Raw genomic sequence first — 1,153,433 nt, 5'->3', positions numbered from 1 at the left:
TAGTTAAAGTCAAAGGTTTTAATAGTTTTCTATCATTTATATCAACTGCTGCGAACCAAGTCCATATGTAGCTCTCATAGACAAATAGTCTATACTTAGCTCACACATGGTCTATCATTGGACATTGTACAATCATTTGAGGTTTTGAAGACATTTTGCATTTAAAATACCTTGGTCTCATTGCAATTCCATTTTCAGAAGAATCATTTTTGTAAACTCTTCTAAAAAATTGTTTGAGGTATAGATGATGTATATTATCTGGCTAGGTGCAGTCCCTCACCGAAAAGCAGTGTGATGTCAGTCAGGATTCAGTCAGGTTGCAGTGTTACTAATATGTTGGAAATTCAGGGTGGACTAGCTCAATAATATTCAGTAAAGACTTGAATATGGAAATCCCTTCTAAATGATATATTATCAAGTCCAGGTGTTGATACATTCACAGATCACAAAACTGGGATCCAATTCTGGTATAAGTCTTCCCCGGTTGGAGTGCCAGTCCTGAATGTCGGATATACAGCATTTGATTTAACATGAAAACTACTAATTACTGATTGCATAACATTAATCAAGCTAATTTGGCAATCATGTTAGCTTCCCAAACTTAACTTAGGTAAGCTAAATACTACACATACAAATAATCCAGGGGTAGGTCCAGGCCTGCTCTGGCTATGACAAAAGTTAAGATGAAAACACGCCTCTACCAATAGAAAGAAATATATATATATGTAAAGCCAACTAAATACATATGCATGAACATGAAATTTGTAGAACAAAAGATAATGAGTGAGACTTTGTTTCCTGGAACAATTTTGACCATGCCCTTACCTGACTTAATGGTCCACAAATAAGTAGGTATTGTCTTACTGCTATATCAGTGGATTTCCCAAGAGCAATGACACAAAGAAGTGTTATGATTGAGATTGGGATTAGACTTGTGTCTAAACCTGCCCTGGAATAGGCTAAAAGTTGTGTAGTAGAAGAAGTCATCTTTAGGGAAATTGAATTCGGCTTTTTCTGAAAAGTCCACCATAGAATTACCTTACATTTATATGGCAGTGTTGAAATCAGTGGAAAGCAGTCATAGGGAGTGTTTTTCAGTCACGCGTTACCAAAGCATACAGTCAAAATCAGTGGTAAGGCAGTCAAAAGCAGTGCTCATTTAAATATTTCGGCTGACTGATTTCCACTGTTTTTGACACTGAAAATGACTCCCCACTATGCACCATGCATAGGGCCGGCAGTGGGGTTCGGTGTTAATTTAAATATTTCGCAGCACACTGAATCCACACTGAAACACCACTGATTTTGACTGCCATTTCCAAAACCTCCAGGAGGGAGCAATCATTTTCAGTGTTAATATGAATAATTTATTCATTGGCATGCAGGCACGGATGCCGAGAGAGGTTTGGGGGACGTGGTGATGACAACCAAGAAATTGTGCGAAAAAGCGAAAATTTCTAGCCAACTGTTACTTTTGCTGTCCTATTTTAGATGATATGTTTGCGTCCAATATGGCAGTGATGACGTCATATGCAATAGAGGACATCGCCATTGCATGATGATGTGCCACAGTAAAAAAAACCATTTAAATGACAAATTTACGTCCTTGACCTACGTCATTGCAAACTTTGTCATTGAAGCAATAATGACAGTGGTCAGATGGGGTACTAGACAATTGAAACCACACATTGCACTTTAACTAGTGTCAGTGATGTCTGGGATTGTAGATCAAATTGACATCTAAATAAAGAAACTGCACGCGGCCTCTAGAATAATGGTCTAACAGACTGATTGATGTGTATTGATGCCCACAACATCAGCTGTTGACTGCAGCTCCCATGCAGATATCTTGCAGTGCATGCATACATTACAGCACCTACAGCCTTCTTGATTTGCTGAAAATACAACTTCAGCATCTGTCTAGATTACCCTTTTTGCATTCATTTGGTTCCTTATGTGTTCCAATTCAAACTGACTAAAACTGCCCTCTTTTAGTATTGAAATTCGGGTAAATATCGAGAAATATGAAGAGCTACCATGATTTCTTGAATGTTTTACTTTCAAATTCAAACTTACTAGCTTCCTGTCTCAGGTTGCATTATGGGTGATATTTAACACTGACTTTGTCTGCAATTACCACTGCTTTACTATACACTGCCATGAAGTCTTAATCTCAACAGTCATAAAGCAGTGGTTTTCAGTCATGTTGAAAATGCCACGGGTTTCGATCAGAGTTGGAGAAGTGAAAATCAATTGTCTTTCAGTCATCATAGGCAGTGTTTTTGGAATATGTCGTTCATAATGATATGCAGGTGGCAGTGCTTTGCAGTGGTCTTTCAGTCAAAATCAGTGGTTTTAAGACATTAAGAAAAAATTACATGCCTAAGACAGTCATATGCAGAGGGGGTTTCAGTCGAAAGCAGTGTGCCGTCATATTCAGTGCACTGCCGTTCGGTGGGGGGTTGCTCAATCAGTGTTAGAGACCAATGCCAAGTTGGCTGAACTTGGTGTTATTCCATTTAAAATAGCTGTGTTAGAACTTGAATGTAAACAAAGTGCTAAATTAGCTACTGGGCTAAGACACATGGACAAATAACCTTGAATTTTGTTCCACGCAAAATTCTCACTGAGCTATGTGCTAAAAAGTTGTCTGTAGTGCGTTTCATACACAACTCAACAACTTTTTTCACCAGCCTGGCATAATTATTAGCCCCTGCCTCCGCCCAGGGATCTTATAACCTTCACGGAAATGTGTCTGAAGTGCAGTCCGAATATGATATGCAGTCCTGACCTGATTGTTGTGCATGTATTTTGAGTTGCTCTGTTGGTGGGGATGACTTGTGGATCTTGAAAGGATCATATTTTAATTGTAGAGTACTTTGACCTGGAACTTTTTTGTATCACTCATCGGCTGTACATGCAAGTTCCAGTTGGAGAGAAGACTTTGAGATGGAACTTTGACATGTAAATGTTATGTATTGAACTATCGGACAAAGTTTGGTGAATAATTTACCTGCATATGTGTATATGAAGGATAAAGGTTGTGTGTACTGTACGGTTTTTGGCTGACGGTAGGGGAATAATGTAGTTGTATGTATCCTGTTTCAAAAAGAGTGGTGCACGTTTCTTAATGGCTAGGGCTATGGACTTGAAACTTTGTACTCCCAGGTCAGGTGACCTTCGACACTGAATTTTGGTCCAATCTGACTCTTGACTTGACCACCAGGGGGCAAAAAGTATTATATCTCGCTTATAAGTGACTCGTTTTTGATAAAAATGTTATGATAGTGTTGTGACTAAGTCGTCCTAGCAGTGAGAAGACTAGCCACTTTCAAACTAATCCAATATGAAGGTCCTGCTAAAACGGGGCAGGAAACACTTAACTATCTAGTGTTTATAACCAGAAACAACTGATCTCCATATACTATCTTTATTCATAATTCAGACTTCAAACTTCTATTTACAAACATGTATTACGTCATCATAATCATCCCACAACTCAGTTCTTATATTTACAACCTCAAACTTCTGTCACAACTGTGACTTGCGCACTATAAACCTCGGACTAAACCTCAACAGGATATTCATTGTCTCAGAATATATTCAATGTCCACAACCTTGGACTCTAATTAAATGATGAGTGAACAAGTGTACTCTCAGAGAAGTTTGTCTCACACAGAAAGGCAGCGCTAAAACATGCAATTCTAAGCAGAAAAAAAACAGAGGTTGGTGCAGGGGGTGCAGCTCTGTAACATTGTCATTATTAAACGAGAGGCAAAATTTTCCTGTCAGTGATTGTCAATGACGTCATCGTATCAACTGATCACAATTAGCTAAGATGTAAATGACGTGCTGCCTCCAGGACAGGAATACAGCCCTGACGACGCCAGTCGGCATTGACGAGCACTCCAACCCAGGTCATGTGGCAACTTAAACCATCTGCAATGGGGAAGTGTCCGCCTGGCAGAGGTGTCTGCAAGGAGCCTCTGAGTGAAGCAATAATCTTATGATTTATATGATGGGCCTCTTATGCTCGTGTAAGTCCATTCAACACACACCAAGAATGATATTTACATTTTAACAGTGTGACAAGATTGTGTCAGAAAACTAAGGGATTAGGTCAGTGGTGCTCAAAACTTGATAATGCCACAGCAATCATGTTTGCAAGTGACATTAATCACTTGTTTGCATAGATAATTTCAGGTGCCCGCAACAAGAACTGGTCATCCTAGCAACCTCTGTTGGAAGCAAAATCAACCTGCAACCTTTAATCATATTTCTGTGTGACAGAAATTGCTTGTTTGCAGTTATAATTGCAGATGCCATCAAAATTGAATTAGAATTGGAAATCGCACGGCCAGGGATCAAGCAAAATCAACATGCAATCATGTTTGCATGTGAAAAATTGCCTGTCTGTGGTGATAATCGCAGGTGCGTGTGACAAGATTGCAATCAGCAAAGTCAAAACCAAGCGATTATCGGTTTTACTCCACGACAAGAGATCTTCTTGTTGCATATCACAACGATTCTAATCATAGTCACTGTTGAGTGACAAAAAACGCCTGTTAATTAGTGTGCAGCGCTCTGATCGATTCAAACGTAGAGCAGGTCACATACTCAATATTAAATTTCCAGCTAATGTCAACAAATGCCAGCTATTTCCAATATATGACAACCCTGACATTGGTAAATGAGCTCGAAGGTTTGGGTCCAGCCCGGTCGCATACTGAATTCTTAATTTCCAGCTAATGTCAACAAATGTCAGCTATTTCCAATAAATGACAGCAAATGACAATCCTGAGGATACAGTCGCATTCCTCGTTGCATGCTGAATTTGTAATTTCCAGCTAATGTCAACTAATGCCAGCTATTTCCAATAGATGACAGCCCTGACATTCCTCGTTGCATGCTGAATTTGTAATTTCCAGCTAATGTCAACTAATGCCAGCTGTTTCCAATAAATGACAGCCCTGACATTCCTCGTTGCATGCTGAATTTGTAATTTCCAGCTAATGTCAACTAATGCCAGCTGTTTCCAATAAATGACAGCCCTGACATTCCTCGTTGCATGCTGAATTTGTAATTTCCAGCTAATGTCAACTAATGCCAGCTATTTCCAATAAATGACAGCCCTGACATTGGTAATCAGCTGGAAGGCCTGGGTCAAGATTTTTCCACCTAATTCCAGCTCTGGAAATTAAGTTCCAGCTAATGCCAGGTTATGCCAGCTTTTTCCAGAGCTGGCATTTTCTGGCACTGCCATTTACCAAAATACCGCCAAACTCCAGCCCTGACATTTTCTGGAATTTCCAGCTAATTCCAGCCTCCTGGCAAGGAAAAATAGTTTGGAATTAGGTGGAAATTGCCGGCTTTTGCCGACAATTTCCAGTCGAATTTCGCAGGGTTTTCCAAGAGCAATAGATGAGTTCAGCGCTATAACATAAACTCGGAAGAGAGGTTGAATGCAGCGCTATAACATACACTCAAAGTAGTTTGTCTCACAAAGAAAGGCAGCGCTATAACATACACTTTCCAAGAGCGATAGATGAGTTCAGCGCTTTAACATTAAATCTGAAGAGAGGTTGAGTGCACAGCTCGAGGCTTGCCACACTGAAGAATCTAGCAGAAAACCCCAGTTTATATACTTACCCTAAAGAGTAGGAACACAATGAATTCAATACAAAAGGAGTGAACATCCCAAGTAGTTTCAGTCCAAAATATAGCCCCGTTACATAATTTAGATTACTACATGATAGGCCCAGACGCATGATACTAGAACAATACAAACTTCCCTCCAGTAATGAATGTGTGAAATCCCCAACCACTAAACAGTGCCAACACAGGCCTTATCACTATCTAGAAAACAAAGAATTATCTTAACGACCCAGACCTGTCTACTGCAGCCTTAAAGGGACCGTGTGAAATATAATAAAGAACAAAACCTTAAAATCCATAATCCCCACAATAGGTTCTCCTAGCAAGGATACATCACATATCATACAGGTTTTTGATAAATGACCTAATCTTCAATGTAACAGATGTCAAATGGCGTAAATTGGCTGTTTGAGTGTAACTATGGTACGTTTCTTAACCTGTAAAGCTATGAACTTGAAATTTGGTACAAACACCTCCTACATCATAATTATAACTTCTGACACCGAATTTTGGTTTGATCTGATTCTCAACTTGGTCACCAGGGGACAGAGGTTAAAAAGTGCAATATCGCGCTTTAATATTAGTGACTTGTTTTCGAAAATATTTGTATATGCATATCACTTGTTTGTACACTTACATTGTAAAATTCAATGTGGTTTGTAACAATAAAAGTGTTTATTCTATTTTTATTCAGCGTTTCATCTTATTCAAGTGTATACATTTCGCCAGCGCTATGTCTTTGAATATATTTTGCTGTAAGGGCAATATTCTACATGTCATTTGTTGCATGTCTCACATTGTTGTATACAATGCATCAGTCAGGCAAAATGCTCCATAATGGAAGCTTCCAGTGACAATTTTAACATTACTGGTGCCAAAAGAGACTTCAACTTGACCACTTTAACTTGATGAGCAAGAATTGGGCCTAAACATCACAATCACCGTCATCAAATTCATGAAAAGCCCTCCAGATATTGACACCAACTGAGAACTTGGACTTTAAAAACATTCATTTGATTCCAAATTGGTTGCACACCACAGAAGCTCCTCTTGGTCAACACCTCCTGCAAAGACAGGTCTGACTTGTTCCATCACAAACACTATAATATATCAAGCCAGTGTTGTATCCAAGAAAGTTATTGGCTATTACCAACTTGTTTTCTGGCAGAACGGCATTTTAGTCTGGCCACTCTGTTTGTCCTTGTCATAAACTGAAGGGGTTGACGTTTGACTGAGAGACATGGATACTTGCTGGTCTCCTTGGAACAATATATTACGTAATACGCAGCATCACAGCAGTTCAGTTTTTTACGTTAGTTCATGTAGGTTCTGTCGTATGAAGATGACAACTCTGAAACAAATCAATCATAGTTCAAATGGTACAGAGGAGATCCTGATTTAGAGGAACAGTTTATGATGGTCAAGTTCATTCCAGCTGCATGCCAACAGCAAGAAATCTATTTCACTACCAAGAGTTATACTAGGCAAACAAGAATTAGAGACAAGACGCATTGTCTTGATATGATGGGCCATTAGACCTTTTTAATGAAGAAAAAAAAATGTACATACCGGTATGTTTGCTAACTATTTGGAATTTGTAATTGAATATGAACATTTCAAATTGTATATAATATATTTACATACTATATTTAAATTCAAACATTGCTGTTGTGTTCAGTGTTGACCAATGAACTACTACTATAAATACCTAATAAGTTTCAGCAAATTTGTATTCATTTAACATGCCCTTCACTACAGCATGGTATATACCGGTGTGAAAGCGATCAAAGTCCCCCTTGAACCATAGTCCGCTTTCTATTGTAACAGCAGATTAAAGCGTTGTGTTCTATTTTTCCGAGTATACAACTAACCCTAACCATAACCGTTGACAATACAGATGTTTTGTTTGGGGGACAACTAACCTTAGGACTGCTATCGCTGGTACACCGGGTAAATGCATTTCTATTTTCCTGGACCACCAGTCGATCGGAATACCCTGTTAATCAAAAGTAAATGCGCACCTTATCAACCTAAATATTTCCAAAAATCTACTGTGGTTCAACTCTAGCTTTATGATATATCCATGCCCCTAGAACACCAGACTTGTCAAAGAGTCCATGATGATGCAACGACTGCGCACTTTTTCACCGGTCGGTCTCAATATCAAGGATCCTACCTATCCTATCCTAAATTGCAGTGTGCTCATATTTAATCAATGTTCTCTAAATGGAATAAGATCTAAAAGTGAAAAGTAAGAAGTTGCTTCGTCCTTAAATAAATGCCTGTTTTTCAGTTACTTTTCTTCCAGTGAATATTCAAAATGACTTTTTTCGAGTAAATTATCTAGTGCCATGTGTCAAAAATAAATCTACGCCTATTTCTTGAACATTTTCCTCCTCTGTTGAATGGAAAGTGATATGGCTGAGCGATCCATCATCATTTTCAGCATTGTGCACTAGTTAGCCGAATGTCGTGAAAATGTTAAAATTAATTAAGACGAAACACCTTTGATTCTTGAAGGATCATAATTTATTAAAGACTACTGGACTTATACTGTTTGTACAACTGCTTTTACTTCATGTACGATATATTTACAAAATTATGAGTAAAACATTGGCCAAACCACACACTTGAATAAGAACATGTACCTTGAATAGTAAAAATGACATAGTTTTGTGAATAGACTTTCTCAATGAATATCTAGAGGGATGATATATTTATTTGAAAAAAGACCACTTCTCAATTGCAAGAAAAAGGAGTAATTTTTTTAAATTCCATTTTTCCGATCCGAAATATTTTGTTTGAGAAAAGACCAGTCTTAATACTACAGAAACAAGATAATTTTTTATAGATAATTTCATTTTTCAAAAACCATTTTTTTTTCGTGAAAAGACTTTCCTTGATCAATGTAGAGAAAAGAATAAATTTTAGCTAATGTCATTTTTCAAATCCCATTTTTTTTGTGAAAAGACTTTTCTTACAATAAAGTTACAGCAGTAATTTTCTGTAAAATTTCATTTTTTAACCCCCCCCCCCCTTTCGTTTCGCGAAACAGAAAAACAGAGACAGGAGCAATTTCAAGAAAATGTTCAAATCCCAATTTTTTTTTTCGGGAAAAGACATTTTCATCACTATAGAGACGGGAGCAGTTATGAAAATTAAATTTTTCAAATCCCGGGGTTTTTTTCGTGAAAAGGCTTTTTCATCACTATAAGAGACGGGAGCGATTTTAAGAAAATCAAATTTTTCAAATCACAATATTATTTTCGTGAAAAGACTTTTCCTCAAATATATTTTCAGACATGAGGTCTTTAAAAAATGTCTTTTACAATTGTACCAAGATTCAAATCATTACCTCTAACAGTCAAAGTTCAAGATGCATGAATTAATCCTGGCCGGTCAAGGAGTGCGAGCTGTGATTGGCTTAAATTAAATGGTCCATGGACCATGTGCTCACGTTTGTGTTCAAACAGGTTTAGCTTACAGCACTGTTTAGGACATTGGTATAAAGCAGTGTGTATTTTTTTTTGCCATGCTTTCAATGAATAGGACTTCATTTGATTTTCAAGATGGCCACCTGGCAGCCATACTTACTGTCTTAACAGACCAAGATTTAGGGTATGAATAGAGGGTCCCTAGATGGTTTAGAACCTTCTAGCTCAAATAGAAACAAAACATGCTACCATTCGGTGATTTAGCTAGCTTTGACCTCTGTGACCTTGAAAAGTAGGTCAAATAAGAAACCCATAAGTTACATGATTCCCCCTTGCTAGAAGTGTCTGCCATAAAAATCTCGTGAAAATTATAACTCTTGACGTTTTGCCCCCTGGTGGCCAAACCGTTTACCATAAAAGATCGCAGTTCGGTCTATGAGTCAGGGCCACCAAGTGATACTTTTGTGCCAAGTTAGGGATCAGTAGCTAAAGCAGTTACAAAACGTGCCGGCATTGTAAAATGCCACAGGTAAAAACTGACCTCTGCGACCTAGAAAAGTAGGTCAAATAAAATAAGAAAACCAAACGAGTGTGTTTTTTGAGCTGAAATATCACGCGAGTGGTTGTCTTGTCTATGCAGCTGGCCTGATACAGATTTCAACAATTGATACATACATGTTCGCCTCATAAGTGAATTGTACATTCTTATGTAACGGCTGCCTAACAAACAATATACTGTGTCTACTCTATTAAGCCGGTTAAGTTCCGGTAGGCCTATCACACGTCATGTAGGCTTTTTCCACAGGTACTGTTCAACAGGCTTAATAGCGTCTCCACAGTATGTACCAGTAACTCTTGACAGATAACAAAATACTGTAACATGCCTACTGCTACAGATATTGGATCACTCTGCCAGGTACTCCTTATAGATATATACACGATAATGTGACAGAGCGATAAACCAAGTACTGTTCATATAATTGATGAATGTACTTATTACTTTATCATACTCACAGATGTCAGAGCGCCACCCCCCCCCCCCACCAAACACACACGCACTCCACGTATTTAAGGGGTGCAGTGCTCGTACTATCGTCATATGAATTTTGATCCCCTTGCTCCGTGAGCCAAAAAAGTAGTTCTGAGAAAGCACAACATTTATTGGAGCAGATCATCCTCCATTTCTGTATCATGGCCTGATTATGCAGCTGGCCTGATACAGATTTCAACAATTGATACGTACATGTTTGCCTCATAAGTGAATTGTTCATTCCTATATAACGGCTGCCTAACAAATAATATACTGTGTCTACTCTATTAAGCCGGTTAAGTTCCGGTAGGCCTATCACACGTCATGTAGGCTTTTTCCACAGGTACTGTTCAACAGGCTTAATAGCGTCTCCACAGTATGTACCAGTAACTCTTGACAGATAACAAAATACTGTAACATGCATACTGCTACAGATATTGGATCACTCTGCCAGGTACTCCTTATATACACTGTTATGTAATTGATGAATGTACTTATTACTTATCATACTCACATATGTCAGAGCCCCCCCCCCCCGCCAAACACACACGCACTCCACCAATTTAAGTGTCGGACAGTGCTCGTACTAGTAGTCTATAATGACCTCCTTTTCTTATGAATTTTGATCGCCTTGCTCAGGTACTTTTTGGTTAAAAAAATCACCTTTTCAACCCATATATTTTCTCTCATTTTCATGATTTTTCATACTGAACGGAAAACAAGAGACCGGTTGTTCAAAGCAAATTTTGTCACTAACGCTGACGTAAACTTAACTTGGTGTTAAGTCTAAAGGTTTAACTGAAGGAGATACATGTATGGCCAAACGAAGTTGACACCAGCATTAGTGGCAAAACTTGTTTTGAACAACCGGGCCAAGGCCAAATAAGTCAAGTTTTCACACATTTTGATGAAAAATCACCCCTTTTAACGAGTTACAAGAAATCTTTCTGAAAAAGGACCCCTTTTTGCCCTTTTCTTTGACACCCTAGATTTGACCACGGACTAACCCCCGTTCCCCTATGGAAAACTGGATCACACACGCAGCCCCCTAATCTATCTCGGGGGGGGGGGGGGGGGGGGGTCAGAGTCACTTATCATATAACAAAGGCACTGTTCTTTGACCTAATGTACTGTAATCTTGGATACAAGGTACTTTCTAAATACACAAAGATAGGAATGGGAATTGATAGTAACCCCTCATACCGAGTTAAGTTGGCTTAGTTCTGTTCAGCATTTTACAAGACAAAAGTGCATTGATTGATCACTGACTGACCAATGTACGGGTCTTTGCTTATTATCACAAACTACATTTTACATAAGCATCCCATCATAGATTCTATTATTTCCAATGGTAGATCCACTGATGGCCCATGGGCCATCCATTATTAGTAGTTCTGTCATAGGACAGTTGGTCTCATAAAAATTAATGTAAGCAGCAAAGTACAAGAATGTATAAACCGTGTCTTTATACATTCTTTGTAAAAAGTATTCAGACCTTTTGAAATTAATAATGAATAATAATAGTTTACAGGTTCTAACCTAATTTCTTTGATGGCCTGTTAAAACAAATTACAGCATATTCCATACATGGATCTATAATCCTAGATACGACTATGTCATGAGTTCAATCCATGGATCTATCATGGGGATTTTCCATTAGCCATACATGTATGGAATGTTCATGATCAATCACCATCAGCCATGTCTGCTAGCTGTGGACAGGAACTTTTTTCTGTATAGCTGGAAGTGATTTGTCTGTAAACAACTAAGACAATCATTTAACAATAGATGCAATAGGTTAACAAGATTATTTCAATTTAGAGGCCAAGACACATCTTATGCAATGTACTTATGATGAGAGTTTCAAGAGACACTTCAGCATTTCATGATGTGCAACAGTAATTTAGCCCGAAATTAAATGGAACAAACAAGATGAAGATGAAGAAGATACTAGCATTCCAAGATGGCAAAACTTTGAACTTTGCAGTCCACATGAGTACAAAGAGGCTAAGACACATCTCATGTACCCATCAATCAGCATCTTAAACCCCCCTCAAGCTTTACCCCAAAAAAATAATTAAAATTTGATGCAAAGGCGGAAAAGCGCTCGTCTCAGTATTAACCACCACTTTCAACAAGCATCCCAGGTTTTTAGTTGAAGATTCACATCATTGTGAAACTGTAAACAAATTCAATGAACTATCATAATGATCTTCTGCTGCCTGGTGTAGTGGTGGTGAATCTCTAAAGCAACCTGGTGGAGACTTTGTTGGAGGTTTTGTTATGTGATGCCAGTCTTGGATATCCCATCGCTGATCTCAAAACATCCCATATCATTGAGTTGCTGAAGCCTATGCACTGCTTTCCATTGCCTCAAAAAGTTAAAGTTTGTCTTTTTTGTTTGTTGCTGCTTTGCTTACTGCTTGACCATGCTGCATGCTCTGTTGAAATCTTTACTAACATCATCCTAGGGACGTCATGCTTGACTCTGTGTTATAAATCAAATCAAGGTGTTTTGACTGAAAAATAGTCTTTGCACTTCTCTTTTGATATTCATTCATTCAATATTTACAGTTTGCGTTTTGTTGGCTCAAGTTTGTGGTCTGCTGGTCTGCTGATGAGTCCCAGAATGACTGCATGGGCCCAATAACACTTATTGGGACGAAACTCAAGGGATTGATGACAAGAGCTCAACTAAAAGCTGCAATCTTATGTACTTGTCAAGCTGAGCAAAACGTGATCAGATAGGATAATTTTGGACAAACTACTTGCAGCGTCTTAATTAGTGTAGCTCATAAAATCCCTCGAGTCCAGGCCTTGAAGCCTTGTCACTCAAAACTTTCCTGCAGCTGGAAGCTGTGAATGATGATTCAAGATCATATTGAAAGATGGAGGCATGGCAATGAGTTTATAGTTTTTAAAAATTGACAGGTTACCATGGCAACGCATTCTTAATTCTGTGATGATGGGATCTGCCAAGAATACGGTCAGGTCTGTCAAGCTACCGTCACCAGTCAAATAATCATGGAAAAGAAATTATGTAAGGCATACTTCTGACTATAAATGGCCCTACATCAACTAGAAACAGTACACAGACATGGCATATACTATTTACACACACTCTGACAGCCTACACAGTATACAATGTAAAATGTACATGATGGATTTCACTGTTCACTCTGGATTCAGGCCCATCTCATAGGCCAAGCACATGTTGACCTGAAAGACTTAAAGAGATCTTGTCGTGACCCAAGTCTTTATTTTTGCGTGGCTGATGGGTAGTTAGAATAACTAAATTGGAGATCCTCTTACGCAGTTCATTGAATGGAGCAGGTAATGTTATGCAATGTTAGCCAAATAAACAGCTCACATCAGCAACTACCTAGAGGACCTTGAAACTACTAATATCTAACCAAGGAAGCTTATTCCCGCCATAGGTTTTAACCGGGCCGTTCAAAACTCCCCATTTTTATAAGCATTTCTTGATAGGTTCCCTTTAAGAGGTTTGAATTGAATAATTCCACTTTAACCCATCCCAGCCATGATTCTAACACAACTTGACATTTTGATAGAAAGAAAGAAATATACACGAATGTACGACAATTCTGTCGCTGTACGAACAACCACAATGTTAGTTCATTGGCACTTACTTAGGGGTGGTCCATAATTTTTAACATTTTCACAAGTGCACAAAACGTACTCTTTTGGGCAACCCCCCTCCCCCCCTAAAGTGTACAATCCCGAATGAAAAATGTTGATGGCCGAATGACCCACGTTCCAAAATACACAAGCAAGGGGGTTCTAGTTGTGTTTCCTGGTTGCATTTTGAACTTGGTCAGTCATTGCCCGTCAACATTGTTTTCAAAATAATATAAACAAGATATTGTTCATATTCATTGCTGGGTCGGCTGTGAATAGTCGTATCACTCTTGTTAATTAACAAAAATAGCGCATCAAAGTCACCACGTGCGGCCATTGTCTTGTTGAATAGGAAGCAAGCAGAGCTAACCGTGTGAGCAGCGCGCGAAATTTAAATGCGTCCCGCGATTCGTACAATACAGATGATCAACATTTTATTAATTTCTTAAAGAAAGTGTACATTGGTGTTTTGACCCCCTCCCTCCCCCGTACGTATTGTACGCTTGTGAAAATGTTGAAAATTATGGACCACCCCTTATTAGCCAGGGTGGTTTGGTCATTTATGAAAGAGAGGAAGATGTCTCCTCACTATCTATTTGATCGTACCTGTCTTTCAACTCTCTGGCCACAGTCCTAGTCAAACAAGCACCGTTCTCTGTCAATCTAAACCCCCACAGAACAACACTCGTCACATGAACTTCATCCAGCCGTGGTACTTGCTTTTTGCTGATGTTGTTGTACCATGGCCGGCAAACTCCATTCCAAGACCCATGGAACCAATGAATCTTGATCGTGTCCTCATTGATATCAATCACCTTGGCGATCCATGGTCTACCCTCCTTTTCCACGGTGTATATTGCCGCCAGATCACCAATCTCAATTTTTGTTCGATCTACCGCTTGAATTGCCGGCATTTGTCCTTGATTACCAATGATCACCTTAAACAAATAAAACTGTGAATAAATTCATTATAAACTACAGTAGAAATTGATTATCAAGAATCATTAATAAATCCAGCAGTGGTGAGCATTACCCAGTTTACAGCATGTGACAAGGGTATAAGGACATCGAAATAGTAGTCTGTTTATCTTGCATGAATTACTCAGAGATGATGAGGAATTCCCCACCTTGCAGTGGAATAGGATAGCAAAATCTCACTATTGCAACCAACTCGAACAAAATGATTGAAGCTGATGAATTTAACTTCAGACCAGAGGGGCTCATTCGAATAAGCGCTATTAGCCCAAAGATTCAACCCTGCAGCTGGAATAAGATAAGCCTTGTTTTTAAGTTTTTGCTGTCTTTTGTTCTCTTACTCTCTGATCATCTTTTATTTTGTTCATTCAAAAAATTCACTTACCGCTGGGCATTGTTGTGTGAGGCCGGATCTGATCTCCAACAGATGCTGCGGTACGTCTGTCATATCTTCATCAATTTTCCAAAAGCCGATCGTTTGGCTGATTTTGGGCAGCGGCCATTCCTTGTCATTGACCTGCAAGTGCAATACCAAATTCCACTTAAGTGATTATCTTGTCTGGGAAAAAGCAGTTGTGTTGGAGAAAAGTTTGGTTGATGATGTTGTGAAATCTTTGTCATGGTACAGTGGTAGCAGGTTCATCTTTGTTATTTCAAACTTGTCATAGATCACCACCGTACATGTAATTTCTGGGGCAGCTCTGCATTTTTGACAAGTTTAGCCAAATGGGTAATTTACCAGGATTTTTTCTGACTTTGATGTTTGACTCAACAGTAAAAGCATTTGAAAAGTTTGAGCCAAGTTGCATCAGATTTGAGCCAACCAGGTTTGAGTTTAGTTTTGGCGACAATGGCGAGTGGCAGCGCTGTTAAGTTCTTGGAAAAATTAATTGTTTCGATGAGTAAAGTTGCCTTTAGATAGCACTCTCATTCATGAGTGCTGAGTAAAGGCCCCGACCAGGTTCGGAATCGGCAAGCCTTCTTTGTGAAGGAATGCACAAATGTTGTTATATTTCTTGACAAACATGACTGGTGTCTCCACTCACCCAATCATCCTACCTGTAACCCTCCTCTTTATTTCATTTTGTGTACCGGGTCCTGTACACAAAATCATGCAGTTCGAATAATTCCATGGCATAATATTCACAACAGCCTGCAGCTTGCCGTGACAACAGCCTTTTTATCATTCAATCTGAGAGTGGCTCCTCTATTCTTCTCACCCACAAATCAATGCACTGTACACGTATGATTCAATTTTTAAAGTGCTTCTTTTTCTTTGATAATAGAAGTTACTGGATACGACCAGTCTTTATAAAGGCTTGGGGTTGTTTAATGTTAAGCAAATTTTTCCTTTTCCTTTTAGTCTAGACACTTTCGAATTTTGATATTGGAAAGCATTGTTATCAAGTACATGCACAACTAACAGCCTGCTTATGATGCAGTTACCTCAGGTTTATTTAAAATCCATTTAAAATGATAGCACTGTGATCGAGCAAGTTAAAAGCTTTACCACAGTGACAATATTTTTAGCTTACGTTAGGATTTTCCAGTGCTAGGAAGTAGCGGTCCCACCACTGGTGATCTCGGGACACCAGTCTTGGCCCGAGAGCCTTGACGCCTTTGCGGACCTCGTCCAGCTCCATTCGCTCGGTGCTGGGTTCAACCACTGCTTGTTCGTCAGCTATATCTGGGAAGCCTGAAATTTCAAGACAGAGATCAGGCAAGTTAAATTCAAATGAAATCTGAGTTCAATCGTCTCTTCTAATACTGCCCACATTGCAAGAGATGATTTTTCCATCCTCAGAAAGCACTAGATCCTAAAAAAACAATGTTATATAATATGTCAAGTTAAAGTAAACAGTAATTTAACCTATCTATTCAGGTACACAGTGGCTCTTCCCTTTATGAGCCGACACCTCTCTGCTATACTGAGGACACCTTCTCTATTTAAGGACACTGCCTTTGGTCCCAAATTGGTCCTTTCCATTCAATTTGACCTCTGTATGTGAGGAGCCTCATGGCCTAGTGGTCAACACTGCTGGCCACCACGCAATAGGGCCCAGGTTCGATCCCAGGGAGAACCCAGGTTTCTATTTCTGGATGAACCAGCCTGGCTTTCAGGAACTAAAATTCCTGGCTCTTCACAGTCCTTCGAATGAGACTTTAAACTGAGGTTCCTTGGTATCTGGTGTCTATGCCGGGGCAAGCTAAGACCCCACCAAGTGAGGAACATGAGTAGCTTACGTGGACTCTATCTCTCGGCACGGAAGTATATCCCTGGCCACGCCAAAGTCTGACCACTAGGCCAATAAACCCAATTGGCGCATAACCGCAGTGGCAGCGCAAGATACGCTCATCCCGCCTTGGAGGAGGATTGCTCCTAGGAGAATGACCCCTCCAAGTGCCAAAGAGAGAACGCAGAAGAAGAAGAAGAAGACCTCTGTATTCAGTATCATTTCTCAAACAAAGGACAGCAGTTGACTGTGGTCAGCCCAAGGGTGTCCTTAGAGAGAGAAGTACTAATGGAATCGAACCCTGGACCTCCAAGGGCCCGGACTCGGCTGAAATATAAACATGGAAAGTACCGACAGGTCTCTTTCAACCTCCATTTTGTTGACGGTATGTCTTTATCAGGCCAATATACCAATGGGCAAAGTAATTTAAACACTTGAGTCGAATCGCGCTAAAAGGCATCTCACGTTTGAAGTGTCTTGGTCTCGGCTTCGCTAAAAAGTAGTAGTACGTGTCGTTTGCGTAGTCAGTTAATCACTAATGACAAATTTACATGTATATCTTTACCTCAAGGCATGTCATGCCTGGTCCCTCAGGGCTCCACGGGTCATCAGCCCACAGGCGATAGCGCATCCTTGCCTGCCCATCTACTTTCCTGAATTTGAACTGGTGTGGCTTAGATTGGTCACTGAAGTTGACAGGCAAGAATGGAATTATGTGGTCACGCCAGTTGAACACACTTTGTACATTATGTACTTCAATCTTAGGCGAGAATGTGTCTTTGTCCGTTAGTCTATCAATGAATTCTGAAACCATAATGTTAAGAGGAAACCTAAGACTAAGTGACTTCATTATGCCAATGTAAGCAAATACCATAATATGTCAGTTTGCATCCTCAATCGTGTCAGAACAAATTGCCCAAATAATGTCGCCCGCTCTTGACTCAATATTCTAAAAGGCCTTGGTCACAGGATATCGATGTTTCTAATGGAAAATGCCTTACGCCTCATTTTGATTTTAGTGGTCCTTGGTATCGCAACCAAGGAAGTAGAAAAAATGTGTCCGCCATCTTGTTTCCCCAGTCTGAATGTTTGAGGAGCGTTGCCACAATTAGTTAGCAAGAGAAATAAACAACTGCGGACTGTTTCCCAATTACTTTTGGGCACTACAATCTCTATGCCTCTGGTTTTGGTCTGCATTTTTGGTCGACCCGAGCGATCTTGATAGGACAACCAATTCCTCAATTCAAAAATCAGTGAAACATCAAGTCAAACTTACCATCCAGAGAATTGATATTGCCGCAGGAAGAAATGGCTGTATTGATACATCTGCAAGAAGACATTGCAACTAATAACAATTTTACCAGGATTGGTGTAGATATGATCCACATGTTTTGAATATTTCACCCGTTTAACTAAGACCATAATGTTTTACCATGATGTATTTGCATGGTAATGTACACATCGCTGAATGTGACGTCCTCCGACATTTGACATAGGACATGTAGGAACACATTTTTAACAATGAGTGAATGGTCTTTTGCCCGGAAACGATGTCTTTACCTGAACATCTGATCAACATCCTCATGCGTATGACCAACTGGTAAGAAGTTCAGAGATACCTGAAAACAAGTATTTATAAGAGAACAGTTTTACTTTTCCACATTAAAAATGCAATGCACACCTTTTGCTTTTATATTAAATAATTTTTCGCTCGAAATTAACTGCCGTTTGTAGGTCGGAAATAGTATGTTGTAATAAGAACTGATACTATTACTAGGCATGTCCCTATGTCCATTGAGTTCCTTGTCCTCTGGTCATCACATAGGGCAAAAAAAGATAGTATTGAATGAACTGATGTGTCTTTTCGGTATCCACATGAGGAAGCTTACCTCTTCAAAAACATCTATATGCACAAGGAAGAACAAGAATGAAAGAATGTAGCGATTCTTGTTCTCCCTCCAACAATTGTCCATTTGTAGATGGAGTTTGGGTTTAAAGATGCGGTGGTGCATTAGCAGCACATCAAGCAGGATGGAAATGGTCAAATTGGAGTCGTGAGGATACTCATTGACATCAACGTAAACTATTGCGATGACGGAATCTGTGTCCTCAGAAAGACCTGGAGTGTAGATTGAATCAATTTATCTAATATTTCAATTAAAAAATGACCTTTTGGGTGAAGAATGGGTGTTTTTATTGAAACGAAGCAACTTCTTACTTTTCACTTTTAGATCTTACTCCATTTCTAATACTGTCATCACAAAGTGGAGAACTCTACCATAAATGTCCATTCCATGAGAATCTGAATAGGATAAGAGCACTTCTGAAGGAAAGTTTTCCAGTAACTCCGAAGACTCTTCTTCATTTATAGGATTTCTAGTGATTGTAATTCTTCTGATGTTTTCTGGATCAGAATGATCCCAATCAACCCCATGCTGTTCAAACCAGGCATCATCCCCCTCATCACCATCAACATTGGGATGTAAAATATTTTGTATAGCGGTTGATTAAAATTCTCAATGCGCTGGATAATTATACCTCCGAACCAAAGCTGTAAAGGGGTCGATTGTGTTCAGTTCTGATACGGTGGTTATTGTTGGCATTAATCCAACGTCGTAGTTCATTATCAATGATAGGAATGAAAGTGTAATGTAGACAAAACATGAGTTTCATTTGTGACATTAAGAATTTCATGTTCATCCATGTGGTAAAACAGTTTGTAAAATATGTTAATTACTTTGATAAAAACATCCCTCCAAAGTCTTTCCACTCGTTGGTTATGGACAGAGGCACCAATCAACACACTGCCTCTGTTTGCACCCATCTTTCGATTTTGGAATTATGTAGCATGGACATATTCTCCACCACCATCGATACGAATGTGACTGGGCTGTCCATACCTCTGATTCCATTGATGAATACACGCAGACACGTTCGGGCTGTGTTTTCAGGCAAAACCCTTATGAACGGAACCAGACACCGTGAAAAACCATCAATTGCACTATTGATCACCAATCGTCACCTGTGAAAAGTAAAAAATGACAACAATTTATGTTGAATTGAAGGGACATAAACAGCATTGCCGAAACATAAGAAGAGTGCTGCTCCCTTCTATCCTACCATGTAATGGAAATTTATCATTTATGCCGGGGATAAATACCTCAAATTGAATCATGGGATACAATACACATACAAAAGGGCCTGACTCAATTGCAACAAGATAAATTTGCAGGGGACTTTTTATATTCTAAATTTAATTCTTAAGCTACCTACTGGCTAGCTTCTGTAAGTGTAACCCAGAAATATTTTGCCAGATTTTTGCCTGCAGTTTACTGCAACACTTGACAGTTTATGCGTATATACATTGCGCACGATGCACAATGCATAATGTATGAATTAAGTTCCATTTTGTGATTGTTAATTTCAAGACGAGGTTGGTCCACAGAGACCTCAAAGTTATAACGCCTGCCAAAACTATCTGGGTTGCAGTCTATGGGGGGGGGGGGGGGGCTGGCTTGATTAAAAGGCCTGGACCTGGAAGAAAGATGAAAGAGTTAATGCATTGGCCACCCGTTGCAGGCAACTGATTATGATAAGTCCTTCAATGAGACATTCATAAAACCGAGGTTCATTGAATTGTTATGAACAGCTGGCTCTCCCCAAAGCTACCGCACGGACTGTCTGTCCTGCATATCCTGATAGTGAATTTCGGTCCGATCTGATTCTTGACTTGGCCACCAGGGGGCCAGAAGTGGAAACCTAAAAAGTGTGATATCTCTCTAATATTATGAGCGACTCGTTTTCAATAAAAAAATTATGGTAGGTTCTCCTAGCAAGGATGCATATTCCAAGCAGTGATACATCACGACTTTGGTTTGACCTATATACTATACATGTAGCATGTTTCCAGGATGCATTCCTTACCACCAAATATCTATACGGTGAGTACAACGGCCCTCGGCCGTTTCATGGTTTATTCGTCGCACCGATTCTTCACCAGTTCCTCTCTGCTTAATTCACTCAACCTTTTGCGACGTGTTTGAACTTGAAAATGGTTCATGTGGCGGTCGACTCTCTGGCGACTTCACATTCCGAGCAACTTTCTCCTGGCAATTGAAGCCAGAGTAAAGCCAATACCCAGAAGATGCTCCAATTGTTCTTTTGTATCAGAATATTCCGGGTGTCCCTTTCTTTCTCGACTTTCAAGTTGACATATTGCAAGAAGTCTGTCTGGAAGTCTGTGAGGTAATTGGGGGATGTCCTGCGTCAGTCTGAGGAGCTGGTGCAGTTTATAGTGGCACGGATGACTGCGTGACCCTGCGGAGAATTGCTATCGTTATTGTAACTATAACTTGCCACTTTTTTGAAGAGATGGTTGCGGTTCTTCTGTTATTGGAATCCTCCTGGTTTGGCTTGGACATGATTAGAACTGATCTGGATTGGTCCGCTCTCCTTGTGAATATCTCACCCATATCATATCCTTTATCGGTCGGAATGCGAACATTATTACTTTGGACCAAATGTGTCAAAAGTTTGGATGATTTGTTCACGGATATCGTTAAATTTCGACGGAGTTCAGATCGGCATTTTTGGACTATTTATATGGGGTTCAAGCAGGGCCTTCAGCTGTGGGAAGCGTTGAGCGCGTCACGTGCACCGAGACAAATGTCGTTGCGCTTGATCATGAGAGCCAAGCGCAGAGTCCATAGGAGTTTTCCGTCAGTTCATGTAAAATTCACTATGATCCCTGTGAGATGTCCTTAACAGACGCTTTGAACAGCTCCGCCTGGCCATTGCTAGAATGGAAGTAAGGGCTGCTCGTAGTGTTAAAAGTTCGAAGCACTACGAAGTCCTTGAATTATTCAGACCGGTGTGATGTACCGAATCTGACAAAGTGAGATTCAGCTTCTACACAATCGTCTAGTCTATAAAGATATTTTCGAAGTACTCTGCCCACTTGTTGCAGAAATCAGCAGAGCTATGGTAAATTGTATAATCGAAGCTCAGTGCCGATGGTGGAGGACGCCGATGCCTTTTCACCAGTTTCCAGAATTTAAAAGCAGAGCTCAGACTGTTGTAAAATTCATTCTCAACATTTCTTCATTAAATTTCTAAGAGCTGCACGAAATATGCGCCTGTGCCGCTTATACTCTACACATTTGGTTGAGTTCGGTTCACTCGATTTACCAGCTTTTAGCCACTCGTGCCTACGAGGCGCATGTTTTCGTGGAGAGATTTAAGATTGTCATTCCAGTGAGGACGGTGTCGTTTACGGGAGTTCCTTTGTGGAATGGTCAGTTCGGCGGCTTTGCTCATAGCGGCGGGTTGTATTGTCGGAAAGAAAGTCCACTTCATTTGGGGTGGTGTCCGAACACGAGTTACTAACGGGGATAGGAAACCGATTCGTGCTTTTCAGCGATAAAAAGGACTCAAGACACCGAGCTCTTTGACAGGATGTCACGCTGGGGGTTCTTTCACGACTAATTTGCGCATTTATTAGATCCCATGTTCGCTATTTTACCGGTGGAGCCGTAAAATTCGCAAAATTTTAAAATATAATCCACGTACTCCACGAAGATGCTTGCAGGATAGTAAGAGCTTGGCAAGTATGCAATAAAGAAAAACACAGGCCTCTGCGAAGCAAGGATAAGGCTCACTCCTACAACACGATCGCTGTTCAGATCAAGCACGCGGATGATAGCTGCGAGGCATATTTTCCACATGAAAAAAGTTCCGATCCATCCGTTGTCACTTATAAGAATTAAGTTCATTCGTGGCGACACCAAATGAAACGTAATCATCGCTAATAGACTGCAGAAGGTAAAGCGAGTCTGGATATAACCAGTGTTGCCAAATACCGATGAGGTCGATTTAACTTGCGCACAAGAGATTATCAACGTAGGGAACGCCAACCATCACACCGCGTGCGTTCCAGCAGGAAATGCGGAATCCTTTTCCTATACAAAAGGTCGTTGACATCATTATTTAACGAAGAAACTAATCAATCCATTCGCGACATAGCACGCCCTCAGGCCAGGAGTATACTCGAGAAGTGTATCTTTATCCTCGAAGTCCACGATACTTTTTTGCCGATTGAGCTCCCTTGAATTTGCTTTTGATCAGTCGAACAGTACGTGCCATGATCGCATGGTCCGTAAGGAATTTAACGATTGATTCGGAAGTTGTGCGGGGCAAGATATCTAAATCCAACGAAAAGAGGTGCTCTCCTCCGACTTGGTTAGTGTACCACACCAACGAATCCACAAGCTCCAGAAAAAAAGTGGGACATTCTGAGAATGCTAATGCGTTTCGGACCGTGAGCTCGTATTACTAGTACTCCTGATGATAATTGTCTCGAAGTTCCTTGGTGGTTCGCCAGGAGGAATCGACTCATGCTGCGGTGATGAAGTTTTAGAGGCTGTGGCAGCAGCAGCATACGTCTCAGATGACAGTTTCATTGTGGTGATGTCGCGTTCGACTGCACCGACCCTTGAGCGAAGCGCAGTTGTTTCTTTGTGAGCAGCAGAAAGTTCAGAGTTGTCTCTGCCCGACTGTCGCAGCAGCTTACGTCTCAGACGTACCCAAGGCACAGACTGCATAATTTAACCATTGTTTAGATATCATTGTTCATTGACATCCAGGATAGAATGTCACGAGCACGGCGGTTTGTGGCGTCGCAGCCAATATGGCCCCCGCACCGTGTGCTTGCTTCATGCAGTCCTGTTGAAGTTTGATGGCAACCATTTTTTTCTGTCCTCTGAAAACAATGCCATTATCGACAAGTAGTTCATCGCGAAACGAAACGTACGGTAAGGTGGACGGTTAAACATCTTTCGAACGTTCAGGATGAGGTGACCTTTATAATGACCTATATAATAACTTTTAGTTACACAGATGTCCTGTAGATGGCTCTACTAGTACCTTGCGGGTGGTTACAGGTTTATAAGGTTTCTAATGCCTCCTTGAGTAATATCCCCCCCCCCCCCGCCTGGCTCCGGGGGGGGGGGGGTTAGGACTTGGGTTTTGGTTAGGGGTAGCACTACATATATTATATATAAAGAATTGGTGAATATCATGCAGACAATGTCCATGGCCGGCAGCTGCTCCCCGCTATTTACAGTGGAGCGATGGACTATCAATCCGAAGGCTCCCAGTTCGAGTCCCGCTCACGTACTCAACTTCTGTAGAATGCGATCATCAGTAGTTGTTGTCGCTAATTGGACTAAAAAACTGTGAGGTCATCAGAGTCACTTGATCGCTGATCTAGGTTTACATCTGCTGGTTTGAGAAGCAGCGCGTTAAAGAGTGTCGGCCATTTGCTGTGCCTTTCCTTTTTTGGATACCATATCAAACTGATATATCTTTTATCCAAGGAGTAAGCGTTGCTGCCTTGCCTGTGCTGCGGCGAGTGTGTTTCTTGTAATAGCTACCACAACGGCATGTGGTCTGTTTCTATTATTACGTCTTTCTTTCCATAAATATAATTGTGAAACATGGAAGAGGTAAAGACGACCGCCATCAGCTCCTTTTCGATTTCTGCGCCCGACATTGCTCTAGATACAACAGCGACTGACTTCCCGTGTTGAAAGCAAGCTTCAATGCCACTTTTCCGCATCACAGTCACGATATTAAACTACCGTAATGTACAAAATCGAGGTAGTAGAGCTACTGCGTATATCTAAAACTTGACTCTACCGTCACCTGATGAGTGGTCTGATCTACTGTCATTCTGGCACAGTTTTACCTTTTATCTAAGTTTCGGGAGCGAATAATAATTACACCGCTTGGTTGTTCTATTCATAGTATTCTTTTCAACTTACCTTTAGGTTAGACTATCCCTTCATTATTTTTTTGCCTACTTCTCAGTTCTTTCTGACTTCTATGAAGAATGCGAATGGTTTTTTTTATAGTACTTAACTCTAAATCAGGGTGCTCATCTAGTTAGTAGATGTAATAAACTATTGCTGACACTAGTTTATCCCCAATTATTTTATACAGAACTTGCAATATTCGTTTATATCGAGTTAGTTATATTTGCAGTCTTAGTAAATAGTCGTACCGGAATTGCACCTTTGATAATATGCATTTTTATCACCACGGATAGATAGCATTGGCCTGACTCTTCAAACTGCATACACTCAGAGAAAATATCAATGTCTAAATGGGTTATTGTCACTGAATTGTTTGAATGGGTTGCAGCTGCTTCTCCTTAAAGATCGACTGGGTCTTTTATGTTTGATAGTGTTAGCGTATGGTAATGGAATGTTGGCAAAATATTGCAAATCAGGACATTGATATCGATATGTATTGATTTTTTTCTATTATGGTGTTTACACTCGTTATATCTCTGCATCTTTACTTTACTTTCAGAACATGAAGGTAAGCAATCCCGATTAATAACATTCTTGATGATGAAATATCCCATGGTTATCTTTTGATAACAGTCGATCGATCATCATCGTGACGGAAGGCCGGTACCATAACCGCCCATGACCATTGTCAAGGTAATGAAGGCTAGAACAACTAAATGAGTATGGAACTGCTCGCCTGAAAAGGCATTATTTAATCACAGATAGAAAATTGTCACGGATGGTATGACAGTCATGTTAGTAAAGTGATGGAGATGACGTACTGTTGATCATTAAAACATCATTTTATTGACATTACGCTGGAATGCCGTCATTAAAAAGACGAGACATATTATCTCATCTATATGCCTGCTTCCCCTGCTTCGTTAGCAAACTATCATTTTTGAAAATGAAATGAGGAAAAGTAGCATTATCTGTTACTTTTAGTAACAAAACTCCTGACGGAACTTTTCCCGCCCAACGAGTGCAAGCCGTCGTCCGCCCGATAGTTCGAGTGTCGTCGTCATGGGTAAACGAGTGCCGAAATGATGACGTCTTTATTATCAGCCTATTACAAAAATCCAGACAGCGGGATCCGCCGCACTGAGGTGATTTCTGCACCGAGGGCTCAAACAGGTCCTGTCGAGATTAAAATCGAAAATTAAAAGCGTGATGTTTCAATCATAATTTTTTTTCTGCCATTCTATGTGAAATTTGATGACTTTTGCTGCATGTTTGTTGGGAGGTGACTGGGCAGCTTGCAGCTTGGTAATACTCCCCTAATAACTACGTTGATCCTTTGGCAAAGCAATGATGAATACTGAAGGAATATGGATGTGCTGGCTACACTAGCAATGGTTGCAGGGTAACACAAATACATGAAGTACTACCGTAACTTAGTCAACGAGATATTTTCCTGTAGGAATCTTCTGGCACGTGATACATCTGGTGTGGCCAAAAAAACGTCCCCGACTCTCCGGGTTGACCAACTTATACGTATTCAATATCGGTCACATGCTTAGATATGGATGATATCAATGATTGATTCTTGACAATATATGTGTATGACCTTAACATGCATCTTATGACTCTTGCCTTTAAAAATGATGTCTTAAACTAAAAAAAGGCACAAGCCGAATTTGCTATACTGTACAACTCTCAAGAAAATTTGTCACGACTGTACCTGGCAATCTCGTTCATTTCCTGAAGCTTGATCGAGTGGGTAAAGCTACTGAATATAAGTGCATGGGAATAAGCGCAATGACTCTCTACAATGTTCCGAAGTCTGATCAGTTTCAACAGGTTCGTTCCAGTCCAATACTATTGGTATCGCCTATCTTAAAGATAAAATGATATGTAAAAGAATGGCGTCGTGACTGTACTGCATCGATTTACCTGAAATGACTGTCGATCTAATTCTGCGGCATAAAGAAGCACTTTATTTTTGATACCAATGATGAGGCTCGAGCAGTTGAAAGTGATTAAAATTCATCAATATTGAGCATAACATAGGGGAATCAAAGTTCAGTTGTGAAAATATTTGATTCGGTAGATTTGCACTTCTGGACATAAAACCGAAAAAATATACTCTAATTCGCTGGATATGCGAATTATGGACTTATCTTATACATGTATTACGACTTTGAATTCTTGCATATATTTTTTTCCACCTAAGGCTGCACACCATTTTTCTTTAAAATCATCCACGTCTCCTTGTAATGACTTTATTGGACAAAACATTATTGGATATTTCAAAATTAGGGTAAAAAAACATTACATTATTGGATATTTCAAAATTAAGGTCAAATTTTCATAGAATATTTTAATAGTGTTTCGCTGAAAAAGTTCGAAAATGATTTTGTATATTGTTCTTATGTAGTTTGAATTTGCACTTTACTTAATCTGAATCAAGGCTTTATAAGGTGCACCGTGCGATACGTTGAGCCATGTAATTCACTTACAGTCCGGTTTCTTCCGTTTTTAGAGTGAATGAAAGTCATGTCCCTTCTGTGTTGTTGTCTGCATTTAAATCAAAGTTAGAAAAATACAAAGAACGGTATAAGATTGGACAGGTGAACCGTAAGTAAATTGTCAAATTTCTGAAAGAAAGTCGTGCTTTCCCGTGGAGCTAAAAAACGACTCGATGTGAATTTCATAACCTGTTCCAACTGGAGTCGACAATCTTAAAATGAACGTTTTTTATGGTTTCGAAAAAGAGGTTTTTTTCCAGCCAACACAAATTCCCCGTTTCCCAGAAGAACCTCGACGGAGATGCATATTCGTGTTGACTGAGACTGAAAAAAAAGTTTTTCAAAAGCTCATAAAAACTAATACGTTGCTTGGTCTCACTGTTGAGCGGATGGAACTGCTATTCCTTGCAATCAGCAGAATGTTGGTCATCTGATATCATGAATTATGTATTGAAGCTGTTTCTGCCAAACTTCTGATGTGCCTTGAATCTGATAATTTCCCCGACGCGGTTTTGGGGTCCCAATTGAAATGTTGACTATTATTCCGTCAAAAGCTCTCAATACCGGGCCGTTATTAAGGAAAGTTTTCGATTTTCGCTTCAATTGTAAAAAGTTGTAATAATTAGGTCTTAGGTGAAACCCCCCATAAATATATGTTTTCTAGAGGGGATTGACAGCCTTGTCGATCGGTGTTGATGCAAATTCACACTCCTGCAATATCCGGTGATCACTCATCAATTTTGATTGATTAGTTTTGTGTTTGTCCTTCATTTACGCCTGTCTATCGTTCCGGACCCTTGAAAGAGTCTCCTGAACTCCAAACACATGCTCATATTTGCATAGCTCATATTTGCAAAACAGACAACTCGATCAAAATTGCCCTGTTGACATGCAATGACGTAATGCAACACAGCACTTCCTGGCTTAGCGCACAAATCAAACAGTGGCGCCATCTGCACATTGCCGGTCAAGTCAGAGATCACTTGGCAACATGCCCTATCGCATAAAGGAAACCTTCAAGAAACGCTTATGAAAATGGAGAGCTTTTGAATTGAAATGTTAGCAGTTTCGAGTTCCCCTAAGATAGTTGATTAATTTGGCTGGGCATCTCGGTAACATTGCAAAACGTTGCATTACATTACTGACACCGGTCAATGGACTGCATTAAGACATGTCAGAGGTAACCACCAATTTAGTCCTTTTTACTACGTTCAGCTAGCCGCACGACCGGATCTCTTTAACAATAACAGCTTATGCCTACCTTATAACATGTATACGGATTCATACCATAGTGACCGAATTCGCTGTCGGTGGTATAATGGTTTGTCGATTAGCAAACGACTACATTGTATTGTGGTCGGCGGTAATCAAGAGGTCAACCCACCAAGCCCGTAAATGTGACGGGACAGTTGAATTAAAAACAAAACGACCCAAAAAACGTCAGACCCCAAACCCTGAAATTATCATGGTCATGGCCTGTCAAATATTCTATGATTTATATGGCCTGAGTGAGGTTTTTCTGCCCTGCAAGTATTAGGCTCAAGAGTTATGTTCGGAATAATATATGGCAGTTGATCTCTAAAGGAAAATCGCTAAAGATGAAGTACCATTCTCGTCGTTATGTCGAAAAGCTATGGCACACAACACTGATAAAGATTTCGCACTCGAAATGAACGTCAAGCCATTATTTATTATTTTTCAACCCGCGAATCAGCTTTTTGACCACGACGGGTTAATCTAAGCCCCCCAAACCACATAAGTAAGCAACTTAGACTGAAATATTTTCAACACACCAAATTCTGTAGTTAAGAAGAACTACTAGTATTATATTTCAAATGTAAAATAATGGGTGTCTACAAAACCAAGACCCAAGACCCAAGACCCAAGACCTACAAAACCAAGACCCAAGACCCAAGATGTTGATGGGTCTTGGTTTTGTAGGTCTTGGGTCTTGGTTTTGTAGACACCCACACGGGTGTCTACAAAACCAAGACCTACAAAACCAAGACCCAAGACCCACAAAACCAAGACCCCCCATCTACAAAACCAAGACCTACAAAACCAAGACCCCATCTACATCTCTCCTTTTTTCAGCAGGAAGTTGCAATTTATCAATAAAACAGAAGCTCCTGTATAAACAAGCTCTTTGATGCTTTGTACTCAGATTCTGTTCAGAACATTTAACACTGGTTAAGCTTTTCCAAGAAAATAAGGATCTCGGGGTAAGGATATAATACAAAAGCTAAAATACCTTAAATAGTCCTCTCGAGGGTATTCGTGATAATATAGCCTAGCTTTCTTAAGGGTTAGGGTGAATGAAAAAAAAAAAGAACAATGTAATTACTTCTTGAGCAGGTACTATGGTACAAGGTACTAGTTTGGAGTAGGTTTGTTGATGGATCTTGGTTTTGTAGATCTTGGTTTTGTAGGTCTTGGGTCTTGGGTCTTGGTTTTGCAGACACCCGTAAAATAATACCATTCAACTGGTATGGTGAAACCAGGCATTCATTTCAAAATGAAAAAGCGAGCTGATTGGTTTAATACAGGTACGTGCTGAGCTTAAAATCGTGTAAGTGGGACAGGTAATCCGTGTAATAATTATGTTTGACACATTTTTTAACATATTATCTCGAAATAGTCAGTCGTTAGACAGTATTATAATCTAGGAAAGAATGTTCATATATCCAATTTTGCGTCAGCAGATCTAGATTATCTGATGTTCACATTAGTGAGCAAACCTTAAAACGAACGAATTTTAATTTGGTGCTCAATGCATTTCATTAATACACATGATCCAAACTAAACCATCGTTTCATGAGTACAGCCCATCGATTTGCTGGGACACCGTGGTCTCTGTCTCCATAGGAGACGAACGTCATTAGAAATACGGCTCAGCTCAAGACGAACCCGTAGGGAACAAACGTTTTTATAGTGTCTGGATCATTGTTCGAATTTGTTGAACATGACTTAACTGGGAAAGAAAGGACAGCTTCTCGTACTAAATCAACATTGTCTCGCATTAATGAAAGTTGCTAACATCTTCATGATGTAGACGTTTATTTACACTATATACATATTCCACGATCGATTTCGGTACGCTCGAACCCTAATCAGAATTTTCATATATCCAATTTTGCGTCAGCAGATCTAGACTATCTGATGTTCACATTTAGTGAGCAAACCTTAAAACGAACGAATTTTAATTTGGTGCTCAATGCATTTCATTAATACACATGATCCAAACTAAACCATCGTTTCATGAGTACAGCCCATCGATTTGCTGGGACACCGTGGTCGCTGTCTCCATAGGAGACGAACGTCATTAGAAATACGGCTCAGCTCAAGACGAACCCGTAGGGAACAAACAAGAGACGTTGGTACAAGTCAGTCAAAACGTCAATCGACCTCGTCACTAAGTACGTCTTAATGAACGAGCAATAAAAACTAAATTGATCGTTTCGACAGGATACGGTTCGAACGTTTTTATAGTGTCTGGATCATTGTTCGAATTTGTTGAACATGACTTAACTGGGAAAGAAAGGACAGCTGTTCGTACTAAATCAACATTGTCTCGCATTGATACTTTTTGGGGATCGTCCCCCATTTCGGCGGTGACTGAAGCTGTGGAGGTAGGTTTAAAGTGGCCTTTCAAAGTGTGCTCAAGTTCGAAGAGAGTAATTCATGGTTCTTGATTTCGACCAAATTGATAGCGAAGGCCATGCCAGTTGGATCGATCAGTTACAAGTGGTTCTGATGAAATAACAATGTGCATCAATGCAAGTAAACCTATGACACTCTTATACTCTGGCTGGATGAAAAGTGAGATCATGATTCATCGTGTGGCGGGAGCAGACATTCGTCGTGTAGAGCCTATTTATGCAAAATACTCAGTGAATGTGACAATCACGGCTAGTGGTCAAGTTACGTCGTCTCAAATATGTCATGATATTTCGAATTCTCGACAGAACTCAGCTGATTGTTCTTTTGGTCTTGTGCTTATAGCCATCATCATCTCTTGCAGGGGGCTCTTTTTGACCGCTATTCAATTCAAACCTATGCCGTGTACGTAATGGAAACTTCCAAAACTGTTACTATTCTATTTGATAGCGGCTCCCTTGTCTCTATGATGAACGCCGATTATGCTCAGGAATAAGATTTAGTCTCCAATGATGTCGTTATAACTATCAGCCAAGTCGGCGGTCAAGAAGCATCTCATATACAACAAAGTGGCTGCTGTTTCCTTTGGACAATCGATGATCGTATGTGTCAGTGAAGTCCACAGTTCAGTACTTTGAGTCCAATTGTAGCAAAATTTTTGAAAGGGCAATGAGTTGAACACTATATGGAACTGCAAACATGGTATCTCAACAGAAAACGGAGAGCAATGATTTAGGTACAATAAAGATGATCGTCACATGACAATATCATTTAGTGGTAAATCGAAAGATCCTGATTCGGTAGACATGACCACAGTTACTGATTGCTTGAAGTTCAAAGTTCAATAGAGACTTTTGCGAAATTGTTTTTAAGATGTGACAAATAACGACACATCACAGAGCACAAAACGCGACATGACCACAATTACTGATTGCTTGAAGTTCAATGTTCAATAGAGACTCGTTTATAGTCTCAGAATCGCTTAACGACGCAAATACGGTCTAAAGGCCTTCATACACTACATGACAAAAGTAGAAATCAGCTACTACAAAAGTCACCTTCGACAGAAGACATTCTGGTGACATTCCACAGGAGTCGAAATTTCTCCACACACTGATAGACATGTGGACGTCCAAAACGCACCTGCAACATATGTTTCCAGGTGACACTCGACAATAGTCAATAATGTAGCACACATTTGCTACAAAATGATCCCGACAGGCCACAGAAATCACCATTTGCCACAAATATTTTTGTGACTTTCCACAGTTGTTGACTAGTCACTACACATTCATGACATTCCACGTCAACAATGACCAAAACTCTTCTACACCGACGTCACATTTCATAACCATGGCAGACACCGAACTGGTCGCATCGGTATGTCTGTCTCTCATTTATCATCATTCGGTGAAGACGAACCAGACGAATGCGATTTTCTTGATTGCGTCATCTGCTGTTAACATAAACAACGGCGGGTATTAAAACAGTACAAGCACTCAAGTTTAATCAACATGAATGACATTTCACACTTTGCCACAGAATCTTTGCCTGTAGCCTGTGTACCAGGCAAAGGGAAATGGGTCCACGTGCGATTTGCTCTGTCCTCATTCGAATTTAAACGACCAACATGGATTCATAAGTAGTGGATGAATTACGTTAAAATCACAGGGTTTACATCCAATTTTCTTGTATTGTCTTCCAAGCAAATAATATTAAACTGGATAGTAAAATTTTGTTCATTTATTTCTTGGGTAAACGTGTATTGAAATTGGTCGGGGCATATTTACCAACATTACCAATGTGAACCTTACCGGTGACGTCCAATTCAGTAGCGATTTCGGCTATCTTTTTCCTCTTTTCGTTCCTATCGTGGTACAGAGAGGACTTGACGTTGAAAAGACATTCTTGCGCCCCCCAAAGTTCACAAAATCTTGATGTTTTTTCTAAATCCCACGTAGCCATCTTCCTGTCCAATGAGCAACAGGTCTCCAAAAATTGAACAAGTTCAATTCAGCTGTCCACAAGTTTCCACAGGCTTTCCACAGGGGTAAACATGCCCACAAAGGTCACCGAGTGAATACACACTGAATGACTTTTGTAAAAGATGACTCAAGAGTTTGAAGTGGGAGCGGCCACCTGAAACACGTTCACAATAGTCGTAATCATCTACACACCTATTGACTTTTGTGGTTAACGTTATACAACTTTCAACAAGGCGGGACATATGGATACTTCGTAACAAAAGTTCCAATCGTATACACATTGCAAAAAAATCTTTTTGGGAAACAAGCCACAAAATGACTTTTGTCATGCAGTGTATGGAGGCCTTTAGATCAAAGTTCAACAGAGACTCGGTTTACTATATATGTGGGTCCTAAATAGCATCATTAGAAGGAAGAACACAAAGACAATGTCCCATTCTCAATACCGAAACTACAACGAGGTTTATTCAACTTAACACAGACGTCGCCACCAACGTAAGGCGCGAATTACAAAGAGTGAATACACAGCAAATCCCCCCTTGCTAAATTTTGAGTTGTACACGATCAAAATACCAGAAAAGAATCAAATTATCCATAACTGAACATTATTATGAACCTGACAACTACTGTATTTATGAATCAATTCAACAACTGAGACGCAAAAAAAAAATTGCAGTCCAGATACCTCTATTAGCCAGCATGTACATTCTGTGTACATTTTATAAACATAGGTTGGTGAAAAAAGTACACCAAGGGTGCTTTAATTCCCACCAAATTTTATATGTATTATGAAGAGGCTTTTATCAAAATAATTGTAAAAATTCAAAACATTCCAATACCGATTGCCTGAGAAAAATTTATTTGTGTACAGGATTGCCATCAAATCGTCACTTGCAGACTGGGCCTATTAGAATACAAGTTCTAAACTTGCCACTGACACAATATTTCCCTAAATTAATTATCAAAAAGTATATCCCTGTTATGGCCTGGCTCTGTAGATTAAGAATCCACTAAAGATTGAAGAATAAATCCACTTTCACCCATCACAGTCATGTATTTACCACAGCTTCACAGTTCAGTACGGACTATGTGCCAGTGCCACACTTCCGCCTGTGGATGAATACATGTCTCTGCCCTAGTAGAGAGCCAGTTTTGACCCCAGGTCAGAATTTCTGCCATTTCCCGATTCCCCTAGATGTTCACAACAGTCTGCAAAAGAAAGTTTTAAATAATATTGACCTCTAAAGAAATTTGAGGAGTTCATCTACTCAAAGCTATATCTGAATATGCCACGCCCACCTTTTAATTCTGAAGCTAAACCAAACTCAAGAGCTAATAATTTTGTCAAATATGACTTAATACTATTGAGCACTGTTTGTTTTATACAAGGACTATACATGTAATCAGAAATAACAATATACTAGCACATGTCATCATTGGCTCTGGTGCCCAATGCCACAAGGGTCTGCACTTATACTCTGTAAATGCGTTGAAATCCGACAAATATGTCGATTCATTAAAAAGAGAGAAAAAATGGTCAAATGCTTTGTTATGAATCCACCTCAACAGATAATAGATGTTAAATTGGTCACATTCTCCGATGAGGATATATCGTGCCGGTACAGCCTTGTCCTTGAAGAGTGATCTGATGCATCAGTGCCTAAATCAGAGATTGCGAAGTGAACTGACAGGACCCAGGTCTTGCAGGATACTGCAACCAGTAGAAGAGTCTGAAATAAAATGACTAATTCTGACTGCATGTAAGGCCCTACATCAACTGATAGTTCAGTTCATAGGCATGAAGTATATCACATACAACACTATGGATAGGCCTACAACACAGTACATATCAGTCTCGATTTTTGGATTTCTGTTCAATAGCATGGAATGAGTAATGCAACTCTGCTAAGGGTTAAAATGTATGATAACTCATTTAAAACTGATTCAAAAACATGCAAAAGAAGTGTAAACAATGTGAAGGGTCGAGAAAATAAGACAACATCTGTCTACATTTAAGTATCCCGCAAGAATGCCGCCATGTTTCCAATAGTACTAGAGAACCAATGTTGGCCCCAGGTCAAATGTTCTGCTGTTTTCAGATTCCCCAGATGTCCACATTACTGTGCAAAAGGAATTTTTGAATTATATTGAATTATAAAATTTTTATTCGAGTTCATCTTCTTGCTATGTCCGGCCTCAAATTCTATGTTGAAGTGATGTGGGCGTGGCAAATTCTAAAATACCGAACATGTAATATTTCTGTTAAAAATTATTAAATCCTACCAAGCACTGTTAGTTTGAAATAAAGGATATATACATCATTACAGGGAAGATCAGTGACGTAGTGGTAAGAGCACCGGACTCATAATCAGGAGGTCGTTGGCCGATTCTCAGAAGGGTCACTGCTGTTTCGTCTTTGTGTCTTTGAGCAAGGCACTTAACCCTACTTGCTTCTCTCCACCCAGGAGTAAATGTGTACCTAGCTGGCAGAGTTGGCACACTATGAATGTTAGTCCTGAGCGCTGTATAGCTGTAGCTCGGACCTGTAATACTCCCAGAGAGTCGAGCTTGAACTAAGAATGTACAGGCCAATAGCTAGGGGTAATGTGAAGCACTTTGAGCGACTGAAACCAGTTGGATTTAGTGCTATATAAGTCTCATAATTATTTATTATTAGAAAGAAAGAGTTTTTGAGTTCATATGGTCATTGTTGGATGTCCCAGGGCCAGGTTTCTAAGTTTGGGCAGTTACCATGACAACGGATTATAGAAATTGTCTCAAGAACACCGGGTCTGAATTTTCAAAAAGTCACAATTCCAGATTACTTCAGATTCACACTTGCCTACCTATCAAGTTTGAACTTCATATGGCCAGCAAAGAGCATGTGTGGCCAATTCAAAGTGAACCCCTTTGACCCTGAGAAACCTCATTTACTCACATTCTCAACTTGAAAGACCAAAGGACACATGTGTACCACATGTTTGTTTTTTAATTAGGATATGACTTTTGTTATGGCTAAAATATTTGTTTATCTTAGCAACTCATCAGTACAAAGAAGCACAAAGATGAACCATCCCAATATCCTCAAGCTTCAACTAGGTATGCTCCGGGGGGGGGGGGGGCACTTTACATGTGGACTCCACAGAGTAAACTTCATCTCAAGATGCCTAAGCTCAGCAAAAAGCCAAGCCGTGGATTTCAAGTTGGTCACTCTTACCACTCGCCCTACAGCAGGACAATGCCTCCGGAGAAAACCGATGATAGCTGGTCTCGTTTCAGTCATGAGGATTACAACAATGTTGTGCGTGAGCGATCGGACGCACCGAAGGTCGAGAACACGGTCAGCCCACTGAAGATACTTCGCCGGAGGGGACAGGATGCTGCAAAGGACAATACGGATGTTAAACCAACTGAGGATATTAACATTGTTGCCAGCAAATTTAAAATTCTTGAAATGCTGAATGGGTGTGCAGAGCTCCATTTTAACTTTATTGGTCACTGTGACATTCCAAAGTTTGAGATAGAACATGACATCAAGAAGGGTGCTAGTGCTCGCTGGGCACTGAGGTGTGCAAATTGTAATTTTGCTTGTGGGAAGCATTATTCTAAACTCTATAATGAAATGCCCATTTCCTTACAAGAAATGGCCATTTTGTTAGTTCATACTTACCTATGGAACACTTTTGCATGTTACTCCATTTGGGCTCAAACACAAGAGTATCCCTTTAATTTTCTAAAGGGAGAACTGAGTTAACAGCTCGGCCGCCAGGCGGCGCCCTGACCGATCCCGCGAGATCGCACCGATCTCATGCCGCCATATTTAGTCTTTACTCTTGAGCGTTAATAAAGAGTATGTCCCGTTTGTGGGGACGGCGGGAGGGCCGTGTTCCATAGGTAAGTATGAACTAACAAAATGGCCATTTCTTGTAAGGAAATGGGCATTTTGTGTCATTCAAACTTACCTATGGAACACTTTTGCATCGAATCCCAGCAACCTATTGGAGGTGGGAAACGAGGACTTACCTAAGGCTGAGCTGTTGTTCCATCCAGGAGGCACCACCGGCATATTAGCTAAGGAGGACCGCCAGGGGAAAGAAATGGGGAGAACCGGAGGACCGGTATTTTGATCTCGGTATTACAATCATATTATAGAGAGTAATAGACCCATTCTCCGGAAAGCGCTAGAATTGCGTAATAAAACCATCTTCTTTCCGGCAACAGAGCTTAGAGCAAGTAAGGCATGTTGAAGGGTGTAGAATGAATTATTGCTAAACAACAATAAGAAATTGCGTCCTTTCTAGTCTACTAGGGGTTGCCTGGATGTTGAAGATAGGGCATATCAAAAATGGCGCAAGATGCGCGTTTGACTCTTCAATCGGGCTTCCCCCCCCCTTTTTTGATCTAGCCAGGATCAAACAACATGCCCCGCAGACACAATCGGGCCGATTGTGTGCATGCCATCTACGAGGGAAGAAACGTCTCGTAGGTAGAAACGAGAGAATGTGGAGTGATTACTCCAACATGCAGCGGAAACGACTTCTTGAAGAGCAACTCCTCGGTAGTTAGCCCAGGAGGTGGCTAGTGCTCTAACTTCGTGCGCTGAGATGTTAGCTAGCGCACGAAGATCAGAGGAAGTCTTCAAGGTGTTGTAGGAAAGACGAATAGTCTCCACAATCCACCTTGAAATAGTGGCGGCCGCTATCTCTCGTTTATTTCCCTCCTTGTAGGACAAAAACAAACGCTCTCTCCCCTGGCGGATACCGGGAGGTTTTGTCCTATTTATGTAGAACTTTAGGGCCCTGACGGGACATAAAGTTCTGTCAGGAAGATCATAAGAGATCGTTCCTGACAGAGAGGGAATAGTAACCGGGGGCCGAGAGGCGGCCGGTCCCTGGTTCTTCGCCAGAAATCCTGGTATAAAAGCCAAGATAACCTCCCCTCCCTCTCTAAAAGCCAGCTTCTTAAAAGAAAGTGCATGGAGCTCTGATCTCCGTTGGGCGGTAGCCAAGGCTACTAGAAAGACCGTTTTGAGTGTCAGATATTTCATGGATGAAATAGACATGGGTTCAAAAGGATGCCTCATGAGCACCTTAAGGACAACAGAAAGGTCCCATTTAGGGATGTTGTGAACCGGTCTAGGACGCTCTGATAACATTCCTCTGAAAAGAGGGGTTATTTGGTCCTCCCAACGAAGATCCCAGGTGCTTAAAACACGGAGGGTAGAAGCGATGGCGGACTTGTACCCTTTTATAGCCGTGACAGATAGTTGTCTTTCCGTGAATAATTCAATAAGGAAATCAACTAATCTGTATATAGAGGGAGAGATCGGATTAACTCCGTTCTCCCTGCACCAGGAAGTGAAGGTAGACCACTTTCCTTGATACACATCAAGGGTAGACCCCCTTTGAGGTGCGGACATGCGCTTGACAGCGATGTCCGAAAAGCCTCTCTGGTGGAGATGCAACTGGATAAGTTCCAGGCGTGAAACTTGAAAAATCCAGGGTTCTGGTGGTAGCATCTCCCCAGGGGGTGCCACAGGAGGTGCTTCCAAGTAGGAAGACTCCTGGGGTGATCTATCAGGAGCTCCAGCAAGGCTGGGAACCAGGCCTGATTTGGCCAGCAAGGTGCGATGAGAGTTATTCTCACCGGATGGCTGGTCAAGATCTTGTTCAGGACTGGTTGGATGAGAGGGAGGGGTGGAAACGCATATGCGTTCAGCCCGACCCAAGAGGCTGTAAGGCTGTCGACTTCCAGGGCCTCTTCGTCCGGAAGTGGAGAGTAATAGATGGGAAGGCGATTGTTCAGCCTGGTGGCGAACAGATCTACCTTCGGAGATTGCCAAAGGCGACAAAGGTCGTCTACAATCTCCTGATGGAGTGTCCACTCTGTCTGAACTAGCTTGTTCTGACGGGACAGGGCGTCGGCAAGGATGTTGCGATTGCCCGGTATGTGTCTGGCACATATCGATACTCCAAGGTCGGCACAAAGATGGTAAAGCTCCCAAGTTAGCTGGCAAAGAATGCCGGACTTTGTGCCTCCCTGTCTCCTGACATATGCTACTACTGTAGAATTGTCGGAGAACAGGGTTACTCTCCGATTCTTCAGGCGAAGGGAAAGAGCCCTCACGGCCAGAAGGACAGCCTTCATTTCCAATATATTTATTGGAAGAATGGTCTCCTCCCTTGTCCATAGACCTCTTATGGACATGTCCCCGTTGTTCAGATGTGCTCCCCACCCTAGTAGGGAAGCATCTGTGAACAGGGACACTTCTGGGGGCGGTGGAGCAAGATCTACACCGCTTTGGAGACGAGTCTCCGACTCCCAGAAGTTCCAGACGTTCTTGAGTAGGTATTGAGGTATCAATACCAACTTGTCTAATGGGTCCCTGTGGGGTTTCCATAGAGACATTAGAAACATCTGGATGGGACGCATATATAGACGGCCAAGGGGGATTTGGTCTGCTGCCGAATTCAGAAGTCCCAAAAGGCTCAAGCATCGCCTTGCGGGAGCTTGAGTCCTTCCTCTGAATTCTGCGACGAGATGAAGAATTTTCTTTATCCTGTCTAGGGGGGGCAGCATTTTCCCTATGGCCGTAAGGAACCGAACTCCAACGTAAACGAAGTCTTGGGATGGTATGAATTCTGACTTTGTTTCGTTGATAATCCAACCTGCGGAAACTACTTTTTGCTTTAGAACCTGAAGTTGTTGCAGTAGTAGTTCCCGCGATTTGCAACGGAGTAGCCAATCGTCTAGGTAGTGATGGAGCTTGAACCCCATCACGTGAAAGGGAGCGACGAAGGCTGTGACTATCATCGTAAAAATTAGGGGTGCCGATGCCAGACCGAACGGCAGGGCCCTGAATTGATACGTCTTTCCTTCGTAATGGAATCGAAGGAAGTGTTGATAGTCTGGATGGATCGGTACATGTAAGTACGCATCCATTAAATCCATCGATACCGCCCAATCGTTGGGCTGTATCGCCGTTGCTATAGACCTGGTGGTTTCCATCTTGAAATGAGGAACATTCAAGAAGGTGTTTAACCTGGAAAGGTCTATGATCAGCCTCCATGTCCCTGCTTTCTTGGGAACCAAGAAAACGTGGCTGTAAAAGCCGGGGGAGCATGGATCTTGAAGGACCTGGATAGCTTGCTTCTCCAGTAATGTCGCGACCTCTGCTTGGAGGGCAGAGGCCTTGACTGGGTCCTTCGGTGGCTGAACTGGGGTTGGATATATGGTAGTCGGGGGGGTACGGTTGAAATCTAGTTTCACTCCGTACCTCAACATGTTTGGGACTGGGGACCCCTTTGGGCACCAATCGTCCCAAATGTCTGCAAATTTTTGCAGACGGCCCCCGACTACCGGAGTCGGCTCCTTTTTGCGTCCGGGAGGAGAAAGGAGGGGGGAGTCACCTCTTCCGGCCAGCACCCCTTGGGCGAAAGGAGTGCTTAGTCGGACCGGATCCACCCTGGTTAGAGGAAGTATTTTTCCTCTTTCCAGTCCGGCGACCCTCCGCTTCCCGTCGGAAGGATCCAGCAGGAGCAGGCTGACTAGGCGGGGTAGGCCTAGGCAGGACCTGCCTGGCGTACGGGATTGAACCCGATGCCTGCTGGGGCCTCTCTATCTTTCTAGCGTTAGGTAGAGAGGTCTTGGCCCTCTGTGTCGCAGTGGGGGCATATAATTTGTCCCAATCTTTCTGTGCTTGAGCCGCCTCTTGTACAGAATCTGCGAACAGGAAAGAACCGTCCATAGGAGCGGTTCTTAAGGCCCCTTCCAGCTGGAGGGATCTGATGACATTGAGAGAGCCCAGTGCGGCGTCTCTACGGAGTAGGACGCTATTTGCTGCGGTCTTGGCGGACAGCGCAATAGCGTGCCTAATCGAATGTGACAAGGATGTCACAAGCGATTTTGTGTCATCAGATAGTGACTCATTATCTTTTAGGGATCTGGCTAGGGCCAGGTTAGTGTGCTCTGCGTAGGAGAGCACCGCTAACGTGTTTTTGGCCAGACCCTCTTGTGCTCTAAGGTCTCGGTAAGCCGAGGAGGAGGTCACCCTAGGCACGAGTTGGTCCAGCTGTACATCGTCCTTTAATATGGAAGTCGATGCTGCAGCTGGACAGCCGGCCGAGCTGACTCGATAATAGTCAGCGCGGTACTGCCTAACGGGAGGAAGTTGTGCCGTGAACAACTTCCCCGGTTTACACCAAGCTTCCGGTCCGACTGCCGGAAGGACAGGGATGGAAGTACGTTGGTGGGCGCCTTGTGAGTCTCTGATTGTACGCTCCAAAAGTTCAGAGACTGCTAACACCGACGGGGAGGGAGGAAGGAATTCAAGTGCCCGAGTGGAGCCTTGAGAAACCTGTGGATTGGGATCCACTTCCTGTCCCCAGAGTGAAAAGGTCGGTGTTGACAAGGCTGGCAGTTCCGGCGGGGTAGGGCACAGATCCTGCGGGAGGTACGCTCTGATCAAGGATCTGAGTGTCCTCATATCCGACAGGATACTGGCCTCCTCTGGTGACAGCTCCTCCTGATTGGGGGAGCGGTAGCCTGGCTGAGAACTCTCGTTCTCAGAAAATTCCTCTAAAATAGAGGAGTCGGATGGTGGGTATCCGATGGGACCAGGCGCACCAGAGGAACCGGAACCCTGCTCCAGATGGCTGAGTCTATCAGAAAGACCTGCTACCATCTGGATGAGCTGGGACAGTTGCTGTCCCGACTCGGGTTCCGGACCCGACGTGCGGCTTCTCTCAACGACGGGCGGTTGAGGCGAGGGTGAGCGCATAAGCGAACCCTGGAAGCCGTATGTGCGGGCGAATGGGTCTTCCGGAAGCGGAAGTTGCCCATATTCTGAACTAGAGTTCAGATGTCCTCTCTGCGTAGCTCGTTCCATGGGAACGACGCCTCTGCTACGAGGAGGGGGTGGCACTTCCGGTTGGTTCCACCCAAGAGGTTGGCCAACGTAGGAAGGTGCCTGCATTTCCGGTAGGACGAAGTCCGAAACCGGAAATGCCCGTAACTCCTTCGCCGGTATGGAGCTACCGGAAGCCCTTTTAGAAGGAGGTACGGAGGGCGGAAACGCTGTTACCGAAGACGCATGGCGTTTCGGAGGTGGCGTTATAAGGTCCGGCCCTACTCTACTGTGTCCGTGAGGACTGGGGTTATTTCGCAGTAAAGACTGAGAAAAACCCCCAGTAGAGTCTTCGGTTACTGAAAAACGGGAACCCGCGTCAGTAACCGGAACTGCAATCGGCGGACCGGAAGCAGGGTGCTCCCGCGGGTACAAAGGGCTTGTACTCGGGGGAGCGGACGACAGGGGAACCGGAAGGTTCCCTGAGGTCCGGGGTATATTAAACCCTTGGAGACTTATTGGATGTAAGTCTCCCTTGGGACCACAGACATTAATAATGTCAGATCCCGCATCCTTCGCAGCCGCGGCCGGAACCGGAACTCGGCTGACGGAAGGGGTGGTGGCGGGAGGTTTGCTAGACCTCCGGGTTATATGCCCGGAAACGGAACCGGAAGAGGGTTTAGGCGTCTTCGCGGCCCGTTTCCCGCCACCAGACGCATTCCTTTGTGGTGAGACAAAGGATGCCGTCGGAGGGGTACGCCATATAAAAAATGGTACCAATGACAATAAAAACACTGGGAACCCCAAGTAGGCCAGAAAGGACGCAATAATTAATGGAAAGGAAAACATGCCTACTTGAATTAAACACTATTGCAATGGATCTGAGTCTTGTTCATTACAATAGAGCGGAGAATAGCCTACTTAACTCTACCCTACCAAGATCAAAATAATGGAGCCGGGTCGACTAAGCTAGCTAAGAAAATGTCTATAATTAAATAGACTGGACAATACTAATGCCAAGATTAGTTTGGCGGTCTACTCCGTAGGTGAATGAACCCAAAGATCGTCTAGACTTGGCTGGTTGAATTTGGTTTTAAATCGAATTCACGGCAGCTTTGAAAAAACGATGTGCTTCGTAGAAGCACAAGAGTAAAGACTGAATATGGCGGCATGAGATCGGTGCGATCTCGCGGGATCGGTCAGGGCGCCGCCTGGCGGCCGAGCTGTTAACTCAGTTCTCCCTTTAGAAAATTAAAGGGATACTCTTGTGTTTGAGCCCAAATGGAGTAACATGCAAAAGTGTTCCATAGGTAAGTTTGAATGACACAAAATAGAGAAGCAAGGTCGTGGTGCAAAGCAGGGTGAAATAAATGTTGCATTGGCACTGGCTTCTCAGGAAATTGGTAGCCAATCAAAGACTAGGACATAGGTAACCGGAAAAACGCCGACCGACCGACCGACCGACCGACCGACCGACCGACCGACCGACCGACCGACCGACCGACCGACCGACCGACTGACCTGCCAACCTACTCATAAGTCAATGTGATATATCCAATCCACGATAGCAGGTCATATGAAATGAAATTGTAAACAAGCGCACGTGCGCTGGTCAAATGACAACAAATGCATGTTGCGCGTTGCAGTTCATGCATTGCATCGGTCGAGACACTCGAGTAGAAAAACTACAGTGCATATACTAGGCCCAAATCATGTTTTTATATCCACCGACCATGTAGACCGAGCATATCTTTAGAGTATCGTTATCAGTTCCTTACCGCGTGGGCTCGTTTTCCCGGTATAATGCTGGAGATGCTGCTGTCAGACACGTCGGACTCCATCACGTCCATTGCGCTGGGCACTACACAGATACATGTGCTATAGAGAAGCGAAAGGGAGACTGCATATGACGGTAGGTTGGCAGGTCAGTCGGTCGGTCGGTCGGTCGGTCGGCGTTTTTCCGGTTACCTAGACACTACTGTCAATAGCAAATGTTCCACCAATGTCGAAATCAAGTTTACAAAACACTGTCAACAGGGTTGGGATGGAAACTGTTGAACTGAATAAGGATGACTTGAAGAGACAACAGGATTATCTAAAAGAGGTGAAAAGAATGAGATGTGATCAATCAGGAGTCAGTGTTCAAATGGATACAGTCTACAATAGTGTTACTATTGCCAGACGAAGTAGGCCCGGTCAAACCGCAACTCAAGCGGTGGGATTAGTTCGTGAAAATGAGACACCGTCCCACAAAATCATTGCAGTAGGCTTTTAGGAAGAGGGTTCCAACCAAAGTGTGGCACAGATGAAGCACATGGTGGATGCAAGGCGAATCTTCCAGATTATCAAGTTCTCAGGGAATATGACATTGGAAATATGGTTGGCTTAGAGTTGGCAGCTAATCACTTACTTGTTCATTGCTGTAAAACCGACGGCGACGGTAGATGTAGTGCCGGCATGGAGGATGCTTTCAGCACCTTTCTTGGGAAGGCCTTAAAAGTAGAAAGGATGTCGGATACATATCATTTGGGTCAAGCCCAATTTCGAAAAGGCATGAGAGCCCAATTTTCAAAGGGAATGTTTGCTGGTATGAAGGCACCTGATGCAGCAGAGGCGAAGAAATGTCTCTCCAGTGACATTGCAATCCGTGCATCCACAATTTTCGATACCCTGTTTAAAAAGTATCATGGGGACACTGACCAAATTGGTGAAAACTTAGCCACAATAGTGGACAATCTGATCGCTTGTTCCGACGGTGACTGCAGCCAGTGTTCAACCGAAACAACCGTATGCGATGGCCAAGGTTCTTGTTGGAGTGCATGCAAACTAGGCAACTTGGAGTTGTCAGCCAAGGACCTCAACATGAGTGATGCGGACAAGCTTCTAGTGAGAAGCATACTGGAGATGAAGTTGATCAAAACATGTCTAAATGAAATGGTCCAGGGACCATGAGCTCACCTGTGTCAAAGGGAAGGCTATGGGGTCAGGGATTCTGACATTGGTAAAGCTGTATATATCATTTTATGGTCAGACCAGCGATTGTCAATGACCCCTGTATGATCCACATGATGTTCATTTGTAAATACAAGGTCTAATTTGGTGTGGTAATCAGTTGTTTCTTCAGTGACTGTTTGCTTCATGTTATATTCCTGGAGAAAGAATTTTTCAAGTTTGGCATTGAAATGTTCACCTCCCACTATTGAATTCATGTTGAAGTCGCCAAGAATAACATATGTTTCAGTCGGCTGGTATGATCGGAGGCAGGTGGTGTTGGCCTCCTATTGGCCAAACTGTGAATTGTATTACGCCAAGATTCGGTCTCTGAGTAGGGGTCACCCAGGGGTACATTTGTACCAAGTTTGAGATCTCTGGCTGAAGTGGTTACGAAACGTGCCACCACCGACTAACGGTGTTACTGCCGACAAACTTTGACCTCTGTGAGCTTCAAAAGTAGGTAAAATCAAAAACCCGGAGGATATTCGATGTCCCATTGGTAGAAGTACCTACCATATTTTTTTCAAATTTTTCAGACCGGTGATACGGGAGAAAACACAATTTTTCCATTTTTGACCTCTGGCCCCCTGGTGGCAAAACCTTGTATCATATGAGGCCCCGATTCGGTCTCTGAGTAGCGGTCACCTAGGGGTACATGTGTACGGAGTTAGAGTTCAAAAGCTTGAGCAGTTACAAAACGTGCAACCCATGTCTAACGACGACGACGACAACGACCGACGGACACTGCGTGATGCTAAAGGCTCACAGGTGAGCCAAAATATATGACATGCGACAAACACACAGGCCTGTGAGAGTGCCAATCGGCAATTGAATTTGATTGCCCCAAAAAACGTGACTCACCTTAAAAACTATCGCAGTCGTGTTCATGCAGCAATCCACACCATGAACAATACACGGGGAAAGTCCATTCCACTGAAGCTCAAGAGACTTGGTGCCCGAATTTCAGCAGCAGCAATGAATTGTCTGAAAGAAATGGACAATAGGAAATGGTACTATAAGAAATGGGAAAGCGAGCTAAAAACTAGGATTAGATGACGAGTTGTGAGGACAATCCGAATGCGTGCTTTCTATCAAGCCAAGAGAAGGGGGGCAGTTAAAGACATGGATTACCATAAGGACAGCCTAGAACTGGAGGAGGAGGGTGGATTAAAGGAGAGAGCTAAGAGACTAGCAAGAGATTACAACCACCAGTTTCGACAACACAGAGCAATTTCAGGGTCAACATTGACACACAGCGCATTCATTGTGGCATTTGTGAGAGACATAAAGTCCAAAAGGCAAGGGGCCACCATAATATGCAATATAAGCAAGCCTATGGGCCCTGTGCTTTTTGCTGCACCGCCCCAAGGTAGTTTAACTCTTTACATACGCTAGACCCGCGTGCGTCATAGCGTCAAAGTCCTGAATACACAGCGTCATTATTCTGATATAGTTTCCCGGGAGCGCGTCACTGAGGCGGCCGTATTTCAGGTAGTGTTTACATAAGTGATATTATCTCCGTTGCTGTTCATAGTACAGGACTAAAATTTTCGGGAGTAACTAAGAATTAAATTCCGCATAAACTCATGTAATTTATTTTGAATTCTAACGAAAAGTAACCGAGAACAAGGCCTGCAAACTTGGAGAGAAAAAAATTTCTACAAATCGCCGTAAACACAAAATGTTTATAATAAAAATCTAAGTCCCAGTCACTATCATCACTTCCTACCGAAACATTGATATCTGAATCTGCAAAACCTTCAAATTCTGATCAGGAGCTCGAATCAAATAAATCTATCATAAATAAACCCAGCTGGTCCCGAACAATGCGGCACGTCAATCAAAAAAAAGATTAAAGAAACGTTTAAAAATGGCCGACGAGGTCAACTTCCTGGGGAATCCCGCCAATACATCGTTATTATTCATGCCTCATGAATACTAAATTAGAACGGAGTGACCTGAATAGAAAATAGAAGCTTATCTCTTATTGGCCATTCAAATAGGGTCACCATGGAGCCAGCCAATAAGAAATTACGATACATTAAAGTTGGAGTAGCTTGTAGTTGGCTTGCCGGAGTTTCGCACTGTTTGAATGGAGCCGAGTAATGGCGGCTCCTGGGAGAACAGCGCAAGTTCTTTGCGCCGACCAGCGGCGGCTAGCGTATGTAAAGAGTTAAACCGCGTCTCCCCATAACTACGACTATACCCAGTCCAATACACAGACTGCTTACACTAGTATTCGACTTCAGATCAGGTTCGCTGTGCTGGTTTATTTTCAGTTTTAAGGACTGAATCCATGATTGCGGCTGAAAAGGGTTAATATGCACAATAATGCCATAAATATTGGTTCAACTACAAGAAAAAGGAATGAAAAGGACGTGCAGAATAGAGAAAATGAGATAAAATGTGCGTGCAAGCATGGCAAGGGTCAAATTTTCATACTTGGTCAACCATTTTGACTACTAAGCCAGAGCCCTGTGTACATTGAGTCTACATTGTTGTTCATAAGTTTTGGTAAAAACAGTATACCTTGGACCAATCAATCTGCACAAAATTTTATATGTGTCAAGAAGAATCCTTTGCCAATAGCATAATAAAGTTTAAAAACATTCCAATACCGATTGCCAGAGAAAAAATGATTTCCGTACACCATATCCATCAAAATGTCACTGACGCATTGATATGGCCCTGTCAAAATACAAGTTCTAAACTGACCAGTGAGACCACATTTTCTTAAATATATTATCAAAAAGCATATTTCTGTGATGGCCTGACCCTGTAGATTAAGAATCAACCACAGATTGAGAATTAATTCCACTTTGGTCCATCCCAGCCATGTATTTACCACAACTTGACATTTTGATAAGCTCTATGTGACTGCCACACTTCCGGTCGTGGATGAATACATGTCTCCGAAATGGTACATCTTTGGGGCGAAGTGTAGAAGGCTGCTATGGTATCCCTCCAAACCAGATGTCTGGCCATCCGAGCTGAGCTTTGAGATTGAATGTAGAAGGTTCTTGTTGAGTAGCAGAGCAAACACCTTGTCGTATTCTTCTGTTCCTAGAGGACAAAAACCGTAGAGGAGTACCACAGTAACTTCAGATTGATTTAACAATCCAAACACAGAAGTGTTTTCATACACAAATAAGTTTGGAAAAACAATTTCTAGCTTTATTCCATGAATACAGCAACCATTATTGGGGTAAAGGGTAAGGGCATGCACATACTCACCTTTCTTAAACCACTGCCTTGGAATACGACTGTGGATACACTTGGGGAACAGTTCGTTTTCTTCGTGCGTGTGGACGCCGGCTATATGGTTAACTATTGATCTCCATTTGGCCAAGATCAATGATTGGTCGTTATTGCTGGTCATGGCACACCAGTACAAGTGATTGATAATACTTTTTTCAGCCATTTGTTGACCAGCTGAAACCGCCTGTTCATGGTTATGGGCTTGAGTCTTTTCCTCAGTCCTGAAGTATAGTATTGTATAATATGAACTTTCCTAGATGACAGACAGGAGTGTCGCATGGTTTAACTAAATGAACTAGACACAATTTTGCGATAGAGATAACTTATACAGTGCGTCCGGAAAAAAAAACCCCAAATACTTTATCATTTTTCTGTGGGTAGTTTTTCTCCGGACGCACTGTATACTATAAAATTCATAAGTTAATCGAAGTTACCTAAAAGTAAAGATTGACGACTGGAATCTTGTTGATCTTTTCTCAATGCCACATCCAAAAGAGTTAACATGAGAACCGACGGAATAGGGAAATGAGAAACAAGATTATATTTGTTGAGACACTAAGTCAGTGTGTGCATATCACAGCACTGATAGTGGTACTCACCTTTAGCAACATGCCACACATCAAAATAATGCCTTATGGTGTCCGATTGTTCCTCTCTCAACCACTTCTCCACTGATTTGTGGCCATCAGTTGTTAATTCTATCTTAACATGTGGGACGTATGATTTCACTTCATCGACACATCGGGACAGGCCCTCCAGCTCCATGTGGTAGGAGTTCTTAACCTCAGTGGACTGCAAAATAATGAGGCACATGAAAAACTGAAGTGATATGAATGTTGTTGTAATACAAATATGACTTCAGGATACTGCCTCAGTGAATGATGGCAGAAACAGGCTTACTGGAAAGATATGCCATAATAGCAACGAGAGCCAAATTGTAGTTTTTACCTGAACAAGTTGTGTCATGACAATGGCGTTTCTCCCTGTGTCATGTAATTTGTAAGAGCCATACTTCGCACAATGGCCGGGCGAATCGCACCTTCCATCACCGGAGAGTTTGGCCACGTCCTCTACAGCTGCCAGTGCCTTGATGGTCTCCTCCTCCCAAACATTACGTACTGCCTGGTTCAGGTACTTTGACTGGTGTCGAAAATATGTTCCGGAGGAAATGCTTCGAATGCCCCAGAATTGCAGGACTCTTATCACTTTGCTTGGAATAGCACCCGCTGCAAGAATTGCCATCGATAGGCCGATGTTACCAGCATATACCGTTCCAATCATTTCCTGGCTCTGCCATTTCCAGATACCATCACATGACAAGCATGACTGTGTGATGGTCACCATTGAGCCGCAGTTGTAGCAGATGTGGAACAGCTCCAAAAGCTTGGACACTGAAACTGCACACATGCCCTCGGTCAGGGATGAGGATGCTCGCTTATTGTTGGCATCACTGAAATGGATTTAAGAAAAATAAGTATCTCTTTAGATACTAAAGATCTGTTGACATAATTTACATTTACTAGTATGAAAACTCAAACCCTTTCCAACAAGGTACTACATTCCTCTTGCTCTATGACAAAGGTTTAAATGCAACTTATTCAGGCCTACTGCAAACCTTGCACATCGTGCTATGAAACATACCTAGTAGATGCAAAACTTTCCAAAGACATATTTGGATTCAAAGAGGGGTCCTTGGTTTCATCATCCACAAATGACAAAGAATGCTTTGCCAAGGGCTCAGTCTCCTCATCGTTACCTGAATCAGAACGCTTCCTCTTGTATTTTGGCTGAGGGGTAGATGCAGCTTCAGGCGTACTTGGTACCTCCATGATCGACACTGAAGTGTGGGTGAGGTCAGGTTGAAAATTAGTGGTCTGCGTTTCCTTTGACCGATATGGCATCCGGACTTGATGTCCCCTCGAAACCATTTCTGCTGGAGGAATGCTGACAACATAAACTGCAAGAAGAGTGGGTCAATAGATAAATGGGTTCCAATGAATGTCAACATTTTTGTCACGTGGCATTGCACATCACAGCATCATAGGAAGTACTTGGGTACACCCAGTTTAGGATATTGAAGAAAAACTCAGTTTAGGATATTGAAGGAAAAAAAACTCACTTTCAGACCTAGTTAGTCGAATGCTTGTTAATTTGGGACTGGGCGCTACGGGGGCAGGCATGGCAGGCACCTCGAAATCAATCTGAGGGTCACTATCATAGCACTTGGAGTCATCATCACTCTTAGTCTTTGATTGTTCAGGTTGCAGTTGGTTTAAGTTGGCAATGGCTTCATTAACAGTCTGCATTGAAAAGAAAGGAAATGGTACTTATTAGTCAACAGCATAAATCCAATAATCCAGAAGTATTAAGGTAGCAGGAAGGGTTGGGCGTTTGTGGTTTCTGAGTCTGAGGGGGTTGGTGTCTGTTGACTGTGCTTTAAGAGAGACTAGGCATGGCGCCAGTCTCTCTTAAAGCACAGTCAACAGGCATTAATTTGGTCTCAGTATTTGGGTAAGTACAGAATCAAGGCAGCTCAAAAAGCAATGATTAAACGATGGTGTGGACAAGTCCAAGGATACTGCATCAGTCACGACCAACTTCTCATCAGAAAGCGTCACCACCAGCATATTCAATGATCAGTTCCAACCTGTACCAGTCCAATGCACGCCTGTCATGGTCAGCAGTGGTCAGCTTAGCGCGATATGGAACATTCTTCCGAAACTCAAGCGAGGGAAGTCTGCTCATTAGCATATCTCGCGCACTGCTCCTTCTTGTCAAACATCGTAGTGAAATCGTAATGGAAAACGTCTGGCTTTGCGCCAGACATTGAGACTAATAAGTGAAGAACTTTAGGTAAAGAACTTCTACTTGCGCGAGACTGCTGTGATAAAATTATCATTGCAGAGACTCCGGTGACGTACACATATATTTTTTAAAATCAAAAATGCCCTCCAAAGACGACATGGAATGATTATTTTATTGATATTCCTACTATATACCTTCCAATTATCACTTTATACAAATAGATCGGCGTTAGGTCGCATGCTTTTCTTTCCTGGTGACACTATAAAGCAAAATAGTTGCAACCCCGTAAATGCGCTATAAGTCCAATAATAAGTGACGGTGACCCGTTATAAATGTTTCGCCAGCTTCGCTTTTTTGCCGCTACGCGGCGCTTTGGGCCCTTGCGTCAAGTTGTGTTTTTATCTAACAGCGCTCACAGTTCGCGCCTAAATGGTCGCATATGCGACAAGAAATTTCATAATGCGACCAGAAATGTCCCCGTACTCGCACACCTGCGAATTGATTTTTTACAGTTTTTGCGAATTGTTTTGACAACATGCGACTGAACTCCCAAATCACCCATTTTACAAGTCTGCGAGTGATTCAAACAATAGCGATCGTATTCCGTAGATTGCGAACAAATTATTGAAAATGGTGTGGCGCGCGATCGTTTTTGATTTTGGATTGTAGACCCCACATAAATCGCTTCCCGCTCAATCCGATCATCGTCGATAACGCCCAAGACGGAGCACGCAGCACTACAGCGCCACGGCACGGAATTGAAAGGTAACATAACTCATTAACATAATTCATCCACTCCCTGAGGCTGTCAACACAATGGCCACTGGTGACGATCGCCAGCGCAAGCCCCAGCAGCGAAAGCTTTCGTTTTTGCCATGGTTAGTGTGCAACAGTAGTAGCATTTACCCTGAGTATTTCTTGATTAGTCATTCATTTATCTCTTGTATTGCATGCCCATCTGATATGTGACGTGAGCTGGACTACAACTGAGCAGAGTCGAGTTGCACTGAGATGACCCCGTCCCGTCATTGATTGACGTAATGTTTTTGAATTGTCGGCGCATCAATCTCAGCTTCTCCCGGGTCCCTTCCAAACATGTATTCCTTGAATTAGGCCAAGAACATATGATATTAACTATGCAGATAAAATTGGCCTAGTAGAGTTTGATTTGTCACATGGAAAGATGTCACCAGGGCGTGGTAGCATGTGGTCGTCAGGATTTCCCGCCGAAATGTTTTACACTAAACTTACCCGTAACGGGCCGGCGTTTGTTTCACTTACTCCTATTACTTCTCAACTGAGGTAAATAAAAATGATTAGTCTCGTTTGAAAAATAAGGCAGACTTTTAATAATTGCTGATGCTGTTAAAGGGAGACTCCACTCATTGAAAAAATTTGAATTTTTGTTCGCTGATGTAAAAAAAATCTGACGCCTAATATTGCAGATATCAATTAATTTGAATGTATTAAGGATATTTCTAAATTTCCAAATGAGTGAAGTGTCCCTTTAGGGCAGAGGCTACCTCGCTGTTTTAACCATGTCGGCTTGTCACTATTAAAGAGGGCGCCACTTGGTCCGACATCCTCAAAAAAAAATTTTTTAATTTAATTTTTTTTTTTAATTGTGGATAAGGACGTACGTTCTGAGTGACTGTTATGTCACCATCAGAATGCAAAATATGCCTGGGGCCCCAGAAGACAGAAAAAGGGGTCAGAATACCTTAATTTGAAGCAAAAAAAATCTTTTTTTAAAAAAAAATTTTGCCGCACGCGCACCCAAGCGAAAATCCGACATGGTTGTTCATTGAAATCCCAGGGAAGACCCTGTAGTACAGCTGCTGTAGTACAGTACAGTTGAACCTTCCTTGCATAGTGTAATCTATCGTTGTTATGTCCAGGGGATGTCTCAGCTGATTTTGATCCTGAGAAAAACACAATTTGTTTTAGTAGAATTCACTGGCTACCGGTGCGATAATGCTGTCTCTTTTGTTTTCTTATACAGTACTAGACCAGCAAGAGCTGTAGGTCAAGTAAGCCTACCTGATGGCATACCACACAAAGATTATCGTCATCGATTATCTGAAAATTCAGCTCCTAAATATTGCAACTCAGCTCCTAAAATTTGGAGGTAAGGAGCTGTGTGCTCCTAAGTAAAAAATTGAACTTTGAGCCCTGTCTAAGAGCTGTGTTCTTTCAGTTATTTTCATAAGGATTACAATACCACTAGCACATTGTACACAACTTTTTCCAAAGTCGTTTGATACGAGCTTGGAGGGAGGATGTCACGATAATCACAATTGTATACAGCCATTGACAGCATGTACACAACAATGGAGCTTTTGGTATGTCTGTCTTATTCCCTGTCACGAGATTAGCCAATCAGCGTCCGCGTTTCTAATATTACCCACAATGCAGTTTTCGCATAAATATTTTCGCAAAATATTGAATGAAAAAGTTTCCGCCAACATTGAATGAATAATTGCCAAATATTACATGATCATTTTATGAAATTTAGAAATCGTTATTGCATAAAAAAGTGAAACATTGAAACGAATACGAAACATTGAATGATTAATTATCAGGGCAACTATCGAATGAAAATTTGAGCATTATTGCATGAAAAAAGTGAATTATTGCATCAAATATGAAATATTGAATGAACAATTATCGAGTAAACATTGCAGAAAGAAATGTAACATTGCATCAAATATGAACACACATTGAATGGAAATTTTAACATTGCATAAAAAAGTGTAACATTGCATCAAAAATGAAACGATGAATGAACAAATATCAATATTGCATGAAAAATATTTTTATTGAATATTGCAACATATATCATGCCATAATATCCATGCGAGACCATTGAGCTTAGAAGCAAGGATAACATAATTTGATTTATGACCTCCATGAATAAAATGATCTGACTGAATGTGAGGGGAACTATCCTTCTTCCCCCTCTTACAAGCTTCCTGATACCCAGGCTCACATCCTCAACGCCAACCCAGTGGTTTTTATTACACCGACCCTCACAACACTTTAACAGGATGTTTTCACTCATTGACTCCTTTAAATTATTCATATCAACATTTTAATAAGGCACGGAATTATACACAATTTTGAATTTGTCAGCAAACACTTCATAAATATCCTCCTTACCCTCGATCCACTGAACTCAGCATTAATTACACCACCCCAATCTTTGATCTTTTTGACATGTTTCCAAAATTCTTTATTGTTTTTACCCCTTAGAGAATTAGCCAATTTTTCAGCAGCAACTCTATCTTGTTCCCTTTTGATCCGTCTCACGGCCAAGTGATACACAGCTCTGGAGTGCCGGTGAAATCTCAGTTCTAGTTAAACACACTTTCCGAAACATTTAAATGATCAGTTAGTGGTCTTTCACCCGTTATGTTACTCTCAAAAGTGTATTCAGCATTACAGGTATTGGGTACCTGTCCACTGACCAGGCTCTCCCTTTCAATGAAATCAAGTAAGGCCCGAGTATGAGCCGAGTCAGCTCTGCTAAAGTCAGTATTCCAGTCCCCTCCAATAATTATATCAGTAGCTTGATTACTTTCAAGAATGGCTGTGATTTCTTGCAACACCCCGTTAAAATCTCCAATATTCTGCTGACCACTGTTGTTCGGCTTATAAACATTTACCAAAAGAATTTCACTCTGATCAGGATGAAGACTCAAGTTTTTGACCTGAGCAGCACACACTCGTTTGGATTCCCACTGCACAGGTTTTACAACAGCGCCTAAACTCGCGTTCCAGGCGATTGCGACACCCCCATGTGGTCTGCCAACCAACAAAGATTCCTTATCCATACCAGAAACACCATGAATGTTCATGTTATGTCCTAAGTCAGCGCTCAGTTTATTGAGCTGCTCAACATATTGCCAGTGTTCTGGAAAAAGAATAAAGTCACTATATACGGTCATGTCCTCCTTTCTACAGGGCCCTAGTCTGTTACTATTGTATGTTGTGATATTCAACAGGCTCATGATTGACAACCAGGTGAAGAGCAGTTTAACGTTCACAAAAGTACCGTAACTAGCCATCACTGATTACTACTGTCGTTATCCTCCGAGCTGCGATCGCGGGGTATTGAATTTTCTAATGCGCACACCCTCTGGCCAAAGCTCTCATCAAACAGCCTGCCAAACTGTGACTTTGACACAGTTAATCGAAAGGATCTGAACTGGGCTTCCTCATGAGACACAATCGCAAGCTTGCGAATCTCAAAATTCTTATTTTTGAGATGACTCTCAAGGTCCTCAGTAAGAGTTGAATGATCGACTCAAAGAAGAACAAATCTCTGTCCGGCTCCGGGGCACCCTTGAAACCACAGCTACCAGATTTGCCGGTGATCACCTTTTGACTCGAGTTTTCACGTCTACGCAACCATTTCTGTTCATAACTGGGAACTTTAAAACCATCATCGGAGTCAGCATCCGAACCACTGCAATTGTCAAGGGAGTGATCCCTTAACCTCAAGACACTTGGAAGTGAGGGGTTGGTACGCCGACATCCACGCCGTCCTCTGCCACCTCTTCCCCTGCTATTGTATTCATGTCCCATATCGACTCACACTCTTGATGCCGCCTGGAGTTTTGGATCATCTAGCAGCAGCAGAAGATCTTTGTCTAAGATGTGACAAACTTGGCCAGCTCGAATCCACCTCTTTTGATTGTGAATAGGTCAAAAATTTCTGAGACAACTTGGACTGCCAGCCTTGGCTCTTAAGACTTCGAAACATCAACAACGTATGTGTTATGAAGTCCTGTATGGATTGTTCTGGGTGGAAATCGTCCTTGTTGTCCAAAAATGTCGCTTATACTGCATAACCTGCCATCGCAGGAGCATGTGTACCACCAAAATAATTGTTGAGGAGCTGGTACTCTTTAGGCACTGCATCCAATTCATCATCTTTGAACTACAGAAACCTCGTCATCAGATTCCGATGTTGCCTCCTGATGTAAATCTGATTATACATCGCATTGATGTCAACTTGGAAGCTACTTCTCCTCAAGTCCATGAACCTTATCAAGTCACCAAGCAGCGAATTCATGCTTTCTGCTCCTGCATAAACATGGTCATTAAAGCAGGTATATCCTCATGGCGTGTGGCAGCGTCCCACACGATCCTCATTTTTCCAGGTTTTGCTGGGTGATACACATGGTGAAAGGGCACGTATTGTACAGGCACATTGGTCGCTATCTCATCAGCATAGCCATTCTCTCTGTATTTTCTGAAGAGTTCACAATTGCCATCGTATTCTGTCAGTTTTTCTTTCACCAATCTTCTTTTCTTCAGCTTTGTCCTGATTCCCTCAAGTCTTTTTAGCGCCAGCTCTCTTTTGCTGGGGATGTCAGTTAGAATCTCATTCGCATCACATCTTTTGCTGAGGTTGGCTTGTCGAAATGATACTTGGTCCCAACTCGATCAAGTTCAGCTAATCTAGCTCATGAGCATCTCGCTGATCTCTTGTTCTTTTACAGAGACATGATTACATTCAGTGGGACTTCAAAGCAGTGTCCAGTCCCATGGGAAACTTACAGCGATGGGCTGGTCCGGTCACGGTCCTTCTCTCCATTCAAGTTGCTTGTAGGCAGATGGGATGTTGCCTTCAATCAACACCTTCAGCTTTCCAACTGGAGTGTCTGCGACCGATAGATATCTGAGATGCTCGTAATTTGACCATGTTTACTTGGTTGGCAAATGTTTGTTCCCAATGGGCAATTTCTCCCATGAGAAAAGTTCTGCAATCTCAAACCAGCTGTTGCCATCTAATCCTGAAATGCTGAGGCGGAACGTAATGATTTCGCCTGCACTCACTCCGTTCAATGTCTTCAACTCAACTCGCTTATTATCCTGTTTGACTGACAGTTCTTGCAAAACGTCTTCTTCGCAAAGACAGACGCTGGAGTAGGAGTCCATCCCTGTCAAGGTTTTCATCTCTTTTCCAGTGATTAGAGACCTGATAATGACTGGAAAGGCAAGGAAGTACACCCTGTTATCTGCTTCTCTCAGCAGAAATTGCTGTTGATTGTCATGGAGCTGGTCGGGCTGCCGCCCTTTTCTTAATCGTCATAATCAAAAATTAGAAGGGTATGGTGTTTCGATGTTGACCTGCATCCTGTCATCGTACATTCCCTCGGTGAAGGGCCTTTCTTGGCTGAGTTTTTGTGACTGATTTTTTCATCAGCATTTAGACAGTTGCAACACAGCCCTTTTCCTTTGACTTTTCCTGCCTCTGTTTCCATGGAAGTTTCCGGATGGTAGAACACTATCAAATACAGTGCTCCGGACCGTCACTGCATGCGCATTGAATGCACCTTAATTAGTCGCATCAGCAGTCTTTGTCTTCGATATGAAGTACGCCTTCAAAGCTGGTGGTTTGTCTCGCTCCATGCTTCACGCTGCAAATTTAGTATCATTCACTTCTCGCAAGAGTCTCTTGACAAAATCAAAGGCATCGGCGAAACTGACTTTCTTCGACTCTTCACGGATCGAAGCGGTCTCTCTCAGCCAAGCACGACGATCCTGCATCGGCAACTTGGCAACGGCGTCCAAAAAGGAGTCTGATGATCCAATCTCTTCTATTTGTTAATGCTACGGAGAGACAGACACGTGGTTTCCAACAACTCGGTGTACCTTCTCATTTCATGCCTGTCACCATAGTTAATGTCGTCCTGTGAATTCAGCTTTTTTTTAAATTCCATCGTCATCAGATGCGGTTGCCCGAAGTTTAACCAAATGTCGTGCTTAGCCTCTGGTCTGAAAAAAGCATGTCATATTTCGCAATGGCATTGCTGGCCCTTCCATGGCAATGTTTTCGTAGAAGCTGGAACAGTTCCCCTGGGTCACATGTTCTTGTCTCAACATTCTGCTAAAACGCCATCATAATCCTGGCATGATCAAGGGGTCTCCATCGAAACCCTTTATCTCTGACTTTGGCAGCTCAAGGCGCGCTGAAGAGCCTCCAGGTGGACAAGGAATGGCTAAAGATGGGATGACCATGACCAGGATTATGATGCCCCTCGCTTTAATACTGAGGAGTGACTGGAAGGCTCTGAACATGTGAATTGAACCGTCTCTCTCTCCCAAATGTCCTTGACCTAAATTCTGATGACCTTGGCTCGAGTGATGAATGACGGCTGGAGCACTCTGACATAATACATTTCTTGGTCTAGAATGAACATGACCCTGAATATCATGGCGATGGTGGTTAACTAGGTCTTGTGTATGGACACCACGGTTCACCCACTGTAGCTTGACATGCTTGAGCTTCCAATGTATGAAACTGTGACTGAAACTGGTTTTGCAACGTTATTCAGCGTGGATTTGATTGAAAAGCAACCCTTTCATCAGTGCCTTGCAGTAAGATGAAATCTCGCATCATCCCTTGGGTATGCATGGACCAGTCCCGTTGAACTTCACCAACAGACGTGGCAGCCCTTGTTTCACATCAATGTCAGCTGATTTGGTGGATCTCTGCACGACTTCTGGACTTTCTTTCGTAAGCTTACCGCTCATATCCTGAGTAAGTTCACCAGTGCAGGGATGCAACGGGTTTGGTTTCTCGCCCTTATCTGGTTGAACATATCTGTTTTCGGCGACAATTGGACCGAATTGAATATGATTTTACACCCCAAAATCTTCATCTGCCCATTCTCTCAAGGAAGTGACCATTGACAAGCCTGGCTTACCAAACACCGACTTTTTTACCCTGAATGGAGAGCCGAACTCATTAATATGTATTGTCGTTGAAGAGCTCATTACCATTCAATGGCAAAGCCGTCAACAACACTAATGGAGTTATAGCGAATGACCTTAGCAATGTACCCAATGCAATCATTACGCTTACTTTAAATAACACACACGGGTATATTCCTGTCCGTCGATTTTTGACAAGAACAACAGTTTAGTAAAAGAAATTGAATCGAGAGCGAGAAATCAGCCATTGTTAATTATGCGCATATTAATTCAAATATGACGTCACAGCTCTAATGTTGGCTAATGTGTTGTAAAGTCTCTGGCTCGCAAAACAAAGTAGAATATTTTACCTGTTTGGCAATTCAAGCCGGTGTAGAAGTTTAAAATGTCCTAGGATAAACTGTCCGGGAACAAAGGATTCTATTATGCGCTGAGCTATTGACGGTCATTGCCTCTATAGAACCATATGCCATAATCTGTCAGAATACAATAGGCCCGGACACTTTTTCTAGGGGGGACACTTTTTACTTTTACACCGGGCTAGGTAATTCAAGCCGGGCTTGCCAAATTGGGTTGATACAAGGCAATGATGCCTGTTCGGCGAGCGGCTTCTGTCAACTGTTCTTCTTCTGGATCGTCTTCAGAGTATCACTGCACAGCGCACATCTCTGCTCTCAAGTCTACCAATCGGCGCCGCATCTTCATGCTAATGTGGATCTCCTTTCAAGCTATTTCGGCTTGAATCCTAGCCTCCTGTATCTGTTGCTCAGCAATCTGTTTAGTTTTCACCATTTCAGCTTCTAAAACTTCCTCTGTCTGAACCTAGACGACTTGGTGGTGGATGATCGACAGCTGCTGCTTGTCACTCGGTAGCTTGGTTGACTGGCATTGTAGGAGAACAAGTGCTTCTGCTGCTTTATGGACCAACTAGGACAAAACATACCCAGTATCAAGACAGAAGCCATGAGTGCCCAAGATACTTCATCGGTGATCATGCGGTTCTGCGTCCGGAGAAGTAATCGACCAACTTCCGTCTAGTCAATTTTCAGGAAACGTTCTGTACTAATACTTTGGCAAAGGTTCTGATTTACTGAATACCTTGGAAGGTGTCCTGTTGCGATCACACGAAAAACCGATTGCGCTCATGGGTCATGTTTGAACGATGCATTATCAGGTGCCAGTCGATCCTGTCCGCAAATAAGCACAAACTCATAGATTCCTAACTTGTTAAAGTTGTCCTGCTGACTAGACATCTTTATAATGATGTTAAACATATTATATGCTCAATTGTAGGGACCTTTTCAACAGCTTTTGCCAGTACTCTTGGATCGGACCTCACTACAGAATGTCACGATGAAAGACAGTATTATCGGGCCGATGCTACAACCAAGCGTTGTTTTCACGTGGACGACATATGTGGTTCCCAAACACAATCAAAGCAGTCATAGTAATATAGGCGGGAGAGATGGATGACCCCCTCGACAGAAAATTTCAAAATTGAGAGACTGATGTACAACCAACCATTGAAAGATGAATCGGACAACGAGTGGAAGCCTGAGCCATAACCAGGGGGTAATGTGGGACCAGAAAAATTACGATAATTCATGCAGTGACCGTGACTCTCCCCCCCCCCCCCGGCCTGATGCGCATTCTGATCTTCTACTGAATATATTCATTACCCCCTGGCCAGTTCACGAATAAAAGCGAGGCATTCTCTGCAGACACCGTGTGAGGGCGACCAGAGATCAGTACAGAGAAGATTCGGACGACAAAGTTGCAGCACGATTCGACCACTGGGCTCCGCACTGTACTGGAATGGCTTTCATTTAAAGCATTGTAATGCAAAGATAAATTGTTCGAACTGTTTGTATCTTTGAAAATAATTAACGCCAACATATCACATTCATTTCTTCGGTTTATCATTAGGATAAGACACATCCTCGGCGAAAGCTATCGTCTCGCAAGGAGTGATTGGACAATCTTACACTATAGATAACCGTGTGGCATGCAAATAGTTTCCTTATTCACCCGAGATCTCCTCAAATATAAAAAAAATACCAAAAACCTTTCAAAACGCGGAGAAAAGAAGCGCATAGATTTAAGATCTTGGTGCGAAAACTTCCCTTTTTTCCTTTTTTTCTTCAAAATGAGAACTGAGACAGTCGGGAGAACCATATAAGAAAATGAATTATTGTAATCGACACCATACGATTACGTGGGCTGAGGACTGAGTTTCTTGTCTTTCAAACGTTGCTCATACCGAAGCAGATAGGAAGGCGACATACACAATGGGGGCTCAAGAGTTAATTCGGTAGCAAGTAGTAATGTAGTACCGTGGTAATGCCGTTCACAAAATATACCGGTATGGCAGGGAAAGACAGAAAACTCAGCCTCGGAACCCACGTGAAGACAAAGCTTCACTAAGGCAGGTGCCCCGGAAAAGAAGCTGCGCTACCGTAAATTGTTTTGGGCTGCAATTTAGTATCCACCGCATCTTTATTCCTTATTCTGGCCCAGGCGAAAAATCGTCTTTGTCTGAAAAGAGAAAGTGAGGCAATAAATCATACCGCGAGACCTATTAGTCAAATATCTATTTAATAATTGGATAAGCCGCAAATGTCAGGTCCAACTTTAGCCTGATTAAGATTATGCAATGAACTTTTGGCCATTTATTGACTTCATGTGGTAAACGACAAACTGAGGTATCACTTCCAATACAATGGCATCGTTTCGCTCCCAAACGCCACCGAAACGATTTCTATAAGCAAATGAGAGCGTAATAATACACTGGTTCGATTTACTTGCACGATACATTCCCCGGAGAGGAAACACACACACAACCACATACAAAAATTAACAGCGCAGGGCTTACATAGAGTTCGCCAAGAAATTGTCGGAAACGCGATCGGGGAAACCAGCTCGTACAAACATTTATTAAGAACGAAAAATAATCGAGCTTGACTGGAGCCGTCACATTTATACCCCAGCATGCTCGCAAGGTAACCGCCAGCAAAGCTCGCAACGGATTTTTCCATATGTATACCCCAGCATGCTACTATTGCTGGTAACAAATGCTCACAAGCAGGGTTTACGCCAGGATTATTTCCGGGGGGAGGGGGGAGGCAGGTTGTCAAAAAATCCCGCTCTCGAACTTCGACTTCGACGTTCCTTGCGAGACACGGAGGGAGCGACGATATTTTCAATAATATTTAGTGAAAAACACGCGATTTACCGGCATTTCAGAGTTGAAAATGGAGCGCTGAGACAAGGTTGGAGGATCCAGACCTATCAGTTAGGCGCGAGTGTGTTTTTATCTGTCAAGTGCATATTAGGAGAGGTATTGAAAATATATTCGGTGTGGCAAGTCTAAAAGACCCACTTGGAACAATCATGAGGAGCTTTTAGGGCAGAAGGCCGTCATTCTTTTCCGGAGTTAATATGCTGGTTAACATAAACATGAAGTTACCGTAAGTTAGATTTATTTTTGGCGTGCGTTTCGTTTCATCTTTATAAAAAAAACAAAAGTATTCTTGTAACCAATCGTCACATATTGCTTACTTTTGTAATGTTCCATTATTGGTATGTCAACATTTGGTGCCAAATGTATCCGTTTTCGGCTTCAGGTCTAAGATGAAATCACCAAATCAAAACCTCCGACATGTCAGAGCTTTCATTGACCAATGTGTTAGTGTGTATTTGCATTTGAATTTTTGGTTTATCGAACAAACAGTCTTAATGCAAGATGAATGGAATTTTAAGCAAAAACTCACCACATCGATATTGCATATTTTGTGTGTTAAATCATTTCTATATGGTAAATTTATTAAGTATTGCGTTTTGACTCTTAAATTACCAATGGCATTGTTAGGGTAATTTTACCAATTTTTTTACTTCGAGTCACCTTTAATTATTACAGTTTCTAGTAGTTTCCACCACCCAACTGCATATAAAATTCATGATTTAAAAACTGACTGAAACGCTATTCCAATGTTTTAACTGGACGCGAGTTACCCAGAGCCCGGAGATCCTCCACATATGGAGAAATGCATGAATATATGCACTGCCTGGAGCCATGCATCAACACAGAAATTGTTTTCCTTGTTGCTATAGAGTCTATACTAGGAATATAGCCCAAATCAACCACGATGGTGGACGACTTTAATAATACAAAGGGTACATTCAACGTCTTTTCTTAACATCGCTTCGAAAAATTAAAACATCGGGAGAGAAAATGCGTCATTTGTAAGGCTTCGGACTCCCATTTCTCGGCAAAACAACACTGCATTTCGGAGAGCGGGAAAGCAAATTCCCGCGCGAGGAATTCATTGACCCTTTGAGGGCAGAGATTAACAAAAATCATGTCTTTCTTACTTCTGATACTAAAAACCTATTTTTAAAAAGACAAAAATGTTTCAAAAGTATGGTTTGCTAATAATGAAACAAGGGAAGTACAAACATATGAGGTAAAAAGCCGCTCACTCTATTTAAGTTTTAACTTTAATAGAGTGCCTAATCACTAGTCGGGAGGCCATGACAATGTCATTAAAATGACATGACATTGTCATGGCCTTCCGATATGAGGAGTTTACGTCACAACTTCTGTATTCTCTCTTTCAGAGATATAAGGTAAGCAGATCAGAGGCGCAAATGATATCATTAACTCTCTTCAGTTTGTCATCATTGTAATCATTGAAGGCACAGATGACATTATAAGAGTGATGGGGAAATATCAATCATAAGAAATATATAAGTATTACAGTTTTGTACAGAAAAAGTGAACGGCCGTTTTACGATAACATCTGTTCAAGGTGATAAGAACAACTGAGTGAATGAAGGTGTTATACACTTAAAATATCGTTGAAAGTAACTATAGGATTTATCATTGGTAAACATAATATAGCCCAGTGCATCTACTGAATGTCGGAAACAAGAATATTTTGGGACCCAATAAGAAGAATGTAGCATTACATAATAATTATGGATTAGGCATTCCGACCAAACACATCAATATTGTTGAAACGGAGATTTCGTTATACATTAACTAGTCTCGTATTTGTGGCCAAAAAGCTAACGTTACAAAAAAATTTACACATTATACAACATCTGTATTCTTTCTTTCAGCTCGATGTAAGTAAAGGCGTCATCAAAACTATCAGCCAGTCGATTGTCTTTGTCATGTTCGAAGGCAGGTGGCGGAGCACTATGTATGAGAGTGATGGACAGTGCCTGCTCAAATAATACTAACCAAGTATTGCAGATCCCAAGTGCTGGCTGTTGTCAACGATATATTCTCATAGGAACAATTATCTGATATGAAGCTGATAGCACTGACTTGGTGATGGTAGCTTGACATCATTGTAGAATTGTTTGCCACTTGACTGAGCCATATATGACGTGTTCACGCTGCAATCTCAAACCGGTTTAAAGTGCCATTGTACACCAATTTAAGACATCAAAACGGTCTGACGTGCTCCCACTGTAAAATTTTCGAACCAATTTCCAACTAGTCTACGCAAACCGCTTCGTAACGTGTTTCTCGTGAACCGCTTTGACTCAAACCGTTCTGAGATTGCAATGTGAACTTCACTTGAAATCTCTTTTAACGAAACCGACGTCAGTTCACGAGTGTGCAGGTGAGTTTTAATGACGTGGTTCCGCTTATTGGGGCCTAAGTTTTTCAATATTCGATTTGGTCGATAGTCGTGTTAGTGAACGGCGATCTCAGCTGACTGAAAGCAATTGTTACTCGTCCGCAGGTGTCAAATTGCCAAACTGGGCAGGGTTTTTTTTCATGAAGCTATGCGGTGAACTTGGCCGTGACGTCGGCCGCTATTTCTGATGTGAAGGTGATTTTCCAATTTGAGAATGAACGAATAAAGGTCAGTGCATCCGACGGAGGTCTATGAAAAAATAAACACTGATATTACCTAGCATGTACAGCGGATAAACTACCAATACAAGCGATATTTTAAAAGCGCACGCAAGTGGCATAACCCAGCCAATTAACATACTAAATATATGAATAAAGCGGCCCAATTTTGACCAGTTGGGGAATAGATTTCCGAAAATATCGGTGTAACTACGGCCGCCGCAATATGGCATGAATGATTTGTCAAGTGTGATAAGAAACAATTAGCCAAGTTATATTGTAAAGCGCAACTTAAGAAGTCATCCTGGGCTGCATCCATTTATTAGATGTAACCATATTTACAAGCTTGGTGTCTGGACGATATTCAGTAATAGTATATTATAAATATTTTTGTCGATGCAGTTTTTGAGTGTTCGTGTCCAAGAAAAACATGCCGTACATGAAAACCAATGAGAGCGGAAGTGTCCGATTCACTGGACTGCCCGATCTTCCGAAGAATAAAATAGTGAGAATGAAAACTTTAGAAACTTTAGCATCCACAGAGGATGTTATTTCTAAAATTCTACGTAAACTTCAGAGCTTAATTCACTGCATGGCTTCTTTTTTCTCCTATGATCCGGTGGTGTCGAGGAACTTTATTGTTTCAATTCCACTGTGTTACGTTTAATTTTACCAATCATCGAGATCTCGAGTCAGGTATCAAATAAATGAAGAGACAACCTTGACCTTGAGGCACAACACTTGGTGTTATATCTGCACGATTTTGTTAATCCATCCACTTGATCTCGTAGGCAAGATCCAATTGTTCATCGTCATCTATCGAGTGATGTAGGGAGATAAGTGACATCCCTTTTATGATAGATGCGACGGCGTCAGATTGTGGTTGTGTCTCTTAATCCATAAATGCGTAGATAAAAAGGCGTTCGTCGACTATCGTCTCTTCTTCCGTAGGAATATTTTGCAGCCCATATGACGTATATACACGTCGTATAACCATTTGCAGGGCCATGCGATGTTTTGTGAGATATGAATAATGTCCTCAGACTCACACAGTTTCTGCAGTTAGACCGCTTCGGCTAGATATGTCGATGCATTGCCTGAAATTATGCGTTCCGACAAGGAGCGCCTGTCGGCAAACTTGCCAAATGCTTATAAAATGTTTTTTTACAAGTTATAAGTGCGGCGCGTGTCACCGCAGAGGTTAAGAGACATACATGTGTAAGCTTTATTTTCGGCGTCCGAATTTTCCTTCAGATCATACACGGCTCCGGTAAAATCCACTCCGGTGGTTATGAATGGAAGCGCGTTTAGTAACTTGTTGGCTTGAAGTGGCGCTGGGGTCGGAGCGTCAAACAGTTTATCACTGACTAACCCTCTTGCTTTTGACGCATTTATGTAAATCAGACTTGCCAGTTTGGCAAAGTTTTGGTATCCGGAAACAATTGCGAATGTCGGTAATTGTTGATCGAATGAAGACCAGCATGAGCTAGCCAGGTCTAAGTGTCAATCATAAGAAGAACAGCGAAAGTATCCTGCGTCAGGCAAGAGTCAGCATCCAATCAACCACATGAAACCTTCCTGTACCTCTTTATCAAATCGAGTATAGACTAAACTTAAACTATCAAAACCAGCATTACTTGCCTTGGTCGGACCAATGTTATGTTATCCACTAATTAATACAAACATTTTTTAAATGATCACAACAAGTCTCAGTAATGCATTTGATATGAACATTACCCGTCATCAAGAGAGGTTGTGAGCTTGTCGTCATCGTCGTCGTCCGTTAGCAAGGCACGCGTTGTAGCTACTGGATTTATCAACTTGAAACTTCGTGCATATGTTCCACTATAAAATGACACCTTGCAGACTAAATTTCGGTTCGATTCGATGCCCGAAAACACAAAAATTGCTATCTCCCTAAGGGCCAGATCATCTCTAAATTATTATCATAGGTTCATATAATGACGGTACATGACATTTTATTACACATGTTCACTTTTCAAATTCACAGGGGTTGACTAGCGTTCATTGGCCGATGGTGGCACGTTCCGTAACTACTGGAGCTATTGACATGGAAGTTGGTTATATATTATACATATATATATATGTAGCCCTAGCTATTATCAAACCTCGCAGGCTGAATTTCGGTCTGGTTGCCAGGTAGCTAAAATTGTATAATCGGTATTTTCTATCATATCTGATAAATCGCCTGTGAGGGAGGTGAGCACAATGGCCTTGGTCATTTCATCTAAACGCAACCCCAGTGCATTGAGTCGCAATAAATATATCGTCCAATATATAAATTGGTGCAATCAGTAACACCAGTTCAGTTGAGATTGATAAACAAATGTGACTCGCTCTACCAAAACTAGGCGCTTGTCGCATCTGAACTTGACAGGTTGATACGGACTCGTTGTTCATTTCCCTATTGCAGACCTTTTGTGAAATGTGACCAAATCAGTTTGTAATAGATTTCACAAAAGGTCTACAATAGGGAAATGAACAACAAGTCTGTATCAACCTGTCAAGTTCAGATGCGACAAGCGCCTAGTTTTGGTAGAGCGGGTCACAAATACCAACAAGTGCCAAATCAAGTCTTATTTCATAAAACATAAAAGATCGGTAGAGTAGCAAAGTCGTAAAAAGATGAATCTCTCGGGATCAGTAACAGCAAACTATAAAATGTATACATACATCCTTTGAAGGACCTCCACGTGTACAGATTTTAAACCCACAATAAACACACCAACTCCCACCCTCCAGAGGGCTTAGTGAGATCTCGGGAAGTTGCCAATACAAGCAGGTAATCAGTGATCAAGTTCCCGTTTTGCGAGTTGTCACCAATTCGCATCGGGAGTGGTCGCCAATTCAGGCGAAAACCCCCTCGGAACTCAAGGATTCGACTATGTCATGGAGATGCCACGGCATCCGACAATCAGTCGAATGTACAGCTTTTTATGAATTAAGAAATGTGCGATATCATGCTTGGTCTTTATACCGATTGTTAAAGTGTTTGGCTATATAGGTTTCCTTTAAGGATCTCGTAAAAAAATTGACATTTAGCGACTAGTCACTCTTGCTGCCTAAAGCCGAAGGCGGGTATGAGCTTCCAATTATAACTTTTAGCACTTTTGAGTTCCCCTCAGGCAGTTGTTTAGAATCTAGGTAAAAAAGCAATGGAAAAAAAGCCCGTTGCCTTTATTACTTGTTGCCTTTTTCAACGGGCTTTTTTTCCTTGTCATTTTTCCGTTGCTTTTTTTACCGTATACCAGTTGATTATGTAGCCAATGAGCTGCATGAGAAGTAATCACCAATTTAGTTATTTTTTACCACATTCAGCTAGTCTTCATAAATACTTCTGTCACAACTGGATCTCTTTAATCCCCAAAAGCGACCGAACGGGTTTTTTCTAACACATAAGAAGTCGGACGAGCTTTTTGTACCACATTATCGTTAGATCTTTATTGACGTACATACATGTACATGTTGAGGCGTTTCCCCTGAGCTTCTTGCTCTTAATTAAAGAACATCACTCTGGTAGTACAATTGCTGAACTAAACGATGAGCTGCTGCTTCCATTTTGAACCAACCGGATGAGCACGCAAATTGCAATATTTTTCACTGTACGACTGGCAACACTTTTTTCCATGATTAATAAAAAACAAGAGGCCCAAGGGCCTGGCGCTCAGCTGAAATGGATAGGTGAAGGCAAGGGTCAAGTGTGTGTCGGTACCGTTATTATGAGGCAACGAAGAATATAAAGAGTTGGTTAACAAAATGAACTTTATTGGTGCGGCAGATATTTGATGCCTTTCGGCAGATATTGAAGCGCCTTGCGGCAGATATTTGTTGCCTTGCGGCAGATATTTGATAACGCTCTCCAGGAATGGAAAGCAGTAAAACGAGTAAGCACACCTTACTCTGAATGTGGGAACAGCAAGTGCTTTCCTGGACTTGAAATGTGCCAACGACTCCTCTTGCAATAACCAACAACAGTTAATCTGTAAAATGAAATGGCCAGGGCCATTGTGCTCACCTCATGTGGAGGAAAGATGGATAAAGAGCATGGTATTGTGTCATGTAGTGTTAGGTTTGATGTAGGTCCAAGCAATTACAATTTCCCCTAAATGGCCAATTTACAGTACATTCGACCTCTGTGACCTTGAAAAGTAGGTCAAATCAAAGAAGACCCGGGTGACACATTGAATGGTTGTTAGAATTAGATGTACCTATGATATAAAATTGGTGCCAATCGGGCAAGTCATTACTGGGAATAATGGCATTTTGAAGAATTTAGGATTTGGCCCCCTCCCTGGAGGCCAAACGGCAAATCAGATCGCACCAAACTTCGGTACCTAAGATCACCTGACCAAGGGGTACATGTGTACTTAATTTGTGATCAATAGTCATTGCACTTAAGAAACGTGCCATAGTTACGGCCTGACAGCGAATTTACGCCATTTGACCACTGTGACCTTGACAAGAAGGTCAAATTAAAAACCTGTGTGACATATACTGTATGGTGGTTAGATGTACCCATGATATCAAATTGGTGGCAATCGGGCAAGAAGTTAAGGAATAATCACATTTTTAAGGTTTTTGGATTTTGCCCCCTGGTGGTCAAGTGGTGAATCATATTGGACCAAACTTCGGTCCCTGAGATCACCTGACTAAGGGGTAAATGTGTACCAAATTTGGTATCAATAGTCATTGCAGTTTAGAAACGTGCCATCGTTACATCCTAACGGCCAATTTACACCATTTGACCTCTGTGACCTTGAAAAGGAGGTCAAATCAAAAACCCGGAGGATATATGATGCACCTTTGCTAGAAGTACCTACCATATTTTTTTCAAAATTTCCCGACTACTATTAAGGGAGATATTGCATATTTTCACTTTTAACGTTTGGCCCCCTGGTGGCCAAACCATGAAATGAATCGGACCGAAACTTGGTCTCCAAGGTGTCATTACATAAGGGTACATGTGTACCAAGTTTCAACTCAATAGCTCTAACAGTTACGAAACGTGCCCTGCTAACGGACGACGGACGACGACGACGACGACGACGACGACGACGGACGACGGACGCCACGGTATGGGATAAGCTCACCTCTGCTAAGAGGTGAGCTAAAAAGAGAAGAGAAATTAACACTGACTGAATAAAAAAGGGTGACATAGACGGGGAAATGTACACCACCGGATACAGTCTGTGCTTGATCAGGCATCGGTCAGATGATATCCTGAACAAGGCATCTATGGAAGCAAATCCAGAAAGAGACTTAACCTTCGAAGGGCACACTTATCACTCAGTGAAAAGTCAGTCCTGGGGGTTGTTTTCCAATTCAAAATAAAAGTGTAACCTCTTTGAATTAGTCTCACAGACTGAACCATAACACTCAACAGCCAACCGTGCCCACGTGATGTGAGCCGTGAGCGAGTGGTGTACTACATTTTGAAAATTGTCTATCATGTAACAGAACAGGATCTAGTGGACTTAATGATGAGGTACTATCAAATAAGGTGTCCATCAAATGAATCATGAGGGCCTGTTGAGTTATACTCTAAGCCTGCACAGCGCAGTGTACAGACAGTACAGGATTGCCAACCAAAAACATGAGCATTGCTGCGTAAGGAAACTGCAGTGGAATTCATACTACGATGTCATAGGCCTAATGTGACTTTCAAAATAATTGTAAACAAACGTAAATGGCGAGATTTGTTGACCGTCCCAAAATGGCCGACGGCGAATTCTCCGGTCGCTAGCGCAGTCCATAAACAAGCATCAATTTTACCAACTTTGGGTGCAAGCTTGGTCATAAAAGTTACAGAACTGTTAGAAATACATCTAAACAACATATATATACAGTTAAAAGTGCATAAAAATCCCGTTTCAACCTCCGGGCGCTACCTTTTTTTCTCCGCCACACGCCGGGCCCTACCGGTCGTTATTTAGTGCGACCGCCACCAGAGTGTTTATCACGATCTTTCGCCGTTTTAATTGCGCGTTTTAGGTAGATTAATCAATTATTACATGCATGCATTATATATCAACGAAATGATAATTGCGTAGGCTATTTGAAACTAAGTTCAGATGTCATTTTCGATCTTTGAATTGAATTTAGGCGAGTGATTTTTGACACCCGGTCGACATATCAGGACTTGCAAAATTCACGCGAGATCGCTTGCATCATCGGCACGTTTGAAAACCGAATTTCACAAATTCCACAAATATTTATCACATACCATATGTATCACCACAAAGGTAACTCTCTAGACTATTTGAAACCAAGTTCAGATACTTATTTTCACAAAAATTCGAAGCTATGCAAGCGATTTTTCAGTGGTAGAGATCGACGGAAACAAATTTTTCGCTCTAAAATGACATGAGACGAGCACCAACTTCCGCTGATTTGTGCACAAAATTTCCGGAATATTATAAAAAACTATTGATAAATCTGAATTATATAGACTCTTTTCAGTACCTAAACAAATTTCAGGTACATGGTCATGTTGATTAAAAGAGTATCAACCGATTGAACATGAGAAAGTTCACTCACCTTCATTGAAGCAGCGACTACCGCCATTTTTAAATGGTGGCATCTCTTCTATCGATCGGCCAATCAGCGGCACTGCTTGCAAAAAAGTTAAGCCACCGCCAAATTTGAAATCGCCAAAATTCAGGCAATGTGCCTGCAGCGTCAACTGGCGGTGAAAACAATATTAATTCCATTAAAAGTAAAAAATGAAAAAATATTTAAAAATATTCAGCCACATTTGAAAACAATATTTGCTCTGTGGACCGAGGTAAAAAGGGAAAGAAATCTAAACGCGAAATGACCTCATTCTCTTAATACAGGTCGGATCGCGCCGATTTTTCGTTTTTTGAGTTCACCTTGGGCAACTCCTAATTTAGCACCGTCAACGAAGTGGCTAGGCCTTCCCGGTCAGAAATGTCCAATTTTGTCCACAGATGGGTCCCTAGATGGATGGATTGCAGGACGGACACCATTTGAACAGCTATACTACTAGCTCCGCTGACTTTGTCAGCTGAGCTAAAAATGGAACAATCAGTTTGTGCCAACTTTCCCGAAGTCACCTGCTCATCATTTTCTGGAACGATTCCAATCTCTAGCACTGCAGCTTAAACTCACGATGTCGGGAACATTTTCATTCTCAAGTACTGCTATTTAACTCACATACACCCGTACATATAGACGTTGTTATGACACGATCAATGGAGAGTGAAAGTATTATTGATCAACCGATAAGACAGTGAATAAGATGGTAGGAGCACAAATCCCCCCGGCCAGCCCGCCTCTGAAAGACTCGATCAAACCACTCTTGACTCCAAGTTTTTCGTGCCTGATTATGTGCATGGCCATTCATGACCAGAAATATCAGAGGGTTGTAATGCTTTTTCAACAGAATTATACCATATATTTGTAAAGGTGACGGCAAATTATAATCGACTGCACACCTTTTTGTGGATAACCATAGTATTCAAATTAAATGTGCAAAATGAGTCGGAAAATAATAAAGCCGATTTTTGTGAATGCTGTTAATGATGGAAAACTAGTAAGCTTGTAACTGTCTTTGTCGGATCGCAACAAGTTTTTTTAAGTCGACCTGGAAGAAAATGTTCTGTCAATTTCAAAGACGTGGTTCAGCTCTCAGAAATGAAAAGCCATCTGTATTACCAGAATTTTTATTTAATCAGGGGTTTTCAAGTTCTCGTGCAGCATGTGGTGAAAATGAGCCATATAATAATTAAACGGAGTATTCACGCATGCAATATCAGGAAATGGATTTTTCGTTTACAGCGTCGTCATTGACCTCCATTGGTTTGCGCTAATTTCAGTTGTTCATTCTCAAATTAGTGGATAACTGTAAGATTCGAAAATCATCTTCAGAAATAGCAGAAGTCCACGACCATAACGACTTGTAGTTGGCGAAGTAAGATATGCGATCGATCAGATGTGGCCCACACTTTTAGTGAATTAATTTAAGGATAATAAAACGTGTTAGGAATGGGCGGTCAGTGAATCGCGGTGGTACAACCAAGGTGATATGGAAGTCACTTGATATTCATATCACTGCAATTTTGCAGATTGCTGATGACGTCTAAACAATTAAATTGAATGATAAAATTAAGATATAGTTCTAACGCCAAAGACAGTCTACGTGTTCGTTCAGTTTATAGTGCACCAAAGCGTCTGATGAAACGTTGAAGCCTTGCACTGGATATGCAGCAAAGAATAGCAAACCACGTTGATCCAATCAGAATCGTAATATTCATTAATTCAGAACAGTAAAAACAAAATAAGTCTAGCTGACATTGTCATCGTAAGTAATTTTTGTAATCAAATGTGCGTGACTTCTGATGCTGAAAAAGGAAAATTAATTAATACTGGGTTATCGGACCGTACATGAAATATTTAATCATATTTACACCCTAATTCTAAAATAGTTGCTTCTATCATCACAAGCTTCAATTTCAATCAACAATCTCATGTCAAATCGTTTAATATAAATATCGAATATCTGTTTTCAGGTGGATCCTGGAAGAATCCGACGCGATAGATTGCGGGAAGGTAAGAACATGAATGGGGATCGAATGGGATGAATACACCGCAGAATTTGATACTACGTTGCAAGTACAAATGCCTACTTTGTCTTCTTGGTATTGCCCGCGCGTGAATGGAATACGGTTTTCAGCATGAAATCCCATGTCTAGGTAAACGTTGAAAGCTAGGGGATGTGGAGCTTCACCTGGGCCCGGTAAAACACTGATAGGGTTAACATATAGGTTGACAAGAATACGTATATTGGCGACCGATCAAAATCCGTTGTCGGACGAATTGTACTCTACCGCTAAGTATGTGAAGTTACAGCTAGCTGATTTAAAGTCCAGTTGTACGGTGTCCCATAGAGGACATGCGTTTATTTTCAATAGAATAGAAAATGTTTCTTTTTACAATGCGTTTTTTTCTCTCGAATTACAACCGCCGTCGGATTTATTTCTCACCGCCGAAAAAATAATTTCCACCGCCGGGTAAAAAATAATAATTCCCACCACCGCGGTGGAAATTAATATCGACCGCGGTGGAAATTAATATCGACCGCGGTGGAAATTAATATCGACCGCGGTGGAAATTAATATCGACCGCGGTGGAAATTAATATCCACCGCGGTGGTGGAAATAATATCCACCGCGGTGGAAATAATATCCACCGCGGTATACGGCGGTTGTAATTCGAGAGAAAAAAACGCATTGTAAAAAGAAAAATTTTCTATTATATTGAAAATAAACGCATGTCCTCTATGGGACACCGTACAGTTGGCTGTCGCGTTTGGGCGTAATTAATACTCGGTTGATTATTCCACAATGCATCAGGTTTTTTCACTTCCTGTCTTAACAAGATGTTATTATTTTGACATTATCCTCGTCTCAAGTCATTGTGCGTATCCACAAATTCCTAACCCATGGTTGGATTGTAGTTACGTTTTCAACGCTAACTGGGGTGATCTAACATCCAAAAATCACGAGATCTCGCAGGGAGGCGGAAGTTTCAATATACCAGGATGATTTGTTATCAACACTTCGGGTTCTTCAGCACGAACGACTTAAATTTTGGATTTCTTTCTAGGTCTGCGTTTTATAACCGAACATGATTTTTTCTCAGTAACCATATTGTAACAAAATTGTGTGCGTTTAAAAAAATCCATTTGAATGCTGGCACATTTAGTAGACGAAGCTAACTGAGTTTTACATTTTATACTGAGTCAAGCTATTTCTCGACAATTCGGGTGAAATGTTCGGGTTTTTTTCTTGTGTCCATCTACTAAATGTACATAGCACACATGAGAAGTTTTCAGAAACAAAATATGGTCTATTCAGCACGCCACCACACTGACCCCCCCCCCCCTCATGCAGCGTTGATTCAGCCTTGTTTTAAGAAAAATGCCCAATCATGATCATATGTGGCTAAAACCACATCACATAATCGTTTACTGAATATTCATAGATGAATACTATTATTTCAGTCCGTGATGAAAAAATAGCCAACGATGAAACCAGGTTAAAGTGTATCGAAAAGCAACTTCCTGGCGAAGAATCGAAGAAAACCGACATTAAGAAGAGGCTTGACGAAGCTAATACGCTTTCCATTCGCCTTCGAGCGCGTAAAGATGGTCAAAAAGGGCAGCCAACCCAAATAGACGATGATATAGAACAAAACCGTATCAAGCTAAAAGGACTTCAAGAGGAGCTAAAAAGACAGTCCGATATCGTTGCTAAGATATTGGATGAACAGACCAGAATAAGGAAGCGTTTGGTGAGTACACAACATTGGTAGAGGTCTGTATTTTTCAGGAATGCTACTCTGCTTTCGGGGAAGCAATTTCCAAGATGGCCGAAAATTCCAAGTTGAGACAAGACCACCATTGAATATTCATGATTTGGAGGATGCAGACCTATCAATTAGACGCGAGTAAGATTTAAACTGTCAAGTGCATATTTGGAAAGGTATTGAAAAGATATTTTGTGTTGCAAGTCTACAGATATAAAGAAATTATTTGATAAAAAAATTAATTTTGAAATTTGCTTACTTGGCAATAGGGGGCGAGTTTCCAGATTTTTCTGCCAGTTGGCTGAAAAGAGTTGAAATATCAACGTCTGTCTAATTTGTCGATTATCAAAAAAATTTCGTGGTCAACTACCAGCTTACTTATCACCATTTACCTGCCAGACTATCATATCAAAATTTCAGATTCACAACCCCACGCAGTATTTGATGCGTCGCGGTCAAACATTGACAATTGAACTGCTAAAAGGCTTTAAAAATCAACGGTGGTCTTGTCTCCATTTAAGACCACCATTGAATATTCATAGGTTGGAGGTTCCAGACCTATCAATTAGACGCGAGTATGTTTTTAACTGTCCAGTGCTTATTTAGAGAGGTATTGAAATTATATTTGCTGTGGCAAGTCTACAGATATAAAGAAATTATTTGATAAAAAAAGTTAATTTTGAATGTTGGTAACTTGGCAATAGGGGGCGTGTTTTGAGATTTTTCTGCCAGTTGGCTGAATAGAGTGGAAATATCAACGTCTGTCCAATTTGTCGATTATCAAAAAAAATTCGTGGCTTTTCACCATTTACTTGCCAGACTGTCCGGAATATCATATCAAAATTTCAGATTCACAACCCCACGCAGTATTTGATGCGTCGCAGTCAAACATTGACAATTTAACTGCTAAAAGGCTTAAAACATCAATGGTCGTCTTGTCTCAATTACCCGGCAGCCTGCTCTCGATAGTGCTGTTTGGTCTTGGATCATGGCTGCCTCAAAAAAAAATTCGGTCAATTTTTTTTTATTAACTGTGTCCGTCTGGTAGCATTGCGAGCATGACAATCATACGCACTAAATTTTGAAGGACATTACGTCGCGTGTTGTGCCATCCTGCCTGGAAAAACACTCAGTCTCCGCGGTGCCTCTGTCGGACGTTGGGCACTTTAGCGAGTCACGGCGCATGCATGTAAAAAGCTGGTAAGGAAAATTCGTTTGTTAATGAATCCATTCGTCTCGAAAGTGCAAAAAACGCAACGATTATCGATTCAATTATCCGAGTATGTCCAGCCACACAGCGGGTAACTCTGTGATGCACGCGAAAAATCAAACCATGCTTGTTTTTTAAAATTTGTCTGCTATATCCAAGGACAAACGGGCGGTGCTTTTTCCTTTATGTGTGATGCAAATCATCCTTGAAGATAAATCTTATTACCTGATGAAAACAACAATATTTCATTGGAGGACTCAACAACACAATATATTTTCCAGCCTTATTGAATAACGTTATCCTTTCATCGGACATGCAAGCTTGACAAGCGGGAAGGCCCGCTAAATTCTTGGCAATCATGGAGTTGATTCTCCAGGGGGGTGATTCTTAGATTTTGTTGTGTTTGTTTTGCTATTTATTAGGTTTAGCTTTTTGTTCGGTTTGTGTGTATTTGAGACGGTTTTGATGTACCGGTTTTGATAATTATGCATGATGTACATGCAAGCATCACCTAGCATGGATCTAGCTGGGGGTGCTCACCATTGATCGTGAGGCAAGGTACGTAGCTCAATGACGCTGAGCAACACTGCTCAACTGGCCGTGAGCAGCTGGCGAGTTTTCTTTCTACAGGATGGCAGCTACGATGACGTCACAAATTTCCGACTTGTATTTTCTAGCAAATAAATTACAAAGTAGAGAGAATAGCTTGAAAAAAAATCGTCGCCCAGGGTGGGATTCGAGCCGGTGATTTATACGGCGCGGTAGGCAAACGCTCTACACATCACTGGGTTAGCCCCCTTCAATCGATTTTTTTCTCTAAATAAAATACACATATACTTTTAATAGTACGCACATATAGTGCTAACCCTACCCCAAATCCTACCCCGAGCTATAACCCTCACCGTAACCTTCCCGGGAAGGGGGACCCAAATCTTTTGCTATGATGATTACTAGTTACTGTATAATGCCTATGGTGTTTTGACTCAACTTAATGACCGTGGACAAAAACTGTGAGTCAGAAGGACCCGGGAGAAGGACCAGTCAGGTGCCATCTTGACTTTGATATTTGAAATGTGAAAGATTATATTAATTTGCTCAAAACTTAAATGTGTTTTTGCATAACTTCAGCCTATAAATATTACCGCACTCGTACGAAACTTATCAAGAGGAAAGTAATGACAAGTACAAGTATCCCCGACCTTTGACTTGTCTTTTAATATTTCCGATGAAATAAAAAGGACACAAACACAGACCTTAAAAACTTCCTTATCAGGCTAACTCAGTGTAGTCAACAGTGTTAGGATTCGGACAGTGTCAGCAAATCACTGTGCGCTATGGTTACTGAAGCGGCTAGCAGACAACACCAAATAAATTGAAAGCACACGCAGATCAGATTCAACCGCAAGTATTTTCTGTTCTATGGCACTCGACGTAGATATGCTGGTTGGTATTTCTAGATGATAGCTTAAAAAACACCTGTTAATAGGTTTTTATTGATGAAGCTTTCCTGAATGAGTAGATAAATCGGTGTTTTGTAGCTCTGAGCCAAATTAACGGCACAATTGTTGGGGATTATTGCACGGGCTATGTTGTGAAGCATGTACATCAAAATAGGAAGATGTGATAACAAGCACTTGGCTCTAAGTATTTCATAACGTGACTGAAAAAGTTAGTTATAGCTGACATACTGTCCGCTATGGTTACATGTGTTTATGGTGTAACCATAGCGGACAGTCACATAGGTGCACAAACATAACCGGAGCGGACAATCTGTCGTATATTTTTGCATTTTAAGGTGCCGGATTATGTTACCAAAATAGGCGGGGCATCGTGACTTAAACATTCAATTACCAGGTATCACGAAGTTTTGACTCCATCCAAATAGCTAGATGTATGTTTGATAAGTAAGAAGCACAAAAGATTCTAAAAGATGCCTCTTAATTTGGCTACTAATACAAATGTATTGCTGACAAAATTCAACTTCCTACTGTCCTTTTCTGGAACATTGTATTCAGAAGTTGACAGTTGCATTCACATCGGATACACTTTGGTTTTCACGTAACACTCAGTGTTAGTAACAGAGATTATTTTTCAATTTTCAAAAGGTAACTTGAAAAAACCCCGAAAATTCGAAATTTGCGCGTTTAGACGACTAATTAGCAATTAATTTATTAAACGTGACCTAAATTGCAAAAGTTCTCTGTTACGAGATTCAGAGAGTTATTCTTCGTTGATTCCAAGTGTTAATTGGTGTATCGGACAACGGAACTTGGCGTGATTAGCCTGTTTGTGTTGAAAATACCGATGTTATCATATCAGTAATGGTCCAAATTAAACGCCATTTATCATACGCTTTTATCATACGCAAAATTCCTTCAGTATTCCAGATTTCTTCATTAGGAGTAATCGGTAATCCGTCATGGCTAGGAGCAATTCAGTTCGTACAGTGCCTTGTTGCTGATGAGGCTTTTCGGCCAGCTGTGACATGTGATGGTGCGAAGGTGTGTGCGGTGGCAAGCATCCAGCGTATCTAGCATGGCTTTAGGTATTTATACGGCCCCAGCTATTGCAGTTGTAGAGTATGATGGATACGCAGTAGGCTTTGTAGAGGTGGAGTCTTGTCTTCAGTGGGATCTTAGTTCGTCTGTTCCACAGTTTCCGCGGTGTATGGAATACAGTGATGCCTTGTATGCAGCAGGATGTGGTTTTTGCTGTGCCACACAGTAAGGAGCCCAGGGTCTTGTTCCTGCGCCAGCTCTCATTGTCGCGGAGAATCTTCCCGTGTGGATCTTGTTCAGTGGGTTCCGCAAGGTATACATGGCTGAACTCCGTCTTTGTCTCGATCATGAACAGGCTGTTGTATTTCAGTCTCTCTGCTGCTACTGACTTGAGTTGGTGCAGGGGTTCCTTTTCTTCGTCCAGGAAGTCAACATCATCTGCATACTCCATTTCGAGTTGCATACCCAGACTGGAGACCGGAGGGTTAGGTCTGGTGAAACTTTCTCGGATGAGAGAGCAGCATGCAGCAGCAAGGTAGTAGGTGAAAAGGACAGGTGATAGGCTGACGCCTTGAGGGGAGCCAAATGTGGTCTCGAATGAGTCAAACAGCACGTTATCTACCCGGACTCTGAGCTTTGTCCCTGCTAGCAGTGATCGGGCAAGTCCCAGTTTGTCATCGTTGCAGCCTGCTAGTACCAGGACATCTATGACGCGTTTTCGTCTGATGGTGTCGATAGATCGTGACATGTCGATGCCCATCTTATGGAAGTCCGGTGTCCTTGTCATCACCACTGATGTCAGTATGCGTTGGGCCCTTACGATGTCTACGCAGCTCCTGCCTCTTTTGAAACCACTCTAGTAGGGTCCGATGATGAAGCAGAACATGAAGTTTATGCCCTGAATGAGCATACTCATTATCATAGCCTCGTTTACAAGTACGAAGTATTTTCCCGCGAATATACAAAAATGCTTGGCTCCTTGCCAGTTAAATAACATGTGACTATACACAAAATAGAAAACTTTGATGGAAATTGTAAATCATTTTTGTATCTATCAGGGGAAAACAAGCTGATGATGATCAAGAAATCATTCATGAGAAATCGTTTTGTTGCTGAAGCTTGCATGACAAAGTTAATGCTAAACCTTTTCTTGCGCTCTACTGTGCCACCGTAGTTTTCTATTTAGACCAGCGATGACGTCATTTCTGGTGATTCCCTACGTTGTCCAATGAGCGCTTTTTAAAATGTGCCATTTGGTATTGTACAGTATGCAATGTATTTTTTTCAGCGCTGCCAGTTGCCGAACAGAATGCCGTACTCCCTCAATTTCCAATCAATTTTTATGGGAGTGACATTATTGTATTGCTTAGAATGTCTACTTTTTACTCATGAAAGAATTGTAGAACTAAAACTTAATAGGCGAACAGAATCATACCGATTCACTGCACATACTGTGGGAATTCTCCACTTCAAAATACATCGGCGATGTCATCGCGAACAGAGCATGCACTTCCGATATCGTTTTCACAGAAATGTGGCCAAATTTTCAAGAACTAATTTCTGAAAGTAGTCCCTAAAGACCTTATGACTACCACTGAAATGAACTAGTGATAATATCGCCTACCAGACTACTACTTTTTAAGCAGAAAATTGGGTTCCTTCCCACGGTACGACCGTAGTACCAGCCCGTAGGCGTAGCGGGCCATCGTCATCGAGCTGAGTACTCATTGAGCTCCAAGATTATTGCACATGGCGTAAACAACATGCCGCCATTTTGTCGGTATTTCGCAGGCCGCTTATAATGCACCTTCTCAATTAAAACCAACATAATAAGGCCTTACATCGTTGATTGAATAGGAACACCACACAAAACACAATAAAGTGGGGGTACAATCGATTACGAAGCTGAAGTGAACAGTGATTTATTCCTGGAGCTACTGCTGCTTTGTTGTGTAGCTGCCATGTTTTGAGAACTGGCAAATAGGAGACTTCATTGATGGCTGACGTCATCGGGCGGGAATTTGAATCGGCAGAAATAATTAAAAGGCAGGTAGCGCCCTCTCCTGTTAAAATTTTGAACTTTTTCTCAATAAAATAGTTTTTCAAGAATTTTATCTTAATATTAAAGCATATTTCCACTAATTCTGCTGCTCTTAGGCCGATATAGGCCAGTTTCCTTCATGCGCTCTCACTCGCAGAAAGTAGGTCGAATGGCGACAAATTTTGTTTTGAAAGTAGAGTTTGACCAGAAGTATCCAGAAATGCAAAATTGAAGTCTCTAGGTCTTACGGTTACAAAATGTGCACCATGGGTTTAACGGACGGACGGACGGACCGACGGACGGACAGACGGACGCCACTGAGCAGCTTATTTGACAAGCTCGAGCTAAAAATACATTTTAAAAAGCGTGATGTTGTAGGTCTTGGGGGCAAGTCTTCACAAATATTTCGGAGCAAATTAGAGTGTGTCATAGAAGGAATGTTAAATAATTTTCTTACACATTTCCGCCAGACAACGCAGAATCTTTCTATTTTTCCGGGGGTAAAGTTCCAGATCACACATCCTTATTATGCCATTGCGAAGGACTTGAATAACTTATATTTTGTTGCTGAATAGCAATGACCAAATTGAGCAACCAAAATATTTACTCACAAATATAAAACATTAATGGCGTTGTCAAGGTTTCTGACGTCATCATCTTCACCAATAATGTGACCAAGATGAGTGGCCCATAGTATTACATTAATCACTTGATCCGCCCATACAAATGGGGGGGGGGGGGGATACACAAGTTGACTTTTTGTGGGATTAAAAATGACCTGACATTCAACTGAGAATGCCGAACATATCTGTAAGAGCTTACGCGTCACATGCCTAGTCGGGGACAATATGACTACATCATCGGCGTATGCAAGTACTCCCATGAACAGATTTCCTATATAGCAACCGTAACCGGAATATTTTAGGCTTGATAAAAATTCGTCAGTGTAAATACAAAAAAGTAGAGGAGAAAGGACGCCCTCTTTCTTAACACCATTTTGCACTCCAAAATTTCTACTTCTGATGAGTGGCCCATAGTATTACATTTTAATCACTTGATCCGCCCATACAAATGGGGGGGGGGATACACAAGTTGACTTTTTGTGGGATTAAAAATGACCTGACATTCAACTGAGAAAATTTCTACTTCTGTGACCGTTCCATGTTACATTAACTCTTTGGTCTGTATACATGATAGCAAAGAACCTAGCTACGATCGGACAACAACCTTTTTTCAGTAATAACTTGAATAATTTAATATAATTCACTCTGTCAAATGCCTTACTAGCATCTAACAAGAGGCCCAAGGGCCTGGCGCTCAGCTGAGTTGTTGCTGCGTTGTTCGTATATATAACATTACTCGTCAAACTCTACTAAACTAAGGACTCAAAGCCTAAGGATATTAGCTTCTGGATGTGTAACAGTGAATTACGGTAGACTGGCAATCTACTTCAAGCAAGCTCCACCCTTGCAATGTGTGCGCAAACAGATAACCTAACCTATATTGGACCATCAATTCTACACACAGCAACATGATTCATCCTCAGCTGTTACCATGATGATGATGATGATGATCCTTTTCGCAAATTGGTCGTCTTCTGTCTTTCTTCCATACTTCAGTGCCACCGGATGTAGTCTGCCCTTGTGGAGGGATCCTTTCAGCACCGGGACACAAGAATCCATGCGAATTGAATCACATGGAGAGACTAGCCCAATCACCCGCTTTTGGCTGGGTAGAAATGGGTAAATCTCGCAGACTGGACCTTAAACTCTACTGCCGACGTGTGAGGCCGGTCTGACAGATGAGTAAGTGGGGTCCACCTAATGCAGAAGGCACCAGTTTCCCTAACTAAAAGGGTAACATTAACAAAATGCTCTACCCAACTCTATTATTGCCTAAAGGCCTGTGTACACTAGTAAAATATTAGCAACATTTTTACATTTCCAGTTGCAACAAATGTTGCAAAAATGTTGCGTAGTGTGTACAGAGCAAAACGCGTCTTACAACATGTTGTAAAATTGTTGCAAATTAAATGCAATGCAATTCTTTGTTGCATGTTGTAAAAATGTTGCAAACTCTTCAGCCAATCAGAAATAGGATTTGCGTCATGTGATCTACCGGAGTTCATGTGACTTGAACAAGAAGCAGGTATAGCAACTCTCAAGTGAGTGTCTTGCTTCGTAGGGTGATGAAACCTTTTCTAGAAGTTTTTGTATGACGGCTTGTCAGTCAGCCGCAACTCCTTTAGGCTGCGTATCCATAGGCTGTTCCGTGCCCTGCACAACATTCCCTTTTTACCGCCTGGCACGCCACACGGACAATGAACCTTCGTTGGTGTTATTGATCGTTCCCATAGGTTATGCCGTGTCACATTGCGGGCATATATGCACTGTGGATTGGGAATATAGGCCCATATTAGGATTGAACATGTCTATTCTTTTGCGAGTGAACAACACGGAAGCAATGTCTGAGGCGAAATTAATTCAAGAGGTTCATCAACGGGAACTACTCTGGGACCCCGAAACTGATGATTATCATAACAAGCACGAACCTGTAATTTGTTGCTTAAAAGTCAGGTTTTATATACATGTACATGTCAATTTGATGTTGCAAGTGAAAATACAAGTTATTTGTATTTTCATTTTCAATATTCATAAGAAATTGTCTTCTGAAATAATGACAGCGTGCGGATAAACGCGATTGACCGCTGCGAAATGAGGACTACAAAGGCCTACATGACCAAAAAGGAATATCCAATGGAGACTCAGGGCATAGTGCCAGGTCACAAGGCTGTTACGCCATAACGCCACACTACACAAGGGCATACCCTATGGATACGCGGCCTTAACAGGCAGTGGTATGCCCCATCATCCACCCTCATTTTGATCCAGGGCCTGGTCCATATTCTCTTTGGTTATTTCGCCGCCTCTTCCGTCTCTCAACAATGACAGCTAAAATTGCTGCAGAAGCACTCAAAACACATCTTCTCTCCTTGGAATCATCCATTTTCCCTCCAAAATACCTATTTCCCTTTGTTCCCACTAAAAAGTTTGCAACAATTTACCAACATGTTGTAAAAATGTTGCTAATTTGTTGCAATTTTGTTGCTAGTGAACACAGGGCCTTGAAGGGCTTGTTGCAAAATTGTTGTAAAAATGTTGGTAAAATGTTGGTAAAATGTTGGTAAAATGTTGGTAAAATGTTGGTAAAATGTTGGTAAAATGTTGGTAAAATGTTGGTAAAATGTTGCTAATATTTTACTAGTGTACACCCTGCTTAAGTCAAGTGAAACTCTTAACAAACCTTAGCAGAATGCCACCATTGAAATGTTGATAATAATGATAGCAAGTAAAAACTTTAAACAGATAGACTTGATTTTTTTAACCAACTGCCACATGCGGTTTTCTTTATTTAGTAAATTTTGAGGTAAGTATTACAGAATGAAATACTTGAATACTAGAATTGCCTGGCTCTTCTGATGATTGCACTGGTGAACACCGAAGTCGATGGGATGTGCAAAGTCATAGCTCGATCCTCTCTCTTGGTCATCTTTGAGATGTGGTCACCAAATATGTTCAAATGCAGCTGCAGATCATTCCTGTCCTGCAAAACATGATGAGGAGATAACATTTTAATTTTGATAATAGGTAAGCTAGCCAAGTTTTATATCAAAATACAAGGCCAACAACAACTGATAAGGCGCTAGGGCCGAATGATCAAGGAAGTTCATTGATATGATAGGGAATACATTGTGATAAGAGTGATGAATCGGCCCCGTTTGAAGCATTGTGCTATGTACAGTGTGCAAGTGTCAGTGTGTATCAGCTATCGCATTTATTGTTTGTTGACATTTCAAATCGCCGGAGTCGATCCTCAATTACACTGTTTATGTACATTGGCAACCTTACCCGATGATATCAGAACGATGTTTATTATTGTCTTGCTTATTCACATTAGTTCTGCTATGTGACAAGAGTTATTTGTTGAGAAATCCATGATTTAAAGCCGGACTTTGACATCGTTTCTCAGACCAACCAAGCTTCATTTCGCAGATCGTTTTTCAACGAACGTCGACGAACTATGTCAAATTAATCACATCCAATTAAACAATCCAAGCCTTCCCTAATGTCATCAACATGCAATAACACAAGCAGCCAAATATTATCGCCTATGAAATTGTGAATTTAATGAGAACTTACCTCTGAATTGACAGAACGCGATCTATTCCATAGCATGGTCTCCTTACGTCTGAACTGCGCAGACTCGAGACGTGACGTTCGCTGCACGTGTGATTGGACGTGGGATAACTCGCGCGAAATTTAAAATGCTCTTCTTGGGGGGTGCTCACTAAATTGCGCCAGTAACACCACCTGGTGAGAAATTCATGAACTACGCCTATTGATAATGAAAGAGAAAGCTTTGCTCTATAAAATTAGATTTGATTCATGATCCCCAACTGAGAAATCAGCTGCTGGAAAAGTTTTTGGAAAATTTCGCTCGGTGCCACCTAGTGGCCAAACCGCTCATCCTGCCGGACCCAAATTTGCTCTATTCAGGAGTCCTGAAGGGTCTCAACGCCTCAGAGGGAAAATCTATCGCCTATCCGCCATAGTTTTGAAACGTGCCTGTTTAACGGACAGACAGACAGACAGACCCTCAGACAGACAGACAGACAGACAGACAGACGGACACTCATTCTACCATTTACTCATATGAATAGCTCAGCTTTTCAGCTGAGCTAAAAACATGGAATAAACACCAGTCCCTTTGTTTCTATAGTATTAAATCGTCTCCTTAATGACAAAAGTGCATTGAGTAGTGGACATTTACTTCTTAAACCCGAATTGTAAGTCACAAGATGAGAAAATATTTTCGTTTTTTGACATAAAAATGTGATCTAACACCTTCCTACAATACTGCTGAGAGTAATCCCTCTATTATTGTCAGAGTCTTTCAGCGATTTTCTTTTTATCTTTCGGAACAGGAAATTTGGTCGATTCTTTAAACCCTGAGGTACATATGCATGGGTTAACATAGCTGTGAATACTTTCGCTAGACATTCTTTGAACTTGTCACTACTATGAATTAAATGGTCTGTATAGATCTTATGGTTACCTCTATGTTTACCCTTGTTAAGTAGTCCAATTGCCTTATGGATTTCACCTACAGTGACCACATGATCATCATGTCCACACGGGACATGATGGTGTTAATTAACTATTTGCGATTCAATGTCATCGAGGAGGGCCGTCATATCCTACTCACGATATGATACACTCGTTAATAATGTGTTGTATTTCTCAGCAAATATATCAGCAATATTACCCTTGTCTGTCTTACCGTCTACAATATTTGCATAACTCGATGTTTTACCTTTCGTTTTATTTAACCTTGAACAAAAAGACCGACTATTCGATTCAAGAAGACGTTCAGCTAAACATTTAACTGGTGAGCCAACGAGAAACAAGATTAACATTTCAAATTTTAAAACGGCTCGTAACTGGTAAGCTAATGAGAACATTAAATTCAAAACTAATTATTTTTGGCTTTAACTTAAACTGAATACTCGACTAATGCTAGAATGACACTTAAAATGCTACACGAGCATAGCACCACCCAACAAAATAAGGTGCGGTTGGTTAGGGTGAAAAATAAACTGTGCTACCCCGGCCGGCAAGCTGTACAAACAGAGTGAAAACTATGCTACTGACCCGGAACTCATTTCTCCGGCAGACCACTCCAACTTCATCGGTTGGAATGCACAAAGTCTAAGTGCAACAGGTTCACCAGTGCAGTGCACGGACCGGCGTGCATTCACTGCAGCCATGCAACACAACCGCGTGGCTAACTTGGAAGGGGCTCAATTCTGAACTTCTCTGGCTTGTCAAAAGGAATTTCCACTTCTCAAACTGCTTCAACGGTTTACTAAAATCTTCACTCCAACTAGTTTCTTCACCTCGATCACGTTACGTTCTTGTACTTGTTGTCCGTATTTGCGTCATAGAATACTCATAAACCCGGAGCTCTAAAATTGTATGACCGCCATCCATGAGCCTCGTTTTCGCCTCCAACCTTGAGCCTCAATTTCGCCACGACACCAACTTTTTCCGTATAACAGGGACTTATTCAACCGGCACCTATATATCATGTACATACTTAGTCTTACATGAACGTAAAAGGGAGAAAAGGCAACCAAATTGAATCCACTTGGCATCCACCCTAGCCAGGTGTGGGGCCCCATTCCCTCCCTGTCTACTGCGCTGGATGCTTGTCTCTTGCATGGATTATTTTGATAAACCTTATACCCAGGCCAATTTTTTAGTTTCGCCTCTCTACCACATGTATAGGATGAAGAGACAAAGAAGGACGAAGCCCTTTGTATCTACCTTAGTGCTTCCATTGATGACGACCAATATCAAAAGCTAGATTTTGATGAGGTGCTCACTAGCTTGATTGGGCCGGAGACAAAAACTACCAGAACGATCACTGACCTTTGGAATATCTTAAAGAGGTAGGCTAAAAGCACGAGATAAATGTAAGAAAATAGCTATTTAAGTTTTCTTGGACATCGTATGGTTTGACAAAAGTTGAACCAGGGACATGCAGTCAAAGTCATCATTTCAATAGTCATCATGTTATAATCATTTTTACACTGGAGAGGCGAGGTCAACATTTCCCCCATTTGATCTTGCATGTTGTCAAAAAACGCATCAATTAATCCTGGCAATTATCGCGCAAAATATGAATTACAAATACCTTCAATTTTTTTAAACTCCAAAGTTGGAGTGATGACTCATCCAGGTACCCTCTGCTCCTGCATAGTTCCATAATTCCTGGCAGTGTACACTATATGAACCTATTCTTGTTGTGTCCAAGAGCAAATAATAAGGTGACCTGCGCATGCATGGTTTTAATAGCGGTGACATCTGACAATACCTGCATCTGTTTTCACATTACAAGTACTTTTATTTCCTTTTCAGAAGTGGTAAAATAGAGATTGCCGATTACGATTGCCTAAGTGGGTGGCTGATATACTTTAGTGATATATTTGATGCGAGCCACATGATAGATGAAATAAACGAAACAGAAGATGCCATTTTGGACCCATACGGTATGTGAATCCCAAAAAGAGACAAACTCCTCCTACGGGCAGTACGTTTTTTTTCATTCACTTGTTTATAATTAAGGAGTGTCGATCTCATCAACACAAACAGCAATAGTGAAGAAGTTTAGTTTTATCGTTTTTTCGAACTTGTTTTTACAATTTTTTTGGAGGGTTACTGTAGCAGGGCTAAAACGTCGGCTGGTTTGACGTGTTAACTACAGTAGAACCTCCCGTAGTGGCCACCTCTCTATTAAGGACACCCTCTATATAAAGGACACTACTTTTGGTCCCAAATTTGGTGTTTCCATTCAATTTGACCTCTCTAATCAGGGAACCTCTCTATTAAGGACAGCACTTGTTAGTCCCGAGGGTGTCTTTAATAGAGAGGTTCTACTGTATAATGTATTACAGGCAATACCCAGTGCTGTGCCCCGGTCGCGCTTTTTTTTCCAAACGACATATCCATTGCAATTGTTATCACTATATTTGTAGTTCCTCTAGCACTTCTACTATAAAGAGGGTGCCGCGCGTATAATCATTTCGTAAATTGACTTAGAATAAGGATCTGTGTACTGCTATAGTATGGACAAATTTTCTATGGTTGGCAGCTGCCGCAGTGGGTAGAGCAGTTTGTTTAGCACCGCGAAGATCACTGGATCGAATCTCGCCTTACGCACTTTTTTTATGCAGTCTCTCTACATTCTTTGTTAACTTTTTGGTAGAAATCGTTATTAGTCCAAATGGAAATTATGCTTGGACCAAGGATGTGTCGTTTGGGAAAAAAAATGTCGCGCCTCTGTCGTTGAAGAGTAGATTGCTTACATGACGTATTCAGTCCAGCACGCATCGATTTTGAAACCCTTTGATGGCATTACCATGGAGGTCCATTTCCGTGTCACATAGACTTCACTTGATACAAATGAAATTAATTTTAAATGATGTGAATTTTTTTTTTAATTTGTGCTTTGATTGACCAATTGACTGATGCATTCCGTTCATGAATATTTGACGTATGGCGAAATTTTAAAATATGCTGTTGCTTTTATTTTTTAGCTCAGCTGACAAAGTCAGCGAAGCTGGTAATATTACTAAGGGAATGGTGTCCGTCCTTCCTGCCATCCTTCCATGTCAATTTTGGGCATTTTGTAACCGTAAGACCTAGGCACTTTGTTGACGCTGCTAAATTAGGAGTAGCCCAAGGGGAACTCAGAAACCAAAAATCAGCGCGATCCGACCTACATTCGGCGAATGAGGTCATCGGGAAGTTTAAACTTCTTTCCTTTATACCTCGGGCCACAGAGGAAATATTGTTTTCAAATCTGGCCGAATATTTTTTAATAATTTTTCATTTTGACTTGTAATGGAATTAGTTTAGTTTTCACCGCCAGTTGGCGCTACAGGCACATTTGACCGATTTTTGACGATTCAAAAGCCCGGGTTATGACGTATAGTTGCGCAGTTGTATTCTGCGCATTGAATTGGCCAGGGAACCAGGCTATATTTCAGCATACCCACTGTGACCAGTGTAAAGATGGAACAAGTAACCAATTTTCTGCTAAAAAGTAGTCAAGTAGGCGATATTATCACTAGTTCCTTTCAGTGGGTAGTAATAAGGTCTTAAGGGAATACTTTCAGAAATTAGTTCTTGAAATTTGGCCACAATTCTGTGAAAACGATATCGGAAGTGCACGCTCTGTTCGCGATGTATTTTGAAGTGGAGAATTCCCACAGTATGTGAAGTGAATCGGCATGATTCTGTTTGCATATTAGTTTTTAGTACTACGATTCTTACATGAGTAATGAAATGGCCAGGGCCATTGTGCTCACCTCATGTGGTGGAAAGATGGATAAAGAGCATGGTATTGTGTCATGTAGTGTTAGGTTTGATGTAGGTCCAAGCAATTACAATTTCCCCAAAATGGCCAATTTACAGTACATTCGACCTCTGTGACCTTGAAAAGTAGGTCAAATCAAAGAAGACCCGGGTGACTCATTGAATGGTTGTTAGAATTAGATGTACCTATGATATAAAATTGGTGCCAATCGGGCAAGTCATTACTAGGAATATTAATGGCATTTTGAAGAATTTAGGATTTGGCCCCCTCCCTGGAGGCCAAATGGCAAATCAGATCGCACCAAACTTCGGTACCTAAGATCACCTGACCAAGGGGTACATGTGTACTTAATTTGTGATCAATAGTCATTGCAGTTAAGAAACGTGCCATAGTTACGGCCTGACGGCGAATTTACGCCATTTGACCTCTGTGACCTTGACAAGAAGGTCAAATTAAAAACCTGTGTGACATATACTGTATGGTGGTTAGATGTACCCATGATATCAATTTGGTGGCAATCGGGCAAGAAGTTAAGGAATAATCACATTTTTAAGGTTTTTGGATTTTGCCCCCTGGTGGTCAAGTGGTGAATCATATTGGACCAAACTTCGGTCCCTGAGATCACCTGACTAAGGGGTAAATGTGTACCAAATTTGGTATCAATAGTCATTGCAGTTTAGAAACGTGCCATCGTTACATCCTAACGGCCAATTTACACCATTTGACCTCTGTGACCTTGAAAAGGAGGTCAAATCAAAAACCCGGAGGATATATGATGCACCTTTGCTAGAAGTACCTACCATATTTTTTTCAAAATTTCCCGACTATTATTAAGGGAGATATTGCATGTTTTCACTTTTAACGTTTGGCCCCCTGGTGGCCAAACCATGAAACGAATCGGACCGAAACTTGGTCTCCAAGGTGTCATTATATAAGGGTACATGTGTACCAAGTTTCAACTCAATAGCTCTAACAGTTACGAAACGTGCCCTGCTAACGGACGACGGACGACGACGGACGACGACGACGACGACGACGACGACGACGACGACGGACGACGGACGCCACGGTATGGGATAAGCTCACCTCTGCTAAGAGGTGAGCTAAAAAGTAGACGTTTTAAGCAACACATTAATGTTACTCCCATAAAAATTGATTGCAAATTGACGGAGCTACGGCATTCTGTTCGGCAATTGTCAGCGCTGATAAAATACATTGCATGCTAATGCATGCCAAATGGCACACTTTAAAAAGCGTTCATTGGACAACGTAGGGAATCACCAGAAATGACGTCATCGCTGGTCTAAATCTTTCTAATAAATAATATTAGAAGGGGGACGAATAAAGTCACACTTAGAGGCGTTGGATCGCCTTGAAATTTTGCATGAATGGTGGTGACACCTTACCCTGATGCAACGTCTTGGTTTTATTCAAAAATTTACTTCAGCGGAGCAGAAATGAGGGATTTTTAATCGGACACTGTCAATTCTCCTTACCACTCACATAAGCCTAGCCATTGCTGTTAAGTTATGCAGGGGCTTACTCAATTACCTGCACTCCCTGTGGGGTGAATTACATTACCTTTTGAACAGCTGGCTGTAGGGGGATGATTGGAACAGCCGGTATACCTGCTGACCTGCTGAACCCAGATGAATGATATTTTCAATCAACGATTGCAGGTCACCTGATTTTCGAGATTTCGCGGGAAATTGTAAACAAACGCAAGTGTGCAGTTCAAATGTAAACAAAAATGTATTTTTTTGTTACTTTTGGTTGCTGGACTTGGGTTTTCCCGCAGTTAGGAGCTGGGGTCGAATTGGTGGTCTATTGTTTATGGGTGCTGTTTTAGTCAGAGGTAGCCCTTGATTATGAAGGGATTTTCAAATATGAAAACGACCCTTTGTATTGTAAATCCAATCACCTGCAGGACAGGTCAATTTCTCTCAATAAAATTAATTTTGTTGACTCCTGTAATCTCTACCTTATCAAAAAAAAGACAGTGGTGTTAGTCCCAAACTGGTCATTTCTATTTATTTTGACCTCTGTTAAATCAGGATACCTCTCAATTACAGAGAGCATTTTGTATCCTTGTGCTGTACAACCCAGCCTGGACATACCACAGTTGTCCATGGAGAAGTCTCATCCTCTCTGACACTTCTTTTCTGTAAAGCTACCGATACAACATACTGAACTAGGGATATCTTCCGTTGCCTCCTGTAATATTTACATACCATGGCTGATTAGTTCAATCATATTTCATCCAGCTGGCAGCTCTGCATTGGAAATCCTAGTGGTATAACGTGTTCTCTTGACCTTCAAACAGTAGTATAAAGCTGATATTTACTACTTTACACCCTCAGTCCTAATATTAGGTCATCCAGCTGAGCGCCAGGCCCTTGGGCCTCTTGTTTAAACTTGACATGACTTTTATGATATTTATTACAGACACAAAGGAGAAGCGAAGCTTTTCGGATTATCAAAAGAGAAATAAGGATGTCCTCGGTAGAGGTGGTTTCGGCACAGTTCACTTGTACCAACATAACATGGAGGAGGAACAGATCGCGGTCAAGGAAATAACTTTCCAACCAAATGAAACAACCAAGGTTAGTTCAACGTCAGATAATCACTTTGAGCCATAGTGCGATTAGGATTAAGTGTAAAGGGAGTGCAAGTGTATTCTGTCGTTAAAAAGAGAAACATACATTCGTATTTCGAATTGACCTCTACATTTTACTTTGCATTGACCTACTTTGAGTAAAGTCGCTTGTAACTTTCTTCCACTTCATGAACATCCTGGAAGCGGCTTCTTTAATGCGCTACCGAATCGTTGTAATGTTTTTGATAACGAATTTACAAAACAGTTTTGGTAGGGCAAGCTAGACCCTTTGAGTTGAACTTTGGAGGTTTGCACACATAACTCATCTGCCATCACGGCCATTGCTTCTCCCAATAGAAAAGCTAGGTAATTTTAAACTAAATACGATTCAGAAAAGGCTCGCGTTATGGCTTAGACATTTTATTAAGGGTAGCTTTTCACTGATCAATGCGATGCATGGACCAACGACCATGACCACGAGTTCACCTAAATTACTTCCCTGTAACTTTGGCTGAATTGTAACTGAAATAAAAATACTCCGACAATGTTAGTTCTAACAAGCCGAGTAGAGAGAACAGCGAGCCATGGGCAAGATCGAAACTGAGGAAAAAAGAAGACGATTGAGAAATGTTGGCCATGTTCAGCCGAAACGGCCAAGGAAGTACTGGCTGCATCCAATTCAACATGTACAATGGAACAAACCGAGGAGATTCAAGATCTTAAAGATCTTGTGATTATTTCAAGGCTTACTTTAGACTGACATAACAAAATACAATGTCGTTTTGCAGATTTCATTAATGCCGGTGTCACCTCTAAAATGGTCATTCCTAAAAAGAGAATATCAATATGGTGTAATTAGCCTTTCCCCCAAAATGAGAGAAAACAGTCGATAACTTCACGTTCACGTGTAAGTGCTATGTTCTTGTGATAAAATGTCCAGAAACAGACACTCTAAGCTTTTTTTATTATCTGATCATGATCCAGAAGTATTAAGGTAGCAGGAAGGGGTGGGCATTTGTGGTTTCTAAGTGTGAGGGGGTATAGGGTGTCTGTTGACTGTGCTGAGACTAGGCATGGTGCCAGTCTCTCTTAAAGCACAGTCAACAGACAACCATGCCGTCCCGAGCTTCGGGCGATATGGACCATTCTGGGAAAACTCAATGAGGAAGGTATGCTCATTAGCATAATCTATTATTAGCCCCTGCTCGAGGTAATCTTGCGCAGTGTTGCTTCTGCCCACATACATCGTGCTTGAAAACGTCTCGTACAAAGAAAGTCTGGCATGCGCCAGGCTAATAAGTAAAGAACTTCTGGCTGCGCGAGACTACTGTGATAAAAATGATCATGCAGACACTCTGTGACGTAGGCATATATTTTTTACAATTAAAAATGCTCTCAAAAGACGACATGGAATGATTATTAATCAACATTTCCTGAACTATATACCATCTAATTATCACTTTACATAAATAGGTCGGCGTTAAGTCGCGCGCTTTTCTTTCCTCGTGACAATATACAGCAAAATATTTACAACCCCATAATCGCGCTATAAGTCCATAATGAGATCACGGTGACCCGTTATAAATGTTTCGCCATCTTCGCTATTTTGCCGCTACGCGGCGCGTTGGGTCCTTGCGTCGAGGTATGAGGGTCATGCATCTCAGAAACATATATCAATCCGTCACTGTATACATGGGTCGAAAACGGCGCACCGAGGCAATTATGTGAAGACTTGCCAGATGGCCGAGAATCAGGCAAGCTTTCCAGCTAGCTGAGCTGGCCTGGCTTGGGAGAGAAAAAGGTTACTCAGTAAAGTTTGAAAAACTGTGTTGTTGGAGTTTTTCAACGAAATATAATTGTGTCCATCTGGTAATCACGCTCTCCAAGTATGATTTGCATCACATGCAGCGAAAAATGCTCCACCTGTTGGTCATGTGGATATAGCGAACAGATTCAATGAAATGGCCAGGGCCATTGTGCTCACCTCATGTGGAGGAAAGATGGATAAAGAGCATTGTATTGTGTCATGTAGTGTTAGGTTTGATGTAGGTCCAAGCAATTACAATTTCCCCAAAATGGCCAATTTACAGTACATTCGACCTCTGTGACCTTGCAAAGTAGGTCAAATCAAAGAAGACCCGGGTGACACATCGAATGGTTGTTAGAATTAGATTTACCTATGATATAAAATTGGTGCCAATCGGGCAAGTCATTACTAGGAATAATGGCATTTTGAAGAATTTAGGATTTGGCCCCCTCCCTGGAGGCCAAACGGCAAATCAGATCGCACCAAACTTCGATACCTGAGATCACCTGACCAAGGGGTACATGTGTACTTAATTTGTGATCAATAGTCATTGCAGTTAAGAAACGTGCCATAGTTACGGCCTGACGGCGAATTTACGCCATTTGACCTCTGTGACCTTGACAAGAAGGTCAAATTAAAAACCTGTGTGACATATACTGTATGGTGGTTAGATGTACCCATGATATCAAATTGGTGGCAATCGGGCAAGAAGTTAAGGAATAATCACATTTTTAAGGTTTTTGGATTTTGCCCCCTGGTGGTCAAGTGGTGAATCATATTGGACCAAACTTCAGTCCCTGAGATCACCTGACTAAGAGGTAAATGTGTACCAAATTTGGTATGAATAGTCATTGCAGTTTAGAAACGTGCCATCGTTACATCCGAACGGCCAATTTACACCATTTGACCTCTGTGACCTTGAAAAGGAGGTCAAATCAAAAACCCGGAGGATATATGATGCACCTTTGCTAGAAGTACCTACCATATTTTTTTCAAAATTTCCCCACTACTATTAAGGGAGATATTGCATATTTTCACTTTTAACGTTTGGCCCCCTGGTGGCCAAACCATGAAACGAATCGGACCGAAACTTGGTCTCCAAGGTGTCATTACATAAGGGTACATGTGTACCAAGTTTCAACTCAATAGCTCTAACAGTTACGAAACGTGCCCTGCTAACGGACGACGGACGACGACGGACGACGACGACGACGACGACGACGACGACGACGACGACGACGACGACGACGACGACGGACGACGGACGCCACGGTATGGGATAAGCTCACCTCTGCTAAGAGGTGAGCTAAAAATGTGCTTTGATTTTATGCGTGCATTACCGAGTATCTCGCCGAATTATTTACTTCAAAATAAATTGCATGTCTTACTGTCCATTCTACAGGAGCGAACTTGTTGGCTGTTTTCTCTTTATATGTGATATAGCCATTCTCCCAGGGCTTGAATTAGTTGGGTTAAACTCCCCTCTGGAGGACTGCGAATTAATCAACCAGAACCAGAACTAAATATCAAGATAAGATTCTCGGCTATATAGTGAGCTGATTGTCCAGGGTGAGGACATAATACAGCTCAATCGTGATTTTATTTCTGCTAACAGGCTGGCCTTGTTTCATCTATTACTAGTAGTATATTACAAACATTAAACATGCAAACATTTTCGAGGCGATTTTAGCATGATAGGAAAATTAATGGGTGTCCGAATTTTTACCTTGCTGAGACCGAGCGTTTATAATTATAGCATAATGCTATTATGACAGATTCAGGGCTTCGTACTTGTACGTAATTTGCGTATTTTATACGTAGACAGAATTGGTTTCTACGCTCTACGTTTTTTCTCCAAGTTTGTACGTAATTATTTTTCCTCAAAATACGCTAAATAAATGTCAGAATACGTTTCTATAAAGTGTGTTCTATGCGTTTTTTTTGTGATTTGTACGTAACCCACCCCGTGCCCCCACTCTTTTAATTCAGCCCCCTCCATCCGACCCTTACAAGTATTGCCGACCTGCCGGAGTTTCCTGTGCCCGCGTGCTTTCTCCATGGTTACTCCATGTACTCAGCCTCATTTGGCGCGCTCCGAACTTCACCGACTGACCGCCGAACAATCCCGAGTCCGCCATTATCGCCGAGCGCGGTATTCGCAGCAATGTGACAGGTACGCAGTCACCGATAATCTGGATTTCCTGATTTCTAAACGGAATTATGCCATCCATAACACCCCAGGTCAAGTGCATATTATGTGCAGAAGCGAATATCAGTCAAGATTCTTTTTTTACAGCATGATATTTGAAAATTCTTGGCTTGAATGGCACCATGTTGAACGCATGAGCGTATGTCAGTGACCCTGTGGCGTGTGCTATGTAGGCCTACATGCATTGACATGTACATTACATAAACATGCTTCTTGGTTTCAAATGTTTTCCGTGGGGATGATTCCTCCTTGATTTTACATGAATCTCAAAACTATGATCTGCTTATTGTAGTGATGTACAAGGATTAAATTTTGATAATAAACTGCTGAAATTAGTACATTACGTTGTTGTTTATTTCTACACATTTTGTTAGTAATCTTACACATAAAATTCCTTATGTCTACACAATTTTTAGGGAAAATACACACATTTTTTGGAAATCTTACACATAAAATTTTTTTAGGGTAAGCAGCCCTGCAGATTGATAGATAACCTGCTAAAACTGTAACTGTTACTTTGATTTGGTAAGGTAGGCTAGATTGTTTACTGGGGCCATGTAGTTAGCTTCATACGAGTATGGTGGCACGTGACGAAGATTTCTCACTATTTTCGAGATTTGAAAAGAAGTGGTGATCGGTATTAGTTATATTTTCACCCTGGAATAATTTTTAGTCAATAATGATAATATCTCCATATTGAATCCTATATAACAAATACACATAACTATCCGCGGAACCAACTCTCATGACACTTATTTATTTTTCCGATTAATTATGCAAGGAAGGGTAAAATAAAACCTCTTAGGGGTTAAGCAGACAACCAGAAGTATGGAAAAAGCTCTTGGGTGGAATCTTTGGGGTATCCTCGGGGACAACCTTAGTAGGTCATGTAAAGGGTGGACTGTGCAAGGAACCTGCCTTCTACAAGTTGTTTAACTGTTGGGTGACTTTCCATTAATTTCATTTGAAAATTGAGGGCTTTATACCTCGTGTTCTGACCAAAAAATATTTTTTTGGGGGGAGGGGCTGGAGGCATCCCGTATTGCCCTACTCATGGAGATCATGATAGGTTAAAATATCCTTTTTTATGATTAATTGCGGCTTTGCAGTGTCAGTCATGAAAATAAAAGCACGCTAAGAGGCATATACATGTCTCATAACGAATTGTTTAGCAGCTCGCATTACCGTTAAAATAACAGTTATATTATAGCCTGCTCCGTATTGTCCCATACTGTCCTGTTTAGCCCCGTAGGAACTTATTGCTCCACTAAAACCTTTATTTCCCCACACCTGACAGATATATCTAGGTATGGGAGAAACACTGTCCCAATTTCTTCTGCAAATGCATCAATAAAATAATCATCTGTTGTGTTCAGCACATTTTGCACTCAGTTGATTTTTTTCCTGTTAAGTGTCCCGAAGTGTACCATACAATAGGGACCATCGTAGTCCACCAGAGGGACTAAATGTATTTTGACTGCGACAACAACTGACCTCAGTTTTTACTACATTGGCCCTGGTTTTCGTTTCGATTCCCATGTTTCATCAATAGATTTGAATTTTTCATATTTAGTTTATTATCGAGAAAAGCAGAAATACATTGTAATTAAATTAGATATTTACATAATTTTACATAATTAACAAAGTTCCCGCGACGAAATGAGCTTTTCCAGCCTGGTAAAACCATGCGCCTCTCTGCGAGATCTCGCGATATTTGGGTGGTCGACCATCGCTCCAGTCAAACGTAGCAACAATCCGACCTTGCGTCAGGAATTGGCGGAGGCGCAATGTCTTGGGGCGAGGCTGGAGCTTTTACTCATGTAAACAATAATGGCAGAAACACAGGCGAGCCTTGCGCCATCGTTCATATCAGAATTGAACAAAGCCTTTGGATCTCGATGTCACATTGACCACGTTTGAACAACATCGCGCGATATGTCGTGAGTTGAAAATTTTACTGGAGTGCTGACTACACACCACTGTCTTATTTATTTTAAGCCATTTTCCCTTCGATATCAACCGACATAACTTTTTTTCAAATATCTCATTCGAACCTAATATCTGTAAGGTCCCAGGGCATATAATCGAAAGAATTATGGCAGGTGAAGACCATTAACATTTCAGTAATTGGGGGGGGGAGGGGGAGGGGGGTTCTGAAGTATTGGGGGTAGTTTTGTCCTAATTTCACCGTCTGCCAGGGCGTGACAGGGCTTAATTGGATGCCCAGGTTCAAGCTGCTGTGCATATCTGGCTCCGACAAAGTTCATTAGAAAATTCGGCAGGAACAGCTTTAAATCATGATATCAGATTAACTACATTCCGATTGCGCTACTGGGCAGTGAGACCACGCATTGATTTCTTAAGTACTACTTTCGATCTGCGATAGACGCTGATTGGTCAATAAGGAATGCGTGCGAAGCCTGCTGGCCGGAAATTCGAGACGTTTCCGAAAAAAAATACCTGGCGGGTGATTTCAAGCGTTGTTACAAGAAGATTTGTTCCATTTTATGGGTTAATACGTGTATATAATCATTGATAAAAGTTGTTGGTTCACTCTAAAAGGTGATTTCAAAGTGCAGATTGTGATATAGTGCACACATTTAACGTGGCCATCCTTCAAACGAAATTATCACAGGTTGCTGCGGCTGCCGATTTTCACCTCATATACGTTGTTTGTCCCACTACTCATTGCAAACTTCTATCGTTAAACGAAACAAGTTTTATATGCATTGCTTCTAAGGATCCTACACCAACACTGGACACAAATTAACATGATTAACACAATTTTATCAATAAACTTATCTTGTTCCAATTCAACCGAATACTAAATTACAATAAGGGGCATAAAATACTGCCAATAAGGTTCATACTGATAACAGGAATAACAAAATATGCTTGAGCCATCGAGCCGACTTTACCGCCAGATGGGCAACAGGTTACAGTATAGAATGGTTGTCGCACGTCTAAAATGACGGAGCGACTAAAGTGTCGGTTTTGAGGGTCCAAAAACGCCGGTGCCCGAGCCTAAAAAATCGGTAATTTTCCGTGCAAAAAAATCGGTGGCCACGCCAAAAATGATTGACCTGTCATCCCATAAAAACGTCAACATTTTATGGTGGTCCCATATATCCTTTTCTACTGCTTGCAACTTCGTCATCATGAATATCATACGTCTTCATATAACCCTTCCTTCCTTAATATATCACCATATAAATAGCGAAGAAAACATCTTCCTTAAGGAAATTTAAGGCTGTTACACCGGCAGTAATGAAGTTTACTGTTGAGTTTCTGTGCTGCAAACAGTCGAATCCGTTAGAACAAGGAATACAGAACAGTCTATCGAGAACAGGCAGTGCACATGACGCTGTCCCATTTCACTACATCTAGTTTTCACACGTTCTTGCGTCATGATGCTTCCGTTACAGTGCGAGCTCAGCAATATCGCAAGGCACTCGACCTCGTCTCGCCACCACCCTGCAAACAAATGATTTTCATCGCAACGGTTTGCAATTATGACTACGATTAACGATACAAATACCTCTCTTCTCGGGGTAAAACCGGTGATTGCTGACGTGTGACTTGATCATTGCAGGGCGCAGCTAAAACCGATTCTTTACCATCGCAGAGATTTTTCTCGCATTCTATTGTGATCGCAGGTCGCAGCAATGAAAACCGCCCGGTTGCAGGACGCTTTAGAGTTGATATTTCAAAATAGGAAAAGGATTTAGCGAACTGTATGTCTATTATGAAATTGTTTACATTTGCAATATTATGGGTTTCAAAAAGAAGCCACTATATAACGCTCAATCGAACTTGACCAGTAGGAAGTTTCTATGTGGCGACTCAGCCGGGAATCAAACCCACAACCTCTTGATCATAAGACCGACGCTCTGCCACCTGCGCCTGTAAGGGTATTACTAGGGTCTGCGGTGCAACAAATTTTAATTGCTAATCAAGTAGTTCCCGGATGGAGAGGTTGACCTATGATGGCAACCGAGAGCTCACAAAAGTTGATTTTGCCACATGTGGTCATGGTCGCATGTTTCTGTGACAGAAATCGTTAGTTAATAATTGTTATAAACAAATTTCATTTTGCAGGAAGATAAAGACTTTGAGGTTGAGGTGAGAATAATGCGCGAGCTCAGTCGATTCGACCATCCGAATATCGTTCGGTATTTCTTTGAGCATATTGATGTGGATTCCGGCAAGTTTTACATTGGAATGGAATATATGACCGGGGTAAGATCCAATTACTGCAAACAATTGAATTAGTTGCGTGCCCAATATATAGTCAGTCTCTGGTCCGTTTTGAAAAGTGCCACATTCCCGAACCGACATACGAGTCTGGGTAGCTCATTAATTTGAAGGCAATAGTCAGCCTGGTGTGATGTGTTTTACAAAATAATGATCTTCAAAATATCAAAACACGTTGCGGATGAATTTAGCAACTACCATATACTTAACGATTGATTGATTGTTTGATAGGGATCTTTGGCAGGGAAGATTAAAAAAACACCTCTTCCTGAAGATAACCTAAGGAACTACACGCATCAGATACTCTGTGGCGTTAAGTTCCTCCATGAGAAGCACATAGCCCATCGGGATATCAAACGTAAGTAGGCCAAAACATGATCAGGTTGATAATATAAAAATCAGATCGGTCAATATCGTTAACATCTCTTTAAATGTCTTAATCCGTGAACATGACATATGGAGTTCAAAGGTTTTACAAGTGCTAATCTTTAAATGCGTACCCCTGCAGTTAATCTTATAAATGATTCGAACATAATCAAATTCATGGATTGCAGCTACTACCAGTATATTCGCCAGAAAAAGGCATCGAGCATTGAAAAAAAATTAAATGAAAAGTTAATGAAAATGATTTATTCAATCTGTTTGTGCCGATGTCTACTCGCAACTTTGAGTCGATTCTCTACAAGAATCGACTTTAACTTCAGTGCAAATCCGCCATCGGTGACGTCATTAGCGCCTAAACTATTTCTTTTAACTCGCAGTCGTATCCCTTTTTACACGCGTTAATCTGAAAACCGTAGCGTTTTTACTGAAAAAGACGGTTTTAAGAAAGAAAAAAAGCATGAATGCTTTTTTTCTTTCTTTCTGCCCATATCAGCAAACTTGATGTCCCTGTGTAGCTCCTTCATTCTTCTTTTTATGAACATAAACATATCCATAAAGTCAATCACACAGAAATTTTAGTAACCCACAAGAAATATCAGCCTTTTTGTCCTTCAAAATTTTCCGAAGAATAGGCAAGAACATATGTACACAAACAAAATTTGGTGAAAGTTCCAAAATCCACTAAGATGCATTACTGATACACCAGAACTGTCTGTAAGGGCCAATATAGATACACGAATAAAATGTAACTTTACCTACAGCAGTGATGTGATTTGATTTGATTTGATTTTACCCCATTCTTAAATCGGAGTTCTCAGCGCAGACGATAGATCACAGCTCAGAGTGCCATCTACGATCAACTGACGAAACTACAAATGATTGGAATCGGAGCAAAAGCGATCTGGCAGTTCTTTCCCGAAGCCCCGCTAGCTAGCCTGCTGGTGACGCAAAAATTACAGCGGGAGTTTTAAACTGCGAACGTGTATATACGGTCCACGGCTTTTAGATCAAGCATGCCCTACTGTATACAGTCCGCGGGCTGAAAGAGTTAAGCTTGATTCGAAACACCTTTTTTCAAAAAGACTAGTTAAACGTTAAAATCAGCTACTAATATTCTTTATCAACTTGATGAGCTAAATAAATACGATATAAATATAAAACAACGCATAAATATAATGAAATGTAACATTATTTCAAGGAAAACTTTTTTGCAGAGGCCCGACCTCGTCGCAATCACCGTTTTATCGCAGATTTAGCTAGTAACGTGATCAGATACATGATGAGACGTCACGCCATGATATAAATTCATCAATATAGCTAAGCGACGTTTTACAGATGAGTCACAAGTTAATACTTTAAAGAGGATTTTGCACCTTAGCACGTTAGCCTACTTTTTTACGTCTTCACCGCATGATAAAATGAACCTTCTCCATCCCCTCCCCCATTTCCTGCCTAAAAGTCTCGCGCAGATCAGCTTGCCATGGGTTCAGCCAAATGAAAATGTCGACAAGCAAGGGCCTTCAACAGGGTTCCAATCAGAAACCAGCGTAAAATTTGCTGATGCATTTAATTGCTTTGACCTACTTTGGGGCAGGAAGGGCATTGTATTACTTGTAAAAAATTCACTACAACAACAGAAAACAGTACATTTTTCTATAGTTATTTTATTGTATGTATTTTTGATAATTGTAATATAGTAAACCAGACAGCCTAGAATGATGGCCATGCGTCTCGTATAGTACACTTTGACCGTAACCATTTTAAGTACTAAACAACGTTACTTGTGGGTATTTGGGAACGATGAGGATATGATATTCTAAAACACCTGGATTTATAATGAACCATACTTTATAGTGTAAATGCACTAGGCGCCAACGAAGCCTCGTCGGTCTTGGTCTACAGTTTAGCTCTACCCTTGCGGTTTTGGTGAGACACCTAATGCCTCCAGTTCGGTATCAATTCCTTAAAGCACTCCGAAGTTAGCAATAATATGAGGTTGGTTATAAACGCGTAGTATGTCACCTATAACGTCTCATTAGTCAAAACTGTGCAGTGAACAAGTGATTGAAATCGCACGCCGGCTCATGACGACGTTTTTGATACGGATATTTTCGGCACGCCCTATAGGTGTACTTGATTTATGCGTAATCAGAACGATATTCCAAAACGGCTTACTGGACTTTGCGCAACGAAACGAAACGAGCGAAATGGAGGAGCGACCATTATATTTTACCCCGGTACGTCAAGTTCGATACATGGTGTCAGTCACCAGTATGGATGTGTTTTCCATTATGAATACGTGTTTTTAAAAATCAAAATCATGAATTTCCTTTCCACTAGAAGAAAACGATGACGACGTTTCAGTTTAGGAGCCTAAGTTTTGTGGTCCCAATGGCCAAATTAACCCCTCATTGGCTGATAAGTCGATTCACCAGTCACAAATGGTCGAAAATGACCCCCCAAAACTTCAGACCCCCAATCTGGTAATCATCACGGTCAGCCCACAACAAAATTTCTATGGTTTGAAGATCTAACCCCGGGCTGTATTATCTGCCTGAAATTGATTTTCATCGGCACGTCAGGTAAAAATCTATGGGGCGCTAAACTTGACCAATTCAACTTTTTAATGCATTAGCAATTTGATAATAAATGTAGTGTGTACCCATAACCGCTTGAGGTCTGGACTTAAAACTTTGTTTACAAATTCACACCAAATTTCGTTTCAAAATTATTCTTTGTTTGGCACCAGGGGGCGTAATGCAAAAAAACATGAAACAGACGATACGGCCTGTAGTTTTGTTGATACGAATCGTTTCCTGTATGGCCGTTACAAGCTGTTGTCTGAATATGATGTGAACCTGTTTACCGTTCAATGCTGCTCCCTGTGACGCTGTACCCGCAAATGTTCAATGAAAAAAATGCTGATAATGACTTACACGGCTTGTTCGCATCGTAAACATAGTGGTACCCGGGTAAACTGTCTTTGCGTTTGGCCTAATTTTACAACGATTACTCCCCATGTAACCACGATCTAGGATGGACAGGCTGTGTATTATGAATAGGAAAGTCACCTAGGGACCGTTGCGTAGAATACTTTTTTGGCGAAATATTGCGCAAAGTCCAGTAAGCCTTCCAAAACACCTGGGTTTAGAATGAACCGTACTTTACAGTGTAAATGCACTATGCACCAACGAAGCCGCGTTGGTTTTGGTGAGACAATCAATGCCTCAAGTTCAGTATCAATTCCTTAAACCAATCTGAAGTTAGCAATAATATATGGGGTTGCGCGGTTATAAACGATCAAGTGATTGAAATTGCATGCCGGCTTATGACGAGATTTTTTTGATACAGACATTTTCGGCACGTCCTACTTGATTTAGGGCTGTGTAAAACATACAATAGTCACCGTGCTAGATGTTTATCAATTAATCCTATATCAGGAATCTTAGATACTTTCAGCCCCTCCATCTCTTACATATACAACTTGAGATGACAGGCAGCTATCTTTTTTTTCTGAATAATATGATATTTTTGTGTTATCGTCAAAAATACTAATTTTATATTTCTGTGATCTCATTCTAATCACAGTCATGATGGGTAATAGCCAGTCTTACAACATTGACGAGCTGGGTTTAATAATAATTGTCTTCTATCCTAAATCATTTCTGCACTTACATGTACACCTGTTTGCAGCAACGCAATAACAATTATCATTTTACTCAGCCGCCAACGTCCTTTTGAGCCTCGACAACCCCATTATCAAACTGGCGGACTTCGGAATCTCGAGGAAGCTCGAAGCCAGTCGCCTGACCCATGGAGCAACAACAACTGGTATAGGAACAGTTCAGTACATGTCACCGGAGGCAACAAGGGGTGAGGACGACGAGAAAAAGGGATATGGCTTAAAGACAGATATCTGGTAAGACTAAAATAATGCACTGCGTTTATTTGCTTTTCCTAATTAGTTGCAATTTTATTGCATCCCCACTGTTCTCTGTGTATGCACTTCGCATGGGTACATTATACTTGATGGGAACATGTCACTGGCCATTGTTTTACCTTTAACGTAATCCTTGTTGGTGACTGGGCATCACTATAATTGTGCTGAAATGAATATTAGCAAAAGTAATTTTTTGCATTGTTTTCCTAGTATTTCTTCTTCAAACAAGGAATAGTAGTAAAAGATGGTCGTTTTAAATTCGAGTATAATAATGATATGATATAATGTTTATCAAATTAGAGGCCATTATTTTTAGTGTTGAAACCTATACCAAACCGTTAACAAATAGAAATTAACGATGGGAATTTTTTCTAACGCGAGTACGGTGTTGACACGATGCGAACTACTGGTATTTGTGAGTTTTTTGTCACTTCGACCACTTGTGCACTACAGTCACCAGTGCCACTTTGGAAAACGTACACGATTCATTCCCTGCTTAGCAATGTTCTATCACCTTCCGAATAAAATCTAGTGTACGCTGGGATTGCAATATCACACACTTTATGTAAATTCCTCGTTCTTTAAGGACATTTTGATTAAATATTTTCCTGTCTATATTGGAGAGCGAATATCAGTGAACACACCACGTGAGACCATTCTTCACGAATGAACCGAATTCACGTCTTTAACGTAGAAAATTCGTAGATTTGTAGACTTACTTCTCACAAATGTTCGAAATGTGAATTGTTTTCATTGACTTACAGCCTCTATGATTTACACTGTGCATCCTAAGTATGTGCGCATGCTGCACTGTAACACTAATTGTCGATCAAGCCTCCAGTCTATGATGTATCAGCTCCAGAATCTGAACTAAGGAAAGCGTATGGGGGTCTACCCATATTGGTGCACGGTGCTCTATAGGTAAAGCACGAAAGTGAACGCATGCATGAGGATCATCTACCTCTTTCAAAACTGATCGAGTCCAATTTATCTAGCAATATTCTACCAAATATATATACTGTAGTTTCATGAAAATAACACCACTTCATTAACAGCCGGTGTCGCCGCCCCTAACTCATAGGGTGGCGAACAGAGCTGTTGAGAAGGCCGATCATTGGCTGGGATTCCAGAGAGGGTTGTCCAGGCCTCATATCCAATATGCTTCAGTTTCGAGTCCAATCCTTATTGTTTGGGTTGTTGAAACCGATTCGTAGGTCTCCTATGAATGGGATAATGGGATCGGGTCTTTGGCCATTGTACTGAGTGTCCCAGAACATTTTCAACTAATCGTCATTGGTAGTGTAAAGGGTGTCCCAGTGCTAATGGCTGATAGTGTACAGGGTGTCCATGAAAAAAGTCCAACTGACATATTGGCTTCTGCTGGTTTTAGGGACTGACCTGCCCTTTCAAAGTGAGGCACTGCTCAGGGAGGTAATGGAGCATGTCTTCGGGTCTTATCATCCCTTACCAGCTCAGTCGGGCTTTCAAAGATACTTTGCAGTGCGAAATTGGTAAGAATGAGAAGTTGTCTGTCACATATCTGGAGACAAAACCGAACATCCCTCTGAATGTACAGTCTTGTCCGAAGTGATCAGTGAAGGAATAAAAAAGAACGATGCAAATCCCGATTCAATTTTTTTTCAAAGCTAAAGATACACATTATCAGATTGTCCAGCTTTCAGAATCGTACCCACAATCATTCACAACACCCACAGTCAATTCAAGTCCATCACAATGTCCTCCTCGACTACATTCACGAACTCTGGTCCATCCACGGCAGTCTCCTCTTCTTCCTCCAAGATAGCATGTGGTCCAGCTTCGATTGGCCTTGGTCAAAACGATGCTTCAAATCAGTTGACGATAACGTCCTCATCAACACCATCCCAGGCATCTCTGATGATGTTGGTCACGTCTCTCAGGCCGATGTGAGGGCAGTCTCCTCTTTCGTCCGTGTGGTCCTTCTTCCACGATTTCCATTGTCGCCGTACGTGACATTTGAAGGACTTCATGACTGCAACGTCTAACGGTTGTACGAGGGATGTGCAACCAGCAGGTACGTAATCCAGGCTGCCTCTCATGTCGCGGACTCTCGTCCGGAAGTTCTCTGTCCGGTGGACCTGATAATGATCGACGTTTAACAGGAACTGGTCGGTCTCGTTGTCGGTGACGTAGGGTGATAGGACTTCATCTAACCAGTTGTGCGCCGTTTCCTCCCTCTTCCAACCAGTTTCCGATAGGGTAATCTTTACATCTGCTGGTGGGTTGTCTTGGAGGGCTGCAAACACCCGGACGAAACCTCTTCTGGGGAAGGTGATGTGCGCCGGCAACTTTGCTCCAGAGGCTGCGATGCAGAGGGTGACGGTGCATCCCAACTTAGTATTGGACCTGGATGATTAGACGTCTATGGCCTTGGTGTTGGCCGTGTACATGGTTCTCATATCAAACAGGACAAAGGTTTGGTCCATGTTAAAGAAGAACCGCATCTGTATATCAAGACGATCGATGCTCCCAGTAACCGCATCTCGGAAGGTCTGGATCCTTGCAGCAGCATCAGCGGGGACGGTCGTTGTATTTTTGTTCACCTTCCGTAGGGACACGTGGCGTCTCTTCATCAAGCACTCCACCCAGCCTATGGATGCGTTGAAATCCCATAGCGGAGGGCGACAATGCTGAATCCCTTCTCTGACATCTTGGGCTAACTCATTCCACCAGCTTTGCCACACTACCAACGCCTTATCTTGAATGTCGAGAACGGAGACTGCGAGGCGATGCTCTCTCATCTGCTGCAGCCATTGGTAAAGCTGGTCCTCAACCTGTGGCCATAACGGATCACGGGGCTCCATCACCGTCTTCTTCGGGCCATGCCCTTCTTCTTGCTTCTGCTCGAGGTCCTCGAGATTCCACCTTCTAAACGTCTCCCAGGGGATGTTATAGTGGGCGGCGAACTCTCTCATACTGCGCACCGTACCGTTCACCAGTGCCTCCTTCTGGTCTCTCAGGTAGGCAAGTTTTTCTGTCACGGTGTAGCGCCGGCGTCGTTTTCTCAGCAGCTCTACAGCATCCATTGTCGCACAGGTTGTTTGCAATGTGGGTACCCTCAGTGGGGCTTCATTTATAAGCCTAAGAGGCCCTAGAATTCCTCAAGAAAACCACAAATCCTAGAAACTACGATTCTGTTTTCTCCCACGTAGGCCTAGGGAGTCTAAATCAAAAAAAGAGGGTTGTAGAAAAACAGAGGATGAGCTCCTCGTTTTTCTTCGGAATTTCGTGACTACTATCATTGCCTGAATATCACTTTGCTTTACTAATGAAAGCATTTGTAGATTTTTCTTCAGAGTTTCAAAAAGGACTTTTTTTGTTTTGGGGGGTTTGGATCAATCTAAAAGGTGCTTCAGTTTTATGAGACAACCTGTATAAACGGTCGGCGAGTGGCCTTACCATTTACGTCATTCCACATGCGCACTCATCGACCAGTAGGCCCACAACACTTTGAATCAATAGGGCTGCGGTAATAAGTGGTTTAGCGTAACCGTGACAGCTCGGCTGAGCCATCACAAGGGCCAGCGAAGTCACTCATTGGTTACCTCTGGTGAATAGACTCGAGAGAAGAGGAAGGGCCTTGAATATCCCGAAGTGGTGTTATTTTCATGAAACTACAGTATATGTTTATTCGTACTATAAGTACAGAAAGATTGTGAACGTGCATGAACATTTTGTGCGGGTGCCAACAAAAGGACAACCAATTTCTCGTCATAACTTTCTACACAATGACCTCTCCTAGTATTACAAGTCTTATAGCAAAATCAATCAAAGTATTCACACTTACATTGTACACAAAAAATCTAGAAGTATTTTTATTTCAGTAGACGACAAAAAGTTGCTCCCCTAATCCCTTATTTCTAAAAGCTCCCTAATTTGACATCCCACCCTCGTTTGACCTGGCAATTTATAAACCTCATCTAACATATATCCTAAAAGTGCCAAATTGTACCTATTCCAATTATATTTATGAATAATGTAGGTAAACGTTTTCCCTAGTGGTGAACTGCTGCCTGCAACTATCAACTGGATACATTTCCGAGTGTACTTGTTTTTTTACAACAAACAAGCCACTTACGAATTTCACCATTCTCTTTTCCAATTGTTTTTGAATACAGCAATCTTGAACGATATCTGTTAATAGCTCATTATGTGTACGGTAAGAGAGACACAATACCTGTCTGATGCATTTACGCCATGCGATGTAGAGGTCTTCCATATACGGTTTTGACATGTCTAATAGTTGGTATCCATATAGGGACATACAGAAGGTTTTAAATAGTCTATATCTTGTGCTGTCGTTGGCAAATCTAAGGTAGTTGATAAAGCTTGGAATCAGTGAAACCATGTAACCAGTGATAAACCTTGGAATAGTCAGTACTAAACCGTGGAATCACTGTGCAAGTTCCGCATGAAATCGGGCACGTTCCTTCCACGATTTATACCCTCCCAACTGCCAATCTCGTCCCAGCTGACTTTATTTATGGCAATTTGCCAGTAGTTCAAGAATCAACCTTTTGTGGAGGATGACGTCATCATTGAATGCATTGGAAATGTGTTGTTGTCGTTTAAAAATAAACTTATATTCATGACAGGCCGCCATTTGCATGTATCTAATTATTGCTCTTCGATGAAAGCGAAAGTAAGCTTTTGTGATTGTTTTGTATTCCATAAACTAAAATAAAACGTTTTTGTTTTTATTAGAAGAATCATTTGTATATATAATGCTCTGATAAAGCTCAGTAGATATGACAAACATGCACAAGGGAATCACTACAAAATGTGTCCGCTTAGAACTGGTTACATCATGAAAATATATCTACATCCCTCGATGTGTACATGAATATGTACGAAATCGCTCACAGCGAAGGAATTTATTCACATTTTTCATCTCCAAACCCGGCTAAAACCTTCGGTAATAAACCTTCATCTACGTTTCTACGGATAAGTGCCAGCCGGTACTGCATGATGTAGTCAATCTTCTCTGTATCACCCTGTATGATAACACCGCTCCGTAGTTCAATTAGGCCCCGTGCGGTGGCGTAGTAAGCGGAGCGCTGATTGGTCCATATTATGGGTTTGTGGTGGGCGTGTCGTGACGTGCATGCCTATATTTGGGAGGTCAGTAATGTACACTGGAGGCGAGGTATGACTGGGTTGTTCTAAAATATAGATTATTGAATCGGATATGCGACTTATTTCTAAACTACCGTCAAATTCCGATCTGATCATGTAAAAATAAGCTCCAAATATTGATTCGTAACCACCTTAGGTTCAAATGGCATTATTTAATGTTTTTATGCATTTTTAGGACTGATTCCAAGGTTTATCACTGGTTTCAAGGTTTCACTGGTTCCAAGCTTTATCACCAACCCAAATCTAAACTGAGACATTAAAATGTTTGTGCGTTTATAAAGATCATTTATACATAGTTGTATCCGCCTACGTCGTACGTCATGACCCAGAAGTATCCCTAAATTAATTTTCTCTTGGGATACTCTGATTGCATTACCTTGAAAAACCACCTCGATTGGAGGATCATTACACCCAAATACAAGAAATTTACTTTTCAACGCAGTGAAAGAAATCATATACTCAAGCAAGAACTCACTTGCAACCTTCAACATTTTCCTAAGCCCGATTAATGACGGCGCTAAAATGATGACATCATCTGCATAGAAAAAGGCGCCAAAGAACATGCTGCCAATGTGGCAGCCAACCCCAGATTTACCCAATTTATCTAAAAGTTCGTCAAGATATATACCGAACAATACTGGCGATAATACACCCCCTTGTTTTACACCATTCCTAACTGAGAATTCCATCGATAAAACCTCACCCCACTGTACTTGCATGATCTGATTTGTATATAAATTGGCCAGAAGTCGTGCAATTAAAGGGCACAGGCCTTTCTTCATCAATACCCTAAATAATTTAATGAAATGAATACAATCGAAGACCCGACTTGCATCAAGCATAACACAGTAGACTGCAGTTTTGCAGCTATTGTAATATTCTATAACCTCATTCACAACAGTGCTGCATGTAGCCGTTGACATCCCAGCCTTAAAACCAAACTGGGAGTCAGATGTAGATAAAATAGAATTGTACTTCTTTAATAGGATGTTATCGAGAATCTTGCCAATAATGCTGCTCAGAGAAATACCTCTATAATTCTCTGATGAACATAAAGACTTCCTATTATTTTTAGGTATCGGTATCGCAGAACGCCGTTAAATTCTATAAGGTTCTGGTGGCCTCCCGAACCGGTCGGCATGTACACATTTAACAATATATAACTTTGTTTTCTAATTTCAAACTTTTAACCTCAATAGCACATACACGTTTCGAAACCCATTGTATAGGTGTAACAACCGCGTCCATTCTTTTGTCCCAGGCAATCGCCACGCCTCCGTGCGGCCGGCCAACCAGCAATTGCTCAACGTTCATACCAGTAACACCATGAATGTTCATATTGATACCCAATTCACCTCTAAGTTTTTGTAATTGTTCTTCAAACTGCCAATGTTCTTGCAGTTATAAAGAGTCAGTGCATGCGTTCAGTTCACACATGTGTTCAACTCGCCCTGATCCGAGTCCATTGCTATTGTACGACGTAAAGTTCAGCAAGCCCATAATCATACAACTAACAAGAAAGAGTTGGGTACTGGTGATTGTTCTATCACTACTCTTTGGAAACAAATATATCATGATTTGTCCTCGGTGTTTTCATCCTCCTTTTTGGGAGGGACATTGTACTTTCTACACGTACGCCTTCAGGCCATAATGCGTCATCAAATAATCTGCTGAATTCGAACTTCGCTACAGTTAGTCGGAACGATCTAAATTTAGCATTGGCATGCGACACTAGCTGTAATCCCCTGATTTCAATCTTGTTATCAGCGAGATGTTTCATAAGGTCCTCTTTCTCGGTCGAAGGGTCAAGCCGAAAAATAAACAAGTCCCTGTTGGGTTCAGAAGCACCTTTGAAACCACAATTCGCAGCTGATATGCCTGTGATCACCTTCTGTCGTGATTTCTCTCTCCTTTTCAACTTTTTCTGTTCATAACTGGATACTCGATATTCCTCATCAGAATCATCCGCACTCGTTTCACTCAGGGACCGGCAACTTCCCCTCAATCTTAATACGTTTTGGGGCATAGGCGGATTAGTGCGCCCGTGGCCACGCGCACCTCTAGAACCCCGCCCCCTACTCATAGATCCTGATTTCGAACTATATATACTGTTGAAAGTCATCTGGCCAGTGACTCCGCTTTCGGTATTACGTATAGTCTGGGTATCGCCCCATATCGATTCACACCGAGCCGGCTCAACAGTCGGCCCAGTCGGCCTACGCATCGCACCACTCTCCTCATCGTCAGTGTCAGTACCTTTATGCTTCAATGTTTCGGCATATGATTTGTGTGGTTTGTTATCGGCATTTGCTTTTAATTCTCTCATGTCATGTGAACACTTTTCTACCATCTCTTGTATCTGAATCATTTTGTGTTCTAAACTATATAATCTATCAGCCAACGATATATTGTTCAGTTCCTCAGGTGGGGATCGTGGAATCTCCGCAAGCCTAGTTGCCGAAATCACGATTCTCGGCATTTTATTCACTTTGTCAAGCTTTCTCAGTGCGGCAATGATATCACTAGTATTCGCCTCCTCCTCCGGCCTCGCAGAAGATGACTTGCGCACTTGCAAGTCACCTATTATATCACACAGATTAGGTTTCGCTCCCCATAATTTATTTTTCGCAACACGAATCTGACTAGCGGAGTAATAACCAACCACTGCTTTCCATACATTATCATTCGTACCCGTTTGCTGTCCAAATACAATGTATGCCAATACAGGATCATCGATAATTAGTAGGCCAGTATCTCCCTCCTGTGGGGCGGTATCTAGTTGTTTCCCAGAAGACCCAGCATCATTCTCGGCGCGTTCTGGTTCCCCCGATTCGACGTGCTTGTCAACATGATCTCCCTCTCTTCGTGTCATTTTCAGGTCAGGACTTCCTAATCCCTCCTGTGGGGAACGCTGTTTTCCTTTACACTTTTCACCAGATTATCTCGGTGTTTCTGTGGTCCCGGAAAAGTGATCGGTTATTGTTTTCGAAGCCATTAGAGCGGAACGGAATTTCGGCGATGGTGACTACTGTTGTTCTTTTCGTGTCACATGCACACACGCATATATAGTATATACAATGTACATGTATGTAAGTCCTGTTCACATTCAGGGAAAAAACTTCCCTCACTATTTCTCCAAAGAAGTAGGAATGGAACTTCCTTCAAAAGAACAACACCTATACCTCACTTTTCTATAATGTACGACGTATGTCTCCTCATCATCCAGTCAATAGGAGACAAGGTGTTTCCAAGATAAACATCTTTTTATCATAGCAGGCTAATCGAAACAACCGCCGTGGCAGCCATCTTGTATATAATGATAAGCGCGCAGCAGAAGGCTTTTCTGCGAAGCGCTACTATGGTTAACGTGCATACGACGTATCCAATGTAAACAATGTTTCTCAAGTCCATGGATTCGTTTCAAATGGCTTAAATTTGACTTGAAATGGCCGCCAGAAGAGATAAACGCGCGAATGAAGCAACTCGACTATTCTGAGCTCCGAGAGAGAACCACACGATTATTCTCACTGTTTTTTAATCAAACTTCAATTTCTGGGGGGTTACCCCCGACATATTGTAATGCCAGAGATCGGGGAAAACCAGTTGTTTCCGTCGTCATTACGACGTGTGACCATATTTGGAAGGGATTCTTCCGGTAACTAATTTATGTAAGTAAACAGTGCAGACGCACTTCTATTTTCTCTCCTAACTTCAGTTTAAGATAAGTTCGGTAATGCAAACTTGCGGGAGGCATGTATTTGTACTCTCTGGTTAGGTTTTGATATATTGTAAATGTATTTCTGTCGCCGTATTTATAATTCAGAGCTTTCATTGTAGCGCGGTTTCTGCGTGTATATTTTCACTGTACATTCTCGCTGAGATTCGCCTTTTACCCCGTCTTCCGTCGATGATTACGACCGTCATTCTTATTCTATTTCTAAACGTAGCCTCAGGTTTGATTCATCTTGCAATGTAGAATCAAACCTGTGTGTTCATTTCTTTATAATTCCCAGTCTTTATAGTTTAAACATAGTTTTTCTGAAGCATATCTACGGCCTTTCTTCGTCTCGCATCACTGTTTACATTTTTTGTCGTTACGTCATGTCATCTGTTGTCCTCGCGTCATGATTGGCCGAGGCGCAGGTGACGTCTCTCTGTTTGTAAATATTGGCACGTGTACGTTGTGCGGGAGTTGTGAATGGATCGCCGTAGGTGCAGGAAGCATCCGAGGCAGTGTAGGTTTTAATGTACAAAGTGAACAAAGTTTTGATTAGATTTAAACTGTATTTCTTGATTCAGTTATTCAACGTTTAGAGTGGATCTTTTAGAGACCAGACCCAGAACGCAAGAACTGTCAGATACGACAATATGTGTTTTGATTTTTGATACTTTAGTGATAATATCCAAAAGATGCTTAAAATTGATTTAATCCCGAAATAATGAAGCAAAAGACGGGCAGGCGTTTCGAGAAAAAAATTTTATTTTGAGATTTCAATAAATCTTTTGAACGAATTCCACATGGGCCGTGGTGGGATCCGAAGACACCTTAAGGAGGAATGTATGTTTTTATGGGGTACCATTGGTTTTGCAGATCTTCTGGTTTTTTCTAAAGAATAATCAATATTCGCTAGCAGGTTTTTTATGCTCCCAGGTATGAAGAGGGTTCTTTGTTCCTCAGGTTCTTTGTTCATCAGTCTGGTGTTCCTCAAGAGTCAAGTGTCTTCAAGTCTCTTGGCCTGCAAAAACCCTTTCCAACCAATTTTTTATGCATTAACCATTCGGCAACATGTTGGTGGGGGAAAACCTGATCCCTGACCCCTTGAATTGGTTGCCCAGGTACGACCACAAGCAATTGTCTCAAGGAAGCCACCAGTACGACCTCTTGGTAGTCTTGCCAATATCATGCCAGTAAAAAGGAAGGGTAATGATGGTTGAGGGTTGCAGTTAGGGTACCATCGAAGGAGTACCTCTTCCTCGCTCTGGGTTAAACGTGTCAAAGGACTGCACCATCATGAAGGTTTGGAGGTTCCATCCACTCAAGTGCCCCAGAGTAAGCAGCTCAGAAGGACTTATTGAGAGGCCAATAGGGGGTTTGAGGGGCCTGCCCCCCAATGCACTGGCTAAAACATGTCAGAAGGACGGGGGTGGGGCTCTCCATGGCGACAGTTGCGCGAGTTCAATAGAGCTTGCACTTTACATTAGAATCTGCCAGAGTGCCAGACTACGATAGTCTGGACACCTGGGGGGGGGGGGGGCATTTTCCATTTCTTTGCCGGCTATTATGACGATGGAGTTGAGTTACTGCTAATGCGATACACGGAGAAAACTGTCTATCAAAACAAAAAATTGGCGGAAGGAACTATAGCAGGTTCCCAACCAGGGGGTTTGGGGGGTTTCCCCCCCCCCCCCCAACCTAAAGGCGCTGCGCGCTTACTAGGGCACTGCACTGATAATATTATTTCAAATGCAAATATCATTTTAAATGATGTAATCTATAACCTTCTGCAGGGTGTCAGTGACGAGTTACTGAAATAAAAGATTTTCGGTCAAGTGTCTTCATCAATTAACTGTTGGCATGGTTGGATGGAAAAGAAACTAGGGGACGTCGAAATATTGTCTGGGAAGTATAGTAGCGAATTCTAAGATACCCGGATTTAGAACGAACCGCACTTTACAGTGTAAATGCACTATGCGCAAACGAAGTCTCGTTTTGAATTCAGCGGTACCGCTTGGGTTGGTGCAAAATGTGAAAGCTCTCAAAAACCATCCAAAAACCACGCTGTTATCTAAAAACCGTTGTTGAATTTGATATATTTTAGAATAGAAATTGATACCTCACTGTCGGCGTTGATTGTCTCACCAAAAATTGCGATGGCGGGGCTGAAATTTTTGGCCAAAACCTCGGCTCTGCCTCTGCCTCTGGTCAACATTTTAGCTCCAATAATATAAATCATCCTGGTATGACCAGTGGTTTTCAATACATTCTGCCTCTTGATGACGTAAGGTAAACAAAAGGGTGTGATTAAATGGCAGCACTCTTACCACATAGCAATTGACTCAAGTAGAGAAGCCTCGCTGCTGCACCCGGGTCATCACCAAGATTAAAGGGAGGGTCCCTTGAAGGCGGAAATACGTTTCGAGAACCCCAAAACACTTGTAAGGTTCAAGGAATACTGGCTGATTTAAACGACACTATACGGTACTGCAAAAGGTAGACCTTTTAGTAGACTGATAAACCATGAAAAACGACTTTCTACAAATCGCATATACCGTCGTCTAAAACGGGAAACCTACGTTTGAAGTGTGCCCTATAACGATATTTCACGTGTTTTAGTATTGTTAATCCGTACACCCGAAAGGTCGTGCATCCGTATGTTTGTCGGTGTTCATCCGGATACGTCTTGATGTGATGTGCCAGTTTGATATTCCAATATCATCCTATTAAATGATAGGAAATGAAATACCTATTTGCAACACACAGCGTAGCAGACATATAGCGTGGTCCTTCGAATAGTCCACAGTCAGATATTATCGAACTTCGATTGCAGGGATGATTTCTAGTGGACAGTTACATGTTTCACCAAGGGAATCGCGGCTATGAGGTAATAATTCGCCTATTTCAAATTACGCAAGAACGTTGTGTGGGTGGAACACTTAAAAATGGACTTATTCTCACAATGACGGTAGTTTCTAAGGCGCGAAACGGAGTGGATTGTGCAGAGTTTGTACCAAATTTTCGTCTGCTCGAGAAAAGTGATAGATCATTGCTTCGCACTGAATTAATCGTGTATGTTGACCACCGTGGGTGTGGGGATTCGGACAGTGTCAGTAAGGACCTGTCACTATGGTTACCAAAGCGCTCAGAAGATGACAGAAAAAAAATTGAAAGCCCAGGCAGATTCAACAGCGAATATTTCCTTTTCTATGGTACTCGATGTGGGTTTGCTCATTGTTATTTCTAGATGATAGCAACACTTCTGTTGATATGTTTGTATTGATGTAGCTCTATGAATAAGTGGATGAGGTTTTGTAGCCCTACGCCTAATTTAGGCTACCAATTACACTTATTTCTACTGTAGCGTAAAACCGGGTCGAGCGGTAAAGCGTCACCATTAAAGAAACAAAGACAATAAATGTCACAACCCTGGGCATCCAAATATTGACGAAATTAACTAGTTCGTCAAGTACGATGTCACCACTGATCTGACACCAATCTTATTCTAATGGACCAAGGAACTAAGAAACAGAGGGCTAAGACTTCATATCTAATTAATAAGTTTTAATGATAGACTGAGCTCATAACTATTTACAGTACTTACACATTTCTACAGCATCATAATTCAAAGCAAAACACTTACGCTCACTGATATCTCCCACATAATCACCACATAATTTATCCTTTCTGAATTGAAGCACACTCGCAAACAAAGTGCAAAATAGTATAGGCCCAACAGGCTGACTCGTGAGGCCTATAGTTACAAGAGCCGCCATCAGATAGCCACTGATGCATTGCCAGGGAAGGGTTAGACTACCTTCATGCTAAGTTGTTCTAGCATTCTGCAAAGGAGCTTTCCCAAGAGGATATGGCCGGCCACCTCTCATACTGAGCTTTGCTAGCATTATTGTCCCTTAGACTAGAAATTTGAGGATTTGGCTACCTCCCATGCCAAGTCTTGCTGGCATACTCCAGTGGGTTTGCTTTGAGAGTTGAGCTACCTCACATGCCAAGTCTTGCTGGCAACCATTCCGTTTGCTCCAGCCCGTTCCACAGATTTTATACCAATATCCTGGTATCCAGAAGGTAGCGGGAAGGGATGGGCGTTTGTTTGTTCTGAGTATGGGTGTGTGTGTGTGGGGGGGGGGGGGGGGTATGGGGTGTCTGTTGACTGAATCTAGGTAATAAAGGTACAGGAAAAAGGTACTGAAAAAAGTACCGGGAAATAAAAGTACAGGAAACTAGAGGCCTGACGGCCTGGATAGCTCCGCTGGTGGAATAATTAGACATTCTGCTTGATGAGGGGAATGTGGTGCAGAAAATGTAGGAGGTACCACTGTTGTACCAGTGTACATTGCTGGTATGTAGTAAATGGGTTGTATGGAGTCTCGCCACTAGTCTCTGCCATGTGCTCATTACAGAGACTAGCAAGCCAATGCATTTTTCTCGTTGTGAAGCCATACTGCAGGTGATTGCCGGAAGCAATTGTGGAAAGAGGTTGGACTTTTTGACTTGATTGATGCGAGATTTTTTATTCCACAGACATACAGACATACATTGCACACAAGCATATGTTGTTGCAGACATGCAATACTTGTGTGGGCTATGAATGATGAGGAGTCATGTTTGACCCTGTTTGCAAGAGGATGGGTCGCATCCTGTGAGGGCAAGAAATTCGTTCTACCGGTACATTAGGTTTGGGAGTGTGTCACTAAATTACTGGATGGGATTAAAGAATCTTGAAAGAGCTCAGCAGACACCTTGTTTTACTTTGTTCTGTTGAGTATGAAATGACATTGATGTCCAATCACTGCATAGGTTTTTGCGAAATGATATAATAGTGCTTTGAATGATCACAATGGTTGGCAGATATTGAAAGAAACTTTGTTTGAACTTTTGGCGACCGTTGTGTCCATTGAAAGTTGTCGAAGGAGTATTGAGCATGTGCCAATGTGACACATGTGGTAATGTGACAGTTCCTGAGCTAAATCAAGAATCTGCTAAGAAATGAGAAGGAATTGAGCAGATGTGTAAAGTTAACATTTATTTATTGAAAATAATTGTAGGTGTCCAGCAACTGATTGAAATTAACATACTCTGATTTGTAATCATAGGTAAAATTAATGTAATCAAAAATGAAATAACAGCAGTGATGAAGTTGTGAGTACAATGTTTGGAAATGATACCTTTCCAAGGATGCCTTTCCAAGGATACATGTAATACTACAGGTAGAGGAAGTATTCGCAATGATTGAAATTACGAGATGGATTGATACAGAATTATATCTAAGCAAGGGTGATATAGAATGAAATATTTCCAATGATTGAAATGATAGATGAGAACATATGAAATAACAGCAGTGATGAAGTTGTGAGTACAATGATTGGAAATGATGCCTTTCCAAGGATACATGTAATACTACAGCTACAGGAAGTATTCGCAATGATTGAAATCAGTAATGTTAAAAACACAGATCAGTTATGAAATGTAATATATAAAGTAACACTAATGATCTAAAATGCTGAAGATTACAAATGCGTATGCATGATGATAATATAACACTGAAGCAATAACTGCTATGACAAGATTATGAATTGCTAAAATGAAATGTAGACATGTCGAGTAATTTTGCTGGTTGCCCTCTTACAACGATGGAGGCCTGTGATGCAAAATGTTGTTAACTGTTCAGGCTATTTTGCATGTAGAAAGGTACAGGTTGCTGCTTTATTGACTGGTTGTGAGAGTGGAGATTATATTCATTCTAGGATAGTATGTGACGGTGAAGTTGTCATCGTATTCAAGAAGGAATGACTCAATATGCTCAGCTGACGGCATCTCATATGTTCTGATGTGGATGACGCTGTGGATGCTTTGATAGCATCAAGAATTTCGTCCAAAGTATCAGATCTGAATGCAAGTTTGTAAGTTTCCTGAGTTTGTGTTTGAAATGTGCCATCGCCCTGGAAGATTTTCTTGGCTTTAAGTGCAAGTTGCTGGTTGCCACAATGGTCACAACGACATCTTGTGCCAGTATTAGAGATGAAAGCATTTGGGTGACTGCATGATAGACACTGATATTTTGTTGTTATTTGTATGGCAACAATTTCGGCCTGAATAGTTGCAGTTTCCAATTTGACATAATTGGTTAATGGTGGAATGTTAGTGATAGTGGTTTGTGGTGTAGTTGACAGGTGCTTTTCTTTCTCAAAGAATTTGACAGACACATTTTCCAACCTGTAAGTGTCATTGACCTGAAGCTGATCAATATTTTTGTCCCATGTGGACAGGTTAGTGATACCAGTGTCATCAGCAACATACTTTGTTTGCATTCTTATTGGTCCAGAGGCGACAGTTTTAGTTCCACATTTTGGGTTTTCACCAAGAATGACAACTTGAACATTGATTTTAGTATTTGGTGAAATGGTGGCAATTTTTTCAAGTTCTGTTGTAAACGGTGTGGGTGGTTTGTGCTCATAATGCAGCTGGTGGGATATTGGAGTCATTTTGGATTTGGATGTGAGTTTGAGATCTTGTTGACCTGGATTCAAACGAGATGGAATCAAATTGTAGTTTTCAATCATGACTGGATTTTTTTCCTGCATAAGTGTTAACATAACAGTCCTGAAGATGTCGGGATCAAAGGTAATGCCATGGCAATACTGGTCCTGCTGTACTTGAAGCTCGAATGTGATGAATTTTTTCTCTCCTGGTGTAGGTACCCTTGCATCTGATTTTGTGTGTGATCTTTTTTTGGTGTTAGTGCAGTAGTTGAACTTGTAGAAACCTTGGTACCTGAAAATACAAGGTCATTCTGATGAGAAGTGAAGTAGAAACAAACTTGACCGATTTTTTTACTTGACTCATAGGTCGATTCCATTCTCCTCCTAGGCTTCTTGTTGCCAGAGTGGCAGACAGTGGCGGGAAACGTCTAATGGGGGGGGGGGGGGGTGGGGCAGAACGTCTTTGAGGATGGGACTTGATCCCTGAGGTAATATTTGGGGACACTACATGTAGTTACAAAGAGAGGCTCTCGGCAGGGAGTTGGTGTATTCTTATCTTATTGATTCTCGTGGGTTGTTTGCGGGGTTCATGGCAAAATAGGGGGCTTAAGTTATAGTGCCCCACGCGGGACCGGCTGATGCAACGAAAAAATCAATCCCTTACTCACATTTTTTCGTACGCTGATGTACTACACATGTTATGATTCAAGAGTGAACCCCCCCCCCCCTCCCCCAGGCCTAAGCCTACAGTGCCACAAACGTCTCACCTTTTTTCCACTATGATTTTGACTACCAGGTCATGAGTATGATGAGGTGATTGAAAACTGAAAAGACAAGAACAGAACTGAACAAGAGGAGTCGCATTTAGTATCGGTACATTCTTGATTCTGTGGAACTGTGTCTTTTTTTCTGTTTGTAATGAATGGCTCACTGTATATAAATTGAAAAATACCCTGACCCTTTTCAACACCCTGCTCACCGTACCGTACCCGTGAGGCAAACATGACAATAGCCAATAGGCCTACAAGAGACATGCCCGATCGATCATGGGTGCAGCCATTTTGATATTCATGTAAAAAAACAAACTTTGTGATCGTTTGACTCCGCATATTAAACGAAAAGAAAGCAGAAAACGCCAGCGTCTTGCCATGGAAGTAATCTAAGAGATTTGTTCTACAATATGATTCAAGAAATGACACTTGCCACAGGCAAAAGCCGTAAATAAATCAAGATGAATACAAGAACATAAATTCTTCTCACCTCTCCAGTTTCTTATTCTAGCGATTCTGCGCAGTTAATTTGGCCCGTTGCAAAAACTTCTACTCGGCACTACTTTACATCAACGTAACTTAAACTGCTGCGTTAAATGCACCGAATGTCAATAAAAACACACAAACCGTCTTCAAATAATTTATTACATGTTTGGACACTTTAAAACGCATCTTCCTCAAATAAACAAACAGCCCTTTATCACTTCTGAAGAACTCGGATATCAGTCCGCTAATGATTTAATAATATCGTGTGACGTCGTGCATGACGCGGGGCTACTAATATCCTATTATCCAATCAGCAACGAGCAGGCCGAAATATTTGCATGCGAGGTAAACAATCGTTCGCATGGACATGCACATTACTATGCTGGCCATCTTTCATGTAGGCAAATTTGGCTGGACAAATTTAACCAAAGGAAACCTGGAGGACCGGCAGTGTAATCCCATGTGAGTAATCCAAGGGATTGACTACAATATGATTCAAGAAATAACACAATTGCCATTGACAATAGGCCTACTAGTAGCAAATCTAAGATAAAGCACAAGAAAATAAAACTCTCTCACCTCGCTTGTCCAGAGACAGCTGATAGCTGAGGTATTCAGGGCTTCGAAATGTGTGACGTCAGGAACCACATTGAAGGCCCTGATGTATTAGGATGGGATGGCGCAATACTAGTGATAAGGCTTCGTATATTGTAAGGTTTCATAAATAAATTCGGCAAAATAATGGCCAACACGTCGAATATAAAAGCATACTTACATTGACAATCGAAAAAAAGGAGCAAATATCACATTCCAAGTGCAAGTTGCGACGATCTCATATAGAACTACATTTTTGTATTACATTTCTGTGCGCCGGCTGATTATGACCCAATTGTGAGCAAGCCCATGCAGAATCCAACCTCGGCTACAAATGCTTCGACATATCCCTATGTGCAGCAAGGTCAGTGTATCATAAAAACAGGCTGAATCGTGGTTTTTATTTACATTTGATCAGCGGTTGAGCAGACGATAAAATCTATTAATTAAGTTATAAATCATAATTACGGTGCTTTTAGTTTTTCTCCTGTAAATTGCAAAGCCTATCGAAATAATGCTTCAGAATAGTGACATCCTGGCACATGTGCTGCTGAAACTGAGCAGATTTTAGCTATTTTGCAGAAAAGTAGTTCTTCCAGCCCCCCTATCAAAAAGAGCCAAAGCATAAGCTACGCTGGGCATAAGCTTATGCCCAGCGTAGCTAATAAAAGTACCGGAAGTAAACGTACCGGAAAAAAGGTACTGGGAAAAAAGGTACACAAAATGGCATAAATACGTTAATGAAATGGCCAGGGCCATTGTGCTCACCTCATGTGGAGGAAAGATGGATAAAGAGCATGGTATTGTGTCATGTAGTGTTAGGTTTGATGTAGGTCCAAGCAATTACAATTTCCCCAAAATGGCCAATTTACAGTACATTCGACCTCTGTGACCTTGAAAAGTAGGTCAAATCAAAGAAGACCCGGGTGAAACACTGAATGGTTGTTAGAATTAGATGTACCTATGATATAAAATTGGTGCCAATCGGGCAAGTCATTACTAGGAATAATGGCATTTTGAAGAATTTAGGATTTGGCCCCCTCCCTGGAGGCCAAACGGCAAATCAGATCGCACCAAACTTCGGTACCTGAGATCACCTGACCAAGGGGTACATGTGTACTTAATTTGTGATCAATAGTCATTGCAGTTAAGAAACGTGCCATAGTTACGGCCTGACGGCGAATTTACGCCATTTGACCTATGTGACCTTGACAAGAAGGTCAAATTAAAAACCTGTGTGACATATACTGTATGATGGTTAGATGTACCCATGATATCAAATTGGTGGCAATCAGGCAAGAAGTTAAGGAATAATCACATTTTTAAGGTTTTTGGATTTTGCCCCCTGGTGGTCAAGTGGTGAATCATATTGGACCAAACTTCGGTCCCTGAGATCACCTGACTAAGGGGTAAATGTGTACCAAATTTGGTATCAATAGTCATTGCAGTTTAGAAACGTGCCATCGTTAGATCCTAACGGCCAATTTACACCATTTGACCTCTGTGACCTCGAAAAGGAGGTCAAATCAAAAACCCGGAGGATATATGATGCACCTTTGCTAGAAGTACCTACCATATTTTTTTCAAAATTTCCCGACTACTATTAAGGGAGATATTGCATATTTTCACTTTTAACGTTTGGCCCCCTGGTGGCCAAACCATGAAACGAATCGGACCGAAACTTGGTCTCCAAGGTGTCATTCCATAAGGGTACATGTGTACCAAGTTTCAACTCAATAGCTCTAACAGTTACGAAACGTGCCCTGCTAACGGACGACGGACGACGACGACGGACGACGGACGCCACGGTATGGGATAAGCTCACCTCTGCTAAGAGGTGAGCTAAAAAGTATACCCACCTCATTTATTTTCACAGGCGAGTCCATAACAATAGCTATTTCATGAAAACTAAGTGCCACAGTTTGGGTTAGCGATAGCATCAAAATTAAGGGCCAGTTGACTTGTTGGGGTAAGCTGTAGCATGAAAAAGTATAGGTGATGGTTTGGGTTAGCTATATCATATGAGAAGGAAGGGTTATTGTTGGGGTTAGCTACAGCATAGTGAAAGGCTGTGGTAATTGTTAGGGTCAGCAAAAGCAACAAAAACAAGGGTCATGGTTGGGGTAGCTATAGCATTATGAGAAGGAAGGGTCATGGTTGTGGTTAGCAATAGCGTGAGTCCGTAATAGCTATTCATGAACACTAAGTGTCACGGTTCGGGTTAGCGAAAGCATCAAAAATAAGGGTCACTTGACTTGTTGGGGTTAGCTGCAGCATGAAAAGTATGGAAAATGGTTGGGGTTAGCAATAGCATCAAAATCAAAGGTCATGGTTTGGGTTAGCTCTATCATATGATGAAATGGCCAGGGCCATTGTGCTCACCTCATGTGGAGGAAAGATGGATAAAGAGCATGGTATTGTGTCATGTAGTGTTAGGTTTGATGTAGGTCCAAGCAATTACAATTTCCCCAAAATGGCCAATTTACAAAACATTCGACCTCTGTGACCTTGAAAAGTAGGTCAAATCAAAGAAGACCCGGGTGAAACATTGAATGGTTGTTAGAATTAGATGTACCTATGATATAAAATTGGTGCCAATCGGGCAAGTCATTACTAGGAATAATGGCATTTTGAAGAATTTAGGATTTGGCCCCCTCCCTGGAGGCCAAACGGCAAATCAGATCGCACCAAACTTCGGTACCTGAGATCATCTGACCAAGGGGTACATGTGTACTTAATTTGTGATCAATAGTCATTGCAGTTAAGAAACGTGCCATAGTTACGGCCTGACGGCGAATTTACGCCATTTGACCTCTGTGACCTTGACAAGAAGGTCAAATTAAAAACCTGGGTGACATATACTGTATGGTAGTTAGATGTACCCATGATATAAAATTGGTGGCAATCGGGCAAGAAGTTAAGGAATAATCACATTTTTAAGGTTTTTGGATTTTGCCCCCTGGTGGTCAAGTGGTGAATCATATTGGACCAAACTTCGGTCCCTGAGATCACCTGACTAAGGGGTAAATGTGTACCAAATTTGGTATCAATAGTCATTGCAGTTTAGAAACGTGCCATCGTTACATCCTAACGGCCAATTTACACCATTTGACCTCTGTGACCTTGAAAAGGAGGTCAAATCAAAAATCCGGAGGATATATGATGCACCTTTGCTAGAAGTACCTACCAAATTTTTTTTTTTTAAATTTCCCGACTACTATTAAGGGAGATATTTCATATTTTCACTTTTAACGTTTGGCCCCCTGGTGGCCAAACCATGAAACGAATCGGACCGAAACTTGGTCTCCAAGGTGTCATTACATAAGGGTACATGTGTACCAAGTTTCAACTCAATAGCTCTAACAGTTACGAAACGTGCCCTGCTAACGGACGACGGACGACGACGGACGACGACGACGACGACGACGACGACGACGACGACGACGGACGCCACGGTATGGGATAAGCTCACCTCTGCTAAGAGGTGAGCTAAAAAGGTACACAATGTTTTTTTTTAATATTATTTACATTCTCTCTTTTTCTATTCATAACTTTAACTTTATTTGTTGTGTAGGCATTGCATAGGCCTTAGAAATAGGTATATCAAATTTCCAGTATACAGTTATGGTTTTCAACAGACAAAACACGGCTGTCAAGATCATGATGAATGTAAAGATTATAGGACAATTCCCTCTGCAAAAGGGTTAATTGATAAATTTACCAATGTTCAAGTTAATAGAGTCCCAGTGTTTACGAAATGTGCCCCGACAACAGACACTTCGCCATAGCAAAAGCTCACCCACCCCTTGTTCAAACGAAATTTTGCTATTCTTAGCTCACCTCTCAGAGGTGAGCTAATACCACAAGCCCCTGCTATGGTTATACATGTGGGCACTGTCATGACTGTCCGCTGGTTCACATTCATGATCCAAGCTCTACTCTGTTGGAGTATCACAGGTCCGAGCTGCAGCTTTACAGCGCTCAGGACTAACATTCATAGTTTGCCATCTCTGCAAGCTAGGTACCCATTTACTCCAGGGTGGAGAAAAGCAAGTAGGTTAAAATGCCTTGCTCATGGACACAAAGATGAAACAGCGGTTACCCTTCCGAGAATCGACCCCACGACCAACCTCTACATCTGGGGTCTAATTGATTAGCATTCAAAAGGGCTTCACCGTATTCCCTGGAAACACCTATACGACACATGCCGCGTCATCGCCAGAATCTGTGGGTGACGTAGCATGTCTAACCTCTGATCTGATCTATTCGGGCCCTACCTGTCAGCATTGTTTCATCATGACTAAAACTGTTTGCAGCCGGCCAAATAATTGTAAAATTGAGCAATTATCTCAAGGTGAATACAGATAAAGAAGCCTTATACTTAGATATGAAAATAAATTATCAAAAGGGATTTCGAAATAATGTTTTCACAGCGCTCGCCCGATTTGGCATTTGTGACACGTGCACCTTCTTCGGTTCTTTTTGCTTGGAGTTCCCGCATGGCCCGACTAAATGACGCAATTTTCTTGTAGATGAAATTGATTTTTTATATCAGCATTAGCTCATATTATCCGTGCCCATGAAGTTCTATTATGCCGTCATATGATTTGTGATCGCATTAGGGTAAATGGTTATGTAGACTGATAAGTCGCCCTTTTCAACGATTCAATATGCCATGAATATGCCAAGTGTCAAATCATTATTTACATCTTATTTGCATGTCAAACGTTATTCTTTGACCAATCAAATATGTTTTAACTCAACATGATACCAGGTGCAGTGCAAGTGACTATACACCTTTCCAGAAATGGGGCGCTGAGTGTCCGAAATAGTGATGTCATAAGGGGAAACTAGGCCTTATGGTGGAGCGACAAAGGAGATAGTCATGGTTGACCAACACACTTGAATGCCTTTAATGACGGACAAGGGGGAAAAAGTTAGTTCCAATGCAAGCCACCAATTTTGGGAAGCATGTATAGGAGCACGAAATGACCTCGGGTAAACGAGGTTGACCCACGATATCCTGATTATGAGCCCGGTGCTCTAACCACTACGCCACTGATCTTCCTCATAGACAAGTGTCAATGTAACAACTCTGCCATAGCCACACGGCAGCAACATGATCGCCTTTTAAATTTTATGTATGGTGTTATAATTCACCCGATGCTAAATCAAGTGTGTATCCTATCCACAGGAGCGTTGGCTGTGTTGTGTTGGAAATGGCCAAGGGAACTCGTCCATGGAGTGAGTCTAGAAATGCAGGAAATCTGACGTTTAGGATTGGAAATGGTGAGGCTCCTCCCGTTGCTGAAAATGTTCCTGGTGATGTGAAAGATTTCCTCAAGAAGACCTTCATTTTGGTCCCTAAAGATCGACCATCTGCCGATGACCTTCTCGAAGATAAGTTGCGTAAGTTACACTATCATGTTGAAACTTATTTGGTCGTCTCACACGGTAAGAATTACAAGTACAATCCTAATGACATAGACAAAGCGACTGAAGTCAGGAAAACTCTAAAACGGGTATAAGCAGGGATCACTACTGCGGTTCTATCATGGTGTGCTGAAGTATTTTGAGTGGAGGAAGGATGATGTATGTTCTGTAGAGAGGCAGAGATTGATTTTTCCTGAACCAGTATGCGTGCAATATTTTGTAACAATTGAATAATGTTATCCCCCCCCCCCCCCCCGCTTGAAAAATCAGTCGCAGTCGCTATCGGCCCATGGTGTAAAATTAGGTCAGAAGACTTTCGATGATGCACAAACCTTGCCGATTACATTCTTATAAGACACTAGCCCAACTTTCCATTCGAGTGATGTTGTTTATGATATTTACAAGTGATAATCTTTTGGTTGCCGGCAATTCTCCAGATAGCGAAATATTGGTACATCCACTGACATCGCGGCCATGTTGAAATAATCGGAAGAGGAATGAGAGGATGGATAGAAAAAAGAGGACTGGGGCTCAGTCTGCAGCCTATTTCTATGACATCATCATAAATAAATATTATGTGAAATCCTCGAACAAGCAACCTCTTTCTCAGGGCAGGTCGTTCACACCAAAACCGCGCCGGCGAAAAAAAACGGCGCGAGTTCATTCACTGAGTTCTAAATCGTCTCAGTTTCCCTGATTTCGTCTCAGATTCCCTGTTGATCACACCAGGTCCTGGTTTGACGTCCCACTTTACACATACATTTTTGGGTGTTATCCATTCAGCGGACGAATAGACCGCTTTGCGCCGTTTTGACCCTGGATTTTTTTTCTAAAATTTAAAAGTACATTAATTGTCTATAATAGCTATGTGCCTGGGAATCTTTCCCTCGGAGTATATTGGGCGCAAACTTTGCAAAACACTTGAATATTTTTGCCTGATTTTTGACCGTTTGCTGAATCTAGGTGGTATCAAATGTGAAGCAGCCTACTGGTATCGAAACTAATAAGAAAGCTCTCTTAGGACTCTGCCTCGATACAAATTGGAAGGTTTGTGTATCTGGTTGCAGTAGTTTGGTCTCAGCATGCATCTGGGGCTGATGCCTTGTGTGTCACACCTGGCACTGGCATCTGATGGATTAAGTGAGAGCTTAGTTTAACAAAAAAGAAGTGGAATCCAGCTGATTATCTCTTCCTGCAGTGGTTGTACTTGTACTTCGCCAAGTTCGCGCCCCTTATACTCGGAGGGCATTTTTTTCTGGCACATAAGCTTACTGCCATGAGATTTAATGTAATTTTCAATTTTGGAAAAAAACAGGGTCATAACGGCGCAAAGCAGTCGATTTGTCCCTTTTGTCCCTTGAGTGTACACACCCAAAAATACACGTGTGAAGCGGACGTCAAACCTGCGCCTGGAACGAACTTTGCAATGCCTATGATCTGGGGTACAACTTTAAGTTTGGGGTTCACATACTGCAAGCTCTTCTGATAAGTGGCAGTTGCATTATCAGAGCGGGGATTATACCCCGGGCCTCGTATCCCTGATATGCGGGGTGGTTTTTAGGACGGATTCCACAGAATAAAACCGAAGACGAAACTCGTGGTACTTCTCTCTTATTACTTCTCATGAAACTAGGCACTAAAACCCATACAGTTGCGGTAGATGCTAAATACAATACATCATCCCCCTCGGATGAGCGTATGACTAGCTCCTGCCATACGCTAAAATTAAAAAACAAACAAGTTCAGCATTATCAGATTATGATATGAACACGTCATGGAAACAAAACACTGATTACTCACAAACACTTCTGTGGATTAAACACTGGATTTTGTATAAAAGACACATACTCGAAGGTATGACAAAATTATAAAAATTACTTTGGTTTCCTCCAGTAATCTTAATATGATAAAGAACATCCAAAAATAAATGCTGCATGTAATAGATGCCTAGTACATGAATAAAATGGTTATCAAAATGAGGTTGTCCTCTGGCTATGAAAGAATCACTCCGAATCCTCACGAAATGAATAAATATAATGTCATCATATATATTGTCTATATATGAGTAGAGTCCGCAAATGCTTATCAATGCACGTTGGAAGTGGCCAGCAAAACAATCCAGTCACAACCAGGTACAGAGAAGTCCTTGAAAGCATTATCACTTAATACTCGATAGTCCGTAGCACACATCGAAAATTCACAGAACCAACACATTCACGAATAGCAGCATGACTAAAACAGTTTGCAGCACACAAGCTGGGGTGGAAACCATTTAACACAGAGCAATAGGCCTAGTAGAAGAGGGAAAATACACTCAAAATTTCAATGTAACCTTTAATAGGTGGATATATTCAGGTGGTTAAGTTGTGGTATCAAGGTTAAGTCGCAAGATACAAGTACATGTTTACACCAAATCTAAATGAACCTGCAGGTTTTAAAATAAGCCAAGCACTCGACTCATAACATGTACAAATACACCTTAAAACCAGACCTAAATTTTTAGTGTCTGTAGTGATACCATATAATCTGCCAAACAAATGTCACTACGTGGCAACTGACTGGTCATAATATACAGAAAAAAGAAACTCACAACCAAACACTCACACACACAAAATTGGAGAATATGGCTAGTTGTGCATTATCAGAAGCCTGGCTTGACCCCAAATGGCAATGTTAGCCCTCCCTGACTCAGAAGTATCAGATTCACACAAGCACACAATCAGACAGTCGCACGTCAGTGAAATGCATGACAGTCAACATTTACCCTCCTTGTCCAACCATTAGGCATATGCAACTAAACATCCAGGCAGCTGGACATAGCATAATATGGAGCGCAACTCAACTACTTGAGTGACCAATTGTCCCTGTTTACCCCACGAGCAATCCTCAGCTTGTCACAATGAGTTCGGTAGGTTGTTCCAGCCAAATCAAGTTGCAGAGTAACAGTGAAATCTTCACCTACATGCTTTACTAGGTATGGTCCTCGCCATGGCACATGTTTGTCGCCTTTAAAAGATTTCCTTGGATTATAATACCAAACATAATCACCAGCTTTGAGGGACTGATATTTGGGAATTGAAGTCTCATACTGCTTCTTCTGGATTCTTTGTGATAACTGCAAGTTGTTACGCGCTATACTGTAGGCTTTCTGGAATCTATCCTCAAGTTGCCTGATATAAGATGGTACTGAAGTCTGTGTCTCAGCAGGCTTGGTGTATAAGAGATTCATGGGTAGCTTCATTTCCCTTGATGTCAACATATAATGTGGGGTCTCGCCTGTGCTGTTATGCACTGAAGATCGATAAGCCATCAAGAAGATGGGAAGCATGACATCCCAATCGCCAACTGATTCCTTGTGATCATAGGTGTAGGTTTTGATCATAGACTTCAAGATCTTGTTAAAGTTTTCAACCAATCCATTGGATTTAGGGTTGTATGGTGTTGTTAATGACTTGTCGATTCCAAGTTTTTGAAGCAATGAGGCGTACAAGTTGGAAATAAACTGGGGTCCTCTGTCAGAATGAAGAATATACATACAGCCAAACCGTGAAATAAGTTCTCTAATGATAGCATTGCAGACCTCTTCTGTTTCAACTGTCTTCAGCGGTGCAGCTTCAACCCATTTAGTGAAGTTGTCCTCCATCGTTAATACATATCTGGAACCACGGGGGGTTTGACGTAATGGTCCGATTATGTCAATTGAGACACGCTCGAAGGCTTCACCAAATAGTTGTTGAGTGAGAGGTACTCTTTTCTTTTTATGGGGATGCTTAATGGTGTTGCAAGTTTCACAGTGAGAGACAAATCTTGTTACATCAGTCCTCCAGTTTACCCAATAGAAGTCTGCTTTCAGACGCTGTGCTGTCTTTTGGATCCCAAGATGACCTGAACATGGATCAGAATGCAACTTTTCGATAAGAATGTGTCGTAATGTTCGTGGAACAACTAGCTGATTCCTGGTGGGTTTGTCTGGTACAATCAACTTCCGATACAATATACCGTTTTCCAAAAACAAAGATCTCCAATGTTGTCTCAGGACTTTAACACCGAGGCTTTCCTTGGATATGGTTCGGTAATTCGGGTAGTCAGCCCCACTTAACTTCAGCTGGACTATGGGTGATATATCCGGGTCAGAGAGCTGCAAATTGGAAATCTCAGACAAGGGAACTAAGTCTGTTACTGGTTGTTGACCTTGAACGACATCTGCCTGTTTCTGATCTTGAATGGCCTTCCGTGATTGTGATCTAGTTGTTACTGCACGGTTTAGCATAAGTTTATCTACAGCTTCTTCTATGTTTTTATCAACATTCACTGTGTGATGGCAAGGGGGAATGTCTGGTGGTTGCTTTGGTTTATACCATCTTGGCTTTCCTTTGCTGAGTTGTCGATCAGTCTCGACCACTTCATCCTCTCGGCGACACTGAAGGCACTGCATCCGACTCATTGCATCAGCATTTCATGGTGTCTGCCGGGCCTGTGCACTACATCAAAGGTGAACTGGGACATAAAAAGTTGCCATCGCTGTATTTGCTCTTGTGCGTCAGTCAACGTGAGCATATGGCTAACTGCAGCATTGTCCGTTCTGATGAGGAACTTTCTGCCATAAAGGTATGGTCGAAAATGCTGGATCGACTTGATTACAGCCAAGAATTCGCGCTTTGTGATGCAATAGTTTCTCTCAGCATCCGCCAGCAAATGGGAATAATATCCAATGACAACTTCCTTCTTATCCTGAATTTGACTCAAGACTGATCCAACCCCTGTATTGGAGGCATCTGTGTCCAAGATAAAATCTCCTTTGGTAATATCTGGATAAGACAGTAGTGGAGCTGCAATGAGAGCTGCCTTCAGTCGTCTAAATGATATCTCATGCTTTTCAGTCCAAATAAGGGTGCTATTCTTCTTGAGGAGTTGATAGAGTGGAGAAGCTAGGTCAGACATGTTTCTGATAAATCGTCGATAGTAACTGACAAGGCCAAGAAATCGTTTGACTTCAGTCCTTAACTTCGACCTTGGAACATTCCCTGGTGATGGCCAAAGTTCGACAGATGATACTTTGTTCACTAATGGTTCTATGCCTTTCTCTGAAAACCTGTGACCTAAGTATTCCAAGCTGGATTGGAAAAGAAAACACTTGCTAGGCTTCATCTTCAACCGGGCCTTCTGTAGACGCTGGAGAACCCGTTCAAAGTTATGGAGAGTTTCCTCAAAGGTCTTTCCAAAAACAAGAATATCATCAAGGTACAGGAGGCACTTCTCCCACTGGAGTCCTCGGAGAACATTTTCCATCAGCCGTTGAAATGTAGCGGGAGCATTTGACAGACCGAAAGCTAAAACTTTAAATTGGAACAAACCTTCTTTTGTCAAAAATGCGCTTTTTTCGCGATCTTCGTTTGATTTTAAGGGTACCTGCCAGTAGCCACTCTGGAGGTCTAGAGAGCAGAAGAAGCGACTACCATGGAGGGAGTCTATGCAGTCGTCAAATCTTGGTATCGGGTGGCTATCAGCCTTGGTGACAGAGTTCAACTTTCTAAAATCGATACAGAAACGATTAGTTCCATCCTTTTTAGATACTATCACTGGTGCGCTAGCCCAAGGACTTTTAGAAGGCTCCATGATTCCTCGCTCTAATCCGTCTCGAACGGCGGCCTTGATTTCCTGTTCCTTCTTGTAGCCTTGTCTCCACAAGGGCAAGCGAAAAGGTCTATTAGTTCCTGTGTCAATCTCATGGCTGATCATATCTGTACATCCGATGTCTGTTGGTGAAGTAGAGAAAGTTGAACTATACTTGATCAAAAGTGAGGCAAGCTGCTGTTTCTGCTTGGCATCTAGTTCCTTACTGGATCTATTGTATAAGTCAGTTAGATGAGATGGTATGTCCTCTTCCAACTCCTCCAAGGATCGCACAGCAAAACAATCCATGGAACCCAGAGGAGTTGGGTCGGCAGTATGTTCGTAAGTCTCATCAGGCTCCTCAGCATGAAAGTCCCCCGTTGGGAAAACATATCCAACAACAGCACCTTTCGGAAGAGTGATGGATTCCTCATTTGGATTATATAGCTGTACTGGAGTCCTCCGTTGTTTCTTGGATTGAACTGTCACTGACTTTGCTGGTAGGACACTATGCCTCTGAATGAAGAAGATACTGGGTTCGAAAATGACCTCCTGTCTAGTCCTAAAAGGACTTTTCAATTTAGCAGATAGGGCAACTTCATCTCCAGGTGGGAGTGTAACCGCTTCAGACAGACAGACTGAATGTGGCAGAAGGCTATGCTTTACACCATCCATGGGGTAGTCCTTTCCATTGAAAGTATAGGTACCTAAACTGTACTTGATATCAATGTTAAACTTTTCCATGAATTCAGTACCCCAAATCCCGTCCATGCCATCAAGCTCGGCCACAGTCATCTGGAATGTAAAATTTGCACCATGTACGCGTATCGGCATGGTTACTTTGCCCAAGATCTTCAACGATGACTGGCCATCCGCCATGGTGATACATTCCCTAGAGCGTTGTAAAGGAGGACGATATAGTTTTGGAATCCTAAAATAAGCTCTTGAAGAGAGAAAAGTGAAAACAGAACCCGTGTCCAATAAAAAACAGCTAGGAAGTCCATTCAAATAGGTGGTTATGTAGGTCCTTGAAATACAGGAGCAAGATGCAGCTACGTTTCCTTTTTCCTTTTTGTTGCCATGACCTTGGGCTCCTGTGACAGGGGCATGGCTTACTGGTTTAAAGGATCATGATTTGCTGCTGCTGGTGTACCACCCTCTACTGGTACTTGCATTTGACCCTCAAAATGGCGCTGTGCATAAGGACACTCTCTCCAAAAGTGGTCAGGAGAATTACATATATTACAGCGTCGGTCATTTCTATCAAAGCGGCGGTCTTGATGGTTGTACCGGCCTCGGCCTCTTCCACGTCCGCGGCCTCTACCTCTTCCAGGAGCTTGACTATTGTCGCGAGGTTCCTGAGGTGGGTCCCTTACCAAAGATGCAACTGGCACTGAGGTGGTTGACTTGTTTCTGACTGCCTGATTGGTTGCCAGGAGATGGTTCTCGTATGATTTTGCTTGCTGAAGGATTTGATCCAGAGGCCTGTCTTTGTAGGCATACAATTTATCACCTAGGGGCGTATCTCGTAGGGCAAGATAAAATTCCAGACCAAGATCCTTCCTCATTGCCCCATGTGCCCTCTTAGAGTATAGGCTCAAGCGAAAGGCAAGGTCATCGAGAGACTCGCCTTCCTCTCTCCTGGCATCACGTAATGTAGTCATCCATAGTGATCTTTCTCCCACATAGTGGTTTTCAAGCTCTTCCACCAGGGTGGAATAGGTTACATCTTTACCCTGAAGGTCTAAGTTGGATAGTACCTTTGCTGCTCTGCCCTCCAGCTTCTCTCGCAGGGCCTTCAACTTGTCCTCTTCGTCCCAACCTCTGGTAATTGCTGCAAAATTTGCCAGATAGGCTTCCACGTCTATCTTGGAGTCATCAAAAACAGGTATCTTTGCTCTGCGGGTGGTGTTCTCCGTCATTCCTGACCCAAAAGAGCAGTTATTATAGTGATTGACAACTGGTGGTGATGTTCGCGGTGCTGGTACAGGCCTTTCAAGATCTGCCCTTTTCCTTCTCGGAGTTGTCCAGCTTTCCGGATCTGGGGTCACAGGGTCATCATTAGGGTAACTGGAAATCACTGGTGACCAGGGGATGGCAGCCATTGGTGTTTCTGGGTAAGATGTAGCCCTAGTCGGGACCCGAGACATCGGGGTCGATGTAACCGGTGCTGCTGTACTTTCAGTTGGAATGAATGTCTCCTCCATATCAACTGGGTCATATGATGTTGCATCTCCCAGAGTGAGCATAGAAAAGACACTGAAAAGCTTCTTTTTTATGGATCCAAACAGTGTTTCAGGTTGCCTTGGCTGTACTACTCGTGATCGCGGTTGAGGAGTGGGAGCTTGTCGTCTAGGTGGCACCACAGGTACAACCCCCGGAAGCCCTCTATTACGGAGTCGCATTCCCTCCTGGACCTCTACTGGGACTTCATCATCACTCATGTTTACCGAGTTAGCAGCACCAATTTAAATCATAAAATGCACAAAAACACCAAGACGTTTCAGTCACATATGCCACAAAGCAAGGCAAAATGTGGAGACGATCGTGCACTCACTGACTTTTCACCACACAATCATGTACCTAACATGCATCAAACATACAACATGTGCATACTATAAATGCATACTGTATGTATACACACCAACCTGAAACTAAACATGCACAAAATGTAATGTACCAATGACATTCAAAATGTACAGGTGACAACTACATACAATGTGTGATATTATGACAATGACATCCAATGAATCAAACAACAGTAAATGTTGGCCTAAATCATGCACTGTAAAGAACCCAACATTTATATACAGTCAGCAGTTTGGACTAGAAGGGGTTAATATTACAACCCAACACTTTTCTACTCAACTTAGTGTACTCTCTTACCCAATTATAGACATTTGCCTTGGGCCTATTTCTATGCAGGGCACATATTCACAATAAAATATTTCACAGTTCCCTGAAAAAAGAGCACAAAATGACATGAAATATATTCAAAGGCCTAGCCTTAATGTGTACCCAAGTACATGCAACAACTAAATTAAAATTAAGTTCAGAATATCTCAAAATTTTCGAACAAGTAGCAAAAATAGTCTATTGTCACTCAGTTGGGCAGCTCACTGCAAGGCATGAATGATCCCAAGTCCAATTCTCACAGCTTTCCGTATACTGAAGTTGTAAAATTCAAGTCCTCTTGGGGAAGTAATGTGGATATCATCGCGGGTAAGATTGTTATTTAGGTTCACTAAAACACACCGATCATGCTTATACGCCTTGATCCTAGGATTATCCACAACTAGATTCCTTATCCTCTCATTGAAAATCTGCCTAAACTGCTCAAAGTTGCTGCAGACTTCTTTGTGCCTGCTGCGGCGACGGCGCTTCACAACCAGGCAGATGACCACTGCCTTTACTTGGAGCGAATTTGCCAAATTCACCAGTCTACTGGTCAGGACATTAACATCAGAAACTGATCTGGCCTCACATAAATCGTTTGTTCCTAGTTCAAGAATAACTAGATCCGGTCTCCTCCGAGCCACAGCAGAAGTTATGATAGAGGGTTCTACCAACTTTAGACCACCTTGTCCCTCAATGAATACTTCCTCCCTCGGGAGTCCTATTTCTGATGCAAAGTTACATTCGTGGGGGCCACTACCAGCACGAAGGATCAAGAAGTCCTTGAACCTCCTAATAAATGAGTGCCCCGTTATGAGAATCTTCATTTAGTAGCGAGAAAAATAAACACCACAATCAAATTCAGTTCTGCTTGGTCTTTTCTTTGCATGCTACACATACGTGACGTTATGGTTAGAACATGCATGGAACATGCATGCATGTACACTGTACAGAGCGCGGCAGCCGCGTAATCCCATTATTTCAAACGGATTTTCTATCGATTAAACGTCATTTTCGTTATGTACAACAAGCTCGGTCCTGCCGGGGTCGCCAGATGCATTATCAGAGCGGGGATTATACCCCGGGCCTCGTATCCCTGATATGCGGGGTGGTTTTTAGGACGGATTCCACAGAATAAAACCGAAGACGAAACTCGTGGTACTTCTCTCTTATTACTTCTCATGAAACTAGGCACTAAAACCCATACAGTTGCGGTAGATGCTAAATACAATACAGCAGTCCTCTGAAATAATGCTTAATTAACGCCATTTACAGGGGTTGGGGGTTGGGACCGAACATTCCACAAAAAACGAGGCTTTTTCAGTCGAAGAGAGGCATTTTTCTGTCGTCTGCTAACGGAAAGAAAATAAATTTGAAGTTTTATCCCCTTCGAACAGCAAAGAGCTCCAGGAATGATGAGACCGCACATCCTGGAATGGGACAAAATATCCCGGAATCCGCGGATTTAACATCCAAGCATTCACTGTAAAAACCGATGGGTAATATCCGCCCGAAAATGCTTATGAGAATGGGTTATATGATGTACCCATCGTGGGTAATCTTATGTGCCCATTCCCGATGGGCAGGCTAGCCTATGGTGGGTTGTGGGATTACCCATTTATGTGGATAAGATCCGCCCGAAATTGCTTTTGGGAATGGGTTATATGATGTAATCTGATGTGCCCATTCCCGATGGTCGGCCTCAAAATATCGAGGGTATTCAAGTGTGACGAACAGCGAAATTATGTCAACTAATGCTGTTTAATGACGACTTGTGATGACCTTCTGACGAAGTTACTCGTTTGCCTAGGCGGTCACACTGCCAACAGTGATTCTTTCACCCGATGTCGAAAGGTTCCAAAGTCATGGGTTCAAGTCTATCCTGACCAATCTATTTTCATTTTTAGATAAATCGAATGTAATGTGACGTCCCCCCCCCCCAAAAAAAACCCCTAGCCTTTTAGTTAATAGGCTCCTTAATGCTCTTGTTTCAAACTTCATCCATGTCTATTCTTACCATTTTCGGGGGCTATTAGCAGAATTATACTAAAACGCATTTTAGGCACTTTTTAGAACAGTTTGGTCATCATAACTTTAGAAACTGTCCGAAAAGATCTCTTTAATTTCATGAATAGATGAATCAACAAATTCATTGGTAAAACCATCTGCTCTCTGCGCCTGTGTTGCCAATGGATTTCTTATCATCTATATCGCTGGACTGGACTCCCCCTGGGTTTAAGGGGACAATAGGCAGGAGAGGGAGGTTAAATTAGCCATCTTTTTGGTGACTTATAGTATAAGGGCGCCACAAGGTCATTTTGATTCATCACTTAATACATCCCCCGTACAAGAGAAGCGTGATTAGTTTTGATGACTTTATCTTTGGATAACTTTATCTTGCCTACCTAGCTGCTTAACGAATCCAGTTGACAGTATTTTCGATTAAGATGGTAATTATTTTTTCGATTTCAAAATAATCCAGTGCACTTGTATAAAAAAGATCATAGCCAAATTGAACAATTCAAAATAAAAATGGGTAAAATAATAATTTAGACCTATGTGAAAAAATGAATTAAAAAAAGGATTCCAAATGATGTCGAACCTATGATGTATTTTGGCAAAATATCATGCCGTGCCAGCAGGGCTACTGAGTGTGATACACTGGACAATTCGGAAAGATAGCGTCTAAGTAATCGTTTTGACTACGTCAAATAAATTAGGATCGCTGTTCATCACACTTGAATATATACCCTCGATAAAAGATTTTGAGGCCGAGAAAACTGTTGAAATTCCCGATTTCTGGGATGTATATACGTAACATAATTGGCATTATCATATTGCTCAATGAGTAGTGCTTTGCTTGATGGAGCCAGTTTTGTGAATAACGTTCTCTAAGACGACTTTGACCTTGTGTGATGGACAAATACAAAAAAAATTATCAAAATGATGTTCGTCCGCCATTGCTTGGATGTTTGGTCCTTTCCGGGATGTGCGGTCCCATCATTCCTGGAGCTCTTTTCTGGTCGAAGGGGATAAACTTCAAATTTCTTTTGTTTCTGTTAGAGGACGACAGAAAATGCCTCACTTGGAATGAAAATGCCACTCGTTTGTTCGGTCCCATGCTCTCAACCACTGATTTACATGCAGATTTAATTCATTTTGTCGCGCAGGTGTGCTCTTTTCAAAAATTTATTTCAATGCCGTTTTCGGCTTTCATGGTCGGTCAATCATAGATAGGCCCATTGCCCTGGTTGCAATTGACCACAAGTGCCGCAAGTGACCACAAAATAATATCCGAACAGCTATGGGTATGGGCGGTTATTACCGCAAATAAAGACAAACCAAAGCAAAGACACTTGTGTAGCATATCAAGGACACGTAGATTGATACTCCTATGTGTGCCACATCAAAGACATCTGGAATGCATGTTTTGTTTTTGTTTGATACAGCATAGATAAAACTAGACCGCAACCTCTCTGGGATGGACAGTTGTTTTCATGAGCCATACACAGCACAGATAAGACATGAAGGCAATACCTCTCTGGACCATACACCACGTCAAAGATAACGATGCGAAGTCAACAGACGGCGCCACCGTCTTGGGAAAAGTAAAAAGTTGAAGGAGGTTGACACAGTTTTCTAACTTATCTCTATCCATGGTTATGATATACTAGTATGATCGATGATGTTGAAAAGAAAGGGGATCTCAAAATACGACAGTCTTCTACGAATAGATGCAATAGTGACATAACAACACATGTGCATTTTCCCGCTAGTCGCTTATATCAACAAAAACCTGAAGTTGTCGATGTCGTTTTTACTTTTCCCAAGACGGTGGTGCCGTCTGTTGACTTCGCATCGTTAGATGTCTTTGATGTGGCACACATAGGAGTATCAATCTACGTGTCCTTGATATGCTACACAAGTGTCTTTGCTTTGGTTTGTCTTTATTTGCGGTAATAACCGCCCATATATGGGCACTGGCGGGAATGACGTGAATTACAATAACAAAGCAATAACTGGTGGTCGGCATGCGATATTTTCAGATTTTTTTACCTTTTCTCTTGATGGTGGATACATTCAAAAAAAATTTTTTGTACAATAGCCATCTGTGCATTCCAGTTCCCCCCACATTTTGTGCTCGGACATATTGCATATAGGGCTCAGACCCAACAAACAGGGCTCAGTCCCACTCCATTTGGCCTAAACCCTCATTTGGCCATTGTGCTCATGCACAATCCATCAGGCGCAAAACACTTCTTCCTATCGGTGGACATTTAAATAAACCTGGGCCTTCTCTTGATGACATGAAAGTCTCTGTTCTCAAAGGATCACTTTATAATACTGACACTACACAAAAGAGAATTACTGAACAAAAGTTGATGCAACAATTTAACTGAACCGTTACCTTGGTTTCATGTCGCACTATAGGTCATAATCATCATACTACTTTTTACACCTACGCTTGGACACTATCTATTACCCCCTTGTCTCCTTTGGCCTATACATGCATCTTGCCCCCCCCCCCCCCCCCCCCCGCCTGACTACGATGCATATTGGCTCGTACCTTTTCCCTTTAAATCGGTCAATGAGTTGTAAGTGTTCGGAATTATTCTATCCCGTGGTATATTTTGGACTCCTTGGTGTGAATTCTTCTTGTTTTTGTTACGGAAAGGAATTAATCAAAAATAAAACTTATGGGCTACCTGTGGTTATTCAGTGCGCCACGACGGTTTTACCCTCTGTGCATGCTCAGTCAGCAGACCTGGTGGAAGAGAGGGTGCAGTCATTTACCGTTATATTCATCTATACACGAGGTTTCAGCCATTTCAACTGTTGGAAACACAGCTGGACCATGCCGAAAGCAAAAGCAAAGAGATCTGCCCCAGTGAGCCCTTCCTGAGCAACCCGAGCATAATATACTTACAGTCCGGACGCAGTGGACCGGCCTCGTCCCTCACCCTATCAACTACTGCGACAAGTGGTGAGCTTTCTGGAGGTTTTGTATGGATCAGGCGCTGGGCTAATGAATCATTATAATTCATTTTGTACTCTATAGTAACTCATTGAATTGAGATTCACAATGGATGAGCCAGTGACAGTTAGATATTTACTACACACTTTACACATACAACATAGCATACACATTAGGTTGCTTCGAATTTCATCCAATTTTACAAAAACAAAAGTTCTCCATTCCATAGCTTAAAATGAGTTGTTTTCGATACCCGCGACCGCTATGCCACGCCGATCGAAACAGTCGAAAAGGAGGAAAGAACTAGAATCATGTCAAGAAGTTCTATTTTGCGTATTTTGATAAAATACCCTAATACCTATTTTAATAAAATACGCTAAATAAAACTTCTTGACATAATTCAAATTCTTTCCTTTCTTTCCTCCCTAGTGCATGGTAATATCGTAAATGTTGAATATAATATGTATTACAATGCCGCAGATAAGCTGTTATGTGCTATTTTTGAAATTTTCTAAATTATATTTTTCTTGTGTAAATAAATGGTCTGCACTGCACTGTTGTCTTGAATTCCCAAATCTCCAAGCTTGGCCATGTTCACTGTCGCTAAGTAATCAACTTTCACTCACTGATGAGAGTACCAGACATAACATCTCACGCTTGGCCATTTTGCATTTGATGAAAGGCTTACTGGACTTTGCGCAAAGTAAGCAACGCAACGCAACAAGCGCAATGGGGGAGCGACCATTATATTCGACCGCTTCAGGTTCTGTTCCTAGTAAATTAAACCAGGGGCTAACACGGCCACAGAATACCCCCAAGTCCACAGTCCTAGTCATTTCATCACAAATTTCCTAAGTCCAACCAGGAAATTCCATCACTGACGTCATAAAAATGGTATTCCAAAAACAATTTTTAGACCTCATTTAATATTCATTAGATTTTCCTGAGCGTACGCGAACTACTGCGGATATAGCTTCTTCCTAGAGTGAATAGGAAAATAATGACGTCTGACTTGTTCATGTTGTGACGTCATGAGGTCACGTGACTTAGTGCGGGTTTTTCAAAACGTCTTCGGCAGTTGGCCAGTCTGACGCGATTAAAACAGCTATTTTATAATAAATCTAATCAAAAATGGAAAATTTGAGCTTTACATTTGCGATCAACAATTAAAAACGGACGTATTTCCGCAAAGTTGTAAATCACATCATAGTATCACTTTAAGTCCAAATAGAGTCGAGGGGTCACGTGTTGCCAATGATCAACCAACCGCCGCGGAGAAATAGTTTTTTAAAACGCGAGGCATTTTTTTCTTTCTTTTATAAACTTTTATGGATTTTTGAAAAGCGATATACATGTACTCAATAATACTATGTTCTTTACATCCTCGCGCTTGTTCGTATGAACGCAGATTTTTTTATTTTCAACTAGATGACCCAATTCAGAAGAAGATGGACAGTAAAAGTATAGGCTAATTAGTTGATAACATGTATTGAATGACAAAAATCTTCAAAATCAAAAATTATTACCAACATGTGCGACGTGTAGCTGCATCAATTACAGCAGAATTCACTTCAATAGGATATAATGGGTTTCAAGAAAAGTATATCGCACTGATTTTTTGGGACTTGTACAAAACATATTTTTTTAGCTGCCCACGATAATCACGATAATTATCATATATTGTTTGTGGATATTCACTTATTTATTGTTTGTGGTGTATCCTGCGCGGAATCATTCCCACGTAGTCCAGTCAATTCTGAACCGATTTGACTACAATTTTCGGTCAAATGACCAAGAAAACCTTGACGTTTCAACTCAGGTCGGAAAAAATTACTGACTAAGGCCTTGTGTGTCATAATGACTTGGAAAGTGAATCTGATAGCGGTGATGATAGCTGACGATGCGCGCACTCTGTTTGACTGATGGTAGAGGTCGTTACAGGGTGACCCAGAATGAATAGGGCAACATTACAAGAAAATGGGAGGGGTGGTTCTATCAACTTTAGACCAAAGCAGGGCCAAAGGGCAGCAACGTCATCCAAGCTAGACAGCAATAAGAGAGAATAGATTATCATTACCTTTTATGTCATTCAAGAATCATGCATTTATGTGAAAATTGTAAAACAATCCTTTTACACACATTTTAATTACAAATTTAGTGAATTTTGGTCCAGGAGCCCGGGGTTCAACATCCTGAAACTCAGGCCAACACTCGGCCCTATCGACCGAGCTTATGCCCTGAAAAAAAGCTTCCAGCGGAATTGCCGGCTGTTTACTGATATCACAACACACCCGCCGTTCGATGATAAATGTGTACCATCCGTGTCTCAAAACCACATTTCAAATGAACACAGTGAATACCAACTGCTGTTTAGTTACTCAAGAAGTCATATACATGTAGTTCTTTTATCGAAGGCGAGAGAGGTTGCAATTGTCTATTAGATCATGTAAGATCAAGAAATTCCGCACGTGCGTCCCATGCTTTTGAAATTTCAGCCAATGATTAAGAGCGCGTTTTAGAGACGGCGATTGTTTTCAATAGTAACTGAGTTTCTAGGAATGATGTAGGAGCCATTTTCCTTGCGCGGAGCAGATTTGTCCGCCTCTTCCCGCGAATACAATCGATTTATTCCAGTGTCAGTAACTTGTGCCTGAGGGGAGGAGGATACAACTGACTCTGGATTTTCGAGGATTGGGGATATTGGGGTTCTGTAACCTATAATGGTCCGTTTAGATTTTTGTAATGCCAACACTAGACACTTTTGTCTGAGTACATGCTTTCAGAAAAGAACGATTTTGAAATATTTCAACAGTGTAAGTGTCCATGTCAAAAATCCAGATACGATTCTTTTTAAAAGATTCTTAATGAAGATCGTATTCGTTTCTGTGTACATGAACATGTACATGGGTTACAAGATTCTTGTAAGATTATTTAGTTCAGATTTTTTCAAGATTCTTGAAGAATGTACATGACTTGTACATGTGTAAAAATGAATAACGTATCAATAAAGAATTCTGTAAGACTCTATTTGAGATTTGCAACCAGGTGAACGTAGGTAAATGCAATCGTTCCTTGTAAATGATAATTAAGAAAGCCAGCTATTATCAACACTTGCTTTATGATGTTTTGTTTGAAATTAAGTGATACACGCCATTTTGATCACGGCAAATCTACATTAAAAAAGTTGTTCAACTTAAAACGATAGCATTTTCATTTCAGTTGTTGGCGGTGGAAGTCGTTATTTACATCCTGTTTCTTCTTTCGATGGCTTGGAAACTGCAGGTACATCTTACTCAATGCAACACCTAAAACGGTGTAGGTCAAAAAGTGATACTTCTGATGTTGTTACCAAAATGAGGAAAAAGTCTCTGATTTTCCATAGGACTGTCTTTTGTGAGAAAGTAGACGAAATGGACACTAGAGGACATAATTATATGCCCGTTCATCGACATTATACACAGGCGAAATTGTCGATTATCAAATCTATATAAAACAATTACATGCGAGATAATCTGTATGTTTTTATTTTACTGAGTTTTGAAGACTGCTACACTATCAGACTATACTAAAATATGCACATTGATCGCTTGTTCATTTGCTATTTTTGCATGTGCGGACAAAATCATGCAGAGATTTGCAACCAGTTAAACGAAGGTACATGCAATCATTCCTTGCAAATGATAATTAAGAAAGCCAGCTATCATCAACACTTGCTTTATGATGTTTTGTTTGAAATAAAGTGATACACGCCATTTTGATCACGGCAAATATACATTAAAAAAGTTGTTTAACTTAAAACGATAGCATTTTCATTTCAGTTCTTGGTGATGCAAGTCGTTATCTAGATCCTTTTTCTTCTTTGGGTGACTTCGAAACTGCAGGTACATCTTACTCAATGCAACACCTAAAACGGCGTAGGTCAAGAAGTGATACTTCTGATGTTGTTACCAAAATGAGGAAAAAGTCTCTGAGTCACCACAGGACTGTCTATTGTGAGAAAGTAGACGAAATGGACACTAGATGACATAATTATATGCCCGTTCAACGACATTATACACAGGCGAAATTGTCGATTATCAAATCTATATGAAACAATTATATGCGAGATAATCTTTTTTATTTTATTTTACTGAGTTTTGAAGACTGCTATACTATAAGGCTCTACTAAAATATGCACATTGATCGCTTATTCATTTGATATTGTTGCATGTGCGGATGAAATTATGTAGAGATTTGCAACCAGGTGAACGAAGGTACATGCAATCATTCCTTGCAAATGATAATTAAGAAAGCCAGCTGTCATCAATAGTTGCTTTATGATGTTTTGTTGGAAATAAAGTAATACACGCCATTTTGATTACGGCAAATATTCATTAAAAAAGTTGTTCAACTTAAAACGATAGCATTTTCACTTCAGTTCTTGGTGATGGAAGTCGTTATCTAGATCCTTTTTCTTCTTTGGGTGACTTGGAAACTGCAGGTACATCTTACTCAATGCAACACCTAAAACGGCGTAGGTCAAGAAGTGATACTTCTGATGTTGTTACCAAAATGAGGAAATTCTCCGAGTCTCCATAGGTCTGTCTATTGTGAAAAACTAGACGAAATGGACACTAGATGACATAATTATATGCCCGTTCAACGACATTATACACAGGCGAAATTTTCGATTATCAAATCTTTATGAAACAATTATATACATGTACGAGACAATCTTCTTTTTTTTCTTTTTTTTACTGAGTTTTGAAGACTGCTATACTACAAGGCTCTACTAAAATAAGCACATTGATCGCTTATTCATTTGATATTGTTGCATGGGCGGACGAAATTATGCAGAGATTTGCAACCAGGTGAACGAAGGTACATGCAATCATTCCTTGCAAATGATAATTTAGAAAGCCAGCTATCATCAACACTTGCTTTATGATGTTTTGTTTGAAATAAAGTGATACACGCCATTTGGGCCACGGCAATCACGGCAAATCTTCATTAAAAAAGTTATTCAACTTAAATCGGTAGTATTTTTTATTTCAGATCTTTACCATGGAAGTTATAATTCAGATGATTCTTCTTCATCGGATGACTTGGAAACTGCAGGTATATCTTACTACAATGTATATGCAACTCCTAAAACGGCGTAGGTCAAGAAGTGATACTTCTGATGTTGTTGCCAAAATGAGGAAAAAGTCTCTGAGTCACCACAGGACTGTCTTTTGTGAGAAAGTAGACGAAATGGACACTAGATGACATAATTATATGCCCGTTCAACGACATTATACACAGGCGAAAGTGTCGATTATCAAATATTTATGAAACAATTACATGCGAGATAATCTGTATTTTTTTTATTTTACTGAGTTTTAAAGACTGCTATACTATAAGACTATACTAAAATATGCACATTGATCGCTTATTCATTTGCTTTTGTTGCATGTGCGGACGAAATTATGCAGAGATTTGCAACCAGGTGAACGAAGGTTCATGCATTCTTTCCTTGCAAATGATAATTAAGAAAGCCAGCTATCATCAACACTTGCTTAATGATGTTTTGTTTGAAATAAAGTGATATACACGCCATTTTGGCCACGGCAAATATACATTAAAAAGGTGTTCAACTTAAAACGATATCATTTTCATTTCAGCTCTTAACCATGGAAGTAATTATTCAAATTATTATTCTTCTTCAGCTGACTTGGAAACTGCAGGTACATCTTCAGACTACATGCAACGCCCAAAACGTCGTAGGTCAAGTAGTGATTCTTCTGATGTTGACTCCAAGAAGAGGAAAGTCCCCAAGTCACCATAGGACTGTCTATTGTGAGAAAGTAGACAAAATAGACACATGCAGAGGACGTATATGCCCGTTCAATGACATTTTACACAGGCGAAAATGTCGATTATCAAATCTATATCAAAAAATATATGCGAGATAATCTGTAATTTTTATTTTACGGAGTTTGTTAAATTCTAAAATATGCACATTGATCGCTTATTAATTTGCTAATTGTTGTGATGGACCCATCAGGGCTGTATTAATTAGGATTTAGTTTTGTTGAGGAATGTTGATCCATGGGGTGAGAGTGAAATTAGGTAGACCACATCTGGATGATGTAGATTTATGGCACTACAAGCCTCACCAGCCCCGCCGAAGGCAATTCTGAAAACGATCATAACCTACATATACAATGGGTAGGTGAGCCAGGTATCTGTTTGTCAACAATCATTGTAGAATCTGCTTTGAAAAATAATGAGGCATTTGATAGAACTGATCACTTATCATAATCATCAATAGATACATTAATAGTCAATGAAAAAACGGTTCCTATGAAGTGGCCCATTAATATGTACGTAAAGATTGAAAGTCACACCGTTTTCATGATAGACTGTATAATTTGGTCCGAGGACCCGGTGTAATGTTTTTGAGTGTTTCTGTTTTTGAGTGTTTCCCCTCATTGTTTGGGAACGCTCAAAAATAGATTGACGAGTTTTTCTGTGTATCCCCCCTATTGAAAAGTCATGGTCTCTCTAGCTGCCTATTGTTTGGAAACACTGACACATGGGAAACAACCACAGATGTTACACCGGTACTAGCTTTTGGTATGTACTGTGTCTTTATCAAGTATGAGCAAAAAAGTGAAAAATCCAAGTTTGATACATGCAATGAAAATTGTATGCCCTCGATTGAAAATCACAGAAAAACACAGCGATCAGAGTTAATAAGGTTTAAACGTAGACAATATCAAGGTGTGACATGATGTAACTACAGAGTAAACACCAGTAGGCTGCACAGAGGAAATGACGCACTATTATGATATGTTATTTTGTTTTTAGTTCACCAATCTCATGCTTGTTGTTTGTTTTATTTAATGCGTCGCATTGCATGTATCAACTTGGACCTTTCACTTTTTTGCTCATACTTGATAAAGTCACAGTACGTGCTAAAAGCTAGTACCTGGTCCTCGCAAACACAATGGCGCCGATTCTGAAATGATACTGCATTTTTTACACACACTTTTCAATTAAGCTCTACATGAATAATATGAAGTCTATTGATTTGCAACTTTTTGTTCTTCTAGATAATATCAATGGCCACAAGAGGGCAACTTTTCAGTGATTTCCGTTAGATAGCATTTGATGTATTGTACTTTAAAAAGCGAGACGTAGTGGTTTTTTTTTAGATAACCTGATATAAAATTGGAAACATGCGACTAATTTTGTTCTACTGGTATTATATGCGGCGCGAAGACATTGGAATAGGTCGACATTGGCCGAAGAGGGAAATCAGAATATGCGAAGGTAGCGAGACCCTAATGGCTGAGAGGAGCCATTGAATTGTGACACTGCCCACCAGTGTGTAAATAAAAATCAAGGCTTTTTCTGATCTCCCGCAACGGCGACTTTCCAGGATATTGATGCTTGTCAATGCGTGACTTGTGTTGCCTGTTGCATTCTACAAAACTGTAGTACTAAGTATATTGATACACATGAACCAGTGCCTCGTATGGTAAACGCTTTCTGAACACTAGACACGTGTAATATTTCAATGCACATCACATAAACCAGTGCATTAATTATATTGAATCGAATTTGTCCTTTGTACTCGAGAAACATGTAGTAGTAGTTTGATACACGTGAATCAGTATATACTGTATTGTCGATTGTAATCTAGAAATTTGTTTTAGTTTGAAACACGTGAACCAGTGCATTTTATTGCCTTTTGTACTCTAGACTATTTTAGTAGTTTGATACACGTGAGCTAATGTTTGAATTGTATTTTGTACAAAAAAGATAGGACATGATCATAGAGGGCAGATGACCCATTGTGGCCAGAAAAAATCTTATTTTTAAAGTGTTTATTTTTCTCTAAGGTAAAGCATAAGCATTGACAAACCATGCAGCTCGGCAAATTATTAAGTTAGCCTTTGAAAATGCGAGATGATACTCAAATGTTCGCACATGATTAAAAGTGTTTGATGATTGTATGCATTACAATTCACGGACTGGATACTATAGTCACAAAAGGAGTATAGCATACAAGGTTCGCATCTTGTTGGTATATTTTCAAGGCCATTTTTGATAGTACATTGTATTTACTGGGGGGAAATCAGTGCGGATGCGGCTCTGTTGGAAGCCGAAATACTACACGGCTTTATGTGCTTCTGCTGGCCCTATAAACTGGCCCTGTTCATGATCGAGCTATATTTTTAGTAACGCGAAGATATTCGCAGAAGTTTGCAAATTTGATGGAAGCTTATTTGTGCTAATTAATGTATTCTTGTTATTGCATTGTATAAGACTCATTTATAAGCTCTGTATTGGGTAACAAAATCATGTCGATGCATACTGGCCAACATGCGAATCTATATAGCAAAAATGTCCTATATAGATTTTTCATAGATTCTATATAGATTTCACCGAAAATTTTGCCTGGGTATGCTTGTTTGCCATATCCATTATAGCTTTTTCATAGATTCTATATAGATTTTTCACAGATAATTTTGCCTGGATATGCTTGTTTACCATATCCACTATAGCTTTTTCATAGATTCTATATAGATTTTTCACAGATAATTTTGCCTGGATATGCTTGTTTGCCATATCCACTATAGCTTTTTCATAGATTCTATATAGATTTTTCACAGATAATTTTTCCTGGATATGCTTGTTTGCCATATCCACTATAGCTTTTTCATAGATTCTATATAGATTTTTCACAGATAATTTGGCCTGGGTATGCTTGTTTGCCATATCCACTATGGATTTTTTATAGATTCTATATAGATTTCTAATGGATTCTATATAGATGTTTCAGATAATTTTGCCTGGGTATGCTTGTTTGCCATATCCACTATAGCTTTTTCATAGATTCTATATAGATTTTTCACAGATAATTTTGCCTGGATATGCTTGTTTGCCATATCCACTATAGCTTTTTCATAGATTCTATATAGATTTTTCACAGATAATTTTGCCTGGGTATGCTTGTTTGCCATATCCACTATAGCTTTTTCATAGATTCTATATAGATTTTTCATAGTTAATTTGGCCTGGGTATGCTTGTTTGCCATATCCACTATAGATTTTTCATAGATTCTATATAGATTTTTCACAGTTAATTTGGCCTGGGTATGCTTGTTTGCCATATCCACTATGGATTTTTTATAGATTCTATATAGATTTCTAATGGATTCTATATAGATGTTTCAGATAATTTTGCCTGGGTATGCTTGTTTGCCATATCCACTATAGATTTTTCATAGATTCTATATAGATTTTTCACAGATAATTTTGCCTGGGTATGCTTGGCCTTATAATGGACAAAGTGCGTAGATAATTGTTTAGTTTCTCTAGAAACTTGTAATAGAAATTTCCTTTCGTACTCCTTAAAGGTCCAGTGCGTGAAATGTAGCCTGTCTGTACTATATAACTTGCAAATACTCATGCTGGTATTGTATTCTGGTATTGTATTTCTTTTTGTACTCTAGAAAATGATGTGATTTATTATCTGTTGATGCTGTGGGCCAGTGCGTGCAACGTGGTTTGCTTTTCTAGAAGTCGTAATATCTTGATGCACAGTCATGGGGCGAATGCATGAATTACTCTATAGTTCGATGCAAGATGGTCAGAAATATTGCATATGGCTGTTACATCATGCCCCAGCGTTTTAGTCTATTCACCACAACCGCTCCAGAAAAAGGCCCGATGTTACAGCGTATGAGAAATTTTACTTCACACAATTTGTACAGGGGTTTTGTTTCATTGAAGAAATTTATTAAGGGTTGGCCGTAGGCACCGCCATTTTGGCTAGAACTTGAAATCCTTCAACGATAGAACTCTTTCAAAACGTAGTGAATACTAATTTCAAAGGCGGGAGTCTGTACTTTTTTTTCCAGAGAACGGCCTCCCATGTTTTAAATGAGCATTCAATTCTTTTAGAAAGAGTTAATTGCTTTAGCATTAGGAGGTGTAGCCGAAATGGCGGTAGCTCCAGATGCGCTGTTGCAGGCAGCGTCATCATGTCCGGTCCGGTCTCACTTAGTAGATACACTCGATCACTTTCACAATGTCGATATATGTATTGAGATTCAAATTGGGTGGACAAGTCACGAAGGTGGTCATTGAGACATGTTATTGGCGTATGTGTCGAGCTCCTTAGAGGCAGGTTTCACAAGCAATACGAACTACGAACTACGAAGGTTGGTCGTGTCATCAAATACAGCGCCAATTCATTCACACGACACTCGTAAATCGTCGTGAGTACAATTAGTCTTACGAGGAATGGGGGAAAACTTTCATAAAGAATAATATCGAAACCTACCTTATAACTTATGGAGCTGTTAGATCAGTCAAACTAGAGTTTACATGGAGCAGTTAGTTCAGTTAAACTAGAGTGTCTATTTCATGTTATACTCCAGAAACTTGTTATATTATGTATGTGCATACTTGTATGAACCAAATGCCTAAATCATATCTTTTTCGACTATCGAAACCTGCAATTTACCCAGATTGTGCGGACCGTACCTGATTAGCTACTCGAGAACCTTGTAAAAAACTTCATGACTCTTGACCAAATAACGAGTCGGTGAGAAATACCTCGAAAATCAAGTGTTTGTGTGCATGACTTATGTGCTTTTGAACAACCTGGCCCTGGTCTACTGGCGTCAATACCAGCTGACAGGGCCAATAATTAACTTTATAATGAACCACCGTTTACAGTGTAAACGCACCATGTGCCAATGAAGCCTCGTTTTGAATTCAGCAGTTATGGTTCGGCAACCACGACCGCTTGGGTATAAGGTGCAAAATATGGCAGCAGTCAAGAAACACTTACAACCACTTTTTGGTCTTTAATTTGAGATGTTTTAGAATAGAAATTGATACCTCACTGTCGGTATTGATCGTCTCACATAAACCGCCTAGGTGGCGCTAAATTGTTGGCCAACACCTCGACTACGCCTCGGGTTCGGTGAGACAACCAATGCAATACCTCCAGTTTGGTGTCAGTTCCATAACTTGTCTCCCTTGTCTCCTATTGCATCAATCTCGTCGTGGTTTTTCAAAATGGAAAATGAAAAAAAAAAATCATTTGACCACATTATGCATGTTCAATTAAACCTTTATTTTGAGCATTCATGGATGATGAATCCATTTTAGCACGGCACCCAACGGTTGGGGTTGGGGAAGACCTGGATCTAGAGCACTGGATTCGCCACTTGGCTTCCAGCTATTTTTTTGGGGGGGGAGGAGGCAAACCAAACGTAGAACGACGTGTTAGAGGGTAACAACAATATTTGGTGCATGCGTATTTGTAATCTGTTTTCTTGCATGAACTGAGAGTTGCTAAATAAACAGATAACCTAGATTTTAGGTGACATAAGTCCTGCTCGAAGGTATATTCAGTGTCAATTGTTGATTAGCTCGGTTGTCAATCATATACAATCATGTAGTTTGAAAAGCGCCGAAACAAGCTAAATTGATCATAATTAGCTGATTATTTCAGTCCACACCCGATCACGCGAGAGTCAAAGCCAATTGTTTGGTCAATTGGCACATTTGTCCATGTTCAAACTCAAAGACAAAATTAATAGAAAAGACGTATAAAGAACCGCAAATGCAGTCCGAATCAGCTCATATATTATTTCATAAGTGATAAAGTTGATTGGAGGAGACAAACAAGTAAAACGACTTTTCGGTTACAATATCAGCCATTTTCCTGAAAATTTGTGAAAACAAAACAAAATACATGGTGCATAACGAAACATCTTGATCCAAAACAAAATGACTCATGATTAATCAATTCTAGCATGTTATAGCTGTACAACACAGCCGTACTGGCTTAAACAAAGAATGTATTCATCCTCAGGTTGGTAAAATAAGAAAACCCACAGAGAGACCGGTCCGAGTCGCCGGATCAGCATGAAAGCTCCAGACCGCAGGCCGTAGAACATCATTTGTTTCTATGTTTTGTCTGCCGGATCAGTGCACATGGGGTATATGATAAATTTGTCGCCGATTTACAGGATAAAATCCGGAAAACGACATTTCTGACCCTTTCTGTTTTGCTTGTATGTCACCTCGAACAAAAAGGCTAACATTTATCACACAGGGGTACACATCATAAGTCAACAGTGATCTAAAATCGGCCCCTGAATTCAAACAAGAATATAGAAATATTTTTCTAATGCCTTCGGGACACGCGAGTTAAATGTTATATCTTTGCTTTCATGCTTATTCCTGCTAGCTTTACTGATTTCCCACATATAAAGCGTGCCCCTGTGGTATATCAATGTTATATAACCAGTCGGCTACCTTGCCCACTTAAAGGGGATGTTCGGCTAAGGGACCTGATTACCAAAATTTTTTTAGGGTATTTATAGTAGGAATTAAAAGATGAAATTTGCATGGATGGTACAAAAGACCGAACTCTAGATGATGAAAAAAGAAAATCTCGGCATATCTGTAATTAAGGATGGAAAACAATGAGGTTTCTAAAAAGTGGCAAAAAAGGTAGAAAACAGTAAGAAATTAAAAATATTAATATGAATATCTTTAGAATTCATTATAATCTGTACCCTGACAAAAAATTATTTTGATCCGAGATTGCCTTCATGCAGAAAATCGAGAAAAATCAAGAAAAAACGTCATATTGCTGGGTGTGTGTATTGCATGGAATAGCCATATTGAACTTAACTAACAATAGAAAACCACAACACCGTGAGGCATTATTTGCCAGACATGAATCTATTTCAATAAGCTTTATAAATGCTGTAATTGAGTAGTTCAATTGTTAAGTGACTGTCAACTTTACCAACTGGAAGAAGTTAACCCATTCTGTCCCAGCAAGATAATAATATTAGACATTTGTTAAAATCATTTGATTTTTACGATCTACATGTAATTTGTAATTGAAGTACAGAGAAATTCCTTAATAAATGGTGATATTTTGATCCTGCTCCCAATCTTTATCTTCTTTGTAATGAAATAACATACTATAATATAACATGTTAATCTCACCTTTCTTTGCCCCAACAATGAATAATTGGGCATTTTAAACCCATTCTAACCATGAGTATGTTTTTGTGTTAAAAGAATGCCTTTTTTTGTCCCATATACAAGGGGTCATAAATATGATGGCCTTGGCCGCTGTGGAAATATTTCTTAAAGCTTATAAAGAAGTTGAAATCGTATTTAACCCTGTGACCGCCATACACGATATACTATTTTCCTTTAAAATATTTCCTATGATTTTCCATGAGAATCGGTTGGATGTAAAATATATATCAATATTTTTTTAGGAAATATTTTGAACAATCAAGTAATGTATCGTGTATGGTGGGGTCATAATTTTTTTTAGTATTGTTAACCCTTTACAAACCAGATACCGGGTACCTATAAAGCATTGTAGTCGATGATCGCCGGCCCGAAAGGTCAATTTGACATAAAAATGTAGCCCCAGCTTAAACGGTCAAATTAATTATTTCGCATAGCATTTTTTGAACGAAATGAATAGGACAGAACCTATTTGTGGAGTTTTTTTTCCTTTACGATAAAAATTGAACAATGTTTCCTGACAGACACGTTGCCAGTTTTTCCTATCCAATTCCTATACGATGAAAATGTACCGTGTGTGGCAGGCATTAGGCATGATTTTTTAGGTAGAAGACTGTGTTTAAGGATGAGGTCTGTCCTCAACTGTTCTAAGACCTAACAGAATAAATGCTGTTTCCGGTTACCCGACCCCCCCTCCAAAAAGAAGTAAACGACCCAGGTTGAGGCAGACTTCTGTGAAATCTGAGTAGGCCTACCATACATCAATTTCTTCCATCTCCAAGTGTCCTTGACGCTCATCTTCTGTGCGACATGCACATGGTGGATCATATCTTATTCTGTTAGGCCTGATGAATAATATCCAATGCAACAGTTGAACACTTCAATTAAATGTGTTCTTAAGGCTGGGTTTTCATCCCGCATACATACAGCGACATGGTATACAGGGCCGGATTTACATACATCAACATGGGGCTTACATGCAACACAGTATACAGGGCCGGGTTTACATTCAGCGACATGGTATACAGGGCTTGGTTTACATTCGGGGACACGGTATACGGGGCCGGGTGTACGTACATACAGCAACACAGTATTACAGACATGCTGGTGAACAGTGGATTCATGGTGATGGTCATGTGAAGTCATTGTTCAGTGGCTTGTCCGTAAACCGTGTAGCTCTATGTAAACCCGGCCAGTTGGGTCTTCAGAACCATGCAGACTGCGATCACAATAAAATCAGGAAATACTCTATCCGCAGACTTCAAAGGCCAGTTTCGCATTCATAAATTTTCGCATTCATAATTTCCTGGTTGCCCGTGTGGGGCCTCATATTTAGAGGGACATTAATTTGAAGTGCATTTTGTATTGGATCTAGATATACAATTGTAAAGATTTACTACCGGGATTTACATTGTGTCATAATTACAGTATTTCAATACAGAAAGCCATACATGCAGATGCATGTAAATAGTACATAGCTAGTTCATGTACTATGTACCCATGAACTCATCTGTCATGAGATTGTAAAAAAATGCCAGAATTCAAAATAAATTATTAAAGTCTGCGGATACAATATGTAAACCTAACAATCATTTCGGAATTATTACTTGCCTTTTAATATGCAATATTTTCTTGAAATCTACAGAAGCATTCATGTTCATTGATAAAGTCACAGTGGGAACATTTGCTGTTGTAAAGATTGCAGCCAATACCAGTGCTTATCCCCCCCCCCCCCCCATCAGGGACCATTTGAAAAGTATTTTGAAACTAAAAAGACTTAAGTCAGTTAGTCAGGGGATGGTGTTTTTAATGTTTGACATCGCCACTTAGTATTTTTTATTACTTTTGGCTTCACTTGTTTTGAACTTGAAAATCATAAAAGAAACACAACCCAAATCTTCCAAACACTGGCGACGAATTCATAAACTGTGTGCAACAGGTAGTGGTATTGAATCTGAGCAATGGCTGTATAAGAGTAGACTACATGGGCATTTATCTTTGGCTTCATCCAAACGATGTTGGGAAAAATCAGGCTTGGACCCCAAGGGAAGACATTAGTTTCACAGATACATACCGTAGTCTTTATTCACGAAAGAAAAAGTAAGTTTTTTAATAGCGATTCACCTTGTATGACCCATGGATAGTTGGTTGACATGGTTGATATTATGTTTTTTAAATAGTGTTTGAGGGAGGGAGGGGGTCAGACCAAACACTAAGTAACTTAATAGTCATTTTGGCTTCAAAATACTTTTGAGATGGTCCGTAAGCTCAACTTCTTACCACGCACTCAGATTCATTTCTGATAGTTAATTTGGTGGTGGATTGAATACAGTTTGTGCATCATTTCCATACAATCTAAAACACAGTGCTATAGAATTACTTAAATACACCTTACCTCAGTTTTCATGAGTGTAGCTCCTATCCTGGGGAACGAAATCGTTGAACTACCCACTAACACAGAGTATTATCCATTTAAATATTCCTCAGGTTTGTTCTAAAGCTAACACAGAACATTATCTATTTGATATTCCCAAAGGTTGTTGTCAAGGTAACAGAGTATTATCCATTTGATATATCCCAACTAGGTGCGTTGTCAAGGTAACAGAGCATTATACATTCCGTATTCTAACTATTTGTTGGGAAGGTAACAGAGGATTATCCATTCGATATTCCAACTAGTTGTTTTCAAGGCAACAGAGCATTATCCATTTGATATTCCAACTAGTCATTGTCAAGGTAACAGTGCATTATCCATTCCATATTCAAACTAGTTGTTGTCCAGGCAACAGAGCATTATCCATTTGATATTTCAACTAGTTGTTGTCAAGCTAAAAGAGGATTATCCATTCAATATTCCAACTGGTTGTTGTCAAGGTAACAGAGGATTATCCATTCTATATTCCAACTAGCTGTTGTCAAGGTAACAGAGGATTATCCATTCAATATTCCAACTAGTCGTTGTAAAGGTAACAGAGCATTATCCATTTGATATTCCAACTAGTTGTTGGGAGGGTAACACATATTATCTAGTAGCATGTTCTAACTGTGTTGGCAACACAACACAGCTGTTTCTATCCTTAGCCAAGTCACTTCACCTCGTCATCTGCTCCCCCATTTGATAAGCTCAATGACCAAGTGAACAATATTAGTACTGTCCTTCAAATGTCTCTCTTCAACTCTTTCTCTTCTCGGGTAATCTCGTCAACTGGATGATACCAGCAATTGCCATTTCACGACAAACTCTTTCCCGCTGGCCGCTCGATGACTCAAGTGAACAATACATATTACGATTGTCCTTCAACTCTTTTTCTTCTCCGGTAATCTCGTCAACTTGTTGATACCAGCAATCGCCATTTCACGACTAACTCGTTCATGACACAGGTGAACAATACATATTACGATTGTCCTTCAACTCTTTCCCTTCTCGGGTAATCTCGTCAACTGGTTGATACCGGCGTTTGCCATTTCATGACATCCATGCTTTAACTGTTTCTCTTCACGGGGAAGTCACTTCATCTCTGAGCATTTACGTATTTACAAAATGTTAGCCTATTGTCCTGAGACCAGAGTTGTTCTAGGCTAAATTGTTTGAAACATTTCAAAGTATGTACAAATTTAAGCTTGGTTCTAATGCTGCCTATTCTAGCGAAAGAATATCGCATTTATTGTAAGTAGATTGCCCTGGGTCTCCCAGGGTGAAACTTTAACTGGCCGCTGGCTATCATCTAGCTTCCACCAATCCTGTCTCGTGTCTTTTAGGAAACATAACCAGTGACCGATGTCACAGGACTTTCCTGAATGGCATAGCACTGCCATTGCTGTTTGGTTAGTGAAAACTTCTGAAGTTGGAGCAGAGATACTAGTAGTACACTTTGTGTTGGATAACAGATCGAGGCGTCTGTTTAGTTCTATAATTGACACCTGTCCTTGCCTGCATACTTGTAATCCGATGCCACTTTGAGCGCATAATCTATTTCTAACTGGTGTCTCACATATCAGTGGAACTGGTGCTGCCTCTTCAAAATAATGTTCATACATATGTTGCAGCGAAGCACGATTTCCTTGTGGAACATTAAGTCGGATGCTGAAATTATCGGCACCGACCATTTTCTGTGACACATGCCCGGAAGGACACACCAGTTCTGCAGGCCAAGAGGTGAGGAAACCCTCGTTTATGTGCAGTTTCTGCAGAAGTTCCATTAGAAATTCTCCGGCGTCATTATACAGTGGGATTCTGAATCCTGCTCCTTGCATTGTTGCATTGACTGCACGGATTAGAGGAATGAGCGAGAACTCCTCACCCCCAATTCTCTGGCAGGTGTTCATAAAAATATTATCAAGTGCACTTGTTCCTCGAATGTTGTCATGTAAGCCCACATGCTTTAAACATTGACTAACAGCAATGCTGTAGCATATGTTACCGTCATTTGTTAGGCCAAGAAATCCAGAAGTAGATGCAGCTGAGGAAGTACCAGGTGACACTGTTGGTATCCTGGTTGTGATTGGTGGTGATTGGGTCTGTGCACTGCAAGATCGACTGGCTGAGGAAGTACCAGGTGACACTGTTGGTATCCTGGTTGTGATTGGTGGTGATTGGGTCTGTGCACTGCAAGATCGACTGTCTGCTACTGAAGTGCTCGCCCCAAGTTGCACTGTGGACTGATGTTGACTATTTGCAGAATTTACGCTCACTTGTCTACAAATCTGTGGCCCAGCATAACTTGGCTGTAGTGAGAGAGGCAACTTCGGATCACTCATGTGACATAGTCTGATCACTGGCCTGTGTGGTAGATTTCCACATATTATGATCAGTAAGGCTAGTACATGGGCGTCAGATACAAGGATGCGTGATCCTAGATCGCTTCCAGCTGCCGAGCTGCAATTCCAGCCCACAAGTTTCATTAGAGGTCCTGTGAAACCCAGGTAATTGTTTGGAACATCAGCGAAGACCAACAGTGGGCGTTTGAGATTTGTAGTGTTACGGTTTGATCGATTTGCTGATGGCATCTTTGCTGTAATGATTTTAATTCCACCAGAGACTGGCCATTGGAAATAGCGCTGTTCATCCCATCCCTGGGGTTCATTTGCCAGTGTTCTGTAGTAAACAACAGTTGTAGAAGGAGGCTCGCGCATTGCATCCCAGAGGTCACTGATGTCTTCAAAACTGTCAAGAATCGGAGGGATGTCTAGCTCCAGCTGCCGCAGGTGTGTGATATAGGACAGAGCTCTTTTGAACAGGAATGGACCCAATGGCAATTCATAAAAGCTATCCCGTTCCTGCGCATCGACTGTGGGGAGATTCAGCTGATTTCTGAGAGTCCCAGTTCCACTCATTGTTATCGTACTCCAGCCGCTGGAAGCAGCATTTGACCTCGGAATGTCAGTGATATTTACTGGCCACTGAATGTCAAGATCGTGCAAGAAACTTGTTTGATTCAGCCGAAGTTTCACCAATTGCGCTAGTCGTATCTGTTCCTGGTTGCTGACGAATTTCAAGCTGAATTTCCTATGGAATTGGTTGTACACGTTCACACTGGCTAGCCATATTAAAGACAAGCGAGGGCTGTTCGCATAAACCAAGGGAATGTGATACTTCTGGCAAAATGATTCTCCAAGGGGTAGCAGAAACTGATATGGCACTGTGGTAAAGATCTTCTCCTGCCTCATGGCCCCATGAAATTGCTCAACACCTGCACGCAGCTTTCCAACAATGGCTCGACTATTCTTTGTCAGAATGGGATCCCCAGGACAGTCCACGAATTGAATGTTATTATTTCGTACTTGCAGGATTTGTTCATCTCCATCACTGGGCCATATTACAAAGCATCCATTTGTCTTACACCACTCTTGGAAGTTCTGAATGTTGTTCAGGTTGACATTATGAGGAACGAAGATGTACCCTTTATCTACAGCAAGGACAACAAAGTAACGATCTGTGCCTTTCAAGAGGGACGTCATCCCATGATCCCCTGTATTCTGGTGTGACTCACGGGCAATTTCGAGGCCTGCCAATTGGCTGTCACCACATCTTGGAGTTGCTGCTGCAGCTATTGGCGTTGTCAACAAAACATGCCCTGTTGTGCTGACTAATGAGGTAAATGTGACACAATGACCACCCTTCTTTGGGTAATAAGAAGCTTTCTGATTATCGTAATCCATGGAATTTGGCACCCGCACCTTCTTGGAATCAAGGGAAATTCCTACTGGGCTACGGTGTCGTCCTGTTGGGTCATCCATATACGATAGCAACTCCCTGTGGTATGGCGACTCTGCTTGTTGAACACTTTGAAAAAACTTATCTTTTTCGGTTGTTGTGGTTGATGGAGACCAGAAGAGATTTGGTATATGACTATTTTGGAAAAGATGATAGGTCAATTGTGACCAGAAGATGTCGTGCGCAGTTGATGCAGCGACTTGGAAGGTGGCCGAAATGTCAATGAAGTCAACGTTTGACCTCATTCTATACCTATACAGCAACACACGTGCAGAAATATCTAATCCCGAGTCTCTGTGAACGGTATCTCTCTGTAGCCATACAAGATTCTAGAAATCTCTGACCCTTAGTCCTGAACAGTTCTGAAGTTGGCCTTCCTGCAACATCCATGGATGACGGAAACAGTTTTTACTTTCCCGTCTTTCTTTTGGCCACTGATGCCTCTCATACACTTCATCATAATGACTATCAGTTTGTTTATATGTATATCCACTCTGTCCATTTTGTCCTGCACTGCTCTGAACATTCGATTCAGAACACCCCTGAATATCATCTTCTTCATCTGAAAAATCCAGATAACCGTATTCCTCATCGCTTGAGTCTCCATGTGAACTTGTACTATCCTCAGCTGAAATATCCTGGCTATGCTGTGATGCTCCAAGATGTCCGGGTTGTGAGTGTGGCTGTATCTTGTTTAAAATAGAAAGAAGCATACTACAGGGTGGGTAAATAAAAGGTTAATACATCCAGGATAATTATTTTTGGCTAAATAATTGTATAATGAGTTATTGTCTTCAAACAATATCAGTTCGGCAAAAGTGAATATTCAACAGTGCTGTCAAATATGACAACCCTTGGTCTCATAGTAATGGAAATGCTATAGACAGGGTTGTCATATTCAACAACTCTAGGGGTAAATATTTCCAATCATTATTGGGGGGACGTGTGAAGGATTAGTGATTTCTCTTTCTGTTCATGGTAGACAGTGCTGAATTTACTAAAAATCTGCCCTGGGACATTTGCTCTTTCCCTTGCATTCCCGCCAAAATCAGATGTTTACCCTCCTTCAATACAAGAAATTGGCCAAGAAATCGACCTTATTTCCAAACGCAGTGAAAGGTTCAAATGTCACAGGGCAGATTTTTAGTAACAAGAGGCCCAAGGGCCTGGCGCTCAGCTGAAATGGATAGGTGACGGCAAGGGCCAAGTGTGTGTCGGTAACGTTATTATGAGGCAACGTGAAGCTATAACGTCTAGCACGCAGAAGTGCTGATGCGAAAGACCTTCTTGCTATATCAGTGCATGCTGAAGTACTGAGTTGACGTCACCCTGGTATTATGACGTAAAGTCATTTCTATTGCCGTTGCAGTAGTGGGGTGTGTGATGACGTCAAGGAGTTGTGTGGTGACGTCAAAGAGTGGAGTCCTTGTCTTCATGCAGCGTAGGTGGAACTAATAACATGCACATGGACACAAGGTACATAATTATTACAGTGTATTTTGTGAGGTGGGGCCTGGTGCTTTACAATGGTCAAATGAACCGACTGTTGTCTGGACATTGATGAAGTGGATGCAGCCAAATGTTTGGGACGGTCTTTTTTGTATGTGAAGAAAAGAAGATAAAGAGTTGGTTAACAAAATGAACTTTATTGGTGCGGCAGATATTTGATGCCTTTCGGCAGATATTTGAAGCGCCTTGCGGCATATTTGTTGCCTTGCAGCAGATATTTGATAACGCTCTCCGGGAATGGAAAGCAGTAAAACGAGTAAGCACACCTCACTCTGAATGTGGGAACAGCAAGTGCTTTCCTGGACTTGAAATGTGCCAACGACTCCTCTTGCAATAACCAACAACAGTTAATCTGTAAAAAAAGAGAAGAGAAATTAACACTGACTGAATAAAAAAGGGTGACATAGACGGGGAAATGTACACCACCGGATACAGTCTGTGCTTGATCAGGCATCGGTCAGATGATATCCTGAACAAGGCATCTATGGAAGCAAATCCAGAAAGAGACTTTACCTTCGAAGGGCACACTTATTACTCAGTGAAAAGTCAGTCCTGTGGGCTGTTTTCCAATTCAAAATAAAAGTGTAACCTCTTTAAATTAGTCTCACAGACTGAACCATAACACTCAACAGCCAACCGTGCCCACATGATGTGAGCCGAGAGCTGGGCTTAAAGATGAGCGAGTGGTGTACTACATTTTGAAAATTGTCTATCGTCTACGACATGTGACAGAACAGGATCTAGTGGACTTAATGATGAGGTACTATCAAATAAGGTGTCCATCAAATGAATCATGAGGGCCTGTTTGTTGAGTTATACTCTAAGCCTGTCCTATAGGGCTAGGCTATGTTTTTTGTCTTTTTTACAGCTACAGTACAGCCATGCACAGCGCAGTGTACAGACAGTACAGGATTGCAAACCAAAAACATGAGCATTGCTGCGTAATGAAACTGCAGTGGAATTCATACTACGATGTCATAATGTGACTTTCAAAATAATTGTAAACAAACGTAGCCTAAATGGCGAAATTTGTTGCAAAATTGCCAACCACAACAACTCAGGGACCGTAGCCAAAATGGCCGACGGCGGATTCTCCGGTCCCTAGCGCAGTCAATAAACAAGCATCAATTTCACCAACTTTGGGCGCAAGCTTGGTCATCAAAGTTACAGAACTGTTAGAAATACATCCAAACAACATATATATACAGTTAAAAGTGCATAAAAATCCCGTTTCAACCTCCGGCCGCTACCTTTTTTTCTCCGCCAGACGCCGGGCCCTACCGGTCGTTATTTAGTGCGACCGCCACCAGAGTGTTTATCACGATCTTTCGCCGTTTTAATAGCGCGTTTTAGGCAGATTAATCAATTATTACATGCATGCATTATATATCACCGAAATGATAATTGCGTAGGCTATTTGAAACTAAGTTCAGATATTATTTTTGATCTTTGAATTGAATTTAGGCGAGTGATTTTTGACACCCGGTCGACATATCAGGACTTGCAAAATTCACGCGAAATCGCTTGCATCATCGGCACGTTTGAAAACCGAATTTCACAAATTCCACAAATATTTATCACATACCATATGTATCACCACAAAGGTAACTCTCTAGACTATTTGAAACCAAGTTTAGATACTTATTTTCACAAAAATTCGAAGCTATGCAAGCGATTTTTCAGTGGTAGAGATCGACGGAAACAAATTTCTCGCTCTAAAATGACATGAGACGAGCACCAACTTTCGCTAATTTGTGCACAAAATTTCCGCAATATTATAAAAAACTATCGATAAATCTGAATTATATAGACTCTTTTCAGTACCTAAACAAATTTCAGGTACATGGTCATGTTGATTAAAAGAGTATCAACCGATTGAACATGAGAAAGTTCACTCATCTTCATTGAAGCAGCGACTACCGCCATTTTTAAATGGTGGCATCTCTTCTTTCGATCGGCCAATCAGCGGCACTGCTTGCAAAAAGTTGAGCCACCGCCAAATTTGAAATCGCCAAAATTCAGTCAATGTGCCTGCAGCGCCAACTGGCGGTGAAAACCATATTAATTCCATTAAAAGTAAAAAATGAAAAAATATTAAAAAATATTCAGCCACATTTGAAAACAATATTTGCTCTGTGGACCGAGGTAAAAAGGGAAAGAAATCTACACGCGAAATGACCTCATTCTCTTAATACAGGTCGGATCGCGCTGATTTTTCGTTTTTTGAGTTCACCTTGGGCAACTCCTAATTTAGCACCGTCAACGAAGTGGCTAGGCCTTCCCAATCAGAAATGTCCAATTTTGTCCACAGATGGGTCCCTAGATGGATGGATTGCAGGACGGACACCATTTGAACAGCTATTCTACTAGCTCCGCTGACTTTGTCAGCTGAGCTAAAAATGGCCAATTAACGCTATTTGACCTCTGTGACCTTGTAAAGTAGGTCAAATGAAATAGAAATGGTATTTCTCATTCAAATTGCAAATCACTTCGTCTATATCCAAAAGCCAAAAGTACATTTTTCACAAAGCGCCACCTATCCGGCTGAGCATGTCAAAAATGACTGAAACCGCCAAAAGGCACAATGCAACATCATCCCAGGTGGTGAGAACCATGATGACGCGAACCTGGTCCTATAGGCTATGGGTTTAAGTATCTACCCAGTAAACATCACACAATGTCGGAGTGAAGACTAGGATGAGTATTTGTAATAGATCATGCAGTAAAACTGCTGTGGCAAAGTAACCTAGTTTTCGCAAAACCTGCATACTCACCGAGCTTTGCACAATTGTTACCATATTTCCACTAATACTAGACGAATATTGACATCCTCCTGGTGGTAGAGTCCATGGCGGACATATAGTATAATCAGTATTAGAGGAAATGTCATGAATTTTCAGGTATGCATTATAAGTTATGGTGCCATTGTTTTTGAGAATTGTGTGCAACTCCTGATGGGGATTGATAGCTGCTAGCTCCTTTAGCTTCAGATAAGCTGTTGCATTTATTCTGCCGGGTATAAACACAAATGGCCACACTCCTGGTACGGCAAGTTTGCCGGCCTGACAAATAATAAGTCGCTCACAAATTGAATTGGCTCCCAAAGCATCCTTAACACTATTTACGTTGCTTGGTCTTTCAAGAGTTTGAAAGGTAGCTGCATCCACTGCACTCACTCTAAATGGACACGAATGTGTCAACAAATGACTCCATCGGGTGAATACATGGGTACAGTGTTCACATTGGTTTTCAGGCATCTTTGAAGAACAACTGTGCACTACTGAAATACACAGGTAAAATTCCCCAACACTATTACAAGGACTATTACATAACAAGAAATGAACCCACTGCCTAAAAACGGCATTTAGTCATGGACAGCCAATGTCATTAGAGTGGAAAACAACTATAGAAATTGCTTATGAACCATGACCAACACAAAAGGGGTGGGTGGGGGGAGGTATTGTGATGACATCATGATCAAGTTGAGGGATTTATATAATTTGGTTTTGCCACTGGGCATCATGTTCAGAGTATGGCTTGATGATGTAATTACTTTGATCTTGTCACACACATAAAAATCACATTGTAGATGGCCTATTCTATACTCAATAATAAGACAATACCACTAAAAAAGCAAGAACACCAACATAAAAAAGAACCAAATATTGAGTACTGATAACTGATGTACATTTTGACATGTTTAAAAAAAACACAAGTTAATAATATAAGTACCAATTGCCTGCACATAAAGTCGATATGAATGGGAAACACCCTTGCCAATCCAATTCTTGCACAAACGCTATATGCATGTAGTTTTTCTTCGCTGAACATACAGTATATACTCAAATTGGGGTGAATAAATTCTGACCAGCGCTGGAGACACACATGAGCAAAAAGGGTTAACCGCCTGGTCATCAAGAGGTTATGGAATGCATGCATACAGAGCCAAATCAATCTTCAACCAAACTAGTCAATTAATGAAACAGACACAGGGCCACAGGACTGTGTTATCAAAGTTATTACTGGTTCATTTATTCTTTTGTGCTGGTCATTTTAAATGGCTATTCCATGCAATACACACACCCAGCAATATGACGTTTTTTCTTGATTTTTCTCGATTTTCTGCATGAAGGCAATCTCGGATCAAAATAATTTTTTGTCAGGGTACAGATTATAATGAATTCTAAAGATATTCATATTAATATTTTTAATTTCTTACTGTTTTCTACCTTTTTTGCCACTTTTTAGAAACCTCATTGTTTTCCATCCTTAATTACAGATATGCCGAGATTTTCTTTTTTCATCATCTAGAGTTCGGTCTTTTGTACCATCCATGCAAATTTCATCTTTTAATTCCTACTATAAATACCCTAAAAAAATTTTGGTAATCAGGTCCCTTAGCCGAACATCCCCTTATAGTAGGCAAGGTAGATTCCTGAATTTCTGTTCTTGGTTGCCCAAATGGTGAGATTATTCAGACTGTCATCCCAATACTGTCTACTCCCTTTAGTGTAGAATGCCGTGGCCAACATGGACAATGTATTTTTCACTCTGCTGAGCGCAACAGAGCAATGACGCTGTCAGCTGGCTGCAGCTTCATCCACTGTTCCTCCCGTGCTTCCAGAAAAGAGCTACATTGTATATTATGAAGCCCTTAAACAATGTAAGAACATCAGTAGGCCTACTTGTGATTTTTGCTCGCAAGTAATAATGAAGGAAGTTATCTTTATATCACCTCAACGATTGTTGTATGCTGGTGGTGTAAAATAAAGTGAAACATGCCATATTGGCCGCGGCAATCAATTGTAAAAAAGTAGCAGTTGAAAATATCACAAAGAAGCAAAATGACACATACGGTGATTCTCTGTACACGCTTTTGATTGGACGAAATAGGTCGTTTGCTGCATATTATTATATTTAGAACATGGTATTATATTGAATGAATGCTACAATGTTGGTGGTGCATATCTATAACAAAAAGTAGAATACGAAGGTGGTGGTAAATCACAAATAGAAAAAAAGAATAAAGTATATTATTCGCATTTCAGTGTTGTAGTGAGTCATTTGCGTGAGAGAGTTGCAGCAACCAGCACACTGTCAACAGACAAATGTTCGTGCTTTTTTATTTTTCCAATCAGCCAACATTTCTGAAAAAAATATCCACGACTTTTATTTTTTTGTTGATTTTGAAATTTCGATCAGTTTTTCGAATCTAAAACTTTTTTCGCGATTTTTATTTTCGCGAATATAGGCTGTTTGCAAATTCTGCAAAAAAAAACCCTGTGTAAATTAAGGGGTTTACAGTACGGATGGATCACATGAGTATAATGGTGATCTGATGTGATCGCTACGACTGGTACTTGTATGTTTCTATTTCCCTGATAGTTCTTGTCGGCTGAACTGCATCAAAACTTCTTCCCGAACCCCCCCCCCCCACGATGACGTGCCCCAGTACACAACGCAATTTGCGACCAGCTAAAAAAAGGTCACCCAGGTCACTGAAGTTCATGGCATTTTTTGTCTGGTCATCAGAAGGGCTGGACTCGCGTGCAGGAGGAGGGGGTTATGACGAGAGCGGAGAAATGACAATGTCCGGAAATAGATCATCCGACAATCGAAAGTATATAATTTTTACAAAGTTTTCTCACCCAGGCAGAAAAGGTTCCTTCACTTTTTTTGTTTTTATAATTACTTCGCCGGATGGTCGGTGTTCTACTCTAGCCAACATCTTCCGGTATTAGCCTACAGCTGGCAGAAAGCATGATTGATTGATCAAAACTCACCCCGTACCCAATGCAGCCAGCGGCAAGTTTTTTGGGCGCAGCTATAATTGACCTCCCATTAGGTATAGGCAAGCAAATTTTCAAATTGAATAAAAACACATGATTTTGGTATCAAATATTTTCTTTTGCCAAGATAAAAACACCCTGAAAATTTCAACTGATTATCTCAAGTAGTTTCTGAAATATGGCCGGTTACAGGATTTTGGGTACCCCCCCTCCTCGGAAACAGCAAAAAAGTGGTTTTTGACCCCCCATATATCAAAAACTAAGCTTTCTACACCACTGAATCTTCTTTAACATGGCGTACCTACTGCCTAGTATGGATAAATGCAAGGAAACGCCTGTGACTTCACTAATTTTGAAATTATTGACCTTTTTAGAACGCAATTTACTTAGCCTCGGCCATTGCTGCCGAAGACCAACTTTGCTCTGGAGCCATTTAGAACCCCCCATAGAATAACTTCTAGGTGTGTTACAGGCTTTTCCTTCCATATATCAACTGACATTGGCCCCCACAGTAGCCCCATTTTTTTTGACAGCCTAGAAAAGGCCCTAAAGAAAGATATTGGACCCAAAAATGGTCCCCAGCCACTATTTTGCACCGCGGGAGCAAAACGCCGAAAAATGACAAAAAATGAAAATTTTTAATTTTCATTCAAATAGGCTGAAAATTTCTATCTTAAGGTAAAATGGGCTGCTGAATCCACTGGAGTAGTCCATTTTGCCCTATCTAGACTAGGAAAGGAGTTATTAACAATTTCATCTTCAAAATATCACTTTTGGGGTGCACGCCCCCCCCCCCAAAATAACACTTTAGCCCATGACCACAGACATCAAATTCAGCAGAGGTATTGCTAAACCAAATACAGTAGAAGAAATCTTTGGCGGCACCCAGGTAATTAAGGAGAAAAAATACGGCTCCAGAAGTCTACTAGTACTAGGGGTCTGGACAAGTGCGTTGTAATGTAATGGCCAAAATACTGGTAATAATAGGCCATCACTTTGTGTATATGAGAACTGAAATAAATTATTTCAAAATCCATGCTGTCTTTATTGTATCAATTAAGAAATCCATCTCAAAAACACTACTAAAATCACTTCAAAGCATGAAAAGAAATCCATCAACAAAGCCACGTGCTAATGTTTACATGTCTGTGAGCCTTTCCACCTATCAGGCAAGTTTATTTCGTCACGTGACCAAACTCAAAACGTATACAAAACGTAACCAGAGAAGTATGTCACCGGTCGCAAACGAACACTGCTGTTTAAAGAGGTTGTCTAAAGTCATCCTAGCGATATATAACTCAGAATCCTTGCTGTGTTGAATACTTATTCATATATCTAGCAGACTATGTTTCCAGAATGCTTGAATTTGGCCGTGAAAAAATTGAAACCAGCGATTAGCGAGTGCTTTGAATTTTTCAAAATACATCTCGTCAAAACACACCAAATATGAAAATATGGGGAATAGTTTTCAAAAAGGCGTTAGATAGTCTTGTTCTTTATACATTTCTCTATCAAATCATGGCTTTAACAAAGATAGTACTAACGTAGTTCTGTAATTAGAGAGGCCGGAATGTCGGAAAGCGAGCCGCGATCTCCCGGTTCACTCGACGCCATTTTGACCACAGTCTCGCAGTGTACCCCAGTTTCAATGGTCTGGCGCTACCTTGGAATCAAAGGCGCCGGGAATAACTGAATAAATACCAAATCTAGGGATCATAATGAACATTTTGATACCTAGTTCTCCTTTATTATTTTAATGGGGTCTATGCTTATTTTGCTGTTGAATTTCGAGGTTTTATAAAATATTTAATTTTTCAACTTTCTTCATATCCAACCCCCGGACAATGTGGTATGTGGTGAAAGCTCGTCGGACATGCTAGAATATGGTAGCCAATACATTTTATATAGAGATATTCCAAGCCAGCGCTTTACGAAATTTTAGAATCAGTGCCAAACCGGCGTGAAATCTGATGCGGATTTAGGCCTGCACAAGGCCTATCCGGCTGAAACGGGTCATTTTCAAATGGCTTTTTTTGCTGTTTCACATGGAATAAATATATAAATGGGGTATCAATGAACAAGAGAAAGAAAAGACGATTGCACAGGTATGATTTATTTCACAATTGAGAAAATATTTATTCAGTGACGATCATGGAAAGATGACCATTGTTTCTACTAATTAGTGCAGATTCACACTTTCCTCAGCTTTGTCTTGGCAGCTGCCTATACCTACTCCCATACAATAAGGCGATGTGAGGACTGTATCTATAAAGTACTAAAATGTCACAAACTTACCACAGCCTGGTTTCTTCAATTCTCTATGAGTCCACTTGCTGTCGATCCTGGCTTGGCGAGCTCCACATTTACGATATGATTGAATAGATCCTTCCAGAATCCATTCACGTGGTTTAGAATAATACGAATATACACGATTCCGAATACGACAACATATGTACACGAACAAAGTTCACAAAGATCTCATCGGCCTCCAAATAAATCAATGAATAAAATGTTACTCACGTTCTCCGTATTGGAATCACGGCCGTTAGCTAGGTAATTTTTACGTGGAGAAATCCCTCGGTCTTGTTACTATGAATAGCCTGCCGACCACCGCGCCAACGGCGGGTTGAGTAACCAAAGTGGCTTGGTATATAATAAGGAATACGACCAGGAGACCCGGGCTCGCGATTTTCAAAGTTGGTCAAGCAAATCTCCTGCTACACCATCGACGAGCCGTGTAGTTGGTTCCACATTGTAGCATACACCACCAAGATGAGAAATTACCATATAATTTTCCCTTTTCATCATTCTGTTTACGTTTATAAGCCCCCCTTTAGGAGGGGCTCTTAAGATACACGTGTGTGCGGGAGTAGATAATGTAAATGAATGATGAGAAATAAAGAGAGATTGTATATCCTACAAACAATTTTTTTTGGTATTTTTCTGAATTAACTCCGTTGAGTTTACCGATTTCTCCGCGATCTTCCGGTGGTGGTTGCTATCCCATTGGTTGAAATTAATTTAAATCTTCATGGGAATTCGCTACATCATATGCCTAAGAAATTGGCCAATTATATTAATATTTTTATCAGAGAAATATCCGTCCTAAATAATGACAGAAAAGGGTGGTTTATTTCAATTTTGTGTCGACATGATCGAGGTCACGTGACATAAAAACAAAACAATCGCACACACCCGTCCAAAAAAGGCACTTTAAGAAAAACAAATACGTTTTTCCAGCTTAAAACCACACTGACGACTAAGTTATATTGGTCTACTGCCCAAATCTGAAGTATCAAATTGAATCACAAACTAGAACTAGCTCTATTTAGCTATAGTTGCGTGAAAAATTCGGGTGAGCGACGTACATTCTGTACCCTAGCGGCCAATAAGTAAACTACTTTCAGCCGTCTGCTCCGGTCTCGTTAGGGAGTTTTTCCAAAATGTACGCGATGATGACGTGCCCCATTAACCCTTAAAGCGCCGAATTAACAAAATCATATTACCCCTGAGCGCCGAATTAACCGAGCATTTTTGAAAATGATTAATAACAACGTTATTTTTGTTACAAACACCATGGAATGTACTGATGATTTTATACAAATGGTAATTCCCGTCGATTTTTGTGACATTTCCCGCCAAAATTTACTAATTAGGGGTTAATTAGTGCAAATACCCATAATCAACAAAAATATGGCCAGAACATACCTCCATCAGCTTTTTATACCTCCCTTGGTATTTTAATATGAAGTCTGGGTCTAAATACATCGTTTCCATCCGATTCCTGGTCGAAGCATCCGTCTAATTAGTCGTAGCAGCGCTAATTACTCCTGATGACGTCATTCCCGCGAAAATGGGGCTTCAAGTTTTTGATAAAATACTCAAAAGCTTGTATAGAAACTTGAAATTTGTTCGATGCCATTTTGTGCTAAGCATCACTGTCGAAGTACCAAAGAGCGTACATGCACACTCACTGCCATCTCTTAGCAGACAGGTGGAACTAAATGTCTGCTGTCGACGATCGTCGCCTCTGGCGCTTTCCCCCTTATGTCGACGATCGTCGCCTCTGGCGGTTTAAGGGTTAACAGGACGTAACATCTATTTTAAAATGCGTTTCGAAAGTGAATGCATGAGGACAACCCATTTGTGTCGTATATCACTGGAAACGCCCGATTCCCGTGAATAAGGTCAATCACAATGTATTACATTACCAAAACAAAAATGTGTCGGAAGGAACTATATGGATGGTCCCATCGCACCCCCCCCCCTCCAGCAGTATGAGATGACACAGAAGGGCTAGTTGACTGTTCACCGGGGGGGTTTGGGGGGAGCTTCCCCCCAACGCACTGGTAAAAACCTATGTCGACGGAGGGGGGTTTGGGGGGTGTCCCCCCATTGTAACAGCTGTAGTTGTTAGAGCTTGCACTTAACATATGCTCGTAGGGGGGTTCGGGGGAGCTCCCCCGACCTAAAGGGGGGCTCACTAAGTTCTTGACTTTACATATTAAAGACTTGCTAGTTTCTATTCTTGGTTCATAAGAGTCCCTCGATATGGGTTCTTCGTTACCATGTACGAATTCTTGGCATATGAACCGATCTTACCTGTTTTAAACTGATTTTCCGGCGAAATATCGAAGAAACTCGCACGGGATTTGGCGCATCAGCAAATTTCTCCGCCAGTTGACGAAGTACCCAAAAAATTGATTACGCAGTAACCATTCCTGGCACATGACCTAATTATTATTCACTTCCGATTTGGGTCCCTCCCTTTTATTATCATAATCGACGCGTTCAAAGTTGGTCAAGGGAAATTACTTCATAAATCATGCAAATTACCACGAAGGCGTCATGTTTGCAGATCAACCAATCAGATCGGAGATTCCACAGGAGTCATGTGATCAAATAAATTGTTAAGGCACATTGTTGTCTAACGGCCGTGGAATAGAACGATCTAAACAATCGCGGGTGGGAGGCCTCCCTTCATGAGCCACGGCGGGAGAAAATAGTGACGGCAAACACTGCACAAAAACGTCCGTTTATGCTCCCTCCAAAACGATGTCTCTACACGACGTCAATATCTCCAGAATACGATATCCACTCTTTCCGCTCATCCAATACTAGCCTCCTCCCTATCCACAACGATCTGCCAAAATGCCATATTTAAAAGTCCGAAAAAAAGTAGAAATTAGAGAAATCCATCCTCGTCGTTATCGTCTCTCCTCCTAAATTATGTGACCTTTTCCCCGTCAGCCGCAACCGGCTGATCGGTCTTCGCGGCGGGGTCCTGCGCCCCAACAGCCAGAGCCGAGAGGTCCGACTTCAATCTGCATTGGTGGGCATGTACTAGGCCTATAATATGTAAAGAGCAAGCTCTAGTCAACTCCCACAACTGTTTGACATGGGGGAGCCCCCCAAACCCCGTCCTTCTGACATATTTAGCCAGTACATTTGGGGATGAGACCCCCAAAGCCCCAACCCCGTTCTCTGAAAGTGACAGGTTTTAGTCAGTACATTGGGGGGAAATTCCTTGGAGACGCTGAACAATAAGGCCCCATAAGAAATAGTCCCCGCCCCGGTAGCTGTCTCATATCTGCGGACAGAAGCAGCTCTTTGTGGTGAAATAATAATTGAATTTTCCACCTGCTAGCCTAGATATTTGTGTATGTTTCTTCAGCAGTTAGTTAATAACGAATTTTTGTAGCTGATATATTCTTAATTGTTTTAACGCGTTTTTTTTATTCGTTTGGCGCCAAAATCAAGAATGGCAAATTTATTATCTTGACACTGGAGGCGCTGATGTCGTTCCGGAACGGTAGATGCTAAATCGGATAGCCAGGCGGTAAGGGAACTCCTGCACTCTGACCACGTGACCTACATCATTACTTCACAGTTCTGGCACTGGGTCGAGTTTGGCAGTTACTAGAAATCACGTGACTGGATCTGGATTTAGTAGTGATAAAACTGACTTTTTTGAAGTTACGTAAATCGAGAAGAAGATGACGTTTTCTTTGTCTGCAATGAAATGTCACAACTGTCTCTGCCGACGTTGTCCTGTATGTCCTAGCAGACGATTTTGAAATACATGATGTCCCAAACCCGCACTTCAGTGGCGCCGGTGTGAATAAATCTACTTGCGTGAATGGTCAATGGCTCATGACGTCATGAAATAATTGCGTCACGAGGAAGGAAACAATGGGAATCATGGTAACTGTGGTTGCGGTGCGTCGTGAAAGCAGGATCGGCAAGCGCGGCCCGTATGGAATGCGACAAACTGTACCGGAACCAGAATTGTCATGGGTCTGCACAAATTTTTTCAGATTCGATGGACATGATGGATATATGAATTTTGTTTACACTTTATACACACGTAACCATTACACTCACTACGTTGTGTGAGTTACTATAGAAATGCACCCAAAAACTCTTCTCGTTACAAGCGTCAGGCGACCAAACACATTGATATAAGGACTACCATGGGTTTGACTCTCAAACGGATCACCGCAGTTATGTCTTTGTGTCCTTGAGCGAGACACTCAACCCTCGTCGTTTCAAATGGAACCAAGGCTCAGTCTACCTTTTACCTTTGCCAGAGCAAGCATAAGACTCCACCAAGTGAGAAACATTCATTTCAATAAACCAAACCGTAGTGGCATGTAAAAATACTTATCCTGGGTTGGAGGAGAATACTCCCTGGAGAAGAAGGCCTTAAAGTCCCCTGCTAAAGGAGAGTTGTATTCCGAGCTGTCCCTGGAGGACCACACCTCCAAATGCAAACACCTGACAAAGTAGAATTTTCTCGAAGAAAGATGCTCACCCTGCCTTTGAGGAAAATACTCCCTGGAGGAGAATACTAGGCAGCCGGCAGTGAAAGGGTTACCAATAAAGCAGTGATGAACGCCAACAACACTTTCAACAAAATAGAAACCAGACAGAAAACCAACCAACAGAAAACAGACTTCGAACAACAAAACGTTTTATTTGATTCATTTCTAAAAACATCCCCATCCACATCTTTTTAACTAAGTATCTTTCAAACTTTTACTGAGGCAGGTTTGCGCAACACTCAGTCTAATTCAACACGTTTTGTTTTCGTTCCCTCCGGGTGCACTGGTTTCCTCCTACAAAACAAATTGCCCAAATACCGTTTCAGTGTGGGTTTAAATAAACAAATGCAACGATTCCAGTCTATTCAGACATTTCGTACAATTGGTACTTTTTCAATGAATGACTTTACAAATTTGGTCAACCAGGTTAAATACTATTGCGAACAGAGAATGTAGTTTACGCTACGTCTTAACAAAAGTCAGCCGCGATACCCCAACGTGTTCAGGTTTGTTGTTGTTTATATGCGATTTCATTGGTTGAGGTTTGTGGGGGGCGTGGCTTCCTAGAAATTTAGTGCCAAATACCGTTTCAGAGCAAATGAAAATTAGGAACCAATCAAGAGCGGCCGTGCCCCGAGCTCAATCTTATTAAAGGGACAACCTGGGAATTACCTGGCCAGGAGGATAATGTGCCAGCTTGACACCATGCGTCACCACTGGTAGTATTACACTGATGCCGTTCTCTGATTTTCACCAGTGTTGGAAGGCAGTTCTGGGCATGGCTTGCGAATTTCAAACAGGCCTAAATTTACACCCCGTTCTTGTGCATTTGTTATTGGAGTTTTATGACTTTTTAATTATCCTGTTTGGAGAAATCACGCTCCTGCTGGAAGCCATTTTTGTAATGAAAAAACCAACATATCTCATACCCAAGTTGTCCCTTTAACATGTTTAAGGACATAGTTTGTCAGCGCCCGTGTTCTCCATTTAACTTTGAACATCGATGTCAATCAAGTGATGCATGCAACCGGACAGTCATAACGATTTCCACCTTTTTGGCAACGCATATAGTCACGGCAGACACTTTTCTCCATAAAACTCTTCAGCAGAATTCCAACCAATCAGACCCGACCTAACTCATTTCTGAATTACTTCAGCCAATCACACAAGTCCTCACAAAATTGATAACTGTCTCACTTGTCCACGTTTGAATAGTCTTCTAACAAGTTTCCTAAATGGTCGTTATGTGATTTGAATGTCTTTTTTCGATTGCCACCTTTTCGTTTTCGTTTCTGTACTGGAGCCTGAAACAGAGGAAGACATTATCAGTAATGGAAGGGGTGGGTTAAAGAGACGACTTGGACCTGGTAATCACCTGGCCAGGAGGATAATACCTCTGTCTGCCACCATGTGCCACCACTGGTAGTATCGTACTGAAGCTGATCTCTTATAATGATTTTTGCGGACGGACACCACCTGGTTAGACTGTGCACTCCAACCAGGTGATGGTAGCGAGCACGAGAGAAGGACACTCTGACCATAACACCAGCTTTGCCGGTGTATCTATAGGAGAAAGCCCCTCCCACTGGCTGGCTCTGGAAAGGTTAACTACCTCCCACAGCGCATAGAAACTAGTGACATCAACTACAAAATAGAACAGTGAGCAGTGACGGACACTCTGATCATAACACCAGCTTTGGCGGTGGATCTATAGCCCCTCCCACTGGCCGGCTGTGGAAAGGCTTACTACCTCCCACAGCGCATAGAAACCAGTGACATCAACTACAAAATAGAACAGTGAGCAGTGACGGACACTTTGACCATAACACTAGCTTTGGCGGTGGATCTATAGGAGGCAGCCCCTCCTACTGGCCGGCTGTGGAAAGGCTAACTACCTCTCACAGCGCATAGAAACTAGTGACATCAACTACAAAATAGAACAGTGAGCAGTGACGGACACTCTGATCATAACACCAGCTTTGGCGGTTGGTCTATAGGAGGCAGCCCCTCCTACTGGCCGGCTGTGGAAAGGCTTACTACCTCGCACAGCGCATAGAAATCAGTGACGTCAACTACAAAATAGAACTGTCAAGTTGCGAGAGTGAGCAGTAAGTGTGAGTGTACATTTTTATCAATGACTGTGGGGGACACAAATTTCTCGGAACAGCCTTGCGGCATACACAGCATTACATAACAATACATCAGGGCTGTTCCATTTGTTATACACCACCCATTGAAGCTACCGCAACCTTTGCCACAGGCTGCAGTTCATACCTTGGAACAGCGTTGCGGCATACACGTACCATTACATAACAATACATCAGGGCTGTTCCATCAATTATACACCACTCATTGAAGCTACTGCAACCTTTGCCACCGGATGCAGTTCATACCTTGGAACGGCCTTGCGGCATACACGTACGATTACAAAACAATACATCAGGGCTGTTCCATCAGTTATGCACCACCCATTGGAACTTACTGCTGTTTTTGCTCCGACGTCCTGCATGGTAGTGATTCCCCGCTGGTCCAGGTACTCATCTATCTTATTTTCATCTACCCCATCTACGGACACGCCTCGCCATAATTTTATAAATTCTGAATAAAAAGCAGAACATTTTGAAAGGGCATTGTAGTCTTGTAGTGAAAGGCCTACACTGTTGTCTTCATTGTATTTTATAGTGTCACAAATAAAACTTCTCAAAAAATGGAAGCTCATTAAAGTCCTGAAAGGTTTCAGGACAGTGCGGGGATAAAACGTTCGAAACTAGATGACAACCTCTACTGTAGTTGGAAAAAACAAGCAAACAAACTGTACTTGATATCAGACTCATAGTACTTTGAAAACCCAAAGCTTTCCTATGCAAATGAGAACCACTGAGTGATTAGAGTGTCCTTACCCTCGTCAACTGTGAAGTCGAAGCTCTTATCGTTGTAGAAGAGGACTTTTTTATCGGCGGGTCGCGTGATTTTAGTGATTTGGCTGCCCAATTGCTGTAGAAAGTAAGATTGAACAAGCTTTCAATTCATAAGAAATTGTGATAGAAAGTAAGACTGAACAGGCTTTCAATTCATGACAAATTGTGGTAGAAAGTAAGGCTGAACAGGCTTTCAATTCATGAGTAATTGTGGTAGGAAGTAAGACTGAACAGGCTTTCAATTCATGAGAAATTGTGATAGAAAGTAAGATTGAACAGGCTTTCAATTCATGACAAATTGTGGTAGAAAGTAAGATTGAACAGGCTTTCAATTCATGAGTACCGTAATTGTGGTAGAAAGTAAGACTGAACAGGCTTTCAATTCACGACAAATTGTGGTAGAAAGTAAGATTGAACAGGCTTTCAATTCATGACTATGAGTAATTGTGGAAGAAAGTAAGATTGAACAGGCTTTCAATTCATGAGCAATTGTGGTAGAAAGTAAGATTAGAGAGGTCAAATTGAATGGAAACTCCCAATTTGGGACCGAAGCTAGTGTCCTTAATAGAGAGGTGTCCTGATTAGAGAGGTCAAATTGAATGGAAACAACCAATTTGGGACCAAAGATAGTGTCCTTAATAGAGAGGTTGTCCCTTATAGAAAGGTGTCCGCTAAGGGAGGTACCACTGTATATAAGTTTTAAAACGCATTCTTCCAACCAGCCAACCAGCACCTTCAAAGAAGCTTAGACAACGGTCTAAGAGATTGCAGTGTGAAACTCATTGACTGTCTTTACCTCCTGTTAACTCTTCCTGGAAAAACATCATAATTTGGTTAAAAGAGATCAAAAACCTATTGTATTTTGAGCAAGCCTTGTCACTGATGACAAGAACATCGTACCAATACCCTATGAAGCCACAGTCCAATATCATAACAATACCAGCGTCATTACCCCATTTGATCTCTGCAGGAGAGTTGGAGTCCACTGAAGGCTACTGTCAACCTATGTGGTATCTTTTACTTGTCCTGGCATAGGCACTCAGGTACAAGGGACCACGGCTATCAGTCTCATCCGACAGACCCTCACGTATTTCATACATTGTAGGTTTTGTGCTGAGCCAGGAATGTTCTGTTGGAGAATCTTATACTATAAGATAATTTAAAGGGATACTATAAGTTATAGTATCCCTTTAAATTATTTGCATTGTAGTTGTGCTGCATAAAGTTAGATGGCAGCACAATCTAGTTCTTCTCATTCTCTCCTTTATTCCAACTTATGTAATTCAAGGCCTACTCAGGGCTTGACCCCTATCGCTCAATGCCATTCCATTTATACCTTATGCCAAGAGCAGTTATCATACATTTCAAACCACTATATTTGCAGTTCTTCCTTCCTTTAACCCACCACGGCCACAGATGACCAGTCCCATCGGTCACAGTTCCTTGAGAAGGGGATCAAACCCGGGCCTTATTGCAGGGTAGGAAGCAGTGTTGACCACACAGTTCCTTGAGAAGGGGATCAAACCCGAGCCTTATTGCAGGGTAGGAAGCAGTGTTGACCACACAGTTCCTTGAGAAGGGGATCAAACCCGGGCCTTATTGCAGGGTAGGAAGCAGTGTTGACCACACAGTTCCTTGAGAAGGGGATCAAACCCGAGCCTTATTGCAGGGTAGGAAACAGTGTTGACCACACAGTTCCTTGAGAAGGGGATCAAACCCGAGCCTTATTGCAGGGTAGGAAGCAGTGTTGACCACACAGTTCCTTGAGAAGGGGATCAAACCCGGGCCTTATTGCAGGGTAGGAAGCAGTGTTGACCACACAGTTCCTTGAGAAGGGGATCAAACCCGGGCCTTATTGCGGGGTAGGAAGCAGTGTTGACCACACAGTTCCTTGAGAAGGGGATCAAACCCGGGCCTTATTGCAGGGTAGGAAGCAGTGTTGACCACACAGTTCCTTGAGAAGGGGATCAAACCCGGGCCTTATTGCAGGGTAGGAAGCAGTGTTGACCACACAGTTCCTTGAGAAGGGGATCAAACCCAGGCCTTATTGCAGGGTAGGAAGCAGTGTTGACAACACAGTTCCTTGAGAAGGGGATCAAACCCGAGCCTTATTGCAGGGTAGGAAGCAGTGTTGACCACACAGTTCCTTGAGAAGGGGATCAAACCCGGGCCTGATTGCAGGGTAGGAAGCAGTGTTGACCACACAGTTCCTTGAGAAGGGGATCAAACCCAGGCCTTATTGCAGGGTAGGAAGCAGTGTTGACCACACAGTTCCTTGAGAAGGGGATCAAACCCGAGCCTTATTGCAGGGTAGGAAGCAGTGTTGACCACACAGTTCCTTGAGAAGGGGATCAAACCCGGGCCTTATTGCAGGGTAGGAAGCAGCGTTGACCACACAGTTCCTTGAGAAGGGGATCAAACCCAGGCCTTATTGCAGGGTAGGAAGCAGTGTTGACCACACAGTTCCTTGAGAAGGGGATCAAACCCGGGCCTTATTGCAGGGTAGGAAGCAGTGTTGACCACACAGTTCCTTGAGAAGGGGATCAAACCCGGGCCTTATTGCAGGGTAGGAAGCAGTGTTGACCACACAGTTCCTTGAGAAGGGGATCAAACCCGGGCCTTATTGCAGGGTAGGAAGCAGCGTTGACCACACAGTTCCTTGAGAAGGGGATCAAACCCGGGCCTTATTGCAGGGTAGGAAGCAGTGTTTACCACACAGTTCCTTGAAAAGGGGCTCAAACCGGGGCTTTATTGCAGGGTAGGAAGCAGTGTTGACCACACAGTTTCTTGAGAAGGGGGTCAAACCCGGGCCTTATTGCAGGGTAGGAAGCAGTGTTGACCACTAGGCTATGGGGCTCCACCAATTATTGCCTCCTTCATATTCAAGGATGAACAAACGTACATTTTAACATGTTGGTGTATAGCCGATACAAAAACATACCTGAGTGTTATGAAGTACTCTGCATAACAGAGAACATGATCAATGGACTCTTCGCTTGGGTTTATAGCACGGTATGCTTGAACTCAGTGATTTCATAGAGCATTCGAATTTAGGTTGGTGGCACTCGGGTGCAGCATAAGCCTGTAGAGAAGTTTGCAAAAAAAACCTGAATTGGTAATATTGCAATGGACATCAATGGAAGATGCTAAGTTGGTGTCTATTGCGGCATAAACTTGTTAGAGAGTTTCTTAAACCTATAACACCTGGAGGCGCCCGTTGACAACCGTCGTCGATCTCACTGGAGAAAAAAATGTGATTTCCAGGTAAAATAACGTCGGGGCCTAGGGGAATAAGCCCTTGCGCTGGCTCTAGGTGTTATAGCATTAAAGAGGACACTCGTGTCGGCTCGGCGCCTACCTGAATAACTCGCCCACATTTCGGCACAGCCTCTTCGACGTCGTCCATCAAAACACCGCCCAATCCTTTCAGGTCGTTCCGCTCCAGCAATCGCATTAACCCCCTCCGGTCTCGGATGTTATACTTCGGGCGGAAGACAAACTTATTGTCATCGACGACGTTGATTTTGGGATTGTTGATAAGGGCCTACAAGGGTTACGAGACATTAGAGAGGTTCAGATTTTGATCAGCAAACAAGGTGGCACTTTATATTCCAGGTCCCTGTCTGACACTGAAGTACAGTAGAACCTCTCTATTAAGGACACCATCGGGACTGACAAGTGATGTCCTTAATAGAGAGGTGTCCTGATTAGAGAGGTCAAATTGAATGGAGAGTACCAATTTGGGACCAAAACTAGTGTCCTTAATAGAGAGGTTGTCCTTAATAGAGAGGTTATCCTTAATAGAGAGGTTGTCCTTAATAGAGAGGTTATCCTTAATAGAGAGGTTGTCCTTAATAGAGAGGTGTCCGCTAAGGGAGGTTCCACTGTAATAGCTTCAGTTTTTTCCTGGTGAAAAGAGATTCGCCATGCGCATGCACAGTGGCAAGTCGAGCCAAAACTCTTCCACTATGTTGTTGAAAATTTTGGAACGTAATGATAGATACATAATCTGATTGATGCTAAGTGAAATATCGATATCAACGCTAATTAACCATTTATTCTTCCAAATATCATGATATGACAACTTGGACATGTTCTCAAAATATCAACATTTTTTGAAAATTTTCTTGATGGCATGGAAGACAATTTCAGTCTGAGTATTGAACCAAGATTTGGGGTGAAAACATCAAAGTCTAGTTGATTGAGAGGAAATATCGTTTTCGTGGTGTTTTGAAGAATTACTGCCAAACCAGTATTGATATAAACATTTCGCTTTAACATCTATCAGATTATGTATCTATCATCAATATCACGCATTTTCAGCGTTATATCACGGATATTTGCGGATGCAGACCACTTTAAAAATACCTTGTACCCAGGTCTTACAGGCTTTTCAGTCCTATACTGCATTCATGCTCATGGATGGTCATCTGGGCCAGAATCATATTTTGGGTGCTGGATTCGAAAGGCTCTTGATTCCAGTATGGGGCCATCCATAAAGTACAGTAGAACCTCTCTATTAAGGACACCTTCGGGACTGGCAAGTGCTGTCCTTAATAGAGAGGTGTCCTGATCAGAGAGGTCAAATTGAATAGAAACTACCAAATTGGGACCAAAACTAGTGTCCTTGATAGAGAGGTGTCCTGATTAGAGAGGTCAAATTGAATAGAAACTACCAAATTGGGACCAAAACTAGTGTCCTTAATAGAGAGGTGTCCGCTAAGGGAGGTTCCACTGTATGTACGCATCAAACTTGGGATTTTGAGACCCCTCCCCTTGTTCCGGGGATAAAGTGAGTTTGGAGGAGGGTGAATAGTGGGAGGAAACCTACCTCGGTCGATAGCCATATTTCAGCCAATATCAGTATATTGGTCTTGCCCTGATGGTACCGGAGATAAAGTGAGTTTGGAGGAGGGTGAACAGTGGGAGGAAACAACCTACCTCGGTTGATAGCCATATTTCATCAAATATCAGTATATTGGTCTTGCCCTGATGGTACCAGGGATAAAGTGAGTTTGGAGGAGGGTGAACGATGGGAGGAAACAACCTACCTCAGTTGATAGCCATATTTCATCAAATATCAGTATATTGGTCTTGCCCTGATGGTACCAGGGATAAAGTGAGTTTGGAGGAGGGTGAACAGTGGGAGGAAACAACCTACATCAGTCGATAGCCATATTTCATCAAATATCAGTATAATGGTCTTGCCCTGATGGTACCAGGGATAAAGTGAGTTTGGAGGAGGGTGAACAGTGGGAGGAAACAACCTACATCAGTCGATAGCCATATTTCATCAAATATCAGTATAATGGTCTTGCCCTGATGGTACCAGGGATAAAGTGAGTTTGGAGGAGGGTGAACAGTGGGAGGAAACCTACCTCGGTCAATAGCCATATTTCATCAAATCTATATCATAATACTATAAGGCGGCTCGCTAAAGTGCCATTTGGGGGTCGTGTTTCGTCTCGAAATTTTGCACGTTTGCAGGTGATATGTTATCCTGATGCAACGTCATGTTTATTTTCGGAAATTTACTTCAGCGGAGCAGTAATGAGGGATTTTTAATCGGACACGGTCAATTCTCCTTATCACTCACGGAAGCCAAGCCATTGCTGTTCAGTTATGCAGGGGATTAATGAATCACCTGCACTCCCTGCGGGGTGACTAACACTACCTGTTGAACGGCTGGCTGTAGGTGGATGATTGGAACAGCCTGTACACGTGTTGACCTGCTGAACCAAGGTTAATGTTATTTTCAATCCACGATTGTAGGTCACCTGATCTTCGAGATTTCGCGGGAAAGAAATTGTAAACAAACGCATGTGTGCAGTTCAAATGTGAAAAAAAATGTATTTTGATACTTTTGGTTGCTGGACTTGGGTTTTCCCGCAGTAAGGAGCTGGGGTCAAATTGATGGTCTATCATATATTGGTACTGTATTAGCCAGAGCTAGCCCTTGATTATGAAGGGATTTTCAAATTAAGGTTACAATGGTATGTTTATGTGCTCACCACAGCTTTCAAAACTTGATGTATCTGAAGAGGCACTCTGAACTTGGCATGGCCTTATCAAGGAGCTGCTCACGGTGCTGAACTTCTAGCTTGCCTGTCGACTAAGTGCCTTGCCCGAGATCATGCTACATGTAGGAGGAGCACGCATTTTAAAGTTTTAGTAGTGATAGTGCAATTGGTCCGAGCCATTTGGAGGCCGACATGTGAAGGCCTATCTGGGTTCTCCTTCATCTCCGTATAAAAAGGGGCATATTGCTGACTAAGGAACGAGGTATATTCACATTGCCTCATCATCTCATTCGGACCAATTGATTTACTTTTATATGCATGCATACAGCACGCCACAGGGTCCGAGTCTGTGGACAAATGGTTGGTTTAATTTGTCTCTTCGATATTGCTCCTTTGATATTGCATTATATTTTCATTGCAATTCAATCTATTCAAGGTATAGCCCATTTGAACCTGCCTGCGCCACGGGTACAATGCTAGTATCAGTATATTGGTCTTACCCTGATGGTACCAGGGATAAAGTGAGTTTGGAGGAGGGTGAACAGTGGGAGGAAACAACCTACCTCAGTCGATAGCCATATTTCATCAAATATCAGTATAATGGTCTTGCCCTGATGGTACCAGGGATAAAGTGAGTTTGGAGGAGGGTGAACAGTGGGAGGAAACAACCTACCTCGGTCGATAGCCATATTTCATCAAATATCAGTATAATGGTCTTACCCTGATGGCACCAGGGATAAAGTGAGTTTGGAGGAGGGTGAACAGTGGGAGGAAACAACCTACCTCGGTCAATAGCCATATTTCATCAAATATCAGTATATTGGTCTTGCCCTGATGGTACCAGGGATAAAGTGAGTTTGGAGGAGGGTGAACAGTGGGAGGAAACCTACCTCGGTTGATAGCCATATTTCATCAAATATCAGTATATTGGTCTTACCCTGATGGCACCAGGGATAAAGTGAGTTTGGAGGAGGGTGAACAGTGGGAGGAAACCTACCTCGGTCGATAGCCATATTTCATCAAATATCAGTATATTGGTCTTACCCTGATGGTACCAGGGATAAAGTGAGTTTGGAGGAGGGTGAACAGTGGGAGGAAACAACCTACCTCAGTCGATAGCCATATTTCATCAAATATCAGTATAATGGTCTTGCCCTGATGGTACCAGGGATAAAGTGAGTTTGGAGGAGGGTGAACAGTGGGAGGAAACCTACCTCGGTCAATAGCCATATTTCATCAAATATCAGTATATTGGTCTTGCCCGGATGGTACCAGGGATAAAGTGAGTTTGGAGGAGGGTGAACAGTGGGAGGAAACAACCTACCTCGGTCAATAGCCATATTTCATCAAATATCAGTATATTGGTCTTGCCCTGATGGTACCAGGGATAAAGTGAGTTTGGAGGAGGGTGAACATTGGGAGGAAACAACCTACCTCGGTCGATAGCCATATTTCATCAAATATCAGTATATTGGTCTTGCCCTGATGGTACCAAGGATAAAGTGAGTTTGGAGGAGGGTGAACAGTGGGAGGAAACAACCTACCTCGGGCGATAGCAATATTTCATCAAATATCAGTATAATGGTCTTGCCCTGATGGTACCAGGGATAAAGTGCGTTTGGAGGATGGTGAACAGTGGGAGGAAACAACCTACCTCGGTCGATAGCCATATTTCATCAAATATCAATATATTGGTCTTGCCCTGATGGTACCAGGGATAAAGTGAGTTTGGAGGAGGGTGAACAGTGGGAGGAAACCTACCTCAGTCAATAGCCATATTTCATCAAATATCAGTATCATGGTCTTGCCCTGATGGTACCAGGGATAAAGTGAGTTTGGAGGAGGGTGAACAGTGGGAGGAAACAACCTATCTCGGTCAATAGCCATATTTCATCAAATATCAGTATATTGGTCTTGTCCTGATGGTACCAGGGATAAAGTGAGTTTGGAGGAGGGTGAACAGTGGGAGGAAACAACCTACCTCGGTCAATAGCCATATTTCATCAAATATCAGTATATTGGTCTTACCCTGATTGTACCAGGGATAAAGTGAGTTTGGAGGAGGGTGAATAGTGGGAGGAAACAACCTACCTCGGTCGATAGCTATATTTCATCAAATATCAGTATATTGGTCTTGCCCTGATGGTACCAGGGATAAAGTGAGTTTGGAGGAGGGTGAACAGTGGGAGGAAACAACCTACCTCGGTCAATAGCCATATTTCATCAAATATCAGTATATTGGTCTTACCCTGATGGTACCAGGGATAAAGTGAGTTTGGAGGAGGGTGAACAGTGGGAGGAAACAACCTACCTCGGTCAATAGCCATATTTCATCAAATATCAGTATATTGGTCTTACCCTGATGGTACCAGGGATAAAGTGAGTTTGGAGGAGGGTGAACAGTGGGAGGAAACAACCTACCTCGGTTGATAGCCATATTTCATCAAATATCAGTATATTGGTCTTGCCCTGATGGTACCGGGGATAAAGTGAGTTTGGAGGAGGGTGAACAGTGGGAGGAAACAACCTACCTCGGTCAATAGCCATATTTCATCAAATATCAGTATATTGGTCTTGCCCTGATGGTACCAGGGATAAAGTGAGTTTGGAGGAGGGTGAACAGTGGGAGGAAACAACCTACCTCGGTCAATAGCCATATTTCATCAAATATCAGTATATTGGTCTTGCCCTGATGGTACCAGGGATAAAATGAGTTTGGAGGAGGGTGAACAGTGAGAGGAAACAACCTACCTCGGTCAATAGCCATATTTCATCAAATATCAGTATATTGGTCTTGTCCTGATGGTACCAGGGATAAAGTGAGTTTGGAGGAGGGTGAACAGTGGGAGGAAACAACCTACCTCGGTCGATAGCCATTGTTTATGCCGTGCTCCGACATCAAGTTGATTTGTTTCGTCAAGAATGTCATCAATTGATAATGGATAAGTGTCTCCCTGTTGATGCCGTTGCTGAAATATTAAAAGCGGACGATACACGAGTTTGACAATGCAATCTCTAGGAACGTTTCAATAAGTTAGGAATGAATCACTGAGAAAAACAACTCACATCGGGTAGGCCCATGTTTCATCAGTGTCGACGCTGGCGTCATCAGGGCAAACTACAACATTCCCCGCACAAGCGTGAATAGTTTTGATGTACGATGAGATTGGAGGGACCCCTATTGAGGACTTTGTGTAGCTTTTTCTAACCTACCTAGCTGCTGCTGATTGATTTCTTTAAAGGACAACTTCTATTTTTCCGATGGAGAGGAAAATAAGATATTCTTCCAAAACCGCGTTAATTTTATGATTGAAGAAGTCACCTGAAGTTCTATTGGCCTATATGAGCTAGTATCAGTTGGGGATTTGTTTTTCATTGTGACGAACTTCGAACATGAGAGGGGCAGAAACAGGGTGAGTGCAGCCCAAAATCGCATCACGATATCCAATTTGATGGAATCCAATTTCCCTTCTTCTATCCTTCCCCTTCCTGGGCGTTTGCTCTGCACTTGGAGGTGATTTTCTCCACGGAGTATTCCTCCTCCAAGGCGGGATGAGCGTTCATGCGTGCCAGTATGGTTAGATGCCAGTTGGGTTTATTGGCCTAGCGACTACGCCTTCGGCAAGGCCTAGTGACTCCAGACTTCGGCCGGATGGAGTGTCACAACTGCCTTCGTCCAGCAATGTGTAAAACTAAAACCATCAGTAAAAAGGGTAAAACAGCAAGGGAAATGTCATTGTTGGGTCTTCTGATGATTTCGGCACAATTTTAAAGACATTTTCTGGAGTCAAAGTGTAAAATGGCCCTAACTAAGTGTAAACAGGCCTGTGTGTGAGATTTCCCCCAAATGTGTAAGGTTTGGCAGCCCTGTAGAGTCCACGCAAGCTACTCATGTTTCTCACTTGGTGGGGTCTGTAACCTGCCCTGGCATAGACACCAGATTCAAGGAACCTCGGTTTTACATCTCATTCAAAGGACTGTGGAGAGCCGGGAATTTTCGTTCCTTGAAAGCCACGCCGGTTCATCCAGAAATACACTACTGGGTTCTACCCGGGATCGAACCGGGGCCTTTTAAGTGGTAGTCAGAGTTCACCACTCAGCTATAAGGCTCCTTTATTCAAATTTGCACATACATTTGATCATTTTACTTCAGCGGCAAAACACTTTTCGGTACTTTTGTTCTGGTGGAAAAAACAGTCAACGAAACCAAGTGATTAGTATTCTTATCTTACCTTCATATATTTAACTATTTTTGCCAATATTCCAAACTTAAACTGTGAACTTCCTTGCATTGCCTTGTAGTTAAAATCGGCTGAAATGAATAAAACAGTAAACTCACTGAAAGGCTCAACTCATAAACATTTTCAGTTGCAATTAGAGTAGACCAAAACTAAAACAGCCACTCAAAAACTTTTCTGTTTTCGGCCAACAAGCAAAGCTATGAAAATCATTAGGCTTAATCTTTCATGCAAACTTGGCCTTCAAAATTCTTTCACAGCCAGTTTTAACTCCCGAAGCCGTCGAGTCTGTTTGAATCTTGATGTTCTGATTGAACTGGTTAACACTGGGACGCGGCCATCATACTGACCATTATGCCCCCGGTCTTTTGGCCAAAGGAGGGAAGTCCACGCCAGCTACTCATGTTTCTCACTTGGTGGGGACTTTAACTTGCCCTGGCATAAACACCAGACACTAGGAGCTTTGGCTTCAAGGAATTGATACCGAACTGGAGGTATTGGTTGTCTCACCGAAACCGCGAGGGTGGCGCTAAAATGTACACCAAAACCATAGCCAATATCTTAGCTCCATCTGAGTGGTTTTTGTGAGACAATCAATACCGACAGTGAGGTATCAATTTCTATTCAAAAACATCTCAAATGAAATATATTGAATAATAAAGGCTACATTATCCATCATGTGACGAAATATTCTCACTCAGGTGTTTTGGAATATAAGTCTTATTCGAATGACTGTGAAGAGTCAGGAATATTAGTTCCTTAAATCTACAACGGTTCATCAAGAACACAAATCCTGGGTTCTGAATCTGGACCGAATTGCGTGGTAACCCACAGTACTTTTATCAACCACTAGGCTATGAGGCTTTCAAACAGGTGTCTGCGATGGATCTGCCAAGTGTTCTGGCCAAGGATAATCTCTAATGAAGCTCTCCGATCTGTCAGCTGACGCAGATCTAGAGTTCTAACGTTGCCGACGTAATCGGATGCTGCAGACTTTGATGGCTTAGACATGTCCTCTGGATGAATCCAAGCAGCATACCAAAGACTGCCCTGCATTTGAGCCCCCAGGGAAAGAACAAACGAGGCTGGCCCAAAGTCAAATGAAGTAGGACTATGTCAGTGGAGCTGAAACTCATGGGGCTGACTTGGGACGAGGCACAACGGGCAGCAAGAGACTGAAAAGGCTGGAGGTTGTGTTGTGGCCTTATGTGCCACTAGGGACGAAGAGCCCTAAGTAATTATGAGGCTTTCAAGGGTAGGGTGCTTACCAGGAGGACTATGTCAAAGGAGCTGAAACTCATGGGGCTGACATGGGACGAGGCACAACGGGCAGCAAGAGACTGAAAAGGCTGGAGGTTGTGTTGTGGCCTTATGTGCCACTAGGGATGAAGAGCCCTAAGTAAGTATGAGGCTTTCAAGGGTAGGGTGCTTACCAGGACGACTATGTCAGTGGAGCTGAAACTCATGGGGCTGACATGGGACGAGGCACAATGGGCAGCAAGAGACTGAAAAGGCTGGAGGTTGTCTTGTGGCCTTATGTGCCACTAGACTGAAAGAGCCCTAAGTAAGTATGAGGCTTTCAAGGGTAGGGTGCTTACCAGGAGGGCTATGTCAGTGGAGCTGAAACTCATGGGGCTGACATGGGACGAGGCACAACGGGCAGCACGAGACTGAAAAGGCTGGAGGTTGTGTTGTAGCCTTCTGTGCCACTAGGGACAAAGAGCCCTAAGTAAGTATGAGGCTTTCAAGGGTAGGGTGCTTACCAGGAGGACTATGTCAAAGGAGCTGAAACTGATGGGGCTGACATGGGACGAGGCACAACGGGCAGCAAGAGACTGAAAAGGCTGGAGGTTGTGTTGTGGCATTATGTGCCACTAGGGATGAAGAGCCCTAAGTAAGTATGAGGCTTTCAAGGGTAGGGTGCTTACCTTTAGGTTTTGGCGCTGGCCGTGCCTTCTTAGTACTGCGATCATTTTCAGTTCTTTTCTGGGCCTTTCTCTTTTCGACTGATGGTTGTGCTAGCGCCCTCTTTTTGAAAGCTTCTCTCTCCTTCAGCAATGCTGGATCCATCTAGAAAAAGAACGTGGTGAAATCAAAAGATTAGACGAACATTGGGTTGACAGTCATGACAGTTGTGGCCAGGAACCCCAACTTGCCCAAAATTATTATCGAGATCTGAATACGCTTCAGATCGGATGACATATCAAAAACAACAGATTACAACTGAGATGTTTCAATACCAGTTCCCATGCCAAAGACTCAATAAACGGTTTGCGCAAATAAATTTCTGTGAAAAGTGCTTTTCAAAATGGCAGAAATTTATTATTTATTATTTTTCAAACTTACACTGTCTGTGAATCACAGGCAGTGTAAGTTTACCGTGTGTTTTACAGTTTATCTGGTACTGACGTACCGGTGCAAGAAATAGCCGCCGGCTTCATTTGACATTTCATTGTTTTAATGCAGCTATCAAGTTTATGCCCGGACCCCCCTCCTCAGGCACTCGACGTTAACTCGACAGTCCACCAAATCCCTGAGGTTGGGAACCAGTCATAGATTCACCTGTCTCATGCAAATCACCAGGAAGGGATTCACCTCCTGTCATAAAAATTCACCTTTGGGACTCACTTTTCTCTGAAAAGCGAGTGGAGACTCACCCCAAACTAGTCAAGCCTATACTTTTCCTAAGACAATGTAAACAGGGTCGAAAAAGATTTCAAAACGTCAAAATAATGGCCGAATATTGTAATTTGATGCAAATTAAAAAGTGCTGAAACAATATAAGATTAAGAATGCAAAGCTTAATATCATCAAGTTTAAGGCCAAAATAGTTTGACCTCTCAGTCTCAGGTGAAAATAGTTGGATTTTGTTGACAATTAATATTGATCATCAAGTTTCAGGCCAAAATAGTTTCACCTCTCTCAGGTGAAAATAGTTGGATTTTGTTGACAATTAATATTGATCATCAAGTTTTAGGCCAAAGAAGTTGAACCTCTCTCACGTGAAAATAGTTGGATTTTGTTGACAGTTAATATTGATCATCAAGTTTTAGGCCAAAAAAGTTTGACCTCTCAGTCTCACGTGAAAATAGTTGGATTTTGTTGACAATTAATATTGATCATCAAGTTTTAGGCCAAAATAGTTTGACCTCTCAGTCTCAGGTGAAAATAGTTGGATTTTGTTGACAGTTAATATTGATCATCAAGTTTCAGGCCAAAATAGTTTGACCCTTAGGTGAAAATAGTTCGATTTTGTTGACGATTAATATTGATCATCAAGTTTTAGGCCAAAATAGTTGAACCTCTCTCACGTGAAAATAGTTGGATTTTGTTGACAATTAGGCCTTATATCATCAAGTTTTAGGCCAAAATTGTTTGACATCTCTCGGGTGAAAATAGTTCGATTTTGTTGACGATTAATATTGATCATCAAGTTTTAGGCCAAAATAGTTTGACCCTCAGGTGAAAATAGTTCGATTTTGTTGACGATTAATATTGATCATCAAGTTTTAGGCCAAAATTGTTTGACCCTCAGGTGAAAATAGTTCGATTTTGTTGACGATTAATATTGATCATCAAGTTTTAGGCCAAAATAGTTTGACCCTCAGGTGAAAATAGTTCGATTTTGTTGACGATTAATATTGATCATCAAGTTTTAGGCCAAAATAGTTGAACCTCTCTCACGTAAAAATAGTTGGATTTTGTTGACAATTAGGCCTTATATCATCAAGTTTTAGGCCAAAATTGTTTGACCCTCAGGTGAAAATAGTTCGATTTTGTTGACGATTAATATTGATCATCAAGTTTTAGGCCAAAATAGTTTGATCCTCAGGTGAAAATAGTTCGATTTTGTTGACGATTAATATTGATCATCAAGTTTTAGGCCAAAATAGTTGAACCTCTCTCACGTGAAAATAGGTGGATTTTGTTGACAATTAATATTGATCATCAAGTTTTAGGCCAAAATAGTTGAACCTCTCTCACGTGAAAATAGTTGGATTTTGTTGACAATTAGGCCTTATATCATCAAGTTTTAGGCCAAAATAGTTGAACCTCTCTCACGTGAAAATAGTTGGATTTTGTTGACAATTAGGCCTTATATCATCAAGTTTTAGGCCAAAATTGTTTGACATCTCTCGGGTGAAAATAGTTCGATTTTGTTGACGATTAATATTGATCATCAAGTTTTAGGCCAAAATAGTTTGCCCCTCAGGTGAAAATAGTTGGATTTTGTTGACGATTAATATTGATCATCAAGTTTTAGGCCAAAATAGTTTGCCCCTCAGGTGAAAATAGTTGGATTTTGTTGACGATTAATATTGATCATCAAGTTTTAGGCCAAAATAGTTTGACCCTCAGGTGAAAATAGTTGGATTTTGTTGATCCAAGAAGGCGGATCTTCTATCAGAGTGAGATTAGAGTCGCCATCAGCATTTACACCTTCCCAAAGAGACAGAAAAAAGAGTTTCACTTCAATTTCAGATTCTCAGGTGTCAGCAGCTGTAATTTTGGGTCATACTTAACAGCGTCCACCAGGTTTAAATGCATTAAAGTCATCAAAATAAAATATAATGGTCATAATAGGCCTAAATGAAATAAGGACATTTTCATTTTTCCACATTTCCTGATCGTTTCATGACATTTGTGTGAGCAACTGCAGAATAGCAGGGACACTCAGTGACACTCTGTGCTAAATGATAGGAATGTGTACATAATGTACAGAGGGACAGAGTGTACATAATGTACAGAGCTACTACTGTCCCGGCTATTCTGCAGACAAAGGCCCATTTGGGTGCTAGCTAGATTAGCGAGTTGTTGTCTAAAATATACCAGCGTCCACCACCCTGTCGGCGGCCGTGTTGGATTTGAACTGGATAGGGCTTCCTGGACCTGGTCAACACTGACAACAACAGACTACAGTCAATAGTGTCAATAGACAATACAGAGGTCAGAGCCCAGCTGCCCCTGTGATTTTAGAGATAAGAGTCCGAGTAAGACAACATCTCAGTCTTACACCCAAATGTCATAAAAATTTTCAGGAAATGTATTTCATGGTGTACTTATTACGTTTATGGCCACTAAATTTCATTTTGATGACTTTATGCCTGAATTTTAAACCAGGTGGACGCTGGTGCAGTGCATGAGATGAGTGGTGGACGCTGTTTCGCCGATCGGATGACTGGTAATTTTGGCGTTTTCAAATCGTCATCAAGCCAAAATACACGCATATGTCAACATATATTCGGCATAAGTCATTAGTAGTGTATACCTTTATGAATACAATTAAACAATTTTCAGTAGAATCTGACCAATAATAACGACAAAACTAGCGGAAGTGCGGAGGAAATTTTATAAACAAACCCAACTCCGAGAAAAAACCGGATGCACTTGTGCACCATCTGTCGGCTTTCACTGCGAGCGCCTCCCAGAATTTTTTTATGAACTAAAAAACAAGATGGAAGCCAAACTTTGACAGGTACAAATTTTTCGGTTTCTTTTGTAATATTTTACCTTCTAGAGAACGAAATTTTGGAGAATAACCAAATGAAGAGAAAGAGTATATGTTTTTTCATCAAAAGATTTCGCCAGAAATTAAATGTTTTGGGCGTATCTAAGGAAAATTTAGATGGCATTCCAAGAAAAACAAAAAAAGTTACAAAAAAGTCATTTCGCATTCATTTACAGTTAAATCACACACCAGTCATCATGTCAAACTCCCAATCACACAGAGTTATTGATTAAGTTTGAAAAAATGTCGAAGCCTAGATGTCTCAATTAGTCAATAAGTGAATGTAGGCCTATCGGGGCCTATGGCCTAACTACAGAATAGCGATAGCCGGGACAGTAGCTCTGACAGTACATTATGACGATGTAGGCCTACACTCTGTTCCTCTGTACATTATGTACACCATTCCTATCATTTAGCACAGAGTGTCCCGGCTATTCTGCAGTTGCTCCGGGCCTATCCCTGTTTTATTTTTTAATCGACTGAAATTAAGGCCTAGCTAGGCTACGCCGGTTGTTAAAAATTCTGAATTTGTAATTAAATTTAACCTGTTAACTGCGTAATTAAGACACCATATGACGTCTTGGCCTAAAGAAGGTGCATTGCGTAAGAAGTTATATGGCGTCCTATGTTTTTGATTCACCTAAGCCCAAGCAACACTCAGAAATTCGATGGGGAATCCCCTTAGAACGTCAGCGCAGTGTAGTTTGGTTTCAGAACACTAGTACTGGCACCAGTTTTTGAGCTGAATCATGGCTTTTGAGCTTTTGAGCTGAATCATGGCTTTTGAGCTTTTGAGCTGAATCATGGTTTTTGAGCTTTTGAGCTGAATCATGGTTTTTGAGCTTTTGAGCTGAATCATGGTTTTTGAGCTTTTGAGCTGAATCATGGCTTTTGAGCTTTTGAGCTGAATCATGGCTTTTGAGCTTTTGAGCTGAATCATGGTTTTTGGGCTTTTGAGCTGAATCATGGTTTTTGATCTTTTGAGCTGAATCATGGTTTTTGAGCTTTTGAGCTGAATCATGGTTTTTGAGCTTTTGAGCTAAATCATGGTTTTTGAGCTGAATCATGGCTACAGCATGCAAGAGGAAGCGGCTGTTAGATGAGGATGTGTAATCTAATTAATTACACGATATGACGCGGTTAACAAATAAAAAACTACGCTGCTTACAGGTTAAAATTTTAAAATGTCTAATTCCGGAAATACGTACTAAATATAAATTTCGACATTGCCGTTGTGAAGACTGATATACAGATATAATGAATACCAAGTTTAAACAAATTTGTACTCATAATACTAGGGCAGAGACGTGTATTCATCCACAAACGGAAGTGTGCACAGTTACATAGAGCTTATTAAAATGTCAAGTTGTGGTAAACACATGGCTGGGATGGACCAAAGTGGAATTAATTCTCAATCTGTGGTTGATTCTTAATCTACAGAATCTAATCACAGAAATATGCTTTTTGATAATATATTTAAGAAAATGTGATCTCACTGGTCAGTTTAAAACTTGTATTTTGACAGCGCCATATCAATGCGTCAGTGACGTTTTGATGGATATGGTGTATGGAAATCATTTTTTCGCAGGCAATCGGTATTGGATTGTTTTGAAACTTTATTATACTATAGCAAAGGGTTCTTCTTGACACATATAAAATTTTGTGCAGATTGATTGGTCCAAGGTGTACTTTTTTTACCAAAACTTATGAACAGCAATGTACACGTAATGTACACAGTTTTTAATAGAGGGCTCTGGCCATAACTGCAGTACAGCATTGTGTGATTAGTGGATTTCTATTTAACTGGACCACAGGTGAACACGTAACCTTTTAAAATTATAGTTGATGAGATGTGATTAACATGATTGTACATAATTGTAGGCTAATTGAATATGATTGTTCCTTCAGAATCTCTAGGACGCTGCTGACGTGAGCATGCAACTGTGATGACCTGACACTTGTGCCGTCCTAAACAAACAAAGCAAAAGCCAAGTCCTGGAACGCCGTTGTCATCAACATGGCAGACTCCAGGGATGTTACAGGTGGGCCTGGACCACCAGAGCAATCCCAGAATAGATCAAAAGAGAAGAAGCGAAGACATGGGCATTCCAGTGGTTCCAGAGTCAACGTCAAAGATAGTGAAAGTGGGTATTCAGAAAATCAAGGAAAAACGGAGCGGGTGAAATCAAAGGAGGCGGGGAGTGAGCCGATTTCAAAGTGCGAGAAAGCGGTGGATTCAGTCGGTAGTGGTGAGAAGAAAGGTCGGACTCGGAGGAATCCTGAGGAGGAGGTGCCAAGGAATGGGGCGGGTGACTGCACGAGTGGTGATCAGGACGTGGACAATGCCCGCGACGAAACGACTCAGGAACACGAGAGACTCGGTCGGGAAGCGGAGGCGGACCGACGCACGAATATATCCGCACAGGGAGAGATTGAACGGCAGAACAGCGCGGATCGTAAGAGTGGCAATAATCCGACGAATACGGAACACGGGAAAAATAAGTCTGAGCCGGACTCGGAAAATATTGGCAAAGAGCGTCCTGTAAACGGACAGACTGCGGCGAAAAAATCAGAAAGAAAAGTTAGTCAAGGAACACACGAGGAGTTATTCCGATGGCGGGGCGGTGTTTGTGAGCCCACGTCGTCAGCGCAGCGATTCCAACGGACAGCATAGCGATCAGGGCATTTATGATAATGAGCATGCCGAGGTTGTGTTATCGCGATCGCGGTCGCTGAAGTACGATCGTCAGGGAAGCCGCGCCGATTTTCCACCGCGGTTACTGGTGGTTTCGAGTAAGATAAAGAACATTATGTCTCTACAGAATGCCCTACTGCCTCAAGTGACGTTTTTGCAATATAAGTTCGAGACATCGACTTTTGATGGTTTGATAGGTAGGTTAGGCACCAAAAACTCATGACAGTAGAACCTCACTACTAAGGACACCCTCGGGACTGACAAGTGCTGTCCTTAATAGAAGTGTCCTGATTAGAGAGGTCAACTTGAATGGAAACAACCAATTTGAGACCAAAACTAGTGTCCTTAATAGAGAGGTTGTCCTTAATAAGAGAGGTGTCTGCTAAGGGAGGTTCTACTGTACTTTGAAGTAAAATGAAGAACATTATGTCTCTACAGAATGCCCTACTGCCTCAAGTGACATTTTTGCAATATAAGTTTGAGACATCGTCATGGTTAGAGATAGCTCTATGAGAGGGAAGTGTCATGGTTGGAATTAGCAATAGCATGAAAAGGAAGGGTAATGATGGTTGAGATTAGCGCACCACTATAGGTGTCAGAAGGACTCGAGATGGTTTCGGGGTTCCACTCCATCGCCTCGAGATAACAGTCTCAGAAGGACTTATTGAGAGTCAGAAGGATGAGGATTTGGGGGGGAGAGGGCTAAATTGGTCTATCTTCACCAATTCACCTGACTCGAAATACCCACTTCCTGGGGACGAGATTGAACTGAATCCTTCCGAGAACACTTCCGAAGACATGGCGGGAGGTTTTCTTTAAATCAACATAGAATCAATAGTTTGGTTTACTTTTTGATGAGTAGATGGAAACACTGAGATAACGTTCTGAAACGTTATTGGCAATTTAGCGACATATTTTCAGTAACGTTTTAAAACGTTATTGGCAGTGAAAGAGTAAACGTTCTTGATTTATTATGATAAAAACACGTTCTGCAAAAACAAATATACAGACATGAGGCAATGAAATAAATATGGTATTGCGGATGAGCATTACCAACAAATCAAAGAGAAATCGAAAGGAAAGTACAGTGGACACCTCTCTATTAAGGACACTAGTTTTGGTCCCAAATTGGCTGTTTCCATTCAATTTGACCTCTCTAATCAGGACACCTCTTTATTAAGGACAGTACTTTGCAGTCCCAAGGGTGTTCTTAATAGAGAGGTTCTACTGTAATCATACCTAAGAGTGCGATTTTCATGTTATAAAGGAAAACAGGACTGACGTCTGCGAATGATTCTAAAAATGGCGTTAACCCAACCGAAATACGTAACGGAGATAACCACATGATGTATCAAAGGAAATGACGTCATACAAAACAGCAGGAAAAAGAATCCCCAAAATGTACAAAGTATTCAAAACACATGTTAACCTCAGCTCCCTTCTCTTTCAGGGTTAATAGGCCAATTCCTGCTCAATAAGAAGTTTCACAGTGTTGCCTTAGTTCTCCATGGCCCGGTGGGCGTGATACAGTTGTGTGGGAAAGAGGAAAAGGTAGGTCATTCGGGGCTACTTACATTGATAAACAGCATAAATAGCCCGGTGGGCGTGATACAGTTGTGTGGGAAAGAGGAAAAGGTAGGTCATTCGGGGCTACTTACTATGATAAATAGCATAAATAGCCCGGTGGGCGTGATACAGTTGTGTGGGAAAGAGGAAAAGGTAGGTCATTCGGGGCTACTTACTATGATAAATAGCACAAATAGCCCGGTGGGCGTGATACAGTTGTGTGGGAAAGAGGAAAAGGTAGGTCATTCGGGGCTACTTACTATTATGAATAGCATAAATAGCCCGGTGGGCGTGATACAGTTGTGCGGGAAAGAGGAAAAGGTAGGTCATTCGGGGCTACTTACTATGATCAATAGTATAAAGAGCCCAGTGGGCGTGATACAGTTGTGTGGGAAAGAGGAAAAGGTAGGTCATTCGGGGCTACTTACTATGATAAATAGCATAAATAGCCCGGTGGGCGTGATACAGTTGTGTGGGAAAGAGGAAAAGGTAGGTCATTCGGGGCTACTTACTATGATGAATAGCATAAATAGCCCGGTGGGCGTGATACAGTTGTGTGGGAAAGAGGAAAAGGTAGGTCATTCGGAGCTACTTACTATGATAAATAGCCTAAATAGCCCGGTGGGCGTGATACAGTTGTGTGGGAAAGAGGAAAAGGTAGGTCATTCATAGCTACTTACTATGATAAATAGCATAAATAGCCCGGTGGGCGTGATACAGTTGTGTGGGAAAGAGGAAAAGGTAGGTCATTCGGAGCTACTTACTATGATAAATAGCATAAATAGCCCGGTGGGCGTGATACAGTTGTGTGGGAAAGAGGAAAAGGTAGGTCATTCGGGGCTACTTACTATGATAAACAGCATAAATAGCCTGGTGGGCGTGATACAGTTGTGTGGGAAAGAGGGAAAGGTAGGTCATTCGGGGCTACTTACTATGATAAATAGCATAAATAGCCCGGTGGGCGTGATACAGTTGTGTGGGAAAGAGGAAAAGGTAGGTCATTGGGGGCTACTTACTATGATAATAGCCCGGTGGGCGTGATACAGTTGTGTGGGAAAGAGGAAAAGGTAGGTCATTTGGAGCTACTTACTATGATAAATAGCATAAATAGCCCGGTGGGCGTGATACAGTTGTGTGGGAAAGAGGAAAAGGTAGGTCATTCGGGGCTACTTACTATGATAAAAAGCATAAATAGCCCGGTGGGCGTGATACAGTTGTGAGGGAAAGAGGAAAAGGTAGGTCATTCGGGGCTACTTACTATGATAAATAGCATAAATAGCCCGGTGGGCGTGATACAGTTGTGTGGGAAAGAGGAAAAGGTTGGTCATTCGGGGCTACTTACTATGATAAATAGCATAAATAGCCCGGTGGGCGTGATACAGTTGTGTGGGAAAGAGGAAAAGGTAGGTCATTCGGGGCTACTTACTATGATAAATAGCATAAATAGCCCGGTGGGCGTGATACAGCTCTGTGGGAAAGAGGAAAAGGTAGGTCATTCGGGGCTACTTACTATGATAAATAGCATAAATAGCCTGGTGTGCGTGATACAGTTGTGTGGGAAAGAGGAATAGGTAGGTCATTCGGGGCTACTTACTATGATAAATAGCCCGGTGGGTGTGATACAGTTGTGTGGGAAAGAGGAAAAGGTAGGTCATTCGGGGCTACTTACTATGATAAATAGCATAAATAGCCCGGTGGGCGTGATACAGTTGTGTGGGAAAGAGGAAAAGGTAGGTCATTCGGGGCTACTTACTATGATAAATAGCATAAATGGCCCGGTGGGCGTGATACAGTTGTGTGGGAAAGAGGAAAAGGTAGGTCATTCGGAGCTACTTACTATGATAAATAGCATAAATAGCCGGTGGGCGTGATACAGTTGTGTGGGAAAGAGGAAAAGGTAGGTCATTCAGAGCTACTTACTATGATCAATAGTATAAAGAGCCCAGTGGGCGTGATACAGTTGTGTGGGAAAGAGGAAAAGGTAGGTCATCAGGGGCTACTTACTATGATAAATAGCATTAAGTGGGCGTGATACAGTTGTGTGGGAAAGAGGAAATGGTAGGTCATTCGGGGCTACTTACTATGATCAATAGCATAAATAGCCCGGTGGGCGTGATGCAGTTGTGTGGGAAAGAGGAAAAGGTAGGTCATTCGGGGCTACTTACTATGATAAATAGCATAAATAGCCCGGTGGGCGTGATACAGTTGTGTGGGAAAGAGGAAAAGGTAGGTCATTCGGGGCTATTTACTATGATAAATAGCATAAATAGCCCGGTGGGCGTGATGCAGTTGTGTGGGAAAGAGGAAAAGGTAGGTCATTCGGAGCTACTTACTATGATAAATAGCATAAAGAGCCCGGTGGGCGTGATACAGTTGTGTGGGAAAGAGGAAAAGTAGGTCATTCGGGGCTACTTACTATGATAAATAGCATAAATAGCCCGGTGGGCGTGATACAGTTGTGTGGGAAAGAGGAAAAGGTAGGTTATTCGGGGCTACTTACTATGAGCAGGTCATGAGGCACTAGGTTGAACCAGGGGCAGCAGACAACCGCGCTGGGGTCAGCGGCCTGTGGCAAAAACCCATTAAATTTCCCTTTTTGTTTTTTAACCCTTTAGCTCCTGCGGGTCTACACATTTTATTCCAGCATCTCCCTGAAGATTTCCAGGTATTCCTATATGTAGTGTATAGACTTTTGGCAAAAGAGATACAAAAAGTTGAAAATGAAGTACTACAAGTGATATTTATTTTGAAGCTAACAATCATACCTACAATATGCTATCATTAATTTTTCATTTTAACTAACTAATGCATATTGTCAATTCCAAAAGGTAGCGCGTTTCTTTTGGGCAATATTTCGAATGATGTGGCTAAAAAAGGTTCAGCAATGACCCTGCACTGACCTGACCTTAACATTGAACTGGTTCAGTGGCTACCACCGCCAGTGATAACCAGTCCACTGGGTAGCCAGCTTGGTCTGACAACATTGAAAATGATGTGGCTAAAAAAGGTTCAGCAACGACCCTGCACTGACCTGACCTTAACGGTGAACTGGTTCAGTGGCTACCATCGCCAGTGATAACCAGTCCATTGGGTAGCCAGCTTGGTCTGACAACATTGAAAATGATGCGGCTAAAAAAAGTTCTGCACTTCCGTCTTCCATGTTCAATTTTGAATCTCTAAATTTACAGCCGCTCAATAAAGATACCGTCCTTGACCACGCAGGTATTCGTGGCTTCTTCTCCAAACTCTTCAGTCTCCATGGCAACAAGGAGGCAGCGAACCTCCGCCTCGACTTCTTGGCATGTAACGCCGCTCAGGGACAAGATGGCGGACAGGGCATCGTCAAGGAGCTGGAGGCTCTGCTGGGGGTAAGTAACCATACAGGTACTTTAGAACCGCTCTATTAACCTCTTGAATCCCAGAACTTGAAAATCCCGGGATCCCAGGGTGGTCACGTGGTTGCGAAATTGGGTCTGACTTTCACGATGTATAGCGCCCGCATACAATCGCCAAAGTCCGGTACCGAGGCGCCATCTACCAAGGCATGCTCTAACTGACCCTACTGTACATCAAACACGCTGAAACAAGCAATAAGCTAGCGTCCCAGCTCAAGGGAATAAAATATCACTGAGACCGACCTGTCGGTCGTTGGGAAAAAACGTTATTTCAAAATGAGTGACTGGTTGGTCACCGGGATTCAAGAGGTTAAGGACAACCTTGGGTCTGAGAGTCGAAGTGCTTTATAGTGAGGTGAAGGCCTTATTTCCCAGCACTAGGGATGAAGATGACTAAGGAAGTATAGAGAGGTGACCTGATCACAGAGGTGAAATTGAGTGAAAATGACCAATTTGGGACCAAAATCAGTGTCTTAGAGAGGGTGTCCTAATTACAGAGGTGTCCGCTTAGAGATGTTCCATTGTGTTTCAATTACCGGAAGTTCACTACTGTAAACGGGGCAATTAACATCCCCTGGGCCCAAATGAGGGGGTGAGGGTCCCCATATACCTTTATTTGCATTTTCGTGTTTAAGCGTATCAACCTCCATAAAAGCTGTTTCTTGGGGTCTATGTGATCATGATTTGTCCTTTAAACCCTTTGATAAGTCAGTAGAACAATGGGAATTTAGACCAAGGTCCAAACGTACTTTGTTTAAAGACAATGAAAGACAATAGACCATGTATTGGGCTAGGCCTGAATTCCGGTCATCCTAAACAGCGTCCACCAGGTTTAAAGTCAGGTATCAAGTCATCAAAATAAAATTTAGAAGCCATAAATGGAATAAGTACACCATAGAACACATTTCCTGAAAATTTCATGACATTTGGGTGTAAAATAAGGGAGATGTTGTCTAAAATCACAAGGCCCCTGTAGTATAGGGAAGCCCTATCATTTCCTCCAAGTCAAATCCAACAATGCCACCGACTGGGTGACCAGTGAACGCTGGTACATTTTAGGCAACAACTTGCTAATCTAGCACACAAATGTCATGAAACGATCAGAAAATGTGGAAAATGTCCTGCTTATTTCGTTTATGAATATTAGATTTTATCTTGATGGCTTTAAATATGTGACCTGTTCTAGCAAAACTAGTCGCATGTCGCACATAAGATGAGCCTAGATGACACCAGGAGATAATAGAAGAAATTGATGGCGTCAGATTTCACAAAAGGCAGCCAATCGTGAAATGAACAAACAGTCTGTTTCAACCTGCCAAGCTCAGAGCGACATGCGACTGGTTTTGCTGGAACGGGTCACATATGCTTTTAAACCTGGTGGACGCTGTTTAGTATGACCCCTGAATTCTATTATTAACTGCGAGGTCAGGTGCTGAATAACGTAATGTCTGAAAAAAATGTCGGGTTTTTCAGGTCTTCATTGTCGACTTTTCTTCCTCAGGTGTCGGTTGGTTTGTCTCGAGACATTGTCGGAGCGGAGCTAGTCAAAGACCCGTCCTCAAAAAGGTGAGAGCATGAATAGTAAATTTAAGCATATAGTAGAACCTCCCTTAGTGATACCTCTCTATTAAGGACAACCTCTCTATTAAGGACACTAGTTTTGGTCCCAAATTGGTTGTTGCCATTCAATTTGACCTCTCTAACCAGGACACCTCTCTATTAAGATCAGCACTTGTCAGTCCTTAGGGTGTCCTTAATAGAGAGATTCTACTGCAGTAGAACCTCTCTTAGTGGACACCTCTCTATTACGGACAACCTGCTTGGTGTAATTCTAAAAATCCACGGAACTAAATCTTATGGACTTTTTTCCAGTACGGTTGGGGAGCTCTACTTCCGTCTTGAGTGTCTCCGTGGATGGAGCGGACATTACCAGCAGTCAATGGCCGGCTTTGAGAAGATCAGAACCGTTGGGAAAGGTGGGTAAATCAGGCTCTTAATACGCCGGTCACTCACTGCACAACTGGATACTTCAAAACTGAAAGTATATTAATTGGTCACAGAGTTGCAATATCATTTGTTGGGTGTGTATTTGTGAAGATTCTAGCTCCCCGAGTTCAATCAAGCATCTTTGAGTTTTGGAAGCCATGGCTTTCAATTACCCATTACTTGACTTACCATACTTTCAACCACATTGTGACCTAGGTCATCATCAGTGCGACCACCATACATTCTGCCACATTGCGACCGAGATCATCATCAGTGCGATCACCAAACATTCTGCCACATCGCAACCTAGGTCGTCATCAGTGCGATCACCATACATTCTGCCACATCGCAACCTAGGTCGTCATGAGTGCGATCACTATACATTCTGCCACATTGGGACCTAGGTCGTCATCAGTGTGATCACCATACATTCTGCCACATTGCAGTCATCAGTGCGATCACCATACATTCTGCCACATTGCGACATAACTCTTTTAATAATTATTCATTCCCTGAATGAATGGCAGTGCCAGTGGAATAATTTCTGTTGCAATTTGTTTCCGGTTAAGGTCCAAAATGAGCTAGCTCGACTAGACTACTGTATGCTACTGTCCACCTACATGTATGTGGGATCTTTTACTTGTCCTGGCTAAGACACTCAGGTACAACTTTTTGTCTCATCCGACAGACCCTCATTAATTAATAATAAAAACATCGGCCTTGTTAGGAAATTCTTAACACCTGCCTCAACAAAAACTACGCAGTTTTCCCACCTACTGATAGATGGCGTGCAGGTGATCGTGTCGATGGCGGTTTCGAGGAATGGAACTCTTCTCCGTTTCAAGCTGCAGTCTTTTCAAAACAGGTCATTGGAAAGTTTGAAAATTATGAAAAATATATTCGGCAGTTAAAGGGTTAAGGTGCTTTTGCTTGTTTTCGAGTGTCTCAACAACTCTGGCCCTGATTATTTTAGCTCCTTCATTGATTTTTTTTTTATCAGCCGAGGCGGCAACTTCGTTCTGCAAGTGGCCTACTGCTGTCGCGACCAAGAAGCAGGTCGGTTAATTTTGGAGCCGGGCTTTTTCTTGCACTGCTCCAAAACTTTGGAATGGCCTCCCGCGTCCTATACGGGAAAATGACAGCATCCCGGTCTTCAAGAACAGCCTTAAAGGGAAGCTATGGGAATAAATTGATGCAGCAAAATAATATTTTTTTAACAAATACATACCAAGTTACATGACAAACAAATACTCTACACCAAGGATGTGATGAATATTCCTAGATAGTGCAGAAAATTGCATTTAATAAGCAGTTTGCGGGGGTTGCCATGTTTGTTCAAATCTCCCGGGCGAATGACGTCATGGATGCAGTGGGGTTTTTTCATCAAGGCGAGTACTACTCGTTTCCACTAAGTTTCCAGACCTTTTTCTGCCCTGGTACCTTGGCTCAAACGCATAGGGAACTAGACCTGCTCTTTCTTCTGCTGATGCACGGTTGTAATCGAAGGATTCATCGCCGGACGTCGACGAAGAACCCGAAGAAATCGAAGAACTGTCATCTGTCATTCCAAGCATTCGCCATTGTTCGAACAGCTGATTGTCACAATGGCTGCATCAATGACGTCATTGGCTCTCCGTATGGAGGAGAGAGCAGATTAAAATCCACCAAGATGGCGGCATACTTGATTCAAAAATAAGCAATTAAAATCATCCATTTCACTCATTAATGTTTGTTTATTTATAAAACCAAGAGCCACAGTTGTTTTTAAGAATACGCAGTTTACGTAGATGTTGAGGTTGTAACTGTTGGTCGAATGGGGAATCATTCCCATAGCTTCCCTTTAAAACCTTCCTCTTTCATGTAACTGTTGGTCGAATGGGGAATCATTCCCATAGCTTCCCTTTAAAACCTTCCTCTTTCATGTAACTGTTGGTCGAATAGGGAATCATTCCCATAGCTTCCCTTTAAAACCTTCCTCTTTCATGTAACTGTTGGTCGAATGGTGAATCATTCCCATAGCTTCCCTTTAAAACCTTCCATAGCTTCCCTTTAAAACCTTCCTCTTTCATGTAACTGTTGGTCGAATGGGGAATCATTCCCATAGCTTCCCTTTAAAACCTTCCATAGCTTCCCTTTAAAACCTTCCTCTTCCATCGCTACATGCATTAGACTTAGTGTACAAAAAAGTAAGTAAGTAAGTAATTGTAAAGTGTCATTGATCACTTCAGGTAGATTTTGGCACTATAAATACGTTTAGTTATTATTAATTGTTAATTTCTTCTAGGGGCATATGGTGCGGCCGTCCTCTACCGGAAACGTGACGACGACTCCCTGGTCATACTCCAAGAAATCAACATGCACGATTTGAATGCAGCAGAGAGACAACTTGCTCTTAACGAGGTGAGGGTCGTAAAGAAATGTACAGCGATGTCCCCGGCGTTGTCTTCTGTCTATTTCATGAAAAAAATGGCGCTGGAGATTTCACGCAGAAAATACAGCAATTGAACATGTTGAACAAAATGTTATAATTAAAGGCCTAGGTTCGTAAAAAAAGTGAAATTTGAATATGAATTTGAAAATTTCCAGTTTCGTCAATGTGGGCTTATTGAAAATTTCTGCATTGCCATTGTGTAGACTGATATACAAATACTATAAATACCAAGTTTCAACAAATTTGCATGCATAATAACTGCACTCCGGCATTGTGTATCACTGCATTTCTATTTTCTTAGACCACCAGTAATTACGAACGCCGTACACCTTTAAGTCAAAAATATCTAAAACTACTCACTTTGCTGCGGCCGTCAGAGTGGGGCAGTGGAATCAACAATGCCTGTCACCACTGACGTCCCAGGTTCGATTCCCATTCCGTACGGGTACACTCAGAAACAGAGAGGGTGACTCTCTTCAATAGCGTATGTTTCCTCCTACTTTCATGAAAACATTGCCCAATATTGTTTATAATAGATCTGATAGTGTCCTAGTTGACGCTGGACTCTCAACTCAATATTTTACTTACTTTGTGAGAATTGGACAAAGTGTGAAAAAGACCCAATTTTCAGCCAAATATTGAAAAATGTCAAATTTGCACTTATTTTATTTAAACCATTTTGTTACTTATTTTCACATACAGTGGAACCTTGCTTAGCGGACACCTCTCCATTAAGGACAACCTCTCTATATAGGACACTACTTTTGGTCAAGAATTGGTTGTGAGCATTCAATTTGACCTCTCTAATCAGGACAGCTCTCTAATAAGGACAGCACTTGTCAGTCCTGAGGGTGTCCTCAATAGTGAGGTTCTACTGTACTTTAGGCAAGGTGTGCAATTTCTGATATAATAGAGAGGGTGTCCTTTATAGAGAGGTGTCCTCAATAGAGAGGTTCTACTGTACTTTAGGCAAGGTGTGCAATTTCTGATATAATAGAGAGGGTGACCTTTATAGAGAGGTTTCCTCAATAGAGAGGTTCTACTGTACTTTAGGCAAGGTGTGCAATTTCTGATATAATAGAGAGGGTGTCCTTTGTGGAGAGGTGTCCTCAATAGAGAGGTTCTACTGTACTTTAGGCAAGTTGTGCAATTTCTGATATAATAGAGAGGGTGTTCTTTATAGAGAGGTGTCCGCTAAGGGAGGTTCTACTGTACTTACCTGTATTTTCAGATACTTCAGGCAAGTCGTCTGATTTTTGACACGATCTTAATAGAGAGGTTGTCCTTAATAGAGAGGTTGTCCTTAATAGAGAGGTGTCCGCTAAGGGAGGTTCCACTGTATTTGTACATCAGTCTACACAACGGCAGTGTTGAAATTTATATTCAGTTTGTATTTACGCAATTAAAGTTTTCAAATTCAATTACAAATTCAAATTCTTTTACGAACCGCGTAGGCCTTTAATCATCGACAAAGTCAACTCGCATCTCGTTCCAAAATTGTTTACTTATTGACTCGTCATGAAAACCCTGAACTTTTCTGAAGATTATCTTTCGCCTTTGTGTCCTTGAGCAAGGCACTTTACCTCACTTGCTTCTCTTCACCAAGGAGTAGATGGGTACCTCGCTGACAGTGATGACAAACTGAATGTTAGTCCTGAGCGCTGTATAGCTGCAGCTCGGACCTGTGATACTTCCAGAGAGTCGAGCTTGAAACACGAATGTTCAGGCCAATAGCTAGGGATAATAATGTGAAGCGCTTTGAGCGACTGACACCAGTTGGATTTAGCGCTATATAAGTCTCATGATTATTATCATTATTATTCTCTATGTTCTGTAAAAAATATAAAGTGCTCTGAGACTGTTAGGGATAATAATGTGAAGCGCTTTGAGCGACTGAAACCAGTTAGATTTAATAGCGCTATATAAGTCTCATGATTATTATCATTATTATTAATATCTCTATGTTCTGTAAAAAATATCAAGTGCTCTGAGACTGTTAGTGATAATAATGTGAAGTGCTTTGAGCGACTGAAACCAGTTAGATTTAGCGCTATATAAGTCTCATGATTATTATCATTATTATTAATATCTCTATGTTCTGTAGATAATATAAAGTGCTTTGAGGCTGTTCTGCATTATAAAGCGCTATGCTCATGTAAAAAGTTGCAATTTTTTATTTTCCTCGATTCCTTTTTCCAGGATGCTAGCTCAATACCTCTCTCATAGGGACGCTCCACTGGACGAGAAGGAAATACTAGAAATCTTCCAACAGATGGTGGCAGCCATTCGTCACATTCACGAACATAACATACTACACAGGTAGTCTCTGCAAAGTTTTCTATATATCAAATTTAGAGAAGTCGAATTTTATATAAAATTTATATAAATTTTACTCGCCAAATTTTGCCAGTGTATCTGTGATCTATTTTAGTATTTGTGGCCCACCACAGCAAAATGAGTCACATGTCGCTTCAAGCTTGACAGGTTGAGACGGACTGGTTGTTTATTTCACTATTGTCTGCCTTATGTGAAGTCGATTTCTTCTATAATAGTAGTACGTCCACAACATGGAAAACCCTGGCGTTTTTAAACCCGGGGATACTCCGAACCAGACAATGCCCGGAGAAGACACGGCGAGGACTTCCACTACATGGAAACAGATACTGAACACGGCGACAGATGGCGTGGTGTATATGAAATTCCTGTAGAACTCTCCGATTTTTTGTTATTGTTGGAGTCGCAATTGACCGACACAAAATGCGCAGTGGTAACCACGCCGCCTGTCGCCGAGTGTAGAAACTTACTAATGCCGGCGTTTTTGTGATTACACTATGTATAAAACGCCGTGCTTAAATTAGCCCCCATTTAGCCCTGAATCCATCGCCGTGACAAGAAAACACCGGCGTTTTCTAGCACTGGCGTTTTCCAGGGGAAAATTAACAGGTGTAAGCGCAAAAACTCCGGACCAACACTGGCGTTTTATGTAGTGGACACGACTCTTATGTGTCATTTTAGGCTCATCTTCTGTGAGACATGCGACCCATTTTGCCGTGGTGGGCCACATTTAGTGTCCTCCCTGAATGTTTTGAATGTGTCGGACCAACAAGGTTAAGACAGTGCCACCTAACTGGGCATTTTTGCCAGCGTAATACACCAGAAAAACACCAATCTCCCTATCGGCGGTCGAGTGTTGTCCCTTCTTCTTCCTCTTCAGCATTCACTCTGCCCTTGGAGGTGATTTTCTCCAGGGAGTATTCCTCCTCCGAGGCAGGATGAGCGTTTATGCGTGCCACTACGGTTGTGCACCAATTGGGTTTATTGGCCTAGTGACTCCAACTTCGGCCAGAGGTAGAGTCCACGCAAGCTACTCATGTTTCTCACTTGGTGGGGTATTTAACCTGCCCTGGCATAGACATCAGATACAAGGAACCTTGGTTTAACATCTCATTCGATGGACTGTGAAGAACCAGGAATTTACGTTCCTCGAAAGCCATGCCGGTTCATCCTGAAATACAATCCTGGGCTCTCCCCAGGATTAAACCCAGGCCCTTTTGCTCTTGCGTCTCTGCTGCAGGTGCATGCATGGCCAAAGCCCACACAGTTTGTATTAGATGCTTTTAGGCCTAAGGGATTGATAGACGTAGATTTTCCAGAGCGTACGCGAACTACTGCGGATAAAGCTTCTTCCTAGAGCAAATAGAAAAATATTCGACGGTCTGACTTGTTCATGTTGTGACGTCATGAGGTCACGTGACTTAGTGCGGGTTTTTCGAAACGACTTCGGCAGTTGGCCAGTCTGACGCGATTAAAACAGCGATTTTATAATAAATCTAATCAAAAATGGAAAATTTGAGCTTTGCATTTGTGATCAACAATTAAAAACGGACGTATTTCCGCAAAGTTGTAAATCACATCATAGTATCACTTTAAGCCTTTTAGCAGTAAAATTGTCAATGTTTGACCGCGACGCATCAAATACTGCATGGGGTTGTGAATCTGAAATTTTGATATGATATTCCGGACGGTCGGGCAAGTAAATGGTGAAAAGTAAACTGGTAGTTGACCACGGACATTTTTTGATAATCGGACAAATTGGACAGACTTTGATATTTCCACTCTTTTATTTCCTTCCTTTCAGGAAAGCTGTTGATTTCGTTAGTGTCGGTCTGCATTTTCTTGAGTAACTTCTCCTACTAAAAAAATGATTTTGATAATTTCTCCAGGGATATGAAAACGGCCAACATCTTCCTGACAAAAGAGGGCGTTGTTAAAGTCGGCGACTTTGGAATCTCAAAGATAATGTCAACAACTGATAAAGGAGCGAATACAGTGCTTGGAACGCCTTATTATATCAGCCCTGAAATGGTGAGTCTCTAAATAGAAAGTGCTCATTGTGAGCTTTCCAATGAATGGTCATGTCAGTAGATTTACATTGGTACCATAAGAAAGGGCTCATTGAGAGCTTTCCAGTGAATGGTCATGTCAATAGGTTTACAAATGGTACCATCAGAAAGTGCTCATTGAGAGCTTTCCAATGAATGGTCATGTCAATAGGTTTACAAATGGTACCATAAGAAAGTGCTCATTGAGAGCTTTCCAAAGAATGGTCATGTCAGTAGGTTTACAAATGGTACCATCAGAAAGTGCTCATTGAGAGCTTTCGAATCAATGGTCATGTCAACAGGTTTACAAATGGTACTGCAAAAAAGTGATCATTGAAAGCTTTCCAAAGAATGGTCATGTCAATAGGTTTACAAATGGTACCATAAAGGGCTCGTTGAGAGCTTTCCTATGAATGGTTAACATGTCAGTAGGTTTACAATGGTACCATTAGAAAGTGCTCGTTGAGAGTTTTCCAAAGAATGGGGATGTCGATAGGTTAACTAATGGTACCATCAGAAAGTGCTGATGGAGAGCTCTCCATTCAACTCAAAAGATAGTCATGTCTTCAAGAGAAATGTTTGGTGAAAAATGAAAAAACCTTGTCTTTACAATTGTCATTTTCTTGATATTTTTTGCGCTGTGTGGTATATGATTTTAAAAAACTTCACTCGTGACTGATCCTTGTCATCCAGATCGCACTCGATGATCATCTGCGGCCTGAAAGCACGTGACCTGCCGTCTCGAGCTTTCAGGCCGGAGAAAATCATGTCGTGCGACCTGGTGACTCGGATCAGGCAGTTTTGTTATCATTTTGTTCTATTACAGTGCGAAGGCAAGGAGTACAATGATAAGTCAGACATCTGGGCACTCGGCTGCATTCTGTATGAAATGGCTTGTTTACAGAAGACGTTCGAGGGATCAAATCTGCCCGCCTTGGTCAATAAAATTATGAAGGTAAGAAATTTAAAGGGGTTCACTCTTCAAGTTTACTGGTGGTTCAGGAAAATAGCATTCCACGAAGATGACGTCACGGCAGCTGCTGCCCTCTGTATCATTCATGCTAAAAACAATGCAGGGTCAAAGATAATTGACTTTGAAATAAGCTCAAATGCGTAGAAATAAGTGTCGATGTCCGACTGTCACGTGACTAAAATGTCATCAATATCTTATGCAAATGACCTTGTGAGATATAAATAGTAACTTCGCGGGATGCTATTTGCTGAAACTAGGTACAGGTATTTTAGTTCCTCACAACAACACCAGATGTCCCCAGCTACTCAAATGTGTTTCATATGGTTTCTCTGCTCTGGGGTGTCCTAATTGAATAGATTGTTCAACTGCGAGGGTGAGATGGGGTCTGCCACCCCTCATTTTAGGTAAAAAATAGTGGAAATCGGCAAAAATTACCACTCCCACTCTTTAGAAAATAATCCCAATATGCTCCAACTTATCATTGCTGTTTTATGGAAACCAGGGGAAACGACGAAGGTTTTGAAGAATTTCGATGAGTGTATCACAATTATTGTTGTGAGATTTCGGTGATGAAAATGCTCAAATCCTTGGCACTGAAGGAGTTAAATTATTTTCATTCACCTTCCAGGGCCAGTTCGCCCCAGTGAAAGGAAACTATTCAGAAGATTTCAAAAACCTGATAAAGGACATGTTAGAACATGAGCCTGAATACCGACCGTCTGCCAATGAGCTCATGTATCGACGGTTACCAGAGGTAGGGATGATATTTATTTACAAATACAGTGGAACCTCCCTTAGCGGACACCTCTCTATTAAGGACAACCTCTCTATTAAGGACAACCTCTCTATTAAGGACAACCTCTCAATTAAGGACAGCCTCTCTATTAAGGACAGCCTCTCTATTAAGGACACCCTCTCTATTAAGGACACCCTCTCTATTAAGGAAAGCCTCTCTATTAAGGACAGCCTCTCTATTAAGGACAACCTCTCTGTTAGGGACAACCTCTCACCGATCAAGTTTTAAATTAAAATCCGAAGTTTTTGTTTTGAAATTTTGATCAAATTTGACAATATGATATGTCATTATCTAGCTCGTACGCCCTACTCTGAGAGCCAAGATTTCAGGTTTTTTACAGGACGGATAGGCAGAGTAGTATATATATAGAGGGACCCTTACTGCCTTAGCTTCTTAGGGATTTAGGCCTAGCCTAGGCCTTGGAGTAATAAACAATAGGAATCTCTTTTTATTTAGAAAATGTCTACGGCTCCTCAACAAAGGAAGATTTATAAGTTCACTATGGTGAAGGATGTAGCGCTTCTAAAAGAGATTGTAGCCATCAACCCTTTCTCTGAACCGTCAAAGTGGAAAGAAGTGCTTCAGAACTTTAATTTTTATTTCACCGGGGAGGGACAAGAAAAAAAGGATGCAACTGAAAGAGGCATTGTCGATCGATTTGCTGTTCTCCTCACAAAATTCAAGAAGGATGAACTTACATCTGTCAGAGCGTAAGTATTTTCAGGCATGCATTAAACTTATGCATTTCACGAATAGTTGTGCCAACTAGACTATCCCAAAAAAAACAATGTTTCTTTAAGCCTATCTAAATATCTACACTGGCTGTCCAAAATGTTACTTAATCTTAGTTTGTAAAGGTCATTGATCTGTCAGTACGATTCCAATACATAAATCTCTTTCTTCTTGAGGTGGTGGTTGGCTAATGAGAACATTGCGCAACATCTCTGCGTGGTGATTGGCTGATTGTCATTTAGGGCCTCTAGTGGTCTTGAAGTCTTCATAGTGTAACCAGAGATATTATTCTTCAGGAAACTGTCCAGGAGGAGGAAGCAGGTGAAAACCTGATATTAGTCATAATCAGGTAGGCTACTACTCTTCTTTTTGAAGGTGCCGCATTTGTCATTTTACTACACCTGCACTTCGAATTTGATTGAAAATTTGGTAACTAACTTGAGAGGAGAAGACTTTTTTGGGACCAGAGGAGTGATAGATTCCCCTGCATTTTGATTGAATATTTGGTAACTAACTTGAGAGGAGAAGACTTTTTTGGGACCAGAGGAGTGATAGATTCGCCTGCATTTTGATTGAATATTTGGTAACTAACTTGAGAGGAGAAGACTTTTTTGGGACCAGAGGAGTGATAGATTCCCCTGCATTTTGATTGAATATTTGGTAACTAACTTGAGAGGAGAAGACTTTTTTGGGACCAGAGGAGTGATAGATTCGCCTGCATTTTGATTGAATATTTGGTAACTAACTTGAGAGGAGAAGACTTTTTTGGGACCAGAGGAGTGATAGATTCGCCTGCATTTTGATTGAATATTTGGTAACTAACTTGAGAGGAGAAGACTTTTTTGGGACCAGAGGAGTGATAGATTCCCCTGCATTTTGATTGAATATTTGGTAACTAACTTGAGAGGAGAAGACTTTTTTGGGACCAGAGGAGTGATAGATTCGCCTGCATTTTGATTGAATATTTGGTAACTAACTTGAGAGGAGAAGACTTTTTTGGGACCAGAGGAGTGATAGATTCCCCTGCATTTTGATTGAATATTTGGTAACTAACTTGAGAGGAGAAGACTTTTTTTGGGACCAGAGGAGTGATAGATTCCCCTGCATTTTGATTGAATATTTGGTAACTAACTTGAGAGGAGAAGACTTTTTTGGGACCAGAGGAGTGATAGATTCCCCTGCATTTTGATTGAATATTTGGTAACTAACTTGAGAGGAGAAGACTTTTTTGGGACTTGAGGAGTGATAGATTCCCCTGCATTTTGATTGAATATTTGGTAACTAACTTGAGAGGAGAAGACTCTTTTGGGACCAGAGGAGTGATAGATTCCCCTGCATTTTGATTGAATATTTGGTAACTAACTTGAGAGGAGAAGACTTTTTTTGGGACCAGAGGAGTGATAGATTCCCCTGCATTTTGATTGAATATTTGGTAACTAACTTGAGAGGAGAAGACTTTTTTTGGGACCAGAGGAGTGATAGATTCCCCTGCATTTTGATTGAATATTTGGTAACTAACTTGAGAGGAGAAGACTTTTTTGGACCAGAGGAGTGATATAGATTCCCCTGCATTTTGATTGAATATTTGGTAACTAACTTGAGAGGAAAAGACTTTTTTGGGACCAGAGGAGTGATAGATTCCCCTGCATTTTGGAACTTTTGTTTTCTATTCCTTGACATATTACCTACACTGTATTTTTTGAAATGTTGGGAAATATGTTATATCTGCATTGCCAAGTCTGCAATCTCTAGAATTTGGAAACAATTGTATTTGAGCCGGATTTGTACTCTTTTTAGGACTACACATTTTTCCTGAAGTGAACACTTCTGAAAATGTCTGAAGATCTAGTCAAGGTCACCGTTTGAACATCTTTTGAGCAATTTCTTCGTCATTGTAGAGGCAGGCTGCATCTGAAAGACCTCGTCCCCAATCACGTCCTCGCATCCGACTTCAACTTCATCGAAGTCGAAGATCAAGAAGTGATACCAGAATTGAAGCACCATTACAAGTAAGTTAAACTATGGTTATGCAATTATCAGGCCAGAAAGCTGTTCTGTCCCACCATGGCAAAAGAAGTAACTGACAATCTAGGTCAATCTAGGTCAAACTGAGCTAAGCTTACCAGGCTTATCAGGGAGGTTTGTCATTACATTCAAAAGCACAGGCTGTTTATGTTTTTCAACATTTTTCTCGACAAGTAATAAATGTCAGTTACTAGTACTTCCTTTGGCCATGGTGGGGCAGTGTTGTTCATGACTACACTGCAGCAAGAATATCAGGAATGTCAAGTGTTGGTGTAGTGATGGTGTTACCATGGTGAAGGTAGGTGTAGCACCAACACCTTACACTTTCTCAACTCCAAGACTTCACCTCACCCATTGTATACTGCTTTATGAGTTCAGTACTTATAAGATTACAACAATCCTTGCAAAATGATGATCACACATTTTGGCGGCTTCAAACCATGAACTTCATTGTTGATTTCCAATAATTTGTTGATTTTAACAATAACTTTGTTTTTGTATTTTAAGGACAATGGGCGTAGTGGGCCTGAATTACCGGTAGACGATTTCCTTCCTGATCTTGGTGGAGATGTTGATGCACCTGATTCTGAGCTAAGTGGGATGAGCACACCTGGTTAGAAAAACTGAGTGAAGATTTTGAAGTCAAATGAGTACTCACTGTATGCAGTAGCACTGCTGGAATTTCTATACCCTCATGTGCCACATTTCCTTGGCCTATCAGCATTGAGCAGTACTTGTAACAATGCTTTTTGCTGATCATTCTTTCTTTTAAACATATTTCAGGTGTCCACTCGGGCATCTAGACGCCAGGAAAGCTCTATCCCCACTGCTACGACTTCTAGTCAGGCATCTAGATCTAGACGTCAAGCAAGCTCCCTCTTCACTGATACTAATAGTTCAACCATGGCCCTTGCTGCTAGCACGCCAGCTGGAGGCGAAGTAGTGGTGAGTATAAGTGTACTGAATATGATCTGAAGTAGCACCACATGTGCAGCGGGGTTTTTCTTCAGCACCAGTACTATGTATCACTGTCAGTACCCAACCTGGTTACAGGCGTAAATCTCAGTTCTAGTGACCATGACTCACCAGGTTGTTTCTGATGCATAGTATTACATACAATGGATGTGCTGATGTACTTCATGTATGAGAACCTCACCTTTGCTAGTTGAGATGGCTATGGTAGGCAATAATAATATATGAGTCAATATTAACACTGTCTGTTGGTCTTGTTCTCTTCATTTAGTTGGTCCACAGGTAAGCCCATGATCTATGGACCATTTCAATTTAAACCATTTTGAAATAGATTTTAGGATGTCCTTAGGTCACATTACTAACATACTGTGTCCGTGGGTTTTAGCCGGTGCTCGGTATGTCACTTTACATAGGTCTATTACAGGTAAAACAGGTCTTTTGTACAGGCGACCCGAAACCGGCTAAAACCCGCAGACACAGTATCTATGTATCATTGTATGATACATGTATTGTGTATATCCTGATTCCTGATGATAATCTCTGAAGCATGCAGTATCTTCAACATGTTCAAGTTAAATAATTCTATCCGATCATTCTATGACACTGACAGGATGCTATGATTCATTTTCTTCCTGGCAGACTTTGCACAGTAGCAAATAAATTTGGCATAAATCTCTGTTTCAGCTGGAGATGAGAGATTTTGCCGGTGACCCAGACATAGAGATGGATGACACTGTTGTGATAGCTGAACAGGTATTGAATTGAGAATACCTCATTTTTTGGCCCACCTGTGAGCCTTTACAATGACACACTATAAATAATGTCGTCCGTCAACGTTAGGCATGGGTGGCATGTTTCGTTTCCGCTGAAGCAATTGACGTGAAACTTGGTACACATACACATTCCTTGGTGACCGCTACTCAGACACGGAAAATGACCTCATATGATTCACCTTCTGGCCACCAGGGGCCAAAGGTCGAGAAAGTACCTGTTGGTGTTTTTATTCTGGCCAATTTGTCACTGAGAAAGCATGCAGGTCAGCTTTAAAGGATGTGCTTGAGGTGATCTTGATGAGACAATTTGTAAGATGAATGTTATAGTTTCGTTTACTCAGACAGAGTGAACTGAACACTAACAGTTGAATAATGTTTAACATTTCTCTGATGAGACGTGTTTCTTGCCTTGCAGCACCATCCAAGAACAGCAACCGAAAACATTCGTGTTATTCAAGATATGGAATATATGGAAAGTATGATTGTAGATGGTGAAAAGGTAAGATGCAAATCCATGATTATCAGCTATTACCCCTCTATACCCAAAATGCTGTACCAGCTATTGTTGCCGGAGCGTTGTGGCATTGTTAATGAGGAAGGTTCCTTTAAAAGTGGGATTGGTCTGATATTCAGTATGGTGACAAATCAGAAAATTGTTTTTAAGGAACTTCAGGCAAGCAATGTACTCCGCAGAGATTCAGCCCGTAGAGGGGGGGGTCTCTCTGCCTCCAATATCTGCATTAGACAAGAACGTTGGCGATTAGACCTAATTGAATTGGTCGAAATATGCGAGCGATTATTTTCCAGTGTTGTTTCATTTCTATTATTCCACACAGTTTCTTGACCCTATGAAATGTTCAATTTCAGGCCAATTGAAGAAGGGTTGCTCGCCTAAACCTCCAGATTGCACGCACTGAAAGGAGGGCAAGGAGAAGAACTAAGTCAGGTTAGTAATGCTGCATGAATTTGCCACCAGCCACAGAGGAGGAGGTCAGAAGGATTGTGATGAAATCCCCCTCGAAATCCTGTGAACTGGATCCAGTTGCAACATGGCTTCTTAAACCCTGCATTGATGAACTGCTTCCAATACTGACTGCCATAATAAATGCATCGCTAAAAGCTAGCTGTGTTCCCCGCGCTTTTAAATCTGCGCTCATTCGGCCTCTACTAAAGAAGCCAAGTCTGGACTCTGACATTCTCAAAAACTACCGCCCTGTGTCAAACCTACCCTTAGTGTCGAAGGTTGTGGAGAAGGTCGTTGATGTCCGCCTCGAACATCACCTCCTGTCCAACTCGCTGCATGAAGAAATGCAGTCCGCCTACCGAAGATGTCACTCAACAGAGACCGCTCTACTAAGGGTTCAGAGCGACATCCTTGGTAGTTTGGACAGGGGTGATGTGACAGTGCTTGTCATGATCGACCTCTCTGCAGCCTTCGATACCATTGACCATAAGATCCTTCTAAAAAAGGTTTGAACAGTTATTTGGCATCACTGGCTCTGCTCTTGCCTGGATTGCATCATATCTTGATGACAGGTATCAGACTGTCGTTATTGATCGTCAAAGATCTACGTCCGTTCTCTTAAAATATGGTGTTCCGCAGGGGTCGGTGTTGGGCCCAAAAATGTACTTCATGTACACAAAACCACTCGGCAACATAACAAGAAACCATGGCCCAGGTCATCATTTTTATGCAGACGATGCACAGCTTTATCACTCTTTTAATCCGGGGATCCCACAAGCACAGGAAGTTACACTTGACTGTCTTGACTTATGCATTACTGACAATGGTTCCTGGTTGAAGGAGAACATGCTGAAAAAGAACGACGACAAGACGGAGGTGGCACTCTTTGCATCCACTCATTGTTCCAAGACCCTGGATCACGTTTCGGTGAATGTTGGTGACTCTATCATTGACTCTGTGGCATGCGTAAGAAATTTGGGGGTGATGTTTGACAAGAAAATGAACATGGAAGCACAGGTGAATGCTGTCTGTAGGTCTGCCTACGCCGAACTAAGGAATATTGGACTGATTCGTCAGTATCTCAACACTGCTGCAACCCGTTCACTAGTGTGCGGCCTAGTCACATCAAGGCTGGATTACTGCAATTCACTGCTCTATGGCATTTCAAAAGACCTTATGAACAAGTTGCAGAGGGTGCAGAACGTGGCGGCCCGCATCATCACGCGCACCAAGCGTCGAGACCACATCTTCCCTGTACTACGTGAGCTCCACTGGTTGCCGGTTGAGCAGAGGGTGAACTATAAAATCCTCATGCACGTTTTCAAATGTGTGCATGGAATAGCGCCTGGCTACTTGTCAAGCCTGGTCAATATCTATAGGCCAGGAAGAGACCTTCGGTCGGCTGATGACAATAGACTAGTACTTCCAAGGGCCCAGAGCAAATATGGGGAGTGCTGCTTCTCATTCTCCGCAGCTGTTTTGTGGAATGGGCTCCCTTTTGAGGTCCGGCAGGCAAAGAGCCTTGCATCATTTAAAACGATGCTCAAGACCCATCTTTTTTCGATTGTAATTTTGTAATAAATATTGTAAAAGCGCCTTTGAACGGATTTAATCTGAAAAGGGCGCTTAAATTTAAATATGGTATATACATACATACATACGCACATACGCACATACATTCTGCCTAACTCCTCACATAATTCTGCCTAACTCCTCACATAATTCTGCCTAACTCCTCACATAATTCTTCGTCTGCTTACTCCTCACTACGTTCTGACAGGACCAATCGCTGAGCCCGTCCAATCTTGGCGCTGAATTGTTTGCGACCAATCAGAAGACGCTGACTGAGACTTCAAAAGCACAATAATAACAATCAAAGAGAAAACGGGGTCAGACTTCAAAAGAATTTTGCCGCCGCTCGGTTTGATCATGGTTTGATTGGCAGGTCATGGTACATTGTAACAGATATCGTGATATGATTGGCTGGTCCAGTGTGACTCCTCAGAATCTGAACCAACGCTCCTCCAAATGTGTACACATTGAAAATGCTATCGGCCGCTTGCTTATGTGAAGGTTAGAAGAGAACGCGACCAATGCAAGCCTGAAATCAGTAAAGATGGAATCTGGAAATCAGGAATCAATTATTTAGAATTTCACGTACACTTGAACTTAAAACTGGTGTACTTCACACCGTTTGATAGGTATCGACAGCTAGTAAGGCCAAATTTAGCCCCCTGTTTGATCCAGTTGACTGGCTTGGTGAAGTCCTTGTTGGAGAACGACATGGATTTGTCAGTGAGAAACAATTTTTTGGGGTCCTTCAGATATTGCATTATATTCAGAGAAGTGATTAACCAACTTTTCATTTGACCTCTTGTCCTCACTCCACAGTTAGCACCTGGATCAGGAAGAGTATTGTTCGATTTAAATCTCAAGAGTTGACCAGTGTTTTCTTGTGCTTCAGCTGACAGAAAAGAGGCTTGCAGAACTGGGCCCAGAACCAGATGAGGAGGGATGTATCCAGGTGAAATTTGTGTGCCCTGAAACGAATTTAACGAGGCGATTCCGGGAAACGGATACTGTCCTGGTATGTGACAACTTTCTCTCTCGTCTCTCAGAACCCAGCCATGTTGCTTCTTGATAGTGGATAAAAAAGAGGTGGAACTTACCACGAGTGTCATTCAATAACTTTGTTGCCAAAAACTTCATTTGTGTGTGTTTGTGGTGTGCACAGCCCTGAATGAATGAATTGATATCCTGAATGAGAAAATGGATGAGCTATTTCAATTTGTATTTCCTCACCAGAAGGCCTGACTGTCTCAGCGTCAACCATATTGGTAAAACCCTGTTTGATGTGGTAGAGAGTAGGTACAGAAACTTGAAACGGGAACTTTCACCTGGGTCTACAGAAATGCACAGTCATCATCACTTGCAGCACTGTGTGTTCTGCATCTGCCTCGCCATTTATGGGTACATTTTCTCTTTTCAGAGCTTGTTCTATTTTGTTGAGGGAACGAGCAAGGTTCAGGGCTGTGAACTTATGTTAGCTGGTGAAAAGCTGAAGCGGGATCAGCTCTCCCTGAAGGAGGTTGGGAGAACATCAAACACCACACTGCACATAAAAAATGATGATGATCTCCAATTGTCTTCAGTAAGTTTATTTCATTTGTTGATCTCGGTCTCTTTATGTATGATGTCTATAAAAAAGCCCTCTGTATGCATTCTTGGCACAGATGTTGATTTAGGGTAAGTCGGGATTGGCAGAGAACTACCCTTGGCCTAGTGAATAAAAGCCCAAGCCTAAGCTTACCTACACTCCTTTAAGCAGTGGCTACATTCAAACGCCAGTCTTTTCTTATTCCGCCACTGCTAGTTTTCATTGATTTCCCGGTCGCTGGACCAGTCTCAGCCTGGTTCCACTTACCACCGTCAGATGCAACCACTATATGGTAGTATCTTTGTGACAGTTGCCTCAACCATGATCAATGTTGAACCAGGTTGTGGAGGATTGAAAGAACAGAATCACTTGCATACTTCTTTCCTAAAGAGCCACCTGGCAATGAACTCATTGAAAGCAGCATACTCACCTGATGAGTAATAGAACCCTATATAAATACCCCGTGTTAGTAATCTATTTTTAAAGCTGATCCATTCTTCTACTTCTAGCATGTCATTGTTATTCTAGGATGTGGAATCTTTGGATGATGAGGAAATGGACAAAAATGAAGAGGAGAATGAATCTACTGCTACTGGTTCAGTTTGCACAAAAACCTGTAAGTTTTCTTTCAATATAATTTCAACAGTTTCAGTTGCTACTGGTGTGTAGAGAATGCCGATTCTATCCCGAGTTACATGGCCATTGTAAGTCATGGGCAGTCCATTTAGCTTAATGGCATATCACAGAATCCCCAATCTCATTCAGGTCTTGTTGAGGCCACTGAAAAACCCTGATCTCTTTAAGGATATCCTTGTCTATTGACAATTTAGAGTTGGCAATTTCTTTGATTAACTTACTCTATCACTTCAGGTCTTGGAGATCTACAAAGTGCAGCTATGGAGATAAAAACCTTCATTCGAGTTGGTGTGGAGAAGAACATGTTCATCAGCCGTGAGTCGATCTTAAACCTGATGGACTATTATAGGAGTGATGACCAACTGACTTTCCATCGAATCAATGTGACGTTCGAAGGAGAAAACATTGCAGAGGATATGGATGGCTTGTCCCGAGAGATGTTTACGTGTTTTCTGAAGGCTGCCCTCTCAAAGTATTTTGAGGGGAGTGATGCTAAGGTCCCAAAAGTGGACCATGATGTGATGGACACTGATGTTTTCTCCATCATTGGGAAAATCATCAGCCACGCTTACGTGTTGTTGGGGTACTTCCCAATGAGCCTATGCAAGGCATCATTGTGTGCCCTGTTTGACCCGAATGTGGACTCGGAGATGATCACAAGTTCTTTCTTAAAGCTCTTGCCTCCTTTTGAGAGAGACTTTATGAATGCAACACTCAAAGATCCGATCACGCTCAAGGTGAATGCAAACAGATTGCCATGCATGTCAATATTTCCCATCGGCACTAAATAATATTTTTTTCTTTTGCCAACAGGAAGAGTAAATGATTTTCACCAAACTGTGTTGCAACAATGGTAAGATAATAGGAGATGACATGGTGTTTAACTCCAATATTCCCTTCATAATATGGCTAAAAGTCAAATATGAGAGTTAATAAACACCATGTATAATCTGCTTATATCTAATTACTGTTGTAAATCATTTTGGTTATGATCATTTACTTTTCCTTTTGACCATGTAAACAAACAAACAAAGTGATTTTTTAGTGCAAAGGACACATTTAAACATGTTAAATGAGTAAAAATGGGAAGATTAACTTAAGAGAAATGCATGTATACAATGTATGGGAAAATGTACATGAAATGAAAAAATGCAGTTTTCTCAAAATTTTACCAACATATTTTTTTAATTCTTTCTGTTTTTGAAACTATATGATATTGGCTACAATGTGGCACAGGTTTCATCTCAATGCAATTTAAAAAAAATCTTACTGAAAGTTAAAGACATAATCTCCTGAAAATTTCCCAGCCCCAGTTAAGCACACCTGTGCTTAGAACATTCATTCATGAATCCTAATCCATCACGGTTTTCTTAATAAAACATCGGTATTACTATAAAAACAGCACTTTAATCAGCCTTATTTCGACCCGCCGCAAAACACGAATGTCGCCGTCTTAATTAGGTCACAGTATTATAAATAGCTGTGACGTAGGCTAAGGAACCTGCTAAGGTGACCTACTCATATGTAAACACAGAAAGCACACGTCAGTACACGCTAGTAAACCCAACGCGATGGATAGCAGCCGCCCCCGCTAACCCCGACGGGGAGATGGACATTAACGACGTGGACACTTGGTGAGTTCAATGTTTACGCTCAGTTTTAGTATCCTAACGAGAAGAGGTGTCAACTGTCAGACTCATGGTAAATTGACTCCAATTTCACGCCGTTTCTGCTACATTGTTGAACGTAAACATCACTACGATGAATCAGCTGATCGGTGGGGGGGGCGTGTCATCCCGTCATTTCTCTCCTGGCATTTTGATTTTGCTTTCAGCCGATTCAGTTTAAAACTGGACCCTCGACGTCAATAACGGGATTAACAAGCAGCTAAAGTTAACTTCTTCCCTTATTTCAGCAGTGCACAGTATATCCCAGACCTGGGATCTTTGAATTACCCTACAGGACCCCAAATGACCTGTACCCCTCTTTTGCTCCAGACACCAGTCAAGTGCCTGTGAAACAAAACACAGGCACCTGAGGGGTAATATCAGGGTCATTTTGGGGTCCTGGGGGGTAATTCAAAGATATCTGTGTTTTGTTTAGCCAGACTTAATCTTTAATTTAACATTAAATATTCATGGGAAAATGCAATTTCTCTTTGCAGGTGTACATGTGGGAACTGTTAGGTTTTGCCCAAGAGGATCGAATGCTCCTGCTGTCGGTCCATCGATCATTACTTGGCGAGGATGGAGAAGGCCAGAGGTCCGGTTCCAAGGTGCATAACAGACCACAAAGGATTCGAACGTGTGTGTCTTGACGAGGACGTCCTGGAGACTGCCTGGTTCGGCTATAGGCAGCATTATGGGAAGAAGGGCAGAGAAGTTCGGCCACTGCACAAGCAGCAGAGACACTGTGCCTACCGACAGTTGGTCCGTTGGGTGTATTCATATCTAGGAAAGGAGATTCGAGTGCCACTCCCTTCTTGTGCCGTCTCGAAAATCAGGGCATTTTTCCACCCCCAGAACTTGAGGATGCAGCAGAATTTGTCGGGTTCCTTGATGTTGGAGAAGAGTGAGATAACATTAACAATGAAATCTAATCCTGTGATTTATTGAATATTCCTAGTCATTAGCTCAAACTTCACAAACATTGGAAGTGCAATATCACAGATTTTTCCTAATAGATGACTTGGTATTCTAAGGCCTATGTCCTGGCCATGGTTGATTCGAATGGAATTGTGCATTGTGAATCTCCACATCTCAAAATCTACTTTGCCAATTTTCACCAAACTTTTCAGACATGTAGACAAGGTACACATTCTAGAGTGAAATGTGAAAAATATTGGGTGTCACTGATCTAGTTTTTGAGAAATTTGATATTTGTTATGCCTGAGCACACCACAACAAAAGAGCTGATTTGAGAGGGATTTTGTTGAGGTGTGCTCATGCATAAAAAAGTCTAATTTCTCAAAAACTAGATCAGTAACACCCTTTTTTTCGCATCTTTCTGTAGAATGTGTACCTTGTCTACATATCTGAAAAGTTTAGTGAAAATTGGCAAAGTAGATTTTGAGATATGGAGATTCACAATGCATTATTCCATTAGAATAGAATCCACCCTGGCCAGGACATAGGCCTTAGAATAGCAAGTCATCTCAAATAATGCAATCATATGAATCTGGTCAGGAAGGTTGGGAGTTACAGTTAGAACATGTTTTCAGTATGACATTTCATGTTTTTCTAGATTTACACATGTGGCATACATGTACACTCAGGTTCTCCAAAGACAGTTCATACTAGTCAAAGTCAAAGACACAGTTTGTACTAGTAAAGGTCATCAGTATAGTCAACTTATGAATATGATGTAGATTAAATAAAGTTATTTTACGTAGAATCTGATATTCGACTGTTCATTTGTACCATGGTACAGCTGTTTGATCCCCCCCCCCCCCCCACTCTAAGGCTATCCCCGTAGTCACAACACCTGACCTATATTGCAAGAATAATTTTGAACAGGAAACTTGCAGTACTGTTTGTTTACAAATATCTGTTCTAAACAAACAAGCAAGTTTCAGCTTGCCTTAACTACTTAACTACTACTAGTATCAAAACACTTAAATGCCGAGTACAAAGGAAGTGTTAAAATCACACCAACAGACGTCCATGTTTCATTGAACACAGTGGCCAAAGGATGCCTTTCACCAAACCAAGTCTTTCTCGGCAGTAGGATCACTCAGTCTTCCTGAAGCGAGCATGGGCCTTGTGCTCCGCAATAGCTTGCTGTTTGGAAGCTGGACAATCATACAAAGAAGACAGCAGAGGTGGATTGTCGTTCAATTCGTGTGTTGATCCAGATCGGACCAGTCTTATCACCTCCTTCATGACTTTGTTTGCATAGGCTGGAAGGAGACACAGAGGGTAGATGTACAACTTTATTGTGGAGAACAACTCTCTGATGACTGGCATTCTGTACGCATAATTTTACCTCCAAACACTGAAGAGACGAAAACTGAAGTTGCAAAATGCAATGCACTGAGCTATATTCTGAATACATGCAGGTCAACGATACTAGTAACTCACTCTGAAAAGGTAAACAAGCATTCCTATCACCAATTTCCCAAAGTTGTGATGAACTTACCATAGGTTGGGGCATTCATGACTGGCACCACAATGTATTGACCACCACGACTCTTAGGGTACCGGATATTGAATGATAGCTGCTTGTCCTTTGACATCCTCTGACCCTTCTGTCCATTCTCATTGAAATGAAGAGCAGCCAGTTCAATTCTGAAAAATAAGAAGAACTACAATGTAAATATACTACCACCTACCGGTACATTATTAGTTTATAATTATCAAGAAACTGCATGAATTGATTATCAAAAAAAAAATTAATTAATCAATGCAAAAAATTACATGGAAAATGTTTGACACAGGCTAATATGGATATTGAATCCTGAAAGTGAGAAACCAACCCCACTATAGGCATTTTTAGGGCCAGGACCAACTTCAGACTAGAGGGGTGAAATCTGAAAAGCAAGTAATCTATTTTTTGTGAAAAAATGCTCACCTGCTCTTCATGGCTTGGTACCCGAAGTGGTACATTTTAGGAGCGAAGTGGTTCACAGTACTATGAAATCCCTCGAGGCCGGAGGTTTGGGCATCGGAACTGAGCTTGCCAATTGCTTTGAGCACCAATTTGTTCATGATGATCCTTTGACATAGTAGGTCATATGCTTCCGAGGCTGCAAGAAAACACTATCAGGAATGAAACACAATACCAGTATTTACAGGCATGATCAGCTGATGTTAACCATAGGTTTTAAAGAAGGACTTCAACAAAATAGAGAATAAACATCAGGAGGCCTAACTAAAACCACTTTCCTCTAATGCTTCTGATTAGTTCCAATCAAGTCCAAAATGATCCAAAAGGATGCTTACCTGGATCAAGCCAATACTTTGGGCCAATATCCCCATGGGCACACTCTGTGAATTTCTCATTGGTATGTTTGTGAACGTTGACGATGTGATTAGCCAAGGACTTCCATTTTGCAACAATCAGTTCCCCATCATAGTTACTGGAAACTGCACACCAGTAAATGTGATTGATAATGCTGCGCCGCCACATCCCAATCTCCTTAAACCTTTTGCACAGCTTCGCCAATCTCTTCTTCACACCTAGAATTTAAAAAGAATCACAATTTAATCACCACCAAAATGAAACTGCACTCAGTTTATCATTAAAAATTTCTTTCAATAATCATTTATATTGCATAACGTCTGTACATGGCGTCATTTATTCAAAACTGTAAACTTCTTTGACATCATTGGTGACGATTGTTATGTAAAGTAGGAGGAAACTGGAACAGCATGAGTATACCTGCACTGTTGGGCAAAAATTTAATTACCTTTTGCAACATGCCATATATCAAGGTAGTGTGTCACGTTCTGTGACTATGGCATGTTTTTTGTAGCAAAATTCGATTTGAGCAACATTGCAATTAAAATTCGATTTTTGTGCCTATCTATTCGATTTTAATCAACTTTGTTCGATTCTTCCCTCAATCATTTGATTTTTTGGCATATTCATTCGATTTTTTTCAAACATTTATCAACAAAAAATACTGTTCTTGTTGTATATCAAATCAAACACTATAAATTCATAATCGAATATAACTTAGAAAAAATCAAAAGGTGAAAGAAATAGATCAAAATCAGATTCAAATATATCGCATTAACTGGTCAAAAAACGAAGCATTTTCGATTTTAATTACACCAAATCTTTCAATTTAATCAAAGTATATTCAATTTCAGAATCAAATAAGAAGTATATACGATTTTGAAATCGAATACTCATTCGATTTAAATCGAATAGGTCATTCGATTTAAAATCGAATAGACCATTCGATTTAAAATTGAATATGTCATTCGATTTTTGTAGATTTCTATTCGATTTTGATTGGTCAATCGTAGTCACGTGACAAACTAGCAACCAATTAGAATCGAATGGAATAGGAGCAGAATCGAATAGACCATTCGATTTAAAACCGAATAGGTCGTTCGATTTTTGTAGATTTCTATTCGATTTTGATTGGTCAATCGTAGTCACGTGACAAACTAGCAACCAATTAGAATCGAATGGAATAGGAGCAGAATCGAATAGACCATTCGATTTAAAACCGAATAGGTCATTCGATTTTTTTAGATTTCTATTCGATTTTGATTGGTCAATCATAGTCACGTGACAAACTAGCAACCAATTAGAATCGAATGGAATAGGAGCAGAATCGAATGAGACCATTTGATTTAGAAATCGAATACTCATTCGATTTAAATCGAATAGGTCATTCGATTTAAATCAAATAGACCATTTGATTTTTAAATCGAATATTGCTTTTCATTTGATATGGAATCGAATGAACATTCATTCTTAAAATCAAATTATCATTCAATTTTTTGTAAGAACTATTTGATTATATCGAAATGTACTTTAATCTATATGACGAATTATGCGATTAATATTGAATAGGTGATTTGTAAGAATCGAATGAGATTGTTTGATCTCGGTCTTGATATTTTAAACTCTTTCCAATACATTTTTGATAAAACAACCTATCATTCGATTCGATTGACAATTTATTTGATTTATTTTTCACTAAAGAAACTATTCATTCGATTTCTGACTGAAATATTGAATGAATCAGTGAATCGCATAGTGCTACACATAACAGGCCATATGTGACCTTTCCTCCCGTACGTGTTTCGCTACACCAGTATGGCTTACTGGACTTTGCGCAACGAAACGAAACGAGCGAAATGGGGGAGCGACCATTATGTTTTACCCCGGTACGTCAAGTTCGATACATGGTGTCAGTCACCAGTGAGTGATGACCCACATCCACCCAGGCAGCTGAGACACATGTCTTGTTGGACATGCCTACCGATTTTTACTAAATAAAAGCATAACTTCACTTCACACTTTTCGGGGTTGAAAATGTACTCACGTAAATCACCAAAATTACATGCCGAATTCGCACATGACCTGTTATTTCTCAAAGCTTGGAAGCTCAAATGTCTGAATGTAATGTATGCGCGTAATGTATACTCTCAGCAAGCGAATAGTTTTGATCGTCGGTTTTTGATACGAATCATTTCCTGTATGGCCGTTACAAGCCGTTGTCTGAATATGATGTGAACCTGTTTACCGTTCAATGCTGCTCCCTGTGACGCTGTACCCGCAAATGTTCAATGAACAAAATGCTGATAATGACTTACACGGCTTGTTCGCATCGTAAACATAGTGGTACCCGGGTTAACTGTATTTGCGTTTGGCCTGATTTTACAACGATTACTCCCCATGTAACCACGATCTAGGATGGACAGGCTGTGTATTATGAATAGGAAAAGTCACCTAGGGACCGTTGCGTAGAATACTTTTTTGGCGAAATATTGCGCAAAGTCCAGTAAGCCCACCAGTATGTAACCAAGACTACCTTGACCTCAGGTTGAGCGGCTTCAAGTAAAGTCTAGTGCACGTGATAAACCAAGCACCTCCATGGCAGCACTCTTCTTGGTAGTTGGTTCAGTGGACTGAAAAGTAAATATTACACTCTGTTGGAGAAATCTATGATTTTAAAACCAGTAAGAGTGTGGCCATGTTTTGCACCCACATGATCTATAGTAGTGTTAAGTTGGGGATACCAGTCATTATCCATGCTAACTGCATGTATTTTATCATCTAAATCATTCTAAATGATAACTTACAATGAAATAAGAAAATTTTAAATACAATTTATTCAATGAATGAAATGGCCAGGGCCATTGTGCTCACCTCATGTGGAGGAAAGATGGCTAAAGAGCATGGTATTGTGTCATGTAGTGTTAGGTTTGATGTAGGTCCAAGCAATTACAATTTCCCCAAAATGGCCAATTTACAGTACATTCGACCTATGTGACCTTGAAAAGTAGGTCAAATCAAAGAAGACCCGGGTGACACATTGAATGGTTGTTAGAATTAGATGTACCTATGATATAAAATTGGGGCAAGTCATTACTAGAAATAATGGCATTTTGAAGAATTTAGGATTTGGCCCCCTCCCTGGAGGCCAAACGGCAAATCAGATCGCACCAAACTTCGGTACCTGAGATCACCTGACCAAGGGGTACATGTGTACTTAATTTGTGATCAATAGTCATTGCAGTTAAGAAACATGCCATAGTTACGGCCCGACGGCGAATTTACGCCATTTGACCTCTGTGACCTTGACAAGAAGGTCAAATTAAAAACCTGTGTGACATATACTGTATGGTGGTTAGATGTACCCATGATATCAAATTGGTGGCAATCGGGCAAGAAGTTAAGGAATAATCACATTTTTAAGGTTTTTGGATTTTGCTACCTGGTGGTCAAGTGGTGAATCATATTGGACCAAACTTCGGTCCCTGAGATCACCTGACTAAGGGGTAAATGTGTACCAAATTTGGTATCAATAGTCATTGCAGTTTAGAAACGTGCCATCGTTACATCCTAATGGCCAATTTACATCATTTGACCTCTGTGACCTTGAAAAGGAGGTCAAATCAAAAACCCGGAGGATATATGATGCACCTTTGCTAGAAGTACCTACCATATTTTTTTCAAAATTTCCCGACTACTATTAAGGGAGATATTGTATATTTTCACTTTTAACGTTTGGCCCCCTGGTGGCCAAACCATGAAACGAATCGGACCGAAACTTGGTCTCCAAGGTGTCATTACATAAGGGTACATGTGTACCAAGTTTCAACTCAATAGCTCTAACAGTTACGAAACGTGCCCTGCTAACGGACGACAGACGACGACGACGACGGACGCCACGGTATGGGATAAGCTCACCTCTGCTAAGAGGTGAGCTAAAAAGTAGCACTCACCACAACAAGTTCTGTACATGCCACATCATTCGCCTTGACATCATGTAACGTATAACTGCCGTATTTCGCACAGTGGCCCATTGAGTCGCATCGGGCATCACCTGAGAGTTGGACGGTATCATCCATGTTGGCCATGACCCTGATGTACTCCTCCTCCCAGATATTTCTTACAGCCATGTTTAAAAAAATCTTCTGGTGAGTGAAGAAAGTGTCGGGTCGGAAGCATTGAACACCCCAAAACTTCAACATCCTAAGAGCCTTGCTTGGCACATTGCCAGAGCACAGAAGTGCAGTGGTGAGGCTGATGTTGCCAGAAGGATATGATGCTATCATTTCCTGGCTCCACCATTTGAAACTTTCATCACATCTCAAGCACTGCTGCGAGATGGTGATGAGAGTTCCATTGGCTGCTGTAACTTCAGCCTCAGCACCTCTGCCTCCACAATGCTGGCAGATGTTGAAGAGTGACAGTAGCTTCCTCTCCGAGACAACATAAAACTTCATGGGCTGGTCACCGCTGTCACAGTTGTCCTCCGTTTCAGAACTGAAAAGGAGTAAAAACATACTTTATCTAATTTCCTAATTTCATTGTTCATGAAGATATCATTTTCTAAACTAATACATTCCATAGCAATCTTATTTGAAGTTTAAGTCCCAAAGTCAATAAACTAGTCTTTTTTGGGAATTCTAACAGAAGCCATCAACAATAAGGTGGGACTTTTATTCCATGGCGGATGCTAATTACTGCTACACCAGTATACTAATAGTAATAGAGAGGAGAAACTTACTCAGCACCATAGGACATGTTGGGGTCCCATGAAGGGTCTTTTTGTTCATCATCGTCCAACATGGGAAGGGACTGGTCAAATTCCGAAGTAAGATCCAGCATTTCCTCATCTACTTTGAGTCGTTTTGGCTTCGGTGTAGATGACGGCAGGGTTGGACTGGAGCACCTCCTTCTGCCATGATCATATGCGGGTGGATCTGTCATTGGAGTGAAGGGCATAGACACAGCCTGTGTTCCACGCGAGTGAAAGTAAGCAGTCTTGTGATTGACCTGGCAGCCATGATTTCGGTAGGTGGTGAGGTCACTGGTCGACGTTGCAACATCTTGCACTTCATGAGGAGTGATATCAACACCTGGAACTGAAACACACAAAGACGATTAGAATACTTCCTAAAAAAGTATCACACATTATTTACTCATGAGGAGTGATATCAATACCTGGAGCTGAAGCACACAAAGACAAGAATACTACTTAGTATCACACATTATTTACTCCTTGACATATCTTGTAACAAGAAAGAGTGTAGGACTATACTGAAATAAACAAATGTCTTCAGATACACGATACCATGGTCATACCAATGTGGACTAAGCCAGGAAATCACTATGCATGCACAGTTGATGAGTGGCAGAATGAAGGTGAATATACTCAAAATGTGTCAAGTAACATATTGCTTTGCCACTCGGAGAAGTGCAAGTGCAACTGATTTTCTTGTGCATACCAGCATGAAACACAAACGTGAACACAACTCCTGCTTTCCAAGTTCATTTATGTATTCTGAAATTAACAGAACACACTGTTTTATTATGAAACAAGATAATACCAGATACCAAATGAAAATTTGAGCACAACTCCTGCTTTGATTGAAAATAAAGGAATACAATTCTATCTAATGAATACACACCAATTGTTTTCACAAAATTTCAAATTTCAAATTATTTATTTGCACAACTATCACAAGTACAGGCAGTATGGCATATACATGCATGAATATTACAAAATAAAAGACATGACATTAAAACATATCATAAGTCACATTGGTAAAATTATATTGTCATTGCTCCTGAAGAGCTGCTTGCCTTTCGTAAAAGCCCTGGAGATAGAAATAGCAGTCTTGATGATGATGTCGTGATCAGTGCTGCTCAATGTGGAAATAAAATCCGAATTGGAGAACAAGTGACTATCTTTACAAAAAGCAATATTCTTAAAATACTCATCTCTTAGTTTTTGAATAGAAGGACATCTAGCAAAAAAATGAAATTCGTCTTCTACTACGTCACACCCAAATGGACACAGACGCTTTTCCAACTGAGTACCAAAATGTCTACCTTTTTCGATGAGTAGGCTGTGATTGCTAAAGCCCGCACAACACGGTGAAATTTGCGTGATGCAAGTGACACGCGTGCACGTTGCGACAGGCAAATTCTCACTGTGTGGGGTCGTTTTTTGCTGCGTATTTTCCTCGCGTGTCGAGACGCAGCCGATCTAGCATGTTTGATATTTTCTCGACACGCGAGGAAGTTAATCACCGTGTGGGGGCTACCTGCAGCAATGTTGCGCGAGTTCGACGAATCACAACAAGCAGATCGGTCACATGATTTATAGGTCAGTCACATGATACCAAAATGGCAGCGCCCGGGAACTGTCAAATCCTATGAGAAGTATTATGGACCAAGAAGACCAAATTGCCCGTATTCTCCTGCTGTTACTCCGTCGGAGGCGGCGACGGAGGCGGCGCCGCGTGGACCGTAGTCTTTGGACAAGGCCATGGATTCAGAGAAGAGAGGATAAGGGGGCCTATGCAAATCTAATTGCTGAATTGCGGGAGGAGGACCCCATGAAGTTTCGCCAGTTCCACAGAGTGAAATTGGGAAAGCAACCGTTGAGCACCACTCTTTCGAAGGACACTGGTGAGTGATGTAAAATGATATGAAAACAACAGCCTCACTCTACTCGCAACGGAATAATCATTATAATGCATACCCAAAAAAATTTAACACCTTGCACTTTTAGAGATAAACAGAAGAACCTCTCCATGAAGGACACGCTTGAGACTGGCAAGTGCTGTCCTTAAAAGAGAGGTGTCCTGATTGAAGTGGTCAGATTGAATGGAAACGAACAAACTAGGACCAAAACCAGTGTCCTTTTAGAGAGGGTGTCCTCAATAGGAAGGTGTCTGCTAAGAGAGAGTTCCACTGTATGTGTATCTCTGTTGCTGATTATAGTTACGTTATTATTTCAGCTGTAATTGCTACAGAACTGTCTAAACCTGCCCAATCTGCTGCCAAAAAGAAGAAACCAAGTAGTCTTTGCAAATCCACCGGTGAGTATTAAACATGTGTGCCAATTATTACCTAGCAGAATCCTTTAATTAGGTTTTATCCTGCTGATGTGTTGAAACGGTTGATCTTCATAGATCAAAATCTGATTTAACTGATGTAGACTGGTATAATTAAGGCAAATTAAAACATCATGCACTGAATATTTTTCAGGCTCGAGAAAATCACAGGCGAAGCAGTTGATTAAAGATGGTGTAAGGACCAATAAGACTCAGCAAGACATCATGAATTTGCATTTCAATGTGTTGCAAGCTACTCTGGCTACACAGAACGGTATACAAAAGGAGACGGAGTTGAAGATTGAAAAACTGAAGCTTGAGAGAATTGTTGAAGACCAAGACCTCCAGCAGTGCTCCACTATTGTAAATTCTGTATGAAACGGCCAGGGGCCATTGTGCTCACCGTATAGATATTTGGTGCTTTGGGATTCATCCAGGTTAAGAAACATTGTACATGTATAGTATATAGGTCAAACCAAAGTCGGTATGACATGTGATGTATCGTTGCTTGGAGTAAGTACCATTATGGTAACCATAAGAATATCATCAAAAACAAGTCACTAATAAACGAGATATTGCACTTTTTACCAATTTTAGTTTTGGCTCTTGGTGGCCAAGTTGAGTACCAGATCAGATCGAAATTCGGTGTCCAAGGTGACACGACGTAGGGAGTCATGTGCACCAAATTTCAAGTGCATAGCTATAGTGGTTAAGTAACGTGCCATAGTTACACTCAAACGACCAATCTCATATGATATGTGATGTATCCCTGCTAGGAGAACCTACCATAAAAATGTTATTGAAAACGAATCACTAATAAGCGAGATATCACACTTTCTAGGTTTTCACTTTTGGCCCCCTGGTGGCCAAGTCGAGAATCAAACCGGACTGAAATTCAGGGTCAGAGGTCAGCTGACCTAGAGGGTCCTTTGTACAAAGTCTCAAGTTCATAGCCTTAGGGGTTAACAAACTTGCCACAGTTACGCTAAAATGGCCAATTTAAGCCGTTTGACCTCTGCGACCTTGACAAGAACGTAAAATCAAAAACCCGTATCATATGTGATGTATCGTTGCTAAGAGTATCTACCATAACATTTTTACCAAAAACTAATCAGTAATAAGCGAGATATGGCACTATTCAAATTTTTTGTTTTGGCCCCCTGGTGGCCCAGTTAAGAATCAGACCAGACCGAAAATCAGTGTTACAGGTCATCTGACCTAGGGAGTCATGTGTACCAGGTTTAAAGTTCATAGCTTTAGTAGTTAAGAAACATGCCATAGTTACACACAAACGGCCAATTCACACCATTTGACCTCTGTGACCTTGAAAACAAGGTCAAATTAAAAACCCGTATAATATAAAATGTATATTTGCTATGAGTACCTACAACAAAAGTTTTATCGAAAACAAGTCACTTATAAGCGAGATATCACACTTTTTAGATTTCCACTTTTGGCCCCCTGGTGGCAAAGTTAGGAATCAGATCGAACCAAAATTCAGCACCAGAGGCTATGTGACATAGGGGGTTATATGTACCAAGTTTCAAGTTCATAGCTTTAGTGGTTAAGAAACGTGCCATAGTTTACACTCTAATGGCCAATTTACGCCATATGACCTCTGTGACCTTGAAAACAAGGTCAAATTAAAAACCCGTATAATATAAAATGTATATTTGCTATGAGTACCTACAACACAAGTTTTATCGAAAACAAGTCACTAATAAGCGAGATATCACACTTTTTAGATATCGACATTTGGCCCCCTGGTGGCCAAACAGAGAATCAGATCGGACCGAAAATCAGTGTCAGAGGTCAGCTGACCTAAGGCATTCTGTGTACAAAGTTTCAAGTACATAGCCCTAGCAGTTAAGAAACGTGCCACTGTTAGGATACGACGACGACGACGACGACGGACACAGCGCTATCATATAGACTCCCCTTACGGTGAGCCAAAAAGCAGTGAAGAGTAGGCCTACATTGTAAATAGTGATATTTTAAATAGTTTCTAAGAGTACATTTACAATAAATACAAGTTTAGTCATGGAAATTTATCACACACTATATTTGTTTATCTGTTGATTCATTGTTTTCTAGGCAGTGTTTCTTGATTGAAACATAGTTTATTTGAAGTACCTGTTGGCAATGAGATTTCTGTACACACGGCCAGGCTGCTCGCGATCAGCAAACTGAGTGTCCCTTCCGACATCATCATCAACATCATCATCATCATCACTATCATCACTGTCACTATCTGGTGGATCCCTCTCTCTCCTAAGAATTGCAATATTATGCAAGACCGTGCATGCTGATATTATTTTGATCACCCGTTCTGGTCGCATTCGGACTTCGCCATGTGAAACGTGAAATCTTCTTTTGAGAACTCCAAATGCATGTTCAATGCGCACTAGTGTTCCACAAAGTGCACTATTGAATTTTTCTTGACTAGCTGTAGTAGGATTTTGATACGGTACCATTAAGTAAGGGAGGCAGGGATACCCACTGTCGCCAAGGATGACACCCTCTTCACCATGGGCATTCTCTCTGTCGAGGTGCTCCTTCAGATTTGAATTCCGCCAGATGGCAGATGTATGCATCATGTGTTGCCCCTGGCCACTTGGCCACAATGTTGAGGAACTTGCCTTAAAAATAAAGAAAATGGTCTATAGAATATACTTGCTGCATGTAATTTCTTAGTAGCTTCAATCATAGCATGACAAAGTACAAGTGTAGGCCGTGTCAAGGTGTAGGTAGCCTAGGCCCAGGAGCTAGGACTTTTTAATAAAGCAGGCAAGAAAGACATCCTCATTAATAAAACCTTGGAGTACTCCAAGATAAAACAAAGCTGGTGCTAGACAATAGACAAACCCTTGTGATTAGTTAGATTTGTTATGCGACACTTACTTCTGTTGTGTGGGACACCCTTGCATTTTTAATTTGTGAATTATTTCCACACCTGGCTGGCATACCATATAAACATGACCATGACCGGGAAGGTGTAAACTGCTGATGAATTTGCTGATGAAAATGCTGATGGCTCTAATCGCCTTCAGCCACCATCTTGGATCAGCAAAATCTAACGATTTGGACCTGAGAGCGGTCCAATTATTTTGGCCTGAAACTCGATGGTATTGTCATTGTCATTCCAATAAAAAGTTATTTTGTAGAAGAATATGACTTTGACTTGTTAGTAATATACATTTTCATCAGCAAATTCATCAGCAGTTTCCACCTACCCACTATGACCTGATGACCCAGTTATGAAAGTGAGGCTGTTTCCAGGAAATTCAACTGTCATGAAATGCATGAATTGTCATCTCCAATTCAAGACTTATTGCAGAGAAAATATTGTTTTTCTTTGATTAAAATGCACATCATAATTCCATTAATGGAGATCTAGGATGCCTAACACAGAGTAAGTTCTAGTAGTTACCTTCAAAGTCACAAACAGCTTGTACATTCAATGAATGGTAACCTTTCCTGTTCACGAAAGAAGCCTCATAGTTCAGTAGTAGTACTGGTTCAGCTGCATGTCCTGCCCTGCCTGCTTCTTCCTCTACTGGTTCTGCATCATTTTCTGTAGCATTTATCTCCGCAAGCTGTTCACCTCTTGGTGGTGGCAGGGGGAGTAGCTGGAGATCCGCAATCTCTGGGGCACTTGGCATTATTATTCGCACATGGGTGCCATCAATGCATCCAAGGACTTTTGGAAAATGGGCAATCTCAAAAAAACCCCTCTTTATACGCTTCATTTCCTCATATGGTCAGGCCACCTGATGAAGTCAGCAGACATGTTGTGGAGAAGATCAGCCACATGGTGAACCACCCTTGAAACTGTTGCCTTGTCAACACCAAATGTATCTCCTATAACCTCTAGGAAGGCACCCGAAGCAAAGAAGCGCAGTGCTATTAAAACTTGAATTTCTACACTCGGGCTGTGAGACCGCTTGGTCAATCTCTCCAGCTCTTCTCTCATTAAATCGCAAATCAAAATCAATGTTTCTCTTGTGTATCTGTATCTCTTACTTAAATAACTTCTTGTCGCTGAAAGTCTCTAAATGATTCGTGTGCGGCAAATAAATACGTTTTTTTCGAGAAACTCCCTCAACAGGAAAAAGTGCCAAGTTGGCAGACGCCATCTTGAATTGGCTGCTAACGCCAAGTTAAAGATAACGTTAGATTTATCTTAGGGTTTTAGGTAAGTTAAATTTAACGTTAAAGATAACGCCAATGTTAGGCTAATATTGCTTGAACAACTCAAAATAAAACTTAACATTATCTTAACGCCAAGTTAGGAATTTTAACGTTAAGTTATCTTTAAAAATGTATTTCTTCTTTTGAACAACCGGGCCCTGAGCGATAATTATATGCGATACATTGAAATTGGCTGAAAACAATGTCGGTGTTGCCTCCGAAAACCATAACCTGTTAATTTCTGGCGTGTGATGACCCCCACTACAGGGTGGACCAGAAAAAACATACAAAGATTTCACATTCAAGACAGTTTTGAGTCTATCTAACCAAACGCAAGTGGTTAACGTTGTCAGTGAGCGCCCTTCAGGCTTGTTTTGAGCTGCCCCACCCGAGAAACAGTATGACTCCAGTAGAATTGTCAGTAGATCCCGCAGTAGCACCTAAAGTTTTGAAGCATTGATTAATTATTCATGCTGCAGTACGTAGAACCTCAGTAGAGTCCCAGTATAGGTTCAGTAGAGGGTGCAATATGTTGCATAATATCTAAATTAATACTGCACACTCTACTGCCATTCCATATTATGGAGCACCGGTCACGGGGTCGCAGTAGATGGTGCTGTAGCATCTGCAGTAGATATTGCAGTAGTAATACTGTATGGTGAATGATCTACTGCATGCACTTCTGCTGTGCCATATATGGTATATTGGGGTCATGTGGCATGAAGGTTGCAGTAGTATTGCCGGTAGCGTTTGCAGTTCTCTGCAGTAGAGGGTTCAGTAGCGTTGAAGTCAGTCTCGAGGGTGGAGCCGGCAAAATTCTGTCCAAACCATTTGAACCACAGTTTAGCTCCACCCTTGAGTACTGTGGTAACTCATCCAAGGTCAAATCATCACGATCATGGCCAGTAACTAGAGTCCGAGAAACTCATAAATCAGAGATACTACACTCTATCAGCAAAGAATCCAAATCATCATAAACATGGCTATTAATTATAACTAGTCCATGAAAATTGAAACTATCTACACTACACCCAGCAAAGGTTCCAAATGCTCTGAGGACGAGTCTTTCATCATACCACATGAATATGTAGTTCATCAGGCCCAAAGATTCATCAAAACCACTCAAATACAGTCAGAACTCTCAATTTCAAGCAACAAAATCCATAGCAGGCAATGCTGACCTCACAGGGTCATTCCAATATCACTGGGGCCACTTCATTTCAACCATATTTCTTGGATTAGCACAATGTTTTGGGCTTCATCACTACATCAAATGATGCCTGGGTTCTTATTTCATAAGCACGCAGCATTCTTTCTTAATTTCTTCGCTCTGAAGTGTGACTTTTAAGCATATTTCATCACAGAAAATCCGGTTCTCACAAACAAATTTGGAGCCAATTTCTCGAACTACTTTCAGTTGGGAAAAACACAAGATATCTTATTTGACCACGAAGTAAATAGTCCAATTCACCCAAGAACTACATACAGTAGTCTACTGCATGTTCTACTTCAGAAGCAGTCGAGGTTGCAGTAGAGGTTGCAGTAGAGGTGTGTTGGGCCAAAATGTCGCCAGGGTCCTAGTAGTATACTTTGCAGTAGTGCTGTAATGGACCAAAACTTGTAAGAGTCCTGGCAGTAGAGTTTCAAATATTGGTCGAGTCCTGGCAGTAGAGCGTGCAATAGTAGGTGTTGGTGCAAATAGTGGCAGTAGACTACTGCATGTTCTACTGCCAAATATTTCTTTTCAAAAACCAGTTGCAGTAGTCTACTGCATGTTCTACTTCAGAAGCAATAGAGGTTGCAGTAGAACGTGAAGCAGATGATGCAGTAGTTTGCTGTTGGCAGTATTCTACTGCCTCTTTTGTGGGTGACCTTTGGAAATTTAAACAGGTCAGTCAGCTTACGTAATTGAAGTGCGAAAATTCCAATCTTGACTCATTAAGCAAAGTCTGTTATTAACTTTCAGTTTCTCACGGATATGTCAAATTTTTGTCGGTAGTAGGGGGTTAACATGTTAGCATGTTACGTATTTAAATAAAAATTCCAATAATGCTTTTTATTTACTGTATCGATTATGTTATGTTTTATATTGCTGTGTACATGTATCCACGAATAAGGTAAACTAAACTAATTCTCTGCACCACGAATGTCTTAGACAATGATATGATGATAAACCCGCGTTCTACCATGAGGAGTATTTGGAGGTAGTTAGTGTCGAAAGTGTTTTACAATATGAATCAACACTATAATGGTTCAAAGAATATATACGAATATCGAAGTTGCATAGTCACCGATCATTAGATTGACAGTTTAATGTCCTACCGATTGGCCCAAAGGTAATTGAAGGGGCTGGGAGGAGGGCGTGGGTGGGGGGTGGAAAGAAGAGAGTAACCAGAGGAGCATAGTACGGGGAGGGGTTGGAGAGTACATTATCCATAAATTTGTGGGCTATTTGTCTTTCGGTATGTTTGCCCGCTGTACGTGTGTTCCACTTATTCTCCCAGGTCGATGGCCTTATCATCAATAAACGTGAAATATAGTCTACAGTCCAGACAGCACATTCGTAATTGATATTTTTGTAGGGTGAAGTGTAGATCAGCTCTGATGGAAATAAAACCAGAATAGAATCTTCTGAGATGACTGAAAACTTAGGGACTGCTATCGTGTTTTCTGACTTACCATTTAATAGAGTAGACATCATTAACATATTTTAGTTCATGGCCCGATACCTGAATCTATTTACTGCTGATTGTCAGCTTATACTTCTTATGTAACTGCTTTGACAACTGAGGTTCCCAAAGAAAAGAGGGTTATTAAAGTAGTGCCCCCTATTTACAAAAAAATAATTAAGGGCTCCAAAGAGTTATTAAAGTAGTGTCCCTATTTACAAAAAAAATATCAAGGGCCCCCAAAGGGTTATTAAAGGAGTGTCCGATATTTACAAAAAAATAATGAAGGGCTCCAACTCCCTGTCCACCTCTGAATTGAAGTACAGAGAACAATAGACCTTTTGTCACTACACTTGTCATACAGTAATGCATGTCATGCATCCTGCAGTTAATCGAGGTCGATCAGGTCATGATATGGTAATGAGGTGTAGTACCGAGAGAGAGATTTTCAATAATAAGGCTCCTTCTTTCAGCATTATTTGCCTTTTTCCAGTCTCCCCTTGCACTACAAATTGTTCTTCTGGCAAGAACTGGTGATTATCAACACAAATATTGTGAAGAATGTCCAATTTGACAGCTTCAGACAATTGATATTCAAGTTGCTATGAGTGCTGGTTGTTAGGAAAGTGATACATTCAGGTCACCCAGGAAGAACCCATTCGGAGTAATAAATGACCCAAGTCAAAGTTAGTTGTTGATAACTATGTCAACAGGAAACATTTCTAACATTGTGGTAGTGATATTGAGACGGACATTGAAGTAAATATACATCAAATGAAAACAGGGATATCTTAAGAATGTGTGTATTTACTGGATGCTAATTTTGCTCAGGCAATGGTTGGGTATGTACCTTACAACATTGTGCATGGTGATTTAGGTGAAATTAAACCACGGCGGCAAAAAAGACAATTTGAGTGGGTGACCATGGCTGGGAACTCCCCTAGTGCATTGGCTGCTTGATGTACACAAAGACACAGCAACCAGATAAAACTCGGAACGAGGCTCTGATCAGTGATTAAGGATAAGATTTGGGCCAGACTCAGACTGATACGTGTGACGTGTGCGTTGCACCCGAATTTACTACCGATCGAGGCATTATTTTGAAAAAGTCACGATACTGAGGCCCAAAAATCGAATAATTTCTCTATTGGCCATTTTCTTCTATGTCCTGCATCACCAAATTGGGTGACAACCAGGTTTGCCCTAAATAAGCACTGTCAAAGGTCTGAGGCATGACTGGTCAAAGGTCATCGAGCGCAAAATCACGGAAACCCCCAGGTCCCCCAGGTTTAAACTGCCAAGGCCTGAATTTATCCAGTTATTGCCGAAGGTGTCTGATCGCGTACCCATAGTGGTTCCCATATTACCATTAATTTTGAAGTTTCCAAGCGATATGCCTGTACGTGTAAATGATGAGATTTCCATGAAACCATGGTCTGTAAAAAAAATGAGGTTTCCAGAAAGAATTGGTTCGTGTATGAGGTTATCATTTAACCATGGGCTATAAATGAGGTTTCCATAGAGCCATGGTCTGTGAATAGTTTCCATAAGGCAATGTTTTAATACAGCCATGACCATGGCCTGCGAAATGAAGTTTCTATAAAACCATTGCTAGTGAATGTGATTTGTATAAAACCGTCGCTCGTGAATGTTGTTCCCATAAAGCAATGTGAGTGTAGTTTCCGTTATAAAGCAATGGTATCGAATGAGGCTTGCATAATGCCATGACAGCCTGTTAATGATTTTTCCATGAGACCATGCCTCGAGAGTATTTAGAAGCACATTTTCATAACAACTGAACGATAGAACCAGATTAGTGGTCATCAATGGGCTGGGAATTGCCCATTCATGCACATATAACCACTTATCATACGGAGAAGGAGACATGGATGCTATTTGTCATTGAAAGGTCAAATATATATACCCGAGTAAGGCCGGAGCTGAGGTCACAATATGGTCGCTGTGTTTGCCAAGAGACCTGGCAATTTCAAATCCAACCTTGGATTATCTGAATGATGAACATTCGGGAAAGTCGGCAGTTCTCAGTCAGCGTCCCAGTGCTGCCACAGTTTGCTGGAATACTATACTTTAGCCCCCCCCCCACCCACCCCCGCCAATGGGTGATTTCAAAGTCACTTTTTAGATTTAGTATTAAAACTAAATGGGATACTAAAACTCTTGATTAAACCAGCATTGAAATGAAGTGGGTTTTAGTTTCATCCTATTTTAAAGTCGGTGTTTGTTGGTTTTAGCATTATGTCCAGTTTTAGCTTAAAACTAAGGGATGGTTTTAGTGTCAAAAACTAACACAGGGACTAAACCAAAACTCTCCAAAACACCAGAAATGAAATCCGTTCTGGTGTTAGTTTTGACACTCAGTTTGAGCATTATCCTATTTCAAATTAGGTTTTAGTTTCACACTGAAACCAACTGGAACACCAAGGTCTGATCTTAATCCCAGCTCGGTGTTATATTTGGAAGATTTGTAGTGCATTTTGTATTACCAATATAACTAACACCTTAGGCATTAACACCGAGTGGATTTCAAAGTTGGTGTTGGTGTTAAGAAGGGAAAAAATCCTGTTATTCCTACCATTTCAAGAAGTAGTTGCATGTATTTTGAACGCTGCATGGAATGATGATGGACGTGAAAGAAGACCACCAAATTTCGTTCGACGAACAGCAATTGAAGCGGTTACTATAGGGAAACAACAGTAACAACGACGACAAGATGCATGTTTGGTTTTTCCAAGGTTTTATCGCTGTCCATCTTGGTGTTAGTTTTACCTGCAGCATAAAACATCTTCTTAGTTTCAGCCCAGGTTTTTGGTGTTTAGATAAAACCAGGTGTTGGTGTTAAACTAAAACCTCGTGTTCAGACATAGGTTTTTAGGGGTAGAAATTAAGAATAAAACTGACACTAACACCTTACACTAAAACCAAAACCAATTTTGAAATCACCCAATGAAGCTCCAAATTGACCACCAAATTTCGTTCGACGAACAGCAATGGAAGCGGTTACTATAGGGAAACAACAGTAACAACGACAACAACATGCATGTTTGGTTTTTCCAAGGTTTTATCGCTGTCCATCTTGGTGTTAGTTTTACCTGCAGCATAAAACATCTTCTTAGTGTCAGCCCAGGTTTTAGGTGTTTAGATAAACCAGGTGTTGGTGTTAAACTAAAACCTCGTGTTCAGACATAGGTTTTTAGGGGTAGAAATTAAGAATAAAACTGACACTAACACCCTACACTAAAACCAAAACCAACTTTGATATCACCCAATGAAGCTCCAAATTGATTCTACTCGCAGAGATTTTATGAAGATCTTTAGCGATATTTTAAGAAGATCTTTTATCGAATTTTAAGAAGATCTTTATCGAATTTTATGACGATCTTTAACGTTCTTGTTTCTTTTGTTATCATTATCCTCATTCTGTACTCGTCCAGTAAACATTTATCATTTACTATAAACTTGTGTCGTTCCGATGGGCCACTATGCATTGCTTCGGTCAAGTCATATGCAAATTAAATTTGTTTTGACAATGAACGCCAGAATTCCCTTAAAGGAAACGTTACAAGAAATCTGGCGTTCTCCCACCGCCGAGTCTAATATTTGTAAAATAAACAAAGTTTTCCTCTGTTAACGGTAGCAAGCTACTTTGTGCTTCTTGTAACTTATCTCTTCACAGCAGCCGCCGTTAAAAAATCTTTCCCATTTTGAATAAGTGTTCGTGAAGCGATAATACATCCCCTGGTCTCGGCTTAAACCAAGGGAATAGGTGTTTTGATGCCTCTCACTAGACCTAACCCTTGTACTGCTATTCCCAACGATATCCTGTGGGAATAAACAGTGGCTGTAGTCAGAACAACAACACAGGCAAATGGCTGCTGTAAATTCAACCACAGAACCAGTTGTTTGTAAAATGGACAAATTGCAAGTTTAAAAGTTGTCACTACAAGATCACCCCCCCCCCCCCCCCCCGGCCCATGACCCACACGGCTCCCTTACCATGTTTACTATGCTACAGTTTGTAAGGGCTCAAAATCCATGAAAAGCCCTTTAGGAATGCTAAGAAACAAACAGCAATCATTTTGTCTATCTCTTGTCACATTTTATGCATGACCCTTAAAGCTTTATGGCCTTCAAGCTGACTGGCAAAATTTGAGCTGAAAAATCTATAATATCCATAACTCTTCTATTTCCAGATCACCAATAAGCCACATTGAGTAATTTTGGATTATACTAGACTTGCTGAATATTTCTCAAATCACACTTGAGCCTGTACATGGTTGTACATGGTAAGTACACGTTTGTCTTCTGTGCGCTCATTTCTTTTTATTTTTTTGTTAAGCATAGAATAATGAATCTGTTCATTGCCTTCGGTAAGCTGATTGCTGAGATATTTTGGGATTATCAGCTGCAGGTGGGCAATTTTAGACCTGAAATTCCCCTTTCTAAACAATACAGTTGTGTGTATACCAATGAATGAAAATGTTTGCTTTCTCAAAGGTTTAATTAGGGGAACTAGATAAGTACATCTATAAAAAAAACTAGTTAACTCTCTGCCTGTAGCAGAGAGTTTATATGGTGGTATGGAATGACGTCTGTTAGTCTGTGAAGTCGTAAACATTGTGCCGGACCGAACAGCGCACCTCCATCATGTAGTTCCCCAGAGTGTTCACTTCACAAGTTCCACTGGCGTATATTATTAACTGTATTGCATGCTGAATATTAATAACTCTGAATCGGCGTCCATCTGTGTTACCCAGAATTTACGGACTTTCGAAAAATAAAAATCTGAATATAAATCTTCGTACCGCGTAGTAATTAAAAAAATGCTATTTTTAGTTTCGCACATGTACATACTTCACGATCGTTTCGGCCTCATACCGTTGTAGCGTGGTTGTTTCGCCCTCAGCGATTTAGTTTCGCTCTAATGCCGTTGCAGCGTGGTTGTTTCGCCCTCAGTAGATTAATTGTTTAGCCATGCAGGTTTGGTTGAATATGCCCAAGGAATATGCCGTAAAGTTGGTAAAATGAAGATGAATTGATGAAACGACCAATGGTGTACGAATTTAAGGGAGAAACTGTTACCAAAATAGGGCAAAAAAGCATGGGTGAAACTACCCAGTTATCTTGTGTAGCGCCAGTTCGTAGGTCCATTTAGTCAATGTCCGCGATACTCGGAACATTTCGCATGAAAATAGTCTGTACAAAATATTCTTTATGCCTAGACTGTGCTTTTGATAAAATAGCCTTTATATGTTGTGTTTTGTTCGGATATTGTACTTTCGCCCGCCCAGAAAACTAGATTTTTGTGACCTGCTAAATCGTTGCAGCACTGAGTGCTAGCTGGACTATTTTCGATAGACATTTTCGATAAACATCTTCATCTTGGACTCATTTTGTGGTCATCACCTATCCCAAATGTACATAAGTGCACGTACCTCCCTCAAAACCATGCCCCAAAAACTTCCTGTCAACATAGCAGGTACCCCCAGATATTAATTCGGCAGAGAGTTCGCTGGCAGTAGCCAGCTCTAGTTTTTGGGAGGGTACAATCCCGACCTGATTACCAATGGCTAATGAGAGGTATACTACAGGTGGTACTACACAGTGGGGACGGGGTCTGTTTTGACCCCCCCCCCCCCCCCCGAGAAATGTTGTTCTTAAGATGCAGGCTATTTCCATGTTCATGAATGGGTCCAATACTATTTACTTTGACGCCCTGGGCCCGGTTGCACAAAAGTTATGGTGATAAAAGTAAGTTAGTTTATCATTTTATGTTAAGTCCCTAACTTTGCGTTAGCTAACATAACGCTAAAATTGAGTTGCACAAATCAATGTTAGGCCCAATGTTAACTAACGCTACTTTTAAGTAAACCAATGTTAGATGCTAGGGACATTTCCCATAATGCATTTGGTCCTCCTATCGAAAGCAAGACATGCAAGATGGCTGCCCCCATAGGGAATCATTCATCTCAAAAGCAAAAAAGGGAGAGAAAACCGAATTTTTCGCACTCAGAAGCCCAAGTTTTAGTTGATCCTGTAACAAATGAACTTGGGATCTTGCGATAAAAGTTTTCGTCAGATGTGAAAAACAAAATGAAAAAAAACAAATGGGATGAAATTGCCCTAAAGGTTAGTTCCTTGGGAGTGGCCACAAGGACCGGGAATAACTGCAGGGTAAAATGGAACCAGCAGCTTTCAAAGGCGAAAGAGATCCATTTCGTGCAGCAAAAACACCAAAGAGGGACTGGAGGAGGGGGAAAGATGCCACAGGCCGACCCTACACTGCAGAATATCATAGACAAATTTGAAAAAGATGCAGCATTCAGAGGCATCACTGGTGGATTTAACAGGCCAGCCACCCTGTGCACCACACGACTTACACTAGCTTTGTCTACACCGAAAGTGTCCCCAATAATTTCAAAGAAAGCTCCAGATGCAAAATAACGGAGAGCAATCAAGACTTGCACCTCAGGCGAAATTGCATGGCTTCTGTCGGTCGCACTTTCAATGACCTCCCTGAGCAATTCAACTATCAAAACAATGGTTTCTCTGCAAAAACGTTATCTTTTAAAAAGTTTATTGTCATTGAAGAACTCCAAGTGGTTGATTCTTTGTCTAAAATGCCGTGGAGCTGGAAAAAATGGCTGGAAAGCCACAAACAGGGCCTGGTTGTCCGCCATTTTGTTTCAGCTAACTCCAAAATAGGGATTTATCTTGGGGTTAGGAGGTCAGTTAAAGTTAGCGTTAACTTAACGCTACTTCTTAATTATTTTCTTTCTTGCAACCCAAATTCACTTTTTGGAGTTAAGTTAACGCCAAAATAAACTAACAGTGATTTTTGACTATTATTTACTTTTGTGCAACCGGGCCCTGGTCTTAGTTTCCATGTGCAGATGGATCTTTGGCGATTTTATGAGTCTAGAATCTGTGCCATTTGAAGCGGGTCTTAATCCCTAGTTTGGTCTCAATATCTAATGCCGTGTTCACACTAGCGTTTTATTCCGCACTAAAGGCGTGCTAAAGCCTTAATTCGAAATAAGAGGTCACACTAGAAGCCAGTTAGTCCGGATTGAATGCGAATTAACAAGTACGGTTCTTAATCCGTGCTAGCTGGTGCGCACCAGCTTATTCCGCATTAACATTGGCAGTGTGAACAGTTTAATTCGGATCAGCGCAGTCGCTACCTGTTCACCCATGCGCAGTGGTTATTGGCCTACTTCCTTCCGTTTTATTCTGTCATGCATATGTGTTTATTACGCTGTCATTCCTGCATTTTTCCAAGTGATTTTCATTGTTGTTTTATTGTACGAAATGGCTGCCAATCTACAAAGAAGTCCTGCTTGGTCACGCGATGAGCGACTGGCCTTATTAAGGATATGGAGAGATGAAGATATTGAGGGCCAATTGCAGGGGAATCACCGCAATTCCCATGTATACAGCCGGATCGCTGAGCTTCTGAAACTAGAAGGCTACGATCGTACGACTGACCAGTGTCGTAACAAACTAAAATCAATGAAGGGAGATTGGGTCAAGGCCCGTAACAACTTGGGTCGATCAGGTACCTCAGGACGGAACGGCTTTGGGGACGAAGAACTTTTGGATGAAGTCCTCGGGACCCGACCGATCCACAATCCTCGCCACATCGTGGATACAATGTTTGATCGGCCCGGGGCTGAACAACATGATGGCGATGGCCGCGATCTAGTCCGGATTGTGTCTGAACGCAGTTAGTGCGGATTGAGATTCGAATTAACCCAGTGTGAACTCATCATTTTTATCCCGCACTAACTAGTCCGAATTCCGGAGTGCGCACTACGGAATTCGGTTTAAATACGCATTAGGTGTGAACTCAGCATAAGATACCTTCCATCTGCCGCACGAAGTTGGGCGTATTTGTGCGAGTGTCAATTATGCTCGTCCGAATTCTAGGCCATATAGCGAAAAACTAAAGCCGAGATGACCCCATGTTTTCACATCAAATAAAAAATCTAGATGCATTTGGCTATCTGCCGGTGGTAATGGCATTCCCAAATCATTCTCGAGGGATTACCATGGATGCAGATGAGCCTACTCTATCCCCATTGCTACTTGTTCAAATGTAAATGTCCGATGTGGCTTTTGTAAAGGGGTAGCTCTGACGATTATTTGAGGAAAATACCAGTTTCTTGTGTGCACTTATGCGGTGAGCAGGCCCCGCATGCTATTTATAGCTCAGCAGGATGTTGACATCGACTGGTTCCTGTGAGATTGAACATGTTCTCAAGGTAAAATTTCGAGGGCAAAAAACTCAAACAAAAGCCGCAACGACAGCCTATTTTTGTATAAAATATTGAAGTAGTCGTCAGTTGGCTTTCTCACGGTGGTGAGTAGAGGTGTATGAAATTTGTTTTCACCATCCTTGTTAATTATATATAATCTTGAAGTTATAAGGCATAAAGGTGAATTTTTTCAAATTTGCGTTAACATACAAGGTGTCTCACTCTCATGCATTGTGCTGCATCAGTCTATGCATGACTGTATGTCTAGACGACGTTGAAACTTGGCCAGATGTATTCTACAAGAGACAAGCTATTTAGAAATGTATAGGTTTGTGTGAGAGTAAGGTACTGCCAAGTCTATAGCCGTTGGAACAGGGGTATGAATGAAATGACGTCGCATCATTTTTGGAGGCAGGTATAGGCCTGGCCTCCTCACCGGATAGTGAGACCTTAATGATCAAGTGGATAAATTTCCGTTATAGGGTATCACTTCTTACTTGATTCCATACTCCTTCGTTACCCAATGGCAACCATCCAAAATCCATTTTAATGGCCACTGGGAGTATCAGTACACCAGTGTGAGCCACTGGAAGTCAATGTGCCCACATCTGACTTTTGACTGTTTTTACTGAAAATCACCTTTGTTCAAGACTCATCCATCGCGCAATACGCATACAACTTTAAAAATGGTTCATATATCCACTTTTATTGTTGTTATGGTGTGACATATCACTGTGCTTGTAATCGCCTCTAGTTACCATATTTGAGATAAAATACAGCTTGAATGATATCATGTGTGCATTAATGATCAAGTGGATAAATTACCGTTATAGGGATCACTTCTTACTTGATTCCATACTCCTTCGTTACCCAATGGCAACCATCCAAAATTCATTTTAATGGCCACTTGGAGTATCATGTGCAACAATGTGGGCCACCGGAAGTCAATTAATCGCCTGTTAATTTCTGGCGTGTGATGAGGTTTCCACATAGACATGAGCTCTAACTGTGGTGATTACTGTTTTGCCTTGGCCTTTGAATGAGGTTTTTTATATAGCCTTTGCTCGTGAATCTCGTTCTCGAAAAAGTCATGACATATGTATGACATATATACCCATGTTAAGCCATAAATAACTTGGTAATGATGAGGTTTGCATTAAATCATGGTCTGGTTAATTAACCACTTATCACTCAGAAAATGTGCTCAGACAAGACCATGAAAACCTCCCAAAAATGCATTCAAATGCAACCTAAATTACGGACAGTGTTCCATGGACCGGCTTTTATAAGACAACACAAACCTCACTGCTCTTCATAACTTTGCAGACTTTGTTTTGAGAGAAATGTGCTAAAGATGCATGAAACGTGAGCGTGCAGTACAAACGTTCAATGAAAATATTTTATTGCACGAGAATGCTCGAGATCATTAATTCTCGTGCAATCCAGACTCTGACTGTTGAAAGAACATCGACTATTACGTCATTTTCATTAGGGCCATTTAGACGACAAAAATAAATCCGGATGCGATCCGATCGAACCCGAATCCGGATTTTCTTTCTCTCGTGTAAACGCAAAAAGATCGGGATCAATCCGGATTTTTAAAAAACCACCGATTGAGTAGGTTTAATCCGGATGCATCGGGATGCATCCGGATCGAAAAGTGACGAAGTGACGAGAGCGAAAAGCCCGCCGATTTCGACGCAATTTCGACAGAGTGCGCTGCGTCGTCTAAACGAGCGTTTTACGAAAGACCGGAATGCGGTCTTTTTGGATCGAATCCGGATCTGATCGGAATGCGGTCTTTTTGCCTGTCGTCTAAACGGCCCTATAATCTTCCTTGAATTCAGCCACGTCGCGAAGTCACGACGATGTCATGCGGTTGTGACGTCGTCCTCTTCGACGTTTTCAGGTAATGAGGGATTCGGGTCAAAAATGACAAAACTTGCCTGTTTACCTTAAGTTTCTTGTGATTATGACGATATTTGTGGTATATGATAAATTCAAAACAGTTTTCTTTTATTGGATCAATGCCCCATTTATTGAATCGCCTCTGATTTGATTAGATACTATTGGATAACCACCAGCGACCATCCACAATCCATTTTATTATCAATTGGGAGAAGCTTCTGGATCCACTTCGATTATCAATTGTAAACCCATGCTGTGACATATCATCCGATGGTGCTCTTAATTTAATTGCCTCTACTTTTCATGTGATAAAATCTGGCTTGATGCCTGGGTATCATCTGGTTCTTCAGTGGATAGATTTTCGTTGTAAGAAATAACCTCTTTATTTAAGTCGATACCACTGTGAATCCACTGTCAACCATCCAGAAGTATTAAGGTAGCAGGAAGGGTTGGGCGTTTGTGGTTTCTGAGTCTGAGGGGGTTGGTGTCTGTTGACTGTGCTTTAAGAGAGACTAGGCATGGCGCCAGTCTCTCTTAAAGCACAGTCAACAGGCATTTGGTGTCAGTATTTGGGTAAGTACAGAATCAAGGCAGCTCAGAAAGCAATGATTGAACGATGCTGTGGACAAGTCCAAGGATACTGCATCAGTCACGACCAACTTCTCATCAGAAAGCGTCACCACCAGCATATTCAATGTTCAGTTCCAACCTGTACCAGTCCAATGCACGCCTGTCAGCTTAGCGCGATATGGAACATTCTTCCGAAACTCAAGCGAGGGAGGTCTGCTCATTAGCATATCTCGCGCACTGCTCCTTCTGGTCAAACATCGTAGTGAAATCGTAATGGAAAACGTCTGGCTTTGCGCCAGACGTTGAGACTAATAAGTGAAGAACTAATAGGTAAAGTACTTCTACTTGCGCGAGACTGCTGTGATAAAATTATCATTGCAGATACTCCGGTGACGTACACATATATTTTTTACGATCAAAAATGCCCTCAAAAGACGTCATGCAATGATTATTTGATTGATATTTCCTACTATATACCTTCCAATTATCACTTTATACAAATAGATCGGCGTTAGGTCGCATGCTTTTCTTTCCTGGTGACACTATAAAGCAAAATAGTTGCAACCCCGTAAATGCGCTATAAGTCCAATAATAAGTGACGGTGACCCGTTATAAATGTTTCGCCAGCTTCGCTTTTTTGCCGCTACGTGGCGCTTTGGGCCCTCGCGTCCAGAATCCACTTTGATAGTTATTCATCTGGGGGAATAGTATGCCAGTGATATTGAAATCTTAACATGCTTGGGTACTTTTGAGTTTTGAGGGTTCTGACTGGAAATCACCTCTGTTGACCAATCATCACAGAGTACGCCTACAACTTTGTATTGGCTCGTATATCATCTCCTACATGTATCATTGTATACCCAAGGTCTGACAATTCACTGTGCTTGTAATTGCCTCGAGTTTTCATGATGATGAGATGGAGTGCGACTTTCATGCGAGTTGCGAGTTACATTTGCGAGTTGCGAGTTACATCTGCGAGTTGCGAGTTGGATTTACCACAATTTGCTAATTTCAGCAGGCAACTAAGTTAGACATTCCTAGACCCAATCAATGACACTGGTAATGAACGACTGGTAATCAATGGCCAAAAAATGTTGAAGTAGCCCAACTTGCAGAAAAGAAAACCCCCATGGTTATTCTTTTCCGCGAGTTGCCTGGCTGAAATTAGCAAATCATGGTAAATTCTCTTGAATATTTCCCAAATTTATAATTCAAATACATGTACATATTTCTTTTACCTCTTGGCTTTGGGGTAAAAGCAACCCCTAATCACCAGTCTTACCATGCGTTCACAGGCATTGTTTTATCATTGGAAGACATGCCACTCTACACTATCCTTGCAGGTTTTAGTGCATCTAAAGGTGTAGGCCTAATCGAGGTGATAGTGAAAAAGGTGGTTGCTTTTCCCCGATTTTACCTTACACGGCATTCGTGTTTTCTTTTCTGCGAGTTGGACTAGTTAGCCATTTCTAGACCCGATAAATGACATTGGAAATGAAAGAGGACATCTCTGCTATGAGGCTGCCTATCAGTGTGGCCATACATGACTAAATACAAGGGCATTTGGCCATGCTTTGCCAATTTCAGCTGGCAACTCGCAGAAAAGAATATTACCCCAGGGTGTTTTCTTTTCTGCGAGTTGGACTAGTTAGCCATTTCTAGACCCGATAAATGACACTGGAAATGAGAGAGGGCATCTCTGATATGAGGCATCCTACCAGTGTGGCCTTACATGACTAAATACAAGGGCATTTGGCCATGCTTTGCCAATTTCAGCTGGCAACTCGCAGAAAAGAATATTACCCCAGGGTGTTTTCTTTTCTGCGAGTTGGACTAGTTAGCCATTTCTAGACCCGATAAATGACATTGGAAATGAAAGAGGACATCTCTGCTATGAGGCTGCCTATCAGTGTGGCCATACATGACTAAATACAAGGGCATTTGGCCATGCTTTGCCAATTTCAGCTGGCAACTCGCAGAAAAGAATATTACCCCAGGGTGTTTTCTTTTCTGCGAGTTGGACTAGTTAGCCATTTCTAGACCCGATAAATGACATTGGAAATGAAAGAGGACATCTCTGCTATGAGGCTGCCTATCAGTGTGGCCATACATGACTAAATACAAGGGCATTTGGCCATGCTTTGCCAATTTCAGCTGGCAACTCGCAGAAAAGAATTACCCCAGGGTGTTTTTAGCTCAGCTGACTAAGTCAGCCGAGCTTGTCAAATAAGTTGTTCAGTGGCGTCCGTCTGTCCATCCATCCATCCATCCGTCCGTTAAACCCATGGTGCACATTTTGTAACCGTAAGACCTAGAGACTTCAATTTTGCATTTCTGGATACTTCTGGTCAAACTCTACTTTCAAAACAAAATTTGTCGCCATTCGACCTACTTCCTGCGAGCGAGAGTGCATGAAGGAAACTGGCCTATATCGGCCTAGGAGCAGCAGAATTAGTCGAAATATGCTCTAATATTAAGATAAAATTCTTGAAAATCTATTTTATTGAGAAAAAGTTCAAAATTTTAACAGGAGAGGGCGCTACCTGCCTTTTAATTATTTCTGCCGATTCAAATTCCCGCCCGATGACGTCAGCCATCAATGAAGTCTCCTATTTGCCAGTTCTCAAAACATGGCAGCTACACAACAAAAGCAGCAGCTCCAGGAATAAATCACTGTTCACTTCAGCTTCGTACTCGATTGTACCCCCACTTTATTGTGTTTTGTGTGGTGTTCCTATTCAATCAACGATGTAAGGCCTTATTATGTTGGTTTTAATTGAGAAGGTGCGTTATAAGCGGCGTACGAAATACCGAAGCGGAGACAAAATGGCGGCATGTTGTTTACGCTATGTGCAATAATCTTGGAGCTCAATGACACTCAAGTACCCAATTTTCTGCTTAAAAAGTAGTCTGGTAGGCGATATTATCACTAGTTCGTTTCAGTGGTAGTCATAAGGTCTTTAGGGACTAAATTCAGAAATTAGTTCTTGAATATTTGGCGACATTTCTGTGAAAACGATATCGGAAGTGCATGCTCGGTTCGCGATGACATCGCCGATGTATTTTGAAGTGGAGAATTCCCACAGTATGTGCAGTGAATCGGCATGATTCTGTTCGCCTATTATGTTTTAGTTCTACGATTCTTTCAAGAGTAAAAAGTAGACATTCTAAGCAATACAATAATGTCACTCCCATAAAAATTGATTGGAAATTGAGGGAGCTACGGCATTCTCTTCGGCAACTGGCAGCGCTGAAAAAATACATTGCATACTGTACAATACCAAATGGCACATTTTAAAAAGCGCTCATTGGACAACGTAGGGAATCACCAGAAATGACGTCATCGCTGGTCTAAATAGAAAACTACGGTGGCGCAGTAGAGCACAAGAAAAGGTTTAGCATTAACTTCGTCATGCAAGCTTCAGCAACAAAACGATTTCTCATGAATGATTTATTTGATCATCATCAGCTTGTTTCCCCTGATAGATAAAAAAATGATTTACAATTTCCATCAAAGTTTTCTATTTTGTGTATAGTCACGTGTTATTTAACTGGCAAGGAGCCAAGCAGTTTTGAATATTCGCGGGAAAATACTTCGTACTTGTAAACGAGGCTATGAGAATGAGTATCCTCATTCATGGCATAAACTTCATGTTTCGGTAAATATTTTCATACGATGATTTCACCCGAATTGTGGTCAGGATTGAGGAATGAACAGTGGCATAATTATGTCAACCAAAAACATTGGTACCGTAGTGAACGCAAAAGGATATCAAATACCATGGAGCATGCCATTTTCATGCATAATGAACTAAACACCGGGAAGATATTAATGATATTAACTCAGCTGAGCGCCAGGCCCTTGGGCCTCTTGTTTTTTCTGCGAGTTGGGCTAGTTAGCCATTTCTAGACCCGATAAATGACACTGGAAATGAGAGGGGGCATCTCTGATATGAGGCATCCTACCAGTGTGGCCATACATGACTAAATACAAGGGCATTTGGCCATGCTTTGCCAATTTCAGCTGGCAACTCGCAGAAAAGATTTACCCGGGGGTTTTCTTTTGCGATTTGGGCTAGTTTGACATTTTTAGACCCATTTAATGACACTGGAATTGAAAGAAGGCATCTGGCATTTTTAACCCGCAAATCCAACTTGCAACTCGCAAATGTAACTCGCAACTCGCAAATCCAACTCGCAACTCGCAAATGTAACTCGCAACTCGCAAATGTAACTCACAACTTGCAAATCCAACTCGCAACTCGCAACTCACAGAAAAGAAACCCTCATGAGATGTGGCTTGTTATCATCTGTTTATAACTGATTGGAACAATGACCTTATACATGCATGTACACGTTGTACGGAATAGCCTTTTAGTCGATACCAATGTTACTCGCTGGCAATCATCCAGGATCCACTTCATAATATCCATTTGGAGTATCCAAGTTTGCCAGTGGGGCAACTGGAAGTCATGTGCCGAAATCAAAGGATTGACAATTCCTGCTAAAACAATTAGCTCCATTTATGAATAATAAAACCATCCTCTTACAAACATGGCCTGCAACACGACTTCCTCTTATCAGTAAGTATATGTATCAGTGAAATGGCCTGATATTGTCAGGATGTCATAAAACATGCATGACACTTCGAAATGGCGGCGGGCAGAAAATGCATGCTGCATACCGTCTGCAGACTGGGGGTTTTCTCATGAGTCAATAGAATCTAAGGTTTGGAATTAGGGGACCATATCAGTAGTTGCTTTGCGCCAACTTTTTTTCAAAGTTTGTTTTCTTATATTTGAATTACCTGTGAATCATCTTGCAGGAAGATTTTTTTGGGTGTGCATTACAGATGACGTACTTAATACAGAACATGTATATTGTATCGGCCTGTTGTGCCTCGTGCGCCTGGTTGATTGGCCGGCAAGGTTGGGTTTGTTTCAAAGGCAGCATTTCATGATAAAAAGTGCTGAATGACATGGGTAAATATAATTAAAGATAACAGAATGAAGAAACCCAGGGAACAGAAAACCATTGTATATCAAACACCCACCTTGACAGTTCTCCTCTGTCTCTTGATGTTAAGTGAAAATACCGGCCTCTTTGACATTCTAAACAGGTGTTGTTTGGCCAAATAAAAAATGTTTTCAGGCAAATGTTTATTACTACAGTCCTGGTCACAAGATACATCCTAGCTGATTAGCATCATGTAGGCCCTACGTGCTAAATCCGTGCGAGTCACACATACATGTAGCGTGCCAGTGGATGCACTTGGTTCACAGTTAAAGGACTTTAGGCCTACACCCCAACTCGTGGTGTATCGCAAAGCCTGTTTGCACAACGGCCTAGATAATCTTTGTTCTACCGTTTGGCATATACCTGAAATGGCCTCTTATTTTTTAGTGTGAAAATCACATGGCAACTGTTGAGATGGTCCCCTAATTCCAGATCTTAATTTCAATACAGAAGTTGGCAGCAACTGCTGATATGGTCCCCTAATTCCAGACCTTAGATTCTATTGACTCATGAGAAAACCCCCAGTCTGCAGACGGTATGCAGCATGCATTTTCCGCCCGCCGTTCGAAATGGCTCATGGAGCTACTTCTACTATTAATTTCAAACCCTTGGTGTGTACGTGTGCTTGTAACTACTTCCAATGCTCATGTGTGTGGTAAAATGTTCATTCATGTGTGTTACCTGCTCATTGATCTAGTGGATAAATTCCTGTTATAATGAATCACCTCGGATTGATTTGATACCGTTGTCAATCCATAGGCAACAAGCATTCAGAATCATATGAAAACTCATCTATGCTGAAAGTTTATAATCAAAGAGTTTTGTAAAACTTTTAGATAGCATAATATTGTCTAGCTTTACCAACGCTTTCGTAGTAATCCAACGACTTCGTGGCCCCTCAATCTCATTGTTGATTGCACCAAATGCATATGCTACTCGCTGGAGGCTTCCAGTTCAACCACACTGTCACCACAAACACACGCAGCTCAGTCGTAAGCTGCATTTTGCTGTTCTGAGAAAATGAGCAACCTTTACAACTTTTAAGGAGTGCGCAATGAAAAAATCGTGCAGAGGATTGCTTAATTTGAAGGCCCAACGAAAGCCCTGCAATCGGCAGACACGGTTCATTACCAAAACGTTTATCTGGTGCAAGACCAGTTCTGACACGGTTGATTGAACTGTTTCGTGCTCAGTCATCTGAGACAGTAAATTGGTTTTCTTGGTGTCATAAGAAAAAGGACATCATTAGGTAATAAATCGTGGTTGCCAATTTCCAAAGTATTTAGCCATAACAAATTAATCTCGGTTTCCTTTTTTTGAAACACACTGTATAGCCAACCAATGTTGTGAAAAATAACGAAATCGTTGTTATGCCCCCCCGACAGAAATTAGGGGCATTAGTTCTTAGTTGGCATGGAATAACCCTAGTGTTCTATTCTAAGGATGGATGGAATTGAATTGATAAATTCAATGTACCCTGAAATGAAACTGGAACATTAGTTGGGTCGATAAGGTCCATATTGTGAAATTGGAGGGAATAAAAAAACTTTGGCTCTTTTGAGGTTGTTTCAGTTCCCTGAGACTGAGCGTTAGACAACTGTTGATATGTGGCTTGGTTCGTTTGTGGTGATGGTGCTGGCCTGTGAACCTGAGGACTGATTGGCAGGAATGGTACTTGCTGTGCTGGAGGCTGAGCAATAGATGTAAACATTTGCATCATCATCTGCATCATTCTGGCCTCATGCTGAAGGTCACTTGCTCGTGTTCCAGCCTCTGTTTGTACCCTCTTTATCGTTCCATCTGCAAAAGAAGAGTGCACTGAAATTTTGTGGGAATCATGACTCGCCAAAGTATTTCTCATTTTAAATACTGTACGCGTACCCTTGGCTTTATGAACAACTGTGCGTCCTGTAGTTGAGCTACCATCATCATCATCTGAAAATTTAGAAGCAAAATGTATTTAAAATCTCTATTATTTCAGTGTATTGAATATTATTTTCAGAAGTATACATATCCCCAGACAGATCTTGATCTACTTCATTGGTCCATTGCTGTATTCTACTTCCAACCTACTGTATGTGATATTCGTGATGTATATTTTTAGGAACGCTGACTTTGCAGCGTAGCATATGGTTTGTATTGGAGCTGGCCGAAAGTAGTTCCAGCAAAATAGTTGCATTCTCATCAGAGTTTGCTGTAGCTGAGCCAGGAAATGTGCCAGGATACCAATATATTGAACTCTTGTTTCGATAGGATTATAGCTATTCACAGCAGAAAAACGCCCGTAATTTACAGTAATTTGCAGATTTTAGGCTGGAAATTGTCGTCTGCTCATAACTGGCAAAATGACCCCGATCCTACCTGTCTCTGTAATGTACTGAACGCGCTACACATAAGGCATTGCCCGAAGGCATAAAATGTACATTACCACTAAGGACAAAGCCTGAATTAGGAGACAGTCTTCTGTTTGGTTTACTGTACCAATAAATAGATAAGTCACCAACCAGAAAAGTAGTGGCATTTAGATGAGAAGTACAACATATGAAAGGATTACTCAATAGGATTACCTCAATCAAAAAATGTACAGTTCGACTTTAACAACAAAAACATCTCATCTCAATCCAAAATTAATATTGCTACCAAACCGCACTCCATCTTTAACCCTATGGATGGATGTCACCAACCGGAGAACTGGAGGCATTTAGATAACAAGAGGCCCAAGGGCCTGGCGCTCAGCTGATTTAAGTACATCGTGTGTCGTTTTTACAATCGATTTGAAAATCTGGAAATGAGAGATATGTGAGCATGATTACTTCTGATAGAAACACTGGCAGAATAGGAATTACCGGGTCCAGACAATCTAAGGGCAAGAAAATGCTTTAAGAGGGGTCATGTGCTAGTAACTCCATTTTTTTCCATTTTCTGAAAATGTATGGTTGGCAGATTCATAATCCAAAGACAGTAGCTAGCTCTACATGTATATCAAGACCACCGTTGGGACTGGTCTTGAGTGAACTCAGTAGGGAGGTGTTCTTATTATAGAGGTGAATTTGAATAGATGCTGTCACCTTGGCGCTGATGTATTAGCTGTCCCTATTAGACATGTAAGAGAGGTGTCCTTTAAAATACCAAGGTGTCCTTTTTAAGGGAGGTGCTCTTGTAGTATTTAAAAGAAGGTGCAGCCTAAGTGGCAAGAACTGAAGAGTTATACATGTATGATAAGAAATATATGTATTTGGAGAATGCAGAAATGAAATTATTACAAAATATTTTCCTATCCAGGAGGTGATTGGAATTACAGAATATTGTACAATGATTGAAAATTAAATGAGGTAATCAATGTAAATTACAGTGTATGTATCACCAGAGGACCCCCTTAAGCAAGTAGTGTGGTAAATACAGTAGTGTTGATATAAAGATTATGAAAATGAATTTACACAGTACAGGGCTCAAAGATATACTGTGGTTTCACTTTTATAACATAGCGACCTTCACTGATCTGAAGTATGAATTCTCCCAACTTGTAGCGGTAATTCTTTTCATGTATTGCATAGGCCCTCTTATAATGGATAACTGAGGCATTCAGATGACCGTGCACGGTATTCATTCATTCTTAAATCATTATGACACCAGACAAATTGGTTTTAGGTCATTGAAATATGGCAATAGGACACTTTTCCGTCTACGAACATGAACATAGGCCAAGTAGAACTTTATTTTCGTTTGGTTCTGTATTTTATTACATATACTGTACTTCTGAAAAAATTACTTATAAGGTCAAACATTCCCCCGTTTTCTCCCGGAAAAATGAGAAATAAAAACCAATCAATTACTCAAATTCAAATTCATCATCCGTAGCAGGTGGCTCGTCAAAAAACTCTAGATCGTCATCAGTTGGCTCTTCTCCCTCTACTTGAACAAAATCATTGAGGCCTACAACTTGTTGTTCACCCGTGAGTCCTGCTACAGCAAATGCATGTTCTGCTGAATGAGGGTCTACCTCATCCCAGGCACGGCATATGATCTGCAAAAAAATTAACAATGAAATCCGTTGGGATACACCATCATCATCAGTGTTTAAGACTTTCCACTGTTTCCAATATTTTCTGACCAGCGTCTTAAACGGCCTCATGACTACTAAACCTAATGGCTGCACCAGGGAAGTGCAGCCTGCTGGGATGTAGTCTAATAGGAGGCCATGGTTAATCACTGGGATACTGAATGCTTCACTTAGGTGTGCACGAAATCTGTCCACAATCAACATTTTGGAACCAATAGCATCCTGTAGATCCCCGACATTTGGAAATAGCACACGATCTTGCCAGTCTATTAACACTTCATTGTTCACCCAACCAGTGCGAGAACTGGAAAAAAACAGCGTTTTCTGGTAGTTCATTGTTTTCATGCAATGCTCTAATTTGTCGGACAAATCCAGGCTCCCGAAAGATCACATGCGCTGGAAGTTTTTCCCCATTGCTACCGATTGCTAGGGACACTGAACAGCCAAGCTTGTGGTTGCCCAAAGATGTTTTCACATCGATCTGCCGTGCACCCCTGGCACTGTAAGTGTAGAGAGGGGGAAAGTCTAACTGTACGAATGTCTGATTCATGTTAACCATTTGTTGCACATTAAATTCTCTGACTGAATTTCGCACTCGACCAATGAATTCCTGTACACGTTGCGGAGCATCGTCTGGTATCGTCGTCGAGTTCTTTGTCCGTTTTCGATGGGATAATCCTTTGCGTTTTTTGAAATTGATAACCCACCCATTTGATGCATGGAAATGTGCTATTTCCGCTCTTGAAGCTTCCAGTTGATTTCGTTCATTTTCAGGGAGTTCTGCCCAATAGTAATCGAATTCTTCGATGCCATAATCATAGATATCAGCAAGCGAGACAGGCAATCCTCTTCCTCTCGTGTTCTGAACTCGTCCTAGTACGCGGTTTTCAACTGTCGGCTACAAACCACCATGGCCCTCTCTCATTCTTCTGCGTTGACCCCGGTTCTGGTCGTCCTGCTCAATAATCAATTCCTCATTATTCAACCAAGTGCGGAACGTCTGGTATGGGATGTGATTATTTCGTGCATACTCTGCCGCATCAAGAACCCTCCCCTGTTGATGTAACCCATGGAAGTCCAGCAGGCGACGGACCTTTTCCGTAATGGAATAACTCTGGCGTCGACAGGGAACACGTTGGTCTGCAAATGCATTTTCTTTATCATTGTTGTCGGGCATACCATTTGCGGCTACATCAGCTTCATCGTCTTCACCTTGATGCATGGCTGTCACCAGGATCAGCAAGGATAAGGCAGCGATTTTCAACATGTTTAGTGTTCTGTGTTAGATGAGTTCTGAGGAACATGTGGTGCCAATGGACCTGCTTTTATCTTGTTTGAATATTTTGATTATGTAATCATAAAGCCTACATGACAGACGTTTTTTTAGGTTAACTTCACAAGAAGTTCCACTTCATGCACACGTTGATAAAAACCACCAGTATTACGACTGATTAATGTTGGAATAACTGGACATTTAACATGTTTAAAACAATCAAATAAGGTTATGAGGGGACATCAGCAAAAGTTGAAAAGATGTGGAAATAAACATGTCAGCGGTATGAAACGCATTCCAAAATAGCCTTTGCCTTTGGTAATGCCTATGAAAACTGATCAGTTGGGAGAATGTATACTTCAGACCAGTCAAGGTCACTATGTTATAAAGGTGAAACCACAGTAAGTATATACAATGATCATTATGATTAGCCCCCTTCATGACAGAGCTTTTATGGGGAGATAAGCAGGTTGAGTTTACAACTGCAACATTGTGAGACGTCTCCATAACAGAGCTTTATCATAAGGGGTGCTGATCTGGAAAGGCTAACTTAGCAGAGTTTTATAAAAAAACATATCAATCAGTATCATAACAATAAATGTGTACAATTTGGAAATAACAAGGTAGGTCTGAGAAAAAGAAGTGGAACTACAACATGTACAATGCACAATGTAGCCTTCATGAAGGTTCAATACATTAGTGCTAGTGCTAGAAGTTTACAATAAATAATAAGAAATATATGTATTTGGAGAATGCAGAAACGAAATTATTACAAATTTTTTTTCTATCCAGCAGGTGATTGGAATTACAGAATATTGTACAATGATTGAAAATTAAATGAGGTAATCAATGTAAATTACAGTGTATGTATCACCAGAGGACCCCCTTAAGCAAGTAGTGTGGTAAATACAGTAGTGTTGATATAAAGATTATGAAAATGAATTTAAACAGTACAAGGCTCAAAGATATATATACAATGATCATCATTATTAGCCCCCTTCATGACAGAGCTGTTATTGGGAGATAAGCAGGTTGAGTTTACAACTGCAACATTGTGAGATGTCTCCATAACAGAGCTTTATCGTAAGGGGTGCTGATCTGGAGAGGCTAACTTAGCAGAATTATATAAAAAACATATCAATCAGTAACATAACAATAAATGACGTGTACAATTTGGAAATAACCGGTAGGTCTGAGAAAAAGAAGTGGAACTACAACATGTACAATGCACAATGTAGCCTTCATGAAGGTTTAATATATTAGTACTAGTGTTTAGAAGTTTACAATGAATTTATCGCTATTGTATGTGAGGGATGAAATGACATCCAAATTGAGGAGGAACTCTTCAATATGATCCGATGAAGATTTGTGGTCAATTTGTAGATCTTCTTTCTTCAGAAAGTCGATGACTTTGTGATCAGACGCTGTAAGTTTCAAGATGGTGTAGTTGGTGTCAGAAATGACATCCAATTTGACATGGATAAAAACGTATCCTAAGTCGATGTTATTTTAAGGGCGCTTCCTTCATGCTTGGTTTAAGGGTTGAGAAACTAAGGAAGAATATTCCTAAAGCATGAACGAATGCCCCTACGGAAACCAAGGGAGGGTGGGTGGGGGAAAGCATTCCGATTCCAGTTCCAGTATGTGGAACTTCCGCTATATTCCGAAACCCTAACCGACTTTACCCACCGTCAGTGTCACACATGCACCCCTCCCCGGGCTTCATATATGAAATAGCCTGTTCCACTCCTCCTCGTTGGAGGGCGCTGGGCTGGTCTTCTCCAGGACCTCTGTCCCTCTTCCTTGCATCTAACATCCTTGCAAAAGGCTGAATTGATTGCATTCAGTTCGCGCCATCTAGGTCATCCACTTAGGATCAAAATGGATAAGAACTTCTCCAGATGGACCTCAATTGCTGACTTCCTTTTCTGATAGATATGACGAGGCTAAATGGTCTGCTTGCAATGACTGCACTCTAGATTGTAGGCCGACTAAGTCAATTGAAGCTGCCGTCTGGAAGACAGAAATACGATACCCAAGATTAACTCTCTGTGAGCACTATTCTGGCTACCCACAACGGGTGACTAACAGGCCTGGGTTGATAGCCAAATTTCGTCTGATCCATGACCGCACACACCCCTTTTTCCGCCAGAGGCTGCATTTGTAATATCGGCCACCAGCTGGGGAGCGGCGAAGCACGTGGCACCACTAGGGAGAAAGACAACGGTCTGCATTTCGCCGCAAACAAGAATCCAATTAGAGGTTGAACCAAACAGAACGGCGGAAAACAGTAATAATTCTCCCCGGACTTCAAAGTCTGTGCCAAGCAATTCACTCCTGCCGAAGAGGGCAGGGGGCAAGGGGTGTAATGAGGAAAAGGAACATCCTCCCTATCCCTCTGAGCATTAGAATCCCGGGCCATCAGATCGTGTGTGGACCATACCTGGACTGCACTACATCCAAAAATCTTGGAGCCAACATAGCGTCGCTGGAGGACAACAATCTAGAGGGCGCATCCGCTGGGTTATCTGCTGAGCGAACATAATGCAATCTTAACTCACAGTTATACGCGACCGTTAAGGCAAAAATCCTCTTCAGAATTCCATTCAATCTAGCATCCTTTGCCTCTTCATGCTGCCAGGCCCTCAATAACGCCATGTTGTCCACATATGCGTCATCGCGCACGTGCCGGACTAAGTGTGACACTGCTAACATGGTCTTTTCCAAGGCCTCCGCCTCCTTCAGATGTATTGGTCTCTCATCCCCGCTACCAAACATTTCCCTCACCACGATCTCCCCTACGATGCCCCCCACGCGAACTTGCTGGCATCCGTGGACAGGGGAATGGAGACATGCCTGTCTTCCCGCCACGGCATTCATTGCACCTCTGGCTTTTCAATAAATTCCGAAGTAGCAATTTCATCTGCCAGCGGGGTATCCACTAGCACCATTCATGATGACCTGCTGACCTTAGAAATAGCCCTTGCCATTTCCCGTATATAAAGTTTAGCCGCCGGCACACAGAGGCAAAACGAAATACACTTCCCCATAAGCCTCTGTAACACTTTTATATGAACCTGGCCTGCTGCCAAGATCTCAAGTCTGAGTAGGCCAGAGTCCTCTATTAAAACATGTGTACATTACGTGCACATTGTTGTGCATAGGTTTTGGTAAAAAAAATACTCATTGGACCAATCAATCTGCACAAAATTTTATATGTGTCAAGAAGAACCCTTTGCCAATAGCATAATAAAGTTTTAAAAAATTCCAATACCGATTGCCTGAGAAAAAAAGATTTCCGTACACCATATCCATCAAAACGTCACTGGCGCATTGATATGGCCCTGTCAAAGTACAAGTTCTAAACTGACCAGTGAGACCACATTTTCTTAAATATATTATCAAAAAGCATATTTCTGTGATGGCCTGACTCTGTAGATTAAGAATCAACCACAAATTGAGAATTAATTCCACTTTGGTCCATCCCAGCCATGTATTTACCACAACTTGACATTTTGATAAGCTCTATGTGACTGTGCCACACTTCCGGTCGTGGATGAATACAGGTCTCTGCCCAGTAGGGCAAATGACTCAATTTTCTCTTTCGGAATGGAGAAGTGCCTGCAATCAGCGTGCACATTGAAACCCAGATGGTTCATCACCTTCTGTGGCCTCCACGTGATCTTGTGGTACGCAAAGGTGAACCCCTGCCTAATGAGACAATAACATGAGTAACACAGAGACAGGCCCGTAGACTGCACTGGTGTAGCAGATGCATAGAAATGGGCGGGGCCCAAGAACCTGTCGTCCAAGTACTGCGTAGTCACGACCGATCGGGACCGTAGGAATTCCGTCACTTGCATACCCACTGTCTGGCATATAAACGGAGACAATTTCCAACCAAATGGCAATGTCGCATAAGTCATAAACCAACCCGCCAACTCTAGACCAAAATAAGTGGACGACCTCGCCGTGAGCTTTATTCCATCGTACGCCGATTTTTCATCTATACTCGCTATGACGTCACCCTTAGATAACAGCCCCGGGACTACCGCCAATGTCTCCAGACTAAAAGATTCCCCCTTCATGAACAGATTTAAAAACCGCTCATCATGACGGTATGTGATAAAGTATGGAATTATTGAAACCTTGGAAACACTGATAAACCTTGGAAACACTCCTTAAAATGCATAAAAACATGAAATAATGCCATTCGAACCTAACGTGGTTACGAATCAACATTTGGAGCTTATTCTTACATGATCAGATCGGAATTTTATGGTAATTTAGAAATCTGTCGCATATCCGATTCAATAGTCTATTTTAGAACAACCCAGTTGTACCTCGCCTCCAGTGTACAGTACTGATCTCCCAAATATGGGAAGACACGCCCACCACACACCCATATTATGGACCAATACCATCCATGCAATGTAATTCAGGTTATCGCATCCGATCCGTGCGTACAGACAGCGTACAGGTCATGAGGTGCATCATCAGCCATGCTGCCATGGCCATTTGCTTTTCGATCAGACGAGTTGCTTGGGAAGTTGGGGGCCTGTCATGCATTATGCATGGATAAGGTTGACGAGTATGTCTAGGCCTAATTGTCTATGATTGACTGATATTTTATAACAAACGATGAATAAAAGAAGCCTAGTCATGTATGTTTATTACCGAAGTTTGCGGATGAAAATTTCCTTCGCCGTGAGCGATTTCTTACATCTTCCAGTACGCATCGAGGGATGCAGAGATCTTTGTGACGTCACCAGTTCTAAGCGGTTTTTTTTATTCACGTGTGTGCTTGTCCTATGATCTCGTGCATCTAGTACCGAGCATAATACTTTATCGTCTATGGAATACAAAACAATCATAAAAACTAATTTTTGCTTCCATTGAAGAGAAATAAAATATTTTATCGACCACAGCGCATTGCCAATTGATGATGTCATCCTCCACATTAAAAATGTTGGCTTCTGAACTAACTGGCAAATTGCTATCAATAAAGTCAGCTGGGACGAGACTGTCAGTTGGGAGGGTATAAATCGTGGAAGGAACGCACCCGATTTCCCGCGCTATTTGCACAGTGATTCCATGGTTTACATTGAATATTACAAGGTTTGTCAGTGTTTCCAAGGTTTCACTAATTCCATACTTTATCAACTACCCATCATGACACAATCTATTCTTTTTCGTACCCGGGACCATAACTAGAGGCATGACTACCTTGGGTGGTTCTACTTCCCCCACACGGCCCAATAAATTCAGGGAACCATTTCGCAATCTTTCTTCCAACTACCTGGAGATCTCCCTACTATACTGTGCACGCGTGTTGTGGTTTCTAAACATGCTTGGCGGGGGTGTATTATGATCAAAAGACCGGCCTTGGAAATTCCCTTTAAATTGCTGAAAGAATTCCGATACCTCCACCCCATTCTGAATCCAACTTAGCACCCTCTTTGAACTCCCGTTATTAACCAACGTAGTAAGTTGTTGCCAATCTTGTAAATTCTCGTGAAGTTGTCCCGCCGCAAACTGATCAGGGTCCCTCAGCGGCAAACCCGACAAAAAGGTCCTCCCATCCCACACCGTCTTGCACCCACGGCTCCTTGAATGGACTAGCCTGTGACTTTGGAGTAGGGAGGGGTGTCCCTTGCAATCAATCCAAGCCAGCGTGTTTGCTATTGACCGCGTCCGCAGGATTGAAATCAGAATCTCGTTCCCACGAAGGAATCTCGCCGTACCGTACAGCCGGAAAGAGACAATCAGCCTTGAACTAATTGTCATTACCCCCGATTGCAAGGGAACCCCCTCCCTACCCCCGCGTGGTGAACCACTGGGACTTAGCTGTCCCTAGGGATACAGAGGAGAACCCATAGACTGCGAGCCAGAGAAATTATGACTTATACATTTGCACGCCAGCTCATTATGCCGACACCAGGCAGACCAGGTGCACTTTCGACCCATATGAAGTTGTCGTGCATCCCCGTCAAATCAAAAACCTTATGGTACACATTATAGAAGATGCTAACCTAGCCCTAAATACTAATTCGGGAGCGAAACTACGCGGAATTGATGGCTAATTTTCCTTTAGTGTGCGTCCATGAGTAGACCATGCAGTGAGTGATAAGGTGGGGGTCAACGGTTTTTAATGAAATTTGGTGTGTAGGTATCTCTTATGGAGAGATAAAAGCATGTAAAATATTAGCCAAAAATATTCACTAATTACTGAGTTAATTGCTTAAGTTCAATTTTGACGGATTGCGATCTTTTTTAAATAGAAATAAAGGGGTTAATTTGAACTGCTGTCAAGCGAAAACCACAAACCCTACATAATTGCCCTTTGGGGTATTGTTAAAGTATGATTCGACCTTGCTCTCAAAGTAAGTGCAAGTTGATAAACCTTGTGGTATGGGAGCAATAGGCCTTGGTAGAACCCCTACCCATCAGGAGACAAGACCACAATTGATTTGTTAAGCCTTTTAGCAGTTAAATTGTCAATGTTTGACCGCGACGCATCAAATACTGCGTCGGGTTGTGAATCTGAAATTTTGATATGATATTCCGGACAGTCGGACAAGTAAATGGTGAAAAATAAACTGGTAGTTGACCACGGACATTTTTTGATAATCGACAAATTATACAGACTTTGATATTTCCACTCTTTTCAGCCAACTGGCAGAAAAAACTCAAAACACGCCCCCTATTACCCAATTAGCAAAATTCGAAATTATTTTTTTCATCAAAAAATTTCCTTATATCTGTAGACTTGCCACAACAAATATGTTTTCAATACCTCTCCAAATATGTACTTGAGAGTTAAAAACATGCACTCGTCTGATTGATAGGCCTCGACCCTCCAACCTAGGAATATTCATTAGTGGTCTTGTCTCTTAGGCCCTTTTTGACATGGGTGAAAAGAAACACTATAGCTAAATTGCCACAGGGAGCTGGGTGTTAAGGCATGCCTAATTTTGTAGCATATATCTTACTTATCTGAAATAAAAAATAAAATCTTTGGGCGCCATCTCAGGGAAAGCGCAAGAATGGGTCAAAAAGTTGGACTTGGATTTTGGTCACAAAGGGAAGATGACTCTTCACATTCAGGAACACTTTTCCCTCGATGTCTTCAATGATCTTGAAGATCTTCTCTTGACCCTGAAAGAAACCCACAAAATGGTCAACACAGCTTTGTACATTCCATGAGTATACAGTGTCATCAACTGGTAGGTTTTCGGTATCATGGCTTATTTCCTTTTGGCTCGCAGTCAAGAATAATAGTTGACACTCATCTATTTTCTTCGATTCAAAAATTAAAAACTATAAATCATTCTCTACTAACCTCACCGAGATCAATGGTCTTCTTCTCAGCTTAGATGACTTCCTCTACCGACTCCATTAGTGTCTTGAACTTGTCTCCGAATTCAGCCATCATGTCGGAGTGCAATCGATCGAAGAAGCACTTACAATCTTGCTTGATCTAAAGAAAAACGGTCGATCACCACTAGTAGGAAGGTTTTTTTTTCTACCGGCTATTAAAATACGCATACGCCCACACAGTTTGATAAGAGTGTACATCCTAAATACATTGTAAGTAGTCCATTTTCCTGTGTTGGCACGTCAAGTTGTGCAGGATTGAGTGTAAAAGCGTGACTCGAGTGTTATTTCGACCTTGCGTGAGACCGTTTGTACTTTTTACCTAATCGAACATTGTCGAATGTCGTTATACACCAAAAGCTCAACTTAACAATGAGGAAATAGCTGTTCCATGGATGTACCGCTCTTTCGTCCTGTTACAGACATATGTAATGGGAGGGGACGGGGGGGGGGGGGCATACGCTCTGCATGGCCATTCGCACCTGTTGATTTCTATTGTGACGTTGTGTGTATGCGTTGTGTGTTCCATTTCCTCTGGCTGTAAACTCGACACCTTTTATCGACCAAACCGTGATGAGGCGACCAGTCGTTTAACACTTTGGCATACCCAACGCAACGGGCGCCCCAAGTTTGGAAGTTTCTCATAATTTCGAATTCTCAATATACATGAATATTGGGATTTACCTGTTTTATCAAAAACCATTGGGCGTTCGATATTGATAATGAGCTAATGACTTTGACATCCACAGTGTCAAAAAATAATGTACATCACCACAGAACATTTTCTGAACCGCAATCAGGGTTTCCGCCAGGACGAAAAGAAGCATCGAAAATATTTTTTTAAATAGAAAATGACCCCTCCGAAAGCTTCTTGCACCTGAAAACGCTAAAACTGCTTCTTAGTATATTTAAATGCCACTTTAGACTTTAAAACATCAGGATGATGTGGGGATATACCCCCCCTCTCCCCCCATCACCAAATAATGTGGCGGGGGATATGTTCCCCCCCCCCCCCGCTGTATGAAACCCTGAGAATGTTGATATATTTTTATCCCCGTCCCCGTCCCCCGCGCGCTGGCAACCCTGCCAATGTCATCAGAGGCAACTCTTTCGTCGGATTAAGTTAAGAATGAAGATCGCCTTAACGTCAACATAAACCGATTCTCTGAATATTATAATGCACTGTCTTGAGGTACGGGACCCGTATCCTTATGTCCGAATGCAAAAGGTACATATTCGGGAGTTATTTTGCGCATGCCCAACACGTTTTTGTTGCTCAACTGCGGCTCAGAAATAATACCCTTCACAATGACAGTGCGCGCGTCTTCGATTTAAACAATTTAAACAATCAAAATTTAGTATATCGTGCGAATGTGAAAATACTTTCGAAGAATATTTCAAGTGAAGAAACATGAGACAAAGGGCTTCATACAGGAGGTTCACAAATAAAACTGGGTATAGGCTGCATCAATCAGATGAGCCAGCTTGGTCGAATGTATACCGCATAGGACTCGGACGCCTTTGACCCTGGTTCGAGTCCCACGACAGCCCCGTTTCTAATTTTCTGCTCCATTGTGCCCTTGATTTTTCTTCTAAATTTTGTGATAATATTTCTTCATTTGTTTTAAAAACTGACTTTCACTCCAAAATAACAGGCAATATCATACATCTTCCTTATCTTATAAAAAAAGTGTTGGTTGTGTAAGATTTTCAACGTCATTTCATAATTTAGTCTTGTCACGTACATGTACACGGGGGTGTATACGTTCGGCGAATACTCTATACTGGTATACTCGATACCGGTATTCAAAAATATAAGTTACAAGTTATAGTTCCGTATATACTGATAGCGCACTAAAACGGTACGGGAGAACTGCCGTAGTAGGAATAAGCTAGAGATACGGGAATTGTGTGCGCTTGCGCAAAAGGACTCCCGTACCTTTAACATTCTGTCCTGGGGTAATTCATGGAATAAATGACCAACAGCAGAGAGAAACGTTTGTATTTCATATTGATTATAACTTGGCCGAACATTTACAAATATGCTATTGATTAGATACTTTGAACTGAAACAACTCTCCCTGAAAATTTAACCGAACGTTTTAAACCGTGTTGAGTCCCTTTGGGAGGTCAAGGTTAGGAGAAGCATGACAATTTAACCTTATTTTAAGATGAGACGAATGGTTGGCATGCCGTTGGAGTCATTAAATTACATGTAAGAATTTCAATTGAATAGTAGTGCTGTTGTGTTCATCATCAGAAACTGGCCTGTCTGCTCTCTAATACGTTGTGGAGACGCCCTGCAACTTGCTTATGAGTATGTCGTTGATTTTGAGGACCAATTCGTAGGTTGACAATTGTTTCGGGGTAGGCATATGTCCGATCAAATCCCTGCAACCAACCCGTAATGACAATCTAGGTATTTTCTAGTATGATGTGACAATCCGATGGGATTTGAATAGAATCTGTGAAAATGATGGGACTATAGCTATGTAGTTGCCGTTATATTGTATATGTAGACCTATTTAAGATGACGGATCATGTTACTTAAATAGGCGGGGCATCGTGACTTAAACATTTAATATCTGCCAGGTATCATGAAGTTTTGATTCCACCTGAATAGCTAGATGTTTGTTTGGTAAGTAAGAAGCACAAACGATTTTAAAATACGTCTTATTGCCCTTTTTTGGAGCGCTGCATTCGGAAGTTGATAGTTGCATTCACAACGGATACACTTTGGCTTTCACGTAACAGAGAGGTTTTTGTTTCAATTTTCAAAAGGTTACTAGAATTTTTTTTCAAAATTCGAAATTAGCGCGTTTTATGCGACTAATTAGCGATTGATTCATTTACCGTGACCTAAATTGCAAAAAGGGGCACTGTTACGAGATGCAGAGAGTTATTCTGTGTTGATTCCCAGTGGTAATTGAGGTGTCGGACAACGGAGCTCAGCGTGATTAGCCTGTTCATGTTGTAAATACCGATGTTATTGTATCAATAATTTGTCCTAATCAAAGGCAATTTGAAATATATTTTTTTGCTTTTATCGTGCGCAAAATTCCTTCAAGATTCCAGATTTCTTTACTAAGAGTCGCTTATCAGTCATGGCTAGGAGCAATTCAATTTTAAAGTCGACATTGTCCGCAAATTTGGCTAACATGGCCCGTCACCTCAAGTTGTCCGTTTCGGAGATGTAGGCATATATATTTGTGATGGTCAAGTATCGGAATCTATATTATATGAATCGCTCTGATATACATGTACTCTCTTACATAGGCCTAGCAGATCAATCAAAAGATTTATAACCACCTATTAGTAATGACCACCATTGGAAATGTACAATTCTAGTGGCCAGTGGGACATAGAATTGGGCTGTCTGACCTGTCAATCATGTTTTCTGTACACTCTTGTCAATAATAACCTTGAAACCATCTCCCACAAGCAATCGTCCTTATTAAACAATGTAAGTTTGAATATTATTTGACTGTTAAGATATACACCTAGTATGTTCAAAACGAACGTTCAGGATTCGCGTCGCAATCATCTTTTCATTGAACCGGTTCTATCGGGATTCACCACCGCCAAACGAATCCGTACTCTGATAGCGTTATCAAAGTCTAACAGTGGGATATGCCAAAAGTGTCCATAATAGGCACTATCCCCGAATAGAAACTCCGGTAGCTACAGGCGATGTTAGGCACACCGAATAGCAATTTTGTTTGTTCGCTATCAGTGACGTCACAGATAACTGGTAAGGTATTTAGTTAAAGGTTGTCGGGAAAGTGGAGGGTTGAAGGTGGAGTGGCGATGGGCATTGCGGGACAGGGGACACATATCCTGAGTACTTGTAGAAACTATTGTTACCCGACCCCTAGGAAAATACCACTCGAAGGTCAAGATTTCTGCCGAGCTCGAGCTCGTGGACAAAGTTGAACCAAGTTTAGACAAGGATGCACACCGAGGAATGTGACGGGGGGGGGAGGGGTGCTGGTTGTTTAACATGTCGATTACATCTATACATTGGGGAGTGCATGCTTCACTGGTGAGAGCTGTGCACCAACGAAACCGCGCTTGATCAATATTTACCGGCGTTTTCATACCCGAGCCCTTTGGGCCACCCTCACATGCAGCATTATAACTTCCTAATGAAGGCTATCTGCGTGGATGGCATCTTTTTTCTTTGAGTCACTTTGGCATGGTGTTTGGTTTTTGACGCTAAGACAACTTATTTCTGCCTCAGAGTCGCCGAATGAATTGGCTCAGCGCACTAACAGCATTTTACTAGCGCTGGCACACTATCCGTTGATAGGCGTTGTTATTGTCACTATCGCCACCTTCGATCTCGAGTTTCGATTCAGTCGGCCCAGGTGTAATACTCACGCCGGTCAAGATTTATCCACAATGCCAACTTATGCCTGCAAAGTTGCTCTTAAACTAAATGAAAACGCACTTGAAGTTGACACTAGCAGCTGATCTGTGGATGCTGCCTGGTTTGATTGTATGAAAAATATTCAAAACAGTATGCTTTGCTCTGATAATGATATGACTTTGACATGACTTATTCATGATCCGGCTGTAAGTCATATCAAACGATGAGAGCACAAATTCTAACCAACGTCCTCATTTCCGTCTGTTTGGGACGGATATGGAATTTAATAAGCATCAATTTTCATCTAACATGTCCAAGACTTTCCCTGCTACACTCTTAGAAATAGGCTAAAGGATATATACACAACATGATCGGCGTTGCGAAAACACGGAACGGAATAATGTTACGGAATATGGTCTGCAGACGCCCCGTAATGATCATGCCAGTTGTTGTTGTCGTTACAGTAAACCCCGGGTGATGGCCCGGTGCTAAGCGCCCAAAAAACTGACAATTGTCGGCAAGATTGATGAAAACACAACAAAATTATAACTTGGGTCAACGTTTGTTGTGTTTCATCACACTTTTTATTGGCTATGTAGCACCAGAGCTAGAGTAGAACAATGTGGGCCTGGCAAAGTCATCTCCGGACTCCCTCTAAGTGCTCAACCTTGCCTTTTTACGTAGTTATAAACTACAGACCGGATTTTCACCCTATTCCGTAACATTATTCCGTTCCGTTCCGTTCCTTGTTTTCGCAACGCCGCAACATGATGAGTATATATGGAACAGAAAAATTACGGTTGCTTCCACAGCATGATGTGAATGCAACTGTTAGCAAGCAAGGCGTTTCCGTATACATTACGGTGTGAGAACAACAGACAGGTTGTTTTTTTCTCTTCAAAGCATTTATATTGTTTAGGCTCATTTTAAAGCTCCGCCTCATACTTTATGCTATTTGCTGTGAGTCTCGGTCATACATAATGAAGTACTTGTGCATTTCTCAGCCCTACACACACAATACATGCGAAAAGCGTGGAGCCATCGAACAGACGTACATCATTGTGTACAAGGTGCAAAGCCATGTGCGATTGTACGAGACATACTACGGATCGGTTTAGAAGAAAAGTCGGTAAGATGGACATAATTACGGATTCCCGTTAATCCGCTCTTCATCATCACACTATGTCCTACCCAATCAAGGGTATACTGTATGTTCGGGGAAATAACACCACTTCGGGATATTCAAGGCCCGTCCTCTTCTCCCGAGTCTATTCACCAGCGGTAACCAATGAATGACTTCACTGGCCCTTGCAGTCGGTCGGTAACTAGTGACGGCTCAGCCTAGCTGTCATGGTTACGCTAAACCACTTAAAACCGCAGCCCTATTGATTCGAACTGTTGTGGGCCTACTGGTCGATGAGTGCACATGTGGAATGACGTAAATGGTAAGGCCACTCGCCGACCGTTTATACAGGTTTTCTCATGAAGCTGAAGCACTTTTTAGATTGATCTAAACCCCCCCAAAACAAAAAAAGTGTTTATTGAAACTCTGAAGGAAAATCTACGAACGCTTGCATTAATAAAGCAAAATTATATTCAGGCAATGATAGTAGTCACGAAATTCCGAAGAAAAACGAGGAGCTCATCCTCTGTTTTTCTACAACCCTCTTTTTTGTTGCACTTTTTAGATTTAGACTCCCTTGGCCTACGTGGAAGAAAACAGAATCGAAGTTTCAAGGATTTGTGGTTTTCTTGCGTAATTCTATGGCCTCTTAGGCCTATAAATGAAGCCCCACTGAGGGTACCAACATTGCAGACAACCTGTGCGACAATGGATGCTGTAGGGCCGCTGAGAAAACGACGCCGACGCTACACCGTGACAGAAAAACTTGCCTACCTGAGAGACCTGGAGGAGGCACTGGTGAACGGTACGGTGCGCAGTATGAGAGAGTCGCCGCCCACTATAACATTCCCTAGGAGACGTTTAGAAGGTGGAATCTCGAGGACCTCAAGCAGAAGCAAGAACAAGGGCATGGCCGGAAGAAGACGGTGATGGAGCCCCATGATCCGTTCTGGCCACAGGTTGAGGACCAGCTTTACCAATGGCTGCAGCAGATGAGAGAGCGTCGTCTCGCAGTCTCCGTTCTCGACATTCAAGATAAGGCGTTGGTAGTGTGGCAAAGCTGGTGGAATGAGTTGGCCCATGATGTCAGAGAAGGGATTCAGCATTGTCGCCCTCAGCTATGGGATTTCAACGCATCCATAGGCTGGGTGGAGTGCTTGATAAATAGACGCCACGTGTCCCTACGGAAGGTGACCAAGAATACAACCACCGTCCCCGCTGATGCTGCTGCAAGGATCCAGACCTTCCGAGATGCGGTTACTTGGACCATCGATCGTCTTTATATACAGATGCGGTTCTTCTTTAACATGGACCAAACCTTTGTCCTGTTTGACATGAGAATTATGTACACGGTCGACACCACGGGGGAGAAGGCCATAGACGACCGGTCGTCGAGGTCCAATACCAAGCTGGGATGCACTGTCACCCTCTGCATCGCAGCCTCTGGAGCAAAGTTGCCGGCGCACATCACCTTCCCCAGAAGAGGTTTTGTCCGGGTGTTTGCAGCCCTCCAAGACAACCCACCAGCAGATGTACAGATTACCCAATCGGAAACTGGTTGTATGAGGGAGGAAACGGCGCACCAAGTCACCGACAACGAGGCTGACCAGTTCATGCTGATTGTCGATCATTATCGGGTCCACCGGACAGAGAACTTCCGGACGAGATTCAGCGACATGAGAGGCAGCCTGGATTACGTACCTGCTGGTTGCACATCCCTCGTACAACCGTTAGACGTTGCAGTCATGAAGTACTTCAAATGTCACGTACGACGACAATGGAAATCGTGGAAGAAGGACCACACGAACGAACGAGGAGACTGCCTTCACATCGGCCTGAGAGACGTGACCAACATCAACAGAGATGCCTTGGATGGTGTTGATGAGGACGTTATCGTCAATGGCTTTGAAGCATCGTTTCGACCAAGGCCAATCGAAGCTGGACCACATGCTATCTTGGAGGAAGAAGAGGAGGCTGCCGTGGATGGACCAGAGTTCGTGAATGTAGTCGAGGAGGACATTGTGATGGACAAGAATTGACTGTGGGTGTTGTGAATGATTGTGGGTACGATTCTGAACGCTAGACAATCTAAATATGTGTATCTTTAGCTTTTAAAAGAAATTGAATCGGGATTGGCATCGCTCTTTTTTAGTCTTTCACTGATCACTTCGGACAAGACTCTACATTCAGAAGGATCTTTGAAAGTCCTAGGCTGGTAAGGGATGATAAGACCCGAAGACATGCTCCATTACCTCCCTAAGCAGTGCCTCACTTTGAAAGGGCAGGTCAGTCCCTAAAACCAGCAGAAGCCAATAAGTCAGTTGGACTTTCTTCATAGACACCCTGTACACTATCAGCCATTAGCATTGGGACACCCTTTACACTACCAATGACGATTAGTTGAAAATGCCCATTTCCTTACAAAAAATGGCCATTTTGTTAGTTCATACTTACCTATGGAACACTTTTGCATGTTACTCCATTTGGGCTCAAACACAAGAGTATCCCTTTAATTTTATAAAGGGAGAACTGAGTTAACAGCTCGGCCGCCATGGGCGCCCTGACCAATCCCGCGAGATTGCGCCGATCTCATGCCGACATATTCAGTCTTACTCTTGAGCGTTAACAAAGAGAGTATGTCCCGTTTGTGGGGACGGCGGGAGGGCCGTGTTCCATAGGTAAGTATGAACTAACAAAATGGCCATTTCTTGTAAGGAAATGGGCATTTTGTGTCATTCAAACTTACCTATGGAACACTTAAGGCTGAGCTGTTGTTCCATCAAGGAGGCACCACCGGCATAGTAGCTAAGGAGGACCGCCAGGGGAAAGAAATGGGGAGAACCGGGGGACCGGTATTTTGATCTCGGTATTACAATCGTATTTATAGAGAGTAATATACCCATTCTCCGGAAAGCGCTAGAATTGCATAATAAAAACCATCTTCTTTCCGGCAACAGAGCTTAGAGCAAATAAGGCATGTTCAAGGGTGTAGAATGAGTTATTGCTAAACAACAATAAGAAATTGCGTCCTTTCAAGTCTACTAGGGGTTGCCTGGATTGTTGAAGATAGGGCATATCAAAAATGGCGCAAGATGCGCGTTTGACTCTTCAATCGGGCTCCCCCCCTCTTTTGATCTATAGCCAGGATCAAACAACATGCCCCGCAGACACAATCGGGCCGATTGCGTGCATGCCATCTACGAGGGAAGAAACGTCTCGTAGGTAGAAACGAGAGAATGTGGAGTGATTACTCCAACATGCAGCGGAAACGACTTCTTGAAGAGTAACTCCTCGGTAGTTAGCCCAGGAGGTGGCTAGTGCTCTAACTTCATGCGCTGAGATGTTAGCTAGCGCACGAAGGTCAGAGGAAGTCTTCAAGGTGTTGTAGGAAAGACGAATAGTCTCCACAATCCACCTTGAAATAGTGGCGGCCGCTATCTCTCGTTTATTTCCCTCCTTATAGGACAAAAACAAACGCTCTCTCCCCTGGCGGATACCGGGAGGTTTTGTCCTATTTATGTAGTACTTTAGGGCCCTGACGGGACATAAAGTTCTGTCAGGAGATCATCAGAGATCGTTCTTGACAGAGAGGGAATAGTAACCGGGGGCCGAGAGGCGGCCGGTCCCTGGTTCTTCGCCAGAAAGCCTGATATGAAAGCCAGGATAACCTCCCCTCCCTCTCTAAAAGCCAGCTTCTTGAAAGAAAGTGCATGGAGCTCCCAGGGCAGCAATGATTGCCATAATCCCGAAACCGACCAGCCTTACACCACAAATACCACATGGAAATCTAATTTCACCCTGTTATGCAGTATGAGCAATTGAGCATAAACTTAAAACTTACAAGCCAAGCATCATCCACAAATGCTTGTTTTATAAATATGAAATCAAGTACAAGGCTCTGCTTATACTTAATTCTTTAAGTAAAGTACATGCTTAAAGAACATGCTTATAAGCATATGCTTGTTTTTATAAATACCAGCCAATAAGGATTGGACTCAAAACTGAAGCATATTGGATATGAGGCCTGAACAACCCTCTCTGGAATCCCAGCCAATGATCAGCCTTCTCAACAGCTCTGTTCGCAACCCTTTGAGTCAGCGACACCGGCTGTTAATGAAGTGGTGTTATTTTCTTGAGTTTACAGTATTTGCATACGTTTGCCTTTTCACAAAAATACTAAAGTAGATCCTTAATTATAGCACAGTCTTTCAAAAGCATCCAAAACCAGTACATTACAGCTCGTTGTTTAAGAATGTAAATTGCTACCTCACTGTCGGCATTAATGCATAATCGGCATAATCAATATTGATATTGTCTCACAAAGCGCTCCGGTGAAGCTTAATTGTTGACCAAAACCACGGCAACCTCGGTCTATTTGAAAGACTCTGGGTAAGGCAACCGACGCTTGGGTTGCTGCAAAATATGATTACAGCCAAAAAGCATTTAAAACCACACTATTTGTTATTTAATTTAAGAGGTTTTATAGAGCAGAAATTGATACCTTATACTAACGGTATTTTACACGCTGGCCACCTGGCGGGAGCGTGGGGAAAACGTATATATATCAGAAGTTGGTAAGGTATCAATTTCTGTCTCGCCAAAACCACTCAATCGGTTGGTCTACATTTCTTGCTCGACCCCTCGCGGTTTTGGTGAGACAACCGATACCGCCAGTTCGGTATCAATTCCTTATACCGAGGCAGCGGCGATAATGCTAATTGCAACCTGACTTGATGTTGTATACCATGTTAGGCGTCCTGTTTGCGCATGACCGAAACTCTCTATCATATCTGAGTTCGTTCCGTCCCAGGCCTGCTGTATTGGCCGCGATGGTCTAGTTTTAACACAAAATTCTTGCCCTGGTCATCTTGATCGACATTTAGAATGTGCTTAAATCTGTGTATATGTAATTCGTTTAGAGTATTGCATTGCTGATGATTTAATATCCAATGTGTCCTTAATAGAGAGCTTGTCCTTAATAAAGAGGTGTCCGCTATGGGAGGTTTCATTGTATTGTCTAACTAGTCAATACGCAATCACTTTGAAACTATATAAGCCCCTGGTCATGAAAGTCGTTTCACAAGCAACATAGATACTCTTGCGTTTATCAATAACTTGCATGGCCAGAGGTGGTGCTGAACTGTTTGCTTTTGGCTGGACTAGAAATCATGGCTTTTTCCAGATCACTTTCCTCGGTGGGAGAGTTATGGGATGTTATGTTAACAGGAAAATTAACTTTTGCTGGATTCTCAAAATTTTCACCCTCACCCCCCCCTAATTGAGAAAAGATAAGATTTCTTTGGTTGGAGGATCCAGACCTTTCAATTAGACTCGAGTTTTTAAGGTCAATTTTTGGAGAGATGTTCAAAATATATTTGCTACAGATATAAAGAAATCATTTTATAAAAAACGATTTTTATATTTGCCAATTGGTCAGGGCGCGGGGGGGGGGGGGGGGGTGAAACGTGACAAAAAATCAAACTTGTATGATTTTCTAAAAATATCTGTGAACAACAACCAGTTTAGATTTTAAATGTCATCACTTACTCGCCCGACTGTCGGGATATCATACGAGTCTGATAGGCCTCCCATTGATGGTTATGCCAGAGGCAGACTACAGTGAAATAAACGACTAGTCCGTCTCATCCTGCCAAGCTTCGAGAGACCTGTGCCTGGTTTTGCTGTGACGGGTAACAATCATATGGTCAGAAATAAAAGTGCTACACAGTCTGCGAATTCTAACGATGTCTACAAGGTTTTAACGTGAAGAGATTCTTTCAGAAGATGTAATATGTTTTACACGTTAGACAAACGTGGATGGGCATCCTATAGGTACAATCACAGCAGGCTGAGAATTCCAAAGTTGGACTTTCCTTCAGCCTATCCTCTCTATGTCATGGAGTATAGTCAGAAACGAAAGTGCTGGCCATGAATATCACGATATCTGCTTGGTTTTATGAACAGAACAGACACTTTCAGAATATGTAATATGCTTTACAAGTTTGATAAAAGTAGATGTGAGTCTTGGGCACAAACACAGAAGGCTAAATTGCATTAGTTTTTCAGTTGATCACGCAGAAGCGAACACTTCATATCAATTTTCTCTCTGGTCAGAAACGAAAGGGCTGGATTCTGCCAATTATGATTATCATGAGAGGTAATGGTGAGGTTCGATCGATGCAACTTTTATTCTCAGGTTTTATCGACAGCAGTGTGTTATCACTGTCGCCCGATGTTTACGTACGCATACCTCTCATGACAAGGTCACCCAATTAATAGCTTATTATCAAGCGGGCATCCCTAAACGAGCATCTCAAGAGCACCTAACCAAACAAAAGACTCCAAGCAATCAACGTAGATCAAATGTCGTGGTTATCTCGTGAGATAAAGAAAAGTATTTTAGAAAAAACTATTGTCAATAATGTCAATACGTTTAAAAAACATGTAAAGGCGCGGGTTAAAACAGTCTCTAGAGTAGCCTACTATACCTAGAGAAATCGCCCTCACATCCTCACAGTTCAAATCCACTGGCAATTTGGAGGAAACAAGTGGTTGAGAAAGCGTCAGTGTGCACCTGTTTAAAAACATATATAAGCGTTAGTTAAAGTACATAGTTCTCTTTCTCAATGGTTTTTGAGACGGAGACGTATTGATATTATTCTTTATACATCCCTGGGCTGGTTGTTTAACACATGTTGGTCACTTGCGTGGCATTGCTCTGCATCAAGTTTACCGCGCTAACTGAAGAGAAAAAGCTGAGTGAAAGTTAACACTGGGTTAGTGACTTAATTTGCCCTGAACCACCAGGCCTTGGTTTTGATGACGTCTTCACTTATATAAATGTATCTTTAAAATACGCCCTCTCCCGACGCACAGCAAGAAAGAAAGGACGATCTCACGTTTTCAGTGATTTTTTATCTGGCCTGTACATGTATTTGACATTCTATTTTTCTATAGGTTATCAGTTTCTATGGTGATATTTGATCCCTTGTGTTCAATAACTTGGTATGATTTATTTGGCTACTGATAACATAGTCAAACTTATAAAAGTCAAGTGCTCCTTGGTGTGTTATCTCCCATCCCGAATGAAGTCCATGTCCCGACAGGTGAACAAAAATAAAACTCATAAAGAAGGTCAATTGCTTTCGGTGATTCTCCTATCATGCGTACTGTATAGTGATTCTATCCTCGTGAGTCACCTATTATAAATATTTAGGCCATTGTCCAGTGAAAAGTGAAATGGCACTCTCACTCTGCACGCTTATAATTTTTTAAGGCTACGGCAAAATAGAAGTAGATTTATAATCCTGGTCGGTCGAATCACGAATTTTCGATAACTTCAAGGTTTTGGGGCCCGAAGTATAACTAACGTTTTTTTCGGTACTTTTCTCTGCTTCACAACATTTTGGGACATATGGTTCAAATCAATTTAAAGCGAATTTCGCACCTGCAACACAATACCCTTCCTGCACCTAAATCATTATCAAAGTAATTGACGCATCATCAAGTCATAGACGAGTTTCTGAATGGAACCCTTATCAACATGTTCATCAGACTTAGCAAACTGATCTGCGCCGGACTTTTAAACAGGAAAGGCCGGAAAAGTTTAATACATTTTTACCGCCCGAGAAAATGTAAAAATAGTTGAGCTTAATCGCCTTTAGAAGACTTGAAACTATGTCCAGAGCATAAAAAGGGAATTCATTTTTAAGAGGCTATGCATATCATCATGAATTCACAAAGACTATTCTTTCAAGGGCATTTGCAAGAATCATCCCAGGATTAATAAAATCACGTTACCGCCGGCATTTTTCCTTCATTGTTTGCTCCCCACACAAATCCTGGCAGGTCATCCAAAAATATAAACAAATGAGGTTGGTTCTGCATTCAATTACATCTTGATGCTGCCTCAAAATTTTCTGATTTAAATTCAAGTTACACATGATATTTTAACGCCGGAGAATGAAAATCCTTTTGGCTTTTGGCAAGTGCCTTAGTCCTCCCCTCTAGCATCTCAAGGGATTTATTGCTGACAGTGTGCTTTGCGTGACGATCAGTGGTCAGGTGTCTGCGTGTGTGGGCTGGGATGGACCTCGGGATGGGTTGTTAAGGAAAAGGGCATCGGTCTGTGCTTAATAACAAAGTCAATGTAGTCCCCAGGGCACTCCACTCTTTTCTCCCGGGGAATCGTGTTTGCGTTTTGTGGTTATCTTGGGTGATGCGCTCCATCCCCAATACTACAGTACAGTGAGACCACACACAAGGCAGGTGACACTGTGGACATCATCAGTAAATATTTGGTTACTGATTTTTACCAGCTTGAGCTAACTATATTTATACCGCTTTGTCCACACAGGTCATCTTACATCACAGGGTGTAACTTCAAATACAATGGGTGATTTCAAAGTTGGTTTTGGTTTTAGTGTTGGGTGTTAGTGTCAGTTTTTGGCTCACCGTAAGGGGAGTCTATACGATAGCGCTGTGTCCGTCGTCGTCGTCGTCGTCGTCGTCGTCGTCGTCGTCGTCGTCGTCGTCGTCGTCGTCGTCGTCGTCGTCGTCGTCGTCGTCGTCGTCGTCGTATCCTAACAGTGGCACGTTTCTTAACTGCTAGGGCTATGAACTTGAAACTTTGTACACAGAATGCCCCAGGTCAGCTGACCTCTGACACTGATTTTCGGTCCGATCTGATTCTCTGTTTGGCCACCAGGGGGCCAAATGTCGATATCTAAAAAGTGTGATATCTCGCTTATTAGTGACTTGTTTTCGATAAAACTTTTGTTGTAGGTACTCATAGCAAATATACATTTTATATAATACGGGTTTTTAATTTGACCTTGTTTTCAAGGTCACAGAGGTCATATGGCGTAAATTGGCCATTAGAGTGTAAACTATGGCACGTTTCTTAACCACTAAAGCTATGAACTTGAAACTTGGTACATATAACCCCCTATATCACATAGCCTCTGGTGCTGAATTTTGGTTTGATCTGATTCTCCACTTTGCCACCAGGGGGCCAAAAGTGGATATCTAAAAAGTGTGATATCTCGCTTATAAGTGACTTGTTTTCGATAAAATTTTTATGGTAGGTACTCTTAGGAAGAATACATCACATATCTTACGGGTTTTCAATTTGACCTACTTTTCAAGGTCACAGAGGTCATATGGCGTAAATTGGCCGTTAGAGTGTAAACTATGGCACGTTTCTTAACCACTAAAGCTATGAACTTGAAACTTGGTACATATAACCCCCTATATCACATAGCCTCTGGTGCTGAATTTCAGTTTGATCTGATTCTCAACTTTGCCACCAGGGGGCCAAAAGTGGATATCTAAAAAGTGTGATATCTCGCTTATAAGTGACTTGTTTTCGATAAAATTTTTATGGTAGGTACTCTTAGGAAGAATACATCACATATCTTACGGGTTTTCAATTTGACCTACTTTTCAAGGTCACAGCGGTCATATGGCGTAAATTGGCCGTTAGAGTGTAAACTATGGCACGTTTCTTAACCAGTAAAGCTATGAACTTGAAACTTGGTGCATATAACCCCCTACATCAGATAACCTTTGATGCCGAATTTTGGCCTGATCTGATTCTTTATTCGGCCACCAGGGGGCCATAATGGAAAAAGGAAGAAGTGCAATATCTTGCTTATTTGAGTGAATTGTTTTCGATAAAATTTTTATGGCAGGGACTTCTAGCAAGGATACACCACATGTCCTACGATTTTTGGATTTGACCTCCTTTTCTAGGTCACAGAGGTCAAATGGCGTAAATTGGCCATTAGAGTGTAACTATGGCACGTTTCTTAACTGCTGAAGCTATGAACTTGAAAGTTGGTACATGTAACCCCCTACATCAGATAATCTCTGACACCGAATTTTGGCCTGATCTGATTCTTGATTTGGCCACCAGGGAGTCAAAACTGAAAAAGTAGGACATGCAATATCTCGCTTATTAATGACTTTTTTTCGATGAATGTTTTATTGCAGGGACTCTTAGCAATCACACGATATTGATCTTGTTGATGTCATAGACAATTATTGGTTGGCTCATAAACTTATACATGTATATACTGCCCTGTCTTATTACTTGACATCAATACACATCTAAAAAAAGTCTTCATGCCTGATTGTGTTCACCATATTCACCTCTAAACTAAGCATGATCCTGCCTACTAAAAGATGTATACGGTGAGCACAATGGCCCCTGGCCGTTTCATGTTTATATTCCTAATTTCTACCCCTAAAAACCTATGTCTGGATAAGACCAATTCGAGGTTTTAGTTTAACACCAACACTGGTTTTATCTAAACACCTAAAACCTGGGCTGAAACTAAGAAGAGGTTTTATTCTGCAGGTAAAAGTAACACCAAGATGGACAGAGATAAAACCTTGGAAAAACCAAACATGCATGTTGTTGTCGTTGTTACTGTTGTTTCACACTATTGTAACTGCTTCCGATCTATAAATTTGTCGTCTTCTTTCACGTCCATCATTATTCCCATCAGCGTTCAAAATACCAGCAACTACTTCTTGAAACGGTATACGAACAACATGATTTTTTTTTTGCTTAACACCAACACCAACTTTGAAATCCACTCGGTGTTAATGCCTAAGGTGTTAGTTTTATTGGTAATACAAAATGCACTACAAACCTAATTTGAAATAGGATAATGCTAAAACTGAGTGTCAAAACTAACACCAGAACTGATTTCATTTCTGGTGTTGTGGAGAGTTTTAGTTTTAGTCCCGGTGTTAGTTTTTGACACTAAAACCATCCCTTAGTTTTAAGCTAAAACCGGACATAATGCTAAAACCAACAAACACCGACTTTGAAATAGGATGAAACTAAAACCCACTTCATTTCAATGCTGGTTTAATCAAGGGTTTTAGTGTTCCATTTAGTTTTAAAACTAAATCTAAAAACTGACTTTGAAATCACCCACTGAACCATCATAAACTCCTGACCAATAGCCGATGCAGGTTCACTTGCAGTCATAGCAGACGACAATTCATTCACACAATTAGAGTCACTCAAGTCAATTTATTCAGGGCCTTTCTTTAGAACTTATTATTGCCACAATTGTTAGAAGACATATCCTTCCCCTTTCCTAATGGAAATCCATGTAGAAATTAGGTGATCGAGTATTTTGCACTGACAATGACATCACCCATTAGGTTGAGGGGTTTCCATTCTCAAAGTAACTCTTGGCGTGGGGGCTTTCCGTCTAAAAATAACATGGCGCTGCAGAGGGCTCAGTGGGTGGCTTTACAATATATAGCGGCCAGTACAAATGCTATCCGGTTAGCGGTGGCGTTGGTAACCAATTTGGAAAGAAACGCCGCAGCAGACGAATGTGGCTAGTAACCTCTAGTGAAATGTTGGAAACCAAATGCATAAGCGGCATGGCACTTTTGCGCTTCTTGTCCCCAGCCTGCCATTGCACCAGGCCTTTCGGCATGTTCATCTGTTGCAGTCTTGCTTGTTGGCTTGCTGAACGTCACACGCGAACAGACAGTGTGACTGATGAGCTGTAGATAAAACAAAATTTTATACAAGACACTTTTTGAAGATTAAACAAAATGTCAGTGCTTAGTCAGATCTAGTTCTAACCTGTTTTGCTATTATCAGTGATAGCCTGCATGGTAAGGAGGAAATCATCAGCTGACCACTTGAACCAATTCAAGTTTCACATGTATAAGATTATTTATCCATTTAGTTCATGACTTAGAAAGGAGTACATTGTATATGCTTTTTGGAATATTAAGAGAGTTATACCTCACAGGAAATCGGTGAGTTTGGCTCCAATTTGTTGTTTATTCATAACCAATATGTTCAATTCACACTTAATATACATCTTTGAAATTGTGGGTCGAAAGTGGTGCATCTATTTCGGTTGAGCAAAGATTCTATTGAACCTGCATATTCAATCAATTTAGTAGTACATGTATGTACTGGGGATAGCTAGGTTGAAACCTGACTCTGAACAGGGTCAATAATGGTGCTTAGTTTACCCCCAGAAGAAATGACTGAACATGTCATCAGATCATCACGCTCTAAAAGGTCGGTGTGACCAGAGTCTTTCAAAATAAAGAGTCAGGCAACACGGGAACGTATGACTTCAACATCAAAGCCACCACCCATTTCGGAAGACGTGCGTAGGGACGGGGTTCTCTCGGGTCATGTGGTACACCCAAGCCAATTCCGCACGACAGGAATTTGAACAATTCCTCGATCAGCTGAACATCGCCGTTACAAACACCCCGTTTTAAAGCAAATGCCAGCTTCAAAGTCACTATAAAACTATTCAGATGACAGCTTTATGAAAAGCGATAAGTTTCGCATGTTGCTTTTCGACAGTTTTGAGGAGAAGTGATGGCACTGATTTAAAAATAATTTACGAAAAGCGTTTCTATTCCACAGCATCACATATATATTTTTGTGGTTAGCAATTTAGTACATGTATGTTGTCGGTGTTTAATGGACAATCTAATGGTACCACATAGTTCCGGTTGTTGTCATCTAATGGGATATTCATATCCTATTAATTTTAACCGACTACAACGTGTTTTACAGCTTGTTTAATTTCGCGTTCACGGTAAAAAATCCAGAACACAAACATTTATGATGTTTACATCAATTTTTGAGTCACCTCATAAGAAACAATTTACATTACATGTGCCAAGTTTGCTATTGATTACAACCTAATTATGGATTTTTTACAACAAATCAGTGATCAGCTTAACTGCGATTTGATTATTGTTATGTTTGGCAATTAGCAGCTACTCAACACATCTGCTTGAATTCTTAGATCGTTCACATCGATATAATTTATATTCTATGTATTTGTAACGCGATAAATCATTGTGTACCTCATATGCCGAGTAAATTTTTTTCGTTGAACTTTGGTGTCATTCCATCATTGTTTTGCACCTCAGCTCAGTTTGTAGCTGAATTAAAAAGGGCTTCATCATGGCTTCCAGTTAATTGCCCGAGAGAGCTGTGGGATCAAAAGAAACTTGTCGTGACCTGACTCTTTATTTGAAAGACCCTGGTGTGGCTTCGTGTTTTTTTTTAAAACAAATAGATCGACTGATAAGTACACTAAAGATAGTGAAAAAAACGACATCTATTTCAATGTTGAGCCCCTCCCCCTCCCCCGCAAAAAAGACAAATAATTGAAAGTTACAATTTAAACAAAAGACCGGCGTTCTATTAAGCGGATGCATGCGCATGATAAAAACCAGAAAAAAAAACAATATTCATTCTAGATTCACCAACATGAGATCATTTCTTGAATATCGTTCCTAAATAATCAACAAAGGTAAAATACGATATTATTGCCGCCTGATGCGATTCCTCATGTTTTACATTGACATCGGGTTAGCAAAACCATATTGTCCGGTTTTACTCGACGTCATGTCTCGGATTGGTCTGTTTTCGATTTCATGAAAAATATAATCCAGCTGACTTAGACCGGTGAAACTATAGCATGAATAGTAAAGCAAGTGTCTTTCAACATGTTTAATAAATTCACCTATAATATCAGTTTCTTGCATCTACTCGTTATTGACACCTTTAATAGTTGACTCTTTCGTAGCGATATTTATCTAGTTCTCCTGTAGTGTATTTTATATATAATTCATAAAGACGTCCATGGCTAATTCTACTAGTTTCCATGTTTGAAATATGCAATATCACAGTTTATGAAATCGCTATCTAATTTCTCTATCGTCCATTTCGAAATCCTCATCCAAATTTCTTTATCAAAATTTTTTTTCACGAATATTTCAGAATTTATTATCATGAAAATCCTCTGTGGAAAATAAATCGCTCTCTCTCTGTTTCATTTAGTTTTACTTAACATAGAAGCTACAAATGATTTGAATGTGTTGAGTGATAGAGTAGGCCTACTTGCCCATAGAAACCCAGTTTTATAAGTTTTTCCAGTGGTGGGTGTAGGTGATATAGAGGTTAGAATTTTAGCATAGGAGCTCTGTAAAGGAGTACAAGTATTAATGTATGCATACATCTTGAACGGTAGGATTAAGACCCTATAAATGTATTACCAACAGATAGCAACATGTTGCCTCTGAGTGAGACCAGCGTGATTTTTATTTGTTTTTAAGTGGCAGTTTGGTCGAAAATGACTTTGTAATGTATTTTGTCTTGATTTGCCTTGATTCCGTAGAAACCAATTTAAAAATCTCATTTCCTACAACATATCAAAAGGAGGCTTTTTAGAACACTGCTCTGCTATATGACCTGGATTTAAAACCTACTTCACTCGTTTGGCCCTTTTTATGTTCTCTGGACACTGCGCGCGTAAGTTTCGATGCAAAGCATATTGTTGTTTTTGAATGAGACACAAAAACGCTATATTTGCCGAGATATCAGACCTCTGATCGAGCAGCAGTGATGATCAGTCATGTCAGTGGCATCACGCTAACTTGTTACCATTGTGTACACAACGATGCCGTTTATGAGTGAGTAATAGCCGATCAACTTCAGTTTGAAATAGATTGCATACCAATGCTTGCTGTATTCTTCGCCAAGGTAATGACGCGCCTTGTCTGGAAACTAAGCAATATCAGTACATTGAGGGTCAAGACGTGAATATGGAAATGAAACATGTTGTGGCAATTTTATTGGTGCATTGAAAAATATGGGTTTGAGATTGAAAAATTAATTTTCTCAGGAAGTACAGAAGAATTTCGTTTTGAGACTGAGAAATTTTACGTCGGATATAAAAGAATAGAAAAATTAAAAACATTCGGTTACATTTTTGGGCACTAGAAAATATGGGTGTGAGACTAGGATATCAAACATTTCGTGGACGCTTTTTAGTCCTAAAAATATGGCTTTGAGGCTGAGAAATAAAATTCCTGTGGACATTTTTTGGTCCACTGATGGTAATGTGGCGATGAAATAGAGAAATTAAAAGCATTTCGACGAAATTTGCTTGGCCTTGACAAAAAAAGGTTTGGAAAAATAAACTGTTTTTAGGACGTTCTTAAGTCAACTAAAAAATATCGCTTTGAGACTGAGTAATTAAACAATTTGTTGACGCTTTTTGGTATTTCTTTTGGCATTTTTGTAATTGTTTCGTCCACTGAGAGAAATGGCATTGAAATTAAAATTGAAAAAGCACATTCAGTAATTTTTTTCCAATCGAAAAAAATGCTGTGAAAGTTGGCAAGGGATTTCGATATAGAAAATATATGACTTTTGCGGAAGAGAAAGTTTTAAAGAGCGTCCACAGTCAAGTAATTTTGCTTATAGTTTGTTATTGAACTGGAAATCGTCTACAAAGAAGTTTCATAAGAATTTTATCGAAATTGTCCGCAGAGAAAATTAGGAATCAATTTTGAAATGGAGGGAATACATTTTACGGTGATTTTGTCAACCAAGAAGTTTGATTAGAATATATTTTGAAATGTTTTTGAATTAAACTTGTCCACAGAGAAAATAGGAAAAACTTTTCGAAGTGGATGAGAGATATTTGAAGAGTGTACTACACCGAACATTTTGCTGATAGTTCAATTTGAAATATTATTGAACTGAAAATGTCTGCAAAGACATTTTGGGAGTTTGAAATTGAAGAGAGAGCGCTTTGAAAGCGATTTGAATTTTGATAGGAATATGTGTTATGAAACATTCCCGAAGAGAAGTTGTCCGCAGAGAAAATTGGGAATCAATTTTGAAATAGAAGCAAGAAGCTTTAATTATATGATTTTCTCGGTCGACGAGGAAGGTTGAGTAGAATATGTATTTAATGAAATCATCTACAGAAAAATTTCGAAAAACATTTCAAAAGGGAAGAGATAGAGATTCGAAAGCGAATATTTCCATAGAGAATTTCGATTAAAATGTTTTTTGACATATTCTTGAACTAAAATTGTCCACAGAGAAATTTGGAAAAGATTTCGAAATGGAAGGAGAGAATTAAATTTCAAGAACAAAGCACTTTATTGTCCACAGAGAACTTTGACTCTTAGATATTAAGAATAATTCTTCAAAAGAAATTGTCATCACAGAAATTAGGAAAACGATTTCTAAAGTCGCTCAGCTCCCGGACTATATACTATCTCATTGCTGTATGACTTGGTTGAGTCCATCAATTCATCTTTAATGAAATTACCTGAAGTGCCCTGTAGGATATCTCTAATCTGGCCTGCAGTTTATCCAACTTCAATATTTGATATTCTGTCGTTCGGCACATTGACATTGCCAAATGCCAATTGCCTGGTTTTGAACTAAACCGTTATTTAAAGGTGGGAACTCCGACTGTGGAATAGAAGGTGACGGAGGGGACGGCCGAAAGTCTGGTAATAATGCTGGTAATACCATTGCTCTTATTACAGTTTTGTAATTAGAAGCCTAATTTCTAGTAAATGGTTCATTTTCTCATCGATGTGTTTGTTTCGGAAAACATTTAACAGCGTTAAATGGACACTCTAGGCAGCTGCTAGGTAGGCAAGATAGAGTTACACAAAGTCGCCAATTCGGGGTGTCTCCCATCTCACAGTACTTCAAACTATTCAGGCTTGTACAATGAATATTGGGTCGTCGCTAAAGCAGTGCAGACCCTTATTGTCAGTATTACCGTGGATATGTATGTGGCAGCATATGCCTAGCAACCATGTCTAGCAACGGCCATTTTTACTTAGAAAAAACATTTTTCATCATTATTTTCGAAATTCGCTTCCTACGAATTGTGCGGAATACAATCAAGCCTCTTTGTCACCAATTTTCAGCAAAATCGGAGTAAAAGTGTCGGCGGTGAATCGATTTGTTTCAGCTCAACGGCTTCGGCCGATCGGGAATGCTATGCAAAACACCATTCTGTATACGTGACAACGCACACGAAAACATGCCCCAATAAAATCGCTTATTGCACCCAACAAAACCACAGACAATCAAATATCTCACGCGTATCACGTAACTAAGACTCTTATTAGATACATATTTCTGTATCTCTCCTTGTCGTTGTGTTATTATTTCATAATCACCGATGGAAGTTGGGAATTTTCGCTAAATGTCAGCGTGCGATCGCCATTTCCTGACGTGTTTACAACTTTGTCAGAGGCGGAGCGTAACTCAAAAATTAGCATCCGGAGTATGTATATTCAAGCTGACGGCGCCGCCTTATTCTTTCTACAATTGAATGTTAATGATTGTAAATCAGCAGGCGTGACCTATACATGTTCCAGACTCCATGTCACGTGGTTAGCCCGTCTGCTGTGTCCAATTTACACAACAAATTTAAATCTCAGGCTGCTTGTTGATTGGCTGCAGACTGAGTGAACAGGCAATATCCAAATCGCATGCCGCGAAGTGTGTGGCCCTTCGCAAAATAGTGCAGACAAACATTATCAAAAAAGAGTAGGGGCCTACTAATTGACCGAATATGACGGATCTTTTTAATGGAATCTCAATTTCTAAACATTTTGAAATTTTCTATCGAGAGAAAATGCGATATTTTTGCTGGATAAAGTATTACAATTTTATTGTAATAGTGATTAAACATTTGGGGCCAGGATAATCATTGGAGCATAGTAAAATGTGGAATGATTAGCCTGGCACGGCGAGGGTGTGCTGTGTCAAGGAAATGGCGGTAAATGGGGTTGTTCTCGGGCCGGGTTTCTCTAGCGAACTGATATCCGAGTTCGTCACAATATGCGATGATATAGGTCTGTATGTTCACTAGAAAAAGATGCGTGTCGAAGTGTCGAAATATGTAATGAATTATTTCGAGATGGTTTATGCGTTTTTTAGTGACATTCCGTGCATCCTTCCCGTTTTGCGACGACCCATATTAGCCTAATGGCTTGTATATGTAGTGCTGAATCTAACATGACCGAGTACCCTTACTGTGCATATGAGTCACCCGAAGGTGGCCAATTTAACCCCGCTGCTCCTGCCTATAGTCCCCCTTTAAGTGGTGAATGGTATACCGTACAAACATTGTTGGAAATGCCGGTTGGCTTAAGCATTTTGAAATATATTTCATGACGTGTACATTAATTCTGAGTCATTTCAGTATGTGTCTGTCACAAGTTTGAAAATACATGTAATTGCAAACCATTTGCTTTTATAACAAAATGCAAACTGATCAGTGAATGCACGCTGCTTAAGTGCGGGCTGGTTTTTAGCAGCTAATCAAAAGTTACTAACACTACTGTCTGAATTTTTGGATCGTTCACGTCAATGTAAGTCAACAATTCATATTCGGGAGTTTTTGCAAAGCCCCAGAAACTCGTACGTGAACGTTGAATTATTGTGTCGTAATGTCTAATTTTTAGTGCATTTTAGCTGCGTTGGTAGCTGACTTAAAGTGGGCTTCATCATGGCGTCCAGTAAATTATAAATACATATTGTCAATATATCTTGAATCTTGTAGCCATCTTCCTCAGTGGACCAGCAAATGTATACAAAAAAATATATTTCTCAACTTCATAGCCATATTTCTTTGAGGGCAAAAAAGCATCCAGAAAATGTTCAACTTCTCAGTCACAAAGCCATATTAATCAGTGGACTAAAAGTTTATTTTTCCAAACCCATATTTTTCAGCGCCCAAAACGTATCCACAAAAATGTTTCTTCTTTTTTCTCTTTCAATGCGACATTACTTTGTAGACCACAACATTGTCCACAGAAGTTCCTATTTCTCAACTTCAAAGCCATGCTTTTTCTGGGACTAAAAATCATCCACAAAATGTTTGATTCCACACCCATATTTTTCGGTGCCCCAAAATGTTTTTAATTGCTCTATTTCAATGCCACATAATTAACTCAGTGGACAAAAAATGTCCACAGAAAATTTTAGTTCTCAACTTCGAAGCCATTATCTTTGAGAACCAAAAAGCGTTCAGAGAATGTTTAATTTCTCATTTTCACAGCCATATTTTCCGTGGATAAAAAAATGTCTCGTTAATTTTCAGTCTCAAACCAATATTTTTAACTGTACCAAAAATATCCAAATAAAGTTTCATTTCTGTTTACTCAGCGGACCAAAAGATGTACACAGAAATATTTATTACTAAACTTCAAAGCCATATTTTTGGAGGACTAAGAAGCGTCAACAAAATGTTTCATTTCCTTGTCTCACCCCAATATTTTTCAGTTGACCAGAAATAGAATGTCCACAAAAATGTTTTATTTCTCAACTTCAGCGCCATATTTCTTTGAAGACCAAAAAGCTTCTACAACATTTCTATTTTCTCACTCTCAAAGCAATCTCAATTGACTAAAAAAGATAAAAAAAGGTTTTTTTCTTTTTCACATTTTCACATATTTTTGTTGTGTAATAGCAGTTCAGTAAGTTGTCGGTGCTTAATGTACTATGTAAGGGTATCGTATAGTTTCACTTGTTGTCATCTAATGGACTATTCATTACTTATCAATTTCGACCAACTACAACGAGCTTTACAGCAGGTTTATATACTACGTTCGTGGCAAAAATCTGAAAAACTCCAAATATCTCGAAGTTTGTGGTCAAAAGTTGACATGTGTTGATTGAAATCAGATTTTACTGACAATATTACCCCGATCTGAACCTGACTACCAGAGGACTTAAAATGTTTCTTTTTTAATAATTCAACTTTTATCTAATGGGGTTTTTAACCAGTTTGTTATTTTGAAACCTACTTTTTTGGTTTTTAAGATTAGAAAATGGTTCATTTCCCAATAAGAGCTTGTTTCGACTTACATGGGTGAGGTTTATCGTATCAACATTGTTGCAAACGCCGTTTGGCTTAACATGTGTTTTGTCATAATGTACACTGATTTTGAGTCATCTCATAAGATAGAATGGTATGTGCCTGCACAAGTTTACCATGAGCCCTACTCCAGAACTTATCTATTGAGTTCATGGCAAACCGTTCGATTGCATGCGGCTTCATTCGGCTAATGAAAATGTTCTAACACAACTGCCTATTCTAACATTGTCAGCCTGTCACATCAATACCATAAATTAATTTTTAAGCACTTGTTACCCGATACATTTATATACATGTATACTGGATGTTCGGAGTATATTTTTTCATCGAATTATATTCATCATTCTATCAATGCTTTGTACCTCAGCTCTGTTTCTAGCCTAGTTAAATGGGCTTCATCGTGATATTCCCGTAAATTGCCCGGGAGAGCTGTGGTACCAATGGAGACTTGCCGTGACCAGTATGGAGGGTTGCGCAATACAAAACAAGACATTGATACCAGAAGGTGTAGTTCTTTTTCCTCCCCATGAAGACCAATGACGACACTAGAATAAAAAAATAAAACAAATCACAAATCAACGTATAGTTTCCAAGCAACGACCCGTTTCGAAAACAATAACACTTGTGTTGGGGCAGTGCCATCCCGGGTCACTCATTGATTCGGCTAATGAAAATGTACTAACACAACTGCCTATTCTAACATTGTCAGCCTGTCACATCAATACCATAAATTAATTTTTAAGCACTTGTTACCCGATACATTTATATACATGTATACTGGATGTTCGGAGTATATTTTTTCATCGAATTATATTCATCATTCTATCAATGCTTTGTACCTCAGCTCTGTTTCTAGCCTAGTTAAATGGGCTTCATCGTGATATTCCCGTAAATTGCCCGGGAGAGCTGTGGTACCAATGGAGACTTGCCGTGACCAGTATGGAGGGCTGCGCAATACAAAACAAGACATTGATACCAGAAGGTGTAGTTCTTTTTCCTCCCCATGAAGACCAATGACGACACTAGAATAAAAAAAACAACAAATCACAAATCAACGTATAGTTTCCAAGCAACGACCCGTTTCGAAAACAATAACACTTGTGTTGGGGCAGTGCCATCCCGGGTCACTCATTGATTCGGGCCAAATCCGTACCACTGCACTAGATATAACGCAAATCAACGGTCGATTTGAATTCATTGATTTCTATAATACTAGTTAGATAACAACATTGGCGTGAAAAGCGCCATATTTTCTCGCTTACAGTTGAGAACTAAGTTTTTTTGTAAGCAATTAAGTATGTGGTCTTCGTTTCATGGACTACATGTAGTGTCTTATGGTATCATATACATGTACCATTTATTGGCATCTAATGAGATATTCTCATTAAAGGAAACATAGCGAAACGCTTATGAAAATGGGGAGTTTTGAACGCCCCGGTTAAATCCAAGGCGGAAATAAGCTTCCATTGAAAAATGTTAGCAGTTTCGAGGTCCCCTCAGGTAGTTGATTATGTATACGTAGCCAATGAGCTGCATAAGAAGTAATCACCAATATATTTATTTTTACCACGTTTAACTCGTCTAAAGAAAGACTTGTGCCACGACTGGATCTCTTTAACGATTGCCAAAATTAAGTATGTTATAAAACTCGTTGTATTTGGTCAGAATTGAAATATTGGATATCCTGAGGACAAAACAAGGGACCATATGATACCCAGAATTAGTCGATTAAACAACGACAATGTATTCAATGCAAACCTGATAAATATGAACATGTGGAGAAGAACAACGAACTTCGAAAAGAACTCTTAAATCATTGCCATCACGAACTTCTCATAACTGTCGAAAAAATTAAGGACACAGCCTCTCGCTGTTTATGTCAGTATTGTCTTCGTATCTCTATCATATCTAAATTGTTTAATAAAAATCATTGAGTTCGAAGCTCCGAGATTTTATGAAACAGTCTACTAGGGATGGCCACGCAATATTTGGACTATTTCGTTTCTCTTTTTGTCAACAACCAGTGGGTACAGTTTACTGGATCCACTCACAAATAAGATCCCACGCCCGACAATACCCGATTTCTACTACCGCCTCGATTGGTAGAGCCTAAACATCCGGGCATAATAATAGGCAAAAGAGGTAGGATATCTTGTTTTCGTTTCTTCCATTATTATGCCCTCGCTATAGTGGGGGCATCATGTACTTGGGTGGTATCCGGCCCGCCAATTTTTTTTTCCTACGAGGTTTTTGTCTCATTTGCATATGACGTCATGAATTGAATAATTTATGCGATTAGTGCGTGCGGTTGTTTGTGTGAGTGGGTCTTTGGGCAAGACTCTTGACAGAAGTTTGGAGTATAGGTCCTTGGGCAAGACACTCTCGGCAGAAGTATGACGACAACGGTGGAGGTTGGAGTCCTCACGGTCGTTGGGCAAGGAGGCGCACCAGTGGTGTTTTATCATTGAACATCAGACTCTGGGTGGGGACATAGGATCTGGGGAAGGGGGGAGGCGAGTTCTACAGTACCCAAACATGTGTTAAGTGGCAGCACACAGTCAAGTCGATTCCATCCCTCTGCACAGACCCGAAAAAGCGGAGCCCACTCCTCAGCGATATTACAGTATTAAATAAAATAGAAACACAATACAGTATTTTTGCAGATTAACTATTATTATTATTGATAGCAAAAAAATGTAAGGTTATTTTACATCTAAAGTCCTATGTATGGGTTTCTGGCTTGGTAATACTGGTAATAGGACAGTATGAGGTTCATACCGTAATTATTTCATTACACCAAAAGCTAAGAACCAAGTAAACAGTCACAACAGTATAACGTACAATGAACAGAGAAATCTCAATTTCAAGCTCCATTGGCAATGCTAACAAATGCACATCAGTGTAGTCTACTTTTTAAAAATATTTTTAAAACAAGTACAAATGCTGAAAAATGTTGTAAAAGTAAAATGGAATGTTGACAAATGCACACTAGTGTAGTCTCCCTTTAACATTTCTAAAACAAATGCGGAAAAATGTTGTAAAAAGTCAGATACACTGTATTGAAAAAGACAAAAGTCATAGTCAAGTAAGTGACAATATAAAACACTCACATTCTGGCACAGAATATTACTGTAATGTTCCAAAGGAGATGTCACTGCGAGCTCCATAAGGGTCTTTTACAGTTTTTGCATACTGATTGCATGCTAATCTCAGTAAATATGCATGGATGGAACGAATCTATATCAAAGGTGTACATAATTTAATGGCCAATTAATGAATGAATTGCAACTTTAACAAGACGTATAAACTGGTTTACATGTGCGACCTTTCCAATGGAACAATACAGTATTGCAGATCACTTGGCAGAGTGCGTCTTACCTAATGCTTCATTTCTTTGGACACATGTTCTCAAATTATGAGGAGCTTTTCTGGGAAGAGAAAGGAGTGCTGCTCTTTTTCAACTTCATACTGCTTGTCTCTCCCTAACTACTTCTAGTAGCTGGCCTACCACTACCAACTCGGTTTTTACCACCACCCAGCTTCTTACGTCTAGCAAGTCCTGCAGGCTGGACCCCAATCTTCTTGCAACTCACCAAGTCCTTTTTTGCCTTCCGTATTTTGCCCAATGCTATCGCAGCTCCCGAGTACTTCCCAAAGAACTGTAATGCAGAAGACAATGCAGAGTTTGTGGTCAAGGAATTGGCTTGTTTAACAAAAATTCTCAATGGCTTTTCAAAGTAGTCTCTGTTTTCAAGGAAACTTGTCTTTATCTTGTCAAATACATTGTTTAACTCATCCAATAAACTACTATCAGTACATGGATTATGATCATCGTTGAATGGAGGTTGCTGATTCCTACGATCAAACTGATTCTGAAGATCTCTCTGCAAGTGGAGAGAATCAAGAAGTGTCGTAGACAAAGCACCTTCAGTAGGGACCCCAGCAGTAGGAACCACCAAGGCCGACTCCTCAATAGAAATGTCCATGGGATCATCACCGTTTCCTCCCGTCTCCTCAACAACAGTGTTGGTATCAGCAAGGGTTGTCCTTCCTGAGTGGAGTGATTCAAACCAGTCGCCATTCAGTGGTGTTGCTTTCCAAGTTGCAACCATGAAGAAAATACGCCTCATGGCTGGATCATTCAGAGGGATGAAATTCCACGACGCAAGTCTGTACATCTTCACCACCAGGTACTGGTGTTAACATGGTCCTCCTGAATAGAAATGAAGAAAATATCAGAATACAGATTAGAAGTGTGAATATAATGCCTATGATACGGGGGTCTAAAGGCAGGAGCTAGGTAGACAAGATTTAGTTACTCGAAGTTGCCGGTAGGGGTCTCTCCTATCTCACAGAACATCGAAACTATTCACACGTGTACGAGGAATATATTCATCGGTGAATTAAATGTGACCCAGTCACCTAACTGTGCATATTAATCACATAAAGACTACCAATTTGACCCCCTAGCTCATGCCTATAGTTCCCCTTTAAGTTGCTACAATTGCATTCCTCAGTTTCACTGACTAAATTGCTTCTGCTCTACTTTATTGTCATGTAGAAAACCCGCAAATATCTATGGCATAGGCCTAAGCCCTTTTGAATTACCTGTTTTCCCTCTCCAGCATGTACATGCACCAACTGATACATCTACTGTGTATGGGACGTCTGGATCTGTTTCACTGGGAACTCTGCATGCCGTCTCTCCAATTTTCGTTATCTTCTCCTGGTCTATCTTCGCACCAGTCTGTGGATTTGGTAGAAACTTGGACTGCAGGGTCCGATCAAGTCGATTGTTGCAGATATCCAGTAATCGTCTCTCTTAATATGCCTCTAGGCGAGTTGTCAGGAAATCAACGAGTTGTATGACATTGTACGCTTTGGTACAATCCATAATTTGATCTTTAAGTACCCTCATATCCGCTTCTGCAAAGTTGTTAGTGTTATTGTTTCTGACATTAAGATTGGAATAGTGGCAGAGTGCCCAATAGGTTCGGCTAGCATGTATGTCCTCTAGATGCTTGGCAACATTATCATACATCGACAACATCTCATTTTGAGCAACCTCTGCATATTCAACGTCAAGAGATTCAGCACTATCTGCATATACCAGCCCCTTCAGCAGGGAGAGAAGAGGAGGTCTGTGTTCTTTCCTTACACTGTTTTTTGAGTCCCACAGAAAGCGCCAGAACACTTGGAGAATGTGGAAAACACAGAAAAGAAGATTTGCCTCAGGATAAATATTATGCAGCGCCTGTCTTTTTGAGGCACTATCGTCAGTCATGAACACTTCTGGACCAAAGCTTGCTCCTCTACCAAAGTACGATCTATCTTCCAGCAGTGATTTGTGCATCTCTAATGCATGGGTCACAGTTTCCGTATTCTCACTGGTTGTGACCAAGACACCTAGCAGAACTCCTCCGGCAGGGCTATGAGTCAATATCAGGAAAATACGGCATCCCTGCCTATCCATATTACCCGAAGCATCAATGAATGCCAACTCCCCTGCATGTTTAATGTGCTCATGCACACGATGCATAAGTGGGGTAACGATTGCAATTGCCACATCTTTTTGATCCAAAACTTTCATCCGTGCATCACTTCCACCTACAGCTTGGTCGTACTCCTTCAATTTCTCTTCAAGTCTTTTCAGGACATGTTCTCCTTTCGTCTCTCTATATTCAGCAGCAAATTTCTTATATTACAACCTGAAAGACAAAAGGTGATCATGAAAATATTTCTTAGCCTTTAAATATCTACCCCCTTACATGCCTTAGAATTAGATACCATCAATCATTTACTGATATTCTTTTTGTGACACCCTGTACTTCATTCTGAGCTTACCTGTAACAAAACTGAAGGTCCGGACAAATTGCTCTGTCACCACTTTTTATAAAGTAATCATCACCATGTTCGATCTGTAAATCGAACTTATGAAGTTCAAGTGCTTTTGAGGGTGTATAACCTTGCTTGTACAGTTCAAGTAGTTTATCTTTCACCTCCTGTAACACATCTCTGTAACGAAGGGCATCCGCGGCTATGATAGGATGGTTGTGACAATGATGAAGGGTCACAATGAGACGTTCATCACGAGGATGTGGATCCACAGACCTGAAGTGAGGAAATTTCATTATTGGTCACTTAAATACAAGTAAATTTAACGTGTGCATATTGTGGTGGTGTAGACATCTACATGTAAGTTCTTGGTCCTGGATTTTAAAATGGTGAAGTATGGTCCTGGAATCAGTTTCATCATTTCCACAGTAACTGTCAAGTTTTCTTTATCGATCAATTTGATTTCAACTTTGTAAAACCCACCTTCTATTCTTTTTTTTGTTCTGACACAGTGAGGCTTCTTTAAATTTCAGAATGGACACCTGTAGCTTGGCTTTGCAGGTGGTATTCTTGTTACCTCTTCGATTAGCTGCGGTTTCTGACCGTGGAATCGTGTTGTGCTGGCATCTTAGATCAACCTGAAAGTATTTGCGAAGAAAGAATATTTTAAAGTTCAATCACAAAAACGATCATCTATTTACCAGCTCTTTGAACCAAAATAGATGATTTTGCAAAACATACAAGCAAGAAACTTAAACCCAATGTGTCTTGATTGCTTGGGCAATATTAGAAGCTGAAAAATTATTCTGATTAAGGCAGATTGAGGCTAAACTGGTCCCTCCATTGTGTTCTGTTCACAATTCTTGAGTGTGTGAAGGACAGAACAAAAGACAGTGGCTTGCTTATGCTGGATTAAGCCTCTATTAACTAATCAGCAACAACATGCTTAGGCTTTGCGCAAAGTAATCATCATTGATACAGCCATTACAAGCAGTTACCAGAATTTTTAGAACATTGGCCACACACCTTATATTCAATCTTTCCATGCTTTTCAGCAATATTTGGATATGTTTGTGCTTTCCTTAATGTAGTAAAGCTTGATTCCTGGAAGTCTGACAATTATTTTCTTGCTTCTTCTTCAGTAGACAATTTTAACCTTAGAGTGACTTCAAATGATTATTTTCCCTCCTTGGCTTCAAAGTGGCAGATATGATGATCATAGTTTGTAGGAAGGACAGTCTGAAAAGAATTTGCAAGAGATAAGTTTGATTCACACACAAAATGTGGTATTTTTCGCTTGTGACAGTAGTCTTTTGTTCACTGGTTGTCTTTGTTACAGCTTATTTGCTGCAATGCTGGCCATAACAAATGAAGCGGACAATACAATTGCAATCTTTAATATGTGAAAAGGGCTAGAAATAGAACAAGTCGGTTGTGCAGCCAGCAACTCCAACCAATCGGGCAAAGTATCAGTTACCTGGTCTGGATTCCTGTTATGAATTAAAATTCCAACTAAGTTGGTGAGAAGTCCCTCGTGTGTAACGGGCTTCATATGTCAAAGGGTCCCTATTGATATTTGGCGCGTTAAAAATCCAATATGGCCGCCAGCCGCCATCTTAGAGTTTCGCATTCCGCTCGTTAACTGAAGAACCAGAGGGCGACAGACTTCAAACCGTTGTGGTGTAATTAATGGTCTTCAGTGGGGAGGTTCGCTATCGATTTTAGGCGCGTTCAAAAATACAATATGGCCGTCAGCCGCCATCCTAGATTTTTGCATTCCGCTTGTTAATTGAAGAACGAGATGTCCGACAGACTTCAAACTTCTGTGGTGTAATGGTCTATGGTAGGGGAGGTTCCCTATCGATTTTGGGCGCGTTCAAAAAACCAATATGGCCGCCAGCCACCACCTTAGATTTTTGCATTCTGCTCTTTTCTTTTTTGTAATGGGGTGGATAGGGAGAGGTTCCCTATCGATTTTGATCGTGCTCCGAAATTCAATATGGCCGCCCGGAGGCCATTCGGATTTCCCATTCCGGACTTTAACTCAAGAACAGGTGGCTTGACTGGTATCTAATTTCTATCCCGAACCAAAATCGAAGATACCCGCCAGGCTGCCATCTTTGTTTTTGTATTCTGTCCCATAACTCAAGAACCGAGTGAGTGACTCATCTGAAACTTATGTGCTGTGATGTCCTAGGGTAGAGGAGGTTTTCTATCAATTTTGGACTCGACCTGAAATCCAAGATGACCACCAGGCCACCAACTTGGTTTTAGGCATTCCGTCCCATAACTAAAGAACCAAGTGAGTGACAGACCTGAAACTCCTGTGGTGTGATGACCTAGTGTAGGGAAGGTTCGCTATCGATTTTGGGCTATCATGGCCGCCATGCCGCCATCTCTTTCTCTCGCATTCCGACTCACAACTCAAGAAGCGGTTGAGACACATACATGAAAATTATGTGGTGTGATAACCAGTGTAGGGGAGGTTCTCTATCGATTTTTGACCCAATCCAAAGTCGAACATGGCCGCCAGACCGCCATCTTTGTTTTTCACATTCTTCCCCATAACTCCAGATCTGAGTGAGTGACACGCCTGACATTTCTGTGATGTGATGGCCTAGGGGAGGGGAGCTTTCCTGTAGATGTATGACCTGACACAATATCCAATAGGCTGTGGCTATTCGTACCGTGACGGTGTGAATACGACGGTGGTTATGATTGGCCGTACCATCACGGTGCGATTTATACATTCAGCAGTGATTGGTCGTACCGCGACGGGGCGAATTACTGTACAGTAAAAAATAGATCACACCGTTACGGTGAGAGAAAGGTACCGTACCGTGATGGTGCGAATAGTACGGAGTGAATAAATAGATCGCACCGTGGTGACATGGGTGATGGTGGGTAAGGAAAGTAGGCCTAATTCATGATTGAGGTGGTGTTTGTTCGTGACGAGTGTTGGAAGTGCCTTTACTTCGGCTCCGGGTGTGGGTAGGGTCCTTGACTTCCAGCCAGGCCAGCCGGCCCTGTCAGAAGCAGCATCACACAAGATGTTATAGCAATAGGAGCCAGAGCATGCATATCGGGAGGGGGGGGTGCATGTCTATGTGGGTGGTCCAAGTTCGATTGGCATTCTCCTCTAAGGGTGGACGGGGGGGGAGTGCAGGTGCATGTTCGTTTCTGTCTTCGCCACAACCACACCCTATCATCCCCTCTACAGAACATTATATGCAATAGAGCCTAGCTTGTACAGGAGACAAAGCGATTTGGAAAGGGCGGGTGATCCGGGTCATTTGTAAGAAGCGCTCTCATTTGTTGTTTCTGACGGTGCGAATAAGACCGGAAACAATGGCCCCATGCACCGTGGCGGTTCGAATAGCCAGTTCCTATCCAATATGGCTGCCAGGTTGCCGTCTTTCCTTTACACCACTTAACTTCAAAATCAGTTCAGTTACAGTCCTGTAGACTCTGGTGCCATTCGCCTCGATGGCGTTATATCTAGTTGGTCTTTAATTGTAATATGAAAAGTTCCGCTGTAGAGTCATGACCATTCATGACAATTATGTTGTGAACTCTTAAATAGATATCCCACCCCTTTTATGGCTATGAAAGGCCTACTATTGTGTTAGGCTGTTTAGACTCTACCCATCAAGGCGGTGGTACAAATCGGGTATTGTCAGGCTTGGGATCTTATTGGTGAGTGGATACAGTATTGTATTTAAGTCGCAAGTACAATGTATATTTGGTGTAACGTCAATGGCATATCAAAATCAAACAATAAAATTGGATCGTCTGTCGTCCTATACATGAGTGTGTGTATTGGAAGATAGCGCGTTCTGAAATAATTCAATGATATAATTATATAGATAAGATAAAGATGTTGACATCCACAATGTCATTGATATTTATAATTGAAGATAAGTAAGAAATGCAGAAAAAATCAAGTTGCTTAGGCTGGGATTCGCTGCTCAAATATTTGACACTCATGTGGGAGACGTTGAGCGTGTAGTGCAGCGGAGAGTGACACGGTACATTCTAGGTCCGGACATACCTTAATATGTAGAACGTTCGCGAGTGCTGTGTCTGCTTCCCCTGTCGTACCGAGTTGACCTCCATGCACGATTGTTGCACGTTCGGTGCGTCTTATTTTATTTGAACTCCAAAGTTAGGCTTACTGGACTTTGCGCAACGAAATGAAACGAGCGAAATGGGGGAGCGACCATTATGTTTTACCCCGGTACTCTAGCCTGAAAATTTGTTCGGACCTCGATCGAAGAAGGTACGACAAACAATTAATTAATCAAACCCTTATGAGGTTCATTCATTTGAAGTAGAGAGGGTAACGTACATTGTATACACAAATCAAACACACACGCAGTGCCTGGATGCATTGCAGAGAACGACTTTTGAGTGATGACCCACACCCACCCAGGCAGCTGAGACACATGTCTTGTTGGACATGCCTACCGATTTTTACTAAATAAAAGCATAACTTCATCACACTTTTCGGGGCTGAAAATGTACTCACGTAAATTACCAAAATTACATGCCAAATTCGCACATGACCTGTTAGGCCTATTTCTCAAAGCTTGGAAGCTCAAATGTATGAATGTAGTCTAATGTATGCGCGTAATGTATACTCTCAGCAAGCGAATAGTTGTGATCGTCGGTTTTTGATACGAATCGTTTCCTGTATGACCGTTACAAGCCGTTGTCTGAATATGATGTGAACCTGTTTACCGTTCAATGCTGTTCCCTGTGACGCTGTACCCGCAAATGTTCAATGAAAAAAATGCTGGATAATGACTTACACGGCTTGTTCGCATCGTAAACATAGTGGTACCCGGGTAAACTGTCTTTGCGTTTGGCCTAATTTTACAACGATTACTCCCCATGTAACCACGATTTAGGATGGACAGGCTGTGTATTATGAATAGGAAAAGTCACCTAGGGACCGTTACGTAGAATATTTTTTTGGCGAAATATTGCGCAAAGTCCAGTAAGCCCCAAAGTTATGGCATTGTTTACTTCTTGAACTCAGGAGTAAGAAAAAAATATTTTTAGACCTACTATTGATTTTTTTGTTCACTGAATGTATCGTCTCGAGGTTGACAAATTACTTTCGTCACTTTGTTTCGTTCCTTCGATTGCCGACCCACCTGGCTGATGCACATGTCGTCATCATAAGGAATATCCGTTCGGTCGCCCCTCTTTCTTGGGGCTTACTGGACTTAGCGCAATATTTCGCCAAAAAAGTATTCTACGCAACGGTCCCTAGGTGACTTTTCCTATTCATAATACACAGCCTGTCCATCCTAGATCGTGGTTACATGGGGAGTAATCGTTGTAAAATTAGGCCAAACGCAGACAGTTAACCCGGGTACCATGTTTACGATGCGAACAAGCCGTGTAAGTCATTATCAGCATTTTTTTCATTGAACATTTGCGGGTACAGCGTCACAGGGAGCAGCATTGAACGGTAAACAGGTTCACATCATATTCAGACAACGGCTTGTAACGGCCATACAGGAAACGATTCGTGTCAACAAAACTACGGGCCGTATCGTCTGTTTCATGTTTTTTGCATTACGCCCCCTGGTGCCAAACAAAGAATAATTTTGAAACGAAATTTGGTGTGAATTTATAAACAAAGTTTTAAGTCCAGACCTCAAGCGGTTACGGGTACACACTACATTTATTATCAAATTGCTAATGCATTAACAAGTTGAATTGGTCAAGTATAGTGCCCCATAGATTTTTCCCAGACGTGCCGATGAAAATCAATTTCCGGCAGATAATACAGCCCGGGGTTAGATCTTCAAACCATAGAAATTTTGTTGTGGGCTGACCGTGATAATTACCAGGTTGGGGGTCTGAAGTTTGGGGGTCATTTTCGACCATTTGTGACCGGTGAATCGACTTTTCAGCCAACGAGGGTTTAATTTGGCCACTGGGACCACAACACTTCGGCTCCTAAACTGAAACGTCGTCATCGTTTTCTTCTAATGGAAAGGAAATTCATGATTTTGATTTTTTAAAACACGTATTTATAATGGAAAACACATCCATACTGGCGACTGACACCATGTATCGAAAGTGACGTACCGGGGTAAAACATAATGGTCGCTCCCCCATTTCGCTCGTTTCGTTTCTTTGCGCAAAGTCCAGTAAGCCCTTTCTTGGTGCCATTGATAAGGTCATTATGACCTGTATGGTTACCGTTGGTGTATGGGCGGTTATTACCGCAAAAAAAGACAAACCAAAGCAAAGACACAAAGATAACGATGCGAAGTCAACAGGCGGCGCCACCGTCTTGGGAAAAGTAAAAACGATTTCGATATAAGCGACTAGCGGGATAATGCACATGTGTTGTTATGTCACTACTGCATCTATTCGTAGAAGACTGTCGTATTTTGAGATCCCCTTTCTTTTCAACATCATCAATCATACTAGTATATCATAACCATGGATAGAGATAAGTTAGAAAACTGTGTCAACCTCCTTCAACAAGTTGTTGGAATAATGGGGAGAGAGGTGGCGAATAACAACAACGTCAACAGGCATACGGCCGCCAGCAATCTACAGTGGCGCCGCCTGTTGACTTCGCATCGTTATCTTTGACGTGGTGTATGGTCCAGATGTCTCTGATGTGGCACACAAGGGAGTATCAATCTACGTGTCCTTGATATGCTACACAAGTGTCTTTGCTTTGGTTTGTCTTTATTTGCGGTAATAACCGCCCATATTGGTGCATGTATTTTTACCAATGTATGCTTTTTACAAGTGCATTTTATTTACTATATCGATTATGTTATTGCTGTATATATGTAGCCACGAATAAGCTAAACTAAACTAAGTCTGCACCACGAATGTTTTAGATAATGATATGATTTCTAGTATGAGGAGTATTAGGAGGTACATGTTGTTAGTCGGCATTACTTAAAACGGAACTCCGCGGATTACGGCAACGGATCACGGATTGTGACTGCAGACGGCCTGTATGGGAAGCCATGAACCTGTACGGGAAGCCTAGGCAGTTCTACTTACATGCAGTCATTCTAGATTACTAACAGCTGTGTTCTAATTTTTTTTGGTGTATATGGTGAATACTGGAAGAGGGACGAATAAAGTCACACTTAGAGGCGTTGGATCGCCTTGAAATTTTGTATGAATGGTGGTGACACCTTACCCTGATGCAACGTCTTGGTTTTGTTCAAAAATTTACTTCAGCGGAGCAGTAATGAAGGATTTTTAATCGGACACTGTCAATTATCCTTACCACTCACAGAAGCCAAGCCATTGATGTTATGCAGGAGCTTAATCAATTACCTGCACTCCCTCTGGGGTGATTAACAATACCTTTTGAACAGCTGGCTGTAGGGGGATGATTTGAACAGCCGGCATACCTGCTGACCTGCTGAACCCAGTTTGATGTTATTTTTAATCCACGATTGCAGGTCACCTGATTTTCGAGATTTCGCGGGAAATGAAATTATAAACAAACGCATGTGTGCAGTTCAAATGTAAACAAAAATGTATTTTTGGTACTTTTGGTTGCTTGACTTGGGTTTTCCCGCAGTTAGGAGCTGGGGTCAAATATGTGGTCTATTGTTTATGGGTGTTGTTTTAGTCAGAGCTAGCCCTTGATTATGAAGGGATTTTCAAATTAAGGTGACCATGGTCTGTTTATATGCTCACCACAGCTTTCAATACTTGATTTATCTGAAGAGGCGCGCTGTACCTGACATAGCTTTATCAAGGAGCTGCTCATGGAGCTGAACTTTTAGCTTGCCTGTCGACTAAGTGCCTTGCCCGAGACATTGCTACATGTAGGAGGAGCACGCATTTTAAAGTTATAGTAGTGATAGAACAATTGGTTTGAGCCATTTGGAAGCCAACATATGAAGGCCTATCTAAGTTCTCCTTCTTCTCCGTATAAAAAGGGGCCTATTGCTGACTAAGGAACGAGGCATATTGACATTGCCTCATCATCTCTATCGGACCAATTGATGTACTTTTATATGTACGCATACATCACGCCACAGCTAGGTCCGAGTCTGTGGACAAATGGTTTGTTTAATTTGTCTCTTCGATATTGCTCCTTTGATCTTGCATTAGATTTTCATCGCAATTCAATCTATTCAAGATATAGCCCATTTGAACATGCCTGCGCCACGGGTATAATGCTATTGCTAATTAACAGCCGATTTTCTGGGTTATAGATCACGGCCAATGTGGAAATCGTCCGATAATAGAATGCAGACATTTTTTTCAAATTTGTCAAAATGTCAGGTCAATTGAGATTTACAGCACGTACGTTTTGGATGCCTTAGACAATGATTTCTTATGCAGTTTGTTACTGGGGAGTTCTGGGAACATTTTCTGTGTTGTTTTTATGACTTTTTGTGGCTAGTGGAATGTCTAGTTCTGCCAATTATTTCGGAATTCGGTGAGAGGTGAAAACTATATTTCTTTTAAAAAAAACTGTAAATCAGGTGTTTTGCCTAAATTGGAATGCTATGAAGCAAAGGAAAGTACTCAGAAAGACCTTTCAAGAGATATATAATGCAAGTAGCTTTGATGATTGTTTTTTTTTTTAATTATGTTTTTCAAGAAAAATCGCACGTTCCTTGTATGATCGCGTTATCATAGTGGTTCCCATATTGGCATTGATTTTGAAGTTTTCAAGCCATGGCCTGTACATGTAAATGATGAGATTTCCATGAAACCATGGTCTGTAAATGAGGTTTCCAGAAAGCATTGGTTCGTGTATGAGGTTATCATTTAACCATGGGCTATAAATGAGGTTTCCATAGAGCCTGTGAATAGTTTCCATAAGGCAATACAGCCATGACCAGGCCTGCGAAATAAAGTTTCTATGAAACCATTGCCAGTGAATGTGACTTGTATAAAACCGTCGCCTGTGAATGTTGTTCCCATAAAGCTTTGGCATGTGAGTGTTGCTTTCGTTATAAAGCAATGGGATCGAATGAGACTTATAATGCCATGACAGCCTGTTAATGATTTTTCCATGAGACCATGCCTAGAGATTATCTAGAAGAACATTTTCATAACAACTGAACGATAGCACCAGATCAGTGGTCAAGGGCAGGGAATTGCCCATTCATGCACATATAACCACTTATCATGCAGAGAAGGAGACATGGGTTCTATTTGTCATTGACAGGTCTAATATATATTCCCGAGTAAGGCCGGGGCCGAGGTCACATGAATGTTCGTGATGTGCATTTGGATCTTCCCATTTCCCCCAGTGCACGAATCGAAAGCGAGGCAATATATGCAGACACTGTTGGGTGAACATCGAGAGAGAGCGTCCAAAGATCAGTGTATAATATATTTAGACTAAAAAGCCTGAACTCGATTCAATTACTGGCCTCCAAATTCAACACGTTTCCAAATATATCCTGTATCGCATCCCAGATGACACATTAGGCAGTACTTAATCCATCAGAAGTTCAGCGATCAATATGGTCGCTGTGTTTGCCAAGAGAACTGGCAATTTCAATTGCAGGTTGGATTATCTGAATGACGAACATTCGGGAAAGCCGGCAGTTCTCAGTCAGAGTCCCAGTGCTGCCACAGTTTGCTTTAGCCCCCCCCCCCCCTCCCAACGAAGCTCCAGGTTGATTCTACTCGCGGTGATTTTATGAGGATCTTTGGCGAGATTTTAAGATGATATTTATCGAATTTTATGACGATCTTTAACATTCTTGTTTATTTTGTTATCATTTCATCATTCTGTACTCGTCCAGTAAACATTTATCATTTAGTGTATTTGTGTCGTTCCAATGGGCCACTAGGCATTGCTTAGGTCAAGTCATATGCATTTTAAATTTGTTTTGACAAATAACGCCAAATAACGTTACAAGAAAGGTTCTTAAAATCAGAAATCTGGCGTTCTCCCACCGCCGAGTCTAACAGTTGTAAAATATACAAAGTTTTCCTCTGTTAACTGTAGCAAGCTACTTTGTGCCTCTTGTAAATTATCTCTTTACAGCAGCCGCCTTTAAAAAAGCATTCCCATTTTGAATAAGTGTTTGTGTAGCGATAATACATCTCCCTGGCCTGAGCTATAATCAAGGGAATAGGTGTTTTGATGCCTCTCACTAGACCCAACCCTTGTACTCCTGTTCCCAACGATATCCTGTGGGAATAAACAGTTGCTGTAGTTGGACCAACTACACAGGCGAATGGCTGCTGTACTTCAACCCAAGAACCAGTTGTTTGTAAAATGGACGAATTGCAACTTTAAGAGTTGTCACTACTAGATCACCACCCCCCCCCGGCCCATGACCCAAACACTCACACAGCTTCTTTACTATGATACGGTTTGTATAAGGGCTCAAAATCCATGAAAAGCCCTTTAGAGAGTGCTGAGAAACTACTTGCAATCATTGTGTCTATCTCTTGTCACATTTCTCGTATGACCCTTAAAGCTTTACGGTTTTCAAGCCAACTGGCAAATATAGTATATTTCACCCATTCCTTTGAGCAGAAATCGATCATATCCATAACTCTATTATTTCCAAATCATCAATAAGACCACATTGAGTAATTTTAGATTATACTAGTCTTGCTGAATATTTCTCAAGTCACACTTGAGCCTGTACATGGTTGTACATGGTAAGTACACGTTTGTCTTCTGTGCGCTCATTTCTTTTTAATTTTTAATTTTTAATTTTAGAATAATGAATCTGCTCATTGCCTTCGGTAAGCTGATAGACCTAATCATGTCTTCAATCATGATTGGGACCAACAAGTTTACTCAAAAAACATACTAGGTTCTCATAACCGCCCCATCCACCCCTTATGAGTTGCTAGTTTTAACATATATACAGGTTATAGAAGTACAAACCGATAACCAATCTTTTTTCAAAGTTCAACAAATGAAGTAAATAACATAAGATAACCAGCCCACTGGCTATTAAGGTTACTGCCGTTCCTGCGTGTCAAGAACTGAATTTAAATTTAAATCTCTACAGGACTGCTGTCCTCCTTCGGCTTATCGCCTCATGTCCAAATAAATCAACTGAACTGAACTTCACCAGACTGCTCGTCTCTTCTTCGGCTAATGAATCGCCTTAATAACTGAACTTAGTCCAACCTGACTTCATGTGAGACCGTTGTCTCTTAAAATAAAGGTCTGATTTTTCCGCAAGTGTCATAACCAGTCCTTGCCGAATTCACATTGTCCTTCTCCCGTGGTTGTTGTCTCAGATGTGTTATCCAGATCTACATATGTAAAGATAAAGTGAGAAAGGATGTTTCAAAATCAATATGGGTAGGGAGGGTGGGATTATTACATCTATTTAGGTTTACTTATTAAATTATAATTTAATTTCATGTGCTTCGCACACTTTTAAATCTAATTTCATAAACCGTAAATAGATGTAATAATTGAATGTTCAAAGCTAACCTACATCCATTCCAATACTTTATCTTGGAACTGGCATTTATTTTGGGCCTGCGATCCAATATCTTTGTCATAAAATCTACCAAATGTACTTGCCCTTGACCAGTCCGCTTTCTTTATAATTTGCTCCACTGACAAGCCTTGAATTTTGGCTTTGGTCGTGGTCGCCGCCCTTGTCGAATGGGCTTTGTATTTGTCCGTATCAATGCCCGCTTTTGTCATGATGAACTGTAGCCATCTTGCTATTGTGCATTTTGCTACTGGGCGGTGTGGTTTTACCATAGCCAGGATGTTTTCTGCCATTGGTACGCAAAAGTATGCATTTTTTAGGTCTATTTTTACCATCCAATCCCCTGGCTGCACGAGGTTTTTCAGCATTTGGATGATGTCCATTTTGAAGTGTTCTTATGGGATGAATGCATTTAGATTCTTCAAATTGAAAACTGGTCTGTAAGTTCCATCTTTCTTCTGCCGAAGGAAGATGTGACTCAGAAATAAGTCCGCGCTTGGGTTCATTACTTCTGTGATGGCCCTTTTCTCTATGTCTATTTGTTCTGTCTCTGCTGTGGAAAATCTGGGACTGAAGGGTTGTCTGTTTTGTTTTGGGGTATTCCACAATGGAATCTGATAACCGCCTACCACTTCCAGAACTGTCGGGTCGTTTGTGACTTTTTTCCAATTTTCTAGACAATCTTTGAGACGACCCCCTACAGGTCCGTCTGTAGGAGGCGGATGGCAAAGCCCTAAAGACCTTATTTCCCTCGCCACTGTCTCCACAGAAATGTTTGCGAATTACCCTGGAAGTGATAATCGGTTTGGTGCCGATGAGGCTACTGACTTTGACTGCAACGTACCTTTTTTGGCCTCTTGTCTTGGTTCCTCTGCCACGACCTCTTCTGACGTTGCTTGATGTAGCGGTACCTCTGGCGTTGTACTGGTAACTTGTGTTCCTCTGACCCCCGCCGTCTGTACGTGATAATAATAATAATAATATTGAAATGATTTATAGTGCCAGAATCCACTCAGAATGATCGGTGACACTTTACAAAAGAGAGACATATTAGGAGTGGTAGCGACCTAAGAGATAGGATTTAAGATGCGATTTGAAGACCGAGATGCTGGCACATTCTCTCGCACTGCGTGGAAGTTGATTCCAGAGCCTTGGGGCTGCAGTGGAGAAGGCTCGGTCGCCAAACGTTATCAACCTACTCTTTGGTCGCACCAACAGTGGGCCAACAGATGAGGAACGGAGACTGCGTCTAGGTTGGTAGACTTCTATGAGGGAGGATATGTAATTTTGGGCTAAATTGTTTAAGCACTTAAATACAAGGAGTAGAATCTTATACTTTATCCTGTCGTGGATACGGAGCCAGTGGAGGTCGTTCAGCACTGGAGTAATATGATCTGACCTGCAAACACCAGTGATGACATTGACGAGCAGCACAATTTTGAACTCTCTGGAGGCAGGCCAAGTAGCAGTGCATTCAGACCATCCAATCTAGAGGTGACAAGGGAATGAACAAGGGTTTTTGTGGCATCAACTGTAAGGATTTTTCTGATAAGACCAATATTGTGAATTTGGAAGTAGGCTGACTTACATATAGAATTTATGTGTCGGTCCATTGAGAGGTGTTCGTCAAAAAAAGCCCCGATGTTACGTGCATGAGGCACCGCTGAGATAAGCTGATCTCCTATTTTAATGGACAGGGGGTGGTCAATGCTTAATTCCTGCCGTTGATAGCCGGCGCCAGATGAAACAAGGATAAATTCTGTCTTTTCGTCGTTGAGTTTCAGAGAGTTGATGGCCATCCATTCCCGCACCTCTTGGATGCAACTTTTTAACTTAGGACGAGGGTCCGTTCTGAAAGGGCTTGTTGTAACTATTTCTTCCCCGTTTGAAGCCCCCCGCCACTAGTCAAACCATGGCGAATTTCTTTAGCTTTCTTTGTGCCCTTGGCCTTTGTGTGCAGTTTCTTGAAAACTTTCTTCCCGAATAACTTTGATCGTTTTTTTTACAACAGGGGCGGTTATTTCCGCATAAATAGAGGTTGTCTCAAATAGACATTTTATGTTGTGTTATGACTCGAATTGACGTTTGGTGGCGCTCGTTTTAACGGAGACACACCTGAAATAAACATATTGTGTCGTATCTCAAATAGACATACACTCAAATAGACGTTTGGTGGCGCTCGTATCTCAAATCTATATCATAATACTATAAGGCGGCTCGCTAAAGTGCCATTTGGGGGTAGTGTTTCGTCTCGAAATTTTGCACGTTTGCAGGTGATATGTTATCCTGATGCAACGTCATGTTTATTTTCGGAAATTTACTTCAGCGGAGCAGTAATGAAGGAATTTTAATCGGACACGGTCAATTCTCCTTATCACTCACGGAAGCCAAACCATTGCTGTTTAGTTATGCAGGGGATTAATGAATCACCTGCACTCCCTGTGGGGTTACTAACACTACCTGTTGAACGGCTGGCTGTAGGGGGATGATTGGAACAGCCTGTACACGTGTTGACCTGCTGAACCAAGGTTAATGTTATTTTCAATCCACGATTGTAGGTTACCTGATCTTCTAGATTTCGCGGGAAAGAAATTGTAAACAAACGCATGTGTGCAGTTCAAATGTAAACAAAAATGTATTTTGATACTTTTGGTTGCTGGACTTGGGTTTTCCCGCAGTAAGGAGCTGGGGTCAAATTGATGGTCTATCGTATATTGCTAGCCCTTGATTATGAAGGGATTTTCAAATTAAGGTTACAATGGTATGTTTATGTGCTCACCACAGCTTTCAAAACTTGATGTATCTGAAGAGGCACTCTGAACTTGGCATGGCCTTATCAAGGAGCTGCTCACGGTGCTGAACATCAACAACGCATTTTAAAGTTTTAGTACATGTAGTGATAGTGCAATTGGTCCGAGCCATTTGGAGGCCGACATGTGAAGGCCTATCTGGGTTCTCCTTCTTCTCCGTATAAAAAGGGGCATATTGCTGACTAAGGAACGAGGTATATTCACATTGCCTCATCATCTCATTCGGACCAATTGATTTACTTTTATATGCACGCATACAGCACGCACAGGGTCCGAGTCTGTGGACAAATGGTTGGTTTAATTTGTCTCTTCAATATTGCTCCTTTGATATTGCATTAGATTTTCATTGCAATTCAATCTATTCAAGGTATAGCCCATTTGAACCTGCCTGCGCCACAGGTACAATGCTAGTAAACATATATTGTCGTGTTTTCAGCTTTTTGTTAATAACTCAAATAGACGTTTGGTGGCGCTTTTCCGCAAAAATGGAAGTTCCCCATATAGACGTTGTGTGGAGCCACTATTGTGATTAATTTCAAACCATTGATCTGTGTGTTTGTAACTGCTTCCAATGTTCATGTTTGTGGTAAAATGTTCCTTTATGGTTGTTACTAATGGATAAATTTCCTTTGTAAGGAATCTCCTCTTATTGATTTGATACCGTTGTCAATCCACTCGTAACCAGCATCCACAATCCATTTCATCGATAGCCTCACTGGAAGTGATTGTGCCAAAATCTGAATTTTGACCGTTTTGACTGTATGAAGACCAGCTGTGTTAAGAATCATCACATAACGAATGCAGCTTTAAAATGGCCATGGATCGTCTTATTTTATTGTTAGTGTAACAAATTACTTTACTTGTAGATGCCTCTAGTTTTCATATTGGTATTAAGTCTGTGGTTTGTTCATTAATGATTCGAGTGGATTTAATTATCGATACAATAAGAAAACCACACGAGTGGCTGATCCGGGTAGCCAGATTGCACGAGATGATTTTCTACGACCGGAAAACTCGAGACCGCAGGCCGAGAGCTTTCGGGCAATATTGCCAATTCGGCCGGACAATCACGGAAAACCCCAGATATTATACATTTCTTCCTAAATAATTCTTTACTGTGACCATCCTCCCGTGAAAGACAGTTGCTTACGCAACACAAAAATCAAAAAAAAATCGGGGGTCAACCATTGAATTTTTGAGATATGTTGAATTTTGCACAAATCAGCGAAAAACGCACCAACTGACACTGGACGTCATTTCAACACGGGGCCGACGCACATCCCAAGTTCAGTGTACACATACGTCGGTAACAACAGTATAATGCGTAGTTTCTTGTTAGCCGCCTATTGAGTAGCGCTCTAGGTTTCGGAAAACTCAAAAAAAACATGTCCTTGCCAGAACAACTGCTAAATCAACACTGGCATACTATGAGGACCAAGAAATCAATGATTTTTTAGGAATTACGGTTAGGAGTTGGCCGCGCATGAATACAAAAAAACGGGCATGGCGATTTAGCGGATCCTCCGGATTCTGCGGAACCTGCGGAATCTGGGCGGAATCGGCATAAAAACAGCTCGAGAATATCGATATTATGATAAATTATCCTTATAATAAATATTTGTAATATTCCATAACTGTTAAATTGTCTAAACCGCTAAGATTATCAAGCATTTCGGAAAAACCCCAACATGCATGAAAAAAATGTCTGCATTCTATTATCGGACGATTTCCACATTGGTCTCGTTAGGGAGTTTTCCCCAAATGTACGCGATGATGACGTGCCCCATTAACAGGACGTAACATCTATTTTAAAATGCGTTTCCAAAGTGAATGCATGAGGACAGCTCATTTGTGTCGTATATCACTGGAAACGCCCGATTCCCATGATTCTGCAGGATGTTAAATCGGGCATTTTATTTCTTTAAATAAATCATAAGCGTCACATTTGCTCCTAGCTCTGTTCACCATCCCAAATGGCAATATTGCCAATTGGGCCGGACAATCACGAAAACCCCCAAATATTATACATTTCTTCCTGAATAATTCTTACAGTGACCATTCTCCCATGAAAGACAGTTGCATACGCTACACAAAAATCCAAAAAAATCGAGGGTCAACCATTGAACTTTTGAGACGGATATGTTGAGTTTTGCATAAATCAGCGAAAAACGCACCAACTGGCACTGGACCGCATTTCAACACGGGGCCGATGCACATCCCAAGTTCAGTGTACACATACGTCGGCAACAACAGTATAAATGCGTAGTTTCTTGTAAGCCGCCTATTGAGTAGCGCTCTAGGTTTCAGAAACTGCCAAAAAACATGTCTTTGCCAAAACAACTGCTGAATCAACACTGACATACTGTAAGGACCGAGAAATCAATGATTTTAGGAACTACGGTGAGGGGGGGGCCGCGCATGAATAAAAAAAACCCTCCCTAATGAGACCATTGACCGTGATCTATAACCCAGGCCGAGTTGTTAATAGGCCGAGTTGGCCAGTAATCGTGTAAGTCGTTATGCACCCGAAAAACACACGTCATTCTCGCTCATTCGTTAATTTGTTAATATAGTGCAGAATACAATAGGGACGGACACTTTTTCCAGGGGACATTTTAAACTTCTACACTGGCCTGGTCGACACGTCTCTCTTTAATTTACAACATCGCAAAATTGTGCACGAGCAACATACGATTGCCTTGATGATCCATTATTAAGATATTCAAGTCACATGATGACTGGTGATGTCCAGGACTCCCAGATGACAAATCAGTTTAAACAGAGAATTTCCCACTCTCATGATAATAAATAAAAGATTTTTCTAAAACGTCCACCTGAGTCAATCATCCCACTCTTGATGACTAAACAGCCAGCAAGATCATGCGATGACAGGTGACAAGCCCGAGATCCTGGCAACAATCCTTAAACCACCCCAAGTCCCAGGAGGCGAAACGACTAATTTTTGGGTAGAGTGACTCTCAGACACTCTCTTGATTTAGCTTGATTACATTACATCACGGCAGCGGCCACCTTCAGTGCCACCACGTGGGGCCTAATGGTATTAGGCTAAGTTTGGGGGCGAAAATGCTGGGGGCGAAAACGTCAGGGAGCGAAACGACCGGATACCAATCCGCTGCAGACCAGATTCCGCAGAATCCACAAAATCCGCAGAATCCGCAGAATCCGCAGGATCCGCTAAATCGCCATGCCCCAAAAAAAACCCTCCTACTGAGACCTGAGTTGACGACGTCACAACCTCATGACATCGTCGTGACTTCGCGACATGGCTGAATTCCAACGCAATAATGTAGAAAAAGGACGACAATGAAAATGACTTAAAAGTCGACTGTCTTTCAACAGTCAAGAGTCTGGATTGCACGAGAAATGATCTCGAGCATTCTCGTGCAATAAAATATTTTTATTGAACGTTTGTATTGCACGCTCATGTCATGCGATAAGAATTTAAGATTTAGAAACGTGCAACTTGATTTTGACCTATAAACACTAACAGGTTTTCCAACAGGGACCTCAAATCTAGCCAACAGTTCTGCTTTGGCAGTGGAGATTTTCACTTTAGCCTCCAAATCATCTTTTCGCCTTCACCGTTAAAGCTCATGACAAACGCTTTCTCCTCCGCCATTTGAGCAAGCCTATATTATTATGTGGCGACTGCTTATTTTTCTTGCTCGGCCTCAGCTATGAAGTTTAAAGTCCCAATTTGCAACAATTAGCTCAGATTCCTCGGCACCGAGTCCCTCATCACCTAACTCCTTCTCTTCTTCCTCGACATCCTGGTTGACTACCAACACCGGACTCTTCGCCTCAGCAAACAAGTCACTTGCCTGCTTTCTGAGAATGAGGCCTTTCTTGAACTTTTTAACGCTTGTAAACTGGTTTTGATCTAGTCGAATGCACCATCGAAGTATATATACAATCGGATTTACGCAATATATACGTCGATAAACAGATATCAGCAACACAACGTAGATAAAACCACATGGAAATGTACATTTCCAAATGAAAGAACCAAGAAAACGCTTTTACTATGCGCCAATTTTATATAAAGCGAACATATTTCTACAGAATCTACCAAATTAATGTGTTCTTTATGTAGCTGTTCAATATTTATATGCACCAAATTCGAAATCAACAAGGAAATATAGTCATATCATATTTTGACATAAGAGAGGTTAAGAAGTCATACGATAAACGCTAACGCTAACTTTATTGAAGTTAGCATGTTGCCGCCACGCGAAGTCAATAACGCTCACCGCTAATCTTGCCCCACCGTACAAAATTATATACCCGCCAGCAGCTCGGAATGCCTTGGTTACCATATAAGGTTTCCTTCATGATCTCCTGCTCGCAGGTGGTTGGAATGTGCTCCAGAGCTGTTATCTACGAAAGCCGAGAAGGCTCATCCGAGATCAGCAATCTGAAATCTGAAATCCGAAATCTGAAATCCGAGATCCGAAATCCGTGATCCGAGATCCGAGATCGATATGGATTCTGTATGTAGCAAAAAGCCGTAACATGACCCTGTCGTTTTCAATACTGATACAGATATATCTTTAAAACTCTTATCTCTCTAAAATTCAATAATTCTATCGTTTTTCGGGGGATGGCAGGGAGGTTAAGAACTCGAACGATAAACGACAACGGTAACGACAATGACGTCATCCTCCACACGTCGCCTGCCGTTTCAATGATCGGTTCAGAAGGTCATTATAGGCCAATGATTATGCACCTTCTGTGTGTATACACTAATAAAACGCACAATGCTTCCTCGCTTTCAACTAATGTCCAATTTTTGCACTTCAAGATAAGAAAGTGCAGCGCATCTCTAAGCCTGTAGATTGCATCTCTGTCGACAACGGTAACAACAATGACGCCATTACGTTTATCGTGAAAAAATAATGTTAGTCGGGTTGCATAGAACCTCATCATCATGCTGAACACATATACATATAGGGACGACCTAACCATGAACAAGTAGTAAACAATTCATGCAGTTCATGTATTTTGAAGTGTTACAAGAATGACAGTGCCCATCCCGGACGCAACATTTTTATTTCCACGAGATTTTCCACACGTGCTTTTGGCTTCAACCAATCACCATCTTTGTTTATGTTTGTCAGATATTCCATGTGCTCATTCGGAAACCTTCGGGACAGTCTGTTTACTTTGTCGATGTTTTGGCACGAAATCACTTGAAGATGCATTCATATCATCCTGAGTTCATCAGTGTGCCTCGCAGGTGGAAGCAAGCAATTATTTATAAGCCTGATATTTTCTGGATTTTTTTTAACGGATCCCGTTGATTCACAACAAGACGCTGATTGACTTTTCTGTTTCATGTGTCATGACTGTGTGTAGTTACTCAAATTTCGGATGCCCTTTTGTGATCGCCATTCATCACGCCTTATTGTTTCACAGCTTGCCAACTTCACAGGCATAAATCAGCCGAAAAGAATTTTGGCGCATATGACAACAGTTTCGTAAACCCGGTGAACACGTCTTGCTATATCTGAGAAAGAAAATGTGTAGGCCAAGATGCTTTTTTGTTCAAAATTAGGTAAAATGGAGGTAAAATGGAGGATTTTAGATTCACGACATTTTAAAAACCACGCCCCATGCCCAGAACGAATGTTTAAATCGAGGCCATACACAGTGTTGACCCCTGATTGAAACGTCACCTTCGACTGGCACATGCCTCCGATCCATTTTCAGGGTCATTATTGCACTGCTCTACTTAATACGGCACTATCTAAAGAAGTAAGAGAGAAACTAACAGGCTCTTTATATTGAGAGCTAATTTAGTGATCCCTCTTTCTAAATGAGCAGAAAGCATGGGAATAGAAAAGCAACTAGTTTGCGTCTGAAATATATTTTACATTCTGCTATAATGTTCTTCGGTGCGTTTATTGGTTTCAGCACGCCTGCATGTGTAAATTCGCAATCATTTCATTATCACCGGGGATCATCTATAAATCCACGTTTCACTCTTCTTGTTTTCTCAAAGAGTGATCACTAAATTAGATCTTATTAAATAGCACATTCTAGTTTTATTTTCTTGGAGAGTACACACTTATCAACCCCAAGTTGCCACCTGAAAATAATGGTTGTCTGCTTAGTTGATGTTAACATCAATAAATATTCTTGCCGTTGAAAATGTCCGAATAATGTCAATGAGATAAAAGAATAAAAAATCCGACAATGCGGTAAATGAACAATAAACTACGTATACATTGAAATGTTCTTCAGCACTTACTATCATAACAATGATAGATATTTACAATTTGTTGCATTTGTAACAGACGAAAAGCACCTGGATCATGCCGGGGATTGGACTCGTAACCTCTGATTCAACGGTTATCACTCTATAGACTGGGCCATAGGGAAATTCCCACTAGCCAGGGCTATTATATTATGCCACCACCACATACTCCCCCGTCCGGGAAAGTTGTGTCCTCGCAATCGTGTTCTTCTTCCGAGATACAAGGAGTTAATTTATGAGCCAATTCATACCCAGCATCGAGGAAATAGATTATTATTATCATTTAACCACGATGTGCGCCAAATGTAACAGGTCATTCCAGGTATTGAACCCGGGACCTCTGGCTTATAAGGCATTAATTTACTCTTCCGACTGAGCAAGGGAAAATTCACCGGGATTGATTATGGATGAAAGCTTCATGGATTTTTAGCTCAGCTGACTTATTAATGAATTATTCATTGGACAAACAACAGCTTATTTCCCCTGAAAGACAAAGATTTGCATAATTATCACCAAAAATTTTAAATTTCGACGAAGTTTAAGTGGTGTTATCACATGTTATGTAATTGGCAAGAAGCCAAGTGGTTTTCAAAATTCGCGGGGAACTACTATTATTACTATGCTCATTCAGGGTTTATGCTCGGTCTGGGCATATGAGCTCTCGATTCGCGAAGTTTTAGACGATGATTTCGCCCAATATGGCTCAGATTTTTTAGCTCAGCTGACAAAGTCAGCGGAGCTAGTCAAATAGCTATTCGATTGGTGTCCGTCCTTCCTTCCATCCATCCTGCCATCCTTCCACCTAGCCATCTGTAGACAAAGTTGGGCATTTTGTAATCATACAACCGAGGCACTTCAAATCTAGTCTTGCTTATAAACACCGCAGAAAATGTTGCTTACGGAAAAAAATTTGGGCGATTCGACTCAAATTCAGCTCCCCAGGGGGCAAAATGCGTAAATGAAAAAACAATTTTTTGACGCTCTATTCCAGCAGATAAAAGCTTGAAATAAAGTTGAAAAGGTTTTCATGATACAGAAGTTTTGATATAAAATAGATTAGTGTCGATTTGTATCACCAGTTGGCGGTAGTGAGCAAAACTGTTGTTTGACCCCGGATGACCCCGCTTTAAATTTCCCGCCGAGGTTACCTGGAGTACTATCATCAAGAAAATGGCGGTGACCTTTTTATTTCTACCGGAGCGATGATTTTGTAAGTGACAAATTTTCTTTTTTAAGCCTTTACGGAAACGTATTTTGGTACGAAACTTCACACGTTTATAGAAAAGATCAATGAGAATGTGTTCAAATGCCCTTATAACGATGAGTTCAACAGAATTTGGTCAAAACAACCTTCGAATGGAGTCAACTTTCTTTGCGAAATTGAAGCGACGACTTCATTATTTATTGTAATTTATGCAGATCTGAGTCCAGCTGATGGGTGATGTTCTGATTTGTGTTCAAACTATTGGAAACTTCGGAAATTAGTTCTATTAGTGCTACTATTCTGCAGGAGTATATTATAGCCATTGATGTTGACAGCTAAAAGCACGAAAACTTTGTTCAGGTTTCTCGTCCAATCACGTGACCTCTCCAACACTCGATAATGCACTCTTTTTGTCCACGTTTTAGGCCAATCTTCGGCCTGAACATGAAATCTAATAAGCGCAGTACTTAAATCAGATGTTTCTCTCGCCTTGAAAACTTTCCTGGGTAAAATCCATGGAGATTAGCCGAGTTAATCCACTTTTTCCGTGCCTAAAATCTCTGCCGCTGAATTCTATAAATAGAAACTATTAACATCGCGGCAGTGTGGTTCCCATTGTGCGCCCTCCCACTTCACATCATGTCAGGAACTTTTACGGAGAGAGAGGGCGTGCGGTAAGAAGAATGCCCAAAATGACGTCACGTTTTCCTGGCAATGTCTCAAGCATTGGGAAAGCATCTTTAATTCAGACAACGTTAGAACTAGAAAAACGAATATGTTATGCAAAATTAAAAGCAGATTTCACCACTAACCAGCCAAATCGGAATACGACGGCGCAAAATGTTCTCGCTTTCCTCCTGCTAAAAAACCTTGTTCCCGCACTCCTATTTTAATTTATGCCAAGGAATATGATATGATCTGTTTTCACTTTTTGGCTCACCGTAAGGGGAGTCTATACGATAGCGCTGTGTCCGTCGTCGTCGTCGTCGTCGTCGTCGTCGTCGTCGTCGTCGTCGTCGTCGTCGTATCCTAACAGTGGCACGTTTCTTAACTGCTAGGGCTATGAACTTGAAACTTTGTACACAGAATGCCCTAGGTCAGCTGACCTCTGACACTGATTTTCGGTCCGATCTGATTCTCTGTTTGGCCACCAGGGGGCCAAATGTCGATATCTAAAAAGTGTGATATCTCGCTTATTAGTGACTTGTTTTCGATAAAACTTTTGTTGTAGGTACTCATAGCAAATATACATTTTATATTATACGGGTTTTTAATTTGACCTTGTTTTCAAGGTCACAGAGGTCATATGGCGTAAATTGGCCATTAGAGTGTAAACTATGGCACGTTTCTTAACCACTAAAGCTATGAACTTGAAACTTGGTACATATAACCCCCTATATCACATAGCCTCTGGTGCTGAATTTTGGTTTGATCTGATTCTCCACTTTGCCACCAGGGGGCCAAAAGTGGATATCTAAAAAGTGTGATATCTCGCTTATAAGTGACTTGTTTTCGATAAAATTTTTATGGTAGGTACTCTTAGGAAGAATACATCACATATCTTACGGGTTTTCAATTTGACCTACTTTCCAAGGTCACAGAGGTCATATGGCGTAAATTGGCCGTTAGAGTGTAAACTATGGCACGTTTCTTAACCACTAAAGCTATGAACTTGAAACTTGGTACATATAACCCCCTATATCACATAGCCTCTGGTGCTGAATTTCAGTTTGATCTGATTCTCAACTTTGCCACCAGGGGGCCAAAAGTGGATATCTAAAAAGTGTGATATCTCGCTTATAAGTGACTTGTATTCGATAAAATTTTTATGGTAGGTACTCTTAGGAAGAATACATCACATATCTTACGGGTTTTCAATTTGACCTACTTTTCAAGGTCACAGAGGTCATATGGCGTAAATTGGCCGTTAGAGTGTAAACTATGGCACGTTTCTTAACCAGTAAAGCTATGAACTTGAAACTTGGTGCATATAACCCCCTACATCAGATAACCTTTGATGCCGAATTTTGGCCTGATCTGATTCTTTATTCGGCCACCAGGGGGCCATAATGGAAAAAGGAAGAAGTGCAATATCTTGCTTATTTGAGTGAATTGTTTTCGATAAAATTTTTATGGCAGGGACTTCTAGCAAGGATACACCACATGTCCTACGATTTTTGGATTTGACCTCCTTTTCTAGGTCACAGAGGTCAAATGGCGTAAATTGGCCATTAGAGTGTAACTATGGCACGTTTCTTAACTGCTGAAGCTATGAACTTGAAAGTTGGTACATGTAACCCCCTACATCAGATAATCTCTGACACCGAATTTTGGCCTGATCTGATTCTTGATTTGGCCACCAGGGAGTCAAAACTGAAAAAGTATGACATGCAATATCTCGCTTATTAATGACTTTTTTTTCGATGAATTTTTTATTGCAGGGACTCTTAGCAATCACACGATATTGATCTTGTTGATGTCATAGACAATTATTGGTTGGATCATAAACTTATATATACTGCCCTGTCTTATTACTTGACATCAATACACATCTAAAAAAAGTCTTCATGCCTGATTGTGTTCACCATATTCACCTCTAAACTAAGCATGATCCTGCCTACTAAAAGATGTATACGGTGAGCACAATGACCCCTGGCCGTTTCATTTGTAATTAAATGGTATTCATATAATGAGATCAATAGTAGTGTCCGTGTCAGATCCCATCATGGAGGTATAAATAATTATTTATACCTCCATGATCCCATCGTTCAACTAGTCTTCTCTCCCCAGGTGCCTCACACGGACCTTCACGTCCCCATACTCAAGACCAACTCTTACAATATCGCCCTCAAAACAACCCTGGAGTCATGAATTCACAGGTGCTCTTGTGAAATCTCAGTTCTAGTTTATTCATCAAACTTTATCGAGGGTTATCGAATCGAATGGATGTGTCGATCGTCGGGGCGGATTGATATGTGGTTAGGTTGTGCGTCCAAGGCGATTAGGTCATTCAGTTAGTTTGAGAAAGATCATGATCATGAAGATGCGTGTTGTGTTATCATAACTGGAAAATAAGTTGAAGTTATTATTAGTACTACGATTCTTACATGAGTAAAAAGTAGACGTTTTAAGCAACACAATAATGTTACTCCCATAAAAAAACTGTCAATTCTCCTTACCACTCACAGAAGCCAAGCCATTGCTGTTAAGTTATGCAGGGGCTTAATCAATTACTTGCACTCCCTGTGGGGTGAATAACATTACCTTTTGAACGGCTTGCTGTAGGGGATGATTGGAACAGCCGGTATACCTGCTGACCTGCTGAACCGATGTTAATGTTATTTTCAATCCACAATTGCAGGTCACCTGATTTTCGAGATTTCGCGGGAAATGAAATTGTAAACAAACACATGTGTGCAGTTCAAATGTAAACAAAAATGTATTTTTGGTACTTTTGGTTGCTGGACTTGGGTTTTCCCGCAGTTAGGAGCTGGATCAAATTGGTGGTCTATTGTGCTGTTTTAGTCAGAGGTAGCCCTTGATTATGAAGGGATTTTCAAATTAAGGTGACCATGGTCTTTTATGTGCTCAGCTCACCACAGCTTTCAATACTTGATGGATCTGATGAGGCGCGCGGAACCTGACATGGCCTTACCAAGGAGCTGCTCACGGTGCTGAACATCTAGCTTGCCTGTCGACTAAGTGCCTTTTTGGCCGAGACATTGCTACATGTAGGAGGAGCACGCATTTTAAAGTTATAGTAGTGATAGTACAGTTGGTTCGAGCCATTTGGAAGCCGACATGTGAAGGCCTATCTGGGTTCTCCTTCTTCTCCGTATAAAAAGGGGCATATTGCTGACTAAGGAACAAGGCATATTGACATTGCTTCATCATCTGTATGGGACCAATTGATATACTTTTATATGCACGCATACATCGTGCCATTTCAGGGTCCGAGTCTGTGGACAATTGGTTAGATTAATTTGTCTCTTCGATATTGCTCCTTTATTGCATTAGATTTTCATCGCAATTCGATCTATTCAAGATATAGCCAATTTGAACCTGTCTGCGCCAAGGATAGATTGGTTCCAGATCGACTCACTATGACTAGGAATACGCAGTAGAGCACAATGTCATGAAAAACGACCCTTTGTATTGTAAATTCTAATCACCTGCAGGACAGGTCAATTTCTCTCAATAAAATTAATTTTGTTGACTCCTGTAATCTCTACCTTATTAAAAAAAAAAGAAAGTGGTGCTAGTCCCAAACTGGTAATTTCTATTTATTTTGACCTCTGTTAAATCAGGATACCTCTCAATTACAGACAGCATTTTGTATCCTTGTGCTGTACAACCCAGCCTGGACATACCACAGTTGTCCATGGAGAGGTCTCATCCTCTCTGACACTTTTTTTCTGTAAAGCTACTGATACAACATACTGAACTAGGGATATCTTCCGTTGCCTCCTGTAATATTTACATACCATGGCTGATTAGTTCAATCATATTTCATCCAGCTGGCAGCTCTGCATTGGAAATTTTAGTGGTATAACGTGTTCTCTTGACCTTCAAACAGTAGTATAAAGCATATATTTACTACTTTATATCCTCAGTCCTATGTTATTAGGTCATCCAGCTGAGCGCCAGGCCCTTGGGCCTCTTGTTAATGTAAGCAAGCACAAGGTGTTGTTGGTAGTAAACACCGCAATGGTAGACGTTATTGCTATCTAATTGGGCGTTTTAATCTAAAATCGCTGTTTTATTGTCTAAATTAGCGCTGATTAGAAGGAATTTCCCGCTAATGACGTCAACGGAATTCCCTTCTTCAATGACGGGTCGCTTCTGTCAATAACAATAAAACAACAGAAAATAGGAAAATATGAAAAAATGGCTTACCATTAGGGCCTATGGGCAAGACACAATGCTAGGAGCGGAAATTATATTATTTTGTTTCTATTTGCAGGTTTTTAAACCTAGTCTGAGAGTTTCGTAAATAATTTATATTTCTAAAATCGATTCTTCGCATTTCTATGTTCTGTTCACTTCTGAAGTGCAAGGTAAGTCTGTCATGTTTCTGTGATGCTGGTCGAAAAACGTTTAGATTGCGTTAAATATGCAAATATGCGTTTGATAATCAAGTGCCAGTGGTTCATTATCATGCACAGTGTGATGCATGGTTGGTAGTTTGTAAGGAATTCGGTAGCCTACACTCACTGACAGACATTTGATTTGTTCTGATGCTGTGCTACAGCTAGGCCTACTACGGTATGTCTCACCTTGGATTTATTTCAATTGTTATTTGTCTTCGCTTTCGCGTAACCTATGCGTACCATAAATGACATAGGCCTAATAGTATGTATTTTCCTGGATCAGCGCAGAGTGTATCCACTATAAATCCATCCAGTGGGCCTGTTGGACATTTATAGAGTATCAGACATGGTTGTGACTCCAAGACATGTAGAGACGAGTTCGTGACTCGGAGAGACGGGTTGTCCATAAAGAGATGAGGTTGTGACTCTGAGACAGGTTGTGCATGTTGAGACAAGGTTGTGACTTGCAAGGTTGTGATTCTGGAGACAAGTTGAAGAATGTAAACTAGGGAGTGATGTCTGCTGTCTACTTTGTTATCTATTTTTTAAAAATTTGAAAAAAAAAGATTTATCTACATGTAGGCGTAGTGATTGTACAGCTGTTTGTATCAAGATATAAAGTAGTGACTGATGAATGATGAATCATTCATTTTTTTTTTCTATTTTCAGATACTAGGTGCTGATACCCATTGTTTTCGCTGAATTTGGTGGCTGTTGTGGTATTGAATTTGCCTCCCCATCAGGGTCGCACCTATTGGAAAAAGGTTGATTGCATCTAGGCAATCCAAGATTTATTGCCTCCGTGCAATCCAATAAACCTCTCAAAATCTATTGCCTAATCCAATAAGTCTATTTATGTTAACACTGCCTGTAATTGTAAACATTCATTTGTACGTATCAAAATATCATGCTTTTTACATGTCTGTTTTATTTAAGGCAACTCATAAAAAAGGTTATCCAAAACTAACCAGCTACTACTTTCACAAGCAACCATAATTTAAAGCAAAACCTTCTTCCTAAACATGGCAAATTTAATCTCGGATTACCTTTTTATTGACTCGCCTTGTATCTATTCTATTCCATAGCACCATCTTGATCAGGGATTCCCGTGTAATTTTTTTACTTTTATATTATATTCATGAATATATCTGATTCCCATGTGATTTTCTTAATTTTAATCAACCTTTTTAAGTAAATTCCAATCACCTGCTGGGCAGGTCAATCTTGAACAATAAAGTTTATTTTGTTTACCAACTCTTTGTTGTTGTCTTTTCTTCAGTGCAACTAACACCATCCCAAACATTTGACTGCATCAACACACTAGCCCTCCCTCCTGTTCACCAGTTCAGCTGAGCGCCAGGCCCTTGGGCCTCTTGTTTAATATATTGATACTTTTTTATCTGGTGAAAAAATATTTTACCAAAGACGATATGTTTGTATTGTCGTGTCTGGTATCTTTATTTGTGCGTACCCTGAGAGAGGTATACTCAATTTTGCAATAATTTGATAAGCCACAACAATTGTTGTCATGTAGAAACAGTACGGACATGTTACGACCAAACACATGATTCATGGGTCATAATTGCCCACATGTGATCGCTGCGCATGCAGGCGATGGTGTAAAGATGTTTCCAGGGGCTACGCACGGCCATTTTGTATTTGTTTGAAGTAGTCCACAGATGAAGAGGCTGAAAGTGCAAGAAACAAAAACATTCGCAGTGTCCTGATAATGACCATGTATAGTAGGCCTATCTACATGTATATAGATGTTGGCAGCCAGAGCTTGAAAAGCAATTTGTACCTCGTTCCTATACTAGTAATTAGTGTCACTAGAGTTAAACGGGCAGGTGTCTGGTCATTCTTTTTTTACGACACTTTACTCAGCTGTTGGGCTGTGAGAGGTGGTTGGCCTTACGACATCCGGCCATTGGGAGGGGCTGCCTCCTACAGCTCCACCATCAGAGCTGGTTAATTCACTTAGGCTGGCCACTACAACATATACATATAGAGTTAAACGGGCAGGTGTCTGGTCATTCTTTTTTTACGTCACTTTTATACTGTAACTATTATTGTTGGGGCTGTGAGAGGTGGTTGGCCTTAGGACATCCGTCCATTTGGAGGGGCTGCCTCCTACAGCTCCACCATCAGAGCTGGTGTTAAGTAAGATTATCCTTCACTTAGGCTGGTTAATGCAACATATAGCTAGTTTAATCGCCCAGAGCACAATCAACCTATGTGTTTTTCTCGGAGTTTCCCTTCTCCCGGATGCTTCCCAGCCAACATTTTGGCCAAGGGTGATTGGACAGCATCATCCCGGTTGACGGTCAGAATTTTTAATATCGTGGATGAATTGTTTTACCCAGCTGATGAGCCAATTTGCCCAGAGCTCTCTGGTCTTGAGGCGCCAGGGGCTCGGCCTTTGTGCCATCGCTTTTGGTAGAAACAGCCCCGCAAAGGGAAGGCTATGATTGATGCCTGACTGCTAGCTGCTTTCGTAGGGCATTGGAGTATTTTGTGGACAAAGGGAGATTGTCCTCTTTCCAACCCGGCATAAGTAGTACAATTTCTGGTGTTGGCTCGTCAAGTTGTGCAGGAGTGAGTGGAAGTGTGACTCGAGTGTTATTTTGACCTTGCGTGAGAGCGTTTGTATTCATTTCCTAAGCGAACATTGTCGAACGTCGTTATACACCAAGCTCAACTTGACAATGAGGAAATAGCTGTTCCATGGATGGACCGCTCTCTCTGTTACAGAAATATGTAATGGTAGGGGTCGAGGGGGGACACGTTCTGCATGGCCATTCGCCCCTGTTGATTTCTATTGTGTCGTTGTGTGTATGCGTTGTGTTTTCCATTTCCTCTGGCGGTGAACCCGACACCTTTTATCTCCCAAACCGTGATGAGACGACCATTTGTTTAACACTTTGGCACACCCAGCGCGTCTTTGATTTAAACAACCAAAATTTAGTATATCGTGCGAATGTGAAAATACTTTCGAAGAATATTTCAAGTGAAGAAACATTAGACAATAAAGGGCTTCATACAGGAGGTTCACAATTAAAACTGCGTATAGGCCTGCATAAATTAGACTTCCGTATCTTATAACAAAAAGTGTTAGTTGTGTAAGATTTTTAATGTCATTTCATGATTTAGTCTTGTCACGTACATGTACACGGGGGTGTATACGGGCGGTGGATACTCAATATATACTGGTATACTCGAGTACTGGTACTCAAAAATATAAGTTGCAAGTTATAGTTCCGTATATACTGGCGCACTAAAACGGTACGGGAGAACTTCCGTACGAATAAGCTAGAAATACGGGAATTGTGTGTGCATGCGCAAAAGGACTCCCGTACCTTTAACATTCGGACCTGGGTTTACGGGTCCCCTACCTCTAGCAAGTGCCATATAATGATAACAATTACTAGTAATTACCCCTGCTCCGCATGGAGTTTAATTGGGGTATTGACATTATGGAGTGTTCGGTAATTGTTGGAGTGAATAACGAACAGAGGGAAACATTTGTATTTCATATTGATTATGACTTGGCCGAACATTTACAAATATGCTTATGATTAGATACTTTGAACTGAAACAACTCTCCCTGAAAATTTAACCGAACGTTTCAAACCGTGATGAATCATTTTGGGATATCAAGGTTAGGAGAAGCATTGACAATTTAACCTTATTTCAAGATGAGACGAATGGTTGGCATGTCGTCGGAGTCATTAAATTACATGTCTTATTGCCCTTTTTGGAGCACTGCATTCGGAAGTTGATAGTTGCATTCACATCGGATACACTTTGGCTTACGTAACAGAGAGGTTTTTTTTCAATTTTCAAAAGGTTACTAGAAAAAAAATTTCAAAATTCGAAATTAGCGCGTTTTATGCGACTAATTAACGATTGATTCATTTACCGTGACCTAAATTGCAAAAAGGGGCACTGTTACGAGATGCAGAGAGTTATTCTGTGTTGATTCCCAGTGGTAATTGAGGTGTCGGACAACGGAGCTCAGCGTGATTAGACTATTCATGTTGTAAATACCGATGTTATTGTATCAATAATTTGTCCTAATCAAAGGCAATTTGAAATTTATTTTTTTGCTTTTATCGTGCTTAAAATTCCTTCAAGATTCCAGATTTCTTTACTAAGAGTCGCTTATCCGTCATGGCTAGGAGCAATTCAATTTTAAAGTCGACATTTGGCTAACATGGCCCGTCACCTCAGTTGTCCGTTTCGGAGATGTAGGCATATATATTTGTGTTGGTCAAGGATCGGAATCTATATTACATGAATCGCTCTGATATACTCTCTTACATAGGCCTAGCAGATCAATCAAAAGATTAATAACCTCCTGTTAGTAATGACCACCATTGGAAACGTACAATTCTGGTGGCCAGTGGGACATAGAATTGGGCTGTCTGACCTGTTAATCATGTTTTCTGTACACTGTTGTCAATAATAACCTTGAAACTATCTCCCACAAGCGATCGTCCTTATTAAACAATGTTAAATTTGAAAATTATTTGATTGTTAAGATGCATCTAGTTTGTTCAAAACGAACGTTCAGGATTCGTGTCGCAATCATCTTTTCATTGAACCGGTTCGGTCGGGATTCACCAGCGCCAAACGAATCCGTACTCTGATAGCGTTATCAAAGTCTAACAGTGGGATATGCCAAAAGTGCCCATAATAGGCACTATCCCCGAATAGAAACTCCGGTAGCTACAGGCGCTGTTAGGCACAGCGAATAGCAATTTTGTTAGTACGCTATCAGTGACATCACAGATAACTAGTAAGGCATTTAACTAAAGGTGATCGGGAAAGAGGAGGGTTGAAGGTGGAGTGGCGATGGGCATTGCGGGACAGGGGGCACATATACCGAGTACTTGTAGAAACTATTGTTACCCGACCCCTAGGAAAATGCCGCTCGAAAGTCCAGTTTTCTGCCGAGCTCGGGAACAAAGTTGAACCAAGTTTAAACAAGGAGGCACACCGAGGATCTGACGGGGGGGGGGGGGGCGGGTTGTTTATTACATGTCGATTACATTTATTTATCGGGGAGTGCATGCTTCACTGGTGAGAGCTATACACCAACGAAACCGCGCTTGATTATCATCAATATGAATATTTTTTCAAAATGAAAAATACTATATTATGCAACATTTCCTAATCTAAATTGGGTTTTTAAAACTTTTATATCACCTGGAACTTTGAATCTCCATCCTATTAAAGGTCAATTACACGGCGGAGTTATGTGTGTAAACCCATGCAGCCCTATAATGTAGTGTAATGGCCCCGGTGTAATACTCACGCCGGTCAAGATTTATCCACAATGCCAACTTATGCCTACGAAGTTGCTGTTAAACTAAATGAAAGCGCGCTTTAAGTTGACACCAGCAGCTGATCCCTAGATGCTCCCTGGTTCGATAGCAAGAAAAATATTCAAAACAATATGATATGACTTTGACATGACTTATTCATGATCCGGCTTTAAGTCATATCAAACGATGAAAGCACGAATTCTAACCAACGTCCTCATTTCCGTCTGTTTGGGACGGACATTGCATTCGATAAGCATCAATTTTCATCTAACATGTCCAAGACTCTTAGAAATAAGGTGAAGGATATATAGCCTACACAACATGATGAGTATATATGGAATAGAACAATTATGATTGCTTCCAGAGTATGATGTGAATGCAATTGTTAGCAAGCAAGGCGCTTCCGTACACATCATGGTGTGAGAACAATAGACAGGTTTTTTTTTCTCTTCAAAGCATTTATACTTTAGGCTCATTATAAAGCTCCGCCTAAAGCCTAGTTCATACTCCGACGCACGACCGCCGGCGACCGACGCACGATCAAATTCTCGACGCCGACGTCGTGGTGTTGATTCATACTTTCGCGTGCGACGGCGATGGCCATCGGCGTCCGGACGCGTGTTCGGTCGGCGTGTTCCCAGCGTCCCTGAGGTTAACGAACATTCCCCAAGAGACCTGGTGCCGTAGACCGATGCTGAACTTGCAGACATACTAACTTAGCAGAGAATGAACTCGGAAGTCAGGAGTAATCGTATAATAGTTTATTTGTACTTACTTGATTTAGGAGTTTCTGATTTAGCTAGACACTATTGGATGCAAGCTGGGCCGCCCAAGAGAGGAAAGAGAGAGAGAGAGCCGGCGTGCCCAGTGCTTAAATACCCAGATGCCAAGTCACGAGCTCAGAGTCCAGGATTACGGAAGACGAATACTAATTAAAGGAGCAACCCGGTCCAGGGTACGAGGCCGTCCTGAGAGAAACCTAACAATGTCAGGTGCCTCCCCCTGGTAGCTGAAGACCATTGGGAAGCTATGATTGGACGCCTCGTACCAGGTGACCATGATCGGAACGTTAACTGAGCCAAGATCACTGGCCATCCCTTTAAGGACTTACTGCTGTCACCGCAATCCTCCGACTTGGAACCGCGTGACTCGGACACCTGGACTCACTGCTTATATTGCATAATAATATTAATCAAGGCTAAGAACAATGACGAATACGAATAGCCCGATAAGGCACGTTCGGTAGACTTCAAACGAATTGAGTTAACCCTATGAACACCGTGAAGCCTACCTTTTAAGGGCTTCACGGTACAGGCGTGCGATATTAAAGAGTTCAACAAATTTGAACTCTCTGCGTCCGATCGCGGCGTCGTACCAATGAATGATCACTTTTCTGGTCATGGGACCAAGGACTCATGTTTATGCATATTTTCAAAGGCGCCTAGTTCAAACTGGAAAGACGGGGAATTGGAATTGATTACGTCGTTTTACGCTTGAGCTTCCTCACAAAACGAAGTTAAAATGTCGGACGCAGAAGAGCTACTAATATGTGAAGTAAAACGTTACAAATGTCTATATGACATTTCCAGATCCGACAACAAGGACAGCCTGAAGAAGGAATCCTGTAGAGGACAGCCATTGCCTGGACATTTAAAATAAGCAGTGCGTCCTCCTCCTCCATTTTGACGTGGCAGAATGGTATAATCGCGTGAGCATTCATAGTCACGCGATACGACGCCTACAAAATCGTGCGATGGCATAGGCGACCGACGCAGGACGCTGCGTTCGACGCCGGCGATGGTCGTGCGTCGGAGTATGAATCCACCTTACGACTTTATGCTGTTTGCTGTGAGTCTCGGTCATACATAATGAAGTCCTTGTACATTACTCAGCCCTACACACACAATGCATGCGAAAAGCGTGGAGCCATTGAACAGACGTACATCATTGTGTACAAGGTGCAAAGCCATGTGCGATTGTAAGAGACATTCTGCGGTTCCGGTTTAGAAGAAAAGTGGGTAAGATGGACGTAATTACGGATTCCCGTAAATCCGCTCTTCATCATCACACCACGTCCTACCCATTCAAGGGTATATATTCAAGATCACCCAGGCCTAAAATTATGAAGATTTCCTCAATATGAGCTGTAAAATAGGACTGTTTACAGATTTTTAAGTACCGTTTATGATACACAGTTCATTTACCATCACGAAATCGTGTACACACAATTTCGTCACTCAAACTTGCCGATATCGCCTGCTATTAGGTGGCAAATACTGTTTGTTTATTTTTGTACGCAGCAATAAATGAATGTTATGTTTAAGCTAGGGGCGCTGTTTTTGTACGCGGTTATATTGGTTGTAATACCATGTACTTCGTTCATGTTGTCAGTAAATAAAATGCTCTTGGTGCAGAATTTATTATCCTTTATTGATACATTTTATTTTTACATCAATACTTTTATAAACAATTCATCTAATAACTTGAAATTGTACCTTCTATCACCGATTGCTATGTTTTGATTGCCCAAAATTAGTTAACGAGTGAATTACAAAAGGTACAGTACTCACACTTGTAGGGCGCCTCAAAAGTTACAGTATCAGTCATGATTTACTATTTTGTTTGAGATTGCGCCACTAATAAATTTTGAACTAAAAGCCCAGGGACAAACAAAACAAAACAAAACAGCATCGACTGTTGGATTCAGGAATATCATCCCATGTCTTTTGATTGTTTTGTAGCAGATTTGGCTAGTAATGTGGTCAGATACATAATTGGCTCCCGTTGATGTAACGTCATCACTATGAGCTAGAATATCGTCTCATTCAGCAATTAACATTAAAAATGAGTCGACACTATGCGATGATCAAGTTATTGATATTGCATGCCTGCTCGTAACTTTAATTTTGGTTGAAAACGTGAATTTTGATATGGACATTTATGACACGTCTTACACGATTCATGGTCGTGTAAAACATGTACATTAGCCAAAGTACTAATGTACATGTTATACCAGTTGATCATTGATGTGCACGAATTTTAGATACTTTCCGAAGACGGCTTTACGTAACGACACCAATCGTCTATGGCGTGCATACTTAATCAAAAAGACGCCGATCATTCAATGTGGGGTTTACTCCTGAAGAAATTGGGCCAGTTGCTGTAAAACGGCGATCACAACTTGATCGTATCCTTATATCCTTAGTCCATTTGTTCTTCTATCACTTACCGAAATATGAACTGTTTCTAGAGCTTGTTGAATGAACCAGTCACAGAATACTTATCAAGTTACTCACTATGCTACAAATGTGCAGAGATAATCAAGGTAACCTCGCCCTAACCCTAACTATGTATCGCATTATCTTCTTATTTACTGTTTAATCTACTTCAGATTGATAAAACGCTGAAGTACGCACAGATTGCCAAAGAAATCTCTGACGTTCCAAGGATGGAGAATTTTCGAAGAAAGTTTCAGGTAAATATAATAGGAACTTAATATTAATACAAAACCTAGCGTTTTTTAAAGAAAATACTGTATTTAGATTAACCCACGGTGGGCAACGGTATCGGTTTACCTTTGCAACACAATAGATACAAAGGCCCTCCCATTACAGTGTTGAAGGGGTACAAAAATAAATGCTGGCCTTACGACCCTCGAAATGAAATAACATTTTGTGTGTTTCTTTTGTATCGTTATTTCCTCTCCGAGTTAGGACATATTTTTCTTTAGTCAAACCGATACCTTTAGCTACCGTGCTTATGAAGAATATCGTATAAGCAAACCAGAATCTAGAAATGATCTGTGAAATACATACTAGTTTTAATCATTTCGGGTTAGTTGGGTATCGTAAGCATTGATCCACTTGTTTTACAAAAGGCTTCGAAATACTCACACTTCCCATTTAAGAATTTTTAAAAATGCCTTCGAAGATTTGGCAACGATGCAATGCCATCATTGATATTTCTTTCGAAAAAGTGCGGTTTGGTCAGAAACCACCGCGAATTTGACGAATACAAGGTTACTTATAAACACCATGACAGCAATCTTCGATTGTACTTAAGTGGAAGGCGTTACCATGAACATAACAACGATGTGGCAATAAAAAACTGCATGATACATAGCTTACAATTTAAGATACAGTTGTATTAAGATTCATCAAGTAAGCGGCACCGTGATGAGCCAACAGGCTTACCTTCTACTTATTTCGAAACTGGTGCATTTCTAAAATGGTCAAATAAATATCGTTTGTTTACTTTCATGGGTGACGTTCAAAGCATTTTGAAGTAATCTGATATTATTACTAGTATTCACACGTTTTTACATGTGCGTATAAATTATTTGTCATCACGTGGTTTGGCAGTCGACTAGTGTAATAAGTGTCCTTGCAATGTGTTAGTATAGGCTTCACATGTTATAACTCCCGCTTCTTACTCTTTCAGGATCTTCTAGGGGTAAGGACACCGCATACAGCTCTGTAACAGGATTCAGCGATCATTTTCTTAGTGGAAGGCGTTTTCATGATCACTATAATCGTTGTCATAAAACCACTGAGTATGTATGGTCTCATTGGAAATATTAGTAAACATTACAGTTGGTAATGGTTCCCGGAATGAAAAATGAAAATAATTCAATGAATAATGAATGCACTGGTGTCCGATATACTAGGTGTACCATGAACATAACAAATTACTTTGATGGATAAGGCCTGAATTCACGGTGCAAGCAATCATGGATCGTAGTTGAAGTGAATTCAAAAGTGATTTAAAATGTCATCGATGAGTTCACCGGAGAAAAAATAAAACAGCCGATTGCAAATACCCTCCCTCCAAGTTTGAAAAACCAAACCTTTACAATATTTACCTTTTGAATTCTTTGACAAGCACTTTACATGATACTAATCAGTGCAGTCAATTATTTTCAAAAATATGTACCTCATGGTCGTGTTTAACTTAGAAATATTTCGGAACATCGTCCTTGTGTTAGGATGTCGTACCCATCACCACCCCATGTGATCAATATCATATTCTGTGTGGGATATCAAATAATGCGCTGTTGGCAACCACTATGAACGGCACAACGTGCAAAATCTTCATCCCCTGATGGAGAAATTGATGACCGACGTGAAAAACAAAATGGACAAGTCAACTTACCAATACATCCATGATATGGCGAACATGTCTAGCTAATCAATTGATGTCTTAGTTAGAGGTGGGAACAGTCAGATCGCCAGTTTGAATGCTCGCAAATGGTAGTCGCGATCCTCGTAAATAACTGGCCGCGGAATTTCGTTTAAAAAATTGGACAAATCAGCCATTTATATCAAATAACAGTTCTCGGTGTTACTTGTGGCTAAAGTCAGCCAGATGAAATTAAGTTTATGAGGATATTTGTATTGTTTTAGATTAGTTTGAATTTTCTATGCTTGATAAATATCTTTATCCAGAGTTTTCGGAACAAGCTGGGTTTGGTTATTTTAGCTTATTTAGTAAGGAGCAGTGAGTTTGGCCATATGGAGGGTGTTCTCGAGTTGTAGGGTTGTATTTGTGGGTTTGGGGTGGCAATGGTGGATGGTTTTTCTCCTGTGGTGATCATAGGGCTTTAATGATGTGAAGACTGATGTGGTACCGCTGCCTGCTAGGTGGTGCCACCTGCATGAATGCAGCATCCCTGAAAGTTCAATGCCTTCTTCCCCATCCCACCTCTAGAATCCTGTGAAGATGACGTGAGAATGGTTGTCGTTGGATTTTCAGAAACATGATATTCTAAGGCGATTGAGTGATGCATGTTTGTGTTTTTGGTGTCATGTTTTGCCGGGTACCAGCAGAGGTGAATTGGGACTGTCATTACTGTCCTTGCACCTTTTTATTGTCTAGGAGTGTTGGAGAAGTCCCTGATTTTGGAATGAAATGTTATCTGTCCAGTTGTTGTTTGAGAACTAGCTAATTTGTATAAGAAGTGGAGGGGACTTTTCACAATGAGAATGTGATAGAATGGTAAAGGAATTGTATAGAGCAAGTGTGGGAGCGCTTGTCGTCAAGCCTGTGGCGGAAATAACATCGTAAGTATTCAGTTTTGGGGAGAAGGTGCCCTATGAAAAATAACGTATGGCTCAAAACCTAAGAGGTATACTGCACATGTAAAGTGATTTAAGGTTATATGAGTTGATTAGGAGCTGTTTATACTGACATTCAGTTTTTTTGTAGAGTTTGTAAAAAGGGAAAGTTTTATTTGGACAGTTTGAGGTTTGGAGGTGAGAGGTGAGAGGATGCATTGCTTATGAAGGCAATGCGTCCTCTCACATTGTGCTGCAGATGTTAAATGGATGAAGCGGATACAAGTTGATTGGTTCTGTTTGTACTCACATTCAGATAGAAATGTCGTGGAATATCGGACAGTTGTGGTTGACGAGAAGAAGGATGCATTGATGTGATTTTGTCCCTGCTGCATTTGGGCACTGGAATGTGCTGTATGCACTGACGTCATAATTGCAAGAAGTTTGGTGCATGTCATGTTGTGGAACTTTCTGGCATGAAACATTGCACTTGTGAATGCATCCTGTCTCATACAGAGCCCGCCTCTGTCGCTAAGGACACAACAGACGACTGAGGCCTTGTGGACATTTCCATTGCGTATATGTCATGAATTGCAAGAATGAAGTTGTGTTGAACACTGGATGATAATAGCTTCAGCACTGATATTGCTATGACATTTGCTGGAGAAGGTGATAAATGCTCGGGTCATGGCAAATGTCATGTATTGCACACGAATCTGACTTCCAATGATGAATGGAGTGTACCAAAAAGTTGAAGTGATGGGATGAGAGGACACACCAGGCCTACAGTTATTTGAACTGAGATGAGAAGGTATCCGCATAACCACCAGGTGGCTATTGCACTTTTATTTTAGGAACTTGGAAGTTCTATAATGATGAAACAATGAATCCAATTTGTCAGAATTCTTCATAATCATGCCAAGCAGCATGATTTTGGCCTTGGAGGCCTTTTGGAGGGTTCACCTGTTAACTTCCAAGTCACAAGTGTGCTACAAGCACCCGTTTAGGGCATTTCTTCCTGAAAATGTGACTGATACTTCTTAGTTTAATATCAAGTGTGAGTGGATTGGGATAACATTCGGCTTCCAATGACCATTTCGTAGTTAATTTGGAGTGGCTGGAAAAGGGGTCAGTAAAAGAGTAAGTCGGTTTATATAGGATAGTAGATGGTTTTTGGATATCGGAAATTTTGAAAAGGCATTTTCACAAAGAGGCCAAGTTTTTGTAATATCAAATCATAACCAAAAGCATTCAAAATACATGAATGATAAACATTGGAAGACATGCACGAATTCAAAAGAACCCTCACAGGATTACTCTTCTTTTACAAACAAAGCCTCGTCTTCCGGTAGAAGTGTAACACCATGTACAATGCGTGGTATGGTTGAATTTCACTTCCTACCTGGACACAAGGCCTATTTGAAATTGACCACCATGTAACATGACCAAGGCCTAGCCTATGTATCCAGGACACGTGTGACATTTGAGTCCATAGTTTACATGGTTTAGACAGGAGCAGATTGCGGTTTTTGAAAAAGTTGTTCTAAGATGCTCAAATTTCATATTCAATTTCAAAGAATTTTTACATAGTAGGGGGGCCGGGCCCGGGTCGGCATGCGCCCATGGCCATGGACTGTGAATGTTTAGCAAGAGACAAGAATTTGTTTTCTTTATCCACAAAGGGCTGGATTTCATATCACGGACTGCTGACAAGGCATAGCCTACATACATGTACATGTAGCATGGCCATGGGGCATGGCTAGTGTGTAGTGAGTTTCTCCCTGTTTGGAGCCACTACGCTACTAAAATATCACAACCCAAATTGAGGAGACGAAATAAATGTCGCTCTGGCAGTGATACAATTATCAAGTTAAAAAAAATTGGTTGCGGATTGTTAATATCACAGACCTCACTCAATTACAACAATGGCAGGCATGTTGGCTCATATACATGAGCCTGACTAAATGAAGCCTACACTTCAACAACATAATACACGTACGGTGTTCAGAAATAGCGAAAATAACAATTCAGAATATAAAATTATATGAAAAATAATAATGCAGCAAACGAGGAGAGACTTCGTGACTCGACACACACGAGATAAGACACTACTGATTGGTTGACAACATTCATTGTTTTATTAATATCTCGCAATTCTGCTGCCTTGTCAGCATGAAAGTGATGCAAGGTTTCGTTAAGAACATGCATGACTGTGTCTTTGCAAGCAGCATTCATTGTAAGTACTAGCATTATACCCGTGGCGTGGGTTGTTTTAGGGTGTTGGCTTACTGTGGGGTTGGGGCAATTTGGGTGAAATGAAATTATATGTCTGGGGGTTGTGATGTTGTCTTGATTTTGATGTGCGTAAAATAGGTCGATGTGTGATGTGGAGCACTCCGCGCCGACCCAAGTGTTTACAAATCGAACATGTTTGGGGGGATGACTTTCCTCCAAATTACTTACTCTATACGCGTTTTTGGCCAAAACGACCGGAAAAATCAAACTCCACCACTCTTCAAAGTGGTCTCGACTTATTTTGACGAACTATTTCGCGAATGGTGAAGAGGCAATGGCGTGTTACGAACTTAGTACAACAAATGCCGCGAGCATAGTGGGTGGCAGCACCAGACGGAGGAAGTAGTTCGCCTAGGGTTTATTCGACACCCTCTGCACGGACTCCACTCGTTCCAGAACACTCACTTACTTGTTAATCTGCAGTGGTTAGCCTGTTTTTATTGCAGTAAAAAAATATTAATCGGGATTTTCTATTATATTTTATATTTGCCCCGGGTATTCATATAGGGAACTGTGCGCTTCTTTGCGCCCAGTGCTTGGGTCGGGTGAGGCGGTTTTGTTATTATGTGACGTGTATCACATGATGAATTCCCATATGGTAATAGAAAAATTAAGAGCGATTAACAACGTAAGGTGAAAGAGTACGACCAAAATAACGGGGGAAAATTGCGGAAATGGATGAGTGCTTTAAACATATAGTGACCTCAATACTTTCCCGGCTTATTTTTGTATAATCCCACACTTTTGATTTAACAGATGACCCCATATGCAAATCAGACCTGCTGAAAATGCCCCTTATGTTAATGAGTATGCCCATATAAAGAAAGAACAAAAAATCATTTTTCTCCGAGATCGCTGCAAAGTTTACCCATTTAACCCGGCGAGGACCATCTCCATATCAACCACGACTTTCAGGAAAAGTTTCCAGGTCATCCGATCGGAACTGACGGAGGAGATGTGTGACAAACTATTTCAGCTCTACGTCCATTATAGTTGTGATATGCATGATTTGAGTAGTGATAATAATTGAATGGACACTATATATTAAATGAGTGCATCTTTTAACAGGTTATTGAAATTGAGGTCATGCCTGTTTTAAAATATCATGAACCTAACACAACCACAACAATGGCAGACATGTTGCCTCTCATTTATTCTGGACACAATCATGATGACACATACAGTTATCAAAAGTACCCTAGTAAATATTTACAATATAAATTTGACTCGAAGAATAGTAAATCAAGGCAAAAACACATTGCTTGCCTTCAGCCAAGTAATGTGTTATGGCAAGCTAAAAGGGAAGCATTTGCAGGACATGAAATTTCTCTGTGAGGATGACTTTTTTATGCCCATTTTTCCCTGGTGTGATAAAAATTAATTTTTAAAGTATGAAAAAATAGGTTTCTTGTCAGAAAATAATGTCCTGACATAAATAAAGTCGTCCTACCATAGTAATTTCATGTCCTGCAAATGTTTCCGTATTGGCTTGCCATAGTCTGTGCTGCAACCGACAACATGCGTTGTACTTCTATTCAGTCACTCGTTGCCCTGACTATCTGAAGAGATGACATGTGCATCAGCCTACTGCAGGTATGTTAATGGGATAATTTCCAATATGATGTGTGCGTCATTGACCGTGAATGTTGGGGCATCCAATTCCAGCAGGAACTCCTAATGACATGTGTAACAACCGTGAGATGAAGCAACCTGTCGGAACGTGGTAGCATCAGTGGATGATCCACTAGGAGTCGAATCAACGTCGGGTTCCATGATTGCGTGATCCAATGTGGCACTATTACTATGGCGGTGACCACCTCGTCCGCCGCTTTTGTCTTCAACACTGCTGGGATTTGGTTGAAGGGAGGAAATATATAATGTAAGATTTTCCCGGTTGATAGAAAAAGCATCAATTGCAACAGCAAATGGGTCAGGCATCCAGGCCATGTACGATTGGGCATTCACCCAAGAGGCAAATAGGTCAATGTCAACTGGGATGGTTGGGAAATCACTGTCCAGCTTCCATTCGGTTTCATGCCGGAAAAGCCTACTTTTCTTATCAGCCCCGTTATTGTCTACCCCTGGGATATGCTGAATTGCCAAAGTGTTGCCTCTTGCAATAGCCCAATGCCAACTGGCCCTAGCAACAGTGTTACACTGTGGTGACCTGCTACCACCCATCTCGCGTACATACGCCACCGTGGTCTGATTATCTGACATGATCTTAATGTGTTGATTAGTGACATCCTTACACAAAGCCTTGAGGCCAAATTCCACTGCCATCAACTCTTTCACGTTAATGTGATATTGTTTTTTCTGTGTCTAACTATTCGCCACCACCAACTGGGTGTCAAGATTTGCGTCGCCATAACCTTTGTGTATTGTCATTTTTACCCTCTTTTCTAAGAGAGATTTTTTCTGACCCTGGAGGTTGGCAATCCACCATCTCAGATCATCATGACCTTGCTCAGATATGCTGAAAGGGTGGATGTCGTCCTGGGTGCCGACAAATGGTACCCAGGTTCCAGATCGACTGGACAATAAGCACCCTGGGTGCCATTACACTAGACAAACAGCACCCAGCTTCTTTTTGCCTGGCTTACGGATCTTAGGGACGAGGACGTTTCTTGCAATCTCGTTTTATCTCGCGCCGTGGTACTTGCGGCATAAGCATTGCGCGAAATAAAACGAACAGATAAACAGAAAAAAACGCGTTTAGGCCTATAGGTCTTTGAAAGCACATTTCGGATGATTTATTCAGAAAAGGTATGTAGGAGGGATATATTCAGAAAATGAAAAATTGTGTGATGACAAAATGAATGGATTTGCTGCGTATTTTTCTTGACAATCAGTCGATATGTACACATGGGCATGAGGCTAGGGAGCGTATGTCAACCTCCTCCAGGAACCAATGAAAATCCGTTATTATAATGAGGTAAACAATGACACGTGCTAGTCTTGTATACTATGTTGATATACACTATACAGCCGGCAGGGCTGGACTATCAAGAGCAACAGGGCAATTGGAGGACACTATGTTGTTTTGAGGACCAGCTAAACTTGCTTTTTATGTTGTTTTTTGCTATGATACAAGATGCCTGTCGGGATGGTGGTAGGCCTAGTGCTGTTGCTGGCATCTAGGCCCTTGAGGGGCCTAATTAGCGCTAGCAGCCGATTTAGGCCTACTAGCCTAGACCTTGTTATCAACATCGAATAGACTAAAATGTAGCATTTAGCGGGATGTGATTATTCACCTTTTTTGCCTAAGCCGAACTCCATTGTTTATTGTGTGATAACGGTTGTACAAGACACATGTGTCAAACAGCATGCAGTCACTCGCGGGTGAAGAATTTCGTGACCACGCCCACCTGATGTATGCCGTCACAGTCATCGCTGCCTGAAGATGGCAAACTACAAGACTAGCACGTGTCATTGTTTACCTCATTATAGTAACGGATTTTCATTGGTTCCTGGAGGAGGTTGACTTACGCTTCCTAGCCCCGTGTGATATGTACCACGGTGCGAGATAAAACGAGATTGCAAGAAACGTCCTCGTCCCTAAGATCCGTAAGCCAGGCAAAAAGAAGCTGGGTGCTGTTTGTCTAGTGTAATGGCACCCAGGGTGCTTATTGTTCAATCGATCTCGAACCTGGGTACCATTTGTCGGCACCCAGGACGACATCCACCTCTTCAGCCTCAGATATGGTCATCCGTCCCTCAAAATTACCAGCACAAGCTTTCAATGCTATGACCTTCTCGTTTTCTAATTGTCTATAAAATAAAGGCCCTAGATGGGTAGCTGGAAAGGTAGCGACCAGCATACCAATGACCCTGGCAACACTTCTTATAGTGGGGTGATGACATGCCAGTAACCCTTCAAAGGCTTCAGCTACTTTAGGTGTTTTATTCTGGGTCAATGACATTGACATGTCAACCGCATCGAGTAAGAAACCTTAGCACCCCAAGTCGAGTTGTTGTGGGCGTAGGATGGACTTTACCTCATCTGGGGTTATAATAAACCCAAGTGCCTCTAATAACTCATAGGTCTCTTTTACATTTGTTTGACAAGATGTTATGATGTCCGTGCCCTGGAGGTAGGCGTGGTCAATATATATGACAGACTGATGGCCACGCTTTCTCAAATACGCCAGCGCTGGCTTTAGCAACTTTGTGAACAGTCGAGGGCAAGGGGATAACCCGTTAGGGAAACAAACATACATGTACAGTTTTCGCCTCCATTGGAACTTGATATATTTCTGTGACCCTCGGCCAATTGGGCAAGAATAGTATGCATCCTTAATGTCCAGTTTTGCCATCCAGCAATTAGCGGTCATCATGTTAGCAATTGTGGCAATAGAGTCCATTTTAAAGTGATGGTATTCTAAACATTTATTCAGCTTTGACAAATTGAGTATCACATGCTTGAAACCATCTGCCTTAGGTCTCACAAATATAGGGGAAATGAATTTCCCGTCTTCGTGCTGACATTCAACAATGACCACTTCTCTGAGCATTTTTGCAATTTCTTCATCAATGGCTCGATTTTCTTCCTCGGCGAACATGCACTGTTGTGGGACTGACTTTTGAAACAGGATATCGATGAATTTTAGAATATAACCCGTTACAATTTCCAGAATTTCTGGATCAGATGTTAGGCGCTTCCATGCTGGCAGGCAGGTCTTAATATATATATCAATATCTTTATTCATGTAATAATACTATTACATTACAACTACAGACAGAACATAATGAAATACAAAGAATATACAAATCAAAAGGTGCAGGTTTTAGCAACAACCCAAAAAAAACAGTCACACAAAAGAAACCAACCTAGCCCGTGCAAAGATCACCAATAACTGTATTTATATTGTCTTTGTCGACACCAGTTAATCGTCCCTAAATAATAAGAAATCTCTAATGACTACTGCAGTTTGCAGCAAATCATCATCAGCCGCAGTTATTGACATACATGTTACACCAGGCACACAAGCTCTCTAGGAACATCCAGCTCTCTAGCAATAAAAGATAAAGCGTTTGATGTATTTGTTCTACTACCATCCATTAAAAGCATGCTTGCTAATTTTAAGTAGGTATTTACACTGTGAGCTATACGTCTGTGATATTTCAAAATCTCTTTTGGAGTATAATATTAATAGAAAAAGAGCCGATCATGAGTGGTAATAAAGCACAGTGCGTCCGAGGATTTATAGAAACTAACTTCCGCACTGCCTTTCTCCATGCAACATAAAAAAGTTCAACATTATTGTCACTCATATCCCACATTACTGACCCATACAGATACATACAATATGATTGGAATAGTTTAATTCCGGTTTGAAAATTACAATAGTGAAACTTTGCCATTAATACGTTTACCCTTCTGTTATATGAGTCCATTGCACTTAAAATGTCATTAGCAACTTTCAACAGAACAGTCTCTGTGCTCTGATGTTCTCGATAAGCCGATTGGTGTGGCTCATAGTCCCTCGGAATACATGTGTTGCTTTAACCTCGAAGCAACAACTCTTTCTAGAAGTTTTGAGAAAAACGTTAGGTCAGAGACTGGTCTATAATTCGCTAGAATGTTTTTATCCAGCGTTTTCTTCAGCAATGGTGAAATTAGAGCCTGTTTCATTGATGCAGGCATTTCACCAAGTAGTAGTGACTTGTTTATAATCCGAACGAGAACAGGAAGTAACTCATCTTGACACTTGCGTAAGAACCAAGTGGGGATCGGATCAAGACAGCAGGACTTTATAGGTGCTGCCATGATAATTTTCCGAAGTTCATCTTCCGAGCATGGCTCGAACGCATTAAGTTCTGTCACCGGAAGATGTGCACTTAGGGGGACTGGTTGGGGGACTGGTTGGAAGACACTGAGGTCACCACTCCTTTTTTCTTCAAGTTTCAGTTGAATCTTACCGATTTTCTCAGTGAAGAAAGTACTGAAAATCTCAGCTAGCTCCTGGGCATCATTGTGCTCTGGTAGCAACACCGTTTGTTACTACCCAGAAGAAGCTTCACAGTTCTGAACAGGTCTTTACTACTGGCACCCTCGACCTTCTCTTTGTAGACATTCGATTTAGAGTCCTGAATCATTTTCGAAACTTTGCAGCTCTGAGCTCGATAAAGCTGCCGATTGATTTCATTCTTGTCTTTTTGCCATTTACGTTTGTACTTATTGCGGATACGCCTTTCACTGTTGATTTCTTCGCTAAGCCATGGGAGTCTTTTTCGTTGAGACGCTGACCGAGAAACCAAAGGCGCATGCTTGTCAACAATGTCCCTAAGGCAATCGTTATATTGCTCGACAAGACTGTCCAAGTCCCCACAGGGGGTTTGAATCATTGGTGATTCCTTGACATCAGCACGAAATGACGCGATATCAATGTCCCTGAATCTCCTGTAAGAAACTATACTCTTAGTATCAGTCTCGGGTCTCGCAAAGCAAACAGAGCAAAACAACGCAAAATGATATGATTCGGGCCTGTAAAGTGCAATGATTCGAATTGAACCATTCACTGATGTCGCCGATACATCCAGATGTTCAAAGAAACGAAACGACTTGTCATGATGTTTAGAAAAATTAAAACCAGCCTTTAGCACGATGGCCATCCCGCCCCCTTGGCTTGAAGTTCTAGGCTCATGGATAAAATGATAATCCGGTAATTCATTTTCAAGTTCAGATATTGTCATGTTGTCGGATTCATTTCCTCGAAGCCAGGTCTCAGTCAAGACAATCACATCTGTCCTATTACTGATAGCTGCTTCACTAAGGTTCAACACTTTTTCTCTGATTGATCTCGAATTCCAAGTCATCAATTTCAAATGATCATGAACTATCCTGCCTTTTGTGTGTGAACCAGCTCGTTTTCCCCTCCTAGTAGAAGTCCTTTTGAATATTTGCAAAGTCCTCAAGCACTTGACTAAATCTGGCGAAATTGACGACTTTGTCACTGCCAGTCTTATTGAATTCAACTCAGTTCTGGAATGTGACATGTTTCCACCTGAATGATCACCACCTGCTGCATGTAAACAAGTATGTACATGAAGTACACTCTGTACAGAGAGTACTAACACAGTGCATTGAAACAACTAGGCACCCTATCCATGGTTGTGTCTCTAAATCCATAAATGCGTAGATAAAAGGGCGTTCGTCGACTATCGTCTCTTCTTCCGTAGGATAGTTTGCAGCCCATATGGCGTATATGCACGTCGCAGGGCTATGTGATGTTTTGTGAAATATGAATAATGTCCCCAGACTCGCACAGTTTCTGAAGTTATTCCGCTGAGGATAGATATGTCGACGCATTGCCTGAAATTATGCGTTCCGACAAGGAGCGCCTGTCGGCAAACTTGCAAAATGCTTACAAAATGTTTTTTACAAGTTATAAGTGCAGCGCGGGTCACCGCAGAGGTTAAGAGACATACATGTGTAAGCTTTATTTTCGGCGTCCGAATTTTCCTTCAGATCATACACGGCTCCGGTAAAATCCACTCCGGTGGTTATGAATAGAAGCGCTTTTAGTAACTTTTTGGCTTGAAGTGGCGCTGGGGTCGGAGCGTCAAACAGTTTACCACTGACTAAACTCTTGCTCTTGACGCATTTATATAAATTAGACTTGCCAGTTTGGCAAGCTTTCGATATCCCGAAACGCTTGCGAATGTCGGTAATCGTTGATCGAATGAAGACCAGCATGAGCTAGCCAGGTCTAAGTGTCAATCATAAGACGAACAGTGAAAGTATCCTGCGTCGGACAAGAGTCAACATCCAATCAACCACATGAAACCTTCCTGTACCTCTTTATCAAATCGAGTATAGACTAAACTCAAACTATCAAAACCAGGATTACTTGCCTTAGTCGGACCAATGTTATGTTATCCACTAATTAATACAAACATTTTTTAAATGATCACAACAAGTCTCAGTAATGCATTTGATATGAACATTACCCGTCATCAAGAGAGGTTGTGAGCTTGTCGTCGTCGTCGTCGTCCGTTAGCAAGGCACGCGTTGTAGCTACTGGATTTATCAACTTGAAACTTTGCGCATATGTTCCACAATAAAATGACACCTTGCAGACTAAATTTCGGTCCGATTCGATGCCAGAAAGCACAAAAATTGCTATCTCCCTGAGGGCCAGATCATCTCTAAATTATTATCATGGGTTGATTTAAGTAGTATAGCAGGTACCTAGCGATTTAATTGACCTATTTAGCATTGCCCTAGTTTCAAGTGACCTTGACCTCCCATGGCCTTGACCTTGGAGGAAAGGAATGATTTGAGAATGACCTTGACCGAGAAAGATGAGTGTTTCCCACTCTTGTCCTTGAAACGGTGAAGGTTATTTTCAAGCCATCTGTCACATTTGAAATGCGGGTGCATTGGTCAATTAAATCACAGGGTACCTGCTGTAACCGCCATGTTACTCTTTATTAGCCAAAAAAGTTACACACATGACAACATTGATAATAAAAGAAGCTACACTATAATGTTTCAGTGCAAGTAATGTAATGTGAATGAGAAAAGTCCAAGCATGAGAGAGGAACAGTTTTACACATAGTCCAACATGGAATAGTCCAACATTTGAATTACAAGTTTGTTAGGTCAATCCCCTTGGATGAGACAATTTCATCCGCTGTAGCATTTTGTTCATCAGAATGATCCTGACATGACAGGTTTGAATACAGAACATCAAAACAACACCGACTAAACCTAATGTTACAATGCAAAGTGAAGCGATCTAGTTGTCTGTAAAGCGCTAAAAGAAGTTTTAAAATATCCATGTTGTTGTTCTGTGTTACATAGTTGTAAAGTCCAAACCTCCTGATGCTACAATGTCATGTGTCTTTGTATCCATTTCACAAACATCGTCCGCATCATCATCGTCATCATCATTGCCTTCCGCGTTTTTAAGGTTCTGAATCAGTTTAATTTCATCCATGAGTGCATCACTCCAATCAGTGAAGGTTTTGTTCAACAGATATCGAGGTGTACGTGTAATTTCGATGCCTAGTCCAAGGGCAGTTTCAGCAAGGCGTATGGTAAAGAAGTGAATATTAATGTTTTTCTTAGCACGTTCGAGAAAGTCCATGCGAACTTTAAGTTGCTGTTCAGAAAAGTCCTCATCCATACAGCAAATATGGTCAAGTTGACTGGGCCATTCGTTTGCACAACCTGCGCATTCGAGTTTCGCGTAAGGAGCGGTGTACTGCGTTACATATGCTCCGAGCACTTGAATGGTCATCCTGCCCAAAGGTGTTGTCATCAGGGAATCTTCGCAGGTGTGTTGATCGAAAGTCTTTGAAAGTTCATACCACTGGGGTATGCTGAGAAACACGCCACACTTGGTTGGTTTGTGTGGATTGTATAGCCCTGCTGCTAGTGCAGCCGTAGGTGTGTTGGTCACCTCTTGATGTGTGAAATAGCGCCGAATGTCAACGTTCATTCTGTTGTTGAAGTATTTGGTTGAAACGAACACGTTCTCCTCCAACAACCACTGGTCATCGACGTTGCCCTTAATCTTTCTGGCGATGACATCGACAAGGTTCCTCAGGTTGAGAAAACCAGGCTTGGAGAGCCGTATCCATTTCGGCCCGTGTGAAATGGTAACACCTCTTTCGTCGGATCTGATGCGTAAGGGTAAGGCATGGTTCGATACATGGCTGGTACACGGTGCAGGGATGGCGGCGATGGCATCTTTCTCGAGGTTGTAAGGGGTGCGTGCCACTGCTTTCTTTCCCTTCTTTGGCGCATTCAACAGTTCAATCGAAGAAGGACGTCCTGCTTAGGGTTAGGCGTTTCAAGTCCAGATGTTGACGTTACAGTGGACTTGGGTGTTGAATCAGTCTGCATCGGGGTGACGTCTTTGTTCATGACGGCTGTCGCTGCTGCAGCTGCTTTGTTGTTAATGGCGTTGGTATTCATCTTGGCTCTCTTTCTCTCTCAGAAGCGTGTGTGATGGACCTCATAAGATGGACTGTTTATATAGCGACACATCGAATGTAGAATGATTCTGATTGGTTAACCCAATTAGGGTAATGGGCGATGATTGCGTGTATGTGATGACGTCAAACGTATGAAAAGTGGCCTGGATACGTGTCCTTGACATGTATGTTAAGCCATGTCGGTCATGGTCGATGTTTCATTCCGGATTTCGGATGATTTGACTTGTTGCAATGTCTTGTAGTAGGATTCGTAATATTCTGCGATGCCTCCCTCTCCTTCTACAAAGCTTAGCAGAAGTGTGATGGCCTCTGCTGATAAGTGTAGAATCCTCCAAACTTCTGGTGGAATGTTGATCTTTTTCTCGCCGTCATCGATTTGAATTCTGATGTGCTCTTTGTCTTTCCAAATGGCAAGGGTGACTTTGGGCGTTAGATACAACGTCATGTTCGGCGACTTCTGTTTCGTCTTGCCATCTCCTTTTTGCCTCTTTTTACTATCGGTGTGTTTGTCTTCCTCCAGTGTGAGGGGTGCTAGACGTTTTTTCGTTAACTGAGCCTCTGCCATGATGAGATCTTTATGCGAAGTATGACACGCTATCTGGACACGGTTCTTTTATGACAGAGTTGATGTGTTTTCACGTGTTTGATTGGTTACAGGGCTATTTAGCTTGATAATATGCAAAGGTGCGTTTGAGATACTGACCTATTTTCTTATCATTGAGTTCAAGGTCATCGTTGTTGTGATTGAAACCCGCTAAAATGCTCTCGAGGGAGTGATTCTGAGCTCTTTTTACTAAGAAATAAAGACAATACTGGCCGCAAAACAGCGGAAATGGATATTGCAAAACTTTACTAGAGTAGGTCCACACAGCTGTATTTCTCTGTATAAACCTTGTAATGTGTTTATCTCTGGGTGGCAAACCGTATGAGTCAAAAAAGATGCCTCTGTGTTTACCGTCGATTTGCACACACACCCAATGCTCCCCTTCTTTTCGCATGGGATGTGTGTTGACTATGTATGCGGCTGGATAGGTGTCAACGCGTTTAGGTAACTGATCCAGGGCATAAACACCTTTGAATTGTTTCTTCAATTTCGGATGGGTAGTCGCCAGATATTTTAATTCAAGGGTATTCATTGGAAATCCTTGATGATGTTTCTGGCCCTATCAATTTCTATGACGTTATCGAATTCCGCATAAACGAAAACGGACATAGTTTCTGTCAAGGCTTCAGCGAATTTCAGATCTAAGCGGAGATTTCCTTCCTTAACGAGGTTAACGTGATTGCCGTCCTCCCTATCGGGCGTCAGATCAAATACCCAGAGAGTGTAACCTTTTCTGTAGCTTTCACGTGTGATGTCGTTGCCGTTGTCATCGTGAATCTTCCCGGTTTCGCTGAACATGGTCATGTATGATTTGATATAATTGTTCTTAGTGCCAAAAGCAGGGGTCAGTGGCTGTGCTGGATATGTCCTGCTATTCGCCTCGATGCTGATGAAATTGAGATCATTGTGCTTCAGATTGAATGGGTTTTTATTCTTTGCGCCCACCTGAGCAGCATTTTCGGTCATGAAAACAATCACTCTCCTAGGAACTTGCCCCAAAAACACGTTGTCTCTAGTGATAGTTTGTGTGCCCGTGTTGACCGAAAATGTCTTTACTTCGACCCTTCGTATGGGATACCTTGCATTTGTAGTGTTTAGAGCTTTAGCATGTGCTGTTAAGACAGCCGGGTTGGGTTTAACATGCTGCACTAAAAGGATGGCTTTCGTAATCTTAGTGACCTCAGTGCCGAGATCTGACATGAGAAAGAATGTGTTTTTCGTGCGATTCAATCTTATTTTCATGTCCACCCCATTGAGTAAGTAACGATTTTGATGGCACAAATCAAGATGCAATCTGCCAAACAAATCAAGTTGTCTGCTTTTGGCGATAAATTTGGCCCTTGTTTTGAAGCAGCTGTTAGTGTCAGCTGCTGTAGGATCGACCTTTTCAAATTTACCGGGCTCGTCAGCATACCATAGACCAGCCTGAAGTTGACTTTTCTTGGCTTCTTCGCCGTAGGACAGTAACGTTTCAATGTATGCCCTATACGGGTATGTGTTATTAGCAGATGTGACCAATTGCCCGTTTAATGATAAATCAATCTGACTGAATAAGGTGTGCAGCAGATTGTTGACAGGCCCAACCTTTGCATTTTCTTCCAGATCAGTACCATCAGCCTTGGTAACTTTGAGTTCGAGATAAAGATACGTCTTGGCCAAATCAATGTATTCATCACCGCGATTAGAGACAAAAAATTCGATAGGCGTATCATCGGTAAGCGATCCTAGGGGTAAATATTCGATGTGCTGCGACTTTTCAATGCTTGTAAGCGTTGGAGGTAAGGAAAACAATTCAAGGTCATTGTTTGTGCATTCACAGGAGCCAACTTGCATCATTTTGACGTGTTAGTTAGTTAGCCGAAGATATCAGATGCTGTCTTTGTTTTAGATGCTCGCCGCCGCTTGGCCCGTCTGAGACTGGTGAGAGGCGTTGCCTCTTTCCGCTTTTTATTCGAACCGCTAGGCCTTTCTTGGGACAAATCCCTAACGGAAGAAAGCACGTTTCTCCCTATATTCTTGCCAGCTTCAATAGCCCTTTCTTTGGCAGCTTCTTTGATGTTTCTTCCCTTGAGCAAATCGCCCGCAAATTGAGCCCCCGATTGCAGCAACGATTTTCCCGCGGTTTTTGCCGCCGATTTCAGCAGTGGGATAGCCATTTTTGCCAAACCCGAAAACAGGCCCCCTATACCGTGCCCTTTTTGAACGCGAGACCCAATAAAAACAGGAAAGCTCCCACCGCCTTTTTGCGTATAGTGGGTGTCATAGCAGCGAGGATCGCAAACGTACACTTTTCTCATTGTTTTTTACGTCGGAAGTGAAGTACAATGTCAACGCGTCCTTTTTCAAATGGTACAGGATCTCCGAGGTCTGTCCTTATATCGATTTCGAGGGTGCCATATGTAGATTTGCTAACAGGGAAATAGTGAATATTTTGAAACGATTTTCTAATAGTATCACCCTGCTTACCTTCAGTGGCTATTGCACGGAGTAAGGGGGTTAATACGTCACCAACGAGTTGATATTGAAGTACATCGCTATATATGTATAAACTGTGAAAATCACCGTGCAATTCCGTTTTAAAAGGAGCAGTTGTATTCCCTGTAATAGTAATGCTGTCTTGATTGTAGCCTAACATGCGCGTAAGAGGTTTTGTCATGGACATCGCTCTTTCACGAGGCATGATAAATGACACCTTCTCTGTGGAATCGGTGTATTCGAGAAAAAAACGATGATCCTGTTCAACACCTGCATCAAGTGTTTTTTTAATTTGTTCATTAACAAGCAGTATTAACTTAGCTATGTCGGAATAGTGTCCGACTGGCAGCGTACACGGTTTCCAAGCAAACGGTATCTGGCCAGTTTCAGGGTCGGGATCATTGCTGCTTGGTATATAGATATGAAAAACATTATCGGGTGCGTTGATATTGCTCCAGGAGTGCGGATATTGAACCTCCGCCAGACCGACCTCCCAGTTTTCAGCAGAGTCAAGATCGATAGGCGTGTTGAGTTTGGTGATGTAATGGCCTATTGTATTATCGGGAAAGAACTTCAGCGAACTATTGCACGGCAAAGACACATAGAAATGTTCATTAAAAGTGGTCATTTCTCCTTAATTGGGAAAACGTGTCTTGGCTAATGCAGACGTATGTTCGGGTAACGTAGGATTCGGTAGCAGGTAGCCTAAACAGCTGCACAGGAGAGAGATCCACACAGTACTCTCACCGTTGGCAATAGCTATATTAATGAGGGCTGTGATAATCACAATGTAAATAATGATAACTTGAGCGAAAAAAATTATCTCTGGTTTCGGAACATTATGCCCGAATAGTTTCCAATTCTTTGGTTGGGGCGCGCTCGAATCGCTAACATCTCCGTCATTCTTTTCTGCTCTTGGTGACATTGCCGTGCTGTGTGTAATGATATACCAAACGTGTAGGCACACATAGACGTGATTACAGGCGTTGAACGTTCGCCTTACTCACCCAACTGTTGAACTTAGAGGGGTAACCGTCCCATTTAACAAGGTATTCTTTGGTTCGACCCCCACCCCGTTCTGCAAGTATTCGTTCGATTTTATAGGTTTTTTCAGGTCTTACATGCACCTTCTGCAATTCCTTTTCGTAGAAAGTGCCTTGAATTTTTTCACCCTGCACGTCCTGAACTGTATACACGGGAGGGCGTGCTTTAATACGCCTTTTTATAGTGAAGATTTCGGTTGACCAGTTAGGTAAATAGGATTTTTCGAATAACATTTTTGTCTTACCGATTCTAACGTGGTCTCCAACATTAAATTTAAATTTGATATCGTTCAAACACGTCTTCTCTTGAATAGAGCGTATACCGTACATCCGGCGCATTAACAGCCGTCACCTCGCTGGGTTTTCTCTTTATGCTTCTATGCCATGTATTGTTGTATGAATCCACAAGTTTTTGAAGAACAGGCATGTATGAAACTGTATTCGCCTCAGTCAGGTATCGAAACATGCGCGATTTCAAACTGCGATTAAAGCGTTCAACTATAGCTGCTTTGACCTCGTTATTCGATGTAAAGAAATGAATATTTTCTTTTTTAAGGTAGGCTTGAAACCGCTTCCCTAAAAATTCGCCGCCTTTATCGGTCCGCAGGCTTGCAGGTTTTCGTTTCGACTTTGCAAAGATTTTAGCGAATGCGGACACCTGTTCTTCACCGGTCTTCGTACGTAAAGGAACAACCCATGCGTATTTGGACAATGTATCGATCACAGTGAGGAGATATTTGAAGTTTGTATTATATTTTGATAGTTTAGACATATCGACGAGATCTGCTTCCCATTGTTCGTCAATGTCTGCGACAACAATACGTCTTCGTTTGAAACGACGTCTGATTGGCTTGTGGAGCGTGTATGTGTCTTGAGTTCTTAACCATTTTTTGATCGCGCCGGTCGATACCTTGCTACCGACTGCACGCTTTAAGGCGCCTATACCGCCAAAACTACCTGCATGCCCAGGGTCATAATAAGACCTTTTCAATAATCTGTCTGTTTTCTTACTAGTACCATTGTTCCCAGTCCTCGTTTTTTGGAGGGTTTTTTTTGCCATGTTTTCGTCGTGAAGAGGGTGTGTCGAATATTGGAGAACCCTGGATGTGAGATGTCAGTGGAGAGTTCCAAGAAGCTAATGGATTTCTCCGCTCGGACGTTGGTGTTTATTAGCGCTTGCTTTCGGACTGTCTCTGAGGCCAAGTCTTTTTTTTCACTCTCTGCTGGTTACCATGTTACCGGATATCACACCCTTCCCGTTTAAATAGGACAGGACAGAATCAACGCCGGCCGGTGTGAACGTCTGTCGTGCATTAGAAGAAGCATTATGTACGACAGTCTTAATATTACTCCCTTTGACGGCGTCGCCGTTTATTGAAATCTCGCCTCTTTCATTCCAGTTAAAATTTGGATCGTCCGTCAGTGCTTTAACCAACTTTTTCGCTTTTGCTTTCGAGTAGCCGGGTACTTGCTGCAATATCACATTAGTCGAAAGAGGTGCCTGTTGTACAGGTGTTTTGACATCCGTTTGACTCACTGTCGCTGTATCAACAGGTTGTGCCTTTGCGGTTGCTGTTACAGGGTGTGTACTAGCAACTGGAGCCGGCTGTATTTCTTGAGGTTGTTGAACTTTCGGTGCAGAGGCGTTTAAATCTAAAGACGCCGAATGTATCGTTCCCAAATATTTGCGCAGCAATTGTGAGTAGGCTATTGCCTTATCGTAATCACTCATAGATGTTGAGGACAGTATTTCTTGCATTTCTTGATCAATACCCATCGCACTGTGTGCATGTGGCTTGATGTCTTCTTTGTGGCGTTGTTGATACAGATATTTTTCAACCATTTCGTGTGGTATAAGCGACATTTTTCGCATCTGACTCATATCTGTTGAATATTTTTATAACGATCGCTATAACAAGTAATTAAACGCCAAAAATACTTCCGATGGCTTTGATCACAGGACCTAGCAATGCTCCTAAAAAGCCACCCTTTTGAATGATCCGTTTACGCTCTCTTAACGACGTCTTCTTGCAAGCTAATTTACGCAGAGAGTGCTTGTGTTTCTTCAGACATTTGAACTGATTTCGATTGAGGGGTACGTTCCCTTTTAAACAGTTGCTCGCCGACTCTCCCACGGCATTAAGGAGGCCTTTATCGGCTGTCTGAAGAATTTTACGTCTCTTCTTAGCCTGGGCTGCCTTCAAAGCCTTCAGTTGATGTACATAATGTTTTATGTGATATTTTGCCATATTGAATTGATGCTACGTCACCTGCCAACACGTGCCGAATGATACACGCTTGGATTGTCATTTTGTTAAGTATACAATTTGATTCTCGCCAGGAAAGATATTGGTCCTTAAGCATAAATCGTCGGGTGTTGCTGCCTTGAAATCTAAGAATAGATATCCAAAAGGCTGGCGCGTGGCATCATTGAAAGCTTCGCGCACGGCCTTTGTATTTCCAGGAGAGATTTGCTTAGCCAAATGCGTAATCTGGGACACGTCTCTTGGATTTTTGAATAGCACAAGATAATTCGAATTTAAGCTTATAGTGCGTTGCTCTCTGCCTTTGTGAAATAAATTTTGAACAATATAAACCACACTCATATTTTGATGGTGACAACCTCTTGTGAATATTTTAGTGACTTTCTCGTCAGTTTCACACATCAAATCGTCGATAACGAGCAACGTTCGCCTGTCTGCAGAATGATTTTGAGAAAAATTCAGCCCCGAGACGAACTCTACATTTGGAAATGCTGTAAATGCCTCCTGCCATTCGCCGCCGTAGCACCAAACGATCCTTTCAGGCGGCGGCTCAATAGTAGACACAGCATTGGCTATCAATCTATGCACAAAGACAGACTTTCCACACATAGTCGGTCCTGCCTCGAGACATGTGAATGGATGTTTCAAGAGAAGGGCTCCGCTTGAAATATGCATACTGAGATCTCGACTAATATAATGAGTGATTCAACAAAAAAATACTGTTTTATACACATTTTATTAATGAAACGTTTACACATACTATCTAGTGGTTGTACACGCATGTTAAATTACATTATCATGTCATACAGAGAATTTTATTTACAGGTTATGTACATTTAATAATATATATACATCCAGGCAGCGAATACGTCTGGAAAGGGTAATCGAAATGAAATGACGGTGATGATGATGCTGATGATGAAGGGAATATTAAAATACTTTTTATAGGCTATAGTGCAACTGTCTAGAGCAAAAACAGACAATGATCTATTGTACCGTGGATGTCTGTGATAAAGATGGTGATACATTCTGTAATAGTGCTATCAACGTATTATACATGTTTTCTGGCGCAGAAACCATAATAGAAAAACTAATATCTCAGGCATGAATGGAGTTGTCTGCAGTGCTGATGCCGATGATGACGGAGATGATAACGATGTTTCATGTTGACTCAAAATGACACTGGCAATTAATTTTACAATAACATCCCTTATAAAATGACATATATGTAAGCACGATACAGGTCAATGATGTTTATAATAATAATAATAATAATAATTATAATTATAACAGATGTACAATGGTGATGATAGCGCTCAAGGAGCGCGTAAACTTCACTATGGTGAAATAATACACGTGTGAGAGAGAGAGAGAGAGAGAGAGAGAGAGAGAGACGCCATAATAGCTAATAGCCAAAAGGCAATGTAAAGAAATCGTCTGTCAGGTAACGCTTGTCGTATACTAAGCCGTACTTTTTCACCTCCCGAACTGTTGTAATTTTGAAATCCTTACGTCGCCGAATTTTGTAAGGATTTTCGACCGAAATGGTGTCGGAAAAATTCAGGTTTTGTACCAAACATCTCATGGTTTCGAAATTGATTTTCTGACTATTACCATAGTTCAGGGTGAACCCTCGGACTTTGCACACAGTCTCTTGACTCTCTTTGATGCGATACCCATAGTTTTTTGGACCCCCTGAAACAAACTCTTCAATGGATGCGCCATTCAACTCATCCTTGAAATCCCCCAGATAGTCACCTAGGGGTGGGTTGAAGTGTTTTTTGTTTGTTTTGTCGTACACGTATATAATACTATCAGTGTCAAAATATAATACTTGTTGATCAAGTTTTTCCAACTCCTCATACAATTTCAGCCGCGCATGTGCAGTTGTGTAAGCTGCAATAACACAATTTGTGTAAGGACACGCTTCTATGAATTCAGTCTTCTCACGGTATTTCAAAAGAACGAATTCTTCGTTCACTAATTGAGAATCTGTTACTTCAATGCTATCGTCGGTCAATTTATTGATATAAACCTCTGGACTATCCGTATATAATGTCTTTAGAAAGTTATTTCGTTGCCCAAATGTTCCCCACAACGCACATATCCCCGCCTTGTAGGTACTGCGCATACCTGCGTTATATTTGATATTGTGACGGTCTAAAGTGATCCCCTCGTGCTGCGCGTAATCATCGATGTACTTCTTTTTGTCTTCTTCGGTCTCACACCAATCGGGCCAACCGCTAGCTTCTTGCTTCTGCTTTAGAAAAGTATTAATGAAACTCGTAAATAGGCCTCCCTCTTTCTTCTCAAAATCATATTGTGTTGTTTGCTCGAAATCCCAAATTTCGTATGTTTTCACCAGACGATAGCCCTTTTCAACCGCTTTTCTGACTTCAAATATAACCCATGTCCCTATCAGAGCGCGCTCATCGTCTGAATGGTCACACGTTTTAGACGTCGTCTCCGCACACTTCGCACAAAGAGAAAACTTCAACTTGTTACCCGTCCTCTGGGGTAAAACAGGAAAATACAATTGCTTTGGCGGTAATACTTTACATTTGATAACCCTTCGCACTTCAGTGGGTCGTCAACCTTTTGCAGATTTTCACCCCGGTACACCACAGGGTGTCCTAGAGGATAATGTTTATATTTATTGACATACGGATAAAGCGATGTAAAGTCGACATATTTGATGCTTTCGTTTTCATTGCATTTGTGATAGAGTTTCACAGCGTTCGTTCTTCCCCCGAAAAAGGCTTCTCGGGGGTTCAGAGGCTCGGAGATGTTCAGATCTTTTGCAAATGCTGCCAGTTCGGGATCTGCCTTAATTTCCGCTCTGAACTCGCACTCGCGCTTGGAAATGACAGTGTGTCCGCGGTCTTTCAAGAAAGTACGCCGAAACGCAGTGCGTTCGCGCAGTTCACCCATAGTGGAACCTGTACGTTGATTCATAGTGTCTCCATTTGGAAAGCAGACTTCGCAACCATGAAAGTAACACCCGTCGAAAGAATAGACAACGTTATTCCGCTCATCCCACCCATCTACTTTGTAATTCGCAATCGCCTTTTCGCCCCCGTTCTGCGCATGTTGTATAAAGAGATTTGGGTTTTTTCGCATCAACCATTCCAACCACTTGACACCTATAGCAGACTGTTTGTCGCATGTATAGCCGTATGGCGGTAGTACGCCAATGGTGTTGGGCTTCATAAAGTTTTGACGGTACACACGACTGCATGCTGAAGCCATGGTTGCACTTTTCTCAAAGGGATTAACCTTTAGAATGCTTTCAAAAGCCAGAGCGAATAAGACGCAACAGCGACGGAGAATCGTAACGTCACTTTTACAGTATGCAAGAAGCTCCTCGAACATGTTGTAATCTTTTCCTTTTTGATTTTCGTACCACAACATAAATTCCTTTCTACCGTCAACAGACATGCTCTCAGGGTCAAAGTACTTCATGTCGGGTATCTCCCCGACATAATTTTGATTTTCTGCTGTATTAAAGTGATGGGGAAACCACCCCTTTCGACACTCTTTCAGATTAAACGTTTTCGGAAATGCACTCAGCGGCATTGTCAAATAACTCAATGAATCCAGGAATTTTATACCGCACGCTTCGAATGAAAGATACTTCTGTCCCACCTGTATTACGTTTGTGGGCTTAATACCAACACGATGAAGATACTGTATGATGAAGAAAGCATCGTAATCCCTGTTGTTGTGAGCGATTGCCACTCGACCCATATTTTCGCCGTTGAATAACCATTCACAAAATGCCGTCACGGTATCCGCCCCCTTGAAGACGCATTCATCACGTCTGTCACCGCACACAATACAGCTCAAGTCGTCATCATTTTCAGCGCTTTGTTCCCTCCCACAAAAAAGACAGCAACGCTGTGCAACACACAGATTGGGCACGTGCTCCTTTGAACCATCAGCCAGTATTTTCTCCTGTGTTGACTCAAAATCGTAGAATACAAACTTCATAAATTCTAAGGGGTCACCAGGATCCCTTTTCTTTATCACAGTTTTCTTTATATAGCAGTCGTGTGCGAAAGGCCTGTTCAACCCGCAAATATGGCAAAAAGACATGTAGCATGTATGCTTTCCGCGCCGCACTTCGTAACACTTAGCGCATGTTTTACATTTTTTGAAAATATCGCACACACTCTTATCGTTTCGGTTTTTGACAAGGTGTCTGTCAAAACACGTATTACTTTTGAAGACCCGTAGACAATCGGTACAGTTTCGCCACTTAACGATGGGACAATCCTCATCGTTTTTACAACAGGCACAAGTTTTGTCGCAAATATGTGTTTTGTAATTCTTGAAACCTATATCACAATGAGGGCAAAAATAAGCTTTTTCTAAGAAACCGGTCATAGTCATAATAGGGGCATAGTGTTCACCGTAATGATAGATATTTAAGCGATGTTGTGCAGGCGGCCCCTTATAACATACACCGTTCATAGTATGCGTAGAAAATACCACTAGTTGAAAATCTGGAGCCAGATATGCCTGAAATTTTCGCATCTCTTGAATCCCGCATTTTTTCTGGGGCACCTCTGCTTTTTCGTGAAGCTCGGAAGCTAATCGGAGTTGGTGCTTGATGTAACCTTTTTGGATGCCTTCATAGTTCGGGTCGTTTAACACACGTGCTCTTGCCGTCACTATTGCACGTGCCAGGCAAAGATTGTCTTTGTTTTTTATTTCGACAAAAGTAGCTTTGTCTTTCACCCTTTTTTCAGGACATGCAATACCCCTGGCGTACTGACCACCGATCGGCAACCTAACATGTATGAAACTCACGTGAAATACCCCTTTAAAAAGCCACGTATCATTTGACTGTGTGACCCTTTCCAAGTGTGTTAAAATCCTCTCTACGGTCATCTGATCAGGGGCTATGAACGGTATACTGATATGACGCAGACCCTCCCCCGACACAATAAGTCTGACTCTGTCTTGAGAATCGACGTTCCGCATAAGTGTGGCCAAAAGTTCCGAAAAGACATTGGACAGATGGAAAAGTACATCATTGTATGAAGTACTTTTTTCCAAACCATCAACGCTAATTTTCATTTCTATGGCGTTTTGTTTATATTTTCGAACGTATGTTTCACCAACGCTTAAGACACGAAACGCTGGTTCACGTTCCGCATCCCCATCAGAGTCAGACTCATTATCAATGGACGGTGTTCCTTCTTCATCATTATCATCATCATCATTATCATCATCATCATTATCATCATCATCATCATCATCATCATCATCAAACGTATCACCAACACTTCGAGCGTTGCCCGCAACAACCCTGTTACCACCAGTCTGCACACCTGTTAGGTTACTTTTTTGTTTGTGTGGACCCACTCCTAAAAAAGACTGGTGTACAATGGTACGTTCAGGAACATTTTGCACTTTTAGAGGTTTTTGTGCAATGTTGCCCTTACCGTACCGATCTCCGACATCTGAATGTACAGGTATATTTCCCTCTGAAAGTAGACTCCTAAGAATCGGGCGGTTACCTTCCACTCTACTTCGTACCCCTTGCTTTATTCCAGCATGAAAATCAACTGGCCTCTTACTAGGTGGAATCACGTAAGCGGCTGACGTAGTTGCCTGTTGAGAACTGTGATAAACATCGTTGGTTTGCCGCTCCAGTGTATGCAAAGGTTTCGCCCGCTCTATAACTGCGTCTAGAATTATACTTTGCTTACTCGGGAGCGGCTCAAGGAAACGCTGACCGTTTGCAAGCTCTTCGATCATATGCGTAGCCCATTGCATATTCTCACAGAGGCGCCTATTTGATTGATTTTCATCAGTCCCCGTTGTCGAGATAGCAAGAGGAGCAGTTGGCTCTGTCGGAGATTTATCCGATTGCAGCACACGTTCACCTGTGCCAGACAAAACCTCTGTTGAGCTGAACAGCGTTGACAATACATCATCGGGAGGTCCTGCATGCCCAACAGAATCGTGTGCCCCATGCAATAGATCAACTAGTGGTGCATCTGTGTCACACGTTTCCATTAGCATTTCAAACCCGCCCGACAATAATTCAAGCAATTCTGAACTGGTTGCAGAATCGTCTGTCACAGGTAAACCAGCGATCGGATTTACAGGGGGCATGCAACACTCGACCGAGTTCGCGTCCACCTGTTGCTGTTGTTGCTGATGCGCATCAATCAGTGGGACCTGTATGGATGTGTCCTGGTCTCCTTGAGATACTCTACGGAGCGGAGAACCAGGCGGAGAAATTGTCTCCAGTAGGAAATCCGGAATTTCATACGGTTCATCAACAACGGAAACAACAGCAGATGCATCAACAACAGCAGGCGCTTGGTGCGAACCCGGTATTTGTGATGGTGGGATTCTGGGTTCATCATCATCATCACCAGCATTGTTAGGCCTACGTCTACATGTACATGTATTTATTGTTATATAAAATGATTTAACTACCCTTTCCATTGCCCTGAATTCGTGTGGCTCCGTCATTTCACGCGGTAGTCCATATTTTCCCCGTTGCATCCGTTCTGCCATGATGGAATTTAGTGTTTCGATCAAACGATCCGTCTTATTGCGGGACACCCCTGTAGAAAAAGAAGAAATATATATATATATATATATATACATATATGCGTACTTTTGTTCACCCTCTGTTAAGTTGACTTCAATGGTTTTTTTACTCTATTAAGTGGACACGAAGTGCGTTAAGTTGCCAAAGGCCGGTCCACTTTATACGGTCGAGACATAACGCTTTAAAATGCCTTAATCGATGGAGATACAGCGTCCTGGAAAATGTCCCCATAACCATGATTGGTGTCCCCTCTATCCCAATATACAGCGGGCACTGTCCAGTGGCGGTCTCTGCAGGTTTGCCCTATATCGAGGACTTCCCGGGAGTGACACAGTTTATATACGCTTTTTTCCTGTGTCATCAGCCGAGTGCCTGGACCGAACTAAACAATAGAGATGGCCTAGAATCTGGAGTAGGTCACATTCCATCAATTTCGCGCACATTTCAATGGTGATGACATGGATGAGAGTTAGCAGTCGTGTATTTCATGAGTTCTTCGTATAAGGATTTTACTGGAATTACAGTGGATATTATCATCAAAACAGCACAGGTTTGTAATCGTATATGATAATGTATTCTCTTAAGGAATCTTACAATGCAGGCCTACATTTTTGGATTTGAAGTCCTCTGTGAAAACCGGTCGACTTGTTCACCTCAACATCAAGATGAAGATAGGCTACTCGGGCCTTTTTCATCAGGTCCTTTCTTCTGCCCATGGTTCAGATTCAATGGTTCAGACAATAAGGTCGATCAGTGGATATCTTCGGTTACAAGATTTTGCATATTTTTTCTTTCTTATTTTTTAATTTTAACACCCCGTCGTCATACGCAGTGATTTGGAAGAGAGCAAAACATATTTCTTTCTTGGTTCATAAATAAATATCGCTTATCATTCCACACAATGACAGTCTCTCCGTGGCCCTTGTGCAAGTGAGCGTAGGGTATAGTGGCCACTGATGCCTCATCTTAGAACATCTTTGTAGTGTTTTTGACAGATATACATTGTAGTCATCTTTCGTAACATTAGCCGCGAAGCGAATGATCTGTTTCTTTTGTGAGAGATAATCAAAATGAACAAACGATGTAAAAAAAGAACAGTGTGTCCAGATAACCTGCACTTAGGGCCCTCCCAATAATATTTCCTCATACCCCATCTTAGAAAATCTTTGAGGTGTTTTTTGACAAATTGTATTTTTCCCTTCGTTACGTTGACATTTAACCCTTTAAGCACGGATGCCAAGCGACTGATCAGTTTCTTTCGTGAGAGAGAATTAGTATATATCTTCAAAAATGAACTAACGCGGTAAAAACGTACAGTGTGGCCACACAACCTGAAAGGTTTTGCGAGGTTTACAACATCGAGCTTAAGTCAAAATGTACTCTCATCTTTCGTTAACTTGACTAAACTGTACTTAGGTCGGCTACTAATGTTAACTCAAAGGTGATATAAGGCCCTCCCTGGCTAGTAGAGGGGCAATCAAGAGAATTAACCTCCCCTATGGCCACCTAACCCAAAAACGCGATGTATAGGCCTAATGTTTTGACTGGTTTTCCTGCGTTACCTGACTTGAAAGAGACCTTGTGCAGGTTAACATCGTGCAGTATGTACACATAACGCACGTCTGTACAAAGAGTTTTATGGGGACTTCGAACATGTTCAACTAGAAATATGGAAAATAACGTTAAAACGGTTTTGAACATATCATATCACATCATATTCATATATCACCATGGTTCGCTAAGGAAAGTATACAGAATACCGGAGTTCCATGGTGTCCCCATGGCAGAGTGAGGCCGTCCCCAAGCAAAAAATGAATTGTAGAAACCCGTGAAAGCATTTTCCATTGCATCATGAACATGAATTCGATGGGTTTCATAGGAAAGAAGTCAACTTATATTGTATTTCTTTTCTTCAGAATCAGGAAACAGACAGCAAGATGAGTCAGATGTGGACGCTTATGCTTCGTATCTCCCAACACATTCATCGTTGCACTTGAATATTGTGCGAAAAAGGACTTCGATGTGGAGGATTGTGTAATAGACAGAATGGATGCCATAAGATGCTATTGCCTTCAAGAATGTCTCGAGGTTATAGAACACCTTATATACAAGGTTGGATAATTTTTGTCAGAGTTGTGAAGGAATGACGATATTCAGGTAGGTGTTAAAAAGAACGAAGTGACTATTGACACGACCGTCGTGTCTGCAGCGCCATAATCTGTAAGAGCATTACCCGACCATCGTGTCCGCAGTGATGCAGGGTAAGACTTGCAGCCACGACGGCCGTGCCACGGTACGGTCGGGTCCGCAATACTAAGTTTCATCGCTGCTTGCACGACGGTCGGTAAGCCGTATTCAGGTTGTTCCGGTCCATGTTTTATATTCACGCACGGTCGGGTACGCAACACCAAATTTCGTTCTTGTTGACACGACGTCGTCGTTTCCGCAATGAAGGGAGCCTGCATTGCGGAAACGACGGTCGGGTCCGCAGTGCTAACAATAACCATTCGGGGCACGACCGTCGTGTCAATAACAGCTTCCTAAAAAGAAATGATCCCCCCATCCCCCACCTTTAAGTATTCCAAACAATAATTTACATAGGTCGACACATTTCTCTTCGGGGAGCATGTGAAAAGCATTGAAACCATGACTCTGGTACAAACTAAAAAAAATGCAAAAAACGCCTGAACACTACATATGCATGAAGACACGGGGTACCTAAGAAAGTAATCCACTAAAACCGACCATAAGCATGATCGGTTTTCTCTTTTGATAATGTTCGAGTAATATAATCAATATTATAATGCGTGTAATAAAGAATTTCTATGAAGGGGTACAATCATTATGGGTTACCCAATTTACCTCAGATCTGACTAGAATAGAAAATTATCCGGTATTAGGATATTTTCGCGAGTAGGTTATGCTCGCATACATGTTCTGCCACTCACTTAGTTCAGAGGCTACATCGAAATTATACGCCTGCACAGGAATATGCTAAATACACTCCACATCTGATGAGCGACGCTGAAGCCCAACTTATTGACTGGTTCAGTGCATTGGTCAGCGTTTCAACGATGTACTACTATAAATGACGAACGAATGTTGTTGGTGAAGGTATATATCTGACTCTCAATGAAATTAATCCGTCACCTCATGGCCACTTGTTTTGTGATAGAAAGAAGTGATGTCATTTCGGCCACAGTCCATCACATCATTGTGCCATTGGTCATGCCAAAGGCTCATATGTGCTAGAATAATATTGCAATTTTGCAGTGTTTGAACAATGTATTCAGTGACCAAATGGGTGGTGTAGGCATATCCGACTCTCAAAGAAAGTAATCCAGCCGTCACCGCTACCCTCTTCTTGTGATAGAAAGGAGGAATATGTCATTTCGGCCACTCTCCATCATTGTGCAACTGGGAGTTGCATAGAAGCAGTGGCAGCATTGTACTCAGCGAGTTCGGCCATAATGTTCATATATTCGCGGTTGAATCTGCCTGTGCTTTCAATTTATTTGCTGTCATCTAGCTGCTTGCAACTTTGGTAACCATAGTGGACGTTGATTTGCTCACACTGTACGAATCCCCACACTGATCACTCTAGCATCAATGTTGCGCCATGAAAAGAGGCTTTCTCCCAGTGCGAAAGACCCAGGATGAACGCTGGCAAATTTTGTTTTCATACGGCGCAAATACAGTTTCGGTTGGGATATTGTGTAACAGAGTTCAACTTCACTAAGAGGAGATATTACATTGATAATTAGGCCGGGTGCATGACAATTATCTAAATATGAAATGTGAATGTTCTGTTTTTTTGTTTCAGGCCCTACACGAAAAGGTTACGAGGGCTCCTTAACCTGTGGTCGGCAGCTGCATTCGCTTTTCACTAGTGACCTGGACAGCAAGGTTTCGAAGATTCGAGTACGTGAGAATACCCTCCTGGATAACGCTAAAATTAAGGGAACTAGGAACAGTTTGCGCTCCATACAGCCCAAAACGACGTGGACATACCATTTACGAATTGACTAAATTAATATCATAGGTTTTTTTTAAAACCGAAATAGAATAATGATAATCTGAGTGTGTCACTTTGTAATCAACACGTTTACAAATCATTGTGATGGAAAGCCATCCAAATTCAGTTCATAATGTCGATTACAAAACCGAAAGGGGCCTGATGAAAAGCTATGCAGGTTCGCCCAGTATCATAAAACAAATTTGTTGGAGTGGAAATCCTCCAATGTAATATTTGATGTAAAGAATCTGAATAGGTTTTGCCTGATTTAGCTGCATTGAAATGGAAAGCCATTCAATGTAATAAAATCCATCGAAATTCAGCGTGTATGATGACTTTTTGGAAGCATTTTTTCTGAGGGAAAATCAGTCAAGTTAAATGTTTGTTTTAAACACTAGCGCTAATGTCACTATGTGTTAACTTTGATTGTGTTACTAGGCATGTTAAAACCGATGTACATGGACAAGATTTAAGACAATTCTTGCATTTTAAATGCAGAAGAACCTCTCTATTAACGGGTTCCCTGGGACTGACACTTGCTGTCTCTATAGAGAGGTGTCCCATTACAGTTGTTCAGGCTACAGTCTAATCCTAACCTGACGAATCCATCAAGTTATTCAGGGTGCACCCGACAACACTCAAGGCTTTTTTTACTTCCCTTGTACATGTTGTATCAGGTCCCAAAACTAATGTTAGAATGTTATCTACTGGTATATAACATCCATCGTTTAGTGCTTTAGTAAAGATAGTCTGCCATCCCATCAAATATAGATATTTGCAAGGAATTTTTGCCTGACCCGAGGAATGTGATATTCCCAAAGCCGACATCTTAAATGTTTATCATTTTTGTAGGACTCTAGGAAATACAGATTTTACGTGTAGTCGTGTATATTGAGGCAGTGCAATTAATTCAGATATTTTCCACTCTGTATGGTTTATTTCTCGAGCAAAATCGTTTTTTCGTGAACTCATGATTTATCGTCTTTTGTACGATGAGGTGCGGGGATTCGCATTGGTCGTGTGTTAATGGGTTATATAGACAGAGCCAATGTAAAATTGACCACAAAGGCATTAGTTTTTTGTATTGCACGGAGAGGGAATCCATGTGTCGTAAATTAGTCGTCTTTTGCGAGCAGGTTTATTATCTAGAGTATGATGGGATAAGATCACTGTAAGGGCATACTTTTAGCATTGCTTTGATGACAAAGAAAAGCAGTAAATCTGTAACTAGAGATACTTCCCAACTTAAAGGTGCAGGGCGCATTTGACATGTTTGATAGAAACTAAGAGGCATTGAGATTTATAACACAGGATCATCTGCCATTTAATGCACCCTTAAAATAACCGGGACTTTTTTTATTAGATCTCGATCAGGGGCATTTATAATCCAAATCTTTATAGGCCTACTGAAGAGAACTGTTTACAAACCGACCAAACATGCCAAAAAGCTTGCCAATATCCTGGTGACCGGGCTCTGCACCAGTGATCGGCCAGGTCAGGTCTCCAGCACTCTGGCTTTCAAGACGAGACATTTGCCGAATTCGTCTGGAACTTTGGGGTAGAATACCATGCAGTTGCCTGAATTCAATATTACGAAGGCACTGAAGGATCATTCGAAATTCAAAATGTATGGTTTTAACATTGGTCTAGTACATTTTTTGATGTAGTGTTTGAGATTTTCAAAAAAATTGCTAACTTTCATATAGACGTCAACTGTTAAATTTTATTACACGAGAATAAATTCATTGGATAAACAATGTATTTGTATTAATTTTTTACTTATTTAGGGAAGTGTACACATGTGTGATGTTTTAGTAATTCCATTCTCGCGGTCCCCGTCATTAGTTCAAAATTTGGTGGGTTTGCCTGATTCATGCCATCTTGGTCTTCCTCACTGGACAATGCGACGAATATTGTGACCTTGCGGGCATGAGGATCGAAGCAACCTGTGGTAATGAAGAAGAAGTGGAGTTTGGAGAGACTCACAACTCCTGTATTGTCACAATTTCCTTGTCCAACATAGTTTTCTGTACTGCCGGAACCTCATATCCTTTTAGCCTGATGGGCTTGTCAATGATAAAGCCGAGACATGGGCCACAACCTGTCTTTCGAACGGCATTTATGTGATGGTCTTTCATGCAGCTGATGACATGATCACAATCCATCGACAGTTCTGATCGAGTGCCTTGTTTGGGTGCCTCCCATAATAGATTCACAAATCTATAAACCAAGCATGCCAGAACTTAATCTTTGATAACAAGAGACGACCCGTAGGCCCTTTCGTCAGTGACTTGTCTGAGCAGCTGGTTACAAAACCACCTGTCGATCGACCCTCATGATGTAAGAACATACATGCTTCGACGGACAAACAGTTACAACCCTCGGTCCTCGTGTGCTTTCTTGTAACTGCCATCTCGTCGATCATCGTATTAGGTACCTTTATATCTTAGTGATCGGAGACAGAACAACCTGTCAGCCCATGTGTCCGAGCGTTAGTTTATATCGATGGGGACGTAGTAACAACCTCTCGGTCCTCATGATATGCCTTGAGCTAAAGATAATATCACAACCTTCATGTTAATGTCTTACTTACTATGGCCCGAGACAATATCACTACCTCTCGGCCCTTATGTTAGTGCTTTTTACCTTAAGACTCGACGGTCTTCATGCATGGGGCTGGGGACAGAACAGCATTTCAGCTCCCATGTATAGCGTAAGCTAAGATGGGACATAGTAACAACCTATTGGTTTTTATGTAGAGCGTAACCTAAGATGGGACATTGTAATAACTTATCGGTCCTTATATACAGCGAAGGCTAAGATGAGGACATAGTAACAACCTATCGGCCATTGTGTATAGCATTAGCTGAGACGGAGACATAGTAACAACCTATCGGTCATTGGTATAGCGTTACCTAAGACGGGGACATAGTATCAACCTATCGGTCATTGTGTATAGCGTTAGCTAAGACGGGGACATAGTAACAACCTATCGGTCATTGGTATAGCGTTACCTAAGATGGGGACATAGTAACAACCTATCGGCCATTGGTATAGCGTTAGCTAAGACGGGGACATAGTAACAACAAATCGGTCATTGGAATAGCGTTACCTAAGATGGGGACATAGTAACAACCTATCGGTCATTGGAATAGCGTTACCTAAGATGGGGACATAGTAACAACATATCGGTCCTCGTGTATAGCGTAACCTAAGACGGGGACATAGTAACAACATATCGGTCCTCGTGTATAGTGTAACCCAAGACGGAACATAGTAACAACCTATTGGTCATTGGTATAGCGTTAGCTAAGACGGGGACATAGTAACAAGCTATCGGTCATTGGAATAGCGTTACCTAAGATGGGGACATAGTAACAACCCTTCGGTCATTGGTATAGCGTTAGCTAAGACAGGGACATAGTCACAACCTATCGGTCCTTATTTATAGTGTAGGTTTAGACAGGGACATAGTCACAACCTTTCGGTCCTTATGTATAGTGTAGGTTAAGACAGGGACATAGTCACAACCTATCGGTCCTTATTTATAGTGTAGGTTTAGACAGGGACATAGTCACAACCTTTCAGTCCTTATGTATAGTGAAGGTTAAGACAGGGACATAGTCACAACCCTTCGGGCCTTATGTATAGTTTAGGTTAAGACAGGGACATAGTCACAACCTTTCGGTCCTTATAGTGTAGGTTATGACAGGGACATAGTCACAACCTTTCGGTCCTTATGTATAGTGGAGGTTAAGACAGGGACACAGTCACAACCTTTCGGTCCTTATGTATAGTGTAGGTTAAGACAGGGACATAGTCACAACCTATCGGTCCTTATTTATAGTGTAGGTTTAGACAGGGACATAGTCACAACCTTTCGGTCCTTATGTATAGTGGAGGTTAAGACAGGGACATAGTCACAACCCTTCGGTCCTTATGTATAGTTTAGGTTAAGACAGGGACATAGTCACAACCTTTCGGTCCTTATAGTGTAGGTTAAGACGGGGAAATAGTAACAACCTTTCGGTCCTTATGTTTAGTGGAGATTAAGACAGGGACATAGTCACAACCTTTTGGTCCTTATGTATAGTGTAGGTTAAGACAGGGACATAGTCACAACCTTTCGGTCCTTATGTATAGATGAGGTTAAGACAGGGACATAGTCACAACCCTTCGGTCCTTATAGTGTAGGTTAAGACAGGGACATAGTCACAACCTTTCGGTCCTTATAGTGTAGGTTAAGACAGGGACATAGTCACAACCTTTCGGTCCTTATGTATAGTGTAGGTTAAGACAGGGACATAGTCACAACCTTTCGGTCCTTATGTATAGTGTAGGTTAAGACAGGGACATAGTCACAACATTTTGGTCCTTATGTATAGTGTAGGTTAATACAGGGACATAGTCACAACCTTTCGGTCCTTATGTATAGTGTAGGTTAAGACAGGGACATAGTCACAACCTATCAGTCCTTCTGTATAACATAAGCTAAGATGGGGACATTGTAACAACTTATTGGTGTTTATGTAAATGCTTTCCCTTTGATTGAAACAAAATCACAACTACTTTCGGCTAATGTGCCAACCAGTCCTGTCGATTACCATGTAAATGAATGTTAACCATCGAGGATAGAAATTAAACAGGCTATCGGTCATTTTCTGATGAACATGGAATGAAATAGAAACCAGCAGTGTTTCATCCTCATGCAAGTGTGTTCCTGACAGTTGGGAAACGAATCGCAACACATGCTGGCCGGTATTGATGGCGACTGTTCCAGCAGTGTTCACGTGATCATATCAAGCTACCGTGGCTGCCGATCCATATGTAATGTCTTCTAAGACTACACAACAATTTATTACTCGATGTTTGCAAGTTTAAGTCGCATCATTTCAGCAAGATAAGTCACATCATAATTACAGCCAACCATTCAGTATCACTTCAGTGAATTATGTCAGGAAACTGATGGACTATTTTGAGTCCTAAAATATTACTCGGTAGGGTCAGAAAAACATAATCATCAGTATAGGCATAGTAATTGTTTTGTATCTGATAGTGTGCTGATGAATACCTTTATTGTTGGCGGACATTCATAAACATGGACAAGTTGAAGCCTGACTTTGTTAACCGTCGTTATATACAATGTCCACACAAAATGACTCTGTCATGTGGTTGTCATGAGGTTAAGCATTCTCCAAACAGAAATGTTATTCACGTCTCTCTGCCTGCGCTGAGATTAGGTCACAGCCATAGTTCCGTACAGTATTTCGGGTTGAAATACAAAACACAATGTTGTATTGTATTGTGCACAGCTGCGCCAACTTTAATGTTTTAATACTCCATTCTATTAACGATGTCTCAGAATTTGGTATAAAAGACCTGCAGTGAAAGTTAAAAAATGAAATGACTCAATCTTCGTCATTTCGGGGATATGGCAGGCTATCCAACCAGGGATGGAACGAGGCGTTCAGAACTTGAGTCATGTGCGGAGGATGGATGTTTAAATTCATACTCAAGTATGCCTTGGCGAGGCAATGATATCTATTGTAAGGAATATATCTGCATCATGCGCATTTGGAATTTTACGCTAAAGCGACACGATTTTTGGAAAGTTTCTTGTCTGCTACAAAAATGGACCTGCCTAAAAAACGACCGCATCTTCACATGTCGGAGTCTCAGAAAAAATCATTGAGATGGTGAGTAGGCACATATTATTATAATCTGAATTGGCCTAAAGGCTACTGGGTGTGACGCATGGAAGGGTCAGATCACTATTTACTAGTGCTGTTGCCCAGCCAATGGCTATGAAAATCTTTGTAACCGCAATTATCCGAGTCGGTCTTGATGCAGTAGGTCGGCCCACTAGTTCCAATGCCATTGCATGTAACCTGGCCTACGTCAATTCCCTGCAGAATTCTACCCAAAGATTTGCAAATCCTACCCTTTCATAAGTCAACTTTAAAGAGCTAGTCGCTCTGACCCAGGCCGACAAGGGACTTTTTCAAACAGTCCACACAAGCAGTAATTTTTTCTATATCTTACATCTAATATCCTATATGACTATCATGAATCGTCGTCCCCTGTACCAATGACGTTGAATTAAAACTATTTCAACAGAATCCTCTGTTTACTAGATAGAGGAAAGAAATTCCGATCGAATATTCTAGCTTTTCGATACAAGTTAGCGAGATAAAATTCGTCAGTATTCGTCATGCCGCAATCACAAAAACGTTGCCAGGCTGTCTGAGAATTAGATTTGATGTGCATTTTTTGTGGCAAGTGTTTTGTTTTCGTTTAACAAATCACATCATATTGATACCAAGTTGAAATGTCATGCGTACACAGCGTCAATTTGAACTTTTATTGGGAATAGAAGTACTCTGAAGATATAATCATTCTCTGCACTCAACTCAAAACTGTTCTTAGCTTACTATCATTTCGTGCGAGCTTCGAAACCAATGGTTAAAGCGAAAATTAGTAGCGTAAAAATCAGGGTCATACATTGAGTGTCATGAGTCATTCCCATATCTGCACATACACTGAAGCCAAAAAATCTGGAGCAGTAAAATTTAACCACCTGTCAACTATTTGTCTACTCAACCAATCGATGTCCACCTAACTTTGTACTTTTACCAGTCGGCACTATCGTTAAGCCTATGTTCTGAGGAGTTTATATAACCAAGTTGACATTTAGGCTTTTATCCCAAAGACCAAGTCAGATTAATTTCCCTAATTTTGAACAGTGCAGTCTTATCTAAACAGTGTCAGTCTGTCTTCCCCCCTGCTTTAGACAATATGGCACTCAATGTTTATGTTAAGACATCCCCCCCCCCCTCCCCCCATATGTGATCCCCAAATGCATATGCCATTCCAGGCTGGAATACAGTGTTCCATTTTTACCTTCTTTTCAAGTGAACATACATGTAGCCCTGCATTCTGCGGGTCAAACAGCTATGATAAGGTTTTTGAAGGAACAGAAAGTAGTTTGGTCTGCTTTCTTATCACACGAAAATACAATGTTGTGGATTAATGTGAGATAAGGATGCTTTGATTGTACTATTTTCTAGTAGAAAAGAATCAATTCATATAGATGATTATGTACTAGCGTATTAAACCTATAGGGTGAGAATCAAAAGTCCACCAAGCTTGAAACATTTGAAGTGGGGGCGTGTAAAATCATAATAATATTTCAGCAAATTCCAAAAACAAAATTCCCATGCAGAATCACAGAGGATAAGTCAGTGTTGTAGTTCCATCACAGCGCCACTTTTCCGTTCTCCAAAATGATAAGCAAATATTACCAGCTGTAACTTAGACAATAACTATGGTTATTCCTGCAAATACAATAGTGTGCCCTGCTTAGGAAAAAATAGGCGGTTGTCTCATATGGACAAAATGCTTCAGAAAAATGTTTGTGTAAGTTATATGATTTAAGTTGTCTGGGGGTTATTGTCCTGGTACAAAAGAAGAATGATATTTTTATTATTTTGAAAAATTCTTACGAAACTGCCGAGTTTTATTATGTCTGACTCACTAAATCATTATGAAATTAATTAACTCACTGTGTTGAACTTCCGAGTGCCGACGATGCCAGAGTTGATCATACGTAAGAATTAATTGTAACTCTAGAAACTCATTATATTTCCATACCTGATTTTCAGATCCTGGGTCTTACACCTAGTTAAGTCGAATGGCTCAGCAACCATATGGGTCACACAGTGGATATTCACAAGGAAGCCTAGAGGTTGCACGAATCAACTATAGAAATGGCTAAATTGTCCAAACTGTTACTTGCAATTGACCAGGGAGTGGTTGGAAACTTCAGCGGAAAGTCATTGGACGAAATTGATGTAGACAGTAAGTTTGACTTTCTTTAAACTTTAGTGCCATGCCAGAACAAGAGTGGAAAATGATTCCTCTCCTTGTAGAGTACTTTGTGGATTATGTGTTATGAGGCCGATGAACTTGAGCCTGGGCAAATATGAAATGGCAGGGCACTTGCACGGCTTCAGACTTACACCATTATGCTTTCTGTAATCAATGTCAAGGTCATATGGGGTCAAATTTGGAATGTTGATACGTTTGTTTCTTTAAAGTTTTAACAGTTACGAAATAAATTTGTTTCAGATATTCCTAGGACTGCTTTTGATGAAAAAGATGATGTTGATTGGGATGAGGAGGATGGTGAATGCAGTGTTCAAAGTGAACATGCCAGTGATTCCAATGGTATGGTTGGGAAGACAAAGAACAAAAGACGAAAGCGAAAAAAACAGTGACAGTGAAGATGGCGTTGAATGTCAACATGCTGATGATTCAGTGGCTAAAGGAGGACCAAAAAGCAGAAGTTGAAAAATAAGTTGACAGGAAAACAAGGTAAACCGAGAAAATCCAATAAATTGCCGCCTGATGATTCACCCGACCGTTCTCCGGATTCTCTTCCAAGACGAACGGCTCGAAAGGGAAAAAAGATTAGAAATATAGAACCGGACTCTGATGAACATAATGATTCAGCCATGGATTCAAATTATAAAGCCAGCAGTAGCAGCTCATCATCTGAATGTGATTCAGGAAATGATAGTATGGAGATGCCTAGAAAAAAAGGTAAAGCAACTGTCAGAGGAAAGACGCAGAGGGTAAGATGGACAAAAGGAAGAACTGACTGCATTAGAACTGGGATTCAAGAGACACCTCTTGAATTAACGAATATCTCGCCAAAATGATATTTCGAGAGTAGTTGGTAATATTCCAGTCCTGCGAGGCAGAGCTGACGCTCAGATAAAAAGATGAGTTCAGCATATGATCAAATCGGAAAGCAATGCACGAAACGCCTTGTTGAAGAAGTAAAAAAAAAAGGGAAATATCTAGATAATATGCAATGGTCAACCAACCAAATCACATTTTCAGGTTGTCCTAAATTGATGAAAATTCCCCTGAAGACCAGGCTTTGCGTTTCCTTGCTAGGAAAGGCCATCATAATTTTTTCTATTTGGTGTCCTCCAAAATCATGTCTGCTCAGGTTTGTGATGATAAATGTGGTGTAAATTCATTCGAATGTCACAGAATAATAAGATTTGATAAGTGATGGCAACTCATCAAAATCACAAATCTATAACAAGATCTGGCTAGAACCTAGACAGTGTATGACTTGCAAATTAGAAACAACTGTGATAGCTTTCCAAGTTCAATGCATGTACTAATATTCACGTTAATTTTCTTGTCGCTTACTAGAGTTGCAAGTTATAGCATTTGACATGTGATGGCAATCCATCCATGTACCGTAACTTGCATTTTAGTTGCATTGGCAATCAATCCAAATCACTTGTTATTTGATTAGTCTTTTTGAGAAAGGTAATATGCTAGTGTAAAGCCATACATATGACTTGCAAATTAGAAACAACTTAATAGCTTTCCAAGTCCAATACATGTACTGATATTCACGTTAATTTTCTTGTCGCTTTACGTAGAGAGTTCTTGATGGCAATATGCGCTGGAGGAACCATGCAACTCTTAGCAATAAGAGGATTTGATCTTCCAGCGGAGGTTTTTTTCGTAACCCCGATTACCTCGATAGCTTGGATAACCCGACCTGTATAGTAATCCTACGTAATCTACATTTGGTCTCGGAGTGAGAGACAATGGCAACCTGCTGTGCTGACACTGCCAAAATTATTCAACAGACCACCATCCTTGGCCCCCTTTAAGTACGAGGATTATCCCTGAACTATAATCGTGGACAGTTGATTGCGGGGTAAGGTGTCCCAGATTTGAGCATGCATCCAATTTTCAATTGACCAGTGCTCAAGGTTATGGGGACATTTTCCAGGACGCTGTATCTCCATCGATTAAGGCATTTTAAAGCGTTATGTCTCGACCGTATAAAGTGGACCAGCCTTTGGCCACTTAACGCACTTCGTGTCCACTTAATAGAGTAAAAAGAACATTGAAGTCAACTTAACTGAGAATGACCAAAAACTCATTCGTGCAGGGATGAATTTTCACTAGGTTTAAATTCAATGGCTCTCTATACAGACAAGGCCGTATTCACCACAAGTGCAGGGGGGGGCCTCCCTCAATCCAGGACCAAATCGTTAAAGTAAATACTTGGGAGTCGCATCTACGTTTTTAACCATTCGGATCATGCTGCTTGATCTCAACGGCCCTTGGGACATTTAAGGGTGAATATTGGAGGAAGAGGACTTGCATTAATTTGGCCCACAACTCGATCGAAGTCCTCATAATAGGATATATAGGCATCATGACTTGTTTTTTAAGAAAAACAGATTTATGTTACCGCATGCACATTTTAATCATGATGACATAATATGACTGTATGGAGCTGATTCAATAACTGGGGCCCTCCTCGAAAAATTGGAATTGGATTATATTTACTATTTCAAAATTTGTTTTCCGAGGGCTAGCTTACATTAGGAATTGCTCGGAGAGGCACACTGGAAAAAAAACGGCGCTCCTCTCGGACTAAAGGGGAGGTGCTTCGTGCACCCCCCCCCCCCCCCCCCACTGCAACTAGGCCTATATGTAACCTCGCGCGTTCAAAGCCTAAACACATTTTCTGCTGATTGTATTGTACTGCTAATAGGGAGTTTTCGCCAATCCCCCGACGCCAACGTGAACGCCTACCCTAAATTTGGATCTCCTTATAAGTATGTCGAACAGCAGTGGGACAGGTGTTCGCGTTGACATCTCCGGGGCTTTGCGAAAACTCCCTATTATCATGATTATGGTAGCGCAAAACACTATGTCTGTGTTTTTGTCCCCAAGTTGCCAAGAGTGTCATTTTCTAAACAAAACAGTCAGATCCAGTGCATTGATATGAAAGTAGTTTTCTACAGTAACAAAGGGTGTTATAAGGGGACATATACAAAACGACCCAATTAATTAGGTGGACCTAAGTTCAAGGTCATCATAGGACACGTACCTCGTTAAAAAGTTATGGTAAAGCGTCCACCTAATCGTTGAAAACACTCATGTGAAAACACGTGTAGATACTGCAATACAATGCATTCATTTGTTCTTTTGGGTAATCTATACCCACATATACACTGTTGGTACGCTTATGCTGGCTAACAACAAAAGGCACTTAGCTCGGTAAAAAATGTAAGAACACCTAACTGATGGTGAACGTGTATGCGTATACGCATACGCATATATGACTGAGACAAACTACGCCAGCGCAACATCTCATGGACATGCTTTGTTCTCAGCAGAACAAAAATGAGATGCTTGCTAAAACACCAGCACTCAATACGTTTTTGGTAACTGCTTTTGATAATATGTCACATGTTACGCTACGCACCTTCAATCGGATGATCATCATTGTTGTGAGATGGCACTGCTGGTGTTGTCCCACCTATTGGTGATGCCCTTGCAGCTGTTGATGTTGTTGCACTTGCAGTTCTGAGTGTCTCAGCAGATGTTTCTACAATCACAGAAAAAGATACCCTGATTTACAATCGACATAAAAGATCAAATAACAGTAAATTATGTGTAATGGCGCACATTTAACAGAGAAATTCGCAATTTTCAACTAACTGCAGAAACTTACTTGTCTTCTTTACAGGAGACGGGGGTGCGTGTCGCAGCGTCTTCCGTGTCGCTTTCCCAATTTTCACAGGCCGTTTGTCTTCCACTGAAAACACACAAAACGCAGTGTGATTAAAAGTGTGTCTCTTTCAAATATGGTTCGTAAATATTATGCTGCATTGAATCAAAAATGATCACGAAATCCACACAGACGTATACGTACCTTTCACAGATGCTGCGACTGACGCTTTAGGTGTGACATCCGCCTTCTTCTGCCTTTTCTTCAGGGACAGACCTGTTGAAGAAAACATGCGTTCCGTTATGTTTTCGGCGTAAAAACGTTGCATGCAAAAGCGATAATATGGAGGCGCATCGACAATTATCGGTTTTTGATGGAAATGAGACTTACGCGAGTGTCTTTTCCTTTTGCGATTTTCTACTATCGTCCATGTGGGTGAGTCTGCGAATTCATCGTCTGAGTGGTTGATGACTGTCAAATAAATAAAAATTGTGGTTTTGTTACATTCTGAGACATGTATAAAAAAGCTAATATAAATGACATGATTTGTTTTCAAACAGAGAATTGCGCGGATTTGACGGAAACAAGCCTGTCAAACAACTCACCGATACACGGATGCTTCTTTTCAGACACCACATCGGCGTAACTGTGGTGTGTTTCGGCGTCTCTGTCACTTTTTTTTCCATTATACAACTGCTGTTTACTGAAAAATAAAAAAAGTAGCACGTCTTTAGTAAACGCTAACCCGATATCGGACATCTACTGGCAGTCTGAACAAAACAATATAAACTTACCCTTCTATACTTTAAAGGACTTAGACGCTGACGTGCATTCACCATTGACAATTTATTAAGTATGCTTTTTACAGGTATACAGTAGCATCCATCAATTCAGTGTTCCGACTCGTTCAAACGTTCACCTTTATTGCATTGCATCCTTAAATGCCAGATAATAGTTACTGTCATTTTCATAATATGCCGAGCGACAGCTTTGCAAAATGAACCAGTGTTTAGGAGCTATTTCGATTTTAACGATGTGCAATGTATCTCTTTCGATAACTGTAACACGTGGATCATCAGTACTTTCTTCACGCGAAATTGTGCCAGGAACCACGATGACACCATCGCACAATTCCAATTCAGGTTTGTAGGATGAAAATGCAAATTCGAGTGATTTTCGCACATAATCAGGGGGAAATCGTTGCAATACAACTTTTCCGTTTTGCTGCAGTTCCCAACCTTCCGGCCTAGATAACGCTAGAATATCCGAAAATTTTGCAAGATATTCCATGCATTCAACAGGCTCCCACACCGTGCATCGCTCCATTGTGAAAATTTCAGACATCTCAAATGGCCCATATTTCTGTTTCATCGGTATACTGCGATTCAGACAGAAAAGATTCCCCCCAATCATTATATTGCCAAGAGAGATGATTTTGACGTTTTCATTTTGAGCAACCAACTCATCGTACACATCCTGACCCACTACAAAAACACTATCCACTGGTTCTTTACCACGGGGTGTAAATTGTTCGTGTAGAACAAAATTTAACGATGCCCTAACAGATACTGGTAGACCGTTCATGATGCTCGTCTGACATCAAATGACATATAACGCACATGGGTTTACTTTTATCTAAATATATTGTCTCAATGACACTCATCAATCATGCAGATATTCTGATATTTCAGCCATTCTCTCTCTTAGAGCGTACCAATTTTGTTTCATAAGCCCAATACCGATAAATTGCGCTCTCTGCTCTATGAATTTCCGAATATCTACCACCTGCACATTTTGATAGTAGCAAACGTGCAAATAAATCTCATTTCCTAATGATACGTTCATCGTACAGTTTGGGAAGTTTGGTAAACGACCACCGACTTCATCAGGGTACAATACCGTTACATTTAAATCGGACTGTGATATAAGCCTGTCAACAGGACATTTTGTTTTCTTCATATAAGACGCGTATACAAAAAGCAAAACACATTCCACCATGAAAAGCGCCAAGGCAATAGACAGCCATACAGACGCGCGGCAGCGATGCACGCTTTGAGACATCATTTTGACTAATGAATGACCGCATGGTTCAACATGACAATAATACAGCCCGCAGACCATATACTATGTATACGATCACACTTTAGAATCATTAGGTTTTTTCCACCAAACACAGGTGTTGAACGGTAATCGACACGCACTCAATACAAAGCGAAGCAAAATGTATCAAAATGCGCTCTTACCTTTCTTGCTTGACATTTTATCGCCCGATGTTGATTTCAACAAACTCCTTGAATTTCGATCAACGGAAGAACACGGTAAATTTGTTGAACTTGAAATCGGTAAACACGTGTTGCTCTGCTCTTGTCCTTCGTTCAGATGAACTGATGATTTGGTCATCGCATTTCGCCCTTTTTATTTGAAATCTCAAAGGCATCTCCGTGGCAGATGTTTTTTTTAAATATGCCCAACCTTTAATGATGTCAAGTTTTGGCGCAATTTTGACAATTTACTGACGTGTACTTAAATGACACATCTTGATTTCTTTGACTGAAGTTTCGGTGCAACCAGCTACAGCCACACCGCGTCCTGATGAGGGGACGGCAGCGTCCCCTGATTTGTTTAGACATAAGCGTGTCCTCAAAACCAGGTCACGACTTAATGAGGGCAACCCTACTTTTATTTTAAAAACAGATGGTATGGCCTCTGCTAGGCTATAGTTTATATCAGACAGATGCCTGATTGATGGGCACTTTCATCCTGGGGTGTTTGGCGCTCTGATTAGAATAGAACAATACAATTACTTCATCGAAGATCTTATAAGGACCACTCAGTCCCCTACTTCTGACAAAGGCACACCTGGGATATAGGGCACGCGACGGGCGCTTCTTTGTCACACTTCTGCATGCATTCATTTGGAAACGTGCTGCATAAATAGCAATACAACAATTTTATTCAAGTGTTTTATTAAACAGCATTAGAAGGAGGCGTAATGAATACAATGTTTTCTCTTCACATTTTGACAGCTGGCCCTCAACATGAGTAGAGACAATTTCTATGGGCGCGTGTCTATGCCCAGGTGATGGACAATACCACACATTTCTATGGATCGCATGCGTCGGTGATGTTTCGGAACGTGCCGGTGTAAAAGTAGAAAGTGTCACCCTGGGAAAATAAGTCCCTGGAAGTTGTGGGCACTGTTAATTAGGGCACTCATTAGCACACTAATTACCTTAACTATCAAGGATAACCTCCACAAACATCATTCTAACTCTCAAGTTCAAGGTTTTTGACCCATCTTTTCCTCAACTCAAGGTCATGACCTTGAGAACAAAAGGTCCTCATTAAATATGCAATTAGGGCGCTAATTTGCATGCTAAATAGGTCCATTGAATCGCTGGGTACCTGCTATACTACTGATTTAATGACGGTACATGACATTTTATTACACATGTTCACTTTCCAAATTCACAGGGGTTGACTAGCGTAAATTGGCCGATGGTGGCACGTTCCGTAACTACTGGAGCTATTGACATGGAAGTTGGTTATATATTATACATAAGTATATATATATATACTGTCTTCTCCCACTTAACCGAGCGCGGCTGAATCGTAAAATGACTAAGTCCAAATGAATAGGCCGATTTTACTGGTGGCAGGCGAACATTAGAAAGAACAGCCACATCTGATAATTGACTCCCTTTTCGTGGGGAATGCCAATGCCTTCCACGTAAGTGGATAAAAGACATGAACATTGACATGGGGTAGTCCTGTACTGAATGAATGAATACTATACAACCAGCGTCCTCATTTTATGCCTATAGTGCAGGTTGACCAGAATTTTTAATCTGGGGTGTATGATAAAGCCAGCTTCATTGGTCTGCAGAATACCCCAATAAAGAAGTCTTACTATCAACGAAGAAATTATAGAAGATCACAGATTTACTTCTCAATTTACCAATCAATTGTATTATCCAAACGGGGTTTACACGTCATCATCAATAACATCATCATCCTTTTCTCCTTCCGAAAACTCAATCCTCTCAACAAACTGCTCAAGCTCATCATTTACCATCGCTACACCCTCCCCGACTTCGTCATCGTCCTCAGGAACTAGGCCGCTGTCTCTCCAACCGTTCATAATCGTCTGTTGTGTGACCCTTTCCCAGCCGAGGCTGATAATCCTGACCACTTCCCGCCTGGTGATCCGCTCACACTGTCCTTGATCATCGGTGTGGCAGATTTTCCACACTTTCCAAATGGTCCTCAGGTGACACTTGAAGCTCCTGTTTACGGTCAAGTCCAAGGGCTGCAGCAGCGAAGTACATCGTCCTGGGATAAAAGTGTCTGTCCTATTCTCTGTCTAAAAGTAACAGGAACGCGACCCCTGCTACAAATGGCACAATCAGGGCCTGCAACCACTGGATTAGTGATTGGTGTCGGGCCCAACCCTGTGGACTACCAGTTACCTGGAAAAGCAAACCACAAGTATGAACATTTACATTACTTTTCTGAACAGTCAGACACGCACAATGTTTTGGTTGCAGCCATGACAAACCTACAACAATTTTAGTCAAAGAAGTTCTGATTTTCTTTAAAAAGTACTATCATTAACTAGAATGTCTGACCGTCAATGACAACACTGATGACGTCGGGTACATGTCCTGTACTACAACCACGGACTTGTATTCTATGCCAATACTCACTCGCACATTATCTGGAGCATCCGCCTGAAGCTGCCGAATGACGTCACCATCAAGTGCCAAGCCTCTAAAGTTGACCTCGGCTCGTCCTTTTCGTCCGTATGTCGTAACTACTAGAGTCACCGTACATCCAAGCTTCGGGTTGCCTCGGGGTGATCTAATGTCAACATTCTGAGACCCAGTCGCTTCCACTGTTGATCTTGGCACAATATCAAACAACACGAACGTCTCATTCATGTTCATGATGACATCAAAATCAGCGTCTCTGATGAGGTCGGTAACTCTCCCCGGTAGTCGGCAACCAAAGCCTGGGCGTTGTCAGGTAACCCTCTTGAATCTTTGGTCTTCCTTCGATGGCTGATTTGTTTCCTGAAATGGACTTTGCATATTATTAAAATTCACTGAATACAATCCATTCCGTATGTTAAGGCCGATCCATGCAACAGAAGAATAAAGCTCGCATTTCCCAAAAAATGCGAAGCCAATGTGCAGATGCATGGAAAAGGTATCGCAGGGGTCTCCGTTCTTGTCTTTCGGCATTCATTTCGTTCGGAAGCTCTGCCCACCATTGCCGATATTCTCTTCCAGCTTGCCCTCTAATATCCTCACCGGAAAGAGGGGAACCAAGTCTTCGGCGCTCAAGGAACCGTGTGTTAAAATTTTTCTTTTTTGTTTTCCATTTCGGGCCAGTATGCTGAAATAAAAAAGCTAACACGTTTAACATCTTAAGAAATATTGACTGACGATGACCACAGGTATGAACGAAATGTTAGTCCTAGGAATAAAGTTCGCAGGAACAATAATACTGATATTGTTAAAGGCATGGTCAGGGTCAGTCGCTTTGATGTATCATGAGACTTATTCTTCCGTCCATGACGCAGAAGCGGACTTATTCCAGTCGGTATAGGCCAACAAATAAGGAAATTCATCATCATCATCATCATCATCACCATCCACCATCCACCATCCACCATCCACCATCCACCATCCACCATCCACCATCCACCATCCACCATCCACCATCCACCATCCACCATCCACCATCCACCATCCACCATCCACCATCCACCATCCACCATCCACCATCCACCATCCACCATCCACCATCCACCATCCACCATCCACCATCCACCATCCACCATCCACCATCCACCATCCACCATCCACCATCCACCATCCACCATCCACCATCCACCATCCACCATCCACCATCCACCATCCACCATCCACCATCCACCATCCACCATCCACCATCCACCATCCACCATCCACCATCCACCATCCACCATCCACCATCCACCATCCACCATCCACCATCCACCATCCACCATCCACCATCCACCATCCACCATCCACCATCCACCATCCACCATCCACCATCCACCATCCACCATCCACCATCCACCATCCACCATCCACCATCCACCATCCACCATCCACCATCCACCATCCACCATCCACCATCCACCATCCACCATCCACCATCCACCATCCACCATCCACCATCCACCATCCACCATCCACCATCCACCATCCACCATCCACCATCCACCATCCACCATCCACCATCCACCATCCACCATCCACCATCCACCATCCACCATCCACCATCCACCATCCACCATCCACCATCCACCATCCACCATCCACCATCCACCATCCACCATCCACCATCCACCATCCACCATCCACCATCCACCATCCACCATCCACCATCCACCATCCACCATCCACCATCCACCATCCACCATCCACCATCCACCATCCACCATCCACCATCCACCATCCACCATCCACCATCCACCATCCACCATCCACCATCCACCATCCACCATCCACCATCCACCATCCACCATCCACCATCCACCATCCACCATCCACCATCCACCATCCACCATCCACCATCCACCATCCACCATCCACCATCCACCATCCACCATCCACCATCCACCATCCACCATCCACCATCCACCATCCACCATCCACCATCCACCATCCACCATCCACCATCCACCATCCACCATCCACCATCCACCATCCACCATCCACCATCCACCATCCACCATCCACCATCCACCATCCACCATCCACCATCCACCATCCACCATCCACCATCCACCATCCACCATCCACCATCCACCATCCACCATCCACCATCCACCATCCACCATCCACCATCCACCATCCACCATCCACCATCCACCATCCACCATCCACCATCCACCATCCACCATCCACCATCCACCATCCACCATCCACCATCCACCATCCACCATCCACCATCCACCATCCACCATCCACCATCCACCATCCACCATCCACCATCCACCATCCACCATCCACCATCCACCATCCACCATCCACCATCCACCATCCACCATCCACCATCCACCATCCACCATCCACCATCCACCATCCACCATCCACCATCCACCATCCACCATCCACCATCCACCATCCACCATCCACCATCCACCATCCACCATCCACCATCCACCATCCACCATCCACCATCCACCATCCACCATCCACCATCCACCATCCACCATCCACCATCCACCATCCACCATCCACCATCCACCATCCACCATCCACCATCCACCATCCACCATCCACCATCCACCATCCACCATCCACCATCCACCATCCACCATCCACCATCCACCATCCACCATCCACCATCCACCATCCACCATCCACCATCCACCATCCACCATCCACCATCCACCATCCACCATCCACCATCCACCATCCACCATCCACCATCCACCATCCACCATCCACCATCCACCATCCACCATCCACCATCCACCATCCACCATCCACCATCCACCATCCACCATCCACCATCCACCATCCACCATCCACCATCCACCATCCACCATCCACCATCCACCATCCACCATCCACCATCCACCATCCACCATCCACCATCCACCATCCACCATCCACCATCCACCATCCACCATCCACCATCCACCATCCACCATCCACCATCCACCATCCACCATCCACCATCCACCATCCACCATCCACCATCCACCATCCACCATCCACCATCCACCATCCACCAACATCAGTAGTGGTATCAGGGTCAGGGCTGTCAACATTCTCTCCATGCTCCATTCCATACGTTAAGATCATCAGGGTGCCTGCTAGGCCTACCCACAAAATCCATCGGATTGTGTGCATCTTACCAGAAGAACGTGGTCAAAGCAATATGGCAGACAACATTATGACATTTGACACGATATTGGATTTCCCCAACAAGAAAACTATTCCATAATCGATTAAATAAAATAAATTCATTTGAAAGAGTCTGGATTGTTCAACCATTTACATGGACTTGTAATAGACTTACGTAACTTCAATAATCATCACCCTGACTACAGGGATTACTTGCCCTGGCCTCAACCAGGCGTTATTGAAATCTTCCTATAACCATTGACCACTATGATTGGCTGTCATATTGAATGTTTGCAGCCCACCGGTAAAAAACTACAGACTGCCATGTTTCTGGACTTAGCCATTTTCGAGTCATTTTCCTGGCGCTCGATTAAGTGTGAAAAGACAGTATGTAGCCCTAGCTATTATTAAACCTCGCAGCCTGAATTTCGGTCTGGTTCGATTCTCGCTTTGTCCACCAGGTAGCTAAAATCCTATAATCGGTATTTTCTATCATACTGTATATTCATGAAAATAACACCACTTCGGGATATTCAAGGCCCCGCCTCTTCTCTCGAGTCTATTCACCAGAGGTAACCAATGAGTGACTTCGCTGGCCCTTGCAGTCGGTCAGTTACTAGTGACGGCTCAGCCTGGCTGTCACGGTTACGCTAAACCACTTATTACCGCAGCCCTATTCATTCGAAGTGTTGTGGGCGTACTGGTCGATGAGTGCGCATGTGGAATGACGCAAATGGTAAGGCCACTCGCCTACCGTTTATACATCTTGTCTCATAAAACTGAAGCAATTTTTAGATTGATCCAAACCTCCCAAAACAAAAAAAGTCCTTATTGAAACTCTGAAGGAAAATCTACGAACGCTTCCATTAGTAAAGCAAAGTGAGATTCAGGCAATGATAGTAGTCACGAAATTCCGAAGCAAAAAAGAGGAGCTCATCCTCTGTTTTTCTACAACCCTCTCTTTTCGATTTAGACTCCCTAGGCCTACGTGGGAGAAAACCGAATCGAAGTTTCTAGGATTTGTGGTTTTCTTGTGTAATTCTAGGGCCTCTAAAGGCCTATTTTTGCTGCAGACGAATGCGAACGCGAACGCGACCACGAACGCGGACGCGGCGTTCGCGTTGGATTGATTAAATGGAATTTAAATGTTGTCGTTTATACAGACTACGACCGCGAACGCGGCTGTATTTTTGTCCGCGCGAAAAGCCGACCAGATTGCCCCCAGAGCGAATTTCTGGCAAAAGGTCGCGCGGCATATTTCTTAACAACCAATCAGATGTTCTGTTTACGTTCATCTGCAACCACGTCGCGATCGACACACGTGGCTCAGTTTACTGTAGGCGTCGCGGGATACAACCGAGCTACTTAAGCCTGCACCACACGGTGAAAATTTGCGTGATGCAAGTGACACGCGTGCATGTTGCGACAGGCAAATTCTCACTGTGTGGGGTCGTTTTTTGCTGCGTATCTTCCCTCGCGAGTCGAGACGCAGCCGATCTAGCATGTTTGATATTTTCTCGACACGCGAGGAAGTTAATCACCGTGTGGGGGCTACCTGCAGCAATGTTGCGCGAGTTCGACGAATCACAACAAGCAGATCGGTCACATGATTTATAGGTCAGTCACATGATACCAAAATGGCAGCGCCCGGGAACTGTCAAATCCTATGAGAAGTATTATGGGCCAAGAAGACCAAATTGCCCTTATTCTCCTGCTGTTACTCCGTCGGAGGCGGCGGCGGAGGCGGCGCCGCGTGGACCGTAGTCTTTGGACAAGGCCATGGATTCAGAGAAGAGAGGATAAGGGGGCCTATGCAAATCTAATTGCTGAATTGCTGTCGACTCAATGGGAGCTGCCATTTTGGTATCATGTGACTGACCTATAAATCATGTGACCGATCTGCTTGTTGTGATTCGTCGAACTCGCGCAACATTGCTGCAGGTAGCCCCCACACGGTGATTAACTTCCTCGCGTGTCGAGAAAATATCAAACATGCTAGATCGGCTGCGTCTCGACTCGCGAGGGAAGATACGCAGCAAAAAACGACCCCACACAGTGAGAATTTGCCTGTCGCAACATGCACGCGTGTCACTTGCATCACGCAAATTTTCACCGTGTGGTGCAGGCTTTATTTTGGAAATCCAAAAAAAAACAATACATACGTCTGTACCATTCCCAGGACACAGTCAAACTGTTCCTCTGTCATCCTAAAGTACTCCTTAAACTTGTCAGGGTAAAAGTGAAGCTCCTTCACTAGATGATGGTATTCTCCGTATTTGTCTCGTTTCTGCAAAATCTCGTGCACACGTATAGGCCTCTGTCTCCTTCTCCTCCGTGTGTACAAATACATTGCCAAAATTTCATCAGCGGTGTCAGTGTCTGAGGAAGACGCCATATTGCTTGGTTAGGTAGTGGAAGTATTGGAATAATGCTATGCTTCAGCCCTGTGACTGTACTAATTCTTATGTAAACTTTTTTGATGAATAAACCAAATTATGTCTAAAAAGAAGGTACATGTAGGCCTATACAAACGTCCAGCTCGACAAGGTCGCGAATTACGACATGCCGCATCAATAACCGGGTTATGTATGAGCGGCGATTCGCGCGGATAGTCGCGCGGATAGTCGCGCGGAAAGTCGCGTGGTCACATTCGTCGGCAGCATAACCAGGCCTTTAGGCCTATTAATGAAGCCCCACTGAGGGTACCCACATTACAGACAACCTGTTCGACAATGGATGCTGTAGAGCTGCTGAGAAAACGACGCCGGCGCTACACCGTGACAGAAACACTTGCCTACCTGAGAGACCAGAAGGAGGCACTGGTGAACGGTACGGTGCGCAGTAACATCCCCAGGGAGACGTAGGTGGAATCTCGAGGACCTCGAGCAGAAGCAAGAACAAGGGCATGGCCGGAAGAAGACGGTGATGGAGCCCCGTGATCCGTTCTGGCCACAGGTTGAGGACTAGCTTTACCAATGGCTGCAGCAGATGAGAGAACGTCGTCTCGCAGTCTCCGTTCTCGACATTCAAGATAAGGCGTTGGTAGTGTGGCAAAGCTGGTGGAATGAGTTAGCACAAGATGTCAGAGAAGGGATTCAGCATTGTCGCCCTCAGTTATGGAATTTCAACGCATCCATAGGCTGGGTGGAGTGCTTGATGAAGAGACGCCACGTGTCCCTACGGAAGGTGACCAAGAATACAACGACCGTCCCCTCTGATGCTGCTGCAAGGATCCAGACCTTCCGAGATGCGGCTACTGGGACCATCGATCGTCTTGATATACAGTGCGGTTCTTCTTTAACATGGACCAAAGCTTTGTCCTGTTTGACATGAGAACCATGTACACGGCCAACACCACGGGGGAGAAGGCCATAGACGTCCGATCATCCAGGTCCAATACCAAGCTGGGATACACCGTCACCCTCTGCTTCGCAGCCTCTTGAGCAAAGTTGCCAGCGCACATCACCTTCCCCAGAAGAGGTTTCGTCCGGGTGTTTGCAGCCCTCCAAGACAACCCACCAGCAGATGTAAAGATTACCCAATCGGAAACTGGTTGGATGAGGGAGGAAACGGCTTACCACTGGTTAGATGAAGTCATATCACCCTATATCATTGACAACAAGACCGACCAGTTCCTGTTAATCGTCGATCATTATCGGGTCAACCGGACAGAGAACTTCCAGACGAGAGTCCGCGACATGAGAGGCAGCCTGGATTACGTACCTGCTGGTTGCACATCCCTCGTACAACCGTTAGACGTTGCAGTCATGAAGTCCTTCAAATGTCACGTAAGGCGACAATGGAAATCGTGGAAGAAGGACCACACGGACGAACGAAGAGACTGCCCTCACATCGGCCTGAGAGACGTGACCAACATCATCAGAGATGCCTGGGATGGTGTTGATGAGGACGTTATCGTCAACTGATATGAAGCATCGTTTCGACCAAGGCCAATCGAAGCTTGACCGCATTCTATCTTGGAAGAAGAAGAGGAGACTGCCGTGGATGGACCAGAGTTCGTGAATGTAGTTGAGGAGGACATTGTGATGGACTTGAATTGACTGTGGGTGTTGTGAATGATTGTGGGTACGATTCTGAACGCTGGACAATCTAATAATGTGTATCTTTAGCTTTGAAAAAAAATTGAATCGGGATTGGCATCGTTCTTTTTTATTCCTTCACTGATCACTTCGGACAAGACTGTACATTCAGAGGGATGTTCGGTTTTGTCTCCAGATATGTGACGGACAACTTCTCATTCTTACCAATTTCGCACTGCAAAGTATCTTTGAAAGCCCGAAGCTGGTAAGGGAACCAGACTTGGGCTACGGTGCGGCGGGTCTTCGATAAGAGAAATAATCATAGGTTGATGCGTCCTCTTTTCGAGCCTCTAGTCAGGTCTAAACTCGAATATAATACTGTGTCCTGGGATCCCCTCACAAAAGACAACTTGACTAAAATTGAGCGTGTTCAACGCCGGGCAACTAGGCACATGCTCGGCGACCAACTGAGCTATAAGGACAGGCTTTTAGCCCTCAACATAGCGCCACTCTCACACAGGCGGGAAATGTCAGATTTGTCATTTTTATTCAAATGCTTTACCGGTATGGTTGATTTTGACACAACCAATTATTTACTTTTTAGAGAAAGGAGAGGGGACCCTCTTTTTATTCGCAGCCGCAGTTCATTTAGGACGGAAACTTTTTGCCGTTTTTTTTTTAATCGTGTCACTTACAGCTGGAACGCCCTGCCCATGCGCGCGCGTTGTGCGGCGAGTCTTAATGTGTTCAGGCGCTCTGTCGGTGTTTACTACAATGAGCTGTTGACGAGGCGCTTTGACCCGGACAATGCGTGCACATGGGTTGGGCGTTGCAGATGTGCTAACTGTAGATTTTAAATCTCTATGTGCCTGTTATTTATTTTTTTAAATATTTTTTAGTCCAATATTGATTGCTTTTTATCATTATATGTATTAATTTTTAGGGGACCCCTATTATGGGTCTATGATCCCTCTGGGTGTCCCTATTGAGTGCCACCATTTTGTTCCTTCGTTTGTTTGTATTTTTATTGTTTATGTTCTGTACTCTTGTATATTGGTGCTCAATAAACTTATATTAAATTAAATTAAATTAAGGGAAGATAAGACCCGAAGGCATGCTCCATTACCTCCCTGAGCAGTGCCTCACTTTAAAAGGGCAGGTCAGTCCCTAAAACCAGCAGACGCCAATATGTCAGTTGGACTTTTTTCATGGACACCCTGTACACTATCAGCCATTAGTACTGGGACACCCTTTACACTACCAATGACGATTAGTTGAAAATGTTCTGGGACACTCAGTACAATGGCCGAAGGCCCTGATCACATTATCCCATTCATAGGAGACCTGCGAATCGGTTTCAACAACCCAAACATTAAGGATTGGACTCGAAACTGAAGTACTTTACTTTCGGCTGTCTATGGTCCCTTCCGGATATTCATGGTAGAATTTATGCCTTGCCTCCAGGAATAACTACACAAAGAAAGATTCTATTCAATAAAATTGACCAATAGGCTGTGTTGCAATCTGTTTGCACTGGTACTCACGATGAAGGCCTGAGTTCACACAGCCCCACATTGTCAATTTCATTGTGAACCATTCAAGAATTACCGCCGTAAAATGGCATGGTTTATACAGGGTGTACCAGAAAAAAAGCATCTTGCTATCATTCGACAAAAACACTGTGGGCCGATTTCACAAATGGTGTTTAAGACTTAGACGCGTGTAACTTTGTATATCAATCAATCAATCATTTTAGATTTAGGGTGCCTATATCCACTGCCAGTGATCAGAGACACCGTAGCTCCAATTCGGTACGGTACATTTCACAACATTTTCGTGCTCTTGAAGGCAGGGACACTATCGATGGCGCGAAGTTTTTGTGGTAAGTTGTTCCACACTCGTGGTGCAGCACACTGAAAGGCCCCTTTCTCTCAGCAACAACTCCCCTGATGAACGCAGAGATCTGGATGACACACACCTAGTGAGGAGCTCCACAAGGTATCCTGGCGCAAGACCATGCAAACATTTGAAAGTCAGTAGGAGGATTTTAAATTCTATCCGTCTCGCGACTGGCAACCGGTGAAGTTCACGCAGAATGCACGGTGGAAGTGCATTTAAAGTGAAGTCACACGCGTCTAAGTCTACTTTGATGAAATCGGCCCTGGAAGTTTATGTGGTTTGTACGACGGAATTTTTCGGCCGTCCCTGTATATGAATATTCGGTGCATTATCTGCGGATATTGGTTTGAGCTGATTGGTGAAATTAACACACTGAAGTGTGATTCACAACTTTTGTGGCATGCGATATAAAATGACGACACGGCACTTTGTCATGAAGTTGTCAATTTCTCTCTGGTCGAGTCTTCGTGGCCATCCTAGGCCTATAAAAATGAGGTCGATGGCCATTTCCATCTCAGTTTGTCCGTCAAATATGGATCAGCAAGAACCCCTACGAAAACGGCGAAGGAGCTACTCGGTTCGTGAGAAAATTGCTTATCTGCGGGATCTAGAGGCAGCTCTCCTCAATGGCACAGTCGACAGGATGAGCGAGTTTGCGCATCACTACAAGATCCCAGTGTCGACCCTGAAGAAGTGGGACCTTCAAGACCTGGAGCGAAAGGCAGGTGAAGGTCGCGGCGACGACAGAACCTCTAAAGAGCGACAAGTTGGTCTTTGGCCCGAGGTAGAGGACGACTTGTATCAATGGTTACAGCAGCAACGGGAGATGAGGCTACCAGTCGCAGTCCAAGACATTCAAGAACGAGCCCTGACCATTTTTGAAGACTGGTGGAATGCGTTATACCACACGAGCTGAGACAAGACGTTATCCAGGCCAGACCGACACTCCACCAATTCAACGCATCCGCTGGCTCGGTAGAGGGATTCATGACAAGAAAGAAGATAGCCCTCCGAAAGGCGAATAAAAACACCACCACTCTCCCAGCTGATGCCGCCCATCAGGTCCAGGTATTTCGCAACAATGTGATGCAAACTATCCAGCATTTGGAGATTGCCATGAGGTTGCTGCTAAACATGGACCAGACGTTCGCACTATTTGAGTATCGACCAATGTATACTGTCAATGACAAGGGAGCCAAGTCAGTGGATGTACGTACATCGAGATCAAACACAAAACTGGGCTGCACCGTTAGTCTAACCATCAGTGCGACGGGATGGGAGGCACCGGCACACGTCACCTTTCCAAGAAGAGGGTTCGTACGACAGCTCGATCACCTGCAGGAGGATGACGACTTGCCAGCAAATCTCATTGTGACGTCCTCTGCTACCGGTTGGATGAGACGGGAGACAGCCCGTCATTGGTCAGACCAAGTATTGGAGCCATACGTCACCCCAGAGAACGATGAGTGATTCCTTCGAATAGTAGATAGATATCGTGTGCACCGCACAGAGGAATTCGGCCAGCGAATTACGGAACTGGGAGGGATACTCGATTTTATTCCAGCCGGCTGCACATCCTTGGCCTAACCCCTCGATCTGACTTTTATAAAGTCGTTCAAAAGCAACATGAAAAAGAAGTGGAAGGCCTGGAAACAAGAAAACACGGACGATGCAGGACGCTGTGAACGCATTGGGTTACGTAACGTGGTCAACATCATCAGTCAAGCCTGGGAATCTGTACCTGTACAAGTGGTAGAAAACGGATTTGAAACGGCTTTCAGAGCAGCAGCGGTAGACGCAGGACCAATTCAAGAGCTGGACGATGAGGAGGACGAAGCAGGACTCGAATTCTTAAACATCCAGGGGGATGAAATAGAAATAGAATAAATAGTATTTTACTTGGTGGTAAAAAATCTGGGATGATCTTTTGAACTACCCTGTATAACGCTCTTTCATTTTAACGAAATCAGTCTGTAGGCCTATCGCTCATCAAACCGATCAGTTTCAAAATGATCACAGTCGGTGACTCGGATCACTGCTCTCAGTTGTACCGTTCGGACAATCGGTTAAACAACTTCATTATTCCCCACCTTTCAGAGAACCAGCCAGTCGTATTGGAATGCCTTCAACTTGGCCAGTGCATACGTAATGAATTGGTATTTAATGAAGGGACCATAGACAGCCGAAACTGAAGCATATTGGATATGAGGCCTGGACAACCCTCTCTGGAATCCCAGCCAATGATCGGCGTTCTCAACAGCTCTGTTCGCCACCCTATGAGTCAGGGGCGGCGACACCGGCTGTTAATGAAGTGGTGTTATTTTCTTGAATTTACAGTATCTAATTGACCGCCTGTGAGGGAGTTGAGCACAATGGCCTTGGCCATATCATCTAAATGCAACCCCAGTGCATTGAGTCACAATAAATATATCTTCCGATATATAAATTGGTACAATCAGTAACACCAGTTCAGTTGAGATTGATAAACAAATACCAACAAGTGCCAAATCAAGTCTTATTTCATAAAACATAAAAATATCAGTAGAGTAGCAAAGTCGTAAAAAGATGAATCTCTCGGGATCAGTAACAGCAGACTATAAAATGTATACCTCGATCCTGAAGGACCTCCACGTGTACATATTTTAAACCCACAATGAACACACCAACTCTCACCCTCCAGAGGGCTTAGTGAGATCCTGGGAAGCTGCCAATACAAGCAGGTAATCAGTAACCAAGCTAGAGTTCCCGTTTTGCGAGTTTTCACCAATTTTGTACCACCTTATCGGTAGATCCTTATTGACGTACATTCATGTACACGTTGGTATAGCAAGCCGTTTGCTTCAAAAAGTCGAGATGATTTTTTTCAAGTCGAGATTTTTTTTTTCAAGTCAAGAAAAAATATTTCAAGTCAAGAAATTTCTTCAAAAAGTTGAGATTAGTATTTTCAAGTTTACACATTTTTTTTCAATTCTACAAGTTTTTCTTTTTAAGTCGACTTTTTAAATATATATACATATTTTTTTTAAGTAAAAAAAAAATTTTCATTAATTATTTTATATACAACTTATCAGTTGATTATTTTTCTAATTCTTTTAAATTTTTTTTCAAGTCGATAAAAATTTATTGTAAATGACAAATTTCCTATTCAACAAAAAAAAAACACATTCGAGACAGAAAAAATAAGTCGAACATCATGACGTCATCACTTTTCGTGTACAGTATGTAGACTCGTCCCCAGCCGTTCTCTTGCTGACTTCGCATTTTAATGCCCACATATATACATAGCAGGGGACCAGTCTATACAGTATGCAAGATGGCGGGAGGCGATATTGTTGACATTGCCGAGTGTCTGCGTCAGTGTCCCGCTATGATCCGGCGATCTGAAAGGGCCAGACAATCATTAGATCAAAACAAACTAGAGAACTGTTCCAGGCTACTAGATGACATTCTAGGAATTCTGAGTGCGCTGTATATACGTGCATGCGATCACTTCAGTGCCGGTTCCGTTTTGGCAGAAGATTTTGCGGAGGTCTTGGTGCATATGCACAGCACTAACGATCAGGTATTGCACGCGATAGAGGGTTTGCAGAATAACACGACACACGGGCCTGCTAGGCGGCGCGCGCAATGTACACAAAAACTGATGACGTCATAATATTCGACTTTATTTTTGTAGCGCTCGACTGATTATTTTCTCGAGTATGAAATTTTTACTCGAGTATGAAATTTTTACTTTCGACACTATTTCGGTATTTATTATGTATCATTATTATATTTTACAAACACTATTTTTATTTTTATAATCATTTTTTTCTCGCAGTGAAATTTTTATTAATTGATTCAACTTCAATAAGTTAAATGAGAAGAAAAATAAATATCTCGACTTGAAAAAAAAATTTAATTTCAAATTTTTTTTCTTGACTTGAAAAAAAATATCTTGACTAGAAAAAAATCATTTCGACTAGAAAAAAATCATTTCGACTTTTTGAAGCAAACGGCTTGCCATACGTTGGGGCTTTTCCCCTTGAGCTTCTTGCTCTTAATTAAACAACACCTGGCAGTATAACTGCTGAACTTAACGATGTGCTGCTGCTTCAATTTTAGACCGACCGGATGAGCACGCCGATCGCGATATTTTAGACTGCACGGCTGGAAACACCTTCCCATGATTAGTAAAAAATGGAAAAAGCAGTTTGTGCCAACTTTACAGTAGTAACCCGCTCTACATTTTTCCGGAACGATTCCATTCTCTAGCACTGCATACAGTTTTAACTCACGATGGCGAGAACATTTTCATTCTCAACCTTTGCTATTTAACTCTTTCACTGCCAGATATTTTTTCGATAAATACCCCTAGTTTGCCAGGAATTGCTGTATTTTGACCATTTTTGTGAAATAAAAATGAAATAGAAATAAAGAAGATATACCAATGAAACATGTCTTATTTTCTTTGTCTATGCTTCCTCTTCATGAAACAATTCAATAATACTTTCTTTCTGAGTGGTATACATTGAAACATTCATCTGGACAAAGGGTAACTTTGCACTTTACACAAAAGTAGCGAGAATCGCGCCTTTTTCCCTTTTTTTGACATACTCTACATTTCTTCTGCTTATGCTTCTTTCCCTCCCCAGCAGGGAACATAGCCTTCTTGTGGACTTTAAACCCACCAATGAGCCTACCTTGGGGGTCATGAATGGGTGCTCTACGGGGTGGTTGGGGTGCTGGAGGGGGGTTCTCATCATCTGAGCTGGACGGCATTTCCTCATCAGTTTTGCATAATTCTTTGATTATTGATAGCTGAAAGTCCAGTAATGACAACTTGTCATTTGGGTTATTGTCATTGTAAATGACATGGGCATTGTGTAAGGACAGTTCTAACAAATATAATACAAGTTTCTTGGTCCACTTGATTGTTTTTCTCACAGAGGGGTAGTACGAAAGCATCTGGTCAATGCGGTCAACCCCATTCATATTCTCATTATAATCTATGACACACACAGGTTTGTTCACATTGGTACGAGCGCCACCCCTTCCCCTGATCTGAATTTCTCTCATTGCATTGTCATGCTTTGTACTTATAACTCTCACAGTTCGATTGTCCTGCCAAGCCATTATAAGGCAACGTCCATTGTCTCTGGCAATAGTATCTCCTTTCTGAAGAGCGTGTCCACGAGTCCCAGCTTCACGAATCTCCAGTGGCTCTCCACGGTTTTTCCTCAGTGTACCAACAACATAGGTGTTCCTATCAAGTAATGTTTCACTCAGAGCAACTGAATTATAAAAGTTATCCATATAGAGTGAGAAGAAGTGTCCCAGTAGTCTGCCACAAAGAGCCATTACTATCTCCCGAAGTGTGTTTCGAGTTCCATCATAGATCTGCAAGTTCCAGCAGTACGCTGTATGAGAGTCTGCAAGGATGTAACTCTTTATACCGTACTTGATTGGTTTCATAGGGTTATAAACCCTGAATGCTAGCCTCCCTTTCCAACGGAGCATACCTTCGTCTATGGATATGTGCTCATTCGGAGTGTAATAAGCACGAAACTTAGGAAGTAATGCGTCCAGGACAGGCCTTATTTTATAAAGCTTGTCTGCGTTGTCAGCAGGCATCGCTGCATTATCGTTGAAATGCAGGAACTTCATCAACAGCTGAAACCTGTTTCTAGACATAGTGTTATTGAAGAATGGGGTGGCGAGCACTTCATCAGTAGACCAGAACATAGATAACTCAGGCTTTTTCGTGATACCAGTCAGCATGAGCAACCCGAGTAGTTTTTTCAACTCATCCATAGTCATAGCATCCCACTTTCGAACTCGTGAATGAGGGGAGGGAATAGCATTCAGACCAGTGAAGTATTGATCTGCATACCTGTTTGTTTCATTTACGATACCTTCCAAGACATCGTCATCAAAAAACAGGCGGAAATGATCGAGTGGGTTATTCCCTAGGTTGCGTGCAGGCCCTCTAGGCCCAGGGTTCCCGTCACAGGGCTGCACCACTGGCTGACGTCCAGCAGGCCCAAATGGATTAGGGGGAAGAACTTGTGGTCTCCCTCTGCCTCTCCTGGCTCTTGCAGGTCCTCCACGATTCTGTTGGCCCCGGGCATGATTTGGTTGACCTCTACCTCGATTTTGTTGACCTTGGGCCCCTCTCCCCCTTCCTTGGTTCCCTCGTCGACCTCTACCTCGTCTACGTCCCCTGCCCTGTCCCCTAGGAGTAGCAACTGGTGCTAGAGGCCCACCATCACTATCTGAATCACCTGAGGCATTCCCTGCATCACTCCCGGAAGTGTCCATGCGGGCTGGACTATGGCCATGGCGTGCCCTTATTCTAGCACCACGGCGTACAGCCCCACGACCCCTAGCTGCATTAGTAGTAGTACTAGGCCCTGGTAAAGGTTCATTATCAACAGTGCTACCATCGTCACTATGTATATCTATATCTAAATCAGGCCTATTACTGCCGAGAGCATCGCCACTTTCACTGTCACTTTGATACACAGGCACATAGTCATTGTCTCTACCATTATCGTTATCAGAGTCAACATCTGGGCCACCAAAATCGCCATCAACAGACTCAACAGCTCTCTCACCTGTATCAAGGCCTTCCTCAACATCACAATCATATTCAGTGTCTGAATCATCGCCAAAAGGATCGCTTTCCGAACCAGAATCAGCGCAAATCTCAGCGACTTCTTCCACAGTGAAAGTTTTCCCTCTCCTGCCCGCCATTTTTGGCCAATGACGTCGCCTCGTAATGCTTACGCACACTTTCGATCGTCTGCTTGATGCCACATGAGTCATACATTGATTCTATGAGCTCAAATCGCCACGCCATCTGCTATAAGACCTTGAACTAAAAAAACGTTGATCGACGTCCTTTGGCAGTCAAGTGATTTATAGCAAAAACGTCGAACGACGTCCTTTGGCAGTCAAAGAGTTATATAACATAGATGTTAGTAGTATATAACAAACACATTTTAAATGCAAACGCAATGCAAACGCAAACGGAAAATGGAAACGCAACGAAAAATAGCGTTTGCATTTAAAATGTGTTTGTTTTAATAAAATCATCAAGAAATCATCAGCAAACGGAACTACAGCGTCTATCCTGGCTTATGACACGGAATGTTGGGATCCCTGCGATAAGGCCAACACATTTTAAACGCAAATGCTGCAAAAGTGGCAACGCATTTTAAACGCAAATGGACTTCCTATTTTCTGTTGCATTTGCATTTTAAAAATGTTGGCCTGAAAGATATCAATTTTTTTTCTTCTTCTTGAATCGTGTTCATTCCTACGGGCAGCAGGCTACTCTCCCTGTCCATTTTTCCTTTAAGTTTCGGAATAACACAGCAGAAACAACCGCTTTGTTTCAGACCAAAATAAGTCTCTGAAAGAAACTATTAGCGAAAGTAATCAATAATACGTATTAATAATAAGATGAATAGAAGAACACTTTTAATCGGGGTTACATTTTATTCGTATATCCGCAATTCTAATGTTGTTTCTTTTGCAATATTCGTTTTCATGCAATATTCGTTTTCTTTTGCAATATTCGTTTTCAATACAATTCTTCAAATATGCTGTGCATATAATAGGCACATACAAAAATAATAAATGAACGAATCTGTCTAACACCAATGTCTTTCATGAATGTTCATGCGAGTCTTTCTCTAATAGATACAGTTCTTTTGCCTTAATTACTGGCTTCTCGATGATCTCTTTCGTAGTAGTCCGTTAACGAGTCGAGGGGAAAATACGTGACGTGAGAAATGTTGTGTCGTATATGTCTCGTTTTATTCCGAAGTGTTTTTCTACAGCACGATTGACTTTTTGATCATTTTTGAGTAGATCGTATGGCGAAAATTGTCCTAGAATCTCTTCCATCGATAGGCCCCTGCTTCGCATGATGACATAATACATGCAATATTGTCCGCAAACCGTGCTCAGCGGGCTTTGAAGTGGAGTGCAGTTACGTTTAAATGATCCTTCGTTGTTTAGCATTTGACGGAAACTTGTCTTTGTCGGGACTTCGCCATTGCTATCAAAGTATTCGTGTGGCGGCTTCCGGTTGAAGAGCAAGCATATCCAATGTTCACCGGCTTCGTGAGCTTTTGCTGTGTTGCTTATGTAGGCGCAAGGGCGTCGTTTTCGAGCTGTTTTAGGAAGCGTATCTCTGGACACCGCTCTCACAAAAGTGGTTCGAGTCTCTGGGTGTCTTTTCATTAAAGTATTTATTTCTCCCTTGTTCATTATTTTTCCGAGCCGGTATGTCCGTAATGCACGTTTCGATCTTTGTCGATTTCCACAAAAGAGTCGTATTCATACACAACTACGATGTTTATCGCTTCGGTTGTAGCTTCGGATAGCTTGATTTCCACGCTTACGTCTCCATTTTTGGCGAGTTGAAATGCACTCGATCCGGCATCGTCTGGGGCTAAGTTGAAGACGTACAGGGCATATCCATCCACATAGTCTTCTAGCGTTATGTCGTTGCTCTTATTGGCAGGCCAGAGCTTGCTCCCTCGGAAGAGCGTCATGTACCCGTTTAGCACATTTTTATCGCCAAAATTCATTTTTAGTTCCCCGTAAGGAATCTCGGCTCCCGCAACGGTTAGTTTTACGCTGGTCGCGTTGTAATGCTTGAAATTAAACGGGTTTTCGTCGAGAGCACCGTTCATGGCATTGCTGGCGACCAGGCCCAGAATAATTCTCCTCGGAGTCTCTTCCTTGCACAGATTGGCCTCGGACAGGTCAGCAGTTCCTGCAGCTTTCTGAAAGTAACGCGTTTCGATTCTTGCCACGGGGTATTTTGCATTTGTCGTTAGAAGCTTTTCTTCGTGGGCTACTCGGACATAGGATGCGATTTCTTTGTGGCTGGCGTAGAGGATCGCTTTCTCCAATTTTATCTTGTAGTCTGTAGTTGTTGACGCAGACATCAGGTTGAATTTAGGGTTTCCCATGGTTAATTTGACTGTAAGGGGTACTTTGCTGAGGAGAAGTTTTCCTTGCTCGAACATCTCATTATGGATGCGGCCTTGGAGTTCAAAACTTCGACTGAAGTTTGCCATCTTGAAGCGAGCTATGGCTCCTTTGTTGGTTGCTGAGCTGTCGCTGATCGTAGCTCCGGTTGTCTCCATATTTGCCAGGTCCTTAAAGTATCCGCCCGCTCGCAATTGATGAGTTTTAGCGTCTTCTCCATGACTGAGTAATGCTTCCAGGTATGATCGATAAGCGTACATGCTGCTGGTGGTTCCGATTTGTTTCCCGGCAAGAGACACTTCGACCTGTTTAAACATGGAAGCGATAAGGTAGTTTATCGGATAGCATTGCGCATTTTGTTCAAGAGTGTTTCCATCGGCTTGCTTTTCTCTCAGGGTGCTGCCGTCTTGTTTTACGATCTTCGCTTTGATGTAAAGCGTTGTTTCTCGTAAGTCAATGTAATGTTTTACATCGGTCTGCGTGTTGAACTCAATGACATCTGTGTTGTCAATTGAGGTTGTCGGCTCTACTTCGACGAGACGACCGCTCAAAATTGCAGTTTGTGTTGGTTTGGTTTCAAACAGTTCTAACTCTGCCTTCGTACAAGCGCACGAGTCCGCATCAATAAGAGACATGTTGCTATAGTAGGCTCAGCGGAGATGGGTTCAATGAGCGATTATTATCGACCGAAGAATTCCTCGGATCGTCCTTTGTTTTGTTTAGTTCTTCTTCGACGTTTCGGGCTTTCCAGCGTACGTTTGGTCCCTCGACCTGTGTCTGTCCGGTGTGTTATTATCGTATCCACAACGTCTTTTCCTACCTCTTTTACTCCCTCTAAGGCCCGTTCTTTGAAGGCAGATTTTATATTTTTTCCTCCGATGGCATCTGAAAGGATTGCTGCTCCTTGTTTCAAGAGAACATTTCCCGCTTTCGCCGCTGTTCGTTTTGCTTGGGGTAAGACGGTACGTTTCAATATAGGAACGATCCCCCTGAACATTTTGCTTAGAGTGTCTCCAATTCCATATCCTTGTTGATACGGTGTGCCGCGGAAAACCGGGAAACCTCCCGTCTGATCTTCGTTATCCTCCTCGTCATTCGCGACCGGACACCCGCAGTAGTGTGCGATGTAATCTTCCTCACGGGGGGTGTAGACGACACGCTTTGCGCATGCAACCCTCATGATGAATTGTGTGTGCGTGCGTGCGTTTGTTTATGTCCCTTCCAGGCTAATACATGTACGATTAGTACTTGACTAGTGTTTTACCACATGACAAGTCTTCTCGGGATAAGGTAGTCTTATTGAGTTCATTGCTTCGTATTGAAAGGAATCCACGCCTGGTTTTTCTTGCGCTTCGATCTTCGTGGAATTCGTTCAGATCTCGGGTGGTTCCATTGCGCTCTTTTTCTTATAGGCGGAGGAGAACCTCTTCTTTGGAGAGATATGTCCACCGACTCGGGCTTACTGGAGTTCCACCAGTCTCTGGACCCGGTGGAATCGGGCGTTCGGAATACGCTGTTCTGTTGTTGTTCCCTTTTCCGCCTGTCGCTGTTTTCCTCGAATATTCGATGAGCCGTTTCGGCGCCAGGGAGCCAGGGGCTATCGGTTTTTTTAACGCTAACGTTTGGCGTCGAATCGGGTCGCAGCTGGCTCTCATCTTCCTCTTCCAGCTCGAATAAGGGTGTAGACGTAGCTTTTGGCGTTCGGATCGTGACCCGGGGACTAGTCTCTGGCGGTTTCTTCTTCTCAGATTTCTTGGTTTTGCGTCGATATTGGTAATTGTGCTCTTGATAATTCTGCTGCTCCGCGGCATCGACTATGTTTTACCATCCACGCGGCACACCAATGTCCAATAGTTTCGCGGCCAGGCTGAAGGCTCCCGGAGGAGCATGATATTTGAGGTCCTCGGGAACTAGAAGGAAATGAAGACTTCGCAAAATGTTCGAATTGGGTACGAGATTTCTTTCAATTAGTATTTCATAGGTGTTGTCCTTCCAATCGATTTTATTAGGAAAATGTTGTATGTAATCGCGTAAAATTCTATTAACAAAAGGATGTCGAATCCCAATGATTGCAAATTTACTCAGCAAATCTTCGAGCCGTTGCGCGTGTCCAGTTCTTTTTTGCGCGATATCCTTGATTTTTCCAGTTTGTTTTTGCTCCCAGCGTTTTCTCTCCAGTATTTGTAGCTTCACATCATCGGGCATAGGCATTTCGCTGGCGTTTTCATCTTTGCTCTCTCGTACGGGACTCTTCTTCCTTTCTTCGTTTTCGGTGTGTGTTCTTGCAAGACAGTTATTGCGGTATGTGCTCAGAGGAATGATGATGCTTTCGCTGAAATTTGCAGTCGATGACATTTGAAAATGTTTATTTCCTGCCGATTAACCCTCCTACGAGGTTACCTATCGCTCCAACAGCTAGCGGTATGAGCGATCCCAAAAATCCTCCCGATTGTGCGAGTAGTTTTTTTCTGGTCTGAAGACTGATTCGGGGGGGGCTTAGTTGTCTTACCAGTGGGCTGTGTCTTCGAAGCTTTTGTATTTTGTTCGCCGGTATCGGAACGTTACACCTGTGAACGTTCTCAATACACTCTAAAATCGCGTCAATCTGTCCTTTGTTCGCCAAGTCGAGAAGCTTTGCCCTCGTCGATCTACTTCCAGTTCTGCCGAGCAAAGATAGAAAATCGAGGTGTTGTTTTGCTTTTATTTCTCCAGGATGACGAGTCCGAGATCTTTTGCGCTTCCCGGATTGGAGTGCAACGCTGAAGCCCGGTCGTCTATTATAAGCTACGTTTGGCATCGCCGAACATGAACCGATGCTCGCTCTACTTCGAGAAATCTGCTGCTTGCTGCTTCTACAAATGTTTTTCTCTCCTCTTGTCTTCCTTCGAGGAACGAAGTTTATCTTCCTTACTCCCACTTGTTCACATGGGAGTTTTTGATTTACCGTCAAGAAACTCTACTTTCGGGGTTTTACGACCTATAATGTATATCATGAGACAAGGACGACGACCGACACGAGGGTGGTGTGCGTGACAGACACAACTGATACAAGAAAAAGAAGAAATAGTTTTGATAATATTGTATTGACAATACTTGGATGGAAAAATAGAAAATTTACATGTGGAATGCACTAAAGATGGAGTTAGTGCATGATGAAGTGGGACAAGTGACAATGTTGGTGGTTTTAACCTCTTTTGGATTTGTCTTTTTTGACTATTTTGACCTTTGTTGGTTTAGAAATATATACTTACAAGTTGTTGGTATTTAATAGTGGGGAAAGTATGGTTGAAACCATATAAATTTGATGTTTTTGTGGAGATTGTAAAATAAGGAACTTTCAAAGATGGTGGCCGGATTGCAACTGCCTGAGCATGCTCAGCATGACACACACCTTTTAAAGTTTGAAAGTTTATGGCTAGATGGCAGCACAGAAATAAATAGTGAGGTTTAGAAAATAAAATTGGGTCACCAACATTGCCGCCCCCCTGACAGAGTCAAATGGTCACATCCAAACAAACGGTGCGTTAACCTTGAAAAGGCGTGCGAGAATTAGCGTCCAAAAACCTCAGCAAGAAGGTGTAAATTTTACGTTAATAATACGAGTGCACCAAAAAACCAAACTCAAAGCCGATGGGCAGTAAGAGTTTGATAAATATGCTCGAGCCGTGTGGCAGTATAGAGCCAATTTAAGTATGCTTGAGCCGTATGGCAGTAAAAGCAAATTTAAGTATGCTTGAGCCGTATGGCAGTAAAGCAAATTGAAGCCATGAAAATGGCATTGAAGCTTGAGCCATAGGCAGTGAAGCTTAATAGCAAACATGCTAGTGTTGATAAACTGTATGTTTACATTCCTGCTGAACAATGAAAATCATGATTATAATAACAAAATAGGACTGATAGCACTCCAAAGTGGACCAGCCTGAGATGAAAAGTAAAGCCTTGAAATTAGAAGGAACCATTAATCGTCATTACTATTCAGCAGGGAAGTGACAGAATCAACCGGAAATATATTCAATGTCCAATCTTGAAGTCAGTTCTGCCTAACATTGTCAGTCCTTCGAACAATATTGGCATATAGTCCTTTCTACCAGTGTTGGCAGTTCAGAAGTACACAAGAATACAGGACTCCAGAACCAGATTTTGGCAGCAAATCCCAGGAAGGACACAGAGGAATATAAAGTTGTTGTAAATACTTTATGAAATAATTTTGAGAATTTGGCCAAAAAGAAAAGAATGAAAAATAAATTGATTGTAACCGGTAATAATGTGTCCACCCGCAGACTGCTACAATAATCAAGCAAATGAGTCTGATTCAAGTTAACTTCACTTCGATCACAAGCGAACATGGATGAACATACAGAATACGGCCATGATTGACAGCGACAGCACAGGGTTAAATGGAGTAGAGAATTTTACTCAATTTGAGCAGAAATTTTAAATTTAGGACTCATCTCCAAATATGGATTGAAACTTCCCAAATTTAAAAGAGAGTAAATAAACTTCAACCCTGTGATTCAATGTATCATGTCTGACGTCCGTATAACTTAAACACCACAACATTGCACAAGCTCCGATCCAAAGCGTTTCTTTGGATTCATCCAGAATGGAGCTATCCAGAATTTACAATCCAAAGCGTTTCTTTGGAACTATCCTATAAATTTACTAATGAGATGCATTGCATTGAGAGGTTACCAGCACATCAAATGCAACACATAACAGTGAGAAGATAAAATCAGCTTTCAAGAGAAATATGTCATTGAGTAAATCGTTTAAAACAAGAGTGCTAATCAACTCTGTTAGTCCACAAAATTTGGTGATTGGACATAAGGAAAATTGAAACTCAATGCCACATGTCTCCTAAAACCTGATTTGCACGAATCCTTGAAAAACATGAACTGTCAGTGTTCAGTGTTCATATCGTAGCGGCTTTCCTGGTTCGCTAATGTTCATCATTGACGTTTTCCTCGAGTAAGCAGATCCTGGACACCGGCCTCACATAGGTAGACTTCGCAGATTTCAGCAACACCGATCGGACTCTCCCATCATCCCCTGGGTAAATGTCGAGCACTCTAGCCATTTCCCAACTGCCACGAGGTAGATGATCGTTTTGGACGATAACGAGATCATTAGGAGCTAGGCTGCGTTCCTCCTTCAACCATTTACGTCGGACAGTCAGGGTAGGTAGATATTCCTTGACCCATCTTCGGCAAACGTGGTCGGCAATCACTTGAGCTTGACGCCATCTTTTTCTGCTATCGATTTCACGATCCACCACGACATCAGGAGCGGCGACGTTGACGGCCCGACCAATGATGAAGTGATTCGGAGTCAATGCTGTCAGATCATCTGGTTCGCTGCTATTGTGGGTCAATGGGCGGCTGTTGACTACGGCTTCAACTTCGACGAGAGCTGTTCTTAGGACGGATTCAGCTAGTTGATGTTTCGGCAGGACGGCTTTCAAGGCGGCTTTGACGGACTTCACAAGACTTTCCCAACTCCCGCCCATGTGTGGACTGGCTGGAGGGTTGAATATCCATTCCACACCGAGGGGAGAGAGGAACTCTTGGACCTTAGACTGGCGCAGCTTGAGTAGGCAGTTCTTCAGCTCATTGTCAGCCCCACGGAAGTTGGTACCGTTATCGCTATGGATTGTCTTTGGATGTCCTCTCCTACCAATGAATCGACGGCGACAGAGGATGAAGTCGTCGGTTTCAAGGGACTCGGCAAGTTCAATGTGGACGGCTCGGGTTCCCAGGCAGGTGAAGAGACAACCCCATCTCTTGACTGACGTCGATCTCCGAACTTTTATCATCATGGGTCCGAAGTAATCCAAACCAGTATGGTAGAATGGCCCGGCTGTGACGGATAGGCGGCATTTAGGGAGATCAGCCATTCTCGGAACGATTGGTTGTACGTAGCTTCTCCAACATAGCAAGCAGGATCGGATTGTTTTCTTCGCCAAAACTCTAGCGTTAACAGGCCAGTACCGTTGCCTCATCATGGCCAAGAGGTGTTCTCGACCACAGTGAGAGTTGGTTCTGTTGGTATCGTTGAAGAGCAGCAACGTCACAGCATGATCGGCAGGTAAGATCAACTGATACTTGGCTTCGGTTGGAATGTCAGCCTTTCTGAGACGACCCCCGACGCGGAGACAGTTGTTGGTTTCATCAAAGATAGGCATCAGCTGGGCGAGTTTACTTTTCGGCGGCAATGCTTCGTGATTTCTGAGGCTGGCTATCTCATCTCGGAACCGGTCTTGTTGCGCAGTACGGATCCAGAACTCTACAGCTTCTTGGTATTCAGCAGCCTTTATACTTGGAGATCTGACGACTCTTGATGCAAGACGCGGAACGACGGAGGTGAAATTGCATATCGCTCGGTTCAGCCAGGCAGTTTTTCTGATGAGTCTGTTCCATGAGGAGAAATGCGACGGATTCAGTAAGCAAGTAAGATCTAGCGTCGTTGGTGTAGCCTTGTTGTCATCTCCCTTGGCAGTGACGGCATTCACGGACTTGTTTTCGATCTTTTTCACTTCTGGATCATCTGCTGTAACTCCCTGCAGGCTATCGTTGTTGTCCAGGTTTGGCCAATCTTCAACTTTGCGTTGTAGAAATACGGGTCCCTCCTGCCATTGTTGATCATTACAGAGGGTTGATGCCTTGACGCCACGCGAACAGCAATCTGCAGGATTCAAGTTGGTTGGAACATATCGCCATTGTTCTGGTTGAGTTGTTTCCAAAATCTCGGAGATCCTATTCGCGACGAATGACTTGAAGCGTTTGGTTTCGTTTTTTAAGTATCTCAGGACGGTAGTTGAATCTGTCCAGTAGGTTGAGGTTGTGATTGCTAGATCCAGCTCTTTCTTTAGTGATTTTACCAGTCTCGCAGCGAGTGGTGCCCCTTGAAGCTCAAGTCTTGGGATCGACAGAACAGGTTTTATCGGCGCGACTCTGGTTTTTGCAGCTAACAGCGACGAGGTTGGTTGTTCATTTTCGGCCGTGTACCTCAGGTAGGCGACTGCTCCGAATCCAGCTTCAGATGCATCAGAGAAAACGTGTATCTGGATATCTTCAACCCGCGGTGAGAAGTTCAAGTGATGTCTCGGCAACTTGAAAGATGATAACTGCTGCAAATCTTGTAACCAGCTGCTCCATTTGGTAGACAACTCTTCTGTCAGTGGCTCGTCCCAGGACAATCCGCTCCTCCATAATTCTTGTACAAAGATCTTTGCGCGTATTATAAATGGAGCCAGATATCCGCACGGATCAAAGATCGAGCTGACGGTGCTCACGACGCCTCTCTTGGTAAGTGGGTTGTCTTTGGGTTGGCACTTGAAGATGAAGATATCCTTCTTGATGTCCCATTTCAGGCCTAATGTTCGCTGTATGTTACTCGACTCTTTTGCCGCAAATTCAAGGTCTTGAATCGATCGCTCAGACTCTTCGATGTGCTGTAGAAATTCCATGCTATTGGAGATCCATTTATGCAGCCTGAAGCCTCCCCCTTTTAGTATATTGACTACCTCTTTGGCGAGTGGAACGGCTATTGGTACGGAATCAACGGATTTTGCGACGTCATCAACATAGAAGGAGCGAAGGACTGTGTCAACGGCTTGTTGGCTGTACTGGTCTCGGCTGTCCTTGGCACTTCTCTGTAGAGCATAGTTGGCACAGGTTGGAGAATCGGTGGCGCCGAATATATGGACTAACATCTTGTAGGATTCTGGAGGCCCTGGAGCATCAATGTCGCTTTTCCAAATAAATCGCAAGGCGTCTGCATCTGTAGTCTCTGGCACTCTTACCATGTGGAACATCCCTTCGACATCGGCACACATGGCTATGCGGTACAGTCTGAAGCGTTGAAGGATTCCAAATAGGCCGTTGATCAGGTCCGGTCCAGTCATCAAGTTGAGGTTGAGAGAGGTGCCTTGGCAGGTTGCAGCTGCGTCAAATACCACTCGTATTTTGCCTGGTTTGTTCGAATTCATGACGCCGTGATGTGGAATGTACCAAGTCTTTGGTGAAATCTTCTCGGCCTCGATGACTGACAGCTTCCTGGCAAATCCCTTTTCAATGTAACCATTCAACGTATCAGCGTACAGAGATTTAAATTCAGAGTCTTTCTTCATGCGCTTTTCTAACAGATGGTATCGGCGAACAGCGATATGTTTGTTGTTTGGTAGAACAGCATCAGGATCCTTCCATAACATTCCGACTTCGTAATGGTCATCTACGAGATGAGTAGTCTCTTCAAGGATTTTAGTAGCTCTCTTGTCTTCTGCAGAAAGTGGAGTTTCAGTTGTGAAGGCGACGCCAAAGGATTCTGTCTGCCAAAACTTCTCGATGTCTTGATGTAGCTGTTGGTCTCTACTGGTGATGAAATTGATGTTTGCCACGGCTTTGTGTGAATCTTGAGTCTTTGACATCCCCATCAGCATCCATCCAAGTGGAGTTTTCACTGCTATTGGCTCGGTTTCGTCTCCCATCCTGGTATCGGTCTGGACGTGTGCCAAAGGGACGTCTACTCCAATCAATAACTGCACCTCTGACGCATCAATGTCGGTCAGCCCAAGTCCCTGGATATGATCCCAAGATGTAGATATTTGCTGAGGAGGACATTTGAAGGCATCAATATCAACCGTCCATGCATCGCTGACATTCAATACTTGTGCTGATTCCTCACCGGCGGCCCTCATAGTAAATGACACGGTCTGCGACTTGGATGATGATTCCGCATTCAGAGTTTTGATGGTGAGTTTCTTCGTCTTGCCTTTCAACCCAAGATCTTGCGCTAATTGTTGATGTATGACGGTGATTTCACTGGCAGAGTCCAACATAGCCACGGTGGGAATGCATCTTCCGTTTCTACCGCTCACATTGACTCGGACGAGTTGAAAATATGCGTGCGACAGACTCTTTCGGCTACCTTTTTCAGCAATGTTGGCGTAGTTGTTCTTAGGATCCTTGTCATCGGGATGGAGGAGAGTATGATGTTTTTCCTGACATCCTGGTTCGCGGCAACGCAGGTTTGATAAACATTGACTAAGTTCATGGTTTGAATGCAGACAGTTCAGACAGATTTTGCTGTCCTCAGCAATCTTGCTTCTCTCATGCGGCCTTTTGTTTACAAACAGGAAACAACGATAGAGTCTGTGCGGTTCTTTACAGAGTGGACATGAGATTGGTTTCTTGTCGCCTTCTTTTGGTACAGCTTTCTTTGGATTATCTGCATCTCTGGTTCCATTATAGGACTTCTCTGGCTGCTTGGCTACACCACTGGACTTTTTAGGCTTTTCCTTTGTCCCGGCTCCTTTTCGTGACTTCTCAGACTTTTCCTTTGTTTTCTGAAAGGCAGTGTTGTATGAGCAAGCTGTGGCTGGAGTCTTTCCTTTGGAGGTTTCTAACTTGACGGAGTATGGGTTGAATTCTGTATCCACACATTCCTTCAACCAGTTGCGCAGGTCAAGTATGGATGGTTCCCTGGTCTTGGAGATCCCGGATACGTGGCGGTTCCGAAATCGGATGCGATCAACTGGGATGCGTCTTGACACTCTCAGAAGTAGATCAGTTCCTTGCATATCACTGGTATAGTTCAACTGAGTTAATGTTATTATGCAGTCTCTGATATCGACGAAGAACTGGCGCAGCGCAATAGAATTCCTTGATGGTATGGTGTTTCCAGTGGTAATTAAATCAAGATATGCGCGCGCGACTTGGTTCCGGTGACCAAAGGCTCTCTTTAGTTCTTTCAATGCATCAGCATAGCATCGACCGCTGTATCCTATCCCTCTGATCATCGTTAGTGCGTCCTTGGAAACATGTGACTGTAACAGATCCATGCGGCGCGCATCATCGATCCCAGGCTTACATTGCACTTGAGTATAAAACTGCTCAACGAACTTTGGCCATAAGAGGGCAGTGCCATCGAAGACAGGAATCTGGGTAGTGGGTAGACCTCGGTCACTCTCTAGTTTTACCAATGCTGCCAACATAGGATCCTCATGTTGAGTTGTCTTCTGCTTTGGCAGCACCGTCTCCTGTCCAGGTACCAATTTGTCAATCCACTCATCGATTGGTGGTCGCGGCTCCCATGCGGGTGATTCAGGATCTAGCTCAGTTTTCTTCACATCAGGTCGGTTGACTCCATCAGACATGGCACGATATTCAAAGCCTGGCGTAACATAATGTGCTGCACTGGGTGTGAAATACCTAGAGACTGGCGCAGTTTGATTTCTAATGGCGGATGCTTTGTATGGAATGTCAGGTTTGTCTTTAAACATCACATGCGCGGATTCAAGATCACGTGTAGCGGTAGCTGCTGGTGGACACTTGACTTTGGAAACATGGTTTGGTTTTCGCGTAGTTGTGTTGTCATCAAGTTGCCGTTCTGCAATCATCGCTGCTGCGGTAACTTCTGTAGCTTGCACAGCTGTCTTCGGTCGGACGTCTGGTGGTGGTTTGTGTTCCTTCAACCAATCTTCAATCTCCTTTTGTTTCACCTTTCCCAGCTCTACCTCTTCTCGTAGTCTGGAGGCATTCATCTCTGCCTTTATGGACGCTTGTTTGTGGACGATTCGAATGTCCCTCTGAAGTTGGTCCCGAGTTGTCTCGTAAGGCTTACCAAGGCTGTGATGCGACGAGACAGATTCAGACAGGTCACTGGTACCAGCGGTGGTGTGAGATTGAAGGTCATCAGATAACAATTATGTTGAGATATCACGCATAATTTGACAAGCATGTTCAAATCTGTCCTTCATCCAGTCTTCCGCTTTTTGGACGTCAGACGGTGTTGTCAGTAGCGACAAATAAAGTTCTTGTGTTCCCTTCAGGGTGTCTAAATCGGCTTGAACAATTTCGGCACAGTCCCTCAAAGTGGCTTTGGAACGTTGCTCCTCAATAGCACGTATTGCTTTGTTGCACCGTTTTGTCAGATTTGCCGCATTCGTAGATCGAAGCTTTTTAATTCGTGACATCATCTCTTGTTCCGCCATGGTTGTTGATTGACGACAGTGACGTCACCAATGAGTTGCAATTCGGTACCGGGGAAATAATTAAATGGTAATTTGGTTTTATAATTATGGGGTGCCCAATGCAAAAGAATGTCACTTGCCACACTTCAGTAATTTAGATAAATTTAGTTGACCCTGTACATAAACACAAGGCTGTACGCAAATGTACATGGATGTACACAACAATGTACAAGAATGCACACAGCAATGTACATGCGTATACACAAATGCACACTAATGTATGCACCGTGCTCAAAACATTTTATAAAAATATATGAAATGGTAGAAAACTTTCCTATTAAATACTTTTTTGTGCGTGACAGACACAACTGATACAAGAAAAAGAAGAAATAGTTTTGATAATATTGTATTGACAATACTTGGATGGAAAAATAGAAAATTTACATGTGGAATGCACTAAAGATGGAGTTAGTGCATGATGAAGTGGGACAAGTGACAATGTTGGTGGTTTTAACCTCTTTTGGATTTGTCTTTTTTGACTATTTTGACCTTTGTTGGTTTAGAAATATATACTTACAAGTTGTTGGTATTTAATAGTGGGGAAAGTATGGTTGAAACCATATAAATTTGATGTTTTTGTGGAGATTGTAAAATAAGGAACTTTCAAAGATGGTGGCCGGATTGCAACTGCCTGAGCATGCTCAGCATGACACACACCTTTTAAAGTTTGAAAGTTTATGGCTAGATGGCAGCACAGAAATAAATAGTGAGGTTTAGAAAATAAAATTGGGTCACCAACAGGTGGGTTTTTCGTTTTTTATTCGCTAAGCAAAACAAAGCTTGAAGACTATTTGATCATACATCAAGGAATAGTAAATCAGGAAATTACACGGTGCAGGGAGAATTATGCGCGACTAAGCTAGTACTTTAAGAGCAGTTTCTAGATGTTTTTTTACCTATACAGCTAAAGATAGAAGTCAATCACAGAGCGCTTTGCGTCAGAGCGTTAACACTAATATGAGAGAGAAAAAATACGTTATACCGTACGCTTTCACGTTAGTTCGTGCAACAAAGCCCTAAAAATCAAACACTCCTTTTTCCCTTGCACCGTTCATGTAGATTACAGACAATTATACGGCCTAAAGCTGGATTATAATATGCAGGTCTGATACAACAATAGTACAAGAAATTCTGCCAATGATAATAATACAGTAACTGCGCTCCTTCACATTTCTCCATGCAACGAAGCTCTTAAAACACATTATCCTCACACCGCGCAAATAGATTATAAACAATTGCACGGTATATAGTTCGAATATCAGGCGTAGGCCTCAATACATATGGACAATTAGTATATAGCGAGAAGTTTGAATAATAATGCGTATACGTATATATATGTCCATACGAAAACGAGCTTCGTTAGGCGTGTTTTGATGCCCGTCCACGAATAAGTAACTGTTTGGTTTTTGCGTCGCTGCCTCGTAGATTCTTATAAACGTTTCCGGTTGACTGGGTAGAATACGACGAGCCAGGTGGTGTCCGGTGGATTGATCTAAAGGGCTTTTGAAGAGCACGAGATAGTGGCAACACCGCAGCATTGTTACTCGAGTCTTACCGTGATGAAATAGGTTTTGCATGAGTATGATCCAGCTCACCGATGCGTGTTGACACTTCTTTGTTACCTGACGGCTGATTTCTTCACTGTTAGAAACGCTTTGCATGAGATCATCGAAAATCATTAATCCATGCTGACGCTTGCCTGTGCGAGGGTCTTCACAGTGAATATATTCGTCCAAATTGTCGGGTAACCCCGCGACTGTTCTTATAATCGAAAGGTTTATCGATTATCCGTTCTGCGTTTTGTATCAATTGCGTGGTGAAGAAGGTTTTCCCCGCAAGTGGAGGTCCAACACATACCATACCAAACTCATGTTTGATCCGTGCGTCGAATACGCTTTCGGAAACGTCAGTGTTCTGCGACATTGCTTCTCCTTGTTGATTGAAATATGTTATTGTCCTCCCTTGGCCCGCTTGTCACACGGTTGTTTACGCATTTCGGAGTTGTCCGGCAGGGATCCATTCGTCAAAGCTGTCCGGCCAACCGAGGTAATGCCCTTGGACAAAATATTCAGTTTTTTTATTCCTGCGTCGCTTTTTTAGAATGTCTACGTGAAAGGCCGATGCATCGGATGGACGTTGGATTCGTTGCATTTCCTCCTCGTAGAAACTGCCATCTAAGAGTTCCCCGTGTTCATCACGCAATTTATACGTCGGCGGCTTGGTACTACGTCGATGGGCCACTACGAACCATTATGTTCTGTATTGCGGTTTGTAACCCTTTCCGAACACCTGCGCAAGTTGACTGACTCGTACAGTATCCCCTTTCTGGAATTCTTTACCATATAAATGGAGCCAAAGGCCTTTTTCATTGCTCGCGTTCACTTGGTTCGGGGCTAGTTTTGTTATTCTGTGTACGCTATTGTTATAGCTCTCAACGAGGTCCGGGAGGATATCGATGTAACGCCGGGTATTGTTTTTTGTGAACATTTTGTAAACATTCGACTTGAGTGTGCGATTCCACCTTTCAACAAGTGCCGCTTTGGTTTCACTGTGTACGGAAAACAGCTTTATGCCGAGGTCTTCTAGTAACTTCAAGACACTTGCATTTCGGAACTCCTTTTCAAGGTCGCTGTGAAGATATTTAGGGTACACCTTCTCCCGCTCGAAGAGCTCTTTGAGAGCTATGGCCACTTCACGTCCTGTTTTCGTACGGAGTGGCAGAGCCGCAGCGCGACGACTGAACACATCGATTTTTGTTAATAAATATTTTACTCCATTGTTGTATTTTTGTAAATTTTGGACATCGACTAAATCAATCTGCCATTGATGATCGATTCCGGGGACAATTGTTTTACGACGTTGGAATTTTCGTCTTGCTTGTCTATGAAGTGTATAAGTGTCTTGCCCGCTTACCCAATGTACAACGTCTCGTCGTTTAATGGATGGTTCTTGCCGTTTGCTAGCCGTCAACAGGCGATCAATGGACCCAAAGCTCGCCGGATGCCGAGGGTTGTAATAGATTTTCGAAAATATCTGGTTTCGTTTTTCATTTTGCACTTGTCTAAGCTTTGACGCCACGTTCGAGCCTCTCTTCCTCGCCGGAGTCGCTCTCGGAATCTCCCTCTGCGACGCTGTCGTTCTCTTCATCGGTGCTTTCTTCTGAGTTGCTGCTCTCGACTTCCGATTCGTCACTGCTGACACTTTCGTTGTCCTCTTCATCTTCACTTTCGCTTATTGTGTGCATGGGAGGTGCTTTCGTCCGTGAGTTAGTTGTAGCAGTAGTAGTAGTAGTGGACGTCGGATAAGGCGATGGGGCTTGACCGGACGTTGGATACGGCGATGGCGCTTGACGAGAATGCAATCGGGAGACGAGCTCTGTTCCCGCCGCTACTTCACTCGAGGACCGACTGGACTCTACAGACGACGATGGAACCGAAGCTTGCTGTTTTTCTGGTGGCACCTCGAATCTGACTTTCTCTCCGGGGGCTTTACTCACATCTTTGAACTGACTCTTTTTATGTTTATGTTTGCATATTTGTATGTTTCCATGGCGTAGAACTATTCGAATGGGAGTATGTTTTCCGCGTTTACGTTTGATTACTTCGCTAGTGGCACCTCCGATTGGAGTATTGTTGTCTTGATGTTTTCTTTTTTTGGCAATTTCTCCTTTCCTCGGTTCTCTTGCGATTTCCGATTTGCTGTGGGAGACAATCTTTGGAGAATCTGGTTTTCTTTCATTAGCATAGCTTGTCTTCTCGATAGAGAAAAATCCCTGCTCGACCGTGTTGGGAATCTGCTTTTTTGCGCTGGTCTTCGAAGGCGGATTGGGAACTTGATCTGCTGGATGCGATTCGTTCAACACAGGTTGTAACGGCCATTTTACATTTTCAGTTTAAATTTCCCACACTTCAGCACTTTGTAAGGGACATGGAACCCTAAACTGGTTCCCTGTCCCATCTCTGGATTCCAGGTCACTTTAGTCCTTGTTTTTGGTTGGGAAGACCCCTTTCTGCCTTCTATTCTGTTTTTAGTTCAACATTTCAAGTCCTTTTCTAGATTTATCTTTCTTACTATGTCTTTATTTCTGTTAGGAGCAGTCATTTTTAGCCCTCTAACGCTTGGTAAGTTTGCACAATATGAATAGAAGCTATTTAGGCCATTTGAATTATATTTTGTACTGTATTTAGTTGGTTAGGAAGGATTTATTCAGTGCCTCTCCTGCCTGTTGTCCTCACCAGCATTTTCAGTTGTGTGTAGGCCCACACCATGTTGTATTATGTAATATTGCTTTAAAGGTCAACTGGAGTGAGCCCTGAAGGACTGTCCTTCTTTGTTATTTAAATTGTGTCTCCCTGATCTAATAGTTTAGTCAGGTGATGTTTTTGTTTACATGTGGTGGGGAATTTGTGTCCTGTATGATACTGTAAAACCGGCCAGGGGACGTTGTGTCCTTATCTTGTCTCTGGTCTCAAACTTCATTTAAATTTGGATTTTCTGTTTTATGTTCACGAGATTTTCTCCGGCTTGTGCATAACCTTCTCTGGTACCCTTTATATCTTTTACACCTTTTATATCTAAACAAGAAAGTGTTTACTATATAATTGTCTCTGGTCTCTGGTCCCCTTTCTGATTGTCCTGTGATTTAGATCTTGTTATCATCTTGTGATTTGCATTCTTTGTCAATTATTTGTACTTGTGTTTATTTGTGCTTTTCCTTATTTACAGTAAATCTGCTGCTACTGCTGCCGAATCTACGACTTAGAGTTTTTTTTTTCTCTGACCGCTCCCACACAGGTTGCTGCTGTTTCTTTCTTGCTCGGGCCTCTCGTTCAGCCTCCAGTCTGTGGAAACAATTATCGCAACGTACTTGATCAAAATTATAGAATTTTGGACTGTTGTAAGGTTTGCGGCATCGCCGGCACTCTCGAAACAGGCTTTGGCGTATCCATCGCAATAGGCTTTCCGGGCAAAAGAGTCAGGAGTCTATTGCACCAATTGTACTTTTTCTTGAATTGATCGAAGTCGGTTCCGGAATCGAAACCTGTTGTAGACGTATATCCCGGGTTCTGCTGTTCCTGCTTTTTTCCTGTTTTCCCCATGACTAGGAAAGCAACGAATGGAGTCTAAATATCAGCGGTAAGTCTCTTACCAAGAGGTGCCAGAATAGCGTTACCACATGCGTTTTTGTTTGTTCTCAACCGTCTTTACTAGAGACTCGAGAAAACTGAGCAAATGTGTCGCATTTAGATTGTCAGTTCTAATCACATTGCTTCTATCCCAGCAGAAGTACTGTCTGCCCTCAACGTCGGTCCAGCAATCGAGATGAAGACGATATTGCTCGGCCAAGGTGTCTAAATAAGTCTTATTAATTAGGCACTCGTATGTTCGGGCCCGGGCTTGGATTCTATCTAGACACACCTCTGAGTCAATATCGATGTAGTAAATGCCGTTGTAACCTTCAGGGAGACCGATTTTAAATAGCGTGCGACGAGCAAACTGCAAGGTCTCGGCTCGCAAATAGTCTCTCCCGAAATTTCTGATAGAACCTAACTGAGTTGCACATTCGACGAAAGGAAGAGGTCCGAGCAGACTTCTGTCTGTGACTTCAACATGGTATCTCTTCGAGTCGTCTGAAATGGAACTATTCTCCAAAAGTTTAAATCCTTTCCTGACGACAGAGTTAATGCTACGGATAATATGTATCTGGGCTAGGGCAACGTTCTCTTTTGGATTAGCATAGGCCAGCGCGAGGGGATTGTGTTGACCAAAGGTCGAAAATTTGTCTAGTCCTTCTTGGATATAAGAAAACGAAAATAGAGGATTCGGATGTTGTTTGTAGAGCTGATCAAGACTCGACAGCAAGGTTGTTTTTCCCGCCCCAATTTGGCCTTCAACTGCTACTAACAGTACTTTCTTGGCGAGCGACATCCTCCGTTTCTGATGGAATGGAACAATTGCAACAAAACCATCTGCAGTAGACGTTTCGAAAGCGAGCTTTTGCCGATGGTCCACAATCGGGCGCATCTAGAGGAACCGCCTCGGGTTGTTCTGGACCCGAAGACGCAGTTGTTTCTGTCACAGCTGGCGTTTCTTTGGACATTGTTTTCAGCAGAAAATGTAATTGGAAATTGCCACCTTCGAAAGAATGTACTAAATTGGGATTTGTAACGTTCGAAAATGTTCGATGAGTCTAGGCTTGTTTCTAGCCATTCACAAGACAGTCTTTTTCCGAGTCTGAGGGGAGGAGCCGAGGATCTCGTTTGACAATTGAATATTCTACCATGGATCCGTTTCACTTGGCTTAACATTTTTTTTCACTTTCTTCTTCGACGATTTTGATGAAACGGGGGTTTTCTTGCGTTTCTGTTTTTCTTCTTCTCCCGTTTAGTACGACTCTCCGTCCACGAGCCGTCCTCGACGTCTGTCTCATCGCTTTCCTCATGCGGAACCTCATCTGTGCTAATCGAGTCTTCTTTTTCTTCTGACTTCTGCTCTGCTAGGAACACCTCTCGAGCGGCGGACTTCAATTCGTCTTCAAGCGACAGCAGTTTTCCCATCTCCTCCGCGCTAATACTTAATGATTTTTTGTTCCTGTGGAAGTGGAACCACGATTCCTGTTTCCACCTGCTGACATTAAGTGTCAAGCGTGCAGAAACCTCTATGGCGACCAATTCTCTTGGTTGTTTAGACGAGGCCATCATCTCCTTTGACATAGTTGTTAAGACAACCTACGAGTTCGATTCACATGACTGTTTTTTTAGTTTTAGGTCTCGTTTATCAACGGTTAATCTTGTGGCAGGAACATTATCAATTAACCTCGATAATACTCTCTTTCTTCTGACTTCGAAGTCTACCATTTTCTTCATACATGTAAACATATGAAATACAGTGGGTGAGGTCAAATCTCAGAGTTAACTCTACACCTAGATTATCCAAGTGTAATCTCTGTGAAAAGTGTTAACCTGAACCCTAGACACCAAGTTCAGGTTAACACCTTGGTGACACCTGGGTTACACCAAGATTACACTTGAATAATACTTTCCTAACACCTTCTAGATACTTTACTTCTACATGGGCAAGGTGCCAAGCCTGGCACATGTCAGTGGTAAATAATCCATGCCACAGTTACATAATGATGTTAGTTTCACTTGGTTTCCTGGTTGCACAGGTCTGGCACTTTGCCCATGTTGAAGAGAGGTTGAATTGGACTATGCATAGATCTTTAGTGTAAGTCTGTCATCTGAGCAGTCATCATGGACGAAAAGGGGAAGAAACGCTTCCAGTGGACACTCGAGAAGAGGATGCAAACTCTTGAGTACATGATTGATCACCATGAGGCATTTCGTCGTGCCAAGAAGAATGCTCTGGTCCAGGAATTTTATGCAGCAGTAGGGAACCACGTTGGTACCCACGCCGAAGTGGTTGAAAATATGCTTAAGAACCTAGGGAAGGAATATCGAGATGCCATCAAGACACAGCAGGCTTCAGGGGCTGCAACAGATGATATGCACCCTGGTTTAAAACTCAAGGACTCTCGTGAATTATTTGAACTTTTTGACTCTTTCCATCGACTTTATTATCCGAAGGGCGGGGCAGCCAGACCTGCAATTGTTATGACACCAACCGGCATCACTAGGCCAGGATCTGCAACGAACTCCCGACCCCAAACCCCTAGCGATGAAAACTGCAGCATACCAGATGACCGCGGTGTTGTCATCAGCTCAGATAGGAGTACTCCATCCCCTTCGACATCAAGGTCTGGAACGCCAACTGTTCAGGCAGGAACCGATGCAAGTACCAGTGCCGGAAAAAAACGTCCTGCTTCACAAATGATGCCCCCGGTGACCACAGGAAAGAAGGCCAGGGACGAAAGTGATTTCATGAACTCTTCTGTGCAACATCAAGAGCAAACTTGTGACTTGATGAAAGAAATCAGGGATACGCTCCGTGAACTTGTGTACGAGATTCGTTTATTCCGTGCTGCTGTGTTGGAGGAGAGAGGAATAACCATTATTGAACAATTACCTGATACCGACTAAATTACAGTCCCTACTAACCCGCTCAATACCGGAGTTTTCAAGCACCGAGTCCCGTCATACAGACAAGACTCTTTTTATGCAATTAATTACCATGATTGCTGAGTGAACAACATTTTATTGATGAAAACAGTTACAGAAACTGCGATTTGTCACGCTAACAGCAAGGAATTAGTTTTAGTTAATTTTATAGATGGCTCTTTATAGTGGTGGCTTGATCTATACTACACCCACAAAACAGAGAGGTACAATTGTTGTGTGATAACAGACTATTTTGTTTCGTCAGTTCTAGCCATGACTATTCCATCATATTTTTGGTTCAGGATTTGTTTACAAGTAGTGACATGCCACAGATTGGACAGCCAAGTAGGCTTCTCTTTCAGTTACTAAATTGGGGATACTAAGAATAAGCAATCATTTTCAGTTATTTTACTTTTGTCTTTGTCTTTCACATATGGTTCAAGCCAAGAAATTGGTGTAAAGGTTGTGTAACACGCATGTTGCTACAGTGCATTTTGATGGAAAAACAGGGCCATATTTCGCAGCGTACCTATTCTCTTTTAGCTGATTGATCCTCCATATCAGTTCAGTACATCCGATAGACCTCTCAACTATTTGACGGAGTCGAGTGCATCTGTTGTTAAAATCTAGTTGTTCCTGTCGAAGATTATTTCCAGTAAAAGTAATCAGCACAGATCGGTGCAGGTTCCTGTAGGCAGGATCCCAAGCATAACATACTCCTCTGGAAGTTGATCAAGGAAGTCGAACAATTCTCGAGACCACTCGGCCGCTGTTTTGTCGTGCGTCGATCCAGGTACTCCGCTTATAACGTGTCTTACCCTGCCAAATCGATCTACAACGTACTGCACGTTGATGGAGTCGCAACATTTCCCCGGCCTCCCACAATAATACGCATCACCAGCCCTATCAGGCTTTTGGATTTTCACAATAACGCCGTCTATGAAAAGAATCACTTGCCGCTCAACTCCGTCGATATCAACCAGAGGCTGGGCCAGTTGATCAAACTCATCCTGCTCAGGGAATGAAATATGACGCGCAGCTTTGTCAAAGAAAAAGTCAGAAACCTCAGTCACATGTAATATTGCAGTTGGCTTAGCATAACCAACAGCATAACCGACCTGTCTGTGAAAGCCTCCTGAAGCGAGGTAGTGCAAAAAAGTTTTCATTCTTCTTGAAGATGTACTTGCGTTGACTTGGCCATTCCCATGGTGATTAGCCTGCCTCAATCCATGAAAATAATCAACAAGGTGATCAAATTGTTCTTGGTTGAGCCTCATATGCCGCTCAATCGGTTCTCCACTGTAGGCAGGCGTTCGAATACAGTTCTCTGCTCTTCTATTATGTCTTAGGGCAACAACTTGAAACATAGGAATCGCAAACATGGCTGCCTTTGTAATTCTGAGAATTGACCTCTCACAGGTGTTAACCTCCAGGAGGTTAACACCTGATGTACACGATCTGTAATGCATTTTCTTAACACTTGGCCACTTCCTCAGATTAAGGGAACACCTGAGCGATCAAAGTGTTCCCTAGGTGTCTACCAAGTGTTAACTTAGTGTCAACTCGGTGTTAAGAAAGTGTTAACTAGGAGTCAAGTGAGGAGGTCAAATCTCGGGGTTTTGGAACACTTTATTTCTTAACACCTGGTGTTAACACTTAGTAAACTCTGAGATTTGACCTCACCCAGTGTCTTAACCTTCGCAAGCCCTATCAAAACTAGGCGAAGGTGAGGGAGATGGTGGCCGACGTGGGCATCGAAAATCGCCATAGGCATAAGTCTGAATACCATCGTCGCAAACCCAGCGTTTTAGATCCAAGCAAGAAAGTCCCTTCTTCTCAGCAGATATGGTGAACAAATCGTGCTTGATGGAGCGAATTGTCTTGTATTGGCAGCGTTGTGGTTTACTCGGTTCAAACAGTGCATCGCAGTAATCTTCAAAACATAACTTTTGAAGTGCTGTTTTTGGGATACCCTTGGCTTTGGCCTCTCTGCCATCAGATAGAAATTTGAAGCCGTACATTTTCGCTCGAACTCCAACGAACGCGACGATAGTTTCTCCTGGATATTCAATTTTGAACGTACCCTTGATTTTCTTATTCGTTGTGCTGTACAATTGATGTGTTTCTGGGAAATTTGAAAAGTCAAAATACTGCGGCGCAAGCGTCGTGAAAACAACTTTTGGCTCAACATTCTTCACCAGGTGCACAAGACTATCGGTGTCCGTCATCAACAGTTGGCAGTTTTCTGGACCTCCAAGAGCTGGTAAAACGAAATTGTAGTGAAATTTATACATGTGCAATTTGCTGAGTTCCAAGATTGTAAAACCGGCGACAAGCGGACTGTTTAGTTCTACGGCAGCTGGGTTAGACTGCACACCAACAAGTTTTCTGTCGTAGAATGTGACAGACTTGAAATTCGGTTGACTTGTTAACCTTTTGAAGGTTTTCTCATCACTGACTAATTTCATGTTGACGTATTTACTTTTGTCTATTAGCAGACGTCCAAATATGCTATTTAAGATTAGCTTCCAGAAGCTGCTCTCGAATTCAGAGACGGATTGCGAACGTTTGTGCGTTATGAAGTTTACAAAATCTCGCATCCAGCACTTTTGTTCAAAGGCCAACACACGTCTTACGCGAAGCAATTGAGGTAGTATTTCAAATTCTGGTAATGCACCACGTAGTCTCGTTTCTCAGTCAGATCCGGTACAAGTTTTTCAGGTCCGGTTTTGAAAAAAGACGGATCGTTCAGCTTGAGTCCGAGTTCGTAGGTGTAATCCGATCACTGAGCAGGAGGGATGGCCGTTTTGTGTGGAGCCAAAGGGTACATTGTGTGCGATTCGTGGAGCTCTGGCGGGTAACTCAAGTCTACGCTAAGGATATAGCCAATCTTAGCATCGTCGGGAACCTCGCTTATCTTTAGTTGCTTAATTTCCTGTCTGGTCAACCATCGATAACTCTTTTCAGGTAGCTGTTTACTTAAGGCATGACCGCACAAGTTCGTACAATCGAGCGGCACGATTTCTTGTCGGGGTAGTTCTGGGTTGTAGTTCGGGCCCATTTCTGGAAGATTTGCCTCTGCGTGTCGTAGCATGACAGAAGCGACCCCACCTCTAATTCCTCGTTTTATCCAGTGCACCATCTCTAGATCGGTCAATATTTCCAACTGCACCTGTGTGTATTTCAACATGGCATGGTATGCAAAGTGAGGCAGAGTTAGAAACTTGCCGGTGTCCATTTGGAAATATTGCATTGACAAATTGCGAAATTGTTCGAAGCAACTTGCCAACAATAAGACATCGGTAATCAGATACGCCAGTAGATAGTCTTTCAGTGTCTGACATGACATTGCCCGCCACACATGTTTTGCATGTTCATAATCAGCCATTGTAATGTCGATCTGATGAAGCGAATCGTAAAACTGATCTCTTGGCGGAAGCGCGTCGAGTTTAAGTTTCTCGATCTCATCCAGGAAATCATAGCAGAAAACACCTTTTCTAGTCATGAGCTGATATCGTTCCTCGTTTCTCTGAACATACTCCCATAAGAGGGGGAACGCGATTGAATTGCGATCCTTTTCACTGCTTATGGTGCTTTTATCACTCTTCATAGAGTCTGCAATCGATGCCAGGGAGGCTTTCATGAACTCAAACGGGTCTTGAAAGATTAATTCTCCATCAAACACAGCTAAATAATGCTCAGTGTTTCGCGGTAAAATCTGTGGAGGTGGTTTCCCACGTTTTTTATTCCGTCGCGCTATGGCCTTTATTAGAAGGTGCTGATCAAATCGTACGCCTCCATGAGCGAAACACGGTACTGATGCTGTTGTTTTCTCACTACCATAAGTCAAGTTACAGCGATTGTACAAAGCGAAGCGGAATTTTACAGAAAGATGACAATGATCTTTGTATGGAGAGTTTAGCTCGGTAAAAGCCTGTCCGCAAATTTCACAGGATGTTTGTCGATGAAAGCGAAACCAGTCTTCGCGAGTCATTTTCAAAGGCTTGTTTTCAGTAGCGTTTATGATCGGAATCTCTTGTCGTTGAGTGTCAAGCCAATCGAGGAAGCGTTCGACGCAATCTCGACCGACCCGATGATATGGTGACGAGTTATACGTTCTATTGGGGTTACATATTCTGATCGCTGCCACAGCAATAGGCACGTGTCTACGTCGATTATTGTCTTCTGGGCAGGCGATTTGCATTGTTTCAAAGTCGTAATAGATGGCAAATCGGCTCATGGAAATTTTTTCAAACTGAGAAAAACGGACAGTTGTTGGAGCACTCGGTGTTTTGTAAAGCTGCGCTTTTTGGGAGCAGCAGCTAATCCAATGTTCGGTCCATCGTTCTTCTGTCGTGAATCTGCAGAAACACGACCGACAAACAAGTTTCTTTCCCTGAGAAACGTTATACCTAAAATACGACTTAAACTTTTTATTAGAAAGTAGTGTTTTCGATACAGCAATAGGTCAATGCAGCTTTCTTCCATGGGCGACTGGTCAAATTCTTGCTTAGATAGTAGATTCGAAGGGACGGGTGATCCCTTTTTTGTTTTGTTTCGCTGACTCCAAACACGCTCAGGACTAGAGAGGGATTGTTTCGTTCAAAGATTGCCATTTGACTCAAAGGTGTAGGAAAACTTAAACCCGAAAGGTTAAGCGAGGTTTTCGTGTACCAACTCTCAACTTTATATCGAGGAGGAGGTTGTGTCCACCTTCCCCGATTTTCAAAGAGTAGTAAACAGTCACGGAAACACACATCGTCTTTGGCTTTCGGGGGAGAGACACAAGCGCGTTTTCCACTCAAAGATCGGGGTAGTACGCTGTGTCGCCTTATAAACGGATCCAGTGCACCTCCTCGAAAAGGTGTGAAAGCCGATAGATAGAGGCGTAAGCTCTGAACACACACAAAGCTCCAGCCGGACCCTTCGTGGTGGAAAGTATCAACTTTCCCAGAAATTTCCTCTAGCTGTTCTTGAATATCGTCCCCGATCTTGTCTTGTCCTGGGTATATACTGCGATTTTTAGTGTTGAACCACGGTTCTGCATTATGCTCTACGAATTCCCTAGCCGTGTTATCTTCGGATCCCTCCGGGTGAGCAACCGGTACCAATTTACTGAATAAAACCTGAAGTTCAACATGATACTTTAAAGCTTCATTGTTTTTTGCAGCAGTGGCTAGCGTCTTTCTAAGCTGCCGGACTATTAACGGACGTGCTACTTTAGTTAAAAATAACTGTAAATCGTTACTCAATCGTACCGGAGGTCCGTAAACATATTTTTGCGCCGTGCGACCTTGTGGTCAAAAAATGTTTTTGAGGCTAAACATGATCTTCGTTAACGTAAATCACAACACTAAACCGGTATATTGCTTTCTTGGATTCTAATCAGTGATAACACGACAGACGTTTTCTCAGATCAATTAGTTTAACTGATTGTCGATTGTCGCCTTCAAAAGTGCAAGGTACAAATAACCTTTCCCCAGGCAAAATTCACTTCTTCACCGGATTCGTGGCGAATGTCAATGTCTATCTCATTAAAGAATGTACCATTTAATGGTAAGTATCGAGGACGAACGAAAGCGTGTGAGATTGACAGGACCGTGGATTGACAGGAATACTCCTTAGTAAAGGCGTATACACATTGCCGACAGGCGTAGATTTTACGATGGAAGAGTATATGAACAAATTGTACGCATTGTAATCGAGATTTGGTTTGCAAGACGCTTTAATAAGGTAACGTTTTGCGTCTTTCAGTCGTTGATCTGTGGCGATCAAGGCGCTACTCGAAGGTCCAGAAGCTCGTTCATCGGTTTCAGTGTGCTGGTGAAAAGCTCGATCCTCTTGCATGTCCTCCGAGGTGATTTCACTCGGCATAGAAGTAGGTCTATCTATGTGTGGAGTCGTCTGTGGCTCGGACGAGCTCGCCGTGTCCGTGGAAGCCCGCCGAGAAGTTTCAATGTCTTTTTCCTTTTTCCTTCTCTTCGATCGAGTCTTAGAAGCTCCCTCAAAATCCTCTTCTTCAAATTCGGAATTACCCGACGCTGTTTGTTCTCGTCGACGTTTCTTCACGGACTCTTCATCTTGCTGCTTACCCCGGACGATCAACTTGTCCTCGGAAAACGGTCCCTTTGTTTTAGACTCTGTGCCGTCATTGAAAAAGTACTTAGTTTTATCAAATCCTAGAACTTCGGCCACATCAGAAGATAGCTCAATCGCTTCGCCTTCGAATAGGTGGATTTGAGCAAACCCCGTCGATGACAAACGAAATTTTCCCGCCCATATTTTATTTGGTAAATGATCAAGTCGTGGTCGTCGGAGATTGAGTCCTTCGATGAGGTCTTCTGCACTGCCATAGTCCAATAGTTCTTTCCCTGCCGGAAGACATGCTTTCTTTACAACTGCGGGAATCAAGGGTTGTCGGATATCTGCTACAGCCACCTCATATGAACATCGAGATCCTCTGAAATATGTTGACCATGAGTGTGGAAATGTTATTTCTACGAGAGCTACTTCAACTTCGCCGGGTATTCAACTCACGTCTATAGGTTTCGGCAATCGAATCACAAATTTATTCGCTTTATTGGCAGGAAACCTGCGGGTACGGGTGTATTCGAGGGGCAGACTACGAATCCGAAATCGGTCACATTATGCGGGTCCACTCGAGAGGTCATAATTCTAGATGCTCAGCTTTGAGGTGTTCATTATACTAGTTGTAATCACATGGGGCTTTTGCATCAGACCTTTTAGCCGTTTGGAGAAAGAAATTATGAAACAAACAAAAAACCACGAGATAAAGAAGCACATGCTTTTTATTATTCTTTCAAATCACCCTTCGATCTTACAGCGTTGATGAGCCATCCGTGGAGCAGTTGATAGTATAAGTACGCGGCGCAGGATATTTCTAAATGGACAAGAAAACACTCAAGCTTTTGTAACGAGTCACGACAAACGATTTGGAACAAATTCCGGCGAACGTTGCACCTCGATTATTGTACTTTAGTCGACTGCGGCTCGCTTTGAGTTGGACTATACAGAAATATTTCCTTTATCGCCCGGAAAGTACAAAAATCTAGAATATCCTCCCCGTCGTGTCGGTCCATGCCCCAAGACCGGACGTTATCTCCGAATACTCTTTCTAAAACATTGATACAGGGGCTTTCCGGGTCGCATGCCCGACAGAGATGACCGAACGGACACTTTCGTAAGACCTCCGAAATGTTTTTAGGCCTGGCCAGAGTACAAGTACAGACCGACGACGATGCAGCAACCGGTCGGTAATGGAGCCGAGGTGCAGGTCTAATTCTTCGCCATTTTCGAGTATCCATGGCGGGTCCCGCATGGAGATATTTGCTCTCGAGAATGACTGTCTGAATGTCTGGTTCTACTTTGAATTTTTCATTGCAGACTATAGCGTCCATATCGCCCACAGAAATTAAGTGTGCCTGCTTCGGATAGGCTATAGTGTGTTCGAACACTGACAGGAATAAGATTAGCTTCCTCTAAATCGAAATAAACGTAGTCTTTTTCAGCTAACAATTCTTCTCGGATTTTGGTAAGGATGCCATGATACTCGCTCTGAACGTGAGGATCCAATTTGGCCCATTGGGCCAAAGCGTACAAGTATAAGTAATAATCATAAGTGGCACCATTAGCCAATGTTAGTTCACAATTGTAAAGGAACATATCTCGGGCTGTAGTTTTGTGATCAATCAGAAAGATCTTGGCTGCGTTGCCCCCGGCATGATGAGGGGATATGTCCCGATTTGCAGTAAAATACGCCATCGCTGGTTCTCGAACACGCACACTATACTTGTATTAGAATGCTTGGAAGGGGAGAGGAGTCACATAACAGAAAGTGTATGTCTCAGCTATTCTTCAGCAACGATTCAAACTAGACAATGAATTGAAAGTACACTTTTCTGTCGTCTTTCGCAAGCAATACGTACAGTACATTTAATATTAAAAACCAGTCGAACCGAATCCCTTCTCAGCCCTATCGGTTGGCTCTAAATCACGTCTCTGTTCCCAGAGAGGACTAGCGACCTTCTTCACATAAAACCTTTTGCGAGACGATCGCATCAAAATTCCAATTGTTCCGCGATAATCCGTGTCAACGACTGCGTGAAAAACTTCCACTCCTTCGAAAAACGCCAGACCGCTCCGACTCATGATCTGAGCATAATATCCTCTCGGAAGTTCCAACGATAAACCGGTACAAATTCGGACATACCGTCCATTCTTCTCCAGGATTGAATCGTTTGCAGCATAGACGTCGTAACAGGCCGATCCCTCTGTCCCGCGACTAGGTAAACGTGCGTCTTTGTTTCGTAGAGTAAATTTCACTACTAGATCAGCGCAACAAGCCATGATGTCAAGCACTTCTCAAGACAAAATTCCTTCGCAGAAAAGACAAAGTACTCAACAGAATGCGCTTTGTTTTGTTATGTTTGTACTCTTTCGAAAACTATTGCCACAAGACTGTTTTTAGACCGAGTTCTCTGTTTACATTTAGTAGGGCAATGTTGACTCCAATTCCGCACAGGGTACTCCTTGTTCTGCCCATTTTGCTATTTCATGGCCGTGGCAATGAAGCGGAGCACACCAGCAAGCTAGCACACAGTTTTTCAATGTGTAGGGCAGCCGATCCCTGCCCCTAGCAATCATATAAGCGATGTATCGTTGGATGATGCGCTCACGTTCACAGGGCGTTGGTGCGTGCATCCGAAATGGATTGGCCCAATATTGTGCCGCTCGAAGTTTTAAGACGAGCCGTTTGTCAGCTCGATTCAATTGTTGAAATGCTCGAGATTTACGAACTATTCTTTTCGTTCCGTTCAGAAAATGTCCCAAGTCCGGCCGTCGTAATAACAACAAAATATTTCTGCCGATGTAGAAATGTCGGTGGCTCACCAATAGCCAACGCTTGAGATTACCTACATCTAGAACATGCACGATTCGGACACTTCCGTAACCGCTTGCCATAGACAAGATAGGTTCGACAGTCAATGAGCAATGGAATTTTAAAGGTCTAGTTTAGAAAAGAGAATTATCACAACGGAGCTTTCTAAGTTCTCTGACTGTGTTTAATAGGGTAACATCGACTCTAATTCGGGTGTAGATGACGGTCCCTTTCGTGCCCACTTGATCAATATACGGCCATGGCATAAGAAACTGGTGCAAATTACAAGCGAGGACACAGTTTTCTAACGTACAAGCCAGTCGGTCTCTACCCCTAGAGCCCATGAAGGAGATGAATTTCCTGACGACCCGATGTTGTTCTCGATTCGTAGCTGCTCGCGTTTGATACGGGTTAAGCCAAAATTTGTTGGCCCGGAGCTTGATGATAAGGCGTTCATCATGTCGATTCAGTCGTTGAAAGGCCTGTGAACCATAAACTACTCCTTTCGATCCGTACAGGAATGGAGCTAGATCTGCGCGACGCAATAAAAACAAGAGATTTCGTCCAATGTAGATATGACGGTGGCTTGCCGTTAACCATCGCTTGAGATCCTCTATATCTCGAATGTGAATCATTCGGATGTGCCCCTCGTCAGCCGTAGACATGTTAAATTATGCGGTGCAATAAATGACTCCTAAAGACATTACAGTGATTTTGATACCACAACTCGAATCTGCTGCGGATACGAATAACCGACCGTAAACTGGACAGGGCCAAGGCGCCATCGCAACACATCCAGACGGGTTCATAGCCGGAGGCGAGCAAATGATTCCGTCCAGAATCAGTCGCGAACGGGTTCTCGGCGTGAAGCGTGTCTTATTCACCGCGGTCAAACGCACCGCACACACACGCACACATATACGAATAACCGACCGTAAACTGGACAGGGCCAAGGCGCCATCGCAACACATCCAGACGGGTTCATAGCCGGAGGCGAGCAAATGATTCCGTCCAGAATCAGTCGCGAACGGGTTCTCGCCGTGAAGCGTGTCTTATTTACCGCGGTCAAACGCACCGCACACACACGCATATATATACGAATAACCGACCATAAACTCGACAGCGCCAAGGCGCCATCGCAACACGTCCAGACGGGTTCATAGCCGGAGACGAGCAAATGATCCCGTCCAGAATCAGTCGCGAACGGGTTCTCGGCGTGAAGCGTGTATTATTTACCGCGGTCAAACGCACCGCACACACACGCAGATATACCAAAAAACGACCGTAAACTCGACAGCGCCAAGGCGCCATCGCAACACGTCCAGACGGGTTCATAGCCGGAGGCGAGCAAATGATCCCGTCCAGAATCAGTCGCGAACGGTTTCTCGGCGTGAAGCGTGTCTTATTCACAGCGGTCAAACGCACCATGCACACAGATCGAGCTTAGAGTAGCCGGTTACTTTAGTGGTTGGAATCTCTGTTCACGTGCAAATCAACAAAGTTTTATAATTGGTTCAAATATTTCATTATCACAATCAACAATTTCCAGCAGCAGTTCTGTCTCATCTTGATAGATACTCCGCTTGATGCTATTTATAAGTCAGACGTATTTGTGATCAGTAAAAACAAACAAAAATCCAGCACACAAAACAAAGGTCTTTATTAATTCTTTTTGAGACAAAGAATATAGCATTATCTATAAAGGTACATGTGTCTTCTATTTTGCGCTCAAAATGAAAAACTACATTGTGCATGAACAATTGGAGAAGGAAAGTGAACATCAAGCAAATAAAACAGAAACAGTATGTACATGTATCTTAGGAAGCTTGAAAAATAAGCAAAACGCTTCTGAGACTGGACTAAATATTGTCCAATAAATTGTAAAGTGTCTCGATCGAAATTTAGCTCGGTTGGTTTGATCTTGCATCGGGAAGAAGAAGAGATAATATATCGAGAGCCGTCACACTCGATGTTAGTCCTTTCTATAATCCCCTGATAAGGGTGCTGGCTGAAACGAAGTGTCGAGAAGGACAACGATACATATATATATAGATACGCACACGCCTAATTTCAGAGACTAAGCTTAACAGATAATCAGATTTTATATGTCAACAATAAGCATCCTGGCGAGCAAAAAACAATGAGCGTTGGATCTTCACAATTTTCCTGTTGTTCACTAGTGAAGTAAAATAATTATATTTACTGTACCTCATAATTATCCTCTTCTTCCCGATGCAAAACAGTTGTTTTTGCTATGGGTGACAGACACATCATCGGCCTGGTTTGCTCTGCAAGGATTTCCTCTAAGACGTCATTCGAGACAACCTCTGGAAGTGGAATCTCTGCAGTTTGACTCGAGCCCTCGTTCAACAAGTAACCTCCGTTGTTGTTAGTACGCTTAATGTGTTGTTTCGGCTCTTCGGCTGTTGACAGGGCCTTTAGTTCAGTCTGGAGTTTCAACAGTGGATTCTCGATCGTTGAAATATCGTGTTCTTCCTTCACCGGTGTTGCACAGCGACTATCAAGACTTAATCGGTCCGCGACTGGCGACAAGGATTTACCCATACTCGCAAAGCACAATTGGGCGGGGGAATCGGTTTCCAGGACTAAACTAGCAATATCCTTTACGGTCAGTAGATAAAAACAAGCCCGGTCCCAAGTTTTAGCAGAGAAAATATATTCCACTGCGTCCGAACTCACAGCATGCGGTAAAACTCTAAACGCGAATCCCGTGGCCGCACATGAGAATTTCACCGCCTCTGAATCCAAAAAGTTTAACACCGCTCTTAACCACCTAAAACAGTCTTGGGCTGGACGTTCATCTGTGTTTGAATTTGCTGAGGTAGCGACAGCGTTATAAGCGTCCATACTGAATTGCACAAGATCAAGAAAGACACCACTTGTAGACTCTTTTGTTGAAAAAACCTTAGCTGGAGCAGGTGTTTTGAGTAATTGGTGTGCAAATTTAGCCAGTATGCTGTTAAAATGTAAGTCTGGTTGATTCACCAGTCCAGAGCACACAGCCGGAACAAATGCCATCGTTAAGTCAAGAAGATCTTCCTTCAAAAAACATGTGATGTAAATAACATCTAACGATGAGTTAGATGCATCGTCTCCTAGATAATACTTTACATCCTCGGGTAAGTCGGTTTTACCAACACTCAAAGTAATGCGCAGTCCTGTATATTTTGCAACAGTATCTACAAAACGTGAACTAAAAGCGGGTGAAAACAGAGAGTAGGAACTGGTGAGTGTCTGCAATGGTACCATCAAATCTAAACTGTCTGTTTTAATTGCACCACCAGAACATTCTATGGAGAAACTTGAGAAAAAATTACAAAAGTCTACGTCAAACGTAGCAGATTGGACTTTAATTCGTTTAGGTATCATCTTGAGATTGTTCGCTTGAGATGACAGTATAGCGACTGCGCAATGAATTCAATTGCCTAGGAGTCAGGTCCGAGACTTTGAAGAAATATTCAGCTTGGTGATCTGAAAAATATTCACAAAATTTTATAAAGTGTTCTGAAAGCAGCCAGGTCAAACTGAATCCTGAGCTGTTTATCGTGCCCTTCAAAGAGTCATTATTAAAAAAACGAATACAGGCGTTTATCGGTTTCTTTCTGCTGGGGATCTGTTGACTGAAGTAAAATCCTCGACACAAATTTTCGAGTTCAAAATCATGCCATAGTTTAATTCGCACGAAAATACCAGTTTCTGCAGAAAAATCAGAGAAATAGTCTTGCACAGCAAGAAGTATATGGTTCAAAGGAGACTTCACAAAAAGACGTACCAATTCTCGAAGTTTTAATCCGGAATTAGTCGGTGAGAAAACCACCTCACCTTGAAGTAGTTTGAAAACGGCGTTTTCCGCAGAGAAATTATCTCGGTGAGCTTTGGAGAAAAAACGAATTAACTTCGCATCAAGATACGCAAGAATCCGATGAAATCCCTCGTTTTGTAACCAATACTGTGAATTTTTCAAAAAATATATATTAACGAGGAGCCTTTTAGATACAGCTATGGTAAAATCCTCATACCGTTTCGTAGTCCACCCGCGAGGGGTAAGACTAACACGTGCCGTTTTCTTACTGTTAAATACCTTTTTTAGGTCAATACACACTTTCCTTTTAAGTGGTGGTGGCCGAAACTGAAAAACTACCTGGCCTAAGTCACATTTTAAATACGGCTTGACGAGCGAAAAACGCATCTGCCAGATGTAATTATTGAACTCTGTGAACGGCTGCCTTCGTCTCCCTCAATGCAGTACTTACATATCAAATCATTCCGTATTCAAAAAAGGCAATTTCACTGAAACGAAAAAAACAACAACAAAATAAGTCTCCCATCAGAACAAAAATCATAAGTAATCACTGGTCTTATGTTCTATTAGTTTAAACATAACTCTCTAAGCAGGAGTTGTTTACACAAGACTAAAAACATAGTACTCGAAACAAGACTCATTGCCGTGCGTGTTCGAGATCAGTTATAGTAAATGCGGAGAGCAATTAACAGTGAGTGTTGGCATCTTTAAATATATTTAGCAACGAATTGGTTCCATGTGGTAGATGTTCTTTTGAGACATTTAAACATGTTTCCCGCTTATTGGTAATCATCATTTGGAAATAGAAAAATTAGACACTTTTCATGAGAGAGAAACGTAAAGACTTACCAATTTTGTTTATCTCGTCCAATAATCCACAGATCCATGTCGCTGCCTTTATATCAGTTCTTCGAAAACAACTACATTTGGATCATCACATCCAGCCAGATTTAAGCCAAGGGTAAAAATTATTCCAACTTTGAAAGTGCGGAAAAAAGATAGTCGATCCTCCTGAACGTCTAGCGTCGTTAGCCGCATCGAGTGAAATGGGCTCTTGGGGCGTTGATGATATATCTTGACCTACGGTCACAGGAGATTTTTCTGTGACGTCGCCAAAAATACCGACCATCATTGGTTCAGAGCGCTTAAAACCTCTTGTCAAAGGTCATAATTTGAATCCCGGGGTCTACCTAGGGACTTGGCGAGAGTGCAAAAATATAAGATACGGGTATAAAAACAGGAAATAGCATTCTCTTGTAGGCTAATTGACCTCTTGAATGGAACAAAAACAACTTCATAATTACCAGTTCCAGAATAACAAGTAATAATACGGTCGTTAACGTCAAATATTGATGGATCACACACCAATAAACTGCGTCGCTACGGTCGTTAACGTCAAATAGTGATGGATCACACACCAACAAACCACAGGCAAACATTGCCAAACAAGCATTTGCGTTTAAAATGTGTTGGCCTTATCGCAGGGATCCCAACATTCCGTGTCATAAGCCAGGATAGACGCTGTAGTTCCGTTTGCTGATGATTTCTTGATAATTTTAAACAAACACATTTTAAATGCAAACGCTATTTTTCGTTGCGTTTCCATTTTCCGTTTGCGTTTGCATTGCGTTTGCATTTAAAATGTGTTTGTTATATACTACTGATGTTGTTATGACGAGATCAATGGAGAGTGAAAGTATCATCAACCGATAAGACAGTGGATAAGATATAGTGCGAGCGCCAATCCCCAGCCCGCCCCTGATCGACTCGATCAAACCACTGTTGACTGAATGTTTTTGGCGCCCAATTATATGCATGGCCATTCATGACCAATATAAACTGATATCATAGGGTTGTAATGCCTGTTTAGCTACATTGTATATTTTGGCATGGCGTTGATTCGAGAAACCGCTCAGCTCGTACGGATGACAGCAAATGTACCAACTAAATCTGGAATAATTTTAACCATGATATTATACATGGTATGTGCTGTCATCCTCTTCATAAGCTGTTGTCATATTTTTCAGAATGTTTAACAATCCCAACCCTTGCAGATAAGTTCTGGCTGAATTAGAAGTAACGGCAAATTATAATCGACTGACACTTTTTTTGTGCACCATCCAGCACACTACCGATAACATTGGACAAACATGACAAATAGTATTAGAATTAAGTATGCAAAATGGCTCGGAAAATGATTAAACTGGTTCTTGTGAATGCTGTCAAAGAAGAAAAACTAGTGAGCTTGTAACTTTATTTTTCGGATCAGCAGAATTGCAACAAGTTTTTTTAAAGTCAACACGGAAGAAAATGTTTTGTCAATTTCAAAGACGTGGTTTAGCAAAAGCTCTCAGAAATGAAAAGCCAGCTTTGCCAGAATTTTGATTTATTCATGGGTTTTAAAGTTCTCATGGAGCATGTGGTGAAAATGAGCCATATGATTCGAGTTTATACAAACCATATGTGCTTGACCTCATGACACCAACAGGTTCGGCCCTTGCATATAAACGTATATCTTTCATTGCTGTCTAAAGTTCAACTTGGGTATGTCGATGCCCAAGTTGAACTTTAGACAGCAATATAATAGGCACCGAATACTGTTCTTTTAGAGTTAAACGATATTTTCAATAAATCACTAAGACTGAATTTTGATTTCATTCAAGGTATTAGGTTAGCCCACCTAATTTTAACAATCCAGAGTCAGTCTTATCCTCCTCCCCTCGACCACGTTACTGTCGATCGTTAGTCTGAGGTTGAGGCTGATTTCATCAAATTGCCCACTCCCCGGGTAATTTGCTCGTGTTTTAAATGAAAGCCTAACTGATACAACAAGTACAATTTGGAGGCAAGTGATTGAATCAAATTCAGACATCTTTGTCCAAATATTTTATATACCGATCCCTGGACGCTATCACTCGAAGTACACCCGACGGTGTCAGCAGAGAATGCTTCGCTTTGGATTTGTGCACTGCGCATGCATGGGGCTATAACATGTATATTCAGTTGAAGATCCAAATCATGAATATTCCCGAGTGCCCCGAATGCACTTTGATATGAGGAAATGACTTGATCGAGTAGTCATGAAAACCTCAAGGTAAAGTGTTTTTTAACAAATAAACATGTGTGATTTGGTTTCATGCTTCTGTCTGTCCTACAAGTTTCGATCTTTGTGATTAAAAAAATATGATTTGTCAATTTCACAATGACTTTCACCTCTGACCTTGAAATGGATAAGTCCATTCATGAACGTCCGAACAAACTAAACATGCATGTCATTATTCTGGTGTTATGCTTCTGTCCGTCTGGATGAAGAGTCGATGTATTTGCGATTATCAGATATGACATATCAGTTTCACAATTATCTTGACCTTTGACCTTGAATGGATAAGTCTTTTGAATGCTCCAACTGATCAAAAAAATAGGACAGTAAAGGACAGTAAAGTTATGACAATGAAGCTCAACTTGAGTTGACAATTTCATTGATATCACTGTTAAAAGAAATTTTGTAGTCGAAATTACAGCGTGACTGATGAACAATCGGTAGCCAACAAACTGTGATTACTGTAGCGTATTGTACGAAATTTCATTTCATTAGTTTGCCTCCTTTGAACGGCTTTCTAGAAAATCAACTACATGTAATATTATTCTGCTAAAATATTCACATTCTAAATTCCAGAATTTGATCCAATCGCCTGATTCTATTCGACGCGATAGATTGCAAGAAGGTAAAGAGCCAGAACACGAAGAGTATACCTTTTGTTGTTTAAAGTATGCCCTCCGTTTGCCTTTGTTTATTGATGAAAGACACGGAATTTCAGAAATCAATCATAACATCGGCTATTTCCTATGAAACCAGTTAAAGTTAAACTTCAGATACGATATCAGAATACATGTATTTGATTTACGTGTTGTAGTCGTTAAAACCACAAGTACAGGTGTAGGCCCATGTACACATCCTTTAACAATGGACATATACATACCTAATTTTGTTTCAGTCCGAAAGGCAAATTTACAAGCTGACAAAAGATTCCTAGATGATCTCGAAAAAAAACTTGGCGAGGCAAAATCGACAATAGACTGCCTTAAGTCTAAGATAAAAACGTGCAAAACAGATGAAATCAACGAACTTTCCGAAGAGCTGAAAACACAGCGGCATCGCGTTGAAGAGGATCAGAACAAAAAAAACTTGATAAAGAAGAGTTTGGTGAGTGTACTACACTGGTAGCAGCCTGTGTGTTCCACTGATACGTATGCTAAGTAACAAAATGGAGTGGGCAAGCTTATGCGTCCTGCAAGAGACAAGACCACCATTGAATATTCATATAGGTTGGAGGTTCCAGACCTATCAATTAGACGCGAGTATGTTTTTAAATGTCAAGTGCATATTTGGAGAGGTATTGAAAAGATATTTGGTATGGCAAGTCTACGGAAATAAATAAATTATTTGATGAAAAAATATTAATTTTGAATTTTGCTAATTTGGCAATAGGGGGCGTGTTTTGAGATTTTTCTGCCAGTTGTGGAAATATCAACGTCTGTCCAATTTGTCGATTATCAAAAAATGTCGGTGGCCAACTACCGATTTACTTTTCACCATTTACTTGCCCGACTGTCCGGAATATCATATCAAAATTTCAGATTCACAACCCCACGCAGTATTTGATGCGTCGCGGTCAAACATTGACAATTTAACTGCTTAGCGGCTTAAAAAATCGATGGTGGTCTTGTCTCCATTTACACTGCATTTTGGGTCAATTTACTGAAAAATTTGAATGTGCTCAAATCACTCTAAGTCATTTAGCATATTGCATTGCTGGTGATTTAAGGTCAAAACAAGCTAAAATAATGAGCCCCGGTCTAAGTTCGGTTTCATTTTTACAAGTCTTGTTGTGTTGCCATTCATTTTGTAATTTCTTTAAAACTGCTAGGGCCTTGATTCTGAAAGTTGTGCCCTAAGCAGCAAAGATATTCTTCAATGACATCCTAAATTTTCAGCTCCATAGCTTGCTTATTCTGGCCAGGGCTGGTCTTTGAATGTGGTAATGTTGGCTGCAAAATCATGACTTTTTGTCGATTTTGTCCTCTTTCGCCGCTTTTGGCACAGTTGTACCACTCTTGGAAATGTCTCTCATTTCTCCAAAAATGTCCAGATATCACTTTCCTTTGTTGGAGAGTTGTGGGATGTCATCTACATTAGTTTGAAAAAATTCTCAAAATGTTAACCCCTGAAACTACCTTCATCATGTTCATTGAGACAAGACCACTAATGAATATTCATAGGTTGGAGGGTCGAGGCCAATCAATTAGACGAGTGCATGTTTTTAACTCTCAAGTACATATTTGGAGAGGTATTGAAAAAATATTTGTCGTGGCAAGTCTACAGATATAAAGAAATTATTTGATGAAAAAATTAATTTCGAATTTTGCTAATTTGGTAATAGGGGGCGTGTTTTGAGATTTTTCTGCCAGTTGGCTGAAAAGAGTGGAAATATCAATGTCTGTCTAATTTGTCGATTATCAAAAAATTTCCGCGGTCAACTACCAGTTTATTTTTCACCATTTACTTGCCCGACTGTCAGGAATATCATATCAAAATCTCGGATTCACAACCCCAGGCAGTATTTGATGCGACGCGGTCAAACATTGACAATTTAACTGCTAAAAGGCTTAAAAATAAATGGTGGTCTTGTCTCGCAAATTAACAGTTACTTTGGAGCGACTTGAACTAATTGTTTAAACACACTAATATTGATCATTTGGCAAAGTTGAAACTAAAATTCCAAGGATATATATCCATGTGTTGGACAATGACACTACTGCCCGAGTATCTGATCTGAGTCACCAGATCGCTCATGTCAGAGGCAATCAACGAAAATCTGATACGGGGGGGGGGGGGGGGGGTATTATATACTTCACATCAATGACAGTGCAATTTTGACCAACTAGTTTTCGAGAGAATAAATCAATGTGACAGTTACCTTAGCTTACGGCGACATAATTCATTGTACAATGAAACATCCTCAAAGTATCAGGTATTTTCACGGGGCAATTCATATTAGATTACAACTCCACATGTACTTTTTGAAGTTTAGCGAAATAAAAGAAAAAAAAGCCATTTTTGCCACGGCATTGTCTAATATGCATAAAAACCAGTTAATAACTTTCACTTGAAAATAGTGTGTTAAATGATATACCGTTTGCAATGATATCATTCGGATTATGCATCATAAGAACCTTGTTAGACTGCATGTTGTCAACATCAGCTATTCGATTATCAAACCCCGCAGTGATTCACAATCCATTTTTCAAGTGCGTGATAGTCCAGAGAGGTTTCTCCATACAGTGGCAGCCATAACTTTGATTGAGGTCCACAACCAAATATAAGGGAGGTTAAAGAACCATTGTTATTATCAAGTATGGATTAAAGAAGATTGAATTTCTCAAAATAACCCCATAAATACATGTTTTTTAATCGCATGGTGCTCAATAGCAATTGACCCCCCAGCCATTTTCAAGGGTTGCCATTAAAGAATGATACCTCTCTCATCTTAATACTTGCTATTATAACTGAGCTACTTTGATTTTTGTGAAAGGGTAGAACTGTGCAAATTTACTGGATCCACTCACCAAAAAGATCCCAAGCCCGACAATAACCCAATAGTAGGCCTTTCGTAGCCATAAAAGGGGTGTGGTATTTATTCAAGAGTTAAGCCCGCAGCACACTAGCCGCCAACTTTGGCGACAAGAAGCGTTCAGCTGACGCCTCTCGACGCAGAAGTTGGCGGCCATTGGATCCCGGTCAGAGCACACCTGCCCAGAATCGGCGTCCAGTAGCGTCTTTTCCGCCACTTTAGGCTGCCATTTTGAAATCATGTGACATCAAGACGCATACTGATTGGCCATAGCCTGGCCGCCGATGCCAATTCAGGCGGCAATCCGTAGCACACCTGGCTTCTTCTTGCGTTCAAACGCGGCGACACGCGTCAAAAATCAAACGAAGTTAGATATTTGGCGTTTAGTTGCGGCAAGTGGCGGCAAGTCGCGTTCGCCGATGCCGTTCGTAGCAGACTAGGGATTTTTCAGGCGTTCAGGACTCGTGCGGCAAAAAACGCCGAAGTTGGCGGCTAGTGTGCTACGGGCTTAAACAACGTAATCGTCATGAATAGTCATGACTCTACAGCGGAACTTTTCATATTACAATTGAGGGCCAATTGGAAGAAACGAAGACAACAAGATGCCCCACCCCGTTCATCGGTGCGAAAGGCCTACTATTATGCCCGGATGTTCAGGCTCTACCAATCGAGGAGGTAGTAGAAATCAGGTATTGTCGGGCTCGGGATCTTATTGGTGAGTGGAGCCAGTATATATTCCCCATTTTCTTAATTGATCACGTAGATGGGCACGCAGCCTATTTTTGATTTTTCCCAAAAAATAAGATAAAAATAAAACTGACTGATCGAATTGATTCCCTTTTACCATTTCGGTTCCGACTGGACCCGAGAGAGGCCTCCGTGTGTAGATAATTTTGTGCAAATCGATGCACGGTGACGCGCTGCGGGGACACGAAAATATACACCATGACGTCACGCTACTGGTGCCCGATTACCCCGCTACTGCGGTGATAATGGGCACAAAAATAACAAATAACGCGTTTTTCTGCTATCTATATATAAGAGCTGAAACAAAATTGGAAAAGCATCAGACACCTTCAGAAACATAGTTTCCTGATGAACCAGAAGACGAACAAACATCCTGCAGTCGTAAAAGCCGCCCATTTCATTGAGGACTTTTCTATGAGAACGAGATTGACCTGAACTCAAAGTGTTGCCATAGTGTTAAAACGAGTCTTTTGTAACTGATTGAATAATTGTCTGACAGAAGCTCTTTTTAATTGGTCATTGACTGTAAATTGTTCAACTCAAATATCTATCATTTAGGATGAGGAGGAAGACGATGCCGAACGGCAAGACAGTTGCCTTAGGAATTACCTTAAAGACAACATCGTTGACGACAAATTTGAAAAGTTAGTTCACTCGCATGGCGTTGACATGGTGTTAACATATCTTCGCAAAGCAAAGGAAGCAGAGATACCATCATGCAAAACTTTTATTGCCTTGTGGGAAGTCTTAAAAAGGTAAGTCAAAGACGTGAGAAAAATATTCAATTTAAAGCAAATTTCGCTTGGGGCAACTCGGTATTCTGCGCCTTCGTAGCGAAATTAGTAATTCTAAAATACTTTGGTATTACCCATGTCACCAGAGTCTTTCAAATTATTTTTATTTCAACGACTCCGGTATCACAAATTGTAATTTCAGAGGGCACATCAATTAGCTTTTTTCTGAGTGCAGGTGGTTTGGTAACTCAACCGAGACCCTTCTAGTTTATGAAAAATACTGCCCATCAAACAGATTGAAATATGAGAAGGCTTGGTCAACCAAACCTATTGGGGAGTAAGACTATTTTGGGCTGGAAACGGTTGATTGTTTGCGAGAGTATCAACTTCGAGTACACGAAGTCATGATTGCGTACAGAATACATTGCGCCCACTTATGCAGTGGTGATATCGCGATCGGGTCAAATGCCCGAACTGACACATACTGTACATTTAAACGATCGATAATGTTATACACAACCATTTTATCACCAATGCCGAACTTCTCATTATAAACCTTATCCTCTTTTTGTAACTCTTTGTCTTGTGACTCGGACACTCGAAAACCTAGCATCACTGCATTTCAAGTTGTTGCTAGTCTTCTTTAGCAGAGTCTATAAAGCCCTTGAGGTCGATTCCGTTTTTCTCTTTTATGTGTCTGGCAACTCTTCCAAGATGTGTTCTGACAAATAGGAAAGATCATTGAGACCCTAAAATTTTGCCACTTCATACTGGCAATTAATACCATCCAGCGTGTCTTCGGGATCGTATGCAAAAACGGCAGCCGTTGTATGATGCCCTTTAGGATTGTGGACCAGGTATCATCTAGCTCAGACTGACTGGTCCCCTCGTCAACACCAATTCCTCTGCTCTTTAACTCTTCGGTTACATCGACCGTCTGCAAGTTAGAGAATGGGTTGATAATGCAATCATCTTTGTATTTGCGAGGAGAACCATCCAATAAGTTTATATGTCAATCATCAAGGATAATAGGAACGGTTCGATAACAGCCGTGCATATTGTCCAAAAAAACTTTGCTTGCACCCCACACAGGGCCCCGCTTCTAAATCGCGGGCAGGTACGTTCCCACAGAAAAAAAAACAAGGTGATCACCGAAAGGTATCCCACCTCATTCTCCAAGCGTCGTCAATGGTGATCATCGTTGCCAAGCCTCACTCGTTCTACTAACTCTCCCGCAGTTGGTTGCCGAACCACCTTTCAACACAACGTACTCTCTACTATACAACAGTAGAGCATTTCACTGTTGTCAATATCTCGCATTAAACAGTGAACATTCTACTGTGTGTTTGCTTTTGCGCACATTCTCTGCGCAACGAAGAATACCATTGAATATTATATAAATATTGCATGTCATTTTATCATACCTCATACTTTAAACCAAACCTTGAAGAAATCGGCCCAGCAGGTTTTGCACAGCGACCCAAACCACTGTCAAAGTGATTTTTAATCGGCGGATACGCAAATCATGTATGGAGCCAAGACGTGTACATTATGTACTGTAGACAGTGTGTGTTTACATTAGCAGACGATGTTTGTTTGAAGCGAGTCCAGGCCCAACTTGAATGCCTTGTACTTTCTGTTCGTGGATGTAACAGTCCCACCCAATGCAACCTACCTACTTCGTGGGTGTAATTCAAGACCCTGGCAGTATCACTGTGCAACTTCCTGGCTTAAAACGCCGTAAATATGCTGTTTTTTATCGCCGATTTCGTCGAAATCTTAATGACCGCCATTTGCAATATCGCGTCATCGATGACGTCAGCCGTGGAATAATGCCGTGGAATAGTCAAAATTATCGCATGGCACGTGGTCGTGAATGACGCGACGTGATTGGCTCACATACTAATGAGGTATGATAATCTGGAATATTGTTGAATGACCACGTGTTTTTAATTTGTTCTATATATAGTTTTTGACTGTAGCCGAATAGACAATTTGAACTTGAAATTTTGACTCTTTTATTTCATTTTAGCAGTGAGGATGGGCGGCTACAGGCGGTATCATTTCCAACAACATGTCACAATAAGATACCTTTTTCCCCTATGTGCCAGGAGTATGAGGGGTTGGGGCGGTTAGGTCCTGTCATTCCCAGCCACCAGTCACAATCTGGTAATTTTTTGTCTCAAGTATGAATTTTGGCAATGATTATGTGTCGGGGTCCTATCATTCCCAGCCGCGAGTCACAATCTGGTAACTTTCTGTCTCACGTATGAAATTTGGCAGTGATCATGGGTCGGGGTCCTATCATTCACAGCCACGAGTCACAATCTGGTAACTTTTTGTCTCACATATGAAGTTTGGCAGTGATCATGGGTCGGGGTCCTATCATTCACAGCCACAAGTCACAATCTGGTAACTTTTTGTCTCACATATAAAGATTGGCAGTGGTCATGGGTCGGGGTCCCATCATTCCCAGCCGTAAGTCACAATCTTGTAACTTTTTGTCTCACGTATGGGCCCACTCATTGTTAGTTCAAGAAGCGGATAATAGACGGCGAAAGCATCTGGCCAACTGTGAACTGTCCACTGTGTAAGCGGAAAATGGAAACAGTGAAGAGTTCACTGTTTTGTGCGGAGCATGCTCTGTTCAACAATGGGAATAATCGCCGGCCAGTAATGGTCACAATATGACGGATATAAGTAAGGTTGGACACGCATGCTCGCAATATCAGTGTGCGTTCTACTTTTACATAATGTAGGACGAGGGATCGTGAAACGGCTTTTTTGACAGAATTCGATCCATTCATAAAACTAAACAAAACAAAAATATGTTTTTCCAGAAAGATGTCACATGGCTGAGAAAATAGATTCATGCGAGAAACCTTCATAAATTCACAAATCCTGTTCGAAATGTGGCGCCTCTTCTGAGTGATCAGGTGTGCTGTCAACTGATCACGGATCACTGAGCGCCCGTTATAGTCTATCACGGCATCCTCAGAATGTTTTTTTTGTCGAACCAGAACAGGAAGGCTATTCAATCCATGTTACAAGCAGCGCAGTATACACACTGGATCGGTGTGTGTGAATGGTCAAACTGTGGCAGAGGGATTGTGTGAGAATTTCAACGGGTGTATGCAAATTCGACATTGGACCAAAGCCCGGGAGATTGATCCCATCTGTGGGACATCTTGACTCGGGAGCACTAGATCATTACACGAGTACTAGCATATACCCATGGAGCGGGCAAAGTTGAAATGTAATATACATTTATAGTTAAAATGGCACGATGATTGAGCTACATTAAATTTCTAACGTTACTGAAGTTTTATTAAAGGTTAAACACGAAATTAACTGCATTTAGGGACTTATTGCTGCTATCTACATGCAACCCCCAATAGATTGATTGGAGTACGCTATTTTGCACAATGCATTGAGACCAGTGACAGCAGGTCCTGTTCCAAATAAGGCCCTCACATATTAGGCATATCACCTACCCACTCCCGTACCCAATGCCACTGTCGGACCAAAGCCAGGCGCATGGAGAGATGCAGAAAGCAGCGCTGGCCACTGTACATATTTTGTCCATCCTGGCATAACTGTTTATTGATACCCTGACTGCATGTTCCGGTAGGCCACTCTGCAGAATTTGCCTTATCACTCAGGTCAGTGTTTCTCGAATAGAACTAAAATAGAACAGGCTAATCATTAATCTCCCTGCTAATACCCTGCACCATGGACCAGGTTGTATAGCACTACATACGTGCTGGAAGCTAATACTGATGTGGCAGGGAGAATATGCGTGAAGTTTGTGTATGCTTTTGAGAATGAGCGGAGCTCTCCAGTCGACGTGCTCTCTGAAAAGTTGCTATTTATTCTAAAACCACGAATATATTCGACGTATGACACCCTCAGTGACACTGTTACGTATGATCCAGACCTACGAAGCCAAAGGTTGCAAGAATTCGACGCATTTCCAAGGCCCAATTTTGAAACAAAAATTACCTCCTAAATAGCGGCCACAACGCGCATTATAGTATAAATGTCAACTGCTCTGCATCACTGGGCCCGGAACGGGCAAGGATGTACAACTGAGGTGTTTCGACAATATCCTGGACACTGAAATTTTCTCTCGTTGTTGGGATTCATTGTATTTCAGATCAGTTAGATAGTTGCTTGGATCATATATCCATTGCACCATAATCATATAATCATACTAACAATTACCCGTGTATCGCACGGAGTTTGGGGCATGGACACATGGAGTGTTCGGTATAAAGCTGCTTCATATGCGTTTGTAGTGTGAGGGGGGGGGGGGGGGCGGCCTGATCAGATTTATTCGAAGGAATAACCAAAAGAGAGGAACATTTGTATTTCTATTGATTATAATTTGGCCGTTAATTGCCGCTTCAAAAGAACAATACTCTGGTTGTTTACAAATATGTTGATAGATACTTTTACCTGAAACAATTTCTCCCTGAATATTTAACCGAACGCATAAAACCGTGTTCCTTATATAGTCCTTTTGGCATTTTCTAGAATGATGTGACATTCTGATGGGATTTGAATAGAATCTGTGAACATGGTGAGACTATGTATTCGCCGTTATATTGAATATAACTGAAGTTGTCCGTTTCGGAGTTGTAGTTGTGGCGTCCACAACGGACGTCTTCGGCGGGTATCAAGAACTAAAGGAAAATGACACTCAATGTCTCAAGTAAGATATACTCTTTATCGAGGTGAAACTGTAAAGACAAATGATTGCACAGTCTAACAACACAATACAGTAATAGGGAACCTCATGTACGACTATCTACGACTAATCCTGGAAACTCGGGCAAAAAACTTCACCTTTCATCATTATTCATGTAAATTTGGCAAGAAAACTAAGTTTTACACCACAAACACTACCAAAAACCCAACATGGATAATTTCTGTAAACACAGGGGGTCTTTGGTTTTTTCCCAAAACTTACCAAAGTTACCAAAATACGTAACATGGATAAAATGACAAGGTTCCCTATTACTTGACTTATTGTCTCTGCTAATTAAATATGAAAACCCCAAAAAAAACTTATCCCAGTGGGATAAAAAATAACTTATCACGGTGGGATAAGTTTTGCGGCCACTCTATTGGCTGCAAATAAATACCAATCCACATATGTTGCCTTCACCGGGAAACGAACCCACGCCACAACACATAACCTCAGTTGTGGAAGCTCCATGCTTTATCCACTCGGCTATTGAATCAACCTTGGATAAATATTAGTTAGGCCTATTTAAGGTAACACCTGTTTAACAGTAATTGCGCCAGTGCTTCCATCTGATAACTTTTTACCTATCCAAAATTCAAGTAAGATAAATGTATTACCCATTGGCAACGAAGCATAAGGATAAAATTACATTTGACTTTTATCACTTTGATGCCTATGTTACTTCTTACAGCTTTTTCAAAGTACAAGAAAGTGATATCACGCCAGGGTTTTTAAAATTGAAAAACAGAGATGATTGTCTTAGACTTGAAAAAAATCCACTGAAGTTCTTCCAGAATCAGTTTAACATGGCCGTATGGTTCGCGACAACTGGAGGTGGCATTTCACTAGAGCACCTGAACAGCAGCAATCAAATGATCAGATCATTTTACAGGTTCCACACTTACTATCAAATCAGAAAAATTATGAAGAACCTTGATATCCCAATTTTGGGAGAAAGCAATTTCAACGAAACAAATAATAACATTAACCGTAGGAAACTAGGCGATTTACTAAGTGAGTTTGGCTTAAAAGACGAGTATGATTTTTCAGTGTTTGCAAACAATTACGGAAAGACTTCGTGGAGTGTACCAGATTACAACCCAAACATAACTGATCCTGGATACTACATCAATAACTCTAAAATCAATTTCTTTTTAATGCAAGTTCACGAGAATAGAATGCCCTCGATGTTTAAATCTGATTGGGACGCTGGGATGTCTAATTTCAAATATCCAGATACTTTCATCAAGTGGCACGTCAAACAACACAAGAATGTATTTGATATGATAGAACAGAAACCATGTCAAACGTACCAACAATTCATGACTCTTAAGTCCTCAGGTTTCTCGAATCCAGGGATAGAAAGGTTGAATGATTCCATCAGAACATATGTTTACTGCATACTGGGATCACAGGCCCTCACTAGAACCCCGATTACTGGACAACCAGGAACAGAGTTAGACGCACATAAGGAATTCATCAAACTGCTAAGTGATTCAATTGAACAGCATGTGGATATCCCTACCTCAATTGCTAGATACCAGAAAGCACTGTCGGACACTCACACACGATTAGACTATGTAATTGCCCCAGGCCTGTACATCATAGGTTCTGACATGGTACTCAAGATCGGTAAGATCGAGAATTACAATAACAATCTTGATAGCAACTAAACACTTGAAGCCTGGTAAGAATGACATTAATAATGAAAAGACCTTGCCTCCTCCATTGATGCAAGGTCAAACTTCTAAGAAGATAAGGGTTAAGGCTAATATCACTACACCAAAAGATGTGAAGACTGCTTTTGTCCAGTAAAACTGCTGTAACAAGTAAGACTGATGAAACTGGTAGGCCTGATGTGACAAGTAAGACTGCCAAGTAAGACTGATGTGACAAGTAAGACTGCTGTAACAAGTAAGACTGATGAAACCAGTAAATCTGATGATACCCATGAAACAATCAAGTTTTTACTCTATGCTGCTGTTGGTAGTTTAATTCTTATTACTGTAAAGTAAATGGCTGAAGGAGGAGAAGATGTCCAAATGGATGATTTGAGTGATTATCAAATTTCAGAATTACACCGTAGAATTTCTGATGGAACATTATCCTTTGACTCAGTATTTGATGAGGTCAAAACTTACAAAACAGGTACTAGTAACTTAAATGTTGAAACTTCGTTTACTAAAACACCAGAAAGAGCAAGAAGTATTGACCCTGAATTGATGGGAAAGGAGTTAAATTACACTGAAGTAGAGGATAAACTTGTTAAGGCATTGGAAAAAACAGGATGGAAATATGACAAGAACAAATTGCGTAAGCTTGTACCAAAAATTATTGCTTACTCACAATTCCTGTACTACATTCCGTCAAAAGTTGAAATTGATAGTTTTACAGGCAATCAAAGACAAAATATGACCAGTGATGGGGAAAGTAAACTTATTCGCTTAACTATGAAAAATGGAAGCTTCTTATCTGAAAAAACTTTAAAGAATTATTATGGTGAAAAATTCTTTGAAGATTTGAAAGAACTAATTCAACTAGTCCCACCAGGGGCAATTTCACCAGGCCCAACAGAGGCAACATGGAAGGTTATTCACCAAGAAGGGAAGCTCAATCTGTATTACCTGAAACACAGGCAGTAGTTGATGAGATTATCACTTCACCCAAACCCATAGATAAAATCATAGATGCGACTGATGAAGAATTAAGGGCATTAGGCCTTTTTACAGAACACGCTTTGGGAGAAATTAGAGGGTTAAAAAACGCTGGGGATGATTACGCAACAGTTAAGATGGAGAGAGATATGAAAGAAGAAGAACTTAACAATCTAAAAAGAGACTATGTTAACCTAGAAGAAACATATAGAAATCTAAAAAGAGAATATGTTAACTATGAAGAAAAAAGTTCTAAAGAAAATGAAGATCTAAGAGGAGAAATTGAAGAGCTAAGAATAGAAAAGGAAGAGCTAAGCAGAGAAATTGATAGAGTGAAAGAGGAACTGAATAGAGAACGTGTCAAGGTATCTGAATTAGACAGCGAAGCTAAAAGCAGGGTAAAAAGACTGAAACGTTTGATCATTGAGGTCTTGAAGTTACCAGATTCAGTGATTTCATTCAAGGACAGAATCAAGTTACTTTTTAAGATTAAAGGCCTTACAATTACTGCAATAGTCACTGCAGTGATTATGATAATTAGCACTTTAGGTCTTGGTATCAGTAATGCTTTGAAAGCTGTACCTAAACCAGGACCACCAAGTCCAACCCCACCAAGTCCGGATAAGACACCATCAATTCAAGATAAAGTAAAAGAAGGCCTCAAGAAGTTTGCTGAATGGCTAAAAGAACTGGCCAAGAAATCAGCTGCGGCTTTACCGGGAATCATCGGTTCTATCGTCTCATTTCTCCTGAAAACAGTTGGTGCAGTTGTTGGATTCATGGCCGAACATCTAGTCATTCTAGTGATTGTTGTTGTTAGCTCCATAATTTATGGTTTGATAGAAGGTGTTAAAGCTGTTAGAGCTGCTAAGTAAAATCAATGATTGATTTTTCAAGTAAAATTAAAGCTGGTAAGTAAAATTAAATCAATTTCATGTAAATTAAATAGAATGACAACTGGAGTACTGCTCAACACTGAAAGGAGTCATAAGATTCCACTCGGATTAAAGGCCGAGAGAAATCATCACATCATTACACACAATCCATCTTCTGCTAATCCAAAAGAAACATTGTACATTAGAATACCTGCTTTAAGAGAAAATACATTCTTTGTACCCAGATCTCTTTTTCTGTCAGCTGATGTCACCATTTCTGGTGATTCAAAGAACAACGTGGTTAACAATCTCGGAAGAAACCTGTTATCCAAGATGGTAATTAAGTGGGGAACGGAACAGATATTTGACCTCAATGAATACAGTCATTATTCGACTTTTAAAGATCTGTGGTTAACACAGGAGGAACGAAACGACAGGGTTTTTCAAGGTATTCAGTCAGAAAATCTTAGAAAGTTGAGATCAGGTGTGGCAGAAGCCGACGTTACCGGTGAAACCGGCGATGAGAAAACACTGAAGAAAGTGTTTGGAACCAAGTACAAGATACCGTTAGATTTTGAACTATTTTTCAACTATGCTCCGTTTTACAAGTTTCCAATTCAAGAGGATGTGATCATCGAGATTACGTTAGCGCCAAAGGAGGAGATTATCGTTACCAGCACAACTGCAAACATGAATTACAAACTTGAAAACATCAGTTTTGAATATGACACTGTAACTAACAAGGGATTAGCCAATACGCTAACAAACAAGTACAATTCAGGTTTCTCCATCTATTACGACTGGGTAGATCACTTCAAAACTGTCAATGTAACGGCCAATGAAACTCTGATCAACGAGAACATCAATTTTCCTCGAATGTCCATAAAAGTACTATTACTTCTCTTCATCTCTGATTACACTGATGGTTCAAGAGATTCTGAAAAGTTTGAAAATCCTAACATCACAAAAGTTCAAATAACCATCGAAGGAGTTGCTAATCAGGTGTTTCCAGAAGGAATGAGAATGCTAGATCAATGGGAGGAGATCAAGAAACACTTCATGACCGAAGACTTAAAGAAAACTTACGACAGCAACATGTCTATGAAAAAGTACTATGGAGACTGGAATAACTACGGTCTTTGGTTGGACCTGAGAACTGCAGAAGACAATAGATTACACGGATCGGGCAAAAAGCTTCAAAACACTAAAGATGGTATTCAATTGTCGATAACAAAAGAATCTGGAAAGGGGCCATACAAAATGCACATATTTGTGGTTTCTGACGCTCAAGTTAATATTCAAAATTCACAGATTGTTTCCTTGCAACATTAAGATCATTTGACTGCAACATTAAGATTGTTTTACAGTCAATATGAATCAATAGATTTCATTCTTAATAAATGGAAACACCAGGAAAGAAGGAAATCATCAATACACTGTACCAAAGTGTGTTATTGTCAACGGCAACAATTGGTTACTCACATTTACTTAAGAGATTCTTGAGAATTGCCATTGGCCCACCAAGTCAGGCAAACTTAGAAGAGATTCTTAAACTTGGCGGAATTGTAGCAGTCAGTAATGTAACATTGGAATACTTTTACGATCAAGGTATTTTACCCAGAAACATAATCAAGTAGAATTTAAGTGAAGTAAATGAAAACCATGGTGTACATTAATTCCAGTGACTACCCAGAACAGAAATCACATGATTTAACCATACATCAGTTTCAGCGTCAGTTTAACATTTGCGGGAATACCCTGTACATTCTACAACATAAGTAAAGCAAAACAAAATAACGAAATGAAGTTGCGTGGACCTTCGTTGACAGTTATCACAATACCCGATGGCCTCTATGACCTAGAAAGCTTTTCAAAGGCGTTTGCAAATGAATTGAAAGAAAATAGTTTAAGCAAAAATACTGTTAAGTTTGATGTTGATGAGCCCACTGGTAGGACAGTAATGAAGATGATTAAGAGAAAAAATGCAGAGTATTTCCAGTTTATGTTTTTTGGTAAAAGCAATGAATTGTTTGGCTTTAAATCGGAATGGCCTTATCCCTTAGATGCTGATACCTTAGATGCTGATAAATCAACAAAGGGCGAGTTTGTAAGCGAGAGGCCATTAAATTTTAGACCAATGGACTATTTTGTTTTCCACTGTGACATCGTCAACAATGTAATGAGCAATGGAAAGCCATCAGATGTCTTAGCCACTAGACCAATAAAAGAATCTTACTTTGGAGACATGATAGCATATTCCTTTGGAGATAACATGGAAATTCCGTGCAAATCAAGTGTTGGCAAGTTGAATATTCGCCTAACAGATGAAAACAATGACATTATCGACCTTAATGGTTTTGATGTGCAGTACCAATTGACCTTTACTCACTGCGCCTGATTTTTTACTCATTTTGGCTAAAATCACACTAAATTAAATGGCAGGCATAGCTATGATGATTGGTTCTGCGCTGGTGACTGGTTTAGCCTTCACCGGTTCTGGATACCTTTTTAAATCACCAGACAAGAATGGCTACGAGGCTGAAATGAAGAGACATAATTTAGCTCAAGAGCAATTGCAAAGAGCATCCACAGAATGGGATGAGCGTAGGAAAAATACCATTGACTTCGTTAACCTTGAATTAAAGAGAGAGCGTGAAGCAGCAATTGACTTCAAAAATGCCGACGCCTCACTTTCATTGTACAACAGTTTAAACCCACATAATGGAATTACCATTCCTAGACAACCGCAAGTGAGCGACTCTTAAAAGCCCAGCGATGAAATGAAGAATTACGATCACCTTTGGATCATTTTAGGATTGAGCGTCTTGGGTTTTGGGATTTACTATTTCGTTGGAAGGAAGAGGAAAGACTAAGGAAGAAGAAAGAAGAAGGAAGAAGAAAGAATAAGGAAGAAGAAAGACTAGGAAGAAGAAAGACTAAACGTGAATAAAACCTAACGGGTGTTCTAGTCTTATGATTAATTTAGATCCTTTCGTCTTTTTAAGGGTATCTATGTATTTTTGCCTCTGGTCTTTAGGGATAACACTATTTTCTTCTAAGGCGTCTTTCATTGCCGATTCATCCTTGTTGAAAAACAGGACTAAAACCCTTATGTTCTCTCCAAAGTCCTTAACAACAGAGTTGTACTTCTGAACGAGTAACCAAACAGTCAGATTGTAGTGTCTACCGGAAAAGGCAAGATTACATAACTCAGACACCTTCTTCTTTGTGTCTCTCAAATGAGCACCATCATCAATGATGAATAATGTCTGTGACCCTTCGAAGGCCATGGTGGCAAATTGAAGCACAGGGTCTAAATTATTGGCTACAGCAATTGGATTGACAATGAAAACATTCTTGTCTTCGTAAATCCATCTCCTATTGTACGTCTTGTTTCTGAAGTAAGTGGGGCAGAAAATGACTATGTTCTGGAACTTATGACGATATTCCTTCTCTAAGAGGCCAAGAGCAAAATGGGTCTCACCGCAATTGGTAACTCCTGAAATTAACTTGTTGTGTGGACCGAAAAACTAGTATGTCTTTTGCCTTCATTTAAATGAGTAAAACAGAACTAAAAGACCCAGTAAACATCGAACAGTCTAACCCAGACAACAAAGTCCAGTCTAACCCAGACAACATCGAACAGTATCTGAGAGATTTGTATTACAATCCTGAAAGTCCTGTGGCTTACAGTTCATTAAGTATGATATGGAAACAAGTAAGGGAGGATAGTGTTACTAGTAAAACTAGTAAAACTAGTAACAAAATCAGGTACAAGGAAGTAAAAGAATTTCTAGACACACTACCAACTTACCAACTACACAAACCGGCCATTAAGAAATTTACGTTCCGAAAGACAATGGTATCTTTCATCGATCAACAATGGCAAGCAGATCTTGTGGACATGCAAAAATTTGAGAAACAGAATAAAGGCAACAGATTCATTTTGACAGTAATTGACCTATTCAGTCGCTATGCTTAAGCTATGGCCGTTAAGAGCAAGAGAGGAGAAGAAATCAGAGATGCATTTAAAGTGATCTTTGAGGAGGCTAAACCAGAGAAAATCCAATTTGACGAAGGCAATGAGCATCATGTAGAAATGGGTCTACGGGGCCAAGTCAAATCCCAGTCAAAATCTCCAAGTCAAATCCCAGTCAACACGTTTCAAAACTTATCTCAGTCAAATCCTAGTCTAAATAGTTTCTAGTCAAACTTCAGTCAAGTCACTAAATTTATAAAATTTACAAAAATTACAAAATTTATAAAATTTACAAAAATTACAAAATTTACAAAAATTACAAAATTTACAAAAATTACAAAAATTACAAAAATTACAAAAATTACAAAAATTACAAAAATTACAAAACGTCTACTTAACAAAAATTATTTTCTTGTAAATAAAATGAACTTTCCGTCAAACGAAGAACTTGAATCAAGAGTCACAGATTCAACAGATTATCTAAAATTTAAAGATCTTCCATTGAACAAATGGTATAAAATCAACTCATTCAGAAGTATAAACACAAAAATAGGAGAATCAATACTTCTTGAACTTGAAGACTCAGAAGCTAAGGTGTTGACTGTTTGGACAACCAGTCTGATTAAACAAAAAATAACACCCGGTCACAATTATATAAGATTCACAGGAATAAAAGAAACAAAACATGGTAAAAAATTTTATGGATTTAACCTCTTGGAATAATTTTCTACTAAACGTCTACTTAAAGAAAATTATTTTCTTGTAAATAAAATGAAAGAAGTATATGTCAATTGGAGAAATGTTCCTGATAATACTTGGTATAAAATTGAAATAATAGATTTATTATCATCAACTGATAAGTATGCTTTTTTACTACCTTTAATACCCAGAGATAAAAAGGTATTGTATAGTGTAACATTACCAAAACGAATAAAGGATAAAATTTTAGATTTGGGTAATATAGAACCTCATGATAAAGATGAGGTCTTCATTTACAAAAAAGACAATGATATCTCTCAACATTGGATTTTTTAAAAAATTAAAAAACTTTTCCTTATAATAAATGAAGCCTCACCCATGATGATTTTCACAAATTCTCATGGGCGTGGTGAACCCTAAGTTCTAGATTTTCGCTCAAGTGAGGATTAACTAGAATTTTAAATTTCACTAAAGATCAGTCTTTAAAATTCTTTTTACTGGTTCGTTTGAGAAATATTTTACTTTCATCAGTAGATAATAAATCTGTTGTATTCATTTGGAATCTTATAATCAAAAACTTGATTATAAAATGACTTATTGAAACCGAAACCGAAACTTAAAAAAGGGGAATTCCCTAAACGTTTACTTAACTAAAAACTTTTTCTATAATAAATGAACATGAATTCGTCAGATTTATTATCTACTGATGAATTAAAAATACTTGCCTACAGAAACAAGGTGAAAAAATATGGTTCACTTTCAAGAGAAAAGTTACTAGAAAAACTTCAACAAATTCCAAACAGTTTCAATGATGTTGAAGTGAAAATTGACAAGCCAGTTTCTGACTTGTCACAAATTGAAAAAAGAGTTCTTGCACAAAGACTTGGAGTCAATGCCAGAAAGTTCAAAAAAGAATAACTGGATACAATTTTAGAGGACAAAATATCACAGGAAAATTTGGTTGAAATTAAACCTAAACCTGTAAAGCCAAAAATTTCAATCAGAAAACCTCTTTTAGAAAAAGCTAAGGATCTTGGTCATAAGAATTATCACAATCTTAATATTGAGAAGTTGAAAGAACTCTTGACCAAGGAACCAATTAAACGTATTTTGAAATCAGATCTTTTCAAACAAGCCAAAGAGCTTGGTATTGAAGTGAAAAATAATATGAAAAAATCACTTATTAAAGACCTCATTGAAAAACATACAGAGTTAAAAACATTCAAAAAATTCAAGTCCGCTTTAAGAGGATTTGCTAATCATTTTCAAATGGAGGGACTTCCTAAAATGGGTGTTGAACCTTACTTGGAAAAAATAGAACCTATTCTTCAAGAAAAAATTAATGAGGAAAATAAAGTAGGTTTAAAAATTTCAATCATTCTACATATTCTAATGCGAAGAAAGAATATTGAAAAAGAGTTTCAACTTCGATTTTATCATACCATCCTTTATGGAAGACTCTTAGATTACCCTAAATTTATAATAAAAATGTTAGAAGAAGAGAAAAAACTTCTTCAACCTGGTTCAAGTTGGAGATTATTAGAAATTACTAAGCTTGACTTACATACAGACAATTATACACCATTTTCAGGATCAAGCTATATTCCTTTACCGGAAAAGATTCAGAAAAAACAAGCCATAATCAATGTGAAAAACACTGATCAAAAATGCTTCAGATATTCTGTTGAAGCTGCGCTTTTAAAATTAAATAATCATCCAGAACGTGTTTCAAATTATAACAAATCTGAATTAGACCACATGTTCAGAGGAATTCAATATCCTGTTACAATCAAGGATATTGAAATTTTCGAAAAAAATATTCCTGAATTAGGTGTCAATGTATATACTTTTATTCCATCAAATAATTTTAAAATTTTTCCAACACTGATTTCAGAGAAAATTTTACCTGATGGCCACTACATAAATTTACTTCACTACAAAGATGAAGATGATTTTCCAGAAGGTGAACACACTGAAGATGTCAAAGATGATGCAAATTACCACTATGCTTGGATCAAGAACTTTTCTAGGCTGATTTCTAAAGCTAATTCTAAACATAAGGGACAAGTCAAAGTTTGTTTTAGATGCTTGAAAGTCATATCAGCAGATTATCCTCATCTTAGAGAAAAAAGATATCAGGAGCACATGACACATTGTAGAAAATATGAATGTGTCAGAGTTAGCACTCCATTTTTACACTCTAATTTACTCAAATTCAAAAATAAAAAAATGGAGCAAAAGCATCCTGTTGTAATCATTGCTGACTTTGAATCAACCTTGCAAAAAGTCAATCAAAAGGTAGTGAGAAAACTGTTCAAATTCAGGAACATATTCCTAACTCATTTAGCTTCTATGTCGTTTTTGACAAGGATCAAATTAAAGATGAAAATCTCTTAGTAGAATATAGCATGGTTGATCCTAATGAAGATATAGGAGAAAGATTTTGTAAAGAGATTGAAAAAGCTGTCTATAACATTCATGACAAGCATTTCACCAAACCTAAAGCTATGTTAGCCTTAACACAAGAACAACAGGATAACCATGAGTCAGCTGAAAAATGTTATCTCTGTGACAAGAAATTTACAGAAAAAAATTATAAAGTTCGTGATCACAACCATTTTAATGGAAAATACAGAGGAGCAGCCTGTAATATATGTAACCTTCAATTACAAGCTCCTGATTTCATACCAGTGTATTTTCATAATCTTTCAGGTTATGATGCACATCTGTTTGTGAAAAATCTGAAAGGTGACTTAAATGTGCTTGCAAATAATAGTGAAAACTATATTTCGTTCAGCAAGACGTTACATTTTGAAGACTACAAGTCATTTTCAATCAGATTCCTTGACTCATATAGACTCATGCAGTCATCTCTAGCAAATCTTGCAAATAATTTGCCTAACACAGAGAAAAAGCATCTGTCAAAATATTACAAAGGAGACTCCTTTGAACTTCTAACTAGAAAAGGAGTTTATCCTTATGAATGGGTAGACTCACACAATAAATTTGAAGAAAAAGTACTTCCTTCAATGAAATCATTTGACTCAGAGTTTAATGATATAAAAATTTCACAAGAAGACTATTCCCATGCAAAGAATGTATGGGAAAAATTTCGATGCAAAACATTTCGAGATTATCACAGCCTGTATCTCAAAACAGATGTTCTACTTTTAGCAGACATCCTTGACAATTTCAGGAACACATGCATGGACATTTATAATTTAGATCCAGTGTGGACTTATACAGGTCCAGGATTGTCTTGGCAAGCCATGTTGAAAATGACAGATGTTGAAATTGAACTTTTAACAGATGTGGACCATTACAACTTCTTTGAATGTGGTATTCGAGGAGGAATCTGTCAAGCAAGTCACAGATACGCAAAAGCAAATAATCCCTACTTGAAAGATTTTGATCCTAATCAACCTACAAGTTATATCTCTTATCTTGACGCAAATAATTTGTATGGATTATCTATGAGTGAAAAATTACCACATTCTAATTTTAAATGGATGACTCAATCAGAATTAAAAAATTGGCAAGACATCCCATGCACACTTGAAGTTGACTTAGAATATCCTATACATTTGCACAATTTGCACAATGATTATCCACTTGCACCTGAACTTATGAATGGAATGTTGATTCCTAATCTTCGGAATAAGAAAAATTATATTGTGCATCATAAGGCTTTGAAATTCTACTTGAGTCAAGGTTTAAAGTTGACTAAAATTCATAGAGGAATTTCTTATACAGAATCATACTTTTTGAAAGAGTACATTGACTTAAACACAAGTCATCGTGCCAAAGCAAAAAATGACTTTGAAAAGGACTTCTTCAAATTGATGAACAATTCATGCTTTGGAAAGACAATGGAATCAGTCAGAGATAGAAAAAACATAAAATTGGCTACAAATGTTAAACAATATCGAAAGCTTGTGAATTCGAATAATTTTAGATCTCGCAAAATTTTCAGTGAAGATCTAGTCATGGTAGAATCTCAAAAAGCAGAAGTTTATCTGAATAAACCAATATTTATGGGACAGGCCATTTTAGACCTGTCAAAAATACACATGTATGATTTCCATTATAATCATATGATGAAAAAGTATGGTGACAAAGCACAACTGCTTTACACTGATACAGATTCTTTAGTCTATCACATTCAAACTGATGATATTTATAAAGACATGAAACAAGATGCTGAATTATTTGACTTTTCAAATTTTCCTAAAAACGCTCACTCCGTTCGTGGGTGTCATCCATTGTTTGATGAAACGAACAAGAAAGTAATTGGAAAATTTAAAGACGAAGAAGCTGGTAATGTCATCACTGAATTCATCGCACTCAGATCAAAACTATACAGTTATACAACTGACAAAGACGACGAAGTCAAAAAATGTAAAGGAATTAAGAAGAACGTAGTAAAAAATGAAATCACTTTTGAAGATTACAAGTCTGTGCTCTTGGAAAAAATTCCAATTGAAAAAAGGATGGAGGTGTTTAGGTCAAGAAATCATCAACTTTACACTGAACAAGTCACCAAAGTAGCTTTAGATGCAATGGATACAAAAAGACACATTTTAGAAGATGGTATTTCAACCTTAGCTTTAGGACATTATAAAAAATTTAACATAAATAAATGAGTTTTCCAAACTATTTAAAATATAATGCTGATGTAAACTATCCTGTATCTTACAAGAATAATTCTTTAACCAAATATCCGTTTATCCATCAAAAAATTCATGTAACACCAAATCAAAGTTTTTATTTCAATACAATTGATATTTTCCCTAATAAGGTGAATCCACGAAAATTTACAACTTATTCTCAAGTCCAAGATTATATTAAAAATGCAAGCATGAATAACTGGGAAAACCAATTTAAATTTGCATTATACTGTGCTTCATCAGGTTCAGGTGTAAGCTGGCATAATCATATTAATCATGCTGACCCTTTAGTACAGAGTATTTTTAGATTCCATGTCTATTTTACCATCAGAAAGATATTACACCAGCTAAAAATTCCATTACCAGGAAATCCTGACTTTAATCAATCAAAAAATCCTTACAATAAACAAGCCTATGAAAATTTGAAACTTGAATTTGGCTCCGTTGACTTCAACTATTTTCACAAAGGTAAAATACAAGCGCTAGACATTGTCATGGATAATGGTAACTATTATTTGAATGATCCTAGTAAGTTTCCATTTAATGCAGATAAAAAAGGATATGTCTATGCAGACCATCATAGACTTTATATTGATAATTTATCGTTCATTTACTCAGACGATTGGACAAATTTTATCACCTTAGACAGTCAAGGATTGACTAAAGCAGGCATGAGTAGAATCAATGAATCGATTCGATTGCCAAAACACTGACACTTTCAAGGCACAACTAAAAACGCACTTATTTACAAGATCACACGGAGAGCACGGACCAAATCCATGGAAAAGGGCTATACAAAAACTTCATTATTATTATTATTATTAGAGATGACATTGACACAAGATATTTTGTAAAACTTACATTTCTTCAACAGACAGATTTGGGTCCCAAGTCGGATCTTTTTTCTCACTGTCATTCTCGTCAATAAATGAGATTGACTCATCTAAATTGGAAGCAGCAAACTCATCATCCTCATCGATTCGCCTCTTCTTCAAATGCTTGGGCCGTGGCGTGGAAGACGACGGAGGATCCTCTGCTTTCTGTGGTGTGGTTGGCTTCTGTGTGGCCTGTATTTTTGGAATGTCTGTCTGTGTCCTGACAGACCGATAGTATATTTTAGTCTGGCAGGAACTGTTGACAACGTCGGGGGATATCTGGCAATGGATTGATTTCTTCTCAAGAAATGTTGGGGGGAAATTTGTCACAACCACTAGAATTAAAAAAGGAAAGACACATATCAAAATACAAGTTGCTTAACAAAGAAATTTACTACATGTACAAGTAAACCCTAAATCACTATATCTACTAGTCCTATTACTAACCATTTGATCTTGCAAGCCTCTTCAGCCTATGCTTGGCTTCCAATATGACTTGTTCTGGATCCGTCTGGACACCAATCTCGTGAACCTCACTGGTAGGACTCATTGCTGGTAATATTTCTAGTCGGGTGTCATCGGCGTCTGTGCTGGTACTCTGATGACTAGCAGAAGCACGACCTGCATCATATGTTGCCAACGCTTATTCCACAATCTGTTAAAAAAAGAGTTTAGGGCTTAAAAAATCATTACAAACATGACTCATGACAAGACAATATACCATGTCTTCAATTATTGCGATGTATCAGCAACATTATACGATAGGCTTACACTTACCCGTGTTCTCTCCCTTCTTTTTAAGTAGTCGGATGGCCGTGATTGCACTGCTGGCTCCTCTGACATGTCAAAAGGTGGGGGTCCAGAAGGCTTAGCTGTCTGAGCAGAGTCATATATTGTCGGCACTGCATCCGACTTCTTCTTCCAAGTTCTGGAATAAAAAAACAAAAATGCTACCAGTAGGCCCCTACATTTTAAATCAATGACATTAGGCTATATATAGGCTAGGGCTGTCAGTTAGTTGTAGCCTACAATGTAGCCTACTTCAGGTCAATGGCCTTAGGCCTATACGCTAGAAGTAGTACAATCCGGACAGCAGCCTAGGCCTATGGGCAGGCTGCATGCACCACAAACTGCACACACACCTCATGATGACTCATGCATGCAACTTTTGCAAGCACAATGATGATGCATGCAACATGCACTAGACTAGGGCTAGGCCCCCATGTCTTTTCCAGCTTCGATCATCACAAAAACCGACAATCATGGACCTGATGGTCATAGGCATAGGCAAAGCGTAAACATACCTAGTTATTTTATATCCTGACTCCTTGCTGCAGTCTACAACGTTCCGGGAAAGTGGTTCGTAACAGGTCCTATCGAAGTGTTCGGAACAAATCACAGCCGATCGATTCTTCAGCTCAGGCTCCGACCAGTCTTTCCTTCTGCAAACCACAAAACGAACCCATTTCGCTCGAATACCTTTCTCCAGCGGAAAAGCGTGAACTACGATCCCCGTAGCCTTGTTTGCAATGTTATTGCAACCTCCAACCACACATCTATTCGGCATTTTTAAAAGACAAATCTAGAACTCAATCGCATAAACTACATATAATGGCGTACATACAGCCTCGATCTCATAATCTGGCCCGGTTCCTTCAGATACGTCACCGGCCGAGATGAACCGAAGATCACCGAAGTGTTCCGAAAATGCAGGCCTAATTGTGTTTGCTAGCCGACGATCGAATTCCACGAACAAAATGCTTAATAAAAAATTTATAATAGATTTTTATTTCAATGTTAGCATCGTATTATGGACAATTTGTACCAATAATTAATCACTGTAAGCGGTTTTTCCCATAACCGTAGGTCTTTAATGAACAATGCTTTCCACGGAAAGACATGTGAAAACGTAAGGAACAGGGTAGAAATTGAACTGGTGACAGATGGGGAAAGTGCCAAGAACTTCATGGCAAGTCCCAGGTTTTCATCAGTAGTATAGAAAAGCCGGTTCTGGCCCTTAGGTCACTTCGAGTCAGAATCAACCTAGGATAACTCGGTCAACTCAACTAACACAACTCTGACTCAATTATCCAACTGCGATACTTTCCAACAACTCTTACTCAAACAAACCCCATTCACAACTCTGACTAAGAATCCCACAGCTCACAAAATGTCATAAATGTCATAATTTTCAAAATTTCTCATTTTTACAAAATTTCTACTTTTCAAAATTGTGAACAACCCCCTTAGATACATTTATAAAATTATTTTACAAAATTTCATAAATTTCATAATTTTGTAAATTTCATAATTTTCTCTTATAATAAAAAGATGGAAGAATGCTTTCAAAGTCATGAAAATATAAATAAAATGTTACTATGTAAAGCTTGTAAACATAATTACTGTACAAAACACAAACTAAATTTCTTACATGAATGTTGGTATAAAAGGATGAAAAATAAATTAAGACCCATCGTTGTAAATGAAAATTAACTCTTTTATCATATTTTTATATACATAATAAAAGGGTTGGTGTCCCTTGATTGTTTATTATTGACCAAGTGGTATTTATAAACAATCTGAATTCACTTCAACATGTTCACTTATCTGAAAGTTTTCAATTTTATTAATTATATTATCCTTTTTGAAACAATAACATCTGTTTCCCATGATTATACTCTAATCATGGAATTCAGAAACCGAAACTTAAAAAAAGGGAAATTCCCTAAAAACCTCTATTTAACTAAAAAATATTTTATATAAATTATGAATTTCAAAAAAATTTTTTATAATAAAAAGATGGCGTCAACAAGATCATCAAACATTTCTAATTCAACAGGCTCAGGCGATTACCTGACTGAGAATGATACTCGTAAACTCTCATGAACAGAGCGTTATCTTCACCACTTAATGATAAAAAGTGGTCGGATTACTATGGAAACGACTGAAAACGAACAAAAGAACATGATTAACAAGTTAATTAAAGACAAATCAACTTCGTCAGATAAGTTAAGATTGATTGCTAGAGATTTTAAAATTAAGAATTACTCTAGCATATCAAATACTAAAATAGTTGATGAGTTATCAACTAAGGATAATATAATTAATAAAATTGAAAACTTTCAAATAAGTAAGCCTGTTGAAAAACAGAGTTTACAGGAATTGAGAGTTACAGCTCAAGATAAAGGAATACTTTATTTCAAAAAGAGAACAAACAAAGAATTGAGAAATTTAATAAATGAAACAACTGAAAAAGCAGTTAAAGAAACTGTCAAACATTTGAAAATACAAGCTAAAGATCAAAGATATCATGGTTACTCTAAATTAAGAAAAGCTGACTTGAAAGAACTTTTATCTAAACCACCAATTAAGAAAATTTTGAAAAAAGACTTCATTCAGAAAGCTAAAGATCTTGGCTTGAAATTTAAATCAACAATAGTAAAATCTGAGTTGAAAAGATTGATAAACAAGAGGCCCAAGGGCCTGGCGCTCAGCTGAGTTAATATCATTAATTTCTTCCCGGTGTTTAGTTGATTATGCATGAAAATGGCATGCTCCAGGGTATTTGATATCCTTTTACGTTCACTACGGTACCAATGTTTTTGGTTGACATAATTATGCCACTGTTCATTCCTCAATCCTGACCATAATTCGGGTGAAATCATCGTATGAAAATATTTACCGAAACATGAAGTTTATGCCATGAATGAGCATACTCATTGTCATAGCCTCGTTTACAAGTACGAAGTATTTTCCCGGGAATATTCAAAACTGCTTGGCTCCTTGCCAGTTAAATAACATGTGACTATACACAAAATTGAAAACTTTGATGGAAATTGTAAATCATTTTTTTATCTATCAGGGGCAACAAGATGATGATCAAATAAATCATTCATCAGAAATCGTTTTGTTGCTGAAGCTTGCATGACGAAGTTAATGCTAAACCTTTTCTTGTGCTCTACTGCGCCACCGTAGTTTTCTATTTAGACCAGCGATGACGTCATTTCTGGCGATTCCCTACGTTGTCCAATGAGCGCTTTTTAAAATGTACCATTTGGTATTGTACAGTATGCAATGTATTTTATCAGCGCTGCCAGTTGCCGAACAGAATGCCGTAGCTCCCTCAATTTCCAATCAATTTTTATGGGAGTGACATTATTGTATTGCTTAGAATGTCTACTTTTTACTCATGAAAGATTCGTAGAACTAAAATTTAATAGGCGAACAGAATCATGCCGATTCAATGAACATACTGTGGGAATTCTCCACTTCAAAATACATCGGCGATGTCATCGCGAACAGAGCATGCACTTGCGATATCGTTTTCACAGAAATGTGGCCAAATTTTCAAGAACTAATTTCTGAAAGTAGTCCCTTAAAACCTTATGACTACCACTGAAACGAACTGGTGATAATATCGCCTACAAGACTACTTTTTAAGCAGAAAATTGGGTACTTGAGTGTCATTGAGCTCCAAGATTATTGCACATGGCGTAAACAACATGCCGCCATTTTGTCTCCGCTTCGGTATTTCGTACGCCGCTTATAATGCACCTTCTCAATTAAAACCAACATAATAAGGCCTTACATCGTTGATTGAATAGGAACACCACACAAAACACAATAAAGTGGGGGTACAATCGATTACGAAGCTGAAGTGAACAGTGATTATTCCTGGAGCTACTGCTTTTGTTGTGTAGCTGCCATGTTTTGAGAACTGGCAAATAGGAGACTTCATTGATGGCTGACGTCATCGGGCGGGAATTTGAATCAGCAGAAATAATTAAAAGGCAGGTAGCGCCCTCTCCTGTTAAAATTTTGAACTTTTTTTCAATAAAATAGATTTTCAAGAATTTTATCTTAATATTAGAGCATATTTTGACTAATTCTGCTGCTCCTAGGCCGATATAGGCCAGTTTCCTTCATGCACTCTCGCTTGCAGGAAGTAGGTCGAATGGCGACAAATTTTGTTTTGAAAGTAGAGTTTGACCAGAAGTATCCAGAAATGCAAAATTGAAGTCTCTAGGTCTTACGGTTACAAAATGTGCACCATGGGTTTAACGGATGGACGGATGGATGGATGGATGGATGGATGGATGAATGGATGGATGGACAGACGGACGCCACTGAACAACTTATTTGACAAGCTCGGCTGACTTAGTCAGCTGAGCTAAAAATCATGTTGTAAAGCTTGTATGGAAAACTAAAGATTCAGCCATGTCTAGAGCTATTGAAGTTGTATCAATTAAAGGATTGAAAAATCATGATTTAGAATCTTATCTAAAAACAGTGAAAGATTTAATTACAGATAAAATCAATGAAATGAATGAAATTGGAATAAAAGTTATTATTGTAATCCAAGTTTTGATGTCAAGATATAATTCAGAAACAGGTGAAGAAATTGAACAAGAATTTCAACTAAGATCAAAGCCACAAAGTATTTTGAAAGGTCAATCAGTTGATTATGACAAAATTATCACAGATATTTTGGAAGATCTAGAAAATTTACAAACAAAAGGATCTGGCTGGAAATTTCTATACATTATAGATCTTGATATCAATAAATATAACTATAAACCTCTTAAAGGTAGTTCATACTTAAAATTACCAGATTGTATCAAAAATAAAAAGGCTATTATTAATGTGAAAAATGAAGATCAAGAATGTTTCAAATATTCTATCCTATCGAGTATATATTCAGACAAAATTAAGAAAAATCCACAAGAATTATACCATTATAAAAATGTAATAAAAAATCCACAAATTATTAAAATGTTTGAAAAAGTAAACTTTCCAGCATCTGAACATGACATTGTGATATTTGAAAAGAATAATCCAGATATTGGAATTACATGTAATGTATATTATAATTATTTTGAGACATTATCAGAAGAAGAACTTGAAAAGAAAAAGGAAATATTAGGTCTTGACATGCCAGAATATGTTATTTCTCCATTATATATTTCTAAGAAAACAGATTTACCAAATGAAAATTATATTAACTTATACCTTCAAACAGAACAATCAGATAAACCATTAGAAAAATCAACTGACATTTATGAAAGAAAATCACATTATATGTGGATTAAAAGTTTGTCTAAACTTATCACAGCTCAATGTTCTGACAATGAACATCAAGCATCAATTTGTAACAGATGCTTAAAAGTTTTCAGAGATCATAAACTCAAATCAGGACAGAAAATTTCAGGAAAATTTAAACTTGAAAACCATCTAGAAGAATGTAAAAAATATGAATGTGTCAAACACGAATTCCCACAATGCCCTTATAACAAACTGAAATTTAAAAATTTTAAAGCAAATAAAAAACATCCATTTGTGATTGTAGCTGATTTTGAATCTACTCTAAAAAAAGTGGAAGAAAAAGATAAAAAAACTGAACAGTATCAAAAACATATTCCAAACAGCTTTAGTTACTACATTATGCCAAACAAAGACTTGTAGCAAAATGTTTTTGTGAAAAATTAGAAAAAAGATGTACTTGATATATATGACAAATATTTCAAAAATATCAATTACACAGTTCCAGATTTTATCCCAATTTACTTTCACAATCTATCTGGATATGATGCTCATTTGTTTGTTAAAGAATTAGGTGGAAATATATCAGTTGTTCCAAATAATGAAGAAAAATACATTTTCATGACAAAACATTTACAAGTTCATAATGAGTCAAATCAAGCAGTCAAATTTGATATAAGATTTCTTGATTCATACAGATTAATGCAATCTAGTTTAGCCAAACTTAGTCAAAATCTAGATGATTCTAAAATGAAACATGTATCAAAATACTTTAAAAATGAAAAATTTGAATTAATGACTAATGAAACGGCCAGGGGCCATTGTGCTCACCGTATACATCTTTTAGTAGGCAGGATCATGCTTAGTTTAGAGGTGAATATGGTGAACACAATCAGGCATGAAGACTTTTTTTAGATGTGTATTGATTTTTAGATGTGTATTGATGTCAAGTAATAAGACAGGGCAGTATATATAAGTTTATGATCCAACCAATAATTGTCTATGACATCAACAAGATCAATATCGTGTGATTGCTAAGAGTCCCTGCAATAAAAAATTCATCGAAAAAAAGTCATTAATAAGCAAGATATTGCACGTCCTACTTTTTCAGTTTTGACCCCCTGGTGGCCAAATCAAGAATCAGATGAGGCCAAAATTCGGTGTCAGAGATTATCTGATGTAGGGGGTTACATGTACCAACTTTCAAGTTCATAGCTTCAGCAGTTAAGAAACGTGCCATAGTTACACTCTAATGGCCAATTTACGCCATTTGACCTCTGTGACCTAGAAAAGGAGGTCAAATCCAAAAATCGTAGGACATGTGGTGTATCCTTGCTAGAAGTCCCTGCCATAAAAATTTTATCGAAAACAATTCACTCAAATAAGCAAGATATTGCACTTCTTCCTTTTTCCATTATGGCCCCCTGGTGGCCGAATAAAGAATCAGATCAGGCCAAAATTCGGCATCAAAGGTTATCTGATGTAGGGGGTTATATGCACCAAGTTTCAAGTTCATAGCTTTACTGGTTAAGAAACGTGCCATAGTTTACACTCCAACGGCCAATTTACGCCATATGACCTCTGTGACCTTGAAAAGTAGGTCAAATTGAAAATCCGTAAGACATGTGATGTATTCTTCCTAAGAGTACCTACCATAAAAATTTTATCGAAAACAAGTCACTTAATATAAGCGAGATATCACACTTTTTAGATATCCACTTTTGGCCCCCTGGTGGCAAAGTTGAGAATCAGATCAAACTGAAATTCAGCACCAGAGGCTATGTGATATAGGGGGTTATATGTACCAAGTTTCAAGTTCATATCTTTAGTGGTTAAGAAACGTGCCATAGTTTACACTCTAACGGCCAATTTAAGCCATATGACCTCTGTGAACTTGAAAAGTAGGTCAAATTAAAAACCCGCATGATATAAGATGTATATTTGCTATGAGTACCTACAACACAAGTTTCATCGAAAACAAGTCACTAATAAGCGAGATATCACACTTTTTAGATATCGACATTTGGCCCCCTGGTGGCCAAGTTGAGAATCAGATCGGACCGAAATTCAGTGTCAGAGGTCACCTGACCTAGGGGGTGCTGTGTACAAAGTTTTAAGTTCATAGCCCTAGCGGTTAAGAAACGTGCCACTGTTTTTTAAATAGGATACGACGACGGACGACGGACACTGCGGTATTACATAAGACTCCCCTACGGTGAGCCAAAAATCAAGAAAATGTAAGATACAAGTCAGAAAAGACAAAAGGGAAAAGATAAAAAATAATAAAATAAAAAAATATTTTTAGCCGTCCCTGACCGGGGTTTGAACTCACGACCTTTGGATTGCCACAACACGAAAAACACAAAACATGCAATTTCGGCCATATCTGTGTCTGCGTTGTGACCTCTGTGACCTCGACAAGTAGGTCAAATTAAAAACCCATATGATATATGATGTATCCTTGCTATGAGTACCTACCACAAAAGTTTTATCGAAAACAAGTCATCAATAAGCGAATTATCACACTTTTTAGATATCCACATTCGGCCCCCTGGTGGCCAAGCTGAGAATCAGATCAGACCGAAATTCAGCACCAGAGGTTATCTGGTATAGGGGGTTATATGTACCAAGTTTCAAGTTCATAGCTGTGGAGGTTGAAAAACGTGCCATAGTTACACTGAAACAGCCAATTTACGCCATTTGACCTCTGTGACCTTGAAAAGTAGGTCAAATTAAAAACCCGTACGATATATGATGTATCCTTGCTATGAGTACCTACCACAAAAATTTCATTCCAAACAAGTCATTAATAAGCGAGATATCACACTTTTTAGATATCTACATTCAGCCCCCTGGTGGCCAAATTAAGAATCAGATCGGACCGAAATTTAGTGTCACAGGTCATCTGACCAAGGGAGTCCTGTGTACAAAGTTACAAGTTCATAGGCTTAGCGGTTAAGAAACGTGCCACTGTTTTTGAAACAGGATACGACGACGACGACGGACGACGACGACGACAGACGACGACGGACGACGGACACTGCGGTATTGTAAAGACTCCCCTACGGTGAGCCAAAAAGGGAGTTTATCCATATGACTGGTTTGACACAATTGATAAATTTGAAGAAACTGAATTACCTCCAAAAGAAGATTTTTACTCAAAATTAAATGATACTAATATCACAGATGAACAATATCAACATGCACAGACAATTTGGAAAGAATTTAATTGTAAAACATTCAGAGATTATCATGAATTATATTTAAAAACGGATGTATTGTTATTAGCAGATATCCTAGATAATTTTAGAGAGGTTTGTTTAGAAAATTATGACTTAGATCCTGTTCATTATTATACAGCACCTGGTTTATCCTGGGATGCAATGTTAAAAGAGACAAAAGATGAATTAGAACTTTTGACGGATTCAGATATGTATATGTTTTTTGAGAAAGGGATCAGAGGTGGAACTTCAATGATTCCAAATTGATATGCTACAGCCAACAATCCTTATATGAAAAATTACAATCCTGAGGAAAAAACAAGTTATATCATATATTTAGATGCTAATAATTTATATGGAAAATCAATGAATGAAAAATTACCTCATTCTAACTTCGTGTGGATGACTTCAGCAGACAGAGATAATTGGGAAAATATTCCATGCACTCTTGAGGTTAATCTTTAGTATCCAGAAAAATTACATGATTTACATAATGATTTATCATTAGCTCCAGAACACTTAAAAACAGAAACAGGAGAGAAATTAATAACAAATTTGGATAGCAAAGAAAAATATGTAATACATCATACAGCTTTAAAACACTATTTATCACTTGGCTTAAAACTCACTAAAATTCATAGAGGTATTAAATACAAAGAAAAAGATTTTCTCGAACCATATATTGACACAAACACAAAGCTAAGAACTGAAGCATCTAAAGATAAAAATGAGTTTGGAAAAGATTTCTTCAAACTCATGAATAACAGTGTTTTTGGCAAAACAATGGAAAATATTCGTTTAAGACAAGATATCACATTATGTACAAATCTGAAACAACTTGAAAAGAAACTCAGACATCCAAATTTCAGAAAAGCTACAATATTCAATGAAAACTTAGTAGCTGTTCATAAACAAAAAGGATTGTTATATTTTGATAAACCCATTTTCGTTGGTCAAGCTATACTTGATATTTCAAAAACAATTATGTACGATTTCCATTATAATTATATCTTAAAGAAATTTCCACAAGCTAAACTATTGATGACAGACACTGACTCACTTATGTATCATATTGAAACTGAGGATTTTTATAAAGAAATTATTCCAGATCTTAAAGAGAATTTCGACACTTCAAATTATCCAAAAGATCATTTTCTATACTCAGATCAGAACGAAAAAGTTACAGGAAAATTTAAAGATGAAACTAGTGGAAATCCAATTACAGAATTTGTTGGATTAAGGTCTAAATTATATGCTTTTAAAACAGAAGATGAAACTACAAAAAAATGTAAAGGTGTGAAAAAATGTGTTGTAGACAAGTCAATCACATTTCAGGATTACTACAATTGTAACTTTGACGAAAAAGAAATACATAGAAAAGTTAACAGATTTGCTACACGCAAACATGAAGTTAGTAGTGTAACTACTGACAAAAAGGCATTAAGTTATAATGATGACAAACGTGTTATAAATAAAGACATGATCTCAACTCAAGCAATAGGACATTATAAATTAAATAAACAAATTCAAGCCAGATTTGTTATAGAAAGACAGTTTAAAACGCATGTAGTGAGTAAATTTCTAAAACAACATTATTCAAAAGAAAGATATTCACATATTGGATTATATAATCCAACTGGAACATTTTCCATTAGTAGAGATGATTATCCTAAATTTATTAAATTATACACAGAATGTATTGAAAACGGATTTGATATTGGATTAGCTGAAAAACAAACAAAAGAAGGATTTAATCCAATTATTGTTGATCTTGATATAAAAATTAATCCATCTGACTATAAAAATGCAGAACATCTATATACAAATGAACAACTAATGAATGTTATTAAAATTTATCAAAAATACCTTAGAGATTATATTGAAGATATTCCTGAAAAATCATTAGAATGTTTTATATTAGAAAAATCTATAACAACTAAAGACACTAAATTATCAAATGGAATTCATTTACATTTTCCTTATTGTTGGATAAAACATGATGATTATAAAAAAATGATTAACACTATTAAAAATGATGTTAATAAAATATTTAATCAAGAAGTTTTAGATACTGCTATTACTAGTGTACCTTGGTTAATGTATGGATCTAGAAAGAACACGAACTCTCATCCATATTTAGTAACTAAAATAATCAACTCTAATCTTAATGAAATTGAATATAATTTCACATTAACTGAATTGATTCAAATATTAAGTTTGTATTGGAATGAAATTAATAAAAGATTAACGAAAGAATATGATATAAAATTTGTAGAAGAACAAATACAGGTCAAAAAATATCATAATGATTTAAAAGGAAAATTCGATAATAATCTTGATGATTGTAAAGTATTGTTAAATTTAATGTCATATGAAAGAAGCAGTTCTTTTAAAAATTGGATATTTATTGGACAAATATTACACTCAATATCTGACAACCAAGAATCATTTGAATTATGGAATAAATTTTCACAAAGATGCGAACAGAAATATCAATATGGTGAATGTGTAGCAAAATGGAATAATTTCAGTGAATCAAACCATGATATTTCTGTCTTACACACACTTGCTAAATCTGACAATAGACAGAAGTATGATAACATATTTTAAAAAAGTAGAAATTTTATAAAATAGGGGACCCCTTACCATTTTAAAATTAGAAATTTTATAAAAAAATATAAAATAAATGAACATTTGTATGATACAAAATGAAACAGATATAAATAATGAAATTTTAACACAATATAACGATAATGTTGAAAATATCAACCTCGAATTTTCAGAAGTAAATAAAAAAATAGATAATACAGAAGAAACATTAACGTTACTAGATAAAAAAACAATTGACAACAGAAGTCAGATATCTCAACTAGGGTTAGGCATAAAATCTATTAGTGACGATATTTTAGTTGTACACAATAGATTTAATGTGCAAGATGCTGAAGTTACAAATCAAATGGATCAATTTGAACAAAAATTAAATACGTATACTAGGGTTATAGCATTAGATATAAACTCTGATGATTCACTTATGTTTTATGAAAAAAATGTTATGTTTCCAGGTAAGATTGTAAAAGTGAGTGTTATAACTAATTTTTTTAGGCAATTTTACCTTGACATTTTTATCAATGATACAAAAAAGGATTCTATTTTTATCAATAACCGTAAGTTAGGTGCTGGTATATTATATAGATTTCGAAATGCAATAGAGGTAAATTTTTGGGATAAAATCAAATTAAATGTAAGAGATACTGTAGCATTTTTTACTCCAGACCGAATATTAGTTTCACTTTTGATTGAATTAACACATTAGTAAGCATTTTATAGAGTTTTAACCCTATAAAATTATTATTTACTTCTCAATCTTGTTTCAATTATATTGTCCTGATCTAAGCCTTCTTTATGTTTAATTATTTTTTCAACTTTAACTTCTTTATCAATCTTTTCAACTTCATTTTCAACATCTTTTATAGCAATAGTTTTCTGAAGATCATCTAGTCTAACTTTATCATCATTGTTTAAAATAGCATAAATTCCAATCAAATTTTTAATGGTATATTGTCTATTAGACCAAATCTGTTTGTAGCCTTTACTAAATGTAGGTTTCCTCAATTTCTTTCTAACTGTATCATTTATTTTAAAATTGTGTTCAACTGGTTTACTTTTCTTTGTATTTAATTCAACTAATTCTGTTGAATGTTGATTAGCTTCATTTGGAGTATATCCCAAAATTCCTCTGTGAGGCCTATTATTGTAAGCATATAAATAATCCTTTAATTTATCATACCATACAACACTATTTTTTTCTGTAAAATCTTTAAATATTATATTTTTAATTGTTCTAGATAATCTATCAATCAGTCCTAATGCATAATGGTCCCCTATTTCAACTGTATCATGTCTAATATTTAATCCTTTCAAGAAGTCTTGTACAGGTTTGTTTAAAAATTCATTTCCAGAATCTGTAATAATTAAATTTATATCTTTTTCATCGTTATAAATGTTTTCAAAGCCTTGTTTCACTTCGAATTTTGTTTTATTTTTTAAAGCACTAGCATAGGCTTTTCTAGTAAACGTATCAATACATAATAATATCCATTTATAGCCTTTGTTTTGTCTAGAATAATTTGACATATCTAACAAATCCATAAACCATAAAGCATTTTCATGATAAGCAACAATATGACCTTGAATATGTTTAGTTGTCTTTTTATGTAATTGATAACTTCTTTGTTGTTTTACAAATTGATCAATTTGTTCAAATGTGACATCTGAATTAATTTTTTTCATAATTTTATAAAATTTTAATGGACTAGGATATCCATATTTTTTCCATTCAGTTTCCATTTATTTTTATAAAAAATAGAAATTTTATAAAATGTTACAAGGGGACCCCCTTGCCATTTTAAAATTAGAAATTTTATAAAAATAATTATGCTTTCATGATATTATCAGGTAATCCCATTTTAACAAACCAATCTCTTGTAAAAGCAGCTGCACTTACAGCCACAGCCAATTTTAATACTTCAGTCACATCAGCTTTAGATGGATTACCTACATCAAATCTTAATATCTTTTTTCCAAGCATACTATATCCAACTGTCAATCCTGACAGTATAGATGCATGATAAATTGTATTTACAATATTAGTCTCAGTTCCACGAGACATCCATTCGTTACTTGCAGTTGTCACAACAGGTTTAGTCGTCATATTTATTATAACAAAAAAAAATAGAAATTTTATAAAATATAGCAAGGGGACCCCCTTACCATTTTAAAATTAGAAATTTTATAAAATTAAAAATCTGTAAATTTAGCTTCTTTTTCATCTTTTTAAACTTTCTCAACTTCTTTCTTCGTGTCAAATGACTTGTAATAAATTATTGATGATACAATTCCTATTGCTATTAATGTACCAACTATAACATAAGTTTGATTTGTGCTTGTTACAGTTGTACTATTTAGTTTCTTTTTCTTATTTAAATCTGACATAAATTTAACTCTACTTGGATTTTTAGGTTTTGTTACTTTTTCAACTTTTTCAACTTTCTCTTGTTCATTTTCCATATTTATTATAACAAAAAAATTCCTTTGTGCAGTTGTTTTTTTCCATTGTACAGTTGTTTTTTTCCATTGTACAGTTGTTTTACAGTCTTTTACAGTCCTTGTACAGTCCGTTTACAGTCCTTGTACAGTCCGTTTACAGTCTTTTACAGTCCAATGCTGCATTGCAGCGTTGCAGCGTTACAGATTTAACTAAAATATTTGTTTTCTATAAATAAAATGTTGTTACAAGACATACAATTAGATTGTTTATCATGGGATTTAAGGAAAATAATTGAGAAAGAAGCTGAAAAAGAAGCTGAAAAAGAAGCTGAAAAAGAAGTTGAAAAAGAAGTTGAAAAAGAAGTTGAAAAAGAAGTTGAAAATGAAGTTGAAAATGAAGTTATTGAGTTGCGAAAGAAATTGACAAAGAAATTGACAAAGAAATTGACAAAGAAATTGACAAAGAAATTGAGAAAGCAAAAAGAAGTTGAGAAAGAAATTGAAAAAGAGGTTGAAAAAGAAGTTGAAAAAGAAGTTGAGAAATTGAGAAAGAAATTCACAAAGAAATTGAGAAAGCAAAAAGAAGTTGAAAATGTTGATGTTGAAGTTGAAAATAAATCTGTTGAATTTAATGATGTGAATGAAGTATATGATAAAGCATGTAAAGAGTTAGAAGGGTTGGAATTAATCTTTTATAAACAAAATATTGAAGAAACTGATGATATATATGCACAATTGGAAATAGCCAACAATTATGGTATATCATTATACGCTAGAAAATAGCATTGTATTGATTGTTTACGCCATGGTAAAATTACAAATAAGTATATTAAATCATTTCACAATACTTATTTAATATGTGATGAATGTGGATCTGAAGACAATTTCCTAGATTCTCCTTTTATTAATAGTGTTCACTCAGATAAACAATCTGATGCTGGATTTGTAAATTTGGATTACTATGTGAATCAACCTAAATACTGTCCAAAAAATAATTTTACTTATTTATTATTAGAAAAGAAGATACCTGATAATTTAATCAATAAAATGGAGGAAGATTAAGATGATCTTGTACTAAAATGGAGGAACCGTGACTCATCCATCGAACCAAAGAGAAAGAATTTCTTGGCTAATAAATTAATTATTCAATATTTAATGGAGTATCATCTTAATACAACTATTAGAAAAACAGCTACTTATGAAAACCATGAAAAAATGTTTAAACAATTAAACTGGCCATGTTAAGTAGAAATATACCTTTATACATTTATATAATTAATGTATAAATATATATATTAATTTTCAATAGCTTCAGGAATTGTTTCAAGTTTTGAACTGATAACTTCTTGTGAAGTGTTTGCCATTAATGTACCAACAGCTAAGAATGTTGGATTGATGAAACTTCCTAGTTGTTTTTTAATTTCATTGTTAATAATGACATTATTATTTATTTTATTATGTAATCTTTCTTGATTTAAATTAGGACACAAATATTTAATACCTTGTGTATATCCATATAATAAATTACATACTCAATCATCTGCCATTTGTGTATTGTATTTAATTTCATATTCGCTATACAATTTTTCAATATTTTTCACATTCGCTTTTTTAATAGATGATTCTGATGTTTTTACGCCTAATTTTGCCAATAATCCGCTTTGATAAAGGGAAATTAATTCATTTCGCTTTCTATCTGTATCATTGATTTCTTGTTCAACTTCAACAATAGGTAATTCTGATTTATCAATTAGATCCATATTTATTATAACGAAATTTTATAAAATATAGCAAGGGGACCCCCTTACCATTTTAAAATTAGAAATTTTTATAAAAGTGAGAAACTGAATGGAAAGTTCCTGCGCATTATCAATCGTTTATTTTTATTTAAATGTTGAATAATATTTTCTTTCTCTTTCATTGGCAAACACATATTTTCTTTAAATAATTGCTCTATTACATTTTGATCATTCATAATATGCATAACCATGTGTTTACAATTTTCTCTATAATCTTTACAAATTGCATTATATTTCTGACTCAATAACCATACAAAGATATTAGAATGTCGTCCATGAAAAGCAAGTGCAGTTAATTGAGTACATTTATTTTTTTTGTTGACCATAGATTCGCACAGTCATCTATTATGAATAATGTTTGAGAATCTTCACTTTTAAATCGATCAATACAATCTTTTAAACAAGCATCTAAATCAGTTACTACTTTTTCAGGTGAACATATGACAACACTATCATCTTTTGTTAGCCAGTTTCTATGAAATGTTTTATTCATAATTATAGTTGGACAAAATATAACAATTGAATCGAATTTATCTTTAAATTCGTGTTCTAATAGATCTAGAATATAATATGTTTTTCCACAATCAGTCATCCCACATACTAACATATTAAAAGGAGGTTCACACCATTTAAATTCATTCATTTCATTCATTTATTTAATGACGAATTTCTACCAACCTTCTATTTTGTACATCAACTCTTCCATCTGATACAACAAACACCATCATATTATATTCTGTATCTGTATCTCGTTCAATTTCTATCTGCATTCCATGTTTAACATTACTCAGTTGTTTTCCTGTTCCATGTAGTGTAGAATCTTGTGTAGATCTCAAGTCAATTACAAGTGCATATTTATTATTAGTATAAAATTCAATAGCATCCATATTAATCTTTTCACTATCTTTATCTGTTTCATTTGAAAAGAATCGTTTTGCTTCAGGCCATAGATGATAAGATTTCATACCTGCTTTGTATACATAATGGCTAAGACCTTCTGCTGTAATTAATACATTTTTAATTACTGGATTCTGATAGGATGTCTTTTCTGAATCATATTCAGTAAATGATTTTTGAAAGAAAATAATTATTCCAGTTGCACTTCGTCTATTGACATCAATGTTAATATTCATAGTCTTATCTTTTCCAGTAGCTTGTGTTTTCAACCAATGCACATGGTCAAATAGCCAAGAATAAGCTTGTTGATAATATCCATCAATTTCTTGAGCCAATTGAGTGTCTAGAATTGTTTCATATTCTAGTTGAATATTTTTAACAGTGTATGATCTATCTGCAACAACACCTTTTACAACATATTTAGCATCATTAAATGTTAAATTATATTCTAATGTTTCTAATATAGAATACGGATAAAAAGGCAGTTGATCATCAAACATTTCAAATTCAAGTGGCATTTGATATATATGTTTAAGATCTGTCATTTTATTTTGAATTGCAGTTCGTTGATCTCCATTTTCTAGATATTTATTCTTTCTTTGTTTATCAGTCATCCATAGATCTTTATATGTTTCATATACATAACAATTTCTGACATCTTTTATAGGATATCCACCTAATTTAATATCTTTCTGTTTTATTAAATTTCTAGTTATATTGCTTACAAATCCAGCAGCTGCTGGTGTACATTTCAACTCAAATGTTAATTTCAATGTATTTGGCACAATCAATCTATATTTTTCCAATTGAGGCATTTTAACATATAATGTCTCTCCTGGATTAACACTATTTGGATTATGTGTAATTACTTCATGACTCCTTTCTGCTTTGAGTCCATTTGCGTTTCACTTTGTGCGATAAGTATCAAGATATCGTCCATGATTCATATTTATTATAACAATTAAAAATTAAAAATTTTATAAAATATCACAAGGGGGTCCCCTTACCATTTTAAAATTAGAAATTTTATAAAAATCGATTAGTTTGTTACAATAAATACGATAAAATTCCTGCTACAGCCATTATTCCTAGTGTGTATTTTAATTGTTCATATTTTTCCAATTGAGGCATTTTAACATATAAAATTTCTCCTGGATTAACACTATTTGGATTTTTAGTTACTTTTTCAACTTTCTCTTGTTGTTCATTTTCCATATTTATTATAACGAAAAAAATTAGTTTGTTACAAAAACATATATGATAACATTCCTATCACAGACATTATTCCTACTGTATATGTTAAATTTTCATCTGATTTGTTAATTGCCGAAAATGGTGTATCTTTTTTCTCAACTTTGACTGGTGTAACTTCTTTATCTGGATACTGATTTACATTTGTGTTATCATGTGGTTCACTTATGTCTCTTTTAACTGGTTTATTGACATTATTAATTCCAAATGTCATCCATGATTTAGCTGTTACAATTGCATTATTATATCCAGTATTAGTTCCTATATGTAATCTCATATCTGATGGAATGAGTTGTAAATCTGGACCAAAAGCAAAATCAAGTCTACTATTGGTTTGTTGTAAAGCATATTGATAAGATTGAATTGATTTACTTAAAATACTATGCTGTAATGTTTGTTGAAATGTTTCAATTGAATCAACTAATGTTTGACCTTGAATTGCATCTTCAACCAATGTTTGAAATTGTTTTTGTGTGTCAAATGATAAACCAGTATCTCCCACAATATCATGTCTTGCCATAGCTTGTGATCCTAATATACAATAGACATATGTTCTAATTGATTCATTTATTCTACTAATACCAGCTTTAGTTAATCCTTTACCATTTAATGGTATAAAATTTGTCCAATCGTCAGAATTTATGAAAGTAAGATTGTCAGTATACAAATGACTCCAATCTGCGTCAACCCAACCATGCTTATCTTTGTTGAATGGAAATTTATGTGGATTTAATAAATAATGTGTACCACTCATTGTAATATATGAAACATTTATTCTGCCAGATTTGAAATAATTTAACTTTACTGAACCAAATTCTCTCTTTAAATTTTCATATTCTTGCTTATTGTAAGAATTCTTAGTTGAGCTAAAAGCTGGATTACCAGGTAATGCTATTTTCATTTGATGTAATATTTTTCTTATGGTAAAATAAGTATGAAATCTAAATATGCTTCTAACATATGGATTTTTATGTTGAATATGATCAACCTCACTTACACCACAACCTGATGAAGCACAATAGACAGCAAATTTTAATTGATTTGTCCAGTTATCCATACTTGAATTTGAAATGTACTCTTTAACTTGATCATAAGTAGTAAAAACTTTAGGTGTTTCTTTGTTTGGAAAAAGATCAATAGTATTTAATGTGAATTGTTGATTAGAGGTTACTTGAATATTTAAATGTATGAATGGATCTTTTGTAATAGGATTGTCTTTGTATGCAATAGGATAACTTATAGTTGGATTATATTTATTATAATTTGAAAAGTTTTCTAAAAGATGGACTTTTTTCTCTGTTTTGTTAATTGCCGAAAAAAGCGTATCTTTTTCCTCTGTTTTGACTGGTGTATCTTCTTTAGCTTTAGTTACAGCATGTCTCATTAGTGTATTAGTATTCGTATAGAATGGTGTATATTTATTTCTACGCCTCATTTATTATATATAATAAATGGCATTAGCAACAATAGGCATGATGATAGGTGGAGCTATTGCTAACGCTGTAGCATTCACAGGTGGTTCAGCAATATTTCATAAATTAGATAAAAAAGGATCATTAGAAGAAATACATAGACATAATATAGCTATGGAAGAATTAAGTAAGACACAAAAAGAATGGAGTGAAAAAAGGTTACAACATTTAGACTATTTAGCTCAACAAAGAAGAAAGGAACAAATATCTAAACGAGATTTTATGCATATGGGTGATTCAATGAGAATGTATGAGTCTGTTAATCCTAAACCTACATTAAATGATTTTTATACAAAATCAGATCAACAGAAAAAATATGAAAAAACATTTATTACAAGCTCAGTTATTGCAGGTGCTGTATTACCACCATTAATACAAAAATTTGTTTAAATAAATGGAAATTAATAACCCAATATTTGACAATAATGTACAAGATGAAATTGTGAATGAACAAGCAGAAGCACAAGAAGAAGAAATTGTGAATGAACAAGCGCAAATAAATAATTATGATCAAATAAATAATTATGATCCAATAAATCAACAATTAGATCCTGATATGCCTACAAGACAAGGTGGAAGAAGTAGTGTACATGAGCTAGCATATGATTTTTTACTAGACAAAATGTTAGAGAAAAAACTTATACTAAAAGACATTGACCTTTTTCGATCACATATAATTAAAGATGGAAAAAATACATGGTATCTTGACTATAAAAATGTAGATAAAGATGGAAATGTCAAAAAATATAAAGTGACAACACAAGAAGGCAATTTGCTTAAAAGTTTACCAAAAGCTTTTTTGAATGAATTTGAACCAACTTTTGGTAAAGATGTTGTTGAACCAACACCTGCTGGAGCTGAAAGAGTTCCATTGAAATCAATGACTGCTGAGCCTAAAATATTAGATCAAGAAAAAGAAACTGATATGGATGGATCAAATGTAGTTACATTAGCAAATGAAAATATTACTAAAATTGAAGAAATGACTATTGTTGAAATTGATGAAACTGTTTCTGATCACAGCTGTTTCAGCTAGAATAGAAACGCAAGTTTAATCAGACGGCACCAGACGCCGCTTTTTAGGGAGGTGCTGGCATGAAGGTGTTAATTGCTCCCCCAATAAACAACCCAGTTCCTCACCCCAACCGCTTAAGGATTACATAAAAGGCCTGAATCCACCCATGTATGCCCCTTAATTGTGTTAGTAGTAATTAAGATTGCATGCGTTTATTAGAACCAACTTGACCTGAACCAAGCTTTGTGTATTATATTCCGGCTGCCATCTTGGATAGGCTTGGGCCTGCACTGTGTAGTGTATAAAAGATGACTTTGATGGAGTTTTTCTGTAAAAATATTGATGATTGTTTGCACCTCTATTATGTTTCAGCCCAGATACCAATTCTTCTGTAAAAAGCATTTTAATATTCTGCATATAACATAGCTTTGTATGGCTGTGATTAGATTAGGTTTGCACTCAGGCAAAGACAAATAAAAGGCATTTTAAAAGGGCCTACTTCGTTATTCGTTGTGAAGAATGGTCGTCATTTGAAAATGCCATGCCCATTACTTATGTTGTGGTATGAAAGATTGGTGCCCTGTTGTACACAAATGAGACAAATAGTCGCAAAGAACAGGTCTTAACCTATAGTATATATAGGCAGGACAAATGTGTCCTATTGTAGGCCTACCAAGATGAGACAGTTAGTTGCAAAAATCGACAGGTCACAACCTATGATATCATAGGCAGGACAACGGGTGTCTCATCCAGCTTGGGGTCTTGTAATTCCGGGAGTGAAGTTGAGACAACAGTCACCAAGGACATGTCACAACCTTTATTATCATAGGCAAGGGATGTAGTTGTCTCATCCCGCTTGAGGCCTTGTTATTAAATGAGATGAGACAACAGTCACAGAGGACATTATGTCACAACCTATCTTTTATATGCAGGGGATGTAGGTGTCTCATCCAGCTTGGGGTCTCGTTATTCCGAGAGATGAGACAACAGTCACAGAGGACAACATATCAAGGCAGTACCAGTACACAAAAATTAAAAGTCATGATTTCAATGTACACAATATTATTATTATTAATTATTCACAATATGCATTTAATTTACATTCAATAGACTCATACATTCAAAAAATAATAATACAAAGTTCACATCTTCATATTCCTTGCTATAGAAGTTTCAACTTTAACTTTCTTTTAATCAAAGTGACAGACAAATGAAGGTGCGCACTGTTCCTGTCTAGTCCTCAATTTGGAAATGATGTTCATCAACTTGACTAAGAACGGTTCCAAGATAAACTTTTGAGTCCAATCTGAACAAACACGTGTCGCCGACATTGAATATACGTTTTCCTGATTTGTCAGTGGATTTCTTGGACTTCTTGCGTTTACGACCGAAATATCGCCAATGACCGCCTGCACCAACTTTTGAATCCAACCGAGCTTTTTTCTGAGGAGGGAAGTCACCATCATCATTCCTAGTCAGGTCCATTTTGAAGACGAGTATACCTGGAATTGTAAAGGCGAGTGTAAACATAATGGCAGTGGCTAAATGGGGGAGGGGGGGGGGGGGTAACTGGGGTGGCTCCAACAAACACAGCTTCTATTCTAATTCAATTCTGACACTGACCAGTGTTGAATCTCGAGAAAGAAAGGAAGTATCCTACAGATGTCCACTTTTATTTCAATGTAGATTCAAATAATATTTAATTGCAATCAAAATAGCCTCGGAACTTACCATCAGTCCAAAATCAGAGTAGTAATCACGCCTGTCTATAATGTCGGTTGCATTTCTGGTGACACATCTTGGAGGCTGAACCTGAAATAAAGAGTAATTTATTAGAATAGAATACATGCATACAAAGCCTACGGGAATACAGTATAATGATTTCAATCATCTGTTTGTGAATACATAGATGAAGGGAAACATCGCTTAACTTACCACTTATCTTGTTCACTGCCGGATCAATGATGTCTACGTACTGGGCCTATATACATGTAGCCTCTCGAATCAACTAAAGCATCACATCAGCCGGATTGAGTCGAGAAGTTATCTGCAGTACACACCATGCAACCAGCTGAAATTAAAGGAAAAAGGCATTTTAGTAACTGAAGGACTGTTTACCAGTCAACAAAAGGCACTGTTTTGGCATCACCCTGTACAAAAATACCACAACAAACTGGAATGTGGGTCAATGGGCGAGTTCATTTTGCTAACAGGTGGATAATATACCAAGAACTTTTCTATATTTGGCGAATTCTTAAGACTATATTTATCAATTACATCTGTAAAGATATTTTCAACATAAACACTATGGTATATGTTAACTCATGGCTTGTTCATAAGCACGATCATGACTTATTATTGTACTATTACCCATGCTGTACCCCTTTCACCAAAATAGACCCGACCATCGAACTTCAAAACTCAACTATTTTTAGACATTTGTTTTTCAAATGCATTTTTTGCATGAATAGACAGCAAACTAACATAAAATAGATATATATTTTAAAAGTAAAGATTTAAATGAATACTGGAAGTAACTCGTTTTGCTAAATAACGATCAAGGGAATTCGATGTTGTACGATGAACTTGGCACCCCATCTCAATCTCCGTCTGCAAGTCGGCCATTTTGAATTTGAGCAGATCAAAGTTTGAGAAATTTCAAAATAAACGCACGATTCTGTACGAAACTGAAATGAGTTATGCAAAACAGCCGGGGTATTTATGATATATGATATTATGCCTACCCGGCTATCTAGTCTTGAAGAATTCCAAAGTCTGTAACTTGTCGAAAAATCGATAAAAAACATGGAAATCGCCACTGTTTCGTTAATTTTGGTCCAAATTTCATGAAATTTTCTTGCCGGGTGAATGGTCATGTGACACAACTTATGAGCCAATGAAAACCGTCGTATCTAATTCGAGCACGTGTACAGAAGCGCGCTGATGTTTGAACGATGCCAATGAGTGCATTAACCCTTTGGCTGAATGGGTATTGCGATAATGTGTGAGATGTGTATTGGCGACAATGTTTACATAGCGGTTAACAGGCTTTTCGCATGGACCAATTGTTGGGCAGCAGGCTAGTAGGCAGAATGGTTTATTTCGATGTCATGTTTAGGCTTAGCTGAAACAGCTGTGTGATGAAAATGAGCCTTTACTTAAAGAAGATTATGAAAAATTGAGAAGTTTCAAAGAAAAGTTGATAGAAATCAAAGATGAAGTTGGAGAAAGGTTTAAGAGAACAAGAGAATTTTTAAAAGAAAAAATTAGAAATGTTTCAAGAAAAATAGCTTATCAAAGAATAGAAACAGTTAATGATACTAACAAACCTATAGGAGAAAGAATTAAGGCATTATTTAAATTAAAAGGGGTGAGAATTGCCTCTATTGTTACAGCTGTGATTATGGCTATTTCTGCAATTGGTGCAACTATTGGAGCAAAATTACAGGAAAAGATAATCCTAAACCTGATAAACCTCCAAGTAAAATTAAAGAGACTTAAATTCAGAGATTGGTTAAAATCATTAGGAATAAAAGCATTAGCTGTTTTACCTGGAATTATTGGATCAATTATCTCAACTATTTTAAAAGCAGCAGCTAGTGTAATAGGAATATTGGCAGAACATCTTATTCTTGTGATAGCTACAATTGTTATATTTGTAGTTGTTACATTATATAAACATTCTGAAACACTTAAAAAAAGAGCATCGTATTATTATAATAAATAAAACATGAATGTTCGTCTATATAACACGTTTGAATGTCATTTAGACATTCCTATTCACAAGTATAAAACCATTAAAATTATAAAGGCAATTATACCTACAACATACTATAATGTATCAGGAAATCTTCATAATAATTATCTAAGATATGCTATTATTAAGGGTAATAAAATAGAAAGTCAAGATAGTATATCTATACCTGATGGGTTTTACACACCTCAAACTTATAATGAAGTTATACAAAAATCACTTGTTGAAAAAGGGCTTGATGAAGCTATAGATATAATCTATTTAAAAGAGAGAGGGTGGATACAAATTAAATTAAATAATGAAAACTTTGCCCCATTTTTTCATAGAACTTTATGTGAATTTCTTGGATTGAGATGTAATGGTGGTTATACGAGGAAAACTATAACTGGAGTGACATATCCTAAATTTTTACCACACCATCAATATAGACTATGTTGTAATTTAGTTGATACTAGACAGAATTTATTTAATGGAAAGAGAAGTGATATTGTGTCAACCTTTATTCCAAAAGGAAAACAATATGGAGATATCCATGAATATCGATCTAAGGAAAAAGTAATTATAGATCAATATGATCATACATTTGTGAAAATTGATATAAAAAACCATAATGATGACATGATTGAATTTGATACACCTTGTACTATTGATATTCTATTCGAAAAATAATAATACTAAAATAAATGGACAACACAGATGGAATTCCTGAACAAGATGAATTTAGATATGAAAAGATACAAGAATTGATATCTCAATTAGAATTAGAAATAAATAAGAGGTCAAAATTATATTGTAAATATAAAAAAGCGTCAAGTATTATACATTGGTTTGAAACCACGTTTTTTATAGCTGGAATAACCATTGGAAGTATTGGAGCTGGTGGAGTTATTACAAATGTAGTGACTATACCTGTCTCTATATTTTGTACAATCCTTGGATTAAGTGGAAAAATTGTTTTACCTCAATTGAAGAAAAAGACAAAAAAACATTATACTATTATGTCTAAGAATAAATCTTGTTTAAATTCTATCAATAATTTAGTATCAAAATCAATCAATAATGATCTTATATCAGCAAGCGAATTTGAACTGATTATTCAAGAGAAAGAAACGTTAGCTTATCAAGTATCTGAAATGACTACAAATTCATCATAGAAATATGTATGGGCTTTTAAAGCGTTTGTGACAAAAGTAATGAGATAACTGACTTTATAGAGTTGAAAAGACTCTATGAAATTAGTAACTCAGATGTGGACTGATCTCCAAATTTGTAGACCAGTTGCTTTTGAGTCATTTTATTAAACAACAAGATCGAAGTTGTAGAAATTCTTACCATTCTTTGTTGTTATCAAACCAGTTGATTTTATGTAATTATGTTCAGAATGAATTTTCTTCTTTATTACTGAAGTAGCCCATACTGATTTTTCATTATTGCCTGAATCTATGAGATTGAGAATTGTAGCTTCACCTTGTTTTGTTGGTATAGTTACAAATTCAATAGTTTTGTACCAAATGTTAGTTGGTAAATCTTTGAATTTTATATAATTTGTAGAATTTGTAATTCTTGATTCTCAATCTTCGTTTGTAGGAAACATCTTTTTATTATAAGAGAAAATTATGAAATTTACAAAATTATGAAATTTATGAAATTTTGTAAAATAATTTTATAAATGTATCTAAGGGGTTGTTCACAATTTTGAAAAGTAGAAATTTTGTAAAAATGAGAAATTTTGAAAATTATGACATTTATGACATTTTGTGAGCTGTGGGATTCTTTAGTCAGAGTTGTGAATGGGGTTTGTTTGAGTCAGAGTTGTTGGAAAGTATCGCAGTTGGATAATTGAGTCAGAGTTGTGTTAGTTGAGTTGACTGAGTTATCCTAGGTTGATTCTGACTCGAAGTGACCTAAGGGCCAGAACCGGCTTTTCTAAACTACTTTCATCGATTAACATCTTTGACGAAAGTAGCGCGGCAATTTGCATGAGGAAAACATCAATTAAGTTCAACAAGCCAATCTACATAGGAGCTGCAGTACTGGACTTGTCCAAGCTGCTGATGTATGAATTCTGCTACAACATACTTCAACCTTACTTTGGTGAGAAAAACCTAGAACTTCTTTATTTGGACACGGATTCTTTCGTTTTGAAGATCAAAACCGACGATTTAACAGCAGACCTCAAAGGGTTAAAGGATCACTTCGACTTCAGTAATTACCAAAAGGATCATCCTCTTTACGACACTAGCAAGAAGAAAGTGCCAGGCTACTTTAAGGATGAGCTGGGAGGAGACGAAATGATAGAATTCATTGCCTTGAGAAGTAAGATGTATGCGTACAGAACCAAGGCATTGGGTGATATGAATAAAGACTAGGAAATGCTTTTATCTAAATCTCCATGTACATTTACACTAGGCCTTCCTGTACAAAACCGGAGTAAAAGCATTTGCTAGTCTTTATTCATATCACCCTATGTCTGGAGAGCAAGGCTCGACTAAAAATTCAGAAACAAAGAAATTGAAGGGAATCGCTAGTAATGTAGTGAAGAAGTCTATTACATTTGATGACTACGTTGATTGTCTTGAAAACACTAAGACTTTTAATCACAAAATGCGTTATCTGAGGTCAGAAAAAGCATCAAATGTATCTGGAAGAGATTGACAAGAAAAGCTTAAGCCCTTTCGATGACAAACGTTTCATCTTAGAGGATGGCATCTCTACATTGCCTTTCGGCATGTACTATGAAAAATACATTGATTACAGTGATTTAATGAATGCTTAATCTTAATGAATGTTTAACATTAACTAGTATTGGGCAATTCGCCTAACAGCAAATTGCAGACCATATCCCTGGTGAAAGTATTTTGTCATGTTGAGAAATTAGGTTTGCACCAGGATATAACCAGATAAATCAGAGGCAAATAACCCTGAATAACCAGCTGAATTAGGTTGTGACAGTAGGTGCATCATAAATACTAGAATTAGCGATGGTTCTGGGACTGCAACAACTCAGCATATGGATGGTCAGAATCCAGCAGACAACAAGCAAATGTAATCTGAATCTCAACATCTTTCGTATCTTTTGATGAGTTTTCTGGTCGAGTGAGGTAAAACCAGTTGGCCATCGGGGATGAAAGCTCCCAATGTTGGGACGACCAATAATACATTGCGTCTCCACAGTATTTATATTATAATACCTCCCTCCATGCACACATGGTTCTGCTGCCAGTTTTTTCTTCAAATGATCTAGGTGTCAATCATGCACTTGTGGGTACTGGCACCACGTAGGTAACTTCTGATCTGATCTTAAGTGGCAGGTTTTTGGTGCTTTGTCCTGGTGCTCATTTTTAAGATGACAAAACACTATCACCAGGGATATGGTCTGCAATTGCTGTTAGGAAAGTCACAACCTGGGGACAAAAAATAAATGTGATTTAGACTTCGCATTCCTTTGAAGTGTAGGTTGCAACATCCCAGGCCATTGATGCATGCATGGTCACAACATAGGGGCAACCGGGAATCATGGCAAAGGATTTTTACAACCATTCTTTTGAGGTGTAGATTGTGATGCGAAGGAAGTGTCTTGATCTCTACATAAAATTCCTTCGACATGGTGCAACAAACCAGTCCAGTAGATATATACATGGTCATAGCATACGGCATCGAGACAACCAGTATGCAAGGTTACGGCCAGGCCCAAGGGGTATGACCTATCAGCACTAAGAGTAAAAACGTAACATGCAATAATATCTTTTTAAACTAACTGCCACAGTAGGTTTATTTATTCAGTCTTTTTGAAGTAAAAGTATTACAGTGAAAAAGAACGAAATACGGCTGGAATGTTATACTGGTTTGTCTTCGGACGGCAAATTCAGCACTGCACCGATGTCAAGGTTAAGACAGTTATACGACTTTGCCTCATCAGCTCCTCGTGGTCAAGGCTCCTATATCCGTGACTGATGCGGTCGCAGAACAGAACAGATGCTGATCATCCCCGTCAGGCTGTAAAACAGAGCGAGGTAATATTTTAACTTCACCAGAAGTTTTATCATTCATTATTAAGACCAACAGACACTGACTACCTGCTAATAGTCTATGAATTTCATTGTCATAATTCAGAACAAACACTTATCACCTTTGCTGACAATATTTTCAGAAGGTGTGTACATTCGTGTGTCCATTTACACTGCACGTGTATACGTGCTTTACTGTACATTTCTACAGGAGTGAGCAGGATGTACAGAAAAACGATCTCCAAAACTGTTGCTTTCAGCACTCGCGACACGTTAAGCGAGGTTTCAGCAATTATTTTCAGTGAAGGTATATCTCATGTGTAGAGTCTGGGTGATTTTGAGACATTCTTAGGTGTTTAAGGCGCACAGTTTGATGAAACTTGCCCGAATTCGTAATTTTTTTGATGAATGTATATCCGCCATTGCGGGGATCTGGAAACTTTCGGATGACAAGTTTGCCTCAAAAGATGGACGTGCTCCCTATAATCACCCAAGCTAACAGCGAATATATATTCTTAAGATCCTTTTCTTGACCTCTGATGAGTTAATTTTGTCTGATGCAGTGTTTCAACACAAATTTGAGGGCGATTACAATCACGAAAAATTCACACTCACCCAGTCTAGAATGCGTAGACGAAATGTCTGTTGGCTCTTCCATGTAGCGGGTATCCTCCCACCTGTTCAGGTCAGGACAGATCAACGTTGAGCAACTTGCCTAATCGGTAAAAACGCGGGAGGCAGTGCTATTACCGGAACGGTTCAGAACCGGCGATTTTCATCAAAAATCACCCGAAAACTAAAAAAGTAAGCAACGGCTGCAAAAATAAAGTACACGTTGTTCGTTAGCAGGTTATGAAACGTAACCTAACCAAATTTCAGGTCGTTCCGTGCGGCAGTTTCGGAGATACGTGTCGAAAACCACATCCCTCGGGTCCTGGCGATCGGCTCAGTAAAAACAATAGACCATATCCACGGAGTTGTGGATATGGTCTAATTAAATCACTTTAATTAAATAGAAATGGACTTCATAATTTTTGAGAATGGATGCGATGAAGCCATATTTGAGCTTAACTTAACAGACCCATTGAACATAAAATCGATCACTTTGAAAACGGTAGCGTTTTACAATTCGTGGTGGACAAGCGATATCCTACCACCGAGTGCCCAAGTATTCATGTTTCTTTACGAAGAGTTTAAGATTGATAAATCACGGAATGCAACCATAATGGAACAATGCATTGAAGACATTAACCATACACCCGATGCGACGCCAGATGAATTTTGTTTGATTTTTTTAGATAACCCATCTATTAGAACAATGATAAAAAAAGACAATCTAAATTTCCACACTCTCGACATTTTAGTTTAAGTTCGTTTTGTGAGGAATGGCAATCATACATAAAAGAAAATGGAATAAACCATGTGAAAATTTACTGTGACAAAAATTGCCTTGAACTTACAGAGGACAAATACTTTGACCTTGATATCATATTTCATGATGTTGTAAATGATACACCAGCTGGCAAAACATTCTCCTCACACATTGGTCATGTGGTAAATGAATGGTTCGGCTTTAAACAACATGCGTTCAACAAGAAAGGAAAATACTACTCCGCCAAGCCACTTAACTTTTACAGACAAGAACTATTCTTAAGATCAAATTTGGTTGACAAAGCTAAGACCCTCTACAACAATAAACCTTCTGACATTTTATGTATCGTTCCTGTTGAAGATGGTGATCAGGTACAATACCAGAGATATGAACTCAATTGTAAGAAAATAGTGAACAAAAAATGTACAAATCAAGTCAAATTTGAAATCACTGATGAGAGTGGTAAAATAGCTAATTTCAGAGGGAGCTCAGTTACTTTAAATTTTTCACTTGAAACTAAGAATAGTGTGTTTGAATAAATTCTACTCCATTAAACTAAGATTACATGTTTTAGGAGTTGTGTAACACCCTTCTGGTTTACTAACTTTTAATTTGTATCCTTCTGGTTTACTACCTACTAGTACTTTCTTGTTAGTTTTAATCTTAGGATAGCAGTAAATGATGATTGCAAAACCAAATGCAGCTAAAATGACATACAGTGTTGTACTCCTGGAACTTCCAGTATTTTCAGGCTCTGGTTGATTATGAATGCTATGAAGTGAACTTTGTTCGGGTTCATCGTCTTTCCTGGATTCATCTTCTTTCCTGGGTTCATCGTCTTTCCCAGTAAACCTCTCCTTTTTTGACTTCTTGAATTCCTGAGATCTTTTACCTAATTCTCGAGACCATGCAATTTGTTTTTCTGATCTTTCTCTCTTAATGGGCTTTTCACTGTCCGTCACTCGAGCTATGCTCTCGGGCTCTGATCTCTGGACTTTGTCCTGATCCACTTCCATTTAATCTTATGAAATTTTCATTTTCACTAGCAGATTTTGTTTCTTGGCAATGTCCTAAAGTGATCAGTGTTGATGAGGCAAGAGCAGTTAGTGAACCCATTTTCAAACTAAACCATCCTAACCATTCGTCTAATTCATTGGTAACAATGTAATCATTTCTTAGGTCTTCGTACAGCTGGTCTTCGTCATCAACAGGCAAGAAAAACTTTGTTAATTTAGTGTAAGTTTTTAAGACTGTCTTACCCAATGAATTGTTAAGTCTGGCAGTCATCTTTGTCATGTAGATTCTATGGTGTTTCAATACTTCCTTCTCATTCATTGCGTCTAAGTCATTAAATGTGATCTGTTTATTCAGGAAATCCTTGCTTTTACCTGTTGCCACCAGAACTTCGAGGTCTTTTTTGGCTTTAAGGCCATTTTCAGTTAAATTAGCTTTAAGGCCACTATCAGTTAAATTTTGTTGACAGTTAGTAGGACTTTGTCCTGAGAGCGTAGCTCTATTTGAGGCTAGTTGGCAACTAGGGTTAACTAGACCTTGACTAGAACTGACTAAATTTGACCTACTTAACGCCTTGTTAGAAACTTGTTGCTTTGTAGTGTAATTCTGTTGGTAATTAGCATTGTTCTGTTGAAAGTTAGCTGCATTCTGTTGGTAATTAGTTGCAATGGGATTAGCTGGATTTGACCTAGCATTAACTGGAGTCACTCCATTAACTGGGATCACTCCGATTTGTTTCATTTGCTGCTCAATTATCGTTGATGTCTGATTATTCATTTATTTGAACGGAAAATCCTTTACAGGAAAAATCCTTTACAGGTTATCTCGATCTTGCAAGGTCTAGACTACATGGTAAAGGGTAACATTTACTGATATCTTGCACCTCTAATGCCTTCAATAAAATTTTACTTTGTTTATCGATTGCTTTTTCATTTTCATATTCAAGCCTGTAATTTTTGAAGAAAATACTTCCTAAGAAACCAGACCATAGTGATCTCAAATCATCCAGTCTGGCCTTATCAGTTGGATTCGGTTTCAATACTACATAATCAATTTTCAATGCTTTAAATGCTTGGTGTAAAAACAGCTTGTAATTTATGTTAATTTTAACTCCCCTGTAATGAAGATATTTGAGGAATGCCAAGAAAACCATTCTGAGATCTGTGAAACTTTCTTTGGTCAACTGAGGTTAACCAATTGCTCTGTTAATGAATTCAATTTCTAAATAAGTGTCACACTCTAGACCAGGTAAGACATCATTGGGTTTGGGTTTAACGATACCAAATCGTAAGGCCCTCAGGACTGCTCGCACAGAGCCATTTTCTTGGACTTGAGAAGTAAACCTTAATCCTACTTTCAACAAAATGTTTCAAATCATTTACTAATAAATCTGACAGACGTGTCTGGCCAAGGTTTATGATGATGTATTCAAAGTAACGTGTTTTGTTCTCAATAGTGATTTCTGGATTCTTAAAGTCATCACTGTAAGTGGTCGAATTGCAATTCCTGCAGAACGTGTAAAGTTGCTTGGCCGGTCTGTCAAAATTCAGTTTTTTCTGGCATTCAAAAAGTGTCCATCGTTTGCAGTTATGGCACAATTGAGCATCACTTCCTGTGAATGTATCATACTGTTTCATAGGTGTTACCTGGTTCATAGGTGTTACCTGTTTCACAGGTGTTACCTGATTCATAGGTGTTACTGTAAGATCGAGCTCTGCTCTGTGCACTTTGTCCTGTTCTTCTTCAGAGATTGTCAATAACGGTTCAACCCTTGGTCTAATGTAACCATTTTGTTTCATAGGTGTTACCTTGTTCATAGGTGTTACCTGGTTCATAGGTGTTACCTGATTTATTGGATTGAAATACTGAATTTTACTAAAATACTTCTCTAAAGAGACATAACTGTACATCCTTTCACTCATGATTTAGAATAAAAAAAATCATTAAGTAGTAAACTTGCTTTTATTCTTGTGACATTTCGCGCACTTGACCAGTAGATATCTGTGTCCATTTGAAGTCATGTGATGAGTTAACTTACCCGAATTACCTGTAATTTCCTTACATCTAAGGCAGTAAATCTTTTTCATATTTAATTAGCAGAGGATATCTTTAACCAACTTAAGTAAGTAATAGGGAACCTTGTCGTTTTATCCATGTTACGTATTTTGGTAACTTTGGTAAGTTTTGGGAAAAAACCAAAGACCCCCCTGTGTTTACAGAAATTATCCATGTTGGGTTTTTGGTAGTGTTTGTGGTGTAAAACTTAGTTTTCTTGCCAAATTTACATGAATAATGATGAAAGGTGAAGTTTTTTGCCCAAGTTTCCAGGATTAGTCGTAGATAGTCGTACATGAGGTTCCCTATAACTCAGTACACTAATGGTGTCAAACTTAACACGAAAAGAAATAATAGGCACATCCAAGTCACAACCTGAAGACACCCCACGGTGCTGCCATCTACGAGGGACTATATCAACTACTACTGTGACAAGGATTATGCCCCAGAGCACCCCATGCGGCAATAGTAAGAAATTCAAACGACCAAAAGGCCCTTCTGCCAGATACCTCTATTAGCCAGAGTGTACATTCTGTGTACATTTTAATGAACATAGGTTGGTGAAAAAAGTATACCAAGGGTGCTTTAATTCCCACCAAATTTTATATGTGTTATGAAGAGGCTTTTATCAAAATAACAGTAAAAATTCAAAACATATTCCCACCAAATTTTATATGTGTTATGAAGAGGCTTTTATCAAAATAACAGTAAAAATTCAAAACATTCCAATACCGATTGCCTGAGAAAAATTGATTTGTGTACAGGATTGCCATCAAATCGTCACTCGCGGACTGATATGGGCCTATTAGAATACAAGTTCTAAACTGGCCACTGACACAATATTTCTTTAAATTAATTATCAAAAAGTATATCCCTGTTATTGCCTGGCCCTGTAGATTAAGAATCCACCAAAGATTGAGAAAAAAGAAGAAAAGAATAAATCCACCCATCACAGTCATGTATTTACCACAGCTTCACAGTTCAGTACGGACTATGTGTCACTTCCGCCTGTGGATGAATACATGTCTCTGCCCTTCTGAATACGGCCTGAAACACCTCCAATTTTTCGATGCGCTTGATTTCACAAACCAGCTGGCCGTGGGACGATGCGGACCTTCGCAGAGAATTCTGGAAGGAAAAAAAATAAAAAGGTCGTCACATCGGGACTCGAACTCGATACCACTGGTTTTATTTGTCAACACAGCTCTTATCCTCAAGGCCACTGAGCTGCTTGAAATGCCTGTCGTTTTATACGCCTTTATATAATGTGCAAACATTTGTGTGTAATCTTTGTTCAACATCTTTGAGCGGCTTCCAGTGGGCAACTGCAGGAAGAAAGTCATTTTTTCTTTGCTGTGCGTGATTATATATGCGGAGTCTACGTTTTCTCTTAGCAATGTTCACCTCTGGCTTGGTATCTTCTCCTATTACATGTACTTGAGAAAATTTCTGGTTCATCTCTCAGTGTAATCGCCATTCATATAAGATATATTTACTGGCAGCAGTTCACAAGAAAGCCCCCCCCCCCAGCTCAGACGGTTGGAGCGTTCGTATTCCGAGCCTGAGTTCCCGGGTTCGAAACACTGGAGAAGATTTTTATTTTTTTCTCTTCCATAATTCTCCGAGACTGTCCGCATCGTCCTATGGCTTGCTGGTTTGTGAAATCAAGTGCATCGAAGCATTGGAGGTCTATCATGTTTCAGGCCGTATTCAGAAGGACCTTTCGATCGTTTGAATTTCTTACTATTGCCGCATGGGGTGCTCTGGTTTTGTGCATGCAGTTCAGCTTTAAGCATAAAACAGAAGACACACATGGCTCCGATAATAGCCACTACCATAACAATAACACAGAACCATCATTGTAAGCAATCAGGTCTCTTACAACAAAGCAACATTTAAGGGTAAATTAACTTGATAGGGTCACGTGACCATAAAACCCGGGAAACGCTACGCAGCATCCAGTATTACTTGGCATTGCTGCCCCTTTGGCAACCAAAATCTCCTCTCAAGAGGTATAATTATATATATTTCTACGTATCATTAACATGACTTACATCACTTGGCTCCCAAGCCCGCTCAACTATCTTGCATGCTTTTCATGCAAAAATGTTTAATTTTTGCTATCCAATACAGCGGGAAATACAGAAATTCTTTTTCATTTATCACACAATGCGTACTAGCGTGGTCATGTCTCCTCCAGGACCAATTCCCAGAGGCCCGGTAGCGACATCCTGATTATGATGTCTTATTCAAAATAGACACGACATAGCGGCCCCAACTAGCGAACTAACCTCACAAGAAGCTTGTTAAATCAACAGGAGTGTCTACACAAAATACCTTACATCTGTGATTTATGGCCTAAAGTTTGGAATTAATCTATAGTCACATATGTAAGGTATTTTGTGTAGACACTCCTGTTGATTTAACAAGCTCCTTGTGAGGTTAGTTCGCTAGTTGGGGCCGCTATGTCGTCCAAAATTAAACATACACGAGTCCTGAAGCAATGTCCTGCTTCCAATTGTTCATGAATATTCATGTGAAAAACAACCAATTTTCCACTTGCAAACATGTTGACCTAATAAACAGTAAAACCATGTAACGAAGAAACCAAGCGCATGAAGAGGGCAGCAATCCGTCTACACCCCCCCCCCCCTCCCCCAACATGGCCACTCGCACAACTGAAAAGATTCTACTCTCAATGATCACTGATCCAGATACCGTAAACTCTTCGTGTATTCCTTGAATTCCGATTAAAAGGCAGTAATTCACTTGCACCGTCAGAACTCAACAATGTTAACTGGTGGCGACTCATGAATGATGTTTGTCTCCCATCATAACAACCTTTAATCTTGGCCAATAGGCAATTTTTTTCCAATAACCCCAGGAAAAAGTCATATCCTGACTGAATGCATAATTTTGGCTGAAAATGTGACATCCCCGAATAAGCACGGCCTGAAGGTGTCAAATAGGATTCAAGCTGCAACATGAGCTTAAAGCAAAAGGTCCGTTAACCCCTTGTGCCACAATTTCAATATAGCATCTATTTCGCGAACACATTTTTCTGCACACACCGATTTAACAATCAAGATATCCAGCGGAGAAAATTGTCTTAAAGCGTCTCCATAAAGATTACTGCTCGTCCTCAGTATCGTCCTTGGAAGTGGCATCCACCTGCCTCCAGCAGACACATCTTTACGATTGGGCGATGCAATTCAGCGTTTTCAGTTTTTACTATTGCTGACCTAACATGATTGTCCTGACCAAAGACCACCTTGGTGACTCTGCCAAGGGGCCACTGACCACGTGTGACCCCATCCTCTACAAGAAGGACCAGATCCCCAACACGGACATCTCGCTGAGTGGTCCTCCATTTTTCGCGGCGCTGAAGGGACGGTAGGTATTCTTTCAACCATCTCTGCCAAAAAAGCTCCGTTACCCACTGGACCTCACTCTTTGTGCAGGAGGCCGTCCTCCTTCACGAAAACTCCCGGTGGTAACCCCACCAATTTTCTCTGTATGAGAAAATGGTTGGGTGGTAGCGCCTCGTAGTCTTTTGGGTCCTCCGATACTGGACACAATGGTCGTCCGTTCATGATGGCCTCAGCTTCTGCCAACAGAGTGCGAAGACCGTTGTCTGATAGCAAACAGCCACCAGAGAGTGCTTGCAAATGTCTCTTGGAAATCTTTACTAGTCGTTCCCATACACCAGCCATATGGGGAGCGTTAGGGGGCAGGAATATGAATCTAATGCCCTTCTGTTGCATTTCTGTCACAGTCTGCTCCCGGTTGCAATCTTCAATGGCTTTTCCCAGCTCCTTGGCTGCACCCGTGAAATTAGATTCATTGTCACATCGTATCTCTTCAGGAGGTCCTCTCTGACTGATAAACTGTCGTAAAGTCAGTATAAAATCATTGCTACTCAGGGACTGGACCATTTCCGAATCCACTGCCCGAGTCAGCGCGTGAATACACATCCCCATCTCTTGATAGTCGTATTGCGGCCCGACTTGATCTTTAGGGGACCGAACAAGTCACATCCAGTCTTAGTGAAGGCTAGTAGGAAGGGAACAAGTCTGAATGCTTGTAATGCTGTCAAAACCTGTTTCATTGGCCTGGCATTCCTGCGACGACAATCACAACAGTTTCTAATAGTGTTCTTTGCCAAATGACGTCCTCCCAGAATCCAAAACTCCTTTTTTGTTTTAGCCGATGTTTGTTCCCGCCCTGCATGGGCAAGTCCTTGATGAGCATCGAGCATTACCAACTGACTGATCTTATCTTTCGGTAGGATGATCGGATATTTCTCGTTTGAGGACAGAGTAGGTGCATTTTCTAATCTCCCACCCACTCGCAGGATTCCGTCTACAAGCATAGGGCTCAGGCTCCGAATTTTGCTGTTGGCCTTGACGTTATTCACCTCCTGCAGTCTCAATATTTCCTCAGGGAAATATAGCAGTTGCACAGCTCTGACGATCCATTCGGTGGCCTCTTTTACAGTTTTGGGTGTACATTCATCATCAGCAGCGTATATTTGTCCCATCCTCATGACTAAAGCTGCATGTTGTACCAGTTCCTTCCAGGACTTTGAATTGTTCAACAGCCTTTCCTTCAGCGTCTTCAGTTACATTGGTTGCATTGACAACCGTACAGCGTCTTACTTCAGGGTCTTGTCTTGAAAGCTCCGTCACAGTCGGCTGGCTCTGGGGCCAACAATCTTCTGGTATCCATAGAAATTCTGGTCCCCGAAACGAACGGTGTTGCTCGTTCATATCCATGGGGCTCAGTCCCCTGGAGGCATCATCGGCTGGATTTTCTACTCCTGGGCAGTGTCTCCACTGATCAATGCTTGTCACATCCCGTATTTCTGTCACTCAATTTGCAACATAGACATTGAAACGCCTATGGCAAGCGGAGTGTCCAGTTATTAAATAAACCTAGATTTATTTAAAAAAAACTGTTTTTTACCTAATATTAATAAACTAAGTTTATTTGGAAAAAATATAGGTTTTTTTAAAACAACCTTGTTTATTAGCTAATAAACCGAGTTTCTTTAATAAAATTAAGTTTTTTTACTTTCTTTCCTAATAAAGTAGGTTTTTTAACAGAAACTAACATTTTATGCTAAAAAACCTGGTTTATTACCTAAAAAACTTGGTTTTTTACCACAGAATCGTATAAAATGTAAGTTTCTAGACAGAAATGTCCATTTATTCAATAAAACAAGGTTTATTACCAAAACAACCTAGTTTATTCAAAAAAACTAAGTTTATTACTAATAAACCTAGTTTTTAAAAAAAAAACTGGTTTATAAGAAAACTTACATTTTTAAACCTCGATCCTACCTACATTGAGTTATCTGGGATGAGGTTAGGGTCTCACTAACTAGCTTACAGAGTGCAGTGCAGTGCAGCATTAGTACCACGTGGTGCCGAGGTTGCCCATTCTCGTGCCGATAACATTGCGGATTTGTGTACATGGGGCGAGGTAGAAAATACAAGTTTCTTGATAGAAAGTAGGTTTTTGCACGCCGTTTGTCCAGTTATTCAAAACAACCTACATTTTTACAATAAAACCAGGTTTTATTGCAAAAAACTAAGTTGTTTTGTATAAAACCAAGTTTTTTACGTAAAAAGGTAGGTTTATTAGCCATTTGTCCAGTTATTGTTAATAAACCAAGATTCTTTGCTATAAAACTAAGTTTATAACCACTGCATGAAAAACTTAAATTTTAGGGAATAAAACCAAGTTTATTTGTTAAACTTGACATTTGTGGATAGAAACAAGGTTTATTAGGTAAAAAACTTGGTTTTATTAAAGAAACTCGGTTTATTAGCTAATAAACAAGGTTGTTTTAAAAAAACCTATATTTTTTCCAAATAAACTTAGTTTATTAGGTAAAAAACCAGGTTTTTTGAATAAAACTGTTTTTTTTTAATTACTGGACACTCCGCTTGCCATAAACGCCTACTGTCATTGACAATGTAATTCAAGACAGTTTGCGCATCAGTCCAAAACACCACTGAGCTGATGTTGTACGTTATCTCGTCTCGGATGGTTTGACAGATCCTAACTGCTTGTCTGGCCGCCTGCAGCTCCAACCTTAGAATTGACGTTGTCTTTACTGCAGTACACCTTGCTCTACCTAACAAGAGAGAACACTGAATGGTCACATCAAAATAGACCATTCTGACATAGCTGCACATCCCATAACCAATAGTGGAGCCATCCGAAGAATTGTGCAGGGATACTTCAAGCAGGTGGTCCATGGGTTGTGACAAGTGACATATCGGGATGCTTATCGTTGACAAATTGGATGTAATGGCCATTTTACATTTTCAGTTTAAATTTCCCACACTTCAGCACTTTGTAAGGGACATGGAACCCTAAACTGGTTCCCTGTCCCATCTCTATATTCCAGGTCACTTTAGTCCTTGTTTTTGGTTGGGAAGACCCCTTTCTGCCTTCTATTCTGTTTTTAGTTCAACATTTCAAGTCCTTTTCTAGATTTATCTTTCTTACCATGTCTTTATTTCTGTGAGGAGCAGTCATTTTTAGCCCTCTAACGCTTGTAAATCTGCTGCTACTGCTGCCGAATCAACGACTTAGAGTTTTTTTTTCTCTGACCGCTCCCACATCATTTACAAGCGCTACAAGTTTCAAGTTTCAAGTTTCAAGTTTCAAGATTCAGTTCCTGTCCTTCTACCTTACGTTGATTTTCGAGGATTTACGCACTTCTTCTTCCGATCACTTCTACTTTCGAGCACTTCTTCAACATCGTTATGACGGAACCTGAGGAGCAGCCAGAGGGAGCTGCAGGAGGAATGCGGAGGTCGACGAGGGACCGCAAACCAACGGCTAAAGGATTAGCGAATACTTTAGGCGTTAGGAAAAAACGATGGCGTGATTCGTGTCGTATATTAAGGATCGTCACTGCGAAGTTAAACGAACATGTGTTAGTTGCGGATGTGCCAGTGGAGGTTGTAAGGAAGGAGTATTCTGTTTGGTTATCGAGCTATGAGGAGTTTCTGCAGTTTAACCAGGAATATCAGGCCATGTTAACTCCAGACGATCTGATAGAGGACACTGCGCATTATTTTCTGGTTCACAATGAAACATTCACCAAGTGTAAGGACCAGGTTGAAAGGTGGTTGCTAGCACACGATATTCCCAAACCACGGTCAGTTGTCAGATCCAAGAGTGAGCGTTCCAGAAAGTCAGATGCCAGCCAATCCAGGATGCAGGAGGCTACGAAAAGGGCCGAGCTGATGGCTAGAATTGCTACCCTTGACAAGAAGAGATCTTTGAGGGAAAACGTTTAGACTTTGATATGGAGGTTGAAGAATTCAACATCAAGACTGAGATAGCCGTATGTGACGCAAAGGCAAAAGTTCTTGAAGAATTCGAACACGAAAGCAGTACCAGTACCAGTTCTGCGGATACACCGGAGAGTACACACGTAAAAGAGATGGTTCCTGTTCTTTCTAAGGATGCTGCAGACCGTAAGCGTACCCCCACTCTCGCAGGGTCTCTTAATCCCAATTTGCCAGCCAAGGATCTGCACGCTCGATATTCTGCTAAAAACCCTGTGTTGCCACCAGGCGACGTCCCCGTTCATAGAAACAAGGAACCTGACTTTAAACCTCGGAACGTTAAGGCCACAGACAGTAAGATGCCAAGCCTGGCGCGTCCTCACCCATCTGATGATCAGGTTGCCCAAGAAGATAACAGTGGTTTGCTAGCTATAGCGAGGCAGTTAAAAAGGCCAACCTCAGAGCTAAACAAGTTTAGTGGAAACCCTATGGAGTACACGCAATTCATTAGACAGTTCAATGCCAGGATAAGTGCTTACACGGATTCATACGAAGAGAGAATGAACTATTTGTCGCAATATACAACAGGTGAAGCCCACCGAATCGTGAGGGGGTATTCCAACCTTGACGCTAAACTGGGGTATATAGCGGTGTCCGAGGAGTTCGAAGATAGATATGGCGAGACTGATGTTGTATCTCAGGCGTACGTAAAAAGGGCACTAGCTTGGCCGAGCATTCGAGCGGACAATCCAAGAGGGCTTGACGATTACGCAATATTTCTTCGTGAATGTCTATATGCCGTAGAAAATGTTCGTGGTGCGGAGGTGTTGAACTATTCTGAAAACATCAAACTGTTAGTTTATAAGTTACCCTTTCATCTGCACGATAAGTGGCGCAACATTGTGTACGAAACAAAGGACAGAAACAAGCATGTGACTTTTGGTCAATTTGTGATGTTCGTTCGCAAGGAGGCCAAAAAGGCCATTGATCCAACGTATGGTCGCGATGTGATGCATTCGATTCAATCAGACGCCAAACATACCGCGAAAAAGCCAAGTTCTAGGAAGCATGATCATAAAGCTCTTACTAGTGCCGCTGTGGCTGAAACTGCGGTTAGTTCACAATCCGGTTCCGCGCAAAGTAAACCTAAACAGACAATGACAGCCAATCAGAACAAGAGACTCGCCTTTTCAAGGCCCTGCATTTTTTGTAAGGGCAGCAACCATGCCATGGACAGTTGTGATGAGTTGGCGAAACTAACTTTGAAGGAACGTTACGCTTTCATTAGGGCGCAGGGTCTTTGTTATGGTTGTCTGGTATACGGGCATCAACGTGGCTCTTGCAAACAAAAACTAAGCTGCGCACATTGCAAACGCTTTCACCCATCAATCCTTCACGTCCAGTCCAGATCTAGCCAGGCTGATGGTACAACCGAGCCATCTGGTGTCACCCTTGGCCTTGCTGCATTACCTAATCGTGATAAGGGGGCCGGGGACAAACGTGATTTTGCAGTAGGCATTGTTCCAGTCCGGGTCAGGTCTAAAAACGGAAATAAGTGCATAGATACATACGCATTTCTCGATACCGGAAGCACTGCGACTTTCTGTACAGAGGAACTCATGAGATCCTTAAATCTCTCGGGGTGCAAGAAGAAGCTATCCATCCGCACGATGGGCCAAGAGAAACTGCAGGACAGCTACGTCATCTCGGGCCTAGAGGTACTTAGTATGAACGGTGAAAATGTAGCCGACCTGCCACCTGTTTTTACCCAGTCTTGCTTACCAGTAACCAGGAAGGATGTAGTAACCTCTGCGGACATTGAGAAATACTCATACTTGAAGCAAGTACCGTTACAGTCATGTGATAGTGATGTAGGACTCTTGATTGGGGTTAATGTTCCCCATGTCATGCAACCGTTGAAGGTCATTCCAAGCCAGGGGAATGGCCCTTATGCTGTGCAGACTATCTTAGGTTGGGTAGTCAACGGTCCTTTAAACACATCAGGGGATGATGATCACTCGTGTTCATCTGCCTTGGTGAACCGGATTTCGGTACAGACCGTTCAGACTCTAGAGGAACAAGTGCAAGACCACATAAATTATGATTTTAGCGAGCGGGTCATTGACGATCAGGAACAGCCATCCAAGAATGACAAACAGTTTATTAGATCAGTGTCAGAATCAGTTGAGTTCATTGATGGTCATTATGTTATTGGTCTGCCTTTCAAGGATGAAAACGTGCGCGTGCCCAATAATCGGCCTCAAGCAGTACAACGCATGGAATCACTGAGGCAAAAATTCCATAAAAGCACTGACTTTCATGAAAGGTACAAAACGTTCATGAACAAACTGTTTGATAATGATTATGCTAGGGTCGCGCCTGAAGACGATATGCAGGAGGGTAAGGTGTGGTACTTGCCGCACCATGGCGTCTTTCATCCGAAGAAAGACAAACTAAGAGTGGTCTTCGATTGTGCAGCTCGCTACGGGGGGACATCGTTAAATGATCAGTTGTTGCAAGGCCCGAACCTTACTAACTCTCTTACTGGAGTCTTACTTAGATTCCGACAGGGGGAAGTGGCGATTACAGCGGACATTGAATCCATGTTCTACAGGGTACGGGTGCCTGCACATAAGGACGCCAATTTTCTACGTTTTTTGTGGTGGCAAGATGGAGATCCAAGCAAGCCGATGATCGAGTGTCAAATGTTGGTGCATATATTTGGTGCGGCTTCATCTCCAAGCTGTTCCAATTATGCTATGAGGAAAACCGCTGATGACCATAAGGATGGATTTGCTGAAGCAGCCAGCACAATACAGTCCAATTTCTACGTAGACGATTGCCTTAAGTCTGTAGCATCAACTGAGAAAGCCATTGCCTTAGCTGACGACCTGCGTACCATTTGTGATAAAGGAGGGTTCAAGCTGACAGCGTGGATTTCGAACGATAGGGAAGTGATGGCTACAATCCCTAAGGAGCTTTGGGCTAAGGGTGTCAAGGACTTAGATATCAAACAGAACAGCCTGCCGGTGGAACGTGCCTTGGGAGTTCAATGGTGCGTGGAGTCTGACACTTTTAGGTTCAGGATTCAACTTACTGAAAAACCTCCAACACGTCGTGGGATTTTATCAACCGTATACTCAGTCTACGATCCATTGGGGTTTCTTTCCCCATTCATACTCAAAGCAAAGGCTATTTTGCAGGAACTCTGTAAGCTGAAGCTTGGCTGGGATGACAATGTACCAGAGCCTTACCTTGGTCAGTGGAGAGATTGGTTACAGGATTTGCCCAAGCTGTCGGGGTTCAGCGCAGATCGTTGTGTGAAACCTCAAGGTTTTGGAGAGATAGCCTCAGCCGCTTTACACCATTTTAGTGATGCTTCAGAAACGGGCTATGGTGTCGCCTCTTACCTACGTGCGGTGAACGCAGAAGGACTTGTACATTGCTGCTTGCTCCAGTCTAAGTCACGTGTGGCACCTCTCAAGCAGGTCTCAATAGTGAGGCTTGAGCTAACTGCGGCCACTGTTGCTGTGCGCTTGAACACTATGTTGAGGCGAGAGATGGAGATCAGTGTTGAGCAATCATACTTTTGGACTGACAGCATGACTGTCGTAAAGTACGTAGTCAATGAAACATCGCGCTTTCAAACTTTTGTCGCCAACAGGCTACAAGTAATTCAGGAAGGTTCCAAGGCTGAGCAGTGGCGGCACGTGCCTGGCAGTCTCAATCCTGCTGACGAGGCCTCTCGAGGACAGAGTGGAGAAAGTTTTGTCCGAAACAAGCGATGGTTGCGAGGTCCTGACTTTCTGAAAGATTCTGAGGAGAGGTGGCCTGTGTTGCCTCCTCTGTCATTGCGCCTAGAAACTGATGACCCGGAAGTGAGAAAATCCCCAGTATCCGTCATGGTTCAGTCAATAGGTGTTACTAGCGACAGTTTTGATGGTGATGATTCGGTGAATAAGCTCATACACCATTTCTCATCCTGGTATAAACTAAAACGAACAGTTGCGTGGATTCTCAGAGTTAAGAAAATGTTACAGAACAGGGTTCGCAATGGAGTTTGCTCCTCTGATAAAGCTCCGCTCGGTTTGGAACCATTGACTGTGCAGGAGTTAGAGAGTTCAGAAAAGTCAATTCTAAATTTCGTTCAGCGAAAAGCCTTTGCTGAAGAGTTGGACTCTATCGCCAGTGGAAGACCTGTTAAGCAGAGTAGCTCAATCAGAAGGTTAGACCCTGTAGTAGACAGTGCTGATGATTTACTGCGCGTCGGAGGACGTCTTGCTAGAGCAGCGCTGCCTCACGGAATGAAACATCCGATCATTCTGCCTAAAAACACTCATGTTGGTATGCTAATTCTGCGTCAGATCCATAGAGATGTCATGCATGAAGGCAGGAATCACATGCTTTCAAGACTGCGCCAGAGATACTGGTTAAATAACGCTCCTTCAGCGATCCGTCAAGTTATTTCAAAGTGTGTCTTATGTCGGAAACAACGTGCCAAAGTTGGAGAGCAGAAAATGGCTGATTTGCCCAGCGAAAGACTAGTTGCAAATGAACCACCATTCACATCGGTGTCTTGCGACCTGTTTGGTCCTTTTGAAGTCAAAAGGGGCCGATCACGCACAATGGCCAAACGATATGGAGTTATTTTCACGTGCATGACAATCCGAGCTGTGCATACAGAGATTGCAGAATCACTGGACGCAAGGGCCCAACGCGACGCGTAGCGGCAAAAAAGCGAAGCTGGCGAAACATTTATAACGGGTCACCGTCACTTATTATTGGACTTATAGCGCATTTACGGGGTTGCAACTATTTTGCTTTATAGTGTCACCAGGAAAGAAAAACATGCGACCTAACGCCGATCTATTTGTATAAAGTGATAATTGGAAGGTATATATTAGGAAATATCAATAAAATAATCATTCCATGTCGTCTTTTGAGGGCATTTTTGATTGTAAAAAATATATGTGTACGTCACCGTAGTCTCTGCAATGATAATTTTATCAGAGCAGTCTCGCGCAAGTAGAAGTTCTTTACCTATCAGTTCTTCACTTATTAGTCTCAACGTCTGGCGCAAAGTCAGACGTTTTCCATTACGATTTCACTACGATGTTTGACAAGCAGGAGCAGTGCGCGAGATATGCTAATGAGCAGACTTCCCTCGCTTGAGTTTCTGAAGAATGTTCCATATCGCGCTAAGCTCATCACTACTGATTATGACAGGCGTGCAACGGTAGGTATCTGCTCCCCAACTTCCACCCTAATACGGTACAATAAGTTACCATTTGATGGGAATGGGACAATGCCCTCACTGTGTATGGAGTCATAGGGATAAGAAGACATTATTCATTAGTGTTGGTACAAGTGATTTTGCCCAAAAAGCATGTGCATTCAAAAAACAAAATATGCAAGGTTACGGTATCACGTACATGACCATGACGACGTGCAGAAAGTGCACTGGCCAGTGCATACCCTATGGCTATGTACTAGTAAACATGGTAAACATGAACAACATCATTATTCATCGGCAGTTCATTTTACTCCGAGCTTTTCCTGAAACATATAGCCATGATGATTAGGCCTACCATGTACCATGACCAATAACAGCACTAGATCATGTAGATGTCAACAAGTTCACATGAACCGTATAATCCCGCATGGCGCATGTGGGGCATGCGTCTAAACCAAAGCCCCAAAATCACTTGTTTTGGTCTATTTCACTTGTGTTTCCCCCGTCTCCCAGTCCATAATACATTTACAGTTTATAATCCCCGATCATTGCCCAACAAAAGGTCATCGGTTGACTAAAGGAACACAACTGTTCAATGGATTTATAGTTGAATGCGATCAAACTACGTCTTTTCAATCGTGGATTGTAAATTTAACCCCATGGGCCTAGGGAAGGCCCTATAACAATACTTTCGACACAGTTATTATCTCCGCTGCCTCCACCATGTTACACACAGTGCTCACTGCTGATTCTAAAATGCGCCACCTAGTCAAAACAGGACATAATATGTTCTTCTAGGAATAGATCTCTTTCCAATATTTCGTCATTCCACTATCGTCATCACCTCATCATACTTTCATTGACATTACAGGCACACATCCACAGAGCACTCTTCAAATCATCTACACAGTGGTTATCCAACTAGGATTATAAAGGTAATTTCTTAGCCCCACACAGTGGGTTTCAGTCTTGATAAAGGGGCACTATTGCTAGCAGCTAGGTAGGCAAGATAAAGTTAGACGAAGTAGCCGATAGGGGTCTCTCACCCCTCAAAGTCCGTCACAACTATTCAAGCTTGTACAAGGAATACATGCAGCGCTGACTCTAACAAGACCCAATGGGAATGTCGCACAGTCATCTGTCAAAAACAAGACCTATGTTGCAGTATGATCTCTAGCCAATATTTAATAATTGCACTATCGTCATCACCTCATCATACTTCATTGACATTACAGGTACACATTGACATAGACCACTGTTGCAGTCAACGACACAGTCGCTATCCAAGTACATGTAGCATTATAGAGGTAATTATCATTATCATACCTCATTAGCATGTGAACCAATCACGTCGCGTCCTTTGCGATCACGGCAAAGCCTCATGGAATAATGTCTTTCACCGTTGAATAATTTTTCATATTCCATGCCTACAACTTCAATTTCTTCATATTCCATGGCTAGAAGTTCAATACTAATATAATATCCAAGATAAAGTTACAAGAAGTAGTCAATAGGGGTCTCTCACCTCTCACTGTATGTCCACACTATTCACGCTTGTACGAGGAATACATTCAATGCTGAATCTAACAACACCCAGGGCCCTTACTCTGTATATTAGTCACTGGAAGATGGCCCATTTCACTCCTTGCTTCTACTTCACCTATAGTCTCATTGCAAACGCCTCAGTTCTATGATATCACATTCACTTTCAGCTGTCATGCAACGCAACAACTGTGCTATCTGCCATCGCACATCAACGAAGAAGTGCAGCCGCCCACATTCCACCTCACGTCTGTTCGACCAGCTGCAATCCTCGAGGACGCCCCACTGTACCACGATTTCACTACGATGTTTGACAAGAAGGAGCAGTGCGCGAGATAGGCAAATGAGCAGACTTCCCTCGCTTGAGTTTCGGAAGAATGTTCCATATCGCGCTAAGCTGACCACTGCTGACCATGACAGGCGTGCATTGGACTGGTACAGGTTGGAACTGAACATTGAATATGCTGGTGGTGACGCTTTCTGATGAGAAGTTGGTCGTGACTGAAGCAGTATCCTTGGACTTGTCCACAGCATCGTTCAATCATTGCTCTCTGAGCTGCCTTGATTCTGTACTTACCCAAATACTAAGACCAAATGCCTGTTGACTGTGCTTTAAGAGAGACTGGCGCCATGCCTAGAGATATGACTGACCCCTATTGGCAAATTTGTATGACTTTATCTTGCCTACCTAGCTGCTGCCTATAGTCTCCCTTTAACTGCGGAGCACTTCAAAGTCGATAAAATGCCATGTTCCACCTTTTAATGTGTTCAGACCGCCATTTTCAAAATAATCAAGTCAGGACACTGCCTTCTAGTCTCATAATAAATTTTGCTTTCCTCAATAATAACATTTCTTCTTCTTCAATGCTTTCATCATTCCAAACTTCTCCTCCTCTGACTTTTACAGGGGTACAGTCATGGCAATCAAAACCCAAATACTGAGACCAAATGCCTGTTGACTGTGCTTTAAGAGAGACTGGCGCCATGCCTAGTCTCTCTTAAAGCACAGTCAACAGACACCAACCCCCTCAGACTCAGAAACCACAAACGCCCAACCCTTCCTGCTACCTTAATACTTCTGGATACTGACTCCTTCATGAATGCCTTGCGAAGATTCATTGCGCGGAGGGGTCAAGTACGGAAAATGCGTTCTGACAATGGCTCAAACTTGGTTAGTAGTGAAAAGGAGTTGAAGGCGGCCATTAAAGGATGGAACACTGCGCAGATCAGCAAATGCATGCTCCAACGCAATGTTGACTGGGCCTTTAATCCTCCTTTAGGTTCACATCATGGAGGTGTACACGAGAGACAGATCAGGACAGTCCGAAAATGTTTATTTGGTGTGCTGAAGGAGCAAAGTGTAACTACTGATGAAGGACTGAGGACAGTCATGTGCGAAGTAGAGGCCATTATCAACGATAGACCAATAACAAGGGCATCAGATCAATGTAATGATTTAGAGGCACTGACGCCTAATCACTTATTGCTGATGAAAGTCACACCAAACTTGCCGCCGGGTTTGTTTGGTAAGGATGACAATTACTGTCGGAGGCGTTGGAGGCAAATCCAGTACCTCGCGGACCTTTTCTGGAAAAGGTGGTCCAAGGAATATCTGACCTTGCTTCAGGAGAGACAGAAGTGGTCGTCTGAGCGTCGAAACATCGCCGTCAATGACATTGTGATTTTAGTGGACAGTCAAGCACCACGCAACTCTTGGTCACTGGGTAGGGTTCTAGAAGTGATGCCTGATAGACATGGGTACGTTCGCAGTGTTAAGGTCAAAACTCAATCAAATATCTTGGTCAGGCCAATCACAAAACTGTGCGTTATCTTAGAAATGGACTAAGTAACACGTTGGTTGATTGAAGGATGAAATATCCAGGACACTTTAAATCTCTAAATTGGGTAGTGGTGTTTTTAAGAGTGTTGTAATAAATGCTTATACCTTATATTGTATTGTACTTGAATGTTTTGTGAAGACTCACAGTTTATGAGCATTGAGTTTAATTTGATAACCTATAATGTTTAAATGTTTTGGTTAGACTAGGTTCAATCTACTGTTCGGTATGTCTGTTAGAGACAAGTTTAGTTTGGTGGTGAACTATATTTGACGCGCGTCTATAGATTCTGTTATCAACTAAGTTATGGTTTGTTTCTTGGAGATCTGATCAATCTTCTTGGGCAATGTTTGTGAATTAATGGTTTCTGAGACATTTGAAAGTTGTAGCATTGAACTAAAGTTTATCGCTGTTGCCTTGTGCAAGTAGTTGTTTATGCCATGGTTATCTGGGACTATATTTTGGTATTTGGGATCGTATTCTATGTTGAGGTTAAATTGATTGTCTAATGGTGATGTTTTGGAACCTTGCATTGTGTTTTTCTTCCCAAAATTGGACAAGTTCGTCCCTTTGCTTTATTATCGTTTCTTTAACATTGTATCACTCACTAGGTTTCAGTGAGTTGTTGGTTCCTAAAGATCACTTTAGTATTAAGCAAGCTTGCTGTTTGTAATATCATGTACTTGTATGTATCTTGTCCTTAACTACAGATTTCATGTTGAGTGATCTCTGGTCTCTGGTGTTTGAGTGGTCTCTGGTCTCCGGTCGATATTTGTTTGGTGCAAACTTAAAATGTTGTTGCTATTATTGTAATTGTGTAACACTACACAATTAGGGAGCCGGTATGTAATGGCCATTTTACATTTTCAGTTTAAATTTCCCACACTTCAGCACTTTGTAAGGGACATGGAACCCTAAACTGGTTCCCTGTCCCATCTCTATATTCCAGGTCACTTTAGTCCTTGTTTTTGGTTGGGAAGACCCCTTTCTGCCTTCTATTCTGTTTTTAGTTCAACATTTCAAGTCCTTTTCTAGATTTATCTTTCTTACTATGTCTTTATTTCTGTGAGGAGCAGTCATTTTTAGCCCTCTAACGCTTGGTAAGTTTGCACAATATGTATAGAAGCTATCTAGGCCATTTGAATTATATTTTGTACTGTATTTAGTTGGTTAGGAAGGATTTATTCAGTGCCTCTCCTGCCTGTTGTCCTCACCAGCATTTTCAGTTGTGTGTAGGCCCACACCATGTTGTATTATGTAATATTGCTTTAAGGGTCAACTGGGGTGAGCCCTGAAGGACTGTCCTTTTTTGTTATTTAAATTGTGTCTCCCTGATCTAATAGTTTAGTCAGGTGATGTTTTTGTTTACATGTGGTGGGGAATTTGTGTCCTGTATGATACTGTAAAACCGTCCAGGGGACGTTGTGTCCTTATCTTGTCTCTGGTCTCAAACTTCATTTAAATTTGGATTTTCTGTTTTATGTTCACGAGATTTTCTCCGGCTTGTGCATAACCTTCTCTGGTACCCTTTATATCTTTTACACCTTTTATATCTAAACAAGAAAGTGTTTACTATATAATTGTCTCTGGTCTCTGGTCCCCTTTCTGATTGTCCTGTGATTTAGATCTTGTTATCATCTTGTGATTTGCATTCTTTGTCAATTATTTGTACTTGTGTTTATTTGTGCTTTTCCTTATTTACAGTAAATCTGCTGCTACTGCTGCCGAATCAACGACTTAAGAGTTTTTTTTTTTCTCTGACCGCTCCCACATTGGACAGTTCGGCTTTCCAGTTGTCCCAAACTCGTTGTATCTCCGGGAGAATGTCCTCATCCCAGCTTATCTGCAATCTCCAGAGATTCTGCATGATGTTCTTTGCCTTTAGAATAACCGTATAGATGAGTCCCATGGGGTCAAAGGGGGAACTGAGTGTTGACAGGACACCCCTCTTTGTTGCCGGTTTCTCAGCTAGTGTTACACTAGACTTAAAAATGTCTTGTTCCACATCCCATTCCATGCCCAGTGTCCGATTTACTGGCGACTTATCAAAGTTCAAATCAACTACTGACGCTACTCTGACAGATTCTGGGACAGACATCATGACAGCCAAGCTGTTGCTTAGCCATCGCCGAATGTGAAATCCACCAGTAGCTACTATTTCACAAACTTCTTGGATCCTGGCTATACCAATGTCATCAGTGTCTACCGAGCCTTCTTTGTCGTCTACATAGAAGGACTTCAGGACTGCTTCACGAGCTCCCTCGCTAAAGCCCGTGCAGTTTTTTGCCGTTTCCTTCAGTGCAAAATTACAACATGCTGGCGAGTCACTGGCACCAAAGATATGTCGCAACATCTTGCACTCCTCAACAGGGCCATTCAAATCACGCCCTTCCACCATAATAGACTGCTTATCAAATCCGGTCCCTGCATGAGTTGATCGTTGAGAGTGACATTGCCATGAGATGCAGCTGCATCGAAAACTACTCGCACCTTTTCTGGTTTTCTTGGATTCACAACTGAATGATGCGGCAAATACCAAGTCTTGTTAATAGTGGTAGTCTGTATTTCTTCCAGGTTTCTGGCATAGCCTTTCTCCACCAACTTGGTCATGAACTCTGTTTATTTCTTGTGTAACTCGGGATCCTTTTTCAACTTACGTTTCAGCGAATTTAGCCTAGCTTTCGCAGTGCTCCGATTGTTGGGAAGCCATAGGTCGTCCTGCCGCCAGAGCATCCCTACTTCAAATTTACCATCAACCAGCTTTGTGCTCTCCTGAAGAATGTTCATGGCCTTTCTATCTTCTACAGACATCCAGGGGCTTTCCTTCACACCAAAGCTATCAAGTTCCAAAAATTGTGACAACTGACTGACCATTTCAGTTTTGACATTACCAGACGTGTTGACAAAGTTTACACCAGTTGTACCATTTTTGGGCATCCCAGTGGGCCCAATGGTGCTCCATCAGAGGAGAGTTCTGACCGCTGTTCGTTCACCCCTCCTTCCAATCCTAGAGTCAATATGTACCAACATCTAATGGATGTTGGCGCTGATTATAAGAGTCACCTCCGGGATTTCCACATCTGGAATTTTGATATCTTTCAGATGGTCCCACTTCCGTTGGTCACCAGGATGGACAGAGTTAACGGTCAGGCCTTCCACTGCTCTGCCTCGAATTAGGACTCTTCTCATGGGGTTACTTGCCCCCTCTACTTCGAAATTAACATGTCCGATGAGGACAGTCCCGATTCCTGTCATAGTTTGGATCTCTATCGGCTCATATCCCGCAACATGCAGGTGTAATTCTCTGCCACAGATTTCTTGACGAACGTGTCCTGGCAACATGAATCAAGCAAAGCCAGGGTGGTGATCTGCGCACCGTTTTCTCCGTTAACCTTTATCGGAACTACTTGAAGGGCCACTCCATCACTGTGACGTTGCAATATGGTGTGCACCCCAGTAGAATTGGCATTTACTACTGGTTCTGCTACTTGTAGTGATGGATTGGTGTTCCCGGTAATTGTGTATCGGTGTAGAAGGGTAGCATGTTTGCGCTGGCACACCTGACGCTTTAACCTTGCAGTCTGATGATACATGCACTTTTTCAGTTAAAGCAAAGCCGGTTTGTCCGAACAAAGGAGGCCCGCTGCTTCACATCCTTTAACTTGAACTGCTCACAATCAACTAACTTATGGCATGTCCCACAATCGGAGTTTTGCAAACTGGCATAGTTGGTGCTGGTAGCAAATGTAGATGTGGTAGCTCTAAGGTTTTCCTTCTTAACCACAGGGGTTGGTCTGCCTGGAGTTGTTCTTGGTGTAATACTGCTTGTATGATTGTCCCCCATTTGACCAAAGACAGGGTCACTTACTGCATCAGCAGCCTGCTCAATAAACCTAAAAAGTCTGTCTATACCGGGCAGGTTACCCGTGGTCCGCTTGACACGTTGTGCCTCATCTCGCCACTTTACCTGGCCATTTTCTGCATGTTAGACATGTTCATTTCGTCTACAGCTTTGAGACCCTTCAGAGTCTCAAGCAAGGTTCTCGACTTGTCAGCAAAATCGCAAAGTCCTTGCACATCGTTTGTGGCAATGTTGGGGCCCCCTATCAGTTTTTCTATACAGGCCTCGACCACTACATGTGGTTCACCAAAGCATCTCTTTAATGTCTGTAATGCCTGTGCGAGACCACCCGGGACTCCATCGAATCCGCTAATGGCCCGTTTGGCCCGCCCATCGACGAATTGCAACAGTCTTGCCATCTTCTGGGCCTCGGTAAGATTTTGCGACCCAACCATAGTTTTATACCTGGTTATAAACTTGTACTATTCAGTTGCATCGCCAGTGAATTTGACAATCTCCAATGGAGGTAGCGCACTTTCAAGTGCTGGGGATTACACTGGTCATACTATCATTTGCCCCAGTCGTGAAAGACGTTGTTTGACACAACGAAGAGCAAACTAGTTCCTTCACCGCTACTAACAGTTCACCCTCAGCTGCAGGGGGAGGTGCAGGTGCAACAACTGGCTGTGTTATTGCATCGTTATTCCACGTTGAGTTCGGCGGTTCATCGTCTGCTTCCTCCTGACGTCTTGGCGTCCGACGTGCTGGTGCAGCAGCGGCTATGGGACTGACGTCCCCGATGGTAATTTCCCGTGAGAGATTGGCTATCTCTCTATTAAACCGGTCCATCTCCTGCTCAGCAGCTTGCGTCATGCCGGTCGCCATCTTCTATCTTCTCTTCGATTCGTACGGAATGATTTTCACAGTGGCGTCCACAACGGACGTCTTCGGCGGGTATCAAGACTTAAAGGAAAATGACACTCAATGTCTCAAGTAAGATATACTCTTTATCGAGGTGAAACTGTAAAGACAAATGATTGCACAGTTTTACAACACAATACACTGATGGTGTCAAACTTAACATAAACTAGAGGCCTGGCGGCCTGAATAGCTGCGCTGGCGGAATTTAATAGCAAGGAATGAGATGAATGACAATAAAATGTAGCAAGTAGTATATGCGAGTACCAGAATGTAGGTTTATGGTAGATAGGGAGATGCGGACAGACTAGATGGAATCAAGCTTAGACAAATGGGGCCAAATTCATGAAGGGCGTTCAGTTTAAAACAGGGTTTTTACTGAATAGACAGATTCTGGTCCTTCATGTAAATCTTCACAGAATATGAATAGGCCCTATAACTAATCAGGGAGAAGTACCACACGTCTAATGAATTTGGGCCCTCGGGTGGATGACAGTTGTGAAGGTTTTATTTGAACTGCAGTGAATGAAGTAGTTGAGGGGTTCTTTTTTCACATCAGCTCTTCAATACCTTCAGTGCCTTTGCTCCAACTGTGTATAAGCAGGCCAGTGCAAAACTGCTCTTTCAATACCTTTAGTTGGATATCATTAACGCGACTGCCTTCCTCTAACGGTGTTCAAGTTGTTTAGTGAGTCATAAAAGTATATCAGGGTAAACCTACTCTTAAACACTTTTAGTTTGATATCAAACGCGGATGCACCTTTCGCTGTAACCGTCTCCAAGTTGGTCAGTTGGTAATGAAAAGGGGTTAGCACAAACCTACTGTTCATTATATGTGACTTTAGTTCGATACCAAACACGACTACTTAAGTTATAGATTAGGATGGTAACACACGATCCTGTATCGATGATGAACTTGACCTTCGTGTCGTTGAGATGTCCATTAACGAATAAGCCACTATCGGACACAGGTCCTATGCGTCTGACGTTGGCATCATTGGTCTTAGTAACTTTTTGGTCTTTCAACTTTGTTTGGTTCTTAGCGTGGCGATTTTGACAGGTTGGAACAGTTTTTAGATCTTGTTGAGGCAAAGGGGGACTAATCTGTTGTTTGCTTAGGACCGACGGGCTCCCCTCATCGCCGGCCTCTGGTCGTTTCCCTGACGCCGTGGTTCGGTGCATTCATTGCTGTAGTGTCCAAGTTGGCCACAGTTGTAGCAGACAATCTCGCTCCTGGGCTTCTTCCTTCTCTGAGTTTGGCCAAAGGCGAGTTGGTTCAGGGCTTCCTGGATCTTTTGCATGTTCTGGGTGTTGGTCTCTAGCAATTGAGTCAACTTTGTTTCGTCTTCCTTGGGGTTTACATTGCGCACAGACTTGGTCTTTCCATCTGCTTCACCAGCCAATTTGCGGTAACCAGCACTTTCCTCAGCTAGGGCGACAGCTTCTTCTAAACAGGAGGGTTTCCCCTGTAGGATCATGATCTTCAGGTCATTATCTGGGATTGCAGAGATAAAATCTGCTTTGGCAAGGCGCTCCCTCACATCATAAGGGCTGGTGTCGTAGGCTAAGGCGCTCAGCTTCTTGATGGCACGTCCTAAGTCTCTGTAGCTCTCATCAGGTCTTTTCCTACGGTTGCGCAGCTCGGCTAGGTGTAGTTCCGATTGGCGGGCAGGCCCAAACTGGCAATCGAGGGCATGGACTAAATTATCGTAGTGCTCCAACTCGTGATCAGGTAAGCCGCACGCCACCTCCAATGCGGGACCTCTGAGTTGTGAAAATAGGCGGTTTGCCTTCTCCTCCTCCCATTCATTTATGTGTGAAATCCTCTCAAACATGCGGTGCCAAACTTTCCACGACTGTTTGTCTCCACTGAAGGTTTCAATTTTGATCGGCTTATTCCAACTCTTTGGCATAACCGGGCTGGGGCCATCTCCTGCAGCACGCCGTGAAGGTGGGGTAGGACGGTGTGTCCTAAAGGTAATCTCTTCCTCTTCACTATCAATTGGTTCGCGGTCGTTATTTTCGGCCATCTTTGATATGGTCGGAATCTAGAACTTTATCCGGCTTTTTATTAAAAGAAAGAAAAACGAATTATTGTCTGGTCTTCTCCATCAAGGGGGCTGGTTGGAACCTCTTCGTCTTCGGCCGGACGGACCATTCTTTCAGATGTGCATGGAAGATCTGGAAAATATTACTAAGTGACATCCCACCGCTGTCACCAATTTGTGTCCATGGCCTGGTACACTCGGGGTAGCGGGGAAGGGGAAAGGACGTTGGAATGGTTCATCCTTTTACTACTGATCATAATGGAAGTGAGTCTGTCGTCAGATGGTTCGAAACGCGAAGTTCCTGATGTGCTTTCATTTGATAGACACTGGTATCCCTAAAGTTGACATTATTGTTCTCTGTTGACATAATTGGTCTGTATGAAACCGTCAGTTCTGCACTCTGGTGCTGGTCCACGGTCGGGCTGGTACTGGAATGGTCACCATGTGGTAGGTGCTAGGTTAAGCATGACTAAATCTGGTCTGGTTTATGGATAGATCAGGGATGATCTGAGTCAAGCAGGCCTGGGTACGGTACGGCCGCTAAGGCTGAGCTGCGTACCTTGCTAATAGAACGATCTGACTAGTTTGATACCAAGATCAAGAATGAAATCCTCCATCCGAGCCCTGCTTATATACCTTAAGCCAGGTCCTGAGATCGTGGCGAGGGCCAATGAGGTGCCCGGAAATCGACCACGTGATGCCAAAAAACCCTAAATTTCCCCAAATTTTGAGACGAATGCTAAATTAAAACTGTGATTTCGCCCAGAACAAAGTGCGACACCCTAATGAGGTATATAATTTCAGAATCTGTACAATCCAAAGGGTATAATGGAAGGATTAAATCAAATTTCGTATGTACAGATTTGGCTAAACAGGACTTTGAAGGCAAAATTTCCAAGATTTCGAGGGATCGTTTGCCGCGCTTTTCGTCGTAAAAAGTGCGAATTTACAGTATTTTGCCCAAGTTTACAGGCAGATATCCCGAATACCACACATACGATTTTTCTCAAATTTGGATATCCACATCGTAAGATATCAAATATTATACATACAAAATGCGTATAGGGTGTCGGATTTGCAACAAAAGTAATGAGAAATATTCTACACATGATGTGCAAGACAGGGGCCGTATCGCACTTTACGATACATGGAGAATCCACGTATAAATACACTTGCAACGACGTTGGACGTCGGAACGGAGAACGCGAAGGGCCACACCCAAAAATCGGCTCAAAGTTCTCAAAGTCACAGGTTCGACATCCTAATCACACAAACACAACTAAGTTCATAAGAGATCAAATATTAAGTTCCCGAAGTTTGACGAAATTCGTATGTAACGTTTTGGAGAAAACACGAAAGTCGTACCACTTTCGTTTTCGAAACCTTGTTAATTTATGCGCGATTAGCGCCCCGTACATTTTGTACCACGACGTCCTTGCATCGCGGCTGTCGGCCACGTGAAGACACGCTCTCAAAAAGTCCGCAAACTTTCTCAAAATTTCCCGATTTCTAAGTTCGACACCCACAAATGGATACATACATCATATTCGTCAATCATCGGAGCACATTATATCAAAATATAAGAGGATTCGTATGTACAGTTTATGAATAATCGGCCTATGAATCACCGATGCAGAACACAGAAGGCGTGGTTCCAAACCACGTGCGGCCATATTGACGGAGATCGCAGTGTTGACATCGTACAGGCCTTGGATTTTCGCGTAAAAAGGTTAGAATTCGTACATGAATCATGCTCATACTAATACCTAAGACAAATATATGTATATTTAACCTAATGGATGCATTACTAACTCATGATATTGACGTGAAGTGAGATCTTTCAAGCTCCGAAAGATCGTTACCGTGGGAGGCCTAGCGCCGTGCAGAATCAAACTCGGACACATCGGACTTCAATCAAAGTTCGATAATTCGCTTCAAAGTTAATATTTCAGACCACAATGGTTACGGAAAAGAAGACAAGATCGTACTCCAATAGTACATGATTAAAATCAGTGCATCTCTTTCAGATTCAAGCATAATTTATAATTTTTTTTTTAGGTGTTTACAACTTTACGAGTACTTTTAGAGATGCGAACCTCACGACGCGACGGTACACATGAAAAATCAATACTCAACATGCACGTATGCATGACCAGTGTACACAAACATGTTATACTGTAAACTCCAAAACGATACTCTGGAGGTCAATACATTTGACATTTCAGACTTAAACCACAAAATATGATCTTAAATCCAGGATAGTACTGTAATGCTAATGTGTTTAAAGGGACACTGTATATTGAATTTCTGCAGGTCAAATCAGGGACTGAATTCTGATTGAGGGGAGTGTAAAATATAGCAAAATTATTGCTCACCTTGAAACAAATTTTGAACTACTGGTGAGGTAAGGACAAAAGGGTAGATTGGGGGTGCATAAAAGGTGGAATGGACAACAGGATGGGGTAGTCATTTTTCTGATAAGAAATTTACCCAAAATTTCTACAATTGTAAATTGGCCATTTTGGGGAAATTGTAATTGCTTGGACCTACATCAAACCTAACACTACATGACACAATACCATGCTCTTTATCCATCTTTCCTCCACATGAGGTGAGCACAATGGCCCTGGCCATTTCATTCACCATTTACTTGCCCGACTGTCCGGAATATCATATCAAAATTTCAGATTCACAACCCCAGTATTTGATGCGTCGCGGTCAAACATTGACAATTTAACTGCCAAAAGGCTTAAAAAATCAATTGTGGTCTTGTCTCACGTCAACTTCTTGTGAAGCGATTCCCCATGTTTGTTCATCTAGCGTTCGGGTTTGTTTTGATTAGGTCGATGTTTATAAATACAAAGAGGCTATTCTTATAACAAAGTTTTGTCTGGATTTCAAAGTCATTCTCCTGTAGTTGTTATAATTATTTATGTGTAATAGATAATTTTGAATTATTACGATTATTTCATTCTGATGATTGGGAAGAATTTTTTGCAACAACGTTTTGTGTATAAAATGTACTATGGCGTTCATGTGTGTTTTGATCTTCGACCTTGACTCAATGACTGAGCAAATTTAACGAGACAGAAAGCCAAAAACGGTAACACTTCCTATGTAAACAAGCTACAGGAGTCATTCTATACTGTGACTTTTCAAATAACAGTAGTCATGGCCGATTGTACCTAGCAGATCAAGAGAAAATACGGAGAAAACTCACCCTGGTTTTCTGTCAAAACGTATACCGTACGTAGATAAACTGAGCGCATGAATCTGGGTTTCTCTACGTGTCTTTTATCGGCAATATTAATAAGAATTAGACAAAATAACCCCACAAAACGACATATTGACATTGAGAATCAAAATATAGCGAAATACCACTTTCTAACAGCTCGTTATGAAAAATTTAGATTGGAACTATATTTTGAAGTGAACGTACACATTCTATATACATTCGCAAAATGGCCATCACTTTATCAGCCTCGGCTGCAATGCCTTAGGCTAATGCCTTATGTGTAGCGCGTTCAGTACATTACAGAGACAGGTAGGATCGATGCTGTTTTGCCACTTTTGACCAGACGACAATTTCCAGCTTAAAATCTGCCAATTACTGCCAATTACGGGGCGTTTAGTCTTTCTGCTGTGAATAGCTATAATACTATCGAAACAAGAGTTCAAAATATTGGTATCCTGGCACATTTTCTGGCCCAGCTACAGCAAATTCGGATGAAAGTGCAACTATTTTGCTGGAACTACCTTCGGCCAGCTCCAGTACAAACCATGAGCTCCGCTGGAAGCCAGCGTACAAGGAGGATACCGCGGTGACGTCACATCACGTGATCCCGACCCATATTAGTGATCGCTATGGCCAATCGGATTCAGTCTACTGACAGCACCAGCACTGAACGCATCTCCACGTCTCACTGTCTGGTGCGCTCCTGTACACAAAAACACCAATAGACATGAAATATTGCAATACCTAGTATGGATTCTTCCTGTGTAAAATAAAATTTACAGAGCAGATTAACTTCCACGAATAAAAAAGACGTTTGGCGTGGCCAAAGTGCGGAAATAATGTCTCCGCTAAAATACACTACGAAATACACTAAGCAATACACTACGCAATATACAGTAGAGATGCAGTTGAGTTTGTTATTGTTTTGACTTAGAAGCCCGCCCATATCATAATATATTCATGTATTCATGAAGTATGAACTCATTTCTGTCCCATACAACTCTAAGAACAGTCAATTTCTCCTTAAATCATCACCGAAACCGCGATATCCGCAGGAAGATTTCGTTCTAGTGTCCGAAAATGCATGATCTTACAGGGGCGCTAACTCGACAAATAGAGGGGATCTATGGGGATCTATGCGAGTTTTAGGTATTACAGGTCTCGAACTTGTAAAATCTGTAAACATGCCTCCAAATCCCATTATAAAAATGAAGAGATTGCCCCATATCTGGGAGACTGTTTTGAAACCATCGCTAATTTTGGAAGATCGGTGCCGGCTATTTGGTTTAAAAAACCCTATTTTTCCCCATCAAAACAGCACTTTTCATTATTCAAATGATAGCTTATTGTCTGAAGACTTATTTCATAGCAGAAAAGTACTAATAACTCTGACTTGATGCGAAAAATCTAACTTTTTTGATGACTTGATTTTCCCTTGGCCGTGGATCGAGTTTGTTTACAATATGCAGCGCCATCTTGGAAAAGCCGTGACGTCACCGCGGTATCCTCCTTGGCCAGCGTAGAAAAAGTAGGCGCAGCAAAGTCACAACCAGAAGACACCACACGGTGCTGCCATCTACGAGGGACTACATCACCTATTACTGTGACAAGAATTATGCCCCAATTAATGCAGCGGTCAATCAGATGGCTGTACCCCCCCCCCCCCCCCCGGGTCAGCGGTCGACACGCACTCGACGTCGAGTTTGTGTCGAGTGCTGTGGTGCCTGATTATTTTCAAACGTCGAGTTTCTGGCGAATGGGATTGGGAAAGGTGTCGAAAATTCGATGAATATCTGGGGTAGCCGGATTGTGCAAATGTCGAGTTTCTGTCGAGCAATAAACCACAGGAAATAAAAATTAAAAGAAAATGCGGATCGTCGGCTGACGCACATGTTACGCACAGAACCGGAAAGATGGCTGCCGGCAGCAAAAGGTTGCTGGTGATTTTTTCGTTCGGAACCAGTCTCATTCATTCATATTACTGAGACTGGTATGTCACGACATTTCTCTCGTCACGAACTAGATTTGGGGGCGTTGGCTTCCGGTGTCTGGTCACGTGGTTTATCGAGTTTTTCAAATAAAACATTAATTCCAAAACCGATTTCGACAAAAGAATATTAGCTTACTTAATCTGTAATGATGAAATCGACCAAACTCGAGTACTTACTCCAAGTATTTATTGTGAAAAAAAACTCCTTTTTGAAAATGAGAAGGGAATTCGCAGAAATCCTCGTGACTACAGAATACCAGAGCGTTCAGTATTGCTCAGTGTAGTGTACATCAGCTGTACATTTGGCTTCCTTCCTTATAGTGAATCGATGCATCCCCCTCGAGCCTCCGCTAGCGCGCCGTAGGGGCCAGGTTACCTGGACTAATTTTTGTAGTGTTTACGACGGTTTTTTACAAAATATGTTGCTCTAACAATGAAATGTGAATAGACTTAATGTCTGTTCTCCCCTTCGGGCATGGTGGAAAAATAGTGAACTCTGATCTCAATTGATTTGGTGAAAAGTGAGAACCTGATGAAATGATGCTTGGCAATTAGTGAGAGAGTTCTGACCCTCACTTTTTTTCCAAGGGGTGAATAGGTGTCGAGTGTCTGACCCCCGGGGGTACAGCCATCTCATTGACCGCTGCATAAAGCATGAAACAGAAGACGAACAATGCTCCGATTATAGCCACTACCATAACAATAACATAAAACATTGTAAGCAATCAGGTCTCTTCAAAACAACATTTAGGGGTAAATTAACTTGATAGGGTCACGTGACCATAAAACCCGGGAAACACTACGCAGCATCCATTATTACTTGGCATTGTTGCCCCTTTGGCAACCAAAATCTCCTCTCAAGAGGTATAATTATATAATATTATATTTCTATGTATCTTTAACATGACTTACATCACTGGCTCCCAAGCTACTATCTTACTATCTTTTCATGCAAAAACCTTAATTTTTGCTATCCAATACAGCGGGAAATACATAAATTCGTTTTCATTTATCAAACAATGCGTACTAGCGTGGTCATGTCTCCTCCAGGACCAATTCCCAGAGGTCCAGTAGCGACATCCTGATTATGATGTCTTATGCAAAATAGACACGACAGTAATATACACCTGGCGTATATATTGGCGTTGGTCGAGGCTCGGAATCAATAATACACTAGTTTGTTAAACTAACAACAGGTGGCGCGCGCGTGTCATGTTTGCCTGGCTTTGTCGTTTTCTTCGTCTTTAAAGTACTATATATGTGGTTTAATGGACACTTTTATAATATGCACTTTAAACGTGGTTGAGTTCCATCCTCAAATATGATGTAACGTTTGAAGTAAAAAATCTGCGCGATCAGAACAGCCGTATTATTGCAAGTGTTTGCTAATTACGGGAAGTGCGATCCACTAATATGTGTAGATTATATTCACTCACAAATTATAATAATCACCGAAACAATAAGAAAAAGATACTGAACGCTGAGGGTTTTGAACCCCGGACGCTGGTGTGTTTGGCCAGTGTCTTTACGATTAGACAACCAGGGCCCATATTCATAAAACCCTGCTAAACTAGCAGCCGACTAGGCCTTAAAAGACTGCCAAGTGCCTAGTTTGCTGCTCCATAGTATGCTGCTTTTTTTCCTGTTCATAAAACCCTGCTAAGCAAATTCCAAGGTAGTTGTCAACTAAGATTTAGTTAGTTGTTAGCTACACCCTTGGCCTTTTCCCAAACCACAGAACACAAGACGTGTTAGTTTCACTTTCAATAGGGGATGGCATGTGAGCATTGTATGTGTGCCTTTCGACACCTGAAATAATTTGTAACTCCGAGCTAAACGGACCAATTTTGATTCTGTTTGCGGCGTATGGTTGGAATTGCATATTATTTCCCTATTGGCATATTTTAATTTACAGGCAGAAACATGTCAAAACTAGTATGATTACGATGATATCCTAATTCGCTTAAACTGTCAAGATTTCAAAATGTGATAACGCTCAAATTTATGGAATATGTCAAGGGGGAATGAACAGAACACAGTTGCATTGAAAAATCTTGAAATATATAAATGATAAAAGTATCAATTCTTTTGACATTTTGATATATCACGAAAATTAAATTAAGTATTTCTCTGAATATCCTGTTCTCTTCTCATCACAACACGCAACTTTGCCAGCTCCTGAATTCATCTTGCCTCTGAATCCAATGTAGAATTGACAACATTAGTTGCCAACTAGTGACTTAAGAGGTTCCCCAGAGCACCTCTAAAGTTAGCAGACAACTTAGCACTAAACTAAGCTTAGCGGGGTTTTATGAATAACACTTAGTATTCAACTACGCTTAGTTGGCAGACATGGTCAAAAAAATTTGCCAACTAGGCTTAGCAGGCTTTTATGAATATGGACCCAGGATTCTCAGAAACGTCGGGGCGATCTTGCATGTATAGCTAAGGTGCCGGGCTTAGATGGCAGCACCGTCTATTACCTTTAGCTTGCTAGCCTGGCTAGCTATTGATGACGTGCCCCATTAACAGGACGTAACATCTATTTTAAAATGCGTTTCCAAAGTGAATGCATGAGGACAACCCATTTGAGTCGTATATCACTGGAAACGCAAAATTCCCCTGATTCTGCAGGATGTTAAATCGGGCATTTTGTTTCTTTAAATAAATCATAAGCGTCGCATTTGCTCCTGGCTCTGTTAACCATCCCAAATGGCAATATTGCCAATTGGGCCGGACAATCACGAAAAAAACCAAATATTATACATTTCGTCCTGAACAATTCTTACAATGACTATTCTTCCATGAAAGACAGTTGGTTACGCTACACAAAAAACCCCAAAAAAACGAGGGTCAACCATTGAACTTTTGAGATATATTGAATTTTGCACAAATCAGCGAAAAACGCACCAACTGGCACTGGACGGCATTTCAACACGGGGCCGACGCAGATCATAAGTTCAGTGTACACATACGTCGGTAACAACTGTAAAATGCGTAGTTTCTTGTAAGCCGCCTATTGAGTAGCGCTCTAGGTTTCAGAAACTCCAAAAAAACATGTCTTTGCCAAAACAACTGCTGAATCAACACTGACATACTATGAGGACCGAGAAATCAATGATTTTAGGAACTACTGTGAGGGGAGGGGGGGGGGGGGGGGGCATGAATTTAAAAAAAACCTCCCTAATGAGACCTTAATATCCTGAATATTGATAAAAGAATTATCTTCTTGTTGCTCTCAAAGGATAACCTTCTTCTCTTGTCGGAATATTTCTTTCTCCCGTATTTTCTTCAAGGGAAACTTACGCCCAAAACGGTTATGTTCACATTTGCCGCTAGAAGTGTCGATTACAGATTCATGTCTTTGGTACAATCAATTCCCCAATGTCAAGTTCCCCAGGTTCGATTTTACGTCTGATCTGTCCTTTTAGATCGAGCGCTGATGTTCCTCTGGGGATCATCAGTGGCAGAGTGGTTAGAGCGCCGGTGTAATGTTTTTGAGTGTTTCTGTTTTTGAGTGTTTCCCCTCATTGTTTGGGAACGCTCAAAAATAGATTGACGAGTTTTTCTGTGTATCCCCCCTATTGAAAAGTCATGGTCTCTCTAGCTGCCTATTGTTTGGAAACACTGAAACATGGGGAACAACCACAGATGTTACACCGGGACGTCGTAGGTTCGATACTCGGCCGGATCAACACTGTTTCATCTTTATGTCCTTGGACTAGCATCCTATCCAGGGGAGTAAAACTCCTAGTCGCTTAATGCTACGGAAACCGGGATAAGCTTCGGTCGCTCTGGCTCAGGCAATAGCCCAGCCAGCCAGCTGATCTTTTGTCACAGGAATATTCCGTTTGACTCTTCTCTTCTCTCTCGTGTCCTTCCCTGATACCGTCCACATAAATTCCGTTGTCCCTGCGCTGCGTAATCTTTTAGGATGTACCGACTTTTCGGAGAGGTGTTCATAAGTGCACTCCAATTCACTATTGCTCCTGTCGGTTAACTTTTTATGTCTGCGTGAAATTTGTCTCGGTAAAAATTGTGTCCTGAAATCTAGGGGTTAAAGGCGGCGTGGTTTTCTGTTTTTCACGTTCCTTCTGGACTCGCTCGGTCGCCTCCTCCATGATCTAAACTTTTTTTTTTCGTCAATTCATTCATACCCAGCAAATGAGTAACCACATGCGAGCAAACAAAGTGCGTCATCGCCACTTGCCTCTTTAACAACGGTCATCAACTGCTTTCATACTTTCTTTGAGATATCGGTATTTTTCTTTTTCAAATAACTTGATTCTGTTCTCAGATCTCAGCTTATTATGTGCGCAACATATTGTGCGTTTACATCAAGGGATGTCGGAGGGACGCGAAGTTATTCTCGATAGGTGATGCCACCATTAATTCATAAGTTCTTTACGCGGATAATACGAATGAGCATGCGTGGACTTGGAAATTTAAGGTCGTTCATCATAATTAATGATCAGGACACCCTGGGGGATATGTTGCCGAAAACTTGACGAACATAGTTCGTTGATGCGGTGATGAAGGGGCGATCGCCTGAACAGAAGGCGGAAGGGTTGCAAAGTTCACATTCAGACCACTGCTTAACCTTTGCATTCACCTCAAATTCACAAATATCAAACACAACATACAGGAGTCTCAGCATGCAAATATGCTTTTTCTCAGAACGAGAATTGTTAATTATCAACTCAAATCTGTGACTGGTTGCTTAATCGGCGTTAAAGACAGCGGAAGACATCGATCATCTCGTCCGTGCTTGTGTGGCTCGGATCGATGAGGAGAGCGGGGGATCTGTTGTTGCTGGAGATTGTTGTCCTCCATGCCGCCTCCGGCGAAAGTCTCTCGGTCAAAAATGGCTGTAAGAACTATGGAACGAGGGGTCTCTGACCGTCCTTGTCCGTGGAATAGACCCTTGTGATTGAAGGTGGCGTCAATCAGTCAGTTGGCCGCGGCCCCATTTCCGCGTAATTCTCTCTGCGCTATGACGTCACTGCATATCATTACGAGCTCATTATCGCGTACATTTAGGCGTGAAAAATATGAAGTCGGAAATCGATCCTAAACTTGCCAAAATCTTTCTAAATGACATGTAAACGGAACATATAATTCTAGATGAAACATTAATTAGTAGTTTCATTAACAAAAAAGTGTAAAAAGTCCTGAGGTTTGCTGTTTACGTGACTTTGAACAGCGGTCGTCGCCCGAAAATTTGCAATTTTTTCACGTAATTTTGTTGAATAAATGCACCTAACTCATCAAAAACATCGCGCGTGCTCAGAAGTAATGACTGATATTTATTGTTATATGTATCTTTGACTGAATAACACGATAGTAAAAATGATTATTTCTGCCGCACGGCTAGAAAATACGTTTAAGTTGCCTCTGATTTTTGTCAGAAAATGTTGCAGCCGGATTTAGGTTCCGACCACACCCGAAGTTGAGCCGAAGAGGCCCGAACACTAGGATCGCCACCATCGCTACAAAACGTGTTCTAGAATACTGATTATGAAAACTTGTCCAATAGCCCATCCTGCCGTCCCATCCCTCCTTTCATGAGACCACCATTGCCCAAATTTAATGACAAAATGATGCAAAGAAGAAACTTAACATTAAAGATAACTAATCCTCTCTTCTGCATCTTGAAACTCTTTAACAGTGAAACGCTAACATTGAAACAAGAATACCAATAACAAACAGACAGTCAATTGTTGAAGGATGTAAAACACAATGCCAAATTCAAATTCTTGCAAGTGGTGCTGTTGAACTTTTCAAGTGGAAGGAATCAAACTTATTTTCATTCGTGATGTTATTTGCTAATGATTGTTTACACCATTCAACAGCTTGACATGTTCATCAAACCCGATTGACTGGAGAAGTGAAAGTATTAGCTGAAAGATAAAGCAGATTTTTCCTGAATGACAACAGCCTGGATGTACAATTACAACAGTCAAATTGATGACAAACTTCAAGTTAAACCAATCACAATCTTGCAGGAAGATATAGGTTAAGTATACACCTTTAACACTGGCATTGGTCATGCTGCTCAAATTACATACTTTATCAGCTTTTTGGTATTATCTTTTACTGATACAGCAACTCTAAAAATGAGATGATGGCAAGTTCTGTGCGCGATGTCTGGCACAAAATAACTTTTGTGGGGGTACTGATGAGGCTATTCACGGCTTTATAAGCATCATTGATGGCTTGGAAGCCCGTTCAGACCCTGGCCAGGGTCAGGGAAAATAAACTATCCATCCAAAGGTCGTCCAAAATTACCACACAATGCCTATTATTGAGCCATGTCACCTAGTAGGCCCTGGTGTTTTGGACCGTGAAGATCCACATTGTAATGTGTATATGATTTCTTTTCCTGAACTATGGCAGCCTTTTACCGGCAAATCTGGCAAAAAAAGTGCCTTAACATAGGCAACTAAAATTACCAAACAAACAAAAGATATATCATTATGAGAAAGTTTATTTTCACAGAGGATATACAGAGAAATTTCTGAAGAATCAGCCGGATTGCCCAACAGTAGTAGTAGACATCTCAGTCACCTGGATCTTTTCGGAAGTGAAGCATCATGGCTCATGCTTTACTGTTTGAGCACATCCACACAAATCGATAGTATTCCTGGTCAATATCAATGACGATATGGTGGAACACATGACATACCTCCAGTCTCATAACATAACAATAACATAACACTCACTCAGTCACTCACTGTCGCTCTGACATTTCTGACGACTATTCTACCAGTAGCTTTATCAAAAGGCTCAAAATCATCTGGTCATTTGGCCACAAGTTGTAGAAATTATAGTCAGACTAAGCATATTCATCAACAGAACTCAAACAGGCTACCATCATGCCATTCTCACTTTTAACCACAATTTTTTTGAGACACGCTGTGCATTAAAATATTTTTACAATATCGCGTCGTGCACGCAATTGCCGCGAAAAACGGCTTGATTAACATCACGTGATCCAAAACGTCATAAATATTAATGAGATTTCTTCGAAAAATCACCAAATTAAGTGCCAAAAAAGAAATATTTAGGAAACCGGGTGCTCAAATGTTTTAAAAGATATGAATTCATTTAGGATTGGTCAACCACTTCGCAAAAAATCAATTTACCAAATATCGCCGCAAAGCTGGAAAATATCTTTGAGTGAGGTATGTTCAGCGAAGATTGCGAAAATATCATATTTCGAAAAATTGATCAAACTCGGTTGATTTTGCTTGGAATTTGATGAAATAAACACCAATTTTTTCTTTCAATAACTAACAATTTCGCCATCTTTGATCAATCGCTCTCCCCGAACAGTCGTGCATGCTACAGAGGTTTTAGTCTCTGCCACAAATATGGCGCGAATTAGTATCAAATTTTTACCGATAGGTGACAGTAGCAGCGCAACGCAGAGAGAAACGCTCTTTTGGCGCTGCGAACGGGGGCGCGGCCAACTGACTGCAATCCTGTTTCTTTACCATTGCATTATCCTGACGTGTCGCAACGTCACCAATGGATTTGGTGACGTAGGGTTAACCCGTGACGTCACCCGCGGTGGAGAAAGTGAGATTTAACCGTGGCGTTGCTGCTAACGCCGATTGAGCAACCGGACCCTGGGTATTTGGCAAAAACGAACACTGACCAAATGGAATTGGCAAATGTTGATGTTACATTTATTTGTGGTATAAAACAAAAAGTATTAAATCATGGCGGATATATGGAATTTTGATGACATACATTTAATATCACTGCCCAATAATGATGTTTTAAAAAGTTAGAACCCCTAAAATTTCATGACCTTTTATGAATATACTGTATACAAAACCGGATTAGCCATGAGGAGTACAAAGTGCCATAGTATTCCAATAGAGCGCGCATAGATTGATTTGCATATATACCACTAAACCAACACACATTGCTCCTCCCACCCACTGCTGTGAGATTGCTGATAGGACTAATGACATATTGTAAACCATCGATAAATGGAAAAGTCATGTAATATGAATGACATGTCATTTCATCAAGCTCTTAAATCGCTGTTCGTGGCCATGCTGGCTATCTCAGGATTATCTAATAAAATTCCTTGAAAGGCCACAGATTTGTCATGCTTTGACATATAAGGTAAAATGGGGTGTTTGTAGCCCCGATCTAATTGTAACCCCTGGCAATGTTTTTGATTCAAATTCAAGTAACCATGGAATTATTCAGCCAGCCCAAGTATGGATATGAAAGAGGTGACCCTTGAGTATCACAACATAAATAGCTTTGGATTATGCAACATGTTATGTAAGAGCTTTGGCGATAAGAAGTAAAAAAATCAGACACAAGCGCAACAAAAGTTGGGATGAAACTTTTTACAGGTATGACACTTACAGAGCATTGATATATCTGAAATTTGGTGCAGGTGATCAGTATTGAGTGTGGAGAATGTTGTCTGCTGCATTTCATGTAATCATCAAAAAAAAAATTCAGATACACTTTACCTTCGGGGTATTTGCAGCCCATTGGTTCGGGATATTTGTAACCTCTATAAAAAGTTCAATGTATCCTGTCATAAATCATGAAATTGGTGGGTTTCTTTATTCTTATACCTGAAGTATATTATTTGATCATCAATCTATCCGATTTAGATACAGTGTTAACCCTTTATGTACCAACAATGATACATGAGGTTTCATATTAGTTTATCTGACATTATTTCGAAATAATGTTGATATTTTGTCTCTCAGAGGCATTGTTTTAGATTGAGTGTCCTAAATTGCAGGCTAAGAGGTTGGAAAGAAGTGCCACTTTACAAGATACAGGCCGGTTTTAGTGAATCTGCCTGGAAATCTCTTGCGTAACCAAAGTTATAGGTGAAAAAAGGGGCTACAATTACATCATTTAACCTTAAATTTGTAGACCTATGCCCATGTCTGTACAGTGGAACCTCCCTTAGCGGACACCTCTCTATTATTGGCCTTCAGGACAAGGTGGGTCCAAAACTGGTTCCTTTTAAAACCTCATGATTAACCCCATCGGAAAAAATTGAAAAAGGTGCAAATAAAATCACCATTTACATGTAGGTGATGTTTTTATGCAAAATGCCAGCTTCTCCTAGCAATGACCCTAATTCACGCATTGATAAGGTTTTGGGCAGAGAAAAGCCAACAGGTTAGCTTATTTCTTGCATCAGAAAATTCTTTTGTTTCTCATAATTTGGATTTGTCAACCTGAAAGACTGTTTCATTTATTCAATATTTATTACTGACCCCAGATATATCTTTGATAAGTTAGTAAGCAGCATTCTTTATTTCGTTTCATATTTTAGGTTTCGATAGACTTTGGACAGTTCTAACAATACAATAGAAAGGAATGTTCTGTCACTGTTCCAACAAACATCACATTTCAATGGTTACCTGGCCTGAAATGATTACGGGATGACGGATAGATCACGGTCATGATCAATTATAAACTGACACACCTGCATCAAATGGGTCTTATCCACCCAATACTACATGTACACACTACAAAGTTTTCACATGTATTACTTGTAACCTTGTTGTTGAGAAGTAAAAGGAAACTAATCAAAGTAGATTCTATTTTTAAACACTGTGAGCTGTTATTGCTAATTGGCTCACCGTTAGGGGAGTCTATACGATAGCCCTGTGTCCGTCGTCGTCGTCGTCGTCCGTATCCTGTGTGGCACGTTTCTTAACCGCTTGTGCTATGAACTTGAAACTTTGTACACATTATGACCTAGGTCACATGACCTCTGACAGCCAATTTCGGTCTGGTCTGATTCTTCTAAAACCAAAAACTTAAAAAATACGATAACTCGTTTATTACTGATTTGTTTTTGCTAACACTTTTATGGTGGGTACCACTCGAAAGGATACATCACATATCATACGGGTTTTTGATTTGACCTGCTTTTCAAGGTCACATAGGTCAAATGGCGTCAATTGGTCGTTTGATTGTAACTATGGCACGTTTCTTAGCCACTAAAGCTATGAACTGAAATTTGGTACACATGACTCCCTACGTCATGTTACCTCGGACAGCGAATTTCGATCTGATCTGGTACTCAACTTGGCCACCAGGAGGCCAAAACTAAAAAAGGGAAAAAGTGCAATATCTCGTTTATTAGTGACTTGTTTTTGATGATATTCTTATGATACTTACTCCAAGCAGCGATACATCACATGTCATACCGACTTTGGTTTGACCTATGTACTATACATGTACAATGTTTCTTAACCTGGAAGAATTCCAAAGCACCAACTATCTATACGGTGAGCAGAATGGCCCCTAGCTGTTTCATTTCCATATTGCTATCCACCCACTTAATTGGCTTAAGCTCTACCATGGCAACACTCATTACTTATTCATGTGTGTGTTCACAGACAGCGCATAGGGGGATAAAATAACACAACAGGACCATTGCCTCAAATTTTGGCTCAATGTGCACAGTGTCATACAACATTGTGATTATAATGACAAATTTGGAAAAACACCTTTTCGGTGGACCGTGGCTTTGGGATTATATTGTGGCCGGGTGATGGGTGGGTGTAAGGACACCAAGTTTTGCAAAATGTATTATTGCACATGTTCTCCTTAACTTACGCAGTCGGTCAACCGGCCTTATGAGTCTAATATTTTATGACTCATATTCTATTCATAATTTGCAAATTCATATTTTGCAGGGAGGGGAAGGAATGTACGAAGGAACGTGTCTTATGACATTCATGCCGTTTATAGATATAATAATTTTCACGTGAAGTTTGCAAAACTCGATAATGTTTTGGCGTGATTCATGGCCACCTAGCAGGATCTGGGTGGTATCAAATGTGGCGCCACTTCTGGTGACGAAACTAAGTTACAAGCCCTGCATGAAAGTGCCCGAGAAATTTCCCTTATATAGTTAGATTAAAGCAAGTCACGTGACCCGATGAGACAATCGCGTCTTGTCGCAATGAGCCCCATGGTGTCGGAATGTCTAGTGGATACCGACGCACAGCGCTGATAGATGGGCAAGCTTAACAGAAAGCTAAACATAGTTTAAGGTGTACCGTGGTTTATGCTCGGGCGGTAGTTTGCCATTGATGAAACGCACTTAATTGCGGAAGGTTTTTTTGCACATGTCGATAGAAGTCCTGTTTGATTATCCAACAGTTTATTTACCTTTCAGACTTGGTATTATAGAGACTGGGAACTACTTCAACCTATCAAGTTTGCTTGTGGTAGCTGACGATCACCTTGACTACAAATGCCTGATAAAGGAAATTGAGCACGTTGAGGATGCAATTCTTGATCGATACGGTACGCGAATGGCACGAAGAGTCATGTATCAAAACTATTTTAGTAACTCCTAAGTGACATTGAATTAATCTCCCCCAGTGCTTTGCAGCAAACAGAGACAGTAAAGGAAATGATAATCATAATAAATAAATAATAATCAGTTGTCGCTGGTGAAGCCCTTACTCAGGGTCCAAATACACGTACTGGGAATTGTCGCTGCAAGAAAGGAAGGGAGAAACTTATAATTTTGTGACAGAGGTTCCCGAAACTCGGGTTTATTTCCCAGACAAAATGGCTACTGCACCGCGTCTAGATTAGGCAAGAATAACGTAATAACAAACACATTTTTCCACAACAAGGCATCAGTGGAGTCGGAGCCGCCCAGGGACATGGAACAGACCATGGAAATCTAAGGCACAACCAGCAGAAGCCAAACCCCGGAGACTACAAAGTCTGGATTCCCAACCGCCCCTTCTTGTGACATCAATACCCTTGACCCCCAAGTCCAATCCATAGAGGTGACTCCACCTTACACAAGTTGTAGACAAAGACATGTTAATATACAAACATGAAAATGATTGGTTAATCCCACCAACCAGGCCGAAGGAAATTATTCCTAAACTGGCCACACCTTTAAGGAGAAATGGAATGAACAGCACTTTGGTCACAGCCCAACCTAACTCACAGGGTGAAACCATAAAATAAAGGGCGCACCTTAATCGCCCAGCAACTTGGAAACAGAGTATAATCTCACACTAGACTATCTGTAGCGGTAGCATGTAAACACTGAAACGTTTCAAAAGAAACAGGTCAAACGAAACGAGTCAAATAAATGGTCAAAACGTGAAATTGAAAATGCACTATGTGGATGTCTCGTTTTTCAAGGCTCTGTTTTGTATTTTTACCGCATAAAAGCCACAGAAATTCAAACAGAAAGCGATTAATTATAAATAGATTCACCACAGTCCGTTCAGCTCTTTCACAATTTAGATAAACCGGTATTTCCCCACGTAACCTCGTACCCTGCCCAAATATTTAGCGCTATTGTATACTTTAACGACAATAACAACGATTTATTGGAACACGTTGAATTGAACATGTCCAATTTTGCCTTGAACTCTTTCGAACGTAGCACTCAGACACGGAGCATCAGCAGATCAGAGGTCATAGCATTATTCATGTTATTCCGCATTTCATCTGGCATTTCCCTGCCCTAATTGGCCGCCATTATTGCCGAATGTGCTGGATCCACTCATTTCATTATTACAAGATGTTCAAAGCATATATTGATGCGAAACGTTAAGACATGATAAGGGTGATTGTTTAATTTTAAACGCCATAACCTTTTGTTATTTCGTCCCCAAATAGAGTACGAATCTGTGGCCGCGGCCATTTTCAGTTCAATTACACTGCGCGATCGCAATGCATAATGTACAGTGATTCGCCAACATGGAAGCCAATTCGGGCAGAGATAATATTTTGAATATTAACTCTGCTTTTGGAGATTGGCACGGGGACGAGGCTGATTTACTTATTGCGCTGAAAATGTGGAATGCCAAGGCGTGTCGCCGTGTTGCAAACAATTTACCAAATTCATCACCTAAAAATCGATCCAGACTATCAAAGTACGCAAACAGAATTATTGTAATCATTATAACAGATCATGAGTATAATTATTCAGTAATATTCATTTTTATGCTATATTTTTATTTTTGACTTGTTTCGTTTGACCTGTTTCTTTTGAAACGTTTCAGTGTTTACATACTACCATCTGTAGCACAGAAAGGGTTAATCATTACTGGACTCACAAACAGTGACCTCACAATCTGTTTTTGTAATCAAGTAAGTCCAAAACCTTCACTACAAGTTATCACCCTCACCGAAAAGCAGTGTGATATCAGTCAGGATTCAGTCAGGTTGCAGTGTTACCTCACATTTTTATGGCAGTGTTGAAATCAGTGGAAAGCAGTCATAGGGAGTGTTTTTCAGTCACGCAATACCAAAGCATACAGTTATACAGCAATCAAAAATAGAGGTTAGGGAGTCATAAGCAGTGGTAAGACAGTCAAAATCAGTGGTAAGGCAGTCAAAAGCAGTGCTCATTTAAATATTTAGGCTGACTGATTTCCACTGCTTTTGACACTGAAAATGACTCCCCACTATGCATCATGCACAGGGCTGGCAGTGGGGTTCAGTGTTAATTTAAATATTTCGCAGCACACTGAATCCACACTGAAACACCACTGATTTTGACTGCCATTTCCAAAACCTCTTGGAGGGAGCAGTCATTTTCAGTGTTAATATGAATAATTTATTTAATGGCATGCAGGCACGGATGCCTAGAAAGGTTTGGGGGACGTGACCCCCCCTGTGCTGATGACAACCAAAGAAATTGTTCGAAAAAGCAAAAACTTCTAGCGAACTGTTACTTTTGCTGTCCTATTTTAGACGGTGTGTTTGCGTCCAATATGGCAGTGATGACCTCATCTGCACAAATAGAGGACATCGCCATTGTATGATGACGTGACACAGTAAAAAGATGACAAATTCACGTCCTTGACCTACGTCATTGCAAACTTTGTCATAATGACAGTGGTCAGATGGGGTTACTAGACAATTGAAACGACACATGGCACATAGCTACTGTCAGTGATGTCAGGGATTGAAGCTAGATCAAATTGACGTCCAAATAAAGTAACTGCACGCGGCCTGTAGAATAATGATCTACTGATTGATGTGTATTGAGCTCCCATGCAGATAATTTGCAGTGTATGCATACATTACAATTAACACCTATAGGGCCTACAGTAGATGTATGAAGATACATGCAGATATCTTGCAGTGTATGCATGCATCACAACACCTATAGGGCCTATACAGCCTTCTTGATTTGCTGAAAATACAACTTCAGTGTATGTCGAGATTACCCTTTTTGCATTCATTTGGCTCCTTATGTGTTCCAATTCAAACTGACTAAAACTCCCCTCTTCTCATATTGAAATTCGGGTAAATATCGAGAAATATGAAGAGGTACCATGATTTCTTGAATGTTTGACTATCAAATTCAAACTTACTATCTTCCTGTCTCAGGTTGCATTATGGGTGATATTTAACACTGAATTTGACTGCAATTACCACTGCTTTACACTGCCATCAAGTCTTAATCTCACTGAGTCATAAAGCAGTGGTTTTCAGTCATGTTGAAAATGCCACGGGTTTCGATCAGAGTTGGAGAAGTGGAAATCAGTGGTCTTTCAGTCATAGGCAGTGTTTTTGAAATACATCGTTCATAATGATATGCAAGTGGCAGTGCTTTGCAGTGGTCTTTCAGTCAAAATCAGTGGTTTTAAAACATTAAGAAAAAATGATATGCCTAAGACAGTCATATGCAGTGGGGGTTTCAGTCAAAAGCAGTGTGATGCAGTCATTTTCAGTGCACTGCCTTTCGGTGAGGGCACACAACCTTGAAACAACCTATAGAAATTTAGGTGATCTTGTCCTATACCTATACACAGTGTACATTTGTACATGAACCAAAAGTTCCAAAGTTTACTCAACAGTTTACTCCAATTCAGTCTCTTTGTCTTGAAATCATACTCATTACATTTATCTACACAGCCAGGTCTAAACCATGAAAATAACTGGCAATAATATCTCTTATAGTCTGTACTCACAAGTCTTTAACTCTGGCTTAGTTACTTAGAAGGAATAACAAAAAGATATTGCAGCCAAATGTAGCAAACACAATCAGCATCTCAAAATATTGTCACATCTTTGACGGTCAGCTGCTGCCACCTGGCGATTATCCGTTAAACTAAACAGCGCTCTGGCTGACCCATCTCTGTGCCATTTCTGACCCTTATTCATGGCTAAAATCACATGAATCTGACATACGAGTACGACACACAGCTCTGGGTGGCCAAATCAACAACCACAACCACTCCAGAGTGGGCGTTACTTAGATTAACCTGACTTTAATCGGCCGAAACTAAAGCGCGGGAATAAAACCCACGAAAAGTCTGGCCGGCAACCAACCGCGATTGTCACCGCCACTTCAACTGCTAAATATCGTTCAAAAACACGAAAATTGCCCAAAAACCTGGGCATCAGTTTGTACTATATACATTTATCTGTCACTTTGGCCCAGATGTTTAGCTTACCTGCAAGAAAGGAAGGGAGAAACTTATAATTTTGTGACAGAGGTTCCCGAAACTCGGGTTTATTTCCCCAACAAAATGGCTACTGCACCGCGTCTTTCCCAGAATCCACCAGGCCACGCCCAGGTGCCTGTTGCTAAGAGACCGCGTGCGGCACAACTCAAATTTTAGGGTACCCCCTTTTAAACTCTCCGTCACACCGTCACACTGGTCGCTGATGAAAACTTTACCACTACTTTGTCATTCCGACACAGTATGCCTAACCAAACAAATAATTCATAAAACGCCTACACATGTACACTCATGTCATGGAAAATTCCAGAAAGTACCACTCCATTTATAGTAAAAACTGTAGACCAGGGCCTGTATGCATAAAGCATCCTAAGTATGAACATTTCCTTAAATTTAAGTATTTTCCTTAAATCTTAACCTTTGAGGTACCTTAAAGTAGACACCTAGTTAAGTATTTTCAAATCTTTTCCTCGTGGTCGACCAAGCTGGTAGTCTTTTGAGGAGGACGAGTCTTTAGAGATATGTTGTTGATGTAATTGACGGAGAGCACATCTAGATCAAAATATTTCTAATATATCTTTCTCCTGTTGGGTCCAGTTCGGTTGCCTGGTGCAATTCTTTTTGATAAAAGCCATGCTCCTAGCTGTATTGGCCTGTACAGATTCAACTCACGGTAGTGAATGGTTCTAACAGAATACTACTAGGCCTATTTTTGTATTGAGACCTCTCCAGACATCATTATGCATGCACCCTGCCTTAAATTTAGCCAACATTGATTTGTGACAGCAATTTCTACTGGCTGGGAACTATTGCAAAAAAGGTATCATCGTTTGGAGATAAGGAAAAAAACTCGGGGCTAAAGGATAAATTATTTCATAAGTATTACCTTAAATTGGTTATATGCATTCCACTGAACTAATTTCCTTTGCTAGGAAATCTTAGGCGACCTTAAGTGAAAAACTAAGTTAAGGGCTAAGAAGCTTTATGCATATAAGCCCAGGTATTGTACACCACTGGTGATTTATATAATGATTGATCTTTATACATTACATTTTAATTTCAATATATATGTATTTCAGACACAAAGGATGAGTTCAGCCTGTCAGACTTCCAAAAGAAAGATTTTCTCGGATCAGGTGCCTTCGGAACCGTTTACGCTTACCAAAATATCAGACACGATGATAGGATAGCTGTTAAGGAAATAGCTATCCCAGGTACAAACAAAGTAAGTTCAATTTCCGTTGGGATTTCTAGTAATTTCTAACCATGAAAAGGGTGTCGTCGAGGGTGAGATTCGATCCAGGGATCATCGGCATAGAAGTCGACCGCTGTACCAATGTGGCCATTTCGGCAGCTGCGAGATATCGAAATAGTTTACAAAATATACACAGATCCTTATGATATATCGGGTGACCCAGAAAAAACGAGTATTTTTTCAACTAGAATAATAAAAAAACACACTGTACCTATAACATTGATATTTAATAGGGAGTAAGATAAGGATGTTTGACAACTCCCGACCAAATTGCAGGTCCATAGCATAAAAATTGAGAAAATTGTGTCATTTTGAAGATTTTCGGTCAAGACCAGAATTGCCGGTGTAACAGTAACAAATGCCCAACTGGAAAAAGTGTCCGGCCCTATCGTATTCTGCAATATGGTTCTATAGAGACCCTGAAGGGAAGATTTGGAATGCATTATTTCCGCGGCCTACTTGATGGGATTATTTGCTAAGGAACATTCAAATTACCATGGATTGTGCCAATTTAACACGAGTTAACACGTCAAACTTGATGTTTTCACCGGTGGTTTGGACGTATTATCACGCACCCCCTACATAGACCTGTTCTCCCAGTGTTCTAGACGATTCTAATCGTTCTGTTGCTGATCTCATTCATTCCTATGCAGTGGTCAATTACAACTCTGAACCCCCCATTTCAGGGGTCGACACTGATGCAACGCCGCATCTGCGTCGCATCCTGAGATTTTCCAAAAAAACACTAGCGTTGAATTCCTGACGAACTGAATAAAAATCAGCGTCGAATTTCGTCGAATGTCTGAAAATAGCAAAGATGATCTTTGGTGAATTCCTGCGTACGGGACCGCCGAACATGCCGAAAGACCGTCGCATGTCTGGTGACCGCGGTCAGTCATCAACCATGCACGTTTTTCCAGCCTCAATTTCATTTGAGCATCATCATGGCTGCGCACTTCAAGGATCGTTGCCAGAGGTTGTTCTAAGGCTGGAGAAATTGCTTTGAACTCGGCCATTCCAATTAAAACAAAAAGGCAAATGTTTTTACCTACAAAGTTTTATTCTATTCAGTGGTATTCAATTCATTGGTATTGGTCGTATAGATGACAGTACTGTTGTGTTACTGTCTCGGACACCTCATTACATGGTCTACCATGTGCTGAAATACAAGGTAACAATATTGAGCATAGGGTGAACCTAAAAAAATTAATACATTTAAAAAAAAGGCACATTAGACGTTCTTATTCATTGTAAATTATTTTCTTATGAATAACCTTTATTGCAACAAATAATTTTTAACATTATTGATAATTTAAAAAAAAAGCCCTCCAGTTCCATAATGAAATAGTAAAGAGTGATTTAAAACAATGTTTGTAGTTTTTAGCTCACCTCTGGGGAGCTTATACGATACCGTGGCGTCCGTCGTCCGTCGTCGTCCGTTAGCGGAGCACGTTTCGTCACCGCTAGAGTAAGATGGCTAAAACTTGGTGTGATGGCAGCTTTGGGCAATATGCCAAGAGCCTTTTTTCTTTTTCGCGATATGACCAACTTTCTGGCCTCCAGGCGGCCATCTTGGAAATTTTTTTGGCCTTTTTGAAGCCAATGGTTCTACGTAGAGTGACGAAATTTTTAAGGTTGGTGTATTTAATAAAGTTAAATGACATACCACCTGGGTTTTTGATTTGACTTACTTTTCAAGGTCACAGAGGTCAACGTTCACTATATCACCGAAAGGTGGCATGTTTCGTTTTTATTTGAGCTGGAAGGTTCTAAACTGTGATGACATGTTTATAGGGACCCTCTGAGTAGTAGGTATAATGTCCCTTTCAACGCCCAAAATCTGAGGCCCAAAGTCCGAGGGTCCCGGGGCGTTGAAAGGTGCATCATTCGACGCCCGCGACAAAAGCCCTCCCGTGATATTGTGCTTGAAGACTTTTTTCCGCGCTTCATGTAAGCATTCAAAAAATCGGCGCGTAGCAGAGTACAAACAGCCCGATGCCGCAACGAGCACAGATTAATGTGCACTCTTATTCGCGCTCCTCCTGAGGTTTTACGGGCTGCTGTCACAAGCCGAGCGGAGCGAAGAGTGTGGATCAATTAGGGTCTCCACCATCGGGGAAGTCTGTTCGGGGCAAATAGTCTACTGAAGCATTATGTTGCTATAACTGGGATGTTATCAGTGTCTAGGCAATCCTTGTCATTGACTATGCATAGAGACTGCTCATCCTAGCTAAAATTATGACGCGAATTGCCTCGACTCGTTGCAACCTTTTAGGGGCTCCGTTTCCTCAATGTCCGTTTAGCTCCAAAGCAACGAGGTCTGTCCTCTTCGTCTCGCATCGTGGCCGGGTTTGTTTAGCGCGGGAAGAGAAGGACAGGACAACTCTCTTGCGCCACCCTTTTCCTGATGGAAGGTTGGATATTTTGACATGCACATGAAGAAAGAACAACTCATATACGACGTATTTGTGATATGAAATGAAATGGCCAGGGCCATTGTGCTCACCTCATGTGGAGGAAAGATGGATAAAGAGCATGGTATTGTGTCATGTAGTGTTAGGTTTGATGTAGGTCCAAGCAATTACAATTTCCCCAAAATGGCCAATTTACAGTACATTCGACCTCTGTGACCTTGAAAAGTAGGTCAAATCAAAGAAGACCCGGGTGACACATTGAATGGTTGTTAGAATTAGATGTACCTATGATATAAAATTGGTGCCAATTGGGCAAGTCATTACTAGGAATAATGGCATTTTGAAGAATTTAGGATTTGGCCCCCTCCCTGGAGGCCAAACGGCAAATCAGATCGCACCAAACTTCGGTACCTGAGATCACCTGACCAAGGGGTACATGTGTACTTAATTTGTGATCAATAGTCATTGCAGTTAAGAAACGTGCCATAGTTACGGCCTGACGGCGAATTTACACCATTTGACCTCTGTGACCTTGACAAGAAGGTCAAATTAAAAACCTGTGTGACATATACTGTATGGTGGTTAGATGTACCCATGATATCAAATTGGTGGCAATCAGGCAAGAAGTTAAGGAATAATCACATTTTTAAGGTTTTGGGATTTTGCCCCCTGGTGGTCAAGTGGTGAATCATATTGGACCAAACTTCGGTCCCTATGATCACCTGACTAAGGGGTAAATGTGTACTAAATTTGGTATCAATAGTCATTGCAGTTTAGAAACGTGCCATCGTTACATCCTAACAGCCAATTTACACCATTTGACCTCTGTGACCTTGAAAAGGAGGTCAAATCAAAAACCCGGAGGATATATGATGCACCTTTGCTAGAAGTACCTACCATATTTTTTTCAAAATTTCCCGACTACTATTAAGGGAGATATTGCATATTTTCACTTTTAACGTTTGGCCCCCTGGTGGCCAAACCATGAAACGAATCGGACCGAAACTTGGTCTCCAAGGTGTCATTACATAAGGGTACATGTGTACCAAGTTTCAACTCAATAGCTCTAACAGTTACGAAACGTGCCCTGCTAACGGACGACGGACGACGACGACGACGACGACGACGACGACGACGACGACGGACGACGGACGCCACGGTATGGGATAAGCTCACCTCTGCTAAGAGGTGAGCTAAAAACACTTTTATTTTTATAATTTCCAAGTACACATTTTCAAATCTAGAAGAGAAATTGGGACAGAGCAATTGAACATGACACATTGAGGCGTATTATGCATGTTCGTTTCCCTTTTCATTTCGTTGCTCCTTCTCTGGAGTGGGAACTCTTAGTGGCAATCTTTTAACATGATCTTATAAACAACTGAGAAAAGGGAAATTTTAGCAGCGAACACTTTCTTAATTTCAAAACGTGTCTTCACTTAGCGGCACCCCTGTTGTTTGTCTATCAATACAATTCAATTCAATTTATTTCAACTGATTTTTAGGCCACCGGCCCTTTACAGCATGAACATAAAGACATATACACCAGGATGATACAATAGAAAGACACGATGATACATAGTAATACACATACACTAACGCCTCTGCTCGTTTACTTTTTGCAGATACATGGCCGATAAATTTCGTAAAATTTCAAAACGTTTTGGAGACATGATGTTCAAAGTACAGGCTATATAATTAATTTACAAAAATATATACAACAACAGCAGCAGTAATCCCGGCAGTGATCCTTTAAAATTTACGGCACCGCCAATTTATTGGGAGCAGGAATTTCTGTCAAATGCATGTTACCGCACGGAAGGATAAGTGAGTGGGCGATACAGTCTCCTCTTTTTATTATGTATGGTTTTGTCCCCTCGTTTCGAACTAATATTGTCACTGGTTTTTCGAAATCCGCTTCAATGACGGCGGGAAAAATATAAATGTTATGACTATAGGTTAAATCTGCCGCCCCCTGATCATACCAAAATGTCCAGCCGGAATGAAAAGAACAATGTCTGTGGGCACGGTTGTGAAACCGCCCCCTGTTCAACAGAGACCGTCTCGCACGCCTACAACCCCAGTGTGCTTTCATTTGACGAGGGCCACATCGGTTCGATCCCTCGTGGGGAATATCGCGCGAACTTGATACGAAGAGTCATGTTATTTTGATCCCTACCTATCCTCTCCATGGTCTGAATTTTGTGCACGTGTATTCAAAGTATTCTTCGAAACCAAAATCGTCATATTGCAATAGATGAATTAAAATCGCCCCGTTTTGTCGTAAGACATCAAAGGGGCAGAAAGTCTGAGTATTAAATCCCTCTGCCCGCAGTTGACAGATGATGCATTGAGACATTTTTCTGAAAGAAGGAATAAAAATCCTCTTTCTGTTGTTTGTTTTTGATAGCGAGAAGGGGCTATTAAAAGAGACGTTTAATTGTTCAAAGGCGTGTCAGCTCCAGCAAGCTTCTTTTAAACTGTTTTGTTACAAATGTGGTTTTCTTATCGCGGAGTTAGTTTGTTTTAAGCTGAGCGCGGTTGTTTTATTTTCGTATTTCTTTGCCAAATTTTTTTTGTAAATGTAAAAAGCGACAAAATATAGTAGCGACTGTACGTCGCGTTGTCTAAAACAAGAAGATAACGCACTGCTTGGAAAATTACCTTGATAATAACAATTCTCCCTTTGAATTTAAGCTATCGTCTTGGCGGCCGTAGTGTCAAACAAGAATGTATTTCTTTCAAAATGTGTTCATAAAGTTTCTTGAAATTTTCGCTTTCAAGCCAAGCGCCTATATTTTTTCGCAGATGCAAAGTAATGTGTAATTTCTTACTAACCCGGTAGGAAATGTCAGTAAAACATCGCGTTACATAACCGTCTTTAACTGTTTGGAAATATTTTTTGGAAAAGTGATAGATTTCAAACTAGTATTTTTCAAAAAATGAAGGCTCTATAAGGTCAAAGTGAAATATAACCTGTTTGATGGAACTAACTATTGTATCGTTCATTAAGCTTAATGGGGGTTATGGAAGAAACTTAAGTTTTTTCCAGAGCGTGCACGGGCATACAGTTGTTGTTGTATGTACTAGTATATACTTTTTATGAATGATTATGTACTGTACTTACAAATACTCAGTCTTACATGTAATTCCCTTTAGAATTCCTGAAGTCATAAACACTAGTGAATGAAACAGTTGTAGTACACAGTCACGCTCCAAACGTTGAATGATATATTGAGGCTATACTTTATGTGAATGAGAAAACATCAGGTCGAGCTGTCTGGAAAGAGAAAAACGAGGGTTGACGTTAGTTTGCTGTCAGAGAATATCGCTTACTATCATGTAAAGAAATGTGTAATTTTTTACTAACCCAGTAGGAAATGTCAGTAAAACCTCGTGTAACATAAGCGCTTATATTGTCTGGAAATATTTTTCAAAAATGAAGGCTCTATAAGGTCAAAGTGAAATATAACCTGTTTTATGGAACTAAGTATTGTACCGCGTTCACGTGCATACAGTTGCTTTTGTTATACTTTTTATGAATGAATATATATGTACTTACAAATACTCCTACATGTAATTCCCTTTAGAATATTCCTGTACACTCATGCTTCATCCATTGAATGATTTTGTGAAAACATCAGGTCGAGCTGTCTGGAAAGAGAAACACGAGGGTTGACGTTAGTTTGCTCTCAGAGAATATCGCTTACGATCATGTATCACACGCTTTTGTTCCAACGGCGTGCTCTTTGCTTTTTACTTCACATGATCAGGAATTGATGTAATGAGACAGGCTAAGTACAGCGTGTCCTTGTCGCATTGTATATATAATCAACCTTAGCGCTTGTCTATTTTGTTGAGATGTTATTCTGGAAAATTAAATAGAAAGGATATGATGAGTTGAAAAACAAGTAAAAGCCTTTTGTTTAGTAGAGACAGTATTTTTGTGTGTCCTTGTGAGTAACCAAATAGGCCTACCTGTTAATCGGGCGGGCAGCAAGGGCTGTTTGTATCTGCATGGTGCTGGAAGAGAAATATGGGGTCGCATGTTATTTCATTTCCCAAAGGAGAGATAGATAATTATTATTGTCGAATCAAAATCATACTGAGACGACAGAAAAATAAAAATGAAGGCCCTACCTTGATTCATGATAACATAATGTGAAAAGAATAACGTTGTAGCAATAGTTTTGCTAAATGAAAGACTCGACTAACGTTGATTAATACTCGATTTTATCTCTGTCACTTTCCACTTTCGAACCTGCTCGTCTCTCCGCTTCAACACCGCTCTGTCGATGACGTAACGACATTACGCGTCGTTGCGTCATCGACAGTACAGCGGGAAATACCGAGCGCAGCCGAGTGACGTAACACACGGGCGGGGATGGCCGACTGACCGGGGCACGTCCGTAATGCTGGCGCCACCGTGGCCAACCACGGAACCAAGACTGTGACCCAGTTCACCACACCATCCCCACCAAAAAATTGTTCAAATATCAAAAATTTTGAACAAAATAGTCCTCATAGCTACGCTCCAGAATTCCAACTGTATTACAATAAGAAATAAACTATACAATATATACACCACACAATCCATTACGCACGAACTACCGGATCTCAGCAATGTCCACTATAATAATATATGAATCACAAATGCGAGCTGTACAACTATCTTTCCTATGTACAATTCAGTAATATCCAACATGTCCAATATAATATTACAAGGGATAACGTCCATCAAACAATCAGTCCGCTAGGAAGTCTGCTATATACAAATGAAATGGCCAGGGCCATTGTGCTCACCTCATGTGGAGGAAAGATGGATAAAGAGCATGGTCTTGTGTCATGTAGTGTTAGGTTTGATGTAGGTCCAAGCAATTACAATTTCCCCAAAATGGCCAATTTACAGTACATTCGACCTCTGTGACCTTTAAAAGTAGGTCAAATCTAAGAAGACCCGGGTGACACATTGAATGGTTGTTAGAATTAGATGTACCTATGATATAAAATTGGTGCCAATCGGGCAAGTCATTACTAGGAATAATGGCATTTTGAAGAATTTAGGATTTGGCCCCCTCCCTGGAGGCCAAACGGCAAATCAGATCGCACCAAACTTCGGTACCTGAGATCACCTGACCAAGGGGTACATGTGTACTTAATTTGTGATCAATAGTCATTGCAGTTAAGAAACGTGCCATAGTTACGGCCTGACGGCGAATTTACGCCATTTGACCTATGTGACCTTGACAAGAAGGTCAAATTAAAAACCTGTGTGACATATACTGTATGATGGTTAGATGTACCCATGATATCAAATTGGTGGCAATCAGGCAAGAAGTTAAGGAATAATCACATTTTTAAGGTTTTTGGATTTTGCCCCCTGGTGGTCAAGTGGTGAATCATATTGGACCAAACTTCGGTCCCTGAGATCACCCGACTAAGGGGTAAATGTGTACTAAATTTGGTATCAATAGTCATTGCAGTTTAGAAACGTGCCATCGTTACATCCGAACGGCCAATTTACACCATTTGACCTCTGTGACCTTGAAAAGGAGGTCAAATCAAAAACCCGGAGGATATATGATGCACCTTTGCTAGAAGTACCTACCATATTTTTTTCAAAATTTCCCGACTACTATTAAGGGAGATATTGCATATTTTCACTTTTAACGTTTGGCCCCCTGGTGGCCAAACCATGAAACGAATCGGACCGAAACTTGGTCTCCCAGGTGTCATTACATAAGGGTACATGTGTACCAAGTTTCAACTCAATAGCTCTAACAGTTACGAAACGTGCCCTGCTAACGGACGACGGACGACGACGACGACGACGACGACGACGACGACGACGACGACGACGACGACGACGACGACGACGACGGACGACGGACGCCACGGTATGGGATAAGCTCACCTCTGCTAAGAGGTGAGCTAAAAATGAATCAACGCAGCACCATCCAATCCAGGCTTAATCCCCGCAAGCGTAATGAGTAACGATGTCAACAAGTAACGTACGGACATACTCTCTACCAACGTGGTGTGTGACAACCTGGAACGATAATCAAATATAAATTTAAACCTTTTTACAGTAATTTACAAGTGGTTGTTACAGTTTACCGAAGGTGATCCTCAACGGTTCGTGCGGTTGTCCCAGGTGTCTCATGCATTCAGGATTCGGTGAGCTGCTTAGGATTTAATGAATTCATGGGCTTGTGCTGCAATAACACGCCAAACCCATTTCTTCCCCCAACGAATATAAAACTACTCCGAAGGGTTCCAAGACGAAGAACAACATTGTTCTCCTATTCATTCAATGAATGGCATCCACGAGGAAACGGGTGACATCATCCATCCCCTGACGCGAATAATAAAAGCTCTCTCGGTCGAACGCAGCTCTACCAAGTGAAGGATGTTCAATGGGGGTGAATCCCACATCTACCATCATCCTGCAAAAATTGCTAACACGAAAAACATGAAGAGGATTGTTCAATACAGATGGGGATAGTGGAGGCTGAAAGTGATAGAGGGGAATGTTTGGGAAACGATGGGTCAGCGACCGAAAAATATCTTCCATAAATGGACGAGGACTGCCATACTGGCAGGTGTGGTTAAGACCATGATTAAGGACGATGGCCCTACATTGGATGTTATGAAAAAGATCTACGGTGTGCCTAACACCTTCGGCACGCTCGCCAGAATGAGAGATTGGATAAATTTCGCCAAATGGTTTGCAAAATCTGAACATTAGAATCAGAAGTAACTAAAATGGGGAGATCATAGGTTGCAGGTTGCGCAACCACGGAGGGAGTTGGCGAATCACCTGGAAGCAACTTGGCTTCAAGTTTGGCCAACCAACTCCCAACGTCCTTCTCGTCACCGTTATACACCTTGGTTATCGACAGCATACGCTCTTTGACAAAAGCCATCTCTACCGGCTCCACTTTCCAGGATTTCTTCACACGGGCCATAAATAGACGGATGCCATGAATCATACAGCCGGTCACCAACTCTCTTGTGTTCATAAGGTAAATATTACCCGCCTCCACGAGATGTTGCAGAGCCTGCCCGAACGAAATCTCAACATTGAGATGGCGATGTAATATGTCCTTAAGGAATAAATAGACTTGTCTACTGCTCCCCCTCTATAATTCTTTAACTTCAACAGGGAACGGGTCTAATTGTAAAATATCCATCTGTAAAGGCAAAATGGTGTAATTACTTTATGCAATTATTGAGCTTCAGTATTTCTCTTCCAATAATTTCATATCTAATGATAACAATTATTTTCATATTTACATTAATACATTTATTAGTTGCTTATTAATTACAGTTTGCTCTTGAGCCTAACATTCTTGTGGGCTCTTATCCGACACAAAGTTACACTTTCAGTTAACTGCGGATAGCGAATCGGCGCGCGCAATTTCTCACGTGGTCTCAGATCATAGTTGCTTATTGTGGCATCAACAGAAACATCAGATACATCATGATTAGGAATCGGCAGGGGCTCTGCATGGTCCACACCGCTCTCCAAAGAGGAAGCATCACACGCCTCAAAAGGAGCTGCTTCATCCGTCACATTAGACTCTGATTTGTTAACACCTGGCTCTTTAGCGATTTCATTTATTTTATCTGATCTAAGAACCATTGGTCTATAAGAACGGAATTCGAATTCAGAGTTTGAGCTGTAAGACTCATTATCTGACTCCTCCGTAGTCACAGTCGACATCTTGTCATCATCTTCATCATCATCGTCATCGACGGTGAAACTTGGGTGGAACGCCTGGCTTTACATAGTGGTTTCTGAGAAGCACCAAATCTCCAACGGAAAAGGAACCATCCTTACATTTCCGGTCGTAGTATGTCCTTTGTCTCCGTTGTGCTAACTTAAGATTCGAACGAGCCCGATTGAATGAAGATTCGATTTTCGCCCTCAATTCTGATACGTAGTTGTGATAAGGAATCTCTCTATCGGAATCTGCATTGCCGATGATCAAGTCTAAGGGTAGCTGCATCTCATCTCCAAAGGTTAAGAGAAAGGGTGTCTCTTCCGTGGAAACCTGAACGCTTGATCTGTAAGCCATTAACACACCAGGAAGGCGATCATCCCAGTCGCGACCTTCTTCATCAACCATGGCTGTCAGCATACTTTTCAAAGTATTGTTAAGATTTTCCACCTGACTCCCTTGTGGATGAAAAGCTGTCGTCTTCGTCTTGTGGATGTTGAGAATCTTGCACATGTCATCAAATACATTCGACTGGAAATTGGTTCCTTGATCTGTGTGAAGATTTTCTGGAGTACCGAAACGTGAAATGTAAACATTTACTATCACTTTGGCGCATGTTGTTGCCTTCTGATTGCGCAGAGGCCATGCCTCCGGCCACTTTGTAAAGGCATCTTGAAGGACAAGAATGAATTTGTGTCCCTTCCGAGACGGTGGATTAATCGGTCTTATGACGTCAACATGTACCCTCTGATTCCACCTCCAACAGGAATGCTCTGTAATGGTCCTTTTGTTTCATGAGGAGGTGACTTACATTTTTGGCAAGTCTCGCATGATCTAATAAGATCAGTAACTTCCCTTTTCATTTGAGGCCTCCAGCATCTCTCCCTCAACTTTGCTTCCGTCTTCCTTATTCCAAGGTGTCCTCCAGCAAATCCCTCGTGTATTTCCCGGAAAATAGGTTTAATCAGGGACTTGGGTAACCAATCTGTGGTTCTTATGTTTGGAATCCTTTTCTGGCCTAATGTACAGTAAACCATTGGATATTTCCATGCTAGCTCTTTGTGCCCATAAGGCGCGTTCTAAGAGTCCATATCCTTGCAAAGTTGCTTTAGAAGGCTCACTCTTGTCTTCAGCTATGTGGTCATAAAGGTTCCTAATTTCTGGGTCGGTCATCTGGGCTGTTGCAATAGCTTCTCTTGACAACATGGCAGGAAGCTCCTTGTTATCTGTCTTTACACGCACAGCCTCAATTCTTTGTGTCGTAACATCAGATTTCGTCGAATTTGCATGTCTTGACCACAGCCTGGGTAATGCATGGCTATCACCGCTCTCCAAGGAGTCTGCATTAAACACTGCACTTGGAGTGGCCTTGGTCTTTTCATGCGATTTATGATTATCTTTCTTGATATCTGTAGGTCCACAAGATGGGCAGTTTCCATGCTGCCGCATCCTTAATGGGCGTCTCGAGAGAGCATCAGCATTGCCATGCTTTACGCCAGGCCTGTGTTCAATGATAAAATCAAACTCCGCCAGCCTCTCTATCCGACTCGCTATCTGACCAGATGGTTCCTTGAAGTTCAGAAGCCAGGACACTGCCATATTATCAACTCTGACCAGAAACTTTTTCCCAAGAAGGAAATAACGAAAGTGTTCGGCGAATGTTACAAGGGCAAGCATCTCCCTTCTGGTAGTACAGTAGTTTAGTTGGCCACCATGGAAACTTTTGCTCCCATATCCGATCACTTTCTCAGACTCATCATTTTGTTTCTGAGACAACACTCCCCCCATTCTGAAGTCGCTGGCATCAGTGTCTAATACAAACATTCCGGCACTCTCACTAAAATCAGGATGTGCAAGTACTGGTGAAGAAACTAAACTTTCCTTCAATGACACAAATGCTTTTTCACACTCGTCTTTCCAAACAAAGATAGTGTTCTTTCTCGTTAGACGATGCAGTGGAGCAGCAGTATTTGCAAAGTTGTTGACGTAATTCTGGTAGTATGTAGCTAGTCCCATAAAAGACTGGACTTCAGCGACAGAATTCGGCCTTGGCCATTCAGCTACCTTCTGTACTTTTTCCGGGTCAGTGGCAATTCCGTCCTTGGATACCACGTGCCCAAGAAATTTCACCAAGCTCCTGAAAAGCTTGCATTTACTTGGTTTAAGTTTCAGATTTGCAACTTGCAGACGTTCAAACACACTAGCTAGTTGCTTCAGATGATCCTCAAAGGTCAGCGAATGTACGATTATGTCGTCCAAGTATACCAGACAATGTTCCACGCCCCCTAGGACAATATTCATCATTCTGGTGAAGGTACTCGGTGCCGAGGTAAGCCCGAACGGCATCGAATTCCATTCATACTGTTGAGTTCCGACAACAAACGAAGTTTTGGCGCGATCCTCGGGTGCAACGCCTACCTGCCAATATCCGCTGGCACAATCTAGAGTTGTGAAGTATACCGATTCTGATAGGTTGTTAAGGGTATCATCAATCCTTGCTAAAGGTTGGGCTGATTTAACTGTGCATGCATTCAGTTTTCTGTAATCCACACACAAACGAAACGAACCGTCGTGCTTCTTCGCTACGACAATCGGCGAGCTCCAAGGACTCTGCTTCTTATTAACTAGTCCTCTCTCTTCCAATTCTTTAACTGTGTTAAGTACGAAGGGTTCTTGATGTGGGGGCAAACGTCTTGGGTTCTGTTTGATGGGGAGGGCATCTCCAGTATCGATGGTGTGTTGTAGTACGGTCGTATGCCCCAAATCAAAATCACCCATTGAAAATGCAAATTGAAATTTCTCGATCAACTGGACCACCATTTCTCTTTTACCTGGATCCAGTCCAATGTCATTTATCTCCAATTTAAGCAGCAAGGACTCCAGACGGATCTTAGCCTCCTCGTCTTCTTTGGCTTGAGTACCTTTCGCTTCACCGGTGCCATCTGGTTCTTGATCCTTAACTTTGGTACTAGTGACAGAAGAAATTAGACTCGGGTTGTTCCCTGACACTGTGACATTTGACTGTTGTTTATTTTCTTCTGCCGGATTTCTTGGCGGTTTATACGTCCTGGCACAAGGTGGCTTCTGATCTCGTTCTGATCTCTTGGATTGTCTCGAATTGTTCTGTTTGTTTTCATTTTCGTCAAGCTCCTTTGCAGCCTCGACTTCAGCAACAGGGTGAAAATATCCTAGTGTCTGATTAGTTCTGATATGCAAAGTCTTATCTGAAAAATGTGCAACTCTAACAGGAATTTTCCCGTTGATTGCTCTCACCAAACATCTTCCCGTTGTAAAATTGGTCTGATCTAACTTGGCCTCAACCATTCCCGGTACCAACTGGTTAAATGACCCTGACTTGGCCAGTTTTCCAGGAAGTATCATTTCTGTGTTTGGAGGAATACACATTCCTTTTCCCAATAATATCCTACATACTTTTGATTCACCCGGTTGTCTCCTCAGAGGCAACTCCATGTCACCAAGATACAGAGTTACTGTATCGTAACTAATTGTACAATGGTTATCTGAAAAGAAATCACTTCCTAACAGACATGTATGTGACAAATTGTCAACAACTACAACTGAGTGGTTGAACTCCCGCGATCCTAAAATAACATTCACGTCGGCAACTCCTAGGATTTTCAAATTTTCCCCAGTGGCAGACTGTAGATTCCCTTCAGTTTCCTTAATCTTCAGGTTAGGTTTCGCAGCTAAAATTTGTCTCCACAATTCGCCACTGATACAGGTAAGTGCAGCTCCGGTATCTAGCAACACAGAGGTTGACACCCCCTGTATTTCTCCCGTAAGAAACAGGCTACGATCACTGAACTTAACCTGTCTTACAAACAATGTATCTGGTTTCCTCCTACTCTTAAAAATTCCAGCTTCTGGATTCAGCTTTGTTGTCGCCTTCTCCACTACGGTAGCTTCCTTGGACTTCAAGCCTATTTCTTTCTCTGTGCTATTTGATACATCAGGAGTAGGAGCGTCCAATAAACTTGTCTGTTCTTGTAGTGTAGACGTAGATTGTGACATCACTGTAAGCTCTGTCATTTCACAATTCCAAGGTTTATTCGCGGCTGCTGTTTGATACCTAGGTAATGGTGGACCACCTGGTGACAAAAGTTTACCAGGGCAAGCTGAGGTGCTCCTCTTCCTGTCTTGGTTAATGGCCTTCTCACTAGGAGGTTTCACTGGATCAGACTGCATTATGATTGGCTGCACCGACTCTGTCAAATCTTGTGTCAATAACGGAGTATCCTTCAAGTCACCATCAATAACGCTAGCTTTCACAAGATGTATGTATAGGCTGTTGCATGGGTACTGCATCAATATCACCGCTCTCCAAGGAGTCTGCATTAAACACTGCACTTGGAGTTGCTCTAGCTGTTACATGATCCTGATTCAGAATAGACGACTGATAATCAATAACTGTAACAGGTTGTGACTGAACATCACAAACACGGGACGATGAAGTGTTCCTCATCTGCCCACGGTTGTGACTATTGCCCCCGCTTATAAGATTTGATTCAACATCACAAACAAGAGTTGATGAAGAGCTCCTCATCCGCTCATGGTTGTAACTGCTTGATAGTGATACTGATTGTGGCATGTAGACATGTGATTTTTGCCCACCGGATGAGGTTTTCCTCTTCTGATTTTGATACCCACATCCTACAGTAACATCATTGTAGGAGCTAGGTGTCCACAGGGGAGGTTGTGGTTTATCATAACCATGAATTAACGAGGTGTTCCTCTGCTCGTCATGGTTGTAATGACTGCCGTCCATACTGTCACACACTTTTGGGGCTCCTACTGGGTTTACTGGGACTGTCCACCCCTTGACAATCCCTTCTTGGCGTTTCCCGAAACCAGTTTGGTACAATGGCAAGAAAGATGACCAAACTCATGGCAATTGTAGCATTCCAAAGTAGGGCACTGGGAAGGCCCATGCCCGTCGCCATGACAGCGCCAACACTGGTTGGAAGTGGAACTGCCCGTCTTCGACTTTTCCAAGTTGGTAATCCTGGTTTCTAACTTCTCCAGAAGATTGAGGACTCGACTCATCTCTGATGTCTGGTTTGGCACCGAGGATGCTGCTATTACCGGATCAATATTTGCTATGACGTGAGGCTTATGCTCTTTCCTATGATGCGAGGAAGGTATTGCATACCAACCCTCCCTCAAAAGCATTTGAGCCGCGTCAAGTTGGCGTGTTTTCCGGATGGCTTCGACCAGACCAATATTTGGTTCTCCACCTCGAGTTTGTTGTCACACCGATAGGCGCCGGCACATGACGGCGGTATCAACCCAACTTCCGGTTTACAATCGTCAGTGTACACAGCATAAACAGTAGGTTTCGCATGGAATAATTCCGTGTTTCATGCCTTTTTACCACACCCAGTGATTAAATTAAGGAGTTTTCCATTCATATGAGTGCTCTGTCAGCGGCCACAGCATATTTTCTTTGCAGAATTATTAGTATTCAGTGTAGTTTCAGACGAAAACTATGCACGTCAACTCAAACTGTGACAGTTGTGTACTTTATACATTGTACATGTAGATTTAGTACATGTGGAGCTGTACTCATGTACTGAAACCGTCCATGGGGAACATTATATGTAGTACATGTACTATAAGGATGTGTGTAACCCTACTATTCTATATTGTGAGCCTTGCTGCAAACGGCCCACCCACTCCTTGAATAGCTAGTACTCCACTATCACACCAGTACTATGCTCATTCCTGACCTGGTGTCTTGTGATACTCATTCATACTGCAGTGCTGGGTGCAGGTCCGGGGGGGGGGGGGGGGGAGGCCATGAGGTGAGGATGAATCTTGACTTCACATACAGCAGAATTAAATTGAAGTGAAGGGGTAGGAAAAAGTATTAGCTACTTTGCATGAGGCATCCAGCACAGTTTGAGTTTCTGATTGGGTTGATTGTGCCCTCACAGTACACCTTTATTATTTCAGGTATACGTTCCGTCCTGTCATTCCTGTAGTCGTCTGCCTTTGCTTTCTCCATCGTAAAGATGTCTGCACCCCATCTGTCTGCAGCGCTTATCAGCTTACCTATCTGAACTAACCATCCTTCGTCTTTGCTTGTTGGTGGCGGGAATTTTGAAAAGATGCCTCACAGGACTTGTGCTGTTGTTGATTGTGTGAATAATGCAAGACAACTGACTCTTAGGTGCTCACGTGTTTGCACTATTCATAACAGTAACTTTGGAAGTGAAGGATGTACCTGTCCACCCCCCCTTTCTATTGTTTCCTTTTCCTTCCGAGAAAGAGAAACCAGAACTGTTCAGATTGTGGGTAAAAATGGTGAACAGAACTGAAGGTAAAGGTAAAATATGGTTACCGAAGATATCATCCAGTATTTGTTCTGACCATTTCGTTGATGGTGAACCATCAGAATCCAATCCCTACCCGACTAAACGTTTAGGTTATGAACTGAAAGCATCTGATATTCCCCACAGACGGCCTGTGAGAAGGAAGTAATTGTTTGTGCCAAAGCGTACAGTGCCCATTAGGCCGCTGAAAAAAGCAAAGTTGTCTGCCACCATTTCATCTGATTCTGGGCTATTGAGCTGGTGCAACCCAAATTGTCTAATCATGGTAATTGAAAATGAAAGGCCTACAACAGCCCTTGAAATAAGGGACTACTTTCTCAAAAATATGTTGAAGCCAAAAAGACTAAGTTACTTAGTCTGGGCCAGGGGGGGGGATTTTTTGAAACATTTTAACATCACCACTTTAGTGTTTTAGCACTTTTGGCCTCGCTTGTTTACATGGATGAAGCAAAAGTTGACTGCCCATTTAGTCTTCTTGAAGGGGGGGGGGGGGGGGGGGGTCAGATCCATGACTAAGTGACTTGGTCTTTTTGGCTTCAAGATACTTTTGTGATGGCCCTGAGTTTGCATTGCAATTTGCCATCGGAAAATATACATGTATTAAATTTCAATAAATTACAATACCAGTGTGTTTTGAGTCAGTCTTCCTGGTCATTCTTTGACACTCAAAACACTTCCAAATCTCTTCATCAGGAATATCGTCTTCATGGAAGATATTGACACAAGGGAAATGGTACAGATTCCTGCACAGATCACAATGGATTGCTTTCTCCCTGAAATGAATTGGATCATCCACAATAATTGACCGGCAAGCATTACATTTACGTGCAGGCTTCCTGAACTTATTGCTGATTCATTTCTGTTTTGTTCCTGTTCTTTCTGTACCAAGAGTCTTCTTGGAAACCTCTACAGTGACTGGCACTTCTGTGCCACCTTTAACGTCTGACATGTCTGTAGCTGGTGACTGAGACACATCTGGTCCTTTTTTCAGAGACGTCTCCACGGTTTTAAAGATAAGTTCTTCAGCCAAATATTTCTTGAAGAATGTGATCAGTCCCGCCTTCATACTGAACCAGTATTCCTGGCAAAATTGAAGTGTCAGCAACAAAGAGCCATGTACAGTGAACACAAAAAAGTCGCACCACGTTTTCCCAGTAAGAACCATCTGGCCTTGAACTTGTGCATAGTATCTATGGGTTGTCTTCAAAGTTAGTTTACTATCAACTACAGTTAGAAATGGTAATTTTTCCAGAGCATCATTTGGGTCTAAATGAGCAATAGAAGAGGGACACTTGATCTCAAGAAGACCGTCGCCACAACAGCATGTAACGAGGCCATCTGGACTGCACCCCAGAAATGGATGCTGAGTATCAACCACCAAACCAGCTTCTGCCACTGATACAGCAGAGTGATTGCGTGATTTTATTTTCTCACGACCATATTTCAAACTGTAGACACTGTCATCTGGCCCAGTGTAACCCATCAGTGTTAATATCATTGGATTTGGATTCTTGCTTCTATTGCTGTCTCTTTGTGACAGTGTTTCCATCCTAGTGGAAACAGATCTAAAATTTGATGCAGTGATGCGACCTTTGCGATGAAGTTTCCAAAGATCACAACTACTTTGTCCCCTGGTTGCACATTCTAAGGCATCAACGTCTCTCTTTTGAACTGGTGTGATTGTTTTCAAAAAATCTGAACTGTTAGGAGTGGTATTACCATCTAAATAATTATCTGCATACTCCTGCATTGTTTTTACACTGGGCTTAGTGGGTAAGTTGTTGGACTTTTCTGTTGAGACGTTTGTGGACGGTCTCAGAGATGCCGTTCCAAATGCCTGTCTGTAAACTGTGTCTTCAGAGTGTCGGTTCAATGGGATGAGCTCTTCTGAAGGCAGGGCAGTATACAGACAGGCATTTGGAATGGCATCTCTGAGACCATCCACAAACGTCTCAAGCGGAATAGTTGCAGAACTACAAGGCTGGTAGTTGTGCCTTTCTGATGAATAAAACGTCTTTCGGTGCCCTGAAACAAAAGAGAATGTCATACTATTTGATGTGTTCCAACTGGATGGACATTATGTCATGAAGGTTCCCATTTTTTTTGTGGGAAATAAGATTTTTCAACTAATCGCCACTATTCTTAAACGAGTCACCCATGCCCCACCACCTCTCTACAATGTGCTGAAATGGGGGGGGGGGGGGGGCTGAGAAGTTTGTTTTAGGTCAGTATGGCACTCAAGTCAAATTTGACCTAGAAGTCTAAGTTTCCAATTCTTTTACTCTGCCTTCTTTTCAGGTATTATCTTTTTCATTTTCTTGCAGCTTTTCTAATCCTTTACCTTCTTTCATCTTGTCCTTATTCCAATCAAGAAAAAGGTCAGAAACCCTCTTGGGCTTTACCTCCGTTTTCTTTGGAGGCTGGTTCCAAGAACTGAGGAGAGAGGTGCAAGCAGGGTTGGTCTGTCCAGTTCTGATTGCTGCCTCTATCCTAAATAAAAGGCCAGCAACATGATTACATGTTCCCTGTAACTTGTAAGCTGAAGTGAAAAAGAGAATGAAGACATTTTTTTTATTTTCTCACTTTTTCATGATGCATTTCATTTCAATTATCTAGTCCTTGTCCTTCAGAGTTATTACTCCAAGTTCAAACGTTATGATTATTGGTGGCACCTACATCTGCCATTTGACTTAGCAAAGTCACAATCTGTCTTGTCTCCAGACGTTTAGGATAGATTTTGGACACCAGAGGTGCCACCAGTATGCACCCATCAGAATATGGGTCATGAACTGTGTTGCCATCTACAGTCTAATTTACAAAGTGACATTTTGAGTTGACACATCATGAGGGAAGGAAGAATACGTACCCTGCAGGGCAAGTACAGTAGCCACTGATGACTTCTCCACAGCTCTTTTTGATCAAAACCCAAACGTTATAGGGTGGTTCGGAGAGCCTTTCGGATGGGGTGCAACAATTTTTCAGAAAGCAAACGGGACTATCGGCCGATATTTGGTGGAAGAAAACTTCTTTCACCCATTGTTTTTTGAAATATCGCCAGGCCTTTCCTTCTTTGTATTCATTCAGTATCCGCTTCGTAAGGTCCTTTTCCCCGAGATGATTTTGCATCAAATAGTTGCAAATATCACTGTAAAATACTGGTGGCCACAATCGGAGTGCCTGAGATTCAGACAGCCATCCATCATTTAACTTCAATGGGTCAGGAATTTCTCTGCCATCGCTACATAATAAATTTCTGTAATCTGCTTCATTTTCTTGCAGTCGCTCTACCGCATTTTTAATGATCGGCAAATCAAGTTCATTTGCCGCAAAAACTCTAGCAACAAGTTCTTGTTTTGACCCAGATGTTTTCAGACCTCGTTTGTTGAGGAAAAGTTTCAATTCGGGTATCTTCCAGCTTGATATTAGGTCAAATGTGGACATTGTTTACAAAAAAAATGTTCGTCTGACAGCTGTCAAATTTTGACGTAAACCGGAAGTTGGGTTGATACCGCCGTCATGTGGTGGCGCCTATTGGTGAGACAACGAACTCGAGGTGGAGAACCAAGTATTGGGGCACTCATTAACAGTTGTTGTTTTATTTGATCAGTCACTTTCACCCCTACTAAAAATTGGTCTAGCGCCATCTCCTGTTGTAATGCGAAACCGCTGCTTGGGTACGCATTCAACGCAAGTTCCTGTAATGAGTCGGCATAAGCTTCATAAGTTTCATTTGAGGCCTGGACTCGCGCACGCAATTGCAGTTTATAATCTTCGCGCGTTACGTTATGAAAACGCTTGACTAAAGCTGAGCGCACGAGGGCAACAAAATGACAGCGAAACTGAAAACATTTGTTTTCAGTTGTTTTCGAAATGTTTTGCGTCTTTGTCGTGTTTGTTTCAATCACCCGCACACGGGAGACAAAATGACACGGTCACAAAAACAAGGGGTAACCATGGTTGCGCCATACGTCACACCCCCGGTCACACCCGCGTATTCCAAGATGGCGGCCGCCATGCATAACAACCGCCTGTTCTTATCGCTGTAGAGCGGCGAGGTCACCTCGAACAGGGCAGGCCTTTCCTGTCACAGCTCGACCAACCTGCCCTCGAGCTCAGTCGTCCATATTAATTCATGCAATTCCGATTCTTCATCCACAATCAACTCCATTTCGTTTAAAATTGGCGCTGCCATTTTGACCTGGCTTGGTTGGTATCACATGACGCTGAACGTCATCGTCATTGGCTAATGACGATGATGACGCAAAAAATGTTTTACGTTTCGTTGCAGTCACCCGCACACGGGCGACGTTTTGCCGAAAAACATTTTGACTAGGTCAAAAATATATTTGCATGTTTAATATTCGAAAAACTGTTTCAAAAACAAATGTTTTCGAAAAACATTTGTTTTTGTCGCTCGCAGACGGGCAACAAATTGTGAAAAAATATTTGAAAACAAAATGTTTTCAGGTTTTTTTGTCATTTTGTCGCCCGTGTGCGCTTAGCTTAACGCTGCCGTAAAATGATCGTAGGATAGTTCCACAGACAAATGTAAATTTGCTACGGCGATGTAAGCCTGATGATCTAATCTAGACAATAATTGTTGTCTACGCTCGCACTCCGATACGCGGGCCAGATCTGCAAATGTGTTGAATCTTTCCAACCAAATTCTGAAATTCTGGTTTACCATATAATTCGTTGGTGCCTGTACCTTTGCGGCACTTCTGTTACTCATAATACGGGTTGGCTGCGCATTATCCAATTTGTTTAAAATATTGGAAAACGCAGACACCAACGCACCTACAGCGGCATCCGATGCGAGTAGTATAGAACACCCACTCCTGGCCCTTAGGTCATTTCGAGTCACAATCAACCTAGGATAACTCAGTCAACTCTACTAACACAACTCTGACTCAATTATCCTACTACGATACTTTCCAACAACTCTGACTCAAACAAACCCCATTCTTGACTCTGACTAAAGAATCCCACAGCTCACAAAATGTCATAAATGTCATAATTTTCATAAAATCAAAAAATCAAAATTTTACAAATTTCATAATTTTCTCTTATAATAAAAAGATGTTTCTGACAAACGAAGATTTAGAATCAAGAATTACAAATTCTACAAATTATATAAAATTCAAAGATTTGCCAACTAACATATTTGGTACAAAATTATTGAATTTGTAACTATACCAACAAAACAAGGTGAAGCTACAATTCTCAATCTCATAGATTCAGGCAATAATGAAAAACCAGTATGGGCTACTTCAGTAATAAAGAAGAAAATTCATTCTGAACATAATTACATAAAATCAACTGGTTTGATAACAACAAAGAATGGTAAGAATTTCTACAACTTCGATCTTGTTGTTTAATAAAATGACTCGAAACCAACTGGTCTCCAAATTTGGAGATCAGTCACATCTGAGTTACTGATTTTATAGAGTCTTTTCAACTCTATAAAGTCAGTTATCTCATTACTTTTGTCACAAACGCTTTAAAAGCCCATACATATTTCTATGATGAATTTGTAGTCATTTCAGATACTTGATAAGCTAACGTTTCCTTCTCTTGAATAATCAGTTCAAATTCACTTGCTGATATATGATCATTATTGATTGATTTTGATACTAAATTATTGATTGAATTTAAACAAGATTTATTCTTAGTCATAATAGTATAATGTTTTTTTGTCTTTTTCTTCAATTGAGGTAAAACAATTTTTCCACTTTATCCAAGGATTGTACAAAATATAGAGACATGTATAGTCACTACATTTGTAATAACACCTCCAGCTCCAATACTTCCAATAGTTATTCCAGCTATAAAAAACGTGGTTTCAAACCAATGTATAATACTTGAAGCTTTTTTATATTTACAATATAATTTTGACCTCTTATTTATTTCTAATTCTAATTGAGATATCAATTCTTGTATCTTTTCATATCTAAATTCATCTTGTTCAGGAATTCCATCTGTGTTGTCCATTTATTTTAGTATTATTATTTTTCGAATAGAATATCAATAGTACAAGGTGTGTCAAATTCAATCATGTCATCATTATGATTTTTTATATCAATTTTCACAAATGTATGATCATATTGATCTATAATTACTTTTTCCTTAGATCGATATTCATGGATATCTCCATATTGTTTTCCTTTTGGAATAAAGGTTGACACAATATCACTTCTCTTTCCATTAAATAAATTCTGTCTAGTATCAACCAAATTACAACATAGTCTATATTGATGGTGTGGTAAAAATTTAGGATATGTCACTCCAGTTATAGTTTTCCTCGTATAACCACCATTACATCTTAATCCAAGAAATTCACATAAAGTTCTATGAAAAATTGGGGCAAAGTTTTCATTATTTAATTTAATTTGTATCCACCCTCTCTCTTTTAAATAGATTATATCTATAGCTTCATCAAGCCCTTTTTCAACAAGTGATTTTTGTATAAATTCATTATAAGTTTGAGGTGTGTAAAACCCATCAGGTATAGCTATACTATCTTGACTTTCTATTTTATTACCCTTAATAATAGCATATCTTAGATAATTATTATGAAGATTTCCTGATACATTATAGTATGTTGCAGGTATAATTGCCTTTATAATTTTAATGGTTTTATACTTGTGAATAGGAATGTCTAAATGACATTCAAACGTGTTATATAGACGAACATTCATGTTTTATTTATTATAATAATATGATGCTCTTTTTTTAAGTGTTTCTGAATGTTTATATAATGTAACAACTACAAATATAACAATTGTAGCTATCACAAGAATAAGATGTTCTGCCAATATTCCTATTACACTAGCTGCTGCTTTTAAAATAGTTGAGATAATCGATCCAATAATTCCAGGTAAAACAGCTAATGCTTTTATTCCTAATGATTTTAACCAATCTCTGAATTTAAGTAAATTCGCTTTAATTTTACTTGGAGGTTTATCTGGTTTTGGTTCTGACTTATCTTTTCCTGTAATTTTGCTAGTTACATTTTCAACAATTTTTCCAATAGTTGCACCAATTGCAGAAATAGCCATAATCACAGCTGAAACAATAGAGGCAATTCTCACCCCTTTTAATTTAAATAATGCCTTAATTCTTTCTCCTATAGGTTTAGAAGAATCATTAACTGTTTCTATTCTTTGATAAGCTATTTTTCTTGAAACATTTCTAATTTTTTCTTTTAAAAATTCTTTTGTTCTCTTAAACCTTTCTCCAACTTCATCTTTGATTTCTATCAACTTTTCTTTGAAACTTCTCAATTTTTTATAATCTTTTTTAAGTAAAGGCTCATTTTCATCAGAAACAGTTTCATCAATGTCAAAATAGTCATTTCTATAATTTTAGTAATATTTTCATTTGCTAATGTAACTACATTTGATCCATCCATATCAGTTTCTTTTTCTAGATCTAATATTTTAGGCTCAGCAGTCATTGATTTCATTGGAACTCTTTCAGCTCCAGCAGGTGTTGGTTCAACAACATCTTTACCAAAAATTGGTTCAAATTCATTCAAAAAAGCTTTTGGTAAATTTTTAAGCAAATTGCCTTCTTGTGTTGTCACTTTATATTTTTTGACATTTCCATCTTTATCTGCATTTGTATAGTCAATATACCATGTATTTTTTCCATCTTTAATTACGTGATCGAAAAAGGTCAATGTCTTTTGGTATAAGTTTTTTCTCTAACATTTTGTCTAGTAAAAAATCATATGCTAGCTCATGTACACTACTTCTTCCACCTTGTCTTGTAGGCATATCAGGATCTAATTGTTGAGTTATTGGATCATAATTATTTATTTGATCATAATTATTTATTTGCGCTTGTTCATTCACAATTTCTTCTTCTTGTGCTTGTTCATTCACAATTCCTTCTTCTTGTGCTTGTTCATTCACAATTTCATCTTGTACATTATTGTCAAATATTGGGTTATCAATTTCCATTTATTTAAACAAATTTTTGTATTAATGGTGGTAATACAGCACCTGCAATAACTGAGCTTGTAATAAATGTTTTTTCATATTTTTTCTGTTGATCTGATTTTGTATAAAAAAATCATTTAATGTAGGTCTGGAATTAACAGACTGATACATTCTCATTGAATCACCCATATGCATAAAATCTCGTTTAGATATTTGTTCCTTTCTTCTTTGTTGAGCTAAATAGTCTAAATGTTGTAACCTTTTTTCACTCCATTCTTTTTGTGTCTTACTTAATTCTTCCATAGCTATATTATGTCTATGTATTTCTTCTAATGATCCATTTTTATCTAATTTATGAAATATTGCTGAACCACCTGTGAATGCTACAGCGTTAGCAATAGCTCCACCTATCATCATGCCTATTGTTGCTAATGCCATTTATTATATATAATAAATGAGGCGTAGAAATAAATATACACCATTCTATACGAATACTAATACACTAATGAGACATGCTGTAACTAAAGCTAAAAAAGATACATCAGTCAAAGTTGAGAAAAAAGATACGCCTTTTTCTGCAATTAACAAAACAGAGGATACACCTATTTCAACAATTAACAAATCAGTTAAAACAGAGAAAAAAGTACATCTTTTAGAAAACTTTCCAAATTATAATAAATATAATCCTACTATAAGTTATCCTATTACATACAAAGACAATCCTATTACAAAAGATCCATTTTTACATTTAAATATTCAAGTAACCTCTAATCAACATTTCACATTAAATACTGTTGATCTTTTTCCAAACAAAGAAAGACCTAAAGTTTTTACTACTTATGATCAAGTTAAAAAGTACATTTCAAATTCAACTATGGATAACTGGAAAAATCAATTAAAATTTGCTATCTATTGTGCGACATCAGGTTGTGGTGTAAGTTGGGTTGATCATATTCAACATAAAAACCCATATGTTAGAAGCATATTTAGGTTTCATGTCTATTTCACAATTAGAAAAAAATTACATCAACTGAAAATAGCATTACCTGGTAATCCAGCTTTTAGCTCAACTAAGAATTCTTACAATAATTTAACTTATGAAAAGTTAAAACTTGAGTTTGGTTCAGTAGAGTTAAATTATTTCAAATCTGGTAAAATAAATGTTTCATATATTACAATGAGTGGTGCACATTATTTATTAAATCCACATAAATTTCCATTCAACAAAGATAAGCATGGTTGGGTTGACGCAGATTGGAGTCATTTATATACTGACAATCTTACTTTCATAAATTCTGGACAAATTTTATACCATTAAATGGTAAAGGATTAACTAAAGCTGGTATTAGTAGAATAAATGAATCAATTAGAACATATGTCTATTGTATATTAGGATCACAAGCTATGACAAGACATGATATTGTAGGAGATACTGGTTTATCATTTGATACACAAAAACAATTTCAAACATTGGTTGAAGATGCAATTCAAGGTCAAACATTAGTTGATTCTATTGAAACATTTCAACAAACATTACAGCATAGTATTTTAAGTAAATCAATTCAATCTTATCAATATGCTTTACAACAAACCAATAGTAGACTTGATTTTGCTATTGGTCCAGATTTACAACTCATTCCATCAGATATGAGATTACATATAGGAACTAATACTGGATATAATAATGCAATTGTAACAGCTAAATCATGGATGACATTTGGAATTAATAATGTCAATAAACCAGTTAAAAGAGACATAAGTGAACCACATGATAACACAAATGTAAATCAGTATCCAGATAAAGAAGTTACACCAGTCAAAGTTGAGAAAAAAGATACGCTTTTTTCGGCAATTAACAAAACAGATGAAAATTTAACATATACAGTAGGAATAATGTATGTGATAGGAATGTTATCATATATGTTTTTGTAACAAACTAATTTTTTTTTGTTATAATAAATATGGAAAATGAACAAGAGAAAGTTGAAAAAGTAACAAAAACTAAAAATCCAGGAGAGACTTTATATGTTATAATGCCTCAATTGGAAGAAAAAGATGAAAAATTAAAATACACACTAGGAATAATGGCTGTAGCAGGAATTTTATCATATATATTGTAACAAACTAATCAATTTTTTATAAAATTTCTAATTTTAAAATTGGAAGGGGACCGACCCCCTTGCCATATTTTTATAAAATTTCTAATTTTTTTTGTTATAATAAATATGAATCATGGACGATATCTTGATACTTATCGCACAAAGCGAACCGCAAATGGACTCAAAGCAGAAAGGAGTCATGAAGTAATCACACATAATCCAAATAGTGTTAATCCAGGAGAGATGTTAAAATGAGAGATGTTAAAATGCCTCAATTGGAAAAAGATAGGTTGATTGTACCAAATACATTGAAATTAACATTTGAGTTGAAATGTACACCAGCAGATGCTGGATTTGTAAACAATATAACTAGAAATGTAATAAAACAGAAAGAGATTAAATTAGGTGGATATCCTATAAAAGATGTCAGAAATTGTTATGTATATGAAACATATAAAGATCTATAGATGACTGATAAACAAAGAAAGAATAAATATCTAGAAAATGGAGATCAACGAACTGCAATTGAAAATAAAATGACTGATCTTAAACATATATACAAAATCCCACTTGAATTTGAAATGTTTGATGATCAACTACCTTTTTATCCATATTCTATATTAGAAACATTAGAATATAATTTAACATTTAATGATGCTAAATATGTTGTAAAAGGTGTTGTTGCAGATAGATCATACACTGTTAAAAATATTCAACTAGAATATGAAACAATTCTAGACACTCAATTGGCTCAAGAAATTGATGGATATTATCAACAAGCTTATTCTTGGTTATTTGACCATGTGCATTGGTTGAAAACACAAGCTACAGGAAAAGATAAGACTATGAATATTAACATTGATGTCAATAGACGAAGTGCAACTGGAATAGTTGTTTTCTTTCAAAAATCATTTACTGAATATGAATCAGAAAGCACATCCTATCAGAATCCAGTAATTAAAAATGTATTAATTACAGCAGAAGGTCTTAGTCATTATGTATACAAAGCAGGTATGAAATCTCATCATCTATGGCCTGAAGCAAAACGATTCTTTTCAAATGAAACAGATAAAGATAGTGAAAAGATTGATATGGATGCTATTGAATTTTATACCAATGATAAATATGCACTTGTAATTGACTTGAGATCTACACAAGATTCTACACAACATGGAACAGGAAAACATCTGAGTAATGTTAAACATGGAATGCAGATAGAAATTGAACGAGATACAGATACAGAATATAATATGATGGTGTTTGTTGTATCGGATGGAAGAGTTGATGTACAAAATAGAAGGTTGGTAGAAATTCGTCATCAAATAAATGAATGGAATAAATGAATTTAAATGGTGTGAACCTCCTTTTAATATGTTAGTATGTGGGATGACTGATTGTGGAAAAACATATTATATTCTAGATCTATTAGAACACGAATTTAAAGATAAATTCGATTCAATTGTTATATTTTGTCCAACTATAATTATGAATAAAACATATCATAGAAACTGGCTAACAAAAGATGATAGTGTTGTCATATATTCACCTGAAAAAGTAGTAACTGATTTAGATGCTTGTTTAAAAGATTGTATTGATCGATTTAAAAGTGAAGATTCTCAAACATTATTCATAATAGATGACTGTGCGAATCTATGGTCAACAAAAAATAAATGTACTCAATTAACTGCACTTGCTTTTCATGGACGACATTCTAATATATCTGTATGGTTATTAAGTCAGAAATATAATGCAATTTGTAAAGATTATAGAGAAAATTGTAAACACATGGTTATGCATATTATGAATGATCAAAATGTAATAGAGCAATTATTTAAAGAAAATATGTGTTTGCCAATGAAAGAGAAAGAAAATATTATTCAACATTTAAATAAAAATAAACGATTGATAATGCGCAGGAACTTTCCATTCAGTTTCTCACTTTTATAAAAAATTTCTAATTTTAAAATGGCAAGGGGGTCCCCTTGCTATATTTTATAAAATTTCGTTATAATAAATATGGATCTAATTGATAAATCAGAATTTCCTATTGTTGAAGTTGAACAAGAAATCAATGATACAGATAGAAAGCGAAATGAATTAATTTCCCTTTATCAAAGCGGATTATTGCCAAAATTAGGCGTAAAAACATCAGAATCATCTATTAAAAAAGCGAATGTGAAAAATATTGAAAAATTGTATAGCGAATATGAAATTAAATACAATACACAAATTGCAGATGATTTAGTATGTAATTTATTATATGGATATACACAAGGTATTAAATATTTGTGTCCTAATTTAAATCAAGAAAGATTACATAATAAAATAAATAATTCATTATTAACAATGAAAAAAAAACAACTAGGAAGTTTCATCAATCCAACATTCTTAGCTGTTGGTACATTAATGGCAAACACTTCACAAGAAGTTATCAGTTCAAAACTTGAAACAATTCCTGAAGCTATTGAAATTTAATATATATATTTATACATTAATTATATAAATGTATAAAGGTATATTTCTACTTAACATGGCCAGTTTAATTGTTTAAACATTTTTTCATGGTTTTCATAAGTAGCTGTTTTTCTAATAGTTGTATTAAGATGATACTCCATTAAATATTGAATAATTAATTTATTTAGCCAAGAAATTCTTTCTCTTTGGTTCAATGGATGAGTCACGATTTTTCCATTTTAGTACAAGATCATCATAATCTTGCTCCATTTTATTGATTACATCTTCAGGTATCTTCTTTTCTAATAATAAATTAGTAAAATTAATTTTTGGACAATATTTAGGTTGATTCACATAGTAATCCAAATTTACAAATCCAGCATCAGATTGTTTATCTGAGTGAACACTATTAATAAAAGGAGAATCTGGGAAATTGTCTTCAGATCCACATTCATCACATATTAAATAAGTATTGTGAAATGATTTAATATACTTATTTGTAATTTTACCATGGCGTAAACAATCAATACAATGCCATTTTCTAGCGTATAATGATATACCATAATTGTTGGCTATTTCCAATTGTGCATATATATCATCAGTTTCTTCAATATTTTGTTTATAAAAGATTAATTCCAACCCTTCTAACTCTTTACATGCTTTATCATATACTTCATTCACATCATTAAATTCAACAGATTTATTTTCAACTTCAACATCAACATTTTCAACTTCTTTTTGCTTTGTCAATTTCTTTGTCAATTTCTTTGTCAACTTCTTTCTCAACTCAATCACTTCATTTTCAACTTCTTTCTCAACTTCTTTTTCAACTTCTTTTTGCTTTGTCATTTTCTTTGTCAATTTCTTTGTCAACTTCTTTCTCAACTCAATAACTTCATTTTCAACTTCTTTCTCAACTTCTTTTTCAACTTCTTTTTCAATTTCTTTTTCAACTTCTTTTTCAGCTTCTTTCTCAATTTCTTTTTCAATTATTTTCCTTAAATCCCATGATAAACAATCTAATTGTATGTCTTGTAACAACATTTTATTTATAGAAAAAAGATATTTTAGTTAAATCTACAACGCTGCAACGCTGCAATGCAGCATCGGACTGTAAAAGACTGTAAACGGACTGTAAAAGACTGTAAACGGACTGTACAGGACTGTAAAAGACTGTAAAACAACTGTACAATGGAAATAAACAACTGTACAATGGAAAAAAACAACTGTACAATGGAAAAAAACAACTGTACAATGGAAATTTTTTGTTATAATAAATATGGAAAATGAACAAGAGAAAGTTGAAAAAGTTGAGAAAGTTGAAAAAGTAACAAAACCTAAAAATCCAAGTAGAGTTAAATTTATGTCAGATTTAAATAAGAAAAAGGAACTAAATAGTACAACTGTAACAAGCACAAATCAAACTTATGTTATAGTTGGTACATTAATAGCAATAGCAATTGTATCATCAATAATTAATTACAAGTCATTTGACACGAAGAAAGAAGTTGAGAAAGTTGAAAAAGTTGAAAAAGAAGCTAAATTTACAGATTTTTAATTTTATAAAATTTCTAATTTTAAAATGGTAAGGGGGTCCCCTTGCTATATTTTATAAAATTTCTATTTTTTTTTGTTATAATAAATATGACGACTAAACCTGTTGTGACAACTGCAAGTAACGAATGGATGTCTCGTAGAACTGAGAGTAATATTGTAAATACAATTTATCATGCATCTATACTGTCAGGATTGACAGTTGGATATAGTATGCTTGGAAAAAAGATATTAAGATTTGATGTAGGTGATCCATCTAAGGCTGATGTGACTAAAGCATTAAAATTGGCTGTGGCTGTAAGTGCAGCTGCTTTTACAAGAGATTGGCTTGTTAAAATGGGATTGCCTGATAATATTATGAAAGCATAATTAATATTTATAAAATGTCTAATTTTAAAATGGCAAGGGGGTCCCCTTGTAACATTTTATAAAATTTCTATTTTTTATAAAATAAATGGAAACTGAATGGAAAAAATATGGATATCCTAGTCCATTAAAATTTTATAAAATTATGAAGAAAATTAATTCAGATGTTACATTTGAACAAATTGATCAATTTGTAAAACAACAAAGAAGTTATCAATTACATAAAAAGACAACTAAACATATTCAAGGTCATATTGTTGCTTATCATGAAAATGCTTTATGGTTTATGGATTTGTTAGATATGTCAAATTATTCTAGACAAAACAAAGGTTATAAATGGATATTATTATGTATTGATACGTTTACTAGAAAAGCCTATGCTAGTGCTTTGAAAAATAAAACAAAATTCGAAGTGAAACAAGGCTTTGAAAACATTTATAACGATGAAAAAGATATAAATTTAATTATTACAGATTCTGGAAATGAATTTTTAAACAAACCTGTACAAGACTTATTGAAAGGATTAAATATTAGGCATGACACAGTTGAAATAGGAGACCATTATGCATTAGGACTGATTGATAGATTATCTAGAACAATTAAAGATATAATATTTAAAGATTTTACAGAAAAAAATAGTGTTGTATGGTATGATAAATTAAAGGATTATTTATATGCTTACAATAATAGGCCTCACAGAGGAATTTTGGGATATACTCCAAATGAAGCTAATCAACATTCAACAGAATTAGTTGAATTAAATACAAAGAAAAGTAAACCAGTTGAACACAATTTTAAAATAAATGATACAGTTATAAGAAATTGAGTAAACCTACATTTAGTAAAGGCTACAAACAGATTTGGTCTAATAGACAATACACCATTAAAAATTTGATTGGAATTTATGCTATTTTAAACAATGATGATAAAGTTAGACTAGATGATCTTCAGAAAACTATTGCTATAAAAGATGTTGATAATGAAGTTGAAAAGATTGATAAAGAAGTTAAAGTTGAAAATATAATTAAACATAAAGAAGGCTTAGCTCAGGACAATATAATTGAAACAAGATTGAGAAGTAAATAATAATTTTATAGGGTTAAAACTCTATAAAATGCTTACTAATGTGTTAATTCAATCAAAAGTGAAACTAATATTCGGTCTGGAGTAAAAAATGATATAGTATCTCTTACTCTTAATTTGATTTTATCCCAAAAATTTACCTCTATTGCATTTCGAAATCTATATAATATACCAGCACCTAACTTACGGTTATTGATAAAAATAGAATCCTTTTTTGTACCATTGATAAAAATGTTAAGGTAAAATTGCCTAAAAAAATTAGTTATAACACTCACTTTTACAATCTTACCTGGAAACATAACATTTTTCACAGCTGTTTCAGCTAGAATTAAAATGCAAGTTTTATCAGAAGCCACCAGATGGCACTCTACAGGCAGGTGCGACACCAAAGTGTTTATTGCTATCCCAATAAACATCCCAGTTCCTCACCCCAGACGGCTTTCGGAAGGTGCAAGGATTACAAAATAGGCCTGAATTCACCCATGTTTGGCCCTCAGTTTTGCTGTAGTAATTAGGATTATATGTATTGATTAGGATCAACTTGGCGTGAACCAAGTTTTGTGTATTATATTGCGGCTGCCATCTTGAATAGTAGGCCTGGGCCAGCATTGCAAAGTTAGCTAAATGATGACTTTGATGGCACTTTTCTGTGCAAACATTGATGATTGTTTACACTCCCTTTATGGTTCATGAAATGCCCTAGATCTTCACAAAATGACAATTATATCCACGGTTTCTAACTTAGCTATGTATTTTTATGATAAAATGGACTTTTCCCGGAAAAAAGATTAATTCACTGGGTCGTCCGTTTTACTGATTGCCTATATTCCTCGATGTATTATTCTCTCATCAGTGATGGTATCAGTATACTGTTATAAATCTGATGAAATTCTTTAGCAAATGAAGATTAAACCTGATAGATGTGTGGGGGTTAAACATGATGACTGGATGTACCTTGTGTTCAAAATCACAACTAAACCTGCCTTCATCCTACTACACTATGCTTGCTGAAGACTATGTCAGTATGATGTAAACTGTAGACATATGCACAATCTGCCTTCTTACTACACTGAGGATCAAATAATCAGTAGGGAAGTTGTGATGCAGACTGTACTTAAGACCAAATTAGTATAGAAGTTATGATGCAAACTGAAGACGTGTCCCTAAAAACTGGATAGGGACATCTCATAACCAATATCGTTGACGAGGGATGTGACCTTCTCGATCGGTGTCCCTGAATGAAGACGGGACTAGGGACATCTCATAACCAATATCATTGACGAGGGATGTGACCGTTTCGATCGGTGTCCTTGAATGAAGACGGGACTAGGGACATCTCATAACCAATATCATTGACAAGGGATGTGACTGCTCGATCGGTGTCACTGAATGAAGATGGGACGAGGGACATCTCATAACCAATATCATTGACGAGGGATGTGACTGCTCGATCGGTGTCACTGAATGAAGACGGGACTAGGGACATCTCATAGCCAATATCATTGACGAGGGATGTGACCGTCTCGATCGGTGTCCCTGAATGAAGACGGGACTAGGTACATCTCATAACCAATATCATTGACGAGGGATGTGACTGCTCGATCGGTGTCACTGAATGAAGACGGGAATAGGGACATCTCATAGCCAATATCATTGACGAGGGATGTAACCGTCTCGATCGGTGTCCCTGAATGAAGACGGGACTAGGGAATCTCATAACCAATATCATTGACGAGGGATGTAACCGTCTTGATCGGTGTCCCTGAATGAAGACGGGACTAGGGACATCTCATAGCCAATATCATTGACGAGGGATGTGACCGTCTCGATCGGTGTCCCTGAATGAAGACGGAACTAGGGACATCTCATAACCAATATCATTGACGAGGGATGTGACCGTTTCGATCGGTGTCCTTGAATGAAGACGGGACTAGGGACATCTCATAACCAATATCATTGACGAGGGATGTGACTGCTCGATCGGTGTCACTGAATGAAGACGGGACGAGGGACATCTCATAACCAATATCATTGACGAGGGATGTGACTGCTCGATCGGTGTCACTGAATGAAGACGGGACTAGGTAAATCTCATAGCCAATATCATTGACGAGGGATGTGACCGTCTCGATCGGTGTCCCTGAATGAAGACGGGACTAGGGACATCTCATAACCAATATCATTGACGAGGGATGTGAATGCTCGATCGGTGTCACTGAATGAAGACGGGACTAGGGACATCTTATAGCCAATATCATTGACGAGGGATGTGACCGTCTCAATCGGTGTCCCTGAATGAAGACGGGACTAGGGACATCTCATAACCAATATCATTGACGAGGGATGTAACCGTCTCGATCGGTGTCCCTGAATGAAGACGGGACTAGGGACATCTCATAGCCAATATCATTGACAAGGGGTGTGACCTTCTCGATCGGTGTCCCTGAATGAAGACGGGACGAGGGACATCTCTTAGCCAATATCATTGACGCGGACGAGGGATGTGACCGTCTCGATCGGTGTCCCCGAATGAAGACGGGACTAGTGTGATGAATGGCATCACAGGCCTTTGTGTTAGGCCTGAGTTGTTGGCCTTATTAGTTTTATTTATTCATAATTTGTCTGGTTAGGCTGAATGTGTAACTGGTATTTCAGTCATATTATTACATGTTAATTTAGACCTTTGGCTTGAGTGTGTTGAATAGGACTTTGGTAACTTCAGGACGTTGTGTGATTACTCATGGACATAGACTTATATAACTCTTGGGTTCATTAGTTGGAGCTGGACTGGGTGTGGGCAGTTCCTGGCTGGCCTCTGTAAGGAGAAGTTGTACATCATACGTGCAGAACTCAATTCCGTTTGACCAACGTGGTCGTCATTCCTGGTGGAATGTGAACCGGCTGTGTGTCGGAGAGTCGTGGTGTTCTCACCTGTTATTTGCGTCCAGCCGCGGGTTGGAGCGCCTTGGCATTGCTGCCATCGTGTCGGCGAACCGTGAGTTGGCTTTGCGGCCAAGGTGTCGCCAGACCGTTAATTTATAAACCAGCTACGTGCTTGGTGGCTACTGGAGTAGCCTTGGACCGACTGCGTGTCGGGACGGACACTTTTGTGTCGTGTGTTGTCGTGTGGTAACGGGAGAGGAGTTCGGAGAGACGTGTGTTACGTGTGTTACGTGTTGGGAGACCGGTGGTAGGTGAAGGAGCTGTTGTTGGGAATTGACCGCGCCCAGTGAGTGGAGCCGGAGTGGAGGGAGCTTTGGACTTTGGTAATGTGTAAACAGACTTTTAGTTGTTAGATTTGAGCGGTGAAATGTTAATTTTATAAATATATTTTTCTTGTTCTTGTCAATTTTTAATACATGTAAATAATTATACATTCAGCCGTCTTTTTCTAATTTGTGACCAGGCCCGTGCAATAGCCTAAATCCCCGCTCCGTCTCAACTAGGGACATCTCATAGCCAATATCATTGACGAGGGATGTGACCGTCTCGATCGGTGTCCCTGAATGAAGACGGTACTAGGGACATCTCATAGCCAATATCATTGACGAGGGATGTGACCGTCTCGATCGGTGTCCCTGAATGAAGACCGGACTAGGGACATATCATAACCAATATCATTGACGAGGGGTGTGACCGTCTCGATCGGTGTCCCTGAATGAAGACGGAACTAGGGACATCTCATAACCAATATCATTGACGAGGGATGTGACCGTCTCACCCAGCTTGGTTATGTAGTGTCCCTGTACCAAGATGGGACTAGTAGAAGTATAGGACATAATTGTCATAACATCATGGACAAGTGATTTGACCGTCTCATCTGGCTTGGTGTCCCTCATATAAGCTGTCCTGTTGAAGTAAGATGGGACAAGTGGTTCTAGACCCCTCAGCAGGCCAATGCTTGACAAGTACATGTACTAGTATTCCATATGTTGCCATGGCAGTACACAAAAATTAAAAAGTCAAGATTTCAATTGAATGCTAATACTCACATATATTTATAATACTAAAGCCCTTGAAATACAATCATACAAGTTCACAAGTCCACCAGTACCAATGCTGTTCTAATACATATAAAGGTTCAACACGGACGGAACTAAAGCAGGCCATTTTACAGAAATGCAGCGAAGTGCCACATTTGGAACAAAAAAAACAGGTTTACTGTCCGCCCCATGGAAGACAGAACGTGTAATTTTGACCCTGTATTGACAACTTGCCAGTATCAGAAACAGCCATCAGTGCCTTGCCAAACAACCGATCTGTACATGTTTCTTAATCTTACTATCGGTACACTACAACTACAGTCCAAGTCACAAATGTCAATCTCATCCTTTTCGTGCCGCGTCAGGTACGCACGACATGCGGCCGAGTTTTGTGCCAAATGACGCACCAGCGATGTCACAGTGACACACTCCCTTTCTGTTTAACGTATTGTACGTACGACCTTTGCGCGCAATCTTAAGCGCATCATTCATGAAACAGTGACGTGCCAATGATTTTAGGCATGACATTTGTAACTTGGACTGTATCAATCGCACATTTCTTTGAACTTTGGAACGCTTGACGACTGAATTTTGGTAATTAGAGGAGGGAAGCAGACAGAACTGTGCAGGTTATTACAGAAATAGAGCAAAGTGCCACATTTGGAGCAAAAAAACAGACCTTTACTGTCCGCCCCATGGAAGACAGAACCTGTAATTTTTACCCTGCATTGACAACTTGCCAGTTATTAAGTATACCACCGGCCATAGCTGGTACATTTTTACAGTGTATAATCACAGATTAAGATGAGACAAAAATAATTGTCAACAAACTGCCAAATTTGGAGCCAAAAAACAAGTTTACTGTCCGCCCGCATGGAAGACAGAACATGTAATTTTGACCCTTTATTCATTGACAACTTTCTAGTATCAGAAACAACCATCAGTGCCTTGCAAAAAAAATGACCTGTACACGTTTCTTAATCTTATACTATCGGTACACTAGAACTACAGTCCAAGTCACAAATGTCATCCCTCTCGCGCCGCGTCAGGTACGCACAAAATTCGGGTGAGTTTTGCGACCGTCGCGCTTTGTAGCGCATCATGATTGATGCAACAGTCACGTGCCAATGAATGACGCGATTTTAGGCATGACATTTGTGACTTGGACTGTATCAATCGCATATTGTTTTTCAAACTTTGGAACTCTTCACAACTGAATTTTGGTTCTAGAGGAGGGACACAGACAGAACTAAGCAGGTTATTACAGAACTAGAAATGGAGGAAAGTGCCAAATTTGGAGCAAAAAACAGGTTTACTGTCCGCCCCATGGAAGACAGAACCTGTAATTTTTACCCTATTATATTGAAAACTTTCTAGTATTGGAAACAACCTTCAGTGACTTGCAAAAAAACGCATCATTAATGCAACAGTGACGTGCCAATGACGCGATTTTAGGCATGATATTTGTGACTTGGACTGTATCAATCGCATATTGTTTTTCGAACTTTGGAACTCTTGACAACTGAATTTTGGTTCTAGAGGAGGGACACAGACAGAACTAAGCAGGTTATTACAGAAATGGAGGAAAGTGCCAAATTTGGAGCAAAAAACAGGTTTACTGTCCGCCCCATGGAAGACAGAACCCGTAATTTTGACTATGCATTGACATGTAGAACTAGAAACCATGAAAGAAGCTCACTCAATGTGTTCTGAATCTGAGCTAGTAAAGTATAGAGAAAAACATCCATGCGTATGGGAACTATCAACAGAAACCAACATGAAGAAAACAATCACTGACTGAACAAATGCTTGAAACAGCTCTGACACATCCTTTCATTATTTTGAGCAGGACATTTTTTCAGCCGACCAGGACATTCTTTACCACTTTCTAAGACCTTCTTGCACGTTCGTTCACTCTTCTTCATATTGTCTGGATTGGCAGTAATACGCAGAGCATGATTGGAATACAACAATTTCATCTGAAGTTCTGAATCCCTCACACAGGCATAGGTTCTCTTGTCAAGATTGACAAGCTTGTGGATACTTTCAGCGCCCTGCTCACCCATCAAACCAACTGTTTTCCACTTGAACGCAAAGTCAGGAATGTGATATGTGAGCAAGTGAAATTTCACCGTGATGGAACATGATGGAAAGTTGACTGGAAACCAGGAACCATAACTCCAGCATTCAATGGACAGAGTTCTAATTTCCTCTTCAGTGAGGAAGCGAGAGATGGAAATCAGCCGATAAATTATGGCCATACGATTGAACAATTCCAAATACCTGTCATGAATCTCAGGGAAACCATGCCTCAAAAGGACACCGACCAAGCCGTGAGGTCTTTCAATGATTTTTCGACAATGGTTACCAATGAACGCGTTGCTATGGTACGCTTGTTTGTAAACAAGTAACTCTCTTTCAAGCACATTGTTTAGTTGAAGTTCCAGGGGACCTTGATGCTTCTTCACATCTACAAAAACCGCATAACCTCGAATGCAGACTTGCATATTTTTTCTCTACCCTTTGTAGCTCTGCCTTGGATATTTTTAGTGACTCCTTGTGTACATCAACTAATTTGTCCTTTGTACGCACACCTTGACACAGATAACACTTGTACTCCTCATCACCGACATTTGAATCCGCATCCTTCCCTTCCAACTCTTTCTAACATATCTTTGCCAGTTAACTTCCCTAATTTACACTTCAAATCTCTTATTTCCCTATCCTTCTCAAACAAATCAGATTCTAACCTGGCAGCTTCAACTTCAGCTTCGTGCACCCGACTGTCACTGACCATACTGTTGAGCATACTCTCCGTTTCTAATCTAACCACATTATCTTTTAATTCAGAAATTTCACCTTCTAATCTGAGGACAGTTTTTGAAAAAACACTCTCCTGGAGAAACAGCCGGCATTGGAGTCGCTGGATTTCTGCACAGTATCCTTCACTCTCCTTGATTGTTGAGCCAAGCTTTTCCTGCAGTGATTTTGTTGATTGACTCAACGCACTCCAACGATTAAACCACTCACAACCAAGTTGGTTAATAGTGACAGTGTCAACCAAGTGCTGCTGTTTTAGTTCAAGAATGGCACTGTCCCGTGAACGAATATCCTGAACGTACAACTCCCGAATTTGACTGGCCCGGTCCCGATAATCAGAATGAGTGTGAATTGTTTCCTCCGTCAATCTATTCAGCATACATGTGAAGAGGTGTATAGCCTCACGTGTACCTCCATTCTCATTCACACCCATCTCTCCCAAGCCCACATTCCCCACACCCAGTTGCTTAGACTGTTCATTCAAAATAAATGCTTCGTTGAAAGGAACATTAAACTCAAGTCCCGAGTTGTCAAAAGTAATCCATAGTGAATCATTTCGGATGCAAATAGTCTTTCCCAGTCTTACAACCCCCGTTTTATCACTGTAACGAACAAAGACGACTTCACCAACGGTTGGTAATCGGTCGTTACTCGAAACCTGTAATCCTTCATAGAGGTCATCAATGACTACTGCATGAATACTTCCAGTAACATCCTGAATGGTGTACTGGTTTGGATTAACTTGTGACAACACAGTTCCTACATAAATCTCCCCCTGTAATTTAAACAGAACAGAGTCCCCAACATTGAACATAGACGGCGTAACGTTTGACTTGGATGCCTTGGATTTCCTGCGTTTCCGCCCAAAATATTGTTTATGGCCACCCGAACCAACTTTAGAATCAAACCTCGTTTTCTTCTGAGGAGGGCAGTCAGCATCATACGAAGTCAAAGACGTGTCCATTTCATGTACTAGACCATACCTGGAATTGTAAAAATTAGGAGCGAGAACGGGTTGCAAAATGGCGCGGGGGGGGGGACAAGGTCTGTGCTTCAATGCAAGCCAAGAAGACCAGGATGTACTAAAAACTTATACTACACGTCTTCTGGGGAATTCTAATCCATCGATATCAAACAAGCCTTATGCATCAATCAACGGCATTCTAATTTCTAGTGCAGAGTCAATTACAATTTAGAGTACCATCACTTACCACTAATCTTTTTGTAGTAGATCACTGATCTGGGCGGATGTAGTAGGCCTACTCTCCACGCAACCACATAATTTCAGGATGGACCTCGAATCCAGAAGGTTACGGTATGTGTACGGACGTTGTTTGAAATACTCTCGAAGTTAAGAGCCAGAGCAAGTTGAGAACGGTACACAACCAACTGAAATTAAAGAAAAAGGAAAATCTAGTAACTCAAGGATGACCGGCACACCTGGCAGCCACGGATAAGGAACATGAAAGACTACACATTATAAAACAAAACAAGTCTGGTAGGGGTACCCCGTAAAGAATTTTACAGTTTTGTTTTCAGCCTTCCTGCAACTCCCTACTAACAACACAACCTTGTGTACTGATCAATTGTGTTCTTTCAATAAATGCTTAAAAAGGGCTTCCGTCAATATATGTAAGAGTCAGACATATCTTACAATGTAGTCACTGAGCAATGCTTTATACATGCACGAAATCAACACAAGACACTGATTTAGCATCACCCTGACAGAAAACTCAAAACAAACCCAAAGTGTAGGTCAAAGGGCAAGTCCATTTTGGCCAAGGGTGATAAGATTTAGCATATACCGAAAAAAATCCGTGGTTTGAAAGTTTGAAGACCAGATTTATCAAAAACATCCCTGAATATGTTTTCCACATAGACTACAATAAGTACTAACTCATGTTTTGGTTACAAGTTGCCCAAAATTTTGACTTATTTATATTTCCACCCAAGCCGCACCTCTATCAGCGCAATAGACTCGACCAACACACTTAAGACTGGACAATGTTCATGCCCCCGGGTTTCAAATGCAAATGTCTGCATAAATACAGCAAACTAACATTTAAAAATGGAAACTAATCAAAGTTACGATATCAATTAATATTGAAGGTAACTCATTTTACAAATAAACGATCAAGGGAATCCGATGTTGTAAGATAAACTTGACACCCCGTCTTAATCTCAGTCTGCATGCCGGCCATCTTGATTCGGAGCAGATCGAAGTTCTCGAAATGTCTGAATATGCGCACGATTTTGCACGAAACTGAATTGAGATTTGTCAAACGGCGGGGGTATTTATGATGTGTGATATTATGCCTACCTGGTCATCTAGTTTGATGAAATTCCGAAATCTGCAACTTGTTGAAAAATCAATAAAAACACCGCAAATCGTCGCGGTTTCGTCAATTCAGATCGGAATTTCATGCAAGTTTGTAGCCGGGTGGCATGGCATGTGACAGAGCCAATGAGCCAATCAAAGCCGACGTATCTTTTAGCAGAACGTCTACAGGATTGCGCGCATGTTTTGAATCACTCCAACACATTTTACCCTTCAGACGAAATGTGTATTGCGATGCAGCGAGGGTCCAATGATACATAAAGGTGATACACGCTTATTGGGCTGGCCAATCACTGGGCAGCAGGCCTGTGCTGGGGATGGATCATTTCGATGTCATGTTTAGGCTTAGCTGAAACAGCTGTGTTTTTTCATAAAACATAAGTGAATCATCAGAGTTTATATCTAATGCTATAACCCTCGTATACGTATTTAATTTTTGTTCAAATTGATCCATTTGATTTGTAACTTCAGCATCTTGCACATTAAATCTATTGTGTACAACTAAAATATCGTCACTAAAAGATTTTATGCTTAACCCTAGTTGAGATATCTGACTTCTGTTGTCAATTGTTTTTTCATCTAGTAACGTTAATGTTTCTTCTGTATTATCTATTTTTTTATTTACTTCTGAAAATTCGAGGTTGATATTTTCAACATTATCGTTATATTGTGTTAAAATTTCATTATTTATATCTGTTTCATTTTGTATCATACATATGTTCATTTATTTTATCTTTTTTTATTAAATTTCTAATTTTAAAATTGCCATATTTTATAAAATTTCTAATTTTTAGCTCACCTCTTAGCAGAGGTGAGCTTATCCCATACCGTGGCGTCCGTCGTCCGTCGTCGTCGTCGTCGTCGTCGTCGTCGTCGTCGTCGTCGTCGTCGTCGTCGTCGTCGTCGTCGTCGTCGTCGTCCGTCGTCCGTTAGCAGGGCACGTTTCGTAACTGTTAGAGCTATTGAGTTGAAACTTGGTACACATGTACCCTTATGTAATGACACCTTGGAGACCAAGTTTCGGTCTGATTCGTTTCATGGTTTGGCCACCAGGGGCCAAACGTTAAAAGTGAAAATATGCAATATCTCCCTTAATAGTAGTCGGGAAATTTTGAAAAAAATATGGTAGGTACTTCTAGCAAAGGTGCGTCATATATCCTCCGGGTTTTTGATTTGCCCTCCTTTTCAAGGTCACAGAGGTCAAATAGTGTAAATTGGCCGTTAGGATGTAACGATGGCACGTTTCTAAACTGCAATGACTATTGATCCCAAATTTGGTACACATTTACCCCTTAGTCAGGTAATCTCAGGGACCGAAGTTTGGTCCAATATGATTCACCACTTGACCACCAGGGGGCAAAATCCAAAAACCTTAAAAATTTGATTATTCCTTAACTTCTTGCCCGATTGCCACCAATTTGATATCATGGGTACATCTAACCGCCATACAATATATGTCACACAGGTTTTTAATTTGACCTTCTTGTCAAGGTCACAGAGGTCAAATGGCGTAAATTGGCCGTCAGGCCGTAACTATGGCACGTTTCTTAACTGCAATGACTATTGATCACAAATTAAGTACACATGTACCCCTTGGTCAGGTGGTCTCAGGTACCGAAGTTTGGTGCGATCTGATTTGCCGCTTGGCCTCCAGGAGGGGGCCAAATCGTAAATTCTTCAAAATGCCATTATTCCTAGTATTACTTGCCTGATTGGCACCAATTTTATATCATAGGTACATCTACTTCTAACAACCATTCAATGTGTCACCCGGGTCTTCTTTGATTTGACCTACTTTTTCAAGGTCACAGAGGTCGAATGTACTGTAAATTGGCCATTTTGGGGAAATTGTAATTGCTTGGACCTACATCAAACCTAACACTACATGACACAATACCATGCTCTTTATCCATCTTTCCTCCACATGAGGTGAGCACAATGGCCCTGGCCATTTCATTTATTTTGTAGGGTATATCCTTTCAATTTATTTTTTAGTTTCTAATTTATAATGTCCAATAGCTAACGTATGAATATTATCTTTCAATATATGTCTTTTATCATCTTTTCTACTTAATGCTACCTTTTCTACACATTCCGTATAAATCTGATGCTTATGAGATCTGAATAAATTCATTTTTCTATTTATATCTTCTTTATTAAAATTACAGTGATAATAATCTTGAAATGTGATTGACTTGTCTACAACACATTTTTTGACACCTTTACACCTTTTTGCTTCATCTTTTTCAGTTTTATAAGCATATAACTTAGGTCTTAATCCTACAAATTCTGTAATTGGTTTTCCATCACTCTCATCTTTAAATTTTCCTAAAACCTTTTTGTTTTGATTAGAAAATAGGAAATGATCTTTTGGATAATTTGAAGTGTCAAAATACTCTTTGACATCTGGAATAATTTCTTTGTAAAAATCCTTAGTTTCAATATGATACATGAGTGAGTCAGTGTCTGTGAAAAGTAGTTTAGCTTCAGGATATTTTTTCAACATGTAATTGTAATGAAAGTCATACATAATTGTTTTTGAAATATCAAGTATAGCTTGACCAACGAAAATGGGTTTATCAAAATATAACAATCCTTTTTGTTTATGAACAGCTACTAAGTTTTCATTGAATATCGTTGATTTTCTTAAATTTGGATGACTGAGTTTCTTTTCAAGCTGTTTGACATTTGTACATAATGTGATATCTTGTCTCAATCGAATATTCTCCATCGTCTTGCCAAATACTAAATTGTTCATTAGTTTAAAGAAATCTTTTTCAAAGGTATTTTTGGCTTTAGATCTTAATGTTGTATTGAGGTCAATATATGGTTCGAGAAAATCCTTTTCTTGATAGGAAATTCCTCTATGAATTTTCAAACTGAAGATATTAGCCCAGTTTTAGTATCATTAGAAAGAGCGCTGAATATGCTTTAAAATGATATATAGATCACTGTGATACCTCAACTAATAAAAAAGTTATGGTAATTAATAGATCAGGAAACGGGCCTAATTATGGTATTGTTTTATAATAGGAAAGTCATAAAAAGTTGTGACCTTTCCGAGTAGTTTTGAACTTCAAAGTGTCATAACTTTTTTGTTATTCAATGGATTTTGATAAAATTTTCAGTGAAGAAAGCCTTTCTAAAACACAACCATTTGCAACTGTTTCCAGTGCAATACCTGTTACAATACACCCTCAATCTGAAATTTTAATTTGAAATTTTCAAACAAAAGACACATATACTTATTAAATAAATCACAAACTAGTGTTTATTTCACCTTATTTGCATTGCAAATATTCTCACCTATTCAAAATATAAACAGAGTCTAAAAATGCCATTCTTACCTATTTACAATGTACACACAGTCCTTTTTATGATATTATCAAGTCCCCACAGATCACATCAATGGCCAGAGAATACTTGGAAATGTCAAAATCCTCGGCATCGTCCTCATAAGTTTCTCCATCTTGCCAATATCCAATGCGGTATGTTCCCCCATTCCGTTTTAAGAGTTTTTCAATTTTCCCAGAATACACAACTTTCACTTCTGTGTCCTCATCATACCAGACATGTGAAATCTGGTGGCCAATGATCTTGCCAGCCAAGATATCATTGACACCTCGAAGAACATCAAGTTCAATGTCCCCAAATTCCGGCTGCTGAGCAATGTCCAAAGACTCTTTAACACAAGTTCTCAGAACCCGATCCAGTTTCTTTCTATCTACTGATTTTTTCTTTTGTATTTTGCTTGCCAAACGTTTTGAAATCTCTGCCTTGATTTCTGCATGTCTTTTGCACTTCTTCAGTCTGTGTTTCCTACCCAATTTCACAGAAAGTTCAACTATTTTTTTCCTTTTTTCAGGTTCCAGACTATCCAGGTAGTCAGTGACTTTGTTCTTTTGAGCCCGGATCCTGCAGGACAAATAACACATTGTAGCATTGGGAGCACGGTTTTTCGCAGCACTAAACATGCCCATAATTGCCTCAGCATCTATATTATGGCAGCGAGCCGACTCTGTTTCTTTCCTCAATTTATCAGAAATATCTGCACTGAAATACCTCTGGTACTGCCTCTCAAGCACATCCACTGCTTTTGAGAGACAAGCTGCCATCATTGTCTGGAACAAAGCTTCATCCACAGGTTTTTCTTGTAATTTGCATAGAACTGAATCAGTGCTCTTCAGCTCGTTTCCAAAGAAGTCAGTCTTGGCTGACAGTGTATCCATGGGTTGGGAAGAGTACTTTCTCAAAACACTGACAACATCCTTCACAATACCAATCCCATCAATATGGCTAACTTGAGAGTTGCTTGACGTGTAAAATGTTGTCATCCATGGACCAGAGAGCAGCTTACCAAGGAGTCCGAGAATCTGAATTTCAACTTTAGCACATGCATTTAAAAAGTCTTGCTTGAGGCTGTCCTGAAGACCCCCACAGCTAACAACTCCTTCTGAAAACAAAGTTTCAAAAAGTCACGATTAGAATGGAGCTGACCACATATGTGAAACAGGATGTGGAGCCGGTTCCCTCGATAGCGTGGAATAAGTCCCCTTGGCAGGCCAGCTTTATCCAAGTAGGTGGTAAAACCTTTCGGATCACCACGACCATCCTTATATCTAAACTTATTTACGGCAAGGACTATTTGATGGCTGATGCTCTCGTGACCCCAGAGCTTTTTATTGATGTCCCCGGGTTCAAGAGCCTTTAATGTAGACCTCATGGAACTTGCAATTGTGTCCAATGGGTGCAGGTGACAATTCAGTTCATTTAACGACTTTCTCCGAGATAATTCCAGATGCTGAATTGTGGCATGATTCACTGCCGCCCTATCTGTCATCGTATTAGAAATACTCTGCAATATTTTCTTTCGGTTTTCCGAAAAATCTGCGGAGTAAAATTGGCAGTAAACATCAGTCAGGCACTCAATGCTTTCTTTAATATGAACCCCGTAGTCCTCAGCTGTACCACCAGCTAACTGATCAACTGCAAGAACTTGGCATGATGCTGGACTCGTCACATGAATACTATTAACATGAACACCTTCCTGTGTTGTAGCATCAAATCCAAGAGTGAGATCTTTATTTTCAATTAGCATTTCAGCTGCCTGAAAGTCTGAAACTACTCCCAACTCTCGAGCCATCGTTTCCACAGTACTCCTGTGAGGCACATTATCAAGGTGTATACCAGATCTCATAGCAAATTTCTGAATAAGGATGGGAATATTCTTTGTCGGCACATTATTTACTATACAGTCATAAACAAACTGCCTCATTTCCAATGAATACGTCTTCCCTGGTTTTTGTAAATTACTTGCGTCTGATTTTAAAGAGTCCACTGTTTCTTCTAGATAGAGCTTCTCATTTTCCAATTCTTGTATTGTGGCATTTTTTACACTGAGTTCATCCCTTAGTTTCTGAATATCCGCATAATAAGAGGAATCCTGAGATTTGTTTCTTTTTGTACACTTCTTGCCCTTGCGTTTAGCATTTTTTAGTTTCAGTTTTGTGGCTGTCAGTTCCTTTCCTAATGCTGTCTTAGAAAATTGCAATCTGAGGCGTTTGATCTTTTGATCTTTTTTTATGAGGGACATTTTTTTACGATTGATTTCCTGGTGGAGATACTTCACTTGGTGCATGTATTGATAGTTAATTTCACGACGTAATTTAGTCACTTGATCTCTGTACTTTTTCTGAACAGCAATTTTCGTTAGTTGCGCGAAATCTAACCTTCGTTTCAGCTTTAGTTTCCTCGGCGTAAGTGTCCCTTGGAGGCGACCAGAAGAACGAACTGATGAAGATGGAGACAAGCGTAATGACGTAGATGATCCAGGCGTTTTAGGCAGTCTCTTTTTAATGGAGGAATCTGAAGTTCCTGGCTGGGGTACGGTAGCAACTTGCCCTGGACCTGAAAAAAAGAATTAATTCATTTTTAATATTTTTGTATCCTAAGCCAGACAATGTCATGTCAGCTAGTATAGTAGAGGAGCAAAATTAAACTGTATACACTATACAGGAGATAAAACTACTGGACTAAAGTGTAGCACTTGTTTTTCTCAAGTGTTCACTCACTTCAATTACACACATTGAATTTCTTTTACATCTGTTAAGAGATTCTGTTTAAAAATCATGGTAATGAAAAACTTACTCAAAAATATACTGGTATTCAGGGAAGGTTCAGCATCACAGGTCTCTGGTTCACCCTCTGGTTGCTCTTGGTTGGAACATTCTGGCATGTCTGGTTCTGAAAATAAGATACAAATAGTATACAACATTTTTACTAACTGTATTGAAATATTTGTAGCTTAGATATAAAGTAAATAAATATTATGATAATCACTATTCTCTTGTATTTCATTGAGGTTTATATATTTTAAAATTGTAAATGAGATTATCAAAAATACAAGTCTATACTTGTATTGAAACCTGCTGAAAAGTTTCAAAAACTGAGACAATAAATATAGTTACCTGTAGAAGGTCCTGTCTCGCTCGGAGCAGGATCAAACACTTGTTTACAAAGGGTTTCATACTTTTCCCTGACTGGCTCACGAGAAACATTATTTAATTTCTTTTCCTTGTTCAGCAGGGACTGAAAGTGGCTTTGAAGGATTTCGCCTGGAAGTTTTTTGGTAATTGCCTTGACAGTCTTTGTTATTGAATTGTCATAGGTTACAAACTGAAGAAGGACATGACCATTCTTTAAATCATTCCGTTCATCCGGTAACTCGTTAAAATTGTCCATGAGATATTTTCTTTTTCTCCCAACTGTCGCTGGAAGGGCCAGCTTCCTTTTTTTTGCTGCTGGCATCTTCTGAAAAATTAAAGGAAATATTTAAAAAAAATAATGAGAAAAAAATAATTACACCATATTATCATTGAAAAAAAACAACATTTACTTCTAAAATAAAAGTATTTAACATTGGAATAAAATATAATTAATGCTGGAAAAAAATCTTCACCAATAATGCAAAAACTCCTGCAGAAATCCACAAAAACATATAGTAAACAAGGACTTCTAAAAAGCACATGGCTACTTTTGTTTACAAACATTGGAAACAGCCAATCACATTGCTAGATCTGGGTCACGTGACCTAAAATCTCAGATTGGCCACCATCTTCCGTAAAAAAAATACCCATCAAAATCCTTCACCATCGATGTCCCTAAGCAATAATTTTCACAAAACATACTCAAAATCAATAAAATACATTTATATACATCGTTTAATCCACGAATAATTGTTTAGGGTTACTTTGAAAAGCTCGTGAATGGCTGTGATTGCGTGCCATCTCAAGTGAGAAAACAGGACATTTTTTTTATTTTTCTCGAGGACACAAAAATTTGGTTGCCTTAAAAAAGTATGTGCGAATGGTTTGATTTCACTCATATTTACCACACATACCGACAAATATATAAAAAAACGAAAAATAGTAATTTCAAAACTATTAATACATACCTTGAGGCTTTTCAACGATGTTTTTGATGACTAAAATTTTCGAACGAAAAATCCATTCACTTCTAGAAATCGGAATGAAATTTTTCTAATTCGAGGCTGCTGGATTTAGTGTGAACTACGTCATCATTATCCGCGTTTTCTGGTTACTCCTCATATGCGACTTTTAAACGCAAACTAATGACGCGCACCGCAAGCAAGTTTTTACGCCTCTACACCAAAATGTGGATCACTGCAATAAGGCGATTATCGCCGGATGTACGCGTACCTAATAAATAGTGTTTAAGTGTAGTATGATGTATTACATATTTGTCTTTGTTATTTAAATTTGGGATTAATTTTCCATTCAAATGTTCTGGAGCTAACGAATAGTCATTATGAAGATTGTGTATTTTTTTTGGATATTCCAAATCAACTTCGAGTGTACAAGCTTTCTTTTCCCAATTTTCTAGATCTTTTGGAGTCATCCATCTAAATTTTTTGTATGGTAATTTACTTGACATTGCTTGACCATATAAATTATTAGCATCTCAATACATAATATAACTTGATTTTTCCTCAGGATTATAATTTTTCATATAAGGATTATTAGCCTTAGCATATCTGGTTGAAATCATTGAAATTCCACCTCTGATTCCTTTTTCAAAAAACATATACATGTCTGAATCAGTCAATAATTCTAATTCAACATTTGTCATTTTCAACATTGCATCCCATGATAATCCTGGACATGTATAATACAAGACAGGATCCAAATCATAATTTTCTAAACAAAGCTCTCTAAAATTATCAAGGATATCTGCTAATAACAATACATCAGTTTTTAAATATAATTCATGATAATCTCTGAATGTTTGACAATTAAATTCTTTCCAAATTGTTTGTGCTTGTTGATATTGTTCATCAGTGATATTAGTATCATTTAATTTTGAGAAAAAAATCTTCTTTTGCTGGTAATTCAGTTTCTTCAAATTTATCAATTGTGTCAAACCAGTCATATGGATAAACTCCCTTTTTAGTCATTAATTCAAATTTTTCATTTTTAAAGAATTTTGACACATGTTTCATTTGAGAATTATTTAGGTTTTGACTAAGTTTGTCTAAACTAGATTGCATTAATCTGTATGAATCAAGAAATCTCATATCAAATTTGACTGCTTGATTTGACCCATTATGCACTTGTAAATGTTTTGTCATAAATATATATTTTTCTTCGTTGTTTGGAATCACAGATACATTACCACCTAATTCTTTAACAAACAAATGTGAGTCATATCCAGATAGATTGTGAAAGTAAATTGGGATAAAATCTGGAACTGTGTATTTTAAATTACAGTTATTATGAGCTGCACCTCTATAATTTCCAGTGAAATGACAATGATCTAAAACTTTATAATTTTTATATGTGAATTTTTCATTACAGATATAACATAATTCAGCTTTATCAAAATCAAGTTTTTCTTGTCCTTTTAAAGTTGGTTTAGGTTTAGGATTTTTGAAATATTTGTCATATATATCAAGTCTATCTTTTTCTAATGTTTCACAAAATGTTTTTGCTACATCTTGATCATCACACTCTTGACTAGCAAAAACTAATTTGTTTTCTGCATTTGGAAACAGATCTGGGTTTGGCATAATGTAGTAACTAAAGCTGTTTGGAATATGTTTTTGATACTGTTCAGTTTTTTTGTCTTTTTCTTCCACTTTTTTTAGAGTAGATTCAAAATCAGCTACAATCACAAATAGATGTTTTTGATTTGCTTTAAAATTTCAGTTTGTTATAAGGGCATTGTGGGAATTCTTGTTTGACACATTCATATTTTTTACATTCTTCTAGATGGTTTTCAAGTTTATATTTTCCTGAAATCTTTTGGCCTGATTTGAGTTTATGATCTCTGAAAACTTTTAAGCATCTGTTACAAATCGATGCTTGATGTTTATCATTGTCAGAACATTGAGCTGTGATAAGAGCAGATAAATTCTTTATCCACATATAATGTGATTTTCTTTCATAAATGTCAGTTGATTTTTCTAATGGTTTATCTGACTGTTCTGTTTGAAGATATAAGTTAATATAATTTTCATTTGGTAAATCTGTTTTCTTAGAAATATATAATGGTGAAATAACATATTCTGGCATGCCTAATATTTCCTTTTTCATTACAAGTTCTTCTTCTGATAATGTCTCAAAATAATTATAATATACATTAATTCCAATATCTGGATTATTCTTTTCAAATATCACAATGTCATGTTCAGATGCTGGAAAGTTTACTTTTTCAAACTTTTAATAATTTGTGGATTTTTTATTACATTTTTATAATGATATAATTCTTGTGGAATTATGAAATTAGTAAAATTTTGATTTTTTGATTTTATGAAAATTATGACATTTATGACATTTTGTGAGCTGTGGGATTCTTTAGTCAGAGTCAAGAATGGGGTTTGTTTGAGTCAGAGTTGTTGGAAAGTATCGTAGTAGGATAATTGAGTCAGAGTTGTGTTAGTAGAGTTGACTGAGTTATCCTAGGTTGATTGTGACTCGAAATGACCTAAGGGCCAGGAGTGGGTTTTCTATACTACTGATGCGCCACGGTACTCCGGCCTATTTTCAGGCAAAATATGCCCGGGCCCTGAGCCTAAATTCATGTTCATATCTTCTTGGGCTGAACCTGCATTTCCGTCGCCCGCATCATTAATTACAACATTATCGCGGTCGTAACCTTCCTCATTTTCTGAATTATTCATTTTAACGCAGTATAGGGCCTACTTGTAGAATACGCACAATAAATAATGTCATCAAATTCTCGCAATAACAAACCGTTCACAAAATACTCATAAAAACACCAAAATCGATAAATTCTTCGTAGATTCTTCAGACGTTGGGCGCCAATGAAAAGAATAACGTTGTAGCAATAGTTTTGCTAAATGAAAGACTCGACTAACGTTGATTAATACTCGATTTTATCTCTGTCACTTTCCACGTTCGAACCCGCTCGTCTCTCCGCTTCAACACCGCTCTGTCGATGACGTAACGACATTACGCGTCGTTGCATCATCGACAGTACAGCGGGAAATACCGAGCGCAGCCGAGTGACGTAACACACGGGCGGGGATGGCCGGGTGACCGGGGCACGTCCGTAATGCTGGCGCCGCCGTGGCCAACCACGGAACCAAGACTGTGACCCAGTTCACCACAAATGTTTCTCGGCTTTGGGGCGCTTGTGTTTAAGCCATCCCTCTGAAATAGAAAATAATGGACGGATGTTACCTTTTAATCGGGCGGGCAGCAAGGGCTGTTTATATCTGCATGGCGCTGGAAGAGAAATATGGGGTCGCATGTTATTTCATTTCCCAAAGGAGAGATGATTATTATTGTTGAATCAAAATCATACTGAGCCGACAGAACTATAAAAATGAAGGTCCTACCTTGATTCACAATAACATAATGTTTCTCGGCTTTGGGGCGCTTGTATATAAACCATCCCTCTGAAAGAGAAAATAATGGACGGATGTTACTAAGTCTGTTTCTGAAGACTTTTAGCCGAGCTGCTAACTAAACGGAAAAATAACAGTTATAAGGCCTACCTTTTATCCCGATTGCTTCTCAGCAAAATGTGTGTGCGTAAGTTGCCCGCACATGCGAAATGGGGGAAGTTTTGTCCTCACAGCTCTTAATAAAGGTTGAAATATTCCATTTTTGACCAATCATGGAGGCTAGAAGTGTAGTTTGCCACGCAAGGAGTCACGAGGCCATAATAGAATATTTTCGTATTGATTTACAAACGAAATTCTTGAACTAAAGCCCTTCGAACTGATCAAGGCACCTCCAGACACTTTTGAAATTATTCTCAAGAACAATCTCCCACTGATTATATAGGGCGCTTAATATTTCATCACAGATCCAAGCTCAGATTAGATATAACTCGGTCAAAATAACAGCCAGTACGTGCTAAAATGACTTTTTTCCTGATCAGGATTCATTATAAAACAATTAGGCACTTTAACTTCACCTTTCGGTCACCCAATAGCTCTCATTAGATTGTGCGTATTAGAAATGATGCAAAGAGAATAAGTTCATGAGAGTTTTTTCGTTGTTGCTAGAACAAAAACAATTGTTATCGCTCCAAGAACGGCTGGAAAAGGCCTAATTTAACATGCCGGTTAACCAGCCTCTCACTAGTACATTCTACCTTTTTGAAATGACGATAAAAAATCATTTAAACAAGAGCTTGATTTGGCTCATTGACATACTAACTAGCGCGCTGTGTTTTATCAAAGTGATCTTGAACTCATCAACTAAGTAAACTGTGCAAAGTAGTTTAGAACATTTAGTTCTGCAATCAGATAATGAGTTGGTCTTACATCTCGTCCACGAAATAACAGTTGGAAGATATTGTGGGCCTAAGTATCTTCTTTTTTCCTGTAGCATTTCTAGTAACCTACCTCTCATTAGATTCTTCGTATCAGTAATTTGTTTTTCAATAGCAAACTTGTTCTACTTTGTGGAGAAAATATTTTGAGTAGGCCCAGCATATTCTCGTCACAAGGCTATTACGAGCAAAATGATGTTTGCTGTAGTGCTTTTTCTCTTAACCATGATGTGACACGATAGAATTAAACCAACCCGTTGGCATCGCCGATTGTTGCTTTCAATACGACTGATTTTGTTAGTGTGCATTTCGTCATCATGTCAGACGACCAACTTTTATTCTATAGACCAAAGATTGTGGATGAAAAAAATGATGATGATGAAGCTGAAACGCTCATTTTTCACAAATTGAGTGATTTATCTTCTGCCCCGGAAAGGGCGACGGCACATTCAGTGGGTTTTGACCTGGCTAGCGCCAATGACTACACGATTTTGGCCGGTTGCTCGCAACTTGTCCGCACAGATTTACAACTCGTTCTTCCAAGAGTGTGTTATGGTCGAATCGCGCCTCGCTCAGGTCTAGCCTTAAACCCTATGATAGCCGTAGGCGCAGGTGTAATCGATTCCGATTTTAGAGGCAATTTGGGTATTTTGCTATTCAATCATCATCCGCAAAACGAATTTCGTATTCGACACGGCGATCGTGTGGCCCAACGTATTTGCGAAAGAGCCCTAATGCCACGTATTCGAGAATCCAGAAGTATTAAGGTAGCAGGAAGGGTTGGGCGTTTGTGGTTTCTGAGTCTGAGGGGGTTGGTGTCTGTTGACTGTGCTTTAAGAGAGACTAGGCATGGCGCCAGTCTCTCTTAAAGCACAGTCAACAGGCATTTGGTCTCAGTATTGGGTTTTGATTGCCATGACTGTACCCCTGTAAAAGTCAGTAGAGGAGAAGTTTGGAATGATGAAGGCATTGAAGAAGAAGAAATGTTATTATTGAGGAAAGCAAAATTTATTATGAGACTAGAAGGCAGTGTCCTGACTTGATTATTTTGAAAATGGCGGTCTGAACACATTCAAAGGTGGAACATGGCATTTTATCGACTTTGAAGTGTTCCGCAGTTAAAGGGAGCCTATAGGCAGCAGCTAGGTAGGCAAGATAAAGTCATACAAATTTGCCAATAGGGGTCAGTCATATCTCACAGTACGTGGAAATGTTCACACTTGTACATGGAATGTATTAAGAGCCGCATCAAACATGACCAAGTGCCCTTATTGGGCATATCAGTCATCAAAAGATGGTCAACCTCACCCCCCTGCCGCTGCCTATATTCCCCCTTTAAAAAGTCAATTGATGTGTATGACTCGAGCGTGTGAGCGATATTGACATGTTTAAAATTTGAACAACGTATAACATATTTACAATGAGCAGATAACAATATCACTATTATCAGCAGTATTATGCATTCACTGTGGGAACATGTGGGCAAATGACTGGTCATGTGGATGAGTGGCGTACAGTAGTGTTCAGGAACTTGTGCATGGACAATGGAAGTGGATATATGACTGACTTGGGAAGAGCAGGATGTTTTGAGCATAACCAAAAGGCTGCTTAGAGGCGAGGAGAAGGCAAGAGGGGAATGACTTTAAATGTAGAAAATGTCCCAAAAAATGCTGAGCACTACTGTATATGATGAGTTTATGTTACCAACATGAGCAGTGAACAATATCAGCAGTGTTATGTTTTCACTGTGGTAGGGTAGCAGAAGTTGCCACAAACGGAGCAGCACTTTGAGGTAATTAGTCACATGGACGGTATGTAAATAGTGTATAATTTGAGCATTATGATTTGGTTGTACAGTACAGACTGTCTCCGGTGAGGCAAGAATGAGACATGATATCTGAAGAAAGGAATGTCTGATGTGGATTAGTAAGAGCCGCGTAGTTTGAGATTCGATCGTTATGAAAGTCTATTCCCTGAACTGTGGTACATGATGGCCATGGTTGGAGTAAGTTAGTTGTCATCGGACACGTCCGAAGTTGGTGGTGTGGTTTGCTGCCTGTTTGATGTGCTTGAGCGCTGAATGACGAGGCTGGGTGCAGGGCGTTTTGGTCTCCTTGTTGTGGAACGTATGTCGGGCAGGTCTGGTGATTTTTGCCGGGATGTCGAAGGCGCTGGATTGTTGGCCAGGTGTGGTTGCGGTCGTCGTGCTGCTGTTGGCCTTTGGTTGTGGCCGATGCGCAATTGGCAAGGACGTTCGACTGCTATTTCAACTTGGAGGCGTGGATTGGCAATGTGTGGTAGGTGGTACAGTGGGGCGTCCTCGAGGATTGCAGCTGGTCGGACAGACGTGAGGTGGAATGTGGGCGGCTGCACTTCTTCACTTGCTATCTGCCATCGCACAGTTGTTGCGTTGCATGACAGCTGAAAGTGAATGTGATATCATAGAACTGAGGCGTTTGCAATGAGACTATAGGTGAAGTAGAAGCAAGGAGTGAAATGGGCCATCTTCCAGTGACTAATATACAGAGTAAGGGCACTGGGTGTTGTTAGATTCAGCATTGAATGTATTCCTCGTACAAGCGTGAATAGTGTGGACATACAGTGAGAGGTGAGAGACCCCTATTGACTACTTCTTGTAACTTTATCTTGGATATTATATTAGTATTGAACTTCTAGCCATGGAATATGAAGAAATTGAAGTTGTAGGCATGGAATATGAAAAATTATTCAACGGTGAAAGAGATTATTCCATGAGGCTTTGCCGTGATCGCAAAGGACGCGACGCGATTGGTTCACATGCCAATGAGGTATGATAATGATAATTACCTCTATAATGCTACTTGGATAGCGACTGTGTCGTTGATTGCAACTGTGGTCTATGTCAATGTGTGCCTGTAATGTCAATGAAGTATGATGAGGTGATGACGATAGTGCAATTATTAAATATTGGCAAGAGATCATACTACAACATAGGTCTTGTTTTTGACAGATGACTGTGCGACATTCCCATTGGGTCTTGTTAGAGTCAGCGCTGCATATATTCCTTGTACAAGCTTGAATAGTTGTGACGGACTTTGAGGGGTGAGAGACCCCTATCGGCTACTTCGTCTAACTTTATCTTGCCTACCTAGCTGCTAGCAATAGTGCCCCTTTTTCAAGAGTGAAACCCAATGTGCGGGGCTAAGAAATTACCTTTATAATCCTAGTTGGATAACCACTGTTTAGATGATTTGAAGAGTGCTCTGTGGATGTGTGCCTGTAATGTCAATGAAAGTATGATGAGGTGATGACGATAGTGGAATGACGAAGTATTGGAAAGAGATCTATTCCTAGAAGAACATATGTCCTGTTTTGACTAGGTGGCGCATTTTAGACTCAGCAGTGAGCACTGCGTGTAACATGGTGGAGGCACCGGAGATAATAACTGTGTCGAAAGTATTGTTATAGGGCCTTCCCTAGGCCCATGGGGTTAAATTTACAATCCACGATTGAAAAGACGTAGTTTGATCGCATTCAACTATAAATCCATTGAACAGTTGTGTTCCTTTATAGTCAACCGATGACCTTTTGTTGGGCCATGATCGGGGATTGTAAACTGTAAATGTATTATGGACTGGGAGACGGGGGAAACACAAGTGAAATAGACCAAAACAAGTGATTTTGGGCCTTTGGTTTAGACGCATGCGCCACATGCGCCATGCGGGATTATACGGTTCATGTGAACTTGTTGACATCGACATGATCTAGTGCTGTTATTGGTCATGGTACATGGTAGGCCTAATCATCATGCCTAGATGTTTCAGGAAAAGCTCGGAGTAAAATGAACTGCAGATGAATAATGATGTTGTTAATGGTTTACCATGTTTACTAGTACATAGCGATAGGGTATGCACTGGCCAGTGCACTTTCTGCACGTCGTCATGGTCATGTACGTGATACCTTGCATATTTTGTTTTTTTAATGCGCATGCTTTTTGGGCAAAATCACTTGTACCAACACTAATGAATAATGTCTTCTTATCCCTATGACTCCATACACAGTGAGGGCATTGTCCCATTCCCATCAAATGGTAACTTATTGTACCGTATTAGGGTGGAAGTTGGGGAGCAGATACCTACCGTTGCACGCCTGTCATAATCAGCAGTGATGAGCTTAGCGCGATATGGAACATTCTTCAGAAACTCAAGCGAGGGAAGTCTGCTCATTAGCATATCTCGCGCACTGCTCCTTCTTGTCAGACATCGTAGTGAAATCGTAATGGAAAACGTCTGGCTTTGCGCCAGACGTTGAGACCAAGGAGGATACCGCGGTGACGTCACATCACGTGATTCCGACCCATATTAGTGATCGCTATGGCCAATCAGATTCAGTCTACTGACAGCACCAGTTATGAACACATCTCCACGTCTCACTGTCTGGTGCGCTTTTTTACACAAAAACACCAATAGACATGAAATATTGCAATACCTAGTATGGATTCTTCCTGTGTAAAATAAAATTTACAGAGCAGATTAACTTCCACGAATAAAAAAGACGTTTGGCGTAGCCAAAGTGCGGAAATAATGTCTCCGCTAAATTACACTACGAAATACACTAGGCAATGCACTACGCAATATACAGTAGAGATGCAGTTGAGTTTAATTTTATTTTATTTATTTATTCGTGTAAAATACATGTACAATATTTGATATAACATGACAAGACATTGGATTATGAACAAAATAAAACGTACATGCATTACACTGGTAACCATGTAGGTCGAGACCTATTATATGGCACCAGATAATATGAGTTGTGTCGTCGGGGTGCCGTTGACATGCGCACTAAGTGGGCCGACAGTTTGCACAACGGCAGAAAGTGACGAAAGTGCACATGTCGTCGACATCCAAACGATCCAACCTGTCAAAATAATAAACATTAAGGGACGATTTAAAATGCATTTTTTTCAAATTATGTAATTGGACCGGGAGGCTGTTCCACAGCTTCGGTGTCCTCACCCAGTATGAGGCACCGAACGTCTCCGAGTGGAATCTCGGCTGCGCCAGTCGTAAACCGTCGCCCCTTACAGCCGGGGTTATATAAAAACGTGCATTAAAATCCAGGACATTATAATAAGAATCGTGCATAAAAACTAGATCCTTGATTTCCCGACGGTACGACAGGGGCAGCAGAGACAACGCTCGCAGACGCTCCACATATGGCATATCAGGGCCTAAAATGTGACGAGTCACCCTCCGCTGGACATGCTCTAAAGTTTCAAGATCACGTCGCACATGTGTGTCGAATACCACCGTACCATATTCAAGGCGACTACGCACAAGTGATTTATACAACATGATATTCAAATTAACGTCTGCAGTACGCCCGCATACACGCCTGATCATACCCCACATTCTACTTGCACTGCTTGCAATACCATTGACATGAGATGACCATGACAGGTCCGAAGAAAAGACAATACCAAGATCCTTGAATTTATCAACCCGAGACAATGCAAAACCATTGATATTGTAAAAGAAGTGTGTCGGATTTAACTTCCTAGTAACACTCATGACCATGCATTTGCTTGGGCTAAATGTCATGCCCCACCGTTTACTCCAAGCGTACAATTTATCAAGGTCGGTCTGAAGTAGCAGAGAGTCGGTTACAGACTCTATCTCCCTACACATTTTGGAATCATCAGCAAAAAGATCCATGGCAGTACCGTCACTAACGACCTCAGCAATATCATTTACGTACAATAAGAATAAAAGAGGGCCTAAAATTGACCCTTGCGGCCCACCAGACAGTACATCTAAAAGTGATGACTCCGAGCCATTAATCACAACTCTCTGCTTCCTATTTGTAAGATACGACGTTAACCAACCCAGAAGACGTCCACAGATTCCAAAGGAACGAATCTTATGTAATAAGAGGCAATGGGGAACGGAATCGAAAGCTTTAGCAAAATCCAAATATATAACATCAGTTTGACCCCCACTATCTAAGACCTGGCCCAGTCTATGCTGGAACTGAACAAGCTGAGTGGCCGTTGACCGCCTGTTACAGAAGCCATGCTGGCCTTTATAGACTGACGGACTTAAGACTGGATAGATACTGTTATAAATGCAACGTTCCATTACTTTAGAAACCACAGATAGGAGAGACACGGGTCTATAATTTGAAATCAAATGCTTGTCTCCCTTCTTGTACACTGGCACAACGTTAGCGATTTTCCAATCGTTTGGTAAAACACCTGTCTGCATTGAAACGTTGAATAAAAATGCGAGTGAAGAACACAGTGTAGAGGCACACTCCCTCAGAACACGATTAGAGACCCTGTCAGGCCCACAGGCCTTAGTCTTGTCCAGCCTGTTTAATACCGATTTCACCTCAACTGCTGTAAAGTTAACAGAATCAAGGTTATAATTATCATACATAGTAACATCAGGTTTTCTCAAGTCGTTGTGATGAGAAAAATTGGAATAAAAATAACCATTGAAGGCATTTGCCTTGCGCAGAGGAGTCACAAAAGACTCATTGCCCAGCTTCGCTGTCTCTGGTACAGAGTTTGATTTGGTTTTTGCGTGATAGAAGTTCCAAAAACGTTTTGGGTTTCTACGCACCTCTGATCCAAGATTGTTAACATTCGCTTTGTATTTGTCACGGGTCAAATTTCTGAGTTCATTGCGCAGGCGCCGGTATTTCCTCCAACTAGAGTCACTGTTCCTGTTTTTTGCGCAGCGGCGGGCAGCATTCACTTTTGTTGACATGCGTCTCACTATAAAGCAAAACAGTTGCAACCCCGTAAATGCGCTATAAGTCCAATAATAAGTGACGGTGACCCGTTATAAATGTTTCGCCAGCTTCGCTTTTTTGTCGCTACGCGGCGCGTTGGGCCCTTGCGTCCAGAGATGAATTGCCCTCAACCCCGCGCGGCCAAGGCGGTTTTGGATCAACTGGCGGCTATTCTACGAGAAATTAAGAAGCCGTGAAATGAGCTTGTGATAAAAACGGACCATCCAAATGTAACGCTCAAAGTACAGTTGTGTTGTTGTCACTATGAGAGCACAATTCTCTTTTGATGTTTTGAAAAAGAAGCCCCATGATTTGGGGTGGAGCCGTTCACTAAAGTCTACTGCGGCATCAGACATGCATTATATAAGTAGGCGAAATAAGAGTTGCCGATGTCCAGATTTTCCCTTGACTTCGATCAAAGATGTATTAGAACGTGTCTGTCATTTTGGGAATCTCTGCCCCCTATGTAGAGTCGACTGTCCCTGTTGGAAGACAATGCAAAGAGCTTTTACACTACCTGATCTTTTATTGTTTTCGTTGCAATCATTAGTAACCGAACAATTGATAAGAAAGAACGCATCTCCTGATGAAAGAAAGAAAACACAAGAGACGAGTTACTCTATCCTTCGTTCGGCTTTTACAAATATATCTTGTCGCCTATCGCGCCATGCAAGATATATTATGTTTCGTGCCAGAGGAAGGGTCTAACTACGTCAAAATCTAACTGAGATAATAGCTAGACGCCTACCATTTACTAAGAATATTTCAAGGATAGCTTACTTTAATCGTGACCAAATGGAGGAGCAGGAACAAGATACGTATATCGCGTGCCCCTCAAATACGCCCGTACAAAGGGGAAGTCGGCCCAACACTAGTTCGAATTTTACGATTCCTTTGGCGAAGCCGCTCGATTTCATGATGTCGCCTTTTGCATACGAATGTGGCATCGCGGAGGTCTACTACGCACATTCTTGGTCGAGCGAGATCAACGTCAAGAGGTGTACTTACCAGATAGCGCTGGCAGATTTAAACGAACCCGACAAAGCGCCCGTATTGCTTGATGCCTGTGCGCAGAGCGAAAAATGGGTCTCGTCAATTGAAGATTTGATAGCGGCGCTAAATAGACAGAAACCAGTTCAGTGGAGCAGTGATTTTCTTCTCACGCGGGGCCAACACGTAGCCATAAAACTGAGACACGGCGAAGCCATTTTGATGGACACTTACTTAGCAGAAGTGCTCGGTTTTGCAAAGGCGAAATATTTTCACGTCGATGGAAAAATTATTATACCCAAGAGTAATTATGAAGCTAAGAAAACGACACCAGTACACACTGTTGGCAAAGACAGTATTGGGGAACATTCGGCCAAGGAAACCCAGTGACGGCGGGCCATCTTGTGGGCAAAAAAAGTTCCGAAGGGGAGGACACCGATCGCACTTTTACAAGCGATGATTTTGGCAAGTCAGACGAAAGTATGGGTGATGATGATGATGATGATACGTCTAGTTTACAAGGAGATCAGGCGGCCGTGAATTTACCCCCTCTGTCGAGGCGTTTTTATCGCGTTGTAGCGGAACGAAAATGTGATTTAATGTCCTCGAAGTATGCACTATTCTTTTACTCAAATTTAGTAAAGCTAACACAAGTGGGAAACGTTTTTGTCCCCTTGCTACGAACGATACCCACACGCCCAGAAGAACACGGCAAATATCTCTCCAAATCGTTTGAAAGAATACGCTACAGAACCCTGAGTGCAAAGTTTTTTCAATTCATAGAAATTAACATTTACGACGATATGGGAAATCTAATCGATTTTAAATTCGGTAAAGTCATTGTGACATTACACATTCGACGCCAGCGGCGCCACTAGATGAAAGGCAGACGAGAGCTAGATTACCCGTTGGCCTTGTAAATAGCACAAATCATAAAAAAATCAGGACAGAATCATTTTTAAGCGACAGATGGAACGTCAGGGCTCTATCACCGAGGGAGAAGAAATTAACGTTTACACGTATCGGTTGAGTGTTCGTGTCACCCTCCGCATATCAGCACCCATCAACGCGCGGTTGCAAAAAATATCGCTAATTAACGTCGACGCGGAAAACCGCATCGATCTGACTTCAGAACAAGCCCAAGAGATGCTATGCATGAGTGAACAGTTAACAGATGCTTTTTCGCGCCAACACCATTCAGACGAAGACTATTACTATTCGCTCCGTGCAGTAGGACTGCTTGTTAATTTCACCAGAAGGAATACGCTAGAAATACAAAGCATGGACAAGTGCCGCCGAATTTCACTCAAATTGCGTGAATTTCGAAAGTTTTAAAGAGCCTACGGTGAAGTTCAGAGAAAATTGCATTTCGTAGGTGATCATTTGAACCAACAAGAAGCAACCGAATGTCCTTTTTGCACACCAGACACCTAAATCCGTCGGATTTCATCAAAGTTTTAAATTAAAACATCATGCGGCGTGTTATTAATATCTCTTCGCTCAATTTAAGTAATATGGGCTTTCGAAATCACGAAGAGTGGCTGTTAGCATCTCGTCGGCACGTGTACATCGGACGAAACTTGACGCATTATCTGAGAGATTCGGCGATATTGCGCTGTGGCAAGAATTATACGAATATGACAGAAGAACGCTTATTTCAAGCCATCAGGGATTCTATTCGCTTGCAGAATCCGTACATAATTGACGAAAATACCAGCTGAGAACGCTCTTTGAGGTTTTATAACGAGTACATACGGCGGAGAAATCTTCTCCGTTACGTTCACAAATTGTCGCATGCAGTTCTGGGCTGTTGGTGCAAACCAGAACGCTGCAACGGAGATCTATTGAAAGCATTGCACGAAAACGAATGCCCTATTTGCAGGTCTGTTGCATGCTAAGTCAGAAATAGTTGCCCGAAGTGATCACCAGGCCATCTGCAAACACAAAAAGGAATTAAAGTGATAGAGGTTGACGGAGACGATACCCGTTTGCGGCAGGACCGTTGCGCATTTGACGGAAATCTTGAAAACTAGTGATTTTCTAGGTCTATTTTAGTACCTCTTTCTCTCTCTGATAATGGCGCTCGAAGCAGAATTTCGTTTAAAAAAATCATTCCGAGGCAATCTGGGAACGCAATGGGAAGACACAAATATACACGTTGCAAATGATTTGTTGAAGTTTTTGCACAGGGAGGCAAACGGACTTATTCATAAACGCATTTCTCAGGAATTTGATAGTCTAACTGACGCGAAGAACGCTCTTAAGTATCACTTTGAAGTTCAAGTTCTATTCAGTAAAGAAGTCGATGTCGTGGCAGATGATGGATCCATTATCGAGGGACAATATGAGAAACGCACATCGGAACCCTGGTTTTGCACCAATACAAAACAAGTTTTCTATAAGAGCCAATTAAAAGACTTGTTACAGACAGATTTTCAAGAAATCATCTCGAAATGCAAGTCCTATCTACACGAAGGTTCGGGATGGGTTTTTGAACATGTAAACGCAATGAGATTAACGGTGGCACAATTTGAGCCCCTGAGGGGTGGCACTTCGCATCCACACCCTTTCTTACCCTCGGCGGTGAGAAATAAACGCGCTTGTATTCAGACGAACATTGATTACGGAAATGACGATAAATGTTTTTTGTTCTGTATCGCGACCCACTCAGAACGCCTGGCAGGAGGTCGCATCAGATCGGACAGGCAGTTTGACATAAATTATTGGGAATGACGTACGAAGCTCGATTTGAGTAATATTTCCTATCCAACTACCATTGATCAGCTTTCCACCTTCGAACGACGGAACAACCTCTCCATTAACGTTTTTCGTTGGCTTTCGAACGAGAGTCATGAAGTTGCTGGCACAGCAGGACGTCATGCTGTACCGTTGCAAGTACTGCATCTTTCAGCAAACAGGAGATCAATTCCGGAAGAGAAGCATATTGACTTGTTGTACTGGCAAGATCAACGGAGCTAGTGGTCGCCACAGGAAAAAAATCGTTTGCAGATCGTGTTTGACCTGCTATTCCTCAAAGAGTAAAAAACGTGCTCATGAAAGATGTTGTCTAGATACGGGCCAAGTGTACACCTTTCCGAGGAAAGGCCAAATGAAATTCGACAATTTCAAAGCCATGTGCGCGAGACGACACCTGATAATATATGATTTTGAAGCTTGTCTTACGCCATGCGAATCAACTCTGAGTGATGGTTCAAGCCGCCATTTGCCCATCGCGGTAGCGGGAAAACGTCTCTGCGTCAATCCCGATTACAATTCTTCCTTCTTCCCCTACGTGGGCTCCGATTGTGTAAAGAAATTTCTCGAATGGCTCAATGAACAGATCGAGGAAGCGCACATTATCGATTTGCATTGTTCAAAAGACAGTATTGAACATGTCTTCGCGTGATTGGAAGAAGTTTGTCTCGCAGTAGCATTGCGAGATGTGTGGCATTGAATTCACTATAGGCGTGAAAAAGTGCATCGACCATTGTCACTTGCAAGCGGATCGGATGCGATACGTGCTCTGTAATCGTTGCAACTTGACTTATGCTTCGAAAAGGGAATTACAGATCAGTTGTTTGGCGCATAATGCCACGAGATATGACAATCACCTTTTTGTAGAGGAATTGGCAAAACAAGATGGAGAATCGAAAAAGTTTCGAATATTGCCTAAAAACACAGAGCACTACTTGGCCATATAATATCGTCAAACGTTAGTCTTCCTGGATAGTTTTCAATTCTTGCCCTCGTCTTTAGCAAATCTAGTGGAATTGATGAAAAACAAGACTAGCACTATTGTAGACCCGGAAAGTGGGATGAAGCAGAGCCAGAGCGCATTTCCTCTCCTCTCCGAATACGTGAAAGGATCGAGTGAAATGTACCATCTTTTGTTGCGCAAGGGTGTCTTTTGCTATGAATATCTGGACAGGCCATCAAAACTTCAAGAAAGGCAGCTTCCACCGGTCGAGGCATTTTTCGATTCGCTAAAAAAACAACCCATTTCATCGGAGGATTACGAGCATGCAGCAAAGGTATGGCGAACAATGAACTGCAAGACCCTTGGTGATTATCTTGTAGTCTATCTCCAAACAGACGTTTTACTACTAGCCGATTGTTTTGAGAAATTTCGTGCCATGTCCATGAAGCATTTTCAATTAGATCCAGTAAAATATATATCGGCCCCTCACATGACATTCGATGCCATGCTCAAAATGACAAGAGTTCATATAGACTTGATAGAAGACCTTGAGCAATATCTGTTTGTCAAAAAAGGCATTCGTGAAGGTGTCGCTTCCATTTTCCAACGACGGGCCCACATATCTGTTGACGATGATGATGATGTTGAAGAGAAGGGGGTATTTTCAAGAGAAGCAGAGAAGAAGAGTGGCGCGCAGATATTTGCCCTAGACGCGACGAATCTCTACGGCTACTCCCTTAGTCAAGATTTACCGTACGGAAACTATCGCTGGATCGAGGTTGACGACCCGAACGAATTTGATGTTTTGTCTTTGCCAGACGATAGCACTATAGGATACATACTGGAGGTGGACCTTGAATATCCTACTTGTCTACACGATTCGCACAATGACTTTCCTTTAGCGCCAGAGAAACTGTGCATATGCCCTTCGCAGTGGAGTCCGCTAATGTAAGTTTTGGCGGGAAAACTAATAGATCCCTCACAAATACGAAGTGCCGCCACCGGAGAAAAACTGATTCCTCATCTTGGACCGAGAACAAATTACATTGTCTATCTGAAAAACCTGCTATATTATCTTCAGCTGGGCATGACGCTGAGCAAAGTGCATAGGATTCTGGCTTTCGATCAGTTGCCTTGGATGAAAGATTTCGTCAGCTTCTGCACGGAACAGAGGAAGGCCGCGGCAAACAATCCCTTCGAATCTGACTTTTGTAAAAAAGCAATTAATTCTTGCTACGGGAAATTCCTCCAAGACAAAACAAAGCACATCAATATGAGTCTAGTGTCGGACAAGAGAAAATTCCTAACAAAAACGAGCAAACCAAATTTCAAGTCAGTAACCATTTACAATAGGAAACTGGTAGGCATACAAAGGAAACACCGCAGCATACTTCTGGATCGTCCAATCACAGCGGGAATAGTCCGTCTCGAAACAAGCAAAATGAAATTGTACAAAATGCACTATGACTTCATTAAGCCATTGTACGGGGACCGGTGCCACCTGTTGATGACGGACACGGATAGCCTGTTGTATTTCTTAGAAGAATATGAGGGGAACGTGGACGAGGACTTCTTCGCGAACCGACGCTATTTCGATCTGTCTAATTATCCGAAAGACTCGCCCTACTTCTGCGAAACGAACAAAAAAGTTCAAGGTACTTTCAAGCGAGAGGATGTGACGTTGATGTGACGATATTTAAAGGTGACACCTGGTTTCACGTCTATTTGAAGAATAATCGTCAAAAGTGCATCAGTTTACTTGGGAAGACATCGCAGATTTTTTGATGAACGTGGAGAAATTGAAGAAGGCAAGTTACGAGGTTTTCAAATCAGAACAGCAAAACGGAGAAGGCAATGGAAGAGGAAATGGGCAACAGCAGAGAGCAGAGCTTCGTTGTAGACAAAACGAAGAACAAAATGTGGAGTATGAGTTTTTTCAGGCCGGCGATGCTAAAAAAGCTCCCCAAACGAGAGGAAGAAAAAGAAAATACGAGGAAAGCAGTGAAAGCGAACAGAGCGAAAAGCAGGAATCTCCCCATAGCGAGGGGACTCTCGTTTCAAGTTGGTACTAGTCGGCGCGACACAACGCAAAGGATTAGCCCGTCTGTGAAAAGTGACATGGAAGACGTTCACTGCACTCTTATTTGTTGCGCTAATGTGGAAAGAAAACACGAGCAAGACTTTTTCGACGGGGAAGACAGTGTATCTACGGAGCCACATGATTCTGTAAAGGAGTTTGAAGCTACACCATCCCCTTGTGAACCTATTGAAGATTGTGATAAGTAGCATGTGACAAGATAATTTACTAGAAAAACTTTACATTGTACAGCAAAGACTGTCTCTATAGTCCAGCACACGCATTGTAACATATAGTTCATAAAACCATACATCATATATAAATGAAACTACGGGGACGAAGTCAAATTCCAGTCAAAATCTCGTCAAATTCCAGTCAAACTTATCTCAGTTAAATCCTAGTATAAACTTATCTCAGTCAAATCTCAGTCAACACGTTTCAAGAGTTATCTCAGTTAAATCCTAGTCTAAACAAATTCCAGTCATTTCTCAGTCAAGTCACAAAATCGTCCAAATTTAAAAAATTAAAAAAATTAAAAAAATAAAAAAAAAAAAAAATTAAAAAAAAAATAAAAATTTAAAAAAATTTAAAAATTTAAAAATTTAAAAAATTTAAAAAATTTAAAAATTTTAAAAAATTTAAAAATTTAAAAATTTTAAAAAATTTAAAAATTTTAAAAATTTAAAATTTAAAAAATTAAAAAAAATTATTTTCTTCTAAATAAAATGAACAACTTTCCGTCAAACAATGAACTTGAATCAAGAATCACAGAGTCAACAGATTATCTAAAATTTAAAGATCTTCCATTGAACAAATGGTACAAAATCAACTCATTCAGAAGTATAAACACAAAAATAGGAGAATCAACACTTCTTGAGCTTGAAGACTCAGAAGCTAACTGGTTGACCGTTTGGTCTACGAGTGTCATCAAACGAAAAATAACACCAGATCACAGTTATATAAGGTCCACAGGAGTCAAGGAGACAAAACAAGGTAAAAAATTTTATGGATTCAATCTTGTGGAATAATTTTATAAAAGTTAAAAAAAATCATCATCACACTTGAAATCAAATAAAATAAAATAAAATAAAAAACATCATCACACTTGAAATCAAATAAAATAAAATAAAATAAAACATCATCACACTTGAAATAAAATAAAATAAAATAAATTATAAATAAATGAAAGAAGAATGTATCAATTGGAGAAATGTTCCTGATAATACTTGGTATAAAATTGAAAGGATAGAATTTTCATCATCAGAAAAGTATGGGTTTTCAATATTTTTAATACCCAGATATACAAATCTAATGTATATTGTAAAATTGACAAAACGAATAAAGGATAAAATTTTAGATTTGAATAAAATTTTAGATTTGGATGAAGATGATGTCTTCATTTACAAAAAAGACAATGATATCTCTCAACATTGGGTTGTTTAAAAAAATTGTTTCCATGCTTATATCTAATATAAAATAATTTCCTTTAGAAGAAAATTATTTTTTTCTAAATAAATGGACTCCCTTGTTAGAGAATGTACAAAGTGTTTTCAAGAAAATTTTTTAGAAGAGTTTGATAAAGTTAAAAAGTGTAAATATGGTAGAAGTTATAGATGTAGATCTTGTTACAATAGATATACAAACAAATATATGATTAACTATCATAAACAAAAAAGAGAAAATAATCCATCATTCAAAAAATCATGTAATTTAACTTGGAGCTTGACAGGTTGTATTAAAAATAAACAAAAGAAATCTTATCTTGAAAAATATCTTGACTGTTCCCTTGATCTCTTTTACAGATGGTTTGAGTTTTAATTTGATGAAAATATGACATGGAAAAATCATGGTGATTATTGACCACATATAGATCACATTTTACCTAAGTCACACTTTGATCATTTGAATGAAGAAGAACTTATGGTTTGTTGGAATTGGAGTAACTTGAGACCTATTACAAAGGAAGAAAACATGAAAAAGGGAAAGAAAATTGACTACGAATTATACTATAAAAATGTATCACTAGCTTCTGAATTTCTTGGAAAAAATTATTTTTTAAAAAATTAAAAAACTTTTTTATAAATAAATGAACCCTCATCCATGATGATTTTCACAAATTCTCATGGGTGTGGTGAGCCCTGAATTCTAGATTTTCGCTCAAGTGAGGATTAACTAGAATTTTAAATTTCACTAAAGTTGGAGGTATTTTTATTCATATTTGTTGTTGAAGTCATTTTATAGTCAGTCATTTGACTATAAAATCACTAATCGAAACTGAAACTTTTAAAAAATTGTTTCCATGCCTATATCTAATAAAAAACTTTTTTATAAATAAAGAGATGACAACGACAACGAATAATAAAAACTTTTTTATAAATAAAGAGATGACAACGACAACGAATAATAAAAACTTTTTTATAAATAAAGACATGAATACAACGTCAAATATGAATACAAATACAAATTTCCCAACAGGCCTGGCTTTTCCAGCTGAGGGATTATCTACCGATGAATTGAAAATTCTCGCCTACAGAAATAAGGTGAAAAAATACGGATCTCTATCAAGAGAGACATTACTTGAACAACTTCAACACATTACAAATAGTTTCAATGATGTTGAAGTGAAAATTGAAAAAAATATTTCACAACTCTCACAAATTGAGAAACGTGTTCTTGCGCAAAGACTAGGTATAAATCCTAGAAAATTCAAAAAAGAACAGCTAGAAAATATCATTGAGGATAAAATTCAGCATGTGAATTTGTCTGACATTAAACCAAAAGCTGTAAAAGCGAAAATTTCCATCAGGAAGCCGCTTTTACAGCAAGTAAAAGCACTTGGTCATAAAAATTTCCAGAATCTCAACATTGAGAAGTTGAAAGAACTCTTGACCAAAGAACCAGTCAAAAGATTACTAAAATCTGACCTCATTCAAAAAGCAAAAGAGTTTGGCATTGATGTCAAAGATAGTATGAAAAAATCACTGATCAAAGACCTCATTGAAAAACATACAGTGATAAAATCATTTAAAAAAGTCAAGTCTGCTTTTAAAGGATTTGCTAATCATTTCCAAATGGAGGGACTTCCTAAAATGGGTGTTAAACCTTACTTGGAAAAAATAGAACCTATTCTTCAAGAAAAAATTAATGAGGAAAATAAAGTAGGTTTAAAAATTTCAATCATTCTACATATTCTAATGCGAAGAAATAATATTGAAAAAGAGTTTCAACTTCGATTTTATCATACCATCCTTTATGGAAGACACTTAGATTACCCTAAATTTATTTCAAAAATGTTAGAAGAAGAGAAAAAACTTCTTCAACCTGGTTCAAGTTGGAGATTATTAGAAATTACTAAGCTTGACTTACATACAGACAATTATACACCATTTTCAGGATCAAGCTATATTCCTTTGCCAGAAAAGATTCAGAAAAAACAAGCTATAATCAATGTACAAAATTCTGATCAAAAATGCTTCAGATATTCTGTTGAAGCTGCACTTGCAAAATTAAATCATCATCCAGAACGAGTTTCAAATTACAACAAAACTGAATTTGACTACATGTTTAAAGATTTAGAATATCCTGTTACAATCAAGGATATTGAAATTTTCGAAAAAAATAATCCTGACTTAGGTGTCAATGTATATACTTTTATTCCATCAAAGGATTTTAAAATTTATCCAACACTGATTTCAGAGAAAATTTTACCTGATGGTCACTACATAAATTTACTTCACTACAAAGATGAAGATGATTTTCCAGAAGGTGAACACATTGACGATGTCAAAGATGATGCAAATTACCACTATGCTTGGATCAAGAACTTTTCTAGGCTGGTTTCTAAAGATAATTCTAAACATAAAGGAGCAGTCAAAGTTTGTTTTAGATGCTTGAAAGTCATATCAGCACCAACGAAAGAGCTTCGTGAAAAAAGATATCAGGAGCACATGACACATTGTAGAAAATTTGAATGTGTCAGAGTTAGCACTCCATTTTTACACTCGAATATACTCAAATTCAAAAATTAAAAAAATGGAGCAAAAGCATCCTGTTGTAATCATTGCTGACTTTGAATCAACTTTGAAGAAAATTGACAAACAATTAGGTGAAAAAACAGTTCAAAACCAACAGCATATTCCAAACAGCTATGCGATCTATATTCAGTATGATCAGTCACAAATAGCGAGGAAAAATAAGATGTTTACCTATATTCAGCAGGCAGAAGATGAAGACATTGGTGAACACTTTGCCAATACAGTAACCTCTATCTGTTCACAGATTGGGAAAAAATTTCTTCTCAACCCTAAGCCAATGGATGCTTTGACTCACGAGCAGCAAACTAGTTACAATTATGCTAGAAACTGTTATCTCTGTGACAAAATGTTCACAGAAAAACAGTTCAAAGTCCGTGATCACAATCATTTCACAGGCAAATACAGAGGAGCAGCTTGTAATAGTTGTAACCTTCAATTTAAAACACCTGATTTCATACCAGTGTATTTTCATAATCTTTCAGGTTATGATGCACATCTGTTTGTGAAAAATCTGAAAGGTGACTTAAATGTGCTTGCAAATAATAGTGAAAACTATATTTCATTCAGCAAGAGGTTACAGGTTGACGAGCATAAGACTCTATCAATCAGATTCCTTGACTCATTTAGACTCATGCAATCTTCACTAGCAACTCTAGCTGATAATTTACCAAATGCAGAGAAAAAACATCTGTCAAAATTTTTCAAAGGAGACTCCTTTGACCTTGTGACAAGAAAAGGAGTCTATCCTTATGAATGGGTAGATTCTTATGAAAAATTTCAGAGTCAACAATTACCTCCCATTGAAGCATTTGACTCAGAGTTTAATGCTACAAAAATTTCACAAGAAGACTATTCTCATGCACAAAACGTGTGGAAAACACTCAAGTGTAAAACATTTCGAGATTATCACAGCCTGTACCTCAAAACTGATGTTCTACTCTTAGCAGACATTCTGGAAAATTTCAGGAACACATGTATGGAGATTTATAATTTAGATCCAGTCTGGGCTTATACAGGTCCAGGATTGTCTTGGCAAGCCATGTTGAAAATGACAGATGTTGAAATTGAACTTTTAACAGATGTGGACCATTACAACTTCTTTGAATGTGGCATTAGAGGAGGAATATGTCAAGCAAGTCACAGATATGCAAAAGCAAATAATCCCTATTTGAAAGACCAGGATCCTAGTCAACCTACAAGTTATATCTCTTATCTTGATGCGAATAATTTGTATGGATTATCCATGAGTGAAAAATTACCACATTCTAATTTTAAATGGATGACTCAATCAGAATTAAAAAATTGGCAAAGCATTCCATGCACACTTGAGGTTAACTTAGAATATCCTCAAGAATTACATGACCTACATAATGCCTATCCATTAGCACCTGAACATTTGAATGGCATGTTGATTCCTAATTTACAAGACAAGAAAAATTATATTGTGCATCACAAGGCCTTGAAGTTCTACTTGAGTCAAGGTTTAAAATTGACTAAGATTCATAGAGGAATTTCCTACACAGAATCAGACTTCTTGAAAGAGTACATTGACTTGAACACAAGTCATCGTGCCAAAGCAAAAAATGACTTTGAAAAGGACTTCTTCAAATTGATGAACAATTCATGCTTTGGAAAGACAATGGAATCAGTCAGAGATAGGAAAAACATCACATTGGCTACAAATGTTAAACAATATAGAAAGCTTGTGAATTCGAATAATTTTAGATATCGTAAAATTTTCAGTGAATATTTAATTATGGTAGAATCTCAAAAAGCAGAAGTTTATCTCAATAAACCAATATTTATGGGTCAAGCGATTCTAGATCTGTCAAAAATACACATGTATGATTTCCATTATAATCATATGATGAAAAAGTATGGTGACAAAGCACAACTGCTTTACACTGATACAGATTCTTTAGTCTATCACATTCAATCTGATGATATTTATAAAGACATGAAACAAAATGCTGAATTATTTGACTTTTCAAATTTTCCAAAAGACGCTCCATTGTTTGATGAAACGAACAAGAAAGTCATTGGAAAGTTTAAGACGAAGAAGCTGGTCAAGTGATTAGTGAGTTCATCGCACTCAGATCAAAACTATACAGTTATATAACTGACAAAGATGAAGAGGTTAAAAAATGCAAAGGAATTAAGAAGAACGTCGTCAAAAATGAAATCACTTTTGAAGATTACAAGTCTGTGCTCTTGGAAAAAATTCCAATTGAAAAAAGCATGAATGTGTTTCGATCAAGAAATCATCAACTTTACACAGAAAAAGTGTCCAAAGTAGCTTTAGATGCAATGGATACAAAAAGACAAATTTTAGAAGATGGAAAAAGTACATTGGCTTTAGGACATTACGAAATTATAAAACCCATCCTTGACAGATTTACTATAGAAAGAAATTCTAGAACACATATCTTGACACATAAATTCATCAAAAATCGCTATAGAAAAGATGACTATACACACATTGGTGTTTACAATCCAAAAGGAACGTTTTACATTAGTGACTATGACTCCCACGAATTCATAAGAGAGTATGCAGAATGCATTGAAAAGGATTGTGACATTGGGTTAGCTGAAAGAAGACGTGGGATAGACGCCTACGATTCAATCATCGTTGATCTTGACATAAAAATGGATCCGTCTGACTATAAAAATACTCCACATCTGTACACAAATGACCAGCTCATGAGAGTTATTGAAATGTATCAAAAATTCCTTCGCGAACACATTAAAGATTTGCCAGATAAAGCCTTAGAATGTTTTGTCTTAGAAAAGGCTATTTCAACGAAAGATGACAAATTATCTAATGGTATTCATTTACATTTTCCTTACTGTCGAATAGCAAACCTGGAGTATAAGGAACTTATATGTCAGATTAAAAACAGTGTAAACTCCCTGTTCAATCAAGAAGTATTGGATACTGCTGTTACTAGTGTTCCATGGCTAATGTATGGATCTAGAAAGAAAACAGATTCTCATCCATATTTAGTCACTAAGATAATCGACTCAAATCTTAATGACGTTAAAAATGACTTCACATTAATTGAGTTGATTCAATTACTAAGATTGAACAAGAATGACAAAAAAGATCAATATGAAATGTCACTTGAAAGACAGGCTAAAAAATACGACTGTGATGAATCTGTAAAATTTGAAAATAATCTTGAGCATTGTAAGCTCCTACTAGATTTATTATCCTATGAAAGATCATCTGGTTACAGAAACTGGATATTTATTGGTCAAATATTACATTCAATATCTGACACTGAAGAATCATTCAATCTATGGGATGAATTTTCACAAAGATGTGTCTCTAAATATAATTTCAAAACATGTCAAGAAAAATGGCATAATTTTAGAGAATCAGACCATGATATTTCAGTTTTACACTCTATGGCCAAATTTGACAATAAACAGAAGTACACTGAACTTCAATTCAATGTGCCAAAAATGGCACATTCAAAAATTGAACAAGAAGAAAATCAAGTGGTCAAAATGGTACATTCACAAGAAGAAAATTTCAATAGACTTTGTCAAAAATGGCAAAGTCACATATTGAAACAGCGAGAGTGTTGATTTGGCAATAAATAAAAATAAACAAGGGCTACCAAATTGGTAGCCCTGATTAAAAAAATAAAAAAAAAAAATAAAAATAAATGGAAACAGACAATGCATTTCCACCCTATCTTAAATTTAATCCAGATGCAAATTATCCTGTCACTTACAGTAATAATTCTTTAACCAAGGATCCTTTCATTCATCAAAAAATTCATGTCACACCCTATCTAAGTTTTGAATTCAATACAATTGATATTTTTCCTATTAAGGTGATTCCACGAAATTTTTCAACGTATGCACAAGTACAAGATTATATTAAAAATGCAAGCATGGATAACTGGGAAAACCAATTTAAATTTGCACTATACTGCGCAACATCAGGTTCAGGTGTAAGCTGGCATAATCATATTAATCATGCTGATCCTTTAGTACAAAGTATTTTTAGATTCCATGTCTATTTTACCATCAGAAAGATATTACACCAGCTAAAAATTCCTTTACCAGGAAATCCTGACTTTAATCCATCAAAAAATCCTTACAATAAACAAGCCTATGAAAATTTGAAACTTGAATTTGGCTCTGTTGACTTCAACTATTTTCACAAAGGGAAAATACAAGTGCTAGACATTGTCATGGACAATGGTAACTATTATTTGAATGATCCTAGTAAGTTTCCATTTAATGCAGATAAAAAAGGATACATTTATGCAGACCATCATAGACTTTATATTGATAATTTATCGTTCATTTACTCAGACGATTGGACAAATTTTATCACCTTAGACAGTCAAGGATTGACTAAAGCAGGCATGAGTAGAATCAATGAATCGATTCGAACTTATGTTTATTGTATTCTAGGTTCACAAACCATGATTCGACAGGATATTCTTGATTCATTGGACACGCAAAAGCAATTTAGAATTTTAGTGGAAGATTCTATTCAAGGTCAAACGTTAGTCGATTCCATCAAAACATTTCAGTCAGCAAGCGTACTCATTCACTCAAAACAAGCGCTTGCATACGCTTTAGAAAAAGCAGGTTCACGATTAGATTTTGCCGTTGGATTAGGATTACAACTTGTTCCGAGTCATATGCGATTACATATTGGTATAATTGAAGGGTATAATAACTCTCTGTTAACCGCTACAGAAAATACAACTTTTGGCATCAATTCACATATCAATGTCAGAAAAAAGCGACAAGTGTCACCTTTAGAACCTATTTTAGAGAAACCTGAAATAGCGAGTAAACTCTTAGACAAACGACGTGAGAGTCAAATAGAGCGCAGCCACGAGCGTCAGCGAGAGTCAGAATCACATTTACCTTTTACAATGGGATTAATTGTTTTAGGTCTTTTAGTTCAAACTATTCTTTAAAATAAATGCAAGAAGCAGATGCAAGTTACAAATATCCTTCTGCTTTAAAATTTTATAAAATCATGAAAAAGAAGGAACCTAGTATAAAATTTGATGACATTGATCAATTTGTAAAATCTCAGAAAAGCTATCAGCTTCACAAAAAGCAGTCCAATAAAATCCAAGGTCACATTATAGCTTATCGTGAAAATGCTCTTTGGTTCATGGATTTGTTGGACATGAGTAATTATTCAAGACAAAATAAAGGTTACAAATGGATTTTACTTGCTATTGATACATTTACAAGAAAAGCTTATGCTGAAGCATTAAAAAATAAGACAAAGTTTGAAGTGAAAAATGGCTTTGAAAAAATTTATAATGATACTGGAAGTATTACACTTATTATTACAGATTCAGGTAATGAATTTTTAAACAAACCACTACAAGATTTATTCAAAGAGTTAAACATTAGACATGGAACAGTGGATATTGGTGATCATCATGCATTAGGCTTAATTGATAGACTATCTAGAACTATTAAAGAAATGGTCTTCAAAGATTTCACAGAGAAAAATACAGTCAAATGGGTTGATACATTGCAAGATTACATTAGTGCATACAATGAAAGACCTCATTCTGGCATTTTAGACTATAGTCCAAATGAAGCTAACCTTCATGCTACTGAATTAGTTGAATTAAATGCAGAAAAATCTATGCCGTTGTACATAGGTTTAACATTGGAGAATTAGTTAGAAAAAAATTGAAGAGACCTATATTTACAAAAGGTTACAAACAGATTTGGAGCAATAGAACTTACACTATCAAAAATATTGAAGGTGTTCATGCTATCTTAAATAGCGCAGAAAGAGTTAGACTTGATGACTTACAAAAAATTAAAAAGGGTTTTGAGTCGGATTCTTCTGAGGTTGAGAAAGCAGATAAAGAAGTGAAAGTAGAAAAAATTTTAAAACATAAAGAAGGACTTGATAAAGAAAATATTATTGAATCAAAATTGAGGGGAAAGCACCAGCGAGAGTAAGACCTTTATAGGGTTAACACCTTATAAAGATTTTACACCTTAATCAATCCATAATGATGGAGACAGTTTAATTACATCAGGTATATTCTGAAATCTGTGATTTGTTAGCTCTCTATGAAGGTATCCGCCCAATCTATTTAGCCAAGGTTGTAATTTTGAAAATTGATTGTTTATCTTTTCTTTCAATTCAACGATGGCATCAAGATCATGTTTTGTAGCTTCAATTTCAGCCTTATATTTTTCAAGATCATGTTTTGTAGCTTCAATTTCAGCCTTATATTTTTCAATATCTTGTTTATCTTGCTTGATTTCAGTTTTAATTTTTTCAAGTTCATTTTCTAATGAAACTTTAACTTTGACAGTGAGATTTGAATTGTCTGATCCGCTAAACACATTCGTCATTTATTTTAATTTTTTTTAAAAAATTTTAATATAAATAAATGGACACATCATTTGGTAAATATCTTGACCCTTATAGATCAAACAAAATAGCCAATGGGCTAAAAGCTAAAAGAAATTATGAAGTAATCACTCATAATCCTAATTCTGTGAATCCTGGAGAAACGCTGTATGTGAAAATTCCTCAGCTTGAAAAAGGACAAGTGATTGTTCCCAAAAGTTTGAAACTTACATTTAAACTTTCTACCTCATCAAAAGCAAGTAATGCAGCCAATGCTGCAGCAGCTGGATTTGTGGCGAATGTAGGTCGAAATATTGTTGAAAGAATTACTACTAAATTGGGTGGAAAAACAATGAGTGAAGTGGACAAATCTTACATCTATAATACATTCAAGGATTTTTGGTTGACAGAAAAACAAAGGAAAAATCGTGTTCAGCAAGGTATTGAAAAAGAACAACGAAAAGATGCTATTAAAACAGCATTTGGTGACAGATATTGTATTCCTATTGAGTCAGAAATATTTGATGATCATCTACCTTTTTACCCATCAGCTATTTTAGAATCCATTGAATATAACATCAAATTCAATGATGCAAAATATGTTGTGACAGGAACTGCAACGTCAAAAACATATGCTGTGAAAGATATTCAACTTGAGTATGAAACAGTCTTTTCCACAGAACTTAGTGAGTCAATCGAAGCAATTTATGCTGATACTAGATTTCGATATGAAGACGTGCATCTTTTGAGAACAGATTCAATTGGAAAGAATAAACGAATGAATATCAATGTAGATGTCAATCGCGCTTCTACAAAGGGTATTCTGATATTTTTCCAGAAAAATTACGCTGAGTATGATGCCGAAAATACAAGTTTTCAAAATCCAGACATCACTAATGTGACCATTACTTCAGAAGGAATTTCTCACTGTATATTCAAGTCAGGATTGAAAGCCTATAATCAATTTGATGAAGTAAAACGACTTTATATGTCAGAAGATCTTAAGCAAACTGAAGACTGCATGATGGATGTCGAAAAATTCTATGAAAATCATAAATATGCTCTGTGGATTGATCTGAGAAGTACAGAGGACAACTATTTACATGGATCTGGAACTGCAATGTCTAATATTAAACATGGTTTACAACTTGAACTTACCAGAAGTACTGAAACAGAATATGACATGCTAGTCTATATTGTAGCTGATGGATTAGTAGGACTTGAGAATAAACGAGTAAAGGGCATTATACACTAACCACAAAAATATTTAGCATAGCGAGTATATTGAATTTTTGTATTCAAATTTGAAAACATCTTAAATTCTTTTGCTTCTTCAAAATGTTAAAAATAAATGAGTATGACGAGTGAATTTTATTGTGATCCACCTTTCAATATGTTAATTGTCGGAATGACAGACTGTGGTAAGACCTACTTTATACTAGATTTACTTGAAAAAGAATTTCGTAAAAAATTTGATGACATTGTGATATTTTGTCCTACGATTGACATGAATAAAACTTACCAAGATAGAGCATGGATTATACAAGATAAAAATATACACATTTATCCTCCAAAATTAGTACTTACAGATTTAAATATATGCTTAGAAGATGCGATTGAAAATTAAAAAAGTCAAGATCATCAAACATTATTTATCATTGATGATTGTGCTAATTTGTGGGAATCAAAGAATAAGTGTACAAAATTGACTGAACTAGCTTTTTCAGGAAGACATTATGGAATTTCTGTGTGGCTTTTGACTCAAAAATATAATGCAGTTGTAAAAGATTTTAGAGAAAATTGTAAACACATGGTGATTCATACAATGAATGATCAATTATCTATGGATCAGATTTTCAAAGAAAATCGATGTATTCCACAAAGCGAAAAAGACACAGTTCTGACGCAGATTGATGCAGGAAAGAAGCTTATACTGCGCAGAAAGATGCCTTTTGATTACTCACTTCGTTCGTAGAAGTACTTTCTACAAGCGTAAGCTTAGCATATTAAGTAAAAAAATTTCCAATAAATAAATGAATAACAATGATGTTGATTCTGTGGACGTCCTGCGAAGTGAATTACTTTCACACTATCAATCAGGATTACTAAATAAACTAGGAATAAAATCATCTGAGGCTACGATTAAAAAAGCTTCACAAAAAAATATTGAAAAATTACATAATGAATATAAAATCAAATATAATACTCAGATTGCTGATGATTTAGTATCTAATTTACTATTTGGTTATACTCAAGCAGTAAAAATTGTATTTCCAAATTTGGATCAAAAAAATTACATGAAAAATTAAATGACAATATCATAGTAAACCATGAAATAAAAAAACAACTGGGTCAATATATGAATCCAACACTTTTAGCGGCAGGTACAATTGTAGTCAATACGGCTGAAACTGCAATGACGCGTGAAAAATCAGAATTAGCAGAGGAAGACACATGTGAGAGCGAGTAAGACAATAATAACTATTAATAGTCGTTAATAATAACTATTAATAGTCGCTAATAATAACTATTAATAGTCGTTAATAATAACTATTAATAGTCGTTAATAATAACTATTAATAGTCGTTAATAATAACTATTAATAGTCGTTAATAGTCGTTAATAATAACTATTAATAGTCGCTAATAATAACTATTAATAGTCGTTAATATTTTTCATAAAATAAACAGGTATGAACGGCGAAAAAGATAACACAACAGCTGAAATTACAACAGCAGAAAAGCCAAAGAATCCTAAGAGAGTTGAATGGGGTAAAAAATTAGGTCAGTTGAATAAAGGAAAGAAGAAGCCTGTTCAACAAGACGTCACACAAGCTACAAACTACTATCCTTTAATATTGATAAGTGGAATCACCTTAGCAGGTTTTGTTTGGTTCTATTCCAAAAATTCATCACCTACTTCTGCGAGTATTGAGGAGTCACCTACTTTACATAAAAAAACTAAACAAAAATCTGAAAATCTGATCTTGTAAATTTAAAAAAAAAATTTTTCATAAATAAATGAGCACAGTGATCGATACGAAAAATATTGGAAACACAATTTACCATTCTGCAGTTTTAGCAGCACTTGTTGTTGGCTATGGAATGGCTGCTAAAAAGCTATTAAAGTCAAACATTGGAGATCCTAGTAAACCTGACCTAATGGAGGCAGTTAAGCTAACGGGTGCAGTGTCACTTGCTATTATTACGAAAGGATTTCTGGAAAAGCACGGTTTGCCTCATAATATCACTAATTAAAAAGGGCTACTCGCTACGCTCGCAGGAGTACTCAGGGCTAGCAATTTGCTAGCCCTTTTTTATCAAAATTTTTATAAAATAAATGGCTGGAATAATTTTAACAACAATTTTTGGAGCAGTAGCTAATGCGACTGCTTTCGTTGGAGGTAATGCCATATTCCACGCATTTGATGCGCAGAATGCTGCAGAAGAGCGTAAAAGACACGATTTAGCAAGCGAAAAATTACAAAAACAATCAGCAACATGGTCGCACAATAGAATTAAACATCTTGACTTCCTTGCAGAACAACGACAGAAAAAACATCAAGCACAATCAGACATTTTAGACATGACAGACTCTATTCGACAGTATGACAGCATCCATCCTGAACCAACTTTGTCTCATTATTATAAACCTAGTTCTTCTCAGAAAAGTTATGAACAAGCCTATATTGCAGCAAGTGTTATTGGATCAGCTGCACTATCAAAATTTTTATAAAATAAATGAAGAATGTCATGGAAATTGAAAATCCAGCCTATGAAGAAGATGCTACAGATGACATGAATGAAAATTATGATCAACAAGCAGCGGATAATGATAATATTATGAATGAATTGACTGGAGATGTTCCACCACCAGTCGACACTGATTTAATGGAGAAAATGAGAATCATTGATGCAAAGGATGATTTTACAAGAGAATTTATGGAAAAAAGTCACTTAATTTTTAAGAAGGGGAAGACAATGGAACTATTTCGTAACAGACTGACAATGAATGAAAACAATGAAATATTTTTTCACAAATCAAGCGGGGAGAGAATTAGGCTAACACAAAAAAATAATAGAAATCCTTATTCAGTCAATTCTCTAACAGGAATAAGTGAACTTATGACATTTTTTACGAAAATTAATGTGGGAGAAACTCCAATACTTGAAAATGTTGAAGAAAAAACAGCTAGAAGACAATTGAATTACGAAGATGGAGCAGGATCTAGTGCAGCGGAAAATATTGAAATGTCTACATTTAAAACCAAGTCAAATGTAGTGCAAGAATCAGATGATATAATAGAAACTCATGTTGATGCTAACATTTCACCTGAAAGAAAAGAAGAGTTAGAAGTACTCATTAATAAATTAGAAAGTAACACTGATGACTCTCTGGAATCTTGGTATTCTGCTAAATCATATGAAAAGGATATGCAAAAAATGAAAGAATTCGTTGATGAAGCTATTCATGAAGCTAGGGAAAAAGCAGGTAATGAATATTCTGTCAATCAGATTAAAAAAGCAAGAGATCAGATGGCTATAGCAAGAACAAGAGAAGCAGCCTTAAAAATACAAGTAGAACATTATGATAAAAAAATGAAAGAGTCTCAAAAAGGACTTGATAATGCAAAACAACAAGGTGATAGAGAAGACATAACATTTTGGAAAAATCAATTTGAGCATAATGATAGGATGTATAAAAATAGTGTTGAATCCTATAAAGAAATAACCATCTGCGATTTGCGCTTAAAGATAGAGCGATCTATACGAATCCTGATTTAATCACTATTCCCAACGGATTTTTTACTCCAGTTACCTACAATAAAGCAGTACAAGAAGCACTGAGTGAAAAAGGGCATTCTGATAAATTTGAATTAACTTATTTACCCAATGAAGGTAAAATTAAAATTAAAGTTGAGCCACCATTTGCTGTAGTTCTCCATAAAGAACTAGGTGAATTATTAGGAATAACTTTTGAAAATAATGTCTTTCTAAGCCATGAAATTACAGGTGATAAACCTTGTCAATTTTTACCTAATCATGAGTATAGAATTTCTTGTAATATTGTTGATACGAGTAAAAATTTAGTGAATGGAAAGCGTAGTGATCTAATTACTACATTTGTTCCTAAAGGTAAATATTATGGAGATATGCATGAATATACCTCCCTGCAAAAAGTAAAGATCGCACAGCACGATCATACTAGTATTGAACTACAGGTCAAAGATCAGAATGAAGAACCTATTGAATTTTTAACTCCAGTTTCAATTGATTTACGATTAGAATAAATGACAAACATGTGTACTGGATTTAGAGAAACTAACCAAGACATCATTGAAGACTTACAAGACCTTCAGATTCAGAGTAATTCAAACATTGAAAATATTAATTTAGAATTTGACTCAATAAACACTCAAATTCAAAATTTTAAAAGCAAACCTGTTATCACAATATATGCAGATGAAAGAGGGGTTCTGCATGGTAATATTGCAGATTTTAGCTTTGGTGATGGTAGTCAAACTAGTACAACAGGTTATACCATGATGTCTCCTGGTAAAATTATTCGCATGGGAATTACTACAGATGCAAGAAGAGCCTATAAAATTCATGTTATTGTAAATGGGGTTAAACAAGCATTTATTGAAGGAGACACTATAACAGCGATAAAGCAAGTAGATGTTCCTTTAAATCAAAATGATGTGATTAGTTTTCTCAATGAAATTAGAGCATCTGCACGGTCAACAATTATCTGTCTATTGATTGAATTAGATTTATAAATAAACATGGTGAACGGCGTGAACACCCGCGAACGAAGTGAGTGTGTGGACGTCGTCGATGGTGTCCACGAGCGAAGCGAGTGTGTTGATGCTGAACAATTTAGACTTGAAACTATTAAAGAAAAAATTACAGAATTAGAGCTTAATATTGAAAAAAGAAAAAAATTAAATAAAAAATATAAAAAAGCTAGTCAAATCTTACACGGTTGTGAAATTGGTATGTATATTACCAGTGTCACTGTGGCATCGATTGGAGCTGCGACAGTGATTGGAAATGTAGTTAGCATTCCAATTTCTGCTATCTGTACAGTGTTAGGATTGGTTGGAAAAATTGTAGTTCCTCAGTTGAGGAAAAAAGAGAAAAAACATTTAGATATTTTAACCAAGAAAAAAGCATGCTTAAATAATGCCAATAATTTACTTTCCAGAGTCATGGACAATGGAACTATTTCTGCGAGTGAATTTGAGCTCATCAATCGCTGAAATGTACATCCTAGAATCCGAAATGACATGACTTTCATCTGAGATAATCAGTTTGGGCTAATTTTAGCGAGTCAGACAAAAGTAGTGTGGGTGTACTTTCTACGAGCGTAGCGAGTAATTTTATAAGCTTAAGAGCTTATAAAATTATTCCACAAGATGGAACTATAAAAATCATTGGCCTGTTGATTTTTTGTGTGGTGATGATTGATTTTTTGTGTGGTGATGATGATGATTGATTTTTTAAAATTTTGTATTTTTTTAACTTTTATAAAATTATTCCACAAGATTGAATCCATAAATTTTTTTACCTTGTTTTGTCTCCTTGACTCCTGTGGACCTTATATAACTGTGATCTGGTGTTATTTTTCGTTTGATGACACTCGTAGACCAAACGGTCAACCAGTTAGCTTCTGAGTCTTCAAGCTCAAGAAGTGTTGATTCTCCTATTTTTGTGTTTATACTTCTGAATGAGTTGATTTTGTACCATTTGTTCAATGGAAGATCTTTAAATTTTAGATAATCTGTTGACTCTGTGATTCTTGATTCAAGTTCATTGTTTGACGGAAAGTTGTTCATTTTATTTAGAAGAAAATAATTTTTTTTAATTTTTTAAATTTTAAATTTTTTAAATTTTTAAATTTTTAAATTTTTTAAATTTTTAAATTTTTAAATTTTTAAATTTTTTAAATTTTTTAAATTTTTAAATTTTTTAAATTTTTAAATTTTTAAAATTTTAAAATTTTTTTAATTTTTCAATTTTTTAGTTTTTTTAATTTTTTTAATTTTTTTAATTTTTTAAATTTGGACGATTTTGTGACTTGACTGAGAAATGACTGGAAACTGTTTAGACAAGGATTTAACTGAGATAACTCTTGAAACGTGTTGACTGAGATTTGACTGAGATAAGTTTAGACTAGGATTTAACTGAAATAAGTTTGACTGGAATTTGACGAGATTTTGACTGGAATTTGACTTCGTCCCCGTAGTTTCATTTATATATGATGACCATATATTAAGCACATTATTCATATAAGGATGAGTCGTCCTGCCGAAAATGTCTTTATGTTCACGGTCGAGGGTATAATCGCAGCCGGCAAAACAACCATCATAGATCAAATACAAGAAATGGCTACCTTCCACGGTGACGATCTACCCTTCAATATTGTTAGCATAAGGGAATGCCTGGACGAGTTCACCTCGTTTCAGGGACACAATCCGCTAAAAATGTGTTACGAGAATCCCTTGATGGAGGCTCCCCTAGCCCACATCCATTTTGTCCAGTCGCTCAACAGAGTCGTCCGAGAGACAGTTCCTAAGCTTTTGAACAAGTTAGCGATGGAGAAGAGGGAAAAGAACACTACAATAATCGTCACGGATCGAAGCCTTTTTTCGCCCCTCCCCTTCGTCGAAACGTTATGCGAGCTTGGGAGAATAAGCTGTTTCTCAAGATATTTCCTCATCGATTTTGCGATGACAGAGGCCGAGAAGACAATGCAAATGCTAGCACTTCAGATACACGGTATCTACTTGGTAAACACGCCAACAGACATCTGTATGGCACGTCTCGCAAGACGTGGTCGAGATTTCGAGTGCAGCGGACCAAATCCGGTAACGTATTCGTATCAAGAAGCCCTGAAAGCCGCTTACCAAAGGCACCTGGCCAAATGGAAAAACCACGAAATTTGCACAGGAGCAATAGGCGAGTGCAACATTGCCCTAAAGGAGAGTGCCAGGGCAAGCCCGAAAGAGCTGCTAGATTTCATACAGGACACTATTAAAAACAGTGAAAAGTAGCATGTGAGAAGAGAAAATGATGTCTATAACTGTACAGGATATAACCTCCCTCAGGACCACCTTAGTTTTAAATACTATTACAAGACAAGATGTCCAAAGAACTGCTGAGCAGCGCAAAAGCAACGCCACCGTTTGGGAAGCGTAAAGCGAAAGTAAAACACACGGAGACTGATGAGGAACATTTCAATTCCGACACCGATTATGAACACAAAAAGAGGTGTAATTGGTGCTCTTCTTACTCCTTTCTAATGGAGGGCAAACCGTTTTGTTATAAATGTCAGCAGAGATCGTTTTGCGAATGCAAACGCTGCCACCGTCCATACCCGCAAGAAAGTTACTTCAAGTTGGACGCCGAACGTTGCAATTCTTGTCATAAGAAATTGGATAAAGAACGAGAAACACGCCGCGTTAAGAAACAACAAGATCAGGCGGGCTCCTGCGCTTCAAAGAGCTCCTGCATAACTTCTTCCCCTGCGGAAAAACTGATGACCTGGGAGACAAAAAATAACAAGATGACAAAAATCAACAAAAAACCAACGATTAAGACCAATGGGACCGAAGACAGCCCCGAAGTGATTCCCTTTACTTCCAAAGGAACTAAGAATCAAACTAAAGGAAAGGAAGCACTAGTCAGAAACACACCAACAAGAAAACGGAAGATGTCCATGGTCAAATTGAACCAAGGCGGCGATAAACTATTAATGCAACTCTACATGATGTACGAAGCTGGCGAGGATACGTTAACAAAACCGAAAATGCGGCGGCGTTACTTGGCCTTTCCCGTATTCCCGATCGATAAAACACCGAGGAAGAAGCTAGGAGCAAAAAAAGGAGCGCAAAAACAGTTCCTTTTAAGTCGGAACCTGATTCGGACAGCGTGGCAGACACAAGTGCTTCCAGCGGAAGTGAAAACGAGAACAATGAAGATGAGGCGGTAGTAGTAGTAGGAGGTTGAGTTCAAAACAGTTTTGCAGGATAACTGCGCAAGAGCGCGTTCATGAACAGCAAATCAGGTACTTTGCGCAGTCATCCTGCAAAACTATTTTGAAATCAACCTCCTAAGGTTTGCAAGATGACTGCGTAAGGATAGACGACTGCGAAACTAAAGCTATATCAACCTCACAGGTGGTCAGTACAAATCATTCGCACATCACCGCGAAAACCACTCCACAGCACGACGTCGTTCATTCGTTGGACATTTTCCTGTCTTTGTTTAATTGAACATTGACGCATCGAACGACCATTGAACGCTGAACAAATTCAACAAATTCTCGAAACATTATTCGTCGTTGTTACATGCAGGCGAACACCATGTCTCAATTATTGCATAATTTCCATCATTACCTCGTAACACGACCTCGTCTAATTTTGACCACGAATGTGCTTTAATTAGTTCGAATCCAAATGCGATTCGACTAAAGGTCTTAGGGTAGCATACAAACCGGTCTATCCTTCGATCGTAATGGTCTGGATCGATCGGACTAAAAACCAAATTGCTGAGTGGTGGCATCAACATTTGAGCAGTGTAAGAATTCGACCAAAACGAACTAAAGCGACCACTATTGAAAGTTAATCCAGAAATTTCTATTCCTACCATCCGCCTTGTGCCTGGTCTGGTGCTCGTCTTGTCGCTATCATCAGCTGGAAATCTCATTTCAACCCGTCTTCTCGGACATAACGGCCTACGCTCGTTAATACCACCAGTAAAATCTTGCTCAAAATCCTCTCTCAATTCGATTAAAAACTGTGTTTCTTTGTTTGGTAGTATACATTTCTCTGGCTCTATGGCCGCTGCATTTTTATTGTCGATTGCCTCTATTAGCGATCGGATTTGATAGAAATCGGCCTCAATCCTGAGTTGAATTTGTTCGTCTCGTTTTTCGGGCCAATTTAACTGTTTAGAACGTAAATAATTCAATATGTATTTGAAGACACTCCCGTCCCTGTCTATGAAATAATTACCATTGTTATCGCGTGTTGATGACATATTGCCGTTAAACATTAGCCCTAACATTGACTCAGGCTCAAGCGTCAAGGAAAGACGCGTTGTCGTAAAATATGTGCCGCCTACGTTAAGACTAATCATATCAGAAGAAGACATCATTCTTTCACGTTGATGTTAACAATCGGACTGACTTCTGGCTTGAAAATGAACGACTATGCTTTCCTCAAAGCTATGAGACGACTTCTTGGAAACTGATTTATAATTGTCAGAGGAGTTAAATTTCTTTGAACACCATACTTGCCAACGATTTCACAAGGACAATAATCGAGAAAATGTCCAACGTCAGATAATAGTGCTTTTCCGAACATTCAGAGATATAACATGACGATGTCTCTGTTGCTTCTCGATTTCTTTAACGCCGCTTAATTGCAAACTATCTTTAAAACGAACATTCTTTAATTTGATTACTTTTGTAATTTCCGTAAGCCAATGTTCGAACGCCATCATCGTAGATAAATCTTTTCGTGTCAAAGCATGACAAACCTCGTTTTTCGACTGCTAAAGTATAAAGGTCTAGTTTTCGTGACCGTATGCTAAAGTATTTTTTTTTCAAACTCTGGTGTTTGAAGAGGGCTGCTTTGTAGTCATCAAAACGCATATTGCTGAGGACACTTCACGGGATGCCTTTTGCTTTTCTTGTTTCCGTTTTACTCTCTGTCACTGTCTCGTCTGGATTCGGTAGGTGTTTGTATGCATACATCTTTGCTCGGAGTCCCACAAATGCCACAATAGGTTTGTCGGGATATTCTCTTTTAAAGGTGCCGCGTAATTTTTTGTTCTTCAACCAACACATAGGGCTTGATTTTGGGTAGTTGGAAAGGTCGAAGTACTTCCGGTTTGCCCATATGTCTTCATCAACAATATGTTTTTTAATGTCGTATGTTAATGAGTCAGTGTCAGTCACCAGCAGTTGACAGTCCTTTCCATACAACGGATTAATGAAACCATAGTGAAACCTACAGCTATTGGTTTATCAAGCACAATCGTGTCTGGTTTTAGCTGCACCCCAACCAATTTTGTAGAATGTGACAGTTTTAAGATTTGGCTTACTGGTTTCTCTATAGAAATCGTTTTCTTTGTTGATGAGTTTTATGTTGATATGTTTTTCTCTGTCCATCAAAAGACGGCCGTATGAAGCATTGACCATTTTCTTCCAGACAGAACTTTCGAATTCACTGCTCGCAAGTTTTCTCTTTTCTGTTACAAAGTTGACAAACGGAGCCAACCAACGTTTTTGTTCAAAAGCTAAGATTTTTCTTATCTTTTTCAACCTGAGTCCCTGCTTCAAACAGTACTTGAGATGTTCACCATGTATCACATAATCCTTTCTATCTTTTAAGTGAGGGATCAATTTTTCTGTTGTTTTATATTCATTTAACTCAGCTCCTCTCATCAAGGTGAAATTTGACCATTCTGCTGGTGGTATGTTAACTTTTTCTGGACAAAATGGTAACATGTCGTGTTCGTCATGTAATTCTCTAGGATAATCCAAGTCAACGCTTAAAATATACCCCGTTGTTGATGTTTCATGAATGGTTTCCACGTTGAAGTTAGCGATGTCTTCGTCTTCTAACCAACGGTAGTTTCCAAGCGGAAGGCTTTTACATAATGCTAGTCCATATAAATTAGTACAATCGAAAGACGCGATTTCCTTGCGAGGCTCATCTGCTCGATAATTCGTTCCCATTTCAGGTATGTTGATGTCATCTACAAATCTGTGCATGATTGAAGCTACCCCACATCTTACTCCACGTTTTATGAAGAAATACATATCGGGTGAGGGCACGATTTCCAGTTCAACCCCGGTGTACAAAAGTAGTGCATGCCATGCCAAATGTGGCAGGCTGAGACAACGAGCGGGATCAAGTTTGAAGCTGTCATGGCAGACCTTCCGAAAGTTTTCAAAGCAATCAGCTAATAACAATACATCTCCAGCTAGATAAATAGCGAGGTAGTCTCCGAGCCGTTTGCAATTCATCGTTACCCACACCGTTTTCGCACGTTCATATTCTTCTTCATTGACGCCCTTATTCTTCAAGTGACTGAAGAATTTATCTCGTGGTGGGAGTTCGATTTCGTCTAATCTCTCGATACTGTCAATATATTCATAACATAGAATACCTTTCTTTGTTAAAAGATCATATTTTTCTTCATCCCCTGACAAATACTTATAGAGCAGCGGAAATGACACCTTTCTTGGTTCATCCTTTTCACCTAACGCAGTGCTAGACGACTTGAGGCTTTCCACAATAGTTTCGAGAGAGCCCTGCAAGAATTCACAACTGTCTAGAAATATGAAGATGCCGTCATAAATTGCTTTATAATTTTCACTGTTTTTAGGTAAAATACGTGGCGTTTTCCCCCCAAGTTTTTTCCTTCGGTCTACCAGTTCTTTAATGAAGAGATGTTGATCATAGTGACTCGAGTAATGACCAATACAAACTATTCTTAAGTCTCGTTCACTTGCATAGCGCAAATTGCATCTATTGCATAATGGAATACGACAGTTGCCCGAACAATGGTCATGATCTTTATACGGTGTGGTGAAACCATCGAATTTAATATTGCATATTTGACAGTGCGTCTGTTTTAGGAATTCTTCATAATTTGCCCCAGTCATGTGAAGTTTTTGACTCAGACAATTGATTTGAAAGAAGACAGTTTCTTTTTCTTCGTCCAACCAGTTGAGGAATCGTGCGACGCAGTCTTCCCCGCTGTAGTTGAATAGTTCTGAATTCATTTCCCAGTTCGTATGGCAAATTCTAATTGCTCCCACGGCTATTGGTTTGTGTATTTTTTTCTCCCCAATGCCATCGAGTACGGGTTCCTGCGCTGATTCAAAATCATAATAGATAACGTCTCTTCTCGGCACCCGTCCAGAGTAATGAGTAAACGATATTGTTTTATTTCTAGGCATGGCATAAACTTGCCCTTTTTGTGAGCAACCCGAGTTCCAATGTCCTCTTAAGGCTTGATATGTCTCGAATGTGCATAAACATGATCGACATATGATTCTTGACCTTCTCTGACCAACTCGTCCCGTAGTTTTAACCAATCGGTTTAGATTTGTTATGAGGAAATAATGTTTTTTGAAATAGAGTAAATCTACACAATTTCTTTCAGTTGGTGGCTCTTTTCTATTTTTCAAATGCGTTGATAAATGCAAGACTCGAATGGCTAAAACGGTTGCTTTCTTTTCCTTTACCACTCCATATACGTTGATTGCGATTTTATTCCGTCTTTCAAAAACCTCTATTTGCGAGAGGGAAACTGGAAACGAGAGGCTACTGAAGTCTAGTCGGGTCTTTCGCTCCCATTTTTTGAAACCTTTCATATCAAGTCTCACTTGCTTGCTTTGATATTTGTTTTTTCTCACGAGTCTATACCCATAAAGACAATGTAGAAAGCATTTGTTATCACCGCTATCCGACGACTCAAGCGAAGAGAGACAAGCGCGTTTATTACGTATGAATAAAGGTAAGCTAAATTTTTCACCGCTGCCGCCAGAAAATGGTCTGTATTGAATAAGTATAAGGTGAAAATCGACAACCAGAGCCATTGTGGAGGTAAACTTCACTCTGCAATTGCAAACTGGTTAGTAATTCATTAATCAATCTATCTATATCTTTAACCAAAAGTATCTTACTAACGCTACCAATAAACCATGGCTCGCTGAATCGTTCTTCGTATTCACCGTCATCATTGCTCACAATTTTCACGTATTCAACCTGTAGTTCAAAGTGAAATTTTATGCCTAAACCACGCTTCTGGGCCTCTTTGAGCTTTTTACGAATGAGTTTTTTCACAACCGATTGTGCTTCCACGAATAGAAATTTCATCAGGTCTCTGTTGTGTCGTTTTGGTTTGAAAGCGTACTTCTCGGCCGCACTATTTCGCCCAAAGTGTTCTAAACGTTCCATTTTCTATAATTCTCACTAATTGTTATCCGCTGCACGTTTTCGTTTCTTTTTACTTTTCCTTGCGAGAGCCAGTAGAATGGGGCCATGACAAGGCTGAGGGTGACACCAGCACGCTAAGATTCGATCCTCCAACAGACGAGCATATCGGTATTTCTTGTTGTGCAAGAGTGACTGCTTGTAACGTTCCAAAGCATCCTCTCTCGAGTTGCGAAAAACCGAATAAGGGTTAGCCCAGTAATTAGCTTCTTGAATGGCTCTAATGAGTCGAAGATTTTCGGGGTTATGAACATTTTTTAGCAAAGCGGGGTAGACGAAAGAGTTCGATTTATTCGTATGAACGTAATTCAAAAGATCCCTTCTGTTTATATGATAGGCCAAATTTCGACCGATATACAAATGTCGTTCATCTGACAACAGCCAATCTTTCAACATACGCGACGACGTCAAGTCTGTGCGCACATTCAATAACCTTTTTTCTGCATAGCTTCTAGATTCCATGATGTTATCAAATGTAGATATACCGTTGCTGACGAAAGTATTGTGCCAAAGCTGTGGCTCTGACACGCTCACTTTCTTTCGTTAACGAACAGAGGTGTTCTCCATGACATGGATAATAAACAGCGCAATTGCATGCCAAAAGTCGATTTTCTAATAAATGAGCATATTCTTGTCTTCCTGTACGGTCAACAAATAATTTATAACGTTCAATTGTTTCTTCATTCCTATCATAACACCTGGTGGTAGTAGTGAAGGGATTACCCCAGAATTTTGCCTCTTGAATGGCTTGGATAAGACGAAGCTCGTTTGGTTCACAAATGTTTTTCACCAAATTAGCATCTACGAAAGGACTGCACCTTGTGTGTACAAATTCTAACAAGTCTTTTCTACCAATGAAATGAGCTAAATTGCTGCCTATGAACACATGTCTTTCACTTGATAAAAGCCAGTCTTTTATCCAGCCAAATCGACGCGCGTGTAATAAATCATGCACATTTATAAGTCTGGAAATTTGCCTCCGATTGTCCCTTAGTACCCTCATCGCTGAGCGATAACGATCACGGTGCCAATGTAATTGCCGCTGCAGCTGTGGGTTTTGCTCGATTCGTCTTTCAGCTGGTTCTTGATAAGCGTTTAATCCTGCTCCTGGATTTCCCTGCATGTTTCTATAACAAGATAAAAATCATGGTGATTCACAAGTTAATTTCTGCGCTCTCGAAAGTGTAGAATGCACACTACTTTGCCCCAATGGAAATTAATGGGCGAACCATCCTCAAAACGAAGATCGATTTCTATTTCATTAAAGAAATCGCCCGATAATGGTAAATAATGAATGCGTTCAAAAGTTTTCGAAATATACTTGTTTCGATCGTCTGGGCTGACCGCTATAGTCCGGAGAAGAGGGTAAAAATTATCACCGCAGAATATTGGCTTTACTAAATTATTGTACAAAAAAATATTCGATCGATTATAGCTGAGGTTGGCAAATTTGTCTGCCTTTATCATGAATCTTCTAACGCTTGCAGGCTGTCGTTCTGTTGTTGGTGACGATGAAGATGTGGGCACTGTTTCTACATTTCTTTCATCGTTAGCATTATCACCAATAGTTGCAGAGGTAGAGTCGTCTCTCTTTGGCATCGTTGCCTTCTTGGCGGCAGGCGGTATTTGCACCACGCCACCACGGGCACCACGCGACCACCACGCCACCACGCGAACAGGCGGAGCGATCATAATGACGATATCAAAATAGCGGTCGATTCATTGGATCATGGTTTCTTGGAACAATTATAGATGGCGTTGGCTGCTATCCTAGCTTCCCTAGCGTCCCACGAGCGACCAAAAGGTCCCCAGTAGCGATCGCGCTCTCCGAATGCATGTGACCTAGGGCAGAATGTTCAAAATCAATGGCCTGATATGAAAGTAAATGCAGTAGTCATCTTTAAATTCCTGAAAAATCACCCGGACTTTTAAAACTGGGGACTATACTGACTTTCAAATGACTGTAATACGTCTACGATGTATAAGCCTGGGCCCATATTGCTATTCATGAAATCCCATCAAACAATAGAACAGGACTTTTAAATAGTGGACTATATTTACTTTCACACCAGTGTCACAGTCTTCATAGTGTTTAAAGGGACGCTATAGGCAGCAGCTATGTAGGCAAAATAAAGTTACACGAAGTAGCCAATAGGGGCCTCTCACCTCTCACAGGACGTCGAAACTATTCACACATGAGACAATACACCTATAGGCAAGATGAGCCCGTCAGGTATTTGAAATCACTGAACCATTGTCGAACAATAGGGCGGGACCTTTAAAACAGGTCACAATATTTACTTTCACATCAGTGTACCAAATAGGCCTTCAATGCATAAGCGTACATGCCGTACAGGACCTTTACCGGGGACAAGTCTCTGTACAACACGAATTCGCAATAATAGGTCTCCGATCTATACTTTCTCCGCAGTGACAGTATTGTGATAACAATAATGGTGTGATAAGATCTCTCATGACAAACGGTTGGACACGGATGTATAGCGGCTTAATAATAGCCCTGCTTTTTGCGAATGCCATTAACAAGTAATAAATACTCGTAAATCCCGTCAGGCAACAACGCAGTATACCAACATGCCATCTATAATTGGTAGGTGTAACCACAACTCTCAAGTGTCTGTGGTCTGATGGCTTGTTTTGATATCGTCATTATGATCGCTCCGCCTGTTCGCGTGGTGGCGTGGTGGTGGCGTGGTGCCCGTGGTGGCGTGGTGCAAATACCGCCTGCCCTTCTTGGCAGGTTGTTCTTCATCCACCACACCCGCATCTGCTGTCGGCTGTTCAATGCTACCGATATCGGCTTTGGTCGTGGAGGTGGAGCGCCCAACTGACGCTGTTGGTTTCTTCTCACCATTTTCGACGCTTTCTACAGCGGGCTCTTCATCCTCCTCGTCGTCTGTCCGTTCTCTTGTCGACTGGTCAGCCACTGCCCGTAATGAAGACTGGCTAATATACTTTACAGAGATTTTGGGTGCTGAAGGCGGCAAGGTCTCCGCGAGCGGCACCGATTCTTCAGCACCACTGCTATCGGCGTCTTCCCGCTCTATCCTTTGACGATCGGCAGACCTAGTTGTTCGTCTCTTTTTACGGCGTCGTTTCTTAAATTTCTTCTTACGTTTGTTCCTCGCTCGGCCGTCCGATTCCTTTACTGGTCGGTCAACTTCTTCATCATCGGATTCGTTACGTTCCGAGCTGGCGCCACACCTCCGTTTGAGCACAACGCCTTCTGAGAAGAAATACACCGTTTTCTCAAAGCCCAGAGCTTCGGCCAAATCTTTATTGAGTTCTATGGCATCACCTTCGCACATGACGATTTGAACGCGTTGTTTTTTAAGTCTGAATTCGCCTTTCCATTCTTTTACCCAATCACCTGCCTGAATGTCCTTGTCACTCCCGACATATCTTTTGGGTATTCTTTCATTTAAACCATTTATCAAGCTTTCAACATGCGTGTAGTTTTTTACTGGCACACCATCGGGTAAACAAGCTTTCATTTTTCTGGCCGGTTTTAAAGGCCGTCTCACATCGGCAATGGCTATAACGTATAAGCAGCGACTGGCCGAAAAGCTTGTGTCCCAACTATGCGGAAAAGCGATTTCGGATAGTCCCACTTCATATTTTTTACCACTACCAGTAAAATCCAAAGCCTTGGGGAATCGAATGGTATAACGATTTGTTGTATTGGCCCTCTGCCCAGGCATCGATGGCAGATTTGATGGCAAAACCATGTAGCCAATTTCGATAAGTTCCTGGCTATTGGCAGACATCTTTTTTACACAAAACTGTTCAACCGATGTTGTGTTTACACACAGATGCCACCGTTACAACACCTTACACGTACTACGCTACGCTATACACCACCTGTATATCCAATCACAATATATATTCACATCCACCGCGTAAATAATTTTTTTCAATAGTGATATACCATTGTGTTTATTAATTTTACGACAACTGCTTGTAACTATATTCACCTTGTTGACGAACGAACAGACACAAATTAATAAACAAACTCGCAACGGCTTTCGTTTCGTTTGTCTTATCAATATCCATTCCGATATCGCCCGCTCGATCGATCCCACAACATATTTTTATCTTCAAATTTACTCGTTGGTTTTCTTCGTGCATGTTTTAACGAACAACACCTCGCTTCGCTTCGGCAAAAGTTACGGTTGTAGCAGTCATTATACTTATTTGGTAGTATAGTAAAACAACTGCGGATTGTGAATTTCATGGTTTATCAATACCATGCTGCCTGCATACGTGATTGCTCAGTACTGCAGGAACAAATCGAAATGCACGAATCCATCTACCTCCTGTAATTGCTTATTCCGTGTTATCAGTAACAATTTCCTCCTGACAGACCACCACCACCGCCGCCACCCGTCAAAAAAAAGAAGTCTATTTCCGCCTTGGCGTCACAACACAAAATGGGGCCATCAACAACAATCAACACAACAAGAAACAACGAACATCATCGTTTAACCTCGAAACATCCACTAGTTACTCCTAAATGCTCTTGATCTTTTCTCCCCCTATGATATGTTACAACGCCGAAACTCCACGACTGAATACAGACAAAATATTTCTTCAAACAATTTTAAACATTAATTTTATGGGACAAATGAATAAATAAATAAATCATCTCAAAGCTTGTTGTAGAATGAATTTAACGTTGTAGATCGGCAAATCAATGCCAAATTCCCTTTTTACCATTTCATTCACTAAAATATCATTGGCTACCATTGTATTTGTGGGCTTAAAACAAGTCACAATTTCCTTCATGCTAAAGCCTCGGCTTTTCATGAGAACGTAAATTAAAGTGTACTGACCGCACACTGTACTTAGTGGTGCTTGAAGACATCGTTTGTTGTAAATATAACTTGGACCGAGTATTCGTCTGATCAACTCGCTTCTCGGCGGCAGACCAAACGGATCGAAGAATTCGTGATGCTTTCCATTTTTATTTAGAAATGCCACGACCCAGTGTTCCCCTTTACTACCAGCATTGCCCGTGTTCACGACTTAACAACAGGTTTTTTTTGCTGGAGGTGTTGCGGGAAGTTTATCCGCGGGAACAACAGAAACGAAAACTACGAAAGCCCAGAAGGATCATTCGAGATTCGAGATTCGAGATTCGAGATTCGAGATTCGAAATTCGAAATTCGAGATTCAATATCCGAAGTAGCCAATCAGAAAATGGCTTGCTTGGCATACTACAGTACGACCAATGGCATGCCGTATTGCAGTAACCGCTTGGACTACGAGTAAAAATGGCGACACATCGATCGAGATACTTAGTTATGTTTAATCGATTATTTGAATCCGAACGGTAATTCAAGTACTATAGTAAGTATTATATAAAGCATGTAGAGCCTATGTTAGCCTAGATCTTGCCGGTGACATTTCATGTGTAAACATTTCGTTGTAACAGTACGTAAGTGATGTCAGGCCACTACAGTGCACTGTTCGTCCGGAATTAGAATACAAGCACAGCCCTAGTTCTGAGGGCGCGAACGCTCGAATTGTTGACACATTCCCCAACGGGAGAGGGGGAATCAGTGCAATCAGAGTCATTCTAAACAAATGACTCTGGTGCAATAAAGCGTTAGGCCTGTCACGGATCTATAACACTATAATTGTGTCTTGAGATCCGTGGGCCTGTGCAGAGGGTAACTGGAAACCCCTGCTTACATGGTGAATCAATGGCGTGAGTATACCGATACTAAAGGAAAATTATTTTTTTCTACAGTAAAATGGTGCTGCCAGAGTACACCCCAGCTTTACAGCCGAATGGTAACAGACCAAGGGAAGAAGTTATTGCAAGTTACTTTTGGCAGGGCTATACCAACGTGGAGATCGCACAATCTTTTCAGACTGTTCATGGAATAGGAATAGGTACATCACAGGTTAAACGCATTTTGAGAAGCCTTGGTTTGAAACGCCGCACTCCGCATGTTGATCTTCATGCGATCGTTGGCGCAATTCTTGAAATAATTGAAAATAGCGGTCAATGTCTTGGATACCGAACGGTTTGGAAGAGGCTGACCAGTGACTTTCGCTTTGCAGTCACACGGGAAAAGGTCATGGAACTTATGCGTGTAATCGATCCTGATGGCGTAGCAAGAAGGAGACAACGACGACTGCTTAGACGCCATTATACATCTCCTGGACCAAACTTCACTTGGCATATAGACGGTTATGACAAACTGAAGCATTACGGGTTCGCCATCCATGGGGCAATTGATGGTTTTTCTAGGCGTATAGGTGTGACTTGGGAACTGAAAACACTAAGCTGGAGGAACTGCAAGTCCTTTTGCATATGCTCAGTGATACAGCCACTACGGATAACTGTTTCATATATGGTAAAAGTACCGCCAACCAACGCATTGAGGCTTGGTGGAGAATTTTACGGAGACAAGCTGCGGACTGGTGGATTGCATTTTTTAAAGATTTACGTGAGGTCAACCTGTTTAATGATGGTGATCCGTTACATATTGAGTGTATTCGATACTGCTTTATGGACGTCCTCCAGGAAGAGCTTCATCGGGCTGTCATACAGTGGAATCAGCACAGAATACAAGTGAAAAGGAATAGTGAGAGCCCCAGAGGGAAGCCTGACGTGTTGTTTTTTATGCCGGAGTCGTACGGCGGCCGAGCTTGTGGAGTCGCTTGTGATGCCGACGACACTGATTATTGTCAGCAGCTATATGGAGAAGATCGGCCTTTACATGGGTGTTCACAGGATTTCATTGATCTCGCACACTTGGTCTTGCCAAACCATCGCAGGCCATCAAATGTGAACGAAGCCGCCGACCTTTTTGGCCGCTTTACTACCGAATTGGCTCGGTACAATTAACATTGTGATGACAAGCAATAAGTATATACATGTATATGTATAGCAGCGGCGGCGGATGATCATCTTTCACAACTCCCCTAACTTTGGTAATGGTATTCTGTCTTTAGTTTGGACTGCTCGTTGTAATGTCTAATTTTAAATTTCATGGTCTGTTAAATGATATGAATGGACAGGTCATCAGACGTCGGCAGGGGTGAAAAAGGCTAGGAGAATATATGTATTGTGGTGGTAGGAATCTAGGTAATTCTAAGCTATTTTAACAAAAGCCCTTACAGGCCTTTTTGTCTCAAATTAGCTTAGAAACCCCTAAGAACCAGACACCACAATACATATATTCTATCATTCATGAAATGGTCAGTGAAGCGTTGCAGTGAAATGGTAAGGGAATACTAGAGTTCAATGGGTTAATGTAATCATGACTTACTGTATTCCAACAGAAAGTACACGTCAATAGCTTTTTTCCGTGTATTTTACCTGATATATGATGTTGGCACTGTTCACTGCATGTACATAATTTTACTAGTAAATAAATAGAAAATGGCAACAGGATATTTATTAAATACCGAAAGGGCACATAAGATTCCACTTGGTTTGAAAGCTGAGAGGCAGCATCATATCATTACTCATAACCCATCATCTGCTAACCCCAAAGAAACACTGTATGTTAGAATACCGGCATTGCGAGAGAATACATTCTTTGTACCTAAATCTCTTTATCTGTCTGCTGATGTAACCATTTCTGGTGATTCTAAAAATAGTGTTGTAAATAATCTTGGTAGAAACCTGATTTCAAAGATGGTGGTTAAGTGGGGAACAGAGCAGATATTTGACCTTGACGAATACAGTCATTATTCTACATTTAAAGATCTGTGGTTTACAGAAGAAGAAAGAAATGATAGAGTTTTTCAGGGTATTCAGTCAAAAAATCTTAGAGAATTAAGATCAGGAGTCGCTGAAGCTGATGTCACTGGAGAAACAGCTAATGAAAAGACTTTAAAGAAAGTGTTTGACAAGAAGTACAAAATACCATTAGATTTTGAACTATTCCATCATCATGCTCCATTTTACAAGTTTCCAATTCAAGAAGATGTGATTATTGAAATAACTTTAGCACCAAAGGAGGAAATCATAGTCACCACAAACACAGCTAGCATGGGCTACAAACTAGAGAATATTTGTTTTGAATATGATACCGTAACCAACAAAATGATTGCTAGTCAATTGAGTAACAAGTACAATTCTGGATTCTCAATATTTTATGATTGGGTAGACCATTTTAAAACAGTCAATGTTACTGCTAATGAAACACTAATTAATGAGAACATCAACTTTCCAAGAATGTCTATTAAAGGATTATTATTACTATTTGTGTCTGACTATGTAGATGGAGCTAGAGATTCAGAGAAGTTTGAAAACCCTAACATAAGTAAAGTACAGATCACAATAGAGGGTGTTGCCAATCAGGTGTTCCCAGAAGGAATGAGAATGATGGATCAATGGGAGGAGATCAAGAAACATTTTATGTCTGAAGATTTGAAGAAAACTCATGACTGTAACATGACCATGGAAAAATACTCTGGTGATTCTAATCACTATGGTTTATGGTTGGACCTGAGAACTTCTGAGGATAATCGCCTTCACGGATCAGGAAAGAAGCTCCAGAACACAAAAGATGGTATTCAATTATCTATTACAAAGAAATCTGGAAAGGGACCATACAAAATGCACATATTCGTGGTTTCTGACGCCCAGGTAAACATCCAGAATTCTCAGATTGCTTCACTCCAGCACTGAGGTGCTGCAAGAACAAAAGTTCGCTCCAACACTGAATACTAGATAAATGAGTTTTACTAGTGATTTTCTAAGTAATTAAATGGATACACCAGGAAAGAAAGATATCATAAATACACTGTATCAAAGTTTACTGTTGGCATCAACAACAATTGGTTACTCTATGTTACTGAAAAGGTTCTTGAGAATCAATATTGGTCCCCCAAGTCAGGCCAACCTAGAGGAAATTCTTAAACTGGGCGGAACTGTAGCTATTAGCAATGGAACATTAGAGTACCTTTACGATCAAGGAATCCTACCCAGAAATATTATGAAGTAAGAATAATTTACTTATTTGATAAAAGCTAAATTTGAAAACGAAAATTTGCTTAAGTAAATGATTACTGTAATGAACATAGATTCAAGTGACTATCCAGATCAGAGTTCAAGTGATTTAACAGTCAATCTCAAGACTGAAATTCAGGATGCATGTAGCATCACTTTAACTTTTGCAGTAATACCTTGTACATTCTACAACATAAGTGCAGCCAGGGAGAATAACCGAATCAAAGTTAAGGGGTTTGATGTGGCAGAGATTACGCTACCAGATGGTCTCTATGACCTACAGAGCTTTTCAAAAGTATTTGCGGATAAGTTGAAAGAAAATAGTATGAGTAGAGGTGCTGTCAGATTTGACCTTGAAGAACCAACAGGTAAGGCCATCTTACACTTCCTAAAGAAAAAAAATAGGCGCATTATCAGATCTATTTTCTTGGTAAAAGTAATGAATTATTTGGCATGAATTCAGAATGGCCTAACCCTTTAGACAATAAAAGTAAGGATGATGTTGTAAGCGAGAAACCCATCAATTTTAAACCAATTAACCATTTTGTTTTTCACTGTGACATAATCGAATCTAATAGTGTATTAAGTAATGGTGAAGCATCTGATGTGCTAACCACAAGACCAATAAAGGAAGCTAATTTTGGGGATTTAATAGCATACACATTTGAGAAACCAATAGCAATTCCCTGTAAACCAAGATTCAATAAGCTGAATATTCGCTTAACTGATGAAAAAGGTGAAATCATCGATCTTAATGGTCATAATGTACAGTACCAATTGGTATTAACTCGAGCTATGCTCTCAGGGACACATCATTGAAATTAAAATTCATTGGAATTAAATGGCTGGCATTGGCATGTTATTTGGATCTGCAATAATCAATGGATTAGCATTCACTGGATCCGGTTACCTTTTTAAAAAACTAGACAAGAATGGCTATGAGACTGAAGTGAAAAGACATGATTTGGCTCAGGAGCAATTACAAAGAGCATCCACAGAATGGGATGAGCATAGGAAAAGTACCATTGACTTCGTTAATCTTGAATTAAAGAGAGAAAGAGACGCTTCTATTGATTTTAACAATACTGATTCAGCACTTACTGTTTACAATCATTTACATCCAGAAAGAACTATTGTACTACCTCAGCGACCACAATTAAGTGATTACTACCAACCTAGTGATGAAATGAAGAAATACGAGTACCTATGGATTATCCTAGGACTTAGTGGTTTAGGGTTAATAATTTATTATTTTACTAGGGTTAGAAAGACTAAGACAACTGATCGGACACAGTCCTGATGATCGGACACAGTCCTGAGAGCATAGCTCGATGAGAAGCGGGACTAAGATTTTTGATGTGAAAGAGTAAATCCAAATGGATGTTGTAGTCTAATGATCAGTTTTGATCCTTTTTTCATCTTAAGTTCTTCTATGTAGTACTGTCTTTTCTCCTTAGGAATAACACTGTTTTCTTCTAAGGCATCTTTCATGGCTGATTCATCCTTATTAAAAAATAATACTAAAATTCTTATGTTCTCTCTGTAGTCCTTAACAACTGAATTGTACTTCTGAACTAGTAACCAAACAGTGAGATTGTAGTGCCTGCCGGAAAAGGCAAGATTACATAACTCGGACACCTTCTTTTTTGTGTCTCTCAAATTAGCACAGTCATCAATGAGGAATAATGTGTTAGAACCAGCAAAGGTCAGAGTAGCAAACTGAAGCATAAGGTCCAAATTACTGGCCACAGCTTCGGGATTAACTATGTAGACATTCTTGTCTTGGTAAATCCATTTCCTTTCATATGTCTTATTGTTGAAATATGTTGGACAGAAAATTACTATGTTCTGGAACTTGTGCCGATACTCCTTTTCTAAGAGGTCAAGGGCAAAATATGTCTTACCACAATTGGTAACACCAGAAATTAACATATTGTGTGGCTCGTAAATAAATACTTCACTCATTTAAATGAATGTAAAGGATGACAAACAGCAGTATCTAAGGGATTTGTACTACAACCCCGAGAGTCCCGTGGCTTACAGTTCTTTGAGTAAAATCTGGAAACAGGTCAAGGAAGATATGACTTCGTCACGAGAGCAGAGCACAACTTCGTTGTTAGGGACAAAGTCCCGCTCAGGAAAACTTATTAAAAAAAAAGAAGTGAAAGAATTTCTAGAAACACTACCAACTCACCAACTACACAAACCGGCCATTAAGAAATTCACCTTCAGGAAGACAATGGTATCGTACATCGATCAACAATGGCAAGCTGATCTGGTTGACATGCAAAAATTCGAGAGTAAGAATAAGGGTTTCAGATTTATTTTAACAGTCATAGATCTATTTAGTCGTTTTTCTTGGGCTCTAGCAGTTAAGAGTAAGAGGGGAGAAGAAATCAGAGATGCATTCAAATTGATTTTCAGAGAAGCAAAACCAACGAAAATCCAGTCTGATGACGGTACAGAATTTTACAACAAACACTTCAAGGAACTCTTAACAGAAAATGACATAGAATGGTTCTCCACAAAATCTGATAAGAAGGCAGCAGTAGTAGAGAGATTCAATAGAACCCTTAAAGAAAAAATGTGGCGTTATTTCACCGCTAAGGAGACTGACAAGTGGATTGATGTTCTGGATGACCTGGTCAGCGGCTACAATAACACATTTCACTCATCAATAGGTATGAAACCTGTAGACGCCAGAAAGATGGAAAACGAAGGAACAGTGTGGTACAATCTTTACGGTCTTCACCTCAAAGAGACATTTGGTGATCCAAAGTACAAAGTAGGTGACAGTGTAAGAATTTCAAAGTACAAGTCCATTTTCGGTAAAGGTTACATGCCCAACTACACTGAGGAGGTGTTCCAAATCAAACAGATCATATTTACTCACCCTATCGTCTACCAGCTTGAGGATTACCACAAAGAAGAAATTCAAGGATATTTCTATGAAGAGGAATTGAGCTATGTTCCTAATCCTGACCAGCTAGAGTACAAGATCGAGAAAATCCTAAGGTACAAGACCAGTAAAGGCAAGAAATACGGATTAGTGAAGTGGAAGGGTTACAGTGATAAGTTCAATGAATGGTTACCAGTTTCTGATATCAAATCATTGAAATGAAATAAAGTCTCTAAAGTGACTTAAGTCACAAGAACAAGTTCGAAAAACGTAATTTAAAAAAAAATGTCCTACTAAATAAAGAAAGAAATGGATGGAGCAATATTTGATAATCAGAATGATATGATGAATCAAAATGGTATGATGAATCAAAATGATATGATGAATCAGAATAATATGATGAATCATGATAATATGATGAATCAAAATATTCAGAAGTTTTTGTATTATTTGCATCAAAATAATATGTTAAATCAAAATCTGATAAATCAGATTATGTTAAATCAAAATATGATAAATCAGTTTATCTTAAATCAAAACATGGAAAATCAAAATATGACAAATCAGAATAATATGATGAATCAAAATATGGAAAATCAGAATAATATGATGAATAAAAATATGGAAAATCAACCTACAATTTATTGTGTTAAGTGCTGTGAAAAGAAACCTGAAATTAATTTTGAAAAGAACAGGCGTAATAAACTACTTGATTACTGTAAAGAATGTGGTTCAAGTAAAATCAAGGGATGTAATAAATGTTATGAAAATAAATTACTAAGTGATGGTGAATTTGGTAAAGACGGAAATAGAGGTAACTGCAGATCATGTTTTAATTCATATTACAAAAAGGATTACCTTGACCAAAATGGTAATAGAGACAGACACAAAATTAGAGTTGGTCTAAACCGCATTTCTAAGGGAGAGTGTAACGGTAATTCATCATTCAATCTAGGATGTACAGACAGTTTCTTCTCACAGTGGTTAAAGTACCAGAGGAGTCTATCTCCAATAGGACAAAGTCCCGAGAACAGAGTTCGAATAGTAGAAGAAGAGTTGGATCATGTCTTACCAATCAAGGAATTCAAAGATAAACCTGAACTGTGCTTTGCTTGGTTTAATATGAGACCAATGTCTAAAACACAAAACAGACAGAAGAGTGCTAAAGTAGACTACACACTATTTAAGGATCAATTGGATAGGTCAATGGATTTCATGGTAAAAATGAGAAGTGAAAACTGGTTTGTCTTTCGAGACCAGGATGTAATACCAAATTGGAAAATAGTGATATCACAGCATTTCGGGGATTATCTTCGTGATGAAAATATGATTCTGCTTGATAGATTATCGAATTTAAATAATAACATGAGAATGAACCAGAACATTAACATATGTAGTCAGACAGAAATCATAAACGAGATGATTAAGTTGAATAATAGACTTGAAAGAAATTTACTCTTTGCAGTGAATTGATTTTATTTTACTTAATTAAATGAATAGAACTTGGGGTTACACAAAACGACCACGTAATTGGAAAGAAAGATTAGAACGATTTCATAGAGAATTAGAGGCAGAAGTAGAGTCAAAGTTGGAGTCTGGTCCCGAAAAACCTTTAAAACCTGCTGGGCCTGCTGGGACAGAAAAACCTGCTGGGACAGAAAAACCTGTTGGGTCAGAAAAACCTTTAAAATTTAATGTACTTCAAAAACCTGTAGTGTCTGTAGGATCAACACTAAACACTAGAAATGACAGAACAACTGATTCAAGTTATTCCCACTAATTAAATGGATGGAGACAATAAGGTTTATCCAGATTTAAGTAATTTAAACTCTGAAAGTCATTTGAACTATGAAAGGTCTGAAAAGCATACAGAAAGTAACCCTCAGGCTTTCAGACTACAACAAATATGTGAGGTTAAGAGTTTCTTAGAAAGAGAGATTGAATTTAGAAGAAAGATATTTTCAAAGTACAAAAAAGCATTTAGCGTAATTACTGGCATTAGCCATTTCCTTAATTTTGCCAGCGTTGCAGCCGGATCTGTTGGTGTTTCCGCTCTAGCTGGTGTCATCACGGCACCGATAGGCTTAGCTTTGGGTGGCGTAACAATAGGTAGTGCCATTATTTCATCAGCCTTAGGCTGGGAGAAAAAGAATATTCTTAAGAAAATTGAAAAGCATGAGAATATCAGAATGTTGGCAATTTCAAAACTGAACACAATCAATGATTTGGTTAGTAAAGCCTTAACCGATTCTCACATATCTACAGATGAGTTTACTTTGATTCTCAAGGAGAAGGAGAAATACATTTCGATGAAAAATGCCATTAGGAAAAAACAAAGGGAGGCAAGTTCAGCTGTTGATGTAGAGTCTTTAAAGAAGACTTTTTTAGAAGAAGGAAAAAAAACTAGCACAGACAGAGATGCTAGAAAAACTAAAAGTTCAGTAAATCAAACAGGACCCGGACTACGTCCAGAGAACAAAGTTCGACTCGAGCTATGCTCTCAAGACGAAGTCGGACCCGGACTACGTCCTAATCCTAATGTGGTGTATCACTATCACTATTATCATGACTTCGGTGTTAGGGATGAATTTCACCAAGTAACACTACCATCAGCACCACCCTATTCATTAGTTTAATCGAACTTTGTTCTCTGGACGTAGTCCTAATCGAGCTATGCTCTCAAGACGTAGTCGTACTAGGACAAAGTCCAGAGAGCAAAGCTCGACTCAAGCGAAGTTTGAATCGCTGTAATCTATGTAGCCTTCATAATACATTCCAAATGGTAAGGTGCTTATTCCATCTTCAAGTATGAACCTCTTGTCATCAAAAGGACTGAGGCTTTTTTTGTTAACTTCTTCCAAATAGATTTGGTGTTTATCTGATCTTAAGTGTCTCATCTTGTGGTAAAATGACCTACTCTTTTCAAGACAATCAACATAGTCATCAAATGAGATATTTCTCCTTACTACATTCTTGGCAATACCCTTCAATTTCTTAGAATCGTAATCTTTTGTCGAACTCTGTTCTCGGGACTTTGTCCCAGTCGATCCTTGCTCTCCAGACATAGTCTTGGTCCTGTAAGCGTACATCTTACTTCTCAGGGCAATGAATTCAGTCATCTCTACTCCTCCTAGCTCATCCTTAAAGTAGCCTGGTACCTTCTTCTTACTGGTATCATAGAGTGGATGATCTTTTGGATAATTACTGAAGTCAAAATAGTGTTTCAACTCCTTTAAGTCTTTAGTTAAGTCATCAGTATTAATGTTAAGTACAAAGGAATCTGTATCTAGATACAGCAGTTCAATATTTTTCTCACCAAAGTACGGTTGAAGAACTTCATAATAGAATTCATACATTAATAATTTAGACAATTCAAGTACTGAAGCTCCTATGTAGATTGGTTTGTTGAATTTCATTGATGTTTTCCTCATGCTAATAGCAGCATTATGTTCGTCAAATACGCATATCGATGAAAACCTGGGATTGGCCATTACATTCCTGGCTCTCTCCCCGTCCGATACAAATTCAATTTCAACCCTGTTCCTTACATTCTCACAAGTTTTTCCATAGAACGCATTGTTCATCAGTTTAAAATAGTCTTTCTCAAAATCAGTCTTAGAATCCATACGTCTTTTAGTGTTAAAATCAATGTATGGTGCTAACCACTTTGATTGTTTAAAGCTTATCACTGAATGAACCCTCTTAAGTACCATTCCGTGCTTTAGGTAAAATTGTAGCATTCTGTAATGCACTATGTAATTAGTTTTATCCTTTTGTGTTAGTATTAGTTTCTCTACATTTGATCTTTTATCATCGCCCAGTAACTCTCTCTGGTAAGGACTTAATTCATCATCTTCAATAAAGAGAGATTCGGGACAGAATGGAAAGTTCCTTGACTTAAATTTAATATTTCCTGGATACTCCAAATCAACCTCTAAAAAGTAGCCTACTTCACTATCACTTGGAATTGCCATAATCTGCTCTTTACTGATAACATTCATGTTAAGTCGAGCTTTGCTCTCGGGAATTTGTCCTAGTCGGACTTTGTCCTGAGAGCATAGCTCGAGTGGATCAATATCTATCATTTCAAAACTACCATAGGGTTGAGGTTCCATCATGGACCAGCCGTAGAGATTATTTGCGTCTACGTAGAGTAGTTTGTGGTGTTCATCTGCCTTGACATGTCTTGTTCCCATAACACCCGAAATTCCACCTCGTATTGCTTTCTCAAAAGTAAGTAAAATGTTGGTATCAGTCAGTAGTTCTAGGTTTATTCCTGTGTACTTCAAACCAGCTTGCCAGGTTAGGCCTGGTGCCGAGTAACAGTGACAGGGATCTATCTGAAAGTAGTTCAAATTGACATCCCTGAATTTCTCAAATAAATCAGCTAAAAGGATCACATCAGTTTTGAGGTAGAGGTCAATGAACTCACCGTGATTCCTGATCTTGAAATGATCCCATATTACCTTAGCCTCATCATAGGCAGAATCAGGTGCCATTTCATTTTTCAATTCGTCAAAAAACATAGACTTTTCTAGGTAAGTAACATTGTAGCTTTCATGTGATGTGTAAAAAGAGTAAGGTACTGAACCCTTCTTCCTCAATAGCTTAAAGTCAGTGGTATTTGGGAACAGCTGTCTGGTAATTTTAAAATCATCATCCAACATTGATTTGGTTATGTTGTCTAAACTGGACTGCAGGAATCTGTACGAGTCCAAAAACCTGAAACAACCGAACTGAAATGAAATGTATTCCTCTGATGTTTTGGCAAGTATTTTCAGTTTCTTGTACTTCGGTAGCTTATTCATTAATTCTTTAATAAATAAGTGAGAATCGTAATTACTGAGATTGTGAAAAAACACTGGAACAAACATAGCTTTCTTTTCATTCAAATTACACGAGTTGTGAGCAGCACCTCGATATCTACCACAGTAGTGATCATGATCCTTGACCTTGTCATATCCCAAAGGTTGATTACAATAGTAACAATGTGTTTCTAATTGATATTTATGCCAGTAGGACTTCGTCCTGAGAGCAGAGCTCGAGTCTTCATCTGTCATTGTTAGAGGAAAGTTACAGTTCAATAAATTAGAGAATTGTTCTTCCATCCTGATTAACCAATTACAGAACACATCTACAACATCAGCACCCCTGTGAGACACATACTGGCTACTGTAAAGGTGTGTGTAGTCTGAGTGAACATAAACACCAACAGCTGATGCATTTTGTTTAAAAAGTTTCTTTGAACTCGGTTCTTTCATCATAGGTGGCTCTACTGATACTACTGGTATGTTGCCTTCGGCAGAAGAACAAGGTTCGCTTATCGCTTCGAAATCAGCATAGATCACAAACGGAACTCTATTTTTGAATGAGTGTTTTTCAAATTTAATTTGTGACCATTTACTGTTAGGTGGAGGCAAAGTAATCTTACAGTAATCGTGTTCTCCACATTTCTTTTTATGTTTATCTAGTGTTGACTTCCTGTAAAAGTAATTCATGCATCTCCTGCAAAGATACACTCTATGAGCTAGTGTCCTGAAGAAAAGATTGATGTCTCTTATGTACATGAAATGGTCCTTGAAATACAACAGATCGATGACATCATCATCATCATAATTCTTGGACAGGTAGAGAGGTTCTAGTTTTGCCTCACAGGTGCTCTTAGCCCATTCGTTCTCTAACTTGAACACATTAATCTTGAGATTATTATCACTCTCTATCTTAGGGATATCCTTTTGAATACATACAGGAAATGATTTGATTTTGATATCGGTAGTGATATTGAATGTACTCTCGAGCTCTGCTCTCAGGACAAAGTCCGTCTCTGGATTTTCTTCCAGATATTTAGCGGCCAATAAAGACCAGAGAAAACATTTATTGTCATTTGATTCCACATTTATTACTGCTTTTGTTTTAAATGGTAATTTAGTGTAATGACCACCTTTACACCTCTTGTAAGAACAGATGGTCATGTTACAAGACTCTATTTTATTTAAAGTAAGTCCAGAACCTTGAAAGTACCTTTCCTCAATCTGTGTCTTAATGTAGTTTAACTGGTTGGTTATGGCATAAATTGCCTGGTTCCTTGAAATTATGCTTTCCATTGGAGACTGTATGGGGTGTGTTACACTTTCACCCTGACGATCAAACTGAGCAAATACTGATATGCTAATTTTGTGATGGTAATCATTGAGTTGAAATAATACCTCCTCTAATTTATCTCTGTATTCATACACTTGTTTAGCTTCTCTGTCAATCTTCAAACTAATGGTGACTACAGGCTTGCCAAATTGTTTTACTATTTCTATTCCACTCACTTTCTTTATGCCATCTAGCTCATTTTCCTCAAATGCAAGTTTCTTATCCATAGTTTTAGGGATCAGTGATGGGGCTCGGGGTTGAGCAATAGGGACATAATCCGGATTTAATTTACTTAAGTGACCTTTGGTTCTCCTGTGAATAGCCATATTATTGTAGGATATGTACTTGTCACATGTAGTGCAAAGTATTTTCTGATTCTTATCAGTCATTCTATTTATTAGATTAAAATTTATTAAATTCAATAAATATCTTGAATTAAATAGAAATGGACTTCATAATCAATGAACAAGAATGTAATGAAGCCAAATTTGAGTACTACTTAACAGACCAATTAGACATAAAATCCATTACTTTGAAATCGATAACCTTTTACAATTCATGGTGGACAGGTGATTTTCTACCAGAGGGAGTAAGGATTTTCTCATTTCTAGTCGAAATAACCAGAATTACAAAACATGAGCCCTTAGATAAACAATTATGGTGTAGGACATTATTTGCTCCTGGACTTGAAACAGATACACTTGAAAAGGAAGTCATGAAAATTTGCGAACGGCATTTGGAAAATGATTCTACCACAACTAAAGACACCATTACTCAATACACATTTCCATACTCTCGACATTTTAGTTTAAGTGAGTTTTGTGAGGTATGGCAAAAATACATAAAAGAAATTGGAATAAGCCATGTGAAAATTTACTGTGATAACAATAATTACATAACCCTTGAACTTACAGAGGATAAAGAGTACCCTCTGAAAGTAGACAAGTTAGATAAAAATGAAAAAATCAAGATTGAGAGAAACACAGAAGGTTTTCAAATAAGCAAAACCATAAGAGAGGTGATAGAAAAACAGCTCACAGTGGTGAATGAGTGGTTTGGCTTTAAGCAAACTAAATTCACCAAGAAAGGAAAATACTACTCCACAAGACCACTCAACTTTTACAGGAAATATCTATTCCTGCAAGCTAATTTGGTTGACAAAGCTAAGACCCTCTACAACAATAAACCATCTAACATTTTCTGCATCATACCTGTAGAAGATGGTGACCAAATAAAAATGCAGCGATACGAACCGAATTGTAAGAAAACGATAAATAAGTGTACTAATCACATAAAATTCGAAATCACTGATGAGAATGGTAAGCTAGTTAATTTCAGAGGAACAGAGGTTTCTTTAGAGTTAAGAATCGAGCTCTGCTCTCAAGACGAAGTCTGACTGAGACAAGGTCCAGAGAACAAAGCTTGACTAGGACAAGGTCCTGAGAGCTCTGCTCGACCACCTGATGAGATCATTCCATTAAAGGAATAGTACATTTCTTCTCTTTAACTACAGGTTTAACAAGAGGGTTAAGTCGGACTTCGTCCTGAGAGCATAGCTCGATTGATCCCTTCATGACTGCTTCATTCGGACTTTGTCCTGAGAGCGTAGCTCGAGTTGAGCCTGATCGCTGCTCTTTACTTACTTTTTTAGGAAGTTTCTTAAACATGATAAATGATGCTAAAATAATTGCACCTAAACCTAGTACATAGACATAAGTATTACTACTAGATTCACGCAGTGATACATCAGTATTTTGAGATTGTGGTTCTTCTTTCTCTAATTCTTCTTCCTCCTTTTCCACAACTCTGTTGTTTGGTGAGGAGTCCTGTACTTTAAATGTCGTCTTATCCTTTTTTATCCTCTTAAATTCCTTAGATCTTCTACCCAGTTCTCTAGACCATGCTAATTGTTTCTCTGATCGAGGTTTCTTAGACACTGAAACTTTAGTCGGACTTTGTCCTGAGAGCGTAGCTCGAGTAGTATCAGTTACAGTTTCAAGTTCCATTTATCTTGGCCGAATTTAATTCGAACTATTTTCTCATAACCAGGTTAATTTAGTCTTCTTTATCATCACTACCTGTGATATCTAGACTTTCATCTATTGATTTGTCACATTCAGAGACAGTCATATTTGGTGTATTCGTATTTGATGCAGTCATACTCGATGTATTCATAGATGATTCCTCATGACAATGACCTAAAGTAATAAGTGTTGTTGAGGCAAGTGCAGTTAATGGTCCCATTCTCAAACTCAACCATCCAAGCCATTTATCCAACTCGTTAGTTATCAAATAATCATTTCTAAGATCATGATAAAGATTATCTTCATCATCTATTGGTAATAACCACCTTGATAATTTAGTGTAAGCTTTAATTACTGTCTTACCCAAAGAATCATTAAGTCTTGCAGCCATCTTTGTTTCATACATTCTATGGTGTTTTAAGATTTCTTTTTCAGTCATATTATCTAAGTCATTAAAAGTTATTTGTTTATTAAGGAAATCCTTGCTTTTACCAGTTGCAACTAGAATCTCTAAGTCTTGTTTGGCTTTAAGGCCACTATCAGTCAAATAGTTCAAATTTTGTTGATTGCTAGTCGGACTTTGTCCTGAGAGCGTAGCTCGAGTTGAGCCTAGTTGGCAACTAGAATTGACTATTCCTTGACTGGGATTAACTATTCCTTGACTAGGATTAACAAAATTTGAACTATTCAACTGCTTGTTTGAAACTTGTTGATTTGTAGAGCAGTTCTGTTGAAAGTTAGTTCTGTTTTGTTGGTAACTACCAGTATTCTGTTGGTTAGAAGCCCCAACTCGAGCTAAGCTCTCAGGACTCATAACACCAATCTGTTTCATCTGTTGTTCAATCACTGCAGATGTCTGACTATTCATTTGCTGATTATTCATTTAAAATTATGGAAAAATGACTGTTAAGTGCAAAATGCTGTTTTCACAACTTTATTGCATCTTAACACTAGCTCGAGCTATGCTCTCAGGACGAAGTCCGGCTCGAGCTATGCTCTCAGGACGAAGTCCGGCTCGAGCTATGCTGTTAGGACGAAGTCCGGCTGGTGTAAACTTAATATTACTGATGCAGTTAATGTCTCGATCTGCACTGGCACTCAGTAAAACGTCAAACTGCTTGTCAATATCCTGGTCATATTCCTTCTCAACCTTGTAATTCTGGAAGAAAATACTTTGAGTGAAATCATACCATAATATCTCCAAATCATTTACTCGCTCCTTGTTGGTTAAAAAAGGTGTAAATATTACATAATCAATTTTCAGCGTTTTAAAGGCTTGGTGTAAAAATACCTTGTAGTTAATGGTGACCTTGACACCACAGTAATGCAGAAATCTAAGGAAAGCATAGTACACTAGTCTAAGGTCAGTGATATTCTCATCGGTTAATTGCGGTTTACCAATTGCCCTGTTAATAAATTCAATGGCAAGAAACCAATCATATTCCCCACAGTGAAATTTAAAAAGCATGGCTTCACCATGTAACCCTTGGTTACAAAACTTAGAGGGGAGAGTGTTAATACCCATTTTTAGGGCTGACTGAAGAGTACTTTCATATCTCTGCTTACTAAGACATTTTCTGTGACTTGAAAAGTAGCACTGTAAATACCCTTCCACAAAGTCCTTTAAATACTTAACTGCCGATTCGGACAGCCGACTCCATCCAAGTTTCCTTAGAATACTGTCAAAGTAACGTGTCTTGTTGTCAATATTGATCTCAAGAGTTTTAAAATCATCGTCGTAAGTAGTCGAATTGCAATTGGTGCAGAATTGATACTTCACAGTTTTAGCTGCGTACCTTGCTGAATTCAAGTTTTTTTGATACTCAAAAAGTGTCCACCTTTTACAATTACGGCATAATTGAGCATTAGTGTTGGTACTGACGTCATATTCTTTCATTCTTGGCAGGACTACTTTGATTGTCTCAGTCGAGCTTTGCTCTCGGGACTTTGTCCTTGTCGGACTTCGTCCTGAGAGCTCTGCTCGAGTCGAGCTTTGCTCTCGGGACTTTGTCCTTGTCAGACTTCGTCCAGAGAGCTCTGCTCGATCCATAACCCTAGGACGAATGTATCCTTTAAGATTCTCATTGTTCCACTCGAGCTCTGCTCTCAGGACAAAGTCCGGCTCACTAGAATAATAGTCTTTTATTGAGATGTATTTATTCATATTTACATAATAATTATTTTTTTAAACATTGTTTTGATAGAAGGTCACCTAAGACCTTTTACGTGATTTTACTGTTTTACGTGATTTTAAGGCTTTAACACCCCCAATTAAACCATAAATTATGGAACTAACAATAGCAATAACTGCTATGATCAGATGTTCAGCTAGAAAGCCAACAACTGCACCAATTGTTTTCAGGAGAAATGATACGAAAGAACCGATGATTCCCGGTAAAGCCGCAGCTGATTTCTTGGCTAGTTCTTTTAGCCATTCAGCAAACTTCTTGAGACCTTCTTTTACTTTATCTGGTATTGATGGTTTTGGTCCAGGTTCTGGTGTAGGTCCTGGAGTTGGGTCTGGTCCTGGAGTTGGGTCTGGTCCAGGAGTTGGTTTTACAGATTTAGTGGCACCACTTAAAGCACTACTGATACTAAGACCTAGAGTTGTAAATGTCATTACAACAGCTGTTATTATGGCGCTAATAGTTACACCATATGTCTTAAAAAGTAACTTTATTCTGTCCTTCAGAGGAATAGTTGAATCTGGTTTCTTTAGAACATCAACAATTAAACGTTTAATTCTTCTAGTTTGTGACTCCCTGTCATTGTCTAACCTCCATACCTTTGACTGTTCCTCATACAATTTGTCATTTAGTTCATCTATTTGCTTTTTCAACTCTCCTTTATCTTCAGTATCTTCTTCTACAGACTTTACATAGTCTCTTGTTAAATTATTAAGTTCTTCTTCTAGGCTTTCTATTTGCATGTCCTTATCCCTCTTTACTGCAGCTAGATCATCACCAGCCTGTTTTAACCCTCTAAGTTCTCTCAAGGCATATTCAGTAAAACCCAGTGATTTAAGTTCATCATCATTAGAATCAATTAAATTATCTATTGGTTGGTTTGAACTGTATACCTCATTAATTACTGCCTGTGTTTCAAGGGTTACTAATGTAGGTTCCCTTACTGGTGGGTCAGGTGCAATCATACCTCTAATCATGTTAGCAAATCTAGTACCAAACTTAGTCTTTAATGTGCCTTCAGAAAGGAATTTACCATCTGATTTAATTAAAGGAATGATAAAGGCATTCCCTCCATTAGGATTAGGAATTTTATTCATATTGTTCTTTTGTTGTTCTGTAAAGTTTGCTAATTCTCCTTTTGTAGGCAAGAAGTAAGGTTCCTCGTTGTGCAAATAAATACGTGTTGCTAGTTTACTTAGTTTGTTAGTGTCATATTTCCATTTACCACTTTTTTTCAATGCTGTATCAAGTTTATCCTCTTTATCATCTAGAAATGACTCCTTTTCCATCAATTCAGGGACAATACCTCTTTGCCTTTCTGGTATACTTAATGAAGTTTCATCAGTAAGATTTTCACCTCCTGTGTTGTATGTTGTGCCTGGCCTTTCTGGAGTTTTAGTGAATGAAGTTTCATCAGTAAGATTTTCACCTCCTGTGTTGTATTTTGTGTCATCATCTCGAGGCTTTTTATTAAAACCAAAGATATCAGCATATCTTGCGCGATCATCTTTAAACTTTTTATTAATATCAAAGATATCAACATAATCCTCAGGTTTGTAATCAGATTCGTAATCAGGATCGTAATCAGGATCGTAATGTGGATAGTAATCACTCATTTCATAATTTTCACCTCCTTCAGCCATAATTACTTATTTATCTAACCATAAAAACAATCAATGTACCAACAACTGAGTAAAGCATGAATTTAATTGTTTCATGAGTATCATCCTCCTTCTCAACTTTGGTGTCAAGTTTAGTAGTAATAGGAATATTCTTTGAGGTTTCAGTTGTTTTTGGTGTATCAACATTACTCTTTGGTTTATGACTGGTTATTGATGTACCAACGCTACTCTTAACTCTTATTTTCTTAGAACTATTTCCTTCCATCAGTGGTGGTGGTAAGGTCTTTTTGTGGTTAATGTCATTCTTACCGGGTTTAGCATTTTTTGGTGCTATTAAAATGTTATTATTGTAGTTATCCAGCTTACCAATAACGAGTACCATATTTGAACCTATGACATACAATCCTGGTGCTATTACATAATCTAGTCTTGTATGAGTGTCACTCACTGCTTTTTGATATCTTTGAATTGAAGTGGGAATATCAGGATGTTGATTAATCGAATCCTTTAATAGTTTGTTAAATTCCTTCTGTGCATCCAATTCTGTACCCGGTACTCCAATTATTGGTGTTCTGGTCAACGCCTGAGCACCCAGAATACAGTAAACATATGTTCTTATTGTATCATTTAACCTCTCTATTCCAGGATTAGAGAAACCATTTGATTTAAATATCATGAATTGTTGATAGGTTTGACATTCATTTTGTGTAATTACATCAAATACATTCTTGTGTCTCCTGACATGATCCTTGATGAAAATATCTGGATATTTGAAATTAGCCATTCCAGCATCCCAGTCTTTACTGAACATCGGTGGCATTCTATTTTCATGAACTTGCATGAGGAAGAAATTGATTTTAGAATCATTGATGTAATATCCGGGATCAGTTATGTTCGGGTTGTAATCCGGTACATTCCATGACCTCCAACCACCGTTATTTTCAAACACCGAGAAATCGTACTCGTCTTTTAAACCAAATTCACTCAATAACCCTCCTAGTTTCCTACGGTTAATGTTATTGTTTGTCTCATTAAAATCACTTTCACCTGGAATTGGTATCTCTAGATTCTTCATGATCTTCAATATTTGATAGTAAACATGAAACCTGTAAATTGACCTTAACAATGGGTCACTGTGATTCAAGTGATCGTCTATTGAAATACCACAACCTGTTGTAGCAAACCAAACAGCCATGTTAAATTGGTTCTGGTAAAACGATAATGGATTCTTTTCCAGTCGCAGACAGTCTTTCTTATTTTTCAGGCTCAAAAACCCAGGTGTTATCTTAGTTTCTTGTAGTCTGAAGAAGTTATTAGTATTAACAGTTACTTCTAAATTAAAGAAGTCATAGGTGAATTTACTTTTATGTTGATTTGCTATTGGATAATACATTTAATTTACTTGAATTTTTTCCTTGAATTTTGGTTAATGAAGACAGTAAAAAGACCATTTATTTTAATGGAATAACCCATTGAACTCTAGTATTCCCTTACCATTTCACTGCAACGCTTCACTGACCATTTCATGAATGATAGAATATATGTATTGTGGTGTCTGGTTCTTAGGGGTTTCTAAGCTAATTTGAGACAAAAAGGCCTGTAAGGGCTTTTGTTAAAATAGCTTAGAATTACCTAGATTCCTACCACCACAATACATATATTCTGCTAGGGGTATGATACAGAGGGAGTCCCACTCCTCCACCTCTAGTAATATAGCTTTATTACTCTATTATGTACGTACTTCGCGTAAAGGTACTGTAACAAAGAAGCAATAAATGCAAAATGTAAAGTCGTGATATTTTTTGTTAATGAAAATTACATGAGCAGAACACTTTGATTCATGACATACACAATTGAACACAACATGAACAACTAATTTACGTTTATCCTACTCTGACCTGAGCATTATACAATTGAACACAACATGAATAACTAATTTATGTTTATCCTACTCTGACCTGAGCATTATACAATTGAACACAACTTGAACAACTAATTTATGTTTATCCTACTCTGACCTGAGCATTATACAATTGAACACAACTTGAACAACTAATTTATGTTTATCCTACTCTGACCTGAGCATTATACAATTGAACACAACATGAATAACTAATTTATGTTTATCCCACTCTGAACTGAGCATTTCACACAAATCAACTGAAAATAGCAGTTGATGACCATAAATCAGTAAATAAAACGGAGTGAGTTCTTTAGGTACGCCCCCATACAACTAAAATAGGTAGGGTTAAAAAATCAACTGGAGAAACCAGTCGATGACAATAAATCAGTAAATAAAGCGGAGGAGCCCACACAACTATAGACAAGTTTAGAAAATCAACTGTAGAAACCACAGTCGGTGACAATAAATCAGTAAAAAAATGCACAAGATACTTGCCCAGACGACTCGGCAAGTTGCAAACATCAACAGCACAAAAACACTTAGTCAATTACAATAAATCAATAAAAGCATCCAGAAGTATTAAGGTAGCAGGAAGGGTTGGGCGTTTGTGGTTTCTGAGTCTGAGGGGGTTGGTGTCTGTTGACTGTGCTTTAAGAGAGACTAGGCATGGCACCAGTCTCTCTTAAAGCACAGTCAACAGGCATTTGGTTTCAGTATTTGGGTTTTGATTGCCATGACTGTACCCCTGTAAAAGTCAGAGGAGGAGAAGTTTGGAATGATGAAAGCATTGAAGAAGAAGAAATGTTATTATTGAGGAAAGCAAAATTTATTATGAGACTAGAAGGCAGTGTCCTGACTTGATGATTTCGAAAATGGCGGTCTGAACACATTAAAAGGTGGAACATGGCATTGTATCGACTTTGAAGTGTTCCGCAGTTAAAGGGAGACTATAGGCAGCAGCTAGGTAGGCAAGATAAAGTCATACAAATTTGCCAATAGGGGTCAGTCATATCTCTAGGCATGGCGCCAGTCTCTCTTAAAGCACAGTCAACAGGCATTTGGTCTTAGTATTTGGGTAAGTACAGAATCAAGGCAGCTCAGAGAGCAATGATTGAACGATGCTGTGGACAAGTCCAAGGATACTGCATCAGTCACGACCAACTTCTCATCAGAAAGCGTCACCACCAGCATATTCAATGTTCAGTTCCAACCTGTACCAGTCCAATGCACGCCTGTCATGGTCAGCAGTGGTCAGCTTAGCGCGATATGGAACATTCTTCCGAAACTCAAGCGATAGAAGTCTGCTCATTAGCCTATCTCGCGCACTGCTCCTTCTTGTCAAACATCGTAGTGAAATCGTGGTACAGTGGGGCGCCCTCGAGGATTGCAGCTAGTCGGACAGACGTGAGGTGGAATGTGGGCGGCTGCACTTCTTCGTTGATGTGCGATGGCAGATAGCACAGTTGTTGCGTTGCATGACAGCTGAAAGTGAATGTGATATCATAGAACTGAGGCGTTTGCAATGAGACTATAGGTGAAGTAGAAGCAAGGAGTGAAATGGGCCATCTTCCAGTGACTAATATACAGAGTAAGGGCACTGGGTGTTGTTAGATTCAGCATTGAATGTATTCCTCGTACAAGCGTGAATAGTGTGGACATACAGTGAGAGGTGAGAGACCCCTATTGACTACTTCTTGTAACTTTATCTTGGATATTATATTAGTATTGAACTTCTAGCCATGGAATATGAAGAAATTGAAGTTGTAGGCATGGAATATGAAAAATTATTCAACGGTGAAAGACATTATTCCATGAGGCTTTGCCGTGATCGCAAAGGACGCGACGCGATTGGTTCACATGCCAATGAGGTATGATAATGATAATTACCTCTATAATGCTACTTGGATAGCGACTGTGTCGTTGACTGCAACAGTGGTCTATGTCAATGTGTGCCTGTAATGTCAATGAAGTATGATGAGGTGATGACGATAGTGCAATTATTAAATATTGGCAAGAGATCATACTACAACATAGGTCTTGTTTTTGACAGATGACTGTGCGACATTCCCATTGGGTCTTGTTAGAGTCAGCGCTGCATGTATTCCTTGTACAAGCTTGAATAGTTGTGACGGACTTTGAGGGGTGAGAGACCCCTATCGGCTACTTCGTCTAACTTTATCTTGCCTACCTAGCTGCTAGCAATAGTGCCCCTTTATCAAGACTGAAACCCACTGTGCGGGGCTAAGAAATTACCTTTATAATCCTAGTTGGATAACCACTGTGTAGATGATTTGAAGAGTGCTCTGTGGATCTGTGCCTGTAATGTCAATGAAAGTATGATGAGGTGATGACGATAGTGGAATGACGAAATATTGGAAAGATATCTATTCCTAGAAGAACATATGTCCTGTTTTGACTAGGTGGCGCATTTTAGAATCAGCAGTGAGCACTGTGTGTAACATGGTGGAGGCAGCGGAGATAATAACTGTGTCGAAAGTATTGTTATAGGGCCTTCACGATTGAAAAGACGTAGTTTGATCGCATTCAACTATAAATCCATTGAACAGTTGTGTTCCTTTAGTCAACCTATGACCTTCTGTTGGTCCATGATCGGGGATTGTAAACTGTAAATGTATTATGGACTGGGAGACGGGGGAAACACAAGTGAAATAGACCAAAACAAGTGATTTTGGGGCTTTGGTTTAGACGCATGCCCCACATGCGCCATGCGGGATTATACGGTTCATGTGAACTTGTTGACATCTACATGATCTAGTGCTGTTATTGGTCATGGTACATGGTAGGCCTAATCATCATGGCTATATGTTTGAGGAAAAGCTCGGAGTAAAATGAACTGCCGATGAATAATGATGTTGTTCATGTTTACCATGTTTACTAGTACATAGCCATAGGGTATGCACTGGCCAGTGCACTTTCTGCACGTCGTCATGGTCATGTACGTGATACCATGCATATTTTGTTGTTTGAATGCGCATGCTTTTTGGGCAAAAACAATTGTACCAACACTAATGAATAATGTCTTCTTATCCCTATGACTCCATACACAGTGAGGGCATTGTCCCATTCCCATCAAATGGTAACTTATTGTACCGTATTAGGGTGGAAGTTGGGGAGCAGATACCTACCGTTGCACGCCTGTCATAATCAGTAGTGATGAGCTTAGCGCGATATGGAACATTCTTCAGAAACTCAAGCGAGGGAAGTCTGCTCATTAGCATATCTCGCGCACTGCTCCTTCTTGTCAAACATCGTAGTGAAATCGTAATGGAAAACGTCTGGCTTTGCGCCAGACGTTGAGACTAACAAGTGAAGAACTAATAGGTAAAGAACTTCTACTTGCGCGAGACTGCTCTGATAAAATTATCATTGCAGAGACTACGGTGACGTACACATATATTTTTTACAATCAAAAATGCCCTCAAAAGACGACATGGAATGATTATTTTATTGATATTTCCTACTATATACCTTCCAATTATCACTTTATACAAATAGATCGGCGTTAGGTCGCATGCTTTTCTTTCCTGGTGACACTATAAAGCAAAATAGTTGCAACCCCGTAAATGCGCTATAAGTCCAATAATAAGTGACGGTGACCCGTTATAAATGTTTCGCCAGCTTCGCTTTTTTGCCGCTACGCGGCGCGTTGGGCCCTTGCATCAAGACAAGTTTTCAGAATCTATGGCTCCGATGCCTACTGCGCATGCTCCCGCCTCATTCTTATTCTATATTAAACCGGCGGCGCAACCTCGTGAACCATCGGAATGCGGATGCCTATATAACTGGCGACGGGAATTCCGTATTTCAATGGTCCGCTGGTAGGTTGTTCTAGACATACAAATACAAATATGCATACATAATAACAAAATAACCTCGCCTCTTATCAAAAATAGGTTGCAGTCAGAGGATCAAGCAACTGGGTCCATATATATATCGTCATCTGCCGGTCGTAGGAATCGTTACATCAGCGACGAGAATTCCTTGACAACATCATCGGCAGTAGGGCGGGCATTATCGTCGTAATTGACACAGCTCTTGATGATATCACTCACTGTACGAGGTACACATTAGAATGTAAATAATGAGGTGATAGGAATAATAGGTATTTTGAAGCCATTTTGACCAAAGCCCTTACAGGCCTTTTTGTCTCAAATAAGCTAGAAACCCCTAAGAACCAGCCACCTCATTATTTACATTCTTAGGGAATACTACAGCTCAATGGGTTAATGTAATCATGACTTACTGTATTCCAACAGAAAGTACAGGTCAAGAGCTTTCCAAGGATACCTCATTTGCAAATATCCGTTGAGAAATGGCAGAGAAATTGACCCTATTCCCATGCATGTGCCACACTGAATGAGAGATCACATGACAGCTGTGACGCGCATAATCAATAGGCGCTCTTGTTGCCTTAAACAGATGTTGTTAATAAATGTTGTTAATAGCCTGGTGGGATAACATATGCTTACCACGCAGAATACCCGGGTTCGAGTCTGGCCTATGCCAAGCTTGTTTACTGCGTCGGTTGTTTAGTTACATGTTACAATGAAAGATGTCGCTGACAATCGGTTGCCAAGGATGACAAGTTGCTGTCCGTTGCTAAGATGACAGGAATCATGGGTAATGAACATGACAACGAGTTGTTGTCATTGTACAACGAGCAAACAAGTGTTTGCCGGTTGCCAAGGAAGTTGAGATTGTTGTCATTGTACAACGAGCAAACAGCAGTAAGTGGAATGATGTACCAGTTTGACACCATGTGGCGCCACAGTAAAGAGCAATACTATAGTGGCGCCAAGTGTTTTTTCGAGGCCTGCTCTTGGAACTATTATTAATTTTACGAGTAAATAAATACAAGATAGAGCACATAGAATTCCACTCGGTTTGAAAGCTGAGAGGCAGCATCACATCATTACTCATAATCCCTCTTCTGCTAATCCCAAAGAAACTTTGTATGTTAGAATACCGGCACTGAGAGAGAATACATTTTTTGTACCCAGGTCTCTTTATTTGTCTGCTGATGTAACCATTTCTGGTGATTCTAAAAATAGTGTTGTAAATAATCTTGGTAGAAATCTAATCTCAAAGATGGTGGTTAAGTGGGGAACAGAGCAGATATTTGACCTTGACGAATACAGCCATTTTTCTACATTTAAAGATCTGTGGCTAACTGGAGAAGAAAGAAATGATAGAGTTTTTCAGGGTATTCAATCAGAAAATCTTAGAGAATTAAGATCGGGAGTAGCTGAAGCTGATGTCACTGGTGAAACAGCTAATGAAAAGACACTAAAGGAAGTGTTTGATAAGAAGTACAAAATACCATTAGATTTTGAATTATTCCACCATCATGCTCCATTTTACAAGTTTCCAATTCAAGAAGATGTGATTATTGAAATAACTTTAGCACCAAAGGAGGAAATCATAGTCACCGCAACCACAGCTAGCATGGGCTACAAACTTGAAAATATCAGTTTTGAATACGACACGGTTACTAATAAGATGATTGCAAATCAACTGAGCAACAAGTACAACTCTGGTTTCTCGATATTTTATGATTGGGTAGACCATTTTAAAACAGTTAATGTTACTGCTAATGAAACACTGATTAATGAGAACATCAACTTTCCAAGAATGTCAATTAAAGGATTATTGTTATTATTTGTGTCTGACTATGTAGATGGGGCTAGAGATTCAGAGAAGTTTGAAAACCCTAACATAAGTAAAGTACAAATCACAATTGAGGGTGTTGCCAATCAGGTGTTCCCAGAAGGAATGAGAATGATGGATCAATGGGAGGAGATCAAGAAACACTTCATGTCTGAAGATTTGAAGAAAACTCATGACTGTAACATGACAATGGAGAAATACTATGGTGATTCTAATCACTATGGTTTATGGTTGGACCTGAGAACTACTGAAGACAATAGATTACACGGATCAGGAAAGAAGCTCCAGAACACAAAAGATGGTATTCAATTATCTATTACAAAGAAATCTGGAAAGGGACCATACAAAATGCACATATTCGTGGTTTCTGATGCCCAGGTAAACATCCAGAATTCTCAGATTGCTTCACTCCAGCACTAAGGTGCTGCAAGAACAAAGTTCGCTACAACATTAGATTTTCATCCTAATTAAATGGATACACCTGGAAAGAAAGATATCATAAATACACTGTATCAAAGTTTACTGTTGGCATCAACAACAATTGGTTACTCTATGTTACTGAAAAGGTTCTTGAAAATCAATATCGGTCCCCCAAGTCAGGCCAACTTAGAGGACATTATTAAACTGGGTGGAACTGTAGCTATTAGTAATGGAACATTAGAGTACCTTTACGATCAAGGAATCCTACCCAGAAATATTATGAAGTAAGAATAATTTACTTAACTAAATGGTAACTGTAATGAACATCGATTCCAGCGACTACCCGGATCAGAGTTCAAGTGATTTAACAGTCAATCTCAAGACTGAAATTCAAGATGCATGTAGCATCACTTTAACTTTTGCAGTAATACCTTGTACATTTTACAACATCAGTGCGGCCAGGGAGAATAACCGAATCAAAGTTAAGGGGTTTGATGTGGCAGAGATTACGCAACCAGATGGTCTCTATGACCTACAGAGCTTTTCAAAAGTATTTGCGGAGAAGTTGAAAGAAAAAAGTATGAGTCGAGGTGCTGTCAGATTTGACCTTGAAGAACCAACAGGTAAGGCCATCTTACACTTCCTAAAGAGAAAAAATGAGGTGCATTATCAGATCTATTTTATTGGTAAAAGCAATTATTAAAAGAGTTATTTGGCATGAAAACAGAATGGCCTTACCCTTCAGACAATAAAAGTAAGGATGATGTTGTAAGCGAGAAACCCATCAATTTTAGACCAATTAACCATTTTGTTTTTCACTGTGACATAATCGAATCTACTAGTGTATTAAGTAATGGTGAAACATCTGATGTGCTAACCACAAGACCAATAAAAGAAGCTAATTTTGGGGATTTAATAGCATACACCTTTGAGAAACCAATAGCAATTCCCTGTAAACCAAGATTCAATAAGCTGAATATTCGCTTAACGGATGAAAAAGGTGACATCATCGATCTTAATGGTCATGATGTACAGTACCAATTGGTATTAACACATCATTGAAATTAAATTCGTTGAAATTAAATGGCTGGCATTGGCATGTTATTTGGATCTGCAATAATCAATGGATTAGCATTTACTGGATCTGGTTACCTTTTCAAGTCACTAGATAAAAACGGTTATGAAGATGAAGTGAAAAGACATGATTTGGCTCAGGAGCAATTACAAAAAGCTTCAACCGAATGGGAGGAGCATAGAAAGAGTACTATTGACTTTGTTAATCTTGAATTAAAGAGAGAAAGAGACGCTTCTATTGATTTTAACAATACTGATTCAGCACTTACTGTTTACAATCATTTACATCCCGATAGAACTATAGTACTAACTCAGAGACCACAATTAAGTGATTATTACCAACCTAGTGATGAAATGAAGAAATACGAGTACCTATGGATTATCCTAGGACTTAGTGGTTTAGGATTAATAATTTATTATTTTACTAGGGTTAGAAAGACTAAGACCATTGATGAGAAGCGGGACTAAGATTTTTGATGTGAAAGAGTAAATCCAAATGGATGTTGTAGTCTAATGATCAGTTTTGATCCTTTTTTCATCTTAAGTTCTTCTATGTAGTACTGTCTTTTCTCCTTAGGAATAACACTGTTTTCTTCTAAGGCATCTTTCATGGCTGATTCATCCTTATTAAAAAATAATACTAAAATTCTTATGTTCTCTCTGTAGTCCTTGACAACTGAATTGTACTTCTGAACTAGTAACCAAACAGTAAGATTGTAGTGCCTGCCAGAAAAGGCAAGATTACATAACTCGGACACCTTCTTTTTTGTGTCTCTCAAATTAGCACAGTCATCAATTAGGAATAATGTGTTAGGACCAGCAAAGGTCAGAGTAGCAAATTGAAGCACAAGGTCCAAATTACTGGCCACCGCTTCGGGATTAACTATGTAGACGCTCTTGTCTTGGTAAATCCATTTCCTGTCATATGTCTTATTGTTGAAATATGTTGGACAGAAAATGACTTTGTTTTGGAATTTGTGTCGATACTCCTTTTCTAAGAGGTCAAGGGCAAAATATGTCTTACCACAATTGGTGACACCAGAAATTAGCATGTTATGTGGCTCGTAAATAAATACTTCACCCATTTAAATGGATGTAAAGGATGACACACAGCAGTATCTAAGGGATTTGTACTACAACCCCGAGAGTCCCGTGGCTTACAGTTCTTTGAGTAAGATGTGGAAACAGGTCAAGGAAGATGGTAAACTTATTAAACAAAAGAAGTTAAAGAATTTCTAGAAACACTACCAACTCACCAACTACACAAACCGGCCATTAAGAAATTCACCTTCAGGAAAACAATGGTATCGTACATCGATCAACAGTGGCAAGCCGACCTGGTTGACATGCAGAAATTCGAGAGTAAGAATAAAGGTTTCAGATTCATTTTAACAGTAATTGACCTATTCAGTCGCTATGCTTGGGCTCTAGCAGTTAAGAGCAAGAGAGGAGAAGAAATAAGAGATGCATTTAAAGTGATATTTGAGGAAGCTAAACCAGTTGTGGCGATACCAGAAAAGATCCAGTTTGATGACGGTACAGAATTCTACAACAAACACTTCAAGGAACTCTTAACAGAAAATGACATAGAATGGTTCTCTACAAAATCTGATAAGAAGGCAGCGGTAGTAGAAAGATTCAACAGGACTCTTAAAGAAAAAATGTGGCGTTATTTCACTGCTAAGGAGACAGACAAGTGGATTGACGTACTGGATGACTTGGTCAGTGGCTACAACAACTCATTTCGCTCATCAATAGGTATGAAACCTGTAGACGCCAGAAAGATGGAAAACGAAGGAGCTGTGTGGTACAATCTTTATGGTCTTCACCTCAAAAAACCTTTGGTGATCCAAAGTACAAAGTAGGTGACAGTGTAAGGATTTCAAAGTACAAGTCCATTTTCGGTAAAGGTTACATGCCCAACTTCACTGAGGAAGTATTCCAAATCAAACAGATCATCTTCACTCACCCTATCGTCTACAAACTTGAAGATTATCATAAAGAGGAAATTCAAGGATATTTCTATGAAGAGGAATTGAGTTATGTTCCTAATCCTGACCAGCTGGAGTACAAGATAGAGAAAATCTTGAGGTACAAGACCAGTAAAGGCAAGAAATATGGATTAGTGAAGTGGAAGGGATACAGTGATAAATTCAATGAATGGTTACCAATTTCAGGCATAAAAAGCCTAAAAGACTAAAAACCTTAATTTAAAATATTTTTATCCTTTAAATCAAGCTAGAAATGGAAGGACAGATATTTAACGTTAACTATGGTACTGTCAATGTTTATCAGTATCCTGTTAATCAGTATCCTGTTTATCAGTATCCTGTTAATCAGTATCCTGTTTATCAGTATCAACCAGTAGTTTCAGGGCCTACATTTAATTGTGTTAAGTGCAATGCAACAAAACCTGAAAGTGAATTTGATAAAAATAGAAGAGACAATTTACTGGATTATTGTAAAGAATGTGGTTCAACTGAAATCAAGAAATGCGGTAAATGTGGATAAGTTAAATTACTAAGTGATGGTGAATTTGGTAAAGATGGAAATAGAGGTAACTGTAGATCATGTTTTAATTCATATTACAAAAAGGATTACCTTGACCAAAATGGTAATAGAGACAGACACAAAATTAGGGTTGGTCTTAACCGCATTTCTAAGGGAGAGTGTACTGGTAATTCATCATTCAATCTAGGATGTACAGACAGTTTCTTCTCACAGTGGTTAGAGTACCAGAGGAGTCTATCTCCAATAGTAGAAGAAGAGTTGGATCATGTCTTACCAATCAAGGAACTCAAAGATAAACCTGAACTGTGCTTTGCTTGGTTTAACATTCGACCAATGTCTAAAACACAAAACAGGCAGAAGAGTTCCACAGTCAACTTGAGTATTTTCAAAGAGCAATTAGACCGCTCATTTAACTTTATGGTCAATAAGCGTAATGAAAACTGGTTTGACTATCGAGACGAAAACGTGATAAACGAGTGGAGAAGGATAACAAACAAGTATTTTTGGGATAACCCAGAATTTAACGATATCCTTCTACTTAATTAATTTTCATCTTTATCTTCATCTGAATAAATGAATAGAACTTGGGGTTACACAAAACGCCCACGTAATTGGAAAGAAAGATTAGAACGATTTCATAGAGAATTAGAGGCAGAAGTAGAGTCAAAGTTGGAGCCTGAGCCCGAAAAACCTTTAAAACCTGCTGGGTCAGAAAAACCTGCTGGGCCAGAAAAACCTTTAAAATTTAATGTACTTCAAAAACCTGTAGTGTCTGCAAGATCAACACTAAACACTAGAAATGACAGAACAACTGATTCTAGTTATTCCCACTAATTAAATGGATGGAGACAACAAGGTTTATCCAGATTTAAGTAATTTAAACTCTGAAAGTCAATTAAACTATGAAAGGTCTGAAAAGCATACAGAAAGTAACCCTCAGGCTTTCAGACTACAACAAATATGTGAGGTTAAGAGTTTCTTAGAAAGCGAGATTGAATTTAGAAGAAAGATATTTTCAAAGTACAAAAAGCATTTAGCGTAATTACTGGCATTAGTTATAGTCTTAATTTTGTAAGCGTTGCAGCTGGCTCAGTTGGTGTGTCTGCACTGGCTGGTGTCATCACCGCACCGATAGGTTTAGCTTTGGGTGGTGTGACAATAGGAAGTGCCCTTTTTTCCTCATTTCTAAGTTGGCAGAAGAAAAGCATACTTAAGAAAATTGAAAAACATGAGAATATCAGAATGTTGGCAATTTCAAAACTTAACACCATCAATGATCTGGTGAGTAAGGCCATGAGTGATTCACACATTTCAACAGATGAGTTTACTTTGATTCTCAAGGAGAAGGAGAAATACATTTCGATGAAAAATGCCATTAGGAAAAAACAAAGGGAGACCAATTCCAATGTCGATGTAGAGTCTTTAAAGAAGACTTTTTTAGAAGAAGGAAAAAAGAAAGCTCAGAAAGAGATGCTAGAAAAACTAAAAGTTCAGTAAATCAAACAGGACTAAATAGTCCTAATCCTAATGTGGTGTATCACTATCACTATCACCATGACTTCGGTGTTAGGGGTGAATTTCCGCCAGTGCCACTACCATCAGCGCCACCATATTCATTAGTTTAATAAAGATTTTGCACTCAAGCGAAGTTTGAATCGCTGTAATCTATGTAGCCTTCATAATACATTCCAAATGGTAACGTTCTTATTCCATCTTCAAGTATGAACCTCTTATCATCAAAAGGACTGAGGCTTTTTTTGTCAACTTCTTCCAAATAGATTTGGTGTTTATCTGATCTTAAGTGTCTCATCTTGTGGTAAAATGACATACTCTTTTCAAGACAATCAACATAGTCATCAAATAAGATATCTCTCTTTACTACATTCTTGGCAATACCCTTTAATTTCTTAGAATCGTAATCTTTTGACCTGTAAGCATACATCTTACTTCTCAGGGCAATGAATTCAGTCATCTCGACTCCTCCTAACTCATCCTTGAAATAACCTTGCACCTTCTTCTTACTGGTGTCATAGAGTGGATGATCTTTTGGATAATTACTGAAGTCAAAATAGTGTTTCAACTCCTTTAAGTATTTAGTTAAGTCATCAGTATTAATGTTAAGTACAAAGGAATCTGTATCTAGATACAGTAGTTCAATATTTTTCTCACCAAAGTACGGTTGAAGAACTTCATAATAGAATTCATACATTAATAATTTAGACAATTCAAGTACTGAAGCTCCTATGTAGATTGGTTTTTTGAATTTCATTGATGTTTTCCTCATGCTAATAGCAGCATTCTGTTCGTCAAATACGCATATCGATGAAAACCTGGGATTGGCCATTACACTCCTGGCTCTCTCCCCGTCCGTTACCAATTCTATTTCCACCCTGTTCCTTACATTCTCACAAGTCTTTCCGTAGAAAGCATTATTCATGAGCTTGAAATAGTCTTTCTCAAAATCAGTCTTAGAATCCATACGTCTTTTAGTATTAAAATCAATGTATGGTGCTAACCACTTTGATTGTTTAAAACATATCACCGAATGAACCCTCTTAAGTACCATTCCTTGCTTGAGGTAAAATTGTAGCATTCTGTAATGCACTATGTAATTAGTTTTATCCTTTTGTGTTAGTATTAGTTTCTCTACATTTGATCTTTTATCATCGCCCAGTAACTCTCTCTGGTAAGGACTTAATTCATCATCTTCAATAAAGAGAGATTCGGGACAGAATGGAAAGTTCCTTGACTTAAATTTAATATTTCCTGGATACTCCAAATCCACCTCTAAGAAGTAGCCTACTTCACTATCACTTGGAATTGCCATAATCTGCTCTTTACTGATAACATTCATGTTAAGTGGATCAATATCTATCATTTCAAAACTACCATAGGGTTGAGGTTCCATCATGGACCAGCCATAGAGATTATTTGTGTCTACGTAGAGTAGTTTGTGGTGTTCATCTGCCTTGACATGTCTAGTTCCCATAACACCCGAAATTCCACCTCGTATTGCTTTCTCAAAAGTAAGTAAGATGTTGGTATCAGTCGGTAGTTCTAGGTTTATTCCTGTGTACTTCAAACCAGCTTGCCAGGTTAGGCCTGGTGCCGAGTAACAGTGACATGGAACTATCTGAAAGTAGTTCAAATTGACATCCCTGAATTTCTCAAATAAATCAGCTAAAAGGATCACATCAGTTTTGAGGTAGAGGTCAATGAACTCACCGTGATTCCTGATCTTGAAATGATCCCATATTACCTTAGCCTCATCATAGGCAGAATCAGGTGCCATTTCATTTTTCAATTCGTCAAAAAACATAGACTTTTCTAGGTAAGTGACATTGTAGCTTTCATGTGATGTGTAAAAAGAGTAAGGTACTGAACCCTTCTTCCTCAATAGTTTAAAATCAATGGTATTTGGGAACTTCTGTCTCGTAATTTTAAAGTCATCATCCAGCATTGATTTGGTTATGTTGTCTAAACTGGACTGCATGAATCTGTACGAGTCCAAAAACCTGAAACAACCGAACTGAAATGAGATGTATTCCTCTGCTGTTTTGGCAAGTAATTTCAGTTTCTTGTACTTCGGTAGTTTAGTCATTAAGTCTTTGATAAACAGGTGTGAATCATAATTACTAAGATTGTGAAAAAATACTGGAACGAACATGGCTTTATTTTCATTCAAATTGCATGAGCTGTGAGCAGCACCTCGATATCTACCACTGTAGTGATCGTGATCCTTGACCTTGTCATATCCTAAAGGTTGATTACAGTAATAACATTGTGTTTCTAATTGATATCTCTGCCAGTCGGACTTCGTCCTGAGAGCAGAGCTCGAGTCTTCATCTGTCATTGTTAGAGGAAAGTTACAGTTCAATAAATTAGAGAATTGTTCTTCCAGCCTGATTAACCAGTTACAGAACACATCTACAACATCAGCACCCCTGTGAGACACATACTGGCTACTGTAAAGTTGTGGGTAGTCCGAGTGAACATAAACACCAACAGCTGATGCATGTTGTTTGAATAGTTTTTTAGTGGTAACAATGGTATCTGTCTGAGTTGTGTTATCATTGACTGTTGTGCTTATCGCTTCGAAATCAGCATAGATTACAAAGGGAACTCTATTTTTAAATGAGTGTTTTTCAAATTTAAGCTGTGACCATTTACTGTTAGGTGGAGGCAGACTGATCTTACAGTAATCGTGTTCACCACATTTCTTTTTATGATTGTCTAGTGTTGACTTCCTGTAAAAGTAATTCATGCATCTCCTGCAAAGATACACTCTATGAGCGAGTGACCTGAAGAAAAGATTGATGTCTCTTATGTACATGAAATGGTCCTTGAAATAGAGCAGATCAATGACATCATCATCGTCATAATTCTTGGACAGGTAGAGAGGTTCTAGTTTTGCAGCATAAATGCTTTTAGCCAATTCGTTCTCTAACTTGAACACATTAATTTTGAGATTATTATCACTCTCTATATTAGTGATATCCTTTTGAATACATACAGGAAATGAGTCTATTTTGATATCAGTAGTTTTCGAACTCTGTTCTCGTGACGAAGTCATTTCTAGCATATCAGTAGTGATATTGAATGTACTCTCAGGATTTTCTTTTAGATATTTAGCGGCCAATAAAGACCAGAGAAAACATTTATTGTCATTCGACTCCACATTGATTACAGCTTTTGTTTTAAATGGTAATTTAGTGTAATGACCACCTTTACACCTCTTGTAAGAACAGATGGTCATGTTACAAGACTCTATTTTGTTCAGTGTAAGTCCAGACCCTTGAAAGTACCTTTCCTCAATCTGTGTCTTAATGTAGTTTAACTGGTTGGTTATGGCATAAATTGCCTGGTTCCTTGAAATTATGCTTTCCATTGGAGACTGTATGGGGTGTGTCGAGCTATGCTCTCTGGACGTAGTCCGGGTTACACTTTCACCTTGACGATCAAACTGAGCAAATACTGATATGCTTATTTTGTGATGGTAATCATTGAGTTGAAATAATACCTCCTCTAATTTCTCTCTGTATTCATACACTTGTTTAGCTTCTCTGTCAATCTTCAAACTAATGGTGACTACAGGCTTGCCAAATTGTTTTACTATTTCTACTCCACTCACTTTCTTTATGCCATCTAGCTCATTTTCCTCAAATGCAAGTTTCTTATCCATACTTTTAGTGATCAGTGATTGGGCTCGGGGTTGAGCAATAGGGACATAATCAGGATTTAATTTGGTCAGGTGACCTTTGGTTCTCCTGTGAATGGCCATATTATTGTATGATATGTACTTGTCACATGTAGTGCAAAGTATTTTCTGATTCTTATCAGTCATTCTATTTTATTAGACTAAAATTTATTAAATTCAATAAATCTCTTGAATTAAATAGAAATGGACTTCATAATCAGTGAACAAGAATGTAATGAAGCCAAATTTGAGTACTACTTAACAGACCAATTAGACATAAAATCCATTACTTTGAAATCGATAACCTTTTACAGTTCATGGTGGACAGGTGATTTTCTACCAGAGGGAGTCAGGATTTTCTCATTTCTAGTCGAAATAACCAGAATAACAACAAATGAGCCCTTAGATAAACAATTATGGTGTATGGATGAATTTAGGACATTATTTGCTCCTGGACTTGAAACAGATACACTTGAAAAGGAAGTCATGAAAGTTTGCGAACGGTATTTGGAAAATGAATCTACCACAACTAAAGAAACCATTACTAAATCCACATTTCCATACTCTCGACATTTTAGTTTAAGTGAGTTTTGTGAGGTATGGCAAAAATACATAAAAGAAATTGGAATAAGCCATGTGAAAATTTACTGTGATAACAATAATTACATAACCCTTGAACTTACAGAGGATAAAAAGTACCCTCTGAAAGTATACAAGTTAGATAAAAATGAAAAAATCAAGATTGAGAGAAACACAGAAGGTTTTCAAATAAGAAAAACCATAAGAGAGGTGATAGAAAAACAGCTCACAGTGGTGAATGAGTGGTTTGGCTTTAAGAAAACTAAATTCACCAAGAAAGGAAAATACTACTCCACAAGACCACTCAACTTTTACAGGAAATATCTATTCCTGCAAGCTAATTTGGTTGACAAAGCTAAGACCCTCTACAACAATAAACCATCTGACATTTTCTGCATCATACCTGTAGAAGATGGTGACCAAATAAAAATGCAGCGATACGAACCGAATTGTAAGAAAACGATAAATAAGTGTACTAATCACATAAAATTCGAAATCACTGATGAGAATGGTAAGCTAGTTAATTTCAGAGGAACAGAGGTTTCTTTAGAGTTAAGAATAGAGTTAAACTCTTGTTGTGAAGACAAGCACCTCGGACCACCTGATGAGATCATTCCATTAAAGGAATAGTACATTTCTTCTCTTTAACTACATGTTTAACAAGAGGGCTAATTGACCCCTTCCTGAGTGATCCCTTCATGACTGCTTCATTCAAGCCTGATCGCTGCTCTTTACTTACTTTTTTAGGAAGTTTCTTAAACATGATAAATGTTGCTAAAATACTTGCACCTAAACCTACATAGACATAGGTATTACTGGTAGATTCATGCAGTGATACATCAGTATTTTGAGATTGTGGTTCTTCTTCCTCTACTTCTTCTTCCTCCTTTTCCACAACTCTGTTTTTTGGGGAGGAGTACTGTACTTTAAATGTCGTCTTATCCTTTTTTATCCTCTTAAATTCCTGAGATCTTCTACCCAGTTCTCTAGACCATGCTAATTGTTTCTCTGATCGAGGTTTCTTAGACACTGAAACTTTAGTAGTATCAGTTACAGTTTCAAGTTCCATTTATCTTGGCCGAATAAATTCGAACTATGTTCTCATAACCAGGTTAATTTAGTCTTCTTTATCATCACTATCTGTGATATCTAGACTTTCATCTATTGGTTTGTCACATTCAGAGACAGTCATATTTGGTGTATTCATATTTGGTGTATTCATACCCGATGTATTCATTGATGATTCCTCATGACAATGGCCTAAAGTAATAAGTGTTGTTGAAGCTAGTGCCGTCAATGCTCCCATTTTGATACTAACCCATCCAAGCCATTTGTCAAGTTCATTGGTAACGATGTAATCATTTCTGAGGTCATGGTAAAGATCATCCTCGTCATCTATTGGTAATAACCACCTTGATAATTTAGTGTAAGCTTTAAGTACAGTCTTACCCAAAGAATCATTAAGTCTGGCAGCCATCTTTGTCTAGTAGATTCTGTGGTGTTTTAAGAGTTCATTTTCTGTCATATTATCTAAGTCATTTAAAGTTAGTTGTTTATTAGGTAAATACTTGCTTTTCCCAGTTGCAACTAAAATTTCTAAGTCTTGTTTGGCTTTAAGGCCACTATCAGTCAAATAGTTCAAATGTTGTTGATTGCTACTTGAACCTTGTTGATTGCTAGTTGATCCTAGTTGGCAACTAGAATTGACTATTCCTTGACTAGGAGTAACTAAATTTGAACTATTCAACTGCTTGTTTGAAACTTGTTGATTTGTAGTGCAGTTCTGTTGAAAGTTAGTACTGTTCTGTTGGTAACTACCAGTGTTCTGTTGGTAACTACCAGTGTTCTGTTGGTTAGAAGCCCCGACTCGAGCTATGCTCTCAGGACTGCGTCCGACTGGGTTTTGATTGATAACACCAATATGTTTCATTTGTTGTTCAATTACAGATGATGTCTGACTATTCATTTGCTGTTCATTTAAAATAATAGAAAAATGAGTGTTAAGTGCAAAATGCTGTTTTCACAAGTTTATTGCACTTAACACTAGCTGGTGCTAACTTAATACTACTGATGCAGTTAATGTCTCGACCTGCACTAGCACTCAAACTGCTTGTCAATTTCCTGGTCATATTCCTTCTCAACCTGGTAATTCTGGAAGAAAATACTTTGAGTGAAATCATACCATAATCTCTCCAAATCATTACCTCGCTCCTTGTTGGTTAAAAAAGGTCTAAATATTACATAATCAATTTTCATCGTTTTAAAGGCTTGGTGTAAAAATACCTTGTAGTTAATTGTGACCTACACACCACAGTAATGCAGAAATCTAAGGAAAGCATAGTACACTAGTCTAAGGTCAGTGATATTCTCATCTGTTAATTGGGGTTTACCAAAAGCCCTGTTGATAAATTCAATGGCAAGAAACCAGTCATATTCGCCACAGTGAAATTCAACAAGTATGGCCTCGCCATGTAACCCCTTTTCCCGTAACTTAGAGGGGAGAGTGTTAATACCCATTTTTAAAGCTAAGTGGACTGTACTTTCATATCTCTGCTTACTAAGACATTTTCTGGGACTTGAAAAGTAGCACTGTAAATACCCTTCCACAAAGTCATTTAAATATTTGAGAACCGATTCAGACAAACGTCTCCATCCAAGCTTTCTAAGAATAATGTCAAAATAACGAATCTTGTTGTCAATATTGATCTCAAGAGTCTTAAAATCATCATCATAACTGGTTGCATTACAAACAATGCAGAATTGATACTTCACGGTTTTAGCGGCGTTCCTGGCTAAATTTAAATTTTTTTGATACTCAAAAAGTGTCCAACGTTTGCAATTACGGCAGAATTGGGCATTAGTGTTGGTACTGACGTCATATTCTTTCATTCTTGGAAGGACTACTTTGTGTGTCTCAGTAGGCTTATCAAATTTCCCACTGTCATAATTCTTGCTGTCATTTTCTTCACTGAAATTTCTATCCATGACCCTAGGACGAATGAATCCTTTAAGATTCTCATTGTTCCACTCACTAGAATAATAATCTTTTAATGAGATGTATTTATTCATATTTACATGATAATTATTTTTTTAAACATTGTTTTTTGATAGAAGGTCACCTAAGACCTTTTACGTGATTTTAAGGCTTTAACACCCCCAATTAAACCATAGATTATGGAGCTCACAATAGCAATAACTGCTATGATCAGATGTTCAGCTAGAAAGCCAACAACTGCACCAATTGTTTTCAGGAGAAATGATATGATAGACCCTATTATTCCCGGTAAAGCCGCAGCTGATTTCTTGGCTAGTTCTTTTAGCCATTCAGCAAACTTCTTGAGACCTTCTTTTACTTTATCTGGTATTGATGGTTTTGGTCCTGGCCCAGGTTCTGGTGTAGGTCCTGGAGTTGGGTCTGGTCCTGGAGTTGGTTTTACAGATTTAGTGGCACCACTTAAAGCACTACTGATACTGAGACCTAGAGTTGTAAATGTCATTACAACAGCTGTTATTATGGCGCTAATGGTTACACCATACGTCTTAAAAAGTAACTTTATTCTGTCCTTTAGAGGAATAGTTGAATCTGGTTTCTTTAGAACATCAACAATTAAACGTTTAATTCTTCTAGTTTGTGACTCCCTGTCATTGTCTAACCTCCATACCTTTGACATTTCCTCATGCAATTTGTCATTTAGTTCATCTATTTGCTTTTTCAACTCCCCCATATCTTCAGAATCTTCTTCTACAGACTCTAAATAGTCTCTTGTTAAATTACGAAGTTTATTTTCTAATTCCTCTATTTGCATGTCCTTATCCCTCTTTACTGCAGCTAGATCATCACCAGCCTGTTTTAACCCTCTAAGTTCCCTCAAGGCATATTCAGTAAAACCCAGTGTTTTAAGTTCATCATCATCAGAATCTATCAGTTTATCTATTGGTTGGTTTGAACTGTTTACCTCATTAATTAATATATCTGTTTGAGTGGATGCAGATTTAGGTTCCCTTACTGATTCCGGGCCTTCCATAGGTGCCATTCTAGGTCCTTCCATAGGTGCTGGTTCATCAGGTGCAATCATACCTCTAATCATGTCAGCAAATCTAGTACCAAACTTATTCTTTAATGTTCTTTCAGCATAGAAGTCTCCATCACCCTTAGTTAAAGGAATTAACTTGGTAATGGTTTCATCAGTATTATGATAGTCAAATAAATTTTCGTTTTCAAATTTACCTTTTATCAAATCAACTTCATAATTTGTTTTCGGAACGTAATAAAGTTTGTTTCCAGAGTAACTAATGTGTGGTGCAAGGTTACTCAATTTGTTCTTGTCATATTTCCATTTTGTTTCTTCCAATGCTTTTGCAAGTTTATCCTCTACTTCATCGTAACTTAACTCCTTTTCCATCAATTCAGGGACAATACCTCTTGCTCTATCTGGAGTTTTAGTGAATGAAGTTTCAGTAGTTAGATTTGTATTACCTGTGTTGTATGTTGTGCCGTCATCTTGATAAATTCTATTATTTCTCCAATCAGGAAGACCATCCACATCAGGATTGTAATAAGGATCGTAATCATCCATTTCATAATCTTCTCCTCCTTCAGCCATAATTACTTATTTATCTAACCATAAAAACAATCAATGTACCAACAACTGAGTAAAGCATGAATTTGATTGTTTCATGAGTATCATCCTCCCTCTCAACTTTGGTGTCCCGTTTAGTAGTAGGAGTATTCTTTGATGTTTCAGTTGTTTTTGGTGAATCAACATTACTCTTTGGCGTATGACTGGTCTTGACAGTATCAACACTACTCTTAACTCTTATTTTCTTAGAACTATTTCCTTCCATCAGTGGTGGTGGTAAGGTCTTTTTGTGGTTAATGTCATTCTTACCAGGTTTAGCATTTTTTGGTGCTATTAAAATGTTATTATTGTAGTTATCCAGCTTACCAATAACGAGTACCATATTTGACCCTATGACATACAATCCTGGTGCTATTACATAATCTAGTCTTGTATGAGTGTCACTCACTGCTTTTTGGTATCTTTGAATTGAAGTGGGAATATCAGGATGTTGATTAATCGAGTCCTTTAATAGTTTGTTAAATTCCTTCTGAGCATCCAATTCTGTACCCGGTACTCCAATTATTGGTGTTCTGGTCAACGCCTGAGCACCCAGAATACAGTAAACATATGTTCTTATTGTGTCATTCAACCTCTCTATTCCAGGATTAGAGAAACCATTTGATTTAAATATCATGAATTGTTGATGGGTTTCACATTCATTTTGTGTAATTACATCAAATACATTCTTGTGTTGTTTCACATGATACTTAATGAAGGTATCTGGATATTTGAAATTAACCATTCCAGCATCCCAATCAGATTTAAACATTGGTGGCATTCTATTTTCATGAACTTGCATGAGGAAGAAATTGATTTTAGAATCATTGATGTAATATCCGGGATCGTTATGTTCGGGTTGTAATCCGGTACACTCCAGGAAGTCCATCCCTCATTACTTTCAAACACTGAGAAATCAAATTCGTCTTTTAAACCAAATTCACTCAATAACCCTCCTAGTTTCCTACGGTTAATGTTATTGTTTGTCTCATTGAAATCACTTTCACCTGGAATTGGTATCTCTAGATTCTTCATGATCTTCAATATTTGATAGTAAACATGAAATCTGTAAATTTACCTTATCAATGGGTCACTGTGATTCAAGTGATCATCTATTGAAATACCACAACCGGTAGTAGCAAACCAAACAGCCATGTTAAATTGGTTCTGGTAAAACGATAATGGATTCTTTTCCAGTCGCAGACAGTCTTTCTTATTTTTCAGGCTCAAAAACCCAGGTGTTATCTTAGTTTCTTGTAGTCTGAAGAAATTGTTACTGTTAACAGTTACTTCTAAATTAAAGAAGTCATAGTTGAAGTTACTTTTATGTTGAGTTGCTATTGGATAATACATTTAATTTACTTGAATTTTTCCTTGAGTTTTGGATAATGAAGACAGTAAAAAGGCCATTTATTTTAAGGAATTAACCCATTGAGCTGTAGTATTCCCTAAGAATGTAGATAATGAGGTGGCTGGTTCTTAGGGGTTTCTAAGCTAATTTGAGACAAAAAGGCCTGTAAGGGCTTTGGTCAAAATGGCTTCGAAATACCTAGGATTCCTATCACCCCATTATCTACATTCTAACATCAGATGCAGAAAATTGAGATGCCAACGGATGAGCAAACCTATCACGTCGATATTTTAAAACGCCGGAAACGCAAGGGAAAGCTCCAATTCTTCGTACACTACAGAGGCTGGCTGTCGAGTTTTGACGAATGGGTGGACAAAGGACAAGTGACTCCCCTTACATAACAGAGGAGGGGTCACTCGTCGATACAAAGGAAGGAGGCCTGAAGGCGGTGAGAGATTGCCAGGCCATCTTCGATCATCATTAGAGCTTGCTCGCGTTTCATATTAATTTGACTGTGAAAGAAACTTATTGAGACGGATGTCAACATCATCTCATCGTATACTGTGAAAAAAACAATTACACTAGATGCCCTCTTTACCATGATGGAAGAAGGGCAAAGTTTCGACGGCAGAATTGCTTTGCCCTTTGGGGCCATAATTCAATGGGCGCCCTTGAGCGGGAAAGCATAATTTACTATGCGCTTGATCGAAAATGCCAGTCGTATCTTCGATAGACCATTCGACTACTTATATATCTTCTATGGGCAGCGAAGTAAAACCGTGGCTGAAATTGAAAGTGACACGACGAGAAAGCGAATAATGCTAGTTCAAGGACTGTCCGAAAATATGGACGATTACATTCACTCGCAACAGCATAACGGAGAGCAGAAATTCGGATTGCATATCTACGACGATTTAATGGAGGACGTCTCGAAGAGCAAAGCTATTTCCGATATGGCGACAAGAAAATGTCATCATAATTCACTTTCCTGGATAATTTTGATGCAAAATATGTTCTACCAAGGCTCGGAACGCATTACTCTACAACGCTGCGCCCATATTTACGTGCTATTCCATAGTCCATTGGATAAATCTACAGCCCGTCATCTCGGCTCCAGGATTATGCCGGCCAACCAACGGCTTTTCATGGAAATTTATGAAAAGGCAACTTCAAAACCGAACGGATATCTTTTCGTCGACGGCACTCAAAATAGTCCGGGGGAGATTCGCTTCAGGACAGACCTTTTCGGAGACTATCAAAGAATATTTGTACCACGAAAATTGTACAACAATATATAGTAAGCGAATTTGGCAAAAAAAACCCGCTAAGAACGATGTGATAGGCTTCGCTTGGATGCGGTGTGTAAGAAGACAACAATAAACATTGAGTCAAAAGAGATCGTTTCGTGCAATTATTTATTACCAGTGCCAGTATAGTTTAAGATGCTACCAAATAATAGACACCTCATGGAGCAATTAATTCGGAGTAAACAGAAGGGGAGACGCAAAGGAACGGGGAGGAGACAGTCTTATGATAGGCAGAGGAATCTCCCTCGCGATTCCACCACTGCCGCCGATCATATCGATTTTTTATCGCTCTTGAGCAAAACTAGCAAAAAGAATCAAGCAAAACTCTTGGAAATCGCCAACGCGGAGCAAATGGACGCTTTGCTCGAATGCATCCACAACGTGGGTAATAGAAATGTGAGCGGCATTTCAGCGGATAAGATCAGGAAATTGCAGAAACACAGCTCTATGGTACAGAAGCTCTTAAAAATTTTAAAAATGAAACTTTTCAGTCAGGCTCGAAGAAGAGAGACAAAAGCTTTATTCGATCGCGTAGCGGATTACGGGGAAAAGAATGTACTCGATCTGATCGCGCCCACTTTGAAATTACACCACCCCTTTATTAAGGACATTATGAAAAATTACGTAAGACGTCACCGTTCAACGATAGACTGGGATCCGTTCAGCTACGAATTAATACTCGAGGGAACAAAGTTACCCAATACAAATATCGTACGAAACATTGAATTCCTAATGAAGCCGGAGAGCATGAACTATGTTGTCCCGCCGGGGGCCACCGAATTGAGAGATGCCTTCTTGAAGATCGGAGTGCCGCCGGGATTGACAGCCAATACACCAGAAATGAAGAGACCGTCTACCAACACACCCCCACTACTATCAGAGGGAAAAAAACCGAAACTTTTCGCTGATGAGGACGGTTCCAAATTGACACAGATTCAGAGCGCTATTACGAAGTCAAAATTGTTATCTCTACTCGCGGGGCGCGCCTTGGAGGAGAGCATCAGAACAGAAGAGGGTGTCTTTTCGCCGAAAAAAGCAGCCCAAAGGAAGGAAACAACGCCTGTAAAAAAACAACGCCTGTACAAACTGTGGCCAATTGGTCCCAAAACAAATCATGGAGTCCTCTATTGGAATCAACAGCTAGTGCGGACAGAAGTCATAAAGAAAACGAAGAAGAAGAACAATCGGACCGCATAACCAAGTGGGAAAAACGCACCTAGCTCTTAAAGGGTTTGTGAGGGGAAAATATCGTGTTTTTTAAAAACAAGAAACAAACATTCAGCCTGTAAAATCGTTCGAGGACAAATTCATCATGGTGCTGGTTCCTTACCGTCCGGAATTAAACGCATATCGAAGACACTATCAGACGGGTTCTGGGCTTCCCGTTTTTCGAGGAGATAGCTTATACCAGCATGGGCATGGACTCGGAGGCATATTCAGCTCAATATTCAAAACAGTGGTTCCGATGCTGAAAAAAGTCGTGGTTCCTTCCATAAAAAAGGTAGCCGTAAGCGCTGGAAAGAGCCTCTTAAAATCGGGCGCTCAAGCGCTTTCGGACGTGGTGTCCGGTGAAAAAGATATTAAAACCGCCCTGAAGGAAAGTGGAAAAGAAAGCTTACACGAAATCGGACATAACGTTAAAAAGCAAGTTGTTGGCGGGATCAAGCGTCAAATCTTAGCGCCGGATAATACAGATGAAGAAATTGGGCAGAGTTTAACGGCCAAAAGACACAAAAAACAAGGAAAAGCCCATGTGGGGCCCAGGAGTCCACAGGAGGAAAAAGGAAGAGAAAATCGCGTCAAAACCGACGACAACTGCAGGGAAGCAACATTTTCTTCAGCTAAAATAAAAGAGCTATCATGTCGCTATTGGATACGGACTCTTGCGATTGCGGACGTAGCGAATTGGAACTCTTTGAAGTTAAGCCCACACAGACGAGTATAGAGGAGAGTTCATTCAAAGAGTTCCGTCCTATCACTTCCCTGGACAAGGGTGGTCCAATTGAATTTAGGGTCAACGCCACCGAAGACGAATATTTGAATTTGGGAGACAGCTTTTTACATCTGAAATTCAGGATACTGGACAAAGATGGTGCAGTACTCACGACAGCGGACCCATTCCCCGATAAATCGCTGGTGTTTCCCATCAATTATTTTATCGGAAGCTATTTCAAACAAGTTGAGGTTTACGCCAATGGAAGACAGGTAGGGGGGCACGATCAGATGTACGGCTATCGATCGTATCTCGAGTCCACCCTCTCGTTCTCGAAGGCAGCAAAAAGTGACCAGCTCCAAATTGGTGGATATTACAGGGACACAGCGAACCCCGATCGACAGGGTAATACCGTGAAAACAGGAACAAGTGCAAACAAAGGCGCCAATGCTCGCTTTAAGTGGACAGAAGGCAGTAAAACGCTAGAATGTCTTGGACAGATTCAAGTCAAGTCAAGTAAAACTGACGGTAAGATTGGTGAGACAAGACCCCAGTTTTGTCTTAATGGCCAAGGATAACACCCAGGAGTACACGATTAGTTTGGAGGAAGCGATTTTGAAAATCAATACCAACACTATTGCCGAACATGTTCGCCTCAGACATGAGGAACGTCTTTTGCAAGGACCCGTAACATCGGTTCAAATGAAGTTTTATACACGTGGCGCCAACCGTTCGGATTTGTCAGAAAATAACTTGTGACAGGGTCGTTTACTGGGAAGAATAGTCGTAGGATCGGTGGAGTGTGACGCTTTCAACGGAACGCTGGACAAGAACCCGTTCAACTTTCAACATTTCAATGTGTCGAGTATTACGTTGCGACAAAACCGAACGCAAGTACCGTTTGAAACGATCAAACTCGATTACGGCAACGATCAGTTCCTACCCGGTTACTTCACGGTATTACACGGAACTAACGTTTGGGGAACTGACCAGGGAATAGCTATAAACGTGAACGAGGATTATCCGAAAGGATACGCTCTCTACGTCTTCAACCTGTTAGCAGATGATTCAAACGGTTCCAATTTCAACTTGGTACGTGAAGGAAACATAAGTCTTGACATTCGTTTGAAAGAACCAGCCGATAAGAGTATAACTATTGTAGTTTATATGGAATTCGACGCTATTGAGGGAAATTGACAACAATCGCACAGTCACCTTCAATGAATAATAAGGAAATCGATCGTCTTTTCAAACGACATTTGGAAACACGAACAACCTTCGTTGAAGGTTGCGCGGCTGATACACTGCCGTTAGAGCCAAGAGACAGAAAACCATGTGCATACGTTGTGAATACGGACATCGCTTCCGGTCCAAGCAAACATTGGATTGGCTTTTACTTTTCTCCAAATCAAATACCCGAATATTATGATCCGTACGGATTTTTGCCAGCTGTATCAACATTATACGATTTTCTAGGCACAAGAAAACATTACAGGCGAAATACACGCATGATCCAAAACCAACTCAGTACAGTTTGCGGACAACACGTTATTTACTATATTTTCCAAAAATGTAGAAGCCAAACCATGCGGGATATAGTGAACAGTTTTGATAAGAATCGTTTGAACGAAAACGATGAAATGGTGAACAATTTTGTGACAAAAACATTTGCCGCTGATCATAAACCAGTGTTCGATTCCAGTTTCCTCCATTTCCACATCGCAAAAAGCTTAAAAGAGATATTGTATGGGGCAGACTGACAGCAGTTATAACAAGCGCATCATGTATCCATTAAAGGGAACTGCCCGGGAAAAAAGGGGAGTTATGCACGGCCCGGTCAAAACCTTAGGCGGGAATAAGGTTTCATTGATAAATATAAGGAGTTTCAAGGCCCCCAAATCACTTGTAAGGTTCAATAGATACTGGCCTTTCATTGGTTTACCGTTTGCGTATCATTTACATACTCTCATCTTGAAAAATATGACAATATTTACGATCACGTTATTGATTTTTGCAACATTTTCCGTAACGCGCCCCTTGCGGATCTGTACGGTACCATTCGGATGCTTGAAAAATGCCTCGTCTCGTCGATTCGCTCGCGGATAAACGCATCAGGTTGACTGCAGCAACGTTTAATTGTTGGAGACAGAGAAGGAAGGAATATGATTATCAGTTTGATGAAAACTTTGCAAAGTTTTTTCTTGGGACTCGAAATCCATACTAGTATTCTCTCCATTTTCCATTTTCTCCTCTCTCCAACTCACTACTATCGCTATTGACTGCGTAACATACACTAACATTCTTTCGCTATCATTGCTAACTTCATTTACTAGAACACTGGCCTCTTTGTAGCCGATTATGTAACCCATAGTGGAAACACCTGACAGCACCGCCCGGCATGATCCACGTGCTACTGGCATATTTACAACTCGTAGTAAATAAGGTTGTAAAAATATGCAAATGAGATGCCGTATATGGAAACCATCACTAAGCAGTTCTTATTTCTGCTACGGGTGGCGCTGTTGCTTGCTTCTGGAGGCGCTATTCAACCTCTTTAATAATGGTTATCTCTTCTTGTAAAATGAATATTATTTGTAGAACTTGTTGGCCTAATGCATGTAAAGACCATACGCGAGCAAATAATATAGATTTTTAAATCGAGTAATTTTTTTTCTGACGAACTATTATTAACGAATTAGATAGTTGCACGCGTGTGGTTTTTAACGGTTTATTTAGAGCTCATCTGAAACCCCGATATAGGTTTCATTGCTTACTATGCAACTTATGTAAATGTCAAAAGAGTAAGACCAATGAAGAAAATGAAATGTTTCTTACCTTTGCTGTAGTGAAGGATGCAGTCGATCAGACGCTAAAATTGTCGCGCTAAAGATCGGGAGATTGTTCCCGCAAAACATCGGAGCGTATTAGGAAAAAGCAACGCCGCATCATACATGCTCAATTGCTGCATTCTAGACTCAGAATAACAGTAGCTTCATCATCAGTTTCATTATAATGGTGCTTATTAAAACACAAAAATATTGAATGCAAATATATATAGGCCATTGTATACTCTTATAGACCTTCATAAGAAAGGTATACTCTTGTATAACAAAGATCAATGGAAAATGCCGACCAACTTTATATTATAAGCATAGCCAACTTGAGACAACTATTTTCATGGCGGGTGAGCTTCTCCCGAAAAACATAGCAAAATGCGCCATGTACGGCAGGCATCTTCCATTGAGTGTTGATTTTAGAATCGGAATATATTAAGCATTCTATAGGGCGTTTATAAAAATAAAACGCGTATACTCTAGCGGTGAACATGCACGTAGACCAAGAGCATTAAGAAGAAGATGTATTCCTCTATATAGTGAGCCAAGCATACGCTCAGCCCGGGCACACATACAATGTACATGTGCTGTCGTCATCAAAAACCCAATCAGGGAAACAGAATAAAAAATAATGCATAAGCATGTCTAAAACTGCATTTTTGCCACGAGGTCGGACGCGCCTGGGTCTTTAAGCATATAAAAATGTTATGCATGAAGAAAAATAAAACGATGTGAAAAGACAACAGAAATAAAAGTGTTTTTTCATATCACAAATACGTCGTATATGAGTTATTCTTTCTTCATGTGCATGTCAAAATATCCACCCTTCCATCAGGAAAAGGGTGGCGCAAGAGAGTTGTCCTGTCCTCCTCTTCCCGCGCTGTACGAACCCGGTCACCATGCGAGACGAAGTGGACAGACTTCGTTGCTTTGGAGTTTAACGGACAATGAGGAGACGGAGCCCTAAAATGTGATGACGAGTCGAGGCAATTCGCGTCATAATTCTAGCTAAGATGAGCAGTCAAAGACTGGGATTGGAGAGTTGTCCTGTCCTGCTCTTCCCGCGCTATACGAACCCGGCCACCATGCGAGACGAAGAGGACAGACCTCGTTGCTTTGGAGCTAAACGGACATTGAGGAGACGGGACCCCTTAAATGTGGCGACGAGTCGAGGCAATTCGCGCCATAATTTTAGCTAGGATGAGCAGTCCCTATGCATATGTAGTAGTGGCATCATTCCTACTAGCCCAGGCTTGGGGGAAATTCCCTTTAGCTCAGTCGGTAGAGTGATGGCCTTATAAGCGAGAGGTCCCGGGTTCAATCCCCGGTGGGACCTTGATGTTTTTCCTCTGTTACATTTGGCGCCCAACGTGGTAAAAGGGTACTTATAATTTGTCTAGATGCTGGTGTGTCTGTGGATAATGAATTAACCCTTTGTATCACGGAAGAACCCGGTTGTGAGGAAACAACTTTCCCGAACAGGGGGAGTATGTAGTAGTGGCATCATTCCCACTAGCCCAGGCTTGGGGGAAATTCCCTTTAGCTCAGTCGGTAGAGTGATGGCCTTATAAGCGAGAGGTCCCGGGTTCAATCCCCGGTGGGACCTTGATGTTTTTCCTCTGTTACATTTGTTCCTCCACCGTTGCCGAGAATGTTGTTTGTTTCAACTGTGGCGAGAAGGGTCATTTCAGTCGAAGGTGCCCTAAGTCGAATGGGAAGGATTTAAAAGACAATGCTCCAGTGTCGGGGGACAGACACTGAGAAGCGAGCCTATTAGTCCCAAGGAGCACCTTAGTCGCTGTCATGCTCGTTCTGATCCAAATCGTAATCGAAGGAGGTCCCCACCTCCAGAACCTCCAAAGGTCCGACCTGTTGTGAGCTCCAAGTGTTTAGCACCCTCTTCTTTGCCTAAGGGGTTAATTGGCAAGTCGAACGAGTCGTTCATCAAATTGGAGGGCGAGATTTTGTCATGTCTATTGGATACTGGCTCGATGGTAAGTACCATCTCTGAGCATTGTTACCAACAGCACTTCGTTTCACTTTTGCCTATTCTTCCTATTTCTGATCTTCTGTACATTTCAAGCGCCAATGGTAGCCCATTGCCGTACTTGGGTTATGTTGAAGCGTCCGTAACCTGTCCATTCTCGGATGATGAGCTCTTGGTTCCTATACTTGTGGTTCCCAATACCAAGTATAATCTCAGGGTGCCTGTCTTAGTGGGAACCAATCTTTTATCCCGCTTTCAACCTGTAGGTACTGTGCCAAAGCAATGGAAACTAGCTTTCTCAACTTTGGTGTCACAGGCTGAACCAATTATAGGCCAAGTTCAGACAACAAAGCCGATTGTTATTGGTCCAGATTCGAGGGTAACTGTACATGGTATTTGTCATGGTACTTCAACTGGCAAAATTACATCGGCTATTGCCGAAGGTATTCCTGGTATTTCATTGCCCGGCGATGTTATAGTTGTTCCAAGTCTGGTCAAAATGCATGGGCAACGGAAGGAGAGGGTTGCAGTTTGTGTATATAACCCTGGGAGGAAATCTGTTACTCTCCCTAGCCGTTCTGTGATTTGTAGGCTGTCTCAGGGCAATACAGTTTGCCACAAAGAGGATCTGTTGTCTGATCGTACTATGACTCCTGAATCTTATATCCACCCTATATTCCATGAATCTTATGTCGGATCGTTTGGGTCCCGGTTCAGCTTGCGACTCTGCTCATAGAAGGAAAGTGCTCGAGGAAATTGACTTGTCTCATTTGGGGAGCGGTGACGTCTCCAAGCTTGAAGGTCTGTTTGGTCGTTATGACGACATATTTTCTCTATCCAATCTGGAAATTGGCAAAACTAGTCTAGTCAAACACCGGATTGAGTTAAACGATCCCATTCCCTTCAAACAGCGTCATCGGGGGATTCCTCCCGCCATGTTTGAAGAAGTTAGACAACACTTAGAGGAAATGTTGCAGGCTGGGGTTATCCGTCATTCGAAAAGCCCTTGGGCCTCCAACATGGTTCTGGTTCGGAAAAAGGATGGAAGTTTGCGTTTATGTTGTGACATGCGTCAGCTAAATAAAAGGACTATCCGAGATTCTTATGCCATGCCTCGGATAGATGAAACTCTTGACAGCCTTGCTGGGGCCAAATACTTCTCGTCGTTAGACTTACGGTCAGGATATTGGCAGGTTGAGTTGGAGGAGGAACACAAATGTCGCACAGCTTTTACTGCTGGGAATCTTGGTTTCTATGAGTGGAATTTAATGCCTTTTGGCCTCACGAATGCTCCCAGTACTTTTCAAAGGTTAATGGAGCGCTGTTTACAGGATTTGCACTTAAAAGAGTGTCTTGTGTATCTAGATGATATCATTATTTTCTCGGCAACGGTGGAGGAACACCTTCAAAGGTTGGAAAATGTGTTTCAGAGGCTGCGAGACTGTGGTTTGAAGTTAAAACCCAGTAAATGTATATTCTTGAAGGAGAAATTAAAGTATCTAGGTCACTTGGTTTCAGCGAAGGGCGTTGAGGCTGATCCTGATAAAGTCAAAATCATTCGATCATGGCCCACCCCTCAGAATGCTGAAGATGTTCGTAAATTTTTAGGGTTTGCAGGCTATTACCGAAAGTTTGTAAGAAACTTTTCGACGTTAGCCCGTCCTTTAAATGAGTTGTTACCGGCTACTACGCCCAAGAAGGGCAGACCAAAAGTTGCCAACACTTCTTCCTGGACATGGGGAGAAAAGCAAGAGTCTGCTTTTGTCTCACTAGTAAAGGAGTTGTCCAGTCCTCCTGTCTTATGCTTTGCTGATTTTTCGCTTCCATTTGAACTCCACATTGATGCCAGCACTTCAGGTCTCGGAGCTATTTTGTATCAAAATCAGAATAACCAACGTCGGGTTGTTGCTTATGCAAGTCGGAGTTTAAACAAAGCGGAGCGTAATTATCCAGCTCACAAGTTAGAATTTCTCGCATTGAAGTGGGCTGTGACGGAGAAGTTCTTTGATTACTTGTATGGCAACTATTTTCATGTCAAGACTGACAATAACCCTTTAACCTATGTTCTTACGTCTGCTAAACTAGATGCCACAGGGCATCGTTGGTTGGCTGACCTCTCTGCCTTTCATTTTGACATATCTTATGTGCCAGGTGCTTCTAATGTGGATGCAGATGCCTTGTCACGGTTCCCTTGGTCCACAGTTGGAATTGAGAGTGTTCAGGCCATTTGCCAGGCGGCACAGGGTGGAGATGGTTTGGTTGAATCATTATGTATGTCTGTGTCGAATGATTTGTCATCGGCCGAGGTTTTGGCTTGTTGATTCCCCTTGGCCTAAGGTTGATATCAGGGCAGGACAGCAAGCTGATCCTGTTATTTCTCAGCTTTATCATTGGGTCAAATTCCAGCAGCGTCCGAGTAGGGATTTATTGAAGGACAAGGACAAGGAACTTTTAAAATTATGCTCATATTGGGACAGCTTGATTTTACTGGACGGTTTACTCTGTAAAAGGTTAACGTTCAATGGTCAATGCTTTCAACAGATCTTGGTCCCATCCTGTCTCCGTCCCCAAGTGATTGAAGGGTTCCACAATCACTTAGGCCATCTTGGACGAGATAGGACTCTCGATTTTATTAAACGTCGGTTTTTTTGGCCCGGAATGTCAGTTCAAGTTGACAAGTGGGTTCGGAATTGCCTTCCATGTATTAAGAGGAAGCAACCGCAGCTTCAGGAGCGTGCTCCACTTGTCAGCATTTGCACTACTCAGCCCATGCAGTTGGTGTGCATGGACTTTTTATCGCTGGAACCGTCTCATGGTTATGAAAATATTCTAGTCATCACTGACCATTTTTCTAAATATGCTCAGGCTATACCTACCAAAAGTCAGACCGCGGCTACAACAGCGCGTGTTCTCTTCGACAATTATATCGTCCATTATGGTATCCCTGAGCGTCTTCATAGTGATCAGGGTCAGAATTTTGTTGGGAAGGTCATTTCAGAGCTGTGCAAGCTCATGAATATTTCCAAGTCGCGCACAACACCTTATCACCCTATGGGGAATGGAGTTTGTGAACGTTTTAACCGCACTTTATTAAATATGCTTGGCACACTCCCCACGGATAAGAAGAAGGATTGGAAACGCTTTGTTCCTAGTCTTGTTCATGCGTACAACTCTTCTTGTCATGATTCTTCAGGGTTTTCACCTTACTTTCTCCTGTTTGGCAGGGAACCTCGTCTTCCCATTGATGTTCATTTTGGTACTTTGCTCCCGTCTGCTCAGCCACGTTCAAAGGTCGCCTTTGTTGACGATTTACGTTCACGTCTAGCCATTGCATATGACCTTGCTCAGAAGCAATTGGAAGCTTCCAGAATCAAGCAGAAGGAGCATTATGATCTTAGGGTACGTGGTGCTACACTTAATATCGGCGACAAGGTGTTGGTTCGCCGTGTTGGGGACCGTGGCAAACACAAGCTTGCCAACAAGTGGGAAGATGAGTTTTATACTGTGTCCTGTCAGTCAAATCCAGATATTCCGGTGTTTGTGGTAGAGGCCGAGTCCGGTTCCCGCAAATGTCTACACCGAAATATGCTGCTCCCGATTTCGTGCCAGTCCGACCATCCTTTATGTCGGCCTAGCGGTGACTCTCAGTTGGCCCGGCCTATTCCTAGGCCAAGAAGGTCTTTGAAAAAGTTGGAGGGGGCAACTAAGGGAGAATCCGCTAGTTTGAAGGATGTTCCTGACACAGCGACGATTCCGTCAACTTTGGTTTCCGATGGGCCATCTCTGGATTCTGACGCGCTGTCGAACTCAGATTCATAGAGTGCGAAATCGGAGACTCTTCGTCGGTCAAGTCGACGACGTCGGCCACCGGACTGGCTGCGTCCGGATGGACAGTATGTTTTTTCGCAGCATGTTGGTCCTGTTCCGGAATGGCGCCAGAAGGTGTTATTGATCACTGAGCTTCTTGGGGATAGCAGGTTCCAGAGTCATCCCTCTGCTTTGGAGGCTGCTATCCGGATTATGTCTCCAGTGTAATACTATATTGTTGAATGCTACAGTGCTTACTGGCAATACATTTGTGTGATTTTGTATTGTACATTGGTTGAGCGTATACGTATATATATACATATATAATGTGAGTCAAATTTTGTTTATGACTTCTTCACCCCAAAGATGAAGAAACTTGGCTCCCAAGGCGTATACAAGAAGCGGACACATGAGAAGGTAAATGGCCAAACAGTAATTTGTTTGAGGCCCACGAGCATTTCTGCGGTTAATGCTAGGTAAAAGTGTGTTCTCTTTTCCATTAATATATATCACTTATCATAGTCGCCATCATCATTAATCACCTCGTCACTCACTCGTCATTATTGCCATATTATCATATTGTTGCACTACCTGCAATCTTATTCACTGACCTGACTCACGCCAACCTTTATTAAACTAAATTTCGGAACCTTTATTAAACTAAATTTCGGGAGAAATTTCTATAAGTAGGGGGTGTATGTGGGAGAATGGGTTAATGTCTTTAATAGTTGTGCTGCCCATTCCAGATGGCAGCACAAGCTGGTCTTGCCTTTTTCAATACACTAGTTTTAATGCTCTTTAATACCTTTAATCATTACATGATATATATACTTATACCTATTTAAGTGAATGTTTGGTGTGGCCCAGTGCCATTCCTTGAGTTTATCACTCTACTATAACTTTATTCCTTGCTTATCCTTAATTCTATGTGCTTGCAGGTATGTACATATTCGTGTTCTGTAAATTGTAAATATATTCCGTCATTCCGTCATTAAAAGCCATTCCTTGAGTTTATCACTCTACTATAACTTTATTCCTTGCTTATCCTTAATTCTATGTGCTTGCAGGTGCCTGTATGCCTGCTAATTTGGCCACTGGCCGGAAATATCGGCCACACATAGTCAATGACAAGGATTGCCTCGACACCGATAACATCCCAGTTATAGCAACAGAATGCTTCAGTAGGCTATTTGCCCCAAACAGACTTCCCCGATGGTGGAGACCCTAATTGATCCACACTCTTCGCTCCGCTCGGCTTGTGACAGCAGCTCGTAAAACCTCAGGAGGAGCGCGAATAAGAGTGCACACTAATCTGTGCTCGTTGCGGCATCGGGCTGCTTGTACCCGGCTACGCGACGAATACCCTCCCGTGGACAGCGCGGACGGATAGCGCCGATTTTTTGAACGCTTACACGAAGCGCGGAAAAAATTATTCAAGCACAATATCACGGGAGGGCATTTGTCGTGGGCGTCGAATGATGCAACTTTCAACGCCCCGGGGCCCTCGGACTTTGGGCCTCGGATTTTGGGCGTTGAAAGGGACATTATACCTACTACTCCTCTATTCTACCCCAAAAATGTGTCCCGCTCTGACTTCAAATATGGCCACCAGACGGCCATCTGGTAAATAAAAACAAAGTCGGATGCACCCACATTTCTAGTGATTGTATGAACTCTCTACAACATCCGAGATTTTTAGTCAAATCCATCGACCTATATGGCCGCCAGGCGGCCATCTTGAAACATAAATCAAGTCCTATTACTCCGAAACTAATTATCGGATTGCAACCAAACTTCATGTGATTATGTATCTATATACTCTTATCAATATCCCTAATTTTCAGTTTAATCCCATGACAAATATGGCAGCCAGGCCGCCATCTTGAAAATGTTGAGCAGATGTCAACCAATTTCCATGTGACATGTACACTCTTCAATAACCTTGAAAGGCAGTCAACTTTATAACCAAAATACTATTCTTAGATGGTACTGGTAATTTTCTTTTGTGCCATTGAGCCGGGAAGAATAATATTATCCAATTGAATCAAAACTGGTGAAACTAGCCAGAAACTGTTCCCCAATATCCACTGCAAATGACATGCATTACATCCCTGGACCATTTTATTAACAATTGTTTCCAACAGATAGCAATTATACCTGAAACAATTAAACATTGTGCGGTTGCTTTTCAAAATGTAATCAAACTCTTGCCAGGTTAAACGAATTCATCATGATCGAGAGGTCGAACAATGCGATAGACGTTAACGGTAACGTTTAGGGGGATTTGCAAAAACTCCGTATTTTCCTGATCGACCCCAAAATTAGCTTTTACCTCAACATGATCCACCTTCCCTGAAAATTTGATGACGATGGCATAAACAATATGCGTGTTGCAAACTAACGAGGCAAAAACTATGGAACTCATTATCATGCAAATCAGTTATATAACTGAAAACATCAACTGGCACAACTTACCATATTTTCTTTCGTCCCTAAAAATGTCAGTGCTCTCCACCGATCGAGCGGTTTGGGAGAAGTTTTCCGGAAACGGTGTTTTGTTATGTGATCATTACCTAAAACAAATAGTTCATTATCTCTTGAATGAAGCAAATATCAAATTTGTGCTCTGAAAGAAAGTTGTTGCAAATCATCTGAGCCACTTTCTCTCAAGCATGCATGCCGGTAGCATCAATAATTAGCAAGCTACGAGCTATAGACTTCATTATTATGCAAATCATATACAAAACTGAAAAATCGAACCCACATGCACGACTTCAGCATATCACCTATCATCCCTAACTTTCCAGCTCTCTCAACCGAGCGGTTACGGAGGAGTTGTCCGGAAACAATTTTTTTTCTTCGTAATTTGACCAAAATTAGCGCGAACTTGTTGGCTGAGGATGCCTTTAATTCGTCAGAACCTTTAAGAAGTATAGTTTGCTAATGAAGGTTACGGTGAATCGCTTAGTAACAATTGTTTCGTCCAATTTCAGGAACATGAAGCCCTTATGGTCGAGGTGAACATATTGCGCGAGCTCAGTAAATACGAACATACCAATATCATTGGTTACCGTTTTAATGACTTGAAGGACGGCAAGCTCTACCTTGGAATGGAATTCATGAAAGAGGTATGGTTTTATCTGATGATTAAATACATTATCATTAGCGAAAAATTATTCACTTGTATGCTGCAGCCAACATTGGGTTAATAATCGAGTTAACTAACGTTGGCATCGCATATACTAATAGTACATTAGGGTTGCCAACAAACAAAAACTTACATGCAAGAGTGAGTGCGAGGAACATTCAGTCAAGTGGGAGATGATGAGATAGCGAATATGTTGGCCGACTCCCCGTACGAGGATTGACCCGAGAAATAGTAAAAAGAATAATTTTAGCATTTCGATTATAAGCAGGTCCAATACCGTAGCAAAGAACATTTTGTAACTATCGATCAGACAACTGTGATGGTCGAAAAACCTGGCCGTCAAGGATGATGTCGATAAAGAAGCCTTATACTTGAAGATAAAAATATATTATCAAAAGATGTTTTGAAATAATATTTTCACAGTGCTCGCCCGATTGGCATTTGTGAGACGTGCTTCTTCGGTTCTATCTTGCTCGGTGTGCCCGCATGACCCGACTAAATGACGCAATTTTCTTGTAGAGGTAACTATTTTTTTATATCAGCATTGTTAATCAGTATCAAGTGTCAAAACAGTATTTACATCTTATTTGCATGTCAAACGTTATTCGTTGACCAATCAAATATGTTTTAGCTCAACATGATAACAGGGGCAGTGCAAGTGACCATAGGAGCGCGCAATGACCTCTGGGTAAACGAGGTTGAGTCGTTAGTCCTAGTTTTCAACACTGAACTTCCTGTGACATTGCCTCCATTTCCTCAGTACCACTGAAGAAATACGTGTCATTTTTCTGTATATCACTTTACGGTGATTGGCCGAGACTCAAGTGAAGGGCTGAAGTGACTGCAGGATGTCACTATGACTACTGCAGCCACAACAAACAGTTATCATTATCATTAGTATCATGTTTTTTTCTCGCCTACATTGCTTCCTAATATGATTCTGTGAATTTGGTGTCTCTCTTTGAAACATTATTGGTGTCACCTTATTACTCATGTGTATATTCTTGACTCGGCTCTAAGGCACCTATTCCATAGAGCTATACCCTATACTATACTATACACGAACAATAGTTTCATGGTCATGCACCCTTTGTGAAGCCATTGTTCGCGTATAGTGTAGTATACCGTATAGCTCTATGGAATAGGTGCCTTAGGCACCTATTCCATAGAGCTATACCCTATACTATACGCGAACAATAGTTTCATGGTCATGCACCCTTTGTGAAGCCATTGTTTGCGTATAGTGTAGTACACCGTATACCTCTATGGAATAGGTGCCTTAGGCACCTATTCCATAGAGCTATACCCTATACTATACTATACGCGAACAATAGTTTCATGGTCATGCACCCTTTGTGAAGCCATTGTTCGCGTATAGTGTAGTATACCGTATACCTCTATGGGGAAGGTGCCTTAGGCACATATTCCATAGAGGTATACGGTATACTACACTATACGCGAACAATGGCTTCACAAAGGGTGCATGACCATGAAACTATTGTTCGCGTATAGTATAGTATAGGGTATAGCTCTATGGAATAGGTGCCTAAGACACCATGCCAGCAAAAACTAGTTAACCTGCCCACATCATATTTATTCAGAGACTCATTTATAGTTATTTCTTTGTTAGGATTCATCATAGGCCTTGATTGGTGCGGGGATTCTCTGAATGACAAGCCACCGGGCAAGCCACGCTGTTGGTCATTATAAAATCACAGGCCATGTCGATGGTTGTCATAAACTGTTACGCACACTGTTATTCTTCAAGGTTCAATTGGGCCTTTTAAAGATATAGAATTAGGATACAATGACCGGGCTTGAATGGATTATTTGGTTCAAGACTAATGAACCAATACAGAATGTCACAAAATGAATGTCACCATTTTCTTTTTCGGGGATGCTCCTCTCCGGAGTCTTCTGAATCGCTTCCTTGAACTAAAATTCTTATAATGATTTCTTGGTCAGATGCCTTGGCAATAAATAGCCTGGGGCGAATTAAAGAAAAATACACATTCTCACTTATACACTCTCTGTATTCTAACTTAGAATTACACTGAATTCAGACATCGACTGGGAACTAGAGTTCGTCTTCAACAATTTCAACAACCTTCAGTCCCGCGTTTTCGTCATCCAGGTTAACGAAGTTTTGTGGTCCATCCTCAATGTCGTCATCATTCCTGAACACCGCCGCCTCGAATCCATTCTCGATAACTTTAGGAGTCGCAGCATCCCAGGCATTGCTGATAATGTTTGTAACGTCTAGTAGTGACAGGCAGACACCGACCCTCCTCATCTGTATTCTCGACTTTCCAATTTTTCCAAGCCTTCTTGGCGTGATTTTTGAATAATTTCATTACACTGACATTCAGTGGCTGTGCAAGTGAAGTACATCCCGCAGGAATAAAGTCAAGGATCCCTCCCATCTCGGTGATGTCACCTCCAAATTCCTCGGTCCTGTGAACTCTGTAGCGGTCTACAAGCAGGAGAAACTGTTCGCAGTGGTCGACCTCGACATGGGGTTGAAACACGTGTTCTATCCAGTGGCGAATGGTTTCCTGCTTCATCCATCCAGTATCAGAAGAAGTGAAACGTACATTAGCCGGAATATCCTGCTGTTCGAGTGCTTTCTACTGTCTCACAAAGCCGCGACGTGGGAATGTAATATGGGCAGGTAACTTATCCCCAGCTGCTGTGACACACAATGACACGGTACATCCTAATTTGGTGTTTGATTTGGATGTTCTAACATCAACAGATTAGATTCCTTTAGTGTTGCAGGTGTAAAGTGGTCGACAGTCAAAGTACCAAAGTTTGGTACATGTTGAACACGAATTGTAGGACAATTTCGAATTGTTGAATGATTTCAGCAACATTGTCTCTGAACACCCTTACTCTGGCAGCAGCATCCGCAGGAAGACCTGTCGTGTTCTTGTTCACCTTCCGAAATGAAACGTCCTTTCTTTTCATGAAGTCGTGAACCCAACCGCTTGATGCACGAAAGTGATGAAAAATTGGCATAGATTGTTCAATTTCCTCGCGCCGAACTTGCGTAAGTGCGTCCCATCTAATTTAAAACAACTCCATCGCCCTTTTCTTGGACGTCATGAACGGCTACTGGCAGACGTTTTTCTCTTTGTTGCAGCAACCATCGATGAAGGTCATCTTCTACATTTGGCCACAGCCCAACCAGTTTAGCTGTCACTTTACGTGGAGCACCGTTATTTTCCTGCATGTCAAGTTCCAGCTCGGCCCTATTCCATCTACGAAACGTTTCCACAGGAATCCTGTAGTGGTCAGCAAACTGACGGAGGCTGGTGACTGTCCCATTTGCTAGGGCCGTTTCTAGATCTCTAAGATACTGCAGTTTTTCTGATACACTGTAACTTCTTTTTCTCTTTTTCAATGGCTCCGGGGCTTCCATATTGCCTCGGTTCTCTGCCAGATCAAAATTGCGAAAAGTGCCAACACGAAACATCATAAAAGCCTGTCTACACGTAACTCTTGTCTTGTCTCGTCCTATTTGGACTCATCAATTTCAATGACCAATGATTAAAAGCCTGTCTACACGTAACTCTTATCTTGTCTCGTCCTATTTGGACTCATCAATTTCAATGACCAATGATTAAAAGGGCCTATGTGGTATTCATCCCTTATCTGTCGTACAATGCATTATTACGGGCCCACCCTATCTATATCAGTCGTTCTTCATGGAACAAGGCCTTGGTACTAGTCAATGAAATAGACACGGCTTCCCAGACCATGGCACAATAACCCGACCATTGCTATTGGTCCTATGACACAAAAGAGTTATGAATAAATATAATGTGGGCAGGTTCACTAGTTTTTGCTGGCATGGTGTCTTAGAGCCGAGTCTAGAGTATTTACACATTGACAAAGACCTGACATGGGTCTTCACTCGCTGTGAATAGCACTGAAAGACAATAGATCTTCATTGTAACAGTCTGAAGTTAACTCTACTCGGGTATCTCTAAATGCTCGTATTCACGAGTATATCGATTTGCAAAGTTATAGTCTGATATTCTTAATTTCTATACTTTTGAAGCGTTTCCATCAAGAGAATATGTCATATCTTTGCTGGATAAATTATCTAAACTTTTGTGAAATAGTGATTGAACCAATGGAACCAGGGTAATGATGAGGCCATCCTAAAATGAGCCAAAACGCGCGCTTTTGATTGATTGTACCATTTTGGGGGCCACTGGTGAAGGTAAAGCGTAGTTCTGGAATGCTACACCAACTGAGTTGATTCTAAAATTTTAAATAACTTTTACCTTGAATACCACAGGTAATAAAAAGCCCTACTTTGTACTGAAGACATCCCTATCTTTGTTCGACGGCAATTGACAGTGAGCAATAATCAGTGCAGCCAGGCTATGAGTGATCTAATCATGGCAACATATAGGACGTATAGCCAACATTTGGGTGGTAGATTATGGTGTGGTGGTGATTGTAATGTTTTAATTTCAATGTTTTGGAGGCATATACATGTAGTTTGCATCGGATCATTTCAACTGAATACATTTCAAATCGCCAGTGAACTAACTTTGCTGATCAATCAATTTAGCAACTTAAATGTATACATGTAATTCCAAACTAATGTTGTCCTCTGATTTCATTTTATTTGCTCCAACTGTTTAGAATCGTTGGTGAATTTCAAACATTACTTTACAGGGATCTTTGGCACATAAGGCAGGCATTGACAAACCATGCACTGCAAGTTAAAGTTAGCTTTAATTTGATTTTTTTTTCAATTCTAAAGTTCCAAATTCTTAGTCTTTGTGAATTCTTGATGCTAGTTATAAGAGGAGTAGAACATCCCCGGTATGCATCTTTTTGCGTATTTTCAAGGTTATTTCGGCTAGTATTTACTTGGGGGGGGGGGGGGGATCGGTGCCTAAAGCGGCTCTTTTGGAGAACAAAATGCCACAGTGTTTTGTGCCTATGCTTTGCCTTTAACTGCGATGATACATGCAAGTGTTATGCTTTTATAAGAAAATATTTTGTTAAATATCGATATATTGGCGAAGTTTAAAAATTTTAAGAAAACACGCCATCATGGTCTTTTTATGACCACCCGTACGTTTCAAGCAGATAAAAAAATTACCCCCTCAATTGTGGTCTTAATTCCTGGTTATGACTTTTTAACATCCACTGGCCCGGTTTTCCCGATAGGAGTGCAACTGTCTCATCATGAAAAATGTGAAAATCGTTCAGCAGTCGTTGTAGTATGCACTGAGCATTATCCGTGAGTCATATGAAAAAAACATTGGATAAAAAAGATATAATTTGACATAAAGAATACAATACAATACATGCAAGATATGAATAAGTAAACATTAAAAAAGTATTGCCCTCTTGGAGAGCTAACATAATATAATCCTTAAAATGGGGATAAAAGTTGGATATGTTTTGTGAATTGTATTCTTTATGCCAAAACACATCTTTTTTATTTGAAAACTGTTTCATATAACTCACGGATAATGCTCGGTGCACATTTTTCATAGTCAGACAGTTGCGCCTCTATCGGGAAAACCAGGCAAGTGGGTGTTCAAAAGTCATAACCTACATTCCACGACTACGAACACAAATTAACATTACTAGCACTACCCGAGGCGCGGGCTGTTCGAGGTATAAAAATCGGATTGTGTGGGTGCAGGTATGTTGTGGGTTTGGTGTAAATGGGGTGCTGGTTTGTGAGTAACACTTTTTTTCATGAGTGTAATACTTCTTGAAAACGGAACTATGTAACCATGTACATGATGTACAGGCGTCCACAATGCTAAACCAATTCTCGGAAAACCAAGATGGTGCAGACTGTTGATGTACTCGATATCAGCCAGCCATTAGCGCCAGGATGGTTTAAGTTACCGGTGTGTGCGTAAATCTTGTCTCCCGTTGGGTACATTGTGTCCTAAGATGAGCTATTTGTGAATAAATGGCTGTCTCGAGGTGGAAAAGCAGCATTTTTCCTTCAGCATGTTCAGAGATGGGCGCCGCCATCTTACATGCTGGCGTCAGTGACGTCGATTTTGAATGATGGATGATGCGCGCATGGAAGTGACCATTTGAACATGACATCTGATTGGTTGATCGCGGAAGTGGGAGGTGGCTCGGCAATTTTCGTGACGGTAATAATGCAGAGAGATTACTGATGGACTTCTCAGCGAAGAGATTACTTGGAGCTCTCCAGTTGAGGTCATCTCCACAAAGTTGTTATTTATTCCAAAACCACCAAGATATTCGACGTATGACACCCTCAGTGACACTCTTACTTATGATCCACACCTACGAAGCCAAAAGTTGCAAGAATTCTACGCATTTCCGAGGCCCAATTTTGAAACAAAAATCGCCTCCTATTTAGCGGCCACAACGCGCATTATAGTATAGATGACCTTCAATTATGTACACCGAGCTGATTTTATTCCCCGATCAGGCAAACCACAGACGAAGCAAACAAGACACTTTATTCTGCAAAGTTTATGTTTTATATTTTCCTTATAATCTCTGGCCGATTATTGAATGTCTGTGAATAATCTTTAATGAGAGCACAGCTGATGACCAGGTCGGATCATACCATATAAGCCCCAATACTGTATAATAACAGTCACCTTAAAGCAATAATTCACCCGCTGGAAAATCGCGGGCATAGCTGTTTGTGAGGTCCCGGAGGGCCGTTACTGTGCCAAATTCATATCACTTTCTTACGGCCGAAATGGCAATCAAAAGTGTTAAAACATATGCCTTATCTTGTTTATGTCCATTCTTTCCAATTTCAACCTACAACACGGATGCACGCTATCCCAGATGCACGCTATGCAATGACCAGAATATCGGCGAATACACAGTCTAGTGCAATAGCTCTCCTGATGTGTCCTCGGACCATGATATGTTATTCTGTACATAGGAGCATTAGCACCGTTTCGGAACAAGCCCAGCGTACCAGGTTTGCTCGGAGATTTGGAATGGGTTTGCTGGAAGGGGCGTCTGACATTTTAAAAGCTAAATTCTACTTGCCGGACTACGACATGTTGCTTAGTCAATGCCTTTATTGACCATAAAATGTATGTCGTTGTCCTCGATGTTCAAATTGCGTGAAATCGATTTTTTCGATAACCTTCAAACATATCAATTTCACAGGGATCTTTGACAAAGAAGATAGCTGGACAGCCACTGACTGACAACAAACTAAGAAGCTACACGTATCAGATTCTCTGTGGTGTTCAGTTCCTCCATGGGAAACACATAGCCCATAGGGATATCAAACGTAAGTGAGTCACATACATTATCAGGTTTGTGATATATAAATTAGACTGGTCAATCTTGCTTTATAATCCTGACATCCCATTCCCCAATATTTGCACTTGCCATATAAGTAGTATATGGGCTACTTGGGGAAAATTATGAACTTTTGACCTAGTGACCTACTGACCTACTGACCTACTTTGTGTATGAGAAGTTTGAAAGTTGACCTGACCTAGTGACCTAGTTTGGATATGGTGTAAAATCTCCAGAGTGGGTCATGGCCTAGTAACCTACTTTGGATATAGTGAAATATCCAAAGTGGGTTATGACCATGGCCCATATTGGAGTAACGTTAAAATATCCAAAATAGGGTATGTAGAGGTCATGGTCACATCATCAAAGTAGAGTTTGAAGATCAGTGTTGCAACTAGTTCAATCGTTCACAATTCTTCCCCAAGTAGCCCATGCTACTGTTTTTTATTTTTTGTTAAAGCATTGTACATGATATAAAATAATAAAAATGGCATTAGTAAAAACAAATAACCATAGCACAGCATGCATATTTTAAACATATTATACAAACCAAAAAGAGGAAAAGTATATTCCAACTTGCTTCTCTTTTCCTATCATGCACAAAAGTGATATTAATAATATTCCGATACTAGTCCATATATGATCAAGAGCTAAATAGTCTTCCAAATGCATTGTGTAGGCATTGTCCACAGGTAAATATTTACATGATAGTCTAAGTAATCCCATGCAAGTCTGTATGAAGTGCTAACAAATTTCACTCTGCAAAAAACAGTACTGTACACCTTTTTGAATGTTTCATTTCTGACATTCAGCAAAGTCTTCCTGCATGCAGCAAACATGATCTGTTTGACTAGGCCAATCATTCAGGCATCCATCACACTCAAGATCCACGAAACCTTGACCGATCTTTGAAAGGTACAGCCCTAGTACCTGAATAGTGAGTCGACCGAGTGGAGTTATTTTCAATGAATCCTCACATGTGTGTTCTTTAAACTTGCTCGACATTTCCCTCCATTGAGGGACGCTCAGGAATACACCACATTTAGTCGGCCTGAAAAGAGTTGCTTGCGATTTTTCGGAATCTTTCTCAGGTTCGTTGTCATTGCTGATGAAAAAACGGCGAATGTCAACATTCATTTTATTGTTAAAGAATCTTGTTTGAACAAATATGTGGTCCTCCAGAGTCCAACGTTCCTCATGACTTTCGACGATCCTTTTATCGATGGTATCCACGAGATTCTTCAGATTCAGGAAACCCGTTTTACTGAGACGGATCCATTTCATACCATAGGAGAATGTAACACCTCTTTCATCGGATCGGACCCGCAATTCAGTCTCTTGTTCTACACGACTCGAGCATTGTGGCAGCATTTCTTTTTCCCTCTCATTGAACGGAGTACGCGCTGCAGCTTTCCTTGCCTTCTTTGGTGCACTAGGAGCATTTGAGAGATCGAGGACTGTAGACCGTACCCCTCTTCGCCTGGTTACTTTCGGAGTTTCCATGATTGTTTCATTCTTCGCAGGTGACTTGGTCTGGGTGGACATTACTTTATCCATTTCAGTGTTGTTTTTGTGGTTTTTGTTGGTAGTTTCGTTCTCCATTCTCTTGCACTTGCAGGTTTTGAAGTGAATGTGAGCACTCATGGCGTTTTGTCCTTATATATTGCACGTGACTGATGAAAGAGTGATTGTGATTGGTCGACGTCATTCGGGTAACGAATTGTGATTGGTTGCTGTTAATGAGGTCAGTAGAACAAAGATTGACCTCATTCATATATGTCCTTGACCTTGAAACTATTTCACACTAGTTGCAATCGATAACTGATTCCTAAGTTCTGAGGAGATTTTATGATCAGGGTTTTGTCCTTGTTGACATGTCCTGTAATACGAATCATAATATTCAGCAATTCCACCTTGTCCTTCTACAAAACTTAGAAGCAATGTTATTGCTTCTGCCGATAAATGAAGAATCCTCCAAACTTCAGGTGGTATGTTTATCTTTTTTTCACCATCATCGATCTGAATCCTTATTTGCTCCTTTTCCTTCCAAATTGCGAGGATGATCTTCGGTGTTAAGTACAAAACCATACTTGCGGACTTCTGTTTAGACCTGGCCTCAGCTTTCTGTTTCTTTTTCCCATCATTATGTTGTTCTTCCTCCATCATCACTTCGACTGAGCGTTTATCGTTCCAAGTTAACTGAGCTTGTGCCATGACCTAGTGCCTAATATCCAACTATCAACAGACATATTCATTTTATATAATTTTCATAAGCATTTCTTTGCTTTGATTGGTTGTTGATAACAGAATTATGCAAATGTTCTCTTTAGAAACCTTACAACCTTTTTATCATTAATTTCAAGATCATTTCGAAATCCGGATAAGATGTTCTTTAGAGAGTAACCTAGTGATTTTTTCACCAAGAAGTACAGACAGTATTGACCGCAAAGCAATGAGAAAGGATATTGTAAAACTTTGCTGGAGTATGTCCACCAGGAAGTATTTCTCTTTAAAAATTTAACGATGAGTTTACTTCTTGGCGGTAAACCATACGAATCAAAGAATGTTGCCTTGCACTTACCATCGAACCATATAGCTAACCAGTGTTCACCTTCTTTTCTCATTGGATGTGTATTAATTATGTATGCTGAAGGATAACTATCAACAAATGTAGGTATCTGATCTAGGGCATACACACCTGAAATATTTTCGCAATTTCGGGTGTAATTTTGCTACTTTAATCAATTCTAAAGTATTCATTGGAAATCCTTGATGATATTTCTTGCACGATCAATTTCTATTACGTTATCGAATTCGGCATAGACATAAACGGATGTAGTTTCTGTCAAAGCCTCCTCAAATTTCAGATCTAGTCGAAGGTTTCCCTCTTTTACTAGATGAACATGATCACCATCCTCTTTATCTGGTGACAAGTCAAAAACCCAAAGACTGTACCCTTTTCTGAAACTTTCTCTTGTAATATCGTTGCCAATATCGTCGTGAACCTTTCCAGTATCTGTAAACAATGTCATGTATGATCTGATGTATCTATTATTTGTTCCAAAAGATGGTGTCAATGGTTGTGCAGGATATGTACGACTATTTGCTTCAACGCTTATGAAATTAAGATTATTGTGTTTAAGATTGAATGGATTTTTATTCTTTGCACCCACCAATGCAGCATTATCTGTCATGAAAACAATTACTCGCCTTGGTACTTGACCTAAATATACGTTATCTCGAGTCACAGTTTGCGTGCCCGCATTAACTGAGAATGTTTTCACCTCAACTCTTCTAATGGGGTACTTAGCATTACTGGTATTAAGAGCTTTTGCATGGGCGGTTAATACAGCAGGGTTAGGCTTGACTTGTTGAACAAGAAGAACAGCTTTCTTTATTTTTGTCACTTCAGTGCCTACATCAGACATGAGGTTGAAATTATTCTTTGTACGATTCAATCTTAATTTCAAATCTACACCATTCAGCAAGTAACGACTCTGATGACATAAATCAAGGTGTAACCTTCCAAACATGTCTAACTGTCTGCTTTTCGCTATAAATTTTGCTCTTGTTTTGAAACCGCCATTAGTGTCTGCTCCGGCTGGGTCGTTTTTCTCAAATTTGCCAGGGTCATCGGCAAACCAAAGTGCCGATTGTAGCTGACTCCTCTTTGCCTCTAGACCGTACGATAATAAGGTTTCTATGTAGGCTCTGTATGGGTAAGTGTTGTTAGAGGACGTGACTAATTGACCATTTAATGACAGGTCAATCTGACTAAATAAGGAATGAAAAAAATAGTTGACTGGTCCAACCTTTTCATTTTCATCCAAGTTAGTGCCATCGCTTTTGGTGACTTTCACCTCCAGATAAAGGTACGTTTTAGCCAAATCGATGTACTCATCACCACGATTAGAGATGAAAAATTCTATTGGCGTATCATCATCTAATGACCCCAAAGGTAGATATTCAACATGCTGCGCTTTTTCAATGCTAGTCAGCGTTGGTGGGAGGGAAAATAGTTCCAGTTCGGATTTTGTGCACTCACAGGATCCAACACTGATCATTTTGACAGTCTTATTCAAATATGTCTGCCGACGATTTTGTTGATCTTCTCCGTCGCTTCGCCTGTCTCAGACTGGATGCAGAAGTCTTTGCTTTCCTCTTTTTATTAGAAGCCTTTGTATTACCCTGAGACATTTCCTGAACCGAGGAAAGTACATTTCGACCTATATTCTTCCCAGCTTCAATTGCTCTCTGTTTTGCAGCCTGTTTTAGGTTTCGACCCTTTAGCAGATCTCCGGCAAACTGTGCACCTGACTGAAGGAGAGATTTTCCTGCCGATTTGGCAGCTGATTTAAGCATTGGTATGGCCATTTTTGCCAGACCTGAGAATAAACCCCCTATGCCATGTCCTCGCTGTACAGGGGCACCCATAAACACAGGGAATCCACCACTACCTTTTTGGGTGTAATGTGCATCATAACAATGAGGGTCACAAATATAAACCTTTCTCATATTTTTCGTTTGCGCCTGAAGTGAAGTAGAACATCAACTCTGCCTTTCTCAAATGGTATGGAGTCACCTGTGTCACTCCTTATATCTATTTCGATTGTCTCAAATGTAGACTTGCTGACAGAGAAATAATGAATATTTTTATATGACTTGCGAATACTCTCATCCTCTTTACCTTCAGCACATACAGTTCTGAGTAAAGGTGTCAATACATCTCCCACCAGTTGATATTGTAATACATCGCTATACACGTACATATCATGAAAATGTCTGAGTATATCTGCTTGATAGGGAGCGGTTGTGTTCTCGTTAAGGGCAATATTGTCTTGATGAAAGCCTAACATATGAGTCAGTGGTGATGGTAATAGTATCAGTCTACCTTCTGGGAGTACAAAACTAACTTTTTTTGCAACCCTGTCATAGTTGAGAAAAAAATGTGTATCTTGTTGAACGCTAGTGAGTGCACTTTGAATTTTGAGATTCATTTCCATTACCAATTTGTTGATGTCATTATAGTATTTGATTGGAACTGTTAATGTTTTCCATGTCATGGGTATTTTTCCAGTCTTGGGGTCAGGATCGTCACTGGAAGGGATGTAAATACGAAAATTGTTGTTGGAAAGGTTGATATTACTCCACGTGTGTGGATATTGAAACTCGGCTAATCCTACTTCCCAATTTTCAGTTGAATCTAATCGTATAGCAGTGCTCAGCTTTGTAGTGTAGTGTCCAATTGTATTATCAGGGAAATACTTTAACGAACTATTGCAGGGTAATGAAACATAGAAGTGGTCATTCGTAAAAGCTGCCATGTTATTTCAATTGGAAAAGGTATTCCTTTGCAGAGGATGATGATTATTTTCAGTAGGAAACGACGGGTTTGGTAACAGATAGCCTAGACAGCTGCATAGAAGAGATATCCACAGGTTACTCTCACCATTTGCAAATGCAATGTTAAAAAGAGCTGTGATGACAACGATATAAATGATCACAACTTGAGTAAAGAATATTATTTCTGGTTTTGGAACATTATGCCCAAAAATAATCCAGTTTTTGTGCCGTGAAGTCACCGATTGTCGATCTTCACCCTTGTCTACTTCGTCTTCTCTTTTTACTTCAGACAGAGGTGTATTTCTTTCTATATTTCCATCGGAAAGTTCAATTGACATTTTTTTTTAGGCAAGATATCTTCATCGACGTTCAACGTCCGAGTGACTAACCCAACTGTTGAATTTTGATGGATAACCCTCCCATTTAACAAAGTATTCCTTTCTCTTACCACGTCCTCTTTCTGCAAGTATTCTTTCTATTTTATAGGTTTTATCAGGGCTTATGCGTACTTTCTGTAATTCTGTTTCATAGAAACTCCCTTGAATGGTGTCTCCGTCATCGTCTTCAATCACGTACAAAGGGGGCCTACTTTTTATTTGTTTTTTTACGGTGAATATTTCCATGGTCCAGTTGGGTAGATAAGATTTCTCAAATGTCATCTTGACTTTGCTTATTCTCACTTTTTCACCAATTTGAAATTTGAATTTGATGTTCTTCAGAGACAGGTTTTCTTTTGAGTAGAGAGTGTGCCAAACATCTGAAGCATTGTCTTCGTTCACTTCACTTGGTTTCATCTTAATACTCCGATGCCATGTGTTGTTATACGAGTGCACAAGTTTTTGGAGAACAGGCACGTATGAGAGAGTATTTCTCTCTGTGAAATATTTCCACATTTTACTTTTAAGGGTCCTATTAAATCGTTCAACTATTGCCGCTTTAACTTCATTATTCGAGGTAAAGAAGTGAATATTTTCTTTTTTCAGATAGGCTTGAAATTCTTTGTTCACAAACTCACCCCCTTTATCAGTTCTCAGATTCTTAGGCTTTCTCTTAGAGGAAGAAATTATCTTTTTAAATGCAGTCACCTGTTCGTCACCTTTTTTTGATTTTAGACCCACAACCCTGGCATATTTTGACAGGGTATCAATTACAGTGAGAAGATATTTAAAGGGTTTATTATACCTGACAATTTTCGATAAATCAACAAGATCGGCCTCCCATTGTTCGTCAATATCAGAAACCACGATACGTCTTCGTATAAAGTGGTGTCTAACTGGTTTGTGAAGTGTGTATGTGTCTTGAGACTGGAGCCATTTTTTTATGTTAGAAGTTGATATCCTCTTACCAACTGCTCTCTTTAAAGCATTTATCCCGCCAAAACTAGCACTATGATTTGGTTCATAATATATTCTTTTCAATAACTCATTCGATTTCTTACTACCAGTCTTCCCACTCGTCATTGCTTTTACCATGTCTCCTTGGTGTGGTAAAACCCGGAGAAGAGACAGGTGAATTCGAATTCCAGAAGGCCAATGGACTTCTGGTTCTTGCCCTGGGCATTTTATTCACTGATTTTGGCATTTCACCCACCCCGAGTTCTTTTTTCCATTGCCTATTTGTTACCATATCAGCCGATATGCCACCTGTTTTGTTCAAATAGGACAGGACAGGTTCTATTCGAACCGGTGCAAAGGACTGCTTCTTGTTGGATGAGGCATTCTGGACAATAGTTCTTATATTGCTCCCTTTGATGGGCTCACCGTTTATTGAAATTTCACCTTTTCCATCCCACTGGAATTTAGGATCATTCATTAATGCATTGACTAGTTTTTTTGCCTTTGCTTTGGAGTAGTTCGGTATATTGTTGACTATTGTTTTCTGATTAAGTGGAGAGGTTGCAGGTGGTGTGGTTCCACTTGCAACAACCGCCTCTGGCTCTCTTTCTTGTACAACAGGTTGGTTTGCAGCTGTGGCTGTTGTCGCGCGAACACTAGTGGGAATAGGTTTAGTTAAATCTGAGCCTTCTGAGTGAATTGCTCCTAAATACTTTCGAAGTAACTGTGAATATGCTAAAGCTTTGTCATACTCATTCATATCCTTCCTCGATAGCACTTCCTGCATTTCTCTGTCAATACTCATTGCATGTGTTGCCACTGGTTTTGTGTCCTCTTTGTATCGTTGTTGAGACAAATATTTGTCCACCATTTCATGAGGAATTAGAGACATTTTCCTTATTTGACTCATCTTTAGAATAAGACTGTCTGTCTGCTTTTGAATATCAAACACCGAATATACTCCCTATGGCTTTTATGACTGGACCTAGCAGTGCACCAAGAAATCCACCTCGCTGTATGATTCTTTTACGTTCCTTAAACGATGTTTTCTTGTTGGCCAGCTTGCGAATAGAGTGTCTGTGTTTCCTCAAACAGCTGAACTGTTTCTTATTCAGGGCGACATTGCCTTTTAAACAGTTCTTTGCAGACTCACCAACTGCTTTGAACAGGCCATTATCAGCTGATTCTAAAAATCTTTCTCCTATTTTTAGCTCGAGCAGTTTTCAGCTTTTTAAGCTGGTGGACATAATTTTTTATGTGATATTTTGCCATTTCTATGTGATGTGGCTGTGTCTGTGAATATTCAACAACTGATGTCATATTCGTATTTCATTTGTTTAAGTATACAATTTGTTTTTCATCTGGAAAGATATTAGTCCTCAATCGTAAATCTTCCGAAGTTGAAGGTTTAAAATCTAAAAATAAGTAACCAAAAGGAGGCTTTGTCGCATCTTTAAATGCCTCATTTAGGGCTTTGGTGTTGCCGGGAGAAATTTGCTTTGCCAAATGTGCTATCTGAGAAACATCTCTTGGATTTTTAAAGATAACAAGATAATTCGAGTTCAAGCTAATGGTGCGTTGTTCTCTGCCTTGGTGAAATAAATTCTGGATTATATAGACTACACTCATATTTTGATGATGACAACCCCTTGTGAATATTTTGGTAACCTTTTCATCTGTTTCACACATTAAGTCATCTATAATGAGTAGGGTACGTGCACCTGATGAATTATCTGTGAACTGTAGTCCAGAGATAAATTCAACATTTGGAAAATTTGCAAATGACTCCTGCCATTCGCCTCCATAACACCACACAACTCTTTGAGGGGGTGGATGGATAATATCTCTTGCATAGGAAATAAGTTTTTGTACAAAGAAAGACTTTCCACACATCGTTGGACCAGCCACAAGACATGTGAATGGATGCTTCAAAAGAAGGTCATCGCTTGAAATATCCATGTTGAAACATCAGAACACAATGATTGACACAAGAACAAAATGAGATTTTATACCGAGTTTAATAAATATCATAATGGTGATCCTTGCAATTAATTAACCAATTGATTAATCGAATATTTACAAACATATACATCAATACTCACAAACATAAACAGCAATCCTTTGAATGAATTAATTGAAAATTTACAAAATATATACATCATCTATACGCGTACACAGATTAATATACATTTATATGCAAAAATATTTAAATATCATACAATTTTTCTTTGAGAGAGCAGGTGGGATGGAATTTCTTGAGATTCGATTAGAGAAAGAAAAAGCTATTTGTCAATCAGGATGATGATGATGATGATGATGATGATGATGATGATGATGATGATGATGATGATGATGATGATGATGATGCTGATGATGTAATGACGAAGATTAAACTCATAAAATATCAACATTATTACAGTTGTTAATGTTATTATTCATATTCATATTCATATTCATATTATTATTATTAGTATTATTATTATTGTTATTATCATCAATATATTTACAGTTTCAATGCACAGAATGAAATAAATATCACATTGTTTTATCACCATAAAATATGCCAGTATAAACATTTTATCACAGATATATGCCCTTGCAAATTTTAATTCAAATCAATCTATGGTTGATATCAGTGTCGTTTTCAAGAATATAGGTACAACAAAATTTATCTTATTATTATAACAAAGAGGTGAAGAATCAATATCCAAATGGGAGGGTGTAAAAATCATCAACGAGGTAACGTTTGTCATAAACCAAGCCATATTTCTTTTCCTCTTGTACCGTTACAATTTTGAAGTCCTTTCGCCTTTTGATTTTGAAAGGATTTGTGATCGTAATCTTGTCCGAAAAGTTCAATGCTTCCACAAGTTTCTTCATGGAGTCAAAATTTATGTTTTGACTATTTGCATAGTTCAAGGTAAATCTCCGGACTTTACAGACAGTCTCTCCGCTACCTTTAATTCTGTAACCGTAGTTTTTGGGACCGCCGGATATGAATTCTTCTATAGTTTTACCCTCTAATTCATCTTTAAAGTCACCAAGGTAGTCACCCAAGGGTGGATTGTAATGTTGTTCGTTTGTTTCATCAACGACATATATAATGCTATCCGTATCAAAATATAATACCTGTCGCTCCAGCTTCTCTAATTCAGAGTACAGTTTTAAGCGTGCATGAGCGGTGGTATATGCAGCAATAACACAATTCGTGTATGGACATGGTTCGATGAAGTCATCCTTCTCTCTGAATTTCATCAGAACAAACTCTTCGTTCACAAGTTGAACATCAGTTACTTCAACACTGTCGTCAGTCAACTTTTTGACATACTCTTCTGGATTATCTGTATATAATGTCTTTGTGAAGTTAGATCTCTGCCCAAATTTTCCCCAGAGCGAATTCAAACAGATTTTAGCGATACTTCGTAGTCCTGGATTAACACCAATTAACCCCCTGTCCAATTGGATTCCCTCGTTTTTCTCATAATCGTCAATGTATGTGTTTTTATCCTCCTCTGTACGACACCATTCTGGCCACCCGCTTGCCTCCTGCTTTTGCTTCAAGAAATGATTGATGTAACCCGCAAATATACCCCCCTCCTTCTCAACCTTATCATACTTGGTTGTTTTTTCGAAATGCCAAATTTCAAAAGTCTCTAGAAGTTTATAGCCTTTTTCAATGGCCTTTTTTACTTCAAAAATAACCCAAGTACCCACAAGTGCTCGGTCTTCATCAGAATGGTTGCATATTTTGGAGGATTCAAGAGCGCATTTGGCACAAAAAGAGAATTTCAATTTCTTGTCTCTACGCATAGGCAATACAGGGAAATAGAGTTTCTTTGGCGGTAATATTTTGCACTTTATGAGGCCTTCGCATTTCATTGGGTCTATTTTCCGAATATTTTCACCTCTAAAAACTTTGGGGTGATCTAGTGGATAGTGTTGGTATTTGTTGACCCAAGGATAAAGAGATGTGAAATCTACATATTTTATACTTTCGTTTTCTGTACATTTGTGATGAAGTTTGACAGCATTTGTGCGACCGCCAAAAAAAGCTTCTCTGGGATTCAAGGGCTCGCTGATGATGATGTCTTTTGTAAATTGAGCAAGTTGGGGGTCGTTTTTAATGTCTTCTCTAAAATCGCATTCACACTTCGTAATGACTGTGAAACCACAACCTTTCAGGAAATTTCGCCGAAACGTTGTGGTTTCACGAAGTTCTCCCATAGTTGTACCAATGCGGGGGTTCATAGTGTCCTTGTGCGGAAAGCATTTTTCACATCCATGCCAGAAACAACCATCAAATTCATAAATGACATTATTCTGTTCGTCGAAACCATCCACTTTGTAATTGGCAATGGATTTTTCACCCCCATTGCCGGCATGACATATGTTGATATCTTTATGTTTGAACATCAACCATTCCAACCATTTTATTCCAATGTTGGACTGCTTGTCAAATGTGTAACCATGAGGTGGCAGAACAGCAATCGAAGAGGGGGTCATGAAGTTTTGTCGAAACACTCTACTACAAGCTGATGCTATAGTTACGCTTTCTTTAAAAGGATTCACCTTTAGCAAGCATTCGAATGAGTCCACAAAGCGAACACAACACCTTCTTAAAATGGTGACGTCACTCTGACAATAGGATTCCAGTTCCTCTTGTAAATCATAGGGTTTTCCAAGTTGGCCATTATACCACAGAAGAAACTTTTTTCTCCCTTCCACGGTCATACTGTCGGGGTCGAAATATTTAATGTCGGGGATTTCTCCGATATATTTTTCATTTGCTTTTGTATTGAAATGGTGTGGAAAGTAGCCTTTTTTCATCTCATTGAAATTAAAGGTTTTGGGAAAGTTGCTAAGAGGCATGTTCAGAAAACTAAGAGAATCGAGAAATTTCACTCCAGCTGCTTCGAATGAAAGAATTTTCTGGCCAACTTGAATAACATCTGTTGGTTTGATCCCTACACTATGAAGGTATTGAATAATGAAAAAGGCATCGTAACCCCTGTTGTTGTGTGCCACTGCCACTTTACCTATATTTGAACCGTTGAATAGCCACTCGCAAAAATCTACGACAGTATTTTCCCCACGGAATACTTTCTCTTCTCGTTCATCACCACACAAAATACATTTTAATTCATCATCATTCTTAGCACTTTCCTCTATTCCACAAAAGAGGCAGCAACGATGTGCAATACACAAGTTTGGAATGTGCTCTCGTTCACCATTTTCTAGAATTTTTTCTTGGGTGGATTCAAAGTCGTAAAATACAAATTTCATAAAATCTCTCATTGCACCCTTCTTCTTCTGCTTTGGTTTTTTGATGAAACATCTGTGGTCATGTGGTTTATTCATACCACAAATATGGCAATACGTTGTAAAACATTGGTGTTTGTTTCGTTTATCATATGATTTATCACATTTCAAGCATTTTATGAAAAGTTCACAAACGGAATGAGCGGCATCATTTTTTACAAGGTGTCTTTCATAGCACGCTTGACTTTTGAAAAGACGTCTACATTTGGGACAGTTTGTCCATTTAACTATATCACAACCGGTGTCTGTTTTACAACATGCACACGTAGCTTCGCAGACATGGGTTTTATCGTTTTGGTAACCTTTGTCGCAGTGCGGACAATAATAAGACCTCTCAAAGAACCCTGTCATAGACATGATTGGAGCAAAATGCTCATCATAATGGTACAGATTTATGCGGTGCGGTGCAGGGGGTCCTCTGTAACACATGCAGTTGAAATATAAACTAGAATATACCACGAGCTGATAATCGGGTGAAAGGTGTGCTTGAAATTTAGCGACGTCTTTGAGGGTGCATTTGGATTTTGGAACACCCGCATTTTCATGAAGCTCGGCCGCCATTTCACCTTGTTTTTTACTATTGGGATGTCTGATTGACTGGTGTTGTGGATGGTTATCTATACGAGTTTTACTAACGATGATGGCTCTGGCTAAACATAATTCGTCATCTTTGTTTTGAATTTCGATGAAGCATGACTTTTCGCGGACTTTTTGATGAAGAGAGGCAATCCCTCTTGCATACAAACCGCCAATGGGAAGAGGAGCGTGTATAAAATTGACGAAAAACTCACCCTCGAAAAGCCATGAGTCATTTGATTGAGTAACTCTCTCGATTTCACTCATGATCTTTTCGACTGTGAGTTGATCTGGTGAAATGAATGGAATACTGATATGTCTAAGTCCTTGACCAGATATGACAAGTCGGACTCTGTCTTGGGGCTGCACATCCTGAAGGAGACGATTCAAAAGTTCTCCGAAAACATTTGATATGTGAAATAAGATATCATTGAAAGAGGTACCTCGCTCCATTCCAGTTACTTTGATTTTCAAATCTTGACCCATCGTGCCATATTTTCTTATTTTAATGTCCTTGAGCAAGATAATTTGAAAAACAGGCTGTGCATGAGGATGGTTATGTGCTTGCCCATGTATCTCATTGTCCGACTCGTCAACATTTTCATCATCATCATCATCATCATCATCATCATCGGAAGGAGAAGAAGAAGAAAAAGAAGAAGGGCCATTTTGGTTGATGACCTGGTGACCACCAATTTGAGTATTGGCTACGTTTTTTTTGTCGTCTTTTGACGAAGCCCTAAAAAAGACGTCGCCATCTTGGTATCATGGAAAGGGTGTACCACAGAATGTGTGCCACTTAAAATTGCCCGGATGTTGGGATTGTCTTTCTGGGGTACACCATTTCCAACATTACCACCCGGTAGAACACCAATTGCATGAGGAGGTCTCCTTTCATTGGGACTTTTCAAAAGTGATCTCAAGACAGGGTCCCTGTCCTGCCTCCTCTGTCGCTTCTTTGAATTCCCCCCATCGAGGTCAAGCTTCCGCTTAGTAGGATCAGACCTGATATAAGCGGAGGATGTCGATGCAACTTGAGGGGTATGAGGTTCATTCACCTCTTGCAACTTGTTAGTTGTAAGTGATGAACGCTCCTCAGCCTTGGTGAGGATGTTCGACTCCAGAAACTGCTGGAGTTGGACATCCTGCCCAAGTTGTGATGATTGCAACCCCTCAAGTTGCACTTTCCCATTCGTAATCTCATCAAAGAGATTATGAACTATTTGACCTCGAAGAGGAGAATCAGAATCCACGTTTACAATTGGTGTACAGAGTGGTGATTCTGATTGGTTGCCTGTTACATTTGATTCATTATCTGGAAACGATCCTGAAAGATATTTCAGGACGTCCCCATCTGACGAATTTTCTGTCATAGGCAATCCGTTTGGTAATTTGTCTCTTTTTGAATGGCACTTCCTATTTTCTTCATAATATAGCAAGTCCGAGAAGTCTAGCAAAGCAAGATCCTCTGGTGTGCATGGCACCCCCTCCAATTCTCTGTTTAGGGGAGGTATTTTTTCTTTGCTATCTTCCCGGACAGGCATCTGTTTCACTAGATCAGGAGAGTCTGGAACAAGAACAACATCCTCATCAGATGGTTGAGGCATTTCAGTTGTCAGATGTTCTTGTTCCAACGCCTCCTGATCTCCAGCAACACACTGATGAAATTCAGGAACAAAAAACACCTCATTCAGGTCTTTACCATCGTGACGATAAATTTGCGAAGGAGGTATTTTTTCTTCCTCATGATCCAAATCGATATTGCTGGATCATTGCAGCAGATCCCTTAAATGAGGACTATCCCGTACCGTATGCGGCTGATCAGTCACCACTATGACAGATTGATGAGGTGGTGAAGGAGGCGTTTCCTGCACAACATTTTCCTGACAACCAGCATCAGATGACGATGGTAAAAAAAAGAGTGTAGGATTTAAATAAGGCATCATTACCTCAAGAAATTCCTTACGTTCCTTCCCTTCATAATATTTTGGGAGGTACATCTTCCCAACACCTGCTCTCTTCAAAACCCAATCGTTTAAAATGTCTATAAAATCACTGTACGTTCTTTCGCCCATTGTTGTTGTTGTTGACTGCGTTACAGGTGGTGGGAGTGGCGGGGATATTCTTCCAACTTTTCTTTCTTCATCATTTCCAGGGGTTGTTGTTGTTCTTGATGGTGATGGTGGTGAGGGTGTTGGTTCTTCTGGTGGCGTTTTTGTAACTTCTAAATAAAAAAAGTTTTGTTTCAATTCAGGACAATGTAAAAAGGTTTATATCAAACATCCTTCTCAGTTGTTGTTGTTGTTGTTGCTATTATCAATAGTGTAGATCATGTTATTGCTGTGATTTAGATAACAAGAGAATTTTTTTTCATTTTAAGACTATGTAAAATTAGAAAAAAAATTACAAATCAGGATCTCGAACAGTTATGAACACACTTACTCGTTTTTTTTTGTTGTCATTCTTGGAGTTGACAGTTGAGTTTTAAATGACCTCTTTTTTAGATAGAGCTTCAAATGGCCTGTGAAGAAAAAAAAGGTGTAATCATTAGATCATACACATTCAATAAATTAAGCATAAATATATATATATATATGGTTCTTTTTGGGCATATATCAAGACATTTACAAATTTATTTATTTACTACACACCTTTCTTTGCCTCTTTAGGCCTCTTCCTTTCCACTTTTACCCATTCATGTGGTTTAGAAGTGAACTCCTCCTCGGAATCAGGTCCGTCTGAAAAGAAAAAAGACAGTACTCTATTATGAAATTACATTAACTTCGTAAAGTTGGGTTCTTTTTTGTTATAGCATTAAAAAATAAAGCATGAAGAAGAATAAGAAAGAAAAACTTACCAAGAATAGGAAGAGGCTTTTTTCCAGCAACCACATTGGCATATGTCAATTTTTTATTACTAACAGCAGCTGCTGCTGCACATGACCGTTCCATTGTCTTCTTTTCCGTTCCATTGTCTTCTTTTCCATTATTATAACTGAAAATAAGTAATATACAGGAATAGAGAAGTGTTTGTTGCGAAGTTTTGTGTTTGACGAGTTCATGTCATAGAAGGAGTTGCTAAATGAATGCATGTCATTGCTGCATACAGGTAATGATTCTGACTCATTGTATAGCAAATAGAAATACGACTCCATTTCAATGACAGGAGCCAAAAGAGTTGTGACTTTGGCAAGTTTGGCGAAAAATTATCAGATTGCGCACAACCAAAACACAAACCTTTTCATATGTGTTGAGAGCAAATGCAATGCCTATCGTGGTATCAGTAGATTGAGTCATTAAATGCTAAATAAAAACAGGGGTCATTTTCATAATAAGCTGTACGGCAGCTTTGCAAAATGAACCATTTTCCAGGAGCAGTTTCTACTTTTGTTATGTGAAATGTGTCCCTTTTTATCACTGTGATTCTCGGATCCTGTACTTGCTCTCGTGAAATTGTACTTGGAACAATTATAACACCTTCACAGTTCTTTAATTCTGGGATGTATGTTGAAAAAGTGAACTGAAATGATCTTCTCACATATTCAGGAGGATGCATGTTTGATACAATCTCGCCATTTGGACACAACTTCCAGCCATTGCTGTTTGATAACACATGAATTGATTTGTATTTAGCAATTATCTCTAAACTTTCTGGAGCAGTGAACACATTAGTTCTCTCCATCTTGAATATTTCATCCATGGTAAAAGGGCCATATTTTTGCCTCGCTGGAATAGTACGATTAAGTACATAGAGATTATCATTTATCATGACATTTCCATGAGAAATTATTTTTCTTTCTTCATTTCCCTCAAGCAGCTCATCAAAGAGCTTCTCCCCAACTACAAAAACTCCATGAACAGGATCCTTTCCTTCAGGATAGAATGCCTGATGCAGACAGAAATTCAGAGTGGCAAGCACAGTTTTGGGGAGCGGTCCTTCCATGTTGACGATCTCGGTCCAAATGGATAACCAAAATGTGTTTGGTGTGTTTTGAGGATAAATTCAAATGAAGTTTGCTCAAGGTCAAGTTTGTCATTGTTCTTTAGCATGTGACCTCTCATAATCACACACTCATATCCAATCAGATTCACTCACAAATATCACATAGTAGATAAAGAATGGACAGCATCTATCAGAGTTCATTTGAGATTAGTGCACCACAATGTCTACATATGAACAACTGCAAGCAAGTGTGCGGAAAGCACTACAACTACCAAACGTAGTTATATTTGGCACAAGATTGGAAATTATGCACGGCAGTGTGTGTGATGACTGTATGCTGGGAGATCACCATTTCCAAAACTACCATATCAAGTGTACAAACTGTGAAGCAAAGAGATGTACACACTGCTTCATGAAAAATGTTCAAAAGGACCTAATTTTGAATAACCATATGTGTGCACATTCATGTCCATGTTTATGTACATGTGGAACAATTGATGAAGAGAGGGAATTCCTAGACTTGGAGGAAGCTTCAATCATATACCATAGAAGTTTGACACCATCATCATAAACTTTTAACCCAGGGGCATCAGGAAAAACGGTCCTTTCAGGGCCAAATATACCTCCAAAAATAAATCTCATTGTAGGCCTACAATAAGGAATAATAGATCAAAAATTCTTACCTTAGTTTAATATCCGTGAAGTTTCTGGGTATGAGATTCTCCTGATATCACCAAAGCCACAACACAATAGACATCCGTCTCAAAAGACTATGAGTAACAGAATGATTAAACAATAATATAATCCTGATCTTAATCAAGAATCACACAAGTTGTTGAAAAATATCTGTATGTAACAAAGGGAAAAAAATAATTACAAGTACTTATGGTCAAATTAGGGTCATTAAATAAAACGGTAGCAGCATTTAGGTCGATCATCACAATTATGTTGTTCCATCGTTTATGACCTGATTAGGACAAAAATTACAAAAAATTATACATAATACCCAAACTACCATTTGGTGAATTGCACCAATCATCATTTGCATAATGTCATACATGCATTTTAGTAGAGTGCTTTGTGAAAAGTTCTAGGCAGTTGACTTTAGTCTGTACAGAGTTGGTGAAACTTTGAATGTGATATTTTTCTGAATATTGTTTTAGCAGACTCTGTTACATGAAATAGAAAAATATTGAATGGCATACCATGTACTAACGCTTTTTGGTCCAAAGGGAAAAAGAGTGGCCAATTGTAATATGAAGTCTTCCTCCTTGAGGTTGATGTAATATATAAATAGTTCATCTATGTCTGTCATACTGTAGTTGTTCCTTATCAAAGCTGTTGCTTGGGGTACCTTATGATAACGCTTCATGTTTCAAAGAGAACAGATTGGTCAATTGCAGTATGAAGTCTGCCCTCTTGTGGTTGGTGTAATATGTAAATACTTCATCTATGCATGTCATGCTACAGTTGTTCCTTATGAATGGTGATAGGTGTACCATGTAATAACGCTTTTTGTTCCAAAGAGAACAGAGTGGCCAATTGCCATATGAAGTCTTCCTCCTTGTGGTTAGCATAATATATAAATACTTCATCTATGTTTGTAATGCTATAGTTGTTCCTTATCAAAGCTGCTTTTGAATGCTGTACATGAACTTGACGTGGTATTCTTAGATATTTTACAACACCCTTAGTATTATATGTGCTGACTCACTCTTATTCTTTTCAGTATCTTCAAGTTAGGTCTACTATGTCACCATGTCCCTAGGCTATAACCCAAATTGGTTATTTTTCACAATATCCACAAACTGGTTTACCAAGTCAAGGTCGTCTAAACTTCGGATATCTCAAGTATGTCAGTAGGTCAGTGGGCCATGACCCACTCTGGAGATTTTACACCATATCAAAACTATGTCACTAGGTCACTAGGTCAGGTCAACTTTGAAAACTTCTCACACAGAAAGTAGGTCAACAGGTCAATAGGTCACTAGGTCAAAAGTTCATAACTTTCCCACTCTGGAGATTTTACACCATATCCAAACTAGGTCACTAGGTCAGGTCAACTTTCAAACTTCTCATACACAAAGTAGGTCAGTAGGTCAGTAGGTCACTAGGTCAAAAGTTCATAACTTTCCCACTCTGGAGATTTTACACCATATCCAAACTAGGTCACTAGAGGTTACTAGGCCATGACCCACTCTGGAGATTTTACACCATATCCAAACTAGGTCACTAGGTCAGGTCAACTTTCAAACTTCTCATACACAAAGTAGGTCAGTAGGTCAGTAGGTCACTAGGTCAAAAGTTCATACTTTTCCCCAAGTAGCCCATATACTACTCATATATGGAGTTCCTCGGTTTTAAAAGTTAGAATATTTTATTTCAGGCATGTCCCTCCCTTTAGTTAAGTTGACAGGTGTTGAACTCAAGAATAGCAGCTGTCGCTTTTATATAAATGTACTCGCCAGAAAGGTCACTGTGCATTCAATTTGGAAAGTACATACCCAAAACTAAATAAAAATGATGTATGTTTGTGCCTTATGTGTGAATTATGAATGATATACTATCATTTTCAAAGAAAAGCTACGATATGTAAATATTGATAAAGACTAACAGCAATATGAAGTCAGGCCACACCGATTTAAAAAGAGAAAATGCGATCGCTGTCTTTGGTGTAAGGAGAAGGTGTAATCTTAATGGTCTTAGTTTTCTGTACATCAACATAGCTTGGTTGGAAAGAAAAACGATATATTACCACATTTCCCCCCAAAAGAGCTGAAGTGCAGTAAAAATGCCATTTCAAACAGTGGAGCCTTATCTTTCATTAATGATGAAAACATTAACAAGGTAGCTAATTAATCTAAGTACAAATGAAGTTCGGCGTTTGCCGCAGCCTTCGACATCGAGGTCATTAGACAATACTCCGATTAGCAGCAAAAAAACAGTTTTAAGTTTTTGCAAGGAAAATTTTAATTTGAAGGGTAGAATCGCATTTATTTTAACATGTTTAAAACGGAGTAATAAAAATACCAAGCAAAACGCATAGCCTGCCAGCCTTCCATTTTCCTAGAAATAGCGAGAGAAAAAAGTTATTTCATTAATTTGTAACATTGCGGTAAAGCTAATAGTTTCAGACAGATTACCTTATCTCCTCCATCAGACTATCTCCTCCTAAAAACTGCAATTTTCATCCGGCTGATTGAGCTGATGAATGGGCGTTCTTGGCTGGCGCAGGAACCACACTGCCAAAAGGCAACTCCTTTCATACACCTTGAGGCTAGGGTTCACCTTTGACACATTTAGTGTGCTTCCAACAAAAATTATCTACAACATACTGTCTTCTCCCACTTAACCGAGCGCGGCTGAATCGTAAAATGACTAAGTCCAAATGAATTGGCCGATTTTACTGGTGGCAGGCGAACATCAGAAAGAACAGCCACAGCTGATAAATGACTCCCTTTTCGTGGGCAATGTCAATGCCTTCCACGTAAGTGGATAAAAGACATGAACATTGACATGGGGTAGTCCTGTACTGAATGAATGAATACAATACACCTAGCGTCCTCATTTTATGCCCATAGTGTTCGTTGACCAGAAATTTCTAATCTAGGGCCTATAATAAATCCAGCTTCATGGGTCTGCAGAATGTCCCAATAAAGAAGTCTTGCTGTTAACGAATAAATTAAAGAAAAGATTTACTTATCAATTTACCAATCAATTTTATTATCCAAACGGGATTTACACGTCATCATCAAAAACATCATCATCCTCTTCTCCTTCCGAAAACTAAATCCCCTCAACAAACTGCTCAAGCTCATCATTTACCATCTCTACCCCCTCCCCGACTTCGTCATCGTCCTCAGGAACTAGGCCACTGGCTCTCCAACCGTTCATAATCGTCTGTTGTGTGACCCTTTCCCAGCCGAGGCTGATCATCCTGACCACATCCCGCCTGGTGATCCGCTCACAATGTCCTTGATCATCAGTGTGGCCGATTTTCCACACTTTCCAAATGGTCCTCAGGTGACACTTGAAGCTCCTGTTTACGGTCAAGTCCAAGGGATGCAGCAGAGAAGTACATCGTCCTGGAATGAAAGTGTCTGTCCCATTCTCTGCGGCGATTGCATCACGAAATTGCTGATTTCGATGCGCCGGATACCTGTCTAAAAGTAACAGGAACGTGGCCCCTGCTACTAATGGCTGATTTCGATGCGCCGGATACCTGTCTAAAAGTAACAGGAACGTGGCCCCTGCTACTAATGGCACAACCAGGGCCTGCAACCACTCGATTAGCGATTGGTGTCTGGCCCAACCCTGTGGACTACCAGTTACCTGGAAAAATAAACAACAAGTATGAACATTTACATTACTTTTCTGAACAGTCAGACACGCACAATGTTTTGGTTCCATCCATGACAAACCTATAATAATTTTAGTCATAGAAGTTCTGATTTTCCTAAAATACTACCATTAACTAGAATGACCGTCAATGACAACACTGATGACGTCAGGTACATGTCCTGTACTACAAGCACGGACTTGTATTCTATGCCAATACTTACTCGCACATTGTCTGGAGCATTCGCCTGAAGCTGCCGAATGACGTCACCATCTGGTGCCAAGCCTCTGAAGTTGACCTCGGCTCGTCCTTTTCGTCCGTCTGTCGTAACTACTAGAGTCACCGTGCATCCAAGTTTCGGGTTGCCTTGGGATGATCTAATGTCAACATTCTGAGACCCAGTCGCTTCCATTGTTGATCTTGGCACCATATCAAACAACACGAACGTCTCATTCATGTTCATGATGACATCAAAATCAGCGCCTCTGATGAGGTCGGAAAAATCTCCCCGGTAGTCGGCAACCAAAGCCTAGGCGTTGTCAGGTAACCCCCTTGAATCTTTGGTCTTCCTTCGATAGCTGATTTGTTTCCTTAAATGGAATTTGCATATTGTTAAAATTCACCGCATACAATCCATAAAGGCCGATCCATGCAACAGCGGAATGAAACTCACCTTTCCATAAAGTTGCTAAGCCAATGTGCAGATGCATGGAAAAGGTATCGCAGGGGTCTCTGTTCTTGTCTTTCGGCCTTCGTTTCGTTCGGAAGCTCTGCCCACCATTGCCGAAATTCTCTTCCAGCTTGCCCTTTAATATCCTCACCGGAAACAGGGAAACCAAGTCTTCGGCGCTCAAGGAACCAGGTGTTCAAATTGTTTTCCATTTCGGGCCAGTATGCTGAAATAAAAAAGCTAACACGTTTAACATCTTTGGAAATATTGATTGCCGATAACCACAGGTATGAACGAAATGTTAGTCCTAGGAATAAAAGTCCCAGGAACAATAATACTGATATTGTTAAAGGCAATGGTCAGGGTCAGTCGCTTTGATGTATAGTGCGACTTATTCTTCCGTCCATGACACAGAAGCGGACTTATTCCGGTCGGTATAGGCCAACAAGGAAGGAAATTCATTTAGCGAGGAATATAATGCTTGTAGAAACACTACCTTGTGCATCAGTGTCGTGTTGCCGTTGTCTCCTCCGTCTTCTATGGTCTTGAGTTGATCTATCTCGGAGGGCAAACAAGTCATCATGTGTGCTTAACCAACGTCTAAATGTCTGCGGTGCTATGCGGTGGTGTCTAGCAAAGGATGTCGCAGTTTCAGCATGACGTAATCCTATAGCATGCTCCAATTGGTATGTCTCGATAAGGTCAATCTTCCGATTGAGACTGTAGCTTTTCTGGTGCCCACATGCACCAGGTACAACCTGGTTAGCATCATCTACATCATCATCATCATCATCATCATAATCATAATCAGTAGTGGTATCAGGGTCAGGGCTGTCAACATCATCTCCATGCTCCATTTCATACGTTAACATCATCAGGGTGCCTGCTCAGCCTACCCACAAAATCCATCGCATTGCGTGCATCTTACCAGAAGAACGTGGTCAAAGCAAGATGGCAGACAACAATTATGACATTTGACACGAAAGTGCCCTTTATTGGATTTCCCCCACAAGAAAACGATTCCATAATCGATTAGATAAAATAAATTCATTTGAAAGACTCTGGATTGGTCAACCATTTACATGAACTTACGTAACTTCAATAATCATCACCCTGACTGCAGGGATTACTGGCCCTGACCGCGACCAGGCGTTATTTAATTGACAACATTTACAAGGTTGTCTTCTTATAACCATTGATCAATATAATTGGCTGTCATATTGAATGTTTGTAGCCCACCGGTAAAAACTACAGACTGCCATGTTTCTGGACTTAGTCATTTTCGAGCCATTTTCCTGGCGCTCGGTTAAGTGGGAGAAGACAGTATTACTCACAAACTGGTATATATTTATTTCAATGTATGATTTAGTTCCAACATTATCTTCCCATTTGCATAAAAAATATAAATTGTTACCTATTATAATATAGTTAATTAGCTTTTAATTAGAGGTAAGTGGCCACGTGGTTTTAAAACAGGGTGGTGAGCCGCGTCTAGTGCTTTAACGTAGTGTAGAGTAGCTATAGGTGCCTCAATACCTCTCTCGCTTTCGGCTTCAGCCGCTGGCTAGCCCTCGGGTAAATAGAGGGGCAGATGTACTGTGTGTAAGTCTCCTCCTGTCAGTACATAGCATCTACTCTCTTAAGACTCCAGCAGTTCCTATCCGGGGTGGCCTGCGGTAACTGGACACCTTGCGGCTCTAGGCAAAACCTGCTGGGAATCTTGGAGCAGATTGGAGCCCCAGAGGTGCAGTGTACGCAGGCCCACTGGCATGTGGACCCGCCCTGGCACTCACCCATCCAATCTCCCCGCCAAAGTGTCATTTGGCGCGCCGAAGACGGAAACATCTGGCCAATTCGGCGCATAACTGAGATGTTACGCACTCTACTCTCATGATGGACAAACATAACCGTACTAGATATGGTGCTGGATCTGTGAAAACCCACCAGGCTGGACGAGTGCCGGGCCCCAAGCATTGATGGGGTCCACCACATGCTACGGTTGGTCCCCATACCATGTCTCGAGGAGCCAGGAGACATGTACAATGGATAAGGAGAAGTCTACTTGCCAAATGAGCAAAGCCAAAGAAAATCAGGCAAGGATGCTAAACATTCTACAGTAGAATGCAGAGGGTATCTACAACGAGAAGGCCGCTCTCACCGAAAGGCTGCAAACAGAGAAGATAGATGTTGCTTGCATCCTGGAAATCCACCTCTGTCACTGAAAGGCAAAAGTTCATCATGCGGGGATACCAAACAATCCGCATGGATCGCTTCGACAGACACAAGGGTTGAATCTTAGTCTTGGTACATAACTTTATCCCAGTACAAAACTTCACCATTGACACAAACAAGGAAGCAGACATCAATGGAATCAAGCTGCTTAACAACAATCAGGAGATCAAGATCTATAACATCTATTGCCCCGTTGACAAGCAACTATCTTTTGATAGACTGGAGATACCATAAGACCAATATATATAATGTTTATTTCGTAAATGAATAGAAGTACAGTGTATGTGTGAAAGTGCTAGCGTGCAGTGTGCTTAACATGGGATACCATTAAATATCATGAGAAAACACCGTGATTTCGTCAACCCTTTGCATTCCAAATACAAGCAATTTTTACTCTTCTTGGCATTGAATTTTATACTATACTTTATGGAGAATGTGTCACAAACCCCAAGCATTGTCCGCAAAGCTGAAAGCGACGGTGCTCCGATAATAACATCATCCGCGTAAGCGAATGCCCCACAAAAGATGTGACCTATATGGCAGTCGATACCTGTCCTCTGCAACCCATCCAGAAGCTCTTCTATGTACATATTGAACAGGGTTGGTGATGAAACACCGTACTGTTTTACGCCATTTGAAACCCTAAAGGTGGGGGACGCATATTGGTCCAACTTAATACAAATTGTCTGTGTGGTATACAGAGTCAGTAGTAAACGTGATATAAGGGGACAAATACCTCAACCTCGCAAAATCTTAAAGAGCTTTGTAGTGGCTTATAATCTCGTGAGGACTCTTCTTGCAATGAACTTCAACGCGTGCTTTACAAAACTTCTCTTTAATGGTCAAACACGGTAAACTTAAATACACAAATTGAACCCAAACTAAATATTATGAAATGTATGAAAAGGCTCAGACTGGGTTCCCGAAGCGGCGGAAACAAAGAGTTAATAATATTATACAAGTGAGTGAAAAAAGGCCTATAAAAACTTACATAACATTTTCCACTTTGTCCTCTATAAACACTACAATATGATTTAAGGAATATGCGTAAACTGTGCATAAAAAGGCGGAAAAAGACACGGAAACGGAACGGGAGCGCGCATCCGTGCGGAAACGACAACAATCATCACCCGAGAACCCCGTGACGTCACCCAACACTCCCCGGAATTCTTGCAAAGCAGCAACAAACGGATGAGGCAAGGAAAGCTGGAGCACATCCATCAGAAGTTCCCAAGCAAGAAGTGGACTCATGCCTACACCGATGGTTCTGCAGCTCAAGTTACCAAAGATGGATGGACTGGCATCCTCATCAAATTCAACACCAAGGAAGAGGAAATCGCCATACCAACTGGGAGATACTCCAGCAACTTCAGAGCGGAAGCGACAGCACTGCAAGAAGCGGCCAAGAGACTGGCAAAGGGGAGAAGAAAAGCCAAAAAAGGCATTGTCATTTTCATAGACCTAGAAGCACTCAAGAACCCCAGCAGCGAGGATCTAGACCACTTGATCACAGCTTTGAGCATCCTTTTATAACTACAACAAAAAGGCCAACCCACTGTGACATTAGAGGCAACGAAAGAGTAGACCGTCTCGCAAATGAAAGAATTAGGAAGGAGCAAACTGACCTGCATGAGCTTCTCCTACGACGAAGCCAAATAAACAGTCAAAACAGTCTTCAAGACCAAGTGGAAAAACAACCATCCCGAATATGACCAAAACAACTGCCACAACCTCACCAGGAGAGCAAGCCATCATATTCCGCCTCCGAACCGACCATTGCAGACTGACACCGTATGTTCCACACGTTTGGATCAGAGAGAGTGACCTGTGCCCCTGCAGTTCCAAACCGATGACTGTCAGCCACATACTGTCCAAGTGCCCTGACGTAGCAGCCCTAAGGGAGGAGATCTGGCCATCGGAAACCTCTATCAAGGACCAGTTGTACGCGGGTGACCAGGACCAGCTAAGGAAGACGACGGCGTACATCGCTGGGACGGTACTTAGAATTATGACCTGCTTATTTCCGTTTGTAGTCGACCAAATAATTGTAAAATTGAGCAAATATCTCAGGGTGAATACAGATAAAGAAGCCTTATATTAAATATTAAAAACAATTGCCAAGGGGATTTTGAAATAATGTTTTCACAGTGCCCATGATTGGCATTTGTAACACGTGCTTCTTCAGTCCTATTTTGCTCCGAGAGTAGCATAGCATGTTGTTTTCGAGCTCCAATGTGGTGGATCCTTGATTTAGGCGGGAAACTCCGGATTCGTCTAAAAATAGATTCTAGGCGGGAAATTCAAAAAATAGTTATGAAATTGGCAAATAAGGGCGCTTTAATCAGTAGAAATATGTTGAGAAATAGTTTTCAAGTGGATAAAAGAGGGCGCTTCAATCAGCTCAGCGATAAATTCAAATTTTGAAGCGACAACTGCCATATTACTACAAGCTTGCATCGGAACGATTTATTTCTTTTTTTCAATATTTGGGGTGGCCTAAAGAAAGGCCTTTTTTGTCGTTAGAAGGACCTTTTTTTCTTTTTTTGGAAGGGTGGTCCTTCACGAGAACTTTGGCAGATGATCTTTGTGTAGCAGGTGTGATATTTTATAAACAGACAAAGGAGGCCATGTTGCTCGAAGTGCATTGTGGGTACCTTTATTAGTGTAACAAACATATCAAGGCGGCAGCACCAGACGGTGCTACAGGGTGTTACAGAATACATTACATGCCCCTTTTAAACAAGTTTGTTAAAGGCATAAAACACGATGATATTAAATAAACATAAATGAAACATAATATCTGAAAAAACATCATCAGGACATGAGCGGTGCAAAACGATATTCTTTGATGATGAGCGGTCTTTGATAAACAGTCTTAGTTCTATGGTCTCAGAGAAATTGTCTTTGAGAGTCTTTACAGTAGAAGAGCATTTTTTTAAACTACTAACTAAATAATCTACACTAAGAAACTCCTGTTTCACTTGAAAGTCGTGAAACGTTTAGTGTCCTTTTCTCACACACATGTCTTGCAAATACAGGCAGACATATAAACACTTTACTTTTCCAGAGACATATTGAATTTCACGGATCTTTTTGAAACTCTACCACTACGAGTGGTTACATCTGGTTTGACCTTTGACATTCCATAGCATTCTCAGCCTGTGGTGTATTCTGGGAGTTACCATTGGTTCTCTCACTTTGTGTGACATTTGGAGGCGGGAGCTCTACCTCATCAGGCAATTCTGATTCGTTCTCAGGTTGATGTTGTGGAGCATTTTCCCGAGTGGGGTACATGTGCCTGCGGTTCCGTTTATAGGATCTACCATTTTGATTTTCTACCAGTACACTTCTTGGCTGAGAAAGCTGTTTGGTTACAATACCATATTCCCACTGATTTTTAGCATTTCTGAATCTTACAGCTTGACCAGTCACATGCTGTGGGATGGGTTTGTTAGTAGCCCGTTGGTCATAGTAAAATTTCTGCTTTTCCTGTCGGACTTGAAGTTTCTCAGGATGTGGTTTTAGCAGAGAGTCTGCTGTAGGCAACCTAGATCTTAACAATCTACCATTAAAGGGAAGGGCCCGCCAAAAAATGGGGAGTTTTGGACGGCCCGGTCAAAACCTTAGGCGGGAATAAGGTTTCATTGATAAATATAAGGAGTTTCAAGGCCCCCAAATTACTTGTAAGGTTCAATAGATACTGGCCTTTCATTGGTTTACCATTTGCGTATCATTTACATACTCTCATCTTGAAAAAATATGACAATATTTACGATCACGTTATTGATTTTTGCAACATTTTCGGTAACGCGCCCCTTGCGGATCTGTAAGGTTACCATTCGGATGCTTGAAAAATTTTAGTGGCGTGGCTCCATCTGCTACAGCTGTCACCGCGCCGGTGTTAGTCTCACGTCTTGGCGTCTGCACCACCCTTGGGGAACACCTCAATGCCGTTGGCGTACTGACGAGACCAGCGTCTCTAGAGGCTCCGACATTCGCCATGAGCAGTGATAGCTAGGTCAATTGGCTGGATTAGCCCCATCTCGTCTTCACTCATGTTCATTGCCGGCAACTCTGGCAAATACTTGAGTCGTCATAGTTGTCAAACAAGTCTTGGATAATATGCTGCTCCATTTCTTCTGTACTGTTCGGATCAGGGGCCTCGCTCTCCACCGGCCCAGAATCCACCGACGACTCGAAATCCATACTACTCTTCTCTCCATTTTCCATTTTCTCCTCTCTCCAACTCACTACTATCGCTATTGACTGCGTAACATACACTAACATTCTTTCGCTATCATTGCTAACTTCATTTACTAGAACACTGGCCTCTTTGTAGCCGATTATGTAACCCATAGTGGAAACACCTGACAGCGCCGCCCGGCATGATACACGTGCTACTGGCATATTTATAACTCGTAGTAAATAAGGTTTTAAAAATATGCAAATGAGATGCCGCATATGGAAACCATGACGTCACTAAGCAGTGCTTATTTCTGCTACGGGTGGCGCTGTTGCTTGCTTCTGGAGGCGCTATTCAACCTCTTTAAGTAGCTAACTTGGTGCATACCCATTTGTACCATCAATGGGTGTGTTTCTGATTTCCAATAGAGAGTTGAATGGATCTTCTCCACTCTTATATGCTTTTTAAGCAACCTTTTGATGGATTTTACGGCATTTTCAACTTGGTCATTCGATTGAGCATAACCGGGACTGGTTTTCCTATGCTCAAACTGCCATTCCTTGGCAAATCTGCTGTACGGCTCACTGTCAAAACATGGACCGCCGTCGCTAATTACTAGATTCGGCGTACCTGATCGCGCGAAGACGGACTTGGTAGCGGTTACGACGGTATGCGCAGTTTTGTTCGGAATCGGGATTACCTCCGGAAACTTTGAGTAATAGTCAGTGATGAGCAGGAAATCTTTTCCTGCTATCTCGTACAGGTCGGTACCAATTTTAGACCAGGGGCGGTCCGGGAGTTCATGAGGTTGCATAGGTTCGGCAGGTCGCTTGTTGCGATACTCCATGCACCGGGAACACTTGGAGACCATATCCTCAATCTGGCCATTGCAGCCAGGCCAGAAGATGATGGATTTTGCACGTTGTTTGGTCTTGATGACTTGCATGTAACTTGGTTAGCATTACACTCTGGCTTTCTTCTGGGATGAGGATTTGATTCTCCTTGAAAAGCAAACCATCACACTACGTAATCTCCTCTCTAAAGTTGAAGTACGGCTTAACTTCGGGCGGGACGTCTGCTCTCTTGTCTTGCCAACTTGACGTGGTGTACTTTCTCACTTAATCTAGGACTGGGTCCCTAGATGTCTGCTCAGCGAGGTCTTTGAGTTTTTCGTCTGTCATGGGCATCTGGCTCACTATGCTCCATACTTCTTCCTCCTCATTTAGCTCGGGAGGGTCATCGGGTAGTGTCTTCCGACTGAGGGCATCTGGAATAAAGTTTGTTTTACCTGGCACCCATACGACTTCAAAGTCGTATCTCAGCAATGCTAGTCTCATGCGCTGCAAACGTTGGCTAAGTTTGTGTAGGGGTTTGTCAAATATACCTACCAGGGGTTTATGGTCTGTGTATACGACTGTCCTGGCCCCAAAAATGTAGTCATGGAAACGGACACACCCAAACTGTATTGCACACATTTCTTTCTCGATTGTTGCATAGTTTTTCTCAGCTTGGTTCAATCTGCGTGATGCATACGCGACTGGTGTTTCCTCTTGACCTATCATAGCCCCAAATCCCAGGTTACTAGCGTCTGTGTGTAGGGTTACGGGCTTGGTTGCGTCGTAGAATTTCAGAGCTGGTGTTGTGGTGGCGACATCTAACAAATGCTGGTACGCTTCCTGCTGTTTGTCGCTCCACTCCCATTCTACTCCTTTTTCAAGTAGGGTTCGCAAGGGGGCGGTCAAGCGCGATAGATTCGGCACAAATTTGGCTAAGTATACCATTATACCTAGAAAGGTCTCAAGCTCGTCTCTACAAGTCGGCGGCGGCATTTCTCTTAATGCGCGGATGTGTTCTGGGCTCGGTTCTAACCCATGGTCAGTGATCATGTGACCTGAATACTCGGCTTGGTCTACGCTTATTTCAGATTTCGGGCGGTTGAGTTTTAGACCTGAATCTCTAACTTCGTCAAAGAATACTTCAAGGCGGTCGTCGTGCTGGTCGTTGTCGTCACCTGACAGTAACATGTCGTCTACGATGATACCGATTCCCTCGATATTTCCGAATTCCTCTTCCATGGCACGATGCCAAATCTCACTGGCTGAGGAGATACCAAATGGCAGGTGGAGGAATCTTTAAATCAAATATAAATACTCTGCTCTTTAAAAGAGCCTTCTGTAAAGCGCCTTGAGCGGGACTAGTGCCTGGATACGTGCGCTACAACAAGTTGCATTATTATGGTTCCCGATCCAGTAAGATCGGGAACCATATTGTTTCTGGTCATGGTGTCTGTGTGTGTGTGCGTGTTTGGGTGGGGTGGGTTGGGGGGGGGGAGGAGTTAGATTTATCACTCACTCGAACACGTGTGCACAGTTTCAACATACTGTTGTGTGAGAGACCCTTATTGGCGACTTTGTGTAACTTTATCTTGCCTACCTAGCTGTTGCCTATAGTTTCCCATTAAAGGGGGACTATGTAGGAGCAGGGGGTCAAATTGGCCAACTTTAGCTGACTTATAAACAGAGTAAGGGCATTAGGTCTTATTTGATTCATCACTGAATGTATCCCTGTTACAGGCGTGACTAGGTTAGGACAAACTGTGAGAGGTGAGAGACTCACTATAAGTTGAACGCTGCTGGGACCCTCTGATCGCTGCTGGGACCCTCAGTACTGTCTCCATTAGAATAAGAGTGATTATTGGCAATAATCAATCAATACTGCTGGGAGAACTAAGTTGATCGCTGCTGGGTGAGGGTCTGGTGAGGGTCTGGGCGGCGATCATCAAAGTGGGTCCCACGAGCGACCAAAAGGTCCCCAGTAGCGATCGCGCTCTCCGAATGCATATGACCTAGGGCAGAATGTTCAAAATCAATGGCCTGATATGAAAGTTAATGCAGTAGTCATCTTTAAATTCCTGAAAAATCACCCGGACTTTTAAAACTGGGGACTATACTGACTTTCAAATGACTGTAATACGTCTACGATGTATAAGCCTGGGCCCATATTGCTATTCATGAAATCCCATCAAACAATAGAACAGGACTTTTAAATAGTGGACTATATTTACTTTCACACCAGTGTCACAGTCTTCATAGTGTTAAAAGGGACACTATAGGCAGCAGCTATGTAGGCAAAATAAAGTTACACGAAGTAGCCAATAGGGGTCTCTCGCCTCTCACAGGACGTCGAAACTATTCACACATGGGACAATACACCTATAGGCAAGATGAGCCCGTCAGGTATTTGAAATCACTGAACCATTGTCAAACAATAGGGCGGGACCTTTAAAACAGGTCACAATATTTACTTTCACATCAGTGTACCAAATAGGCCTTCAATGCATAAGCGTACATGCCGTACAGGACCTTTACCGGGGACAAGTCTCAGTACAACACGAATTCGCAATAATAGGTCTCCGATCTATACTTTCTCCGCAGTGACAGTATTGTGATAACAATAATGGTGAGATAAGATCTCTCATGAAAACGGTTGGACACGGATGTATAGCGTCTTAATTAGACCATATCCACAACTCCGTGGATATGGTCTATTGTTTTTACTGAGCCGATCGCCAGTACCCGAGGGATGTGGTTTTCGACACGTATCTCCGAAACTGCCGCACGGAACGACCTGAAATTTGGTTAGGTTACGTTTCATAACCTGCTAACGAACAACGTGTACTTTATTTTTGCAGCCGTTGCTTACTTTTTTAGTTTTCGGGTGATTTTTGATGAAAATCGCCGGTTCTGAACCGTTCCGGTAATAGCACTGCCTCCCGCGTTTTTACCGATTAGGCAAGTTGCTCAACGTTGATCTGTCCCGACCTGAACAGGTGGGAGGATACCCGCTACATGGAAGAGCCAACAGACATTTCGTCTACGCATTCTAGACTGGGTGAGTGTGATTTTTTCGTGATTGTAATCGCCCTCAAATTTGTGTTGAAACACTGCATCAGACAAAATTAACTCATCAGAGGTCATGAAAAGGATCTTAAGAATATATATTCGCTGTTAGTTTGGGTGATTATAGGGAGCACGTCCATCTTTTGAGGCAAACTTGTCATCCGAAAGTTTCCAGATCCCCGCAATGGCGGATATACATTCATCAAAAAAATTACGAATTCGGGCAAGTTTCATCAAACTGTGCGCCTTAAACACCTAAGAATGTCTCAAAATCACCCAGACTCTACACATGAGATATACTTTCACTGAAAATAATTGCTAAAACCTCGCTTAACGTGTCGCGAGTGCTGAAAGCAACAGTTTTGGAGATCGTTTTTCTGTACATCCTGCTCACTCCTGTAGAAATGTACAGTAAAGCACGTATACACGTGCAGTGTAAATGGACACACGAATGTACACACCTTCTGAAAATATTGTCAGCAAAGGTGATAAGTGTTTGTTCAAAATTATGACAATGAAATTCATAGACTATTAGCAGGTAGTCAGTGTCTGTTGGTCTGAATAATGAATGATAAAACTTCTGGTGAAGTTAAAATATTTCCTCGCTCTGTTTTACAGCCTGACGCAGTGACGGGGATGATCAGCATCTGTTCTGTTCTGCGACCGCATCAGTCACGGATATAGGAGCCTTGACCACGAGGAGCTGATGAGGCAAAGTCGTATAACCGTCTTAACCTTGACATCGGTGCAGTGCTGAATTTGCCGTCCGAAGACAAACCAGTATAATATTCCAGCCGTATTTCGTTCTTTTCACTGTAATTCTTTTACTTCAAAAAGACTGAATAAATAAACCTGCTGTGGCAGTTAGTTTAAAAAGATATTATTGCATTTTACGTTTTTACTCTTAGTGCTGATCGGTCATACCCCTTGGGCCTGGCCGTAACCTTGCATACTGGTTGTCTCGATGCCGTATGCTATAACCATGTATATATCTACTGGACTGGTTTGTTGCACCATGTCGAAGGAATTTTATGTAGAGATCAAGACACTTCCCTCACATCACAATCTACACCTCAAAAGAATGGTTGTAAAAATCCTTGCCATGATTCCCGGTTGCCCCTATGTTGTGACCATGCATGCATCAATGGCCTGGGATGTTGCAACCTACACTTCAAAGGAATGCGAAGTCTAAATCACATTTATTTTTTGTCCCCAGGTTGTGACTTTCCTAACAGCAATTGCAGACCATATCCCTGGTGATAGTGTTTTGTCATCTTAAAAATGAGCACCAGGACAAAGCACCAAAAACTTGCCACTTAAGATCAGATCAGAAGTTACCTACGTGGTGCCAGTACCCACAAGTGCATGATTGACACCTAGATCATTTGAAGAAAAAATTGGCAGCAGAACCATGTGTCCATGGAGGGAGGTATTATAATATAAATACTGTGGAGACGCAATGTATTATTGGTCGTCCCAACATTGGGAGCTTTCATCCCCACCAGCCATATCAGATGGCCAACTGGTTTCCCTCACTCGACCAAAAAACTCATCAAAAGATACGAAAGATGTTGAGATTCAGATTACATTTGCTTGTTGTCTGCTGGATTCTGACCATCCATATGCTGAGTTGTTGCAGTCCCAGAACCATCGCTAATTCTAGTATTTATGATGCACCTACTGTCACAACCTAATTCAGCTGGTTATTCAGGGTTATTTGCCTCTGATTTATCTGGTTATATCCTGGTGCAAACCTAATTTCTCAACATGACAAAATACTTTCACCAGGGATATGGTCTGCAATTTGCTGTTAGGCGAATTGCCCAATACTAGTAATAGCCCTGCTTTTTGCGAATGCCATTAACGAGTAATAAATACTCGTAAATCCCGTCAGGCAACAGCGCAGTATACCAACATGCCATCTATAATTGGTAGGTGTAACCACAACTCTCAAGTGTCTGTGGTCTGATGGTCTGTTTTGATATCGTCATTATGATCGCCCCGCCTGTTCGCGTGGTGGCGTGGTGGTCGCGTGGTGCCCGTGGTGGCGTGGTGCAAATACCGCCTGCCAAAGAACATAGACTTCTCTAAGTGAGTAACACTGTAAGTTTCATGTGACGTGTAAAATGAATAAGGCACCGATCCTTTCTTCCTCAATAGTTTAAAATCGTCAGGATTGGGGTAAGACTGTCTTGTTATCTTAAAGTCACCATCTTCCATCGATTTGGTGATGTTGTCCAAGCCAGACTGTAAGAATCTGTAAGAGTCTAAAAATTTAAAATAACCTAACTCAAATGAAATGTACTCTTCTGCGTTTTTAGCAAGAAGATTCAGTTTCTTGTGTGATCTAGACATCAAATCTCTGATGAAGAGGTGAGCATCGTAATAACTGAGATTGTGAAAAAATACTGGGACAAACATGGCTTTCCTCTCGTTCAAGTTGCAAGCGTTGTGAGCAGCACCTCTGTATTTTCCATTGTAGTGATTGTGATCTTGAACTCTGTCATCACCTAAAAATTTATTGCAGTAGTAACAGTTTGTTTCTTGGGAATATCTCACCAAATCTTCGTCTGTCATGATGAGAGGAATGTTGCAGTTCAGTAGAGTTGAGAACGTCTCTTCCATTCTGAGTAACCAGTTACAGAAAACATCAACTACATCAGCACCCCTGTGACAGAGATACTCACTGGCGTAGATTTGTGGATAGTCAGAGTGAACGTAAACTCCAACTGCTGACGCAATCTGTTTGAATAGTTTTTTAGTAGTATCAGTATTATTTGCAGTCGAGCACTGCTCTCTAAACTCTGTCCGAGTTGCATTATCATTGACTGTTGTACTTATCGCTTCGAAATCAGCATAGATTACAAAGGGAACTCTGTTCTTGAATGAGTGCTTTTCAAACTTAAGTTGTGACCATTTACTATTCGGTTGAGGCAGACTGATCTTACAGTAATCGTGTTGTCCACATTTCAATTCATGTCTTTCTAGTGTAGATTTCTTGTAAAAGTAATTCATGCATCTCCTACAAATGAATACACTATTCCTGTCAGTCTTGAAGAATAGATTTATATATCTTATGTACATGAAATGTTTATTGAAATACAACAGATCGATAACACCATCATCATCGTGGTTCTTAGAGAGGTTGAGTGGTTCCAGCTTTGCGTCATAAATGCTTTTAGTCCATTCGTTCTCTAACTTGAACACATTAATCTTGAGATTGTTGTCTTGTTCGATCTTAGGGATATCCTTTTGAACGCACACAGGAAAGGATTTGATCTTTATTGAGCTTTCCTCGATTTGATTGGGATAGATTTCAGTGACGTTTATGTCGTTTTTGTATTTGACAGCCAAAAGACTCCACAGAAAACATTTCTCATCATTTGATTGCACATTAATGACAGCTTTAGTTCGAAATGGTAAACTAGTGTAGTGACCGCCTTTACATTTCTTGTAGGAACATTGTAAGGTCGCACAACTTTATTTCATTTAAACTCAGGCCGCTTCCTTCGAAGTATCGTTCCTCAATCGCGGCCTTTATGTAGTTCAATTGACTGGTTAGGGCATAAATTGTCTGGTTTCTTGAAATTATGCTTTCCATGGGAGATTGAATAGGATAGATAGCCTTTTCGCCAGATCTGTCAAATTCAGCTTTAACTGAAATACTTATTTTATGATGGTAATCAGTGAGCTTGAAGAGAATTTCTTCCAGTTTATCTCTGTACTCGTAAACGTGTTTTGCCGGTTTGTTAATTTTCAGACGAATGGTAACGACTGGCTTACCAAATTCTTTTACCACTTCAATATCCTTCACATTCTTTATACTCTCCAATTCCTTAGCCTCGAATTCAAGTTTCTTAGTATCTTGTAGTGGACTAGGGTAAGGTAAACGCAGTGAACGCGAGTCTGACTGGCTTGATAACTTCATTTGATGACCTTTGGTTTTCCTATGTGCTGAAAGATTGCTGTAGGATATTTCCTTGTTACATGCTGAACAGTGTATTTTCTCATTTCTATCAATCATTTCTATTTAGAGTAAAAACAATTATTAAATTAAATTTTCAACATACATCGGGGGTGCTGATGGCAATAATGCTGATCCCAGTAAATCAGGTGTTGGTAATGGTGGTGGGTATGCAGTAAGACTGTTGTCCCTCAATAATGGTGGTGGATAGTAGTAGTGGTAATGGACAGAGTCCGGAGAGCGGTGCTCGAAATGGTGGTGGTTCATTATTGTGACTTTAGTTTCTCTATCATCTCTGTTTCTGCCATTTTTTTTCCTTCTTCTAAAAAAGTCTTCTTTAAAGATTCCACATCAACAGCTGAACTTGCCTCCCTCTGTTTTTTTCTGATGGCATTTTTCATGGCAATGTATTTTTCCTTTTTCTTTGAGAATCAAAGTAAACTCATCTGTTGAAAAGTGTGAATCACTCATGGCCTTACTTACCAGATCATTGATGGTGTTAAGTTTTGAAATTGCCAACATTCCAATCTTCTCATGTTTTTCAATTTTCTTCAGGATATTTTTTTTCTTCCAACTTAGGGCTGAGGAGATAATGGCGCTCCCAATGGTCACTCCACCAAGTGCAAAACCTATTGGTGCGGTGATGACACCAGCTAATGCAGACACACCAACTGAGCCAGCCGCAACGCTTACAAAATCAAGACTATGACTTATGCTCGTAATTACGCTAAATGCTTTTTTGTACTTTGAAATTATCTTTCTTCTAAATTCAATCTCGCTTTCAAAGAAACTCTTAACCTCACGTATTTGATTTAGTCTGAAAGCCTGAGGGTTACTTTCTGCGTGCTTATCAGCCCTTTCAGAGTTTAAATGACTTTCAGAGTTTAAATGACTTAAATATGGATAAACCTTGTTGTCTCCGTCCATTTAATTAGTGGGAATAACTAGAATCAGTTGCTCTGTCATTTTTAGTGTTTGGTGTTGATCTTACAGACACTACAGGTTTTTGGAGTACAGCAAGTAGTGTAAAAGTGATAGTTCTGGGACACCTGGGGTTTGACTGGGTTTTTATTCAGTCAAATCCTAGTCAAACAATTATTCAGTCAAATCCTAGTCAAACATTATTCAGTCAAATCCTAGTCAAACAATTATTCAGTCAAATCCTAGTCAAACAATTATTCGGTCAAATCCTAGTCAAACAATTATTCGGTCAAATCCTAGTCAAACAATTATTCAGTCAAATCCTAGTCAAACAATTATTCAGTCAAATCCTAGTCAAACAATTATTCAGTCAAATCCTAGTCAAACAATTATTCAGTCAAATCCTAGTCAAACATTATTCAGTCAAATCCTAGTCAAACAATTATTCAGTCAAATCCTAGTCAAACAATTATTCAGTCAAATCCTAGTCAAAACATTATTCATTTTTATTCAGTCAAATCCTAGTACACAACCAGGTGAGGGTTCTAGCTCGCTGCGCTCGCCACACTCGTCGCTAAAGGAGAAAACACTCGCTGCGCTCGCGGCCGCGCTTTAAAAACGATATCTAATAGATTTTTTTGTATAGAAAATGACCCATATCATCCGATCCACCACACACGCCGCTAGCGCTTCAAAAAAGAATAGAGATCCTAGATATTCAAAAAATAACAATCTAACAGACTATTCCTCATCCGAAGATGAACTTAGAGATATAGAAGATTGTTCATCTGAGGAGGACTATCTTTCGTGGGGGGAATTAGATGCCAAAATTCAACCTCCAGAATCAGAGTTAATCACATGGAAAGAAGTTCCTTTAAACGTGTGGTATAAGATTGTAGGGAAAGAGCAGAAGATTACCAAACACGGAGAGGCGTTAATCCTCACTCTAAAATATAGAAAGCTGCAGCCCTTGAAAACTTTTTCAACATCGTTGATCAAACGAGATTTAGAAGCGAATCCTAACTTGAATTATATAATATCGTTAGGAAAACCTAAAGGGAAAAAGTATTACGCGTTTAAATTAGTGCAAGGATAAAATGGTATAATTTTATAAGAAGTGTTACGTTCTTATAAAGTTACATCATTACTTTAGTCTGACTCGCTAAAATAGCCCAAACAGTTAATCACCGATGAAAGTCAAGTTATTTCAGATTCTCTGTAACTTTATTGGATTTTTTATATGCCTGAATAAAAAGATCAAACTCACTCGCAGAGATATGCTCATTCGTAATCGCGCGTGAGAGTAAATTATTCACATCGTTTAAATGATCTTGTGTGTGGATCCAGATTGTTTTATGTTTTTTCATTTTTTTCCTCAATTGTGGAACAACAATTTTACCTGTCGTGCCTAACATAGTACAAACAACAGCTAAAGGTAAAGTAACAATATTGGTAAAAACACCACCTGCGCCAATCGAAGCGATTCCTGCTCCTGCGATAAAAAAGCTAGTTTCTAACCAATGAATGATATTTGAATTTTTTAAAAAATTTTTATACAGTTGACGTCGTCTTCCAATTTTTTCCTGCAAGTCTGACTTGATCTGCTCAATCTGTTCAAAGCGAAATTCATCCTGTTCAGGAATGGAATCTAAAACATCCATCCTTTTATTCTAACAGTAAATCTATGCTACACGGGGTTTTAAATTCAATGGGTTCATTGTTTTGATTTTTGATGTCAATTTTGACATAGGAAAAATCCTGGTCTTGAATCATGGCTTTTTGTAATGAACTATATTCCACAAGATCTCCATAATTTTTACCTTTCGCGACGAAGGTGGAAATAATATCAGAAGGAACGCCGTCTTAAAATTTTTTACCATCATCCACAATATTACAACAAATACGATATTCTTGATGGGGTAAAAATTGTCAAGGTTGTTCTCCTTTCACTTCATTGATAATATGTGCATCTTCCAATTTAATTCCCAATAAGGTACGTAATTCCTCATGGATCCATACTATAAAAGGAGGCTTCACTTTTATCACAATTTTACCTTCGCTTTCCAAATAAGTGATCATCATCTTGTTCTGATGTCCTTCTTCCTCCAGCGCATGTTGTATCGCTTTGATAATAGAGTCAATGCTATAAAGTCCTTCTGAGGTATAAACAGAACCACGATTTCTAAAGGTATCAGCTGGAGCCGATTCTGCAAAATTTAAATAGTTATTTTTTGAAAATCTTGAAATATTAAAATAAGTTGTAGGAATAATAGCATGTGCGACACGAACTGTTTTATACTGATTAATATTTGTCCTTAAGGATTGTCTCTTTGTGTTATGAAAGCGTAGATTCATACTCGCTGCGCTCGTCGTCATCACTTTATTTTAGAAGAAATTTTTTTTGCTTTATTTTTAATTGTTCCTGCATTATTCACTACAACTTGAATCACAACTAAAATAGTGACAGCGACAGCTATAATCACATATTCCGCTAAAAATCCTACCACACCTGCAGCTGCTTTTAAGATAGTGGATACAATGGTTCCTAGAATTCCAGGGAGTGCTGCTAGAGCTTTTGAACCTAAGGAAAGTAACCAATTTTTAAATCGAATCAGACCTTGTGTAATTTTATTAGGTGTACTAGGTGTATCTGGTTTTCCAGGTCCTATAGGTTTACTGGGTGTATCAGGTCCAGGTCCAGGTCCAGGCCCAGGCTTAGAAGGTCCACTTGGTTTTACTAAAGAGCCTATACTTGCACCAATGGCAGATAAAGCTAAAATAACTGCACTAACAGTAGTAGCAAGTTTAAAGCCCTTCAATTTGAATAAAGCTTTTAATCGGTCTCCTAAGGATTCTTTTACATCATTGACTGTATCACGAAAATTTTCAGCTAATTGTTTAGAATGTTTTTTACTTCTTTCAGTCAAATTAGTCACTTAATCTGATTCTGCTTCATCAATCTCTCTTAAATTTTATTCTTCATGCTCAATTAAAGGCTCCATTTCAAGATCATCACTTTGTCTCAATCTGTTTATTTTATCTTTTATTCTGTCACGTGATCGACTATATTTTTCTTTAATCGACTTCAACTGTCTTCTGAAATAGTCTATAATCTCATCTAATTTAGAATTCTTTGTTTTCATTGGTTCGTTTGAATTCAAAGTGGTTTCTTGAATGTCATCAACATCATTAGGGTCAACATCAACAAACATTGTTTCATTTGTATCAAGATTGGTGTCTTGTACAAGGTTGGTGTCTTCAGAAGTAACAATAACTTTAGGTTCCAGAGGAATAGGTGTACTAGATCCTGTTCCATATTCTTTGGCCAATTGTCTTCTACCTGTTGTTTCCCCCACATTTTCAAGCATTGGAGTTTCTCCCTCTTTAATTTCACTAAAAAATTTCATGAACTCTGTTTTTACTGCTCCTTGTTTTACAGATCCAACAGCATAAGGTTATTTATCATTTTGCGTTAGTTTAATTCTCTTCCCCACCCCTCTTGATGGGTTATAAAACATATCATTGTTTTCTCTCATTGTCAGTCTGTTACGCACTTTGTTCATCACTTCGTTAGGATCTTCGTCCTCAGACACCCTTAATTTTAATTAATTTTTTTTCATAAAGTCCTTTAAAAATATTTCTTTTTCATCAATGATGGCCTCAGCGTTCATTATACTAGCTCTTGGAGGTCGTGGTATATCTCCAATCAAATCATTCGTAAGAATAACATTATTCGCTGCTTGTTGATCTAAATTATCTTGAATGTCATCTCCTATATCAGCTTCCCAGTCAATCTTTTCAAATACCACGTCATCACTCATTTATTTTAAAGAAATTTTGACAACACCGCAGATCCCACGACACTGCCTGCAATGTACATTTGTTCATACTTTTTCTGAGATTCACTCGGCGTATAAAAATGGTTTAAAGTAGGTTTAGGATGAATGTTGTCGTAATATCGAATAGAATCTTCCATATCTAACATGTCTGATTTTGCTTGATGTTTTTTCTGACGTTGTTCTGCAAGGAAATCTAGATGTTTTATCCTATTCTGGGACCATGTTGCAGATTGTTTTTGTAATTTTTCTAATGCTAAATCATGCCGCTTTCGTTCATCTGCAGCATTCTGTTTATCAAATGCATGAAAGAGTGCAGAACCTCCAACGAAAGCGGTCGCATTAGCTACAGCACCAAAAATCGTTGTTAATATCATGCCAGCCATATCAGTTTTATTTTATTTTAAATTTTTTTAATTAGTGATATCCTTTGGTAAATTCATATTTTTCTCAAGATACCCTTTTGTAATAATAGCAAGTGTCACTGCACCAGTGAGCTTAACTGCTTCCATAAGGTCTGGTTTACTCGGGTCTCCAATGTTTGACTTCAGTAGTTTCTTTGCAGCTAATCCATAGCCAACAGTTAAAGCTGTTAAAACAGCAGCGTGATAGATTGTGTTTCCGATATTTTTCGTGTCAATACTGGTACTCATTTATTTAAACAGAAAAAAATTAAATTTCTAATTTAGACTTTGTTTGTTTTTCTTTAATATGTTGTTCCACGTGTTCAGTCACGTCAGATTTTGAATTTTTGGTAAAATACCATACATAAGTTGCTAAACCAAGTCCTCCAATAAGGAGTGTAAAATAATAGGTACCAACGGTTTGACTAGGAGTTGAAGTTTCTTGTGATTCTTCTTGTACTTTAATTTTTTTACGATTCCTATTCATTTCACCCAATTTTTTCCCCCATGCTACTTTTTTAGGATCCTTTGGTTTATCTTTTGTAGTAATTTCTTTTACTTTTTCATTATCATCACTCATTTATTTAAAAATAAATTATCAAATTATTGTCATAATTATTGTCAAATTATTGTCATAATTATTGTCATTATTTAAGAGATTATCATTAATATAAAAATGATAATCATGTATGATTATTTTTTATTTTGCTGTCAATGGACTCAACATTTCAAATGGAAAAGTCTATTTGAACAATTAGCGTTTGGGGACATTCCTTCACATGTTAAAATAAAGCATCCTTATTTATTCCATGACAATACACCTTTTGAAATGGTAGAGGATCATCGTCTATTTGTACAACAGATTACGTCTTCTATTGTGTTTGAACACCCTCGCAAATCCTCAAAAGAAATGATGTTAAAACTTGTCTATATTGAAAAAATAAAAGAGCATAGGCAAGCGCTGGATGTGGTCAGAAAGGATTATTGGTCTGATATGTTGAATTTATCATTGAAAAAATAACCAAACAGACATGACTTAATGAAAATCATATTGTATAGAAAATGAGTGAACTTGTCTGTAATATGAGTAGCGATGAACTAAAGGTTTTGGCTTTCAGAAACAGGATTAAGAATTATGGTTCTTTGTCAAGAGCTGCATTGATTAGAAAACTTCAAACAATTCCTAATATTTGGAATGAGGAAGTGAAAATTGAAAAAAATATTTCACAACTCACACAAATTGAAAAGAGAGTATTGGCTCAACGAGTCGGAATTAAAAATATCAGAAAAATCCCCAAGATTGAGCTAGATAAAATGTTAGAGAACATAAATGTTCAAGACATTAAACCTAAACCAGTCAAACTAAAATTATCTATCAAACAACCTTTGCTAGCACAAGCGAAAGCAGGAGGATATCGTTATTACCATCATTTATACACATACTGGATGCACAACCCCACAATCATCATCAACAGAGTCTAACTTTTCCTAAATAATCTCAAGTCAAACACGTGAACAAACGTGAACAAACGTGAACAAACGTGAACAAACATAACTTAATGAAAAAATTTTACTCTGTATATAAGATGGAATTTCTTGTACGCGACTGTAGAACATGTTTTGAAGACAAATTATTGGATGATTTTGAAAAAGATAGGAAATCTAAATGTGGAAGAAAACACAGATGTAAACCGTGTTGTAACAAATATCAAACAAAATATCAAAGCAAATATGTTAAAGATAAAAAGATCAACTATGAATCTTTTAAAATATCAAGAGATCTTTCATCATCATTAGCCAATTGTCTTCGTGAAAAATATAAAAAATCCAAACTTGAGAAAGTTATGGGTTGTTCTCTAGAAGGATTATACAAATGGTTTGAATATCAATTTGATGTCAATATGACATGGGAAAACCATGGTGACTATTGGCACATTGACCATATTCTTCCAAAATCACATTTTGACCATACTGTTGAAGAAGAACTTTTGCTATGCTGGAATTGGAGGAATTTACAACCCATCACGAAAGAAGAAAACATGGAAAAGAGGGATAAAATTGACTACGAATTATACTATCAAAATGTATCCCTAGCAGCAGAATTTCTTGAAGAAATCTAAGTAAATGATCACACCCATGATGATTTTAAAATTCTCATGGGTGTGATAAGCCCTGCTTCTATCATTTTCGCTCAAAGTGAGGAATATGCTAGAAGCTAAAATTTATCATTCTGAAAGCTAACACTTTCAGTTCGTCGGTTGAAAGATATGGATAACATTTTTAATTTTTATAGCTATTCTGTAGCTATAAAAGTTAAAATAAATTATGCGAAAAATAACCAAACAAACGGGTATCTAATAAAAAAATTTTCCTATAATAAATGGAAGCTTATCTTTCAACAGATGAGCTAAAGGTTCTAGCCTTTAGACAGAAAGTTAAAAATTATGGCTCATTATCAAGAGCTGTTTTGTTAGAAAAACTTGAAACAATTGAGGAAGTGAAGATTGAAAAACCTATCTCACAACTTTCACAAATTGAAAAGAGGGTGTTGGCCCAACGGGTTGGAATTAAAAATAACAGAAAAATTCCCAAGCTTGAGCTAGATAAAAAATTACAAGAACAATTAGGGAACATACGTGTTCAAGATATTAAACCTAAACCAGTCAAACTAAAATTATCTATCAAACAACCTTTATTACAACAAGCGAAAGCAGGTGGGTATCGTAATTACCACCATCTATCCATAAAAAAATTGAAAGAACTTTTAAGTACACCACCAATTAAACGTATTTTAAAATCTGATCTCATTCAAAAAGCGAAAGAAATTGGTATCCAAGTACAACCCAATATGAAAAAAGCTTTCCTTGAACATCTCATTAAACAACATGAAGGGTTTAAAGAGTTGAAAAATTACAAGTCAGCGTTCAAAGGTTTTGCAAACCACTATAGAATGATGGGTTTGCCTAAAATTGGGATACAGCCGTTTCTTGAGAAAGTTGAAACCACTTTACAAGATAAAATTAAAGAAGAATCGCAGAAGAGCAGTTTAAAAATTACCATTATTTTACACATTTTAATGAAACGTAAAGGCCAAGAACAAGAATTTGAATTAAGATCACGACATATCATAGGTTACAAAGAAGAGCTCAACTATCCACAAATGATTGAAGATATGTTAAAAGAGTTGAAAAATCTCATTCAAAAAGGAAGTAATTGGAAATTTGTAGAAATCACTAAATTAGATGTCCACACTGTCAAGTACCAACCGCTTGGAGGTTCGAGCTATATTGAGCTTCCAACTCAAATCAAGGCTAAAAAAGCAGTCATTAATGTTAAAAATCAAGATCAGAAGTGTTTTAGATACGCAGTCGAATCTGCTCTTTTAAACTTGCAGAACAAGGCAGAACGTGTTTCAAACTATAACAGACCTGAATTTGATCACATGTTCAAAGATCTTGAGTATCCTGTCAAAATAAAAGATAATAATATCTTTGAGAAAAATAACCCAACTATAGCTGTCAATGTTTTTAGCTATATTTTCAAGGAGGGACTCAATAAACCTTTCCTTGTTCTTTCCCCAGTATACAATTCAGATAAAATCAACTAATCTGCTTTATTACAAACAGGAGGATGGTGTAGTAGAAAATGAAAAAATAGAAGATATTTCTGATGATGCCAATTATCATTATGCATGGATTAAACATTTTTCAAGACTTGATAGTGCATCTCATTCAAAACAAAATGGAGAAATTAAAATTTGTTACAGATGTTTGAAAGTTGTATCAGCAAGTACAAAGGAGCTTCGTGACAAACGGTTTCAAGAACATGTGGAACACTGTAAAAAATATGAGATGTCAAATATTTCCATGCCAAAAAAAGGTAAAAATACATTAGCATTCCAAAAATTTGATGCGATGGTAAAACATCCTATAATAATCATAGCAGATTTCGAATCCTACTTAAAACCCATACAGAAAAAATTGGGAGAAAAAACAATTCAATCGCATGAACATATTCCAAACAGCTATGCATTTCAAGTACAATTTGATCAAAAACAAATTAAGGAAAAAAATTGCATGTTTACCTATATCCAAGAAAATGAAGGTGTAAATATTGCAGCACATTTTGTAGAAAAAATTGAAGAACTGTGTACAATGCTTGCATCAAATTATATGTTTAAAAATACAGCAGATGAAGCTACAACCCCAAATTTTATCCCTGTTTATTTTCACAACCTTTCAGGATATGATGCACATTTATTCGTGACAGAACTAAAAGGAAGATTGAATGTCATCGCGTCAAACTCTGAAAATTACATATCTTTCAGTAAATTTATTGATGTAGGGGAAAAGTCTCTTGAAATTCGATTTCTAGATTCTTATAGGTTAATGCAGTCATCTTTAGACGTTCTTGGGAAAAATTTACCAGATAAGGACAAGATAAATTTGAAGCATCATTTTAAAGATAAATTTGACTTGGTGAATCAGAAGGGATTTTATCCCTACGAGTTTATAACTGACTTCAAAGCATTAAAAGGGTCAACATTACCCAAACAGCATGCATTTGATTCAGCCTTAAACAATACAAAAATTTCAGATGAACAGTATGCACATGCACAACATGTGTGGAAAACGTTCAACTGTAAAACCTTTGAAGAATACCATAAAATTTATCTTGAAACAGATGTTCTGCTACTCGCAGATATTTTAGAAAATTTCAGAACAACCTGTTTAAATCATTATAAATTAGATCCTGCCTGGTTTTATACCTCACCAGGATTATCATGGCAAGCGATGCTTAAAATGACAAACATTCAATTAGAACTTTTAACAGACTCTGACATGTACATGTTTTTCGAAGAAGGCATTAGAGGTGGAATGTGTATGGCTACTCATCGCTATGCCAAAGCAAATAATCCACTCCTGAAAGACTATGATGAAAAACAACCTACAAGCTATATTTCCTACTTGGATGCGAATAACTTGTATGGAGTCGCTATGGATCAAAAACTACCATATCAACATTTCAAATGGATGAAGGACTTTTCCCAGTGGCAAGACATCCCCTGCACATTAGAGGTTGATTTAGAATATCCAGACCATCTTCACCAGCTTCATAATGATTATCCATTAGCAGCTGAGCATTTGAATGGTAAGCTCATTCCTAACTTTCAGGATAAAGAACACTACATTGTGCATCACAAGGCCTTGAAATTCTACTTGAGTCAAGGGCTCAAATTGACTAAGATTCATAGAGGTATTTCATACGAAGAAACTGATTTTCTAAAACAATATATTAACCTTAACACAACCTTAAGAGCCAAAGCGAAAAATGACTTTGAAAAAGACTTCTTCAAACTGATGAACAAAAGTGTGTTTGGCAAGACCATGGAAAATGTGAGGCTGCGAGAAAATATTACGTTAGCCACTAATGCTAAACAACTTAGGAAATGCGTAAATTCAAACAACTATCGTGCGCATAAAATTTTCAATGAAAACCTGGTGATGGTCCAACGTCAAAAAGCAGATATTTATCTGTGTAAACCTATCTATATTGGTCAAGCGATCTTAGATCTATCCAAACAACACATGTACAATTTTCACTACAATCATATGATGAAAAAGTATGGGCACAAAGCAAAATTACTCTACACAGATACAGACTCATTAGTCAACCATATCGAAACCCAAGATCTGTATCAAGACTTGCATGAAGATGCAGAATTATTTGACTTTTCAAATTTTCCAAAAGATCATGCACTGTTTTCAGAAGCGAATAAAAAGGTGATTGGAAAATTTAAGGATGAAGAAGCTGGACATGTCATCAGTGAATTTATCGCCTTAAGGTCTAAATTGTATTCCTATGTCACTGATAAAACACAAATTAAGAAATGCAAAGGTGTCAAGAAAAATGTCATTGACAAGGATATCACCTTCGAAGAATACAAACAAGTGTTGTTGGAAAAAATTCCTATTGAAAAACAAATGACAGTCTTTAGAAGTCGAAACCATCAACTTTTCACAGAAAAAGTAACCAAAGTAGCACTAGATGCAGTGGATGATAAGAGGATGATTCAAGCCGATGGTATTTCAACCTTAGCTTTAGGTCATTATAAAGTTGAAAAATAAAATGTTAAAATAAATGGACTTTCCACCCTATCTAAAATATAAGTCGCATGTACAATATCCTTTGACCTATAAGAATAATTCTTTAACTGAAGATCCTTTTATCCATCAGCATATTACTGTGGACCATCGTCAAAGTTTCAACTACGATACGATTGATATTTTTCCTGATAAGATCTCTCCAAGAATATTTTCACAATATGCACAAGTACAAGAGTATTTAAAAAATGCAACCATGGATAACTATGTTGTGCGACGTCTGGCTGTGGTGTATCATGGCATAATCATATTAATCATCAGGATCCTTTAGTACAAAGTATCTTTAGATTTCATGTCTACTTTACACTTCGAAAAATTTTGCATCAACTTAAAATCCCTTTACCAGGGAACCCTGACTTTAATTCAAAAAAGAATCCCTATCATAAGCAAGCGTATGAAAATTTAAAACTTGAATTTGGTTCGGTTGACTTCAATTATTTTCATCATGGGAAAATGCAAGCATTAGATATTACGATGGACAATGGTAACTATTATTTAAGTGACCCTAGTAAGTTTCCGTTTAATGCAGACAAAAAAGGGTATGTGTATGCTGATCATCATCGACTTTATATTGATACATTATCTTTCATTTATTCAGACGATTGGACAAATTTTATCGCTTTAGACGGTCAAGGATTGACCAAAGCAGGCATGAGTAGGATCAATGAATCGATTAGAACGTATGTGTATTGCATCCTGGGTGCACAAACCATGATCAGGCAAGATATTTTAGACTCCTTAGATGCACAAAAGCAGTTTGGAATTTTAGTGGAAGATGCGATTCAAGGTCAAACGTTAGTCGATTCCATAAAAACATTTCAGACGGCTAGTATTTTAATTCGATCTAAACAATCGTATGCGAACGCCTTAGAAAAAGAAGGTACACGACTAGATTTCGCTGTAGGCTTAGGGTTACAACTTGTACCGAGTCATATGCGCTTACATATTGGTACGATTGAAGGGTATAATAACTCTCTGTTAACTGCCACGGAAAATACAAATTTTGGAATCAACACGCATATCAATGTTAGAAAAAAGCGTCAAGCGCTAGCGACGAGTTCGGCGAGTGTGTCAAAACAAACTCATTCCTCAAATTTTGGGAACGAGGAAAGAAAGTCAGCCAAAACAACTATAACACCCATACCAACACCAACACCAACACCAACACCAACACCACAACCACAACCACAAACTAGTTCTTCAAATTTGATGAACGAACAACCTGAAACAATTCATACAAATTTTACAGCAAGTTTAGTAGCACTTGCATTGTTATTGCAGTATTTTCTATAAAATAAATGGAAGCTGTGTATAAACAAGAGGCCCAAGGGCCTGGCGCTCAGCTGAAATGGATAGGTGAAGGCAAGGGCCAAGTGTGTGTCGGTACCGTTATTATGAGGCAACGTGAAGCTATAACGTCTAGCACGCAGAAGTGCTGATGCGAAAGACCTTCTTGCTATATCAGTGCATGCTGAAGTACTGAGTTGACGTCACCCTGGTATTATGACGTAAAGTCATTTCTATTGCCGTTGCAGTAGTGGGGTGTGTGATGACGTCAAGGAGTTGTGTGGTGACGTCAAAGAGTGGAGTCCTGGTCTTCATGCAGCGTAGGTGGAACTAATAACATGCACATGGACACAAGGTACATAATTATTACAGTGTATTTTGTGAGGTGGGGTCTGGTGCTTTACAATGGTCAAATGAACCGACTGTTGTCTGGACATTGATGAAGTGGATGCAGCCAAATGTTTGGGACGGTCTTTTTTGTATGTGAAGAAAAGAAGATAAAGAGTTGGTTAACAAAATGAACTTTATTGGTGCGGCAGATATTTGATGCCTTTCGGCAGATATTTGAAGCGCCTTGCGGCAGATATTTGTTGCCTTGCGGCAGATATTTGATAACGCTCTCCGGGAATGGAAAGCAGTAAAACGAGTAAGCACACCTTACTCTGAATGTGGGAACAGCAAGTGCTTTCCTGGACTTGAAATGTGCCAACGACTCCTCTTGCAATAACCAACAACAGTTGATCTGTAAAAAAAGAGAAGAGAAATTAACACTGACTAAATAAAAAAGGGTGACATAGACGGGGAAATGTACACCACCGGATACAGTCTGTGCTTGATCAGGCATCGGTCAGATGATATCCTGAACAAGGCATCTATAGAAGCAAATCCAGAAAGAGACTTAACCTTCGAAGGGCACACTTATTACTCAGTGAAAAGTCAGTCCTGTGGGCTGTTTTCCAATTCAAAATAAAAGTGTAACCTCTTTAAATTAGTCTCACAGACTGAACCATAACACTCAACAGCCAACCGTGCCCACATGATGTGAGCCGGTGTACTACATTTTGAAAATTGTCTATCGTCTACGACATGTGACAGAACATGATCTAGTGGACTTAATGATGAGGTACTATCAAATAAGGTGTCCATCAAATGAATCATGAGGGCCTGTTGAGTTATACTCTAAGCCTGTCCTACAGGGCTAGGCTATGGTTTTTGTCTTTTTTACAGCTACAGTACATCCGTGCACAGCACAGTGTACAGACAGTACAGGATTGCAAACCAAAAACATGAGCATTGCTGCGTAACGAAACTGCAGTGGGATTCATACTACGATGTCATAATGTGACTTTCAAAATAATTGTAAACAAACGTAAATGGCGAAATTTGTTGCAAAATTGCCATCCACAAAAACTCAGGGACCGTAGCCAAAATGGCCGACGGCGAATTCTCCGGTCGCTAGCGCAGTCCATAAACAAGCATCAATTTTACCAACTTTGGGCGCAAGCCTGGTCATCAAAGTTACAGAACTGTTAGAAATACATCCAAACAACATATATATACAGTTAAAAGTGCATAAAAATCCCGTTTCAACCTCCGGGCGCTACCTTTTTTTCTCCGCCAGAAGCCGGGCCCTACCGGTCGTTATTTAGTGCGACCGCCACCAGAGTGTTTATCACGATCTTTCGCCGTTTTAATTGCGCGTTTTAGGCAGATTAATCAATTATTACATGCATGCATTATATATCACCGAAATGATAATTGCGTAGGCTATTTGAAACTAAGTTCAGATATTATTTTTGATCTTTGAATTGAATTTAGGCGAGTGATTTTTGACACCCGGTCGACATATCAGGACTTGCAAAATTCACGCGAGATCGCTTGCTTCATCGGCACGTTTGAAAATCGAATTTCACAAATTCTACAAATATTTATCACATACCATATGTATCACCACAAAGGTAACTCTCTAGACTATTTGAAACCAAGTTCAGATACTTATTTTCACAAAAATTCGAAGCTATGCAAGCGATTTTTCAGTGGTAGAGATCGACGGAAACAAATTTCTCGCTCTAAAATGACATGAGACGAGCACCAACTTTCGCTAATTTGTGCACAAAATTTCCGCAATATTATAAAAAACTATCGATAAATCTGAATTATATAGACTCTTTTCAGTACCTAAACAAATTTCAGGTACATGGTCATGTTGATTAAGAGTATCAACCGATTGAACATGAGAAAGTTCACTCATCTTCATTGAAGCAGCGACTACCGCCATTTTTAAATGGTGGCATCTCTTCTATCGATTGGCCAATCAGCGGCACTGCTTGCAAAAAGTTGAGCCACCGCCAAATTTGAAATCGCCAAAATTCAGTCAATGTGCCTGCAGCGCCAACTGGCGGTGAAAACTATATTAATTCCATTAAAAGTAAAAAATGAAAAAATATTAAAAAATATTCAGCCACATTTGAAAACAATATTTGCTCTGTGGACCGAGGTAAAAAGGGAAAGAAATCTAAACGCGAAATGACCTCATTCTCTTAATACAGGTCGGATCGCGCTGATTTTTCGTGTTTTGAGTTCACCTTGGGCAACTCCTAATTTAGCACCGTCAACGAAGTGGCTAGGCCTTCCCAATCAGAAATGTCCAATTTTGTCCACAGATGGGTCCCTAGATGGATGGATGGATGGATGGATGGATGGATGGATGGATTGCAGGACGGACACCATTTGAACAGCTATTCTACTAGCTCCGCTGACTTTGTCAGCTGAGCTAAAAATACTAGTATCCAAGCATCATAAAATTTTATAGCATAATGAAAAAAATTGATCCTCATGTACCATTTGAGGATGTAGATCAATTTGTAAAATCACAAAAAAGTTTTCAGCTCCATAAAAAATCTAGAAAACAAATCCAAGGACATATTATAGCCTATCGTGAAAATGCATTATGGTTTATGGATCTTCTTGACCTCACAAATTATTCAAGACAAAATAAAGGTTATAAGTGGATTTTACTTGCTATTGATACATTTACTAGGAAAGCATACGCTTCTGCGTTGAAAAATAAAACAAAATTTGAAGTGAAAAAAGGGTTTGAGGAGATTTACACAGACTCTGGTGACATCGAATTAATTATCACAGATTCTGGAAATAAATTTCTGAATAAACCGGTACAAGATCTTTTAAAAGAATTAAAGATCAGACATGGTACAGTGGACATAGGAGATCATAATGCGCTAGGTTTAATTGATAGACTTTGCAGAACCATGAAAGAAAAAATATTTAAGGATTTTACAGAACGAAATTCAGTGGTATGGGTATATCAACTGGACGATTATCTGTATGCCTACAATCATTCACCTCATAGAGGAATTTTAAACTATGCTCCTAATGAAGCTGTGCATCATGAAAGTGAGTTGATTGAATTAAATGCAGAAAAGTCTATGCCAGTTGAACACAAATTTAAAATAGGTGATTGTGTTAGAAAGAAGTTAAAGAGACCTATATTTACTAAAGGTTACAAACAAATATGGTCCAATAGAACTTACACTGTAAAAAATATTGAGGGTGTTAATGCAATATTGAATGATGATGAAAGAGTTAGACTTGATGCTTTGCAGCAAGTGACACAAGTGCTAGCCACAATTGATGAAGAAGCTGTTGACAAAGTGCAGCGAGTGGCGAGTGTGGACAAAGAAGTAAAAGTAGAAAAAATTTTAAAGCATAAAGAAGGGTTAGATCCTGAAAATATTATTGAATCAAAATTGAGAAAGAAGCGCAAGTGAGAGTAAAATTTTTATAGGTGTATTAAACAACTTATAAAGATGTTACTCAATTTGCAATGAAGGCGCTTTTTTCATTTCTTTTGGCACATCTCGCCATCTTCTACGAGTCAACATATGGTCTAAATAAGTTCCAATAATAGCCCACCATGTTTCTAATTTGGTGAAACTGTCATTCACCGATGTCTCAAGTTGATCCACTTTAAGATTGACATTAGTCACTGTCATAAAGCCAGCATCCAACTGATCTAATTTATTTTGAACTTCAACATCTTGCACATTAAACCTGTTTTTAACCTTGAGAATGTCTTCTTTTATATTCTCAATAGCTGCTGCTTGATCATCTTGTTTAACGTTAAACTTAATAGTACACATGTTAGTCATTTATTTTTAAAAAAATTTTCCCTTTAAATAAAATGGAAACTTCTTATGGACGTTATCTTGATCCTTACAGATCAGACAAGTATCCCAAAGGCTTAAAAGCCAAACGCTATTATGAGGTGATCACCCATAATCCTAATTCTGTTAATCCAGGAGAAACACTTCATGTGAAAATTCCCAAGCTTGAAAAAGGACAAGTGATTGTCCCTGAAAGCATGAAACTCACGTTTAAACTTTCTACCACATCAAAAGTAAGTAATGCAGCCAATGCAGCTGCTGCTTATTTTGTAGCCAATGTGGGTAGAAACATTGTAGAAAGAATCACCACAAAGTTGGGTGGTAAAACCATGAGTGAGGTGGATATAGCCTTTATCTACAAAACCTTCAAGGATTTTTGGCTCACCGAAAAACAGCGAAAAAATCGTGTACAACAAGGGGTTGTGAAAGATCAGAGAAAAGATGGCATTAAAACTGCTTTTGAGGATCGTTACTGCATCCCCATTGAATCAGAACTATTTGATACCCATACCCCCTTTTATCCCTCAGCGATTTTGGAGTCCATTGAGTATAACGTCAAATTCAATGAGATTAAATATGTAGTAGCAGGAACAGCTACAAATAAAACCTATGCTGTGACGGATATTCAGCTTGAATATGAAACAGTCACCTCGGATGTCCTGGCTGAAACCATTGAATCTGTTTATAACTCTCAGATGAGATGGATGTTTGAAGACATTCATCTTTTGAAGACAGAGTCAATTGGAACGAATAAACGGGTGAATATCAATGTAGATGTCAATCGTGCCTCTACAAAAGGTATTCTATTATTTTTCCAAAAAACATTTAGTGACTATGATTCTGAAAAAACAAGTTTTCAAAATCCTGACATCACTAATGTGACCATTACTTCAGAAGGAATATCTCACTGTATATTCAAGTCAGGGTTGAAAGCCTATAATCAGTTTGATGAAATCAAACGGCATTATATGACGGAAGATCTTAAGCAAACGGAAGAATGCATGTTGGATGTTGAAAAATTCTACGACAAACAAAAATATGGCTTGTATATTGATCTGAGAAGTACACAGGATAACACTGTGCATGGATCAGGAACAGCCATGAGTAATATCAAACATGGTTTACAACTTGAACTCAGCAGAAATTCTGACACAGAATATGATATGCTAGTCTATATTGTAGCAGATGGATTGGTAGGACTTGAGAATATGAAAGTGAAAGGCATTGTACATTAATGTGTAAAATAAATGAATTATTGTGATGTTCCATTCAATATGCTAGTGTCTGGCATGACCGATTGTGGGAAAACCTATTTTATACTAGATCTTCTTGAAAAAGAATTTCAGAAAAAATTTGACTACATCCTTATCTTTTGCCCTACCATTGATATGAATAAAACCTATCGTGTCAGATCTTGGATTGAACACGATGACTATATTTTTATTTATCCACCTCAACATGTGCAAGAAAATTTAAATGCACGTTTAGAACATGCCATTGACATGTTTAAAAATGAACAGGAACAAACTTTGTTTATCATTGACGACTGTGCGAACCATTGGGATGCGAAAAATAAATCTACCAAACTAACTGAATTAGCCTTTTCTGGAAGACATTTTGGTTTATCAGTTTGGCTCTTAACTCAAAAATATAATGCGATTTGCAAAGATTTTAGAGACAATTGTAAGCATATGGTGATCCATACGTTGAACGATCAATGTTCTCTGGATCAAGTGTTTAAAGAAAACCGCTGCATCCCTATGGGCGAAAAACCTGCTGTTCTTGAGCAGATTGATAGCGGAAAACGACTTGTACTGCGCAGAACACAACCGTTTGATTATAAAATTTTGTAATATAATAAATGGACACAATAGATGACATTAACATTTCAAATCCTGATGATTCTGTGACAGAGATGCGGTCAGAACTCTTAACACATTATCAAAGCGGTCTTTTAACAAAATTAGGCATGAAAGTGTCTGAAGCGACTATTAAAAAAGCAAGTGGGAAAAATCTTGAAAAAATGTACAATGAATATCAAACACGTTATAATACGCAAATTGCAGATGAACTGGTCTCCAATTTATTATTCGCTTATACGCAAACTGTACGAGTTATGTTTCCAAATTTAGATCAGAAAAAACTTCATGAAAAAGTAAATAACAATATCATCATCAACAGCGAAATAAAAAAACAATTGGGCTATTATATGAATCCAACTCTTCTGGCTGTAGGATCCATCGCAGCCAATACTGCTGAATCTGTTTTACCTGTCACGGAAGACTAAATTTTATAAAGGAAATCTCTTATAAAGTTTAATTAGGCCATGACATCTCTTCAAAAAGTGTATAATAGGTGTTCAGCGCAGGGGTTGGTTTGACCACTTGAATTTCTAAGTGATAGAAATCCATGAGACGTTGTAACACAATTTTATCCATAAAAAAGTTTTTACGTTTGTGTAAGGCTTTCATGGTTTCAAATTTTTGAATGAGCATGATGTAGTCTTTTTTCATTTTTTCTTTCACGTCAAACGATACGGGATACATATTCAGTACTTTTTCAAAATCTGCTTGTTTTGACGTGGTGGATGTGATGATATGAGTTTGATCCATACCATACCATTCAGAAACAAGTGGACTTTTTTAAATGGCATTACACCAAATACGATGTTGATCTACCGAATAACATTGACTGCACACCACTTCCCAGTCAAACAGATCATAGTCTGTGCTAAAACAATCATGACATATCCACCTGTTACAAAAAAGTCTCACATACTGACTGATGATTTTAATTTTATCCATAAGTGTTGTGACACCCTTTAAATCGGATGGTTGAAATGCTGTCTCTGTGATGGACTCCATGTTGATTGGAATTTCTTCTAATGTATCAAACGTTAAAAGAGGTTTAATTTTTGGTATGATTTTTGGTTGAGGACTTAAAAGTTTCTTCCGCGTATCAAAAGAGAGGTAAGGTAATAGATCTCGATAGATAGAACAATCATTTATTCTTTTTCAAAAATTCATTAAATAGTGTAACTTTATAAGAACGTAACACTTCTTATAAAATTATACCATTTTATCCTTGCACTAATTTAAACGCGTAATACTTTTTCCCTTTAGGTTTTCCTAACGATATTATATAATTCAAGTTAGGATTCGCTTCTAAATCTCGTTTGATCAACGATGTTGAAAAAGTTTTCAAGGGCTGCAACTTTCTATATTTTAGAGTGAGGATTAACGCCTCTCCGTGTTTGGTAATCTTCTGCTCTTTCCCTACAATCTTATACCACACGTTTAAAGGAACTTCTTTCCATGTGATTAACTCTGATTCTGGAGGTTGAATTTTGGCATCTAATTCCCCCCACGAAAGATAGTCCTCCTCAGATGAACAATCTTCTATATCTCTAAGTTCATCTTTGGATGAGGAATAGTCTGTTAGATTGTTATTTTTTGAATATCTAGGATCTCTATTCTTTTTTGAAGCGCTAGCGGCGTGTGTGGTGGATCTGATGATATGGGTCATTTTCTATACAAAAAAATCTATTAGATATCGTTTTTAAAGCGCGGTCGCGAGCGCAGCGAGTGTTTTCTCCTTTAGCGACGAGTGTGGCGAGCGCAGCGAGCTAGAACCCTCACCTGGTTGTGTACTAGGATTTGACTGAATAAAAATGAATAATGTTTTGACTAGGATTTGACTGAATAATTTTTTGACTAGGATTTGACTGAATAATTGTTTGACTAGGATTTGACTGAATAATGTTTGACTAGGATTTGACTGAATAATTGTTTGACTAGGATTTGACTGAATAATTGTTTGACTAGGATTTGACTGAATAATTGTTTGACTAGGATTTGACTGAATAATTATTTGACTAGGATTTGACTGAATAATTGTTTGACTAGGATTTGACCGAATAATTGTTTGACTAGGATTTGACTGAATAATTGTTTGACTAGGATTTGACTGAATAATTGTTTGACTAGGATTTGACTGAATAATTGTTTGACTAGGATTTGACTGAATAATTGTTTGACTAGGATTTGACTGAATAAAAACCCAGTCAAACCCCAGGTGTCCCAGAACTATCACTTTTACACTACTACAGCAGGTTTTGAAGGTTTTTCGGGCACAGTCTCCAACTTTGCCTTTTCTGCCTCTAATTTTCTGTGAAATTGTTCTAATCTTTCTTTCCAATTACGTGGTCGTTTTGCATGAGGAAACCAGCCCTGTAAAAATTCTCTCCTAACCATCCCCCACCAACTAATGGAAAATGCCTTAGATGCCGGGGGATGGATATTTGATGAGGGGAGAGTTTCTTAGGAATAGTTTATTGACTTTAGCTCTCAGCTTATCTGAGCCAGGTAACCTCCTGCTGAGTTGCCGGACCAAAGGCTGAGGTCAACATATGTTGTTACATAAACGATCTTGCTATCACATCCTGGTTGCCTTGTAGTCGACCAAATTACTTCTAATTTTGCCTCATCACAGTAAATTAGTCATGAGTGTTATCACTGGTTACGCTGGCCATTAGGTAGATAAGGTAAATATGCCGATCATCACTGTGTGTAGTATCAGCGGGGTACTTGAAGTTGGAGGGCGACTAAATATTTTACAGGGCTGGTTTCCTCATGTGTAACCCCAAGTTCTATTCATTTATTCAGATGAAAAAATCAATTTATTACTACAATAAAGTTTAATAATCTAGAGTTCAATTTTAAAATAATCTAATGTACAATAAAGTTTAATAATCTAATGCACAATAAAGTTCAATAATCTAATGTACAATAAAGTTTTCAGTTTAAAAATATGGTGAATAAGTCGCCAGTTGAAATGTATGCCTTAAATCCTCTGGCGTAGAAAATGTTACTGCCATTAAATTATGATTTAGACTTGAAACTTTCACATTCAACTACATAATAAAATTGACTGCTTCTTGTTGGTTTAATCCATTTTGAAATATGACGGTGTTTGATAACACAATATCATTAAGTAGAAACTTATTGCAAAACTCGGGATAAAACCCAAAATACTTGTTTGTTATCCTTCTCCACTCTTCTTTCACGTTTTCGTCTCGATAGACAAACCAGTTTTCATTATGCTTGTTGATCATAAAGTTAATTGAGCGGTCCAATTGCTCTTTGAAAATCCTCCAGTCGACTGTGGCACTTTTCTGTCTGTTTTGTGTTTTAGACATTGGCCGCATGTTAAACCAAGAGTAACACAGTTCTGGGTGATCTTTGATTCCTTGATTGGTAGAACATGATCCAACTCCTCATCTACTATTTGTGATAGACCCCTTTGGTAGTTTAACCAATCCCTGAAGAAATCATTGGAACAACCTAGACAAAATGCCGAATTAGGAGATCCATCTTCTTTGGCTATTCTGTTGAGGCCAACTCTGACTTTGTGTTGGTCATAATTACCACTCTGTCTAAGATAACCTTTGTAGTATGAATTAAAACAAGCTCTACATTTGCCTCTTTTTCCTTCTTTACCGAATTCACCATCGCTTAGTAATTTCACTTCTCCACATTTACCGCATGTCTTTGTTTTGGTACCACATGATTTACAGTAGTCCAGTAACTTGCCTCTTCTGTTCTTTTCAAATTGACTTTCAAATTTAGATGCATCGCACTTAACACATTCCTCACCTGTCCCTAAATTAACATTTACTGTACAATAGTTGTTCACTATTATTTGACTCTCCATTTAAAGGATAAAATCTTTCTCAATTATGTTTTTAGGCTTTTTATGTCTGAAATTGGCAACCATTCATTGAATTTGTCACTGTAGCCTTTCCATTTCACTAATCCGTATTTTTTACCTTTAGTGGTCTTGTACCTCATTATCTTCTCTATTTTGTACTCTAGTTGGTCAGGGTTGGGAACATAACTTAATTCTTGTTCGTAAAAATATCCTTGAATTTCTTCCTTTTGGTAATCTTCAAGTTTGTAGACAATTGGATGAGTGAATACTATCTGTCTTATTTGAAAGACTTCTTCAGTGCAATTGGGCAAGTAGCCTTTGTCGAAAATAGTCTTGTACTTTGAAATTATGACGCTGTCGCCAACCTTGTACTTCGGTTCTCTAAATGTTTCTTTAAGATGTAGGCCGTAGAGGTTGTACCAGACAGTTCCTTCATTCTCCCTCTTTCTGGCGTCAATTGGTTTCATCCCTATTGAGGAGTGAAATGAGTTGTTGTAGCCGCTCACCAAGTCATCTAAGACATCGACCCACTTGTCAGTTTCCTTTGCGGTGAAATATTTCCACATTTTATCCTTTAAAGTTCTGTTTAATCTTTCCACAACTGCTGCCTTCTTACTTGAAAATGTAGAGAACCACTCTATGTTGTTTTCTGTCAAGAGTTTTTTGAAGTGTTGGTTGTAGAACTCATTGCCTTCGTCAAATTGGATTGTCTCTGGTTTAGCCTTCTCAAAGATCACTTTAAATGCATCTCTGATTTCTTCTCCTCTCTTGCTCTTAACGGCCATAGCCCAAGCATAGCGACTGAATAGGTCAATTACTGTCAAAATGAATATGTTGCCTTTATTTTGTTTCTCAAATTTTTGCATGTCCACAAGATCTGCTTGCCATTGTTGATCGATGTAAGATACCATTGTCTTTCGGAACGTTAATTTCTTAATGGCCGGTTAGTGTAGTTGGTGAGTTGGTAGTGTGTCTAGAAATTCTTTTACTTCCTTGTACCTGATAAATTTTTTATCTTCCTTACTTGTTTCCATATCTTACTTAATGAACTGTAAGCCACAGGACTTTCAGGATTGTAGTACAAATCTCTCAGATACTGTTCGATGTTGTCTGGGTTCGACTGGACTTTGTCTGGGTCTTTTAGTTCTGTTTTAATCATTTAAATGAAGGCAAAAGACATACTAGTTTTCGGGCCACACAACATGTTAATTTCAGGAGTCACCAATTGCGGTAAGATCCGCATTTCTTCTCTTAAGCATCTTCATTACTGCCTTACCAGTGTGTTCATCAACATCAAACTTAACAGCATTGCTGCTTAAACTCTTTTCTTTCAATTCATTTGCAAGCACCTTTGAAAAGCTTTCTAGGTCATAGAGACCATCGGGTATTGTGATAACTGTCAACGAAAATCCGCGAAACTTTATTTCGTTATTTTGTTTTGCTTCACTTATGTTGTAGAATGTACAAGGTATACCTGCAAATGTCAAACTGACACTAATAACATTCTGAATTTCAGTGTTAAGATGTATGGTTACATCATGTGATTTCTGTTCTGGGTAGTCACTTGAATTAATGTACACCACGGTTTTCATTTATTGCAGTTAAATTCTACTTGATTATGTTTCTGGGTAAAATACCTTGATCGTAAAAGTATTCCAATGTTACATTACTTACTGCTACAGTTCCGCCAAGTTTCAGAATCTCTTCTAAGTTTGCTTGACTTGGCGGGCCAATGGTAATTCTCAAGAATCTCTTAAGTGAATAAGAGTAACCAATTGTTGCCGTTGACAATAACGCACTTTGGTACAGTGTATGATGATTTCCTTCTTTCCTGGTGTTTCCATTTATTTGACTGTAAAATAATCTTAATGTTGCAAGGAAGCAATCTGTGAATTTTGAATGTTAACTTGAGCGTCAGAAATCACAAATATGTGCATTTTGTATGGACCCTTTCCAGATTCTTTTGTTATCGACAATTGAATACCATCTTTAGTGTTTTGAAGCTTTTTGCCCGATCTGTGTAATATGTTGTCTTCTGTAGTTCTCAGGTCCAACCAAAGCCCGTAGTTATTCGAGTCTCCATTGTACTTTTTCATAGACAAGTTGCAGTCGTAAGTTTTCTTTAAGTCTTCGGTCATGAAGTGTTTCTTGATCTCATCCCATTGATCTAGCATTCTCATTCCTTCTGGAAACACCTGATTAGCAACTCCTTCGATGGTTATTTGCACTTTTGTGATGTTAGGATTTTCAAACTTTTCAGAATCTCTTGAACCATCAGTGTAATCAGAGATGAAGAGAAGTAATAGTCCTTTTATGGACATTCGAGGAAAATTGATGTTCTCGTTGATCAGCGTTTCATTGGCCGTTACGTTGACAGTTTTGAAGTGATCTACCCAGTCGTAATAGATGGAGAAACCTGAATTGTACTTGTTTGTAAGCGTATTGGCTAATCCCTTGTTAGTAACAGTGTCATATTCAAAACTGATATTTCAAGTTTGTAATTCATGTTTGCAGTTGTGCTGGTAACGATGATCTCCTCCTTTGGCGCTAACGTAATCTCGATGATCACATCCTCTTGAATTGGAAACTTGTAAAATGGAGCATACTTGAAAAATAGTTCAAAATCTAACGGTATCTTGTACTTGGTTCCAAACACTTTCTTCAGTGTTTTCTCATCGCTGGTTTCACCGGTAACGTCGGCTTCTGCCACACCTGATCTCAACTTTCTAAGATTTTCTGACTGAATACCTTGAAAAACCCTGTCGTTCCTTACCTCCTCTGTTAACCACAAATCTTTAAAAGTCGAATAATGACTGTATTCATTGAAATCAAATATCTGTTCCGTTCCCCATTTTACCACCATCTTGGATAACAGGTTTCTGCCGAGATTGTTAACCACACTGTTCTTGGAATCACCAGAAATGGTGACATCAGCTGACAGAAAAAGAGATCTGGGTACAAAGAACGTATTTTCTCTTAAAACAGGTATTCTAATGTACAATGTTTATTTTGAATTAGCAGGAGACGGATTGTGTGTAATAATGTGATGATTTCTCTCGGCCTTTAATCCGAGTGGAATCTTATGACTCCTTTTAGTGTTGAGCAGTACTCCAGTTGTCATTCTATTTAATTTACATGAAAAATCAATCATTAATTTGACTTAACAGCTTTAACACCTTCTATTAAACCATAAATTATGGAGCTAACAACAACAATCACTAGAATGACTAGATGTTCGGCCATAAATCCAACAACTGCACCAACTGATTTCATGGTTGATGGTGGTTTATCCGGACTTGGTGGCGTAGGAGTTGGAGGTCCTGGTTTAGTCACAGGTTTCAAAGCATTACTGATACTAAGACCTAAAGTGGTCAGTATCATAGTAACTGCAGCAACTATTGCAGCAATTGTAAGGCCTTCAACCTTAAAAAGTAACTTGATTCTGTCCTTGAGTGAAATCTCTGAATCTGGTTTCTTCAAGACATCAGTGATCAAACGTTTCAGTCTTTTTGCACTGCTTTCAGCTTCGCTGTCTAATTCAAATACCTTGCCATGTTCTCTATTCAGTTCCTCTTTCACTTTCTCAATTTCTCTGCTTAGCTCTTCCTTTGCGTTAGCATCTTCCTTTGCGTTAGCATAGTCTCTTTTTAGATTGTTAAGTGTTTCTTCTAGGTTTTCTATTTTCATATCTTTCTCCCTCTTAACTGCTGCACGATCATCCCCAGCTTGTTTTAACCCTCTAATTTCTCTCAAAGCGTTATCTGTAAAACCTAATGCACTTAATTCTTGTTCAGTCGCATCTATCAACTTATCTATGGGTTTAGGTGAAGTGTTAATCTCATCAATTACTGTCTGTGTTTCAGGGGTTACAGATTGAGTTTCCCTTCTTGGTGAATGACATTCCATGTTAGGCATTTCAATTGCCTCTGTCGGGCCTGGTTGAATTAGGTCTTTCAAAAGTTTAATGAATTTTGTGCCATAATCTTTCTTTAAAGTTGATTCAGAATAGAAGCTTCCTTTATCCTTAGTTGAGCGAATACCATAAGGTGTCCCATCATAGGGAATCTTGTACATGTACATCATTTATCTTTGTTTGTCTGTAAGTGACAACCAATCAAGTTCTTCTTGTGTCGGTATGTAGTACAGGTCTTGTGAATAAACCATAATGCGTGGTCCAAGATAACTCAGTTTATTCTTATCATATTTCCATCCTGTTTCTCTCAATGCCTTATCAAGTTACAGTGTAATTTAACTCCTGTCTTACTAAATGAGAGTCAATACTTCTTACTCTTTCTGGAGTTGAAAAGGTAGTTTCAGCAGTCAAATTTCTTCCATTTATGTTGTAAGTTGTGTCATCATCAAGCATTGGGATAATTATTCTAAAATACCTTGGTACCGTAAAGTCAACTTTTAAATGGAAAATGCATAAGCCTCGTTCTGAGAGTGGAGTGTTTTGGACACGCAACCAAGATGCTCTACCAAAGTTCCCTCGGGTTGCACTAAAATGTGGAAACCATGCACACGTCACGTCAATGGAATTTCGGCTCACTTCAGAAGTTTGAGGCGCTCAAAACACTGCTTCAAACACAAATCAGTCAAGGAAGCATCAACCACCCTAAGTTTTTTAATGAGCACTACACATATTTGCCGAGAAAAACGCTCCAAATAGCCCATTTGCGCAGATTTTAGCATCACTTGAGCGAGCCGATGCGGACTTCCTATGCGCGCTGTACAAAATGTACATGTCTCATTTTCTGTAACGTTGCCGTATTAATGTAAACAATGGCGCTACCGGCGCTCCGGCCGGGCCGGCGATAGATGGAATTTGCCAAATTCGCACATATTCAAGTTATTTTCGTGGCCTATCTTTTTAAGTTTGAGGTATTTTAGAATAGAAATTGTCCAAACTTCGTCCAAACCCTCGCCTGTCAGCTCGGGTTTGGACTGTATTTTAGCTCCACCCGAGAGTGTCTTGGTAACTCAACCAAGGTCCTCCGCCTCGGGTTCAATTCCTTAAATGATGTTTCAGCAGTTCTACTGTTATTTTCAAAAAATTGATAATTGTCTAAGCCCTCCATTTGAACATCTTCTCCTCATTCAGCCATTTATTTTACAATAATAAGAATTAAACTGCCAACAACAGCATAGAGTAAAAACTTGATTGTTTCATGGGTATCATCAGATTTACTGATTACAGCAGTCTTACTGGTTTCATCAAGCTTTTTAGTCTCTTCAGACTTTTTAGTTTCATCAGTCTTTTTAGTCTCATCAGATTTACTGGTTTCAGCAGTCTTTTTAGTTTCATGTTTAACAGTGCTTAGTTCTTTGGGTGCGGTAGTAGTTGTAGTCTTAACCCTTATTTTCTTAGCAGTTTGACCTTGCATCAATGGAGGAGGGATAGTCTTTTCATTGTTAATGTCATTCTTACCAGGCTTCAAGTGTTTAGTTGCTACCAGAATATTGTTATTGTAATTCTCGATCTTACCGATCTTGAGTATCATGTCAGACCCTATGATGTACACCCTTGTCGGAAAGTTTATGGACACCAGTTTTTGCACATTTTCTCAAAAACGGCTAATCCTATTGAACCCAAATATTCACCAATGGTGGAGAATCTTCCTGGCTATCGAATGACGTGATAGTTGATATCAGGACCAATTGCATAACAAAGTTATTACATAATTTTGAGAGGCATCTATTTTTCACTTTTTGGTTGATTTTTTTTAAATCGAAGTATAAATCTTGCATCATACAGATAACAATGCTAAGACTTTCTGTGAAGAAAGTATTTGAAAATATCATTTACTTTTCATGATATATCAAAATATCAAAATTTTGAGATTCTGAAAATTTTGAGATTTTTCTGATTTTTCGATATATCCTAGTAGTACCCATGTCCCCTGAATGAATGGTGATTTTTTTCTGATTTTCAACTAAAGGAACATCTTGAAATTATAATATGAAAATTTTCATACTACCAAGTATCCACCTTTTCTCAGCAATATTAGTTGCTAGCTGTGCTAAATTGGTGCCAATCATTATTTGGGTATGACTTCTCAATGATACAGTTGCAAAAAACCCAAAAATATCAAATTATCAAAATATCAAAATTTTGATATTTCGATATATCTCAAAACCGAAATGAGATTTATCCAAATTTTTTTCACAGAAAGTCTTAGCTATGTGCAATATATACTGTAGGTTAATTTGGTTTTGAAAAATTGATTAACAAAAAAGTAAAAAAAAGATCCCTCTCAAAATTATGTAATAACTTTGTTATGCAATTGGTCCTGATATCAACTATCACGTCATTCGATAGCCAAGAAGATTCTCCACCATTGGTGAAAATTTGGGTTCAATAGGATTAGCCGTTTTTGAGAAAATGTGCAAAAACTGGTGTCCATAAACTTTTGAACATGATTGTACATACCTGGGGCAATTACATAGTCTAATCGTGTGCGAGTGTCCGACAGTGCTTTCTGGTATCTAGCAATTGAGGTAGGGATATCCACATGCTGTTCAGTTGAATCACTTAGCAGCTTGATGAATTCCTTCTGTGCGTCTAACTCTGTTCCTGGCTGTCCAGTAATCGGGGTTCTAGTGAGGGCCTGTGATCCCAGTATACAGTAAACATATGTTCTGATGGAATCATTCAATCTTTCTATCCCTGTATTCGAGAAACCTGAGGACTTAAGAGTCATGAATTGTTGGTATGTTTGACATGGTTTCTGTGTAATGACATCAAATACATTCTTTTGTTGTTTGACGTGCCACTTAATAAAGCTGTCAGGGTACTTGAAATCATCCATCCCAGCGTCCCAGTCTTTTGTAAACATCGAGGGCATTCTATTCTCGTGAACTTGCATTAAGAAGAAATTGATTTTCAAATTATTGATGTAATAGCCAGGAATAGTTATGTTTGGATTGTAATCCGGTACACTCCACGAAGTCCATCCATCATTGTTTGCAAACACTGAAAAATCAAATTCGTCTTTTAAGCCAAACTCACTTAGTAACTCGCCTAGTTTCCTACGGTTTATGTTATTGTTTGATTCGTTGAAATTGCTTTCTCCCAAAATGGGGATATCAAGGTTCTTCATAATTTTTCTGATTTGATAGTAGGTGTGGAACCTGTAAAATGATCTGGTCATTTGATTGCTGCTGTTCAAGCGCTCGAGTGAAATGCCACATCCAGTTGTCGCGAACCAGACGGCCATGTTAAACTGATTCTGGTAGAATGTCAGTGGGTTTTTTTCAAGTCTAAGACATTCATCTCTGTTTTTCAATTTTAAAAACCCTGGCGTGATTTCACTTTCTTGTACTTTGAAAAAGCTGTTAGCAGTAACATAGGCATCAAAGTGATAGAAGTCAAATGTAAACTTATTCTTATGCTTCGTTTCCAATGGGTAATACATTATTTATTTTTACTTGAATTTTCCTTCGCATTCAATAATTCAAAGTCAAATGTGAATGGCATGAGTCAATCACTTATTTCAGCTTTCAAACTCGCCCCAATGTCGAACTTATTTGAATGCGTGTTTGTCACTGGATTAGACAACATTTGGTTAGGTCAGAAGTTAGTAGATGGCAGCACTGGCGCAATTACTGGGAAATAGGCCTACCTGACATTCCTCATTGGAAAAGTTCAATGGCCTAGTGGGTAAAGCTTGGAGCTTCCACACCTGAGGTTATGATTTGGCGTGGGATCGAATCCCGGCGAAGGAAACATATGAGGCCTGGTTTTCTTTGTGGCTAATAGAACGGTCGTAAACTTATCACGCTGTGATAAGTTTTTGTCCCAGTAAGATAAGTCAGTAATAGGAAAACACGTCGGTTTTATCTATGTGAGGTTTTTGGTAGTTTTTGTGATGAAAACGAAGTTTTCTTGCCAAATTTCCAGAAATAGTCGTAGATAAATCGTACATGTGTTTCCCTATGACTTGATAGCTTTTTAGAAGTGACAAAATCTCAACAAATTTCTCTTTGTAATTCGACAAGTCTGTTACTACTTGTGGTTGTCTAAATTGCACAGTTACAAAATGGGTAAATTGTTTTTTTCCTTCCTTCAAAACTTGTTTACTCTTTCTATTCCTTTAATTTTTCCCGCCATTGACAAATAATATTGCTCTTTTTCTGTGGGTTGTGTAGTATTAATAGAACAGTTCGTATGTTCTTCCACCGGAGCGCCGGCTCCCACCAGAACTTTGTTCGATGGAGTGTTAACTCTGTTGGAAGTTCGTTCGCTGGTGTTAGTGTTCTATTTATTTCCTCTGATTGTTTTTTGTGTTATTTTTATGTTTTTCAGATTTTAGATGGTGGTTGTAGTTTTTCTTTAAAACTTCAGAAAGACAATCTCGACAAAATTCTATTTTAGGTTGATACTTTATTTGTTCCATATAAGATTTGTTTTTTTCTTAAATTGTTAAAAACCTGATAATTCGTCTATTTAACAAAAATTGTATTAAAAATGGAGGGTAAAATAAGTGAAAATAAAGAAGTCGAAAATGTCGAAAATCTATCAAAATTTTTAGAGGATTTGAACATGGTGTGATGAAATGGGTTTGTGTATTGCTGTACATTGAAGTACAGCGTGTTGTATATTTTATTGTTCTTCTTTTAACAGGGATTTCTTTTAAATCATCTGATGACAACTTTGATCATTTGGTTTATTCATTAGCTCACCTTTGTATAGTCAGTTCACCATAATCTGGTTATTATCTGTTGTTGCATTTGCATGTATTCGTCATTTATTTGGGGGAATTTGTTCCCAATTTTGGAATTGTCCACCATGCTTGTTTTGGTTGGTCATGTGACCACGGCCTGTTTACATTTGGACGTTATCGTCTGCATGCACAGATGTAGGTCGTAATATTCATTTATCTTTTTACGATCAATCTATTTAATCTTTATCTCGTCTCCAATGTATTTGTATGATTGTGCATGATTGAATTGGACCGTCTCTTTTATTAATCTTTGTAAATTTTAGTCAGCTTTTAACCTTTTCTTGTTCGTGGCGCATTAGTATGACGCAACAAGCTGGGGACGCGAGTTTTTGAAACAGACGACCTAAAAATTCAATCCTGAAGAGAAGATTCCTTTTTTCCGCTCTGACAAAACTACGAATTCCACCTTTAATAATCTAAATCCAAATCGTCCCAAACCATAGTATGTACCGAAATTCCACCAATCAACTTTCCGTTCACTAATCTTTATTCTTGTTTGTAAATTATAAGATCTGCACCCCTTCACCCAGGCCTGTAACTGCTGCAATGCTGAAGATTATTGCCCTTAGTTGATTACCTCAATAAAATCATCTCTTATGTTGAACCAGATATAAAGTCGCTCCTTAGTATATTTACCTGTTATTCCATAACAATGGATTTCAAACCTAAAACACCAAAAAATTATGGTAAACTGGAAGACTTAGAAATTGGTGAAAAATACAAAATAAAAGATATTTGTAAAGCACAAAATAAGTTTGGTGAAAGACTGAAAATTACTCTAGTGTTTTCGAAATTAGGTAGTATTGTTGAAACCACAACTTATTGACCAGAACGGTTCAACAAGATGAAGGAATCCCAAGGGGAAACCTTGAAGGGAAATCCTGAGATTTACTTTGTTCACAAAAGGAAAAATAAAAACCGACATCATGAAATCTCATGTTCAATAAATCTAAAATTCTTAAAATTAAAAAATTCTTAAAATTAAAAAAGCTGAAAAATAAAAAAAAACTTAAAATCTCTAAACTTAAAAAAAATAAAAACTTAAAGATAAAAAAACCTTAAAATCTCTAAACTTAAAAAACTTAAAAATTTAAAAATAAAATAAAAACAGTTAAGAAAAAGCTGAGGGGGTAAAACTTAATTATTCGTCTATTTGAAAAAAAAATAGTATTATCAATGGAGGGAGTAATAAGTGAAAAAGATCTAAAGTACGATTTTAACAGTTATTTCTTAGGTGAGGATATATTCCACGAATTAATGACAAACGACAATTTAAACAAATATTTTAACATGGATTTCAAACCTAAATCAAAAGATCTTTGTACTCATTATGACAATTTTAACATATATTTAAATTACAAAACAAAAATGTATTATGGTAAGTTTGAAAACTTAGATATCGGTGAAAGATACGAAGTCAAAGATATTTGCACTCATTAGTCAGTTTGGCAAAAGGCTGGAAATAACTCTCGTGTTTCCCCTTCCGGGGAGTGTTGATGAAATCACATTAGATCTACCAAAACGTTACAACAAAATGATAGATTTGGAGATGGAAGTATTAAAGATACATCCTGATATTTACTTTGTTTACAAGGGGAAAAATAAAATCTCATTTGTTGAATAAATTTTAAAAATAAAAAAATAAAAAAACCTAAAATCCCAAAAATCCCAAAAATCCCAAAATTAAAATTAAAATCTTAAAAATTAAAATCCCGAAAAATTAACAATTGAATTAAAACCCAGCGGAACGAGCTTCGCTACTCTTCGTGTTGGCACTCCTGAAACTTAAAAAACTTAAAACTAACTTAAATAAATGCGTGAAAAAATAGTTATGATTGAATCAAAGTGGTTAAGTGGTCTAAATGGTAACAACCTTACAATTCAGTTGGATGAAATGTTGTATAATGTTAATGGACTATACACAGTAAAATATTTCATTGAGGGTTTCAGAGATCAAATGGAAGTAGATTGGCATAACAAAAATGGGTTAGGTTTTCAACTCCAGGAAACAACTTCTATTCTTACCCAAGTAATTGGGGTCGCTTGTAGAAAAAAAGATAAACTGCAGTATTGTCTAATCATTACGGAGGGAGTGAAAGATCTTTTGGGGTTTAATGTCCCTAAGGGGGACATTAATGAATGAGTTGGCGACAACCCCCGGCTATGTTGTGTTGGGCGACAGACCAATTAAATTTAGACCGTTCGAATACTTCCACATTCACTGCGATATAATCGATTAAAATGACATAACTTACAATTCAAGTAAGTCAGATTTGCTAGCAAGAATTCCATTGAAAGAGTGTGGTTTCAGCGATACACTTAAACAATATTTGACATGGTTGAGAAACATACCATTTGATGACGCAAGCTCATGTATTGATGAGGTTTTATGTATTTTGTGTTCGAAAGTTGAAACATGGCAATTACAGAAGGGCGTCTAGGTATTTGAATTGTTGTAACTTTGATGGTACAAACTTTGGATGCCCTAAAAACATGACGAGCTGGGTTTAATAATAATTGTCTCCTATCTTAAATCATTTCTGCACTTACATGAACACTTGTTTGCAGCAACGCAATAACAATTATCATTTCACTTATATTAGCTGACAACATCCTTTTGAGCTCCGAGGGCCGCATTATCAAACTGGCAGACTTCGGAATCTCGAGGAAGCTGGAAGCCAGTCTTCTGACCCATGGAGCAACAACAGCTGGTCGAGGAACACCTCAGTATATTTCACCGGAGGCAGTAAAGGGCAAGGACGACGAGAAAAAGGGATATGGCTTAAAGACAGATATCTGGTGAGACAAAATAATGCACTGCGTTTATTTGCTTTTCCTAATTACAGTGGAACCCCGGTAACACGACCACTCATGGGACCGTGGTCGGAGTGGTCGTGTTACCGGGGTGGTCGTGTTACCGGGGTTGGGAATCTCCAGACGAAATACATGATTATTTTTCCCGCCAAAATTGCCGACTGCATGGCGTGTGTACGCTGTACTACCATAGCAACGCTGCCTGATTGAGATGATGCACGCTCCAAAGTTTTGTTATCATGCCTCGCAAGAACAGTTCGTCGATAAAATTACATGTTACATTCTCAGAATGAGTTAGAAAAGGTAATTTTGTAACTCATTTTATCCACAAAGTTTCATTACCTGCCCGACGTGACGCATTTGCGGGCAATTTGGTGAATCATCCTCCATATGTACCCGAAAATATGCGAAAATAAATTAGCGGCGAGTTCCAAGATTCATCAGCAATTCACACCTGAGAAGATGAGTTGAGTAATGCTACAGTTTTAATCAAGTCTATTTTCAGTCAAAATATTTAAAGAAATATAAAATGATACTGTAGTAAATCAACCAAGTTCTCCAACTCATAAAACATTCAAACGTCTCGCAAGCTTGTTATTGTCATAAGTGTGGTCTTCAAACTACCCACCGTTTATTATAAGTTCATATGCAAATCACGCAAATCACATGATTTTGCTGCTGCTGAGTGCGCATGTCTGGTACTGAACTGGCTCAGTAATGAAAACAAACCATGAAAACGTTAGAAAAGGAAAGTTTATTTATTCATTTACACTTATACAATTGATCATACCTGCAAAATCACATTGTATTTTTTGTTTTCATATGTATTCCCATGGCCATTGTCCCCGTCTCAACAAAGCTTGGCAGCGAGGTGCTAATTACTATGCCGCGGTCGCGACCGATTACGGCAATTAGGCCTGGTGGTCCGGTTAGCGGGGTTGATTTTCAGTTTGGGACCGGCCAAGCCAGTGGTCGCAGTCGGGTTACCGGGGTGGTCGTCTTAGCGGGGGTCTCTTAATGGTAATTAGAGAGGAAACCATTCGGGACCGGAGAATCGTGGTCGCGTTAGCGGGGTGGTCGCGTTACCGGGGTGGTCGCCAACCGGGGTTCCACTGTAGTTGCAATTTTATTGCATCCCACACTGTTCACTGTGTAGCACTTCTCATGGGTACATATACTTAATAGGAAAACATCTCACTGGCCATTGTTTTACATTTGACTTAATCCGTGTTGGTGACTGGGCAGCACTATTGTGCGGAAATGAATATTAGTAAAAGTAATTTTTTGCATTGTTTTTCTAATACAGTGGAATCTCCCTTAGCGGACACCTCTCTATTAAGCACACTAGTTTTGGTCCCAAATTGTTTGTTTCCAATCAATTTGATCTCTCTAATCAGGACACCTCTCTATTAAGGACAGCACTTATCAGTCGCGAGGGTGTCCTTAATAGAGAAGTTCTACTGTATTTCTTCTTCAATCAAGAAATAGTAGTACAAGATGGTCATTTCACATTCAAATATGATTATGATATCATATCATGTTTATCAAATGAGAGGACATGATTCAGTTAACTACACCTTGACTACCAGTGTTAACTAGACCTTGAGTAGTTAAATTCTTGTTAGAACCTAGTTGAAAGTTAGTAGGATTTTGTTGCCCTAAATGGTAACTAGGAGGTTGACTAAGAACACCGATCTGTTTCATATGTAGCTCGATAACAGTTGACTCCATTTATTTGTAGAGAAAAATAATGATACTTATTCTTTTAACTTTTTTAACTTAAGAAAACCCAAAACTTTTTAGTATTATGTTAACAGTAAAGCTCTAAGACGTTTTTGGCATTCTATGTTACATGATATAGTATTACTTCTACCAATGAATGGTACCCCTTTGTCTGCCATAGCAGCAAGGATGGGTTCACTAGCTAGAGTTAATTTATCGTCATATTCCTTCAGAACAGCTTGTAGTTAATTGAGACACCTTAACTCCACAGTAATGTAGGTATCTTAGGAAAGCAAAGAAAACTAACCTTAGAGCATTAAAGTTCTCATCAGTTAAGCGAGTGTTACCAATAGCACGGTTAATGAATTCTGTCTCTAATTACTAATCATACTCTCCGCAGTGAAATTGAAATACCATTGACTCAATATCTGAAACTAACTTAGAAGGTAGAGTAATAATACCTTTTTTTAGTGATGACTGAACCGTCTTTTCGTACCTTTCCTTACTAAGCCATTTTCAAGGACCGGAGAAGTATCCTTTTAAATCGTACTCAATGTACTCTATTAGATAATTACTAATTTTCTGATAGATGTCTCTGTCCAAGCCTTCTAAGTATGGTATCAAAGTAACATGTTTTATTCTCAATACTAATCTCTAGATTTTTGAAGTCATCATCATAAGCAACAGCATTACTAGAGGTACAAAACCTGTACTTCATAGTTTTAGTTGTGTACCTTGTTGGGTTCAAGTTTCTAACATACACGTACTTATACAATGTCCATCTCTTACAATTACGACATATTTCAACCTTAGTTTATGTGCTTATGACACACTGTTTGATAGGTGGATGTACTGCTGTATCAGGAGTATCATAAATATCATGAATCATCAAATAATTAGAGATATTTTTAAACTTCTGGTCTTCAATACTGTCTAAACTAAAGTACTCTGTTAAAGGAATGAATTTGTACATCCTTTCAATAGTATTCATTTACTTAATTCCTTATTATTTAAGTAAATAAGGTGGCGCTGAGGCTTCAACATATGAGACATCAAAATATGTGGCTTCAACATATTTGAAGGCAATGTTTGTTGTAAATCAAAATAATGATAATAATGATGATGTATTATTTGCTTTTTAATTACTGTAACATCTCTGTCTGTGCTAGTTTTTTCCTTTCCTCTAAAAAAGTCTTCTTAAGGGTTTCTACATCAAAACTGTTATCAGAACTAGCCTCCTTTTGTTCCTTTCTAATGGCATTATTCAAGGAAATGTACTTATCCTTCTCCTTGAGGATTAAACTGAATTCCTCTGTAGAGATGAACGAATCTGTTAATGCTTTACTTACCAAATCATTGATTGTGTTAAGTTTGGAAATGGCCAATTGTGATATCTTCTCATGCTTTTTAATTTTCCTAAGTATGACCTTCTTCTGAAATCTAAGTAGTGATGAAATAATGGCACTTGCTATTGTCACACCACCCAAAACAAAACCTATTGGAGCAGTGATGACTCCTGCTATTGCTGAAATACCAGCAGAGCCAGTAGCAACACTTGTGAAATTAAGGGCATGGCTAACCCCAGTAATTACATCAAAAGCTTTCTTGTATTTCATAAATGTTTTTCGTCTGTATTCAATCTCGGCTTCAAATAACTTTTTGACTTCACTGATTTGATTAAGTCTGAAATCTTGAAGGTTCAAATCATGAGGATTGAAATTATGAGGCTTCAAATCATGAGGATTCAAATTATGAGGCTTCAAATCATGAGGATTCAAACCATGAGGGTTTCAGTCGGACTTCGTCACGCCAGGCTGGTTATTCTGTTCATCGATCATATCTTGGTGATTTAAATCTGGATAAAGCCTACTTCCGTCTTCCATTTAATTAATGCGAAAAGTTAGAATCAACAGAAGCATTACTATGTCTGTCTGTAGCATTAGTAGATCCTGACCTTGTCATGAGAGCTTCGCTCGATCTTATTGATCTAGAACCAGTCGGTTTAATCACAACAGGTGATTTAGTCACAATGGGTTTGATATCAACAATTGGTGCTACTACTGGTTTATTATTTATTTGATAATTCATGTCTTGATGTCTCATGATTTGATGCCTCATGATTTGATAACTCATCTTTCTTTTCTAGTTCCTCTAGCTCTTTGTAAAACTGTTCTAATCTATTTTTCCAATTCTTTGGTCTCTTGGTGTATCCCCAAGTTCTGTTCATTTATTTAGATAAATAATACTTACATACAACTTTGTTGCTGAGGACTATGTCCTGATACAACTTTGTTGCTGAGGACTATGTCCTGATACAACTTTGTTGCTGAGGACTATGTCCTGATACAATTTTGTTGCTGAGGACTATGTCTTGATACAACTTTGTTGCTGAGGACTATGTCCTGATACAACTTTGTTGTTGAGGACTATGTCCTGATACAACTTTGTTGCCGAGGAATATCGTCTGACACAACTTTGTTGCTGATGACAATTGTCCTGATCTGAAGGTTCTTTCTACGTCTTCTGGTGTGATTAACTGATATGTAAAAATAAAACTATTGAATTGTTCAATTGCTTTATAACATAATTTAGAAAGTTCATTGATTATACCATTCTTAATACAGTAATCATTTCGAAGTTTAAAATCATTAATCATAAAGCTAAGATAATAATCAGGTTAATCCCCTAAATACTGTGTTATCACTCTTCTCCAGTCTTGTATCACATTTTGATCTAGATAGACAAACCAGTTTTCATTACTCATCTTGATCATAAAAGTAATTGATCTGTCCAATTGCTCCTTAAATATGTACCAGTCTTTTTTAGCACTCTTCTGTCTGTTTTCTGTCTTATCCATGGGTCTCAGTTACTGTATAAGTAGGAGGTCTGAAATCACTTCGTCAAATCAATCGATACTTCAACAGCATCGCATCATGAATACCGTAGATAGCTGCACTCAAATTCCTGCTAAGTCAAAGGATGTTGAAATGATGTCAACAAATGTAGTTTCTGAGACACCAAGAACCACAAGAAAACGACCTGCTATGAGGCCTGTTAAGCTTGATTTGTCAAAACCACCAGGAGCTCCAAAAAAGGCAAACACAGTGTCTGATGATGACGTAATCGTTGTTAACAATAGGTGTGACAAGTCGAAAATAACACGCAGTTTAAATGGTAGCAAGTCAGTGGAACCAGAGGCAGGTGATGATGTAGTTGTTGACATGTGTAACAAGTCAGAAATTCCACGTTGCTTCAACTACAACAAGTCAGAGGAACCAGCTTTGAAAATACGATCAGATGAACGAGGAGCAGCTATTGAATACGGTTCAAAATGGATATATCTGCAAAGAGCCGCATACGAAAATCTCGTCAACCTTTCCGATCAAATTGAGGAGAAACTTGTTCATGGTGAGGAAATGAGGTGGATGCTTGATGATCAAATCTATGTTCTCACCTCATTCCTCAATCGTCAAATGAATGTGGACATTCGAAAATTCATTATTGACAAGAATGGACAACTGAAACCAACTAGATATGGCGTGTTCATGATAATCCCAGTGTGGAGAGTACTGAGAGAGAACTTTAGCCAACATTCATGTGTTAATGGACTGAAAGAATCACACCTGGGCCGTCAGACCATTGCCGTAATTGCAAAATTCATGCAATCGAATTTAGAGGATTATGAGGAGCTCACATGTGAAGGATGCCTGAACGATTGGCCCAGTCAGACTGACCATGAATGTTGTATGAATGAGGACTTTCATTTTGATAAGGAAAAGCGAAAGGAGGAATATCTGCATGCTGCATTGGCACGATTTGACATACACCATTTCACTCGACTCCTTGCTGAGAGTTGTTTCGAAAGCAAGGTTGAGATTACCCGCACTCCAAGATATATTCTGACAAGAGCATTGACTGACTGGGGCGCCGATCTAATTGCTAAAGCTTTGTCAATGAATGCCTCTGCAAAACCAGACTCTTCATCAAATCTTTAAGGGAGTGTTGTGCTTTTTGAACTATTGGACTATCATACCAAGGATGTACCAACATTTTCTCTTTCTCTTGATGGACATTGTAGAACACTGAAAAATATTTGGACTTTTCATTAACAGTAGAGTATGTGTTGTGCAATTGTAGCATTTTAGACATGTATAATTTTGTTGTCAATAAAATGAAAGAAGTATCAGGGGGCTATGGGACATTTGACCCAATGGTCTAGTTTCAAAAGTGATAAACCTTCACACATATAAACTTTCATGTCGACCAAGGTCAGGGACATATCCCAATGTCCGCTAACTAGGTCAATTTAATCCAGCAGTGTGACAGATGGGCTTGAAAATAACCTTCACCGTCTCAAGGACAAGAGTGGGCAAACACTCGTCTTTCTCGGTCAAGGTCATTCTCAAATCATTCCTATCCTCCAAGGTCAAGGCCATGGGAGGTCAACGTCACTTGAAACTAGGGCAATGCTAACTAGGTCAATTTAAATCTCAGGGTACCTGATGTACTACTGCTAACTAGGTCAATTAAATCTCAAGGTACCTGCTGTACTACTTTGAATCTGGGTCCAGGTCAAGGTCAAACACATGAATTTTATGGATCAAGGTCATATGAAACTAGGTCAAAAGGTCAAAATGTCCCATAGTCACCCACATACTACTACAATATGCATTTAGGGAACTTAAAGGATTAAAAAAGGCTGGTGATATTCTTGTTACAGTAAAAATGGAAAAGGATATGCAGATAATGGAACTAAACGATCAGCTTGAAAATTTTCAAAAAGACTATGTAAACTCGGTAGAAGAAGATGTAGGAAAAATAGAAGAGTTGAAAAAGGAAATAACTGAACTAGAAAACAAACTGTATGGGGAAAAGGCAAAGGTATTGCGGATTGACAATTAGAGGGAGTCACAAACTGAAAGAGCTAAACGTTTAATAAAAGATGTATTAATTAAACCAGATTCAACCATTTCACTAAGAAAGACTCATGGAAGTGAAATCAAAGGACACTACCACCCACAAGAAGGTCATTCGTATGGTTACTTAATTCAATCCATCACTTCCCAATCTCAATGAGATTGTGAATAGACATTGGGACAACCTTACCTGTTCAGAGAAAATGAGAAGAGCACTAGATTCTGCTAGCCCTCTGGTGAGCTACAGGAGATGTAATGAAATGGCCAGGGCCATTGTGCTCACCTGTCGATATGAAAGGGAGAGTTTGAGGAAGAACTTGTCATTGTAAGGGGTTAATCAAGCAATAGTTGTGGGATGGTGTGGTTTGTCTTGAAAAGTGGAGTTAGTCGTATTGTTTTCCGCGTGCACATGTTACTGACGTTGGAATAAGTGAATCGTTATTTGTGGGAGAAGCTGAGAGATGTTTTCTGGCCAATTAAGACGGGTTTACATGTGTCTTAGCTATTCAGTGACTATTGAAAATTAACAGCGCATTTACATTTTGTAAAACCTGCTGTCATTGGCCGAAATTTCAAATGAATGGGATGTACCTGTGGAATTGCGTGTGAATACGCTATCTTGAAAGGAGTATTTATCCTCGGCTTGCGATTAGAGAGAAATGTTGAAAAATATGATACAAGAACAATTGAAGCAAGGAATGCACAGTATAGAATATGATGTACAGAGTAACTAGGTAGCAGTTTGTATTCATTTTTGAGACAATAACATAGTTAGAAGACAGCCCTACAGTCGGATTCATAAGTAAATGTCACTGCCCTTTTGGGCCGCTGCACAAAAACTACTGGGCTGATTTCTTCAAAGTTTGGTTTTTCTTGAATCTAATTTCGGGACCCAAGAGGATTTTCATATTTCAATAACCATGGTTACGAAATAATTTTTTTGTATGTATTGGTGTACATTGAGGTAGTAAAGTTGACATTTTTTTTCTTTATAATTTGCAAATCTCTAACCTGGAAATTGTGTTGGGTCCCGAAATTAGATTCAAGAAAAACCAAACTTTGAAGAAATGGGCCCAATAGTTTTTGCACAGCAACCCAAAAGGGCAGTCAGTGACATTTACTATGAATCCGACTATAGCCTAGGCCTAACTATAAAAGCACTGATGACAGCTGCGCTACACTTTCATCATTATCATCATCTACTTTAGTCAACCAGCTCAGATGACCTTTCTTGGGGCAGTGATCGGTAACGGTGAACTCCTTCCGACCCAACAGGCAAATGTTTACATTCGTGTCTCCGTGTATCATGGATTCATGTGTATACTAACACCGTTGTTGTGTTGACACACTGACTGACTCTGACTGTGTACATTTCTACAGCGACGAAAAACGATCACAAAACTGGTTCTTTTTAAGCACTCGTGACATGTTTACAAAAATTAAAGCAAGTGTTTTTAGTAGAGATTTACCTAATGAGTAGCGTCTGGGTGATTATAAACCATTAACTTATGTTTAAAAGCCCACATTGTAACGAAAGGTTCTGGCTTGACGCTAATCTCCAATGACGCCAGCCGCCATTTTGCCATACTCTCGAAACTTTGTTATCGTCAAATGCAATGGAAATCACATAATTTCTGACACACACTGCTACAATTCATCATTTTATTGTTCTTTCACAGTATTATTACGCCACCCCGATTCGCAAGGCAGCTTGTACCAACTGGCTCTGCATTGACTATCCCCATTCCAAGCCGAAGAACAGTGTGACAAGTTTCTCATTTTACCTTCCAATCACAGTCAACATTTTCTAAAACAACCGGCAATGAGGACAAACTAATAATCTCAAACCAATCACAAGAATGTAATCAACACATACGACCTCATCCGAAGAGTGGATGATTAAGTTTTAGCATTGATTCAAGGTGATTTAATTCCTTCTTCGTCTCGCTTCAAATTCATAAAATGGCTGTCTTCCATACTTGTAGTATGCAGATCTAGTGGCGCAGTACAACAATGCGCATCTGGGATCTGGGTCTGTGTAAGGAAATCCGCACAAACCGGGTGATAGGCTCCTCTGCATTCGCAGTGGCGGGACCAAAGCTATGGAATGAGCTTCCAAATAGTGTTCGTGGCCAGAGTACCCTGGGTCGTTTTAAAACTGCACTAAAAACTCATATTTTTAAGAAATTCTTTTGAATCCTTTGCACGTTTTCTTTAGTAATGACTTTTATTCTATCATGTATTAATGTTATGTTTTATTATAAATTGTAAAGCGCTTAGAAGTTTTAACAATGTTAAGCGCTATAAAAATGTTTTTAATCAATAAATAAATAAATTACATTAGCACCAAAGGAGATAATAATAGTAACAGATAACACTTTAGCTATAAACTACAAACTTGAAAATATCTGTTTTGAATACAACACAGTAACTAACATGATTATTGCAAGTCAACTTAGTATCAGATACAACTCTGGATTTTCAATATTTTAAGATTGGGTAGACCATTTCAAGACAGTAGTTGTTACTTCAAATGAAAATTTAATTAACAAGAATATTAATTTTCCAAGGATGTCAATTCAAGGCATATTGCTTCTATTCGTGTATGATTATGCGGATGGTTCTGAAGTTTCTGAGATGTTCGAAAACCCAAATATCACTAAAGTACAAATTACAATAGAGGGTGTTTCTAATCAGGTGTTTCAAGAAGGAATGAGAATGATGGATCAATGGGATGAGATCAAAAAACACTTCATGTCTGAGGATATGAAGAAAACTCGTGACTGTTACATGTCAATGGAGAATATTACGGTAACTCGAATCACTACGGGTTGTGGTTGGACTTGAGAACTACAGAAGACAATCGTCTACACGGTTCAGGTAAGAAGCTTCAAAACACAAAGGATGGAATACAGTTATCAATAACAAAAGAAACAGGAAATGGACCATACAAAATGCACATATTTGTTGTTTCTGATGCTCAGGAAAACATAAGTAACTATCAAATAGCATCCCTTACAGCATTAGAGTTTTACTCTTAGCAACAAAGTTGTATAAGAACTTCGTCCTTAGGAAAAAAAAAGAAGTTGTATTAGAGTTACTTAGTGATATTTTTCCATCTTAGTAAATGGAAAAAGGATCAACCATTGAAGCAAACTGTAGTAAATTTCCTGTATCAAGGTGTGTTAACCACAACCGAATGACACTTATGATACGAATTGAGTCAAGTGTGAACGATTTGTACAAGAAAACAAATATTTTATTATCCCAATTCGGTCATGCCTCAGCAATGGTTAAATACTCTTTATTTAAAAGCTACTGTACCTCTTTTTATGGATGCTCACTGTGGGATTTGTCAAAGCCCACCATCGATAATGTATATGTGGCTTGGCGAAAATGCATTCGACGTACCATGGACATTCCACGACGGACACACAATGTTTTACTGCCTCATATTATAGGTGACTGTACAATCCAGAGTTTGTTAGAACGCAGGGTCGTGAACTTTTATCATATGATGGAAAGGTCTAGCAGTGTTGTTGTTAGAAAAGGCTTAGAGCTGGCAGTACACGGGAGTAGAATCTCCGATACACTGGGTTTAAGAACCACACCACTAAACTGAACCACAATACCGGCAACATCCCGCATTCCAAACACTAATAATCTGCTTTTCGCCGCATTAAACCTAACTTTAAACTCTATTGAAAAATCATCGCATACATCTAAAAGTTTCTGTAGCGCAAGGAGAGATGGTGATAAAATGATAACATCATGTGCATAAGCGAAAGCAGCACAAAACAAATGCCCTATGTGACACCCAAGTTTGGAATTCTTAAGACTAACGAGCAGTTCGTCCAGGTACAGATTGAACAGGGTCGGGGAAAGAACCCCACCCTGCTTGACACCATTGGAAACACTGAAAACATCTGAAGTATACACTCCCCATCTCACACGCATTTTCTGCGTCGTGTATATCGAAGCTAGAAGCCGGGCCACCAGTGGGCAAACACCATTCTTTAAGAGAACATTAAATAGCTTTGTGAAATTAACACAATCAAACGCTTTACTGGCATCCAACATAACACAGACCACGGGTGTATCACTTTCAACATAGTACTGAATCACTTCCTCTACCACAAAACCACATGTTGTTGTCGATGACCCTTTTTTGAATCCAAACTGTTCGTCACTAGATATAAGAGAGTCACCATACTTGTGTAATATAACATAATCTAGGATCTTTCCAATGATACTGCTCAACGCTATACCCCGATAGTTCTCAGAATTGGTCAATGACTTTCGACCGTCCTTGGGGATTGGTACAATGGTGGACCTGGATATGGCGCCAGGTACACAGCCATGGTCAAACATCATATTCAACAGGAACGACAAGTATACCCTGAGCAGACGACTACCATTTATATAATGATTGGACATAAGGCAGGGAGTATCATCGTTCTTGCCAGCCTTCAGACGACCGATACCCAGTGTAATGTCTTCAACAGAAATATGATGCGCATATCTACAAGTCCCAACTTGGCACGCTTGGGTGATTCCTTCCTGACATTTTTCATTAAAAGCTAAAGGATCATTTTCTTGATAGGGAACAGAATTGTGAAGAGTTGAGAATTTGTGTTTGAAAAGGTTGCAAATTTTATCCCGTCCAGTAATTCCATCCATACTATTGGGATTCTCGGCATTTTTCCCTTTGACCCTTTTAACCTCACTCCAAAAATCAGCAGTTTTTTTGTCGCTCAAAGCACTGGCCAGTTTATTAGCTGATACCTTATTCCTATCTCTCTTTGTCTTACGCACCGCTAGGTGATAACCAGCGCGCGTACGCCTGCGGATATCAGCAACGTACCCATCTCTAGGTCTTCCATTTTCCTTCCACAGGTTGTGCCAGAACATAGCTGTATCTCTTAAATGCCTAACTTCATCGTTCCATCCAGCAGTGCCATTATGATTCCGACCGTATCCCCGCTCATTCTTTGGTATACATCTATCACCAGCCAACAGACAGGCATTAACAATGTCATCATGAAAAGAATCAATTTCATTAAAATGGTCCCGACACAGTCGATCATTACACCGCATAGCATTTAACGGAACATTTATGTTTGATAGCAAACCATCAAGCTCATTTCCATATTCTATCAAGTTCTCTGGATTACTTTTCTCCCAGCATAACCTGCCTGTATTCGTCAAATCTCGACCTAATTGAGGCTCAGAATTGCCCTCGTCCAACTTATCCACCGGACCAAACCCAGCCCTCGTGGGAAATTTGTATGAAATATGGAGACACGAATGGTCTGAAAAATTATCTACAGAATGTGATACAGAATATGAAGTGATGAGATCCATCATGTGCTCTGGCATAAGAAAATGATCTACTAGTGACCTAGCACCAGTTATCTTACTTTCAAAAGTGTAGTCAACTTGGGCCTTCAGAGACTGTAGACCACATCGAAATGATTCGGCCCTCATAAACTGTTGTAACTGTGTCGTGTTTGCCGAGTTCACACGAGTAAAAACAGTGTTCAAGTCACCACCAAGAATCACATATTTACAGTTAACAGATTCCATCAATTGTACCAATTCATTTAGAACATCGCGATAGACCTGCGCCTCAGCAGCATTATCAACTGGCATATACACACTGATTAACAAAATATCGCCATTATCGATTCAAAGTTCACCGATACCGCACACACCCTGCGAGTGGCGCAATCAAAAACAACCGGAGTGACCCGTGCCCTAACCCCTGAGTTCCATAAAATAGCTGAGCCCCCATACGGTCTCCCCTTCAAGAGTACCTTGTCATTCATTCCAGATCGTCCATGTACACTCACAGGGCTACCTAAAGTACCTAAATCTTTTATCAGGGACTGAAATTGGTGTTCATAGAGCCAATGTTCCTGTAGAAACAAAAAATCACAGTTATTCACCAGTTTTGCGACATATTCCCGGCGTCCCGGGCCAAGTCCATTGCTGTTGTATGAGGTTAGAGTCACGCAAGTCATACCACAGATGACAAGAAAAACAATGTAGAAAGTTACTGTAGGCGTGTATTTCATGTACTGTCCCGCGAGTAAGAAGATTCCACGCCTCGTGGAGGGACATATTTCCTTACCCCGACTCCTTCTGGCCAAGGAAATTCATTGTTGAAAAGGTCCTTATATTGTTCAGCCGGTACCGCAAGTTTAAATGACTTATACTTGGCCTCTTCATGAGACACCTGTTCAAGCTCTCTCACCACACAATTATTATCCTCGATGAATTTCCTCAGGTCACTTTTCTGCGTACTCCTATCAACACGATAGATGAAGAGAAACCTACTTGGAGTCGGAGCTCCTCTGAACGCACCGCTACCGTCACTTCGCGCCTTCCCCTCGATAACGTGCCTCCTTTTTGTCTCTGCTCTTCGTTCCTTGCGTTTAATGTAACCGGGGATACGAAAGCCATCGTCACTCCCGTTAGCCATCCTACTGCTGTCACTTAGGCGGTCCACAGAGAGGTTGCTACCACCGTGACTCCTCATCACATTAGATACAGCCGGAGGTTTCAGATACACAGTCTGGCGACCCGGCAGAGCACCGCCAGGGCGACGCCCTCTGCCACTGGCAACACCACGTAATACTGGTTTAGGGGACAACCCCCTCTGTTTTGCAGCGTCTGCAAAAGTACGTGCTGATGGTTCACAAACATTTTGCTGCTGGGAGCCACCATCCTTTGGCGGACCCCACACAGAATCGTCAAAAGACTGAATTTCCATATCACTCCAACCTTCACTATCTTTCGGTTTAGACATATCCTTCGTAACGTCCTGCTTATGCAGATCAGAAACTGACCGCTTAAGGATTGCATTTTCCCGCATGAGCAAATCTACACAGTCCTGAATTTTATCCGTTTTGTTCTCAATGTCCTTCATACGGTAGGCCATAGCCACGTTATTTAGATCTTCCGGGTGAATCCTGGGTAAGTCACCTAGATCATAGGCTGATACAACTATTGTCGGTAAGGCATTTCTAGCGTCTAGTCTGGTAAGAGCCCCAACTATGTCCATAACATTCGCCTCGTCTGCTGTTCTGGCAGTGGTGGACTTGCGCATAGACTTTTCTCCGATTATTTCTTGGTTACAGTTGTCCAACAGGATATGTTTAGCTTGCGAAATCGCCTCGGACCTAAAGGCATCTAACACAACCTTTTTGATATTCTCATGATTGGCGGACAGAATGCCATAGGCTACATACGACAGTAACGCATTGTTAATTGTCACCTTGGCCGTAGGCCTATCTTGCTTGCAAATTGCCACTGCTGCATCGACTTGTTGACCAGACTGTTCAGCCTGCTGAACAGCGGCGACATTTAATTCTTCATCCAAGTCATGCTCGCCTGTATCGTGTTCTCTACGTTCCGAATGGCCTTATTCTTCTGAAGATGGTTTGATAGTAAGTAATTATCCAATGAATTTCACGCCAATAAACTGTTTTGTTTTACACTGTGACATAATTAACAATAATAAAGTACTTGATAACGAGGAACCGTCAGATGTTCCAGTCATTAGACCAGTAATGGAAGCTGATATTGGAGATACCATTGCATACACATTTGCTAAACAAACACAAATAGCATGCAAATCAAGATTTAATAACATAGAGATTAAATTAACAGATGAATACGGTGACATTATCGACCTTAATGGTTTTGATGTAAGATATCAATTGTTGATAAAAGGAAATCAATCTAATTAAATGGCAGGTATTGCTATGCTGGTTGGAGGCGCTTTAGTCAACGGATTAGCATTCACAGGAACTGGTTACCTTTTTAAGGCATTGGACAATAATGGTTACGAAGCTGAAACTAAAAGACATAATAGGGCTATGGAAGAGTTAAATAAATCATCAGAGGAATATGAAGAACATAGAAAGAATTTAGTTGACTTCGTTAACATTGAAATGAAGAGAGAGAATCAGGCTGCTATTGATTTTAATAATACTAACGCTGCACTTACTCTTTACAGTCACTTACACCCTGATAAGCCAATAACATTACCTATGAAACCTAGTGATGAAATGAATAAATATGAGTACCTATGGATTGTTCTAGGTATGAGTGCTTTAGGATTAGGAGTCTATTACTTTTTTGTTAGAAAGAGGAAGATAGAGTAAATCCAATGCGGTGTTGTAGTCTGATGCTCAATTTTGATCCTTTTTATTCACAATGTGATCTTATTTCTGTTCCTAAAAATTTGTTTTCAGTGTATTTTCTCCTTGAAATCTATCACTTCAGGTACTATTACTGTGCATACCTAGCTAAATTAGTGTCTAGTTTCGTCTCTGATGACATTTATTTCGTAAAAATCGCTGTTTTTTTCTAAAAAGGTGTTTTTGTGGTCATTTTGGCAGTTTATTTCGAGGGTACGTTAGGAGGTCATTGTTTACTCGATAACTCTTTTTAAAATGAAATAAAAGCGTTTTAAGATATACGATATGAATTGATATTAATATTCGTCAAGTGGGATTGTCGGTGGACGTTCATTGTTGAATAGTAGTGCTGGAATTACGAAAATATATCGATATCGTTGAGAATTTATTCATTAGGGGCCTACTCTCAATTTTTTCAACGCCTCTAGCACTGGTAAATTGCCACCATCTTGAAAAGCAGTGCCGTGGATGTGGAAATGTAACAAGAGGCCCAAGGGCCTGGCGCTCAGCTGAAATGGATAGGTGAAGGCAAGGGCCAAGTGTGTGTCGGTACCGTTATTATGAGGCAACGTGAAGCTATAACGTCTAGCACGCAGAAGTGCTGATGCAAAAGACCTTCTTGCTATATCAGTGCATGCTGAAGTACTGAGTTGACGTCACCCTGGTATTATGACGTAAAGTCATTTCTATTGCCGTTGCAGTAGTGGGGTGTGTGATGACGTCAAGGAGTTGTGTGGTGACGTCAAAGAGTGGAGTCCTTGTCTTCATGCAGCGTAGGTGGAACTAATAACATGCACATGGACACAAGGTACATAATTATTACAGTGTATTTTGTGAGGTGGGGCCTGGTGCTTTACAATGGTCAAATGAACCGACTGTTGTCTGGACATTTATGAAGTGGATGCAGCCAAATGTTTGGGACGGTCTTTTTTGTATGTGAAGAAAAGAAGATAAAGAGTTGGTTAACAAAATGAACTTTATTGGTACGGCAGATATTTGATGCCTTTCGGCAGATATTTGAAGCGCCTTGCGGCAGATATTTGATAACGCTCTCCGGGAATGGAAAGCAGTAAAACGAGTAAGCACACCTTACTCTGAATGTGGGAACAGCAAGTGCTTTCCTGGACTTGAAATGTGCCAACGACTCCTCTTGCAATAACCAACAACAGTTGATCTGTAAAAAAGAGAAGAGAAATTAACACTGACTGAATAAAAAAGGGTGACATAGACGGGGAAATGTACACCACCGGATACAGTCTGTGCTTGATCAGGCATCGGTCAGATGATATCCTGAACAGGGCATCTATGGAAGCAAATCCAGAAAGAGACTTAACCTTCGAAGGGCACACTTATTACTCAGTGAAAAGTCATCCTGTGGGCTGTTTTCCAATTCAAAATAAAAGTGTAACCTCTTTAAATTAGTCTCACAGACTGAACCATAACACTCAACAGCCAACCGTGCCCACATGATGTGAGCCGAGAGCTGGGCTCAAAGATGAGCGAGTGGTGTACTACATTTTGAAAATTGTCTATCGTCTACGACATGTGACAGAACAGGATCTAGTGGACTTAATGATGAGGTACTATCAAATAAGGTGTCCATCAAATGAATCATGAGGGCCTGTTGAGTTATACTCTAAGCCTGTCCTATAGGGCTTGGCTATGGTTTTTGTCTTTTTTACAGCTACAGTACAGCCATGCACAGCGCAGTGTACAGACAGTACAGGATTGCAAAAACATGAGCATTGCTGCGTAACGAAACTGCAGTGGGATTCATACTACGATGTCATAATGTGACTTTCAAAATAATTGTAAACAAACGTAAATGGCGAAATTTGTTGCAAAATTGCCAGGACCGTAGCCAAAATGGCCGACGGCGAATTCTCCGGTCGCTAGCGCAGTCCATAAACAAGCATCAATTTTACCAACTTTGGGCGCAAGCTTGGTCATCAAAGTTACAGAACTGTTAGAAATACATCCAAACAACATATATATACAGTTAAAAGTGCATAAAAATCCCGTTTCAACCTCCGGGCGCTACCTTTTTTTCTCCGCCAGACGCCGGGCCCTACCGGTCGTTATTTAGTGCGACCGCCACCAGAGTGTTTATCACGATCTTTCGCCGTTTTAATTGCGCGTTTTAGGCAGATTAATCAATTATTACATGCATGCATTATATATCACCGAAATGATAATTGCGTAGGCTATTTGAAACTAAGTTCAGATATTATTTTTGATCTTTGAATTGAATTTAGGCGAGTGATTTTTGACACCCGGTCGACATATCAGGACTTGCAAAATTCACGCGAGATCGCTTGCTTCATCGGCACGTTTGAAAACCGAATTTCACAAATTCTACAAATATTTATCACATACCATATGTATCACCACAAAGGTAACTCTCTAGACTATTTGAAGCCAAGTTCAGATACTTATTTTCACAAAAATTCGAAGCTATGCAAGCGATTTTTCAGTGGTAGAGATCGACGGAAACAAATTTCTCGCTCTAAAATGACATGAGACGAGCACCAACTTTCGCTAATTTGTGCACAAAATTTCCGCAATATTATAAAAAACTATCGATAAATCTGAATTATATAGACTCTTTTCAGTACCTAAACAAATTTCAGGTACATGGTCATGTTGATTAAAAGAGTATCAACCGATTGAACATGAGAAAGTTCACTCATCTTCATTGAAGCAGCGACTACCGCCATTTTTAAATGATGGCATCTCTTCTATCGATCGGCCAATCAGCGGCACTGCTTGCAAAAAGTTGAGCCACCGCCAAATTTGAAATCGCCAAAATTCAGTCAATGTGCCTGCAGCGCCAACTGGCGGTGAAAACTATATTAATTCCATTAAAAGTAAAAAATTAAAAAATATTAAAAAATATTCAGCCACATTTGAAAACAATATTTGCTCTGTGGACCGAGGTAAAAAGGGAAAGAAATCTAAACGCGAAATGACCTCATTCTCTTTATACAGGTCGGATCGCGCTGATTTTTCGTGTTTTGAGTTCACCTTGGGCAACTCCTAATTTAGCACCGTCAACGAAGTGGCTAGGCCTTCCCAATCAGAAATGTCCAATTTTGTCCACAGATGGGTCCCTAGATGGATGGATGGATGGATGGATGGATGGATTGCAGGACGGACACCATTTGAACAGCTATTCTACTAGCTCCGCTGACTTTGTCAGCTGAGCTAAAAAGGCTATCGCATCGTAACTACGCCTGAGAACGATGGCTGCCCTGCGCTGCATTGATAGTTCGTAATAAATTCACATAAAAACACACCAGAAGATCTCCGATTTTATTTACACAGATCATAATTTGTTATTTATTGATAAAACAAGCCATTTTACCACAGCAGGTGACACATATTAGGCCTGAATAAGACTTTAGAATTTGAAGTGGTGGTAACGATGCCGATATCCAAGATGGCGGAATTATACCAGTGGTCAAATCTCATCTATTTTGGGTAATTGCATCATTATTTCTTTTTGTGATTGGTGATTTGTAAAATTTTGACAATTATATTTAGCAATATTTCGATAAATGCGGACCTGCTTCTTCTTCTTTTCGTAATCCGTTCGAATTGTAAAATTTTGACAATTATATTTAGCAATATTTCGATAAATGCGGACCTGCTTCTTCCTCTTTTCGTAATCCATTCGAAGGGGTGACGGTGTTTCGATAACAGCGGGGCGCAAGCCGTCTTTGGGGATGTACACTACAATGCACGTGATGATGGTTGAACATTCACTCTCGTTGACAGTGTATTATTGAAATATTTGATTGTGATGATGGTGTATTGTACTAGGCCTTGCATGCTCCCAACGTGTGGCATATTTCATATTAGAACCTTGTAGGTCAACACTGCTGAATACTACATACCTCATTTATGATCACCAATCTTCTCCCACTCTTTCTTCTTACAGAATGTGTCCACACTGCACTTATGGTCATTGTACTTTCATCTTATGTAAAATGTAACTTTTTACACGGTTTCAATAAACGATTTGCAATTTGTAATTTGTAAATTATAAATTTCACTAATAATTTGACGCCGCCAATTCCACTGGTCTTCGAAATACGTAAGCTACACTGTTGACGACTATGACACTCCTCACAAACCACATTGTGAATCAGACGCCGATAGGCTTGTTTAACTTTAAGTTTTTCTATGTAAAACTGTCGTTAGTCTTTAGGAATAACACTATTTCCTTCTAAGGCATCTTTCGTAGCTGATTCATCGTTGTTATAAAAACAGGACTAAGAGTCTGATGTTCTCTCTTAAGTCCTTAACGACTGAATTGTACTTTTGAACTAGTAACCAGACAGTTAGATTGTAGTGCCTACCGGAAAAGGCAAGATTACAAAACTCACCTTCTTCTTTGTGTCTCTCAAATTAGCACAGTCATCAATTAAGAATAATGTGTTTGTTCCTTGGAAGGTTAGAGTAGCAAATTTAAGCACAAGGTCCAAATTACTGGCCACTGCTTCAGGATTAATTAAGTAGACGTTGTTGTCTTGGTAAATCCATTTCCTTTCATATGTCTTATTATTGAAATATGTTGGACAGAAAAATTACTATGCTCTGGAACTTGTTATGATACTCCTTTAATTTCTAATAGGTCAAGAACAAAATGTGTCTTACCACAATTGGTGACACCAGATATGAGCATATTATGCGGCGTGTATATAAATACTTCACCCATTTAAATGAATGTAAATCAAAGCAATGAAACTCAAAGTAATGAAAATCAAAGTAATGAACAATAATTCTACTCTTCATGAATGAATAGAACTTGGGGATACACTAAAAGACCATATAATTGGAAAAATAGATCAGAACAGTTTTACAAAGATCTAGAGGAACTAGAAAAGAAAGATGAGGCATCAAATCATGACTTATCAAATCATGACTTATAAAGACATGAGGTATCAAATAATGATAATAATAAACCAGTAGTAGCACCAATTGTTGATATCAAACCCATTGTGACTAAACCACCTGTTGTCCCTGTGGTGATTAAAACCACCTGTGGTGATTAAACACACAGGGGGCACGACTGGTTCTAGAATGACAAGGTCAGGATCGACTAATGGATCAGGATCGACTAATGGATCAGGATCGACTAATGGGTCAGGATCAACTAATGCTACAGACAGATATAGTAATACACGGAGGGCAGCTGCTGTTGATTCTAGCTTTTCGCTTTAATTAAATGGAAGACAGAAGTAGGCTTTATCCAGATTTAAATCACCTAGATATGAGTTATCAAATAATGAGTAATCAAGATATGAACAATCAAATAATGATCGATGAACAGAATAACCAGCCTATCGTGACGAAGTCCGACTTAAACCCTCATTATTTGATGTCTCATAATTTGAATCCTCATAATTTGAATCCTCATGATTTGAACCCTCAAGGTTTCAGACATAATCAAATCAGTGAGTTAAAAGGTTATTTGAAGCTGAGATTGAATGCAGACGAAAAACATTTATGAAATACAAGAAAGCTTTTGATGACGATTACTTGGTTTAACCATGCCCTAAATTTCACAAGTGTGGCTACAGGCTCTGCTGGTATTTCAGCAGTAGCAGGAGTCATCACTGCTCCAATAGGTTTTGTTTTGGGTGGTGTGACAATAGCAAGTGCCCTTGTTTCCTCAATTTTAAGTTGGCAGAAGAAGAACATACTTAGAAAAATTGAAAAGCATGAGAAGATATCACAATTAGCCATTTCCAAACTTAACACAATCAATGATTTGGTCAGTAAAGCATTAACATATTCGTTCATATCTACAGAGGAATTTAGTTTAATCCTCAAGGAGAAGGAGAAGTACATTTCCTTGAAAAATTCCATTAGAAAGAAACAAAATGAGGCTAGTTCTGATAACAGTTTTGACGTAGAAACTCTTAAGAAGACTTTTTTAGAGGAAGGGAAAAAACTAGCACAGACAGAGAAGTTAGAGAAATTAAAAAGCAAGTAATACATCATCATTATTATCAGTATTTTATTGTACAACAAACATTGCCTTCATATGTTGAAGCCTCATATATTGAACCCTCAGCACCACCTTATTCACTTTAAAAATAATAAAAATAAGTTAAGTAAATGGATACTATTGGAAGGATGCACACATTCATTCCCTTAACATAATACTATAGTCCTGAAAACCAGGAGTTAATTGTGTGTAACCCATTACAACGTAAGGTGTTACAACATAAAGGGTTACAAAACATGGGATATGTCCATCCTAGGGATTAAAAAAATATCTCTCATGATTTGATAAATAATTATTTGATTACTCATGATACTTTAGTACTTTAGTTTAGACAGTATTGAAGACCAGAAGTTTAAAAATATCTCTAATTATTTGATGATTCATGATATTTATGATACTCCTGATAAAGCAGTACAACCACCTATGAAACAGTGTGATATAAGTACAGAATCTAAGGTTGAAATATGTCGTAATTGTTATAGTTGGACATTGTATGTTAGAAACTTGAACCCAACAAGGTACACAACTAAAACTATTAAGTACAGGTTTGGTACCTCTTGTAATGCTGTTGCTTATGATGATGACTTCAAAAGTCTAGAGATTAGTATTGAGAATAGAACACATTTCTTTGATACCATACTTAGACGGCTTGGACAGCGATGTCTATCAGAAAAAGTAGTAAATAATCTAATAGAGTACATTGAGTACGATTTAAAAGGATCCTTCTCCGGTCCTAGAAAAAGGCTTAGTTAGGAAAGATACGAAAAGACAGTTCAGTCATCACTAAAAAAAGGTATTAATACTCTACCTTCTAAGTTAGTTTCAGATATTGAGTCATTGGTATTTCAATTTCACTGCAGAGAGTATGATTGGTAATTAGAGACAGAATTCATTAACCATGCTATTGGTAAGACTAACTTAACTGATGAGAACTTTAATGATTCTAAGGTTAGTTTTCTTTTCTTTCCTAAGATACCTGCATTACTGTGGGGTTAAGGTCTCAATTAACTACAAGCTGTTCTTACATCTAGCCTTTAAAAAGATGGATATCGATTATGTTGTACTTAATCCTTATCTAACATCCAAGGATAGAATTAATGATTTGAATGATTTATGGTAGGATTTCATTAAAAGTATTTTCTTCCAGAATTACAGGTCAGATAAGGAAGATGACGATAACTTAACTATAGCTAGTGAACCCATACTTGCTGCTATGGCAGAAAAAGACCAGGAGTTACTTTTCATGGGTAGAACTAATACTTTTACGTGTAACATAGAATGCCAAAAACATCTAGGAGCCAGAAACGTCTTAGAACTTTTTTGTTAATATAATAATAATAATAATAATAATAATGATAATAATAGGTATTGGATCAGGATAGTACGGGGAAGATAGAGCCAATTTAGTTCGTACTATTCATCATTTCCGGTATTATATAGGTGAGTTAGTATGTTAGAAAATGGAAGAGTGCTGAATCAGAAAGGTTCTGATGGGGGCATGGCAAGAAGCCATTATGGAAAGTGTGCAAGTGAAAAAGGTTTCACACTGTCGAGGTCCTGAAGATGTTAATATTATTGTTAAGGGAGTTTGGAGAATGGGGTCATGGCCGGTTATAGACCGGCTGCCCAAAGCGGCATTTTTCTGAAAAGATAAAAAGATAAAATATATACATATTATAGAATTTGGAAAGAAATTTATTGATTTTATTGACTGTTTCTACAGGTGTCTCTTTTCTGAAAGAACAAAATAGAAAGATAATTACTGATTGGGAAAAAATGTTGTTAAAAAACTGCATGGGAAAGAAGGTTTTTAAAAAACTACTAATTACTGCATTGGGGGAAAAAAGAACTAGTGAAACGAGGGATCCGTCGCCCACCTGATTGAGAGCTGGGACCCCCCTGCTGTCAAAAAGGAGATATCTTCACTCTAGTGTGGAAGTGATAATTGGCAGACTAAGCGATATCGACAGAGAAGACAAGATCGTCATTGTCATCAATGTCGCAGAATACATTAGTATGACACCAGAAGACCAAAAACTTGTTTAGATTGTTTGTGTGACGATAGAAATCGAAATCAGTCCTTATGATGTTCTTGAGATATGATTTGAAAAGTTTGTGAGAGTCTGTTGGGCCAGTGCCAAAGCTTTTGTTCGAAATGGCTTTATAGGTTGCCGCCTTGGACAGCACAAATATAAGATTGAGGTGCTTTCTAACAGTCGAAGTGGGTGCAATGAGAAATATGTAATCAACTTGAGTGAAAACATAGCCTGGGTCAAGACCACTGGTCAGTCGAAGTACAAGTGCGCTGAGAGTATTAATGGACGGGCAGTCTAAGAAAGTATGCTTTAAATCGTCATGAGCATGGCAAAATAAACATCCAGGGGTCCGGTCAAAACCAGCATTATAACGGAAATCTTGGTTTGCTATCACACCATGTGAGATACGCCACTGCACGTCACCGTGCTCCTTTGGTATAGGTTGAGTATAAAAAGCGGAGAAAAATGGGTAGTTTTCAGACAGTAATATATCTTTCCACTTATAACCCGGAAGATTGACATTTTTGTGTGAGTAGTGTATTCTACATAGAGTATTGTAGAAATTCCTGGTAGACAAATCCTGAAAGTTAAAAGAATTTTCTTAATCAAAGGGGTCTATGACGCTTAAGGGCGTGCATTTTAGTTCGTCCACAGGGGGAGTCTCCGGAAGCCGAATGGCTTCAAGCCAGGTATCTGGAATGGCATTGAGTAGTGCATTGTGCTCTTTGTGCAATAAGCGAAGTGAATGGTTGCTCGCGAGCTGATGGATATCTTCCACGGCTTTCAGGGAACCATCTGGTTTAAAAAGATCAGAAATAGTGGAGATATGAGCAAGATATAATATTGAATTTGTTGGAGTATTGTCCGGTAAGATGCTAGGGTTGAAAAAGATTGGTTCGCAGAGAATATAATGCTTTGTAGCAACAGAGCTCAGTATAGTCAGAAGGGATTGAGAAATGAGGCACTCCCGCATGTATTGATTGAGTTTTGTGAGCGGAGGCCAAAACTCCACCCGTGGAACACATAAAAACCACTGAATATCATAATTCAAGGCTAGATATTGTCGGAAAATGTAACGGCACATTCCAAAAGCGGGATGGTCCGCCTCACTAAAAAGCATGTGTTTGCAGAAGACAAGGCGAAACGACGCGATCTTGGATGCAACATCAACCAAGCCAAGGCCACCATCATCCGGGTGAAGCGATAATATGCCTTGGTTGACCCAGTGACGCTTGCCATGCCAAAAGGAGTTGATAAAAACATCTTGAATGTCAGATACGAGTTTCTTGGGAGGCGACAAAATATGAAACTTATGCCACAGCTTCGAGGCTACTAAACAGTTAATAACTAGGACTCGCCCTTTTAGGGAGAGAAACGGAAAAATGGACTTCCAGCGAATAACTGCACGTTTAACAGATTCTAAGGTATCGTCCCAGTTTTGATATTCGTAGAACGCGCTATTTCCAAGATGGATACCGAGGAACTTGAGCCCATGACTAGTCCAGACGAGATTGAGTGGCGTATCCGCTCTCCCCTTCCAGGCGCCACACCACAGACCCTTTGTTTTTGACATATTTATCTTTGCAGACGAGGCGAGCTCATACAGATCAAGACAATTTGAGAGGATCATAAATTCTGAATTTTTGACTATGAAAGCGTCAATGTCATCAGCATAACCAGAAAGTTTTTGAAAGTTTTTCCTGTCGACCGAAAAACCGGAGATACCAGGGTTTCCCCTAATGTAATGAAGAAGAGGCTCTATACAAATAGCACAGAGGTAACCTGAAAGAGGGCAACCCTGACAAATAGCCCTTGCGAATTTGAAAGGGCAAGTAAACTCCCCGTTCAGTTTAAGAAGGCACTCAGGGTCCCTATAGATAAGTTTGACGCAAGATATAAACTTCTCACCATACCCTAGGGCCGAGAGAATCTTGAAGAGCCAATCGTGATCAACATGATCAAATGCTTTTCTCCTGATCAAGTGAGATTATTGCCAAAGGAATGTTCTTGTCATTAGAAAGGTTGATAGAATCCCGAATCAAAGATAGGTTGTGATATATGGTTCGATTTGGGACCGTGTAAGTCTGATCTGGGTGAATTACTTCATTCAGGGACTGCCGGAGCCTGTTTGAAAGCACTTTGGTGAAAAGTTTGTAATCAGTACACAAGAACGAAACTGGGCGCCAGTTTTTGATAAGACCAAGATTTCCAGACTTAGGTAAGAGAGTAATGACAGATCTAGTACAAGACTTGGGAAGTTCATTGTTTTCGACCGAGTAGACGAACACCTCGAACATATCCCTCCCCAAAGTGTCCCAGAAAGTTCTGTAGAACTCAAAAGGAAGACCATCTATTCCAGGCGTCTTGTTCCGTGGACTTTCTTTAACTGCCTGAGCGAATTCGTTAAAATCAAGGTCTGCATCAAGGGTATCCCTGGATAACTCTGAGAGATGAGGCATATCCTTCAGATGGACATCCTGGGCTTTTTCATCCGTAGGAGATTTTGTGTATAGTCGTTGGTAAAAGGCTTTGGCAGTTTCCTTGATTTCCAAAGGGTCTCTTGTCATTTCACCATTTTCCTTTTCTAAGGATGATAGGGCTCTCTTGCTGCCATTTCTGCGCTCTAAGTTAAAGAAAAACTTCGTGGGTGAGTTGAGGTGATGCAGGAAGTCGAACTTGGTCCTAATACAAGCACCCCGGACTTTGCTGGACGTTATTTCTTCAAGCTGTTGCTTTTTTTCAGATAAAAATGCAGCCTCCTCTTCCGAAAGTGAAGATTGGTTTTCTAGCCTGTCGATGGAGCGTCGTAGATTACATTCAGCGTCCCGGATCAACTTGCTGCGATACGAACAATAATCTTTGGTAATTGCCCTTACATGGTTTTTGCCTATTTCCCACCACATGGAAAGAGACTGAAAATCGCCACGACTATTCTTCCAGTCAGACCAAAACGACTTAATTTCATCTGTGTATTGCCGTTCTGTAATAATTGATTGATTAAGTCACCAATGACTTGAAGATTTAGATTCAGCGCCAAGCTGCAGAGACAATTTGACTGGATTGTGATCAGACCTAAACGACGGCAGTATGGACGAATGACGGGCGAAAGGAAGGAAAGGTTTGTTGATGTAGAATCTGTCAAGCCTTGCTGCCGAAGAACTTGTGTCTTCACTCCTTTTCCAAGTATACTGAACTAAATTGGGATGATGATCGCGCCAGACATCAATTAGGTCATGTTTGACGAGAAGGGCTCGAAGAGCGACACTAGACGGAAGATGCGTCTCCTTTTTACTCTTTCTATCCAGTATAGGGTTTATGGTTGAATTATAGTCTCCACCCAGCAGGATCAAGTCATTTTTATCTAAGGTGGAGAGGAAGACGTCAAGCGTCCTAATAAATTGAAGGCGATCCCCTCCTTGAGTAGGGGCATGAACGTTGACTAAATGTACATTTACCTCCTCTAATTGGAACGCAAAATGAACACACCTCCCATTAAGTATAACATTGGAAGATATATTCTTTGGATTTACCCTTGGGGAGAATAGGAGTGTCTGACCACCAGAAGCAGCTGTGCCATGGGGAAAAAACACTGACCCCCCCCCCCAAAGAAGTCTCCATCCGTCTTCATCCAAAGTAGTAGCGTGAGTTTCCGACAGTAAAAGCATGTGCGCCTCGGTACTTTTCAGAAATTGAATCACTTTATCTCTTTTGGTTTGCTCACCGCAACCATTCACATTATATGACAGAAACGAAAATGCCATTAAGCACAGCGAGAATAGACAAAAACCTATAAACGTGAATGTTAAAGAGGGAGGAGCTACTCAGGTGGATTGTTGAGGTTTTTAATGACACATTTAATTCTTCTTTCCTCATTCTGAGATAGCTTAACTGCTTTCCTGTATTTGTTGAGGGACCGAGCGAGCTTCGGAACGTCGGATGTGAGTTCTCTCGCTTTGTCATGGACTTTGCGAACATTTTTTAACTTATTGAGGAGGGCAACGCATTGGGCGATTGTGAAATACTCTACATGCGATTGTTCCAAATCATCGTCCAGGTTGATCGAGGCTACTGAGAGACAATCAGACTCATCCATCATCTCGACGTCATCACTGGCGATCGCGAACAAGGACTCCGGTACCTCGGAATCCTGGGAAACCATGGCACCGTCCTGTCCCGGTTGAGCGTTACCAACAAGAGGGTTCGTGCTTTCCGCAGCGGAAAAGGGGTCGGTAATTGAGAAATCCAGTCCTGGTTGGCTGTTACTGAGAAGTCGGTTCGTGCCCTCTGCAGCAGAACTGGGCAGAGTCTTCGAGACATCCTGACCTGGTTGGCCGTTGCTGCCAGCTGGGTTTGTAGTTTCCTCACCGGATGTAGGCTGGGTGTTGGGGACAACACGCTCTTGTTGACCTTTCGCGCTTTCTGCATCGAGAGGTGGCTGAGACGAAACGACGGAAGCGGGTGTATTTGAGACCTCACGCCTTGGCTTTAGTTGAACGCGAGATAGCACAGTTGGATTAGGAGCTAAGACTTCCGGTTGAGATGTTGGTTTTGTGGAGGGGACATCCGCAGGTTTTTTGGAGGGGGCATCGGCAGGGCGAGTCTCAATGGAGGCAACATCCTTACCTTGCGCAATTGCGGAGGGTGCAGTGGGTTTGTCCCCTGATGTTTCATCAGAAGAAGTTGTCGGCGCAGAGGACTTCTTGGATGGTCCACTTCTGCCTTTTTGTTCAGGTTCTTTGGGCGTTGAAGTATTTGGCCTGATGAAGCCTAGAGGGGGGTCCACCTAATGTGCGTCCGGAACTCTGTTTGCGCGTCCGGAGCGCGTCCGGAAGAGAAAGTGTGCGTCCGGAACAATTTCCTATGTAAATATGAACCTATTGTTGCATTAGATGGCTTAAATAGCATTTTAATTCCATGTAGAGAAAATAAAATTGAAAAAAATCTTTTTGGTGACTTTGTATTTTACAATTTTCAGCGAGGTGGTTAATTACTAATGCCATAATCATATCCCAACTTCCTTACGCGCCTTCTCCTGTTGTGGTCGTCTAAGTCGGTATGAGTTTGTCTTTGCGTGCCGTGGGATAAGGGGCAATAGCAATTATTGTGAAGCCAATTTGCGCTTTTAGGGGGGAGGGGAGGGGATCGAGGGGGAAGGGGGAAGGGGGTCAACAAAATTCAGTGCGGTTTTAAGAGCTTCAACTAAAGATGAGCTTAATGATTATTTTCCTGGGTATATATCTTATTCATTAAAATAAAAATGCCAGTTTTTCTACCATTCGACAGAGTGGGCCCGGGAGGGGGGGACTTATTTTTTAGATTAATTTCTAATTGGCTACACTTAAATTTAGCTATGGCTTATTATCAAAGGATCTAGTGATGACAGTGGATTTAAGGATACACTCACATCAAAGAAGTAGTACAATTTTCACTTATTTTTCTCACAAAATATATTTTTGGGGACTTGGGGTTTGGGGGACTCATCCCCCAATGTACTGGCTAAATATGTCAGAAGGACGGGGGTTGGGGGGCTCCCCGGGTCCCCCATGTCAAACAGTTGTGTGAGTTCACTAGAGATTGCTCTTTACATATTAATGTGAACACATCTCACTAATTGACACTTTGACTGTATAGTGATTTTCAATAACATATTTGATTCTGATTTTTTGTGAAATTAACAATGATAAGACACTCTGACGGCATTCCATGTGCTGAGACACCAGATACCAGTCTAATCCATTACAACACGGCTACTATCGAAATTTTGCAACTGCAACAACAATTGGTTGAGGAGAAACGTCAGTAAACTGGGATTTGATGGCTGTGTAACACCCAAATCACCCCGCTGAAAATTGTAAAATACAAAGTCACCAAGGAGATTTTTTCCAATTTTATTTTCTCTACATGGAATTAAAATGCTATTTAAGCCATCTAATGCAACATTAAGTTCATATTTACATAGGAAATTGTTCCGGACGCACACTTTCTCTTCCGGACGCGCTCCGGACGCACAAATTGTTCCGGACGCGCATTAGGTAGACCGCTAGAGGGGCAGAAACGCGCGTCGGTGGAGCAACACAACAGCCCAACAATAGGGACCGATGGACATTGTTGTAAACTACAGTGACGGTATCCAGTTTTACTTCTACTATTCCGTTGAAGTATTTGGCCTCAACTTGCAACGATACGTTGAATGGCCTATTTTCTTACAGAACTCACACCTCAAATTGGAGTATGTGGATAAGTATACGGTGTACAAGTCGGTGCCGTACGGCACCATGAGTTGATAGGGCAAATCATTTCCTGGTGTCAACAAAATTCTAGTTGACCGTCGAAATGACTTGACATGACCAAGACCTTTCCTTCTTGTACCGAGTGGTATATAACGCAGACTTTGCAGGGTCCCAAAGTCTCTGAGCTGCATTTCTAAAACTTCATTTGGGACGAAAGGTGGCACGCCTGAAATTATGAGGTTTGTACTGGGTTTACCAATCTGGTGTACATCCAGGAACTGACCATTTATTGGCAGGCCATGGGCCGTGACCAAGTTGGCCAAATCCTGTGTCTTTAAAAAAACTTTGGCCTTGCGATCACATTTCGAAGCAGCAATAATATTGTCTGGGCCTACTAGTTCTGCAATTGCGACCAGGTAATCATCGATTCTGCTATTGTCTAAGAACTTACATTCAACGCCGTGTTCGCGTCCGAGACCCCAAAAAGGATCATCTCGTAATAGTTGACTCATAGGATCATTTTGTAGTTCATTGACAGCGTCAGCGAAGGTCTTTTCGCCTGACATAATGGTAGTAGGCCTACGTTGTTTATCTACATGTTCTCCATGCAGTGCATTGGCCCCAGTGCTTGGGCCAGGGTTTTGTGAAGGCATTTCGAAAAATGCAATAAAAACTCCACAAACCCGACAACAAAAGCAAAAATTAATCACAAACACCAGTGAACCTTCACTGTATGTTCTTACAAAAACAAATACGAGCAAATATATATGAAAGCAAATCAAATAGTACCAATAAAACGAGAAAAAATCGGTAGCTTTGAAGAAACACGTCCGTCCTCTTCAACGAATAATAATAATAATAATAATAATAATAGGTATTGGATCAGGATAGTACGGGGAAGATAGAGCCAATTTAGTTGGTTCGTACTATTCATCATTTCCGGTATTATATAGGTGAGTTAGTATGTTAGAAAATGGAAGAGTGCTGAATCAGAAAGGTTCTGATGGGGGCATGGCAAGAAGCCATTATGGAAAGTGTGCAAGTGAAAAAGGTTTCACACTGTCGAGGTCCTGAAGATGTTAATATTATTGTTAAGGGAGTTTGGAGAATGGGGTCACGGCCGGTTATAGACCGGCTGCCCAAAGCGGCATTTTTCTGAAAAGATAAAAAGATAAAATATATACATATTATAGAATTTGGAAAGAAATTTATTGATTTTATTGACGGTTTCTACTGGTGTCTCTTTTCTGAAAGAACAAATAGAAAGATAATTACTGATTGGGAAAAAATGTTGTTAAAAAACTGCATGGGAAAGAAGGTTTTTAAAAAACTACTAATTACTGCATAGGGGAAAAAAAATAAAATAATAATAATAATAAGTTATATTAATTTTCTCTACAAATAAATGGAGTCAACTGTTATTGAGCAACAGATGAAACAGATCGGTGTTCTTAGTCAACATCTTAGTTACCAACTAGGACAAACCAGTACTCAACTAGGGCAACAAAAAACAACTAGCTCTCAACATGGTTCTAACAAGTATTTAACTACTCAAGTTCTAGTTAACACTGGTAGTCAAGTAGTTAACACTGGTAGTCAAGGTGTAGTTAATTTTATTCAAGGTCTAGTTAATTCTAGTTGTCAAGTAGGTTCAACTAGTCCTCAACTAGGTTCAACTAGTCCTCAACTAAATTCCAACTACTAGACTGAAAATGGCCTTAAAGCCAAACAAGACCTTGAGGTTTTAGTTGCAACAGGTAAAAGTCAGGATTTCCTTAACAAACAACTAACATTGACTTTGATGTTATGCCAGTGAAGGAAATCATTAAATACCATACAAAGATGTATGCTAGACTTAACGATTCTTTAGGTAAGACAGTACTTAAGGCTTACACTAAATTAACAAAGTTGTTCTTACCTGTTGATGATGAGGAAAACTTTACAATGATCTTAGAAACGATTATTTAGTAACGAATGAGTTGGACAAATGGTTAGGATGGGTAAGGCTGCGGATGGGAGCACTAACTGCCCTTGCTTCAACTTCCCTCATTATATTAGGACACTGTCATGGTGAATCATTAGAACATGAAAGTCCAAAGGAACATGAAAGTCTAAAGATTAATGATGATGACATTGAGTAAAATAATTTCAGTAACATAAATGGAGAGTGATAACATAAATAAAGTTACAAGTAATACAGATGTTACTAAACCGATATTAACTTAGAAGGTTCGAACTTATAAACAATTAGCATGGTCTTAGAGAGTTGGGTAAAAGGTATCAGGAATTTAAAAGAAATAAAAAAGAAAAGACTACATTCAAATAACCTAAACCTAAACCAGAACCTGAACCTGAACCTGAACCTAAACCTGAAGAAGAGGTAAATAATATTACTAGCAAGGGATCAGGACAATTCCCCCCCCCCCCCCCGACAACTCCCCCCTAGGCAATTACCCCTCAGTCGAATTGCCTCCCAGTCAAATTGCCCCCCAGTCAAATTGCCCCCCAGTCAAATTGCCCCCCAGTCAAATTGCCCCCCAGTCAAATTGCCCCCGGTGGAATTTCCCCCGGTAAAATTGCCCCCCCCCCCCCTGTGAAATTGCCTGCTGTAAAATTGCCCCCGCCCAGTAAAAATTGCCCTCGTTGCCTTAGAAAAATGTCATGAGATCATGGTGGTGAAAAATCAGTTTCTCCACAGTGATTCCAGGAATCTTTGAGTTTCACAGAATCCATCATTCATTGTTTCAAGATCCCAGCAGTAATAGCCATAGACAGTTAATCAGCCATTTCGAAAAATGGAGTTCACTATGACTGAAAGGGGTGGTCGAAAGTTACTCCTAGATGTATTTTCATGCGTTAAGCAGAAGTCCTTGGCAGGAGGGAGGGAGTCATGGGAGTGGTAATTGAGGAGGAAGCACCTTTGCAAAGGAAAGGTATAGCTCCAAGGTGAACGTTTTGTAGGAAGAACCAATGATCATACGCATGCTGGAAACGCCGCAAAGTGTCAGGCGTAGGCTCTTGTTGCCAATATTTGGAACCGGACTCGAACAACTGAGGAAACACCGGGGGGGGGGGGGGCAATTTTACTGGGGGCAATTTTACTGGGGGATAATTGCCTAGGGGGCAATTGTCGGGGGGGGGGGGGGGCAATTGACCGGGGGGGGGGGGGGAATTGTCTGGGGAGGAATTGTCCTAGAGGCTACTAGAAATGAAGAAACATCTACTAGAAGTTCATTATCTCATGCAACCTACCTCTATGTAGGTGTAGTTGTAGTAATTTTTTGTTAGTTTAATTTACTTCAGTCCTTTTGTTAAGAAAACTAATAAGAAACCTGTAGTTATTATTAATGAAACAAATAAACAAGATAAAAGTTCTAGTAATAGTAATAGTACTTTTGTTAAACCCTCTATTCCTTTAATGGAATGATTTCCTCACCCGTTATTATCTCATTATCACTTACGTTAATACAAGGATTTAACTCTATTAAGAATTCATGAACAATAGGCATTCCTACGAAATTAATGATTTGACCGTCATCATCATCCATTTTATTAGTTATTTCAAACTTGATATAATTAGTACATTTGTTGACTTCTTTAGTACAGTTAAGTTCATACCTTTGAAGTTTAATCTGATCACCATCCTCTACAGGTATGATACAAAAAATATCTGAAGGTTTATTATTTAAGAGTGTTTTACTAGTATCAACCAGATTTGATCTTAAAACAAGTTTTGTTAGATGAAAAAGAACAGGTCTGATAGAGTAGTATGTTCCTTTCTCATTAAATTTTGTTTGATTAAATCCCAACCAATTATTAAATTCATCTTTTAATAAAAATGCTTTGTTCTCTGTAAGTTCAATTATTATGTAATTGTTTTTATCACAATGTACTTTAACATGATCAAGTTCTGGACCAAAATTATCTTCACTTATCCAGTATTGCAATGCACTGCAAAACTCACTTAAAGTAAAATAATTTCCTATTTTAATTTGACCGTGTTTACGAGCCTTTTTAATAAGCACAGAAAAAAATAATTTCTTCCGAAAATGGAAATAGATAATGTGTCCACCAAGATTTGTAAAAGGTTATTGTCTTTAAAGTAATGAATTTTATGTTTAATTCCCTTGATAAGTAGTACTCAAAAGATGCTTCCTCACATTTACGTTCATATATTATGCAGTCCATTGTATTTTATCTGTATTTAAGGCATTTAAAACTACTTTTAACTCTAATCTACATCCCGAATGGTAACGTTGTTATCCCATCCTCTAGCAAGTAATTTGGATCTTGCGCTTAAACAGAATTTTGATCACTATAATCAATAAACGCTTCGTAATAAGCTCCGAAAGGTAATATGGTTATCCCATCATCGTTTATATACACCTTTTGTCATCAAAGGAGCATAATCTTTTCTTTTCAATTTCTTCTACATACATTTAATGGGTTTTTTTATCTAAGAGAACGCATCTTATGATAGAACCTCTTATTGTTTTCTACTTAATCAAGATAATTGGCGAATGTTATCTGTTTCTGAACTACAGACTTGCCTATTCCTTTAAGTCTTTTATCTTCAGTTGATGACGTTTTGTGTGCATACATTTAACTTCTTAATGCTATAAATTCTGTCATTTCTTTCCCGGCTAATTCATCTTTAAAATACCCTGGTACTTTCTTTTTACTTGTATCATATAATGAATGCTGCTTTGAATAATTGCTGAAATCAAATGATCTTTTAACTCCTCTAAATCCTTTGTTAAATCATCTGTTTTTATTTTTAACACAGAACTATCAGTATCTTGATAAAGTAGCTCTATGTTTTTTTCACCAAAGTAGGGTTGAAGAGTTTCATAGTAAAATTTATACATTAATAACTTTGATAATTCGATTTAATCCATTTAATCGGTTACAAGAGCGACGTCTACTCTCTTTCTTATATTCTCAAATGTTATTACATAGAATGCATTGTTCATTAATTTAAAGTAATCCTTTTAAAAATCTGTTGATGGACGAATCGGAAATTGAGTCGGTACACTAGGCCTCAAAGACGGAATTCCGATCCGTTCGCCTAGCTATCACTCTCCATACTGCCTTTCTTACATGGCAATATTGCAAATCGCCCAGGCCAACCTGATAAACAATTTCATTCGATATTCAAAGTCTACATTATCAAACCTTATACGAGTCAAAATGCAGGTTTCGGTGTTATAATGATTAAGGCCTATGATCGCTTCTTATTAGAGCTGGGCTCTACAACAGTACTTAGAGCTTAGGCATACCTAACTTAAGCTGCTTGATAAATACGGGCCCTGGGCCGGTATTCATAAACATACTTAAGTCAAAGTATGATACTTAGGTTCCTACCTAACTCAAGTATCATGCTTAAGTCGAATTCTATATGTTACTTACCTCATGTATCATGCGCAAATTGGCGCTTGTATTTGAGACACCCATTGGGTAGTCCTTAGTATAAGCCTGTTGGTAATTTACAGACTTTCTGGGCATTCCTCTAGATACATTGAAGCAGTATGGCCGAATTGATGCTTGCTGTGCAAGAACAAGTTGTGAGACGGCGTGCTATCCGAAGTGAACGAGTTTTCCGGGACCGCCTACATCCACTGCACACATACAAAGATCTAGAATTTTACCAAATTTATAGACTCGACCGTCAAACGGTTTTGGAACTAATTGGTGTCGTGGGGGATGACCTCGATCCAAAAACACTGAGGAACCATGCCCTACCGAGGGAACTGAAAGTTCATGCTGCGTTACACTTTTTTGGTACATGGTCCTTTCAGATACGTACTGCGGACTCGTTGCACATTTAACAACCTACGATGTGTAGGGTTATTTATGATCGTAACCCATGAGCTTTTGCCTCTGCTTCCAAGGGTCGTAAAGTTTTCAGAGCAGGATGAAATTCCCAACATTGTTGATGAATTTCACGCCGGTGATGTGGGCATTGTGGATGGAACGAACGTGTGGATTTTAGGTCCATCGCAGAATGAATGCCCTTATATCAATCGAAAGAAGTACCATTCGATAAACACTCGGGTTGTGAAGGACGCACAAAATCTATTCATAAATGTCGTTGTCAAATGGCCGGGAGGTACGCACGATTCAGTTATTCTAAGAGAGAGTGGACTTTCAGATATCATGACGCGTCGGGATGGTGAAGTAATTTTACTTGTGGATAGTGGATACCCTGTCAGTAGTGTAACTATAATATTGAAAAAATCTCAGCATATGTAAGTAGTAGGCATAATGTCCCTTTCAACGCCCAAAGTCTGAGGCCCAAAGACCAAGGTCGTCGCGTAGCAGAGTACAAGCAGCCCGATGCCGCAACGAACACTGATTAATGTGCACTCTTATTCGCGCTCCTCCTGAGGTTTTACGGGCTGCTGTCACAAGCCGAGCGGAGCGAAGAGTGTGGATCAATCAGGGTCTCCACCATCGGGGAAGTATGTTCGGGGCAAATAGCCTACTGAAGCATTCTGTTGCTATAACTGGGATGTTACCAGTGTCTAGGCAATCCTTGTCATTGACTATGCATAGAGACTGCTCATCCTTGCTAAAATTATGACGAAAAATGCCTCGACTCGTCGCCACATTTTAGGGGCCCCGTTTCCTCAATGTCCGTTTAGCTCCAAAGCAACGAGGTCTGTCCTCTTCGTCTCGCATGGTGGCCGGGTTTGTATAGCGCGGGAAGAGGAGGACAGGACAACTCTCTGGCGCCATCCTTTTCCTGATGAAAGGGTGGATATTTTGACATGCACATGAAGAAAGAACAACTCATATACGACGTATTTGTGATATGGAAAAACACTTTTATTTCTAATTTCCAAGTACACATTTTCAAATCTAGAAGAGAAATAGGGACAGAGCAATATTGAACATGACACATTGAAGCGCATCATGCATGTTCGTTTTCCCTTTTTATTTCGTTGCTCCTTCTATGGAGTGGGAACTCTTAGTGGCAATCTCTGACATGATCTTATAAACAACTGAGAAAAAGAGAATTTTCGCAGCGAACACTTTCTTAATTTCAAAACGTGTCTTCACTTAGCGGCACCCTTGTGGTTTGTCTATCAATACAATTCAATTCAATTTATTTCAACTGATTTTTAGGCCACATTTTTAGCAGCATGAAAATATAAACATATACAGCGTGGTAATACAATAGGAAGACACGATGATACTTATGTACATAGTAATACACATACACTAACGCCTCTGCTCTTTTACTTTTTGCAGATACGTGGCCGATAAATTTCACAAAATTTCATATCGTTTTGTAGACATGATATTGATGAATAATGATAGAACGGTTGGTCGTACAAATGCAAATACAAGACATATAAATCTTGTATCAATCATAACCAGTATTTCTGAATCTTGGCCTTGCAATAGGAAAATACTTACGCCGGCCGCAATCTCCCAAAGCCGCAGTATTATGGGCCTTTGTTGAAACATTCATAAAACGCTTGCATGCATAATAGTGTACTCATTCAATTGACGTGAACTCCTCAAGATCGGGGATATCTTTGGGTCAAAGATCTTAAAGAATAAACGATTCGACAGCTCACAAAAAAATCTCTAATGAGCGAAGACATTGGGCAACTGCTCTCTTGCCTTTCTCTGCTACATGATACAAACAAGAGAATGAACCTTTCTAATAGACAGACAACAGGAGCGATTACTTTTCACTCATATACTAGTATTCATGTTCAAAGTACAATCATGGTCAAAAGTTTATGGACACCAGTTTTTGCACATTTTCTCAAAAACGGCTAATCCTATTGAACCCAAATTTTCACCAATAATGGATAATCTTCTTGGCTATCGAATGACGTGATAGTTGATATCAGGACCAATTTTACATAACAAAGTTATTACATACTTTTGAGAGGCATCTTTTTTACTTTTTTGTTAATCAATTTTTCAAAACCAAATTTACCCTACATTATATCTTGCACATTGCTAAGACTTTCTGTGAAAAAAAATTGGATAAATCTCATTTCGGTTTTGAGATATATCGAAATATCAAAATTTTTATATTTTTAAATTTTGATAATTTGATATTTTTGGGTTTTTTGCAACTGTATCATTGAGAAGTCATACCCAAATAATGATTGGCACCAATTTAGCACAGCTAGCAACTAATATTGCTGAGAAAGGTGGATACTTGGTAGTATGAAAATTTTCATATTATAATTTCAAGATGTTCCTTTAGTTGAAAATCAGAAAAAAATCACCATTCATTCAGGGGACATTGGTACTACTAGGATATATTGAAAAATCAGAAAAATCTCAAAATTTTCAGAATCTCAAAATTTTGATATTGTGATATATCATGAAAAGTAAATGATATTTTCAAATACTTTCTACACAGAAAGTCTTAGCATTGTTATCTGTATGATGCAAGATTTATACTTCGATTTAAAAAAATCCATCAACCAAAAAGTGAAAAATAGATGCCTCTCAAAATTATGTAATAACTTTGTTATGCAATTAGTCCTGATATTAACTATGATATCATTCGATAGCCAAGAAGATTCTCCACCATTGGTGAAAATTTGGGTAAAAAAGGATTATCGGTTTTTGAGAAAATGTGCAAAATCTGGTGTCCATAAACTTTTGACCATGAGTGTATATGTTATATAATTATTTTACAAAAAATATATACAACAACAGCAACTGTGATCCCGGCAGTGATCCTTTAAAATTTACGGCACCGCCCATCATTGGGAGCAGGAATTTCTGTCAAATGCATGTTACCGCACGGAAGGATAAGTAAGTGGGCGATACATTCTCCTCTTTTTACTATGTATGATTTTGCCCCCTCGTTTCGAACTAATATTGTCACTGGTTTTTCGAAATCCGCCTCAATGACGGCGGGAGAAATACAAATGTTATGACTATAGGTTAAATCTGCCGCCCCCTGATCATACCGAAATGTCCAGCCGGAATAAAAAGAATAATGTCTGTGGGCACGGGTGTGAAACCGCCCCCTGTTCGACAGAGACCGTCTCGCGCACGTACAACCCCAGTGTGCTTTCATTTGACGAGGGCCACATTGGTTCGATCCCTCGTGGGGAATATCGCGCGAACTTGATACGAAGAGTCATGTTATTTTGATCCCTACATATCCTGTCGGTGGTCTGAATTTTGTGAATTCTTCGTAACCAAAATGGTCATATTGCAATAGATAAATTAAAATCACCCCGTTTTGTCGTAGTACATCAAAGGGGCAGAAAGTCTGAGTATTTAATCCCTCCTCCCGCAGTTGACAGATGATGCACTGAGACATTTTTCTGAAAGAAAGAATAAAAATCCTCTTTCTGTTGTTTGTTTTTGATAGCGAGAAGGGGCTATTAAAAGAGACGTTTAATTGTTCAAAGGCGTGTCAGCTCCAGCAAGTGATCTTTTAAACTGTTTTGTTACAAATGTGGTTTTCTTATCGAAGAGTTAGTTTGTTTTGAGCTGCGCTTGGTTGTTTTATTTGCGTATTTCTTTGCCAAATATTTTTTGTAAAGGTAAAATTCATACAGTGCTAGTGTCATTCTTTCTGGTATGTGCTGTGCGGTTTTTTCGCGCTCAAAGGAATACAGTATTCTCGCGGATCGTAGATGACATGAATGGAGCTCTTCTTGCAAGATGTTTTTAAAGGAGCCCTTCTCTTCCCTGTTTTCGTTAAAAGTCATTGTTTTTTCTTGCCCCCACATCCTTTTCCACATGGCTTTCCGCTAAACGGTTTGATAGCTTCTGTCAAAACAGGCAAACAGTGCATTAGACAGCCCTCACAATTTTGCAAAGCTGTGGTTTTTTGGTCGAAGAAACAGTAAATTTTGTCATGTCTTCTTCATTTTTTTTCATGCCCGCAATAAAAGTCTCGACAGCTTTTTCTTCCCGCGCCATGAGTTTGTCTACAGAGGCCTTTCGTTAAACAAAATCCTTGTGGTATTTTTCGCATTTTTCAGCCCAAGGTTTTATCTTTTCCAAAGCGACTTTTTGTTTTTCGTGGACAGAACAAACGTTTACAAAATCTTCAATAATGTGAGGATATTTTAATCTATTCTTTTTCGACTCAAATATTGGACGAAGATATTTTTTTACGAAGGCTTTTTCATGGCCTGAACAGCATTCATGAGCGGAAACTCCAGCTTGTTGAAGGGGGGGGGGTTATATCGTTGAAGGCAAGTTGTTCGTTTAGCTGGTTACGTAAAGTGATAACATCCTGTTCTACATTATACGCTTTCGGAAAAAGAGACCCACTCGACAGGGATAATTTTTCGACTGCATGTGCACCCGTGGCCCCCCAGCTTGCTACTCCATCGGATTCGGTTTCGGAAGCAGTTTCCACGCCGTCACTGGACAAGTTCAAATTGGCTTCCAAGCTAACATCGCCGCGTTCTTCGTTTTCATTTTCAATAGAACACATTTTTTTGTGCACAACGGCATTGCCTGTATCATCAATAAAACAACTATCTGCCTTTCGTTTTTTGTTCTCAGAAAGTATGTTTTCAATCTGATTCGAAGTTCTATTGAATCCATCATCAATTGCTTTAATCACACTCTCTTCCTCGCTATCATACTCATCACTGCTGCATTCTAAACTAGTTTTCATGACTTTCACAACATCATTTGGGGCAATAGAAATATTTAAACTGGCCTCTGCTAAGGACTTACCCCTCCCCTAATCGAATCTCCAAAATGATAACATGATATTTGAATGGTAAAATCGCCCAGAGTATCGATGATGATTTTAATCAGCTTCATCCATGAAGGACGTTCTGGCGAGTCAAAGTGTTTGAGCGTTTTTCGAATGCATTTTGTAAATCTTATGAACTTTTCTTTTGATGGCTCTACAGCCGTGACTATTTTTGCAATGATATCCTCAATCAATTCTGTCATGATGTTTCTGTTATCATCAAAAGCAAATGAATTTGTCTGTGATCATCCGAGAGACCCCGTCTGTTGGCAATTTCAATTCATGATGAACCAAATTTTCTTCCAAGAATTCGAAGACAATTCTTGTTTTCTCCGCAAAAAGCTCAATTTTAGTAAAAACAAAAGAACATCGAGAGGTATAAAATGAGCTCCTGCGTCTCTGAATTTCAGACCACGCATGGACGGCTTTTCCGTTGCCCCCGAATCTAATTTAACAAGCGGTCGTTCACCCCGGTCTGCCTCGGATGCAAAAAACGAATCGATAAAATATAGCAGTGACTGTACGTCGCATTGTCTGAAACAAGAAGTTAACGCACTGCTTGGAAAATTACCTTGAATATTAACAATTCTCCCTTTGAATTGAAGCTTTCGTCTTGGCGGCCGTGGTGTCAAACAATAGTGTATTTCGTTCAAAATGTGTTCATAAGGTTTCTTGAAATTTTCGCTTTCAAGCCAAGCGCCTATATTTTTCGCAGATGCAAAGTAATGTGTAATTTCAGTAAAACGTCGCGTAACATAACTTTCTTTAACTGTTTGGAAATATATTTTGGAAAAATGATAGATTTCAAACTTGTATTTTTCAAAAAATGAAGGCTCTATAAGGTCAAAGTGAAATATAACCTGTTTGATGGAACTAACTATTGTATCATTCATTCAGCTTTATGGGGTTATGGAAGAAACTTAAGTTTTTTCTAGCGCTTGCACGGTCATACAGTTGTTGTTGTATATACTTTTTATGAATGAATATATACTGTACTTACAAATAGTCAGTCTTAGATGTAAATTCCTTTAGAATTCCTGAAGTCACAAACACCAGTGAATGAAACAGTTGTAGTACACGATCACGCTCCAAACGTTGAATGATATATTGAGGCTATACTGTATGTGTATGAGAAAACATATGGGAAGAGAAAAACGAGGGTTGACGTTAGTTTGCTGTCAGAGAATATCGCTTACGATCATGTATCACACGCTTTTGTTCCAACGACGTGCTCTTTGCTTTTTGCTTCACATGATCAGGAATTGATGTAATGAGACTGACTAAGTACAGCGTGTCCTTGTCGCATTGTATAAATAATCAGCCTCAGCGCTTGTCTATTTTGTTCAGATGTTATTCTGGAAAATTAAATAGAAAGGATATGATGAGTTGTAAAACAAATAAAAGTCTTTCGTTTAGTAGATACAGTATTTTTGTGTGTCCTTGTGAGTAAACAAATAGGCCTACCTTTTAATCGGGCGGGCAGCAAGGGCTGTTTATATCTGCATGGCGCTGGAAGAGAAATATGGGGTCGCATGTTATTTCATTTCCCAAAGGAGAGATGATTATTACTGTTTAATCAAAATCATACTGAGCCGACAGAACTATAAAAATGAAAGCCCTACCTTGATTCAAGATAACATAATGTTTCTCGGCTATGGGGCGCTTGTGTATAAGCCATCCCTCTGAAAGAGAAAATAATGGACGGATGTTACTAAGTCTGTTTCTGAAGACTTTTAGCTGAGCTGCTAACTAAACGGAAAAATAACAGTTATAAGGCCTACCTTTTATCCCGATTGCTTCTCAGCAAAATGTGTGTGCGTAAGTTGCCCGCACATGCGAAATGGGGAAAGTTTTACCCTCACAGCTCTTAATAAAGGTTGAAATATTCCATTTTTGACCAATCATGGAGGCTAGAAGTGTAGTCTGCCACGCAAGGAGTCACGAGACCATAATAGAATATTTTCGTATTGATGTACAAACGAAATTCTTGAACTAAAGCCCTTCGAACTGATCAAGGCACCTCCAGGCACTTTTGAAATTATTCTCAAGAACAATCTCCGCAATGGTCCGCAAATTCTTTCATTGAGGTGACAACACCATTTACCAAAGCTTCTTCGAAGTCACGCACGTACTTGATTGTTTTCTCCCGACACTGTATACGAGCCTTTTCTGGCATTTATGGTACATCTTGCAGTATAGACGATGTGTGAAAACGAAGCCTGCTAAACCAAGCATTTCATAGGCCTGAACAGTCAACACCCAAAAATCCTTAGATGAAAAACAGCTTTCATAAAGCACTAAATACAATAAAGTTTTCTTTTGTGACACCATTTATATAGAACTGGTCAATTCTGGTATGACACAAACTCCTTTTATGAAAAGTGCTAACGATTAGGCCTACATGATCATGTCCATCCAAGACCCAGTCAATAAACTAAACCTCAATCTGTTTATGCTTGGTCTTGAACAATGATTGGAGAAACCATGCATATTCAATAGACAAACCAACCCACTTTGCCAATTTGGGCTGGACATCCTGATACCCAGAAGTGATGTCTTAAGTCCGATTTTACAGTATGTCTTCGCGTGATTGGAAGAAGTTTGTCTCGCAGCAGCATTGCGAGATGTGTGGCATTGAATTCACTATAGGCGTGAAAAAGTGCATCGACCATTGTCACTTGCAACCGGATCGGATGCGATACGCGCTCTGTAATCGTTGCAACTTGACTTATGCTTCGAAAAGGGAATTACAGATCAGTTGCTTGGCGCATGATGCCACAAGATATGACAATCACCTTTTTGTAGAGGAATTGGCAAAACAAGATGGAGAATCGAAAAAGTTTCGAATATTGCCTAAAATCACAGAGCACTACTTGGTCATATATTGTCAAACTTTAGTCTTCCTGGATAGTTTTCAATATTTGCCCTCGTCTTTAGCAAATCTAGTGGAATTGATGAAAAACAAGACTAGCACTATTGTAGACCCGGAAAGTGGGATGAAGCAGAGCCAGAGCGCATTTCCTCTCCTCTCCGAATACGTGAAAGGATCGAGTGAAATGTACGATCTTTTGTAGCGCAAGGGTGTCTTTTTGCTACGAATATCTGGACAGGCCATCAAAACTTCAAGAGAGGCAGCTTCCGCCGGTCGAGGCATTTTTCGATTCGCTAAAAAAACAACCCATTTCATCGGAGGATTACGAGCATGCAACAAAGGTATGGCGAACAATGAACTGCAAGACCCTTGGTGATTATCTTGTAGTCTATTTCCAACCAGACATTTTACCACTAGCCGATTGTTTTGAGAAATTTCGTGCCATGTCCATTAAACATATTTTCAATTAGATCCAGTAAAATATATATCGGCCCCTCACATGACATTCGATGCCAAACTCAAAATGACAAGAGTTCATATAGACTTGATAGAAGACCTGGAGCAATATCTGTTTGTCAAAAAAGGCATTCGTGGAGGTGACGCCCTCATTTTCCAACGACGGGCCCACATATCTGTTGACGATGATGATGATGTTGAAGAGAAGGGGGTATTTTCAGGAGAAGCAGACAAGAAGAGTGGCGCGCAAATATTTGCCCTCGACACGACGAATCTCTACGACTACTCCCTCAGTCTAGATTTACCGCACGGAAACTATCGCTGGAATGAGGTTGACGACGATAGCACTACAGGATACATACTGGAGGTGGACCTCGAATATCCTACTTGTCTACACGTTTCGCACAATGACTTTCCTTTAGTGCCAGAGAAACTGTGCATATGCCCTTCACAGTGGAGTCCGCTAATGCATGTTTTGGCGGGAAAACTAATGGATCCCTCACAAATACGAAGTGCCGCCACCGGAGAAAAACTGATTCCTCATCTTGGGCCGAGAACAAATTACATTGTCTATCTGAAAAACCTGCTATATTATCTTCAGCTGGGCATGACGCTGAGCAAAGTGCATAGGATTCTGACTTTCGACCAGTCGCCCCGGATGAAAAATTTCGTCAGCTTCTGCACGGAGCAGAGGAAGGCCGCGGCAAACAATCCCTTCAAATCTGACTTTTGGAAAAAAGCAATTAATTCTTGCTACGGGAAATTTCTCCAAGACAAAACAAAGCACATCAATATGAGTCTAGTGTCGGACAAGATAAAATTCCTAACAAAAACGAGAAAACCAAATTTCAAGTCAGTATCCATTTACAATAGGAAACTGGTAGGCATACAAATGAAACCCCGCAGCATACTTCTGGATCGTCCAATCACAGCGGGAATAGTCCGTCTCGAAACAAGCAAAATGAAATTGTACAAAATGCACTATGACTTCATTAAGCCATTGTACGGGGACCGGTGTGACAGCGGATATAGTCCCCCTGGAGTCATAGTCCGGTAGCATTTTATTTGATCAATTAAGCAGCATGATCTATTGTACCGCTAACCCTAACCAAAACATTTAGCAATGCGGGCTATTGTTACACGGACTATCAGCCCTAGCACTGCTATCCCTTGCACACCGGTGCCACCTGTTGATGACGGACACGGATAGCCTGCTGTATTACTTAGAAGAATATGAGGGGAACGTGGACGATGACTTCTTCGCGAACCGACGCTATTTCGATCTGTCTAATTATTCGAAAGACCCGCGAGAGGATGCATGCGATCCCATTGTGAACTTTGTTGGTTTGCGTGCCAAAATGTACAGCACAAGACGTCGGTCGGAGGCAGTCACCAGCAAGGCCAAGGGTTAGCCCAGATGCGTTATGCAAAGCATTTGCTTTGAGCAGTACGAAGATGCGCTATACATGAACACATCTTCACAAGCGGCACCCAGTACGTGTAATTTTAAATCGATTAGGTCAAAAAACTAAAGCTTTATACATTAACGCAAGAGAAAAAAGCTTTGTCAACATTGGACACGAAACGTTGGCTGTGCAAAGATAACATTCACACATTCGCCTTTGGACACTACCGCATCAAAAACGAGTAAAGAAGTCAGGGAATCACATTGTGACAAGGACAAATATCCATAAATGTATTAGACGCATCTCGCCGCAACATGAGTTGGACAAAGAATACTAGAAGTACAAAAAACACACGCTGCACCATAGCAGTCGGAAAGCGGTGCAACGTTGATGGGACGAGATTTACAGGTGACACCTGGTTTCACCTCTATTTGAAGAATAATCGTCAAAAGTGCATCAGTTTACTTGGGGAAGACATCCCAGATTTTTCGATGAACGTGGAGAAATTGAAGAAGGCTAGTTACAAGGTTTTCAAAGCAGAACCGCAAAACGGAGAAGGCGATGGAAGAGGAAAGGAGCAACAGCAGAGAGCAGAGCTTCGTAGTAGACAAAACGAAGAACAAAATGTGGAGGATGAGTTTTTTCAGGCCGGCGATGCTAAAAAAGCTCCCCAAACGAGAGGAAGAAAAAGAAAATACGAGGAAAGCAGTGAAAGCGAACAGAGCGAAGAGCAGGAATCTCCCCATAGCGAGGGGACTCTCGTTTCGAGTTGGTACTAGTCGGCGCGACACAACGCAAACGATTAGCCCGTCTGTGAAAAGTGACATGGAAGACGTTCACTGCACTTTTATTTGTTGCGCTAATGTGGAAAGAAAACACGAGCAAGACTTTTTCGACGGGGAAGACAGTGTATCTACGGAGCCACAGGATTTTGTAAAGGAGTTTGAAGCTACACAATCTCCTTGTGAGCCTATTGAAGATTGTGATAAGTAGCATGTGACAAGATAATTTGCTAGAAAAACTTTACATGTACAGCAAAGACTGTCTCTATAGTCCAGCACACGCATTGTAATGTAATCTTATTGCATGTAAACATATTTAACTTTGTATTATTCCTGTTAACGGACAGGTAGGCTCTATGCAGGACCCAAATAGGTACAGGTGAGAGGATTTGAACTGACTGCGGCATTGCCCGGCGCATTGCGGTACGCTGCTAGCCTTATGATTGGTGGCGTATTTTGCGCATTGACTCGGCGCATTGCAGTACGCTGCTGGCCTCCTGATTGGTGGCGTATTCGTGGTGCGGTGGCGCAGTGACGTATTCGTGATGCAGTGGCGCATTGCGGTTCATTCACTGTATCCTGGTTGGTTGGTTCCTGGATATAAACTGCCTCTCCCTTAGCAGCGAGAGTTCCATCTTAAGTTCGCTCTTGGATAATTAAAAGTGTACGTATACCATCTTAATCTCGTGTGGATGTTCTTCCCTGATTGATCCCGGAGTTAGTCCCCAAGACTGAAACCCCCAGGAGATCAGTAATGGAGCTCCGCGATAACAGTAACATATAGTTCATAAAACCATATATTAAGCATATTATTCATATAAGGATGAGTCGTCCTGCCGAAAATGTCTTGATGTTCACGGTCGAGGGGATAATCGCAGCCGGCAAAACAACCATCATAGATCAAATACAAGAAATGGCTACCTTCCACGGCGACGATCTTCCCTTTAATATTGTTAACCTAAGGGAATGCCTGGACGAGTTCACCTCGTTTCAGGGACACAACCCGCTCAAAATGTGTAACGAGAATCCCTTAATGGAGGCTCCCCTAGCCCACATCCATTTTGTCCAGTCCCTCAACAGAGTCGTCCGAGAGACAGTTCCTCAGCTTTTGAACAAGTTAGCGATGGAGAAGAGGGAAAAGAACACTACAATAATCGTCAAGGATCGAAGCCTTTTCTCGCCCCTCCCCTTCGTCGAAACCTTATTCGAGCTTTGGAGAATAAGCTGTTTCTCAAGAGATTTCCTCATCGATTTTGCCATGACAGAGGCCGAGAAGACAATGCAAATGCTAGCACTTCAGGTGCACGGTATATACTTGGTGAACACGCCAACAGACATCTGTATGGCACGTCTTGCAAGACGTGGTCGAGATTGCGAGTGCAGCGGACCAAATCCGGTAACGTATTCGTATCAAGAAGCCTGAAAGCCGCTTACCAAAGGCACCTGGCCAAATGGAAAAGCCACGAAATTTGGACAGGAGCATGGGGCGAGTGCAACATTGCCCTAAAGGAGAGTGCCAAGGCAAGCCTGAAAGAGCTGCTAGATTTCATACAGGACAATATTAATAACAGTGAAAAGTAGCATGTGAGAAGAGAAAATGATGTCTATAACTGTACAGGATATAACCTCCCTCAGGACCACCATAGTTTTAAATACTATTACAAGACAAGATGTCCAAGGAACTGCCGAGCAGCGCAAAATCAACGCCACAGGTTGGGAAGCGTAAAGCGAAAGTAAAACACACGGAGACTGATGAGGAACATTTCAATTCCGACACCGATTATGAACACGTAAAAAAGAGGTGTAATTGGTGCTCTTCTTACTCCTTTCTAATGGAGGGCAAACCGTTTTGTTATAAATGCCAGGAGAAATCGTTTCGTGAATGCAAACGCTGTCACCGGCCATGCCCACAAGAAAGTTACTTCGAGTTGGACGCCGAAAGTTGCAATTCTTGTCATAAGAAATTGGAAAAAGAACGAGAAACACGCCGCGTTAAGAAACAACAAGATCAGGCGGGCTCCTGCGCTTCAAAGAGCTCCTGCATAACACCTTCCCCTGCGGAAAAACTGATGACCTGGGAGACAAAAGATAACAAGATGACAAAAATCAACAAAAAACCAACGATTAAGACCAATGGGACCGAAGACAGCCCCGAAGTGATTCCCTCTACTTCCAAAGGAACTAAGAATCAAACTAAGGGAAAGCAAGTACTAGTCAGAAACAAACCAACAAGAAAACGGAAGATGTTCATGGTCAAATTGAATCAAGGCGGCGATAAACTATTAATGCAACTCTACATGATGTACGAAGCTGGCGAGGATACGTTAACAAAACCGAAATTGCGGCGGCGTTACTTGGCCTTTCCCGTATTCCCGATCGAGGAAACACCGAGGAAGAAGCTAGGAGCAAAAAAAAGGAGCGCACAAAACATATCCTTTCAAGTCGGAACCTGATTCGGACAGCGTGACAGACACAAGTGCTTCCAGCGGAAGTGGAAACGAGAACAATGAAGATGAGGCGGTCATTTTCGTAAGCAGTGACTAGAGATCCATCGATAAGTTTTTTACACTATTTAAAAGAGTGATAATGTGTGAAACGAACAAAGACGAAAAATATCGTATTAATCTTTACTTGACGGAAATTTACATGGAGCCCGCAAATTCGCCGGCGGCCTTTTCGTCGCTAGAGGGACTTTATAGGGAAGCGAAAAAACGTCGACCCTGGATTACAAGAACTCTTGTCAAAGATTGGTCGAGGGGACAAGACACTTATACTTTACTTCGAAAGGTGAGATGGCGTTTCCCGCGCAGAAAGACTATTGCAAGGGGAATCGATGATCAGTGGCAATTAGACTTAGTTTCGCTCGATAAAATAGCCGCTCGCAATTCGAATTATAAATATCTGTTGACCGGAATCGATGTGTTTTCACGTTTTGCTTTTGCGGCACCCTTGAAAACAAAAACTGGCCGCGATGTAGCCTCGACCCTGGAGGATATTTTCAGAAGACTAAAACGCCAACCGCGACTTATTCAAGTGGATCAAGGCGGTGAGTTTTACAATGGTGCTGTACAAAGCCTTTTAAAAAAGCGTGGGATTAAACTATTTTCCGTCTACAGTCATCCCAAAGCGGAGTGTAGTGGAGAGATTCAATCGAACGTTGAATGACAGAATGTTTCGTTTGTTCACGCAACGCAATACACACCGATGGTTGGAGGCACTGCCCTATTTGCTGGCTTCTTACAATGCAAGCGTTCACAGAGTAATTGGTATGAAACCCAAGGATGTGAAGATTGAACACAAAGAGTATTTATGGGACAAACTGTACGGAAAGGAATTTCCGAAAAAAGCCATTTTTCGTTACCAAATCAGGGACGTAGTTCGTATCGCTCGAATTCCCAAAAGCCTGTTTGAGAAAGGATCGGCTGCCAAATGGACAGAAGAGTATTTTGTAGGCGCACATCGCAGAGAGACAGAGCCACCCACCTATAAGCTGCATGACTTACAGCAAGAACTGATCAAAGGCTCGTTTTATGAACATTAGATGCAGAAAATTGAGATGCCAACGGATTTCAGCGGATAAGATCAGGAAATTGCAGAAACACAGCTCTATGGTACAGAAGCTCTTTCGCCCCCCGAACAAGCCTGCAGCGAGGCAAAGACATACTGGCGACCGAAGGCATCAAAGGAGGATTCTTGAGCGCCTTGATTCCACTGGCCGTTTCGGCGATTGGCAGTTTGATCGGTGGAATCGGCAAATAAGTCTTTCCTCCGATTTCAAAATAGAACTTTAGCCAACAAAATGGCCAGATATTCAGGACAACAGGACAAGTCATAAAGAAAGCGAAGAAGAAGAACAATCGGACCGCATAACCAAGTGGGAAAAACGCACCTAGCTCTTAAGTGCAAGTCCACGATAGCACCAGGCAGTGGGTGATAAAGCAATTTCACAGATTCATTGATATTTGGTGGGTGGAGCCCCTTAGGTGAGAAATGAAATCGTGCCAAATATTTCACCGATCCCTCCAAGAGGGGCTGAGATATGGGTCAGAGTTGATTTGGGGGTGATTTTGACCTTTTTTAGCTCACCTGTCAGGTGAGCTAATACGATACCGCGGCGTCTGGCGTCCGTCGTCGTCGTCGTCCGTCGTTAACTTTTGACAAAATCGTGGTACGTTTCTTAACCGCTTGACCCAGAAAGTTCATACTTGGTGTGTGGGTACCCCTAGGCAAGACCTTCCTTCAGAATGAAAATCAGCGCAATTTGACTGCTGGTCTGCCATATAGGGGGTGCTCTTTGAAAACCTATTTTTGTCATTTTGAAGCTTATGGTTAAAGCTAGAGCAATGAAAAGTTTATGGTGGGTGTATCTAATAAAGGTACATCACATATCACACGGGTTTTTGATTTGACCTTCATTTCAAGGTCACAGAGATCGAACTCTAAAATTTCTTTGATCATGGCACGTTTTTTTGCTATTGGTCATAGACTCTCTAAATTTGATATGTAGACACCTATTGGGCATCTCTACATGTTGACACAGATTTAGGTCAGTGTGACCTACTATTCAGGTATAAGTAGGTCAAGGTTAAAAAAACCCATTTTCTTTATTCCAGCAGAATCCGACTATAGGGCTGTCTTCTAACTATGTTATTGTCTCAAAAATGAATACAAACTGCTACCTAGTTACTCAGTACATCATATTCTATACTGTGCATTCCTTGCTTCAATTGTTCTTGTATCATATTTTTCAACATTTCTCTCTAATCGCAAGCCGAGGATAAATACTCCTTTCAAGATAGCGTAATCACACGCAATTCCACAGGTACATCCCATTCAGTTGAAATTTCGGCCAATGACAGCAGGTTTTACAAAATGTAAATGCGCTGTTTATTTTCAATAGTCACTGAATAGCTAAGACACATGTAAACCCGTCTTAATTGGCCAGAAAACATCTCTCAGCTTCTCCCACAAATAACGATTCACTTATCCCAACGTCAGTAACATGTGCACGTGGAAAACAATACGACTAACTCCACTTTTTCAAGACAAACCACACCATCCCACAACTATTGCATGATTAACCCCTAACAATGACAAGTTCTTCCTCATACTCTCCCTTTCTTATCGACAGGTGAGCACAATGGCCCTGGCCATTTCATTTATAGATATCTTTAGTGGGGATAATGAGTGACCCTGCGCAGGAAATGGATAGAATATTGGATTGACCTGTTGTTATGAGTGAATGCATGACAAGAGCTACCCAAATACAAAAAAGCATAGCCAAATAACCTTCGATGTTGTTGTACTAGGCCTACCCCTACCCCTATCTCAAAGGGGTCAATGAAACATGGTGAACTTTCAGCCCGGATATCTCACCCTTTGCAGGGCGTTGGGTAATGGTTCTTTGCCTGTCGGATACTTTATGATGTCAAGATTTAAAATCAAGAATAAAAACTTTGTCCGCTCTGTTGAGCTCGGAATGCCAAAGCTAGAAAGCTAGGCCAAATTTGATCATTTTGGGCTGTCGTCACCTATTGGGAATTACTTGAACTAGTATGATTTTCTACAGAAATTGATTATACATGTATCACCGATATCCCTGCAGGAGATATAAGCTTAGGGACCATCTCAACAGTATTTTGAGGCCAAAAAGACAAGGTCACCCAGTCTTGGGGTCTGACCCCCTCCCCCTCAAATTCAATTTATTCATCAAAAAGATCAGGTAAAAATTGTCAAGTATGCTCAAGGACAGAAAAAAAGAAACTTCAGTTCCAAAAGGGCAAAATAGACACGACAGTGGTGAATGGCACAGATGATTGAATGTAGTATTATAAACATTATAATATACTGTACTACCAGGGTAGAGGTAGAGGAAAATGATAAAATGAACTTCCTCCCCATCCCCACTTCATATGGCAGAACACAGCCTTTCTTTCAGATTGTGCCCATTTTACTGCTGGGGTTAATCCATGCACATGCTCCAGCTAGGAAGTTTAGCTTTATATTCTAAACCAAACTAGAAAGGATTATTTAGCTGAATGTCGCTTCTACTGTACTAGATGATCCATCACAGCATGTACATGCTACCAGAAGTACATTTGGTGTCATCAGGGTGGTGAAAGACATGGAGCTGAACAGTCATTGCATCGGCAAAAATATCCCCGTTATGTCCAATCACAGGGCTAGGTACCCATGTAATACTAAGTACAATGAAGAACTGTTTGAATGAATAGGTAAGGCCCCCTAAGCCTAACCTGAGGTAGCGTGGCCATCGGCTTCTCGTTTTATATTGTTAGTTTCATCATCATTTCTTCATTTCAATACAAATCATGGCCTACTTCCAGCCTTATTGACAGAGATGGAAGAACAACGTGATGTATAAGATTATTTTCTTTCAATATGAAAATATGATATTATTATAGACTAATTACAAACAAGAGGCCCAAGGGCCTGGCGCTCAGCTGAAATGGATAGGTGAAGGCAAGGGTCAAGTGTGTGTCGGTACCGTTATTATGAGGCAACGAAGAAGATAAAGAGTTGGTTAACAAAATGAACTTTATATGGTGCGGCAGATATTTGATGCCTTTCGGCAGATATTTGAAGCGCCTTGCGGCAGATATTTGTTGCCTTGCGGCAGATATTTGATAACGCTCTCCAGGAATGGAAAGCAGTAAAACGAGTAAGCACACCTTACTCTGAATGTGGGAACAGCAAGTGCTTTCCTGGACTTGAAATGTGCCAACGACTCCTCTTGCAATAACCAACAACAGTTAATCTGTAAATGAAATGGCCAGGGCCATTGTGCTCACCTCTTGTGAAGGGAAGATGGATGAAGCATTAGCATGGTTTTAAATGTAAGAAAGAAATGAAGTAATGTTTTACAATGAAATTACATGAGAGATAAAATAATGCGTAAGTTGAATTTAATTGAGGTGACTACAGGTATGACAAAGCAGAGTAGACAATTTTGTGATCTGACCAGTAATTGTCTATTATATCGACCAAGTCAATAGTGGCAGATGGAGCAGGATTGGTGAATACAAGGTCCAATTTGGACTGATAGCTGGTGGTGTTTTTGGACACGTTTTGTCTGAAGTTATATGCTTGAAACATAAAGGTTTCTAACATGCATTATAGTTTTCACCTTCACCTATTGATTTCATGTTAAAATCACCCATAACAATGTATTTTTCCTTCGGTTCATAAGATGAGTACTGTGTTCATTTTTCAAGATGGCTGCCTGGCGGCCCCCGGGTCGCCAAACTAAGAATTTTTCAAGATGCCCGCCTGGCACCCATATTGGCTATCACATTTGATAAAAAATCAAGGATTTAGTAGAGAGTACATAGATATACATCCAGATCAAATTTGGTTGCAATGCGATCATTAGTTTCGGAGTAATAGTACTGTGTTTATTTTTCAAGATGGCTGCCTGGCGGCCATATTTGATGTCCGAACGGCCGAAATTTTAGGGGTGGAATAGACAATCCCCAGATACATGTCCACACTGGTTTAAAACCTTCTAGCTAAAATAGATAGGAAACATGCTACTGTTCAGTGAATCAGCAAACTTTGACCTCTGTGACCTTGAAAAGGAGGTCAAATCAAAAACCCGGAGGATATATGATGCACCTTTGCTAGAAGTATGGTGCTGCTCCCCAATTTCGAGTCATCCCCAATTTCGCGAAAACACGTTTTTTCCCGTTTTCTCGCGCGTCACTTCGTTTCCAGAGAAGAAATTTTCTGATTTTTGATTTTCATTTCGTTCCGCAAAGAAAGCGCCCAAAATGCGTCCTAAACAGGCAAGCAATTCTCTAATTACGTTCAAAACACTGGGTCAATACCTGGGATCATGCACTACACAGAAACACAACAATCAGTCGCGCATGCGCAATACCCGCGAAAATGGGGGAGCCGCTTCGGATTTGTTTTGGTCTGCATCGATCTTTCAGTGAGCGATTTCAAGATTAATTCACGCTTAAAACATCCACGCAGCACCCCAGATATTTCGTTATTGATCTCAAATTTCGTAATAAATAAGCTTTTGCGTGTATGAAATCGCTGGAAGCTAGTAAATCTGCACTTAGTGATAAGACCCGCGAAAACTGGCTCCTACATATTTTTTTCTAAATTTCCCGACTACTATTAAGGGAGATATTGCATATTTTCACTTTTAACGTTTGGCCCCCTGGTGGCCAAACCATGAAACGAATCAGACCAAAACTTGTGAAAAGTCAGTGAAACGAATCAGACCAAAACTTATGAAAACTCAGTGAAAAGTCAGTCCTGGGGGTTGTTTTCCAATTCAAAATAAAAGTGTAACCTCTTTAAATTAGTCTCACAGACTGAACCATAACACTCAACAGCCAACCGTGCCCACATGATGTGAGCCGTGAGCGAGTGGTGTACTACATTTTGAAAATTGTCTATCGTCTACAACATGTGACAGAACAGGATCTAGTGGACTTAATGATGAGGTACTATCAAATATGGTGTCCATCAAATGAATCATGATCGAGGGCCTGTTGAGTTATACTCTAAGCCTGCACAGCACAGTGTACAGACAGTACAGGATTGCCAACCAAAAACATGAGCATTGCTGCGTAAGGAAACTGCAGTGGAATTCATACTACGATGTCATAATGTGACTTTCAAAATAATTGTAAACAAACTTAAATGGTGAGATTTGTTGCAAAATTGCCAACCACAACAACTCAGGGACCGTCCCAAAATGGCCGACGGCGAATTCTCCGGTCGCTAGCGCAGTCCATAAACAAGCATCAATTTTACCAACTTTGGGTGCAAGCTTGGTCATAAAAGTTACAGAACTGTTAGAAATACATCTAAACAACATATACATACAGTTAAAAGTGCATAAAAATCCCGTTTCAACCTCCGGGCGCTACCTTTTTTTCTCCGCCACACGCCGGGCCCTACCGGTCGTTATTTAGTGCGACCGCCACCAGAGTGTTTATCACGATCTTTCGCCGTTTTAATTGCGCGTTTTAGGTAGATCAATCAATTATTACATGCATGCATTATATATCACCGAAATGATAATTGCGTAGGCTATTTGAAACTAAGTTCAGATATCATTTTCGATCTTTGAATTGAATTTAGGCGAGTGATTTTTGACATCCGGTCCACATATCAGGACTTGCAATATTCACGCGAGATCGCTTGCATCATCGGCACGTTTGAAAACCGAATTTCACAAATTCCACAAATATTTATCACATACCATATGTATCACCACAAAGGTAACTCTCTAGACTATTTGAAACCAAGTTCAGATACTTATTTTCACAAAAATTCGAAGCTATGCAAGCGATTTTTCAGTGGTAGAGATCGACGGAAACAAATTTCTCGCTCTAAAATGACATGAGACGAGCACCAACTTCCGCTAATTTGTGCACAAAATTTCCGGAATATCATAAAAAACTATTGATAAATCTGAATTATATAGACTCTTTTCAGTACCTAAACAAATTTCAGGTACATGGTCATGTTGATTAAAAGAGTATCAACCGATTGAACATGAGAAAGTTCACTCACCTTCATTGAAGCAGCGACTACCGCCATTTTTAAATGGTGGCATCTCTTCTATCGATCGGCCAATCAGCGGCACTGCTTGCAAAAAAGTTAAGCCACCGCCAAATTTGAAATCGACAAAATTCAGGCAATGTGCCTGCAGCGCCAACTGGCGGTGAAAACTATATTAATTCCATTAAAAGTAAAAAATGAAAAAATATTTAAAAATATTCAGCCACATTTGAAAACAATATTTGCTCTGTGGACCGAGGTAAAAAGGGAAAGAAATCTAAACGCGAAATGACCTCATTCTCTCAATACAGGTCGGATCGCGCCGATTTTTCGTTTTTTGAGTTCACCTTGGGCAACTCCTAATTTACACCGTCAACGAAGTGGCTAGGCCTTCCCGGTCAGAAATGTCCAATTTTGTTCACAGATGGGTCCCTAGATGGATGGATTGCAGGACGGACACCATTTGAACAGCTATACTACTAGCTCCGCTGACTTTGTCAGCTGAGCTAAAAAGATATCGCTGCATCGAGAAATAATACTCTTTACATGATGTGTACATGGGCATATACATGGATGCGGTATGTCACCACCTGCAGAGACCATGGAAACAAAAAATGGAATAACCACTTTGAATCAGACCAGCACTCACAACAGCATTAACAAAGACTGGCTCACTATTCAGAAATTCGTAAAGTACGTAAACACATAAAGTACTGTCAATTGTATAAATACTGCTGGGCAAAATTGAGGATGGGGAACATGTCTGAAAATTGCAAAGATTCATAACTGACATTCCTGATAGTCTTGACTTCTGAGGGTTACTCGGGTAGGCACCTGCCAGTGCAAAGAACCAGCGTTATACTGAAACTTCCTCAGCCACTGTCCAACTTGACTTGTTGTCTGTCAGATGTTACTGGTGATCGACTCTGATGCTGGAAAAAGAATACCGAGTACATGCAACTGCGCTGTTTGCTATGATCTTGAGTTTCATTCATTGAATACTACTAGTGGAATTGACTTGAGTGGTGTTATCGTTGGATTTGGATGAACTCTTCAGTGATTGGCTTAGCTGAATACTGATCAGCCACAATGTAAATGTCAGTAAGGATTACTATGATTCACACTTTTCATTGGTAACCTGAAAAACGCCGACCGACCGACCGACCGACCTACCGTCATATGCAGTATCCCTTTCGCTTCTCTATAGCACATGTATCTGTGTAGTGCCCAGCGCAATGGACGTGATGGAGTCCGACGTGAATGACAGCAGCATCTCCAGTCAATTATACCGGGAAAACGAGCCCACGCAGTAAGGAACTGATAACGATACTCTAAAGATATGCTTTGTCAACATGGTCGGTGGATATAAAAACATGATTTCGGCCTAATCTATGCACTGTAGTTTTTCTACTCGAGTGTCTCGACCGATGCAATGCATGAACTGCAACGCGCAACATGCATTTGTTGTCATTTGACCAGCGCACGTGCGCCTGTTTACAATTTCATTTCACATGACCTGCTATCGTGGATTGGATATATCACATTGACTTATGAGACCTGTGACTCAACTACGAACTCCTTGGGTTGGTGGGGCGGAAGGTCGGTCGGTCAGCGTTTTTCAGCAGGTCAGTCGGTCGGTCGGTCAGTCGGTCGGTCGGCGTTTTTCCGGTTACCCTTTTCATTGAGTAAAACAATCATCTACCACTTTAGCAGTAACACTGACAGAAATGCGTCCTCATTATCAGTATCACTAGTATGCCCTGTACTGAAAGTGAAAGAACATACGACAAAATTTGACTGTGTGGTACCACCAAGAGGTCCTAAGGTAATTGAGACCATCATGCTACACCAAGCTCACCTCAAGGTCGATATCCACAATCACTGTACCCACTATACTTTCCTCTGTACTAGAACATGGTAAATGCTCATCATAGGCGGAGGAAGTGCCAGGCTGAAAAAGCAATTGTGAACTAAAGCAAACAGTATGGAAAACAATCGTTCAACATAAATGTATGTATGTAGAGTAAACATGGCGTCTCGTCCAATAATCTCCATTGCAAGTATTTCCTATTGACATGTCCAGCCCATGTCATGAATATCACTGGTTACAATGCTGATTTTCAATGCTTGAACTTTTACATTGTGACCTTGAAATTAATGAAAATTGAAGAAGGCATTTTTTTGACAAAATCACTCTCCTTTTATTCAAGGAAAACATTTCTACTCATTTATACAGGAACATAGCAAGCCGGGTCAGGAGCTCCTTCAGCCACTTGCTTACCTTCTGTTCCGTTGAGATATTCGAAGAGGGATGAGGTCTGTGCTGTTCTTTGTCGCAGTCTTTACAAATAGCTGCAATAAATATTAGCATGAATGAACATGAGGTGCTCGATTGTAGTCATCACCATGGGTGCATAGCCTACATTGTAGGAAAGGCAATATCATGATATCAAGTGGTTTGTCGTCTGGTTGGAGCGACAAATTTGTTGACCCTCGCTGGGACTCAACCTCAGAGGCACATATGACACGAGCGATCGATTCTCCAGGTGTCCTCGAGAAAATAAATTATTTTAAAAGGCCCTTCATGACACATGCCTTTATTAGTAGCCCAAGTGCAAGTATAGTACCGGTAGCTAATGAGCTGATGAGCATTTCATAATCAGAGCTAGATGCTTACCAGAACCAACAGGCAAAAGAACTCTCCACTTCTCGAACACCATCCTGGATACGCTTGCTGAAATGCCACGATCTTTTTGTGGGCGTCTGGTGGAAGCGGCTTTGTGCAGAGGATGTTTACACATTCTTGACAGAATCCAGCAAAGGCCCAACTTGTAGCGGTGAACTGGGCATATCGTAGTGTCGAGATCTGGGGATTCAAAGTCGAACACTCCTGCTCGAAGCGCAATGAGCTGCCATTCGTACTCAACCACGTCACTGCATGCAATGCCCATGGTGCCAGCTTCAACATGTTCAACATGCCCATGCCTGCGCCTGCTGGATGACCGAACTTTTAGGTGGGTCAAATGCGCCTGAATATCTTTCCTGCAATGTTTCAGCCCAACTACACTAGTGTCCTTTGGATATTGGGTAAACGGACCACAATCTTCCCCACAGCTTATAGCGGAAAATCCGCATTTTAATGATATCTTTGGTTTTTTGGGCTCAGGCTCGCAGGTGTCAATGATATCAGGCCAGAGCCCTCTATTAAAACCTGTGTACATTACGTGTACATTGTTGTGCATAAGTTTTGGTAAAAAAAGTACCCATTGGACCAATCAATCTGCACAAAATTTTATATGTGTCAAGAAGAACCCTTTGCCAATAGCATAATAAAGTTTAAAAACATTCCAATACCGATTGCCTGAGAAAAAGAGATTTCCGTATACCATATCCATCAAAACGTCACTGGCGCATTGATATGGCCCTGTCAAAGTACAAATTCTAAACTGACCAGTGAGACCACATTTTCTTAAATATTTTATCAAAAAGCATATTTCTGTGATGGCCTGACTCTGTAGATAAAGAATTAACCAGAGATTGAGAATTAATTCCACTTTGGTCCATCCCAGCCATGTATTTACCACAACTTGACATTTTAATAAGCTCTATCAGCCATGCTTGCTTGTGTTGTGTGACCACCATGTAGTAAACTTGCGGGATGAATTCCATACTGGCCGTGGTGTTGCCCTGAATCACGCATTCGTGAAGGCCTGCGGTATGGGGTGGCGGTGCCCTGGTACGCAATCACCAGTAGTCCTGAGCACCTGTTGCTGCTTACGTATATTCTTCCCAGATGTTAGGAGGATTATTTAGACAGGAATAAACCAGAAGAGACCAGAGGGAATCTTCCAAATCCATCATGGAATGCAGTGCAAAATACAATGAAATGGCCAGGGCCATTGTGCTCACCTCATGTGGAGGAAAGATGGACAAAGAGCATGGTCTTGTGTCATGTAGTGTTAGGTTTGATGTAGGTCCAAGCAATTACAATTTCCCCAAAATGGCCAATTTACAGTACATTCGACCTCTGTGACCTTGAAAAGTAGGTCAAATCAAAGAAGACCCGGGTGACACATTGAATGGTTGTTAGAATTAGATGTACCTATGATATAAAATTGGTGCCAATCGGGCAAGTCATTACTAGGAATAATGGCATTTTGAAGAATTTAGGATTTGGCCCCCTCCCTGGAGGCAAAACGGCAAATCAGATCGCACCAAACTTCGGTACCTGAGATCACCTGACCAAGGGGTACATGTGTACTTAATTTGTGATCAATAGTCATTGCAGTTAAGAAACGTGCCATAGTTACGGCCTGACGGCGAATTTACGCCATTTGACCTCTGTGACCTTGACAAGAAGGTCAAATTAAAAACCTGTGTGACATATACTGTATGGTGGTTAGATGTACCCATGATATCAAATTGGTGGCAATCGGGCAAGAAGTTAAGGAATAATCACATTTTTAAGGTTTTTGGATTTTGCCCCCTGGTGGTCAAGTGGTGAATCGTATTGGACCAAACTTTGGTCCCTGAGATCACCTGACTAAGGGGTAAATGTGTACCAAATTTGGTATCAATAGTCATTGCAGTTTAGAAACGTGCCATCGTTACATCCTAACGGCTAATTTACACCATTTGACCTCTGTGACCTTGAAAAGGAGGTCAAATCAAAAACCCGGAGGATATATGATGCACCTTTGCTAGAAGTACCTACCATATTTTTTTCAAAATTTCCCGACTACTATTAAGGGAGATATTGCATATTTTCACTTTTAACGTTTGGCCCCCTGGTGGCCAAACCATGAAACGAATCGGACCGAAACTTGGTCTCCCAGGTGTCATTACATAAGGGTACATGTGTACCAAGTTTCAACTCAATAGCTCTAACAGTTACGAAACGTGCCCTGCTAACGGACGACGGACGACGACGACGACGACGACGGACGACGGACGACGGACGCCACGGTATGGGATAAGCTCACCTCTGCTAAGAGGTGAGCTAAAAAGCAGCAAACACCTCGCAATGTACATGCAATCACAAACTCATCTTAAGAGCGGCCAAAGATTTTATTTCTCTGTAACTGAAAATAGGGTCCCATATTGATCTCCTGTGGAAGTGACGTTGCCCAACACCCTGCAAAGGGTGAGGTATACCCCGTGGAAGTAGGCTATCTTTTAACTTTTTTATGATAACGTACCCAAAACGTGTGCTCTTCCGCAAAAGGGGGTGAAATCTATGATAAAACAAATATGTCCAAAAATTGGCCATTATGTCCCCTTTCCAATGATACCAAGCAAAGAGGATTTCTTTGTCCAGAAATATTTTTTTTTTAAATAAAGACTTTTGTCATTTTCATCAAAACTGTGCATTTTTTCTAAAGGTTAATGCATAGAAAAAAATAGGATGAGTTAATACCCCCCATTCCTGACCAGTGTGATTTTTCGCCGAATGGCTTTGCCCAGCCTTCATCCTACCCCAAGAACAGTCCATGGTAGGAATTTGAGCCAGAACTGTTGACCCCCCCCCCCCCACTTTATCACTTTTTGCAGATATTGCCTGGTTGTACCGTGGACTCACACTAAAAGGGTTTGTGAGGGGAAAATATTGTGTTTTTAAAAACAAGAAAGAAACACTCAGCCTGTAAAATCGTTCGAGGACAAATTCATCATGGTGCTGGTTCCTTACCGTCGGGACTTAAACGCATATCGAAGATACTATCAGGTGTCATAATTTTAGCTAGGATGAGCAGTCCCTATGCATAGTCAATGACAAGGATTGCCTCGACACTGATAACATCCCAGTTATAGCAACACAATGCTTCAGTAGGCTATTTGCCCCAAACAGACTTCCCCGATGGTGGAGACCCTAATTGATCGACACTCTTCGCTCCGCTCGGCTTGTGACAGTAGCCCGTAAAACCTCAGGAGGAGCGCGAATAAGAGTGCACATTAATCTGTGCTCGTTGCGGCATCGGGCTGCTTGTACTCTGCTACGCGACGAATGCCCTCCCGTGGACAGCGCGGACGGATAGCGCCGAATTTTTGAGCGCTTACGCGAAGCGCGGAAAAAAAGCACAATACCACGGGAGGGCATTTGTTGCGGGCGTCGAATGATGCACCTTTTAACGCCCCGGGACCCTCGGACTTTGGGCCTCGGACTTTGGGCGTTGAAAGGGACATTATACCTACTACTTATGTAAGCCTCACATCACAGCTTTATATAATGTACACCATTCCCAAAGTAAAATATTTGGAGAACATTTCAAAGACCGCCAATGAAAAGAAAATCGTATAATAGCAGTGTCGAGTTAGACCATTTACGTCGTTAGTTGTTGGACTAATCATGAACTATTTAACTTTGACCTATGTGGCCTTTGTAAAAAAAGGTCACACCACACACTTATGTGATATATGATGCATCCTCAGCATATACACACTTGCCATACACAATTCAGTGAAATTCTGTTGAGTCGAGCAAATGCAATTATTTTTAGCAAACGCCTCCTAGTCATGCTAGTGTTGAAACTGTGAATAGGATCAGGCCGATTTTCAATAGCCTGCTGATATGCTATAATTCTTTCCTTAAATTTGAAGATGATAGGTTTTTCATTTACTGCATATCAAAAGAAAATCTTGAGACAGGCTCCAGCGTTTACCTCGTCAGTTAGACAATATCATTATCTAAAATGCACCAAACATTTTATATAACACATGCAGTTTGCCCCATCCATTCCAAAGATCGCCATTCATATCTGTGACAACTGGATTACCTAATCAGGCTAACAACTGGCTTGTTAGAGCCAGGTGATGGATTCACCACAAGCTGTGATGTAGATCAGACTATTGTCCTACTTGGGAAGACAAATATCTGTTTATCCTATTAAAATTAATTTCTACGTCTGTTTTTCATTGACACTTTCAATGTGAATTCATACCTTTGCCCATGAAAAATTTAATTATTGATACTATGCGTGAAGTAAGAAAACTAAAATCCAAAAATAACAAGTCCACAAATAGTCCAATTTAGATTTTATAGACAATTTAGGCAAATTTATAAAACTTTAATTAATATTTTTTTCAAAATTCGATTATTTTTACAGAAAGTTGTACCAAATGCATCAATTTATACTATACTTATACTATCATAATGTATTTGTAATTCAAAGCTACGACATACCGTATAATAAGATCAGGTAATACAGACAATTTTTTTGTAAGAACTCCAAAATCAGCCTGATATATGTCAGTCAACCCGCCGCCTGACTTCACTTAGAAACAAAACTTCGGCTGTTACATAACATGCAAACAAAACAATTTACTCTATCTCTGGACTGAGTGCTTCAATTTTGATCAAACTTGATTTAATGCTGAGCTTTAAATCCATTTTCTTTGGTTTTGTACATGTCATGCAATCAATAAAGCAGGAATATTGGTGCTCCATCATCATCTTGCTCTAAGTGTGCTTTTGAAGATGGCTGCTAACATATCTGAGTTGTGACCTCATGACGATGTTACACCAGCTAAACCTCTAGTGGTTAGTGTTAATGAATTTTCTAAAATCAATGAAATGATCGTAGAGAGGCAACTGTTCCTCTTTGTATTGATCAAGGGTAATATTTTGGCGAAAAAGAACTTTAAATACCCATTGTTAATATAAAAATAATGACGTAAATGCTTTAACATATTCCAATTTGCTGTGATTAAGTCAACATCCCCTGTTGCAGATCTGTTGGGTTTAACCGAAAAAAATCGTTTTCAACAGATCTGTCACACTCAATGCCAGCATCATGTGTATGCAACACCAATTTTGTGTCGCGTTCATATTCGTAGTTATTGTAACAGATAGGTGAACAGAGTGGTATGTCATTGAAAGACGCAAGATAATGTCAACACCATGATAAGCAGGATGTTAACCTGATGAACAACAATTTTAGGTGTTTAGGTTAACATAATGTTAACATATCTGTTACACTGACACATAACACAGTGTGTAAGCTGAGTTGTGAACTCACCCATGCATTTGATCGACCACACCGATAACACCGTGAAATCGAGGAATATGATAATAAAAACAGATAAATGAGGAATGTCATATTGTTTCAGAGAATTGGTTCAGTGAGGTTGTTACCTCTGCAATTAATACTCTACTCATAGTTGGCTGGGAAATACTGACAGTATCAACAGTAATATGTCAGAATGATCCGCAAGCGTAAAAATTGTTGAACCTAAGAGTCGCGAGCAACTTCAACAGCGTACGTAATTCCTCCTAGTTTCCGATTCGAGGTCACCCCTTAAAGAAGAATGTTTGCCGATAATATCGTGTTATACTGGGGCCAGGTGTTTCATTCAAGTTTCCCGCCAATGACGTCCACGTGTGTCACGAATTTGTCGCAGTGTCACAATTTTGATCAGTAAGACACTTAATTAAAGCAAACGAAATTAATCCGAGAGTGTTTTTTAGGGTAATCTTTAGTAATCTTATTCATTGAATTCAGTGGATGGACTGAAGAAAATCAGACTGGAACTCAGTCCCAATTAAAAATTTCGCGCCAAGCCCGGGGATTTCCTGTCAACATGCCGTCATTCACCCCTATTAGGCCTCAGTTATCGCCACCTTTCAGGTGGTTTTGCTTTAAATCCTGAGTTGAAATCATCTCTTCCCTCATACAATCCCATAATTAAGTCCTAGTGAGTAATATTATCAGTGCAGTGCCCTAGTAAGCGCGCAGCGCCTTTAGGTTGGGGGGGGAACCCCCAAACCCCCTGGTTGGGAACCTACTATAGTTCCTTCCGCCAATTTTTTATTTTGATAGACAGTTTTCTCCGTGTATCATTTTAGCAGTAATTCAACTCTATCATCATAATAGCCGGCAAAGAAATGGAAAATGCCCCCCCCCCCCTCCCAAAAAGGTGTCCGGACTATCGTAGTCTGGCACTCTGGCAGATTCTAATGTAAAGTGCAATTGAACTCGCGCAACTGTCGACATGGAGAGCCCCCCCCCCCCAACCCCCGTCCTTCTGACATGTTTTAGCCAGTGCATTGGGGGGGGAGGCCCTCAAACCCCCTATGGGCCTCTCAATAAGTCCTTACGAGCTGCTTACCCCGGGGCGCTCGAGTGGAACCCCCAAGCCTTCATGATAGTGCAGTCCTTTGACACGTTTAACCCAGAGCGAGGAAGAGGTATTCCTTTGATGGTACCCTAACTCCAACCCTCAACCATCATTACCCTTCCTTTTCACTGACATGACATTGGTAAGACTGCCAAGAGGTCGTACTGGTGGCTTCCTTGAGACAATTGCTTGTGGTTGTACCTGGGCAACCAATTCAAGGGGTCAGGGATCAGGTTTTTCCCCCACCAACATGTTGCCGAATGGTTAATGCATAAAAAATTTGATTGGAAAGGGTTTTTGCAGGCCAAGAGACTTGAAGACACTTGACTCTTGAGGAACACCAGACTGAAGAACAAAGAACCTGAGGAACATAGAACCCTCTTCATACCTGGGAGCATAAAGAGCCTGCTAGCAAATATTGATTATTATTTCGAAAAAAACAGAAGACTTGCAAAACCAATGGTACCCCATAAAAACATACATTCCTCCTTAAGGTGTCTTCGGATCCCACCACGGCCCATGTGGAATTCGTTCAAAAGGTTTATTGAAATCTCAAATAATTTTTTTTTTCTCGAAACGCCTGCCCGTCTTTTGCTTCATTAATTCGGGATTATATCCATTTTAAGCATCTTTTGGATAGTATTACTAAAGTCACAAAAATCAAAACACATTATGTCGGTGGGGGGTCGGTCGGTTCGAACCCCCCTGAAACTAAAGTTTGATTATTTTGATTAAAAAACAGTGTGAATATTCAGGCCAGAGTCCTCTATTAAAACATGTGTACATTACGTGTACATTGTTGTGCATAAGTTTTGGTGAAAAAAGTACTCATTGGACCAATTAATCTGCACAAAATTTTATATGTGTCAAGAAGAACCCTTTGCCAATAGCATGATAAAGTTTAAAAACATTCCAATACCGATTGCCTGAGAAAAAGAGATTTCCGTACACCATATCCATCAAAACGTCACTGGCGCATTGATATGGCCCTGTCAAAGTACAAGTTCTAAACTGACCAGTGAGACCACATTGTCTTAAATATATTATCAAAAAGCATATTTCTGTGATGGCCTGACTCTGTAGATTAAGAATCAACCACAGATTGAGAATTAATTCCACTTTGGTCCATCCCAGCCATTTACCACAACTTGACATTTTGATAACTTCCGGTCGTGGATGAATACATGTCTCTGCCCTTCATGTGGTTCTCTCTCGGAGCTCAGAAAAGTCAAGTTGCTTCATTCGCGCGTTTATCTCTTTTGGCGGCCATTTTAAGTCAAATTTAATCCATTTGAATCGAATCCATGGACTTGAGAAACGTTGATTACATTGGATACGTATGCACGTTAACCATAGTGTTTCTCTCTCGGAGCTCAGAATAGTCGAGTTGCTTCATTCGCGCGTTTATCTCTTTTGGCGGCCATTTTAAGTCAAATTTAAGCCATTTGAATCGAATCCATGGACTTGAGAAACATTGATTACATTGGATACGTATGCACGTTAACCATAGTTATTGCGCTTCGCAGAAAAGCCCGAGAGCACATGTTTTCCTGTTGATGACTGGTAACTCGGGTCAGTTCTCCAATCGATTCCGACGGCGAATGAGAGCTTATATTAATTTTTCAGCGTTTTTTTAGAGAGAAAACTTTTTCTACATTAATTCAAAATGGTTCCAGTCATATAAAGTGGGTATTCGTGACCCTAATGACCGCAAAACGTCATTTAACCATGGCTTCTAACGATAGAACGCGTAGTTTAACAACAGAGTAAAGACGGCGCTGCAATCAGGGTGACCAGCTGACAATAAACTTGGTATTCTTTCTGTGAGCACTCATTTCATATTCAAGACAGGGACACGATACATACCAAGACATCAAGACATACCAAGGAATACAAAGTGCCATGTTAAATGTAGAACATGCAATGAAAGCTAAAGGAATAGTCGCACTGTTGTGAATTACATAAGTTTCCATATTCGTGAAGGATATATTACGACTTATGACAGATATGTGATCATTGCGTGTTTCTTGCAATTTGGTGAGGTAGCAGATTTCTTTAACTCTAATTTGACAGGGACCCATCATCTACCACACTTAAAATGGCTTCACTTTGTGATATATTTTGCAAAACATGATACCTCTGGCAAATAGCTTTTCTCAAATGAAATAAATATGTGACCCGTCACAGCAAAAGTAGGCGCATGTCGCTCTGAGCTTGGCAGGTTGAGGCGGACTGTTTGTTCATTTCTCTGTTGTCTGCCTTTTGTGAAATATGAGCACATCAATTTCTTCCATTATCTCCTGGTGTCATTTAGGCTCATCTTCTGCGTGACAAGCGCCGGGTTTCGCTGTGACGGGTCACATATTCATTTGAGAAGCAATAATTATCAATTGAGCTCAGTTCATCCATGTAACCCTTAAGGACTTCATCTGCGATCAGCCTACATGACCTATAACTTATAATCTCACTTTATGTAATTATTGGAAAAAGGCGCGCCATAGACGTCACCATGAAGGCGACCATCTCTAAGCTTTGTCCACACTAGTTTTGTCACTTGGATATTGTAGCATTAAAAGGAAATGCACCAATCATCACATCTAGCTCCATGTGTAGTGCTTGATTCATAACCACAAAAGGAGGCTGTTCCAACAAGTGTTTTCCCCTGTTTACATACATGTAGCTGCTTTCTGGCCAAGTTATACATTTTCCCTAATTTTATATTGATGTTGGTAAATAACGATGCTTTTCAATTTCATCATGTCAATGTTATTTTTTCGTTGATCCTATTACTGATAAATAACTGACTGCGGCATCATTTTTCTTGCCTTTGTAAGAAACCTTCCTTTTTCACTTGATTTGTCTGATAAAACCATCAATTCTAAAGAATGTTTTCTCTCGCACCGACCTACCCATATTGTACTAGGACCTACACTCTATCTCACTCACATAATTTCTGTTTCTAAAGTAAATTCCAACTGTGTAAAATTTGACTTGGTAAAACTTTGTGAACCAACTTGCTAAGTGACCATCCCCTTTTATGTATGGTGTTAGAATTCACTTGAAGCAAAACTGTGTATCCTATCCACAGGAGCGTTGGCTGTGTTGTGTTGGAAATGGCCACGGGAAAACGTCCTTGGAGTGAGTTTGAAAGTTCGGTACAAGTGTTTTTTGCTGTTGGAGAAGGTAGGACCCCTAAAGTTGCTAAAAATGTTCCTGGTGATGTGAAAGATTTCCTCGCGAAGACCATCATTGTCAAGCCTGCACTTCGATCATCTGCCAAGGACCTTCTCAAAGATGAGTTGCGTAAGTAACTTTAACATGTTGAAACTTAGGTCGTCTCACACAGTAAGAGAAAGAGACATGATATAGACAAAGCGACTATGAGTCAGGAAAACTGTATATACAGGGATCATTTTTGTATCATTCAATTCCCTTTTGAGATGTCACTGCAGCGATTCCGTCATGGTGTGCTGAGGGATTTTCAGTGGAGCAAGAATGATGTATTTTCTGCAGAGAGATTGATTTTTCCTGAACCAGTATGTGTACAATATTTTTAATAGGCGTAATCGAGCTATGAAGTCATATTGAAAAATCAGCCACAGTCGCCATCGGCCCATGGTGTAAAATTAGGTCAGAATACACTTGCATTTTTTTTATGATACTTCTTTTTGCTGGCATTTATCCAAATAGCGAAAACGTTGGTACAAACACTGTCATATTAAAATAGGAAGAGGAAAGAGAGGCAGGAGAGAAAACAGAGGACTTGGGCTCGGTTTGCAGCCTATAATTGTGACATTATGATAAATATGGGAAATCCCCGAACAAGCAACCTCCTTCTCAGGGCAGGTCGTTCACGCCAAAACCGCACCGCGGGCCGCGACGGCGAAAATAAAACGACGCGCGTTTACCGCTGCGAAAATAAAATCTTAATCAATGGATTTGCAATAAAATGGCCACACCCAAAGACGCGCGGCAAAAAAATGACGCGTGGGCCTCGCAGATCAAAAGAAAACTTTTGTCGATTTATTCCTTTCCGTGACAAAAACAAATCGAATCCACATCAATTAATTCACATTAATCAAAAATTAAAATCCTTTGGTAGAATTCGGAATCCAAAATATATGGGAAAGGGCCGGAAAGGAGTAAAATATAAATAAAACTCCTGGGCTGCCTGAATAATTCCGAACACTTACAACTCCTTGGCCATTTACCACATTATTCCCGGAGTTGAAATTCAAGACGGCTAATGACCAATTTTGCAGTACACAACTTACTGTCGACAACCCACTGTTGGTCGAATCACAACAAACTACAAATACATCCATACATCGACCAAAAAGAAGATGCAGGATTTATGGCAAAATACTACGAAAATAAATGAAGCGAATAAAATATTTAGGTGTCGGTTTCAAAGTGTCCATACGTTCGTGTAAAAACGGCGTGTTTCTTTAAATCGGCCGGGCTTTGTCTACCAATCGAGTGAGTTTTTCAGGCAAAACATCTTTATTTAGCGAGGTAGAATTCGAACTACAGAGATTTGCCTGCTTTCAACCAAAATGTGTTGGGCGCAATGATTTAAAGGTACATTAAATTCCTTTGTCATGGTGGATTGCCTATCTGCTATAAATTTTGTTCCCTCCGGATACGGGGCGCGAACTTGGCAGAGCTCGAGAAATTTTTGACCTGATTCTTGGCCACCGAGCAGGATTTAGGTAGCATCAAAGGTGGCGATACTTCCTAGTAAAGAAAAAAAATTAAATGCACTAAAAATACTTTAGAAAGCTTCATTAGGACTCTAGCTGCCTCCATAAAAATCTCTCAGTAACATATGAGTGATTCCCTGTTGGTCACACCAAGTGCTGGTTCGACGACACGCTTAGTTACACGTGCATTTCGGGGTGTTGTCCATTCAGCAGACGAATAGACCGCTACCCAGGATTTTTTTTTCTCAAAAACATGACATTAAGCACCAAATATAAACCATAAGCTATCAAGAGAAACAGAACTACTGCAACTTTTATAAATGGTGTTAATTTACGTTTTTAATTAGCGCAATAAAAACTATACATAACTATTTTCTGCCTCTTTTGATTTTCCATTTGATTTCGGGCGTGATTCTTTTAACTAAACATTTAACACAAAACAAATAATTTGCATGCAAAAATAAATGAGCAATTATAATCTTAAATTCAAACGATTGTATTAAAGCTAATCAACCCTTACGTTGACATCAGGCTAACCGTCCATAGTAACCGGGACGCCAAACTAACAACAGAATAATAGGTGCGACTTCGAGGCAAAGTGAAGAAATGAGTTACACACACGAGAAATCGCAAGAGCATAAAGAATACCCTGGCAAAAGGCGCGAACCAAACTAGGCGCTATCTTTAATCAAGATAAGAAATTAAAATGTCTTTTTCGCCGTTATTGTTTCAGCGAAACAGACACGTCCGATGAATTTAATGAAACTGTGGAGTGAGACCTTAGTATAACGAAGTACGCAAATAAAATCTGGGATAGAATAACTTTTCTGGCTGATTATCTCATTTCGCCCAACACATTTTTTGGTTGATTATAGGAGGTACATCTTTGTTACTCTACCTCACTAAAGCTGTTCTGCATAATGAACTAACTCGATCGGTAGACATAGCAAGGCCAATTCAAAGGAACACACCGTTTTTATACCAACTATACGTTGGGGGATGGACACCTCTGGCCGATTGTGAAACCGATGAGTGAGACCTAATCAAGCGCCATAAGCGTGACCTTGGAAAACTCTATATCTACGCCAATACGTCACATGGTAGATCATGGCTCCAGGAAGCGCCTTACTAGTGCATCGTTCCACATGGAAAGGATCGACGTATGCAGAGCTAACCCGGGTCAAATAGAAGTGAACATCGGAAAACGTGATAATTCAGTCTTTTTTTCTTCTTTCTTTGTGAAATTGTTTGATGCAAACTACTGCTAGAATAGGAGGTGAATAGGGCAGCCAAAAGCTAGGAAATATTTCCCTCGACAATACCAAAAGTTATTTTGCTTCCTTGTCCGGTCTGCCTCTACGTTGATATTTTCGTTTACTTGTATTCATTAGCCTCTCATATTTATTACAGTCACAGCGTATAAAGGAAGCTTGTCGGATTATCAAAGGAGTAACAACGGTGGCCTCAGTAGAGGCGTATTCGGCAGAGTTCACTTATACCAACATGTCAGTACCGATGAACAGATCATGGTCAAAAAAACATATTTCCAACCAAATGAAACATGCGAGGTTAGTTCAAAGTCAGTTAATCACTTTGAGCCATATTGCGATTAGGATTATATGTAAAGTGAATGCAAGTGTATTTTGTCGTTAAAAGGAAAATTCGGCATGAACAGCTTTAGATCATGATATCAGAGTAACTACATTCCGCTTGCGCTACTGGGCAGCGAGACCACGCATTGATTTCTTAATTACTACTTTCAATCTGCGATAGACGCTGATTGGTCAATAAGGGATGTGCGCAAAGCCTGCTGGCCGGATATTCGAGACGTTACACAGCGGGTGATTTCAGGCGTTGTTACAAACAGATTTATTCCATAATCATTGATGAAAGTTGTTGGTTCACTCTAAAAGGTTATTTCAAAGAGCAGAGTATAGTAATAATAGTACACACATTTAACGTGGCCTTAATCCTTCAAACGAAATCCTGAAATTATCACAGGTTGCTGCGGCTGCCAATTTTTACCTCCCGATCATCATACGTTGTTTGTACTACAACTGATAGCAAACTTCTATCGTTAAACGAAACAAGTTTTATATGCATTGCTTCTAAGGATCCTACACCAACACTGGATGCAAATTAACATGATTAACACAATTTTATCAATAAACTTATCTTGTTCCAATTCAACCGAATACCAAATTACAATAAGGGGCATAAAATACTGCCAATAAGGTTCATACTGATAACAGGAATAACAGAACATGCTTGAATCATCGAGCGGACGTTACCGCAAGACGGGCAACAGGTTACAGTATCGAACGGTTGTCGGGCGCCGTTGATGACGTCACAACATGAACATATTTGAGCTTTACATTTGTGATCAACAATTAAAAACGGACGTATTTCCGCAAAGTTGTAAATCACATCATAGTATCACTTTAATTATTATAAACAAATTTCATTTTGCAGGAATATGAAAACTTGTTGGTTGAGTTGAAAATAATGCGCAAGCTGAGTCGATTCGACCATCCGAATATCATTCGATATTTATTTGAGCATATTGATATGGATTCCGGCACGTTTTACATTGGAATGGAATACATGACTGAGGTAAGATCCAATTATTGCAAACAATGGAATTAGTTATATACATGTATAAAGTCAGTCTCTAGTCCGTTTTGAACAGTGCCACATTCCCGAACCGATATACGAGTCTGGGTAGCTCATTTATTTGAAGGCAATAGTCAGCCTGGTGTGATGTGTTTTACTAATGATCTTCAAAATGTCCAAACACGTTGCGGATGAATTCAGCAACTACCATACACTTAACGATTGATTGATTGTTTGATAGGGATCTTTGGCGAGGAAGATAAAAGGAAACCCTCTTCCTAAAGATAACCTAAGAAACTACACGCATCAGATCCTCTGTGGCGTTAAGTTCCTCCATGAGATACACATAGTCCATCAGAATATCACACGTAAGTAGGCCAAAACATGATCAGGTTGATGATATATCAATCAGATCGTTCAATCTCCTTGACATCCCTTTGAATTCCTTAATCCGTGCACATGACCTATGGAGTTCCACGGTTTTAGAAGTACGAATCTTTAAACTCATTGCATACCCCATCAGTTTTACTTGTAAATGATTTGAACATGTCAAATTCATAGATTGCAGCTACAACCACTATACTCGCCAGAAAAAGACACCGAGTATTTGAAAAAAAATGATTTAATGAAAATTTGATGAAAACGATTCATTCTATATGTTTGTGTGACCATGTCCACTCGGAACTTTGAGTCGATTCTCTTAATAATCGACTCGGCTTGAACTTCAGTGCAAATCCGCCATTGGTGACGTCATTGGCGCCTAAAACTATATCTTTTGAGCTCGATTCGAAACACTTTTTCGAAAAGACTATTCAAACTTTAATATCAGCTGCACACATTATTTATCAACTTACTGAGCTACATGATATATGCGGTATATATCTTATCTCAATATAAACAGAAAACAACGCACAAAACGAAATGTAACACCATTTTAAGGAAAACTTTTTGGGCCATTCGCTCTGCCAGCTGCGCGACCTCGTCACAATCACCGTGTGCGTTTTAAATATGGCGGTATTTTTTAGAGGGAATACGTCGCCAAAACTCGTCCCCAGTAGTCCCTCCACTGAATTAGATTGCTTGATGTACATATTTTGAGTGTTGCTATTATGTTCACAGTTGACTCTGCTTTAAGAGAGACTAGGCATGATACCAGTCTCTCTTAAAGCACAGTCAACAGACATGTGGTTTCAGTATTAGGTCTTTCATTGCAGCAATGCAAAAATGTAACCAATTTTGGTTAGGTCCGTCATTTGTTATGGCCAAGTAGCTTTTAGAGTGACTCAACCACTCCCTGGATTACAGCAGCCGCCTCAGCGCCACCTTGCGGGGCCTAATGGTACTAGACTCAGTAGCTTTGCGCGATATGCACCATTCTGAGTAAACTCAATGAGGAAGTATGCTCATTAGCATAATCTATTCTTAGCTCCAGCTCGAGGTAATCGTGCGCAGTGTTTCTTCGGCCCAGATATATTGTGGTGGAAAACGTCTAGTACAAAGAACGTCTGGCTTGCATCAGACTAATAAGAGAAGAAGGTCTGGCTGCGCGAGACTACTATGATAAAAATGACCATTGCAGAGACTCTGTGATGTAGGCATATACTTTTTACAATTAAAAATGCTCTCAAAAGACGATAAGGAATGATTATTTACATGTATTAACATTTCCTGAACTATATACCTTCTAATTATCACTTTACATAAATAGGTCGCATGCTTTCCTTTCCTCGTGACAATATACAGCAAAATAGTTACAACCCCATAACATAATCGCGCTATAAGTCCATAATGAGATCACGGTGACCCGTTATAAATGTTTCGCCAGCTTCGCTATTTTGCCGCTACGTGGCGCATTGGGTCCTTGCGTCAAGTTCCAGTGGTGCAAGGCGGTGAGAATTGTTATCAAATGGACAAAGTCATAGTTTTCAACAGGTTCACAATGCCGGTGTCCCAGTGGAAAATGTCCCCAGTTGAAATTGTCCCCGGATACTAACAGCTAGAGATGAAAGTCTGGGGGTCTCCAAGTACTAGGTATGAAAGTCTGTCGGACATTGACCTCTAGTTGTTATATTTATATATATACTAGCATTGTACCCGTGGCGCAGGCAGGTTGAAATGGGCTATACCTTGAATAGATTGCATTGCAATGAAAATCTAATGTAATATCAAAGAAGCCATATCGAAGAGACAAATTAAACCAACCATTTGTCCACAGACTCGGACCTAGCTGTGGCGTGCTGTATCAGTTGGTCCGATAGAGATGATGAGGCAATGTGAATATACCTCGTTCCTTAGTCAGCAATATGCGCCTTTTTATACGGAGAAGAAGGAATACCCAGATAGGCCTTCACATGTCGGCCTCCAAATGGCTCGAACCCATTGCACTATCACTACTATGACTTTAAAATGCGTGCTCCTCCTACATGTAGCCAGGTCTCGGGCAAGGCACTTACTCGGCAGGCAAGCTAGACGTTCAGCACCGTGAGCAGCTCCTTGATAAGGCCATTTCAGGTTCAGCGCACCTCTTCAGATCAAGTATTGAAAGCTGTGGTGAGCACATAAACAGACCATGGTAACCTTCATTTGAAAATTCCTTCATAATTAAGGGCTAGCTCTGGCTAACACAGCACCCATAAACAATAGACCACCAATTTGACCCCAGCTCCTTACTGCGGGAAAACCCAAGTCCAGCAACCGAAAGTACCAAAAATACATTTTTGTTTACATTTGAACTGCACACATACGTTTGTTTACAATTTCTTTCCCCGCGAAATCTCGAACATCAGGTGACCTGCAATCGTGGATTGAAAAAAACATTAACCTTAGTTCAGCAGGTCAACAGGTACAGGCTGTTCCAATCATCCCCCTACAGCCAGCTGTTCAACAGGTAATGTTAGCCATCCCACAGGGAGTGCAGGTAATTGATTAAGCCTCTGCATAACTAAACAGCTATGACTTGGCTTCTGTGAGTGGTAAGGAGAATTGACAGTGTCCGATTAAAAATCCCTCATTACTGCTCCGCTGAAGTAAATTTCCGAAAATAAACATAACGTTGCATCAGGATAACATATCACCTGCAAACGTGCAAAATTTCGAGACGAAACACTACTCCCAAATGGCACTTTATCGAGCCGCCTTATAGTATTATGATATAGATATAATCATCTTTATTCATGTAAATTAAATTACAATACAATGTGCAAAAGTGGAAGTGCAACAAAAGTACAACAAGTGATGACAAAGAAATGAAAGACCCTCCCAATCCCTACATATAAGGCATAGACATTTACACAGGGCTACCCAGTACAGAGTACCCCATGAATTACATTCATATTATCGATATCTATCCCCGAAAGTGAGTCCCTATACATTAAAAAATCTCTGATAACAGCAGCAGTTTGCTGCAGTCTATAAAACTCAGCCTTTAAAGGTACCTTGAAAGTTAGAGGAACGTGGTTCATGGGTATATCTAACTCACTAGCCAAGTGTGAGAGTGTATTTGATACATTGGAGCCACTGCCATTCAAAGAAAGCGTACTCGCAAGATTAACATAGATATTGGAATTGTTTACAGCCTTACGATAAAAGTTTAAAAATCTGTTTTGTAACAATGTTTTTATTGAACAGGTATCTAATATTAGTGGCAAAAGGGCACAATGAGTCCGTGGGTGAAGTCTACATAATTTCCGCACCGCTTTTCTCCATGCTGTGTATAATACGCCTACTACTTTATTATTTAAATCCCACAGGACTGTACCATAGAGTGACATGCAATATGAGTAAAAAAGTTTGATTTTCGTTTCAAAATTGCAAAAATAAAACTTTGATATGAGGACATTTACCCGCCTATTGAAATCTGATACTGTTTTATGTATGTCTTGATTATTTACCCTCAGGCCAATTAAGTTTCCTAAATGGAGAGCAGTAGCTTCAGCAGTTACAGGAATACCCTGAAAAGTGATAACTATTGGTATAAGATTTCTACCACCTGGTTCCAGACAGAAATATAACAACAGACATTTCGCGGGATTGAATTTGATGCAATAATCATTTGAGTATAATATAGCAACTTGTAATTGTGTGTTCAGCGAGAATTTCGTGGGACATAATAAAATGATATCGTCTGCATAAGCAAAAGCTCCCACGAAAGTGGTGCCAACATAACATCCAAAACCTGAACCTATAGACCTCATAAGTAATTCGTCCAGATATATTGAGAAAAGGAAAGGTGACAATATACCTCCTTGTTTAACACTGTTTGAAACATTGAAATAATTGGAATTGTTATTTCCCCATCTAATTCGCATTTTCTGCTTCATGTAAAGGTAGGCAATTATCCTGGCCATAGTTGGACAAATTTTCTTCTTTAAAATCAACTTATTGTCCACTGAACAGGGACTAAAGTCCAATGTGGACACTGATTCCTTAGAAGTTAAAGTCCCTTTTTTCTGTGGGTGATATAGAAAGAAGAAGTGAACAAAATAACATATTTTCAATTTGACTGAGTGATTTATTTCGATAATGATTTACATCACGCCGTCTGGGAGGACTGGCTCGCCTAGTCACTTGATAATCGTGAGTCTCCGCATCCCCAGCATCATCTCTCCCCGAGGCATTGTCTTCAACTGGTTCGCCGATCCTCGAAACAACCCGATACCAGAGTATTCCTTTGTCACGCTGAAATAGGAAGACTAGATAATATACGGTATCCGATTCGTCAATGAACAGACACATGTAACTGAGCATGTTTTACTCCATGAAGTCGTCACTACTAACTCTAATTATAATATAGACGGCCCTCAATTATAATGTGATATATTGGAAATAATGTTAAGTGTACGTCTTAGAGACCACCATTCCTAGGTATTACTGTCCCATAGACTACCACACCTAGCAACTAATGTCTCATGAGACACCTATCCTTAGGTTGGACAGTCCATTGGACATTAGTAACCGCGTTCACAGTCCGGACATTCATAACTAGAGATAAGTGTCCAATGAACTTCTATTGCTAGCTACGAGAGTCCGATGGACATTGAATCCCGTGTTTAATATCCGGGGACATTAAATCCTAGGTATCAAGGTCCAAAGGACTCCTATTCCTAGAGTTAAAGGTCCGGACGATTGAACTCAGAAGATTTTAACCACTCTGTTTTTTTCCAAATCTAATTCATTAAAAAGGAGAACCTGGATAACTCAATCACATGCACTATAAAGTAAAATGCCTACCTTGTAGTTTTTAGCGGCAACACGCCGAAGAACTCGCTTCTGGTTTGCATTTGCTTCAGCGGGGTATTTTGAAAACGACAAATAACGAAAAACCTCCGCTGGAGAACTGATGTTTCTCGACCGTGTTGCGCGTGTCCTCTCCATTTCGAATGGCAGAGCATTGGCTAGGCTGAGCATTTCATAGCCACTTTTGATAGTACTTACGCAATAAAAATTGTTATTAAGATGACGAAATTGAAAAAAAGAGAGTCAATCATTGTATTGAGATACTAACCATTGTATTATATTACATTAATTAAAAAAGAAAATCGCCACGGCGCATTCGATCCACAAGACTCTCAACCATGAACCAGGCACTGTTCCACTGCGCCATGAGAGCCGACGGAAAATAACCCGATTTTTAGCCTACCTATTCCTAAAATTAAAGACCATGTCACATTACGCGACTATTTATATAAGGAATGGACATTCTATGCGTGGGACTTTATGCGTTGTTACTGCTGTAAAAGCGATCAATGTCCCTAGTGGCTAAAGTCCGCATGTCCCTATATAGGACCAGGGGTAGATGTCTGGTAAAGACTATTATCCTCAGGGGTCAGGAGGACCCCACTCGCTAGGGAACAAGGTCCTCCGGACCTTGCTACCAGGGGGACTTTATCCGCTTTCACACCGGCATGAATCACGATGCAGGCTTATATTCCAAAGAAAACCACCATTTGAAGTCATGGAGGTCACGTTGTGCTCTCTCTGTACAATAGCTCGAAATAAAACCCAAATCATTGCCCCAAAAATATACATCCAAGCTGCCTTAAATCTACAGATAAACAATGTGCATTTTCACCGGAACGATTAGTGCAATATTCAAAACGAGTTGATGTCATTCACGCAACATGATAAGATTGAAGACAACGCGGATTATACACTGTTGGGAAAAATGGTTGTCACCCCTGCGATGGCAGATATGATTTCATATCCATGTTTAATTTATTTTGATATGGTAAACATGTACAACTGGAAACTTTGCAGTTGTACACACATGGTATTAGCGGGTGTTTTTGGACCACAAACTAGCACATGTTTGCCATCAATTGCTTATTAATTGACATTTTATCTACGGAGGCTCATCAGGGACCTAAACTATGGAAAACATCTTTGTCATTGTTTCACTCTATTCTCTCCATCTGACCAGATTTGATTGTCCAAATTGATAGGAATTGCACAATTGGGTAATTTCGCACTGCTTGCATACCTTATATCGCGTATTGCCCCCACGGGCTGCAATGAGCGCTGCAATTCGTCGGGACATTTCGCCCCAAATACGGACAATTGCATCACCAAAGTCGGCAAGGTTCTGAGGCTGAGGGTCCAAATTTTCGAGTTCTCTGCCGATATGGTCCCACAGGTGCTCTATGGGGTTCATATCCGGGCTGTAAGGAGGCCAGTCCAGACGGTTGACGTCTTGTTCGTGCAAGAAATTGTTCACTATTGCTGCACTGTGGGGTCTGGCATTGTCGTCTGCTAGTGTCCAGTTGTTGCCGAAGTGGGCCCTTGCTTCTGGCAGGACGTGATCTCGGAGGATCTCCAAGTAGAGGAGATCGTTTACATTTTGCTCTAGGACCCGGACTGCAGTTTTTCCATGATAATGAATGGCGCCCCAGATATGGACTGAACCACCTCCAAATGGAACACGCAGGCCTACACAGTCTTCCCGAAGCTGCTCGCCTGGTAATGGACGAACTCTGACCCTGCCATCAACACGGAACAGCAAGAAACGGGACTCGTCACCAAAGACGATGTGGCGCCACATTTCGTCCGGCACGTCAGCATGCGCTCTCGCCCACAGAAGCCGTCGACGTTTTGCCGCATCTGTCAATTTTGGACAGACTACCTGACTTCTTGCATGATACCCGGCAGCAATCAGCCTACGGTTTACCGTTGTCCGACTAACGTCAACATTATCCAGGTTGTGCCAGTCATTGTGCAGCTGTGTCGTTGTTTTCTTACGATCTGCACGGCAACGACGCAAGAGATGACGGTCGTCTCTTTCATTAGAGATGCGAGGACGACCAGTAGATCTCCCAACGTTAACATTACCGTCCTGTCGCCACTTCGAAATCCACCTTTGCACCGTCCTTTTCGAAAGTCCCATCACTTCGGTGATGGCGCCAGGACCTTGCCCGCTGGGCCACCTTCCAATGGCCTCACCTCGCTGAATTTGGCTGTATGGGCCGGGCATGACAAGTTCTGCATTGGCTGGTCAAGAAAATCCAATAGGATTGCGTTGGTTAACCAGGAGAATGCACGAACACCTAGTCGGCTGTGGACTAGGCATAGGCCCGAAAGGACATGGTCAGCAGAAACACTCCTTTTACAGTGTCTTATTACATCACACGACTGCCATACCCTGTGACGAAATTGAATTAGGTCACTCATGTCAATTTCAATCCAAGAATGAAAGAAACCTGACCATGATTGTGGAGAAATATGGATATAAACCTGAAACTCACAATTTTCTATAGGGGTGACAACCATTTTGCCCAACAGTGTATATATTCAGCATACTTTCGGTAGTTGTGGTGGATTATTTGTTATTCTTTTGACTTCGTGTTTTATTGCTCTTTGGGTGATTTTACCCCCTTTTTGATCAGATCCCTCCATGACTCCATTGTAATTAAACTTATTGTCTGGCCTATTCAATACTCACCTTGCTGCTAAGGATTCGAGCAAAGAACCTTTCGACATTTTCGACTGGCTACCTCCTAAAAATAATATATTTGCTTCTAAATGTTTTGTGGGCTATAATGCCATCATCAATCAAATTGATTGTTCCATATCGATATATACATCTCCGTAGATCAGACCGGTGTAAAAGAAAAAGTCCCCCCCCCCGGAATCTAATGAAGTCCGGTCCTTTTGTGAAAGTGAATAGAGTCGCCGAGTTCCTTTGTTGAAGATTATGTAGCTAACCCTAACCAAACCATTAACCACATTCGTTGACAATACACTGCTATTGTATGGGGTCCTGCATTCCTAGGACGTCCATTACTTTTACACCGGTGTTCTCGCCGCTGTTTGCTGAACAAATTTTGTTGATATAGGAATCCGAATATGTGTAATAAATGCGTGTTCCTCTTTAAACTGTCGCAATTTCCATTCTCCAGTTTAAAACGGTTCCCGATCAAAGTTGCATTTGCTGAGTGTAAAACAGTACATTTAGTGCGTGACTTGTGTTATCAGACATATTGATCAATTAAATTTAATCAAAATGACAATGTGTGATGGCAAAACTGCCATTCAAATTCAATTTTTTCGAGCCAAGGCAACAGGCCAAAGGAAGAAAGATCATTTACATAAAATAACGTTTCCATTTGATTTTCTTTTTGGACTAATATTACATGAATTTTGATACCTCATCAGAGTTGAAGAAAAAAAAGGGTTAAAGGTTGTCACTGAAATATTGTTTTAAATATTGGACTACAATATATATCGAAGGTTTTGACCGATTCTTCAGCAAATACACAAACTTACATGGTGCACAGTTTCGTTTTCTGTTGAGTGTGTATTAGTCACGTGGTCTACTGAGTGCTACTATTTTTGTGCAGAAATCCAGCTGTCAACGACCTGCGATCTGCTTTTACGGGCTTATTGTTGCATCATTTATTACCAGGTTAGGCTTTATTTGTTCTTTGATACACATAGTTTTGTCTCACATTGTGGCCGTTGACGGACTTTGAGCAGTTTTGTTGGCATTGATTTTAAAAGGGCCAAATTTGGGGCTATTTTGGACGTTTCCGTGTGTTTTGCAAACAATTTCGCCAAAATGCTGTTAATCCCGAAAGTGATAGGCTAATTTGGTAGTGTTATGCCTTAACAGTCGCCGTGTTGTGTTTCGCCGAAATTGATTGTGTCCAAGGTATAAACAATAGGTCGTAAAGTGGCCCTATCAACTTGTACGAAACTAATTGAACTAATAACATGAGAATCGGCGCTAGCTTACGGTATCTTGATCTAGGCTCGTTTGTAGCCTTTCTACACTCCGATGCCTACGTTTGCTTTGATGTGTAGAACGATTAGGGACGAGTTTATATGGTATCGGTCCCATGTACTATAACTTATAGATTCTTATATGCTGGTGCCATCGGTTAGTGTGCAGTACTAACATATAAGCCCATTACAAGCTGACAATAGTGTTGTATATATCTCAACCATGTCAACAGGTGAGCACAATGGCCTTGGCCGTTTCATTAACGTCAGTAAAACAATGACCACGTGACTTTCAACGGTGCCAGCCTTGTTTATTGTTCTTTTATTTAGTTTTTTGTCTTAAATACTTTCGTGTTAAAGGGGTTTAGTTGATTTTCTCAATCGAATTCGGCTTTCATGCGGAGTAGCCTGTGTAGAAGTTAGAAATGTTCTAGAGTATATATTCAAGAGAATGTCAGGGGAAAAAAGGATTCTATTATGCACTAACGATATTGACTGTCATGGCACCAAAATTTGTCAGCAAACAATAGTAGAAGTGGAACAATCTTTGGGGTATGTCTTGAGATAAATCCAAATCGAAAAGTACAAATGATCAATTTTTATGCTTCAAGGTGGCAGTTTATGAGATGACGCGTTTTTTCGCTGAAATTAGCAGCAATTTTCACAATTTGCCCCACTTTACTCTTAATCCAGGGAGGGTGATGACATCTTACTTTCTTTTTCTGAATACCCCAAACGAAGACCTACTTGTATAGATAAGTTAGTAGAGAAAAGCGATTTGTGCTAAATAGAAACGTCACGGGTTGAAAAAGTAATGTTCAATTGGTGACTGTCCATAAGTCCGAAGGTCCACAGGTCCGAAGGCCCACAAGACCACAAAGGAAAAAATCTTCTTTGAAAACGACCCATAATGCCGAAGGTCCACAGTTCCGAAGGTTCGTAAGTTCGAAAGACCATAAGTCCGAAAGTAATGAAAAAGGGTCCACAACTCCGAAGGTCCAAAAGTCCGAAATCCCATTTTAAATGCGTGTGCATGTATGTTATTGTTAGTAACCCGTCTATATGTAACATCAATATTACGCGGAAACATCAAATACAGCCTACGTGGAAATCCGATTCGGCAAATCACACTGACCCAGCATCACGCGATTTTCTGTGCAGGTAGTCATTTTTTAGCATGGCGTGCGTGACAAGAGGGCGGAGGAAGGGCTCTAAAGTTATAATTTTCAATGATTTCCATTACCATCGTAACAAGAATGCCACGGAAAAGATACAGGCGATGCTGGAGGGCCCCATATCGAACGGTACTGCAAACCAACTCATTCGATTTAGAGACACCCAATCCTGAAATTGAAATATTACTTGTAAGTGATTTATTTAGGCGTAATTGTAATCTCCTGTTTGAATATTAAATGGGCGAGAAACTCTGTAATACCGCCTTTAAGTTAAAGGAGCACTGTAGTCCTCCACAATCAAGTGCACTGAAATTATCAGCGTAGGGAGCCACACATCCAGGGATGATTGCAACGAGGTGTTAGACTGGTATTTTGCTGTTCCAACCCTGATCTGGTTCACGTGCATTGCCCTCTGTTCACCAACCCACCGCTAGCTCCCTATAGTTCAGTAAACAAACTCCACTGAATCGATCACTGCCCCTTTAAATTGGACATTTCAACAAAGGGACTTATCTTTTTAGGAATCCGAACGCCAACATCATCCTGAAGAAGACCTAATAAGAAGTAGCAAGGAATGACCCTTCCAAGCCAAACAAGCGCATTTATGATGAAAAGTTGACAATCATGACCATTCAAGATCCAGGAGCAATTCCAGAATTCGAGGCAGTACGGACGTCGCTGTTCCGTGTTAGGTCAGAGATGGTACCACCAGTTCCACATGATATCGATGAAGTCTTCATGAAATAGGAATGGAGAAGGACGTTGAACAGCGAACGATTCTTGAGCCATATTGACAACAAGTGGGGAATTCTGATTCATGCGACCGATGGTAATTGCCGTAAGCTGCAGATATGTCGCACTATCTATTTAGATGGGACATTTAAGAGTTGTCCACAGCTGTACACGCAACTTGTGACCATTCACGGAATGTACCATTGGTTGGGTGCTTCCATTGGTTTGATGCTTTGTAATGGGGAAGACAATTGGCAAGAACAGACAACTGCTTCCCAGCACGTAAGACGGAAAGTATGCGAGGTGGTACACCACCGTCTAGCCCCGCAGTTGGTTATTACTGATTTCGAGAACGGTCTACTTCTCGCCTTTGAAACGGAATTTCGCATTGCACAGTTATAAGCATGTTATTTCCACTTATGCCAGGGTCTTTGGCGTAGAATACAGAATCTTGGATGGCTGTTCAGTACCGTCGGATGGAGAGATTAAAGATGAGTAGCCGGAAAGTTATGGCATTAGGACCCATACCACTGGCACTTGTCCCCCAGAACATTCGGATGTTGGTCGAGAGAAATTCAACCAGGCGCCTCATCAACCGCTTTCCAGCTCTGCAAGACTTCCTAGACGACGTAGAAAGAAACTATCCGGATGGAAACTTCCCACCAGCATTGTGGAACGTCTTCAATCGAGACAGCGACACACGCACAAATAATCACATGGAAGATACGTGCATTATTATTGTAAAACGTTGTCTTTTAACTTGTAAAGGAGAACGATAAGAGAAGGAAACCTAAGTCCATGTACCTGGACAGACAAAATTCATATTCTTCCTTTTTTTTCCGGGGTTTCACAATAAATGGAACAAAAAGATCGGAAGGGCGCATCCAACCCTCTGGCACATCATTCGCAAGATGAAAGACGAGCAGGTCGTCATGGAATCAGCAGCCGATGCCGCCTATAAAGGTGAGGATCCCCCAGCTAGATTGGAGATTCACATAAGGCGCCTGAAGGCCAAGTACAATGCCGATGGTGTACGTTACATCGATCAGTACTGGAATGCAATTGTCTATGTAGTGAAAGAGTTCGCTGTCTAAAGTCGGTAATGACGTTCCGCTAGATGCGCAAAATACCAATGAAAGGGTGTTCAACTTGATGACCAGGGAATTCCCTTCGGTCCGCTTGGTTTGCGTGAAAAACCGCTACGCACATATAGATTTTTTCTTTTTCTTTTTAACCAGGGAGGTTTTGAAATTTCTTGGCACACCGAAAACGGATGTGGAAATATGTGCACAAGGTCAGCCAAGGGTCAATTCATACTACCACATTGCGCCTAGCGTGCGCATAAATCTCTTGTGTTATTTTCTTGCGCCGCTGTTCCCCAACAAACCATTTTATGTGCGGACCCATGCGCAATTGACAAGTATTAATTGTCCCTATAAGATGTCTATATGCGTAATTCGTTGATGCATGATTAGAAACACACGTACAGTTTATAGTTAACGTTTATTTTTTATTTCGGTTACTGCGATAGTAATTGTGATTTGTTCAAACAAGTGAATAATTAAATAACAAACATACATGTATCATTTCAATATCTAGCCTAGGTACGTGTTGTGTTACTTTTTTCTACAGTTTCAGCCGCCGTCGTTTGCATTATTTTGCACTTCTATTGAACTTTTAATACATGTAAGATTTTTTTCACTGGTTTAATAGTCCAAAGATCATCAGTTTCAAAATTTTGTTTTCGGACTTCTGGACCTTTGGACTTATAGACCTTCAGAATTGTGGACATTCGGACGAGAGGACCTTCGGACTTATGGGCGGAAATCGTTCAATTGCCTCCGTAAAGGGGAATGGGGGCTCCATATGTACCATGCTTGAAAGTAACCAGTCCTTCTATCACAAATTCGGATATGTTTTATGACATCTGATTGTATCATCGCAGTACCTTATTATTTCCTTAGCTCACAACATCCTTCTCGGCTCGAACGACCGTATTAAATTGATTGACTTTGGAATCGCCAAAGAGCTTAGTACCAGTCTCTTGTCCCATGGAGCAACAACGGCTGGCGCAGGTAAACATAACTACCTATCACCGGAAGCAGCGACTGGTTACCGCATCGACGAAAACACAAAGGGATATGGTCTCAAGACTGATATATGGTAAGACTTTAAAAAATATATTTCGTTTAATAGCTCACCCGAGGGGAGCTAACGATACCGTGGCGTCCGTCGTCCGTCCTAATTGTAGTTTTCGTCGTCCTTCCCCACGTCGTAACCGTTGGGATGGATGGACGACTTTATGGTCTCACGCTGTCGTCTAGAAAATCCGTTATGTCACATGTAAACTAAGAGTTATATTTATCAGATTATAGCACATCACTTATCACGTGGGTTTTCGACTTAACCTGCCTTTAAAGGGACAATATAGGAAGCAGCTAGGCAGGCAAGATAAAGTTACACAAAGTCGCCAATAGGGGTCTCTCACATCTCACAGTAAGTCGAAATGATTCACGCTTATACAAGGAATATGTTAAGTGCTGAATCTGACACGACCCAGGTCCCTTGCAGTGAATATTAGTCACTTGAAGATGGCCAAATTAGCCCCTCTGCTCCTGCCCATAGTCCCCCTTTAAAGGTCACAGAGATCAAAGTCCATCCAATAGCTTCATAGACAGCATAATTTTAGCTCAGTCGGGTCACATTCAAATTCTGGTGCCGGTTTTTCGGGGTATAAATGGCCTCCTTGGAAATTCTTATTAAAAAATCAGCGTCGATCGCAGTGCACGCGGATCATCGTCGAGTAGGGCTGCTATCTGTGCAGTCAGAATGTAGTTCTTGTGGTGTCATGAATTAATGCTTTTTCTGTCGAACAATCTGATGAACGTTGAGCATGATAACATATCAAATAACATACAAAATCCTTCTTATTTTGAGCATTCGATTTTTTATGGCTTTTTATGGCTTTACTACTGTCTGTATCGAAAGATTTTGGCCAGTGTGACCTCCTTTTTTTGGTTTATGTAGGTCGAAAGTCATAAAATCATATGAAAGGTTCATATAGCAAGACATCTTCACTTTGTGACCTTTAAATAATGCATGTCATCAATTTATCTGAACAAACCAATCACGGCGCTCTAGAAGCATTTTGACCTTGATGTTATCTTAGGTAACAGAGGCCACTCTCTAAAATGCAACCACTTGTGGCATGTTTTGTCATTATTTGTTGTCGACTTTTTCAAACGCTAAAGTTAGGTACTGAATATTGCGCTTGTGATTGGTGGACAGAAATACTTAATGCTGTTGGGCCGTCATCACGGCACGTGGTGGTTTAAATTGATCACACCGGGTGCGGGTTTTCAAGAATTTGTCTGAATCTTTTGTCTAATTATTAAATGGGGTAAACAATAAGGCAAAGATCGCCCCTCGAAACTCCTCAATTAAACTATGACATGGAAATACAGTATGTACAACGGCGTCAATCTAGCTTTGCCGCCACGTGGTCAAAAGTACAGCATATAAACATGTGGCCAACCCGCTACCAAATTGAGAGTTTATTCATGAAATCAACAAGATCATGTGCAGATTTGCGTTTTTTTTCCAAACTCTGTTTACAGAAAAACTATCCAGCGAAATCTAGGAGCAACTCGTAAATCTAGCTACGGCGGATATGACTTTGACATGAGGCACCAGAAAATGGCGGCGATAGCCAGAAGTAGCGACAACAGGAATCCTTGCCGAACTGCTCTTTCAATTTCCTTAGCCCCTCAAATTCAACAGCCACTCATAATTCTTGCATGTCTATTATGGCATGTCTATTTTGGGTAGGCTGTAATAGTTTAGCGGTCAAATACAAAACATAACATTTTGTGGATAAAATTGAGATGGGCTCTGAAAATCAGCATCGTTAACTTCTTCTAACTGGTGACAGACACCATTGTGGGATGTGTCGAGAAATTTCATTTAATCGCAAGGGACACAACTCTCTCTTAGCTGTATGGCAATAAGATAGATGTTATTGTATAGTGGAAGAAGTCACTTGATATACGAGTGTATGTCTCATCCATAGGAGCACTGGCTGTGTTGTGTTGGAAATGACTACGGGAAAACGTCCATGGAATGAGCATGATCCTAGGACGGTATTATATCCTATTGGGAATGGTAATACCCCTCCTATTGCTGACGATGTTCCTAGTGATGTGAAAGCTTTCCTCGCCCTGACCTTCATCGTCGACCCAGCCAAACGTCCCTCAGCAGAAGACCTTCTCAAAGATAAGTTGCGTAAGTTACTTTCTTTATAATGTTAAAACTAAAGTTGTCTCATGTCAGGCACAAACCTGATGGTATAATTAGGTAAAGAGGCAACGTGAACCAAATTAGTGCCAGAAAGAAAGAGTAGGGATTATTATTGCATCACGCGTTCCCTTTTGAGATGTCACTGCTGCAGTTCTGTCATGGTGTGCTGAGGTATTTTCATTAGAGGAAGCATGATGTATCAAAGTAGTTACTACTGCATCATAGTATCTGACTAAATTTGACACCATGAGCCATCAGGGACTGGGTGATTTTCATGGAGGGGGGGGGCTTGACTTCATGGCACGATTAAACTCATTACAGAGTAGTGTATGCATACTGGTTCAGGAACATTCAATCTCTCCCCCTTACTAATTCACAATTCGACTAGTTAGAGGAAGTACAATTAACTCATCTTTAGGAAACTCATAAAGTGATACCTCTGCGCATGCTATCTATTTCAATCATACATTTGTCAAAAATAGGTTGAAAAAATAATTGTTAATGGTGAACTTATAAAAAACAATGTTTTCCACGGACAATTCGTCTGAATAAAGCCATCGTGTTGCAAAGATACTTATGAAAATACAAAATCTGAAGTAGGAATATGTTTACTAAACCTAGACCATGAACTGTATGAAATATTGTCGAATTATTTGAAGAATTACAGGATTTACACCACTTTGAAATTTAGCCGAAATCAGTTTGCTTGGAGTATTTTTTTAAATTCACAAACGGTTGGAAAATTAGAAAATCGGCAACGATGGTCTCTCATTTCATGCTATGGGCTATTACTGAAAAAAAGTTTCAATGGGACATTTTGATATTAAAGGTCCGAACAATCATCAACAAAGTTTTTGGCTTTTTTTTAATTCAAGAGGTAATCTTTTTAAAGTACTCATTTGTATTTTTCTTAAAAAGTGTGCTTAGTAATCCTTATATCTTTTCCCCTGTAAAGCACCAGTACTCTTCCATTACCGATTAAAATAATGGATTCATAGCTTTGTAATTAGGAAAGTTGTTAGTTATCATTTTGGGGTTATTCACATAGGTCCAGAAATGACGAAAATCTCGTTTTTTGAAGATTTTTTTTCTCTCATTTAAAGTGGTAAAATGCAAATACCGAAACGATGGTCCATTATGGGGACAAAAACCCGACTTATCTTTTGTTTCCATCGCAAACTGTCAACAACAACTTTTTGATACGTCAATTTTTATGAAACTTATGAGATTGCTACAAATTATTGAAAGTCATTGTATATTTCTTAAAACATGATCAAATGATGTTATTTGACTTTTGTGTTGAAGGGTACTTTCTCCTCTACAAGTTTATAGTATTTTTCTGTAAAATGTCTTTGATGTTATTTGATGGCCGGTTACCATAGAAACCAATAAACAGTGTTTTACAGCAAATACCGGTAATTTGGGGCTTTAAAAAAATCCAGTTGCCTCTATTCACATACTTTTACCCCAAAGTATGGAAACTGTTGCTATGATGGATCCAAAAATTGTTTTATAATGTTCCAATTTAATTTTCTAGACTTATATTGGCATTTATGAACGCCGAAATAGGGGTAAAGTCAGCAGAGTGTTTTAAATTTGATATTGTAAAATCTTATTCAATATCCTTTACAGTACCTTTTGATATATTTCGGGTAGAGTAGATCTCGCAGAAAATAATGCTTTTTGTCGCGTTGAGTTAAGACTTATATTGCCAAAGTTATTGCAGCTTTGGTAACCAAGCCGCAAAACATTACTTTAACCGGGAAAACTATGTCCCGATCCCAACCACTATGGTAACGTCATAATATAGGTAGGGTATTTCCCAAGGAACAGCCGGGGAACCGCGGCTGCTCCAAGTAACGTTCTGCCTCAACTGGTTCGGCGGATCGATCCATTTATGAACGCCAAAATAGGGGTAAAGTCAGCAAAGTGTTTTCAATTTGATATTGTAAAATCTTATGTCATTCGAGTTTCTGTAAGTACCAGTTTTATAGGCCTTAAATGTGACGTGGATACCCAAGACCACTAGGCCACGTCGATCGAAACAGTGGAAAGGGTGGAAAGAGAAAGAAAATAATATGTATTACTATGCCTGCAGTGATGCTATTTAGTGCTATTTTTGGCATTTTTGACATTTTCTGAATTAAATTTTAAGTAAATGGTCTGCACTGGACTGACGTCGGGAATTCCCAAATCTCCAAGCCTGATCATGACCATTCTAACTGTCGCTAAGTAATCGACATTGAGAGTTTACGACCGGACATAACATCTCACGCTTGGTAATTTAGCATTTGATGAACTATATGTAGCCTTCATATTTGAGCATTTTTAGATCAATTTTAAGTTGCATTATGGATACAATGATTTGATAGAAGTGGTTCGTTGTGATCTAATTTTAACACTAAATGAACGCGGATTTTGCACCTGACGCGGATTTCGTAGCACAGACGTAAGCGTGGTAACATTCAAATATAACTGCCCTGTGAAGGAGTGGATTTCCCATATTTATTGATAACAGCTGCTGACCCTCTGTAACCTATGTTTTGACGTGGCCCTGAGGCCATTGTTAACAAATATTAAATCATTTTCTTTTCTATTATCCATCAAATCCATCCATCAGACTTTCAGCATGCTTTACACAGTTGCCTCAACATTACAACATTCACGCTGAAATCTCCGTCCCCAAATTGGACTCTTTTCGTTACAAAATTAATATCTAATTCCATCATACGGGTTAACCACTTGATTTTGTTAAGTATTTATGAGTGAATCGTGCTTCTCCATTATTTAAACCACAGACAATACAAACTGGTGTGATATTTACTTGCTTTGCGTTTCAGTCGCTGGTATCACTTCAGACGACAGTGGAAAAGCTGGCACCTCTTCAGCCGACCGTGGAAATGCAGGTACATATCTTTTAAGCCAACAGTGAATGATGCATGCAGGGCCCGGTTTTTAGCTCAGCTGACCAAGTCAGCGGAGCTAATCAAATAGCTATTCGATTGGTGTCCGTCTTTCCATCCTTCCATCCTTCCATCTAGCCATCTGTAGACAAAAGTTGGGCATTTTGTAATCATACAACCAAGGCACTTCAAATCTAGTCTTGCTTATAAACACCGCAGAAAATGTTGCTTACGGAAAAAAAATTGGGCGATTCGACTCAAATTCAGCTCCCCAGCGGGCAAAATGCGTAAATGAAAAAAAAAACATTTGACGCTCTATTCCAACAGATAAAAGCTTGAAATAAAGTTGAAAAGGTCTTCATGATACAGAAGTTTTGATATAAAATAGATTAGTGTCGATTTATATCACCAGTTGGCGGTAGTGAGCAAAACTGTTGTTTGATCCCGGATGATTCCGCTTTAAATTTCCCGCCGAGGTTACCTGGCGTACTATCATCAAGAAAATGGCGGTGACCTTTTTATTTCTACCGGAGCGATGATTTTGTAAGTGACAAATTTTCTTTTTTAAGCCTTTACGGAAACGTATTTTGGTACGAAACTTCACACGTTTATAGAAAAGATCAACGAGAATGTGTTCAAATGCCCTCATAACGATGAGTTCAACGGAATTTGGTCAAAACAACCTTCGAATGGAGTCAACTTTCTTTGCGAAATTGATTCTGATTTGTGTTCAAACTATTGGAAACTTCGGAAATTAGTTCTATTAGTTCTACTATTCTGCAGGAGTATATTATAGCCATTGATGTTGACAGCTAAAAAAAAGCACGAAAACTTTGTTCAGTTTCTCGTCCAATCACGTGACCTCTCCAACACTCGATAATGCACTCTTTTCGTCCACGTTTTAGGCCAATCTTCGGCATGAACATGAAATCTAATAAGCGCAGTACCTAAATCAGATGTTTCTCTCGCCTTGAAAACATTCCTGGGTAAAATCCATTGAGATTAGCCGAGTTAATCTACTTTTCCGCTCTGCCGCTGAATTCTATAAATAGAAACTATTAACATCGCGGCAGTGTGGTTCCCATTGTGCGCCCTCCCACTTCACACCATGTCAGGAAGTTTTACGGAGAGGGAGGGCGTGCGGTAAGAAGAATGGCCAAAATGACGTCACGTTTTCCTGGCAATGCCTCTTGCCAGACCAGTCAAGCATTGGGAAAGCATCTTTAATTCAGACAACGTTAGAACTATAAAAACGAATATGTTAATCTGCAAAATTAAAAGCAGATTTCACCACTAACCAGTCAAATCGGAATACGACGGCGCAAAATGTTCTCGCTTTCCTCCTGCTAAAAAACCTTGTTCCCGCACTCCTATTTTGATTTATGCCAAGGAATATGATATGATCTGTTTTCACTTGTTTGTAATTAAATGGTATTCATACAATGAGATCAATAGTAGTGTCCGTGTCAGATCCCATCGTTCAACTAGTCTTTCTCTCCCCAGGTGCCTCACACGGACCTTCAGGTCCCCATACTCAAGACCAACTCTTACGATATCGCCCTCAAAACAACCCTGGAGTCATGAATTCACAGGTGCTCCTGTGAAATCTCAGTTCTAGTTTATTTATCAAACTTTATCGAGTGTTATCGAATCGAATGGATGTGTCGATCGTCGGGGCGGATTGATATGTGGCTAGGTTGTGCGTCCAAGGCGATTAGGTCATGATTCAGTTAGTTTGAGAATTTAGAAAGATCATGATCATGAAGATGTGTGTTGTGTTATCATAACCGGAAAATAAGTTGAAGTTATTATTAGTACTATGATTCTTACATGAGTAAAAAGTAGACGTTTTATGCAACACAATAATGTTACTCCCATAAAAAAAACTGTCAATTCTCCTTACCACTCACAGAAGCCAAGCCATTGCTGTTAAAGGGAATGGCCCGCCAAAAAATGGGGAGTTTTGGACGGCCCGGTCAAAACCTTAGGCGGGAATAAGGTTTCATTGATAAATATAAGGAGTTTCAAGGCCCCCAAATCACTTGTAAGGTTCAATAGATAGTGGCCTTTCATTGGTTTACCGTCTGGGTATCATTTACATACTCTCATTTTGAAAAATATGACAATATTTACGATCACGTTATTGATTTTTGCAACATTTTCGGTATCGCGCCCCTTGCGGATCTGTAAGGTACCATTCGGATGCTTGAAAAATGCTTCGTCTCGTCGATTCACTCGCGGATAAACGCATCAGGTAGACTGCAGCAACTTTTAATTGTTGGAGACAGAGAAGGAAGGAATATGGTTATCAGTTTGATGAAAACTTTGCAAAGTTTCTCCTTGTTCCCCCCGACACTTTAGTTTTTGACGTGACGTTTTGTTTTTTTCTCATCGTAAATGTAAATTTGCTCATTAACATGCACTTTATCACTGTACATGCACCAATGGAAAGGACAAATGTAACTCAAAACTAAACCCCGTATAGTATTTTCAAAGAACTAGGTTTTCAAAGAACGACAAGACAATATACTTTATTTACAGTATTGAACAGTTACCTTCATAATCATAGTAAATCAAGTCATTTTCGAGTTATAAAAAGATGCATTCGCAAACGTGCCTGGTTGAGGTTTGAATATTCTATTTTGAGTTTACATGGACATAGCCAATTGGGCTTTCGTACCGATCTGCGGCTTGGGCCCGAACTTGGCCAAAGGCGTCCGCGAGAGTTCAGCAGCAATACCACCACCACCGGTTTCTAATAACACAAAAAGGAACACTTGAAGCCTGCGAAATTACCACATTATAGCTTTCGTACATCCCTCAGTTTTTATTTGGTCATACTTAATGAGCGTTTCAGTTTCGTTTTATATTTATTTCAGACACAACAAAGGAGCGAAAATTTTCGGATTTTAAAAGGAAAGAAGACGGTTTCCTAGGCAGAGGTGCGTACGGCACAGTTTGGTCGTACCAAGATATGAAAACGGATGAAACAATTGCGATCAAGGAAATAGATGCCGTAGGAAGTTTAAGAACAAAGGTTAGTTCAGCGATCAGGTTCTCTCTTTGGGACTATAGCCCAATTTACACGGTGCAGTTTCAATCCCGATCGAAACCTCTTTGGTTCAACACGCACCGTGTAAATGGGATTTTAACTAGCCCGAACCGACATTAACCGTCAGTTCAGGAGAATTAGGCCGGTTAATGCAAGTTCGTGCTGTCGTGTACATGCGAACAGACCAGGTCGGTTTGAATCTGTGTGTACATTGTATAGCAATGAGTCGTGTTATGTATCTAATATAAGTGTATATACTATAAATCTTTGAAAGAGAGACCAGACAAAGAAAAGTCAGTAAGCCCGCCTTATCCATGATTATTCATAGCCCTATATGACACCAATATGACCAGCAACGCCAAAGAGGTCCATTCTGGGAGGCGATTTCCATGAATGGTTTGGTCTGTCAATGTGGATGATCAATAATGTAGATTTCACAGTGCCTGATCATGGTGCCATTTGTATGGGTCATCTTGACACTGGGTCTTGACACTAGTATTATGCAATCAATTCCTAGACCCATTAAGTTTTACTACTGAATGAATGTGAAGCTCAGCGTCCACACGGCACGTTTTGGAATATCCGGTACCGCTTAGATGCAGGCTCAGGCAGCTGGAGCATTAGCGAAAAGGTGTAGGAGCTATCAGGTGATCGAGAAGTTAAGGTACCTATGGGAATGTGAGGCTGCTATGGCACAGTACAGGATGGTTCAGAATTCGCTGGGCACTATAGGATTCCCTATGAAACCTTTAGAAAATGGCCAGGGCCATTGTGCTCACCTCATGTGGAGGAAAGATGGATAAAGAGCATGGTATTGTGTCATGTAGTGTTAGGTTTGATGTAGGTCCAAGCAATTACAATTTCCCCAAAATGGCCAATTTACAGTACATTCGACCTCTGTGACCTTGAAAAGTAGGTCAAATCAAAGAAGACCCGGGTGACACATTGAATGGTTGCTAGAATTAGATGTACCTATGATATAAAATTGGTGCCAATCGGGCAAGTCATTACTAGGAATAATGGCACTTTGAAGAATTTAGGATTTGGCCCCCTCCCTGGAGGCCGAACGGCAAATCAGATCGCACCAAACTTCGGTACCTGAGATCACCTGACCAAGGGGTACATGTGTACTTAATTTGTGATCAATAATCATTGCAGTTAAGAAACGTGCCATAGTTACGGCCTGACGGCGAATTTACGCCATTTGACCTCTGTGACCTTGACAAGAAGGTCAAATTAAAAACCTGTGTGACATATACTGTATGGTGGTTAGATGTACCCATGATATCAAATTGGTGGCAATCGGGCAAGAAGTTAAGGAATAATCACATTTTTAAGGTTTTTGGATTTTGCCCCCTGGTGGTCAAGTGGTGAATCATAATGGACCAAACTTCGGTCCCTGAGATCACCTGACTAAGGGGTAAATGTGTACCAAATTTGGTATCAATAGTCATTGCAGTTTAGAAACGTGCCATCGTTACATCCTAACGGCCAATTTACACCATTTGACCTCTGTGACCTTGAAAAGGAGGTCAAATCAAAAACCCGGATGATATATGATGCACCTTTGCTAGAAGTACCTACCATATTTTTTTCAAAATTTCCCGACTACTATTAAGGGAGATATTGCATATTTTCACTTTTAACGTTTGGCCCCCTGGTGGCCAAACCATGAAACGAATCGGACCGAAACTTGGTCTCCAAGGTGTCATTACATAAGGGTACATGTGTACCAAGTTTCAACTCAATAGCTCTAACAGTTACGAAACGTGCCCTGCTAACGGACGACGGACGACGACGGACGACGACGATGACGACGACGACGACGACGACGACGACGGACGACGGACGCCACGGTATGGGATAAGCTCACCTCTGCTAAGAGGTGAGCTAAAAATGGGACAGGGAGCGTCTAGAGGAAACTGCTGAGGATGGCTATGAAAAAGTTAGAAAAATTCGGCGTCGGGAGCAGAGTCAAGGACGTTGGACTGATGTGGAAAATAATGTTCATGAATGGTTTCTTGCAATGAAAAATTGACGTTTGCCAGTCTCTGTTCAGACATTACATGATTAAGCACTAGAAATTGTTCAGAGCATTGTGGGAAACCTTGGATGAACGGAGACAAAATGAAGAAATTGAAGCTAGACCGATTCTTCACGAATTTAGGGCATCAAATGGATGGGTGTGTGAATTCATGAAACGCAAGAACATTAGTTTACGGCAATCTAACAAAAATACCACTACAATACCAGCTGATGCAGCTGAGCGAGTTACAGTGTTTCGCGATAGCGTACTAGGAACAATTGGAGAGTTCAACATTCCTTTCAATTTCGTCTTCAATATGGACCGGACATTTTTCCTTCTCTACTGTCATCCTTCATACATCTGTCAAACAAAGGCTTCACATTTGGAGGCAGAGAACTGCAATCAGTACTTTCTTATTGCCGATATGTACCAAGTTCACCGCGGAGAAGCCTTCGGCTATGCCATAATGGAGCTTGATGTCATCCTGGACTTCGTTCCAGCGGGCTGCACATCAATTTCACAGTAGCTAGATGTCGCAGTGATGCTGTCGTTCAAGGCAGCAGCTAGGCAACAGTGGAAAACATGGAAATCAGAAAACACTGACAACGATGGAAACTGTGACCCCATTTCCTTGCTTGATGTAATTGGCATCATCAGTCGCGCTTGGGAGGCAGTCCCTAACCAGGTTGTCATAAATGGTTTCGAGGCAGTCTTCCACCCGCAGCCTGTGTTGATGTCGGCCCTTTGGACATTCAAGATCATGCTCTTGGTGATGACAATGAGGATGTTGAGCCCGGCACTGAGTTTATTGAAATGGACAATGAGCTTGTTCAAGATGCCTTAAGGTTTTCCTGAATGTCAATAGTGCTATTTTGTAGGGACATCCTGTAAGCTTTCTTCAATCAATCCGATTAAACTTATGAGAATAGAAACACCGTGTCAGTTTTATTCAAGCCGAAGTTCGAACAATAGCATGGAATGCGTCCATTTCAAAAGAAAAGCCCCGAGTATAGCCCTTTTTCAGGCAATTGCCAACGCTTTAAAAAAATGTAGGCCTGCCTGAAGTTACTAGGCGTATCTACAGGCGCATTCCTGTTTCGCCTATTCCTGTTCCGCCTATTCCTGTTTCGCCTAATTCCTTATTCGCCTATTCCTGATTCGCCTACTTCCTGTTTCGCCTAATTCCTGTTTCGCCTATTCAAATGTATTGCTAACCTCCCCACAGATGTAGGAATATGAACCGTCCCTTACTATAGTGTTAAAGGCTATCATTAAGAATAAAGTCTGAAATAATGGATTTAGCGACATCTCAATTATTTCAGTATTATTCGGAATAACTTTTGAAAATTATACATAGCTTACATAGGCTTATGTTTTAGCTTATTTTAAAAGGCAAGAACTAAAAGAGTAAGAAAGTTTTACCCTCTCATTAGATTTGAGAAAGGTTTCTTAGGCCTGCATTTTATATTGTGGATTCTCTTTCTTTTGTCTTAGTCAGTAACTGACTTCGTAATAGAAAGAATACCTATAGTTACATTGTTCTTTGCTATGACATGGGTTTTACAGCTGATTTTGATCAAATAATTATGAGAATGTACAGTACATGTATTATGTATTTGTATCAAAAACTCATGAATTCCTGTTTTTATAAAATAAGCGACTGCTTTACTCTACTTAATCTATTAGTTTTTACTGTGTGTCAGTATGGTCATATGGTCAAATAAGTCCCAGACTGTCCCCGCTTTCAAGGTGACTCTTTCAAAACGGTCATGGCATGGTTTGTTAACAAAGTTGATGGCATTTGATTAGACAAATTGTCATCACATCGCCCGTTAACATCATCCAATTGTCCCCTCACATTTTCCCCATAAAATGGACATGCATGCCTAAGGTTCCCCCTGGGAGAGTCGATTTATTGTAGGGGTACTGGAAAGTAGGCGAAACAGGAATAGGCGAAACAGGAAATAGGTCAAACAGGAAATAGGCGAAACAGGAATAGGCGAAACAGGAATAGGCGAAACAGGAATAGGCGAAACAGGAATAGGCGAAACAGGAATTTTGTAGGCGAAACAGGAATAGGCGAAACTGGCATAAACCGTATCTACAGGTCACATTAATCGTGAGCATGCTGTTTGGGGGCGGGCTCCCAGGTCTCTTGTTCAAGGACTAAGAGTATGTAACCATGTGTATCAACCATGTGTATCCTATAATATCCATCAGTTAATAGAGACTGTAGCCTACAGTGAACATATCGCAAGGGAAGTTCTTAGACACTAGCTACATGTACATTTTGAGATTCGAAGATTTGCCAAACTGGTCTGTAAATTGTACGTGCAGTCAAAGCTGTGACAGGCCGGATGCAATGGCCGATAAAACATCGATTTTTCTAAGTAGAACGTGAGCATTGAAGGCCATTTAATACATCTTAAAACCGGCGAACGCCACCATCGGCCACGGCACGAACAAACCGGCCCCGACCCGGATCGAAGCCGGTGTAACACCTGTGGTTGTTCCCCATGTGTCAGTGTTTCCAAACAATAGGCAGCTAGAGAGACCACGACTTTTCAATAGGGGGGATACACAGAAAAACTTGTCAATCTATTTTTGAGCGTTCCCAAACAATGAGGGGAAACACTCAAAAACAGAAACACTCAAAGACATTATACCGGCTCAGCTATAACCCGCACCGTCTAAATTGGATTTTCTCTCCAGGTGAACTGACCCTGTCAGAACCAATCCGGATCGGGTTTAGGCCGGTTCGGTCAACACACACCGTGTAAAAAGGCCTATAGTCTGGTGTGGATTATGTGTAAGCACAGGGGCCTTATTCATGAAGCCTTCTTAGGCCTTAGTAACGTAGGTCGTTCTTAGTGAGTTGCGTCATATTCATGAAGCACTCGAGCACATGAAGCACTCGATTTCGTAAGTCGTTACTAGTGGGGTGTTTTCGGCTTCGTAGCGTTTTCTTAGACAGTTGGCGACACTTTCACATGCAGCTATCATGGCAGCGGCGTTGATCTTGTTAGATGGAGAAGCCAGACGGGCTTTACGAAGGCAGCGTGTGTTTAGAGACCGATTGCAGCCTCTTGACGCCTATGATGACGTAGATTTGTATCAGCGCTACCGGATGACTAGACCAGCCCTTCTTGAAGTCATCGACCTGTTGGAGGACGAAATTGCCCTGGACACCTTGCGCACCTGCGGAATCCCGGGGGAACAGATGGGGCGGGGTGAAGAACCTTTTTGAGGAGAGGACTACTTACTCAGCAATTGCCCGCTTGATATACTCTCCGATCCTTCTTCGTAGTTGTTTGTCTGTTCGGGTGGTGTATAACGCTCTAGATCTTTTATCAAGCCTATTTATGCTGTTTCTAACATATCTAAGATTCCTCGTATGGTTTTCGCGATTGATTTGATAGGCCTCCCGCAGGATGCGGGCTTCATCCGCGCCGACTGCTTGTCTTCCTGCCATCAAAATGCTGAGGCAGTCACCGATTGGCATACATGTAGTCAACAGAAATCCTGACTTGTTTGGAATCGCAGGCAATGCGTGCCAAATGAAGGTTGACTTAGTCAATGACAATCATGAGCTTTCAACTTCTTGACCTTCAATAGGCCTAGCTTCCCAACTTGATCACACAATGCTTTACATTTCTATCGGGCTCAAATTATTATGCCCATTGACAAAACGATCGAGTATAACGCATCGCGTTGTACCGACCAAAACGATGAAGAAACCGATTCAAAGACGTTAACAGACTAGATTGACCAATCAGAAACCATGGGCGGAGCTTAATATGCAACGCTGACCGGACAAAACACTGACTTAGTCGAGGAACAGAAACGGTGGCGCCGTATGGTGGCAATACGTATCGTTAGGTCCTCATTCGCCAATCAAAGCGAAGGTAACAAACTAATCAAGGTGCACGGTACACTTTAGGTTTTCGTTCGTTCAATTATGAGACAGATCTATTAATCTGTCTCATAATTGAACGAACCTAAGTACGAAAATTCGTCCATCAAAGAATGAGAGGCGATTTCCTATTGGCCCCAGGTGGTGGTTTTTGTACCTCATTAGTATAATGAACGTAACGTATTTTCAATAGGAGGTTTTGGCTTCAATGGTGAAATAATCCATGTCTCGCCCATGGAGGAGGGCCTTGTCAGCTTGAATGAAGAATAGATTATGGGCTTATATTAAACATTTAAACGCGATTTTAGGCCTACATGTATATTGAACTTAATGCCGGTGTAATGTTTTTGAGTGTTTCTATTTTTGAGTGTTTCCCCTCATTGTTTGGGAACGCTAAAAGATAGATTGACAAGTTTTTCTGTGTTTCCCCCTATTGAAAAGTCATGGTCTCTCTAGCTGCCTATTGTTTGGAAGCACTGACACATGGGAAACAACCACAGATGTTCCACCGGGCTGTTGGAATCAACGCGTGCGTCTTTCACTATCTGTTTGGACGACACCAGTTTTACAAGTGACTATGGAAAGACTGAATTTTTTGCCTCTTGTGTTGCCTCCGCCTTTGCTACCCCATGTAAATCGTTCTTGGTGACAAAGTTAAGGTTTCATGAATGCGGTCCCGCAACTAGGGAACATGGCTTCAACATCAAAGCCAACGACTATTCCGAAAGACGCGCATTTGGACAGAGCTCTATCGAGTCGCGTGGTACACCCAAGCCAATTCCGCACAACTGGATTTTGAACAATTCTTCGATCAGCTGAACACGTTAAAAACACCCTGTTTAAAAGCAAATGCCTGCTTCAAAGTCACTGATCTCTATAAAACTATTTAGATATAGTGTCAACGATAACATTTATATGAAAAGCGATATGTTTCGCATTTTGCTATTCGACAGTTTTGAGGAGAAGTGATGGAACTGGTTTGAGAATGATTCTTGAAAAGCGTTTTTCTACTCCACGTCATCACATATTTTTGTGGTTAGCAGTTCAGTATGTTGTCGGTGCTTAAAACCCATATGGGGGCAGCTACGGAGTACGTTGAGCCTTTTAAAAAGTTGAAAATGGGCACCTACGGTTAATTCCGTATGCTATTTTAATCACCCGCCACAATGGGGAATCACCGTGCAGCCGTGAAGAATGACCAATCACGGCTGTTGGCTCGGCGATTTTTACTTTCGAGGAAACCCCTTTTCACTGTTACTATAAATAACTTGCCGATCACCACTCCAACGACGGGTCGAATAACCAACTGTAGGGTAATATATATATAATACGAACTACCAGGAGACCCGGACTCGCGATTTTCTTCCAAACATTCTATTTACGTAAGTCGCACCTTGTTAGGTGGTATATTTGGTTCATCAGAGTACAGTGCGTATTGGTCAATGTTTGTGGTCGTGAGGGGTGGTTTGGCTGGCCGACCCCCCCCCCCCCTAGGCCCTTTTTGGTGAATAAGTCCCTTTTAAGTGGGTAAATTTTGTTTCTTTCTCAATATCAAATGGGGAAAGAATTTAGATAACATTATAAGCTTTTGGAAAATGTATACTTTTATTGGGTCTACCTTGGTTTATTGTGTTGTTAGTGTTACTATTGTTTTTCTGAATTGGTTGCGACTACCTGAAATGCCTTGCCCCGTTCAGGGTTTAGAAATATTAAGCGCTTACCTCTATCTGAGGGTATCACATAGTTCTATTTGTTGTAATCTAATGGGATATTCATATCTTATTAATTTTGACCGATTACAACTAGTTTTATAGCAGGTTTAATTTCGCGTTCGCGGTAAACAAAAAAAATGAACAAATGCAAGACGTCTCGTTTTTTGTGGTTAGATGTTCACATGTTTAGAAACCCCATTTCATGTCTATTTAAATTTTCTAATTTAATGTAACTGTTATTTAATGGGATATTTGATAGTTTTGTGATTTTGCAGCCCAGTTTCTAGTTGATTTAGATAAGAAAATGGTTCATTTTCCCATCGATGAGCTTGTTTTGGCACACATATATAAAGCGCAAAGTGGTGTGAGGTATACCGTTCCAATATTGTTGAACGCGCAATTTGGCTTAAACTGTACAAACATTGTGTACATCAATTTTTGAGTCACCTCATAAGAAACAATTTACGGTACATGTTGCCATTGATAACAACCTGATTTTGGATTTTTTTATAACAAATTGCAAACAGATGAGAGTGCATGCAGTAATTGTGGTTTGATTATTGTTATGTTTGGCAATTAGCAGCTAATCAACTCATCTGCCTGAATTCTTAAATCGTTCTCCTCTATATAATTTATATTGTATATTTGTAACCCGATATGTGTACCTCATGTGCAGAGTAAATACTCTAACCCCGGATCTATAAGACCAGACAATATAAATTGACTAAGCTCAGGCCCACTGATTATTATTCATTTTATTACCATACCTTTTATGAAGGTTGGCCAATGGGAAATGTCATGAGCTGAGCAAAGGGCCTGAATCTTTGTAAATAGAAGGTTTGACCAGTGGCATGTTGATTTCACTATTCGTCCGAGTTATAGGCCTACTGTCAGGTAAATTATGAGTATAATCAGAATATGAAGTCAATAGCAATCTTAAAATTGACAGTGACCGATGACGCTCCTTTTGTGCATTGCCGTAACAATTTGCAATTGCGTGTTGTCTTTTGTAGTCCTGTGAGCTCTTCTTCTAATGTTGTTGTCAGGTTAGGGTTATCTTTACATGACAAGATGCAGGCCCAAGCTGCACAGGCTTTGAGAAAGAGACGGCGAAGTTACAGTGTACACGAAAAACTAGCGTACCTTCGAGATCTGGACAAGGCGCTTGAAAATGGTACTGTCGCGAGCAGCAAGGAATTTGCCGATCATTACCAAATTCCGGCGCACACCACTCTTTTCCTTTTTAGTAGGCGAAATGGTGAGTAGGCGAAATGGTGAGTAGGCAAAATGGTGAGTAGGCGAAATGGTGAATAGGCGAAGTGGGTGTAGGCGAAATGGTGAGTAGGCGAAATGGGGGTAGGCGAAATGGGTGTAGGCGAAATGGGTAATAGGCGAAATGGGTGTAGGCGAAATGGGTGTAGGCGAAATGGGGGTACACCGCTGAGACGATTGATGAATTCGACATCGGGTTTCAGTTCATCTTTAACATGGACCAAACCTTCCTTCTGCTGGACTGTCGTCCACTCTACAGCTGTGAAAACAAAGGAACGAAATCAGTCGATATCAGGACTTCTCGATCAAACCCCAAACTTGGATGCACTGTCTCGCTGTGCATCACTGCCACGGGTGGCAAACTGCCTGCCCATGTGACATTTCCAAGGCGTGGGTTCGTAAGGCAGTTGGATGCCCTCCTCGAGAATGACTTGCCTCAGAATGTTCGAGTAACCTCATCTCAATCAGGATGGATGAAGACAGAAACCATTGTGCATTGGATCGATGCAGTTTTTAGACCACATGTGGAAACAGAAAACTGCGAACAGTTTCTCATAGTTGTTGACAGATACCGAGTTCACAGGACCGAAATATTTGGAAATGGAATGATGGAAATGGGCGGCATCATTGACTTCGTACCGGCTGGGTGTACATCAATTGCTCAACCGCTAGATGTGGCAGTGATGAAATCTTTTAAATCGCACGCAAAGCAGCAGTGGAAAACCTGGAAAACAGCTAACACTGACAATGATGGAGAGTGTCCTCCAATCACATTACTTGATGTGGTAAACATCATAAGCCAGGCATGGGATGCAGTTGATGCCCGAGTTGTCATTAACGGTTTTGAGGCAGCGTTTCGTCCTCGGGACATTGATGCAGGACCACTGCTATTCGGTGACGTGGAAGAGGAGGCTCAGGAGAACGATGAACTTCAGTTTCTAGATATGGATGAAGAACTTGTTGTTCAAGGTCAAGACTAAAACTGACTTAAGTCCGAGTTCGATCATATGAGGGCTTCTATTCATTTGTCCCAACCTGTAACTCATTATGTAAGTTGGATCTGTCTTAACTTTATACTCATTACGTTGAAGAGGATGTCTTAAAAATTCATCGACATTACTTTCTGGCATTCTACCTTTAATTCTATATGTCGCTGATTAAACGATGTATGAATCACAGGGCCTAGATTTGATGTTGCTTACCCTGCCTTATTGTTCTCATTGAATAAAAGAAAGGTTATTGGACACGCGAGTCTTCATGTTCATTTCATACAGGCCTACCAACGCACCTTGTTCACAGCATACCATATTCTTAGGCCATTGGCCGTGTCCAGAGGAATGTGCTCCAATCAGTATTAATCGGGAGTGACCATTCAATTTGGAATGAATATGAATCAACCTATTCTGGGCGGTGTCTTCTGGTCTTATAGATCCGGGTTTAGAATATTTTTCGTTGAATGTTGGTCGATCCATCATTGTTTTGCACCTCAGCTGAGTTTGTAGCTGATTTAAAGAGGGCTTCATCATGGCTTCCAAATAATTGCCCAAGAGAGCTCTGTGGTCAAAGGAAACTCTGTGACCCGACCCTTTATTTGAAAGACTCTGGTGTAAGGTCGGACAGATCATATTTCAGGCCAAGTAAGGAGGTGCCTCATTACCGCAAAGCCTGCTGAGGGAGAGGTGTTAGCACAGCCTGCTGATGGAACGGTGTAAGGATTAGACAGGCTTCGATAGGTCTATTTGGCTTTGAAAGCGTTCCTCCTGGATTACGTCTCGGAAAAAGTTTTGAGCACGAAGAAAGTACACTTCTAAAGGGAAAATGGCTTAAAACTTGATAACAAGTACGTGGCCTATTAGCGCATTGTAAAATACCTATATCCTGAAATGACAGGCATTTCATATCATTTTTCTCACCAGATAGGTCATGGAAATGCATTTTTCAGTGGCTATTGTTGTCAAGTGATAAGTTCATGATCAGTAATCTCTGGGAGATTTTTTCAGCAACTCCTACTTTGCTTGTTATCAGAGCACTTAGCCCCCTGAAGTGATAAGTTCCTGACAATTTATTGGCACAGCCTTTTTTCACAACCAGGAAGTTATTTTAAATTATTCCATCATGTTATAATACCTTGAACAAGCAGTGCAGTCTTTTTAGATGGTGGTGTAGTGTTTTGGTAGGTTCGATTCCTACAGCCTGTTGTTTTAAATGGTGAAGTAGTGCAATGTCTTGGTGGTGTAGAGTTCGTCCATTGGTTCAATTCTTAAAATATGTCTTTAGAGATCTGCTTTATGTTAATGAAGTTCAATGTAGATTGCCTTCATTATCATAATTATGCTGATTAGGGTCAAAGTTCAGCCTAGAGATGGTGGTGAGATAAACGCAAGGCCTTCGAAAAAATGAAAGAAATACCATAAAACCGACTTCATTTCAAAATGTAAACAAACACACATGGCATTGCTAAAAATAACGCGAGTATGGCCATGTGACCTCATCTGGATGACGCGCATGTGCACTATGTTTACTTTGACGTCATCCTGCTCTACCAATCAGAAGCCGGTTGACGCGTTCTCCCTAACCGCAAGTCTTGGTTTTCGGGGGAGATATACTCATTTGCATAATGTAGTAACCTAGGAACCTAGGAGCGCCACTATCGCTATCTTGAGGCCTTGAGGAGGCTGAAAGGGATATTGGGAAATGAGCATTCCTTCTTCCATTCCGACTGAGTATACCTGTTTTTGTTACAACCGCTTTGCGGCAACAACCAGAATTCGCCACAGGAGTGGCGGTTCCGTTCCTGCGTTTCTGTTTCATTCCTGCATTTCTGTGTTTCTGTTTCTTTTCGTTTTGTTTTGTTTCTTGTTTTTACAACTACCCGATTTGATTCTGGCTTACAGGATCTGCACGGCATATGGATGATTTTGTTGTGACTTTTGGTTTCTTGCTTTCTGTCATTTCCAATTTGTTCATACATTTTCAGAAAAATGGCTAATTATGTTGTAACAAAAAAGATTTTCACTGGTTTGTGTCACACTGCATGCAGAGTACTGTTGCACCAAGCTTTAAAGGGTATTATCCGCACGTGTTGCACACGATGGTTATGAAAGATATGTTTCTTCTGTGAAAAATATTTCCTAATGTTTTCTGGAAAAAAATCAGACTGAAATTGTCTAAATGGGTAAACTGTATTAACTTAAAGTGCTTTTGGAACTAAACGTATACACTACCACCAACAGATCGAAAATACTTGTTCACAGGATCCTTTGAAATATTGGCCTCTTGGTTGATAACACCGTGGAATCACTCTCTTGCAAAATCGCATTCAGGATAAACCCGGTCCGCAATCTTGCGACTACTTGGGATGGAACCTACGATTAGGATTACCATTCGCATGGTGTCCGGCAAAACAAGCATCAGTTCTCAGCAAATGAGCAATGATTTCGAAAGCAGCCCGTGTTTCGTTTATTCCAGAATTATCGCAGGTCGGTGAACTGGCTACCTCATACGAGCGAGTGCCTTGCATCTCACGGCACCGAACTGTGATTGAAAGAATTTTGTTTCATACTCATCGCATATCGCAGAGGTAATTTGGGATGATTCTTGGCACTCAGGCACTGGCACTGGGTCAGACCACTGGCACTGAAAACAAGAGATATGTGCCGTATGCGACCGTGGTCGTATGTGTCAGCCACAGATATTGATGGTTTTTATTGATGGTAAAAAAATTATTTTGCAGGAAGGTGAAGCCCTTTTGAATACGGTGAAGATAATGCGCGAGATCAGTCAATACAAGCATCAACATATCGTACAATATTACTTCGAGCATAATGATGAGGCTACTGACAAGTGGTACATTGGAATGGAATATTTGACTGGGGTAAGATCCAAATTGTGGAATTAGATCAGTCGCAAATATACGGCCACTTTAGCAGTGCCGCATTTCCCGAACTGACACGACCGACATGCAATAGTATGGGATTAACTCATTTCAAGGCAGTGGTGAACCTGGCGTGTTTTATCAAAATATGTTTTCAAAGTGTCATGAATTATCAAGCTACTACCATTCTTAAGGTGACTCTATACACCTATAATAAAATGTGTTACAAAACTTTTAAGATAACTTTGTTAGGAGTTGAAACGATGGCACGACAAAAACGTTTTGAGAACAAAGATTTGTACTGTTCTGAACCAATTGTCACAATATGTTTTGAGTTTGGCTTAAAGTCATTAATTAGACTGTAATTGGTAAGAATGTAAATCATCGACATCGAGTGAAAACATATTTACTCTCATAACTTTTTTACAACACCATGATATTTTAAAATAAATTGCAGCATGGCCCCATATAAATGCTGGGCAGGAAAGGCGAGGTTTTGCAAATTTTTGCTGTAGCACTGTAAGTTAAAGTTAGCTTTAATTTGATTTTTTTTCAATTCTGAAGTTCCAAATTCTGAGTCTTTGTGAATTCTTCATGCTAATTATAAGAGGAGTAGAACATCCCCGGTGTGTATCTTTTTGTGTATTTTCAAGGCAATTTCGGGGGGGGGGGGGAATCCGTGCCTAAAGCGGCTCTTTTGGAGAACAAAATGCCACTTTGTTTTGTGCCTATGCTTTGCCTTTAACTGCGATAATACATGCAAGTGTAATGTTTTTATAAGAAAATATTTTGTTAAATATCGATCTATTGGCGAAGTTTAACAATTTGAAGAAAACACGCCATCATGGTATTTTTCTGACCATCCGGGCATTTCAAGCAGTAAAAAAAAATTTACCCCCTCAATCGTGGTCTAAATTCCAGGTTATGACTTTTGAAAATCCACTTGCCCGGTTTTCCCGATAGGGGCGCCACTGTCTGATCATGAAAAATGTGACAACAGTCGTTCAGCAGTCGTTGTAGTATGCACTGAGCATTATCCGTAATATTGCGATAAAAGGATTTATTTTGACATAAAGAATACAATACAATACATGCAAGATATGAATAACTAAACATTAAAAAAGTATTGCCCTCTTGGAGAGCTAACATAATATAATGCTTAAAACGGGGATAAAAGTTGGATATGTTTTGTGAATTGTATTCCTTATGCCAAAACACATCTTTTTTATTTGAAAACTGTTTCATATATAACTCACGGATAATGCTCGGTGCACATTTTTCATAATTAGACAGTTGCGCCTCTATCGGGAAAACCAGGCAAGTGAGTGTTCAAAAGTCATAACCTACATTCCACGACTACGAACACAAATTAAAATTATGACCTTCAATTATGTACACCGAGCTGATTTTATTCCCTTATCAGGCAAACCACTGACGAAGAAAACAAGACATTTTATTCTGCGAAGTTTATGTTTTATATTTTCCTTATAGTCTCTGGCCGATTATTGAATGTCTGTGAATACTCTCTAATGAGAGCACAGCTGATGACCAGGTCGGATCATACCATATAAGCCCCAATACTGTATAATCACAGTCACCTTAAAGCAAGAATTCACCCGCTGGAAATCGCGGGCATAGTTGTTTGTGAGGTCCCAGAGAGCCGCTACTGTGCCAAATTCATATCACTTTCTTACGGCCGAAATGGCAATCAAAAGTGCTAAAACATATGCACTGTCTTGTTTATGTCCATTCTTTCCAATTCCAACCTACAACACGGATGCACGCTATTCCAGAACCGACATTACCATGACCAGAATATCGGCGAACACACAGTCTAATGGAGGCCTGCTATGTATCGCAATGCAACAGCTCTCATGATGTGTCCTCGGACAATGATATTTTATTCTGTACATACGAGCATTAGCACTGTTTCGGAACAAGCCCAGCGTACCAGGTTCGCGCGGAGACATGAAATGGGTTTGCTGGAAGGGGCGTCTGGCATTTTAAAAGCTAACTTCTACTTACCGGACTACGGCATGTTGTTTAGTCAATGCCTTTATTGACCCTTAAATGTATGTCGTTTTCCTCGATGTTCAAATTGCGTGAAATGGATTTTTTCGATAACCTTCAAACATATTTATTTCACAGGGATCTTTGACAAAGAAGATAGCCGGACAGCCACTGACTGAGTACAAACTAAGACGCTACACGTATCAGATTCTCTGTGGCATTCAGTTCCTCCATGGGAAACACCTAGCCCATAGGGATATCAAGTGTAAGTGAGTCACATACATGATCAGGTTTGGTCAATCTTGCTTTATAATTCTGTCATCCCATCCAATACTTGCACTTGCCATATATGGACTTCCTCGGTTTTAAAAGTTAGAATCTTTTAATTCAGGCATGCCCCTCCCTGTAGTTAAGTTGACAGGTGTCGAACTCAAGAATGGCAGCTGCCGCTTTTATATACATGCCAGAAAGGTCACTGTGCATTCAATAGCATTCCGCGAAGATGACGTCACTGCAGCTGCTGCCCTCTATTTCCCCATCGCTGAATTACAGGCAATGTCGGACAAATATGCGGTTTCGTAATGGATTCAGGCTTTCTAACTAGGGCAGTTAGATTCAATCTGGCACATGTCCGAGTGTTGGAAATACTACATAATTGTTCTGAATATTTCTCTCTCTGACTCTATGGTATCATTCATGCTAAAAACAATGCAGGGTCAAAGATAATTGACTTTGAAATAAGCTCAAATGCGTAGAAATGAGTGTCGATGTCCGACTGTCACGTGACTAAAACGACATCAATATCTTATGCAAATGACCTTGTGAGCTATAAATAGTAACTTCGCGGAATGCTATTTGGAAAGCTACATACCCAAAACTAAATAAAAATTATGTCTGTTTGTGCCTAATGTGTGAATTTTGAATGACATACTATCATTTTCAAAGAAAGGCTATGTTATTTAAAAATTGATGAAGACTAACAGCAATATGAAGTCAGGCCACACCGATTTAAAAAGGGAAAATGCGATCGCCGTATTGGATGTAAGGAGTAGGTGTAATCTTAATGGTCTTAGTTTTCTATACATCAGGCCAGAGTCCTCTATTAAAACGTGTACATTACGTGTACATTGTTGTGCATAGGTTTTGGTAAAAAAAGTACTCATTGGACCAATCAATCTGCACAAAATTTTATATGTGTCAAGAAGAACCCTTTGCCAATAGCATAATAAAGTTTTAAAAAATTACAATACCGATTGCCTGAGAAAAAAAGATTTCCGTACACCATATCCATCAAAACGTCACTGGCGCATTGATATGGCCCTGTCAAAGTACAAGTTCTAAACTGACCAGTGAGACCACATTTTCTTAAATATATTATCAAAAAGCATATTTCTGTGATGGCCTGACTCTGTAGATTAAGAATCAACCACAGATTGAGAATTAATTCCACTTTGGTCCATCCCAGCCATGTATTTACCACAACTTGACATTTTGATAAGCTCTATGTGACTGTGCCACACTTCCGGTCGTGGATGAATACAGGTCTCTGCCCATCAACATAGCTTGGTTGGAAGGAAAAACGATCTATTACCACATTTCCCCCCAAAAGAGCTAAAATGCAGTAAAAATGCCATTTCAAACAGTGGATCCTTATCTTTCATTAATGATAAAAAATTAACAAGGTAGATAATTAATCACAGTACAAATGAAGTTCGGCGTTTGCCGCAGCCTTCGACATCGAGGTCAAGACAATACTCCGATCAGCAGCAAAAAACAGTTTTCAGTTTTTTGCCAGGAAAATTTTTATTTGTAGGGTAGAATCGCATTTATTTTAACATGTTTAAAACTGAGTAATAAAAGTACCAAGCAAAACGCATAGCCTGCCAGCCTTCCATTTTCCTAAAAATAGCGAGAGAAAAAAGTTATTTCATGAATTTGTAGCATTGCGGTAAAGCTTCTAGTTTCAGACAGATTACCTCATTTCCTCCATCAGATTTTCTTCTCCTAAAAACTGCAATGTTTTCATCCGACTGTTTGAGGTTCTTGGCTGGCGCAGGAACCACAATGCCAGAAGGCAACTCCTTTCATACACCTTGAGGCTAGGGTTCACCTTTGACACATTCAGTGTGCTTCCAACAAAAAATATCTATAACATATTACTCACAAACTGGAATATATTTATTTCAATGTATGATTTAGTTCCAACAGTTATCTTCCCATTTGCATAAAATTTTCAATTTTTACCTATTACAATAGAGTTAATTAGCTTTTAATTAGAGGTAAGTGGGCCACGTGGTTTTAAAACAGGGTGGTGTGACGCGTCTAGTGCTTTAGCGTAGTGTAGAGTAGCTATAGGTGCCTCAATACCTTTCTCGCTTTCAGCTTCTGCCGCTGGCTAGCCCTCGGGTAAAAAAAGGAGCAGATGTACTGTATGTAAGTCTCCTCCTGTCAGTACATAGCCTCTACTCTATCAAGACTCCAGCAGTTCCTATCCGGGGTGGCCTGCGGTAACTGGACACCTTGCGGCTCTAGGCAAAGCCTGCTGGGGATCTCGGAGCAGATTGGAGCCCCAGACGTGCAGTGTACGCAGGCCCACTGGCATGTGGACACGCCCTGGCACTCACCCATCCAATCTCCCCACAAAAGGGTCATTTGGCACGCCGAAGACGGAAACATCTGGCCAATTCGGCGCATAACTAGGATGTTACGCACTCTACTCTCATGATGGACAAACATAACCGTATTAGAGATGGTGCTCGATCTGTGAAGACCCACCAACTGGACGGGTGCCGGGCCCCAAGTCTCGATGGGGTCCACCACATGCTACGGGTGGTCCCTATACCATGTCTTGAGGAGCCAGGAGACATGTACAATGGATAAGGAGAAATCTACTGGCCAAATGAGCAAAGCCAAAGAAGATCAGGCAAGGATGCTGAACATTCTACAGTAGAATGCAGAGGGTATCTACAACAAGAAGGCCGCTCTCACCGAAAGGCTGCAAACAGAGAAGATAGATGTTGCTTGCATTCAGGAGGCCCACCTCACTGAAAGGCAAAGGTTCACCATGCGGGGATACCAAACAATCCGCATGGATCGCTTCGACAGACATAAGGGTGGAATCTTAGTCTTGGTACATAACTTTATCCCAGTACAAAACTTCACCATTGACACAAACAAGGAAGCAGAGATCAATGGAATCAAGCTGCTCACCAACAATCAGGAGATCAAGATCTATAACATCTGTTGCGCCGTTGACAAGCAACTACCTCTTGATAGACTGGAGATACCATAAGACCAATATATATATATGTTTATTTCGTAAATGAATAGAAGTACATTTATCTAGTGTATGTGTGAAAGTGCTAGCGTGCAGTGTGCTTAACAATGGATACCATTAAATATCATAAGAAAACACCGTGATTTCGTCAACCCTTTGCATTCTAAATACAAGCAATTTACTCTTGTGGCATTGAATTTTATACTATACTTTATGGAGAATTTGTCACAAACCCCGAGCATTGTCCACAAAGCTAAAAGCGACGGTGCTCCAATTATAACATCATCCGCGTAAGCGAATGCCCCACAAAAGATGTGACCTATATGGCAGCCGATACCTGTCTGCTGCAACCCATCCAGAAGCTCTCCTATGTACATATTGAACAGGGTTGGTGATGAAACACCGCACTGTTTTACGCCATTTGAAACCATAAAGGTGGGGGACGCATATTGGTCCAACTTAATACAAATTGTCTGTGGTATACAGAGTCAGTAGTAAACGTGATATAAGGGGACAAATACCTCTACCTCGCAGAATCTTAAAGAGCATGATGTAATTCACACAATCAAACGCTTTGGATGCATCAAGCATGACACAATACACAGGGTGTCATTGTTACTGAAATACCTATATAATAACTTCTTCAATCATAAAACTGCCACTTGTAGTTGACAGATTCTTTTTGAAACCAAATTGGCTGTCTTTTGTTGACAAAAACACACTATATTTATCTAGAATGATACAATCTAAAATCTTACCAATTATGCTACTCAGTGCAATACCAAGGTAATTCTCAGAAACATTAAATGATTTTCTCGTATTCTTAGGAATAGGGACAACAGTAGACGTAGAGAAATCACTAGGGCAGAAACCATGAGATATCATTGTGTTTAACACGAAGGTGAGATAAACATGCAGCTTCCGTTGTGCATAAAATTATTAGAGGATACGTTATTAATACTGTCCTTTTTACCCTTCTTCAGGCGTTTAATAGCGCCTGCTATACTGTCTACTTCGACATTGTAGGAGGTTTTTCATTTACCGACACAACAATTGTTTATGATATAATTTTCTATTTTACCCTGCAACAATTTCAAATCATCATCACGATGTGAGACAGAGTTATAGAGCGCTGGAGAGCTCTGTAATTATCAGCAAACAGATTACCTATTCCAACCTTCCCATCCATCTTTGTGGGCAATGACGTATACTTCCCCCGTACTTTCTTCACTTCTTCCCAAAAAACACGAGTACCTCTTCCATGAAGGATAAGCTAAATGCCAGAAGCTACAGACCCATCAGTCTCACAAGCAATGTGGGAAAGGTAATGGAGAGGCTTATCAACAACCGACTGACATGGCACCTGGAGGAGAAACAAGTTCTAACACCAGAACAAGCTGGCTTCAAAAGGCAACGATCTGCCGAATATCCGGTTACATTAGGTTACATCTCACAGAGTAATGAAGATGTATTCAAGACAAGGAGGTAACAGTAGCTGTCTTATAGACATGGGGAAAGCTTTCGACAAGGTGTGGAAGAAAGGAAGCTTAAACTACACCAAAGCGGAGTCACCGGTAACATGTACAAGTGGATTTCAAAGTACTTGCACAAAAGGAAAGCCAGAGTTCGCGTCCAAGGAAACCTCCGCAGGAAGAAGTTAATAAGGCAGGATGTACCGCAAGGAGGAGTACTATCCCCTACACTCTTTCTCATTTTCATCAACGATATCCTGGCTGGAATATCAAAGAAGGTCAAGGGAGCAATCTATGTAGATGACCTGGTACTTTGGTGCTCTGAAGTGAAGCTCAAAGTGGCCAGAAGCCACATTCAGTATGTCCTCAACCAACTCCAGAAGTGGACCGCGAAATGGCTGACCACCGTGAACACCCACAAGACAGTATACACCATCTTCAGCCTCTCAACGAAACAACAGAAGATACTGCTCACACTGAATGGCGAACCCCTAAAAATGGAGCCGTCCCCAATCTACCTCGGAGTAACTTTCGACAAGCGACTGACATGGAGAGCCAACACAGACAAGAGTACTGCCAAAGCGAAAAAAAACGTAGGTCTAATGAAGAAGATCTCAAGTAGCCAGTGGGGTGCTGACAGCAGGATTCTCAAGAAGCTCTATGTTGGAAGCGTACGCCCAGTGCTTGAGTACGTGATGCTTGCAATGTCAATTGCCACCAAATCCAACATGGCGCGGCTAAACTGAGTACCAAATCAAGCTGCAAGAATCATCACTGGAAGAATGAAATTGACTCCAATTGCTGCAATGGAGACCCACGCATCATTGCAGCCCCTAGTAGACTGCAGGGACACCAAAGTGATGATGGAAGCCGAAAAGTGCAAGAGAATGACCAACTATCCAATGCACCACAGAAGTCAAAGAGGAGTGAAAAAACGCCTTAAAGGCCATATATCAAGGTTTTTTGCCATTTTCTGCTGTAAGACGATTTCAAAAGTGTACCTAACACTTTATACAATACAGAAAACCAAATGCAATTAGCTCCATCCATTTTGAAGATATAGCCAATTATGTGTTTGACAACTTGATTACCTGATCAGGCTAGCAACTGGCTTGTTAGAGCCAGGCGGCGGGTTCAGCAAAAGTTGTGATGTAGATCAGGTTATCTGTACATGTCATGCAATCATAAAAGCAGGAGGGCCTTAATTAATTATGCACACCTGGAAGTAATGTGTTCATTCACTATGGTGTATTGTATGGCTCCAAATTGTGTCAAGTATAGCACAAAGAACAATCGAATGACGGATGGGACCCATTTTCATGAATTTCCAAAGCCAGTTGAACGAGAGAGGAGGAAGCGGTGGATTCAGAAGTGCAAACGTTTGGAGTGTTGGAAGCCTGGGCCTTCGGCCAAACTTTGCAGTGATCACTTTATCGATACGGATTATCACATGAAGCCGGATATCTGCATCCAACTGAATATTAAATGCCACTTGTTAAAAACAGCTGTTCCAACCATGTCAATTGCATTTAATGCCCGAGGCTGCTGAGGTCGGTTGTTATACATAATGTGTAGGCCCTATTGGGGCCTGTGATACCGCATAGTGTCTTCTTGTGTTCCAGCCATAGCAAGGTGACAGCGACACAGGTCAGTGTCAGTGACAGCCACTGTCAATGACAGATTATTGTCATCTGACATCTAGGCCTATCTAACGTTGCACGGCATTATATCGTCACGTCAAGATGATTGTGCATAATACCGTCACTTTTCAATAGTAGTTCAGCGTCATGACATAACTGGCGATACAACACTGACGAGGCGAAACAATATTGTGCAGCATTAGTCTGTTCAAAAATCATACATGTTATGCATCTGCAACCGTCTATCATTCAATGTCTTCTTTGCTATATCGGCAGGTCTGCCATGCAAATTGATTAACCACAAATTCTAATCACTTTCGTCCGAATGATCACTCTCATTATGATCTAGTGATATTAATGGCTCGAACATGTACGGCTCAACGTTTAAATATCCTTCTGTATCGACCAAAACATCCTCAAATTCACTGCTCTCACTCTCTGAACTGTATGCGGAAGCCATCTTGCTTTGTTCTGACTGACCTGATCTACGTCATCAAAAAATCCCTAGCGGCCACATGTGGAACTAATCTAAAGTTGTGTGTGGTGGGAAATTCAAATAGTTTAAAATTGAAAATTGAAATAACTAAATAATGACTTTATTATTAGAATTTTTTTAATGTCTGGGATCTTGTTTTTTTAACCCTCAACATATTTCATGAGTATCAAGCATGTTTTCAAACCTTGATATATGGCCTTTAAACGTGGAAGCTTTATCAGCCACAGCAAAGAATTGGAGAAAAAATAACCAGAACTCAGAGACACCATACCGAAGCCCATTCCAACAAGAAGATCACACCCAACACTCAACCCAAAGATGTCACCGAAAATCGAAACTGACATTCCAAGAATTCTTGCAAAGCAGCATCAAACGGATGAGGCAAGGAAAGCTCTCGCTCTGGAGCACATCCACCACAAGTACCCAAGCAAGAAGTGGACTCGTGCCCACACCGATGGTTCTGCAGCTGAAGCTACCAAAGATGGAGGGGCTGGCATCCTCATCAAGTTCAAGGCCAAGGAAGAGGAAATCGCCATACCAACTGGGAGATACTCCAGCAACTTCAGAGCGGAAGCGACAGCACTGCAAGAAGCGGCCAAGAGACTGGCACAGGGGAGAAGAAAAGCCCCAAAAAGCATTGTCATTTTCACTGACGCCCTCTTCGTCCTAGAAGCACACAAGAACCCCAGGAGCGAGGATCTAGACCACCTGATCACAGCTTTGAACATCCTTTGTAACTACAACAAGAAGGTCGTGCTGCAATGGATACCAACCCACTGTGACATTAGAGGCAACGAAAGAGTAGACCGTCTCGCAAATGAAGGAATTAGGATGGAGCAGACTGACCTGCATGAGCTTCTTCTACGACGAGGCCAAATAAACAGTCAAAACAGTCTTCAAGACCAAGTGGAAAAACAACCACCCCGAATATGACCAAAACAACTGCCACAACCTCACCAGGCCGAGCAAGCCATCATATTCCGCCTCCGAACCGATCATTGCAGACTAAAACACTGTATGTTCCACACGTTTGGAATCGGAGGGAGTGACCTGTACCCCTGCAGTTCCGAACCGATGACTGTCAGCCACATACTGTCCAAGTGCCCTGACCTATCAGCCCTAAGGGAGGAGATCTGGCCATCGGGAACCTCCATCAAGGACCAGTTATACGCGGGTGACCAGGACCAGCTAAGGAAGACGACGGCGTACACCGCTAGGACGGTACTGACCATCTAAGAGAGAACAAAGAAGAAGAAGATTAGAGGTCATAATTTGAGTTTTGAACAATCCTACACACTTAACGATGCGACATCATGTCATTTCGACTTGCACATCGAGGCATGGTGCGTGCAGGTGCTAACGATCCGTTTTTTCTAAAAATACATGCCCGCATGGCCCGACTAAAAGACGCAATTTTCTTTTAGGGGCAACTTAATTTTTCATATCAGCATTAGCTCATATATTATCCGTGTCTATGAGTTATATTATGCCGTCAGTTTTTTGGGGATGGCATTAGGGTAAATGTTTTTGTAGACTCGATAAGTCGCCCTTTTCGCCAATTCAATATGCCATGAATATGCCATGAGTCAAAACATTATTTACATCTTATTTGCATGTCAAAGGTTATTCGTTGACCAATCAAATATGTTTTAGATCAGCATGCGACCAGGGGCAGTGCAAGTCACCATATGAGCGCGCAATGACCCCTGGGTAAACGAGCTTGATAATAGTGATATAACTAAGTTGGGTAGGCCTATACACGTGATGTGCCTGTAACCGGTAGCTGTTGACCAACAGGTTTTGATAACACATCAGAAAAAAATAGCATTGCAAAGCGAGCATAACCCCTCAGCCTATTAAGGTTGAAGGTGAGTTAATGGTGAAGTTGGCTTAGTGGAGTGGCTAGTTTGCATATGGAAATTAAATTTGTGGAAACCTATTTTGAGGATGTGAGCGTGGCAGCCATATTGAATTTCGAATTGCGCTGATTTTCGAAAGGAACCTTCCCCTTACAAAACTGCATGAGGCCTACACCCACTAAAAATTGATTCCATCCTCCAAGCCGTTCTCCTCGAAATTGACGGAAACCGATTTCAAGCACGTTGCCCTGGTGACCATTTTGAGAATCAGAACGAGCCGGTTTTCGAAAGGAACACTAAGTATCCCGGGTGGAGTGTCGTCACAGGATGTTCTGCGCCGGAGATAGATATGGGGAAGAAAACCTTCCAGCACAGGAAAGATCCCGTGGACGGCATCCACCGACAGTTTCGGGGGAGGGGTGGGAGGGGACGAAAGCTGTCCGAGTGGCCCCGTTTCCTTATCATCGTAGGGGGTCCTACTAGTATAAATACGTTCCTAAAGACCCTTCCAGTCTTTGCCGAGTGCGGCAACCTCAGTACTGCAGTCCGGCCGATTCCAAAGAACATATGAATAAGTTGGTCTCGCTTCGAACACGCTTGGTGACGTCACACCACTCGGAATAACTAAGTATCCCGGGTGGAGTGTCGTCACAGGATGTTCTGCGCCGGAGATAGATATGGGGAAGAAAACCCTCCAGTCTATCCTCTCCATGTGCGATATCCATTGTTTTATTCTATCAGTTATGTTCTCCAAATCTCCCAAAACTTATAGATAAAACAAAAACTGTCTTTTTTCAGATACAGTAGGACCTCACTGAGGCAGACACGAGGACGCTCTCCGTCTGAGACAGACTAAAAACCCTGCCAATAAAGTGACCCCCATGTGTCTGTCACAGCGAGGCTCCACTGTAGTCTGAATTACTCCAATCATGTTAATTTCAAAGAAATAACTCTGAAACGATGATATGTACGTAGAATGCACTTTCGTCTTTAATATCAAATTAATGGCATGTATCCCATGCCAATGATTATACAAGTACACGCAATACCAACTACAAGCTTTCTTTTGAACAGCTCTTATACATGAAATGACCAACTATTTATGTCTCGACGTTACCGTACAAATTATACCTTTTCATTCAGGGAGGTAGTTTTCTCGGGACAAACCGGTCAAATTACTTCTTCTTTTTTCCTTTTTTTTTTTTTTTTTTACATTTGTACAACAAAGAACTCAGCCGAATGATTTACTGAGGCAGGTGTGGTCAATATGGTCGACGGAGTCGTACCCTGCTGAGGAGCCTGCTACCACCCCCCGCATGATGTTTGCCTGACAGACCCTAGAGCTCCTGGCGTAATGTGTGGCTGAGTCATCGGTGGACCAGCCGACATGTTGCATTGAGGCCAACCTGTCTACCCCCGCTGCCTGTAGACCGATGGCACAACCACTCCTCAGGCTATGGGGGGTCTCCCCATCTTTAATACCCAACGAAGTCAGATAGAAATCAAATCTTTCATAGATGGCGTCATAGCTCAAAGGCGCGTCCACCACCTTTCCATGGGAGGTGGGCCTGAAGAAATAGCCTACTTTCAAACTGACCCCCATAGACCCTGCCACTTTCACGTAATCTTCTAGGCCTTTCACTGGGCAGATAATCTCATCTTGGCATCTCAAAATAGTAAATATATTAGGGCGATCCACCCTGAGATTTTTCCCCCATGTATGGCGAATAACGAAACCGGAGTTATCCGTCAAACTCTTCACCTCCTGAGAAAGCATCAAACCTACATCATGAGCTCGGTCGCCTCCAAAGGCCATAAGTTTTAACCAAGCCTGGTCTCTTGCCCAAATATACTTCAGAGTTAAATTCTGCTGATCTTCCTCCAACTTCCTGTTAATGTAAAGAGCAATCAATCTGACCTTGGGTAAGAACAGTGGCACTGCCTGAACTGGTGCTACATGACCCACGCTCTGTTCCTCCCTCACCTGCCCCCGATAAATACCAACCTCTCTCGAACAGACAGGATTACCCTCGCCCCGCGCCCATTGCCCACTACGCCCAATCTTGTCGAACAAAACCTTTAACTGAGCTACTTTCGTCTTTACCGTACCAAACGCCAATCGTTTCGGGCAATTGCAAACCGGTTTCCTTGCCCCAATTTGAGCACAACTCCGGACATGCACTGCAGTTTTTCCGCTTTGGTCACACCACGCCAGAAAAAGGCATATTTCATAGGGCGAACACGAAATCATGCTGCTGCCCATTTCAAATAGAAAATTCTCCAACTGGTATCCCAATTTCGATTTGGCCGCCTCATATGCCTTGCACGAATGGTTATACATCATAGCGTCGACCCTGGTCCGAAGACCGAATAAATCCAGAGGTATTGTGTCTCTCTGAAAAACCAAATGAGTAGTCGTGAAAACAAAAAACACGATCTCACAACTGCTGACTCCCCGGTAAACAAATAAATCGCCTACCAATGAGTTAGAATGACTGTTAGTTTAAAAGTCACATGCCCACTGAATGACAACCCCGTCGGATTCCCAGGTGCGGTCCGTCCAACCGTTACATGGATGCGTTGAACTCCAAAAAGGCAACTGGCCGAACAGCGTTGTGTCCCTCTGAAAAAACCAACGGGTTGTACATAAGGCAATCTTACAGCACCAGCCTTGCCACCCACAAATCCCATTTGAGTTCCGACGCCCCGAAACCGGAGGGAGACGGACATTCTACAATTCCCAGTCTGCCCTGCTCGCCCAGTTTGTGGCAATGTACCGACCTGTGCACAAGCAAAGGCCACCAAGCCGGGATAGGGGTCGGCTTGGGGATTACCATGGAAACCGATAATGGGGTTGGGCAGTCATGAAGTACGAAAGACATAACCGCTCCGACCATATTGAAAGGAGGGAACACATAATAGTTCTGCTCCTTCGACAACTGTTGAGAGAATATGTTAACTCCCGAAGAGTCTGGGAGGGGCCAAGGAGTGAAATGTGGTAACCGCCGGCCATCTGGGCCTTTCATGCCGTTTGAGTCTAAAGCCATTAGGTCGAAGGTGTGAGGACCAAACCAACCCTCTACTTTTGCCCAAGAAGACATGGTCAGTCTAGCATCGGCCTCTGAGATTTTTCGTGACGGCCCATCCGCTAGATTATCTGCAGATCGAACGTACAGAAGCCTCAAGTCACAATTCAAGTTGGACAGGAAAACTACCAAAGCCTTAAGCATATTCACCAGAGCTAGATCTTTTCCACTCTGGTTCTCCCAAACCTTGACCAAGGCCTGATTGTCCACAAGGACGTCAAGCCTCTTATCTGAGATCATGTCCGGGATTGACTGCAAGGTCTTACATAAAGCATTTGCTTCCTTGAGGTGAATTGGCCTGGTGTCACCCTTGTCCCAAAGGTCTCGAATTATCAACTCGTTCGAGATGTGCGCCCCCCAACCGAAACCACTAGCGTCTGTAGCTAGAGTCAAGTCTGTGTGTCTATCCCCTCTCCATTTTGACCAACTCTCGTGAGAGTCTAGAAATCGCCAGAAAAGGATCTCCTCTCGGAGTCCCCCAGACAACTGGATTACCCCTCCGTGCTTTTCCGCCCAACTGACGCTTCTCGCCATTTGCCGAATGTACAACCTAGCTACTGGGATGCAGAGACAAAACGAGTTACATTTGCCCATTAGCTTCTGAAGGGACTTCACATGGACGAAGTCGTCTGCCAAAATAGATTCCCTCAACACCCTGAAAGAGTCCTTTTTTTCTTGCGGAATCTCAAACACCCTCAAGTCCGAATGGACGATCAAACCCAAGTGTATCATCTTCAATACTGGAAACCACACCGACTTTAAAAACTCTATTGTAAAACCCAGGCACGACAGGACTACAGCGTTATAGTAAATCGACCACCCCGTGCTCACCCCTGCTGGCCTCTCCACCCCCACTAAAGGGCCTAGAAACCGGTCGTCCAAATACTGAGTGGTTATCATTCCCTTGCTTCTTAGCAAAGTGGTAACCTGCATCCCTACGGTTTGGTACACGAAAGGGCTGATACTCCAGCCGAATGGTAACACCGTGTATTGGAAGTAAAAACCGCCAAACTGGACCCCAAAATACTTCTTCGAGTTCTCTGATAAACTCACCCCCTGATAAGCAGACTTCTCGTCCGAGGAGGCCATGTAATCGCCCTCCTCCAACAAGGTTGGTAAAAGCGACAGACCCTCCAGGGTGAATGGCATGTGTTTCATGAACAAATTTAGAAAGCGCTCATCATGGCACAGACGATTTTTCCTTGATCCCTCGATCATGAGGAGAGGCATAACCAAATGTGGTGGCTTGACCTCCCCCACTCTGCCAACATATTCAAGAGCCCCACTTCTAAGACCCTCCTCTAAATGCTTAATGATCTCGCCCTTGAATTTAATGCAGTTTTCATAGTTTGAAAAAATTTGAGTTGGCGGCCTGTCGGAGTTGAGCCGGATCCCCTTGAAAACACCTTTGTAGGGCCGAAAGAAACTTTCTACATTAACGCCATTGTTTAACCAGTCCTTGACCATGCGTGACTCATCATTGTCGACTACCCTCAACAGAAACTCCCAGTTCTTTAATTCAGAATGCAACTGACCCGAAACAAAGTGGTTCGGATCTCTCAGTCCAAGATTCCCCATGCGTGCTTCCCAATCCGTTTGTGAAGACCAGTCGTTTTCCAGAATATTCTCCATACTCAGAGGCAGGGCAGTAGTAGGCCTACCCCTATAGTCTGAGAAACGCGGTTCACGGCGTTCCGAGACCAGTCGGACAGGATCAAATGCCTCACAATATTCCCACTGTGGAACCTCCTGTAATATATCAAGAGGAATATAAGTCAATATGGGTATCCGGGAAAGAGCATTATTTCCCAACCAACCGCGTCTCTAAGACCACAGAGGCAGACCTAAAACTCCCCGCCATCTCAAGGTGGTGTTACCCACGAGGCTTAGTATCCCCAGATAGCGGAAAATCATGGTCCCCTAGATCGTTACGCCAGAGCTGATAATGGACACAACACACTTTAGACCTAAAGGATGGACCCATTAGCGCGGCATGCCGCCATGATAGTCAGCCCGATTGCCCGAATTTCCTATTCACCAGAGAGGGCGTCTGATAGACGAATTGTTACTAGGTGAATGAGGGGCACTATTCATCACTCCGAGGTCTTGTCCCAAGTAAACTACCTCCTACAAAGAAAGAGAAGAAAAAAAAAGGGAAAAAACAAAAACAAAAAAAAACAACAACTCACGGAAGCCATTTGTAACAAATTACCGACCTATTCCTTCTTAACCACCTTGTTATATGAATTATGAGGGCAATCACGTACAAAATGATCTAATGATTTACAGACAAAGCAGCCCGAAGAGCCCCCTCGCCTCCCTCTTCCCCCATATGATCTGCCCCTCGCTCCATAACCCTGAGCGTGGGACCAAGGAGAGGTAGATTTTTCACCAGAATGATCCCACTTCCCCGGTTTTTTCCTCTCCTCGGTCTCTTCTTTCATTTTCTTAGCTTTGCGAGCGGATTTTTGCCAAGCATCGATCGCCGTCTGAGCTTTCCTCGACTGTTCATCCCCGATCATTTTAGTAACAAGCGTGTGCAGTGGGTAACCCGCCCCATCGTTCTCCCTGCAAGCCTTTAAAGTCATCTTGTACAGCGAAGCCTCCGAACTTCCGGCAATAACGGCCGCGTCGTGTAGAGTTTCCATAGAGGCCAACAAAACACCGTTATCCGTGGAAGATCTTAAAGCCAGGGCCCTCACCTGTTTCAGCGCGAATTGCACCGATCCCGCATCCCCCGCTTCCTTTAGATTCTTTAGGTCCGCCTCCATTCTGGACAAGCGATCGCCACCGTCAGCACCGTCCGTGGTCGAAGCAGTCTTAGTAGAGCCAGTAGAGCCGGAAACCGAATTCGGCTGCGCTTCCCCAGAATCGTCGTGCGGAGCCGCCTGAAAAAGGCCATAGTTTTTAGGTAAAAAAAAACAAAACAACCGCGCCTCTCAAATTCTTAATCACTAACAGTATATCGTGTGGTCAATGGTAATTCCGTGTTTGCCTGGCGTGTTAGTTTCGTTGCCCTATAATATTGATGTTCCGATAGTCACCTACGCTATATGACCTAGGTTTAGCCTATGCAGGGAAAGGAATAACCTCAAATACGCCATTACCTGCCATGCAGCGTCATCACCTTTCAATTAAACACTTTCCTTTTTGCGGGAAAAAAAGAGAGGGCCCCAACACTTACCCTCTTTGTGCCTTTCCCTTTTCCCTTATCCTCTGGCGTCAGTGTGGCTCCCGTGGACAAGACCTGGGCGTCTGGAGCTCCGCCCTGGTTCGCCTCCATGATAGCGCAGTGTACAACCAGTCTCTTATTACGAAACGTGTCTTCTTTCGCCCCCATGTCCAATAGAACCTGATATGGGAAAGAAAGAAAAAAAACACCATGTATACTTTATCAGTCTATATCATCATCATCATCACCGGAAACATCATCATCACCATTACCTACAATTACCATCGTCATCATCCTCTGAGAAACGGAGAAAAAACAAAACAAAGACAAGTCTGCCTCTTTGAGACCTGGAGGCTTTCATCCGTAGTCGGCTGGCTAAACTTCTAAAATTTGTTTCCATCGGCTATATTCCCCAATAAGGGTCTAGCATCACCATTCAAAAAACAGTGACCCCCAAACCAAAGGAAAAAAGGGGGAAATTCCTACCTTCATTTCATATCCAGTTAGCGCCAGGATCTGCTTCTCCAAGTCCTTTTCCGTGAATGTTGCCAACGGGTAGCGTTTTGAGGGACTTGCAAAATCCTCCTCCGGTACCTGTTCTAACGCTTTCAGCCGCAACACGACCGGTAAGATGTCTTTTCCCTTCAGAGAGTGTCTATCCCGGAGCCACACCTTCGGGGTAGATGGGCCCGCGACAGAAGCAACGTTGTCCGATGTGTCCGTCATCTTGAATCAAGTAGCGAATGGCTCGCCCTACGCGCACCCAAGAATTTATTCTGATCTCAAGGACCCTCAACACGTTGTCAAATGACTCTCTTATGTAATCTCCGCCTTCGGGCAATATCCCCTCGCCGAGCACCAACAACAACCCGAAACATACTCCCCGATACCTTTCAGGGTAAGAGGAAAAACACTGACTCTCCAAACAAAAGACACGTCGACATTCCGACTTCTCCTTCTTTCGCCGGGAACAAAAGGGCCAAACGAAAACGAACAACAAAACCGCTCCACTCCATTGAACTATGACCGGGGTCGTAAGCCGATTGCCCCTATAGATTATATAAAGCCCCTACACTACACCCTACCAGCGACCCAAAAACAATAGCCGCAACAATCTCTTATTGCTCTCAGCGCTTGGGCTTTCCTAAACATACATTTTATTGAATGTCTGCACCAAGTGCCTGCACCATGATAGCTGGGGGGAAGGATCATATTAGATCGCCAAACATCACCCAAGCAAAGAAACCGGAATGGTTTCCAAAATGGTCGAGCCAAATAATCTATCCTTTCCTCCGCCTTCGATACTAGGTAGTATTCTTGAGGTTCTCAGTGTGCGTGTGCTCTTTGCAAAGAGCGCCATCCAAATTTAACCTCCGAAAGGTTCAAGTATGAATCCCTATGGCCTATCTTCGAGAAGATTACCATTCCAAAACTAAACCTCCGAAAGGTCCTAGCTAGTATGCGTAGGCGATCCCGAAGATCCCCACCATCTGTGGCCCATCTTCGCCAAGATCGCCATCCAATTTGTTAACCTCCGAAAGGTTCAACTATGGGCAATCTAATGATTCCCAATCAAGTGTGGTCCATCTTTGAAAGATTACCACCCGAACCGCAAGGTTCAAATACTTACCAAGCACAGCCAATCCCAGTTGGCCGGTCGAACTGCCGCAGCGCGCTGGACGCACGTCCTGCGCCCGTGCGTTCCAAAGAACATATGAATAAGTTGGTCTCGCTTCGAACACGCTTGGTGACGTCACACCACTCGGAATACTTCCTCTAGTCACCCCCAAAGTACATACCAACAAGAGGCCCAAGGGCCTGGCGCTCAGCTGAGTTAATATCATTAATATCTTCCCGGTGTTTAGTTCATTATGCATGAAAATGGCATGCTCCATGGTATTTGATATCCTTTTGCGTTCACTACGGTACCAATGTTTTTGGTTGACATAATTATGCCACTGTTGGAACATTCTCATGGTTTATGGTATGCACCTGTTGATGGGCCATATGAATAAAAACTAGCATAAGCTTTTACTCCAAATTTTGAAGTATTTAGTATGCTTCAAAAATTGGAATAGTTTAGTTCTTGTGAAAGCAAAGGATTTTTAGAAATCAGTATTTGCTACCAAAACAAGTAAATGCTAGACTACATATGAACGAAAATGTAGGATGAACGTTTTACTTGGTAGTATAAATGTATTTTCTTGGAACCATGTAGCCTTTAAAAGTCGAAGTGAATGGTTGGTTGTTCCTCTTTGCCGGACTGCATTCACATTTTGTTTGGTGGACATGTCATGCAAGAATTGGTCAAACCATACATCCATTTATGGAGAATCAGAGTGCATGGATTCCGAGTCATTAAAAATGTCTAAAGAATTATTCTTGAGTCATGAAGGGAAACCTGCGTTGTTTAGTATGAAAGTGAAAAATATGACAGAGTTAAGAAAATTATGTTTTATTGAACAATAGTAACTTTTGATTGTCTGCTTGGCTCCTTGCCAGTTAAATAACATGTGACTATACACAAAATAGAAAACTTTGGTGGAAATTGTAAATCATTTTTTTATCTATCAGGGGAAACAAGCTGATGATGATCAAGTAAATCATTCATGAGAAATCGTTTTGTTGCTGAAGCTTGCATGACGAAGTTAATGCTAAACCTTTTCTTGTGCTCTACTGCGCCACCGTAGTTTTCTATTTAGACCAGCGATGACGTCATTTCTGGTGATTCCCTACGCTATTTGGTATTGTACAGTATGCAATGTATTTTTTCAGCGCTGTCAGTTGCCGAAGAGAGTGCCGTACTCCCTCAATTTCCAATCAATTTTTATGGGAGTGACATTATTGTATTGCTTAGAATGTCTACTTTTTACTCATGAAAGAATCGTAGAACTAAAACTTAATAGGCGAACAGAATCATGCCGATTCACTGCACATACTGTGGGAATTCTCCACTTCAAAATACATCGGCGATGTCATCGCGAATAACAGAGCATGCACTTCCGATATCGTTTTCACAGAAATGTGGCCAAATTTTCAAGAACTAATTTCTGAAAGTAGTCCCTAAAGACCTTACGACTACCACTGAAACGAACTGGTGATAATATCGCCTACCAGACTACCATCGTCATCGAGCTGAGTGTCATTGAGCTCCAAGATTATTGCACATGGATCGAGTAAACAACATGCCGCCATTTTGTCTCCGCTTCGGTATTTCGTAGGCCGCTAAAATGCACCTTCTCAATTAAAACCAACATAATAAGGCCTCACATCGTTGATTGAATAGGAACACCACACAAAACACAATAAAGTGGGGGTACAATCGATTACGAAGCTGAAGTGAACAGTGATTTATTCCTGGAGCTACTGCTGCTTTTTTGTGTAGCTGCCATGTTTTGAGAACTGGCAAATAGGAGACTTCATTGATGGCTGACGTCATCGGGCGGGAATTTGAATCAGCAGAAATAATTAAAAGGCAGGTAGCGCCCTCTCCTGTTAAAATTTTGAACTTTTTCTCAATAAAATAGTTTTTCAAGAATTTTATCTTAATATTAAAGCATATTTCGACTAATTCTGCTGCTCCTAGGCCGATAAAGGCCAGTTTCCTTCATGCGCTCTCGCTCGCAGGAAGTAGGTCGAGTGGCGACAAATTTTGTTTTGAAAGTAGAGTTTGACCAGAAGTATCCAGAAATGCAAAATTGAAGTCTCTAGGTCTTACGGTTACAAAATGTGCACCATGGGTTTAACGGACGGACGGACGGACGGACGGACGGACGGACGGACGGACGGACTGACAGACGGACGCCACTGAGCAGCTTGTTTGACAAGCTCAGCTGACTTTGTCAGCTGAGCTAAAAATGAATTTGATCGGACGAACGGTTCTCCTCGAAATTGACGGAAACCAATTTCAAACACGCCGCCCTGGTGGCCATATTGATAATCGGAACAAGCCCGTTTTCAAAAGGAACCTTCCTCTAGTCACCCCAAATGTACATACCAAAAATTGAATTGATTGTCAAAGCTGTTCTCCTAGAAATCGACGGAAACCAAGTAGCAGACGCCCGCCCGGACGGACGGCGTACGTGACGACAATACCCCTCTAGGCCATTGGGCTGAGGGGTAAAAAAGGACTGAGACCTTGTTGGTATCAATTTGATGAAGTGTTTATGGCTTTTCTGGTCTTCTGCGGGGTCTATTTGATTGATTCTCATACGGGGGGGGGGGGGGTACTAAAATCTTACGCATCTTGAGCTTCAGGGTATTTCGCGTGTTACTTACTAACCATGCAGGAATGGGAAAGAAGACACACTACGCAGGTATGAATAATATGGGAAGCCATCAAAATATCACTTGAGAGTAGCCTTCGCCCCCATATATTTGGCGACCTGAATAAAAACCATTTGCCCATTCAACATGTTCAACGACGACGTTGGCCTAGATAAGTGAGCTTTCGCACCACTACGACAGCATGCACCCAGAGCATGAGAGCAGAGTATAGGGCCCCATACAACAGTACACCAAGTCGTTGGTGTGAATGCGGAAACTAAATTTCTGGTTCATGCCGGTCTTGAGAGTATTACGATTACGACTTTGAAATCGTAATCTTAATCGTAATCGTAAGCGATGCGGAAACTCCCTAGTGAGTCGTCGTTCACTCAGCGTTTTCGTTCAGGATTTCTTTGTTCATACGTACATTGAGACATATTTCATGTGTTGAATACAGTTGATGTTAAATTTTCCTCTTGCAGTGAAAGGCATATCCGTGATAAAAGGCATGCTTCCATTGATAAGACTGGGCATTTCGCAGGTGATCGGTTAAGTGATTGACTACCGTTAGGTAATCATTTCGGTTGCTATTGTGACGTCTGAAGATGTTCCTATAATTAAGTCGCAATCTAATTCTAGCAAGCTTCATACGCGTTTGTTGAAAACGGTTACAAAAATAATCTACGGTATCCCTCCAAGTCGGAATAAGATAAAACCCTTTTTGGAAAGAGATTCTTAATACCACTATCTTTTATCGAAGTGGCGATGTAGCAGACTGATGTGTACGCATGAACAAGTTGGTTGCATGCACAGCAGAGGCGAATCAACATAACCGCGTCATCAATAATGTCAGCTGGAGAAAAAATGGCGGTGGCGGTGGCGGTGGAAGAACTCCCCGCTTCCCTTCAAGCTGGGGCCAATTCAACATCTGGCTATGACCCCCAAGTAAATCTAAGGCGTATGGAGCCCCGGTTTTTGGATGTCATGTGTGCCATATGACCAAAACAGTTTTCTCCAGCCAGCGAAGTCTGATGTGTACTCTAGACAATGCGCGTGCCTGTACATTGTATACACAGCATGTTGTGTATTCAAGAGAAAATGTTGCTAGGATCAAAGCAGGTACAACAGCATTCATAACAGCAAAAACGTTTGCATCCCTCACGCTCTAGGTGGGGTCTTAGCACCCGATCTGATTCTCCACTTGACCACCAGGAGGCCAAAACTGAAAAAGGTAAAAAGTGCAATATCTCGCTTATTAGTGACCTGTTTTCGATGATATCGTTATGGTATACTCCAAACAATCATACATCACTTGTCATATAAACTTTGGTTTGACCTGTATATACTATACATGTAGCATGTTTCTTAACCAGGGTGAATTTCTAACCACCAAATATCTATACCATGAGCACAATGGCCCTGGGTCATTTCATTTTGATTGAATGGGTGCGTCATCGATCAAGTTTTAAAATCCGAAGTTTTTGTTTTGAAATTTTGATCAAATTTGACAATATGATATGACATTATCTAGCCGGTACGCCCTATTCTGAGAGCCAAGATTTCCGTTTTTTTACAGGACGGATAGGCAGAGTAGTAGTAGTGTACACTGCGCCATCTATCATAATATGAAGGATCGTGGTCCAATAAAACCCAAATACGGCGAAACACTTTCTATACCAATATTTCAAGTTAATGCTACAACGGCGAAGTACTGATATAATTATCAGTAGAGTAGTTTAATCACGTTGAATAGGTTGATGGCCAATATAATATCTGTATAAACAAGTTCAATTGAGTATCACTGGTAATTAGTTGTGGCATTCGCTGCCTGTTTCTAACTTGTTTTTAAAATGTTCTTCCATCTATTTATTTTTCTCACTGCACAATACAGCACTGCACTCTGTTGAATGTACTATTATGTACGATTAAATAAATAAATAAAATTAAATAATATGCAGTCTGTCATTGTTTCCAAGTGGGGTGACGGGAAGTTCAAGTATCTGCAGACAGTTTACAAGAAACAAAATTTAGTGGCTGTTCCAAATTGGGGGTATAAAGGTTTTCATGAGCCATGTCAAAATATCCTGTCTTGAGTGTTTTTCCAGGAGACGGGTGTTTTGATCTGTTTATTTGACTTGCATACTTCAGGCCTCTCAATTACACTAATTAAACAAATTATAAGCCTACACCATTTAACGGTGTATAAGCACTAATTAGGGGGAGGATCGCGGGGTCAAAATGACCCCCAAATAAATGTTTTTTATGTAATTTTTTTGACCCTCCTCAAGATTTTTCTGGGGGTAAAATTTTCAAATATTTTGAGATAAACTAGAGGACGGTGATCTTCAGTTTACAGAAATTTATGGTCTGTCTATGTTTAGTTGCTTAATTAGGCCTGTATATCAGATGTTTATTTATCTGGTGGCCTAGTTGAAGTGGTTTGCCTGCATCTAGACCATCGCCTGATTTTGGTTCATCGATCAAGTGCACTGATAGCAGTGTGATAAGGCGCGGTCCTACATGTACAATATGCTTGATTGTTATTGCTGCTTAGGAGAATCACTACTATAATGGACGTAGAGCTGAAATAGTAGAGAGGTTGCAAACCATCCCGACTCCCACTCCCACTCCGAGTTCAACTGGAGTCGTTCTCGGAACTCGTGACGTCGAAAAGTAGGTTGCGCGCACCAACGGGAACCGAGTTGGGAGACGTCATTCGGCCAGCCTGCGAGTCACACGGCCAAACTGGAAATCACCCAAATTAACGACGTACGAGAAAAAAAGTAAATAAAGCAGACGAAATATTCTACAATTTTGGTGATTTACAGCTAGTAAAAAGCCGTTTCCTCTGTAACATGTGCGTATTTCTATTGTAAAACTACGAATTACTTCAGTCCTAAGATAACTAGACGCAAGGGCCCAACGCGCCGCGTAGCGGCAAAAAAGCGAAGCTGGCGAAACATTTATAACGGGTCACCGTCACTTATTATTGGACTTATAGCGCATTTACGGGGTTGCAACTATTTTGCTTTATAGTGTCACCAGGAAAGAAAAGCATGCGACCTAACGCCGATCTATTTGTATAAAGTGATAATTGGAAGGTATATAGTAGGAAATATCAATAAAATAATCATTCCATTTCGTCTTTTGAGGGCATTTTTGATTGTAAAAAATATATGTGTACGTCACCGTAGTCTCTGCAATGATAATTTTATCAGAGCAGTCTCGCGCAAGTAGAAGTTCTTTACCTATTAGTTCTTCACTTATTAGTCTCAACGTCTGGCGCAAAGCCAGACGTTTTCCGTTACGATTTCACTACGATGTTTGACAAGAAGGAGCAGTGCGCGAGATATGCTAATGAGCAGACTTCCCTCGCTTGAGTTTCTGAAGAATGTTCCATATCGCGCTAAGCTCATCACTACTGATTACGACAGGCGTGCAAAGGTAGGTATCTGCTCCCCAACTTCCAACCTAATACGGTACAATAAGTTACCATTTGATGGGAATGGGACAATGCCCTCACTGTGTATGGAGTCATAGGGATAAGAAGACATTATTCATTAGTGTTGGTACAAGTGATTTTGCCCTAAAAGCATGCGCATTCAAAAAACAAAACATGCAAGGTATCACGTACATGACCATGACGACATGCAGAAAGTGCACTGGCCAGTGCATACCCTATGGCTATGTACTAGTAAACATGGTAAACATGAACAACATCATTATTCATCGGCAGTTCATTTTACTCCGAGCTTTTCCTGAAACATATAGCCATGATAATTAGGCCTACCATGTACCATGACCAACAGCACTAGATCATGTAGATGTCAACAAGTTCACATGAACCGTATAATCCCATGTGGGGCATGCGTCTAAACCAAAGCCCCAAAATCACTTGTTTTGGTCTATTTCAGTTTCACTTGTGTTTCCCCCGTCTCCCAGTCCATAATACATTTACAGTTTACAATCCCCGATCATGGCCCAACAAAAGGTCATCGGTTGACTAAAGGAACACAACTGTTCAATGTATTTATAGTTGAATGCGATCAAACTACGTCTTTTCAATCGTGGATTGTAAATTTAACCCCATGGGCCTAGGGAAGGCCCTATAACAATACTTTCGACACAGTTATTATCTCCGCTGCCTCCACCATGTTACACACAGTGCTCACTGCTGATTCTAAAATGCGCCACCTAGTCAAAACAGGACATATGTTCTTCTAGGAATAGCCTAGATCTCTTTCCAATATTTCGTCATTCCACTATCGTCATCACCTCATCATACTTTCATTGACATTACAGGCACACATCCACAGAGCACTCTTCAAATCATCTACACAGTGGTTATCAAACTAGGATTATAAAGGTAATTTCTTAGCCCCGCACAGTGGGTTTCAGTCTTGATAAAGGGGCACTATCCAAGATAAAGTTACAAGAAGTAGTCAATAGGGGTCTCTCACCTCTCACTGTATGTCCACACTATTCACGCTTGTACGAGGAATACATTCAATGCTGAATCTAACAAACACCCAGTGCCCTTACTCTGTATATTAGTCACTGGAAGATGGCCCATTTCACTCCTTGCTTCTACTTCACCTATAGTCTCATTGCAAACGCCTCAGTTCTATGATATCACATTCACTTTCAGCTGTCATGCAACGCAACAACTGTGCTATCTGCCATCGCACATCAACGAAGAAGTGCAGCTGCCCACATTCCACCTCACGTCTGTCCGACCAGCTGCAATCCTCGAGGACGCCCCACTGTACCACGATTTCACTACGATGTTTGACAAGAAGGAGCAGTGTGCGAGATAGGCTAATGAGCAGACTTCCCTCGCTTGAGTTTCGGAAGAATGTTCCATATCGCGCTAAGCTGACCACTGCTGACCATGACAGGCGTGCATTGGACTGGTACAGGTTGGAACTGAACATTGAATATGCTGGTGGTGACGCTTTCTGATGAGAAGTTGGTCGTGACTGATGCAGTATCCTTGGACTTGTCCACAGCATCGTTCAATCATTGCTCTCTGAGCTGCCTTGATTCTGTACTTACCCAAATACTAAGACCAAATGCCTGTTGACTGTGCTTTAAGAGAGACTAGCGCCATGCCTAGAGATATGACTGACCCCTATTGGCAAATTTGTAGGACTTTATCTTGCCTACCTAGCTGCTGCCTAGTCTCCCTTTAACTGCGGAACACTTCAAAGTCGATAAAATGCCATGTTCCACCTTTTAATGTGTTCAGACCGCCATTTTCAAAATAATCAAGTCAGGACACTGCCTTCTAGTCTCATAATAAATTTTGCTTTCCTCAATAATAACATTTCTACTTCTTCAATGCTTTCATCATTCCAAACTTCTCCTCCTCTGACTTTTACAGGGGTACAGTCATGGCAATCAAAACCCAAATACTGAGACCAAATGCCTGTTGACTGTGCTTTAAGAGAGACTGGCGCCATGCCTAGTCTCTCTTAAAGCACAGTCAACAGACACCAACCCCCTCAGACTCAGAAACCACAAACGCCCAACCCTTCCTGCTACCTTAATACTTCTGGATCCAAAAAGTACAGAGGGGAACAGAGTTTCATTCATGAAACTATATTTTGGGGCGACAGGCCTACGACGTGACGGCCGTTCTACACAATATTGAACACTTCAAAAACAACAAGTTTTCTACGTCTTTTACACAAAAAATCTTGTTACAACTTAGGTGACGTGCTAGAACAGTGTGTAAGGAATATTGCTTCTTCATTGTCACTACATTTAAATGTCTAAAGCTAAGATAATGCAAGTGGGAGAACACTTACGAGTTCGCGGCCTCCAACTCGTAAAATCGTCCGAGTTCGTGGAGCAAGACGGGGAAATCCCTCGTGAAGTGATGACGTAATACGCCAAAACGGAATCACCTCGGAGTGGGAGTGGGAGTGGGGACGGTCCGCAACCTCTCTAGTTTGTCACACATCTCCTCCGTCAGTTCAGATCGGATGACCTCGAAACTTTTTCTGATAGTCGTGGTTGATATGGAGATTGACCTCGCCGGGTTAAATGGGTAAACTTTGCAGCGATCTCGGAGAAATAGCATTTTTTGTTATTTCTATATATGGGCTTACTCATTAACATAAGGGGCCTTTTGAGCAGGTCTGATTTGCATATGGGGCCATCTATTAAATCAAAAGTGTGGGATTATATAAAAATAATCCGAGAAAGTATTGGGGCCACTATATGTTTAAAGCATTCATCCATCTCCGCAATTTTCCCCCTTTATTTTGGTCGTACTCTTTCACCTTACGTTGTTAATCGCTCTTAATTTTTCTAAGTACCGTATGAGAATTTATCAGGTGATACACGTCACATGATAACAAAACCGCCTCACCCGACCCAAGCACTGGGCGCAAAGTAGCGCACAGCTCCCTATATGAATACCCGGGGCAAATATAAAATATAATATAAAATCCCGATTAACATTTCTTTAGTGCAATTAAAACAGGCTAACCACTGCAGATTAACAAGTAAGTGAGTGTTCCGGAACGAGTGGAGTCCGTGCGGAGGGTGTCGAAAAAAACCCTAGGCGAACTACTTCCTCCGTCTGGTGCTGCCACCCACTATGCCTGCGGCATTTGTTGTACTAAGTATGTAACACGCCATTGCCTCTTCACCATTCGCAAAATAGTTCGTCAAAATAAGTCGAGACAACATCACAACCCCCAGACATCATGGACATATAATTTCATTTCACCCAAATTGCCCCGACCCCACAGTAAGCCCACATCCTAAAACAACCCGCGCCACGGGTATGATGCTAGTGAAGAAGAATAAATGCACACTCCTTGCGCAATGATAGTAGTGTGATGAGGCGGTCCTACTCTCATTACTTGAATTGGCCGGTTTCAAGGATTTATAAATTTGAGCACTATCATGCCTTTTTAAAACAGTTTTATTTGCAATATTTGCGCAAAAGGCTACATGATACGGCAGGAATGACGAACATGTTTGATTGTACGTAGTGTATGAAATGCAGGCACAATGTACACTGGACCGGTATTGTTTAGACGGTATAACGATAGTACGATAAAAAAATCCAGACATGGTAGACTGCTGACAATACCGCTATCCGGGTGGCTATGTCTTACAACGTCAGTGGTTACCAAAAAAAAAATTAAGTAGGGTACCTGTTAGACTTATGGTTCCCAAAGATAATAATCGTATTCATTAGCCTTTACTTTTTCTTTGGGTCGTGGCTTTCCTGGGGGGCACTTGGCTCTTTAATATAGTCTTGGCTATTCGCTCTTTGTTCTCAGATTAGAGAGGCCAAGTTATCGAGCCGTCCCACTTTTTGATGAGCCTTGCTGAGTCTCTAACTTTGGCCAATCATAACCTTTTCAATTTTTGAGCTATTTTCATGAAATAAAATGGATATTAACCCATTGTTTTTGGTCGTTTTAAATTAAGAGTAAAATTAAACTTGACATTTTCATTGTACTTACACTTTTAGCTTCCGTTACCAATCGATGATAAACATGAAAAACAGAAATGAGACATGTCTTGGACACGTTCCATACCTGACGAATACAATAGAAATATACATAGCGTCGGGCTCTTTAAGCATGTCTACCGACTCAGTCGAACTCTGTCCACCCATTAGGAAAGTTTTTAAGTACAAAATTACATGTCTGTCCTTGATCTTGAAAATCAACGTTTTGTCGTAGTGTGTGCAGAAAATAACCTTCTTATGGTAGCAAACATTCAAAAATCATCTGATTGTCCGTCTTTGTCAGGGACTGCTGCTCAGCTCGACCTTGCGCGTAAAAGTGACTATGATTTTCTGACCAAACTAAACACCAGAGACTATCACAGAGACAAAGTGTGATCGCTGTTCCATGAGGTATACCGACCCGCAAGTTCACCTCTTCTGCGATCCACTCCGAACGCATTGGACCGGCCTCGTCCTGTCGCCCGGTATAAGGAGACCAAATTGGATGATGCGATGGGCTGCCCTGGGAGTCTACATTTGCGGGTATTCGGGGTTTTCTTCGCTACAACTACTGGGAAATGATCGTGAATGTCCCACAAATCTCAGTACCACGCTATGGAACATGAACGACAGTCTGCTCACAGAAACTTTACTGGGCAGACAGCTAGATAACTATGACTTTGATACAAAAATGTTCGTCCTCAGAAAAGCCGCAATCGGCTGAAGGGTAATGGAACTATCTTGTATCGATAAGAGCTAAGTAAATAACTCGACCACTTGTACAATGCACACCTGGGCAGTTTTGTTTTGTTAAAACTGGATTCATTTTTTGTTCATTCTTTTCACCTTATACTTTGTAAATCTTCATAATTGGAGGAACAAACATGTAATCCTAGATAACAAATCTTAAGATATGTTCAGCGCTTCCCTCCCTCTTAGATATACAACTAAGATGAATGGCAGTTTTTTTTCTCTGAATAACCCGATATGTTTTGTGTTATCGTAAAAAAAAGTTGATTTTATATTTCTGTGATCTCATTCTTATCACAGTTGCGATGGGTACGTAGCCAGTCTTAAAACATTGACGATCTGGGTTTAATAATAATAGTTTTCTATCTCAAATTATTTTTGCACTTACACGTGTTTGCAACATCACAACAACATGTCATTTTACTTTATAGCTGACAACATACTTTTGAGCTTCGATGACCGTATCAAATTGGCGGACTTCGGAATCTTAAAGATGCTCGAGGCCAGTCGCCTGACCCATGGAGCATTAACTGCTGATAAAGGAACAGTGCAGTACATGTCACCGGAGGCAGTAAAGGGCGAGGACGACGAGAAAAAGGGGTATGGCTTACAGACAGATATCTGGTGAGACTAAAATAACGCACTGCGTTTATTTGCTTTTCCTTATTAGTTGCAATGTAATTGCATCCCACACTGTTCTCTGTGTATGCACTTCGCATGGGTACATATACTTGATGAGATCATTTCACTGTCCATTGTTTTGCCTTTAACTTACATTCGAGTAAAATCATGATATGATATCATGTTTATCAAATGACAGGCCATTATTCTAGTGTTGAAACCTATACCAAACCGTTAGCAAATAGAAATTAACGATGGCAGTTTTTTTCTAACGCGAGTATGATGCGAACTACTGGTATTTGTGAGTTTTTTGTCACTTCGACCACATGTGCACTACAGTCACCAGTGCCACGGTGGACAACGTACACGATTCATCCCCTGCGTAGCAATGTTCTATCACCTTCCGAATAAAATCTAGTGTACGTTGGGATTGCAATATCGCACAAGTTTATGTAAATTCCTCGTTCTATAAGGACATTTTGATTTCATATTTTCCGGTCTTTATTGGAGAGCGAATATCAGTAAACATACTACGTGAGACCATTCTTTACGAATTAACCGAATTCACGTCTTTATCGTCGAAAATTCGTAGATTTGTAGACTTCTCACAAATGTTCGAAATATGAATTGTTTTCATTGATGATTCAAACTGTGTATGCCGCACTGTAACACTAATTGTCGATCAAGCCTCCAGTCTATGATGTATCAGCTCCAGAATCTGAACTTAGGTCTACCCACATTGGTGCACGGAGATCTAGTAAAAGTGAACGCATGCATGAGGTGTAACGTTCTTAAGGCATGAACGACGAATTTAATCACGCTAATTGTATTCTTTATTTACAATCATCAGCCATCTGCTTGTAACAACAACATACATATCAATTCCGTCCTGACCGTGGTAATTGCCCCGAAGACAGGTTGTGCCAAAACACTACAATCCCTCCCCTTTTTAGCTCACCTCTTAGCAGAGGTGAGCTTATCCCATACCGTGGCGTCCGTCGTCCGTCGTCGTCGTCGTCCGTTAGCAGGGCACGTTTCGTAACTGTTAGAGCTATTGAGTTGAAACTTGGTACACATGTACCCTTATGTAATGACACCTTGGACCAAGTTTCGGTCCGATTCGTTTCATGGTTTGGCCACCAGGGGGCCAAACGTTAAAAGTGAAAATATGCAATATCTCCCTTAATAGTAGTCGGGAAATTTTGAAAAAAATATGTTAGGTACTTTTAGCAAAGGTGCATCATATATCCTCCGGGTTTTTGATTTGACCTCCTTTTCAAGGTCACAGAGGTCAAAGTTTGCTGATTCACTGAACAGTAGCATGTTTCCTGTCTATTTTAGCTAGAAGGTTTTAAACCAGTGTTGACATGTATCTGGGGATTCTCTATTCCAGCCCTAAAATTTCGGCCGTTCGGACATCAAATATGGCCGCCAGGCAGCCATCTTGAAAAATAAACACAGTACTATTACTCCGAAACTAATGATCGGATTGCAACCAAATTTGATCTGGATGTATATCTATGTACTCTCTACTAAATCCTTGATTTTTTATCAAATGTGATAGCCAATATGGGTGCCAGGCGGGCATCTTGAAAAATTCTTAGTTTGGCCACCCGGGGGCCAAATTTAATGTCCAAAGTTAAAATGTTTGATTGCTCGTTTAATAGTGGTCTGATTTTCATAACATTTTTATGGTAGGTACTCCTAGCAAGGATACATTTCATAAATGTGGGTTTTTGATTTGACCTACTTCTCAAGGTCACAGAGGTCAAAGTTTTCCTATGGCACCGCCATTTTACAATGACGGCACGTTTTGTCACTGCTTTAGCTACAGATCCCTAACTTGGTACGAATGTACCCCTATACTCTTAGACTAAACTGCAGTCTTTTTCTGATTCTCAGTTTGGCCAGCAGGGCCCCAAATGTTAATAGTGGACTCTCCCCTAAGGGTGCCTTGAAATGCTGCTAAGTGGGATGTCATAGTCTAAGCCTAGGCAAATGCAGGATTAATTAACCTCTACAGAGCCCTAGGAATTTCAGATGATGGTTGTTTCTTGTACTAGACACAAGCAAACAACATAATTATCCTATTCCTAAGCATTTCCATAATGGGTCATCTGTAAACCAAAGGACTTTTTTTTAAAAGGTGTGTTAATGCTGATGACTTGTTGCATGGAATTGCTTATTTGTTCTTTTGGTAGGCATGCCTTGCATGTTTTGCTGCTTCCAGCTTTTGTTCTGCTGCTGTTTTAACGATTGCACTAACCTGCAAATTTCAGTTTTTCATGTAATTTCATTGTAAAACATTACTTCATTTCTTTCTTACATTTAAAACCATGCTAATGCTTCATCCATCTTCCCTTCACAAGAGGTGAGCACAATGGCCCTGGCCATTTCATTTTAGACAAGTAGTTAACCCCCCAGATTTAACACAATACACAATACTAACTCTGCTTGAATATTACTAAACCAATGTCAGTCCAAGAGTCCTTTAAGCGTACATATAAAACACAAGAACAGCAGAGTATAAAAGAACACTTTGAAACTAAACAATAATGTTACCAGCTTAACCAGAACTAACTCAATCAAAATAGAGTTCAACCATCATGTTAAGAGTTCACTATGGGAGTACGAATTTGAACAAGAGTTCATTTCCAATGAAATGTCTGTCTACAAAGAGATTATTAGAACTAAGATTGCAAAAGATTAACCTTTTGATTACAAAAAACATGAATTATATAGTAAAGCAACTAGGGTAGACTACCCAATAGCTTCACAGTTAGATAAAGGGATTATTCTGCCCTTTTTAGTAAACTTGCTAATATCGTCTATCGCGATCGTACATTAACAAACACCTTAGCTAGGTTTCTATATGTAGGTCATATCAAAATCCTTGAATTTGGTAGGGACTTTGATCTCTCTACCAGACCTAGTCACAATCTTCTGAGGAGACCACTGCGGCACTGGGTCAGTGTCCTCAGCGTTATCATCGTCAATTGCGATTTCCGTCTCGATATCGTTATCAGTAGCATCCTCCGTTGTTTGCTCCTCAAATCTGCGTAGATGAGCTGAATTTCTCCTGAACTGTTTTCCTCCATCTGTTTCGACAGTGACCTTGCTTCCCGTTTTTTCCACGACAGTTAGCGGCTTTTCACCATAATGCGTCGTCAACTTGTTCTTTTTCGCTTGTTGCATCAAAACACGATCCCCTACGTTTAAATCACTATCTTTGGCATGACGTCTCTGGTCTGCATAGTCCTTTTCCTTTTTGCTTGCTCTCAGCATCGCGATCTCTAGCTTCCAAATTCCTTGGTGTGTTATCACGCAACTCAGGCAATTTAGTACGGATTTCACGATTAAACATGAGTTTTGCTGGAGTAACACCCGTTGACTCATGAGGTGTAGATCTATAAGACAGAAGTGTCTTGAAAAGTTCCTCTTTCCAGTCTTTGCCTTGTGCATGTGCGATGCGCATAGATTTAAGCATTGTACGGTTTTGTCTCTCAATCTCACCATTGGCCTGTGGCCATAAAGCTGGGCTCAGTCTGTGCTCTATGCCACATTCTTCCAGGTAACCTTCGAACTTTTCGGAGATGAACTGAGGTCCATTATCGGATTTTAACGATAGCGGATATCCATGAGAAGCGAAAATCTCATTCAAACTTCTTATCATATCAGTGGTGGTCACACTTTTTACAATGTCCACCTCGAAATATCTACTAAAATAATCGACGACAGCCAGGATGTATTCTCCTTCTGGCATCGGGCCAAGAAGGTCTAGCGCTACATCCTGCCACGGCATGGTTGGCATTTCAGTGCGTTTCATTGGTTCAGGGTAAGACGGTTGTGCCACAAGCTGACACCCAGGACAAGTCTTACACTCACGTTCCGCATCTCTGTCCATACCAGGCCACCATACCTTTAAGCGTAGTCTTTGTTTGGTTTTGACGATACCCAAGTGCCCTTCATGAGCTAGTTTGACAACTTGGCATCTCAAAGTTTTTGGCACTAAGATCCTACAGCCTCTTAGAACAAGTTTACCAACCACACAGAGTTCGTTGTGCACGCATTTGTACTCAGGAGGGCAATTGTTCCAGTGTCCCGTTGCGATACATTCCCTCACAACTTCTAATTTTGCATCGGAATCGGATTCGCGTTCTATTTCACGAGTTGTCAACGCTTTTGGTGTTGCAATTTCTGCGATGAATCGAACATACCCCTCTCCAACGTTAACATGATTGATTTTCTCTGTTTCACTTCGCGTGTCCTCAATCAGCCTCGATAACGCGTCTGCTGCCATTTCCTTTCCGGGAATATGCTTCACTTTGAAATCGTATGACTGCAATCTCAACACCCAACGTTCAATTCTCGCGCACGGTTTCGACTTCTGCGAGTATATGTAAATCAACGGTTTGTGATCAGTCGCTATTTCAAAAGTGATCCCATACAAATATGCATGAAACCTTTCACAGGCCCAGACGATTCCTAGCGCCTCCTTTTCTGTTTGAGAGTAACGTCGCTCAACACGAGACAGACTGCGGCTCGCATAGCAAATTACTCGTTTCTCATTGTTCTGAGTCTGTACCAACATGGCACCTAGCCCTACTGGACTGGCATCAACCACTATTTCAGTGTCAGCCCCTTTCTTGAAATGAGCTAGTTTGTTCACCCTGCACAGTTCATCCTTCAACTTTTTGAAAGCAATGTCCTGCGGTTGTCCCCATTTGAATGGTTCTCCGTGCCTAGTCAACTTTCGGAGCGGTTCAGCTATAGTAGCGAGATTGGGTATGAATCTCCCACTAAAGTTCACAAGTCCCATAAAACTTCTTACTTCAGTCGCTGACTTGGGTTTACTTGCTTCAACAACTGCTCTTACCCTATCTGCGGTAGGTGCAAGACCGTTGGCACTCATGTTAAGACCAAAGTACTCAAGCTCGGGTAACCGGATTAAACACTTGTCTAAATTCACAGTTAGACCATTTTTTTCTAGAGTTTCTAGGACTTTGATAAGGCGCGCATCATGTTCAGGGTCACCATTTCCATGAATGATCAGATCATCAGAAATATTCTCCACCCCTTCACATTCAGCCAACACCTGTTGAATAACATGCTGGAAAAGTTCCGGCGCGCATGATATTCCGAAATTCAATCTTTTATACCGGAATAAACCAAGGTGACAAGCAAAAGTTGTGATCCCTCGAGATTCCTCAGCAAGCCCCAGTTGGTGAAATCCTGATTTCAAGTCAATTTTGCTGAATACGGTGCTGCCATTCATCCGCTGAACGACTTCCTCTACTGTTGGAATCGGATGTCTTTCCCGAATTATCGCGGTATTAGCTTGTCGCATATCGACCCAAATTCGTATGTCACCTGACGGTTTTGGAACAATCACCAGTGGTGACACCCACGGCGTCGGGCCTTCATCCCCTTCTAGAATGTCATCTTGCAGTTCCTTTATTTTCACTTCCAACTTATCATGTATAGCAAACGGGGTTTTTCGCGCATTCTGAGCTACGGGTTTAACGTTAGGATCCACATGGATCTTTGCCTGATAGTTTTTAAGTTTACCGATGCCATTGCATACCCCTGGAAAACGTTTCTTAATGTCCTCCAGCGTAAGTTTGTCGCATTGCACGGAATTTACATCTAAGCCCACTTTCAGGACCCCACGTTTTTCTGCAGTGTCTTTGCTCAGTAATGACTGTCCTATCCCGTTGATTACCATGAAGTTGGCCTCAACGTTCCGGTCACCCACCTCAACAGTTGTGGAAAATTTCCCAAGTGTATTCAAAGGTTCGCTTGAACCATACGGATACAAACGTTTCGCGGTTGGTTCACTAACACATTTCACACGCTGTTTTTTTAAGTATTTCCACGTTGCGCTATCGATGACGTTCGCTGTCGACCCAGAGTCAATCAAAACGCGCACGAAAACACCACCGACTTTGACATCTATTACACCTTTATTGCTCTCGGCGCCTTGGTATAATAAGAATGAGTATTCATCGTCCTCTGTTGCTGTCCCAACGAAATGTACGGGTTTCCTCTTTTTGTCGCGCTTATCTCCATTTTCTTGCCCTCTTCCTGGTTTCTCGCCTGGTTTACGATTCGACTTGGTCTTGCAAACTACAGAGTAATGTCGAACAAATTTACATTTATTGCATGTCGCGTTTTTAGCTGAACAATCGGGAGTCTTTGGCAATGTGGCCTTCTTTTCCGCAACGGAAACACGTTTTACCACTTGGTTTACCGCTCGGTTTACCCCATTTCTTCTCCTGTTTCCTGTCGGAAAGACGATTTACTTCAGCAGGTTTGCCCTCAATACGTTTCATTTGGAGGTCCACTGCCTCCATGGCCCTCGCCACACTCAAAACATTGTCCAGAGTTAAATCCGTCCCCTTTTGCAGAAGTTTACAGCGTAATTGGGACGACTTGCAAGCATCCACAACCTGGTCACGTATCTGTTCGTTAGCTGCGTCTAAATCCCCGAATTCACAGTTGATAGCTTGCTGCTTTAATCTCGAAACAAACTGAGCTACTGTTTCCTCTTCTTGTTTCAACTGTCTGAAAACATGGCGCTCATACGCTACATTTAACTTCGGAAGAAAGTAGCCATCCAATTTTCTCATGGCTGCCTTGAACACATTGTCAGTCTCACCCTCAGCCACTGCTACGAATGGCACGTCTGCGGCAGTTTCGAACACATCCTGCACTTCCATCCCAGCGGAATGAAGAAGCAGTGCTTTCTTTTGTGCATTGTTAGTAACACCTTTTCCAACAACGTAATATTCGAAAGCCTTTTTCCACCGCTTCCAACGCGGACCAACACTGGCCAAATCACCTGTACAGTCAAACCTTGGCAGTGGAGCAACATCAACATTCGTTGCCATTTTCACAAAGTTTATCGAATTTAACCCGGATTTAACTTGTCGTATTCAAACTACAGTCTCTTTGGCACATTCGTACTTTTCCTCGTCGCCAATTGTAACGTTCTTAAGGCATGAACGACAAATTTAATCACGATAATTGTATTCTTTATTTACAATCATCAGCCATCTGCTCGTAACAACAACATACATATCAATTCCGTCCTGACCGTGGTAATTGCCCCGAAGACAGGTTGTGCCAAAACACTACATGAGGGTCATCTACGGGTGTCTATAAAACGAAGATTGAAGATTGCAGAATCTATATTACGCAGAGGTCAGAAAAAGGTGGAAAACTATATAATTTTTCTAATGGCAAAATAACAATGAAGGGTCACTAATAATCGATTCATACTATGTGATCATGTGCAGTACCCTTTAAAGATACCTCCCCCTTAATTTAGGCGTGATATGTCAATAAATGAAAATAATTCCTGTACATAATGTTGATTTTGTGTACATTAGGCCTATATACCCGACCACACCCCCTCTGAAAATTAATGAAAGTGTGTGGAATTTGTTGAAATCAATAGAAAAGAGTCGTTTTGGCTTGAAAGTCATGTTGCCAAAGTTTGAAATTGATAACACATTTTCTTCAATGATTTTTGAGAGCATCTTCGTTTTATAGTTCGGGAATTCTTCATTTTATAGTTTTTCTAATGGCAAAATAACAATGAAGGGTCACTAATAATCGATTCATACTATGTGATCATGTGCAGTACCCTTTAAAGATACATTTTCCCCAATTTAGACGTAAAACGTCAATAAATGAAAATAATTCCTGTACACAATGTTGATTTTGTGTACATTAGGCCCCATAAAAAAAAATGTTAGTTTATCATCCTTTTTTCTGAAGAAAGTGATGAGGGAGGGCGGTTTTTATTTTTTATTTTTTCAGAACAGAAACGGGTATTTAAATGAAAGCAACATGAACAATTGAACATGAAATTGATGCTATAAATTTATGCTTAACTACACCCTGGTGCCTCTTTCATTGTCCTGACGTCATTCTCACAAGTGAAAAGTTAGTCTCCCCCGCCCCCCGAGGTGCGAAGGCATTCTGGCAGCTAGTATCAACAGGAGGCCCAAGGGCCTGGCGCTCAGCTGAGTTGTTGCTGCGTTGTTCGTATATATTACATTACTCGTCAAACTCTACTAAACTAAGGACTCAAAGCCTAAGGATATTAGCTTCTGGATGTGTAACAGTGAATTACGGTAGACTGGCGCAATCTACTTCAAGCAAGCTCCACCCTTGCAATGTGTGCGCAAACAGATAACCTAACCTATATTGGACCATCAATTCTACACACAGCAACATGATTCATCCTCAGCTGTTACCATGATGATGATGATGATGATCCTTTTCGCAAATTGGTCGTCTTCTGTCTTTCTTCCATACTTCAGTGCCACCGGATGTAGTCTGCCCTTGTGAAGGGATCCTTTCAGCACCGGGGCACAAGAATCCATGCGAATTGAATCACATGGAGAGACTAGCCCAATCACCCGCTTTTGGCTGGGTAGAAATGGGTAAATCTCGCAGACTGGACCTTAAACTCTACTGCCGACGTGTGAGGCCGGTCTGACAGATGAGTAAGTGGGGTCCACCTAATGCAGAAGGCACCAGTTTCCCTAACTAAAAGGGTAACATTAACAAAATGCTCTACCCAACTCTATTATTGCCTAAAGGCCTGTGTACACTAGTAAAATATTAGCAACATTTTTACATTTCCAGTTGCAACAAATGTTGCAAAAATGTTGCGTAGTGTGTACAGAGCAAAACGCGTCTTACAACATGTTGTAAAATTGTTGCAAATTAAATGCAATGCAATTCTTTGTTGCATGTTGTAAAAATGTTGCAAACTCTTCAGCCAATCAGAAATAGGATTTGCGTCATGTGATCTACCGGAGTTCATGTGACTTGAACAAGAAGCAGGTATAGCAACTCTCAAGTGAGTGTCTTGCTTCGTAGGGTGATGAAACCTTTTCTAGAAGTTTTTGTATGACGGCTTGTCAGTCAGCCGCAACTCCTTTAGGCTGCGTATCCATAGGCTGTTCCGTGCCCTGCACAACATTCCCTTTTTACCGCCTGGCGCGCCACACGGACAATGAACCTTCGTTGGTGTTATTGATCGTTCCCATAGGTTATGCCGTGTCACATTGCGGGCATATATGCACTGTGGATTGGGAATATAGGCCCATATTGGGATTGAACATGTCCATTCTTTTGCGAGTGAACAACACGGAAGCAATGTCTGAGGCGAAATTAATTCAAGAGGTTCATCAACGGGAACTACTCTGGGACCCCGAAACTGATGATTATCATAACAAGCACGAACCTGTAATTTGTTGCTTAAAAGTCAAGTTTTATATACATGTACATGTCAATTTGATGTTGCAAGTGAAAATACAAGTTACTTGTATTTTCATTTTCAATATTCATAAGAAATTGTCTTCTGAAATAATGACAGCGTGCGGATAAACGCGATTGACCGCTGCGAAATGAGGACTACAAAGGCCTACATGACCAAAAAGGAATATCCAATGGAGACGCAGGGCATAGTGCCAGTTCACAAGGCTGTTACGCCATAATGCAACACGACACAAGGGCATACCCTATGGATACGCGGCCTTAACAGGCAGTGGTATGCCCCATCATCCACCCTCATTTTGATCCAGGGCCTGGTCCATATTCTCTTTGGTTATTTCGCCGCCTCTTCCGTCTCTCAACAATGACAGCTAAAATTGCTGCAGAAGCACTCAAAACACCTCTCTCCTTGGAATCATCCATTTTCCCTCCAAAATACCTATTTCCCTTTGTTCCCACTAAAAAGTTTGCAACAATTTACCAACATGTTGTAAAAATGTTGCTAATTTGTTGCAATTTTGTTGCTAGTGAACACAGGGCCTTGAAGGGCTTGTTGCAAAATTGTTGTAAAAATTTTGGTAAAATGTTGGTAAATGTTGGTAAAATGTTGGTAAAATGTTGGTAAAATGTTGCTAATATTTTACTAGTGTACACCTAAGTCAAGTGAAACTCTTAACAAACCTTAGCAGAATGCCACCATTGAAATGTTGATAATAATGATAGCAAGTAAAAACTTTAAACAGATAGACTTGATTTTTTTAACCAACTGCCACATGCGGTTTTCTTTATTTAGTAAATTTTGAGGTAAGTATTACAGAATGAAATACTTGAATACTAGAATTGCCTGGCTCTTCTGATGATTGCACTGGTGAACACCGAAGTCGATGGGATGTGCAAAGTCATAGCTCGATCCTCTCTCTTGGTCATCTTTGAGATGTGGTCACCAAATATGTTCAAATGCAGCTGCAGATCATTCCTGTCCTGCAAAACATGATGAGGAGATAACATTTTAATTTTGATAGAATAGGTAAGCTAGCCAAGTTTTATATCAAATACAAGGCCAACAACAATTGATAAGGCACTAGGCCTAGGGCCGAATGATCAAGGAAGTTCATTGATATGATTGGGAATACATTGTGATAAGAGTGATGAATCGGCCCCGTTTGAAGCATTGTGCTATGTACAGTGTGCAAGTGTCAGTGTGTATCAGCTATCGCATTTATTGTTTGTTGACATTTCAAATCGCTGGAGTCGATCCTCAATTACAAAGTTTATGTACATTGGCAACCTTACCCGATGATATCAGAACGATGTTTATTATTGTCTTGTTTATTCACATTAGTTCTGCTATGTGACAAGAGTTATTTGTTGAGAAATCCATGATTTAAAGCCGGACTTTGACATCGTTTCTCAGACCAACCAAGCTGCATTTCGCAGATCGTTTTTCAACGATCGTCGACGAACTATTTCAAATTAATCACATCCAATTAAACAATCCAAGCCTTCCCTAATGTCATCAACATGCAATAACACAAGAAGCCAAATATTATCGCCTATGAAATTGTGAATTTAATGAGAACTTACCTCTGAATTGACAGAACGCGATCTATTCCATAGCATGGTCTCCTTACGTCTGAACTGCGCAGACTCGAGACGTGACGTTCGCTGCACGTGTGATTGGACGTGGGATAACTCACGCGAAATTTAAAATGCTCTTCTTGGGGGTGCTCACTAAATTGCGCCAGTAACACCACCTGGTGAGAAATTCATGAACCACGCCTATTGATAATGAAAGAGAAAGCTTTGCTCTATAAAATTAGATTTGATTCATGATCCCCAACTGAGAAATCAGCTGCTGGAAAAGTTTTTGGAAAATTTCGCTCGGTGCCACCTAGTGGCCAAACCGCTCATCCTGCCGGACCCACATTTGGTCTATTCAGGAGTCCTGAAGGGTCTCAACGCCTCAGAGGGAAAATCTATCGCCTATCCGCCATAGTTTTGAAACGTGCCTGTTTAACGGACAGACAGACAGACAGACAGACAGACAGACAGACGGACACTCATTCTACCATTTACTCATATGAATAGCTCAGCTTTTCAGCTGAGCTAAAAAGTGGAAGATTTAGTTCAACGAGGCGCCATGAGAGTCGCGCTATACATTTAGCGCCGGGAGAGCACGTGTTCTGAAAAAGGCGCGAATTTGGCAATTGAAGACAAAATCTTTCAACAAATTCCTCTGAACCTCCTTGAAAAGTATTGTAAAACAGCATTGACTATCTAAAATCACTGTGATATTGTTTGTTACGCTGAAAACTCTGATTTGTCAATGGTGTTTGGCATATTTGATGAGTGTAGCGTTTTTCGCGCCAAATCAATCGTCGTCCGTTCGGCATGCCGCCGGCCGTCATCTACGCTGGGGCGAGTTTCCTCATATAAAAGTGAATAACAGTTGATTAAAATGAACCAAAGTAGACATGTCTGGTATCATTGGAAAGAGAATTTCATCAGAAATGCAACTGAATAGATAGCGAATCAATTCTTACCTGCTGAAAGCCTAATTTAGTGATTGAAATTGAAAATTAAAAAATAAAATTTTTTTTGATGCGGGTCAAAAAAGTGATGCGGGCGGGGATGATAAACTGACATTTTTTTTTATGGGGCCTTAGGCCTATATACCCGACCACACCCCCTCTGAAAATTAATGAAAGTGTGTGGAATTTGTTGAAATCAATAGAAAAGGGTCGTTTTGGCTTGAAAGTCATGTTGCCAAAGTTTGAAATTGATAACACATTTTCTTCAATGATTTTTGAGAGCATCTTCGTTTTATAGTTCGGGAATTCTTCATTTTATAGTTTTTCTAATGGCAAAATAACAAGGAAGGGTCACTAATAATTGATTCATGCTATGTGATCATGTACAATTCCCTTTGAAGATACCTCCCCCTTAATTTAGGCGTGATATGTCAATAAATGAAAATAATTCCTGTACATAATGTTGATTTTGTGTACATTAGGCATATACCGGACCACAACCCTCTGATATTTCAAATGCAAATCTATAACATTCTGCAGGGTGTCAGTGACGAGTTACTGAAATGATAGATTTTCGGTCAAGTGTCTTCATCAATTAACTGTTGGCATGGTTGGACGGAAAAGAAACTAGGGGACGTCGAAATATTGTCTGGGAAGTATAGTAGCGAATTCTAAAATACCCGGATTCAGAGCGAATGGAGAACCGCTCAGTGCAAATGCACTATGCGCAAACGAAGTCTCGTTTTGAATTCAGCGGCACCGCTTGGGTTGGTGCAAATGTGGAAGCTCTCAAAAACCATCTAAAACCGTTGTTATCTAAAACCTTTGTTGAATTTGATATATTTTAGAATAGAAATTGATACTTCACTGTCGGCGTTGATTGTCTCACCAAAAATTGCGAGGGCGGAGCTGAAATGTTGGCCAAAATCTCGGCTCTGCCTCTGTTTTGCTCAACATTTTGGCTCCAATAATATGAATCATCCAGGTATACTCTTGATGACGTAAGGTAACCAAAGGGGTGTGATTAAATGGTAGCACGCTTACCACATAGCAATGGACTCAAGTAGAGAAGCCTCGCTGCTGCACCCGGGTCATCACGAAGATTGGAGGGTCCCTTGAAGGCGGCAGTACGTTTCGAGAACGCCAAAACACTTGTGAGGTTCAAGGAATACTGGCTGATTTAAACGACTCTACGGTACTGCAAAAGATAGACCGTTTTTATTTAGTAGACTGACAAATCATGAAAAACTACTTTCTACAAATCGCATATACCGTCGTCTAAAACGGGAAACGTACGTTTGAAGTGTGCCCTATAACGATATTTCACGTGTTTTAGTATGGTTAATCCGTGCACCCGAAAGGTCGTACATCCGTATGTTTGTCGGTGTTCATCAGGATACGTCTTGATGTGATGTGCCAGTTTGACATTCCAATATCATCCTAATGATAGGAAATGAAATACCTATTTGCAACACACAGTGTAGCAGACATATATAGCGTGGTCCTTCGAATAGTCCACGGTCAGATATTATCGAACTTCGATTGCAGGGATGATTTTTAGCGGACAGTTACATGTTTCACCAAGTAAATCGCGGCTATGAGGTAATAATTCGTCTATTTCAAATTACGCAAGAACGTTGTGTGGGTGGAACACTTAAAAATGGACTTATTCTCACAATTACGGTAGTTTCTAAGGCGCAAAACAGAGTGGATTGTCTGCTCAAGAAAAGTGATAGACCATTGCTACGCACTGCATTAATCGTGTACGTTGACCACCGTGGGTGTGGGGATTCGGACAGTGTCAGTAAGGACCTGTCACTATGGTTACCAAAGCGATAGCAGACGACAGTAAAAAATTGAAAGCCCAGGCAGATTCAACAGCGAATACTTCCTTTTCTGTGCTACTAGATGTGGGTTTGCTCATTGTTATATCTCGATGATAGCAACACTTCTGTTGATATGTTTGTATTGATGTAGCTCTCTGATTCTGAATAAGTAGATGAGATTTTGTAGTTCTACGTCTAATTTAGGCTACAAATTATGCTTATTTCTACTGTAGCGTAAAACCGGGTCGAGCAGTAAGGCGTCACCATTAAAGAAACAAAGACAATAAATGCCACAACCCTGGGCATCCAAATATCGACGAAATTAACTAGTTCGTCAAGTACGATGTCACCACTGATCTGACACCAATCTTATTGTAATGGACCAAGGAACTAAGTAAGAAACAGAGGGCTTAGACTTCAATTCTAATTGATAAGTTTTAATGATAAACTGAGCTCATAACTATTTACAGTACTTACACATTCTACAGCATCATAATTCCAAGCCAACACTTACGCACACTAATATCTCCCACATAATCACCACATGATTAATCCTTTCTGAAGCACACTCGCAGTATAGGCCCAACAGGCTGACTCGTGAGGCCTATTGTTACAAGAGCCGCCATCAGATAGCCACTGATGCATTGCCAGGGAAGGGTTAGACTACCTTCATGCTAAGTTGTTCTAGCATTCTGCAAAGGAGCTTTCCCAAGAGGATATGTCCGTCCACCTCTCATACTGAGCTTTCCTAGCATTGTCCCTTAGACAAAATATTTGAGGATTTGGCTACCTCTCATGCCAAGTCTTGCTGGCATTCTCCAGTGGGTTTGCTTTGAGGGTTGAGCTACCTCACATGCCAAGTCATCCTGGCAACCGTTCTGTTTGCTCCAGCCCGTTCCACATATTTTATACCAATATCCTGGTATCCAGAAGTATTAAGAGATGGGCGTTTGTTTTTTCTGAGTATGGGTGTGTTTGGGGGGGGGGGGGGTATAGGGGTGTCTGTTGACTGAATCTAGGTAATAAAGGTACAGGAAAAAAGGTACAGGAAAAAAGGTACAGGAAATAAAAGTACAGGAAATAAAAGTACCGGAAGTAAAGGTACCGGAAAATGAAATGGCCAGGGCCATTGTGCTCACCTCATGTGGAGGAAAGATGGATAAAGAGCATGGTATTGTGTCATGTAGTGTTAGGTTTGATGTAGGTCCAAGCAATTACAATTTCCCCAAAATGGCCAATTTACAGTACATTCGACCTCTGTGACCTTGAAAAGTAGGTCAAATCAAAGAAAACCCGAGTAGTGACACATTGAATGGTTGTTAGAATTAGATGTACCTATGATATAAAATTGGTGCCAATCGGGCAAGTCATTACTAGGAATAATGGCATTTTGATGAATTTAGGATTTGGCCCCCTCCCTGGAGGCCAAACGGCAAATCAGATCGCACCAAACTTCGGTACCTGAGATCACCTGACCAAGGGGTACATGTGTACTTAATTTGTGATCAATAGTCATTGCAGTTAAGAAACATGCAATAGTTACGGCCTGACGGCGAATTTATGCCATTTGACCTCTGTGACCTTGACAAGAAGGTCAAATTAAAAACCTGTGTGGCATATACTGTATGGTGGTTAGATGTACCCATGATATCAAATTGGTGGCAATCGGGCAAGAAGTTAAGGAATAATCACATTTTTAAGGTTTTTGGATTTTGCCCCCTGGTGGTCAAGTGGTGAATCATATTGGACCAAACTTCAGTCCCTGAGATCACCTGACTAAGGGGTAAATGTGTACCAAATTTGGTATCAATAGTCATTGCAGTTTAGAAACGTGCCATCGTTACATCCTAACGGCCAATTTACACCATTTGACCTCTGTGACCTTGAAAAGGAGGTCAAATCAAAAACCCGGAGGATATATGATGCACCTTTGCTAGAAGTACCTACCATATTTTTTTCAAAATTTCCCGACTACTATTAAGGGAGATATTGCATATTTTCACTTTTAACGTTTGGCCCCCTGGTGGCCAAACCATGAAACGAATCGGACCGAAACTTGGTCTCCAAGGTGTCATTACATAAGGGTACATGTGTACCAAGTTTCAACTCAATAGCTCTAACAGTTACGAAACGTGCCCTGCTAACGGACGACGGACGACGACGGACGACGGACGCCACGGTATGGGATAAGCTCACCTCTGCTAAGAGGTGAGCTAAAAAGGTACTGGGAAAATAGGTACACAAAATGGCATAAATAGGTAAATGAAATGGCCAGGGCCATTGTGCTCACCTCATGTGGAGGAAAGATGGATAAAGAGCATGGTCTTGTGTCATGTAGTGTTAGGTTTGATGTAGGTCCAAGCAATTACAATTTCCCCAAAATGGCCAATTTACAGTACATTCGACCTCTGTGACCTTGAAAAGTAGGTCAAATCAAAGAAAACCCAGGTGACACATTGAATGGTTGTTAGAATTAGATGTACCTATGATATAAAATTGGTGCCAATCGGGCAAGTCATTACTAGGAATAATGGCATTTTGAAGAATTTAGGATTTGGCCCCCTCCCTGGAGGCCAAACGGCAAATTAGATCGCACCAAACTTCGGTACCTAAGATCACCTGACCAAGGGGTACATGTGTACTTAATTTGTGATCAATAGTCATTGCAGTTAAGAAACGTGCCATAGTTACGGCCTGACGGCGAATTTAGGCCATTTGACCTCTGTGACCTTGACAAGAAGGTCAAATTAAAAACCTGGGTGACATATACTGTATGGTGGTTAGATGTACCCATGATATCAAATTGGTGGCAATCGGGCAAGAAGTTAAGGAATAATCACATTTTTAAGGTTTTTGGATTTTGCCCCCTGGTGGTCAAGTGGTGAATCGTATTGGACCAAACTTTGGTCCCTGAGATCACCTGACTAAGGGGTAAATGTGTACCAAATTTGGTATCAATAGTCATTGCAGTTTAGAAACGTGCCATCGTTACATCCTAACGGCTAATTTACACCATTTGACCTCTGTGACCTTGAAAAGGAGGTCAAATCAAAAACCCGGAGGATATATGATGCACCTTTGCTAGAAGTACCTACCATATTTTTTTCAAAATTTCCCGACTACTATTAAGGGAGATATTGCATATTTTCACTTTTAACGTTTGGCCCCCTGGTGGCCAAACCATGAAACGAATCGGACCGAAACTTGGTCTCCCAGGTGTCATTACATAAGGGTACATGTGTACCAAGTTTCAACTCAATAGCTCTAACAGTTACGAAACGTGCCCTGCTAACGGACGACGGACGACGACGACGACGACGACGACGACGACGACGACGACGACGACGACGACGACGACGACGACGACGACGACGACGACGACGACGCCGACGACGGACGACGGACGCCACGGTATGGGATAAGCTCACCTCTGCTAAGAGGTGAGCTAAAAAGTACACAATTTTTTTTCGAATTTTATTTGAATTCTCTCTTTTTCTATTCATAACTTTAAGTTTTTTTGTTTCGTAGGCATTGCATAGGCCTTAGAAATAGGTATATCAAATTTCCAGTATACAGTTATGGTTTTCAAGAGACAAAACACGGCTATCAAGATCATGATGAATGTGAAGATTCTAGGATAATTCCCTCTGCAAAAGGTTTAATTGATAAATTTACCAATGTTCATCATAGAGTCCCAGTGTTTACGAAATGTGCCCCGCCAAAAGACAACAGACACTTCGCCATAGCAAAAGCTCACCAACCCCCTCGGTTCAAACGAAATTTTGCTATTCTTAGCTCACCTCTCAGAGAGGTGAGCTAATACCACAAGCCCCCGCTATGGTTATACATGTGGGCACTGTCATGACTGTACGCTGGTTCACATTCATGATTCAAGCTCTACTCTGTGAGAGTATCACAGGTCTGAGCTGCAGCTTTACAGCGCTCAGGACTAACATTCATAGTTTGCCATCTCTGCCAGCTAGGTACCCATTTACTCCAGGGTGGAGAAGCAAGTAGGTTAAAATGCCTTGCTCAAAGACACAAAGACGAAACAGCGGTGGCCCTTCCGAGAATCGAACCCGCGACCAACCTCTACATCCGGAGTCTAATTGATTAGCATTCAAAAGGGCTTCACCGTATCCCCTGGAAACACCTATACGACACATGCCGCGTCACCGCCAGAATCTGGGGGTGACGTAGCATGTCTGACCGCTGATCCGTCTATTCGGGCCCTATTTGTCAGCACTGTTTCATCATGACCAAAACTTTTTGCAGCCGACCAAATAATTGTAAAATTGAGCAATTATCTCAAGCTGAATACAGATAAAGAAGCCTTATACTTAGATATAAAAATAAATTATCAAAAGGGATTTCGAAATAATATTTTCACAGTGCTCGCTCGATTGGCGTTTGTAACACGTGCTTCTTCGGTTCTTTTTGCTTGGAGTTCCCGCATGGCCCGACTAAATGACGCAATTTTCTTGTAGAGGAAATCAATTTTTTATATCAGCATTAGCTAATATTATCCGTGCCCATGAAGTTCTATTATGCCGTCAATTGATTTGTGATCGCATTAGGCCGAAGTTACATAGACCTCATTCGTTCATTTCCCAGGACTCATTTTCCCCTTTTGCTTTCGTTCCCCTGTAAAAGCACGGCCTTGTGGCGTGCATTCACCGAGGAATGAAAGAAAAACCCGGAAAGTGACTCGTGGTAAATGAACGAATGAGGCCTATGTAACTTCGGCCTTAGGGTAAATGGTTATGTAGACTGATAAGTCACCCTTTTCAACGATTCAATATGCCATGAATATGCCAAGTGTCAAATCATTATTTACATCTTATTTACATGTCAAACGTTATTCTTTGACCAATCAAATATGTTTTAACTCAACATGATACCAGGTGCAGTGCAAGTGACTATAGGAGCACGTAATGACCTCCGGGTAAACGAGGTTGACCCACGACCTCCTGATTATGAGCCCGGTGCTCTAACCACTACGCCACTGATCTTGCTCATAGACAAGTGTCAATGTAACAACACTGCCATAGCCACACGGCAGCAACATGATCGCCTCGTGAATGTTATGTATGGTGTTATAATTCACCCGATGCTAAATCAAATGTGTATCCTATCCACAGGAGCGTTGGCTGTGTTGTGTTGGAAATGGCCAAGGGAACTCGTCCATGGAGTGAGTCTGGAAATGCAGCACATGTGCTGTTTATGATTGGAAATAAAAATACTCCTTCCGTTGCTGAAAATGTTCCTGATAGTGTGAAAGATTTCCTCAAGAAGACCTTCATTGTGATCCCTAAAGATCGACCATCTGCCAAGGACCTTCTCCAAGATAAGTTGCGTAAGTTACACTCTCATGTTGAAACTTATTCGGTCATCTCACACGGTAGGAGTAACAAGCACTTTCCTAATGACATATTATAGACAAAGCGACTGAAGTCAGGAAAACTCAAAACGGGTATAAGCAGGGATCATTATTGTATCATTCCCTTTTGAGATGTCACTGCTGCGGTTCTATCATAGTGTGCTGAAGTATTTGAGTGGAGGAAGGATGATGTATGTTCTGTAGAGAGGCAGAGGTTGATTTTTCCTGAACCAGTATGCGTGCAATATTTTGTAATAATTGAAGTAATATTAAAAGAAATCACATCTGTATTCAATCAATCAATTCACATTAATCAAAAATAAAAAACGTGGCCCGCATTTGGTAGAATTCACATTTAGGAATCTAAAATATACGGGATAGGGTCGGGAAGGAGTAAAATATATACTAGTATTGGGCAATTCGCCTAACAGCAAATTGCAGACCATATCCCTGGTGAAAGTATTTTGTCATGTTGAGAAATTAGGTTTGCACCAGGATATAACCAGATAAATCAGAGGCAAATAACCCTGAATAACCAGCTGAATTAGGTTGTGACAGTAGGTGCATCATAAATACTAGAATTAGCGATGGTTCTGGGACTGCAACAACTCAGCATATGGATGGTCAGAATCCAGCAGACAACAAGCAAATGTAATCTGAATCTCAACATCTTTCGTATCTTTTGATGAGTTTTCTGGTCGAGTGAGGGAAACCAGTTGGCCATCTGATATGGCTGGTGGGGATGAAAGCTCCCAATGTTGGGACGACCAATAATACATTGCGTCTCCACAGTATTTATATTATAATACCTCCCTCCATGCACACATGGTTCTGCTGCCAATTTTTTCTTCAAATGATCTAGGTGTCAATCATGCACTTGTGTGTACTGGCACCACGTAGGTAACTTCTGATCTGATCTTAAGTGGCAGGTTTTTGGTGCTTTGTCCTGGTGCTCATTTTTAAGATGACAAAACACTATCACCAGGGATATGGTCTGCAATTGCTGTTAGGAAAGTCACAACCTGGGGACAAAAAATAAATGTGATTTAGACTTCGCATTCCTTTGAAGTGTAGGTTGCAACATCCCAGGCCATTGATGCATGCATGGTCACAACATAGGGGCAACCGGGAATCATGGCAAGGATTTTTACAACCATACTTTTGAGGTGTAGATTGTGATGTGAGGGAAGTGTCTTGATCTCTTCATAAAATTCCTTCGACATGGTGCAACAAAACAGTCCAGTAGATATACATGGTGATGATGGTCATAGCATGCGGCATCGAGACAACCAGTATGCAAGGTTACGGCCAGGCCCAAGGGGTATGACCGATCAGCACTAAGAGTAAAAACGTAACATGCAATAATATCTTTTTAAACTAACTGCCACAGTAGGTTTATTTATTCAGTCTTTTTGAAGTAAAAGTATTACAGTGAAAAGAACGAATATTATACTGGTTTGTCTTCGGACGGCAAATTCAGCACTGCACCGATGTCAAGGTTAAGACGGTTATACGACTTTGCCTCATCAGCTCCTCGTGGTCAAGGCTCCTATATCCGTGACTGATGCGGTCGCAGAACAGAACAGATGCTGATCATCCCCGTCACTGCGTCACAGGCTGTAAAACAGAGCGAGGAAATATTTTAACTTCACCAGAAGTTTTATCATTCATTATTCAGACCAACAGACACTGACTACCTGCTAATAGTCTATGAATTTCATTGTCATAATTCAGAACAAACACTTATCACCTTTGCTGACAATATTTTCAGAAGGTGTGTACATTCGTGTGTCCATTTACACTGCACGTGTATACGTGCTTTACTGTACATTTCTACAGGAGTGAGCAGGATGTACAGAAAAACGATCTCCAAAACTGTTGCTTTCAGCACTCGCGACACGTTAAGCGAGGTTTTAGCAATTATTTTCAGTGAAGGTATATCTCATGTGTAGAGTCTGGGTGATTTTGAGACATTCTTAGGTGTTTAAGGCGCACAGTTTGATGAAACTTGCCCGAATTCGTAATTTTTTTGATGAATGTATATCCGCCATTGCGGGGATCTGGAAACTTTCGGATGACAAGTTTGCCTCAAAAGATGGACGTGCTCCCTATAATCACCAAAACTAACAGCGAATATATGTTCTTAAGATCTTTTTCTTGACCTCTGATGAGTTAATTTTGTCTGATGCAGTGTTTCAACACAAATTTGAGGGCGATTACAATCACGAAAAAATCACACTCACCCAGTCTAGAATGCGTAGACGAAATGTCTGTTGGCTCTTCCATGTAGCGGGTATCCTCCCACCTGTTCAGGTCGGGACAGATCAACGTTGAGCAACTTGCCTAATCGGTAAAAACGCGGGAGGCAGTGCTGTTACCGGAACGGTTCAGAACCGGCGATTTTCATCAAAAATCACCCGAAAACTAAAAAAGTAAGCAACGGCTGCAAAAATAAAGTACACGTTGTTCGTTAGCAGGTTATGAAACGTAACCTAACCAAATTTCAGGTCGTTCCGTGCGGCAGTTTCGGAGATACGTGTCGAAAACCACATCCCTCGGGTCCTGGCGATCGGCTCAGTAAAAACAATAGACCATATCCACGGAGTTGTGGATATGGTCTAATAAAACTCCTGGGCTGCCTGAATAATTCCAACCATTTACAACTCATTGGTCGCCTTTGATATACCACATTATTCCCAGCCAGGAGTTGAAATTCAGGACGGCTAATGACCGATTTTACAGTACACAACCTACCCTCGACAACCCACTATTGGTCGAATCACAATAAACATGATAAACTACAAATACAACCATACGACGCATATATCAAAAACAGGGGATGCAGGATATTATACGCAAATAAATCTTTAGGTCCCACTCCACAGTTTTAAAATCGGCAAAAAGTGTCCATCCATAGTTCGTATCCAAAAACGTTGTGTTCCTTTGAATTGGCCGTGCTCTATGTCTACCAGCAATCGAGTCAGTTGATTATGCAGAACATCTTTTGTGAGGTAGAGCAACAGAGATTTACCTCCTATTGACCAAAGTGTGTTGGACACAATGATTTAGTGATGCGGCTGGGGCGTGTGGTGACACAGAGCGGTGCACAGGGTGCGTAGGCCCGTCAAAAATACAGGTAACCGGGAAAACGCCGACCGACCGACCGACCGACTGACCGACCGACCTTCCGACCTACTAACCCAAGGAGTTTCGTAGTTGAGTCACAGGTCTCATAAGTCAATGTGATATATCCAATCCACGATAGCAGGTCACGTGAAATGAAATTGTAAACAAGCGCACGTGCGCTGGTCAAATGACAACAAATGCATGTTGCGCGTTGCAGTTCATGCATTGCATCGGTCGAGACACTCGAGTAGAAAAACTACAGTGCATAGATTAGGCCCAAATCATGTTTTTATATCCACCGACCATGTAGACAAAGCATATCTTTAGAGTATCGTTATCAGTTCCTTACCGCGTGAACTCGTTTTCCCGGTATAATTGACTGGAGATGCTGCTGTCAGACACGTCGGACTCCATCACGTCCATTGCGCTAGGCACTACACAGATACATGTGCTATAGAGAAGCGAAAGGGATACTGCACTATGACGGTAGGTTGGCAGGTCAGTCGGTCGGTCGGTCGGTCGGTCGGCGTTTTTCTGGTTACCGGGCTATGAGGCGCGAATGGGATGCCGTAAGTGAGGTTGTCAGAGTCGGCGAGTAGGTCGGTCGGTCGGTTGGTCGGTCGGCGTTTTTCCGGTTACCAAAAATACACGTGTGTTTTCGGGGATTCCTGATTCAACGGACAAATACACTGCTTTGCGCCGCTTTCACAACGGATTGTGTTCATAAATTTAAATGTACATGTACTTTAAATTGCCTATCTCATGGTTGTAAGCTGATCTGTCAGATAAATTTTCCCTCCGAGTATATGGAGGGCGAAATTTGCAGAGCTCGAGAAATTTTTGGCCTGATTCTTGGCTATCGAGCAGGATTTTGGGAGCATCAAAGGTAGCACTACCTACTGGCAAAGAAAAACGAATTAAACGCACTGTGTTTTAGAAAAATTCATTGTCTCCATAAAAATCATGCCTAATATCAGTCCTAAAGTCTCCTCCTTTCACTGCCGACATGAAGGGCCAGGAATTCCGTCGGAAGCACCATCATAAACGGGTGACCAATCAAATTGCTAGACACAAAGTAATTGAATGACAGCCTGAATTGATAGTGAAAACCTCAGGATTAGGTCAGCCTTCTTCTATAAAACATGCACTTTGCATTTGGGTCAAGTCAGCATCCCTGGAACCTTTACTCATTGATTACCTGGTCCTTCAATTATGATGGCTTTCAGTGCGTGTCTCGTGCGACAACCATGAGTGAGTGTAATGCTAGTGCTGTCGCGATATGGACGCGTGGGAAAAGAAGGGAATGCAGGGAGACTACCAATAAAGTAACAGCCCTTCTGACGGCCGATCAGGGGGGAGTTGTCGGTGATGAGGAGAATATACGCACAACGACGGTGGATCAGCATGATAAAAATGTGCAAGTGTGTGTATCTGTTTCCAGTAGTTTCGTCTCAGATTCTCTGTTATCCATTCAGCCGACGAATAGACCGCTTTGCGCTGTTTTGACCCTGGATTTTTTTTCTAAAATTTAAAAGTACATTAATTGTCTATATAGCTTATATGTGCCTGGAAATCTTTCCCTCCGAGTATATTGGGCGCAAACTTTGCAAAACACTTGAATATTTGCCTGATTTTGGACCCATTACTGAATCTAGGTGGTATCAAATGTGAAGCAGCCTACTGGTATCGAAACTAATAAGAACGCTATCTTAGGACTCTGCCTCCATTAATTAAAAGGTTTGGGTATCTGGTTGCAGTAGTTTGGTCTCAGCATGCATCTGGGGGTGATGCCTTGTGTGTCACACCAGGCACTGGCGTCTGATTGATTTAATGAAACTGAGGAGTGAGACCTTAATTTAACGAAAAAGAAGTGGAATCCAGCTGATTATCTCTTCCTGCAGTGGTTGTACTTGTACTATGCCAAGTTTGCGCCACTTATACTCGGTGGGAACATTTTCTGGCACATAATAAGCCAACTCCCATCAGATTTAATGTACTTTTCAATTTTGGAAAGAAACAGGGTCAGAACGGCGCAAAGCAGTCTATTTGTCCCTTTTGTCCCTTGAGTGGATAACACCCAAAAATGCACGTGTGAAGCAGACGTCAAACCTGCGCCTGGAACGAACTTTGCAATGCCTATGACCTGGGGTACAACGTTAAGGTTGGGGTTCACATACTGCAAGTTCTTTTGACAAGTGGCAGTCCTCTGCACTAATGCTTACTTAACGCCACTACGTCAAATCAGGATGGCTGTTCGTCACACCTGAATATATACCCTCGATAAAATATTTTTAGGCCGAGAAAACTATTGATATTCTCAATTTCTGGGATGTATTTACGTAACATAATTGGAATTATCAAATTGCTCATTAAGTTATGCTTTGCTTGATGGAGCCAGTTTTGTGAATAACATTCTCTAAGACGACTATGACATTGTATGAAGGACAAATGCAAAAAAACTTATCAAAATGTATGAAGGACAAATGCAAAAAAACCTATCAAAATGATTTTTTCGTCCGCCATTGCTTGGATGTTTGGCCGTTTCCGGGATGTGCGGTCTCATCATTCCTGGAGCTCTTTTCTGGTTGAAGAGGATAAACTTCAAATTTCTTTTGCTTCCGTTTATATTAATATCTAATTCCATCATATGGGTTAACCACTTGATTTTGTTAAGTATTTATGAGTGAATCGTGCTTCTCCATTATTTAAACCATAGACAACACAAACTGGTGTGATGTTTACTTGCTTTGCGTTTCAGTCGCTGGTATCACTTCAGACGACAGTGGAAAAGCTGGCACCTCTTCAGCCGACCGTGGAAATGCAGGTACATATCTTTTCAGCCAACAGTGAATAATGCATGCAGGGCCCGGTTCTTAAGATTCTTAAGTTTTTGTCATAACTTAATATTCTGGCTTAGCCAAGTCAAAAACTTAAAGGGTACCTCGTGTCAAATTTCACCATATAATGTTTTAGCTGTTTTTGACAAATGACTACGTCACTTTCTCATAAATCGGTAAGGTTTTCGATTGACTAATTTGGATGATTTTGGACAAAAGTCATTGTTTCCCTATATTTGGCTACTAATTAGCATAAATTAGCATATTTGACCCCTTTCCCCTATTTGGATTCATTGAGATTTTTAGTATGGTGTTTAGGGGGTTATTCCTGAATGAATAAGGTGGAATCGTTTCTTTTGCGATTTGTGGTGAGTCAAGCCCTAAAATGAGCTAGATTGACTGGCCTATTATGCAGAAATTTAAAAAAGAACTCACCCCTGATGCTTGGCAATGAAGGTCGAAGATTGGCCGCGTTTAACATTACAGAGATGAAGTCGGTAAGGTTTTTCAATCGAAACGCACATTTTCTAGAAACTGATGGTTTTAATCCCGCACGGCTCGCTTCGATGCCGTTGAAATCGCGCTACGCCTACGACGTTTTCGTTGATGACGTCACAACATGAACATTTTCGCGGTCGCGGTGGTTTACATTCCCGCGAAAAAAAAATCTCATTCTTTTATTTACAACTGCCATTGACCATTGACATTCCATCAAGATTATGGAGAAGAAGAAGAAAAGGGTTGTCGGGTGGCGTTGTGCTTCGATGTTTTGCGGCAACACCAGCAAAACTGAAGGTGTTGGGGTTTTCCGCTGGCCTGACCCTATCAAAGAACTGGGCCGTCACCATGAAGTTCGAGTCAAGAGGTCACCAGCCGGTGGTTCATCTTCTCCTCCTGATGCTCCGCCGGAACACAACTTCGAGAACCAACTCCAAATTCGTCTTCCAGCACATTTGGAAAAAATCTCGAAGTAACGAAGTAAGGGAAGGGACGGCCCCTCCCCCAAGTCCACAGTCCTAGTCATTTCATCACAAATTTCCTAAGTCCAACCAGGAAATTCCATTAGGCCGAAGTTACATAGACCTCATTCGTTCATTTCCCAGGACTCATTTTCCCCTTTTGCTTTCGTTCCCCTGTAAAAGCACGGCCTTGTGGCGTGCATTCACCGAGGAATGAAAGAAAAACCCGGAAAGTGACTCGAGGTAAATGAACGAATGAGGTCTATGTAACTTCGGCCTTACTGACGTCATAATAATGGTATTCCTAAAACAATTTTTAGACCTTATTTAATATTCATTAGATTTTCCTGAGCGTACGCGAACTACTGCGGATATAGCTTCTTCCTAGAGTGAATAGGAAAATTTTCGACGTCTGACTTGTTTATGTTGTGACGTCATGAGGTCACGTGACTTAGTGCGGGTTTTTCAAAACGTCTTCGGCAGTTGGCCAGTCTGACGCGATTAAAACAGCTATTTTATAATAAATCTAATCAAAAATGGAAAATTTGAGCTTTACATTTGCGATCAACAATTAAAAACGGACGTATTTCCGCAAAGTTGTAAATCACATCATAGTATCACTTTAAGTCCAAATAGAGTCGAGGGGTCACGTGTTGCCAATGATCAACCAACCGCCGTGAAGAAATAGTTTTTTAAAACGCGAGGCATTTTTTTCTTTCTTTTATAAACTTTTATGGATTTTTGAAAAGCGATATACATGTACTCATTAATACTATGTTCTTTACATCCTCGCGCTTGTTGGTATGAACGCGGATTTTTTTATTTTCAACTAGATGACCCAATTCAGAAGAAGATGGACAGTAAAAGTATAGGCTAATTAGTTGATAACATGTATTGAATGACAAAAATCTTCAAAATCAAAAATTATTACCAACATGTGCGACGTGTAGCTGCATCAATTACAGCAGAATTCGCTTCAATAGGATATAATGGGTTTCAAGAAAAGTATATCGCACTGATTTTTTGGGACTTGTACAAAACATATTTTTTGAGCTGCCCACAATAATCACAATAATTGTCAACTATTGTTTGTGGACATTCACTTATTTATTGTTTGTGGTGTATCCTGCACAAAATGAGGAAAAAGTCCCCGAGTCACCACAGGACTGTCTATTGTGGACGAAATGGACACTAGATGACATATGTAATTATATGCCCGTTCAACGACATTGTACACAGGCGATTATCAAATCTATATGAAACAATTACATGCGAGATAATCTGTATGTTTTTATTTTACTGAGTTTTGAAGACTGCTATAAAATAAGACTATACTAAAATATGCACATTGATCGCTTATTCATTTGCTATTTTTACATGTGCGGACAAAATTATGCAGAGATTTGCAACCAGGTGAACGAAGGTACATGCAATCGTTCCTTGCAAATGATAATTAAGAAAGCCAGCTATCATCAACACTTGCTTTATGATGTTTTGTTTGAAATAAAGTGATACACACCATTTTGGCCACGGCAAATATACATTAAAAAGGTGTTCAACTTAAAACGATATCATTTTCATTTCAGCTCTTAACCATGGTAGTTATGATTCAGATTCTTCTTCTTCTTCAGATGACTTGGAAACTGCAGGTACATCTTGGGACTACATGCAACGCCCAAAACGTCGTAGGTCAAGTAGTGATACTTCTGATGTTGACTCCAAGAAGAGGAAAGTCCCCGAGTCACCATAGGACTGTCTATTGTGAGAAAGTAGACAAAATGGACACATGCAGAGGACATATATGCCCGTTCAATGACATTATACACAGGCGAAATTGTCGATTATCAAATCTATATCAAAAAATATATGAGAGATAATCTGTATTTTTTATTTTACGGAGTTTGTTAAATTCTAAAATATGCACATTGATCGCTTATTAATTTGCTAATTGTTGTGATGGACCCATCAGGGCTGTATTAATTAGGATTTAGTTTTGTTGAGGAATGTTGATCCATGGGGTGAGAGTGAAATTAGGTAGACCACATCTGGATGATGTAGATTTATGGCACTACAAGCCTCACCAGCCCCGCCGAAGGCAATTCTGAAAACGATCATAACCTACATATACAATGGGTAGGTGAGCCAGGTATCTGTTTGTCAACAATCATTGTAGAATCTGCTTTGAAAAATAATGAGGCATTTGATAGAACTGATCACTTATCATAATCATCAATAGATACATTATATATAGTCAATGAAAAAACGGTTCCTATGAAGTGGCCCATTAATATGTACGTAAAGATTGAAAGTCACACCGTTTTCATGATAGACTGTATAATTTGGTCCGAGGACCCGGTGTAATGTTTTTGAGTGTTTCTGTTTTTGAGTGTTTCCCCTCATTGTTTGGGAACGCTCAAAAATAGATTGACGAGTTTTTCTGTGTATCCCCCCTATTGAAAAGTCATGGTCTCTCTAGCTGCCTATTGTTTGGAAACACTGACACATGGGAAACAACCACAGATGTTACACCGGTACTAGCTTTTGGTATGTACTGTGTCTTTATCAAGTATGAGCAAAAAAGTGAAAAATCCAAGTTTGATACATGCAATGAAAATTGTATACCCTCGATTGAAAATCACAGAAAAACACAGCGATCAGAGTTAATAAGGTTTAAACGTAGACAATGTCAAGGTGTGACATGATGTAACTACAGAGTAAACACCAGTAGGCTGCACAGAGGAAATGACGCACTATTATGATATGTTATTTTGTTTTTAGTTCACCTATCTCATGCTTGTTGTTTGTTTTATTTAATGCGTCGCATTGCATGTATTAACTTGGACCTTTCACTTTTTTGCCCATACTTGATAAAGTCACAGTACGTGCTAAAAGCTAGTACCTGGTCCTCGCAAACACAATGGCGCCGATTCTGAAATGATACTGCATTTTTTACACACACTTTTCAATTAAGCTCTACATGAATAATATGAAGTCTATTGATTTGCAACTTTTTGTTCTTCTAGATAATATCAATGGCCACAAGAGGGCAACTTTTCAGTGATTTCCGTTAGATAGCATTTGATGTATTGTACTTTAAAAAGCGAGGCGTAGTGGGGTTTTTTAGATCACCTGATATAATTTTAATAGGAACATGCGACTAATTTTGATCTACTGCGAAGACATTGGAATAGGTCGAAATTGGCCGAAGAGGGAAATCAGAATATGCGAAGGTAGCGAGACCCTAATGGATGAGAGGAGCCATTGAATTGTGACACTGCCCACCAGTGTGTAAATAAAAATCAAGTCTTTTTCTGATCTCCCGCAACGGTGACTTTCCAAGATATTGATGCTTGTCAATGCGTGACTTGTGTTGCCTGTTGCATTCTACAAAACTGTAGTACTAAGTATATTGATACACATGAACCAGTGCCTCGTATGGTAAACGCTTTCTGAACACTAGACACGTGTAATATTTCAATGCACATCACATAAACCAGTGCATTAATTGTATTGAATCGAATTTGTCCTTCGTACTCGAGAAACATGTAGTAGTAGTTTGATACACGTGAATCAGTATATACTGTATTGTCGATTGTAATCTAGAAATTTGTTTTAGACTATTTTAGTAGTTTGATACACGTGAGCTAATGTTTGAATTGTATTTTGTACAAAAAAGATGGGACATGATCATAGAGGGCAGATGACCCATTGTGGCCAGAAAAAATCTTTATTTTTAAAGTGTTTTTTTTTCTCTAAGGTAAAGCATAAGCATTGACAAACCATGCAGCTCGGCAAATTATCAAGTTAGCGTTTGAAAATGCGAGATGATACTCAAATGTTCGCACATGATTAAACGTTTTTGATGATTGTATGCATTACAATTCACGGACAGGATACTATAGTCACAAAAGGAGTATAGCATACAAGGTTCGCATCTTGTTGGTATATTTTCAAGGCCATTTTTGATAGTACATTGTATTTACGGATGCGGCTCTGTTGGAAGCCGAAATACTACACGGCTTTATGTGCTTCTGCTGGCCCTATAAACTGGCCCTGTTCATGATCGAGCTATATTTTTAGTAACGCGAAGATATTCGCAGAAGTTTGCAAATAAGCTTATTTGTGCTAATTAATGTATTCTTGTTATTGCATTGTATAAGACTCATTTATAAGCTCTGTATTGGGTAACAAAATCATGTCGATGCATACTGGCCAACATGCGAATCTATATAGCAAAAATGTCCTATATAGATTTTTCATAGATTCTATATAGATTTCACCGAAAATTTTGCCTGGGTATGCTTGTTTGCCATATCCACTATAGCTTTTTCATAGATTCTATATAGATTTTTCATAGTTAATTTGGCCTGGGTATGCTTGTTTGCCATATCCACTATAGCTTTTTCATAGATTCTATATAGATTTTTCACAGATAATTTTGCCTGGATATGCTTGTTTACCATATCCACTATAGCTTTTTCATAGATTCTATATAGATTTTTCATAGTTAATTTGGCCTGGGTATGCTTGTTTGCCATATCCACTATGGATTTTTCATAGATTCTATATAGATTTTTCATAGTTAATTTGGCCTGGGTATGCTTGTTTGCCATATCCACTATGGATTTTTTATAGATTCTATACAGATTTCTAATGGATTCTATATAGATGTTTCAGATAATTTTGCCTGGGTATGCTTGTTTGCCATATCCACTATAGATTTTTCATAGATTCTATATAGATTTTTCACAGATAATTTTGCCTGGGTATGCTTGGCCTTATAATGGACAAAGTGCGTAGATAATTGTTTAGTTTCTCTAGAAACTTGTAATAGAAATTTCCTTTCGTACTCCTTAAAGGTCCAGTGCGTGAAATGTAGCCTGTCTGTACTATATAACTTGCAAATACTCATCCTGGTATTGTATTCTGGTATTGTATTTCTTTTTGTACTCTAGAAAATGATGTGATTTATTATCTGTTGATGCTGTGGGCCAGTGCGTGCAACGTGGTTTGATTTTCTAGAAGTTGTAATATCTTGATGCACATTCATGGGGCGAATGCATGAATTACTCTATAGTTCGATGCAAGATGGTCAGAAATATTGCATATGGCTGTTACATCATGCCCCACCGTTTTAGTCTATTCACCACAACCGCTCCAGAAAAAGGCCCGATGTTACAGCGTATGAGAAATTTTACTTCACACAATTTGTACAGGGGTTTCGTTTCATTGAAGAAATTTATTAAGGGTTGGCCGTAGGTACCGCCATTTTGGCTAGAACTTGAAATCCTTCAACGATAGAACTCTTTCAAAACGTAGTGAATACTAATTTCAAAGGCGGGAGTCTGTACTTTTTTTCCAGAGAACGGCCTCCAATGTTTTAAATGAGCATTCAATTCTTTTAGAAAGAGTTAATTGCTTTAGCATTAGGAGGTGTAGCCGAAATGGCGGTAGCTCCAGATGCGCTGTTGCAGGCAGCGTTATCATGTCCGGTCCGGTCTCACTTAGTAGATACACTCGATCACTTTCACAATGTCGATATATGTATTGAGATTCAAATTGGGTGGACAAGTCACGAAGGTGGTCATTGAGACATGTTATTGGCGTATGTGTCGAGCTCCTTAGAGGCAGGTTTCACAAGCAATACGAACTACGAACTACGAAGGTTGGTCGTGTCATCAAATACAGCGCCAATTCATTCACACGACACTCGTAAATCGTTGTGTGTACAATTAGTCTTACGGGGAATGGGGGAAAACTTTCATAAAGAATAATATCGAAACCTACCTTATAACTTATGGAGCTGTTAGATCAGTCAAACTAGAGTTTACATGGAGCAGTTAGTTCAGTTAAACTAGAGTGTCTATTTCATGTTATACTCCAGAAACTTGTTATATTATGTACGTGCATACTTGTATGAACCAAATGCCTAAATCATATCTTTTTCGACTATCGAAACCTGCAATTTACCCAGATTGTGCGGACTGTACCTGATTAGCTACTCGAGAACCTTGTAAAAAACTTCATGACTCTTGACCAAATAACGAGTCGGTGAGAAATACTTCGAAAATCAAGTGTTTGTGTGCATGACTTATGTGCTTTTGAACAACCTGGCCCTGGTCTACTGGCGTCAATACCAGCTGACAGGGCCACTAATTAACTTTATAATGAACCACCGTTTACAGTGTAAACGCACCATGTGCCAATGAAGCCTCGTTTTGAATTCAGCAGTTATGGTTTGGCAACCACGACCACTTGGGTATAAGGTGCAAAATATGGCAGCAGTCAAGAAACACTTACAACCACTTTATTTGGTATTTAATTTGAGATGTTTTAGAATAGAAATTGATACCTCACTGTCGGTATTGATCGTCTCACATAAACCGCCTAGGTGGAGCTAAATTGTTGACCAACACCTCGACTACGCCTCGGGTTCGGTGAGACAACCAATGCAATACCTCCAGTTTGGTGTCAGTTCCATAACTTGTCTCCCTTGTCTCCTATTGCAGCAATCTCGTCGTGGTTTTTCAAAATGGAAAATGAAAAAAAAAAATCATTTGACCACATTATGCATGTTCAATTAAACCTTTATTTTGAGCATTCATGGATGATGAATCCATTTTAGCACGGGCGCCCAACGGTTGGGGTTGGGGAAGACATGTATCTAGAGCACTAGATTCGCCACTTGGCTTCCAGCTATTTTTTTGGGGGGGGGGGGGGCAAACCAAACGTAGAACGACGTGTTAGAGGGTAACAACTGGGACACAATATTTGGTGCATGCGTATTTGTAATCTGTTTTCTTGCATGAACTGAGAGTTGCTAAATAAACAGATAACCTAGATTTTAGGTGACATAAGTCCTGCTCGAAGGTATATTCAGTGTCAATTGTTGATTAGCTCGGTTGTCAATCATATACAATCATGTAGTTTGAAAAGCGCCGAAACAAGCTAAATTGATCATAATTAGCTGATTATTTCAGTCCACACCCGATCACGCGAGAGTCAAAGCCAATTGTTTGGTCAATTGGCACATTTGTCCATGTTCAAACTCAAAGACAAAATTAATAGAAAAGACGTATAAAGAACCGCAAATGCAGTCCGAATCAGCTCATATATTATTTCATAAGTGATAAAGTTGATTGGAGGAGACAAACAAGTAAAACGACTTTTCGGTTACAATATCAGCCATTTTCCTGAAAATTTGTGAAAACAAAACAAAATACATGGTGCATAACGAAACATCTTGATCCAAAACAAAATGACTCATGATTAATCAATTCTAGCATGTTATAGCTGTACAACACAGCCGTACTGGCTTAAACAAAGAATGTATTCATCCTCAGGTTGGTAAAATAAGAAAACCCACAGAGAGACCGGTCCGAGTCGCTGGATCAGCATGAAAGCTCCAGACCGCAGGCCGTAGAACATCATTTGTTTCTATGTTTTGTCTGCCGGATCAGTGCACATGGGGTATATGATAAATTTGTCGCCGATTTACAGGATAAAATCCGGAAAACGACATTTCTGACCCTTTCTGTTTTGCTTGTATGTCACCTCGAACAAAAAGGCTAACATTTATCACACAGGGGTACACATCATAAGTCAACAGTGATCTAAAATCGGCCCCTGAATTCAAACAAGAATATAGAAATATTTTTCTAATGCCTTCGGGACACGCGAGTTAAATGTTATATCTTTGCTTTCATGCTTATTCCTGCTAGCTTTACTGATTTCCCACATATAAAGCGTGCCCCTGTGGTATATCAATGTTATATAACCAGTCGGCTACCTTGCCCACTTAAATTATAGTAGGCAAGGTAGATTCCTGAATTTCTGTTCTTGGTTGCCCAAATGGTGAGATTATTCAGACTGTCATCCCAATACTGTCTACTCCCTTTAGTGTAGAATGCCGTGGCCAACATGGACAATGTATTTTTCACTCTGCTGAGCGCAACAGAGCGATGACGCTGTCAGCTGGCTGCAGCTTCATGCACTGTTCCTCCCGTGCTTCCAGAAAAGAGCTACATTGTATATTATGAAGCCCTTAAACAATGTAAGAACATCAGTAGTCCTACTTGTGATTTTTGCTCGCAAGTAATAATGAAGGAAGTTATCTTTATATCACCTCAACGATTGTTGTATGCTGATGGTGTAAAATAAAGTGAAACATGCCATATTGGCCGCGGCAATCAATTGTAAAAAAGTAGCAGTTGAAAATATCACAAAGAAGCAAAATGACACATACGGTGATTCTCTGTACACGCTTTTGATTGGACGAAATAGGTCGTTTGCTGCATATTATTATATTTAGAACATGGTATTATATTGAATGAATGCTACAATGTTGGTGGTGCATATCTATAACAAAAAGTAGAATACGAAGGTGGTGGTAAATCACAAATAGAAAAAAAGAATAAAGTATATTATTCGCATTTCAGTGTTGTAGTGAGTCATTTGCGTGAGAGAGTTGCAGCAACCAGCACACTGTCAACAGACAAATGTTCGTGCTTTTTTATTTTTCCAATCAGCCAACATTTCTGAAAAAAATATCCACGACTTTTATTTTTTTGTTGATTTTGAAATTTCGATCAGTTTTTCGAATCTAAAACTTTTTTCGCGATTTTTATTTTCGCGAATATAGGCTGTTTGCAAATTCTGCAAAAAAAAACCCTGTGTAAATTAAGGGGTTTACAGTACGGATGGATCACATGAGTATAATGGTGATCTGATGTGATCGCTACGACTGGTACTTGTATGTTTCTATTTCCCTGATAGTTCTTGTCGGCTGAACTGCATCAAAACTTCTTCCCGAACCCCCCCCCCCCCACGATGACGTGCCCCAGTACACAACGCAATTTGCGACCAGCTAAAAAAAGGTCACCCAGGTCACTGAAGTTCATGGCATTTTTTGTCTGGTCATCAGAAGGGCTGGACTCGCGTGCAGGAGGAGGGGGTTATGACGAGAGCGGAGAAATGACAATGTCCGGAAATAGATCATCCGACAATCGAAAGTATATAATTTTTACAAAGTTTTCTCACCCAGGCAGAAAAGGTTCCTTCACTTTTTTTGTTTTTAGCTCACCTCTTAGCAGAGGTGAGCTTATCCCATACCGTGGCGTCCGTCGTCCGTCGTCGTCGTCGTCGTCGTCGTCGTCGTCGTCGTCGTCGTCGTCGTCGTCGTCCGTCGTCCGTTAGCAGGGCACGTTTCGTAACTGTTAGAGCTATTGAGTTGAAACTTGGTGCACATGTACCCTTATGTAATGACACCTTGGAGACCAAGTTTCGGTCCGATTCGTTTCATGGTTTGGCCACCAGGGGGCCAAACGTTAAAAGTGAAAATATGCAATATCTCCCTTAATAGTAGTCGGGAAATTTTGAAAAAAATATGGTAGGTACTTCTAGCAAAGGTGCATCATATATCCTCCGGGTTTTTGATTTGACCTCCTTTTCAAGGTCACAGAGGTCAAATGGTGTAAATTGGCCGTTAGGATGTAACGATGGCACGTTTTTAAACTGCAATGACTATTGATACCAAATTTGGTACACATTTACCCCTTAGTCAGGTGATCTCAGGGACCGAAGTTTGGTCCAATATGATTCACCACTTGACCACCAGGGGGCAAAATCCAAAAACCTTAAAAATGTGATTATTCCTTAACTTCTTGCCCGATTGCCACCAATTTGATATCATGGGCACATCTAACCACCATACAGTGTATGTCACACAGGTTTTTAATTTGACCTTCTTGTCAAGGTCACAAAGGTCAAATGGCGTAAATTCGCCGTCAGGCCGTAACTATGGCACGTTTCTTAACTGCAATGACTATTGATCAAAAATTAAGTACACATGTACCCCTTGGTCAGGTGATCTCAGGTACCGAAGTTTGGTGCGATCTGATTTGCCGTTTGGCCTCCAGGGAGGGGGCCAAATCCTAAATTCTTCAAAATGCCATTATTCCTAGTAATGACTTGCCCGATTGGCACCAATTTTATATCATAGGTACATCTAATTCTAACAACCATTCAATGTGTCACCCGGGTCTTCTTTGATTTGACCTACTTTTCAAGGTCACAGAGGTCGAATGTTATGTAAATTGGCCATTTTGGGGAAATTATAATTGCTTGGACCTACATCAAACCTAACACTACATGACACAATACCATGCTCTTTATCCATCTTTCCTCCACATGAGGTGAGCACAATGGCCCTGGCCATTTCATTATAATTACTTCGCCGGATGGTCGGTGTTCTACTCTAGCCAACATCTTCCGGTATTAGCCTACAGCTGGCAGAAAGCATGATTGATTGATCAAAACTCACCCCGTACCCAATGCAGCCAGCGGCAAGTTTTTTGGGCGCAGCTATAATTGACCTCCCATACAATAAGGCGATGTGAGGACTGTATCTATAAAGTACTAAAATGTCACAAACTTACCACAGCCTGGTTTCTTCAATTCTCTATGAGTCCACTTGCTGTCGATCCTGGCTTGGCGAGCTCCACATTTACGATATGATTGAATAGATCCTTCCAGAATCCATTCACGTGGTTTAGAATAATACGAATATACACGATTCCGAATACGACAACATATGTACACGAACAAAGTTCACAAAGATCTCATCGGCCTCCAAATAAATCAATGAATAAAATGTTACTCACGTTCTCCGTATTGGAATCACGGCCGTTAGCTAGGTAATTTTTACGTGGAGAAATCCCTCGGTCTTGTTACTATGAATAGCCTGCCGACCACCGCGCCAACGGCGGGTTGAGTAACCAAAGTGGCTTGGTATATAATAAGGAATACGACCAGGAGACCCGGGCTCGCGATTTTCAAAGTTGGTCAAGCAAATCTCCTGCTACACCATCGACGAGCCGTGTAGTTGGTTCCACATTGTAGCATACACCACCAAGATGAGAAATTACCATATAATTTTCCCTTTTCATCATTCTGTTTACGTTTATAAGCCCCCCTTTAGGAGGGGCTCTTAAGATACACGTGTGTGCGGGAGTAGATAATGTAAATGAATGATGAGAAATAAAGAGAGATTGTATATCCTACAAACAATTTTTTTTGGTATTTTTCTGAATTAACTCCGTTGAGTTTACCGATTTCTCCGCGATCTTCCGGTGGTGGTTGCTATCCCATTGGTTGAAATTAATTTAAATCTTCATGGGAATTCGCTACATCATATGCCTAAGAAATTGGCCAATTATATTAATATTTTTATCAGAGAAATATCCGTCCTAAATAATGACAGAAAAGGGTGGTTTATTTCAATTTTGTGTCGACATGATCGAGGTCACGTGACATAAAAACAAAACAATCGCACACACCCGTCCAAAAAAGGCACTTTAAGAAAAACAAATACGTTTTTCCAGCTTAAAACCACACTGACGACTAAGTTATATTGGTCTACTGCCCAAATCTGAAGTATCAAATTGAATCACAAACTAGAACTAGCTCTATTTAGCTATAGTTGCGTGAAAAATTCGGGTGAGCGACGTACATTCTGTACCCTAGCGGCCAATAAGTAAACTACTTTCAGCCGTCTGCTCCGGTCTCGTTAGGGAGTTTTTCCAAAATGTACGCGATGATGACGTGCCCCATTAACCCTTAAAGCGCCGAATTAACAAAATCATATTACCCCTGAGCGCCGAATTAACCGAGCATTTTTGAAAATGATTAATAACAACGTTATTTTTGTTACAAACACCATGGAATGTACTGATGATTTTATACAAATGGTAATTCCAGTCGATTTTTGTGACATTTCCCGCCAAAATTTACTAATTAGGGGTTAATTAGTGCAAATACCCATAATCAACAAAAATATGGCCAGAACATACCTCCATCAGCTTTTTATACCTCCCTTGGTATTTTAATATGAAGTCTGGGTCTAAATACATCGTTTCCATCCGATTCCTGGTCGAAGCATCCGTCTAATTAGTCGTAGCAGCGCTAATTACTCCTGATGACGTCATTCCCGCGAAAATGGGGCTTCAAGTTTTTGATAAAATACTCAAAAGCTTGTATAGAAACTTGAAATTTGTTCGATGCCATTTTGTGCTAAGCATCACTGTCGAAGTACCAAAGAGCGTACATGCACACTCACTGCCATCTCTTAGCAGACAGGTGGAACTAAATGTCTGCTGTCGACGATCGTCGCCTCTGGCGCTTTCCCCCTTATGTCGACGATCGTCGCCTCTGGCGGTTTAAGGGTTAACAGGACGTAACATCTATTTTAAAATGCGTTTCGAAAGTGAATGCATGAGGACAACCCATTTGTGTCGTATATCACTGGAAACGCCCGATTCCCGTGAATAAGGTCAATCACAATGTATTACATTACCAAAACAAAAATGTGTCGGAAGGAACTATATGGATGGTCCCATCGCACCCCCCCCCTCCAGCAGTATGACACAGAAGGGCTAGTTGACTGTTCACCGGGGGGGTTTGGGGGGAGCTTCCCCCCAACGCACTGGTAAAAACCTATGTCGACGGAGGGGGGTTTGGGGGGTGTCCCCCCATTGTAACAGCTGTAGTTGTTAGAGCTTGCACTTAACATATGCTCGTAGGGGGGTTCGGGGGAGCTCCCCCGACCTAAAGGGGGGCTCACTAAGTTCTTGACTTTACATATTAAAGACTTGCTAGTTTCTATTCTTGGTTCATAAGAGTCCCTCGATATGGGTTCTTCGTTACCATGTACGAATTCTTGGCATATGAACCGATCTTACCTGTTTTAAACTGATTTTCCGGCGAAATATCGAAGAAACTCGCACGGGATTTGGCGCATCAGCAAATTTCTCCGCCAGTTGACGAAGTACCCAAAAAATTGATTACGCAGTAACCATTCCTGGCACATGACCTAATTATTATTCACTTCCGATTTGGGTCCCTCCCTTTTATTATCATAATCGACGCGTTCAAAGTTGGTCAAGGGAAATTACTTCATAAATCATGCAAATTACCACGAAGGCGTCATGTTTGCAGATCAACCAATCAGATCGGAGATTCCACAGGAGTCATGTGATCAAATAAATTGTTAAGGCACATTGTTGTCTAACGGCCGTGGAATAGAACGATCTAAATAATCGCGGGTGGGAGGCCTCCCTTCATGAGCCACGGCGGGAGAAAATAGTGACGGCAAACACTGCACAAAAACGTCCGTTTATGCTCCCTCCAAAACGATGTCTCTACACGACGTCAATATCTCCAGAATATACGATATCCACTCTTTCCGCTCATCCAATACTAGCCTCCTCCCTATCCACAACGATCTGCCAAAATGCCATATTTAAAAGTCCGAAAAAAAGTAGAAATTAGAGAAATCCATCCTCGTCGTTATCGTCTCTCCTCCTAAATTATGTGACCTTTTCCCCGTCAGCCGCAACCGGCTGATCGGTCTTCGCGGCGGGGTCCTGCGCCCCAACAGCCAGAGCCGAGAGGTCCGACTTCAATCTGCATTGGTGGGCATGTACTAGGCCTATAATATGTAAAGAGCAAGCTCTAGTCAACTCCCACAACTGTTTGACATGGGGGAGCCCCCCAAACCCCGTCCTTCTGACATATTTAGCCAGTACATTTGGGGATGAGACCCCCAAAGCCCCAACCCCGTTCTCTGAAAGTGACAGGTTTTAGTCAGTACATTGGGGGGAAATTCCTTGGAGACGCTGAACAATAAGGCCCCATAAGAAATAGTCCCCGCCCCGGTAGCTGTCTCATATCTGCGGACAGAAGCAGCTCTTTGTGGTGAAATAATAATTGAATTTTCCACCTGCTAGCCTAGATATTTGTGTATGTTTCTTCAGCAGTTAGTTAATAACGAATTTTTGTAGCTGATATATTCTTAATTGTTTTAACGCGTTTTTTTTATTCGTTTGGCGCCAAAATCAAGAATGGCAAATTTATTATCTTGACACTGGAGGCGCTGATGTCGTTCCGGAACGGTAGATGCTAAATCGGATAGCCAGGCGGTAAGGGAACTCCTGCACTCTGACCACGTGACCTACATCATTACTTCACAGTTCTGGCACTGGGTCGAGTTTGGCAGTTACTAGAAATCACGTGACTGGATCTGGATTTAGTAGTGATAAAACCGACTTTTTTGAAGTTACGTAAATCGAGAAGAAGATGACGTTTTCTTTGTCTGCAATGAAATGTCACAACTGTCTCCGCCGACGTTGTCCTGTATGTCCTAGCAGACGATTTTGAAATACATGATGTCCCACACCCGCACTTCAGTGGCGCCGGTGTGAATAAATCTACTTGCGTGAATGGTCAATGGCTCATGACGTCATGAAATAATTGCGTCACGAGGAAGGAAACAATGGGAATCATGGTAACTGTGGTTGCGGTGCGTCGTGAAAGCAGGATCGGCAAGCGCGGCCCGTATGGAATGCGACAAACTGTACCGGAACCAGAATTGTCATGGGTCTGCACAAATTTTTTCAGATTCGATGGACATGATGGATATATGAATTTTGTTTACACTTTATACACACGTAACCATTACACTCACTACGTTGTGTGAGTTACTATAGAAATGCACCCAAAAACTCTTCTCGTTACAAGCGTCAGGCGACCAAACACATTGATATAAGGACTACCATGGGTTTGACTCTCAAACGGATCACCGCAGTTATGTCTTTGTGTCCTTGAGCGAGACACTCAACCCTCGTCGTTTCAAATGGAACCAAGGCTCAGTCTACCTTTTACCTTTGCCAGAGCAAGCATAAGACTCCACCAAGTGAGAAACATTCATTTCAATAAACCAAACCGTAGTGGCATGTAAAAATACTTATCCTGGGTTGGAGGAGAATACTCCCTGGAGAAGAAGGCCTTAAAGTCCCCTGCTAAAGGAGAGTTGTATTCCGAGCTGTCCCTGGAGGACCACACCTCCAAATGCAAACACCTGACAAAGTAGAATTTTCTCGAAGAAAGATGCTCACCCTGCCTTTGAGGAAAATACTCCCTGGAGGAGAATACTAGGCAGCCGGCAGTGAAAGGGTTACCAATAAAGCAGTGATGAACGCCAACAACACTTTCAACAAAATAGAAACCAGACAGAAAACCAACCAACAGAAAACAGACTTCGAACAACAAAACGTTTTATTTGATTCATTTCTAAAAACATCCCCATCCACATCTTTTTAACTAAGTATCTTTCAAACTTTTACTGAGGCAGGTTTGCGCAACACTCAGTCTAATTCAACACGTTTTGTTTTCGTTCCCTCCGGGTGCACTGGTTTCCTCCTACAAAACAAATTGCCCAAATACCGTTTCAGTGTGGGTTTAAATAAACAAATGCAACGATTCCAGTCTATTCAGACATTTCGTACAATTGGTACTTTTTCAATGAATGACTTTACAAATTTGGTCAACCAGGTTAAATACTATTGCGAACAGAGAATGTAGTTTACGCTACGGTTAAATACTATTGCGAACAGAGAATGTAGTTTACGCTACGTCTTAACAAAAGTCAGCCGCGATACCCCAATGTGTTCAGGTTTGTTGTTGTTTATATGCGATTTCATTGGTTGAGGTTTGTGGGGGGCGTGGCTTCCTAGAAATTTAGTGCCAAATACCGTTTCAGAGCAAATGAAAATTAGGAACCAATCAAGAGCGGCCGTGCCCCGAGCTCAATCTTATTAAAGGGACAACCTGGGAATTACCTGGCCAGGAGGAAAATGTGCCAGCTTGACACCATGCGTCACCACTGGTAGTATTACACTGATGCCGTTCTCTGATAACGATTTTCACCAGTGTTGGAAGGCAGTTCTGGGCATGGCTTGCGAATTTCAGGCAGGCCTAAATTTACACCCCATTCTTGTGCATTTGTTATTGGACTTCAATGACTTTTCAATTATCCCGTTTGGAGAAATCACGCTCCTGCTGGAAGCCATTTTTGTAATGAAAAAACCAACATATCTCATGCCCAAGTTGTCCCTTTAACATGTTTAAGGACATAGTTTGTCAGCGACCGTGTTCTCCATTTAACTTTGAACATCGATGTCAATCAAGTGATGCATGCAACCGGACAGTCATAACGATTTCCACCTTTTTGGCAACGCATATAGTCACGGCAGACACTTTTCTCCATAAAACTCTTCAGCAGAATTCCAACCAATCAGACCCGACCTAACTCATTTCTGAATTACTTCAGCCAATCACACAAGTCCTTACAAAATTGATAACTGTCTCACTTGTCCACGTTTGAATAGTCTTCTAACAAGTTTCCTAAATGGTCGTTGTGTGATTTGAATGTCTTTTTTCGATTGCCACCTTTTCGTTTTCGTTTCTGTACTGGAGCCTGAAACAGAGGAAGACATTATCAGTAATGGAAGGGGTGGGTTAAAGGGATGACTTGGGCCTGGTAATCACCTGGCCAGGAGGATAATACCTCTGTCTGCCACCATGTGCCACCACTGGTAGTATCATACTGAAGCTGATCTCTTATAATGATTTTTGCGGACGGACACCACCTGGTTAGACTGTGCACTCCAACCAGGTGATGGTAGCGAGCACGAGAGAAGAACACTCAAATCATAACACCAGCTTTGCCGGTGTATCTATAGGAGAAAGCCCCTCCCACTGGCTGGCTGTGGAAAGGCTAACTACCTCCCACAGCGCATAGAAACCAGTGACATCACCTACAAAATAGAACAGTGAGCAGTGACGGACACTTTGACCATAACACTAGCTTTGGCGGTGGATCTATAGGAGGCAGCCCCTCCTACTGGCCGGCTGTGGAAAGGCTAACTACCTCTCACAGCACATAGAAACTAGTGACATCAACTACAAAATAGAACAGTGAGCAGTGACGGACACTCTGATCATAACACCAGCTTTGGCTGTGGATCTATAGGAGGCAGCCCCTCCCACTGGCCGGCTGTGGAAAGGCTAACTACCTTCCACAGCGCATAGAAACCAGTGACATCAACTACAAAATAGAACTGTCAAGTTGCGAGAGTGAGCAGTGAGTGTGGGTATACATTTTCATCAATGACTGTGGGGACACAAATTTCTCGGAACAGCCTTGCGGCATACACATTCAACTACGCAACAATATATCAGGGCTGTACCATCAATTATACACCACCCATTGAAGCTACCGCAACCTTTGCCACAGGCTGCAGTTCATACCTTGGAACGGCCTTGCCGCATACACGTACCATTACAAAACAATTCATCAGGGCTGTTCCATCAGTTTTGCACCACCCATTGAAGCTACTGCAACCTTTGCCACAGGATGCAGTTCATACCTTGGAACAGCCTTGCGGCATACACATACCATTACATAACAATACATCAGGGCTGTTCCATCAGTTATGCACCACCCATTGGAACTTACTGCTGTTTTTGCTCCGACGTCCTGCATGGTAGTGATTCCCCGCTGGTCCAGGTACTCATCTATCTTATTTTCATCTACCCCATCTACGGACACGCCTCGCCATAATTTTATAAATTCTGAATAAAAAGCAGAACATTTTGAAAGGGCATTGTAGTCTTGTAGTGAAAGGCCTACACTGTTGTCTTCATTGTATTTTATAGTGTCACAAATAAAACTTCTCAAATGAAATGGCCAGGGCCATTGTGCTCACCTCATGTGGAGGAAAGATGGATAAAGAGCATGGTATTGTGTCATGTAGTGTTAGGTTTGATGTAGGTCCAAGCAATTACAATTTCCCCAAAATGGCCAATTTACAGTACATTCGACCTCTGTGACCTTGAAAAGTAGGTCAAATCAAAGAAGACCCGGGTGACACATTGAATGGTTGTTAGAATTAGATGTACCTATGATATAAAATTGGTGCCAATCGGGCAAGTCATTACTAGGAATAATGGCATTTTGAAGAATTTAGGATTTGGCCCCCTCCCTGGAGGCCAAACGGCAAATCAGATCGCACCAAACTTCGGTACCTGAGATCACCTGACCAAGGGGTACATGTGTACTTAATTTGTGATCAATAGTCATTGCAGTTAAGAAACGTGCCATAGTTACGGCCTGACGGCGAATTTACGCCATTTGACCTCTGTGACCTTGACAAGAAGGTCAAATTAAAAACCTGTGTGACATATACTGTATGGTGGTTAGATGTACCCATGATATGAAATTGTTGGCAATCGGGCAAGAAGAAGTTAAGGAATAATCACATTTTTAAGGTTTTTGGATTTTGCCCCCTGGTGGTCAAGTGGTGAATCATATTGGACCAAACTTCGGTCCCTGAGATCACCTGACTAAGGGGTAAATGTGTACCAAATTTGGTATCAATAGTCATTGCAGTTTAGAAACGTGCCATCGTTACATCCTAACGGCCAATTTACACCATTTGACCTCTGTGACCTTGAAAAGGAGGTCAAATCAAAAACCCGGAGGATATATGATGCACCTTTGCTAGAAGTACCTACCATATTTTTTTCAAAATTTCCCGACTACTATTAAGGGAGATATTGCATATTTTCACTTTTAACGTTTGGCCCCCTGGTGGCCAAACCATGAAACGAATCGGACCGAAACTAGGTCTCCAAGGTGTCATTACATAAGGGTACATGTGTACCAAGTTTCAACTCAATAGCTCTAACAGTTACGAAACGTGCCCTGCTAACGTACGACGGCCGACGACGACGACGACGGACGCCACGGTATGGGATAAGCTCACCTCTGCTAAGAGGTGAGCTAAAAATGGAAGCTCATTAAAGTCCTGACAGGTTTCAGGACAGTGCGGGGATAAAACGTTCGAAACTAGATGACAACTTCTACTGTTGATGGAAAAAACAAGCAAACAAACTGTACTTGATATCAGACTCATAGTACTTTGAAAACCCAAAGCTTTCCTATGCAAATGAGAACCACTGAGTGATTAGAGTGTCCTTACCCTCGTCAACTGTGAAGTCGAAGCTCTTATCGTTGTAGAAGAGGACTTCTTTTTTATCGGCGGGTCGCGTGATTTTAGTGATTTGGCTGCCCAATTGCTGTAGAAAGTAAGATTGAACAGGCTTTCAATTCATAAGAAATTGTGATAGAAAGTAAGACTGAACAGGCTTTCAATTCATGACAAATTGTGGTAGAAAGTAAGATTGAACAGGCTTTCAATTCATAAGAAATTGTGATAGAAAGTAAGACTGAACAGGCTTTCAATTCATGACAAATTGTGGTAGAAAGTAAGGCTGAACAGGCTTTCAATTCATGAGTAATTGTGGTAGGAAGTAAGACTGAACAGGCTTTCAATTCATGAGAAATTGTGATAGAAAGTAAGACTGAACAGGCTTTCAATTCATGACAAATTGTGGTAGAAAGTAAGATTGAACAGGCTTTCAATTCATGACTATGAGTAATTGTGGAAGAAAGTAAGATTGAACAGGCTTTCAATTCATGAGCAATTGTGGTAGAAAGTAAGATTAGAGAGGTCAAATTGAATGGAAACTCCCAATTTGGGACCGAAGCTAGTGTCCTTAATAGAGAGGTGTCCTGATTAGAGAGGTCAAATTGAATGGAAACAACCAATTTGGGACCAAAGCTAGTGTCCTTAATAGAGAGGTGTCCTGATTAGAGAGGTCCACTTTAATGGAAACAATCAATTTGGGACCAAAGCTAGTGTCCTTAATAGAGAGGTGTCCTGATTAGAGAGGTCAAATTGAATGGAAACACCCAATTTGGGTCCAAAACTAGTGTCCTTAATAGAGAGGTTGTCCCTTATAGAAAGGTGTCCGCTAAGGGAGGTACCACTGTATATAAGTTTTAAAAACGCATTCTTCCAACCAGCCAACCAGCACGTTCAAAGAAGCTTAGACAACTGTCCAAGAGATTGCAGTGTGAAACTCATTGTCTGTCTTTACCTCCTGTTAACTCTTCCTGGAAAAACATCATAATTTGGTTAAAAGAGATCAAAAACCTATTGTATTTTGAGCAAGCCTTGTCACTGATGTCAAGAGCATCGTACCAATACCCTATGAAGCCACAGTCCAATATCATAACAATACCAGCGTCATTACCCTATTTGATCTCTGCAGGAGAGTTGGAGTCCACTGAAGGCTACTGTCAACCTATGTGGGGTATTTTACTTGTCCTGGCATAGGCACTCAGGTACAAGGGACCACGGCTATCAGTCTCATCCGACAGACCCTCACGTATTTCATACATTGTAGGTTTTGTGCTGAGCCAGGAATGTTAGTTCTGTTGGAGAATCTTATAGTATCCCTTTAAATTATTTGTATTGTAGTTGTGCTGCATAAAGTTAGATGGCAGCACAATCTAGTTCTTCTCATTCTCTCCTTTATTCCAACTTATGTAATTCAAGGCCTTCTAAGGGCTTGACCCCTATCGCTCAATGCCAGTCCATTTATACCTTATGCCAAGAGCTGTTATCATACATTTCAAACCACTATATTTGCAGATCTTCCTTCCTTTACCCCACCACGGCCACACATGACCAGTCCCATCGGTCACAGTTCCTTGAGAAGGTGATCAAACCCGGGCCTTATTGCAGGGTAGGAAGCAGTGTTGACCACACAGTTCCTTGAGAAGGGGATCAAACCCGGGCCTTATTGCAGGGTAGGAAGCAGTGTTGACCACACAGTTCCTTGAGAAGGGGATCAAACCCGGGCCTTATTGCAGGGTAGGAAGCAGTGTTGACCACACAGTTCCATGAGAAGGGGATCAAACCCAGGCCTTATTGCGGGGTAAGAAGCAGTGTTGACCACACAGTTCCTTGAGAAGGGGATCAAACCCGGGTCTTATTGCAGGGTAGGAAGCAGTGTTGACAACACAGTTCCTTGAGAAGGGGATCAAACCCAGGCCTTATTGCAGGGTAGGAAGCAGTGTTGACCACACAGTTCCTTGAGAAGGGGATCAAACCCGGATCTAGTGCAGGGTAGGAAGCAGTGTTGACAACACAGTTCCTTGAGAAGGGGATCAAACCCAGGCCTTATTGCAGGGTAGGAAGCAGTGTTGACCACACAGTTCCTTGAGAAGGGGATCAAACCCGGGCCTTATTGCAGGGTAGGAAGCAGTGTTGACCACACAGTTCCTTGAGAAGGAGATCAAACCCGGGCCTTATTGCAGGGTAGGAAGCCGTGTTGACCACACAGTTCCTTGAGAAGGAGATCAAACCCGGGCCTTATTGCAGAGTAGGAAGCAGTGTTGACCACACAGTTCCTTGAGAAGGAGATCAAACCCGGGCCTTATTGCAGGGTAGGAAGCAGTGTTGACCACACAGTTCCTTGAGAAGGGGATCAAACCCGGGTCTTATTGCAGGGTAGGAAGCAGTGTTGACCACACAGTTCCTTGAGAAGGAGATCAAACCCGGGCCTTATTGCAGGGTAGGAAGCAGTGTTGACCACACAGTTCCTTGAGAAGGAGATCAAACCCAGGCCTTATTGCAGGGTAGGAAGCAGTGTTGACCACACAGTTCCTTGAGAAGGAGATCAAACCCGGGCCTTATTGCAGGGTAGGAAGCAGTGTTGACCACACAGTTCCTTGAGAAGGAGATCAAACCCGGGCCTTATTGCAGGGTAGGAAGCAATGTTGACCACACAGTTCCTTGAGAAGGAGATCAAACCCGGGCCTTATTGCAGGGTAGGAAGCAGTGTTGACCACACAGTTCCTTGAGAAGGAGATCAAACCCGGGCCTTATTGCAGGGTAGGAAGCAGTGTTGACCACACAGTTCCTTGAGAAGGAGATCAAACCCGGGCCTTATTGCAGGGTAGGAAGCAGTGTTGACAACACAGTTCCTTGAGAAGGGGATCAAACCCGGGCCTTATTGCAGGGTAGGAAGCAGTGTTGACCACACAGTTCCTTGAGAAGGGGATCAAACCCGGGCCTTATTGCAGGGTAGGAAGCAGTGTTGACCACACAGTTCCTTGAGAAGGGGATCAAACCCGGGCCTTATTGCAGGGTAGGAAGCAGTGTTGACCACACAGTTCCTTGAGAAGGGGATCAAACCCAGGCCTTATTGCAGGGTAGGAAGCAGTGTTAACCACACAGTTCCTTGAGAAGGGGATCAAACCCGGGCCTTATTGCAGGGTAGGAAGCAGTGTTGACCACACAGTTCCTTGAGAAGGGGATCAAACCCAGGCCTTATTGCAGGGTAGGAAGCAGTGTTGACCACACAGTTCCTTGAGAAGGGGATCAAACCCAGGCCTTATTGCAGGGTAGGAAGCAGTGTTGACCACACAGTTCCTTGAGAAGGGGATCAAAACCGGGTCTTATTGCAGGGTAGGAAGCAGTGTTGACCACACAGTTCCTTGAGAAGGGGATCAAACCCGGGCCTTATTGCAGAGTAGGAAGCAGTGTTGACAACACAGTTCCTTGAGAAGGGGATCAAACCCAGGCCTTATTGCAGGGTAGGAAGCAGTGTTGACCACACAGTTCCTTGAGAAGGGGATCAAACCCGGATCTAGTGCAGGGTAGGAAGCAGTGTTGACAACACAGTTCCTTGAGAAGGGGATCAAACCCAGGCCTTATTGCAGGGTAGGAAGCAGTGTTGACAACACAGTTCCTTGAGAAGGGGATCAAACCCAGGGGCCTTATTCATGAAGCCTTCGTAAAATTGTTACTAATAACGATTTACGTGGCTCGTAGTAAGACTTTAGTAACTGCCAAGTAAGACACTACGTCTTATTCACAAAGCATTATCATCGATTTATTACCGTATTACTTATTAAACCCTTCGTAGGGAAATATTATCAGGTACGCACTTGAGGTGATCTGTATAGAATTGTTACGTAATCCACTTGAGCTCACCTCATTGACTGTTTGTAATAGGGGCATCGAGTATTTGTACAGTAATTGGACGTGCTTACCATCATTTGATGGATATTCGCCACCCTGACAACATCATGGAGAAAACCAATAAGAAGAGGAAGACCATTGTCCCACCACCCGAGGAAGGAAAGAAGACCGTTGTCCCACCACCCGAGGAAGGAAAGAGGAAACGGGGTGTGAATTTTTCCCCAAATGAAATTATAAAGTTAGTTGATCTCGTGGAATCGAAGTGGTCCGTGATCAGCAGCAAGTTTTCGGATGTCATTACGCTGAAGCGGAAGTCCGACACGTGGAAAGAAATAACCCTTAAGATCAACAGTGTGGCAAGCGTCCGGAGAACGACCGAAGCAGTTCACCATAAATGGCATGACCTGAAATCGAAGGCAAAACAGAAGGCTGCAAAAATCAATGTACTGACCAAGCGGACCGGGAACAAACCCCTTGGCGATGATGTGTCCGAGTTAACGCAACTCGAGCAAAGGATCGTAGGCCTAATCGGTGTCGAAATGATACAAGGAATCGCTACTGGTATGGACACAGAAGAGCTGGACCTACCTGAAGATGACATGAACCAGCAATACCCGTTTTCCCCGTCTGTCACAGAAGCCGATGATGACGAAATTTCTTATTTCGATCAGAATGCGTCACTCTCACTTCAAAAATCGAAGGTAGGTTGGTCGTCTGCGGGCGCTCCAGTTTCCTGCATTACATTTCGCCCGATTTGTCTACAGATTCAAAAGTGCCATCTTAGGCGCTTGGCTCTTGACGAGATATTTCATCCTTACATAGCATTCAATACTTAATTCTATCAAATGTATTTTCCAGAGAATTCGTAAGGTTACAGCAACCGTCACGCGCCCGAACGATAGCAGCTCAGAAGATGACACCCGATCCCCTTCACCGCCGCCAAGTCCTGCCCGACAACCCAAGAGCTGTCGTCCCACTGCTGGCTCTTCCAAGGCGTCTTCAACTGGTTTGTCTGTCGCAGCAAAGAAGTCATTGCATACATTCCATACCGTTGAATTGCGGAAATCACCCGAGGTAAATAGGTTTTTGATTACTGGAGGCATAAGCAGTGATAAGGGAAGATCGCAACTTTCCAGGTGGCTGCACAACGATCTGTGCAATGCTTTTTCTCATTTGCTTGTGTCGTTATTAGGAAAGAAAACGTATCTCCTGACGTGCCCGTTTCAGTACTGGCCTTCTATATGAGAAGGAAGTAAATAACAACTAAAGACATACTAAGACCTCACTCATGTTTAATGGCTTTTTGCATTTAAGTCTATCAAATGTATTTTCCAGAGAATTCGTAAGGTTACAGCAACCATCACGCGCCCGAACGATAGCAGCTCAGAAGATGACACCCGATCCCCTTCACCGCCGCCAAGTCCTGCCCGACAACCCAAGAGCTGTCGTCCCACTGCTGGCTCTTCCAAGGCGTCTTCAACTGGTTTGTCTGTCGCAGCAAAGAAGTCATTGCATACATTCCATACCGTTGAATTGCGGAAATCACCCGAGGTAAATAGGTTTTTGATTACTGGAGGCATAAGCAGTGATAAGGGAAGATCGCAACTTTCCAGGTGGCTGCACAACGATCTGTGCAATGCTTTTTCTCATTTGCTTGTGTCGTTATTAGGAAAGAAAACGTATCTCCTGACGTGCCCGTTTCAGTACTGGCCTTCTATATGAGAAGGAAGTAAATAACAACTAAAGACATACTAAGACCTCACTCATGTTTAATGGCTTTTTGCATTTAAGTCTATCAAATGTATTTTCCAGAGAATTCGTAAGGTTACAGCAACCATCACGCGCCCGAACGATAGCAGCTCAGAAGATGACACCCGATCCCCTTCACCGCCGCCAAGTCCTGCCCGACAACCCAAGAGCTGTCGTCCCACTGCTGGCTCTTCCAAGGCGTCTTCAACTGGTTTGTCTCTCGCAGATAAGAAGCTTTCACATGCCGTTGAACTAATTGATGTGGAGAAGGAACGGGTCAAAATCGAGAGCAAGCGACTTGACGTGGAAGAACAACGGCTTCATCTGGAAGAAACAAAGGTTCATCTCGCAAAAAATGCAGTATGGCTATTGGAGGTACTAGTGGATGCTGTTACGGAAACCAGCGAATCCCAGAAAACTGGCTCAAAACCAAAGGAGAACAAGTCCAGGTCATCGGCATTCTCTGTACTTGAAAAAATGGCCAAAGGAGAGTGACCTACATATATCACGCAATTTTAAAGTGATGTTGTTGCTGTATAACTGCTACATTGTTTGTTAGATAGATAGTGAAGTAAGGAATAACTGATAAGATTGTGCTTTCATCAAAATCGTGTTGGTTGTTGGTATGAATTTATACCTTGATCACAGTACATTGTTCTGTACAAACATGATGTTTATTTGTTGATGAAAGAAGATCGTTGGAATTGTAGTTTGGCAGTCTCGCCAGTAATCAAATGCTCTACAACCTTACTGTTTATCGTTGTTGATTGTAACATGATGTTGAAAACGTCTCTTGTTACATGTACCACCATTTTGGTTGTACACATCAATTAAAATGTTTTGGTTAATTGGAAATAAAGTTCTGTTTTAAATACATACTACATATTCCTGAAATGCTGATCTATCAAGCGTGCCCTTTCTCCAACACCTCTTTCTTCGACATCGACATCGAGGATTGGTCTATTGTTGACGTCATCATCGGGATTATCCACATTGGCTGGTGGGTCGTTTGGGACAGGGAGGCCGTGGTTTTCACAGATGTTATGTAGCACAGATGTTGCAATGATCACCGAGCAACACTTCTCGGGGCTTAATCGAAGAGTTCCACCTGCAAAAAAGGCATCTTATTAAAGAAATGAGAATGGGGAAAGTCAGTCGAAATCGAAATGGAACTTGTACTGCAAAGCAGTCTATGCAGCAATGTTATGGGGTGAAATGCTGCAGCACTGTCTGAGAATGGCTATAATAGCCATTTGCAGACAGATGCTGTCGGTGTCTAGAAACTGGCGATCTCTCCTGATTCACCAATAAGGACATAATTTACCTTCTTTGTGCAAGCACCTCCATCGGTTTTTCCATCTTCCAAAGGTTCGTTCAATGATGTTTCGTACTCGCCTGTGGTGAACGTTGTATTGTCTGTCCGCTGCATCTGCTGGGCGGGAGACTGGGGTCATGAGACAGGGTCTAAGTGGGTAGGCACTGTCACCGAGCAAGTATCCTCCATCATTCAGGCCGCGTTCCATCTTCACCTTTAAATTGCAGTTGGACCAGATAAACGCATCATGGGTGGCACCTGGCCATCGGGCTACTATATTTGAAAATTTCAAATCATAAGTACAAATCCCCTGCACATTAATGGCATGCCACTGTTTCCTGCACACGTATGCATTCTCGTTTACGGATGGACATTTGATCGGAATAAGGGATCCATCTTCGCAGCCAATAACGTTCGGAATCCGATGGCGTTCTGTATAAAATCTTTCCTTCTGACGTTCTTGCTCAGCAGCTGTTCGAGGAAATGTTATGAAATGTTTTGCTTTACCCTGCAAAGCAGTTGCAACTCTGGTAATAATCCTTGATATCGTAGGTTGACTCAAGCCATTTGACATGTCTCCATTGTCCAACTGCAAACTGCCAGTAGCAAAATATCTAAGCGCAACGCAAACTTGGAGAGTTGCTGGAACGGCGTGCGAGCGCAGCGTATACGGGGCAATGTCATCCTGCAACAGGTCGATAACTTCGAGAAGGACCGGCCGAGTCATCCGGTATCGTCTGTACAAATCTACGTCATCATAGACGTCAAGCGGTTGTAGACGATCTCTAAACACACGCTGCCGTCGTAAAGCCCGCCTTGCTTCCAAATTTTCCAACACAATCAACGACGCAGCCATGCTCCTTGTCTAAAAATGTGTCCAACTATCTAAGCATGGACTGATAACACGCTAAGAAGCCCGAACACCTCACGTAACACTAGTAACGACTTGCGAAATAGATTGAAGTTACGGGTGCTTCGTGAATACCGCGTAATTCGCTAATAACGACCTAGTAATACGTAAGTGCTTACTAGGCCCTAAGAAGGCTTCATGAAAAAGGCCCCAGGCCTTATTGCAGGGTAGAAAGCAGTGTTGACAACACAGTTCCTTGAGAAGGGGATCAAACCCAGGCCTTATTGCAGGGTAGGAAGCAGTGTTGACCACACAGTTCCTTGAGAAGGGGATCAAACCCGGATCTAGTGCAGGGTAGGAAGCAGTGTTGACAACACAGTTCCTTGAGAAGGGGATCAAACCCAGGCCTTATTGCAGAGTAGGAAGCAGTGTTGACAACACAGTTCCTTGAGAAGGGGATCAAACCCGGATCTAGTGCAGGGTAGGAAGCAGTGTTGACAACACAGTTCCTTGAGAAGGGGATCAAACCCAGGCCTTATTGCAGGGAAGGAAGCAGTGTTGACCACACAGTTCCTTGAGAAGGGGATCAAACCCGGCCCTTATTGCAGGGTAGGAAGCAGTGTTGACCACACAGTTCCTTGAGAAGGGGATCAAACCTGGGCCTTATTGCAGGGTAGGAAGCAGTGTTGACAACACAGTTCCATGAGAAGGGGATCAAACCCGGGCCTTATTGCAGGGTAGGAAGCAGTGTTGACCACACAGTTCCTTGAGAAGGGGATCAAACCCGGGTCTTATTGCAGAGTAGGAAACAGTGTTGACAACACAGTTCCTTGAGAAGGGGATCAAACCCGGGCCTTATTGCAGGGTAGGAAGCAGTGTTGACCACACAGTTCCTTGAGAAGGGGATCAAACCCGAGCCTTATTGCAGGGTAGGAAGCAGTATTGACCACTAGGCTATGGGGCTCCACCAATTATTGCCTCTTTCATATTCAGGATGAACAAACGTACATTTTAACTTGTTGGTGTATAGCTGATACAAAAAGTGTTATGAAGTACTCTGCATAACAGAGAACATGATCAATGGACTCTTCGCTTGGGTGTATAGCACAGTATGCTTGAACTCAGTGATTGCATAGAGCATTCGAATTTAGGTTGGTGGCATTAGGGTGCAGCATAAGCCTGTAGAGAAGTTTGCAAAAAATACTAAATTTGTGATATTGCAATGGACATCAACGGAAGATGCTAGGTTGGAGTCTATTGCAGCATGAACTTGTTAGAGAGTTTCTTAACCCTATAACACCTGGAGGCGAACGGTGATAACCGCCGTCGATCTCACTGGAGAAAAAAACATGATTTCCAGGTAAGATAACGTCGGGGCCAAGGGGAATAAGCCCTTGCGCTGGCTCTAGGTGTTATAGCGTTAAAGAGGACACTCGTGTCAGCTCGGCGCCTACCTGAATAACTCGCCCACATTTCGGCACAGCCTCTTCGACGTCGTCCATCAAAACACCGCCCAATCCTTTCAGGTCATTCCGCTCCAGCAATCGCATTAACCCCCTCCGGTCTCGGATGTTATACTTCGGGCGGAAGACAAACTTATTGTCATCCACGACGTTGATCTTGGGATTGTTGACGAGGGCCTACAAGGGTTATGAGACATTAGAGAGGTTCAGATTTTGATCAGCAAACAAGGTGGCACTTTATATTCCAGGTCCCTGTCTGACTTTTTCAAGACTTCGAAGTACAGTAGAACCTCTCTATTAAGGACACTAACGGGACTGACAAGTGATGTCCTTAATAGAGAGGTGTCCTGATTGTTGACGAGGGCCTACAAGGGTTACGAGACATTAGAGAGGTTCAGATTTTGATCAGCAAACAAGGTGGCACTTTCTATTCCAGGTCCCTGTCTGACTTTTTCAAGACTACGAAGTACAGTAGAACCTCTCTATTAAGGACACCAATGGGACTGACAAGTGATGTCCTAAATAGAGAGGTGTCCTGATTGTTGACGAAGGCCTACAAGGGTTACGAGACATTCGAGAGGTTCATATTTTGATCAGCAAACGAGGTGGCACTTTACATTCCAGGTCCCTATCTGACCTTTTCACGACACCGATGTACAGTAGAACCTCTCTATTAAGGACACCAACGGGACTGACAAGTGATGTCCTTAATAGAGAGGTGTCCTGATTAGAGAGGTCAAATTGAATGGAAACAACCAATTTGGGACCAAAACTAGTGTCCTTAATACTAATAGAGAGGTTGTCCTTAATAGAGAGGTTATCCTTAATAGAGAGGTTATCTTTAATAGAGAGGTGTCCGCTAAGGGAGGTTCCACTGTAATAGCTTCAGTTTTTTCCTGGTGAAAAGAGATTCACCATGCGCATGCACAGTGGTAAGTGGAGCCAAAACTCTTCCATTATGTTGCTGAAAATTTTGGAACGTAATGATGATAGATACATAATCTGATTGATGCTAAGTGAGATATGGATATCAACGCTAATTAACCATTTATTCTTCCAAATATCGCAAAATGACAACTTGGACATGTTCTCAAAATATCAACATTTTTTGAAAATTTTCTTGATGACATGGAAGACAATGTCAGTCTGAGTACTGAACCAAGATTTGGGGTGAAAACATCAAAGTCTAGTTGATTGAGTGGAAATATCGTTTTCGTGGTGTTTTGAAGAATTACTGCCAAACCAGTATTGATATAAACATTTCGCTTTAACATCTATCAGATCATGTATCTATCATCAATATCCCGCATTTTCAGCGTTATATCACGCACAGTTTGCGGATGCAGACCACTTTAAAAATACCTTGTACCCAGGTCTTACAGGCTTTTCAGTCCTATACTACATTCATGCTCATGGATGGTCATCTGGCCCAGAATCATATTTTGGGTGCTGGATTCGAAAGGCTCTTGATACCAGTATGGGGCCATCCATTAAGTACAGTAGAACCTCTCTATTAAGGACACCTTCGGGACTGGCAAGTGCTGGCCTTAATAGAGAGGTGTCCTGATCAGAGAGGTCAAATTGAATAGAAACTACCAAATTGGGACCAAAACTAGTGTCCTTAATAGAGAGGTGTCCGCTAAGGGAGGTTCCACTGTATGTACGCATCAAACTTCGGATTTTGAGACCCCTCCCCTTGTACACACAATTTGGACAAAATTTACAGCTGTACGCATTTTCCCCAAAATTCCTAAACTGTCTCCTCGCTCAGTACGTACATACTCAATGGATGGCCCTTATCCTCATGAGATGCAGAAGATGACCCAAGGGAGGGGTGGTGTGCAGGGTGAGGGTGACATAACATTGGTTGGTCTCAACAAGAATTTCATCAAATATCAGTATATTGGTCTTGCCCTGATGGTACCAGGGATAAAGTGAGTTTGGAGGAGGGTGAATAGTGGGAGGAAATAACCTACCTCAGTCAATAGCCATATTTCATCAAATATCAGTATATTGGTCTTGTCCTGATGGTACCAGGGATAAAGTGAGTTTGGAGGAGGGTGAACAGTGGGAGGAAACAACCTACCTCGGTCAATAGCCATATTTCATCAAATATCAGTATAATGGTCTTGTCCTGATGGTACCAGGGATAAAGTGAGTTTGGAGGGTGAACAGTGGGAGGAAACCTACCTCGGTCGATAGCCATATTTCATCAAATATCAGTAAATTGGTCTTGCCCTGATGGTACCAGGGATAAAGTGCGTTTGGAGGAGGGTGAACAGTGGGAGGAAACCTACCTCGGTCGATAGCCATATTTCATTAAATATCAGTATAATGGTCTTACCCTGATGGTACCAGGGATAAAGTGAGTTTGGAGGAGGGTGAACAGTGGGAGGAAACCTACCTCGGTCGATAGCCATATTTCATCAAATATCAGTATATTGGTCTTGCCCTGATGGTACTAGGGATAAAGTGAGTTTGGAGGAGGGTGAACAGTGGGAGGAAACAACCTACCTCGGTCGATAGCCATATTTCATCAAATATCAGTATATTGGTCTTACCCTGATGGTACCGGGGATAAAGTGAGTTTGGAGGAGGGTGAACAGTGGGAGGAAACAACCTACCTCGGTCGATAGCCATATTTCATCAAATATCAGTATAATGGTCTTGCCCTGATGGCACCGGGGATAAAGTGAGTTTGGAGGAGGGTGAACAGTGGGAGGAAACAACCTACCTCGGTCGATAGCCATATTTCATCAAATATCAGTATATTGGTCTTGCCCTGATGGTACCAGGGATAAAGTGAGTTTGGAGGAGGGTGAACAGTGGGAGGAAACAACCTACCTCGGTCAATAGCCATATTTCATCAAATATCAGTATAATGGTCTTACCCTGATGGCACCAGGGATAAAGTGAGTTTGGAGGAGGGTGAACAGTGGGAGGAAACAACCTACCTCGGTCGATAGCCATATTTCATCAAATATCAGTATAATGGTCTTACCCTGATGGTACCAGGGATAAAGTGAGTTTGGAGGAGGGTGAACAGTGGGAGGAAACAACCTACCTCGGTCGATAGCCATATTTCATCAAATATCAGTATATTGGTCTTGTCCTGATGGTACCAGGGATAAAGTGAGTTTGGAGGAGGGTGAACAGTGGGAGGAAACCTACCTCGGTCGATAGCCATATTTCATCAAATATCAGTATAATGGTCTTGCCCTGATTGCACCAGGGATAAAGTGAGTTTGGAGGAGGGTGAACAGTGGGAGGAAACCTACCTCGGTCGATAGCCATATTTCATCAAATATCAGTATATTGGTCTTGCCCTGATGGCACCAGGGATAAAGTGAGTTTGGAGGAGGGTGAACAGTGGGAGGAAACAACCTACCTCGGTCGATAGCCATATTTCATCAAATATCAGTATATTGGTCTTGCCCTAATGGTACCGGGGATAAAGTGAGTTTGGAGGAGGGTGAACAGTGGGAGGAAACAACCTACCTCGGTTGATAGCCATATTTCATCAAATATCAGTATATTGGTCTTGCCCTGATGGTACCAGGGATAAAGTGAGTTTGGAGGAGGGTGAACGGTGGGAGGAAACAACCTACCTCGGTTGATAGCCATATTTCATCAAATATCAGTATATTGGTCTTGCCCCGATGGTACCAGGGATAAAGTGAGTTTGGAGGAGGGTGAACAGTGGGAGGAAACAACCTACCTCGGTCAATAGCCATATTTCATCAAATATCAGTATATTGGTCTTGCCCTGATGGTACCAGGGATAAAGTGAGTTTGGAGGAGGGTGAACAGTGGGAGGAAACAACCTACATCAGTCGATAGCCATATTTCATCAAATATCAGTATAATGGTCTTGCCCTGATGGTACCAGGGATAAAGTGAGTTTGGAGGAGGGTGAACAGTGGGAGGAAACAACCTACATCAGTCGATAGCCATATTTCATCAAATATCAGTATAATGGTCTTGCCCTGATGGTACCAGGGATAAAGTGAGTTTGGAGGAGGGTGAACAGTGGGAGGAAACCTACCTCGGTCAATAGCCATATTTCATCAAATATCAGTATATTGGTCTTACCCTGATGGTACCAGGGATAAAGTGAGTTTGGAGGAGGGTGAACAGTGGGAGGAAACAACCTACCTCAGTCAATAGCCATATTTCATCAAATATCAGTATAATGGTCTTGCCCTGATGGTACCAGGGATAAAGTGAGTTTGGAGGAGGGTGAACAGTGGGAGGAAACAACCTACCTCGGTCAATAGCCATATTTCATCAAATATCAGTATATTGGTCTTGCCCTGATGGTACCAGGGATAAAGTGAGTTTGGAGGAGGGTGAACAGTGGGAGGAAATAACCTACCTCGGTCGATAGCCATTGTTTATGCCGTGCTCCGACATCAAGTTGATTTGTTTCGTCAAGAATGTCATCAATTGATAATGGATAAGTGTCTCCCTGTTGATGCCGTTGCTGAAATATTAAAAGCGGACGATACACGAGTTTGACAATGCAATCTCTAGGAACGTTTCAATAAGTTAGGAATGAATCACTGAGAAAAACAACTCACATCGGGTAGGCCTAAATTTCATCAGTGTCGACGCTGGCGTCATCAGGGCAAACTCTGCTGATTCAAAATCCTGAATTCCCGGCATTGAGTGCCAAGTCAGGATTCCAAGTCGTCTGGTATTCCTGAATTCCGATAATTCTGGTAATGTTTGACACAGCACTATAACATTCCTCGCACAAGCGTGAATAGTTTTGACGTACAATGAGATTGGAGGGACCCCTATTGAGGACTTTGTGTAGCTTTTTCTAACCTACCTAGCTGCTGTCGATTGATTTCTTTAAAGGACAACTTCTATTTTTCCGATGGAGAGGAAAATAAGATATTCTTCCAAAAATCGCGTTAATTTTATGATTGAAGTAGTCACCTGAAGTTCTATTGGCCTATATGAGCTAGTATCAGTTGGGGATTTGTTTTTCATTGTGAGCAACTTCGAACATGAGAGGGGCAGAAACAGGGTGAGTGCAGCCCAAAATCGCATCACGATATCCAATTTGATGGAATCCAATTTCCCTTCTTCTATTCTTCCCCTTCCTGGGCGTTTGCTCTGCACTTGGAGGTGATTTTCTCCACGGAGTATTCCTCCTCCAAGGCGGGATGAGCGTTCATGCGTGCCAGTATGGTTAGGCCATGTAGGCGCCAATTGGGTTTATTGGTCTAGTGACTACGACTTCGGCAAGGCCTAGTGACTCCAGACTTCGGCCGGATGGAGTGTCACAACTGCCTTCGTCCAGCAATGTGTAAAACTAAAACCCTCGGTGAAAAAGTGTAAATCAGCAATGGAAATATCATACTTGGGTCTTCTGATGATTTCGGCACAATTTTAAAGACATTTTCTGGAGTCAAAGTGTAAAATGGCCCTAACAAAGTGTACACAGGCCTGTGTGTGAGATTTCCCCCAAATGTGTAAGCTTAGGCAGCCCTGTAGAGTCCACGCAAGCTACTCATGTTTCTCACTTGGTGGGGTCTGTAACCTGCCCTGGCATAGACACCAGATTCAAGGAACCTCGGTTTTACATCTCATTCAAAGGACTGTGGAGAGCCGGTAATTTTCGTTCCTTGAAAGCCACAGCGGTTCATCCAGAAATACACTCCTGGGTTCTACCCGGGATCGAACCGGGGCCTTTTGAGTGGTAGTCGGAGTTCACCACTCAGCTATAAGGCTCCTTTATTCAAATTTGCACATACTTGATTATTTTACTTAAGCGGCAAAACACTTTTCGGTACTTTTGTCCTGGTGGAAAAAACAGTCAACGAAACCAAGTGATTAGTATTCTTATCTTACCTTCATATATTTAACTATTTTTGCCAATATTCCAAACTTAAACTGTGAACTTCCTTGCATTGCCTTGTAGTTAAAATCGGCTGAAATGAATAAAACAGTAAACTCACTGAAAGGCTCAACTCATAAACATTTTTAGCTGCAATTAGACCAAAACTAAAACAGCCACTCAAAAACTTTTCTGTTTTCGGCCAACGAGCAAAGCTATGAAAATCATTAGGCTTAAACTTTCATGCAAACTTGGCCTTCAAAATTCTTTCACAGCCAGTTTTAACTCCCGAAGCCGTCGAGTCTGTTTGAATCTTGATGTTCTGATTGAACTGGTTAACACTGGGACGCGGCCATCATACTGACCATTATGCCCCCGGTCTTTTGGCCAAAGGAGGGAAGTCCACGCCAGCTACTCATGTTTCTCACTTGGTGGGGACTTTAACTTGCCCTAGCGTAAACACCAGATACTAGGAGCTTTGGCTTCAAGGAATTGATACCGAACTGACGGTATTGATTGTCTCACCAAAACCGCGAGGTTGGAGCTAAAATGTAGACCAAAACCATAGCCAATATTTAAGCTCCATCCGAGCGGTTTTTGTGAGACAATCAATACCGACAGTGAGGTATCAATTTCTATTCTAAAACATCTCAAATGAAATATCGAATGATAAAGGCTACATTATCCATTATGATAACGAAATATTCTCACTCGGGTGTTTTGTCAAGTCTTATTCGAATGACTGTGAAGAGTCAGGAATATTAGTTCCTTAAATCTACAACGGTTCATCAAGAACACAAAGCCTTGGTTCCGAATCTGGGCCGAATTGCGTGGTAACCCACAGTACTTTTATCAACCACTAGGCTATGAGGCTTTCAAACAGGTGTCTGCGATGGATCTGCCAAGTGTTCTGGCCAAGGATAATCTCTAATGAAGCTCTCCGATCCGTCAGCTGACGCAGATCAAGAGTTCTAACGTTGCCGCGTAATCGGATGCTGCAGACTTTGATGGCTTAGACATGTCCTCTGAATGAATCCAAGCAGCATACCAAAGACTGCCCTGCATTTGAGCCCCCAGGGAAAGAACAAACGAGGCTGGCCCAAAGTCAAATGAAGTAGGACTATGTCAGTGGAGCTGAAACTCATGGGGCTGACATGGGACGAGGCACAACGGGCAGCAAGAGACTGAAAAGGCTGGAGGTTGTGTTGTGGCCTTATGTGCCACTAGGGACGAAGAGCCCTAAGTAAGTATGAGGCTTTCAAGGGTAGGTGCTTACCAGGAGGACTATGTCAAAGGAGCTGAAACTGATGGGGCTGACATGGAACGAGGCACAACGGGCAGCACGAGACTGAAAAGGCTGGAGGTTGTGTTGTGGCCTTATGTGCCACTAGGGACGAAGAGCCCTAAGTAAGTATGAGGCTTTCAAGGGTAGGGTGCTTACCAGGAGGACTATGTCAAAGGAGCTGAAACTGATGGGGCTGACATGGAACGAGGCTGGAGGTTGTGTTGTGGCCTTATGCGCCACTAGGGATGAAGAGCCCTAAGTAAGTATGAGGCTTTCAAGGGTAGGGTGCTTACCTTTAGGTTTTGGCGCTGGCCGTGCCTTCTTAGTACTGCGATCATTTTCAGTTCTTTTCTGGGCCTTTCTCTTTTCGACTGATGGTTGTGCTAGCGCCCTCTTTTTGAAAGCTTCTCTCTCCTTCAGCAACGCTGGATCCATCTAGAAAAAGAACGTGGTGAAATCAAAAGATTAGACGAACATTGGGTTGACAGTTGTGGCCAGGAACCCCAACTTGCCCAAAATTATTATCGAGATCTGAATACGCTTCAGATCGGATGACATATCAAAAACAACAGATTACAACTGAGATGTTTCAATACCAGTTCCCATGCCAAAGACTCAATAAACGGTTCGCGCAAATAAATTTCTGTGAAAAGTGCTTTTCAAAATGGCAGAAATTTATTATTCATTATTTTTCAAACTTACACTGCCTGTGAATCACAGGCAGTGTAAGTTTACCATGTGTTTTACAGTTTATCTAGTACTGACGTACCGGTGCAAGAAATAGCCGCCGGCTTCATTTGACATTTCATTGTTTTAATGCAGCTATCAAGTTTATGCCCGGACCCCCCTCCTCAGGCACTCGACGTGAACTCGCCAGTCCAGCAAATCCCTGAGGTTGGGAACCAGTCATAGATTCACCTGTCTCATGGAAATCACCAGGAGCGGATTCACCTCCTGTCATAACAATTCACCTTTGGGACTCACTTTTCTCTGAAAAGCGAGTGGAGACTCACCCCAAACTAGTCAAGCCTATACTTTTCCTAAGACAATGTAAACAGGGTCGAAAAAGATTTCAAAACGTCAAAATAATGGCCGAATATTGTAATTTGATGCAAATTAAAAAGTGCTGAAACAATATAAGATTAAGAATGCAAAGCTTAATATCATCAAGTTTAAGGTCAAAATAGTTTGACCTCTCAGTCTCAGGTGAAAATAGTTGGATTTTGTTGACAATTAATATTGATCATCAAGTTTCAGGCCAAAATAGTTTGACCCTCAGGTGAAAATAGTTGGATTTTGTTGACAGTTAATATCATCAAGTTTCAGGCCAAAATAGTTTGACCCTCAGGTGAAAATAGTTGGATTTTGTTGACAGTTAATATCATCAAGTTTCAGGCCAAAATAGTTTGACCCTCAGGTGAAAATAGTTGGATTTTGTTGACAATTAGGCCTTATCACCAAGTTTTAGGCCAAAATAGTTTGACATCTCTCGGGTGAAAATAGTTCGATTTTGTTGACAATTAATATTGATCATCAAGTTTCAGGCCAAAATAGTTTGACCCTCAGGTGAAAATAGTTCGATTTTGTTGACGATTAATATTGATCATCAAGTTTTAGGCCAAAATAGTTTGACATCTCTCAGGTGAAAATAGGTGGATTTTGTTGACAATTAATATTGATCATCAAGTTTTAGGCCAAAATAGTTTCACCTCTCTCGGGTGAAAATAGTTGGATTTTGTTGACAATTAGGCCTTATCACCAAGTTTTAGGCCAAAATTGTTTGACATCTCTCGGGTGAAAATAGTTCGATTTTGTTGACGATTAATATTGATCATCAAGTTTTAGGCCAAAATAGTTTGCCCCTCAGGTGAAAATAGTTGGATTTTGTTGACGATTAATATTGATCATCAAGTTTTAGGCCAAAATAGTTTGACATCTCTCGGGTGAAAATAGTTCGATTTTGTTGACAATTAATATTGATCATCAAGTTTCAGGCCAAAATAGTTTGACCCTCAGGTGAAAATAGTTGGATTTTGTTGACGATTAATATTGATCATCAAGTTTTAGGCCAAAATAGTTTCACCTCTCTCACACGAAAATAGTTGGATTTTGTTGACGATTAATATTGATCATCAAGTTTTAGGCCAAAATAGTTGAACCTCTCTCACGTGAAAATAGTTGGATTTTGTTGACAATTAATATTGATCATCAAGTTTCAGGCCAAAATAGTTGAACCTCTCTCACGTGAAAATAGTTGGATTTTGTTGACAATTAGGCCTTATATCATCAAGTTTTAGGCCAAAATTGTTTGACATCTCTCGGGTGAAAATAGTTGGATTTTGTTGATCCAAGAAGGCGGATCTTCTATCAGAGTGAGATTAGAGTCGCCATCAGCATTTACACCTTCCCAAAGAGACAGAAAAAAGAGTTTCACTTCAATTTCAGATTCTCAGGTGTCAGCAGCTGTAATTTTGGGTCAAACTTATTACTTAACAGCCTCCACCAGGTTTAAATGCATTAAAGTCATCAAAATAAAATCTAATGGTCATAGGCCCTAAATCAGTAAATGAAATAAGGACATTTTCATTTTTCCACATTTCCTGATTGTTTCATGACATTTGTGTGAGCAACTGCAGAATAGCAGGGACACTCTGTGCTAAATGATAGGAATGTGTACATAATGTACAGAGGGACAGAGTGTACATAATGTACAGAGCTACTACTGTCCCGGCTATTCTGCAGACAAAGGCCCATTTGGGTGCTAGCTAGATTAGCGAGTTGTTGTCTAAAATATACCAGCGTCCACCACCCTGTCGGCGGCCGTGTTGGATTTGAACTGGATAGGGCTTCCTGGACCTGGTCAACACTGACAACAGACTACAGTCAATAGTGTCAATAGACAATACAGAGGTCAGAGCCCAGCTGCCCCTGTGATTTTAGAGATAAGAGTCCGAGTAAGACAACATCTCCGTCTTACACCCAAATGTCATAAAAATTTTCAGGAAATGTGTTTCATGGTGTACTTATTACGTTTATGGCCACTAAATTTTATTTTGATGACTTTATGCCTGAATTTTAAACGAAGGCCAATTTTAAACCAGGTGGACGCTGGTGCAGTGCATGAGATGAGTGGTGGACGCTGTTTCGCCGATCGGACGATTGGTAATTTTGGCGTTTTCAAATCGTCATCAAGCCAAAATACACGCATATGTCAACATATATTCGGCATAAGTCATTAGTGTATACCTTTACGAATACAATTAAACAATTTTCAGTAGAATCTGACCAATAATAACGACAAAACTAGCGGAAGTGCGGAGGAAATTTATAAACAAATCCAGCTCCGAAAAAAACGGATGTGCACTTGTGCACCATCTGTCGGCTTTCACTGCGAGCGCCTCCCAGAATTTTTTTATGAACTAAAAAACAAGATGGAAGCCAAACTTTGACAGGTACAAATTTTTCGGTTTCTTTTGTAATATTTTACCTTCTAGAGAACGAAATTTTGGAGAATAACCAAATGAAGAGAAAGAGTATATGTTTTTTCATCAAAAGATATCGCCAGAAATTAAATGTTTTGGGCGTATCTAATGCCGTGGTCACACTGGGGTTTTAACACGAATTGAATTCGAATTAAAACGTTGATACGTATTGGGGCGTCACACTCAATTCGGTTCATACCGATCTCAATCCGCTTTAACCAACACGGTTCTTAAACCGAATTGAATGCGAATCAGCTAATCCGAATCAACGAAACCGTATTGAGATTTCAAGTGTGACGCGCTTGATACGAATTAAGGTTTTCGATCGCACTGCGCATGCGCCCGGCGCATGGAAAGTGACCTTTGACCGCGGGAACTAGTGCTCCGAACTAGTTAACTGATGTATTTATATGATCTCATTAACTCAAATCGTTTTTCGTTATGCCATAGAATAGGGAAAAATCAATTCCCTTGCAGGTGACTTGCATTTACATTTCCTGGCAAGGTATGTTGCCGCCGGTTCGTTGGTCAAAGGTACACTGGTCAGCAACATCGTCGCGGCGGGGTTTTCCCCGGTTTTGGCCTCGTTTTCGAGGGCGAGGCCGGGATTCTCCGCATTTAGCGACGGTGGTGTCGACTCGCTGAGGACACTCCTCTTAGACCCGAACTTTGGCAATAGGCATGGCCGGGAGATGGAAATGGTCAAGCACCTTACGCGATTTTAACTTGTTAATAATGACTGTGTGATACTGTGATATTATACACTTATATGTTTTGTACTTGTAAATTTTATTCCCCCATATGGGAGGTTAATAAATAATAATAATAATAATAATAATAATAATAATAGATGGCGCGTCGTTAGTATGCATTGAGTGTGGCGCGTTTTAAACCGATTTGAATGCGTATTCGGGCCAGTGTGACGCGACCGTTCTGAAACTGGATTAACCAATTCGTATTCCGGAGAGCGCTCTACGGAATTCGGTTTCAATTCGCATCCAGTGTGAACACACCATAAGGAAAATTGAGATGGCATTCCAAGAAAAACAAAAAAGTTACAAAAAAGTCATTTCGCATTCATTACAGTTAAATCACACACCAGTCATCATGTCAAACTCTCAATCACACAGAGTTATTGATTAAGTTTGAAAAAATGTCGAAGCCTAGAGTAGAGGTCTCAATTAGTCAATAAGTGAATGTAGGCCTATAGGGGCCTATATGGCCTATAGCCGGGACAGTAGCTCTACATTCGGACGATGTAGGCCTAGGCTACACTCTGTTCCTCTGTACTTTATGTACACCATTCCTATCATTTAGCACAGAGTGTCCCGGCTATTCTGCAGTTGCTCCGGTCCTATCCCTGTTTTATTTTTTAATCGACTTAAATTAAGGCCTAGCTAGGCTACGCCGTTTGTTAAAAATTCGGAATTTGTAATTGAATTTAACCTGTTATTGTTAACTGCGTAATTAAGACGCCATAAGACGTCTTGGCCTAAAGAAGGTGCATTGCGTAAGACGTTGTATGGCGTCCTATGTTTTTGATTCACCTAAGCCCAAGCAACACTCAGAAATTCGATGGGGAATCCCCTTAGAACGTCAGCGCAGTGTAGTTTGGTTTCAGAACACGACTGGCACCAGTTTTTGAGCTGAATCATGGCTTTTGAGCTGAATCATGGTTTTTGAGCTTTTGAGCTGAATCATGGCTTTTGAGCTTTTGAGCTGAATCATGGCTTTTGAGCTTTTGAGCTGAATCATGGCTTTTGAGCTTTTGAGCTGAATCATGGCTTTTGAGCTTTTGAGCTGAATCATGGCTTTTGAGCTTTTGAGCTGAATCATGGCTTTTGAGCTTTTGAGCTGAATCATGGCTTTTGAGCTTTTGAGCTGAATCATGGCTTTTGAGCTTTTGAGCTGAATCATGGCTTTTGAGCTTTTGAGCTGAATCATGGCTTTTGAGCTTTTGAGCTGAATCATGGCTTTTGAGCTTTTGAGCTGAATCATGGCTTTTGAGCTTTTGAGCTGAATCATGGTTTTTGAGCTTTTGAGCTGAATCATGGTTTTTGAGCTTTTGAGCTGAATCATGGCTTTTGAGCTTTTGAGCTGAATCATGGCTTTTGAGCTGAATCATGGCTACAGCATGCAAGACGAAGCGGCTGTTAGATGAGGATGTGTAATCTAATCAATTACACGATATGACGCGGTTAACAAATAAAAAACTACGCTGCTTACAGGTTAAAATTTTAAAATGTCTAATTCCGGAAATACGTACTAAATATAAATTTCGACATTGCCGTTGTGAAGACTGATATACAGATATTATGAATACCAAGTTTAAACAAATTTGTACTCATAATACTAGGGCAGAGACGTGTATTCATCCACAAACGGAAGTGTGCACAGTTACATAGAGCTTATTAAAATGTCAAGTTGTGGTAAATACATGGCTGGGATGGACCAAAGTGGAATTAATTCTCAATCTGTGGCTGATTCTTAATCTACAGAGTCAGGCCATCACAGAAATATGCTTTTTGATAATATATTTAAGAAAATGTGGTCTCACTGGTCAGTTTAGAACTTGTATTTTGACAGCGCCATATCAATGCGTCAGTGACGTTTTGATGGATATGGTGTACGGAAATCTCTTTTTCTCAGGCAATCGGTATTGGAATGTTTTTAAACTTTATTATGCTATTGGCAAAGGGTTGTTCTTGACACATATAAAATTTTGTGCAGATTGATTGGTCCAAGGTGTACTTTTTTTACCAAAACTTATGAACAACAATGTACACTTTTATGTACACAGTTTTTAATAGAGGGCTCTGGCCATAACTGCAGTACAGCATTGTGTGATTAGTGGATTTCTATTTAACTGGACCACAGGTGAACACGTAACCTTTTAAAATTATAGTTGATGAGATGTGATTAACATGATTGTACATAATTGTAGGCTAATTGAATATGATTGTTCCTTCAGAATCTCTAGGACACTGCTGACGTGAGCATGCAACTCTGATGACCTGACACTTGTGCCGTCCTTAACAAACAAAGCAAAAGCCAAGTCCTGGAACGCCGTTGTCATCAACATGGCAGACTCCAGGGATGTTACAGGTGGGCCTGGACCACCAGAGCAATCCCAGAATAGATCAAAAGAGAAGAAGCGAAGACATGGGCATTCCAGTGGTTCCAGAGTTAACACCAAAGACGGTGAAAGTGGGTATTCGGAAAATCGAGGAAAAACGGAGCGGGTGAAATCAAAGGAGGCGGGGAGTGAGCCGATTTCAAAGTGCGAGAAAGCGGTGGATTCAGTCGGTAGTGGTGAGAAGAAAGGTCGGACTCGGAGGAATCCTGAGGAGGAGGTGCCAAGGAATGGGGCGGGTGACTGCACGAGTGGTGATCAGGATGTGGACAATGCTCGCGACGAAACGATTCAGGAACGCGAGAGACTCGGTCGGGAAGCAGAGGCGGACCGACGCACGAATATATCCGTGCAGGGAGAGATTGAACAGCAGAACAGCGCGGATCGTAAGGGTGGCAATAATCAGACGAATACGGAACACGGGAAAAATAAGTCTGAGCCGGACTCGGAAAATATTGGCAAAGAGCGTCCTGTAAGCGGACAGACTGCGGCGAGAAATCAGAAAGAAAAGTTAGTCAAGGAACACACGAGGAGTTATTCTGATGGCGGGGCGGTGTTTGTGAGCCCGCGTCGTCAGCGCAGCGATTCCAACGGACAGCATAGCGATCAGGGCATTTATGATAATGAGCATGCCGAGGTTGTGTTATCGCGATTGCGGTCGCTGAAGTACGATCGTCAGGGAAGCCGCGCCGATTTTCCACCGCGGTTACTGGTGGTTTCAAGTAAGATAAAGAACATTATGTCTCTACAGAATGCCCTACTGCCTCAAGTGACGTTTTTGCAATATAAGTTCGAGACATCGACTTTTGATGGTTTGATAGGTAGGTTAGGCACCAAAAACTCATGACAGTAGAACCTCACTACTAAGGACACCCTCGGGACTGACAAGTGCTGTCCTTAATAGAAGTGTCCTGATTAGAGAGGTCAAATTGAATGGAAACAACCAATTTGGGACCAAAACTAGTGTCCTTAATAGAGAGGTTGTCCTTAATAGGGAGGTGTCCGCTAAGGGAGGTTCTACTGTAATTTGAAGTAAAATCAAGAACATTATGTCTCTACAGAATGCCCTACTGCCTTAAGTGACGTTTTTGCAATATAAGTTCGAGACATCGTCATGGTTAGAGATAGCTCTAGCATGTATGACTATGAGAGGGAAGTGTCATGGTTGGAATTAGCAATAGCATGAAAAGGAAGGGTAATGATGGTTGAGAATAGCGCACCACTATAAGGTGTCAGAAGGACTCGAGATGGTTCCACTCCATCGCCTCGAGATAACAGTCTCAGAAGGACTTATTGAGAGTCAGAAGGATGAGGATTTGGGGGGGAGGGGGCTAAATTGGTCTATCTTCACCAATTCACCTGACTCGAAATACCCACTTCCTGGGGACGAGATTGAGCCGAATCCTTCCGAGAACACTTCGGAAGACATGGCGGGAGGTTTAAATCAACATAGAATCAATAGTTTGGTTTACTTTTTGATGAGTAGATGGAAACACTGAGATAACGTTCAGAAACGTTATTGGCAATTTAGCGACCTATTTTCAGTAACGTTTTAAAACGTTATTGGCAGTGAAAGAGTAAACGTTCTTGATTTATTATGATAAAAACACGTTCTGCAAAAACAAATATACAGACATGAGGCAATGAAATAAATATGGTATTGCGGATGAACATTACCAACAAATCAAAGAGAAATTGAAAGGAAAGTACAGTGGACACCTCTCTATTAAGGACACTAGTTTTGGTCCCAAATTGGCTGTTTCCATTCAATTTGACCTCTAATCAGGACACCTCTTTATTAAGGACAGTAATTTGCAGTCCCAAGGGTGTTCTTAATAGAGAGGTTCTACTGTAATCATACCTAAGAGTGCGATTTTCATGTTATAAAGGAAAACAGGACTGACGTCTGCGAATGATTCTAAAAATGGCGTTAACCCAACCAAAATACGTAACGGAGATAACCACAAAGACGGCGACATAATGATGTATCAAAGGAAATGACGTCATACAAAACAGCAGGAAAAAGAATCCCCAAAATGTACAAAGTATTCAAAACACATGTTAACCTCAGCTCCCTTCTCTTACAGGTTTAATAGGCCAATTCCTGCTCAATAAGAAGTTTCACAGTGTTGCCTTAGTTCTCCATGGCCCGGTGGGCGTGATACAGTTGTGTGGGAAAGAGGAAAAGGTAGGTCATTCGGGACTTTCCAGCTACTTACTATGAGCAGGTCATGAGGCACCAGGCTGAACCAGGGGGCCAGACAACCGCGCTGGGGTTAGCGGCCTGTGGCAAAAACCCATAAAATTTCTCTTTTTGTTTTTTAACCCTTTAGCTCCTGCGTCTCCCTGAAGTCCCGAGGGTGTCCTTAATAGAGAGGTTCTACTGTAAGTCCATTTCAGCCGCTGATTCCTCCTTTAGGGCTAACTAATGCATATTGTCAATTCCAAAAGGTAGCGCGTTTCTTTTGGGCAATATTTTGACATCAGAAACCTTCAGCAAAGACCCTGCCAGTGATAACCACTGGGTAGCCAGCTTGGTCTGACAACATTGAAAATGATGTAGCTAAAAAAGGTTCAGCAATGACCCTGCACTGACCTGACCTTAACAATGAACTGGTTTAGTGGCTACCATCGCCAGTGATAACCAGTCCACTGGGTAGCCAGCTTGGTCTGACAACATTGAAAATGATGTAGCTAAAAAAGGTTCAGCAACGACCCTGCACTGACCTGACCATAACAATGAACTGGTTCAGAGGCTACCATCGCCAGTGATAACCAGTCCACTCGGTAGCCAGCTTGGTCTGACAACATTGAAAATGATGTGGTTAAAAAAGGTTCAGCAACGACCCTGCACTGACCTGACCTTAACATTGAACTGGTTCAGAGGCTACCATCGCCAGTGATAACCAGTCCACTCGGTAGCCAGCTTGGTCTGACAACATTGAAAATGATGCAGCTAAAAAAGGTTCAGCAATGACCCTGCACTGACCTGACCTTAACATTGAACTGGTTCAGAGGCTACCATCGCCAGTGATAACCAGTCCACTCGGTAGCCAGCTTGGTCTGACAACATTGAAAATGATGCAGCTAAAAAAGGTTCAGCAATGACCCTGCACTGACCTGACCTTAACAATGAACTGGTTCAGTGGCTACCATCGCCAGTGATAACCAGTCCACTGGGTAGCCAGCTTGGTCTGACAACATTGAAAATGATGTGGCTAAAAAAGGTTCAGCAACAACCCTGCACTGACCTGACCTTAACATTTAACTGGTTCAGTGGCTACAATCGCCAGTGATAACCAGTCCACTGGGTAGCCAGCTTGGTCTGACAACATTGAAAATGATGTGGCTAAAAAAGGTTCAGCAACGACCCTGCACTGACCTGACCTTAACATTTAACTGGTTCAGTGGCTACAATCGCCAGTGATAACCAGTCCACTGGGTAGCCAGCTTGGTCTGACAACATTGAAAATGATGTGGCTAAAAAAGGTTCAGCAACGACCCTGCACTGACCTGACCGTAACAATGAACTGGTTCAGTGGCTACCATCGCCAGTGATAACCACTCCACTCGGTAGCCAGCTTGGTCTGACAACATTGAAAATGATGTGGTTAAAAAAGGTTCAGCAACGACCCTGCACTGACCTGACCGTAACAATGAACTGGTTCAGTGGCTACCATCGCCAGTGATAACCAGTCCACTGGGTAGCCAGCTTGGTCTGACAACATTGAAAATGATGTGGCTAAAAAAGGTTCAGCAACGACCCTGCACTGACCTGACCTTACCAGTGAACTGGTTCAGAGGCTACCATCGCCAGTGATAACCAGTCTACTGGGTAGCCAGCTTGGTCTGACAACATTGAAAATGATGTGGCTAAAAAAGGTTCAGCAACGACCCTGCACTGACCTGACCGTAACAATGAACTGGTTCAGAGGCTACCATCGCCAGTGATAACCAGTCCACTCGGTAGCCAGCTTGGTCTGACAACATTGAAAATGATGTGGTTGAAAAAGGTTCAGCAACGACCCTGCACTGACCTGACCGTAACAATGAACTGGTTCAGTGGCTACCATCGCCAGTGATAACCAGTCCACTGGGTAGCCAGCTTGGTCTGACAACATTGAAAATGATGTGGCTAAAAAAGGTTCAGCAACGACCCTGCACTGACCTGACCTTACCAGTGAACTGGTTCAGAGGCTACCACTGCCAGTGATAACCAGTCCACTGGGTAGCCAGCTTGGTCTGACAACATTGAAAATGATGTGGCTAAAAAAGGTTCAGCAACGACCCTGCACTGACCTGACCGTAACAATGAACTGGTTCAGTGGCTACCATCGCCAGTGATAACCAGTCCACTCGGTAGCCAGCTTGGTCTGACAACATTGAAAATGATGTGGTTAAAAAAGGTTCAGCAACGACCCTGCACTGACCTGACCGTAACAATGAACTGGTTCAGTGGCTACCATCGCCAGTGATAACCAGTCCACTGGGTAGCCAGCTTGGTCTGACAACATTGAAAATGATGTGGCTAAAAAAGGTTCAGCAACGACCCTGCACTGACCTGACCTTACCAGTGAACTGGTTCAGAGGCTACCACTGCCAGTGATAACCAGTCCACTCGGTAGCCAGCTTGGTCTGACAACATTGAAAATGATGTGGCTAAAAAAGGTTCAGCAACGACTCTGCACTGACCTGACCTTAACAGTGAACTGGTTCAGTGGCTACCATCGCCAGTGATAACCAGTCCACTGGGTAGCCAGCTTGGTCTGACAACATTGAAAATGATGTGGCTAAAAAAGGTTCAGCAACAACCCTGCACTGACCTGACCTTAACAATGAACTGGTTCAGAGGCTACCACCGCCAGTGATAACCAGTCCACTGGGTAGCCAGCTTGGTCTGACAACATTGAAAATGATGTGGCTAAAAAAGGTTCAGCAACAACCCTGCACTGACCTGACCTTAACATTGAACTGGTTCAGAGGCTACCATCGCCAGTGATAACCAGTCCACTGGGTAGCCAGCTTGGTCTGACAACATTGAAAATGATGTGGCTAAAAAAGGTTCAGCAATGACCCTGCACTGACCTGACCTTAACAATGAACTGGCTCAGTGGCTACCATCGCCAGTGATTACCAGTCCACTGGGTAGCCAGCTAGGCCTGACAACATTGAAAATGATGTGGCTAAAAAAGGTGCAGCAATGACCCTGCACTGACCTGACCTTAACAATGAACTGGCTCAGTGGCTACCACCGCCAGTGATCACCAGTCCACTGGGTAGCCAGCTAGGCCTGACAACATTGAAAATGATGTGGCTAAAAAAGGTTCAGCAATGACCCTGCACTGACCTGACCTGAACAATGAACTGGCTCAGTGGCTACCATCGCCAGTGATAACCAGTCCACTGGGTAGCCAGCTAGGCCTGACAACATTGAAAATGATGTGGCTAAAAAAGGTTCAGCAACGACCCTGCACTGACCTGACCTTAACAGTGAACTGGTTCAGTGGCTACCATCGCCAGTGATAACCAGTCCACTGGGTAGCCAGCTTGGTCTGACAACATTGAAAATGATGCGGCTAAAAAAGGTTCAGCAATGACCCTGCACTGACCTGACCTTAACATTGAACTGGTTCAGAGGCTACCACCGCCAGTGATAACCAGTCCACTCGGTAGCCAGCTTGGTCTGACAACATTGAAAATGATGTGGCTAAAAAAGGTTCAGCAACGACCCTGCACTGACCTGACCTTAACGGTGAACTGGTTCAGAGGCTACCACCGCCAGTGGTAACCAGTCCACTGGGTAGCCAGCTTGGTCTGACAACATTGAAAATGATGTGGCTAAAAAAGGTTCAGCAACAACCCTGCACTGACCTGACCTTAACAATGAACTGGTTCAGTGGCTACCACCCCCAGTGATAACCAGTCCACTGGGTAGCCAGCTTGGCCTGACAACATTGAAAATGATGCGGCTAAAAAAAGTTCTACACTTCCGTCTTCCATGTACAATTTTGAATCTCTAAATTTACAGCCGCTCAATAAAGATACCGTCCTTGACCACGCAGGTATTCGTGGCTTCTTCTCCAAACTCTTCAGTCTCCATGGCAATAAGGAGGCAGCGAACCTCCGCCTCGACTTCTTGGCATGTAACGCCGCTCAGGGACAAGATGGCGGACAGGGCATCGTCAACGAGCTGGAGGCTCTGCTGGGGGTAAGTAACCATGCAGGTACTTAAGAACCGCTCTATTAACCTCTTGAATCCAAGAACTTGAAAATCCCGGGGTCCCAGGGTGGTCACGTGGTTGCGAAATTGGGTCTGACTTTCACGATGTATAGCGCCCGCATACAACCGCCAAAGTCCGGTACCGAGGCGCCATCTACCCAGGCATGCTCTAACTGACCCTACTGTACATCAAACACGCTGAAACAAGCAATAAGCTAGCGTCCCAGCTCAAGGGAATAAAATATCACTGAGACCGACCTGTCGGTCGTTGGGAAAAAACGTTATTTCAAAATGAGTGACTGGTTGGTCACCGGGATTCAAGAGGTTAAGGACAACCTTGGGTCTGAGAGTCGAAGTGCTTTATAGTGAGGTGAAGGCCTAATGTCCCAGCACTAGGGATGAAGATGACTAAGGAAGTATAGAGAGGTGACCTGATCACAGAGGTGAAATTGAGTGAAAATGACCAATTTGGGACCAAAATCAGTGTCTTAGAGAGGGTGTCCTAATTACAGAGGTGTCCGCTTAGAGATGTTCCATTGTGTTTCAATTACCGGAAGTTCACTACTGTAAACGGGGCAATTAACATCCCCTGGGCCCAAATGAGGGGGTGAGGGTCCCCATATACCTTTATTTGCATTTTCGTGTTTAAGCGTATCAACCTCCATGAAAGCTGTTTCTTGGGGTCTATGTGATCATGATTTGTCCTTTAAACCCTTTGATAAGTCAGTAGAACAATGGGAATTTAGGCCAAGGTCCAAACGGACTTTGTTTAAAGACAATAGACCATGTATTGGGCTAGGCCTGAATTCCGGTCATCCTAAACAGCGTCCACCAGGTTTAAAGTCGGGTATCAAGTCATCAAAATAAAATTTAGAAGCCATAAATGGAATAAGTACACCATAGAACACATTTCCTGAAAATTTCATGACATTTGGGTGTAAAATAAGGGAGATGTTGTCTAAAATCACAAGGCCCCTGTAGTATAGGGAAGCCCTATCATTTCCTCCAAGTCAAATCCAACAATGCCACCGACTGGGTGACCAGTGAACACTGGTACATTTTAGGCAACAACTTGCTAATCTAGCACACAAATGTCATGAAACGATCAGAAAATGTGGAAAATGTCCTGCTTATTTCGTTTATGAATATTAGATTTTATCTTGATGGCTTTAAATATGTGACCTGTTCTAGCAAAACTAGTCGCATGTCGCACATAAGATGAGCCTAGATGACACCAGGAGATAATAGAAGAAATTGATGGCGTCAGATTTCACAAAAGGCAGACAATCGTGAAATGAACAAACAGTCTGTTTCAACCTGCCAAGCTCAGAGCGACATGCGACTGGTTTTGCTGGAACGGGTCACATATGCTTTTAAACCTGGTGGACGCTGTTTAGTATGACCCCTGAATTCTATTATTAACTGCGAGGTCAGGGGCTGAATAACGTAATGTCTGAAAAAAATGTCAGGTTTTTCAGGTCTTCATTGTCGACTTTTCTTCCTCAGGTGTCGGTTGGTTTGTCTCGAGACATTGTCGGAGCAGAGCTGGTCAAAGACCCGTCCTCAAAAAGGTGAGAACATGAATGGTAAATTTAAGCATATAGTAGAACCTCCCTTAGTGATACCTCTCTATTAAGGACAACCTCTCTATTAAGGACACTAGTTTTGGTCCCAAATTGGTTGTTGCCATTCAATTTGACCTCTCTAACCAGGACACCTCTCTATTAAGATCAGCACTTGTCAGTCCTTAGGGTGTCCTTAATAGAGAGATTCTACTGCAGTAGAACCTCTCTTAGTGGACACCTCTCTATTACGGACAACCTGCTTGGTGTAATTCTAAAAATCCACGGAACTAAATCTTATGGACTTTTTTCCAGTACGGTTGGGGAGCTCTACTTCCGTCTTGAGTGTCTCCGTGGATGGAGCGGACATTACCAGCAGTCAATGGCCGGCTTTGAGAAGATCAGAACCGTTGGGAAAGGTGGGTAAATCAGGCTCTTAATACGCCGGTCACTCACTGCACAACTGGATACTTCAAAACTGAAAGTATATTAATTGGTCACAGAGTTGCAATATCATTTGTTGGGTGTGTATTTGTGAAGATTCTAGCTCCCCGAGTTCAATCAAGCATCTTTGAGTTTTGGAAGCCATGGCTTTCAATTACCCATTACTTGACTTACCATACTTTCAACCACATTGTGACCTAGGTCATCATCAGTGCGACCACCATACATTCTGCCACATTGCGACCGAGATCATCATCAGTGCGATCACCAAACATTCTGCCACATCGCAACCTAGGTCGTCATCAGTGCGATCACCATACATTCTGCCACATCGCAACCTAGGTCGTCATGAGTGCGATCACTATACATTCTGCCACATTGCGACCTAGGTCGTCATCAGTGTGATCACCATACATTCTGCCACATTGCGGTCATCAGTGCGATCACCATACATTCTGCCACATTGCGACATAACTCTTTTAATAATTATTCATTCCCTGAATGAATGGCAGTGCCAGTGGAATAATTTCTGTTGCAATTTGTTTCCGGTTAAGGTCCAAAATGAGCTAGCTCGACTAGACTACTGTATGCTACTGTCCACCTACATGTATGTGGGATCTTTTACTTGTCCTGGCTAAGACACTCAGGTACAACTTTTTGTCTCATCCGACAGACCCTCATTAATTAATAATAAAAACATCGGCCTTGTTAGGAAATTCTTAACACCTGCCTCAACAAAAACTACGCAGTTTTCCCACCTACTGATAGATGGCGTGCAGGTGATCGTGTCGATGGCGGTTTCGAGGAATGGAACTCTTCTCCGTTTCAAGCTGCAGTCTTTTCAAAACAGGTCATTGGAAAGTTTGAAAATTATGAAAAATATATTCGGCAGTTAAAGGGTTAAGGTGCTTTTGCTTGTTTTCGAGTGTCTCAACAACTCTGGCCCTGATTATTTTAGCTCCTTCATTGATTTTTTTTTTATCAGCCGAGGCGGCAACTTCGTTCTGCAAGTGGCCTACTGCTGTCGCGACCAAGAAGCAGGTCGGTTAATTTTGGAGCCGGGCTTTTTCTTGCACTGCTCCAAAACTTTGGAATGGCCTCCCGCGTCCTATACGGGAAAATGGCAGCATCGCGGTCTTCAAGAACAGCCTTAAAGGGAAGCTATGGGAATAAATTGATGCAGCAAAATAATATTTTTTTAACAAATACATACCAAGTTACATGACAAACAAATACTCTACACCAAGGATGTGATGAATATTCCTAGATAGTGCAGAAAATTGCATTTAATAAGCAGTTTGCGGGGGTTGCCATGTTTGTTCAAATCTCCCGGGCGAATGACGTCATGGATGCAGTGGGGTTTTTTCATCAAAGCGAGTACTACTCGTTTCCACTAAGTTTCCAGACCTTTTTCTACCCCGGTACCTTGGCTCAAACGCATAGGGAACTAGACCTGCTCGTTCTTCTGCTGATGCACGGTTGTAATCGAAGGATTCATCACCGGACGTCGACGAAGAACCCGAAGAAATCGAAGAACTGTCATCTGTCATTCCAAGCATTCGCCATTGTTCGAACAGCTGATTGTCACAGTGGCTGCATCAATGACGTCATTGGCTCTCGGTTTGGAGGAGAGACCAGATTAAAATCCACCAAGATGGCGGCATACTTGATTCAAAAATAAGCAATTAAAATCATCCATTTCACTCATTAATGTTTGTTTATTTATAAAACCAAGAGCCACAGTTGTTTTTAAGAATACGCAGTTTACGTAGATGTTGAGGTTGTAACTGTTGGTCGAATGGGGAATCATTCCCATAGCTTCCCTTTAAAACCTTCCTCTTTCATGTAACTGTTGGTCGAATGGGGAATCATTCCCATAGCTTCCCTTTAAAACCTTCCTCTTTCATGTAACTGTTGGTCGAATAGGGAATCATTCCCATAGCTTCCCTTTAAAACCTTCCTCTTTCATGTAACTGTTGGTCGAATGGGGAATCATTCCCATATCTTCCCTTTAAAACCTTCCATAGCTTCCCTTTAAAACCTTCCTCTTTCATGTAACTGTTGGTCGAATGGGGAATCATTCCCATAGCTTCCCTTTAAAACCTTCCATAGCTTCCCTTTAAAACCTTCCTCTTTCATGTAACTGTTGGTCGAATGGGGAATCATTCGCATAGCTTCCCTTTAAAACCTTCCTCTTTCATGTAACTGTTGGTCGAATGGGGAATCATTCCCATAGCTTCCCTTTAAAACCTTCCTCTTTCATCGCTACAGGCATTAGACTTATTCTATTAACTTATTGTACAAAAAAGTAAGTAAGTAAGTAATTGTAAAGTGTCATTGATCACTTCAGGTAGATTTTGGCACTATAAATACGTTTAGTTATTATTAACTGTTAATTTCTTCTAGGGGCATATGGTGCGGCCGTCCTCTACCGGAAACGTGACGACGACTCCCTGGTCATACTCAAAGAAATCAACATGCACGACTTGAATGCAGCAGAGAGACAACTTGCTCTTAACGAGGTGAGAGTCGTAAAGAAATGTACAGTGATATCCCCGGCGTTGTTGTCTTCTGTCTATTTCATGAAAAAAATGGCGCTGGAGATTTCATGCGGAAAATTCAGCAATTGAACATGTTGAACAAAATATTATTATTAAAGGCCTACGTAGGTTTGTAAAAAAAGTGAAATTTGAATATGAATTTGAAAATTTCCAGTTGCGTCAATGTGGGCTTATTGAAAATTTCTGCATTGCCATTGCATAGACTGATATACAAATACTATAAATACCAAGTTTCAACAAATTTGCATGCATAATAACGGCACTCCGGCATTGTGTATCACTGCATTTCTATTTTCTTAGACCACCAGTAATTACGAACGGCGTACACCTTTAAGTCAAAAATATCTAAAACTACTCACTTTGCTGCGGCCGTCAGAGTGGCGCAGTGGAAACAACAGCGCCTGTCACCTCTGACGTCCCAGGTTCAATTCCCATTCCGTACGGGTACACTCAGAAACAGAGTGTCTTCTTCAATATCGTAGGTTTCCTCCTACTTACATGAAAACATTACCCAATATTGTTTATAATAGATCTGATAGAGTCCTAGTTGACGCTTGGCTCTCACCTCAATATTTTACTTACTTTGTGAGAATTGGACAAAGTGTGAAAAAGACCCATTTTCAGCCAAATATTGAAAAATGTCAAATTTGTGCTTATTTCATTTAAACCATTTTGTTACTTATTTTCACATACAGTGGAACCTTGCTTAGCGGACACCTCTCCATTAAGGACAACCTCTCTATATAGGACACTACTTTTGGTCGAGAATTGGTTGTGAGCATTCAATTTGACCTCTCTAATCAGGACAGCTCTCTAATAAGGACAGCACTTGTCAGTCCCGAGGGTGTCCTCAATAGCGAGGTTCTACTGTACTTTAGGCAAGGTGTGCAATTTCTGATATAATAGAGAGGGTGTCCTTTGTGGAGAGGTGTCCTCATTAGAGAGGTTCTACTGTACTTTAGGCAAGGTGTGCAATTTCTGATATAATAGAGAGGATGTCCTCAATAGAGAGGTTCTACTGTACTTTAGACAAGTCGTGCAATTTCTGATATAATAGAGAGGGTGTCCTTTATAGAGAGGTGTCCGCTAAGGGAGGTTCTACTGTACTTACCTGTATTTTCAGATACTTCAGGCAAGTCGTCTGATTTTTGACACGATCTCGTCTTTTCAGGTGAAAGTTCTCGCCATCTTAGACCACCCGAACATCATCAGTTATTACGATAGTTTTGAAGAAGACGGCGTCCTGATGATTGAAATGGAGTATGCAAATGGAGGGTAAGTTACTGTAGAACCACTCTATTGAGGACACCCATGGGACTGACAAGAGCTGTCCTTAATAAAGAGGTGTCCTGATTAGAGAGGTCAACTTCAATGGAAACAGCCAATTTGGAACCAAAACTAGTGTCCTTAATAGAGAGGTTGTCCTTAATAGACGACGGCGTCTTGATGATTGAAATGGAGTATGCAAATGGAGGGTAAGTTACAGTAGAACCACTCTATTAAGGACACCCATGGGACTGACAAGTGCTGTCCTATGGCAATGGCAATATTACCAAGCTGTCGGCTGCCCAGTCACTTTTCACTTTTCACTTTAGAGTAGCACAGTAGAACCTCTCAATTTTAAAGGACACCATTGGGACTGACAAATGTTATCCTTAAAAGAGAGGTGTCCCGATTAGAGAGGTCAAATCGAATGGAAACAACCAATTTGGGACCAGAACTAGTGTCCTTAATAGAGAGGTTGTCCTTAATAGAGAGGTTGTCCTAAATAGAGAGGTTGTCCTTAATAGAGAGGTTGTCCTTAATAGAGAGGTGTCCGCTAAGGGAGGTTCCACTGTATTTGTACATCAGTCTACACAACGGCAGTGTTGAAATTTATATTCAGTATGTATTTACGCAATTAAAGTTTTCAAATTCAATTACAAATTCAAATTCTTTTACGAACCGCGTAGGCCTTTAATCATCGACAAAGTCAACTCGCATCTCGTTCCAAAATTGTTTACAGATTGACTTGTCATGAAAACCCTGAACTTATTTTTTTCTAAAGATTATCTTTCGCCTTTGTGTCCTTGAGCAAGGCACTTTACCTCACTTGCTTCTCTTCACCAAGGAGTAGATGGGTACCTAGCTGGCAGAGATGGCCCACTATGAATGTTAGTCTAGAGTGCTGTAAAGCTGCAGCTCGGACCTGTGATACTCCCAGAGAGTCGAGCTTGAAACAAAAATGTTCAGGCCGATAGCTAGGGGTAATAATGTGAAGCGCTTTGAGCGACTGAAACCAGTTAGATTAAGCGCTATATAAGTCTCATGATTATTATCATTATTATTCTCTATGTTCTGTAAAAAATATAAAGTGCTCTGAGACTGTTAGGGATAATAATGTGAAGCGCTTTGAGCGACTGAAACCAGTTAGATTTAATAGCGCTATATAAGTCTCATGATTATTATCATTATTATTAATATCTCTATGTTCTGTAAAAAATATCAAGTGCTCTGAGACTGTTAGTGATAATAATGTGAAGTGCTTTGAGCGACTGAAACCAGTTAGATTTAGCGCTATATAAGTCTCATGATTATTATCATTATTATTAATATCTCTATGTTCTGTAGATAATATAAAGTGCTTTGAGGCTGTTCTGCATTATAAAGCGCTATGCTCATGTAAAAAGTTGCAATTTTTTATTTTCCTCGATTCCTTTTTCCAGGACGCTAGCTCAATACCTCTCTCATAGGGACGCTCCACTGGACGAGAAGGAAATACTAGAAATCTTCCAACAGATGGTGGCAGCCATTCGTCACATTCACGAACATAACATACTACACAGGTTAGTCTCTGCAAAGTTTTCTATATATCAAATTTAGAGAAGTCGAATTTTATATAAAATTTATATGAATTTTACTCGCCAAATTTTGACAGTGTATCTGTGATCTATTTTAGTATTTGTGGCCCACCACAGCAAAATGAGTCGCATGTCGCTTCGAGCTTGACAGGTTGAGACGGACTGGTTGTTCATTTCACTATTGTCTGCCTTATGTGAAATCGATTTCTTCTATAATAGTAGTACGTCCACAACATGGAAAACCCCGGCGTTTTTAAACCCCGGGGATACTCCGAACCAGAAAAAGCCCGGAGAAGACACGGTGAGGACTTCCACTACATGGAAGCAGTTATTGAACACGGCGACAGATGGCATGGTCTATATGAAATTCCTGTAGAACTCTCCGATTTTTTGTTATTGTTGGAGTCGCGATTGACCGACACAAAATGCGCAGTGGTAACCACGCCGCCTGTCGCCGAGTGTAGAAACTTACTAACGCCGGCGTTTTTGTGATTACACTACATAAAACGCCGTGCTTAAATTAGCCCCCATTTAGCCCTGAATCCATCGCCGTGACAAGAAAACACCGGCGTTTTCTAGCACTGGCGTTTTCCAGGGGAAAATTAACAGGTGTAAGCGCAAAAACTCCGGACCAACACTGGCGTTTTATGTAGTGGACGCGACTCTTATGTGTCATTTTAGGCTCATCTTCTGTGAGACATGCGACCCATTTTGCCGTGGTGGGCCACATTTAGTGTCCTCCCTGACTGTTTTGAATGTGTCGGACCAACAAGGTTAAGACAGTGCCACCTAACTGGGCATTTTTGCCAGCGTAATACACCAGAAAAACACCAATCTCCCTATCGGCGGTCGAGTGTTGTCCCTTCTTCTTCCTCTTCAGCATTCACTCTGCCCTTGGAGGTGATTTTCTCCAGGGAGTATTCCTCCTCCGAGGCAGGATGAGCGTTTATGCGTGCCACTATGGTTATGCACCAAATGAGTTATTGGCCTAGTGAATCGACTTCGGCCAGAGGTAGAGTCCACGCAAGCTACTCATGTTTCTCACCTGGTGGGGTATGTAACCTGCCCTGGCATAGACATCAGATACAAGGAACCTTGGTTTAACATCTCATTTGATGGACTGTGAAGAACCAGGAATTTACGTTCCTCGAAAGCCACGCCGGTTCACCTAGAAATACAATCCTGGGTTCTCCTCGGGATCAAACCCAGGCCCTTTTGCTCTTGCGTCTCTGCTGCAGGTGCATGCATGGCCAAAGCCCACACAGTTTGTATTAGATGCTTTTAGGCCTAAGGGATTGATAGACGTAGATTTTCCAGAGCGTACGCGAACTACTGCGGATATAGCTTCTTCCTAGAGCGAATAGAAAAATATTCGACAGTCTGACTTGTTCATGTTGTGATGTCATGAGGTCACATGACTTAGTGTGGGTTTTTCAAAACGTCTTCGGCAGTTGGCCAGTCTGACGCGATTAAAACAGCGATTTTATAATAAATCTAATCAAAAATGGAAAATTTGAGCTTTACATTTGTGATCAACAATTAAAAACGGACGTATTTCCGCAAAGTTGAAAATCACATCATAGTATCACTTTAAGCCTTTTAGCAGTAAAATTGTCAATGTTTGACCGCGACGCATCAAATACTGCGTGGGGTTGTGAATCTGAAATTTTGATATGATATTCCGGACAGTCAGGCAAGTAAATGGTGAAAAGTAAACTGGTAGTTGACCACGGACATTTTTTGATAATCGGACAAATTGGACAGACATTGATATTTCCACTCTTTTATTTCCTTCTTTTCAGGAAAGTTGTTGATTTCGTTAGTGTCGGTCTGCATTTTATTGAGTAACTTCTCCTACTAAAAAAAATGATTTTGATAATTTTACCAGGGATATGAAAACGGCCAACATCTTTCTGACAAAAGAGGGCGTTGTTAAAGTCGGCGACTTTGGAATCTCAAAGATAATGTCAACTGCTGATAAAGGAGCGAATACAGTGCTGGGAATGCCTTATTATATCAGCCCCGAAATGGTGAGTCTCTAAATAGAAAGTGCTCATTGAGAGCTTTCCAATGAATGGTCATGTCAGTAGGTTTAGAAATGGTACCATAAGAAAGGGCTCATTGAGAGCTTTCCAGTGAATGGTCATGTCAATAGGTTTACAAATGGTACCATCAGAAAGTGCTCATTGAGAGCTTTCCAATGAATGGTCATGTCAATAGGTATACAATGGTATCATAAGAAAGTGCTCATTGAGAGCTTTCCAATGAATGGTCATGTCAGTAGGTTTAGAAATGGTACCATAAGAAAGGGCTCATTGAGAGCTTTCCAGTGAATGGTCATGTCAATAGGTTTACAAATGGTACCATCAGAAAGTGCTCATTGAGAGCTTTCCAATGAATGGTCATGTCAATAGGTATACAATGGTATCATAAGAAAGTGCTCATTGAGAGCTTTCCAAAGAATGGTCATGTCAATAGGTTTACAAATGGTACCATAAAGGGCTCGTTGAGAGCTTTCCTATGAATGGTTATGTCAAATGGTACCATCAGAAAGTGCTCATTGGGAGCTTTCCAAAGAATGGGGATGTCGATAGGTTAACTAATGGTACCATCAGAAAGTGCTAATAGAGAGCTCTCCATTCAACTCAAAAGATAGTCATGTCTTCAAGAGAAATTTTTAGTAAAAAATGAAAAAAAAACTTGTCTTCACAATTGTCATTTTCTTGATATTTTTTGCGCTGTGTGGTATATGATTTTAAAAAACTTCACTCGTGGCTGATCCTTGTCATCCAGATCGCACTCGATGATCCTCTGCGGCCTGAAAGCATGTGACCTGCCGTCTCGAGCTGTCAGGCCGGAGAAAATCATGTCGTGCGACCTGGTGACTCGGATCAGGTAGTTTTGTTATTATTTTGTTCTATTACAGTGCGAAGGCAAGGAGTACAATGATAAGTCAGACATCTGGGCACTCGGCTGCATTCTGTATGAAATGGCTTGTTTACAGAAGACGTTCGAGGGGTCAAATCTGCCCGCCCTGGTCAATAAAATTATGAAGGTAAGAAATTTAAAGGGGTACACTGTTCATATTTACTGGTGGTTCAGGAAAATTGAAAAACGGTGTCGCCGTTGCGCTAATGCTAAAAATATTGCTAATTTGCTGAAACTAGACGCAAGGGCCCAACGCGCCGCGTAGTGGCAAAAAAGCGAAGCTGGCGAAACATTTATAACGGGTCACCGTCACTTATTATTGGACTTATAGCGCATTTACGGGGTTGCAACTATTTTGCTTTATAGTGTCACCAGGAAAGAAAAGCATGCGACCTAACGCCGATCTATTTGTATAAAGTGATAATTGGAAGGTATATAGTAGGAAATATCAATAAAATAATCATTCCATGTCGTCTTTTGAGGGCATTTTTGATTGTAAAAAATATATGTGTACGTCACCGTAGTCTCTGCAATGATAATTTTATCAGAGCAGTCTCGCGCAAGTAGAAGTTCTTTACCTATTAGTTCTTCACTTATTAGTCTCAACGTCTGGCGCAAAGCCAGACGTTTTCCATTACGATTTCACTACGATGTTTGACAAGAAGGAGCAGTGCGCGAGATATGCTAATGAGCAGACTTCCCTCGCTTGAGTTTCTGAAGAATGTTCCATATCGCGCTAAGCTCATCACTACTGATTATGACAGGCGTGCAACGGTAGGTATCTGCTCCCCAACTTCCACCCTAATACGGTACAATAAGTTACCATTTGATGGGAATGGGACAATGCCCTCACTGTGTATGGAGTAATAGGGATAAGAAGACATTATTCATTAGTGTTGGTACAAGTGATTTTGCCAAAAAAGCATGCGCATTCAAAAAACAAAATATGCAAGGTTACGGTATCACGTACATGACCATGACGACGTGCAGAAATTGCACTGGCCAGTGCATACCCTATGGCTATGTACTAGTAAACATGGTAAACATGAACAACATCATTATTCATCGGCAGTTCATTTTACTCCGAGCTTTTCCTGAAACATATAGCCATGATGATTAGGCCTACCATGTACCATGACCAATAACAGCACTAGATCATGTAGATGTCAACGACAACAAGTTCACATGAACCGTATAATCCCGCATGGCGCATGTGGGGCATGCGTCTAAACCAAAGCCACAAAATCACTTGTTTTGGTCTATTTCACTTGTGTTTCCCCCGTCTCCCAGTCCATAATACATTTACAGTTTACAATCCCCGATCATGGCCCAACAAAAGGTCATCGGTTGACTAAAGGAACACAACTGTTCAATGGATTTATAGTTGAATGCGATCAAACTACGTCTTTTCAATCGTGGATTGTAAATTTAACCCCATGGGCCTAGGGAAGGCCCTATAACAATACTTTCGACACAGTTATTATCTCCGCTGCCTCCACCATGTTACACACAGTGCTCACTGCTGATTCTAAAATGCGCCACCTAGTCAAAACAGGACATATGTTCTTCTAGGAATAGATCTCTTTCCAATATTTCGTCATTCCACTATCGTCATCACCTCATCATACTTTCATTGACATTACAGGCACACATCCACAGAGCACTCTTCAAATCATCTACACAGTGGTTATCCAACTAGGATTATAAAGGTAATTTCTTAGCCCCGCACAGTGGGTTTCAGTCTTGATAAAGGGGCACTATTGCTAGCAGCTAGGTAGGCAAGATAAAGTTAGCCGAAGTAGCCGATAGGGGTCTCTCACCCCTCAAAGTCCGTCACAACTATTCAAGCTTGTACAAGGAATACATGCAGCGCTGACTCTAACAAGACCCAATGGGAATGTCGCACAGTCATCTGTCAAAAACAAGACCTATGTTGTAGTATGATCTCTTGCCAATATTTAATAATTGCACTATCGTCATCACCTCATCATTCTTCATTGACATTACAGGCACACATTGACATAGACCACTGTTGCAATCAACGACACAGTCGCTATCCAAGTAGCATTATAGAGGTAATTATCATTATCATTCATACCTCATTAGCATGTGAACCAATCGCGTCGCGTCCTTTGCGATCACGGCAAAGCCTCATGGAATAATGTCTTTCACCGTTGAATAATTTTTCATATTCCATGCCTACAACCTTAATTTCTTCATATTCCATGGCTAGAAGTTCAATACTAATATAATATCCAAGATAAAGTTACAAGAAGTAGTCAATAGGGGTCTCTCACCTCTCACTGTATGTCCACACTATTCACGCTTGTATGAGGAATACATTCAATGCTGAATCTAACAACACCCAGTGCCCTTACTCTGTATATTAGTCACTGGAAGATGGCCCATTTCACTCCTTGTTTCTACTTCACCTATAGTCTCATTGCAAACGCCTCAGTTCTATGATATCACATTCACTTTCAGCTGTCATGCAACGCAACAACTGTGCTATCTGCCATCGCACATCAACGAAGAAGTGCAGCCGCCCACATTCCACCTCACGTCTGTCCGACCAGCTGCAATCCTCGAGGACGCCCCACTGTACCACGATTTCACTACGATGTTTGACAAGAAGGAGCAGTGCGCGAGATAGGCTAATGAGCAGACTTCCCTCGCTTGAGTTTCGGAAGAATGTTCCATATCGCGCTAAGCTGACCACTGCTGACCATGACAGGCGTGCATTGGACTGGTACAGGTTGGAACTGAACATTGAATATGCTGGTGGTGACGCTTTCTGATGAGAAGTTGGTCGTGACTGATGCAGTATCCTTGGACTTGTCCACAGCATCGTTCAATCATTGCTCTCTGAGCTGCCTTGATTCTGTACTTACCCAAATACTAAGACCAAATGCCTCTTGACTGTGCTTTAAGAGAGACTGGCGCCATGCCTAGAGATATGACTGACCCCTATTGGCAAATTTGTATGACTTTATCTTGCCTACCTAGCTGCTGCCTATAGTCTCCCTTTAACTGCGGAACACTTCAAAGTCGATAAAATGCCATGTTCCACCTTTTAATGTGTTCAGACCGCCATTTTCAAAATAATCAAGTCAGGACACTGCCTTCTAGTCTCATAATAAATTTTGCTTTCCTCAATAATAACATTTCTTCTTCTTCAATGCTTTCATCATTCCAAACTTCTCCTCCTCTGACTTTTACAGGGGTACAGTCATGGCAATCAAAACCCAAATACTGAGACCAAATGCCTGTTGACTGTGCTTTAAGAGAGACTGGCGCCATGCCTAGTCTCTCTTAAAGCACAGTCAACAGACACCAACCCCCTCAGACTCAGAAACCACAAACGCCCAACCCTTCCTGCTACCTTAATACTTCTGGGTACAGGTATTTTAGTTCCTCCAGACAACACCAGATGTCCCCAGCTACTCAAATGTGTTTCATATGGTTTCTCTGGCCTGGGGTGTCCTAATTGAATAGATTGTTCAACTGCGAGGGGTGAGGTGGGGTCTGCCACACCTCATTTTAGGTAAAAAATTTTGGAAATCGGCCAAAATTACCACTCCCACTTTTTAGAAAATAATCCCAATATGCTCCTACTTATCATTGCTGTTTTATGAAAACCAGGGGTAACGACGAAGGTTTGAAGAATTTTGATGAGTGTATCACAATTATTTTTGTGAGATTTCGGTGATGAAAATGCTCAAATCCTTGGCACTGAAGGAGTTCAATTATTTTCATTCACCTTCCAGGGCCAGTTTGCCCCAGTGAAAGGAAACTATTCAGAAGATTTCAAGAACCTGATAAAGGACATGTTAGAACGTGAGCCTGAATACCGACCGTCTGCCAATGAACTCATGTATCGACGGTTGCCAGAGGTAGGGATGATATTTATTTACAAATACAGTGGAACCTCCCTTAGCGGACACCTCTCTATTAAGGACAACCTCTCTATTAAGGACAACCTCTCTATTAAGGACAGCCTCTCTATTAAGGACAACCTCTCTATTAAGGACAACCTCTCTATTAAGGACAACCTCTCTATTTAGGACAACATCTCTATTAAGGACACCCTCTCTATTAAGGACAGCCTCTCTATTAAGGACAGCCTCTCTATTAAGGACAACCTCTCTGTTAAGGACAACCTCTCATCGATCAAGTTTTGAATTAAAATCCGAAGTTTTTGTTTTGAAGTTTTGATCAAATTTGACAATATGATATGTCATTATCTAACTCGTACGCCCTACTCTGAGAGCCAAGATTTCAGGTTTTTTACAGGACGGATAGGCAGAGTAGTATATAGAGGGACCCTTACTGCCTTAGCTTCTTAGGGATTTAGGCCTAGCCTAGGCCTTGGAGTAATAAACTATAGGAATCTCTTTTTATTTAGAAAATGTCTACGACTCCTCAACAAAGGAAGATTTATAAGTTCCCTATGGTGAAGGATGTAGCGCTTCTAAAAGAGATTGTAGCCATCAACCCTTTCTCTGAACCGTCAAAGTGGAAAGAAGTGCTTCAGAACTTTAATTTTTATTTCACCGGGGAGGGACAAGAAAAAAAGGATGCAACTGAAAGAGGCATTGTCGATCGATTTGCTGTTCTCCTCACAAAATTCAAGAAGGATGAACTTACATCTGTCAGAGTGTAAGTATTTTCAGGCATGCATTAAACTTATGCATTTCACGAATAGTTGTGCCGACTCGACTATCCCAAAAAAACAATGTTTCTTTAAGCCTATCTTAATATCTACACTGGCTGTCCAAAATGTTACCTAATCTTAGTTTGTGAAGGTCATTGATCTGTCAGTATGATTCCAATACATAAATGTCTTTCTTCTTGAGGTGGTGATTGGCTAATGAGAACATTGCGCAACATCTCTGCGTGGTGATTGGCTGATTGTCATTTAGGGCCTCTAGTGGTCTTGAAGTCTTCATAGTGTAACCATAGATATTATTCTTCAGGAAACTGTCCAGGAGGAGGAAGCAGGTGAAAACCTGATATTAGTCATAATCAGGTAGGCTACTACTCTTCTTTTTGAAGGTGGCACATTTGTCATTTTACTACACCTGCACTTCGAATTTGATTGAAAATTTGGTAACTAACTTGAGAGGAGAAGACTTTTTTGGGACCAGAGGAGTGATAGATTCCCCTGCATTTTGATTGAATATTTGGTAACTAACTTGAGAGGAGAAGACTTTTTTGGGACCAGAGGAGTGATAGATTCGCCTGCATTTTGGAACTTTTGTTTTCTATCCCTTGACATATTACCTACACTGTATTTTTTGAACTGTTGGGAAATATGTTATATCTGCATTGCCAAGTCTGGAATCTCTAGAATTTGGAAACAATTGTATTTGAGCCGAATTTGTACTCTTTTTAGGACTACACATTTTTCCTGAAGTGAACACTTCTGAAAATGTCTGAAGATCTAGTCAAGGTCACCGTTTCATTTTCTCCCTAAAATTTCACATCACAATATGTCCACTATCATCACTACATTTGAACATTGTAAGAGTACAATAGAATGAGGCTAGGGGTGAAACAAATTCCTGATTGAACATCTTTTGAGCAATTTCTTCGTCATTGTAGAGGCAGGCTGCATCTGAAAGACCTCGTCCCCAATCACGACCTCGCATCCGACTTCAACTTCATCGAAGTTGAAGATCAAGAAGTGATACCAGAATTGAAGCACCATTACAAGTAAGTTAAACTATTGTTATGCAATTATCAGGCCAGAAAGCTGTTCTGCCCCACCATGGCAAAAGAAGTAACTGACAATCTAGGTCAATCTAGGTCAAACTGAGCTAAGCTTACCAGGCTTATCAGGGAGGTTTGTCATTACATTCAAAAGCACAGGCTGTTTATGTTTTTCGTCATTTTTCTCGAAAAGTAATAAATGTCAGTTACTAGTACTTCCTTTGGCCATGGTGGGGCAGTGTTGCTCATGACTACACTGCAGCAAGAATATCAGGAATGTCAAGTGTTGGTGTAGTGATGGTGTTACCATGGTGAAGGTAGGTGTAGCACCAACACCTTACACTTTCTCAACTCCATGACTTCACCTCACCCATTGTATACTGCTTTATGAGTTCAGTACTTATAAGATTACAACAATCCTTGCAAAATGATGATCACACATTTTGGCGGCTTCAAACCATGAACTTCATTGTTGATTTCCAATAATTTGTTGATTTTAACAATAACTTTGTTTTTGTATTTTAAGGACAATGGGCGTAGTGGGCCTGAATTACCGGTAGACGATTTCCTTCCTGATCTTGGTGGAGATGTTGATGCACCTGATTCTGAGGTAAGTGGGATGAGCACACCTGGTTAGAAAAACTGAGTGAAGATTTTGAAGTCAAATGAGTACTCACTGTATGCAGTAGCACTGCTGGAATTTCTATACCCTCATGTGCCACATTTCCTTGGCCTATCAGCATTGAGCAGTACTTGTAACAAGGCTTTCTGCTGATCATTCTTTCTTTTAAACATATATCAGGTGTCCACTCAGGCATCTAGACGCCAGGAAAGCTCTATCCCCACTGCTACGACTTCTGGTCAGACATCTAGATCTAGACGTCAAGCAAGCTCCCTCTTCACTGATACTAATAGTTCAACCATGGACCTTGCTGCTTGCACTCCAGCTGGAGGCGAAGTAGTGGTGAGTATAAGTGTACTGAATATGATCTGAAGTAGCACCACATGTGCAGTGGGGGTTTTTCTTCAGCACCAGTACTATGTATCACTATCAGTCCCCAACCTGGTTACAGGCGTAAATCTCAGTTCTATTGACCATGACTCACCAGGTTGTTTCTGATGCATAGTATTACATACAATGGATGTGCTGATGTACTTCATGTATGAGAACCTCACCTTTGCTAGTTGAGATGGCTATGGTAGGCAATAATACTATATGAGTCAATATTAACACTGTCTGTTGGTCTTGTTCTCTTCATTTAGTTGGTCCACAGGTAAGCCCATGATCTATGGACCATTTCAATCTAAACCATTTTGAAATAGATTTTAGGATGTCCTTAGGTCACATTACTAACATACTGTGTCTGTGGGTTTTAGCCGGTGCTCGGTATGTCACTTTACATAGGCCTATTACAGGTTAAACAGGTCTTTTGTACAGGCGACCCGAAACCGGCTTAAACCCGCAGACACAGTATCTATGTATCATTGTATGATACATGTATTGTGTATATCCTGATTACTGATGATAATCTCTGAAGCATGCAGTATCTTCAACATGTTCAAGTTAAATAATTCTATCCGATCATTCTATGACACTGACAGGATGCTATGATTCATTTTCTTCCTGGCAGACTTTGCACAGTAGCAAATAAATTTGGCATAAATCTCTATTTCAGCTGGAGATGAGAGATTTTGCCGGTGGCCCAGACATAGAGATGGATGACACTGTTGTGATAGCTGAACAGTTATGGAATTGAGAATACCTCATTTTTTGGCCCACCTGTGAGCCTTTACAATGACACACTATAAATAATGTCGTCCGTCAACGTTAGGCATGGGTGGCATGTTTCATTTCCGCTGAAGCAATTGACGTGAAACTTGGTACACATACACATTCCTTGGTGACCGCTACTCAGACACGGAAAATGACCTCATATGATTCACCTTCTGGCCACCAGGGGCCAAAGGTCAAGGAAGTACCTGTTGGTGTTTTTATTCTGGCCAATTTGTCACTGAGAAAGCATGCTGGTCAGCTTTAAAGGATGTGCTTGAGGTGATCTTGATGAGACAATTTGTAAGATGACTGGTATTGTTTCGTTTACTCAGACAGAGTGAACTGAACACTAACAGTTGAATAATGTTTAACATTTCTCTGATGAGACGTGTTTCTTGCCTTGCAGCACCATCCAAGAACAGCAACAGAAAACGTTCGTGTTATTCAAGATATGGAATATATGGAAAGTATGATTGTAGATGGTGAAAAGGTAAGATGCAATCCATGATTATCAGCTATTACCCCTCTATACCCAAAATGCTGTACCAGCTATTGTTGTCGGAGCGTTGTGGCATTATTAATGAGGAAGGTTCCTTTAAAAGTGGGATTGGTCTGATATTCAGTATGGTGACAAATCAGAAAATTGTTTCTAAGGGACTTCAGGCAAGCAATGTACTCCGCAGAGATTCAGCCCGTAGAGAGGGGGGGGGTCTCTCTGCCTCCAATATCTGCATTAGACAAGAACGTTGGCGATTAGACCTAATTGAATTGGTTGAAATATGCGAGCGATTATTTTCCAGTGTTGTTTCATTTCTATTATTCCACACAGTTTCTTGACCCTATGAAATGTTCAATTTCAGGCCAATTGAAGAAGGGTTGCTCGCCTAAACCTCCAGATTGCACGCACTGAAAGGAGGGCAAGGAGAAGAACTACGTCAGGTTAGTAATGCTGTATGAATTTGCCATTCTGCCTAACTCCTCACATTATTCTGACTAACTCCTCACATCATTCTGCCTAACTCCTCACATCATTCTGCCTAACTCCTCACATAATTCTGCCTAACTCCTCACATAATTCTTCGTCTGCTTACTCCTCACTACGTTCTGACAGGACCAATCGCTGAGCCCGTCCAATCTTTGCGCTGAATTGTTTGCGACCAATCAGAAGACGCTGACTGAGACTTCAAAAGCACGATAATAACAATCGAAGAGAAAACGGGGTCAGACTTCAAAAGAATTTTGCCGCCGCTCGGTTTGATCATGGTTTGATTGGCAGGTCATGGTACATTGTAACAGATATCGTGATATGATTGGCTGGTCCAGTGTGACTCCTCAGAATCTGAAACAACGCTCCTCCAAATGTGTACACGTTGAAAATGCTATCGACCGCTTGCTTATGTGAAGGTTAGAAGAGGACGCGACCAATGCAAGCCTGAAATCAGTAAAGATGGAATCTGGAAATCAGGAATCAATTATTTAGAATTTCACATACACTAGAACTTAAAACTGGTGTACTTCACACCGTTTGATAGGTATCGACAGCTAGTTCGGCCAAATTTAGCCCCCTGTTTGATCCAGTTGACTGGCTTGGTGAAGTCCTTGTTGGAGAACTACATGGATTTGTCAATGAGAAACAATTTGTTGGGGTCCTTCAGATATTGCATTATATTCAGAGAAGTGATTAACCAACTTTTCATTTGACCTCTTGTCCTCACTCCACAGTTAGCACCTGGATCAGAAAGAGTATTGTTTGATTTAAATCTCAAGAGTTGTTTTCTTGTGCTTCAGCTGACAGAAAAGAGGCTTGCAGAACTGGGCCCAGAACCAGATGAGGAGGGATGTATCCAGGTGAAATTTGTGTGCCCTGAAACGAATTTAACGAGGCGATTCCGGGAAACGGATACTGTCCTGGTATGTGACAACTTTCTCTCTCGTCTCTCAGAACCCAGCCATGTTGCTTCTTGATAGTGGATAAAAAAGAGGTGGAACTTACCACGAGTGTCATTCAATAACTTTGTTGCCAAAAACTTCATTTGTGTGTGTTTGTGATGTGCACAGCCCTGAATGAATGAATTGATATCATGAATGAGAAAATGGATGAGATATTTATGGGCCCCAGACCACACAGTCTGGGGACCATATTGATATTGCTGGAATTCTGCATTCTATCTGTTACCAAACTTTAGTGTGAGTGTTCTCTGAAACAGCTGAACAAACCAAAAATCTTTCACCCCAAACCCACCAAGCATACCCCCATCCAAGGGACGTCACTAAAGACTTTTCAAAATTTCGCCTCATTTTGATGTTATTGACGCTTTTATGCTGAGATTCGTCTGATCGTCTTCTCCCAACATGCCGAAGTCGCGATTCAATCTGACATGCGCTGTGACATGCGCAGAGGCGAGACGCTGATACATTAGCATAAGCTCCGCCCCGTCATAATGACGTCATTATTCTCAGGAGTTGGTCGAGCGATGGGACGATGGAGGTATTATAAAGAAACCCAATTCGATTCATGGACTATCGCAAAACGATTTTTCAAAACTCAGAATATTTCGATGCTTTAGATACGTTTTTATGACTCCAGCTCCTCCCTCTCTGGGAGCTGGAGTTAGTATTGTTTTCGCTCAGGTTTCTCGTCCAATCACGTGACCTCTCCAACACTCGATAATGCACTCTTTTCGTCCACGTTTCAGGCCAATCTTCGGCATGAACATGAAATCTAATAAGCGCAGTACTTAAATCAGATGTTTCTCTCGCCTTGAAAACATTCCTGGGTAAAATCCATTGAGATTAGCCGAGTTAATCTACTTTTTCCGTGATTAAAATCTCTGCCGCTGAATTCTATAAATAGAAACTATTAACATCGCGGCAGTGTGGTTCCCATTGTGCGCCCTCCCACTTCACACCATGTCTGCAAGTTTTACGGAGAGGGAGGGCGTGCGGTAAGAAGAATGGCCAAAATGACGTCACGTTTTCCTGGCAATGCCTCTTGCCGGACCAGTCAAGCATTGGGAAAGCATCTTTAATTCTCAATGCTATTTCAATTTCATCTCAAACATGTCTTTTTACAGACCCACCCCTTACACAGACAATGGGTAACATCAAGTCTTCTGTTTTCAAAGTGTTGGAGAAAGTGTTTTAGGCCTACCTCAGTAGCTGAACTGATAAAACACTGTCCAAGATCAGCAAAGCAGCAACTGAGAATGGTGTCAACAATGTTTTTAACAGAAACAAGCCTCAAACACTTTCCCCAACACTTTCAAACCCAAGACTTTACCTCACCCAGTGAGTGATGCACTCTGAACTATACTTACCAAGAACTGTCTCCACCCTCATTCTCTGGCTAGGATAATGTAATCCATACAACAGTTTACTATCGCTAGGATAACCCAATGCTCCCTCCATCCAATACTCGGGGGCCCATTTAATTTGCTGTTAAGCAGATTTCTCAATCTAGTTCAATTTGTATTTCCTCACCAGAAGGCCTGACTGTCTCAGCGTCAACCATATTGGTAAAATCCTGTTTGAAACGGGAACTTTCACCTGGGTCTACAGAAATGCACAGTCATCATCACTTGCAGCACTGTGTGTTCTGCGTCTGCCTCACCATTTATGGGTATATTTTCTCTTTTCAGAGCTTGTTCTATTTTGTTGAGGGAACGACCAAGGTTCAGGGCTGTGAACTTATGTTAGCTGGCGAAAAGCTGAAGCGGGATCAACTCTCCCTGAAGGAGGTTGGGAGAACATCAAATACCACACTGCACATAAAAGATATGATGATCGCCAATTGTCTTCAGTAAGTTTATTTCATTTGTTGATCTCGGTCTCTTTATGTATGATGTCTATAAAAAAGCCCTCTGTATGCATTCTTGGCACAGATGTTGATTTAGGGTAAGTTGGGATTGGCAGAGAACTACCCTTGGCCTAGTGAATAAAAGCCTAAGCCTAAGCTTACCTACACTCCTTTAAGCAGTGGCTACATTCAAACGCCAGTCTTTTCTTATTCCGCCACTGCTAGTTTTCATTGATTTCCCGGTCGCTGGACCAGTCTCAGCCTGGTTCCACTGGCCACCGTTAGATGCAACCACTATATGGTAGTATCTTTGTGACAGTTGCCTCAACCATGATCAATGTTGAACCAGGTTGTGGAGGATTGAAAGAACAGAATCACTTGCATACTTCTTTCCTAAAGAGCCACCTGGCAATGAACTCATTGAAAGCAGCATACTCACCTGATGAGTAATAGAACCCTATATAAATACCCCGTGTTAGTAATCTATTTTTAAAGCTGATCCATTCTTCTACTTCTAGGATGTCATTCATCTTATTCTAGGATCTGGAATCTTTGGATGATGTGGAAATGAACAAAAATGAAGAGGAGATTGAATCTACTGCTACTGGTTCAGTTTGCACAAAAACCTGTAAGTTTTCTTTCAATTTAATTTCAACAATTTCAGTTGCTACTGGTGTGTAGAGAATGCCGATTCTATCCCGAGTTACATGGCCATTGTAAGTCATTGGCAGTCCATTTAGCTTAATGGCATATCACAGAATCCCCAATCTCATTCAGGTCTTGTTGAGGCCACTGAAAAACCCTGATCTCTTTAAGGATGTCCTTGTCTATTGACAATTTAGAGTTGGCAATTTCTTTGATTAACTTACTCTATCACTTCAGGTCTTGGAGATCTACAAAGTGCAGCTATGGAGATAAAAACCTTCATTCGAGTTGGTGTGGAGAAGAACATGTTCATCAGCCGTGAGTCGATCTTAAACCTGATGGACTATTATAGGAGTGATGACCAACTGACTTTCCATCGAATCAATGTGACGTTCGAAGGAGAAAACATTGCAGAGGATATGGATGGCTTGTCCTGAGAGATGTTGACGTGTTTTCTCAAGGCTGCCCTCTCAAAGTATTTTGAGGGGAGTGATGCTAAGGGCCCAAAAGTGGACCATGATGTGATGGACACTGATGTTTTCTCCATCATTGGGAAAATCATCAGCCACGCTTACGTGTTGTTGGGGTACTTCCCAATGAGCCTATGCAAGGCATCATTGTGTGCCCTGTTTGACCCGAATGTGGACTCGGAGATGATCACAAGTTCTTTCTTAAAGCTCTTGCCTCCTCTTGAGAGAGACTTTATTAATGCAACACTCGAAGATCCGATCACGCTCAAGGTGAATGCAAACAGATTGCGATGCATGTTAATATTTCCCATCGGCACTAAATAATATTTTTTTCTTTTGCCAAAAGGAAGAGTAAAAGATTTTCACCAAAATGTGTTGCAACAATGGTAAGATAATAGGAGATGACATGGTGTTTAACTCCAATATTCCCTTCATAATATGGCTAAAAGTCAAATATGAGAGTTAATAAACACCATGTATAATCTGCTTATATCTAATTACTGTTGGAAATCAAATTGATTATGATCATTTACTTTTCCTTTTGACCATGTGGACAAACAAACAAAGTGATTTTTTAGTGCAAATGACACATTTAAACATGTTAAATGAGTAAAAATGGGAGGATTAACTTAAGAGAAATGCATGTATACAATGTATGGGAAAATGTACATGAAATGGAAAAATGCAGTTTTCTCAAAATTTTACCAACAGATTTTTTTAATTCTTTCTGTTTTTGAAACTATATGATATTGGCTACAATGTGGTACAGGTTTCATCTCAATGCAATTTAAAAAAAATCTTACTGAAAGTTCAGGAACACTGTGTCACTAGACTCAATAATTCATAACTCACACAACGTAGTGAGTGTAATGGTTACGTGTATGTATAAAGTGTAAACAAAATTCATATATCCATCATGTCCATCGAATCTGAAAAAATTTGTGCAGACCCATGACAGTTCCGGTTCCGGTACAGTTTGTTGCATTCCATACGGACCGCGCTTGCCGATCCTGCTTTCACGACGCACCGCAACCACAGTTACCATGATTCCCGTTGTTTCCTTCCTCGTGACGCAATTATTTCATGACGTCATGAGCCATTGACCATTCACGCAAGTAGATTTATTCACACCGGCGCCACTGAAGTGCGGGTGTGGGACATCATGATTTTAAAAATCGTCTGCTAGAACATACAGGACAACAACGTCGGCGGAGACAGTTGTGACATTTCATTGCAGACGAAGTAAACGTCCTCTTCTTCTCGATTTACGTACTTTACTTCAAAAAAGTCAGTTTTAACACTACTGCACAAATATAGAGTGGTCATAATGTTCCATTTGCATAGAGATTTGACGGACTGATTTGGAAATTCATTCCAACCATGCAACTGTTTCAGAAATGAGAAAAAGCTCCTTGGTGTCATGACATGCATTCAATTATTATTTCACCACAAATAGCTGCTTCTTCCAGCAGATATGAGACAGCTACCGGGGCGGGGACTATTTCTTTATGGGGCCTTATTGTTCAGCGTCTCCAAGGAATTCTATTTTTAGAGTCTAATGGGTGGGGTTGGGGGGGGGGGGCCTTCCCCCCAATGTACTGACTAAAACCTGTCACTTTCAGAGAACGGGGGAGGGGGTTTGGGGGACTCATCCCCCAATGTACTGGCTATATATGTCAGAAGGACAGGGGTTTGGGGGGCTCCCCCATGTCAAACAGTTGTGTGAGTTCACTAGAGATTGCTCTTTACATATTATGGGAGGGGCAGCACTACCCACTAGTCCACCCGACTGAACAACCTCGCGATTTTACTGGCTGTGAGTGGCCTTGGCTCGCTGTCAATCTGTTGTTGGCGTCGCGAGACCAAACGCAGGAATACTGGTGCAGTTGTTCATTTGGTTGGACAAGTGGTTACCCCCCCCCCCCCCCCCCACCTAATGCAATATTCTTGTTAAACATTTTCAGAAACGTGATAGGATGTTTCAATTTGATATTGATTTATACATGCAAAACTTGTATGGTTTAATACCTACTTTAAAGTCAATGGACTGGTTGTGTAATCATATCATGAACATTGTGATACAGTAGAACTCGTGTAAGTTAATACCTACTTTAAAGTCAATGGACTGGTTGTGTAATCATATCATGAACATTGTGATACAGTAGAACTCGTGTAAGTTAATACCTACTTTAAAGTCAATGGACTGGTTGTGTAATCATATCATGAACATTGTGATACAGTAGAACTCGTGTAAGTTAATACCTACTTTAAAGTCAATGGACTGGTTGTGTTATCATATCATGAACATTGTGATACAGTAGAACTCGTGTAAGTTAATACCTACTTTAAAGTCAATGGACTGGTTGTGTTATCATATCATGAACATTGTGATACAGTAGAACTCGTGTAAGTTAATACCTACTTTAAAGTCAATGGACTGGTTGTGTAATCATATCAAGAACATTGTGATACAGTAGAACTCGTGTAAGTCGCCACCCTTGGGACTTAGATGTTGATGATGACTTACAGGTAGGACGAGTAAAATAACTCATCATTTTGATGGCTTACATAACTCGTCACAATGACGGCTTACATAACTCGTCACAATGATGGCTTACATAACTCATCACAATGATGGCTTACATAACTCGTCACAATGATGGCTTACATAACTCGTCACAATGACGGCTTACATAACTCGTCACAATGACGGCTTACATAACTCGTCACAATGACGGCTTACATAACTCGTCACAATGACGGCTTACATAACTCGTCACAATGATGGCTTACATAACTCGTCTCAATGACGGCTTACATAACTCGTCTCAATGACGGCTTACATAACTCGTCACAATGATGACTTACATAACTCGTCACAATGATGGCTTACATAACTCGTCTCAATGACGGCTTACATAACTCGTCACAATGATGACTTACATAACTCGTCAGTGACGACTTGTAACTGTATCCGTACATTTTTAATACACGTGGATCGTCATTTGATCTATGGGCTGAACAAAGACGCACGCCCCGCGGTGACGAGTTACCGGTGTAATTTTACATTCATTTCTATTACAAGGGACTGTAAGATTGGTGCCGACTTGTATTAAGGGTTGGCTCTGCGACAGTTCTTTACTACACCATTTTGGCATGATTTTTTGGCAAAAACACTAGCATTACTTGCTCAAAAATGAGTTTTATCAAATTTCAAGGAGCGCACACTGTTCTCTGTGATTTAATGAACAAACTGCCACCATCAAAATCAACATTGACTTCGTTTTGAAGCTGCTCCAATTGCTTTTGTGCACATTTGGAAATTTTTCCAGGAAACTGAAATTCGAAAGCAATTATAACTTCCTCAAAAGGAAGTTAATTTGCATTTCAAAGTTGGCAGTAATGCACAAAGAACAGTGTGCGCTACCTGAAATTTGATGAAACTCACTTTTGAAGGAGTAATGCTGGTGTTTTTAACAAAAAAATCATGGCAGAATGGTGTTGCAAAGAATTGACGTAGAGCCTAACCTTAAATGACGACTTATGAATGACGAGTTGTATGCATATCTTTTAATGAAATTAACGTTAGTTAGATGAAATTTGGACTTTCTGGTGGGTGCCGACTTATGCACAGTGACTGGTTATACGATGTCGACTTACGCGAGTTCTACTGTATACCCATTTCTTATGACTGTGTAGATTAACTGGTCAATGATAGAACTGCTGGTATTTGTTACATTTTACTTGTACAGTAAAACATTGTGATATACCCATTTCTTATGTGTGGATTAACTGGTCAATGATAGAACTGCTGGTATTTGTTACATTTTACTTGAACAGTAAAACGGGCCTACTTTGTCACTGTATTATGCCATTGCCAGGATGAGTTGGGTGTTCCTTTTATACATGTGTCGGAGATTTCTGACCTGAAATCTATAAATTTTATCAATGAATTTGATTAATTGATTTTTCCATCTATGGTAACCCCTATTCATTTGTAGGAAATTAAAGATTTCAGGGCAAATTTCCTTCAACCAAGTACAGTTTGTCTGATGTGAGATTCTCTATGCGACCCATCACAGCAAAACCAGACGCCTGTCGTAAAATTTAGAAATAGGGTTAAATAAATACAATGCATATTCTGTAAAGCTATGGTATGCCTACATGCGCCTGGTTTTGGTGTGTCTGATCGGTCACATAGGCTTATAGAATGTGTTCCTGTACTGTGCAGCTGTGATTTGATACTGTATATGTCTGCATACCAAAGTTATACCCATTTTTGCAGTTTTTTGGGGGCATGGATCTTAGATTCACATTCTAGGCGTTTACATGTAATGAAAAAGTAGCTTTTTCATGATACATTTATTTTGATATTGCATTATTTGATGAGATTTTGAAGAAAAACTCTGATTCTGATTTTTGCTCAATAGACCTCTGTTGCGGTGTCATCCGTAATAGACCTTACTGCCAATTTTATCATTAATTTGTTTTGTGTGTGATTAACTCTCAAAAAAGATATGCATTGCACCTATAGCAACAATCTATTATGTCTAGGAGACTGGCATAAACGTCTCAGGGGTCTAACTATCAGTGGAGACTGGTGTGATTATACCGGTGGATACTGGTAGATCAATTTTTCATACATAGTACAATCATGTATATTTGTTGTACACACTAGTAGTTCTGTACCTGATTCAATAAATGTACTTTTGTGTAACCTGCCGTTCCTTTGCCTATTTGTTTGAATACAGTGCTACATATGAACACTCAGAGCCAAAGACAATAGAATAGTTAAGTAGCTTTATACATGTAGACAAGACATCACAATCATCATCATCATAGCATCGTATCAATTTTGTGATTTTGCCGGTGCATAGAAGAGTACCTTTTGTCCTACAAAATGGCATGGACAGCCCATGCATCCCGGTTCTGTGCTAGTTCTGTGGGGATGAGCTGCGAATGTCAATAATCACAACAGTCACCAACAACATTTCTCTCTGAAAGTCCATCCCAATCCTCTCAATAATAAGAAATGAAATAAGTGATTAGTAACACTGACATCTTTATTGACCAGAAAAGAAATCAACATTCCTAGGTCATACAACTGATAGCCGTATAACTAAATCTACAAATGGAAGACTATAAAACTAAGACCTACAATGTAGACCTACAAAACCTGTACATTTATTCAATCAACGTGAGCATTATTTTCAATTTCACCAATGTCTTCATCATCCAAATTCTCGGCTGTATTCATAATAAGATATTGAAGTACGTTACCATATCTATCAATGCCATGAGATTCTGATGCTTTGACTTTTCCTATGAAATAATTAATTTGAACTCTTGAATGAGTGAAAAAGGGCCAAGTATATCAAAAGGAAAAAAAGGTTTTGGTATAATATTCTAAAATACCTTGGTACCGTGAAGTCAACCTTTAAATGGAAAATGCATAAGCCTCGTTCTGAGAGTGGAGTGTTTTGGACACGCAACCAAGATGCTCTACCAAAGTTCCCTCGGGTTGCACTAAAATGTGGAACCATGCACACAGCTCACTTCAGAAGTTTGAGGCTCTCAAAACACTGCTTCAAACACAAATCAGCCAAGGAAGCATCAACCACCCTAAGTTTTTTAATGAGCACTACACATATTTGCTGAGAAAAACGCTCCAAATAGCCCATTTGCGCGGATTTTAGCGTCACTTGAGCGAGCCGATCCGGACTTCCTATACGCGCTGCCGTAACATAATGTAAACAACGGCGCTACCGGTGCTCCGGGCAGGCGATGGATGGAATTTGCCAAATTCGCACATATTCAAGTTATTTCGTGGCCTATCTTTTTAAGTTTGAGGTATTTTAGAATAGAAATTGAACCCTCGGCTTCGGACCTTGGTTGAGTTACCAAGACACTCTCGGGTGGAGCTAAAATTTCGTCCAAACCCTCGCCTGTCGGCTCGGGTTTGGACTGTATTTTAGCTCCACCCTCGAGTGTCTTGGTAACTCAACCAAGGTCCTCCGCCTCGGGTTCAATTCCTTAAGTAATAATATTTATTAACCTCCTAAAAGGAGAACGTCGAAATGAAATAAAATACTGTACTATGATGGGTTACAAAATTTACAGACGGTAAAATTATGACAGATTTAATAGCCCGAATCAAGAGCATAACCAACCGGCGCTCTTCAGAATTCACAATGTTGTACCTGTTGGTGAAAATGAGGGACTTTAGTGAGTCAGTAACCCCATCCTCTGCGACAAACACACACCACCGACGTGACATAATGAGCGGGGTTTGCTAGAAAAAGCTACAACAGTAGGAGCTAGTCGCTTGTTCACAATGGTATTTATTAAAAGCGTGCCTTTAATACATCCAAATCCTGCTAAAAACCTCGCTAAAAGAAATGTATTTAAAAAACAAGCCGGAGACTGTTGTTTAAAAATAGAAAAAAACGACAAATTTTCCATTTATAACTACAGCGGATACCGGTTTTATATCGAGGGCCGCCAACAGCTACAATGGTGGCTCCTCTTTGGCAGACCTAAAATAGGCTTAAAATGATTACTTTGAAATATATCTAAAGGTTCAAAATCTTCTCGACCATCGGCTCTTCTGATTTGGTGTCATATTCTAAGTATAATATCATACCAGTAGATTAAGGGCCTCACTGTCTACACCGGCACACCGACCCATCGGCTCTTCTGATTTGGTGTCATGTTCTAAGTATAATATCATACCAGTAGATTAAGGGCCTCACTGTCTACGCCGGCACACCGACCCATCCGCTCTTCTGATTTGGTGTCGTGTTCTAAGCATAATATCATACCAGTAGATTAAGGGTCTCACTGTCTACGCCGGCACACTGACCCATCCACTCTTCTGATTTGGTGTCGTGTTCTAAGTATAATATCATACCAGTAGATTAAGGGCCTCACTGTCTACACCGGCACACCGACCCATCGGCTCTTATGATTTGGTGTCGTGTTCTAAGCATAATATCATACCAGTAGATTAAGGGTCTCACTGTCTACGCCGGCACACTGACCCATCCACTCTTCTGATTTGGTGTCGTGTTCTAAGTATAATATCATACCAGTAGATTAAGGGCCTCACTGTCTACGCCGGCACACCGACCCATCGGCTCTTCTGATTTGGTGTCGTGTTCTAAGTATTATATCATACCAGTAGATTAAGGGTCTCACTGTCTATACCGGCACACCGACCCATCGGCTCTTCTGATTTGGTGTCGTGTTCTAAGCATAATATCATACCAGTAGATTAAGGGTCTCACTGTCTACGCCGGCACACTGACCCATCCACTCTTCTGATTTGGTGTCGTGTTCTAAGCATAATATCATACCAGTAGATTAAGGGTCTCACTGTCTACGCCGGCACACCGACCCATCGGCTCTTCTGATTTGGTGTCGTGTTCTAAGTATAATATCATATCAGTAGATTAAGGGTCTCACTGTCTACGCCGGCACACCGACCCATCGGCTCTTCTGATTTGGTGTCGTGTTCTAAGTATAATATCATACCAGTAGATTAAGGGCCTCACTGTCTACACCGGCACACCGACCCATCGGCTCTTCTGATTTGGTGTCGTGTTCTAAGTATAATATCATACCAGTAGATTAACACTTAAATCGCCGAATTTCTCAGGATTTCTGAGGGGGTGGGGGGGGGGGGGGGTGCATGTCTTCATCCCCAGACGAATTGTTTCCACGTGGGCCACCATCAAAGCCCCATCACTATTACTAGCGTCATGCTATACAGCAGGTACATAGTCATCATCTGAAACAAAATTAGACTCTAACTCGCCCTTACTACCGGTAACACTAGGGTCATCACTTACATTACTATCGTCAGTAACGTTCATAAAAATCCTGGCAACTTTGTCTGTCGTTTTCTAAGATTTGATAGATACAATTTTTCTGTTATGATATCGTTATTTTCGTTTGTATCTCTGTGATTTGCAGATCTAGCATAGTTTACATTGCTGTTTTACTTAATTGTGTTTTGAAAACAAGAAAATCGTATTTAATTTCATCATGCTTAGGCCTCTGAAGTAGAAACAGTTTTTCGATTGCATTTAAAACAATTCATTGAATGACTGAATTCAAATTCAATTTGGTCAGAACATGTGAGTATTGTAGATAGTGGACACTATTTTTGTGTTTATTCTGAGCATGCATTTGACTAAATTAGTCATCTTCACACCTTGCTTTAACTGCCTGAATTAGGTCAGATTATAAAAGGATGTTTTGAAATTAGAAAAAAATTGACAATTCGAATTGATGACACTTCAGACAACGACTGAATTTAGTCAGAATTTCTAAATTCTTGAAGACAGTGCTCTTGTTATTTTGCATTTGACTAAATGCAGTTGGGCATTTCAGATACTTGTGAGAAATGGATGATTTAATTAGATACATGGATACCATTACTGATCATACTTGTTGAATAAATCTATGTTAACAATGAATAAAAATCTCAGTTTCTTCTTTTATTCCTTTGTTTTCTTTGTTTAAAGACTGAGAGTCGGGGTTACTCAGCAAAATGGTAATTTTAGCTGAGTAAAAGGGAGTGTATTATTTTTCGTTGTTTAATTTGAGATTTTTTTAGAGTAGAAATTGATACCTCACTGTCGGTATTGATTGTCTCACTAAAACCGCTCGGCTGGATCTGAAATGTTTGCCGAAACGTCGACTCCAGCTGCCTCGTTTTTGGTCTACATTTTAGGTCCACCCTCGCGGTTTTGGTGAGACAAGCAATAATAATATAATAATAACATTATTAACCTCCTAAAAGGAGAACATTAAAATGAAAATACAATGGTTGCAAAATGTACAGACGGTAAAACGACAGAGATTAAAAAGCCCGAACTAAGAGCATAACCAACCGGCGCTCTTCAGAATTCGCAATGTTGTACCTGTCGGTGAAAATGAGGGACTTTAATGAGTCAGTAACTCCGTCCCCTGCGACAGACACACACCACCGACGTGACATAATGAGCGGGGTTTGCTAGAAAAAGCTACAACACTTGTTTACAATGGTACTTTTAAGTACCATTGTTTGGATCCAAATCCGGCCAAAAACCTCACTAAAAGAAATGCAATACCTTCAGTATCATCTCCTTAATCACATTTCGCCATCTATATGCAAGTAAGGTACCAATTTACTGCTGGTCTGGAATGACAAAGACGAAACAAATGATGATCTTTCAGTGATTCGAACCCAAGACATCCCGATTATGAGCCCCTGTGATCTTATCACTATGCAACTGCTCTCCTTACTGACCACATTACGTACTAAATAAACGATTCCTGCCAAAAAATCCCAGACGTCTGGTTTTCTGACTACTTTTGCGGGCGAGGACTAGCCAGTCTTCATCAGATGCTCACCTTTGATAGGTCTGTTCATCATAGGCTTGTCGTGAACATGAAGGTAATAACTAAGACCTTGCCGGACGTCTCTGATATACACCCGTGTCTTACCCTCTGTAAATGGAAGTTTATCAGCCACGGACCCTATGAACAAAAATAGTGATCTACAGTACCAAGACAAATATAATAATGTCAATCACAGGAGACGATTTCGGCCCGGAATCCCGCCCATTAGTACAAGAATAACCCAGATCGAGGCATGTGAAGTCGTATATCAAGTCCTCGACCACCCGTTTTGGCCAGAACCCAAATATAGATTTGATAAGAACTTCTACTAGCTACTGGTTAGATAGACTAGCACTTGGTTCTTATTTTGAATATAGGGGACTTTTTGTAATTTAGTTTGCTCTTATACATTAACCGTTGAACTTATTAAATTACTTCTACCTGAATTGTTTTATTACAACCCCATGCTAAAAATTCCCCGCAAACAAACTGTGTTAATCGGGCTAATTTGATGAAATTAAAGGCGACCGACTGCCCATTTACGTGATCAATTAACATTAGAAAAATAGAGAATATACATGTACTAGCATTGTACCCGTGGCGCAGGCAGGTTCAAATGGGCTATACCTTGAATAGATTGAATTGCAATGAAAATATAATGCAATATCAAAGGAGCAATATCGAAGAGACAAATTAAACCAACCATTTGTCCACAGACTCGGACCCTGCGGCGTGCTGTATGCGTGCATATAAAAGTAAATCAATTGGTCCGAATGAGATGATGAGGCAATGTGAATATACCTCGTTCCTTAGTCAGCAATATGCCCCTTTTTATACGGAGATGAAGGAGAACCCAGATAGGCCTTCACATGTCTGCCTCCAAATGGCTCGGACCAATTGCACTATCACTACTAAAACTTTAAAATGCGTGCTCCTCCTACATGTAGCATGATCTCGGGCAAGGCACTTAGTCGACAGGCAAGCTAGAAGTTCAGCACCGTGAGCAGGTCCTTGATAAGGCCATGCCAAGTTCAGAGTGCCTCTTCAGCCACATCAAGTTTTGAAAGCTGTGGTGAGCACATAAACATACATTACCAGCTATTGCGGGCCTAGCCAATTAAGCCAATTAGTGCACCTGCTTAATTGGTCCTGGCAAGCCTAATGGAAAATGCATAGGAAATATCAATAAAGTTGGCTTTTTGGGCGGGGTGTAAAAATAATCCCAACTCCCGACTTCTGACAATTTATACATGTATATATTTGCATACGTTTGCCCTTTCACAAAAATTAAGTAGATCCCTAACTATAGCACAGTCTTTCAAAAGCATCTAAAACCAGTACATTACAGCTCGTTGTTTAAGGAATTGAACCCGAGGCGGAGGACCTTGGTTGAGTTACCAAGACACTCGAGGGTGGAGCTAAAATACAGTCCAAACCCGAGCCGACAGGCGAGGGTTTGGACGAAATTTTAGCTCCACCCGAGAGTGTCTTGGTAACTCAACCAAGGTCCGAAGCCGAGGGTTCAATTTCTATTCTAAAATACCTCAAACTTAAAAAGATAGGCCACGAAAATAACTTGAATATGTGCGAATTTGGCAAATTCCATCCATCGCCGGCCCGGCCGGAGCGCCGGTAGCGCCGTTGTTTACATCATGGAGGTATAATACCTCCATGTTTACATTATGTTAGCGCGCATAGGAAGTCCGCATCGGCTCGCTCAAGTGATGCTAAAATCCGCGCAAATGGGCTATTTGGAGCGTTTTTCTCGGCAAATATGTGTAGTGCTCATTAAAAAACTTAGGGTGGTTGATGCTTCCTTGACTGATTTGTGTTTGAAGCAGTGTTTTGAGAGCCTCAAACTTCTGAAGTGAGGTGAAATTCCTTTGACGTGACGTGTGCATGGTTTCCACATTTCAGTGCAACCCGAGGGAACTTTGGTAGAGCATCTTGGTTGCGTGTCCAAAACACTCCGCTCTCAGAACGAGGCTTATGCATTTTCCATTTAAAAGTTGACTTTACGGTACCAAGGTATTTTAGAATTAAGAATATAAATTGCTATCTCACTGTCGGCATTAATGCATAATCGGCATAATCAATATTGATATTGTCTCAAAAAAGCGCTCCGGTGAAGCTTAATTGTTGACCGAACCCACAGCAACCTCGGTCTATTTGAAAGACTCTGGGTAAGGCAACCGATGCTTGGGTTGCTGCAAAATATGATAGCAGCCAAAAAGCATTTAAAACCACACTATTCGTTATTTGATTTAAGAGGTTTTATAGAGCAGAAATGGATACCTTATACTAACGGTATTTTACACACTGGCCACTTGGCGGGAGCGTGGGGAAAACGTATATATATCAGAAGTTGGTAAGGTATCAATTTCTGTCTCGCCAAAACCACTCAATCGGTTGGTCTACATTTCTTGCTCGACCCTCGCGGTTTTGGTGAGACAACCGATACCGCCAGTTCGGTATCAATTCCTTATACCGAGGCAGCGGCGATAATGCTAATTGCAACCTGACTTGATGATGTATACCATGTTAGGCGTCCTGTTTGCGCATGACCGAAACTCTCTATCATATCTGAGTTCGTTCCGTCCCAGGCCTGCTGTATTGGCCGCGATGGTCTAGTTTTAATACAAAACTCTTGCCCTGTACATCTTGATTGAAATTTAGAATGTGCTTAAATCATTCTATATGTAATTCGTTTAGAGTATTGCATTGCTGATGATTTAATATCCAATGTGTCCTTAGTAGAGAGATTGTCCTTAATAGAGAGGTGTCCGCTATGGGAGGTTTCATTGTATTGTCTAACTAGTCAATATATCATCACTTTGCAACTATATAAGCCCCTGATCATGAAAGTCGTTTCACAAGCAACATAGATACTCTTGCGTTTATCCTTAACTTGCATGGCCAGAGATGGTGCTGAACTGTTTGCTTTTGGCTGGACTAGAAATCATGGCTTTTTCCAGATCACTTTCCTCGGTGGGAGAGTTATGTGATGTTATGTTAACAGGAAAATAAAATTTTGCTGGATTCTCAAAATTATCACCCCCCCCCCTCCCCCAAGTCTATCTCATTGAGACAAGATTAGATTTCTTTGGTTTGAGGATCCAGACCTTTCAATTAGACTCGAGTTTTTAAGGTCAATATTTGGAGAGATGTTCAAAATATATTTGCTACAGATATAAAGAAATCATTTTATAAAAAGCGACTTTGATATTTTGCCAATTGGTCAGGGCGCGGGGAGGGGTAAAATGTGTCAAAATATCAAACTTGTATGATTTTCTAAAAATACCTGTGAACAACAACCAGTTTAAATTTTAAATGTCATCACTTACTCGCCCGACTGTCGGGATATCATACGAGTCTGATAGGCCTCCAATTGATGGTTATGCCCGAGGGAGACAACAGTGAACGACTTGTCCGTCTCATCCTGCCAAGCTTCGAGAGACCTGTGCCTGATTTTGCTGTGACGGGTAACAGTAAAATGGTCAGAAATAAAAGTGCTACACAGTCTGCGAATTCTAACGATGTCTACAAGGTTTTAACGTGAAGAGATTATTTCAGAAGATATAATATGTTTTACACGTTAGACAAACGTGGATGGGCATCCTAGGTACAATCACAGCAGGCTGAGAATTCCGAAGTTGGACTTTCCTTCAGCCTATCCTCTCTATATCATGGAGTATAGTCAGAAACGAAAGTGCTGGCCATGAATACCACGATATCTGCTTGGTTTTATGAACAGAACAGACACTTTCAGAATATGTAATATGCTTTACAAGTTTGATAAAAGTAGATGTGAGTCTTGGGCACAAACACAGAAGGCTAAATTGCATTAGTTTTTCAGTTGATCACGCAGAAGCGAACACTTCATTTCAATTTTCTCTCTGGTCAGAAACGAAAGGGCTGGACGCAAGGGCCCAACGCGCCGCGTAGCGGCAAAAAAGCGAAGCTGGCGAAACATTTATAACGGGTCACCGTCACTTATTATTGGACTTATAGCGCATTTACGGGGTTGCAACTATTTTGCTTTATAGTGTCACCAGGAAAGAAAAGCATGCGACCTAACGCCGATCTATTTGTATAAAGTGATAATTGGAAGGTATATAGTAGGAAATATCAATAAAATAATCATTCCATGTCGTCTTTTGAGGGCATTTTTGATTGTAAAAAATATATGTGTACGTCACCGTAGTCTCTGCAATGATAATTTTATCAGAGCAGTCTCGCGCAAGTAGAAGTTATTTACCTACTAGTTCTTCACTTATTAGTCTCAACGTCTGGCGCAAAGCCAGACGTTTTCCATTACGATTTCACTACGATGTTTGACAATAAGGAGCAGTGCGCGAGATATGCTAATGAGCAGACTTCCCTCGCTTGAGTTTCTGAAGAATGTTCCATATCGCGCTAAGCTCATCACTGCTGATTATGACAGGCGTGCAGCGGTAGGTATCTGCTCCCCAACTTCCACCCTAATACGGTACAATAAGTTACCATTTGATGAGAATGGGACAATGCCCTCACTGTGTATGGAGTCATAGGGATAAGAAGACATTATTCATTAGTGTTGGTACAAGTGATTTTGCCCAAAAAGCATGCGCATTCAAAAAACAAAATATGCAAGGTATCACGTACATGTAACATGACCATGACGACGTGCAGAAAGTGCACTGGCCAGTGCATACCCTATGGCTATGTATAGTAAACATGGTAAACATGAACAACATCATTATTCATCAGCAGTTCATTTTACTCCGAGCTTTTCCTGAAACATATTGCCATGATGATTAGGCCTACCATGTACCATGACCAATAACGGCACTAGATCATGTAGATGTCAACAAGTTCACATGAACCGTATAATCCCGCATAATCCCGCATGGCGCATGTGGGGCATGCGTCTAAACCAAAGTCCCAAAATCACTTGTTTTGGTCTATTTCACTTGTGTTTCCCCCGTCTCCCAGTCCATAATACATTTACAGTTTACAATCCCCGATCATGGCCCAACAAAAGGTCATCGGTTGACTAAAGCCAAGGAACACAACTGTTCAATGGATTTATAGTTGAATGCGATCAAACTACATCTTTTCAATCGTGGATTGTAAATTTAACCCCATGGGCCTAGGGAAGGCCCTATAACAATACTTTCGACACAGTTATTATCTCCGCTGCCTCCACCATGTTACACACAGTGCTCACTGCTGATTCTAAAATGCGCCACCTCGTCAATTGCACTATCGTCATCACCTCATCATACTTCATTGACATTACAGGCACACATTGACATAGACCACTGTTGCAATCAACGACACAGTCGCTATCCAAGTAGCATTATAGAGGTAATTATCATTATCATACCTCATTAGCATGTGAACCAATCGCGTCGCGTCCTTTGCGATCACGGCAAAGCCTCATGGAATAATGTCTTTCAACGTTGAATAATTTTTCATATTCCATGCCTACAACTTCAATTTCTTCATAATCCATGGCTAGAAGTTCAATACTAATATAATATCCAAGATAAAGTTACAAGAAGTAGTCAATAGGGGTCTCTCACCTCTCACTGTATGTCCACACTATTCACGCTTGTACGAGGAATACATTCAATGCTGAATCTAACAACACCCAGTGCCCTTACTCTGTATATTAGTCACTGGAAGATGGCCCATTTCACTCCTTGCTTCTACTTCACCTATAGTCTCATTGCAAACGCCTCAGTTCTATGATATCACATTCACTTTCAGCTGTCATGCAACGCAACAACTGTGCTATCTGCCATCGCACATCAACGAAGAAGTGCAGCCGCCCACATTCCACCTCACGTCTGTCCGACCAGCTGCAATCCTCGAGGACGCCCCTCTGTACCACGATTTCACTACGATGTTTGACAAGAAGGAGCAGTGCGCGAGATAGGCTAATGAGCAGACTTCCCTCGCTTGAGTTTCGGAAGAATGTTCCATATCGCGCTAAGCTGACCACTGCTGACCATGACAGGCGTGCATTGGACTGGTACAGGTTGGAACTGAACATTGAATATGCTGGTGGTGACGCTTTCTGATGAGAAGTTGGTCGTGACTGATGCAGTATCCTTGGACTTGTCGACAGCATCGTTCAATCATTGCTCTCTGAGCTGCCTTGATTCTGTACCCAAATACTAAGACCAAATGCCTGTTGACTGTGCTTTAAGAGAGACTGGCGCCATGCCTAGAGATATGACTGACCCCTATTGGCAAATTTGTATGACTTTATCTTGCCTACCTAGCTGCTGCCTATAGTCTCCCTTTAACTGCGGAACACTTCAAAGTCGATAAAATGCCATGTTCCACCTTTTAATGTGTTCAGACTGCCATTTTCAAAATAATCAAGTCAGGACACTGCCTTCTAGTCTCATAATAAATTTAGCTTTCCTCAATATATAATAACATTTCTTCTTCTTCAATGCTTTCATCATTCCAAACTTCTCCTCCTCTGACTTTTACAGGGGTACAGTCATGGCAATCAAAACCCAAAACTGAGACCCAATGCCTGTTGACTGTGCTTTAAGAGAGACTGGCGCCATGCCTAGTCTCTCTTAAAGCACAGTCAACAGACACCAACCCCCTCAGACTCAGAAACCACAAACGCCCAACCCTTCCTGCTACCCTAATACTTCTGGATTCTGCCAATTATGATTATCATGAGAGGTAATGGTGAGGTTCGATCGATGCAACTTTTATTCTCAGGTTTTATCGACAGCAGTGTGTTATCACTGTCGCCCGATGTTTACGTACGCATACCTCTCATGACAAGGTCACCCAATTAATAGCTTATTATCAAGCGGCCATCCCTAAACGAGCGTCTCAAGAGCACCTAACCAAACAAAAGACTCCAAGCAATCAACGTAGATCAAATGTAGTGGTTATCTCGTGAGATAAAGAAAAGTATTTTAGAAAACTATTGTCAATAATGTCAATACGTTTAAAAAACATGTAAAGGCGCGGGTTAAAACAGTCTCTAGAGTAGCCTGCTATACCTAGAGAAATCGCCCTCACATCCTCACAGTTCAAATCTACTGGCAATTTGGAGGAAACAAGTGGTTGAGAAAGCGTCAGTGTGCACCTGTTTAAAAACATATATAAGCGTTAGTTAAAGTACATAGTTCTCTTTCTCAATGGTTTTTGAGACGGAGGCGTATTGATATTATTCTTTCTATATCCTGTTCAACACATGTTGGCCACTTGCGTGGCATTGCTATGCATCAAGTTTACCGCGCTAACTGAAGGAGATAAAGCTTGTTGTGACGATCAGTGATCGTTTGTTATTGCGATCAGCTGACTTCTCCCTTGACCCGGTTTGACCCCGTTATTGTATTATTATTTCCGCGCCAAAAAATTGTTTACCGAGATTTTGCGAGATGTTGGCGAGACTTAGGTAACACCCATGGGCATGTGTGTTCAAGACAGCACTTCGACTCCGTCCGCGATTGAGTGAGGATCGCCGCCGGTTCTGTACTATTCTATAGATGACAACGCCCAGAAGTTCGTAGCGAGATGGTTGAAATGGTGGAAGCAGCGTTGAAAATGGTGGTAACGTTTTATGATTGATTCACGCCGTACTTTACCGATAGAATGGAAAATGCCATAATTTTACCGGTGTGAAGCCTTTCACGCTTTACGTACATTTGTATACGGCCGATGCACTGACCGTGTGTATCGTGCTGTGTTTGTAAACGTATCACCAGTTTGTGTCTTCCTCTCGCTAATGTATAGCTATCTGTGCATTTAATTGACATGGTTTTCTATAGTTTGAGAAGGGGTCTAAAAGGGGGGTGTATTAATGTTTGAAGGTGCATTCTGGTCTTTGCGGACCAGGTGCTTCGAATAGGCTCGCGTAGATCAGGTCGACCTGAGCAACTTTCCACTCCACTCTTTTAGGCCTATTTTCGATGAATGGGCTGTAATGTTGTTGATTCTCGGTTAGAATGAATCGTTATCGTTTAGTATTTTAGTCCATTGGTGTTATTGGACATACTCGAACCTGTTATATAGACTTTAATAATTATAGACCGTGCGAACGGATTTCTGGAAAACCATTATATAAAACCCAGTTGTATTTTGGGACTAAAAAGATGTTGTGTTAACCCACGTTTTAATCTGTGTATGTTGAATTCAGGTGACTGTTTGATAGTTATATAGTTAGAAGCCAGTGGGTGTGATTCCATCACTGTCTCTCCGCTTACGCCAGAAGCCGTGTTGACGATTTGGACGAATCCGCCCTGCAGAGATCGAGAAGGACGAGGCCTTGCTGTTGACGTCCCTCCCCGTTTATAGAATACCCGTGGCGGTATAGTATTCTTAATTTACTGGCTAGTTTATTGTTACGACCTGCCGGCTAGTTAGGACTAGTCTGTTGCCATCTGGGCAGAACCGGTTGAGTCGAAGTCATTTATATAGTCCTAGCTGGCGGTCAGGTTGCTTCAGTCAGCCTGAGTCAATGTTACAGACTGTTTGTGTTGTAGCACGCTTTGAGTTGTGAGAAGCATTTTAGTATATATCCCTTAGCGGAAAAAACTTGTATTGATATATTCCCCTTGGTGGGAAGGTAATTTGATATATATATATAATCTACTACGCCCTTCTACTGACGTTCCGGGCTGGAAGACCGAAGTCTGCAATCAAACACGAGACGGAGGGTAGCCTGTTGTAGATGCCGGAGAAGAGACACCGCAATCGTGTGTAAAACTAGTACGGAGCCGCTGGCTCTAGGCTGAAGCATTTACAGCTATAGTGAATTGTAGGTATCTTATGATAGCTTGTACCATATAAATATACAGTCCTCTTCATAAAGTAATTAACCTCTGGCATAGTTCTTATCGTCATCTTGTCAATTCGTTGATCGCCAGAACATGGTCTCTCCGACCGGATTGTTTTGATTGCTTCTTTGTTATTCATTGATGATTGAGATACCTACAATTTACACTTTCTCTGTGAAGTCAGTAGTTGTTGGATGACCGTGGTGCTTTGATGCACTGTTACCAAGATATTGAGAGTATTACTGCCGTTATTTGAGGGTCAATTGTACATCCTAGTATTCCCAATACTGCATAGTATTAGCAGTGGAGTTCGTATATAGTGTGCATCCACGTATATTTGGTGTACATTGTGAATTTGCAGTTGGTATAAGCGATGTCTGGTGCTGTTCGGAGGTCGACGCGAATCAAGAAGAAGCCTGCATATCTTCAAGATTACGAGTGGGAAAATATCCGAGAAGATCAACCTGAGATGGAACCGAAGCAGCCACAAACATTGGATCTCCGTCCAGGTGAGGTACTTGAAACACAACCTTCGACCACGTCACAACCCGGTAGTAAGATGACCGCGGCAACTACGTCTGGAACCAGTAATAGAGGGCAGTTTGCTGCTGCTTTGGACCCTGAGAACTCGGACGCGATTGCTTGTTGGTTAGAAGATGAGCGGCAGTTGTTAGGTGCCAGAATTAATGACATGTCGTCTGAGTTGAGAAAGCTTTTAGGAGATCGTGGTAGTAGAACTAAGATGCAGAGATTGGTAGAACGCTTGAAGTCATATTCTCGTGATGTTTATTCTGTAGTTGACAGACTGACACAGTTGACTACGAGCGTGGACCGGATGAAGCGCCTTGTAGACTGGGGCCGTCAGGCTAATAGCATCGTCGAGCAGTTAGAAGATGAGGTCATCGACCAGATTGAAGAGCGTGCAGACGAGGCTCCTTCAATGACGCCGTCATTGCTTGCTCAGGGTGACCCAGACACCAGACACCAGAAACCAGAAGAAGATAATCTTCCTGAAGATGAAGAAGATGAAGACGACTTTGATGACGCGAAGAGTGACCAGTCACATCAGTCAACGCAGTCTAACCGTTCACAGTTGGCGAAAGTAAAGGCAGAGTTGGCGATGCTGAAGGTCAAACAAGAGAAGCAGAGGTACGTCGAACAGCTGCGCATCCAGGAAGCTCAACAGAAGTTGGCCTTGGCGAAGGCCGAGGATGAGGCTGAGAGCGCGAAGTTAGAGGCTCAGCTGCTGGCCGAGTTGGATGGCAGAGGCATCGCTAAGCCTACCATGCCTACCAAGCCTGTCGTCTTCACGTTACCGCCTAGAAAGCAAAGAGCGACTCAATTTTCTCCTGTAGATTTCAGCCCAGCAGGGGAAAAGCACCAGATGACAGGGAAGAGACGGTCTGCATCCGCACACAATAGTTGGATCCAGCAGGTTCAAGCTCAGGACCTGGCGAGCTTGAAGTTTCCTATCCTATCCAGCAGTAATGAGAAGGTGGGTGAGAAGCCTGTTTTGCAGCCCTTTGGTGTCCTAGCAGCTTCAAAGTTGAACCCGATTGACGAGTTAGTGCAGTCGATTGAGGAATCTACACCGATGCCAAGACCACAGCATTCCTCCACTCCAGCCAAAGATGTTCCAGAAGTTACACCTGCCGAGACGAAAGAGATACAGCGCTTCTTCCAGGGTCTGGCAAAACCTCATCTACCGAAATTCGATGGCAACAGAGACCGATTCGAAGACTGGAGGGCGCAGTACGAGGTATTTGTTGAACAATCTCAGGTACCAGTAAAATTCAAGATGATAATGTTGAAAAATGCCTTGTCGGGTCATCCCCTTAGGTTAATCAGCAACCTGGGGTATACGGCAGCACAATATAAGATGGCTATTTTTAAACTTGACCAGCGCTATGGGGGGGAAACTCGTACACTAAAGAAATACTTAGATCGGTTGCTAACTTGGAAGGAGGTGTCCGAGGGTGACTTGCGAGCCTTAGAAGAATTGTCTAACCAGATGTGCGATGTAATCTCCAAACTCGATGACACTGACCATGCCCGGGAGTTAATTGGTAACACCGTCTTGTATACTTTAGTGAAGCAAAAGGTTCCACACTCTCTCCTAGTGAAGTATGCAGAGCAGCGCAGTACAAATGCCCAGGATGGTTTGGCTGTATTCACGAAGTGGTTCAACCGGCAAGTTTGCTTGATGTTGGAGATGTCCGAGCTGCGTGCTCCTCGTACCAAGGAAAAAACTGCTGAACAGCCACACAGTAAAAGAAAGTCTGAGAGTAATAAAAGCCATTCTTATGCCGTTTCAGCCACTGACTCTAAGAAGACAACTACTTCCCAGTCGAAGCCTGCCGAACAGAAGGATGACAAGCGCCAGGGAACAGAGTTCGAATGCCCGTTATGCAAGGGCAGTCATCATGTGGTGAGATGCCAGTTGTGGAAGCCAGCCTCCACCGAAGAGCGATGGAAAATAGCGAAGGAAAAAGCCTTATATTACAAGTGCCTGTGTGGGAAACACATGGCGAAGAATTGCACGAAGGAGCCCCGGAAGTGCGAGATAGACGGATGCCAGCGGACCCACCATCGACATCTGCACAAGAAAGAAACCAAGACAGAAGCTGCCAAGAAGAACACACCTGAGCCTGTTGGGTGTTTTGGAATTGCTGGGAATGGTCAGGTACGTCTGAATAAAGTATCATTAAGAGTTTTACCTGTTCTTGTTGCAGATGTTGATGGTCAGATGAGAAGATTGAACGCCTTCCTCGATGATGGGTCCGACTCCTCCTACGTTCGTCGATCCGTCCTGTCTGAGCTGGGGATTTCCAGAATTGAGGACCACACGATCACCATGTCAACTATGACGACGACTGGTACAAAGGTCAAGAGTGGTACAGTAACCCTGTCGGTGGAGAGTTTGAATGGCAACCTAAGGGTAAGACTGGGCTGTAGAATTTTGGATCGCCTATGCGAGGGGGTGCGTCCTCAGAATTGGGGCATGAACAAAAATAGATGGTCTCATTTGGCAGATATTGACTTCCCGAGAATTGATGGTGCAGAGACTGTAGACATAGTAATAGGATCCGATCATCCCGAGCTGACGATGTCTTTAGAGGAGGTCGCAGGACAGCCAGGAGAGCCGGTAGCACGTCTTACTCCCCTTGGTTGGACTTGCACTGGGATGCTAGGGACGTCTTCCCAGGACCAGGATGAGATAGGTGGCTATGCAGCCACTTGTTCAGTTATGTCAGATATTCACTTAGATAGCTGTTTACGTGCGTTATGGAACCAAGATTTGATGACCGATGGTAAAGAGACAGAGTTTACACCCGAAGAGCAGAGGATTATAGATGGTGTTGAAGCTTCAAAGGTGTACCACAGGGAGCAGGGATGTTACGAGGTTTCCATCCCATGGATAGATGGCAGTCCGGAACTTCCATGTAACTACGAGATCGCCCGTCGCCGCCTGGTGTCCTTGGAGAGAACCTTGATGAAGAAACCGAAACTGGCGGAGAAGTACAAAGACGGGATGAAGCAAAACATCGAGAAGGGATACCTGAAAAAGGTGCCAGATGCAGACATTGCTACTGGGTGGTATCTTCCGCACTTTCCGGTGGTTCGGGAGGACAAGGAGACTACGAAGGTGAGGATAGTGTTTGATTCTGCAGCCCAGTATCAAGGAGTCTCCTTGAATGATAAGATGCATGCTGGTCCCAAGCTTCAAAGAGAAATCTTCGACATCTTGGTGAGATTTCGCGTGGGTCAAGTTGGTCTGGCTGGAGACATCAAGGAGATGTTCTCCCAAGTTTTGCTGTCTGAGAGAGATCGCAAATTTCACAGAATCTTATGGAGAGATCTAAATGTCTCACAAGCCGTTGAAGTTTATGAGTCGACCAGACTAACTTTTGGGGATAAAGCGTCTCCTTTTCTTGCCATGCATGTCTTGCAGACTCACGCCAGAGATCACCAGGATGTGTGCCCAGCTGTTGCCTTTGTGTGCCTGTACTGCACATATATGGATGATGCGATTACCTCGATTGATGGGACTTGGGAGGCCAAACAGCTACGGAAAGATTTGGCTGCCATTTTGATTAAGGCCGGATTCTACATTCGGAGATGGTGCAGTAACGTCCTACTGGCATTGGAGGGAGTACCTGCCGAAGATAGAGCTAGTGGACAGTTGGAGGTGAGCGATTCCACTTTACCAAGCATCAAGACGTTGGGGATCAGGTGGGATGCCGAGCCTGACTGTTTTGGGTTTGCTGCCCAGAAGATTGTCGTCCCAGAGGTCGTTACCAAGAGGTCGCTGTTGAGTCGCATTGCTACACTGTTCGATCCCTTACAGTGGTTGGCACCTTTCACCATCCGTGTAAAGATGACGTTACAGCAGTCCTGGGTTTTGGGATTGGGCTGGGATGAACCTATGCCTGAGGCCCTGGTGATAGAAGCAACAGAATGGTTCGAGGAGTTACCGAGGATAGAACAGCTAGTCATCCCAAGGCGATACTTTACCCAGCCATCAAATGAGGGAGTTGTTACCATTCACACTTTTTCCGATGCCAGTTCGAAAGCATATGCCGCCGTGAGTTATGCCCGTTATGTCTCAGCTGGCGGAGAGATAGAGCTGTCATTGGTCGCAGCAAAAGCCAGAGTCGCGCCCTTGAGAGCAGTGAGTATTCCGCGACTTGAATTGATGGGAGCCGTGCTAGGCTATAGACTCACGCTGAAGATTACTACCTTGCTGAAGTGTCCAATAGAAAAGGCAACATTTTGGACCGACTCACTAGATGTGGTTCATTGGGTACGGAATCAGTCGAGGCGATTTAAGCCGTTTGTGGCCAATCGTATTGCTGAGTTGCAAACTGAATCTAATCCTCACCAATGGCGTTTTGTTCCAGGCAAAGAGAATCCTGCAGATGTAGCCACGAGAGGGATGTCGGTGGAGGATCTGACCAGTCCGAATGTATGGTTCCAGGGCCCGGAATTCTTACATAAGGAAGAGAGCCAGTGGCCGACGTGGAAGACTCTGATCAACCCTACAGACCAAGCTGTAATCGAGTCTTCCAAGTCGTGTGTGCAGACAAATGCCATGGTTGCAGTTTCAACACCAGAACTTCTCGAAAGAATGAACTACACCAAGTACTCCACATGGAATCGATTGGTACGTGTGATGGCTTGGATTATAAGGTTTGTCCACATTGTTAGAGGAGGACCTCAGCAGAGGGTGAATCGACAGGAACCTGACAAGAATGGGTGCAATTCCAGCGAGTTAGATGGGTCTGATCGACAGTATGATGGTCACACTTCAAAATGTAAGAATTTCGGTGATAGACAAGCTGATACTGACGAAATTCCGAATGATGCCTTATCACGTGACGAGTACCAAGAATCTGAGCTCGCCATTGTGAGAATGGTACAGCGGGCCTGCCTGTTTGAAGACTACAACGCGTTGCTGGTAGGTAATAGTGCGAGGGTGATGAAGAAAAGCGCATTAAGAAGTCTTAACCCATTCCTAGATGCTGATGGTGTGATGAGAGTGGGAGGTCGTTTGCAGCATGCCGACCTACCATACGATGTTAGACATCCAATCATTCTTCCTAGTTCACATCACATTTCAGTACTGATTGTGAGAAGAGCCCACCTGTATGCCGGGCATTCACGTGGAGTGAATGCTACCCTGGCTGATATAAGGCTGCGATTTTGGATCTTGAATGGGCGAGAAGCCGTCAAAAAGGTGGCTTATTGCTGTTACCAGTGTAGAAAGATGAAGGAACAACCAGCAACCCAGATGATGGCTCCGCTACCAGCCTCCAGAGTTATGATGTCTCTCAGGGCCTTCTCCTACTGTGGTGTTGATTTTGCTGGCCCCTTTGTTACTAAGATCACTAGATTCAAATCTGCTAAGAGGTACATGTGTTTGTTTACTTGTTTGCAGACTAGAGGCGTTCACTTGGAGATGGCCTACTCGTTGGATACGGATGGATTCTTGATGGCTTTTTCAAGAATGGTGGCACGCAGAGGAAAACCGATAGAAGTCGTCAGTGATAACGGAGGGTGCTTGGTAAAAGGAGAGAGTACCCTGAGAGAATTCGTGGAGGGCATGGATCGGACGAAGATAGTCGACTCTGTGAGTAATCAGGGCATCCGTTGGAAGTTCAACCCTCCGTATGGCTCCCACCATGGTGGGGTGTTTGAGTCGCTCATTCAGTCTGCCAAGAAAGCCTTGTATTCGATTTTTGGAGAAGCCCGCCTGACTGACGAAGAGTTGCTGACAGGGATTGTCGAAGTAGAAGGTATGCTGAACTCCAGGCCGTTGACGTATGTTAGCTCCGACCCTAAAGATTTAGAAGTGTTGACGCCTAATCACTTCCTGGTAGGACAGTGCGGTGGACAGTTGGCTCCCCAGATCGTGGATGAGACTGACTACAACCCACGACATCGATGGCGCCTAGTCCAAGACATGTTGTACAGGTTCTGGGTTAGATGGCAGAAGGAGTATTTGACTCTCCAACAGCAGAGAGGAAAATGGAGAGAAGTCCATTCTGATTTGGCAGTCGATGATGTCGTTGTCCTGCAGGAGCAAGGTTGCCCCCGTTGGAGCTGGCCGATTGGAAAAGTCACTGAAGTAGAGAGAGGTTCTGATGGTCATATAAGAACAGCGACAGTCTTGTCCAGAGGAAAAACGTATCGACGTCCTATCACGCGCCTTGTTCCGTTGATTGCAGCCGATGGTGAGACGACTACCGAAAAAGCAGACGACAAGAAGTAGGTTAAGTTCTGAGGAACTATATGTATATATATATTGTGACATGGCTAACTCGGATCATGTCACGGGGAGGGGTGTTGTGACGATCAGTGATCGTTTGTTATTGCGATCAGCTGACTTCTCCCTTGACCCGGTTTGACCCCGTTATTGTATTATTATTTCCGCGCCAAAAAATTGTTTACCGAGATTTTGCGAGATGTTGGCGAGACTTAGGTAACACCCATGGGCATGTGTGTTCAAGACAGCACTTCGACTCCGTCCGCGATTGAGTGAGGATCGCCGCCGGTTCTGTACTATTCTATAGATGACAACGCCCAGAAGTTCGTAGCGAGATGGTTGAAATGGTGGAAGCAGCGTTGAAAATGGTGGTAACGTTTTATGATTGATTCACGCCGTACTTTACCGATAGAATGGAAAATGCCATAATTTTACCGGTGTGAAGCCTTTCACGCTTTACGTACATTTGTATACGGCCGATGCACTGACCGTGTGTATCGTGCTGTGTTTGTAAACGTATCACCAGTTTGTGTCTTCCTCTCGCTAATGTATAGCTATCTGTGCATTTAATTGACATGGTTTTCTATAGTTTGAGAAGGGGTCTAAAAGGGGGGTGTATTAATGTTTGAAGGTGCATTCTGGTCTTTGCGGACCAGGTGCTTCGAATAGGCTCGCGTAGATCAGGTCGACCTGAGCAACTTTCCACTCCACTCTTTTAGGCCTATTTTCGATGAATGGGCTGTAATGTTGTTGATTCTCGGTTAGAATGAATCGTTATCGTTTAGTATTTTAGTCCATTGGTGTTATTGGACATACTCGAACCTGTTATATAGACTTTAATAATTATAGACCGTGCGAACGGATTTCTGGAAAACCATTATATAAAACCCAGTTGTATTTTGGGACTAAAAAGATGTTGTGTTAACCCACGTTTTAATCTGTGTATGTTGAATTCAGGTGACTGTTTGATAGTTATATAGTTAGAAGCCAGTGGGTGTGATTCCATCACTGTCTCTCCGCTTACGCCAGAAGCCGTGTTGACGATTTGGACGAATCCGCCCTGCAGAGATCGAGAAGGACGAGGCCTTGCTGTTGACGTCCCTCCCCGTTTATAGAATACCCGTGGCGGTATAGTATTCTTAATTTACTGGCTAGTTTATTGTTACGACCTGCCGGCTAGTTAGGACTAGTCTGTTGCCATCTGGGCAGAACCGGTTGAGTCGAAGTCATTTATATAGTCCTAGCTGGCGGTCAGGTTGCTTCAGTCAGCCTGAGTCAATGTTACAGACTGTTTGTGTTGTAGCACGCTTTGAGTTGTGAGAAGCATTTTAGTATATATCCCTTAGCGGAAAAAACTTGTATTGATATATTCCCCTTGGTGGGAAGGTAATTTGATATATATATATAATCTACTACGCCCTTCTACTGACGTTCCGGGCTGGAAGACCGAAGTCTGCAATCAAACACGAGACGGAGGGTAGCCTGTTGTAGATGCCGGAGAAGAGACACCGCAATCGTGTGTAAAACTAGTACGGAGCCGCTGGCTCTAGGCTGAAGCATTTACAGCTATAGTGAATTGTAGGTATCTTATGATAGCTTGTACCATATAAATATACAGTCCTCTTCATAAAGTAATTAACCTCTGGCATAGTTCTTATCGTCATCTTGTCAATTCGTTGATCGCCAGAACAAAGCTGAGTGAAAGTTAACACGGGGTTAAGCCCGTAGCACACTAGCCGCCAATTTCGGCGTTCACAGGCGTTTTTTGCCGCAAGAGTTTTGAACGCCTGAAAAATCCCTAGTCTGCTACGAACGGCGTCGGCGAAGGCGACTTGCCGCCACTTGCCGCAACTAAACGCCAAATATCTAACATGTTTGATTTTTGACGCGTGTCGCCGCGTTTGAACGCAAGAAGAAGCCAGGTGTGCTACGGATTGCCGCCTGAATTGGCGTCGGCGGCGAGGCTATGGCCAATCAGTATGCGTCTTGATATCACATGATTTCAAAATGGCAGCCTAAAGTGGCGGAAAAGACGCTACTGGACGCCGATTCTGGGCAGGTGTGCTCTGACCGGGATCCACTGGCCGCCAACTTCGGCGTCGAGAGGCGTCAGCTGAACGCTTCTTGTCGCCAAAGTTGGCGGCTAGTGTGCTGCGGGCTTTAGTGAATTAATTTGCCCTGAACCACCAGGCTTTGGTTTTGATGACGTCTTCACTTATATAAATGTATCTTTAAAATACGCCCTCTCCCGACGCACAGCAAGAAAGAAAGGTCGATCTCACGTTTTCAGTGATTTTTTATCTGGCCTGTACATGTATTTGACATTCGATTTTTCTATAGGTTATCAGTTTCTATGGTGATATTTGATCCCTTGTGTTCAATAACTTGGTATGATTTATTTGGCTACTGATAACATAGTCAAACTTATAAAAGTCAAGTGCTCCTTGGTGTGTTATCTCCCATCCCGAATGAAGTCCATGTCCCGACAGGTGAACAAAAATAAAACTCATGAAGAAGGTCAATTGCTTTCGTGTGATTCTCCTATTAAGTATTATGCGTACTGTATAGTGATTCTATCCTCGTGAGTCACCTATTATAAATATTAAGGCCATTGTCCAGTGAAAAGTGAAATGGCACTCTCACTCTGCACGCTTATAATTTTTTAAGGTGTCCCCTGGGAGGAAGACGGCTACGGCAAAATATAAGTAGATTTATAATAGTAGTCGGGTAGTCGGTCAAATCACAAATTTTCGATAACTTCAAGGTTTTGGGGCCCGAAATAATATAACTACCGTTTTTTTAATACCTTTCTCCACTTCACAACATTTTGGGACATATGGTTCAAATCAATTTAAAGCGAATTTCGCACCAGCAACACAATACCCTTCCTGCACCTAAATCATTATCAAAGCAATTGACGCATCATCAAGTCATAGACGAGTTTCTGAATGGAACCCTTATCAACATGTTCATCAGACTTAGCAAACTGATATGCGCTAGACTTTTAAAAGGAAAGGCCTGAAAAGTTACATTTTTACCGCCCGAGAAAATGTAAAAATGGTTGAGCTTAATCGCCTTTAGAAGACTTGAAACTATGTCCAGAGCATAAAAAGGGAATTCATTTTTAAGAGGCTATGCATATCATCATGAATTCACAAAGACTATTCTTTCAAGTGCATTTGCAAGAATCATCCCAGGATTAATAAAATCACGTTACAGTATTTTTCCTTCATTGTTTGCTCCCCACACAAATCCTGGCAGGTCATCCAAAAAAATAAACAAATGAGGTTGGTTCTGCATTCAATTACATCTTGATGCTGCCTCAAAATATTCTGATGTAAATTCAAGTTTCACATGATATTTTACCGCCGGATAATTAACATATTTTTGGCTTTTGGCAAGTGCCTTAGTCCTCCCCTCTAGCATCTCAAGGGATTTATTGCTGACAGTGTGCTTTGCGTGACGATCAGTGGTCAGGTGTCTGCGTGCGTGGGCTGGGATGGACCTCGGGATGGGTTGTTAAGGAAAAGGGCATCGGTCTGTGCTTAGTAACTGTCGCATTGGGACAACCTGTATAAGTTTAGTTTTTTGGGACACACTGTAGTTCAAGGTAATTAGCATAGGTGGCAGCACTGGGGGGAGTGTGTTGAGAAAAAATGATGGAGGACATCTGAGATGCTGTGAGCACATGAAGAAAAGAAACCTGAATATTATGATGAGAAGATGAATATAGACAGTTTTATTGAATTACAAGAGTTAGAGTTGAGTAATTTTACAGTCCTACCCCGACATTAGGTCTCTCCGACCGGATAGTGGAGCAGTGAGGTGACATTTGAGAACTGTAAAAAGTGAGAAACCATGTGCTATCCATGTACATTTTGTACAGAGTTGGCCTGTGCATTTGGCCTATGCTAGTATGCTGCTCAGTGCAAATGCATATGCATGCTGAAATCATCCAAATGAAGGACTGCTGTTGCAATTTGGATGCCGTTAAGATGACAAGAGAACATTAATTGTGCTGTCCCTCCATCAACCTTGGATTTTGGAACACCACGTCAGTTCAAATCCGAGTGAGCTTTGAGCACAGGCAGCATGCTGAGGAAGAGTCAAGTGACATTCAAAGTCCAGTTGTATGTCACATCGATGGTCGCGGATTGTCGAATTCCTGTCGTTGCTGATCCCACCAACGCTTGAGTTTCGTCGAGTCACCGAGTCGGAGAACACTGTCGAGTTGTCGTGTTCTCAACATCCCAGCATTGTCGAGTAGCTGGTACATCGTCGATGAGCATCATTCGCACATCATTTGCCAAATTCGTGGCTGATGTGATCCTACACAAGAGTGTGTTGAGCGTCTAACGAGTCGAGTCGGAGAACACTGTCGAGTAATTGTGTTCTCAAAGCCAGACGATCAACGAGTTTCTTCGTTCCTCGTCCCTGTGTGAGAACTGTCGTTCTCAACATCGAGCAATCGTCGATAGCTGTTAGCATCGTCGTCATCTTTGAGCATCGTCAATTTATGCTCAATATCCGAGTAACACTTCCACCCAAGTTCAAGGTCATCCGATGTCCATGCCGTGCTGCATTGATGAACTGAACTGTTTGAACCGAGCACCAGCCTCTGATTCCAAGAGACATTACCGAGTTAGCGAGTCACCATCTTCCAAGGACTGCTACATTCCAGCTTTGTGCATTGTTGTCACACACATGATATGCATGAACTAATATTTGAATTCTCTTTCAGATATTGAGTAAATTTATGAACTTTGCCTAGTATTTGGTATAGAAGTTGGCCTTTTACTGTGGGATTTCATTGTACATGTACATTGTAACTGTGTCTTGAGTTTTTGAGCATCTAGTCTAGGTTTGAGTAGGCCTTTGTACTAGAATCACCACATGAGTCTATGCTTTAGGTTGTAAGTTGACCTACTGCATACTACGAGTTATGAGTATTTCTTCTGACTAAAAGCTGTATTTGGTCTTGAGAATCTTCGCTGCAGTTACAGGTTGTAATTTGACCTTGCTGCACACTAACTTGAGTTGAGTTTGAGAATCTTCGCTGCAGTTACAGGTTGTAATTTGACCTTGCTGCACGCTATCTTGAGTCGAGATTGAGAATCTTCGCTGTAAGTAGAGGTTGTAATTTGACCTTGCTACACGCCAACATCGAGTTGAGTTTAGAGTCTCACTGTGGGTTTTGAGTGACCTTACAGTGTTAGCAAGTTTACCACATCAGTGTTAAGTGGAGAATTTGCGTCTTTCTTGAGTAGAACACACGAGTTGTTGTTACGTTGTCATGCTTATGAGTAGGCCTTGGTGAAACTTGGAATATCACTTTGCGAGTTCATAACACCCAACGTGTACGGTGTTAGCAGTGCCAATTCATCTTGCATATTTTAGTTGCATTTCAAGCCAACTTCTATGCTACCATTTTGTATTGTCGCTTTCATGTGTTCACAGCTACACTTTTCCTAAGGTTCTATTTTGCAACGTTTCATCTGAGTTGATCTGGGGTTTGAGAAATTTCTTGTGCTGCCCTCTATGCTGTTCATGATACTACAGGGTTGAGTTCATGTCATATTGACACAGGGAATTTATCAACTGGCTGAAATTCCAAGGGTTTAGATTGCTACTGTGCTTATTTCAGTCATTCTCTCTGAGATCTGAGTTTTTTGAGTTTTGAGTTTTGAGTAAAACTGCAACCATGGGTGAACCACCAACCTTGCAATCACTGTGTGATAAACGCAAAATATGTCGCGGGAAGTACACTCGACAGGAAAACACTGTGACAAGGTATTACAGGGAAGCATGTAACTTGTACGACAAAGGAGATCGCGTTACCCAGTTTGAGACAGCCGTGCGAAAAACGGGTAATGCCATGGAAGAGCTGAATGCGGTCTACGGTGAATTGAAGGACGTACAGACTGAGGTGGACTTCCATCCTGATTTAGGGAAACTGAACGATGAAGCCTTGAGAGTTGAGACTGAGTCAGAGGAGAGGTATCGCACCCAGTACTACGACATTTCTGCCATGGTTCAACAACTGCAAGCGGATGCTGAGAAGGAGAGGCGTACCCCGTCGGAGAAGTCGAGTGATACTTTCACACCTGAGCACTTTGCCGCCGCCATGAAGGAGACCCTGGAATCAGTACAAACAGGAATTTCTGGTGATCAGTTAGAAAGGATTCTAGGGACCTTATCGCACAAGAAGCGTTATGTTCAGATACCGAAATTCAAAGGTGATGTCGAGTTGTTTGACCAGTGGAAACAACTGGTAGAGACTGAATTAGAAAAACCAGGCTATAGCGAGGTGGAAAAGACCCACATAGTCATATCATTAGTTGATGGAGAGGTATCCAAACTCATCAGTGGACTAAAGGATCCAAGTTCAGATGACATCCTTGAGTTTTTGGAGAATAGGTACGGAGATGTGTTGACAAAGATCCAGAAGGCAGTGAACGAGATTGCTGCAGTGCCTGCTGTCAGTTCGCCCTCAGCAAAGGATCTTGATTCTCTCTACAACCTGCTTAATTCCAACTGGAATTACATCATGAAACGAACAGAAGATGACAAACACGTGGTAAGGGCAAGCTGGATCTTTACAGCCCTTGTCCGACCAAAACTGCCAAAGGGACTTCTCAAAAAATGGGATGGAGAGATAATCAAAGAGGAGAAGTCGATGGGGACGACGTCGGAATTACCGATACGTTTCGACACTCTTTTGGAGAAGCTGCAAGATGCCGTCAAGGTTGCGAGGCGAACGGAGCCAAGCAAACGAGATAAACCCGAGAAGGAGAAGGAGAAAGAGAAGAAGTGGGTTAAGGATTACCAGAAGGAATCTAAGAAGCCTACAGGTCATGCTCTTCAGATATCTCAGAGGACACCGAAACCCAACAAGGAGGAATCGTGCATATTCTGTCAACTTAGGCACTTCTCATCAAGTTGTCCAACAGTGAAGTCGATGCCTGTGTCAGAGCGAGTTGAGAAAGTGAAAGCGTCAAAGGCATGTTTCAACTGCTTGCGGACTACTCACTTTGTGGATGCATGTCGGTCATCTAGCTGTAAGAATTGCTCGAGGAAGCATCACACACTCTTACATTTCGACAAGCAAGGAGGAAACAAGACTGGGAGCAACCAGGAAACATCGAGCGAAAAGGAGACAAGTGGAGATGGTAACAAGCCTGAGGAGACCGTGAAATCACCCCACTACTTCGTGAAAGCCAGAGAGACAGATGGTGAAGTACTGTTACAGACAGGCCTAGCGAAATTGGAGTCGAGGAATGCAGTCGCACATGGACGAGTTCTCTTTGACTCAGGGAGTGGAGCCACATTTGTCAGCAAGCGAATGGCAAGGAGTTTGCAGCTGCATGGTCAACCAGTTGCAGCAGAGTTTACCTTAGCAGGAGGAAAGGTCATGACACTTGATACCCAACGAGTCAAGTTTCATTTGTCGAGCATACTACCCAAATGGAAGGGAGAGACGTTCGAAATCATCGCCTATGTTCTAGAAAATCCATGTGCTGATATCAATGAAGTCAATGAGGATTTGTCAAAGATTGAACAGCTGAGAGACCTCCAGATAGCTGATGAGTTCCCGAGAAAACGTCAATCGGTGGATGTTCTGTTAGGAATCCAGGATTCAATGAAAATCTTACAGGATAAGAGAGTCTTTGGATCAGGAAACAGTCTTTCAGCGCAGAGGAGTCACATTGGTTGGATCGTGTCCGGAACCTGTCCCGCTGATCAGGAAAGCCACACAACGTTGCCAGTCAATCATTCAACATTTCAACTGTCCAGCGAGATAGACATCGCGACCAAGCACTGGGAGACGGAGCACATAGGGATCCTACCAAATGAGAAAAACCAGCACCTCTCAGAGCTTGAGACTGAAGCCCTGAGACAGCACAAGGAGAAAACAATCAAGATCAAGGATGGTTATGAGACAGGATTGTTGAAACATCCGGAGTGGAAGGATAAAATTCTGAAATCAAACAAACAACAAGCAATGAGGAGACTTGGTAGTCTGGAGCAGAGACTGAAAAAGGATCCTACATTGTCAGCGAGATACCAGGAGCAAATCAATGAGTTGATCAAGAAAGGTCGAGCGGAACGAGTGAGTGAGGAAAAGGAGCCGGAGGATCGTAGTGTGTGGTACTTGCCCCATCATCCAGTAGTGAGAGAGGACAAGACGACAACAAAGGTTAGAATCGTCTTCGATGGATCGATGAGAGGCCGGGATGGAGTATCACTCAACGACACCTTATTACCAGGACCTGCCCTGCAACCTGACCTTCCTGGAGTTTTGATGCGATTCAGGCGCCACAGAATTGCATTGATAGCGGATATCGAAAAGATGTTCCTCCAGGTAAGTATGAACGAGATAGATCGAGATAGCCAGAGATTCCTATGGAGAGACTTGGACACGGATAAGGAGCCGGAAGTTTTCAGATTGACCACAGTCACCTTCGGATTAACGTCTTCGCCATTCTCAAGCATCAAAACTGTGCTAGATCATGTCGCGGCACATCGTGAGGAGTACCCAAAAGCTGCTGCAGAGATTGAGGAGAATATCTTCGTGGATGATATTTTGAGTGGAGATGAGGAGGATAATGAGGTGGCGGAGTTGGCAGTTGGACTGAAGGAGATTCTGAGCCCGGAATGGAACATGAGGAAGTTTCTATCCAACAAACCAGGAGTTTTGTCAGGTCTTGCCAAGGAAGACATCGCGTCGGAGCTCACAGAGAAGATGGTTGGCGAAGAGATCTCAACAAAGGCGCTGGGAGTCAGATATCGACCCAAGGAGGATGTTCTCATGTTCTCATTTGTTGACAAAATGGAGGATGTGGAGATCGAGACCAGGAGAAGTGTGTTGAAACAACTCCATCGGATTTATGATCCACTTGGCATGCTATCGCCCTTTGTACTCAAGGCTAAGCAAATTTTCCAACAATCATGGGTCACAACTGGAGGATGGGACGACGCGCTACCATCGGAGATAGAGGAGGAGTGGAAACGCTGGAAATCTGAAGTGACACTACTGGACAGCATCAAGATACCGAGGTGTATTGTGCCTGCTGACTTCCAGGATCCAGTATATTTCCTACACGGCTTTGGAGATGCATGTGAGACATCATACGGAGGAGTGGTCTATTTGACTAGCCAGGATTCAACTGAGAGACGTCACGTTGCTCTACTCAGCTCAAAGACCAGAGTAGCACCCCTGGGAAAGAGGAGGAGCATCCCGGAACTGGAGCTCATGGCATCACTGGTGACAGCAAGGTTAACAAAGTATGTGGAAAGAGAGCTCAAGCTTCCGATTGCTTCAGTGAATTGCTGGACAGATTCCAAGGTTGTCACACACTGGTTAAGCAAGCCACCATACAAATGGCAAACATTTGTCGCAAACAGAGTAGCTGAGATTCAGAACTTAGTGCCACCCTGCAACTGGAGACATGTTCCAGGAAAATGGAACCCTGCGGATCTTTGTTCCCGAGGACTTACTGCTGAGAATCTGGTTGAATCTTCATTGTGGTGGAATGGTCCATCCTTCCTGACTGAAAGTGAAGAACAGTGGCCAGAACAAGAGAAGAGCAAGAAGGAGGATGAGGAAATAGCTGACTCGAAAGCCAAGCCCAAACTTCGTCAGATTGGTATTGCTGCTGTAGCCAAGACGGATATTGCTGCTGCTGAGAAATACATTGAGAAATTCTCATCATACCAGAAGTTCATCAGGGTAATGAGCAGAGCGAGGAGTTGGATTAGGATCCATAGGTCCCGAAAGGAGGGGAGAGATCAAAACGAGGGGAGAGAAACTGACAAGGAGAAAAGCATTCCAGGAACAACTCTCAATGACAGACGTCAGGAGGCGCTGCACTGGATCAGATGGGCTCAATCGCTCAAGTATCAGGAGGATATTGAGGAATTGAAAGCCGGACGACAAGTCACCATGGAGAGTAAACTGGCTCCATTGAGCCCAGAGTGGGACGAGAAGGATCAAGTGATGCGAGTGGGAGGTCGTCTTCATTACGCCCCATTGCCGGAGGAAACTAAGCATCCCATCATCTTGCCTGCTCACAACCGATTTGTGGATAAGTTAGTTCTGTACTACCACCAGATTAACCTACACACAGGACCAGCACAAACCCTGGCTTTCTTGAGAAACAAGTACTGGCTTATTCATGGGAGATAGGAAGTGAGACGCATTCTTCACAAGTGCAAGGCTTGTAAGGATCCAGAGGAGATTGAGCAAAAGATGGCGCCGCTGCCTGTGGAAAGAGTGAGCATGAGTCTTCCTTTCACGCACATAGGATTAGACTATGCAGGACCTTTATACGTAAAGATGTCCAGAGATGAGACAACGAAGGCTTACATTCTGATCTTCACGTGTATGGTGACTAGAGGAGTGCACCTGGAACTCACACCAGATCTTACTACAGAAGAGTTCATGGCTGGGCTGCAGCGCATGATGAATCGCAAAGGGAAATGTGTATTCATTCTCTCTGACAACGCAAAGACATTCAAAAAGGCAGACACCTTGCTGAGGATTCTTTACAAACAGAAGAATGGAAAGAACAAGCTTAATGAGGAGATAACAGGAAAGGGAATAACATGGCGTTTTATCACGGAGAGAGCCCCATGGCACGGAGGATTCTATGAGAGACTCGTGCAAAGCGTCAAGAAACCACTGAGGAGAGTGCTTGGGAAAGCACACCTGACATACCTTGAGATGCAGACTGTACTCTCGGACATCGAAGCACAACTGAATTCTAGACCCCTGACTAGTGTCTCTGCAGACAAAGAGGATTGGTCGCCTATCACTCCAGGACACCTGATGATTGGCCGGAGCCTACAAGTTCTGCCTGATGCCTCATTGGCAGGCCATACTACCGTCGCAGTGAGCAAGAGATGGGCCTATAATCAGCACCTGTCAAGGATCTTTTGGAATCGATGGACGAAGGAGTATTTGACTGAGCTGAACCAACTGAGGAAGTGGACTGAGGTTCGAGATAACCTTCATGAGGGAGACGTTGTTCTAGTCGCTGAGGACAACACCAGGAAGCTGGATTGGAAGCTTGGAAGAGTGGAGGAGATCTTTCCAGGACGAGACGGTCTTGTGCGCTCAGTACTGGTGAAGACGAAATCGGGATTGATGAGACGTCCAGTACAGAAGCTGAGGCTATTGGAGACCACCATTGTGCCAGAGGATGTTGAAAGCGATTCAGATCCAGATTAGCCAATGTTAGTGGAGTATTGTGACTAGAGACATTCTATGAGCATTGAGAACTACAACATATACAAGAAAATACAACTAAGGGTTTCGTTCACTTAGTAAATACTTTATTCGAATTGTGGAGTACGAGTAGAGAGAATAGTTCAAGCGATATTTGCCAGTTGGTATTTCGCATAATTCGTTTCAATATTTTAGCCAGTGTTGCAGTAAGCGTGAAATTTTCGGTGCTCAGATTTCAGAGGGGAGTATGTCGCATTGGGACAACCTGTATAAGTTTAGTTTTTTGGGACACACTGTAGTTCAAGGTAATTAGCATAGGTGGCAGCACTGGGGGGAGTGTGTTGAGAAAAAATGATGGAGGACATCTGAGATGCTGTGAGCACATGAAGAAAAGAAACCTGAATATTATGATGAGAAGATGAATATAGACAGTTTTATTGAATTACAAGAGTTAGAGTTGAGTAATTATACAGTCCTACCCCGACAGTAACAAAGTCAATGTAATCCCCAGGCCACTCCGCTCTTTTCTCCCGGGGAATCATGTTTGCGTTTTGTGGTTATCTTGGGTGATGCGCTCCATCCCCAATACGTAACAGTACGGTGTAGTTGAGATCATACACAAGGCAGGTGACACTGTGGACATCATCAGTAAATATTTGGTCACTGATTTTTACCAGCTTCAGCTAACTATATTTATACCACTTTGTCCGCACAGGTCATCTTACATCACAGGGTGTAAAATACAATGAACCATCATAAACTCCTGACCAATAGCCGATGCAGGTTCACTTGCAGTCATAGCAGACGACAATTCATTCATACAATTAGAGTCACTCAAGTCAATTTATTCATGGCGTTACTTTAGAACTTATTATTGCCACAATTGTTAGAAGACATATCCTTCCCCTATCCTAATAGAAATCCATGTAGGAATTAGGTGATCGAGTATTTTGCACTGACAATGACATCACCCATTAGGTTGAGGGGGTTTCCATTCTCAAAGTAACTCTTGGCTTGGGGGCGTTCCGTATAAAAATAACATGGCGCTGCAGAGGGCTCAGTGGGTGGCTTAACAATATGAGACAAGACCACTAATGAATATTCCTAGGTTGGAGGGTCGAGGCCTATCAATTAGACAAGTGCGTGTTTTTAACTATCAAGTACATATTTGCAGAGGTATTGAAAAAATATTTGCTGTGGCAAGTCTACAGATATAAAGAAATTATTTGATGAAAAAACTAATTTCGAATTTTGCTAATTGGGTAATAGGGGGCGTGTTTTGAGTTTTTTCTGCCAGTTGGCTGAAAAGAGTGGAAATATCAAAGTCTGTCTAATTTGTCGATTATCAAAAAATTTCCGTGGTCAATCACCAGTTTATTTTTCACCATTTACCTGCCCGACTGTCCGGAATAACATCATCTAAATTTCAGATTCACAACCGAACGCAGTATTTGATGAAACATTGACAATTTAACTGCTAAAAGGCTTAAAAAATCAATTGTGGTCTTGCCTCATATATAGCGGTCAGTACAAATGCTATTCGGTGAGCGGTGGCGCTGGTAACCAATTTGGAAAGAAACGCCGTAGCAGACGAATAAAACCTCTAGTGAAATGTTGGAAACCAAATGCATAAGCGGCATGGCACTTTTGCGCTTCTTGTCCCCAGCCTGCCATTGCACCAGGCCTTTCGGCATGTTCATCTGTTGCAGTCTTGCTTGTTGGCTTGCTCAACGTCACACGCCAACAGACAGTGTGACTGATGAGCTGTAGATAAAACAAAATTTTATACAAGACATTTTTTGAAGATTAAACAAAATGTCAGTGCTTAGTCAGATCTAGTTCTAACCTGTTTTGCTATTATCAGTGATAGCCTGCATGGTAAGGAGAAAATCATCAGCTGACCACTTGAACCAATTCAAGTTTCACATGTATAAGATTATTTATCCATTTAGTTCATGACTTAGAAAGGAGTACATTGTATATGCTTTTTGGAATATTAAGAGAGTTATACCTCACAGGAAATCGGTGAGTTTGGCTCCAATTTGTTGTTTATTCATATCCAATAATGTTCAATTCATACTTAATATACATCTTTGAAATTGTGGGGCAAAAGTGGTGCATCGATTTCGGTTGAGCAAAGATTCTATTGAACCTGCATATTCCATCAATTTGGTAGTACATGTATGTACTGGGGATAGCTAGGTTGAAACCTGACTCTGAACAGGGTCAATAATGGTACTTAGTTTACCCCCAGAAGAAATGACTGAACATGTCATCAGATCATCACGCTCTAAAAGGTCGGTGTGACCAGAGTCTTTCAAAATAAAGAGTCAGGCAACACGGGAACGTATGACTTCAACATCAAAGCCACCACCCATTTCGGAAGACGCGCGTAGGGACGGGGTTCTCTCGGGTCATGTGGTACACCCAAGCCAATTCCGCACGACAGGAATTTGAACAATTCTTCGATCAGCTGAACATCGCCGTTACAAACACCCCGTTTTAAAGCAAACGCCAGCTTCAAAGTCACTGATCTCTATAAAACTATTCAGATAACAGCTTTATGAAAAGCGATAAGTTTCGCATGTTGCTTTTCGACAGTTTTGAGGAGAAGTGATGGCACTGATTTAAAAATAATTTACGAAAAGCGTTTCTATTCTACAGCATCACATATATATTTTTGTGGTTAGCAGTTTAGAACATGTATGTTGTCGGTGTTTAATGGACAATCTAATGGTACCACATAGTTCCGGTTGTTGTCATCTAATGGGATATTCATATCCTATTAATTTTAACCGACTACAACGAGTTTTACAGCTTGTTTAATTTCGCGTTCACGGTAAAAAATCCAGAACACAAACATTTATGATGTTTACATCAATTTTTGAGTCACCTCATAAGAAACAATTTACATTACATGTGCCAAGTTTGCTATTGATTACAACCTAATTATGGATTTTTTACAACAAATCAGTGATCAGCTTAACTGCGATTTGATTATTGTTATGTTTGGCAATTAGCAGCTACTCAACACATCTGCTTGAATTCTTAGATCGTTCACATCGATATAATTTATATTCTATGTATTTGTAACGCGATAAATCATTGTGTACCTCATATGCCGAGTAAATTTTTTTCGTTGAACTTTGGTGTCATTCCATCATTGTTTTGCACCTCAGCTCAGTTTGTAGCTGAATTAAAAAGGGCTTCATCATGGCTTCCAGTTAATTGCCCGAGAGAGCTGTGGGATCAAAAGAAACTTGTCGTGACCTGACTCTTTATTTGAAAGACCCTGGTGTGGCTTCGTGTTTTTTTTTAAAAACAAATAGATCGACTGATAAGTACACTAAAGATAGTGAAACGACATCTATTTCAATGTTGAGCCCCTCCCCCTCCCCCGCAAAAAAAGACAAATAATTGAAAGTTACAATTTAAACAAAAGACCGGCGTTCTATTAAGCGGATGCATGCGCATGATAAAAACCAGAAAAAAAAACACAATAATATTCATTCCAGATTCACCAATATGAGATCATTTCTTGAATATCGTTCCTGAATAATCAACAAAGGTAAAATACGATATTATTGCCGCCTGATGCGATTCCTCATGTTTTACATTGACATCGGGTTAGCAAAACCATATTGTCCGGTTTTACTCGACGTCGTGTCTCGGATTGGTCTGTTTTCGATTTCATGAAAAATATAATCCAGCTGACTTAGACCTGTGAAACTATAGCATGAAAATAGTAAAGCAAGTGTCTTTCAACATGTTTAATGAATTGACCTGTATCAGTTTCTTGCATCTACTCGTTATTGACACCTTTAATAATTGACTCTTTCGTAGCGATATTTATCTAGTTCTCCTGTAGTGTATTTTATATATAATTCATAAAGACATCCATGGCTAATTCTACTAATTTTCATGTTTGAAATATGCAATATCACAGTTCACGAAATCACTATCTAATTTCTCTATCGTCAATTTCGAAATCCTTATCCAAATTTCTTAATTAAAATTTTTATTTCACGAATATTTCAAAAATTATTATAAGGAAAATATTCTGTGGAAAGTAAATCGCTCTCTCTCTCTCCCTGTTTCATTTAGTTTTACTTAACATAGAAGCTACAAATGATTTGAATGTGTTGAGTGATAGAGTAGGCCTACCTGCCCATAGAAACCCAGTTTTATAAGTTTTTCCAGTGGTGGGTGTAGGTGATATAGAGGTTAGAATTTTAGCATAGCAGCTCTGTTAAGGAGTACAAGTATTAATGTATGCATACATCTTGAACGGTAGGATTTAGACCCTATAAATGTATTACCAACAGATAGCAACATGGTGCCTCTGAGTGAGACCAGCGTGTTTTTTATTTGTTTTTAAGTGGCAGTTTGGTCGAAAATGACTTTGTAATGTATTTTGTCTTGATTTGCCTTGATTTCCGTAGAAACCAATTTAAAATCTCATTTCCTATAACATATCAAAAGGAGGCTTTTTAGAACACTGCTCTGCTATATGACCTGGATTTAAAACCAACTTCACTCGTTAGGCCCTTTTTACCTTCTCTGGACACTGCGCGCGCAAGTTTCGACGCAAAGCATATTGTCGTTTTTGAAAGAGACACAAAAACGCTATATTTGCCAAGATATCAGACCTCTTATCGAGCAGTAGTGATGATCAGTCATGTCAGTGGCATCACGCTAACTTGTTACCATTGTGTGCACAGCGATGTCGTTTATGAGTGAGTAATAGCCGATCAACTTCAGTTTGAAATAGATTGCATACCAATGCATCCTGTATTCTTTGCCAAGGTAATGACGCGCCTTGTATGGAAACTTGGCAGTGTCAGTACATTGAGGGTCAAGACGTGAATATGGGAATGAAACATGTTGGGCAATTTTATTGGTGCACTGAAAAATATGGGTTTGAGATTGAAAAATTAATTTTCTCAGGAAGTAGAGAAAAAATGTGTTTTGAGACTGAGAAATTTTACGTTTTGTTAACGCTTTTGATTCTCAAAGAAAAATTGCTATGAAGTCGGAAATAAAAGAATAAAGCAATTAAAAAAATTTGGTTACATTTTTTGCACTAGAAAATATGGGTGTGAGACCAGGATATCAAACATTTCGTGGACGCTTTTTAGTCCTAAAAATATGGCTTTGAGGCTGAGAAATACAATTTCTGTGGTCATTTTTTGGTCCACTGAGTGATCATTGTAATGTGGCGTTAAAATAGAGAAATTAAAATTTCGACTGAAATTTTAATTTCTCTATTTCAGGAATTTAGCATTTCGACGAAATTTGTTCCTGAAAAAATATGAGTTTGGAAAAATAAAAATTTTTTATGACGTTCTTAGGTCCACTAAAAAATATCGCTTTGAGACTGGGTAATTAAACATCTTATTGACGCTTTTTGGTCGTCAAAGAAATATGGCTTTAAAGTTGAGAAATATGACATTTTGGTAGACATTCTTTGGTTCACTGATGAGGAACATGCCATCGATGTCAAAAAAATATTTTTTTGGAAATTTTTTTAATTGATTTCGTCCACTGAGAGAAATGGCATTGAAATTAAAATTGAAAAAGCACATTCGGTATTTTTTTTCCTTTGAAAGTTGGCAAGGGATTTCGATGTATAGAAGTGATATGACTTTTTGCGGAAGAGAAAGTTTTAAAGAGCGTCCACAGTCAAGTAATTTTGCTCATAGTTTGTTATTGAACTGGAAATCGTCTACAAAGAAGTTGTTAAGAATCTTTTCGAAATTGTCAGCAGAGAAAATTTGGAATCAATTTTGAAATGGAGGAAATACATTTTACGGTGATTTTGTCAACAAAGAGGTTTGATTAGAATATATTTTGAAATGTTTTTGAATGGAAATTGTCCACAGAGAAAATAGGAAAAAACTTTTTGAAGTTGATGAGAGATATTTGAAGAGTGTACTACACCGAAAATTTTGCTGATAGTTCAATTTGAAATATTATTGAACTGAAAATGTCTGCAAAGACATTTTGGGAGTTTGAAATTGAAGAGAGAGCGCTTTGAAAGCGCTTTGAAATTTGATAGGAATATGCGTTATGAAACATCCTGAACGGAAGTTGTCCGCAGAGAAAATTGGGAATCAATTTTGAAAGAGAAGCAAGAAGCTTTGATATGATTGAAGGTTGAGTAGAATATGTACTTAATGAAATCGTCTACAGAAAAATTTCGAAAAACATTTCAAAAGGGAAGAGATAGAGATTTGAAAGCGAATATTTCCACAGAGAATTTCGATTAAAATGTTTTTTGACATATTCTTGAACTAAAATTGTCCACAGAGAAATTTGGAAAAGATTTCGAAATGGAAGGAGAGAATTAAATTTCAAGAACAAAGCACTTTATTGTCCACAGAGAACTTTGACTCTTAGATATTAAGAAATATTCTTGAAAAGAAATTGTCATCACAGAAATTAGGAAAACGATTTCTAAAGTCACTCAGCTCCCGGACTATACTATCTCATTGCTGTATGACTTGGTTGAGTCCATCAATCCATCTTTAATGAAATTACATTAAGTGCACTGTAGGATATCTCTAATCTGTCGTGCAGTTGTCGTTTGGCACATTGACATTGCCAAATGCCAATTGCCTGGTTTTGAACTAAACCGTTATTTAATGATGGGAACTCCGACTGTGGAATAGAAGGTGACGGAGGGGACGGCCGACAGTCTGGTAATAATGCTGTTGATAATACCAATGCTCCTTTAACAGTTTTGTAATTTGAAGTCTAATTTCTAGTAAATGGTTCATTTTCTCATCGATGTGTTTGTTTCGGCAAACATTTAACAGCGTTAAATGGACACTCTAGGCAGCTGCTAGGTAGGCAAGATAAAGTTACACAAAGTCGACAATTCGGGTTGTCTCCCATCTCACAGTACGTCAAAACTATTCAGGCTTGTACAATGAATATTGGGTCGTCGCTAACGCAGTGCAGAACCTTATTGGCAGTTTTTCCTTGGATATGTCTGTGGCAGCATGGCCTAGCAACCATGCCTAGCAACGGCCATTTTTACTTAGAAAAAACATTTTTCATCATTATTTTCGAAATTCGCTTCCTACGAATTGTGCGGAATACATCAAGCCTCTTTGTCACCAATTTTCAGCAAAATCGGAGTAAAAGTGTAGGCGGTGAATCGATTTGTTTCAGCTCAGCGGCTTCGGCCGATTGGGAATGCTATGCAAAACACCATTCTGTATACGTGACCACGCACACGAAAACATGCCCCAATAAAATCGCTTATTTCACCAAACAAAACCACAGACAATAAAATATCTCACGCTTATCACGTAACTAAGACTCTTATTAGATACATATTTCTGTATCTCTCCTTTTCGTTGTGTTATTGTTTCATAATCACCGATGGAAGTTGGGAATTTTCGCTAAATGTCAGCGTGCGATCGCCATTTCCTGACGTGTTTACAACTTTGTCAGACCGAATATGACGGATCTTTTTAATGGAATCTCAATTTCTAAACATTTTGAAATTTTCTATCGAGAGAAAATGCGATATTTTTGCTGGATAAAGTATTACAATTTTCTTGTAATAGTGATTAACATTTGGGGCCAGGATAATCATTGGAGCATAGTAAAATGTTGAATGATTAGCCTGGCACGGCGAGGGTGTGCTGTGTCCAGGAAATGGCGGTAAATGGGTTGTTCTCGGGCCGGGTTTCTCTAGCGGACTGATATCCGAGTTCGTCACAATAAGCGATGATATAGGTCTGTTTGTTCACTAGAAAAAGATGCGTGTCGAAGTGTCGAAATATGTAATGAATAATATTTCGAGATGATTTTTTAGTGACATTCCGTGCATCCTCCCGTGTTGCGACGACCCATATTAGCCTAATGGCTTGTATATATGTAGTGCTGAATCTAACATGACCGAGTACCCTTACTGTGCATATGAGTCACCCGAAGGTGGCCAATTTAACCCCGCTGCTCCTGCCTATAGTCCCCCTTTAAGTGGTGAATGGTATACCGTACTAACATTGTTTGAAATGCGGTTGGCTTAAGCATTTTGAAATATATTTCAAGACGTGTACATTAATTCTGAGTCATTTCAGTATGTGTCTGTCACAAGTTTGCAAATAATTGCAAACTATTTGTTTTTATAACAAAATGCAAACTGATCAATGAATGCACGCTGCGGGTTGGTTTTTAGCAGCTAATCAAAAGTTACTAACACTACTGTCTGAATTTTTGGATCGTTCACGTCAATACTAGTCAGCAATTTATACTCGGGAGATTTTGCAAAGCCCCTGAAACTCGTACGTGAACGTTGAATTATTGTTGTAATGTCTAATTTTTAGTGCATTTTAGCTGCGTTGGTAGCAGACTTAAAGTGGGCTTCATCATGGCGTCCAGTAAATTATAAATACATATTGTCAATCTATATAATAATACTGGAAGGGGGACGAATAAACTCACACTTGCCGATGTTGTTTTGCCTCGAAATTCGGCATGGTTGTTTGGAATATACTCTCCTGATGCAACGTATAGTTCAAATCGCTAATCATACATGAGAAGTATTAAAATTTAAAGATTTTATATAGATTTTTCCCCGTCTCAGTCTTACTCCGACCGCCATGTTTTCGCAGCAAGTGTCAGTAAATTTTTGAAGATCGACCATTTTGCAACTTCTTTTTAAGCCCTCGATTCGACTATACGATTCGACATGCATTTTTAAACTTGCTTCCTCGGCACCATTTGTCAAAGTCAGCGGCCAATTTATTCTTGCATTTGTCAGGAAAACGCAAGAACTCACTTGCTAAAGCACTCATTTGCGATTTCGCTGGAAGTTTCTCTACGCGTTGCTAATGACGTCATCACAGAGAGAATCACACCGTTCGTGCGAATTTGCGAGATTGTCCAAGTTGAATTTGTCGACTGCATGTTGAGCAAGGCGAGTGCAATTTTGTCGTTCTAAAAAGCAATTTCCCACAAATAATGACTGCATGCCGGAATATCTGATCGACCCACCGCCGCGCCGACAAGTTGAGTCGCGACGGCGCGGTGTAGGCCTAGCAATCATACCGCCTGGCCCAATAGATCGCGCGCCCTACACCACCAATGCCGACGGCCAAGCACCAATCCATCACTAGCAATGATCAGCGTGTCATTGTCAACCAACGCCAGTCGCCCAGCAACTTACATGTACAAAGGTTGCACTCATTTACGTTCGTATGTTCGTTCAGTGATATTGTCCGGAAATAGGTAGGCCTAGCCGAGGGTGGTGGTAGGCTGGGTCCTATCATAATCATATTCATAGGCCTAGCCGAGGGTGGTGGTAGCCGGCTGGGCCGGGTCCTAAGCTCCTATCATGCAAAAGTCAATAAAGAAATAAATGCGTGTCCGCCAATGGCCGGCAACGCCCACACACCTGGCCTTTTGGGTGACTCCAGAAACTACCGGGCCGATTTCTTCAAAGTTTGGTTTTTATATTTCAGTAACCATGGTTACGATATAATTTTTTGGGTGTGTAGCCGTGTACCTACATTGACGTACGGTAGTGCATTGATTTTGACATTTTCTCCTCTTTTGCTTAGCCGTGAAGGTTGATATTTTTCATGTGCATCTTCAATGGTACCAAGTTTCATTTTAAAGTCCACGTTCCCCCAAAATGGCTTCTTGACTAATCTCTTACCTGGAAATTGTTGTGGGTCCCGAAACTATAAAACCAAACTTCGAAGAAATCGGTCCAGTACTCTTTGCACAGTGACCCGAAAGGGCAGTGACTATAGGCTATATCTCCAAAGTGACTCTAATGCACGCCCCCCCCCCCCCTAATTCAAAGCAAACTTTCCAATCTCACTAAAATGTGTTTTTTTCCTTTTCCACTTCCAGATGGCATGTTCTACTCAAAGTGCAGTAAGCAAATGTGGCCCTCTCAAGGGCGAGATCCTTTCAAGACATTACAATTCAAATAACACCAACTGACCGCCAAGGACTCACCTATACTCAGAACATTGTTTACCCAGAAATACTTCATTAAACTACATGTATTGACAATTACCGTTAGGGTCATCCATTTAGTATGATGAAGGGGAAGGGGTTCTGAAAATTAGGGGCCATTTTGCGTACTCTAATACATTAATTTGCTGTACATTACTTTGTATCACCTATGCGTACACGGGGGGGGGGGGTATCTAACAAATTTGAAAAATGTGTGTACATACTGAACGGATGACAAACAAAACACGGTCAGTGGCACAACCTATGATAATATAGGCCTGCCTTTCAACTCTAGCTACCACCCGAATTATGCCCACTACACGGGTTATGCTAGTATATCTTTAATCTTGTAGCCATCTTCCTCAGTGGACCAGCAAATGTATACAAAAAAATATATTTCTCAACTTCATAGCCATATTTCTTTGAGGGCAAAAAGGCATCCAGAAAATGTTCAACTTCTCAGTCACAAAGCCATATTAATCAGTGGACTAAAAGTTTATTTTTCCAAACCCATATTTTTCAGCGCACAAAACGTATCCACAAAAATGTTTCTTCTTTTCTCTCTTTCAATATGACATTACTTTATTGTAGACCACAATATTGTCCACAGAAATTCCTATTTCTCAACTAAAGCCATGTTTTTTCTAGGACTTTAATTAAAACCTTTTAGAAAATGTTTAATTTCCTAGTTTCACACCCATATTTTTCAGTGCCCCAATATGTTTTTAATTGCTCTATTTCAATGCCACATAATAAACTCAGTGGACAAAAAATGTCCACAGAAAATTTTATTTCTCAACTTCGAAGCCATTATCTTTGAGAACCAAAAAGCTTCAGAGAATGTTTAATTTCTCAATCTCACAGCCATATTTTCCGTGGATAAAAAAACGTCTCGTTATTTTTCAGTCTCAAACCAATATTTTTAACTGTACCAAAGATATCCAAATACAGTTTCATTTCTCTTTACTCAGAGGACAAAAAGATGTCCACAGAAATATTTATTACTAAACTTCAAAGCCATATTTTTGGAGGACTAAGAGGCGTCCAAAAATGTTTAATTTCCTTGTCTCACCCCCATATTTTTCAGTTGACCAGAAATGAAATGTCAACAAAATTGTTTTATTTCTCAACTTTAGCGCCATATTTTTTGGCGGACCAAAAAGCTTCTACAACATTTCTAATTTCTCACTCTCAAAGCAATCTCAGTTGACTAAAAAAGGTTAAAAATGTTTTTTTCTTCTTCACATTTTCGCATATTTTTTTGGTTTATTAGCAGTTCAGTAAGTTGTCGGTGCTTAATGTACTATGTAAGGGTATCGTATAGTTTCACTTGTTGTCATCTAATGGACTATTCATTACATGTACTTATCAATTTCGACCAACTACAACGAGCTTTATAGCAGGTTTATAATACTACTTTCGTGGTAAAAATCTGAAAAACTCCAAATATCTAGAAGTTTGTGGTCAAAAGTTGACATGTTTTGATTGAAATCAGATTTTACTGACAATAACCCCGATCTGAACCTGACTACCAGAGGACTTAAGTGTTTCTTTTTTAATAATTCAACTTTTATCTAATGGGGTTTTTAACCAGTTTGTTATTTTGAAACCTACTTTTTTGGTTTTTAAGATTAGAAAATGGTTCATTTCCCAATAAGAGCTTGTTTCGACTTACATGGGTGAGGTTTATCGTATCAACATTGTTGCAAACGCCGTTTGGCTTAAACCTTACATGTGTTTCGTCATAATGTACACTGATTTTGAGTCATCTCATAAGATAGAATGGTATGTGCCTGCACAAGTTAACCATGAGCCCTACTCCAGAACTTATCTATTGAGTTCATGGCAAACCGATCGATTGCATGCGGCTTCATTCGGCTAATAAAAATTTACTAACACAACTGCCTATTCTAACATTGTCAGCCTGTCACATCAATACCATAAATTAATTTTTTAAGCACATGTTACCCGATACATTTATATACATGTATACTGGATGTTTGGAGTATATTTTTTCATCGAATTATATTTATCATTCTATCAATGCTTTGTACCTCAGTTCTGTTTCTAGCCTAGTTAAATGGGCTTCATCGTGATATTCCCGTAAATTGCCCGGGAGAGCTGTGGTACCAATGTAGACTTGCCGTGACCAGTATGGAGGGTTGCGCAATACAAAACAAGACATTGATACCAGAAGGTGTAGTTCTTTTTCCTCCCCATGCAGACCAATGACGACACTAGAATAAAAAAAACAACAAATCACAAATCATCGTATAGTTTCCAAGCAACGACCCGTTTCGAAAACAATAACACTTGTGTTGGGGCAGTGCCATCCCGGGTCACTCATTGATTCGGGCCAAATCCGTACCACTGCACTAGATATAACACAAATCAACGGTCGATTTGAATTCATTGATTTCTATAAAACTAGTTAGATAACAACATTGACGTGAAAAGCGCCATATTTTCTCGCTTACAGTTGGGAACTAAGTTTTTTTGTAAGCAATTAAGTATGTGGTATTCGTTTAATGGACTACATGTAGTGTCTTATGGTATCATATACATGTACCATTTATTGGCATCTAATGAGATTTTCTCATTAAAGGAAACATATAGCGAAACGCTTATGAAAATGGGGAGTTTTGAACGCCCCGGTTAAATCCTAAGGCGGAAATAAGCTTCCAGTGAAAATGTTAGCAGTTTCGAGGTCCCCTCAGGTAGTTGATTATGTATACGTAGCCAATGAGCTGCATAAGAAGTAATCACCAATATATTTATTTTTACCACGTTTAACTCGTCTAAAGAAAGACTTGTGCCACGACTGGATCTCTTTAACGATTGCAAAAATTAAGTATGTTATAAAACTCGTTGTATTTGGTTAGAATTGAAAATATTGGATATCCTGAGGACAAAACAAGGGACCATATGATACCCAGAATTAGTCGATTAAATAACGACAATGTATTCAATGCAAACCTGATAAATATGAACATGTGGAGAAGAACAACGAACTTCGAAAAGAACTCTTAAATCATTGCCATCAGCAACTTCTCATAACTGTCGAAAAAATGAAGGACACAACCTCTTGCTGTTGATGTCAGTATGGTCTTCGTATCTCTATTATATCTAAATTGTTTGATAAAATTCATTGAGTTTGAAGCTCCGATATTTTATGTAACAGTCTACTAGGGATGGCCACGCAATATTTGGACTATTTCGTTTCTCTTTTGTCGACAACCAGTGGGTACAATTTACTGGATCCACTCACAAATAAGATCCCAAGCCCGACAATACCCGATTTCTACTACCGACTCGATGGGTAGAGCCTAAACATCCGGGCATAATAATAGGCAAAAGAGGTAGGATATCTTTTCTTCGTTTCTTCCATTATTATGCCCTCGCTATATATAGTGGGGGCATTATGTACTTGAGTGGTTTCCGGCCCGCGAAATTTTTTTTCCTACGAGGTTTTTGTCTCATTTGCATATGACGTCATCAATTGAATAATTTATGCGATTAGTGCGTGCGGTTGTTTGTGTGAGTGGGTCTTTGGGCAAGACACTTGACAGAAGTTTGGAGTATAGGTCCTTGGGCAAGACACTCTCGGTAGAAGTATGACGACAACGGTGGAGGTTGGAGTCCTCATGGTGGTTGGGCAAGGGGGCGCACCAGTGGTGTTTTATCATTGAACATCAGACTCTGGGTGGGGACATAGGATCTGGGGAAGGGGGGAGGCGAGTTCTACAGTACCCAAACAGGTGTTAAGTGGCAGCACGCAGTCAAGTCAATTCCATCCCTCTGCACAGACCCGAAAAAGCGGAGCCCACTCCTCAGCGATATTACAGTATTAAATAAAATAGAAACACAATACAGTATTTTTGCAGATTAACTATTATTATTATTGATAGCAAAAAATGTAAGGTTATTTTACATCTAAGGTCCTATGTATGGGTTACTGGCTTGGTAAAACTGGTAATAGGACAGTATGAGGTTCATACCGTAATTATTTCATTACACCAAAAGCTAAGAACCAAGTAAACAGTCACAACAGGTATAACGTACAATGAACAGAGAAATCTCAATTTCAAGCTCCATTGGTAATGCTAACAAATGCACATCAGTGTAGTCTACTTTTTAAAAACATTTTTAAAACAAGTACAAATGCTGAAAAATGTTGTAAAAGTAAAATGGAATGTTGACAAATGCACACTAGTGTAGTCTCCCTTTAACATTTCTAAAACAAATGCGGAAAAATGTTGTAAAAAGTAAGATACACTGTATTGAAAAAGACTAAAGTCATAGTCAAGTTAGTGACAATATAAAACACTCACATTCTGGCACAGAATATTACTGTAATGTTCCAAAGGAGATGTCACTGCGAGCCCCATAAGGGTCTTTTACAGTTTTTGCATACTGATTGCATACTAATCTCAGTTAATATGCATGGAGGGAACGAATCTAAATCAAAGGTTTACATAATTTAATGGCCAATTAATGAATGAATTGCAACTTTAACAAGACGCATGAACTGGTTTACATGTACGACCTTTCCTATGGAACAATACAGTATTGCAGATCACTTGGCAGAGTGCGTCTTACCTAATGCTTCATTTCTTTGGACAATGTTCTCAAATTATGAGGAGCTTTTCTCCTAGGCAAAATCTGGGAAGAGAAAGGAGTGCTGCTCTTTTTCAACTTCTTACTGCTTGTCTCTCCCTAACTACTTCTAATAGCTGGCCTACCACTACCAACTCGGTTTTTACCACCACCCAGCATCTTACGTCTAGCAAGTCCTGCAGGCTGGACCCCAATCTTCTTGCAATTAAAAAAGTTCCTTTTTGCCTTCCGTATTTTGCCCAATGCTATCGCAGCCCCCGAGTACTTCCCAAAGCACTGTAATGCAGAAGACAATGCAGAGTTTGTGGTCAAGGAATTGGCTTGTTTAACAAAAATTCTCAATGGTTTCAAAGTAGTCTCTGTTTTCAAGGAAACTTGTCTTTATCTTGTCAAATACATTGTTTTACTCATCCAATAAATACTATCAGTACATGGATTATGATCATCGTTGAATGGAGGTTGCTGATTCCTACGATCAAACTGATTCTGAAGATCTCTCTGCCAGTGGAGAGAATCAAGAAGTGTCGTAGACAAAGCACCTTCAGTAGGGACCCCAGCAGTAGGAACCACCAAGGCCGACTCCTCAATAAAAATGTCCATGGGATCATCACCGTTTCCTCCCGTCTCCTCAACAACAGTGTTGGTATCGGCAAGGGTTGTCCTTCCTGAGTGGAGTGATTCAAACCAGTCGCCATTCAGTGGTGTTGCTTTCCCAGTTGCAACCATGAAGAAAATACGCCTCATGGCTGGATCATTCAGAGGGATGAAATTCCATGACGCAAGTCTGTACATCTTCACCACCAGGTACTGGTGTTAACATGGTCCTCCTGAATGGAAATGAAGAAAATATTAGAATACAGATTAGAAGTGTGAATACAATGCCTATGATACAGTTAAAGGGGGTATAAAGGCAGGAGCTAGGTAGACAAGATTTAGTTACTCGAAGTTGCCGGTAGGGGTCTCTCCTATCTCACAGAACATCGAAACTAGTCACACGTGTAGGAGGAATATATTCGTCGGTGAATTAAGTGTGACCCAGTCACCTTACTGTGCATATTAATCACATAAAGACTACCAATTTGACCCCCCAGCTCATGCCTATAGTTCCCCTTTAAGTTGCTACAATTGCATTCCTCAGTTTCATTGACTAAATTGCTTCTGCTCTACTTTATTGTCATGTAGAAAACCCGCAAATATCTATGGCATGGGCCTAAGCCCTTTTGAATTACATGTACCTGTTTTCCCTCTCCAGCATGTACATGCACCAATTGATACATCTACTGTGTATGTGACGTCTGGATCTGTTTCACTGGGAACTATGTACATGTATGCCGTCTCTCCAATTTTCGTTCTCTTCTCCTGGTCTATCTTCGCACCAGTCTGTGGATTTGGTAGAAACCTGGACTGCAGGGCCCGATCAAGTCGATTGTTGCAGATATCCAGTAATCGTCTCTCTTAATATGCCTCTAGGCGAGTTGTCAGGAAATCAACGAGTTGTATGACATTGTACGCTTTGGTACAATCCATAATTGATCTCTAAGTACCCTCATATCCGCTTCTGCCAAGTTGTTAGTGTTATTGTTTCTGACATTAAGATTGGAACGGTGGCAGAGTGCCCAATAGGTTCGGCGAGCATGTATGTCCTCTAAATGCTTGGCAACATTATCATACATCGGCAGCATCTCATTTTGAGCAGCCTCTGCATATTCAGCGTCAAGAGATTCAACACTATCTGCATATACCAGCCCCTTCAGCAGGGAGAGAAGAGGAGGTCTGTGTTCTTTCCTTACACTGTTTTTTGAGTCCAACAGAAAGCGCCAGAACACTTGGAGAATGTGGAAAACACAGAGAAGAAGATTTGCCTCAGGATAAACATTATGCAGCGCCTGTGTCTTTCTGAGGCACTATCGTCAGTCATGAACACTTCTGGACCCAAGCTTGCTCCTCTACCAAAGTACTATCTATCGTCCAGCAGTGATTTGTGCATCTCTAATGCATGGGTCACAGTTTCCGTACTCTCACTGGTTGTGACCAAGACACCTAGCAGAACTCCTCCAGCAGAGCTAAGAGTCAATATCAGGAAAATACGGCATCCCTGCCTATCCATATTACCCGAAGCATCAATGAATGCCAACTCCCCTGCATGTTTAATGTGCTCATGCACACAATGCATAAGTGGGGTAACGATTGCAATTGCCACATCTTTTTGATCCAAAACTTTCATCCGTGCACCACTTCCACCTACAGCTTGGTCGTATTCCTTCAACTTCTCTTCAAGTCTTTTCAGGACATGTTCTCTTTTCGTCTCTCCATATTCAGCAGCAAAATTCTTATATTACAACCTGAAAGACAAAAGGTGATCATAAAAATATTTCTTAGCCTTTAAATATCTACCCCCTTACATGTCTTAGAATTAGATACCATCAATCATTTACTGATATTCTTTTTGTGACACCCTGTACTTCATTCTGAGCTTACCTGTAACAAAACTGAAGGTCCGGACAAATTGCTCTGTCACCACTTTTTATAAAGTAATCATCACCATGTTCGATCTGTAAATCGAACTTATGAAGTTCAAGTGCTTTTGAGGGTGTATAACATTGCTTGTATAGTTCAAGTAGTTTATCTTTCACCTCCTGTGACACATCTCTGTAACGAAAAGCATCCGCGGCTATGATAGGATGGTTGTGACAATGATGAAGGGTCACAATGAGACGTTCATCACGAGGATGTGGATCCACAGACCTGAAGTGAGGAAATTTCATTATTGGTCACTTAAATACAAGTATGACAGCTCATGGAGGTAAATTTAACGTGTGCATATTGTGGTGGTGTAGACATCTACATGTAAGTTCTTGGTCCTGGATTTTAAAATGGTGAAGTATGGTCCTGGAATCAGTTTCATCATTTCCACAGCAACTGTCAAGTTTTCTTTATCGATCAATTTGATTTCAACTTTGTAAAACCCACCTTCTATTCTTTTTTTTGTTCTGACACAGTGAGGCTTCTTTAAATTTCAGAATGGACACCTGTAGCTTGGCTTTGCAGGTGGTATTCTTGTTACCTCTTCGATTAGCTGCAGTTTCTGACCGTGGAATCGTGTTGTGCTGGCATCATTGATCAACCTGAAAGTATTTGCGAAGAAAGAATATTTTTTAAATTCAATCACAAAAACTATCATCTATTTAAACCAGCCCTTTGAACCAAAATAGATGATTTTGCAAAACATATAAGCAAAAAACTCAAACTCAATGTGTCTTGATTGCTTGGGCAATATTAGAAGCTGAAAAATGATTCTGAAGGCAGATTGAGGCTAAACTGGTCCCTCCATTGTGTTCTGTTCACAATTCTTGAGTGTGTGAAGGACAGAACAAATGACAGTGGAGTGCTTATGTTGGATTAAGCCTCCATTAACTAATCAGCAACAACATGCTTAGTGATACAGCCATTATAAGCAGTTACCAGAATTTTTAGAACATTGGCCACACACCTTATATTCAATCTTTCCATGCTTTTCAGCAATATTTGGATATGTTTGTGCTTTCCTTAATGTAGTAAAGCTTGATTCCTGGAAGTCTGACAACCATTTTCTTGCTTCTTCTTCAGTAGACAATTTTAACCTTAGAGTGACTTCAAATGATTCTCTTCCCTCCTTGGCTTCATAGTGGCAGATATGTATCATAGTTTGTAGGAAGGACAGTCTGAAAAGAATTTACAAGAGATAAGTTTGATTCACACACAAAATGTGGTATTTTTCGCATGTGACAGCAGTCTTTTGTTCACTGGTTGTCTTTGTTACAGCTTATTTGCTGCAATGCTGGCCATAACAAATGAAGCGGACAATACAATTGCAATCTTTAATATGTGAAAAGGGCTATTAATATTGTGTTGGGCGTCATCAACAAAACTTCCATTGTACTATTATGTGTTTTCTTAAGATATAATCATTGGGAAAAGCTTAATTTTGTTGGCATGCAGCATCAGGGTGCTTACATGCATTAAAAGCTTCTATAGTATTATTGACACCGACACAATGGTCAAGTGCAATGATTAAGGACACAATCCAAATTGAACGAGTGCAATGTTCATGTTTTTTCGTACATACAATGGGCATGATTGGCCTAGGCGTGTATAATTTTCCTAAGCGCTTCACTTATCTAAGTACGAAAAAAAAATCGATTAAAATCAAGATTTCTAGTGTGACTTCAGAAGCATCAACCTTTAAAACTACAAAAATAGATGCAGAAATACGACAACTAAATGAATATCACTCGCAATAACTAGATACCTACCAACAAAAGCACTTTATCGACATATTGCGGACTACAATTCGAATTCACGGTGAAATGAACAAGTCACCCATGGCGCAAGTTCAAACGCCAAGTGCGCATGCGCCATATGCAAAAACCTCGTGGGAAAAAAATTCGCTTCCGGCCCACACCACACTACTGAATTCCGGACTATAACTCAAGAACCCCATGTTCGGCTGACGTAAAATCTTTAGGGGGTGAGTAGGCCTAATGTGTCAGAGGGTCCCTATTGATATTGGGCGCGTTTCAAAATCCAATATGGCCGCCAGCCGCCATCTTAGATTTTCGCATTCTGCTCTTTTCTTTTGTGTAATGGGGTGGATAGGGAGAGGTTCCCTATCGATTTTGGTCGTGCTCCGAAATTCAACATGGCCGCCCGGAGGCCATTCGGATTTCCCATTCCGGACTATAACTCAAGAACAGGTGGCTTCACTGATATCTAATTTCTATCCCGAACCAAAATCGAAGACACCCGCCGGGCTGCCATCTTTGTTTTTGTATTCTGCCCCATAACGGGTCTGTGAAGTTGGCTCCCAGTTCCCAGTTCCCAGTTCCCAGTTCGCAGTTGGGTACGAATAAGGAAATAGGAAATGGGCTAAGCATTTCCCAGTTCCCAATTCAAATTTCTTTCAAATATTAACCCTCCAAAGTCCGATAACTCAACTTGGTGGTTTTAACCCTTTCCTACCAAGCTCCCGATTCAACTATCAGTGACTTTAACCCTTTCTGACACATTTCCCAGTTCAAAATGCCAGTTCCTTATTCGTCTCAACTCATTTTAACCCTCTATAAGTCAATTTCCCTATTCAAATGCTGGCTCCCGATTCAGCTACAAGTCACTTTGACCCTTTCTGACTCCATTTGATTCATTTGCAAGTCACTTTAACCCTTTCTGACTCCATTTCCCGGTTCAAAATGCCAGTTCCTTATTCGTCTTAACTCATTTTAACCCTCTATAAGTCCATTTCCCTATTCAAATGCTGGCTCCCGATTCAGCTACAAGTCACGTTAACCCTTTCTGACTCCTTTTCATTCATTTGCAAGTCACTTTAACCCTTTCTGACTCCATTTCCCAGTTCAAAATGCCACCAGGCCACCAACTTGGTTTTAGGCATTCCGTCCAATAACTAAAGAACCAAGTGAATGACAGACCTAAAACTCCTGTGGTGTGATGACCTAGTGTAGGGAAGGTTCGCTATCGATTTTGGGCTATCATGGCCGCCAGGCCGCCATCTTTTACTCTGGCATTCCGACCCACAACTCAAGAAGCGGTTGAGCTACATACATGAAAATTATGTGGTGTGATATCCTAGTGTAGGGGAGGTTCTCTATCGATTTTGGACCCGATCCAAAGTCGAACATGGCCACCAGACCGCCATCTTTGTTTTCGCGTTCTGCCCCATAACTCCAGAACTGAGTGAGTGACACGCCTGACATTTCTGTGATGTCATGGCCTAGTGTAGGGGAGCTTTCCTATAGATGTATGACCTGACACAATATCCAATATGGCTGCCAGGTTGCCGTCTTTCCTTTACACCACTTAACTTCAAAATCAGTTCAGTTACAGTCCTGTAGACTCTGGTGCCATTCGCCTCGATCGATGGCGTTATTGGTCTTTAATTGTAATATGAAAAGCTCCTCTGTAGAGTCTTGACTATTCATGACGATTACGTTGTTAACTCTTGAATAGAGATCCCACCCCTTTTATGGCTGTGAAAGGCCTACTATTGTGTTAGGCTGTTTAGACTCTACCCATCAAGGCGGTGGTACAAATCGGGTATTGTCGGGCTCGGGATCTTATTGGTGAGTGGATGCAGTATTGTATTTAAGACGCAAGTACAATGTATATTTGGTGTAACGTCAATGGCATATCAAAATCAAACAATAAAATTTGATCGTATTTCGTCCTATACATGAGTGTGTGTATTGGAAGATAGCGCGTTCTGAAATAATACAATGATATATATATATAGATAAGATAAAGATGTTGACATCCACAATGTCATTGATATTTATAATTGAAGATAAGTAAGAAATGCAGAAAGAATCAAGTTGCCTAGGCTGGGATTCGCTGCTCAAATATTTGACACTCATGTGGGAGACGTTGAGCGTGTAGTGCAGCTGAGAGTGACACGGTGCATTCTAGGTCCGGACATACCTTAATATGTAGAACGTTCGCGAGTGCTGTCTCTGCTTCCCCTGTCGTACCGAGTTGACCTCCATGCACGATTGTTGCACGTTCGGTGCGTCTTATTTTATTTGAACTCCAAAGTTATGGCATTGTTTACCTCTTGAACTCAGGAGTAAGAAAAATATATTTTTAGACCTACTATTGATTTTTTTGTTGACTGAATGTATCGTCTCGAGGTTGACAAATTACTTTCGTCACTTTTTTTCGTTCCTTCGATTGCCGACCCACCTAGCTGATGCACATGTCGTCATCATTAGGAATATCCGTTCTGTCGCCCCTCTTTCTCGGCTGTTATAAAACGCGGATTCCGCGGAAATCCGCGGAAAAATCACAAAGCCGCCAGTAAATACGCGCATAATATTTAATGATAATTATATTATACAAATAACAACATAAATCATAAATCGGAGGCAAGAACTACCAGTTATCTGCATATTTCATCGGTCATATTTTAATCCTCTGGAGCGCCATTCATGCCATTCTGATCGACTCTTCCCTCTTTTTTTCTTGGTGTTGATAAACTTTGCATGTTATCTTCGACACCACCGTGGTTCCTGATTCCCTAACGGAACATATTACGAGGCTGCTTTCAAGTGTGATTGATGCCCGAATTGATGTACGTTACGGTATGCCTCCTTCAAATATAGGTCGATGACGAACTGAATTCTGGTCTACGAAAATGTTTTAGGACAATCTCCTTGCAGCTCGAACCTAAACCAACCATATATGCGACTGCACATTGGAGTCTATTTTTAGCAATCACAAAAACTTACTTCGCGGCCCGTCCTAGAGTATAAGTTCATTTCAAACTACTGTACAAGGTGCTTGTGATTTACGGCGCATACAGCGCACCATATAACGGGGATTCCCAAAGACCTTGTCACCAGGAGTACTTCATGCGCACAACAATGCACACTATTAATATGAAAAACTCTCACCTGCGGTTCAGGTAGCCACCCTGTAGCCAAGTTAGATTTTTCCGCGGATTTCCGCGGAATCCGCGTTTTATAACAGCCGCCTCTTTCTTGGTGCCATTGAAAAGGTCATTATGACCTGTATGGTTACCTTTGGTGCATGTATTTTTACCAATGTATGCTTTTATTCACTGTATCGATTATGTTATTGCTGTATACATGTAGCCACGAATAAGCTAAACTAAACTAAGTCTGCACCACGAATGTCTTAGACAATGATATGATTTCTAGTATGAGGAGTATTAGGAGGTACATGTAGTTAGTCGGCATTACTAAAACACGGAGTTCCGCGGATTACGGAATGGATCACGGATTGTGACTGCAGACGGCCTGTATGGGAAGCCAAGAACCTGTACGGGAAGCCTATGCAGTTCTAAATACATACTTCGCGCATTTCATTTCATTTCTAGATTACTAACAGCTTTTTTTTTTACTATGGTCGGGTGATGGTTGGTGTATATGGTGGTAATAGCTAGAAGACGATTTTCTGTCAAAATGTCAGGTCAATAGCATTCCGCGATGATGAGGTCACTGCAGCTGCTGCCCTCTATTTCCCCATCGCTGAATTACAGGCAATGTCAGACAAACATGCGTTTTCGTAATGGATTCAGGCTTTCTAACTAGGGCAGCTAGATTCAATCTGGCAATGTCCGAGTGTTGGAAATACTACATAATTGTTCTGAATATTTCTCTCTCTGACTCTATGGTATCATTCATGCTAAAAACAATGCACGGTCAAAGATAATTGACCTTGAAATAAGCTCAAATGCGTAGAAATAAGTGTCGATGTCCGACTGTCACGTGACTAAAACATCATAAATATCTTATGCAAATGACCTTGTGAGCTATAAATATTAACTTCGCGGAATGCTATTGAGATTTAAAGCCCATGAAGTTTGGGATGCCTTAGACAATGATTTATTATGCAGTTAGTTGCTAGGGAGTTCTAATTAGCTCACCTCTTAGCAGAGGTGAGCTTATCCCATACCGTGGCGTCCGTCGTCCGTCGTCGTCGTCGTCGTCGTCCATCGTCCGTTAGCAGGGCACGTTTCGTAACTGTTAGAGCTATTAAGTTGAAACTTGGTACACATGTACCCTTATGTAATGACACCTTGGAGACCAAGTTTCGGTCCGATTCGTTTCATAGTTTGGCCACCAGGGGGCCAAACGTTAAAAGTGAAAATATGCAATATCTCCCTTAATAGTAGTCGGGAAATTTTGAAAAAAATATGGTAGTTACTTCTAGCAAAGGTGCATCATATATCCTCCGGGTTTTTGATTTGACCTCCTTTTCAAGGTCACAAGAGGTCAAATGGTGTAAATTGGCCGTTAGGATGTAACGATGGCACGTTTCTAAACTGCAATGACTATTGATACCAAATTTGGTACACATTCACCCCTTAGTCAGGTTATCTCAGGGACCGAAGTTTGGTCCAATATGATTCACCACTTGACCACCAGGGGGCAAAATCCAAAAACCTTAAAAATGTGATTATTCCTTAACTTCTTGCCCGATTGCCAGCAATTCGATATCATGGGTACATCTAACCACCATACAGTATATGTCACACAGGTTTTTAATTTGACCTTCTTGTCAAGGTCACAGAGGTCAAATGGCGTAAATTCGCCGTCAGGCTGTAACTATGGCACGTTTCTTAACTGCAATGACTATTGATCACAAATTAAGTACACATGTACCCCTTGGTCAGATGATCTCAGGTACTGAAGTTTGGTGCGATCTGATTTGCCGTTTGGCCTCCAGGGAGGGGGCCAAATCCTAAATTCTTCAAAATGCCATTATTCCTAGTAATGACTTGCCCGATTGGCACCAATTTTATATCATAGGTACATCTAATTCTAACAACCATTCAATGTGTCACCCGGGTCTTCTTTGATTTGACCTACTTTTCAAGGTAACAGAGGTCGAATGTACTGTAAATTGGCCATTTTGGGGAAATTGTAATTGCTTGGACCTACATCAAACCTAACACTACATGACACAATACCATGCTCTTTATCCATCTTTCCTCCACGTGAGGTGAGCACAATGGCCCTGGCCATTTCATTTTCTGTGTTGTTTTTATGACTTTTTGTGGCTAGTGGAATGTCTAGTTCTGCCAATTATTTCGGAATTCGGTGAGGGGTGAAAACTATATTTCTTCTTAAAAATCCTGTAAATCAGGTGTTTTGCCTAAATTGGAATTCTATGAAGCAAAGAAAAGGACTCAGAAAGACCTTTCAGGGGATATAAATTGCAAGTAACTTTGATGATTGTTTTTTTTTGAAAATGGTGTTTTTCAAGAAAAGTCGCACGTTCCTGGTATTGCGACAGAAAAAAAGTGATGCGATCTCAAAGAGTTAAAAGCCGCCAAAAATGCCATGAGACCGAAATGCGACTTGAGTGTGGCGCGTAGCATTCATTTCTCAGCTCCGACCTTCCTAGCTGTCCCCACCTGTGTTTATCTACATGGAAGAGACTTCACTGGCCGTCCAAGGCCCCCAGGTTCGGGTAGTTGTAAAACAAGAAACACAGAAACGAAACAGAAACACAGAAACGCAGAAACGAAACGCAGAAACGAAAATCAAACGGGTTTTCATAAAAGTTGGAATCAAGCGGCACGCCGATACTTTCCTTGCCCAATCCGTTGTTATTGTCGTTTAAAAGTAAAATCTTAGGTTGGTGGGTTGCGGCCAGCCGGAATGCAATAGAGTTGTTGAGGGGATACATGGAGCAACTTTGGGGGGGGGGGGGGGGGGGGGCGGCACGATATGGGTGAAGTCTTTTGAGGTGGTGGTGTAGTACTTTGGTAGGTTCGATTCGATTCCTACAGCATGTTATTTTAAATGAAGGTGCAGTGCAACATCTTGCCTTGTAGTGTTCAATTTACATGAAGTACCAGGATCATCCTACAAATCCCGTCTGATGCAGCACTAAATGCAAGGTACGGTACCAGTACATGGGTGAATCATTTCGACGTTATGTGAGACGTGAGAGACCAATTTTGGCGACTAGAATAGAGTAAAGTGGGGGGGGGGGGGGCGGGCGGGCACTAGACTTGGACTTGGAGTAACTCAATCTTGCCTGCCCAGCTGCTGCCTTTAAATAGTCCCTTTAAATATCTGTTTATGTTAATGAGGTTGCAGTAGGGAAGTTCAGCCTAGTGTCGTGCACAGGCCATGGAATGTACAAAAGAACAGGACTCGCTATTCGAAAGACTATTTTCTATTTACGCCGTGTAGTACATACATGTAGTGTATTGGGGAGGTCAGTGTAAATAGAAAATAGTCCTTCGAATAGAGAGTCATGTTCTATTGTACATTCCTAGCAGGCCTATGGTCGTGTTCTGGTCATTGGTCATGCCGACTTACTGGCGGCTCATATCGATCATAAAGTCCTCATGCCCTACAGATGGTGGATCGGCATGGTCAGGGGCACGATCAAAATCTGCGCACACGTTGATGAGGCTAAAAGGGGTATTGGGAAATGAGCATTCCTCCTTCCATTCCGACTGAATACCAGTTTTAGTTACACCCGCGTTCGCGGCCACAACCATGGCAACAAGATGGAGTCTGCAGACCAGAATTCGCCACAAGACTGGTTTCTGCGTTTCGTTTCTGTGTTTCTGTGTTTCTGTTTCGTTTCTGTGTTTCTTGTTTTACAACTACCCCCCAGGTTCTATTAGTGGCATTACAACAACATAGTGTAGTGCAGCAACAACCACTAGTACAGTAGACACCGAGGTACACACCACACACTATACGTACCGTAGGCCTGATGTACACACTGTACAGGTGTACTATCATTCATGATGCGAGGATCATGAGGAGAGGTCTCTCACTCGCCTACGACATCGAATACAGCCCTACCGCGCAGCATGTATTTCCAACTCGCATGTGTGCAATCTTTCAATCGCCTGTGACAACGAATACAGCCCTGCCGCGCAGCATGTATTTCTCACTCGCCTCTGTGCAATCTCTCAATCGCCTGTGACAACGAATACAGCCCTGCCGCGCAGCATGTATTTCCAACTCGCATCTGTGCAATCTCTCAATCGCCTGTGACAATGAATACAGCCCTGCTGCGCAGCATGTATTTCTCACTCGCCTCTGTGCAATCTCTCAATCGCCTGTGACAACGAATACAGCCCTGCCGCGCAGCATGTATTTCCAACTCGCATGTGTGCAATCTCTCAATCGCCTGTGACAATGAATACAGCCCTGCTGCGCAGCATGTATTTCCAACTCGCATGTGTGCAATCTCTCAATCGCCTGTGACAACGAATACAGCCCTGCCGCGCAGCATGTATTTCTCACTCGCCTCTGTGCAATCTCTCAATCGCCTGTGACAACGAATACAGCCCTGTCGTGCAGCATGTATTTCTCACTCGCCTCTGCGCAATCTCTCAATCGCCTGTGACAACGAATACAGCCCTACCGCGTGTGTGCAATAATGTCCCAGGAATTTCGGAAAAGAGCTTGGTTCCGTAATGTGCGTAAATCCGGGGAAATCCGCGGAATTCCGGGTTTTAGTAATGTGCCGGGAGTTAGTGTCGAAAGTGTTTTGCAATATGAATCGACGCTATTGGTTCAAAGAATATATACGAATATCGAAGTTGCATAGTCACTGATCATTAGATTGCCAGTTTAATGTCCTTCCGATTGGCCCAAAGGTAATTGAAGGGGCTGGGAGGAGGGCGTGTGTGGGTGGGGGTGGGGGGGGGGGGGGAGAAGAGTACCTAGAGGACCATCGTACGGGAGGGGGGGGGGGGACACTATCCATACTAAATGTTTTTTTGGCCATTTTTCTTTCTGTTTGTTTGCCGGCTGTGTGTTCCACTTATTCTCCAAGGTCGATGGCCTTATCGCCAATAAGCTTGATATACGTGTGACGTGTAGGTTGCACCCGGACTTGCCACCGATCGAGGCATCAATATTTTGAAAAGGTCACAATACTGGGGTATAAAATGGAATGAGTGCATTAATGAACATTTCCTACCAGATCTATGGCCCGCATCACCATATTGGGTGATAACCAGGTTTGCCCCAAATAAGCACTGTCAAAGGTCTGGGACATAACTGGTCAAAGGTCATCGAGCACAAAATCACGGAAACTCCAAGGTCCCCCAGGTTTAAACTGCCAAAGCCTAAATTTATCCAGTTATTGCCGAAGGTGTCTGATCGCGTTATTATTATAGTGGTTCCCATATTGCCATTGATTTTGAAGTTTTCAAGCCATGGCCTGTACATGTAAATGGTGCGATTTCCATGAAACCATGGTCTGTAAATGAGGCTTCCAGAAAGCATTGGTTTGTATAAAGGTTATCATTTAACCAAGGCCCATAAATGAGGTTTCCATAGAGCCATGGTCTGTGAATATTTTCAATACAGCCATGACCATGGCCTGCGAAATGAAGTTTCTATAAAACAATTGCTAGTGAATGTGATTTGTATAAAACCGTCGCCCGTGAATGTTGTTCCCAAAAAGCGATGGCATGTGAGTATAGTTTCCGTTATAAAGAAATGGGATCGAATGAGGCTTACATAATGCCATGACAGCCTGTTAATGACTTTTCCATGAGACCATGCCTAGAGATTATCTAGAAGCACCATTTCATAACAACTGAACGATAGCACCAGATTAGTGAGTGGTCAAGGGCAGTAAATTGCCCATTCATGCACAAATAACCACTTATCATGCAGAGAAGGAGACATGGGTGCTATTTGTCATTGACAGGTCTAATATATATTCGCGAGTAAGGCCGGGGCCGAGGTCACATGAATGTTCGTGATGTGCATTTGGATCTTCCCATTTCCCCCATGCACGAATCGAAAGCGAGGCATTATATGCAGACACCGTTGGGTGAACATCGAGAGAGAGCGTCCAAAGATCGGTGTATAATATATTTAGACTAAAAAGCCTGAACTCGATTCAATTACTGGCCTCCAAATTCCACACGTTTCCAAATATATCCTGTATCGCATCCTTGATGACACATAGGCAGTACTTAATCCATCAGAAGTTCAGCGATCAATATGGTCGCTGCAAGAGAACTGGCAATTTCAATTGCAGGTTGGATTATCTGAATGACGAACATTCGGAAAAGTCGGCAGTTCTCAGTCAGCGTCCCAGTGCTGCCAGAGTTTGCTGGCATACTATACTTTACCCCCCCCCCCCAACGAAGCTCCAAATTGATTCTACTCGCGGTGATTTTATGAGGATCTTTGGCGAGATTTTCCTCTGTTAACTGTAGCAAGCTACTTTGTGCCTCTTGTAAATTATCTCTTCACAGCAGCCGCCTTTAAAAAAGCATTCCAATTTTGAATAATTGTTCGTGTAGCGATAATACATCTCCTGGCCTGAGCTATAATCAAGGGAATAGGTGTTTGGATGCCTCTCACTAGACCTAACCCTTGTAGTCCAGTTCCCAGCGATCTTCCGTGGGAATAAACAGTGGCTGTAGTCGGAACAACAACACATGCGAATGGCTGCTGTAAATTCAACCCCAGAACCAGTTGTTTGTGGAATAGACGAAGTATTACTTTAAAAGATGTGATTAAAAGAAATCCCCCGCCCCCGGCCCATGACCCAAACACTCACACGGCTCCTTTACCATGTTTACTATGATACAGTGTGTTTAAGGGCTCAAAATCCATGAAAAGCCCTTTAGGGAGTGCTAAGAAACAACCAGCAATCATTGTGTCTATATCTTGTCACATTTCTCGTATAACCCTTAAAGCTTTACGGTTTTCAAGCCGACTGGCAAATATATATTTCAACCATTCCTTTGAGCAGAAATCGATCATATCCATAACTCTTTTATTTCCAAATCATCAATAAGACCACTTTGAGTAATTTTGGATTATACTAGTCTTGCTGAATATTTCTCAAATCACACTTGAGCCTGTACATGGTTGTACATGGTTAGTAAACGTTTGTCTTCTGTGCGCTCATTTCTTTTTAATTTTTTGTTAAGCATAGAATAATGAATCTGCTCATTGCCTTCGGTAAGCTGATTGCTGAGATATTTTGGTAATATCAGCTGCAACTTGGCAATTTTAGACCTAAAATTCCCCTTTAGTGTCTGTGAACAATAAAGTTGTGTGTATACCAATGAATGAAAATGTTTGCTTTCTCAAAAGTTTAATTAGGGGCACAAAGTACAACTATACATTTTGTGACGATACCACCACTATTGATAGCCTCAAGAGGGGTTTTGCACTTGGTCATGGTTATATGCCTTTGATAAAGCAAAACACCTTGAATATATTGCAATGGGAGCTCGGATCATTAAAACAAAATGGCACTATTAAAAATGGCTGTCAACTCGCAAAATCTTATCGGATAATATATACAATCCTTCGAGACCCAATGTTAGTTATGAGACATAGTAGATTCAGCAAAACATGCTTCCCTGAAATAGAAAAAGATGCACCACCATAGCCTGTTAATACGTGTGATGAGGTTTCCACATATACATGAGCTCTGACTGTGGTTCCTGTATAGCCATGGCCTTTGAATGAGGTTTTTTATATAGCCTTTGCCTGTGAAGTACGTTTCGAAAAAGTCATAGGTAATCAATGACATACCCATGTTAAGCCACAACTTGGTAATGAGATTTGCATAAAACTATGCTTAAGACATACGACAGCAGAGATATCTGACAGACATCGGGCCTACCTATACATGTAGGACCTCTAAGGACAAGAATACATATCGAGCGATCTGCTTATCAATATCCGATTGGACCAATGCCCCATTTATGGAATCGCCTCTGATTTAATTCGATACCATTGGTAAACCACCAGCGACCATCCACAATTCGCACACTAATGGAATTATAATTTAATGAGTAAACCTAAATACATGTAGATGTAATAATTGAATTTCGCTACAGAATCAGGTCAGCGGAAACTTCGTTCCGGTCTCAACCGAAAACGAATCTGCATTTTCCTCTCACCCCAACCTCATTTGGAGTCCGCTGCAATTTCAAACCTAGTGTTACGAACTCTAAGGCGAGTTCCGTGGGTTGTCGCGTTGTGCACTAGATCGATGCAGTGTGTAAAGGAATTGAACGAGGTTTTCAAAGGAATATATAATATACAAGTTTAATTCACAAAAAAACATATATGCGGGTATTGTAAATGACCTTAACTGAGTAGCGGCGCGTGTCGACATAAGTTCTCACGATGGGAGCAGACTTTACGGTTTCAATTGTTTCACTAAGTTCGAATTGCATTGACTCAGCACGCACACAGACTTGACGCCTCGTGATTCCTCGAATCATCATACAAGTTGTATCTTACGTTCGTTTCTCTCCGTGCTCGTCTCGTGACCCAGCGATTCGTCCCTATTAGCACATCTTCCGTTCGGCCTCCTCATGGAGCTTTTGTTCGGCTTTCTCACGTCGTGGCACCCCTGCCTTCAGCTTGCTCGGACTCAACATTCGGACTTCAGGACTCCGCCTTCATTCTGCCTACTTTCAAAATCTCGTGCGACCTTCTCGGTGTTATTTATCAGTCTGCCCCTATGCTCCCTGCGCGCGGTATGTATTACCCGACACGTAACACAAATTAAAGTGCACGTAACACACAGTCCGTAGAATAGAATTGTAGAGGTGTATTCCTGTTTCGCCTATTCCTGTTCCGCCTATTCCTGTTTCGCCTATTCCTGTTTCGCCTAATTCCTGTTTCGCCTATTCAAATGTATTGCTAACCTCCCCACAGACGTAGGAATATGAACCGTCCCTTACTGACCGACCAAACCCGAGGAGAGCCACATATGTACGCATTGAAACAATACGTCAATGGAGAGAGGGACATAATGAGTTACGTTGATGCCATCAGTTACCTTGTCTGACATAATATCATGATATGTATTTTCCACCGTGTTTGACTTTATATGTGCTGTACCTACATGTATATTATGACATGGGTTTTACAGCTGATTTTGATCAAATAATTATGAGAATGTACAATATTATGTATTTTTATCAAAAACTCATGAATTCAGTTTTCATAAAATAAACGACTGCTTTACTCTACTTAATCTATTAGTTTTTACTGTGTGTCAGTATGGTCCTATGGTCATATGGTCAAATAAGTCCCGGACTGTCCCCGCTTTCAAGGTGACTCTTTCAAAACGGTCATGGCATAACAAAGTTGATGGCATTTGATTAGTCAAATTGTCATCACATCGTTAACATCATCCAATTGTCCCCTCACATTTTCCCCATAAAATGGACATGCATCCCTAAGGTTCCCCGTGGGAGAGTCGATTTATTGTAGGGGTACTGGAAAGTAGGCGAAACAGGAATAGGCGAAACAGGAATAGGCGAAACAGGAATTTTGTAGGCGAAACAGGAATAGGCGAAACAGGAATAGGCGAAACAGGCATAAACCATTGTAGAGTAGTCAATAGAGTTTGGATTATAACACCTAGCTAATAGACCTAATCATGTCTTCAATCATGATTGGGACCAACAAGTTTACTCAAAAAACATACTAGGTTCTCATAACCGCCCCGTCCACCCCTTATGAGTTGCTAGTTTTAAGATATATACAGGTTATAGAAGTACAAACCGATAACCAATCTTTTTTTTCAAAGTTCAACAAATGAAGTAAATAACATAAGATAACCAGCCCACTGGCTATTAAGGTTACTGCCGTTCCTGCGTGTCAATAACTGAATTTAAATTTAAATCTATACAGGACTGCTGTCCTCCTTCGGCTTATCGCCTCATGTCCAAATAAATCAACTGAACTGAACTTCACCAGACTGCTCGTCTCTTCTTCGGCTAATGAATCGCCTTAATAACTGAACATAGTCCAACCTGACTTCATGTGAGACCGTTGTCTCTTAAAATAAACGTCTGATTTTTCCGCAAGTGTCATAACCAGTCCTTGCCGAATTCACATTGTCCTTCTCCCGTGGTTGTTGTCTCAGATGTGTTATCCAGATCTAACTGTAAAGATAAAGTGAGAAAGGATGTTTCAATCTCAATATCGGTAGGGAGGGTGGGATTATTACATCTATTTAGGTTTACTCATTAAATCAGAATTTCATTTCGTGTGCTTCGCACACTTATAAAATTTTAAATTTAATTTCATAAACCGTCAATAGATGTAATAATTGAATGTTCAAAGCTAACCTACATCCATTCCAATACTTTATCTTGGAACTGGCATTTATTTTGGGCCTGCGATCCATTCTCTTTGTCATAAAATCTGCCAAATGTGCTTGCCCTTGACCAGTCCGCTTTCTTTATAATTTGCTCCACTGACAAGCCTTGAATTTTGGCTTTGGTCGTGGTCGCCGCCCTTGTCGAATGGGCTTTGTATTTGTCCCTGTCAATGCCCGCTTTTGTCATGATGAACTGTAGCCATCTTGCTATTGTGCATTTTGCTACTGGGCGGTGTGGTTTTACCATAGCCAGGAACAGATACTGTTTCTGTTAGGCTGCGATGCGCCATTTTCTGTCCTGGTCTCATTCGATTCCAAGCACTGCACAACATCTAGGTTGTCATTTGTGTCATATTATGGTACGAATGTCAATTTTAACAATGGTTTTCATGGTCGTGAGGTCTTTGTCACAGAATCCAGTTGGAAAACCACATTCTTACCCTCCCTGGCTTTGTTGATAATTTTTATTTTACTCAGTAATTCTGAGCACCTGCATGCACTTGTCAGTGCCATAAGCATTGCTAGTTTGGCAGATAAATCTTTGATGTTCATGGTCCGATTGCACCCCAGTAAATTTATTGCTGTGAGGACTACATCCACTGCCCAGGTGTCCATATATCGTGGTACCGGTGGTCTGCAATTAGAGACCCCATGCATCAGTCTCACAATGTCAGGGTGTTGTCCCGTCTTGTGACCCTCTATTTCCGGGTGTCTCGCCGAGATGGCTGATCTGTAGCCATTTACTGTGTTATATGCCCTTCCTGTCCCATACTCTGACGACAGGAAATTGCCTATATTTGCCACAGTGGCCTGAAATAGATTAATATCCCGTCCGACACACCAGCCAGTCCACTTTTTCCAACCTGAGTCGTAAGCAGCCTCAGTTCCCTCTCTCCAGCCTCTTCTATAGAGTTCTGCAGCTGATTCAGAAAACCCTGGTGTTCTTCTTGCCCCCTGAGATTTTTCATGCCGCCAGGTACATTGTGTGGTCGAGGACTAGTCCCCCTTGGGATCCGTCAGCAGATTTGCTGTCGGGGGAAGTAGTATTGGTCGATCTACAATCATCTCTAGTAGTGTCGGGTACCACTGTTGTCCTTGCCACACTGGTGTGATCCAGAAGTATTAAGGTAGCAGGAAGGGTTGGGCGTTTGTGGTTTCTGAGTCTGAGGGGGTTGGTGTCTGTTGACTGTGCTTTAAGAGAGACTAGGCATGGCGCCAGTCTCTCTTAAAGCACAGTCAACAGGCATTTGGTCTCAGTATTTGGGTAAGTACAGAATCAAGCCAGCTTAGAGAGCAATGATTGAACGATGCTGTGGACAAGTCCAAGGATACTGCATCAGTCACGACCAACTTCTCATCAGAAAGCGTCACCACCAGCATATTCAATGTTCAGTTCCAACCTGTACCAGTCCAATGCACGCCTGTCATGGTCACCAGTGGTCAGCTTAGCGCGATATGGAACATTCTTCCGAAACTCAAGCGAGGGAAGTCTGCTCATTAGCATATCTCGCGCACTGCTCCTTCTTGTCAAACATCGTAGTGAAATCGTTATGGAAAACGTCTGGCTTTGCGCCAGACATTGAGACTAATAAGTGAAGAACTAATAGGTAAAGAACTTCTACTTGCGCGAGACTGCTGTGATAAAATTATCATTGCAGAGACTCCGGTGACGTACACATATATTTTTTACAATCAAAAATGCCCTCAAAAGACGACATGGAATGATTATTTTATTGATATTTCCTACTATATACCTTCCAATTATCACTTTATACAAATAGATCGGCGTTAGGTCGCATGCTTTTCTTTCCTGGTGACACTATAAAGCAAAATAGTTGCAACCCCGTAAATGCGCTATAAGTCCAATAATAAGTGACGGTGACCCATTATAAATGTTTCGCCAGCTTCGCTTTTTTGCCGCTATGCGGCGCTTTGGGCCCTTGCGTCAAGATCATGTTCGCTTTGTCCTCCTTGACTTTTGCCAAGCATCGTCCGATCAGGCAAAATGGTGGAAATGCATATGCCTCCAACCTTCCCCAATCTAGTGCAAACGCGTTGAATGTTATCGCTCTTGGGTCTGGTTTCCAGCTGACATATTGCTGTTTCTGTCTGTTGTGTCGGCTGGCAAACAGGTGGTCTGCTAGCCTAGAACTTTCTCGATTTCTCGGAAGATTTTCTGGTTCAGGTGCCAGTCGCTGGAGTCGCTGAATACTCGGGAAGCTTGGTCTGCTTCCACATTCTTCACCCCTGGGAGGTGCTCTGCTCTCAATGAGATGTTTCTCTGAATACAATAGTCCCATACTTCTTGGGTGATCTTCAGCAGGTCTCGGGATCTTGTTCCCTCCTAATTTGTTGATCTGGGCAACGGCTGACGAGTTGTCCAGCCTGAAGTGTCTGTGGCAATTTTTTGCCTGTCGTGCTAATGATTTCAGGGCAATCTCCACTACTTTCAACTCTAACACGTTGATATGGAGTCTTGTCTCTTCTTTGGTCCATCGTCCCTGCGCTACATCCTTCGATGTTTCTATGACCGCGCCCCATCCCGTCAACGAGGCATCTGTTGTAAATGTCAATGGGTGATTTCACAATCCAGTGTGTGTTAGGTGTTGATCTGTTACACTAACACTGGGTTCTGAAATCGATACAAACACCGGTGTCACACTAGTGTTAGTGTCATGTTAGTGTGACAGATCTGTTGAAAATAGCAAAATTTCAACAGAGCTGTCACACTAACACGAACACCTCACAGATATGTAACATGAGGTGTTGACTTAATCTCAGCAACCTGAAATCTGTTCAGCGAGTTTTTCTTCTAATTTCAATATTTCTTAAGATAATTTCATTATCTCTCATTTAATGTTTTCAGAGAATCACTATGTTTCAATGTAGATAAGTACCTTGCACTTTACTTGACCAATACAAACTTTAGGAAAATCTTTCAACACTAACCTCTAGAGGTTAAGGAGGTGTAACACCGTCATGATTTCACAACTCGGTGTTCTGTTAGCGGCCATTTTCTTTAGAAGTGAAGAAGTTTGCTTTCTTTGTCAAAATGATGTTCGAGCCATTTCCCCAAGCCATAGCCATCAACAGGGAAGAAAATCATGTGAGGACAGCAGCTACCAGCACAGAGCCTACAGAGAAACACATGAGGCTAACAGAGCCCCAAGTGGAGGAGCTGGCGGATGAATTTCATGCCTGGAGAGACCGAGGACAGGCTCGCCATGACGTATCCAGAAAAATGATAGAGACATTTTTGCATTATGTGTCGTCTGGGGGGTACTACAGGCTGGTCGGATTTGCATTTCGTCGTGCAACCTCCACATCATTTGCCGATATTCGACAGGTTGTATCATTCTTCATGGACATCGCCCCGCAGCACATATCTCTACCAGGACCAGATGAATTCGATGAACTTGCTCAGGATCTTGAGGATGTTGAGGGTCGCGTTAGACGTGTGATTCTGTTTATTGATGGGGTCATCATTCGCATTCAAAGGCCGGACCATGCAGGAAATGCTTATTTTTGTGGTCGCAATGGAAAAAGTTGTGATGCCACCGTAGCAGTGATTTGTACACATGCAGTTTCATTGAATGATTACCAGGTAATCTAAAAAAACCTTTTTTCTCAACACCCTGTTAACACCGTGTTAACACCCTGTTAACAGCCTGTTGAATCTGAGCACCGTTTGAGGAGCCCAGATTAGCGAATCTGTTAACAGATCTGTTACAGATCAATAACACTAACACCCAACACCTAACACACACTGGATTGTGAAATCACCCGTTGGCTTGGTCGATATTGTTGCCTTCCCATTGTGGTTTCGAAGCTGTTCTATCAACCACTTTAAGTCTGCTTTGCAGTCGGGGTTGAGCGTCACTGTGGTCTCGTAACATTGACTCTTCAAACGAAGGCCTGCCCTCTTCAGCATCTGCAGGTTCCTGTAGTGCAGGGGCCCGGGGAGAATCGCCTTCGTTGTCGCCGCTAATTTCCCTATTAGTTGTGCCAGCTCTCGGACTGTTGTCTGGTCTTGCGCCGCCATGTCTTTGCATTTAGCTTGTATCTTCGCAATCTTGTCCTCCGGTAACTGTAGTTGCATTCGTACGGAGTCTACTGCAAAACCAAGGTAAGAATCCATCACTTGGTCTGGATTCAGGATTGACTTGATCCAATTTATTATGAAGCCTAGTGCATGAAGTAAGCAAAGACAGGTCTGGAGTTGCTGCTGTAGTACCAATGGGTCTTGGTGTAGCAGAATGAGATCGTCCAGGAATATCATTAGCCTGAAGCCCAGTCTTCTCAATAGGCCTATTGGGGCCTTCAAGATTTTGGTGAAAACCCGTGGTGCTGGGCCTAAGCCAAATGGAAGAACTCGATACATGTATGTCTTGCCCCTCCATTGGAAGCAAAGAAACTTTCTTGTGTTTTCTGCCATTGGGACGCAAAAGTATGCAACTTTTAGGTCTTTTACCATCCAATCCCCTGGCTGCACGAGGATTTTCAGCATTGGGATGGTTTCCATTTTGAAGTGTTCTTATGGGATGAATGCATTTAGATTCTTCAAATTGAAAACCGGTCTGTAAGTTCCATCTTTCTTCTGCCGAAGGAAGATGTGACTCAGAAATAAGTCCGTGCTTGGGTTCATTACTTCTGTGATGGCCCTTTTCTCTATGTCTATTTGTTCTGTCTCTGCTGTGGAAAATCTGGGACTGAAGGGTTGTCTGTTTTGTTTTGGGGTATTCCACAATGGAATCTGATAACCGCCTACCACTTCCAGAACTGTCGGGTCGTTTGTGACTTTTTTCCAATTTTCTAGACATTCTTTGAGACGACCCCCTACAGGTCCGTCTGTAGGAGGCGGATGGCAAAGTCCTAAAGACCTTATTTCCCTCGCCACTGTCTCCACAGAAATGTTTGCGAATTACCCTGGAAGTGATAATCGGTTTGGTGCCGATGAGGCTACTGACTTTGACTGCAACGTACCTTTTTTGGCCTCTTGTCTTGGTTCCTCTGCCACGACCTCTTCTGACGTTGCTTGATGTAGCGGTACCTCTGGCGTTGTATTGGTAACTTGTGTTCCTCTGACCCCCGCCGTCTGTACGTGATAATAGTAATAATAATATTGAAATGATTTATAGTGCCAGAATCCACTCAGAATGATCGGTGACACTTTACAAAAGAGTGGTAGCGACCTAAGAGATAGGATTTAAGATGCGATTTGAAGACCGAGATGCTGGCACATTATGAAGTTGATTCCAGAGCCTTGGGGCTGCAGTGGAGAAGGGTCGGTCGCCAAACGTTATCAACCTACTCCTTGGTCGCACCAACAGTGGGCCAACAGATGAGGAACGGAGACTGCGTCTAGGTTGGTAGACTTCTATGAGGGAGGATATCTAATATTGGGCTAAATTGTTTAAGCACTTAAATACAAGGAGTAGAATCTTATACTTTATCCTGTCGCGGATACGGAGCCAGTGGAGGTCGTTCAGCACTGGAGTAATATGATCTTACCTGCAAACACCAGTGATGACTGACGAGCAGCACAATTTTGAACTCTCTGGAGGCAGGCCAAGTAGCAGTGCGTTCAGACCAGCACAGTTTTGAACTCTCTGGAGGCAGGCCAAGTAGCAGTGCATTCAGACCAGCACAATTTTGAACTCTCTGGAGGCAGGCCAAGTAGCAGTGCATTCAGACCATCCAATCTAGAGGTGACAAGGGCATGAACAAGGGTTTTTGTGGCATCAACTGTAAGGATTTTTCGGGTAAGACCAATATTGTGAATTTGGAAATAGGCTGACTTACATATAGAATTTATGTGTCGGTCCATTGAGAGGTGTTCGTCAAAAATAGCACCGATGATACGTGCATGAGGCACCGCTGAGATAAGCTGATCTCCTATTTTAATGGACAGGGGATGGTCAATGCTTAATTCCTGCCGTTGATAGCCGGCGCCAGATGAAACAAGGATAAATTCTGTCTTTTCGTCGTTGAGTTTCAGAGAGTTGATGGCCATCCATTCCCGCACCTCGTGGATGCAACTTTTTAACTTAGGACGAGGGTCCGTTCTGAAAGGGCTTGTTGTAACTATTTCTTCCCCGTTTGAAGCCCCCGCCACTAGTCAAACCATGGCGAATTTCTTTAGCTTTCTTTGTGCCCTTGGCCTTTGTGTGCAGTTTCTTGAAAACTTTCTTCCCGAATAACTTTGATCGTTTTTTTGACAACAGGGGCGGTTATTTCCGCATAAATAGAGGTTGTCTCAAATAGACATTTTATGTTGTGTTATGACTCGAATTGACGTTTGGTGGCGCTCGTTTTAACGGAGACGTACCTGAAATAAACATATTGTGTCGTATCTCAAATAGACATACACTCAAATAGACGTTTGGTGGCGCTCGTATCTCAAATAAACATTATATTGTCGTGTTTTCAGCTTTTTGTTAATAACTCAAATAGACGTTTGGTGTCGCTTTTCCTCAAAAATGGAAGTTCCCCATATAGACGTTGTGTGGAGCCACTATTGTGATAAATTTCAAACCATTGATCTGTGTGTTTGTAACTGCTTCCAATGTTCATGTTTGTGGTAAAATGTTCCTTTATGGGTGTTATCTGATCATTAATGATCTAATGGATAAATTCCCTTTGTAAGGAATCTCCTCTTATTGATTTGATACCGTTGTCAATCCACTGGCAACCAGCATCCACAATCCATTTCCATCGATAGCCTCACTGGAAGTGATTGTGCAATAATCTGAATTCTGACCGTTTTGACTGTATGAAGACCAGCTCTGTTAAGAATCATCACATAACGAATGCAGCTTTAAAATGGCCATGGATCGTCTTATTTTGTTGTTAGTGTAACAAATTACTTTACTTGTAGATGCCTCTAGTTTTCATATTGGTATTAAGTCTGTGGTTTGTTCATTAATGATTCGAGTGGATTTAATTATCGATACAATAAGAAAACCACACGAGTGGCTGATCCGGGTAGCCAGATTGCACGAGATGATTTTCTACGACCGGAAAACTCGAGACCGCAGGTCGAGAGCTTTCGGGCAATATTGCCAATTCGGCCGGACAATCACGGAAAACCCCAGATATTATACATTTCTTCCTAAATAATTCTTACTGTGACCATCCTCCCGTGAAAGACAGTTGCTTACGCAACACTAAATTAAAAAAAATCGAGGGTCAACCATTGAACTTTTGAGATATGTTGAATTTTGCACAAATCAGCGAAAAACGCACCAACTGACACTGGACGTCATTTCAACACGGGGCCGACGCACATCCCAAGTTCAGTGTACACATACGTCGGCAACAACAGTATAATGCGTAGTTTCTTGTTAACCGCCTATTGAGTAGCGCTCTAGGTTTCGGAAAACTCAAAAAAAATATGTCCTTGCCAAAACAACTGCTAAATCAACACTGGCATACTATGAGGACCAAGAAATCAATGATTTTTTAGGAATTACGGTTAGGAGTTGGCCGCGCATGAATACAAAAAAACCCTCCCTACTGAGACCTGAGTTGACGACGTCACAACCTCATGACATCGTCGTGACTTCGCGACATGGCTGAATTCCAACGCAATAATGTAGAAAAAGGACGACAATGAAAATGACTTAAAAGTCAACTGTCTTTCAACAGCGGCTGTTATAAAACGCGGATTCCGCGGAAATCCGCGGAAAAATCTAACTTGGCTACAGGGTGGCTACCTGAACCGCAGGTGAGAGTTTTTCATATTAATAGTGTGCATTGTTGTGCGCATGAAGTACTCCTGGTGACAAGGTCTTTGGGAATCCCCGTTATATGGTGCGCTGTATGCGCCGTAAATCACAAGCACCTTGTAGTTTGAAATAAACTTATACTCTAGACGGGCCGCGAAGTAAGTTTTTGTGATTGCTTAAAATAGACTCCAATGTGCAGTCGCATATGGTTGGTTAGGTTCGAGCTGCAAGGAGATTGTCCTAAAACATTTTCGTAGACCAGAATTCAGTTCGTCATCGACTTATATTTGAAGGAGGCATATACCGTAACGTACATCAATCCGGGCATCAATCACACTTGAAAGCAGCCTCGTAATGTGTTCCGTTAGGGAAGGAACCATGGTGGTGTCGAAGATAACATGCAAAGTTTATCAACACCAAGAAAAAAGAAGGGAAGAGTCGATCGGAATGGCATGAATGGCGCTCCAGAGGATTAAAATCTGACCGATGAAATGTGCAGATAACTGGTAGTTCTTGCCTCCGATTTATGGTTTATGTTGTTATTTGTATAATATAATTATCATTAAATATCATGCGCGTATTTACTGGCGGCTTTGTGATTTTTCCGAGGATTTCCGCGGAATCCGCGAGGATTTCCGCGGAATCCGCGTTTTATAACAGCCGTTCAACAGTCAGAGTCTGGATTGCACGAGAAATGATCTTGAGCAATATCGTGCAATAAAATATTTTTATTGAACGTTTGTATTGCACGCTCAGATCATGCGATAAATGTTTCATGCATCTTGCACACATTTCTCTCAAGATAAAGTCTGCAAAGTTATGAAGAGCAGTGGGGTTTGTATTGTCTTATACATGCAGAAGCCGGTCCCTGGAGCACTGTCCGTAATTTTGGTTGAATTTGAATGCATTTTTGGGAAATCTTTGGGAGGTTTTCATGGTCTTGTCTGCCGGATCACTTCACTTAGGTTTAGGGTTTATGATAAAAGTAATTACCACTAATTTGTTTCGAAGTCATAACCAACCATCCAAAATCATTTTATTATCCATTGAGAGTATATAAGTACGCCAGTGGGGCCACTGGAAGTCTTTGACTGGGGAAAAGAGCCTCGATCTGTTAAGGAATTATTGAACACTATGCAGAAAATCGGGGGCATTATGCCGTGGCCCGTGCGTGGATGTGGGTGTCGTCGTCCGTTGACTCCACTTGTTCCGTCAATTATCAGAGAAACCTCTCTCGCTTCAGTGGTCCAATTGTGTGTGCGTGTGTGTGTGGGGGGGGGGGGGGGATAGGCTAGATCATCAACGATCCGAGTCGATGTACTGCGCATGCGCTGAAATAAAAACATGGCATTGTTTACGATCGATCGCTCATGAGTAGAAATACCACCTGTCATTGTCTGTTTCTATATTTAGGCTGCAGTAAATATTACCACGTGCTATTTGTTGAAACTTATTTCTCAGCAGATGCATTCATGACGGAGATCACGTAATCATGACACATTTGGGCCAAGTCATTGATTTCTAATCATTTTCTGGTCTGGTGCGTCATGCAGGTAGGGGATTCCGAGGGGGGGAGTCCCACTGCACTCCCAGTGCCAGTCTAGTTGTATTCTCGTACATTTTGACTTCGCTATATCTTAAAGGTACTTTCTTCCTAACTTCTGTCTGGAGGTTACCCATCTGCAGAGAGTAGAACTACAACACCGTTTATCCCTGATCCTTGTCAATTACTAGTTGATTTTGTGTCAGTCCTGTTACGGACATATATACCTCCAAATCTCAGTGGTTCTGGTCGCATTCATTATCAACTGCCATAAAACCTACCCTTCTTCTCTGACTTAGACAACTCACGCCATGTCGGTCGTGTTTACTTTTACCGGCGCCAATGACGTAGGAGTCATGTGACTAATACTAGGGGAATTTGGCCGCCACGGAGGCCATCTTGAATTCCGTTTCCGCTCGATAACCGACAGACGATTTGGATAATTGATTGAACGCTGAATTTGTCGCGGTCCATTGGAAGTCATTAGGGGATAATTCCTTTAAAAAATTCAATTTTCACATTAATACTTTTAAAACTCAAAATAGATTGAATAAAAAAACAATATGTAGCAGTTGGTTTGCAAGAAAATCAGTGTATCTGTTAAGTTTTTACTCGCTATCAATGCGGGCTAAGAAAATCATACCCCTTGGACTTGATCCTCGCCTTGCACTTTGAAACTGGTTGGTTGTCCCTGATGTAAAGCCGACGGCAATTACTGCATGGCTGTACCGGCTTAGGCTGGACCATGTTCGCTGGACTAGTTGTCACAACCAACCTACACTTCAAAGGAATTGATGTAACGGTCCAGATTGCCTTTACAACTTGCCCCAAGGTTGTGACCATGCATTTTGATACTGAGCTGGTTTGTCTCAAAATGCACTTAAAATGATTTGATGTAAAGGTCCATATTGGGTGATAAGAATAAAGACTAGTAAATGATTTTACTTCAGTTTTGTACAGAAAGGCCTAGTGTAAATGTACATGGGGTTTTCAGTAAAAGCAATTGCTAGTCTTTATTCATATCACCCACTGCCTTAAGTTGTGACCATGCATCGACTGGACTGGTTTTTCACAACCTGTACAAGGAATTGATACAAAGGTCCAGACTGCATTTACTAGTTGTCCTAGGATGTGATCAGGCATCTAATGGACTGGTTTGTCTCAAACTGAACTTCAACGGATTTGATGTAAAGGTCCAGATATAGTAGTAGTTACTGGTTGTCTACTGGGTTGAGTCTGTCGAATGACCCATCACAACTAGTAAGATTTACTCTCTGTAACACCCTTCAACTTGTAATCGCACTCATTATATGAAATTATGTGTACACTCAGATGGACCGAACTAAGCCTCTTGTTTTGGGAATACGGTTGGGGTATTATAAATTAACTAGAAATTGACCAGTGGAGAAGTACTTGTTTGAAAAGATGGAAAAGATGACCAGAGAATATGGGAAGGGGGGGGGGGGGACAATTGCAATGGCAATGTAACCTGATTGTAAGTTTAGAGGACTTCTTTGCAGATCATCTTCTAAGTAATGTATGTCCCTCAGTCGCGATGGGTGCAACGATAAACGACATCCGACGATTTCAGAGCCTACGTGTATGTCTTTTACCCCTAAATGTTTATGTTCTCAGGTCTGTTGCATCTTCTCAGGTCTATTGTTGTCAAGAATTGATTTGTTCATGTTTTAAGTTTCTGAACGTGCTCATCAAAAGCAGCTTTTGGCGGACTGTGATCGCTTCATGTTGGGATACATTTCATCCGATCCTGGTGAAATCAATTCGCCTAATGGGTAACGGGCGCAACGCATAATATCACATGGGCACATTTATATGTCTTACTGGACTTTGCGCAAAGAAAGCAACGAAGCACAACGAGTGCAACGGTCCCCAGGTGTATTTTCCTACATATAATACACAGCCTGGTCATCCTTGGTGTTCCCAATATTCAATCCATGCAACAAAAACACCTTGTTTTAATAATTGTTGATGCAGGATCCAGAGAAGGTAAACACCATGACTGGTGTGAATAGATACCGGTAGGTTAAGCACGTGTGCCGGTACAGGCTGTTCCAAGCATCCCCTGAACTCAGCTGTTCAACTTAGAATACGGTTGGGGTATTATGAATTAATTATGCAGATAAATCACGTGGCTACCTCCCAGTCCTAACGTTTGGTTTTTGTTCAATGATGAGAAACTCCTCACAAATTATCTTTGAGGAGCTCTCCTTTGGCAGTTTGATAGTTGATTTTAAATTTATATACTATTTATTTGACATAAGATGATGAATCAATCATATATTTCTGTATTATCTATTGTATTTTGGAAACAGGATGAGATTTCTGAATTAGTTATAATGATGAGCTAGCGTCGTTCTGGTTAGGCAGAGCAAATGGTGATCTCTTAAGGCCTTTCGGCATCGAGTTCCCATCAAATCCCAATAAAAAAATCTGGAAAAATCATTATTGCAGCAAATCAGCACAAAGCGTGATTCATTAAGAATATATAGATCACGATAAAACTGTATTTGCCAAATCAAGAAAAAACGGGTATGTTTAATCATGTAAACCGAATCAATGAAAACCGTGATTGGATGACACCCGACTCGAAAACAAGCATGGTTTCAGAAAACTTCCGCATGAAAACAAAAACATCCGCACAACTGACATTTACACAGCTACATACATTTGGTTTAGTCCCTTCCCGCCGTTGTTGTTGGGGGTTGAAAAATACTTGAATTCGCTTTTCATGAGGGTCGCTATCGGCATAACAGTGTGATTTTAGTCACTTTCGTGGGCAAATTCACACACCTCACGTGGCCACTGTTGTTTATTGTTGTGTCTGGGGATTCCGCCGACGTCGTTGCTCATTATGGAACCTCGACTTTTGATCGGACACAAATAGAACCGAAGGATGAAACGAAAATGTTGCTGGTATGATGGGTGTTCGTGAATCACGGAAAAACGTGACTCAAACAATCTTGTATTTTCGTGTTGACGCCGACTGAGAGCACAGCGATCACTCATAGTGCAATCGGACCTGCCAATTCAAGCTGATTCCAAAACTTGGTTATCACCTTGTGACAATTCATATATACCAGTGCCCAAATTTTCGACAATTAACTTTCTGATCTAACTGCTCATCTTGAAAGCACAACTTATTCACAGAGACTCGAAAACTATTGATGTTTCCTGCCTCATTGCCTGGTTTAACATAAGACAGTTCTAACCATTGTCTCGACTTTTAATACTCTCACAAGGTGCCATGGCCATTGGTACGTTATAACCAAGCAGCAAGTCAACGTCTGCATCAATTTCTGGGATGATCACTTCTCTCAAGTAGGGCCATTTGTTAATGCCCACTTGCAGGTATGTCGTCCTTACTGGCGGGTAACTCAGACTGAGTAAACAACGCGGGGAGTTAAATTAGCGAAGACTCCAGATCCTAGCCGACTAACTTCTACGCCTCTCATCAAGTAACTCATAGTGGACTTAGACTTATAGACAATGTTGATAGATTTACTCTGACCTTAGGTCCTCGAAGTTTAAGATTTCGCATTAATCTTTTTCGTACAACAGGAAGCCGAACTCCCTGAATCGAGAAAGGCGTACGTGACAACCTTCTTGTTACTGTTCACAGTCCTGACTGTGACTGGCATGATTGGCATTGCATATTATTCCAAAACGAGCCTAGACGTGCAACAGTTTCTCACCTCCGATATGGTAGTGTCCAATTTTTGGATCTACCTCACATATCAGTACAGTTTATGTCCACATGACCATTGTCAAGCAGCCAAAACACAGCCTGTGCGATATAAGAAAGTTGATCTTGTCATCGTTTGACTTGCTTTGTAAGCGTTTGCATCCAAGCCATGAACACCTTTGCCATGTTTGCAGTACAGGCATGGTAGTGGATTCACTATCTGCTTTTCAAACATCACTTCTGTCACTATTCGAATCAGAACTTGGCCTAACTACACTTATACGAAGTTGCAAAGCTACTCTTTGCCGGATAATTATTCCTATACTTCAGCTTGGTTTTCTCCTGGGAGACGTCTTTACTGTCAACGATTGACCCAAACACGGGTTTATTTACTATCTGTCAACGAACCTGACCAAGTCTTAGAATTTTGTCCTTTTGTTGTCATCGGAAATGTCTAATAGAGCACGGCTCTGCCATTGAGGTCTCATTTTGAACGGAAGTTTAGAGAATTTAGTTCCTTCATGTTTTGGGGTGGTCGATCGAGTTCCCTCATGTATTCTATGTATTTTATCTTATAAAGCAACCAAGCAAAAACAAGGTACTTTCTTTATTCCTACTGCATCATCTGCTTTGATATTTGGCCATTTTATTGCTCTGATCTCTCAACGAAGGAAGTAGAAATGCAGTACTCATCATCAAAGTTTGACCTCAAGAGCACCATATCCCTTTTGTAGCCCTTTGCCGGATCAATGTGGATGCAACTTCTCACCAACTCTTGAGGCTCCTCAGAAGTGTATTGCTTGAGGTAGTAAATGCGATCCTTGAGGCTATCAGTCCTGTCGATAACGCCATGCTCAAATGCTCGCACAAGGAACCTAAACTGCATTGGGTCGCCTGAAAAGACTGTACAGAATGGTTCGTGCTGGCAACGACGTTTTCAAATTTTCTTTCACCAGCGAGCGACTCGGTTATTTCATTCTGTTTTCTGATTATGTCCTGGAAGGCTTCCTTTGCCTTTGACATCCGCGAACCAAGGTACTCGTGTCATTAATTTGCACCCTAGGTTTATGCGAACCTCTATCTAAATACTCAAAGTAGAGTTGTCCTCTGAAGAGAACAGTTCTAAAATCCTGAGTACCGGGCCAGGTTGCATAATTGAAATAGGCAGGTGAGGTAATCAGTGAAATAGGCACGATTTCATTTTGTATTCGGTGGATAATCCGATTGATAAAGATGTGTCATTTTATAATTGATCATGACAGTGATCTATCTGTTTATTTAGGCTAGACCTCGCTAACCATTGAAATGTGGTGTTGGTTGAAACAGTGACAGAACATTCCCTTCTATTGTATTGTTGGAACTGTTCAGATCTATCGGTACAGTTGAACAGTTCTAGGTCTGAACAGTTCTGGAACAATTCCAGTCCACATCCAACCAAATGGATGGGAGGAATGATCAAATGACGTTCGAAGGGACTTGGGCTCATGAAGCAGCCTTTGTCGACTTCGGCACTATCCTACGAGGTTCGGAGTCCTTCTTTGAGGGATTGCAGCCCTCACTCCGCACGCAAACGACTGAAAGATGCCCGACGCCATATTGCCCGTTGGGATATGACCCCATATCGCCCTGGTCGGGATATGGTTGATGGACATCTGATTCTTCCACTCTTAATGCCCCAAACTGAATCATCTCCAACAACTAGAGCAGCAATCAAAATTGTCACGTCGGATGATCTCGACTGCACAGCCCATGGCCAACGTAACTGAGATATTCATTTTGCCAAACTGCAGACAGACTAAACTAAAATTAATATTTTTCCTAAATTAATTGTTTTCCTCTGAATTTAGGATTTAATTCTTCGAATTTATATTTCTATCTCTGGTAAAATTTAAAACAGCAGTGAAAATGACATCACCTACAACATTTTCCCTTGTAATCAGGCAATTGCTTCTATCATGCTGACACGACCTATTACATGACTTGCTTTATGATTATGTCATACCTTGACCTGGGATTCTGGAATTTTAGAACTGTTCTCTTCGGAGGACAATTCTAGTAGGATCCCACTGCTCTCGGATTCAGAAACGCGCTACTTGATTTTGACGTATTACTAACGGGATTCCAACTTAGATCTCAAATCTAGCCAACAGTTCTACATTGGCAGTGGAGATTTTCAATTTAATCATTTTTTTTTGCTTTTGCAGTTAAACTCAAAAGCATCCTGAACTTCAGGGCTTTTCACTTGGCACCTATAAATTACCAAGTTTTTGATTTATGTGTGTGGTAGAAGAGCACACGACTGACCCTGATATTCGAGAATAGGGGGTCAAGAGATCTCCTGATGAAAAGATGTTGGCGAAAGTGCCAAGTGTCCTGACCTCGTTGACACGCCCTCTCGCTTCACCATCATTCGACTTTTAATTGTTTTCAACTGAATTTAGGACTTAATACTTCGACTTTGTAGGCCTATCTCTGGTAAAATCTAAAACAGCAGTGAAAATGACATCACCTATAACTTTTGCCCCTTGTAATCAGACAATTGCTTCCATCATGTTGACAAGACCTATTACATGACTTACTTTATGATTATGTCATACCTTGACCTGGGATTTTGGAATTTTAGAACTGTTCTCTTCAGAGGACAATTCTAGTAGGATCCCACTGACACTGCCCTCGGATTCAGAAACGCGCAACTTGATTTTGACCTATAAACACTAACAGGTTTTCCAACAGGGACCACAAATCTAGCCAACAGTTCTGCTTTGGCAGTGGAGATTTTCACTTTTAGCCTCCAAATCATCGTTTCGCCTTTGCCGTTAAAGCTCATAAACGCTTTCTCCTCTGCCAATTGAACAAGTCTAAATTCTTCTGTGGTGACTGCTTATTTTTCTTGCTCGGCCTCGGCTTCGAAGTTTAAAGTCTGAATTTGCAACAATTTGCTCAGATTCCTCGGCACCGAGTCCCTCATCACCTAACTCCTTCTCTTCTTCCCCGACATCCTGGTTGATCACCAACACAGGACTCTTCGCCTCAGCAAACCAGTCACTTGCCTGCTTTCTGAGAGAGAGGCCTTTCTTGAACTTTAACGTTTGATCTATAGTCGAATGCACCATCGACGTATACTGGCTGAGACAATCGGATTTACGCCATATATACGTCGATGAACAGATATCAGCAACACCACGTAGATAAAACCACATGGTAATGTACATTTCCATTATGAAAGAACCCAGAAAAACGCTTCTACTATGTGCCAATTTTTATAAAAAGCGAACATATTTCTACAGAATCTACCAAATTAACGTATTCTATATGTAGCTGTTCAGTGTTTATATGCACTGAATTCGAAAGCAACAAAGAAATAAAGTCATATTATAGTTGGACATAAGAGAGGTTTTAAGTCATACGATAAATGCTAACGCTAACTTTAGAGAGGTTAAGAAGTCCTACGATAAACACTAACGCTAACTTTATTGAAGTCAGCATGTTGCCGCCTCGCGAAGTCAATAACGCTCATTGCTAATCTTGCCCCACCGCGCAAAATCTTTTATTCTGTAATAGACTATTAATGCCTTTTGGGTAATAGTTTCCTTGTTTTTTATATATCGTATTGTTACGGAGAGCTAAATGACTGTAAATCCGGGTCTGTGCTTGAATGGTCTTAAATCAATCAATCTGGAACAGTGTGCAACATGTCCAGCTGTTCTAGTACCCTTCTCTAAGTAAGTAAAAGTTCAATGCACACTGTAAAATGTTGAAAGAAGAAGCAGATTGAATAACCACAAGATTGAAGTAGCTCATATATTGGAGAAGTAATAATCCATACAAGTCGAGAATAAAAGTGAATGAAATTGAATCTTTCCCATGCTTGCCCTGGGTTAATATACCCTCCAGCAGCTCGGAATGCCTTGGTTACCAAATAAGGTTTCCTTCATGATCTCCTGCTCGCAGGTGGTTGGAATGCGCTCCAGAGCTGTGTTCTACGAAAGACGGGAAGGATCATCCGAGATCCGAAATCCGAAATCCGAAATCTGAAATCCGAAATCCGAGATCCGAGATCCGATATGGATTCTGTATGTAGCAAAAAGCAGTAACATGACCCTGTCGTTTTCAATACTGATACAGATATCTATTTAAAACTCTTATCTCTTTAAAATTCGATTTTTTTTTTTTTCGGGGGATAGCAGGGAGGTTAAGAACTCGAACGATAAACGACAACGGTAAAGACAATGACGTCATCCTCCACACATCGCCTGCCGTTTCAATGATCGGTTCAAAAGATCATTACAGGCCAATGATTATGCACCTTCTGTGTGTATACACTAATAAATTGCACAATGCTTCCTGGCTTTCAACTAATGTCCCATTTTTGCACTTCAAGATAGGAAAGTGCAGCGCATCTCTAAGCCTGTAGATTGCATCTTTGTCGACAACGGTAACAACAATGACACCATTACGTTTATCGTGAAAAAATAAAGTTAGTCGGGTTGATAGAACCTCATCATGCTGAACACATAGAACCCGGGACATATAGGGCGACCCAACCATGAACAAGTAGTAAACAATTCATGCAGTTCGTGTATTTTGAAGTGTTACAAGAATGACCGTGCCCATCCCGGACGCGACTTTTATTTGCACGAGATTTTCCACACGTGCTTTTGGCTTCAACCAATTACCATCTTTGTTTATGTTTGTCAGATATTCCATGTGCTCATTCGGAAACCTTCGGGACAGTCCGCTAACTTTATCGATGTTTTGGCGAGAAATCACTTGAAGATGCATTTATATCATTCTGAGTTCATCGGTGTGTCTCGCAGGGGGAAGCGAAGCCTGATATGTTCTGGATTTTTTTAAGCGGATCCCGATGATTCACAACAAGACGCTGATTGACTTTTCTGTATCATGTGGCATGACGGAGTGTAGTTAATGTGCGTGTACACTCTCGTTTTGGTCTCCGAGGCTAATATGATTCACAAGGCCAAACATTTTCGTGTTTCGTGTTTTCGGAGTGATGCTGACAAACAATACAGTGGTGGCGGCATTAATGACCTAGGTGATGATAGGGGGCACTACCGCTTACTACCCAAATTTCGGATGCCCTTTTGTGATCGCCATTCATCACGCCTAATTGTTTCATAGCTTGCCAACTTCACAGGCATAAATCAGCCGAAAAGAATTTGACGCATATGATAACAGTTTCGTAAACCGGGTGAACACGTCTTGCTATATCTTAGAAAGAAAATCTGTAGGCCAAGATGCTCTTTTGTTCACAATTAGGTAAAATGGACGATTTTAGATTCACTACATTTTAAAAACCACACCCCATGCCCAGAACGAATGTTTAAATCGAGGCCATACACAGTGCTGACCCCTGATTGATCATAAAACGTCATCTTCGACTGGCACATGCCTCCGATCCATTTTCAGGGTCATTATTGCACTGCTCTTATACTTAATACGGCACTATCTAAAGAAGTAAGAGAGAAACTAACAGGCTCTTTATATTGAGAGCTAATTTAGTGATCCCTCTTTCTAAATGAGCAGAAAGCATGGGAATGGAAAAGCAACTTGTTTGCGTCTGAAATATTTTTTACATTGAGCTATAATGTTCTTCGGTGCGTTTATTAGTTTCAGCACGCCTGCAGGTGTAAGTTCGCAATTATTTCATTATCTCCGGGATCATCTATAAATCCACGTTTCGCTCTTCTTGTTGTCTCAAAGAGTGATCACTAAATTAGATATTATCAAATAGCACATTCTAGTCTTATTTTCTTGGAGAGTACACGCTTATCAACCCAAAGTTGCCACCTGAAAATAGTGGTTGTCTGCTTAGTTGATGTTAACATCAATAAATATTCTTGCCGTTGAAGATGTCCGAATAATGTTAATGAGATAAAAGAAGAAGAAATCCGACAATGCGGTAAATAAACAATAAACTACGTATGCATTGAAATGTTCTTACAGCACTTATCATAACAAAGATAGATACTTACAATTTGTTGCATGATTATTGTAACAGACGAAAAGCACCTGGGTCATGCCGGGGATTGGACCCATGACCTCTGGTTAATAAGTTATCACTCTATCTACCGACTGGGCCAAAGGGAAATTCCCACTAGCTAGAGCTATATATTGTGCCACCACCACATACTCCCCCGTCCGGGAAAGTTGTGTCCTCGCAATCGTGTTCTTCTTCCGAGATACAAAGAGATAATTTATGAGCCAATTCATACCCAGCATCGAGGAAATAGATTATTATTATCATTTAACCACGATGGGCGCCAAATGTAACAGGTCATTCCAGGGATTGAACCCGGGACCTCTGGCTTATAAGGCATTAATTTACTCTTCCGACTGAGCAAGGGAAAATTCACCGGGATTGATTATGGATGAAAGCTTCATGGATTTTTTAATATAGTGATACTTTTTTATCTGGTGAAAAAACATTTTACCAAAGACGATATGTTTGTATTGTGTCTGGTATCTTTATTTGTGCGTACCCTGAGAGAGGTATACTCAATTTTGCAATAATTTGATAAGCCACAACAAATGTTGTCATGTAGAAACAGTACGGACATGTTACCACCAAATACATGATTCATGGGTCATAATTGCCCACATGTGATCGCTGCGCATGCAGGCGATGGTGTAAAGATGTTTCCAGGGGCTACGCACGGCCATTTTGAATTTGTTTGAAGTAGTCCACAGATGAAGAGGTTGAAAGTGCAAGAAACAAAAACATTCGCAGTGTCCTGATAATGACCATGTATAGTAGGCCTATCTACATGTATATAGATGTTGGCAGCCATAGCTTGAAAAGCAATTTGTACCTCGTTCCTATACTAGTAATTAGTGTCACTAGAGTTAAACGGGCAGGTGTCTGGTCATTCTTTTTTTACGACACTTTACTCAGCTGTTGGGCTGTGAGAGGTGGTTGGCCTTACGACATCCGGCCATTGGGAGGGGCTGCCTCCTACAGCTCCACCATCAGAGCTGGTTAATTCACTTAGGCTGGCCACTACAACATATACATATAGAGTTAAACGGGCAGGTGTCAGGTCATTATTTTTTTACGTCACTTTTATACTCTGCTGTTGGTTTCTGTAACTTTTATTGTTTTGGCTGTGAGAGGTGGTTGGCCTTAGGACATCCGTCCATTTGGAGGGGCTGCCTCCTACAGCTCCACCATCAGAGCTGGTGTTAAGTCAGATCATCCTTCACTTAGGCTGGCTACTGCAACATATAGCTAGTTTAATCGCCCAGTGCACAATCAACCTATGTGTTTTTCTCGGAGTTTCCCTTCTCCCGGATGCTTCCCAGCCAACATTTTGGCCAAGGGTGATTGGACAGCATCATCCCGGTTGACGGTCAGAGTTTTTAATATCGTGGATGAATTGTTTTACCCAGCTGATGAGCCAATCTGCCCAGAGCTCTCTGGTCTTGAGGCGCCAGGGGCTCGGCCTTTGTGCCATCGCTTTTGGTAGAAACAGCCCCGCGAAGGGAAGGCTAGGATTGATGCCTGACTGCTAGCTGCTTTCGTAGGGCATTGGAGTATTTTGTGGACAAAGGGAGATTGTCCTCTTTCCAACCCGGCATAAGTAGTACAATTTCTGGTGTTGGCTCGTCAAGTTGTGCAGGAGTGAGTGGAAGTGTGACTCGAGTGTTATTTTGACCTTGCGTGAGAGCGTTCGTATTCATTTCCTAAGCGAACATTGTCGAACGTCGTTATACACCAAGCTCAACTTGACAATGAGGAAATAGCTGTTCCATGGATGGACCGCTCTCTCTTCCTGTTACAGAAATATGTAATGGTAGGGGTCGATGGGTGACACGTTCTGCATGGCCATTCGCCCCTGTTGATTTCTATTGTGTCGTTGTGTGTATGCGTTGTGTTTTCCATTTCCTCTGGCGGTGAACCCGACACCTTTTATCTACCAAACCGTGCTGAGACGACCATTCGTTTAACACTTTGGCACACCCAGCGCGTCTTTGATTTAAACAACCAAAATTTAGTGTATCGTGCGAATGTGAAAATACTTTCGAAGAATATTTCAAGTGAAGAAACATTAGACAATAAAGGGCTTCATACAGGAGGTTCACAATTAAAACTGCGTATAGGCCTGCATAAATCAGACTTCCGTATCTTATAACAAAAAGTGTTAGTTGTGTAATATTTTTAATGTCATTTCATGATTTAGTCTTGTCACGTACATGTACACGGGGGTGTATACGGGCGGTGGATACTCAATATATACTGGTACATATACTCGAGTACTGGTATTCAAAAATATAAGTTGCAAGTTATAGTTCCGTATATACTGGCGCACTAAAACGGTACGGGAGAACTGCCGTACGAATAAGCTAGAGATACGGGAATTGTGTGTGCATGCGCAAAAGGACTCCCGTACCTTTAACATTCTGACCTGGGTTTACGGGTCCCCTACCTCTAGCAAGTGCCATACAATGATAACAATTACTAGCAATTACCCGTGCTCCGCATGGAGTTTAATTGGGGCATTGACATATTGAGTATTCGGTAATTGGTGGAATGAATAACGAACAGAGGGAAACATTTGTATTTCATATTGATTATAACTTGGCCGAACATTTACAACTATCCTTATGATTAGATACTTTGAACTGAAACAACCCTCCCTGAAAATTTAACCGAACGTTTCAAACCGTGTTGAGTCATTTTGCGATGTCAAGGTTAGGAGAAGCATTGACAATTTAACCTTATTTCAAGATGAGACGAATGGTTTGCATGTCGTCGGAGTCATTAAATTACATGTAAGAATTTCAATGGGGTAGAACATGTACATGTAGTTCTATTGTGTTCATCATCAGAAACTGGTCTGTCTGCACTCTAATACGTTGTGGAGGAGCCCTGCAACTTGTTTATGAGTATGTCGTTGATTTTGAGGACCAATTAGTAGGTTGACAATTGTTTCGGGGGCAGGCATATGTCCGATCAAATCCCCACAACCAATCCGTAATGACAATCTTGGTATTTTCTAGTATGATGTGACAATCCGATGGGATTTGAATAGAATCTGTGAAAATGATGGGACTATGTTGTTGCCGTTATATTGTATATGTAGACCTTTTTAAGATAACTGATCATGTTACTTAAATAGGCGGGGCATCGTGACTTAAACATTTAAAATCTGCCAGTATCACGAAGTTTCGATTCCACCTGAATAACTAGATGTTTGTTTGATAAGTAAGAATCACAAACGATTTTAAAATACGTCTTATTGCCCTTTTTTGGAGCACTGCATTCGGAAGTTGATAGTTGCATTCACATCGGATACACTTTGGCTTTCACGTAACAGAGTGTTTTTTTTTCAATTTTCAAATGATTCTAGAAAAAAAAAATCGAAATTCGAAATTAGCGCGTTTTATGCGACTAATTAGCGATTGATTCATTTACCGTGACCTAAATTGCAAAAAGGGGCACTGTTACGAGATGCAGAGAGTTATTCTGTGTTGATTCCTAGTAGATATTGAGGTGTCGGACAACGGAGCTCGGCGTGATTAGACTGTTCATTTTGTAAATACCGATGTTATTGTATCAATAATTTGTCCTAATCAAAGGCAATTTGAAATATATTTTTTTGCTTTTATCGTGCGCAAAATTCCTTCAAGATTCCAGATTTCTTTACTAAGAGTCGCTTATCAGTCATGGCTAGGAGCAATTCAATTTTAAAGTCGACATTGTCCGCAAATTTGGCTAACATGGCCCGTCACCTCAAGTTGTCCGTTTCGGAGATGTAGGCATATATATTTGTGATGGTCAAGGATCGGAATCTATATTATATGAATCGCTCTGATATACATGTACTCTCTTACATAGGCCTAGCAGATCAATCAAAAGATTTATAACCACCTATTAGTAATGACCACCATTGGAAATGTACAATTCTAGTAGCCAGTGGGACATAGAATTGGGCTGTCTGACCTGTCAATCATGTTTTCTGTACACTCTTGTCAATAATAACCTTGAAACCATCTCCCACAAGCAATCGTCCTTATTAAACAATGTAAGTTTGAATATTATTTGACTGTTAAGATACACCTAGTATGTTCAAAACGAACGTTCAGGATTCGCGTCGCAATCATCTTTTCATTGAACCGGTTCTATCAGGATTCACCACCGCCAAACGAATCCGTACTCTGATAGCGTTATCAAAGTCTAACAGTGGGATATGCCAAAAGTGTCCATAATAGGCACTATCCCCGAATAGAAACTCCGGTAGCTACAGGCGATGTTAGGCACAGCGAATAGCAATTTTGTTAGTATGCTATTAGTGACGTCACAGATAACTGGTAAGGCATTTAACTAAAGGTGATCGGGAAAGAGGAGGGTTGAACGTGCAGTGGTGATGGGCATTGCGGGACAGGGGACACATACACTCAGTACTTGTAGAAACTATTGTTACCCGACCCCTAGGAAAATGCCGCTCGAAAGTCCAGTTTTCTGCCGAGCTCGGGAACAAAGTTGAACCAAGTTTAAACAAGGAGGCACACCGAGGATCTGACGGGGGGGGGGGGGTGGTTGTTTATTACATGTCGATTACATCTATTTATCAGGGAGTGCATGCTTCACTGGTGAGAGCTATACACCAACGAATCCGCGCTTGATTATCATCAATATGAATATTTTTCAAAATGATCTAAATTCGCAGATTTTTAAAACTTTTATGTAACCTGGAACTTTGAATCTATATCCTATTAAAAGTCAATTGCAGGACAGTGTTATGTGTGTAAACCCATGCAGCCCTATACCCCGTTTCTCGATCCTGTCCTTTACCGGCATTTTCATACCCGAGCCCTTTGGGTCACCCCTAACATGCAGCATTATAATTTTCTAATGAAGGCTATCTGCGTGGATGGCATCTTTTATCTTTGAGTAACTTTGGCATTGTGTTTGGTTTTTGACGCTAAGACAACTTATTTCTGTCTCTGAGTCGCCGAATGAATTGGCTCAGCGCACTAACAGCATTTTACTAGCGCTGGCACACTATCCGTTGATAGGCGTTGTTATTGTCACTATCGCCACCTTCGCTATCGAGTTTCGATTCAGTCGGCCCAGGTGTAATACTCACGCCGGTCAAGATTTATCCACAATGCCAACTTATGCCTGCAAAGTTGCTGTTAAACTAAATGAAAACGCACTTGAAGTTGACACCAGCAGCTGATCTGTAGATGCTGCCTGGTTTGATTGTATGAAAAATATTCAAAACAATATGTTTTGCTCTGATAATGATATGACTTTGACATGACTTATTCATGATCCGGCTGTAAGTCATATCAAACGATGAGAGCACGAATTCTAACCAACGTCCTCATTTCCGTCTGTTTGGGACGGATATGGCATTCAATAAGCATCAATTTTCATCTAACATGTCCAAGACTTTCCCTGCTACACTCTTAGAAATAAGGTAAAGGATATGTACACAACATGATGAGTATATATGGAACAGAAAAAATATGGTTGCTTCCACAGCATGATGTGAATGCAATTGTAAGCAAGCAAGGCGCTTCCGTACACATTACGGTGTGAGAACAACAGACAGGTTGTTTTTTTCTCTTCAAACAAAGCATTTATATTGTTTAGGGTCATTATAAAGCTCTGCCTCAGACTTTATACTGCTTGCTGTGAGTCTCGGTCATAGATAATGAAGTCCTTGTACATTTCTCAGCCCTACACACACAATGAATGCGAAAAGCGTGGAGCCATTGAACAGACGTACATCATTGTGTACAAGGTGCAAAGCCATGTGCGACTGTACGAGACATACTACGGTTCCGGTTTAGAAGAAAAGTCGGTAAGATGGACGTAATTACGGATTCCCGTAAATCCGCTCTTCATCATCACACTACGTCCTACCCATTCAAGGGTATATATTCAAGATAACCCAGGCCTAACATTATGAAGATTTACTCAATATGAGCTGTAAAATAGGACTGTTTACAGATTTTTAAGTACCATTCATGGCACACAGTTAATTTACCATCACGAAATCGTGTACACACAACTTGCCGATATCGCCTGCTATTAGGTCGCAAATACTGTTTGTTTATTTTTGTACGCAGTAATATATGAATGCTATGTTTAAGCTAGGGGCGCTGTTTTTGTACGCGGTTATATTAGTTGTATTGCCATGTACTTCGTTCATGTTGTCAGTAAATAAAATGCTCTTGGTGCAGAATTTATTATCCTTTATTGATACATTTTATTTCTACATCAACACTTTTATAAACAATTTATCTAATCACTTGAAATTGTACCTTTTATCACCGATTGCTATGTTTTGATTGCCCAAAATTAGTTAACCGAGTGAAATACAAAAGGTACAGTACTCGCACTTGTAGGGCGCCTCAAAAGTTACAGTATCAGTCATGATTTACTATTTTGTTTGAGATTGCGCCACTAATAAATTTTGAACTAAATGCCCAGGGACAAACAAAACAAAACAAAACAGCATCGACTGTTGGATTCAGGAATATCATCCCATGTCTGTTTGACTGCTTTGTAGCAGATTTGGCTAGTAATGTGGTCAGATACATAATTGGCTCCCGTTGATGTAACGTCATCACTATGAGCTAGAATATCGCCATTGAGCAATTAATATTAAAAATGAGTCGACACTGTGCGATGATCATGTTATTGATATTGCATGCCTGCTCGTAACTTTAATTTTGGTTGAAAACGTGAATTTTGATATGGACATTTATGACACGTCTTACACGATTCATGGTCGTGTAAAACATGTACATTAGCCAAAGTACTAATGTACATGTTATACCAGTTGATCATTGATGTGAACGTATTTTAGATACTTTCCGAAGACGGCTTTACGTAACGACACCAATCGTCTATGGCGTGCATACTTAATCAAAAAGACGCCGATCATTCAATGTGGGGTTTACTCCTGAAGCAATTGGGCCAGTTGCTGTAAAACGGCGATCACAACTTGATCGTATCCTTATATCCTTAGACCATTTTTTCTTCTATCACTAACCGAAATATGAACTGTTTCTAGAGCTTGAATGAACCAGTCACAGAATACTTATCAAGTTACTCACTATGCTACAAATGTGCAGAGATAATCAAGGTATCCTCGCCCTAGCCCTAACCATGTATCGCATTATTTTCGTATTTACTGTTTAATCTACTTCAGATAAAACGCTGAAGTACGCACAGATTGCCAAAGAAACCTCTGACGTTCCAAGGATGGAGAATTTTCGAGGAAAGTTTATGGTAAATATAATAAGAACTTAATATTAATGCAAAACCTACCGTTTTTTAAAGAAGATACTGTATTTAGATTAACCCACGGTGGGCAACGGTATCGGTTTGCAATTCACAATAGAAACAAAGGCCCTCCCATTACAGTGTTGAAGGGGTACAAAAATAAATACGGGCCTTACGACCCTATAAATGAAATAACATTTTGTGTGTTTCTTTTGTATCGTCATTTCCTCTCCGAGTGAGGACATATATTTCTTTAGTCAAGCCGATACCTTTAGCCACCGTGCTTATGATGAATATCGTATAAGCAAACCAGAATCTAGAAATGATCTGTGAAATACATACTAGTTTTAATCATTTCGGGTTAGTTGGGTATTGTAAGCATTGATCCACTTGTTTTACAAAAGGCTTCGAAATACTCACACTTCCCATTTAAGAATTTTTAAAAATGCCTTCGAATATTATGCAACGATGCAATGCCATAATTGATATTTCTTTCGAAAAAGTGCGGTTTGGTCAAAAACCATCGCGAAATTGACGAATACAAGGTTACTTATAAGCACCTAGACAGCAATCTTCGATTACCATGAACATAACAACAATGTGGCAACAAAAAACTGCATGATACATAGCTTACAATTTAAAATATTAAGATTCATCAAGTAAGCGGCACCGTGATGAGCCAACAGGCTTACCGTCTACTTATTTCGAAACTGGTGCATTTCTAAAATGGTCAAATAAATATCATTTGTTTACTTTCATGGGTGACGTTCAAAGCATTTTGAAGTAATCCGCTATTATTACTAGTATTCACACGTTTTACATGTGCGTATAAATTATTTGTCATCACGTGGTTTGGCAGTCGACTAGTGTAATAAGTGTCCTTGCAATGTGTTAGGATAGGCTTCACATGTTATAACTCCCGCTTCTTACTCTTTCAGGATCTTCTAGAGGTAAGGAAACAGCATACAGCTTTGTAACAGGATTCAGAGATCATTTTCTTAGTGAAAGGCGTTTTCATGATCACTATAATCGCTGTCATAAAATCACACAGAGTATGTATGGTCTCATTGGAAATGTTAGTAAACATTACAGTTGGTAATGGTTCCCGGAATGAAAAATAAAAAATAATTCAATAAACGCTCTACCAAAACTAGGCGCTTGTCGCATCTGAACTTGACGGTTGATACGGACTTGTTGTTCATTTCCCTATTGTTGACCTTTTGTGAAATCTATTACAAACTGATTTGGTCACATTCAACAAAAGGTCTACAATAGGGAAATGAACAACAAGTCCGTATCAACCTGTCAAGTTCAGATGCGACAAGCGCCTAGTTTTGGTAGAGCGGGTCACAAATAATGAATGCACTGGTGTCCGATATACTAGGTGTACCATGAACATAAAAATTACTTTGATGGATAAGGCCTGAACTCACGGTGCAAGCAAACATGGATCGTAGTTGAAGTGAATTCAAAAGTGATTTAAAATGTCAACGATGAGTTCACCGGAGAAAAAAATAAAACAGCAGATTGCAAATACCCTCCCTCCAAGTTTGAAAAACCAAACCTTTGTTAAGAGTTGAAATGCAATAACAAACGGACAATATTTACCTTTTTACCTCGTTGACAAGCACGATATATATACTCATCAGTGCAGTCAATTATTTTCATAAATATATACCTCATGGTCGTGTTTAACTTCGAAATATTTCGGAACATCGTCCTTGTGTTAGAATTTCGTACCCAGGACCAGCCCGTATGATCAATATCATATTCTTTGTGGGATATCAAATAATGCGCTGTTGGCAACCACTATGAGCGGCGAAACGTGCAAAATCTTCATCCCCTGATGGAGAAATTGATGATCAATGTGAAAAACTAAATGGACAAGTCAACTTACCAATACCACATCCATGATATGGCGAACCTGTCTGGCTAATCAACTCATGTCTTGGTTGGAGGTGGGAACAGCCAGATCGCCGGTTTGAATGCTCGCAGATGTAAGTTGCGATCCACGTAAATAACTGGCCGCGGAATTCCGTTTAAAAAATCGGACAAATCAGCCATTTGTATCAGCTTCTTTGTGCTCCCGAACCCATTGTTTCGCCGTCAGCCAATCGCCTAGTGGAAAACTATGCCTACTTCATAATGCAATGGTCTGCATGACTCGATTTGCTATGGTCACACATCCGTCTATCTTTGGTTTATGCGGTGTTCAACCGCGAAGTTTCTTTACAGAAGTTCGTGCACATGAACCATTTTGTCGATTTGCAGAGCTCGCCTATATGATAATATTAATCATGAGACCCACTTTTGGCAACCGTTCTTGGAATCTATCCTCACTTATATTATTTGAGATCACCGTGGATGCACCTGATTCAGGAGATGTTAATCGTAACGAAGCGTTTTCTGTTAGGGTTCGTCTCTCTGTATGAAGCGCTAAGGATACGTATCTTCATATCCCAAGATATTTTGTTGAACATTTGTTAACGATGCTTCACTACATGAATGTATGCGCCTGCGTGTCTCGCCATATCTCGTCATGATTTTTATTGACTGCATGGTGGACCACTGGGCGATGCGTGGTCCTCCTATCATTCGGGTCCATATTTTTTGTCATATTTTTGTCATGGGACTAGGGCATGATCTCGGGGAGTGGTTGAGACACCAAGACAAAACCATTAATCTGCAGGACAAACACGTTTCTAGGTCGGCGATGCCTGAGGTCAGTCCCCCCCCCCCCTATCTAGTAAATACGCATTACCAGCTATTGCGGGCCTAGCCAATTAAGCCAATTAGTGCACCTGCTTAATTGGTCCTGGCAAGCCTAATGGAAAATGCATAGGAAATATCAATAAAGTTGGCTTTTTGGGCGGGGTGTTAAAATAATCCCAACTCCCGACTTCTGACATAAATCTATATATGTCTAGGTATTTACTGGCAAAATTTGGAGTGATTTGGATGGAAATTCGATGTGTCCATCTATAGGTTGAAAATTTTGGTAAATCTGTAATGCTTCACTCGTAGCCCGTAGTGTAAATTCCTGAGAAAGTGGGTTTTGGGGGCTTTTCTAGCTGCGCTAGCTCCGAAACTATACATTTGATACAAACTCCCGACTTCAGACGTGGTTGATATAACTCTTAGGATTATATTCCCAAGATTTCAGCTTTATTGGAGAAAAATTCATAGTGTCCATAGGGGGGTTGAAAATTGGAGGATTTTCAATTTTTTTCCCAACAAATATGCGAAAAATATTACTTTCCACCTAGAATTAATCAAAATTTCGCAAACTATCATAAAGTACTTCCTTTCAACAATCATTTGTGAAGCTTTCAAAACTTTTGGCTGATTTATTTGACCCTAAATCAGCAAAAACCAAACATTTTAGTGTTTGTATGCACCAATGCACAGGAGGCTAATTGCCAGATTAATTCACACCTTTCCAATCTCAAACAATAGGAATGGTGGAGTCTCCCTCTATTCAAAACAGAGTGTGCTAGGCCCGCAATAGCTGGTAATGGGCCCTGTTTTTAACCCGGAATATAAAATTAGTTTCTGCATTGCCCATGTCCTACATAGGCATCGGGATCAAGGTTAATGCCGCCAGCCCCTGCCCCCCCCCCCATCCCCGCCTCCGCCCCCTACTAGCCTTTTCAGTGTGTGTTGCCGCTGTTGACCTGGCGCTACCCCTTAGTAGTAGCGTCAATAATCAATTATTTATCCCAGTAACAGATGGAACGCTCCATGGACTTGCTGGTCTTTTGCCCGGCTTCAACCCTAATATTGTGTCCTTAGACAAACCGGAATCACCACCCCGATCATACGTATACAGCCGCACCCTGATCCATTATAGGCCAGATATACGAACCCTCCGGAACGGGGCTGTAGGTGAGGAGTGATGGGGCGGGGGGGGAGGTGGTAGTGGTAGAGAAAGTGGTCTTGTATCACATATACTCCTTCCCGTTACTGGATACCACCTTGGCCACCCCTCCCCCGAAAGCTAGTTACGTTGACCACAAGCACGTGTAGTTAATAAGAGCTCAACAGCCCCCAATAGCCTGACATCTCCCCCCCCCCCCCCCCCGCCCACTGACAACACAAGAAGAATGGTGTTGACAGAGGGTGATTTGGGGTGCGATTGAGCACTTCGTCCGGGGCGACCCGACTGTAACAACGATGTACAATTTCTATTGAAGAAGATACCACATATTTTCTGCAAACCTCCTGGCGAATGAACGGAAATATTTTATATGTTAAATGTCTCTTGAATGTGAGGCATAGTTTCGTAAGTCACTGATTTCATTCCTTGAATTTTGGCAGTATTCTTTGCGAGTTTGGTTTTAAAGATTGTATACTTCCAATTCATTTTTATGGTAATAATTCCTTCTTTGATTATTTTCGAGCACGTGGATTACCTTCCTGATCATCGCGCACTAGCGGGTTGCGCAATGCCAAAATCAACAAACCGTAAACGAGGTTTATTCTTCAGTGCTTTTCGCAAATCCCGCTTTTTTACCGTGTATTTACCTGTGTTTTTACTCCTGCACTCTACTTCGTAAGTTTTTATTCCATAAGTCTTGGCCTATTACTAAAGAAACCAAAATGTTCAAAAGTTCGTTTCGATCTGTAGAACGGAATGACTGTGACATATTGGTCCACGTGGTACACTGGTAGCGCTAGCGTACATGTTATAATTGTACAGTAGTATGTGCACGTGTGTGTTGTGTGTACTGTTGACCGCCCACCATATAAGGCATCCCAACGCATCCCCTTTGCCAGGAAGGATTCTATTGATCAAAGATACCGAAGAGTTGACATTGCCTAAAAATTGTCGTGAAGTTAGATCGCATAGCCTAGGCCTATTTGCTCTGCATGGTAGGCCAAGGAGATGCGGCATTTTGTGAGGGAGACGCCCTCTATATACACTCTAGGCTATATTATGTCATGTCATGACTCTTGATTTTCTTGGTTTCTTCAAACTTAAGCAGTTTAAAATGAAATATATATAGGCTATAACATGTTAAGAGGGAATAACGTTATCCCCCTGAACATGTTCGATCATGCATTTAAGTACCAAAAATCATTGCCAACAGCTGCGGTAGCCTTCAGTCAACTTCCAAGATCCGTTTTGTGACAATATTAGGAATTGCCCACTAAACCTAGCTATAATTATTATTTCTGTGTTCTTCCCAGGCCCTGGTGAACCCAGACACCCAGTATCGTTAACCATTATAAGTTACAACACCTTTCTTCTTAATTGCTCATTTCCATTGTTTTGTAATCTCTCTCTGTTAAGCTGTTTGACCCCTTTTATGAACTTCCTGATAAGCAGCTGGTTACTAGGCCCCTGCCCTAGGCCCTGTCTAGTAATCTTGTATTGATACAGCTGTGTGCTGATTGGTTGTTTCTTTAATTATTGAGTGCTAGTTGGCTCAGAGCCTGATATTTGGGCTGGGCTATTTACCCATTAGGGGTGTGTGTAATTAAGTATAAATGATGATGTTTAGATGTTTTGAGTGAGTCCTGGCAGATCCAGAAATCCATCCTCCGCACTCTGTAGCTAAACAAGACGTTCTCTTGAAAAGTGCCAGAGCATTTTAGATCACGATTAGTTGCCTTCACCCTTGGTCTCATAGTGTGGTAAGATTCTTTCATATCAACTCTTGTTGATACTTTGTTGTGCACATAATTTTATAATGTTTCAGTGTCGGTTGAAGATAAGAAGTTAGAGTGACGTGGGTAATAAATAATGTAAAAAGATATCTTAGTTGGTTTAGTCTTTGGGTTCCGGTTTGAGTTCAGAGTTGCGACGTTTATACGGTGACAAATATATAAGCCCTTTACCGCTACACACTTCTTCATTTCAGCATATTTCTTCCTGATCTCGAGTAAAATTCACAGATCATCAGCGAAAGTAATTAATTCAGTACTACAAAGATGGTTTGAAAACTACCAAAAGTATAATCATAGCAAAATTGAAGAGGTTGCGAAAGAATTGGGTTTGATGTACAAGAATGTGAAGGTATGTTTCATATTAAATCAGAATAGTTTTTGAAGTTTTAGGATTTAGTTAAATCCAAATAATGTGACAGCTGTCTCTGAAAATATCACTTCTGTGGGATTGCTGAGACCTGTTTGTCCAGAAACATTTGACATTCTTTTTCATCTGGATATCTAATCACCACTCTCAATGATACTCTTGGCACCGTTTAAATATGATAACCATATATTGTTGATGATTGCCTTAACTACAAAAACAATGCCTTTACCAGAAATCTGCAATTGTACCCTTTTCAATGTGAGTTTTTAAAAGAGGATGGTACAATTGCAGACTGCAGAATAACATGCACAATGATTTGTTTCATTTTATCAATTTCAGTACTTCACCTTCACTTCAAAGACACCTGTTCGCCTCGGCACGATATAGAAGAGAAAACCAAGCGCATACAACATATTTATTAAAGATAAAATAAAACCATGAAAGGTGAATATTTCTCCTCATTTCAGAAAATTAGTGTTCAATAGTTTAAAAGTAGTATTCCATGACCAGCAACAGTTTTCTGGTGCTGGAAAAGACGTAGGATAACTTGTGAACCTGTCAATCTTCTATCCATCAGGTAAACCTCTCCTGGTGAACAATTTCGGACTTGGGCCAAGGAGTGGAATGCCCTTTCTGCCACGGCCAAAAAAGGCTACCAAGATAAAAGGGAACTATTGGACGTACGACCAACGAATGAAAGGGAGAGGATGGCCAGGGTAGAATTTCTTTGGAGAAAATTGGATGAAGCTGTAAGTACTGCTATTTTACTTCAAATACATTTTAAGCAAATTGCTTACCCAGTATGACACCCAATTGTGTAGTACTTTAAGATGTGTTGATGTGTTCACCATTGAAATTGAGAGTAAGATATTGGTGGCAGTGCTCTTAATGCAGCCTTGTGCCACAACCTTTGTGTGCCATCAGATTTCTGCTCCTGATCTCTCTGTTGCAGTCGGTGAACAATACTTATTAATATTATTGCATAATTCTGAAACCCAAAAATATTCTCAGTGGAGACTTTAGCCATTGTTAAACGAATAAACACACTCAAAAGACATTGTTAGATGTTGAAGTTGTTGCTGCTGAAGATTGTCTTAAGAACTCAGTTGCATGAACAATTAGGCATATTGTGAAAAGTTTACATGACCTGTTTAAGTTCTACCCTGCTTCTTTTCAGAGCTTTTTCTTTTATTTCTCAATCCTGGCTGTTTTTAATTTTGCAGTGTCAAGAACTGGGGACTTACGGAACGGATGTCTTCCTCCTTAGTTGAGGCGTGAAGTCGGGGAAAGATGTGGCCCTGGGCAATGGGAAAGGAAAAGTCTTCCTGGGAAAGTGCCCCAGTAATGTGACAAATTTCCGTCTCCACTGTAGATCTGGTAAGCACTGTCTAAAGTTTGTTCACTAATCATTGCTGGTCGATTTCTCATTGCACCTATGCGTCATTGAAAAGGGAATGGTTTGCTTTGTGTAGAGGAGCTGGTTTGGTACTTACTAACCGTATTGCACAATGATTGTGTTCAGGCACACATACTAACTAGGTCTTGAACCTATCAGTTTATTCCTTTTTTAAAGCTTATGGTTTGTCTTTTTAAGTTTTATTGCAGCCATATTCTAAAATCTTACAAATTATTGTTGTCCTTAACTTTCAGATGTATTGTATAATAATATAATAATGTGACGCATTTATATAGCGCTCCTCAGTAACGTAACTGTTAAAGCGCTGTGGGATATCAAATTATTACGCCGGTCTCCACAGAAATCAATCAGGGGTTTCAAGGAGCAACCAGAAGGCACCCACTTGAACTTGACCAGTCGGGGAACCAAGGAGTGACTGCAGTTGGAACCAGCACTTTGGGTGAATCTGAAGACCTTGAAAAGAAGGTTCGAGAGGCCCTTAATATTGCTTATTGTAAGTTATTTTTATTTTGGTTTACTTCATAAATTTTCAGTTGACGCAACGTGTTCATGCTACTTCAGTATTTCTATTTTGCCCATAATATGTCACATTTCTATTTATTTTATGAAAAAAATCTTCCATTGTGAATTTTATGTGAATTCCGGTAATTTATTTCATAAAAAAGCTTAGTAGGTAAATTGGTAAAGACTGCCTGTCACTAACTTTGATATTTTTATTATCTTCCTGGATTACTGTTATGCTTTTGGTTGTAACGATGTCATCAGTGACAAATTGAATTAACTTGCATAACTTGTTGAATCCTATTCATTGTCAATTTAAATTCATATATTTTTTCAGGCGCTTCCACTGGTAGGGCTCGTTTCCCTTTAAAACAGCGATCATCACAAATGGATGGTCACTGTTCATGGCTTACCCGATGGACTGCAAATACCACGCTCTATGGGGAGCATGGGGAAGGCAAAGATGGCAGAACTCCTGGCAGTGATTCCGAATTTAAAAATTGTATTAAACATGTAAGTTCAATTTTCCAAAGTCATGTCAGTTTTGAGGAACTTTCTCCAGGCGTGGTTGTATGCGAGACCATGCTGGATCCTTGCGTTTTAATTACCAACAAGAGGCCCAAGGGCCTGGCGCTCAGCTGAGTAAGCAGATACAATTCATAGTTTAGCAGTTTTACCGGCGGGCAGAAAATGCCTGCTGCATACCGTCTGCAGACTGGGGTTTTTCTCATGAGTCAATAGAATCTAAGGTCTGGAATTAGGGGACCATATCAGCAGTTGCTTTCAGCCAACTTCTGTATTAAAATGAAGATCTGGAATTAGGGGACCATCTCAACAGTTGCCATGTGATTTTCACACCAAAAAATAAGAGGCCATTTCAGGTATATGCCAAACGGTAGAACAAAGATTATCTAGGCCGTTGTGCAAACAGGCTTTGCGATAAACCACGAGTTGGGGTGTAGGCCTAAATTCCTTTAACTGTGAACCAAGTGCATCCACTGGCACGCTACATGTATGTGTGACTCGCACGGATTTAGCACGTAGGGCCTACATGATGCTAATCAGCTAGGATGTATCTTGTGACCAGGACTGTAGTAATAAACATTTGCCTGAAAACATTTTTTATTTGGCCTAACAACACCTGTTTAGAATGTCAAAGAGGCCGGTATTTTCACTTAACATCAAGAGACAGAGGAGAACTGTCAAGGTGGGTGTTTGATATACAATGGTTTTCTGTTCCCACTTGGTTTCTTCATTCTGTTATCTTTAATTATATTTACTCATGTCATTCAGCACTTTTTATCATGAAATGCTGCCTTTGAAACGAACACAACCGTGCCGGCCAATCAACCAGGCGCAGGAGGCATATGGGCGGTTATTACCGCAAATAAAGACAAACCAAAGCAAAGACACTTGTGTAGCATATCAAGGACACGTAGATTGATACTCCAATGTGTGCCACATCAAAGACATCTGGACCATGCACCACATCAAAGATAACGATGCGAAGTCAACAGGCGGCGCCACCGTCTTGGGAAAAGTAAAAACGATTTCGACAACTATAGGTTTTTGTTGATATAAGCGACTATGTTTATTTTTATAATCATTTTTTTCTCGCAGTGAAATTTTTATTAATTGATTCAACTTCAATAAGTTAAATGAGAAGAAAAATAAATATCTCGACTTGAAAAAAAATTTAATTTCAAATTTTTTTTCTTGACTTAAAAAAAATATCTTGACTAGAAAAAAATCATTTCGACTAGAAAAAAAATCATTTCGACTTTTTGAAGCAAACGGCTTGCCATAGGAGAGAGGTTGCAAATAACATCATACGGCCGCCAGCAATCTACAGTGGCGCCGCCTGTTGACTTCGCATCGTTATCTTTGATGTGGTGTATGGTCCAGATGTCTTTGATGTGGCACACATAGGAGTATCAATCTACGTGTCCTTCAAATGCTACACAAGTGTCTTTGCTTTGGTTTGTCTTTATTTGCGGTAATAACCGCCCATACAGGCACAACAGGCCGATACAATATACATGTTCTGTATTAAGTACGTCATCTGTCATGCACACCCAAAAAAATCTTCCTGCAAGATGATTCACAGGTAATTCAAATATAAGAAAACAAACTTTGAAAAAAAGTTGGCGCAAAGCAACTACTGATATGGTCCCCTAATTCCAAACCTTAGATTCTATTGACTCATGAGAAAACCCCCAGTCTGCAGACGGTATGCAGCATGAATTTTCTGCCCGCCGGCAGTTTTACTGATACTTTTAGATAGATTTGGCAAGGACTATATAGTTACAATAACCATGGATGCTTCAATTTGTCAACTGTGAAAGATGTAAGTGACATCACATGAAGTAATGCAGTGCGAGTGTGACATTTCCAATAGAGCCAGGATCTATGTCACAGTGACACACGGACAGGATTGGTTTTCCTTCTGGTATCAAAATTGATGTCCTCATACTAGTATGTCCTGAAAAGGTATTTGGACACTTACATGATCAGTGTACCGTTGAGCTTGGGTCTGGTGCAATACCAACTTGAAATGGGGGGGGGGGGGGGGGTAGTGGATTTAGCAAAGTGTTTGGGATGCCCTGTATGTGAAGAAGTAAGATAAAGAGGCGCTTAAGAAAATTAACTTTATTGGTAAAAGATTGACCTGACCTGCAGGTGATTGGAATTTAACAAAGGTTAATTGCAATCATGGAGTAAATTATATAAGAATCACTGATTTGGCAAAGATTATTACAAGACGTCAAAGTGATTGTACAGTGTTGGCTGTAGCACCTGGTGACTCCAGGAGGAACATGTGAGACAGCTGGCGTGTTGCCAACTCTGGACCTACTTTCCGTCAATGCTGAATACGTCGATGAGAGCTCTCGAACTATCATTCCATGCAAAAAATGGCAATGACAACACCATTAATAACTTCAAATTATTTTGGGTCTGTGAAGTTGGCTCCCAGTTCCCAGTTCCCAGTTCCCAGTTCGTTATTCGTACCCATTTTGAAACATGGTGTGTTTGGGTACGAAATGGGCTAAGCATTTATTCCCAGTTCCCAATTCAAATTTCTTTCAAATATTAACCCTCCACAGTCCGATAACTCAACTTGGTGGTTTTAACCCTTTCTCGATTCAACTATCAGTGACTTTAACCCTTTCTGACCCATTTCCCGGTTCAAAATACCAGCTCCTTATTCGTCTTAACTCGTTTTAACCCTTTATAACTCCATTTCCCGATTCATTTACAGTCACTTTAACCCTTTCTGACTCCATTTCATTCATTTGCAAGTCTCTTTAACCCTTTCTGACTCCATTTCCCAGTTCAAAGTGCCCTGGATCGAGTTTGTTTACAATATGCAGCGCCATCTTGGAAAAGCTGTGACGTCACCGCGGTATCGTCCTTGATTTGCAAGTCACTTTAACCCTTTTTTACTCCATTTCCCGGTTCAAAATGCCAGCTCCTTATTCGTCTTAGCTCATTTTAACCCTATATAACTGGCTCTAGGAAAATTCGTCCCCGGAAAATTCGTCCCCGGAAAACTCGTCCCCGGAAAATTCGTCCCCTAGGAAAATTCGTCCCCAGAAAATTCGTCCCCGAGGAAAATTCGTCCCCGGATAATTCGTCCCCGGATAATTCGTCCCCGAGGATAATTCGTCCCTGGGGAATTCGTCCCCGAGGATAATTCGTCCCTGGAAAATTCGTCCCCGAGGAAAATTTCGTCCCCGGAAAATATGTCCCCTAGGATAATTCGTCCCTGGGAAATTCGTCCTCGAAGATAATTCGTCCCTGGAAAATTGAACAAAAGTTGAAAGTTTCTGACATCACTTTCTAGGAATACTACTACTTACTACTTTCGACTTTTCTCATTCATTATATCTCTCTTTACCACTTAATACTACCCTACTAGCTAGTTACCTACTCCACTCTTTTCATAGTAGGTAGGGGTAGGCAGGTGAAATAATTTTTTTTTTCAAATAAGTATTTTTACTGGTCAGAATGAAAGAAAAGCTCTAAACTCTTCAATAAAATATTTCGCCTGCCTAACTCTACCTACTATATAAATAGTGGGGTAGGTAACTAGCTAGTATGGTAGTAAAGAGAGACGTTACACTGAATGAGAAAAATCGAAAGTAGTAGTTATTACTACAGTCCATTCGACAAGACTTAAGAGTCTTAGAAAGTAAAGTCAGAAACTTTCAACTTTGTAAAATATTCTGGAGACGAATTATCCTCGGGGACGAACTTTCCAGGGACGAATTATCCTCGGGGACAAATTTTCCGGGGACGAATTATCCTCGGGGACGAATTTTCCGGGGACGAATTTTCCTTGGGGACGAATTATCCGGGGACGAATTTGCGGGGACGAATTTTCCGGGGACGAATTATCCGGGGACGAATTTTCCTGTAACCTATATAACTCCATTTCCCTATTCAAATGCTGGCTCCCGATTCAGCTGCAAGTCTCTTTAACCCTTTCTGACTCCATTTCCCGGTTCAAAATGCCAGCTCCTTATTCGTCTTAGCTCATTTTAACCCTATATAACTCCATTTCCCTATTCAAATGCTGGCTCCCGATTCAGCTACAAGTCACTTTAACCCTTTCTGACTCCATTTCCCGGTTCAAAATGCCAGCTCCTTATTCGTCCTAACTCATTTTAACCCTATATAACTCCATTTCCCTATTCAAATGCTGGCTCCCGATTCAGCTACAAGTCACTTTGACCCTTTCTGACTCCATTTCATTCATTTGCAAGTCACTTTAACCCTTTCTGACTCCATTTCCCAGTTCAAAATGCCGTGGATCGGGTTTGTTTACAATATGCAGTGCCATCTTGGAAAAGCCGTGACGTCACCGCGGTATCGTCCTTGATTTGCAAGTCACTTTAACCCTTTTTGACTCCATTTCCCAGTTCAAAATGCCAGTTCCTTATTCGTTTTAACTCATTTTAACCCTATATAACTCCATTTCCCTATTCAAATGCTGGCTCCCAATTCAGCTACTAGTCACTTTAACCCTTTCTGACTCCATTTCATTCATTTGCAAGTCACTTCAACCCTTTCTGACTCCATTTCCCGGTTCAAAATGCCAGTTCCTTATTCGTCTAAACTCATTTTAACCCTATATAACTCCATTTCCCTATTCAAATGCTGACTCCCAATTCAGCTACTAGTCACTTTAACCCTTTCTGACTCCATTTCATTCATTTGCAAGTCACTTTAACCCTTTCTGACTCCATTTCCCGGTTCAAAATGCCAGTTCCTTATTCGTCTTAACTCATTTCAACCCTCTATAAGTCCATTTCCCTATTCAAATGCTGACTCCCGATTCAGCTACAAGTCACGTTAACCCTTTCTGACTCCATTTCATTCATTTGCAAGTCACTTTAACCCTTTCTGACTCCATTTCCCGGTTCAAAATGCTCAGTTCCTTATTCGTCTTAACTCATTTCAACCCTCTATAAGTCCATTTCCCTATTCAAATGCTGACTCCCGATTCAGCTACAAGTCACGTTAACCCTTTCTGACTCCATTTCATTCATTTGCAAGTCACTTTAACCCTTTCTGACTCCATTTCCCGGTTCAAAATGCCAGCTCCTTATTCGTTTTAACTCATTTTAACCCTCTATAAGTCCATTTCCCTATTCAAATACTGGCTCCCAATTCAGCTACAAGTCACTTTAACCCTTTCTGACTCCATTTCATTCATTTGCAAGTCTCTTTAACCCTTTCTGACTCCATTTCCCAGTTCAAAATGCCCAGTTCCTTATTCGTCTTAACTCATTTTAACCCTCTATAAGTCCATTTCCCTATTCAAATACTGGCTCCCAATTCAGCTACAAGTCACTTTAACCCTTTCTGACTCGATTTCATTCATTTGCAAGTCTCTTTAACCCTTTCTGACTCCATTTCCCAGTTCAAAATGCCCAGTTCCTTATTCGTCTTAACTCATTTTAACCCTATATAACTCCATTTCCCTATTCAAATACTGGCTCCCGATTCAGCTACAAGTCTCTTTAACCCTTTCTGACTCCATTTCCCGGTTCAAAATGCCAGCTCCTTATTCGTCTTAGCTCATTTTAACCCTATATAACTCCATTTCCCTATTCAAATGCTGGCTCCCGATTCAGCTACAAGTCACTTTAACCCTTTCTGACTCCATTTCCCGGTTCAAAATGCCAGCTCCTTATTCGTCCTAACTCATTTTAACCCTATATAACTCCATTTCCCTATTCAAATGCTGGCTCCCGATTCAGCTACAAGTCACTTTGACCCTTTCTGACTCCATTTCATTCATTTGCAAGTCACTTTAACCCTTTCTGACTCCATTTCCCAGTTCAAAATGCCGTGGATCGGGTTTGTTTACAATATGCAGTGCCATCTTGGAAAAGCCGTGACGTCACCGCGGTATCGTCCTTGATTTGCAAGTCACTTTAACCCTTTTTGACTCCATTTCCCAGTTCAAAATGCCAGTTCCTTATTCGTTTTAACTCATTTTAACCCTATATAACTCCATTTCCCTATTCAAATGCTGGCTCCCAATTCAGCTACTAGTCACTTTAACCCTTTCTGACTCCATTTCATTCATTTGCAAGTCACTTCAACCCTTTCTGACTCCATTTCCCGGTTCAAAATGCCAGTTCCTTATTCGTCTAAACTCATTTTAACCCAATATAACTCCATTTCCCTATTCAAATGCTGACTCCCAATTCAGCTACTAGTCACTTTAACCCTTTCTGACTCCATTTCATTCATTTGCAAGTCACTTTAACCCTTTCTGACTCCATTTCCCGGTTCAAAATGCCAGTTCCTTATTCGTCTTAACTCATTTCAACCCTCTATAAGTCCATTTCCCTATTCAAATGCTGACTCCCGATTCAGCTACAAGTCACGTTAACCCTTTCTGACTCCATTTCATTCATTTGCAAGTCACTTTAACCCTTTCTGACTCCATTTCCCGGTTCAAAATGCTCAGTTCCTTATTCGTCTTAACTCATTTCAACCCTCTATAAGTCCATTTCCCTATTCAAATGCTGACTCCCGATTCAGCTACAAGTCACGTTAACCCTTTCTGACTCCATTTCATTCATTTGCAAGTCACTTTAACCCTTTCTGACTCCATTTCCCGGTTCAAAATGCCAGCTCCTTATTCGTTTTAACTCATTTTAACCCTCTATAAGTCCATTTCCCTATTCAAATACTGGCTCCCAATTCAGCTACAAGTCACTTTAACCCTTTCTGACTCCATTTCATTCATTTGCAAGTCTCTTTAACCCTTTCTGACTCCATTTCCCAGTTCAAAATGCCCAGTTCCTTATTCGTCTTAACTCATTTTAACCCTCTATAAGTCCATTTCCCTATTCAAATACTGGCTCCCAATTCAGCTACAAGTCACTTTAACCCTTTCTGACTCGATTTCATTCATTTGCAAGTCTCTTTAACCCTTTCTGACTCCATTTCCCAGTTCAAAATGCCCAGTTCCTTATTCGTCTTAACTCATTTTAACCCTATATAACTCCATTTCCCTATTCAAATACTGGCTCCCGATTCAGCTACAAGTCACTTTAACCCTTTCTGACTCCATTTCATTCCTTTGCATTTCACTTGAACCATTTCTTAGCCCATTTCCCGGTTCAAAAGCCAGCTACTTATTCGTCTTAACTCATTTTAATCGCATCGTGGTTCAGGGACACCAAGCCGGGTAAGACAGTCACATCCCTTGCCCATGATATTGGTTATGAGGTGTCCTATAGTCCCATCTTGGTTCAGGGACATCTCTTGCCCATGATATTGGTTATGAAGTGTCCTATAGTCCCATCGTGATTCAGGGACACCAAGCCGGGTAAGACAGTCACATCCCTTGCCCATGATATTGGTTATGAGGTGTCCTATAGTCCCATCTTGGTTCAGGGACATCTCTTGCCCATGATATTGGTTATGAGGTGTCCTATAGTCCCATCTTGGTTCAGGGACATCCCTTGCCCATGATATTGGTTATGAGGTGTCCTATAGTCCCATCATGGTTCAGGGACACCAAGCCGGGTAAGACAGTCACATCCCTTGCCCATGATATTGGTTATGAGGTGTCCTATAGTACCATCGTGGTTCAGGGACACCAAGCCGGGTAAGACAGTCACATCTCTTGCCCATGATATTGGTTATGAGGTGTCCTATAGTCCCATCATGGTTCAGGGACACCAAGCCGGGTAAGACAGTCACATCCCTTGCCCATGATATTGTTTATGAGGTGTCCTTTAGTCCCATCTTGGTTCAGGGACATCTCTTTCCCATGATATTGTTTATGAGGTGTCCTATAGTCCCATCATGGTTCAGGGACACCAAGCCGGGTAAGACAGTCACATCTCTTGCCCATGATATTGGTTATGAGGTGTCCTTTAGTCCCATCTTGGTTCAGGGACATCTCTTGCCCATGATATTGGTTATGAGGTGTCCTTTAGTCCCATCGTGGTTCAGGGACACCAAGCCGGGTAAGACAGTCACATCCCTTGCCCATGATATTGGTTATGAGGTGTCCTTGGTTATTGGGTGTCCTATGCTTGTCCCATCGAGGTTCAGGACACCAAGACGAGCGAGATGGTCACATCCCTTGCCCATGATATAGGTTATGACATATCCTATACAGAGTCCTATACTGCTTGTCTCATCTTGGTTCAGGGACACTAAGCTGGATGTGTGACGGTCACATCCCTCGCCTATATGTTGGTTATGACATGTCCTATACCAGTGTACATGTAGTATGAAGAAGGCAGGTTTAGTTGTGATTTTGAACTCAAGGTACAGCCAATCATCATTTTAACCCCCACACATATATCACTATCAGGTTAAACCTTTTTTCGCTAAAGAATTGCATCATATTTATAACACTTTATAGGTACCATCTCTTATGAGGGAATAATATATCTTTCAAAAGCACATGAAAAAAGTGTCATGAGGAATCAATAAAAAAAGGACCAGTGAATTTTTTTTTCAAGGAAAACCCCATTTTATTATAAAAATACATAGCTAAGTCAGAAGTCATGGATATAATTGTCATTTTCTGAAGATTTAGTGCATCTGCTGAAACTTAAAGGGAGTGTAAACAATCATCAACGTTTGCACAGAAAAATGCCATCAAAGTCATCCTTTAGCTAACTTTGCAATGCTGGCACAGGCCTACTATTCAAGATGGCAGCCGAAATATAATACACAAAACTTGGTTCACGCCAAGTTGATTCTAATCAATACATATAATCCTAATTACTACAGCAAAACTGAGGGCATACATGGGTGAATTCAGGCCTATTATGTAATCTTCGCACGTTCCGAAAGCTGTCTGGGGTGAGGAACTGGGCTGTTTATTGGAATAGCAATTGATACTTTGGTGTCGCACCTCCCTGCAGAGCGTAATCTGGTAAAACTTGTACTTCAATTCCAGCTGAAACAGCTGTGGTGATAATACCATCGCTAACCTGTAACCTCACCATGCTTCAATGGGTGGGCGAAGTAGCTGGCTTTTGAACCGGGAAATGGGCTAAGAAATGGTTCAAGTGAAATGCAAAGGAATGAAATGGAGTCAGAAAGGGTTAAAGTGACTTGTAGCTGAATCGGGAGCCAGTATTTGAATAGGGAAATGGAGTTATATAGGGTTAAAATGAGTTAAGACGAATAAGGAACTGGGCATTTTGAACTGGGAAATGGAGTCAGAAAGGGTTAAAGAGACTTGCAAATGAATGAAATGGAGTCAGAAAGGGTTAAAGAGACTTGCAGCTGAATCGGGAGCCAGCATTTGAATAGGGAAATGGAGTTATAGAGGGTTAAAATGAGTTAAGACGAATAAGGAGGTGGCATTTTGAACCGGGAAATGGAGTCAAAAAGGGTTAAAGAGACTTGCAGCTGAATCGGAAGCCAGCATTTGAATCGGGAAGTGGAGTTATAGAGGGTTAAAATGCGTTAAGACGAATAAGGAACTGGCATTTTGAACTGAGAAATGTGTCAGAAAATGTTAAAGTCACTGATAGTTGAATCGGGAGGTTGGTAGGAAAGGGTTAAAACCACCAAGTTGAGTTATCGGACTTTGGAGGGTTAATATTTGAAAGAAATTTGAATTGGGAACTGGGAAATGCTTAGCCCATTTCCTAGTTCCTTATGTGTACCCAAATTCGTACCCAAACATGGGTACGAATAAGGAACTGCGAACTGGGAACTGGGAACTGGGAGCCAACTTCACAGACCCAATTATTTTCCGGTTATGATAACACAACACGCATCTTCATGATCATGATCTTTCTCAAACTAACTGAATGACCTAATCGCCTTGGACGCACTTTCTAAAATACCTTGGTACCGTAAAGTCAACTTTTAAATGGAAAATGCATAAGCCTCGTTCTGAGAGTGGAGTGTTTTGGACACGCAACCAAGATGCTCTACCAAAGTTCCCTCGGGTTGCACTAAAATGTGGAACCATGCACACAGCTCACTTCAGAAGTTTGAGGCTCTCAAAACACTGCTTCAAACACAAATCAGCCAAGGAAGCATCAACCACCCTAAGTTTTTTAATGAGCACTACACATATTTGCTGAGAAAAACGCTCCAAATAGCCCATTTGCGCGGATTTTAGCGTCACTTGAGCGAGCCGATCCGGACTTCCTATACGGGCTGCCGTAACATAATGTAAACAACGGCGCTACCGGCGCTCCGGGCAGGCGATGGATGGAATTTGCCAAATTCGCACATATTCAAGTTATTTCGTGGCCTATCTTTTTAAGTTTGAGGTATTTTAGAATAGAAATTGAACCCTCGGCTTCGGACCTTGGTTGAGTTACCAAGACACTCTCGGGTGGAGCTAAAATTTCGTCCAAACCCTCGCCTGTCGGCTCGGGTTTGGACTGTATTTTAGCTCCACCCTCGAGTGTCTTGGTAACTCAACCAAGGTCCTCCGCCTCGGGTTCAATTCCTTAAACCACATATCAATCCGCCCCGACGATCGACACATCCATTCGATTCGATAACACTCGATACAGTTTGATAAATAAACAAAGTTTTCGTGCTTTTAGCTGTCAACATCAATGGCTATAATGTACTCCTGCAGAATAGTAGAACTAATAGAACTAATTTCCGAAGTTTCCAATAGTTTGAACACAAATCAGAACATCAACAATCAGCTGGACTCAGATCTGCATAAATTACGATAAATAATGAGGTAGTCGCTTCAATTTCGCAAAGAAAGTTGACTCCATTCGAAGGTTGTTTTGACCAAATTCCGTTGAACTCATCGTTATGAGGGCATTTAAACACATTCTCGTTGATCTTTTCTATAAACGTGTGAAGTTTCGTACCAAAATACATTTCCGTAAAGGCTTAAATAAGAAAATTTGTCACTTACAAAATCATCGCTCCGGTAGAAATAAAAAGGTCACCGCCATTTTCTTGATGATAGTACTCCAGGTAACCTCGACCGCGCAGTGGAGGGTCGAGCCGCCTCGTCAATTTACCCCAGACGAGCCGTTCATACAGTGAATGCACTGGCAATACCAGCAGTCGGGTATTCCCTGGTTCGAGGTTTTCATGTCAGTTCGCGGACGCGAAATTTTTTTCTGCAGGATACTTCTGCCATAGTGTACATCTGACAGCCAATCAGAATTCAAGGCAAGCACGTGTCTTTGTTGACGTCATCTTTCCACATGGCGCAATGTCTACAATGCCACGTGTTCTGATAATCTTGGAAAGAACAAGTTAGCAAATGGTTAGAGGAGTATATTAGCTAAAATATATTTATTTGCAGTATCTTAACATGTATTTTCATTGTCGAGTGGACTGTATTTATTGGACTTGTCTGTTAAAGGCGCACTGTGCTCGGCAAAATAGCCGAGGTTGAATGTTTATCTGTCAACCGTGTAACTAGTTCTGCTGTATATGCATAGGTGGCGCCACCATTCAATTTATTTTGTTTGCTTGTCAAAATGTGTTTTATACAATGGCCCTTCAACAATGTTCAAACTACCAAAATAGGCCTGATACCTTCAACAGCAGACATCGGATACACTGTCCCTTTAATAATTATCAACATTGGCAACACTGTCAGTGTCACTGCCCCTTAAAATTTCACAAATCGCGAGACATCGGATACACTGTCCCTTTAATAATTATCAACATTGGCAACACTGTCAGTGTCACTGCCCCTTAAAATTTCACAAATCAATGCATGCACTGCAATGTAGCGATCAGATCAGCTGATGCCTCTTTCGTACGCATAATATCATCAATTTTACAATGAATCTGTGCAATTCATTCCTAAACACTACGACACAAACCTTGAGTTGAGCATAATTGGGGTCAGACAATGAACTTTTGTCACATTCACAGTTGAAGTGGCACTCGGCATGCGACTCGGTATCGTCCATTGTATTTGCATTATCATGCATAAATAAACAGTGTGACGTCAAAGATCGCGCCAATTGTGATTGGCTGTCAGATGTACACTGTGGCAGAAGTATCCTGCAGAAAAAAATTTCGCCGGCGGGAAATTTAAAGCGGAATCATCCCGGTGTAATGTTTTTGAGTGTTTCTGTTTTTGAGTGTTTCCCCTCATTGTTTGGGAACGCTCAAAAATAGATTGACAAGTTTTTCTGTGTATCCCCCCTATTGAAAAGTCGTGGTCTCTCTAGCTGCCTATTGTTTGGAAACACTGACACATGGGAAACAACCACAGATGTTACACCGGGTCAAACAACAGTTTTGCTCACTACCGCCAACTGGTGATATAAATTGACTCTAATCTATTTATGTCAAAACTTCTGTATCATGAAGACCTTTTCAACTTTATTTCAATTTACCCCAGACGAGCCGTTCATACAGTGAATGCACTGGCAATACCAGCAGTCCGGTATTCCCTGGTTCGAGGTTTTCATGTCAGTTCGCGGCGGGGAATTTTAAGCGGAATCATCCTGGTGTAATGTTTTTGAGTGTTTCTGTTTTTGAGTGTTTACCCTCATTGTTTGGGAACGCTCAAAAATAGATTGACAAGTTTTTCTGTGTATCCCCCCTATTGAAAAGTCGTGGTCTCTCTAGCTGCCTATTGTTTGGAAACACTGACACATGGGAAACAACCACAGATGTTACACCGGGTCAAACAACAGTTTTGCTCACTACCGCCAACTGGTGATATAAATCGACTCTAATCTATTTTATATCAAAACTTCTGTATCATGAAGACCTTTTCAACTTTATTTCAAGCTTTTATCTGCTGGAATAGAGCGTCAAATCATTGTTTTTTCATTTACGCATTTTGCCCCCTGGGGAGCTGAATTTGAGTCGAATTGCGCAAATTGTTTTCCGTAACCAACATTTTCTGCGGTGTTTATAAGCAAGACTAGATTTGAAGTGCCTCGGTTGTATTATTACAAAATGCCCAACTTTGTCTACAGATGGCTAGATGGAAGGATAGAAGGACGGACACCAATCGAATAGCTATTTGACTAGCCCCGCTGACTTTGTCAGCTGAGCTAAAAACTAAGCAACCGATGTACATGTACCTCCTTTTGTGCTTCTACACGCACTCTTGATCTGTTGGTTTTGCTATTCAGTTTTTAATTTTTGATTTTTACAGTGCATCAAGCACCCTACCTGAACAACCACATTATGCTGCTGAAGAAATGTCATCCGACACCTCTAGGTGAGGGTCCCTGTTATCTACATTTGCTAGAAGTAGAAGCATTATCAAATTGACCTGATCTTCAATGGTGACAGATACTTTGGTCTTTGTGATAAATAACACAAATGTCATTAAATGGGCAATGTCCACCTTATTGCGGTGCCCTTTGTTAAATTCGAGGCCAGTAAACATGTTTTTACTACAAAAACTGAGAAAATGGGCACCAATATTTGCCTAAAAAACTCAATGATTTTAAGCTGGTATCATGCGACATTGACATCTTTGCTTATTAGCCTCTTCGTCATTAAGGGTTGAATTACTTGGTTCGTGCATTTATGTAAAACAATGACACTGTGTTACATTTGCAGTATGCCACAGGTATTGGTGATGGATGATGAAGACACCCTCAGCTTAGATGAAGAAGGATCTCTACCATTGACCAACACCAGTGAAGTTCAACCCAGTGGCAGTGCTACAGGTAAGCATTTATATCAAGGTGTTATTTGAAAACGTTAGGTTTTGTAGTGCAATGGTCACCACTCCGCCGTCCCAGTAACGTCAGAGTATTGCTTACAATTATTGTTGGAGATATTCTTCAATCGTTGCGGTGCAATTAATTCTTTCTTAACTATTTTTATCCAGCCATGCTCAATTACCTTGCGGGAGGTGGGCTTGGAGTTGCTCCAGTTTTACCCTTGCCTATGCCACGACCAGCAGTATTTTCAAAGAAATCTTCCATTCGAGTAAGTATATTATCTGTACCTTTACAACATATTATCACCAAGAGCAATTTTGAAAAAAGATCCATTGGTCTCATACTGTAACATATTTTCATTTTTTTGTCTGATTACCTGTGACAATATGACCTACCCTGTGTGTCATTTCCTCATTCATTCATACATGTACATGTGCACTTTTGTGTTTTCGCATAATCTGGAAGTAGAAGAATTAACTATGGCCTGTTCTGTTTTTCTTGCACTGTTTTTTAATAACCTTCATCTAGAAAAAGACACAATTCATCTTCATAATCTGTTCAATGCAATCAGAGTCTTGGTGAACCATTGAAATTGTACTTTGGGCAATTCACAAAATGCAGCATACTTCGAAGATACTTTTGTTTACATACTGATATACCGATCATTTTACAATGTCTTTCAGGATAACAAGGGCAGTGCGTTCAAGAAGTCGGTGAACCCAAGTAAGTACAATGTGCTGTGTGGAAAAATATTAACATTGTTTCCTTTATTTGTTTTCATCAAGCGAGATGCCGCAGAAAACTACAACACTGCCCCTTCTAAACTTGTCAGTTGTTATATTTCTGTCTGGAACCAGGTGGTGGAAATCTTATACCAATAGTTATCACTTTTCAGGGTATTCCTGTAACTGCTGAAGCTACTGCTCTCCATTTAGGAAACTTAATTGGACTGAGGGTAAATAATCAAGACATACATAAAACAGTATCAGATTTCAATAGGCGGGTAAATGTCCTCATATCAAAGTTTTATTTTTGCAATTTTGAAACAAAAATCAAACTTTTTTACTCATATTGCATGTCACTCTATGGTACAGTCCTGAAGGATTTAAATAATAAAGTAGTAGGCGTATTATATACAGCATGGAGAAAAGCGGTGCGGAAATTATGCAGACTTCACCCTCGGACTCATTGTGCCCTTTTGCCACTAATATGAGATACCTGTTCAATAAAAACATTGTTACAAAACAGATTTTTAAACTTTTATCGTAAGGCTGTAAACAATTCCAATATCTATGTTAATCTTGCGAGTACGCTTTCTTTGAATGGCAGTGGCTCCAATGTATCAAATACACCCTCACACTTGGCTAGTGAGTTAGATATACCCAGGAACCACGTTCCTCCAACTTTCAAGGTACCTTTAAAGGCGGAGTTTTATAGACTGCAGCAAACTGCTGCTGTTATCAGAGATTTTTTAATGTATGGAGACACACTTTCGAGGATAGATATCGATAATATGAATGTAATTCTTGGGGTACTCTGTACTGGGTAGCCCTGTAAATGTCTATGCCTTATATGTAGGGATTGGGAGGGTCTTTCATTTCTTTGTCATCACTTTTTGTACTTTTGTTGCACTTGCACTTTTGCACATTTGTAATGTAATTTAATTTACATGAATAAAGATGATTATATATATTAAGTGGTGAGAGACATCTATTAGTTTAGGTACAGTGGTAACATGATTGGCACTGGCCAACAGTTATTTTCATGATAAAGGCAACTTTTGAATAGCACTTTTACCCTGTGAAGTAACCATTATTGTGCTCATCATTATTTTTCTAATCTTTAGGAGTCAGCAGGGAGGAGGAATTGGGAGTTCGGATGAAGAACACAAAATCCAGGGTTGGCATGAGAAAGAAGAAGTCAGCGAAACTGGTAGGAGCAGAAGTGTTTTCTAAATTATTCTTATTCATGTTTAAAACATTGATTTGATCATTGTTTTAAATCTCTTCATTAAATAGCTACATTATATTGATCGCAATTTGTTGCTTAAGGAATTGAACCCGAGGCGGAGGACCTTGGTTGAGTTACCAAGACACTCGAGGGTGGAGCTAAAATACAGTCCAAACCCGAGCCGACAGGCGAGGGTTTGGACGAAATTTTAGCTCCACCCGAGAGTGTCTTGGTAACTCAACCAAGGTCCGAAGCCGAGGGTTCAATTTCTATTCTAAAATACCTCAAACTTAAAAAGATAGGCCACGAAATAACTTGAATATGTGCGAATTTGGCAGATTCCATCCATCGCCTGCCCGGAGCGCCGGTAGCGCCATTGTTTACATTATGTTACGGCAGCGCGTATAGGAAGTCCGGATCGGCTCGCTCAAGTGATGCTAAAATCCGCGCAAATGGGCTATTTGGAGCGTTTTTCTCAGCAAATATGTGTAGTGCTCATTAAAAAACTTAGGGTGGTTGATGCTTCCTTGGCTGATTTGTGTTTGAAGCAGTGTTTTGAGAGCCTCAAACTTCTGAAGTGAGCTGTGTGCATGGTTTCCACATTTTAGTGCAACCCGAGGGAACTTTGGTAGAGCATCTTGGTTGCGTGTCCAAAACACTCCACTCTCAGAACGAGGCTTATGCATTTTCCATTTAAAAGTTGACTTTACGGTACCAAGGTATTTTAGAATATTCTTTCTAACCTCACTACAAACATTGAAACATTTTATTCAAACCATTTCCATTCACTCTTCTAGGATGCAGACGAGCAATTAAGCGAAGATGTAGCCAAACTTGCATCTTCGAACCAAGGTACATTTTAGGATTCTTATTCCTAGAGTCCAACCAATGGTAGATTATTTCATGCATCCAATCTTAATCCAGTATGCACGAAGTGTTTTTGAAATGGTTAAAATCACCTATTTGGCCTAAAAAATGATCCCTTTTTTTGCAATAATAAGCATCAAAAGTCATTTTACCAGTACAATATATGACAAAGAATTATGAATTCCTTCAATGAAATAGTGATATACAGGCAGCTTCAATATTGTAGCAAAAACATATTGTTGCGGTTGCTGCAAGAAAGGTCTTAGGGGATTTGGCAAATACAGCAGAACTCATCATTAAATGTCAATGAATGTAATTTTTGTTCTGGTATCTCTTTACAACTTTTTCCAAATATATTTCAGGTATAGTCGAGAAGATCTAAAAGCACCGAAAAAATAAGGGTGTTCTCGAATATCGAGTGAAGTGGGTTGGCTACGACGGTCCACAAGATGATACATGGGAACCACTCCGTCACCTCACGAGTGAACACTCACAAGCCATGCTGAGAGATTATCGGACGTCTTCAAGTGCCAAATAAGCCAGTATACATGCAGACATGACGAGTTGTTTAATTATGCGACAATGTTACTGCCTGCCACTGTCTACAGTCCATGTTTGTGATTGGTCTAGGGCTATCCATATTCAAAGCAACTCGGACTTCACTACATTTTAACAGCTTTTTTGCTCATTGCTGTCAAAATATTTCACATGAGCAGGTGCCAATGTGAAAGTGTCAGTTGAGGGTGTTTCCACTAAAATCCACTTGTGTAGACGCATCACTTGTACACATCTAGGCTTTTCTCCTACAGACACACCCTCTTCTGTAAAATTTTCCACAAGCTGACTAGACAAAATTTACAGTGTAATTTCCCAAATAATTGGTACAATGTATCGGAAATAGAAGACTTCTTCCAAAGCCAGACAGACCGTGGACTAGTCTCAACATTGTCCCGATTGTCCTCCAAAATGCACCTCGTCACCTAAAAAAGCTGTTGTAATTTCCAGTTTTTGGTCACAGTGTGGTAGCAAGCGAACACAGAAAGATTCCCTTTTGATCTGGCATGCCATTCTCCTTGTAGCTCTGGTCTGTGTTGGTTTCCACTGTAGGCTATAATTGAAAGTATCAATACTCGCCACTGTGTAATAAAATTTAAAGGAAAACACAACATATGACTCAAGTGAATTCAAGTGTTTTTATTGAACAGAACACTTCGAACTAGACAAGTCAATATGACAACTTGTGACCAACTAGGAAGGCCAGACATATTGATAATAACAACATACAACTAGTATTCACCGGTAAAAAGATATCCATCGTCTACATGTCAATTCAGCAATAAAACCACACCCTGGAAATTTTTGTAGGTGTTTTAATTTCGCAATTCTCATGGTCCAACTCGACCAACAAATGTGACATGTGCAAACCATAACTTCATATCAACCCATTCATGTATTCATGTATTCATGTACAGGAGACTGCCGGGTTGTGTTTTTCGATCGATATTAGGCTGGATTATCATACATTAGGGTTTCTGTATGGATTTTTTTGATTAGGTAGGAACTTCTTATGATTCTGTTGTTTACTACAGGGCCTTTTTATGAATTTTCACTAAATTGCTGAGAGGGTTAATCCTGTCGATACCAGGGGGTTAAAATGAAAAATTTATGATATCATATTGTAGGTATGATTGTTAGCTTCAAAATAACTTGTAGTACTTCATTCTCAACTTTTTGTATCTCTTTTGCCAAAAGTCTATACACTATAGGAATACCTGGAAATCTTCAGGGAGATGCTGGAAAAAAATTTGTAGACTCGCAGGAGCTAAAGGGTTAAGACCCAAACTCGTCATACAGTTTGTAAATTGTATGTGACCTTACAGGCCAAGTATTCTCAGTCAAGATCCTCCAGGTGGAAAACAAAGTTCTCCAAAATACCATCCGCCAATGTCAGAGGGATACATGTACTGTCTTTTCAGTTAGAGTCACACATTATTATATGTCAAATGATTCGAGGTATTCGTCAAACAGCTCAACATCTGGCCTTGCTGCAGATCTTGGACTCACACATTTCAGACAGAATCTTTCCAGAGCTGGTAAATTGTAATCCGTGATTTCATATGCCCTACAATATTTCACAACCAAGATTCCAAGACAACCGAATGCATAAATGTTACTTGCAATTGAAAATGGCTTCTCTCTGCGCAAAACCTCTGGGACAACAATATTGTCCGCAAGCTTTTTTGTTTGCTTCTCTGTGAGAATTCGGGCAGATTCGATTCTACAAGAATTTTTCCAACTGCACAGAATGACATCTATGCCCTTCTCATTTGCATCCAGCACAACATTATCAGCCTTCAAGTTGTTATGCAAAAACCGTCTTATGAAGAGGTGACTGAGGTGAAAGCCAAATGTGACCGTTGCTTTCACCCATCCCCTCCCACTTAAATGGGAAGGAAAATCCAAAAAACAGTCCTTTAAGCTATATACAGTCCCCGTAGGGTGGTGGAATGAAGTCACCAATGCCGGTTTGTTATCCTTATAATACTCTCCAATTGGGAATGGGGTAAATGTGGCATTGATACAGGACAGCACCCGAAACTCTCGGTTGACAACGGATGCATAGTTCTCATCACTGTATTGCTTAGCAGCGAACCTATTGACAGTGTGGCAGGCGGCTTTGTATATTTGGCAAGTGTCTCCAACTTTTAATACTTTCATCAGCTTTACATTGATGATAGGAACAATGACGTTGTCTATGTCACAGTCTGGATTGAAAAATACGTTGCTAAAAACACTCTCTTCAACCTGCTTGACAGCATATGACGACACTTGCTCCGCCATTCGAAAGTGGGTACAAATTTTGTGTCGTTCATTCCGCACTGAGGCCATGAATTGCACGTTGTTGTACTGTTCATATAAGTATTTATAGCGCCTGTCTGTCTTCACAAGTTCATCTTTTAGCCATTCACACTTGTCTTCAAGCTTTTCGTAGTCACTTCTCAGATGTCTTAATTTGGCACTCTGAAAAGGCAAAGGAGCAGCTGTAACCACAACACCCAGGCTCTGCTCAACCAGTGTCCAAAATCTCTCTAGCATTGCCCAAAGCAGACATACATGTAAAGTATTAGGGGTGCTCCTGTATGGTGAGGTTTCAACCTGCTAATCCCCACTTAGGCCACAGCACTGTAACTGGTCCAGCCTGATGATGTGCAAATAGTAATAAATGCATCTTGCATTTGAATCTATACTGATTTGTGGGAAGTTGTTATAACGCTGTGTTTAAACTCAAGTTTTTTTTAACAAGGCCAACTCTGTGAACTTACTTCTTGTGACGGACATTTTTCTGGTGACCTTCTCTCTGTGGAACTTTGCAGACATAACTTCCTTGTTTGAACAGTTATGGCTTCTTTTGTAAGAGTTGAACTACCAGTAGGCGCACCGTGTGACTGTAATAAAAGAAGATACTCATGAGAACAATTGTGTTCATGTCATACATAACTTAGCCAGAACTTTGATCGTTGTCTTCACCAAATGTTTCATTTGGCCTCTATGTTTTTCGGGATTTAAATACCATATTTCATGTACTAAATGCCACAACAAATTTGTTTGAACAGCAAAACCTCATCATCATTGCATCTATTATTGGCGTCGAACTCGTCAATGCCATCATCTTAGTTATTGAAGGAGACATACACCACTTTAAGTTGTTATTTACTCTAACGACCTCAAATTGAATTTCATCTAGTTACATGCTTTCTTGATAAAAATACATGTACTTACGGCAAATTTTGATATCCATGCTTGTGTATATGGCCTAGCAGCACAATGACTCTTATTTGGTGAACTTGTTGACACTACAGCTCCCTGAAAATGCGATCATCGTCATTAGTTTGTAGATGTAATAATGTTTGGCAATTGTTCAGATTTTCATACAGTTCATAAACCGTTAGAAATAATGTCAAGGACATCTCTGTCCTGGGGCCTTATTCACAAAGCACTCTTAAGGACTTACGGGCCCGTAACATACCCTTAGATAACACTTAAGGAGTTAAGTGGTATTCACAAAAGACCCTTAAAATTACGCAAATACATAGTGTAATCGTAACTCTACGTGAGGTACCGGACCCATCTTAGTGTACACTTAGGGCATTTGGTAAGGCAACGCGCGCTAGAATGGCGGCTGTAATATTTGCTGAAGAAGACGTCAGACGACCTCTCCGTCGGGAACGGGTTTTCGGGATCGGTTGCACCCTCTTGATGAATATGACGATGTCGATTTGTTCAAACGGTACAGGATGTATCGGTGATGTAACGGTGATGCCAGTCACATCAGCCAACTTAATGTCTCAAGGGTTGTTTTCGGCACTGGTGAGAAAGGCACAGCAATTCGTTTCATTCCCTCAGCCGGATGCCCAGGAACGTATTATTGAGAGTTTCTACAGCGAGCGACGCAGAATAATCAACACATGTCAAACTTAATGTTAGTATTTTTTATCGGGCGGACCCAACTCCCTCCCCCATGATGAACCAAGCAACATATCAAATTCACGCCGCCCTCATATTCTCGGAAAAAAATATTTAGCTAGCCTTCAGAGCCAGACCATTTATTGCTCTTGGTAATGATAAAGAATAGCCAAAGCCTTTTCATAGGCCTATTGACGTATGTATGAACACGCTTACTTACTTTACGTATTTTCCCTGTGTTTTCGGTAGTAGCATTTTTACCCGCAGTATCTACCCCACCTTCAAGGCCACACACAAGATCTACACTCAGCAAGCCAATGATTTTTTCTTCTGTATCGTTTAAACCATTAGCATTCTCATCACCACCATTCTCGCCGTCATCAGAAAATGGAACATTTCCTGTCACCTGCCTCTTTTTCATTTCGTCATACCCCTTTTTTTTGCCTTTTGCTTCAAGTCCTTCCACTCCTTCTCTCGTCCGGATGCATGGTGCAATAGAACATATCTTCTTGTAATTGTTACGAACTCCCCCTGTGAGTTCAAGTGGGTTGTTGGTTCTATGCAAGATGCGACACTTCTGTGAATGAAGAAACTGAACGAGACTGGTTTTAAATGTAAAAAAATATAAGTTTGATACAAAATATGTACAGGAATTCTATTCAAGAGTCACTTCAGAATGAGTTTCAGCGCGTGTCAACATTATTGCGTTTCGCGAAAGGGAGCAGACTTCGATACTAGCTAGATTTCGGCACTAAGTTCAGAATATTGAGTAACATCAGTATACAGGCTAGACACGCCTCGTAGATTCCAGAATCATTCGTGCACGTGCAGCTACATTCGGTTCCCTCGTGGACGTCTCGTGACACTCCCGAACCATTCTTTCTCGTACAGCATACTATTTCGTTTCAACCGTTGGCGGCACTCGGCCTCAGCACTGAGCTGGCTTCCTTGTACCCAGCCTAACTCCGGGGCTCCGTCTCAACGTTGCGAGCTTTTTCGTTTGCTCTCAATCACGTTCTGCTTTCTCGGCGTCACTCTCAAGTCTGCTCTCCCTGTGCTCCCTGGGCGCGCGGTATTTTAAGTTTCATAACACACCAAAGTTCATGTAACACAAAGTAACCAAATCTGAATTTGCTTGAAATCACTTCGTTATGCTGTTGCACCAGGTCAGTGAGTTTGTCTATTTCTTTCGGAGAGAAATTGGTTTTTCTAGGTCGTTTTTAGGCCATTGTAATTGGGAAACGCCGTTGGAATGCCACGTAGAAGTCTTCTGTACTGCCATGCAAACCCTTAGGCCATCTGTCACGATTGTGTATAAACATGCAATGCAATGAGCTAAAATACCTTACCCTTTCATTACGAGAGACGTTTTAAAGTTTGCTATAGCAAGCTACGTGTGTTCACTCAGGACTTATTCATTCACTTTGCGTAAGCAATTGCTTAGATAATTCTTAGATAGCTTCATGAATAACACTTAGGGTTCCCTAACCTTTCACGTAAGTTCACCCTATGAGTGCTCTTAGAGTGATCTAAGATCGGAAATCTAAGAGTGCTTTGTGAATCAGGCCCCTGATTATTACCAAGTCTTTCATTCTAAGAAATTTACACTTACATTTAACTGTTCCTGTGTTTCAGTATCTTGTCTGCAGTCATCCTGATGAGAAGAATCAGCAACAGGTGCCTAAAAGCATATATCAACATGCTCTTATTAATTCATATATCATGTCAACACTTTTGATGAACTGACTAATTGAGTTTGGTAGGTCAACAGAGCATAAGGAAATCCACACCTTTCGGAAATCTTTGCAATCCATGTTTTCCATGTTTCAATGTGCACAAAAAATTCTGAATTTTAGGGGTTTTTTTTACTATAATAAAGATCTACATTAGTGGTTCCTTCATTCATTTGAAAATTTATAAATCTAACCTGATTTAAAAAAAACCTTAGCAGCAGAGTATGGCCACAACATTTACTAGCTTTTGATGAAATGGCCAGGGCCATTGTGCTCACCTCATGTGGAGGAAAGATGGATAAAGAGCATAGTATTGTGTCATGTAGTGTTAGGTTTGATGTAGGTCCAAGCAATTACAATTTCCCCAAAATGGCCAATTTACAGTACATTCGACCTCTGTGACCTTGAAATGTAGGTCAAATCAAAGAAGACCCGGGTGACACATTGAATGGTTGTTAGAATTAGATGTACCTATGATATAAAATTGGTGCCAATCGGGCAAGTCATTACTAGGAATAATGGCATTTTGATGAATTTAGGATTTGGCCCCCTCCCTGGAGGTCAAACGGCAAATCAGATCGCACCAAACTTCGGTACCTGAGATCACCTGACCAAGGGGTACATGTGTACTTAATTTGTGATCAATAGTCATTGCAGTTAAGAAACGTGCCATAGTTACGGCCTGACGGCGAATTTACGTCATTTGACCTCTGTGACCTTGACAAGAAGGTCAAATTGAAAACCTGTGTGACATATACTGTATGGTGGTTAGATGTACCCATGATATCAAATTGGTGGCAATCGGGCAAGAAGTTAAGGAATAATCACATTTTTAAGGTTTTTGGATTTTGCCCCCTGGTGGTCAAGTGGTGAATCATATTGGACCAAACTTCGGTCCCTGAGATCACCTGACTAAGGGGTAAATGTGTACCAAATTTGGTATCAATAGTCATTGCAGTTTAGAAACGTGCCATCGTTACATCCTAACGGCCAATTTACACCATTTGACCTCTGTGACCTTGAAAAGGAGGTCAAATCAAAAACCCGGAGGATATATGATGCACCTTTGCTAGAAGTACCTACCATATTTTTTTCAAAATTTCCCGACTACTATTAAGGGAGATATTGCATATTTTCACTTTTAACGTTTGGCCCCCTGGTGGCCAAACCATGAAACGAATCGGACCAAAACTTGGTCTCCAAGGTGTCATTACATAAGGGTACATGTGTACCAAGTTTCAACTCAATAGCTCTAACAGTTACGAAACGTGCCCTGCTAACGGACGACGGACGACGACGACGACGACGACGACGACGACGACGACGACGACGACGACGACGACGACGACGACGACGACGACGACGACGACGGACGACGGACGCCACGGTATGGGATAAGCTCACCTCTGCTAAGAGGTGAGCTAAAAATACAGATACTCACAATAGGTTTCCGAGTACTTTCATTGTCCAGAAGGCTGCCATCTTGAAAAGAACAGCTAGCAACTTGATCCTGTAGTGCAAAAAGACAAAAAGATTGATTACCATGACCTACCACTACCATAACTGGATCTCTTGTTCAACTGAATAAACCTCCATCGATTAAAAGAATTGGCATTGAAACAAAAGCGATTGGTGGTATAATCTAGTCAAAGAAATTAAGCATCACTGTATGAGAGTAAAGGGGAATACAAGTAAGGACAAGGAAAGGAATAAGTTCCCTCAAAAAAAATCATTGATTCTTACTTCAACTAATTGAGCCTTTTTTCTCATCTGTTTGTTCTTTCGTAACCTCTTTTTCTTTTCTGTCCCAGGAGAAGGGAGGGACCGACCCTCTAGGAAAGGGAGGAATCAATCAATTAAGCAGTTGCCATTTATACTTTTTACTTATACATTTTAATTTAAGCTTTCAATATTATTAAAATCTAGGTTGACGACGAGATTTTGCTGGAATAAAACAATATTTATTGAACATGTAAGTGATTTTTCGATGCAATCATTTACCAATAATTTTTTATCGTCTCAAATCAGACTGATTTTAAACTGGGGTAAAAGTTCTATTTATCACCTCTGTTGTACATTACACCTTGTGTCAGACAACAGCAGCTTGTGACATTCTGAATTGGCTGACGGTCTTGTCATGCGCCATTAAAAACTTTAGTTTCAGTTATGAGTCATGTATCAACCCCAATTATAGCTGGCACCACTAAATCGTAATACAATGTACATGTACCATGAGAAATGACCTGCTATCTAGTCAATGGTGTGGCTTTAACTAGAGACAACTTTGAAAATATTAACATTATTTCGAAAAACATTTCAGATTAACTAGTATGGAACCTCAAATGTATCATTGTTGATACGTGAAGGGTTAACATTGTATCTAATTTGGATAAATTTATGATCAAATAATATAATTCGGGTATAAAAATAAAAAAACCTAGCATTTTCATGATTTATGACAGGATATATTGAGCTATTTGTATGGGGCTACAAATACCCCGAACCAAAGGGCTACAAATACACCTTGGTCAGAAGTGTCTCTGAAAATTTACCTGTAATAATGACAATAAATGCCGCATACAACATTCTCTACACTCAATACTGATCACCTGAACCAAGTTTCAAATATATCAATGCTCTGTAAGTGTGGAAAATTCAGACCTGTAAAAAGTTCGATCCCAACTTTTTTTGTGCATGTGTCTGATTTGTTTACTTCTTATAGCCAAAGCTCTTACATAACATGTCGCATAATCCAAAACTATTTATGTTGTGATACTCAAGAGTCACCTCTTTCATATCCATGCTTGGGTTGGCTGAATAATTCCACGGTTACCGGAATATGAATAAAAAAACATTGCCAGGGGCTACAATTAGACCTGGGCTGCAAATACCCCATTTTACCTTATATACATTTTTTTTTACCTTAAACATGAAGACCTCAAAAATTGTAGTTACAAATCAATCAGATCCAATTAATCACTCTCCTGAACTGCACTTAATCCGTCTTCTATCTCATGATCGTCCCCATCATCACCATGCTGCTCCTGCTCTTCCTCCAAACACTTCGCCATTTCAAGGAAGTCACTGACCTCTTCCTCAGGAAGGCCAAGGTCACTAGTGGTGATGCTTTGATGATTGTTAATGACAGATGCAATAAATGTCTGCCCAGGAAATGGCAATTCCACATTGCCCTTGCATGCCTCATAGAATTCATTGTGAAGTTCTTCTTTAGAAATTGCCTTAGCAACTACCATTGCCATCTGGCCCTGAGAGAGATAATCCGATGTTGCACAGGCCAACAAAACTTGTTGTTGCTTCTAAAAGACGCGGTCAACATTGACCATCTCCTTCAACAACAAGCACCGTTCCTCAAAAGCTCGGGAGTGGTGGCAAAACAAGTCAACAGCTTGTTCTTTAAGGTAGAATGGCACACTATCATTAGAACCTGCAATTGGTGCTTCTTCCATGCCTAAGTAATGTCCCTTCAACGCATCTTCGTAAACAAGTGACTCTGGTAAACTCTCATCCATATCCTTTGTGTTGAAGATTTCCACCAATAATATGCCGATTGGTTCTGATGATGTTTTTCTGCAGTTTAATTGCAATAGCCTGGCCATCTGTAATGTGAGGGTATGAAGGATTTGAGATTAATTCTATAATTCACCTTTAGCTTGAAGAATGGACGTTGAAATGAAAGCCAAAATTGAACCAGCTGAATTTTCATCACTCAGGACCAGGAATTCAACATGGGGTCCAAAGCTGTCAATGAAAAATAACACCAAGAGTGCCATATTTGAAATTAGATTTCCAGTCAAAGGTCATCTGGTCTTTGGGTTCATTACAACATTCAGAATGGAAGCGATTCACTGCAAACTTGCCACTGTTTATGATATAAGATAAAGAAAACAGACAATGCACTAGTTTATCGCCTCATCAACTGGTGAGCCAACAAAAAGGTTAAATGAATGTTTCTACGTACCGGCATAATTATTTCTTTACCATTTCGAGATGCAGCCCTCTCAACACTGTGTTTGTTGACAGAATGTAAGATACTGGCCTTGCTGGACAGATCTGAAATTTAAGTATATTTGCAGAGGTTACGGTTTTGCAAGTTTTGAATTACGAAACCAATTTCCACCACACTTGGTAGTTCATCTCGGTGGATGCCAGTTTGCCAATGGACTGATTTTTAATCTGATGACCTTTTGCTTTGAAATATCTCATCCTTGGTTGTTTGGCCTTGTTGATACCAGTGAGCAACTGGAGCTACAAAATAATTGACAAAATGTCATACTATGGCAAAAGGGCAAATTGCAACCAAACTTATGCACCGGACTCCACCTAACTTTTTACTGGCCCACTGATGCTATTTCCTAATAATAATGATGATGATGATGATGATAACTAGAATTCCGAAATTTGCTGGTAGCAAATTTGATAGTCCCCAGGTAGTCGTCATGTCAACCGAGTAGAAACCGAGTAACAAACTCGACTGTAGTCAAAGGAGGAAAGCGAGGAGGAAGCAGGAGGAAAGCGAGAACATTTTGCGCCGTCGTATTCCGATTTGACTGGTTAGTGGTGAAATCTGCTTTTACTTTTGCAAATTATTCGTTTTTCTAGTTCTAACGTTGTCTGAATTAAAGATGCTTTCCCAATGCTTGACTGGTCTGGCAAGAGGCATTGCCAGGAAAACGTGACGTCATTTTGGTCATTCTTCTTACCGCACGCCCTCCCTCTCCGTAAAACTTCCTGACGTGGTGTGAAGTGGGAGGGCGCACAATGGGAACCACACTGCCGCGATGTTAATAGTTCCTATTTATAGAATTCAGCGGCAGAGATTTTAAGCACGGAAAAAGTAGATTAACTCGGCTAATCTCAATGGATTTTACCCAGGAATGTTTTCAAGGCGAAAGAAACATCTGATTTAAGTACTGCGCTTATTAGATTTCATGTTCATGCCGAAGATTGGCCTAAAACGTGGACGAAAAGAGTGCATTATCGAGTGTTGGAGAGGTCACGTGATTGTACGAGACACCTGAGCGAAAACAATACTGACTCCAGCTCCCAGAGGGACGAGCTGGAGTCATAAAAACGCATCTAAAGCATCGAAATATTCTGAGTTTTGAAAATGCGATAGTCCATGAATCGAATTGGGTTTCTTTATAATACCTCCATCGCCCCATCGCTCGACCAACTCCTGAGATTGAGAATAATGACGTCATTATGACGGGGCGGAGCTTATGCTAATGTATCAGCGTCTCGCCTCTGCGCATGTCACAGCGCATGTCAGATTGAATCGCGGCTTCGGCATGTTGGGAGAAGACGGTATCATATCTCAGCAAAAAATGCTTCAAAAAAATCGAAATACTCAGGATTTTTAAAATACTTTTGCGATAGTCCATAGATGGAATTGGGTTTGGTGGTGTAAGGGTGATTGATTTCTGGTTTATTTAGCCGTTTTGCTGGACTACCGCAATAAATGTGTTAATTTGGTGGAAGAAAATAACAGTTTCGAGAATTCCAGTGATATCAATATAGTCCCCAGACGGGATCTGGGGCCTATAATGATATTAATAATGGGTCTTACCTCGTCTCAGTCGCTGACAACTAGCAGGAATCTGTGCCTCTGCAAGCCAGAGTTCTACCTGACTTTCTGACACTAAAAGAGATAAGGATACACTGTTATTGGAACAAAATAAGTGCACAGACATGCCGTTACTATTTGTGAAAATGTGCTTCAATGTGTTTGGATTGTGTAATGGCATGCACTTGGTAAATACTCACGGTTACTCAAATAAAATGAAATTTGCATCAGCATGCATATCACTGCATCGGCAAAAACAAGGCTTCAGATGTAAGCCCAGGAAAAAGGAAATTCTCTATTACTGAATGTTATCTTTGGTTGATCATAATGATCCACAAACACAACACAAAGTCTAAACTTGAACAGACATGAATGATTAGACTGCCAGGGATGAGAAAAGATGCTTTGACCCTCTTTATCAACTTTTTTGTTGTTGACATTACATCCTCAGCTTTCGTCAGCTTTGACGCCAGATACGGACCTGGAAATTATAACAGATATATTCCAAGCACATACTTTGAATTTCAATAACATCCTTGTAGTACCTGATGGTAGATCACAGATATTTTTGGGTATTCAGAAGGATACAAAGAACACCACAAATTTTCATTTTGAGGAATCAAGTACTCAACAGTGCAATTGAAAAGCGATTGAATACTGCTACATGAAGAAGGATAAGCACATTACTTTGTCTTGTCAGTGCCAAGAAGAAGTTTATACTATCAGCTAAGCTAAAGGTCAACAGTTATGCATCCAATTAGATATAGCCTGACCACAAAACAGCCTAAAAGTTCCCATTCTGATTGAGGCTAAATGCCATCAACGCCACCTGAATACCACTCTGTGTAACTGTTTAAAACATACCGATCTTTGAGACCTTCTTGTTTGTGTAATAGATCATAGCATCAGTAAGAACATCTATCCTGTGACTGGGGGTCATTTCTTTCGTTATCTTTGAGAAACTCCGCAAAAAAGGACCACAGACATTCCAGTGTCTCACCGTCTGTTAACCCAACACCAACAACTCGCCGAGGACTGTACCTAACCTATAAAGAAATCAAAGAGCAGTGTCAGTTGAAGGTGTTGATCCAAAGCCCATTCAGTAATCAGTCTGCACATGTAAAAGAATGATAAACTCTGAAACAACACAGCTAGGGTGATGTCACTTGACTTACTCCTTCCAAAACCAAATGCAAATACAGTGGAGCGTGTGTTTGTTATGATACATGCGAAATATTACGCAACCAACCAGGATGATTTTCCATATACTGAGTGACCAAGGATGGTCACTTTCCCAAAAAATATACTTTGTGAAACAATCTACCTTAATACAAGGTAACTTGTGGCCATAGCAGTGAAATATTGGAATTGCCAGCTTCAACCTACCTAAAAGACTACCAGAACCTGAACGCTGAAAAGGACAATGATTATTTTTAGGGTAGGAAATTGTCAAACTAACATGAATGCAGACTGATCCAACCATCTCTAGCCTGTGATGGGAACACCTTTTGATTCCAAGTTAAAGAGTTGATATAATTTGCATGCAAACCTTAATGAAACGGCCAGGGGCCATTGTGCTCACCGTTAGTATTTTTAGTAGACAGTTACAGAAAGTGCTACAGTATGTAGCCAAAAATTGTTGTCTTCATTGCATTGGATACTGATGGGCAATCCCCGCCAGTAGGTTGGTTGTCAAGGTAAATGATTTGGTGAGAATGTATGAACAAGTCATATTTGCAAAAGTGATGATTTTGATTTATTAGGTCTTGACCAGCAAGTGATTTGAAAATAGAGGTGCAGTGACAATGAATGATTGATAAATCACAGTATAATCAAATGATGTTTACAGCAGTGATGAAAAAAATTTGGGATTATGCAGAAATTCTTGACATTTGTTAACAATTCTTCATGATTTCCACCAAGGAGATCACCACTTCTTTTCTACCGACTCTGTTGGTGAGCAATGTGTTGCAAATGCAGTGACCTCACTGATGTATTCACTTGTCATTTCACCTTTGCATTGGGTATCAAATGATTTGAATGACATGATCATTGTAGGCCTCTCATAATTTAATGATCTGGCTGAAACTTGGCATACAAATAGTGGCTTCTTAGATGCATCATTACACAAAATTAAAACTCTTTACATTGAACAACGACAAAACGTACCAAGAACGGTAAAGTTTTCAACTTTGACCTCTGTGAACTTGAAAGGTGGGTCAAATCAAAAACCCGTAAGATATGTGATGTATCCTTGCTAGGAGTACCTACCATGAAACTTTTATCAAAAACAAATCAGTAATAAGCGAGAAATCACACTTTTTGAGTTTTGAGTTTGGCCCCCCTGGTGGCCAAATCAATAATCAGACCGAACCAAAATTCAGTGTAAAAGGTCAACTGACCTAGGGGGTCATTTGTTCAAAGTTTCAAGTTCATAACTGTTGCGGTTGAGAAACGTGCCATAGTTACACTCAAATGGCAAATTTACGCCGTTTGACCTCTGCGACCTTAAAAAGTAGGTCAAATCCGAAAAATCGTACAACATCTGAGGTAACCTTGCTAGGGGTCCCTGCCATAAAAATTTCATCAAAAACAATTTGCTAATAAGCAGGCTATTGCACTTCTTACTTTTTCTGTTTTGGCCCCCTGGTGGCAAAGTCAAGAATCAGATTAGGCTGAAATTCAGCATCAGAGGTTATCTGATATAGGGAGTTATATGTACCAAGTTTCAAGCTCATAGCTTTGGTGGTTGAGAAACGTGCCATAGTTACACTCAAACGGCCAATTCAGGCCATTTGACCTCTGCGACCTTGAAAAGTAGATCAAATTAAAAACCCGTAAGATATATGATGTATCCTTGCTATGAGTACCTACCACAAAAGTTTTATCGAAAACAAGTCACTAATAAGCGAGATATCACACTTTTTAGATATCCACATTTGGCCCCCTGGTGGCCAAGTAGAGAATCAGATCGGACAGAAATTTAGTGTCACGGGTCATCTGACCTAGGGGGTCATGTGTACAAAGTTTTAAGTTCATAGGCCTAGCGGTTAAAAAACGTGCCACTGTTTTTGAACTAGGATACGACGGACGACGACGACGATGACGACGGACGACGGACACTGCGGTATTGTATAGACTCCCCTACGGTGAGCCAAAAATCAAGAAGCTAATTCTTATCTAAATATTGTATCGAAGAATGGGTTTTTGATCTGCGACCAGATGTATCTTCATAAAGCTTTATCAAAACACCATACAGAAAAAGGCAGCAACTGATTACTGAAATAGATGCCAGCCAAACTAGTTAGATCATTATGAATATGATAAGAAGGCCTATGCCAGGGGCATGATCTGCAACTGAATATTTACTGAAATTCTTACAGCAACTATCTGCAACAAAACAAACCCACAGCGTGTGCAGCAGGCAGCAACTTTTCAGTTTTAGTGATTGGGTTATTAAAGGTTAAAGGTTGAACAGTCAATAGGGATTGGTGTCAAAATATCTTCTTCTTCAGTGTTTGCTCTGCACTTGGAGGTGATTTTCTCCAGGGAGTATTCCTCCTCCAAGGCAGGATGATCATTTATACGTGACACTACGGTTATGCGCCAATTGGATAAAGGGAAAATAGTTGCACATCGAACACTCTTTCACTGCTAAACCGTACTTGAAAATCACAATGCAAAACATTTCCGAACAGTCACATGTATGACAATATTTTTGAAATATCACTTTGATACAACACATCTTAGTCATATTGACTGAGGAAAACAGCAAATCAAACCGTTACCTCTCTCCATGTTTTAGGCTAAACATAATGACGGGCACTTCATGACGACATGCCGAACCAAAAACTGCTGTCTCATCCAATTTTTCGTATCGACTATTTGTCCTCAAAGTATTTCCACCCTTGAAATTGCTGCAAGCCTGAAGATTAAAAATGCAATAACAGTACAATGGAAAACAATGGTTATCATTCAATAAATGCTAATTTTAAACCACAATGAAAATAAATGTGGCACATAAAAAAACTGCAAACTTCATAATCTATTTAACAAGTGGAATCATGAAAATGGATAAAATCAGAACATTAAGTGCCAGTAATTTATTTGAAAGCACATTGTGCGAACAAATACATTAAGAATAAGTTTCTAAGGCATTCAAAATGATGCTGACAATTAATAGGTTGATTAACACGATCTTACGTCGCCAGCTTTCTTCATGCTTCCGTTATGTTTTTGAACAAACTCATCAACCTCACTCTGATTAGAAAAGAAGTGACCCGCATGCTTCGGCTCGGAAAAACTGACACCAGACGACTTTTTCCGCACAAGCCCAAAGTTACCATCCATTGAAATTATCACTGGATAATCATCTTCCTGCAGTAAAAAATGAAACGGCCAGGGGCCATTGTGCTCACCGTATAGATATTTGGTGCTTTGTAATTCATCCAGATTAAGAAACATTGTACATGTATAGTATATAGGTCAAACCAAAGTCGGTATGACATGTGATGTATCGTTGCTTGGAGTAAGTACCATAAGAATATCATCAAAAACAAGTCAATAATAAACGAGATATTGCACTTTTTACCTATTTTAGTTTTGGCCTCCTGGTGGCCGAGTTGAGTACCAGATCAGATCGAAATTCGGTGTCCGAGGTTACATGACGTAGGGAGTCATGTGTATCAAATTTCAAGTTCAAAGCTTTAGTGGTTAAGAAACGTGCCATAGTTACAATCAAACGACAAATTTACGCCATTTGACCTCTGTGACCTTGAAAAGCAGGTCAGATCAAAAACTCATATGATATGTGATGTATCCTTGCTAGGAGAACCTACCATAAAAATGTTATTGAAAACGAATCACTAAAAATAAGCAAGATATTGCACTTCTTACTTTTTCCATTATGGCCCCCTGGTGGCCGAATAAAGAATCAGATCGAGCCAAAATTTGGCATCAGAGGTTATCTGATGTAGGGGGTTATATGCACCAAGTTTCAAGTTCATAGCTTTACTGGTTAAGAAACGTGCCATAGTTTACACTCTAACGCCAATTTACGCCATATGACCTCTGTGACCTTGAAAAGTAGGTCAAATTGAAAACCCGTAAGATATGTGATGTATTCTTCCTAAGGGTACCTACCATGAAAATTTTATCGAAAACAAGTCACTTATAAGCGAGATATCACACTTTTTAGATTTCCACTTTTGGCCCCCTGGTGGCAAAGTTGAGAATCAGATCAAACTGAAATTCAGCACCAGAGGCTATGTGATATAGGGGGTTATATGTACCAAGTTTCAAGTTCATAGCTTTAGTGGTTAAGAAACGTGCCATAGTTTACACTCCAACGGCCAATTTACGCCATATGACCTCTGTGACCTTGAAAAGTAGGTCAAATTAAAAACCCGTATGATATATGATGTATATTTGCTATGAGTACCTACAACAAAAGTTTCATCGAAAACAAGTCACTAATAAGCGAGATATCACACTTTTTAGATATCCACATTTGGCCCCCTGGTGGCCAAGTAGAGAATCAGATCGGAAAGAAATTTAGTGTCACGGGTCATCTGACCTAGGGGGTCATGTGTACAAAGTTTTAAGTTCATAGGCCTAGCGGTTAAGAAACGTGCCACTGTTTTTGAACTAGGAGTAGGATACGACGGACGACGACGACGACGACGACGACGACGACGACGACGACGACGACGACGGACGACGACGGACGACGGACACTGCGGTATTGTATAGACTCCCCTACGGTGAGCCAAAAAACAAAAACATACTTTATCAAAATTGGACACTAAAATGATTTAGTCAAACAGACACAATATTTTTTATAAACACTTCTTGCAATCACAATCCTACACTTAGAAACAAGTTGTTACCCTAAATTCCCATCAGCAAAGGTCAGCAAAGGCCCATAGTGACACTCCAGGACAAGTCAAGTTCTTGTCATTTCTGTTGAATATCTTTTGTCTGCAGCCAATTTTGTTCAGGTGGGCCACCAGAACATATTCTTTGACCAATAAACATGCCCCCATTATGGAGTCTTTAAAGGACCACCATTGGAATCATTACCACGTTGTTGGCTGAAGAGTCAACCTCAACTCCACAGTAGCAGTAACAGTGCATATACACAATGGACATCAAATAATAATGATTATCAGATAGTCTTACCATTGGACAAGCAGGACATACTGTTCCATCACCAAAATCAGGGCAGACATCACGGAGAAAGTCACACTGGTATATGAAAGCCCTGTATTCCTCGAAGCTTTCATTTATCAGGACTCGGTAGATATTCTGGATTGCCTGTGAATTTAGAGAAATTTGAATAAAGATCAGCACTGGATATGCATCCGCCCAAGTCTGGTTTAAAGCCATAAAGGGGGATACAAAAGATTCGTTTTATTAAAATTAAAAGATTACTTTTGGCTCCAAGCCTCCAAAATTCAATCAGGCAAAAATAGTAAATTTCACAGCAGCGATTTCAATTTTATTAAATCTTATTGGAGGGACAAACAATAAACACTGTAGATAACAACTAGGGGTGGTCGCACAACAACGTTTCTGAGTCAGTGAGACATTGAGATACTATACAATACATGTATTCGAAGTAAACAATATCAATGCGATACATTGGTTTCTGTCAATTGGGGTCCACTTAGTTTCTATTAATTCCCTGGCCTTAGTCTTAGAGTCTCAGTGTAACCAATCTTTCTTTTTAGCTCACCTCTTAGCAGAGGTGAGCTTATCCCATACCGTGGCGTCCGTCGTCCGTCGTCGTCGTCGTCGTCGTCCGTCGTCCGTTAGCAGGGCACGTTTTGTAACTGTTAGAGCTATTGAGTTGAAACTTGGTACACATGTACCCTTATGTAATGACACTTGGGAGACCAAGTTTCGGTCCGATTCGTTTCATGGTTTGGCCACCAGGGGGCCAAACGTTAAAAGTGAAAATATGCAATATCTCCCTTAATAGTAGTCGGGAAATTTTGAAAAAAATATGGTAGGTACTTCTAGCAAAGGTGCATCATATATCCTCCGGGTTTTTGATTTGACCTCCTTTTCAAGGTCACAGAGGTCAAATGGTGTAAATTGGCCGTTAGGATGTGACGATGGCACGTTTCTAAACTGCAATGACTATTGATACCAAATTTGGTACACATTTACCCCTTAGTCAGCTGATCTCAGGGACCGAAGTTTGGTCCAATATGATTCACCACTTGACCACCAGGGGGCAAAATCCAAAAACCTTAAAAATGTGATTATTCCTTAACTTCTTGCCCGATTGCCACCAATTTGATATCATGGGTACATCTAACCACCATACAGTATATGTCACACAGGTTTTTAATTTGACCTTCTTGTCAAGGTCACAGAGGTCATATGGCGTAAATTCGCCGTCAGGCCGTAACTATGGCACGTTTCTTCACTGCAATGACTATTGATCACAAATTAAGTACACATGTACCCCTTGGTCAGGTGATCTCAGGTATCGAAGTTTGGTGCGATCTGATTTGCCGTTTGGCCTCCAGGGAGGGGGCCAAATCCTAAATTCTTCAAAATGCCATTATTCCTAGTTATGACTTGCCCGATTGGCACCAATTTTATATCATAGGTACATCTAATTCTAACAACCATTCAATGTGTCACCCGGGTCTTCTTTGATTTGACCTACTTTTCAAGGTCACAGAGGTCGAATGTACTGTATTGGCCATTTTGGGGAAATTGTAATTGCTTGGACCTACATCAAACCTAACACTACATGACACAAGACCATGCTCATTATCCATCTTTCCTCCAAATGAGGTGAGCACAATGGCCCTGGCCATTTCATTTTAAATTCATGACAAAGACATACAACCCACTTACCGGGTCTTCAAAATGAACATAAGGACTGTATAAGTGCTTGAACGCTTCACAGAGGTCCATGACAGGAATTGTTCCTTGAAGATATATTACCCGCCGCAAATCCATGAAGTGGAAATGAAAACACATGCATGGTTTCTTTGGAGGCGAAGGCCACAGGTGATGACGTATCAGGGTAACAGACTGGTTCACAGAGGCAAAACCGGAAATTCAATCGATGATATCGTCCTGAAACAAAATGAGATAAGTCGAGATGAATGGAAGAATAAGTTACAAACTAAAAGCAGTCATTAGGCTTTTTTGGTTCTCTTCACAGGCTTGTTGCTACAGTACAAACAGCATTATGCATTAATGAAAACAATGAAAGAAGTTGGTTTCTTCAAAAATGGGAATAAAAGAGCTAAGGTACAACAAGTATTTAAGATTGTATCTAAGAGAGAAATTTTCAATGCAAACCTTTATCATCAACAACGACCAGGGGCCGTATAAATGCTGTAGAGCAGGAATGGGTATGTCTCCGGACAACTTTTTCACAACTACCCCTGGGTACAAATGAATTCCAAGTTCGAGCCTGCATAGAAAATGATTCAGATTAGAGGGTGATATATCAACCAAGCAAATCTGTGCATACCCAAATTGATTTATACATGAATGGACTAATCATCGTCCAGGGCTTTCACTATACGCTCCACAACTTGCTGTCCTGGGGATGGAAATTCACCAAGCAAGGGGGGCAAATGCCTTAATGGCCTCCCTTTTTACCTGAAAACTTTTTTGGTTTTTTATCGTCTCCTTTGTAAGGCCATCATGAAATCCAACTAAAGGATATTTGATCACCAGTTGGGGTTTTTCTTTCACTGCAAAAACTATTCTCTTCTAAATACATTGTATTTACATCCTACATGCATTATTGATCGACCAGTTTTGCCCTCAACTTGAAAATAATACTGTAACAACCATATAGCTGTTTCAGCAAAACTGAAGCATTGAGATTTGGCATAACAACAATACATTTCTGAAGGAATTGATTAAATTGTTTTTGGTGTCCCGAAACACAATTACTGAAACTGAAATGTACGATACAAATACGTAGTTATCTGACATGCAGCAAAAAAGTTGCATTATGTCACAAAACACAGTATTAGACACTGACCTGCCATTTGTATGGTTGGTGAAACAATGTGTGATTATGCACTTCTTCAACACAGCTGCCGCAAAGAAAGAAGCCAACATAACAGTCATCTTATCGATACACGGATAACAATCGAACACTGCACGCTCCACAGTTCATACCAGGAACAAGCGACTCTTGGAAACTGGTGAACATTCCATCATGAATAGCATTCCAGTTCTCAAGCTGAGAAACTTTTTCTTGACCGTATCTGCTTCTTTTCTTTGGCTGTGCAGTGCCCTCATTGTGACGAATCGAAGGAATTACTAACGAGAACGACTGGATGTTAGTTCCAAAACTTTGTTTCTGCAAAATAAAATATAATACAAAAATAAGTTCACTTTGTCATTGAATAAGCAATTCCCATGACACATGGTCCGACAGGTGCTGCCACCTTCACAAAGATGGACAATCTACGAGGTCACCAGAGAAGTCTCACATGGCACATTATGACTTTCAATCATGAAAAGTCCATAGTTCCCAACCAAGATCAGTACAAACAGTTTACCAGCTACCAGCATGGCATTAAAATATAACGGGAACTCACAAATATTACCCGAATATTTTTTATTACAAAAGAGACTTCGCCCTGGAACCAGTACAGGGCTGCTTACCCTCTAATAATTTTTCCTGTAATATTGCTGAAATTTTCCTGTATTTTGCCATAAGTTCCCGTAGTATCATGACATAGTGTAAATTTCAAAGTTGTTGGCCGCCGCCATTATTCTATGCAGGGTAGTCTCGCACAGCAGCTGTACACATGTGATACAAGTTTCCAGATCCTCAAAATAGGGTGATAACTACGATCGGTGTCGCGGTGCGCGAGACTAATCAGTATATTGCGTACTGAATAAAGAAAAACTCTCCTTGGCAACGGGCGTGGGAACTTCTAATATCGGGCCCGCCAGGATCAGATATCAGGTTTAAAGGCTAAGAAACTAAATGAAACTAGAAATTTGAATGTTTATTTCAAGAATTTAACCGTAGGCCCCCCTATACAAACATTTTACAACGTATTTTAAGTTGAAAAAAAACGTATTTTCAGCACTGTAAAGGCCGTACCATAACGGTAAAAACCGTATTCCGTAAAGTCGGGAATTCAGTCGTACCAAAATACGGCCATTCCGTACAGGTACGCAGCCCTGCCAGTACCCAAGAATAGGCCTAATGTATCAATACACACATCAGCGTGCAACCTGACCCTGACCGAGACAAATCTAAATGATATCGATAGCCATCACTTTCAAGTGTGTTTTATGAGCCCTTTACTCAATATTGACCAACATGATGGGGCAAGGGGGATTCTTATACATTTTATCTTATACCTTGAGTTGCTCTCATCCAGTTTCTCACACATAGAAAGGTCAAAACCCTCCAACGAAAGAAGAAGACAAATCCGCGATGACCCTCTGAATCTAAAATGGCGAATGACGTAGTGATGTACCAGAGATGCAAGCGCGAAATAGAAAGCGCGCGAAACGGAAAGCGCGCGAAATACAAATGACGAAGTACCAGAATAAAGAGCGCCTCAATTAAACTAATGATAAATGCGTGAAAAATACTGTGTTTCAGAACACTCATCAACTACAATAGAACAACATTTATTTTGAAATCAATGAAGCTAGAGCTAAAACAAAATCAGGGAGAGGGATGAGATGATATGATAGGCAATTAAGTATATCATCAAGGAGAGTTTCAATCAGAAAAAATTATTCATGGATGGGTCGTTAAGTTTCATTTGAAAATTGCCAGGATACAGATTCAAAATACATGGATATTTTTTTAGTGAAACATGCGAATGATAGGTATCTCGAGTGGACTCAATGTTTGTATACTGGAGTGGAATATCCAACAAAGAATTGAAACCTGGTCAAAAATCATATATTAGAGTGTCAGCAATCAATTTTTTAGTAGACTATGATTATCATTAGTGGAGTAGTCGAAGAATTTTTTTTTCTTTCTGAATCCCAGTGAATGGAAAAAACAGCCTAGTTTAAGAATAGAAAGAACACATGCCCCCTCTTGTCAAGCAAATTACCTGTTTGTTCAATGTCAAGAAGATTCCCTTCTGGTTCATATGATGTTGTAGGACAGGGCTGCACATTGTCAGCACTGTTGTCAATGCCAGGAATTACCATATGGGGTGCAGGAAATGGTACTTCAACTTGGACATACGTTTCGTCTTCGAGGGGAAAAACAAAGTCCCTTATTTTCCTTGGCCTGACCATTTTCTGAAGGAAAAAGCCATTCTTATGCTTTGGAATTAAATCCAGACAAACAAAAACATACGAGAGAACAATTTTATTTGATTATAGCTGATATATTAGTACATAGATCAGTAGCTTAGTGGCTAGAGCAGAGGCTCATAATAAGGATGTTACATAGTGCAACTTTTGGATTTAGACCACCACTGTTTCTTCATTTACATTCCATCGGTAAGACAATCACAATTATACCGACTTGCCGCTTTCTACCAAGGAGCATAAACGGTGCCAGGCCAATGTTTTCCCAAACATGTTCAGCAACCACCCCAATCCTGGAGCACACATCACACCAGTGTCTTCGGAGGTGGAATCCAATGATGTCTGTCAGTCGGAAGATAAAATAGAATGCAGTGCATGCACCGCCATGCAGCATATACCGGTATTCTACTTCCACTCCAGCAGCTTCTGCGATCACCACTACTGCAGTTAACCGCAGGCCACGTAAAAACGACATCAGGTATGGCTAAGGCCTATGCGGCAGCCTGCCCTGGCTGTCTATCAATCATGCTATGGCACTGCCACTGTTGTGGCCAATCCCATACAATGGGCGTACCATCATGGCATTGTCCAAAGTCTCCTTCTTCCGGATTAAGATGTGTTCTGCTTGAGGTCATTTGACTTGGCCAGTTTCGGCAATTTTTTCGAAAAGCCCTATGCCCATGGCCATGTGGCAATGGGAATGCACACGATGAATGCATGCACTTTGTACACATAGCTGGCTCTGAAAGCATGCGCCGACACGACACACGGAGGCCAACGCTACATACATAACAAGAGATCAGTATCGAAAAAGATTTCTTCTTACCTACTGCAAATGCTTAATAATCTATAACTGTTGATCCGTGATGATCAGAGCGAGGGCATGGTCGATCACGGAGGGATGAAGAACATTGATTTGCTGGTTACATCAGCTCCCCCATGTACGGATGCGTATTAGTGCCAAGTAAAAAAAAAGTTTTGGTATTAATGAAGAATGTTTTTAAATTACGTACGTACGAGATAGTATCACGTAATAACGCGATAATTCGCACTATTGCGTACGTACGTGATACTAACGTGTAATTACGAGATAACTATCACGTTATTACGCGATAACTAACGCGTAATTACGAGATAACTAACGCCTTATTACGCGATAACTAACACGCTATTACGCGATAACTAACACGTAATTACGCGATAACTAACACGTAATTACGAGATGATTAACACGTTATTACACGATAACTAACACGTAATAACGCGATAATTCACGCTACTGCGTACGTACGTGATACTAACGCGAAATTACGAGATAACTATCACGTTATTACGCGATAACTAACGCGTAATTACGAGATAACTTACGCGTTATTACGCGATAACTAACACGTTATTACGCGATAACTATCACGTTATTACGAGAAAACTATCACGTTATTATCACATAGTTATCTCGTAATTACGCGTTAGTATCATGTACGTACGCGATAGCGCGAATTATCGCGTTATTACGTGATACTCACTCGTACGTACGTGATAAAAAAAAATCTTTTTTTCATTTATGCCAGAATTTTTTTTTTCACTTGGCACTAATACGCTTCCGTACCCATGCGATTGGCATTGTATGTCAATCAGTGGAGTCAATCAGCAGAGCCGGCAAATGACGTAATCTCGCGAGACTAGTGTTCTGTAACTAACTGACGAGGGCGAGGCCAATTCCCGGACTAAAATAAGAACATTTTACTGCTGCACTCGAAACAGAGATGGATGGACTTAATGTCAAAAAAATTTCTTCAAAACGAATTGCTTTGTAATATTTTGCGACCTACTTTTAAGAGTACGTTCGTTGATTCCGTATGTAGTGGGCAGGTCTGCCCAAAATAATGCAAATACATCACTTATCAGATTTAAATCCCGCCAAAAAAATAGAAAATCAAGATATTCAAGAAATTCTTGAAAAATGATGGCAGTACAATTATTGGCACAATTATTATTGAGCATACAGCTGCACCAGCGCGTGGATGGAGAGAATACCGAAACGAGGGCGGAGGATCGGAGCCAAATCGTTGACAGCGGTAACAGAGAGACATAACCACACAACCTGCGCTGGGGAGATTGGAAAACACGTTGTTATTGTCGTCCTTATGGGTCTATGCCTGCGGGTCCCGCTGTAGGTCAGAAAGAGAGCCCCTCTTGGACAGTCATGACTCGTCTGGATTTTAAAACAGGCTTCACTCATCTTCAGCTTAAAAGAGATAGGGGACGGGAGGGGGGAGACGACAGGACTATTTCTGGGACTGCTTTTATACTTATTCACAGACACGTTTGTGGCACCAGAACACTTCCACCCGCATCTACAGCCTCATTGCGGAGGGTACGTCAGACATATGATCAGGATGGTGATCCGGTCTCCTGGGCCCGGTCTGTCTGATGACACAAAATAAGGGTCGGGGTGAGGAAAAAACCCATCGAACCCGGATGAGTGGAGCGTTCCATCTTTTACAGGATAACATTTGATTATTGCCGCCACTAAACAATTGGGCGTGGCCGGCAGCGTCAGGCCAACAATGTCTGCAACACACTGGGCAGGGGCAGGGGCAGGGTTAATCAGCTCAACGACGCTACGTAACGTTTCCTACCCTCGCTTGATATGGATCTCGCGAGACGGGCAGGGACAGGGGCAGGGGCAGGGGTAAAAAACTAATTTCATATTCCAGGTTGAAAACAGGGCCGTATTTACTAGATGGGGTGGGGGGTGTATAGTACCCCCAGGTATATGGCACGGCTTAACCCACCGGCCATGAGGGAATTCCTTTATGGCCCAGTGGTTGGCGCGTTGGCCCCAGAGTGGAAGTTAAGCAACGTTGAGCGCGGTCAACCTTTGGATCGGTGACCGGCGCGTACAATATATCTGGCAGACCTTCCCACGCGATGCGAGCTCTGGATTTGTAGTTCGGTACTGAGACGCATGAAGCGCTAAGTAGGATCGAGGACGATCCATCTCTGTCCGAAGGGGGGAATGATGTATAGTACCCCAGGTATATGGCCCGGCTTAACCCGCCGTCCATGAGGGAATTCCTTTATGGCCCAGTGGTTGGCGCGGTGGAAGTTAAGCAACGCTGAGCGCGGTCAACCTTTGGATCGGTGACCGGCGCGTACAATATAGGGGAGGGGGGGGGGTTGACCTCAGGCATGGCCGACCGAGAAACGTGTTTGTCCTGAATATTAATGACTTTGTCTTGGTGTCTCAACCACTCCAAGAGATCATGCCCTTGTCCCATGACAAAAATATGACAAAAAATACGGACTCGAATGATGGGAGGACCACGCATCGCCCAGTGGCCCACCATGCAATCAATAAAAATCATGACGAGATAATGGCGAGACGGTTTAAGAGCTAACAACATATCTCCGCGGCCGAGATATTTGCAGGCGCATACATTCATGTAGTGAAGCATCGTTAACAAGCGCTCAACAAAATAACTTGGGATATGAAGATACGTATCCTGAGCGCTTCATACGGGGAGACGAACCCTAACAGAAAATGCTTCGTTACGATTAACATCTCCTGAATCAGGTGTCAAAACAGTGACCATTCCAAGAGACCCTAGAAAAAAACATGTTCGTTTTAGGGACCTAGAAGTTCAGGATTTTCTATCTGCCCATAGGCCTTTCACCAACAAAAAGTTCAGGCAAATCTTAGACGGTTATAATATCACCCTCTAATAGAAATCCGCCTGATTCTTATAAAAACTGGCTCTTAATGAACATAAGTACTTTTAACAGCACTGGTTGTGTTCCATCAAGTTTCTTAACCGTTGTGTCAGAATTCTAGTTCTGGTGAGTGTGTTAATTGGCGTCAATGTCGTGCCATAGTGGCCTCTCTTCTATGCCCCCTTCAACTCTTCGAACTGCATGCACTAATCAGCCTGTTAGGACGCTTTCACTTTTTCATTCAGAGATTCCCAATGCAGCCTGCCTAATTTTGGATAGCATGTATCTTCTTTCGGCTTCATCTCGTTTCTGATCTAGGTTGATAGTTTCACTTTATACCGCACATGGCAATATCTTGGGTCGAGTGATTAAACCAGTATAGTCCATACCTCTGCAAACACTACAATTGTGGAAGGCTATAACAAGCACCAAGTACGGAAATCGATCCTCTTCCAGACTGACTAAATTCGAGGATTGAATAATAAGTAGAGTGTATTACTAGAGGAAGAATGGGTCATATAATGCCGACCCTACATGTATAATGCAGGAGAAGCTGAATAGCCGCAAATTTTGCAACATTCTCACACTAAAACGCGTCACGATTTCGTTCACCTCATCATGTTTAATGAAATACCGCCTCTCTATGAATCCTTTAAAGCATATTGGGCGACCAAGAAAAAATGCAACCAATGCAATTGTTGATGAAATTTTATTTTCATTAACAGGGCAGACACTTGTATTCATGGAGGAAGTGTGGTACATAGTCCGTACTGAACTGTGCAGCTGTGGTAAATACATGACTGTGATGGGTGAAAGTGGATTTATTCTTCAATCTTTAGTGGATTCTTAATCTCCAGAGCCAGGCCATAACAGGGATATACTTTTTGATAATTGATTTAAGGAAATATTGTTTCACTGGCCAGTTTAGAACTTGTATTCGAATAGGCCCATATCAGTCCGCGAGTGACGATTTGATGGCAATGATGTACACCAATCAAATTTTCTCAGGCAATCGGTATTGGAATGTTTTGAATTTTTATTATTATTTTGATCAAAGCTTCTATATTACACATATAAAATACACGAAATCCGCTTTTAAGCTTGAATTTTCGAAGTCTCTTTGCTGAATCGCGCGTTGCCCGCTGCAAGTTTATTTTATTTCGTATAGACACAAAAACACTACAACAGAATGTTTAGCAGCATAAAATCGTTGTATCTCAAAAGATCAAAACATCAGGAACTACTTAGATTTTATTAAGACCTGTCTAATAATATCGCAAATCTGAACAGAAACTGCACAAGGTGTGTAAAGTAATCGGAACAACCACCCATCCCTTTTTTCTCAGGGTTTGTATACGACATAGGAGTAAAAAAGCCGGATCTCAGGAGAGAGGATACGCGTGGCCATAACAAAAAAATAAAATCAAGTCATGAAGTCATTTTCATAAACTCTCATTTTGTGAAGTTTGCAAAGTCTATCGTCAGGTGATCTGCTAATGGTGAATGAGCGGGATCGAGAGAACAGATTAGCTAAAGTGGTTGATTGGTCTGATATTTTTGATAGAATTCAGCAGCAATTTATTCCTTTAAAAAATGTGGATCGTGACAAGCAGTTGCGATGTGGCTGTCCCAACCACGAACCAAGGCCTCAGATGATTAACCACACATGTTCGCAACATCCTTGAAATATTGCTTGACTTATCCATCTGCTTTCTGCAAACACGACTGATTTTCCCGTCGGTGACGACGATTTTGCAAGACGTGCCGCCATGTTACTGACGTCAAATTAACTGGCTGCCAACAGCGCAATATTTGATATCACACAAGTCATATGATATTGAGCATCAAATTGTGGGAACAATTGTCATGGGATATGAATATGATCACCGGATCTTCTGGTACACGATGTATGACATAATATTGTGTCGACGGGTGTTTTAAACAAGGTGTGTGAAGATTTAGGGCCCTAATGATACTTAAAAAAATAAGATATTAACAGTTAAATACTTAGAGCTCAGGTTTAAGTAAAGTCCCCAGCAGGTACAAAACTATATCTCTGGTTAAAACACCACGACCTAACCAGATAAAAAGAGCCGAGAACCCACAAAGTTAATACATGTGACCTTGGTGAAGAAAACCTAAGGCTCATTGGTGAGCATTGACTATTGCTGATTTGTCGTGTGTAGGCAGGCCATGGTTAAAAACAGGAATATTTACCCAAAAGTGTAGAGGATATGCTACACAACGTATCGCCGCAAGAACGATGTGGAGGAAGCGCCTCTTTTGCCGACAACTATAATTTTATTGTAAATGGGACATGCCCTTTTGAAGTCATCGACATAAACCTGGGTATTTTTGTACCAAGACAGTGCTGCGAAAAATTACTGGCATTATACTGTAGTCAGAACCTATAGTCATTATCAGCAGGTCTAGGTTTTGACTCTTTGAAGGACCAATGGTTTTATTAAGGCCAATATAACTAAGCTGTCGGCTGCCCAGTTACATCCTACATTAAAACACAGGTAGTTTCCATTAACAGAGTGCACAAAAAGGAAAAATTCCAAAAAAAATCTTACTGAACTATCATACGTTTCCGATGTTGACTCTGAGTTAGCTCTCCATGTGTCGATCTTTTTGTGGAACAATGCACTATACATTGATCTACCCTAGGCTGATGGCGTTTGATTGCCCCGCTACTGCGACGATAATGGAATGACGTTGCATCATATAGCGGGGTGACGTGAACTCAGATCTCGGCGCGCACTCACGTGGCGGGAAAGGCATTTTGTACCAGGACTTGTGCGTACTAAAAATGACGAATAACACGTTCTTCTACGATCTAAAAGTTGAAAAAAAATTGGAAAATCATCAAACACGTTAAGAAATATAGTGTACTGATGAACCAGAAGAAGAACACCCATACTGCAGTAAAAAGCCGCCGATTCCTTTAAAAGAATAACTTGGATACTTCGCCTCAGTGTCGTAAAGCAAGAGATGCAACCTATTCTCAGTGCTTCTCAACTTCCCGCCCCCCTAAGTTAGAACCAGTAGGCATAGGTGAAATGGTTTGAGTCTTTCCGTTTCTAAATCTTTCCCCTGATTGTCTCGGAGCGCTGATTGATCTTTATGTTCCCTCTTGAAAAGTCATGTATTGTTTGGAAACAATGAAATATGGGGAGCAACCACTTAAATGTCACATTGGCATTACTGATCTTGAGTCACTTTGAAAGGTAATCAACGCGAAAAAGCGATTGATGCCAATATACCACAACTTGACATATGGCTTCTTGTATACGTCTCTGGAGTCAATTTCTGTGAAAAGTGAACTTTTGTTCAGTAATTCTTTGAAATTTTAGTTTTATCAACAAAACATAATTATTCACCAGAACCAAATTCCTTTTTTCTACCCTGATTACTTCATTAAAGTTTGTAAAATGCCTCCGTCCATCATATGGAACCAAAATAAAACTTATCCCTGGCATGGATCGAAATGCTAAAATGGCCAGCCAATATATGCATATACCAGGAATGATATTGTAGGGACCTAGTGCCCCTGATCTTGATTTCTTTTAGAATGACAGCCTCAACAATATACTGACTAGAAGAGAAATTCTTGCTAATTAGGTTTATTGCTCTCACTTGACTTCTACCAGTAGTGGTCCTCACCACATGCAATATTACATACATATAAAGTACATGCCAAGATGGCGTATAATACCACTGACATGTGCTTACACACTTAACCTAAAACCCCTTTTGTAATCTCCCTTTATCTTCTCTTCTTAAATCCTTTTCTTCTCTCTCTAACTGCACTTCTCTGTTAGTATATCGCTTCTCTGTTCTTACTTCTCTGTTATCTTTATTCTCTTCTCTCTACATCTGTTAACTTCTCTAATCTTCTCTGTAGCCTCTCTCGTTCACTTCTCCTAGCACTCTCCCCCCCCCCCCCCACATGGTATTTTAAAATAGCTTAAGGGTTATAGCATGACCTTAGTGATCAAAATCACCATCCCCTGGGTAGTTCCTTCCCCTCAGGCAAAAGTGGCACAGTGCCAACGAATAACTCAATGATTTTTGACCAGATAGATGTGCTTTCTAAATATAGATTAGTCAGGTGGCGGGGTACACCACACATGACCCAATCTATTATACAAAGATGTTATACTTGAAGATTCATAAAGATCAAACATATCCCCCCCCCCCCCCAAGTAAATGTAAATACATTGAGTTTCCCCCAACTTGAAATATTTGATTCCTCCCAAAACAATTATATATGCAAATTTTGGAGTGCTTGCATCTCCCCTTCTCTCATGAGATCACAATCCAAGATGGCTTCCCATCCAAACAAATAAAAGTTATGAGCTTACAAACTCATTATTTACGCTCTTTGAAATAGAGCCAACCCACAACGGATTATAAAAACACTTTTAAAACCAAGTGAGGATCATAGTACCCAAACGTGACAGCTTGTAACAAAATATTCATGATAAAAATAGTCTGGAAAGTATTGAAACGAAATATCCCAAAAATGTACATGCCAATGTATATTTATTCGCACTGTACCTACACATTGCATAAGCTTTTCCCCATGTAGAAGTGTAATAAAGAAATACGAGACCAAGGGTATTTTCCCTACACTTGCAATGCGGATCGGGTAGAATCCAAAACTAGCAAATATAATCGACTTTCATAACTAGGATATAAATTTGTGATGCCTAAAATGCTTATTCAAATTGCAATGCCTATTTGTAATCATCAAAGGCCAAAGCGTTAAATAAACGCATCGATTGTCCTCAACATATTATAGGAGAGAGAGAGCCCGTCCACGCAGGACACTCGATAAATGAATTGCTTATGGTGCGCATAGAAGGCAACGGCAAAAACTAATCCGCCTCCCATTTCATTGTGGAACTGACAACTGACAAATGTTGAGCACGTTGATCATAACATAACATAACATAACATAACATAACATAACATAACATAACATAACATAACATAACATAACATAACATAACATAACATAATTTATTTCTCTCCAAAAAACCCTTTCGGGTATAAGAGGTTACATGATTTAACATTTACATATGGTGGACCAAGCTGATGAATTCTTTACAAAAACTATGAATATTGTCTAAGTTTACCCGGGAACATTTAGTCATAATGCGATGGAAAAATTCATGATAAAAAACCTGAGGTAATTCTTTTAAGTTTGGAAACAACCTTACTCGCATGTGACGGAAATACGGACACGTAATAAAATAATGAAGTTCGTCTCTTACACAAACCTGGTCACAAAGACCACAAATATTTTCTGCAGTTTCATTTCTATACATTCTGGTTACTGTTTCTGGGAATTTTATAGATCCAGTACGAAATTTACAAATACTGACCGTTTGATATAATGGTAATTTTTTAACATAGGGTTAGGGTTTTTTGTTTAAACATTCTATAAATTATACATCTGAAATCGTTATTTACCTCGTTTCTCCATAGTTGTTCACACTGGTCTCTCATTATCTGTTCAACTACAATTTTCAGTTCTCGTAGGGACAAAACCTCGGGAGTATACCAAATTTGAGTGAGGCCACAGCCGTCTAGAACAGTTTTCACACTTTTACACCAGCCTTGGTTTAAATAACCCTTGTCTAAATGCTCCCTAGTTATGTTATAAAAGATATAAGCCCATTTATCTGTTTTTCCAATTCTGAGTCTGTTCCAAAAAGATAACATTCGCACGGCTATGTGAATCTTCAAAGAGTGTCGCCCAAGTTCTCCCATTACCATTACTGTAGGAGTTCTTAACGGTAATCGTAGCAAATATTTGCAAAATTTAACTTGTACACGGTCCAGCAACTCGGTGTTTTGGTTACCCCACACCTCACTACCATATAGCAAAACTGGTGTGACTACTTTGTCAAATATGTCTAGACTCAATTCGACCGTAAGAGAAAGTCTTCTACACGCTCTCAGTGCACCAAACATGGCTTTCATACCTTTATTATATCTATCTTTTATTGCCCTCGCAAAATTTCCATTATATGAGAATGTTACGCCTAAGTATGTGAAATGGTCTACCAACTCGACCCTACCCCCATTATATCTAAATTCCGGTATATTTACTCTAAGCTTTCCCCGAGAAAAAATCATTGCCTTGGTTTTCTTAATATTTACGATCAGATGCCACTCCTCACAGTAATCGTGCAATAAGTTCAGGGCGTTTTGTAACTCGTTAGGATCATCTGCCATAAGAATCATATCGTCCGCATACAATAATATTGCCAGCTTCAAAAAAATCTCCAAGTTGTCTAAAAACTCACATTGGCTATTGATATGTAAATCAGAAGGACCATTAAAACCATGGTCGTTCAAAAAAATTTCAAAATCGTTTAGATATAACGCAAATAAGAGTGGCGACATATTTTCGCCCTGCCTAACCCCTTTGGAACACGGAAAATAATCTGATCTATTATTGTTAATCTGAACACACGATTTCGCTTTATCATACATATTTACCATGACATTCAATATTTTACCGTTTATACCATTTCCAATAAGTTTACGCCAAAGTCCTAACCTCCATATTTTATCGAAAGCTTGTTTGAAATCAATAAATACCACATATAAGCATTTGCCCTTACTCAAATACAAATCAATCAAACACTTCAGAACAAAAACATTGTCCATGGTAGAGTAACCTGATCTGAAACCTGTTTGTTCTTCACCTAATACCTCGTGTAAATTCACATACTCGTCTAACCTGCTGTTTAAAATAGATGTGAACAATTTACCTAAACAGCTTAATAAAGTAATACCTCTGTAATTCTCACCCTTTGTTCTATCACCCTTTTTCTTATAGATTGGTTTTATAATGCCATTAATCCAATTTGTCGGTATGTTCAAAATTCTGTTAAACAAATTGTAATAAAAATCTATTAAATACTCCCCGGTGTTAATGATAAGTTCGTTTGTAATACCGTCAACTCCACTGGCCTTTCTCCGCTTCAATTTTCTTATTTGGGTCAAAATTTCCCCCCTCTCTATCTGCCTATTCAACACTTCATCTCCCCTGTTCAGTAGTCATCTCGAAACTTTCGTCGGCCACATTCCCAGCATTTAATTCTTTAAAATGATTTTGTAAAGTGTCGAGCATATTATCAGGTATTCTATCTTGTTCATTTCCCCTAACATTCAACATCTTCCAAAATTTGTGAGAATCGTGGTCTTTCAACTGTTTCAGATCCTCTATTCTACTCAGATTATACCTATGTAAACTGGTCTTTAGTAACTTCTTGTACTGTTTTCTCTCGTTAGCTCACCTCTTAGCAGAGGTGAGCTTATCCCATACCGTGGCGTCCGTCGTCCGTCGTCGTCGTCGTCGTCGTCGTCGTCGTCGTCGTCGTCGTCGTCGTCGTCGTCGTCGTCGTCGTCGTCGTCGTCGTCGTCGTCGTCGCCAAGTTTCGGTCCGATTCGTTTCATGGTTTGGCCACCAGGGGGCCAAACGTTAAAAGTGAAAATATGCAATATCTCCCTTAATAGTAGTCGGGAAATTTTGAAAAAAATATGGTAGGTACTTCTAGCAAAGGTGCTTCTAGCAAAGGTGCATCATATATCCTCCGGGTTTTTGATTTGACCTCCTTTTCAAGGTCACAGAGGTCAAATGGTGTAAATTGGCCGTTAGGATGTAACGATGGCACGTTTCTAAACTGCAATGACTATTGATACCAAATTTGGTACACATTTACCCCTTAGTCAGGTGATCTCAGGGACCGAAGTTTGGTCCAATATGATTCACCACT

The 1,153,433-nt window shown here is 40.5% G+C and overlaps 26 protein-coding genes and 6 long non-coding RNA genes across 59 annotated transcripts; 13 read left to right on the top strand and 19 right to left on the bottom strand.

The window, feature by feature from the left end:
* Nucleotides 1-13,284: 13,284 nt before the first annotated feature.
* Nucleotides 13,285-17,615, bottom strand: LOC135498914 (uncharacterized). The gene is made up of 4 exons (XM_064789432.1): nt 17,533-17,615; nt 16,269-16,429; nt 15,119-15,250; nt 13,285-14,696 (listed from the first exon to the last, which is right to left on the bottom strand). The coding sequence occupies exons 2-4, from the start codon at nt 16,374-16,376 to the stop codon at nt 14,319-14,321; spliced, it is 618 nt and encodes a 205-aa protein (XP_064645502.1). The 5' UTR covers nt 16,377-16,429; nt 17,533-17,615; the 3' UTR covers nt 13,285-14,318.
* A 640-nt stretch (nt 17,616-18,255) lies between these two features.
* Nucleotides 18,256-19,063, bottom strand: LOC135499159 (uncharacterized). The gene is made up of 3 exons (XR_010449270.1): nt 18,857-19,063; nt 18,528-18,586; nt 18,256-18,293 (listed from the first exon to the last, which is right to left on the bottom strand). It is a non-coding gene; the product is annotated as an uncharacterized LOC135499159 (long non-coding RNA).
* Nucleotides 19,064-33,364: 14,301 nt separating this feature from the next.
* On the bottom strand, nt 33,365-172,342 carry LOC135498617 (uncharacterized). 13 transcript variants are annotated; one of them, XM_064788958.1, is made up of 13 exons: nt 169,666-171,596; nt 61,010-61,089; nt 50,144-50,324; nt 49,781-49,981; nt 48,973-49,474; nt 48,624-48,816; nt 48,001-48,245; nt 47,612-47,829; nt 46,998-47,072; nt 45,628-45,750; nt 44,183-44,264; nt 36,145-36,307; nt 33,365-34,657 (listed from the first exon to the last, which is right to left on the bottom strand). In XM_064788958.1, the coding sequence occupies exons 5-7, from the start codon at nt 49,429-49,431 to the stop codon at nt 48,142-48,144; spliced, it is 756 nt and encodes a 251-aa protein (XP_064645028.1). In that variant the 5' UTR covers nt 49,432-49,474; nt 49,781-49,981; nt 50,144-50,324; nt 61,010-61,089; nt 169,666-171,596; the 3' UTR covers nt 33,365-34,657; nt 36,145-36,307; nt 44,183-44,264; nt 45,628-45,750; nt 46,998-47,072; nt 47,612-47,829; nt 48,001-48,141. The 13 variants fall into 13 exon arrangements, with proteins under 13 accessions (XP_064645028.1, XP_064645037.1, XP_064645026.1 ...); XM_064788967.1 differs by lacking the exon at nt 46,998-47,072 and having other exon boundaries at nt 48,973-49,421; nt 49,666-49,981; nt 169,666-171,597; XM_064788956.1 differs by lacking the exon at nt 46,998-47,072.
* On the top strand, nt 63,118-127,420 carry LOC135499226 (uncharacterized). Its single transcript, XM_064789887.1, has 11 exons — nt 63,118-63,180; nt 63,676-63,681; nt 72,976-73,015; nt 74,469-74,758; nt 86,870-87,033; nt 87,503-87,633; nt 91,908-92,065; nt 100,173-100,313; nt 100,560-100,686; nt 104,436-104,631; nt 127,087-127,420. The coding sequence occupies exons 1-11, from the start codon at nt 63,118-63,120 to the stop codon at nt 127,418-127,420; spliced, it is 1,650 nt and encodes a 549-aa protein (XP_064645957.1).
* Nucleotides 117,788-121,717, bottom strand: LOC135498845 (uncharacterized). Its single transcript, XR_010449155.1, has 3 exons — nt 121,303-121,717; nt 120,810-120,866; nt 117,788-120,334 (listed from the first exon to the last, which is right to left on the bottom strand). It is a non-coding gene; the product is annotated as an uncharacterized LOC135498845 (long non-coding RNA).
* Nucleotides 172,343-174,326: 1,984 nt separating the features above from the next.
* Nucleotides 174,327-193,443, bottom strand: LOC135498614 (transcription initiation factor IIE subunit beta-like). Of its 5 annotated transcripts, none has more exons than XM_064788955.1 (8): nt 193,425-193,443; nt 189,299-189,440; nt 187,365-187,444; nt 185,994-186,101; nt 180,471-180,656; nt 177,095-177,188; nt 176,677-176,792; nt 174,327-175,498 (listed from the first exon to the last, which is right to left on the bottom strand). In XM_064788955.1, exons 2-8 carry the CDS (start codon nt 189,438-189,440, stop codon nt 175,388-175,390), a joined length of 837 nt encoding a protein of 278 aa, XP_064645025.1. In that variant the 5' UTR covers nt 193,425-193,443; the 3' UTR covers nt 174,327-175,387. The 5 variants fall into 5 exon arrangements, with proteins under 5 accessions (XP_064645025.1, XP_064645022.1, XP_064645021.1 ...); XM_064788952.1 differs by lacking the exon at nt 193,425-193,443 and adding an exon at nt 192,732-192,805; XM_064788951.1 differs by lacking the exon at nt 193,425-193,443 and adding an exon at nt 192,640-192,740.
* On the top strand, nt 192,826-223,153 carry LOC135498612 (serine/threonine-protein kinase Nek8-like). 6 transcript variants are annotated; one of them, XM_064788944.1, is made up of 12 exons: nt 202,496-202,511; nt 204,806-204,921; nt 207,152-207,271; nt 209,176-209,317; nt 210,161-210,289; nt 210,936-211,061; nt 213,734-213,844; nt 214,368-214,805; nt 215,517-215,585; nt 216,021-216,104; nt 216,473-216,551; nt 222,527-222,653. In XM_064788944.1, exons 2-8 carry the CDS (start codon nt 204,890-204,892, stop codon nt 214,476-214,478), a joined length of 771 nt encoding a protein of 256 aa, XP_064645014.1. In that variant the 5' UTR covers nt 202,496-202,511; nt 204,806-204,889; the 3' UTR covers nt 214,479-214,805; nt 215,517-215,585; nt 216,021-216,104; nt 216,473-216,551; nt 222,527-222,653. The 6 variants fall into 6 exon arrangements, with proteins under 6 accessions (XP_064645017.1, XP_064645014.1, XP_064645013.1 ...); XM_064788943.1 differs by lacking the exon at nt 222,527-222,653 and adding an exon at nt 219,034-219,150; XM_064788947.1 differs by lacking the exons at nt 210,161-210,289; nt 210,936-211,061; nt 213,734-213,844; ... (3 more) ...; nt 216,473-216,551; nt 222,527-222,653 and adding exons at nt 192,826-192,846; nt 194,788-195,771; nt 197,025-197,125; nt 200,329-200,508; nt 202,037-202,101 and having other exon boundaries at nt 202,408-202,511; nt 209,176-209,314.
* A 671-nt stretch (nt 223,154-223,824) lies between these two features.
* LOC135499224 (uncharacterized) lies at nt 223,825-235,369 on the bottom strand. Its single transcript, XM_064789886.1, has 9 exons — nt 235,299-235,369; nt 234,898-235,036; nt 230,060-230,417; nt 229,272-229,815; nt 225,770-225,815; nt 225,303-225,539; nt 224,932-225,106; nt 224,500-224,648; nt 223,825-224,260 (listed from the first exon to the last, which is right to left on the bottom strand). The coding sequence occupies exons 1-9, from the start codon at nt 235,359-235,361 to the stop codon at nt 224,091-224,093; spliced, it is 1,881 nt and encodes a 626-aa protein (XP_064645956.1). The 5' UTR covers nt 235,362-235,369; the 3' UTR covers nt 223,825-224,090.
* Nucleotides 235,370-246,586: 11,217 nt separating this feature from the next.
* LOC135499223 (zinc finger and SCAN domain-containing protein 20-like) lies at nt 246,587-247,006 on the top strand. Its single transcript, XM_064789885.1, has one exon. It carries the CDS (start codon nt 246,587-246,589, stop codon nt 247,004-247,006), a length of 420 nt encoding a protein of 139 aa, XP_064645955.1.
* Nucleotides 247,007-284,966: 37,960 nt separating this feature from the next.
* LOC135499222 (uncharacterized) lies at nt 284,967-692,024 on the top strand. Its single transcript, XM_064789884.1, has 10 exons — nt 284,967-285,025; nt 334,332-334,415; nt 335,381-335,392; nt 436,072-436,120; nt 436,391-436,599; nt 440,333-440,529; nt 531,093-531,223; nt 536,451-536,596; nt 689,607-689,741; nt 691,896-692,024. Exons 2-10 carry the CDS (start codon nt 334,389-334,391, stop codon nt 692,022-692,024), a joined length of 1,035 nt encoding a protein of 344 aa, XP_064645954.1. The 5' UTR covers nt 284,967-285,025; nt 334,332-334,388.
* Nucleotides 362,467-367,725, top strand: LOC135498970 (uncharacterized). Its single transcript, XR_010449194.1, has 3 exons — nt 362,467-362,746; nt 364,113-364,353; nt 366,020-367,725. It is a non-coding gene; the product is annotated as an uncharacterized LOC135498970 (long non-coding RNA).
* Nucleotides 430,211-433,486, bottom strand: LOC135498925 (uncharacterized). Of its 3 annotated transcripts, none has more exons than XM_064789442.1 (4): nt 433,245-433,486; nt 432,366-432,883; nt 430,781-432,064; nt 430,211-430,576 (listed from the first exon to the last, which is right to left on the bottom strand). In XM_064789442.1, exons 3-4 carry the CDS (start codon nt 431,960-431,962, stop codon nt 430,301-430,303), a joined length of 1,458 nt encoding a protein of 485 aa, XP_064645512.1. In that variant the 5' UTR covers nt 431,963-432,064; nt 432,366-432,883; nt 433,245-433,486; the 3' UTR covers nt 430,211-430,300. The 3 variants fall into 3 exon arrangements, 2 of the variants coding, with proteins under 2 accessions (XP_064645512.1, XP_064645513.1); XM_064789443.1 differs by having other exon boundaries at nt 432,847-432,883; XR_010449180.1 differs by having other exon boundaries at nt 430,211-430,580; nt 430,781-432,883.
* LOC135499154 (uncharacterized) lies at nt 480,811-482,050 on the bottom strand. Its single transcript, XR_010449268.1, has 3 exons — nt 481,683-482,050; nt 481,479-481,559; nt 480,811-481,249 (listed from the first exon to the last, which is right to left on the bottom strand). It is a non-coding gene; the product is annotated as an uncharacterized LOC135499154 (long non-coding RNA).
* On the bottom strand, nt 555,956-556,558 carry LOC135499174 (uncharacterized). Its single transcript, XM_064789841.1, has one exon. The coding sequence runs from the start codon at nt 556,556-556,558 to the stop codon at nt 555,959-555,961; it is 600 nt and encodes a 199-aa protein (XP_064645911.1). The 3' UTR covers nt 555,956-555,958.
* On the bottom strand, nt 572,591-577,845 carry LOC135499156 (uncharacterized). Its single transcript, XM_064789826.1, has 2 exons — nt 577,740-577,845; nt 572,591-576,808 (listed from the first exon to the last, which is right to left on the bottom strand). The coding sequence occupies exon 2, from the start codon at nt 576,381-576,383 to the stop codon at nt 575,223-575,225; it is 1,161 nt and encodes a 386-aa protein (XP_064645896.1). The 5' UTR covers nt 576,384-576,808; nt 577,740-577,845; the 3' UTR covers nt 572,591-575,222.
* LOC135498932 (uncharacterized) lies at nt 583,602-584,323 on the bottom strand. The gene is made up of 3 exons (XR_010449182.1): nt 584,225-584,323; nt 583,905-584,000; nt 583,602-583,664 (listed from the first exon to the last, which is right to left on the bottom strand). It is a non-coding gene; the product is annotated as an uncharacterized LOC135498932 (long non-coding RNA).
* LOC135498574 (uncharacterized) lies at nt 654,614-655,649 on the bottom strand. The gene is made up of 3 exons (XR_010449105.1): nt 655,560-655,649; nt 655,194-655,259; nt 654,614-654,788 (listed from the first exon to the last, which is right to left on the bottom strand). It is a non-coding gene; the product is annotated as an uncharacterized LOC135498574 (long non-coding RNA).
* A 4,953-nt stretch (nt 692,025-696,977) lies between the features above and the next one.
* Nucleotides 696,978-838,600, top strand: LOC135499218 (mitogen-activated protein kinase kinase kinase 2-like). The gene is made up of 6 exons (XM_064789881.1): nt 696,978-697,046; nt 766,690-766,885; nt 833,997-834,211; nt 837,022-837,179; nt 838,084-838,224; nt 838,466-838,600. Exons 3-6 carry the CDS (start codon nt 834,022-834,024, stop codon nt 838,598-838,600), a joined length of 624 nt encoding a protein of 207 aa, XP_064645951.1. The 5' UTR covers nt 696,978-697,046; nt 766,690-766,885; nt 833,997-834,021.
* On the bottom strand, nt 699,814-701,121 carry LOC135499221 (uncharacterized protein F54H12.2-like). The gene has a single exon (XM_064789883.1). The coding sequence runs from the start codon at nt 701,119-701,121 to the stop codon at nt 699,814-699,816; it is 1,308 nt and encodes a 435-aa protein (XP_064645953.1).
* Nucleotides 706,435-707,613, bottom strand: LOC135499220 (uncharacterized). Its single transcript, XM_064789882.1, has one exon. The coding sequence runs from the start codon at nt 707,611-707,613 to the stop codon at nt 706,435-706,437; it is 1,179 nt and encodes a 392-aa protein (XP_064645952.1).
* On the bottom strand, nt 711,494-712,873 carry LOC135499173 (uncharacterized). Its single transcript, XM_064789840.1, has 5 exons — nt 712,866-712,873; nt 712,487-712,623; nt 712,281-712,367; nt 712,072-712,150; nt 711,494-711,853 (listed from the first exon to the last, which is right to left on the bottom strand). The coding sequence occupies exons 1-5, from the start codon at nt 712,871-712,873 to the stop codon at nt 711,775-711,777; spliced, it is 390 nt and encodes a 129-aa protein (XP_064645910.1). The 3' UTR covers nt 711,494-711,774.
* An 11,655-nt stretch (nt 838,601-850,255) lies between the features above and the next one.
* On the top strand, nt 850,256-874,675 carry LOC135499217 (mitogen-activated protein kinase kinase kinase 3-like). Its single transcript, XM_064789880.1, has 7 exons — nt 850,256-850,375; nt 851,290-851,507; nt 853,414-853,625; nt 856,481-856,546; nt 859,423-859,580; nt 872,252-872,392; nt 874,541-874,675. The coding sequence occupies exons 1-7, from the start codon at nt 850,256-850,258 to the stop codon at nt 874,673-874,675; spliced, it is 1,050 nt and encodes a 349-aa protein (XP_064645950.1).
* A 6,930-nt stretch (nt 874,676-881,605) lies between these two features.
* LOC135499216 (ribonuclease H-like) lies at nt 881,606-882,220 on the top strand. The gene has a single exon (XM_064789879.1). The coding sequence runs from the start codon at nt 881,606-881,608 to the stop codon at nt 882,218-882,220; it is 615 nt and encodes a 204-aa protein (XP_064645949.1).
* Nucleotides 882,221-902,387: 20,167 nt separating this feature from the next.
* LOC135499215 (uncharacterized) lies at nt 902,388-933,086 on the top strand. The gene is made up of 4 exons (XM_064789878.1): nt 902,388-902,518; nt 921,305-921,519; nt 927,428-927,493; nt 930,097-933,086. Exons 1-4 carry the CDS (start codon nt 902,388-902,390, stop codon nt 930,213-930,215), a joined length of 531 nt encoding a protein of 176 aa, XP_064645948.1. The 3' UTR covers nt 930,216-933,086.
* A 10,472-nt stretch (nt 933,087-943,558) lies between these two features.
* On the bottom strand, nt 943,559-967,063 carry LOC135499158 (transcription initiation factor IIE subunit beta-like). 3 transcript variants are annotated; one of them, XM_064789828.1, is made up of 8 exons: nt 966,955-967,063; nt 964,002-964,143; nt 962,438-962,517; nt 960,951-961,058; nt 956,567-956,752; nt 947,344-947,440; nt 945,819-945,934; nt 943,559-944,777 (listed from the first exon to the last, which is right to left on the bottom strand). In XM_064789828.1, exons 2-8 carry the CDS (start codon nt 964,141-964,143, stop codon nt 944,667-944,669), a joined length of 840 nt encoding a protein of 279 aa, XP_064645898.1. In that variant the 5' UTR covers nt 966,955-967,063; the 3' UTR covers nt 943,559-944,666. The 3 variants fall into 3 exon arrangements, with proteins under 3 accessions (XP_064645898.1, XP_064645900.1, XP_064645899.1); XM_064789830.1 differs by having other exon boundaries at nt 966,995-967,014; XM_064789829.1 differs by lacking the exon at nt 966,955-967,063 and adding an exon at nt 964,478-964,529.
* Nucleotides 950,011-956,544, bottom strand: LOC135499157 (putative nuclease HARBI1). The gene is made up of 3 exons (XM_064789827.1): nt 954,272-956,544; nt 953,827-954,055; nt 950,011-953,271 (listed from the first exon to the last, which is right to left on the bottom strand). Coding segments are annotated over exons 1-3 (1,077 nt in total). The 5' UTR covers nt 955,119-956,544; the 3' UTR covers nt 950,011-953,270.
* A 77-nt stretch (nt 967,064-967,140) lies between the features above and the next one.
* On the top strand, nt 967,141-999,977 carry LOC135499037 (uncharacterized). Its single transcript, XM_064789668.1, has 24 exons — nt 967,141-967,160; nt 970,162-971,144; nt 972,411-972,511; nt 976,352-976,531; nt 978,050-978,114; nt 978,421-978,524; nt 980,956-981,071; nt 982,282-982,385; nt 983,816-983,935; nt 985,839-985,980; nt 986,877-987,005; nt 990,646-990,771; nt 991,284-991,537; nt 991,855-991,907; nt 992,483-992,593; nt 993,117-993,200; nt 993,393-993,554; nt 994,267-994,372; nt 994,771-994,854; nt 995,225-995,303; nt 996,153-996,275; nt 998,003-998,163; nt 998,679-998,788; nt 999,043-999,977. The coding sequence occupies exons 2-14, from the start codon at nt 970,271-970,273 to the stop codon at nt 991,889-991,891; spliced, it is 2,352 nt and encodes a 783-aa protein (XP_064645738.1). The 5' UTR covers nt 967,141-967,160; nt 970,162-970,270; the 3' UTR covers nt 991,892-991,907; nt 992,483-992,593; nt 993,117-993,200; nt 993,393-993,554; nt 994,267-994,372; nt 994,771-994,854; nt 995,225-995,303; nt 996,153-996,275; nt 998,003-998,163; nt 998,679-998,788; nt 999,043-999,977.
* Nucleotides 999,978-1,017,477: 17,500 nt separating this feature from the next.
* Nucleotides 1,017,478-1,024,235, top strand: LOC135499212 (uncharacterized). Its single transcript, XM_064789873.1, has 2 exons — nt 1,017,478-1,017,972; nt 1,018,261-1,024,235. Exons 1-2 carry the CDS (start codon nt 1,017,837-1,017,839, stop codon nt 1,024,233-1,024,235), a joined length of 6,111 nt encoding a protein of 2,036 aa, XP_064645943.1. The 5' UTR covers nt 1,017,478-1,017,836.
* Nucleotides 1,024,236-1,029,930: 5,695 nt separating this feature from the next.
* On the top strand, nt 1,029,931-1,034,415 carry LOC135499211 (uncharacterized). The gene has a single exon (XM_064789872.1). It carries the CDS (start codon nt 1,029,931-1,029,933, stop codon nt 1,034,413-1,034,415), a length of 4,485 nt encoding a protein of 1,494 aa, XP_064645942.1.
* Nucleotides 1,034,416-1,069,595: 35,180 nt separating this feature from the next.
* LOC135499210 (uncharacterized) lies at nt 1,069,596-1,081,568 on the bottom strand. Its single transcript, XM_064789871.1, has 4 exons — nt 1,081,452-1,081,568; nt 1,072,693-1,072,804; nt 1,071,457-1,071,822; nt 1,069,596-1,070,266 (listed from the first exon to the last, which is right to left on the bottom strand). The coding sequence occupies exons 1-4, from the start codon at nt 1,081,566-1,081,568 to the stop codon at nt 1,069,596-1,069,598; spliced, it is 1,266 nt and encodes a 421-aa protein (XP_064645941.1).
* Nucleotides 1,081,569-1,099,726: 18,158 nt separating this feature from the next.
* Nucleotides 1,099,727-1,119,417, top strand: LOC135498596 (uncharacterized). Its single transcript, XM_064788916.1, has 13 exons — nt 1,099,727-1,099,962; nt 1,100,320-1,100,424; nt 1,100,558-1,100,729; nt 1,101,204-1,101,357; nt 1,101,631-1,101,890; nt 1,102,236-1,102,411; nt 1,115,514-1,115,579; nt 1,115,927-1,116,036; nt 1,116,201-1,116,301; nt 1,116,717-1,116,756; nt 1,117,880-1,117,965; nt 1,118,781-1,118,835; nt 1,119,213-1,119,417. The coding sequence occupies exons 6-13, from the start codon at nt 1,102,290-1,102,292 to the stop codon at nt 1,119,230-1,119,232; spliced, it is 600 nt and encodes a 199-aa protein (XP_064644986.1). The 5' UTR covers nt 1,099,727-1,099,962; nt 1,100,320-1,100,424; nt 1,100,558-1,100,729; nt 1,101,204-1,101,357; nt 1,101,631-1,101,890; nt 1,102,236-1,102,289; the 3' UTR covers nt 1,119,233-1,119,417.
* Nucleotides 1,119,418-1,120,024: 607 nt separating this feature from the next.
* LOC135498595 (uncharacterized) lies at nt 1,120,025-1,141,089 on the bottom strand. Of its 3 annotated transcripts, none has more exons than XM_064788913.1 (18): nt 1,141,000-1,141,089; nt 1,139,657-1,139,980; nt 1,138,960-1,139,074; nt 1,138,507-1,138,731; nt 1,136,812-1,136,946; nt 1,134,835-1,135,008; nt 1,134,420-1,134,556; nt 1,132,018-1,132,042; nt 1,131,496-1,131,677; nt 1,130,635-1,130,706; nt 1,129,027-1,129,118; nt 1,127,970-1,128,664; nt 1,126,791-1,126,877; nt 1,126,489-1,126,557; nt 1,124,927-1,124,995; nt 1,122,631-1,122,714; nt 1,122,174-1,122,296; nt 1,120,025-1,121,871 (listed from the first exon to the last, which is right to left on the bottom strand). In XM_064788913.1, exons 12-18 carry the CDS (start codon nt 1,127,976-1,127,978, stop codon nt 1,120,843-1,120,845), a joined length of 1,470 nt encoding a protein of 489 aa, XP_064644983.1. In that variant the 5' UTR covers nt 1,127,979-1,128,664; nt 1,129,027-1,129,118; nt 1,130,635-1,130,706; nt 1,131,496-1,131,677; nt 1,132,018-1,132,042; nt 1,134,420-1,134,556; nt 1,134,835-1,135,008; nt 1,136,812-1,136,946; nt 1,138,507-1,138,731; nt 1,138,960-1,139,074; nt 1,139,657-1,139,980; nt 1,141,000-1,141,089; the 3' UTR covers nt 1,120,025-1,120,842. The 3 variants fall into 3 exon arrangements, with proteins under 3 accessions (XP_064644983.1, XP_064644985.1, XP_064644984.1); XM_064788915.1 differs by having other exon boundaries at nt 1,126,791-1,126,879; nt 1,128,003-1,128,664; XM_064788914.1 differs by lacking the exons at nt 1,134,420-1,134,556; nt 1,134,835-1,135,008; nt 1,136,812-1,136,946; ... (2 more) ...; nt 1,139,657-1,139,980; nt 1,141,000-1,141,089 and having other exon boundaries at nt 1,132,018-1,132,662.
* Between the last annotated feature and the right edge of the window lie 12,344 nt (nt 1,141,090-1,153,433).

The sequence above is a fragment of the Lineus longissimus genome, chromosome 14 (genome assembly GCF_910592395.1).
Source record: "Lineus longissimus chromosome 14, tnLinLong1.2, whole genome shotgun sequence".
Classification (NCBI taxonomy): Eukaryota; Metazoa; Nemertea; class Pilidiophora; order Heteronemertea; family Lineidae; genus Lineus; species Lineus longissimus.
Note: the sequence above shows the minus strand (reverse complement) of the source record. Positions and strands in the feature narration are given on the sequence as shown.

Bases quoted from the DNA above. Each gene is read 5' to 3' on its own strand.
- LOC135498914 (XM_064789432.1), bottom strand. From the start codon at position 16,376: ATGGAGCTGGACGAGGTCCGCAAAGGCGTCAAGGCTCTCGGGCCAAGA. The intron at 15,251-16,268 runs GTAAGCTAAAAA...TTGCACTTGCAG, and splicing joins TAGCACTGGAAAATCCTAAC to GTCAATGACAAGGAATGGCC. The intron at 14,697-15,118 runs GTAAGTGAATTT...TATTTGTTTAAG, and splicing joins TCACACAACAATGCCCAGCG to GTGATCATTGGTAATCAAGG.
- LOC135498617 (XM_064788965.1), bottom strand. From the start codon at position 49,431: ATGTGTGCAGTTTCAGTGTCCAAGCTTTTGGAGCTGTTCCACATCTGC. The intron at 48,817-48,972 runs GTAAAAACTACA...ATTATTTTGCAG, and splicing joins TCATGACACAACTTGTTCAG to TCCACTGAGGTTAAGAACTC. The intron at 48,246-48,623 runs GTGAGTACCACT...ACTATACTTCAG, and splicing joins TGTGTGGCATGTTGCTAAAG to GACTGAGGAAAAGACTCAAG.
- LOC135499226 (XM_064789887.1), top strand. From the start codon at position 63,118: ATGGCCTTCCGATATGAGGAGTTTACGTCACAACTTCTGTATTCTCTC. The intron at 74,759-86,869 runs GTGAGTACACAA...CCACATGTATAG, and splicing joins CCAGAATAAGGAAGCGTTTG to GATGAAGAGACAAAGAAGGA. The intron at 104,632-127,086 runs GTAAGACTAAAA...TCCTATCCACAG, and splicing joins GGCTTAAAGACAGATATCTG to GAGCGTTGGCTGTGTTGTGT.
- LOC135498614 (XM_064788955.1), bottom strand. From the start codon at position 189,440: ATGGATCCAGCATTGCTGAAGGAGAGAGAAGCTTTCAAAAAGAGGGCG. The intron at 177,189-180,470 runs GTAGGCGCCGAG...TACTTTCTACAG, and splicing joins AATGTGGGCGAGTTATTCAG to CAATTGGGCAGCCAAATCAC. The intron at 175,499-176,676 runs GTAAGTTCCAAT...CCTCTGTTTCAG, and splicing joins ACGTCGGAGCAAAAACAGCA to GCTCCAGTACAGAAACGAAA.
- LOC135498612 (XM_064788941.1), top strand. From the start codon at position 219,610: ATGTTAGCTGGTGAAAAGCTGAAGCGGGATCAGCTCTCCCTGAAGGAG. The intron at 220,343-220,596 runs GTAAGTTTTCTT...CTATCACTTCAG, and splicing joins TTCAGTTTGCACAAAAACCT to GTCTTGGAGATCTACAAAGT. The intron at 221,100-222,526 runs GTGAATGCAAAC...TTCTCTTTGCAG, and splicing joins AAGATCCGATCACGCTCAAG to GTGTACATGTGGGAACTGTT.
- LOC135499224 (XM_064789886.1), bottom strand. From the start codon at position 235,361: ATGCCAGCCAGGTGTGGAAATAATTCACAAATTAAAAATGCAAGGGTG. The intron at 230,418-234,897 runs GTGGGTATCCCT...TGTGTGTTTCAG, and splicing joins GGGTGTCATCCTTGGCGACA to TTCCAGGTGTTGATATCACT. The intron at 225,107-225,302 runs GTAAGCATCCTT...GTTTTCTTGCAG, and splicing joins AAAGTATTGGCTTGATCCAG to CCTCGGAAGCATATGACCTA.
- LOC135499223 (XM_064789885.1), top strand. From the start codon at position 246,587: ATGGCTGCCAATCTACAAAGAAGTCCTGCTTGGTCACGCGATGAGCGA.
- LOC135499222 (XM_064789884.1), top strand. From the start codon at position 334,389: ATGGAGAATTTTCGAAGAAAGTTTCAG. The intron at 436,121-436,390 runs GTAAAGAGCCAG...ATTTTGTTTCAG, and splicing joins ACGCGATAGATTGCAAGAAG to TCCGAAAGGCAAATTTACAA. The intron at 436,600-440,332 runs GTGAGTGTACTA...TCTATCATTTAG, and splicing joins ACTTGATAAAGAAGAGTTTG to GATGAGGAGGAAGACGATGC.
- LOC135498925 (XM_064789442.1), bottom strand. From the start codon at position 431,962: ATGATACCTAAACGAATTAAAGTCCAATCTGCTACGTTTGACGTAGAC. The intron at 430,577-430,780 runs GTACAGTAAATA...CGTTTCAGCCAG, and splicing joins AAGAAGAGGATAATTATGAG to CACCCTTATCAGGGGATTAT.
- LOC135499174 (XM_064789841.1), bottom strand. From the start codon at position 556,558: ATGTCCACATTTGACCTAATATCAAGCTGGAAGATACCCGAATTGAAA.
- LOC135499156 (XM_064789826.1), bottom strand. From the start codon at position 576,383: ATGGACACGTCTTTGACTTCGTATGATGCTGACTGCCCTCCTCAGAAG.
- LOC135499221 (XM_064789883.1), bottom strand. From the start codon at position 701,121: ATGATCAGTGTTGGATCCTGTGAGTGCACAAAATCCGAACTGGAACTA.
- LOC135499220 (XM_064789882.1), bottom strand. From the start codon at position 707,613: ATGAAATGCGAAGGCCTCATAAAGTGCAAAATATTACCGCCAAAGAAA.
- LOC135499173 (XM_064789840.1), bottom strand. The intron at 712,368-712,486 runs GTAAGTTTTTCT...TTTTCTTTTCAG, and splicing joins AAAGCCTCTTCCTATTCTTG to ACGGACCTGATTCCGAGGAG. The intron at 711,854-712,071 runs GTAAGTGTGTTC...TTTTTTATTTAG, and splicing joins ATGACAACAAAAAAAAACGA to AAGTTACAAAAACGCCACCA.
- LOC135499218 (XM_064789881.1), top strand. From the start codon at position 834,022: ATGGCCACGGGAAAACGTCCTTGGAGTGAGTTTGAAAGTTCGGTACAA. The intron at 837,180-838,083 runs GTTAGTTCAAAG...TTCATTTTGCAG, and splicing joins AACCAAATGAAACATGCGAG to GAATATGAAAACTTGTTGGT. The intron at 838,225-838,465 runs GTAAGATCCAAT...ATTGTTTGATAG, and splicing joins GAATGGAATACATGACTGAG to GGATCTTTGGCGAGGAAGAT.
- LOC135499217 (XM_064789880.1), top strand. From the start codon at position 850,256: ATGAAAGACGAGCAGGTCGTCATGGAATCAGCAGCCGATGCCGCCTAT. The intron at 850,376-851,289 runs GTACGTTACATC...GTATCATCGCAG, and splicing joins CCAAGTACAATGCCGATGGT to TACCTTATTATTTCCTTAGC. The intron at 859,581-872,251 runs GTTAGTTCAGCG...ATTATTTTGCAG, and splicing joins TAGGAAGTTTAAGAACAAAG to GAAGGTGAAGCCCTTTTGAA.
- LOC135499216 (XM_064789879.1), top strand. From the start codon at position 881,606: ATGTCACCGAAAATCGAAACTGACATTCCAAGAATTCTTGCAAAGCAG.
- LOC135499215 (XM_064789878.1), top strand. From the start codon at position 902,388: ATGCTCGAGGCCAGTCGCCTGACCCATGGAGCATTAACTGCTGATAAA. The intron at 902,519-921,304 runs GTGAGACTAAAA...TCCTATCCACAG, and splicing joins GGCTTACAGACAGATATCTG to GAGCGTTGGCTGTGTTGTGT. The intron at 927,494-930,096 runs GTACATATCTTT...CTTCTTCTTCAG, and splicing joins AGCCGACCGTGGAAATGCAG to ATGACTTGGAAACTGCAGGT.
- LOC135499157 (XM_064789827.1), bottom strand. From the start codon at position 955,118: ATGGCTGCGTCGTTGATTGTGTTGGAAAATTTGGAAGCAAGGCGGGCT. The intron at 954,056-954,271 runs GTAAATTATGTC...CCTTTTTTGCAG, and splicing joins GAGGTGCTTGCACAAAGAAG to GTGGAACTCTTCGATTAAGC.
- LOC135499158 (XM_064789828.1), bottom strand. From the start codon at position 964,143: ATGGATCCAGCGTTGCTGAAGGAGAGAGAAGCTTTCAAAAAGAGGGCG. The intron at 947,441-956,566 runs GTAGGCGCCGAG...TACTTTCTACAG, and splicing joins AATGTGGGCGAGTTATTCAG to CAATTGGGCAGCCAAATCAC. The intron at 945,935-947,343 runs GTAAGGACACTC...CTTTTTATTCAG, and splicing joins CGACTTCACAGTTGACGAGG to AATTTATAAAATTATGGCGA.
- LOC135499037 (XM_064789668.1), top strand. From the start codon at position 970,271: ATGGCAGACTCCAGGGATGTTACAGGTGGGCCTGGACCACCAGAGCAA. The intron at 987,006-990,645 runs GTAAGAAATTTA...TTCACCTTCCAG, and splicing joins TGGTCAATAAAATTATGAAG to GGCCAGTTTGCCCCAGTGAA. The intron at 990,772-991,283 runs GTAGGGATGATA...CTTTTTATTTAG, and splicing joins TGTATCGACGGTTGCCAGAG to AAAATGTCTACGACTCCTCA.
- LOC135499212 (XM_064789873.1), top strand. From the start codon at position 1,017,837: ATGTCTGGTGCTGTTCGGAGGTCGACGCGAATCAAGAAGAAGCCTGCA. The intron at 1,017,973-1,018,260 runs GTGAGGTACTTG...TTTATTCTGTAG, and splicing joins AACATTGGATCTCCGTCCAG to TTGACAGACTGACACAGTTG.
- LOC135499211 (XM_064789872.1), top strand. From the start codon at position 1,029,931: ATGGGTGAACCACCAACCTTGCAATCACTGTGTGATAAACGCAAAATA.
- LOC135499210 (XM_064789871.1), bottom strand. From the start codon at position 1,081,568: ATGCAGTTTAGGTTCCTTGTGCGAGCATTTGAGCATGGCGTTATCGAC. The intron at 1,071,823-1,072,692 runs GTACGTTGCAGT...TTGGTTTTGCAG, and splicing joins AAGACAAGAGGCCAAAAAAG to TAGACTCCGTACGAATGCAA. The intron at 1,070,267-1,071,456 runs GTTAGTGTTATT...CATTTACAACAG, and splicing joins GTGTGTGTTAGGTGTTGGGT to ATGCCTCGTTGACGGGATGG.
- LOC135498596 (XM_064788916.1), top strand. From the start codon at position 1,102,290: ATGGTCACTGTTCATGGCTTACCCGATGGACTGCAAATACCACGCTCT. The intron at 1,115,580-1,115,926 runs GTGAGGGTCCCT...TTACATTTGCAG, and splicing joins ATGTCATCCGACACCTCTAG to TATGCCACAGGTATTGGTGA. The intron at 1,116,302-1,116,716 runs GTAAGTATATTA...AATGTCTTTCAG, and splicing joins CAAAGAAATCTTCCATTCGA to GATAACAAGGGCAGTGCGTT.
- LOC135498595 (XM_064788913.1), bottom strand. The intron at 1,122,715-1,124,926 runs GTAAGTGTAAAT...TCGCATTTTCAG, and splicing joins AAACACAGGAACAGTTAAAT to GGAGCTGTAGTGTCAACAAG. The intron at 1,121,872-1,122,173 runs GTAAGTTCACAG...TTGCCTTTTCAG, and splicing joins AAAAATGTCCGTCACAAGAA to AGTGCCAAATTAAGACATCT.